Source organism: Diabrotica undecimpunctata, chromosome 2, assembly GCF_040954645.1.
Source record: "Diabrotica undecimpunctata isolate CICGRU chromosome 2, icDiaUnde3, whole genome shotgun sequence".
NCBI lineage: Eukaryota > Metazoa > Arthropoda > Insecta > Coleoptera > Chrysomelidae > Diabrotica > Diabrotica undecimpunctata.
Window position 1 is genome coordinate 28,727,509 of NC_092804.1, and position 1,153,433 is coordinate 29,880,941.

The following is a 1,153,433-nucleotide window of genomic DNA, read 5'->3' on the forward strand; positions in this document are numbered from 1 at the left end:
TAAGAATGTGTTCTCGTGTGCCTCTCTCTTGGTACAAATGTGCCTCGTGTGTGGGACAAATCCACATGGTTCTTAGGAAATGGTGGTAAAAGTATTGATTTTAATTTCTTGTTAATTATAGTAATAAGAACTTAACTTATGTGGTAGATTACGGCTATAGTACGGTAGTTATGGTTACGGTAGGTACGGTAGTTCTTGTAGATGGTTATAAAAGTGAGCTTACATCAATTATCTGGTCATTTTCCTGTGTTTCAGATTTCATTATATTATATAGTTTAAAACTTATTTTAATTCCCGTCTCCTATTTCTTTGAGTGCTTCCGTCTTCCCCTTGAATTTTTCCAGGTTTATAATTTCTTTATTGCGGTTTCGATTCGGTTCGGTTCGGATTTTAAGATATGTGGTTTTTTTCGCCATTTCTCCTGGATTCACGTCTTTATGGTCACTATGAGCATTTAACAATATTATTTCCATATCGTTACTATGTCTTCTAGATTGGTGATAATTGTTCCCAAATTATCTGTAATGATTTGCGTTTGTGGTTTGATCTCTGGTTGTCTTTTACTTTGTCAACCAATTCTCTAGATTCTGACCATCGGCGTGCTCTTCTAGTTGTTTGCATATTTCTTTAATGTGATTATTTTTGTCTTTTCTGTTCGATGATTTTATTCGCCTGTTTACGTCTGCTACCTTTTTTCCAGTTTCTGTTGGATTTAAAGTATTGTTTCTGAATTTTCTTTGTTCTTCTGCGAGGTTCAGTGTTTTCTGCCATTCTGTTATTCTTTTCTTAGATTTACTTTGGGATTTGTAGTATTTATTACGTCTTTGTGTGTTCCCATTTATGATTAGGATCGCCAGTAGTTTTTGGTGTAATTGTCTAGTATCTAGCATGTAGTAATCTAATAATAATGTCTTTGGGTTTATTTGTATTTATCAGGCTAATTGGCTATATATTGGATTCTTCTATTTGTTTCTATTTTATTGCAAAATTCGATATGCAATTCGGCTTATAAAAGCTTATAGTCTTATCTTCAATCAGCTGCTGGTTTTGTCCTTATGTTGATAATTGAACTTTTCCTTCGTTTGCCGCTAAGAATATAAACTATTGGATTTTTATATCTTGGCTTGGACATGAGGGAATCCTTTTTCAGTATCTAAGTTCTGATCCAGAGATGCAGAGATAAGTCAAAATGTATAAATCTGTGCAATCGATTTTGAAAAAGCTTTTGACAAGGTTCTACATAACAAAATGCTAGAGATATTGAAAACAGCTGGATTGGACGATAAAAATTTTAAAAAAATTACAAATCAATGCTAGTCACGAGTGACAAGAATAAAAGTTGAACGAGAGTAGTACTAGAGTACTTACTAGAGAAAGTACTCTTTAATTTGTATTCAGAAGAAATATTTAAGGAAACCCTAATGGAGACAACAGAAGGTATTATTGTTATTGGTGTAATTGTAAAACAATATTAGATATGCCGACGATACCTTAGTGATGACTAGTTACGAAGAAGACCTTCAAAATCTGATAAACAAAATAAAACAAACCTGTGATTAGTATGAATTTAAACTCAACGTTAAAAAAACTAATTATAATGATAGTTAGCAAACAAAACTATATACAGGATGACGGTATAAACGACAAAGATGTCGTACTGAACCCAGCAGATAAACTCGTGTATGTCGGCAGTAATATCAATGTCAGCTGGGATCCAACCGTAAAATGAGGAACGTACTTTGCATTTGCAGTCACGATCTTAGTATTGACATTCGGGTTCGAATCACATATTGCAATGTTTTTCTAGTGCTACTGTATGGAGTCAAAGCGTGGACCTCAAATGAAGCGATGCTTAAACGCTTGGAAGCCTTTGATAAATTCGACTACTACGAATATGCTGGATCGACAGAGTTAGAAATGAGTAGGTCTTTAGACTTCTGAACCAAACAACACAACTGGTCATTATAATAAAGAAACGCAAGCTGGAATACTTCGGTCATATTATAAGATACCCTGAAAAATTTGAACTTTTACATCTGATCATACCGGGAAAGATCCAAGGTAAACGTGGTCCTGTTAGAAGAAGAACATCATGGCTCAAAAATTTGAAACAATGATACGGAAAATCGGCTACATCATTATTAAGAGCATGCTGTCAATAAAGTCACAATAGCGAATGTGATAGCCAATATGATATCTAACGGTCGATAACGGTCATTGAACTAGAAGAAGAAGAATGATTTACTAAAAAACCTCCCTTTGTGCATTCGCCTGTAGGTATGTTGAGTACTGATGAAAATATTATATCGAATGGTTTTCTTTTCACTTAACTTATGAATATACTGTAGAAGGGCCAAATACTGAGTAACACTCATAGCCACCGAAATAAGTATTTTTACAAAAATTTTAATTCTAAGTTTAATTAAACAACTTAATGTAGAAATACATTAAGTTGTTTTTAAACGTAATGTTTTTTTCAAATTTAATTTCAAAGATTCTAGTTGAAAAACATTGCCCTACTTCCCCCCAGTTCTATTTGAGAATATTCTCACACATTAATTACCCAGTGCTGGAAACAAATATTGGTTGAAAACAATTTTTTGTCAAGTATTTCTCCAATAAAAATTTTCCAGGAGAGAATGAAACGAAATGCGGACGCGTAGTCAGTTTATAAGCCACACTAACTTTTTTAAAGTTTGTCTGATTCGACCATGTGATTTTAAGTTGGCGCCGAAACACGCGATTGGGAGTTGACCACAGTCACATGGCCTAGTTACGTCATCGTATCTCAGGCGACGCGTGTCGGAGCGAGAAAGTTAACCTCATAAATCGGGTGCGAACGAGAGAGACGTACATAAAGCATGGTTAGCGGGGAGCGTCAACCATTATCTTGCGTCCCCGTGCGTCTGTTCTACTCCAACTCCGCCGCTTGCTTTACGAGTGCGAGAGAAATGACAAAAACGGTCCGCCCATAAACTGATGCGTGTCCCCTTGCCCCGCACTCGATCGGGCGGAGCACGCCGAGAGCTCGTAAACCATTTCTCTAACACTTAACTCACGTATAGCATAGGACAAGTTTGTGTCCCGCGTCTCTATACCGAACTATCAATGCTATATTACATCTAACCGACAAGATACAAAATACGGTTAGAGACAGTCACGTGTTTGCGAGTTTTAAATGTTTTTCAATTGAGTGACCGATGAACTTCTTGTTCCGGGCTTCTTCCGGGTCCTTTTGTTAGGTTCCGGCGGATCTCAGCGACAATACCAAAAAGGTCAGTGGCTGTTTAATTACTTCCCACTATTACTCTCCTCCCCTACCCGCCAAAATTTATTGCCCAATAAATCTATTAATATCTTGCATATGCAGCATGATTTAACAACTATTTACAAACATATCCACACACGCACACGCCAACAGTTTATTCGTGATTATTTTTATTTGATACAATTTTAACAGGCCAATTATTTTTTGCGTATATTGGTCAAACTGTTTAAAAGCTACAACACAGAATTAGAAACATAACCTCGAGATTTCTTCTATCTTACCACTACTTTTTATGCATTTAATGACAATATATAAGTAGGTAAAATTATTTAGAACAAAAAAACAATTCAATTTTTATCTGTTCAAACATATGACAATTACATACTTATTTTCATCTCTATTTTTATTCCATGTGCCATCATATTTAGAATAAAACGGTTTAAGTTATAGACACTGTATTCTTTTTTAAGGAATAAATACGTACAACTCATTCTATATTCGATTTTACTTATGTATGAAGTAATACTGATATCTTCACTATAGATATGTGTATATTCTCCCCATGCGACACTTAAAATACTCACTTTTTCTTGTTTTAAACAGGTAACATGCAATATGTAGCATCAAAGTCATTCATTTAACTATAGGTAATTGTTCAGTTTCTATTCTTTCATGTCTCGCCGTAATTTAACATGTTTAACGAGGTTAATGACCGATGTAAGGGTAAACTAAATGCAGAATATTGGCAAGTAAACCTTAAACGATTTATTGAGGGCGAAAGTAAGATATTAAATACAGATTTATTAGCTATTATTATCTCGCATCATTTATAGCATCAAATTAGAATTTAATTGATCATTAAATAAAAATTTTGAATAGAGCACAGCTTAAGAATTCATTTTTGTTTAGAGATCTATATCCTTTGAGTTTATTCCATTATCTTAGACGATTAGAATAGTAGGTCTGCTTTTGAAGTAGGTATATAAATTTAATTTATCAAATTAAGAATGTAAAATTTGAGGTGGATTTTCTATCGCCGGTTTCTTTTAGTATTTAACCTCAATTGATTTAAGTCCAGTGTGCATTACACAAACTCTTCTCCTCTTATTCGTCAGTATTACAAGAAATTCTTTATATAAATTTCTGTAGTAGCAAGATGCCTTTGAACTGCTTAACATTCCGTAGCAAGAAAACCTTTCTCAGTATTTAGTAAAACATCAAAAAAATATAAAATACAACTTTCATTACTATAAATTGTGGTTTAATCCCATATCACATAATAAGAAAACAGTTTCAGAGCTTTCCTAACTTCTTGTACTCCTTTTTTTAGATACATTTGATTCCACTACCTTTTGTACTCATTCCATATCTTCTATTTTATCATATGGATGTGTTTATGTATGTTTAGAAAACAAAAATGATAGTTAATTTATATTAATAATAATAAGAGACAAGGTAAATGTATTTTTTATTGCCACTTGAAAGAAACTTATTAAGTTGTTAATGGGGTTAATATTTTTAATTAAAGAATTAAATTTAAGAATTTTTAGGTAAGTATTCATAAGACGTACATTAAGTTTTATATTTAAAAGTATTTAGAATCTGCATCCATCTCTTTGACAACTATGTATTCCTATTTGACATATAAGTAAAATTGTCAAGAATATTCAACTATATCCTTTCCTCAACATTTTACGTATTCGTTTCTTGTGGCAACTTTATTTGCATTAATCTCCTTCACAACTATTTCGATTTCTAATTGACATATAAGATAAACTGTCAAAAATGTTGAACACTGTCCTTATCTCAATATTCCACTTATTCGTTTCTTGTGGCAGTTAGATCGGCGGAGTTTTTATTGCCCTTCTCTTTTCATTTTAGGTCTTACATTTCCCTTATGAACTGCTTATGATAGAAACTATGATTTAATTGCTTTGAAATTTAAATTTTTCTACAACTACTTATAAATCCTTTTCAATGTAAGTCATCAATTGGTTATCTGGTTAGGTTCTCTGCATTGGCCAATTGTCATATAATAAGAATAATATGCGGTATTAATTTGCGCGTACCAAACTCCTAGGATTAAAGTGGGATTTATGGTTATAAAAAGATTAAAAAGAAAAAGCTATAAAATTACTAATTATATAAGTTCTTCTTCCAGTTTTTGATCTTTAATATCAGCAACCAATATTTCAACAATTTGGTAGAATTCAATGATTTGTCCCATTAGTTACAGATTCGCTTTAACATATTGTTTATCTGAGCCTATTTTTTAACAGTTGTCGTAATTGTTCTGGTAATTGTTTTCCTTTATCCTCGAGAAATAAATTTTTGCCCTTGGGAAGGACGATTTTATCAAGTTCAGAAAGATTGTGTTTTATTTATTGGCAGCTTTTTATTTTTGCCCAGTTCTATTCTATTTCTACCTGATTTTGAAGAAAATATAATGTATCATGTATGTCATAATGTCATGTGCCGTTTTTATTCATTATTTTACTGCAGTTACCTTTATAGCTAAACATATAAATAATGCTTGACTTAAACATTCAAAAACATTTTCAATTTGTACATTTAATTGAGTCACTATTACCCATATATGTATTTACATTGTTCATAGCTACACATTAATAAATTTAAACTGAAAACCATGGTGGAATGTATTATGTTCCAATTATCATCCTATTTCCCTAGCTACAAATGTAGGCAGGTGTTACAGAAAATCCTAATACTAACATTAAAATTGAACGTTTAATGCGGTAATAATTTGTAAGTACTATCTGTTTTTAGTTATATATAGATTCCTAAAATACTGCCGATGTTTTGATGTATAAGGGTACCTACAGTTAATACAGCTGATGGATAAAAAGTGGGCGAAACGAATCTTCAGCTGTTCCTATTAAAATACTTTTACGTTTATCTTACTATAATTTGCAATAAGCACTTGTACGTGAACTGTTACTAAGGCTATAAAAATATTGTCTTTCGAAAGCGGGGTAGATATTCTTTCCGTCGGAAAGTGACGAACTGTTTCTGTGTTCAGGTCCATAGTCCGGTCAAATTTATTCAGAAAATTCGGTGTCATTTCTTTTATATAATTAATTATTATACAATTATTAAATAATAGTAAAGTTGGTTGGATTGTATTTGAAATGAAGTTTCACTATGAATGTTACAAAAACCGAATATCTACGAGTGGCACAAAAAAGTATTTTTGGAAGCTGAATACTAAATGTCGATGCGACTAGGAAATATGTATAAAGTAGAATTAAGCGGAATAATCAATGCACAAAATTGCTAAACCTATTGCTGTGCACAAATAAGATAAGAATTAATACAAACTGTTGTATCCTACTTAGTGTTAGAAGAGAACAAAATTAAAGAGGAAAACAGAGGAAATAAAAGCGCTCGAAATGGACTACTTTAGATAATCATTATAAGTTTTAAAAAGGCATAGAATTAGAAATCAGTTAGAGAATCCAAGTACAACAAATGACATGTTTTGAAAGATTTGTAGATTGTAGAAAAGAGGTTCATTTTGGCGTAGTTCCTAGAACTTTACGTACTGCGACCTGAAAGATCTTTTATTATTCCTTAAATCTATGTTAGTACGTTTTGGATGGGCTTTAGCGCGTACTGTTGGGTCTATTTTGGATTGATGCCTTATTTCAAGAGCTACTTAAACCTTTTCCTTGCTGCGTCACAAAACGCGGTCGTCCGCTAGACCTTCTTAAGGTAACTTTTTTTCTAAGTCCATCGCGGTTTTGTTTGCTTCTGGCCAATTCTTGTACCACGACAAGTTTGGGAATTGTTCAGATTTCTCACCACCACTTTTCTAATGTCTTTAATCTTTAAACTGGTATAAATCCATGCCAATAATAATGCTTTTCGCCAATCATTAACGCTTTTTAATATGTGTTATCCATTAATTCCTACATATTATTATTTCAATGGAGTAAGAGGAAATGTTGAAGAAAAACAGGTAATATGCTTAGATAAAAGTAGAAGAGGCATTATTCACTGATCTTCTAGAGCTAGATTAAACAATTACAAAATACAATTCTGATAGAAGATATAAAAATGTTAAAACAACTGTAAAATTAACAGATTAAAGCCCATACAAAAAGCTTTTGAACAATATATACTTCCAGTATATCTTATGAGCCTTAGGGATGAAATGTTGCAAATAAAATATTGACACACTAATTGGAATATCAAGACTCATGAAGATTACGCATTAATTTAAGACAAAGTAAAACAAAAGGATGAAAGTAACGTAGATAAGAATGAATGACATATGAAAAACGAAGATAAGAGTTAAGAAATAAGACCAAGCAAAATACAGACCAATGACTATAAAATTAAAATGTAAGTTAAAGCACGAATGGATTGGAAAATGGAACAGATAAGACATGGAATGGGCAGACACTACTTTGGGCATTATAGCAATACAAGAGAGAAAGAGTAAAACGTCATATAAATGGTATACAGATATTACAAATATGCTAGAATAAGATGATCACATCATTACATAAACACCACATGAAGAGACAATCGAGGACCTACGTCAAGTAGAATAAAACTCAATGTATAGATGGATAAATAAAAAGATGTATATACCGAAACATATGGATAATCAGTCAAATAAATGAAGTAAATAAACGATGAAACGCATTTAAAATAAAATAAATATTAAAAAAACGGTGCTAAAGACCAATTATAAAAACTGACCAACAATAACTGAAAGTGAAGAAGAAGAAAGAAGGGCTAGATACTAATAATAACGAAGAATTGTACAAATAATTATATAAAAATTTTTGTTGTTAAAACCAGCCTAGAACCAGAGATTAATTCAACTTTCATAGGATTAACATAGCGTTGATATCTAAATGTTCAGTATGTAGTACTTATGGCAAAATTCCTGTTCATCTTCCTTCACTACCAACCAGTACTAAAAGCGTTGTGCAATGTTTTTAACATAAATATATTTGCAAAGAAAAAAGTGTTTCTAAATTAAAGATTTTACAAGGAGTAATTGTACGAACAGTATTGAAAAATCCGTTCTTCCGAAGAAAATACTGTTCTTCCTCTTTATAAGCAATTTTGCTTGTTTATTAGCGGATTGACACCTCTATTGAAGATAGTCACTCCATCTTTTGCGCGATCGTCCGATACTTCTTCTACCTATTGGCAGAATGGAGAATGGTATGTCCATTCTGCTTATGTGGTTACTCCATTTTTTTCTGTTTAGTGTCAATTTGTTTATACACTACGTTACATTTTCTTCTAATGTCTTGACTTCTCTTTCAATCTCTTAAAGTATTTTCTGTAAATCTTCTCAGTACTCTGATCTGGTCTGTTGTATTCAGTAGTGTTTGTTTTGTAACTGTGTCGGATCTTGTTTCTAATGTAATGTCATTTTTACTCTTACACTGGCTGTATGACTTCTTGACTTATTCTCAGTGTTAATATGTCAGTTTCTCCATATCGTGTTATTAAGGCCTGTCAGTCTATTTGCTTTTTGTATGTGATCTCTCACTTCTTTGTCCAGGTTTCCATAGCTTATACAGTGTAATTCCAAGGTATTTTATTTCCATTACTTGTTCAATACAAACGCCATCGATTTCTATTTTACATCTCATTGGTCTTTGCTGATTCCTATTGTTTTTGTTTTCTGTGTTAAGATGTCATAAGTGGACTGGTCTTTGCAGACTATTTTCATATTGGGCTATCAGTATTGCGTCGTCTGCATAATAGAGTATGTTTACTTCTTTGTTTCCTATTTTGTATCATCTTCCTTTGTTAACACCTTTTGTGATTTTATCCGTGATTAAATTGAAGTGCTCAATGATTCCCTTTGTCTTATTTCGCTGTCTATGTCTATAGGTTCTGTAAGCTGTTCATCTGTTCTGACTAACATTTTGTTATGATAGTTACTTTTAATATTTTTTATAATATCTAGAGGAACTTTTCTATTATACAGAAGATGGGTTATATGTCTTAGTCTTTTTCTGTCAAATGCTTTCTTCAAGTTAATCAGACTCAGAAGTGATGGTCTATTACGTGTTCACTCTAGTGCTTTTTTAGTAATTTGCTTTATGATGAATATTGCATCTGTACACGATCTTCCACTACAAAAACCCTGTTGTTCATCTGCTAAACTTATCCTCTGATATATTAGCACTTGTAAAATTATAGTTTTAAGTTTTAGCGTAGTATTTAAGTTTATTCCTCTGTAATTTTCTGGCTGTTTTTTATCTCCTTTTTTGAAGTTTAGTTCAATTTGAATTAGTTAGCTAGTTGAAGATGAAGTTGGTTTGAATATCAATTTTGGAAAGACACAATACAGAACAAATCTGGTACCAAGCGAAAATCCAAAAGTGCACTGCAACGAAATAGGATCAGTTCATAAATGTAAATTCTAAGCTCATGAAATCCAATTTGTTAGAGACAACCAAACTGCTGAACTGCAAAGAAGAATTACTTTAGCATGGGTAGCATATCATCGTGGAAGTGCATCAGACATCTTTAAGAGCAACATGCCAAATTATTAAAAAAAAAAGAAGACGTTTGACCAATGTGTGCTTTCAGTCATGACTTTTTTCGGGCGCCGAAACACTTTCTTTAATGAAACTCAAAGGATAAATGAAGGTTTCAAATGAAACTCAAACTAACCCAAAGAAGAATGCAACGCTCGCTACTTGGACTGACTCTCAGAGACGGAAATAAGAAGATGGACAGGCGTCACAGATGTCATAGAGCGTTTAGCATGGCTGAAATGAAACTGGGCATCGAATGGGCATGGAGTGAAACTGGGTAACTGGGCAAGAATGACCGAAAAAATTAGGTGGTAGACACAAAAAATTACAGTGTGGAGACCACGAGCAGACATAAGAAGCAGAAGTAGACCACCTACACGATGGACAGACAACGCGACGTCAAAAGAATCGCTGGCTGCAGGAAGCTCAAGACCGACAGAACTGGAAGAAATAAGGGAAGACCTGTGTTCAACTTTGGACGCAGAACCATTCTTACTCAGTCTTTGATGTTCTCCACTTTGCCTCTCTATCGTATTTCTGTACTTCTAGCTCTGTCCCATAGTGTCTTACCATCAGTGTTTCTGGGGTTTTCGTCTCTGCAGTTTCTAGCATTATTTTTGTTCTCTCTATGTTGGGTCGTATTTCTGTTTGCTCTACTCACTTGATTTTACACTTCTGTTTTGAGCTTTCCGTAGGTAGACAGTGTGATGGTCAGATATTTAAACTCCATCGCTTGTATTATAAGGCGAATCTATGGAGCGGTAAATGAAAATGGTGTCTGGATAAGACGATACAACTTCGAACTCTATAGAATAGACCAGGAACCAGATATCGTAAAACACATTAAGATAGGACGTCTGAGGTGAGTAGGCCATGTAATGCGGATGGAGCAAACCGACCCAGCTAGAAAAACACTCCTTGATAGACTTAGTGGTCAAAGAAGAAGAGGAAGACCCAGAACAAGATTCCTAGATAACATAGATCAAGATATGAGAAATATGGAAATACATGCTTAGCTGAGGAAGGCGATGGATAGAGACGACTGGAAAAAAATTCTTGGGGAGGCTAGGACCCACACAGGGTTGTCAAATGGTGCTTGTATTATATGTTCCTCCATCTCCAATCTAGATCTTAGTAGATTTCCTATTAGTCACATGTATTTTGTCTTTTTTTGGTGAAATTATCATGTTAAATTCCCTGACGTTTATATTAAATTTAGTGAGTCATACGTTGTAAATAATCTTCACCTAGAGATAGTAGTGTTGCGTTGTCTGCATAGTAGATTATTTACACTTGTTTTTCTACCATTTGTAGCTTTTTTTAGTTCTCACTTTATTATTTCATCCACTATCAGGTTAAACAATACATTGAAGGTTCAGAGAATACACTTGCCTTATCTCATTATAGTATATATTTTCGATCGTTTTGATTATTCCTAGAGGTATATCTCTTGCGTACAACAAGTGAATAAAGTCCTTTAATTTGACCCTATTAAATGCCTTCTTCAGGTCCACAAAACATAACTATGCTGGTTTGTTGTATTTTTAGTGATTTTTCTTGCACTTTACTCAATATAAATATAGCGTCGGTGCATTATCTTTCCTGTCTAAAACCTTGTTTTTCTTCTGCTGGTGTTATAATTTCATTCAGTTTATTTATTATCAGTTTGGTTGTTATTTTTAGTGTTGTGTTTAATAAATTAATTCCTCTGTAGTTTTCCGGGTGTCGATTTGTCTCCCTCTGTGAAGAGAAGTATTAGGAAACTTGATCTTCATTCTTGTTATAATCTGTTTTGTTCTTTTATTTTTTGGATCAGTTTTATTAGTTGCTTGGTAAGATATGTAACTCCGTACTTTAGGAGTTCGTTCAGTATTCTATCCTTTACTGGCGATTTTCTATTTTTTTATTTCCCTAATGCTTGCTTTACCCCTCTCTACTCAATCTTTATCTTTTAATTTGTCGTCACATCTGGTGTTGATGGTTCATTATCGTCACCTTTAGCAAACAAGATATCATTTTTTTTGTCGCCTTCTCCTATATTTTGTTTTTTCTTGCTACTTACTTTCATAAGCAGCATATTAGATTATATTATTGGATTGCAATCTCACTATTATTGCAGCTATTGCAACCATTAAATTTACTTTTGGCAAACTGGCTTAATTGCCCATCTAGCCAGTAGCAAATGTGTAATAGCGTTCACCTGACTTCACTGATTACTTTTCGCACCTAGTGGTCATTCAAGGTGACTCACAGATAGAAAGGGAAAACAACCGAAAGTATAGGTAAAATATTTGACGATTGACGATTCAACAGAGTTAAGGAGGTTAACGCCTACATTAAATTTTAACTTTATTATAACTTACTTTATAATGGTAGCAAATGAATTAAATTGAAAGTGGGTATAAGTTTTGCAATAATAGACTTATATTCCTGTCTTTGTATTTCAAATTTACTACAAGCATCAAAACTGTGATCCAAGTCGCAAACCACATTGCAGGTTTCACAAGTTCGGTGTTGACTACACCAATTAGTGTGAAGTCTAGTATGTTCGAATGACAGCTTAAAAATACGGACGTGTACAAACTCATCACTTTATAACCCCCCATAAAATTATTAGACCCTCCGATATATAGCAAACTGATCACCAGCATCCTTTGGAGATAGGTAAACTCATTACCAACATCTTTACCCCACGGCGCTGGTTTCTAATGCCAAAGATTGCCTATTATCTGTTACATTTCTTGATTACGTGGTAATCCATTAAATTTAGAAAAAGTTTTAAGAAAATTGCTTTCAAATTTAACTGATATATTTATTTATATCGGGTGTCTCCCGGTGAGTGGCCCTATAGAGAGAAACATTTTATTTTCGCATGGTTTTAGGTAGCTATCAATAGAATTTAGCGGAATTCCCTAATAACAAGTCAATGCATTGAATTTGCATTTAATACCGGACTTAAATTATTCTTTTAAATTATCAACCCTTAGCGGTTTGCAAACATTTTTGGTCTGTACCTGCCACGGAGTGCAGGTAGGACAGTGATCAGTTTGCAAATCTCTTCGAGTATATCTTAAAATTCCTGGTTTAATCGCGGTGATGACTTTGTACTATCTACGACGGCATTTATGCTAATTGGTGATGAGTTTACGTGTACCCAAAAATACAAATGATCACAATATCTTTTCTTGTAAAATCATAATCTTGGTGCCAAAAAAACTATCGAATTACTTGGATGTAATATTACATTTACTTATATCATATTTACTTTTTCTTATATTACATTTATTTATATCGTATTTACTGTGCCATATTTTGATGTAAATAATACAAGCAGTACGTAAAGGTCATGGTTACAGAATGGGGAACAAAGAAATCGAAATATTATGTTATGCAGATGACGCCGCATTAATCGTCGAGACAGAAGACGAGCTCCAAATATTAACACACATCTTCAATACAACAGCCAAATACTACAATACGATAATATCAGCAGAAAAAACCAAATATACGACAACATCCAAATACTCACTTCGATATAAAATCGAAATTGATGGGAAAATAATAAAGCAGGAAGCAAGGTTTAGATATCTGGGAATAGATATAACTAGTTACGGAGATGTTGAAGAAGAAGTACGACCACAAAGCCTTAAAGCAAGTAAAGCGACGGGATCTCTTAATGACACAATCTGGAAGAACAAACACCTAAGACAATGTCTTGTTTTAACACAAATACAAGAATCTATAAAGCAGCAATTAGACCTATATTAACATACACGGCGGAGACAAGACCTGACACATCTAAAATGAGACGACTACTAGAAACAACAGAGATGAAATACTCCGACGAATATCAGAGAAAAGTCTGTTAAATAGGGAGAGAAGCGAAAACACAAGAAGAGCATGTAATATAAAAGACATAAATGGAGGGGCGACAAAACGGAAACAGGAGTGGAACGAATACATTCGTAGAATGGCAGAGGATAGGATAGTACGAATAGAATGAGATAAGTCACCAAATGGACGAAAAAGTATTGGCAGACCAAGAAAAAGATGGTGCGATAATTAATACAATTTAGGAGGCTAATACTGAAGAAGAAACAGGCTACATACAAGAAGAAGAAGAAGATTTATATCTCAAGTCATATTGTTGTACATTTTTTACACATGCCACTCAATTTGATCTATATTGTCTTCAGAATAATTGTCACCGAACACCAATTTGTCATCAGCATATCTTAAGTAATTTACATAGGTACTCCCAATAAATAACTAGTTAGTTTATTGTGAGCTTTTAAGTTTTTCAATAAATCCTTGAATCCCTCCAGAATGTACACCACAGCCTTGAAGGTCGTTCAAAATTAATCTTTTTGATAAGGTTCACATATCATACCAAAATTTGTTATTTGCATAAATATTTAATAGGTTTTTAGCGAATAGATTATTATAATAATTTCTCATTTCTCAAATAAAGGTAATAATTTTGCCGAACCACTAATAACCATTACACAAACTATTGATATACTTTATCAGCTGTAAAACCATCAATTTTGCATAGCTTTAACTTCCTACTTAAAAAATATACCTAAATTTTTGCACAAAACAAATTCCTAACCTTGCAAATCACCTAACGGAACAAAATGTTTGTATAAAAATATGAATCTCGGTACATTTTTTAACAAGGTCAGCAGACCTGCTCTTTATTGTTGTTTTCCTAGAAGCTTTTTTACCCTCTGTAATTGCATGTTTTTATGTACTCATTTTTGACCTAGAAAAAAGCGATTGTTAGGACGAACTTTATTACTAAAAGTAAAATTTATTACTTTAGGCCGTCGGTTACAAGATTCCTTTTTAAAATTTGGAACTTTTTAAATTAGCGAGTTTAAAAATTAACTGTCGTAAGCATAGTTCAGGCCATCATTTAAAACATAAATATTTTATTTCTCCACAAACATGATACAACATAACAAAAATTAACAATTGAACATTATATTTATGTTCATATTACATAGCTAATTACAGCAAAAATCTACATAGATATTTGTTCTATAATAAAAGTCTGTCTTTTATGAAAATATTACCACTTCTTCTTCTTGTAGTTCCTTCTCCTATTGGAGGTTGGCTATCATCATAGCTATCCGTACCTTATTGGCGGTTGCTCTGAAAAGATCTACTGAGCTGCAACTATACCACTCTCTTAGGTTTCTTACCCAGGAAATTCTTCGTCTTCCTATGGATCTTTTACCCTTGATTTTACCTTGCATTATGAGCCTTAATATCTCATATTTCGCACCTCTGGTAATGTGGCCTAAATATTCCAGCTTTCTTGTTTTGATGTGCTTTATGACCTCGCAATCCTTTTGAAGCGTTCTTAACACTTCTGCATTTGTAACTCATTGGGTCCACGGTATTTTCAAAACCCTTCTATAGCTCTATATAATCCACTTTTAGTGTCCAGCTTTCCATTCCATACAACAAAGTCGAGAACACGTAGCATCTTAAGGCTCTTATCCTCAGCTCCAGAGGAAGGTCTCGATTAACAAACATTGTTTTCATTTTTAATAATGCTTATCTTACAATTTCAATGCGTGTCCTTATTTCTCTACCTTGATCATTGTTTTCATTTACCCAGGTTCTCAGATATTTGTAGTTATTCACTATTTCTAAGTACTTGTTTTCTCTCGATATCTAACCATCCTCCTGTATGTTGCTTAGAAATAATCATGCACTTGGATTTCTTAATGTTCATTTGTAGTCCATATTTTATACTGACTTAATGTAATCTATTTACTAAGCATTACAGTGCTTCTAGAATGTCAGCAAAAACAGCAGTGTCGTCTGCGAATCTTGTGTTGTACAAGATTTTTCCATTTATTGATATACCCTGTTGTTCCTCTGATATTGCTTCCTTAAAAATAGCTTCGCTGTACAGATTGAATAACAATGGGGACAGCACGCAACTCTGTCTAACACCTCTTTTGATTTCTATAGTTTCTGAATCGACATTTTCGATTCTAACCTTTGCTTTTTGATTCCAGTACAGATTGACAATAGCCCGTATATCTCGACTATCCAAATTCTTTTCTTTTAGCAGTTTTACGAGTTTCTGATGTCGTACTATATCAAAAGCCTTTTGATAATCTATAAAGCAGTCATAGAGATACTGGTTCATATCTAGTCGTCTTTGCTCGAGAACGTTAAAAGCAAACAGAGCCTCTCTCGTTCCCAGTCCTCCTCTGAATCAAAACTGGGTGTCATCTATATCTTCTTCTATTTTTGTGTAAAGTCTTCCATGGATTAGTACTTGAGAAATATCTTAAGTATGTGGCTTATTAAGGAAATTGTTTGGTACTGGGAGCATTCTGTTACGTGTACTGACTTTGGTTACAAACGTGGACTGCAACCAATCTTCGGGTATTACTCCTGTTGTATATACTTTGTGAAACAGAGCTATAATAAAACTATATGCAGTGTTTCTTCGTTAATGCATTTTAATGCAAGAAAAATACTGCATTATTTGGAACACATTTTACCATTTGTTAACCAACAAATGTCGTAAATAAATGTTTAAATGAACTTAAATTACTGTGAGGAGTTTTTCATATTTGTTAAAGTGTAATTCCTCGTGTATTATTTAATATTCCGTCGATAAACGTCAAAGATTTCTGGCAGATAAGATCTGGTATCGTGTCATCATTCTACTTCGACATAAACTCTTTACGTTCTAAAACTGTTGTACAAAATTGAGCAACAAATTGTCTGTAAAAATGAGTGAATGTAATCTTTTTAAAATGTCACGGCTGTACGACTAGACTACTTGTTTAGTAAAAATGTCATAGATGTGTACCTGTAGACCCGATAATAAAACTGACGCCACATAATATTCACAAGGATATCAGAAAGTTTTGTCGAGCTTATCGTGCATCCTACATTATTGTTACCGTGTTTTTTATCTTTTAAAATTTACTTTAAAAGAATCATTTTTTTTTTCAAAATCGGGCACATTAAATCAAATGTTTTTTAAATTTGTATGTTGAGAACAAGATGAAAATAGAAATGTCAAATATTAGAGTGTTTAGAATTAATTTTTTTGTTATTGTCATAAAAATATAATTCCACCAGAAAATAGTTTATTATTTTAGTAATATCTTAAAATATTCCACACATCATTCCATAGTATTTATGTTCTTAATTAGTAGCTCATCACTTAGGTTCTCTAATTCTTGCAATTTACAGACAAAATGGATTTTACATTTTTCTGTACTGTTTTTTTTTGTTTTCTCTTGACCTGATATTCGACTATGATTACAGTACTCTTCTTCTTCGAACGAAGGCCAACTACTTCCTCATTCGTTTAGGCTCTTTTCTGGTCCAAACCTCAGTTCACCTGTTAACTCCTGCCCCTTGTCACTTAGCACATCGCAATGGCATAGGATGTGTATAGCAGTCTCTTCCTCCAATTTTATTTAATTTATCTATTATTTTGTAGGTGTTTTCTGAGGATAATATCGTTACCATTTCGGCGACCGTTTTAATCTCTCGTTTATTGAGATTCATCAAGTTGTCCGAGAGTTTTTTATCAATATTTTAAAGTATTTTCTTAGTCTGGTTATGCCCTTGAGTCCATTTCATTTGATGATTCCTTATCAACCACTTCTGAACCTCGTTTCTTGAAATATCTTTGGTGATGTCACACAATGGTTCTGGAACTCCAAAGGTTAATCCATAGCCTTGTTTTGCAAATTTGCTCATTCATTCCCATGCACCCCTTCATGACCGGGCAGCCATATTATACTTTATTGCCTTTTGACAGGTTATTGAGGAGATCTTTGCAGTTCTTCACCAGTTTTGGTTTAGCGAGTGGGTTCTTTACGACCAGATTTTGTATTAATGTTGATTCTCTTTGCTTTGGGGTGTTTATCCATGATTTCATCAATGCAAGCCTATAATTACATATCTGACCCTTATCTCCAGACTTCTTATCTAGCACCATGGGCAGTTTTAGCTGGAGCTTCGCTCTTTTTCGCTTTTCTCTGTTACTTTTCTGTGGACTTTGTCGCACAATATCTCTTTTAGGTTGTGTTTCTTTTTTATTTTCTTTTTCCTCATCGGCATCATTCTTTCATCATTAAGATTCTATTGGGACATGATCTATCTGATTACTTTCATCGGAAGATTTTTACGTAGTTAGGTGTATTCACTGTCAAATTTACAGATGCAGCAAAAGTTAGCAAGTTATTATACCATATTTCCCAAGTAATATGTTCTTAACTTTTATGCGGCTTGAATCTACATCACCTATTTCGTCCTACTTAAGTTCTCAGTTGGTTCCCAACCATAGTACAAAACGGATCCAGAGTACTATCTACTTTAAGCTGTTCATTACTGTAAATTTCTTGTCTATGGCTATGTTCCTTTTTTGCATTAAATATACATGCCCTACGTTTTACGGATTATCAATAGTCAGAGTTTATGTTGTCTCCTCTATGACACATAATCTAGAGCGTATGAGTTTTGAGTCATGTCAGGAATCTATTAGAACATGATCGATCCGATAACTAGTTCTTTCGTCATTAAGATTCTATTGGGACATGATCTGTCTGATTACTTTCATCGGAAGATTTTTACGTTGTTAGGTGTATTCACTGTCAAATTTACAAATGCAGCAAAAGTTAGCAAGTTATTATACCATATTTCTGAAGTTGATGTTTACATTGGTACTTAAAAATAAAAATTTAAAGTTCTTCGTAGAAATAAATATTTTTAGGATAAGAAAGACGAGGAAAAAGAATATCTTCGGTGGGGCATTTACGTTAAGTATGCTGAAATTGAGGGGTAATAATAGACGGTTGAAGCGTAGCACTGGCCATGTTACCTTCCTTGTATACCGTAGGCCCTAGATATAGCAGACTACCCTGCTATACTCCCAAAGCCGCGACAGCGGTATAAAACGGGAGACTATTACTATTATGCTGAAATTGAAAAATTTAATTCTAAAGTAGCACATTATATGGTCAATTCAGTTGAAAGCGTGAACCATTTTTTTTTAATCTATGTCCAATTATGAATCCCAATTAAAGAAATGTACTCATTGCTATAACAACTCTAATAATCAATATTAATATCTGTTTTTATTTTTCTATTAACTTACTGCCCAGCCATCTCATTTCCTGTAAGACCACTACTAGGGCGGTCCGATAAGAACGAAAATTTTGCTAAAGTAGCGATTTATTTTTTAACATAGTCTCCTTTTAGCTCGGTAGACTTGACCCTGCGATTCTGCAACTTTTCCAACCCGTCTGAAAAATACTTTTTCTCGAGGTCTACAAAGTAGGCTTCTGTGGCTGCGATGACCTCCTCATTCGACTTAAATTTCTGCTCAGCGAATGCCTTTTTTAAGGTTGGAAATAAAAATAAGTCAAACGGGGCCAAATCTGGAGAATACGGTGGATGGAGTAACTATTCGGAGCCCAATTCGACCAATTTCGCTATGACGATGAAGGAGGTAGGAGTTGGTGCGTTGTCATGGCGGAAGAGTACTGTTTTCTTTCAAAAATGGGGTCTTCTTTCTACACTTTGGCATCTCATTGGACCAATAATTCGGCGTAGTATAGCCCTGCGACCGTTTTGCCCTTCTTCAAGTAGAAAATGTAGAGCAGCTCTTGTGAATCTCAGAAAATGGTGTCATCACCTTTCCGACCGATAGGACAGTCTTCGCCTTCTTTGGAGCACGTTCGTCTGGTGCTGACCACTGTTTTGACTGTTCCTTGATCTCTGGTGTATATCAGTGGATCCATGTTTTGACGACGGTTACAAAACTATATAGAAACTCATTCGAATTACGCTAAAATAGCGTCAAAACTGATCTGAAGTGGTCTCACGGTTACGCTTGTTGTCCGGATTGAGCGAGCGCGGCAGCCGTTGCGCCGACAGCTTTCTCATGCCCAAAATTTCATACAGGATATGACATACGCGGTCTTTTGACATACTAACTGTCTCAGCTACGTCTTGCACCTTCACTTGGCGATCTTCCTATACTAGATCATTGATGTTTGTCACGTTATCCTTCGTGGTAACCATTTTCGGGGCACCGAAGCATGGCTTATCAAAAACTGACGTGCGATCACGTTGAAACTCATTAAACCAGTTTTTGATGGTTGCCATCGAAGTAGAAGAGTCACCGTACATAGCATCCAAGCGACCTTTGATTTCGCTGCACGATTTCCCTTTCAAAAACAAGAATCGAATCACCAAGCGATATTGTTTTTTTTTCATTTTTCTAAAATCTGCCCACACTCCCGCTTTCACACGCGATCAAAACACGCGATCATAAGTCCAAATCGACTGACATTTTGACATTAGCCATCTACAAGAATGTATTACACGATAGTGGATTTGTCTTGAGATAGTGGAGCCATCGGGTAGGGAGGCTAACAACTTATCGGACCGCTTACGTATGTCCAGTTTGCAGTTGTTGAATAATTTGGTTAATATGTCTCATAATAACTTCTGTCCATATAATGTTTGTGTGTTCCATCTTGCATTGCATGTCATTAATTGAGAGAAATGGGTTCCTGAGAAGTATGTAAGGGGACTCGTTGGTTAATGCTCTTTGCGTATGATATCGTGATAATGGAAGAAAGCAAAGAAATGTTGTAGAGTTTGAGAAGAGATATTAAAGAGGGAAAACTTGAGCAGGTTGAAAACGGAGTAGCAGCTTTAAAAGGCTGAACTTAAAGTACCCAAAAATGTTCTAATTTGACACTGCGCACTCAGATATCATCTCTTTACAATGGGCAAAGTGGACAGAGCAACATGCATATGCAGAGAAAACGGCTGAACATATTGCGTACAGCTGCATCGCCATAAGTAAATAACCCGGGTTTTTTTACGGGGACTAACTAACTATTCTTCGTTCACAAATTGTTGAGAGCACGAAATATGCCTCAAACTCATAAAACGGTCATAAATCATAGGCGTTCCTAAGGTGTTTATTCATTAAATAATAATATAATGTTTTAATACTGTTATATATAATATTGATAATATTTTAATACTAATATATTTAGCAAAAAAACAATTAAAGATAATGTTTTAATACTGTTATATATAATATTAATAATATTTTAATACTAATATATTTAGCAAAAAAACAATTAAAACTTTCACGACTAATGTTGGTTATTATATTATATTAATAAAAATAAGAATTTAACCTTTAACAATTTTGTAAATAAGAATACCTTATCTCTTTGGATATTTCAATACTAATCTTCGCGTTTAATCACTTTACTAGAAAACCTGGAATCCATATCCGAAGGTACTATTCGTTGCAAGATAATTAAGATGGAATTCCCCAGATTTTTAATAACATAATTATATTCGAAACTTAACTTGAAAGGGTGAAGTTATTACGAACGAAAACAATTTTTTTGTTTAGTACGTTTTTGATCTCATGTAATTTACGGCTCGTCGGTGTTTCCGCGTCTACGGCAGTAATTAGCGTCTCGAATATTTCTTTTGCGAATTATATGCAGTGCGTGAGTGATTTTTTATTCCATATACCTACGAACATATACGTACCTTTCGCTCGTGCTCGTTTTGTTGGATTGTTTGTGATGGCTTCATCATCAAGTTTTACACCGGTAATGTTGCGTACAGTCAGTAAGTCTGTCTATTCACCAAGAGAGAAGACTATTGTCCTGAATGTTCACGATGCTCTGGTTTCTCAGAATCCCACAAACACTGTTCGCAACATAGTCGAAAGTTGTGCCAACATGACTGGCGTAGGAGAGTCAACTTTATATAGGTTCCTATCAGAAGGAAAAAAACACGGTGTAGCTAACCCAAACACAAACGAAGACTTAAAGAGAGGAAAAAAGCCTATTGAAATTGATGAATTTGCCAAAAATGGTATTTGAAGGAAAATTCATTGATTTTTTTTCAAAAAAGAAATACCAAACCTAAACAAAATTTTACAAGAAGTCAGAGACGACCCGGATTTGCCTCATATCGGACGAACTAAATTGTGGCAAGTTTTAAAAGAATTAAATTTCCGGTGGGAGAAATCAGACCGAAAATCACTTTTGATTGACCGGGAGGAGAAGATGATGTTGGAGAAGAAATTATCTAAGATTCATACGAAAATTCCGGGCTGAAGAAAGGTCCATCTTCTACCAGGATGAAACGTGGGTAAACTCAGGTCATACTCTAAAAAAAATTTGGTCAGATAAAAATATATTAAGCTCCAGGCAAGCCTTTATGGAAGGTTGGTCTACTGGTATCTCCCCACCTTCTGGTAAAGGCAGTAGATTAATAATTTCTCAGATTGGCAGTGAAAAAGGATTTGTTAAGCATGGTTTGTTGGAATTTCATTCCAAAAGCACAAAAGACTATCACGAGGAGATGACAGCTGATGTTTTCGAAGAGTATTTTGAGCAAATGATTGAACACATACCACCAAATTCAATTATAGTATTAGATAATGCACCTTATCATTCACGACTAGTAGAAAGACTTCTAACGAATGCGTGGAAGAAACAGGATATTCTTGACTGGCTGCGGAATAAGTACCTGCCTTACGAAGATGGAATGGTAAAAGCAGAACTTTTAAAAATTGCCCGGCAACACAAATCTAAGTTCAAGAAATACGTAGTTGACAAAATGGCGGAAAGGCAAAACATCACAGTCTTTAGACTTCCACCCTACCACTGCGAAATAAATCCAATTGAACTCATTTGGGCACAAATGAAAAGTTATGAAAAGTAGAAGAACAAAAAATGTGGGATCTTGATAACATAATTGATGCGACCGTAGAGATTATTAACCTAATTATTAACCCTCAAGATGACTCGGATTCCGAAGTTGATCCTATTTATTTTGAATTTGAATAGTTTTCTAATCGTAATTATATAAGGTAAGTAATAGTAGTTGTAATCGTAAGGTATTAAAGGGGAATGGCGCAAAATGTCGCCTGTCAAAATGTTCAATTTGTTTTATATGTATCCATTTTTTTTTCAAATCCTGAGAAAACTCAAAAGCATTTTTGAAAAATTTAAAGGCAGAATGAAATATTTTTTAGAATAAATAAAAAGTTTCTTTTGTATGCAATATTTTCAATTAAAAATTATACTATATTTTCTCTTTTATTTTCACCCCTGTTACATAACATATTAAAATAAACATTGTAGAAGTTTTCAGGGACTTTCTGCCCTGAGTAATAATGTAATCTTTCATTCTGCGTTTAAATTTTTCAAAAATATTTATTAGTTTTCTCCGGATTCGAAAATAATGGATACATTTAAAACACATTGGAAATTTTGCCAGGCGACATTTGGCGCCTTTTTCCTTAATTAAATAAATGTATCTTTTACCAATGGCAAGAAACTTTTTATTTTTGAATAAAATAAATAAGTTTTATTAAAAAATACAATTTACATAAGTACAATTTAAAAAATATATTTATTTAGTTCAAATAAATGTTTCAATCATATACTCTACGACACTGGTCGTTCATATCTAACCATTCAAAATACCCCCGTAATAGGATTATAAGGTATTGTATTCCTTCAGATATAAGGTGGGTTAGTCGAAAACGTCTTAAACCGTCAGTTTTAGGTTGGTTTTTACTATTATATCGTATTACCTATCCTCTCTGTATTTCAGTTTTCTAATGAGCGTTAAACTTGTAGTGAGCTATCAACAAATTGTGAACCGACTATAGGCAAAAAATATCTCTCTATAGCTATCTTCTTAGAAATACCTATCTTCTTAGAAAACTAGATCAGTTGGATTAAACGCACATGTATGATATACATAAAATATCTTTCAGAGGTGGCGGTGTGGAAAGCTCTACGAAGCAACTCAACAGCTTTAAAATCTAGAAGTGGTTAACTATTTCCTACAATTATTTTAAATAAAATTAACTAAAACTACCAATAATGGTAATATATGGATTATTAATACACTAAAGTAAATTTATCTAGAATATGTTTATCTAAAAATGCCTTTCCAACCTCCTATTATTATTTTATATAGGTATTCTTTCCGATGAACGTTATTGTTATTTCATATGCTTAATAGTCTTTAAAGTTTATGAATATTTATTATATTCTATGAGTATACGTTTGAAAGAATGTGTGTTTAGCTCCATTTATTTGTAAGTGATACAATTTTGAACAATATTGAAATTTATACATTTATTGACAGAACAAAAATTTATTGATCTAATAACAAATACATAATCAAAAGTCACAAGTGACGTCTTTTCCTCGTATATCTAAACTAATATTCATTAAACATCCTTCTGGCATCCTGTTGGTTTCCTGTTTTCAAACAAGTTTCCGCAATAAACTTTTACGAGTGCTTAATTGAAAACTTTTCCAACCCGGGCAGATCCATCCCTGCAAAACCAACTCTTTTGGGCTGGCAGCTTTTTGGTATCAACTTTACGACACTACTGTTTGACGCTTATGACGTTCTCTGTCTTTTTCTAACTCGCTGAATGTCTGTCACGAGTTGGCTGAGGTCGTAGAGATTAACTTTATGTGACGTGGTGTATTACACACTTCCAGTGGATTTTATGAGGGATAAATGCAGACTATTACTTCAGCGCTGCTATTTTATGAGATCTAGATATTGCACTGATTTCTTAACGACTTGCCACCTGTTTGTGCTCAATGGGGTAAAGGCGCTTACCGTTTAATAGTGATATAAGTGCTCTTTATTGTTTTATAACATGGGTAATTACGGCTAAGAATTGAATGTTGTAAAAGTGAATCTGGATAGTATGTTGTAACGAACATAGTGTGGAGTTCAACAGGTGTTTACAATACTGAATGTTTTACCATTGAGGCACCATCTTGCATCGATAACAATTGTGCTTTAAATGCTTATTTTACAGCTAGCAAGATACCGATTTTTTCATCTGTCTTTTCTAAAATTAGACATAATGTCTGTTTTTCTCATTGTGAATAGCAGTGACTAGCAGTATCAGAAATTAAGTCTGTTGCTATTGCGATTTTAATAATCCAGCTGAAAGCTGACTGCAAAAACATTTTTTATCCACGGTCTGTTAATATTGGCGATATATTTTATTTATTTCTGGAGAGAATCTACAAATAAAGAGTATTTATGTATTAAATGAATTGAGGGGTTGGGTAATAATTTCTCATCAATGGAAATTTGAGGAAAATAAAAAACCAAGCATTTGGTGAATTTTAAGGTATTTTTAGGTAGGTAAATATTTTCAAGGCATGACACAATAGGCTTATAGGTTTGTAGTGTTCATATAAACCTATAGTGTATTTTTATGTATGAGAGAGTAATAAAACAATAAATTATGTATGCAAACCCCTAAACTGTTGATACGGGTGACTCAATGAAAAACAGATATTTGTCAACAAGTTTACAGAAGTATATAGGAAAACAATTTTAAATTGAGTATGACCACCAGGTATAAAGGTTGGAGCAGAATAGAATACAATAGTTGTGAGGGTTATTAATCCCTAAATAAGGTTGCCAGTGTCGGAGTGATGGAGGTTAACAGGTACTAATGAATTTGCAAGAAATGTAAGATGTTTATTTTATTGGTTATATATAACCAATAAAAGTTTAATAAGTACCTACCTATTTGCAAAATAAAGTTTAATTCTTTAGATAAAATAAAACGTTTTATTTTATCTATTTGCAAAATAAAGTTTAATTCTTTAGATAAAATAAAACGTTTTATTTTATCTGAAATGAGTGCATTCCACGAAGTAAGGGTTTCAACAATCAAACATTTAATTCTTTAATTCCAGGAATCTACGACAGTAATTGACTAGATAATTACCTTCTAAACTTATTCCACAGAAAATGTGATAGTGGGTTTTTCCATTTTGTATATAGGAAGGTCCAAGTGGCGTATTCAAAATTCTTAACAGTTCACTAAAAGTAGGTACTTCAGTTGCAAGGTGCAGTTTATTGTGTATACTAGTGTTATGGAAAATTTGGAAGTGCCGTGTAAACGCCGAAAAATTGGTCCTCTAACAGTTAATGAAAAAACATTAATATTTAATTGTTTTAAATCATTTACAGACAAACGTTTATGTGAAAGTGTTGATGAGACCGTTGAGTTAGTTAGCAGTACACTTGGTGTTGGGAAATCTACGATTTACAGAGTTATTAAAGAAGAGAAATGTGGTAGTTTTCAAATGCCACGTAATGCTCCAGGGAAACCAAAATTTCAAATAGAATATCATTTTAAAGAAGGACTTCGACGGAAAGTGCATGAATTCTTCTTTAGACAAGAATTTCCAACATTGGATAAAGTTCTTGTCTCAGTTCGAGATGATAAGGATTACCCAGAAATGAGTCGAAGTACGTTATGGAAACTTTTAAAAGAAATAGGCTTCCGCTGGAAAAAGAATCCCAGAAAGTCTATTTTATTAGAAAGAAGCGATATTGTCATATGGAGAAGACATTTTCTAAGAACCATAAAGGAAATGAGAAACCAAAAAAGAAAAATATTTTATCTTGATGAAACATGGATCAACGAGGGTCATACACCAAATAAATTTTGGCAGGATGAAACTGTTACAAGTCAAAGGCACGCTTTTGTAAATAACTTATCTACTGGTTTAAACCCACCATCAGGAAAGGGACGCAGGCTGATAATAGTACACATTGGCAGTTCAGACGGTTTTGTTGAAGGTGGTTTATTAACTTTTGAATCAACTCGTACCGGTGACTACCATGAAGACATGAACGCTGATGTCTTTCAAGAATGGTTCGAACAAATGATAGATCTTCTTCCTAAGAACTGTGTAATAGTAATGGATAATGCAAGTTATCACTCCAGACTTATAGAAGGACTGCCCACAACCAAGTGGTTAAAAAAAGACTTGCAGAATTGGCTGAGTTCAAAAAATATTACGTACCATCCCGGATCTATAAGAAAGTAACTTTATTCGTTGTGTGCCCTTCATAAAGAAAAATTTAAAAAATACAAAATTGATGAAATTGCCAAAAATCGTGGAATGACAGTACTTAGATCCCCACCATATCATTGTCAAATTAAACCCGATTGAACTGGTATGGGCACAGATAAAGAGTGAAGTTTCAAGAAAAAATACCACTTTTAAAATTCATGATGTTAAACAGTTGTTTTTGGAGGCCGTAAATAATGTAAAACCTGAAAACTGGGAAAAGGCAGTAAATCACACTATTAAAGAAGAGGAAAAAATGTGGAAGCTGGACAATATTACTGATAAAATGATCGAGCCAGTTATTATAAATCTTGGTTCTGAAAGTTCATCTTCTGAATCTGATTTGGATTTGTAACAAGTAGCTGTAAGTTTTATATTAATATTTTTATTCATCTATTTAACATACCTTAGACGGTTTTAAAAACTCTTTTTCTCTTTTGTAATTTTTAAAAATTAAAAAAAACGTGAATTTTTTAAAACCCTTTTTAATGTAGGCCAGTCAGTTCTAATATAGTGTGTGAAAAAATAAATAAAAAATAAAAATAAAAAATAAAAATAAAAGAGGTCACTTTTGTTTACATACACATAACACTTTATAACACTGAAATAATTCATTTATTTTTTACAATTATTCAAAGTAATTTTTCAATTAATCTTGAGCACGCCCATGGAGTGGTCGGAGCTACCAGTTAAAATTATGCTTATTACTCTCTCGTTCATAAAAATAAACTATAGATTTAAGTCATTCAAATGGATTTCTTCTTTATCATATACTTTGTTAAATAGCCGATATGTATACCTTTGGGTTTCATTAATCCCATAGCTGGTAGTCATCGAGATAAATGGTTTTAAAAGCCTCTTCGCCTTATTTTATTTTATATTTTCTTTCATAATAAACTGAAATTTGCTAGTAAAGCTATACGCCGTGTTTTCATTGTATCAAGGACCTCCCATGTCATTCAAGATTTCCTTGCTTCTTGCTTACTGTACCTAATAACTTTTATTGTTGCTTGATTTACGTTTATCTCTAGATTTTCCCAATATTGTGCTATAGTTTGCTCCTTATGTGTTTTTAAGTTTTTCTTTATTTAAATTTTAAGTCTATTTTCTTGTTACTTTCTCTCAAAGTCTTGATGATGCAACGCGTTTTCTGTTCTGTGGATCGTTGTGCAGATCCAGAATTATAGAACATTGTGTCTTTTTGTTAGTATATTCCGTTACTAAACTATCTCGTCTCACTGATTTTTAAAATATCCACATTTTGCTATTTTATTTCTCATAGTGCATACGTTTCACGTAGAAAGCCTACTTCTTACTACAATCAACTATTATCACTCACAATAGAAGCACACAGGTGACACTTGCCGATGTCTAGAAGTAGTGGCATCTGAACCGTTGGACTTACGACCTTTCTAAAGAAAATTGTGCCGTACATACAGCCACCGACATTTATGAGAAGCTCATGAAACTCTAATTTTAAAGCTGGCACTTAGAACCTTTCTTAGAACGACAAACGGAGGGACTTTAGAATATTTCTACGTTAGTAACTCAATTTTTGAAAAACATGTCACTTTGCCCTTTGTCCTCCACTCAACAACTTACACATAAGTAGCTTGCACGTATAAGAAACCGTCTTCTTTGATGGCCGTAATGTGGAAAATCATATATTTTACAAAAGTTTAAAGCCGCTTATATTTATCTGGGAATTTTCCTATGAAGTAGAAGACGATGATATCACAACAACTTTTTTTAATGAAAGATAAAGTCGTTGAGAGGATGTACATATATTATTGACCACAAAAAATTGTATTGACCACAAAAAAATTAAAAAAACAATTAGTACGTATAAAACGAAGATAAAAAAATATCACTCAAGAAATCGTTGATCTTTAAAACGATGGGATAGTCCAGTGTACGTCGTTAAAAATATGTATAACCTCCGATTTCCATCAAGACTCATCGATTTTAATGAAATTTTATAATTTACTTCTATTCATCCGTAACTTTAAAATCTATCCTATGCCCAAGTGTGATTTTAACTTGGGGTGGAATCCACACATATCTAACGAACGTGTGCTAGATACCATGCATAAAGAGCGAGAATTGATCAACATCATCAAAATAGGAAAGTGATATAAGGTTGAATGCTCGAATAAATGAATTTTAATCAAATAAAAGGCAGATATCGAGACCAGTTTTATTAATTAAATCTTGCCCAAGTACTTTCACTCCTAGAGCATCTTCAGGGGCATTTCGGCAAATTAGGCTATCCAACAATAAATGGAGAATGTCATAAACATTAAATGATACATTAACACAACACGAGACAAGAACAAACAGTTTAAAAATTATTAAAAATCGACGAAGCTACATATTGGGTGGCATCAGGAGAGAGAATCTCTATTTCTATAATAAGGATATATATATATATATATATATATATATTTATGGTTTATTATAGAATAATAAACCATAAATATATATAATACATTTCTAAAACATGGATTTCAATTAGTGATTTTTATTCTACTTCTGATTCATCGCAACTAAAATTTTCATTATTGCCTTCGCTACATTTGCCATCATCTTTCGTCATTTCGAGAATGTCTTGCACTTTGAAAGGCGTCCCCAATAAATCCTGTTGGTTGTAAGTTGTAAATGATCATCTAAATGCCAGCCACAGTTTTCAGGCTAGAGTTTTGTACATTCCAACTCAGTTGCATTAAGCTACATGGAATTAACAAAAATAGTTCTTAACATTTTTTGTTGTAGAGATTTCCAGCATAGTGGTATAGTGTGGAGTCAAAACTTTTAATTTTTTTAGTCAAAAACTGTTCGTTGCCTTCTATCGCATCATAAGTTTTCATACAAATACAGGCCATAAATTTTTGCGGTAATCTCTAGAACCACATTAATTTTTTTATCAATGAATATGTCGGCTTCATCAGTTAACGTTGTAAAAATGGTTTGGTACTTTTTAATCTGAGAAAATATTTTGAATTTTCTAAGTTTTCCTTTATTATGAAATACTTTTATTAGTATTGATTCTGCGATTTATTCAAATGTTTGTGGCATGGAGTTACCAATTGGGTGTAAGTAATAAGGCCATCTATTATTTTTACGTTAATAAATGTGGGCCCAACCATGTTGGCATTCGACTTCAAAATTTTCGCCAAAGTTGCTTTGGGAGTTTTCAACTTCAACATTTCACACCTTTTCATCAACACCTTATTTTTATCTGTAGCCATGAGAACTTTTGTGATGTTTAGAGAAGCAAAATTGATGATTTTGTTACGGTTTATAGTTTTTTCAAATCTTCCATGAGTTGAAGAGCAATTTGAAATAAACTCTAATTTTTGTATACTGCTAGTTTCTTTGACGTTCAGCAGGAAATCGGCAAGTTCTTTAGATGTAGCTTTGCCAGTCGAAATATTAAACAACTGTTACTGATCAATTGTATCATCAAATGGATTCATCGTTTCTTTTATTCCCTTTATGATACTATTTAATTTTTTTGTGTCCTTTTGAATTTTGATTTTTTGCAAAGAGTGAAGTATCATCTTTATTAATTAATCGAATATTTTCTTTTACAGTCGATAATATATTTGTCCTCATGCTGTGGCTGAGTACTCGTACTGTGTACTTACAGTTAGTGTTAATTTTTTTGTTAAATTCACTAGCAGAAGTTATAAAAAGTAATTTTTTATCCATTAAACAGGCCGGTGAAATGCATTATATCGTATCCTCTACTGTATAAGGGATTATAAAATAATATTATTACAGTAAGTGGTAAATTTTTAAACATATTTAAACGTTATTTTATTATGGAGCAATAGCGGGCCAAAATTATTTGGCGAGAAAATATTTGTAGGAATTAAAATCTATGTACAGCTTGTCAAATTTAAGGTGATACTTGACAAATTTGTCCACTTGCGTAGAAAATTAAGTGAGAACGCACTCGGAAGAAAAGAGATACATAATGCGCTCGGTCTCTTCGCCTCGCTGGTACACTCCGTACTACAAGTTTACAGAGAGTCACCTTATTTATTAATGGAACTTCTATGATATGTATGCATTGTATGTTATTTTGACTTTTCAATTTTTCCTTCGGAAATTTTTCTCAAAATACAAAATATTTTGTTTTTGTTGCTTGGTAAAAAAATTCTTCTAATAATTATATTTTATTTGACTCATTAATATTGACCATTCAGTCATGTTGAAGCGGAAGTTTTTTCGAACACTTCTATAAATGTCTCGTTCTGTAATTTTATAAGAGGAATATTGGCAGAGATGAAAGCTTTACATTTACGTTACAGTAAACTGTATAAGAATAAAAGAACAGTAGTTCTAAATTTTAGTAAGATATAAATATTTTAATCTGTTGTTTATTTCTTTACAATAGAATAATACCAGCCCCGTTGGGATGGCTGTCAACATCCGGTATTTAGGTACTAAACTGTATAACTTTATTAACTTTCCCGAATATTTTATTTTCGTAAGGAGATTTTGTAGAAATATATCGTATTAAAATATATATCAAATAGTGACTGAGTTGTCAATATGAATAAGCCAGATAAAATAAAATTATTAGAATAATTTTTTTACCAAGTAACAAAAACAAAATTTTTTTAATTTATTGGTATTTCGTATTTTGAGTTAACGATTTCCTAAGTGGAACTCGAAACTTCAAAATACACTTATTTTAAACTAAAATTGTGGCTTATTCCCAATAAAAATAGTAAATTACATTACTACGCCACAAGAAAATAGCCTAAGAATAATTTTTATTTTAAATAAAAACACACACACACACACACACACAAGCGTACAACCCAGCTCCTACAGAGATATGTGTGTTACCCATTCCTTCATTTCGTCTTTTCTACACCCCATAGTGGGACATTTTTGCACTTGGACATTGTGGTATGATGCATTGTCTATAACCAATACACTACGGGCTGGTATATTAGGAATAAGTTTTTCATGAATCCATTTTTTATAATTATTATAGTTCATTTCGCTATGCTAATCTCCAGACTTCGTACCAGATTTAAATGTCAAACATGCGTTTTTTATGAATCCCATTTGGCCGCCGGCGTGAACAATAATTAGCCTTTGCCCTTTGGACACTGGCTTGTGCAAACCTTCGGTGGTATTGTCTCCCCAGTATCTGTCATGGGTATGACAGGAATGAATAGTTTCATCCATGTAAATTATGGGCCGATTTTCTTCCCTATATTGATTAATATTTCTGAGAAACTTCCTCCGGAGCACTTGTGTATCGGGTTTTTTCCATTAGGATTTTCCTGTTATTCTTCGCTTTCTTCCATCGAAATCCCATATCTCTCATCACTTTTCTCAAAGTTTCATGCAACCCTGTATAAATATTGTCTTCATTAATTTTTTTTGTTATATGTCGCAATGTAGGAACTCGTTTTTCCGTGACATAATAATTTATTATTATACGCCGAAGTAAACCTTTGTCAAAATCGCCCAAGTTGGATTTTGGAGCAGATCTCATTCTTTTGTTGGGCGTCGAAAATGATGTAGAAGCACCTTCTTCTGTATTTTTCATTTCACGAGAGATCCGTTTTATAGTGGCTATACTTACTCCCATTGCTAAGGAAGCACGCTCTTGATCTTTTTTAAAATCTTTAACATGCGGATTTTGCATCGCTTCTCTCTGCATAAAAATAAGTACATTTGCTATTACCTCCCTCGTTTGTCCAGACAAGACTGCCTTCTAATTTTGAATGAAAATCCATGTTTATAATTTAAAATACTTAACAATAATTATTTAAAAAGTCAAATCTATTGTAATACGATATTTCTTCAACACACAGTAACTTTAAACATAAGTAAAATCAAAAAAAAAACTTTGTCGCAGACTATACAAGTACCTTGCACTTCGAAGGGCCAAGAAATAATAAGGACGAATTGTGTTGTGGTCGAATACGCATCGTGGGTGGATGGTCAAATCGGTCAAGTATCACGTTAAATTTGACAAGCAATACTAGGTGACTCTATGAAATTTAATTTTTTTAAATAGACTCTTTTTTAAAATAGACGAAATTCGCACAAGATATAACAACCAGATTTTTAACACGTTACAAGATATTCCTTACTTACCGTTAAAATATTCACGAAAATCGATGCATGTGATGAAATTCAGACTAAACACCTTGGTGTACTGCACCTGTACTACTATCTACTCGTGGAATAAGAATATCGGAATTAACGACCCATTAAAAAATATTTAAACAACTGAAAAAAAAAAAAAATCATTTGAAACAAATTCATTTACTTAAATACGAAATTCTAATAAAGGCATAAAAAGAATTTAATTGCATAATTTATATACAAATTCAAATCTATGAGGATTCCTGAAGAGATCATTATAATAAGATTCCGATTAGAATTCAAAACTTAATAAAAAAATAATTTTAAAAATCGTAATCAGCTATTGGATAGGCAGAGAATTTAATAAATGTTTTTACGAGCCAGGAAATTGATGTAAATATGTAATAAAATATGTAATGAATGTCTTCATTCAAAACCTTCTTAGTGGCTTAATCAAGGGTCTTGTTATTAATTAGAAATATGGTAATATCTATGAGAAAAACAGACATCACGTTGACAAGCTTGTTAATATGTCTGAGATTATTTTTTATTGTAAATTAATATAAGTTATGGAATAAATATGTTGATAAACAGTTTAACAGGCCTAATCAATAGAATAATGAAACTTTAATTAAATCTTAGTAATAATTAGTTTCACCGATTTTAAAGATATGAAACAGGTATCTATATAAAAGGCTAGGACGATAAGTCACACTGTTTGTCCGGTAGGATAATTCCTGGCGCCACCCAGGAAAAAAATCTAAACTACCAACTGACATTTCAATCATATTTTGTTCTTAAAATAATACGTTTAATTAATTATAGTATAAATATTAATGACATACTAATATAATTAATAGTATTGGTTACTGTAATTTTAAGGTGAGATTTAATAAGCAAAATAATTTAAAGCTTAATTATTATAAGCTAATTAATTATAATAATTATAATAGATACGTTTAAATTAAAACTAAAAATATTAATTACATATATTAATACATACTAATTACATACATAATTATTAATAGGATTATTTTTTCGAAAAATTGCCAAAAATATTGGTTGCAGTAATTTTAAAGTAAGATTTTTCACAAAATAATTTAAAGCTTTATACGCCGGTTGCTGTACGTAGATCGATTTCATAAGCAGACTTCACGAAAAAGTTGAGCGATTCTCCGAAAGTGACTTATTTGTAATGAAAACGTCATTTTTTTTTTAATACTTTTTGTAACAACTCGGACAATAGGTACCCAATCGATTTGGCTAATTTTGATTTTAAAATATTTTTATAAAATAAAATAATATTAAATAGTTTAAATAGTTTAAATAAAACTAAATAAAAATAAACAAAATTTAATAAAATTTAATAAAATTTAATAAAATTTAATAAAATTTAATAAAATTTAATAAAATTTAATAAAATTTAATAAAATTTAATAAAATTTAATAAAATTTAATAAAATTTAATAAAATTTAATAAAATTTAATAAAATTTAATAAAACTTATTAAAATTTAATAAAATTTAATAAAATTTAATAAAATTTAATAAAATTTAATAAAATTTAATAAAATTTAATAAAATTTAATAAAATTTAATAAAATTTAATAAAATTTAATAAAATTTAATAAAATTTAATAAAATTTAATAAAATTTAATAAAACTTATTAAAATTTAATAAAATTTAATAAAATTTAATAAAATTTAATAAAATTTATTAAAATTTAATAAAATTTAATAAAATTTAATAAAATTTAATAAAATTTAATAAAATTTAATAAAATTTAATAAAATTTAATAAAATCATATAAAATGAAATAAAATCGAATAGAATAAAATAAAATAAATTACATTAAAAACCATGGCTTCGTGCGTAGACGATAAGAAAGCTATGCTTCCAGAGTTTTTCACCTCTGATATTGTTACGTTCAAAATGCTTCGTTGGTACCTCTGCCCGCAGTAGATTCGTCCCACATGTAAAAGTAAATGGATTTTAGAATTTATCGTTATCGTTGTTAGCTTTGGTTCCTTTGTTGCAATATTGGTAAAATCACAAAAACTGCAAGAATCTGTTTTTGGAGACTTTAAACTGATATTGTACTCCTTGGTGAATATTCGTTGAAATTTACCTAGGCAATCATTTTGGTTTTCGATGCACTTATTCTGAAAAACCTCATAACAGAATTTTATAGTGTACTCCATTGTCATAAACATACGATTTGGGTTGTCACTTTTGTTGTTCATCATCATTGTATTTTCTTTTGTATTGTTTATAACGACTTTTCTTATCCATACTTGGCATAAACGCCTTTTTGCACACTATATTCATAAACGCCTTTTAGCACACTCCAGAAACTACCACTGAATACTCGATATTCTAATGCTGTCTGAAAGGAGCATATTTTTTAGTCTTTCAAACCACCAAAGAGGTAAGCATTTTGAACGTTCCGACTCTCCATCTTCCAATATTGTTTGAAAATGTTTTGAGTTTTCTGGTAGTGGCACAATCTCAAAACATTCTTGTTTGCAATTACAGTTTGGCCTTTATTCTCTTTTCAGAATTTCTAGCTACTTTGTCCTTGTCCTTCTCATCCAATCCTACTCTTTGTAGAGCGGCGAATATTCTGATCTTCTAGACTCTGAAGTCTGAACTTCTGATTTGATCATTGAAATCCCTCTTGCGCTTTCGTCCTTTTCTTTCTTGTTTTTGAAATCCATCGTCGTTCTTGCGTTTGCATCCTCCTTCTTCTTCTTCTTGAGATCCATTACCCATCTTGAGTTTTCGTCCTTTTTTTTTCTTGTTCCTAAGATCCATCCTGTACCACAAAATATTTTGCACCATAATGTAAAACACGGTATCTGCACCAGATACTATTAGTCAATCACATATAGATCAAATGATGTAAAATATGGTATCTGCAACAGTTATCACTTTTTACGTTAGATAACCTCAAAACATGTATTTAAAATGTTTTTATGTCACTCTTCTCAGTGTCACTACTATTGTCGCTAGGATTATAATCCGACTGCTCCTGGGTTGAGTAGGGATCATGTTCTGATGAAATTTCGTCGTAGGGTTCACTGTGGATACCATAATCTTGTAGAAAATTGTTGTCTGGATCGGTACTGGCAGTCAATTTTCCACACATGCCATATTTTACATGCTGATAAATGTAAATACAATTTTTTTAACTATTGAAACAGTGCCATCTATTAATGATTTTTGGTAAATTGGAGCAGACTCTGTTTTATGTATAAGTATTTTCATATACCTGTTACACTCAATAATTTGATTTGAGTAAAAAGTCAGTTATCTAGTTTTAAATCCGAACCTCTTATTAAAATGCCTTTCATATATTATTTGTCTTTAAATTTTTGCCATTTTTCTCCTAATGGGTTATAAAATATTTTCTTGAATATTTGATCACCAGCGTGGTAATTAGGCTAGTCTGAGTTGTATAGTTTTGTGATTCAATGGCTTATCTAAATTTGGATTTTTTTTCCGATTACTTCATATAATATATTAACATTAGAAACCTAAAAAATGTCAGAATAACAACCTGAGGAACGATTTATTTGTGTTTCAGCTTCCATATTGGTGGTAGTATTCAAAACGATAGTAGTTTTAATATATTTCGAAGTTAAACCTCATCAAAAGCCTTATACAGGTCAACGTAGTCAAAGAAAAGGTTTAATCTTGTCTGACAGCAAGAGATACTTATTTAGATAAATATTAAAACTTGGGAAATAATTTAAGTCCTTTTTTGTAAACCTTGTATTTTCCTTCAAGTTATTACAAAACTTCGAAGCAAATATGGTTATACTTCGTCGTATTTTAAAATACATACCGGACGAACGGTAACTGATAAGAAAGCCTTAATTACACAGCGGGGAAGGTCGATTCAATTCCGTTCTATTCCACGTTGTCGGCGAAAGAGTTCTGACGATAGCGAACCAACACCAACAATTGTTCCGCAAGTAAAGGGAATTGGCTCATAATAGAGTGTTTACCAGCGCACAGTGGGTCGTAATTTCGACTCATTTGTGTAGAAACGGGTCGCGTTATAATAACGGTTATGGTTATTGGCCACCTGTTTAGACAGACTTCTGATGGACGCGGTCGGCGGACTCCGCCAGACCTAGACGGTTTTCCTGCCACGAGGATTCGTGTGTTTATTACTGATCGTTTATAGGACTTTCAGGTTAGATTTTGTAATAAATGTTTTATTTATTTACCGTAAAAATAACGGCAAATAACATAGTAAAGCATTTTTTTAATTGGGGATTCTTAAAATGTAATTATGAGTACTATACTGGAGAGGCGTCAACAGTTAATTTCGAACATAACAAACATTGTAACGTAAATGTTAAAATAAATTAGTTGTATAATAAAAAATTTATTTATTAAATGACTAAAGTCTAGAGAAAGTTCTGATTGAAGTTAGCTACAAAGAAACTTCAGTAAAACACAAATTTGCGTTTGCGGTATTGCCATGTCCTTATTATGTATATGTTTTATGCCTCAAATATGCTTTGAAACAGTACATTTTTATTATATTATTTTATGGAATCTAGTATTTTTTAATTTTTTTTAATTTATATAAAACACGAACGAATGAATATTTGCTTCTTTCGATATTAGTTACAGTTAGTTATTAGGAAAAAAATTGTATTTGCCCTTTAGTAGATTACCGGATAAATTTGACAATAGTATCACAATAGAGACCTTCAAAACACTAGTTGTCAGATGGCAAGATAATAACAAAGTAAAAATATATATTAAAATCATTACATCAGAATTTATTATTCACTTTCTAACTTTAGTATTTATAGTGATTTTTATATTATTTTTCTCGTTATTTTACTGGTTTATGTTTTCCATGTTTAATTAAAATAATTAATATTATATTGCATGCTCTTTCGCGATTTATTATGACGACATGGCAACACTGCCAAATACAAAATTTCCTTCATTTGTAGCTAACTTCATCGGAACGTTCTCTAGACTTGGACCTATTAAATTTAGCTAGTTTTCTTCTTTAAATCATTTTAGTTTATATATTATTCGTTTACAGTGGGTATATCTTTTTAGAGGAACATATCAGTTAATGCTACTGATAACCATGGGCTCTTAGGACACTTGGATCACGCAAGCCAAATTCTTCTCGTCGCTCTGATCAGTGAAAGACTAAAATTAATAATTTTGACACAAATCCACACAAGATCATTAGTAACATAAAAACGAAAAATCGAAAAAGATGCACAAAATGGAAAATTGGCGCAGTTATAACCTAGTAATCATTTTCCCATTATAATCTGTCCATACTCTAATCAGGAATAAACTATTCTCAATCACTGGAATCTAAAATTTGCTGACTGGCTAAGATATAAAATTAAAACGGAAAACATCCTCTTCATCCAAACTTTTTAGATTCAGATATAAACATCCCCTTAAACAAATAACCGACCACAACGGCTGACAAATAGGTTGGTAAAAAATCTCTTATCCGCAAAAGGTTTCCTTGGTGGAATTCGGCATGCGAAGAAGCTATCCGGAAATCCAAATCTGCTGCTCTCAACAAATTGCGCTGCAATAATACTCCTGCCAATCTTATACTTCACAAAAAACTTAAAAGCAAAGCCAAATATATCATAAAACAAAGCAAAAAAACTTCTTGTCAAAATTACGTCTAATCCATAACAATTGGCTAGCCAACCGATTTGTAACCTTTTCGCTCTTCACTTTGAAGAACAATTTAAAAATAGGAATTCCTATTTTGCGTCCAACTCCTCTCTTGTCTTTTCTCTCATAAATAATTCTGTTGAGCCTCTTGACATTATACACGTCAATGAACCCTTTACCTTCTATGTACTAAGATTAGCCTTCCTGTAGAAGCAATGCAGCAGACCCTGATACTTCCAATACATTTTCTTAAAAAAGCTCTCCGATGTCTCCCTTTGTAAACTACTGGATTTTTATAATCTTGTATGCAATTCCCAGCAATTCCTAGTGAGATGCTGTAACTATACTATTATTCCAATAAGGAAAAAGGATCAACCCTACTCATTACCAAAGTCTTGTCCTCCTATTTCTCTTACTAACACTATATGTAAACTTTTTAAGAAAATAATTAATAAAAAGTGCTATGGTTGTTGGAAAAGTACAATAAAATTTCAAATTGCCAATCCGGGTTTCGTCGTAATAGATTCAGTCGGGACAACTTTTCGTTCTATAAACCCGTATTGGGACAGCATGACAAGAAATAGTCTCAGCTATTTTTGACATTGAAAATGTCTATGACACAATTTCTAGAAAATCCATATTTAATAAACTACGTTACCCCGGAAATATTTTTCAGTTTATAGAAAAGTTTTTGCAACCCCAAATTAAAATATCTGTAAATGGAAAGCCCTCTAGAATATGTATTCAGAGTCACGGAGTACCTAAAGGTTCTGTTATTAGCCACGCCCCATTTATTCTTGCTATAAATGACATATGCCATAACTTCCCCAATCCTATTCAATACGTTCAATATGCCGATGACCTTATTATCTATTGCTATGGGATAAACATCAACACTTCCTGGGTTTGTCCTTATCACCAAACAAATGTACAGTTATTAAATTCATCAGAAAACCATCTCCCCGCTCCACTAATCTCAATCAACAACAACCCCGTACCTGTAATGTGATAATTGTATAATTGTGGTAATGATCTTTGATTCTCGACTAAACTGGAATTATCACATACATCTTACTAATGGCCTTACGCAATTCAATCTAATAAAAACTTAGATTAAGGTTTTTTTATGTCCGCCACCAAATCTGAACTAAAACTATTAGATTCTATCAAAAATCGTCTACTCCTCGGAGATTTTTATTATAGCCCGCAGGAAAGTCTTAACTGCGAAAGTAACGAGCTTCCTTTATTCCTTAAAGACATCTGCTTCTATCATATGCTACCAATACATCAAGCAATCCTTCCCACACCATTTACCATCTTATTACCTCTACCTGACTACTCAATTAGCAACCCTTCAGGCACAGTTATAGAGCCATTTCCGCAATTACTCGCCGGTCTGCTAAAAAACACTGACCTATCCCTAACCCTACCCATTCCTTCTCTAGTCATCCCTCCCTAGATCAAACACCTCCTCCACCATTTCCAACAAACACGACCCAACTTCTTCTCTTATAAAGAAAGCCTTACTAGAAATACTAGACTTTACACAGATGCTTCCAAAAATTCTGACAAAGTAGGATGCGCAGTTACTATTTTAAAAGATCTTATAAGTTCCACTCGGTTGTCCCCATGAAGCAACATTCAAACAAGAAAGCTGTTTAGCATCCTTCAAGACTTTAAATTCATTTCTACCTGATTCAAAAATGTAGTAATTTGCACCGATTCCCTTTCTTCCATATTCTCAATAAAATTAAGATTCAATGCAATTCAATTCAATTCAATCAAGATTATCCACTAATTCAGAGTATACACGATATATAATAATCTCTTCATGCTCTAGAAATAAAATTCACTTATCTGGCTTCCGTCGCACATTGGTCTTGTCGGTAACGAAACTGCTGATCGCCATGCTAAAGAAGCGGTTACTTCATCAATTAGCCAAACAACGATCCAACTAAGCAAAGCCCTTAAAGCTAACTTTAAAAAGTCAATCCTAGAATCTTGATAAGCTGGATAGAATAACTGTGATACAGCCCTATGCAGAATTCAATCTAATATTACCCATCCAGGTAACGAATCGCGAATTTACTCGCAACGAATCACGAATAATAAAAATACAAATCAGCCATACAAGATTGACACATGGTTACTTGTGTAATGTGTTATTTGTAATGTTTATCGATGAACGTCCAACATGTCAATATTGCAATTGTGCCCTTACCGTAAATTATGTATTAACGGGCTACCAATAGTACACCAGCCATGCGGAAAAATAACTTGAAGACATCGCTTGCTGATATTCTAAACTATCCAAGTGAATTATACTAAAGTAGGTACTACAGTTCCTCAAAGAAACTAATCTTTTTAATAAAATTTAATACCTATTGTATAATTTCTAAGAATAAATTAACTGTAGCGTGCCAATAAATCCTAGTTGAACTACATGATGTGTAAAAAAATTTTTAGGAGAAAACTATCTGTTGTTTAGGTGGAGTCAGCACTATTAATAAGCATTGCAAAATTAAATATAAGAATTAAAAGAACAAAAAAAAATACTGAATATTATAACGTAACGCCAATCGATACAATGAAAAGACAGATATAGATCTTAACGAAAAAATGTAGTAGCAGTATAAAAATAAGGAAATTGTATTAGAAAATATTGAACAAGATATGAAACAGTGAGCGTTGATATTGGCTATATAAACAGAACCGTTTTAATATTGTTAATCATACAAACAAGAAGTTCATATTTAAATGTTATAGAAGATTTTTGTATATACTTACTTTTTTCCTAATCAATCTCAATTTATTCATATTTCTTACTAGAGTAACAATTTTATTAGGTACTCATTTTAATATTACGAAAGAAAGAAATTCCGTATCCCTAATTATTTGAAATATATTCCAACGGTGTGCGTACGAAATTTTTAGATTACGATCTAGCACGAATGTTTTTAATTAATTAATGAAAAAAAGTGGTTTCTGATGGCACGAAAAACAATCATTTTATAATAGAATATTCAAAGCATCATATTGGAATGATATTTTTAACTGGCACATATCTTGGCAACTCGATTTTAAACTTTTTTTTCGGAAAAAATATTAGTGACGATGTTGAAGTTGATAAAAATTAAGGCTTCAACGATTTGGTTAGCAGCACTTTTTTATTTTGTTTTTCCTTTGGTTTTCTGACCTTTATTAGTTTTTAAATGTAGTTGCACTGAGATTATTAATTTATTCAATTTATTTTAGCGTTCAGCATCTTGCATTTATTAGCAATGTTGAAGAATATCAAGTAAAGAGAAGATAGGAAAAACAAAAACACACAGAAACCAGTAACAAGTCAACAAAGGGTTCGAAGAAATGGAAAACTTAAATAGAAAATACGAATAAGAATAGAAAATTTTACACACAAGTTAACCCAAAAAAATTTCAAGCCACAAGCGAGCCAAGTCCCGGCTCATAATGGAATTCTTTTTGAACGGTAGAGTAGAATTACTCAAAAGATTTCAGGAATACTTTAGTAGGCTACTTAATAAAGAAAGTAGTGCTGAAGATAGGGATGATATAGAACTAGAAGGAGCTAGAAGGAGAAGAAACTAGTCTACCAACTTTGAAAGAATTAAATAAAGCAATTCAGTCTCTTGCCAGAAACAAGTCACCTAGAGCAGAGAGTGGCGGTCAAACATTTGTAACCCCTTTTGCACACTATTAATACAGGTATGCTAAGAAAGCACTTTACCAAAAGATTGGAATACTTGAATTATATGCACTATAAACAAAAAAGTAAACGTCTTAACTGTTCCAACTTTAGCGGGATTTTTCTTCTTAAACGACATGCAAAATTTTGTCTTTGATACGATTGACACAGTGTACTGACAATATAATAGAATCCTACCGAAGAGGCTTTTTGAAAAATAGAGCTGCCATTAATGACATATCATTCATCAGACAAATATTAGAAAAAATGACGTAGTGCATCATTACCATTACATCTTGGTAGACTTTAAGGCAGCATACGGTACTGTTCGCAGACTCGGTTATTATCCAAATTGGAATAACAAAAGAATTAGTAGAATTAACTAAAATGGCAATTAGCAAAGTCGAATGTAAAGTGTAGGTACAAGAGGATCTTTCGGAATCAATTTAATTCTTCCCAATAAGAAGAACCCAATGAAACAGCTAAAGTTTTCGCTCGTATCAAAATCGCCGGACTTCTTATTAATACCCAGAAAACTAAATATATGCAGGCTATATCAAAAATGCATCAAAATAACTTAAAGGTGCAACATGAAAAGAATTCTGCTACTTAGGGTCACTGGTGGACTGCAAAAACAACACATTTAAGAAAAAAAGAAAAAGAATATGCGTGGCTAACCGCTGTTAGTTTGGCCAAGTCCCTTAACTAAGAGAGCGAGAAGTATGTCAAGGGCAAGAAAGTGCAAACTTTATAAAACAATAAACCAAAAACGTGCAATGATGACTCGAGATGTTATTATAATAGTTATTACGAATCTTTGAAACAAAATTATTGAGGACCATGTATGGAATAAGATGAGTGGGCCACGTTATGCGTGTGGATAAAAGTGATCCTGTTAAAATAATGATGGTAAATGAGCTGGTTGGACGAAGAAAAAAGGGACGACCTAAACTCAGATGTGTGGATGATGTGCAGGAAGAATTAAGTGAACGTAGAAGACAAACACTCGACAGGAAAGGATGGAAGAATGTTTTGAGGCGGACCAAGGCTCACAAAGGACTGTAGCTACAAATGATGATGAAACGTTAGGAAAATCCATATTTCAAGTTAAGGTATAACGAACGGGTGGCATGGAGTAGTCTTAGAAGTGTCGAGCGAGAACTTGTTAAAAAAATAAAATAATTTTAATTTGTGCATAAAACGACGCAAAAATTCATCTTTTATACTACGCCACTGACTCACGCTGTAAAGTAGCAGCTACAAACTTGCCCAGATACATTCGTCATTAATGATATTCATATCCTCATATCACCTGAGCGTATCACACAATATGATCTCATGACTCAGTTAATTGTTAACATTTGTACGACACGATTTAAGTTTGTTTTCTCGATATTGCCGTATACTGTTTTTAAAGTTTGCTTTTTAAAATAGAAGTTTTCGAAATAGTCACAAGTGGGCCATCATCTTCAAAACGTAGATATGAGGTCGAAGTTGTAATCCGTAAATTTAAAACTGAGTGTGAGGAGCAGTTCCTATTTACTCATTTACTACAACATTTCCAAGCTTTGCTGTTAAATATGTGAAATTTGTAGAGAGTGCTCACAAAATTTAATCTGAAGTGCCATCACAAGCAAGTTTCTGCCGATTTTAAAAGTTTTTAAATTACTTTGTATAATCCACCAAGAATCACAGTGTAGTGTTCACAGCTCATTTTCCATATCTATATAATTTTCACTTGAGCAATCTAATTTTTGTTAGCTGTAACAGCTACGGCCCCATCATTTAAGGTTTAATTAAGAAAATTAGGATTAAAAGACCACAATAACCACATAAATTATTGTCATTATATATATTTTGTGTTATTTTATAAAAATTCCGCCTATTCAAGGTTTTGTTAGAAAATTTTTGGTGTCACAAGTAACAAACTGTCAAGAAAGGTTCGCTACTGCTGATGCATTCGTATAATTTTCATTTCATTACGAATTTATTATGTTTTTATATTATAAACAACTTTTCTTAACAAGACTACGATCTTTGTAAAATATCACTATAAAACGAACTTATAACACCTTGTGCTCATCTCCAAACTAAGTAAATCCGGTTTTTTTACACAGTGTTGCAAAAACATCACCATGATAAAACTTGGACCAATTAGTTCCTTTGACGCTGATCTCTTGTATGTTATATGTAGGTAATTAGAGGATTTAATTGTTGAAAAAAAAAAATTAAAATCCATATTTATGTTGTCTTTGATCATGTAACTTGTTACTCGTAACAAAAATGATTCTGTGATGAGAAATGATGTTTTAAAAGGGTTTTTAAGAGACAGACATATTAGTGCAGTGTTTAAATATGAATTACCTCTTTTTTAATCAATATAAGTTACTTTTTTACTGAAAAAAAAAATAAATAAAAAAATTAGATAAAACTTCAACCTGGTTTGTTTTAAGATTTAAGACAAAAGTTAAAAGACATCCGAAAATATTTATCAGAGACTCGAAATTTATGAGAATGCATAATTACTTTAGCAAGTAAATGATAAAACTCTCCAAATGTCGCCCTTTCTCTATTAATTTTATGAACCCATTTACGTTTTCTATTTAAACACTTTTTGAAAATATTGTACTTTAACAATGAATTTGTTCCGCCTGCATTGCCCACTAGGTGGATCGAGTAGCTTGGTGGGTGATGTTGTCTGTCCCAAGCCCGGATAAAGGAGGAGGGTTGTAGGGTTAGGTTAGCAGCCTGCCATATATAAAAATAAAAAAAAAGCTCAAAGAACCGGTGACGCGCTTTGGATTAGGATAGAAAATATGGCAACGACAAATGCGAGAAAAAGGACAACGAACTGGAAAACGAAAAATATAATGAGAGTGGCGACGTGGAACATAAAAAGCCTAAATAACTGAGATCAGGAAATAGAAAAAGAGCTGAGAGAATACCAAATAGATATCTGCCCTACAGGAAACAAAGAGGAAAGGCAAAGGACAGACGCGGCTTGGAGAATATTTGCTAATATATAGGGGGGTTCTGAAACAAGAAAGAGTAAAGGAAGGTGTAGCAATAATGATTAAAACAAAATATAAAGATCAAATTAAAGAGTGCCAGTACATATCTCAGAGAATACTTTTAGTAAAAATTAAGGCGAACAGCAAAATTATTAACATAATAGGGATATATGCACCAGAAGACTGCAAACCTGAGAGCGATAAAGAAGAATTCTATGATGAGCTACAAACATTAGTGGAAAGAGAAGTGAAGCAGAATGAATTACTTATATTATTGAGAGATTTCAATGCCAGAATAGGAGACGAAGTAATACCAGGAATAAAACAAAGGCTTAATGAAAGAGTTATCAATGAAAACGAATAGAGAATGGTGGAATTCTGCACATCAAACGAACTAAGGATAACCAACACATTTTTTGATCATAAACTTCAACACTCAGTCTTTTAATATTTGTTTTAACTCATAAGAAGTAATAAACAAAGGAATAAACAACATATACATCTCTAAAGATTTGGCTTCTAATAACACTTATGTACTTTGTTACGTAAACCAAAAAGTTTCTGTTTAATAATTCATTCACTTTCTCTCGGAAATACCTCGCCGAAGCTCTATCAGAGCTTTATCAATACCATACAGGAGAAAATAATTATCCATACACTCACTTCGATCAACAGCATTAAAGAGATTCTTATTGAATTCAGCTGCGAATAGTTTATCAAAGAAAACTTATTGCGGTAAGGCAAGGTACGAGACGAGTGAATCAATAACTCTTAATCTGGCCTTAAATTGAAGGATGTATAGCGATAACATACGTTTTTGACCCACACTTTGTCAACATTCAGTTAACACAATATCATCTCTCTCAGTCTCTTTCTCTTTCTCTCTCTCTCTCTCTCTCTCTCTCTCTCTCTCTCTGTCTCTCTCTCTCTCTCTTGTCGTTTCCTCATTACTGGGAATCGTGATTTCTTCCAATATTCATAACAATTTTTCTCCATTCTCTATTTCTATCTCCAGCTCCGGTCTCTATCTTCAGCTGCTCTGAGAGCTTTGTAGAATGAGTTTCCATCTGAATTCTTAATTTGGTCGGACCATCTAGTTGGTGATCGTCCTCTTAATCTTCTTCCCGGAACAATATCAAAAAAATTCTGTATTAAAATGTTAATTTTTTAAATATTCCAAATTATGCGTGGTTTTATTTTCGTAGTCATGATAGCCATCAAATGTCCCTGTTCGCACCATTTAATGGCATAAAGTATATAAATGGTGCAAGTGCAATTATAGTAGATTATAGTTGTAAAGAAGGTCAACTCTACGTTAAGCAAACCCCAGTAGAAAGAGTGACGCACCACAACTATCTCGGCACATTAACAAATAATGAATGTACCAAAAAGGCATAGGAAAAGCTAGACCCACCTTCAATCGAATGAGAACCTTCTTCATCAGCCTCAACATTTCGTTTAGAATAAAAGTAAGAATTCTGCGATGCTACGTCTTCTCTCTTTTTTATGACATTGAATCGTGGACCTTGAACGAAGATATGTGCAAAAGTATGGATGCATTTGAGATGTGGCTATATCGAGGATTACTTAAGATTCCGTGAACTGACCGAGTCACAAATGAAAAGGTTCTCAGAAGGATGAAGGAGACCCGAAAGGTATTGACCACTATCAAATATTGAAAGCTACAGTACTTTGGACACATTATGCGAAATGAATCCAGATATGGTCTCCTACAAAGTCCTACAAGTCAGCTGGCAAGGAAAAATATTTGGAAAGTAAGGTCCAAGAAGAAGACGAACAACTTGGTTAACAAAACTTTTGTACCTGGTTCAACACAACATTCGTGCAGTTTTTCTACCGAAAAATTTGAATTTAGTTCCTACAATAGTTCCTCAGAACGTACTGAGAAATCCAACTTTCTGTGAACGTCGAGTTTCTGGCACCAGAAAACTGGAACCTTCTGGTCCTTAAGGTTGAGGGTTGAAACGATGGACCGACACCTAAACGTAAAAACGGTGGAGTCATAGGAGAATATATAAAAAATCTGTAGTGTTTAAAGATAACATATTTATCTACAAGTATGTTTTGAGACTGTATTTCTTCCCAGATACAACTAGTTATAAATATATGTAGTACCATCACATAGGAATGAGAAAAGTACGGTTGACTTGTTGGTTTAGCTGCAAAAATCATAGCTGATAATAAATGACGCAAAAGTACGGATCAGAACATTTTATGGTAAAGTCAATATGTCTATTTTATATCGGAAACACCAAACAAAGTTTGGCATAAATAAAATTTGCAAAGTTTGAGTCAAGAAAAATTACGGTTTCTTTATGAAAGGAAGCTGGTTGCTAAAATACACAACACAGAGCACGGAAATGCGGAAACTTTATTCGAAGGAATAAAGAAAATCATCTATAACGTAACCAGAATAATCGTAGGGAGAAGAGAAAAACAAAAAAGAAAATGCATAAAATAGTTGTCGTGATTTATAGAGGCTTTGGAGGGCGGGAAAAATAGAAATGTAATAACACAGTCACCAATGTGAAGGTGGCTTTTAATAAATTGGAGGTAGAGGCAAAGAAACCTGGTTTAAGGGTAAACGAAGAGAAAACCAAATACATGTGCATCAACAGAGAAAAGGGACGAGATAGAATAGGGCAAAATGTTACAATAGACCCATATAACTTTGAAAGAGTGGAGAGTTTTAAATATCTCGGAGCAACAATCACTGCAGATAACGAGATCACGGAAGAGATTGAAGGAAGAATTCAGGCAACAAACAGATGTATGTAGGTAAAGCCTCCACAATACTATTAAATCTAAAAGCCTAACACGAACACCAAAGATTAGAATATATAAAACGGTGATTAGACCGGTGCTCATGTATAGGTGTGAGACGTGGACCCTGACCAAAGAAACTGAAAGAAAACTTAGATGTTTTGAGAGGAAAATCCTCAGAAGAATCTTTGGGCCTTATCACGACATTAATAGCAAATAATACCGAATGAGAACAAATGCTGAGGTCAAACAGATGTATAGAGCCAGCGATATAGTCCAAGAGATTAAATTACAACGGCTAAGATGGGTTGGCCATATCCATAGACTCCCTAATAACCGTCTTGCCAAGTTAATATGGGAGGAAGCCCCCACAGAAAGAAGGTCCTTAGGACGTCCACGAATGCGATGGAGAGACAATATATGATCAGATCTAAGAACAATGGAGCTACCCATTGACCCAAATATTATAGACAACCGTTCAAGATGGAAGCAAGTTGTGCAGTCAGCCAAAAGCCACCCCGAGTTGTAGTGCTACGAGAAGAAGAAGCTCGGTTTCTGATGGTGCGTGGATTCCTTGAATCGCTATGACGTCAACGTTTTCGATTAGTGGTTTTTAATATACAGATGAAAGACAGATATTGATCTTCTAATTCCCTTTATGCGAAGGATTGGTCCGATATGCCTTGTGAAATGGCGTTAATAAACACCTTTGTAGTTTTCCATACTCCGATATCGAAATTATTTCTTACTTTTGCTAAACTTTATTGTTTCCACTTGATTGGTGGTTGTTGTAACATTTCTCATTCATTCTTTTATCACTTTTATTAATAACAATGTGCTTAGGCTATCTTATTTATAATACATATTTCCCAATTAAATTATTTAGATCCTTCGCCTATTATTTGTATAAAATCAAACGCTTCACATTGTATGACTGCCAATATAATTTTTTCACAAAGGCCTATGCTTCTTTCTATTAAATTTTTAATGATGTATCTGTTGTTATATTTTTGTCTTCCTGGTCTAAACGCTGCTTATTTTTTAACCAATTCCTTTTTAACCTCTGATTTTATGATTTTAGTCCCTTCTCCTACTTTTATTATTTTCGAATATATTTGAAACTGTATCGATAACAAACAATTTTTCGCAGTTTACATGTCCTAAATCTTAAGGGCTCAACCATATATCAAACAAAATATATGTATAGGTTTTTCCTTAAGTATACTGTATGTTATAAAATCCTGTAGCCCTCTAAATAGCAACAACGATTACTAAGAAATAACGGTGACTAACATCTCTAGTGGGTGTGTGCTAAAATTTGGCTTCTATTAGAAAAGAGTTAATTATTCAAGCCATCGTATTTTACTTAAACTGCTTCATGCCATATAAAATAAATATAATTATAATCGACTTAACCGTAACTACTTAATAGTTAGTTATTACAATACAGATAACAAGTCTTAACCGCAAATTATGTTACAATAAATCCGGAGTACGCGTACCTCCGTTTAACCCAGAAGTCGGTCTTCGACGAAAGAATCCATATTTAATATTCCTTACATCGTCCGACGGAAACCAGTTTCATCGGGTTCAAAAGCACTTGCGATATTTTATCGTTTTTTTTGCTTTGCTGTTCTTATTGTGCATTATTCGTAAGTATATTATTTACAGATTTACTTAATAATTTGTGATTTTTAAATTCAGACTATTATTCCGCTGAATAAAAATTCTTTAAAATTCTCGAAGAAACAATTCTAAATAATTGAGTTTTTTTAAGCTGCAACAAATCATTCATTCACTTTTCCTCATTGTTTTTGGACGTACCGTACCGTACCGTATTTTTGGACGGCAACATATTTCTGAAGTATTGCAGTTTTTTCTTTTATTGTTCTTTCAACCTCTTTTTCTTCCTTCTAGAAAAATAGGAGAAGATGGAACTTGAAAAGGAAAATATTTGTCGAGAATATTCTTAAATAAAAGATTGAAGTTTAATGGAAAATGGAAGCGAATATAAATCAAAGGAATGGTTTTCTGTTTGATCCATTCTACTCTTTTTCGATCTCTCTTTGTTTTACCTAGGATGCATCGCCCCGTTAACCTTTGAGTGACTTTGAGTTTGGCGATTATCTCTTTATGATTGTTAGTATACACTGACACACACTGACTGTTGCATCTATGAATCGGCTCGAAGCTTTCGAAATGTGGTGTTATAGGCGCATCTGCATGTCTACCAAAATATGCCCAAGTCAGTTTCACTTTTCTGGTAATTTCTGGGAGTAAAAAGCTAGATTTATTAGTTAATTGTCTCAGGTAGATATACTCGTCTACTGTTTAAAGTGCAGTGATGTTTAGTATTACATCTTGGACATCCACTAGCTCGTGGTATATGGTTTTTGTTTTTGTCAAGTTTATTTTTAGGCCAACTTCAATGCTAGCCTCATTCAGGTCGCTTAAAAGTTCTTGTAGTTCTGCAGGATTATTAGCAATCAGAACGATGTCGTCTGCAAATTGTAGACGGCTGATGTATTCTCCATGAACGAATAGACCTTTGTTCTGCCAGTTCATTTTGCTGAATATATTTTCTAGGGTGGCCGTCTCCTTGTCGGACGCCTCTGATAGTGGGAAATTTTGGAGTATTTGCATCAATTTTTACCTTAGCCTTTTTTATATCTTCTTTACTACCTTTCTTATGAATGAGAATTATGTTTGCTGTATTCCAGTGGTCTGGTACGTATGTTGATCTTAAGCACTTCGTAAATATGCCACCTAAGATTTTCCAGGTTTTTTTGCCAACGTATTTAAGCAGTTCCACTGTTATGCCATATATTCCAGCTGCTTTATCGCTTTTCATTTTTGTAACTGACGATTCTACCTCTTCCGGAAGAACTTCTGGTGCATCTTCTTGTGTGTCAGGGGCTTTATATAGTTCGCTGTAGAATTTAGTTACGAGTTGTATTATTTTATGTATGTCTTTAATTCTGCTGTTTTCGTTTGTTAGAGCAACGATTTGCTTCTGCCTAATGATTAATGCTTTTCTTGTGTTCTTGTAGTTTTTTCTATTTTCAATTTTATTTTCTACCAGTCTCTCATTGTATTTTTTATGTCTTCCTCTACTTACTTTTATTTCCATTCTTCTTTGTTTTAACATTAATTGGGTTTTATCAGATATTTTACTATGTTTATTTTGTTGTTGCGTGCCTCCGATTTCTTTGGCACTATCTAGGATGATTTCCATTAAATGAGAGTGTCGATTTGCTCATGTAATCTTTCATCAGTTGTCCTTTGGTAGTGATCTGAGTGTTTTTTTGGATAGTTATTATTTATACCGATTATTGTTGGTTTTTGTGCATAATTTTATTCGTTCTAGTTTCAGATTTAGAACAATTCTTGCTCTAATTAGTCTATGGTTACTGCCTGTTTGAAATTTATTTCTTACATTGACATCTTTTATTGTAACAATCTTGTTGGTTAGAATGAAGACAATTTCGTTCTTAGTGGTTCCATTTGGTGCTACATAAGGCCACTTTGTGTTTGATTTTCTTATCGCTGGGGCATATATTTGTTTAATTTGTATATTGTATTTCTTTTATAGTTAAAAGGCTAAGCTAGGTACTCTATCCGAGATGCTAGTTATTTCTACTACTCTTCTTTTCCATTTTTTGTTGATTAGGAATCCAAAATCGGCTCTTCTGCCCGTTGATGTTCCTCGGTAGTGAAATCTGTTTTGTGATGCTCATTCCAATAGCTCTTCATCTTTCCGTCTTACTTCGCTGGTTCCTATGACGTTCTATTTTATATTTTCAGTTTTTTTCCATTTCAACAAGTCTGGATTGATTTGATGGGAAGTGGCAGTTATATGTCGCTATATACAGCTATATACAGCTATATACAGCTATATAGCGCTATATTATGGCTTGATCCCGGCCATTTAGACTTACAGGCCATGATGTAAATGTGTCGTTCATGTTAGGGGTTGTGAGGCGTACCTTATCACGCTGCCTTAGTGTGGGTTGGTAAGAGTTCACTGGTGTGTTCCGATTAAAAGGCGTCGAAACCCTCCTTCTTCTGCTATTTAACGTACTCCCATAATACACCATATATTGCCAGGGTTAACATGACTTACGTCTTCGTGGACGTAGGAAGTAAGAATTTGTTGACAGAGCTGGCTAACTTTTTAGATCAGCTGTGACCCATTTGTCACTATCAGCTTGGCATTTTTTTGGAGATTTTAATGATTTGCTCTCACCAGCAAAAGAACAACCCCTCCGATACCTATACCAACGTTTAATTTCATGTATATGTAGATATATATATATATATATATATATATATATATATATATATATATATATATATATATACTGAATTTCGTTCCATGTCTTCTTTTACTTTGTATATTTATTAATGTTTCATAAAGTTTTAACGAGGCAACCAATAGTTAAAACACACATTTTTATAAGTAGCATTAATTAGTGTACTGTAAATCAACCTAAAAAACCGTAGATATATCTAAAAACGTCACGGCATAGGAGACGTTGGTGTTCGTGTAACACGGTGCAAACGCAATACCCCAACCCCCTTCCTGAACGGCCTGCTTCTAGTTCAAGCTGTACTTTGAAATAACTTAATTTGGATACACGCAACTGTAAATATTAATTTTAAAGTCAAGATTCTCTTCCAGAATTTATGGCGGCAATTACTATAAATTTCTAGTCGATGTTCGAGAAAATCATCTGAAACACATTCATCAATTATTTATTCAATTACTTTACCAATTGCACAGCTTGAACACGCGGAATAATATATTACCCTATTCAGTCATCTCGACCAAGTTTATTCAGTCTGTTGTTATTTTCCAGTATGTCATTATTTAGTCAGTGGCGTTGCATAATGTTAATACTGTTTAGGTAAGTGAGAGAAGTTCATTGATAGTTAAAACGCAAATGTTGTCATTTTTTCCTAATTTTAAGATAACGGTTCTGAAAGTTTTTTTTTATTCAATGAGACTGAATTTGATTTAAATTATGTGATCGCCAACAGTATTTTTAGTATAAAAAAGTATTTTAGTTACACAGCTTATTTTTTATTTTTTTGCACAGCAGTTGGAACAACTTTTCAAATCCAGTAGTATAAAGTCTTTGAATTGAAAATTTATTAGAACTGAGTCATCTGTTGGCGACTATGGCGACTACAACTATGGTTTCGCGAGTTAATAAAGCTGATATATCTTACCTATGTAAAGAAAAGAAAAAACGATATGAAACAAGAACCTACAGTTTTTATTAATTTTGTTCAGAACGTTTTCCCTTATACAATATTTACAGTCTTTGGTTTATTATTTTTTTTATATATTTCTGCTTGTATTAGTTATATTCCGTTTTTATTAAATGTCTCTTTGTCACTATAACGATATCTGCAAGATAAAGAATGGCATATTTCTTCATTAACTTAGGAAATTTCTACCAATGTTTATTTTGACTTTTTTTTCTGTAGTATGTACCTACATACTGTTTATTATAGCAGATATGGGAGCCCGCAGCAGCCTGGTCCCCAGAAACCCCGTAGACTAGGTCCTTATGGGCCTAGTCTGTTTGATAGGAGTGGTACAATGGACCCAGGTCTAAGTGTCTGAAGTGCTCACAAATGGACACTGCCCTGATCTCTCATCCTTTTCATTCCTTGAGCTCTTGTCAGGGCGTGGTAACACTCTAAACATTATTGGCTTGGTGCCTCTATTGGTTGCGATCCTGTGCCATATGGACGGCTTCATGTAGGGATTTTCCCACCAGAGTCTTGATTTGGTCTGCTCATTATGTTGGAGATCTTCCTCTTGGTCTTCGGCCTTCTCCTACCAATAGTTCCATGGTCTCCGTTCATACAGCTATGTGTCCGAAGTAAGTTAGGTATGCTCCGTTTACTTTTTTAATAGTCTGTTTTTATATGAAGCTCTTCCAGAAATAACAGATTGAACAGATTGATTCTATGTTCTGCGCAGGACATGCGTAGAATTCTTCTATAGGCCCACATCTCGAAGACTTTCAGATGTGGGCCTATAGTTTCAGATGCGTATTTATTGTTCGTTCTTTCCATATTTTTCAAGCATCATCAGTTCATCTAAAAAGAACAATATGAAAAAACCACACAAGCATGGAAAAGTTGTTACATGTGTTATATTAAAAAGATATGTAGCAGTCAGTGATATTAAAGTTGTAAAGACACTTAAGTAAATGTACATTATACGATTATGATGTATAAACAATAAATTGAACTGAATAAGTTAACAATTTGTTCAAACTAAGCACAGCAAAAAGAACATGTGGTTTTGTTTTTTTAGATAAAAATGTATAAGTAAAAAAAACATTAAAAAAGAGAATGAAGAACTAAGAAAATCATAGAAGCACTTCCAACAATACAACAATAGTTATGCTGTATACATATATATATATATATATATATATATATATATATATATATATATATATATATATATATATATATATATATATATATATATATATATATATATATATATATATATTTGTATGTAGCAAGTAAGTTTTAAATTTATTTAGGTATAACTGATACTGTTATCTCATTAAAATATTACTACCACCGGATATTTTTATTATTTTTAAGAATATGTGTTTAAAACAAAGTGAATATTTATTTACTATGTAAATGGGAATAAGCCCCAATTAAAGGTTAAGACGAATTACATGCTATGATTTTTTCTGACGGATATTCTCAAGTTAAAGTTGATTTCATGTAATCGAATGAACTATCTTACAAGTAAAGTCGTCCCAGGAACGCAACTCAACAATATTGGCAATATCATTTTAAAGTCGTCTACTTTAAAATGTATAATGTACGTCTGAATTGTCAATATAAATGAGTCAGATAAAATTAAATTATTAGAATTTTTCACCAAGTAACTAAAAGAACAAAATTTGTTTAATTTACTAATGTTTGTATTTTGAGAACGATTTCCAAAGTGGAAATTGATACGTCAATAAACTTACTTTAACCTTTAATTGTGGCCTATTCCCATTTAAATAGTAATTACATTAAAATTCCACAAGAAAATAGCTTCAGAACAATATAAAGTGAATACTTTTTTAAATACAAAACTAAAAATTAATAGGAACACCAAAAAGATTAATAAATTACTTTTGAAATCAAATGATACTGAACATAAATTGGAGAGGTCTTGGGTCGAAAATTTAACTAACGTCGTAATTCATATTCAGAATAACAACAAAATTCCTGTATCTGATTCAAAACATTCATAACATCAAATAAGAACGAAATGTTGTAATATTTTAACCAATTTTAAAAACAAAAATAAATATTCATTTGAAAATAAAGCATTACATAAAAAAATTCAAGGAACGAAAGCCTTCTTGAGGGAAAATCCTAATGTAGGTTTACTGAAACCTGATAAAACTAACAAAACAGTTATTATGGAATCTAATGATTACGACAATAGAATGAATAATTTTTTAAAAGACTTTAGATTTTATATCATAAACTTAGAAATGATCCTAGCAATATTTTCCAAAAAAGAAATAATGCTCTTATTGAGAGATGGGACACAATGGTTATATATCACCAAATACAGCAAAATGACTTAAGCTACATACACCAAAAATTTATGGTTTACATAAAACACACAAGGAGAATGTACCTCTACGTCATATCTTTTCCTGCATTCAATCACCCTTCGAGAATCTTTCAAAATTCTTAAGAAACATTATTGCTTAAGAAACATAGGACATTGGATGTCCTTTAACTATAGGCTAACATCCCAATAAAACTTGCCATCCTCCACTGACATCATTAAAAAGAAGTGGAATGACATAAAAGAGTACACTAACATCCATTTGATAATACCTATCATCTGTAGAGTTAACATTAAACTCAACATACTTTTATATAAGGACGAAATATACCAACAAATGGATGGATGTGCAATGAATGCAAGTATTTCTAGTGTCATTGCTTAACTTGTTCTGGAAGATTTAAAAGAGTATGTCGATGTATCGATGACTGTATCTGTGATATCCCAACACATGTCATGAACGAAATTTTAGATAAATTTAACAGTTACCATCCAAAACTAAAGTTTACTCTAGAAATTGAACAAAATAATAATAATCCATCTCGATATCACCCTACATCGCATTAATTAAAACAGTTAAAACCATGATCTAATCGAAACTATTTTCAAATAAAGACTTAATAAATTTTACAACAATACAAATAACAATAAACCCAACAGTATCAAGACTACGTATACAGCTATTCCATATATAAAAGGTTTATTTGAACAACTAACAAATCTTTTAGCAAAACACAACATAACAGTGGATGACAAAGGCAGCAACCTTTTAAACAAATATTTCACTAAACTAAAAACACAAACTCCAAAACTTAAAAAATCACATGTTCTTTATGAGATACCACGTGAATGTGAAGGTGTTTATATCGGGCAAACCAGTCAACTGCTTCAATCCAGAATTTGTTCACACAAATATGACAAGAACAACATCACTGCGCTCACAAAACATGAAAATTAGAAGAAGCATAAATTTGACTGCGAAAACATCAAAATTTTAAAAACCGAACAAAACAAAAGAAAAGGGAGATATACGAATCAATAGAAATAAAAAGAAATGCCAACGCAATCAATGACAGAAAAGATACACAGAACCTAAATAAAATATATTTCAATCTGATTTAAATAATAATAACACCATAAAAAACTCTAAAGTCATAACATATCTCCACTGTAACTTTTTCGAAAATACCAACGATACGCCCATATAGAAATAATTATATACTAATGACAGTAAACCATGAGATATCAGATATCAATTTTTACTTATGTCAATTCATTAATGTCAGTGTCCCGTTTTACGTTTTGGTAAGTTTTTAAATACCTATATTTTATAACTTTTTGTTCCTAATCTTGTACATTTTAGTATCTTGACAAAGGCAAGGGTTTCCTGCCGAAACGTTGATTTCAATGGACAATAAAATCTGGTTCCAAATTTAATTACTTATTGAACCTAAACCCAAGAAATACTGATTTTATCAGTATTTCTTGGGTTATATATATATTGGGTTATAGTATATATATATATATATATATATATATATATATATATATATATATATATATATATAGTGTATATATATATATATATATATAAATATATATATATATATATATATATATATAAATATATATATATATATATATATATATATATATATATATATATGTATATAGGTATATATATTAGAGTTATCTTTTCATTGAGAGTAAAATTTCCCTTTAAAACTATTTAAATCGCGGCGCTGACGTATCTCGATTAGATTTATTCACTCCGTTGTTTCAACTATGTCATTATCGGCAGGAGAAACATTTAAATCTTATATGTTAATTCTCACCTGCCAATTTTCTGCATAATTATTTAATTATCCCATACACAGATGTCACTTTTTTCAACTTCAAATTCTCTTCGACTTCCGCAAATGTAATTAAACTTACTAGAAGATAACTGGTAGAACTGGGTTTTCAATAACTTGTCCGACATTTAAAAAATGAACTTTATTTTACCTAGTTTTGCAGTAGAAGCGATTTAATATTCACCGGTTACCTCTAAATCCGTCCAAGCCCAAAATTACGTGTTACTTACTTTATTTGGTTTTAATTGTTGTTTTTATAATTATCTATATAAATATCTTATACTAATATAGAATATTCTCCAAATTTTCCACCGCCCATGAAATAAAAAATATGTCAAAAATGAAATTCGTGACTTATGTCATTTGATCCCAAGTGTGTCCATGACTTATGTGTTATTGCACTTACAGAAAATGGTTATGAAAATAATATTATTAAACAAAGTATTTTTTATTTGTTATAAAAAAGGAAGTTTGATAAAAAAATAAACCTAAAAAAAAGAATGAACCACTTAAACACAATAACTATTTAATCATTATCTTCGTCGATACCTGAATAGTCCAGCAACGCTGTTTCGATCGATGAAAGATTTTCATAGAACCCATGAAAAGTTGTAGGGATTAAGGGAAGCAAATCGAGAAGATCCTTCTTTTTTTCTTTATTTATTGGCACATCCGCCTTATATTTAAATGGGGGAACTAAATTTCCCAACCCATTTCGTCTAATAAAAGATATTTCCTTAAATTACTTCTCTGCATTTAAGGATTTTTTGAAAAATATTTTCCCATTATCCTATTTTATATGATTTAACCATTGCACGTCATGCCAGCGAAAAGGTTCTCCTTGATCGTTCACCTTGATTTTTTCCTAGATGCCAATGGCCCCTTTAACTTGTCGCATTTATGGCAAATATCCGTTTGAGGCTTTTTAAACGACAGATTCAATTTATGAAATTTAGATCTATAATATAAATACGACACAAAGTTTTGGTATGATTCCTTGTACAGGGAATACATTGCTTCTAGGGTCAAATGTGATGGTAGAAACCTTTTATTTGTTTGGACGCGTGAGTAGTGGCTTTCGTAACTCAGGAAACTCAAAATATGCTTACCGAGTTCTTCTAATTTTTCTTCAGACCACTTGTTTGGTAAAATATTCTTTCATTGGGCAGAATCAGTCTTTGTTTTTGCAGATTATGCTCTTTTTATTAAATGATAACTTTTATGAAATTGTCTCTTACATTGAAAGTCACAAGAAAGCATTTACGACAAACAAAAATATGGCTACCATTTATTCATAAAAATATTTGTAGGTTTTGAGGCGAAATTTTTTTTTGTCTGGATCGTCTGTATAAGGCCTCTGCAATTTTTTGTCATGTATGGTAAAAAGACTGGCTATATAAGCTACTCTCTTGTCGTAACTGCCCAAACTCCAATATTCGGGAAAAATTTCTTTCAGCTGATTTTCAGTGATTTTTGTTTTGCACTTTGCTCGGCATAGTGGCAGAGGTTGAAATGGTCTTCTGGAATTATTTTACCACTTTTTGTAATACATGACTTCCCGGATTACATTTTTTTTCGTAATTCTCTAGCCTTCCTTGTGTCCGGTGGTTTTTGCAGCTGTTGACGTGATTTTTACGCTATAAGTAAAATTGCTTGTAGTAATATTATTTTGTCATCAAAACAGAATTGCTGTTAGGAATGTATCTGCTATCAACTCATCATTAACAGACACTTTAAACAAAAAACTTCTGGACGTTGTTGTTCGGATGTGTTATTCGCAATATCAAACCAAACTGAACTGTTTTACGCTAAATTCTGTATGTAATGTTTCATTAGCGCCTAGTAACATAAGTCACCGACGGGACGACAAGAGACAGCAAGTTCCAACTAGCTCTCTTCACATAAGTCGACTTAAGTGTTTATTCACAAACTCAAGTCGGTATTTTCTCAGTATGGTTATTATGCACACTTCGCAATAACAGCTGTAAAAATGCATAGTAGACTAAAGTGCTTAGAGCCGATCATAATATTGCAAATCACCTACACATTTTTATCCAAAAAAAAAAATTCGGAAAATTTGACTTAAGCGCCTACTCACCTCAGTCACAGATTTTATCCAATGGCGACGGTGAAGACAACAAGGATAAGGAAACCTGAAAAAGAAAAAAAGAAGAGCTGAACCTCATTATCCCAGGATTTCCTCCCAAAGTATGAAATTAATTAATGAATAGAAATTGTTGAACTAAGGAAGAAGAAAAGAAAAAAAATATATCATTATTTGCCTCTGAATAAAAAAATGTGATAGTTAGTGCTTTTTTAAATATCAATATTTTTCTGGAAAGGTATACATTTCTGTCTGGCTATCAATCCATATTTACAGTTATAGAACCGAACTAAAAAAGATAATACAATCGGCAATAAAAAAGCATGGAAATATTCAATATCTCATCGAAATCCTTATTGACATGCTGCTGAAAACAATTTAATGCTCGCTCAATGTTCATGAAATCCGGTTAGTAAATTGGTCGTGTGATTTGTGATCAAGATAGAGAGATTAATTCTCAGCTCGAGCCATAAACCTATTAAAAGTCAATCATATTCCCCGGATATGCACTGAGTTATTTATGTATCAAGGTACGAAGAATTGCATTGGGAAATTAGTGTACCTTTAATCTATGAATAGTGGAAAAGTGACGTTATTCTCATTTCCATCCTAGGAAATAAAACAGTAGAAATACAGGTCTGGGTAGTGATTTTACTTTTAATTATCTAATTGGAAATAAGCACATAGTACCATTCTAATTTATGTAAAAAATACAGTCATCAAAACAGTTGGCAAACTATGTAGATGTATTTTAGTTTCACATACATATTTTCATTTCAGAATATAACCTTTCTGTAAATACTATGTTTTTTTTCTAAAGTTTGCTGTATTTCATATACTTGAAGAATGAAGCATTGACCATAAACTAAAAAAAAATATTTTAACTACTGCATGTAGTTTAATACAAATGAATTGCCGACATAAACGTTACAGTAAATTACAATTATTATCACTTTCCTCAGTAAGTCCGGAGCATAACTAATAAAACAAAAACTTTAACTCATAATTCTGCCTTACTCATAAAAAAAGCTCGGATTTATATCCGATAAAAATTAAAGAAAAAGGCATATTTTTGTTGAAAACAAAAATAGCCAAACACATAACAAAAAGGAATAACACCAGCTTTTAGAACAAACAACAACTTAGGCAAATATATTAAGAAAAAGAAGAGGTAAAAGAAAAAGTACTTACACAGTGGTGTAAACAAACATAAATGAAGCGACTACCCAAAAACTTACATAGGTCAAACTGATAGAACTGTTAACAAACGTATAGCAAAACATAAAAGGGCTTTCAATTATAGAAAAACAGATTCTACGTACGCAACTTCAACTTCTAGACCATAATCATTCTTTTAATGAAGAATTTCAAATTCATCACATTCAAAATAAAGACCTTAAGCTATAAGCTAAAAACTACAGACATAATTCTGAATGACCAACTTAACCTCCTGACCGCAAATGTACTATTGGTAGAACATAACATTAGAATTCTCGTAGCGCCTCCTAAAAATAATGTATTAAGTTTATCTGTGTGGCACTTTATTGGAATATTTTGAAACTACGAAAGGCGACAGCACGTGCATAATTTCATTTGTTTTGCAACAATGGCACAAAACAGTCGTAGTGAGCGTGTTTGGAGAAAAAAGGGTAAGTACTATTTTCAAATATTTATTTAATCATAAATAATTTGCAGCACATTTTTATTCACTGTGTTCTTAAAAGGTTGCAAATTAATGTAAACAGTATAGTTTTCCAAAAAAATAAACAAATAATGAGTAATAACAGATAAAATGTTTATATCCTTTATGTAGGCATACGGTGGCAAACACTCTACGTTAACATTTTCTTATGTACTTCGTATATGACATTTGTTGGTTACAGTTATTTTCAGCATTATCAGAGGAGGAATTATTAGAGTTGCTCAATAATTCAGATGCATCGGATTCAGATTCAAGTGATGACTATGACAATGATCCAGATTTCGAAAATAAAAACGATACATCCGGTTCTGATGAAGCAAAAACAAATTCTGAAGGGCGAGGAAGACATTCCTTAAGACGAGGACGAGGACATGAACTAGAGCAAGGCCGTGGCCGTATTGCAAGAAAAAGGAACGTGGTAAGAGGTAGAAAAACGACAAGCATGCAAACTAGAGTTGATAAAAATGACGCTTTAACTGATAAATGGTGTGGCACATTTACTCCGGAGGTATCATCATTGTTACAGCCTGCATATTTACTAAATGATATAGGCTCCTGAGAGTGGGATGCATTTTTTATCAATATATTGATGACACTATTCTTTTGGAAATAGTGAATTCCACTAATAGAACCGCTATTTTAAATAAAGGAAAAACTTTGGGGTTATCTTTACGCTAAATCAAAGTTTTTATCGGCATTACGATGGTAATGTCAACTTTGCAGTATCCACAAATAGACATGTATTGGGCAGAAAAATGGAGAATCCCTATTGTTGCAAGAGCAATGAGCCGTCAACGCTTTTATGCCATCAGAACTTCATTAAAAGGAGTTAGTAGTTTAGTAATTGTAGTTTTCGCTGAAGAAGGAACCAGAGACCAGAGATTGTGTTTACGATCAAACGCATAAAATTGCAATATCTGGGACACGTTATGAGAAATCAGCACCGTTACTCCCTGCTGCAGTCTATATTGCAAGGTAAAGTCAAAGGTAAGCGAGGACCCGGTAGAAGGAGAATATCATGGCTGCGGAATTTAAGAACATGGTTTAAGAAAACCTCAACGGAGCTGTTTCGAGCCGCAGCGAGCAAGGTCATGATTGCCAATATGATTTCCAACATCCGAAACGGATAGGAACCAGAAGAAGAAGAAGAAGTTTTCGATATAAATGTGGAACAAAGACGCGATAAGAGTGGGAAAATAAGGCCTTTATTTGATAGGATATGTGAAGGTTGTCACGCTCAAGAACCCACTGAATCATTAAGTATCGACGAAATGATTATTCCATTCTCCGGTAGATATCCAATTCGTCAGTATGGTCCCAATAAACCAAATACTGTAGGGTTAAAAGCTTTTGTTCTGGCCACTCCACAAGGAATTGTATGTGATATAATTATATATCAAGGGGATTCAACATTTTAACAATTATTTAGTGACGGTTTTGGATTAGGAGAGTCAGCTGTATTTTATTTAGTAAGATCACTGGTACCAGGGCATAAAATATACTTTGACTGATATTTTGCTACCACAAAGCTTTGTACCGAATTATTGTCTTGTGGACTTTATGGAACTGGAACCGTTATGAAGAACGGGATCCCTAAAGATTGTTTCATGCAACCAGAAAAACTTTTTTCAAAATCTTTAAAAGGTACTTATGAAATCAAAAACAGAGATGATGGCAAAATTGCCATCACACGGTGGATGGACAACAAACCAGTAATAATGTTATCTACTATTTTTTCCTCGAGGAATATAGATTATTGTAAGCGGTGGCCAAAAAAAAAATTAATCCTATAAACAAGTTTGCCGGCCAGAAGTAATTAAGGAGTATAATAAAAATATGGGTGGGGTGGATTTAGTAGATCGTATGCTTGCCGTTTGTCCTTCGCGTAGTCTTCCAAAAAAATGGACAATACGGGTTATTTGCCACCTCATAGATTTAGCAGTCGTCAACGCTTGGCTTCAATATAGACAGCGTGAAAGAAGTAAAGGCAGTAAAAATATTTGGCAATTATGACTAAAATTAGGAGGGAAACTAATTGACAAAATGATATGGACAACGATTGCCACAGCGATGAAGAAGATCTAGTTCAATTAATGCCTAAACATAAACACAGAAGAACGCCTATTACTCCTTTACCATCAATTATACGAAGCCAACAAAAAGCAATACACATGCCAGATTATGGCCCTAAACAAAACATGCAGAAAAGATGGCTGCTCCATGAAAACAACAATATTTTGCAAAAATATTTAATTTTCTTGTTTTACAACTTCAAGACGTTGTTTTAGTGATTTTCACGAAAATGCATAAATTTTATATTTTTATTATTTCAAACATCTATAGAATGTACATTTTTTGGTTATAAGAATGAATCTTGTTTTTGTAGTCTCACAAATAAAAGACATATTAACTTCTTTCATTTTTTTTTATTTTTTTACCTTTACTTATCTCGTAATATAGGTAACCAGAGTCCTATGAAAAGGACATTACTTTTGATTTAAAAGATCAACACCCTACATATGTCCTTTATGTAGGACATTAATAAAATCAATATTTTAGGATTAAGATTTTTTTAAACATTTTTTCAGATACTTTTTAAACTTCCTTAAGCAAGTCTGAAAGCTAAAAATATAATTTAGAAAAAAATCATTACTTATAGGCAGGAAGTTAAGACAAACAGTTCTCCCCTTCCCAACTTATTCAGTTAAGTCTATAAACTGTAAACGCATACCAAAAATAGATCAATTGTGAACTACCCATAAACCAGTAAAATTTGCAGAAACCCAAATCCTCCAGAAAGAATTTCTGAAAATATGTATCTATATAGAGCGTTGCGTAATAAGCTTCTAAAATGTGTGCTATTTATGTCTAAAAAAAAGCTCGTGAGCGGCAATTACCAGGAAATTGGTCCTAGTGAGTGAGACGGAACACAAACTTTCAATTTGAAATAATAGGACTACTTTACTCAAACTATTTTATGGAATTATCAATTTTCAACAATATTATCACTGAACAAAGATCTTAGTTTACTTTTAAAAGACCATGTCGCAGCGGAGAAGCATGCATAAACGGTTGTCAGTTACAGGTCGATACTAAATCACTTATTTTTCATATCTAATATGTAAGGTCATGTTCAGAATATAATATTTCACCTTAGCTGTTGGCACTCGTATAAAACTATACAACTACAAGAAACATAAATCTAACACCTACGTGCTCACGGCATTTTTGAATAAGTGTTCGGAGTCTAAAGATAAATTTATATGGGTGCCAGAAATGTAAGATGAAATTTCTTTGAATATATTGGAATGTTTTTTATTAAATGGGAAACCTACGCCGAAACAAGGTTCTAAATTAAAAAAACTATTTGTGTTGGGGTCATAGTGCAGATATGTAGATTGGATGGTTCAGATGTTACAGGAATGACAGCTACATGCCCGTCCATTTGTTCGAATCAAGTACAGCTTTTTTTTATAATTAACATAGAAGTTTTACACAAGCTTACATTGAATCATTAGTTAATCGATTTATTATTTTTTCGCATTTTCCTGGCTAAAAATGATCTTATATCTTTAAGACAAGGTATATACATAATATATTTATATATAATATCTTTGAGACAAGGTATCTTATAATAATTTAAAAATTGTATTAATTTTTAATACTATTTCTTTCTAATTAGTCCAGTCGTCAGAGAGTTAATCCCTATAAATCATACGAACAAGCTAAATTTTGCCAATAATATTAATTTTGAGACACAAAAAAGATGCAAAAATGTTTACCACTTTTATCCCCGAGCTTCCCCCTAAAACACCTCTCGTAGGGGGGTAAAAACACAAAAAAAATCGATTTCCAGGAATATGTACGCCGTAGAAAAAAATGTTTTAAATAAAAAATGTAGCTGAGATAATTCTAAACAAAAATGTTTATTAGCACTTTTTGTGTAGAATGAATCGTTCTCTCAGAAACAACACTTGAAGCGATCGTCGTTTTTGAATGTCAGTCGATAATAAAAATTCGATATCTTTTGATCCAAGTGTCCTATCGATAAAAATAAAGATGCCTTTTAAAGGTAAAGAGTGCAACTTTTGTATGCAGTTTTTGTATTTTGCTGCGAACTTAGACAAGAAAAGAGGACAGGTAACACTCATTTAACAAACTTTTACAAAGTGAAGCCAGTTTCGATGTGACCGCCATGTTTTGGTGCCTGTACGTTGCCCATTACTACGTCTCGCAGGGTTACCAGGTTTACTGATTTTTCAGTAGATTTACTGATTTCAACTTCAATTTACTGATTTACTGAAACACTATATCGATCTACTAAAAAATATGTAATGATAAAATCATGTTCAAAAAGTGATCATTATGTCAGTGTTCAATTATATATTTTGAAAAAAATCTATATGATATATATATATATATATATATCCATTATGTATGATATATATGATATATATGATATATATGATATATATGATATATATGATATATATGATATATATGATATATATGATATATATGATATATATGATATATATGATATATATGATATATATGATATATATGATATATATGATATATATGATATATATGATATATATGATATATATATATATATATATATATATATATATATATCCATTATTCTTATTCTATTGAAGAACTAAAATATGACCTGGCAACCTTTCTGGTGCCGATTTGGCTTCAGTTAATTCTATACGATTACGCGTCTACTCTCTTTCCTTGTCTACGGCTGCGAGTAAACTCAGTTTTTATAAAGGTATTAAATAAATAAGAATGGAACTCATAAACTATTTGAAATATTAACTTATGTGATCAATCAATGTCTAAATGGACACCCAGTACCAGAACAATGGAGAACGGCATACATGTCCTCAATACACAAAAAGGGGGGCAAAAGGAATTGTAATAATTATAGAGGCATATCGGTAACCAGCACCCTGAGCAGACTGTATGGACGAATTTTGAGAAATATGATCGAGGAAGAATATAAGCACAATGAAGAGGAAGAACAAAGCGGGTTCCGTGCAGGAAGATCGTGCACCGATAACGTATTTTGTCTTAAACAAATAATAGAAAAAAGATCGGCTAAAAATCTAGAAACTCATTACTTTTGTAGACCTGCAAAAAGCATATGACAACATCCCCTTAACAAAACTGTGGACAACGTTGAAAAGATCTAACATCAACCACACATTGATAAATGCTGTACAAGAACTATATAGAGACTCAAAGGCACAGATAAAAACAGGAAAATATCTAACGGAAGAATTCCTGGTTACAAAAGGCTTGCGACAGGGATGCTGTATCTCACCAACCTTATTCAAGATATATGTTGCAGCGGCATTGGAAAGATGGAAAAGAAAGGTACATAGGATGGGTATAGAGCTTAGCAATGAATGTATATATACACTCCAGTTTGCTGATGGCTAGGTAGTGCTAGCGACCGACAGAGAAGACATGCAGTACATGCTAAGAAAACTGATAGAAGAATATAACGACTGGGGAATGAATGTCAATACAACAAAAACCAAATATTTTTGTATTGGAAACGAGTCAGATAACATAGACCTCGAAAACGGACAACATATTTCCTGCTGTCAGAGCTATGACTACTTGGGTGTTGCCTTTGACAATACAGGAACTGATACACGGGAAATAGAAAAACGAATCACTCAAGCAAAGAAAGTCTTAGGATGTCTCAATGGTATACTGTGGAGTAAAGAGATAACGAAAGGAAGGAAATTTAATATATATGAGACCATGATTACAACTACTCTTCTTTATGGCGCTGAAACATGGAGAATTAGTGAAAAGAACAAAAAGCGAATAGAAGCAGTAGAGATGGATGCAATGAGAAGATCTTTAGGTATTTCCAGACGAGACCGAATCAGAAATGATGTAATAAAACAACGTATGGGAATAGAAGGAAATATAACTCAAGATATAGAGAAGAAACAATTAAGGTGGTATGGGCATGTTCAACGGATGCCAGCATCAAGACTCCTCAAAAAAGTAATAAAATGGCAACCGATAGGTCGACGGAAAAGAGGAAGACCCAGATTAGAATGGCAACACGGCGAAAACAAGTCCATGAGCGAAAGAAATTTAACAACAAACGACTGCGAAGATAGGAAGAGATGGTGTTTAGGTATCGGACAACGTCGAAAGACGTTCTAAACCGATGTATATATATTAAATAAATAAACGTAGCGCGATTTTTGCCATTTTTTACGATTCTCGTAAGATCATGAATGACAACCTTTCATAGAGGTATTAATCCGCCAATAAACAAGCAGAATTGCTTATAAAGAGAAAGAAGAAGAAGAAGAATCTCTAAAATCTGTGACATGAAATTTTAATCTTGACTTGTGGCGACAAATATGATGCAATTGAAAAGTGAATAAAAAACATACGAATTCTTGCGCCTAACTGGTTAAAAAACAACTAAGAACTAGGTGTTTTTTACTTCATAAATTCAAGGAAAAAATCTCCTTCATTTATAGATAAATGTTAGAGCCAAAAATTTACCTTAACCAATGTCCTGCTAGTTGAGATATTGAGATAAACTCTTGATTTTTTCTGCACCAGGTCTATTTTAAATAAACCAAGCAACTACCTACTTGAGAACTGGGAGAAAAATATCCGATCTCAACAGTTTTTTGGGGGTAATTGTAATTTAAAAATTCAATTTTAGAAATTGTTTCTGAAAAATTTGAGTTTTCCTGTTTGGACAATGTCGTATTTGGCTAACTCGAGTATCGACTTCGTCTGTGGAGACATCTGGAGGGCTTTGACTTCAATCGCGGCTTCAATCTTTTGAATTCTTAGAATACAAAAACTGTTTCCGACTGTGGTGTTGTTAAAGATCCAATCCGTGATATTATTTAATTTTTATTGAAGTTATACTTCTATACGCGCGCTCCACGTTGGAAATTTGTATGGGAGTGAATCTGTGAAATCATTACATATGTAAGATAATGAGAAAGAGAGAGACAGAAGATATATTTTCTCTCTCTTCCTCTCTCGAATATAAAAATGTTCCTTTTGTTTATATAATTTAATATTATATATATATTGTATAAAGATATATATACATATAATATTATATATATAATAAAATATTTATTAATATTATTATTTATGCGCTATGTTTTGTATTATTTATTAAATGTTTATAATTATTATATTAGTCTTTTGTATTTCAAAATAATAATCTCAATAAATCATTGTATGATTCAGAACTGTCAATTTTGAAATCCGTGTGTGTCATGTCCTCGGTAGTATAGTAGTCAGTATCCCCGCCTGTCACGCGGGAGACCGGGGTTCGATTCCCAGTCGGGGAGGACTTTTTTATTAATATTATTACATGGTAAATGTAGAAAAGTTATGTATATTATTGTCATTTTTAAATACTTATGAATATTGAATTTTAATTTGTATTGTATTATTATATTAATAACAAAGTAAAAAATGAATTTTACTGCAGAGTATGTGTAAAAAAATTTTTGCATTCAACTCCTTTCATACATATATGAAAATAAAAATATACATTTTCATCAAAATATTGATTCAATCCTTCATTTACCTATTACAGGTCAAAAGTTGTTTATTAATTGTTAGTAAGTTGTTATTAATTCTGTTTCTCTTTCTGCTATGTCTTACCTATATAACTATACCTAATAAATTTGTAACGGCGAATGCGTGTATAGAAGTGTAACTTCCACCGGCAGTCCCACTGGACTGCCACACCCGTTTTTTTTTCAATAAATCCATGGAGAAATATTTTAGTTTAATTTGGATCGGAATATTTTTTAATAGATTTATATATTTAATTAACCCTAGAACCACAAGGTGGGATCGCCGATGACCCCACCGTACTAATGTTTTTGACATGCGTGCGATTCTGATGAACCTCTAAGTTGGCCGCCCATCTACCATCTACCTTCAGTATTTCATATGACTTGCAACTGGTGATGCGTGTTTTTATGTACGTTCACATTTAGTCGTGTTTGCAGCGCATTTCCGATTTTTGTTTCCACTTTCCACCTTGTGGTTAACGTAACTAGATTTTATGGGTAAGTTATTTCCAAATATTAATATTTATAGCGTCTTATATATTTTTTTTTTAATTACAGCACCCCTATGGATCTAAATAAACGTCCTCTTACGCAAGAAGAATTGTGGAAAGCGCCTTATGAAGATGATTCCAGTGGTAAAGAAGAATGTTCTTTTGGTGAAGATGAAGATTATGTATTACCGGAGGACCATTTTGAAAATATATTTTATTTGACAGACTTGCAACAAGAGGGTGATGTTGATTTGTATCAAAACGCCATAGACCAAGATTTAGAAGAAGACAACTGCCCCAAATTATTAGGTCGAAATAATTATATTTGGTTTACACAACCTATAATTACTAAGAGAACCAGAACTTCCAAAAAAAATATTGTTCTTCATCTACCCGGTCCAAGTAGCTAGGTCCCGGAAGCTACACATACAACCAACATAATAGAATTATGACAACTGTTTGAATAAAATGGCAAATATAAGTTATCAAAACAAAATTTACCGTAGAACAATACTATACTTAGGAAACGGGGGGAAGTAGTGAGTTGTTAGCACTTTTTGACTTATTATATTTTGCTGGAGTTTTAAAAGATTCCATTTTCCAGTAATAGATATGTGGTTTGAAAAATTTAGTGTTTTGTTTTTTTAAGAGCGAGATCCGCAGAAAGGTTCAATTCCTACCCAGTATGTTTTAAAACTAACTGACAAAATTCAGAGAACCCATCGCAATATCGGCCACGTACACAGACTGCATAACGAGAGACTTGTAAATCTGGTATGGGAGGAGATTCCCACAAGCAAAAGACCACTCGGACGTCCCAGAATGCGATGGAGAGATAATATCGAAGCAGATCTCCGGAAAATGAACATTCCATTTGACCCTAGGTTGATGGAAGACCGAACAAATTGGAAAAAATTTGTACAGTCAGCCAAGACCCACCCAGGGTTGTAGCGCTACGTGATGATGATGAATTGCAATATCACCATGGATAACTAGTTTTCGTCGTGTGAAATAGCCGAAAAATTATTAGAAAAGGGTTTAATAATGGTTGAAACGCTTAGAAAAAATAAAAGAGAAATACCCACACAATATTTGAAAACAAAGCGATCAGAAATTCTGTCCTCAGCATTTGCATTTACGCAAAAGTTGACACTAGTATCACATGTTCCAAAACGAAACAAATGCGTTTTATTAATCAGTTCTATGCACTCGTTGGACGAAGTTGATGTAGTAACCAAAAACCAGAAATAATTCTATTCTACAACAGCATTAAGGGAGCGTCCATACCTTCGATCAACTGTGTCATGCAAAAACCGTTGCTAGGAAAACAAGAAGATGGCCACTGAGAGTTTTTTATGGAATGTTAGACGGAGGTGGAGTAAACACAATGGTTTTGTACAGACTGAAACATTCTGACGAAAAAATTTCTCGTTCGAATAAGTTCTTAGCTGATGCATTAGTGCAAGATCATATGCAACAAAGAATGAATATTATACGGCTTCCGAAAAAGTTAAGGGGATCTATTTGTAATTATTTGGGATATCCAGCCAAAATACCCACTGTAAATCCTTAGAAACGAAATCTTCGATGTTATTATTGTCCAAGAAGTAACGATCGAAAAGGCCGCCATATTTGTGTTTATTGTGAAAAAAATACGTGTGCAGAACACTAATTTAGTATTTGTGGAGATTGTAAATAATATAAGAATAAACTATTCAATTCCTAACCTGTTTTTCAATTTACTTTTGACATCTTAAAAAGTATTTGTCAAATATAAGTGCTTTTGTATTTTGGCTCACTCTGTATATTTGTTTAGCTTATTGTTACCTAACACTACATTTTCTGATTAGAAATCATTTAGTATAAATCACTTATTTATAAAACAAATTTTATGCTTTATTTTAAAATTGTGAGATTGTTTTATTGTTAAAAGAGATCTTATTTATGTTATTTATCATTATTTCTGCTGTGATATGCTTTAATGTTGTCACATAAATTGTACTGTCTATTAATTTTATATTCTAGACTGGTCACATCCTACTCTGATCACAAAAAGCAGAAATGTTGGAAAAGGGTTAAAGAAAACAGTTTTCTTTCAAGCATTTCATTAGATTAACGACTTTGATTTCAAAAAGAAATAAAATCTAGGAGTGTATTTATCATTTCCTAAAGACCTGAGCAGGGGTGGATCACTTTCTTTTACATCTATGAATCTGAACCCTTATCTGAGGCTATAAAACATTCAAAAGAAATAGTAAACAACCCATTAGATGTCTGGTGTGGGGCAAAACTCCCACATAAGGAGATAAGAGGTTATTTCTTCTCTGATTAATGTTTCGGAAGGAAAGAAACATATTTTTAGCAAAAAAATGTACGGAAAAATTTATTTTTCTGTGACATTTGGAATGATATTGTAACGCTATTGTACGACTTCCTTTAACAGATTATGGAAGCGGTCTTGGGTATTAAGATATATACTAAAAATCGATGGTATTTTTTGAATTTTGCTTGAATTATATCATTTAATTATATCTCATTGGAAGTGATAATAAATATCTCTCGAATAGCTTTATACAAGCCGACATATCGATGTTTTTGAACAATGTTTGCTCCTAGAATTAACGTTCAGACTTTACCATATTTATTGCAATTTGAGACAATTGCTTGTAATAAATTTTGGTCAGTAAATTTGTAGATTATGTAAGGTGTTATGGGCTTTTTAACCTCTCGATGTAACAATATATTTTGCTCATTTCAATGACATAATTAAAGCCCAAATTAAATATGAATTGGCAACTTGGCAATTGCAATTGGTTTACATGTAGTGAGGTTATCGTCTTGTTCCAGCATATGTAAAAAGATATCATTTAAAATATTTTCTCCCTCCAATGTATTTTCACCCTTACCAATTTATTGTCTACTTTTCTTTTTATTTCTCCTAAATCTCCCAACTTCATCAATCTTCACTAAGAATTCTCTTGACAACAGCTAGAAACTTTCTTGTGGAAGTTCATGGATTTTTCCTGGCTCAATACTTATTTTACCGGATTCGACCTTTTCTTGATGGAAATTCATTTTATATATCAATAAAATACTCAATCTGGTTCCGAAGCTGTACATTTTTTCTTTGAGCAGTATTTGGTTTTACGATTGGTAGGTTGCTAACCTTGCTAATCACCCTCCACATTTATCCGGGCTTGGGACCGGCTGTGGTAACCGCAGAGCTACTCAATCCACCCCGCAATCAACCCAGACAGTGTTTTCACACTTAGAAAAATTGATGACAAGACACTATGGGACAAAACTAGTAGTACAGATATACGACGTAGATGCAAGGTGGAGAACATCAAAAAGAAAACGATGGAACGACAACTTATTGGAAGCACATTAAAAAACAGACAGAGTTATGTCTACATAAAAAGAAGAAGAAGAAGAATAAAACACTGAAAACTTTGTTTTCAAAATTTTCACAAAATTAATTATAAAATCTTATCACTACAGCTGTTTCGGCAGAGTGTCTTTTTCAAATGAGAAGTATATTACTACTTATTTTACCATTGTATACCTGCCTGATTTTAATACGCCAATGAATATATACGTTTTTACATTATTTCGCATTACTTGTTTTATGATTTATTTAAGGTGTAGAGGTTTTTCTCAGAAGGCAACCTCTGTGACCGTCTTTAACTCTATATTTTGGAAAAAAATTTAATTTCATTAAAAACTTTTTTCGCGAGTTGCAAAATCGATCTAAGTCTCCACGCATTCCTCTAGACCCTTGCTTTGATAGAGAGTGTAAGAGAGAGTCAGAAGTTTATTACCTTAAACTATATCATTTCCTGGCACCTATGTTCCTTAATGGATTCTTTACCCCTAGTAATGATGTCAGGCATGGACGTCAGTAGCAAGGTCCAAGGAGGTGCAGTAGCATCTCCCTATCCTGAAAGAAGGTATATAGAAAAAATTACATATGTGTATAGGTTTGTAAGTATGTATATGTATGTATATAAATTAAGGAACACTCGAAGGGTGGTGGGTTTTTCGGTCAAAGCGAAAAACCCACCACCCTTCGAGTGTTCCTTAATTTATATTGGATTGACGGTCGTACTCCTTTTCTTGATGTATGTATATATGTATGTATTGTCGTATTTATGTATATACATATATATATATATATATATATATATATATATATATATATATATATATATATATATATATATATATATATATATGGCCATTTGGATAGTATGCGCTAAAGTTCAAACGGCTTGACTGATTTTAGCAAATGGCGTGTCGTTAGATTCGAGAAGACCATGCTAGGAACATAGACCGTATTATTTACTGTAAATATGTATATTCAGAAATTATTTTAAGCAAATTGCTTTAAAAGTTAACTGGTATATTTATTTATATTGGGTGTCTCACGATGTTTCCGATGAAAATTCTAGTTTCCTTTATACAAGTAGGGGGTTTGTCACATTTGTTGTAAATGGTGAGGTAGGTATTTAGTTCAGGTAGAAATAACTGGAGAAGGGATGGGCAGGGTGAGGGATAGGTCAGTGTTCTTTAATAGATAGCATAAGATAGAGGCAGATGTTGTCTTCTAAGGGATAAAGGTAGCTCTTTACTTTCGCAGTAAAGACTTTCCTGCGGGCTGTCGTGAAAAACTTCGAGGCATAGACGAAGAGCAGTATTTTGGATAGAATCTAATAGCTTTAGGCCAGTTTAGTAGACTGTAAGCAGTACATTCTCATCAGCACCCCAACAAAAGTGTAAAAGAGTCTTTATTAGGTTGAATTGCTTATGACAGTAGCCTTTGCTGAAATTTAATTTTGCATTTGTATTTAATTAATTGCATTTAATTTTCAATTTGGTATTTGCATTTAATACATCCAGTTTTGGATTATTCTTTTAAATTACCATCCCTTAGCGGTGTGCAAGCATTTTAAGGTCTTACTTGCCACGGGGTGCAGGTAGGCTAGTGATCAGTTTGCAAATCTTTTCTGGTCTATATTAAAATCCCTGGTTTTATTGCGGTAATGAGTTTGTACTATCTACGAGTACATTTATCTAATTGGTGATGAGTTTACATGTAACCATTCCATGTGGTGGCCACGGCATTAAATTTATGGAAAAGGCCTCCTTGTATATTCTGCTATCAATAAAAATTCTAATTTGTCTAATTTTCTAATATTTTCTAAGTGAAGCTGTTTACAGATCTGCTGAAAAATTCTTCCACAGTTTCAGGTACCGTTTAAAACCAAAAATTTAAAATAGATAAATGTCCAATTTGTTCTATTATTCACAAAGATACGGACGGTTGAAGAGAAATCTCAATTTTTCTCACAAATCGGTATCTCGAAAACTGATCGATACGAAAAAATAATGGAGTCATCTTTTGACCATTACTTAAAGATGATAAATTTTCAAATAATCGGAGATGCAAACGCCACAGATGTACTTAAGCTTTTGAAGCATATATTTTCTGATTCAGTTCGATAAATTGTTTCTTCTTATCTTTTAATATAAAAGTACTGCAGATGTTTTTTATCATTACAAAAATTATTGCAAAATAAAAGAATATTTAGAATTACATATTAAATATACAAAGTAAAAATAAAAAATACTTAATATTATTTCATATTAAAATAACAAATTCAAATAATAGTTGGTAATGAAAGCGTAATGCGCTAGAAAAAGTACTAATACCCACTCACAACTCTGTTATCCACATGCTGTACATTTATAGTTCTATATTTTATATTGGTTAATGGACAGTATGTATAGATGCAAATGGTCCTCCCTGAAAATAATCCTGGCGGCGCCAATGCCGTCAGCTTATTATATTGATAAATAATTATATTTTTCGCCTAGTTCGTAGCAACGTATTCATTCGGTGCAGGACATCAGGACATACTTCAACCCGGAACCCTGTAAAGTGTTGTCCCTAACTCTAGCATTCCATAAATTTGGTTGTGTGTCCAAGAATCCTGATCTAGTAATAAACATGGATGGAAACATATTTAATCTTCGTTAATACATTTTTGGTTAAAATAAATGTTAATTTAAATGATTTGTTTTTCAACCTTGGTGCAAGTGAAATATTTGTGACGTGTCTTTAACACATCATTGTATTTTTGTATGTGGTTAATTTTATTGGTAAAACAATGTGGTCAAAGGCCAACGCCGAAAAGTGTACTTTCAGCAGAAGAGACCAGTGATGCGTATCTCTACACGTGGTGGGACTGGCTTTACACATTTATACTGCATTTTTTTTCTACCACATTAACTGAATTCTTCGACAAGTTTCCTATTTCTTTTTCACGTTATGTAGAGAATCCGTTAAGTGTGTAGACCATGTACAGAGGATCTTTTTTGGCGAAGAAAAAAAGGAACAGAAGCAACAATCGTATTAAATAAATGCCAACAGTACTTAAAAACAAATACTCAAAGTTAACCCTTAATAAGACATGGGATATAAGGAGAATTAATTTGTTTGTTTATATAATTTTGGTATCTAAAGGAGGTAAATAAAACATATTTTTGTTGAAATATAAAATAATTTGAAAAAGTAATAAAAAAATAGTGGTGGGAACTATTTTCCCGTTGTTCTTTAAAAAAATTTTGTAGGTGGGAAATTAATTACCCTTATACAGTTTGTGAAACAATTTATTAATTCAAAAATACAAAAATGCATATTATGGGTGACAAAACTAATTTAGGTCTCAACTACAGCAGTGTGGAATGATTTAAAACATTGTTTTGGGCATAAAGCTACTTGACAATAACTACATATAATGTTCGTTCGTTTTTCTTCTTTTTTTGTTGAGCAAAATCTGCATCTTGTATAATTTTTTTGAACATCTGGTAAATGTGGTCCTACATTTCTGAGCCGAATTTCGTCTGGAACACCAAAGTTGCCCGTTTTTTTATTTTTAAATATCACAGGTCGAGATGCCTTTACTGTAAAGTCACCTATGAGAGCTCTTCCAAGGCGAAGCCTAAAATCCTTGTGAGAAGTATTTTTTTGATCATGAATTCTTGTGTACATAATATATGCATTAATTACACTTGCATCTAAAAGAAAGAAAAACAATCTCATCCACGATTTTCTAGACTTCCTGCTTATGGGATATGATGCCCTAAAGTGGTCAAAGTGATCAACTCCTCCCATGTTTAGTGTATAATCTGCAATAACTTTTGGGCACATTATATCTTTCTTTGTGCCATCTCTTTGTGTACGTTTTATCATGGTGACATGTGGTTGATTAGCAGTTGTAATAACCGTGACTTCTTTGGTATCCAACCACTTTATTGCTGTTATAGGGCCACTGCTCAAACAATAGAATTCATTCTGTCGAAGTTTTTCATTTTTGGTTTGCTTTTTCCTCATGAAATCGGGCAAACCTTTGCGATTAGGTCTAACTGTACCTATAGCATACAGCTGTTTAGCATATAAATCTTCCAACAGTTTGCAACTCGTAAAAAAGTTATCAAAAACAACCAAAGATTTGTGTGGTATATCTTGGCATAATTCAGTTACAACCTTGTATCCCAAGCCATCATTTTCAATGCCTTCAGTTTTTCCAGTATAGATAATAAACTGGTACAGATACCCAGTAATAGCATCACACTTAGCCCAAATTTTATAACCACGCTTAATCGGCTTCTTGGGCATATACTGTTTGATAGAACTACGTCCTTTAAATTTCACCATACATTCATCAATAGAAAATCGACTTCCAGGTTTGGCTTGTTCTTTGAAAACTTCATTTAGTCTATCTATAAATGGTCTTATCTTATACAGTATATCAAAGTTAGGTGAACCTCTCTCTGCAGCTGCTGAATTGTCATTTAGATGGATATTTTCTATTAATTTTTTGAACCTGGTTATTGTAAAAGCTTTGGAGATAACAGGATTATTATAAAAAGGATCACTTGACTAATATAAATCTTTGTCTGGTACAGGTTGCAGTCCCATTAAAATAAAAACACCTAGCAATGCCCTTATTTCTTCTTGGCTAGTGTTTTTGTAATTTTTGCTGTCTTTTTGTACAGCATATAAATTCGTTTGAGCAACAATTTGTTCTATTAGATCACAAGGGAAGAAATTCTCAAAATAAAATATTGGTTGACTTTTATGGGCGAATTGAACATTTGACTGTAACACAGGCTCAAATTTTGGTATTTCTGGAACATCTGTTTCAGAGGTCCATTGTCCAGTAAAATTAGTTAGCGTAACCACTGGACTCTGTTCTACCAAAACACTTTGATTTTCTTGTGGGTCATTCTCAGATGTTCTTTCAGTTGTGGAATTTACATCAACGGTTGTAGAAGGAACAATTTCATCAGATTCACCAAGCAATTGCCCAATTCTGCTATCAATAACATCTCCATCGGACTTACCGCAAACAGAAGTAGATGGGGATGGTATAAAAATGTCATCATCATCATCAGTGTCGAGATCAACATCAGACCAATCTTCTTCTAAGGCAGCAAGGAGTTCACGTTCTGATAATCCCCTTCTTGAATTCATAATCCTAAAATATAACAGAAATTTTAATGTTTCTGGTGCATGACTTTTGCGTTTTTTTTATGGAATTGGATAAGGGGAATAATTTTCCCACCAACTTCAAAGACAAAAATAACTATCTTTTCATAAATTTGTATAACAAATTATAATGTATTTAGCTTGACCAAACAATATATATATCAATAATACAATAACTTTGTACTTACCAGAATTTTTGGAGCCGATTCACCAAATAATTTGCAAAATTGTAACAAAAATCAACTTTTAGCGGCAAGAAATATCATAACCTATGAAAATCTAGTTGTCGATTGTCAACTAAAAATCAGATCCATGGAATAACTGTCAGAATAGTTGGTGTATTTATCTATGAAATGAATACGTAATATCACAAAATTCAACATTCTGTGTATTGACAGCGACAATCGAAATTTGGCGGCAAAGTAAAGTGGGAAATATGTTCCCGTTATCTTATTAAGGGTTAATATAATATGTAGAAACGTTAGCGTTATAAGAATAATAACATATCAATTTTAAATATATGATATTTAAAGTTGATATTTGATAAAGCATTATTCCTTTATTCCCTAAAATATTGTATATTTGTGTGTTGTTTTAATCATATTCGAAGCAAACACTTTTATCAAAAATCTATATTTATAACTGACGCTATAATTTAAAGATACTAAACCTTTAGACACATTAATTTTCGTTAAAAAAACACACCTGAAAGGATTAGAACAAAGAAGCCCCAAGAGAATAATCTATACAAACCTTTTTTTGGGTACGATTCGAAAATTGTATTCGAAAATAATTCATAAATAAGCCGTAGCCAAGTAATCCAAATTTGTCGCCAATAAATATCCACGGACAATATATTTATAAGTGTATACAATCGTGTAGGTAAACATAAATCTAGCGAATTGTAAGTGATCATTTATATAAACCGGCGTTTACGTTTTCCGTAGCAATAACAAACTGTTCTCCTCTACGGCTATCTCTTTCTGGCTTTCTGTCCGATTGAGAAAAGCCAGTAACCAGGTCCGGCTTAATCAAAATTCTAGCCTGTTACAATATCGGTGTCTGGAAAAGTGCCATAATTCACAAAAGATCAATATTACGAAAATAAAGGTTTGATCATAGATTCTCACAGGTCTCACAGAATTTCTGGAAATTGTCGCGTTAGGAAATAAAGTATTTGCATCCTATTGGAATAGTTACTCACTAATAAACGTCTTTATGGTAATAATTATGGTATTTTATCCCTTGGAGAATCTCACCATCGTCATTGGTGTTACAGCCCTAGTTCTAGACTCAATCTTAACCTTAATCTTAATCTTAACTCAAGTAACCATTAATTTACAGACTAAAGTGAGTATGCCAGTCTGTTGAGCTATCGAGCAGACAAGATAAGAGGTTTTATCATTAAAGTATACCCTGGCGTTATTTAACCACCTTATTATGTACCAAGTATCACCATGTGAAAAGATTCCCAAAAATTAAAATTGACAAATAAGACCTAGACATTTTCATATTACAAACCTTGCTATCATAATCACTCGATGTAATCTTAAATAGATTTTTTAACCCTTAAATAAACTTATTTAATGATTAACTTAAATATAGCTGTTCTACAATAACAATATATAATTGTTGTTTTTAGAGCAATTAACAGCAGTTGTAATTAGAGTATTTATTTTAATAAACAACTCCTCTAATTATTGTAGTATTTACAATTAAACTTTCAAGGATTTTCTAATCTAATCTAAAATGCTTTAAAACCACTAATATCATTCGTCATATTTGTGGTTTGGTTGTTATTTATGTGGCACCACCTTGTATGAGAAATTCTTCAGAAACAATGAAATGTAAATTTTTATTAGTAAATGCGCGGATTGAAGTACGCGCGTAGTATAAGTATTCATAGATGAAAACTGAAATGAATGCTACACGAAGTCAATGTAGTTGATTTAATGGATTTTTATTTCCAGTCTGATATTTAAGTTCATTACGGTCTCTCTGACCGCTGCCCTTAACTAACTTTCCATCTTAGCCTTACCCAATTATTTATCTTAGAACTAATCCCACCCACACTCCGAATGTTGGTGGAGTCCTTTTGGCCGTCTTTGAGCGGAAAGAGTCCATTTTGCGCAGGAGTGTGTGAGGCATATATATGCCGCGCACCCTAAACAAACTGTGTAACATACTCCTCTCTCCACTCACACATTCCGAAAGTTCCCCCATTCGCTATCCGTTTAATAACACGTAAAGTCATTCACCAAGTGGTTGCCGGTATAAGCAATCCCTCACTTACTGAACAATGGCTTCGAGCAGATAAGTTAGTAAATGGAAGGGCACTCTTTTGTCCTAGGGTTTGGAAACTGGCCCTAAAGGTGGATGAACTGAGAAATAGGTCAACGGCATAAGGATTTAGAATTCAAGAAGAAACCGCGACATTAAAGATCCATATGGATATCTCTTGTATATTTACACAACAAAACCATAGGGTCTTCCAAGTCATTTATAAGCGAAACCTCCAACTAAAAGAAAGGAACGCGCCCAGAAGATCTTAAAAGATTATTAAAATATGCACCTGGAATGTCAAGACCTAGTACGAAGCAGACAAAATTTATAATACCATCCGCAAAATGGACATCAGTGAAATGCGATGGCCTGATGCAGGAAAATGTCAAATAAACGAACACCAAATATCATCATTAGCCGTTTTGAGTCTACTGCTGAGCACGGGCCTCTCGTAAATAATTTAATTGCATCCGATCTTGGGCACTTTGACTCCAATTGTGCTGGATGCGCTTGATGTCGTCTGACCACCGTGTTGGAGGACGTCTTATTATCCGATTACGATAAGCATCGTCTTCAGGTCTCAATTCTAAAATTTTCTTGGTCTATCTTCCATCTCAGACTTTGGGAACATGTCCTTCCCAGTAATTCGTTTAACTGCGTCCGTAACATCAGTTTTTCTCCTAAATATTCGATTTGAGACTCTGTCTCTGAGGGATTTATTCAACATTGACCTCTATTGCTTTGTGTGTCATTGTATCTTCTTAATTATTTTGTTGGTAAGGGTCAATGTTTCTGCTCCATATGTTAGAACTGAAAGTACATATTGTTCAAAGGCCTTTTTGTTCGACCACATGGGAATATCTCATATAAAGACTTCCCTTAGTTTCCGATAAGCTGCCCATGTTTTTCCTATTCTCCTGTTTGCTCCAAGAGCTCTGAAAGCCTTGAAGAAGTTGACAGGAATGTTCTAGCCCATCTGCAATAAGCACTATGTCGTCTGCAAACCTCAAGTTGCTCAGAAACTCCCCATCTATGTTGACCTCAATATTTTCCCATTATTTGTTTATCAAGGCACCAAATATATTACTTTGGAAATATAGAAGGTCAGCATAAGGAGGGGACCGAAATAATTTCAAAGTAAATAGATAAAAAAAGTATGTTATGAATTTTGTTCCAACATCCGAGAGAATCATGCTCATCCACTTGGATTTATTCCCAGTAAAAACCAACATCATCCAAATATGCGCACCTAGAGTAGACAAATTAGAAAAAGTAATAGATGATTTTTACTACGATTTAATGACAGTCCTAAGTATGTTAAAAACTTATAAAGTAGAGCTACTTATAGTTGATTTTAATGGCAAAAGCGGTAAAGATAGTCATGATGAAGTAGTAGGTTCATGGGGTTTAGGAGAGCGAAATGAGAGAGAAGAACACGTATTCGCGTTTGCTAGAGAAGAGGAGTTAGTAGTCACCAATAGATTCTACAAATTACTTTACAGAAGGTTGTACACATGGCTATCACCCGGTGAACGCCAAAAAATCCCATAAAAAATCATATGGACTATATTTTAATAAACAAAAGATAAAAAAATTCAATAACGTCAGTAAAAACCGACCCTGGTGTAAATATTAAGTCGGATCATAACCCACTCGTAGGTAAATTTCGTCTGAAATAAAAAAAAATCCGCAAACGTAATCTTATAAGATATGATCTCAAACAACTAAGTAGTTAATGATATTGAAACAGAAATCCCTAAATCCTTAAACCCCTATACCTGCGACCAAATGACAAACAAGAAAAAACCATTAATTACCGACAGTATAATACTGATGAAGGACAAAAGACGAGAATCCAAAGGGAAATTTGATAATAGTAATTAAAAAAACCAATGCGAAAAAATTTTGTATCGATACTTGTCTGGAAGGGAAGAAGGGAAGGATTCAAAGAGAATAGGAAATCCAGGCGCAAGTATGTTTACCTTGCAAACCGGCGCACAGGTGTTTTGAAGGATACAATGGTGAGCTTTGGGACGTGGGTCTATAGATCCGGGATAGGGTTATACCTATTTAGAAAAAAAAATGGGGAATTGAAATGATAGATAAGTGATGCCAAATGTATTAAAAACAACTAGAGACAAAAAAAAGCACTTAATCAGTGTTGTATACCATTATTATATTATAATATATTACATGTGGTGACTGCCCAAAAACTTACATCGGCCAAACTGGAAGAACTTTTAACAAACTTATAGTAGAACATACAGGGGCTTTCAATAATAGAAAAACAGATTCTACACACGCACTTCTTGGGCCAAAATAAAGGCCTTAAGCATCTTTATTAGAATCTATGGAAATTAATAAATTTCCATAGATTCTAATAAAGATGCTTAAGACATAATTCTGAATGACTAACTTGAGAAAAATAGTTCTTCACTCCTCAATCTATTCAGATAAAGACTAAACACATACCAAAATAGACCACTTGAGAAAGGCATTCTGCTGAAACAGCTGTAGTGATAAGATATTATAATAAATTTTGTGAAAGTCTTTTATTGTTATAAAAATGATAGAATTTGTTACTGAAATAAAGGAGGAAAATAAAGGAGCCACCTAGTTCTTTGTCGAGGGACGAGGACAACCCGACATTTGACCTATGAGAAAATTGGTTTAAGAAAGATTTAAAAAAATTTACAGATAGGCTAAACATCTCTAAAAAAATGCATATATAGTCAAAAAGAAGGAGAAACAAACACATTTACTTTATATTGTCACTCTACATTTCTGTCAGTTTTACCTTCTTGTTAGTTACCAGAAGAAAAGAGGATTCTAAGGGAGCATTAAACAAATAATTGCTACAAATTATCAATTTTTACTTCTTAAAAGTTCAGCCAGGTAAAATATTATAGAATGTCAACACATTAACAAGGTAAACATAAATTAAACAAGGCAAATACCAAAAAAAACAAACATGTAAATTTAGACTAATCAGATATTAAACAAATATTCCTAAAATTAGATGGAATACTTTTATAACTGGGTAAAGCTGAAAGGTGAATTTAAATAGCAAACTTTAGCAAACATTCTTTGAAATTACCTCAGTTATAGCATAATTATTATGATATTACCGGTATTATATCTTACTATCTAGTAAAAAAACCTATAACTTAGAGCGGAACCAAAAGAATTACTGAACATACAAACTTTTAGATTGTACTCAAAAAAAAAAACAAAGATTATTACGGAATATAGAAAAAATAGAGGGATATACCCTATTCAGAAAAAATGTGGGACTGCACTATACTAAATACGTGGCTAATAAAAGTTACAAATAAAATCAGGTTTATTTCCTGATTTCATATGTCCTAATTATTGCCTTACTTTTTTCCAGCTGCCACTGACTTTTTACCGTAACTAAAATTCAACACTTTTTTATCTTTGTTTGCTGCCCACTAGAAAAATGTCATGTTTTCCTGTACCGATATATTCGTAGTACTGCGCTATATTATCGATTCTAACACTTTTTACGGGCCACGTATAAAATTGGAATTAAAAGTTCTTTTACTAAAATTCTACGTATTCTCCATTCATTTATATGGAGTGGACCTTATGAAGCATTATTAAATGTACTTGAAGTATTTGAAATGTGGTACTATAGATGCATGTTGTTGATTTCCTGGATAAACAAAGTTACCAACGAAGTTCTACACAGAATGGATAAAGAGCGCAAGCTCTCATAACCACAAAACATAAACTGGAATACCTGGGCTATATAATGCGTAATGAAAAACGATACGACCTATTTTGGACCATACTTTAAGCTAAGGTCCATGGAAAAAGAGATCCACGAAGAAGAAAAATATTCTCGCTTCATAACCTATGAAAATGGTTTAACTTGACCAGTATCGGACTTTTTTGAGCAGCAGTCAACAAATTCAAAATAGTTATGTCAGTCTTCAACATCTGTAACGAATAGACACATAAAAATGTTCTTACCTATGTAAGTATGGTCTACCTATTAAGAGGTCTAACAAAAAATAAATAAAATCTCACGTAAAAATTTATATTTACTAGTGACTATAAATTCACTGACCGGAGTTTTCGGTTTAACTATATAAATTATATCTACATGATCAATCGTACCTTACGCCTGGATTCGAGCCTGCTCCATTTGGTTTTCCTAACTTGCAGATGAGTCTCCCCCGCTTAGGTAGAACTTCAGTTTGGACTATTTGCTTTTACATTCGTTTACAAGGATTTTACTAACTGCCGGATTTATAGCGGGAGATTTGTCTCGGGTAATTTATATAGGTGTGAATTATTGACGATATACTGGCCGAGGTGTTTTATTAACTTTTTCATGAGTTTATCTTACGATCAATGTTATTTATTCCTGTATTAAGCGCAAAGATTAAAGTTTTGAAACATCGCTTACCGAATTGTAACTGACATAACATTTTGAGAACGTTAAGGCATTTATATATTTGGTGGTCTGACAAGTAATTACTTTCGCCGACTAGGGCACTGCGATCTCAAAAAAGCCTTAGTTCCAAAAAGTCCAACCGTCTTTAAGTATGATAATATGTCAAATTTTAACAAAATACAGTTATTACTATAATTTTGACAGCCGCATGAAATGAAGTTGACGTGTTTGACGCAAATGGAGAAAAACGATTTTTCATCTCTCGTTATTAAAATTATTGATAATATTATTTGAGAAACGAAACGGCCAAAGAAACAAAAAGAAAAGCTGGATAGCTATTATGGGACTAATTTTCCTTCAGACTATACTACCAACTTTGATTCCATGAATTTCGTAGTGAACGTATATCTGCATTGGGTAAAACATATACTGGACAGCACTCCGATGCAGTTGCTTAGGAAAATATGAAGAAAATACATGAAATTGTAAAACTGATCTTAACGTGTAGGTGCGTAAATTGGCAGAGGCCTCAAGAATTAGTAAAAATTGTACTAGTAACACTTTGAACAAAGTTTTGGTTATGAAAAAATTATCCTGCCGATGGGTGTCGCGTTTGCTGATCATTGACCAAAAACATAATCGTGTGACCAGTTGTCAGCAGTATTTGGCCCTCATGAAGCAGAATCCGTCTGACTTTCGGCGTCGATGTGTAACTGTTGATAAAATTTGGATCCAATGCTATATACCAGAGAAAATAATGAATGCGTGGCAGTGGATTGAAGCAGGCAGAAATCAGGCTTTAATCTTTATAGTTGAGTCTTTGAAATGAGTGATTTCACACTCCCATAAATATATATCAACCTTCATTCATTGTCATATACTTGTCTTTTTAATAAAACTTCAATAAATTAACACACATCTCTAAAATACATTATATGGAATAAATGTAAATAACTTTTAATAATTTAAATAATATAACACATCAATTTCATTTAACAAACAATTACAATATCTCTCCCCTCAAGAACTTCCTCGCTAATTGTCAAATAGTTACAATAACACCCATCACCAGCAACCCAGGATAGTTTGAACTATGTTTTACAAATCATTACTTAATAATTTTTGTACCGGCATGTAAGTAGTGTTTTGGTTATTTACTAATTTATTTCAATTCGATAGATTATCTTATACCAATTTGTAGGTTTTTACTTTATCTGCTTCATCAATTTTATTAATATTAATAATCACAGACATATTATTGGCATAATTGCTGTAATTGTTATCCCTTTTTAAGACAGCACCGTAATCTGGGTTTTTGTAATTTTCAGCATTTAATTTACCTGGTACCGTTAGACCTGAAGATGCTTAGCAAATTGTAGTAAGCGAAACCGGTCGTTTTGGTGGTAAAATTAAATTAATTGTGGGCAGGTCTTATTTTATTTTTTTTTACCTATTTGAAATGGACTCGCACAGGCAACACATTCATGAATTGTATAATTATTAAATGTTAATTCTATATTTTATTTTACTTGTATATGTCGAGATATATAAACTAATAACTAGATATATAAACAATACAATGTAATAGTTTTCTAGGAAGAATTTGTTATTATAAATATCAATTATGTTTAACTCATTAAAATTATTTTTATTTTGTAGGGAAGTTCAAGTAAATATTTGTTTACAGTTAATTTATTTGGGATATTTGTACCTAAATACATGACAATTGTGTCACAACCCGAGTGAATAAAACTGCGGTACCCATTTGAAACCCATCCATCTTATTACCATAAAATTCCCGCTGAATAAAAACTCCTCTGAACAAAACAACCACAACTTATTCATTAGCATTATCCATGATACATGTTAAAGAACTTTTTCGTTTTTGCATGTCTCCCTTTGTATTTGTTATTTTTTCAACGTTGGTGTTTTTAAAGTAAATACCAGTGACATCCTCACTGTCACTAGAACCCACGTTATTCTGGTTGAAAGGTCGCTTGTCGCTTGTTTTTGTTAAGAAGTGGTTCCTCTGCTCTCGGAAAGTCACCCATGGCGGGCATTTCACAAAATTAACCCAGTGAGCGGTTAGGTTCTGGTCGGAATGTAAAAAGAAGAATGGTTGTACCGATATAACCATCGCTTTGAAGGCATGAACAAAAAAATAAGGTCGTTTTTTACCTAAGTTGTTGATGGTGCACTGTTTTTTAAGGAAATTAGAAGATCTACTTGTTACATCTGCTCGCCAGACCGTTATTTGATCTGTGACGAATTTAAAATACGAGTTTTATAATTTATGATTTTAAAAATGTTTTACTGTTAAAAAACACTTAAATAAAATATATTTGCATTTCATTCCTTTTTGTTGAAAATTTGATGTATCATATTTTTTAGAATACGGATGAAGACGTGATATAAGATTATTAATAATTCACGTAGTTGGCTTAATAATCTCGATTTTGAAAATATAACCATCAACACAATAGAAAAAGTAAAGTGCAGCTTTAGGAGCAGTTTAGTTTCACAAAAGACATTAAAAACTGTATATTTTATTCTTAATTTGTTTAATTGATCATTTTTAATTCACGTCTTAACCTTTAAACACCGTTTAGAGAACATCGCTAAAAACGTAAAAAATATATGACATTATTAACGTAATGGGAACCTACCTAAAACCGTAGTGGGAAGAACAAATGACAGAAATGGGGTTGGGACAGTATTTGATAAAGAAATGTATTATTATAACAAAAAAAAAGGCAGAGGGGATGAATGTGACAATTACAGAGGCATTGTCGTGACAAACTCGATCAGTAGAATATACGGAAAAGTAATTAACAACAGAATAGAAATCGAATATAAAGACTTGAGGCTCAGGAACAGGCAGGATTTAGGGCAGGTAGATCTACTGTTGACCATTTGTTTTGCATTACACAGATTATTGAAAAGAAAATAGCCGTTAACCAAGAAGTACATTTATTGTAGGTAGACCTACGAAAGGCTTATGATAGCGTACCACATTATAAATTATGGGAAGCGTTAGAGAAAACAAACATAAGCATGAATGTAATAAATGCGACGAAGGAACTGTACGCTAATGATAACTCAAAGGTAAAGGTTGGAAAGAATCTGTCAAGTGGATTCCAAATAAATAAAGGCCTTAAGCAGGGCTGCTGTCTCTTCCCGACATTATTTAAAATTTATCTAGAAAAAGCTCTAAAACTGTGGAAGCGCAAATGTAGAAATATGGGAATGCCGATTAACAACAATAGCATATACACTTTGTCATTTGCAGATGATCAACTAGTGATAGCACAAGATTATGAAGATATTTAGTATATGACTCGAAAATTAATCGAGGAGTATAAAAAATGGGAACTTGAAATCAGTATCCAAAAACCGAGTATATGTGTATGGACGGGAAACAACAGGAGCTCATATTGGAAGATGGAGAAGTTATTAAACATTACAACACATATAAATATTTAGGAATGATTATCACAAAAGAAGGCAACTTAGACGACACAATTTAGGAGAAAAACAACCAAGCAAGAAAAGCAATTTTCCTCAATAGTATCCTTTGGGATCAATCAATCTCTAATAATAACAAGCACAAGATATATAACACAATCATTAAAAGTATAATTACCTACAGTAGTAAAGTATGGCAAATAAAGGAAATATACAAGAGAAAACTTGTATATTTCCTGAAATTATGAAAGTAAAACATACAATAGTAGATGATATTGGTACCCAACGACTCAGATGGTACGGTCATGTACAGAGAATGTTTGAAGAACTTCTCCCAAAACAAGTCTTAATGTGGACCCCTCACGGTAGAAAAAAAAAAAGAAAAAGACCCCACCTTAGTTGAAGAGAAGGCATCAGTAGAGAAATGAAACACAGAGACATAGAAGGAGACTTATAAATGAATCGAGAGGAGTGGCAACTGCGTATCGGAAGAAGAAGGAGAACGATTTAAACCGATCTATATATATATATATATATATATATATATATATATATATATATATATATATATATATATATATATGTATTTCTATATATATATATATATATATATATATATATTTCTATATATATATATATATATATATATATATATATATATATATATATATATATATATATATATTGATATGAGATCAATTAGCTCTTCTTGACCATTTGCAAGAAGTACTTTGTCATCTGCAAAACGTAGGTTGTTTATTTTTCGGCCATTTATTAAGACGTCCTTTTCCCATCCTTCAATCGATCTTCTCTTAATATGCTCCCCATATATATTATGTAATTGTGGAGACAGTCTACATCCTTCTCTGATACCTTGTTCTGGATGGAATTCATTTGAGAGAGTGTCAAGCACTATAACTGTTCCAGTAGTCATTAGAATAGTGAAATACAATTGTTTAAATTTCCACTACTACCCAACATTCTTACACCAAACACTTCTGCAGTTTTATATCCATCTGTGTACCAAGCATATCCCTATAGTCTGAGTCAAGTGTTTCAAATGTATCTGAATGAATATATGTATAATTGTTATGGAATAGAGATAGCACGTGTAGTTGAATCCTGTGAAGCCCAGTAAACGTTAATGGTGGACCTAACGCACCGTACTAAAATTAACAGTAAATTAAAAGAACAAAAATATTTAATTAATCTTATATATCACATTTTATAATATAAAAAAAAGACGTAAATTATCTTTGTGTAATTTGTTTAGACGAAACCGCGTTCCAGAATGTACTGGAAGTGTATTTTAATTACCGGAGACATTTCGCAAACTTGGTAGTAAATAAATCAACTTATAAATCAGGCGGGTAATGAAATACCTATATGACATAGCTGAGGAGCCGTAACTCACAAGGAAGTTACTGAATATGCTTGTGTATAGTGCGAAACTTCTCGCCTGTATACTTAGAAGCTAGGACTTGAAACTTGAGGCTTCTTCGCCATAATTGCGAGCTATAAATACGTATCAGATATGAGTAATTAGAGCGCTTGCAGAATAACTACTGTGTACACCGATCTCTTTCGGTGTCTTCACTACACTGTGATATACGGACCCTATAATGAGATTAATTTTATTCGTGTAATTTTGTTTCATTATTATTTAGGAAAATGTACAAAAATTTATGCGATGACTCAATAAAACCGAAAAATATAACATTTGGTTTTATTTCATAGTTTTATTATTAAAATTATTTTATCTGGATTTTGAGTAAAAGAGTGTACTACTATTTACATATTTGGACAAAGTACTTCTAATCTTCATTTTCGTCAAATTTTTTATAATTCCTCACTTTAGTAACAATGTATAATATACCAGTTCATCATCATCATTCGGCTATTTGTGTACACATCTGGATATATTCCTCTCGTAATATTCTCCATCTATCTCGGCCCTGAGCCGTTCTTAACCAATGTGTGTCTCATATTCCTAAGCCTGGTGATATATATTTGCCTCTTCCCTCAATTCAGTACATTCTGACATAAGTTCTTCCCATTTCTTTGATGTAGATTCGTGTTTTATACTCTATCTCCAAGAGTTATCCCTAACATCAATATTTTCATACGTCTTTGACGGACCCTTATTTTGTTGGATATCGCTTTTTTTTAGATAAGTTTCTGTTCCATATGTGTAAACAGGACGCATGCATTTATCGAATAACTTTAACTTCAAATAGATGAAGATGTTACCCTTAAACACCCTCCATATGCCGGCACAAACCTTCTTGTTATTTCACAAGTCTAGTCCTTTCTGATTCTGATTTCGTATCCTATTTATTAATATTTTTTGACCAATTCAATTTCTTCTTCCCGAATTTTGTGATAACTGCTGTTTCAAACTGCCTACAGGTGCCATGCAGTTCTTGTAGCATATTTTTTATTCCTATCAAGTCGTCACCTATAAGGACCACATCATTCATGAAACGAAGATGATATAAGTTTTCTCCATTAACCGCTATTTCTTTGTCTGTTTTAAAAGCCTATTCAGGGACAGTTATTAAAGATTTTGGACATAGTTTGTCACCCTTTTTACGACCCTCTTCAATCTTGATTTTATGTGCAGATTCATATAATTTTGCCGTCACTGTCGTATTCTTGCATATGCCATGGATCAGGTTGGAATAGTGATAATCAATTCGCCATTCTTTAAGTGGCTCGTGGATGCTGTTAAGTCCAATAGTGTCAAAAGCCCTGTGAAAGCTATAATTAAAGGTCTCTTGTACTGGACAGACTTTCCACTTGTATCAAAGCCTAAGCAAAATCCAGCTTGTTCTTCAGGTTGGTAGATGAGGTTTCAATTTATTTTTAAGCGTGTCATTATAATTCTGATAAAGAGTTTGTACAGCACTAGTTGAACAAACTAATCGGCCTATAATTTTTAATTTTTTTTATCCCTTCTTATTTAACAAAATAGTTATAACATTCTTCTATTTGACAAGTAAGTGACAATCTTATGCAGACATACTCGTGGAAAGTGCTTTAACTTTATTAATGAAGAAGGATTCTCCAAGTTTAATCTCTTTTATTACAATTCCTTCTGCTCGGAATTTGTTTTTGGCTAGTTTTTCACTGCCTTTTTAAGTTCAAGAGTCGTTAGTAGGTTTTCTTTCCTCCCAGCTGTTTCGTCTGTATTGTTTACCTCTTCAATCTTCAAGGTTTTCTTCTTCTATACTAAGTACCTGACTCAAGCTTTCTTGTTTTTTTTTTCAGCTTTTTTCAATCTTTGTAGGTAAATATTCATTTTAAAACCATAGGTTTTTTAAATAGTTATATTTTTTCTTACGGTTAACGATGTGTTTTTATATAGAAACTTTTTATTAGTTTTTTCTTATACACTTCAATTATAACATATAACTAAATAATATTTTTTAACTTAAGCGTTGTGTTGGAAAAAGCGTCATTATTATTTTAATTTGTTTTTGTAAATATATTACAGCCATCTGCTATGTAGGTAGGTACCCTAATTTTATGTAAAAGAACCAATATGTATTTTTGACGTGACAACGTCTTAAATTAGGTTGTGGCTCGGAGTCATTCATGAAAAAGTGTAACGCCCGCTCACGTCTGTTACGGTGAGTCACCGAACGAGAGAGAGGCCCGCCGGACCGGCGAATGCCTTGCGTCTCTCTCCCACTCAAACATGATCGGTCCGCTGCGCGCGTAGCACTAGAGAATTAGGCGCGTTGAATCGTCGTCTATCCTCAACAAAATCACTCAAATAGAAATTAGTTAAGTTTAAGTTTACATGTACAGTGTTTTAGTAAACAAAATATATTTCTATAGTTAAAATTTGTGCAATTCTTATTTTCATTCAATTCCTTGTTCCCATTGTGCAATTTAATAATATTCATATCAATAAATATTCTACCGAGAAAAAGACGTTGTCACGTAAAATATTCGCCCGTAAAACCGACTTTACAGGCAACCGATTTTTTATTCTAAATTTTTTACAAAGTTGTTTACAAAGAACCATTACATTATTTGTACATCTTGTAATTTTTTTCTTTTTTCCGTTGTAGAAATTATTGGAAAAGAAAATAAAATTTTCGTTTTTGTTTTTACTTTTTTTTAATCTTTGTAAGTAGATATTGATTTTAAAACCATAGTTTTATTTAATACATAGTTATATTTTGACTTTCGAAGCACTAATACCCTATACACTAATATATTTCATTTTCTTTCAGGTACGAATCAATCTGTTTTCAAAATTATCAGCCGCTGAATACGTAAGTACACTTAGAGTGCAATGTTATATGTTATGTCATTAATTCGAATCATTTGGATTCTATTCGTATATATATATTATATATATCGTTTTCTATAAAAAAATGAATAAAACCAAAACTAGTACGTGTAAATAAAGCTAACAATACAGGCTTCTAGGACCTTCTTCTTCTTTAAGTTCCATCTCCGCGAAGAAGGTTGGCAATTCTCATAGCTATTCTGACCTTCGAGGCAGCTGCTCTGAACAGTTGCCTTGAGCTGCAACCAAACCACTCTCTTAGGTTCTTCAACCAGGAAACGCGTCTTCTTCCTACGCTTCTCCTACCCTCTACTTTTCCTTGAATTATGAGTCTTAAGATGTATTTTTCGCCTCTCATTACATGTCCGAGATATTGCAATTTCCTTTCTTTTATTGTATTTTCCATTTCCCTCTCTCTGCCTATTCTCCTTAAGACTACTGTATTTGCGACTCTATCTACCCATGGAATCCTTAACAATCTTCTAAATGTCCATATTTCAAACGCGTTAAGTCAATTTAAGAGTTCTTGGACCAACTTCTTGTAATAATTGATAGTATTATTAGGACTGTTGGTCATTGTTTGTAATAATTTCTTTCCACAAATTCGTCTGCTATTGAGACATACAACGTCTTAGGCGATATGGCAATATTCGAAGCGCTTGTTTGTTATTGACTATTTGGTCTCGCAGTAGCATCTTCTTCTTAAAGTGCCTATCCGTTCCGGATGTTGGCGATCATCACGGCTATCTTTACTTTATTTATTGCAGCGCGGAACAGTTCAGTGGTAGTCGTGTTATACCACTTTCGTAAATTTTGAAGCCAGGAAATGCGTCTTCTTCCCGGTCCTCTCTTACCATTTACTTTCCCTTGGAGAATCAGCTGGAGAAGGCCGTAACGTTCTTGATTTCTCATTACATGTCCTAGATATTCCAACTTTTTAGTTTTGACGGTCATGAGAATTTCACATTCTTTCCCCATTCTACGCAGGACCTCCACATTAGTAACTCTGTCAACCCAGGATATACGTAAGATGCGCCTATAACACCACATTTCGAAAGCTTCGAGCCGATTCATAGATGCAACAGTCAGTGTCCATGCTTCCATTCCGTAGAGCAGAACTGTGAATATGTAGCAGTTCAATAGACGGCATTTTGTTTTTAATGATATGTCTCGACTGTTGAAAATGGTTCTCATTCTAACGAATGCTGCTTTTGCTTTTATTATTCGCTGTTTAATTTCTGTTGAGTGGTCCTATTGGCTATTTAAATTGGTGCCTAGATATGTATATTGCTCAACTCTTTCGATATTCTGTTGGTTGATTGTAAGATGAGCGTTTAGTATTGGTTTTTTACTAATTGTCATAAATTTGGTTTTCTTTATGTTAAGAACTAGTCCGTATCTGTTGCTAACTTCTGTTATGCGATTTGTTAATATCTGTAAGTCATTCAGATTATCGGCAAAAACTATAGTGTCATCTGCATATCTAATGTTATTCAACCATTCACCGTTTATTAGTATTCCTTTCGCACAACCGTCTAAAGCTTCCTTAAATACCCATTCAGAATAAATGTTGAACAACAGTGGAGACAAAATACAGCCCTGTCGTACTCCACGTTCTATTGCAATTTTATCAGTTAACTGGTCTTCTATTTTGATTTTGGCCGTTTGATTGTAGTAAATGTTTCTGATAATTCTAAGATCTTTGTTGTCAATTCCAATTTCTTGTATCTTTTTAAAATAGCAACTGAATCTTTTTAAAATAGCAAACGAAACTATTCTAATTTAATTTTCAGATTATTGTTCCGAATATATTTTTTATGACATTTTACTTTTCTTTATCAACCAACATTTCTTCTTCTTTTTAGGGTGCCTGTCCGTTCCGAACGTTGGCGATCATTCTGGCTATGATGACTTTGTTGGTTGCTATACGAAATAGCTGTGTTGAGGTCTTTCTATACCATGCTCTCAGGTTAGCAAGCCAGAATATTCTTCTTTGTCCTGGGGCCCTTTTTCCTTCAATTTTTACCTTACAAAATGCATTGAAGTAGCTCGTATATGCCTTGATTTCTCATTATATGTCCCAAGTACTGGGACATTTCCATTTTCAAAAGCGCTCCGTCTTTGTCCTTGTATTTTACACTATTCCGCTGGGTAGGAGGTTATCTAATGTTACTGCGAAATGGCCCATTTTGTATTAAATGTTTTTTAAATGGATAGTAACGCAGTAAAGAGCAGTATAATACAGTCTTTTTTCTCTTCGATTTACTGGTCTATTGACCTTGAAAGTTTTGACAAAAAGGCTTTTGACCTCCGACAAACTATCTTTAACTTACTTTCAGCATTTTTTACCTGTTACTGAACAATTTCTGCAACTATAACTAGATTTTTTTGCTGTTCTGCTAATAACAAAGATCATTCTATTACCCATTCTTCGACGTTATCAAAGGCATTTTTGGCAGTAAATAATTTAATAAGAGTTAAATGTTACACTTAGTAGTCACTATTATTATTCGTACTAAAACATCTTTTAAATCCGTTCTATTTTCGTTCTTTTTATATCTTAGTATTTATTAAAAGTACTAATTTATATGAAAATATTCATAACCTACATGAACCAGTTTATATTACAAATTAGGTAATTTTCGTGTTTAAAAGTATTCCTATAGAAAATCGTTATTACATAACTTTACCTGACATGACGGAGAAAAATAAAAAAGGCATTTTCTTCGAGCCATTAATCATGTTTTCTACATGCCAAAACTATTTTCCGAAGGAGCAGGAGTAGGTATTATATTACAAAAGTTTTTCAAATAAATCATCGTGAAGGTATAGAGAGAAAAATCAACAAGAATAAATGCTTTTAGCGAAGCCCTTTGAACACGTTCTCGGCGAAAGTAAGTCTACTACACGAATAAACAAAATCGTAAATTATAAAAAATAGAATCCCTAGATGTATTTGACAAGAAAACCGATGGAATGTTTAGTTCTATTATAAATATCACACAAAGTAGTCCAACTTGAAAATCTGGAGGTTGGTTTAGACCGGCCGAAATTTGTGTTACAACTTGAACGTTTAAAAAATTATATACAGTGTGACCCATTTAAATTGGAAATACTTTTATAAGCTTTGAGATTATTATCCGACTTCAACTGTTTTTTTAAATGTCATGTAATAAAAGTTCTGGTCCGGCAAATGATTTAAAATGTTTATTCTAATTTCCACGGCGTACTACAATACTCTTTTAATATCACTCCAGCGCATTTGCGTCTTCCTCGTGGTCTTTTGGCTTCATATGGCCGCCAATTCCCGATTTCTTTATTCCATCGGCCATCCTTAAGACGTTCGTTATGTCCAGCCGATTTCCATTTCAGTTTAGCTGCCTGTTCGACAGCATCTTTTACTTTTGTTCTATTACGAATGTCTTCATTGGTTTTATGGTCTTTGAGTGAGATACCCAGCATCTGTCGTTCTATAGCTCTCTGAGTTTTTCTGATCTTCTCTATGTTTATTTTAGTGAATGTCCAGGTTTGAGCTCCTTATGTATGTACAGGTAGGATACAGGAACACTTTGGTTCGCAGTCTTTGACGTATATTTTCATTTTTAAGTACATATGAGAGTCTTCCGAATGCTGCCCATCCCATTTTCACACGTCTGCATATTTCGGTAGTCTGATTTTCTTTGCTTACCTACCTTGACATTTTGACCCAGATATGTATATTCATCTAGGTATTTTACCTCTGTCCCTTGGATGTTTATCATAGGTTTGTCATCTTTGTTTGACATTAGTTTAGTTTTGTTGAAATTCATTTTTAGTCCTTTTTTTAGAGATTCTGTGTGTAGCTCCTCAATCATCGTATTCAGTACATTCCACGTGTCGGCTATTAGTACTACATCATCTCCTTATCTAAGATGGTTCAAGTATCTTCCGTTAATAGGGATTCCCTTATTTTCCCAGTCTATTGACTTAAAGATATCTTCTAGTGGGTATCTTCTAGGGCAGCTGTAAATAATTTTAAAGATATTGTGTCTCCTTGTCTTATGCCTCGGTTGGTGGCGGAAAAAACTCGCTTAAGTTTGAATATAATAATAATTACCAAAAAATAATACATAATAATGTATGAAAATAATATGAATAAAAAATGTTCCAAGTTTCCTGCTATGTTCATTCACGAATAGAAAATAAAAATTGAAATTTTAAATGAAAATCATTAGCATTGACAGGTATAAAAAAAACTGTTTTTCTGTTCAGACGAAATGTAATACGCAATATGCTGATGATTGTATGATAATTATTCCTATAATATCAATTGAATACAGCAAATAAGGTGCATATTCAATTGTTATGGAATAATAAAGACTATTGTAACAAAGGATGACCTACTTAATACCATATGAACCATAATATTCATTGATCCCAAGAGCACATAAAGCAGCACGTCAGGAGGTCTTGTGGTGAGTACTTGATCAGCTTCAGGTAATTGAAATTTGAAACATTGTATGATGATTATAATTTCAATGTGCATCTATATAAGTTCAATATACATGCTGGTTCCTAAAAAAACTGATACGACTCTTAAAGCATATTTTGTAGAAAATTGAGCAGTGTATCTTGAAGGATAAATACTTATTATTTACATATTGTCACTGTCACTGTCAAATCTTAAAATTTGTCAGATAACTTATTCTGTTTAAACTCAAAAAATGCCTCCACATGCTAGCAAAGAACTAAAAGCAAGAATTCCAACGAAATTAGAAAACGATTGGTCACTATCTGCCGTAGTGAACCATTTTAACGTAAGCAGAACAACAGTCTTTAATATTAATAGAAGATGAAGAGACCAAGAAACCCTCGACAGAAAGCAAGGTTCTGGAAGACCAAAAATATCTACCGCTTATGAAGATCGTTCGTTTTTGGAGATTAGAAGAGAATCTCTTTTGATGATGCAAAAACTGCAAGAATTATGTCACAGTTTCCTAGAAGAAAGACAACAACTTGGCGCAGAATGAAAGCATCGTAGGTACCGAACTGCAGCAAAAAACAAGCTCTTACACGACAACAGTGCTTCTGTTCAAGACTTATATTTGCTTTAAACCATTAGCTACAAAATTAAGATTTTTGGGACAAGGTAATCCTTACAAATGAGAAAAATTTTCAACCTTTAAAAAAGGGCAAAATTGGGGTGTATAGCCCAGATAATAATAGATTTAATCCTCTATAATATTATGATATATATATCGGCAGCTGGTCGTTTTAGCGCCAAAGTATGGGGATGGATTTCATCTAGAGGAATGGTAATGGCATGGCGTATTTGGCAGACTTATCTGAATATTCTAGAAAACATCATGTTCCCCAGTGTAGAACAGTTGTATTCAGAAAATAATTTTATCCTCCAACAAGATAATTGTCGTGTTCACGCTGCAAATATAATAAACCAGTTGCTCCAGAATAACAGGAATTCAAAATAATATCAAAATTTACATTTTTCTGTCATAATAAATATAATATAATGTCCGATCAATCAAATACACTACTCAAAATGATCAAATGTTACTAATAGTCTTATAAGTTTTTTAGGAACCAGCTGTACAACTTCTACATCTAAAACAGTGTCAGGTCAGGAGAATAAGGTGGATCGATTAACAGATTTGTTTCACTAAGTATGCAAACATAAAATATTGAAATTTAGGAAGAGGTGAAATTAGAAATAAATAATATTTTTCTAAACTAAGCGACTTAAGGAAATTCATATTTATTTATACCTAAGGAAATCATACGAACTTTCATAATCTCCAATATCGTCTTGACCATCATGGTTAAGCTTTTTAAATATCAGCGTAAATAACCGCTTATTATCTCAAACTGTTTAAAACACATCTGTTATGCTTATTTCTTTTCTAAAATCATTAATATAATTATTTTGTAGTTAAATTTCGTACGAGAATACCAATTTTTCAACAATATCTTCCATAAATATATTATTTATACCTGTTCTGCCGGGAACTACTATTGGCGATAGTAAAAAATCGTTTTTGCAACGTTTTCAGTTAATTCAGTTACACGCATCGGTGAAAACGATATTCCATCAATCAATGTTACTGTCAAAGCTTTGAAACAATGCAATGTTGTCGTGTAATTGTACCCCATACATCATGCGCTTTGATAACGTCCATCCGCTTGAATCTGCATAAAGTAGCAGCTTTTCCTTTTTCGACAACAATCCAAGAAAGTGCGCTTGACATGAAAATTGGATTAGAAAAGGATTCTCTGCCTATTATGGTTTAATTAGGTATGATTAAATATTGTTTAGATATAAAATTCTGCCGACAACCCATAAATGGAGATGTTTGTAGGATGATCTGTTTATTAAGTCTAAGCCGATTTTTAACAGAAAAAAACATTAAAAACAGAAATTCACTTGGAATTTGACTGTTATGATATGACGATCATCATCTGAAATATGATAGGAAGTAATTGAACTGCCAGAATAATTTTATTTTGGAACAATTCTAAATATTTATTGCCGTTAAATTTTCATCAATAAAAAATGGACCGACGATAATATCTGTCCATTAAGGTTTTGGGGATATTGTGTTCGTACTGGAATACTCAAGTAACGCAATTGTCAATTTATCGGTAAATAAAACGTTTTTTAAAAAATAATCATTTTCATTTTGTTTATCCATCATAAGTTTACAAAATACCATGCGTTTGAAATTGTTATGTTTCAAAATATTCCTGGCGGTTCTATCATTCTTGGAAACAAGGATCACTAGTTTTAGCCACACTACAAACATCGATTTCCCTATTTTGCCGAACTTCCTTGACTGTTTTCTCTCGTGGTCGATCCGTACATTTTCGGCAGCTTTGTATACAACCAACGATACAATTTTTTGAATAATACGACTAATAGTTGATACACATATACTATACATGGTTAGAAACACTACTTTAATTTCAGCTTTTGGCATTATAATGAGCAGCAAACGTGTTTGCTCGGCCAGTGATACCGTGGTTCCGTGGAACTGTTGCCAAATCGGTAGATACCTTTGGCACATTTCGGTAGATTTCGGTATATCATATATACATATATCATATACCCTTTTAAATTAGAAATTATAAACAATATTTGGAATAATAAATGTATTAAAGTATAAATCTAACAATTGAAATAATATCTTATGAACACAAACAAAATTGTTGTTAATCTTCTTCTTCCTATGCCGTCCCCATTAACGGAGGTTGGCGACCACATTTCTAAAAGTTTCTCTGTCTTTTGCAACGTGGAATAATTCGTCTACAGTCATGTTTGTCTAGTCTCGAATATTTCGCAGCCATGACTTCCTCTTTCTACCTATTCCCTTTTTGCCATCGACTCTACCCTGCATGATGACCTGCAGAAGACTATATTTATCATTTCTCAGTATGTGTACAAGGTATGCAGTCTTGCGTACTTTTATTGTTCTCAACAATTTTTTGTCTCGATCCATCCTTCTCAGCACTTCCTCATTGGTGACCCTGGCAGTCCATGGAATTCTCAACATTCTCCGGTATATCCAAAGTTCAAAGGCTTCAAGCTTCTTAACTATTTGCGCTTTTAACGTCCATATTTCTACCCCGTACAATAGTTGGGACCAGACGTAACATTCAACAAACCTCAGTCTCAGCGCAGTATTCAGATTTTGGCACAAAACAATTGCTTGAATTTTAAGAACGCTGCCCTTGCCATTTCTATTCGTACTCTGATATCTTGGTCTGGATCTAATTCTGTGTTGATGTAAGCTCCCAGATATTTATATTTTGTCACTCTCTCTATTTGCTGTCCACCAAGGGTTAGTTGTTCATTATTTATTGGACTCCTTGATAGTAACATAAATTTGGTCTTATCTGTGTTGATGTCAAGTCCCATTTGAATGCATTGACTATTTATTGGATCTAGTAAAGTGTGTAGTTCTTCTATACTCTCAGCCATAATTACCGTGCCATCTGCAAATCTCATGGTGTTTACGATTTCTCCACCAATTCTTATTTCCTCTTTTCTTTCCCATAAGGCTTTTCTGAATATAACCTGTGAGTACACGTTGAAAAGCGTCGGAGACAAGACGCATCCTTGCCTGACTCCTCTCGCAATCGGTATATTATTTGTTTCTATATCGTTCACCTTTACTACTGCTTTCTGGTTCCAGTATATAGCCATAATAAACTCTGTCTTTTTGTCTAAATTGATGTTTTTTAATTCATCTATTAACTTTATATGCTTTACTCGGTCAAAGGCCTTCCTAAAGTTTATGAAGCATACATTTCTGCAAGAGTACCGTCAACGCAAATATGCCTCTCTTGTAGCCATGCCTCCTCTGAAGCCAAACTGCGTTTGATCTATCTGCTCCTCACATTTCTTATAAATTCGGTTTTGAACAATTTTCAAGAGAATCTTAAAGGGTGGCACATTAGGCTTATCAATCTATAGTCATTACATGATTTGGGATTGTTTTTTGGTAGAGGTAAAAATATCGATTTAAGCCATTCCTCTGGGATGTTGCCCTCTACATATATGTGGTTGAGAATTCGGAAAAGTCTCTTTATATTACCGTCATCTAAGGCTTTTAACAGTTTAACTGGAATTTGATCAGGACCCGGTGCTTTTCCTTGTTTTGCTTTCTGTAGGGCATTCTTTACTTCCGAGGGTAAAATTTGCAGGTATTGTTCTTCTTCACCTATATCTTGTTCATTTTCCCTCTCGTCATGGAACAGATGGATTATATATTGTTCCCATACTTCCTTTATTTTGCTCTCTTCACTAAGTATTGCTCCATTATTATCTCTTGTTATGAGTGTTCTTCTTTGTCTGGTGTTGCCTGTAAGTTCTTTCATATTTTTATGTAAGTTTTTGTTTTTGTATATTGTTGTTAATAAAACAATATCATTATCTGCACAAAAATACAGAATTACAAATATCCCAAACGAAGTTTCAGGAAAAATCGGTAGACGGAATAAACTGTCAGCGTACCACATATGCTACTACGAACCGGAAAGAAGAGGCAATCCAGTGGAACAAATGAATTAGTTATAAAATATCGAAACGTTATGTTGAAATTTACACTGGTTAATTCCAAATCAGCCGATCTCATATATTATTTTAAAAATCCTATGTTCCGTTCAAAAATTTCCAAATCTCTATATAATAGCTGACCCGGCGTACTTCGTACCGCCTTGGAATTAAATATAATGTGCCAAAGATTAATAACTAAAAATTAATTCCGCAAACTTTCAACGATTGACTTTGCGGTTTGTTTATCGTCATCGCAAAAGCCAAACTCGGTAAATTGTAGACGCTTAAAATCAAATAGTAAGTCCATTGGAATCAACAGTATACGTGGGATCAAGATAACCTTTCTATTGTATTTTTCCTTAATGATCGTTGCCTCTATGACGTTATTAATTATCGTTTTTACAGTCAGTCTCGTTCTACTACACAGTCTAGGTTGATTAATGTTATGCAGGATAATAACAACTGATTCTACTTTTAATTGTAAGTTGTTAGCTGGGAGTCCAGGCAATTCCCGTGAATTCAAAAACTGATTTGGACTGTGAACTGATTTGAACGAAAATAATTCTACTGGAAGAAAAATCTAAATAGTCGCATTAATATCATCGACATCTATATTTTTTGCCGCTAATATTGCTTAGCCATGGTTATTAAATTGTTGCGCCAAAAAATCATGCAGAATAAGCTTCTCTTTCGAATCTGTGAAATAACAGAAATCTGTGGTTAATGTGATCAATCGTGTTGAGGAGTCAATAGTGACTTTACCAATTTTAATGTACAATAACTGCTTGAAAAACACAATTGCACTTTGATCTTGTTGCAAAACCACTTGCATGTTATTTGTCAGTTGGAGTGTCTTATGGTTGGAGCGACTGATGGTTTGATAAGACCGAAAATGTTCTAAATTTTTAATCCATTTTGATAATTTACAATTTTTTCTTCTTTTTCTTCTTCGTGCGACTAGTATTACTCCTGTTTGTCTGCCTCTTATTCTGTTTCAGTCGTTGTTGACTGTACATTATCTTTCCACCTTTTTGGCGGCCTTCCAACGGGTCTTCTGCTATACGGCTTGTTGTTTTTTCAGATGTTCGCTAATCTATCTGGTCCCATTCGGTTTACATGTTCGTTCCAGTTTTTTTTTCTGGTTTTTATCCACCTGTTAATATTTTGAATTTTGCATTGTTCGCGTATACTTCTGTTGGTTTGTCTGTCTCTTAATGATATGCCCGTTATTGATCTTAATACTTCCATTTCGATATTGTTGATTTGTTGTTTCGTCTTTTTTGTATAGCTCCTTGTCTCCGCTGCATATGTTAGGATTGGTCTTACTGTTGTCTTGTATACTTTCATTTTGCTTTCCGTGGTCAGATATTTGTTTCTCCATATGGTTTCTCGGAGGCAACCACTTACTCTTGCCGCTTTTGATGCTTGCCTTGTGGTCTCTGTCCTTATATCCCTGTCACTAGTGATCTCTACTCCTAGGTAACTGAATTTCATTACTTGTTCTACAATTTTGCCGTCTATTTCTAGTTTGCATCTACGCCGCTCTTGACTGATCACTATACATTTATTTTTTTCTACTGATATTCTCATACTAAGTTTGTTTGCTGTGATATTGAAGGTGTGGAGCTGCCTTTGTAGGTCATCTTCATTATCAGCAATTAGTACTGCATCATTGGCATAGCATAGAATCGTGATTTTATGATCTCCCATGTGCTATCCGTGTCGTTTTCTTACTTTGTGAATTATTTAATTCATCACCATATTGAATAACAATGGGCTGAGCGAGTCTCCTTGGCGGATTCCTCCTTTTAGTTCTATGCATTCTGTTTCCCCTGTTGGCATTATAACTCTGGTCTTGTTGTTCTTATTAATTTCATTAATTGTCCTTATTATCTGATGGTCTATTTGTTCAGCTTGTAATAAATTTAAGATGTCATTTCGCTTCACCCTGTCAAAAGCACTTTTTAAATCTACAAAGCACATGTATGCTGGTTTTCCATATTTAGTAGACTTCTCTATTATTTGTCTGATAATAAAAATTGCGTCTATTGTGCTGTGGTTCTTCCGGAAGCCTTGTCGTTCATCTGCCATGTTCGCTTTTTCCTCGATTTTATCTTTTATGACTGCCGTTAACAATTTTAATGTGCTATTCATCAGACTAATGCCTCTATAATTTTCAGAATTTCTCAAGTCTCCCTTTTTAAGTATCGGTAGCAGGAAACTTTCCTTCCATTCCGCTGGTACTACTCCGATATTTATTATATCGACGAATAATTTTAGGAGCCATTTGCGTAGTGTTGTTTCTCCATATTTTAGCAGTTCATTGTTTATCTTTTGTTTATCAGGACCAGGTACTTTTCTGTTTTTTAATTTTTTTATTCGTTCTTGTAGCTCTTCTTCTGATATTAGTACTCTATCGTGAGTTTCGTTAATGATTCTTTATCTGTTCTCTTCTTCTCCTTCTCCATATAATTTTGTGAAATGCTCAGTCCATTGCTCCTCCGTAATGTTATCTATGCGTACAAATTCATTCATTTCTGTTTTTTGTCTCCTTATCATCTTCCACACTTTTTTCTGGGATCCATAGAGGTCGTATTCCATCATCATCAGTTGGCGCTACAGCCCTTCGTGAGCCTTGGCCTGCTTCAAAACATTCTTCCATCCTTCCTTATCGAGTGTCTGTCTTCTTCAGCCCCTCACTCCAATCTCCCTCAGATCTTCCTGTACATCGTCCAGATATCTGAGTTTAGGTCGCCCCCTTCATCTTCCTCCGACCGGCCTGTTTAGCATAGTTATTTCAGTGGGATCACTCTCATCCATCCGCATAACGTGGCCCACCCACCTTAGGCGGTTTATTTTGATGGTCTTCACAATATCTGCATCACCAAAAAGTCTATAGAGTTCAAAGTTATATCGCCTTCTCCACAGACCCTGTTCGTTTACTCCGCCATATATGGTCCTCAATACTTTTCTTTCAAAGACTCGAAGTAACTCTTCATCTCGGGTCGTCATTGCCCATGTTTCCGATCCGTATGTGAGCACTGGGCGTATTATTGTTTTATAAAGTTTGCACTTTATTGCTATTGACATACTTCTCGCTCTTAGTTGAGGGCCCAGGCCAAAATAACAGCGGTTAGCCACGCATATTCTTTTTTTTATCTCGTTGGATATGTTATTTTTGTAGTCTACCAATGATCCTAAGTAGCAGAATTCTTCTACCATTTCTATCGTTTCGTGTTGCACCTCTAAGTTATTTTGTTGAATTCTTGATATGGCCGGCATATATTTAGTTTTCTGGATGTTAATCAGAAGTCCGATGTTTTCTGTGGCATTTTTGATACGTGTGAAAGCCTCCACTGCTTCATTTTGGGTTCTTCCAATTCGGGTCGTATTCCATATCTTTGGTAAATTTCTCCCACAATATTTTATATTTCTTACTTTTACTATCTGTCTATTTTATAGCTTTTATACTACCGTTCTAATAAATTTCTTTGGTTCAACTATAGCTAAAATACACATATTATCTTAATAAACATGACTGTAGTATAAGTTTTTAAAACTGTTATAATTTTAAAAACATTTTAGTTTTGTGCAAACGACATACTTTCACACAAAAAAACCTTCATCCTATTTCTAAACTCCCCTACATTTTGATTTTTCTAATACTGGTTCTAAAGAAAGATATTCTTTCATTTCACGCACTTATATATTTATAGTATCACGATTTCAAATTTATAATCTTCAAGAAAATTTATAGCTTTGGATGTCGGCAAGGATTGTTTATTAGTATATTGGAAATAAACCAATATATATTAATCAACGGTGACAGAAAAAGAAAAAAAAACAACGAATATATTAAAGGAAAATGTTTTATGATTTCAGTTTAAATACAAAAGTAAAACGTCCTAAATATTACAGATCTTCTGTACTTCTTGATATAACTAAACAAACACTCACAAAGCAATAAGTATACGATACAAAAAGAAAAATAAAGAGGTTGAAGATATAAAAATATGATGGGAAACACAGTAAAAGAAAGGAAGAAGAATGGTGAATATAAACTACAAATTAACGACTTACTACGATAAAACGAAAAATCTGAAAAGAAAATGGCGATCATGGCGAAACAACAAATGGAGAAAATAGAAATAATTATAGAAGTAAGCCAGAAAGAAAACAAGAAAAACAACTTTTTAATAAAAGATGTACCAATACATGCATCAGATGAAGAGCAACTACAAAAAGAAATAGAAAACTTTATAAACAAAGAATTGGGTATAATAACAAAAAACAACAGAGCAAAAAAAATAAAGTGATGTGCGTCATTAAATTTAAAAAAAAATTGGATATTTCTTCTTGTACAAAACGTGATATTCTTGCAGAACTTATTAAATTATTTATTATTATTCCTAGAGTTAAGAGAACGAATGCAGTAAAAATGTGGAAATTCTTACAAGTACTAGTGAAAACAAATAAAAATTCGAGCAAGTTATAATAGATAGTAGATAGTTTCATTAGGTTTCCCTGTAATACATTAATAGGTAAATGGAAAGTATCTGGTATAATGAATCTACACTTTATAGGTAAAAGTCTATAAAACAAAAATATAAAAGGTCATATTTTCAAAGAATTCATTCTCTCCCCTGCTGTCACCCACAATGTAGTTTCTTAAATTGTGAAATTTTTTTTTAAACTGTTTTCCCTTTGTATAGTGTTGTGTAAATGTATTAATTAATGTTTATAACATTCATAAAAGTGTTGGATAGCATACAACTTTGACGAAATGCCCCCTGAAGATGCTCTAAGAGCGAAAGTACTTGGACAAGATTTAATAAAAAACTGTGCTCGATATCTGCTGTTTATTTGATTAAAGTTCATTTATTCGAGCATTCAACCATATATCACTTTAAATAAAATATAGCCTAAATAGTCATAACATAAGAAATTCAGCAATATAGAAGAGACCATGTTAGTTGAGGACACAAACGGAATAATTATAATATATAACGGTAAAGGCAATGGACCAACAAATTGCTTTAGACAAACGCAAAAAATAAAAGAATTGTTGGTAAATCTAGAAGAACTTGGACTATACTTAGACTTAGAGTATACTGTTCTTAGACCGACTTGAATGATAGCAAGTAGAACAGTGATTTATTCGACAGTTGAGAGAGATACTTGAGAAAGGCACTCTACCGAAACAGCTTTAGTGATAATATATCGTAATAAATTTTGTGAAAGTTCTAAAAACAACAGTTGTTTTATTGTTAGATAGATTTTTGTTTACTAGAACAAACAACATGCAGAAAAACAGAATAAAATAATAGAGAACAGAAAAAATGACAAAGAAATATGACGAATGAAGTAATGAATAAACTTAAACAACTTGAAGCTTATATCTAAGTTGAGTAATACAATAGCTTGTTTAACCCTACACTGCGCAATTTTTTTTATTTTTGCAAAACTTTGAAAACTGAATAAAATAATGAGCTGATTGACGGAAAAATATTTAAAAAAATTTTGTACGTTTATTTTTTTTATATTTAACAAAAATAATAAGTGATTCATAAATGCATCATGGCGTGTATAATAACTATCATGTAACCTATATATTAATGGTCACGAAACAAGTGTGGTTTATTGTGTATGAAATATCAACATAAATGAACAATTTTGTTCTTATTGAAACACAAAGCCGTTGAGAACTTTTCACATAGTACAAATATTTGTAAATGACCATTAGGTATCTTACACCTTAATCTTGTAGAATTCCATTTAGGAAAATTACCTTCATTGTCAGGTCGAACATCTTTGGGTGGAAGCGGCATTACATTACCCCTTTTTGTTCTTAGATTCAATTTTTTCTTGAACTGACGAAGGTCTTCCTCGTTTGGATTGTTCCGTTCTGCTTCCTATACTACAGAGTGTTCTTGCCAACTGGATTCTAAATTGAGCCATCTTAAGGTTCTGATCAGGGTACACTTCTTTATGAATTAGCCAATCATTGATTATGCAGATATAATCTTAAAACAAGCGCATGTACCATTTTTTGGTCCTCATTCTAATCCTATAACGGCCTATGATACTATTTAGTAAATCTACACCACCCATGTGACGATTATATTCTTTTACGATTGCCGGACATTTAATTTTATTTTCTATCGAAACGTGATATTTCATCTTCAGGATTAATCTCTACAAATGATGATAGGAACATAACATTTTTGTTGTCTTTCGTTAAGGCATTTGCTATATCTACACCATTAAAGTTAGCAACATATTCTACAGATGTTTTTCGAACAAACTCCTTGGTTTCTGCATAATTAGGTAATTTGCATAATGGAATTCTATTTTTTCGAACAGTTCTCAACGAATGAATTCCCATGTTGGCTAAAACCGACACAACTTCGACTGAGGTGTAGTAGTTTAGTTACTTCGAAATAAATTTTGTGGAAACAGTTTCTGGGTACTTCCCTTGTCAAAAGCAAGAAAATGTTGCCGCTTGCACCTAAATAAGGTTCGTAGTTTAGTCGATGTGATGGGTTATTTTCAGTTCCAGTGTAGATTTCAAACTTATAGCAATAACCAGAAACACCACTTAAAATAAATAACTTATAACCCCATTTTAGGGGTTTTAGCGGCAAGTATTGTTTGATGTGAAGTCGAGCTTTGGTTATATATATCTGTTCATCAATACTAAGAGTCAAAATGCTTTTGACTCATAAAATTTTTAACTATGTCAATGTCAGTGGTTTGGATGGATCCTTCTGGACACTATACTGGATAGTCTCATCTACAATTTTTTGCATAATTGTGTCATCGAAAAAATATTTAAAAAACTTATATGGAGTCGTTAATTCCTTTAAGACATTATGAATATCATCATCTCCTTTGAAATTAAATGGCAATTGACCAAATTTCTTATTTTTCCATACTAGCTGCTTAATTTTTAAAACTATATTTTTTTCATTCTGTATAGGTTCGTGGTTTTCAATTTCTCTAAGTTCGCCCCTGTGTTGGTTATTATTACAAGAATTCCCTTGCAAATTACCATCGGTGTCATTAGCAGAAACACATATTTCATCAACATTAGTTTCGTTTAGATATTCTTCTAACATCTCATTTGTAACTGGCTTTGGAATGTTATTTGGTTCTTCATCTTTGTCACTGACGTCTTCCAATTCATTCCCACTACCACTTGGTATTTGATATAGTTCCTGATATTTCTTCGTCATTTAAATCACCAGTGTAATTCGTTTGGCACTCTCGGTATATATCAAAGGCATCTGAAAGATAAAAAAAAAATCTGTTACCTATATGCGCTCTTAGTCAAATGTGAATCATTTAAAAAATAGCATAAATAAACATTCATTTCAACCGATCATAACAAATATATTGTCTATGTTTGCAAAATAAACCAATGAACTAACAGCAATCATACATACCTTTTCAATTTTTATAAGTGAAAACAGTAGTCTAACACATTTAATGTACACAAACTAGCAGTCAATATCTGGCGCCACAATATAAAGTATGGTTATGTTATACGATCAGTATGTATAGTACGACGACTCTTGAAGGAATCACCACGCAACCGAGCACAAAATATTTACTCTGAGTGGAGTTATGGGACAAAATTATGGTTAATGCATTATTGCATAATTGCGCAGTGTAGGGTTAAGATAAGGTGTTGTTATCATGGTTTCATGGTTATATTAAACATGCGTTTTTCAAGAGTAAAAATAATAAATGTACAGAACATGATAGAACGGAGAGAAATATTCCACAGAAAATCGCAAAAGATTGCAAAGTAAATGGAAGAATGATTTTAAGTGTGTTTCTAGCAAATTGCATTAGTTAAATTGTGTTAAATGTATTATAACATTTAAGGCTAATAGTAATAACTTATACAAAGACTAATGTTATAAACTTTAATGCCTTACGGAGAAATTATAATAACGTAGAACTGCATTCTCTGTCACTTTATATTAATAAAATATGGCAGGATGCTTATTTCATCTGTAAGTACTATATAATACTTTTACAAGTAAACAGCACACATCATTATCGATTAAAAAAAACAAGTAACATCTTAGACCATTAAAATACCGTGCTCACTGTTCTATCCAATGGATCTGAATTTGTTTAATAATCATGAATTGCGATTTCCGCCAATGTTGAAGAAATATTTATTATGTTTATAGTAAAATACCGGAAATCGAGAATTAAGTCCATACGGGTCTTAGCTTTCATTTTTTTTATGGATTATATGGTCATTTTTATGACTCTGTGAACTACTATTTAATGTATGCTCATTAATCGGAGAGTTGAAATATGTTAATTCTAAAGAAAACTGTATCAGTAAAAAGCTCTTTATCCTATTTATATGTATATCAACTTAAACGAATGCCAAGAATGCCCAAAATATTTTTAAGAATAGTACCCACATGATATACAACAAAGTACAGAACAAAGGATATACAAGTACAATACAGTATTACCGGCACATTAGGTGCATGGCTATTAACCAGCCAGTATACACGTGTTTCTGGATTACAACAAAGCCTTCGATTAGGTTAGACATAATCACCCTATCAAGAAAAGAAAAATTTAGACATGACAGACAACAGATTTGAATATTCGTCCTGTTCCGAAGCAATAGTTTCTGTTTCGTGGCAAATTTTTACATGTACGGAATGCGGATAATCGGGAAATAAATGAGCCGCTGGCATTTGAAAGAAAGGTTCTCAGAATAATATTTGGCTCTCAAAGGGGTACACGTAAACTCATCACCAATTACCATAAATACCCTCGTACATAGTACAAACTCATCACCGTCATAAAAGTAGGGTTTTCAAAATAGACCCTAAGAGATTGGTAAACTGATCACTGGCCTACCTGCACCCCGGATCAGGTATAGACCATAAAATCCCAGCAAACGGCTAGTTTTTGGTAATTTCACAGAATAATCCAAATCCAAATGTCTTAAATGCAACTGCAATTTATTGGTTTTTATTTGGAAATTCCACAAAATTCTATTGATAGCTACCTAAAATCATGCGAAAAGAAAAAATTCTCTTCATTTGCCCTTGTTTCTTCAACATGGATAGTGAACTGCTAATTGATTACGTCCTGAGCCAACGCGGACAAAGAATAATGGTTATCAATAATTTCAAATTTCAATTGCGAAATACTCTAAAAAAATCGAATTGCCTTTTGTGGACTTGTGCGACGAAAGGGTGTAAGGCTAAATGTCATACAACTGGTGAGTAGACATTTTATAATGTTTTTGTTTAGTTGTTTCGCACTGGTTTTCGCGAATCATCCTGATCAAACAGAAAAAAAATCAGCGAAATTAAGTTCTTTAAGTTAACTGTATAAGATGTTTCTTGTAGGCAAGGCATAATATTACTTTGTTGCTGTAGATTACCTTTTCTGATATTACATTTTAAGATTTCTTATTAAATTGTTAGTCACATTGATATTCTCAAGTCTTAATAAAATTCATGTTGTTTAACGAACCGCGTAAATGACTGAAGAATACTAATATCTGATTTTGATGATTGAAGTTCTAGATCATTCAGAACTAGAGAATAATTTTTTTTTCATAAAACTAAAAATAAAAAAATTTTCCATATGTAATAAATTTTTTTTCATAAAACTAAAAATAAAAAAATTTTCCATATGGTACCGACTTAATTGGACTCTATACTAGACTATATAGACTAGTATAGAGTCCACTAGACTGCATCATCAGGGTGCTACAATAAACAAAATTAGTACAAATTACAGAATAAAAATTATTTTGTGTCTTACACTAATTGAGGTTAGTTGTCATGATGTTTATAAAATTAAATGAACAACTCATCTGACTCCTACAAATAATGGCGAAAACTAACCAAAAAATGTAAAAAAAATGCTTTTAAAAGCACTCTAATTGTGGGATCTTAGTACAAGTCATTGAAAGATAAAGTACAGGAAACTGTTGCATTCTGTCACAATAAATGCATTGCTGATTACTTCAAATTTAAAAATTTCCGCCAATGATGCCATAAAATGTAAAGCTTTGCACGTGTAAAAAATTAGGTTTCCTTCGACTTCAATGCAATAATAGCACACTCAAGTTTTTAGCTTTTCCTATTTTTTAGGCATTTTATATTTACTTCCTGACCAAAATCGTCTATTATTTTAAAGATAGTCAAATAACGCCAAAACAGTAAGACTTAGACCGAATGTATGCTTAACAAATTATCTCGAGAATTCAATGAGAAATATAAAAATGCAATGAAAATCAAATAACGAAGTTGGGACTACTTCCGATATAAACAAAAATAGCACATGTTGACAAATATTTTCATTTTAAAGTTCACTATCGAACTCATATGTAACTAATTTTTAGATCTCAAAACCATTTAGATTGGCAGATACGTCTAATAGGCCACACCGTGAGACATATTAATATCTTAGTTAAATTTTCAAGCAACTTGCTTAAAATAATTTCTGAATTTATTAAATTATCACATAAACGAGAAATATAACAGGTAAGAGGCAATCTTTCGCATTAGAAACCAGGCAAAAATCCCGGTGATGAGTTTACCTATCTGCGGTGATGAGTTTACCAATCTCCAAAGGATGCCGGTGATCAGTTTACTATATCTCCGAGGGTCTAATAATTTTATGGGGGGCTATATAGTGATGAGTTCGTACACGTCCCTCAAAGAGATGAATTGACAGGAGAGTGGAGAATACGTCGCAATGCTAAATTGGTGATTCTGTATGGTACTGAAAATATCGTCAGACATATAAAAGCTAACAGGATAAGATGGGTACAACAAAAAGAAATGGAATCGCAAGACTGTAGAAGATGTGGGGCTATAGTGAGTACGGCGGAAGCTCACCCCGAGTTGTAAAACCAGTAAAGAAAAAGAACACATCAAGATCATTAGCGCTGTCTCTTATAAATAAATAGCTGTGGTAAAGGAGAACCACGTTTTTTTTTATAAATACAGATTGAGAGTAGTGAGAGGCAGGGCGGTGTCCTGTCTCCTACTCTGTTCAATGTATACTTTTTTTTTCGTCTTTAGAGAGGGGGGGTCTGGAATCTTCAAAAGACATCTCAGTCCAGGACGCCGCCTGACTAACTTTAGTGCACGATTCGTTCTTCGTACTCCCGGCGATAGTTCCCGAGATACTTTAAAATGCCCTCTCGTCGCCGAGTCTACGCTGAACGCCTACCTGCTAAACCAGACCCTCCTCTGTCATCTAGCGATTCGGAAGCGGAATGGCCGCTGTAAGGCCGGCATCACTTCCGAATTACTACCTTTATTCATTCATACACATCCACACTCTATTCATCAGCAAGGAGGTTCCCTGTCTCATTCCAGGTAGCGCGTAGAAGACACTCATCGCTCCTAGTTTGACATTATTTCCAGATGGGCATTTCCTCCTTCCCCACAGTCTGACTTACGCCTTCCAACTCATACAGTGTGACCCACTTTTCTAGCTTCACCTTTCAGCATCATTCACTCTTACCTTTAGCGTTGGTTTAGCAGTCTTTCTTCCTCTTCCTTTTTCTTGATCACTGCACGGATATAGCTGTGTATATTAGTCCAAACTAATTTATTTTCAATCATTCTCTCAATCATTTCTCTCACTGTAACAAAATTCACACCTGTCTCTCTCTCCATTCTGTTCCTTCCCACTATCCATCTGCTGCAACCTAACATCGTATGTGTCAGAGCGTCCGAGTATCCACAGTATAGGCATTCATCTGTATCAGCCTTTCCGATCCTATAGAGGTAGGCCCTAAAACACCCGTGTCCTGTGAGCACCTGCGTCAGGAAATAATCCAGTCGCCTGTGGCCACAGTCCACCCAATTTCTTATGTTCGGGATCAGTATTTTCGTCCACTGTGCCACATCTTCCGTGTTGTTCCATTCTCCTTGCCATCTTTCAACTGACCTTTCCCTTTCCTGTCTTTTCTCGGCCACAGTAAGGTTTGGACCTCTTCTCTCATAAAGCTCTTTTTTTTTCCACCGCCAAAACATGCAACGGAACACATCCAGTGATGGTCCATAAGGCTGCCGCAGACACAGTCCTGTAGGCGCATGCCACTCGCAACAGACTTGTTCTGTCTACTCGTGTCATGAGACTCCTATAGGCAGTTATCTCTACCGCCTCGCTCCAGACTGGTGCCGCGTAGAGGACGATCGACTGTACAACACCGTGTAAGACCCTCCTCCTTTCGGATTTGGGTCCTCCAATGTTCGGCATCACCCTCCCCAACGCAGCCGTACTATTCGCAGCCTTCCGGACCACCTCCCGCACGTGCTCTCCCCATTTTCCATTCTGGTGCAATGTCACTCCTAGATACTTTACTTGTTTCTTAGGTGTTAGACATGCTCCCGCACATTTTAATTCAATATTTTGCCTGTTCCTTGTCCCCTTCAGAATGGTGGCTTCGGTTTTCTCTGTCGCAAGTTTTAGTCCGTGCTGCGTCATTCATTTCTTTACGACGCCCCCTGCGTTTCGAACCCGGTATTTGAGATCTGGCTCATCCCGGGCCACTACCAGTACAGCGAGGTCATCCGCGAATGCGAAGAAGGTTGTACCCTCTCCGTATTCACAGTGCATAACCCCGTCATATGCCAGATTCCATAGAGTCAGGCCCAAGACAGATCCCTGGGGTACCTCGGCCGTCACGTCCACGATCGTGCCCTTTTCCACCATAATCCTTCTCTCGGACAGATACTCCGCCACCACATTCATCAGGTAACCAGGCCATTCTCTCTCCTCCATTGCCTTCATTACCTCGTTCCACTGCAACGCATTGAATGCATTCTTAACATCAAACAACAGCAGAGCCGCCCAGCGATGTTCATCCCCTCTGTTGCGCAATGCTTCGAGTAGACTCATGATGGCATCAATCGTGCTTTTTCCTTTACAAAAACCAAATTGCCTCCTTAATAAACCACCTGACCTCGCAATCATGTCGTCTATGCGTACTAGCAGCATCCTTTCATACAACTTACTGATGCATGGAAGCAGACAGATGGGGCAATATGTTCAATGTATACTAGGAAGCACTAGAAAAACTATAGGCACTAACTATTGTAATAAAAGTAAATGGTCGACCGATTAAAAATATACGGTTTGCAGATAACACTATTCTCATAGCGAGATGTTTTGAGGATTTACAACAAATGGTTGACAGGTAGAAATGAGTGAAGAAAATGGATTGTCCCTAAATACAAAACAGACCCTTCTTCTTTAGGTGCCGTCTTCTTAGCAAAGGTTAGCGATGACCTCTGCAAAAAAGTCTTCCCTATTTTGGGCTTTCCTTAGACTTTGAGAGTCTAATCCTGTCCAATCTTTGATGTTGCGCAGCCAGGTCATTTGTCGTCTACCCGGGCCGCGTCTGCCTTCTATTTTCCCTTCTATAATAAGCTGAAGAAAACAGACCCAACTTAAGTGCTTACAAATGCCCAACAGCGCCAAGAAAGCTTAACAATAGATAAAAAAGAAAAACATTCAAAAACATAAATATCGTGGAACAGCTTTTTCAGCAAAATGGCTTTCAACATACTGAAAAAACTATTCTGTAGCAGAAACATTACAATTCTTTTAAAGATAAGAGTTTTGAGATGCTATGTTTTCTCCGTATGATTCAATAGATTGGAGGCTTGGATATTTAAGAAATACATTTCAAACAGATAGGAAGACTTCGCATGATGGACCTACACAAGAATATTACGAATAAGTATGCAGTCACGAATCTCGAGAGGTTAAGAAGAATGGGAAAAGAGAAAGGGATTTTAAATACTATTAAAATTAGAAAATCATTAGTGAAGATCATTATAACTTGCTGCAATTACTAATACAAGAAAAAACATATTGTAGGAGTTTTGGAAAAAAACTTATCCTGGTTAAACAACTTGAGAGCTTGGTTTAACTTCACTTCTACTGATCTCTTTAGAGTAGCGGTATGGAAAATGCGAATTTCCATGATGATTGCCCACCTTTTTAGAAGGAGTTGGCACATGAATACAAATATATAAATGTATAAATAATAATTTATTACATTTAAGAAAAAAGGGGTTCGGAATGAGGAAAATATTCCTGTTTAAAAAAGTGTAACTTATTAGAAGGCACGTATATACATTTACTAGTAACAACGGCATTTTTCCCTCTAAAGTGTATATTATCTGTCTATGGTATAAGCAGCTCTCCTCCTCAGACACATGCCATTCTGATATAAAATTGCTCAGTAAATTTGAAGCTATTGTAATGTCTAATACTTTCTTTCTATTTTGGTTATGGCAGTAGGATTTTTGTCTACATTTAATATGTCCAATTATTGGTCATAATAAATTCCATTAATGACTCACCCCTTTTTGTTGGTGTTCGTGCTTCCCCAGGTCCTGTGGTTTGCGTTGGCGTCGCATCTGATGATCAGCGGCATCCCTGTTTTCCTGCAGTGGCTCACCAGCTCCTTTATTTCATTGGTCGGATCGCTGCTAGATCGTCCGAAGGAATATACGCCAGGCCCAGAATAATCTCTCAGATAAAGAACATCCCAGAGGTACTTTTCAGTGCGTCATTAATTATGGCGTCATGGAATGAATTAGGCGTGTCGAGAATTATTTCATATAATTATTGATGAATCTGACAGATGCCAGGATCGTACTTAGCCACAGGTGAAAAGCTTGTGGAATTACTAGTATTTTTATTGCAAGGTCATCTGAGTAGATTTGATTATTACAAATTATGTTAAGATATATTTTATAATATATTTTATATATTATTATATATAAAAATAAAAAGTAAACAATATTGTTTATTTAATTTATAAATATGGAAACATTTAAAATTGACGACAAAATGATTCAATTATAGAATTTTTGTATTTTCTTCTTCTCAAGGGGCTGTCTGCGCGTCGAAAATTGGCAATCATCACAGCGATTTTTAATTTTAAGACCGCGGCTCTAAATAAGTCGTTATTACATGAGTTACGTCTCCTTCCTATGGATCTTTTTCTCCGAATTTTCGTTGCATAATGACCTGGAGTATTAGATATTTATCTCCTCTCATCACATGACCCATATATCCCACTTTTCTCCTCTTAATTGTTAATACTTCTCTTTCCTTATGCATACGTCACATTACCTCAACGTTGGTTATTCCATCTACCCATGAGATCTCTAGTACTCTTCGGTACATCTGCATCTTGAATGCCTTCAGTCTTCTCACGTCAATTTTCTTCAGTGTCCACGCTTCTATCCCGTATTATAATACGGATAGCACATAGCACCTCAGCAGTCGTATTTTTAACTTAGGTTTAAGTTTCTACAGCAGAGAAGCCTCTGTATTTTTGTAAATGTGCTTCTGGCCTGTTCGATTCTGATTCGTATTTCTTGAGAGCTGTCATTGTTTTCATTAATAGTTGTATATAGGTATTTATTTTAATTCTCTTACTATTTCAATAGGCTGATTCTGTACATATATCTCACGAATTTTCTGAGTTGTCTTTTTTATTATCATATATTTCTTGCTCTGTTGAGTGATGGTCCATATTCTTCTTCGCTTACTGCGGTCACCTAATTAAGAAGTATCTGTAGGTATTCATGTAATTCGGCTAAAAGAACTGTATCATCAGCGTATCTCAGGTTATTTATAATCATGTCATTGATGCTAATACCTACATTTCGTTAATCCATTGCCTTACTTAATATGTCTTCCGAGTATATATTAAATAATACTGGTGAATGTATACACCCTTGTCGAACAACTCTTTGTACTTCTATTTCTTCTGATGTTAGGTCTTCTATTCTCACTAGTGCTTTTTGGCCATAGTATAAGTAACACAAAAAATACTGTTTTCAAAAACTTATTAGGTAACTTATAAATTAATTACATAAATAAAATATAATTCTAATCATAAAAACTATTTATTCATTAATGCGTAATAATAATAGTTTATTGAAAACACTGAAAAGTAGAATTTGAATATTAGCGTAATAGAAAATTATAGAAAAATACTGCCAGTGGAGAGTTTTCTTAAAGATATATCCTTAGACGAATTCATGGTGAAAAATTTCGACCATAACCTAGCAAAACATTAATTAGAGAAGAAATTTTTAACGCCCCAGCAACAAGCTGAAGTAAACAGTAAATAAAACAATTTTATTTTCAGGATAATAAAATACTTAATTAATAATTAAATATTTCACGAACAGCAGAAATTGGTAATAATGTTTGTCCAGCTCCCTTTTCCAATTGAAAATATGTAACATTTTTTATAAACAGTTTGTACTAAAAAAGTATTATTATTTGGATTCTTGAATTTTATGGGTACTATTTATTGAGCAGTGTATTTATATAACTTTTCACAGCAATCATGAAATTTACGTAACTCTGTATCCTCTCTATTTTCTAGTAGCAATATATCCATATAATTTTTTTAAACTGCAACCACGAAACTATCTATCTCTCATTTTCTAATTTTCTCTCCTAGATATGACTGCTTTATGAGGTGACGAACGACCATGTTCGAACTCAGTAGGACTATTTCTCATTTTTTTTCTTCTTCTGGAACTGGTTTTAATGAAACGCACACTTCGGGGGGCGCTTTTCGTTTGAGGAAATGATAAATGATAAAATAGTAGTTCATGGCGATCGAGAAACCAGTTATTTGACCATTAGTCACCATGAACGTAGAACGTTTGTTTGTCCGGAGTGGGGAGGAAGATTAATTATACACATTTTGTATCCAGTAATAGGCGAACAAGACATTTATTTTAATTTAAGCTAAAAATAGAAAACCTAAAATATTATATATATATATATATATATATATATATATATATATATATATATATATATATATATATATATATATATATATTTACAGAGTGGACCAAAAGTCTGGAAACGCCTAATAGTCTAAACAAATTTTTAGATTAAAACTACCTACAATGTTAATTTATATTGCTGAAATGTCTACCTAATCAAGTGTTAAAAATGTCCTCCGTTGTTAATTTTACAGTATCCTCAACGATGGTAGAATGCATCGATTAAATTCCTTACATTTCTTTATGTTTCTCTAGAAATTAATATGGACTGGTTAATTCTTTATCTGAGCTCTGCAATACTTGCTGGTTTAGTTTTATAAATTCTACTTTTTAAGTATCCCCAATAAAAATATTTAGGATTCAAATCGGGTGAACGAGGAGGCGATTTAATACTACCAAATCTACCAATCCATTGTCCGGGAAATGTCTGAGCTAAATAACGCCAAACATTTACACCACAATGAGCTGAACCTCTGTATTTCCGAAACTATATCTCATTAAAATTGGCTCCAAACTTGTTTTTTAGAGCAGATATAATTTTATTTCTAAGTAGCACTTCATAATAATCACTTTTTAAATTTCCTTCTATAAAAACAGCCCAATTAAATACTGCTTCGTTGGAAAAACATATCTTGTTAACGAAGTTCTCGTCAGTTACAATTTTATTTATAATTACCTTACTAAACTGTAATCTACAACAGTAGTCATCTTCATTCTTGCAACAACTGAATTTTGTAGGATTTAAATAAATTCTTATGTAATAACAGGGCTGACGAATGACCTACATACATAATGTGCAGTATATTTGTGCAGCTCTGCGTGAGGATGTATGTAGATCTTCAACGAAACTCTTTGCTCAATGTCAATGTCTGATCTAAGACGACAGAATCACAAATAATATTTATACTCTTTTAATATTATACAAATTTGTTCTTGAAAAGTAAATTTAATGAGCTGATATTATTGATGTACTTTCCTTAAACTATATCCAATTTGATACACCACTGTTTGTCTTTGACTAAGCTTGCTCAAGCGCTAATCGTCTTAGTTCCACCGCTAATCTACCCACATTGTGCCGCTGATGGCGCTGGGCTAGGTGAGGTAATTATGTGTGCTCATACCCGAAAATACGTTTCCTTCATCTACTCTACCAAATAACGGTTACCGATTTGGATTGTCTTAGTAAACCAATTAGGCCAGGCACTGATAGGAATCTCTGTGTTGATTCAGTTCATGCTACAGCAACGATGAGTTATTGCTTCATAAACTGTTTAACATAAATGAATCACAGAGCGAAAAAATACGGTTTTTTCTGCGTTGTTACATGAAGCAAAATTATTATTTATTTCTACATCATGTTTTAGTTTAGTTGAATATAATATAAAATTAGTATTTCTTGGGTTGGGTTTAATAAGTAATATTAAAGGAACTAGATTTTATTGTGCCTTTGAAATGAACGTGTTGGCAGGTAAGCTTTGCCTTTGTCAGGATTCTAAAATGTACAAGATTGAGAACAAAAGTTATTCAAAAATATATAAAAAAAACTTACCAAAATGTAAAGCGAGATACTGACATTAAAGAATTGACAGAAAGTAAAAATTGGTATCTATCTCCAGGGACTAATGGCATATCAAAGACAGTTTAGTATGGGGGGTCGTACCGGAAATATGACAAAAGGTTAAAGTCATATACTTGGTCAAGGTAGGTAAAGTATCAGACGTAACACCAAAGTTATACAGACCAATTATTGTCTCTCAATTTTTTATTAAAACCGCTGGAAAGACTTCTGGATAGGTACATAAATTGGAGGCTCAATCCCAAAATGACCCTTTGGTTATACACTTGGAAGTCCTGCTAAATCTTCCACCACTTCATATCTTTATACCAGGCGAATTCAGAACTATGATGCACAGATTAATACATAGTCAGCAACACATCAGCCAGGCACATAGTGCTTACAATAGAAAGGTAATCGGGAAGCTCAAAGAAGATATCGTAATGGGACAACTCGTTGATGCAAAAGCTACGACATATTGCTTTGACAATAAATTCAAAATTACTATACCAGGCAGAAAAGAATGCAAGGAATGTGTACCCATACAAGTAGAAGCATTGGTACAGTGATGGGTCAAAAATATCTGAGTGTGTAGAAGCCGGTATAGTAGGAACAAAGCAATGGATACATTTCCCCGTAAGTTTATCACTGCGTGGAAGAAATAGAAAGGCAGAAAAGAACGCACTCATTGCCATCTTCACAGATAAGACACTCAATTCTCTAGAGGTTAATTCTAAGCTAATATGGGTTTGTGTCGGTACCCTACATAAACTAGGAAACCTCGTACCATTGTACGAGGGTCATAAGAGCAATGAAAAAGCAGATGAAATGGACATTCATTGAACTGGAACCCTTCTGCGGCGTTGCAAATGCAGCAACAAGAACAGCTAAAAGAACGTGGGTAACAGAAATCTCTGAAATAGTGGAGAAATTCACCAGGACAAAGGCAGGTGAAACAGTTTATTGTCGAACATTCGACAATATTTACAGAAGATCTAATAAGCAAAAACAGCAAAACAGTCAAAGCCATAGTAGGTCTGTTAATAAGGCACTGTAAGCTGAATAGGCTGGTGGGATTGACAGATGATGATCTATGCAGATTCTGTCACTTATAGGGAAAAAAACAGCAGAGCACATTTTGTATCAGTGCGATAGTCAAGAAAAGCCACTGGCAAAGAGCTACATGGAACGTTGAGTCTCGAAGCTGTTAGATCTTTCAAAAAGGCTCAGGCCAAAAAATATAATCTAGGATTAGAGGATCACAATGGATCTAAAAAGGTCGCAGTGGAATAGGCCAAATTCCTTCTCATTAAATCTAAATATATCTATCTATCTAGATACACCCGCTGATAAACTGAGACAATGACATAAAGTAACTAGCTAATCATATGGTGAGATTTGTGCTTCGACTATTGCGCTCAAAAACAGAGTGTCTAGGGGATGTATGGTATAGGGGAAAATATTGCTTCCACTGCTATCCAGAGGGTTGGCGAACTTTCAAGTTCATAGCCTTAGCACGTTGATAACATTTAGTCCCAAATGTTCCAATTTTTTCAGTGCCCATTGCGTAGGAATAAAATGGACACAGAGACAAACGGATGGCCCCGAACAACACTCAGAAATAAGTGACTCCTTGGAGTCTACAAATAAAAATATAAATAGAACAAATAGAGATGCGCTCGAATTAGGTGCTTATCCCAAAAAGATCACGAGCCACCCAATTAAGTTCTTACAAACGAATTTTAAGCATATTTTAAGGCCGATTATGTAGAAGATGTATGATGGAATGTTAGGAAAAAATAAAAAGTCAATCAAGTATTGGCGGAGAGCTTATACATATAGCAGATCAGACGAAGTCCACAGAAGTTCTTTAATAAAGACGTACAACAAACTAATTGGCTGCAGTACGATTGAACTATAACAGAGGACTTCCAGAGAAAAAACAACACATTAGAATTAAGATTTGGCGATCTGTTTGTTTTTAAGGGAAAACTTGATGATTTATAGGAGTACAGAACCAAGTTCACAATGGAGATTAATGTAAAACGAAAAGTCAAATAGACACAAAGATAATTGTATATAGCGTATTAAATATTCTAATCCAGTGCTGATAGTATCTATATTCATATTTTCTATAATGACAATTTAAGTGAGAGCTGTTTTCAGAAAAGAAAAATTATCAAAATAAGTAAAGTGAAGGCACTAGAAGAACAAGAAGTATTGTAACAGTTAAATGTTTAACTATTTCGTTCATATTTATTAATTTTCCAAAAATTCTGATATTAAAATTCCCATACTTTAATACCGTCCTTGTCATGGCGTTATGCTTATGACGTATAATCAAATAAAAAGTGAATTTCTAATTCACAATTTTTGTTGTTTTAACTACGATAATAAATTATGAATTATTAAAATCCAAGCAACGATATATCAGTTGCGCATATAATGTGAAAAATGTTATCTACACTTTTAAAATTTCGCACAATTTACTTCTATGCAGGAGTTATTTATAGCAATAACTCATTGGGAATACTTAAAGCTGCACCACAGTGGTGTATCAAAATCTTTTTTATTGGTAATAATTTTCAAAAATATTTTATTTAGTATATTATACACTGCTCCATATTGTTTTTACTTATACTTTTCATGGCTTTCTTTACATAGCTCTATCAGTCATGTGAAAGTTTCAGCAATAAGCTTATTGAAAATTTTCTATTCTGTCTATATTTTAGTTTTCTTCCTACCGATCAATTCTTGTAATAGAATTGGAACCACCTTGGAAAATACACATAAACAGTGTGAATAAAATTGGTTGAATGGATAAAAAGCATAAAGTTAAAAATGAATATTATATATATATATATATATATATATATATATATATATATATATATATATATATATATCTTCTGTATTAATTATTTCTACTTTATTTTAGCTGTAAGCATGATCTCCTTCTTAATAGATCATTTTTCTCTAATGAACCAGTATAATTATGATTCTTTTAATTAGATCTTAACAGCGATTGAGTATGTTTTCATTAATTTCGTAAGATTTTTTTTTATTTTTTAGAATAACTGTTATCCATTTTAACTTAACCTCTTATAGATCTCATCTGTAATTTCTGTTTTTCTACTTGTTATCTTCCATAATTTTGAGCAACTTTCTGCATGTTAATATCTTTTTTTTGACCTTTCTTTTGACCCCAGTGTATCCGCTTGTAAGTAGCAACTCTGTTTTAAATATTGACCACGTTCAATAGATTATAAATTAACAACAAGAGAAATCATAAGATTTCCTACTTGGCGAAACTGAGTTCAAATCTTTACCACTGTGCTTTCTACAAGTTGCAAAGCAGACAGATTGATGAATTAGTTGGCAAGGGAATCTAAAATATGCATTCCATATGCCGTTCATCATGGTCAAAATGCGTAGTGAATTCAGTTTCTAGTACTCCAAACAGAGTAATGAAATAAAATATAATGACGGTATTAGATTTTTTATTTCGATGCAGGGCAGCAGCATATGCCGCTCTGATGAGACCTAAAGAGGTTGAAACACGTATAAGCGGCTTGGCGCTGCCCTGAATCGAAATAAAAATCTAATACTGTCATTATGTGATAGGTTATAAATTGTTTAAAGTCTATATAACACCTTTGTACCTTCATCGCACAAGATCTTTGGGACTGAAAATGGGATTAAAATTAGTCGTTCTTTCGTAATTTCTTAAACAACGTTTTCGATTATATGGTAGTACATTGTTTTTGAAGTTTATTGAACCGGTTGTCGTCTGGAATTGTTTTTTGGTAACATTTAATCTGAAGTAGAGTACATAAAAAGATAAAATAGTAAGAAATCAAATCGAATATGTCATGATTAGTAAAGTTATAGAAATAGCATAATCTTAGTCAAGACATATTCAGGAGCAGGCATTCCATCCGATCATAACCCCGTAATTGCAAAATGTAGACTAGCTTTTAAACGTATTAAACAATCCAACAAGAGTACCATTATAGATGTCACACAATTAAGGAACAATGAAGTTATGGCAAAACTTAAGGATCAAATTGTAAAGGAGTTTTAAGTACTACATCACAGTGATAAGGAGGATATAAATAGCATAAGGGATAACAAATTATATAAAACTTTTATTATGACTAAACAACCAACGTTAAGATAGATAAACAATATACCGAAAATATCAAGATCAAACATGGAGTACGACATATACGACATGTCACGGTATATACACGGGACAGGGAGTATACATTAATCACTACTATTGAATATGTATTCAGGAGTAATGATGGAGAAAAGCATTACACAATGAAGCAGCTGGAGAAGTGATAAGTGGAATTCCTATAAGAAATATACGATACACAGATAGCAGTGTCTTGCTAGCAGAAAGAATAAACCACCTACAAACTTGGATCAAAAGTTTATAAAATTAGTATTTATTATGGTTTGAATATCAACAATAACAAGATAAAATTTCTCATCTTTACCGAAAAACTAAACAACAACATACAGTTAACGGTAATCTATTAGATTATAGAGTGAGTTTATAAATACAAATTCCTGGAAACTCTACTCAACTACAGCAATGATCACTTAATAGAGTTAAAATCACGAACTAAAATAGGACGTACCGCTTTTATTAAAATGAAACATTTCTTTAGTACCAGAACCTTTTTTTAAGCTCTTTTTACTATTCGGATTGCCGAATATAGGCCTCTCCTAATTCTCGCCATTCATCTCTGTTCTTTGTATGACGTTTCCAAATTCTATCTGCAGTTCTTTTAATATCGTCGCTCCATCGCATTTGCGGTCTTCCTCGTGGTCTTTTGGTTTCATATGGCCGCAAGTTTTCTGTCTGCAATCGCAAGTGCGATTTCTTTATTCCATCGGCCATCCGTAAGACGTTCGTTATGTCCAGCCCATTTCCATTTCAGTTTAGCTGCCAGTTCGAAAGCATCTTTTACTTTTGTTCTATTACGAATGTACCAGAACCTTATAAACACCTTAAAATCCAGATGCTAAGATAAAAATAGATGTCTTCGAGATGTGGTTATACAATTAACAACGATGAAGAAAACTAGAAAACTCCAATATCTGGACCATGTGATGTGAGGTGAAATATACATCCTACTACAAATAATTACTAAAGGGAAAATGGTAAGAAAAACAGCATAGGAAGATGTGCCTCAGAAATCTTAGGCAATAGTTCAATTGCTAATCAAACGTCCCCTTTAGAGCAGCGTTCAAATTGAACAGGGATTCCCGTTCAATAAAAAATAGGACGTTTGTGTTTAACTGATAATTATCCTCTTAATGTCGTAGTCTTAACAAAGACTAACTTTTTATAGTATATAATACGTCTTTATTTCTATGAGAACTTCTTCTTCTTCTTTTTGTGCAGGCACGACTCTGTCTCTTTTTCAATGTGCCTTCAGCAAGTTGCAGTTCCATCGTTTTCGTTGTCTTCCTATTGGGCAAACGTTCAACCATTCTACTCTTCTACTCTTCTATTTCTTTCAATTTTACTAATAGTGTTTATCTCTGCTGTTTCTAGCATTCTTTTTGTCCTCTCTGTATCAGGTCATGTTTCTGCTGAGCATGTTCTTATTGGTCTGATGATTGTTCCGAAAATTCTGCCTGTCCTATCCCATTGCCAGCTTTAATTGGGTCAGTTAGTCTTCTTCTACTTTTACTTTTATTGTGTTGTTCAGGTAGATATTTTAGTTTTGAATAGTGCTAGAGTCCTATCTCTCTTGCGTACAATAAGTGGATAACGTCCTATAATTTGACCCTGTCAAATGCCTTTTTAAGGTCAGCGAAACATAAATATGCCGGTTTGTTGTATTCTAATAATTTCTCTTGCACTTGTCTCATTATAAATATAGCGTCGGTGCATGATCTTCCCGAACTAAAACCTTGTTGTTCTTCTGGTAGTGTTTTAATTTCATTCAGTTTATTTTGTTATCACTTTTGTTGGTAATTCTAGCGTTGTGTTTAATAAATCAATTCCTCTGAATCTCTCCGGGTCCGATTTGTGTCCCTTTTTGAAGAGACGTATTAGGATGCTTGATCACCATTCTTGTGGTATTCTGTTTTGTTCTAGTTCTTACTATTTTACTATTTCTTACTATTTTTTGGATTAGCTTTATTTGGTGAGATCTGGTCCTCCGTAATTTAGGAGTTCATTCATGCCCTCTACTGGTGATTTTCTTTTTTTTATTTTCTTAATGATTCCTTTAGTTCTCCCTCCTTAATCTGAAAGTAGTCTGCTTAGGTTTCCTTCTGCATGTGTTTCGTTTTTATTAACTTTATTGGCGAATAATAAGGACTTGATATTCCTAATTCCATTTCTCTGTAAGTTCATCATCATCATCAGTAGCTCGACAACCCTTTCTGGGTCCTGGCTTGTTCTAGGATTTTCCGCCATTCTGTTCTGTTCCTTGCTTTGTTTTTCCAGTTGGTAATCTTCTCTGTAAGTTACTATCTTGATTAACACTATCAACAATCACTACGAAAATAATAGCCAAAAATCTAAAAAAAAATAATTCATATAGGCTATGAACAACAAGGATTTCAGAAGAACAGATTGACAAAAGACGCCATTTTCGTAATTTTCCAAACAGTAAGGAACACCATAGAATACAACAGCCCCATGTCTACGTGCTTTTAACGTGGATTTAACCAAAGCAGTTGACAAAATATTATTAAGCGACTAGTAAACGTAGGTACTTAAAGGGAACAATGTATCTTTCAAAATTATACGGATCGTAGAAGAACTCAATTCTAACTGTTTGAGTCCATTCTTGTTCAACTTGATAATGAACTTGGTAATAGAGAATGTAAAACGCTTTAATGGTTACAAAGCAGGTTGATATATCTGTGGAGGACAGATATATCAACATCATCGGCTACGCAGGAGATGCTGCATTGCTGATCAGTAGGAAAGATCATCTAGAGAGAATACTATACATATTTAACAAAAAGCAAAAGAATACCAGATGATAATATCAACAGATAAAACGGAAAGGACAATAAGTTTAAATTATGTTTTTCAATAATAATGGAGTGGAAATAACAAGCCTCCCAGACATATATAAAGAAACAGCCAACCAAATCAGAAAAGCAGCAACCACTGCAGGTAGATTATTCGCGTGGAGAAACAAACCTCTACGATTGAAAACAGAAACAGGAGTTTATAAAACCTGCGTTCGATGAGCTGATAGCTGATGCAGCGAAAACAAAACAAACCAAGAACAACTGAGATGAAGACATTAAGATCGACTATACTACATAAAAAAATGAAAATATCAGACAAAAATGTGATATACAATATGTGGTCAGATGGGCAAGAAAACGAAGAAGGAATCTGGAATCAAAATGTAATGAGAATCGGAGAAGATAGAATTACAACAATTTTTACATGTGGGAAATAAAATGGAAAAGCTAATAAACACAGGCAATGGATATAACGTATGAAAAATAAGAAAAAAAGAAGATTCCCGAAGTGAAAACCGAAACGTCAAAATAAACGTATTTTCAACAAACTTGTGATTAATTCTTATTAAAATTAGTAGATAACAGTAAAGCTACAAGAAAATAGTTCCACCTCCAGCTTAAGAACGTTAACATGTATTGAAGAAATTGCAGTTGATAAGACACTGGTAGCGTTCGTTCACATTTTGCACCCATGAATTATGTATGTTGGATTGCCAATAGTATTTTTGATACAAAATACTAACTACTACCTCAACATTGCATCATTTCGTTACATTCTGTCGATAAGGAAATTATAATGTAATGTTCAAGAACAACTTAACTCGACAAATGCAAAATATTTAACATTCTTATACTACATAGGTTTATTTTATAAATGCAATTATTTATAAGAAGAATAAATGAAATAGAAACAGGTAAAGATGAATAAAATTAAAAATAACTATACAAGGTTCATTTTAATTTATTTTATAAACACATTGTAAGATTACATATAAAAGAAATATTAAAAAATACATATTTTGTTGTTGGTAATAGTAGGGTATACCAGATAAAAAATTATTCCTACTTTTGAATTAAATGTGTACTAATATTCGTCTATAATATCTACACATCAAGTACACTACAAATTCCACAACATCTACTAACAACTCTAGCTTTCGAGAGTGATCCGGTTTTCCTAACACGATCAAGAAAGAACTTAGACATCTAGATCTAGAACAGAGGACAGCATGGAAAAAGCGATAAAGGAAAGAGGTCTAAAGATCAACGAAAAAAAAACTACACATATATGTTTCTGAGAATGCAACGTTTTCTCAACGCTCCATTATGGATCAGAGACTTGAACACTTTTTAATAGATGTCGCTGTAGTGTCCGGTATAACACATGGTTATACACATTATTTTTAAAATAATTTCTAATATGACAGAAAGATTTGGTTTCATTTAGAGAGCTTACCACAAGTTCGCTCTACGTATTGCAAAAGGATGAAATATGTAACAGCGAATGGTAGTACTTTGTATTGAAAAATCTTAACTGTATTTCTAGAATATATTAATAATTAATTAATATTTTTTACAGTAGGAAGATTTCAATTTCGCTCAGTATCAAAGTTTTAATAGACAGATTACGCAGATAATGCAAAATATAAATCATTAAAGAAATTTGAAGGAACAGTTTTAGCCTGATATACCATCTCTGAATTTCAAGGCCTTATGTTGGCCAAGTGAGAGGTGAGGCCTTGGACTCAAATATTGAAACTGAGCGTTGCCTTTCGAAATTGATTGGTCCTATCTGAAGCCTTGTCATGTATAAGAATAGCAAAAAATGAATGGCTTAAGCAACAATGTATCGATCGAGAACATTTACAACGACAGCACGACGACCGTAATTTACATAAAAAGCTTAAGGAGACTGCTGGAATATACAGAAAACGAAGACCAACTACCATAGTTAATCAGGATAACCAGATAGTGCTGGGTGAAAAGGAGAAAATTGATATATGGGAAAATTATATCCAGGAGCTCTTCCATGACGAAAGACCCATGAGTGAAGTTTATACAGACGACCAGCTGACTGGCCCTTCAATCACCAAAGAGGAGATAGAAAAGACAATATTAAATTCAAAAAACAATAAGGCACCTGGACCAGATGAAATCCCGTCAGAAATACTCAAATTACTGGATGAAAGGGGAATTTCGGCACTACACAAAATATTTAACTTAATTTATGAAACTGGCTGCTATCCTCAACAGTGGTTACGCTCTACCTTTATTCCCCTGCCCAAGAAAGTCAATGCAAAAAGATGTGAGGATCACAGACTCATTAGCCTGATGAGTCACACTTTAAAGATATTCTTAAAAAATACTACATCAAAGATTATAAAAAAAATGTGAACGGGACATCAGTGACTCCCAGTTCGGGTTTAGGCAAGGTTTAGGAACACGAGAAGCAATAGTAGCAACATAGGTGCTGGTCCAAAATTGTTACGATCAGAAGAAGGATGTGTTTCTATGCTTTTTAGATTACCAAAAAGCGTTTGATCGTGTCCAACACCACAAGTTAATGCAGATCCTCAAGAAAGTTGATATAGACCAAAAAGACATAAGATGCATTGAAAACTTGTACTGGCATTAAACGGCACAGTTAAAAATAGACAATTCTATATCCAAACCCATACATATAAGAAGGGGTCGACAGGGATGTGTGCTTTCCCCTCTTCTATTTAACATTTATTCGGAAGCCATCTTTCAAGAGTCTTTGGAGGATGCAAAGATGGGAATCAAAGTGAATGGAGTACTGATCAACAACATACGATATGCTGATGATAGTGTCTTAATTTGTGACAACATAGTCGATCTTCAACAACTTGTCACTATAATCGGAGAATACAGTAAGCTAATGGGATTAGAGATTAATACCAAAAAAACCAAATTTATGATCATCTCCAGAAACTTGGATGCACTTGAAAACTCCACCATAACACTGAATACTAAGTCTATTGAAAGAGTGAGTAAATTTAAATACCTGGGATCGTGGCTTTTTGAAGACTGGGCATCGGACAGGGAAGTAAAATGTCGCATTGAGCAAGCTCGACAAGCTTTCGTAAAATTCAAGAAGGTACTGACTTGTTCAAAGTTCGATCTTCAACTGAGACTAAGGTTTACTAAGTGCTACGTGTGGTCAGTGCTGCTATATGGCGTAGAGGGCTGGACACTCAAAACGAGGGATATAAACAGATTAGAAAAAAATACCATGGACAGCGAAAATCACAAATATAGATGTCCTTAAAAGAATAAACCAAGAACGCCAACTTTTCGAAACTATCAAGAAAAGGAAAACGGCGTATCTAGGTCACATCATGCGAAATGAAAAATACCAGTTCCTCCAACTTATAATCGAGGGTAAAATTGAAGGCAAGGGAGGAATGGGACGCAAGAAAATGTCCTGGCTCCGAAACATAAGGCAATGGACAGGGATTAACGACATACAATCTCTGATACATATTGCAAGAAATAGAGAATTAATGGAAAATGTGATCGCTAACATCCATTAATGGATTTGCATCTGAAGAAGAAGAAGTCGTACCAATACCCTGGAATAACAAGAATTTCATTGCACATCATTGCTCATCAACATCCGATTGAAGACTCCTCCGATTGAAGGTTGGTAAGCAAATTAAGTAGAGTTTAAGATAATGGTTAGTCTAAAATGAACAACAGATGCGATGTCTAATAAAAATGTACGCAGTGAACAATAACACCATCCAGAACATGATGAGTATGAACTTTTAAGTTTAATCCTGTATGAATCAGAGGCTTGAACACTCAGGACAACTGAAATGGATAAGCTTGTGGCCATTGGAAGGTGGTGATGGAGAAGGTCCCGATGATTTTCTACTTACCCGATGAGTTAAAAGACTACACTAATAGAGTAAATAATTGTTTGTAATGTTAAAAGTGTTATCCAATCGTTAGAGTGATTTATTTCTTATTGTTTTTAAATTGCTATAGGATAAATAAATAAAGTAGGTAACCGATTATCCATTGCAGAGTTCCTGTCTTTTGGATAAACTGCTGATTTACATAAATGTATAAATAGCTAGCTTGAAAAATAATTTACAACAAACAGCAATTAATATCACCAAATATTTAATTGACGGAATAATTTAACGGATGTGATATTATGTATTCTCAGTTTAAAGCTATAAATCATTGTGTAATTTATATTCACGCTGGGTATTGTCGAAAATATTTTGAAACGCGGATCCATTAATATTCTCGGTATTCACTTAATAAATTACTATTAACTAAAGTTTCTTTGCGATATCGATCTACAAAAAGAATGCTGCCCACGCTTCTAACGACACAAAGTAGCGAAGTGAGAGAGAATCTCATTTTGGTTGAGCATTGGTCAGAAGAACCGAAAAAATAAAATGGGTTATTCCACTCTTTTGTTATAATATAATATTTAGTTTGGATTTTTTGCGCTTGCCCATTTCCCAGCCGGAAAACAGTGCGAAAAACATAATTAATAATAAAGCATAAACAACTTACAAATCATAAAATGAAAGTAATCCAAGAGCTTGCGAAAAAATGCTAAAAACTTTACAAAAACAGTTGTGACATCATAGGGATATAAAAACATGTCTTATTAATGTATTTATTGTCTGACTCAACGTTTTTTAATATAACAAAGTGTCATTTGCTTGATCTTAAATCGCACTTTCTACTTCTTGTCTTTACAGTCTTCTTGGTCTTCCCCTTTTTCTGCGGTTGGTTGGGATCCACTGTAACATTTGCTTTGGTTATCGTTCATCATTTATCTTTTCGATATGACCACACCTTTTACATTCAATAGTTTCCAGGATATAGATATCCATGCCCATACGCTCTTGGATTTCAGTATTCATCACCCAACGTTGAGGAGACCTGCCGCGTAGGCGTTGGATCTGAGTCCTTCCTGGAGCAAATAATACTAGAGAAACGATAATTGGGTTTAATTTCATCTAGAACCCAGACATTCGTGCATCCTTTATGTCGCTTTTATTCTTGTAAAGATTGTTGATATATGCAGTTTTTCACTCTAGGGTAGCTCTCCTTCTCTCAAGAATAAATTAACGTGTAAACCAATAGCTGAAATAGTTTGAACGCACTCTGTCATTAAAAAAACTTTAAGTTATGTTATTTTCAATTCACCATTATATTTTAAACAATTTTAATTACTGAATTACTCCAGTCGTTGAAAGTAAAACGTTGCGATATTGGGTAATGTTGCCAATGAGCACCGATTTGTACAAAACTTGGGATTTAGGTGGTGATTACCGTCTAGTTCAAGGTTGAACCTGTGTCGGGGTGGATTTTTTAAATTTATTATGAAGAAAACTACCCCTATTTGTAAACAATTTTCTAATTGTAACCTCGAACGTGTAGTCGATTGAAATAATCTTTAAATTAATGAATTTAAAGTTGACTTGACAACTTCGTCTTCAGGTTCCTTCTCCTATCGGAGAACCTCTCAAATTTCTTAGCCAGGATATTTTGCGTCGTCCTGGGTGTCTCTTCCCTTGTATCTTCCCTTGCATAATTAATCTAAGTAACACGTACTTCTCGCCCCTCAATATATGACCCAGATATTGAATCTTTCTAATTTTAACAGTTTTTATGACTTCACATTCTTTCTTCATTCTTTGTAACACCTCTATATTAGTTACTTTTTCAGTCCACGATATTCTGTGGATTCTCCTGTAACACCACATCTCAAAGGAGTTTAATTGACTTGACAACAATTAATCCTAATCGAACATAATTTATGATTTATTTTAGTTTATAACAGTTTCGTCACTAAAGTGATCCCTAGAATAGTTGTAGTTAAAAAAAATTTCTTCAAAATGTTTTTTAGCAACTTGAAATAACTAAATATTACGGATTTGCATGAAAATTTGGATGTAGGCTCTACTTACATTCTATTACAAATATGAACTTGTGCTATCGGTTGGTTACTATTTACTAAATACCTCTTGATAGAAAGAAATAAAAAAGGGATGCAAAACAAAAATGAGAAAGAAATAATACAAAGATGGTAGGAATACTTCGAAACATATATGCTAGACATGAAATAACTTAAGTCGTAGAAGATGGAGAAGAACCACTAAAGCTAGCAGTGAATATTGGGAAAATTACAATGAAAGAACCTGGAAATGCACTAAAACTTTTTAAAAGATGGCAAAGCTGAAGGAATCGACATATACCGATTGACCTAATGAAAACAAATACCGAGCAATCAATAGAAATGTTACATAAACTTTTGAACAAGCTATATACTGATGAGGAATTAACAGTGGTGTAAAAGGAGGGATTGATAATAAAATAATTGGGGTACAGTAATACTACTAAGCACCAAATACTTATCTTTTTCTTCTTCTCCTTCTTCTTCTTTATAAGCAATTGTAGTTGTTCATTGGTGGATTAATATTTCTATGGAAGGTTGTCACTCCATCTTTTGCTCGGTTGTCCGTTATTTCTTCTGCCGATTGGTGACTTATCTCTTGCTATTTGGACGACACGGGTCTCCCCCATTCTGCTTATGTGGTTATTCTATTCTTTTTTTTTCTATTTAGAGTCCATTCATTTATACACTGTATGTTACATTTTTGCCTAATGTCTTCACTTCTCTTTCCAAATTCTCAACATATTTCCTGTAAGTCTTCTTAGTATTTTCATATCTGCCGTTTCCAGTAGCCTTTGTGTTGTAGCTATGTCGGGTCTTGTTTCTGGGGCATATGTCATTATAGGTTTTATAAATTCTTGACATCATCTCAGTGTTAATGTGTCTATTTCGCCATATAGTGTTATTAAGGCAACCTAACAGTCTATTTGCTTTTTGTACTTGATCTCCCACTTCTTTCTTTAGGTCTCCATAGCTGGACAATGTAATTCTAAGGTATTTCATTTCCAATACTTTTCAATACTGATGCTATCAATTTCTATTTTACATCTGGTAGGTTCTTTGCTGATTACTATTGTTTAAGTTTTCTGAGATGAGATTGTCATATTAAATTCTTTTGCTCTTATGTTAAATCTGTGAACCAGTTTTTGCAGACTATATTTATCTTCATCATCATTATCATCTTGGTGCTACAGCCCTTAGAGGGCATCGACCTTCTCAAGCTTTCTACGCCATTCTATTCTGTCCCTTGCTTGCATTTTCCAGTTGCCGACTCCGATCTTCTTGGCATCTTGTGTTACCCCGTCCATCCACCTCAGCTTTGGTCTACCCCGTCTTCTCATTCCTACGGGTTGCGCTGTTAGAATCTTTTTTATCATGTTTGACTCAGGGGCCCGGGCTACATGTCCTGCCCACTGCAGGCGGTTTCGCTTAATTATAGTGGTAATATCTTTACCACCAAATGCATGCTTGTAGATATTCTGCAGTTCAAAGTTGTATCTACGCCTCCATATTATGTTCTCACAGACCGCTCCGAATATCTTGCGTAGCACCTTTCTTTCAAAAATGGATAGAGCGGATTCATCTGTTTTCGTTAGCGTCCATGCCTCTGATCCATATGTGAGACCTAGGACTATCAGTGTTCTATACATCCTTATACGAGTTTTTTAAGACAGACGTTTGTTAGCTAAGTACTTTGATAGACCATGATAACACCTGTTTGCAATTAATATTCGCCTTTTTATTTCGTCAGATGTGTTATTATTGGGGTTAACCGATGTCCCTAGATATATGAACTCTTTGACTGCTTCGAAGTTTTGGTCATTGATGATAAAATTTGTGTCAACATTTCCAGCTCTTGTGTTTGTGTTAGTCGCCATGAATTTGGTTTTATTTTGATTTATCTGTAACCCCATTCGTTCTGCTGCTGCTACTAGCTCGGTTAGGATTTCCTCAGTTCTCGCCCTAGTTATAAGCATAATGTCCACGTCGTCTGCATATGCTAGAATTTGGGCTGATCTATTAAATATTGTTCCCCTGCTATCTAAATTAGCGTCTCGTACAACTTTTTCTAAGGCGACATTAAAAAGCTGACACGCCTATCTTTATCTTGGGCTATCAATATTGCGTCGTCTGCGTAACAGAATAATTTTACTTCTTTGTTCTCCATTCTGGCCTGTTCACTGTCCTATTTCGCTGCCTATTTCTATAGGTTCTCTAAGTTGTCCATCTACTCTGACTTCTATTTTGATGTTTTGGTAGAGGTTTTCAATAGTTTTATGATATTTAGGTGAACTTCTCTATTAGTGATTTTCTCAGTAATTTACTTTATGACGAATATTGTAACTGTACACAATCTTCTACTATAAAAACCCTGTTGTTCATCTGCTAATCTTCTGATTCATTAGTTCTTGTAAAATTTTAGTTTTAGACTTATCTTCGAATGGAAACAAGATATAAATACAGGTTTTATTGACTTTAAGAGGTAATCGATTATGTAAATAGGGCACAGATGTGAAGCACTTCCAGATTATATGGGATACCAGAAAAAATCATTAACTCAAACTTTTTTATGAAGGATACAAAATAAAAAACTGGATCACTCGGGAGGAATAACAGTAATAACAGAAATAATGGCAATAAATTTCAAAAACACAAAACTACGAGCATTGTTATTTCCTATCGCCACCGATGCTTCAGAAATATGGACCATAAAAAATTCCACCCGAAGCGTATAATGACATTTAAAATGTGGATCTATCATAGAATATTATGCATACCATGCTCCATACATTGCACAAATAAATTAATATGAGAAGAACAACACAAACACTAGAATCACTACAACTATCAATCAAAATATACGATTTATTGGATATATACCTAAAAGAAGAGAAAGCATAGGACGAATGAGAGTTTAAGGCAATGTATCGGGCAAAGTATCTAGACAGAGATCTCCAGCACCATTGTCGGACCAAATAAAGGACAGCAATACTCAAACTAATTACATTACGCCACTACATCCTTAACCAAGACAGAAAATAGAGAAGGCGGGCGATATCTACTAGGAAAAAATAAATAGTTTAGTTTAATTTAAAGTACTAAAGATAACAGTGCCAAAGATTCAGGTATCTGTTATCCTGCCTATCAACTAAAACCACCCTCTCCTACTTGTGTGCAGTTGACTGTCGCACCGTACTTCGAAATTGGGATGGCTGCTGTAAGGCTGACGACATTTTTGGAACACTCCCTTCTCTTATCTAGATATTATCTCTGTCGTTGGTCCGGTTGGTGTTTCTCTTCTTCTTTCTTTTTAATTACTGTTCGGATGTAATTGTGAACACTATTCCATCCCTCCTTAATTCCCGTCATCTTCACGATCATCTCTCTCTCAATCACAAGGTTCATACCTATTTCTCTATACATTCAGAATATTCGCAATATAGGCATTTTTCTGCATCTGTCTTTCTGAAACTATGAAGATACGCCCTAAAATATACAACCTACCCAGTTTCTGAGGCTCAGGATCAGCATCTTGGTCCACTGGGCAACATCTTCTATGTTGTTTCACTCTTCTTGCCATCTATCCATTGATATTTCCCTTTCTTCTTTTTTTATGGCTGTTGTGAAATGCTCCCTTCTCTCATAGAGATGTCTCGTTTCTACTGCTAACACTTGTAGAGGAACACAACCTGTGATAGTCCACAAGTCTGCCGCAGATGCAGTCCTATGGGCTCATGCTACTCGTAAGAGACTCGTTCTGTTTACTTTTATCTTGAGCCTAATATTAGGTATCTATATATAAATATAATGGAAAATATTAATTTAAATCCTAAACTATATTTTAAATAATAATTTGTAAACAAATTAAATGTATAATAAAACGTCTAAACGGCGTTGCTTTAGAGCCATATGATTTATTACCTCTTCTTCATCAATTTGAATGTCCTGATGGATAAACATCAAAGCTAAACCATTTAGTATATATTCGCTAATACAATTACTTAAATAAGTCTTTATTACTTTCAGCGATGAAAATAACCTACAGGTCGTTACAGGTAATTTAATTTTTAAATTGGCGTTTGCCGGGTGGGGGTTTAACCACCAAAACCTCTCTGGGTGCGCCACTGATGTGAATGGATGAAAGTGATATGCGAAGATAGCTATGCACAAAAGAGCCGGTTGGAAGATGGAAGACAGACACTGGACAGGGAATGATGGAAAGAAGCCCTCACGAAGGGCTGTAGCGCTGATAAAAAACACCTTGCAGAATTTGTTAAGAAGTAGATTACTACTAAAACTTGGTTGCCTTAATATTCCCTATTAAATTTTTATAATTATAAAAATCGCAAAAATTAATATACTTAACAGAAAAACATTAATGAAATAAATCAAGCTAATGCCATTGACTTCCTATCTCAAAAATAAATTGTCTCTGAATAATTGAAAGTAATTTAAATAACAATTATCCTCACCATATATCTTCTGTGTCTAAAAACAATTATTTATTAAAGCAAATAATTCAAACATATCATATATATTGTAGTTAAATTGGTATTGAAAATAAGAATGTACTGCATGCATAAAATATTTTATATTTGTTTATATAGTGTTAGTCTGATAAATAGACATGAATTATTTGTTAGAGAATATCCAATAAATAACGCAAATTTTATTTACGAGCAAACAAAAGCATTACAATGGGCCTTTATTTATTACGGAGCACAGAGTTAAATTATTTGTTTTAAATTTAAATAAGTTGATATATTTGAAACAATAAAATGTAATAAATAGTTTTATGGGAAGTATATTGTTTTTGTTTTTATTTATTTGTTTGATTATAGCAAATAATTAAATCAGGGCAACACAAAACACTTATTACAAAATTAAATAGGCCTTCTCCCTCACTCTAGAGCTATGTTGTTGGGCGCTTGTGCTTTTCTTGTCTGAAAGTATAACATGGTTGTTAATTCTCTGGATATACTTTATATTAGTTCAATCCATTCCATAATCTTGTATTTATTGCTTCGTTTTTGACTTCACCCATCTTAGTCCACTTTTTTTGTATTCTCAGGTTGTAAATCTGTTTCAGCTATTGTCTGCTCCAGTTCCAGCTGTTGTCCGGTCTTCCTCTTTTTCTTTTTCCCTCAGGTTGGTATTTAAGTGCTTGTGCTATGCGTTTCCCTATTATTAAAGATCGTGATTTTTTCTAGTATTCCTAACAATTTTTCTTCATTGGTCTCTATCTTTAGCGGCTCTGAGAGCTTTGCAGAATGAGTTTCCAGTTGAATTCTTAGTTTGGTCGGACCATCTAGTTGGTGATCGTCCTCTTGATCTTCTCCCCAGAACGTTTCCAGAAACAATTAATCTCTCTAAATTATCGTCACCTCTGCGAACCACGTGACCGAACAATTGCAGAATATATTGCAGACATATTGTGGACAGCCTTTTTTAAACCTCGAGTTGGTTTAGAATGAAAACGTTTGTCATATGAGCTGTCCAAGGTATGCGCAACATTCTTGTTCATAACCACATCTCAATGGCATCAATTTTTTGGCGCTTGCAAGGGCATTCACCAGTGTCATCTTGATATATTAAGAGATAGATATGTCTTTCCAAACTTTAGTTAGGCAACTCACCTCATTTTTTGCCATACCAATACGTCTCCGAGCTTCTGCTTCACAGATACTATCGTTAGTTATACTAGACATAAAATTGACAAAACTGTTCACTATCTAATATTCCTGTAACATGTTAGTCAGTTGAATAGTGTGAAATCTGTTGACCACCATTATTTTTGTTTTAGATTTATTGATTTTCAGATCAACTTTATTGTTTTCGTACTCAACTCTTCGCAGGAGATTAAATATTTCTTGCTCATTTGCGGCTATAAGTGTAGTGTCATCAGCAAATCTTAAATTAGAGATTTTTCTACCAGTCACTGTTACTTCACCAGCCCATCCATTTAAAGCCATCCTCATAACATGTTCACCATAAATGTTGAATAAGTTAGGTGACAAGACGCATTCTTGTCTAACACCTCTCTCTGTCTTTAAGATATTAACAATCCATTATTTTTTTTTTCCTTAGCCCGTAGAGGCTCGGGCGGAGGATGTCGGATTACTCGACGGTTTAGTGAAGAGCTAGATTAATAAAATTATACTGTAACTTTGTCAGGTATAATTACCGAGGCATCTGCATTTCTAGTTACATTGTGTAATTCGCTATTTATTTTTCTTCTTCGTCTTCTTCTTCTTCTTCTTCTTCTTCTTCTTCTTTTTATATAGACATAACTCTGTCTGTTTTTTAATATGCCTCCAGTAAGTTGTCGCTCCATCGTTTTCGTGGTATTCGTACTGGTTGGCTTCCTATTGGCGAACCGTCTCTTGCCATCTTTACTACTCTATTTGTTGTCATTCGGTTTATATGATCGTTCCATTCTACTCTTCTATTTCTTACACAGTTCTGGATGTTCTCCACCTTGCATCTACGTAGTATATCTGTATCTTACCATCAATTTTTCTAAGTGTTTTCATCTCTGCTATTTCTAACATCCTTTTTGTCCTCTCTGTGTCAGGTCTTGTTTCTACCGCGTATGTCATTATTGGTCTGATGACTGTTTTGTAAATTCTGCCTTTCGTTTCTTTCCCAATATTTTTATTTCTCTATATTGTTTCATTTAAGTAGCCTGAGGCTCTGTTTGCTCTATTAACTTGACCTTTTACTTCAGTTTCGAGCTTTCCGTAGCTAGATAAGCTGATGCCTAGATATTTAAACTCCATCACTTGTTCTATTATCTGACCTTCCAGCTCCAATTTATATCTTAGTAAATTTGCTGTTGTAACCATGCATTTTGTCTTTTTTGGGGAAATTTGTGCAGCATATGTAGTAAATCATCTTCACTTTGAGAGAGTAGTATTGCGTCGTCTGCATAACAGATCATTTAAAGTTGTTTTTCTGCCATTTGGTATCCTTTTTTAGTTTTTAATTTTTTATTATTTCATCCATAATCAGGTTGAACAATAGAGGACTCAGGAAATCTACCTGTCTTATCCGATTGTCAGCTTTAATAGGGTCGGTTAGTTCTTCTTCTACTTTTACTTTTCTTGTGTTGTTTTGGTAGATATTTTCGATCGTTTTGATTATTCCTAGAGGTATCTCTCTTGCGTACAGTAAATGGATAACTTCTTTTAATTTGACCCGGCGAAATGCCTTCGTAAGGTCCATGAAACAGAGATATGCCGGTTTGTTGTATTCTAATGATTCTATTTATTTTTCATATGTTTAATTCCGAAATTACATTTTTTTAATAACTGATCACAATCGTATCTACATAATAAATATTGTTTCCAATAAGATTAAAGTATTATTATTTCCATTATTTTAATTTTTTTATTTTAATAGTTTGATTTCAGAAAACTTCATTATGATTAATCTTAATTGTGTAAAATATGAACACCATAGTGTTCAAGTATTTTCTTTGATGCAGAATTTTATACCTGATTATATTTATCAGGCGAAGGAAGTGATCCAACTTGTACTCACAGGTATGTTTCCCCCTATTTCCGTGACTATTTTAATAACCGTCGCGGAACGTTTTGCGAAAACTTCAAAGCCTAAAAATTCGTTAAGTTTCTCAAACTAGGAGTTGGTTCGAGATGATAAAGGAGTACTGTAGAAGATTAATGAGACAAATCTGAAAATTCTTTGAAGCAGTCTCGACAGGTGATGTGTCTGCCTGAGTCGGCGATATTTCTAGCCGGGCTACCTTTTCTTGGCCTGCAGTGCACGTTGAATAGTTGGCCGTGGTCCATCAAAAACAAAACACAGCCGAAAGCTACGCATGCCGCCATTTTTCGTACATGAATCAGAGATTTATTTGCCTTGTGGTTGGTTATTAATTTTGTCGAGTGCTTTAATCATTAGGTGTGTGCATTTTGTGTGTTTATTGTTTGATATACTTAATACTTATTTTGAATTGTTAAAGTACACAATGTTTATTATATTACAAATAACTACGCAAATAGCTACGCATAAAACAAATCGTAAGCAAACTAATTATTCTGTATAGACGAATTTGACAAAGCAGAAAAAATACAAATACACTGTGTTAGCAAAGTGAAAACAGGTACTAACAACCCAAAGTCCAATGCGGCTACAAATTATCACAATAAGATGAATTTTGAAAACTTTCAACTAGACTTTCATAGACATAAAATAACAGATAATTTTGTAGTTAATTTAGGTGATGATTCTGAAACAAAAAGTGAAGAGGAAGTAAACGATAGTGAAATTGAATAGAAAACTCTGTATAATGTTTATTTCACAAATTTTGTCGGATAAGTGAAATAATACTCGATTAAGAGAATAATACTGATTTAGAGTTACGTCTTTGTCAGATAGCATTTTAAACGCGGACAAATGTTTTTTAATTCAGCACCTAGGCAACTGCATTTACTTTCACCAGTAAAAAGAAAATAATCAATACGGAAGTCTTTACTTACCTAATTCATATTCCAAGTAGCCGTCAAAGGACAATGTCACCCGCATATCTCATATTGTTCACCACCTCTCCGTTTATTACAATTCTATCTTCTATATTGTATAGTGCTGTATTGGTATAATTTTTATGGATTTGATTATAGGTAAATTTAACGAAGGCTAGCTTGGTTGTTAAAATATTGTCATATTCTTTTCTAATTTCCACTTTACGTTCTCTAAGCATACGCTTGCCAATCTTACCCACCTGTCTAAAAGTAAATAATAACTTCTCTGGTCTAGAAGAAGACCCACATGATTCTCTACCTGAACTGATGTTTTCATCTGACGTTTCCATCCAGTTGTGCTATGGTTGTTTTCTCTTCTGCAATCTTTTGATCTCTGTTTTAAGATTGTCAATTAAGTTTTCTATTGTCAAAGTTTTATTCAAAGCGTCAGGAATGGGTGATAAAGATCCAGTTGAAACTGCTCGAAGGTCCTGTAGATACAATTCCACTTTGTGTAGGGCTTCAACAGAAAGGTGCACATCGCCTTCGTTTTGCAGGTCGGCCGCCCAAAACGGGCTCCGAGCAAAGATCTTTTCAATGTGTAATGCTTTTTTAAATAGATATTCTGAGTAAATACATTATATATTTTAAATAGTAGAAGCGATAGTATACAACCCTGTCGAACTTTTCTGATGCTTTAGTCTTATTCTATATCTATTTCCGACTCTTATAAAATTGAGATAAGTTTGCTATGCTTGACTCTATAGAAAGCTTTTTCAAAGTAGCTTTAGCAGGCGAAGGCACTGTATTGACGTCACGCGATCGATGAATAATATGTGAAGAGGAGAAAAAAATATGTTAAAGGAGGCCTCCTTGACATGACTCGATTTTCTTCCAGTCAGCTTCATTAAAATGAATTTGTTTAAATGAGAAATTACTAAGTACTACTAGACTAAATGTAAGACGTGTGTAACCTACACTTTACGACACTTAAGGTGGAAAAGGAAGGTTACATTGATTGTACCATCTAGTATTTTTGTTATTTTTAGTTTAATATTATAGGTACTATAAATTTGTTATATCATATACAAACAACCTGATCCCTCTTTTAGAAATCACGATTAATAACAACACTGCAAATGAACTCCGTGCAACATGATCTGAAAATTTAATTTAGCGTTAATTTAAATCGAGCAGTTTCTGTATCATTTATTGATTACGTGCTGTCTCTCGTGTTATAAATTCAGGATGCGCATGGCAATTTAAACAAAAATTCACTGCAAAATTTATGACATGATCTAAATTGAAGTGCATTCGGTGTAAAAACAATGAATTCCTAATTAGACATCGGTCGAAATGTTTATAATCGATAAATCATTTGCAGTTTGCTGCGAACACCGACATATTAAATAAAAAGTGTTAAAATTTATAATTTATTAATTTTAATAGTTTATTTTGGACTAATAACGAAATTTGTATCTGTAAGTCAGAAATAATTTATTACACTAATTACCGTAGTGTATATTGCTTTTAATGCAAAAGTTTTGCTAAGAAGGAACTAAACTCTTAAACTCCGATTTTGTAAATAATCTTTTTTACTTATATTTCACAACACCATAATATCGTGCTAGCGGCTGAGATACCGCGAATGAATCGCGGTATGACGGTTAATTGTTTCGCGCGGGATGACAGGAAAAGGAGGCTACTTAAATCTCATCTCTATATTTGCCTTTAAACTGATACACAAATATAATAACTGATATTCTTCTTCTTGATGTGCCTATCCGTTACGAATATTAGCGATCATCACGGCAATCTTTATCTTATCTGCAGCAGCGCGGAAAAGCTGCACAGATGTTTTATTGAACCAGATTCTGAGGTTCTTTAACCAAGATGTTCTTCTTCTTCCTGGACCTCGTTTTCCAAATATTTTTCCTTGCAGGATGGCTTGAAGGCCTAAAGTAACTGATATACATGTATAATAACCCACCAAATATGTTGCGGAATATTTCATGTTGATATTATTTAGCAGTAGTGATTGCGGGTACCCTCCTTATCCACTTTTTATCCAAGAAGCATGGCATGCTCCATTCAAGGAGCATGACAATTTGCCATAGGTGAGAGCCGAATTAAGAAGCTAAATCCTAAACCATATGAATGGAAGGTGCAGATAGAGAAGGCACAATGGACTAAGATGCTGACTCCTAATATCAGAGTATGGTACTGATGAAGATTTAAAAGAATAGTTTTAACTTTTTAAAATAGATGACAATACACGCAGTAGAATTAGAGCGGGTAGATGAAATGGAAGGAAAAAATGGTGTTATAAGCGACTAAAAATGCAATTAACCTTTGACTGCCCAAGCAACTAAAGTAACGGAAATGTCTAAGGGAGTTACCTAAGAAACCCCAACTAATGTTTTATGTATAACATCAACTTTTTAGCCAATTTTTAACAAAACTTACTTTTTGTTATTGTTTCAGATAAATTTACTTTATCCAGATATTGCTAAATCTCTCAACACTTATTAAAAAAAGAAAGAAATATACATATTACAAGTTAAAATCAACATAATTTTTTTTCGGTATATAACTTGTAGTAACAAAGTAAAGTGGAGGTAATATATTTTTTTAAATTCCTCTTATTGGTTATTGTAACAGTTTCCACAAATTATGATTTTTTGTTGCTTTCGGTGTTCACTACAAACAAATCTTTTACACCGATCACAATTTGTTTTTACTTTTCTGTCAATATTTCTCGGACACTGGTAACATCTAGCTTGTTTTCTAGTACAGTTACCCTCCTCCGTCAGGTTTACAAGTATTCCGCAGTTACTCAGAGTTATTTTTACATATGAATCAAGATTCATGATGATTAATGTGAGTCAAATATCGATAAATCGCAGTTTGGTTTTCGGAAAGCACTTGGAACTAGAGAAAAAGTTTTCGCTCTCCAGGTGCTTATACAGCGGTGTAGAGACGTTGATAAGGACGTGTATTTGTGCTTTGTGGATTTTAGAAAAGTATTTGACAATGTCAATCATGAACAATTGATGGATATTCTGCGAAAGACAGGTATTGACGACAAGGACATTCGAATTGTGGCAAACCTATACTGGGGTCAAACAGCAAGAGCAAGAATTGGCAACGAACTCACCGGAAGGGTGCAGATCAAAAGAGGTGTCCGTCAGGGGTGTATCTTATCCCCACTCCTATTCAATATTTATTCCGAGGAAATATTTAACAAATGTATGGAAAATGCAAATGAGGGCATAAAAATAAACGGCGAGTTAACGAACAATATAAGATTTGCCGACGACACGGTGATCCTTGCCAGTACCATAGACGAATTACAACAGGTAATGGAAAGAGTTTATTCATTTAGTTAGGAATACGGCCTGAGCCTCAACTTCAAGAAGACAAAGTGGATGCTGATAAGCAAAAGCAACAACCTGCTCGACAATTACGGATAAGTAACATACTAATTGACCATGTAGAATCTTATGTGTAGCTTGGCACCAACGTAAATGCAAAATGGGAACAGTCCACAGAAATTAAGGTGAGAATAGAACAAGCTAGAGCAGCATTTAACAATATGAAAAAGCTCCTCATAAGCAAGGATTTGTCTCTTCCCCTAAAACTACGTCTAGTTAAATGCTACATTTTTCCGATCTTACTATGTTGGTATGGAGACCTGGACGCTGACAGAGACGCTCACGAGAAAACTAGAAGCATTCGAAATGTGGATGTACCGACGCATTCTTCGTATATCCTGGACCGAACATATCACCAACATAGAGGTACTCTAAAGAATCGGAAAGGAGAAAGAAATCGTGAGCACAATCAAACAAAGAAAGCTTGAATATCTAGGCCACATATTGAGACACGATAAGTACCGTCTACTGCAATTGATTGTCCAGGGGAAAGTAGACAGTAAGCGAGAGCCAGGTAGGAAAAGACACTTGTGGCTCCAAAATCTGTGGAAGTGGTTCGGGCTCACATCGGTCGAACTATTCAGAAGCGCAGAATTGCCATGTTGATAGCCAACATTCTCAACGGGCAGGGCACTTAAAGAAGAAGACGAAATCAAGATTCCTGCATGTGGCACGCTTTTTGTGGAGTACGTTGAATACAACTACATTGATTAGTAGAAACCTAAACAGTTTAAAGGAAAAATTTGCGAAGTTGTGCAAGGAAGTATCCTAGAGGGGTTTGGCAATAAATCAATATAAAACAAAATACCTAATATGCTCGAATATGAGTTTAAAAAGGTAGAATATTTTAAATATCTTGGTGTTACCGTTAATGGAACTAATGAAAGAAATATAGTAATCAATGAAAGAATTCTGGCAGGAAATAGAACTTACTGGAAATACAACAACTTCCTCAAAGATAAGAAGTTTACTCAGAATACTAAACTGAAAATTTACAGAGCAGGAATTAGACCAGTAATCACATATGGTGCTGAAGTAATGTGCCAGGCACATAAAGATGAAGAAAGATTGAGGATCTTAGAGAGAAAAATCATACGGAGAATAGTAGGCCCAATAAACTTAGTTAATTATGAATTTAGAAAACTAATGAACCATGAAGTATGAGAACTTTTGAAAGGAGAAGACATCGTCAGATTTATTAAGACACAGAGACTTCTAGAAAGGAAACATCCATAATCAGTTATCAAGAAAATCACTAAAGGGGGATAAATATCAGGTAGACCACGAGGAAGACCAAATACGAGATGGGAGAACTAGATAATTGCGGACCTTAATAAGATGGGAGTTAGAGATTGGAAAACCATAAGCAAAAACAGGAAGGAATGGAGAAATATTGTAGAAGACGCCAAGTCACACAACCAATTGTAAAACCAAAATGTTAATGCGGATTCTCCGCGACAAATGAATTGGAAGAGCCCTACGAGGGCGGCAATCACTCCGCTAGTAGTATAGATGCCATGATGACGATTAAAACTTTTAAAAGAAATAGAGGGAAAAAACTTAAGATCCAAACTTAAATATTTTTAGGTTTGTGTCATTTTAAAAATTTGCAAAATCTAATCATTATACAAAATTGCACTGTCTCCTACAAAAAAAATCTAGTTTGTGATAACTGATGGAACAAATTTAAATAACCGATCGCAGAAGCAATCATCGATGAGATCCTAAAAAACGGTATCTATAACTATGAGCGTTGCGTGGCACAGTGGTCGTGAACGTAATAAATAAGAACCGGCAATATCGTTCCATTGTAATGATAAACCCAGTGACCGAACCAACTGATTTACGATCCACTTTTCCGTAATTTGTCGTTGAGGCATAAAATAAACATAAAATATCCGTCCAATGGGCAAATAATAAAGTTATTAAGTGGGTTATCGTAAATAGTATCTCCGGGTTTTTGCCTCAGCTCGGTGACAGTGGCAGTGAGGAAATGGCACATAATGCAGCGCAATGTTTGCGATGTCCATATAACGCCGTCCTATTGACTGTCTACCAGTCTATAAATCTTTCGTTCATGAGAACATTAAACAGCAATACAATGAATATACGGATCGAACACGCCGCGAAGACAAAATAGGCGGTTTTAATTTGATTTGTATTTATTTTTAATTGATTTTATGGTAATATCTACATTGTGATTCGTTTGGTAACATCTTTATTATCGGGAGCACAACAATAAATTACGCTGGAAAATTAAGTTTGTACCATTAAGCCACTATCATTGTTTTTCATAATAAAACCACAAGTTTAGAAATTCCAAGGACATAATATTGCTTAAATTCTTTCACGCAAATAAATAAAGCAGAAAAAAACTATAAAAGACTGTTTTGTTTATAATAAATGCTTAAATAATTCTATTGTTCAAAGAACTGAGAAAGCTGCTCTTCTTTTTAGTCTCTATATTGCAGACATTCCCGATACATCATCTTTTTAACCTCTTTATCGTTTTATCTTCCAGGAAATTCAGTTATACAGATATCTAATCTCTTCTTTTAAATAATCTGATCTTATTGAATGAATAGTTTTAATACGTAAAGGCCAATTCCTAGCGTGTACCAAAAATAACTTGTTGCTTCTATCTAAATAACTAGATTGCCAAGTACTCCTAGAAGTTAAAAACCTCGTTCTTCTATCTAATCATATAACGAACACCTGATACATTGTACAGCAAAGGTACCGGAATTATATCCTGCACATATTTACTAGATCTATCTGAGTAGAACATCTAGAACGCTCAGAAATTCGGCCTTCTCGTCTTCTCCACAGTAATGCAGTATATTTCGTCGTGGTTTAATAGTCCTCACATATTTACAAAGAACTCCGTGGCTAAGTTTTAAGCCAAATATAGCCACCAAATCTCCACAAAATAAAACAGCCTTATGGGAAAACTATCAAACGTCAACAATAATCCTGACTTGTGGATATAAAGACATGATAGATTTCCAAACGTTAAAGTAAAGTAAAAATACCCAAAAATCTGCAAGGAACAAACTACAGGAGTTCTAAAACATGCCTAACTAATTAATGGAACTTAGGTGAATTCCGCTTAGCTCGGCCTACTGGGAACCAAATCACCTTTGCTTGACTTTAAATTATCCCACAAATTATAGAAGTCAGACCGTCCAAGCAAGATGATAGGGATGATTCACTTATAGAGGCTGCGTCATAGCCCTGGTTGCAGCTGCAGAAGAGAGGTAGAGACCAAGCCTCACGTAGATTGGTAATACTCAACCCGAGCATTCCAAGGAAAAGCCCACGACTTACAATTACTCCTAAAGAAGTTCTTTGAGTTCAGAAGCTCGGCATTGATCTCTGACTTCTTCTACCATGATTGTGTCTACCTTCTACCAGGAATTTTATATAACATATGTACCTACGTATAATTATATGTTGTTAGTTATAAGTCGTAAGATAAATATAATCTTTTTTTGGTGCTATGGGGTTCCGCCAATACCCCACTTAGGCATCTACGTTTCAAATTTATAACATTTAATTGTTGAGAGTTTTATCCATTTTGTGTTAGAAATATGAGCAAGTTTGACAAGAAAAACTGTTTACGCAAGAGTAGTTAGAAAGCATTATTCAAGATTCAAATGATGAATCAGATGACTCCGAAATGGATTCTGATGAAGTTGCATAAAACGAAGATTAGAAATATCTTGGAAATGTAAGTTCAGAAATAGAAGACAATGCTGAAAAAAAATTCAAAGTGAAGAGGACTCAGACTAGGAATCAGGAGTTGATAAATGTGGTTGTTTAGACAGTCCCTAAATTAACCGCAAAATACGGAATGTAATGGTTTGTCATCCCTTTCTTTAACAAGAAGGTCACTGAAAAACATAGTTGATGCTCATCCAGGTATCACTCAGTATATTAATAGTGCCAATACATTCATAGAACTATTTAATAAATTCATAACAACAGAAGTAAAAGAAACAGATAAATATTTTGACGACTGGAATAAAACAAGCCACTCATTGAAAGAAATGGATTCCGCCTACAAGAGAAGAATTGGATTGTTTTACCGGTGTCCTTATCAAAGCAGGTGCCCTCAGGTGTAAAAAAGAATCTACAAGAGAGAGAGTAGTCTACTGACACATCTATACGTCGATAATTTATCACTGCGGCCATGTACAGGAACAGATTTTAACAAACTTCGGTATATTTGACATTTGTTAACAAGAGTACCCGACAAAAAAGGAAAGAAGCAGATAAAGTTGCTATATTTAGAGAAATTTGGGATAAGTTTGTTAGCAAAGATAAAAAGGAAAATGTCCTGTTCGACAATTCATCAAATCGAAACCAGGGCAGTATAGCATTAAAATTTGCGCAACTGCTTACACCAAGACTTCTTAGTTGTGTAACCTTCAGATATACACTGGTAAGAATCAAGGAGGCCAACCAGAGAAAAACCAAGACTATCGAGTAGTAACCGATTTAGCAAAACCATACCATAACAGAGGGCGAGCCACTACCACTGATAACTTTTTACTACTGCTTCACTAGCCAATTATCCACTGATAAAGCGCCTTACTTTACTAGGTACCATTCGCGTAAACAAACCATATACACCATTATTACTAAACATAAAATATAGACCTTGGCATTCGTCAATATTTGCATTTACAAAGGATCTTTCTGTGGTGTCCATGTTCCGAAGAAAACTAAAATGGTTTAAATTTTATCAAGTCAACACAATGACGATAGTGTGGAAGAAGAAATAATATTATATATAATTCAATAAATTGTAATAATCATAATTTTGTTAACGATACGCCCATGTAAAAATAATTATACATATATTAATGACAGTAAACCATGAGATATCAGATATAAATTTTTATTTCTGTCAATTCATTAATGTCAGTGTCCCGTTTTACGTTTTTAATATATTTTACAATAACTTTTTGTTCCTAAACTTGTACATTTTAGAATCTTGACAAAGGTAAGGATTTCCTGCCGAAACGTTGATTTCAATGGACAATAAAATCTAGTTCCCAATTTAATATCACTTATTGAACTTAAATCCAAGAATATATATATATATATATATATATATATATATGACCAATTTTACATAAAAAGTAGTAAAGTCATATTTTAAAACCGTGTCCAGTTTGTGTTCTCAAGTCATAAATTTTTATTCATTTAAGGCACGGATCCGCTTATATCATAAAAACCAATTGCGATACTCATAAATTATAGTGAATATGTCTGTTAACAAGAATGCACATAAATTAAGTGAGACCATCTCATGGTTATCTCACAAATGAATGATTAAATCATAGCCAAATTACCAGAGCCACGGCCAATTTATTCAGATTTCGGTTATGGAGTCAAAAATAAATAGTGCTTGTAATTAAACAACATAACTTAAGGCTCATTAACCAATAAGAAACGTCATAAGCTCGTCAATTATCGTGACGAGCTGAAGCAAACAAGATTATCGTTTTATGATGCGTTTTCTTTAACTGGACTCCCCATTTATTGGAGGTTTGAGATAATACTGGCTAATTGTTTTCTATTTTTAGGCATTTTATTAACTACTTACAATTCAGGACTGTATAGTGTCAGTAATTTGGTAAAAATGTCTATTTTCAGCTGTTTTTGCTAACTGTTCACAATTCAGGACAACCAATGTCGTATAGTTTGTAATCAGAAAAGATTTTTCCCTTAGGTAAAATATTCCTTGGGTTTAGATAATGACAACAATTTCCCTTTATTTTCTTTCTACGCTAGATACACTTGCCCTTTATATAATGTGAATCAAATGTACGAAACACTTGGATTATTTTAATACCTGCTAAAAAAAATAATTATAAAATTAAACGTTTCTTAAGGGTTACATAATATGGACAATCTTCATATGGTGTTTGCAGTATAGTCAGATTTTTCGTTTTGCTCATAATCTAGGGATATTTATTTCTTTAAACGAGTTACGTTGCGTAGTTTACCAGATTTATATTACCTTAAGTTCCAACAAATTGTTGATAGGCTATGACTCGATCACTTATTAATAACTTGGATTGAGAATATTTATATACAAAACTAAAAATTAGATTCCCCATGTCTCTAATAACATCTTTATCAACGTCTGTTTTGCCTTGTAATTCTTAGAAGGCACAGATTAAAGCAAAATTCTGAATTTAGCATCGAAAATTAGTTTACGGATTTTAATATCAGATGTCGCTATTTGCGTCTTTACGAAGCCATGTTAGAGTTGCTTCCTAAGACAGAAAAGATTTATTTTCACGTTCATGGCGACTGTGAACAGCCGTCTCTGATGAGCCCTATTAGGGCGAAATAGAGAAACCAATTCGCTAAGAATTTTGCTTAGTTGAGGAGATATGTTAAGGTTAAGGAATGCAATTTTTAGATTCCCCATGTCTTTAATAACATCTTTATGAACTTCTGTTTTGCCTTGCAATTTTTAGAAGGCACAGATTAAAACAAAATTCTGAATTTGGTTTCGAAAATTAGTTTACGGATTTTAATAATGCTTATATTATCAATTTCAGCGACGCAAAAAGATTGAAAATATTTTTCGGTATTTTAATACATACAAAGTGAAATAGAAATGCTACAATATGACACAAGAAGATAGTTTCAGAACTTATTTCCAAATTACCTTCTGCTCTATTTGGTGGACCATCTTTTGCAATAAAATTTAATTATTGCATAATAATTATTTTCTTGGTTGAAGGTAATCGCTTTAATTGCAGATTTTTCCAAAAAGGTTGACTATCTGTTTTGCTTTTACTGGGAAGAGATTGAAGATAACATTTTTGTCTTAAAAGACTATCCTGCTTTTGGAAACATATCGCAGTATCTTTTACAGTAAGTAAAAGCAAAAAGAGTAAAGTAGGACATGCAACATCTCGAAGGTTCAAACGTCAAACAGGCGTGATCAACTGCGCCCGACTGATGCAATTCGCGGAGGAGCGTCGAGTTGCGAATTGACGTGAGTAACGTTCACACTCCATCGCTCAGTTTCACGCCCGGTCACGCCCACATCCACTGTATACTAATTTCCAGACCACTTTTAAATTTTAAACTACAACGTTTTGGTCTTCTAAAAATCAAACTCGCGACTTCTCGCTAATCAAATGAATACCTATTGTTCAACCGAAAAAGACTTCTCTTTTTCTTTTAAAAATGTATTTAAAACTTCTTTTAAGAATTATACAACTAATTCAATTTACTTTTCAGCAATATATACACAAATGAATAAATATTTAGACGACGCCGAATAAATCTTTTCACCAAATTAGCGATATCCGGAAGCTAAGGAATTCGCAGCGAAATAAATATCCGCGCTTTACTTGCATAAGCTGAGAAAATACAAACGGCAAATAAACAAAATGCAAAATAAACATGCTAATGCCTTAGACAACGAAAGTTTTCCACATTAACTTTCTTCGCATGAGCTAGCTAATCAGTATAACGGAAGAAACGCCGGCATATAATTCATGCGGCTTTCCAATACTGGGGCTCGACGTTTTTTCTCTGCAGTTTTTGTTTATCTTTCGGATCTTTTGATTAAATGTAGCGGGGGTTTTTGGTAAAGCTCATCAACAAACTTTCGTAGGGAAAACCTACAATCGATTCTGAAGGATTTATTAGTGGAATTCTGCGGAATGAGTTTTTTGTTTTCTTGATTTCATAAAAAATAGCATAGCTACCAAGTCAGAAAAGAAATCGTACAAAAAAATCATGCGAAACCCCAATAGAAGCAAAGCTTCTTTTGATTCGCGTATTAGAATTCTAAAATTTTATTGGTTTTAAATATACTAGAACATTTAAATATATGTTTATATGGGACTACAATTTTTGATTGTAATGAAACTAGATGTATGACTAACTAATGTTTGACGTTTCGATTTCCAGTTTGGAGATTATTTTCAAAAAAATTATTTTAAAATTTTTGTGTGAAAATGTATAACCAAGTTGGTATAGATTATGTCATTTTAAAATTGATGGATTGATATGCTTGGCCCTAATCTTGTAGGCAACAACATACTTACGGTTGAAAAAAAACCTGGGGTGGTGTTTTTTACCCTAGAATTATTAAGTTTTGACTGTTTTGTGAGTTTTATTGTGTTATATATTTGTGTTATATGTTGTATTATATGTTATATGTAAGTTGTGTAACGAAGGTTTGTGTTAGGTAGAACTGTGTCTAACTCTGTGTCACATTGTCGTCTATTGTATCTTGCATATGTATTGAGTGAAGTGGGGACAAATTGTAGGTGATATTTATCTGACTTCCAATATAGTAGTCATCCTTTAATTGATCCTACAACTACTTCAATTATATTTCTCAGTGCAGATCGGATAGCTTTTAAATTTAGTGGATTTTCTAAAACTATTTTTCTAAGTAGGAGATTATAATTTGTATCAATGTACAAATCAGCCAGCTTTTATTTACTTATTTAAAATAAAAATCATTAAAAAAATTATTTAAAAAATATCCTTTGGTTTAACGCTACTTTAGATTCTATACCTAAATATCCTAAAAGTTTTGGATTGTTATGTTGAGGCAAGTTGTGTTTAAATCCTTTCTCTAAAAGTTGTATCTTTCTATCACTAAATTTAATATTAATTTGTTAAATTTAAAAATCAATTGAAAAAATTATGGCACGGAAAACTTTTTGTATAATCAATATTGGGTTTTTACTATTGGAAATTAGAATATTTGGTTTTTACATTGTATGTACACTTTATATATTATTAATATTATAATATAATACTTTAATTCTCAAGTTAAAATCTAGGATGTGAAATTCTATATTATTGAATCTTTAATTCAATTCTGAATGACATATCTTAACTATACGAGGTATGCTATTAAATAACGAGACTGGGCGCACAGAAGGCGTCCTAGACGGGAAGAGTAGGAAACGAATGCAGCATTGGATAGCTGGACTGGAAGTGTCTACTAGTCTACTCTTTCAGTACGAAAACACGTTTTTGTCGCTGTAGTAGTATTTTTTTTGTAGAGGTTAGAAAAGAACGTGTTTTTTTCTCGTGCCGATAACAATGTGTGACGAAAAACATGAGCAACGGATTAATGTGAAATTTCTCGTTAAATTAAAAAAAAACTCCGACTGAGTGCTATAATTTGTTGAAAGAGGCCTATGGTGCTATGGTGAGAATTCTCCATCTCGTGCGCGTGTTTTCGAATGGTATAAACGGTTTTCTGAAAGCCGAGGGAGCGCCGAAGATAACCAACGTCCAGGTCGACCTGTCTCTGCTTCAACTCCGCAAACAGTGACCAAAATAAATGAAATTGTGTGCGGATATCGTCGTATGAGCATTCGGATGATTGCTGAGACTATAAACGCCGATAAAGAAACTATCAGAAAAATTTTACATGATAAATTGAACATGAAGAAAGTCTGTGCGAAGTTCGTTTCACAAAATTTGACCCCTGACGAAAAACTCGTCCGTCAACAGATCTGATCAGATTTTCTTGAGAGGTTACATGAAGAGCCTGAATTAATGGAAAACATCATCACTTGCGATGAAACCTGGATATTTAAATACGATGTTAAAACTAAGCGACAATCCATGCACTGGAAAACTCCTGCATCGCCAAGAATGAAAAAAGCAAGGATGTCGAAATCAAAATTTAAAGCCATGCTAATCGTTTTTTTCGACATTAACTGAATGGGTTCCAGAGCGTTAACCTGTAAACCAAAACTTACAATTTGAAAGTTTTGGCAACGCTGCGAGAGCGAGTTCGTAAGAAACGGCCGGAGTTACGGAAAAACAAGCCGTGGATCTTGCACCAGGACAATGCACCTGCCCATAACGCACTGCCTGTGAAGCGTTATTTAGCCGCTAGAGACATTCCAGTGCTCAAACACCCGCCGTACTTGCCTGAGTTAGCACCCTGTGACTTTTTCCTGTTTCCGAAGGTCAAGTCTGCCTTAAAAGGAATCCGGTTCGAGTCGATGGAAGAGGTGAAGCGAAAAACGGCGGAGCTCCTAAAAGCTCTAACAAAAGAATACTACCAGCATTGCTTTGACCAATGGAAAAAACGAATGAAACGGTGTGTGGCAAGGGAAGGGGAATATATTGAAGGAGGGTATTTGATTGTAAAATAATTTTTAAAATAAATCTCTTTTTCATAAGCAGTCTCGTTATTTAATAGCCACACCTCGTATAGACAGTTTGGCATATGTTCAGTTTCTACGCGAAACGCAATTTCAGTGATACATCTGCTGACTTTTCTCACTAAATAGTCCAGTCGTCAGAGAGTTGACCCCTAAAAATCATACGAACAAGCTGAATTTTGTAGAGAATATTAATTTTGTGACCCCGAAAAAAAAAGTAAAAAAATCGATTGCCTGTAAAGTCGGTTTTACGGGCGAAGATTTTACGTGACAACGTCTTTTTCTCGGTAGAATATTTATTGATATGAATATTATTAAATTGCCCAATAGTTGTTTGCAGTTGAAACGCGCTGTTTCTTCTCAATCGACTGAATTACGATTGATTGCAGAGTGATTTAAACTAATAATTTACTTAACACTATCAACATTTGTCAATAGTATCACATAACCTATAAACTCAGTTTCTCAACTTTTGTGTCAATCTAACAATTAATCAATCAATCATAGTTTACGATAATGAAATATTAGTGTACAATTATTTACCTTTATTGTTTTAGTTGTTGTAAATGACGAATCTAAGCACTCCACATTTTCACTACAGACACAGCTGACGATACTTTAACCACACGTGTGAACTTGTATTATGACGCTTTCTCGGTTTTCCAACGCCAAGAACGCTCGAGAAAGACAGAGACACAAGCACGCACCGATTCAACGCGCCTAATTCTCTAGTGCTGCGCGCGCAGCGGACCGATCATGTTTGAGTGGGAGAGAGACGCAAGGCATTCGCCGGTCCGGCGGGCCTCTCTCTCGTTCGGTGACTCATCGTAACAGACGTGAGCGGGCGTTACACTTTTTCATGAGTGACTCCGAGCCACAACCTAATTTAAGACGTTGTCACGTCAAAAGTTTTTCACTTTTACCACCGGGCTTCGCCTTAAAACCCTCCTCGTAGGGGTATAAAAACACAAAAAATCGATTTACCAAGAATCAACCAAGAAATTTTTGTGTAGAATGAACCGGTCTCTTAGAAACAACGCTTAAAGCTCCGTCGATTTTGCATGTCCGTTACTTGCGCGAAATCAATGTTTAATAAAATTTGTATCACCTCGATGGTAAAAATTCGATATTTTTTGAACCAAATGTCCTATCGACAAAAATCAAGATACGTTTTAAAGGCAAAGAGTGCAGCGGTCGTATGCAGTTTTGTATTTTGCCGAGATTTTGCAGTTTATTCTCGGAAAAATACAAAACGGCATACGAAAGCTGAACTCTTTACCTTTAAAACGCATCTTGATTTTTGTCGATAAGTCACTTGAATTAAAAGATATCGAATTTTTACGGTCGAACTGATACAAATTTTATTGAACATTGATTTCGCGCGCGTAACTGACATGCAAAATCGACTGTGCTTTAAGCGTTGTTTTTAAGAGAACGGTTCATTCTACACAAAAAATGCTTATAAACATATTTGTTTAAAATTATCTCAGCTACATTTTTAATTTGAAATTTTTTTTCTACGATGTAGAGATTCTCTGTAAATTGATTTTTTTGCGTTTTTTTTGCGTTTTTACCCCCCTGTGAGGGGGTTTTTGGGGGAAGCCCGGTAAAAGTGGGAAATTTTTTTGCATCTTTTTTGTGGTCCCAAAATTATTATGCTCGATAAAATTCAGCTTGTTCGTATTACTTTTAGAGATTCAGTGGCATTTACGACTATAATATAAAGGAAGACTGCTTTGAAACGATTACACACCCAGATATTTACCAAATGATGAATATGTTTATAAATCAAGAGCTTTTTTCAGTTTTTTCAGAATATTATTTGAGGTATTATTTTGAAAGACAAATAAGTTAATATTTGACAAAAACGATTTTATAAAAAAAAGTAAACCTTTCGACCACATTATACTATAATTAGCACTGATTTTTGTATCAGAAAAGTCTTTAATAATAATACGTTGTCCACGCTGATTTTGTACATTTTAATACACGTGTCTACAAGTAATCCTAAACGGTAGCCCATTTCTCAAATTTCTGTAATAATTATAAGTTGCTAGTCAAAATCACTAAAAAACTAGTTTATTTCTATATATATATATATATATATATATATATATATATATATATATATATATATATATATATATATATATATATATATACTGAAAAAGCGATAAACGCTTGTCATCAACGCTGATCAAATAGAATACAAAACTCAAATATTTGGGTGTGCAGCGGAAGATAGGACAAAGAAGTACTCTTTTTAGTTAACCAAGCTTTCGCAAATCTTTATTTGCATCATCAGGGTGCTACGAAAGCTTGGTTAACTAAAAAGAGTACTTCTTTGTCCTATCTTCCGCTGCACACCCAAATATTTGAGTTTTGTATATATATATATATATATATATATATATATATATATATATATATATATATATATATTAGGGATTCTACAGTATTCACTGCCTTCCCTCGCCCAACCGTTTCCATCTCTCTCTGTTGTTCCATTCTCCATCGTTTAGGCCTCTCTTACTCATGGCGTCGTCTACTTCGTTCCTCCAGGATTTTCGGGGTCGTCCTCTTTTCCTCCTTCCTATGGGGCTCCATTCGGTTATTCTCTTTATCCATCTGCTGTCGCTAGTTCTTCTTATATGTCCATACCACTTTAATCTTTTTTGTTCTATATATGTTAGTATGTCTGTTTCTATTGATGTTCTTTGCTTTATTTCGTCATTACTTCTCCTATCCATTCTTGTTACTCTGCAGCATCTTCGCAGGCATTCCATCTCTGTTGCTACTATCTTACTGCTGTTTTTCTTGTTTATGGTCCAATTTTCAGCCCCATATGTCATAATACTTCGCACTAATGTTTTATAAATCTGCGTTTTTGTCTTCATATTTAGGTGTCTATCCCACCATACTGAGTTAAGTTGTCGGATTGCTGTTCTTGTTTGTCCTAATCTTTGTGTAATTTCTTCCTCTGTTGTTGCCTTTTTCGTGATTATAAACCCCAGGTATTTGAATTTATCCTTTCCTTTGATTGTTACGTTGTCATCAATCTGTAGATCGTCTATGTCTTCTTCACTTGTAGATAGGTACTCTGTTTTCGCGAGGTTAATATCTAGGCCAGCCTTGGTATATTCTTCTTGTAGTTTCTTCATCATGTAGCTGAGGTCGTCTTGGTCTTGTGCAATCACTACCTGATCGTCTGCAAAGCTTAACGTATATAGGTATTCGTTCCGTACCGGTACTCCCATGCCTTCGCATTTTCTTTTCCATGTAGTCAAGGGTTTTTCTAAGTATATTTTGAATAGGGTTGGAGATGTTAAACAACCCTGCAGGAGCCCTTTTGTTGTGGTGAAGTCTCCTATGATTCTTGTTCCCATTTTAATGGACACTTTATTTTCTTTATACAGAGCTTTTGTAGCTTCTATGAGCTCCGTCTGTATTTCTAATTTGTACATTGCCTCCTATAGTTCTGACCTTGGTACAGAGTCATACGCCTTTCTCAGGTCCACAAATGCCAAGTGTATATCTCTATTTTTTGCTTTTTTCTTTTCCAACAGTTATCGCTTGCTCTATCTTTTCTCGCAGTATCTTCCCATATAATCTTCCTATTGATGATATTACGCTTATTCCTCTGTAGTTTTCGCATCGTTTTCTATCTCCTTTCTTAAATATAGATGTCATATATGCCTCCGCCCATTCCTTTGGGAGCTGTTCTCCATTTATGGCTTTCTGAAATATCCATTGTATTATCCGGTGTAATTTTTTTGATCCGTATTTTATAAGCTCAGGTGAGATGCCTCCAGGTCCCGGTGCTTTCTTATTTTTGATTGCTTTTATGGCCGTTCTCATTTGCCTATCTGTTATTTCTATTTCGTGTTGTGGGAATCTGCTTCGTCTTCGCCTGTTTTCTTTTCCAATGAATTGTGGTCTTTGTTCTGTTAATAGTTCCTTGTAGTAGTCCTTCCATTCTTTGTCCTGTATATTTCCCAATTTAATTTTTTCTTTTGAGTTTTGTTTTAATTCTCTCAGTACTTTCCATGACTCCGAAGTTCTTGTACCTCCTATATATGTTTCAATATTTAAGCAGATTCTTTCCCATTCTTCATTCTTTTGCTGTGTTATTTGTTTTTTCACTTCTCTATCTTTTTCTCTATATTCTTTATAAACTTCGTCGTTTTTTGTAGTCAGCCATTTTCTGTACAGTTGCTTTTTTTCTTCAATTATTCTTTTTGTTGGTTCATTTCTTTCATAATAGTGCTGTTTATTTGTTATATGTTCTTTTTCCCCAAGGGCTTCGAATGCTGCTTGCTTTATACTCGCCTTTATATGCTCGTATATTTCTTCGATGTTGCCGTATCTAAATTCTATTAATTTTTGGTCTAGACGTTGTTGGTATAGTTCTCTTATTGCTTGTTCTTGGAGTAGTTCTATATTGTATTGTTTTTCTCTTATAGTGTTCAACGGTTCTTCTGTGGAGGGGGTCTTCTTATGTTTCCAATTAATGCCCATTTTTGCTGTCAGTAGTCTATGGTCCGTTCCACATTCTGCTCCTCTTTTGACTCGCACATCTTTGATCTTTATTGTGGTATCTTGTTTGATTATTATGTAGTCTATTATCGATTTCAGCTTTCGTGTTTCTTGCGTCCATGTATATTTATGAATATTTTTATGTCTGAAGAATTCGTTGGTGATTTTTAGGTTGTTTAGTTCGCATAGTTTATTTCTCTACATCCAATACCAATAGTAGAACATTGTTTACCGCTTAAACAAATCGTGATCTCGTCCTTGAATAATGTAAATATTATAATTTAAATAATTCACATATTTTACTTCATCCTTAAAATCTCAGTTGTGTCATTCCTAATTAATTGATTGTAATTTATGTTATCTGTCAATTTTTTTTAATTTATGGCTCTTGGTATAAGATGTGAAAAAGATAATATCTAATTGCACAAAACTACTAGAAAATAATCAATTCTTAATTTATAGGCAATTTGAATTTCATTACTTAATAATACAAGACGTTAAATTTACATAAACTTGAATAATATAACATTAATTATTATTAGAGATAGTAGTGACCTAGGCCACTTCACAATATGTTACAGATAACCTATGTCTGTTAGAAAGTAAAGAGATTTAAGATTAAAAAAAAATATATTTTTGATGCATATATCGTATGTAACGAAAGTTTTCGAACAAATATTAATTGCAGATTTAAAGAAATCGGAAAAATATATTCATACAGGGTGGCGCACCGAAAACGAAACAGATGCATTTACTGGCAGATGATTCCTTTAAAAAAAAACGCTTGGACCCGTCGATTTTGTTATCGAGGGGGAAACAAAATTCTTAAAATCTTAAAATCTTAAATGGAAAGGGGGGTCGAATGATCCATCATTTAAAAGGTCTTTCAACTCCCTTTACAATGATGTAAAATTCATGTACTTCAATTCAGTAGTTTTGGAGATTTATTGTTTTAAAGTTTAAATACATCACCGTAAGAGGAGATCAATACATAGCAGCAAAGTTGTTAAAAAATAAAGAATGAACTGACCTGTCAGCCGAGTAAATGTTGAAAATGACCACCATTACTTTCCATGCAATAATAAAGATTTTGCTGAAAACGTTGCCGGACATTTTGCAATATTTGAGGAGTAATTTAATGGCACTCATTCACAATTCTTTGTCGTAAATCTTCTAAGGATGTTGGCTGAGTAGCATAGATTTTGCTTTTTAAGTAACCCCACAAAAAGAAATCCAAAGGTGATAAATCTGGCGATCTTGGGGGCCATTCAACGGCACCTCTTCTACCAATCCATTGAACTGGAAAGGTCTGATCTAAATAATGCCGAACTCTTAATACGTAATGTGGTGGGGCACCATCCTGTTGGAACATCAACATATTCTGAACGTATCGACCATCATTCCGATTTTCAATTATATCTGTTAGCGTAGGATCTATGGCATTTTGCAGTAATTCCAAATACATTTCACCAGTCAAATTTCCAGGTAAGAAAAAAGGACCAACCAAATGATCGCCAAAAATGCCAGCCCAAACATTTAATTTTTGTGGCTGCTGTGTGTGTACCTCATGGTAAATTCTGGGATTAGAGTCCGACCAATATCGACAATTATGACGATTTACTTCGCCATTTAAAAAAAAGGAACATTCGTCGGAAAAGCAAATGTTAAATAAAAATTGTTCATCGTTTGTAATTCGTTCACTCATAACTTCACAAAATTCTAATCGCTTATCAAAATCGTCTTCATTAAGTTCTTGTACAAGGTGAATTTTATACGGATGAAAATTATGGGCCTTTAGAATCCGTTGGATAGTACGTCGACTAACACCACACGTAAATGTCTCGGTTTCGTTTTCGGTGCGCCACACTGTATAATATATTTTTAGGAACGTTTTGCTTAATATCTAGAAACACAATTTATATTATAATTAAATAACAAGTCTGTGTTTTTCATTCATAGGCAACTTTTATTCATCCGCCGCATCATGTTGTGGATGATGTCTATTGTCTACTTCGCGAATTTTTTTATATTCGGCGTCGCAACTGTATATTCATCATCATCAACTTGTAGTATGCGTCAACTGCTGAACGTAGGTCTCCCTCGGCTCTACCATTAGTCTCTGTCTTCCAGTTACTGCTAATATGCTTCAGGCAGTCAGTCCATCTGGTTGGTGGGCGTCCTCTGCTCCGTAGTGCTTCTTGTCGTGGTCTCCACTCGACAATACGTTTTGTTACCTACGACAATACGTGTTCTGCTCTCCATTTTCGATGGCGTCTGTTGTTTTTGTTATACGACGTATTTCTTCGTTTCGGATTCGGTCTCTCACAGGGACACTCAACATCTAACGCTCCATAGCCCTCTGAGTCACACGTATCTTATTCACTACCTTTTTTGTGAGTGTTAATGTTTCCGCTCCATAAGTGAGTACAGGTAACACACATTGGTCATAGATTTTACTTTTGAGTAATATGGGTAACTCACATGTCTGGTCATCTCTGCCCAACCTAATTTCATCTTCTAAGTACTTATACGATGCAGTCTGCACAATATACCTTCCATCAACAGCAAGATTTCGATTTAGCGCTAGATTAATCATTATTTGCGTCTTGCTCATATTAATCTTTAGTCCTCCAAGGAAGCGTAATATAATTTTTCAAACATTATTATTGCATCATCCATACGATGGGCTATAAGGACGATGTCATCTGCAAATCTCAAATGTCTGAGCTTCTCTCCATTTATGTTGATATCATGCTCTTTCAGATCTGCCTTCTGACAAGTATGTTCTAAAAACGTCGTGAATACCTTTGGAGAGACGGTGTCTCCTTACCGTACTCGTCGCTGTATACAGAATTTATCTGTTTCTTGTTTAGATTGTCTTACGCTTAGCTGTGGCATTTTGGTAGATATTATATTTGATTGTTAGTGTAGCGATAGTCTATTCGTCTAGAAACTTTGTTAATTCCTAGGTTTGTCGGTCTGTTGTGAATAAAAACACTTAATTATTGCTCAAACGTTTCGGCTATTTGCCATTTTCAATTAGCACTTTATTTTATAAACAGTATATTACACAATTATATTTTTTTTATGTTTTTTTATAATATATCATTGTCTCTTTCTTTCTAATATCAGGAAGTTCTAACTACTATATCTAGATCGTTTGCATAGCTCAGAGTACGAAATCTTATTTTTTTAAGCTCTATTAAAACATAGCCAACCACTATCGACCTCAATATAGTTGATAAAACTTCTCCTTGGGGTAAAATTTTTTTTTGCTGCTCTTAGGGTGATCGACTGATCTCATAGATAGATAATTAAGTATGTTCCTAATACTGACCATTTGAAGGTGGTATACCTTTTCCTGTTGTGGCAGCGTTAGTAGACTTTTGGTGAGGTGATGGGGTCACTCCCTTCACATTTGCGGATGACCTTGCATTGCTGGTAGCACGGGACATGGAAGATCTTCTGTACAAAGCACGGAGTGCATGTGACCTTGCAAAAGATTGGATGAGTAAGCGCGGTCTGAAACTCGCTGGGGAGAAGACCGAGACTGTGATCCTTAAGGGACCACGGAAACGCGAGAATGTTATATTTGAGTGCGGTGGTGCGGAGATTACTCCAAAAAAGTGCGTTAAGTACTTGGGAGTAACTCTCCACACCAATGGGAGTTAGGGCGAGCATCTGCGGGTGGTGACGCGCACGGCCACGTAGAGAGCGGCTGCACTGGGAGGGATAATGCCCAACATAGGCGGGCCCAAACCTGAAAGGAGAAGGGCTCTGCACGGGGTAGTGCAATCTATCATTCTTTATGCGGCCCCAGTCTGGAGCGGAGAGATAGATATATCATCCTATCAGAGACTTTTAACATGAACAGACAGAACAAGCCTGTTACGCGTAGCAAGCGCCTATAGGACTGTTTCTGCAGCAGCATTGTGGGTCATCACCGGCTGCATGCCCTCTCAGATCCCAACTTACCGAACGTAAAGACGGCTCGAATGTGGACATCGGCTTTTAGACTATTTCCTGTCGCATGTTCTCACGGGCCATGGATGCTTCCGCTTATACCTCTTCAGGTTCAAGAAAGCGGCTACAAACAGATGACTTTACTGCGGTTTGGTCGACACTGTGTCACATACACTGTTGGAATGTGTAAGATGGATAAGAGATAGATTAGAATTGGAGAGAAGAAATGGTGTTCGTTTCGATTCCGTAAGTAATATGATTGCGAGGATGTGTGAGGATGAACACACGTGGGCAAGAACATGCATTCGTTAGACAGACGCTCCAGTCCAAGGAGACTGAAGAAAGACTGTTGTAGTCACAAAAAAAGTTTGTGGCGTAAAGTCCAGCGGTGAAGCGATATTTAAAGAGACGTGAGGCGGATGTAGTACTGAAGATATGCCGCCACTAGGGCGAATCCCGGACTGCACTCGCGGATCACAAGCATGGTTGAGAGGACGGTGGGGTTTTAGTGGGTAGGTTCTCGCCCTGGCTGAGATTGCGGTTGAGCGTGTCACATGTGGTGGGCTCGACAGCTATCTCAGCGGCGGTGGGGCAATCCCACATATCAGACATAAGACCTGGTATCTTACGAAGATTTCTTACGAAAATTTATCTTGAATCAAGAACACAAATTACACATTACACTAATTGTGAATAGTATGAAATTCTTTTTCAAAATTTACCATATTCCAAAGTTTTTCTAGCATTTTACATAGGGTAGCATAAAGCGTATTTTAAATGTCGTAATTTTCTAAAGTTTCGTTTCTAAATCAAGTTTTTTGAGGTCCACCATGTATGATGTATTATTTCATAACAATAAAGTATTTTAACAAACTCTTTTAATTACATTATATCATAAAATTTCATTTATTGGTTCAGTGGCAAAGTGAACAGATAAGCATCGTACACATCAATCACCCACCCATAAACCATAATGACCATCAAGAATAATTAACGACACCTTAAAGGTGAGAAACGCTTCGGGGAGGTTCCATGTAAATTAACGATCATTTAATACTACGTTTACAGACAATTAATGGTTTTTTGTCAGTTTAATGCCTCTAAAATCATTCCGATAGGTTTGTAGTAATATTATACAAAATGGAGAAATAATAATACTAGTTTGTTTGAAGTTTAAACTAATTTTGCAGCGAAGTGAATTATATTTTTATTGTCTAACTTGTTTAAAATATTATTCCTATTACTTAATCAATGTTTATTAATTATATAGGAAGATCAGATATCTATCTAAAAAAGAAAATATAGAAAAACATTGTCGTTAATGGCTTAAACATGGACTTAGAGGAACCTAAAGGCACCTGAAAATTAAAACAAATTTGAAACAGTATTAAAACTGGCAGAATATAATGTCTACTAGAAAAAAAAAGAATGCAAAATAAATACAAACTAAAAAGCTTGAAAAACTTACGAGTTTATATATACCACGATTTGAGTAAAAAAGAAAGGAAAATGCAGAGCATGATAAGACATAGAGCAATCGAAGAACAAAAAACTGGAAAACAAATAAAAATGGGCTTTAGTAAGATAACAATAGAAGGAGAAGTATCGAAGTGGAATACAGAGAATAAAAAATTAGAAAATGCAAAAAACTTATAAGAGCCGATAGGACTGATATGAAGGAAACTACTCAAGCAAAGAGCAAGGCAATGACGATAATGAGTTCGAAAATATAAATAAGAAAAATAATAAAAAGGAGGAAAAAAGAGCTGTTAGGGGAGCTTAAAAAGAGGCAATACACAAACGAGATGATACTAGCGTGTTGGAACACTAGGGGGTCCTTTTATAGGGGAGCGTTTAAAGAGCTAACCAATGAGAGAAATAATTACAAAATAGATGTTATGGCGCTACCAGAAACTAAACCAATACAAAATGAAATAACGAAAGTTGAGGGCACAGCGCTTTTAAGAGTGGCGGGAGAGATAGAAAGCTGGGAAAAGGTTTTGCAGTTGAAAAAAATTTTAAAGAGAAAGTTATGTCCTTCAGCCTTATCTTAGACATAATATGCGCCATACGAATGAAGGAAGAAAAAGAATACAAGTATAATTAACATACACGCCCTGATAAACAAAAGACTTATTCTACTAGCAACTGACGGATCAATATGAGCATCTACCAAAACATGATATAAAAATAGTAATTGGTGATTGCAATGCAAAAGTGGGGAAAAAAGCTATGTATGTATGTATCCCGTAGTAGCAAGCATAAAGTGACAAATGATAATGACCAAAGGCTAATCAGTCTTGCGATGGAAAAAAATATAGTGGTGAGAAGCACCCAGTTAGAACAAAAAGAAATACATAGGAGAACCTGGATGTCTCTTGATGTAACAACGGTTAACCAGATTGGTCACTTATTGGTAGAAAGAAATGACATGAAATTTATAAGAATTATAAGAAGTTTGAGAGAAGCCGAAATAGACTATGACCATGTTATAGTTAGAGCTAAATGTGGAATGATGTAAAAAGGTAAAAGGTAAAATAAATAAAGTTCTATTATCCCACAGAGGCAAAGAAAAACTAGGAATAGAGCAAGCGTGGAAAACTACAAAAGAGGCAATAACTATAAGAAATAATAAAATTATTCCACATTTATCAAATTGCTTTTTTATGTTTGAAACATCTATGAAGATGCCGACAGATATTGTGTGTGAAAAATAAGATCGAACTCAAAATAGGTATTAGCCTAAATGAAAGTTAGTTAACCCAAAACGAAATCGAATAAATTACAAGAATTGCTTACACGTTTTTTACTAATGGATCAAAATAGAAGACAGTTTGCCATATTGTCTGCAACTGCATGGCAATTGTTAGGATAGGTCATTTAGATCCTGACCAGGTAACCAATAGGCTTTTGCAAGCTCTTTCTGTTGGAGTGAGTCAAACTCGAATGATAAAAGTCGGAACTCTTAATCGTACTAGTAACAACTGATTACAAACAAATCACAGGTCATTACCACACTATTTCTTTTAAAAATCGTGAATGGTGTTTATAGGCTTTAATGTAATTTTAAATAAAATTTATAAAGTAAACTATGATCGAACATTAAGAAGGCGTTTAACGACCTGCTAACGAACATACTCGAAAAATCAGGGACCCGTCAACGGTCTGAGCTTACCAAGTAAGGGCACTATGACGTCACGAGGGGGCCTAGAAGCCTATCGAACGAGTTAACGTTCCTGAGACAAGATGAAATTCCAGAACAACAGGACAAAAAATATATATAGAGAAATTGCAATTATATGGAGTTAGTCTAATAAATTTATATTGTAGAGTAAAGTAACTAAATGTTATAAATTAATTGTGTTTTTAGTGTTAGTTTAAAGACTGTAAAAAAAATAAAATGAGTGTTAGAATACTGTAAGAAAAATAAAACAACAGTGTAATAGTATATTGTTTGTTATCTGTTTCTTTTTACTCCATTTAGAAGTAGCTTTTATGATTGATTCTCTATATAATTTTCTATATAAGTGATATAATTTTACTGGGATTATGCAGTATAAATAACGAGTTTTATATTATAATATCTCATATAGATATTATAGTAAATTTAGTAGTCTAGCAAATCTAGTAAAATTTAGTACATGTATATTAGTAATACCAACGTTACTTAACAAAATTGACAGAGGCCATAAAGATTTAGAGCCTAACTATGAATGTAGTAAATTTTTTCCTGAGTGTAGTTTCATTGTTGCCTTTAATCAATCTCTGTCATCTGGCATTGCTGGCAGTTATTTGCACCAGTGAATATTAACAGCGATATAAATATCGTAGGCGAAAAACGACAGTAAAAGTGAATTGTAATTAATTTATTTTAGACAAAATTCGACATTATTGCTGTATAAGCAATATATTATTCACGGCACGTTATTTGAGTTTTTCGAAGGTTTCTATTACACCACAATAAATAATTATAAGAAAGACATACAAAACAATAAAAAGTAAATTTTCCTTTTATTCCGATATACTCTGTACGAGTACTAGAAACCAAATTCGCTAAGGATTTTTGCTTAGTTGAGGAGACATTTCGTGGAATGCAAATTTTTAGATTCCCCATATCTCTACTAACATCTTTATCAACGTCTGTTTTGCCTTGCAATTCTTAGAAGGCACAGATTAAAGCAAAAATCTGAATTTGGTTTCGAAAATTAGTTTACGAATTTTAATATCAGATGTCACTATTTGCGTCCATACGAAGGCATGTTAGAGTTGCCTCCTAAGACAGAAGAGATTTATTTTCACGTTCAGAGCGACTGTGAATAACCGTTCTGAAGAGCCCTTTTAGGGCGAAATACGTATAAGCGGATACACAGACTCACTATACGTGAAATAAAATCTTAACTGTATTTTTCCTTTTAAAAAATAAATGTTATTCTGGAGTAAATATAAGAGCGATATGATATAGTAATAAACTGAAAATATTACCGAAATTTGAAATCATTATATTCTATATTGAACTCACTCACAAGAAGTGAAATATAGAATGGAGAAGGCTAGGAGTGCATTCAACAACATGCCCAAACTCTTTAAAAGCCACAACCTTAAAAAAGCCACAACCTTAATCTGGAGATAAAAGTAAGGCTCCTACGATGTTATATCTTCTCGATATTATACTACGGAGTAAAATCCTGAACACTCACTGAAGCGATGGAGAAAAAACTTGAAGCTTTCGAGATGTGGCCACACAGAAGAATCCTAAGGATATCAGGGATGGACAAAATAACCAACAAAACTGTACTACGAAGAATAGGGAAAGAAAAAGAGCTAATGTATACCATTAACAGGAGAAATTTAGAATATCTAGGACATATAATGAGAACGGTACTGAATACAGATTACTGAAAATAATCCTTCAAGGCAAAATATTTGGAAAGCGAGGAATTGGGAGAAGAAGAATATCATGGTTAAAAAACCCGAGGAAATGGTTCTCCACATCAACAACTAATCTGTTTAAAGCATTTTGTATATATATATATATATATATATATATATATATATATATATATATATATATATATATATATATATATATATATATATATATATTTATATGTTTTATATTTTGTAGTTTTGCTAGCAGCATTCTCCTAAAAGGAACTGACTTTTTTTAAAATACTGCTCTCCGATTTAGGAACAATGAAATCCACCCTATATATATATATATATATATATATATATATATATATATATATATATATATATATATATATATATATATATATATATATATATATATCCTTTCCATGCAGAAGTTCTTGAGAGCTTTGGAATATCGTAGGAGATATTTAAGTGAAAAGTTTCTCTTAAAGTGCAAATTAACGAATGCTTCAACTCTTTGCGAAGCTCTTTGAAAATGCAAAATAAAACAACCAAATTTATATCAACTAAAAAACCAATCCAGATACTTTATATCGTCGTTAAATCCTACCTTAAATTGTCAGAAAACACCACTAAAACCAAACACAGGGATTCCCAAATCCAATTTCAAAAGGCCTGTAGTTGCACATCGCTCTAATTCGTAGATAATACTCTCCAAACTTTAATACGGGCTAGTTAATATTTAGCTGGAAACGAAACACAATGACAAATTGGATAGCGCACCGGCTTCAACCCCTTTGAGTACAGAGAGGCACAGCTGTTTCATTTCCATGGTGTAGAATTTCACCCTGCTCCATCCCTTTCGGACACGATTCACGTCCCTTCCTCTGTGATTGCTTACGCATTATGCATGTCCCGTCCGCTGCGATACCGGCGGATTGTATTATGTGCGTGTATAAACGAACGGCCGCCATATTGACGATGATTCCAAATTAATTCCTATTGATAATTACGACATCTGCTAACGAGTTCGTTAAAAAATTGCAACGAAATATAACTCATATAGTTGGTTTTGGTTGAAAAGGAAAAAATTAACTAAGAACAATAGAAAATTCAAACCGTATCTTAGTACATTGCTTGGTGGTAATGACAAACTCTGATATGAATTTTAGAAAGTTTAATCATTCCTAAGAGGAGATTAAAGATCACCTTATGCAGTGAACCATTAAGAAGTCTGTCAATCTTCAAATATTTTAATGAGTAAAAATTTAAAATATATAAAGTCTAATGATTTTTTATATCAAATTATGAAGCTAATTATTTCAAATTATTATATATAGAAATTTAATCATGCTTTGGACTGAAACTTAGTCTAAGGAATAGTCCCATTTTAAGAAGATCTGAAAAGTCTTTGATCTTCTAGTGAAAGATTTTAGTATTCTACTGTCTAGCACTCCCTAATCACATTTCGTCGAAATTCCATCTTGGCTTAGAACAATACCAGTTTTCTTCACTGATATATCTTGCCTAAATATGTACCACTTGGTATTATTTTATGTTTCTTTCCCACTTCTTCCAGGAACTTTCAAGCCAACAATTCTTCATATTGGGTAATTACCGTTGATTGTTTATTGATTTATTGATTATCATTGATTAACATTGATTACCTTACCTAACTTAACATGCCCTAACTGTGCTAACCTATGTGTTCTCACCATAGACATATCATGCAAGACTGATCGTTGCAATATCAGCCCATTCTCCCAGTGCGATAGAGAAAACTGAAGCAAAACAGTCCCTGTATCTTATTGACCACGTGGCCGTGTCGTTCGTCACTTATGTCATGTGGTCGATATACCTGGTAAATAAGAAAGAGGTGCAGGGACTGATTTGCTCCAGTTTTCTCCGTCGCGCTGTGGGAACACGAGTGTATTGCAGCAATCAGAGATTTGTATTGTAAGTATGTCTATGGTTCTCACTTTGAATTTATTTAGCCTTACCTTTTTTATATCCATTCCTAATTTTATTTTTGCGGACCAGATAGCTGAGAGGTAGAGTGTCCACTATAATGCAGAAGACCGCAGATCGATCTACAGTGCCGGTGAAAACATCTTGATACTTTTTAATATCTACATGGCCCAGGTCGAATCAGCCCAATTAAAATGAGTACCTTGCACAAAACTAGGGGTAATAATAGGCAGTTGAAACGTAGCACTAGCCCTATTACCTTTCTTCTATATCGTAGTCCCAAGAGATAGCAGATCACGTTGCTATAATCTCAAAGCCGTGTTAGTGATGTAAAGGGAGACTATTAGTATTACTAATTTTACTCTTTACTGCCTCTTCATTCCGGTATATTATGCATTTATTGGAATTGTAAAAATAATATGGATAAATCAAGAAAAATTAACAAGTGTAGATTTAATTTTCAAATAAAAAATAAATTTTTTATAAAATTTATTGCTAAAAGATATTATTTATAACTATAGTACATAAATATTTAAGATGCTTATTATTTTATAAATTTTTCTACTAGTAATAATAAGAAAAAAGCAAACTAAATTTTGCAAACTAAATATTTATTTTAAATTGTTATAAATAAACAATTTACATAAACAAAATATTCGATGAAGTATTAGCTTCGCTTCCTTAAAAGGAATCGTGTTAAAAATTTTTTTATCTAAACTTGAACTGCTTATCTTTTAAATTGTTTTTTTTTAATTGCTTCTTTATAAACAAAACTCCGGTGAATTTAAAAAAAGGGCTAACTCCTCCTATTGCGGGACGATAGGTTTTTTTAATTCGTGTAAAAATCCAAACATGGCGAATAAAAAAATTAAGTTTAATTAAATTAAAACTTTTTTGAAATTAAGATGTTTTTTATATATCTATATGAACAAAGAAATGACGATTATTATTTTCGTATAATAATTGTATAAAAAGATATTAATTTTTCAAACATCATTTATTTTAATCATGCTCTAAGCTTGCGTTGTTCTAGGAGTTCTTAACCCTTCCCAGAACCTCTCGAGTTCACCTCAGAATGCAGAAGACAAAATTTTAGAGCTAGGCACGTGAAAAATCCGGATTCCCTTACTGGAACGAATGAGAATTCTGGATCATACTTAATAAAGCACGTTACCTTAGCTGTCGTTAGTCTAGCAACCATCATCGTTTTAGAGTACATTCTAAAATATTCGGCTGTAAGCTAACCTAACTCTAACCTAAACAGTGTAAGCACTACTCGAAGTACTTGTCGTTACCGAAAATTTTTATTCTGTAGTTGCTATTATATTTTATTTACAGTCTTTTAGCACATATTTTAATTTATTTACAATCTTGTAACACTAACACTAAAAACGTAATTAATAATATTTATTACTTAACACTACAAATTTATTTCTTAGACTAACTCCTTAAATTTACTTTATCTGTATTTATATTGTATGCTTCAATGCCTGGAAATTTCTCGATGCCTTGCTTTAAATGTTTGAATTATTTCACGGACTTCTAGACTGATGCGTTGCAGGTCATCAAACGCCGGAATGATGTTCAATAGGCAAGGGGCTGGCGTAACAATATATTATAAAAAAATTTACTATTTTTACCGCTGCACTGTATCACGAAATTCGCGATTTTAAAAACAAATATGGTATTTAAGTGAAAGAAATCCCTACCTACTAGCGAAATGTCTTCTGCCTTTGCAGTTGTACTTCTAATAATGAAGGAATCCACACTGAATGGAATCCTTTGGTGAAGTTCCTACGCCTTCGTAAGACATTTTGACCAGCTATCCTTATAATTTGAATTATGGTAAAAAACTCGGTGTATAAATTAATATAGATAATCATTTACGAGAATAAAAATAGAGCAAATTATCAATCAGATCTTCAATAAGCAATTATGTTTACTATCGCAGAAATTTCCCGATGTTTATTGTAATATTGCTTATTGTGCAATATTCACGTTTCCTTGTTTTGTTTTATGTTCTAAAATCGATAATTACACTAAATAAAGTAGATAAAGTAAATAAGATGGATTTCTGACCTAATTTTATAGTTTCTATTTTTATACAAGGTAGGCTATTTTCGGTCATATCAAAAACTGTCAAAATGAAGAATTTTTGTTATTTTTCTGGTTTATTAGAAATGATAAAAAACAGAGGAGCTATGACAATAACAAAAATGTGCGGTGAAATACTGTAGGCAATAAGTCAATTGAATAGAATAGAAATATATGCTTTATTGTCACTATACAATTTTTTGGACAAAGCTTACAAAAAGTCTAAAAAATAACAATAACAATTTAAATTTATTAAAATTACATAAATCGTCAATATCACAAAATAAAAGATAATAAAATATACAATCCATTGCAAAATTTAAGTTAAATGCAAATTGCCTAATAAAACATTATGAACTAGTTTACGAATAAGTTTCAAGTTGCTGCATGTGATACCCAAATATATATAAAAATACTTTAGTTGCTTGGACCTAAACGTACTGTAATTTCTTACTTATTCGTTAAGAAACTCTTCCACTGAATAATATTGTCTTTCAAATAGATAGGCTTTTGTCAATTTACGGAACTTAAGGAATGAAGTTGTAGATTTAAGTTGCAAAGGGAGATGGTTGTATAATTTTTTTTTTGCGAATATAATATAGATTTCTTTACTAACTCAGTATACGGGATCGGTAAGTACACATCAAGCTTGAATTTCTGGTGGAGTAGTCATGATTAGGTCTTGCTGGGAAAACATGTAGTACGAATTAAGCAAACAGTTTCTAGAATATATAAAGAGGGTTGAGTTAAAATCCCGTGATTTTTGAAGTAGCTTTTGCAATGTGTTATTCTACTGAGGCCAAAAGATACCGTATTACTCTTTTTTGTAATTTAAAAATAACATCAGATTGGGTACCTGTACTAGAACCCCAAAAAGGAAGGCAATATCGAAGATGAGACTGGAACAAAGAAAAATATGTTATTACTATTTAATTGGGAATAAGCCACAATTAAAGGTTAAAGTACGTTTATTGAAGTTTCAATTTCCACTTCGGAAATCGTTCTCAAAATACAAACATTAGTAAAATTAAATAAATGTACTAATGTTTGTATTTTGAGAACGATTTCCGAAGTGGAAATTGAAACGTCAATAAACGTACTTTAACCTTTAATTGTGGCTTATTCCCATTTAAATAGTAATTACTTTAAAATGCCACAAGAAAATAGCTTCAGAACAATATTAAGAAAAATATGTTTGGAGTCGTAAGAAAGACCTATATAAATAAGTTTGTACCACATAACGTAATAAGAGATACGATAAAGGTAAAAAAGAATATATAAAAATAGAAAAAGAATATATAGAAAATATAAAAGAAGATATAATAGGAATATCAGCAACTGCGATGTTTTGAACAAAAAAAAAAATAAAAAAAAGGATGCACCAGGATTAAAATATAATAGCTATCTGTAGAGAAGTGGAACTGATCTCTGATCACAAAAAATATTTAAGAAATCCTTCTTTTTAATTATTTTTTCTTCTTGTGAATTTGGCAATTGGATTTTGTCACTACTCTATTCAAAAACACTTACTAACCACAAATAAATTATTTAACATTCAACTTTACATACCTCTACATATGTTGCACATGCTTTTCAATATGGTCGTAATTCACCCCTCCATCACGTGTTGACACCCTTATGCGGCGGCCGCTGCGAATGTTATTTTCTAACAAAAGATCTCCATTCATATTTTGATAAGTTTTTAAATTTATTTCAGGCCCCAATGAGTTTTTTATAAACAAGTTCTCCATGCTGTGAAGCGTGAAAAATTTCTGCGGAATAGGAAAGTGAACTCTGCAAGTGATATATGGATGGTCTATAGATTGAGGGGTGTTAAAATATTGTGAAAGCTAGATTTATATTGTCTAGGAATTTTTTGGTGTGTTAGAAAGGGGTGTAATATGTATCTAAATGTTCCGTGTATGAAGAGGTTTATTGATCTGTAATTGAGTATTTCTTTGTAACCATAATTTTAAAATACATGTTTACTTGGCAGTTAGGATAGTAGCTAGTAACATTTAAAATTGCTATGACATGTGTAAACTCTATAGAAACCCATATTTCACTGTTTATAAATAAACCAGAAAATATCTTGAAAGAATGACAACATAAAATTTCCAAGTAGCAGAAAGGATTTAATTATGACCCAAATTCGCAAGACATAAAGTCTGAAACTTACAAGTAACAACATTCCGACGTTTTAGCTACAATCAACATTGAGAGTTAATATGTAAAGTATATTCTACGAATTTGCAACTGTTTTGGATTATCGCTTCACACTCGACAGCCAATGGTCGACTCTACTATACGGCATAAAAAGAGTGAAAGTAAATTGCTCTAGTAATAAGAATATAAAACAAGTAATTTCTAAATTGAATTAAAAAATATTCTTTTATAATCTCTTTTTTTTTCGGTATTAATAAGCAGTTATTTGCAGTAAATCCCTTTGATACAATTCATATACCCTGCATTTTACGCGGAAGTATTTGCCTGGCAGTCCTCAAAGACAGTCCCATGTTAATTAATAAAGGTTGTCAAAAGATTTAGATTTTTTAAACTTATTTTTTTATTTTATATTTACCTGAAAAATTTTTTTTACAACCAGATTAATAATTACCTAGAGTTTAATGTGGTTCTAGTTAGTGAGCTCTGAGTAAAGAAGGTGTTAAAAAAATTAAACAACAGGTTGGGTTAAGGTTCAAAATGGAAGAAAATAGAACAGTCTTGCGTAAAAAACCTAGTGTCGTTCACATCACAAAGAATCGAGTTTTTAAGAAACTATATTAATTTTAAAACAAAACACGCTTCATTAGTTTGGAGTGGAGTATTTCCATCAATATCAATATAGGCTGATTATCAGGATAACATGAATACGGAGATGTTTGTGAAATGGATGAAAGAAAAACTGCTTTCAAGTTAACATTAACGATGTGTTATAGTTTTGGATAATGCCCCATGGCATTCGGAAATTTTAAATAAGCAACCAACAAATTCCTGGACAGTATAAAAAATAAAAAAAAAAAATGGTTAACGAATGAAAATATTTTGTATCCTCAGAATTTTTTCAAGGCAAAATTACTACAGTTAGCCAATAAAAATCAAATGAATAGCCGGGGTCAGCGTAAATAGAGAATGTTGTCTTCATAAAGCAGGTACTTTGATACATTTTAATAATAAAATTTTTAATAAATATTTCTTAAACTTTGTAGTTAAGTACCTAAATACAAAACTACTTTTTACTTAAAATTTTATAACGATAATATAACTAAAGTATGATGATATTAGAGCTCATATTCCCTTGTTCAATATTTGATTGGATTGAGAAATTGCAAATGATATATTTCTTAGAAAAGATTGGTAATTAGTGCTCTATCTTAAATTTTATGATAAGAAATAGGGGTGGTGTGTATCTCAATTTTATTACTTTAGTTACGGTTTGGATGTCTTTAGTCCGTTATGGAGAAATTTGAAATAAGTGAAATGTTAAGCAAAAAGGGCAAGTCTATGCTAGTTATTAACAAACATTACAAACTATCGCCTTCTTCTTCCTTTGCTCTATCCGTTTCGGACGTTGGCTATTAACAAGGCTATGTTGACTTTGTTTACGGCACCTCTGAACAGTTCGGTCGATGTTAGTCCGAACCATTGTCGCAGGTTATGCATCCATGAGTGTCGTCTTCTTCCCGGTCCCCTCCTACTGTCGATTCTTCCTTGGACTATTAACTGTAGCAGCCGGTACTTAGTATGCCTCATGACATGTCCGAAGTACTCAAACTTCCGTTTCTTTACGGTGAAGATTATTTCGTTGCTTTTGCCTATTCTCTGCATTACTTCTACGTTAGTGATGTGGTCTGTCCAGGATATCCGAAGAATACGGCGATATATCCACAGCTCAAAGGATTCTAGTTTCTTCAGGGTGCCTTCCGTTGTGGTCCATGCCTCTGCTCCATAGAACAAGACCGGGAAGACATAACACTTGACCAGTCTTAATTTTAGTTCCATTGAGATTTTGCTTGTGAACCACTTTTTCATATTGTTGAACGCGTTTCGCGCTTTTTCAATTCGTGATGTTATTTCTGTTGACTAGTCCCATTTTGTGTAGACTGTGGTTCCAAGCTATCGCCAGTTACCGGAAATGCCCCTAAGAAGACGATACTGGGTAGAATTTGTAGCTGAAGTTGTGTAGTTTAGAAAAACGTACTTATGTAATTGAACATAAGAAGTTTTAAACGTTTTAGATTGGTTACCATGTAAAAGTTTAAGTTCAGCGATTTTTAGGCATATTTCAAATACCTCATACGTGTTGAGTAAAACTCAAAACCGAGATTTTTTGCTGTAGGTATTGAAGATTAACCTCTAAAAATGGAAATTCCATGGTGAGCGTTCAATGAAAGTGATACCTTTTATTGATCTTATGAGAATCATAAAAAATGGCAATATATCATAAAACTTAAGAACTTAATTACAACAGTAATATCGAAGAAGTAGTCAAAAACTTCTTGGATACTTTTAGCCCAATGATACTTATCGCATGTTTTCCTCCTAATAATGTGAGAGAACATTTCTAGATGCAATAACTACAAAACACCAGGCTTCGACATGATCACCGAGCTAATATTAAAAAAATACCGAGTAAAGCAATTGTCCTACTGACCACGATATATAATAGTATCATAAGAACCTATTACTCGATTATTTCTTCTGCTCCAAAGAATCTCAGAACGCATCGAAATTAATTCAGTGATCCCAGCACACCAGCTTGGTTTTCGAGAGCCCATTAACTCTACAACAGTGTCACAGTGACAAAAAAAAATGTATGCCTCGAAGAAAAAAAATATGCACCGCTGCTTTTCTGGATGGAGAACAGGCCTTCGACGGTGTTTGGTATGACGGCCTTCCTTTTCCACACCTCACTATTAACTATTAAAATCATACTTCACATAACGTCACTTTCAAGTCAAACCCTTATTACTATCCCATAAAATCCGGTGTCCCTTAAGTAAGTGTCATTAGGCCCATCGTGTACCTCATAAATAAGGCTAATTTCTCAACAACAGATAGGAGTACAGTAGCCATGTTCACAGATGACACCGTCATAATATCCATCGATGATGACTCTCAAGTAGCATCAGAAAACCTTCAAATACACCTAAATCTATTCACTTGGTTGAATAGATGGAAAATCAAAGTTACCTACACCAAGTTCTGAATGAACTGAATTCAAATACCTAGAAATGACACTTGACCAAAAGCTCACTTGGAAAGTACACATTTTGGCAAAAAAAATCGATATTAACATGAAAATCCGTCAAATAAATTGGCTAATAGGCCGAAAATCGCAGCTATCTACAGATAACAAACTTGTGTATAAGTGCATAATAAAGTCCATTATGGACATATGGAGTGCAACTATGGGGCTGTGCCAAGCCTTCTAATACCAAAATCGTTCAGAGAATCCAATCCAAGATACTCAGAATGATTTTCAACACGCCGTAGTACGTTAGTAACAAAACATTGCATGACGACTCTAGTATACCGTTCGTTGTTGAAGAAATCAGCAGACTAACAAGAAACTATCAAGAACACCTGCCAGCCTACCCCAACGAGGAAGCAAGGCAACTACACCTCACCAGAAGTCAGATGAGGATTGAAGAGATTTCCTTCTTTAATTTCAGCTTTAATTTTAATTTTAATTTCAATGTTACTTTCAAATTTAATCTAACATTAATTTAATTTGTTAGTGTTAATATTGGGAGGGTTATCAATAGATAATTTCTCCTCTCGTGTATCTACAATATACAGATTTACTAATAGGTTTCAATAACAGAATGCAAAGTTGCAAGTTTAATGAAACAAATTATATCTTGCTCATCTGGATATTTGAGTATATAGAGTATAGAAACTTAAGTGATTGAAATCAACAAATCAAAAGAAAAAAATGGTGAAATATTTAATATTAGTTATAGCTTTTATGTAATTTCCATCTCATTCTTTCTTATTGCCCCAAGTACACTCTATCAGAGTCGAAAGTAGGGAAAGAACGTTGTCAAAAAGCTCGCTTATCATTAAAAGTTTGTGTCGAAAGCAAAAAGGGAGACCAGGAATTGGCCGCGATCCATTACAAGCCCTACGTTTATTCACCCTCCGAAGTAAGAATATACTTAAGCTAATTATAATGTGAAAAATATCACAACACGAACTCCTGCAAATTTATTTCCCATTATCTGTTTTTTCCCGCTCTCCATCTACGAAGTTTCCGACTTTTTTTAGGCACATAACTCTCCGACCGGGTGCATATCCAACTTAGATTGTATAAAGTATAATGTACAAAGAAACCCCTAATGTAAAATCGATGGAACACCATTACAGTCGAGACCGACTTTTAACTCCTCTAAATCATTGTGTTTCGTAACTTATTTTCCGAGATTTTACTTTTGTTGACTGCGATCTTTAGGTGCATAAATTGCAACGACTTTAAATATCTTTAGTAAATATTATTCCTACTTAGATTCCTACTCAAGAACTGAAAACTGAAGTTTTTGTAAACTTTTGTTAGATTTTTTTATAGAAAAATTTACAATAAAAGTTGCTTTTTCCAATAAATTATCTAATTATCTGTACTGTGCTGGTCTTGTAGGTGTAGGCAATAAATAGTTGGACATTACTTTCTCCAAATACGTCTCTTGTAGACGAATCATCTAAAAATCTCTCAAATGTCCATTGTATGCAAGATTTGTATCTTATGTCACTTTTATTTCAAAGTTACTTATTAAAATTATTTTTTATGTTGGTAAAAAATCAACCAACACCGGCATCTAAGAAGCGAGGTTAAATTGTGTTTAATATGCTTTTTAAAATTTTTGAGTATCGTCTTCTTAGAGGCATTTTCCATGACTTTTTCTGCGATTTTAGGAATATTTCAAATGCCTCATTTTTGTTGCCTAAACTTAAAATCGAAATTTCGTGTTAAGTTTTGAATCTTAGGCTCTATCAATGGAAACTCCACTACGACCGGTCAATGAAAGTGATAAATTTTATTGATTTCATGAGAATCATAAAAAATGGCAAATTTCGCGCAAAGTTTATAAATTGAACAGATTTATAGAAACTGACTTCATTTGCTGCAAAATACAAAAATTGCATACGAAAGCTGCACTCTTAATTTAAATAATTTAAAACACATTTTAATTTTTGTCGGTAGCATAATTTGATCAAAAGATATCGAATTTTTACCGTCGAGTTGATACAAATTTTATTTAAAATTGATTTCGCGTACGTAACTGACATTCAAAATCGCCGGTTGCTTCAAGAGTTGTTTCTGAGAGATGGTTCATTTTACACAAAAAGTGCTAATAAACATTTTTGTTTAAAATTACCTTAGCTACATGTTTTTCATTGTGCAGATTTTTTCTGTTTCCTTCTACCCCTGCGAGGGGTGGTTTAGGGGGAAGTCTTGGGCAGGAGTGTTAAACGTTTTTGCATCTTTATTGGGGTCCCAAATTGACATTCTCAGCAAAATTAAGCTTATTCGTATGATTTTTAGAGGTCAAATATGTGACGACTTGACTATAAGTATATACCTAATATTGTTCTGAAGCTATTTTCTTGTGGCATGTTAAAGTAATTATTATTTAAATGGGAATAAGCTACAATTAAAGGTTAAAGTACGTTTATTGACGTTTCAATTTCCACTTCGGAAATCGTTCTCAAAATACAAACATTAGTGTATCACTAATGTTACCTACCTATTATATATAAATACCTAAATAAAACCTAAATATATACCTACATTATTTATTTTTTAAAGATATTTAATGATTTTATAACAAAGTTTCTTAAATATTGTCAGCTGTTTCGCCAATTATTTTCGATGCTGCTTCTAACGATAATATTGTAATAATCTCTCGCTCACATGTCGCTACAGCCAAAGTCAATCTCCCTCAGCATCTGTCTATAAGAATCTCTTTCCTAGACTGCTCTCCTCATCAGTCATCTATTCTCAATATCTCTGTAGCATCGGTTTTCAGTACATCTATGCACCTCTTCGTTGGTCTTTCTACTGGCTGACGTCCTCACCTAACCCCCGTTTAGCGTTTTACTAGGTGCTGATGATAACTTAAATAGGTTATCAATACTGTATAGGCACAAGTTAGGTATAAGAGTTAGGAAGTGAGAAAGAGCCGAGTCGAGTAGCACAGAGAGTCGGAAAGTTACAAGCCACCGTCTAACACGCAGCATTAGATATTTCACATCAAAAGTAAAATACTTTTTATTTAAAAAAAAAATTCATGTAAAATCACACACAACGTAATACAAATACTATCAATTCTACGTAATACAAATACCAAATGGTTTAGCTTATTGTTTCAGATGAGAATGATTACTGTAAATTGAGGTTAACCAGGAAAAAGTTTCGATGTTCTCGTAAAACTTGTTGGCTAAAGAATTTGCCAGAAGAAGACTTGTTGAAAAAAATTTCTTGTATTAACTTGTAAACATTTCTAAATATTCTTGTAAATCATCTCATAAAATATTTCTTGTAAAAATATACTAACATTTTGAAGATCAAAGTATAATATTTTCAGCTCAACTAAGATATATGCTCTTGTTTCCCATTTACTTTACTACAGAGGACCGTTAGATTAATGGAAATGGTTATATACAAGAAAATAATGACAATTGAAAATAGTTATCACATACAGGCTAAGAATGGCTGTGATTTATAAAAGCATAATTAAAGTTAAAATGGACGAAATATATTGCCATAATAAAGAATTACAAAGTTGAATAAAATCTCTGTACGTACTTGACAAATACTATTCACTGTTACACAGTGGACGCCAAATCTGACGAACCAGCACACAAACAGGATTTTGTTTACTTCAAAGTCGACACCCCCACTTACCTTTAAACCTTACCTTTAAACCTTATTCTGGCTTACTGTCAGTAGCGTAACTACTTGTCAGTAACGATTGTATATGTACAGATGTAATTGTCTGTTTCTTCTGTATGTATTTGCAAAGTGACTCGTGATTTGGATAATGTCTGCCATCGTGGAAACTAAAAAGTGTAGATCCGTGATATAAAAAGCAAAAATATAGCTAGACAGAAATGGCTACAAAGGGATTCCCGATTGAATACAAGGGCATATGAAGAACTCAGAAAAGATGCAAAGAAAATATGTAGAAGGAAAAAGGGAGAAATGTTGAATATATAAATACAACAAATTACAGATTATAATAACAGAAGAGAGACTAGAAAATTTTACAAGAAACCAAGCAATACACCCAAGGATACATGACAAGATCAATAGTTTGCAAGTTCACAAATGACAAAAATGGGGCAATTATCAGCGAGAAAGAGGAAATAATGAAAAGGTGGAAGGAGTATTTTCAAGAGCTGTTAAACCCAGAAAAAGAACAAAACGAAGATGAAGAAATAATTCACCACACAGCAGAACAACTAGTTGAGCAACCAACATTAGAAGCAACGATAAACGATTGGAAAGTAGGAATCATACTTCCTATGTACAAAGGGGAAGACAAACGACTCTCCAAAAATTATAGGGGCATAATAGTTTTAAATGTCGTCTACAAGATGTTATCAGGAATTATATACAGCTGCCTGGAATCGTTTTCGTAGGAGATGTTTGGTGAATACCAATGTGGCTTCAGACCAAAGAGGTCAACTATAGACCAAATACATTATGTTAAGAGGTATACATGAAAAATGTGTTGAATATAATATACCTATTTACAACTTGTATATCGATTTCAAACAGGCGTTTGATGGAGTAGATCGACAAAGGATGTTAAAGCAACTATCTATGTTAAGGATACCCAATAAGTTGGTTAAACTTATACGAATGACTCTGGAGGGTTCCAAAGCTATAGTGAGAATAGATGGAGATATGACACAGGCCTTTGATATTGAAAATGGAGTTAGACAAGGAGATGCCTTATCAACACTTTTTAATCTAACTTTAGAAGCTGCTGTTAGAACACTGGATACAAACGTCTGTATTAATACAAGATCAATGCAAATATGCGCATATGCGGATGATGTTGCCATAATAAGCCACAACAAAAGGGTATTAAGCGAAAAAGTTATAGAACTGAAACGAAAAGCTGCTACGTTTGGTCTATATATAAATGAAAGCAAAACAAATTATATGGAGTGCACAAAATCGAATGAACATGAGAATCTGAAGGTAGACAACCATACCTACAAATATACCTCCACTTTTCCCTACCTAGGGTCAATAATGAATGACAACAACAACATCAGTCAAGAAATACAAGCACGGATTCTTAGCGATAATGAGTGATTTTATGCATACAACGACTTAATGAAAAGTAAGTTACTGAATCGTGAGTCTAAGCTTAGAATCTACAAAACAGTAATTAGACCAGTGGTCACATATGGATGTGAAACGTGCACCCTCTCAAACACTCAGGAAAATCAACTGAGAATATTTGTGCGCAAAATACTAAGGAAGATATTTGGACCAACCCAATGCAGCGATGGTTCGTGGAGAATTAAAATGAACCACGAGCTTGATGAACTAATGCATAGCGCAGATATTATTAGATTTGTAAAGTCACAAAGACTAAACTGGCTTGGTCACCTAGAAAGAATGCCAGATAATCAAGCTGTAAAAGTAGTCCACAGATGGAAGCCCCAAGGAAACAGAATAAGAGGAAGGACCCGTAAAAGATGGATAGACGACGTAGAGAGGGATCTTAAAACCATGAACATCAGGCACTGGCGAAGGAAATTATCCGACAGGGCAGAATGGAAGAACATTGTTAAGCAGGCCAAGACTCACAAAGGGTTGTAGCGCCCTTAGAAGAAGAAGAAGAAGATCCGTGATATCAGGACAAAGTCGTGAAATAATATTTAATGTATTTAAATATTTTGATAAAACAAAAACAGAAGGGGTTACCTTAGAAGATATCAAATGGCAAAGTAAAAATATGTAGTTTATTTATAATGAAACGTAGTTTTTAATATTCTTATATATTGAATATGTTTACATTTTTTAATTTTTGTATGTATATAAAAAGCAGCTTACTAAAAAATGTTCAAAAAGATAACAATTTTGTAAAATAAGAATAAGAAATTCTTAGTATCTTTCATTGCAATTACAATCAATCTACTGACCTTTAGCACAATAATCAAATTCATGGAATATCAAGGTAATTTGGTTTTCGCTAATCATGAGTAACAATCCTGTTAGAACTGCAAATATTCTGTGGCAAATAGACAAGTTCTAATGCCATCCACTATCTACACACACACACACACACACACACAATCCTGTTAGAAATGTTATTTACATGTAGTTCCTTACTTTTCCATTTATTTCATGTCTTAAGATATGCACGCCACTGTTTCACAATGTTCTAAGTAACCTATGTACAAATTGTATATACCGGTGGGCATGCTCGAAGTATCATAAATGCGCGCATTTGGTTCTTCATATTTGACGACAACTACTGTATCAGGGGATGCCTTCCTAGATTTTTAATCTGTATTCTTATCATAAAATCTGAATAGCACATGGTTTTAAAGAATTCGATAATCAGTAGTCTCTAAACCAATATCTTAAAATTAAGTTATAACATTAATTTTGCGGTTTGTACTCATCTAACACTAATCTACATGAGTTGGTCAAATATTAGCTTAAAAACAAAATATAGCTTCGTAGCAAAAATTAATTTGTTTGATAAAATAAAGTATACTACTCGCAATAATGGCTATTATTTTCTATACAGGAATATTACTTCCTTGGCGCTAACGCGACTCGGTTCGTAAATATTCCTCGGAATATCATTATTGACTCGTGCTATAATATATTATTTTATTTTATTGATTCATTAGTATTTAATTAATAAAAATATTTTATTTTCTTTCAGGTATGTGTTGAATCTACTTTTAAGTTAACGTTTATTAGAAAGGTATGTTTTATATTTTATAATTGATGATATAAGTGGATAAAGGTGTCGCAGTTTTGAACAAAATATCTTTTTGCGACTTTTGAACATTACTGATATTGGTGCAACTCGGTGCATTCCAAAATTACTATGGTCCGTCTTACCTCTAGTTTTCAGTACACGGAACTAGGGATGGTCACAAGCTCAAGCTTAGCTTTGTTTCAACCAAATATTTTTCGAGCCGAGCTGAGCTGAATTCGAAACGAACCGAGCTTTCCTTAACGAGCTTGTCCATATTTTAGCTAATACTGTAATACTTTTTCTAATTCATTTATTTCTGCTACGACTGATACTTTTGTTAGAGAACAAGTAATCAGATTACAAATATGTATTGGCAATATACAGTGTGTCCGTAAAGTATGGAATAAATTGGATATTTCCTAAACTAAAAGCTTTTTGAAAAAAATTAAAAAACGTCCATTTTAAATTTTAATGACCTACATTTTATAACCAAATTTAATTATACAGAGTGACACACTATAAAGCGATGACGCCATTGGATTTTGTGTACAGAATTTTAAATATATGCAAATAGAAAATAAATTATTTTTTCTCAATTGCAAAAAAGCAGCCTACTTGTTTTTAGTAAAATGTCATTATTTTGTTCAATTTAGCGTATTTCTTATAATTTTTTTATATTTTACTATTCTCTTCTTCTTAACATGCCATACACCAAAGTGCGTAGGCGACTATCTCATTGCTAGAATTCTGTTCTTGGCGGCGTGACACAGCTCGCCTGTATTGTGTATTCCGGTCCATTCTTTAATACTCCTTAACCAGGATAATTGTTTGCGGCCGGCTCCTCTCCTTCCTTCGATCTTCCCTTGTAGGATTAACTGTGGTATTTCATATTTTGCTCCTCTCAATATGTGCCCAAGGTAACCAATCTTGCGTTTTTTAATTAATTCAAAGAGTTCTCTTTCCACGCCGGCTCTCTTAAGGACGTCATCGTTTCGAACTCTATCCATCCAAGGTATGCGCATCATTCTTCTCAATGACCACATTTCAAATGCTTCAAGTTTGTTGATAGATGTTTTTTTAAAAGTCCACGTTTCCATGCCATAAAGCAAGATAGACCATATGTAGCACTTGACCATTCTGTAGCGTATTTCGAAATTTAGGTTTTGATTACATAGGAGCGGTCTGAATTTCACAAAAGCTTGTCTTGCCATTACTATTCTCATGCTTGGTAAACTAAAAAACAAGTTACTATTAATGTTATATTTTGCATTCATTATCATGTTTTCGAGCTCGGCTCGGCTCCGCTCGAACTATTCGAGCCGAGCCAACACAAGCTCAACCTGTAGCTCGAAGTTCAAGTTGAACTTCTAGCTCGAGCTGAGCTCAAGCTTGTCAAAAGCTCGGTTCGGCTCGGCTTGATTCCATCCCTACACGGAACATAGGGCCATCTTATCTTTATGGGAATTTTTAACGCAGTGATGGCAATATTATTCAAAAAAATCTGTAATCGAAATTAGACAGGGTAAATTAAAACCATTTTAAAGAGGCAATCAACAATTATAGGATTGCTATGCTTAATAACTATAGTATATGAAATATAAATTTATTTCACATAATTATTACAATTTATTTAATAAAAATTTAAATTTATATTTAACTGACATTTTGTCAATACACTAAACTTAAATTTTCAACTCTTAATGTGAGTTTAATGCATTCGCTCACTCAATATTAAAACTATAGTTTTAATTCTTGAAGTTGACATTAATTTTCGTTAGTTTATTCAAAGATTGGACCACTATAATCGTTGAAATTTGTATCGACTATCATCGATATAATGCCAAAATCACGAATATTATGTAAAATTGTCCCATCAGTGTTTTGGACAAATGAAAATCTTTTTTATTATTTGCCTCTATAAATATTTGATTCTCAATTATTTTTTAAAGAAATAGATCACAGTCACAGATCACAGAAATAGTTACATCCGTAACTTGCTCTGTTGAAGCAATCCTTTTCAAGTTTCCAAATCGACAATTTAGTTTCGTTGTCGATGAATTCAAAAAACATAACCCACGACCATATTATTTAATTTCTTCTTCTTCTTCAGCCTTAAGTAATCTAACTTTGGACTTAGGCCTCCCCCAAATCAATCCAGTGTTTTCTATTTTGTGCTAATTGCTTCCAGTTGTGTCCTTCGATCTTCTTAATGTCATCATCCCATCTCATGTGTGATCTTCCTCTGCTTCTCTTTCCTAACCATGGTCTTCATTGGTATATTTCGTGGTTCCATCTTTTATCTTTCAGTCGGACATTGTGTTCTGCGAAGCTCCATTTTAATTTGGCAGCATGTTCTCCTGCGTCTTTTACTTTGGTTTTGCTTCTAATCCATTTGTTTGTTTTTTTAACTACAAGTCTCACCCCAAGCATTGATCTTTCCATCGCTCTTTGTACCTTTACTATTTTATCCATATTAGACCTAGTGAGTGTCCACGTCTGTGAGCCATACATAAGTATAGGAAGGATACACTGATCGTAAATTCTGGTTTTTAAATATTGTTCTATTTTAATGCTTTTTAAGATCCAACTCAGTTTTCCAAATTCTGCCCACGCTAACCTTATTCTTCTGGTAATTTCGGCAGTTTGATTTTCTTTGTTTACTTTCATTATCTGTCACAGGTAGATGTATTCGCTTACTGTTTCTATCTTTATGTCGTTCAACTTTATTTTTCTATTGTTCGGTGTATTTGTCATTATTTTTGTTTTTTCCAAGTTCATCTTAAGACCTACTGTTTCTGAATCTTGAAATAGTTGCGTCATCATGGTCTGTAGTTCTTCGAAACTTATAGCGAATACTACAATGTCATCAGCGTATCTCAAATGACTGAGTTTTCTTCCATTAACATTTATTTCTTTATCTGCCCAGATAATGTCTTTGAACACGTCTTCCAGTCCAAGTGTGAATAGCTTTGGTGAGATAACATCTTCCTGGCGAACTCCTCTGTTGATTGGCATAGCTTTGGTTTTTGCATCTATTTGTATTTTCATTGTAGCTTTTCTATGGAGTCTAAGGAAGTCTGAAGTTCTATGGAGTCGAAAGCCTTTTCATAATCAACGAAGCCAATGTATAAGTTCAAGTGATATTCATTGGCTTTCTCTATTAGCGTTCTGACTGTGAGAAGATGATCCGCTGTACTGTAACCCTTTCGGAATCCTGCCTGCTCTACCGGTTGATAGCTATCGAGCTTCGACGTTAACCTGTTAGTTATTATTCTCATAAACAGTTTGTGTATTTGGGACAGCAGGGAGATTGGCCTATAGTTCTTCAGATCTCCCCTGTCTCCCTTTTTGAAGAGAAATATTGTAACTTTCATTCCAATCATCTGGGATTTCTTCTCTGTGAAGATATTCGTTGAAAAAAATTTTCAATTCTTTGGGAATAATTTCACTCCCCTCCTTCACATTTCTAGTACAACAAGTATTTTATCTGGACCCGGAGCCTTATTGTTCTTTAGTTGTGCCATAGCTTGTTTTATTTCGAAGGATTCTATCTTCTTTATCATTCAATGAGATTATTATAGGCTTTCCTAAGTTTAATCTTAAGCATTTCAGGCCTCGGTTCTTTTCTATTATTTTTTCTACCTTGTTTTCATTGTAGATCCTTAAATCTTCCTTTACTCCCTTCTTTATTTGTTTATTCAATTCTTTGAAACCGTTGGTGTTTCGCTTTCTTTCGCTTAGAAATATGCGTCTCTTTTCCATCAACCGTTTTGTTTCATCACTTATTCTGTCTTCTTTATTTTTCATTTTCTTTGCAACAGTCAGTCCTGCTTTCAAGAGCTTTTGTTGCATTTATTTATTAATTGTCTTCATGTCAGAATATTCTTGTTGATAATGTTCTACAAATTCTTTTCTTAAGACTTCTCTGTACTCATCTCCCTTCTGTCGTATTTTAGTTTGATCTATCTTATTACAATAATTATGTGGCCTGTTTCTACTGGTTTTCGTCTGTTTAACAAGAATCCTTGCTCCTAAAAGCCGATGATTGCTGCCAGTTGTGAATCGATTGAGAGCAGTTATACCTTCAAAAAGTCTTTGTTTCCATACAAGAAGTAATCGATCTCGTTTTTCGTCTTTTTATTGGAAGATATCCTCGTCCATTTTCGGTTTGTTGGTTTCTTGAAGTGTGTGTTCATGGCCTATAAATTTTGTTGTTCTAAGAAGATATTTTTCTCCTCTTTTATTTCGTGTGCCATAACCATGCATCCTATTTTAGTTTCAGTATTTTCTGTTTTTTTTACCTAATTTTGCGTTGAAATCTCCCACAATGATGGTATACTTTATATAATTTTCTTCTAATGCTGTTATCAATTATTTCATTAGTGTAGCCTTAGTAACTTATTACTTTTAGCCAATTTTTACCTTCTTTATTTCTCATCGCATATTTTATAACGAAACACCCGTCACTTGCGAAGATGCTAACCTTTATGTACAATCGTTATATAAGAAAAGCCATCATTCTCCCCAACGCCAATACATTACAGACGCAGAAGGTTGGAAAATTTAATATCACCAGCTTGTATACCGCTGTTCTCCTCGCAATTCTCCAACTTTCGGTATTTTTCCATTACATCACATTCTCAACGACCGTTGTCTGCACTTATGAAACGCGTGTTCGGTGTCCACTACCGGAGGCGGCTCGTAAATTTCGCCGGCTACCAAAAGAAATTTGCCCTCGGTATAATTAGACATAAGGGCTTGCTGGAAAACTAATTGCGTGAGGCAAAAATTTAATAGAGAAAAGGATGAAGGGATAAAACGCTACGAATGGCTTTTCTTTTTTGGGCCGAGCGGAACGAAAAAGGGAATTAGCCTCGTTTAGAACGGTCAGCTACAAGAAAAAAATGTTTTTCTTGTGAGAATGGTTAGTCGTCGACATAATCATTGCAGTTAGAAAAACGTTAAGATCTATGGCTTTCCCAAGAAAACTTACGTCATTGTATTATTGCTTTATAATGGTAAATATGGGCCGGCTTGACATATTTTACCCAAAAAATATTTTGCATAATACTTCAATCAGTGTGAAATATTCTTAAATTTAGTATTTTAATAGTCTTAAATATCTTAAATTTTGGATTTTTTTTTGTATTCGCTATTATTTCAAAATAATTTTAGATGTAGTAACTGATGTTACTCATAAAGTAAAGGTCAAGGATGTCCAAGGTGCTGGAAAATTTTTCTTTTCACTGATGAGACCAGAATCCTATTTTGAAAACCACGTCTACAGAGTAGTTGGAGAACGATTCGCCACCTGCAATCTCGCCCAGACCATTATTAGGTGGTGGTATGCTTTGAAGAGGTATTAATTGGTAGGGAAGTATCGTACTTGTGGAAGGAATTGGACAGATGACTGGTAGCTCTTACGTTCAAAATATCCTGCAAGATTATGTTTTGCCATATGTTGGTTACATTTTATATGACAGATTCATGTTAATGCACAATAATGCTCGATCACATGCCGCTGCTATAGTGAGTAATTATCTTGATGAGGTCCAAATTCGAAGAGATTGGATTAGCCACCATTTAGTATTTAAATCCAATAAAGCACATGTGAGATCAACTAAATCGCCGCATACGACAAAGAAATTCCGTTCCAAATATAATAGAGCAGCTTCTGCTTGCTGCATCGCATGAATGGAATGCAATTCACCTAGGATATGTCCAAAATTTACTTTCCAGCAGGCCGAGAAGGATGCAAGCAGTAATAAGAGCTAGAGGGGAAATACTCGTTAGATCATGCACTTTTTCAGTTAAAACTACTTTTTTAAATAATTTAAATTAGTATTTAAGTTAAGAGTAAAATAACATTATTTACATAAAATAAAAAAAAAAATTTTTCGCTATTTTCTTCACATAAAAACTTTAAATTGTTCATTAAACATTGTTAAAATAGTTATTTCTTACCCAGTTCTTGATGTTCTCCACCTTGCATCTACGTCGTATATCTGTACTTCTAGCTCTGTCCCATAGTGTCTTACCATCAATTTTTCTAAGTGTTTTCATCTCTGCTGTTTCTAACATGCTTTTTGTCCTTTCTGTGTCAGGTCTTGTTGCTAGCTCGTATGTCATTATTAGTCTGATGACTGTTTTGTAAATTCTGTCTTTCGTTTCTTTCCCGATATTTTTATTTTTCCATGTTCTTTCATTTAGGCAGCCTGCGGCTCTGTTTGGTCTATTCAGTTGATCTTCCACTTTGGTTTCGAGCTTTCCGTAGCTAGATAATGTTTTGCCTAGATCCTAGATATTTAAACTCCATCACTTGTTCTATTATCTGACCTTCCAGCTCCAATTTACATCTTAGTTTTGCTGTTGTAACCATACATTTTGTCTTTTTTGGGGAAATTCACTTGTTAAATTTTCTGACGGTTATATTAAATTGGTGCACCAATTCTTAAAGTTTAAAGGGAAAAGTGTCAAGAAATATTGACATCTCACAACTAAAGAATCCTGAAAAGAAAAAAGAAATACGTATCAAAGATGAGAAAGAAATAGAAACGCTAGAGAACTTGGTACAAACAGATGTTGAAGTAACGTGGACTGCTCTAAAAACGAAAATAACAAAGATATAAGAAAACGACATCGGGTTCACGAAAAACAAGAGAAAACAAGAATATATAACGCAAGAGATCATGGGCCTCATGGACGTTAGACGAAAATATAAAATAAACTTAATAGAATACAAAGAAGTCAATAAAATCATTAGAAAAACCATTAGACAGAAATGAAAGGTAGATACAGAAAGAGACAAGAAACAATATTAAGAAATAATAATAACGAGCTAATTATAGGTATAGAAGAAAAACTGGAGAGATGGAAAGAATACTTTCAGACACATTTTGAAGATGACAGACCTCGTTTTCCACCATCCACGGATGATCAAATAAATGAAAAAGTCCAAAAATAATTTACCTAAGTGCCCTATGAAAATAAAAGATTACATCGATATTAGAACAGGGACACACTCTTCTCGCCTAGGGACTTATCAAGGCATTGATTTATATAAGACACAACAACACTAGGTTACGTAGAGGAAACTTTATTTAGTTAAAAATGTAATTTTAATTACAATCAATTGTGGCTTCATCCCATACGAACATAGTATTTAAATAATCTGCAATATTTTAACTGTCATCCATTCTTGTGAAAAAAATCATATATTCCATATTCTATGTGGATACCATGGTCCAATAATTTAGTAAGATATTGCAGTTTGAAACTAATTTATTTCTGCATTTGTTTTCATTTTTAAAAAATTTGCACGTTGGTTTTGCATGCAAATTAAAATTAAAGATACAATCAATTCATCCGTATGCTCTAATACAGTTAAGTTACAGTTATTAAGACACGTAGATACGTCGTAAGATGTAAACGTACGATACTCAAAGAAGACGAAGAAAATTCTTTTATATCCCCTAATTTAAAATTTGTGAGCATCATAATGCTGCTAGCAAAGTAAAATATACAACCAAATGCTCGGGAACAAGAAGAAGAAAAGTCTCATTTGCAAAGAAAATCCCTCGAAAAACAATGACCCCATGTCTCATGTGTACTTACGAATAAAAAATTAAAGTAGTTGCAACTTCGCGGCACTAAATTTCAGAAGCAATAACGATGTAAATTTGGGCGATGTTGAAATCGCCAGCCCTGCATGCCGCATTATATTTCTAACGGTAGATTTACGACCCGGTTCATTCAAATTAAAATTTGAGTGTTCTATGGTGATGGGTAGTTATTTAAAGACGTGTTATTTTATAACTGTGACTTACGGGTGGTGATGACAATTTTATAATTTTAATTATTAAATTGAATAACAGGGAAATTCTAAAGTGAATTAATTTGGTGCTTAATATATGCTGGTGTAATATTAGTAAGAAATACTGAAAGGAAATTAAAACAAAGACTGAATCAGTTGAGACAGGTAAATCAGAATATTAATACTCTTTCACCACTCACTTCTGTGGTGAAACGATTACGAAAAACTATAGTTTTAGGTAACTATAACTTGTATTACAATGGTAGTAGAGATGCATGCAGTAGAATTAAAATTAAATGAATGAAGACCATCTATGCTGTGTGACACTCAATATTTGGCAGATAAAACAAAATGAGAACAACTATGTTTATATAAACAAGTGAAGTAAATGAATGAAATACATTTATTCTTAATTTTGACTTTAAACAAAGATAAAATTAAAAACACATTTATTAAGAGAATTACTCGTATCTCTCTGTATGCCCTTAATTGATGCCAACATGACAAACATGTCAAGTGCTTTAGACATGTCGAATTAACATAGTTTTTTATTGAGCATGCAAGAAAATCTTTTCGCGTGTTTTGTATTTTTAAAACCATTAAAAACACAATTATATTCAGTGTTTTTATTCCATGTTTTGTTATCATTCCCAAAGTGTTCAGATCGGCATTAAATAAGAAAACGATAACAAAATAAGTCAAAATGTGCTTGAGTATAATACAGGCTAAAAATTTACAGGAATCCAACTTTTTGTTGGTTATGGTATTCTATTATTACTTAATATTTCCTTCTTCATGGTGTTACTTTAATTGACTTTCAAAACTCATTCTCGGACCACATGATCTACAATAATTCACTTTCCATTTCATTAAAAATTTTCCATTACGTTATTGTGTTTAGTACAGTGGCGGATCCGGCATTGTTAAGAGAGAGGGCCAATCTACTAAATTTCTGGAAAATGATAATAATAATAATATAAACATAAAGCAGCATATAAGCATAAACCCCCTGACTAAGGACAAAAAAATGCGCACCCCGATGGGTAAACCTCTGCACGGGTGGCATCCCAATGAAGTCAGTCAAGACTTTGTCGAAATTATAACGTCGAACTATTGGTTGGCGTCAGGAAAGATGTTCCCTTAACAGAAGGTTCATTTCTCGCCATTCAGCATCAGGTTATATTTATTCATATTTAACTTTTTTTAATTTTACAAACAAAAATCAAATCATTTTATATTTTATCTACTTAATTTATAATAACATATTGATAATGGATAAAACATTAAAATGTAACATTTAGTTGGTAAGCACGTAATGTTTTTTTATCTTTATACATATATAATAAAAAAAAATCACCTGGTTTGAGAGCACATTGGGGAAGAGGTGGCGATCGCCCCCCTTGTATCTGCCACTGGTTTGGTAATGTAGTCAAGTTGACCACAATATCCAAAGTTAACCTCCGCAGGAACCTTATTACCAAGAGCAAACAAATAGCTGCATATGTGAATGACACCATGATACTTTGTCGTAATGAGGATTAAGCATTAAAGGAGACTTTAAAGATCTTGAGAAAACGACACGAGTTGTAGAATAAATCAGAATTAAACCAAATATATGTTTACCTTAAGGGCAATACGGGCAAGAGTTCATTTACTTAGGGTTTCTAGTACCCAAAAGTAATAAAGTAAGTGTAAAAATAAAGAACATAATAAACAAAGGAAACAGAGCATATTACGCAAATAAAAAACGGCTAACTTCTGAAATAGTAGAGCAGAATTCGAAGACGCAATTATACAAAACACTGATAAGACCCATTTTGACCTATAGTTCTGAAACATGAAGCCTGTTGAAGAAATAAAAAGATTTAAAAGCAAAAAGCTCAATAAGATTTATGGGCCCGTCCAGGACTAGTATGGGGGCTACAGAATCCGCATGAACTTTGAGCTCGAGAGTTAATTAAACACGCCAATATAATAAAGATTGTTAAATCTCATAGAATTCGTTAGCTTGACCACTTACTCTGAATGAGCAATAAAATATCACCGAATGGTGGTCAGCTGAAAATAGACCACGATGCCGCCCTAGAAAATATTAATTTGAGAGTGTCGAGAATGATCTAAGGATTAAGGGAGTTCGTAATTGGACAAGAGTTGCCAATGACAGAAAGGAATGGAATACAATTGTTGAACAGGCCAAAACCCATAGAGGATTGTAGCGCTAGAGGAAGAAGAATGTAGCCATGTAATATTTTTAAACGGATATAATTTTGTGGCCAATTCTGATACAATATTATTTAAATGTTTTCCTCTATAAAATATAGTCGTGTTCTTAAAGGTATTCTGATGACAATCTTTTTTTCTGTTCACAACAGAAATTAAACCACATAGAGTCTCAAATAGATTATTGTATGGCACAATAAATTATCTTACAATAATCATGTGACTGAAAGAGTGGACTCTGGGTGAGGGTATGCTTAAACGCTTGGAAGCCTTTGAGATGTGGGTTACAGACGACTACTAAGAGTAAGCTGGGTCCACAGAGATAGAAATGAGATCCCTAGACGGCTGAAGCAAATAACACAACTAGTCAATATAATAAAGAGAGGAAAACTGGAATACTTCTGTCACATTATGACACCCTGAAAAAGATAAACTTTTACATCTGATCATTCAGGGAAAGATCCAAGGTAAACATGGTCCTGGTAGAAGAAGTACGTCATTGCTGAAAAATCTAAGACAATAGTACAAAAAATCTACTACATCAATATTTACAGCTACTGTCAATAAATTTACGATAGCGAATATGGTACCCAACATGATTTCCAATTATCGACAACGATTATGGAACTAGAGGAATAAGAACAACAATAAGTTAGACTTACTCAGTAACATAGGTTGATTAGCTAGATTAGCTTTAAAGAAAAAAAAAGAGGAAAGGAGGAAACGGAACCTAAATATAGGAAAAACAATAAAACATCAATGTTGTGTGTTAAAAGGTAAAAAGGAAGGAATATTCAAAGCAAATAAACAGCAATATGCGAACTATAACTCATTAAAATATTTTATAAAACAAAAGAAAATAATAAGGAGAGACTAATTGATAGATCAGTTTATTTTACAGTTTGTGTGATGTATTCCTAAGAAAGATTTGAAAAAATCTCCTTCTTGCAGTGCCGATCAGTTTCGGATATTAGCGATTAACATGGCTTTTATTATTTTGCTGGAAGATATTCGAATAGGTCCATTGTAGACTTTTTGAACCATTTTCTAAGGTTCTAGACTAATGAAACTAATGAAAAAGCAATATAACATAAAGGTATAGCTTTATAACAATATTAAATGATCCCCCTCATCACTCCTTGAACCCTTCTCAGCTGTTGCGGTTCGAGCCATTTGATACATACACTTGATTTCTGAGGAGTAATCGTCATTGTTGGTTATCAGAGAGCCCAAGTATACAAATCTGTCTACCACTTCGAAATGCGCTACTTGATGATGTGCGGTAGATTATTATTTGTCCTATTACGATCATTATTTTTGTTTTCCAGTGTTGATCTGTCCGAACTCCGAATTCTTCGCTTATCCAACTTAGCCGTTCGGTAATCATTGGTATTCATTTCGGCTTCATTCGCTGCTAGTGTAAGTGTATTATCTGGCTATTGATTTTTCTACCTCCTCTATAGTGATTCCTCCATCCCGTTCGTCTAGTACTTTTCTCATTATATATTCAGAATATATGTTGTATAATAATGGTGATAGTATGTATCCCTGTCTAGCTCCTTGCTTTGTTTTGAACACATCTGAATATATTATTTCGTGTATTTTGGCGAATTTTTATCATACTTAGATTTCTTATTAGATTAACTAGGTTTTTAGGTACACCCATATTTTCATTATTTTCCATAACATTACATGATGCATGTCGATAAATACATCTATTAAATTGTCCACCATTTTCAATAACTAACAAGTTAAAAATATCATCATATTTATGTCATTTTTACGTAAAGTATTACACACGTATGTTTTTATATATCACAAAAGATCATATTCACTAATATAAAGCAATAAAGCATTTAAAAACTAATTTATAATTACCAAAAATGCCCCACTAATGTTTTAATCAAATAATACAACGCAATATACTAACACATTTATCCATTTCCTATTATTTTTACATAGCAATAACAGTTCTAACTCCCTATCATGCCCACCACTAACTTACGTACTCACACTCTACTAGCAATATGGTTGCCTCTGAAAGGAAATTATCTTTTTAAAAGTTTGTTAGTAGCGTATTGTTTCCGGCCACCCTTTTTCTAATTTAAGGGGCTTCATATCAATCCCCGGCGTGCAGTTAAATTTGCATCAACCAATGTGATCACATCTTTGTTTTTGTTCGTTTTTGGGTCCCGTTCTGGTTAGATTAGAGGTGAGTTGGTTTTAAATGAATCATTCTGTGAGAACTGGACCGTAGTAGACTTGAAATAAATATGATTTTAACATCTGCGCTTAACTAAATCGAGTATAATAAGCATATTAAACAATGACTTTTGTTACAATAAGTAACAATTATATTTTTGGAAACAAACCAAAAATATGATTAAAAATATTTTTTTTTTAACATTTTTATTTCGAATCGGAAATCGTTCTCAAAATATATTAGTATCTCTTTGACAATGAGCGAAGTCACTGTTTTCGATCCTCCTCCTTCTCAATCTTTTCTCCTTCGTAAGGATGTAGTGGCGTCATATAATTTGTTTGACTGTTTCTGTCCAATTATATCTCTCATGTGCGTGTTGTTATGCTTCGGAGAATGACTAACCAGTCATCTCCTTTATTTGGTCCGACCATCGTACTGGAGATCTTCCTCTGGATCTTTTACCCGCTATGTTACCTTCAACTATCATTTGCTCTATGCATTCCCTTCTTTTAGTTATATGTCCAAAACATCTCAGTATATTTTGGTTGATAGTTGTGATGAGTCTAGTTTTTTTGTCTTCGATGTATGCATAAAAAATTGGTAAAAATGACTTACACTTTTTATAGTTTTAACTAAAATTGTATTATCTGTATTAAGATTCCAAAAAAAAGTATTCTATTAGATGAAATACCTTTGATTATTATGGAAAAATATCACTTATCCACACTACCTATATTATTTGAATCGGTCATTTTAAAAACCACATATACCCCCATTTTGTCAAAAATAACTACGAAATTATCATGCAGTTTGTACCAGCCTCTATGGTTTCGAGAACAAATCACACTAATCTCGTCCTTAGTGAGATAAGCGTTCCAAAAATATCGAGGTCATTTCTTCTTCTTCATGTGCCGAGCTCGATTATCGAGCGTTGGCTATCAAATTGGCTATAGTAATTTTGTTGACGGCAGCTCGGGAAAGAGATGCAGAGGATCTGTTAAACCAATCTCTCAGGTTTCAAAGTCTTCCAGTTTCTTGAGAAGTGTATCCGTCAAAGTCCAACCTTCGACACCATACAAAAGAGTAGAGAACACATAACATCTCACTAATCTATGGGGTCATTTGAAAGCCACATATATCCGGGATATATGTTGTTGTGTAAATGTACATCGCAATGTTGACGTTACTATATAAAAGCAACAATACTTCTGTAAAAATGGATACCGACCTACGCGAACCAAAAAAAAAAGAAGTAATAAGGACATTATATCAGTGGAGAATATGATTATTTAAATGAAAAATCAAGTGTGAAAATACTAAAAGTGTTTAAGCAAAATTATAGTTTTTCACTTGGGAAACCACAAGTGGATACATGCTGTAAATCTGAAGAGTTAAACTTAAAACTCAATTCAAAAACCCTCAATGATACCGCGAAACGTGTAGCTACAGCAAAAAAATGGTCCATTTGCGTAAAGCAAAAACATTTTATAATAAAATGAAAGAAATCACACAACTATCTCAAAATGATCGTTATGTTTTTGGAGGTATTTGTAAAGAGTATAGATTATATGCAAAATATGATGCTCCCGCGCATTCCAGTACAGGAAGCTTTTTATCTGCAACAATTGACTATTAACGTACTTAATATTCATTATATGACAACTGAAAAATCCTTCTTGTACCTATATCAAGAAGTGTAGGAAGAAAATGTCTTAATGAGGTTTGGCTTTTTATTGTTGATTTCTATTATGAAACAGAAAGTTCTATCTAAAGTGGTAAAATATCTTCATATTTTTATGCACGGATGTCCGGGTCAAAACAAAAACCACACTACGGTACGAATGTGTTCTGTTTTTGTTCAACTTGATATATTTCAAACCTTGGATCAGTAATTTCCTGTTCGTGAACATTCATATATGTCATGTGATCGCGATTTTTCAGTTCTTCTCCTCCTAAGTGTCTTCTCTGTTGAGGTTGGCGATCAATATGGCAAATTTCTCTCTGTTATGGGCGTGATGAATTAATTCATTTCCTCTTGTGTGGGTCCAATCTCTGATGTTTCGTAGCCAAGATTTTTTCTTTCGTCTTATGCCCGTTTTACCTTCAATATTGCCTTCTAATATTACCTGTAGCTGCTCAAATTCCCTATGGCGCATTATGTGTCCTAGATATGACCTAATTTTGATAGTATTGACCAGATGAGGGCGTGTGTTCATTGCTCTTTTTTTTCATGTTATTTTTCAGTTAGTAAGGGAAAATTAAAGAAATTTGACCAAATTTATACATCATTTCAGCATGTGCAACTAGTATTGTCATCGAGAAAAATACTTAAACGTAGTTTTGATTAAAAATAACAGCTGAATAAAGGATTTTAAACGATGGTGGCCTAAATAATATAGAAAAAATGCTTATTCGTGAAAACTTCTAGCAGAGATGTACCAAAAGGTCTAAAGCAAGCATTCACCATTGCATCGTTCAATCACTTCTCTTACTCTAATACAACAAAAGGATATGTGATCGTACGTGACTTCATAGATGGTTTTACACAACATTCGTACGAGGTCTTTATCATTAATTTCACCTGAGTTGTAGTTTGTAGTTATTGAAGGAAATATTATTGATTATTAACATATGTGGTTGACAATATCGTAAAATACAAAATAATATCAACTATCAACCAATATAATGTCAACTAAAACAATTTTCCTCTAATAAACCCTATACTAACAGCTGAGTGACTATTTAGTGCAGCTTCCATCAGATTGGTGATGCCCAATGGCACTAATGTCCCAATACAATACTTGGTTTTTCACTCTCACTCTCAATTAATGTTATAGCTTCTCACTCACTCAATTTGTTATTATTTAATGTCATTTATTGTGTTTCAGCTCTTTATTGATTGTTTTATGTTGTTTTAGCTTTTAGTTTTTAATAAAAATAACATACTGGGGCTTGATGATGGTTCAAATAGTGTAAGCTTTGAAACCGGTAGCCCAAAAATTTACCAACTTTATAAATAAGATTAGAGATAAGATATTTATTATTTCTGTTTGAAAAATTATAAAAGCTTTTATGCTGTAATGTTAGCGTAGAAACCATGCTCTAATCTGTAGTATTATATTGGTTCAGGCAAAAACGGTAAACCAAACGATGAATGAATAACAACAATTGTCTTCGAGAAAAGAGTCTTCTACAGGCATCGAATCAGTAAAAAGAACGATCTGGCAGACATCTATTCGGCCGGGGTCTCTCTTGGTTGGTCTCGTCTGCGTGCTATTTGCGGCTTTTCGAGAATAACTTGATTAATCGCTTCGTATTCGGAGTGGTTTTCTTCATTTTATTTTATTTCATTTGCGAGACTCCTCTCCGTGTTTGCAGCGTCTAAAATTTTTGCATAACCGAATTAGCACGAGCCAGTTTAAAAGGCAGCCACGTCGTGGGTTTACTTTAACTTCCATTTACTCTTTACCTGTCCGATTCGTTTCTTTTTCTACCCGGTTATTGGAAGTAGCTATATTAGATACCGTCTTTTATACACATTCAAATAGTGTTGACTCAACAAACTGACTCTAATTTCAAATCGTTGATCTGTCAAGAAATATTTCACCTTGAAAAAACTGTGGGAATTTTGTAAGCTTAAATTATATCTTGTTAGTCTGAAGAAGAACACGAAATAAATGTATTCTACGTATTTTACAATCACAGTTTAAGTCTAGTTAATCCACTGTTAAAATTTAAGTAAGTAAACCCAGTTTAGAAAATGTAGGTATGTGGTACATTTGGACATAATTCCAGCCATAACGCCAACTATATATTGAAAAACTAAGTTCATTGTTTAGCACCTTTCAATAGTCTCATCAATAGTGTCGAATTAGGTTTTTTTATTTTCCATGATTTTCGGCCCTATTCTGTATCGTCTGTTACAGTTAATTTGCCAAATATACGAAACGGGTAATATTTCAAACGATTAGCTTACATCTATTTAATTCCTTACCTAAAAAAACCCAGTGCCAAAGGATGATGCAATGAAATCAGATCGAGAATCTTAATCAGCCAATTGCTTAAAATGCTATTTAAAATCACCGTAAAATAAAAGGCAATTCGCTATATTATAGAAAAGCTATTGAAACACTATCTAGAATTTTAATTATATTTCTAAAATGGACAAAAATGAAATAGAAAATGTATGTAGGGAAGACCTTTGTACCTTGGACCACTTTTTGGGTTACCCTTTAAACACTCAGTTTATTGATTGTTGGCATTAGTAAGCATTCATGGTAAAGACAGTGGCATTTCCTACATCGAATAAGGTTTTATAAAAATTAAATTATATATCAGTTGTTATTTAGAAATTTTGAAAATTTATGTGTACCATGTGTACAAAAAAAATGTGTACATATATGAAATTATTGACATAATTTCAGTGTATGAGGACTGTATTACATAGGGATGGTTCAAAATAATTAGGTTAGGTAGTAAAGGGTTATACAGATAATAGCCAATTTAGGTTTATAAAAAGTATTACTAACACTCGCGGTATTTGTATGCTTTCACTTACGGTAGTTCCTCGTACATCGGAGCTGTCTTTACAGGTTTCTAAACAAGTGTTTCGCGGTACTAACACCAAGATCCAGATATAGATCACATTTGTGTCTGTATACGATTCAAAAGAAGATTCGCACTATTTTTTGCGTAACAGCATCATCATCATCATCATCATCCTCTTGGTGCTACAGCCCTTAGAGGGCCTCGACCTTCTCAAGCTTTCTACGCCCTTCTATTCTGTCCCTCGCTTGCATTTTCCAGTTGCCGACTCCGATCTTCTCGGCATCCCCGTCCATCCACCTCAGCTTTGGTCTACCCCGTCTTCTCATTCCCACGGGTTGCGCTGTTAGAATCTTTTTTATCATGTTTGACTCAGGGGCCCGGGCTACATATCCTGCTCACTGCAGGCGGTTTCGCTTAATTAGAGTGGTAATATCTTTACCACCAAACGTATGCTTGTAGAGCTAAGTACTTTGATAGACCATGATAACACCTGTTTGCAATTATTATTCGCCTTTTTATTTCCTCAGATGTGTTATTATTGGGGTTAACCGATGTCCCTAGATATATGAACTCTTTGAATGCTTCGAAGTTTTGGTCATTGATGATTAAATTTGTGTCAACATTTCCAGCTCTTGTGTTTGTGTTAGTCGCCATGAATTTGGTTTTATTTTGATTTATCTGTAACCCCATTCGTTCTGCTGCTGCTACTAGCTTGGTTAGGATTTCCGCAGTTCTCGCCCTAGTTCTTGTTATAATGTCCACGTCGTCTGCATATGCTAGAATTTGGACTGAGCGATAGTCTACAGGCAAGAAAAGTCTTTTTCGTTTCAAAACTGTCTGTATTTCTAAATTAGTGGGGATAAAGTGAGTGTAGAAAGGGTTGGAGTAGGATTGAAGGATTGATAGGAATTTATACAGCGAAAAATATGACATGGTTTTTCGCATATATGAAAAATTGTTTGTGTACCTTGATACAAACCTCCGTAGAATGTAAAGGATTACATTTTTTAAGAGAACGTACAATTTCCCAGCTCAAAAAAGGGAACCTTATGTTATCCAGTTGATTGTTATCTCTCAGTATTTGAGTTGACCCTTAATAAAGTAGTTTTATCATCACCCCATTGAAGATGACTTAGAGTTTTAAGAACGTTCAGCCTTTTAAAACAATTGGTTTTAAGTTCAGAAATGTGATTCTTCCAATTTAATCTGGTGTCAAATATCATACCGAGAATTCTACATTGATTAACAACAGATAGTGATGAATTGTTGAATAAAATTTGAAGCAAGAAGGGTTGTATTGTCTATAAAACGTAGGTTGTTTATTTTTCTGCCATTTATTGAAATGCCCTTTTTCCATCCTTCAGGCGTTCTTCTCATAATATATGTATATTAAATCATTGTAAAGACAATATAATATATCCTTGTCAGCTCTGCCAAGCACTTTAGCTGTTCCAGTAGTGTATTCTTATAGTTCAGTTATAACCGAAATTAAGTGTTGTGATACGCCTACTTTTTTTAGTATCTGCCATAAGTATTGCCATTTAACCCTGTCGAACGCTTTGCGAAAATCTATAAAACAAATAATATAGTGGAATATTGACTTTCCTAGACTTTTCTATTATTTGTCTTATGTTCAATAGGTGATCTCGGGTACCTATACCTTTGGTAAATCCAGTTTGCTCTTGGGATATTTCTCTTTGTACGAAAGTTTTCAGTCTCTTATCGATTATGTGTAGCAATATTTTGCTGGCATGTAAGATAAGGGAGACGGTAATATACTTGTCGCATTTATGAAAGCTGCATTTTCTATGTATTGTCGTTATTGTAGGTTTTGTCCATTCCTCACGCCATTGCTTGGAATGCCATATTTTGTTACAGAGCAAGTGAAGCAATTTTATTCCGGTTTCTTCTGTAGCTTTGAGCATTTCTTCTGTTTTCATATCTGGACCTGGTGCTTTATTATACTTGAGTTTTTTGACGCCAGTCTTATTTCATTCTCGAGTATGTTAGGTTCTTTTTCGATTTCTTCATGAGTTTGGTGAACAAGTTCCAGGCGTTAATCATCTTTATACAGATCCCAGCAATTTAATCTCCATGCCTCTGCTATATCTTCTCTGTTGGTTCTCAGGGTTACTGTGTGGTCTTCATCGGCATAAGTTTTAGTTTTAAAGCCAGTTCTGATGTATCTTATTTTTCTAAATAGATCTCTTCGCTGATTGTTTTGATCGTGGTTCTCGGTTTCTTTGCATATATTGTGATAGTATTGTTGTTTATGAGCCTTGCATCTTCGTTTTATTTCTTTGTTAAGGTCTTTTAAACTGGCTTTTCTCTTTCAGTATATACACCTTTTAGACAAAGATTTTTTCTATTCTTAATTATTTTAAGGGTTTCATCCGATATCCAACGTTTTTGTTTTACTGAATTATTTACATTGAGGTGATTAATTGGTGTTGCTACACAATGTTTAATAGTCTCCCATATTTCTTATGATGTACCCTTACCAATAGACCGCATACTTTTTTGCATTTCTTGAAGAAAGGCAAAAAAGCGAAAGAACGTCCTTCTTTCTTAGTTATATCCTCTTTGTCTCTTTCCGTTTGTTAGTGAGGATGTAGTCAATTTGATTTCTAGACCTCTCTCCAGGATTTTTCCAAGTATAAAGTCGGCGTACATGATGTTTAATCGAGTATTCATAATAGAATAGTTATCTGTGATAGCAAACTTGATTAAGCGGTCTCCTCTTTCGTTTCTCTGACCTATGTAAAATTTTTTCAGTATAATTTTTAGGTCGTCATCCTGTGTAGTATTGCCGACTTTTGCGCTAAAGTCACCGCTTATTAAGGTTAGCTCTTTACTTGGAATGTTGGTAATTGTTGTTTCCAATTTTTCGTAGAATTCCTCGACTGTTATGTCGTCTACTGTAGGTACTGGTTGGCGCAAAAACTTATATAATATTAGTTTATGTGGCTTCTCTTCCAGTTTAAGAACTATCCTATCGCTTACAGCTTTAAATTCACAGGTATTCGTGAATATACATGAAAATCAATAATTTTCTAAAATCTAAAAAGATATAATTCGTATGATCCATCTTGACAAAAATAAATCTTTCTTTCTAACTATATTCACCAATCATCAATTAATAGTTAGTTGTACAGTTCTTGAAGTCAGGTATTTTACTTCAGAAAATTCATTGACACCGAAACCGCTGCTTTGAGTCAATAATAAATTTTATAAAAATCGCGATTTTCAAATTAGAAAGTGATAGGTTTCTGAGTTTTATTTATGAAAATTGTCAATTTTGTGTTGTAACTTTCACAATTACTGATAATGCGAAAAAATGATTAATTCATATTTAATGCTTTTTATCGTTTATTCGTTAAGTGAGAAAATAGAAAATAAGATTACAATTAAAAATAATATTAGATTTGAAATAGAAAATAAATAGATAAATAAGAAATATAGATAAGATATAAAATAAGAGTCCTTAAAACTAAATTATTGTTATCACTCGCATTTTCACGTCATCTTTTCCACATATTACGGTCCCGCAAGTTATCAGACTTCAATATGTATCAGAAATTGAACAATGGGCTATTTTTGCTCACTTGAGAGACAAATTCTGGGGGTTTTATCTTATTTTTCTACCCTCGTCTTCCCCAACAAAGATAGATTACTCCGCCATTCTTGCAATTTCCCTGTCGTATCTAAGGCCATAAATCCTCGGTGATATATCACCATTTGGTGACTTGGGGTGAGTATACACAGCGATCGGAGCGCCATAGGGCGGAGGAATTCCGAATAAAGAAATACGATCATATCAAAATCTCATAGACCAAGGCGAGTGGATACCTCAATTTGAATTTGAATTTGAATTCTGAATGCTCTTATATCCATCGTCGAATATAAAAGAATTTGAAATGCACTCGAAGTATATACAGATAACAACTTGTAAGGGTTTGTTAGTAAGATTTTGTTGCCAAAAATAAATTGAGTGTAAATTTTTATAAAAGAAATTGTTAGAAATGTTACTAAACATTTTAATAAGTATGTAATATCTTTTTTGCTACCTATATACACTATTATATGTTTATAAGTTTCTTAAAAACAATATATACAACAAAATATGGACTACACTGCAAAAATTGGATATTATGATACCGTCAAATTATAATAAATTATTCCGACGGAATTTTTTATGGCAACTAATAAAGAAATCTATAAAGTTCAACAAAGTGATATTCCTTTTCTTTTTCCTGCTTTTCTATGTGTCTTAACCTTCAGAGTACCAAGATTATTTGACTTACTTAGATTACCATGATGGGTCAAGCGTGACCCATTCTCATTTTATTTATAAGGATGTTTTAAATAGTCAGTATTGTTATACAGTATCTTTAATTTAACAAAAAACAAAGAAACAAAATAATTATAATACTAAATTTTTGTATTTAAATTTTTAAGATGGTTCACCATCCTGGTCTTTTTGGCAGTAGTTGCATTTAATTTTGACAATATGTACTTCTTCGCGTTTTGAATGAGTATTACAAATAAATCTTTTACACATGTCACACCGTTTTGAATATTTATTGTCACTACCCCTACAAGAATAACAACGACCTCGTTTTGTTGCAGATTGCGGCACTTCTATTTGCTTTTTTACACTAACACCGGTGGTCTCTAATGCAGCGATTACGGATTTATGGTATCCGGTGGGTTCTTCTTGTATTGCTTCCGCTCTTAGTTTTATATTGGGTGAGGTTAATTGTTTTCCAAGCTCCTCCAGAAATAGTTTTCTGCGATGTTTTATATTTGCTTGGTTATTCCATTCAGGATTTTTCGTATTCCATAGAACGAAAGCATTGTAGCACGCAATATCCAAAAAGTTGAAAAATATACGTAAGGGCCATCTTCTTGTTGCTCTTTTACATGTGTACTCTCGAATCAATTTATCTAAAATATCGACTCCACTTTTGGTTTTGTTGTAATCCAAAATAATCCTTGGTTTAAACTTTTGGTTTTCATCAGAAATTTCATGTTCATTGTGTAAGGTCGATAACAATACAACAAACTTGTTAGGCTTGGTTACATATGAAACTAAGGTAATGTTTTTAGTGAACAAAAATTTTGAAGAATACAGTGAGCGATCTGTCATTTCAAGCAATGATTTGGGTAAACTCTTCCTATTTTTTCTGATAGTACCCAAAAGAGTTAAATTTTTGGATAAGAGTTCTTCAGATAAAGCAATGTCGGTAAAAAAATTATCAGTTGTAATATTTCGACCAGACCTATACCAATGTTCTGCAAGTGTTTTGACAACTCTTGGGCCTTGGTTACGTTCACATTGATCACCAATCTTTCCAGTATATATCTCAAAGTTACAGCAATAAAAATTTTCAGCGTCACATAGGGTCCAAGCCTTTATACCATATTTCTTCGGTTTACTTGGTATATAAATCCGAAATGGACAACGTCCCCTAAAATCAATAAGCTGCTCGTCGATAGTACCAAAAGCAGATGGTTCATATGATTCCCTACAATTTTGGGCAAATAGATCAGCGATTTCTCGAATAGGAGCTAATTTATCTCGTTCTCTTCTTTCTGCTCTCGTATCCAAATTATCAAAGCGAATATACTTCAAAATACTTAAAAATCTATTCCGGCTTAGAGATGCTTTATAAATAAAACGCGTAAATGCATTATTTGTATTGGACCATAAATTCTGCACTTTCTCATGGGACTCTCTGAACCTTCCACATAATATAAGTATACCAAAGAAAGCACGCAGTTCGACTAGATCAACTTCAATCCAATCCTTCATGTTTTCCTCGTTCTTACTGTTATACGCAGCTATGAACTCAATAGCTCTCTTATTGGTATACTCGAGAATCATTGACATAATACTATCAGAAAAAAATAAATTAAAGGCATCCATGCATGTCTCAATATTTTGACTTTTCTTAGTTAGACCTACGTTTTTCTGTAATAAATTACATGCCAATGTCTTACCCTTTTTTGGAGCTAAATAACGCCATGTTCGTCCTTCGCACAAAACATCAGATACGTTAGATCTTTCGCTATCTATATTTTCAGAAGTTGTCGCTAAAACTTCCTCGTTCTCGAGTTCAGTAATTGATAAATTACCTTGATGTGCTTCTGGCTCACAACCGTCATTATCACTCGCTTCACTATTGCTTTCATCAAGCTCTGCAAGGCCATCTTCTTCACTATCTGATAGGAGTAAGGCATACAACTCAGCTTCACCCAAAGGTTTATTCTTTTTCCACATTTTGATATAATACTGCACACTTCAAGATCGATGCTTGATTTAAATTTATAAACAAACGTGAAATACCGCTTTACACCAAAGTTGGACCTCTCGTCTCGGACTTTCTTGTAGAATATGCCTATTAGACACTACATTTACTCCCAAGGTTAACTTCTATAGACTAATATTTCTACAAACATAATCATTTGGCCTTGAATACGTTCACTGGTAAACAGAGACGGCTGCGTTTTACGTGTACCTACAAACATATTGAAAAATCCTTCGAAATCCCAAGAACGGGTCAGAACTGACCCGGCATCATAGATTTTACTTAGAGGAAAAACTGTAATTTGCATGTTCACGAATGATACACGAAAAAATAGATTGAAACAGATAAGGAGCACTTACGATCAATAGGATTTGTAAAAAAATTATTTCAGGAAATATTAAGAAATAAGTGAATTTCGGGTCACGCTTGACCCAGTCTTGGTACTCCGAAGGTTAACCAATGTAGACGTTCTATTTTTTTTGTAATTTTATAATATTTGAATACCAGTATATTTGTATATTTTATTTTAAGATTTTGAATATCTGTCATAAGGTTTTTCTTTCATCGTTGGTTTTTTCACTTTTAGGAAATGTCCAGATTTTAGATAATGTTTCTACGTAGAATTCTTAATACTATTCTTCATCTGATCTGATTTAAATAATGGTCGCTTTTGGCTTCTTCGTTTTCTTATTAGCCGTCTATAGTTCTTTTATTCGGGAATAGGCTTTTCCCAACTTCTTCCATCGATCTCTATCCCGAGCAACATACCTCCGATTTGTTCCGACTATTTTTTTTTATATCATCTATCCATCTCATCTGTGGTCGTCCTCTTGGTCGTCTACTTTTGTAAATATTATTTTATTTTGGTGTTACAACGTTGGTCTTTGTGTCTACCAGTGCGGCCAGCGAAGCTCCATTTGAGTTTGGCTATTTTTGTTGTAATATCCTCAACTTTTGTTTTTAATCTTATCCGGTAGTTCTCCTTTTACTCTGATAGTCATATACCTAACATTGCCCTTTATGTTGTGGCTAGTTTTTTCGTTCATATTTGACTTGATTGGGGTCCATTTGGTTATTCTCTTTATTCATCTGCCGTCGCTAGTTCTTCTTACATGCCCATACCATATGTACATGACATATGTACATGCCTTAATTGTGCCCTAATTGGCAGCCTTATCGTGGGCAGCCTTTGGAAAACTGCGAGACACACTTAGGCCCAACATAACAATTAGCCTCAAAAGAAGAGTATTTGACCAATGCGTATTACCGGTCATGACTTATGGGGTGGAAACTATGATTCTAACCAAGACTACGGCTTCAAAATTGAGAGTGGCACAGAGGCGAACGGAACGGTCTATGCTGGATTACAAATTAGAGGTCAAGAGCAGACAAACGTAATAGAGGAAGACCACCTACACGTTGGACTGACGACATCAAGCGTATCACCAAAAATTGGCATTAAAAAGCACAAAATCGTAAAGAATAGAGTTTAAGGGAGGCCTATGTCCAGCAGTGGACGTGATAAATGAAGACTGGATAATGATGATGATGATGATAATGATGATAATGATGATGATGAACTTCTCTTTTAATGGATATGGGATTTGTATTTTCGTCTAAGTGTACTATCATAGTTGCGTTTTCGTATATATTATGTATTAGTTAGCTATATCTTAAATCTATTCTACAATTATTAATAGCTTGTTCTATGGCCTACATCTCGATTTTCTCAAGTACCTTTTCATAGTACATGAATTTAAGAGACCCGGATAGTTGGTATTTATTTATCTTCTTTATCAATCTTTTTGTTGTCAGCAGATGGTCTGATGTACTATCTAACTAACTACTGATGTTATTAAACCAACAAATCTCTTTATTTTAGTAGCAACTACTGTGGATACGTCAGTTTCATCTTCATTCCATATGGTAGAAGCTGTTAATTTAAAATTGATTTATAACTTCTGCTAATTTCATATAAAACTCTTGTACATTAGATTTGCTGAACGACGTAGCTCTGCTGATACTTGATGCTTCATGTTTTTTAAAGGAGATGCCTCTTTATGTCACTTGCGTCTTTTTCTTCGCGTGCATAGATAAAAAGAAGGATACGTCACTAGTTTTTTAAATACTTATGGTGGAAGTTTATACCCGTATACCTTTAAGCCCTGCTTTACTCTAGTTTTATTTTTATACTGAATTTAAATCAAATTATAATCATGATAATAATGAAATTATAAATATCACTGGAATCGTAAGTTATTAGGATTCTTGTTACTTTTCTTCCTGAAAGTAGTAAAAAGAAATATTAAAAAAAATATCTCTGGCGCATTGGTACTGGGCCCAACCTTGAATGCAACGACTTCCATTGACCATCGTCCTGCATATGTGTCGACCAGCTGGTCGTTGGCTCACACAGTAAAAGATGGGACGCGGATATGAAATACAAGTCAAGGACTACCACTTTACGTCCAGTGAGTATCTGAGGTTGCCATTGTTATTCTTTTGTCGTTTTGTAACAAATTGCGAAATGTATTGAGTCTTCGAAAGGTTAAGAGTTCTTAGTATCGCATCGAATGAACTTCATTCTTGCATTCTTCTGAGATAATTAGAACGAACCATATAACGACAATAAATTATGTGGATGGCAATGCGTCTTTTATAGGATTAAAATCCACAATTTTCGTATTGTCTGATTGAAATTATTAGGTATTTATTTTTATGTATTGTTTGGTATTTTAAGATATATTCAAAAATATTGTTAGTACTGGAGTTAATTTCCTGAGGCATGTTTAATATTTTTTGGGTATAAACTGCGATAATTGTAATACAAATTACATATTTTTATAACGTTTCGACACAGCGCAAATGACCTAATCATTCATATTTTGTTTGGTGTCAACTGGAGGAGAATAAATTCACTTATTCAATTTATCACAGAACCTCTTTTATATGCTTTCTTAAGATCAATGAATACTATTTGACCATTTGTTTTTGTATTCATATACACTGTGTTCATTTAAAAAGGACCCATTCTCAATATTTCAGAAATGGGAAATACTATCTGAATAGCAGGTGTAGTTGTTATTGCATGGTAGACTTCTTCACCCAAAAAGGTGGACAAAAATTAGGCACAAAAAAACTAGAAGAATTAACCTTGTGTTAACAACTGCATGTGTTTTAAAATATTACCTTACCATATGAAAATTGAAAATAATTACAATATTAAATAACAAATAGCAAATTGGCCAGGATAAAATAAATATAATTGTTACTAAGAATAGATTAGTTATAGATTAATTAGTTAAATTATGTTAAAGATACTAACTGCATATGGTTTGAAAAGACGCATATGAGTTAAGGTTAGATATGTATGCATTCTTCTTCTTGATGTGCCTATCCGTTAAGAATGTTGGCGATCATCACGGCAATCTTTATCTTATCTGCAGCAGCGCGGAAAAGCTGCACAGATGTTATATTGAACCAGATTCTAAGGTTCTTTAACTAAGATGTTCTTCTTCTTCCTGGACCTCGTTTTCCAAATATTTTTCCTTGCAGGATGGCTTGAAGGAGATCATATCTAGATTCATTTCGCATAATATGTCCGAAGAGTTGTAACTTTCGAGATTTGATGGTGGTCAGTACCTCCCGGTTCTTATTCATTCTTCTGAGGACATCCTCATTTGTGACTCGGTCAGTCCACGGGATCTCAACCATTCTCCGATATAACCACATCTCAAATGCTTCCAGTTTTCTGCACATATTTTCGTTCAAGGTCCACGATTCAACACCATAAAAAAGGACAGCAGCATTCTTACTTTTATATCAAGAGAGAGGTTGTGACTCTTGAAGAAGGTCCCCATCCGATTGAAGGTGAATCTAGCTTTTCTGATGCGTGCTCTAATCTCCTGGTTGTTGGTCCATTCTTCATTGATTATGGTGCCGAGGTAGCTTTAGTGCGTCATTCTTTCTACAGGGGAGTGGTTAACGTAGAGTTGACCTTCTGTTATTCTTTTCTTGCTAATTATCATAAGCTTTGACTTCTTAACATTTATATTGAGTCCATATTGTTGACTGTAATACGTAATTTGGTTCATAAGAACTTGTATGTATGCATAAAAAATAAAATTATAAAAAGACAGATACTGGTTAAATATTAAATATAATTTACCCCCGAGAACATTTAATATATAAAATGTATTTTCAATAGAGGAACCACCTTAAATAAGCAAAAGACACTATAAAAACCAATCGTCCTTTCCATTGAATTATCCTTACTTCAGCATTAAATGTGACATGACATTCCAAAAAGATTATGCACGACCACATATACCCAGAATTACGTTGACCCATTTTGTAGACAATTAAGTCGATTTGTTGCCTTGACCCCCTGGATCTTCCGTTCTTGCATCCATTGAAGCCTGGGATAATATAGGAAGAAGATTACTCCATTTACCTCATCCTCCATATCCTCCCACCACACTACCGGCACTGTGGCATGAGGTAGAAGTAGCCTGAGATGAGATACTTCAAGAATAAATCGACCATCTCATCCGGAATATGCCCAGATGTATTTTTGGGTGCAGAAGACTTCGTGGATACCCAACACATTATTAATCTAATTACTATTTAACTGGGAATAAGCCACAATTAAAGGTTAAAATACGTTTATTGACGTTTCAATTTCCACTTCGGAAATCGTTCTCAAAATACAAACATTAGTAAATAAACAAATTTTGTTTTTGTTACTTAGTGAAAAATTCTTCTAATAATTTAATTTTATCTGACTCATCTATATTGACAATTCAGACATACATTATACATTTTAAAGTAGACGACTTTAAAATGATATTGCCAATATTGTTGAGTTGCGTTCCTGGGACGACTTTACTTATAAGATAGTTCATTCGATTACATGAAATCAACTTTAACTTGAGAATATCCGTCAGAAAAGATCATAACATGTAATTCGTCTTTAAAAAGACAAATACATGCTATGATGACAGTAAAATTCTCCTGTTAGTGATTCCATAGTAAATTATGAGGGAAAAACCAGGAAAAAAACCTCATAATACTATCCCGACATGGTAAGTATTTGATCTTGCATTTATTTTACCTTCAATAAATACCAAATTCCGATTTTATATGTTTGTTATTTAAAAAATATAAATGATGTATTCTCTATATGTTACTGACTTACCAATACTGGTATTTTCTTTTTAATAACTTCCTCTTTCAATATGGGTAACCAGATCCTACTACATTCTGCCGAGGAATTCGCGACACAATTGGTCTCATTTAGCATAATTAGAGCCGCTTCTTTGATTTTTCTCTTTTTACCATCCGTTTCTTTTAGGACTATATTTGAATCATTCCATTGAACCCTATGTTCATTATCCCATGCATGTTTACATATTTGAGATCTATCAAATTCTCTATTTTTAATATAGGATTGATGTTCACTTATTCTAACATTTAATGGCCTTGATGTTTCACCTAAATAAAACTGATTGCATTCACAAGGTATTTTATAAATGCAATTCTTTGTCCTTTCTTGTTCATTGTTAGAAAGGACAAAGAATTGCATTTATAAAATACCTTGTGAATGCAATCAGTTTTATTTAGGTGAAACATCAAGGCCATTAAATGTTAGAATAAGTGAACATCAATCCTATATTAAAAATAGAGAATTTGATAGATCTCAAATATGTAAACATGCATGGGATAATGAACATAGGGTTCAATGGAATGATTCAAATATAGTCCTAAAAGAAACGGATGGTAAAAAGAGAAAAATCAAAGAAGCGACTCTAATTATGCTAAATGAGACCAATTGTGTCGCGAATTCCTCGGCAGAATGTAGTAGGATCTGGTTACCCATATTGAAAGAGGAAGTTATTAAAAAGAAAATACCAGTATTGGTAAGTCAGTAACATATAGAGAATACATCATTTATATTTTTTAAATAACAAACATATAAAATCGGAATTTGGTATTTATTGAAGGTAAAATAAATGCAAGATCAAATACTTACCATGTCGGGATAGTATTATGAGGTTTTTTTCCTGGTTTTTCCCTCATAATTTACTATGGAATCACTAACAGGAGAATTTTACTGTCATCATGGCATGTATTTGTCTTTTTAAAGACGAATTACATGTTATGATCTTTTCTGACGGATATTCTCAAGTTAAAGTTGATTTCATGTAATCGAATGAACTATCTTATAAGTAAAGTCGTCCCAGGAACGCAACTCAACAATATTGGCAATATCATTTTAAAGTCGTCTACTTTAAAATGTATAATGTATGTCTGAATTGTCAATATAGATGAGTCAGATAAAATTAAATTATTAGAAGAATTTTTCACTAAGTAACAAAAACAAAATTTGTTTATTTACTAATGTTTGTATTTTGAGAACGATTTCCGAAGTGGAAATTGAAACGTCAATAAACGTATTTTAACCTTTAATTGTGGCTTATTCCCAGTTAAATAGTAATTAATTTAAAATGCCACAAAAAAAATAGCTTCAGAACAACATTATTAATCTTTTACATTTTTTCCAACACTTGGATTTTTTTGATTTCTGAAATCAGTGCATATCCTGGCTTATGCTAATGATATCAATATTGTTGGAAAAACGGAAAACGCTGTACGAGAGGCGTATGTAGCATTAAAAGAATCAGCTACAAAAATGGGTTTAATAATTAACACCAACAAAACGAAGTATGTGAAAATAAACACACAAATACACATCCTACTGCTGCTTGTTATAGAAAACGACGTCATCGAAGCACTGAACGAATTTGTAAACCTGGGAGCGCTCCTTAACACTGAGAATAATACTACCGTAAAGATAAACCACAGAATTTGCAGGGCCAACAGATGCTCTTTTGGGCTCAATCTCCTCCTTATATCCACAATTATATCGAGAAATACAAAAATAAAACAAAACAATACTACGCCCAGTTCTAACGTATGGTTCAGAGACCTGGACTCTAACAAAAAGTAATGAAAACAGGTTAGGATGTTTCGAAAGAAAAGTACTAAAGCGAATCTATGGAGTAGTAAATCCCAATGGAGAGTAGAGAATACGATACAACTTCGAACTTTATAGAATGTACCAGGAACCTAATATCGTAAAACATATTAAGATAGGACGTTTGAGGTGGATAGGGCATGTAATTCGGATGGAACAAAATGAGCCAGCTAAAAAAACGCTCCTTGATAGACTCATTGGTCAGAGAAGAAGAGAAGAAACCCAGGACAAGGTTCCTTGATAACATCGATGAAAGCATGAGAAATATGGGAATACGTACTTAACTACAATTACTTAACTAATACTAAGAGACACCAGTCATCAACTATTGTCTCTTAGTGTTAGTTATGCTCAGAAAACACAAATCGTCAACTTCACCAAAAAATAGCACTACAAGGTCTAAAACCACCGGTGCTGGGAAGAACAGAGATTTCATTTGCCAAAGAAACAAAATACCTTGGACTATATTTTGATCATAGGCTTACATGGAATACTCACATTCTGAAATCCACACAGAAAGCTACTATGTCCCTGGGCAGATGCAGAAGAATGTGCGGTAAGAATTGGGGACTTAACCCCAAAATGACTCTATGGTTATACACAAGGGTTATTGGACCCATGATAATGTATGGCTCGGTGACGTGGTGAACAAAGACGCAGCAAGTGGGAGCAATAAGGCTGCTAGGTAATACACAAAGGCTAGCATGCCTGTGTATTACGGGGGCCATAAAAACAACACCTACTGCATCGTTCTGTTGAATCTACCACCACTTCATATCTTTATACAGGGCTAAGCCAGATCAGTAATGCACAGATTAATCCATAGTTAGAGACATATAAACCAGATGCATGGTACAGAAACCTAATCGAGGAGCTAAAAGCCGATATTGTGATGGGGAAATCTATCGATGCAACAGGTATGAGATATAGCTTTAACAATAAGTTCACAATTAAGATACCAGGCAGGGAAGACTGGAATAAAGGTGTACCCACACAAGCTGCTGCTAACTGATACACGAATGACTCAAAAACATCGGAGTGTGTGGGAGCCGGCATAGTAGGAACAAATCAAGGGATACATTTCCCGGTAAGTCTATCTAAGGATGTGACAGTTTTCAGGCGGACAGACAGGCGGAAATAAGTGCAATCCGTCACTGCGTGGCAGAAGTAGAAATGCAGGAAAGAACGTTCTGTTCAGTTGCCATCTTCACAGATAGTCAGGCAGCGCTTAAGGCACTTTAATTCTGTAGAGTTCAATTCTAAGCTAGTATGGGATTGCGTGTGTGCCCGAAATAAACTAGGAGACCGTAGCAAGGTTACGGTAGCCTGGGTACCGGGGCACGAGGGACATAAGGGCAATGAAAAAGCAGCTGAAATGACCAAACAAGGCTCATCAATACCATTCATTGGACCGGAACCCTTCTGCGGCGTTGCAAAGTCAGTAACAAGAACGGCTATAAGGAAGTGGGTAGCTCAAAAATCTCTGGAATGGTGGAGGAATTTACCAGAACAAAGACAGGCGAACAGTTCATTACAGAACATTTGCCAAAATTTAAAGCAGACCAAACAAGCAAAGACAGGAAAACAGTCAAAGCCATAGTAGGTCTTCTAACAGGGCACTGTAAGCTGAATAAGTGCTTGAAGCTGATGGGATTATCAGATGATGACCTGTGCAGATTCTGTCAACTCGAAGAAGAAACAGCAGAGCACATTTTATGTCAGTGTGACAGTCTATCAAACGTGCGGTTCTTTGCATTATGAGAAGAAAATCCACCGGCAAATAGCTACATGGAAGGTACAGTCTCTAAGCTACTAGACTTTATAAAAAGGGTCAGGCTAGAAAATGTTATCTAGGACTAGAGGACCACAATAGATCTGAAAAGGTCGCAGTGGAATAGGCCGAAAGGCAATCTTTCTTAATCTAATCTAATCTAAACACTAAGAGACATGCGTACGAAATTGTTGTGATAAATTCAGGGCCTGTATATTAATCGGTTTTTTAAATTTTTTAGAAAAATACAATTTATTGATGTACATTTATAAAAAAGAGAAAATTTTGTTCTAATCATCGCTATAAAAACTGTTTATACGATAATTATTGTAATTATAAAAATATGCAGGTTAATTTTGTGCCGTAAACGTTTGGAATAATTATTTTAATTTCATAATTAAGTAAATGTCTGGACGATCACATTAATTTTTTGCTGTAATTATTGAAAAACATAAAATTATTTATAGGTTTTTATACTTTTTTTTTTATTTACTGGTATTAAAACTACTTCCTTATATTCGTATCTTATCAGATTTATAGGTGAGAATTATACACCCTTGTCAAACATTTTTTTTTCGAAGACATTTTTGATCAAAAAGCTAAAATATCAGATAAAGAAGTTATTAGATAATGTTGGGTTGTTTCCAACTTTAAAGTCGATAAAAATCCTATTAAGCTCTTAATTATGCTATTTCCAATATGGCTACTATAAAGGTGTTTACTCCTTCTTTCCTAATAGGTTTTAAGTTAATATTTATATTAATAACTTTTTCTTACCGTTCTCTTCTATAAGAACATTTTCCTGGATGATATTTTTATTTCTTGTCTTTTTTTGGTGGTCTCGACTTTATGTCGTATCAGTTGTCTGTATCTTATGTATATATGTTTATGGTTTTCCAGCTTGAACGTCTTCTGGTAGGGATCAATGCAATGAGTAATACTCAGCTGTAAGTACCCGTCTCTTACAGTATTACATATCCATTGGCCGACCCAATCCACAGGCGTGTTAAAAATTTCTAAGAAATCGCCGAAAAATTTGGTTCTACGATAGGCTTTTGGTTTTTCTGGTGTGCACTGAAATTTTAACAATGAAAACAATAGAATATCCAAATCAGTGCGTATATTTTAAATATTACATGTTAAATAATCTCTTCGTAAAACAAAAAAGTCTATTCGCGCTGTTAGAGATATTCCTCCCCAAACAGTTACAGATCAGTTACATAGGCCGTATGTTGCACTGTGCATATCGTTTTCTTGGCCGCTCTTACATGTCTGTCTGAGCTGTAAAAGCAATTTCTTGATTTATATTTGAACAATACTCTACAAACTCTCCTGCATACTTACAAGACATACATAAGACTGATTATTGAGTACAGAGCGATCCTCTATACGTCTCTAAATAAACACAAAAATAATACCACTATGGCAACCGAAAGAAAATTCCTTAGAAGAATCATGGGGAGACGTGCAGATTATTCGTCGGCACTTATCCATCAACTTGCCAATATAACCACAATAGAGAACAGAATCCGTTCTCCCTACAAAAAATACATACAACGCATGATAGATAGCTCCGATACCAGAGCAAAAGTGGTCCTAACAACTCCCATCGCTTAGGGTACGTACTCACCAGGATTCCTAAGAAAAAAGTTCCATTCCTCCCATCCAAACTTCTTAACTTGGTTTGAAACGAAATTCCTGATGAGTAGCACGACGTCCTAGGAGCCGCTAAGATATGACAGATAATACCAAGTTGCAAGCTAAAAACGCTGATTAAAGAGTCGTTCCAAAGTATAGCTGGTAACACATAAGGTATCTTACTCACTAAAGAATGGGTAAATACAACTTGCTCACATTTTTAATCATACCAAAATTTATCTGAAGTTCCTCCAAAATAGTAGTCTACCACTTCCATTTGCAACTGACGTTGCCCTTCCCCACTCCAAGCTTCCGCAAAAAAAGGAGCAACCCTAATTGAAGAGGCACACCTTCCATAATTTAAATGTTATGGACAGCTGCCTCTTTGTAAATGTATTATTGTAACAAACCGTTCTCTTATAGCACGAAGCCTGGTTAACTAATTTTGGCATGGTGTGACTCTTCATCTTCTTTGTCCAGGCCATCTCGTATGGTTGTTTGTTTCTAAAAACGTTGACCGACTTGTGATATTATATTGTATTGTCTTGTATTGTATTGTAGTATGAGATACTCTTAATCTTAAACTAATTTTACTATAACTTGATCCTACATCAGCTAAAGTAATTGTCTATACACATTCATCGCAGCTCAGATTTGTTGAAATACAATCAAGTTCAACTAACATTAGTAAACTAGCAAAACAGTTTATTAAATTGTAAACAATATTGTCAGTCTAATACTGCTCTGTCAAATTTGTTGATTTTTCATAGCTACATACCTGCTTTTAAATGAGTTTTACAATTCAATTAAATCACGTTATGCTTTGAACGTACTTTTCTTTTTTTATAATAGACATATCGAGACGATTTTTTTACAGAATGTTCAGAAAAATCAAGCTATTTTGTAATATCAATAAGACGTGGCGCTGGTCTCCAATAAATTCCACAAGGCATTGATATGAGTAAAACGTTGCGATTTCTCAGAAAACATTAGTATAATAATTCTTTAGATATAGACCTGTAATGTGAAATAAAAATCATGGGAATGTAATTAACGGTAGAACAGTACATTTAAAGTGATACATTAATTCTGGAGAGTAGCGTATATATATATGTTATTGTGATATTTAAAGTCTTGGTGCGCCAAGCAATAATTAGCTAATTAATTTTTTGATTAATTTTTTATTATTTGCACCCACTAAAGCAACCCTCGGAATCTTATACACAAATCTGTCCATATTTAATTCTTTTACTAGTTTTTTATTGATTAACGAAATTTCCGATCCAGAATCAATCAGAATTTTAATCGCTTTATGTTTTATAAATGCATCTAAAAAAATTAGATTGGAATTAGAATTTTGTTTTTCGTTTCCCGCCAACTGTATAAACTCTCTCGGGTGACAAAATATACCGGAGAGTTTTTTACTTTTGTTTAGTGGATGCCTTATTGAAAATCCTGTCTGGATTCATTGAATACTTCTTCTTCCTCCTTTTCTATTGCCACATGATTCATCTCTCTTCTGTTTTGTCGTTGGAATCTCTGATTGTTTCTATCGTCCCTTTGTTCGTTCGTATTCCTATTCGGAGGATTTTGTGCATCTCTATTCCTGTTGTGATTTTCATTTGTTCTATTTTGTGTATCATTCCGGCTATCGTAATTTTGTTGTCTATTGTAATTATTGTAATTTCTCGGCCTATATTCGTTTGTTGATCTGGGATGTCGGTTTCTCTGGTCATAATTTGATGAATACCTTCTTTCCGGTCCATTATATTGGTCATGTTGTCTTCTATTTCTCATTTCTTTTCTTTTCGCTTCTTTTAATTGAAGGAATTGGCACAAACTATCAATATCTTGATAGTTTCTCAAAATCACGTGATCTTCCAACGTTTCCTCAAAATGTCTGCTGATCATTTCTACCAGCTGTTCGGTAGAATATTTGTATTCTAGATATTTTGAATTGTTATATATCTGCAAAGCATATCTTTCTTCAGATATTCCCATTTTTTCGTGATATTTTCCATTCTGTAGCTCTTGGTTGATTTCTCTCTGTTTATTTTTCCCCCAGAAATAGTTGAGAAATTTATTTTCAAAATCTGTCCAATTTTCAAACTCATCTTCCTTGCTTTCATACCATAACTGCTCCTTCTTTCAAATGGTTTCTAATTGTTTCTTTGCAATCGTCAAAATATCTAATATGTTGTAATTTGGTTTTCAAATTTTTAACAAACGGTACTGGGTGTGTTTTCCGAATATCCCCGCCAAATTGTATTTTCGCCTCGCTTGTTCCATGGATGATAACTTCTTTTCTCTCTACCCCTCTTAGTTCAATTTCTGCCATTTGTTTTTCATTTTGCTTTAATCTTCTTTCTACTTCCTTCCTGTCTTCTTGTAGCGCCATTTCAAATTTTTCTTCTAACTGTTCTAATTCCTTTTTCTGTACAGTCTTAATATCTTTCATTTTAGTTTCTATTTGTTCTCTCTGCATCTCTAGTTTCCTCTCTGTTTCTTCTCTGACTTTTTCTAAACAGACTTTTACCTCATTTTCATATTTGTCCAAACGCTTTTCCATTTTTCTATCATTTTCTTCTAATTTTTGTTCATAGTTTTCCAAACGCTGCTCTATATTTCTGTTATTTAGTTCTATTGTTTGTTTTGTTTCTTGTTGATTTCTATCCATTTTTAGTGATGTTTCTTGTTGGTTTTTCTCTATTGTTTGTGTCTGTATTTGCATCATTGCTAATAATTTTTCCAGCATCCCTGTTTCTTTTCTTTCCTCCATTATGGTGGCATTTCCTTCATTATCCGATCCTTCATCAATAATTGTTTCCTCTTCTAAATTATCCTCTTTCCTTTCTTGCGTTTTACTTTGACTCCTTGTGGTCGACATGTTGTTTCTTTTCGTTACTGTTTTTGTCCCCGCCAAATGTGAAATTTTACAACACTCTATATGTTTCAGAACACGACAATATTTCTCCCCAAATGTATTAAATTTTCACGACAAATATCAAATATGCAATCAGTAAAATTAAAATAATTCAAAATAAATATCAAATGTACGATTGGTAAAGAAAATAAAATCAAATAATTCAATAGCAGTAAATATCCACTAACTACGATCAATCAATAAATCAAATTTATATTCCCTGGAAAAATTGTCAAAATACTTTCAAATTCAAATTCCCTCAATGTTATATGTTTTTGTCTCTGGATCACCTGTACTTATTCCAGATCTCTTTCCCTTCCTTCAAATGTAAAGCTGCGATATTTTCAAGCCCCACGTTTTGGAAGCCAGTTATTGTGATATTTAAAGTCTTGGTGCGCCAAGCAATAATAAGCTAATTAATTTTTTGATTAATTAAAATTATTTAAATGATATGATTATGACTCTATCACAATTTTTAATTCTTTTATCTCAGGGTTAAATTCGTGCTTCAATATCTATGCTATTACATGTGAAAGGTAAGGTCCAAAGAATACCGGAATAATAAAAACACATATGATCTAACACTATATATTGAAATAAAAATAATGAAATAATTCACACTCAAAAGTTTTCAATAAACAAATCTCATATAATGATTCTCAAAATTTTGTTCTACGTACGTGAACAATCAAAATTAATGGTACAAACAATATTAATTGAAATCTCAAAATCCCAAACTATTCTAACTCTCCTAATCAAAATATTTATATCCTTTCTAAATTAAGTGTAAAAATTGTGTTATCAATAAAAGAAAAAAAACTGCAGAAAACAAAAATATCTCTCTCTGATGATAAGTGGTCCAAATCCTTGTTTCTTGTAGACTATATTATCTCCTCTCAACCGCTCCCTATGTAATCAGCAATCTTACAACAGATTGTTGCAAGTATATCGTCCTTAATGATCTCCTTCAAAAGCACAAATCATTCAAATTATGATAGCCTTTCTCCTCTCGATAAACTGAATCTCTCGTTGGCCCGAGTGAAAAATGACTCTTGGAATATCTTCTCTTTACCATAAACTGAATCTCTCGTTGGCCTGAACAGTGACTCTTGGAATATAAGTAGGAAAATATGACTTACAATATTTTGCTGCTTCAGCTTCTGTCAGATACACTAACTCCACAAAAACTCACTAACATTCAACACTACTGCCTGCTACTTCTCGGGAACCGCCAGAGAACAATCACTGTTCGTCTTACAGACTTGGAAAACCAACTGATTATCTTTTCTCCTCCTAAATCTAGCTAAACTTTCATTCCTACATACCTATCCCACCTTTTTCAATCTCCGCCAATCAAAACTCGTCACAATTCCCCCATTTTTTCATTTCGATAACAAACAAATTTTTACCTATAATTATAAAATTTCCTAAAACTTATTTACAAATAATATTTTTCTATAATTCTTAAAAACTAAGAAAAAACCTCTTTCTAAAATCTCTTCTATTTGTCTCTAATCACTGCATTAATGTATTTGGAAAACCCGGTTCAATTGTCTTTGGATTTCACTTAAAATTATGCGGGTCACTCAAGTATAACAAAGAAATAATTTATGCATAGCTTACATTTTGTTTAGTACAGGTAATCCAAGAATTTAATAACTTTCCTTCTTCGAAATGTTTGTTGGTTATTATCCTACTTATCTGAATTATTTTAATGTTTTTGAACTTTGAAATATTTTAATCAACCCAATATTTTTCTCGATTTTACATATCATAACAATATATATATATATATATATATATATATATATATATATATACATATATATATATATATATATATATATATATATATATATATATATGTGTGTATATGTATTATATATGTACAGGCAGCTATGAAGATCAAAAGCAGCAGATTGCTGCGTTGTTGACTAAACAGATTTTAACATCATTGCGTTCATCCAAATGTGAAATTTAGGGTAGTTATAACTAGACGTATGTCCTTGTAAATTTTCCTTCGTGTAGCTATTCACATCTACAACATAAGAGGTATATATATGTATATATACAACTAGGTCATTTTCACACGAAATCTCTAACAAGGTAGGAACTCTTCCTGAGAAACGCAGAGGCGGACTACTTATTAAAAAAATATATTTTTAAATATTGAAGTTCCTTATTTTATGTTTATTATTTGTTTATTTTTTTAATACAATGATGAGATATATACTTAAATATTGATAATTCCATGGAGTTGGCTGTATAACATATTAGTTAAAAATCTCGAACAAAGAAGTAAAAAGCTTCTGTTGTAAGTTTAATTAAAAAATGAAATTAAAAAATCCAAATGGATTAAAAAGTTCAGATCATTTTTGGACCCATCAGTCCATCTTCAGTGAATTTTGTAGTATTTGCATAACTAACGCAAAACCAAACAGTGGTTGGGTTTACATTGATGAAAACATATTTAAAAGTATTAAATTATGCGGCAATATGCCGATGTAATTAGATTACTAACCTGAAACAGAAGTCCCAACTCGAAATAAAATGTTTGTATATTGGAACTGTCGAACGGGTGTTTGCCAACTGGCTACAAACTTCAGTTGGCACACTCCACATAAACTGTAGGGTAATATTCTCTAGTGCTTAGTGGGTGTTGCTGATAATGTAATAATAGAAATAAATACTTGGAAGACCGGGAAGGAGTAAAAGAAGAAGACCAAAGAAGACCTGGTGGTAGACGCTTAGGCAGGAAACGTCGTTAAATGGGATTGATATTGGTATGACCCAAGATCGACCCTTTATGGTGGATAAGCCGACCCAGCACAGGTATAAATATGAAGACAGAATGAATAAGACCGGTATATACATCGTTAAATTCATTTTTAAAACATGATTTTATTATTTGTTTACTTAATCATTAAAGTCATTATTTTTTAGACTTTTAAATTAAAATTATATCAGTATTCCTTTTCTCGGTAATACTTCTGAAAGGTATAAAAAATGATGAAAACATATTGCTGGTTTGATAAAACCAAATCAAGTAGTTAAAGAAACAATATTTTTATGAACAAAATACAATGTAAGAAATGTAATGTCTAATAATTCAATATCTTGAGTGCGGTCCTGTAAAACCTGACAGGATATTTTCCAAGGGGAAGTTCCATCAAGGGAGTCGAGCCTAGAAACCAGACAACATGGCTTTGCACTGAAGTTTTACCTCCAGTTTGGAGTTTTACCTCGACTTTACATAAAAACATTCAAGTTCTTACCGGAATGACGAAAATGCCGTGTTTCATGCAAATGTTCTTACCGTAATTTCTTATTATGACGATGATGGATGGGGTGTAAAAGTTAAAGTTTGAGCGAAATTAGACGTTCTACTTACAGAGTAGAAAGAAAACTTTAGATTATACATTCAAAACTTCCCGCTAGCTCAATCTTGTTCAATTATGTTTTCGTAAAAGATCATATGGTTGTCTCGACACAAATTTAACATTTTTACTACAATAAACATCTGTTATGACTGTAATCCAGAAATTTCCAAATAGATTTGTTCGTTTTTTTTCTGTATCTTAAATAATTTCAGTGTTATTATTGTATTATTATAATTTTAATACGTTGTATTCCATAATACATAATATTTTTTAATCAAAAACATTCATAGATGTATTATGACGTAATTAGGAACAATTTAATTCAGATCAAAATGTTTCCTCACCTTCAGTCCTCATCATCTGCTTTATTTATATCTTTTTTATGTTATAGCTCAGTAATTAATGAGAAGATCAATTTAATATATTTTGCTATGCTCTAAGGTGTGCTATAATCTATTAGCAGCTAAAGACAGACGCAATTATTTACGAATAAATCATGATTTCAAACTATAAACACAATTTTCTGGATCAAGGTATGACTCGCCTCTTGCTCTCTCTAATAAATATGCCGTTTGAAAAATGATCACGCAGTATTCATAAGTAAATAATATATAGAATTTTTCATATAAAAATGAGTGCACGTTATTCAAAATTTACTACGTCAACCCCACAGCGTTGCCAAAACATCAGAATAGTTAATAAGTGAGGAATTTTTAAAATGTCAACTACATATAAGAATACAATACACTAGTCAATTGAATTTTTAAGATTTAACTTAATAAACCCAATGCTAAAAATAATAATATATAATTAACGAATTGTCCAATGTCACTAACCTTTTACCATCTGTTTTTGTGGTTCTGACTAATCTGTTATCTTTATTTTGCCATGAATGACATATTGTCCAATTTTGGAAGATCAATGTTTCATAAAAAAAACAAACTAATACAAAAATTTCTCTGCAATATAATTTCTTAAAATAAAGTTCTCTTTACCGCAATATTAGGCAGTTCCATAACCATACGCCTTGGAGAATCTTATTTTTTTTTCATCTGAAACCTAATTCGTTTAATTTAATAGCTTTAATAATGATATAGTGGAACTATCGAACATCTGCTTCTCAACCAAATTGTCTCTTAATAATTTTAAAGTTACATATTCTTTCACAAAGAAAACACTATGATTTAATAAACTGTTCTTGAACAATCATTCTGTGTACATTTCCTAATTTGTCAAAGTTTGTAGTAGTTCATAGATGGGGAAAAATTTTTTGTTAAAATCCTTTATAAAGGGTATATAAATTATTTATATACCTTTTATAAAGGATTTTAACAAAAATTTTTTGTCATACATTGTATACAGCCAGCTACAGGAACTTAGTTTCCTTGTGGATTTGAACATAGATGGGGGTTACTAGATGACGACTAGATGAAAAGTACTCGTATTTTTACCTTGCGTTTTTTTTTAACAATAATTTATGGTCACAATTTGATTTTTTGTCAATAAGTTTTTTCGCTTATATTTTACATAAACAATACTTATATCAATTTTTTATATCAAGAATACCTTTATTTTCCCGTTTTTTAAATTAAAATTGATAATTAATTTACGGAGATATTTGCAACAAAAAAAAAATATTAAACTGTTTATTCGGGCTGTTGGGCCGTTGTCTTCTGTTGAGATTTGTTCTCGACGTTTCGCCAACACTAGGGGTTGGCATCTTCTGGAGATGTTGATGCTTCGCTTGTAAGCAGAAACTGACGACGCGTTGTACTACGGAGGCAATATTTATAATTCCCACTCGCCTCCCCTCCACTGGTTTCGGCTTGAGGGGGCGTGTCGTTGTTTATAGTAGCTTTTCTATCTCCGTGTTTGGCGGGAAGGGCGTTTGTGGATTTTAATACTGGTATCCATGTTTTGTTGATTTTTAGTCCTTCTTCTATCCTATTGAAATTGTTTGGGTGCTTGTATATTTCCACCACAGATTTGTTTTACGTTTTGAGCAGCAGGTTGAAATATGAAGATTGGAATAAAATTGAATCCATTTGTTACAGAAAAATGGAAAATGAACTAGAAAGGAACACTGAACGCCAGAAAAACAAATACGAACGCTTAACCAAACATAAGGAGGTAGAATTAAAACAAAACACAGAAAGAACAGTGGTCAATCTTTCAGATAAAGTTTTAACTTCAGCTGAAACATCATTGTTAGCCAAAGGGGGAAATTTTGCGATTGTGCCTAAAGTTATACCCAAAGAAGACATCATCGCTAATATAGAGTCTGCGATCCGCAACTTACCAATCGAAGCAGCTGAAGAAATAAGGACAGAATCAGCAAGAATTTTGCATAAAGCTAAGACACCGAAAAATAATTTGAGCCACCAAGAAATACGTGCCATAAAATCGTTAAACGCAGACAAAGATGTTGTAATTTTACCAGCAGACAAGGGAAACGCCACGATCGTAATGAAGACAGCCGACTACAAAACGAAAATACAAAATCTTCTAGATCCTGCGGTTTATAAGAAACTTAAAAAAGATCCCACAGCAGTCACCCTACGGAAAATCAACAGACTTATTAAATCTTCGTCCATACCAGAGGAGATAAAGCCAAGAATATGCAACAGCGAAGCAGTCCCACCACGCTTGTATGGCTTGCCGAAAATACACAAAGACGATGTACCTCTCCGCCCTATTGTGAGCTCCATAGGATCTCCGTCTTACAGCCTTGCAAAACATCTGGCCGATATTTTACAACCACATATAGGAAAAAACGATGCCTTTGTAAAAGACTCCGCCCATTTTATTGAGAAGATCAAAGGAATAACTTTGCAGGAATCTGACATTCTTGTTAGTTTTGATGTGGTTTCCCTATTTACAAGAGTCCCCCTAGAAGACGTTCTGAATTTAATTGAGGGACTAGTTTCCAAGGATATGGTGGAATTATACCGTATTTGCCTAACTACCACATACTTTTCATGGGAAGACCAAATTTATGAACAGATGGATGGAGTAGCAATGGGAAGCCCACTAAGCCCGGTCGTAGCCAACCTTTTCATGGAGCATTTAGAGAAGAAGATAATGGACTCAGCATACAAGCCTAGGGTATGGTTCAGATACGTTGATGACACTTTTGTGATTTGGGGTCACGGAGCAGAAAAACTAAACGATTTCCTGGCTTATATAAATACACTACATCCAAATATTCAATTTACGATGGAAACAGAAAAAGCTCAACAACTAGCGTTCCTGGATGTATTAGTAAATCGAAAGGAAGGTCACTTAGGACATAAAGTGTATCGAAAACCTACACACACAGACAGATACCTAAACAGGAACTCAAATCATCATCCTAGCCAAAAACAAGGTATCATCAAAACTTTGGCAGAGAGGGCGAAGAGAATTTGTGAACCACAACATCTCCAAAGTGAACTTCTTTATATTGAAAAAGCGCTCACCTCTAATGGGTACACCAGAAGAGAAATACACAAGGCGATGAACAACGTATCTAGAAGAAGGGACGAAGAAACAGAATGTAAAGGGAAAGCGTTCTTGCCCTATATATCGGGGGTAACGGACATAATTGGGCGAATACTCAAGAAAGCCAACATAAAGACCATCTTCAGACCTACAAAGAAGATCAAGGATTGTTTAAGATCGGTAAAAGACAAACGCGACCCATTAGCAACGGCCGGAGTATACCGAATACCATGCACATGTGGAATGGTATATGTGGGAACCACAAAAAGACACACCAACACCAGGATAAATGAACATAAAAGCCATTGTCGTTTAGGACATATCGACAAATCTGCCGTTGCCGAACACGCTTTGGGAAGCGGAGAACATCGAATACTATTTGAAGAAACACAGATGCTGGACAAAACTTCACAGTACTACCCACGGTTATATCGGGAAGCGGTGGAAATATACAAGCACCCAAACAATTTCAATAGGATAGAAGAAGGACTAAAAATCAACAAAACATGGATACCAGTATTAAAATCCACAAACGCCCTTCCCGCCAAACACGGAGATAGAAAAGCTACTATAAACAACGACACGCCCCCTCAAGCCGAAACCAGTGGAGGGGAGGCGAGTGGGAATTATAAATATTGCCTCCGTAGTACAACGCGTCGTCAGTTTCTGCTTACAAGCGAAGCATCAACATCTCCAGAAGATGCCAACCCCTAGTGTTGGCGAAACGTCGAGAACAAATCTCAACAGAAGACAACGGCCCAACAGCCCGAATAAACAGTTTAATAAGTTAGACGATGGCCGTGAAAGCCTAACGCAATTTAAAAAAAAAATAGTTTCTTTGCACTAATTTATAAATTTTGTAATTAGCAAATTTTATAGGATTCTTTAAGACTTAAGCTATCTCAGAAGTAAAATGCATGTTGCGTTTTCATCGAAATTATTTACAAAATAAACGTTTGAAAAAGGGGTATGTTTTTTTACTTATATATAATTGTAATAACTTCTATATTTTTTAAGATACAGACTTGTATGTAAAACCATTGGATAGCTGGTAAAAAACTCATACATGAAAAAACCTATGACCAATAGGATCGAAGTAAGGGACTATTTTTAAAAACATCATATCTCCATTGTTTATAAATATTATGAAGTAAAATTTGCACAAGTTTTGAATAACAATGTAAACTTTCGAAAGATTGACAGAGGAAAGTGAAGGGGATAACTGTTTCAGCTCCGTTTTTTTTTCGAGATCGGAAGTTCAGGAAACATGTAGGGAAAATTTACATTATCTCGGCTTCCATTGTAGCTAGAAGCCTCTTTTTTTTAATCTGGGTTAGCTCATCGAAATATGCATAACTACATAGTTTTCACTGGCTGGGAAATATGGGAAACCTCGGAAAATTGAGTCAATTTGAAATTCATCTTAAAAACTTACTCTTTTTTTTTTAATTTTTCTGGACTGATCTGTCGCAGTATTAATCATGTGACATAAATTTTAACCCATCGGAAATCTCGGAAAATTCCCTGAAACTTAATTACCTGAAAAGTATTATTATATCATTGATATAAAATGAAAAAAAATTTATGTTGATTTTCCGGGATTTTCCGAGATTTCCAGGGGGAGGGTGAAAATTATTCCAGCCAGAATATTCCAGCCAAATTAAACGGTTTTAAAACCAAAATTTACCAAAGTTTTTACGGTGAATTTCAAAATGACTCAATTTTTCCGAGGTTTCCCATATTTCCCCGCCAGTGAAAACTATGTAGTTATGCATATTTCGATGAGCTACCCCAGATTAAAAAAAAGAAGCTTCTAGCTGCAATGGAAGCCAAGATAAGATAAATTTTTCCTACGTGTTTCAATTTGAAGTTTCGAAAAAAAAAAAATGGAGCTGAAACAGATCCCCTCCACTTTCCTATGTTTATCTTTCGAAAGTACCTTCGTTTCGAAGGGCTGTAAGTTTCGAAAAATTGGATGAATTTTATAGCTATAAGTTTCAATATAAAGTTTAGATTTTCATTAAAAATTTGTGCAAATTTTACTTCTTAATGTTTATAAACAATGGAGATATGATTTTTTTTAAAAATAGGTAGTCCCTAACTTCGTTCCTATTGCTCATAGAAGGTTTTTTTTTTTTAAATGTGAGTTTTTTTACCAGCTATCCAATGGTTGTACCTACAAGTCTGTAGCTTGAAAAATATAGAAGTTATTACAATTGTTTATAAGTAAAAAACACACCCCTTTTTCAAACGTTTATTTTGTAAATAATTTCGATGAAAACGCAATATGCATTGAACTTCTGAGATAGCCTTAAGTCTTAAAGAATCCTATGAAATTTGCTAAATGTGTCTAGCATCATTAATAGATTAAGTTCAATAGTTTAAATATTTAGCGCCAGGGATAAATAAATTAAATAACTTTTAAACTATTAGACTAATCGGGGGAAGATTTCGCACAAATTTAAAATACGGTACTTCCTCGATATTCAAATGTATTAATAACATTTTGTTTTGTTAATAAAAAAATTAATAAAATGTATAAATTAATGCAAAAAACTGCCTTTTTGCAAATATCTTCGTAAATTATTTATCAATTATTTATTAATAATTTAAAAAACGGAAAAATAAAAATATTCTTGATAAAAACAATGATATGAATATTGTTTATATAAAATATAAGGGAAAAAACTTATAGACAAAAAATTAAAAATCAACCATAAATTATTGTTAAAAAAAAACGCAAGGTAAAAATACGAGTAATTTTTCATATGTTCGTCATCTAGTAACCCCCACCTATGTCTTAAAAGCTTAAAAGCGAAAATTTTTGCCGTGAAATCGATGATTTTTGCAAAACCAGACTGGGTGATTAGTTTTAAGACTACGGCAACACACTAAAATACACAAGAAAACATTTTAATACAAAATTATATATTCTAAATTCTTTAACTCACCTCATTTAGAGCATTTAATAGTAAAAACGTCCCGCCATTATTTGAACTTGAACAGTTTTCTTTTCTTGTTGCCAGTTCCCAAACAGAACACAGTACTTTTTTCTCCTCGATTTTTGTGGCTGGAGATTCTTTGTAGTTTCACTTAGACTATTATCAAATTTCATGTCTGATTCACTCCATTTTCTTCCATTCTTTTAAAATAAATTAAAACGTCTCTAAAGGACTAGAACACATTTTTATCTAACTGTGCATAGTTTTAAAATCCAATATTCATTATGTTAGTTGATATAGAATGAAAATGCATGCAAAATCACAAGAAGCGAGTGTTTCAGAATAAACGTTCGCTTTACAGAGTGATATTTTTACTTTATATTATGAAAACTGAATTAGGAATTTTTACGTTCACTGATAGTCGTGGAGAAAGTTTAATTCTGTTAAAGCATTGTTTAGCACATTATTTATTTTTGGCAGTATCATCGCTGTTCGCAGAATGTCAGCAACACTTTTTGGAGACGCTCAGTCGACTCTCGCTTTGATTTTTTGCGTAGATCTGCTTTATTTGTCACACAGTCGTAAATTTCCAGCTGTCCAGGTTTGGATGTTATTCTCTCTATCCTCTTCTATTTTCGGCACTTCATCCTGATGAATTCGTTCCCTAATGAATATGTGCAATAAATATCGGGACCCTCCAGAATCGTGGTTTCGGGATTCCTCGCTAGTATTTCATTTAAGAAGTGGCGACCGATTAATGCTTGTATTTTTAATTTAGTTCGCGATTTATGGCAGCAGGGGCGTTGACAGGATTGTGGTGCTTTCATTATACTTAAATTTTGCGATATGGATATTAAGTTCACTTCCATGGGGCTACCTATCGCAGATTCGCTAATCAAAAGATGAGTGGTTATTGAGAACATAAAACGAGAAGATCTCCATCTTTTTAATGATTATTTTCAATTTCAATTCACCGATTAAACCTTAGGCATTGTTTAACTCTTTTGTCGATTTAAAAAGTTTTAATCAATGTATTTCTATATGTTTTCTGTATTTTTAAAAGTTAAATAAAATTTTTAATATTAAATAAAGTAATTTTACTATTTATTTATTTTGACGTGACAACGTCTTAAATTAGGTTGTGGCTCGGAGTCACTCATGAAAAAGTGTAACGCCCGCTCACGTCTGTTACGATGAGTCACCGAACGAGAGAGAGGCCCGCCGGACCGGCGAATGCCTTGCGTCTCTCTCCCACTCAAACATGATCGGTCCGCTGCGCGCGCAGCACTAGAGAATTAGGCGCGTTGAATCGGTGCGTGCTTGTGTCTCTGTCTTTCTCGAGCGTTCTTGGCGTTGGAAAACCGAGAAAGCGTCATAATACAAGTTCACACGTGTGGTTAAAGTATCGTCAGCTGTGTCTGTAGTGAAAATGTGGAGTGCTTATATTCGTCATTTACAACAACTACAAAAATAAAGGTAAATAAATGTACACTAATATTTCATTATCGTAAACTATGATTGATTGATTAATTGTTAGATTGACACAAAAGTTGAGAAACTGAGTTTACATGTACAATGTTTTAGTAAACAAAATATATTTCTATAGTTAAAATTTGTGCAATTCTTATTTTCATTCAATTCCTTGTTCCTATTGTGCAATTTAATAATATTCATATCAATAAATATTCTACCGAGAAAAAGACGTTGTCACGTAAAATCTTCGCCCGTAAAACCGACTTTACAGGCAACCGATTTTTTTATATTTAAAACAAATTCAGTAAATGAATGTTTACTCCTAACGCCACCTGTTAACGTATTAACAAAGCATACGTTGTTTACTTCTGACATACCTGTCAAATTCAGACCAAATATTAAATTAAATATAAAATATAAATAAATATTATTTGATGGAAAATTTAATTATTATATAAACTAAATAATATGTTTAAAAATAATAATTGTATTTATATGAAATTATTTTAAAGAGAGACGTATAAAAATTTAAACAGATGATTCAGTGTTTGGATTAATTAATTCAATTAATCGGATGACATTTATGACTTTAAAATTTTGACAATCGTTATGAAACGAAACTTTTAGTGACAGATATTATTTTAATTTTTTACTTCCCATTTAATGTCTATATATTATTAGTTATTTTTCACGCATTTTTAAATTCAAACTTGCTTAGAGTAAATATATAATATACTAGAAACGAATTGATCGAGACTAGTGAATCGATGTAAAGAACCGCTATTTTGTGACGGTACCCGTGACGACGTGACGTTCGCCCTAGCATTTTACTGCAGAGAAAAAAGTAATACAACGCCAGTATGGGAGCTTCGCTTCCATGCCAATAAAAATTTATATTGTTTTAATGACTATTCTCTTTCACTCTGTGTATAGTTTTTATAACAGATTGGTCATTATATGCCGATCAAATCAAATGATTTTATTATACCAAATCAGATTTTGTATAAGGCGTTCCGATATTAAATAATTATAAATTAAGTGTTCCGTTAAGTTTTTATGCGAAAAAGGCTTTGTATCGGTAAATGCTGTTTCTACAATCTGGATCTATAAAACAGCAATTAGACCTATAATGATATACACGGCAGAGACGAGACACATCGGAGACATATTCAATACGAAACGACTGCTAAAAATGAGAATACTCCGAAAAATATCAGGGAAAAGCCTACTCAATAGAGAAAAGCAAGAACATAAAAAGGGTATGTAATATAAAAGACTGAAATACATCGGTAATAAAACGGGGACAGAAATCAAACGGACACATTAGCAGAATGGCAGAAAATATGAAAGTAAAAAAAGTAATATGCTTTTCCATTTCTCCTTAATTATATTGCTATTGTTTTCTTATTATGTCGTTATGGAATTACTATATTGACAAACTTGCAGATGTACTGTATCAACTCGTAATTTAAAACCGTAATTTATCCAAAACCTTTTTTTTTGGAGCTTCTAATTATTACTAGAGCACGTATTAGTTAAATCCAAATAATATACCTGACCCATTTATTTCTGATTATACCAAACTCTTTATTAACGAAATAGGGCTCTCCTTATAATATATTTTACATTGTTAATTGCAACATCATTGACAACCACTCTTACGGCGTAAGTCTTCCTTTTCGACTACTTGCACCAATACTCCAGTAGTGCATTGATTAGTAATCAGTGTAGTAGTGTCTGGAGGCTCGGGAAACTGAGACCTCGAAAGACCTGAAGGAGACATCATAGAGGATGTAAAGCTCGGCACATTGGTAATTCACGTGGTTGAATCCGGAAGCCTATTAAGTTTAATATTAATTCTTGTAGTAGTAATAATCTTAGTTTTAGGTTTAATTGTACCAACCGCAGAAATCTTTCGGAACATGTATATACAGGGTGAGTCATAACTATTGGGACATAGACTAAGGACAGGTTATTTGGACCAAAATATGGCTATTGGGCCAAATCTGCCTTAATAAAATGTTGCTGAGAAAAAAGATACAGGGTGTTAAAGTTAATTTTTGTTTTTCGTTTTTTGCTAATAGTTTCCCTGTATATTTATAAATTGCTATCAAAATTGGCACAGAGGCATAATCTTAGACAAGAAATAGTATTTTATTTACAATTCCACTATCAAATACCAAACTAATAAACAAAGTTGCAACTAACGTAAGGTTTCCGTTTTGACGATAAATCAAAACTAATCACACTTTAACTTAAAAGAACTCACAAAAACTCAAACTAAATGTTCTACATGGTCTCCTCCGATTTCTACGCCTTTTCTAATTCTTTTTATAAAGGATTTTCGGACGTTAAAAAAAATATTATTCTGTCCCCTTATAATATTAGCTGCATTTTGAATGTATCTCCAAAGTTCGTCTCGTGTATTAATTTCATTGGCATAAACTAGGGACTTCATATGTCCCCAAAAATAAAAAATCTAGAGAATTGTACTCAGGACTTCTTGGTGGCCATTGAAAATCACTGCCTCTGCCAATCCATCGTTGATGAAATACGTCATTAAGATGATTTCTAACAGCTAATGAAAAATGAGGTGGCGCTCCATCCTGCATAAACCACATTTTTCTTCTTACATCCAGTGACAGATCATCTAAAATATCACTAAGAGTATTTTCCAAAAAGAATAAATAAGAATCTCCATTTAAATTCGGAAAAAGAACATAAGGCCCTAGTAGTTGGTCGCCTATAATGCCACACCAAATATTCAATTTAAACCCATGCTGAAAATGTCTAGCTTTAATAGCATGTAGGTTTTCTTCTTCCCAATATTTCGCCAATTAAAAACCCCTCGTCTGGTAAAACTTGCTTCGTCGGTGAACATAATTATCTTAATAAAGTGTCTGTCATTGCGATGTTTATTCAGAATACGTTGGCAAAACTGTAACCGTCGTGGAAGATCTGTTGGAAGTAAATTTTGAACAGGAGTGAAGTGATAAGGATGGAGGTTCTCTTTTTTTAGAATTCTAACAATAGACGACTGACTTACTCTTGTTGCTGCTGATAGATGTCGTGAACTTATTTCAGGATTTTCATCTACTCGAACGAAAAGTTCATCTTCTTGATTAGGTATGATTTGTTTCAGTCGACCACCCCGATTTTTAGTGTGAAATGACCCAGTTTCACCTAAACTACGATTATAATCTTGCAAAAGTTTTGTGATTTGGTTGCCTTCTGTTTGCGTATAACATTCCATACCTTCTGGCTGCCGAGCGACCGCAAAAATTTTCTTGTGCGTATACGCAAATCATATCTCGCATTTCTTCATTAGTAAAATGATTGTGACGAGGCATTTCAATCAAAAAAAGTAATGATTACTTTTAAAAAATGCAACATTACACTACACTGTCACATCAAAAATAATTTACTTCGAACAAATGACATTTACCAACAACAATTATCTGACAGTCCAAAGCATACTTTTCATAAATGAAATAATATTTGAAATCCTTTTTTAAGACTCTAAGCAGTTCGACTGCGTTTTTATCGAAAACGGTTGAAATTATCATGTTTAAACAAGAGTACCAATTTTACGTAAAAATGATGTTTACGTTATATTTTTTAATAAAAATTACTAAAAAGTTTCATCAGAAAAAGTTTAGACTCAATTTGATCATTAGGAATGATCCACGTGGCGCCCTCTATGACAAAACGTCAAATTGTAAATAAAATACTATTTCTTGTCTAAGATTATGCCTCTGTGCCAATTTTGATAGCAATTTATAAATATACAGGGAAACTATTAGCAAAAAACGAAAAACAAAAATTAACTTTAACACCCTGTATCTTTTTTCTCAGTAACATTTTATTAAGGCATATTTGGCCCAATAGCCATATTTTGGTCCAAATAACCTGTCCTTAGTCTCTGTCCCAATAGTTATGACTCACCCTGTACAGTGGTGTTAAAAAGTCCTGCATCACCTAAGCGCCTTATAGTTTTTGAGGTTTTATTTGAGTCGTACTCAAATAAGTCGTACTCAAATAAGAATTCCATACATTTATCTCTCTTCTCTATAAAAAAACGAGTAAAATAGAAACAAAAAAATCTATCTACAGCGTGATGAAAGCTAATATAAACCAGTTTTTGAAAACAGTAATGGATTATCAAAGACAAAGTGCAATAGATGGAACGTTGCGTGCGAGGGACACTCGGACACTGTGACATACGATACGATGTTAGAGTGCAACAGATGGATAGTAGAAAGGAACAGAATGGAAAGAGAGACAGGTGTAAATTTTATTACAGTGAGAGAATGATTGAAAATAAAGCAGGTTGGACTAGTATACATCACTATATCCATGCAGTGATCAAGAAAAAAGAAGGGGAAGACAGAGCTTGGACCAACGGCAAAGTTGAAGGTAGAAAACTGTATGAGTCAGACTGTATGAGTTAGACTGTATGAGTCGTACTCAAATAAGAATTCCATACATTTATCTCTCTTCTCTATAAAAAAACGAGTAAAATAGAAACAAAAAAATCTATCTACAGCGTGATGAAAGCTAATATAAACCAGTTTTTGAAAACAGTAATGGATTATCAAAGACAAAGTGCAATAGATGGAACGTTGCGTGCGAGGGACACTCGGACACTGTGACATACGATACGATGTTAGAGTGCAACAGATGGATAGTAGAAAGGAACAGAATGGAAAGAGAGACAGGTGTAAATTTTATTACAGTGAGAGAATGATTGAAAATAAAGCAGGTTGGACTAGTATACATCACTATATCCATGCAGTGATCAAGAAAAAAGAAGGGGAAGACAGAGCTTGGACCAACGGCAAAGTTGAAGGTAGAAAACTGTATGAGTCAGACTGTATGAGTTAGACTGTATGAGTCAGACTGTGGAGAAGGAGGAAATGCCCGTCTGGGAGTGATGCCGTACTAGGAGCGATGAGGGTCTTCCACGCGCTACCTGGAACGAGACCGGGAGCCTCCTTGCTGACAGTTTGCGGATGAATGAAGGTAGTGCTTTGGAAGTGATGCCGTCCTTTCGGCGGCCATTCCGCTTCGGGATCGCTGGATGACAGAGGAGGGTCTGGTTTAGCAGGTAGGCTTTGGAGTAGACTCGGCGACGAGAGGGCATTTTAAAGTACCTCGGAAACCATCGCCGGGAGTACGAAGAACGAATCCTACACTAAGGTCAGTCAGGCGGCGTCCTGGACTGAGATGTCTTTTGTAGATTTTATACCCCCCTCTATAACGATGAAAAAAAAAGATGAAAGTTAGAAGGTCAGAAATAAAAAAAATATCTAAATAAATAAAACTGGATCAAAATATGAGTGAGAAGATCCAGAAAATATAGTTGGTACTCGAAAAATGATACGTATACGTACCAGAACACAAATTTAATTGAACACGTAATGTTCAGTTAGTTATCAGTCTGTGGTTATTATATTCTTTTTAGAGTATTCCTCCCATAAATTTACGGGATCTATACAAAAGTATTCTTGTTATTATCGTTTGGTGAATAATTTCTGTTGTTCAACTATTCTTGAATGCTATTTTATTTATCAGAATAAGTAGCAATAGAAATGTTTCTCTGGTTAAGCCTCCGATAAATTTTTTTGGGGATAAATCCTAATTTGATAGATTTAAAAACATTTATATAATACTATCAACACAAATAATAATTAGTTGTTTAAAAAAGTTTTAGTATTCTCAGTTTTAATATTGTCTAAATTACCATAATTCTTTCATTCCCAGACCAGTTTGTACCGTTCTATCAACCATCTTTCTTTTCACAAGCATATATTTCTTTTAACAGTGCTTTCTGCATTCGGCGATTTATAAAGTTTGTAATATAATACGATAACATAGTTTTCTAACAAAAGAACCGACAAAAATTCGTTTGGGAATGTCCCGTTTGATTGGACATTTTTCTTTCTAATTTAATGCAACGCTTGGCACGAATAGAAACAAAAAATGTTAGATTTTGAATACACGTATGCTAATTTATCAACTCTGAATACTAAATTAGCTTCTTGACAAGAAGCTTAGGAAATAATTAGGTAGATATTTTTTCAAACCAGTTTAAATTTAAATACTAGATATTTCGAAGTAGTTTGTTACCAGAGTCGGTTTTGAGTCTATGAAGTTATTGTACAAAATATAATACATTTATTATTATAGACTCAGTAAGCTATATGGAAGATCTTAAGAGAAAGTTAAAGAATGTCAACTCAGAAATACTCCCCAACACAGAATCCTTCGAAATAAAACAAGCTACGGCACAACTTAAGAACAAAAAGGCTCCGGGCCCAGATGGAATACTTGTAGAAATGTTGAAGGACGGGAGTGAAATTATTCTCGAAGAATTAAATTTTTTTTTTATTTTTTAAATAAAAAAGGAGAGAAGAGAGATCTGAAGAACTATAGGCTCATCTCTCTGCTGTCCCAAATATACAAACTGTTTATGAGAGTAATAACTAACAGGTTAACGTCGAAGCTCGATAGCCATCAACCGGTAGAGAAGGCAGGATTTCCAAAGGGTTACAGTATAGCGAATCATCTTCTTATAGTCAGAACGCTAATATAAAAAGCCAATGAATATCACTTGAACTTATACATTGGCTTCGTTGATTATGAAAACGCATTCGACTCAATAGAACTTTGGACAATAGAGAGAGCTATGAACAATTGCAGGATAGACTCACGGTACAGAATGCTCCCTTACTAGAAAGCTACAATGAAAATACAAATAGATGCGAAAACCAAGGTTATACCAATCAACAGAGGAGTTCGCCAGGGAGATGTTATCTCACCAAAGCTATTCACACTTGGACTGGAAGACGTGTTCAAAGACATTAACTGGGCAGATAAAGGAATAAATGTTAATGGAAGAAAACTGAGTAATTTGAGATAAGCTGATGACACTGTAATATTCGCTATAAGTTTCGAAGAACTACAGACCATGATGACGCAACTATTTCAAGAGTTGGAAAAAGTAGGTCTTAAGATAAACTTGGGAAAAACAAAAATAATGACAAATACACCGAAGATTAGAGAAATAACGTTGAACGACATATGGTTAGAAACAGTAAACGAATACATCTACCTGGGACAGATAATGAAAGTTAACAAAGAAAATGAAACTGCTGAAATTACCAGAAGAATAAGGTTAGCGTGTGCAGGATTTGGAAAACTGAGTTGGATCTTGAGAAGCACTAAAATAGAACAATATTTGAAAACCAGAATTTACGATCAGTGTATCCTCTCTATACTCACGTATGGTTCACAGACTTGGAGATTCGCCAAGTCTAATATGGATAAAATAGTAAAGGCACAAAGAGCGATGGAAATATCAATGCTCGGGGTATGACTGATAAACAAAAAAACAAACAAATGGATTAGAAGCAAAACCAAAGTAAAAGACGCAGGAGAACATGCTGCCAAATTATAATAGAGCTTCGCAAGACACAATGCCCGACTTAAGAATAAAATATAGAACCACGAAATACAATAATGAAGACCATGGTTAGGAAAGAGAAGCAGAGGAAGACCATGGGCTGATGACATTACAATTCATTGGGGCGAGGAGGATGAACTCGTGTAAACAGGAATCACTAAACCCTGCCCCAATGCTCCAGACCATGCACTTCCCCTCCCTGATAGCACTCTGATGCGCTATAGGGGCTCTCTTATCAGCACAGCGCTTATCATTATGGAGTCCTGGGAACAAGTATCCCCCACACGAAATCCTACCCCGAAAAATGAGGGCCAGCGTAAGTCGATCTATTCCCGCTATCTCCGCACTCCACACCCAGTGTGCTTAACACCCAGTTCGGTCACTTGGCGCTCGAGGATGTGGGATAGTATTTTTTTGTGGCTTGCGCCTTTTGTTAGTGTTTTATAAATTTTCTGGTGGCCGAAGCCGTTTTTTGTGTTTTTTGAAGTTTTTTTTTTCTGGGGGCTGTTTGAAATATAAAAAATCAATATTAGGAAATACACTGCGATATCAAAGGTGAGCACGTTGTCTCCTTTTGATAGAGCTACCAACATCGAGACTTTTTTATGTTTCCTAATATTTGCTGTTGGGTCTTATGTTCTTACTATATCTCGCAGCATCCGGTTTGGGTGATCTTCTAGCTCAGCTAATTTTGTTCTGGCTTTTTCATCCATCATATCCAGTACCCTTATTTGTTTAAGATCTCTAAAAAGGAACCGTTCAGCAACATATCTGGGCACGTTTGCAACATCTCTAAGGCAGTTGTTGTAAACTGCTTAAATTTTATTTCTGTTGCTATGTGAGTCTTCTTATTGCGACTCTGGCCTGTTTTCTGGACTGCCGCGTTAACATGTGATGTGAATGTTAGACTTTGGTCCATTTTGACTTTGGTGTTTAGCTTCGTTTTGCCATTCGATGGGTCTGTCTTGCACTATTAGCTGTTCATCTGGGTTGTTTTTTTTTTGTGGATTTATTGCCTTGAGTCCCGCAGGCAGTCCCAAGTAGATCACACAGTCAGAAATATATATTACCTTTTCGTCTTGAATAGCGATGATTCTGATACCAGGTTATAGAGATTTTAGTATATTCAATGTTAGCTTTTTATGAGTTAAACATTTTTTATCTTCTTTCCTATTAATTATAAAATGTATAAATATAAATGTATAAATTAATATAACGATAGTAGAATTAATTACAACGAGTACCTACTTCTAAATATTAGATATAATTTTAGTTACACAACAGGATTTTACGTAATATATGAATCTATCTACAGGTCTTTTATGCCTAGGACAGAAATTCTTATTTACTTACATTCAAAATTTTTAACTTTTTTCCATTATTGATATAAATTTGCTCTGAATCATAGACTCGTGTCATTTTTGTATTTTAATTTTTTTAGTTTATATGCCATAATAAATAAATTTCTATTTACAAAGAAAAGTTGATAATTATGTAAATTTCAGAAATGTTGGTTTTATTGTTATTGTAACTTAGAAGATTTGACTACAGCCTAAGGTGTGTCCTTCTAATTACACCTAATTTCCATCCGCACCCCTTTATGATCTTTATTTCTACTTTGCTTTCCGTAAATGCTCGTAGTTTAAAGATTATTTACGCTAGCTGGACGTACATATAACCATTGAGAGCATCTTGCCGCATTCCCATCTTCCTTCGCCAAACTTCTCTATGCTCTTCTCTTAAATTTCGTTCATTCATCGTTCTTTTGATGTTCTTATTCCATGATCTGCGTGGTTTATGTCGTTTTCTTCTTCCTGGTGGTCTTTAATGAAATATTTTTATAGGATATTTCAAAAACAGATTTTCTTTTCGGTCCACCACGGTTTCTTCTGCTTTTGTTCGATCTTTCATATCTAAAAAGTCCCCAAATGCCAAATTTAATTCCATTACTATACCTAGAATTTTTTCTTGTATCTATTGTAAAATAAATATGTGATCTGTACAGTACAAACGCTTTAATCGCATCCAATTCTACGACTGATGTTCCATCTTATTTTATATTATAGCATAAAAAGTTTACTGGATTGTCAGCATATTGTACTGTCTACACTCAAACGTCAATAACAATTGGAATCTCTTCCACTACCCTTTTTAAAAATAGGTATTCAAAAGGTAGTTCAATATTTTTCCACTCCGATGTGATCTGTATTTGTTATTAGCAATTTTGTATCAGTTCAATATTCTGTTCCATACACAGACACCTTTAGTAACCAGGCAGGAATATGTCCAGCACCTGGGTATCGGTTATCCTTTGTTCTGGATAGTACGGTTTCCCTCTCCTTCCTCTATTATAATAGCTTCATTTTTTATGTTAATTTGTTATTAAGTAGTAGATCTTCAGTTAAGTACTCTGGCCGGTTTATAACTGGTAGATGTTCATAATGTTTTTATATAGATATACAATACAGATATCAACAATCTCTTTATCTTGTTAATGGAAACATAACGGAATATTGCAAAAGCGAGGATTCTTACTATATTTGCCATTTAATTGTACAGGTCAAAATTAGTATTGTTTACGATTCGCTTAAAGACAACTTAAAAGCTGATCCTTTTTTTTTCCCGGTTTTTTATAGCGTTCTCCGCCTTCCGGTTCCCAGTTTCCAGCTACGTCGGTTATTCCATTCGCCAGGGTGAAGGTTTCTTTCCGACATTGCCTTCTGAATGCCGCCCAGCCAGGATTGTTTTGGCCTTCCTCTCTTCCTTCTTTCCCTTGGCGTCCATTTTAAAATTTGGTTTGGCAGCCTGTCGTCGTCCATTCTTTTCACATGACCATACCAAATCAGTTGTCTCCTTTGAATTTCGTCAATGATGGTTGACTTGACTCCCATTATATTTCTGATATGGTCATTTTGTATTCTATCAAGCCTTGATTTTCTAGCTGATCTTCTCCAGAAGTCCATTTCCAATGCAAGTAGGCGTCGCTCAAGGGATTTAGTAAGTTGCCATGTTTCGCATCCATAGAGCACTAGAGCTGATCCAATTCGATTAAAAGAGGAATTTAATAATAAATATTTTCTTTTAATGTTTTTTTCCAATTCTCCAAAGTTTATTTATATAAATGTCTTTATTTTGACTTTATTGTGTCCAGCAGTGGACTTTATGCGTCCACTGCTGGACATAGGTCTCCCTCAGTTCTTTCCATCTGCTCTGTCTTGTGCGACTTGCATCCAGTTATTGTTACACGCTTCAGGTCATCAGTCCATCTAGTTGGTGGGCGTCCTCTGTTCCGTGTTGCTTCTCGTCTTGGTTTCCACTCAACAATACGTTTTGTCCATCGGTTGTCTGATAATCTGGCGACGTGCTTGTTGTTTTTGTTCTTCGTCGTATTTCTTCGTTTGGGATTCGGTCTCTCAGAGAGACACCCAACATCTGGCGCTCCATAGTCCTCTGAGTTACGCGAATCTTTCACTATTCACTACCTTTTTTGTGAGTGTTCATGTTTCCGCTCTAAGTGAGTACAGGTAACACACATTGGTCAAAGATTTTTCTTTTGAGGCATATGAATAGACCCGATTTAAATACATAGTTTAATTTACCAAACGCTGCCCAGGCTAATCCTATGCGACTTGGGAGCTCACATCTCTGGTTATCTCTTTTCAACCGAATTGCATGTCCTAAGTATTTATACGATATAGTCTGCAGAATATCCCTGCCATCAACACTAATATTTCGATTAAGCACCAAATTAGTCACTATTTGCGTCTTGTTTACATTAATCTTTAGTTTGACCTCCAAGGAAGCGTGATATAATTTTTCAAACATTATTATTGCATTATCCATACGATTGGCTATAAGGACAATGTCATCAGCAAATCTCTTACAAGTATGTTCTAAAAGCGTCGTGAATAGCTTTGGAGAAACGGTGTCTCCTTACCGTACTCCCCGCTGTATACATAATTTATTTGTTTCTTGTTCAGATAGTTTTACGCTAGTTGTAGAATTTTGGTAGATATATTTGATTATGTTAGTGTACCGATGATCTATTCGGCATTATGTCAATACTTTTAACATTTTCTGATGGCTTATGGTATCGAATGCTTTTTCGTAGTCGACAAATATCGGTGCCAATGGTTTGTTGTATTCTGCAGACTTCTCTAGCAGGTTCTTTATCACTAGTAATTGGTCGTTAATGCTGCATTCCGATCTAAATCCAGCTTGTTTTGTAGGCTGATAGAAGTCTAATTTAACGTCCAGTCTTTTTTTGATAATTTTTGTAAAAAGTTTATATGTGTGAAAGCAAACTGATAGGATGGTAGTTTATTAGATATACAGATTGAACGAATTTAAAACGGAACATACAATTTAATATATGTCTGTTTGAACTGCATTTGAAATAGTGGACCAATATAAAACTTGGACAAAAATAAATCCATACCCGGTGATAGACATTGTATAAAATATCGTTCAACTATCTGTCTCCTTTAAAGGAAAGAGGAGCTTGCCTAATAGTCGGAGAGATAGAGCCGAAATTTTGAATCAGTAATAAGACATTTCTCTATTGGAATATATTCATTGTAACTGGGTTAAGACTTTGCCTTACAGGCGGACGCCCCTCGTGGTACAGGGGGTGCCTATACAGGGATGAAGTTGTCATTTTTTTCGGAAAAATTAACGATCGATAATATGGCTGAAAATTTGCCCAGAGTAAGATCTTGGTATAACTAGACGAAATCCCAAAGGGCGGACGCGAGAGTCGATACATAAGGGGTGGCGGACAGGGGTGAAATTGCAATTTTTTGGGGAAAAATTAAGGATAAGTAATATGTCCGCCATTTTCATGGCTCATTATTTAGCCCCTAAAAACTCTAAATCGAAAAGAGCGGACAGCTGGGTTGTTACAGGGAGCCATAAAACGGGATCAAATGTACCACTTGCCTGCGCATTTTAGGTCTCGGTAACAATTTTCAAACTGACTTCTGTTACTATTCTGAAAAGCGTCAAGTAGTTTTCCTCAAAATTTTCCAAAAAAATTTCCGTAAATGAAAATTTTCGTAATTTTTTGAGGTAAAATCTAATTTGTAGAATCCTTTCGATTTTCTGTCAGTTATACCATTATTTTTTTCCAAAAATTTTCAAATGATTTTTCCGATAAGAAAAAAAAATTAGAAAAACTTTTCTAAAACAATTGATAAAACTCTACGTCATCGTCTGAATCTTTTATAGAATATTTTGTAGTTTTAAAATGATATGATAATGTTTTTTTTTCAAACTAAAGTCATATTTACTTTACAAATCACATTTTTTTCTTAAATATACCTCTGGGCAAATTTTCAGCCATATTATCGATCGTTAATTTTTCCGAAGAAAATGACAACTTCATCCCTGTATAGCCACCCCCTGTACCACGAGGGGCGTCCGCCTGTAAGGCAAAGTCTTAACCCAGTTACAATGAATATATTCCAATAGAGAAATGTCATATTACTGATCAGTTCAAAATTTCGGCTCTATCTCTTGGACTATAAGGAAGCGATAAGTGGTTTGACAGCATAATAACTGCTTGTGTAGTCTAGTTTTTTCAGTGATTCTAGGCAACCTATTTGGGTGGAGTTTTGACTTGTTCTTGAAAGAATTCAGAATCCAGCACCCCGCTGAAGTATTGGATTTTTATAATATAATTATTTGACAACCTTTTGTTGGCCAACCACCTAGAGCGGAGTTGAGCCGAAATACATTGATTTCGTATGTTCCGTTTTAAATTCGTTCAATCTGTATTATGCCTCCTTGCTTGTGTAAAAAAATAATAACTGCATTGTTCCATTGAGATGAAGTTTTTCCTTGGTAGATGCATTCGGTAAAAAGTTTGACCAAAGCCTGGATAATTTTATTTCCACCTAGTTTGATCACTTCGATTAGTACTCCGTCATTGCCAGGGGATTTGTTTGTTTTGTTACGCCCATTAATAATAAATTTTATATTATATTGATACATTTTTATACTTAGTTTCACATACCATTTACAAAAAATTTCATAATTCTCGATTTTGTTTATTAAAGTAATAAGTCAACTATTTATTTTCTGGTCTGTCCTAAAAATCCGGCAATATGTCTTATTTTTATAATGCAAAATGTAATACAGATACTAATAATGTTTTATGTTCTTTTAAACAAAAGAAAATATTTGATCCTAAATACAAGCAAATTGAACAGATATGTTCCGTCCTTAGTTAGTAACAGTTGTATTTTTTTGCTTCGCTTTCTTGTCTGAATATTTCGGTAATAATATTTGTTACAGTTTCTAATACCAAATACATGAAACTATAGGCCGGACCTGGATCATTAATAATTTTAAAATGTTACTGGAATACATATATTTAGCGGCAGGCTATATCTCATGGAATAAATTATTTATATAAAATCTTTTAAACCACTTTAATACTTAATTTCTTAATTAAGCATAATCCTTACGTGTTAGATAAGTCGCTCTAATGATTGCATTATGTTTTTTTTTCTTGGAAAACTAGACAGAATCACAGACATTATAAAGAATATTCTCAGGTTAAATAAAAGAAGCGATGTATTATTTTGTACTGTATATGAGAACAATGTTAAAAACTTATTTAAATGCTGAGATATATTCGTTTAGCAAAACGTGAAAATTTAAAAAAATTAGTGTTCTTTTGTCTTTGATTGTTGCAAAAAAATATTTCTATCATGTTTAACTTGTCAATATTTTTTAGGATTTTCATCTCAACATCATTTTTTTTAGTTTCTTCTTTTTTCTTCAGCCTTAAGTGATCCAACTTTGGACATAGGCCTCCCCCAGTGTTTTCTATTTTGCGCCACTTGCTTCCAGTTGTGTTCTCCGATCTTCTTCATCAGCCCATCTCATTTGTGGTCTTTCTTTGCTTCGCTTTCGTAACCGTGGTCTCCATTCTTGTATTTCGTGGTTCCATCTTTTATTCTTCAGTCGGGCATTGTGTCCTGCGAATCTCCATTTTAATTTGGCAGCATGTTCTCCTGCGTCTTTTACTTTGGTTTTGCTTCTAATTCATTTGTTTCTTTTTTTTGTCTATAAGTCTCACCCCGAGCATTGATCTTTCCATCGCTCTTTGTACTTTTACTATTTTATCCATATTAGACTTGGTAAGTGCCCACGTCTGTGAACCATACGTGAGTATAGGGAGGATACACTGATCGTAAATTCTAGTTTTCAAATATTGTTCTATTTTAGTGCTTTTCAAGATCCAACTCAGTTTTCCAAATCCTGCCCATGCTAACCTTATTCTTCTGGTAATTTTTTTAGTTATATCTTAAAAATTAAATTATGTTAAACCATGTAAAAGTCGCTTAAAAATATGACAGATAATATAATTTCCATCTTACCTGACGTTGTATGATAGGTATTTAACATTAGAGGACCAAGACATTTCACTGTTCACCATAGTATTTGTTCCTGCGGATGCTGTGTTAGTTTTATCTTACTTTTAATCCCATATAAATCTCCAATAAACCACCTCAAAAGCATCTATGTACTATATCAGCGATCAGAAAAATCTGAATAACGAAACATATCACTAATCTGTTGGTAATAATTATTTTAGGTTTTTTTTATTTTGACCAATTTAGCAACAGTATATTTTTCTTGATTGCTCTGACCTTTCTTTCTTCTGACATGTGTCATTATCATCATTCTCTTTATGCATGATCCACTTTTATGCATGATCCAGTTATTTCTTCATACAATTTTATCTTCTAAGCATTAATTCCCTTTACAGATATAACTCGTCTAATCGTCTTAACGTTTATTCCTTTATCTACCCAACTAATGTCTTTTTTCCAAATCTTGAAATAGTTGCTTCATCATGGTCTGTAGTTCTTCGAAACTTGTAGCGAATATTACAGTGTTATCAGCTTATCTCAAATGACTCAGTTTTCTTCCATTAACATTTATTCCTTTATCTGCCCAGTTAATGTCTTTGAACACGTGTTCCAATCAAAGTGTGAATAGCTTTGGTGAGATAACATCTCCTTGACGAACTCTTCTGTTGATTGGTATAGCTTTGGTTTTCGCATCTATTTGTATTTTCATTGTAGCTTTCTTGTAAATGTGATGTATGAGCATTCTGTATCGGGAGTCTATCTTACAGTTGTTCATAGCTCTCTCTATTGCCCAAAGTTCTATGGAGTCGAATGCCTTTTCATAATCAACGAAGCCAATGTATAAGTTCAAGTGATATTCATTGGCTTTTTATATTAGCGTTCTGACTGTAAGAAGATGATCCATTGTACTGTAACCCTTTCGGAATCCTGCCTGCTCTACCGGTTGATAGCTATCGAGCTTCGACATTAACCTGTTAGTTATTACTCTCATAAACAGTTTGTACCTTTGGGACAGCAGGGAGATTGGCCTATAGTTCTTCAGATCTCCCCTGTCTCCTTTTTTGAAGAGAAGTATTGTTAAACTTTCTTTCCAATTATCTGGGACTTCTCCTTTGTGAAGACATTCAATGAAAAAAATTTTCAATTCTTCGAGAATAATTTCATTCACCTCCTTCAACATTTCTACAAGTATTCCATCTGGGCCCGGAGCCTTATTGTTCTTTAGTTGTGCCATAGGCTGTTTTACTTCAAAGGATTCTATGTTGGTTACAGTCTGGTTACTGGTTGGTTACAGTCTGTTACCATAGTCGCTTATTAAGTACAAGTTGTGAGCAAGCTGAGCAAAAGTTAAAATAATTTGAGATATAGGTTCGTTCTTTTAATACTAGAATTTATAATAATAATAAACATATTATTACAAGAGGAATAATTTCAATAAACAAATAACCACTGAATATTTAAACAAAAAAAGTGGTATAGTAGGCGGTACTGTACACTAGCGCGAAGTTTCATACTGTTTTCTGTATTTTACAATTTAAATATTTTAAAAATTGAATAAAGTAATTATATTATTTATTTATTATCTATTTTTTTATAAATTTTTTATAGATTTTATTAAAATTGAAAAAGTTTGTTGTATAACGGACCCACCTAGTCACGTAAATGGACTTCTACAACTATTTACTCTGACTGCTATTTCGTGGCGCTACTTCTGTGAAGCTCGCCTTAGCATTTTACTTTAAAGAAAAAGTTTACACCAGTATAGAAGCTTCGCTTCAAAATATGCGCTGATGATATGAAGCTGTGCGAAACTTAAAATATTTAATTTTTTATACTTCTATTCAACTTTAAAAATAGACACCAAAAAAAGATCTTGAATCATTATGTATATTATTTGTTATCATCATCATCATCAGTCGTTTTGAGTTCACTGCTGGACATTGGCCTCCCTTGAATAATTCCAATGCATTCTATCTTGAGCATCCTGAATCCAGTTGTGCTGAATGCGCTTGATGTCATCTGACCACATTGTTGGAGGACGTCCTCGATTACGATAAGCATCGTGTCTAGGTCTCCATTCCAGAATTTTCTTCGTCCACCTTCCATCTTTTAATCTGGCAACATGCCCTGCCCAGTTCCATTTCAATGTTGTAATCCTTTGAACTGCGTCAGTAAAACCAGTCTTTCTCCCAATTATTGTATTTGATACTCTGTCTCTGAGGGATATATTCAGCATTGACCTCTCCATCGCTCTCTAAGCCACTTTGGCATAGAGAGAGATAAAATTGTATTTTATTGATTACTTTTCTGGTAAGGGTCAATGTGTCTGCTCCATACGTTAGAACTGGGAGTACACATTGATCAAAGACCTTCCTTTTCAAGCATATGGGAATATCTGATCTAAAGACTTCTCTCAATTTTCCGTAAGCCGCCCATGCCGGTCCTATTTTCCTGTTTAGCTTCGTTGTTTGATTATCTCTTCCTAATTTAATCTCGTGGTCCAGATATTTATAGCTATACACCTGTTCAATTTGCGTGCCGTTAGTTAAGATGTTTTTCGCCAGTACAAGATTGGTCATATATTGTGTTTTGGAGAAATTAATTTTAAGTCCAACTCGTGTACATGAGCTCTGAAGGTCTTAAAGAAGCTGGCAAGCATGATCCACCCGGTCTGCAATAAGGACTATGTCGTCTGCAAATCTTAAGTTGTTCAGAAATTCTTCATTTATGTTGACTCCAATATTTTCCCAATTATTGTTTCTTATAGCACTCTGCAACAAAGCGGTGAATAGCTTAGGAGAGATGGTATCTCCTTGTCTAATATTCCTCTCGAAGGAAAATGTATTTGTGTTGCCATCATACATTCTAACTGCAGCTGTTGCACTATTATATATATAATATATATATATATATATATATATATATATATATATATATATATATATATATATATATATTCCGAAGAAGAGTTGTGTACCTATGATCAATACTGCACTCTGTAAGAGCTCTTAACATGGAGCTATGCTGGACTGAGTCAAACGCTTTATCAAAGTCTACAAATATTAATATCAATGGCTTGTTGTATTCTGTAACTTGCTCTATTAAGGATTTTATTACTTGTAGGTGGTCATTCGTTCCAAAGCCACTCTTAAATCCGGCCTGCTCTAATGGTTGGTGAAAATCCAGCTTAGGTTCCAGTCTGTTAGTGATTATTCTCATAAAGAGCTTATATAAATGAGATAACAAGCTGATAGGTCTGTAGTTTCCAATTTCTGTTACATCTCCTTTTTTGTGCAATATTATCATAATGGCACTATTCCATTTTTCTGGTGTAACTCCTTCAAAGAGGCAGGCATTATAAAGGGTTTTTAAAGCTTTTATGACGCATTCGCCTTCTAATTTTAGCATTTCACTTACAATGCCATCTTCTTCAGGTGATTTGCTGTTCTTCATACCTTTCAACGGTGATTCGATTTCCTCTTCAGTTATATCTGGAAGTTCCTCTGATCCTTGATTATTTGTTATATTAATCAGTAATTAATAAAGGGTATAATAGAAGTAAACAGTAGTTATATCCCATTATAGGCAGAGATTTTTATATTTCTCCCATGTAGAAAAATTAAAGCATATTAATTATTAGATATATAAACTCCTATGATTACATGTTCAATTATACCTCTGCTGAAAAACAACCATGGCTTTAACCTAGCTAAAGAAATCTACGTCGTATGCCCATCCCATACCCGAATATCGACAAGGCCTATGCATTATTCTATCGCCACTTCAATAAAAATTGGATACGGTTTAATGAAGTAATTCATATACCGTGTGAATACTACATCCTATACCTTTTCTATACCTGAATACTGAGAAGGACGCGTACATTATACATTCAATGTTTATTTCTAAGTGTAAACAGATGAACAGAAGCAGAAGGTTATCGGGTTTACACGGTGTAGATTCCAGAAAGTAATATGAGTAAATTTAGAACTACAATTTATATTTTTTATATAAGTCCAGGTACTTTATATATTATATTTAATTTAATATATTAAGTATTTCAGATCGAAAACCGTCAATTATAAAGAGTTTATGTCTTAATTTGAGATTTAGTTTCTATTTACTAAGTTGCGAGCTTTGCCAATGATTTTTCCTTATCTATGTTATACTAGTTTCGTATTTATTAACATCCTTTTTGATTTTTTAAAACGTTTTGGTTACCTTTCCTCAGTAGCTTAATCCTCCGTGGCTGAGTTAGTTGTAGTTCTAGAACTGTATTGTCTTCTGACATAATTGCCACAATTGGTGATATTGCTCCTGAGTGATCCTTTCCTTAGGTAGCTGTAGCGTCCTCCGTGGCTGTGTTGCAGAGTCACCAGTCTGGAATGCAGGCAGGAATATAGGAAAAAAGAAGTCTTTGCTGACAACGTTAGAAAAACGGAGCTTTGAGGATTATTGGGATACGCAGCTGTGAAATGAGTGTACTCTTTTAACTAAGTTTCAAGCTTTCGAAAATGTTTATTTTCTGTGTTCTATTTTCTAAAACTGAAATAAAGTGCGACTGTTAGTAAAGCATCCTCGAAACATATATTAAAAGGTGTATAGGTTTTTTTTAAATTACGTTATTGAGATTTGTCTTTCGTGGATGGTCTACTCACAGGTGACAATTTTACGCACCACTCATTGATTGAGTCAAATATTAAAAAATACATGCAACAAAAATACAAGCCAAATTGACAAATTATTCTATACACTAACACATAAGAAAAAGACAATTAAAAACAGTTTAAAAGCCACGTGTGCCGGCCAACTGTGATTTGTGAGGTTAAGAGTAAATGTCATTTCTGGACATTGCAAATGACACTTCTTCTTTCATTTTTTCTTTTTCTTATGAAGTACTACTACTGATAGAATACACATCAAAATTTACCAGAAAGTTGTTTGAAGTTCAAAAACCAAAACTGTATACTAAATACTTTAAAATAGATTGAAAGTTGGAAGTTTACAATGAATCAGTTGTTGAGACATCATTGGAATAGAGAATGGTTATCCAAATATAATAGGTAGGAGTAAATAGTGCTTAATTGATTTATATCACTCCTTTTGTTCATTGCATTGGCATTCTGAGATTCTAAGAACAGTCTTTTAGTATAGTTAAACTCTGTAGCTAAAACTCTGACCGATTCATAATTCATTTTATGATGTTCTTTGTTAACATATTCGGCAAGAGCAGACCTTTCAGGATATAATCTGCTATCACTCCGATGACTAATTAAACGACTACCTAAACTGCGTGAGGTTTGTCCCACATATACCAAATTACATTTGTTGCATGGAATTTGGTAGACAACGTTGGAACAATCCTTAATGACATTCTTATCTTTAACCTTAGAAAATATAGATCTTGAAGTTAATGAGGTGTTTTAAAGGCTATTTTTAAGTTGGTGATATCTTTGAACAATCTTGCCAGTCTATGTGTTATGTCTTAAACGTATTTTAAAGAAGTATATAAGCAATTGGCATTCGGTTCTAAGCTTGTTACAGTAATTTGACAGTGATTTGATTTACATATATATATATATATATATATATATATATATATATATATATATATATATATATATATATATTCTTTTTTCTTATTCTTATATATATATATATATATATATATATATATATATATATATATACGAGCCCCTTCCCATATCAGTTGACCCAACGTTAGATTGACAAGAAAATTTAATTTTAGAGAACAAAAATAAAAGCGCAGCATAAATTTTAGAAATTAAAAAAACCCATAGAATATGTAATATTAATAAAAAAAATGTGAAAGTTTACCACTGAGTTACATGCCCTTTTGTTTTTAATGACATCCACAATTCTTCGAGGCATAGTTATTACCAGATTCTGACAAAATTCTAATGTAAACGAATCCCATATTTCTTGCAATGTTTCCTATAATTCGTTGACGGACCTGGCAGGATGTTGTCTCAAAGCTCTTTTCATTTCGCGCCACAAAGTCTCTATCGGGTATAAGTAGGGACTGTTAGAAACCCAATCCAGAAGTGGTATGTCATGGTCTTCAATCCATTTTAAACACTTTTTTGAGGTATAACAACCTGCGCCGTCCTGTTGGAAGACAAAATATTCCGCTGATGTTTGACGGTGTTCCATAATCGGTAAAAGATTGTTTTAAAATATTCAAAGATTTGTCCATGTTTACAATACCATCGGTAAAATGTAACTTTCCCACACCTTTAGACGGCATGCTGCCCCAGATCATGACAGATGCAGGAAATTTGACTTTTCTCTTCAGACTGTTGGGATGGAAAGCTTCATTTTTCCTGCGAATGACGCGACTCGTACTGTCTTTAACACACACTTCAAATCTGGACTCATCACTCCATTGTATTGAATTCCATTGCGATTGAGTCCAATATTTATGCTCTTTTGACCTTCTTAGTCTATTTTTCTTTTGTTGTAATGTTAAAAGTGGGTATTCCTTAGCCTAAAATAAAATGAAATTTATTAAAAACAATTGGTACTAATTATTTCAACTATAAAATGTACTTTGTAAGTACCAAATCCTAATTTGTAGCCCTCTCGGTGATATGTTGATTTAGAAACATGTCTTCCAATAACGTCACTCTATAAATGTGTCTTAATGCCCTTCGATCTGCTTCGGTTATTGTACTTTTTCGTACATTTTTTGTCTATTCTGGGTTTTTGTGTCGACCGAACCTGTAGTTTTGTATCTTCTGACTATATTTCTTACACTATAACGTGACAATTGCAACATATTCGCGATTTCTGAAGTGGATTTTCCAGAATTAAAAAATCTAATAATGATTGAACAAATTTTCTCATCGATAACTTTACCTCGACCCATTATACAATTCACAAACGGCAAAAAGCTTTACAATACTACAAAATACATTTGACATTAACTGACAATATTATTGTTTTGATGTTATTTTTCCATAGCTACCTCTGGATTTAACGTAATTATGAAAAAATCAACGTATGTTGACATAAGTGAATGCATAGCCAGGGTTTAGTGATTTTTTTTTATTGTTAAAAATAAATAAAAAACCATAAGGGTAATGTTTTTAATAAATATTAATAAAAATGCTCTATTAATTAATATGGGAATTTATAAAAACATGCAGAGTATAATTTGTTTATGGTTATCGACTTAACGTGTTTAATTGAAATGGGAAGGGGCTCGTAGACGAGATAGCACCTTAAGAAGAAGATGGCCTGGTTGCCTTCCATCGATATACTATTTTGTTTCTTGTTTTCCTGTTTTGCGAAACATGCAAGGAGGAAAATAATCATAATAATTTTCGTTAAAAAAATTTGAGTTTATAGCAGCTTATGATTTACCCACTTGTTGTTGAATATATGTTATAATAGTCAATGTAGACATATACTTCCCTTCTACTTATTAAAACCTATTATTTCCTTTAATTCAAGTTATTGTACTATATAACATTGTTTTTATATGTATTTTAATATGTAAATAGAATATTTTGCAAAAAACAACAGTTCCAAAAATTATACTTTATTATAAATGTTCCACTTGCTTATCGGCAATATGAGCTTACATTTAAAGTATCGTGTCGTGGATGAAGATGGCCTTTAGGATATTTCGCAAGAAAATTTTAATGACTTCATCCCAAAACCGTTAATTTTACTTCACCGGTGATAATAACATATTATTTGGTGGCGTTGATTTTTTACTGACATTAAGAATGTTTTCCATACGATTACCATGAGATTAAATGATAGATATTGAGAGTATATTACCATGGGAAAAGCTGCGATCTGAAGAATTTTTAAAAATTCAAATTAACTGATTTTACATTGCATCAATTTTATAAAAAAAAAATACACAGAAACCTCATTCGGTGTAATAAGAATTATGTTACCACCACAGTTACCAATCGTGAGGTTTTCGTGCATAAGTAAACAAAAAGAATTATTTAGCATAATATAAAAGGAGAAAAATACAATACTTAGGTAATATGTTGAGAGGTGAAAGATAAGAATTACTTTAAATCATATTGGAAGGTTAAGTTTAGAGCAAAAGATCAGTTGGAAGACGCCAGAACTCGTGGCTGAAAGACCTGACGGGGTGGCTTGACTGCTCATCCACAGAAATCTTTCGTGCTGCAGTTTCCAAAGCTACAATTGCCATTTGAATCGCTAACCTTCGAAAGGAGACGGCGCAATAAGAAGAATTATGTGTGAGAACTATACATGATGTTCTTTTTTTGTAAAAATAAAGAAATGCAGAAATAACAGAAAGAAGTGATACTCATATAAGCAGATCAAAGTAGTGGCCGTCTATAAAGTTAGTATTCTACTCGTATAAGCATACTTTGGTAGTATGTATTTATATTATAAGTATTATACAGTTAACATGCAAAATACCATTCTGTCAATAATAATTGAACTGAAATAAACAAATTAATTCAAGAGCTAATAACTTCTTCTTATTTTTGCGGTTTCATCTTCTATTGAAAATTTGAAACTCACAGCGAAGTAATATCTGTTTTGGGCAATCCGAACAGTGAATGTGACTATAAAACAGTCCAATTTCTTATATTTTTTAACCAGAAATGTTTGTGTCTTTCCAGTCCCCTCTTTCTTTCTCTTTTCTTTTTCCTTATACTATTAATTTCATCAGCTTTGCTCTACTATTTCTTATGGCATGGCTTAGGTAAGCAATTTTTCTCTTTTTAATGTTAGAAATCAACCCTCTTTTTGTATTAAGCCTTTGACGAACGTTAACATTATCATGTTAATGATAATTGATTTCAAAAATTATTTGTCCAGAGTTTTTAAGAGTCTCCTGTAAATCCAAATTTCAAAAACTTCCCTAATTAACATAACAATTAACGAAAGATAAACATAACTTAATGTTGAGTGACTTTAGCTAAGCATTTTATAAAAAATAGCCATTCTATTGATTTTGAAAATGTAGGAAAATAACAGAACTACTCCAAAAGATGTATATTGGAGATAATTCACATAAAAAAGACGAAAATTGTATTATTAATAAGACCTATATAAAGATTCTCCAACATCTATCACAACTTAAGAAATTGAGTTGTTCGTTAATGCACCATTGGCAGATATTTTAAATATGCCTCTGAACGAGTCGTATTTTCAAATTTCAGTCATGTGGTTTTAGGGTAAAATATCAGTTCAAACATAAATAGGAACTGTATTAAGTAATATTGATATAATTAAAGTGCTTATTGAAAATAGCAAATAGGTTAAACATTTACGACAAATTTTCTTTTTATTCTTCTCAAGTTTTCAAATATTCAAATCATGAATGTGTTGCTTGTGTGAGTCCATTTCAAAAGGTGAAAGAAATAATAAGTTAGACTTACTCACAATCAATTTAATTTAACTAATCGGACGACCGGTTTCGCTTTCTATAATATGCAAAGCATCTTCAGGTCACGATACAAAGTTAAAATGCTGAAAACAATAATCCCATATTAGGGTGTTGTCTAATAAAGATAAAAAACATAGGTAGGTGATATAAATTATATAAATTACAGTAATTATGCCAATATTACATGTTTGTGGTTTTATAAATGAATAAAATAATAATAATAAAATGTTTAAGCAGACATGGTAAGACCCACAAATTGGTAACATCGTCTATTAAACTGTAATGAATCAATAAATAAATAAACCACTAAATAACTAAAACACTAAATAACTAAATAAACATTACTTAAATGCCGGTACTCTATTAATTGAGTAAGTAATGTTTATTTAGTGGTTTATTTATTTATTGATTCATTACAGTTTAATAGACGATGTTACCAATTTGTGGGTCTTACCATGTCTGCTTAAACATTTTATTATTATTATTTTATTCATTTATAAAACCACAGACATGTAATATTGGCATAATTACTGTAATTTATATAATTTATATCACCTACCTATGTTTTTTATCTTTATTAGACAACACCCTAATATGGGATTATTGTTTTCAGCATTTTAACTTTGTATCGTGACCTGAAGATGCTTTGCATATTATAGAAAGCGAAACCGGTCGTCCGATTAGTTAAATTAAATTGATTGTGAGTAAGTCTAACTTATTATTTCTTTCACCTTTTCAAATATTATTTCGGTGGATTAGTAGATAATAAAATATCAGATGCTTATTGAATTACATCGGAAAGTTCACAATATTTACAGGTATTTCCGTAATATTTTCGCTAATCCGCTATTTGATTAAATAATTTGAAATATGTACATTCAAAAATGGCGCTTTTTATTAGTTGTTAAATCATCACGTTTTTCATCGTTTAAATGTTATAAGTGTGTCTGCCATGGCGAGTCCTTTATGTAATAAAACATTTTTAATAAGCAATCACAGAGTAATAAAATTTCACTAATTAAATGTACTCATTCGGTAGCAAAATAACTGTTAAAGTCATTACTTGTGTCTCACAACTAAATAAATTTAACCTGAAGATTTGAGTGGTTTGTATATTTTATCATTATAGCAGTAGTTTAAATCTATTGGAGATAATTTTTATAATACGAGGATCTTAATCTTCAGGTTTTTGAAGTTAGACCAGCTACTTCGATCTATGTTAAACGAAAAATCTATAACTAACTAGCAAACATACCGTTGAAAATTTGCTATATAAAAAATTGGTTCTTTCCTTCTTCTTCTTCTTTTTATGTAGACAGGACTCTATCGGTTTTTCGATATGCCTTCGTAAGTTGTCGTTCCATCGTTTTCGTGGTCTTCCTAACTGGTAAAACAACATTTTTTTGCAAAAATTGTGCTTTATTCATTAAAATAATCTCTTTTAGCTGCGACACAATCATTCCAACGCTTTTCTAATTTTTCGATGCCGCCCTTGTAAAACTATTTATATTTGTAATAAAAATAGGCTTTAATTTTGGCGATTACTTCCTCATCGGAGCGATATCTCTTGCCACGGAGATCTTTTTGATCGGAAAAAGGTGGTAATCGCTGGGGGCCAGATCTGGACTACACGGTGGGTGCGGAAGCAATTTAAAGCCCAATTTGCGCATTTTTGCCACCGTTTTTGCATTGCGTTAAGATGCCACAAGATAATAGGTTCAGAACAGTATTAACACTGTAGGGACTGTACAGTATGATGGCGGCTCAGTAATGGTGTCAGGTAGGATTAATTTGAAGGCTCGTACGGAGTTAGCTAGAATAGATCACGGGCTGCTTACATCACACGGGTACATTACAGCTATTTTAGAAGAGCATGGCGTGCCATTTGCACCATTTATTGGGGATAATTTCATGCTTATGCAAGCTAATGCCAGGCCACACATTACAAGAGTTGTGTGCAGCAATATCTTTAAGATTGTTCTGAAGCTATTTTCTTGTGGCATTTTAAAGTAATTACTATTTGAATGAGAATAAGCCGCAATTAGAGGTTAAAGTACGTTTATTGACGTTTCAACGATTTCCAAAGTGGAAATTGAAACGTCAATAAACGTACTTTAACCTTTAATTGTGGCTTATTCCCATTTAAATAGTAATTAATATCTTTAAGAGGTTGGCATTTTTGCCATGGTTTGGTCTGCGAGAAGTCCCGACCTAAATCCATTAGAACATGTTTGGGGCATCGTAGGGAGATGACTACGCCAACTACCTAACGCATCAACCGCATTAGATACACTTTTTTGCGATAAGTTGAAATTTGGGATCAAATTGATCAAGATGAAATAAGAACGGTAATTTTCAGTATGAGAGATCGTTGTCAAGTTGTAATAAATGTCAGAGGAGGCAATACTCGCTCCTAGTTTAATTTTACTTTTCAATTTTTTGAAAAATTTTTAATTTCGTCATTTATTTATGATGTTAGGTAGTTTTATTGCAATACATTTTTCGTAACAAAAGAAACGTTTTTTGTTTCAAATGTTCTAAAAGTAACCTTAAAAAAACAAAAGAACAGAACAAATTTTTTCATTACTACTAAAATTATGAGTTAATTTTGGCGCTCAGTGTATATTGTTAAATTGGTAGTAATAGACGATATCAATAATAAAGGCGGTACTAATAGTATCATCCCACCAGGGGTACAGTACTATTATTTTAATTCGTTACTGTAAAGAAGATGGGACTGGTTTGTTACTAATTGATTTTTAAGTACTTCCTTTTTATTTTTAGATTTGATTTGTCACAATTTGTAAAAAAGGTACAGCCTTATGATTCACCAAGAATTTATTGGACGTGAGCATTTTTAAGGTTTGGCCTGTACATTATTTTAGTTTCTGTAATACTTGATTTTATTAGGTAATAAATTTTTAGACAAGAGTAACCTAATATTTTTAATTTTTACTATTACTTTTCCTTTTTATTCTTAATTTGTGAAGTATAAATAAGAATAAGTAATACAATATAGATATATAGGAGTAAATACATTATTATATTTATAATAAATTCAGTTTTTATTGTTGTAAAAGAACACGTGAACACGTTTTGAATTGTTTAAATACCAAGAAAAGTGTAAATTTTTTAAAGTTTGGTACCTATCATAAATTACACTTATTATTACAACTTATATTTAGATTTCATGACATTTAAAAATTTTAAAAGTAATAAAAAACTGCTCAAAAGTAATTTGAAATATTTATCGGTATTATAATATTGCTAATTTGTTCATTAACAAAATATTTATGCATGAGACACTAAACCATTAAGATTTTTTAAATTAATTTACTTACTAAATAATAATCGTGCTACAACCATGCGTGGTTTTAACAGACTTGGCGACATGCTTTCTTTCTTGTGCAGTCTCCATCTGACTCTACATGCTCATAGCTTTAGGGTCTCCAACTATATTATCTTTCCACCGTAGTCGAGGTCGTTCACGTGGTCTTCTTCCAGTAGGAACTTCTATCCACACCAGTCTTACTATTATTTCGTCAGAATGTCGTCTGAGCTGTCTTGCCCGCTGGATTCTTCCCTACTTTATTTCTGTTATTATATTGGCGTTTGCGTATAGTTCTTACATATTGTCCTGTTGCCCCATCAAGCGAATCCCAAACAACATCGACTGAATGATCTTCCTTTCTCAAACACGCTCGCTTCTCGTTTGCGTTTTTTATGATCCACGTCTCGCTACCCTACATCACAACTGCTCTTATGACAGTTTTATATAGATTTGTCATGATGTTTCCAGTTAGTTGTTTCGATTTTATAAGGTTTTGAGGGGCTTAATTCCTGTTTCCAGCTTGTTTTCTATTGATTACTGATTGTGATCCGTAGTCATCGATGGTGATGCTCTCCAATTCTATCTCTTTTTCAGTTATTGCAGCTCACATACATATATTTAGTTTTGTTTTTATTAATTAGGAGCTAGATATTTTCTGCATCCTTCTCAAACCTGATAAAAATTTTCTTCATCCTTAAGCTGATGTTCTTTATTAGATCAATTTCGTCTGCAAATGCCAAAAGTGAGTTTGGTCCTTCTCGATAAAATACTGAAGTCGGTTTTTCGATTCCTGCACTTTTGATTAAATATTCCGGAACTATGTTGAAGAGTGTCAACAGTGCATCTCCTTGTTTTAATCCATTGTTTATATTAAATATCTCTTAGCACTAATCTTCAGCTCTCACTTTACATCGTAGTTCTTCCATATATATTCGTATCAAATTAACTAGTTTTTTGGAAAGCCAAGTTCTCACAGAATCATCCTGCATACTCTTTCAAATGTCTGTTTAAAATCTATAAACATCTGATGAAACACACTATCAAGCTTCCAGCATTTTTCCATTATCTGTTTTATAGAGAATATATTGTCATTGGTAGAGCTTTCTGGTTTGAATCCGCATTGATAATCCCCAACGACTATTTCTGTATATGTTTTGGTTTCTATGTAAGTGGTATTTAGGAGCGTTATTCCCCGGTAGTTAATACATTGCTTTTTGTTTCCTTTTTTATGGAATGGTACAATAACCACCACTTTCCATTCATCTGGCATTGTTTCTTCTTGCCAAATGTCTTGAATTAGCGTGTAGATAGATCTGTACATGGCTTCTCCTCCGTGTTGTAGACACTCTGTGGGTATGCCATTTCTGCCTGATGTCTTATTATTTTTCAAATTTTTTAATTTTCTGGATCACTTCTTCATATATGTCGGGTATGTATTGGTCTTCTATTTTAGATGTATCCACCTCTATTTTTTATGTATTTCCGCCATATTTGTCGGTTAACAGTTTTTAGGATTTCCTTGTCATTGCTAATAAAGTCTTCGCTGTCGGTTTGAAGGAAGTTTTCTGTTTTTGCTTCGTACCCGGACTTGATCCCTGAAAATCCTTTAAAGAATTGTTGTATATTGTTTTTCTGATTTTCTTTTATATCTCTGTCTCTTGTCTGTTTATACCTTTCAGTGTTGTTGTTTGACGGATTTGAGAGCATGTTTCTTCTTGCCATGTTTCTTTTTTTATAGATGTCAGGCTATCATCATCGAACCATTTTTTGCTGTTCTCTTTTTATATCCTAGTATTTCATATGATACGCTTGTCAAAATTAATTTTGTATCTTCTCGGGCAGAGTTTATGTTATATTTCTCTGTCTTTGTTAGCGTTATTTGTATAGCGTATATTCCTCCTCTCTCATTATGCTTCAGAACTTCGGTATTCCACAGTGTTCTTGGCAAATTCCTGTGGTTTTTTTTGGGACGCTATTCTTGTTCTTCTATTTGTTTTAGCAGAAAATGATCGGTGTCTGCATCCGCCCTTCTTAGTCTTCTAGGTAGATACAACCCCACCTGGCATTTACCAGAACATAATCGATTTGATTTATTGTGACACCGGCGTTGAAGATCCACGTTTCTTTAGGAATGTTCTTGTGCTCGAACATTGTTGAGTCCATTAGTAGGTAGTTTTTAAAATTAATACAGTACAAATATACGTTCAAAAGAATATTACCACTGCAATTGTCACTAAATAAAGAATGAAACAAATTCAGAAGACATTTTGAAGAAAAAATCAAAATAGAAATGAAGTTCATTGTTAAATTTAACTGAAAATTAAAGGTAAATATATAAAACAGCTGATAATATATAGATATTTACACACGATTGATTACAAAAAGAGATCATGAAGTAGGACAAAAACAAAAAATATCAAGAAGTTGGCTAAAATAGTATCAAGAATGCCTCACCGTAGAAACATTAGCTTGGAAGTGGAAGAAAGAATTTGTAAAAGACAATAAGCAAACCAAGTAAAATATATTCAAGAAAGATATTCAATTCTTTATAGAAAAAACTAAATTAAATATACTCAGAGCCGACAAAAACATCTTTAATATAATCGATCCCCACAAACATGTAATTTCTTTCTCTGAAATAATTAGTTGTTGACTTTCAAAGATTAGAAAAAACTGACCCAAATTTACCTCTAATTGTCCACATACCTTCGAGATAGTTTATCATTTTGACAGCGAACCCAACTTCCCGACGCCATTAAGAATTCTTCACAATTAGACCTGTCGCTAAAGGACCCTAACTCAGGCAAATTTTTAAGTTAAGAGTGCTACAATGTTGCCGGTTTCCCAAATTGCTCATAATTTATCAGGCACTTTGTTTTTCGAAATTTTCGGGTAAATTTTGCTGAAGTATAATTTTTATTTTTCAGAAAAATAATGTATATTGTTATAAAAAATATTAATAAGGAATGATATCTGTAAATAAATAAATAAAATAATAAAACATTTACTTCTGTACCTAAATGTTTTATTATTTTGATTAGAGAATAAAAATAGCGGCATAATTGTAGATAGAAAGTTTTTTAGAATTCTAATTTTTATGGTACCAATAGGGGAGACCGGGGAGAGTTCGGACCATTTTTAAAAATTAATTTTTATTAGAAAAGTGTATTGATATATTTACCTTTTAAAGTAGTTAACTTAAGCTTCCAAGGTTCAGGCATAACCAATCAAGAGCAGAATATATCAAATCAATAAATTAACAACAAAAATAAAAAAATATTGCAGGGGGTCATTTGTCCGAAGTCTCCCCAGAAACGGGGAGGTTTCGGACTAGGAACTGGGAGACTTCGGACAGTACTGGGAGACTTCGGACAGTACAACATATGTTACTTATAAAAATGTATTTAAAAAAAATAGACATGTTTAGATATTAAAAAATTAATGCAATGAATAATCTTCTAAATCTGTATTAAAATAGATCATATTTTCATATCTTTGACGTGTATCTTTCAAGGGCTTCGGTAAAATACATTTTATGTCTTCAAATATAACAAAAGCATCTTCTTCAGTGGAGATAAACCGATTAGAAGTGGCATGTTTTTTATAAAATTTTACGTCGTATCCTTTTATCTGTTTTTCCTGAATTTCTGCAACATAGTGCCGAAATGTAGCTGGTGTTTTTCCATAAACTCTGGCAATTATAAACTGACCATTTGCAATATTTGTTTCTTCTGTATCCACTTCGTCATCTTGCTCTATGATGTCAGAGGATTTTTCATTGCTCATTATGTCTTCAGAGGAAGAAGAAGAAGATGTTTCAACAATTTTTTTAGTGACTTTCTGTCTTTTTTTAGGATTTACTTTCCTTGTAACAGATCGTTTTAGTTTCCTGTTGGCAATTTCGTCTTTTTCTGGAGTATCCGTGGCAATGATACATTTGCCCTTAGGCCTCCCTCTATTTGATGTTTTACGTTCTGGCGCCTTGGGAAACGGTCTAACCATTTCTGGAGAAATGATGTTTGGAGAAGTTGAGTGACTCGGAGAAACTAAAACTTTGCTTGGCCCCGGTTTGGACAAGCTATCAAAATCTCTTTTTCCGAGTTCCGGTTCTGTAGTAGGCATTGGTCTATCTGTCACGTAAGAAGATAAGAACTCTTCTTCTCCGAATATATTCCTGTCAAAAGGCCAAATACCTGTACACTTGAAACCACTTTTAATATTAACTGGATTGGCAGCTCTGTCCCAAGCAGAAGAACAAATAGCAGGCAAGTCATATATAGAAAGTGTCTGACCAGGATTAGACAACATCCAGGAGTTAGCACCATCATTAAAAAACTTTTTGAAAGGACCAAACACTGTTCGGTCCAAAGGTTGTAACTTATTAGAAGTATGAGGTGGTAGTGTCAAAACAGTAATTCCATTTTCTTTGCAGTAATCAAGTCCCTCCACTGAGAGATGGGACTCGTGGTTATCCATGATTAGTAAAATTTTATTAGTATCAGAGCAGAGTGTATTTTTGACAACATGTTTAAGTACTTTCAAAAAATTATCACTTGTCATCCATCCTGAAGGAGATACTAATCCTAAAGCAACTTGAGGAACCCCTTTCATCATGCGGTTTTCATCAAAACGTTGCCGTGGGAATACCCATATAGGAGGCAATGCTTTTCCATCAGCAGAAATTATGCCCACTTGTGTAACTAATTCTCCACGTTCACGTGAGGTCACCTGCCCTATTTGATGTTGACCTTTTCTTCCAATTATTTTAGGTACACGCTGAACTGTAGTAACCCCAGTCTAAAAAATAAGTGATATTAATTATCAAAATAACTAAACAAAATTGTTAATTGACTCACTTCATCTAAATTGAAAATCGCTGAAGATCCAAAAGAATGACGACGTAAAACTTCTTCTAATTTATTTTGAAACGTCTCAACAGTAACTTTGTTAAAACTCGTCATTCTAGCGAGACTAGTGGCTTCAGGTGTTCTAATAGATAGTACAGGATGACGTTTCATGAAACCTGAAAACCAGTCTGTTCCAGCTTCTTCATTTTCGCTCCATGTAGTAGGCATTTTAACATGGTTTTTCTTGGCAAATTCAAAAGCTAAACGTCTTGCAGCTTTAGGCGTTAGTCCATGAAACATGGAAGAACAATCTAATAAATATTTTTCAAGCATTTTTTCCATTATATCGGTAAACACTTGAGATTGCTTGAAATTTGGAGAGAATGTTACGTTGTCTATACCCACAGCTCTAGCTTTCTTTATGTAATCTAGAAGACTAGATTTAGGAACGCCGTAGGTTTTGGCGCTATTCCGAATGCTCAATTTGCCGTCAAGCACCTCTGATGTGGCATTTTTCATAGTGTCTGCAGAAAATTGTCGTTCTGTTACCCTTGTATATGTACGGGGCATTATGAGCTGTAAGAGAAAAATAGAATAACTACAGATCAGGGGAGACTTCGGACACACAGGGGAGAGTTCGGACACTGTGTCCGAACTCTCCCCTAATGCAAACATTGGTAATACAATGGGTTTATAAAAAAACTTACCTAAATATTGCAACAACATAAACGCAAATTAATGAAATAAGTATAGTAGATTACAGCACCAAAGTTTTATACGTGGTAAGTCTATGTATTTTAAAATATATCTTCTGGATTGCACCGATATTTTTAGAACAAAACTCGACAAAACACTTCACAATAGATAACTCTGTGACTACGACCGAAATCACAGCTGTCAATACATAACCTATAATTATGTACAAATAAGGTTGTGTTTACCAAATGACAACAGTGCATCTTCAAAAATGTGCGAAATTCAAATGTGTCCGATGTCTCCCTGTGTCCGAACTCTCCCCGGTCTCCCCTACTATTTAATGATTGATACAGTGACTACTACTTTCTCAATTAAGTAATGTAATGAGAGGAAGCAAGCAGTGTTTAAATCTTTATGAACAGCTATTCTACTTATTATATTCTCAAATTTTTCCAAAAATTCACCTTAGCCCTGTTAACGAGAATGTATAGTAATAACAGAATATATAGTAGTACAAAATTCGTTTTATGCTTTAAAATAATCTCTTATTTTTCGACTTTACTTCGTCTTTTTTGTTATTATTATTTCTAGTCAAATATTGTATTTATATGGGATTAAAATGCTATTGATTGTAATAAAATTACCTATGCCTAATAATAACGTTGTAAAACCAGAACGATTATGATTATAACCTATAATCACATAATTCTTTTGGCGCTTTTGCTTGCTAGATTTGACGGGTGACTTAATAGGCCTCGATCTTGTACACAAATAGCCATGCTTTTAGTTGAAAGTTCTGAGGGTGGTGTTGTACTCTCCGGATGATATCAAATTGGTGTTTATGTAGTATGTGTTTATATATTGTGTGTTATATATTTATGCATTATGTGTCTGTATTATGAATAATTGTATATATTGCTATATTCTTGTTGCTGACTTCTCTTTTAGTATTAATAACCAGAGCCTGCTACATTTTGTTCAAGGATTGGTTAGCATAAATGGGATTTGCCGAAGTCTCTGTTTTTTATGTATGCTTTATGTTCGTTTATCCTGACACCTAGTGGTCGTGCGGTTTCTCCCACACAAAAATTCTTACATTTACAGGTATTTTATACTTCTTTCATCTTTTCTGTGTGTTGTTTAGTTTGTGTTTGGAGCAAATAGATCTTAGTGATCTCATTGCTTATGGTTTAATGTTTTTCGTTTCTTCTATTTTCAAAAATTTCTTGTTTATAAATTGCATTGAATAATATTTTTTTGTTAAAATCTTTTTTAACAGCTTTTGTCTTTCCCGAAATACATTTTCATTAAAGCAGGTATTAATAAAAACTTATTCAGTGCTTCTGCTCCATGGTGCAAAATAAAGAAAACATCATCCACATATCTCCACCACATTGTGGATTTTTGGTTATGTTATTGCACAATGTTATTCTTAAATTTGTCCATGAAAATATCTGCCAATAATAAATAGCCCATGGCTAATATAAAATCTTGTTTATGGTAATTATTTTCTAGTTGAAAATAAGTTTGTCTGTGCATAGTTTCAATAGCTCCATTATAGCCGATACATTCAGTTTGATTTTTGTTGACAATGTATCATGCCTTTTTAGTTTGGTTCTTATTATTTTTAAAGTTTCTGCAAAAACTAGCAGAAATAGAGTACAACTCTAATAATATGCTAATCAGTTTTGAGACAACTAGTCTTTTCACCAATATGCCTTAAAAAATTAAAACCTATTTAACTTAACTATGCTACAAAAAAAAAGTTTCAGAACCTCATTTTTATTTCTCTCTTACTGTGTCTCTCCTTTTCTTTCTATCCCTATCTAGAGTTCTCTGTTCTTTTACGCTACCTTCAAAATAGTAAGTTAACGTTCTAAACTGGTGTTTACGTTATTTTTCAATTCTACTTGACAGTTTGAAAATCTACTTGAACTCAAACTTCAAGAACATTTTTGGTTTTTGTTTTGCTTTTAGTAACACAATAATATTACGAAGAGACAACAAATATGTTAAAATTTGTTGTCCAAGTTGGTCAATTACTTTTACAGAACAATAACAATCATTTAAACGAATTTGAAGGCCTTGTTCATTTACTAGAGGTCGATTTTTTAATTAGAAAACTTAGGAAACACTATTGTAATAATGTAATAACTAGTTCTCTGAAGGAGAAGTTTATGTTTGATTTTATTTGAAGATAATCATATAAGAATTGCAGTTCTACAATACAGAATTTCTACCACATGGTGAACTGGAAATTATTGTGTGAGAGTTTGACAAGAAAGAATCTGTATTACATAGCTATACCTACCCAAGAAAATGCGTTTTTGGGCTTCTTATATACAGAAAATTTTTGTGTTTTCTACAGACATATTACAGGTTGTATTGTTGGTAGTGGTAGACTGGATCATAATATATGTTTTCTGGCGAGTATCAATTTTGCTTTTGGACCAACAATGACCACAGAGAAGTAAGACGATTAAAAAGAGAATGTGGAATGACATAAACGTTTTTGTACAGAAAATATACATAATTTACATACAGTTTGCATACAGAAGCAAAATATAGTCAGTTTTTATTAACAGAAATTGTATTGCAAATTAAACGATTTATTGATTTTATATTTTGATAAGATTTAGGATACGCATTCTATTTGTATCGATAAAATGTTGAGTTAGATATATTCGCTTGTCACAAATATGAATATGGTCTTCTGTAAGACCTTCCCTATTTGACGAGAGAACGTGCGGTGTTAACATGAGCAGTTCTTCACTCAGTCTGCCTTGACTGTGAATTTGTGAGCTCAGACTCACAGTCTCAGACCGCCACGATTTATATCTTTAACCCTAGATATTCTGTGGTGCATATATCACAGCTTAACGATTGCTTCGCATGATTTGCGGTGCTTAGTTTTTGTTGTCTAACACCTTTCCCTTTATATTTAATCCCACTTCATCTAACTATCTTTGGACCTCTTCTTTTATCAATATTTTAGATGCCCTTACCAATCATCCTCTGAAAATGCCGCAACTCTCTTAATCCTACTACTTTAGCTATTCTAGATCCAATAATCTTATTATTTGTTTATTCGTTCATGTTTCTATAAACGTCTCACATTTCTAATAAATTCAAGAATTCTTCGCAAAATTTTCCATTAGAATTGTTTATTTCTTCCTACATAGAATATTTCTTCCTACATATTCTCTCTGTGTTTTCCTCTCTCTAAAACAGCATACCACGCATAGGAGAGAGGGGAATGGATAGCGACCAAAAGTATACGTCAAACACCATAACGTGGTAACCATACCGTAACAGATGTTAATAATAAGGTTAACTGAAAAAGTTTTTGCCCTAGTTTTGAACACACTAGACCTCTACACTAGTATATCTTCAGATCGAGATAATATCAGCGTGAGCCAATACCTAAAAGAGCGGTCTTAATAGCCGTGTCAGTTGCTTGAAGGAGATCATGTTGTGACAGGTTTCTTCAACAGAGCACAACTAATTAGATGTAATGAATTTTGTACTGCCCCACATTCACACAGGGTATCAGAGTCCTTATGTCATGTATCAGTCCTCATTTCTCCATATTGGTCTTACACATAGACACTCTTGATTGAGAGACCTTTACACAGAGTAAGGAAGATGACTACCAGACACAAGTTCCTCTTGAGCATTCAGATGGCGAGGAACAGCTTCTTGGCGTTTGGTAAGGTGAGTTCTTTCTGATGTATCTTACAGATGTGTTGATTTGGCCAAAAACATTTTTCTCGATTAGAGTATTCGTCCGGTATACTGGTAATCGTGAAGTGGATGTCGTGAATCTAGAGTTTGTTTCATTCCTTCCACATCTCTAGTTACTTCTTTTTAGATATCAGATATAGTGATATCTATGATATGGTAGAGCAATGAGTGTGGGTGTGGATCTCAAACATCCACTGATAATTTTTGCTGACTTATTGATAGCTACATCTATGTGTCTAGTGTATGCTGATGCTTCCCATACTAGCGATGTATATTCAATAGTAGAAATACAGAGTGCAAGTTGACGTTCTAAGGGTGCAAAAATGTGCGCAACATTTTTTGGTTTATAAGCTTGCCGAGAATATTGTTTTTGACTGTCAGTTTGCCTCAAACAATGTTTTTTGAATGACAACGTGCGATCCAAAGTAGCTCTCACATATTTAGGAGAAGTACGGTGTTCAAGCGTTTTATTACTCCATTAAATTTTCATTTTTCTGGAAACGTTTCTGTTACGAAGGTGTAAGGGTACTCCTGAGTTGTTGCGGGGTTAGGACAATTTGAGATAGTTTGATTCTTAGTATGTTTTTATTGTATTTAAAGTTTCAGCTTCAGTTAGTGCTGTCTCTAATTTGGCAAACGTTTTTGCTTGTTCGTCTGTTGCATATATGAAATTTCTAGTATCTATTGGTATGGGTTGGTCGTTTTTATAAATGTTACACAGTGTGAAAGCCATTACACTGCCCTGAACAAGACTGTTTTTCTGTGTTTTCCAGCTACTATTCTTACCATTAGGAGATACTAACAATCCTCTGTTCTGCAGGAAGACACGGGTGAGAGAAGTAATTTTTAGACTAGTACTGTTTAATGTGATCTTATATAGTTCTTGGAGACGTCTAGTGTGATTTACAGTGTAGTAAGCAGCAGTGAGATTTATGGTGGCTTGCGTACTCGTCTTCGATATTTGATCTCTTAAGCTGTTGGAGTTCAGCGATATATTTAATATTTAAATTATTATTTTTACTAGATTTATTAATGTTCTTTATTAGTATTGCTAGTAATTGAAATAATTGTATTGATTTATTTCGCTTTATAGAGTCGTACACCTGTTCAAAATTTATGAACACCGCATATATAGTAATTTTATTTTTCCCTGAGGCTAAAGTATAATCAGGTATTGATTCTCATTTTAATTTGTTTAATTTCATTTTTAATTTGTGAAAAATTTTCTTCAACAAAGATATTTTAAATGATGAACTGTTTGTAATGGACACAGAAATCCCTCCCTAATGATTGGAATATTGGAATACTTTTTCACCATACACAAAAAAGGAGACACCTTTGAATGCTATAGATATCCACAGAGGAATTACGCTTCTAAAGGCAGCGTATAAAATATTTTTCACAGCACTATGTCAACGTATGGCACCATATGCAGAACGGATAGTAGGAAAATACCAGGCTGGTTTCAGAGGTGGTAAATCGACAATTCATCAGATTGCAACCCTGAAACAAATTTTAGAAAAACACTGGAATATGGCCTAGATACTCGTCACGAATTTATAGACTACAAAGAAGCCTACGACTCTGCGAATAAAAGAGAAATGTTCAAAGCAATGAAAGAGCTAGGTATACCAAATCAGTTGGTATATTTAATAAAACTAACTTAGTACGAATTCAGGGAAACTGTCTAAACCTTTGAAAACAAATAAGGGGCTGCGCCAGGGAGACCCTCTCTCCTGTGTACTGTTCAATCTGGCTCTGGAAAAAGAAATATGTATGTCACAAATCACAACCACTGGTTCGTTATATAATAAATCAGTGCAAATCCTTGCCTATGCTGATGATCAATAAGTATTGTTGGGAGAACGGAAAACGCTGTACGAGAGGCCTATGTAGCATTAAAAGAATCAGCTACAAAAATGGGTTTAATAATAAACACCAACAAAACGAAGTAAATGAAAATAAGCACGCAACCACAAATCCTACGACCACTTGTTATAGAAAACGACGTCATCCAAGCAGTGAACGAATTTGTATACCTGGGAGCGCTTCTTAACACTGAAAATAATACTACCGCAGAGATAAACTGCAGAATTTGCACGGCCAACAGATGCTAGTTTGGGCTCAATCTCCTCCTTAAATGGACAATTATATCGAGAAATAAAAATAAAAATATAACTCTACAAAACAATAATACGCGCAATCCTAACGTATGGTAAGAGACCTGGACTTTAACAAAAAGTAATGAAAACATGTTAAGATGTTTCAAAAGAAAAGTACTAAGGCGAATCTATGAAGCAGTAAATGACAATGAAGTGTGGAGAAGACGATCCAACTTCGAACTTTATAGAATATATCAGGAACCAGATATCGTAAAACATATTAAGGTAGGAAGTCTAAGGTGGATAGGGCATGTAGTGCGGATGGAATAAAATGACCCAGCTAGGAAAACGGTAATTGATAGACTCATTGGTCAGAGAAGAAGAGGAAGACCCAGAACAAGGTTCCTTGATAACATCGATAAAGACATGAGAAATATAGGAATATTTATATATGTATTATTCTTGACGAAGGAAGGCGATGGATAGGGATGACTGGAGAGAAATTCTTGAGGAGGTTAGGACCCACGCAAAGTTGTAAAGTCAGAATAATGATGAACTGTTTGTAAATCTGAGTCAATTTTTAATAGGTAAAAAAAGGAGAAAACTTTTAAGAAAACAATTAGTTTTATTATAACCTGGCTGACATTTGTTTGTTAAAAATATCTTAATGGGCCACTAATCGAGAAGCACGAGCCTTATATATTCTTTTAAGTATTGTCTATTTTTTATAAAAGAATTTATATATATATATATATATATATATATATATATATATATATATATATATATATATATATATATATATATAATATTGTATATTAATTATATCACAAAAATAAATAAAAACCCATCTATCTCAAATCATTGCCAACATTTCACAAACGGCCGATATTCAGAGAAGAAGAAGATTTTCTAGGATTACGAGCAATATAACAGATATCTTGTATCACACTTATTTTTTTCAGTTTTTTGCTGTTTTTATTATTTTTTTCAGATTAAATTAAAGTAAAATTATTGCTTTCGCAAGTGCTCTGTTTAAATTTATATTAAAATTTATCGACTCAAACACTTCTAATGAAAAAAATAATTAAAAGCGGATAAAAATACATTAAAAGATATCCATGACAGATTTATAATCTCACTGACGGAACAGTTGGCAACAGCGTATGGACCATATTTTGATAAACACCCATCCTTTTCCCTATCTCTACAACAAAAGCGATCAACATCCTCTAGGCAATTGGCCGAGACCCCCCCACCCAGATGTTATCCGGCTCACCCTTAATGGTCCTTCGAGGTTTATACTTATCTCTCAATACCACCACCGACCCCCTCCCTTCTTGAATCTCCGATCAGTACAAAGCGGTAAACCTCAAACAATTTAAAATTATGAATTAGTGGCTAGCTGATCCTCAACTCAGAACAACATACCCAGTTTGAATAATTGGTTTATTACTTTTAATAATGATCTTTGACACGCAATTTTACCGTACAGTGGTTCAATAAGTTTTTGTTTTGTTTTTTTCTAGTGTTTGTGAGTGTCGGTGTTTGGTTTGGTTCGCTGTGAGCTAGCAGATTGGTCATTTGGATTATAAACGTAAGTACTATATTATAAAAGGGTTTGATTAAAAATATATCAGAGCCAAAGCTTTCAAGAAAGTAGACAACGAAAATTATGCAGTAGTCTATATAATCACAAATAATCATTAGATTGAGAACTGTTGACATACCTATAAAGATTTTTTTTAATAACTTTTGACACTTTTTTATGTTATAAAATATAAATAAACTTTTTATTATTATTTAGAAATTAACTTTCTAATTTCAAACACCGGTATCAAAGTTCAATCATTTAAAAATAAACTATCCCATTTTGTTGTTTAAGAACAACAAATTAATCATAATTATATTACCTTGATTTAACCTACACGGTGTCCAAGAAATATTTAGAGATTTTTGACGTTTTACTACAAATTCTAAAGAATTCTAAAATAATATTATCAAGGTCTATTCATGAAATATTTTTATCTAAGTATAGCTCTTATGATTGTTCCTGATTGATACGTAATTTTTTGTTAACTATATTCAATTACGATGGTAAACTTTTGATGCCATTGTAAATCATCCGTATTTCTTGAATATCTCATCAAAATAAGTATATATGATCATATGAAACAAGTAACAACAGTCGACAAAAACGATGAAATATTCAATTAAAGCGCTCATATTATTGTATTGTGTTTGTATAAACATCGGTTTATTTTATTAGATAAATATTAAACTAATATCACTAGTAGTCTAAGGGCCAGTTAGGACACCGTGACTTTTTTAATTCTGATGAGTCCACCAAAGTTTTTTCATGTATTTTTGGGTACTATTACGAATTTCGAGGGTGAATTTCGATGCGAATGGTCAAAAAAATTTTATGAACAATTTAATTGTTTATAAGGCTCTAGCTCGTAAACTAAAAGAGCTAGAATTTTTTTTTAAAGTAAATTTGTTTCTTGAACAAAAAACGAAGAAAATGACGTTTACTAAACTTTAATCCAATAATCAGAACTTGAAATATTATAAAATTAGTGCAACAAGGAAAAATAAATATTTTTCGATCGTAACTCTACTTATTCGCATGCAAATGAGCTTTGCATGCATAAAAGTTTTATTATAAAGCTTAATATATAGACTTTCTGACAAAATTTGGTAAATAACTTTATCTCTATTTATATTACAGTAATACCCATTTGAAGGTGTAAATTAATTTGTTTATAAGGTTTTTAAGCAAATTTAAGCAATAATCATTTATACTTGAATTAGTAATAATGATAAAATAACTCAAAAGGAACATTTTGAGCTTGAGAAAGTGTTTGTAGGTTTATTTTTGGCCAAGATATTGATATTTTTATAGTGCCCTGTGAGGCGCAAGATCGGCTCGCAGCGAAACGTTTCACGCGCGAACCGCTAGATACAAATTATAGTTAATATATTGTATACGTTATCTTCATTTTTCAAGATTATAATATAGGCCAATTAAGCTAGATTATAACAGATAGATGGGTTTGACAGTTAAAAAGTATAGTACCTATTAGATATTACAAAAAAACTCTCACCTAGGGATTCATCAACTTTTTAGTGGAACTATTTTTAAATAAACAATCCAGACGTCAAGATCATTATTTTGCTCAACTTAAAGACTTGTATATTTACAGATTTAACGTCAACAGATACTTTTTTCAGAAAATAAAGATACATAAAATGGCTGTTTCGGTAGAGTGCCCTTCTCAAGTGATCTATTTTTGGTATGTGTTTACACTTTAACTGAATAAGTTGAGGAAGGAAGAACTGTTTGTCTCAAATTGGTCATTCAGAATTAGGTCTGTATTTTTTTATTTGTTGATTTCTATAGATTCTAATAAAGATAGCTTAAGTGTGTAAGTCAGATAGCTGAATGTGAACAATTTGAAATTCATCATTAAGAGTGATTATGGTCTAGAAGGTGAAATGCGTACGTAGAGTCTGTTTTTCTCTTACTGAAACACCTGTTATGTTCTGCTAAACGTTTGATAAAAGTTCTACCAGTTTGACGGATATAAGTTTTTAGGCTGTCGCCACATTTAATCACATATTAAAATTTGTTTGAGTGTACCTTAACTTGAGGATCTTACTGTGTTTAAATTTTGTGCAAAATATAAGCCAGATTGGTTAAATAGTTTTTGCGAAATTAAATTGGTAAAGATTTTTTGGAAAAAAGCTAATTTCCAAGGTTGATCCAGATAATTTGACTGAATGGATCTCAATAATCCAGATCTTGTTTTCTTTATTAAGACGTATACTTTTAACATATGGAAAACATTGCATTTATGTAAATAAAATTATTTAATCATAAATAGCTTATAAACCATTTAAAGCTTACAAACAATTACTTAACTCCATAGAATTTAGTTCAAATTAAATGGCAAAAAAATATTCTGAAATCTGGTTAAAAAACATAACTTTTTAAAAAAGAAAAAAGGTTCACGACCCTTAGGAGCCAAGATTAATATTTAATAACATTAAGGACTGGAATTAATCAATATTTTATAAGAAAAGTCTTTAAGTAAAAGTTTTTAACAAAATTATCGAAAATTGTTTAAACAGGAGTGTTGCAAATAAAAAGAGATCTTCAAAAATGAAGATGTCGTATAATATTAAAAACAAATTAATTTACAATTTTTTAAGAAAATTACAACTTCAAACGGCTATAACTTTGATACAAATAAAGATAAAATAATTTAACAAATTTTACTTGGAACTTTATAAACTAAGCTTTAAAATGAATCTTTGTAAAACTCATTTGCTTTATTTTCTACTAATTTTACAATATCTCAAGATCTAATTATTGGATTAAAGTTTAAAGTAAAGTACTGTATAAACGTAAGTCATCCTTTCCCACTCCTCACTATCTACTCTTAAAATTATACCTCACAGAAAGTCACTTTCAAGTCAGATTCCTTACAGAAACCTCTCATTACTATCCCATAAAATCCGGTGTCCCTCAAGAAAGTGTCCTGCGTGTACCTTATATACACTGCTGATATCCCAACAACAAATACGACCACAGTAGCCATGTTCGCAGATGACACCGCCATAATATCCATCGATGATGACCCCCAAGTAGCATCATCAACCTACTACAAGACTGCATGAATAGATGGAAAATCAAAGTTAACCATACTAAGTCTAATCAAATTACATTCACCAACAGGAACATCATATGTCCGAGAATCAGACTGAATAACATATCACTACCAGTAAAAACAGAAGTCAAATACCTGGGAATGACACTTGATCAAAAGCTCACTTGGAAAGCACACATCTTGGCAAAAAAATCCAAATCAACATGAAAATAAGTCAAATGAATTGGCTAATAGGCCGAAAACCACAGTTATCTACAGATAATAAACTTCTCTTGTATAAGTGCATAATAAAGCCTATATGGATATATGGAGTGTAACTATGGGGCTTTGCAAAGCCTTTGCAAATACCAAAATCATTCAGAGAATCCAATCCAAAATACTCAAAATGATTTTCGCGCCGTGGTACGTTAGTAACAAAACACTGCATGATGACTCTGGTATATCGTTCGTTGAAGACGAAATCAGCAGACTAACAAGAAATTATTTAGAACATCTGCCAGCCCACCCCAACGAGGAAGCAAGACAACTACACCTCCAATCAGAAGTCAGACGAAGATTGAAGAGACAGTGGCCAATAGACTTAATTCACTAATTTCAATATTAAATTTTAATTTTCCTTTCAATTTTAATTTCAAATTATAATCCTACATTAATTTAATTTGTTAGTGTTAGCAAAGAATATAGACGCTTAGCGTCTATATTCTTTGGTGTTAGTATTGGGAGTGTTATCAGTGGATAATTTCTCCTCTCATGTATTTGCAATACTCATATTTACTAATAGCTTGTAATAGCAGATTGTAAATTTGCAAATATAATAAAAACAAAAGTTTAGTCAACTCAATTTTCTTTGTTTCATTTTTAAGGAACAAATTTTTAAAAAAAAATTTCTAGCTCTTTTAGTTTACGAGCTAGAGCATTATAAACAATTAAATTGTATATAACAAATGTTTGATTATTGGGATCGAAATGCACCCTCGAAACTTGTAATCGGCAGCCAAGAATATACATGTGATTAATAATTTATTTGAGGTTTCGACTTTCAGATCAGAAATTATTTTCCAGATACAAATTTTTGAAAAATTGAACAATTTCACGAACAAATAATAAAGACATTATATCATATTTATTATGACAGACAAATAATAAAATATACAAACAAATAACAAACAATTGATTACATATTATGTTAATTCATAAATTTTAATAATTATTAACGTCTAAATTTTGATATTATTTTAAAGTCCTGCATTTTATAATGACTATATAAATGGTAGTTTTTACATAAAATACGACTTAAGGCAACAATACATTAAAGCAAGAATTGTAACCAAATTAAGAGATAACTGAGCACTATCAGAGGCAGCAAAACATTTTAACATAAGCAGAACCACAGTTTTTCTATGAATAAAAAATGGAGATACTCTCGAAAGAAAGCGAGGGTCTGAAAGACCAAAACTATACTAAATTTAGGAATGTAAAAATAAAATTAATATTTTATAATATCTCCTACAGCATTGATAAAAGCTTGTAGTCTCCGGTCCATCTGCGTGAAAGGAACTATGAAATTGCCTTCTTCAGAGAACTTTTCCCAAACCTATTGTATACCGTGCCACAGCTTTTCAGCATTTTGAGGTATAAAATTACAACCGTTTTATAATAACCCCTCACAAATTCTCGATTGGGTTTAAATTTGGTCTGTAGCTGGGCCATGTTAAGGTTTCGATGTTGTTATTCTGGAGCCACTGGTTTATTACATTTGCAGTGTGAACAGGACAGGAATCTTCTTGAAGGATAAAATTATTTTCTGGATACAACTGTTCTACACTAAGAAACATGATGTTTTCTAAAATATTCAGATAAGTCTGCCCAACAAACCTGCCATCAATACGCCATATCATTCTCATTCCTCTAGATGAAATCTATCCCCATACATTGGCGCTAAAATAACCAGCTGCTCGATATCTATCAACATACAGAGGATTAAATCTATTATTATCTGATCTATACACCCCAATTTTGCCATTTTTAGAAGATTGAAAAATTTTATCATCTGTAAATATTACCCTATTCCAAAAATCTTGATTTTGTAGCTAATGGTTTAAAGCAAATATAAGTCTTGATTGCATCTGTTGTGGTGTAAGAGCTTGTTTTTTGCTGCAGTTCTGTACCTAAGACTCGATGCTTTAATTCTGCGCCAAGTTGTTGTCTTGGTTCCCGGAAATTTTGACATAATTCTTGCAATTTTCGCATCTTCAAAAAGATTCTCTTCTAATCTGTGCAAAAGCGTACGATCTTCATGAGTTGTAGATATTTTTGGTCTTCCAGAACCTTGCTTGCTTTCGAGAGTTTCTTGTTCTCTTCATCTTTTATTAATATTAATAACTGTTGTTCTGCTTACGTTAAAATGGTTCGCTACGGCAGATAGCGACCAACTACCTTCTAATTTCGTTACAATTTTTGCTTTTAGTTTTTTTTGCTAGCATGTGGAGCCATTTTTGAGGTTGAAGAGAATAAATTATCTGACAATTTTTTTTAAGATTTGGCAGTGACAGTGACGATATGAAAATAATAAGTATTTATACTTCAAAATACACTGCTAAATTTTCTACCAAATACGCTTTAAGAGTCGTACTAGTTTTTTTAGGAACCAGCTGTACATTGACCATATGAAATAATAAAACACTTTACCGTAGTAGTTCCTTTTTACCCTATTTTTTTAACATAATCAATGGCCTACTTTTCTTTAATTTGGTACTTTTAGAATTTATGTAGACAAAATAGTTTTCGCAAAATAACGTTGACAAAAACGTTCTGGGATAAACAATTTTAATTTTAAAATAACTATTAAGTGAAACTTTTTGAAATTTGTTTAGTTCAGTAGGTACTTGTGCCCATTCGTATCCGAAATTAAAGCTTTTTGTGCGTTTTTAGAAAAGTTACGATCAAATAGCGATCTTACATTGTTTATACACTCTGGGCCAAAATTAACCGGCCACCTTAAAATGGGTAATTTTCGATGTCTTATATCTCATAAACCTGTTGTCCGATTTAAGTGATTTTTTTAATATGTTATAGTGTTATTCCTTGACAATATCGTTATAATAATATGGTTGCTAAACAGGTAAATTTTTATTGTATACCGGGTGTACGAATTAAACTGTGTTTTTTTCTTAAAGTCTGCATCACCCTGTGGAATATTCTGGCTTTTATAAAATTTTGAAATTAAGGCTGTTTTAGCAGTTCAAGACAACTGCGATTTGAAATGGGCGTATCACTTACTTTTCTACACTGCTTACGCGAGACCATCTTTACTCAGTGCCGCCGGCCGACGGGTAGTTTAATGACAACAAATACATTATTCTCCATTCAAATTAGTTTTAACACGAACTAACTGACCGTACGTTCATGAGATTTGACGTCACGAAGGCGATAACGATGAAACTAAGCCCAATGATGAGTAACACGTTTCACTATTAGATTTCAGTATTTTTAGGCAATTTTCTTTAAAGTTGGAACACGCTTTTCTCGATTATTACTGGACACAGAAAGGTGAAACAAAAATCAACGATTACAGAAAAAAAAACTCTTTCGAGTGATGGGCGTAAAAAGTTTGGTTATAATAGAACGTTAAACAGTATATTCCAATTTTTCAACAGAAGTTTCAAAAAAATAAAAAAAGTAAAACCATCAGTTTAAAGGCAACATAATTTCGAATAACGTGTCCAAATTTCGAGACATTTTGTCAGTAAATAACAGAGAAAACACTGTCTCTAGGTTTTGATGCACCGATAAAACAGCCTTAACACTTATCTATAGCCTCATATTTTCTTAACATTTTGTTATTTAATTCATTCACTTATGTTGGATAATACAAAAGTTAGGTAGTTTAACAACTAGCCATGTTTTTCATCAATACAGACGATTTAACTCACCAGCAAAATTAATCCCACCACCTTTATTATTGTTTTGTTTACATTATATGTGACAGTTTGTTTCCTAAATTTATGTCATTGAAGGATTTTTGACATATAGTCGTCGTACGACATTGTTACAAATCTGTTTCCATGTTAATAACAATTCTTGAACAATTTGTAATTAAAATTAACAATTAAAATTGTAATTTTATATCATTGTGAGCGGATATTGTTTAAGTTGAAATTTTAGTGCTTATTTATTGTTTGTGATTTTAAAAATGCCACTCGTTCCAACTGATGCTGCTAGGGCAGTGGCTTTAGTTGATGCTGGTTACAGTCAACGTCATATCGCTGGTATACATGATGTACCCAGAACTACGGTACAAGATGCCATCAGACGATTACTTGAGATAGGATCGTACAATCGCAGGCCAGGTCAAGGCCGAAAACGATGCACTTCAGTTCGAGATGACCTCTTCATTGTCACTAAAGTATTAAGAAATCGCTTTTGCACCGCTTCTGAAGCTCGTAGGTCTCTTTTTGAGGTGAGAAACGTTAGTGTGAGTAGAAAAACTATTAGAAGAAGACTGTCAGAAATAAACTTGAGGGCTTTTCGTCCAGCTCGCGCAATATAACTGCTCCCACAACACCGTAGGGCTAGACTTAATTTTGCGCGAGAATATGCTAACTGGACTACGGCGGAATGGAAAAATATACTGTTCTCAGATGAGATCAGAATAGCCCTAAAAGGTCCAGATGGACGGCAATGTGTCTATAGGCACCAAAATGAAAGGTTAGCTGCATGCGCTATAACCGAAACAGTGGCTTACCGAGGAGGGTCAATAATGATTTGGGGAGGTATTTCTTACGAAGCGCGTACTGATCTTGTTGTGTTCGGTAGAGGCAGTGTGAATGCCCAAGTATACGTGCAAGAAGTTCTCTAAGACCATGTCATGATTTTTGCACCATTCATTGATGATAACTTCAGACTAATGCATGAAAATACACGTTGCCATACAGCAAGATCTACCCGTGAGTATCTTAATGAGGTCGGGATTCAAGTTCTACCATGGCCAGCACACAGTCCCGATCTCAACTCAATTGAGCATATCTGGGACAACCTCAAAAGACGGGTAAGAGCAAGAGTACCAGCCCCTACATCCTTTTAAGAGCTAAAGACAGCTGCAGTAGAGGAGTGACACAATATCCCCCAATCTGATATCCAGGATATCATGAATGGATTGCCAAACCGGCTCCAAGAAGTCCTAAGGGCTATAAGCGGCAACACCCATTATTAATACCCAATTTTTTTTCAATTAGACTTTGATTTTAGAGATTTTATTCATTGGATTTTTACTGTAACAAATGATTTTTTTTAAAAGGTTATTTTTTATCTTCCGCGTAGATAAAAATTGATAAAAAACATGTTCAATTTCTCTGGTCTGAAATAAAAAAAAACATAGTTATAATTATATTTGTCGTTGACTACTTTGAAATGTAACATCAATGCCATACACAAGAATTTTATGTAAAAATAAAGCCCAAACATGTTATTAAAACGTTAAAGATAAAGACACAATTATTCAAAAACTGCAAATAAAAATTCCTATTTGTATATAATAAATTTATGAGGTACTTTTCGAGACCACAATTAAACAAAAATAATCACCGATGTCATAGATTTTATTTAAATGTAATTCTAAACATTTTACATTTTGTGTGTTTGTGTATTTACGCTTGACGTCTGACGGGCATTAATTAATAAATATATGGAAATACTTTAATATATATCATACTCTATGTCGTCCGCTTTGGTTCCAAGCTGTACCTTCATGAAATATAGTTTCCCGAGAAATTATTTGTAGTATTTTTGGTTTGTGTTCAGAGAAAAGCTGCCGTGTTGATGTTAACGGAAGCGTGAAATTTATTTTCCCTCGCTAGGTGTCCGTAATTAGAAGTGCCATCATTAGCAAGTGTAAAGAGAGTATTTAGTTGTGTTATCGTTGTTTTTATTTAAAAATAAAGAGCCACTCGTTTCTTTTATGTGTAAAATTTTATGTTTATTACGCAAAAAAGACAAATTTACATGAACTAGTATGGTATAATCATTTATTATTATAAGTAGAATACTAATGAATTATGGCATTTCGTATGAAATACATGTATTATTATAAAACATTTGTTGATGTTTGTGTAAAAACAAAAAAGTGCTTCGTTTGAGAACTTTTGAGGCAGTCAAGACGGTGTTATCTTAATTAAACAATATTCAAATCGACAATAAGGAGTATCATATAGTACGAAAATTTTGGAAAACAACTTAAAAAATTGTAATACATCAAGGAAAACATTTTTCGTCTTAATTTTAAGCATAAGCTCTTTCTTAATTTGCCTAAATTATCTTTATACAGTATCCTTAAGTAATTGTACAAAAAGAAACAATAGATTCTACACTTTAAAATATTACGATTTCAGTCAACTTTTTTTAATAAAATGTGGATATTAATGTGTTCAGTGTGTTCAGATTTCTCTGAACTTTTATGTATAAAAATTTAGAGCTGGGGGTTTTTGAGTATGAAGAATTATAATTTGTTGCAAACTTTCACGCAGCTGATAGAGGGCGCCATATATGTAGCGTTAAACACTGAATACCTGTGGATAAGCATACTTAATAGTTTATTATTATAAAAACAATTCAAAGATGGTTATGTTACACTACAAAATTATCGCTGCTAAATGTTTTAGTTGAAGCCAGTTTTGATGTCATCGTTAGGCAAACCCAGTCTTAATTCATGCATTACGGGAAATCTCAACATGGTAGGCTGATGTTATGAATGCTTTTAACAAATAAAAATAAGTCTTGTTTCAGTTAATTAGTGACTTTTTTAATATCTAGTTTATTTTGGTTTATTAAAGAAAAGCAGCAAATGCCGAGGCATCATAATTTTTCTAATATCGATGTGAGAGTTCTTATTGCTATTTATTTTCACGAATTTTTTGAGGGGCGTGCAGCGAAAAGATAATATTTAAGAAAATACTCAAATAGGTTGCAACCTAATCACCAAACATTTCAACAGCTATTTCTGAATTTAGGCGAGAGTTATTTCGTCCTAACGCAACAACTTAGGCCGACCTAAAATCATTAAGCCTGATCAAGAAGATGAACTAATGATCTTCTTCTTCTTCCTTCTTATATGTAGGCTTTAAAGCCTGTTTCTTCTTCAATATTAGCCTCCTAAATAGTTAAAATTGTCGCACCATCTTTTTCTTGGTCTGCCAAGTTCTGCCAATAGTTCTTCGTCCATTTAGTGACTTATCTCGTGCTATTGGTACTATCCTATCCTCTGCCATTCTACTAATGTGTTCGTTTCAGTCCTGTTTCTGTTTTGTCACTTATCCATTGATGTCTTCTATATTGCATGCTCTTCTTATGTTTTCGCTTCTCTCCGTATCCAACAGACTTTTCCCTGATATTCGTAGGAGTATTTTCATCTCTGTTGTTTTTAGTAGTCTCGTCTTAGATATGTTAGGTCTTGTCTCCGTCGTGTATGTTAATATAGGTCTAATTGCTGCTTTATAGATTCTATTTTTTTGTGTCTTGTCTTAGGTGTTTGTTCTTCCAGATTGTGTCATTAAGAGACCCCTCCGCTTTTCTTCCTTTTTAGATTTTACATTGTAGTGGGTATTTAGATGTTGCCATACATTGGATTTTTTCTGCTGATATTAACATATCATATTTCTTGTCTGTTGTATTGAAGATGTGTGTTAATCGTTGAAGCTCGTCTTTTGTCTCTGAACTAATGATAAGATTTATAACTTGAGTTTTAAACATTCTACACCGTAAGCATTTTCACTCTTACGATTTTAATCCTGTATAAAATATATTGCCAGCAGATTTATCTTTAAGATCCAGATTTACAAACGTTATTTAAACAGGCAAAATCTTGACCACTCATTCGTCGATAGAATATTAATTACGGAGGAAGCTATATTTACACGAACACAAATTTCCCCAAATCTAGAGAAACATTAAATTTCTCCTACATTTTAACACATTGGCTCTTATGGGAAAATGGCTGATGCCAGTTGTTGCAAAATGGGAGATCTGGGAAGAAAGTAGTTTTGTGAGCAGAAACGGTATAGCAGATCTGGGGAAAAAATGTCATCAAATCTCCATAAGAGCCCATGTGTTATAGAGACACAGAGTATCGATTTTTCTCCAGATTTTCGGATAGTTTTCGAGAAAATCTGTGTTCATTCTGCTCATTTTTTGACGCTTTTTGTGGTGGGGGTAAAACGGGATGGCAAATATGGTTTACATAGAATAATCAAAGATAGCAGCATTGACAAAGGGGCACTATATCATATCTTCATTGTTTTTGGTTTGATTGAAGCGTGTGATACGTTAAATAAAGGGGGGGGTGCTGTGATATTTTTAATTTAAGGAAAAATTATTTCTGGGGTGAAAATCCTTATTTTGAGAGAAAAAGGCATTTCCAACATAAATTTAAAATAAATATTTGGTGTGCAGTCATTGGTAATCATTTCTAAGGCCATGCGAGTTACCTCGGAATTTAAATTGTGAAAACTACATATTTACATTTTTTACAAAATGATTTTGTTAGAAGAATTGCCATTAAACGTAAGGCAAAATATATGATTTATGCAAAATGGTGCACCCCACATTATTCGAGGGCAGTGAGAACATACTTCAATACCAACATTCCTGAACGCTGGATTGGTCGCGATAGTCATTTTCCTTGCCCAACACATAGCACAGAATTTAATCCGTTCGATTTTTGTGTATGGGGTGCAATAAAACAACGACTACAAGAATTCCATAAATACTAGCAACCAACTTTGGGAGGAAATAAATACTGCAGCAGTTTTTTAAGCAATGATGCTATTTAATACTATCTACTAATATCTAAATACCACAGATCTGAGGCTTGAAAACGCAGTCATAAAAGGCTGCAACCAGTATAAATATCTAGGAAGCATCATATCAGCAGATGGCAGAGTTAAGATAGATGTACAAAACCGAATAACCCAAGGGAAAAAATGCATCCGAATACTGAACTCATTACTGTGGTCTAATAAAATAAAGATGCATACCAAACTTCGCGTATACAGAGCAATTGTAGAACCAATTACCACATATGGTTCCGAATGTTGGACGATGACAAAGAATGAACGAGATAAAGTAGACGTTGTGGAAATGAATTATCTTAGAAGGTCATGTCGAGTATCGAGAATGGAAAGAATCAGGAATGAGGAAATACGAAACCGTACAGGAATTAGAGATACTCTTTCAGATGGAATACAAGAAAGGCAATTACAATGGTATGGTCACGTGATGAGAATGGAGGAGGAGCGGTGGCCAAAGAAAGCCTTAATGTATGTTCCGCCAGAAAGAAGGAAAAAGGGAAAACCACCAAATTCCTGGAGAAGAGAAATTACAAAAACAATGCAATCTAGAGGCTTAGAAGAGGGAGATTGGAGAGATAGGAAAAGATGGAGGCTGAAATGCGGGAAGCGGCAATCGCCGTAGGACCCCCGTTATATGATGATGATGATGATGCTATTTAATATGAGAACATGAGATGAATATTATGGAACGGATTGATTACAAAAAAGGGTGTACGTATGTGAAATTATTAATATAATTTCAGAGTATGAGAACTGTATTAAATAGGGCTAGTTCAAAATGATTAGGAGAGGTAGTAAAGATTAATACAGATAATAGCCAAATCAAGTTTATAAAAAGTCTTACCAATATTAATGTAACACACTCGCGGTATTTATGAGCTTCCATTCGCGGTATTTACTCGCGGTTGTTTCTCGTACGAGGGGAGCTATCGTTATCGGTTTCTACATAGGTGTCTTGCGGTACTAACACTAAGATTACAAAGTTTACGATTTAAAAGAGAATTGGCGGTATTTTTCGCGTAACTATCCGGAAGAGAGAGAACGTCTGTTACTAGCGGAAGTCAACAGTCGAGAGAGAGTGCGTCTGTTGCAGCGGAAGTCAACAGTCGAGCGTAATTAAAGAAAATGGTGGACATATCGAACATTTACTTTGACAAAAAGTTTAATGTTATTCAGTTTAACTATTTCTTAAGTTTGTTTGTAAATAAAATTTATTTTGGGTGCATTTTGATTTTTATTCATAAACGTTCAAAAACACAAAAGTTATAGAGAAGACTAAAATTTTAAATTTCAACTTATAACACTCTGTATCTTTCTTAATATCAACATTTTATTAAAGTAAGTTGGTTTAAATCGTAATGTTTTAAAAATGTAGAAACCTTTTTTTCGTTTTCTAAAATTACTTAAGGACCACCCTGTATACACGTTCTCTTCGTATTTATTAACTTTCATGCCCTACTATTTATTTATCTATAAGCGATTTTTATTATTCTATTTTTCAGTTATTAATATCTTCGACCGTACTTCTATTATGCTTCCACTTGTTTCTTTGTCTACGATTTCTTTTCCAGCTATTTTTCGAATTATCTACATGTCTGTTGTTTTCAATGATCTTCTGATCTTTAATGTTGCTCTTCTGGTAGATTCTTTATATGAACATAATACTAACTTTTTTGTTTCACTGTTTTATCGAATAGAAATGCTGCCATTTTTGTTTGGTCGTGGTGTTTGTTCCCGTATTTTAGTTGCTAAATACAATTATATTTAAATTGTTAAAAGAAATAAAATAAGACTTACTCACAATCAGTTTAATTTTACTACCAAAACGACTAGGAAGTTTCTTGAGGTTACAATATTAACCGAAGATCACCCATCATCAGCAATACAGGATAGTTTGAACTATGTATCACGAATCATTAACTAATAATTCTTGTACAGGCATGTAAGTAGTATTTTGTTTGTTACTAATTTATTACAATTCAACAGATTATCTCTTACCAATTTGTGGGTTTTTACTTTGTCTGCTAAAGAAATTTTATGCATATTATTCAACACAGACATGTAATATTGGCATAATTACTGTAACTTTTTTGATCTTTATCTTTAAAAGACAGCAACCTAATATGGGCTTTTTTATAATTTCAGCATTTAATTTACTTTGTACCTTTTGACCTGAAGATGCTTTGCAAAGTGTAGAAAGCAAAACCGGTCGTTTTGGTAGTAAAATTAAACTGATTGTGAGTAAGTCTTATTTTATTCCTTTTACATATTTGAAATGGACTCACACAAGCACCACATTCATGATTACAATTATATTTCTTGCATCCATCTACTTCATGCTTGCATCTCGGAGCCGTGCGTTGGTGCATATCTTGCATTGGTGTGCATTTCTTGCATTATCATGATGAAAGATGTTCCTTAAAATTTGTAAAATAGTCGTTGCAGGACGTTTTCGTGGTCTGCTGCTATCACTGCATCGTCATCAGACTCGGCCGTAGCAGAGAACAACCCAACACAGAGAAGCGACAGTCCTTTGAAGTTACGTGGCCAAGCCGCCAATGACAGCTAACAACCAGAAAATTAATAGTCAGTGGGCATATCACACAATATAAATTCTTAAGAGCGTAGGCGCAAAATTTCGGGCCAATATTTTTTAAATGCATTCATTTTTTCCGAATCCTGAAAAAACTAATAAGTATTTTTGAAAAATTTAAACGCAGAGTGAAAGACTACATTATTACTGAGGGCCGAAAGTCCCTGAAAACTTCTATAATGTTTATTTTAATAAGTTACAGGGGTGAAAAAAAAAAGAGAAAATTTAGTGTGATTTTGAATTTGAAATATCTCATTCAAAAAAACTTTTTGTTTATTCTAAGGGACTTTCGGCCCTCGGTAATAATGTAATCTTTCATTCTGTATTTAAATTTTTCAAAAATATTTGTTAGTTTTCTCAGGATTCGAAAAAAAAATGATTGCATTTAAAAAGAATTGGCCCGAAATTTTGCGCCTACGCTCTTAAATCAAATTAAGCATTTATGTTGACTTTCAATAAATATGAAATATTGCACTAAATAGTTACCTGCAGGGCCGACTTTTGTTGACATTCTTAATGGTGTAATTATTTTTTATTTACAAAAGGTAATTTACTGATGCCACCCGGCTGTGGCGGAAGTTACGGTAAAACGTCTTTTGACGTGTCCCGTCCTTAAAGAGTTACACAATGAAATTTTTTTATTATTTAAATTATTTTATGTATTTCGATCCATATATTTGATCTTTTTTATTTATATTTAACGAATTAAAAATTGGCAGACAACTTTTGTATATAGCAAAAAGTAGATGAGTACCTATTTAGTTTTTTCATAATTTAATGTAAGTTTGTTTATTTGCAACCATGTTTTTGCAATTTTGAAGTCTTGTTCTGTTGGAATTTTAAGATTTTCCCAATTATCGGTCTAATTATGTTTCCAACAATTTTTAGTTTGAGCATTTTAGTAATTTCTTTGTTTCGTTTAAGAGCGTAGACGCAAAATTTCGGGCCAATGCTTTTTAACATTTTTTTGGAATCCTGAGAAAACTAACAAATATTTTTGTAAAATTTAAACACAGAATGAAAGATTACATTATTACCGAGGGCCGAAAGTCCCTTAGAATAAACAAAAAGTTTTTTTGAATGAGATATTTGAAATTAAAAATCACACTAAATTTTCTCTTTTTATTCACCCCTGTAACTTATTAAAATAAACATTATAAAAGTTTTCGGGGACTTTTGGCCCTCAGTAATAATGTGGTCTTTCATTCTGCGTTTAAATTTTTCAAAAATACTTATTAGTTTTTTCAGGATTCGAAAAAAATGAATACATTTAAAAAACATTTGCCCCAAATTTTGCGCCTACGCTCTTAAATCAAATATTCTCGTGTATAAAACCCTCTATATATTTTTATTTCTTAAAAATACTATATTCGTATTGTTGTCTTCGAGCGCGCCGACATTTGGCCACCATCTGTTGATTTTTTGACCTGAGCCTTCGGAGACTTGCGTCTTTCAATAAAAGAAATAGCACTGACACCAAATTTAATGTTTTCATTTTGAACTAGGTATCCCTTGGCAGACCAAAGTTTATTTTTTTATAGCTCGGACAGACACGTCGGCGTCGGCTTACTGTTCGAAAGTCAAACCAATACTATTATGTAATTAGTAATAACTAATAATAATTACAAAGCAATAGTAATTACCTGTTATTATTCTTAGGAAATCTAAATAAACTTATTCCTTTTCCTGTCACAGATGAACATCCGCGAATCGCACAAATATATCCAGACATTTTAAATATAAATTAAACTTTTAACTATAAACTATAACTATAAACTTATATATTTAACTATAAACTATAACTATAACCTTTTAACTATAAATAAATTATATAAATGGTCAAATGCACTTGTTGTGTCGAGTATTTACCATAGACGCCTACGGACTATCGAAAACAACCAGAATTAAAGAATAAGCACGTGTTTTTGACAGTAATACAACCAGAATCGGGCATGCGTATACAAAAATGGTACACGCTTTTGGACCGCTATGTCGCTTCTATGTGTCTCTGTTATTCTAGGGCCGTAGTGTCTTAGTGAATTCCGGGTTAACTTGATTTTTTTTTCTCGAAAATTTTTTAGAATCTCGTAAAAATGTCAGGCTTTACGAATATGATAAAAGATTTCACCGACATGCACTAATTTAAAAGTTATTCTAATTTTCATATGTTAAAAGTGTCAAGCCTTTCTCTTTCATATCATACTCGCATAATTAACGTATCTTCATAATTCTGGCAAATGTTATTTCGAAAAAAATATCTTTGCGATAAACAAATTGAATTATAGCATTGCATTATTTTGTAATTTTCGAAACAGCAAATTAATTTTCCAGTTTTAGAATATGTCATTTTGAAGTTGTAGTTTTTTTTATAAATATATATTAACTAAAAAACTTGCTAGCACCTAGATTATTTTAATGTCCTGAGCCGACCCAGCTTCTTCGGTCACTCCTTTGTTCCACGATTGAATACTTCTTTTTAAGGTACCTACTTTTTAAGGTTTTTCTTATTTTTTTTTGTTTTTTTATATAATTAATAAATATTTTTAGCCTCTTGGGAATTTTACGATATTTATTTTAACACAATTTTAGAATGTTTTAAACATTCAGAAATTTAAGAGAAATAATCATAGAATGTTGAGCCTGAATTTTCTGTAGCAAAGTTTAAATGATAGATGCCAAATCGATGTAATAAAGAGAAACACGACTGAGTTAATAAATAAATCCGCTATCGTTCCGAGCCAGATTGCCGAAGGAGAGAAGGAAACTCAGTTTAACTAAATGGCGGGCAAGAAAGGGCAAGGACCAAGCAGGCAGGAAGGGCCCGCCGAGTCCTTTGGGAAGAAAGATACGAGGAGCGAAATAGCAAAGTTTAGATAAACGCAGATAAACGGATTACAATGATTTAGAGTCTCTCAAATATGTGTCTCACAATTATAAAGTTCTTTAACAAAATTTAAAAGTAAAGTTTGATAATTTAGGGGCCAGTGTCTTTCGGAGGAAATATATTGTACAACTTCCCGATGTGTCTTTAATGTACTTAGAGTTTAATATTGTGACAATGACTTTATCTACGATAAAAGTTGGTGCAAACAACAAAGTTTCGTTGGGAGTTTTATGAGTATAGTGTATACCGCGCGAACAGTGTTTAATCAATTTAAAGATCTTCCAAAAATTATTGAAATTAATAGCTAAATACTTATTATTATTAAAATTTACAAAAAAAAAAACAGTAGACCTTAAATACGAGTTTATTTGTTCTAATATTATTTTCGAAGAAATAATCTACTAGGTTACTGTTATCTCAGATCAAATATTATCAATAAATTACACAATTTAAATGAAATATATAGAACTGGAACTAGGAGAAATGAATATACAGCAGATTTCGAGTACACGTAAACTCATCACCAATATTTATAAATGCATTCACCAAAAGAACAAACTCATCACCGCAATAAAACTAGGGATTTTAAAATAGACCCGGTGGGATTTGCAAACTGATCACTGGCCTACCTGCACCCTGTGGCAGATCAAGATCATACAATCTTTGCAAACCGCTAAGGTTTGATAATTTAAAAGAATAATCCAAGTCCGGATGTATTTAATGCAAATGCAATGCATTGGCTGGTACTTGTGAATTCCACTAAATTCAAAACAGAACAAAGGAAACAACAAAACACCACAAGCAATTCAGAAATACTCACAAGAAACCATTCAAAGATTACAGCAATAACATATATAAAGAGCTTATTACACTCTATAAACAACCAATACACTCAGATCTATCCTGTCAAAAACCAAACCAATTAACACACAAGAGAGATAAAAGAACTACATGTATAAAATATCCTGTGAATACAACAATTTCTATGTGGGAGAAAATGTCAGACCACTAAGTGTCAGGATAAGTAAGCATGTACATATAAAACATACAAAAACGTATCAAAAATAGGGACTTAGTTAAACCACAGATTTGCAAACATGCTTGGGACAATGAGCACAAAATACAATGGAAAGATGCATCAACAATCATGAAAGAAACAGACCCAAGAAAGATAAAAGAACTACATAAAAGAATAATAAAAGAACTCACAAGAAACCATTCAAAGATTACAGCAATAACATATATAAAGATCTTATTAGACTCTATAAACAACCAATACACTCAGATCTATCCTGTCAAAAACCAAACCAATTAACACACAAGAGAGATAAAAGAACTACATGTGTAAAATACCCTGTGAATACAACAATCTCTTTGTGGGAAAAAACGCCAGACCACTAAGTATCAGGAAAAACGAGCATGAACATATAAAAACATACAAAAACATATTAAAAATAGGTATTTCGTTAAACCTCAGATATGAAACATGCTTGGGGCAGTAAGAACGGAATACAATGGAAATATACGTCAATAATCATGAAAGAAACAGACACGAAAAAGAGAAAAATGATAGAAGCAGCTCACATCCTACTTAACGGAGAAAAATGTTTGACAAACTTATCAGCAGAATGTAGCAGGCTTTGGTTTGCCAATACTAAAAGAAGAAGTCAACAACAGGAATATACCAACAATAGCAGATTAAGAAAGTCGGGGACATATCGTTTACAATGATACACAATACATATGCAACACACAATACACAAACATAATACACGAATACACAGACAGAAACGCATAATGCAGAAACATACAAAAAATATCAGGATTTGATGTTCCAAGGGCACAACATTCACCCTCAGATTTTTTCAGCTAAAAGCATGGCTGTTGCGTATATGATCATGGCCAAGTAAATCAAAGGTCAATTATGAAGAAACATAACGCCCTTAACAACTTTGACATTTATACTATTTTCACACAATTCTTACATAATGTTTTTTGAAAACAATTTCCGGAGTGCTGAAACGTCAAATATTAGTTAAAAATGTAATTTTCATTACAATAATTTGTGGCTTAATCCCAACTAAACACAATATTTAACAAAATTTATGTTTCGGTTTTAATAAAATGTTTCTATTAGATAATACACTACTCACCCCTTCCAATTTATCCAATACGTGCTAACTAAGATGGAGGATAAGATTTTAATCAAACATGTAATATAATTTAAAAAAAAAACGAAAAGAGATTTATATTCTTAGTATTTTTACCTTTGGCAATAAATAACAATTTACTGAGATCAACAAATTCTGCACACTCGTATGTGTATAACAAATTTATTATTTTCCAGGTAATAAACTTTTTATTATGACATATATAAACTTAGCGCTAAATTATTGCCAGAATGCGGATCTGCAATTTAAATCATTTATTTTATAGACATATTTAAGCAAATCTTTAGTTATCCAAATAGGTGAAAATTTATGGCCTATTGCACAAATTTGGCATTTACTACCTATCGTAAATTAGAAAAATACCGTAACCTAACCTAGACGGAATATTTTACGAAAATATTCCACGTGCCTACGGGAATTATAAAAAAATGGAGGCAGACTCTAGCGTAGTAGTATTTTATTACGTCGTTGGTTCATCAAAATTAAAATCCTGTTTAGACAAAATTTAAATACTGTATTAAAACAGGGAATTGGCTCCAACGACAGGAGAGTAACAGGATAATTTTTTCCTACGAAAAATTCGTTTTGGAGAAAATTGGTTTTCCTTAAATTTCTGATTATTTATTTGTAATGACTAATGTGAGAATGTTGCATTGAGTGTTTATCTGATAGAATTTAACAGAGTGCATTAACACAGACTAATACCACAGTCATTTCTTTTTCAATGGTAGTTCCTGTGCAACTTGAATTTATTTCTATTTCGATTTTTTGTAGCCTTTGTTTGACATTTCCCTTTTCATTGATATTTGCGATTTCATTGATGAGGACTAGGAAGCAAAAGACTATCATGGCTAACCAACATCTGACAATGGGCAGTGTCAAATTTTTAATAGCCAATATGAGCAGCTGAAGACAGAGAAGATTTTGCAATTGTAGTAGCCAACATCCATCGAAAAAAGAGCACTTTTCACAATCCAGCGAAAAATGGCAGTCTACTCGAGTACTTTTAGCTACCTAGTGAACCCGCTATTCCACCCTACTGCAATTTATACCGGTCCGGTCACGAACTTAAGGATCATGGCGACAGGAACTGAAAGGCGGTATCACGACTTGGATAGCATTTCCAAGAACAAGACTCTGTATCACCAGATAGTGTCAATCTGAGTAGATTGTCAACGAAGTTGTTATTATGTATTGTATGTCAACAATCATAATGGCTATTTTTGAGTTTTGAACTTGCTGCTCTAAACAAATCAATCGATCTGCATTGATGCCAATCACGTAGATTCTTTAACCATGAGTTCTGCCTTCGACCAACAGATCTTCTTCCTTGAATCTTTCCCTGTATTATGAGTCTCAAAATTGCATATTTTGGTCCCTTCATCCCGTGGCCTAGGTATTCCAGTTTTCTGGTTTGTATAGTGGTGATTAGTTCTGTTTCTTTACCAACCCTCTGCAGTACTTCTTTATTTGTAATTCTATCAGTCTATGATATTTTTAATACTCTGCGGTATAACAAGAGTTCGAAAGTCTCGATTCTTTTTAAATTGCATTTTTTTAATGTCCAAGTCTCAGTTCCATATAATAATATTGAAAATATATAACAGCGAATGGTACGTAGTCTGATATCCAAATTTAGATTTTTGCACGTTAGGAGTGGCTTCATTCGTATAAATGCTGATCTGACAATCTCTATTCGCCTGTTTATTTCTGCAGTATGATCATTGGTTTCATTGATCAAAGTTCCCAAGTACTGATATTTTTCTACTTCTATCACATTATTATTGATTGTCAATAGGTGATGTATATTTTGTGGTCTTTTTGTAATTAGCATGTACTTTTAGTTTTTTTAGCGTTTATAGTAATTCTCATCTCAGCACTATTCATACTTAAGCTTTCGATAAGATGTTGAAGATCTTCTATACTCGTTACTATGATCACAGTGTCGTCTGCATATCGTAAGTTGTTAATTAATTTTCCATTAACGGTAACTCCCGCTTTGATATTATTGAGCGTGTTTTGGAAAATTTCTTCAGAATATAAGTTAAACAAAAGTGACGATAAAACACATCCCTGTTTAACTTCTCTACAGATCTTCATTTCTTCTGACTATTGCCCATCAATTTGAACTATGACACTTTGGTTCCAATATAATGTTTGCACTATATTTATGATTTTACTGTCAATGCGCTTGTTCATAAGTATTGATATTAGTTTTTTATGTCTTACTTTATCGAACGCTTTTTCGTAGTCAACAAAACACAAGTGTAGATCAATGATTACATCCCGACATCGCTTAATCAATATGTTGATGGCAAATAGTCCTTCTCGAGTACCCACTCCATTTCGGAACCCGAACTGCGTCTCGCTAATATCCTCCTCTAGCCTTTCGTATATTCTCTTATGTATTACTTTCAGCAGTACTTTTAAAGTATGACTGATGAGACTCAGTGTTCGATAATCAGAGCACTCTTTTGCTGCTTGTTTTTTAGGGATGGCTATAAATGCTGACTTCAGCCACTCTTGTGGTATTATTCCCGTATCGTACACCGTGTTGAATAAATCTGCCAATACTCCCAAGTTATCCTCTTCCACTAGTTTTAACAGTTCTACTGGTATTTCATCTAATCCAGCTGCCTTATTGTCTTTAGAGTTTTTGATAGCATATTTGATTTCATCTATCGTGATCTTCTGTCCCTCTAAAGGATTTAATTTTTGTATTTTCTGCATTTCACCTCTTTCATCTTGGAAAAGTTCTCTAACGTACTCCTCCCATCGTAATTTCTCTGGAAAATCTATTAGTAGTACTCCTCATAGTAAGTACGGGGGACCGCTAATACCAAACAGCCCCATAGCCATAACCTCCATTTGGGATAAAGCAAGATTTTGTGTTGGCTTCAGCATGCTTTTCTATCGTTTTTAAGGAAAAACCAATGCTCCAATGAGTCAGTCTCCAGTTGAGGGTGACACATCGGCCATTAATATGGGGCTCCATAGTCCCGTCGTATCTCTGTTGCATAATAAACACTTGCCCACTAGCCTGGCCGGATGGACCAGCGAACGTAAGTAGGAATAAGACTTCGACTTTGAGACGTTGGAAGTTAACCGCTGAGGCGTCTACTCCTCTCCCACTCATGTTCAAAGAACAGCACGTCCAGCTTGGGACTAGATAATTATGCCTCCGAACTGCTTCCAGAGGTTATGTGGAATAAGAGCAGAGTAGTCCCACATTATCTCGTCTAGGATACTTATAGAGTAGAATATCTAGAATAGTACACATTAAGATGCTACAAGAAAATAGCTTCAGAACAGTATTTGGAACTAAGAGCTCAGACCAGTACATCTTAAGGTTTCTTCACACTTCTAGCAAACTCTTTACTGAGAACCAACACCTTAAGCTATGGTCACATTACTGAACATATATTCATCGAAGTAAGACAGATCACATTCTGCTATCGGTTCTGTGGTCTCGACGTCTCATCATCTCGCCTCTAGCAGTATTATTTTGGTTGTAGGTCACCCTAACCTCCTAAACAGCTTCATCGATGTATCAATTGACTTGAAATTTTAACAGTAGGTAAGAAGAAGCCTAAAGATCAAAGTCTATATTATTTCAAATGTCGATTTTACCCTGAGGGTGGTTGCCACTCAATCTCGGGGGTGGAAATTTTTTATTGTATTTTAACCGATATAATTGACAGAAAAACAAATTATAAGTAAAAAATGAGATCACAGATTTTATTTTTGTAGAATTATGACTAAATTATGACTTATTCTCGACCGAAAGTATCAGTTGTTTATCGAAAAAATCAACGTTTTAATCGGTTATTCGCGAAATGAAACAGAATTGAAAACAAAATTGTAGCCTTAAATAAAACAGAGAAAATTATATTTATGATTGCTATATGACTAATATGAGCAGAGCTATGGTTTGTTAAAGGTTAACTCTTTTGTAAAACACTAAATTTGAGAGTTTTTAAGTCAAATAATTTCAAAATTATAAATTTCTTGAAGAAAACTTATACGATCTTAGTCTGAAGCATAAAATTGAACGGATTATGATGATTACGAGTTGGATACTTTTCACGGCGAAAACAATGCCTTAAGTACCACCCTAATTAAAATTAGTCACTTTGCCCTTTTTCGATATTCTTTGTTTATGTATTGTTAATGTATTTTAGAAGTTTGACCGGTTTATAATGCTTAATTTTGAAAACATTGGAGCTAAACTGAACAAACAAATGTCTGCAATAATATCAAAAAACCAATAAATAATAGAACTCTACTTAAAATGTGTTGAACTTTGTTTGATGATAAGGTAAACAGCTAAAGCTTATATCCCTTATTTTAATCCATTAACATCAGCTTAGATAAAAATAATTCTCAGTATATTATCGAACGAGATATACTGAGAATTATTATTATATTATATTATATTATATTTTTATAAAAATAATCTAGAATTTACTAGTTTTAGTTTGCTTTTAGTCTTTCATTAACTTTCTTTCATTGTGTGTACTTCAATGAATACCTGGTTTTTGCTTATAGATTTTTTGCTTTTAACACTTTTCTCCAACTTATCCAGCAGTTGAGCATTTTTTTCAGTTTTGACTTCAATAATTGTGTGCGCTGTCAGTAATCGACGGCATAGATTAGTAAATTGAACCAGTTTTGTGATTTTATAAATTTTCTTCTGTTAATTTTTTAGGCATAATAAATAAATTTAACAGATGAATTGACGATTGTGTTCACCAATCCCAAAATCATTATCTAAACACAAGAAGGATCTTCACCAGGTCCATCCGTGATGTGTTATATGAACCGTTCCACCCCCGTGCAAATATAACGAATGAATTCTTTGTGACCGGCAATTATAAATGGCCGTATATTACATGGCAATTAAGCAGAGGGACATTGCTTAGTCCGCGGCAGTTACTCTTCGGACCCACGAAAATGGGGTCAGTCAAAATAAATCATTAGTTTAAAATTTTATCTCCGGCAAACAGAGAAAAATCGCGCCCAATTAGCATTTATATTTTCTGTTAATGCGGAGAAAAACTGTTTAAACGAAAGTTAATCATTGCATGTTTAAGTTGCGTAATGCTGAGTAACAAACACACATCGTGTACAAGGTGTGCTGAATAGAGTATCACTGTATTCAAAATAACTACACAAATACTTTTTCTTAACCCTTGAGTAATCGGGTACATGCAAATTACATGAACAGTCGGGTGGGGTCTATGAGGCCTAGTTTTTATTTTACACAATACGTTAGAAAATATTAAAATAAAACTATTTGATATGTACAATCTTTTTTTATTTCATTTTTAATACATCAATAATTTTAAATCCAATGATGAAATAAACAACATCTTTAAGAAAATGCAAAAAAGTTAACAAAAATGTACTTCTTAAACAAAATTCTAATCATATTTTCAAATTTCATTGCAGTCTTCGCAAATCGGTTTAACATGCTCTAAGCATAGCCATTTTTGGCATTTGACACAAAAATATCGTGTTTTACGGATTTGGACAATAGGCGCAACGACCTCATGTATTTGGACGCGGAGGCGCTGGATCTGCATGTACTCCGCTTAATTTTTGTTCGATATTTCTGTTATCCTTTTGTAAATAAGGGTCTCTTGCTCTGGTTAGCATGTTCTCTCTTGTCAAGGCTAAGTCAATTGATTTCAGAAACAATCTTCGTTCCGACATTAGGTCGTTTTCATTTGCATTACATTTATGTATGACGTGAGAGTTCATGCCTGCAATAATGAGCAAATTATAAAAAAACCATTGTCTATCTTCGGGTGTTTCTGTCTACGTTATAAGCCGCACATTTCTGATCGACTGAGTCAACGACCGATTTTGTAATGTTATAAAAAGTAATATTATTGGGCTAACAGTGGTGAAATTCCATTCCACTCGATATCAATTTGCAACCATGCCGATATTGCAATTCTTAGAAGGAACAAAGGAAGATATTTAACGGTACTTCTTGGGGTAAGAGCCCGCTGCTTCGCTGGTACTTCGCTTATTTATATATTACATTTGTAACTAAGTAGTTCGCATCGCATTTTTATTCGTAAATACTATCAAGCCAATAATTTATAGTAATTAGTGTTTCCTAAAACCGCAGTTATAATTTTCATATAAACCCTTCATTTATTCAAAGCAGCAGTGTTGCCAGTAGTTCGCTTTGAACGTAGAAACGACATACCGCTTAGCAATCCTACTTGTAATAATATGTAATACTAGTGAAATATCCCATATCACAGTGTTTTCGGACAGCTATCAGAAATTGCTATTTAACCTTAGCATTAAATATAAGTTAGTTTTAATCTGTTTTTCATTCCAGCCCTTGGCTGGTGGTCCTTCGTTCTTCAATTCTTTAAATGAGTTATTGTTCAACCAAACAGGTATCTCCAGAATCTTCATCAATCGAGTCGTGATAGAGAAAAGATGGATAACAGCGTCACGACTTTTTTTCTTTAAGATATACGACACCAAAGTAATGGATTTGGAAAATGCAAACATAAACGAGTACTGTCGTCTTCTGCGATCAAGAAGTTCTTTTGCAATTTCCCTTTTATTTTTTCGAATTGTTTTAACAATTATAATTCTGTGCTGCTCATAAGCAGTACTATACATAAAAAGGGTGATAAAAATAATTGTGAAAATTACCGAGGAATAGCTATAACCAGATCTATGAGTCGAATATATGGAAAGGTTTTAAAGAACCGAATCGAGAGAGAATACTTAGATTATGAAGCAGAAGAACAAGCAGGATTTCATACGGGTCGATCCACTATTGATCACATTTTCTCCTTAACCCAAATAATAGAAAAAAAGATGGCACGGAATCAATAGATTCATATGTTGTTCGTCGACCTACGGAAAGCCTACGACAGCGTTCCACTGAAGAAACTGTGGCAATCAATGGAAAGCACGAATATTAATATAGAATTAATAAAAGCCGTCAAAGTGCTATACAACCAACCAATAACAAAAATAAAAGCAGGGAGACAAATAACAACAGGATTTATAACATCAAAAGGATTAAAGCAAGGATGTTATCTGCCCCTCACTTTATCTAAAATATACCTCAAAAGTCCTTTAAAAAGATGGAAACAAAAATGCAGGAAAATGGGGATACCGCTCACCAACACTATGGTATAAAGACTCAACTTTGCAGACGATCAAGTAATAATGGCTCAAGACTATGACGATGTAAACCATATGGCACGAAAATTAATTGAAGAGTACGATATATGGGGTCTAGAAACCTAGAAACCTGGGGAGATAAAAAGAAAACCGAATACCTGTGAATTAGAGTAGAACAAAAAGATCTCATATTAAACGATAACACCACGATAAAGCACTTCTGTTACTACAAATATCTAGGTATCACTATTTCTCAAGATGTAACATTAGACAAAGTCATAAGAGAGAGAAATACGTCAGGGAGAAAAGCCATCACAAAGTTAAACAGCATTTTATGGGACCAATCCATCAGCAAAGAAAATAAAAAGAGGATATATGAGACTATAGTAAAAAGTATCACTTTGTACAGCTGTGAGGTATGGCCACTGAAACAAAGAACACTGGCAACGCTGAAAGCGACGGAAATGGATTTTTGGAGAAAAGCCGTAGGAAAATCTAGAAGAGAAAGGATTACCAACGAACGCATTAGAGAAATAATGAGAATCAAACGAACAATCACAGATGACCTAACAACAAAACAACTTATCTGGTTCGGACACATACAAAGAATGGATGAACAACGAATACCAAAAGAAATATTAAAATGGCAACCAGAAGGAAGGAGAAAACGAGGTAGACCGAGAAAAAGTTGGAGCGAAGGAATAAATAAAGGACTGAGAGAGAGGGCCATAGAAGAAGACCTATGGAACAACCGGACTAACGGCGGAGAACGTTACAAACCGACAAGTAGTAGTAATAGTGAGGAGATATTTTTTATAATGCAACTTTTAGATTCTCCATATCTCTCTTACACCTTTAGCATCAGCTGTTTTGCGTTGCAATTTATAAAAGGCACAAATTAAAGCAAAAATCTGAATTTTGGTATCGTTAATAGAAATCTTCGCATTTCTACTTTTGTAATTTAATCTTAAAGATATTTTAAATTCAAAAAACACTATCGAGAACCTACTTTTGTTTTTAAAAGGCTTTAATTTATTAGGCAAAGTGTAATTACTTATTACTGTTCCGTGCTTATTAGATTAAAGTGAGTTTTGTGTAAATAAAAAAAAATTGTAGTCTCTTTTATTGTATAACATCTTATTTTAAACGCTACAATTATTGATCTATTCTCCAAGACCTTATTTCCAAAGTGTTTTGAATTTAAAGATAGTGTTTCTACATTTTTATATTAACTGATGCGGTAAAAGCTTCTTTATTTATACAATAATGGGTTATGCGCCTAGTATTTTATATCCCCTGTTAAAGAGGATTTAAAAATCAAGATTAAATTCAAGGGGTCTTAAATACATCTGAAAAATCCATGCGCGCAGAAAAACTGCGCCGATTCATCATGGCGTCCTGCATTACTAGGCGTAGAAAGCGGTTAACATATTACTATTGGTGGAAAAGTGACATAAATACTTAACTGAGATTAGATTGTAAATATTATCATGCAATTTTTGTAAGGAGAGAGATATATGACATCTAAAATGTAGTAAGATTGACAAGAAACAGAAAAAAATGGGACAATGTTAACGGAATGCTAGATAGTCGATTAGCCAAAGTTGCCAGACACAAACGCCCAAACACACCTCGAAAGCTTACGAGATAGTACGAAACTGCTACTACTGAACCATTGAAGAAACACGCGACGTATCCCTAACGTAAGAATAAGAAGAAAGAAGAGATTTATAATTTCTCTCATTTCATAGATTAAAGACGCTATAGTTTTTACGACGAAACAATGTTTTTTATGTAGGTATATATATATTGCGGTCTCCTCTATACATATATTGTAAATCTAGTGTATATCAATCTGCAGAAATAAACTAGATGTACGATGCATAGTAGCTGTAAACTGCAAATACAAAACTGGTAGGATTATCGACTGAAACGTAAACAAATAATTGTAATGAATTATCAAGTATGCGGTCTGTTATTATTTGGAAATAAAACTCTTTAGGTCTCAATATTTCGCTAATTATTTATATATATATATATATATTTATATATATATATATATATATATATATATATATATATATAGTTACTTTGAAAAGTAAATTGGAACTGATATAATATATCATTAAATAGTATTTAATTATGATCAACGGATCGCTAAGATCGGACAGCTGGGACTGCATTTCTAGCGTTCAATTATCTATAAGTAAATAAGGTAGAATTGTTGCAAGAAAATAATGAAGAATTAATGTTCCATACTTATACTAGGTCAGCGAACTCTTTTAAAGTACCTACCTAGAATGAAAATAGATATTCACAAATGATTAATTGACTATTCAGAAAATAAATGCTATTATTTATATAAATAATAGTACTTTACAATTTACGCCGGTCTTTTAAATGGTTGTATTTAGAATAAGAAATATAGAAGTAAAATTCGGAAATATAAACTAAAACTATAAAATAAAACTTAGGAATAGATCCAGAAGCTTAGACGTAAGACGCGGATGTGAAGTCGAAGACATTAATGAATGGGTTTAAGAAGACGTTGGAATGGAAAGACCTTTTGGACAAAGTCGCTGACGAGAGTAGCTAAAACACAGTTAAACATCATTCACGAATGATAAGCCGATCATTGTGTTGGCCACGAAAGCTCTGGAATGAGAATATACTGGACATACACTAAAAAACATGTAGATTACATGTTTATGTAAAAGTTGAAGAAATTTTTGCAACGTTTGCAACTTTGAGTTTTACTGGGTAAATTCATCATTAATTCAGAGTGTTATAATTATACCTCGGTATGCTTGCCACAGATATCCATGGAAATGGAAAAGATTGAGTGGTAGATTCTTTATTTGTCGGACTTCCAACAATATAAAAGATGATTACAGAAAGAAGCAAACTGTTGGTAGAAATCGAAATAAACTGATAAAACGGATTATCGAAAGATCTGACAGAATAAACATCAAGGCTCCAAGGCTTTTCCTTTAAGAAAAAGAAGGGGTATAAGTATATGAGGAGGAAAGAAGATCTATTTTCTATAAATCCAATAAGGTTTCTCGTTATGCTAATAGGAACCTATGTACCAAGTTTCAAAATAGGACTTTTCCTTCAAGAATTATTGCACATCGAGATGGACAGAAACAGGCGAATAGCGACAGGATTTCCATCAAGCACTTTTCGGGTCCCTAATATATGTCTTGTATATTCATAAACTATATATTATACTTGCTACATATGCTGTAAGAACTTCAAAAATAAAAATGAAAGACTTTACAGAACTTTTTATGGAAACTTTCCGGCTGCATGCGTATTTGTAGATTTCGCATCTTCATGAAATTTCATTTTTATTTGTTTTGTAGATGATTTGAAAAATCCAAAAAAACATTAATTAAGTTTGGATCAAAATCACACTCACTGTACACTGTACATACAGTTTGGGTTTAAGGTGACTCTCTGTCTTTGTCAGTGTAAGGTGAACGTAAATAATAATTTTCTTCAATTTTATCACGAGGATCTAAAATCAATCAACGACACAATACATCCAGTTAGTCCTACTGTAATGCTTAACAATTTTATCGCGAGCTGACTGAAGACAAATTGTTGTTACATTAAGATTGTCTCTACTTTCTTTATTTAATTTATGCGCCCATCGTTCTAGTTTGTCGAGTAGTATATTGATCATAATGACCACCATAGAAAGGGTAGAATATGTTTATCCTTCTAAAACTGTAGTTAATGTTTTGAAACTCTGTAAAAATTTACATGTTCTTTCATGTAAGTAAAACAGAAAAAAACGATTTACCAAGAATCTGGACCCCATAGAAAAAAATGTTTCAAATAAAAAATGTAGCTAAGATAATTTTAAATAAAAATGTTTGTTAGCACTTATGTGTAGAATCAACAATTCTCTCAGAAAAAACGCTTGAAGCAATCGGCGATTTTGAATGTCAGTTGCGCGCAAGAAATCAATGTTTAATAAAACTTGTTATCTTGTGATAAGTGTGTCTATTAAGAAAAATTGCAATGTGATTTCTAGATATCTGTTTGTGTAATAGGTATATTTTTCTTTCAAGATAGAAATGTAATTACACGTCACTATAGTATTAAGAAGCCTAACAAAATTAAAAATACAATGAGTCTCAAATAAAAATAATTTGATGTGTTAACACACACGACACTTTACCTCAATGTGCGAGGATTAATTGCGATTGCGGCTCTAAAAAAATCCATGTATATTTTTTAATGTATTTAATTGTATAAAAACTCACCATTTTTACAATTTTGGATCCAAGATTTTACGTTGTTACTACCACAAACATTAGTATGTTTCACTACATGTTAATCTATGTGATTAGTAGAAATTCCCATGTCCAAAGTCCACTTTGAGATAGAATTGAATATTATTAAGCAAATAGCAATAAACGATGGGAACTTACAACGAACAAACAAAAAAAAATTTATATTAAAAACTACATAAGAAAGCACTGAAATTAGTATTTTCACTACCAGAGAAAAAACGCAGTATCTTCTGCTCAATCACATATACAGGCAAGGTATTAACACAAATAGCCAAACACATAAAGAAAGGAATAACACCAGCTTTTAGAACAAACAACAACTTATCTAAATATATTAACAACAAAATCCAAAAGAAAAAGCACTTTGTATACAGTGGTGTATGCAAACTTAAATCTAGCGACTGCTCAAAAACTTACATCGGTCAAACTGGTAGAAATTTTAAAAAACGTATAGCACAACATAAAAGGACTGTCAATAATAGAAAAACATATTCTACTTACTTACTTTACGTTCTAGACCATAATCATGTTTTTAATGACGAATTTCAAATTCTTCACATTCAAAATAAAGGCCTTAAGCTATCTTTATTAGAATCTATGGAAATTAACAAATTAAAAATACAGACATAATTCTAAATGACCAGATTTTTTGGAAGTGTTGAAAAGAAAAGTTTTCGGTATTTTATTGTTAAAACTAATTTGCGGAGTAACAGAGTACAGGTCCATTAAGTCAAAATAAAAGGCGGTAGGCGGTACGCTCTCAATTAGAATTGTAAATAAACACGTTGCGCAATATTATATTTAAACTTCAAACTGTTTTGATTTAAAGTTAAACCTAAAGATACCGAAATCAAGTTAAGTCAAATTTTTTACACAAAAATTTTGTTTTTTAAGCCAAGTCAAATTTGTTGAGTAAAATCAAACTAGTTCGACTTGATGCATTTCTAAATGTACAACCATCTTTAAGCTAAAAAACCTTTTTGAGGTAAGTATAGACGTTACGGGCACCTTTTTTAAATTGAATTTCCCTTATATATTTATAGCAATAAAAAGACGGCTTCTCTCAGTTAGCTCAAGCTGGCTGTTGTTGCTCTCGCCGGCACACTAGTTGTCGCCATTTTCAAGTGAAGGGTTCAAAATATTTCATTTAGTTGAATCTATAATCATTGACAGTTTTGATTGACATCACTGTTTGATTTTAAAGAAGTTAGTAAGTGGCTTTTCGCACGTGTTAACCAAATATCACTGATGATGGTCTGATAATACCGAAACGTTTTAAAGTTTTAACTAATTTTATTGAATTTTTATTTAATTTACCAGAATCTACGTATTTAATTTAAATGTACAATTACAAAAACAGAAGTTTTTATACTTCGACTGTATTCTTATTATTTTTCGTTTTACATTTTTAGTCAATAGTCTCATTTAATTTTATCACACAGCAACAGAAGCGCTATATCCGTCGCTATATTCGTAATTCTATATGTGTTATGGCTTTAAATTCATTTGATGTTTGGATTTGATACTTCATTTTTCTTTATTTTAAAGATTGATCAACGTTCTTAATTTGAGCAGATACATCAAAGTTGTCCATAACATAAGAAAAAAATAGATAAAGCCACATTTTTACGTCTTTATGATTTATGGGAATTATGTTATTTAACTCAATTTAAATTGTGTTAAATATTTTATGGTTCTAAAACTAACCTAGTTTCGCGGTTTCATCAAAACCGTTCTAAAATTTACCGAAGTTTTTATCACTTCGCACCACAGAAAAAAAAAATCAATACACCCCAATAAATTTCCTCGCGTCTTGTTTGGGTATTCGGAACAATTTATGACAGGTCGTAAACGTCAAATCAACTTGTACGGGCTATAAATCGTCACTTATTAACAAATAGGCTGAAAACAGTTATTCAAAATAAGAAGGCCTCTGATGTTTTTTATGGCAATTTAAAGTGCATTGCTCTGCACAATAAAACACCTCGAAAAGCGCAATACCAGTGGCGCCGAAAAGCATTTAAAAATATTTTTTTTAATTACTGTAAATAATTATGTATAATATTGTTATTTATAATTTTGCATTATATTGACAACATAATTGTATATATTATATTATATGTTATATTGTAACAAGAATTCTATTGGAACCAAACTGCGAAAATAATAATATATCCAATAATACCTTCCGTGCAAAGCAAGTCAGTTGTAGCATACTGTCTCCAGTACTCTTTAATATATACTTGAAAAATATATTCTAAATAACTTTAAAGGGAGAACGGGAGGCATAAAAATTAACGGAATTCAAATAGACACAGTATACAAAAGAGGGACGATGCGGCAATTCTAGCACCTAATTTAGAGGATCTTCAGCGCGTATTAGACAGAATTAACGCCATGGGTAAACGTTTTGTAAACGATCTATATCTTACGATAAGAAAATTATCTTGCCAGTCGACGGAAATACTATAAAGCTGTTATCACGATTCAAATATCTCGGGAGCACGATCAACCAAAAATAAGAATGCGATTAAGTTTAACTTAAATACAAGCACATTTGTCAAACTTCAAAAATTTCCTAATAGTTCGCAATCTTCCACTTTTACTTTTTAGAGACGTGATCTTCTATGATGCACACTTGCGACGAATGAAGCAATTTTAAGAACTGCAGGGCATAAACGAGAACTACTCAATAGCATTAAGGGGGGAAACATTTCCTACCTTGGCCATATCCTTAGGAGAAGCAAATACTACATTAACAAATTAATTTTGCAAGAAATGGTACACGAAGGCCAGTCAAAAAGCAATATTCCTGGTTAAGAAACATGAGGGACCGGTGTAACATCAAAGAAGTAGGCACCATATTTAGAAGCACAGAAAGCCGCCATTGTGAGACTAAGCACAGAACACAAGAAGATAAGTGCTGTATCTGACATGAGTCTATAGGTCATGAATTTAAGAAGTGGAACAAAAAACAGCACGTTGTAGATTTATGGATTTCTTAAAATATCATAGCGAATAAATTTTTTCTACACTAAAAATCTGAAACTTTTGAAACACTTTGAAAAGCCTCATTTTGTGTCCATCCGTTTTCTCATAATCTGACGACGTGTCCTGCCCAATTTCATTTTAGTGATTTTTTCGATGGTGTCTGTACTCCTTTTTAGGTACGTATAAATGATGAAAGTATATATTTTATATTTTGCTTTCTTCTTCTTAAGCTGCAGTCTCGTCTTGAAGTTTAGCGATCATTATAGTTATTTGAATTCTAAATTGAATGCTTCTTTAAAAAGCTTTATGAGCAATAAAACCGCTATCTGATATTTATTAGCTATACCATTCATCTCCTTCTAACGCTACGCTCTCCTAAAATCTTTCCCTGCATGATTATTCTGCAGAAGCTGATATTTTGTTCCTCTCATCAGGTGGCCAAAGTATTTTAGTTATCATAGTTCAGACTTTGTCACGAATGAAGAATCTGATGGAAATACCTAAACCATAAAGTTGCAACTTGCTGCTTTTCTTCGACTTATTACCAAAAAGCCATATCTTTCTCCATAAAATCGACAATATGCGATGACAACACTCGTTGCATTGATGACACCTTTCACATGACAAATCCAGATAGTTGCTGATATCCTACTTCACCAAATTTTTAATTGTCCTGGAAAGTCAGACAATAGAACAAGTGATGGAGTTTAAATATCTAGGCATGACATTATCTTGCTACGGAAAGCTCGAAACTGAAGTGAAAGATCAAGTGAATAGAACAAATAGAGACACAGGCTCCCTAAATGAAACAATATGGAGAAATAAAAATAACGAGAAAGAATAGAAAGGCAGAATTTACAAAACAGTCATCAGACCAATAATGACATACGCGGCAGAAACAATACCTGGCACAGAGAGGACAAAAAGGATGTTAGAAACAGCAGATATGAAAACACTGGGTAAGAAATAGAAGAGTAGAATGGAACGATCATAAAAGCCGAATGACAACAAATAGAGTAGTAAAGACACCAAGAGACGGTTCTACAATAGGAAGACAATCAGTAGGAAGACCACGAAAACGATGGAACAAAAACTTACTGGAGGTACATTGAAAAACAGACAGAGTCATGTCTATATAAAAAGAAGAAGAAGAAGAAATTTTTAATTTGGAGTATACTCGTAAGAGTATAATTGACGGAAGAACTACTAACAACATATATGCAGATGACACCGAGATTATGGCAAGCTCTGCTGAACAACTCTACTAAACAAGACAAGCAGTTTCTGTGAAAAAATGGACTTAAAATAAATATAAAAAGACTAAATATATGATAATAACGAAGAAAACAAATATACAAACAAACACATATTTGGGAGATATACGGATTGAAAGGGTTAAAAAATACAAATACCTGGAAAGGTATCGGCAAATACTTTTTGGAGAATAGAGAATACTGTGACCCTCCAAAACATATGGTACTCATCCATTAGACCTGCCCAAGCTGGTATAGAGATCCAGATTTACGGAATAAATATCAAGAATGAATTAAATATGTACCGTAAGCTAACTGGAAGCAATTTTACCGGTTATTACAGACGGCTTCTACAACTATTTTATTTATTTTTATTTATCTGTGGATAATATCAAAAAGTATGTATATTTGTGCAATATAAACTTTTTACAGGTTTTACATCAATTATTTGTAGGATACTATTAATAAGATCTGCTTTCAGAAAGTCAATATTTGAATAAAGAAACATAGAAGTGCATTTAATTGCTTGAGAAATATAGTTCGTAATGAGCCCAATGCCCAATTATTATGATTACCACTCTAACCGTCAGAAATCGTTTGAAATGTAGTGATATTGCTGAATATTTAGGGTGTGTATAATATCTTGGACCTATCACATAACTAAAAAAACAAATTTGGTATGAATTGTAAAATGCAATTGTCTTTTGCATTAATAATACAGAGGGTAAAATGTAAGGCAGAAGATATGCAGATCGATAAAATCAGAACATTACGGCTCAAAAATTTGAAGAAATGAACCTAAGTGTCATCTACCGAACTGTGCAAAACAGCAATTCTCTTCTTCATTTCATGTATTATGCATTGTTGCCAGTTACTGTACCTGTCAACGTGTAGTAGGTACATCCTGCACTGGACATCTAAAGTTTGGAACCTGGTCTAACTTTTATACGTCTCAGAAATTTCATTTGGTGTGCCTATATTCGGCTTACCTGTTTTTTTGGTATACAATTGGTTTATACAATGGGATCTGTAAATGTTTTTGAATTCTGTGACGCAGTTTGATGCTATTAAGTTCAAACTTTTCATTATTCAGACTTCCGCATTTTCTAGCAAAGTTGAAAAAATATTGAATTTTGGTATTCATGTTTTATGCCGTAGACTAATATTTTTGCTATTAAAAGGAGTATTATACCATCCTAAATTTATGATTCGATATTTAAGAAACGATTGGGACAAGAAATTCAGTCGCTGAAGCTCGCGATTACACGTTCACTAATTTGAGATTCTAAGTAAGATTTGAAGGACCAGCGAAAAGTGACGGACGTGTCGAATGAAGTGTGACAAAATGCCCCCAATTCTATTAAAAACCAAAAAAATTGGTATTGCTGTAGCCCATTGCGGTTGACTCGATGCATATAAAAAAGAAGAAAAGAACGAGATGGATGAAGAAATACTTGTTTTTACGTCAAAGGCTAGCAAGTATGAACATAATGAAGGTCTTAGAACCGGATGATTTTAAAAATTATGCTCGAATGGATTCAAAACAGTTTGATGTGTTAAAAAAACTGGTGACACCGTTTAAACAAAAGAAAGAGATACTTGTTTTCGAGAAAGTATTAGTATAAATTAAAGATTAGTCGTAACATTGCTTTTTCTCGTAACAGAAAACTCGAATTCCGATTTAGAATTTACTGATTTGCCGAATTATACCTCAACCAAGCTTAGCTATTTACAGATGTCTGGAACGTTGTATAAAGTTAAGTGAAATAAAACGTTTTTTAGTAATACGAGATATTTATTACACTTATTTATTAATTGTTTTCTTACCAAATAATAGAAATTCTTTCATCACATTTGTCGTACTTTCAATCATATTTTAATTTTGGATAGAAATTTTGGAGATACAGTATACAACTGTACTACTTCATTAAATTGGACCTTGTGATAAACAAGAAGAGTGCAAGTCTTGTTGGTGTATAGATGGTGTGGGTTAATGTAAAGTGTCTGTGAGGATTGTTGGTGGGTGAATGATGTGAGATAATGTGGAGGCCCTGGTGACTGGAAGTGATATTGTGGTGACAGTATTGGGGAAAGATGCGGTAGTCGTATGCGGTACGAGGACGGCAAGAAGAGAAGTGAAGCTCGAGAGTAAAATTCATTATGAGAAGATGATCTTGAAGTTAGAGACAATGAGCTTGAACTTCTGGTTGCAGCTCTAGAATGATTTGCTATAAATGAAGCCCCAGAACAATCTGTTGAAGGGATTCTTAAATCAATAACTGTATTTTTGGACAGTTTGTTTATAATGCCATAAAAAATACACCCGAGATCAATTTTCGGGCGATTGCATGTTGTTGTGAATTGGTTATGTCTTTGGAATGGGAACTGGAGACTGATGGATTTTCCTACAATTTCCCAATTCTGTTTTGTACTATTTAATACCTTTTCCAATATCTCCTTTTGACTTGATGTTTTTCTTTCCTTTTTCTTAAAGCGGTTCGAAGTACCTGCAGTTAAAGTTGTAGGCTGTGTAACAGCTTCTGCAGAAAACAGTGAGGAATTCTGAAATAAATCAGATCGTTTTATTTATTTTCAGCTACTACGATCAGAATCAGAATGGGAAGAAATAGCAAAGGAATTCTATGAAAAGTGGAATTTTTGTCGTTACATTGGAGAAGCGGATGATAAGCCCGTTACTATTGAAAAACTACCTGGCAGCGGATCTCTATTTTTCAATTTTAAATTGTTTTATAGCGTTATACTATTTTCTATTATCAATGCCAATTACGAATTTTTGTATATTTAAACTGGTACTAATGGAGCTGTTAACAATTCTGGTATATCTCGTGAAACAACAAAGTTTTATCAAAAATTTATGAACGGTGATTTGAATTTGTCGGCACCGTCTCTGCTTCCAGGCACACAAACTCCTGTACCATCTTCTTCTTTGTGTGCCGTGCTTGTATTCAAGCGTTGGCTATCGTCATATTGACAAGCTGATGAAATGATTCTCGGTCGGCAGCTTGATGAAACAGTTCCTCGGCCGTTCGACCTGTCCATTGTCTAATGTTACGTAGCCAGGACAGTTGATTTCTTCCGACCCAACGTTTTCCTTCGATTTTGCCCTGAATGATTAACCGGAGTAAGCGATATTTAGGTCCTTTCATTATATAACCGAAGTATTGGACCTTTCTCATTTTGATGATGTTGATCAATTCTCGCTCTTTGTGCACGATCTCTAGCACGCGTTCGTTAGATATGTGTGCTGTCCACGGGATTCTGAGCATGCGACGGTAACACCATAACACAAACGCTTCTAATTTGTTAAGATTTTTTATTTTTGTTGTCCAGGTTTCACATCCATATAACAAAGTGGACCAGACGTAGCACTTCAATACTCTTAGACGTGTGGTCAACGACAGACTTCTACTGCATAATACAGAACGCCAGTTAATAAAGTTTTTCCGTGCGAGTTCTATTCTGGTCGAAATTTCCTCGTCACTTTCAACCCTGCAGTCAATCCAGCTACCCAGATATCTAAAGTGTTCCACCCTTTCCAGGATTTTGTTATCTAATCTTAGTACTGAGTCTTCGATATTAATTTTTCCGACCACCATCCATTTTGTTTTTTTTGCGTTGATTGTTAAGCCCTTTTCAGTGCATTCGTTGTTTACATCATTCAACAGGGTTTCAAGATCTTCTAGACTCTCTGCCATTATTGCGGTATCATCGGCGTATCTGATGTTCCTGTACCATAGGTCCTATTAAATATTTTTTTGTGTACTTTATTTTTGTAATTATTATAAATTTAGTTTTTTGAGACCACTTATAGAGCTTTGCACATGACGTTTAGTTTTCGAACAAAAATTTGTGAATCTTTGGGTTCATCATGTTTAATGATCTCATTCGCTAATTATGTCGTTCAAAACATGCCCTTTGATTGTATTACCTTTGTTTTGCACATGTTGCTCCTAATAAGCGGATTCACTATACCTATTGAATAAAAGTGAAGAAAGTATACAGCTTTAATCAATTATCTCTCACAATTTTTGCTTCTGATAATGTTTAATAACTTTTGCTCTTTGTTTGAAGTATATTTGTCTATATAATATAAACAGATAATAACAATAACATTAACGAATATTATTGATAGATTAAACATAAATAGGTCTAATGCCTACGTCACTGGTGTCAACGTGCAATGGAATCCCGTTCCTCAGTAAGAATTATGGCCAGGAAAATAGTTTTTGTTCGAAAACCTTCAAAGAGCGAGGTCAGACGCTCGTCCCCGTCCGATAGGACCCCAAAGACTGCTCTTTCGAGAAAGAGAATAACAAAAATACAAGAATTTTTTGTGCGTTTTATTGTTCGCGGACAAAAGACCTTTTTTTGACTGAGAGGAAATACCAGAAGACACGTTTTGGTTTAAATATAGAAATGTTTGCGCTTGCTAGGGTATTTCTGGGTTTGTTTAAGTAAATCTTACATGAGAGACAGATTAGGATTTCTTTAGATTTTATATATAGATATATTATACAGTTTTACTGAATTTCTATCAAATCCGGCAGGCAATTGTATTAAAGTTGATTTTATGATTTTATGTGAACAGTTTAGCTTTCCACAAATCAAGCCGTCCCAGAATGGGCCTCAAAAATTCTAACAAATATTTTTACCTATACTTTAAACTGTATAACAAAATATTCAAATTTTAAAATGTACTAAAGGAAAGTGACATTAAATCAAGGGATACAATTATTTAGACTTTTTCCATCGATAGAATTACGCCAAAAAATTAAAATTAGAAAACCTAAGACTTCAAGGAAAAATATTAAATAAACTTCTTCTTTTTCATGTGCCTTGTCCCTTCCGAACGTTGGCAATCAACATGGCTATTCTGACTTTGTTTACGGCAGATCTGAATAGTTCAGCAGATGACAATCTGATCCATTGCCGCAAGTTTTGGAGCCACGAGTGTCTTCTCCTCCCTGGACCCCTTCTGCTGTCTATTTTCCCTTGAACGATCAGCTGTAGTACTCTATATTTATTATGTCTAATAACGTGACCCAAGTATTCCAACTTTCTTTTCTTTATACTTATTCCTACCTCTCTCTCTTTACCTATCCGGCGTAGTACCTCTTCGTTGGTCACGTGCTCAGTCCAGAATATACGTAATATACGTCGGTAAGCCCACATTTCGAAGGCCTCTACTTTTTTCATCAACGTTGCGGTCATTGTCCACGCCTCCATTCCATATAACAAAACCGGGAATACATAACATTTCAGAAGTCGAATTTTGAGAGGTAGGGTGAGGCTTTTAGAGGTGAAAATTTGCTTCATGCTAGTGAACGATGCTCTTGCCTTTTCTACTCTTAAACGTATTTCCTTCGCTTGATCCCAATTTGAGTTAACTGTTGTTCCCAAGTAGATGTACGAATCCACGTGTTCAATTCTTTCATTGTGTAATATCAGTTGCTGTGGTGGGTGTTAAGTTTTGCTTACTAACATCAATTTGGTTTTTGTGATATTTAGTCTGAATCCGTATTGTGCACTTGTTTTTTGTATCTTACTCATTAGGCAACTCAGTTCCTCCATGCTACTTGCTAGAATCACAGTGTCATCAGCATACCTTATGTTATTAATTATTTCTCCATTTATCTTTATGCCTTCTGTGCTTTCCTCCAGCGCTGTCTTAAATACTTCTTCTGAGTATATATTAAAGAGAATAGGAGACAAGATACAGCCCTGTCGTACCCCTTTCTTGATCTCAATTTTATTGGTCAATGTAGATCCTACTTTCACTTTAGCTGTTTGACCCCAATAGAGACTCGCTATTGTTCGAATGTCTCTGTAGTCGACTCCGATCTTATGGAGAACTTCAATTATCTTTTCGTGCTTTACGTTATCGAATGCTTTTGCGTAGTCTATAAAGCATATGTACACGTCTTTGTTCATATCTCTGCAGTGCTGGATGAGTACCTGTAGACTAAAAAGTGCTTCTCTTGTCCCAAGAGAATTCCGAAACCCAAACTGCGACTCTCCAATGTTATCCTCGCATTTTTTGCTTATTCTGTTGTAAATAACCTTGGTGTATGCCTTCGAAATGTGGTTAATTAGACTTATCATCCGATGTTGATCACAAGACTTTGCTTTTAGTTTTTTCGGTATTCTAGCCAGTCTTCAGGATACTCCCCGCTGTTATAAATATTGTTAAAGAGTCTGCCGAGTGAGTCTAGAAATTGACTGTTTGTTTCGCACAGCATTTTCAATACTTCCCCGTATACGTTATCGTTGCCTGGTCTTTTGTTATTTTTAAGACCCTTATCCATAGATTTCCATTATCATCGCACAGCCCTTTCGATAAAATATTGTAGCTTTTCTTGTTGTGAGTTCCTTTATCTTCTTATGCATATTGTGATAGTCGTATACCTTTTTGCACTGTTCGATTTCTTCGCATCTCTCCGAGAATCATTTCTCTTTAGTTTTTCTTATCTCAGCTCTTATTCGTCTATGGGTTTCACGGTATTTGGCAGTATCTTTAGTTTTATATATCCGTCTCTCTTCCATCATGTCAAGGATTTCTGCAGTCATCCAGTCTTTCTTTTTTCTCTTATCAGGTAGTAAAAACTTAGTGCTTGAAGTCCTAATCTCTTCTTTAATTTTACTCCACTTTTCCAGCGGTTCATTGTTATTTTTAAGGATTTTTAATATTTCGGTATTTAAATTCTCCTGCATCTGTTGTTTAATATTATTGTTGGAAAGCTTCCTAATATCTAGCGTTTCGGGCCTGTTCTTTACATTTGGCTTTTTTAACTTTACTTCAAACTTACATACCACCGGATTGTGGTCTGATGCTACGTCCGCACCCGGGTAAGTTTTTTAAACACTGAATTAAATAAACACTGAAAGATAATCACTGTAATGTACACAGTATAATTCATTTAATAAAACAAATACAAGAAAGCAAAGGGTCAACTAACTATGAACTTTTTTGGTATTGAAAATGTGATAATTTTCAATACAAGTAGCTGACAGTACCGACTGCCTTTCCAACTTTATTAAAAATAGAAAGAGACTTTGTTGCCACCCCAGCAACATTAGCCTACATAGAGTTTGTCAAGAGCTTCTTTGACAGTCACAAGAAAACGAAACCAAATAAATGACCAGTCTATTAGAACACTATGTTTAAATTAGTGGCTTCAACAAAAAGCCCTAACAGAGATCACACAAGGATCATAGAAGCATGTTATTATTTGATTTCACTTAACTTGTAAGAATTTACTTTTCACGAAGGATCTTAATGTGACACATTTCTGCTGCTTTTGTTAATGTCAATTTAGACATTCTTTACCAAAAAATGTTGTATATTGCAATCCCTAGACCATTTGCTCTCTTTTTAAAATCTTTATATTCTAACAGACTAACTTTTTTAAAAATTAATAATGAGGAATTTTCATAGTCCCGACTAATAAATATTGGATTGCCACAGGGGAGTATTTTAAGCCCGATTTTATATATCCTGTACAACATAGATCTTGAAGTTAGTATACCCAACCATACAAAAATTCTTCAATATGCTGATGATGTTATTTTATATACAGCAGGAAAATTGTTAAGTAACTGTGAGGATAATTTGAAAGTCATATTAGAAATCGTAAATCAGCACTATGAAGAAATAGGATTATCAATTTCTGACACAAAAACTGAGGTGTGTTATTTTTCACAAAAACATAGAGTTCCACAAGGCAATCTTAATGTGGGAAAATTTAATTTCCCTATAAAAAACTGTATTAAGTATCTTGGTACCTATCTAGACAGGAAATTGTTATGGAGAGATCACATTCATCAAATTGTTAAAAAATCAGAAAACTCAATAAACATTTTAAGAGCTTTCTGTAAAACAAATTGGGGCGCAGACCCAAATATTGCTTTGATGTTTTACCGTAATATGATCAGGCCGATTTTCGACTATAACTGTCATTTATTTGGATCAGCGGCCAATACACATCTAAACAAACTTGAAGTTCAAAATAATAAATGCCTGAAATTATGCCTAGGTTATTTAAAATCCATTCCAGTCCAAATAATGGAAAATGAAGCGGTGGAACCTCCATTGCATTTAAGCCGCCAATTCCTTAGCGACAAATTTACAGTCCGAAATATGTCCAAAAATTGTAAATACCTTTAAGATCTTAATGAGCTATCAGTTTTAGACCTCACCCATAGGTACTGGAGAACTAAAAAATCTATACCTTTGGTAGAAAGCTACCTAAGTACGGTAAAATATAACGATATTCTCTATAAAAGCCAAATTCCGCCTTACTACGGTGAAATGGCAAAAACACTATTCTCTAGAAAGGTTAGGATACGATACTTAAACTCACAGTTACTCCCAAATATGTTTGATATAATTATTAAAGAAAAATGGACAAATTATCAGTACATTTTTACTGATGGGTCAAAAGATGCAAATGGAACGGGAAGATTTAACAACATTCAAACAGTCAAACACATAAACCACATTAAACTGAAAATTCTTAAAATTCTTTATGAAACTATACAATTAGGATTAAATGTAATAATTACATGGGTCAAGGCCATTTGGGAATAAAAGGCAATGAGATCGTTGACTATTTGGCTAAATCAGCACATATACTTGGAGAAAAAGTAAACAAAAATTTAATTCCAGCGACAGATTTTGACACCTTTAGTAGACAAAAACTTAAAAATGATTGGCATTTACATTACAGAGAATGTAAGACTGGCTTAAACTTTTATCATTGTAACATTATGACATTGACATTTTATAAAGACCATTAATCGGCTGAGAGCAAATTATGCTCTTACGCCATCTTACATGCACGGAATCGGCTTATCAAATACTCCCAATTGTACTTGTGGCAAAATAGGCGATCTAACACATATTAAATTATAATGTGATTTACAAGATAATATTATAAACAAACTTTATAAGGAATTAATAAATTCTAATTGTCGTTTTCCAATAAACCTTAATCTTTTAATATTTTCAAATAATATGGAAATTCTTCATTGCATTTACAAACATTAAAATATATAAATACAAATTGTAAATAGTATATAGGCATAATCTGTTAATATGGTTTGAAAAAAAAAATAAAAAAAAAACAAAAAAACAAAAATAAAATATACCACAAATTAATAAAAAAAACATAGAAGAATTAAGAAGATAGAAATATAACAAAAAACAAAAAAATAAATACAAAAAAAAACAAAAGAAAGCAAAAAACAAAAAAAAAGCAACAAAACAAAAAAAAAGAAAACAACAATAAAAACCAAGAAGATAATAAAAGAATAAAAAAACAAAATAAAAATATATCCATAAAAATATTAGGTATTTGTAGTACATACTAACATTGATAACTGATAACAAGAAAATTTTGACTATGAATCTGCAATCAATAATAATTAAAATTCAGTCGATTTTAACAATAAATACAAACAAATAGAAAAAAAAAAGTTAGAACAAATGCTTGAAAGAATATATTTTTCTCTTCACAAGGAAACTAAATTCCTGTATCTGGCTGTATACCATGTATCACAAAAATTTATTTAAAAATTTCTATATAAACATTATACCTTTTATAAAGGAATTTTTAAATAATTTTATATACCTACTATCTATATTTAACATAAATATTTTACCTGTTTATAGGTATATCCTAGATACTAAATAAATTATTTTTCAAACTCCTTCAAAACTAGTTTCACCATAATTTGATTTGACTTAATTTCAAGTCAAACTTAAGTCAATTTCAAACATTCACGTCAAACTTGTGCCACTCTAAGTACATTTTCTGGTAGCATCAAGAAAATTCAAATTCAAATAAAAATCGACCTATCCGAGGAAATTTTTCACAACTAGTCTGTTATTCAGAAAATTCCAGATTTTTGCCGCTCTCTGTATATTTACAGTCTATAGAGATATCTAGTAAATTAATAAATATATTGCTGATTCATTTCATATAAATTTTACTCTAAACATTATTTTTTTGTTTCAGGTAAATCTACAAACATTCTTCAAGACATTTTCTAACTAGGTAACTGATAAATAACATACAGTAACTTATATACAGTCAATAGCATAACAATTGGAACAATACTTACATTTGCAGCATATAAATAATTTATTGAATAATTATAAATTTATTTGTTAAACTTAAGACTTAAGAAATTTTTTTTACCAATATTCATCAGCGTTAGATAACAATGTCTTCTTAGAGTTGTATTATGTTCTTGATTTTTTGTATTTTTTTATTTTTAAAACAATTTACAATGTGCTTGGAAATAAGTTACTCTTCTGTTTAATTTTTTAAATTAAAGTTTAAGGTCCAATCCTGTTCTAGCTCATCTGTAGAATCTAAATATGAACAATTTTCGCTACTAAAAACCATAATCCATCAAAGCAACTAATTAGCCCAAATATTGAATGCGACGGCAGAAAAATATATGATTTTCGTATATGCTAAGAAGGGAAATAATCTTATAAGGTTAAACACAGAATAAACTATGGATGAAAATATGAAGAGAAATAAGGACCTATATTTGTATCAAAAGCATACCATAACAGGCGTAATAAGAGCTAAAAGAGTAAGCTAACGAAGTAATGAGTAAATAATTGAAAATTATTACTAAAACTAGAAGAAAAAAATATCAAGCTATGGGTCTACGTAGGCGGTCCGATAAGTGCTTAGCCTCACCACTCGATATACTACGGGTAATACTTATCGGACCGCCCTAGTACATGGCCTATAGCTTTAATGTACCTGTAATCATAGTATCATACATAGGTACAAATATCCAGCAACCAATGATTTGGTCGCACCCCTTTTTGAAAAATGAAAAACTTACATTGTTATACTTTATATCGATATTTTACATTATTGAACTGTTTGCGTATATTTGGTTAATTCATATCCTCTTTGAGGTTAAAACTATCATGATTGCATTGTAATTTTAGGAACTAACTTATCATGTCAAAACATACATTGTAAACACTATTAAATAACTAACATGTGTCATGCAATTCATTTAATCCACCGTAATGAATATTTTCAAAACAAGATCCACTAATTTTACCAACTTCATTTCTCGCTAGCTAGTCGGAATCCGTTTAGTGTAAGATAGAAGAAATCTATTCTTAGAGCCACTGACAGTTTACGAAAACAATTATAAGATCCAACCAGGCTTGAATAATTTAACTCGGCTAGTCTAACCAACAATTAAATGATAATAAACCGGTGGAAGATGGAACTAGATTTATTTCTTGGTAGGAGAATGAACAGCTTTAATTGGTATGGTATTTATAGTGGGAGGCACCCAATATCAAGAAATTTAGAATATTTGGAAAATATTCTGTAAATAATTAATGTATTTGACCGATACTTCATTAAGATTTGTTATATAAAAAGTTAATAGCTATTATTTCATGAGTTTCACAAAATTTTAATAGACTCACTACATAAATTTATGCATAAATCATCACGTCTTATTCTAAATCTTATTTAAGTTTTAAAACTAAACAAACTGAATTTCATAGTTTTATGTTAAATAAAAATCATTTATAAAAAAAATAATGAACAAGGCCGTTATCCCTAATCTAAAGAAAACCTAGCAAAAAAACCAAAAAAGGTCAATGAGGGGAAATCATAGGGAAATATACACGCAACATAAAAACACATCAAAGGGAGTATTAGTATTAATAAAAAATAAATGGAGAAGACACGTATAAGATTACCAGCAGATAAATTATAGAATAATAGAAATTAGGATGAACATATTTGGACAACCAACAATAATTTTTCGAGTATATGCAATGAATTACAAGCGACCTTAAGGGAAAAGGACGATTTTTTCAACGCGCTAAAAAATGTATTTAAAAAGACAAAGAAAGGCAAAAAGGAAAAGAGTTGTTAAGCACGATAAAAACAGTCAAAATCGAATACATCGGTCACATTTACAATCGGAGAAGCTCAACGGTTTGGTTATCTTTTCCTATGCGAATCTCATGACCTAGGTATTTATAGGCCATTACCTGGTCTATGGATCTTGTTCCTACGCATATATCTTCGCTGACTACAAGATTTGTCATCATCTGGGTTTTAGATATATTTATTTTCAATCCCCCTTCTAGCGGGGAAAGGTAGAGCTGATTTAAAAGTTCTTTGGCCTCATCTATCCTATCAGCTATTAGTACAATATCATCTGCAAACCTTAGATGGCTAAGCTTTTCTCCGTTTATGTTTATGCCCTTGTCGGTCAGTTTTGCCCTTTTACATATATATTCCAAAAGCGTAGTGAACAGTTTCGGCGATATGGTGTCCCCCTGGCGTACTCCACGTTGTATCGGGAATTTCTGGGTTTGACGATCACCCACTCTAACATTGGCTGTTGCGTTTTGGTATATATGTTTAATTATATTTATATATCGATAGTCAATTCGGCATTCTGTCGAGGCTTCCAACATTTTTTGTTGATTTACGGTATCGAATGCCTTTTCATAGTCGACAAATATTAAAGCTAGTGGTTTATTATATTCAGTGCATTTTTCTATAAGATTTTTTATTACCAGTAGGTGATCGTTTGTTCCATAGCCTTTTCTAAAACCCGCCTGTTCTATGGGCTGATAAAATTCCAATTTATTTTCTAGTCGTTTCGTAATTATTTTTGTAAATAGTTTATAAATATGTGAAAGTAGACTTATGGGCCTGTAATTCCTGAGGTCGGTAGCATCCCCTTTTTTATGAAGTATGATTTTTTATGAAGTATGATGACCAATTATTACTAGGGAAATTCCTATACACGCAACGACGACAAAAAGATAATATCCACAGAGATGAGAGATGCAAAAAATCGCAGATACGAGATATAAAGTAGAGCTTCTACAACAATATCGGACGAAGTTAAAATCAGAGGACGAAGTAACTAAAGCACTAAATAAAGCCAAAAACAACAAAGGACCAGGACCAGGGAACATAAAAATGGAACTGCTGAAATATGGAGGCGTAAGTGCGTAAGGATCGTATCCTTTATACGATCGTGTTGTTCAATAAAATCGAAACAGAAGAGGAGATTTCAGTGAGTGAAATATATCATAAGTACATGTCCTCCATTTTTAAGAAAAGGTGACAAAAGGTCAACAAATAACTATAGAAGAATCAGTGTAATGCCTTCAATAGCAAAAATCTTTTAATAAAAGAAAAAATAGAACAACACATGGACCATTATGGCGATGAACAAGCCAGATTAAGAAAAGCCAGATCATGTCTAGATAATATATATATTGGGGACTTAAGAGAAATAGGTGTAAGACCTAATACTTATAAATTATTTCCGAAGTTACAGATTTGAACTTAAGTTTAGAAGAAGAAACTGTTAACAGTTGTAAGACTTTTAAGTATTTAGGATCAATGATAAGCTGCGATGGTACTTATATTGCTTTCTGCGCATAGGATGACCTTTATATGATGCTATTAGGCTATGGAAAAGGCTGAGGAATGTCTGTTTTCAATCTAGAACCCGCTGGTTTCTCCTTTTTGCCTTAAGTATGTATATTACCATAAACAAATAATAAGCAAAAGGACTACATGAAACTCTATTTAAAACAAGTAAAATCAATAAACAAATTACATACATTCAATTCTAATAAATCCTTTTTTTTTTAACCTATTCTCTATCCTTCCATTGTTGGATGTAGGTCTCCCCCAGTTCTCTCCATCTTTCCCTATCTTGAGCTGTTCTCTGCCATGTGGGACCTCCTTGTTTCCTGATGTCATCTTTCCACCTCATCTGTGGTCTGCCTCTTGATCTCTTTGCGTTGTATGGACGCCACTTTCCGATGGCATTGTTCCATCGTCCGTCTTGGAGACGTTCATTGTGCCCAGCCCATTTCCATTTCAGTTTTGCTGCTTGTTCTATCGCTTCTACTGTCTTTGTTCTGGTTCTGATCCACTGGTTACGTTTTCTATCTTTAATGATATACTCAATATTTGTGCCTTCCTTATCCTATCCAAATTGGCCTGTGTAAATGTCCATGTCTGTGCTCCGTAGGTGAGCACCGGTATTATACAGGAGTTATATACCTTGCTTCGTAAGTATAGAGGGATTGTTTGATTTTTTAGAACGTAAGAAAGTTTGCGATATTTCGGCTGTTTGATTAGCTTTTCTCTGTTAGCTCTGATTGCTTATTCTAGATAGATATACTCATTTACCGGTTCTATTTTTTCTGTTTGAATAAATCCTTAATATATACAAATTAAAATACAATTAAAAATCGTGTCAAAGATACAAAAACCAGTACTTATTTATAACCCAGAATGCGTTACCAAAGGTCAATGAATTAACGTAAAACAGTGAAGAACTTATAATGGGAAGAACCCGAAGAAGAAAAATCCCTGCATGAGTGATAATAAAAAAGCTGATCAATTTTTGTATGATCGAAGATTTCGGTAATGTTATATAAAAGAGAACCGAGTGATTGCCGGTATAACTTGTATTACGTCAACGGCCTAAGAATGCAGAAGGAAAACAGAAACCGCTGAATTAAAGAGTTATAGAGTATCCCCATGAAAATCACTATAGATTTGACACTTCAATTGCAAGACGAAGGCCAAGATTCGACAGAAAATGGGAATATTTAGAAGATAAGAGGACATTTAATGGACATAACACGCAATAAAATTCGAAGGTTATGGCAAGAAATGAAAAACAATGTCCCCTGGAAGCGATGAAATAGTGGCAGATGCCTTGAAAGTGGCTAGAAAAGGATTATGGCAGGTTCTTCTTAACTATTCACTAGATATCTAAAAGAAGCAGTAACACCAACTCAATGGCATAACGCAGAAATGATCCTACTTCGTAAAAAAGGCGATGCTACTGACCTCAGAAACTACAGGCCCATAAGTCAAATTTCCCATATTTACATTATTTACAAAAATAATTACGAAACGATACAACGTGGAGTACGTCAGTGGGACACAGATGATGACAAAATACACTGAGGGCAAAGATCAGTAGGACAGATGATAACAAATCTTGTAGTCAGCGAAGATATATGCGTAGGAACAAAACCTTGGTGACGTGATTCACATAGGAAAAGATAAAAAAAACCGTTGAGCTTCTCCATCTCATAAGACTTACTTGGACAGTCTTCGGCAAGTTTAAATACATTTTCAAGTCGCTCAAAGCGCTATGGCGACACATGATTCCAAACGGCCGGCTATGACAAAGATCAGGAGTGGTCGATGCTGTAGAGAGAATAGCAACACTGAAGTGGAACACGGTAGGTTACGTGCCTCGAATGACAGATAACAGATGGACAAAGCGGATACTGGAATGGAGACCAAGAGATGATGTCTACCGAAGCAAAGGTCGTCCACCAACACGTTGGACTGACGATCTAAAACGTTGCCATAGGAATTGCATGCAAAAGGCACAAGATGGAAAACTTATGAGGAGATCTATGTCCAGCAGTGGACAAGCGAAGATTGAACAATATTTAGAAATTTATACAACGACGCCTCCTCCCAGGTCGTAAACTTTGAAAAACTCGTGAAGAAATCCAACAAATAACATCTAATTTGAGAATTTGCTCATGGAATGTCAAAAGTCTATTTGCGGCTGGAAAACTAGACAACGCAATTCTGAAAATAAAAGTAATAAAAATAGATCTATCGGAAATCATACTTCATCATCATCATAGTATACTTCAAATCTATGCCCCGACTGCAGATAGGATATATTATGACGATATATAATAGTCATACATGTGTTTAAACACTTATGAACACTTGAGACCAAAATAACTGTCACGAATTTGTTAACAATCTTTTTGAAAAATTAGAATGTAGAAGTTTCAAACTAACATTTATCGAATAAAGTTTAATCATCTCTACTGTCTTTATCTATAAATACTATTTGTTTATTGTGGCAATGCTGTGCATTTTGTATCAATTTGTATTGTTTATTTTCACCGTATTTATATATTACACGATACTGTAAGCCGAGAAATTTTCCCATAATGTATAGTAGTCTTATTATTTTATTAAATCGTGCCTCTGGAATGAGCGGTCGCCCTGTAGAAAGAAACCTGTTAGGTAAATTGTAGCATGTGGTTCGGATTATCCGAACAACAACAGCACACCGCACACACCACTCCATCCATGATAGGCTCTATGTAGCAGTACATAAAACCATAAGCAAACTTGATCGTGGGCTGTGTTTATAATCTATTGACAGAGGAGCAATTAAGAGCAATCAATTACCCTGCAATTACCGACAGTCTACCGCCACGGATAATTCTCCCATGCGGAATTCCATAGAATTAATTTATCCCGCCGATAATTTTCGAATCTTTTACACAATCGACTCAGAATAATGTTTGTCGAGTTGTTCCTATGTTGCAATTATGAGATATTCTTTTACTATAAACTGATACGAGGTGTCTACTAGAAGTAACGCATGAGATTTACGAGAGAATGAAAAAAGGTATAACAGATACACAGTATATTTAATGGACTGTAATGTTTCTATGTAAGCATAGAATAGCATTATTATAGAGACGGGCGTGAAGAAAAACAATTAAAACCATATGAAAACTGGATATTATTTTTAATCATACTTGTTGACAGATAATTCAGAATAAATAGTTTATAAAACCTGCATATAATCTTTTATCCTAATACTAAGCCTGAAAAATAACATTATTAATTAGATAATTCCAATCAAAAAATTATTACTTGCTATATATTCTGGGCTTTACATTGAAGTCAGTTTTTACGAACGAATTCCAAGTACTTCGTGTTTTCTTCTCCATCTTCTACAATATCTTGAATATGAGATATTAAAAGCATTATAATGATTCGAAACTTTTTACTAAAGCCTCTTAATCGACAAAAAACCCCGTGCAGACTCTTTACATTTATCATCTGAAATTTATCTCTCCAATGGCATTACAGCCCAAATCGAGCCTTTGCATCCTCCAAGCTGTGCCTCAAACCTTGCCGGTCTGGCGCTAATCTTCTCCAGGTTTTAACGTCTAGCAAATGTTGCGCGTCCGTTGCCACTTCATCCTCCTGCATTTTCCGTGACCTTCCTTTTGGTCTTACTTCCTGCATTTTACTAGCTAGGACTCTTTTTGGCAATCTTTCGGTCTTCAACGAACAACGAATTCTGAGATTGTACCCCATTAAAAATCTCCGTTTTCGTTAGTAGGTGCAAATATTTTCTTCGGGACTTTTTTTTGAAGACTTCCAGCTTTCGTTTTGTGTCTTCTGTCGTCACACATGCCTCGCATCTATAATATACTATTGGTATGATAATAGTTTTGTAGGCCCTGATTTTCGATCTTCAGTGTATGATTTTGGAGCAGAACACATGGGCGAGTGAGTAGTAAGCTTTGCTTTCCTTTACTATTTTTCTTTGAATTTCTGGATCTTCTGTTCCATCCGTGTTTAATGCAAATTCCAGATATGTAAAACTTTTTACAGTTTTAATATCGTCCTCTAATTCAACTGTGCGTCTGTTTTCCCTAGCTCTTGCCTGTGTTAGCTTTTTTGTCTTTTGAATATTTATTTCGAGTCCTGTCTGTTTTGCCCTTGTTTTTAATTGTAAATATATTTGAAACCTATACTCTTCCTAATAACGAAACTCCTAATGCAACATTTAATAGTCGCATTACATTTCAATTCAACACTTTCAACCTTAAAGATTCTTGTCCTGGACCCGATGATATCCCAACCATATTTCTAAAGCATCCTCCGGAATCAGCCAAATATCATTTACTTGATATATTTAATTTCATATAAATGCAACAGCGTTTTCCTTCAATATGGACACAAAAAATCAAGATATAGTGTGGAATCATACAGGCCAAACTCAGTTACCCGTTCAATGTGCAAACTTACAGAAAAAATCGTTAACAGTAAATTATTTTGGATATTGGAAAAAAATCGATCACTGATTACTGAGCAAACTGGATTTATACAGAATCGATCAACGGCTGATAACATTCTGGAACTCTTTCTTTCTTTCTCCCCTTCCTTTTACCCTATCAATGTGTCGGATAGAAAGCGATATTATGGAATCGTTTGCAACTAACAGAAAATGTACGGCGATATTTTTTTAACTATGTCATCAACTACCTTTACTTAACATATGTCAAGAAAAAGAAAACAGGTGACTTCATATGGATTTCTTCCCATGTGGGTATTTCCTGAAATGAAGAGGTAGATTTAAGTGCGCGTAGTGCAATGTCTAGTGCGGACTCGAAAATAATATTAAAGTGCGGATCAGAAGATTTAAACCTTTCTTGGACAAAAATTTTGGAAGTCTGGCATAACGAATGTCAAACATCAACGTCTAAACTGCGACAAATTAAAGAAACAGTTATAGGGACTAAACTTTTTACAAAAATTGCCATGAACAGAGTGTGGCTAACCGATTACGATTAGATCATACTAGTCTCACACACTCTTATCTACTTTCAAAAAGAACGTCACCAAAATGCGAGCACTGCAAGACAATCTTAACAGTAAAACATATCATTGAATATGACAAATTCAAACATCAACAATATCTTTATAATAATATTCCAATTAATCAGTTGTGCTAGATCAAAATAGTAATTCAAAGAAATTAATAGACTGTTTAAAAGCTATCGATGTGTTCCATAAGATAATTTTTTGTATAAAATGGTCACATATGGACTATACGGACATATAAATTTAAGAATTTTGCAGGACACTTAAAGTACATTAGAGTACGTACATTACGTACATTACATTAGAGAAAGGGTAAAACAAAATGAGAAAGGCGTGAAGTTGACTCTTTGCTATTATAATTGACAATATATTATAATTAGAAACAATGTTGTTCTATGACTACATTGTAACTTTTATGACAAAAAATCTTTGTTTGATATTTATGCCCACCCTTTTAGTTTTATCGTAATGCATTCTACGATTAAACAATATTTTAGAATCTTTTTTAAAAATAGTTTTTGTTTCTGGAATCCCTATTCGTTACCCAACGTTGCTAAGGATAACTATTCAAAATAGGTCCTTATGCAAAATAACCCCTATTTACGAATAATTGTCATAATCTTAAACATCTACTGAGACTTTTTTAACCTAGCTCATTGTCAATTGGATTATGGAGTTGTGTGTTTTTCGATTTGTTTGTGTGTGGGTCCTGCTTTAGGTGAATTTTTTCTCCTCTTCAAGACGTGGTATGGATTTTTTGGGTGGTGGCGCTGGATATGTCGTTGGTTACTAGTAATGTTCGATGGTGGTTGTTCACGGTATCCTGCGAGGGAGGTAGTCCAATTGTGGTCAGAAGAGAAAGGACCTGGAAGCTAAAACGGTTCTTTTCAGCAATTATTATTTTTTTAATAGTATGAATGTGTGACTGAATTGAATATATTAATGGAAATTTTGAGTTGAGTTGAATTGTTTCGCGTTGGGGGCAGCTGTGGCTGTATTTTCCCTATGGACAGGTATAATTGTGCCATAGAATCTGAAAACCACAGAAAATCGATCCCTTCCTGTCCGTGTGCAAAGCTTGAAGTGAACTATTAATGTGAGTATTCTCTAGAAAAGTGAAGTTGCCTCTAGGATGTCGCTGTATTCATCAGAGAATTCGTGGCTGGCATAGGTCGGCAATTTTATAGGGAGGAAGGCTAGTTTGCATTTATGTTGTCTGATAAATACATTACCGAAAGATGAGCAGGCAATTTTAAGTGTATTTTGGCCTCTGATGGTTTGTAGTGTATAACTCGTCTACAGAGAGGCAACCCTCTCAAGTATGGTGTGGATGTTCGCTAATTGATACATTAGAGCGAAGGCAGACGTTGATTTTTCTACGCCGGATCTTTTTCTAAAGAATCAGTTTTTTATTCGTCTCAAATTCTTGGCGTATATCTATGTTAATTTATAATTTTTACAACAAAAAAAGTATATTATCTTTTTTGAGATATATATTTTTATGTTTAATGATACGCAGCTACTTTTGCTTTGTTAAATTCCATATTTTGATAAGGGGAAGCTGCAGTAAGACATACATTTTAAGACGCCATTTTTCGTTTGATCTGAAAGCTGAAATATAACAAACAGTTTCGACGGGCGTACCACAAGGAAAAAGTGTTCTATATACTTTTAATAATGTTCAGAAGGATGATCTCTCTTTTTCTGTTATGTATTGACATGTTATTTGTTTTCTAAATGATTATAAGGTCTTCTAAATAACTCAATTTTCTTAATCCAGAGTAAATGTTCAATTTCACTAAATTACAGGTTTTACTCAAATTTGTATAATTTATGAGAAACGAGCTATTGTTAGCAATTTGTTTGGGTTAATTTTAAGTTCTTCCAAGAAGAATTTAATTCGGTTTTAAAGGTTTTCATAACACGCCTACTTCATGTGCAGTACGATACTCGAATACTATCATTACTCGTATATTACTTTGTAAGATGCTTTGTTTATTGTTAAATTTGAATTTGAGATTATCATACCTGTTTATTATTTTCCTTAGTGTTTTCGATATATTAAATAAAATGACCCTTTATTAAATATTGCTTTAAAATTTTAAAAATAAAAATTATTCAAAAAAAGTCCTCTACAAGTAAAAGGATTTATTTTTATTTATAAGTATATTTCTTCTCATGGGTGCTCCATTAATTCTCCATTGATTCAATGCTGCTTTTAGTTGATAATATTTCATTATTTAAATATTTAAAAGCCCCAATACCTACCTATACCAATAACCATTTGCCCCTTTCATTAAATTTGTATGTTTTAAAAAAGAAAACGTAATAATCAAGAAACTAGTACTTTTTTTCTTCATACAAACACCACATCGGATTTTTAACCATTGGAATTTAGTCAACTTAACAATGGATAATTCATTGGTGATATAAGTTCAGGCTGAATACTTTGAAAGTCTTCTAAATGTCCAGGTAGACGCGGATGGAAATAAAGCAAATTGTGAGTACCAAACGGCCGAGATAGAAGTACCCCCGCCAAGCCTGGAAGAAATTATCACGGCGATAGAAACCCTAAAAAATGACAAATCCCCGGGACTAGACAATATTGATGCAGAACTGATTAAAAAAGGAGGGCATGAACTTAGAACTAAAATACACCAATTAATGAAAGAAGCCTGGGAACAAGAAATAATGCCAAAAGAATGGAGTGGCTGTATTATCGTGCCAATACATAAAAAAGGCAGAAAGGATACATGTGGCAACTACAGGGGAATCTCACTAATCGGTACTACATATAAGATATTAGCTTCAGTTGTACTAAAACGATTACTGCCATATACAGAGGAAATTATTGGCGATTACCAATGCGGCTTTAGGCTTGGAAGATCAACAATCGACCAAATATTTACTATCAGACAAATGCTAGAAAAGTATTGGGAATATAATAAAGAAGTACACCAGATCTTCATAGATTTCAAACAAGCATATGATTCCATAGATCGCTTAAAACTGTGGAGTGTAATGATGGAGTTAGGCGTACCAAAGAAGCTGACCATGATTGCGCGAATGTGTGTCAACAATTCCTTTGCACAAATTAGAATAGGAGGCAAAACTTCAAAGGCTTTCGGCATAAGCACCGGACTCAGACAGGGAGACCCGCTGTCCCCATTACTATTTAACCTAGCATTGAATATGCAATGCGAAAAATCTATACCAGAGTCAAACCAGACATAACTGCCAGAGGAGCAAAGATTATTCTCGCATTTGCAGATGATGTAGATGCAGTAGCACAGACAACACTGGAAGTTAAGGATATAGTATCGAACTTTGAAGAAGCAACACTAAGCGTAGGCCTGAAAATAAACGAAGAAAAAACTAAATACATGGTCGTATCAAAAAAGGAACGACAGCGAATAAGACAAAACATTACCATAAACGATCATAATTTTGAGGTGGTCAAAGAATTCAAATACCTAGGAGCAACAATTACCAGTGAAAACACAGGAGAACGGGAGGTTGAAATACTAATACTGGCGGGGAATAAATCATTCTTTGCCATTCAACATCTAATGAGGTCAAAGTTTCTCTCAAGGCGTGCCAAAATCCAAATGTACAAAACCATAATACGACCAGCAGTGACATATGGAAGTGAAACATGGACATTGAGAAAGAAAGAAATCAATAAGCTATTAGTATGGGAACGCAAAATCCTGCGAATTATATATGGTCCTTGCAGGGACAGCGTGACAAATGAATGGAGGAGCAGATACAACAATGAAATAGAGACTCTCTTCGGGAAAGGAAACATCGTAAGATACATAAAAGCCAATAGATTAAGATGGACAGGCCACGTGGTACGGAGTGATGACGACAGACTGATTAGCAATGTGTTTTGGGAAAGACCAGATGGTAGAAGATCGACAGGAAGGCCTAGAAAAAGGTGGAAAGACGCAGTCAGGGAAGACCTGGAGAAGATGGAAGTAAGGCCATGGGAAATAATAGCACAGGATCGGAATCAATGGAAGGCAATAGTAAACGCGCCAAAAACTCACGAAGAGTTGTAAAAGCCAATGATGATGATGATGATATAAGTTCAGTAGATATGTTACTAGCTTAACAAGCTGGAATCCTGGGTTCGATTCTCGGCACTGACACCAGAAATATTTTAATTTCTATTTTAATTAAGCCGCTACTGTGTGTCGGTGAGCTACGTTAGTGGTCGTTAAGTCATGTTAGTGGTGTGATAAATATTATGCTTTCGATACATTCTTATGTATTTTCAATTCTTTTATTTTTTGGCGTACGGCAATTCGCATCTTTGGGGTCATGATACAATGAATAAATTGTATTTAGTAACGTTTGCAACTTATTAGCTGGCCCTTTAATAGCGTCGCCTACAGCTAGAATAGTTATGTCATCTGTGACGGTAACAGTAGTATTTCTTCTAACTCTGGAATGTCCTACGTACTTAATGAGACTGGACCTAATATGCTTCTTTGTAACAATGCAGCTTATAGTGTAGCATTTTTATTCTCCACTCTGTATATCATAAGAGTTTCGAGAGTTTTTTTTCGAATTGCGTCTCAAATTCTTCAAAGATCGACATTCCTGAGGCAGGATTTGTCCCAGTATAAGCGGCGCTGGTACTGACAAACCCGATACGATGCTTGGGTGCACCGTTGCCTGATATGGTTGTATAAAATAGCGAAGGATTCCCATTGGGATCGTCTCCTGAAAGAACACCGCTTTGTCAATGTAGGTGTTGGCAGTTTTTGTGTTTTAATTTTGAGAAATCTATTCTGGTTTCATTGTTAAGGTATTCATCAATTCCATCGATTTTTACTTTGGTCCAGGACCAGTCTTGGGATGCAGTTCATCCTTCTTCTTTTTTAGGTACCGTGTCTGTATTCAAATGTTGGTCATCATAATGTTTACAACCTCCTAAAACCGTTCCCTGTCGGCTGTCTGTGAAATAATTCTTTCAGCAATGAAAGTTTCTTTCGACCAATGCATCTCCTTCCTTCCACATTTCATTGTATTATAAGGCAAAGCAAATGGTATTTGGGTCCTCTCATTATATGACCGAAGTATTCGGTTTTTCTTTTCTTTATCATGTTTGTGAGCCAGTCTTCTAAATTCATCATTTTAAGAACATCTTCATTGGAAGAGTGCGAAACGCATGATATTTATAGGATCCGTCTCTAGCACCACAATTCGAATTCTTTTAATTTGGTAAGAATTGTGGTTTTTAATGTCAATATCTCACAGCCACAGGGTACCACACATAACATTTCAGGACCTTCTTGCGAATATGTATCGACAGGTTTCTGTTACATTAAACTAGTTTCCAGATCATTAAAGCCTTGCGTAATATTTCGATCCTGGTTATTATCTCTTCATTACAATTTACATTTAACCAGCTGCCGAGGTAATTAAAATGGTTTGCGCGTTCTATCTCCTCTCCATTAAGTGAAAGCAAACCTTGATCTATAATAATCTTTCCAACCGCCATCCACTTTGTCTTTGAAATGTTAATTTTACAGCCTCTACGATAACCTGCTTTACTGACTAGATTTAATATTGTCTGGAGATCTTGTAAGCTTTCTGCAAGAACGGCTGTATCGTCAGCATGTCTAGTGTTGTTGACTACTTTTCCACCTAGTCTTACTCGCTCTTGTCTGTCATCCAAAGCCTCCCTAAACATTTCTTCAGAGTATAGATTAAACATACTGGGTGACAAAACACAACCCTGTCGTACTTCACGTTTGATGGGTAGTTTTTCAGTACGACTATCTCCAATTTGGATAGAGGCTACTTGATTGTAATACATTTGAAATACAATATTTGTAATACAATGATTGTAATACAATAATTTTAGCAATCTTGTATCATAGTGGTCAAGTCCTGCTGCCCGAAGACAATCGAAAAGTGTATCGTATTGTATCGAATGCCTTCGCGAAGTCGACAAAAGAAACATAAACGTTCTTTCAGAACTCACAGCTTTTTTGTAAGAGAACGCGCATACAAAAAGTGCCTCTCTAGTTCCCAGACCATTGCTAAATGGTCTAATGGTCTAACGGTTTTGTATATTTCGTAAAAGTATGTGGCTCATCAAACTGATTAGTCTAAAATCACTGCATTAAGGTAAGCCTGCTTTTCTTTATTCTTATTCTTATTCCTTATTAGAAGGGTCGGCATATGTGTAACAGGGGTATATTTTTTCTTGTACCTATGCCTAGTCATTTAAAAATAAATGCATGTGTATTTTCTAGACGTTTAGAGGGGGGTCTTTAAATCTTTTGCATGACCACATTTTTTGTATTATAATATTTGATTTAAAATGGGACGTCAATAGCATCAAATGCCTATTTTACAACTTTTTTGTCTTGTAGTATTTGTATGTAAGATTATTAATTTAACTTTTTAATTGCAATATTACTTTTTACAATTATAAAGTTTTTTATTATTACTTTTAAATTATGAACAGAAAAGATATTAATTTAAAATCCGTAAATCTGTTTTAATCTGCTTTAATTGCTGCCTTCTAAGAATTGCAAGGCAAAACAGACGTTAAGAAAGATGTTATTAGAGACATGGGGAATCTAAAAATTGCATTCCACAACATATCTCCTTAACTAAGCAAAATTCTTAGCGAATTGGTTTCAAGTACTCGTACAGAGTATATCGGAATAAAAAGGAAAAGACAGTTAAGATTTGATTTCACGTACAGTGCCTCTGTGTATCCGCTTATACGTAGGTATTTCGCCCTAATAGGGCTCATCAGAGACGGTTATTCACAGTCATTATGAACGTGAAAATAAATCTTTTCTGTCTTAGGAAGCAACACTAACATGGCTTCGTATAGACGCAAATAGCGACATCTGATATTAAAATCCATAAACTAATTTTCGAAACCAAATTCAGAATTTTCTATCCATCCCTATTAGATCCCATGTCTCTAATAACATCTTAATCAACGTCTGTTTTGCCTTGCAATTCTTAGAAGGCATAGATTAAAGCAAAATTCTGAATTTGGTTTCGAAAATTAGTTTACGGATTTTAATATCAGATGTCGCTATTTGCGTCTATATGAAGCCATGTTATAGTTGCTTCCTAAGACAGACAAGATTTATTTTCACGTTCATATCCACTGTGAATATGCGTCTCTGATGAGCCCTATTAGGGCGAAATACCTACGTATAAGCGGATACACAGACGCACTTTACGTAAAATCAAATCTTAACTGTCTTTAAATTAATTTAATTTAAAAGTATTCAAAAATTAAATCCTTCTTTCTGTCTACAGGCTCTACATCGTTTTAACAATTGAATACCGAATATTTTGAAAAATCGAGTGCCTGTCGAAATGCATTAGCATTTATATAGCATAATAAACATAATATTTCATAAATCCCCAAAAACAAATGTCTATTGGTTTAAGATCTGGACCGCGCGGTGCCCATTCAATTAGCGCATCGGGCCTTATTAATATCCATCATCATTCTGGCTTTACAACCTTGCGTGGGTCCTAGCCTCCTCAAGAATTTCTCTCCAGTCGTCCCTATCCATCGCCCTTCTCTGCCAAGCAAGTATTCCCATATTCATATCCAATATGCTGGATATTGTTAAAATAAAAATGCCCTAACCTTGTCGCTATAATAGGCTGGAACACAATGTTGCAAAACTGCATACTCTGTCTGATCGCTAACGACATATCTTCCAAATAGAAAGACATCTTGTTTTCTAACATTAATAACAAATTTTCTCCGTTTAAATTGTTAGGAAGGAATACTGGCCCTACTAAACTAACAATTCCATTTCAAACGGTTACTTTAAAATTACACTGATGGTGATGCACTTGATGGTTTACCATTAGGATTTAAGTCGCCGCAGACATGAGTATTGTGATGATTAGTGACTCCATTTCCTGTAAAGGTTGGTTCATCTATGAATAAAATATTCTTTATAAAGCTTACATCTTGTCTATTTTCTTCTAAAAGCCAATCACAAAAACCTATACATTTGGGATGGTCTTGTGGGAGTAATTCTTGAACTGCTGTTACAAGGTATAGGCGAAGTAATTGTTTCTTAACAATTCTCCATACTTTCATACGCCATACCTCTAATTCAGCAGCTAGGACACTTATGCTTGTTTTTGGATGTATTATTTTAACTGACATTTAAAAAATGGGCTGTATCTTCTAAATTAATTATTTTACAAACAAATACCAACAGACAAAAAAGTTTCTAATCCAATATTATACAACAAAAAAGTTGAGAGGAAAAATTTGGTAATCCCCTCTAAGTTAGGCCAAATCCACTTATTTTCATCCTTAAAAATCGTGTGATCGTTAATTTATGACCAATCTAATTGTGATACCCTGTATAATAAAACCCTGATACCCAATATCGTCTATACTTATCAACAATAACAAAATAAAATTGTCTCAAAGCATTACAGATTATATGCCCTAACAACTATATGTTGGAACAAGCAGTTATTTTGCGAATATAATACCAATTTACCGAAATTCTTTTATTTTAACTTTTTTTAATTGTAAATATGAAATTAACATTGTTTATGATGTATGAAATTATTTGTAGGAAAAACAAAAAATGTTCCAATATTTAGTTGTCAATTATAAACAATTAATTAAATGGAAATTAATAAAAAATATATAATTAAGCCACAAAAGTAATTCGGTACACCATAAAAAATGTTGCTAATTTCATATTTACAATTAAAAAATATTAAATAAAAGAATTTCGATAAATTGACATTATATTCCCAAAATAACTGCTTGTTGCAACAGAAAGTTGTTAGGGCTCGTATATCGCAAGATATATGATCTAAGAAAGAAATGAATTTACTTTTAGCAGACAAATAACAAAATGAGAACTAAAATATATATATAAATTTTAAAATAAACTTCTAAGATTTTTTACAATTACCTAATTTATTAACTTCTTTCAAATCGCTTTCGAACACAAGTCCTCAATTAAAAAAACAAATGCCGAAATTAACTTACCATTTTATTTCCATTCATATATTATTACTTTTAAAAATTTACATATAAAACAAAAGAGATCAACTTAAGCTTAAACAAAAGTGTATCTAAAGCTAACTTTGTCGCAAGAGTTATTCATAATGAAATGTTGTCGATTTGATAGCCTCAATTCATTTCGTTAAGTAAAAGGGGTAGTAGCGGTATTAGAGTTTTACATTTTCATCAATGCACACACATCCCCATTGTCCCGATTACTTATCTATAAAAACACTTAAATCCGTTAAATCGCGGCGCACAGACACCAACGTAAATCTCGAGTGTTTAACCTAAAAGTCTGCTAGGCCCAGTTCTAAATTTCGGGACTTTAAGCCGCATCTGCCATAATGGATTAGGGTTGAGCCTCGCGACTAGAGCCTAAGTGCGAGACGAATCCATGGCCCGCTGGATCTGACAGCGAATGGTCGCCTTGCCCCTCTCTCCCCCTTCACACACCATAAGCATGACCCTAATCTAGCTGGCTGACAGTTCAACAGCTGCTTTCCGATAAAGCTAACCATGGACGTTTGAGTATTAGTCGGCCAGTGTCTGGTGTTTTTAATTTATGAGTTTTTGAGAGTTTCTAAAGTTAATTAGACATTAATCACTGTCTATTTATTGGGATTTTTATCGGCGATTGTGTCTGTTGTGAGAATTGTTTTTTGATTAAAAACATTTCAGTGCTATTGAAAAATTTTATAAGTGTTGGTGATATTTCATATGGATTTTAGTGGTTATTTTTAAAATATGAAAATATTACTGGTGAGTACAGAAATAATAAAGCCATATTTCCCATAAGACGGATGCTTTAATAACATTAAAAAATATTTTTGACGGCATTTTAAGTTATTAAAGATAACTTAAATTTTCTCTTACAACTTTAGTTACAAAAATTTTTCTAATATTTTTACTATAACTTTTTCACGTTTTACTTGTTCACTAAAACTTTTTAGTACATTCCTGTCAGAAATGTCTTATTTCTAGGATTTATTGTTTCAACATTTACTTAAAAATAAGTCCTGGCTGTAACATCTTCAAATCCCTGAATTAACACTAGTTATATACTTAGATACGTATGGATATTCGGTAATGTTAAGCAAAAAGTTAGGGCAAATTGAAAAACTTGACATGAAATGAATTTCTAATAAATAAAAAATAAAAAACGATTGTAATTGACTAAATTTATCGTAGGAAACAGTTTAGACTAATTATACCTTTTACCAGCATTTAAGTATATGCAATGCCTACACTGTTGCACTCTTTGCTATACATTTATTTTATTTGCAACAAATATTTTCATCCCATAATTTATCTTTCTTATATTATCCTACAAAAGTTTACGTGGCTTGTTTTTATCACATTTTATTTAAGGACTACCACCATATATTCACCTTTAACTGCTTCTAACCACTTTTTCCGTAGTCTTCCTCTCTTCATTTTATCCCCACCTCCTCCAAAAAGCACCTTTTTTACACAACGTTTCTCTGGCATTTGGGTGATGTGACCTAACCACCTGATTTTCTGTGCTTTGACTTTTTGTACAATTAGGGGTTGTCCATACATCTCCATTACCTCTTTATTTGTTCTTCTTCGACAGTTTCCCTCCGCCGTCCTAATTTTAGCTACCCTACATACATTTTTTGCTTTTAGAATATTGATTAATGAGCCCATTGCTCTACTTCCTTTTAAGTCTCTTTTTAATTTTTTTTCTTCTTCCCCTTTATTCGTTATTGTTACACCCAAATACTCGAACTGGTTGACATTTTCAATTTTGAAATCTTTTCCTCTCGTTTTGTGTGACGAATTTATTGTGTTCTGTCATCTAACCACGAATTTCCATATACTTTGTTTTCGCTTTATTTATATGCAACCCAAATTTTTTTGCTTGCATCTGTTTAATTTCTCTGGAGTATTTTCAAGAAGCAGTCCTTCTTTATTCCTACAAAAAATTGTTTGCGTGTTATTTGTTTGTCTGTTTCTCTTCAATTCTTGATAGAAATTTTTTATTGCTAAAGTAATGCCCATTGTTTTTAATTTTCTTTCCAAATAATCTCTCTTTTTTTTTGCCTGCAGATTCTTTTAGCTTTTTTCCTTTTCATCTCATGTTCTGTAATTGTTTCTTGGGTTCTATTATTGTCTTTTTCCAACATTGCCTGATTTCTTATCATTAGTGTCCTTTTACATTTCTCGTCGAACCAGTCTTCTTCTCTCTTCGCTCCTGTATTGCCTAATTATTCGATTCGATTAGTATTCGATTTTACTCCAGTCTTCTTCCAATGCATCAGACAATAAGTTGTCTTCCTCTAATCTTCCTCTAACAACCATATTATGTTATAATCGTTAATTTTTTGTGCCCTTTAAAATAATTACATTATTTTACTATCGACAATAATTTGCGCGGTATTCGCTACGTGCGTGACTGACGCGACACCTACCGCCTTCATCTGACAGTTTGGACCTACCAATTTTCAGGTTAAACATATGACATATGTTTGACATTGTTAAATACATGCGAAATTGACAATTATTAATAATTAACTTTTTAATTATATTTTTTCAGTTTATGTACAAAATAAATATAGTATTAAAAACTGGGTTTCTCAAAATTTATTATAATATATCTTTTCAACCACAAACGGAAAAGAAAGGGAAAAATCTAGTACTGACAAATCAAGTTTTTCACGTGAAAGAGCAGATATTTAAAAACAGTAATAGTAAAAGTTATGATATAAAAACTAAAGTCATCAGGCACTCTGCATTTAGCCTGAAGCCTTATAAAATATCATTTAAGGTAAATTATTTAAATTTTTCCTATTTCAATTGCATAAAAATAAAGTTATGTGATATTAACTTTTTCATTTTTTAAGTAGCCTATTTTCATAGGCTAAACTCTTGCTCAGGAGAATTAAAGGAATGATAATGACTCAATTAAATTAAATTAAAAAATTTCTTTGTCTGCCGGGAATCGAACACGGGCTGTCGGACTTAGCAGAGCTACCGATCTATGGTCTATGGCCACCACAAAAAATCACTATATTCCAGTGCTAACACACGCGGATCCGAAACATTTGCCCTATCTAAAGCAGATGAAAATATTTTATTGTGTCAAACAAATTCTTGTATCATCGCTTCTTGGCCTCTGGCTCAGATTAAAGTGAAGTATTTGTTCTTATCAGCTTAATATCTGATACGTGATACGCCCCGGCCCACTTGGGGCCCGTATATTAAATTAGTTTTAATATTAGTATAATAAAAATTATTGAGTTACCAGTATATCAGAACGAAATAATCTTGTGTACCCTTACTGACAGTTTAAAAAATGTGCTGACTTTAAATTTAATATCTTCATTAAATTATCTCAATATACCAAATATGTAAACCAATACTATATACCAAATTGTAAAGTATTTTGATGTAATAATATGTATCTTACTGTCTGCGCAGGTCCGCCCACTAATAACCCTTCGTGGTTGATGCGGGTATATTTGTGTAAATAAAAAAATTGCCAAGAAGACTAAATTTAGGCCTACGTTATAATTTAGGTCTGTAGTATCAATGATAATGAATATTTTGCTTAATTAAATTTAACGTAATGTTAATCTGTACACTCTACAATAAGTCTGTTATGTTTTTCATTAATGGCTTTTTTTACACCTATTAGTTGTTTTCCTTCTGGTGATAAATTGTTAATTACTCCATGTTGTGAGACCGCTCCCGTAGGAAAAATGTTTTTGATTCGGTTTCTTTGCGGATTTTTGTTCGAAAAGGTCCCGTTTAAACAAATTTAAAGGGTGCTGGGAGAAAGTTTTGGGCAGAAATTGTTTAAACAAATTCCAAAAATCACCTTTTTTTTCCGAAAAACATTTTTTTGGGTTTTTGTGTCATTTTAAACAAAAATGGTCTTGTGTCATTTTTCTCTAAAATTGATGGTTTTTGAGTTATAAGCGCTTTAAAATTTGAAAAATGCGGAAATACATATTTTCTAGGCTTGAAAACTCATATGTTTATTATTACTGTTGGGGTTGTTAAGTGTTTAAATTGAAGATTAAAATTCAGTTTCAAGATTCTGAAGAGCAATCAGAGCTTATTCGATATGTTGCCCGGCACCCTTCAGACCTTTCGATTTGTTTGAAGGGGACATTTTTGAACAAGAATTGGCAAAGAAAACGAATCAGAAACATTTTTCCTACGAGAGTGGTCTCACAACATGGAACGTTAACATACATTTATTTTTAAATTAATAATTATGAAATAGCTACTTAAATCTTTCACTTTATTACTATCCAATTGAACGCCGTAGTCACTACATTCTTGTCAATACAAAATATCCAGGTATTTATTGTATCCTTTAATATTGAAAACAACGTATAACGTAACTACTTGTATCTTATCGTATTTATACTTAACCTGTCTTAATTATATTGATAAAATATAAAATTTTAATATTTTACTGATAAAGTTAATAAAAATTTACAGCTAAGGCATACAATTTTAAACTAATGTAAGTATGTTTGTCAGCCAATAATAATGGAATCGTTATTGAAAAGATACGTCTACGATTCTGTTGGACTGACAGATCCAAAGAGCATCTGCAGATACTTCTGGGTCTTTTATAAAAATATAGTAACAGAATGGTACAGGCGATAAATCTGACAAAAATCAAAATTTATGTTTTCGACCGAGTTAAACAAGCACAAATCACTACATATAGATCATAAAACAATGCGACTAGATATAAATCATAAAGGAAGTGAAAACCCAATAAGAATATTAAAGAAGTATTAATACGACTTTTTTATTTAATATTATGGGATATAGCCAGCCACTACGAATTTTCCCGTAGTGATATTAATTCGCATCCAACTAAGAACGCTAAAATGTTATGTTTGATCTCTTTTCTTCAAGGAATACGAACCATGGGCTTTAAAACAGAAAGATATCAAAAAGATATATGTAATACTGCTTTATAGGCCAATATTACGAATTAGTTATACTATGCGGAAGTTTCAGAAAACTGAACACTACTCAGTTACTGCTAAATACAATTAAAACAAGGAAAACAGCCTATCTTTGACACAGATACGCCACGCCGAATACGAACAGTTACAACTTATATCAGAAGAAGATATATACAGCAAACGATACTTGGACCATAAAAAAAAACCTTGCCAAAGAAGTATAATGAGGAATTTGGCATCTTCTTCTTTGTAATGTGAAATGTTTCTCGATCGTCAGCTAGATGAAACTATGTCTATCATCTAATGTAACGTATCCAGGACAGTTGCTTTCTTCCGACCCAGCGGTTTGCTTCGATTTTGCCCTGAATAATCAACCGAAGTAAGCGATATTTAGGTCTTCCTATTATATGGCCGAAATATTGGACCTTCCTTATTTTGATGATGTTGATCAATTTTCGCTCTTTGTGCATGGACTTTAGCAACACGTTCGATAAATATGTGTGCTGGCCACGAGATTCTGAGTATGCGATAGTAATACCACAACTCAAACGTTCTAATTTATTAAGATTTTTTATTTTTGTTGTCCAAGTTTCACATTTCTGTCTGATTGACCCAAAGAAAGCATTTGACAGAGTAAGACTGTATAATAGAGAAGTTCCCCTAAATATTATAAAAACTGTCGAAAACATCTACCAAAACAACAAAATGGAAGTCAGAATAGATGGACAACTTACAGAGCCTATAGAAATAGGCAGCGGAATAAGACAAGGGGATTCATTGAGTCCCATGCTCTTCAATTTGATCATGGATGAAATCATCATGAGTTAACAAAGGAAGAGAATACGGAACGGGAAACAAAGAAATAAAAATACTATGTTACGCAAACGACGCAATATTGACAGCCCAAGATGAATATAGTCTGGTCCACAGATTTAACATAAAATCATCATAAAAGTCATAAAAGTTCCTATCGGACTAGTTATTATAACCAGTGATATTATAACACCATTTTTTTTTCAAATAATAGCAATACTTAGTTTAAAATTAATAGGGGCTTTTCGATAATATGTCAGTATTGAAATGGCCCATAAAATACTTCCAAGCAGGGCGACTTAACTAACCGACTTTTCAGATATATTATAAACTATAAAGTAAAGTAATAGTGGAAAAAATACAAAACATCTAGTAAGTGATAGCTAGGTACGTCAAATGGATTTTTCATGCAACCATTTGTTTAATAATTACTTAATATAAACACAAAACTAGCTACAATAATCGCAACCGTCAGTAATCAGCCGTTGACAATCTGTCTAATTATATGTTATACACAAGCCTTTTAATTATCCCCTCTGACTGTTTTATCCAAAGTCTATTTATGATTATAATTTATAGTGTTATATCTCTCACGAAGTGAAGGCCTCAAACATTATAATTTAGGACAGAACTTCAAGCTGTAGGCGATTTTCTAGTTTTCCCATTTTCATTTCCTCGTTTTCTTCTATGGGACAAATTGTCTTCTGATATAATAACCATCTATATTTTTATATTAAAAAAAAACTTTTATATGCATGATTTTCAATCTACGACAGGAGCAGAACATGTTGAAAAATCAACAAGATACTTTCCTAAAGGACCGTCGCATTCGATATAGTAATGTATAAATTATTTTTAAATTGCAAGCACTCATTGGATCTGCTATTAAACACTTTTAAAACGATTATAATACTATGATCTATATAAAGTAATAATGATTACTTGTCACTAATAAAGAAGAATTCCAGGAATAAATGGAATATGTAACTTTATATAAAAGTATTACTAATGCTCGTAACAGTCACTATTATTCAATTTATCCAACTCTGCCCAATAGCACTCCTCACCTAATATTTTCTTTTCCCAAATCATATGATTCCACTATTACTAAAATTAAAATTCATCATGGTTGCTTCCCAGCCCATCTATTTAAAATAGGAGTATTTCAAATCCCCTTTTGTGAGTGTAGCAACACTTCAGTGGGAGACTTAAGTCCCATATTTTACGAAAGTACCAAACACATGGCACCATCCACAGAGCTAAATTTTTCTAGAACTTTGAAATAAACTTTTCAATCAATTAGCTAATCCTTGTAATTTATTTAAGTTTTTTTGTTTGTATAAATTGTTTTGGTTATAAAAACTATCTTCCTACGTTTGTATATATTAACAAATCATTAACTAGGAGATTGTCGTAATAAATTAGTCATTTTTTTTAAAGCGATGTGATATTTTTAGAAACTAGAAAATACTTTTCAAGGACTATAACTTTTTTGTAAAAAAATAGTATATTGTTTTATTAGGAGTGCAAATGATACTTTTTGTGGCGAGGCTGTACGTTTGACATTAAGCCGAGGCACAAAAAGTAATTTTTATTCCGAATAGAACATACTATTTATTTTTCAAACGTCGAAAATAATTTTTATGTTACTATGGTTACTTCTATTGATTGTTATTTAAACAAATAAAAAAAATTATTGATTTTTGCGCTACTCGTTAAGTTTTGTGAACGTTTGTGCTTATTGTCGCCCAAAAGTAAGAGTACAGATTATGTCTGATTCAGAAGATACCACGGGATCGCGTATTCCTCCAGATATTTTGTGTACAGCAAAGACTGTAACTGAAGGATTGTTGCATATCAAGTTCACTGCGGTTTACGAAGCTTTTGAGCTTTTTACACGTTTGTGCCTAGGCGTAAAAGTAACATTTTTATATTGTCAATCGCGTCACAAAAATTAATACTTTTGTTACGATTGAAAAAAGTGAATGTGGTGATGCTGACTTTCGAAAAATACATTGCTTAAAATCCTTCGTGAAACTATTTTAGTTGTTCTTTCTTTTTGGCTTTCCACTTCTTTTGAAAGAGATTGTACATAAAAATTGTTAATATTTCGAAATAATCGAAATTATTAGATTTTATCTTCATTGAATCAATAAAATCTGTACAACAAATACCTAATTTTAAAAATCAAAATTTTTTCATAGTATCAATATTTTCTTTACGATTTTTTCCAGCAACATCTTACAGAAAAAATAATGAACAATAAAAACATTCTAATATTTACATTAAGATACTGTTTGATAAATTTCGAGTTGGAACAATATCATTTTTGGGCTGTCTAGGTTTTGAATCAAAATTGATAAAATCATTTTGATGCATATGCATCGTACATTATTAAAAGAGATTATTACAACTACACTAATCCATTTACTGCGTAATTCTTCTGAATTAGGAAATGAGAATTACACAATAATTGATAAAATTTACATTAAAAACTTAATGAACTTTTAGAAATACTGTTTTTTTTTTTTAAATATTATTTAAAAATATCAATTGTTTACTTATGGAATGATTCATTTTCATATACACTTGCTCTTGAGTGCTCCCTTCCACAAACGCAATAGTACTTTACCATTTTCAAATTCAATTACATAAAATACTCAATAAAATAATTATTTATCCATATTGTTATAAATAAAGGTAACATGCTTTACATATTATGTAGTAAGAAGAATCCCGCTCATTAGAAAGGAATGTAAGGACTGCTCCCATCTTTTGTCTCTATCGCACTTGGGAAACGGGTTTAGATTACAGGACGCAGTCTAGGTTTAATGTGTCTATGAAAGAGCTGAACGTAACATAACCTACCCTAACTTTACCTCCAAAGTAGAACAGTAGAAGAAGGTTTATATTTTATATGTATAACTTAAAAACTTTTTTACTACAGAAAGAATAGTGAAATTATAACAAGAGAAATAGGTTGGCAATTATTTTATTGTTGTTAATCACCTCTATTTTTATTTATGTCTGCAATAATTTGCTTTTTATGTATATGTACTTAAGTCTCTATAATAGAATAAATATACTATCATAAATCAATATTATATTCTAAATTTAATCAGAAATAGAGATATTAAGAACACTTATAAAGGGTGATTCATGTAGAGGTACTATTTTTGGTGGGGATTTGATTGGAGATCGTGCATGAATACTGTCAAACTGACATTTCGCTTTTGTTCAGTATTGTTTGACATTTCATGATGGAAAGACTTAGCCCGGCACATTTGAAAATGTGAGTTCTGTGAGGAATGTGTTTCGTGCCCTTAGAGCAATTTATGGTCCACATAATCGGCCTACACAACGTACAATTTTGCACTACAATCACAATCGCTTTACAATTAGTAAGTTTGAAACCCAGTTTCCACGGGTTCAGTTCAGTACGTTCCAACCCACGTACTGAAGAAAATATAGCTGCGATCACGGATAGTGTACTCGAAAATAATGAAGAATCGATTCGTCGCCGTTCTCAACCTCTTGGCTTGTCATATGGCAACCACTTGAAATATTTTACGTAAGGATCTTGGTTTAAAATCATATAAAATTCAATTAGTGCAAGAGCTGAAGCCGAACGACCTTCCGAGTCGTCACCGTTTCAGTCGATGGGCTCTTGATAAGCTTTCAGAAGATCCACTGTTTTCGAGAAAAATTTTGTTTTTAGATGAGGCCCATTTTTGGATTAATGGGTACGTTAATAAACAAAACACCCGCATTTGTGGTGACGAACAACCTAGAGAAGTTCAATAGTTGCCATTACACCCTGAAAAAATAACTATTTGGTGTGGTTTATGGGCTGGAGGAATCGTTGGTCCATATTTCTTTAAAACAGAGGCCGACCAGAATGTTACTGTGAATGGAGACCGTTATCGTGCCATGATAACGGACTATTTGGTACCTCAAATTGAAGCTCGTGGTCTCGGCGGCATTTGGTTCCAACAAGATGGCGCCACTTGCCATACAACCCGTGAAAGCATTGCTTTACTGCGAGAACGATTCGGTGAACAAATTATTTCATGCTTTGGACCAGTGAATTGGCCGCCTAGATCCTGTGACATCTCACCTCTAGACTCTTTGTTTTAGGGCTACCTAAACTCCAAAGTCTACATGAATAAACCAGATACGATTGAGACATTGGTGGCCAATATTACTGAGTTTAAAAGAAATTATCTTTAAGAAGTAATTGTAAAGAATGGTTCTTTTGTATGATAATAAATATTTTCAAATAAAATTTATTTTTTTCATTGTTTTTTCTTGTTGAAAAAAGTACCTCTAAATGAATCACCCTTTACATTTGTCCTATTCTGTTTGTATTATGTTTTTGGGTTTTCGAATATAATGAGGCAACTGTAATGTAATGTATATTTAAAAAGGAATGAAACTTTTTTCTAATGGAAATATGTTACCACAAAGTATTGTAAAACAATAAACAAGTACATAAACTTTCACTATATTTAAAAATAAAAGGCATTTTAAAACTTCACAGCACTTTTTTAAGTTTGATTTTCGCTGTGTAATTGAAGAAATTTGGAAAAGACAAAATAGTGTTGGTGTCGAATTTATAGGGTAATATTCGTAAAGTAAATATAATAACGGAAAAAAGATGTTTATCTTGTTTAAAATAATCTTCAAATTAATGTTATCGCTTCTCCCTGTATCTTTAGACCCTAAGCTGAGGTCACTGTTAAAATAAAAGATTAATCATCACGTGCATGGACCGCTTTATCTCGGCTACACACAAGATATGTAAAACTATGGTTATTCTTGGTGCTGTCAGGCCGCTGCCCTTTTCGGCATGGCCTCCTATATTTATAATGGCTTCTCTTGATTTGTGGGTTTATTAGATCCCAACTAATTTGAATGTGTGGCAAACATCGGATCGGGAGAATATCGTCGATGTGTTTATAAACGAATTTATTTTCTTAATCGTAATAAAATGAACAGAGCGAGATCGTCGATCAGGAAATTACGGTATTTTGTTCTAGAATTTGACTTTAAATTGTCAACTGAACAATTAATTAAGAGTCCTTCCTTTCTCATGGGAGTTAATACAAAATAACCGGTTTCAGGAAATAGCTTAATACTAAGTTGATTAATGGATTATAGAGGTGGGCACAACTGATTCATAATTTTAACTTGGTATTTGTACAATCGCAAAGGTGCAGGTATATGATAATTCTAACAAACTGGATACACTAAAACACGATGATTCAACATGCTCGGCATACATATACTTATACTTAAAAAAAGATGAATAGTAATGGTATTTATATAAATACACATGATAATAATTTTAAGATTACCTTATTCGAATACGTTACGAATTATATTTTATATTTTTAAATTTTATATCTTTATATTTTATAATTTTTAGTTTGTGTTTAAGAAACAATTAATTTTAAGCCAAATTTAGGTCTATTCAGGAAATATCAGGAAGAAAGATTATAATTAAAATTTTTTATAACCTCTATTTAGGTATTCGAATCAAACCTTCTTTATTTGGTAGCGCTACTCGTTCCACGCCAATTGTCATTAGTTTGAATGTTTTCTAGATATGTTTTTAATGATCCTAAGATCTGGAGAATCTGCTGGCCATTGAATTCTTGCCAAATGATGTGAAGTATAACGTGGTAAATCCTTAAATGACAATTCCGTATGTTATACTTATGTATTGAAATATACTGTTGTGTTACACTCCCCTAATTGGGGCCCTGTGCTTTAGCGAACCCTAGAATACTATTTTCACCGCCAATATTCCACGTACTGATACGGACATGTTTTCGTCGCCAGTAAACTTCTGGAATTTTGTATTATCGTGTGGATTCGGCCGTCGTCTCTACTTAAAGAATATTTGTTCTACTTATATAAGCCCACTGAGGCGACCTTTGATGATTAGTATTGGCAAAGTGTTTTGTAAGCGATATCAGTGTCAATTGTAAGCGATAATTAATGATGTAATTATAATTTATGATATTTGTAATTTAGTGAGTTTGTTTGAGTTACAACAAACCTAACAATATGTTAAATTGTACTAATTATAAGGCAAAATCTACATTTGATTGGTGTGCAATGTTTGCCATTGATGTCCGTGCATTACAACAATCAGTTCCCTGAAAAAGGGAACATCGCTGATAACGTCTCCTTCAAGTAAAACTACCTCCACACACAAGTCATATCTTACAATGTCTAGATATTAGTGGTTTTAAAAACTTCCTGCGATCCGAGGTTGGTAATTTGGCAAAGGAATCGCAGAAAAACGATGTTGCCCGAAAAGTACTTCGTAAAACATATGGGAAATTTGAATCAATTTGAAGATTAATATTATTGCGAATGATTTACGAGAAGCTGTACAGAGTTTTTACCCGATTCAGCGCTCGACGTTATTTTTCTTACTTAAGCGATGGCAAGAAGGAAAAGAAACCAAGACGAGTCAAACATGTCAAGAAATTACCGACGAAGCTGCGATTGCTATTGTCTCCTGATGAAGACGTGTTTATATATACTGAACATAGTTCTATATTTATGCAAGTAAGATCTGTTGTGCAATGATGACTTTAACAAGTAGTATACAGTTAAACTGCGTTAGGCTTTCATGGCCATCGTCTACTTGTTAAACTGTTTGTTCGGGCTGTTAGGCCGTTATCTTCTGAGATAATCTCAGAAGACAACGGCCTAGCAGCCCGAACAAACAGTTTAACAAGTATACAGTTAGTTGAAAATCACAATGTAACTTTTGAAAATATGTTTCTGGTAAATTTCGCGGTAAATTTTAAGAATAGTTGGAAGAAATGGTAACTTCAGACGAACTGAAGTTGAAGAACAAGAAAAAAAAATTGACATCATGACATAAGAAATGATTTGATGTTCTCCAAGTTTGCGTTGGACGTCTTCTTTTTCATTTTATTTTAGAGATTCCATTCTAGGACAGACTTTGCAATACAAGAGCTCTTTTTACGAAGCTTGTGGCTGATTCAATTGCACTTTGTTTTCCCCTTCTGTTCGTTCATGTAGATCACATCTTCGTTTCTGATGGTGGTAAGCCAAAAAATGCGAACAGTTCTTCGTATGCATTAAAAAAACTGTAGTTTGTTTATAATGGTTTGTGTCACTTTCCAGGTTTCACATCCGGAGAGTAGAACAGACTTTATATTCTGGTCTTTGTCTTTGTGGTATACTGACCAGACTGGCCAGAATATGGTCTACTGTGTCTCCGCTTTCTGTTATGACACTTAGAAGCTATGTAAAATGGAAAGTGTGTACAGTGTTGCGAATTGGTCAACATTAACTTAAAACATTTTCCTAAGAGGCAGATATAATCGGTATCAGACCATATTGCGAAGTCAGATTAAAATGGGCGTTGTTTAATTATTCATAAATTAATAATTCAGATGATTCCGTTGCATGTTTTGGCGGTGGAAAGAAAAGAGTCCTATGAGAGAAGAGGCCCAAACCTTACTATGGCCGAGAGACGACAGGAAAGGGAAAGGTCAATTGAAAGATGGCAAGAAGAATGGAACAACACGGAGGATATGGCACAGTGGACGAAAATGCTGATCCCGAACATAAGAAATTGGGTGGACTGTGGCCACAGGCGACTGGATTATTTCCTGACGCAGGTGCTCACAGGACACGGGCCTACCTCTCTAGGTACGGAAAAGCTGACTCAGATGAATAATACTGTGGACACTTGGACACTGTGACACATACGATGTTAAATTGCAACAGATGGATAGTAGAAAGAAACAGAATGGAAATAGAGACAGATGTGAATTTTATTACAGTGAGAGAAATGATTGAGAGAATGATTGAAAGCAGGTTGGACTATCATACACAACTATATCCGTGCAGTGATCAAGAAAAAGAAGAGGAAGAAAGACAGCTAGATCAATGACAAAGGTAAGAGGGAAAGATGCTGTAAGTTAAGCTAGAAAAGTGGATCAGACTATATGAGTTAGAATGCGTGAGTCAGACTGTGGGGAAGAAGAAAATGCCCCTCTGGGAGTGATGCCGTATTAGGAGCGATGAGGGTCTTCTAAGGGTTTTCTAAGCGCTACCTAGAACGAGACAGGGAGCCTACTTGCTGATGAATGGAGTGTGGATGTGGATAAATGGAGAATGAATGAATGAAGTAGTGCTTCGGAAGTGATGCCAACCTTACAGCGGCCATTCCGCTTCCGGATCGCTGAATGACAGAGAAGGGTCTGGTTTAGCAGAGGCTCGGCGTAGACTCGGCGACCAGAGGGCATTTTAAAGTACCTCGGAAACTATCGCCGGGAGTACGAAGAACGAATCCTGCACTAAGTTCAGTCAGTCCTGGACTGAGATGTCTTTTGAAGATTCCAGACCCCCCCCCCCCTCTATAAAGACCAAAAAAAAATTAAAAGATTAAAATGGGCAAATAATTACGTCTTTTAATTAAAAGTAAGATATTATTTGGCATTTCCCAAATAATATTTTTGAAACCATATTTTTGTATAGCCATTTCAGAATTAGTGGGTGTGAATATAAAATCAGTTCCAAGACTACTGCTTAAATTAAAAATAATTCCAATGTGAAGGGGAGACGATTGTGATCTTTGTCTATTAAGTGAACACATAATGTGGGTCATCTTTGTTGGATATCTCGCTAATTGTGTAATACCCACCATAACTTTTTTTCGCACCTGTATAGATATCAGTTGACTAAATCATCCATAATAGTAAAAAAGATATCAAAAATTGCGTATGGTAATAGGTAACTACGCAACTACCGTATTACACAACTAATTATTCGAAATACAATCGTATTTTGCTGAAATTTCGCATAGCTGGCCCACCTAAGGTGTCCACCGTATAGAAGAGTTTATCCACGTCCCATAACCTACCGCATTGGACGTACCTCCGCGGAATACCAAATGTTGTTTATTTATTTTATACGTTTATAATTATTGCAATTTTTATGCGATACATAACCTCACATTGATCGTAAATACAGTACGCCAGTGCATCTTCTATTGTGTGGTCTAATAGGCCTATTTGTCATCTAGTGAACGTACCAGTGCTATTTTTCTATTAGAGAAGTGTCACGCAGTCAGTACGAAAGTTTCCTTGAATATTTTAATTGAAACTTGGTTTGTTGGTTTATACAAATAGTAAAGAAACTTCTAGGCGCTGACAGCAATTAACACACATCGAGTCATCGAGTATTCTGCTGCGTGCGTAGCTTTTATACCGTGTTGCCATTTTGGATTCCTGCTATGAGTGCGTAATACATAGGAAATTATTTTGTTTAGATATGTGGCAATCAGTATTTCTTGAATAAGACTCGTAGGTGTAAGTTATATAGCTTTTACCTAATCATGAATTCAAAAAATATGTTTTTTTAAGTCTATTTTGTTAGTTATCTATATATTCTTCTTATTTATGTATATGAGCAATTCGGCGGATTGTTTATACCCTGCACATTACATTTTGATATGATATCGTCACTACGTATTCGATCTCTTAGCGTCTTTCCTGTAATTCTTCTGAGTATTCTGATTTTTGGTGTTTCCAAAACTCTCTTTGCTTTGGCTGTGTCGAGTCTGACGCGTACGTCATTATTGGTCTTATACTGGCCTTATAGATTCTTGATTTGATGGTGTTATTAAGGCATCCTCCTAATGCTATCTTAATTTTGGCAATTAATATTGCATCGTCTGCGTAACAGAGAATTTTATTTTTGTTGTTCCCCATTCTATACCTTCGTTCTTTGTTGACGCTCTTTATGGCTTCCTCCTTCATTATATTAAATAACATAGGACTCAGTGAATGCTTATCTTACTTCACTTATGGAGTATGTTCTTCATGAAATAGTATAAAACAGAATGAAAATTTATTTACGCTATCATAATACACCTTTATCGCCAACTGTCATTCATTAAAGTAATGTAAAGTAAAGTAACATATTATTGTACTGAAAGAAGAAAAACTTTTACTGTTACAAGTATTTATCATGTTGACTAAAATTAAAGGGCGATCTCCAGGACCTGGCAATATAGCTGTAGAGTTACTTAAAGCAAGAGGTCCACTCCTAATAGAACGAACTAGCGGACCAACTCGACATCGAGTTTTTTAAATGAAATTTTTATTTTGCGAGAAAAATTAAGAGATCAATACAAACAATATAAGCAAGAATATACATAACATTCATCAAAAATAATGCAAGTAAAAAAAAGTGATTATGGAAGTCGACCTCAAAACCGGAATGCAATTTTTAGTTCATCAAATGTCGACATGGATATCATTTAGCAGTTAATTTTGCATGCTGATCACGAATCCGGTGTCAGATTTGCTCTATCTTGACGTTTTATGCGAGTTTCGGGTCACTTCCGGTGTCGGATCGTAACCGGAAGTACATTTTTAGATTCGTCCAGACGAGACCTTAGAGATCCATATATACATTGTGGGATTATACATAATCAATTCTGCCAACAAATTAAAGTACCATCTGAATGGAAAACCGCTCACCAAGTGTCCATCTTTAAAAAGGGTAATCGAAAAGATCCTAACTGCTACAGAGGATTAAGTGTTCTACCTACTTTCGGGAGGTTGTTTGGAAAGATAATAAATGGAAAAATACAAGATGATGTAGGACATCTAATTAGCGAAGACCAAAGTGGATTTACGCCTGGTAGATCTTGCACTGATAACTTTTTTATACTCCAACAATTAATAGAAAAAAGAATAGCGGTTGGTACCGAAGTACATCTAGCCTTCATCGACCTAGAAAAGGCGTATGATACAGTTCCAAGACTTAAAGTGGGGTAAGCTTTACAACAACTCGGCATTAGTCAAAACCTTTTAGGAATAATCACAGAAGTATACAGGGATAACACTACTTACCTAAAAATCGGAAATAGACTATCAGAGCCAATAAAAGTAACTAAAGGACAAAGATAAGGATGCAGTATGTTACCCTTGACCAAGTAAGTATGACCAAGTCGTCCTAGCTCAAGATTCTGATGATCTAGAATTTATGATAAAGCGTCTATACAGAGAATATGTAAAATGGGGGTTACAAGTCAGCATGAAGAAAACAGAATATTTAGTTACCAATTCAGATGCAATGTTTGAAGTATTGATAGACGAGGACGTGGAAATCAAACAAATGGAAAAATTTAAATATTTAGATGCACTCGTTGATAAGAACTGCTTGGGAGAAACCGAAATTAAACACCGAATTAATCAGGGACGTAAAATTGTAGGATGTCTGGGCTCCTTATGGTGGGATCGCAACATTTCCAAAAGGAACAAAAAAAAGAATAGGGCAAACATGGTTGAGTCAGTTTTTTGATATGGCTCTGAAGTTTGGACAATTAATGCAGACCTGGTGGCGGCATAGTGCTTTTGTATCTTTTCATATTGATGAAAAAATAGGATCTTCTGTCTCCTAGAGATATGTAGAACAATCATCTTTTTATTTCTTTTTTTTTTGGCAATCAGTCACTCCAGTGACTGTAGATGATCTGCAGCTAGAGATATAAATGATTTTTAACTTCACGAAATTTGGTGATCACATGGGAACTATTTTTTTTTTCGGTGTGCATCTGAGAGGTGAATTTTCTGTCTAGGTGGGCTCTAGGAGTTATTTAATATTTTCCTCTTATTTCTGGATTAATCTTGATACAATGTAGGTACATCTTTGCTGCGCAGCGGCTAGGTTTGTGTTTAATAGTAGAAGTACCAATGCATGAAGTCAGTAAGGCAGATTTACAATGTTTGTTAATGATTCTTTCTAAATGCAATTGTGACATATTATTTTTTTAATACCTACAGATAATTTAACTTTCTGTGCCATGTTTTATATCTGTGAGGTCTAAAAATACGCCGGGCCTTACACCACTGGATTTTTTCGTGTCTTTTTTTCAAGAACAAAGTATATGCAACACAGTACATATTACAGATCTCAAACAAAGGATAACTACCGAAATCCGAAATATCTCACTTCAAACTTTAAACAAAGATCAGGAGGAGTTTTATAGGAAACTGTATTATTACCGATGACAAGGTCTCCTGAAGAAAAAGAATATTCTCCTGAAGAAAATTATAAGGATTTTCAAAATTTCACCTTGTATTATTCATAATAGACCCAACACGATATTGTTCGTTGTAATCAGGTTGTTAAGGAACTTTTAAAAACAAATATCTACAGGGTGTTTCATTAAAAATAAAGATTAAGTTCTAAGCTAGACTTGCATAAATCACCCTGTATATTTTTTAGGTTTAAGAAGTGTAAATTTAAGTTTAAAAGTTGACGGATCTCAGCATTTTTTATAATTTTCTAGAATAAGGTGACAAACAATTTTATTCTCTAAGTGTCTTCCGCACTGAATTGTTCTGTGTATATTATAAAAGTAATTTTCAAAATGGAGTCTGATCACGTTTATCTACATGTTTGATATAAATTTTTTGAATGTATATTTTTCCACTTGAAATAAAAATTTTGCACCTGTACCAACACATTTAGCTTTATTGAATTGGCACCATCTTCTCACATCCGGCGTGTTCATGTACGAATTTAAAAAATGTGCGTAATGTTGGCGTGTTGTGCTGATGTGCGGCGTGAAATATAACAACACAACGGGATATTCGTTATAAAGATAAACATCTACTTTATGACTGGATAACCGTTTTCCCAAATCACGAAGCATTTTGTAGCAGTAACTCATACGGAAAACTGACCAATGGGTTTGTCAGTTGACCCGAAAGCCAAAACGAAGTTGTATGTTTAACACTGTTTCGGGTACGGAGTAAAAATACACCTAGTTTTATCAAGCTTTACAGGCGTTCCAATTTTAATTAAAAATGTACTTTAGTTATGCTTGTATAAAACAATAACACAAACATGACATAATAAAGTAATGTAGCATAAAACGAAGAGAATGTTAGTGTTTGCAAAAGTTTATGTACTGAAATAAGTGGCTCCGTCAATATAAACCTACTTAATCTAGTAATATAATGTGGTTTCTTAATAATTTCCATTATATAAAGTAAAATATTACATAAAATTTCGATGCGTTTTTTACGTAAATTATAAATCCGTTGTGAAAATTGCTGTAATTGTTATAATTAATTATAAAAATAAAATTTAAAGCTATATATATATATATATATATATATATATATATATATATATATATATATATATATATATATATATATATATATATATCAATCGGTTTTAAAACATCTTGCGACGTTGTCGGATGCCTAATTTCCATGACACTCTATCATCCCATTGGCCATTCGCATTTGTTACTCCCTCTCTCCAAGATTTCTTGGGTCTTCCTCTCTTTCTGCGGTTTGGTGATATCCATTGCATAATTATTTTTGGGAGTCTTGAGTTATCCATCCTCTGGACGTGTCCGTACCATATCAGCTGTTTTCTTTCTATGTCTGTTGTTAGAGAGCCGTCAACCCCATTCGCTGTCTTATCTCATCATTACGTATTCTCTCTCTGCGTGACACTCCTACTGATCTTCTAAAAGCGTCCATTTCTACTGCCTCCAGTTTTCTTCTGTTGTTTTCGGTGATTCTGTAAAACAGTTTATGAAACAAAATAACTCCCATAACTTACTAGTAAGTACATGTGCTTTTTCTAGTTTATTGAAAGCAAAAAATTACGGTTACATAATTGTTCCGTACATTACTTTTATAATGAGCCCAAATCCGTCATCTGTTTTTTGTATATTGCAGTTTTAGCTGCACTAACCTCGGACGAACAGATGGATCGCACAAGACTAAAAGATCAAATTTGACGGCAGTGTAAAAAAAATATAAATAGTTTGGTAATTTTAGAATTTTATGAAAAAGCTTGATTTTTTTAATAAAAAGATAAAGCGTTTTTCATAAACACCTCATAAAAATGCTTTATGAAAACGCTTGACTTTCAGTTTTACCTTTTAATTTCTCATATTCTGATATAATTCATTTATCTTTTTGAGAAACATACCTACTTAATGACATATGAGCTTTTAGATGAGTTTCTACTTGTCATATGATCTATTAAAAAACTGAAATGGTGCCCTCTCAGCATTTTGAATAATTATGTACCTAAAATAAAATATTGTTATGTTTTTATTAATTCTAATTTATTGTTCTTATTTTAATTTACTAAAACACGATAATTTATATCAATTTATTAAACCACTGTACAACAATTTGTTTGACTAATAATTACATAATTTATCTATACGGACGTTACATTTAAAACGCGTCGCGATCTTCTTTTCTAACTGCCCGTTTCCTCCAAAAAGGTCCTGTTATATACCCAATACGTGAATACCTACTGTCTGTGTCAAGTTAAGAATTCATAAAGGAGCCTTATGGGAAGCGGTGATGCCAGAACTACCGATAGACTGAGATAGGCGAGAGTAGTGGAGTTGCAGCGAAAAAGCAGGGCCGAACTGCATGTTATATTGCACATTAGACGTTTTTTCACTTAGGTAACTTTAAATTTTTTTTGTTTTTTTGAAAAATAAAAATTAAAGACATGTCTTTTTCTCACAACAGTTATTTATTAAATTTCGGCTTAGGTCATCATCAGACTCTTAAAAATATTCTTAATTGTTTAATGAACAAATTGAGTGAGTATTGTGGTAGATATTATTAGTGTCAGTAAAAAACATAAAAAAACAATAAAAACTTCTGTATATTTTAAAAAAAATACAACAGAACCATAGAAATGTAACAAATTATTTGGTTTTTTAGTTTGACATTTATATATTTACAATATTACAATTATCAAAAACTATGTACATTCTTCGTCCATATCCAAATCGGAATTGTCACTACTATCATATAAATCTATAACTATGGGAGTTACGTCTTCCATTAGACCGTCCACTTCCCAAAATTTTTTCTCCAGAGTCATTACATGTTGAATATAGTTTTTCCAGTTATCAGACGTAACATTTGAAAACGCTTTTTTTATGAGGTCCTCCATATCCTTCGCTTTGAAGGTGCTGTTATTTACGGCCACATGCCTTTTTACTTGGCTCCATACCATTTCAATTGGATTTAATTCGCAATGGTATGGAGGCAAACGAAGCACTTTGACATTATTTTGTTGTTTACAAAGTTCTTCAATTTTGTAATTATCAAAATTTTGTTTAAATTGCGCGACTACCTCCAAAAGCTCGCACTTCAGATAATTTTCTTCAAAAAATATGTCTTTTTGTCTTAACCAGTCCATAATGTTATTCTTATTCCACGATTGGTTAGGCAACAACTCGGTTTTTACACTATGATATGGAGCATTGTCCATAACAATAACCGTTTTTCGAACTAAGTTGGGCAACAGTTTGTTTTCAAACCAGTTCTCAAAACACGGACCGTCCATTTCGTCGTGATAATCAGCGCTGTTTTTTTTTGCAAGGAAAAACATTTCAGCACCGTTTACAAAACCATTTTCACTTCCGGCATGGACAAGGATGAAACGTGGTCCACGCTGAGTGAGATGCTTTAGTCCAGTACTTAGCCCTTTTATGAACGCATCTCTTGCCGAGGTGACGGTTTTGTCTTTCCATTCTCTGGAAACCGAGTGCCCCACATTGACCCATGACTCATCCAAATACACAATGTCATAGCCCTCAGCCCGATATTGTTTAATGGCCCTTAAATATCCATGCCTCCATGCAATTATATCAGGACGTTCTATTAGCACGGCACTTTTATCACGTTTTGCATAAACAAAGTTCATGTCTTTTAACAACCTGTACATTGTACTGCGGGTAAAATTTGGCAAGTTTTCGTCTTGGTTCACTTTTGGCAGAAGACGATTCAAAGTAGGAGGAATGTTTTCAAAAAAAAAACTATGCACTGTTCGACGAACGCCGATACGAACACCTTCATCGTAAGTATAGTCTCTGGAGTTGTTTCGGCAACGGGTTCTTTTTCTGTTTGTTTTTACCTCAGAAAGCTCACCTTCTTTGTCTTCCTGTACGATTTTTTGAATCGTACGAACTGACACTCCTGTCATCGCGGATACTTTGTCGAATACAATACGTTGACTTTCATCTCGAAGCAAATTAATGTGGTATCTCACTACGTTTAAGATCACTTTTTTAGCACTCAGATGTAAAATTTGACCACTTTTAAACGGCAAAACTGGATCCATTTTAACAATATAATTTTTTACACTTGAGATTTGAGTGCGCGATGGTTATGCCTTAACCCTTGTCCGGGCAGAAGAATTTAAAAACGTAATCGGGCAGTTTGGGCTTATGTATACAGACAAACATATAATCTCCACTTCACCTAATTACACTATTTTGAAAAACATACCGCTCATTTATCTATAACTCATAAATCTGTCTGCTTTCCAAATGTGCTTTCCAAATGACACTATTGTTTGGAATGACTAAGTACATAAAGAGAATTAGAAAACTATTAATAGTCAATTATAAAGTAATCAATATTGTTTACTGTTAGGGCCTGTTAGCCCGGCTTGCCCGATAATGGAAGTTTAAGCACAATATCTTAATTATTATTGCTTTCTATTTATTAACTATTGTGAAAGTAATATTTTATAAATAATTTTGAGAGTTGACACCTAAGCTGTCAGAATTACCTGTGCCATAATAATTAACCAATTGCGTAAAACCTAATATTTTAACCACTAATAAAGACATTTTTCTAATAATCTTTAAAATCACTTCCCTGAAAATGTAACCATATTTATAAGTAATTGTAGTCGTTAAGCTTATTAAATAGATACGTACCTATCTTTTTAAAATAAATTTGATTAACATTGGAAAATATAAATAAAAATTTGAATATAAATAAAGAATGGGTTATTTCGGCCGGCCCTGCATAGTCCCGTGAACTATTGGCAACATACGCCCGTAAGAAATGCACTGGCCTATCTGTTCAGTTGTGAATTCTTAACTTGAAACAGTCTTTAGAAAATACGTGAATGAATGAGAATATTAGTAATAAATATGTTTACGGTTTTGGGTCAGAATTTATCGTAACAATATAAAAATAATTATTATCTTAATTATAATAGTTCAGAAAATCATTCAGTAGTCCAGAGAAGCCACTGGTCAATACAAGAAGAAAAACACACACCTCCTCATAAACAAAGACAGGAACCTGGCGACGACAGTTAAGGAGAAGTTGGTGACCTGGAAAATGTATATCGAAGAACTTTTCTGGGACTACCGAGGTAACCTTCTAGAAATAAATTGCATGACAGGGCCGTCAATACTAGAAAGCTAGGTGAAAGCAGCTTTAAAACAGTCTAAGAATGATAAGGCCACAGATCCGGACGAATACCCGTTGAACTTATTAAGGTGATGAGTAAAGTGAGCACGAAGGAGTTAACTGAACTGTTTAACGCCATATACGATTCAGGTAATATCTCAGAGGAATGGTTATTGTCAACATTTGTAACACTACCAAAAGAACGATCTGCGAAAACGTGCGAAAATTTCCGAACAATCATCATGCACTTACGATTTTTCTTAAAATCATACATGCCAGAATTTACAAGAAATGCGAAGAAAATGTCGGTGAAATGCAATTTGGATTCCGCAATTCCATGGGCACACGTAAAGAACTTTACCTTCACCTTACAAGTCCTACTTCAGAGATGCCGCGATGTCAGTTGTGATGTCTATATATGTTTTATTGACTATGCCAAGGCATTTGACCGTTGTCAGCACCAGATGGGCGACCATAGGATTAGATGAGAAAGACATTCGGATCATCGTGAATTTATACTGGAACCAGCGTGCTCAAGTCAAGGTCGAAGATCAGCTGATCGACCAAGTGAAGATCATGCAAGGAGTAAGGCAAGGCTGTGTGTTCTCGTCAACTCTTTTCAATATATACTCTGAGGAATTTTTACGGAAGCCCTCACAAACCTAGAGATGGGAATCAGAGTGAACGGTGAATACATCAATAATATCCGCTACGCCGATGACGCTGTGTTACTAGCAATCAGCCTAAATGATCTACAAGCCTTACTAGACCGAGTGAGCACTGTGAGCGTAACATACGGACTAAACCTTAATATTAAGAAAACTAAATTCATGGTTGTCAGCCATGCAAATTTAGATCCCGGTGCACTAATGGCAGATAGCGAATAGATCCAGAGAGTCGACAGATTCACTTACCTCGGAACTATCCTTAATTCACAATGGGACTACACTCAAGAGACTAGATCTAGAATTGAAATGGCACGGTCTACATTTATCAAGTTGAGATCATTGCTGTGCTGCAGTGATCTCAGTTTGCGAACCAAGATGCGTATAGTGAGGTGCTACATTCTTCCAGTGTTACTATGTAGTTGAAGCCTGGACACTGACGCAAGCCACAGAAAAGCGGATTGAAGCCTTCGAGATGTGGATCTACAGGAGGATACTAAAAATATCGTATGTGGATCATGTCACCAACGTTGAGGTCCTAGAGCGCATGATAAAAGAAAAAGAAGTGCTTAGTTTAGTGAAACAACGTAAGCTTGAGTACCTCGGCCACGTGATGCGGAACGAAGAAAAATATTGAATTCTTCAACTCGTTATGCAGGGTAAAGTATTTGGCAGGAGAGGACCGGGACGCCGTTGTATCTCGTGGTTGAAAAACCTCCGACAATGGTTTGTGATGACCTCCGCGGAGCTGTTTCGCAGAGCAGTTAACAAAACCATGATAGCCTTGATGTTCGCCAACATCCGGACCGGATAAGGCATTGAAGAAGAAGAAAATAATTGTTTGCGTGGGGAGTGGTGCTACCTCTAAACACGCACTATATACGAACCAAATAATTGTAACTTTTTACTTACTTATTTACTTTGTACACATTTCCTGATTTCCTACTTTTTGATTGTCTTGGCCACTTATTTATTTATGTATTCACTTATTTTATTTTATTTTTTAACACATCCACGGAGTTAGTTGTTGCTCTGGAATCCTCGGAGTCTTCTAACATTATTGCCACAAATAAGTCGCATTGCTCCTGTAGTGATCCCAAGTTATTTTCTAACTTTTCTGCACAGTACTGAAGACGAGCAATAGTCATAAATACATACTCCTATTATTCTTCGTTTATTCTTCCCCTTTGTTTCCTTCCATATATTTTTTATTGCCTTTCGTTTCATATTTTGTTGCTTTTTTCTTTTACGAGGGCGCTTACTTTGTTATTATTTTTTTGTGTATATAATAACTTGATTAATATTTTTTTGTTTCAGGTAAGCTTTAAAATATTTTAATATATTTGAAAATTCTGAAGTCTGGTGAGTGTTTTATGATTTTTATTATGTAAAATAAAATTATTTCTCTATCATACTACTTTAATATTTAAATTTTTAATATTCTTCTGATTTTGTGTTATTTATAATTTATATATTTCTTACTATTATTATCTGCTGCTGTCTTAATAGAGGAAAATGGAAAAAATTCAAAGACAAATGATACAGTAAAGATATTTTATTAAACCAAATGTTTAAATAAAATGACCACTATTAACTAGCTGACACTTGCCAATTCGATGTTCGAATCCATCAGTGACACGCTGAATGATATTAGGAACGATGTTTACAATTTCTTTTCCAATGCCTTGTTTCACAAACAAAAGTCTAAATCCGGAGAACGAGGTGGCCATTCAATAAAACCCGTTCTACCTATAAATCGATTTGAACAAATTCCTTGAAAATAATTCCTCATCTCATTCCTAAATTGAGGCAAGGCACCATCTTGTTGAAACCAAATGTTATTAGACAATACATTTGGATTATCTTCATTACAGAATATGACTGCTAAGACTAGGATAAGATCAAAAAATAATAAGTCTAAGTAAAAATCTGCATTTAAATTGCCATTGAAAGAATTATGAGCACACTATTTCCAACAATCTCAAACAATAAAATTTGTGGCACTTATGTACGATCTTCTTAAAATCAATGTGGATTTCCGGACTGCAAAAGCGTGTATTTTGTTTCATAATGATTCGATTTAAACAAAATGTTGCTTGGGATGTCTTCCGAGTAAATTTGAAATCGTTTTGACAAGTTTACTGTCTTCTGTCTGTGTCATCTCCCCACAGTTCTTGCATGATATTGATTTTGAAGGGACACCATTAAATATTAAGCAACTTGCAGACTTATTGTTGACTGCGCAATTTGTCCCCACAACCAACCATAATCAAAAATTTTTTTCTTTGTCTCTTATTTAAACGCCCAAACATTTTTGAAAAATTTCCTCAGTGCAGACACGTCTATTGTCGCATACTTTTTGTAATGCAGAAAATAAATGAGTGATGAATAAATGAGAACAACAAAGAATTGACAAACATTTGAATTGGTTCAACAGCAATTTTCACATATTTCTTCAAATATTTGATGTGCAACAAAAAAATGAAATTTGTAAATAAAAATCGTCCTGTTTTTGGGTTTTTTCAAACTCTATCAAAACCAAAATTATAAATTTTATACATTACTGTTAAAATTCACCATATATAATTTAATGTTTCACTCTTCCTGTTTTGAGATTTTTTAATGATTTTAAGTTACTCAGACTTTTATTTCCCGCTTCGTTTTCTACGATTTCTCAACTTGTTGGCATTAGTATAATTTTTTTAATAAATTCTCACTTTGACGAAGATATGGTAAAGACGAATAATATCATTTACTACATAAGAGTTGAACAAAAATTGTCATAAACACTACTCACATTACGAGCAGCTGAAAGAACTTGTTGAGTATTCCAAAGCCACGGAACCTTCACTTTTATTGTTTCTATGATTGATTGTGTATGTTGCCGTATTATTTTGGATGTATCTTAAATCTACAACCGTAAAGATTTAATGATGTCGTGATTCCAGAATACTAATGATTTATTAGTGTAGTGTAAGGACAGAAGGTACTGTTCATATTTCAACCGTATTCATTTGGAAGCGACCATTCATTTTTTCATAAAAGGAGTGAAGGAGAAGGTTAAGTGCGTAGTCATCGTTTATTCAGATCATCACGGCAAGACAAAGTAGTAAAGTAAAGAATGTGAAATTGAAATTATTTTAAGCAATTGTATAAACTGCTCATTATATTCACGTGTGTTCTGCGGAGGATTAGCTCACTTTGTTATTGATATTACTTTGCTGCAAAACTGCTATTTCAACTACAATAAATGGTCGGAAGAAAGTAGAAAATAAAATATAACTAACATTTTTCTGTAATTTTCTTACCGTATGATATCTTCTTGGCCTTGGACTATTCCAGGGACTTCGATGTCGTAAAATGGGATAAAATGTGGCATATACTTAGAGAAATGTGTACGCCAGAACATCTAATCTATTTATTACAAAAATTGAAATCTGGAGTTCGACAGGGATGCATAATATCCTCTATTCTATTCAATATATATAGTGAACATATTATGCGTCAAGTTTTTGAGGAATGGCAAGGTGGAGCAACGATAAGAGGAAGAAAAATCAAAAACCTACGTTATGCTGATGATACCGTTATATTGGCCTCATCGCCAGAAGAACTGGAACAAATTATGAATAGGCTAGACACGGTGAGTACGGAACATGGTTTGAAAATAAATATGCAGAAAACCAAAGTGACGATCATCGATATAATCAGAAACAACCAGGCAGAGATAAGAATCATGGCAGGTTACGAAGTGGTTAGGCAATGCAATTACTTAGGCTTCATTATTACTAACAGTGGAGGATGCGAAGACGAGATCCGTCGACGCATCACAATGGCCTGATCGGCAACACCCAAACTCACAAAAATTTGGAAGAACACTGACATCACAAAAAACACAAAACGTTGTGTTAATCATTATTTTTGAAGATTGGAATGAATGACCCTCATGATATTTCAAATTATAGACCAGTATCTGTCCTTAGCATAATTTACAAAGTAATAGAGAAGGCTGTATACAACAGAATGTTAAATTTGAGAGAAGAATACAATTTATTAACTCCAAGCCAACAAGGTTTTAGATAAAAAAAAGTCAACACTCACGGCTGCATGCAGCTTGTTTGAGCGTATTTATGATGATTTAGATAGTAAAAACCACGTGGCAGGACTATTTTTTGATCTATCACGAGCTTTTGACTGCTTAGACATAACATTTATTCGCAATAAATTATATATGGTTTTAGAGGGATATTTCTAGAATGGGTAATAAATTTCTTAAGTGACAGGAAGAGTGTTGTTAAAATGAAAGAATCAAGCTCAGAACCATACACGACAAATAAAGGAGTGCCACAGCGATCCGTATCGCCACCTATGCTTCAGAAACTTGGACAATAAAAAAACCCGATTTAAAGCGTATAATGGCATTTGAAATGTGGGTCTACCGTAGAATGTTGCGCATACCATGGACAGCCCATCGCACAAATAACTCAATTCTAGCAGAACTTAACATAAAAACTAGACTCATCACAACTATCAACCAAAATATACTGAGATATTTTGGACATATAACTAGAAAAAGAGAAGGCATGGAGCGAATGATAGTTGAAGGTGATGTAGCGGGTAAAAGATTCAGAGGAAGAACTCCAGTACGATGGTCGGACCAAATAAAGGAGATGACTGGTTACTCATTCTCCGAAGCAGAACAACACGCACAGGAGGGAGATAATTGGACAGAAATAGTCAAATAAATTATATGACGCCACTACATACTTACGAAGGAGAAACGATTGAGGAAGAGGAGGATGATGTCTCCGAGTAGGATACTTTAATATTTGACCACAGCTCTGAAGATGGCTTTGTAAGCAGAAAGCGCTCAGCTAGGAATTAAAATTGTTTATACACTTAAAAAATACTGCCCTTCTCCTTCTTTTGATTTATTTTGTCTTAGGACCCCAAATTACAAAGAAAATTATATTATTAGCATCTATGCTGATCACTTTCCTTCCCTCCTTGACCGCTTTGCAGGTTTTTTAAAATTATAGTATATCTAAATAAAAATAAATGTACTTAGTACAAACTCTGTGGAATACTGGCTGTACGTATTTCAAACATGTATATCGCAGATAATATGGCACTTCATAATTTATTAAAAATAATTTACTTATCAGATTTTTCATTTAATTTAATTAAGAGCCACGACACAAAAATATCTCTTAATAAATGCTGATCCAACACTAATGCAATATATTGAATATACCTTATTTGATAACCATCTCTTACAACTAAATCAATGATTGAATTGACTCCAAAGCATATGCTCAGCAGTTTTGCTTTATACCTAAGAAGAGGGGAGTATACATAAAATGAATCAATAATATGTATTTTTACGAGGATCCAAATTATATAGAATAGAATAGAATAGAATAGAATATTCTTTATTAATCCCATCAGATCACATTGTGATATAGGACAAGTCATAGAGTACATAAAGCATGATCAACAAGTTATATAGGACAATTACATAAAACAAAATCAATAAAATATAGATTAATACAAAAAAAAAGATATGCGATATAGAGCGTCTCTGAACCCGTCGGTCCTCATTCCCTGTAGTCTTTTATTAAGTCAAAATAATCATTTAGGTTGTAAACGCATAATTGGATCAAGCATGCTTTTAATTTGTTTTTGAATTTTTGAATATTATTTTCATTTCTTATATTAAGTGGCAAACAATTGTAAAATTTAGATCCTGCAAAATCAGGGCTAGTTTCAAAGAGAGTTGTGGAGTGTTTACACACGCTTATCAACCTCCCGTGTCTTGTCGGGTAATTATGAAAGTCAGAGTTGAGGGTAAAATTTTGAAATTTAGTTTTGACGTGAATAATACACTTGTAAATATATAAAGCATGAAAAGTCAACAGTCTGTGTTCAATAAAATATTTACGACATGATTGTCTATTATCAATATTGAATATCAATCTAAGAATTCTCTTTTGAGTTATAAAAACTCTAGAAGAGTTTCTAGAGTTTCCCCACAAGACAACGTTATAGGCCATATATGAATAAACCAATGCATAATACACACTTATCAATTGATTGGTGTTAAAAGGGTTTTCAACTGAAGGATCGCATAGTAACCCTTATTCAATGTTTTGCAGACTTTAGTGACATTTTCATCCCATGTCATATTACTTTCTAGAATGCTACCAAGAAATAGTGTTGTATCACTAAAGGGTATTTCCTCAGATTTAACTGTGATTTTACAACGATGGGATGGCTTACAGCGCGAGTAGAACTGCATACAAATAGTTTTCTCTGCATTTACCATTAAAGAGTTCCTTTTACACCAGGTTGTAAATTCCTGTGCTACTAAGTTCATTTTTGAAATGAGTTCGACTTCAGTTGACTCGTCAACTATAATTGTTGAATCATCTGCATAAAGAACTGTATGGTCTGCAGTTAAAAAATTTATCAAATCATTGACATATAAAAGAAATATTAAGGGTCCCAATACGGAGCCTTGCGGTACACCTTGATTAATATTAAAAACAGATGACTTCTTATTATCGACTTTTACAAGGAATTTACGATGTTGTAAGTATGACCTTAACCAGTTCAAGAAATGACCCCGAAAACCAAGGGCTTCTAATTTATGCAGTATAATTTCAATGTCAATAAAGTCAAAAGCCTTAGTTAAGTCAAAAAAGAGTGCACCCACATGCCTTTTTCGATCCAAAGCAGCGTGGATATAATTAAATAATGAAATAGAAGCACTCTCTGTAGATTTATTAGGAAGAAACCCATGCTGGCATTTATTTAAGATATCATATTTATTCAGAAAATTTAACATTTTACTGTAAATACACTTTTCGATAATCTTAGAGAGTACACTTGTTACGGTGATTGGCCTGTAATTATCAACCAAACATGGATCTTCCTTTTTGAAAACTGGACTAACTACTCCCGTTTTAAGGCCACTTGGAAACTTGCCATCATTGACAGATAGGTTGATGATGTGAGACAGAACAGGAGATATATATGAAGAAATGTATTTAATTATTTTAGTGGGGATTTGATCAATACCTACTGAGCTGGTATAGTTTAAGGAAGATATAGCATTCTCGATATCAAATGGTGAGACCTCAGAAAAAAAGAATGTGTTGTTAATTGTCATAGTTGTGAAATCGTTAAAGATATAGTTATTGAAATGTTTTAATAATGTGCGTTTGACTGATGTACAAAAATACTCACCAAATTTGTTTGCTATGTGTTCTGGATGTATCAATAATTTATTATTGTCAGTAATGCTACACTCAAAATTGTTTTTATTTTTACCAGTTTGACGATTCAGTTTTCCATATCTCTTTCCTTCTTTTATTATTATTTTGATTATGTAGATAACTTTGATATGAGGCTTTCTTTATATCCTTTACCTTACGGATAAAGTTGGCCTTTTGTATTTTATAGTTATACATTAAATCTGGATTACCACTAACATTTGCTAGCCAAAATAAATCCTTCAGCTTTTTACTAAGCTGAAGAATTTCAGTATTGATCCATTTTCTGTTGGTATTAGTAGTTATGCGTTTGGATATTAAAGGACATGTTGTATCAATATGATAGGAGACAGTGTTCAAAAAAGTTCTATATGCATCATCTACATCATTTGAATATGTATAAACATTTTCGAAATTCTCAGAATCAAGACTCAACAAAAGATTAGACAAACAATTCTTTGATAAGTTTCTATAAGTAGCTATCTGGGATGTAGCAGTATTGTTACTCTCAGATATGTTTAAACTAAAATGAAGTCCTAGATGATCACCTAAATTGTAGTTCACGACAGCCTCATTGTATAATTGAGGAATATTGGTAAGAAAATAATCTAGATTCGATCGTGAAATTACACCGCTTTTGTTTGTAAATATTCTAGTTGGTTCAGTATTTTTACAGTTAAGTCCAAAACTAATCATGAAATCCATCAATATAGATTTTTCCCTTGACTCTTTAAGATAATCGATGTTAAGATCACCACAAAGAATAACACAATCATATTTAACGTAACAAATATTAAATACATGATATAATTTATGTATAAAAATATCAATATCTCCATTAGGGGAGCGATACACATTGAGTAAACAAAATTTTTTTGAGTCACATCTAAAGCTAATACAACAACACTCAAAGTTAAAATCTTGACAGATGTTCGTGAGAAAACTTGGAATATTAAATTTAAAATTAATCTTTACAAATACAAGTACACCACCATGTATATGATCACTTCGATTATAGTACGAACCTAAAAGATAATTAGGTAGATAAAGGGAATTTATATTGTTGTCACTACACCATGACTCAGATATACACAGCAAATCCGGACTTTCAGTTTCAAGCAATAATTCGATAAGACTTATTTTGTTTATAATAGATTGAGAATTTATACATACGATCTCTAGTTGATTGGTTCTGCCTCCAAACTTATTTGTAGCATCTAGATTGCCCAATTATATTGTTCTGCAAGTTTTTTGAGAAAAAAGCTCCCGGTTGTCTATTTTTGTGCAACAACTAATGTTCAAAATAAGCTTTGTCTGTAATTCGTTTTAGCTGAATTGTCATGGACACTCGTAAGCAGTAAATCTTCAACGCTCATCTACGAAATGCAGTTTCCTTGTTTTTATTGTTTGTTTCCAACTATAAAATTAAAAAACCGGTTTAGAGGAAACTATTGCAACTGGTCCGGCGGGACCCCCCAACAAGTTTAATTGGAAAAATCTCGCAAGGAAAGCAATAAGGAAAAGATATCGAATAAAAAAGTGGAAATAAAGGCTCCCATATCTCGCATACATCTACATAAAATTATATGAAGTGGCGCGATGTGAACAGTTTCACGGCTCATAAACTGCTAGCACTTATAAATAAAATCATGCTTATGGGTATACGGTTGGAATTGATAGATTAAAAGGTTAAAACTATAATGCGATATTCACTATTTTTATAATGTCTTAACCACAAGTTGCCGTTTGGATATGGTTTGTTTAGCTCGCTTGATTTATAACTCCATTAAAGTGAACGCGTTGTAAGTGTATGTACAACCTCAAGTACCTACTTCGCTCGTAATTGATACTTATTTGGATTTAACTGGGATGAAGAACAGCGCTCAATTTAGTAGTTGCTTTTTTAATTGTTACAAGTACTTAATTTATCATGGGGATTTTATTGCGTGTCTCTGTTCTTGTCGAGAACATAACAATTATATACTTTGCATTGATATTAAATTATGATCACATTCAGATATACCGTAAAACAGGGTTTCTTTGCTCCACATTTCTGACTTTGTTTTAAATATTTGTAATACATACTTTACAAATGATCAAAAATATGTTGCAATTAGGTAAATAAATACTAGAGTTAATGTACATGTTTACCTAATCCCTTAATAGGACAATGGGAAAATATTTCCCACTTTAATTTGCCGCCAAATTTCGACTGTCGCTGTCAATACACAGAATTTCGTGATATTAAGTATTCGTTTCATGCATAAACTATCAGCTATTATGACAGTTATTAGATGGGTAAGACGATTAATTGAAGATGTTTATGAGTATTGGTATTTATTGCCGCTAAATGTTGTTTTTCATTTAAATTTTGCAAATTCTGGTAAATACAAAGTAATTGTATTTGTAATATATTTATTGTTTGAGAAAACCGAATAAATCATACGAATATTTGTCAAAAATCCACTATCCACTGTCTTGTCAATTTTTAATTAATTTTACTTCCTTCTCGACTTATTCAGTTGACTTGTTTAACCCGGTGGGCAAACTCCTTTTTCGGACAGGGAAAAAGTACCATCGACCATTACTTTAATAAATATAACCATGATTGTCATCTAATTTAATGTCTTCTTCTTCTTCTTCGCGCGACTAGGATTACTCCTGTTTGTCTGCCTCTTATTCTGTTTCAGTCGTTGTTCACTGTACATTATCTTTCCACCTTTTTGGCGGCCTTCCAACGGGTCTTCTGCTATACGGCTTGTTGTTTTTACATATGTTCGCTAATCTATCTGGTCCCATTCGGTTTACATGTTCTTTCCAGTTTTTTTTTTCTTGTTTTTATCCACCTGTTAATATTTTGAATTTTGCATTGTTCGCGTATACTTCTGTTGGTTTGTCTGTCTCTTAATTATATGCCCGCTATTGATCTTAATACTTTCGTTTCCTTGTCTCCGCTGCATATGTTAGGATTGGTCTTACTGTTGTCTTGTATACTTTCATTTTGCTTTCCGTGGTCAGATATTTGTTTCTCCATATGGTTTCTCGGAGGCAACCACTTACTCTTGCCGCTTTTGATGCTTGCCTTGTGGTCTCTGTTTTTATATCCCTGTCTCTAGCGATCTCTACTCCTAGGTAATTGAATTTCATTACTTGTTCTACAATTTTGCCGTCTATTTCTAGTTTGCATCTACGCGGCCCTTTACTGATCACTATACATTTAGTTTTTTCTACTGATATTCTCATTCTCATATTAAGTTTGTTTGCTGTGATATTGAAGGTGTGGAGCTGCCTTTGTAGGTTATCTTCGTTATCAGCAATTAGTACTGCATCATCGGCATAGCATAGTATCGTGATTGTATGCGCTCCCACGTGGTATCTGTGTCGTTTTCTTACTTCGTGAATTATTGGATTCATCACCATATTGAATAATAGTGGGCTGAGCGAGTCTGGTCTTGTTGTTCTTGTTAATTTCATTAATTGTCCTTATTATCTGATGGTCTATTTAATCAGCTTGTAATAAATTTAAGATGTCATTTCGCTTCACCCTGTCAAAAGCACTTTTTAAATCTAATTTAATGGTTTTTAAAATATTTCAGTAGCTAGTTTGAACTACTTTTTGAAATGTTTCACTGATGATGGTCCGACTTAACCGAAAACGTTTTGGAATAATTGTAATCCTTTTGGATAAATTTTAATTATTTTTTAATAAAATAATATAGCATTATAAACCAGAAGTTTTTACTTCCCTGTAAGTTTTTTTAAACTATGGTATACCCCTTCCCCTTCCTCTTCCCCTTTTACAATGAAATCGTAATATATTACACAAATTTCTAAAAAGATACTGCTTTTGTCTTTGACATTGATGAGAAAAATATTTCCCTTGCATTGTGCCTTCAAAAAAGGGATTATGATACCATGAATTCTTTGCTGCTTTAGAGACAGTTGGTCTGATGTTGATCCCGACTCCGATGATGATTACTACTTTTTGATACCATCCCATCTACCCCTATTTGTGTTCCGATTGTGACGTTATTGGTAGCAGAATTGAACAATTGTTCGCTAAAGCTGATGAAGAGTTTCCTCCATATCCTATGAGGTAAATTCCATAGCTGAAAGAACAGTTGAGAATAATCCACAGGAAAATCGAAGTGTCTTGATAAAACCAACTCCAATGGTTACCCCAATAATCTTACTGCTAAGAAAGAATTTCAAATATCTAATAGACAATGGTTCTGTGAAACAGATGTTCCAGAAATACCAAGATTTTAGTCCGTTTTACAGTCAACTAAACAATCCACCTACAAAAGTCAACCAATATTTTATTTTAACAATTTTTTTCATTTTGATCTAGTATTACTATTCTTATATATTATATTATTCTACTCAAACAAATAATATACCGATTGCGAGAGGGGTCAGGCAAGGTCTTGTTTCCGACGCTTTTGAACGTGTACTCACAGGTCATATTCAGAAAAGCCTTATGGGAAAGAAAAGAGGGAATAAGAATTGGTGGAGAAATCGTAAACACCATGAGATTTATGGATGACACGGTAATTATGGCTGAGAGTATAGAAGAACTACACACTTTACTAGATGCAATAAATAGTGAATGCATTCAAATGGGACTTGACATCAAGACAGATAAGACCAAATTTATGATAGTATCAAGGAGTCCAATAAATAATGAACAACTAACCCTTGGTGGACAGTAAATAGAGAGAGTGACAAAATATAAATATCTGGGAGCTTACATCAACACAGAATTAGATCCAGACCAAGAGATCAGGGTACGAATAGAAATGGCAAGGGCAGCGTTCTTAAAATTCAAGCAATTGTTCTGTGACAAAAATCTGAAGGCTGCGCTGAGACTGAGGTTTGTTGAATGTTACGTCTGGTCCTAACTATTGTACGGGGTAGAAACATGGACGTTGAAAGCGCAAATAGTTAAGAAGCTTGAAGCCTTTGAACTTTGGATATACCGGAGAATCTTGAGAATTCCATGGACTGCCAGAATCACCAATGAGGAAGTGCTGAGAAGGATAAGTCGAGACAAACAATTGTTGAGAACAATAAAAGTTCGCAAGATTGCATACCTTGGACACATACTGAGGAATGATAAATATAGTCTTCTACAGGTCATCATGCAGGGTAGAGTCGATGGCAAAATGGGAATAGGTAGAAAGAGGAAGTCATGGCTGCGAAATATTCGAGACTGGACAAACATGACTGTAGACGAATTATTCCACGTTGCAAAAGACAGAGAAACTTTTAGAAATGTGTTCTGAAGCTATTTTCTTGTGGCATTTTAAATTAATTACTATTTAAATGGGAATAAGCCACAATTAAAGGTTACAATACGTTTATTGACGTTTCAATTTCCACTTCGGAAATCGTTCTCAAAATACAAACATTGGTAAATTAAACAAATTTTGTTTTTTGTTACTTAGTGAAAAATTCTTCTAATAATTTAATTTTATCTGACTCATCTATATTGACAATTCAGACATACATTATACATTTTAAAGTAGACGACTTTAAAATGATATTGCCAATATTGTTGAGTTGCGTTCCTGGGACGACTTTACTTATAAGATAGTTCATTCGATTACATGAAATCAACTTTAACTTGAGAATATCCGTCAGAAAAGATCATAACATGTAATTCGTCTTTAAAAAGACAAATACATACCATGATGACAGTAAAATTCTCCCGTTAGTGATTCCATAGTAAATTATGAGGGAAACCCAGGAAAAAACCTCATAATACTATCCCGACATGGTAAGTATTTGATCGTGCATTTAGTTTACCTTCAATAAACACCAAATTACGATTTTATATGTTTGTTATTTAAAAAATATACTTGTTCTAACGAAAATTCGTTCTTGGAGGAAAAACATTTGTTAACATCTGTTTTATTAAAAAATGATTATCCTTTATCGTTTATAAATAAGGAATTTTCAACAATCGATCGAATAGAACAAAACAACTTAGAACGAGATCCTACAGCATATGCAAGGAATAATACGAGGAAAATAACAATACCATACATAAAAGGATTATCGGAAAAGCTTAAAAGGATAGGAAATAAATTCAACATTTCAACAACATTCAAAACAACAAACACGTTGAGATCTATTTTGTCCAAAACCAAACCTAACAATGAACAAGAAAGGACAAAGAATTGCATTTATAAAATACCTTGTGAATGCGATCAGTTTTATTTAGGTGAAACATCAAGACCATTAAATGTTAGAATAAGTGAACATCAATCCTATATTAAAAATAGAGAATTTGATAGATCTCAAATATGTAAACACGCATGGGATAATGAACATAGGGGTTCAATGGAATGATTCAAATATAGTCCTAAAAGAAACGGATGGTAAAAAGAGAAAAATCAAAGAAGCGGCTTTAATTATGCTAAATGAGACTAATTGTGTCGCGAATTCCTCGGCAGAATGTAGTAGGATCTGGTTACCCATATTGAAAGAGGAAGTTATTAAAAGGAAAATACCAGTATTGGTAAGTCAGTAACATATAGAGAATACATCATTTATGTTTTTTAAATAACAAACATATAAAATCGGAATTTGGTGTTTATTGAAGGTAAACTAAATGCACGATCAAATACTTACCATGTCGGGATAGTATTATGAGGTTTTTTCCTGGTTTTCCCTCATAATTTACTATGGAATCACTAACGGGAGAATTTTACTGTCATCATGGTATGTATTTGTCTTTTTAAAGACGAATTACATGTTATGATCTTTTCTGACGGATATTCTCAAGTTAAAGTTGATTTCATGTAATCGAATGAACTATCTTATAAATAAAGTCGTCCCAGGAACGCAACTCAACAATATTGGCAATATCATTTTAAAGTCGTCTACTTTAAAATGTATAATGTATGTCTGAATTGTCAATATAGATGAGTCAGATAAAATTAAATTATTAGAAGAATTTTTCACTAAGTAACAAAAAACAAAATTTGTTTAATTTACCAATGTTTGTATTTTGAGAACGATTTCCGAAGTGGAAATTGAAACGTCAATAAACGTATTTTAACCTTTAATTGTGGCTTATTCCCATTTAAATAGTAATTAATTTAGAAATGTGGTCGCCAACCTCCGTTAATGGGGACGGCATAGAAAGAAGAAGATTAGTATTCTTACCTAAACGAAACTAAAACAGTTGTAATGTTAAATAATATATCAAAGTAACTATGGTTAAATAGTAACATATTTATTTTTGGTCAAATAATAGTAAATGTACCATCTATATAATAAAGAATAACCTAAGACCAGGATACATTAATGTAAGGAATCATCGAAGAATAAGTTTTTGCTGTTGATAATTTTTACTAATATAAATGCAATTATATATACTTTATATTATATTTTTAGCTCCGTTTTGACAACCAGCACATACCTGCCTATTGAAATGTATGCCACGTAATCGCTCGTTTATTACAAACTGAAATTTATCAGGAAAACCTTGTCAAACGTGTTCAATTTTTGTTGAGTTCAATACGAATGACAAATTGAAATGATTTTGTTACATGAATTATTATGTACAATACAATACGTTGAAATTGTAGCACTTTTAATATTTAAGCTAGAGATGTGTCTGTTGGATTTATATGTCGGATGAATATAATCGCCACGGAGTGGATCACTGGTCTGCACGTTAAAAGACCTAAATATATGTACGCTACACATTGACGAACCAACGTTCCTCAGATTTGAGATTTCAGATATCAACGTTTCAGATAGGGAAGATAATTGCTATCTGATATCATGGGACACTCCATAACCAACAGTGTGACGAAAATGTTAAGGTGTCAAAGGGATCAAATGTATATAATTCTTTCTCTCCACAACGCAATATAGGAGATTGTATTTCTCCCAACGGTATTTGTGTTCTAAATAATCCATTTTACGTTGTTCTTCATCACTGGATTATAAGAGTGTCAGTGTAAGGGGGGATGTGTACAACAGGGATGTATATTGTTTCCACTACTCTTTAATCTGTACTTGCAAAACATCATTGCAGACGCTCTTAAAGTTAACAGCGCAGGGATCATAACTTTTTGCAGGAAGCCTGCCTGACGCAGCTACAGAAACTTATAGACGACATTGTAGAATATAGTAAGCTTTATGACTTGTATGTGAACATCACCAAAATGAAACTTACGGTTTTCTCCAAAGTGCAAACACAAAGTGTTCTCTGAATAGACGAGAGAATCGTTTCACAGGTAGAAAGATATTTATCGGAATGAAAAAGTTCTTCATCAGACTTCTAAACAAGTTTGAATCCGAATGCTGCGCTGTTTTCTCTATGACTATGAGAGCTGAACTTTTAACCCCATACTAGAAAACACATCAAAACTTTTGAAATATATCTTGATACTCTTAAGAGAATTAGAAGTATTTCCTAGACCGAAAGAACAGCAAATAGAGAAGTTCTTAACAGAATGCAGAAGAACAAGGAACTAATGCCAAGGATCAAAAAGCGTAAACTAAATTGGGCATGTAATGAAAAGAGGAAGAATATTTTTGTTGATCATTGAAAGTAAAATTAAAGAGAAAAGGTCAAAAGAAAGAAAACAAAATTCTTGGCTCAAGCACCTTCGTGGTTGGCTCGGAAAAACATCGACCGAGATCTTTAGAACCGCTGTTTCAGCGTAGCTGTAGCCAACTAAATCGATAACCTTCGTAGGAAGATAGCGCAGTAAGAAGAATGGACTGTAACTAATACAGTGGTACCTCGATATACGAGCGCCCTAATATACGAGTGATTTGAAATACGAGCCGCGGAGCGAGCGATATATTGCTTTGAGATGAGAGCCAGATTTGAGATACGAGGAATCAGTTTATATTCAAATTCATACCTCTTATTTGACTACTTCTAATTTGCTTTGTAAATAAAAGGTAGTTTTACTGGTAATAGATCTTTACGGTCACGCCATAAAGATAATTTTACGGGTCTGTACGTAACTATTACTTGGACCGACAAACTAAATGGTCATTGGAAGTTAAATCGAAGTCAAGTTCGGATGTGAAAGCAGCTGAGGTTTATATCAAAACGTTTTCCGAACTAAGAGAAGCCAACGGATACATCCCCCAGCGAGTCTTCAACTGTAACGAGACAGGGCTTTTCTGGAAAAAAATGCCGAATAGGACTTACATAACGGCAGAGTAGAAGACTATGCCAGGTCACAAACTGATGAAAGATGGATTAACTCTGCTACTTTGCCCCAATGCGAGTGGTGGCTGTAAAATCAATTCAGGAGAAAGCTACACCAAACGGATTCAAGATGGCCTGATCATATTAAAAAATGAAGAAGAATATATACGATTTTCTTTGATAGTTATTATAATTTTATGACAAGGATATATCAAACAAAATTATCCACTTCAACTTAAATTTTATAATGAAGATTCAGTTCCAAATTAGCAAATGATTTCTGATTCATTCATTAGTCCAAGACCACCTCTACTCTAACTATTTCATCCCAGTATCGCGTTCACAAAACGTAAAAATATATTTGTATTTAATTAATGTAGGTTGGTAATATCATCAATCATCTGTCATTGCATTGTCACTGCTTCTCGCCAACATGATTTGTTCAAGGATGTTTTTATGGAAATTTAATTTTATCTGTTGCTAAAAAATATGCTTGTTTAATTTATGGTTGTTAACAATTTCCATAAATTACTTTTTGTTGGTTGTCTGTTGTATACATGTTTGCTGAAACATGAATTTTGGCACCAATGTGTTTTGTTGCTGTGACTGCTCATTTAAGATAAAAGCAAGATCAAATTACTGTTTATAAATTAGATACATTAGCTTTTATTAGTTTTGTGGTAAAAAGAACTATTACTTCATAGTTTTGTAAAAACGTTTTGATTTTATCAAACAAAAGTCTTCTTATCTTTATCTTGTGTTATCTTATGTTTTTGAAACGGATTTAACAGATATTTTCTTGTATTCATTTTCTCTTTTTATTCCTATGCCATCATAACCATTCTGCTATTAACAATTTCTTCTTAACATGCCATCTTCAACAGACTGTGACGACAACAAGAATTTTTACTGTCGCGGGTTATTTTGCACATGTCATACGACAGCCAGAAGGATGGAGTCCTCCATCTTATTATTCAGTACCAAATATGTGGAAAGAGGGGTCCCAGTCATGGCTTCGTATCCAGATTAGTGGAGGGTTTTAATCAATCTTAGTTATCCCTCTTCAAAGCTGCGGTGAATAAAATTATGGTAGCCAATATGATAACTAACGTCCAGTAATGAACATTGTACGGAGAGAAGAAGCGTTTAATCAATAATTTCCGATGCCACGTTTTGAGTTATTCAACTGCCATGTTTTTTCTTTTTTGTCAACTTACGTTTTCTCTATAATCTCCTTTATATTTTTTGTGCTTTCATTACCGACTGTATTTTAGTGTATTTTGTTTTTTGCTTTTTTTAAATACAATATAAGATTCATATTTCGGTAATCGATAAAGTGAAAAATTTTCATCTGTAAATTTAATAAATATATTTTGAATTATTTTTTATCCAAATATAGCTAAAATTCAATTGTTATTAATTGTACCTGATACTACTAGACCTGATATTAGATATTATTAAATATTAACAAGAACAAGCACTGTTAATTTTTTAACTACTATCGTTGATTGAAATATTATAGATTGAAATATTATCCAATATTTCAATCAAGGCTACTATCGAAAAATATCTAATACACTATAAAAATATCAGTGTATTAATTTTGTTATGTTGCTCAGAGTCTACATCTATATAAAAGTATCCAGAACTAACTACCCTTATTATCATAGTAGGGTATGCTATCAATCTCATCCCCTTTATTCACACACATTACAGATTTCTGTATGTGTTATAGAAAAATCGATCCTGCGTTTGTTCCAGCTACTTCCGCCTCGCGCGTCGTTGTCGTTTACCCCCGTTAGTGCTGCCCTCTTTTGACAGCATACACGAACGTTGTAATGCCCTACGGGTTGATCGGGATGAGTATTCTGCTTAAAAATCAATAAAAAGTTTGGCCAAAAGAGTCGCTTGAATTTTGGCAGATTCTAAAAGACGTTTGGCGATAAGTTTCGGGCATTTGCCGCCAGGCTGCGCTGTTTGCTTCTGATTTTTTTTGATTATATGTATACGAAAGGAAATAGTCATTTAATTTTTATATTCTATTTAATAGAACTTAGAAAGAGAACTTAAAGAAACTTAGTTTATTTATATTTTTCTTTTCAATTTTGAATCAATAAACGTGAAGAGTGTGCAAAACTTTGGTTCTATGACTTATATCTAGAAAAATATTATAAAATTCCCTTTTTGTAGAAAACTAACTCTATATGGAGTTCTCTTTTGATTGTAGATTTTTCTTTTCGTTAAATTTTGTACTGATTACGCATTTTCTGTAAATTTTATTTTAATTACGTTTTTTCTGTACTTCATTTATTTCGTTTACGAGAGTCCCAAATATATAAGCTTTCATCATAATTCAAATATTGTACTCAATGCTTGGCATTGTTTAACCTAAAATATTGATTTCATCATCAATAATTTGTGTTTGAGGTGATTGTTTTACTCAACTATTTTTCCTTTTTATTCTAAAACAGCTTGAAAAACTATTGAAAATAAGTCAATAACCATTCAATTCAATTCAAAAATATTCTTTGGCTTGAAAATACATCAATGCAACATATAATAGTAATAGTATTAAACCCTCCTCAATCTTTTCTCGTTCGTAAGGATGTAGTGGCGTCATGTAATTTGTTTGACTATTTCTGTCCAATTATCTACTCACCGTGCCTAGTCTATTCATTATTTGCTTCAGTTCTTCTGGTGATGACGCCAATATAACAGTGTCATCAGCAGAACGTAGGTTTTTAATTTTTCTTTTTCCTATCTTTCCTCCACCTTGCCATTCCTCAAAAACTTGACATATAATTTGTTCACTATATACATATTGAATAGAATAGGGGATACTATGCATCACTGTCGAACTTCCAAGCATCCTTTAAATAACCAACTAGTTGCTTCCACCCCAAACATCCCATAAGTTCTAACGATATTTCCCTTTCCAATCTTTGTTTCCTGAACCTGTTCAATCTGAATTTCCGTAATATCGAACATTGCTCCGAAAAATGCAGCATATCTTCTACCTCCATTTTCCCAGTCAGAAAGCACATTGATGCCTATCCTCAGCCTTACTAGGCTTATCATTAAGATAAATTGCACAAATCTAATACAACAAGCCTGAGCAAACATAACATTTAAGAATAAGTTCTTTTAATTTTAGGCTTAGGTTTCGACTACATTATTATTATGCTTATTTCTCTGGTGTATTCATTTGACTCATTATGGAGACAAAAAAGAATGAACTTTTATAGTTAAACCTAAAAAATTCTGGTATTAATATTTAGAAGATACCGAAGATTAAACAGATACGTTTAAAAAGAACGATGAAGAAGAAGAAAAACTATCACGTCCAAAGAAGTGGCATTTTGTGTATTCATAGGCATAGAGAGCATAATTACATTAAAATTACCATTATTTCTGGTCCCCAAACACAACTTTTACTCATATTTATTTAAAGCGGTGTATCATTCCCATTACTAGTTTAGATTCAAACGTGCTTACGTTCTTTTTATAAATAAATTGAGTAATCTAGTAGAAACTTCTAATAATCATGTATACATACTTTTCATCATTTATAATCAGTTGACATTCCTTCATAAGCTGCCTTTACTATTTCTACAAACATCTGATGTAGGATCTTCCAATCATTAGCATTCTAGATCAGTAGGTCCTGATTAAACTCTTTGACGTTCGGGAATAATAAAATAATTATTGGCGGCGAGTTATCAACAATGCTAATGATTTTCACGGGTGGAATGCTGAAAAAAAAAAGTAGTCAGCGTTGTAGCATAAATATCTACACTTAAATCACTGGAGACTTACACTTTGAGGATGTCTTATCCGCAAAAACAAACTTTGTGGTTGTTTAAACTTAATGTTACCCAAATAGCAAATGAGTATTTTGCTAACATTTTTTGTTTCAGTCTTTTGGCTCTGTTTTCGTTTTCTCATTTCATCTTCATTAATATCGCTCACGAAGTAGTTATCTTTCGTTATTTATCTTTTTTTATTATGGCATACTTTTGCCCAAGCGTTATGCATGTTTTAATCATCTATGTATTCTTGTTCTTCATCGTATGTTAGGCCTCAATCCCTGTTGTTTCCGGTCTTATTTGGCATTATTTGCGATGTTGACTGCTAGCTATCTCTCCATCGTTTAGGGGGTCCGCCTTGTGGTGTTTCACCTTCTGGTTTTCCATCTCTTACTATTCGGGAAAATCTCTCTTTTCCCATTCTACGTGTTGGTTAATGTATGTATATAATGGTAAAATAATCGCTACAAATTAGTTATTTAAATGTTAGATCAGCTGCCTACAATTTCTTTAATTGTTTTCTGTCGAGATAGTTACAGTTACCTACGCTGAAAATGTCAACTTTTACAATCGGCATTTCACTTGAAAAGTTGGTAGTGATTGTTAATACCGCTAGATACCATCCAGTACTTTTTCTAACGAAATATTAATGTGTGGTATCCAGATTATAGCTAATAATAGGGAAAATTTTAAATGTTTCTCCGTCTACTGCCCACCAAACATAAGGACAAGCGGCTCAGACTGGGGAAATATATTAAACACAGGCGACTTCATAGGAGGCGACTTCAATGCACACCATGAGATTTGGGGTTCATATAAAATAAAGCCTTAAGGAAGAGAGGAAAAAAGTTATCGTTGTGCTTATTCTGAAACCCGATATGATCCCATATGAAAGCTAATCATACAGACTTATTTCTTTAGTACCGTGTGTATTATAGATGTTTGAAAAAATTGTCCAAAAAAAGATTGAAATGGTGGTTCAGTAACAAAAATGCTTTTCATTTTTATTACTAAACTACTGTCACTAAAAGTCATTATGGTTTTAAAATAAACTATGGGACTAGTGATACTGTTGGTCAACTGATTACAGATATACAGCTATGTCTTTCTCGAAATGACTACCAAGATTCATTATGTTTTGACTTAAAAAGGAACTTATGATAGTGTAGACTAGTCTATACTACGAAATAAAATGATCCAGAGGAAGTAGCAGACACCACACCATACTCAAACTTTACACAAATAAATGAGTAGCAATCAGAAAAGATAACGGCATCATATCTGAATATCGTTTGGTAACAAAAGGTTTACCACAAGGATCGGTTTTATCGCCATTATTTTTAAATATATATACTTATGATTTACGCGATATTTAACTAATGCAAATGCTATTCAGTACGCTGATGATTTTGTCTTTTACACAAATGCAAGAAGATATGATAACAGTTTTAAAAAAAGTTTTGCCATTATGAAAGCTATAGAATTTATAATAGAGAATAATATTTCATACTGCATAATTTTTACTGATTCCCTTTTAGCTTTAAATAGTCTACAATCACCTTTGCAAATAAAATTCGTATATACCCATCCTTACATAGCCAAAATAAAAACGTTGCTCTCGAAAATTCAAGAAACTCATAAAAGCACACTCAGACATCACATAGAGAAGAAGTTACAGCCTTATTATCATTGGATGGAAGAGTAAATATGGCCAAGGATAATTTATATCAAGAATAGTCTAAACAATACAGACATTTCTGTTTGACAAAATGCACAAGATACACATTGCTAGAACTCGACATTCGAAAAAACTACTGGTTTACATATTACAGCTATCCGAAAAGTTCCGTAACAACCATATCTCGGATGAAGTTCGGACATGCTTCCTATCGGGCCCATTTATACAATATAGGTAAATATAATTGACAACAATCTTTGTGATATTTGTAAGAAACGGCAGATTTGGATCATACATTTTTTAATTGTAGTAAGTATACACAACATTCAGACAACCTTAGAAAAAATCTAAGTAGAGCCACTAAGTTATGCTAAGCCTTACATTTGTAACAAAATTATGAATGGGAGTTTTGATATAACAGAATTGGATGTAGGGGCTTGTAAGCCTTTAGAAGGTCCCGACATCATCGATAGGATACCGGCCGAGTTTTATAAAAAAATCTTCTCCCTGTGACTACCAAAAAAACATTTGTTGCTTTTAACGCAATGATTATGTTTAATCAGTTTTGGATTCTCTTCAGGATGCGATCATTTTTTTCTCTGTACACGAAAGAATTGCTAGATGTTTTAATCAACTACACGGGGAATAAGTTACCTGAACGCAGTGGCCAAACTGTTTTCGTCATTACTACTAGATAGATAGAATTAAAAAGTAGGTAGAATCAGGGGTTTTACTGGAAGATCAGGTAGGAAGTGGTATTCGGTACTGGATTAACTGTTCAACCTGATAAGTATAAATAAAATAAGACTAGCAAGGGATTATGAGAGTCCTTACACCTTTTTTTAGTAAATCGTTCGATATAATTATAGACGATTAAAATGAGAAAATTACAATAACTGGGATATGTTACACGGGGACATAAATAGCAACTGGTACATCTGATTATGCAGAGAAAAATTGGAGGTAAGGAAAATAATCTCTTGATTGAGAAACCTCAAGGAATGGTTGCTTTGCAGTGCTATTCAACTGTTTCGCGCAGGAGCCTCTAGGGCCATAATTGCCATAACAATGGACAACCCTCCTAGCGGAGAAGAATAAAGCGGTAAATTTGATCCATAAGAAGTTTTCACATCTAATGTATGTACTTTGATCTAAGTTTTTTTCCATACCTATTAACCTATAAACCATCCCATTAAATCATTTCAATTTCAAATACAAATTATACGTATTCTGTCATTTTTACAATTATAATAGAACATTTTCCAAATATGGAGTATTTATTTAAGTTATATGTATAAAATGATTATTGCCTTTTTGATACAACAATAATTAAAGTTAATTAAGCTCTTGTTTATTTAATTTCTTAAAAGTTAAAGCAAAAACTACAGCCGGAAGATCATTCCGAGAATTCTAAATATTTTAACAAGAATTGCGGTAACGAAGTTTCTGCATTCTTCTAACATAATTATCGTCCATAATTCATAAATGTCATTCGCAATTTATAATCGCATTATTTTTCTGCATTTATCGCTATTATTTCGCAAGTCGTTAATTTGTTCTAATGCTCATGTTTGCTTTCTAATTTTAGTTGATATTTATGAAGAAACGTCAGCAAAGAGAGACGTAATGGAGTTTGAAAAAATGGTTGCTGCGTATTTAATTACCCGGATTTCATTTTATTTGCAATAATAAATTGATTATGGACAACTGGCGATGTAGACATCCAATAAAAACACTAAAAACTATTCTCATAGAGCGGCTCCATTATATGGACATCGGGTCAAAATCATATTAGTCTTAGATACATTTTAATATTACACAAAAGTTTACCCGAGAAAATTTTCAATTAAGCGAAAACGGAAGAGGTTTTTTCTGAATTAGGTATTTAAAACTTAAAAATGAATTGGAAACTATAACTGAATACTGAATTGAAAATGTACATGTTCTATAGCACAATTTAATCGCAGGTGTATGATGTTTATTAAAATTGTCGCGATATGAAAATTAAACAGCAATTTTCATCTCCAAAACTCACTCATCTTGTCCAATTCGAAAGAAACATTTGTCAAGGTATCTCAATGTGATTAAAATGATGGAATCTTACAAATACAAGACAAACATAAATACATAATACATATATATATATTATGTATTTCCCAATTTCCATCTTTTTCTGCCGTATGCTTGCTCTTGCCGCCATTGATTCATCAATATCGTTGCGCCAACTGGTCCGTGGTCGTCCTCTCTTTCTTGTTTCAGGAGGTATCCATTCCAGTACTCTTCTAGGCCATCTGTACTCTGGCATTCTTTTAACATGTGCGAACCAGATTAATTGTTTTCTTTCTATGTCATCATTGATATTTCGCTCCATTTTCATTTCGTTTCTTATTTGTTCGTTTCTAACTCTCTCCAGTTTCGATCTATTGCAGCTTTGTCTCAGATAATCCATTTCTGTAGTCATAAGTTTGTTTCTATTAGCTTTGGTGACGTCCCATACTTCCGAACCGTATAGTGTAATACTTTGGGCTATACTACCATAAAGGTGTTTTTTGGTTTCTCGTCGAATTGTTTTTTGCCAGAGAAGAGTGTTTAAGGCACGTGTCGATGCTCTGCCCTTGTTTATTGTTTCCCTGATTTCATCTGCGCTATTTCCCTTCTTGTTGAAAATGACCGCCAAATATTTGCAGGATTGCACGCCTTTGATTCTGTCGTCTTCCAAGTCTAGGTCAAATATTTCATATGTTCCCACTGAGAGATATTCACATTTTGTCATATTCATGTTTAGACCTGCCACCTCATATTCTTCTTGCAGTTTTCTTACCATATAGCTAAGATCGTAGCTGCCTTCGGCAATTACTACCTGGTTATCCGCAAAGAAAAGTGTATATAGCTTGTTTTCTTCCACCGTTATTCCCATGTTTCTACAAGTTCGTCAAAGTTAGCTCTGTCTTTCAGTTTAAACTCTAGCGATGCGAAAAATAAACAGAGAACGCATTCGGAGTAAAGAAGATAGCAAATGCGTTCGGATTTTAAAATTATTTTATTATGGAACTACGACTGGGGGAGGGTCAATTGAACTCAATAGTTATTGAAATTTAAATAATTAGGAGTAATTATTCCACGTAATATTATGCGATAATGACAATTATCGATTTTTATTGTTTTTAAAGATGAAATATATTATAAAAGATTGATATTTAGAAATTTTTATTAATAAACTCATTTCAAATTTTGTTTGTTTGTACAGAAGAATAGGTTTAAATTTATTTTATTTCATTACGTTACACACATATAAAATACACGTTTGTAGCAAGTCAAAATAATATATATATATATATATATATATATATATATATATATATATATATATATATATATATATGTATATATATATAAACATAATTTAACAACTTGAAAACTAAAGTTCATCTGACTATGGTAATCACCAGTTTTTAAATTTGATTTAAATTTTAAGTAGGAATTTTTTATGAACCCCATTTCTCCTCCTGCATGAACTATTATTAACCTCTGTCCTTTAGAGATAGGCTTACGCAAACGATCGTGAATGTGTGACAAGAGTGGATGTATGTTTGGTCCATGTATACTATAGGACGAATTTCGTTTCTGTACCTCTTAATACTTCGCAAAAAAGCTATCCTTTTTTGTTGGATGTCAGGTTTTTCCATAAGCAATTTTTCTTTGTCTGAGTTTTTCGCCAACGGAAACCAATTTTATGTAATACTCTTCGTAAACTTTCATACGATCCTGTGTAATTAATTTCATTGACAAATTTCCTTTGTATGCCTCTCAACGTAGGAACTTTTTTTTCGTGGACGTGAAAATTTATTACAAATCTCCGAAGAATTTCCTTATCCATATTATCCAACTTAGTTTTGGTCGCACTTTTTTGTCTTTTAATATTAGGTGTATGAAACGAATCACTTTCACCATCTTCAACTGACCTCGTTTCCTTTGAAATTTGCTTTACAGAACCAACACTAACACCCTTTGCGCGCGAAACACGTTCTTGAATTTTCGTTAGTTCTATTATCGGATGTTTAGCCTCCGCTTCTCGTTTTATAAAATATATCACATTTGCTATAATTTCACGAGATTGACCACTCAAAACTTTACGATGAACTTTTGATTTAAATTCCATTGTAACGGAACCGGATTAATAAGTCCTACACCAGTGTAATTGATATGCGTCTGATCTGTTTGCTTCTGCTAACAAAATGGAACTGAGTATATTCGGGCTACTGACGGATCCTCCCCTCCAAATTTATATTCTTATCAAAACTCAGAGACATTGCAATTCTTGACGAGCTGTACATTTTTTTACCCATTTCACTAAGGATCTGTCCAAATAGATTTTAAATAAGGTGGGTGACAGACAGCAGCCTTGTCTTAGTCCCTTTGTTGTTTGAAAAGGAGAGGTGATTTCTTGTCCCATTTTAATTCTTGCAAAGTTTTGTTCGTAATATTTTTGAGTGGCGTTAATAAGAATTGGGTTTATTTTCAAGTTACCCATTTCTATCCATAGTTGGGAGATCGGTACGCTGTTATATGCTTTTTCCAAATCTATTAAAGCTATATGGGTTTCTCTATTTCTCTGCACTCGTTTTTCCATTGCAATTTTTAATGTGAAAATATTATCCATAGTGGAGCATCCGGCCCTAAATCCCGCTTGTTCTTCGGGTTGTTTGTCTTTAATATCATTTTCTATCAGGTTTCGTAGTACTTTTGAGTATAGTCGGCCTATAGTAGCAATCACTGCGATCCCTCTATAGTTTTTAGGATCCATCTTTGTGCCTTTCTTGTGTATTGGAGAGATATACGATTGTCTCCATTCCGTCTGTATTCCGCCTGAGCCTGGAGATTTTTTAAATTTCATTCCCTTAACTGCTTCTTTCACTTATATATATAATTATATTGATATTTCGATTCTTCCTTCTACTTCCACTTGTTCATTTGTCTGTTTAAACCTTTCTCTTCTCTCTGTTAATAAGTTCTCAAAATGCTCTACCCATGTGTTCTCTGGTATTCTATTTATTATGACTTGGTTTTTTGTCGTTGTTCTCATCGTTTTTATAGCTCTCCAGGCTTCAGAGCTCTTTGTCCCTCCTATATGGTTGTCTAGGTATTGACAGTTTTGTTCCCATGCACTATTTTTCTTTTTAGCCACTTCTCGTTTGACTTCTTTATTCAAGTTTTTATATCGTTGTTTTGTATGTTCGTCTCCCTGTTGTAATAACTTTAGTTATACTTCCTTCTTTCTTTTTATCTTTTCTTCCACTTCTTCATCCCACCAATATGGTTTATCTACTCTCCGTACCTGTGGCCCTAAGGCTTCTAGCGCTGCGTCTTTCATCCATTGTCCAAAGTGTACGTAGTTCTTTCTATTTTTTCTCTGTGTTGTCTGTTGATGTCTGTGTGGTTCCTGTCTACGAATGGTGTATATATTTTTCCTATTATCAGGCAGTGGTCCGAGCCGCACTCTGCTCCTCTATTCACCTTTACGTCCTGACATAAATACATACAAAATTCAAATACAAAAATACATTTAATTAAATGATTTCTTTGGATAAGTTTTTGTATTCCTACATATCTCTATTCGCGATATAGGTCTATTAGAGGAGTAATTGCAAAACATGTGTCTTTTGTTCCATTTACCGCCGACCCTGTAGTCAAAAACCCATCCATATTTTTCATTTCATCCCATCCAAGAGTTTACTGCAGCTGTTAAACATAAATGATTGATATATAAATACATAATGTATAAAAGTCATAAATATTTTTTATGCTACCAACAAACATATGTTTATATTCCATTTAAAATGTTTCTCTAAAATGATGTATAAGCATCTCCACGATTTGCTAAAGTCAAACAAACGAATCATGACCTCGGTAGCGGCATTTTTGATACCGGCAGGCTTCCTATGTATCAACTTCGTTATTATGGTGCCATAAAGTGGATTTAGTGACTGTTATGTCCATTAAACACGTCGTAAAACTCATAAAAGTCAACAATAAACATTGTAATCATTATCTGTATTATACAAATCCGATAACTGATTAATGTCGGTGTAGGAAAACGGATTGGCGAGATAATAAGATGTGAAAGTGATTATCTGAAAGTGTGGGCATTCGTTTCGTTTGTGATTTTTTTTATTATTGTCAGTGGCGGGTGAAAATTACTTTTATTGGGCTCATAAGATTTTGATTATAACGATTAAACAGAAAATCTAAATTAAAAGGATCACAAATTACTTTGGAATAAGAATTTTTCACAATTTCCACAAACTCACAGTTTTATTTATATTTATTATATTATAGGCAATAAAATGCTACTAATAATTGACATTCACAGACTTTAAAGAGTTAGATATTAAATTAATATTTTAGAATATTATTGATTATATATTGAATAACTCTTTTGTGTATATTACTAAGAAAAAAAAATATATGGTAACTGCAAAGTGTAAAATTAGTTCAAGAATATTGCTTAGGTACCTTGCGTAGATACATGACTATAGTCATGTATACCTATAGTCATTGTATTTATGATTGTCTTGTATTTGTAAGGTTCCATCATTTTAAACACATTGAGATACCTTGACAAATGTTTCTTTCAAATTGAGCAAGAAAATTACCACGAGGGGACAGAATACCGGACGAACTCTTAAAGTACGGAGGACCAGATCTGACCAAACAACTATTAAACCTAATCCAAAAAATAATAGAACAAAACAGAATTGCTCAAGAATGGAGGTCAAGTATCCATAAGTAATGCCCTCTTCGCTACGGAGTTTGGCAATCATCATTGCTATTCGTATCTTTGAAGTTGTTGCTCTAAATAATTGTTTAGATGTGCACTGAAACCAGTCTCTTAAATTGCGCAGCCAAGATATACGTCGTCTCCCCACGCTTCGTTTGCCCTGAATCTTTCCTTGGATAATTAACTGGAGCAATCGGTACTTTTTCCCTCTCATCACATGACCAAAATATTCCAACTTTCTTCTCTTGATGGTGATCAACAGCTCCCGTTCTTTGTTCATTCTTCGAAGAACTTCACTATTTGTTACTTTGTCTGTCCATGGTATTTTCAAAATTCTGTATATCCACATTTCGAAGGCCTCTAGTTTATCAATATTGCTCTTGTTGAAAGTTTAAGCGTCCTAATACCTCTCTTCAAAAAGGGAGACAAATCGGACACGAAAAATTATAGAGGAAATATTTTATTAAACACAAAACTAAAATTAACAACCAAAGTGATACCAAATAAACTAAATGAAATTATAACACTAGCAAAAGAACAACAAGGTTTTAGGTTGGGCTTAAGAAGGAATTTGACCGGGTCAAATTAAAAGACGTTATGCACTTACTGTACGCAAGAGAGATACCTCTAGGAATAATCAAAACGATCGGAAATATCTACCAAAACAACACAATAAAAGTAAAAGTAGAAGAAGAACTAACCGACCCTATTGAAGCTGGCAATGGGATAAGATAGGGAGATTCCCTGAGTCCTCTATTGTTCAATCTGATCATGGATGAAATAATAAAAAAAGTAAGAACTAAAAAAGGATACCAAATGGGAGAAAAACAACTTAAAATAATCTGCTATGCAGACGACGCAATACTACCCTCTCAAAGTGAAGTTGATTTTCAACATATGCTGCACCAATTTAATATAGCCGCCTGAAAATTTAACATGTTAATTTCCCCAAAAAAGACAAAATACATGGTTACAACAGCAAATTTACTAAGATATAAATGGGAGCTGAAGGGTGAGAGAAGAATAGAACAAGTTATGGAGTTTAAATATCTAGGCATCACATTATCTAGCTACGGAAAGCTCGAAACTTAACTGGAAGATCAAATGAATACAGCAAACAGAGCCGCCGGCTGCCTGAATGAAACAATATGGGAAAATAAAAATATAGGGAAAGAAACGAAAGGCAGAATTTACAAAACAGTCATCAGACCAATAAATACGCGGCAGAATCAAGACCTGACACAGAGAGGACAAAAAGGATGTTAGAAATAGCAGAGATGAAAACACTTAGAAAACATTCATGGTAAAACACTATGGAATAGAGCTAGAAGTACAAATATACGTCGTAGATGCAAGGTGGAGAACGTCAAGAACTAAGTAAGAAATAGAAGAGTAGAATGGAATGATCATATAAGCTGAGTGACAACAAATAGAGTAGTAAAGACAGCAAGAAACGGTTGCCCAATACGAAGACGATCAGTAGGAAGACCACGAAAACGATGGAACGACAACTTACTGGAGGCACATTGAAAAACAGACAGTGTCATGTCTATATAAAAAGAAGAAGAAGAAGAAATTGAACAGAATGAGTAAGTTTTGTAGATGGAAATTGCTGTTAAACTTTCATTCAGGATATATCGCGAAGACTCTAATAAATATCATACACCTACGATCAAGTTGTGCAATAGGACATGTGTATTTTCAATTCATTATTCAGTTATATTTTTCCAATTCAGTTGTTTTCAGTCCAAGTTTTAAATAATTTAGAAAAAAGCTTGTATGTAATATTAAAATGTATCTAATACTAATGTGACATGTATCAAGGTCAGAACTATGGTAGGCAATCTACAAATTAGAAATACAGACGGAACTTATAGAAGCTACAAAACCTCTGTATAAAGAAAATAAAGTGTCTATTAAAATGGGAACAATAGTCAATACCGGTACGAAACGAATACCTATATACCTTAAGCTGTGCAGACTGAAGTAGTGATTGCTTAAGACCAAGAAGATCTTAGTTGCATAATAAAGAAACTACAAGAACTGTATCAAGGCTGGCCTAGATATTAACCTCGCGAAAACAGAGTACCTATCAACAAGTGAAGAAGACATAGAAGATCTACAGATTGACGACAACGTAACAATCAAAGGAAAGGATAAATTAAAATACTTGGGGTTTATAATCACGAAAAAGGCAACAACAGAGAAATAAATTGAGCAAAGATTAGGACAAACAAGAACAGCAATCCGGCAACTTATCTCAGTATGGTCGGATAGACACCTAAATATGAAGACAAAAATACAGATTTATAAAACATTAGTGCGAAGTATTAATGACATATGGGACTGAAAATTGGATTATAAACAAGAAAAACAGCAGTAAGAGAGTAGCAGCAGAGGTGGACTGCCTGCGAAGATGCTGCAGAGTAACAAGAATGGATAGGAGAAGTAATGACGAAATAAAGCAAACAACATCAATAGAAACAGACATACTAACATATATAGAACAAAAAAGAGTAAACTGGTATGGACATGTTAGAACAACTAGCGACAGCAGTTATATAAAGAGAATAACCGAATGGAGCCCCATAGGAAGGAGGAATAGAGGACGACCCCGAAGATCCTGGAGGAACGAAGTAGTCGATGCCATGAGTAAGAGAGGCCTAAACGATGGAGAATGGGATAACAGAGAGAGATGAAAACGGTTGAGCGAGGGAAGGAAGTAAATACTGTAGAATCTCTGAATATTAATAACTAATATGATTTTACTATAATAGAGCCGCTCTATGATAATATGTTAAGTGTTTTTATTGGATATCTCCATCGCTACTTGCCTGTACTTAATTTAATATTGCAAATAAAAGGAAAACCAGGTAATTAAATACACAGCAACCTTTTTTTTTACACTTCTTAGGTCCCTCTTTGCTGACGGTCCTTCATAAGTTCTCCTAAGTCCTAAGTTGGAGTACCGATCGGATTTTCGACAAGCTAAAACTATTACTTAAGTAAGTAAATATTCAAATTAAGGTTCTAGGTATTTTGCTTTTAATTTATTAAATTTTAAACATGTTCCTTCAAGACCAAGCAGAATAAAAACTGGCTTGGTGCTGAATTTGATACAGTTTCACGTTCATAAAATTCATCAGTCATGTTATATTCCAACAGAACATGTTACTTCATCCCAAATCTTTCACAATTTTTGCATCCTCGCCACTTCTTCCTTTCATAAGTGTTTTGGGGTATTCTGTCACATGCTGTCATGAAATGAATGAATGACATTTATTTTTATTTATTCCTATATTTTTCGTAGGCTAGTTTCTAATACAAATAGTACTTCTTGATCTTGCCGTATATAAATTCGAATCGAAGCTGATTTATTAATTTCTGTTTTCCCGTATCCTTCCATTAATTATTCTCTCCCACGATTACTTAGATAGACTACCATATTTTAAATAAAAACTTTCATATTAACACCGGGATAATGTTATTGTCTATTGAAAAGGTAAAAGATTTATTGCTTTTCGACATAAAACGTTCCAAACTTATTAAAATTCTGAGACTGCGATGTAATTAACCGATTTCCTGAAAGACGAAACACACAGAATTTTAATAAGGTTTAGGTAGTACTTGCTAACCTACATCGGAACATCGGTACCTATGTAGTTTCACCAATATATCTTTGTTCGGTTAGGAAAAGCTTTATACAAAAGCACAATATAGCTACGAAGGACTACATTATTCTAGTGATGTTTTAATCTGATTAAATACTTGACTTTAATTTTATCCTATCCGTTCTTCAAGAAAAATCACTTTACTTCTTATAGAGTACAAATTAACCAAAACCTCGCTAGATATGCACAAGTATCAATTGTTTGACGGTAACGTTAAATAATCAATTTGGTACTCTTTAGTATATAATATTTGTAAGCTTAAACTTCGTGGATTATTCATAAAATAAATATTGAAAAATAGGCATTTAAGACCTATAGAAAAAGTAAATTCTTGGTAAGTAAAAAATGGAATATACTCAAAAGATTTATTTTAATATCATTTTTATACAGGGTGTTTCAAAAAAAGGTAACCCCGTCTCTAGGGTAGGTAAAAAACTGAAAAATAATTGGGGTTTGCTTAGTAAAAAATTTTTGTAACGCCATCCGTTTCCAATATACAGGGCGTTGAAGAAAAAAAATTTTACGCATTTTTTACGATTTTGCCGAAACTACTGGCAATATTGTAATGAAATTTTATACGAATATATTTTGGAAGCTGATACATCCCATGAATTTGTTTTTATATCTGATTCTCATAGAGGGCGCTAGTTACACGGATCGTACTAAGTATTAGTCAATATAACTTTTTTAAGAGTATAATTATTAATCAAAATTTCAAGTAAACTTAAACATCATTCAATTTTACACGAAAAAGGTACTCTTGGTAAAACTCGATACTATGTACCGTTTTCGGAATATTTTGATTTGAAAATTATGAAGTAATAATTGATGCTGGTAGTAATGATAAAGTTCTAATAGGTATACCTCTATTTTCTCCAAGTGTGCCATGGAAATCTGACATTTATTGATTGTTATGACGATAAATCAACAATAATTAGAGTTTTGAAACCTTGTTATTTGTAAAATCAAATCAAAATGTACTCAAATGTTGAATACACTGACATGTTATTAACCTTAGGCGAATGTTTAGGATGTTCTAGTGCAGCTGTGACACGTTATGCAGAAAAGTTTCCTAAAAGAAACTTACCAAGTAAAAAAACATTTAGAGCCGTTGAATGAAGTTGTCGAGAAACTGGGAATGTGAGACCAAATAAAATAAATTCTGGTAGACCAAGAACAACAAGAACAATTAGTAAAGAAAATAATATTTTAAATTTACTTAATCAAGATCCAACAGTTAGCGTAAGGAATATAGCAAGACAAACAAATACTTCTTCTTCAAGTACTTGGCGGATACTGAAAGAACAGCAATTACATCCTTATCATTACAGACAAGTCCAAGAGCCCTTGCCAGATGATCTACCGGTTAGAGTGGATTTTTGTAAAACATTGCAACAAAGGACAGCCCACAATCCAAATTTTTTAAAATGCATTCTTTTTACCTACGAGGCCACCTTTACGCGACAAGGTATGTTTAACTCCCATAATGCACACTACTGGTGTGATGAGAATCCACGGGTCAAAAGGGTATCACATTACCAACACTCATTTAAAGTTAATGTTTGGGCAGCAACTTTAGGTAACAAATTAATAGGTTATCATATTCTACCTGGAAATTTAAATGGTGATATGTATCTTGATTTTTTCAACAATTCCTTATTCGAGATATTAGAAGATTTAACGCTAAACGAGCGAAGATCTTTATTTTTTATGCACGTTGGAGCTCCACCACACTTTGATAGAAGGTGTCGTAATTGGTTGAGTAATCATTTTCCGAATCGACGGATTGGTAGAGGTGCAGAAGCTGCGATTCATTGGCCTCCTCGTTCATGCGATTTTAACCCTTTGGACTACGCAGTTTGGTCGTATATTAAGGAAAAAGTCTATGCTACAGAGGTAAATTCACGCCAAGAATTGAAAGAAAGAATTCAACGTCAATTTAATGACATCATAGCTGATCCCCTACCGTTTAGAAGGTTAATGGAATCTTTAGAAAAAAGAATAGACTTGTGTATTCGCGAAAACGGAGGGCATTTTGAACACTTACTGTAATTGAATTTTATTTTATGTTCTTAGTCATTACTTTAATTTTCTTCTTGTGAGTTTTGTTTAATTACTAACTATTTTATACCAGCATCAATTATTACTTCATAATTTTCAAATCAAAATATTCAGAAAACGGTAGGCATAGTATCGAGTTTTACCAAGAGTACCTTTTTCGTGTAAAATTGAATGATGTTTAAGTTTACTTGAAATTTTGATTAATAATTATACTCTTAAAAAAGTTATATTGACTAATACTTAGTACGATCCGTGTAACTAGCGCCCTCTATGAGAATCAGATATAAAAACAAATTCATGGGATGTATCAGCTTCCAAAACATATTCGTATAAAATTTCATTACAATGTTGCCAGTAGTTTCGGCAAAATCGTAAAAAATGCGTATCTTGAAAACGGATGGCGTTACAAAAATTTTTGACTAAGCAAACCCCAATTATTTTTCAGTTTTTTACCTACCCTAGAGACGGGGTTACCTTTTTTTGAAACACCCTGTATAATATTTGTAAGCTCAAACTCCGTGTATTATCCATAAAATAAATATTGAAAAATAGGCTTTTAAGACCTACAGAAAAAGTAAATTCTTAGTAAGTAAAAAATGGAATATATACCCAAAGATTTATTTTAATATCATTTTTATATAATTATTTAAGAATGTTATATACAATCCAACTCATTTATTCATTATTACATACAATTAAGGTATATTGCACACAGTATGCAAATAATAAGCTGACATTGTACGTCCGTGTATACAAAAATCAACAACTTAACGAGATTTAAATCTATAATAAACTAGTAAATACGCCATACGCCGATCTACCAGTAAAAGCAAGTAGAAACAGCAAAAAAACGTCTTGAAGAAACTCCAGTTATCTAAAACGCCATCATTCTCCGACAATTACCAATACCGTTAAAAAGAAACTATGTCAAGTTTGTTAAATGTCGCCAATATTTAATTGGCCGTTCTATTACATTTAATTGTTGTTCGATAGTGTAATTTACAGGTTTTATGTGAATTTAATGATACTTTATTGGTGTTATTACTGTAATTAAATAGCGTTTGCACCGCACCATTTTCCAACACAGCGTTTGATTGCTTTTATATTTGTACGGTAACTAAATGGTATGTTATTAGATCCATTTTGTTATCTGTCAACGTTCAATCCTTGTTATTAAAGAAAGACGAAAAATGATTGAAACAATACTGTATTGAGTAATTGTTCAGTATATGCAACACATATAATGGAAATGGAGCAAAATTTTTCTTTGCCGAATACACACAGCATAGTGAAATTGGTAGTTATATTTCTTGCAATTTTTTTTTTATAATTATGTTTATTTAGGGCCTGCGTAGCGCAAGCGGTAGGATGCTTGACTCGCAAGCTGGTGGTCCGGGGTTCGAATCCCACCGCCGGCAAGAACATCTAGACATTTTAAAAATGTCTATAGGCCCCAGGTCGACTCAGCCTGAATAAAAATGAGTACCTTGGGTAAAACCAGGGGTAATAATAGACGGTTGAAGCGTAGCACTGGCCATGTTACCTTCCTTGTATACCGTAGGCCCTAGATGTAGCAGACTACCCTGCTATACTCCCAAAGCCGCGACAGCGGTATAAAACGGGAGACTATTATATTATATGTTTATTTACAATCTACATCATTACAGAGTATTAAGTAAATGCGTTACAGACGTTGGGCGTGAAGGAGAGGCATCCAATGATGTCTCACCTTATTATATTTGGTTTAGTGTTGAAGTAGGTCTTGGGGCCAGGTTCTACCTAGTCTTCTTGTGGTTGGACCATTGTTGAATAATTCCCTTACTAGCTCATTTTCATGCTGAATGATACGTTCATTTTGTGACTCCGTGGCTCGATAGATTTCTTCTCTGATGAAAGAAATCTTTAAGTCGTAGTGTAGTCTTCCTTCTACTCTTCTATTTCTTACCCAGTTCTTGATGTTCTCAACCTTGCAAGTTGTTAAAACATTGTATGGCCACATAAAAACATTGGAAGGACATCAGTAATAAAAAACAATCCTCATGGAATTTATAAAGGTAAATGCAATATACTGTTAACTTCGTTAATTAATAAAAACTAGAAATGGGGGCATCTTACATAACCCCCCGGAGCTGGTGAGATTTTATCGACTTACATGACCTGTGATCTGTGCTGGACTGGTCCAGCAGCAGCTAAAATAAAAGTTTTAAGCTTTTAATAAGCATTTTTTTTATACCTTAATACACACGAACACCACATGCTTTGTATTCAACAGGTATACTAGCCACTATTGGATATCTCCACTTCATGGTTTTGTTCCAGTTTCACTTTTAACATCAATTTTTCTAAGTGTTTTCATCTCTGCTGTTTCTAGCATTCTTTTTGTTCTCTTATCACAAGTTTTGTCCACAAAAATCAAATCAGTAACTAATTAGCCAGTTTATTTCCAGATCTGGGATTCCGTAATGAATGGGAAGTTGTGTGTTCTCAATATGTTCCTATAATCTTTTATCAGGGTCTCTTATCTTCTTAGAACAGGTGGGGATACGTCGCTGAGTGTTGGTAGCCAGTAAGATTAAGTAGATATAATGCATCTACTAATCGTTATCTTTGCTATATTAAGCTGAGTGTCCAATTTCTTTGTATGTACGCTTTTTATCTGAAGATGCTCTCCAGCTCTAAATAACGTTATTTCGGGTAATTATTTTTTTGAGCTGTCATTTATAAAATTTCGGCCCAGTATCGGGCTACGTCGGTTCCATCTTTGTTGGCGAGCCACAAATCTTCGAGGGTACATCGATAAGGACAGTTTCTGCATGTAAGAAGATGTTCCATATTCTGTGTTTCTCCATAGTCACAGTTCACATCATCTTGGTCGATTTTTCCCCATTTTGCCATGTTTGATTTTACTGGAGCGACCCCCGTTCTTATCCGATTCATAGTTTTCCACGTTTTAAAGTCTAGGGACTAGCCGGTCCATTGAATCTGGGGAAGAGGAAAATACTCATGTTCATCCTGCACTGTTCCAAGGAAGCTTTTCCTAGATTTTAGTCGCTTTCGTGGTGTTCGAGCTTTGTATAGGGCATGCCGCTCGTCCGCGATCTGTTTAATTTTCTCTATGTGCTCTGCAACGCCTCTGCGTGTTGAGAGTTCTGCAAAACCCACTGCTTTATATAGATTTGAGAGTGGCGTTGGTTTCATGCACCCCGTTACTATCCTGCATGTCTCATTTAGCGCAGTATCAACTTGTTTGGTGTGGGCAGATCTGCCCCAAACGGGGCACGCATATTCAGCAGTTGAGAAAGTGCCTGTGCCGTTGTTCTTAAAACGCCAGGACGTGCGCCTAATTTACGTCCCGTTAGCTTTCTGAGTATGCTGTTCCTAATTGTTACTTTCCCTTTCGTTTTTATGCAATGTTGTCTGTAGGTGAGGGACCGGTCCAGAGTTACTCCAAGATATATAGGTTGGTTTGTGTGATCTAATGTGTGATCTGTGTATTACCATTCCACACAATTTGGAGTTTTCGCTTGGCTTCCTTTGCGCGAAGGTAGAAAGCGCAGACTTGGGTTTTAGAGGGATTGGGTTTCAGGGAATTCTGCAGGTAGTACGCTGTCATTGTTTTTAAGGCAGTTTCGAGTTTCTTCTCCACTTCTTCAAAACTATTTCCTTGAGCACATATTGCAAGATCGTCAGCATAGAGGAAGTGCTTGGTTTTGGTCGGCGTAGGTTGGTCGTTTGTGTATATATTGAAGAGTTCTGTCTAAGATTAACCAGATATATTTTGGATATCTTTAATAGGGTAGCACTGTGTTATTCATCATTTGGACCTTTAATTCTTATTGTTGTTAAGATGGAAGCAGCTGACTTCACACATTTATTTATTCAGGTTTGGTATTAATTGCCACTTGGTGAACCATTTGCACAATTTGTCAGCATGTTTTGGATATGTTCAAACTGTTTATGTTGTATAGCTAAGACTAGATCATCAGCATATCCAAACTTTCTGGTGTTGGTTTCAGGCGGGTCTGGTTGGTTTTCTTTGTTTGCTTAAGTTATCATCGTGCATCATTTGGAAGTTTCCGCCAAAAAGCATGTTGTTTATCAGTCGCAGTGTTATATAACAAGGGATCTGTTTTGCCAGCTTTTATAGGAGCCCCTTCATTCTACACTTTATCTTAGTCAGGTCCACGAAAACTACGGCTGCTTTTGTTATATCTCTTGTTGATCTGAACAACTTGAGATTAGCTCTTAAACCTGCCTGTCCGAGTGTGCCTATTCTGTTGAGGAATAGGCTTTCTTAGAGTTTATAAAACAGCTAAAAAGTGAAGTAGATTTTGACTTTGTCTCGTTGTTTATTGGGTTTTAGTACAGCAATTATTGTACTCACGTTAAAAACTTTTCAAGTGCCTTGCCAGTTTTCACATATTTAAGACTGCAGTTAATTCTTCAATAGTAAGCTCGCAAGAGAATTCAGTGTTCCTTTGTAAGTTGTTTTGTATGCTCTTTATCACGCGTGGCTCTAGTAAATAGCGTCAGTGAGTTTCTAATGGTTATTATAATTAAGAAAATTGAACAAATTTAGTTTAATTATACAAGGAAAAAAAGAGGAGACACTCAAAAATACACAGAATGCCAGTGCTGATGAATACGGGGAATGGTTTGATTGCAGGTCATTAGAGCTCTTTAAAAGCCTTCTTACTCGTTATTGCGGGAACTAAATATTTGTTAAGGGGAGTCCTAAATTTCTTCTTCCGTTCGGTTTGCGATTTAATGTATGCTGAGTTTATACATTTTTGTATGTTTATAAAAGTTTTTATTCTTTTAATGTAATGTATTCTTTTATTTTCTCGTCAATTGAGCAAATAAAAAGTGACTTGAAAAAGAAAACACTGTTTATATATAGACACTGAACCGTTAACAAAATTAAGGTTATTTAATTAAAACTAGCATTCGCCAGTGTCTCTAAAAAAATAAACAACTGTCGTTACCAATTCTATAAACCGTTGCCGTTTTACAAAGTAGGATCAAAAAACAAAATTTTTTTATTGACGTTATTTTTATTCAGCTATTTTCCGTTGTGTGTGCATGATCTGTTTTCAGAATCGCCTTCATCGAATACAACAACTTCATTGTCTTTTCGGCGTTATTGTGATCTTACTGTGGATAAAATATAAATAAGACAAAGCGGTCTGTGTTTTTGTAACAGGCCTAGAATCACTAGAGGTTCACTGCTTTTGCAGATCGTCGACGCAAAAACAAGTATGATGTCTGTTGGAAAGAAAGCCGACACTTTGATCAATAAATCAGTCAATGTGAGAGTGAGTGGCCAACCGATAGGGCGGCTACGTAAGATGATTTATCTGCGAGCTGCCACTAGCGCTCAAGTGATAATTGTTATGAAAAGGTTTTTGCTTCATACCTGGTCTCAAGATAATTCACATTCCTTTATGGAGTATCGAGCTTTTCGTCTAGATCAGTGGTCGCCAACCTCTTCAATGTGTTGAGCTACTTTGTTAATTTTGGAATAAACAGCGAGCTACCCACACGGAAGCCACGTAACGCAACGTAAATGAAATAATCCAGAGTTAATCTATCATTATATGTATTTATTTTACTGGTAATGCATAATACATAGGTACTAATAATAAACTAATAACAAAATACGAGTAACTAATATTACTAGTACGTACTTGTTCATAGCTACATTCCTACCTATCAAACGAAGGTATTTGAAAAATAAACACAAACTTTTATCCAGCCATAACGGCATGTCACGTATGATTTAAAAATAGTTAATAATAACAACAAAAAAGTAACGCACTATCATAAACATAAACATTGAAAATTAAAAAAGCACGTTCAATGAGAAGGCTGACACTCAGACTCATCGATAATTTTTTTAATGTTTGCAGTATAATTTGATGCAGCCATTCGAATACAATTATCCAAATGTTCATCTGTAAGTCGATTGCGATATTTGTTCTTAATAAACTTCATATTGGAAAAAGAAGATTCACACAAATAGGTTGAACTGAATAATGCTTTCACTTTCAAGGCAACAAGGCATAGAACTGAATATTTGTCTTTACTTACAATAGGCCAGATACATTCAGTACTTGAGACTAACGATTTTAAGGCTAAATCATTTTGAAACCCAATGACTTCCATTTCTGTTGCAGCGATGTCTTCGCCAAAGTTCTGCATAACACAAGCTGCAAACTGCTGGATATCAATTTCCATAAAGGGTGAAACAACAAACTGCGCTACTAAAGCCATTTCATTGAAATCTTTAAAACGATTTTTGAAGTTACTCTTCAGGGTAGAAATTATTTCTAGACGATATTTGTTGTCATGGGGCTCTAATGGATTTTGAGATATTTTTTCTGAAAGAATAGGAAAATGCTTGGAATCGCTGTTAATTAGGCTTTGTTCCCAAAACTCCAGCTTTTTGATAAATGCTTTTATATCAGAAATCATTTCCGCTAGTTCTTTATCTCTCCCCTGAAGCTGCAAATTAAGTTCGTTTAATTTCTCTGTAATGTCCACGAGAAAACCAAAATCTATAAGCCAGATTGAATTTTCTAGTTCCGGAGTCGGTTCATCGCGTTGTTTGAAAAATTGAACTATGCCAGATAGGACATCATTAAAACGTTTCGGCACCCGTCCTCTACTTAACCATCGGACTTCAGAGTGAAGGAGTAGGTCCCCGTATTGACAGTCAACTTCATCGGCCAAGGTTCTGAATAATCTTCTTTGTAACGCTTGAGCTCTAATCTTGTTCACAATTTTTACCACCAGTTTCATAACATTGTTTAGTTTCAGGAAATTTCCACATAATGCTTGCTGATGGATAATGCAGTGGTAACAGAGAAATTGCGGAAAAGTTTCATCTTTACGACATAACGCCACCAGACCCTTATCACAATCCACCATAGCTGGAGCGCCATCGGTTGTCAAGCCTACCATTTTCGATATTGGAATTTTCTCGGAAGAAATAATATTTTTTAAATGAGAAAACAACTCCTGTCCAGTAGTGTGTCCTTTCAGTGGAATGAACTTTAAAAAATCTTCTTTAATCGTAAAATCACTAAAAACCATCCTGACGAACACGACCATCTGGGCAGTGTCAACGACATCATTGCTCATTACTTCTACACGTCTTATCACTGTATTAGCAGAAAGTTGCATAGATTTTATAGCTGAAACTATCTCGTCTTTATTTCTAAAGTTGGCAAATGACGAATCAGCAGCTTCCAAAAACGCCTGTTTTATCATTTACCCGTCTTCATAAGGTTTCTTTTTTTTTGTGCAATTATCTGGGACACACGGTACGATGCTTCAGTTGCTGCCTTATTTTTGTCGACTGTTCTTAAAAATATTGATTGTTGTCCAATTAACTGTTTTTTTAACTGTTTCAGTTTCTCCTTTCTGGCGGCAGAATGTAGTGGGAATGATTTTTCAAAATTAGAATGTACAGTTTTATGATGTCTCTGAATGTACAGTTTATGTTTAATATTATGACAATTAGATTTTTCTGTGGAATTTTCGGAAGCTTCTCTGATTTTTGCAGTTTGTATTTTTTAAATTAAAATCGTTGTGAGAGCTACCAGAATTGCCTCCGCGAGCTACCGGTAGCTCGCGATCGACAGGTTGGCGACCACTGGTCTAGATTATGTTTAAGACGTAACTTCACAGAGAATAGTTTGTTCAATTAAAAACTAATTTAAGTAAATCTATACCCCATAAAGGTTTATTAAGATCTGGACTATACTGAGGTATAGTAAGAAAATATTTATTATTTACTACATTAGATCCTACATTATAAAGTTTATACATATTAAGTAATTGAAAACTTTTTTTTCATTTTCACTTGTTAATCAATTACGATGAAACTGTCTTGCAGTTGAAAGAATTTAAAGTATTCTCCTTTATATCTACATTTCAAACATTATTAACAGATTTATTGCTGAAGGCTTTAATATTTATATATCTCTACAATAGAAGAAATCAGCCGCTTGTCTATTTTTTGTCGAGGTTGTATTTTGTACCTTTCATATTTGCAATCCAACTATCTCATTAGTATGACGCCTAGATGCCTTCTTTTTAATTTTAACCCAATCTACGTTCCATTTTATTCTATCAGTCTCCTCTGCAGATGGAATTTAACACATGTTGAAGATCTCCAAAAGATTATTTCACAATATAATAACATGCCGACAGACAAAGACACAGACTCAGTAACAGGTACGTCGTGGATAAATCGACTTTGCAAAGAGGAATTGCAGAGCGAGGCCGAAAAATGCGGCTTAGATCTCAAGGGAACCGTCGACGAATTGAGAGCACGACTCAGAACCTATTTTAAAAATCGCGAGGAAGCTCCAGGAACAATCCCAAAAGAAAAAACGTCCAAGGGAACAGAATCCGACACACTGACCCAAGAAATTTCGGGCATCCGAAGACAATTACAGGAATTAACAATAACGAAACAAATGGGGCAACCAGAATTGCTAAATCAAGTACGAAAGTGGAACACACACTTCGACAAGAAACATTCGGATGCAATAGAATTCTTACAGAGGATAGACGAATTAAGCTTGGCCTACGAGATCGATAAACAAGATCTACTAAGAGCATTACCAGAATTATTAGGAGACCACGCTTTGTTATGGTACAGAAACAATAACAAAAATTGGAAGTCATGGACAGATTTCAGCGAAGATTTTAAAAAAGCTTTCTATCCCAGGGGATATTTGCTACAACTAGAAGAGGAAATCCGAAACAGAAAACAGAGACAGAACGAACCAGTAGATAGATATATCACGGAGATTCAAACATTAATCAGACGAGAAGGATCTTTTTCCAAAAACCAAGAACTCGAAAGGATATACAAAAATTTGTTACCAGAATATAAGTTTATTAATAAATTGTTGACAATAAATTTTCCGTTTAGTTTTGATGCCAGCTTTGTAGTCGTTTATGTTTTTTCACAGTTCATTTAAATGTAGATTGAGTGAGGTAAATATAATGCAGGCCGTATAAAGACTTCCACTTTTTATTGTTTATCAGTTTTTGATCTGTTAATATCTATTTATAGCTGTTATTATTATGTTTTTAACGTTTGTTCGGAGGTGGTTTGTCAATTTGCCTTCAATTTTTAACTGATTTTCTCTCCAATGCAATACTTAGTAGGATGTCTTCCTTCATGTTTTTTTACGTGATCATACCGTTGATATTATATTGTGTTCTTCTGTTTTCGTTTCTTACTTGGCGTCTTCTAGTTTTATTTATTATGCATATTAAGCTATTTATTGTATTATATTCATGCCATTTTTTTGATATCGGTTGATCTGGCTATATACGATATGCTATTAACGGCACATATGATTTATCTAGTAAATACGGTTATCTAGTAAATATTAAAACTTTATTATTACTTACTTACTCCCTTCTTATTTAAAATCTAAAGCGTCAATTTTCTATATGGAAATTCTATGATTTTATTTTTTTCTTGTATGATGATGAAGAGAAATCGGGGGAGGAAGATCATGTAGAAGAAAACTTGGAGGGAAGCGATATGGAACAGGAAAATGAGAAATTAGATGATGAGACAGATTTTGCCATTGGTCCATATTTTTTGGGCAAAGATAATAAAACAAAATGGGCTAAACAAATTGCCCCTAAGAACGTCAGAACGTCAGATATTTTAGATATCTGGAACAATCTATTTGATACTGATATGTTGCAAATAATTGTTGATGGGAACAATACAGGAATAGTTCAGTCGCGATTGAGATATATACCCAACAAATATTGATGAAATTCGTGCCCTTTTAGGTCTCTTATATCTTGCAGGTGCAAGGAAGGCAATTCACCTTAATACAACAGACCTGTGGAAAACGAAAGTCACTGGTATAGTGGTTTTCCGACTGACAATAAACATCACGAGATTCAGAAATTTACTATGTACATGCGAACTGATGCTATCAATACAAGGTATGATAGAGTTAGTTTGGATAAATTAGCGCCAATAAGAGATCTTATTACCAAGTGGAACGAAAATCAGAAAAAATGTTTCTCTCATTCGAAATACGTAACCGTTGATGAAAAGTTGGAGGCTTTTAGAGGACGGCACTCGTTCCGCAAGTACATACCAAGCAAACCCAATAGATACGGTATAAAAATATTTGCACTGTCTAATGCGAAGTTATTTTATACCAGGAACAAGGAAGGATGCGTTGGCAAAAACCAAGTGGGTGGTCCATACTATCTAGACACTAGTACCAAGGCAGTGGATGAACGGGTCTATCAACATCTCTACGGATCTAAGAGAAATGTTACCAGTGACAATTGGTATACCAGCGTTGATCTTGGCTTAAAGGAAAATGGTTTAACTCTCTTGGGTACAATAAAAGTAAATAGAAGAGAAATTTCTGCATATTTCTCTATCAATCAATGACAACCTATTGGCTCTAGTACATTTGAGTTTGGTTCAAGAGGAACACTAGTGTCATATAAACCAAAAAAAACAAAGATGTTCTGTTATATTCCACTTTGCACCATAGGGGCGACGTTGATCCTATAACTTCTTCTTCTTTATGTGTCGTCTTCTACCGAAGGTTGGCGATCATCAAACGATAGGTTTCTCTGTTTTGTGCCGCATGTATTATGTTCACAGCTTCTGGTATTTGAAACCATTCTCTCAACTTTCTCAGCCAGGATTTCTTCTTTCTGCCCAAACCTCTTCTACCTTCAATCTTGCCTTCCACGATAAGCTGTAGCAGACTGTACTTTACGGAACACATGGCCCAGGTATGACGCTTTCCTCCTTTTAACAGTTGTTAACAATTCCACTCCATCAAGAATCCATCAAGAAACCATGGAAACCATCCATCATGGAAACCATCAAGACACGAAAGCTGCAATACCTGGGGCATGTTATGCGTAATGAGAGATACAACCTACTTCAATTGATTATACAAGGGAAAATCCAGGGCAAGAGAAGTGTAGGAAGAAGAAGAATCTCATGGTTGCGTAACTTGAGGGAATGGTACGGATGCACATCAATTGAACTATTCAGAGCAGCAGCATCTAAGATCAGAATAGCCATGATGATTGCCAACCTCCGTCGCGGAGATGGCACGTGAAGAAGAAGAACAATTCCACCTCTTTACTCATTCGTCTTAATACCTCTGTGTTGGTCACTCTGTCTGTCCAAGGTATTCTCAGTATGCGTCGATACAGCCACATTTCTAGGGCCGCTAACTTCTTTATAGTTGCTGCTGTTAACGTCCACCTGATCCTGTAACTGGAAAACCGGAAATCATATTACTATAATAACAGCACAAATAGCTGTGCTGATACCGTAGATAAATTATGGGCACAATATGATGTGGCACGTTGTAGTAGAAGATGGCTTATGATTGTTTTGTACAGCCTTTTAAATGTTACAGCAATAAATTCCTTTGTTATTTACAATTATTGTAACATTCCAAATTCCACAAAGACTTGACGAGAAGTTTTGACAAATTTAGCTTTATGTACATCCACCGGAAGAATCGAAGCCAAAATGTCTATATACCCAAGACAAGAAGGATTCGACCAAAGGAGATCTGTCATTTGGATGAAGATGTCGTGCCAGTTCAAAGAACTCCTGGAGCAGTCGGGAGATGTGGTAACTGTGGATGGAAAAAGAATAAAAAAAACGAAATATTTTTGTTCGATTTGTAAATAGTAGCTTTGTTTGGAACATGTAAATCCAATTTGCAAGGACTGTAACAATATTCCGGCTTAATTTTATTATGTTGTTGCCATCTCTTTTATTTTTTATGATAGGTCTTATTAGTCTTATCAAGACTGATATGTTATGTTCTGATTTTAAATTAATTGTAATTTGTTTAGTAAAAAAGAGAATAAACCAAACTATTACAAAAAATTGTGGACTATTTTTTGTGCTACGAAAATAAACAGTTTAAATAAACAAAATATGTGAATAATAATAAATAATGTTAAAAACACTACAAATAATAGGTTATTTTATTGAAATTTAAACAAAATGCATCCAGAGGACTATTTTTATGATCAGTGTAGTAGATCATGCGCGACTACTGATAAACAAAATTAAACTGGGTCTATTGAAAGGTTAAAAAAAAAAGAATATTTACATGGCTTACTTCGGACCTGTATATATTAGTCCAAGCTAGCAAACAAAAAAAAATATAAATGCGCGACCACCCGCGATATTTTTTCTATTTTGTTATATACCACCTGAGTTGAACGGTACAGTTGTTTTGACTATTTTGTGTAAAAGCTTATAAATTGTGGGAAAACTTCAGCTCCTAGCCTAGCTTGATGGTTATTTTTATCCGACTAAACTTAACTTATTCGAATGTTATTGAATGAAAAGTGTCGATAAACAAACCATAGACAAAAGGTTATCTTCGCATGTAGTGTTATATTTACAAATAAATCAAAACAGTTTGATAAATGCCAGATATACTCCGATGAATTTCATGTTGATAAGGTTAATGTTATTTAGAATGCTCTGTTGAATGATTTGCGATTAAAGGCAGATATTTGGGTAATTAATAGGAATGAGGTTTTATGCGAGAAAACTTGTTAATAAACAAATATAACGGGTGAATGAATTTTAAGGCCAAACGTTCAATCTGGTATGATTGATGATCACCAATAAAAATATTATTGTTAATCTTTTGCATTGTATGTTTGTAAGATAAACTCAGTGTGGTAACATCTGCTGGAATATTTTAGTAAATATTTAGTTGTATATTTATAAGTAAGTCTTTTCTATTTAAGTCGATTTTGTATTAAATAATGAACAAACAATTATTTCATAAACTGCATGATTCTGATAAGCTAGTCAATGATAAACTGATTAAAGATTTATAGGTACCAAATATTTTATTAGTTGAGTTCTTTGAAATTTTTTTCTCTAGCACTTTCGATATCAGTCGTAACTTTGATTGGAGTTAAATGTTGACTAGTTTTCTCTACATCTAATGCTCGTTCACAAGCAAGTCTTTGTCAGTCTTGACCGTAGTGCATTTTGATTTCGTATTCTCCAATGTTGAACCAGATAGGTTATATCTTCTGCATTTATTTTCCTGTCTATTACTTGGCTAATAGTGGAACATATATTTTCTCCTTGTTGTGGCAATCTTTATCTTATTTTCGATAATTTAAAAAACCCATTTGCAATCAAATAGTTGAATGGCGACCAAGAAAAGCAGATACACACCTCAAACCAGATGGAATAAAGACATCAAAGGAATAGCTAATCACCATTGCAACATAACAAACGATGGACAGTGTTCAGGTAAACAAAATGAACGAGAACACGTTGCTCAGAATCGGAAAAGATGTGGACGTGATGTTCTTTGTATCATTATTACTATCAACTACTTAGCACATCAACAAAAGAAAAATCGAGGAGAAGAAAAATTAGGAGATGATGGCTATTAGAGCTAAACCAGAAATATGTGATAAACAATATAAAGGGAAATCATAAATAATTTGCCGAAAAGTGCGCTACTTTGTCTTATTTTAGAGTGACAAAGAAAATTCAAAACCAAAATGAAAATTAAAAGATTATCTGTGGCATTATATCGTGATATGTTGTTTTCGGTTCTTACAATCTAAATACAAAATTTAGTGTTGTAAACAAATAAAAAACAAGAGTGATCCAAACATGCAGAACAAATTACGGGATAAACTCCTTTAAAAAGCACTAACACTACACTACACTGGATACATTTAGCAGAAAAATACAAATAATAGGACATGTATCCTTTTTCATATTGACGACCAAACGGAAATATTCAAATTAATAATATGTATCTGCTGAAGCAGTATAAAAAAGGTAAAAACCTTACTGTGAATTTCTTTTTTTCAATATACTTGTTTTCACTGTAGACTTACGGGTTCTTTTAATAGAATAAATACTGTTTCTCAGTATTGACCAAACCGTGGTAGGTATCATAGAAATAAAAACAGAAATTTTTAATGAACTGAATTGGAAATTGTTGATACTAGGGTACAAAGCCCCCAACACTGGCGAAAGAAGCCAGATCACCGCCTTATTCAAAATCTGGACCGGTAATGAAAAATAGTTCACACAAAAAACAATAGGTATTGTTTATTTTATTTCAAGAGCCATTCAAAGTTTGTTTTTCTATTTTAATTTTGAAAACGCAATACGTTATGTGCTTATTACGAACTTTATAGATTTCTACGATATATAGAGTCGCATAAAAGTTGCTGCTTTCTGAATCAAATTTAATTTAAAAAATTAAAAGGATTTTGAATCAATAGACCATGGATGGAACAGCAGATGATGATGGTGATGTGCAATCAAAGCATTCTTTTAAATTTCGCACATTTTTCTACCGCCTTGATTCCTTTTTCCTTCGATTTTGCTTGTTTTGTGTTATCAATGTGGGTATTTGTATCCTTTAATGACATATTTGAGATTTCTTCTGTTTTTAGTAAAAATAAATTCAGATTCTGTCCTTACCCGGCATATTGGTTTAATATTTATCACCGTCATGACCTATCGTATCTTCATTATCCTACGATAACACCACGTTTTAAACCATATATTTTATGTTGTTGGAGATTCCATACGCCCGTAGACTGTACATAGGACATCTCTAAAACTAAAAAATTTAAGTTTTGTCCTACGATTTTTTAGTTTGTCATTTATTTCTTATTATATTGTCTCTATCAAAAGGACAAATTTGATGGCCACTTTCGACATTACCGGCATTGACCGAGCTATCAATATTGTTTGCGTATAGATCAGCTACTGTATACAAAACTGCAAATTTTCATTTTAAATCGGAATATTTTTAAAGCTTAATTTGTAGTTTAGTTGAAACACCCTGTATATAAAGCCGATAACTAAATCCCATATATGTTTGGCTAATATCGTCCTCTTTTCTTGGTATCAGATCATCGGAGCTTTTGATAAATTACGTTGTAGATGATTTTTTAAAAATATCTTAATTAGGTGGCTCATTAGTGATATTGTTGGATGTTTCGAATTTTCGTTTGAATTGGTTTTTTAGGCATCACAAGGAAGATAAACAGCAGAATAGCCATTCTGGTTTTATGGTACTGGTGGTATATATTACGTGGAAAATTTGTATCTAGCTAATCGCAAATTTTGTTATTTAATTTTTTTTTGTTTCTGTTGTGTGTAATAGGGTGTATTTTTTTTATGGAATGCACTTTAATTATTTTGCAAATTTAGCTGCAATATGTGTCTATTCCACTTTTTCGTTTCTTAATGTGATGTCCAAATTTTGATTTGTCATTTGCGATCTTTATTTTCCGTTTTCGACTCAGCCTGACACTCAGCCGACTCAGATCGACTCAGCCTGAATAAAATGAGTACCTTGGGTAAAACCAGGGGTAAAAATAGGCAGTTGAAGCATAGCACTGGCCCTTTTACCTTTCTTATATACCGTAGGTCAACTACCCTGCTGTAATCCCAAAGCCGCACTAGGGGTATAATGGGAGACTATTATATTATTTTTCATTTTATTTACAATCTACGGGTCGATATATAGGGTGAGATGGGAATTTAAGTCCAGTAGTGAGAAAAACTCACCCTTAATATTTAAGCGTGATGTCAGACATGGATGTGTTATGTCATCGATGTTGTTTAAATGCCTACACGGAACCAGCTTTTGAGATAGCGTTAAGTAATTGTCGAGAAGGTGTTAAATTATTAATCAGATCCGCGTATAACACCGCCATAATGGCAGAGAGTTTAAAATATCTTCAAACTTGTTGAACGCTGTAAACAACGAATGCACTGAAAAAAGCTTTAAAATCAACGTAAAGAAAACAAAATGGATGGTGGTCGAAAAAATTAATATCGAAGACTCAGTACTAAAATTATATAACAAAATCCTAAAAAGGGTGGAACACTTTGGATATTTGGGTAGTTATATTGACTGCAGGGTTGAAAGTGACAAGGAAATTTCGACTAGACTAAAACTTGCACAAAAAAGCTTTATTAACTGGCGTTTTGTATTGTGCAGTAGAAGTCTGTCATTGACCACACATCTAAAAGTACTGAAGTGCTACGTTTGGTCCACTTTGTTCTATGGATAAGAAACCTAGACCAAAAAAAAATAAAAAACCTTAATAAATTACAAGTGTTCTAGTTATGGTGTTACCGTCGCATGCTCAGAATTCCGTGTCGTTCCAATAAGTCCAGTAGTAAGAAAAACTCACCCTTAATATTTAAGCGTGATGTTAGACATGGATGTGTTATGTCATCGATGTTGTTTAAATGCCTACACGGAACCAGCTTTTGAGATAGCGTTAAGTAATTGTCGAGAAGGTGTTAAATTATTAATCAGATCCGCATATAACACCGCCATAATGGCAGAGAGTTTAAAATATCTTCAAACTTGTTGAACGCTGTAAACAACGAATGCACTGAAAAAAGCTTTAAAATCAACGTAAAGAACACAAAATGGATGGTGGTCGAAAAAATTAATATCGAAGACTCAGTACTAAAATTATATAACAAAATCCTAAAAAGGGTGGAACACACACTAAGAACAGAAAACACATAACAATTAAGGATTTTGAGTTGGAGATGTAAGTTCAAGGTTAAATTGCAGAGAACTTTCTTCATCTGTTGGAAGGCACTCTAACAGGCATAGAAAATAAGTTACTGATATTCAAAACCATCTTAAACTTTATATAAAACTACTGTCTGTGACTGAAACGTCCGCTACCGAAAGCATAAAACAAAGGATTGACAGAAACCTTTCTCAGGACTGCAAATTTTGCAAATGGGACTTCGGTGCTGATATTATTAAAGACTTGCTACACTTTGCAACTGTCAAAATATACTCATAACAATAAATATTACAAAATTGAAGTGATCACTTTTACTCGCTTCACTCGCAACAATATAAGCCTGTAAATTAAAGTTGAAAATGTCATGTTGAATAATTACTACTTTCATTCAAATATTTGTTAGCAGCAACAGCTTTAGATTTACTCCAGCGCATTGCTAATTTTTTTGTGTAGTATTTTCGTAACGAAATCAAGATTCAGAATCAAAAAGCTCCATTTAGTGCAAATCCACTGTAAATCTGCGAACATTATTTAAAGGTGGCTAAAGGTCCCTTAAATAGCAATAACACGCTACGGTTACATAGTCTGCTAAATTTACCAGACAAATTTTGACATAAAAATGACAACTACTCTGCTATATGAACGTAGAAACACAGAAATGAACACGTAAAACAAGAACTGATTATCTACTAGCAATGAAAAAATAAAAAAATAAACAACAAAATGTAAAAAGCATTTACCTAAACTGAACTGATTTACTAAACTGAACAAATAATCAATTAGAAACCGGAAAGAATAAGAAATATAGGACTCCCTTTGTAAAGAAGGTTGCCATGGGGCTTAAAGCCGGAACAGGCAACAAATGCCTTATCACTGGCACGAAGAAGAAGAAGACAATCTGTGCCTTTAAGATAACTTACTGTAAGAATTGTTGAAAATGATTTAGTGCAATATTTTTCATTTACTTACTTAAAAGAATATAGTTTTACTTCAGTTTTATATATCTACACAATCCATGAAAGTAATAAGTCTCAAAAATTATATTTTTATAATATTGCATATTATGTCTACCTAAATGAAATTAAAAATCTCATAAAATTAAATTTTATTGTTTAAAAACGAAATTATATATTTTTTAATAGAATAATTTTTAACTACGCCTCTGATCACAAGCACTAAAGCCCATGTTCACATGATTATATACTATTTATACAATTAACGGGCATTTAAGATCCAAACTAGTCCATTTTCAAGCTCCTTCTTCTAACGCGCCCTATGAACAACATCGTGAAGGTAGAACTTAGACGGGATGCCGTTAGATGGCGACAGGAAGCAGTTTTCGAGATCTACCCTAAATAGAACTGAACCAGTAAGGGTAGCGAGAAGTTTACCGAAATTATTTGTGGCTTGGTGTAGAAAGTGAAGTTACTAAATTAATTAACTGTATTATTAATGAATATTTGAAAAAAATTGATGAAGGAAGTCTAGAATTCTAAAAATATATTTTTTAATTCTATTGAACTCGATTTTTTAGGATAAAGATTACATATAAATATATTATTGTCGTGACTATGATAAAGTTGCTTCTTAAAATTAAATCGTTTGTAATGATTTTGAATTAAAAATGTTTGTTTTTAACAAGTGAGTTCTAAATTTAGGACATTTATGTGTTTTATGCATTTTAGTTTATTGACTTTAGCAATTCTCAAATAATAATGATGTACTTTATTATTACTTTATTCGGTAAAATAAACAATGATGTCTCATTAAGATTCCGATATAAATAAAAATTATTCGATGATCTCTTCACAGTTCCTTCTTTCTTGAGAATATTTATAAGCTTATCTTCGTGTACCGAAGATAAGCGATTAACTAAGAATAAATTTAACATTAACATATCGAAAAGGCTAAACTAAAAAAGGAAATGCTAACTGACGTATATCATTCATTAAATATGTTTCTGAAACAAATTTCTGAGGCAAAATTATGAATATCGACTCCACTAATTATGTCATATTTTTCCAAAAAGCACTACTTCTTCTTCTTCTTCTTTCTCTTTATAAGCAATTCTACTTGTTCATTGGTGGATTAATACGTCTATGGAAGGTTTCCACTCCATCTTTTGCGCGGTCGTCCGATACTTTTTTTGCCGATTGGTGCCTTATCTCTTGCCATTTTGACGACATGGGTCTCCTCCATTCTGCTTATGTGGTTATGCCATTCATTTATTCACTGTACGTTACATTTCCTTCTAATGTCTTCACTTCTCTTTCGATCACTCAGCGTATTTGCTGTAATTCTTCTCAGTTCTCTTATCTCTGCCGTTTCTAATAGCCTTTGCCTTGTGGCTGTGTCGGGTCTTGTTTCTGAGGCATATGTCATTATTGGTCTTACACCAGCATTATAAATTTGGCTTTATAAACTGGCATCCTGCCAGTCTATTTGCTTTTTGTATTAGATCTCTCACTTCTTTGTCCAGGTCTCCATAGCTGAACATTGTAATTCTCAGGTATTTTATTTCCATTATTTGTTCAATACTGATGCCATCAATTTCTATTTTACATCTGGTTGGTTCTTTGCTGACTACTATTGTTTTAGTTTTATGAGATAGGATTGTCTAATTAAATTCTTTTGCTCTTATGTTAAATCTGTGGACCAGTCTTTGCAGACTATCTTCATCTTGGGCTATCAATATTGCGTCGTCTGCGTAACACAGTATTTTTATTTCTTTGTTTCCCATTCTGTATCCTCTTCCTTTGTTAACGCTTTTGATGATTTCATCCATGATTAAATGGAAGAGCATGGGGCTCAATGAATACCCTTGTCTTATTTCGCTGTCTATTTCTATAGGTTCTATAAGTTGTCCATTTATTCTGACTTCCATTTTGTTATTTTGGTAATGTTTTCGATAGTTTATATAATATTTAGGGGAACTTTTCTATTATACAGAAGATCGATTACATCTTTGAGACTTACTCTCTCAAACGCTTTCTTAGGTCAATCAGACATAGAAATATAAGAAAGTGCCATATTTTATTTGCTGATTTGATGAAGGTTATTGGCTTATTCGCCAAAATTCTTCCACATTCATAAAGATCTAAGAGTTTTTGATAACTCTAATGTTAGGTACTGCTTAAATTATTTTGTTAAGATATATTTTGTTAATCTTATAAGCTTCCATTTTCTTCTTCTCTTCATTAGATTCAATGTTGCTCTTCCGGTATCCATAGCCTTTTGCTAATAATTTTACATTTACTGCTGAATTTATTTTATTTATTTATATTTTAATTATTGTAGAGATAAATTTTAGAAAGATACGATACCTTTAATGTCCATAAAGTAGTGAAAACAATGACAAGTAGACACAGAAAGAGACAAGAAACAATATTAAGAAATAATAATGAGATAATTATAGCTACAGAAGACAAACTGGAGAGATAGAAAGAATACATTGGGACACTTTTTGACGCTGATAGACCTTATTCTCCACCATCCATAAATTATGGAATAAATGAAAAAGGTCCAAAAATAACAAAAGAAGAAGGTATTTATTCAGAAAAAGCTCAGAAGAACGGAAAAGCCACCGGTCCAGACAATATAAATGTCGAAATACTTAAATTAATTGCAGACAACGAAAGTAAAAGCCTCGACTTAATAGCAGCACTATTCAATAAGATATATGACACAGGTAAAATACCATCAAACTGGCTAAAATCAACATTCGTAACATTACCAAAAAAATCCAATGCCTCACACTACGATGACTATCGAAAAAAAAAAGAATTCTGTCAAAAATCGAACAAGCGAGGAAAACGCTCATGAACATAAAACATTTTTTAAAAGATCAGACCTTAGTCTAGAGCTCAGAATTAATCAGAATAATCAGATAATATGTTTAATCCGTTTCGCTGTATGTGCTGTAAATGTTGGACAATGGACTCTGAAACAGAAAAAAAGAATAGATGTTTGAATAGTTTGATAATGTTAGATGAATAGTTTTTTGTGATTATAAGGAGAATATTAAATTTGTCATAAGGAGGTACATCATCTTAGAAAATAAAGCACTTTATCATGATCACTCATATATTCACCCTAGTTCCATATTATTTTTATAAATGTGATGTGTGATAAATCAACATATCTGTTATACATCCCAATTATGTGACTCCTGTTCTAATTTCCGAACTTTTTATAACATTAAGAGGACGGTTATCCCGGTTTAATATAATTGCCCGTTCCGTTGTTGTATACTTATATCGAATGTCCGATACTTAAGTATCCGATAAAACATTTCGGTGTTTATCTCAAAAATCTCCGAATTGATACGTTTCCAAAATTCCTCCGGCTAACGGTCGTATTTTTTTACTTAATTGGGATCGTTATTTCATGTCGATGCATTGTAGCTTAGCACTAATCAGCGAGTTTTGGTTCGTGTGAGGCCGATAAAGAGTAATGGCCGCTTACAGTCCTCCTCAGGACGTTGATAAATTATCAACAGTTTTGAAAATAGTCGGACTTCATTTGCCCATAAGCATTTTATATTTTGCCTTTTTCTTTGGCGGAGCGTGCCGCAAGGAAATATGACTGACCAGTGTGATATCTTTGTATATGGGAATCTGGCAACTGTATACATGTTCCACCGTACATGAAATATTAACAGTATCTGATCAATAGTAATGCTAATAACATTATTATTAGTTTATTTAGTAGAACTGAAGATTAATACGGTGTAGTAACTTTATTTGTTAATTTTTTTTCTTTTAACATTTGCTAAGGAAAGATGTACGTAAAAAAATACAAAAACTTATTTGGAAGTACTAGAATAGTTCTTCCAAATTTTGAAGTAAAATATGCACACTGACATCACAGAAACATAAAATTGTCCAAAGAGTGAAATATCTCTATATTGTGCTATCCAGGAAACATGTCACTACCAATGAAGTAACAAACATTTAATAGTTTATCAGGGCTCAGAAGATAAACCGGAAATTACTTCGTCATTAATTGAAATTACATTAAGAAAAAAAAAACGGAACGCAAATTTTGAAATGCATATAACTAATTAGAGCCCCGTACCACGAATCGTAATAACGTGGAATCAATCAGAATGAAACTGAATTGCTTGGATTGGTTTCTGCTTCTTGCCATTTTTTTCTTGATCTGCCAATACTTCTTCGTCCATTTGGTGACTTATCTCGTGCTATTCGTACTATCCTATCGTCTACCGTTCTAATAATGTGTTCGTTCCACTCCGTTTTGTCACCCATCCATTTATGCCTTTTACATTGCTCTTCTTATGTTTTCGCTTCCCTCCCTAACCCAGACTTTTCCCTGATATTCGTCGAAGTATTTTCATCTCTTTTGTTTCTAGTAGTCGTCATCAGATGCAAACCTGTGACAGGGGACTATTGTAGCCAGTCAGAACAATGTTTTTATGGACAAAAACAATTATTGTTGATTTACAGTATTTTCAAGACTCTAATTTTATGACACTTATGTCAGTCATAATAAAATATAAAAAACAAAAAAAAAAACATTACTTCTGCTAATTAATTACGGCAACCGATATTTTAGTTGACATAATACTTTAAAAAATTTGTACTTTTGAAGTAACTAAAGTAATTATTATTATTTATATCATGCCTTACAAAAAAATTAGTGGTTATATTGTAGGTACTTCATAAAAAAGCTTTAAATTAACTTATTTCTCAAAATCCGGTACAGCAGAAATCTGTTGTGAAGCTAAGTCGGCAACCGCTTTTTGGTTGCGTCTTATGGTGAACCCCGCGTCTCAGCCGTTAATGAAAACAGTCCCCTAATAAGCTTTTTTTGGCTATTTTCAGAGTTTAAATAATGAAAATTTGTTTAAAATAATTGATTATGTACTATGTTGCCAATAAGTCCAGTCTTATGTGCAATGAAATGGCAGGAGATTGTTGTCCAGGGGACTGTTATTTTGACATGAATACCTAATAAAACAAACATATCAGATTAATGACATCATATTAAAGAAAGAAATGAAAAATTAATGAGAAAATAATTTTTTAAACAAATTATCGTTAGAAAAACTCTTAAATAGTAAAAAAAGTTACCAGAGGACTGTTTTCACCAACGGCTGAGACGCGGGGTTCACCAGCAGACACAGTAGTGACACGAAACAAAATAACAATTGCCCCATTAGTTCTACAATAGAACAAACTTCACACCGATTGCGTTCAGTTTCACGATCTAAATGTCCCGCAAATTTTAACAGGGTCTGTTTGAATAATTTGAGAACAGTATTTGCTTAAAAATAAAAACTTAAAAATATTAACATTTTTTACATAAAATTAGCTTGGGATAGGGATTTTCCATTTAGTAGAAAATTATATACAAGTAAAACTTTCCGCCGATTTTGACGTGCGGAAATTTATAATTTTCATTCCATTCCGGCCTGATGAATACCTCCTCGATAATGTGCAGCCTATTTTACTTAACCGTTCATGGTTATACAATCTACTTATTACAAAATTTGCAAAAAACTATTTACATTTTAAAACTGGTTTGGTAAGGTTTTTTACTTAGGCCAATTTTTTCATCAATTCTGTCTATTTCTGACTCTTCATTGATCTTTGTTCCTTTGCAATTTTATCAATATTAATCTTAACATCTAGCCCACTTTTAATAACATCACTTGGCACTTCTTTGGCTTAGTGTAAAAACAATACCGTAATCTTAATTGATATCTTTTTGTTTGTCAAAACTGAACTTAGTTAATTAAATGTATTTAATTTTAATTGCCACTGTTTTGTCCCATGAAAAATGACATATGTACCTATTTACACTTTAATTATTTATTAGAAACATGGTACTAAAACTTTGTCATCGATTGAAGAATTTATTATGTTCAAAAAAGCAGCTCAGTGGTTTTTTTACTGCTTCATCCTGTATATTCCCAGCTGGCGTGAAAGTGTCATGTGATTCAAACAATCAGCCACAAGCGGAGTGAATGTGCTTAAAGTGTCATATGTCGCTTGCCGCCAACACCCCGTAGACATTTCCATGGACAGAATAAGCAACAAAGATACGAAGATAGTGTTTCTTGCATGGGCGGCGGAATTTCAAAGACTTCTATAGTTTTTAATTTAAAATAACCTTATTGTAAATAAGATAGTGAGATAGTCTCTTTAAGACTTAAAGGTGTTCAACGGGAATGACACAAAGATTGGTAAAACAAGGAAATAAGAGTAAAATCGTTAGTGATTTTGAGTGAAATTAGAGTATTAAACAAAAAATATCAAGAGCGATTCTACTGAGGAATAATAACATTAAAGAATAACAAGGTTACGACACTTACAAAACAAGGAAATATTGATTATTAGGTGATAAAGAAGATATTGATCAACTTGAAGATATATAAATGATACTAGGTGGTCAAAAGTTACCGAAAACAAGAATATTACAAATATTTTGTTATTGCTGGGTCTTATTCTTTACATAAAAGCATAGCGAAGTTGTTTATTTAAGATAATACAAACAAAAAGCTTTCAAAAATCCAAAGCAAAAAGCACATTGATAAAATGTATTACCAATAATGTATGTAGTATGTTGTTTGTTTGTATTTGCGAAAAGCTCGACAGAAACGCGTAAAAATCTTAATCTTATTTATTTCGTCTTTTAATCAAGCAATAAAACACGAAAACGTTTGTTATCAACAGTTTTACAAAATTTATTATAACTTTATATCACTACAGCGCGAAGAATGTGTGAAGAATTTGAAATTGGTTATTAAAAGAATGATTATAATCTAGAAGGTGAAGTGCGTATGTAGAATATGTTTTTCTATTATTGAAAGCCATTTTGTGTTCTGCTACACGTTAGTTAAAGGTTCTACCCGTTTGACCGATGTAAGTAGCCGCCACATGTAAGTTTTTTGGCAGCCGTCACATGTAAGTTTAAATATACCACTGTGTAAGTGCTTTTTCTTTTGACTCTTGTTGTTCTTATTATATTTGCCTAAGTTGATGTTTGTTCTGTTCTGTTCTGTTTCTATCGTAAATTGAATGTGAATATGGACTGAATTAATACAGGATAACGATTGGTCAAGTTGTCTGTTAGTTCCTGCAAAGCATATCAGTATATTGTCCACGTATCTCCACCAATATAAAAACTGATTGAATACTGGATGTTTTGAAATCTTTGCTTCTAGATTATCCATAAAAATATCTGATAGTAATGGGCTTAGAGTATTACCCATGGTAACTCCTGCACCGTTATTGGTATATATTAAACTCAAAGACGTCTTGAAGAATTGAAGGAATACAATAACATACCGGCAAACGAATGGGAAAGATACCTGACGGAACTTTTTAAAAGGAAAGGAAAATAATAATCAACATAATAACGTACCTGAATTAAGACACGAAATAGAAATCAGTTTTCAGGAAGTAGAGATAGCCACAAATTCACTTAAAAATAGAAAGTCACCAGGACCAGACAGAAGAACCAATGAGCTTCTAAAACACGTAGGAGAAAGTATAATCCTAGAGATGATAAAACTTATACAAAAACTAATATTGCATTGCAAGATACCAGACGCATGGAGACACAGCAATGATACCAATGTTCAAGAAAGGAGATAAAGAAGACCCCAACAATTATAGAGGTAAAAGTCTATTAAACACCGCACTTAAGCTTACCACAAAAGTCTTAACCAACAAAATCAATAAACTAACAACTTTGTCAGCAAACTAACAACAAGGATTCATATCCGGGAGACAAATCACAGAAAAGGCCATCGAGTATAATAAACCAGCATATCTATGTTTTATAGACCTAACAAAGGCTTTCAATCGCATCCAAGTCGAAAACGTCTTACACCTACTGTATAAAAGAAACATACCAATCAATATTATACAAACCATCGAAAACATCTACTTCCATAATCGAATAAAGGCAAAGATAAATGAAAAACTAACACAGTATATACGAGTACAAAGCGGAGTCAGACAAGCTAACTCGTTCAGCCCACTTCTCTTTAATAAAATAATGGATGAAATAATACAAGTAGTGCGTAAAGGTTATGGTTACATAATGAAGAACAAAGAAATCCAATTATTATGTTATGCAGACGACGCCGCATTAATCGCCGAGACAGAAGACGAGCTCCAAAGATCTTCAATACAACAGTCAATAAATACAATATGACAACATCTAAATACCCACTACGATGTAAAATAGAAATTGATTTGAAAATAATAAAGCAGGAAGCAAGTTTTAGATATCTAGGAATAGATATAACTAGTTACAGAGATGTTAAAGAAGAAGTACGACAACAAAGCTTAGACGCAACTAAAGCCGCGGGATCTCTTAATGACAAAATCTGGAAGAATAAACACCTAAGACAAGAAACAAAAACAAGAATCTATAAAGCAGCAATTAGACCTATATTAACATACACGGCGGAGACAAGACCTGACATATCTAAGACGAGACGACTACTAGAAACAACAGAGATGAAAATACTTCGACAAATATTAAAGAAAAGTCTGTTGGATAAGGAGAGAAGCGATAACATAAGAAGAGCATGCAATATAGAAGACATAAATGGATGGGTGACAAAACAGGAGTGGAACGAACACATTAGTAGAATGGCAGAGGATAGGATAGTACGAATAGCACGAGATGTCACTAAATGGACGAAGAAGTATTGGCAGACCAAAAAAAGATGATGCGATAATTTAAACAATTTAGGAGGCTAATATTGAAGAAGAAACAGGCTTTAAGGCCTACATATAAGAAGGAAGAAGAAGAAGAAAGAAGTATTAATTTATTTAAATCTCGCAATACTTCTGCCTTTGCTAGTCTATGGTTTGTGTCTAGTTCTTCATATTTATCCGATTTTTCATTAGTCGTTCCATTTCTGCCATGTAAATAATTAAATGTAGTCAATAATACTTTTCCCATCCATTCATTCTATCACATATATGTATTTGTCCTCCTTAAGTTGTTTTCAGAACGTATTTCAACCAGTGCCTTCGTCTCTTTCTTTGTCTTTCCTTATTTTATATTCTCTAGCTCTACTCTTAGGCGTATTATTCGTAACGATCTTTGATAGTTGTTAAATGATATACCACATTTCAAATAGAATAGAATAGGTTAAGAAAAATGTTGATACCACAAGTGAATAAGAAACCTGGAAAAATAAACTTGACTTGTTTGATCGTTTTCCATAACTAAGTACTAAATTATTAAAAGTAGTGTATACTTTTTTCACACTATATACTTACCTAAGATACAACAATAATTTACTTTTGTTATATTTGTAGTTCGCAGACCTCCCAAGGCTACCACTAATAAAACTCCTCATTAAAACCGATCATTATACATTTTCTTCCGTACATAATAATCATTCCTGGCGAATTTTTTTGGGTTATTACACCTAGCTATTATTCGGCTGGTTCACTATATCGTTCGCGCTACTCTCCCAACACCTATTGTGCTTACCTTTACCAACTGATCCATTGAATTGATGAAAATCTCGGTCGGTAATTATAGAGCAATTACCAAAGGTAACGGCTATTTGTTATCTTCACCTTGCGATATAATTGTGTAAGTCATAATTATTATTTAGCAGGTCTTACGTTCGAAGAAACCGAAAAAAAAAATGGCCGCCGATGAAAGATTACAGGGCCTTTATTTAACTTACGTATTTTAAAAAAGTATATAGAGGTGTGGTGAGTAAACGAAAATCCAAGAACACGGAGAGTGTAATAAGGCAATTATAGCATAAAAACCGCATTTGTGTGCACGTTAATTTAAAAATCAACAGAAAGAAAGAATAACTTATGGACAAAAAAAAATAACCCTATAAAATAATGTGCATTCTTTACGTATTTAGTGCAATGGTAGTATAGACATCTAAGCAACACTAAGGAATTTGAGTAAGTGATGAATCGCTGATATTTCAAAAGATAAATAATCGTCGTCATCGTACAATCGTTCTCGTGTTTATAATCAAACATAAGCCTCCTCCATACGCCTCAACTAATTATGTTCTATATCATCTATCCAAAGCGTCGGTCATCTCTGCTTTTTCCATCTTTAAGTGATCTCCATTCTAATATTTTTTTGTTGCATCTGTGATGGTTGAGTAAATATACATATCTCAATTTTGCTGATATTTTTCTATATCTTCCCTCCTTGTTCTTCTGTGAATATTCTTATTTTTACTTAGTCTTTCCATTTTCTTCTGTGATATTCTTAGTTTATTTACATTTACATTGTTTTTGGTGAACATTGATTTCAGATCCACATGTTCACACTAGAAGCACACATTGATTGTTTATTGATGATTTTTAAGTTCATAGGAATCCCACATGGACTTCAATTTGCCTTACAGAGTTTAACTCAAACCAGTTCCTATTTGTCTGATTACCTCTAGTGATTTTTAGGTCGTGACCAAGGTATTTATATTGTGTAACTTTTTTTCATGTAGTTTTCCAAGTTTATTGTTCCTTGGATATCCAAATTTGCCGTCAAATTTATTTTATTTTTATTTATCTGTAACCGAATATCTTTGGTTGACTATGGACCTTCGTTCTAAACCCTATTTGCATTTGAAAATATGACGACCATAGCCATCTACTTTCTATGATGACGAAAGTGCTTATGTGCATCCTGTTAGATTAGATTAGGTTCAATGTGAGTGGGCATTTAACCACCCTTCTACTGGATCTATTGTATATCATCTCTATGTTAAAGTTATACTTTAAGCGAACTCTTTTTAACAAAGTCCACTATGATACTTCTACGAAGTCGTAGAGCTCTTGTTGATAATGCTTAACTGTATTAGCCTTATCCTATCTAACCGTGGGCAGTTGCACAAAACGTATTCCACCGTCATCAGCCTGTCAGAATCTGCAATTCACACATTCTGTCAGTCCGATTTTGTTCATGTGTCACCTGAGGCAGCTGTCCTGCTAGGAGACCTACGATGATTCTTAGAATATTCCTATTCATATCTAGTAGATCTTTGGTATTAACACAAATAAAATAAGAAAAACATTGTATCTGGGCCACATACTTTGAAACGATAAATACTCTCTTCTTCATGTCATTATGCAAGAAAAAGTAGAGGGAAGACAAGGCTTGGGAAGAAAGAAGAAATCGTTGCTGAGGAATATCAGAGATTGGACTAACCTTAGTGTTAAACAGATATTTTCGTTGCAAAAGATAAGGAAGCGTTTAAAGAAGTGATCGCCAACCTTCGTTAGAAGACGGCAAAATAAGAAGAAGAAGATCTTTGGATCTCTTCTTCTAAAGTTCATGAATAAAATCCTTCGAATCTTTGAGACTTATTTGTTATTACCATTATTTACGTTTCATCTATTCCTCCCAGTCTAATATTGTTATTTTAACTGTTCTTCTTGCTATGTCAACGACAATCTCTGGGCCTATGAATGTTTCTTTTGTCGCTCCACTGGCAAGTAATCCTGATTTGCCGTTCCCTTCAATACCAGTATGTCCAGGCACCGAGAGTAAACTTACTTTTTGACTTTTTCCGATCCGAATCTGATTCTGAAGACAGTTCCAAACTAACTTGCAGATAGGCGAGCAGATATAATTTTTATAGATTTGTCCATGCAGTTCCTCGTGATTAGTTCCTGCAGGCATATCTCTATAACAGAAATTTTCGCTTTTAAGATGGTAGAGTGATGACTTTCACTAAGGTTTAGCCTTGCTATCCCTCCTTATTCCTCAGCCCCAATTCCTTGCCTTGATTTGCTTATATGAGATTCATTTTATTCGACTCCCAATCGTCCCTTCCTGAAAAGAGAACAGCAGACTGCTTTTCGAAATTATATTTAGGTTGCATTGTATCTGGTAACATTTCAACTCTTTTCAACTGAGTGATTTTTAATTACCTCCAGATTTGATCCCGGTATCCTTTTGGCCCTGCTTCCTGGCATTTTATCCATCTTCTGTATGCACCCACCTTCGTCTCCTTCATTCATATATGTAATGGAGAAAGTCCTCCCATAAAGCCGATTGGGGTAGTCGACATCGCCCCCGTTATAATTAAGAATGCGTATTGTTGAAGCCTATTTGGTTGCGTTTTGTTGGCATTTAGACCATCATTTTGTCATGCGTAATCATAGGTCTGACTACATACATATATAGCCTATACATCTGTTTGAGTTTTAAATCCCACGTTTTCCCACATATTCTTCGACGTGTCCAAAGGGAAAGCTTTGCGTTATGCATTATTCTTACCAAATGAGCGTTCCATGTTACCTGCTTATCTGGAATTATTATTTGACCTCATTCGACTATTTGTTAGTTTCTCCATACAGAGCGAGCATCCAGATGTTATCTAGGTTCCGCCTCCTTGTGACTAATACTGTTTTACTAGGATTGGCAAAGCGTTTTCCCTGTTACATTACCTTGTAAGGATATTTAATGCTCATTGGAATATTCTGGATAGTGCAAAATGTGCGTCCTGTGTATAAATTATCTTTTATGGATATATAACTCTGCGCAGGCCTACATTGCGCATGCTATGGTTTGTATAGATCATCAGCAATGAGGACAATATCTTTTACCAATCAATTTTCGATCGATATTTATGCCAGTTTAAATGAACCTAATTCTTCTTGTCTGATACGTCTCTCTAATAGTTCACTGGTTTTCTTATGGGTTGCACACTGACTACCCCATTTGAAAAGCATGGGTTAATTTTCTTATTAATTAAGGAGTAGTATCTATAATCCACACGTTATTGGGTTAGAGCTTTGACTTTTCCGTTAGGTTTTATCTTTTTCAAGGTTTCTGGGAAATTAGTGAAAGTGAGCACTAGTGGTCGGTTATATTTTATGTTTTTTTCTATTAGAGTTTTAGAAGTGATTGATGATGTTGTGTTTTTAGCCAAGTTGTCTGTTATAAGTTGTCTGTTGGGCTGAAGCCAATTAGCCTATTGTATATGTTTCATTTATTCATGATACCCATTCTAGAATTCTGAAACCCTGTACCAGCTTGCAAAAGTCTAGAAAACGGGTACCAAATGTTTTTGGAGTCACTTGGTAGTCTCTAAAAAGTGTTTGTCATCTGCTATCTAATGACTCGTAGTAATGCAAGATATGGTTGACTGTTTCAGGTTCTCTGTTACAGAGTCTGCCACTTAGGTCTTCATGAACAAAACCCATTGTATGTAATTGACTAGCGCATATTCAGTAAGGACATGTTACGACTCTTAGCTGGTTCCTGCTTGTTATCCGCAGTAATTTAACCCTATTAGCGCATTTCCTTCCAAGATATATTTTGGCAGACCTATTTATATGTTTGACCATGTATACTTTCCCAGAGTTGTGTTGTGCTCAAATTCAGGCTTTTTTTGGTCACGAACGGTGCTTATTGGCACTCCTACAACATGCTCTGGGCCCAAATATTTTCTAGGTAATCTTATTTTGTTAACAGTGCTACTCTGTTGAATTTTATCGATATTTTCAAACTAGCCTAGAGTCCGCCTTATTGCTTCTAATGGCCGTTTAACTATCTGTGCTTGTATTGGTCTGCTTTAGTTCGAAGCCTCTATATTTCTTTATAGTTTATTAATCGATAAGATGTTATTGTGTTACAAAATTTTTATAAAAGGGGAAGGAAGCACATTGGTGTGGAGCCTCCTTTTTCTAGATTAATAAAAAAAATTTCCAACTTCAATAATAAACTTCGCTTATTTTAATAAAATCTTACTATAACATCTCTTCCGATTGTTTTTTGATTTTTCATCTTTTTTAGTGCATTTAAATTATTCCTGATGGAAAAATCACAAACTAATCGTTAATGATCAGTTTGTGATATTTGTGCAAATATTCAGTTCCCAATTATACCGCTATATCTCTTCAACCGGCATTTTTATCCTCACCAATTTCGAAGACTTATTGAGATGATGACAGAACAGTTCAGTATTATATTGTATGTTTATTTTAATTTATTTAAAGTCTTTTAAAACTAACACTAAGACACGATGAATTTATTTAGTTAACTGTACAAATATATTTATTAAACTAACTCCTTAAATTCTAATTGCGCTTGTATATAGTTCATGTCTATCTTCGAACCGCTTCTAGAACCCAGTGAAATTCTCTTGACATCAGAATGGCTGTTGCGTTTCTCTGAACGTCACTAAGGTTCGATCAGGGGCATAGATAGGGGCTGGCGTAACAATATCTAGATTATAATGGTACTCAGTGGAACTAAGAATATATATTGATCGCCAACCTCAACAGAGAAGGCACCTAAGAGGAGGAGGAGGAACTAAGAAAAATGTCTTATGAATGACAGGCAATTTAAATTAAGGTTATCGATGGACATAACCAACAGGAACTACATTAAATAATAATATTAATCATTTATTAATAAGGTACTACTATTTTCTGACCCATGACCTAGTTTCATTATTTAATGCAAATAAAGTCTTCAACATGTTGTTAACAAATGTGTACGGAGCTAAACAGGGCAGAATGCGTTTTTAATGGTTCTTTCCAAACCAAAATTTGGTAAATTAGATTAGATTATCCAAAAATTTGGTAAATACTTGGATATTCTTCAGAAGTCAATATATGATGTTCGTATTTTGATCTTTTTCTTAGCTTTTTTCCCTTGTGTTGGTATATCTACTGATGTGTTTGACAATTCGTATAAATTTATTATTTTTAGGCGTTTGATCTTTCTGAAAATATTTCAGTTGGATTTTATACTAAATTTTACGTTACCATAACTTTTAATATATCTGTTATATTTCCTCGGTAATGTAATTGCCGTTAATATTGATTATATAAGAAACGTGTCACCGTGAAATAGGGTTATTTATTATATTCTTAAAAAGGAACATTGCTACGTTCACAACATTAACCGACTGCCCATCGAATGCTCATACATATGGGCAAAAACAGAAAGTAGGTGTATGCCGTGTAATTTGTCATATTCGTACAAGGGAGGAGTTGGACATCAGAAAGCCGTACGCCTATCCCGGTACAACCCTGCAGCTCCGTCCTTTCGGATGATGGCTTCTTCAAAGTCGACACGCCTTGTAATTAGTGTGAAATGTACTTATTAGGGGAATGTATTTTTTTAATCAAGCAAAGAATAATATAGACGATGGAATCGAACAATACATAACGTAGACTGAATATTAAAAATTGTCAGTACCTATCAAATTTCCTTTTTAGAACAGTTTTTCAACTTCAAGTCAAAATAAAATATTAACAAATTGGAAGATCTGTATTTATACGTTTACATTCGGCAATCAGACAGATTTCTTACTAGTCATGTGCAGAACACAAAAAATTTAAAAACTATAAATAAATTTTATAAATATATATTTATATAAATTTTCAAAACTAACATTTTAGTGTTTCATTTAGAAAATAAACTGCTCGTGTGAATTAAAAACTATTTATAAAAAATAAATAAAATAAAAATTTTTAACAAAACAAAGTTGACCAATTGTTTACAGTTTTTATCAGATATATGATTCTGTATTTCTTTCATTTTATGATTATTTCTTTGCATGCTATACGATAGAAATGTATAAAGAGATTAACCATAGTAATACAGAAGTAAAAGCATCAAATTTGTATATTGGTATAACATTTTTTATTAAAACTTTGTACAAAGTGTTGTCTAAAAATTAGAAATGCATAACGTTTTCAATCTGAATGAGATCATCCTCAGTGCATTCTGTAGTACATGTAGCTATAGTTTATTTTTATGAACGAGAGAGTAATTAGCATAATTTTAACTGGTAGCTCCGACCACCTCATGGGCGTGCTCAAGATTAATTGAAAAATTACTTTGAATAATTGTAAAAAATAAATGAATTATTTCAGTGTTATAAAGTGTTATGTGTATGTAAACAAAAGTGACCTCTTTTATCACACACTATATTAGAACTGACTGGCCTACATTAAAAAGGGTTTTAAAAAATTCACATTTTTTTTAATTTTTAAAAATTACAAAAGAGAAAAAGAGTTTTTAAAACCGTCTAAGGTATGTTAAATAGATGAATAAAAATATTAATATAAAACTTACAGCTACTTGTTACAAATCCAAATCAGATTCAGATGATGAACTTTCAGAACCAAGATTTATAATAACTGGCTCGATCATTTTATCAGTAATATTGTCCAGCTTCCACATTTTTTCCTCTTCTTTAATAGTGTGATTTACTGCCTTTTCCCAGTTTTCAGGTTTTACATTATTTACGGCCTCCAAAAACAACTGTTTAACATCATGAATTTTAAAAGTGGTATTTTTTCTTGAAACTTCACTCTTTATCTGTGCCCATACCAGTTCAATCGGGTTTAATTCACAATGATATGGTGGGGATCTAAGTACTGTCATTCCACGATTTTTGGCAATTTCATCAATTTCGTATTTTTTAAATTTTTCTTTATGAAGGGCACACAACGAATAAAGTTCCTTTCTTATAGATCCGGGATGGTACGTAATATTTTTTGAACTCAGCCAATTCTGCAAGTCTTTTTTTAACCACTTGGTTGTGGGCAGTCCTTCTATAAGTGATAACTTGCATTATCCATTACTATTACACAGTTCTTAGGAAGAAGATCTATCATTTGTTCGAACCATTCTTGAAAGACATCAGCGTTCATGTCTTCATGGTAGTCACCGGTACGAGTTGATTCAAAAGTTAATAAACCACCTTCAACAAAACCGTCTGAACTGCCAATGTGTACTATTATCAGCCTGCGTCCCTTTCCTGATGGTGGGTTTAAACCAGTAGATAAGTTATTTACAAAAGCGTGCCTTTGACTTGTAACAGTTTCATCCTGCCAAAATTTATTTGGTGTATGACCCTCGTTGATCCATGTTTCATCAAGATAAAATATTTTTCTTTTTTGGTTTCTCATTTCCTTTATGGTTCTTAGAAAATGTCTTCTCCATATGACAATATCGCTTCTTTCTAATAAAATAGACTTTCTGGGATTCTTTTTCCAGCGGATGCCTATTTCTTTTAAAAGTTTCCATAACGTACTTCGACTCATTTCTGGGTAATCCTTATCATCTCGAACTGAGACAAGAACTTTATCCAATGTTGGAAATTCTTGTCTAAAGAAGAATTCATGCACTTTCCGTCGAAGTCCTTCTTTAAAATGATATTCTATTTGAAATTTTGGTTTCCCTGGAGCATTACGTGGCATTTGAAAACTACCACATTTCTCTTCTTTAATAACTCTGTAAATCGTAGATTTCCCAACACCAAGTGTACTGCTAACTAACTCAACGGTCTCATCAACACTTTCACATAAACGTTTGTCTGTAAATGACTTAAAACAATTAAATATTAATGTTTTTTCATTAACTGTTAGAGGACCAATTTTTCGGCGTTTACACGGCACTTCCAAATTTTCCATAACACTAGTATACACAATAAACTGCACCTTGCAACTGAAGTACCTACTTTTAGTGAACTGTTAAGAATTTTGAATACGCCACTTGGACCTTCCTATATACAAAATGGAAAAATCCACTATCACATTTTCTGTGGAATAAGTTTAGAAGGTAATTATCTAGTCAATTACTGTCGTAGATTCCTGGAATTAAAGAATTAAATGTTTGATTGTTGAAACCCTTACTTCGTGAAATGCACTCATTTCAGATAAAATAAAACGTTTTATTTTATCTAAAGAATTAAACTTTATTTTGCAAATAGGCAAAGAATTAAACTTTATTTTGCAAATAGATAAAATAAAACGTTTTATTTTATCTAAAGAATTAAACTTTATTTTGCAAATAGGTAGGTACTTATTAAACTTTTATTGGTTATATATAACCAATAAAATAAACATCTTACATTTCTTGCAAATTCATTAGTACCTGTTGTGTTTTTTTTTGTATTCCATAGGGTACTGGATTGGCTGATGAATAAAGATTTAGTTTTTTGTGTTTATTTATTTCTCAAAAACGGATAATGGATACACAGATTATATATGTTATATATGTCATGTCAACTTCTTCTTCTTTTTTTCGGTTGTACCAACTGCTGAGTACAAAACTGGTTACAAACATTAAAACATAAAAATCCTAACATAGCCCCCCTTTGAAGGGAACCTTCAAAATATATAATGTAAATTTCACGATTATTGTCTTTACTAATTTTCACTTGAAGAAGCTTCATCTTGTAGAGGTAATGGATGTAGATGTCTCACAGATCGTTTTAGGACACCTTTTGTAGTGGACACAAGGGATACTCGATGAATACCATCTGGACCAGGAATCAGCTGCAAAACTCGTCCTAGTTGCCATTTTTGTGGTGGTAAGTGGTCATTACGGATTAATACCAGACTTCCAACTGAAAGTTTTGACTGTGGAGACTTCCATTTATATAGTTGGTGGAGCTGGCTGATGTATTCTTTTGAAAATCGATTCCAAAACTGTTGTTGCAAACGTTGAACAGCTTGGAGTCTTGTGATTCTATTTTCTGCTACTTCCAGTAAGTCTAAGGAAGGAAGAGAAGTAATAGGATGGCCCAAAAGGAAGTGGGAAGGAGTCAGAGGCTCGTAATCATTTGGGTCATCTGAAATTGCATAGAGCGGTCTTGAATTTAGAATGCCTTCAATTTGAATTATGAGTGTTAAAAACTCTTCATAGGTTAAAATAGAATTTAATAGAGTTCTTTTAAGATGATGTTTCATTGATTTAACTGCGGCTTCCCATAAGCCACCAAAGTTAGGACTATAAGGAGGAGAAAAATGCCAACTTATATTATTGCTAGTTGCATAATCTATTAATGTAATATGATTATTTTGAATAAACTTGTACAATTCATTGAGTTCATTACATGCACCTTGAAAGGTTTTACCATTATCAGAATAAATGTGGTTGGGTATTCCCCGACGTGAAACAAATCTTCGCAGACATGCTATAAAGCATTCTGTTGTCATATCTGAAATGAGCTCAAGGTGAATAGCTTTAGTTACAAAACATACAAACACACAAATGTAACCTTTTGTTGTTTTTGCACCTCTTCCCTTTCTGTCTTTTATATTATATGGACCTGCATAATCTATTCCAGTGACTTGAAATGGAAAAGATGGTGAAATTCTATTATTAGGTAAGCTACCCATAGGGGCAATGGATGCAACTGGCTTGTGTCTAAAACACTGAATACAATTCTTGACAATTTTTTTTGCAAGAATTTTCCCCCCAATAGGCCAATATTTTTGTCTGACTGTTGCCAATAGTAATTGCGGCCCTGGATGTAATAAATAGTTATGTTTATGAATAAAAATTAGTTTAGTAAATGGATGATTTGAAGATATAAGGATAGGATGTTTAATATTTGTTTGTAAATTAGTATATTTTAATCGTCCCCCTACACGAAGAATACCTTGCTCATCCAAAAAGGGACATAGAGAAGATAATTTATGGTTATGGGGTAATGGTTTATGAGACAGAAGAATTAGTGTGTCATTAAATGAATCCTTTTGAGCTAGTTTGATTAATGTTAGCAGTGCTTGATCAACTTCAATTGCTTGTAACGGACCCAAGTATTGATTGTTTTTATTTTTTGAATTATGAATAAATCTTTTACAATATGCAATTGTTCTGACTAACTTTAAATAACTAGAAAACTTTGTAAATATTTCTAACGAATTGACAGAAATGTTTGAAAGAATTGTTGTAGGAATCCTTTTTAATTCTGGTAATTTTGACTTAGATATATTAAATGAATATTGAGGCCATTGACTGTTTGGTTCACATAAAAACTCTGGCCCTGTCCACCACATATGGTGGTATTTTAATTTGTTTGGTAGTATGCCTCTGGAGGCAACATCAGCAGGATTTGTTTTTGTATTAATATAACTCCAATTTGAGATAGAGGTTAAATTTTGAATTTTTGCAACTCTATTACCCACAAAAATTTCTAGAGAGTTTGGATCTGTTTTTAACCAACAGAGCACTACTTGTGAATCAGACCAATAATAAAATTGTATATCATTACTAAGATTGAATAGTGATGTTTTTACTTGAATAGATAATTGTGCAAGTAATAAGGCTGCACATAATTCCAATCTTGGAATTGTTAATAACTTAAGTGGTGCTACCTTGGTTTTTGAGCATAATAATTGTACATGAAATTCTCCTTGCGAATTTGAGCTGCGTGCAAAAATACATGCAGCATATGCATCACGAGATGCATCACAAAAACCATGGATCTCTATCAATTTATACTCATTTTTTATAACATATCTAGGAATGGATAATTGATTTAATTCTGACAATTCAGTTCTAAACTGTTGCCATTGTAAAGATAGATCATCTGGAATGGGTTCATCCCATGCCATGTTTAATGACCATAATTTTTGTATCATTATTTTTCCTAGAATTATACAAGGGCTGATTAAACCTAATGGATCATAAATTTGTGCTATATCTGAGAGTACTTGTCTTTTTGTAAGTGAACTTGTTAATGGATAAATATTTTTATTAATTGAATATTTTAAAATATCTAATTGACTGTACCAGTAAATACCTAATGTTTTTGAAGCATCATTTTGTCCTAATTTTAGTATGGCTAATGAATCATCATTACTGGAAATGGTTTGAAGAACATTTGGATTGTTAGAAGTCCACTTTCTTAGAGGAAATCCAGCAGAGTTTAGAATGAATGAGACTTCTTGACATGTTTGAATTAATTCAGAAATACTATTAGAACCAGTGAGTAGATCATCTACATAAAAGTCTTTTAGAATTGTTTGTGATGCTAATGGAAATGAATTTATATGTTCTTGAGCTAATGTTTGTAAACATTTTATTGCTAAATATGGAGCTGAAGTTGTTCCATAAGTCACTGTATTTAGCTCATAAACTGAAAGGTCTTGTTCTGGATTATCTCTCCAAACAATTCTTTGTAATGACTTATGGTCATTGTGAATTAAAATTTGTCTATACATTTTTGTAATGTCTGCAGAAACTACATATCTAAACATTCTAAATCTTAGTAAAATACTGATGATATCATTTTGGACTTTTGGACCAATGTATTGTAAATCGTTTAATGAGTAGCCTGTAGAAGAAGCACAGCTACCATCAAAAACTACACGTAGTTTTGTTGTAATACTTTCTTCTTTGAGAACACCATGATGTGGTAAATAATAGTATGTTTTATTAGGATTATCTTGTGACATATCTATCTTAGTCATATGATTTAAGGAAATATATTCTTTAATAAATTGTGAATATTGAATTTGAAAATTGTTGTTTTGATTAAATCTTTTTTCTAGATTTACAAATCTGGTACAGGCTGTATTGAATGAATCCCCTAATACATCAGGAGATAGTTTTAATGATAACTTTACTACAAAACGACCCTCTTCATTTCTAGTAGTATTTCTGTGAAAATGATTTTCACATTCTGATTCATCTTTTGGCAAAACTGAATTTACAGGTACTTCTTCTAGTTCCCAAAATCTTTTTAATTGAGCATCTTCTGAATAAATTGTGTTTGCAAAATTGCATCTGGATAATGAAGTTGATACAGGACTTTTTCCTGAAACAACCCAGCCTAGTTTAGTATTTTGTAAAATAGGTAACCCGTTACCAAGATATATTTTTCCTTCTGTTAGAAGGTCCCAAAAAAGATCTGCACCTATAAGCATATCAATCTCTCCAGGTTCAAAAAATTGTTCATCTGATAATTGAATATTTTTAGGGATAATTAAAGATGGGTGGATTAGTTTTTGTGCAGGTATTTCACTGCATATGTTGGAAATCACATAACATGAAATTGTTGTTTGATAATTATCAACTCTAGACAAAATAGTCAAATTGCATTTTTTTGATAGATGTGAAGTTACTTGATTAATTCCAACTATAGATAGTTTTGAATCTATTAAAGGTATGTCAATTTTATTGCAAAACCCTTGTGTGATTAAATTGTTTTGTGAACCACTGTCTAATAGAGCTCGACAGTAATGTTGGTTGCCTACCGTATCTTTCACATAAAAGCCTACAGTGGATAATAGAATTTGTGTATTTGAATGTTGGGGTTGTATGAATAAATTGGTAGATATTGGGTTATTGGATTGTTCATGAATTAATGAATTATGTTTTACATTGCAAATTTTGCAAGGCCCTAAATAGCATGATTCAACCTTATGTCCTGTCCTCAGACAGTTTACACACAACTGTAGTTGTGAAATTGATTCTTTTCTTTGATTGATATTTAGTTTTAAGAAATCAGAGCAACTGTATATTGTATGGTTATTCTTTTTACAAAAGTTACATTTTTTGTAATGATTATTCGAATTATTGTTGGAAATTGCTAAATTAAAATGTGAATGATTTTTTGTTTTGTTTGGTTTTATATTAGAACTAGAATTAATGTTTACATTTGTAGTGTTGTGTATGATTTCCAATATGTCTGCTTTTGATTTAAGAAATTCTAAGAATTCCTCCATGTTAGGAAGTTCACCACTAAATTTTTTCTCTTTCCACTCTCGAAAAGTATTTTTGTCTAATTTTGATGAAACTAAATGTATAATTAGAAAATCCCACAACTGGTCTTTACTAATACCTATGTTTTGTAAAGATACAAGATTTTTTGATACATTGTCTAATAGTCTACGAAAACTAGTTGAGGATTCTTTAGAACAATGCTCTATGTTAAGAATTGAATTTAAATGACTATCTACTAAAAAATACTTTTTGTCAAACCTGTCTAATAATGTGTTCCAAGCTTCTTGATATAAATTATCAGTGAATGGAATTTGATCAATTAAACTTTTTGCATAACCTTCTAGTGATGCTCTCAATAAAGAAAATTTTTGAGAATCTGTCAATGATGCATTCTCATGTATTGTTGAAAGGTAATTACTTTTAAACTCCAGCCAACTGTCATAATCACCTTTAAACATTTGAAGTTTAATTTTAGGTAAAATAATATTTTGTAATGGATCTTTATTATAACTATTACAACTTAATGAATTGTTACTAGTTGGATTTGCAGACATACTTTCTATGTATGTCTTAAGAAAACTTAGAGTATCATAATAGCGCTTTTTAAATTGTTCTCTCTCCTTATAGTTCTCCTCAAGCTGTTGTTCAGGACAATTTACCTCTAATTCTAATTGAATGATTTCAAAGTCTTTATTTATTAACTCTAATTCATTAATTCTAATTGTAGCATCAGCTAATGAAGGTTTCCTATCTGGTTCTGATATTTTTATAACATCTATAAACTTTTCTACCAAAGTTAACCGCTTTTTAGCTGAACCCCTAGTTCTAATACATTTTGCTAAATCAGACATGATTATTGATTAAAGCCTCTAAATTATGAATAATAGGTTGGATAATAAGTAAGGTAAAATAGGAAATAGAATGAATGACTTACGATTACCCTCCTGTGTGTGTAGTGTATGTAGAAGACTTCAGTTCTTGTGGATATTTTTTGAAAATAGCTGTTTTTGGATGTATCCCGCTCGAAGGATCAACAATGTTGTGTTTTTTTTTGTATTCCATAGGGTACTGGATTGGCTGATGAATAAAGATTTAGTTTTTTGTGTTTATTTATTTCTCAAAAACGGATAATGGATACACAGATTATATATGTTATATATGTCATGTCAACTTCTTCTTCTTTTTTTCGGTTGTACCAACTGCTGAGTACAAAACTGGTTACAAACATTAAAACATAAAAATCCTAACAGTACCTGTTAACCTCCATAACTCCGACACTGGCAACCTTATTTAGGGATTAGTAACCCTCACAACTATTGTATTCTATTCTGCTCCAACCTTTATACCTGGTGGTCATACTCAATTTAAAATTGTTTTCCTATATACTTCTGTAAACTTGTTGACAAATATTTGTTTTTCATTGAGTCACCCGTATCAACAGTTTAGGGATTTGCATACATAATTTATTGTTTTATTACTCTCTCATACATAAAAATACACTATAGCACAAAAATAAAGTAGTGACATTAATATTTGGTTTACATATTATATTAAAAAAAAAATAATGCGACCCTAGGTCGATGACATTGGATGTAAATTTTCTTATATCCAATTATATCCAATGTCATCGACTATCGATCTAGGGTAGCATTATTTTTTTTTAATATTATGTATAATATGTAAACCATACATTGATGTAACCACTTCATTTTTGTGCTAGATACATGTACTAACAGAATGCACTGAGCATGATCTGATTCAGATTGAAATCGTCATGCATCTCTAATTTTTGGACGACACTGTTTTAAAAAATTTTATACCAATATACAAATTTGAAGTTTTTACTTCTGTATTAGTTTTTTGATTATAGTATACAACCAACTACTGAGATTTTCCCATTAATTTTATATTAACCATAGTCTCCTTCATCATACATGTCTTCCATAATCTCCTCTCGTCGCATTTCTGTCCTATTTCTTTCGGGAACTTGCCATTCCTCAATTTCTGTTAGATGGGTACAGCAAGCATGCACTGTACCAAAACATCTTATTTATGCTCTTCCATTTTGACATTAGGTTGCCATAAATAAGTTCTTCTTTCTTTTTAACTGCCCAGCGTGCAGCGCTCTACTTCATAGTTCAGTTTCATTGCGAATTTTCTGTCATATGACAAAAAATTCGCTTCTTTACATTTCGCTTGTTTTGTTCTAATCCTGCTACATACATACCTCCCTCTAGTTCTCCATTTCTCTCTAATAACGATATTAGATATCCAAAGTCCTTAATTCCCGAATCATTTCGTCTTCTAGTTGGTATTTTATTTGTATTTGTAGTTGTGTAATTCGCATTATCAAATGTTTCATTACAATATACAAAATGGTACTTACTAGTTACCATTAAGAGCTTGTCTGAACTGCTCTAGTTTTTGCTGTAATTTACTTCCTATTAGTATTTCCTATTAACACAACATTGCCAGCAGACATTAACCATTAAGACTTGTCCTATTTGAATTTATCTGTTATATTGGACAAATATAAAGACTTTTAAAAACGCATACACGAACACAATAGTTCATATAAATACAAACAATAATTTAATAGATAGTTTTCTAAAAATAACAGTTTAGGAAATGACATGCGTTTCATAATTTTCTTCTTCTTCCTCTTTATAAGCAATTCTGCTTGTTCATTGGCGGATTAATACCTCTATGGAAGGTTGTTATTCCATCTTTTGCGCGGTTGTCCGATACTTCTTCTGCCGATTGGTGACTTATCTCTTGCTATTTTGACGACACATTCTGCTTATGTGATTATTCTATTTTTTTTTTCTATTTTGTGTCCATTCATTTATACACTGTACGTTACTTTTTCTTCTAATGTCTTCACTTCTTTTTGGATCTCTCAGCGTATGTCCTGGAATTCTTCTCAGTACTCTCATCTCTGCCGTTTCCAGTAGCCTTGGCGTTATTGCTGTGTTGGGTCTTGTTTCTGAGACATATGTTATTATTGGTAATACACTGGCTTTATAGATTCTTGACTTCATCTCAGTGTTAATGTGTTTGTTTCGCCATATATTGTTATTAAGGCATCCTGCTAGTCTATTTGCTTTTTGTACTTGATCTCTCACTTCTTTGTCCAGATCTCCATAGCTAGACAGTGTGAATCCCAGGTATTTTATTTCCATTACTTGTTCAAAGTTGGTTCTGTGGTTGGTTCTTTGCTGACTACTATTGTTTTAGTTTTCTGAGATGAGATTGTTATATTAAATTCTTTTGCTCTTATGTTAAATCTGTGGACCAGTCTTTGCAGACTATCTTCATCTTGAGCTATCAATATTGCGTCCTCTGCTTAATAGAGTATTTCTATTTCTTTATTTTCCATTCTGTATCTTCTTCCTTTGTTAACGCTTTTGATGATTTCATCCATGATCAAATTGAAGAGCATGGGCTCAATGAATCCCCTTGTCTTATTCCGATGGCTATTTCTATAGGTTCTGAAGTTGTCCATCTATTCTGAGTTCCATTTTGTTGTTTTGGTAGATGTTTTCGATAGTTTTTATAATATTTAAGGAGAACTTCTTTATTATAAAGAAGATGGACTACATCTTTCAATCTTACTCTGTCAAACGCTTTCCTTAGGTCAATCAGATACAAAATGCTGGTCTATTATACTCTCTTTTATAATTTTTATAATTTTATTGAATTTATTTATTATTAAATGTATAATAAAATATAAAGGTATTTTTGTTCAACGTTCTTACTGTCGTCCATCGTTCAATAGCTAGATTGTTAATATTCACGCAATAAAAGAACGCACCATCACAAAAAATCATCGTGCTTGAAGCCAAAAGGCAAACGGATGTTTCTCGAAATGCAGATCGCGATATGAGCAATCAGATAGCGCTGTACAGGGTGTCGTTAGAACACCGCGCTGTCCATTGTACTGTCCGCCATATCAAGAATTTGTAGATGATATGGGAACACGAAAGAATAGCTGAGAACAAGTCTCGCTGAGGCGCAAATAAAAGATATACATCGTATTTTGCATATGCCCGTTCGAGTTGTCTAAACGTCGTTCCATAGAGAACCATTCGAAAGGACAGTCGGAATGCTCTTCGAGTTTTAATCCAGTTTCGAGGACGAGTTTTGCATATTTATTGGAATTTAATCGAGCGATAAGTTGGTGTTCTAAAAGATTTATGTAGTGTTTTCAAAATATTAATTATAACACCGAGTAATAATTCTATGCAAAGCACGCAATTGGATTTTAAAACAATAAAATAGTTAATAAAATAAACAAAAGTTAATGGACTTTTTTTTGAATTTAAAACTGTCATCCAATTGATTCTATTTAGTTTTATTTACTAATAATAACACGTGTTCCTGCATTAAAAAAATCTTTGATATAAACTAAATCTAAATGTGTATTTTCACAGTCAAATTTGTATCGGGATAAAACAAGCGTGTTCTTTTTAAATCGTTTTCTTTTTAAATCTCAAAGTTTCTATTTAAGGCTTTTAGAATTGTGTCTCAAAAATAAGCATAATATTTGTTTATTTACATTGACAATCGCCAATAATAAAAACTAAATCAAATCCCGGCTCGGAGATTTGTTTTACCGGGAAAAGATCATCGATGTGTGAGAATAAGGATTTCATTCGTTTCCTGGCAGTCAGATACCTTAGTGGTACCGTGAATTTGTCTCATTACTGGCGACTCCAGTACTATCAGAGTCCTATTTACACCGCCAGGGAGACACTTCTCGTCGCAGTAGCAAGGCCAGTTCGACCTTATATTGGTTCGAGTTCTCTCGGCAGATTTCTAATAGTTCATAGGACAAGCGCATACTTTGGTTTTCTTAGGATTTGGTCTTCTTCAAAACCTTTCCGTTGAGCAGCCGTTGCCATAAATAAAACAGTCAGCATAAATAAAAAGTCTTGAGGGATGATGTTGTAAGGATGATGTGTAAATATTGTAAAGGAGAGATCCAAGCACATGCAATGCCATTTTGCTTACTCCTTTATCAATGGAACGGTAGGGGTTCTCTAACACCGTTCAAGTGTAGCTGAATAAATATATTGACTGGGTAAAAGTAATTAGATATAATTACTTTAGATTATACACGACGGTATAACTGCCGAGCTCTTGAAAACAAGCAAGACATTAACAATATCTGTACTAACAGAGCTATTTAATAGATGTCTCCATAATAGCAAGATCCCTAAAGACTGGAACGAGAGTCCAGTAATACTCTTACACAAAAAAGGGGACAAATGTGATCTACAGAATTATAGACCTATATCGTTGCTCAGTCAAGTATACAAACTATTTATGAGAATTATTAACAACCGGTTAACCTACAAAATGGACAATTACCAACCGGTTGAACAGGCTGGCTTCCGCAAAGGATATAGTACATCAGACCATCTGCTGACAATAAGAACATTGATAGAGAAGGCAAATGAATACCAACTACCCGTATTTCTTGTCTTCGTTAACTATGAAAAGGCGTTTGATAGTATCGAGATGTGGGCCATAGAACAAGCTATTAATAATTGTAGAATAGATTCGAGATATAGGCAACTAATACATAATATATATGAAAATGCAACTATGATAGTACAACTAGACGAAAATACAAATCCTAACCACATTAAGAGAGGAGTGAGACAAGAAGACGTAAAATCGCCAAAACTTTTCAATCTAGCCCTAGAAGACGTCTTCAAAACTACAAATTGGTCAACCTACGGTATTAACGTTAATGGCAACAAGTTAAACCACCTTAGATTCGCTGACGACATAGTGATTATAGCGAGCACATTCGAGGAACTGCAAATTATGATGGGGGAACTAGCAGCCAGCTCCCAATACGTCGGCCTAAAAATGAATATGAAAAAAACAAAAATAATGACAAACACAGATGACCCCAGACGTATAACTATAAATGGCAGTGAGATAGAACAAATCCAGGAATATATCTACCTATGCCAAATCCTGAGACTTGACAAAGAGAACCAAAGTGCGGAAATTACTAGAAGAGCAAGACTAGCATGGGCAGGATTTGGAAAACTTCGTTGGATACTTAAGAACCGCAAAATACCCCAATACTTGAGGAGCAAAGTGTTCAACCAATGCATCCTTCCTATCATGACATACGGATGTCAAACCTGGACCCTAACCAAGGCAAACATGAATAAACTAGCCACAACAGAAAGAACAATGGAAAGAGCAATGTTAGGTATACGATTGTCAGATAAAAAGAAGAACAACTGGGTAAGATAGAAAACAAAAGTCGAGGACATAGCAACAAAAATTGCCAAAATTAAATGGAGCTTCGCGGGCCACACTGCTAGACAAAAAGACCAACCTTGGAATACTACAATACAACATTGGAGACCTTACGAAAGTAAACGACCAAGAGGAAGACCACAGATGAGATGGGTTGATGATATTAAAAGAAGAGCCGGAAGAAATTGGAAATATGTTGCTCAGGATAGAGACCGATGGAAGGAGTTGGGAGAGGCCTATGTCCAAACATGGACGACAGAAGGCTAAGAAGAAGAAGAAGACATTAGATTATTCCTTCGGCTTTTGGGGTATTTCCATTAAGCGGCTGTTCTTTTTGTTGTATGGATTTAAATAAGCTGTTCTTATCCTCACTAGAAATGTATTACAATTATAAACAGTATATTTTTAAAAAGTTTTTTTGATGATACAATTGCCATTTATTTGCTCTGTGCTTTGTATAAGAAATATTACAACTTACAGTAACTGTTACTTGATCGGATCATTCACCGGTGTGGCTGCTTCGTTCGGCAGTTAAAACGTAAGAGAGGGTTTTTTGTGTGCAATCTTTCGCAGAGTCAAACATTCGACAGCGCTGTGTTGCAGCGAGAGAAAAGAGGTAGGGCCGTTATTGCAAGGTTGGATTATCTTATCTCTGTGCATTTGTGGAATCGTGGACCTTGTCCGAGACATCCACGAAGTACCTTGGAACATTAACCACGTCTGTGGTGCTACAGATGCTTACTGAGAATCTCTTGACTGGACATTGTTACTAAGAATAAATTCTTGCAAAGAATGAGGTACGACCGCGAAATAAGTATAGTTTTAAAACGAAATAAACTGGAATATATGTACCACGTAATGCGCAACGAATATGTTTACAGCCTGCTACAAAACATTCTGCAGGGTAAGTTGCACGACAAGCATTCTCCAAGACTGATACAACTTAACGACTACAGAACTATTTTTAGAACAGCAGTAAATAAAATTACAATAGCTGAATGATGAGTTTCCTCTAATTGACTGAGCCGTTTTTCTATTACTTGGGACAAGGTCAATATGATATCTGTCCTTGATTTGCCTACTTGGAATCCATTCGGTTCTTCTAATTCGTTGATTTTGTATTTCTCAAAAATATTTTTTTTATTTTTGGCCAGTATAATTAACTTTTTTTACTACAACACTTTTTAGCTTATACTCAACTTAAACACGCTTTCTTAGTCCTTTGTTTCGGTTATATACATCAATTTCTGTTAGCAAAGTGAATGTCGTGAATCTCTGTATAAACAACGTATTCTATTTTTAGATCTTTCCGGTATATTTATCTAGAGGCACCAAAAAAATAATAAAGATGTTGAAAGTGTACCTAGTAATTTGATTGAACCCGTAATTTGGCGAAAAGAAACCCACTTTTTGCCCATCCGGTATACTTCACCGATTCCCCACATCTGCTTATTAACCGCATCTAATGCTGCCCTTATAATTTTCTTATTTTAAATACGAGCCCAATTTTAGATTTTACTCCACGATTCCTATACACGCCTCCTCAGTTCGGCTAATAATATGGTTCGGTATTTGATTTATGTTGAAACTGTTCTACATTTTTTCTATCAAAAATAAATCTCTGATTCCGGCAGGTTTTTAGAGGTTATGCGAGGCATTACATTTCTTTCATTAAGTCGCTCGTGATAGAATTCAAGGTGTGTAATGAAGATGGGATTCGTATTTTAAGTGTAAAGGTTACGAACATCTGTTGATGCGATTGTTTAGCTTTATTCAATCCAAAATAATCAGTGAACTTTATTATACGACTTTATATTATATAAATAGTCAGAGTTAGTGCATTAGTCAAATGTAGGACCTTACTATTAAAAAATAAAAGATATTTAAGTAGAAAAACTAAAGATTTAAGTATAAAAATAGAAAAGAAAAGAAGTTATAAAGAACATGGATAGAAAAGAATGGAATGTACAAAAGCTGAAAGATGCGAAAATTGCAGACCGGTACTCGGAGAACATCACCAACAGGGCAAGGAATCAAAATGTAAATAAAGAATTTCAGCCAGATATAGACTCCTACTGAACCAGAATAAAGTTAGACATTGAAGCAGCAGGGAAAGATGTAATAAAAACAGAAATTTGTGCCCGTAAAAATCAATGGTTTGACAACGAAAACAAGAATGCAACAGAAAAAAATGAAGCCTACGGAAAAAAATAAACGAAACCACTTAAATAAGGAACTGAAATATACAGAAAACCTCAACACAGAAAGAGAATCCAGATCATTCTATAAGAAAGTTAACATCAACAGAAAAGAATTCAAAGCAACCACAAGTCAATGTTAAAGTCAGAATGGCGACCTATTAACTGTAACGAAATATTTTGCCTACCACGTAGGGTATTACTATAGGGGGTTGAAAATTGGGGACAGAAGTCACTGGGAGTGGATATAGGGCAAGCAAAATAAACGAAACTTATGCGAACGGCACTCAGGGTTTATTTGGAGTAGCTGGGTCGTGGATAAGTGAATGGCAAGGGGATTGGATTGGGGCAACTACAAAAATGAAACAAAGTGGTGCTTACATGAATCTCCTGGAACAAATGGACAAAGAAAACAACATTAGGAACCTCTAGCTATTTAAAATAAGGACGCCGCTTCGAGGTGCCAAATTATAACGATTACAACAACTAGTTGTAACTATTGAAATAATTATTAGAAATGCAATAAACTTTTTTTCTAAATAAATAAAAAAATGGTTTAGAGAAATAAATCAAACATTTATTGTTGTCTCATCACAAACAGTTACAAAAATAAATGGCACAAATTACTATATAGAAACACTTACTTTGTCCTATCCGTTTACAAACTCGGAGATGCCACAAAACTTATAAAAAATTGTTACAAATAAAGAATTAACTTTTTAAGTGAAACCATAATTAGAGGTCAACCTTCTAAAAACAAAATAAACTAATGTTAAAAATAATAAAGCTAGCTGTCATATGTCAACATAAAATTTTAAAACAGAACAATAAAAATGACAGCTAACCACGCCCTAAGACATATAATTTTAATTATTACAAATTCTTTACAAATCCTTATGAAAGCAATTATTATTATTAAAAAAAATGTCTATCGTTACTTTGAAAGTTTAAAACAAGAAAAAGTTACCTCGATTGCACTAAATTGCACTTTAAAAGATTTCTGGTTTTAGAAATGGAATTAGGTTCACCGACACACGAACAAATTCATCTCCAAACTGCGATAGGACTGACTATTTGAGATTGAAAGTTGGGGCACTGGAACACAAACTTTGGAAACTTTTCTCCTTAAACAACTGGAACAGGTAGAATTAGACTGCAACTATACATTGAACTGCTAGTATTAACGTTACACTGCTACACATTTTCCATGAAAAGGGACAAAAACAGAAAACATTTCAAATTTGACGAAAAATTTGGACTAAACGCTGGAAGCAGTTGTCTCTGACAACTCCTCAGCGAGAGTGTCGCAATTATCTTTCTGGCAAAAACTTCTCAGCGATCTAAATGGATGTTTATTTCAAACGCAGAATCGAGCGGCTTAAATCAAAGAAAAATATCAAAGAATATGCATCTGTGATATAAACAAACTTAAAATACTTTCATATCAACTCGCGACGCAAAGATGATTGAAAATCCTTTTTGGTATTTTAACACATACGAGGGGATTTCAATATATAACAAGGAATTTACAAATGCTACATAACAACAAGGAAAGATGAATTGCATAGATTTGGGAAACACTTTAACCAGGCACTTAATATACAGGAAGAAGAAAAAAACCTAAAAGACTTTGAACAGACAAAAGGAAAGAAGAATCACCAACGATTCAAGAAGATGCAGTTAAAAAATTGGCCAGAAACAAGTCACCCGGAATAGATAATCGCCCAGCTGAACGATATAAAGAAGAATCCACAAGGAAACAAAGTTCCTGTATTTGGCTGTATACCATATATTAAAAAATTTTGAATAAAATCCTTTATAAAAAGGTATATAAAAAACCCAGTTGGGCTATGTTGCATTGACAAAACGTTTTCGGAATAAATATTCCATCATCAGTGTCAAGTTAATACATGGATGTAGCCACTAAATATGTGGGTAAAAACCCTTTAAAAATTATTAAATAAGATTTGATTTACATTATGTCTAATTTACAGTTAAGATGTTAAAGTTACCGTTGGATTGGTAACATGGCGACATATGACTCTACATTAGTTGCGAGTCCTGAGACGGTATGTCTACGAGGACTTTGTCAAAGCAACTTTGTCAGTTGCTGACCACTTGTTATAGAAAATGACGTCATAGAAGCAGTAAACGAATTTGTATACCTGGTAGCGCTCGAACACATGCTATTTTGGGCTCAATCTCCTCCTTAAATAAGCCCAGTCCTAACATATGGTTCATAGATCTGGAGTCTAACAAAAAATAATGATAAGTATAACATCGATGAAGACATTAGAAATATGGGAATATGTGCTTGGTGGAGAAAGGAGATGAATAGGGACGATTGGAGAGACATTTTTGAGGAGGCTAGGACTCACACAGTATTGTAAAGCCAGAATGATGATGATACATAGATAAGAAAATAGATTTAAGTAGAAAATATACAAATAAAAGCTTTTAAAATTATGTAATATATAAAGCAGCAGAAGAACGTGTAGTCACAGTGTTGCTATTACCACCTTATTAGCTGATGTACTATGTATCAACAGCTATACCAACGACGACTGGATGAAAAACTACGAGAAATAGAGAGACAAACATTTTCAGATATTTACGAGAATATTATTGCTAGTTTACACCAGGCCTCTAAGGAGACACTCGGGACGCAGCAAAACAAAATTAGTAACAAAATATGGTGGAACGAAGAAATCGAATGTATGGTAAAACAGAAAAAAGAACAGCATCTAAAATGGCTAAATACAAAAAATACTGAAGACCATCAAGCTTACAAAGAAGCCGATAGACAACTACGAAAAATGATAAAACAAGAAAAGAATAAAACATGGGATCAGAAATGTCAAGAAATCAATACATACATCGGAGGGAAGCAATGTACAGAGGTATGGAATTTTATACAATCAGTAAAAAATACAGGAAAAGACAAAGCACACATACACACCATAAAACCAAGACAATGGAAAGATCACTATGAAAGCTTGCTGACAGAGACAAGACAAAAATACCTAGCGAACTCCCCAACACAGTCAGTACATACACAAGGAGAGGAAGCGAGGGTAGACATCGAAACAGTAAGGAAGGCAGTAATGACCCTAAAGAATGGTAAATCCGCTGGACCTGAGGGAATCTATGCTGAAATGCTTAAGAATGGATTTCATAAACTATTTGAAATATTAACTTATGTGATCAATCAGTGTCTAAATGGACACCCAGTACCAGAACAATGGAGAACGGCATACATGTCCTCAATACACAAAAAGGGGGACAAAAGGAATTGTAATAATTATAGAGGCATATCGGTAACCAGCACCCTGAGCAGACTGTATGCACGAATTTTGAGAAATATGATCGAGGAAGAATATAAGCACAATGAAGAGGAAGAACAAAGCGGGTTCTGTGCAGGAAGATCGTGCACCGATAACGTATTTTGTCTTAAACAAATAATAGAAAAAAGATCGGCTAAGAATCTAGAAACTCATATTACTTTTGTAGACCTGCAAAAAGCATATGACAACATCCCCTTAACAAAACTGTGGACAACGTTGAAAAGATCTAACATCAACCACACATTGATAAATGCTGTACAAGAACTATATAGAGACTCTAAGGCACAGATAAAAACAGGAAAATATCTAACGGAAGAATTCCTGGTTACAAAAGGCTTGCGACAGGGATGCTGTATCTAACCAACCTTATTCAAGATATATGTTGCAGCGGCATTGGAAAGATGGAAAAGAAAGGTACATAGGATGGGTATAGAGCTTAGCAATGAATGTATATATACACTCCAGTTTGCTGATGACCAGGTAGTGCTAGCGACCGACAGGGAAGACATGCAGTACATGCTAAGAAAACTGATAGAAGAATATAACGACTGGGGAATGAATGTCAATACAACAAAAACCAAATATCTTTGTATTGGAAACGAGTCAGATAACATAGACCTCGAAAACGGACAACATATTTCCTGCTGTCAGAGCTATGACTACTTGGGTGTTGCCTTTGACAATAGAGGAACTGATACACGGGAAATAGAAAAACGAATCACTCAAGCAAAGAAAGTCTTAGGATGTCTCAATAGTATACTGTGGAGTAAAGAGATAACGAAAGGAAGGAAATTTAATATATATGAGACCATGATTAAAACTACTCTTCTTTATGGCGCTGAAACATGGAGAATTAGTGAAAAGAACAAAAAGCGAATAGAAGCAGTAGAGATGGATGCAATGAGAAGATCTTTAGGTATTTCCAGACGAGACCGAATCAGAAATGATGTAATAAAACAACGTATGGGAATAGAAGGAAATATAACTCAAGATATAGAGAAGAAACAATTAAGGTGGTATGGGCATGTTCAACGGATGCCAGCATCAAGACTCCCCAAAAAAGTAATAGAATGGCAACCGATAGGTCGACGGAAAAGAGGAAGACCCAGATTAGAATGGCAACACGGCGTAAACAAGTCCATGAGCGAAAGAAATTTAACAACAAACGACTGCGAAGATAGGAAGAGATGGTGTTTAGGTATCGGACAACGTCGAAAGACGTTCTAAACCGATTAATATATATACTATGTATCAAAAAGATAATTTGATAGTTAACAAAAAGCATTGAGACATGTCTTAGTAAAAAGCTGTGCTTTTGTCCATCCACGACACCTAACACTTTGTTTAATTAAATTTTTTTTGGATATTTTTAAATACTATATTTTGAAATCGTTTCGAGTTCTAAATCGGATAGAATTTAAGAAACGATATTATAATGCATAAATTATACCTTAAACATGCACCCCTTATTGTATTTAATTTTTATTTATTACATGTTTAAATAAAACTAAACAACCCTATTCATTCATCATACCATATTTTTATATTTTCTCCCGTTAATCCAATTCCTTGCGGGACGATATCCCGATTAGTGGTAGAATTAATAGCCTTTTTGTATTTAGTGTGCAAAAAGCAGAAAGAAAGGCAAACTCAAAAAATTCCCCGAAAATAAAATGTATTTCCGACAAAGCCGCTTGACGGTTATGAATTATGAGGCAATAATTCAGAGCAAAGAAAAGAACGGTTGACAGGAGCTGCTAGGTGGTTGTCCGGTTCCAAGTCGTTACGATTTCACCACTACAGTCGATCCGGCTTCATTTCCAAAAAATAAAATTCTCAAATTCGCATACAGAGCAGATTCCCCCCTTAAACATAAGTTTAACCGTCAGTAATAAGTGCTTATGCAAGCGAGAAACCATAAGAAAAGATATTTTTAATTCGTTTATCTCCGATTGATTATTGTAAATATAATGTTAAAATAATTAAGCTATTATATTACAATTCTAGCATACATATTTTACAAGTTAATAAAATATTCGCCATCAGATTTGATGGACAAAAAATAACAACTGGTTTCAGAAATTATTTTAGGCACTTCTGACCATTTGCCGACAATATTAATGATGTCCAATGCTCATCGATAGAGAAATTATTTGGAGGGTTGATAATTGTTCTTGTTGGCGGATTTCGAGATTTCAGTCGCAATTGGACCTGGTTCAGCAGATCGATGTCGGTATTTATTGGCAATGATGGATTCTTTTGATATTTTTCCGGTATTAAGCTTAAATGTCACATCAGGAAGGCAAAAAGTGCATTCTTGACTATAAGCTCTGTGTTTAAGAGCCGTGACCTCACCCTAGAAACAAAAATATGGCTCGTTAAATGTTACGTGTACTCAGCGCTTTTTGCAAGGTAAAATTGAAGGAAAAAGGGCCCCAGGACGAAGAAGAATATACTGGCTTGCTAACCTGAGAGCATGGTACAGAAAGACCTCAACACAGCTATTCCGTATAGCAACCAACAAAGTCATTATAGCCAGAATGATCGCCGATGTTCGGAACTGATAGGCACCCTAAGAAAAAGAAGCTTTAAGGATTTTATACGTTAGTATGGTGACTGTTCAGTCATACTGGAGCGCAATATTCGGCTGTTAAATAGACTAATACCAGATCCCATATCCTGATTCTGTCCCCAAGAAGTGTTTTCAATCTTGTTGCGGGTTTTTACTTAACATGCAGTTTACTGTAGGTGTTGTTAAATGTTTTTGAGTGCGATATAGTGTTACACTGAGATATTTTTGGTTTGGATGATGTCTTAGTATAAATTCTTCTCTTTCTATGTTCAGTGTCTGGTTTGCTTCGCGGCTATTTAGATGGAAAGCTGTAACTTATGTCTTTATGGGATTTGGTTTAGGACCTCAATTTTTAATTGGTTGCCTTCGAGAATATCTTGGACGTTCTCTATGTTTCTTTCTTACATATCCAAAGCTATGTCATCCGCATAAGTAAATTTGCGGTAGGTTGTAGTAGGAGCTTCTCTGTAAATGTTGAACAAGAGCGGCAATAGTACCGATCCTTGGTGTAGGACGTTCTGTAAACCTTGGAATTTACTAGTTTTCCCATTAACTATAATTGTAAAAAATCTGTCACACTGCATTTTGATTTACTTGATTATTATATGCTTGGCATGGTACCATCTGGTACAATTTAAGTACGGCCATACTTTTCATACCATATTGAAAGTCAGATCAATGAAAGCTGCTGCCGTTTTGATGTTCGTTCGGAAGTCATTTTCAATTAATGATAGTTATATTATGCTCATAAAAATCATCTAGTAAATACTTAAGAGGACTATTGGTCTTTAGCTTTCTGGTAATGAAGGGTCTTTGCCTGGAGTCTTAATTGCGATAACTTTGCTTTGTTTATATACTTAAGGGTGCTCGTGCGTCGTCATTATTGGTTGAATAAAACTAGCAGCCACTTTCGAGTTTTTGAACCAGTGTGTTTTATGAAATATTTTGTCAACTTCTGCAGTTTTGAGATACTTAATTAAGCCTATTGCATTGACAAGTTTCTCAGAGACTATTTGCCTCAAGACCAATAGCCATAATAAATTAAACCTTGGTAGAAAGCCAATTTTTAATGATAAATAGGAATCCACCATAACCAACCATGTTAAAAAATTGACGAATATGTTTTTTTTAATCACACCAGCAGAAATAAGGCATTTAGCAAACTATTTTCTGAACTGAATAAAATAAAACACTATTTCGACTCAATGAAGAAAATTGTTGGAGAAGATTGGTTATAACTCTTTTTAAAGCGTCATCCAAGCGTTAGAAAACCCAAAGGTACCAGTCAAAACCGCATTTCTGCATTCAATAAAGATGAGGTTGAACCAAAGAATATAGACGCTTATAGAAGAATCATTCACTGTTATTTTTGAAAGTGAGCAAAAAGTGGGATATAGATAAGGAAAAGTGGGACGAGTGGAACGCACGTGTTGCACGTGGTACCACTAAGGAGCGGTCATGTCAGCTGTGGCTCTACCATTGCTTCTAAAATATGAAAGAGTGGGGCAATAAATGCAACTTTAGATATTTTTATATGTAGATGCCGCGTGGTCGTAGAATAGGATTAAATTTTTGCGTTTTATAAAATTTTTTAAAGAAAATAATATTATTTTACCTTTTAATAATTTAATCTTTTTAGAAAAATTATTATGATTCAAAGTTTTAATTGAAATATGTACAAATCTTAAGTATAAATCAGTTTAAGACTATTTTGTAATAATTTCACCAATATTCATTCATTGTGAAAATTATGTTTTAGATACTACTAGTTGTTATTTTAAAACAAGATTAAATAGTACCCATACAGCGTAAAAACTTTCACATATAGGTACTATTCATTAAAATGTACTGTTAAAGTTTATTTTGTTATTTCAAAAATAAATCAGGAATGCTTTTTGTTGTTATTGAATTATGGATGAAATGGAAGTTTGGAAGTTTTGGCGAAATGGAAAATTTCATAATTTAGTAAAAAGTTTCATTGAATACTTTTTTTTTTAAATTGAAATTTTTTAAAAATGTTTCGTTAATTTCTGGGCAGAAAAACAGTATAATAAAAAGTTATGTGACGGTTTTTCGTTGTGTTGGAACAAACCAATTTTTAATTCAAAGTTATACAATTAAAAAAATACATACTTTGAATATTGTAAACATCATACATTTTTAAGTTTTAAAATTAAAAATTTAAATTGACAATAAAGATTTTATTGTGAAAAAACAAAAAAAAGACAACAAAAAAAAAGTTTGCAAATCAATGACATCGAAATTTGTTTCGGCGTAGATGCAAAGTTACCCGTTCGCACTCCTTTCCCACTTCCCCCTAACTACATATTTCATTATGAAATTTTCATGATAGTTTTAAGCCGACGGCCACGGCACCACGCTGTGAGTTTATGCAGCCACCCTCTTAAACCGTAACCAAATCGCCCATTTGAACTGCGCTTCTATAAGCGTCTATATTCTTTGGTTGAACCGACGATACCAACGATGACAATGCTCTTGAGCAGTCGAATGTAAATTTTGGAGTTGACCACAGAATGATACCATAAACCATATAGTCGAGATGTGATGAAACTCTGCAGAGAACTCCATCTAGAGATATCGAACCCCAACTGGGACCATCGAGATGTGATGAAACTATGCACAAGACTCCATCTAATAATGTCAAATTGAAATTAAACCAGTGAGGTTAACCCCAGCCTGGAACGTCAGTAAATGATAAAACTCTCTTCCTGCCAAAATTGTAAAGAAAAGTTCCAAATCAGGGGTACAACAACCTTACACGTAAATAAAAAGTCAAATATACATGAAAAGAGAAATCTTAAGAAAAAAGCTGAGGAAGTCAAAACAACTGAAACCAGGAAAAGAACGACAGGAACAGTAGGAAAACTGCCTACTAATACTAAAGCAAAGAAACGACCTTTAAGCAAGAAAGCTGGAGTTATAATTATAGAAACTTACATTTTGATGATTCTGAGTCTGAAAATTATGATGAGAGTAAACTTTGTGATGATGATGAACTAGATGATGTAGATCTAATATTAGAAAATGAGGAGTGTTTGGTATGCGGTATGCCTGCGTTATTTGTGCCAAGGTCGAACGAAAAACAGAAAATAAAATTATTTTTTTATTGTGTTTTATTTTTAATCTCTAATCGTGTCTTTAAGAAATTTGTTTTGTTTACAATATTTGCTTTATTACAATAATTTTTTTCAAATACAGCTTTATTAAATTTCTGCGCAAAATTACCCCGTACTTGAGGGAATACCGATTTTTTCAATCACAAGTAATTTTTTTTTCTTCAAAATCCGTAAAGCTTTAAAAACCTTTTTTTTTATGGAAATAACCTACCCAATATCTAGATACAAGTTTCAGTAAGTATTTTCCCTAGGTGCGTAGAATTCCCTTGGTCTCACCTAATCATTCTCTGTGCTTTTCTCGTTTTCTCCCTATGCAAGTCCATCTTTTCCAATTGCGTTTGTTTAGAAGTTTCCACTTTACATCATACTAATATTCATTCTTTTTACCTTAGTACTACAACCATACTTCTCTTACTTCATTCGTAATTTTATCATATATGTATATATATATATATATATATATATATATATATATATATATATATATATATATATTTATCTACCATAATTTTTACATACCTGCTTACCGGGAACTTTGTTTTTTAATATTATTTCACTAGCTGCTTTAAAATGAAAATTTGCATCTGTTGTTGATCTACGTTGCATACATTTAAATTGATTTTCAAATATTTTCGTTTTTTCAGGTAGCGCGATTAACTATAATTACTGTCTATATGTTATACTATATTTTTGAATGTTACCATATTTTGTAATATATGCAAAAAAGCAAAATTACCATATCAAATGTCTGTACTAATGTTAAATTTTTCGTGCATAATGTATTTTTTAATGAAATTTTCTTCATTCACATCAAAGTAAAAAAACGAATAATGCAAAATTTGTGTAATATATTCATTTATCTAATCAAATGAAAGTGCCAGCCTACAGCGCCCTCTACTCCGTTCCCTTAGAACTACATAATTTTATAGTATCACAAAACTCCCACAGATGGTGCACAGGATCAAACTAGGGTTATTTCAGGAACACTCTATCTCGTATCCACATGTACAGGCGCATCAGATATCCTCCACACACTCACAACCCGTGCATATGTCTATTTCGCTTACTACCTACCACATTAAGATTCTACATTCACGGAGTCCAGCCGTTTAAACTGAATAAAGGAACATAGAAGTTACATTTTGGACCTTATATACACCTCATTGAAAGGTTATCTTCCTCACAATAATCTTGGAGTCGTAAACGACGGCAGTTTACTCTCATGTTATGGGCCCATAAAATTTTATCACTTTATTACAAAGTGATGGTGAATCTGTTGCTGTTTTGATTTTCCTTTTTTATGGCTAATTTATTTGTGGCAGTAATGGATCATTAGCCATCGTAAAACTGTTGTAAATGGGCGTTTTAATAACTTTATGGCTTTTTAAATGGTTTTATGTAATCGAGTTAGTTCATTGAGAAGATTTTGTTTACATGTTGCTGTTCATTGATAATTTGTGGAATTGGATGAGTGTTTACAGAGTGAGATAATAAAAAATAAAGTCAGCTGTTAAATGGGAGTTATGATCTTTTGTTATTATTACAATATTACGATGTATTACAATGTTTATAATATATTTTTACTACATTTCTAAATACTGTTGATCTATCCATAGTTTTCTTATAACACCTGATCTACGATTAGGGCAGTTTTTTAATATTCGCACCATATAACAGTTTCTCTTTATGTAAACCATTGTATTAATAATACAGGCCGACAAAAAAGTGACCAACATTCGGACCCAGAAACCAGAATATACTTTTTACTCAGATATCTTTTCTTAAAAAAAAAAATACGAAAAATAAAGACAAAACAGTTGAGTCAACAGCGACACGTCCTTGTTTCGTGACTCTGGTTTCAGCTGAGAGCGGTAAAAGCACAAATGTATACCAAAAAAATAATAATAAAATAAATAGGCTTACGAGTCTGATAAACTTTAAAGTGTTATGCACATTATTTTGGAAAATAAATAATTAACTGGTCTACTTAACCTCAAAAATGGCCGAAAACCGCTATTTTTGCACTTTTAGGTTAGGATATCCCAGAAACCGTATCCAATTCGACTATTTCAAGCTCAGAAAATTGAGAAAAAATTTAATAGGCACTAAAATAATGTTCAAACGTGTAGTGATATTTCATTTTTTTTCTTTTTGTTGTAAGATGAAGTGCTGACAATTATAGATTGACAGATAGGTATAGGCTTAGGTCATGGATGCTTGTAGCCGTATGTTTGTTTTTTCATTTATTTTTTCTTTATTTTTCAGTCTTTGTAAGTACTCTTTGACTTCTCTATAATGTTTATTTTTGAGCTGTGCAATCTGTACATATGCCTACACCTATCTACTTTTTAACCTTTGTTGAGTTGGATGAGTTTTTGCTGACTCTTCCTGACTTCTGGTTAGTAGTACTACATCATTGGCATAAGTTAGACACCGACGACAGTTACATAAGCCACCTCTGTTAATTTCAGTTTCTCTGATGCTAAATTTTAATACGATATTGGAGAGCAGATCGATACTCTTACTATATTCATTGTTTGTCGTAGTATCTTTACCATAAATTTGTTTTGTTTTTCTACCGCTCCCATTATTTGACTTAATCCTCTCGAAAAAGTAGTTTTTCCAGATAAATAAGGGTCTCCAACAAGGATGTTCTCTCTCACCTACCTTGTTTAAAACAAATATTGAATATGGATTAATAAATTGGAAAAAGAAGTGCCACAATATGGGGATATGTACTATTGGACAACACATTGATGCTTTGTATATACATTATAATCTGCTGATGAGCAGGCAATACTGACTTGGAGTAAATGGCAAGGAAACCACAAGAGGCAGGACTAATAATAAATCTGAATAATACAAAAGACCTCAGTATAGGTGAAGAGACACCTAATTTTAGACGAAATTGGCAGATTAAGGGAATGTTTAAACTATACTTATCTTGAAGCAAAAACTAGTACAGAAGAAACCGAGAAAGAATAACCTAAGGAAGAAGAGCTATGTGCAGATTAAATAATATATAGTAGTACACGAATATTCGCAATGGAAGGAAAATAAATTCTATAATACGATCGTCAAAAGTATCGCAATTTATGATGCAGAATCATGGAGAGAATGTAATAAAAACGATTGACGTTCTGGAAATAGATATATGATGAGGACATATATATATATAGTGCAAATGAATGAGCTATGACTTTTGAGCAGCGTGGAATTTGAAACCAGCCGAGAGGAAGAAACCTGGAAGACCCAAAATAAGCTGGGACACTAAAAACTTAAATTGTAAATTACTTTTTCCTCTTTGTCCTGACCTTTTTAAGTTTTCTTTATCCTGTTTATTCTTTGCATCAGTCTGTATGTCTTTTTTCGTTTTATTTAATATTTTTTCAAACTCTAAAGTTTTCTTTAGAGTTTTTTTTTATAAATTTTTCTTTCTCTCCAATTAGTCTATCTTCCACCAGACAATTATATGAGTCCATAACTAGCTTTTGTAATTTTGAGCTACAGCTTCCAAGCACTTGGAATGGTTTCTTTGGTATATTGGTTTCCTGTTTATATATTTCTGTTCAATTCCTTTTCTTTTGGTTCCATTGAGTCGACCTGACCGTAGATGCAGTGCTTGTTTTAATTTGACCCAGCACATATCCCGTTTCATTTTTTGCTTCATAGCTTCATTATTTGTCATCTTTTCTCCACTCCGTCTATATTTAGTCTATATTTTTTATCTTAGGTCTCATCAAATATCAGTATTAGTTTGCTTTTTATACTTCAATCCCTTTCAGGCGTCTGGTATAAAAATTTTTATTAAGGAACTTTAAAATTTGTATGAGGTAAGTCGAAAGATGCTCCTATTAAATCAATCACTTTGAAATTCTTAAAATCTAGACACTTAAGTAACGGGTGTTTTTTTTAGAGGTATATAACTTTAAAGTGGAAACAAACAAAGATTATTTTTTATATGAACAGGAAATTAACTTTATTTGAAAGATAATTTTTTGACATTATATTTTAAATATGATTTCTGGCATATGACCACCAAGGCTGGCTCTGACGTAGTCTAATCTGGAGGTCCAATTTTCGACGACTTTTTCCACTATTTGTGGCCGTATATCGGCAATAACGCGGCGAATGTTGTCCTCCAGTTCGTCAATCGTTTCAGGCTTATTGGCATAGACTAGCGACTTCACATAACCCCACAGAAAATAGTCTAACGGTGTTAAATTGCACGACCTTGGAGGCCAATTCACGGTTCCTAAACGCGAGATTATGCGGTTACCAAACGTTTCCCTCAATAAATCCATTGTGGCACGAGCTGTGTGACATGTTGCGCCGTCTTGCTGAAACCGCAGCTCCTGCACATTATGGTTGTTCAATTCAGGAATAAAAAAGTCAGTAATCATGGCTCTATAGCGGTCACCATTGACTGTAACGTTCTGGCCAGCATTGTTTTTGAAGAAGTACGGACCAATGATTCCACCAGCCCACAAAGCACACCAAACAGTCAATTTTTCTGGATATAGTGGTTTCTCAACATACATTTGAGGATTATCTTCACTCCAAATACGGCAGTTTTGTTTGTTGACGTAGCCATTTAACCAAAAGTGAGCTTCGTCGCTAAACAAAATTCGCTTATGAAAGTCGGGATCAACGGCAATTTCGTTTTGGGCCCATTCACCGAATCTACGCCTTGCTAGGTGATCGTGTGGTTTCAATTCCTGCACAAGTTAAATTTTGTAAGCACGCAAACCAAGATATTATCGCAAAATCTTCCATAAAGTGGATGGACACATATCCAACTGCTGTGCACGATGGCGTCTAGACTGATTCGGGTCTTCCTCTATACTACGCTCAACAACAGCAACAACATCTTCTGTACGCACTGTACGACGTCTCTGTGGATGCGTATTATCATTAAGAGTGAACGTGGTGCGAAAACGTTTAACAGTTGATCGAATTAATTGCTCTGATGGGCGATTATGTATACCATAAAATGGACATAGTGCGCGATACGTATTCCGAACAGAACTATGATTTTCAAAATAAATTTTCACAATTTGAAAGCGTTGTTCAGGCGTCAGTCTATTCATATTGAAATGTCAAACTAAAGTAAATAATAATCACCTGACAGCTGTCAAAATGGCCGCCCCTTAAAAACGTGTTGCCAACTTCTATTTCTATACTTTAAAAAAAAACACCCGTTATTTAATGAGATGGTAGGAACTCACACCTTTTTACTGAAAATAAAGGAAAAAAGAGGTACGATATTTGCAGCAGCATATTACATGCAGCTTTTATAACCTGCTGATGCATATTTCCAACTATAGAAAATCTATCGTTTTGTTTTACAGTCGATAAACAATATAACAACGAAACAAGCCAGTATTGGAATGAATGAATGTATATTAAATAAAAAACACCTAAAGGTGGTTAAAATTATATAACTGTAGCAGTTATATATTTTAACTTTTTTCTTTAATTTCAATATTTTTCTATATACTGCTTTTCGCTTTTCAATATTCTACATTAAGTTTTTTAAATACTAATTGAGCACTTAAAGTCCGGAACATACTGTATGTATAGCATAAAATAGTTTTAGTTATGATTTATATTTGAAATATGCTTAATACGCCCTTGTTTGTTTCAGGTACACAACCCTATAAATTTGGATTAACACTTGACCAGCTAAAATTTCGGTGAGTATTTTTCTGGCCACACATGTAAACCCCGAAAGGAGCGCATGTGAAGTTCCATTTACCCCACAAGGGACAGCCCTTCAGCCCTCGGGGTAATTAATAATCCCTCGACGAGAGAAAGCCCTCACACGAAAGCTTTTGGCAATTAGGTGTTTCGGACCATAGTTTTTGATGGAAACATTAGGACACACTTCGGTTCAGTGTAAATTGCTGCGATAGCTGAACGAAACAGGCTACCGGTATGGTCAATTATTTAGACCATTCTTGATAGTGAACACACCCTAATTTATTTAAGAGATAAAAGTGGCTGAAAGCGCCACCGGTGCCACCGCTTTTGTCTCTATCTGGCAAATATCTTCTGTCCTAAAAAAGTTTTATTAGTGGATTATATTAGTTGATATTACACAAGTTACACGGCTATCTTCTTTATGTGTTTTCTAGTAATTCCCCTGCAAGAACAAATTTGAAATATTAGATTAGACAAGGAACTTCTACAATTATAAAAAAATTGTAAAACAATTAATAATATGTTTTGCTGAAATATTTTCAGAGCCACTAATCAGAGGTAAACCGAATTCAGTATAATTCAGTTATTTGGTACAATACTAAAATTCCTTTAAATTCAGATAATATCACGTGAAGATGAAAGTTCAACTTATGCATCACCTTCGTATTCAAGATTGTTACACTTTTATAAATCCGTATCCTTATCACATGTTTCATAGGCCTTTTTTTATATGAAATACAATATATTTTTTGGTTTTTTATTTTATTTAAATACCCATTTAATTGATCTGGTTTTGCCAAGGTGTAAACATTTGAAGAGTTTATTCTGAGTTAAACCGTGCAAGAATTATCGCTTTACTTGAAGAAGGCCATTCACAACGATTCGTATTGGAAAGAGTGGGTATTTCTCAGGGTGATGTCTCACTGATATGGAATAGGTTTCTGGAGACAAATTCGTTACAGAATAGAGCTAGTTCTAGTAGACCCCGAATAACCAACGAGCAACAGAATAGATATATCAGAATTTCCATTTGGAGAAATTCGTCTATGTCTGCACCAGTCCTCCAAAGCAGGCATGCTACAGGAGAAATAGTATCGTTGACTACTACAATAAGAAGAACAATTGTAAAGTGAGATTTGAAGAGTTCCTCAGCTACAACCTAGACATGTTTTGCACCGCCTTCAGTGGGTTCCAGAACACATACAGCTCCTGTTTTGTAATCTTGTGCTTTTTTCAGACGAGACCAGAATCTGTTTAAATAGTAATAGCCGGAGAATTCCTGTTCAGCGAGAGCCAACAAGAGCTGCACAACGAGTACATGCCCGTCCCATACTTCCTTTCGCTGGTGGCAGTGTTATCTTTTGGGAGGTATTGTAGCAGGTGGATGCACGGAATTGACGGGACTCTAAAAGGACAAAGTTACATCACACGGATTTCAGAACGTCTTGTGAGATTATGGCGAAGAGCTGTGGGTGAGAATTTGACTATCTTAGTAAATGACTATCTTAAGACAGAAGGTATTCGCGTTTGGAGTGGCCTGTGTTGTCTCCAGACATAAACCCTATTGAACGTGCATGGTATGTCCTCTACAGAGCTGTTCATGTCCGAAGGAATTATGAACTTACAAATTGCTGTAGAGAAGAATAGGAGAATCTGCCACAGGATATGATTGATCGATTTTTTGGAGATATTAGAGCTCGAATCCAGGCTTGCATCGATGCACGTGGCATTTTAAAAATAAATTATATTAAAAAAACATTACCTCTTTTAAAACAAAAAGTATCTGTCAAAGTTATGATATTTTTTATAAACGATGTATAACAGTAGGTTTTGATAATAGTTAATAGTAGTGAAAATTATGGGTGATGCACTAGGTTTTTTCTATGTTGGTGGAAATACTAATTTCAGGGCTTTCGTATGTAGTTTTTGATTTAAAATTTTATTAATTTGTAATTTCCATCACCAGAGAAAAACCTAGTAGCTGCTACTCGATTACATATACAAGAAAGATATCAACAAAAATAGCCAAACATATAATAAAAAAAGGAATAACACCAGCTTTTAGAACAAACAACAACATAGGCAAATAGATTAAAAACAACAAGAGCCAAAACAAAAAGCACTTACACAGTGGTGTATACAAACTTAAATGTGACGGCACCCAAAAACTTACATCGGTCAAACTGGTAGAAATTTTAACAAACGTCTAGCAGAACGTAAAAAGGACTTTCAATAATAGAAAAACAGATTCTACATACGCAGTTCACCTTTTTATTCTTTTAACGACGAATTCCAAATAAAGACCGTAAACTATTTTTATTAGAATCTATGGAAATTAACAAATTACAAATACAGACGTAATTCTGAATGACCAACTTGAGACAAACAGTTCTCCCCACCATAAACTATTCCGTTAAAGATTATGAAGTGTAAACACATACCAAAAATAGATCACTTGAGAAAGGCACTCTACCGACACAGCTGTAGCGATAAGATATTATAATAAATTTTGTGGAAGTTTTAAAAACAAAGTTTACAATGTTTTATTGTTATATAAATGAATTTTCATAAAGTAACGGTCGAATCCAAACTTGATATCTGTTAAATATTGTGTTCTCAATTGGCAATAAACGAGTTCCAGAGCTAAAATATATATTTAAAAGGTTTTATTCTACCCTACACTGACATTAAATTCTCATCTCTTTATAGCAATTGTAAGCTATGTGCTGTACTTTTCTTAAATTATAAATCATATGTCCTTGATATGTTGTTTCTAGTTTTGCCTAATTTTCTTATTGCTAACTTCTTCTTTCAGTATCGTTTTCTTTTCAAGACTATTAAACACATAAAAATAGTAGTTACTTGTTATTTTCTTTTTCCGTTGTAAAATTTCTCCATTCTTCTTTTTGGTTAATGTCCAACACATCATCTACATACCTACAGTATATTGTTAATTTTAAATATTTGTTGAGTTTTGTTGTCGAAATCATTATTTAAGAACAATGTTCAATGTAAGAACACAAAGTAGGCAAAAGGATCCTAACTGGATCTTATTCAAATAATTTTTGGGTTTGTGACACCATTTTTTATTTATTTTCCTATTCCTATTTTTTTTTTAATTACAATTTTCCAAATTATACCGTTTTTAGGATACTGTTTTTTCAGAGCATTATAACGTTGCTATAATTGTTTCGTTATTGAAAACAGTATAGACCTTTTATATGTGTCAAATATATCCTTAATCCCAAACGAAAATATATTATCTAAAAGACATCCTCAAGTTGACTGGAACAAAGATTAAACTAGTCATTGGCCATCCATTTTTGCCCTTAATAATCTCCCCTATTTCGAAAGTAGTGTGTCCACTCTTCCATGGTCATTTGCTGACCCCTGGAAATGATTTATATTTTGCTATAGGCTACGAAAATTCGGAGTGACCGGCATTTTCCTGCTCCCGGAGCAGGGAAAGGACCGGAAATACAATTCCGGATTGCCGGCAACTAAATATCAAGAGGCGAAATGTCTCCCCAGGGAATTCCCGGTGTGATTTCATGCCTAAAGAATCTGAAAATCGTTTACTGGAATTTATTTTAAGAAAAGAATAAAAGGAGAATAAAATAAAATCGTTTGGGGGTTTGTTTTCGTTCGAGGGTTTTCTCGATACCATTTATTTTTTAATTGTTTATCTTGTTCGTTTTCTTTAACAAAGCGGGCTCACTTTATTTAATATTAAAATACTCGCTGTGTTTGTTCAGTAGTTCTAGCTTAATATGTTTTTGACATAATGTTAAGAGCATGAAAGATTTTACGATACATTATTGGATACTTCGGTTCCAATAAGAGGCAAAGTGGGTTTTTTTGCTTGGTGTTTTATGGTATATTATCTTCTAGTTTACATATCGTATTGAGATATTTTTATATTTAAAATATGTATTTATTCTTTTGTGTTATTTCGACAATAACAGTTTATTAACTAGTCAAATTCAATTAATAATAAACATACTGATGGCCAAGATGCCATTTGATGACCTCTTAATACCTTACCTGTGTCGCCACTTGTAGCGATAAAAATTTCTAAATTTACAATTTCTAAAGTTGTTATTACATATTGCAGTATTGATTTATATGTGATTCGTGCTGGGTCAACTGATACCTTAAAAATGTCCCATGGTCTTGTAGTCTATAATGGCTCTGGGTACAAAAGGAACATGTAACGATTATTTTGCCTACCACATAGGGTATTACTTTAGGGGGTTGAAAGTTGGAGACAGAAATTATTGGAGTGGAGATAGGGCAAGCAAAACAAACCGAAACGTTGCGAACGGCCACTCAGGGTTTATTTGGGGAACTGAGTCGTGGATAAGTGAATGGCAGGGGGCTTGGATTGGGGCAACTACAAAAATAAAACAAAAGGCGTACTTACATGAGTCTCCTGGACAAACTAAACACAAAAAGGTTCTCAAATCCATTTAAAATGGACGCCGCCTTGAAGAATCTTCCTGCTGGATGAAAGAAAAGGTTCTTCCTTCCTAAAACACAAAAAAAATTAGAGAGTTAGTTAAGAGAAATAAACAAAATGGTTTAGGGAAAAATTAAATATTTATTACTGTCTCACCCAAACAGTTACAAAAGTAAATAGTACAAAAATACTATATTAATAGTTACAAAAAATAAATATGATAACAAAGAAAAACACTTACCATGTTCTATCAATTTACAAACTCTAGAAGTTGGAGATACTACAAAATTAACAATTGTTAATGGGTGACAATTTGTAGCAGAAATAAATTATTACAAATAAAACAAAAAAATTTCTTTTTAAATAAAACTATGCATAGAGGTTAACCTTTAAAAAATCTCAAATATGATTAGGTATTTACCAAATGTCAAAAATAGTGCTAACTGTCGTATATCAATACTAAATCTTAAAACTGAGAACAATTAATATGACAGCTAGGCCCTAGGCCACATCCTAAGATCTACAATTTTAATTACTAGAATTTCATAAATTGTTATCAAAGCAATTATTATTAGAAAATGTTTATTTTTCCTTTAAAAATCACAAAAGAGTTACCTGGATTTCACTAGGGTTTCTTTAAATTTTCTGGGGTTAGGAACTGGACTTACACTCTCTGCCAAACGAACAAGTTCATCTCCAAACTGCGAAAAATATTCTGAACCGGCTTCTTAGGACAAACAAATTGAGGCTGAAGCTGGTACTGGACACAAACTTCGAAAATCTGCTTCTTTAAAAAACTAGAACCATGTGGGTATTTTTCAAATTTGTTTGAAACGTCGCAAATCTCTTAGATACAAATCTCTTAGGTGAGAGACGACATAAAACAAAAACAGTGATTACTCTTATCTGAACTGACACATTACATTGAGAGTATCACTTTTTTTGCCGGTTTTTTCCGACTAAACACACCGCGTCTGTTATCAATGACCAATCTTTCAAACCTTATTAACTGCACATAAAACTTTACACTGTTACACATTTTCCCATAAAAAAAGGCGAAAAACGAAAATCCAATACGAATTTGAAGCTAACTTCGGACTACAACGAAACCAACTGCTCTTGACAGCGAATTTACGGAGAGTGATTATAATTCATTCGCCCAACTTGGTATTAACAAAACATATAAACGGGAATATTTATTTAACGCGCAATATTAGGCGGCTTTAATATTAAAGCGGCAGAAATACATTGAAAATATTCTTCGGTGTTTTAACATATACGAGGGGATTTCAATATATACCAAAGAATTTAAAAATGCTACAAACAAACCTATTGAAACTAGGTATTGAGTCTTGAAACTAAGATATATAGTTCCTATAGGATATAAATACGCGGTTTGTGTAGTCTATTAATGTAGTATGTTTTCTCCAGAATTTTTTTGTTAAAGAGTGATCGCAGAAAAACAAGAGGTCGAAAATCACACAATTCCCAAAATTTCACATGGCGGAATATGGGTTTTTTATAATTATTATTTTGATGTTAAACGTAGTCTAACTTAACCTTTGTTCTTATATTTTGGTGATGATAGGTAAAGTAACACTCTTCCTCTCCTGTCGATTCCTACTACCGAGGATCGTGATATTCTCCAATACTCCTAACAAAATTTTCTCCTGATCTTTATCTTCAGCTGCTGCAGAAGAGTTTCGCAGACTGAATGGCTCGCTGAATTCTAAATTTGATCGAACTATCTGGTTGGTGACCGTTCCCTTGGTCTTTTCCCTGGACCGTTTCCAGAAACAATTAATCTCTATTAAATTATGGTCACCTCAGCGAACTACGTGTCCAAAGAACTGTATAATTCGCTGCAGACATGTTATGGAGAGCCTTTGTTTTAATGTCAAGTTGGGTAAGAATGGAAACATTTGTCCGATTAGCTGTCAAAAGTATGCGCAAATTCTTATCCAACATCACATACCAAAGGCATATGTTTTTTGGCGTTCTTGTACACGAATACTTCAAGTTTCTGCCCCTTATAGAAATATTAAGAATACAACTGCATTCACCAGTCTCATCTTGATTTTTCGAGAGATAGATGTCTCTTTCCAAACTTTAGTTGTGCGACTTATCGTATTTTTGACCATACAAATGCGTCTCCGGACTTCTGCCTTGCAGTTGCCATCGTTAGCTATACTAGATCCAAGATCTACTATCTACTGTAATATCTGGTATTCCTGTAAGTGGTTAGTCAGCTGAATAGTGTTGAATATGTCTATATCCATTATATTTGTCTTGTTTGTATTAATTTTAAAACCAATTTTAACGCATTCCAACTCAACTCTTCGCAGGAGATCTAGCATTTCTTGTTTATACTGCTGCTATAAGTATAATATCATCTGCAAATCTTAAATTAAAGATTTTTTGGAGATTGAAGATGACATGTTAACCATAAATATTAAATAAGTCAGATGATAACACGCATCCTTGTCTAACACCTCTCTCTTGTCTGACTTGCCTTGAGAACTTTCAATATTTTCCAATATTTCATCAGTATCGGTCTTTAGATTATCAAGGAGCAAGTTTGAGGTTCAGATTCTCTGTTAAGGAGTTTTACCTTATCAAATAAATCACCCGGTTCATTCCGACAACCATGTTCTTCTATTTCTCTGCATATTTGGGAGATGTAAGACATTTTTTCTTTAATTTTGCATTAAATGAGAGTCCAGGTATCATCAGGTATTCATGGCTTACGGTTTATGGAAACCTATGACGTATAGTATTTTGCAATTTCTATTATTTTATCTTTGAGATAGATCTACGTGATTGATGAAAGGTTTTGTTTTAAGTCTTGTTGGAACTCATTGATTTTTGAAGAGTTTAGTCGTACGTTTGATACTAGGAGTTGATGGCCACTTTCATAAACTGCGCCTGAGTATGTTTTACAGTTAATGGTCAGTTACAGAAGTTAGTATTAGGATTATTTGATTTCTTGTTTGCCCATCTGGGTTACACCATAATATTCATTCAAGCTGTGCTTATTATATTGATTCGTAATTTTATTTTTTTTACTTTATACTTTATGTACATTGTTCAATTTCAAATCATTTCAATTTTATTGAATGTTTTCTATTACATATTATAAAATATGCATCTTCGATTTTAGGTATCTTGCTCTACTCTCGCGTCTGCATCTCTATTTATTTTGTAATATTTCCATTGTTTTATTATATAACTTATGTAGTTTACTTCTTAAAGCAATTTTACTATTTGCTTTTTTGAATAAGCACTATTATGTGTTTAACAATCTACTTTTTCTCTACTTCAGCTTGTTGTAACTCTTTTTGACAAACAAAAAAAAAACAAAACCTTGCTTAACCACAAAAACTAACCGAATCTCGTCAGTGCTAATAGTTTATGATTTCCTGTAGCAACTTTTCCCGTTTCTTTTATTTATATTCTTGTATATAATATTTACATTCTTGTCAGAGTAGTAGCGTTAGAATCACCGAAAATTTAATGTGGGAAATAGAACAGCCAAGCGAGTTGCTGCCGACCCGGCAAATAAAATTAAATTAAATTAATTAAATTTAAATAATTAATATGCATAAGCGGCTGAAACTGCAAAAGTCTGTTTTACGAGGACTAGTTTGTAAATTCATAGGAAAACAGAAACCTAAAATTGTTTATAAATATGACTTTTTTGTTTTTTGAAATACAAGTTTTCAGTTCTAATAGGATAAGATGTTGGATAGTTTCTTGGGCTTGACATCCATATCGGCATTTGTCGTTTTGGACCTGGGGATCTTTGACGATATATTTCAGGTAATTTTTGGTTGGTATATCCTGATCCTGAATGGCAAGTAATGAACCTTCTGTTTCGGGGAACATCTTTCCTGATGTCAACCAATAGTTCGACGCTATATTGTCGTCATAGTTTTGACTGACTTCATTCGGATATCGCCCGTGCAGAGATTTATCCATCCAGATGCGCATTTTTTCGCTCTTAGTAAGATGTTTTTTGCGCATTTCTCGTTACCTCAATTTAATTGGTGTGTCATCTACTCCACAAATCGCGCGATAAAGAGTAGATGTCTCCGCCTGCACCTGAAAATAAGTTCTTAAATCAGTAATCTGTTTTTCTAATTGCTCGCTTATATCCATAAGTCCTCGTCCTTCTAGACACCGCGGTAATGCCGTTCTTTCTACTGCACTTCGAGGATGGTGTTTTTCTGCCTTTGTCAGATGTGTTCGTACTTTTCGCTGAAGAGTTTCTATATCCGTTTTAGTCCACTTAATAATCCCAAATGAGTAGCTTAGCGTGGAAAATGCTTAGGTGTTTAATGCCTTAAGCAAATTTTTACTATTAAGATGTGGGCGGAGTAGCTGTTTTACCCTTCGTATGAACTCTGATGTTAATTCGATTTTTATTTGTTTATGGTCAATTTATGACATTTACTATCCAGATTTAGCCATACGGCTCACACTCCCTCTAAGGGGAAAATTCACTCATCCCAGATACCTACGGTATCAAAAGGATTAAGCTCTGGTGGGACTCTTTCCGTGTTATCGAGCCCTAGGTGACTTGGTATGTTGGAGTATCTCCCAAAAATTTTCGTACACATCTGGACGTCGCGAGGAGTACAGCTTTCTGTATGGCCTTATAGAGATGTTCATTTAGACTTTAGACCCAGCTGTTTCATGTTCTCTGGGAGGTTCTTTGGAATAACACCAGTAGTAGATAGAATAATAGGTACTGTCTGGGTACTTTCCATTCTCCATTATCTCCTGATTTGTATTTCTAGATCTCTGTACTTGGCAATCTTTTCGTTGTATTTAACACGTAAATTTATTGGTGTTGGGTATCGCCACATCAATAAGTGTTGTTTTCCTAGTAAGTTTATTGACTAGTATGAGATCCGATCTATTATGCGCCACTGGTTGGTCTGTGACACAGTGCGGTACCAGTATAGCTTGTAGTTGTCATTTTCAAGCATTCTGTCAGAGACGTATTGATAATAAGGAAGATGATCGGTTTGGAGAAGTCCCAGTTTGTCAGCTAGTTCTTGGTGGATAATCTTTTCTACTGAGTCATGGCGTTCTTTATAATCAGTACCGACAAATGCTTGGCAGCCACCGGTAATATGTTGGATGGTTTCTTGGGCTTGACATCCATATCGGCATTTGTCATTTTGGACTTGAGGATCTTTAATAATATATTTCAGGTAATTTTTTGTTGGAATAACCTGATCCTGAATGGCAAGTAGGAAACCCTCAGTCTCGGGAAACATCTTTCCTGATGTCAACCAATAGTTCGACGCTGTGTTGTCGGCATATTCTTGGCTGATCTCATTAAGATATCGCCCATGGAGAGGTTTACTCATCCAGGTGCGCATTTTTTCTTGCTTAGTCAGGTGGTTTAAGCGCATTTCTTGTTCCCTCAGTTTAAGTTGCGTTGTATCATCTACTGCGCAAATTGCTTGATGTAAAGTAGATGTCTCAGTCTGAATCTGAAAATAAGTTCTTAAATTAGCTAATATTCTTAATTAAATTTGTTTATCCAATTGCTCACCTATATCCATAAGTCCTCTTCCCCCTTGATACCGTGGCAATGTTGTTCTCTCTACTGCACTGCGTGGATGATGTTTTTGCGCCTTTGTGAGAATTGTTCTTACTTTTTGCTGAAGACCCTCTATATCCGTTTTTGACCACTTTATAATACCAAATGAGTAGCTCAGTGCGGAACAGGCGTACGTATTTAATGCCTTAAACAAATTTTTACTATTAAGATATGACCGATTTAGTTGTCTTACTCTTCGCACGAACTCCGAAGTTAGTTCAGTTTTCATTTGTTTATGGTCAATTTTCCGCGCTTGTTTTACTCCGAGATATTTGTAAATATCATTTTCACCCATTGCCTTGATGTTTTGGCATATCGAAACCTCCGGGCTGAACCTTTCCTCTGACTATATTTAGTATACGGCACTTGTCTAGTCCGAAATGCATACTAATATCATTTGAGAAATTTTCTACAGTTTTTAGCATCTGATCCAAGTGGTTTCGAGTGGAAGCCATTAATTTCAAATCATCCATATACAACAAATGATTAAGCTTCGCCACAACAGTATTGTTATTTTTGATGCTAAAACCTGAGTCAGTCGAGTTCAGTAGCTGAGATAGTGGGTTCATCGCTAAACAGAACCAAAGAGGACTCAACGAGTCCCCCTGGAAAAGGCCCCGGTTAATTGGAATATCTTCCGTTTCGATCTTGTTTTCACCGGGTATTTGAAGGTGAATTTTAGTCTTTCACTCCGTCATTATATGCTTTAAAAAGGTCACTATATTATCATCGACTTTATATATTTTCAATATATCTATAAGCCATTCATGCGGTACTGAATCAAAGGCTTTCTTGTAGTCGATGAAGGCGGTGAAAAGGTTCCTTTTTTTGGTGTACGCCTGGTTGGAAATGACTGAGTCGATTATAAGTTGTTCTTTGCAGCCCATGGAACCCTTAGCGCATCCCTTCTGTTGAGGCTCTATGATATTGTTTGGAGAACAGTGTTGGTAGGTACGCTGGGCTACACAGGATGTGACCAATTTGTACAAAGTTGGAAGACAAGTAATTGGGCGGTACTTGGCTGGATCTTGGGTGTTATTCTGATCCTTCGGTATTAGATAAGTGGTTCTCTGAGTAAGAAATGGTGGTATTTCCTGCGGATTAAACATTTACTATTATTATTATTATTATTATTAAACTGCACAACTGTTTAATTTTCGCAGGCAACAATTGTTTAAAATTGATATTCCACCATCAGTCATCATATATCAGTCTTCATGCTGATTTTGAATATACTTCCAGCAAGAGGCATATCCTACAACTAAAAATTTCCAGAACAACCCTTGTAATTAATATGTATAAGCGGCCGAAAATGCAAAATTTCTGCATTAATTATAAAGCAGCCATTTAAATAAAATAGTAATACATTTAATGAAATCAATTTTGTAATTTACAATTATAATATAAAGTTGTATCTGGAATAGGCCGTTTTGCCTACAAGGAAAGGGCGTAGCTTGTTAGCAGGGGAAACACGAAAATTCAAATTGTCCTCAGGATTGAAGGGAAAAGCATGTTTGATAAAGATTAGAATTTAGAATACGTACTAGAAGTCACTACCGGATTAGGAAGGGCAAAGTCACGGGGTATACGAGGGTTGAAAGATTTACTAGCTTGTATTTTAAATTTTATGTTAAGGATTGATTAACCCTTCTCTTCCATTTCCTTAAGTGCGCTAAACTTGATAAAACTATGCATTTGAATATCTGCCAAAGATTTGCTAAATAGACATAGAATAGATACGTAACAAATAGAAAGTGCCCAAAAAATGATTTTAGATCATATTCTCAAGTAGAAAAAAATCCAAAATCCTTAACTTTACGGTCACTTCATAAAGCCAACTTAACAAATTACGAACTAACGTGAGAGTATCTCTCCTTATTTTCAAAACTCCGGCTGATCGCATTAGTTTTGATATCACTAAATGTCTAGATATTGCTAAACTTATACTTCTAATATCTCTCGAAACGAATTTGCTGCTTTTAAAAATTGCGTTCACATTTCGAGGTACTAATCTTTCGAATGGACAAAGGCAGCGTAATGGCGCTCTTGATGCCCCTTTCTATAGAGACAATTTAACGAATTACATACAAAAACGTTCTCTTAGCATTATAATTGAATTAATCGCGATGACATGCTTAAAGTCGAATGCAAAATTTCTTCCATCATCAAAAATTCTGATTTCCTTGGCGATATCGAAAAGTCTTTATTACCCAAAAATTAAAACATTAACGGTCTCACCAAAATACACAAGGAAAACGTACCCATTGGCCCTTCTTCGAATATAATTAAGTCACCAATATAGAAACTCTCCCAAAATATTAACCTAAGTAATAAAAGCCGTTTACTGGTCGCACTTTTTCATAATGTCCGCAATTTCACATATTTCGTTAGCTTGATTTCGTCCATATTGGTTTTAATATAAAACATTCTTATGATTTTTAACTGACCTTGTAAGGCTTTAGTTTTAATTAACCTTGCAAGTAAATGTATTTTTTCTACTAATTTTTTTTATAGAGACGATTTTTTCAGATAAGCATCTGGAACCACAATCCGAAAGTATATACTACTAACTTCTTACCTTGATCGTCTAAATACATAAGGTCCAAGTTTAAAATTTAAAATGTAGGTATACTCGGTCTCCTTCCTGTTTGTGATGTATGGTCAGTCTTAAGAAGTATGGTTGACTAGGTCATTTACTGTACAGAAAATCAATTCACATAAATTTTTATTTGCACACTTCGTACCATTATCTAACTTGAAAGATTTTGTCAAGAACTTTCCCATCCATCGCATCCCATCCATTTCTATTTCAAAATCAGACAAACTCAGAGATTAACTTTCCTATGTTCATGATCTCAAAATTATTATTCCAAATTTGAATTCCAAACAATTAAATTCGTCAGTCCCTTGGTGGAATTCTGAATGTTAAGAAGCTATTAAACTTTCAAAAACAGTATTAAATCGATTCACAAAATATAATACACTTGAAAATAAATTAGAATGATAACCAATATTTGTACTTAATTTCCCAGATTCATAAGAAACCAACGGAAAGAAATGGCAGAATTGAAGAAATACAATAACATACCAGCAAATGAATGGAAACGATACGAAAGAAAAAGAAAATAATAATCAACACAATAACGTACCTGAATTAAGACACGAAATAGAAATCAGTTTTCAGGAAGTAGAGATAGCCATAAATTCACTCAAAAATGGAAAGTCACAAGGACCAGACGGAATATCCAACAAGCTTCTAAAACACGGAGGTAAAGTATAACCCGAAAGATGACAAAACTTATACAAAAACTAATATTCCACTGTAAGATACCAGACGTATGGAGAAACAGCATAATGATACCAATGTTCAAGAAAGGAGATGAAAGAGACCCCAACAATTATAGAGGTATAAATCTACTGAACACCGCACTTAAGCTTACCACAAAAGTCCTAACCAACAAAATCAATAAACTAACAACTTCATCAGATGAACAACAAGGATTCAGATCCAGAAGATCCTGCGTAGACGCCGTATTTGTACTAAGACAAATCACAGAAAAGATCTTCAAGTACAATAAACCAGCATATCTATGTTTTATAGAACTGACAAAGGCTTTCGATCGCATCCAAGTCGCAGAGGTCTTACACCTACTGTATAAAAGAAACATACCAATCAATATAAGACAAACCATCAAACACATCTACTTCCATAATCGAATACAGACAAAGATAAATGGAAAACTAGCACAGTGTATACTAGTACAAAGCGGAGTCAGACAGGGCGGAACAATTTAGGAGGCTAATATTGAAGAAGAAACAGGCTTTACAGCCTACATACAAGAAGAAAGAAGAAGAAGAAGAATTTCCCAGATGTAGTGGTAAACAACATCTGGGATGTGGTAAACAACATCTAGACTTTAATGTTCCGTTTGGTTGATCAAAATTGGTTAATCAGATCATGAGATTTAACTTTTCTAAATTTTTCTTTGAAATATTTATCCTATAAAGCCTAATGCTATGCATACCTTATAGAAAGAAATTCAGCGATGTGTTATTGAAATTTTCCACATTTATACGAAAAGGTTATGGCGAATGTCAAAAAAGAGTAGAAATGTGAAAAGTCTTAAAGACTGTTTAACCTCATATGATATTCCTTCTTCTTCTTCTTCTCTTCTTCTTTTTATCTAGACATAACTCTGTCTGTTTTTTAATGTGCCTCCAGTAAGTTGTCGTTCCATCCTTTTCGCGGTTTTCCTATTAATCGTCTTCCGTCGTTGCCGTCTTTACTACACTATTATTTGTTGTTATTCGGCCTATATGATCGTTCCATTCTGTTGTTCTATTACTTAACCAGTGTTTAATGTTCTCCACCTTGCATCTACGTCGTATATCTATACTTCTAACTTTGTCTCACAATGTTTTACCACCAATTTTTCTAAGTATTTTCATCTCTGCTGTTTCTTCTAATATCCTTTTTGTCCTCTCTGTTTCAAGTCGTGTTTCTGATGCGTATGTCATTATTGGTCTGATGACTATTTTGTAAATTCTGTCTTTCATTTCTTTCCTAATATTATTATTTCTCCATATTGTTTTATTCAGGCAAGCTGCGGCATTGTTTGCTCTATTCACTCTTCTACTTCTGTTTCAAGCTTTCCGTATCTAGATAATGTAATGCCCAGATATTTAAACTCGATCACTTGATCTATTATCTGACCTTCCAGCTCCAATTTACATCTTAGTAAATTTGCTGTTATAACCATGCATTTTGTCTTTTTTGGAGAAATTAACATGTTTAATTTTCTGGCGGTTATATTAAATTGGTGCAGCATACGTTGTAAATCATCTTCACTTTGAAAGTGTGGTATTGCGTCGCCTGCATAGCAGATTATTTAAGATATTTTTCTCCCGTTTGTTATCCTTTTTTAGTTCTTACTTTTTTTATTATTTCATCTTTAATAAGATTGAACAATCAAGATTGAGGACTCAGGGAATCTCCCTGTCTTATCCCATTGCCATCTTCAATTGGGTCAGTTAGTTCTTCTTTTACTTTAACTTTTATTGTGTTGGTTTAGTACATATTTTCGATCGTTTTCATTATTCCCAAAGGTTCTTTCTTGCGTACAAAAAGTGGATAACGTCCTTTAATTTGACTCAGTCAGGTACCTTCTTAAGATCCATAAAACATAGTTATGCCGGCTTGTTGTATTCTAATGATTTCTCTTGCACTTGCCTCATTATAAATATAGTGTAGGTGCATAATCTTCCCGACCTAAAACCTTCTTGTTTTTCTGCTAGTGTTATAATTTCATTCCATTTATTTGTTATCCTTTCCGTTCTTAATTTTATTGTTGTGTTTAATAAATTAATTCTTCTGTAAGTTTTCGGGTCCAATTTGTCTACCTTTTTGAAGATGTTCTATTATTTTTTGGATTAGTTTTAATAGTTGTTTGGTCAGATCTGGTCCTCCACACTTTAGGAGTTCGTTAGGTATTTTGTCCTCTTCTGGTGGTTTTCTATTTTTTAATTTCCTTAATGCTTCCTTTACCTTTTCCTCCTCAATATTTATTTCTTCGTTTGTCGTCACTTCTGATGTTGGTGGTTCATTACCTTCAACTTTAGCAAATAGGGATGGAAAACAATCTGCACATGTTTCATTCTGAATGTGTTTCGTTTTTATTAGTTCATTCTTCCCTTTTCTTCGTTCTCTGGTTATTCTTCGTATTTCTTTTTGCGTTCCGTAGAGGTAGTGTTCCATATATTTTCAGAAACTCTGCCATTGTTCACTTTTTATTTGTCTAACTAGAATATTCGTTTCATTTCTGATTCGTTTATAGTGTTTGCATGTCCGTTGTTTTTTGTGTTCAGTATTGTAAAAAGGCTTTCTTTTTTTCTAGACGGTTTTTCTTTATATAAACTTAAGAACGAATATCATAAAAAAATATGATATTCCATACTTTTAATTTATACAGTATACACGAATTCATACGTTATGTTTTGAATCAGGTATGTAACACTCATTTATTATGTTACTTCTTGTGTGATCTATGAGACACCCTAACGTTTATTTTTATAGCTTAATCATTCCTTATAAATATAGACATATTTCTTAAAAGTTATTTTCCCCAGAATGGAAGTTATCTTATTAAATATTTAGGCGCTTAGAATTTTTCTCGTAGATAATAACATTTCGGAGCCATTCTCATGTAATTGTCCTGTTGATTTCTTGTAAGAGATAACGCAAGTTCAACACCACTGTTATTATTACCTAGAACAGCTTTCGAGTTTCGACTGCCAGTGCAGCAGAGTGAAAGCCGCTAGCTCGCCCTTAAATTGCATAATACCGTTCTTCGAGGGTATAAAACATTTTTACGACTCTCAACCTGCCTTCTGTTCTTGGCTATAAATGTTTTTATCTAGGAACGGCATACCAACTGTTACACAATAGTAGTTTACGAAATTCACAAAAAAAGAGAAAGTTGTTTTGGGAAGTCGACTTAGTATAACTTAGGTACGCAGATTTGTTACGCAATAAATTGAACCTTTTTGCGTTTACTGTTGGGAACATGATTTTTTTCATGAAAGAGGACTAGAATTTTAGTAGTGCCGAACTTTTCATTGCGTACATTTAGCTCCCGTTATTGTGCAATCGTTGTAAAAACAAACTCTACAAAAATAGGTTTTTAAATTGTCCAAGTATTTATATTTCGATTCTTATTTTTTACCATTCCTATTCTTGAAAAAGTCCGCGGCAGCTATCCTTAGTTATCATTATTCTTCAGTTAGTTTAAAGGTAGCTATTAGTGTCTTTAGAGTTTACCGATTCACGTTCCATTTTTTGTTCTTAAAAGAATATTATCTGAATTAATATACATCTGAATAAAAAGTCCTTTCCGTTGTTTTATGTTCTAGTTATTTTTAGATGGTTTCTTCTTGAATCCTATCATCATTTTCTTTTCTTTATTTGTTAAAAATAAAATAGTTAATAACTTCGTTTATTCATTACTTAAGAGGAAATAATTCGGTTGTCTTACACAATTATCTATCAAGCTGTATTCTTCGATTTTAGGACATAGGTCAATATTTTTTGTTAGTCTCTATCCAATAGTGTTGTGTTTTACCACATTTTATCTTCTTAAATCGTTACTTAATGTTATTTTTTATATTCCTTTTTTTCTGCTTGTATTTCCATGGTTTTTAACACCTCTTCCAATACCTTTGTTTCATCGCTTATCATGGCCCAGCTCTAATTTTTCTTCTGCAGTTTCATGAGTTATACCTATCTTTCTCTCTCTCTCTCTCTCTTTTTTCTAGTTTCACAACTCTTTGTGGACCTTCGCTACACTTAAGATTCACCTCCATCTGCCTTGATACATCAGATCGTTTCTCAAATTTTGAATTTCCATGATATTTAAGTCTTTTATGATGTCAATACTCTATCTGAGTCTGTGTCTGCCTAAGTGTCTCTTACCGTTTAGTTTCTCTTACCATATCCGTTTGATAAGCCGTTCCTCCTGGGTTCTCTGCACATGTCTTGCCCTCCTGAGCCTCTACGTCTTTATATTATTGCGTATACTTGGGTGGTCGTATAACTTCATTTGTTCTAATTCGAGATTACGCAGTTGTGTCATCAACTATAAGAGGACATATTTTTCTCAATATCTTGGTAGTAGTTGGCTTTGATTTGTGATGGTCCAGGTTTCTGGGTTAATCACTGTTACATTTATGCGAATTTTTGATGTTTTAGATAGCATGTTTGATTATATCAATATTAGCAAAAATATCAACAAATATGTGCGATGTGAATAATATAAATTTTTTATTATCTAAAAATTGTACACGGACATGATTAAAGTGAAACAACTAATACATGATGCTACTTTTTTTAGTATTTTTACAGTGTGTTATGTTCGGTTTACTAAATGTGTGATATTATTTGGTTTGAAAATGTAATTGAATAAGTTATGTATTGGTGAGTATTTTTTTTCTTTCCTTCATAATGTTTTGGTGGTAAGACTAATAGCGAATAAAGAAATATGAAATAATAGATTTCTTTAACAATAAAACACTGAAAACTTGTCTTTTCAATACTTATGCAACATGTATTATAATTTATTATCACTACAGCTGTTTCGGCAGCGTGCCTTTCTCAAGTGATCTATTTTTGGCATGCGTTTACACTTTATAGTCTCCAACTAAATAAGTTGTGAAGGGGAGAACTGTTTGTCTCAAGTTGGCCATTTAGAATTAGATCTGTATTCTTCTTCTTCATGTGCCGAGCTCGATTATCGAGCGTTGGCTATCAAATTGGCTATAGTAATTTTGTTGACGGCAGCTCGGAAAAGAGATGCAGAGGATCTGTTAAACCAATCTCTCAGGTTTCTAAGCCATGACGTTCTTCTTCGACCTGGCCTTCTTCTTTTGTCTACCTTGCCTTGTATTATTAAATGGATTATATTATATCTCTCTGGGTGGCGTATAACATGGCCAAAATATTCAAGTTTGCGATTTTTAACTGTTTTAACGACTTCCGTAACTTTTTCCATCCGATGCAAAACAACTTCGTTACGAACTCTATCCACCCAACTTATTCGTAGGATTCTCCGATAAACCCAGATTTCAAAGGCTCCCAGTTTCTTGAGAAGTATAGCCGACAAGGTCCAACCTTCGACACCATACAAAAGAGTAGAGAACACATAACATCTCTAACAAGATGTTATGTGTAGATCTTTATACATATTTTAATTTAATAATTTCCATAGATTCTAATAAGCATAGCTTAAGAACTTTATTTTAAATATAGAGAATTTGAAATTGGTCATTAAAATAATGATATGATCTAGAACTAGAAGGTAAAGTGCGTACGTAGCATCTATCTTTCTATTATTGAAAACCATTTTGTGATCTGCTAGGCGTTTGTTACAGGTTCTACCAGTTTGACCGATGTAAGTTTTTGGGCAGACACCACATGTAAGTTTCTATACTACAGCACTGTTTAAGTGCATTTTCCTTTGCCTTTTGTTATTCTTACTGAATTTGCTTAATTTGTTTTTGGTTCTGAAAGCTGATGTTATTCCTTTCATTTTATGTGTTTGGCTATTGTTGTTAATATGTTGCCTGTATATGTAATCGAGCCGAAGGTAGTGGATTTTTCTGTGGTGGTGGAAAGACTAATTTCAGGACTTTCTTATGCAGTTTTTGGTTTAAAATTTTGTACATTGTTTATTCGTTGCAATATGTTTAATGCTTTTTACGTAATAATACTTATTCAATTGTAAAAGTTATTTTTTGACATGGGAATTTCTATTAATCTATGTAACATGCTATGGTAGGCTGCCAATTTTAACATACATAGCAAAATACATTAAAAAGAAAGGAATCACCTAGATGTAGTGATTGCAAAAAACTTACATCGGTCAAACCGCTCGAACCTGTAACAAACGTATAGCACAACACATAATGGTTTTCATTAATAAAAAAATAGATTTTACGTACGCACTTCACCTTCTAGATCATAATCATTCTTTCAATGAGCAATTTCAAATTCACCATATTTAAAATAAAGGCCTTAAGCCATCTTTATCAGAATGTATGAAAATTATTCAATTAAAAAGTACAGATATAATTCTGAATGACTAACTTAACACAAACAGCCCTTCCCTACTTAACTTATTAAGTTAAAGACTATAAAGTGTAGACGCATAGTAAAAATATATCACTTGAGAAACGTCTGCCGAAACAGCTGGAGTGATAATAAATTTTGTGAAAATGTTGAAAACCAAAGTTTTTAATTGTTAGATAGAATTATCTTCATCAAGTAACGGTTGAATCCATCACTGAAATAGAATTACTATTCCTATAATCTAATTTATATGGCATAATATTTTAGTTAACTATCTTGTATATTTCTTGTATTTCTATCTTCTAAAGTATTATAATTTTGGAGAATACCAGTCACTAACCGAAGATCAAATCAAAAAATCAATAATCTTGCCCTTTGATGTTATAGACATCAAAAGATTAAACAGGAAAATCATTCAAGATTATAACTCGGTTCAATATGCTGCTACAGGCATAAATCTTATAACTTTTGATGGTAAGATATTACCAAGAGAGATAAAAATTAGTTATCTTAAATTCAATATTATTTCATATGTGTATAGAGTCACACAATGTTATAAATGTTTGATATATGGTCATACCAGGACTCTTTGCAGAACTAAACCAAAATGTCATAATTGTGTGTATATATTGTAAGAGTCCTAAGCATAACTCAGTTACTACACATACACACAGAAACTACACAACTAGCACCAAAAAATTATTCAAGTAAAGACTATAGACAAGAAGATAGTCAATACCAGTTGGCGTCAATACCCATGCATCCAACTAAAACATAATACAGGTAACAACAGTATTAATATTAATCAAACAAGAACTATTCCAAGCCAGTGCATAAACAATAAAAAAGAAATATTTCATATGATAAAAGTCTACATAAATCGCAATTAATAAATAAAAATGGTAGATTATTACAAGTATTTATAATTATTAAAAGCCAAGATAATGACATTGTTATGGATTCTAAATATCGTTCCCATTAAGAATGTTGATTATTTTAAAATATAAATGAAATAATTTTAATATTAGAGAAAGATTGAACTGTCAATATAACTCATTCTAGTCAATTGCAAAAATATTTTTATAAAAGTCCTGTTCATGCAGAAGAAGGTGTTTGTTTAGATCTGACTTTTTTTGCATTAGTTCCTGAGAACTGTCTTTTCCATTGTAGCATTTTTTTGCTTCATCCGTTATTATTGCGCAAGCTTGCATAAAGCTGTTTATCTTGGAGACTACCGAGTCACTATAAAAACCTGTGGTTTCCTTTCATTAGGCTTGTACAAGCTGGTAAAGAGCTCCAGAATTCTGGAATAGGTATCGTGAAAAAGAAGCCAATTGACTGCGGTATGACCGGTTTATAATAGAGGGCTTCCGGGAAAAGTTATTTGTCCAGATTGGATGTTCCAGATGTAATAAATCTTTAAAAAATACTGTGTTTATTATCTCGGTGTTTTTTTGTTTGTCGTTTTGTGTACCCCACTGTAGTTCCTATGTTTTAATATCAGCTTTTCTTAGTATTATCTTTGATATTGGTTTTTGAACCTTGTCTCTGCTTCATATATCATTATTGATAATCCTTAATTTCTAGATTACACTGATGTTTGTCTAAATGTTTAGATGTCCCCATACTGTGAAGATGATTTTTGCTTTTCTTCTCACTTAATCTTTTAAAAATCCTGTGCTTGATATTTTGTACAATTAGGTAGTCAAATGACTTGATTTGTCGGTTTGGTACTTTTCCATTTTTTCTCTGTTTTTTTTTGGTTATACATTTTCATGGAAGTATTGTTTTTAATCTTTTTATTGTTTAGTTTTTTTAGTTTTTTTTCCTGTTGTGCGTTTAAGATTGATAGTATATTTAACATAGACATATATAGATAGTTTCAAATAATTTAAATGTCATTATTATTTTTTTCGATAGCCGTTTGTTACACGTTTGCGGCCATCCTTCTCTCGTATAACTTCCTAACTCAGGTTTTAGAAGTACTTACGTCGCCGGGAATGACTGCTTTATGTGCCCTCCGAAACACGGTGTCGGCTTAGTTGTATTAGGAATTCAATAATTTCTGATGTGTCTGCCATGAATTAAACGCGGACGGGATGACGTGGTCAGCCAGTACAATAACCACTGAGCTATGGTCGCCACAATACGAATATTTACTTTTACATCTTTTAAATTTCATTGATATTTTTAACTGACAAATTTAATCATCTCCCACATAAATTATTTTGTTCTGAATATTGAATTAAATATCAACAGCATTTTTCGGTAGTCTTTACTAATATAATTAAATGCATTCTCGATAACACCATTCATATTGTACTAATTTATAGTGTGCTTTAACGGACGCTTAAGGTATGTCTCTAAGAAAGTTTAATAAATATTTGAAATATTTTATTCTCATTTTTAACATAATGACTTAAATTCCAAACATTTTTAAACATTTAAAAGTTTGATCATTTTTAACAGAGTATTTTTGAAATTTATTGTGGTCTGATTATTACTATGTAGAAGTTCGGCTATATCTTTAATGTATGCTCTTGATGGTTTGGTGGATTCCAAATTACGCGTTTACAACTACTGTTTGCTCTTTCTTTTTGTAGATGTATTGTTAAGTCTTCATATTTACTAAATAACAAGAGATAAATCATGTCTATCATAACCAAACTTCATATACCACTGCAGTTTGATACTTTTTTCAATAACATTCACTATTTTGTCCCAAATCTCTTGTCTGATATTTTTAAGTGTAAGTGCGTCCTCCCAGAAAGTATTTTTGTCTTTCTTCCTTTTAATTAACACATCGTATCACATACCGTGGCCTTGCCTGAAAGTATATATAGGTATGGACAATATCGTATTTATACAACAGATAATATCGGTAATAATGTAGTTCAATTACAATTTGTACAACAAAACGAATTCTGGTATAAAACAAATGCATCAAAATATTTCTTTTTTGAAAATTTATTCACACAATCTATATTGAATCTATATCTGTCTATATTAACAACAAGTATTTCTAATGACTACTAGTTTACTTAATTTATAAATTAGATAAACCTTCTAAAATAGCTTCTAAGGAGTATTTCAGTGAGTACCTACCTCTCAAAAGTCAAAAATAAGACTTGTCTTAACCTAAAAAAAAATTCGCGTTCACTAGTAGGTATGCGTAGTATCTTGTTTTGGTACCTTGTAATGATGTCTATGTTAGAGTTGCTGGCGGTGCCCCATAGTTGAATATCAAGTCCAAATCGGTTTGAATAGGAGGTGTTTGTTTTCTAGGGTGAATTGTGATTTTCCTCCTACGAGCCAAAAATACTATTTCAATTTCAGATCTAATTGGTTTCTTTTAGCGAAGATGTGTTTCTGCCATGTTACTCTGCGGTCCAAATGCATCCGTAGATATTTAGCCTAGCCTGAGGGTTGAAGCTGTAGTCCATTAAGTGTGACTGGTGGACAGTTATTTCTTTTCATAGTAAACGTTACATGAACAGATTTACCGACATTTGTTTTCATACTCAAATTGTGTAACAAGTTTTGTATTTTGGCGAGACCGATTTGTAAGCCTCTAAAGGCAACTTCAGGCTAGTATGTGATGCGATAATATCAGTGTCATCATCAGAATTGGCCCCATGATATTTCCTTGTCTATATGTTCTATCCTTCAATCGGATGGGGGCCTTCTTCAAGAGTCACAACCTCTCTCTTGATACAAAAGTAAGAATGCTGCGATGCTTCGTCTTCTCTGTCCTTTTTTATGGTGTTGAATCGTGGACCTTGAACGAAGATATGTGCAGAAAACTGGAAGCATTTGAGATGTGGCTATATCGGAGAATGCTTAAGATCCCGTGAACTGACCGAGTCACAAATGAGGAGGTCCTCAGAAGAATGAATAAGAATCGAGAAGTACTGACCACCATCAAATCTCGAAAGTTACAGTTCTTCGGACATATTATGCGAAATGAATCCAGATATACTCTCCTTCAAGCCATCCTGCAAGGAAAAATATTTGCAAAACGAGGTCCAGGAAGAAGAAGAACATTTTGGTTAAAGAACCGCAGAATCTGGTTCAATACAACATCTGTGCAGCTTTTCCGCGCTGCTGCAGATAAGATAAAGATTGCCATGATGATCGCCAACATTCGTAACAGATAGGCACATCAAGAAGAAGAATATTTCCTTGTGGATCTCGTGCAGAGATAGAAAACATCTCGAAAAGGTTTGCGTGTATTTTGACTTGAAAGTTTCCCATATCCAGACAAGATTTGATCTTTTCATGGAACGGGTATGGTAAGTTTTGTTTTATTTTGTAAAGTAAGGTTTTATGCCATACTTTATCAAATGTCTAACTAATGTCTAAAAAGGCTGCACTAGAGTATCTTTTGCCTTCTAGGTTATTGTTGGGTTTTTCTACCATACAAAGAATCTGTTCCATGGTGCCATGTTTGTTTCGGAAATTAAATTGATAGTCAGGTATAAGTTTTCTTTCAGTGATTTTCTCCATGACTTGCTTAAGTATAACTTTCAGAATTTGCAACAGACCTTTTGGTCTATACGAGTTTATCTTCTGGGATGCTCCCAGCTTTTAGTATCATTATTATTTTGCCAATTTTTCAGCTATTGGGTAAGTAGTTAAAATAAACATTATTTGCCGGAATGCTTCTATGGTTATAACAAGTAGTTCTTATAAGGTTTTACAGGTTATTAGATTATAACCAGAGTTTTCCTTAGGCATTAAAATTTAAAACATTTTGTTTTGTAATGCATTTTTAATGACCTAAAGAGAGGATAATATTCGTCTTCTTGTTGTCTTAATAGAACTAGATCCAGCGTAACCCATATGTCTAGCCTTCTTAGCTCTCCCTGTGATTGGGTTTTTACTCGTAAAATCTTTTAAATTATCTTCCCACTGGTCTTTTGATTCGTAGCTTATTTTGCCATTTCTGTCATCCTATCGACATGATCTCTTCATAATCAATTGCTTACTCTTACTTCTAGATATGCTGTACTTGCAATTCATTGTTAAAATCCTGGCTTTGTGTCGAATCTTGATAGTTCTTAACATGTTTAATTTTTAATAGGTATATCAGCTCACTCTTGACGTTTATATCGATTGTATTCGTGCATCTTCTATAAGATTTTTCTCACTTTAAAACTGCAATACATATAATAAAATAAATACATATTATAACTTGATCTGTTATATTTCGATTGCCAGTTTGCATCATATGAGTTCTTTAGATATGACCATTGATTGTATCTTTTTAATTGAGATACTTCTATTGAATTTATGCAAAGTTCTTTTCATATTATATTTATATAGTGCACATTGCAGGTGGGCTTTTCTACTATGCTGTTATCTGCATAGCATAGCATTTTACTGAAATACTAATAGTACCATTTTAAATGCAAATTGAATAAAATGAAAAAGACAGAAAAGATTTGATTTCACGTACAAAGCGTCTATGTATCTGTTGATACGTATTTCGATTTAATAAGTCTCATCAGAACAGTTATTCATAGCAGTTCTTAACGTGAAAAATGGCTTCGCTATGGACGCAACAGCGACATCTGATAAAAAAAAAATTGTTTCGAAACTATCTTACCGATTTTTCTATCAGATGTCGCTGTTGCGTCCATAGCGAAGCCATTTTATTGTTGCTTCCTAATAAGACAGAGAAGATTATTTTTCACCTTAAGAACTGCTATGAATAACTGTTCTGATGAGACTTATTAAGTCGAAATACGTATCAACAGATACATAGACGCTTTGTACGTGAAATCAAATCTTTTCTGTCTTTTTCATTTTATTCGGATCTACTCTGTATGAGTACAAGAAACAAATTCGTTAAGGGTTTCTGCCTAGTTGAGGAGACATGTCGTGGAATGCAAATTTTAGATTCCCCATGTCTCTATTAACATCTTTATCAACGTCTGGCTATGCCTTGCAATTTTTAGAAGGCTCCAGATTAAAGCAGAAATCTGAATTTGTTTCTAAACTATCTTACCGATTTTGCAAATTGAATAATACAAGAAAAAAATATATATTTTTAATTAAAGGTTGGTTTAAAGGAATAAGTTTTGCACAAGAAAGGCATGCACAGTTCAAAAGTATAATAAACCACTTCTAGAGTGCACCCAATGCAAAACCACAACCAATAATTAAGTCATTGTGACCGTGCACATTTATTTATCTCTGCATAATGATAAAATTAGCATTAATTTGCTACGCCGACAAGATCATTGCATTGTTTTGTTTATTAGAATAGTGTAAACAAATACCAATCGATCGGTGGAGTGTGCAATAAATTGTTTCGAATTGTGCTATTTACATAAGATGATATATTGGCATTACCTTTGCTTTATCAAGCGGTAATTACCTTTAGACGAACAATAAATATAAAGCAACCGGTTCCGAGCAAGAAGCCTACTCTCGAAATATGTTAATTATTTTCTGATATAATAAATTTAAAGCTTGAGGTAGGAAGGTACTACATGGAAAAGTATTAGGGTGTTTTATGCCACCGCGTCATGTCGGCCGTACTGTTTGCTGTGCGGATCCAGGGACGGACTAGACTAGACGATTAAAAAAATGGTACTTTTTTTTACAACATTTATATATTAAAAATTTTTATATATATTTTATAAAAGACTTAGTATGATAAAACCGTAGCACCGGTAGTATCTAGAATGTTTATTTAACGAGTTTGGCTAAAAATAAGATTTTAACTTCGTATGGTGAAATTATTGAGAAAAGTAATAGTTTTAAGTATCTATTATAAAGACACAAAAATGATTAAAGAAATAAAGATACATGCTGTAAATTTAAAGCGAGACGGATAGATTTTAAAGAGGTAAGTTGTTTGTGGCAATTTCAGAAAGATTTCAATAAATCTGAAAGAGAAATGCTTTAAAACTCTCATATAAAGTTATAATGTTTGCTGCTAAATGTCCTATAGACAAACAAAATTATACTTAATGCATGTTGCGGATGATATTAAGAAGTATATTAGGGGAATAGTTGTGGAACCAAACGGAAGAGAATAGGTTGGAGTGATTAAGGCATAAGTTGCAAGTTATTGGAAAGCGTAAGAAAGGAACACCAAAGAAGACCAGATAAGAGAGGCTTGGGCAAAACATATTTGTGAATAGGACTAACATCAATATAAATATGGAGATGTATTCATAAACATAAGAAATAATAATTCAGAAAAGCCGACCCTGTAAAGGAGTAAAGGTAAAAAAAGTAAGACAATAATGATTTCTTCACTAAAAATTTTATAAATTTCATATGTTTATATGTTTTAGAGCTGAGCTACTCATTGGTATGATGGGTATTGTTTCTATAAATAATGTCTTGTTTATCTTCATAACAATGCTCCATAATCCCTGTATTTGTTAATTTCTGATTGTACTAATAAGTACCTAAGTAATTACATTAAGTAAGTAATACTAATACAACAACTTTCTAAAATATAAGAAGCTCACTCAGAATACTACATTGAAAATTTGCGGAGCTGCAATTAGACCAGTAATCACATGGTGTTGAAGTAACGTGCCTGACACATAAAGATAAAGAAAGATTAATGATCCTAGATAATTGATGAGCCACGAAATAAGAGAACTTTTGAATCGAGAAGATATTGCCAGATTTATTAAGGCACAAAAACTCAGATGGATGGGGCATCTAAAAAGGAAAGATCCAGAAGCAGTTATTAAGGAAATCACCAAATGGAGACCAGTAACAGGTAGACCATGAGAAATATCCAAAATGAGTTGGGAGAACCAGATAATTAAGGACCATGTCTAGGTGGAAGTTGGATAATAAAAAGCCATATGCAAAAACAGGAACAGATAGGGAAATATTGTAGAGGATGCAAGTCACACTACCAATTGTAAACCAAAAAGTTAATGTGGATTGATTCTCCGCGACAAATGAATCAAAAGAGCCCAAAGGGGGTTTCAATTACTCCACCAGGAATGTAGATGCCATGGAGATGAAGTAGTTACCAAATAATATAAGTATTTTTTGGGTTTTAATTTTAACGAACCTTTACGCCCGGAGACATTTTTGGGTTCCAAACCGATCAATGTGCTATTATTGTGTTGAAAAAATTAAGATATCTTTCCTCCAAATAAGCTCCAATAAAAAGTATGTTTAGGAATCCATTCTTTGGGAGTTCTTTTCCACATTCTTTCAGCGTTTTTGTTAGGATTTTATCATTTCTGATCAACTTGGAATCCTCGGATACGTGTTTTTTTCAAATAAAAGATAACAGAACTTTTTAATACTTAGGGTAGATCGGGGCTAGTTGTGACAGGGGCATGTTGTGACAAATAGTTTTATAGACTAACCATAGGTAGCAGCGTCGCCCGGTTACCCAGAATTCCACGTCCGCATGTCCTCAGTCTGTTTGTGTAGTTTGGTTGTGATGCTATGCGTTTCTGCCGCTTTATAAAATTATATGTCATTTCGTTGTAACGAAGTAAAATTTTGCTGTTGTCTTTGAATTGTTATTTCACTTTCAAACCACAAGGTAAGAAACTTATTCTAGTTGTAGTAGATAGTTTGTTTATTTCTCTCTAGTAAGACACAGTTTGGTTTCTATACGACGTGTCAAGGTCTGTGCAAGTGGCTTTATGTAAAATGGCGTACGGTGGGGCTAGTTGTGACGAAAGGCTTGGGGCAGATTGTGACAGTGTCACAACATGCCCCTACTAATTTTAATGCATGTTTATGGGTTTGTTACAGATAATGGTGAGAAATTATAAAAGGAAAACGGAACGTGGTCGGAGTAATATAAACAGTTACGAGTCGGCTTCGTTAGATGTTAAGTCTGGATCGTGTAGTTTAAGGCAAGCAGCTGAAAAATATGGCGTTAACCGGATGTCCTTACTTAGATATATAAAAAAACAACAAACCAATCCAGATGGAGTGGTAGAAATGGGTTACAAAAGACCTCGAATGATATTTTCACAACAACAAGAAGAAGAGCTCTGTGAATATGCTGTTCAGGCAGCGAAAATATTTTATGGTATTAGCCCAAAAGAAATGAAAAGTTAACTTTTGAATTTGCTATAGCGAACAAAGTTCTTGTGCCTGAGAATTGGGTAGCAACAAAACACGCCAGTAATGATTGGTTTACAAAGTTCATGCAACGTAACAATAATGTGTCTATTCGTGTTCCTGAGGCTACCAGCTTAAGTCGGAGTACAAGTTTCAACAAGCACAATGTCGGACTCTTTTTTGATAACCTCGAATTAGTATTAAGTCAAAACCATTTTACAGCTAATGATATTTGGAATATAGACGAGACAGGGACTGGGACTGTCCAAAAACCGGTAAAAATCATAGCGAAGAAAGGCGAGAAAAGAGTTGGTGGTGTCACTTCAGCTGAGAGGGGGACCAATGTTACTATGGTTCTTGCTATTAACGCAGAGGGTAACTCAGTTCCTCCTATGTTCGTTTTTCCACGTAAGTTTTACAAGGAGCATTTTGTACGTGATGGGCCAGTAGGTTGTTGTGGTACTGCTAACCCAAGTGGCTGGATAACAGGCCCGGACTTTTTGTTTTTTATGAAGCATTTTGTAAAAAAAGTAAGGTGCTCAAAGAAATCACCGGTTTTAGTTCTGTTAGACAACCACAGTGCTCACCTATATATCGAAGTCCTTGACTATTGTACAGAGCACGGTATTACTCTCTTATCGTTCCCTCCCCATACAACAAATAGACTTCAACCACTGGATGTTTCCGTTTTTGGTCCATTTAAGAAGTTTTTAAACGACGCCATGTGTGGATGGATGAAATCTCATCCTGGAAACACAGTCTCAATTTATGACATCCCAAGTATAGTGAAAACAGCATTACCTAAAGCTGTAACACCAACAAATGTTCAGGCAGGATTTCGTTCTACAGGAATATGGGAATTCAATAGAAACATTTTTAATGAAGAAGACTTTCTGTGTTCTTCGGTGACCGACCGACCTTTGAATAGGCCTATTGACATCGTAGATGGTAATGAGGAAGCCAGTGCTGGGCAGCTTAAAGAGTTTCAGCATCTCGATGAACCTGAACCGTCGTCATATTATGCTAACCAGCCAGGACCCTCCCATACCTATCAACCAGGACCATATCAACAAGGATCATCGCAGGCCAACCTACCAGGATCATTCCATGCCGAAGTTCTGCCTGTCAGCCCTATGGATATAAGACCTCTGCCAAAAGCTGGTCCTCGAAAAAATAAAAAACGCAAGAGCTTAACATCTGCAATTTTGACTAGCACACCTGTCAAGGAGACAATTCGCAGTGAAGAGTTAAAGAGGAAGGAAACAATAAAGTGCAAAGAGGATAAAATAAAGAAAAAATTATTTGACTCAAAACAACTGTTGCCTAAGAAAAAAGCAGCGCCAAAGAAAGAGACCGCAACAAGAAAAAGAGAAGACAGCTCAGAAGAAGAGGAAGAAGATTACTTTTGCTTAGTTTGTATGGGACCATATAAAAAGTCTAGGTTAGGAGAAGACTGGGTGCAATGTATGGAATGCAAGAGGTGGGCTCATGTAAAGTGCACAAAAGATGATCTTTATTATGTTTGTATAAACTGCCACTCTTCAGAACTACAAGTAGAATCAGCACAAATTGACGATAGCGATTAAGTTTTTTATTTTACTTTAAATTCACTAGATGTTTTTCTACACATTTGTTTCTTACATAAACATTTATCAAACATTTATGTATCTATACTTAACTATAAAATAAATTTATTATGGAAACTTTGTTATTATTCTCCAACTAAAGTTTATGATATTTAAAAATATTTACTGTCACAACCTGCCCCAAGTTCGTCACAACTTACCCCATATTGGGGCAAATTGTGACAATATGTGCATTTTGTAAAACTATTTACATACTGTAAGGTATTGCTTAAAAATTGCTGATGTTCCCAAATAATGATTCCCAATTAAAAATAGTACCTCATTAAAGTAATCTAACAGCCCTAAAAATTACGAAAAAAATGTTAAAAATTATTTTGTCCAAAGTGGCACAACTAGCCCCAGTCTACCCTACTAAGTACAACTCTTCAATCATCACCTCTTCTTCTTCTTTTAGTACCTTGCCTGTCTTTGTTTGCGGCAACTCTAATCAAATTAGATGATGTCTGATGATACCACTCTCGGAGATTTCAGAGCCAGGATGTTCTTCTTCGGCCTGGGCCGCTTCTTCTGGCGATCTTGCCCTGTATTATAAGGTGTAGAAGGTTATACCTCTCTGGATGTCTCATTACACGGCCGCAATATTGGAACTTTCGAATTTTTTTTGTTTTTGATATTTCTGTGCCCTTTTTTATTCGGTGTAAAACTATTTCATTTGTTATTCGATCAACCTAACTTATCGGCAATATTCGTCGGTAAATCCACATCTTGATCACCACAGAATTTTTAATCGCATGATCTTGATTTTAGAGCCATTTATCTTAACAATCAATTATATAGACTTAGCTTGCCGTTGACAAGTTAAGTATTAAATTAAATATTTGTGATCAATCTAAAGTACCATAGAATATCAGCCTCTTTTTAAGTAATAAAAGGTTGTATCACTTTTATGGTTTTCGAATTGATATAAAAATACCTCCCTGTGCTTCTTCTTGGCCTTTAACTTTGATCTGTTACCAATAAAACACGTGTATTGCTTAAACATGAAATAATAAATGAGATGGCTTATTAAGAAAAATTATCTATTAATGTGACATAATATTGGACAGTTATTTTTGAAGCGAATCATTTTTTAAAAGTGGGAAAATATATAGGAGCTATTAAAAAAACATCATAAGTCCTTGTTTCGTAGGAATCTTGATAGATTTTATTAACGTTAAAGCTACCCACTTGGTCATGTAATATTTGTGAAAATGATATTATATTAAGAATTATTATGGTTTACTACAGATATATTTTTTATTAAATTAATGTGCCTCGATTAGAGAGACCGTTGACACATGTACAATAAATATTAAACCAAGAAATAACATAAAAAATTTGACAGTTGGCGATTAAAAGTACGTGAATATTTACATTTTCCTGCTTAGGGTGTGGTTTATACCAGTTGATGAACTTAGAACCTCTTTCAGGTTCATAGACTTCAGTCTGTGGAGTCATCGTTCATTCTGGTATTTTGAACAATCTAAAAAAATATGTTTTAATGAAAATGGTATTGGCATATAGGTGGGATTTTAGACACAATTACCTACCCATATGTTATTCGGTATGTTCATCAGCACATCCACGGAAGTTCAAATATACTTATATGTGGTTTTTAAAAGGAAGCCGATTCCAATTAGTTTGCTAGCAGTAGCTGGAGTAGATCGAGATAACTGTTTGATTGCATTCAATTCCTATATAAGAATGTACTCAAAAGAGATGCCTTAGAAGGTCAATTGAATATATAATGAAAATTAAGTTGACAGGTGTTAGTGAGCCAGTGCAGTGGGCTCTAGAAATATGAATCAGTGTTACTCAGTTCATGTCTTTAAAGCGTTCTCATTGGTTCGGCTGTATGATACAAAATTATGGAAAGGTTGAGATTTTAATGACATTTTTCGAAGATATAAATGTAAATATACCTTTAAAATTGTTTTCTTAGAACTATCAGTATATAATGTTCGTACAAAACGGGATTCGCTAACAATATTTAGGAACATATAACCTATGTCGCGCATAGAATAATGATTTAGGATTGTGTTGATTTTTGGGATTATGTTAAGTTTTTTTCCATAGCGTAAAAATGGAAATTTTTGTAAGAGACTTAGTAGTCAAGTCTGCATTTATTAAAAAAGAGCAGTTGTGGCACGGTGGTTAGTTTGGCAAGCGTTAAAGACTTTTTTGGGATATTTTGGGGTATTTTATTGCAAAATCCATAAAATAACGTCATTTATTAAGTCAGAAACGTACATTTATTAACATTTAAGAAATTTTAGACAAACGTTTGCCACCATAACCGCTAACCTCCATTGATGGAGACGGCACTTGAAGAAGAAGAAGAAATTTTATACAGTTCTGTAATAATCTGCAGTCTGGAAATCACCCTTTGGACAAAAAGTCTTTTGTCTCTACTGGTTACGTTTGTCCTACACATTCTTCGTGTACATATTTAATTCAATTAGTGCACAGCCTCATTACTGCTATTTAGTTGTCTTTACATAAGTAGCAAAACCAGTTCTCCTCTTTTTCCTGAGTTTGGAACCTGAGACCTGAGAACCTGAGATTTTTTTTATCTTGTTTTTATCGTCCTTAGTACGAGTTCTTAATTTCCTTTTTAGTAAACAGAACTATATAATTAAGGGATGTTGTTCATGGCTTGACACAATATTGGAAAATGAATTTGTGCTTGAGTCTGAAGAATGAATATTTCTGTTGTCACACTGTTTCTTAGGAGACTTTTTTTCTTGATTTAGTTGCATCATTAGTGCCTGGGTACTGTAATTCTCATTGGTCTTTAATTTTAATGGAGTTTCTTCATCATTTCCGTTACTTTTCCTGGAGAGTTTTGCTGGAGCAAATGTTTGTTCCAAGAAAACAAACGAATAGATGCCTGTGGCATGAAACCCCACCTGAAACATTATTGAGTGTAGCAGGTCTTGGTCAGATTTTTATCTTGGTTCAGTACAATAAAACCTCTTGGTCCCAATATTCTTAAAAGAGCGCAAATTCTGATTTGTCCATAGGCTGTAGCTCGTTAGTAGTGTTGCTAGGAATACAAAAAAGTGTTACGTCATGTAAGTTAACCGCATCAACAAAACCTGCCTCTAAGTGAGACTTAGCTCTATCGAAAATTAGTAAAACGGGACCTTGCGGTTTGAACTTTGCAAATCGGTGTACCCATTTTATAAAGATTGATGTTATCCTTGACCCTTTCTGTGTCATTTCGCCAATTGCGCCAATTGTTGGAGGTATGACTTGGCCCAGTGCGTTTCCACATGGAACTATAGTCACATTTTCACCATATTCAGGGGAAACCATGTACCCTTTTTGATCCTTTTTTAGCATAGACTGATTGTTGTTTATGAAGAAAAAGTCGACATTCTTTCTCATCCATATTGAAAATCAAATGTGGTTTATCAAAAATGTCTAATTTAGACAGCACCACCTTTAAATTGTTGAAATAGTCGTTTATTATAAACTTACTAAAGTTGACTGCTCTTCCAGGGTTCATGCTTTGTATTTTTCCTTTTGCAACTTTTGGGTGGCGTGTTAAAAATGGGTTTAACCATTTGCGACCAGCCATTTTTTTTAAATCATTAAAGGGGGTTTCGATACAGTTTTGCATACAGAAGGAAAACATTGCGAATTAATTTGCCATTCAAAAGCATACCAACATCTGCTAGCTTAAAAATTCTTCTGTAAAGTTTATTTTCTTGAACAGGTGTTAAATATGATCACCTTCCCAATTTTTTTGTAGTGTTCTTAACACTTACGTGGCTAAGAAGAGTTCTATGTGGAATTTTGTATCTTAATGCAGCAGTCCTTACTGAGATACCACTATTTACAGTTGCCAGTACTTCTTTCAACTGTTCAAAGAGCGCGCTTTTTCTTTACTGGATTCATCTACAACAAAATTATGTGTATTAAAAAAACTTCATTTAAAAAGTTATTAAAAATAATTTAAAAAGAGTCTGGTGTATATATGCATCAAAACGGACTTAAATGTACATAGGAACCTCGATTATCCGTCAGGGCACCGGACCAAGGGTATGACGGATAATCGAAAAGACGGTTAACAGAATATTAAAAAAAAATAAAAATTCATGGTATAATGCTCAAATTTTATTTGTGGATTTATTTATGTTAGTACAGTCTAAGCAATTTGATGTTTATGTTATCTTTAGGCAACGAAAACAAAACAATTGATTCAGCCATAACTTCATTTGTTACCGCATCACGCTCAGCTGTCACATAATTTATTTTACGCTCTTTTCAGCGTTACTTCTGAAACATCAGCCCAAGCATCCACAGCATTGCCGATTGCGTGTTTTCAATTGTATGCTTTCCAGTATTCTGGCAAAGAATATTCCTCTTCCATAACTAGGTTTTGAATACATTTTTTTCTGTATCTTCTTTTGAATGTTTCAATGACCGATTGATCCATTGGCTGTATCAATGATGTTGTATTCGCAGGCAGAAAAGAGCACGTGATATTCCCTTCGTCACTTCGCAGCATACCGGCTTCAGGATGGGCAGGTGCATTGTCCAAAATGAGAATCGCCTTTGGTGGCAAATTTTTTGCTTGCAAGTATTGTCGAACGTCCGGTAAAAAAACCTAAAAACAAGACATAAGAAAACTTTTTGAACCAGTTAGCGAGTATTTCCTGGGACATCCATGCATTATGTTGTGCGTAGTAGTTAACGGAAAGTGCGTTCATATTTATGCCCTTGAAACAACGTGTTCCCTTGCTGTACCAATCAATAATAAAGGAAGGCGATGGTTACCACTTACATTTAAACACATCATTGCTGTGACTCATTGCTTTTGCGTTTTAAATCCGGGTGCATATTTTTCAGACAGTGCAGCGAGTGTTTTCGTCGTCAATTCTTTGTAGTTTAAACCAGTTTCATCCGCATGAACGCATGAACACTTGATCGCGTGTCAAACCATATTTCATATTTCATATTTCAATACTTCTGAGCTGCGCTCAATTTGTCACCTTCGATTTTCAGTTCCCGTATACCATGGCAATTTTTGAACTTTTCCAACCAACCGCTGCTTCATTTCAATGAAGGATCGCCATTCAATTTCATGTTGAAAAACAACGCTTTTTACTCAACAATTGGTCTAGACAAAGGAACACCTTCGCTTCTTTTTTGAACGAACCACAAATACAGAGCTGTATCGAGTGATTCATTTGTGGCCTTCAGTGTCTTACGATGTTTCACCCGGCCATCCAACGATTCCATTTGCGAAGCATACTTTTCAATTCCTTCAGCATTTTTCTTTAAATCATTGATTGTTGTTCTCGGAACATCATACATTTGCTCAATGCGACAGCAGAAACACCTTTCTTCAGTTCTGCAACAATTTCTATTTTTGTTTCACTTGACAAAACAAACGTTTTCTTTTTGATGCTCCAGATGTGGAAGGCTCCATTTTTCAAAACTTAATTGATCAAACGACTAAGTGACACAATCACTGATTGAAATAAGAACAAAAACTATTTACATAAAAAAATGCGGTCCTGGCATAACTGCACGTGTACATATAGTATGTGTACAATAGTCAATATAACTTATGTATGGACCCTGACGGTTAACAGAGGTGACGGTTAATAGAGAGACGGGTAATCGAGATTCCACTGTACATAAATATAGACAAAAATAAATTAATCGAGACTAGTGAATCGATGTGAAGAACCGCTATTTTGTGACGCTACTTGTGACGCCTTCTCATCATGGCGCTAGTTCCATGACTCTCGTTTCAGCATTTTACTATAGAGAAAAAATAAAAAAAAATTATTTTGTAAAATTAATTTGACATGACTTAAGTATTCAATATGGTGTGGACACAGAGAATATTTTACAAAATAGTATATCATATATATAATACCATATTGAATACTTTAGTCATGTCTACACAATACTCATGTAAACTTTATTTCATTTGCTGTATTGCGTGGTTAAATACGTTATAAACAATCATCATTATGGCCGTTTCATAAAACAACATGCATTTCCCCTCGTTGTCAATTTTCCGAGGATAATTTACACAGACACGTATCGACATGTTAAACAAAACAAAATTCACTTTCATTAAATTGAAATTCGTAATAATCGCATGTCAAACAATTTCGTTCTAAAATTACATCTCACGGAATAACTTGAAGTTTCGCAGACCGTAATTTTCCGGTAGAACGTGATTCCAGTGGCGAGACTTCTATAAGGGTTTTGTTCTGACTTTAAAGGGACACTATAATTAGTGTTATTAGTGAATACACGGCATAATAGTTCTAGAAACTATTATTTTTTCATGCGTAAACAATATTTCTATATTTAAATTGGTAAACAAGACTATTTGGAAACCATTATAGAAGAAAACAGTTATTTTTCTAGAAATAAAAAACGCCTAGTATCGATCGATCAAAAAAGGCTTCGATCTTAAGGTCGAATTCGACCAGAGGTCCAAATTTTTAATAAAACACATTGGAAATTCTATCGATATTCACCTGTGGTACCGCAGTCGTTAGGATATAATAAGCGTGTAAAGACAATGAAGCCGACTTTTTGTAATATCAAGCTATTTACTTAACGAACAGTACATAAAAATAATTATCCCGCCAATAACCTTAATGTTTATAGAGTCTTGAGTATTCCGATTCCTAGCCTCCGTTCACGTTTATCGGCCCAGTCTCTTTAAAATTGCCTTTTGGATTCAATCAAGCCGTAGTTTATTCTGTCTTCATCGTTTTTTTTTATATACAATAGGTCTTCAAATAGTCACCACGAGCAATCTACTGAAAATAGCAATAGCTTAATAGCAATCTAATGATAGTAGCAATAGCTTAATAACACCAAAAAGATCACTTAATATGGTTATAGACTGTACATACTTCTAACGAAAAAATATACACAAGGGCATCTGGAAATCATCAGGTGGACGGGATTATAGTTAACATGAGAAATTATGTCATTGTTGACTTAAGACACAAATCTAACATCATAAACGTAAGTATCAGAAGAAGGAAAAATGCGTATTCTGATAGATTAAAAGTAAGATCCAGAATATCAAAAATAAAGAAAAATTATTTAAATACGAATGATACAATGTAGATCGGTAAAAGAAGAAAACTAAAATAAAACATATAAAAGACTGATAAATAATGTACTAGAAAATAAAAAACCAGAAAATATAAATAAGGAACATTTGTACTAATGCAGCAAAGGCAGGAACTAAACAAAGAGAAGATGAATACTAACAATTACCAAAAGAAAAACAGAAAGTATACCGAAAACTGCCGGAACTAAAAAAGACAGCAGAGGCAAAGAAATACACCAGAGAATAAACAAAGGCAGAACTGAACTCAAATGGAGAACAACGATGTGTAAAGATTTGAAAGTGAATATCTTGACAGAACAGCATAAAATACCAAGAAGATACACAAAGCATTTTAAGGAAAAACTTGAAAGCGGTATAATAGAGGCGTACCCTGAAATATCATTCGATCAAGCAGATAACAGGGAAAAACCTCCCAACAATGAATGGGGTTAGAGGAGTAGTAGACAAATTAAGGAACAATAAGGTACCGGGGTAAAAAAACCAAACTAAGCATACTTAAATTATGTATACTGTTTTGTTCTAAAATAATATTAAATTTATTTAAATGTATATTTCTTTGTTTCTCATATGAATTTTAATTTATAATTTGTAATGGAGAATAATTTACTTTATCCACATAGCTAAAAGAACGGGGACCATGGAACTATTGGTAGTAAAATGAAACGTAGAAGGCCGAAGACTAAGAGGAAGATCTCTGACACGATGGGCAGACCAAATGCAGACTGTAATGAGAAAATCCCTACATAAAGCCGTCTATATGGCACAATATCGCAGCCAATGGAGATAGCAAGCTAACAATATTTAGAGTGTCGCCACGCCTTGATAGGGGCTTAAGGAATAAGGAGGAAGGTACTGGGATCAGAGCAAATACCATCTTAGATGATTAAGAAGAAGACTTATTACTGAATGCAATACATGAGATAGCAATAAACGTATGGATAAACAAGGAGATACCTGATGAATGAAACACTACCATTACATAAAAAAAGGAGACCAGTTGAATCAGGGAGTCACACTATTGAGCACTGCATACAAAATATTATTTAACACAATTTTGACAAATAGCAATGTGGCTCCTCTAGACAAAAGTTGAAAATATACCAGATATTTTTTTTGCGACATATCCTCAAAAACAAGTGAATACAATATCGACACAGAACATCTCAATAAATGAAGAACTTTAATCCAAATGATGACATCATTTCAAATACCCACAAGCAGGATTTAGAGCTGAATACGCAACAAATGATGAGTTGCAAACCATTAAGTCGTTGATTGAAAAAACTATTGAATATAATAGACCCCTGATACTTGTCTTTGTCGACTTTGAAAAAGCATTTGATACGGCCAATCAAAGTGAAATTCTCTAAGCTCTAACACAATGTAGAATAGATCATAGATACATAATATCCCTCGTCAGATACATCTATCAGCATGCTACAGCCTGTGTAAGGCTTAATGAAGACACCGGGACCTTTCGTATTGAAAGAGGCGTTCGGCAAAGAGACAACATGTCTCCTAAATTATTTACAACTTAGCTAGAATACGCTTGTAAAACAATAGATTGGAACGAAAAGGGCATCAATGTAGATGGAACATCTTTAAATAACCTTAAATTTGTAGATGATATCGTTCTTATTGCAGACAGCTTTGATCAGGCACAGATAATGCTCCAAGAACTCCATCCTGCCACAAAAAGAGTTGGTCTTAAAATAATTTTTTCAAAAACACAATTTATGACAAATTTAGTCCACAACAAAAACATCTCAGTAGAATACAAAGATATTGAACCAGTTGACTCATATAAATACTTGGGCCATGATATCAGAATAATTCAAGACAATCAAACAATCTAGCTAAAAAGAAGAATAAATCTCGCTTGGGCTGCAAGTACAAAATACGCTGATTAAATGCAATAAAGCATTTAATCAGTGTATTTTGCCAGTGATGACCTACGGCGCAGAAACCCTAATACTCACAAGAACAACAGCGAGTAAACTACAAGTTGCGGAAAAGGCAATGGAGAGAATAATGTTAGGGATTTCTCTACGTGATAGAATACCCAATGCTACTATAAGCAAAAGATCAGGAGTAGCAGACGTTATTGAAAGGATAACAACACTAAAGGGGAACTGGGCAGGACATGTAGCAAGATCAGTTGATGACCGGTGGACAAAAATAATTTTGGAATGGAGACCCCGAATACAAACTAACAGAAATAGAGGTCGACCCCCAACGAGATGGACAGATGACATAAGAAGAGTGACTACAAATTGGATTCAGATGGCGCAAAATCGGACTAAGTGGAAAAGCATGTGGACGTTAGAGGCTAGTTGATGATAATGATGACACAGCCAATAATATTAGCGAAAAAAAGCTAAAGTAAAATCTGGGTACAAAACGAAATAAACCAAACAACAGATCTGTAAAAGGGACTACGGCAGAGATCCTTATCATTCGTACTATTCAGATCAAACTTCGACAGTCATTACCTGAGGAATACTAATTAATAAAAGTGTCTAAACACTTGTATTGCAGTTGATGTCGATATAATTGGAAGACCGAAAAGAGAAATAATAGAGACATTTAAACAATATGAACAGATACAACTGAGTTCTCTTCTGGACAATCGCTTTTTTCATCTCTGTGTCTTCTATTGTCTCAGACTGGTTTAGGCTGGTATTCTTTTCATTTTATATTCTTTCTTAATTTGTATCTATGATTTTTTTCCTGGTTGTTACAATAAAATATAGAATCCTAGTTGAGCATACCTCTATATTAAATATTTATGAATTCGTGTGGCTATTTTGCTGTCTTTTAAGAAAACTTAATACGAAGCATTAATAGCAGGATAGCACCACAAAACTAAAAAGCTTTCAACTGTATTAATTCTAGAAGCTCAAAAAACACTAGGAGGATAGTTTTCTTAAGAATATATCCTAATTTGGGGATTAAGATCTAATTTATATCGTAATGTCTGGCATACCTTTCTGTTTTTTTTACGTAATGGGCATCCATTTTACACATACTACACACAACTTTTCGCCTTTCATGTTTCCAATTTCTTTTTTCTATTTTTGTTGTGTATTCTTGAACCTATATTTTCCATCATATCTTCAGCATTTTTATTAACATTTTACCTAGTAGTTTCTAGTCAACTGTCGCTCTTTAAGTTTCTTTTTTGTGTTAGTAGTATGCCTCCATACAAAGGTATTGCATAGCTTTTACTACTCTTTTTTCCCATTATCTTTTATACTCCTGCTTTGTTTAATTTTTATTTGATCTCGATTACTTGGTTGTAGTTCTGGCTTGCAAGTCCATATTATTTTTGGCACTTCTGTATGATCAACCATCATTTATCATGTGTTATCATGTGTAAAAATAAAATTTTTTCATCTATATGTTCTTTATTAATTATTATTGTAGTTTTTATTCTTTTTCTACTCAGTTCTAGATAGTATGCATTTAATTTACTACACGCCTCTTGAAAAATTTATGCCACACACGTCACTGCTTTAATCCAGGTTTCATGTCAAATGGCCGTTATCGGAAACTAGGTGGTGTACCGCCCCTGTCCTGGGTAGGAGACACCCTCTGGTACCGGAATTACCTTCCTGATTACAGAATAAAATCATGTTCCGATCTGATATTATTTTCTGATTCTTTTTGGTAATCAAAGTAATCAAAAGTCTAAAGCGAGTGGCAAACTATTCGAACACAGTCAATTTCTGTTCTTCGAAATGAAACTTCGGTGTGGGGTGTGGTAATTTTGGAAATGGAATTTAGGGTACGAAGTTCGTAGAGTCTTAGAGTTCGTAATTGTTCGTAATATTTTATCGTATGTGTATACTTACATTATAGTTATGTGTATACTTACAACAAGAGATAAAAACCCGAATACAAATGGCAAGACAAGCTTTTGTGAAATTCAGACCGCTCCTATGTAATCAAAACCTAAATTTCGAAATACGCTACAGAATGGTCAAGTGCTACATATGGTCCATCTTGCTTTATGGCATGGAAACGTGGACTTTGAAAAAAACATCTATCAACAAACTTGAAGCATTTGAAATGTGGTCATTGAGAAGAATGATGCGCATACCTTGGGTGGATAGAGTTCGAAACGATGACGTCCTTAAGAGAGCCGGCGTGGAAAGAGAACTCTTTGAATTAATTAAAAAACGCAAGATTGGTTACCTTGGGCACATATTGAGAGGAGCAAAATATAAAATACCACAGTTAATCCTACAAGGGAAGATCGAAGGTAGGAGAGGAGCCGGCCGCAAACAATTATCCTGGTTAGGAAATATTAAAGAATGGACAGGAATACACAATACAGGCGAGCTGTGTCACGCCGCCAAGAACAGAATTCTAGTAATGAGATAGTCGCCTACGCACTTTGGTGTATGGCATGTTAAGAAGAAGAAGAAGTATACTTACAATATTATTTATATACGTGTATAATTAAAATAAAGAGTTTTTTAAATAACCTTTACTGTTGAAAAAATTACATTACTTCATTATTATCAAACCTTATTTGCCGTATTCGAGAATTGTCTCGTCTCCGGGTTTCGTCTGCAACTCCAGTATTTATTATCAAAGCCAGTCATGGTCACTGGTTGGTTGATAGAAATGATGCTAGGTGGTGCTTACGAAGTCAACTTTACTGTGCTTTAGATGTTCTTAGATAGATCATAGACTATTGAAGATTAGCACAAAACTAAATCATACAAATGACACGAGATACTCTCATGTATTATAATAATGAGTCAAAACAAAGGAGTAAATATTAATAATAGGACTCATCATCATCATCAATTAGCCTATATTTGTCCACTGCTGAACGTAGGCCTTCCGTAAAACTTTCCACCTATTTCTATCTTGTGCTTCTTGCATCCAGTTTGTGGTGATGTGCTTGATATCATCCGTCCATCTAGTCGGTGGTCGTCCTCTGCTTCGATATGCCTCTTGCCTTGGTCGCCATTCCAGAATCTTTCTGGTCCATCTATCATCCGTTAATCTGGCAACATGTTCGGCCCATAGGACTAGGATAGGACTAATAATAGGACTAGGGGTTATTAATCTTAACGACAGACTGTCAATAAACCTCGAAAACATCTATCTATCTAATTAGCCTTATCCGGTCTATCTTTGGACATAGGTCTCCCCAATCCTTTTCCATTCTTCTCTGTCTGTCGCTACAGTCATCTCTGCTTCTTGATATCATCTGCCCATCTCATTTGGGGCCTTCCTCTGTTCGTTTATATTCCCACGGTCTCCAACTTTTATTCCATCGGTCTTCTTTTTGTCTTATATTTTGTCCGGCAAATCTCCATTTCAATTTTGCAACTTCTTGTCTAACATCAACAACAATTGATTTTTGTGATTAACAAACATCTAAATTCAGCCAAAATATGTCTTCAAAGTATATTTTCAGCTTGAAGACTCCGAAGTCTATACCTTATGAGTCCGTAGCAGCTTGAAACTGCAAACAGTTTCTTAAGAAACTCTCAGGACACAAGAAATTAATGTTAGTGTGAGTGCCAGAGCATAAAGAAACCGATTGTAATGATAATGATGATAGTCTTGCTAAAGAATCTAATACACCGTTTATTCTGTGTTATAATAAAAGGGGTGCAGTAAATGATGTTTAAATAGGGAAAAAAACTTAGTGTAACCTACTGGGAACATACTCCTGACTAAAGACAAGCAAGAAGATTATTACAATCTTGAAAAAATACTCTCAGAGCTTCAGAAGACCAAGATACTGCTCACTCAAATATTACTTCTGCAAAGTGGGCATAGAGAGCAACATACAGATTCTGCGAAAATGCAGAAAAATCAGCTAAAATACTTAGAACAGATCTTTTTAGAAATAGACCGAGAACTCTAGTGCTTTCACTTAGTGATCTTTTGCTCGCTAGTGTATTTTTTTAGTCTTGGTTTCATCTCGTCTTACTTTTTCAAACTCTTCAGGAAATAACCCCCGTTGCATACACTGATATTATACAAAATTTTATCTACATTAGCTTTAGTGAGCCTTTAGATAACCAGCTGGTAATTAAGAGAGTCTAAAGACGTGTTAAAGTCATTTCCACAAGCTTTCGTTGTAGTATATGTCTAGATTACAACTAAAACTAAAGCATCTGTTTCAGTTTTTAGCACGATTAATTGTACCTAATAAACGATGATCCTGAAAGGAGTAGGAGAGGAAGGCCAAAGGAGATTTAATGGGATACACCTTGACAGGCAAGACATTTTTGTAATGGATATTAATGTCGGTATCACCCAAGTCAGCAACCTATGGAGAATGTAATTTGGGAATACCACAAAGGTATAAAGGGTGTAACGATAAGACCACCAAAGAGAATTGAAGTACTATTGTAAAAATAATACCTCAATCAACCATGGGAGCTTATCGTCTATACCTTGCCTAGCTCAGTATCTCAAGGGTGAGTTCGTCTTGTCCTAAACTAGGGATTGCACCTGAGTTCTCAGTTGTTAGCAAATAAGACAAATTTTAACCAAACATATTTATTTAAATGAATAAAAAAACAATAATTAACCCTGCCAAAGCTTAACAGTTAATAAGTGTTACTTATTGCTTCGATGGGCTGCTTGTGTGTTCTAGCTGTTGGGTCCTCCAATTAGAAGTTGTGGCTTCTGGAGAACTACAGTCACACGTGGCTGTATGTCCTGACCAATTGTTGAACTCCAGATAAGGTGGTTGATATAAAGCCAATAAAATTTTGATATGTCCAATAAACTAAAAGATAAGGAACAACTTGCATTAGAAACACATCAAAAAGAAAGGTTTAACTTCCTTGCCATCTTACAAAATTACACTTAAACAAATACAACCATACATATGGCAAGGATAAAATGAAATATGAATGTTACTACTTAGTTAAATTCTGTTAAAGAGTCCTAATGCATATATCAGAAAAAAAATGTGCTTTCAAAAGTAAGTAAGGTTACATTGGAAATGCGGTCAGAATTATAGAATAAATATCACAATGAAAGTACTTACCCCAAGAGAATTTGTAGACCATAAAAATGAGTCTTATAATAATTTTTGCCTTCTTTTATAAATTTCAAAAAGAGGCAAAAAATAATCCCACTACAGAAAAGTTGTTTTGACAGAAAGTGGGAGACTGAATGAAGTTAGCACAGATGTCATAGGATGTTGCTATAGATATCATGAAACTAACTTGTCTGTCAACACGGAACAGAATAGTCTGCCGAACAAAAAGAGAGAGGGCGAATATTTATTCTACGGGACAGAAAAAGAGAGAAAATAAAGACTGAGGAAGAAAAGAAAAAACATAGGGCGCCAACTATTTTGTGAAAAATAGTAAAAATTATACTGAAGATAAAGAAATTAATAAATAAATAAACAAATTAAAATGAAATAATTATTTAAATATAAATTAATAGAGATGTGACGTTTATAACGTTACAAGGGAAAGAGATGTAACACATCAGAAACTATTTCTGACTTTTCAGGTGTCGTTTATAAAAGAAAACGTCCTTAATCGATTATATATTTCTTCTTCCTTCATTGTTTAGTACAGCAACATGTTCTGCATATACTTTTTTGTAGCTGGTACAACAAACTCAATTTTGCGATTTACATGCGAGTTTGTTTTCGTTTATTAATTTTAATTCTAGTGACTATATCTAATAGTCTTATTATAATTAAACTTTAAGGCAATGGTAAAGTCAAAATGCAACGCGTTGTCGGCTTTATTTTTCAAGTCATATATGGTCAAGATATAATTGTAGAAAAACTGCAACTAATGGGTATGAATATTCAATAGACTTGAAAAAAATGTCAAGAGGATATGACTACATACCTTAAAATTCTTCGGCATAAAACTCTGTAACCCAAACATGTAGATAGACATTGTAAAATAGTCTCCATGCTAATTAGAAAAGTAGTTAATATGTTAATTCGGTAATTTGTAATATTAATTTTTGTATTTTAATGGTCTTTTTATTTATATCGATGATAGGATCTCCGACAGGGACAATGGTGGAACAGTTGATCCATGAATATTTATACTGGGTTTCATGAAGCCCCGGGAGGTGGTCAGTGTGTCTAATGTAATTCAAAGCAAGAAAATTTAAAAGTAGATATTTTTAAAGAATAAATACGTCATCGGTTTTTAAGTAATGCATCTTATTACGTGCTTTACGAATTATTAAAACTATTTTTTTTTAAATATGACAGGCTTTTCTTATTACTAAACGAAGAAACATTTAAAAGAGAGAAAATAAATAGAATAAATAAAAAAACTATTAAAGAAAAAGGGACAAAGGATAAGCTGAGAATACCTGTGACCTGTGACCCAATTATTTAAATTATACAGTGCGTGTATTATATCCTTGAAACGCCTCATTATCTTACCAGTTGATTATCTTCAGAGGTAGAGATCAAAAAGTTACTTTTTATATAAATTAGTTTCCTATTTTTTAACAAAATATTTTTACCCCCATTACATGACAAAATATAGCGGGATGTAATTTTTTTATTTAATATTTAGATCAAAAATTAGAAAGGCATATTTATACCTTTACTACGAGGGCGGTCCGATAAGTATTTAGCGTATAAAAGAAAAACGAATATTTTGGAAAAGTGGTAATTTAATTTTCAACATAGTTTGCAATGCTCCAACTTCTTTATCCCTTCTGAAAAATACGTTGCCTCGAAGTCTGCTAAGTACTTCCTCGTGGCGGAAATGATCAAGTGCCGAGTAAGTGACTGTTTTAAGTTTTCAAACAAAAATAAGTCGTCTGGAGCTAAATCTGGAGAATTTGGCGAATGAGGCAGCACCTCGTAGCCCAATTCAATTTGGCCATGGCAACAGCAGAGATCTGAGACGATGCATTGTCATGGTGGAAGACAACTTTTTTTTAGCAAAATGGGGCCACTCATTTTCCAATTTGGCGTCAAATGGACCATATAATTTGGTATAGTAGAGTCCTGTGGCTGTTTTGCCCTTCTTAAGGTAGCCATAAGGTAGCATATAAGATGTAGATCATATGTTCTGAATTCCAGAAAACGGTGGCCATCACCTTTCCGGTCGATAGGATATTGTACGTTCTATTCGGAGCTCGTTTCCTGGTTCTTTGATGTGTATCTGTGTGTGTGTAGTTCTTTCCCAGAGTATGATCCACATGGTCTTTTGAGATGCCTATTATTTTAGCTATCTTGTGCACCTTCAATAGGCAGTCTGTTAATAAGAGATGTTGGATTTTTTTGGTATTCTTTTTTTTTTCTGCTTCTTCCCATGGTAGTCATTTTTGAGCATCTGGGCATGGTACATCAAAAACCGATGTGCGAAGACGTTGAAACTCGTTAAACTAATTATTGAAGTTTGCCATCGAAGCACTCTATGATTTCGCTACCTGCAAGAATACCGTCATATCTCCAGAATGGACTATGATAGTGAACAGATTTAATATTTTATATTTTTTGTGTGAGTGATAACGGCATAACATTAGTTTACCTCTATGGTCGTCAGATATCAAAAGTGTCGTTATTGTAATTCGAAAAGTTGTTTCGACATTTTGCACAATATTGTCATATCGCACTTGCTTCCTAGTAATCATGCTAAGTGGACGTACTTCTTTTATAGAACATTGCTTCTTTTTGAGTTATGTCAGTATTTAAAAAAAGTAAGTATTATCATATTTTATTTAAAAACCAGTGTATTATTTTGAGATATGCCATCCCTTCCAAAAGCACAATAAGATAATACAATACTTTCTATGAAGAATAAACACTATTTTGAGTTTTGTCAGTCTTGTACGGAAAATGCGGTTCTATTTAAAATGAGTTGTAGTAGTAGTAGTAGTTCTGTAGTAGTTCTTTTTAGTTATGTCAGTATTTTAGAAAATTATTAGAACTTTTTGAATTTTTAGAACAAACTACACAATCTAAAAATTATTTTGACTTATAACGTTCTTAAAAAAAATAAATCCACTTGGAATTATTTCAAATTACAAAAATGTCTCAAGCATGTAGGGGTCGATTCATCCTAAGTTGACTTCTGTCAAAAATAAGGGTAAATAAGAGTTTTGGCTCTTATTTTTGTGACAAATATATACATTTGTTAAAAAAACACGGAAAATAATGTTAATAAAGAAGTTAATTATCTCCAAATATCTAATTATTAATCCTAGATTATTTTTTAAGAATATATTTATTAAGGAGAACGTCACAACGCAAAATGTTATGATCACAAAAGGATTAAAGAAGCATGGGATTGACTACAGCTGTTTACAGGCCAGTAGAAACAAAAGCCAAAATATTAGCCTGTTTGAAGTTATGGGTAAAGTTGTATGGTATTTTTAAAATTATCGTTTTTTGAAATTACCATCTCTGAAGATTGTTACATTTTGACATATGACGGTCTTCTTCCATGGTAGCGATATGTTACATATGATCTGTAGTTTTGGATGTGAAACTGGGGTTTTGAACGTCGATATTATGAATAAAAGTGAGAGGTTTGAGATGTGACTGTCTCGAAGAATACTTAAAATGCAAAGCAGAAGAAAGGTACTTTGTTGTATTTCTCTACTTACTTAAGGAACTCTTTTCAGTTTCAAGCTGTTATAGGCTAAAGAAAATTGTTCAGTAATCAGTGTCTCTAAACAATAAGGATATTAGATTTAAGGGAATGTCATTGTAGAAGTTATTAAAGTTAGTAAAAGATATTCTAACCATTGCTACTTGTACCTCAACTTCTTCTTCTCAGTCCTATTTACTGTTTCAAATATCCATAAAGTATTTAAATTTCTCAACTTTGCCGATGAGTTGTTTATCTTGTCCCATCTTACTTATTCACACTGTACTCTGTTAGTATTGATTCTCTCTTTCTAGCTGGTATTTATTGTCTGCGTTCATAGCCGTATCGTCATTCTAAAAGGAATTCCATTTATTTTGATACTTTTTGATTTTGTTGTGGATACTAGAAAACCTTTTTATATACACATTATTCTTAAACAACAGTTAACAGCTACAGTTGACAACAGTAGCGGTAACCCTGTCTCATGCCTTTAGTTATTTTTACTTTATTTGATTCGTACCATGTGACTTCTCGAGTTAGTACTCTATTGGTTATCTTCTTCGTTAATAACGTTTGTAGTCATGTCATATAATCTGTCTATAAATCATGTCTATAAATCTATTTAGTACTTTTCATTTTTAATAGATTCATTTTAAAATAAATATTAAGAAGTAAGAACACTGCATTTTGTACTCAATACATAAGTACATTAGAAAGTTAGAGGTTGAATATGACATATTTGTAGGTACACAAGACAAATATATGTTTTTCATTTTTGAGATAAAAATATGTCATTTGAATAAACAGAAAAATTAATTATCGAAACGCCATATCTTGTAGGTTAGTGAGGTTACATGTTAATTTGTTGAAAAAAGTAGAAAACTTAAATACCTAATATAAAATCGATCTTGTCGATGTTTATCCCCAAAAACTTTTCAAAATCCTTCAGATAGATACATCGTTTACTGCTACCAAAAGACAAATGGATAAAATAATGTTGATATTGAACATAACTTTTGCTTCGGAAAATATGTGATATTAATCATCCCCTTTTACCCAATAATGAGTCATTACCGATGTTCTTTTCCCATTTCGTCATTGAAATTCGATTACATGGCAATCTATCCTCTGCTGAAAATAAAAGCTCGCTTGCAGAGTGGGAGAGTACAGCCTCGGGGAATTGAGATGATAAACTCGAGAGGAGAGAAACTATGATTGCCGGAAAGTGGGGAAAGTAGCGACCAATAAATAACTGAATGTTAGAGGACAACACAAGAAATGCATCAATGAAATCGTACAGATCGCCTGATTTTTTGGCAGCGGCGTGCGTTGTGTTTTTTGTCTAATAAGACTGTTTAAGTTGCCGTTGTGAGTAGACTTTCGGGGTAGACACAGAAAAATAACAACGGTTAATAAACATAAAATAAATACGGTAAACGCTGTCTTCTCTGAACTGTTGAGGTGGAAGACAGTGTTTGGCGCCGGAAAATGGAAAAATATATGAAAAATTTAGACAGTGATGATACACTTTCAGAAGGAGGGGCAAAAAGGAAGGACAGATATAAAGACAGCGAGGAAGAAGATAACATTTTCAGAAAGAGCAAGAAGTTTTCGAGAACACCAACAAAAACTCCAGAGAAAAAAAATGAGGCAACAAAAATTGATCAATTACTAATAATGGTGAGCCACCTCACCGATGATATTAAGGAAATAAAAAGAAATCAACAAGAATGCAAGGAAACAATAGAAAAGCTCATAATGGAAAACAGAGAGCTGAGAAAAGAAAATTCAGAACTAAAACAAGAAAATATAGAGATCAAGGAGGAACTCAGAGAAATAACAAAAAACATGGAAGTTATGGAAAAACACCGACGAATAAATAACATAGTTATGAACGGCCTAAAGATAGACACATATGAGCAAGCAGGATTAAAAGGAACAATCAATAATTTCATCAAACAACATATAGGAGTAGAGGTTAAAATAAGGAATGCTCACAAGTTAGGCGAAAAAACATGCCTAATTGAATTGGAAAACCAGGAAGAAAAAAGAAAAATAATGGAAAAAAAGCACAAGTTAAAAGAAATTAAAGAGTACAAAATATATATCAACGAAGATGCAACCACAAAAGAACGAGAAATACAGAAAACAATTAGAAACATTGCTCAAGAAGAAAGAAATAAAGGAAATGAAGTCAAGATTGGAGTAAAAAAAATATGGGTAAATAACAGCGAATGGAAGTGGAATGACAAAGAAGGCGCAATATGTAAAAAAACATCAAAAAACTAGCAACTAAATGTACTACTGGAATAAAGTTGACGAAACAAGCACAGAACAAGGTTAGCGATAATACGAAAAAAGGAAAAAAGAGGAAAAAAATGATAACGGGACCAAAACACAAGAAAACATTACGAAAAGAACACTTACTTTTGGGAACATGGAATGTAAGAGGCACATATGGAGAAGGCAAACTTAAACACTTAGCGAGAGAAATCGAAAAGTTCCATTTTGACATAGTAGCTTTACAGGAAACGAAACAACTGGGAAATGATATATTAGAAATAGAAGATACAATGTTTTTTAACAGCGGTGGAAAGAATCGAACGTTAGGCACAGGTTTTATGATAAGAAAAGAGCTAAAAGAAGCACTAGTAGAGTTTAAACCAGTATCAGACCGCATATGTAGTATCAGGTTCAAGGGAAAATACCAAAAAATCACTCTCATAAATATTCACGCGCCGTCAGAAGAAAAAGATAATGATGTCAAAGAATGTTTCTACAATGAATTAAACAGAACAATCGAAAATATACCCAGATATGATATGAAAATTATTCTAGGCGACGCAAATGCCAAAATAGGGAAGGAAGAAGTATTTAGACCGACAATAGGAAAGTATAGTAAACACAATGAAACTAATGAGAACGGACAATTCCTGATAGATTTCGCAAGAGAAAAAAATATGATCATAATGAGCACATATTTAGAACGAAAAGAAATACACAAGGAAACTTGGATATCGCCAGATAGAAAGACTAAAAACCAAATAGACCACGTGCTCATCGAAAAAGAAGAACAGCAATGTATAAAAAAGATAAGAACATACAGAGGACCAGACGCCGACTCAGATCATTACATGGTGGGCATCAAAATTAAGCAACTGATACCAGAAAACAAAAACAAAATAAAAAAAAAGAAATGTATACATAACCCAATTCGATTAGCAACAAAGAAAGAGCAAGAAATATACGAGGAAACAATGGAAAGAGAACTAAAAAAGATACAAATAGAAGAGCAAACTGAGAACAAATGGGAAAACATAAAGCAAATAATGAACAAAGCAGCAAAAGAATGTAACAAACAAGAGAATAAAAAGAGGAAAGACTGGTTCGACATAGAGTGCCAAAAAGAAATAGAAATAAGAAAATCATTAAGGATTGAAATGATCACGAAAGAAACAACAGAGACAAAGAATAGATATAGGGAGCAAAGACAAAAAGTAAAGAGAGTGCTGAGAGAAAAGAAGAGAAAACACATAGAAAATAAGCTAAAAGAAATAGAAGAGAATTACAGAAATAAAAAAATAAAAAACCTATATCAAGGTGCTAGAAATGAAAAAAAAGGTTTCCAACAAAAACCCATATTCGTCAAAAACAAAGCAGGAGATAATATAAGCGGGGAAACAGAAATTGCCGAAAGATGGAAAGAGTATTTTGATGAATTACTAAATGGCAATAATAAGTCAAACCAAAGAGAATGCGTGGAAACAGAAGCAAGAATCGAACACTTAGAAGACATAGAAGATAATTCACCCAGCAAAGAACAAATCGAGGAAATCATAAAAAATCTGAAAAACAACAAATCCCCTGGAAGCGATAACATAACAGCAGAGATGATGAAATATGGTGGAAAACTGCTAAATAATTGGATATACAAGATCATAAAGGAGATATGGATAAAAGAACGAATACCCGAAGATTGGAAGGAAGCCATTATTTGCCCATTACACAAAAAAGGAGACAAAACAGAATGCAGTAATTACAGAGGAGTAGCGTTACTAAATACCGTATATAAAATCCTATCAAAATCCATAAAAGATAAGCTAGAAAAAGAAGTTGAAAATATAATAGGCGAATACCAGTGCGGATTTAGACGAGGGAGAAGCACAACGGACCAAGTATTCATAATCAGAGAATTACAAGCAGAAAGCTATGAACACAACTTACCAACGATAGCGCTATTCATCGACTTCCAGCAAGCATACGATAGAATAAAAAGGAAGGAATTAAAAGAGACCCTTGAGGAACTGGGAGTTAGCAGAAAGTTGCGTAACATGATACATCTTACTTTAGAGAATACAGAAAACAGAGTCAAAGTAAACAATCATGTATCGGACAAATTTATAGTAAACGAAGGATTAAGGCAGGGCGATCCTTTGTCATCATTACTCTTCAATTTATGCCTAGAAAAAATAATGCGAGAAGCGAAAATCAATAGAGAAGGACTCCTATATCATAAAAGACACCAAGTTTTGGCATTTGCGGATGATATAGTGTTGCTGGCAAGAGGAAAAAAAGAGCTACAGGAGATAGTACAGAGAATAGTAAAAGCAGCAAAGAAAATGGGACTTTACATAAATGAAACTAAAACAAAATGTATGCAGTGGACAGATGATCAGTTCAGGGATGGACAAAAGTTTAAAGTAGAAGTAGAAGAAAGATTATCATACGAATTCGAAATGGTAGAAAGATTTACATACCTAGGTACAATAATATCACGCAAACCTAACATTAAAGAAGAAATACAAGCTAGAATAATGGCAGGCAATAGAAGTGTACATGCTCTTAGTGGAATGTTGAAAAGCAAGTTTTTATCAAGAAAGGCAAAAATACAGTTATACAAAACAACTATACAACCAATAGTAACGTACTGCAGTGAGACCTGGACAATGACAAAAAATGAACAAAATTTACTGGAGATATGGGAAAGGAAAATCCTGAGGAAGATATATGGAGGAATAATAAGGGACGGTTTATGGATAAGAAGATCAAATGATGAGTTAAAGAAATTATATAATCAACCTAACATAATAGGAGTTATAAAGGCACAGAGACTAAGATGGCGAGGTCACCTAGAAAGGATGCCGAACACGAGGACTTCAAAAAGGGTAATGAACTACACTATAACTTTAAAAAAGAGAAAAGGAAGACCAAAAAATAAATGGAATCAGGAGGTAGAAAAAGATATGGAAGAAATTGGACTACAAGGCCAGAAAAGAAAAATGAATAACAAGAAGGAATGGAGAAAAATCACATATCGAGCCAGAGAAGATCTCAGTACATTAAGAAAAGCGAAAATGAAGAAAGAACAAACTTTTTAAGCCATGGGCCTCTAAGGCCTTTAGTGCTATTGTATATATATATATATATATATATTCAGAAATATCGACAGTACAAAAATAACGATCATTTGAATGATTTGTTTGCTCTCTCCATACCATAGACACTGCAAATCTGAAATATTTTTTTCTTTCTTCGACCACTTGCTTAAATCCTCAACACAAAGATAATATACATTGTTAGGAGCCCAACCTTTTTCTTGGTCACCAATTTTTACACCAAAATATGCAAAATACGCCTTTTTTACAAAGTCGTTTCACCAAAAAATATTTGTATGCTTTTTCAATTCTCATTGAAAAGTTTCCAAGACATTTAAAAATAAAAATTGTACGGTTTGGTAGTGTTTGGAAGTATATTCAATTTATTTTTTGACACAAGGTACATATATTGGCTTATTTCTAATATTTAGGTAAATAAGGTAAGCTTGTTTTGTTCTTTCTCATATTAAAGTCCTATGTGCTCATAAAAAATGTCTAAAAATATCTCGATATCAAGGTGACATGCCACACTTATTTTTTTGTCTACAAAGATGCCTCTAAACACCCTGATTCCCCAGCGTTGGTGCAGCCGTCATTACCAATTACTTCAGAAAATAAAAATCCAAAATCTTTCAAAAGCAGTGATATTTACACACTCTTCAAATGCCATACAAGCGATCTAAACACTGTATCCGACTCATCTAATGCTAATGCAAATAAAGCAACATTTATACGAAATACAAATTATTCCGAAGAAAGTTGAGCTCGTTTGGATACCATATCACACTGAAAAAAGCAGGTAGAGGAGCAAAATTAGCTCAGACAAATTATTATAGACTGTCCTTATTACCTTATTACCTATGTTCGAAATCGACAGAGAAGATAGTGAACTACCACGCGATTTGAGCAGTACACTAGAGTTTATAAATGGTGATAAACTTTTTCCAATAAGATGGATTGTACAAAAATATTTAAATGTTGTTAATTATTTGTCACTTACTATTCCTCCGCTAATAATCTTTCATGGTTGCAGAAAATTAAAAAAAAAACCAAAGCATAACCAAATATTAAGTATCATATTGCTGTGAAACTGAATGTACTTCTAGCTTCTTCTATTTGAATTAGGATTTCTTGAAAGTGGATAGTATTCTTCATTTGACATCGGGTTTGTAAATTTTGGGTAGGCCATATATTCGAAGTGTTCTGGAAGACTTTTCACGTGGAATTAGAGATTGTTTTATTGCAACAGGAAGAGAGGTTTTATTGATCATGTCTTTTATTCTTTTGTCCAGATAGGTTGTTGGATTTAGTCTGTAGTCTGGAGTCTATTTCTGCAAGTCATAAACAATTCAAAGGATTATCAAAGTTCAAAAACATTATATAACAATACAGAATTCCCAAAATCTAGACCAAGATTACAAGATTATCGGTACAACAAAATACCATTTCAACATTGTAAATAAATACTTAATAGAACGGATAAGCCAATCGGATTAAAGTATGTACACTTGGGAAACCGGTAAGTGTAATAATAGACAGTAACTATGATAATATCTACAGTGGCTTGTATATATTTTTCATGAAGAAGCATTCTGTTCCACTATCAATTTCTTTAAAATTACTCTGGCGGTATTGCATGAAAATGATTCTCTTTTCTTAATTTCTATATTTCTATATTTTATCTAGACGAATGTCTTATATATCTTCTACACTCAGGTGCAAAAAAATCGATCCATGGGTATTATTTGCTGAAAAAAGAAAACCTTTGAAGATATTGGTTTTAAATCAGGTATATATGTAAAAGTATATGTTTAAAATGATGATTATGATGTATGATTAAAATCATTTTTACAGATTATCCAAAAAAATCATTTATTTATAGAGACATACGCCAAAACTCAAAAATACAAGAATATTCAAAACTTTCTGAAATTAAGAAAAACATTGATAATAAATCTATATCTAGTGTTTTCCCCTCGGGTACTTATAACAGCCTGTACACGTCTAGGCATTGAGGTAATTAACCTCTGGATATCAAATTAATCCAATTGGTCCCATATTTCTTGAAGAGCCGCTGTAAGTTCAGCCAAGTTGTTTGGCCGGGGTACTCGTGCTCGAAGACGTCTTCCCATCATATCCCGTAGATGTTCTATGGAATTGAGATCGGGACTGCAAGCTGGCCAGTTCATACGGACAATTCCCACCTCCTCTATATATTGGTTGACGATTCTAGCACGGTGAGGACGCGCGTTGTCGTCCATAAAAATAAAATTAGGTCCAATGAAAAGAGCAAAAGGTACCACATGCTGATCTAAAATACTTGTTATGTATCTTGCAGCAGTCATAGAACCTCTATCTACAATAAATAAATCAGTATGGGCTTCTGAACTGATACCAGCCCAAACCATAACGGAGCCCCCCCGATAACTTATTCTTTCCGCAATATTACATTGAAAATTTCACTTTCCGTGTCTTTTCCAAACCCTTTCTCGGCCGCCTGGTGACCTTAGACAAAATCTGGACTCATCTGAGAACAATACATTGCTCCAATCTGCATCACTTCAGTTTTCATGTTCTCTTGCAAAAGCAAGGCGAGCTCTGCGATGTTCTATGGATAGTATTGGAGATAGGGCCCGCCTTCTGGATAATAAATTACCTTCTACAAGTCGTCGACCAACTGTCCATCTGCTTACATCCATATTTCTCACTTCGCTCAGACGATTTGCCAGTTCAACTGAAGTTAGATGCCGATTTTTCAAACATGATGAGACCAGGAATCGATCATCTCTTTCGGATGTTACCCTTCTACGACCTAATCCTGGTCTTCTTGTGAAGTTACCGGTGTCGCTAAAACGCCGAACTGCTCTTTGAACCGAAGATCGACTAACACCCAACATTTCAGCTGCATAATAATGGCTACGACCATCTTAAACTAAAGTCACCACCCTTGCAGCATCTGTCGGGGTTAAAGACATTTAGGAAGGGTAATTAAATAAAAATATAACACTACACTAGTTTTGAAAATAAAATCACTACACTAGTATGGTTGTTGAATTAAAAACAACATTCAATAAATATCTACTTGCTCATACCCTTTTTGACAAAAACCTGAAATACCAATTTATTTTAAGAAATATAAAAAGCAATATTAAAAATATTATTTTATTTCTCGTATACGAGGGTACACCTAAATTTACATACATAATTTAATGTCTCTAAAATTATACAACTTCAAATAAATAAGAAATAAGGAATGGATCGATTTTTTTGCACCTGAGTGTATATTCCAAATTTAACATCTAGTTAGAATCATAGAGACAACAGCAAAATCGACAGATAAAACTGATTCCATCATCATAGATATTTCTAGATAGGCGGCAAGAATTAATAGGGTGCATGATTCATAATCCCTGTCTCGATTTTTGATTAATTTTTCGTTGCGGGGCGATCTCTTTCCCGACGAACGATAACAGGGGTCATTGATAAATATCCAGAAGTTTATCATTCGAAAGGGGAATTATAGTGTTTTGTTTATATGAGTTTTTTTCTTTTTATCACGGCATTAGATAATGGTGTAATATTTCATCTGCCTCAAAACAATTATGGAGATAGTCGACGGAGGAAAACAAAGGTGGTATTTAACAAGTATATGCGTGTAAAAATGAATACTTTTCGTTACATAATTTTTCACAACAGAGTGAACTATAAATGGGTAGTTAAAAGGGAAGATTTAATCTTATCCAGGTATGCAAGTGTTTGTTTTCTAAAGATAACACCGCCGGTGTTGTTAATTTAAGTCGACTATTAGCGTTTTTAACTCAAATTTCTGAGGTCGTCTATTTTGTAAATATAAATTCGCCACTGAAATGTTCTGTTAGAGAAGAATGTTACAAATTCCGTGGACTGACCTACACTCCCTACGGATGGTCAGGACTGAAGAGAAAGTTCTTGATTTTCCGTGGCGGTTCACAGCTTAGGAAGCGGCACGCTATCATAAGCTTTAGTTAGATCAACGAATACCAAGTGAGTCTGAAGATCGTTATTCCAATTTTTTCTCTACTACTTGTTTCAATGTAAAATTGCTATTCATACAAAATCTTTCCGTTCTGAAGCCATTTTTGTTCTTCGACCCCTTTATCTTCTGTTCGATTCTATTCTTAATTATTTTCTTGTAGACTCTAAATAGTGAATTATATGCAGTGTAGTAATAATAGTGTAGAGAGGTAGTGATAATTTGTTTAACAAGTTTTATACTATTTTAAGTATATCTAAAAATATTGTTTTATATTGGAATCTCTGTGCATATTCGGGATTTTTTTATTAGTATCTATTTATTCCAATTTGTTCTGTGCTTTAAAAAGTAAATTCTGTATTTGGCTGACATTATTAGGGCTATAATTCTAAAAGTAGATAAGCGTGTCCTTGTACACGCTTCTATTGTGACAGAAATCTATCAGATAGCAATAATTACGCAACTAAATAACACCCAAGTTTTATTTAGTACTCTCCCGTGATTTACTTATATCAGAAATCCGGCGTTGTCGACTGCACACTCGAGTAAGTATACACAAAAGGACATTCAGGGTTATTCATCAGCTAAGTCTCTCCCTTTTGACCTTCCTGTCGCTACATCATCTTCCCTAAAATGCGTAATTCCCTCCCTATGTAAAAACCATTCATTCTCTGCGTAAAATAGATTGCCATTTTGTCATAATAGACCAGCTACTGAAACATTTTACACGCTTAGCGACAAAATTACGTTTGATCGTTCAAACCATTCTAGGCGAAAAATAAAAACAAACAATAATTTATGGTCAGAATACAGATAAAAAAGACAAGAAGATAGATATGTAGACGAGGAACAGGCAATTAATATCACATATTAATTCCTGAGTAATTAGTAAACGAAAAAAAAATTGGTCAATCGTTTCTTCTATAATTTTTAGAGTTGTCGTGTGACGATATAACAGAATAAATTAATAAGCTAGAAATATAATTATTAATTGGTTTTTGGTTGATACATATAATAATAATAAATGAGTTATTAAATTCAGCATGTTTTGCAATTAAAAAATAAATTTCTAAAGAGAAAAGTGTATAAAATCCTTTAGATTCGAGCGAAATAAAATAGCAAACTTATTTTAAAAACCACGGAATTGGACGATTGACAAGTATGTATTGGTATCTACGATTAACCCTTTAACGCTCTCTGGTAAGCTATACATACCACAAGCTATTACGGCGTAGACGATACAGTGAATGCTTGCTGATAGGTATGAATACCGAAAAACTGTATGCGGCGTGGCAACCACGTACTTTTCTCAAAACTGGTATGATAAGTTACCAGCGTGCCTTTCTGCAACAGTCTATGTAAAAAATGGTTCAACTTTAGTTTTGTCTTTTGCACACGTTATATTTGGAATAAAATACTTGAACGAACAAAAATTGAATTTAATCGTCAAGTGTACTTTTTCCATTATTTCTAACCAGCAAATAATTCTCGATATTGCAGGACTAAATATGTTTTATAAGAATTCTAACCCCAAAATTCATTGTTTTTATTTATCCCGGCGTACAAACAATTTTTATTTATTAGTTTTGAAACTTATGCCAGTTATTAAACAATATTATGGCAAAAAATTTCTATAAAAATCTTGTTGTTTGACATTAGCGCTAGGAAAATATTTTTAATCATTTTGAGGATTGTACCAAATAAAAGATTATCTTTTCATATACTAAACCAAACAAATCTCGAGGCACAATACTAAAATTTTTACGCCTACGTTAAAGAAAAGTTTAATATTCATTTGCTAGACAAGATTCAAGACTTTAAATTATTTATTAGGATTATTGGTCATTAAAATTTTTCCAGTACATTATTTGTTTTTTTAGATGTCTCAAAACCGACCGCTTGCAGAAGCTCAATTCCAGTATATAGCGCACCATCTTCATCAAGTGATGAAGAGTATTGTCTTTACCAATTTGATGGCGATGAGGATGAGGACGACAATTTCCCTGAGACAAGCTCAAGTTCCAGAACTCTGTCACAATACTTGACCACTAGTACCGACAGCCAGCCGACATGTTCTAGTACTTCAGTACAGCACTTAAAAAGGGTGCGTTAATGTACTCTTACAAAGACAAATAATTCTAGCGGAAACGAAGATTTTGATAATTCGGATCAAGACTCCAAATTTGATCCAGCTGATGGATTTGGTTTCAAACACAACAAGTTCGCTAGGTTATTTCCTAAAAAATTTGTTCTGATGAAGAAAAGTACATGCCAATGAAGAAATAAAAAGGGGCTTTAAAATTTGGCCATTAGCATGTGCTAAAACGGATACATTCTAAATTTTCAAATATATCAAGGAAAAGCCACTGAATTAACGTCCGATACGTTAGGAAAACGTGTTCTTTTAGAACTTACGTCGAAATCAAAATCGTGGTTATTGCATATACTTTAATATTTTTTTTACTACAATACTACTAATGCAAAAACTACTGGAAAAGAAAACTTTTGCTTGTGGCATTGTAAGGCAAACAAAAAAATATTTTCCAAAACAAAGATTATGTGTTGATAAAAACCTTTCCCAAAATCAGTCAGATTCGGTTAGTTCTGGGGAAATGTGTGTGTATAAATGGAAAGATAGAGGCGTAAAATGTGTTAGTGTTGTCAGCAATCTACATAGTTTTTAAGAAAAACCCAGATTTTGAGAACAAACAAAACCGGAAATAGAGATCAAGAGTACATGTCCTCAGGCAATAGCCGTTTATAACAAATACGTGGGTAAAGTAGATCTATTCGATTTATATCATGCTAACTAATCCATCGCATGGAAATCAAGACGGTAAAAATATGGTGGGTAAAAATATTTTACTACCTTTTAGACGTAGCGCTAGGAAACAACTATATTTTATATAAGGGGACTCTGAAAAAAATAACTCTGGTGCTAAGCCTACTACTGTATTACATTTACGCAGTGAACCAGCTGATGATTTGATTAGCACTTTTACTTTCAGAAAAAAGTCTGGACATCCATCAAACTCAACTTTGAATGCTGGTTCACATTTATCCACCAAAGGAACTTTAGGTGTTGTGCTCTTTGTGCTTCATCTAGAAAGAAACAAACGCGGAGCAATTTGATTTGTCTAGTTTGTAACGTTGCTCTATGCAAAGACTGCTTTGTAACCTACCATAGTAGATAGTCAGTTCTTAGATAATAAATTTAAAATCTTCCTGTATTTAGTTTTTTTATATTTTCAAAATAAAGCATTTTTTTTATCAATTTTTATAATTGTTTTTACCGGTCGCTATATATACCATTAGTTGTTTGTCAAAATGCTTACTGGTAGCTATATTTATCACCATTTCCAGCCCTTCTGACAATGACCATTTTTTGTCTTGTTAATGATGCATAATAAATTACTTTTAATATTCAAAAGTACATTTTTACAAAAAAAATAGTTCTGCCCATTAAAAGGTTCAGAAAACAGTCATGTGATGACAGTGTCCAATTTTTGAATAAATAAAACCAAAATAAGGCTACAGCAGAGATTGCAGTCCTAAAGAAACAGCAAATTAAAAATGTTTGAATATTCAAATCCAAAGTAAGGCTTAAGCTATGGTTTGTTAGAACAGTGAGCGACGCATAACTCACAGTCAGTCGAACGCCGAGCACGTTCGTCAAAATCAAAGGAATGCGCGCTTAAATTAGTTGCGTGCTCTACAGAGTTATAGCAGTGTACGTCGACGGTGTGCGCTGGAATCAATTGCGATTTGATTTGGACGCAAACGTTCAGCTGAGCTCACAATGTACACATCTATACCGAAATTTTAATTATATTTTTATATAGTTAATATTGTAATAATTAGGTGATGGCTTCTGTTGTAGGATTTTTTGGTAATATCATCCGTTATAAATTGTAAAAGTTCCAAATAAATCTCTGGAAAGTCTAAAATATTCTCGAAATTTTTCCTTGTTTTGGTACAATCTTCTTTCGACTGTTAATTTAAAAGCACCTTCTGTATTACGACATGAAAAAATTTTAGATTTTTATTTTTTTTTTATTCAGATTTGACATTATCAACTCCTCTTCTTCCTCCTTTTCTTGGAGTAATAAAATTATTGCGTTAAGTTTGCGAGAATTCATTTTTCTAAACGTAAAACCTTAGAGAACAAACGTGAATTCTAAACTTATTTTGAGCCCGACAGAATGTATGTACGCGAATTAGTCTAACGAACCGACTGACCCAAAACTGCCGTGAGTCGAGTACAACAGATTCTACTGTACGTGTATGCTGTGCGCTGCGCACTGTTCTAATAAACCGTAGCTTAACAGCGAAGAATTCAGTCCTAAAGAAACAGCAAAAGGTCCAATTTTAACTGGATAAAAGCTATAGATAGAGCATCTTGGAATCATAAAATCCAAGGTTTTGTCTTAATCCAAGATAGCGCATCTTTAAATCATAACGTCCAAGGTTTTATCCCGTATAGTAATGGTGGTCTAAGAAACGGACTGTATAACATTAAGGAAAGACAATTGTATTTTAGATGATAAACGTTTAATTCTTTTGAAAATTATTCATATTGAAGATTAAGCACATGAAACATCCATAACACAAAATCGTTCAAGTCTTTTGCCTACCGCACACGCTCCCGAAATGCCGTTTTGTCTGAAAACGAACGCCACGATAAATAAATCACAAACGTAATACACTAAATAGAATTATTCATCATCCAACAAAATCAATTATCAATACAATGTAGACGCTAAATATAAATGATGTCTCTGAATACGCTTCTGTCCACAGCCCATAAATATTCCCCTTCAATAAATTTTCACTTGTTTTCCTGTAGGACAAAGTTAATTTGCTAGATATTGTTTGAGCGTTGAATGCCAGTTTTTAGGCCGAGAAAGTGGCTTGAAAAATCTTTTTTTATTGATGATTAAAATTTGTACAAAAAGCGATAACGAAAAACTGATAAGAAATGTTTAAAAATACCACCAACGAAAATTTACCACATGGTATGATTTCAAAAAACAGATTATGCTCTAGAGCCATTCATTATGAAAGGTTAATTGTCCAAATTTTAGAATTTCAGTATAACATCAAACATATTATAAGCAGTACCGGCTTGATATATGTTATTCATCTATAAATAAACAAAACGGCCTAGGTAGCTCAGAGGTGAGTGTATCTGCCTTTTCGTCGAATAATGCAGTGCAGATCTCCACTAAAAAAATCCAAACTTCAAAGTTCCATGACAAACCACGAAAACGTATTCTGCCTAATACCGCTCTCCTATGCTTAGTTGTTCGGATTTAACACTAAACTATAGGTCCCATGCATCTGTATACATTTATTGATAAATAACAACATTGTATTATCATTCAGTATATCAGGCGTAGAACTGAGCTTTTATTCTGGTAGGAGGATGATCAGATCCTCCAAATGTTTGTTTATCGCTATTATTTAAAACACTACTCGATTTAACATTTAAAAATCTAAAACTGAAACTACAACAATCAATTGTAACTTATTCTATTATACCACTGACACAAATTTAAATAAACTTTGAAATTAATTTATTTATGTACTAATTATTTTCTTTTTTGTTTTAGGTAAGTTAACGCAACAGTGAATTATGAAATACATAGACAGGTAATATTAAATTTGTAACCCATTTTTTTATGATTCTTTCTTTTTGTTTTCGGTTTCAAAATTGCTTGTAATGAAAGTTACATTTTACATTTGTTTTGAAGTTTCGATTTTCAATCCGGAAATCCACTTTTAATTCTCTTATCGATAGTTTCTAATACAAACAAATAATTCGATTTTGTTTATTCCAATTTATGATTTTAAGACGCAGTTACTACAGAGATAAACAAACACCCACAATATGTCTTTTCGTTCAAAATTTGTAATCCGTAGATTCAAGCCTTATACAAAATGGAATTTGAAATACGTGAATAATTGGCGGAAGTTTTTCTGGGGTCAAAATAATTATTAAACCCCTGTTGTCTTCTACTTAACTTTGATTAATATCTGCAGTTAAAATGTGGTATTTTCGACTCCTCTAAAAAAAATAAAGGTACTTTAGTCAAGAAGGGACTAAGCCACCTACTAAATAAAATACTTTTTTGATCTTAGAACGTGTTATTTACAAACGAATTTAAATAGAATATTAGTTTTAATGGGTCTTTATCAATAAATAAATTAAAAATAGGATATTTATGGCTACGTTTTACTAAAAAAGTAAATATAATGTTATTATAACTTATTAAGACACAAGCCACATATCCTACACCAAGAAAGTCTCAAGCCATTAAAGTGTTTACTTACCTTTTTCGGAGAAGATTCATCACTTTCAGTGGAATTTGTATGCGGAGAATATTCTCGACCATTTACAAAATCGTCAGAGTCAAAATCCGAACCTGAACTACTTTTTTTTCCATAAAAAATAATTGTTTTTCATTCGATACTTTTCGATCACGTGTCGCCATGTTAATTTTATTGTGGCTTATGGCGTTCTTGCTTAAAATTTTTTCATGATTTTGCAAGTCGGCAACAAGCCTGGTGGCAACATCTATTGCCCAATAGTCGTAAAACTTCGCTGCTGGCTTTAAGACCATTTTACAAGGCCCGTTTTACTGAAATCGAGGAATATTGCCCCGAGGTCTTTAATTCTATTTTGTATAAAGTTTTAGTAATTAAAACTTTATACAAAACAGAATTTTAAAATGCTACAAACTGATAGTGCTTTATCGGGATAGTAACACTTCAGAAAATTTTTAGGTAGTTCATTCAACATCAGCCTAACTTTATACATTTTATCAAAATTTGGCTGTCTTTTCTGTTTCATGCATTCGTTATCATTTAAGTGCAAATATCTTAAAATTATAAGAAATCTATTTAGGATCATTGTTTGTGATATACCAACAGAACGAACATTTGGACTAGAGGACCAAGAAAATCGTAAAAATTAATATTGGATAAATCCCATAATAATTAACAACACTAAAAAAGCTTTTATTTTTGCTAATGTCAGGTCCTGTATCACATTATTTTAAACGGCATATCGGTTAAACTCGCTCACGATTATCTTAAGTACTTACTTCTTACTTCAGATTTGATACTGCCAATGTTTCACCACTGCGATGAGCCTATCATTAGCTGCCATTATGTCAAGATAAGTACATGCCTGGGTTAAGTTCGTGCAAACTAATAGAAGTTCTCGATTTTGCACTTCACGCAGTCGCATTTGTCATCTTCTACATAGCCTCATGTTTTTAAGTTTTATCTACACTGTGACGTGCCGGTTCTGTCTTTATTTATAGACCACAATGTAGTGTAGGGTAATTGATGGCATGCAGTCATCTTTTCTTTTGGTGTTAAAGCAGCAGCAACCGACACTTCTCTCCAAAGTTGTATTCGAAGTTATACACCGATGGTTTTGATGGGAGGCGTGGTGCTCATGAAGCTCCTACACTATTTTTAGCTTGATCAGTGCCTTCGTCGTCCAAATATGGGATAGAGTGAGTGACTCTCTTGATTCAACTTCTCGCCCTCAGAAATCAATTTGCTTCTGATGTTTTGAGAAGCAATTCAGACCAACGGGTATAAGTTATGAACTGGAGTGGGTTCTAAGTTTCTTCTTCTTTAAGTTCCATCTTCTATCGAAGGTTGGAAATCATCATGGCTATGCGGACTCTGTTGACTGCCGCTCTAAATAGTTCTACACTACTGCATTCAAACCATTACCTCAAGCCACGATATTCTTCGTCTTCCCACATTTTGCTTTCCTCGAATTTTACTTTGCATAATAAGCTGCAACAATGCTACTCTTCTAGTAACTTCTGTGTTTGATATTCTTGGATTCCATGATATTCAAAGGCGACCTACTTATTCAGATAGGTTTTAAAGCACCCGAATATTATTTGGGCCGTCTGATTTATAGCTTGATCAACAAGGCGAGTGTGAGAGGAGCTATACCAAACGGGGGCTGAATATTCTGCTACAGAGAAACAAAGCTATAGCTGATATTCTTGGCACACTTGGCTGAGTTCTCCAATTTGTTCCAGTTAGCTTACGTATTGTGTTATTTCTTGAGTAAGTCTCAAGTAAATTTCTCTTTTATACGAAATATCCTACTACATGGCATGAAAGCCTGGATCTTAACAATTAGCTCGTAACAACGCCTGGGAATATTTGAGATGTGGATATTTCGCTGCATTCTAAAAATTCCATGGATTCACCATGTTAAAAATGAAGAAGTTTTGAGACGTATGAATAGAGATCGTGAACTTGTAGAACTTATTAAAAAAAACGGAAAACAGCTTATCTTGGACATATATTTATACACAAGAGAAAAAATTTCTTTCAACTAATAATGATAGGAAAACTATAAGAAAAACGCGTTCCTGGCAGACGTCGAATGACATGACTACGTAATATCAAGGAATGGACAGTGTAGTAATGGACAATGGAGTAATCAAAGAAATAATAATAAGAAATAACAAATCCGTTATCAGATAGTAGAATGTTATATTTGCTCTATTCTCCTTTATGCCCCCTGGACTGTTACTGTTGACTTAAAGAGTAAGCTGAAAGCTTTTGTGATGTAACTTTTGAGAAGACTGATCACCATTAAAAGAAGAAAGACAGCATATTTGGGGCACATACTTAGAAATGATAAGTACGAGTTATTGCAGATGATTATAAAGGGTAAATTTTAAGGAAACCGAGGAACTGGTAGACGAAAAATATCCTGGATGGAAGAGATTCGCGAAACTAGAAGAAGAAAAATATTAACACAGATTCCATGTTACTCCTGAGCGTAACTTATATAGAAATATAAAAAATAGCGATGTTATTATTCAAAACCATTTCATTATAATTGATTTCTGCGGTATCTGGTTGCCATCTTAGCTTGCAGTATATCCGAAACGTTGATATAAGTAGATTATTTCCTGGACTATAGTTTGATAGTACTCGAACATTAAAATGCCAGTTTTGCGCCATTGATGGTCGATATTGAAACTGCACTTATATTTCATTGCGCTATAGAGTGAAGAGCAACGTCATTCCATTATTGTTTTGGTGTCAGCAGCAGTTTTATTTTTGATATTTATTTGAATACGTATCGCGTCAATTAATTTGAATTTATGTTTTTCGATAAAAAATATTTCGGAATGTTGAAAATGAATTAGCGTTAGGTATTTTAGCCATCGAGTAATTAATAACGCGCTTCGGCACTGCCAGGATATTTTCAACAACTCCGATATTTGTTTTTTATTATTGCATGTTGGGAAAAATGAAATTTTTGTATTTTAAATTGATTAATTTTAACGACAGATTTAGGAATTACACGTGCTGTTTTACGGAAAAATATAGTTGTTATATAAATATGAAATCGAAAAAAGCTGCACAAATGTTTCAATATTTAAATGAACTATATCCATGGACAGGTTTGAAATTTATATCCCAAACTTTTATGTAATTCTAAAAATCTATAATATAATATATATTATGATATTGAAATTTACTCTACACGTAAGTACAGCAAGTATGAATTTCAATAAAATTAACAAAACAAACAATGAAAATAAATGAATCAGCTTTTTATTCAAAAAATATCTCAATGATCTCAATTACAGACGCCAAATTGTAAATCAAATGTTCAAATTTATCTCTGCGTCCTTTTGTGAGATCTGAAATACCTTTATCTTTCAATAGTGTTCACTACATACAACAGAAATAGAAGGAAATAAAATAAATGTCAAAATGTTCGATATAATTAAAATATATTGATAAAATAACTTAAAACATTTTATTGCACATATAACAAAACGAACTAGAAATATCGCTCCGTCCTTATCCTGACAAATGAAAAGTGTACAGCCAAAATTAGTTCGCTTTACTAAATGAGCTATACAGAACTTATGTATATACAGATCACGACATTATTTTATTGACCATACAACACAATTGCAATCGCTGTGACATGTTACACGTTTCCACCCCTATATTCATTTCACAGTAGGTACGATTTCTCGTAACTGTCACATTGACATTAAAAATTTCAAACGAATTTCTGAAAGAATAAACAAATAATTAATAAAATGCCTATTTCGTTGTATATCCTCCAAGAAAAAGTGCAACTTGTAACATGGTACTTTCAGGGTCATTCGATACGCGAAGAAATTGATTTATTTATTGTTGCCATAGAAAATAGACCCTCACCAAGTGTTACAACAGTTAAAAATACCATTAAACATTTTCAAACTTCGGTATGTGTAAGCAGTTGTAAAAAATGTCATGAAGGTAATGAACCACGTGTTAGACCTGTCGATGGGGATCGTCAAAACAGGGATATTGATATTTGAGCTTTTGTGGAAGCTAGTGAACCCTGCAATAGTGTACAAATTGCTAGAAAAGTTAACGTGAATGCCCGAACTGTCCAGCGAGTTCTCAAAAGGAATGGATATCACTGTTTTAAGATACAACCAACACAAGAACTGTTTCCGAAAGATAACTTTAGGCGGATGGAGTTTTGTGAATTTATGTTAGATAAACAGAATGAAAATGTACACATTTTAAAAAATATTTTATTTTCTGACTAATCTTCATTTTCATTACATAAAAAACACAATCCATCCGTTACAAGGTATTATTCTCGGAAAAATAAGCACCTCACTGTTGCAGTGCAAACGCAGCATCCGCAAAAGTTAAATGTTTGGACTGGGATGTTAGGCGACCATATTGTCGGTCCATTTTTTATCGATGGAAACCTAAACGGGCCCAAACTTTTACAGAATGAGATCTTTCCGGCAGTTCGACACCTTCCCGTTAATTTTCAGGAGGTTTATTTCCAACAGGATGGGTGTTCGGCTCACAACTCTAGAGCAACAAACTATTGACTTCCTCAATCAAACGTTTCCTAATCGACTGATAAGTACTTCTTCTTCTTAAAGTGCCTTCTCCATTACTGAAGGTTGGCTATAACTACAGCTAATTGCTCTCTATCTTGAGCTGTTCTTAGTATCGACTGATAAGTACACGTGGTACATTTAAATGGCCCGCTAGATCCTGTGACTTAGCGCCTAACGATTTCTTTTTTTTTTGGGGTATTCTCAAAGAAAACATTTATATGCATCAGTTTGAAAGGGTCACAAACCTAGTCGAATTAAGGGCAAAAATACTTCATTTCTCTGCAAGCATTACACCAGCCCTACTCCAAAATATGAGGAGAAATCTGTATGACAGATTTGGTTACTGTTTAGCACAAGGAGGTGGAATATTTGAACCCTTAATTCATTAATCTGCTTTCCTAATTTTTTGTTAGGTACATTTTACGAAGTTTGTAGGTTTTTAATTAGGTAGTATTTTTTATGTTTAAGTTTGGAAGAATTTTATTGTTTTTTTTTAAACAAAAAAAAACAATATTTAAAAGTATAAACGATTCTTATTCTGATTTTTTTCTTCTTTCTTGTTTTATTATTACAAGCTTTGTCCATAAAATTTGTACAATTTTCAGTGACAATAAAGCATATTACTTATTTACTTACTTATTTATTTGTATTGCTATTAAAGCTAAAAAATAACCAAAAAATTAGTTTTAGAGCATTATAATAAATATACTCTAGAAATGGGATTGCAATAAATCTTGATTCCTATGGTCAACAAAACAATGTCGTTATCTGTATAAAAAAAACAATTTTATAAAATTAATTAATTATTGTTCCATTTCAAAATTTTTATGTCTGTAATTTTGCTCTCAAATTTTAATAATCTGATTAACTTTCATTATATTTCAATTTTAAAATTGACCCGGATACCCTGTTGTCACTTCGCTAGCTCAACTGTCTCCTTGGATATGCTTCCAAAAGCGGATTTCGATCTCACGTCCTAAACAAATCTCCTTTTGGATACTAAATTTACCTTGCTTAAGCTTCTCCCGATGCAATGATAATTTATTGGTACTTACAATTACTTTTAACATTAACTTATGTACTCCTACCTATCAGCATACATGGATCTGCTACTGCTATTACTTTTTTAAACATTTTCGAAAACAAAATTACTTTTTATGTCACACAACTTAATTTTCTTTTATCGTTTAAATTCACCGGCATTCAATCTTTTTTTTCTTCAGATGTTATTCTTTTCATGAACAGGAACATACTGTATTTTTCTCTGCTTCCAAATTCCCATCAATAATACAGAGGCACTATACGTGAAATCAAATCTTAACTATCTTTTCTTTTATTTCGGTTTACTCTTTATGAGTAGAAGAAACCAATTCGCCAAGGATTTTTGCTTAGATAAGGAGATATGTTGTGTAATCCACCTTTTAGATTCTCCATATCTCTCTTACACCTTTAGCATCGTCTGTTTTGACTTACAATCTATAGAAGGCACAGACTAAAGCAAAAATCTGAATTTTGGTTTCGTCGTCATTTCGAGGCCATTTTACTATTGTTTCTTTTGACGGAAAAGATTTGTTTTCACGTTTAAAGCTTCTGTACCAGTCTTTTCTTTTATACAACTTTTCCTCTTCTTTATTTTCTACCAATGACCTTTTAGTATTTTAAACAAATAAACAGAATTCCCAGTCCTACTAAACCCATCAAATTAATATCTTGCTTGATTTTGAAACTCACTTAATAATAGAATCTGCATTAAATAACTTTTAAACTTTTCCATATTTGAAAGACAATATAGCTTAATATGGTTAATCGCAGGTTTTATATTCCCATCGTAAATAGGTTTTTCTCTAAGTTTTTACACGAAACACTTTCTATTATATATACAATATTATTATTATATATACATTACATATACATTTAATTTTAACTAATATTTTAAATTTCGCAACTTACCATTCGTCGAAAATGAGTCCATTTCACTTCCAACACAAATAAGACTTTATATGACTATAATTATATGCTTTATTTTTTTTAACGTGTAGAAATAACAATTTTTGTCATTCGTCCTTTTCTTGGTCATTTAAAGTTTGTGCATATTTTTTAAATCATAACAATAGAGATTATTTATTTCCTGATCGTGAATTTTTAAACAGAAATTTTTTAAATTTGTGTTACACTTTTAATTAAAGTGTGTCGGTCTGTTATAAATAAAATACTTGATTATTGCTTAAACGTTTCGGCAATTTGCTATTCTCAATGAGCACTTTAATTATATAAATATACATAATACACTTTATATTTGTCTACACTTTTTGCTGGTTTGTGATATTTCATCCTAAAGGAACATGATATGTACTTCAAAACTACAACCAGTTTAGTGTCGTATTTAAAATATCTGCCACCCGCTAAATATTGTGTACGAAATCAGAGGAATCCTTTATATCGGTCTTATTATTGATATAATTTTGATCTTTTTTTTATGTGAATCATCTCCCATCTACATTTTTTGTTGTACTTAGTTCTGTTCTTTTCCCAAAATCTGTACATTTTAATTTGTTGGTTTGTATACTATGTTTGTGTGCAAAAACCCTTCTATGTAGATATTGGTGTGCCTGGCCGGTGTATTTGGTGTATTGGTGTGTGTGTCCAATATATGTTGAGTTGCAGTTTTTACAATTAATTTTATATACAACGTTCGACTGATGATCTTCAATAACATTAAGTTTAAATTTTGAAAAATATTTTTCGGATGTTTTTAACGATTTATTTTCAACAAGATTGTGATATTTTGCCAAATTTTCGACATTTGTTCAGAGAATTCACTAATGTATGGTAAGGATATGTAGTATTATTTTAATTTGGTGACATTACTATTATTATTGCTGGGTATGGTTTGGGTTTGTTTTGGATTGATCTTATTCTGATACCAATAAGTATTGTTAGAGCAAGTTTTTAAGGAAATAGAATTATTTATATCTACGTATTCGATTATTAGAAGAAGAAGTATACGTCGTGAAATCACAAATGGTAATACTAATAACAATGATAGCTTAGAGGCTTACAAATACTTTCTTTTGTAATTTAATAATACCCTGAAGGATTCGGTTTTTGGCATTAATTAAAGGATAACTAGTTAATATTTAAATGGGACTAAGCCAAAATTAAAGGTTAAAGTACGTTTATTGAGGTTTCAATTTCCACTTCGGAAATCGTTTTTAAAATACAAACATTAGTGTTTATCCAAAATACTAATGTTTGTATTTTGAGAACGATTTCCGAAGTGGAAATTGAAACGTCAATAAACGTACTTTAACCTTTCATTGTGGCTTATTCCCATTTAAATATTAATTACTTTAAGATGCCACAAGAAAAGAGCTTTAAAACAATATTAAAGGAAAACGTTTAGACTAGTCTACATAGGCAGTTGGTTAGCATGGTTAAACTTAAAAAACAAAATAAGTATCTTTATACCAAAAATGGCAGACTATTCACTTCCATATAAATAAAGGTGATCGTGCTATTTACATCAATAATGCGGATGCTGTTATAAGTTTACCTTAAATACCTACAGTACACAACTATGTCAAAACTATATGTTTATTCTTTTAGTATGCTGTCACTGAATGCACAATCTATTGATGAACAATATAGCTAATATTGAAATTCTGTTGAAAATAATTTAACCCGATTTTGTGATTTTTGCTGAGACCTGGCTATAACCGCGAAAAAAATGAAAAATTTCAAGATACTTACAATAAAATATTATAATTTTAAATACTCTAAATTACGGTCTTGTAAAAAATAAATATTATTTTGAAAACCGTCGAGAAGTTTAAGCTTTTTAGTAAAATTCCTTCCAAATTGTGTCATTTTTTTTTCAGCGAAGTGTGGACAATATGTGAGTTAGTGCACTAACATAACAGGATTTTATTTTATAATCTTAGTTTGCCAACTGTATGATCTCACCAAAACATTTTTGGTTACTGATAGGATATTATAAATAATAACGACACCCTTGTATGGGGCATAAATATTAAAGTACTCTGTATTCTAGATTGTTCTAGAGGAACATTTTTAATTTCCAGAAAATCTATCAAGGTAAAACCACCACGTTGAAAGGTATAAGTTTATTGGGCAGAAGGTGCTCGCATGTTTATTGTTCGTCGGTTACCCCGATCACGTATGCAGATAATTGTAAATGCATCATTTACACAATCAGATACCGAAGACACAGAAACGTGTATCTACCAAAACTAATTACTTGGGCCTTAGAGGGGTATGTACAATACGAGGTTACGACAAATAATGGCGTTCATTAGAAGTTTTTAAATAATTGGTAAAAAGTAAATAAAGAATGAAGTAATATTAACACGTGGAAAGAGAGGGAGAAATAACAGAGATAATTTATTTAGTTAGTGGTAAAATTCATTCTATTACCCATTTTATCGTTTTTGTCATTTAATTTTTCAAGCATCTTCTCAAGTTTTGTAATTAACTGTGGATGTGTACCATATATTGAAATAACTTGGTAGTCCATGAAAAGACCTAAATGTTTGTATGCCTAAGGAATCTTTTTATGATTTTAAGCTAATTACTGCATGTTTTCATGTTTTAGTCCGGACATATTTATTTGCACATTCCTTTCCAATATTTGTTTGTCCATAAATTTTAGCGATTATACTTTAACAGATAGTTATATTTTGTTGCGTTTGCAGAAAGTAATTTTGATCAGCTCTTTTATTGCTGTATATTACCCGGTGCCCTAGCACCCATACGGGTGTGACACTTACGTTCCGCCAGCCTGTTAAGTTCTACTCGACATTAGAGTGGGAGATACATATGGAATCCAAGATCCTCCATAGTCGCTTTCATCTCTGTATTTAGTGATCCACTTTAAGTTCAAAGCCTTCACGTTGATTTCTGAAGATTGCAAGATTGCAACACAGCGCCTATACTGCCTGGAATACAGAGGGATATTCTCTTAGTAGAACAGATATTCTTACATTTCCATTACTTCTATATATTCGTACACCCCACCTTAGCATAGTTTTATCGAATGCTCCGTCTATATCGAGAAATGCAGCTGGTAGTGGAAAATATGAGTAAAAAGACCCAGGGGAGACCCGGGTCAGTAATCCGACTCTCGAGTCATTTGGATCTTTACTAATAGAACTACCGTATCAAAAATAGATTTTATTATCAAACGGAAATAATTAACATCCGATAATTCTAATATTATGGCACATGAAGAAGAAGACAAAGGGTATTAAATCGAAATACAATAATAAAAGGGCAATAAAATTAAAAGGAATAATAAAAATAAAATTTTAGATATACCATTTTTCAAAGTAAAAACGTTTCACGTCACGATTTATACAAAATGACGTCACTTGTATTTAAAATTTCCAGAACATCAACCTTAGAGTTGAAATTTTCGTTAAAAAAGCTAAAAATAAGACATCCTTACCGAGCAGCTCGATCTTTCATAGGCGCCAACATCGTATTATAATAAGAAATATGTAATCGTGATTACATTCAGAATTTCAGAATTATATTGTATAAATATACAAAAGCATTTCTTATTAATAATTTAAATTTTATGCAACAATTGTTAAAATTTAATTATTCAAAAAATAATCAGTAGTAATATCCCTAGGACATTGATAACAGACGAGATAATTTCATGACAATCGAAAGCTCGTTCCTTGGTAACAGCACGAAGCCGAAGGCTGAGTGCTGTTACCAAGCAACGAGCTTGAGAAATTTGTCATGAAATTATGAGGCATTCATCAATGTCCGAGGGATATTCGGCGGATAATTTTTCGAAAAAAAAAAAAATCATAACTTATTTATTAAAAGTACAGTTAGTGAAAGTACAATTATTAAAATTTAAGTTAACATTAGATTCGTATTTCTGAGAATTTTTTCTTTGATTAGCGCATTTATTCTTTGAAGATTCTCATTGCCGAAACGTGACATTTTGAAATTTATTTGGATGAAGTTGTCAAACTCGATCGTGTTTTCATAGGGATTGAAAATTGCACTGAATGCAATTATCAGTCTAATGTTGACATGATTGGGTGAAATTGTTCCACATGACACAAAATGACGAAATTTGAATGATTGTTAGAACAGTCGAAAAATAATCATGTTAATTAAATAGATTACACAATAGTACGCCAATGATACGGGAATACTTCACATTTAAATAATATGATGGTGGAGTGGCAAACATAGGACAGTCACAGTACACTGTCACTGTTTTTCAATACTTTCTAACCTTATACCAAGTCTGTTTACCTATATGTTTGTTTTGATCAATTTAATTCACAATAAACATATATAACTTTAATAAAAAAATGTCTGTGTGCTAAAATGCCTAAACAACAACGGGTTGCTTGTTTAATAGATTATTTTAAACAAGGGCGAAATAATGGCGGCCCTTTTTTACCGTTGAATGCTCTGAGAAACTTTTAAAATGTGATTATTTTCTTATTTTAAAAATCAAATTGACAGTGTATTCCTTAATATTTGACATTTTCCTTAAAAATTCCTCGCTTATTAACTATTCTGATAATTTGGCAACGCTGTGGGATTCTGACGTCGTAAATCTTGAATGACATGCACTCTTTTTTATATGAAACATTCTATATACCAACTTCTTTTTCTTCTTCTTCTTCTTCACTGGCTTTACAACTCCGGGTGAGTCTTCGCCGCATCTACTATCGCCCTCCATCCTCTACGATCTTGCGCTTCTATTTCCCATTGTTGTACCCCAATTCTAGATAAATCGGCTTTAACATCATCCTTTCTTCTTTTTCTCGGTCGGCCTACTAATCTTCTACCATCTGGTCTTTCAAAAAACACTGTCTTTAACACTCTGTTATCCTCTGATCGTACCACGTGAACTGAATCTTATTCGGTATATACAAGCTGTTTAAAATTATTCTTCACCACATTAAAATTAACAACCAAAGTGATAACAAATAAACTAAACAAAATTATAACATTAGCAGAACAACAAGGTTTTAGGTCGGGAAGATCATGCACCGACGCAATATTTATAATGAGGCAAGTGCAAGAGAAATCATTAGAATACGACAGACCGGAATATCTATGTTTCGTGGACCTTAAGAAGGCATTTGACCTGGTCAAATTAAAGGACTTTATCCACTTATTTTACGCAAGATAGATACCTTTAGGAATCATTAAAACGATCGAAAATATCGAACACAACAACACACTGAAAGTAAAAGTAGAAGAAGAACTAACTGACCCTATTGAAGCTGGCAATGAGATAAAATAGGGAGATATTCTATTGTTCAACCTGATTATGGATGAAATAATAAAAAAAATTAAAAACTAAAAAAGGATACCAAATGGGAGAAAAACAACTTAAAATAATGCAGACGACGCATTACTACTCTCTCAAAGTAAAGATGATTAACAACGTATTTTCCCCAAAAAAGACAAAATGCATGGTTATAATAGCAAATTTACTAAGTTGTAAATTGGAGCTGGAAGGTCAGATAATGGAACAAGTGATAGAGTTTAAATATTTAGACATCACATTATCTAGCTACGGAAAGCTCGAAACAGAAGTGGAAGATCAAGTGAATAGAACAAACCGACCCGCAGGTTGCCTGAATGAAATAATGTGGAGAAAGAAAAATATCGGGAAAGAAATGAAAGACAGAATTTACAAAACAGTCATCAGACCAATAATGACAAAAAGGATGTTAGAAACAGCAGAGATGAAAATAAATAAAAAAAATTGATGGTAAGACACTATGGGATAGAGCTAGAAGTACAGATATACGCCGTAGGTGCAAGCTGGAGAACAACAAGAACTGGGAAATAAATAGAAGAGTAGAATGGAACGATCATATAAGCCGAATAACAACAAATGAAGTAGTAAAGACGGCAAGAGACGGTTCCTCAATAGGAAGACGATCAGTAGAAATACCAAGAAAACGATGAAATGACAACTAACTGGAGGCACGATGAAAAATAGACAGACGTAGCTTTTGTATCACGTTTAAATCGGATCTTAAAAGATGCGGCCGTATATTCTTCTTCTATGGAAGTTGACAGACGCAGCTCTCGGATCATGTTCGAATCGAATCTTAAAAGATGCGGCCGTAATAATTAAAAAAAAACGATCTTATGTACATTGTCCCTTCGTTTTTTCGAATGCACTGCACCTTCTGTACGAGATGATGTTATGCTGCTTCGGTAAAGGATATTGTTTTATTGACCTATTGCCTGTGATATATAGCACTTTACAGTAATACACCATCTCTAATAAGTCTACCAAACAATTTTTTCATAGACAGTGTACAATGCTTCCATTACTTGAAGCTGAGTACATTCTGAGAAAAATTCTTATTTTTAATGGTAAAAATAATCAATCGGCAATAAACAAATGTTTTTCTTAATTAAAACCTTTAATCCACCTTATTCTAAAATTGCTTTTATAATTATTTCTATTACAATCTGACAAAAAAAAAACAAAACCAAAAAATTTAATTTCTACAATACATTGTTCAAAAAGTTTTATGTGGGTGGAAAATAAGTATTATAAATAATTCATGGATAAGTTGACAATAAAAAAATTAAAAGAAGTGCAGTTATTTTGTTAAATAAAACAAATTACACTGAAATTGCTTCGATAAAATGAATTGTTTGTTATAGCCCTCTCAAAGCATCGAGTAAACGAGTAAACCATATACGATATAGCGCTTGAAAATTGTATTTTTTTGTTTTGATTTATTCAGTAGAAATTCACTTAATCTTCACAATCTCAAACTTAGACTAAGAAAGAACTACAAAGTTTTATTTTATCTATTTATTTGCTACTTACAATCATCATTTAGTCTTAACCCACCTATAACTCACCGACGTGTCCCTAACATTGAATATACGTTTGTTTGTATTGCACCTAGTTGGACTACACCAAGTTGATTCTAAAGGAGCTATGTGTTTACAATCTCCTTAGCTCCTAATACACCGAGCCTCTTGATAGTCGACGGAGATTTTCTTGATTTTATCTGGAAATTTATATGTGAGACGCGTCTTTTTAATTCTTGAAAAGTAGACTGTTGCCTAATTTTCAAACGATGATAATTAATGAACGAAGAAGTTCGTTTAATTTCACTGAATTTACACTGTTGTTAAAATCAATATATGTTGATTAGGTTATAAGCCTAATGTATTTCGTGAAATGTTGATAATCATGGCTTTTAACTCATACATCGTTAGAACAACCTTATTCGATCTTTATTAACAACTTTATAATATAAATTACGAAAATAAATCTTTTGTGTCTTCTTCATGCTATGCTACCTGAGATGCCACAATCTTACCTGAGATTAAAAATGATGATGACCATATTGATCTTATTTACTGCCAACTTAAAGAGCTCATTTGTGCTGCAACAAAACTATTTTTGAATGCATTTGGCATTAATGAGAAACTTTTATTGCTTGGATTCTTTTTCCTTTATTTTTACCTTGCATTATGCTATGAAGTAGTGTGAATAATGCCTATTCTTTTCATATTCGTCACTCCTAGACTTGTGTTAACTTCACTATCCGACGGTAGCACCACATTTTCAAACCTACAATGCTTTTATGTTGGTCTGTTGGGGAGTCTACATATATTTGCAATATAGTGCTCAATACCTCAGTATTATTGATCGTTTGGTGATATTTATACATCGATTACGAATATTTTTTGGCATCTTGAATTTTGATATAACTTTTTATTTGGTTGTTTTGTTTGCCTGTTTCGTTTTTATTAGTTGAAAGATACCGGTAGATTGTTACTTTTCGAACAGGAATTACATTTATAAATAATAGGTATTTTGTAGCTTTACTAAAGGCCATATACTTCTTTGCTACAGGGACCGTCGTTGTTATAGAGAAATCTAAAATCCAGCTCGTTTATTTTCTTTCACATACTGACAATACAGAGACAATAATAATTGTTGGCAACTATAATGTAACGACGTGATTTTTTAAATAAATCAATCCGATGACTAGGCATGCCAGCGCACTCACTTTTCTGTGAGTAGTGTAGTGAGTTCATGGATCAAATGCTAATAAGAGTTAGAAAAACAAATAGTTTAACGTAGGAGTATAAAATCCAAAATGGATCTGCGGCTTAAACTAGAATATGCTGGTGTATTGGCGTAAGATAAGAGATGGGGCTATCGAAATTTTAACACAGAATAAGAATCGAATCGTCATCAAGCAACAATAAGGGGAATAAGAATTTAATTTCTCAAACAATACTACAAGTTCCGCATTGTTTTTATCCTCATTACGAGTTGGCTCGTAATTTTCTCATCACATTTTGTAAAGTCTAATAGAAAATGGAAAAATCCACCCAAAGAAGATTCTAGATATCCGAACTTTAAACTCAGCAGATGCAGGGAGTGACCACAAACTAGTACTAGCAAAAATAAGAATGAAAATAACACCAAAACATTTTCTACAGGAAATCACCGAGGAAAAATTCAATGTAGAATCACTGTGGAACAACTCTACAAGTGAAATGTACCAAAGGAGGCTAGCATGCAATATAGAAGACATAAATGGATGGGTGACAAAACGGAAACAGGAGTGGAACGAACAAATTAGTAGAATGGCAGAGGATATGATAGTACGAAAAGCACAAGATAAGTCACCAAATGCACGAAGAAGTATTGGCAGACCAAGAACATGAATGGCAACATTACGTTCCCTTCGAAGCAAAGTAGAGGCTCAGTTAAATTAAAAATTGTTATTTTTTAATTACCAGTGAAAACATCTCTGGTTTCTGTGCCAATGATCGAACCCGAGTCGTCCTGCTTGATAAGCCAGTACCATAACAACTGAGCTACGGCCGCCACACTAGTGTATGTTTAGTTATCTTTAAATAATTTGTTCCCACCTCAATTTTGAATATCTTACTATACGTATTGTGTATGGATTATCGTACTTATTAGATAACAGATATTATGTTCTTCAATTTATAATTGGCGGGTGTTGGGGAAAAGTGATATAAGTCGAAAAATGTAAAAAATGAGTTAAACATAGATACCACTTTCAAATGCATGTATCTTTGATAGGGTGAAGTGATATAAGTCAATTTAATAGGCAAGCAGGTGTTATTTGTTTGCGTTACATGATATAAGTATTTTTAATATCATTTAATATAGTGAAAAATGTTATAAATATTCTAGTACTATTTGTTTTGCCTCCATTTGCCAGACAGGAAAAAAAATTATAGAGAAAACTGAAATAAGTCTAGTTATAATAGTCTTCCCTATATAATTTTATGATTAATATTTGTGAATAGTGATACAAGTGCAAATATATCAAAAGTTATTGGTAAAATATGATTGTAAATAAAGGTATATGTAAAAATATATCACTATTCTCATTAAAAAATATAGGGAAACACATTATATGTTGACATATCACAAATGTTTTAACTCCAAAATTGAAAACTGATGATATATGTTGAGATATACTAGAAGTTACGGCAATAGAAATTTAAACTGCAGTTTTAGGTCGACTTACCTCGTTTTTCCCTATTAAAATAATGACCGCTTTGTTCCCGCTCAATCGACTTGTCTGTCATTTGTGGTTTAGTACTGCACGTGTGTTACTGTTGGTTTTATCCACTTTTGTTTTGACCTTTTAAATGAGCTTTAAGTATTCGAGAGAAATGTAATAAGTAGTGTAGTGATAGTATACCTCACCTAGTTGTAATATAACATCAATTCCTGTTCGAGATTATTTAGTAATTTCCGTGAGAAATAAAAATTAGAGGTTATGGCATCTCAAAGAAGCAAATTGATTTTCAATTGATTTGCTGTTGTATTTTTGCGTAAAAGTTTTCTAGATGCAACTCAATTATAACTTGGTGAATATGCCTATTGTTTTTGGTTAACTTTAACCAGTGGCGTTACTTTAATTTGTATCTCTAAATACATACTCAATTCCAATTTCAGATTTCTTATCATTTTATACATAAAATAATATATTTTCGGTTTTCTCTAGAGGTGACCGAATTTCCATAAAAAGTAAAAACCAATTTTGGCGTGACAATTTCATTTTTCTGGAAAAAAAATTGACAAAATTTATTAGTTTTTTTAAAAATTTGATATTAATCTGGGTTTTTAGATGAAAATTCCATGATGGGCAATGCGGGTGTTTTCCTTGAAGAACCTGTCTTAGCAGATGAAGATAATATATCAAGTCCTGCACCTTCACTGTCCTTCTGTGAACCGAATGTTCGAAAGACTTTGGAAGAAGTTATTGATCAAGTATGTGGGATTGATGACGACGACAAAGGTTATCTGGAATATCAAGGTAATGAGGAGGCGTTTAATAATAGTGACGCGGACCCAGATTATATACAAGAAAGTGATACTGACTCCGATAATGACATCACAAAGAAAAAGCTGCAAAAAATACAACAGCACTTATTGCACATGAGTCAGGAAGAGAAATCTTAAAAAATAAACCTTGGCGAAAATCGCTAAAAAATGAAACTAGGCTAATTCGTGAGGAACGAAAGCAGAACAGAAACCTTGGGTTATCGTACACCACGAACAGTGGGAAGGTTATAAAAGCACGGACATGTCAGGAGCTATTAAGTTGCCGCTGAAAATGCAAAGACAGGATAACTGAAGAAAAACGACAGGAAATTTTCAAAGAATATTGGTCTTTAGCGAGCTTTAACAAACGCGTGTCTTTTATAGCTAGGCTTATAACAACAGACGGAAAGAAAACCACAAAACGTAAATTAGAAAACAAAAAACATAAAAATAGGCTTCTGAAGAATACAAAAAATGGCTACCTCACGAGAAAACCCCAGTATCGAAATTCAAATATCAAGAAGTATTCCATTCCATGGAAATAAAAATCAAACAGCCTAAAAAGGATACCTGCGCTACATGCGATAAATATCATATACTACTGAAAACAACTAAAGATGCACAAAAAATGCAATAAATTCAAAATCTTCATGATAATCACCAACAAGAAGCATCAAACGCTTATGAGGCTAAGCATATAGATAAAAATACTGCGTTAGAAAATGAATCAAAAATCATTTATACGTTTGATTTGCGACAGTGTCTCCCCACACCTGATCTTTAGACTTCAATAGCATTTTATAAAACTCAGTTGTGGACCTTTAATTTAACATTACATAGATTTAATGATAATCAAGCAATGTGTTTTATGTGGCATGAGGGCGTAGCTGGACGGGGTGCAAATCAGATTGCGTCATGCTTATACAAGCAGATTTCACATATTTCACCTGAAATAAAAGAGATCTCCTTATATTCTGATACGTGTGCAGGACAAAACAAAAACTCTTTTCTACCTGCAATCTTCATGATGGTTTTAAAAGAATATCCCAATCTATCATACATTAACCACAAATTTCTCGTTCCTGGTCACACCCACATGGAGTGTGATTCAGATCACGCAATCATAGAGAAAAAAAAAAGAAAAGATATCCATGTTCGATAGAACACCCAAGAGACTGGATGAATTTGGTAAGATTATGTGGAAATAAGCGAACTTTTTTAGTTACTGAAATGTGCAGATCGGATTTTCTTGAGTTTTCTTCTTTGTATAAGAATGTCCTTCAACAAAGAAAACTTTACAACTTAGGAGAAAAAGTCATGTGGAAACAAATGAAATGGTTGAGATTTTCACAGAATCCTGGTGTCCTTGAATACAAAAGTAGCTTAAATGTAGACGAACCATTTAAAAGCATATGTTTTTTAAGAAAAGGTAATACGTGGCCTAAAAACATAAAAATTCCTCTGTCATATAAAGGTCCCAATCCAATAAACATCGATAAAAAAAAAGAACTTGGTAGAGCTATTGCCTTATATTTCAGAAACCTTTCATGATTTTTATAGAAATTTAACTACGAAGGAGGATACAGGGCCGCCGCTAAAGTATTGGCCGCCCGTGTGCAACTTAATATTTGCCGCCCCCTTTCCAACACTTTAGACATACACACTATTATTTAAAGAAATGTGCAGAAGATGCATAATATAACAATAATAATTTGTAAATAGATAAATACTTACTTCAACATTTAGACCAATCTCCATGATCCAACGTCCATATATTATCCTAATGTATATCCTAATATCCCATCCTAATATCCTAATTTAAACGTCCATTATCCTAATTTAATAACCATGATCCAACTTCCTGAATATGTATATCCTAATATCCTAATTTAAACGTCCATTTAATTAAAATAAACCGTGAATAGAAACATAAACACATAAAAAACTAAAAACGCACTTTTCGGGCTTTCGTCTCGGAAAACTTTTTGACAATATCTTTAATGTCCAATGTCGCACACACCTCATGTTCTATAGATAACATTGCAGAAAGCAGAAACACATCTTACTACAATTGTTATTTGTTCTACGTGCGCCCCAATGTTTTTTCTCCATTTCATACAATTTTTGATGAGCAGAGTCAACTGTTAATCCTTTTTTTAATGTTGTAGATAGTTTAAACAGCTTTTGAGAATATTTTATATGAGCTGCACCAGATTCATGTCTTTTTAAAATAATAGCTAAATCGGTAAGATAGTTTCGAAACAAATTCAGATTTCTGCTTTAATCTGAACCTTCTAAAGTTGCAAGGTATAACAGACGTTGATAAAGATGTTAATAGAGACATAGGGAATCTGAAATTTGCATTCCACGACATGTTTATCAACTAAGCAGAAATCCTTAACGAATTTGTTTCTTGTATTCATACAGAGTAGATCCGAATAAAATGAAGAAGACAGCAAAGATTTGATTTCACGTACAAAGCGTCTATGTATCTGTTGATACGTATTTCGACTTAATAAGTCTCATCAGAACAGTTATTCATAGGCGTTCTCAACGTGAAAAATAAATATTTTCTGTCTTTTAAGAAGCAACAATAAAATGGCTTCGTTATGGACGCAATAGCGACATCTGATAGAAAAATCGGTAAGATAGTTTCGAAACAAATTCAGATTTCTGCTTTAATCTGAACCTTCTAAAATTGCAAGGTATAACAGACGTTGATAAAGATGTTAATAGAGACATGGGAAATCTAAAATTTGCATTCCACGACATGTCTATCAACTAAGCAGAAATCCTTAACGAACTTGTTTCTTGTACTCATACAGAGTAGATCCGAATAAAATGAAAAAGACAGCAAAGATTTGATAAGAAGATTTTTCATTTCATAATAGCTAAATGTTGCCAGTCACTTACCCCATTAATTCCACTAAGTAATTGTCGGCTGCTTTCATCACAACAAAACAGTTTGCAAGGTGCACAAAAAACACTATTTAGTGATAATGAGTAAAGTAACCACGGGCGATGAATTTGGTCTTGATTAGGTAATGTGCGATAATAATAGGTTTCTGAAAATTTCCTATTATTTGTATCTCTGGGGAAGTTAATTTTTGTAATTAGCTGAGGAAAATTTTCAACAACAAATTGAACTTCACTTGGATTAATATTTGCAGGCCATTTTCCGGGATCATCTGAAACCAAGTATATGCTGGAGCTTCCTACACTGCAATCCAGATTAACTGGAACATTAATTGTTCTGTCTTGGTTGGTGGTTTCAGGTTCAGGCGTTTCAGCATCAGCACTCGCACTATCGCTATTATTGTCATCAAATCATCCGTCTCTATCCGCAGGAATATTCAATTGTTTGGTACTTTTTTCTATGGTTTGGACTTCGCTTTAAGTTGAAGTTCCTAAATTTATATCCGAGTCTTCTATATTTTCATGTATGTTTTTCATCAAAAATGATTTCAGTGCACCGCTAAATTTTTTTTTCTCCTCAGTTTTTGCCTCTTTTATTTTTCTATATTAAAAACCTGAAAGTCGTTTTCGTTTTCTTTCGGACATTTTGAAATTATTACTTAAGAACGAAGCCGGGTGGATTTAACAAAATAAATCCAAAAACACTGCAAATAAGTTGTCCAAATAATGTTTCTCCAAATAATATGTAGCCGTAACGCGTATACCAATAAAATTGCTCTGATCTCGACGTTACTTCAAAATACAGTACCTACTGTGAAAAATAAACGGGTACACTACTATATTTTACAAACAAAATCGTTTATCAAAAGCGTGTATAAATTCATCGAATTCTCAACTAAGACTGAACATAAGACGTTATAACCCATCTATAAACATAACCATAGGAACAATATTATAACAGAAACTTTACAACCACTTGCCTAAATTCTTGTAAAGTATCTACGTGTGAAATCTCAAATAACTGAAGTCCGAAAGCCGCCAGCCGCCTTGAATTAAAAAGTATTCCCGAAACTGCTTTATGACTTTACCTGCAAAAGGGCGGCAGTTCATACAATAAATAATATTTTCTGACATTTTTTTTAGATTAGGATGAAAAAAAGAAGTATACATGATAGATGAAACGCATTTAAGTATTATCACGTACTGAATAATTATTATTGTTTGGAATATTAGAGTTCACAGAATTATCTGAATCATTACTATTTAATTATTTGAATTTATTTTCGTTTAAAAAAGTATTATCAACAGTGGACTGCTTTTTCCCGCCCCTATTGTTGGCCGCCCGTGTGCGGTGCACACTTGGCACACATGGTAGCGGCGGCCCTGGGAGGATATACCAAATATGTTACCCGAGGATGAAAATAGTAGTGACACACAGAAATTGAAATTTTTACAAATTAAATAAGCTTTTACGTTGTATTTGACCATAAATGTACCCCCTTAAGTAAACATAAAACTTTTCAGTTTCACATTTTTTTTGTTAATAATTGTGAAAAGTGATATAAGTCATATTTTTTTAAAAAAATTGTACAATTAGGTCCTTTTTACTAGTAGATCTATTTTAATCCAACAAATTCAAAGCCATTTCAAAAAATTGTTTAACGAAAATACCTTATTTGTATCCGTAACAACAATATTAAATTTGAAAAAACTATAATTGCGTTTTTCTCGAAACTTAAAATTTAGACTTATACCACTCTTCTCCAACACCCGCCAATTATTAAACATAAACTTTTTTTAAGACATTAAATATATGTCGCAATTGTAAAACTAGTTTTGCGATTAAAACCAACTTGTAAATAAAGTAATTATAACAATTATAGCAAAAAGCAAATGATTTGTTATATAAGTATGTACATACCTTACAGTTCTTAATTTTAAATTCTAAATCAACTGCGTATCCTATCAATAGTTAGTATTTAATTATATATGTTTTCACTATAGTTATTTTCTGAGTAACGTATAAAATAATATTTTCTGATACCTTCCTATTATTACCATACTTGCTATAGCTGTTAGTTTAAAAATAAAACTTCACTTTCCATTTTTCCACAAAATTTATGATATTGGCCAGAAAGTTGGGTGAATAGATTTTACCGCCATTTCAGTTTCGCCACCACATCCGCCAAGATATGTATAATACCCTCGAAGAGCAAAGAATGGCTTCTGTGCTATATTTACCTTCACATCCCTTCCCTTATCCCAGCATTGTGCTCCGGTAACCCTGAATGAAAACTAGTTTTCATCCCTCCAGGGACGGTCTGAGATGAAGGAGCTATCTTTGCATCTCTCATTTAGATGTAATGGTGTTATCAGTTTATTCACTTCAGTAAATAGGGACATGCGTAATTTAAAGGACACGGTTTATCTACTAGTATTATCTAAGGTCATGTACCCATATTGGTTTCAAAAATTATTTTTTTTAGTCCTAAATAATATAAAATAAAAGAGCTATTTTTTGTAAAGAAGAGTTAGTGAGTGTTGGGAATAAAATGGATAATATTTTCAACAATTTTTTTAATTGTATTGGAAGTTTGAATTTAGTTTATTAAAACAATTATTAGTTTCCCTTTTAATTGTAGCATTTTTGAATAATATACTTGGTAATAATAATATTAGGTAATAAATAATATAATCTTTGTTGTGCACATATACTTAAAATATACGAAAATATACATGCGAATATGAATAGCACAGCTATTCTTTAATATCTACCAAAAGATAAACAAATATTTTTAAAACTGTCATTGAAAATAATTTTACTATACCAAACGTATTTTTTTATTGCGTTTTAAAATTCTCAAATTACCAACTTATATATTTTACAAATTATTTCCAGAAATTGCGTATATTTACGCAACTTACTTTTCATTTAACTAACTTGTCCTTTTGATGGCAAATTCTTGATTTCAAGTAATTGGATAAAAAAATTTCAGGTATATCTGCCAAAGGGGGAATATTTCTAATAAGGTAATTTTAAGTTCAGTCCTTTGTTTCTAGTATCAATAAGTTGCTTGCATACTTTCCAAGTGGCCGTCTTTACTATATGGCAATCATTGATAATCAAACCTTTATCACAAACGTATACAAAAAGCATCTAATATTTTTAAGAAAAACTCTACTGGAAAAATAACAGAATGTACTAGAAACTGGAGGGAATGGTATCTGAAGAGCCTACCTATATTTTTAAGAAAAACTCTACTGGAAAAATAACAGAATGTACTAGAAACTGGAGAGAATGGTATCTGAAGAGCCTACCAAAATGGTATCTGAGTAAAATCTCTAATATGTACTGAAACTTTTTATGCAAGATAGAAGTAACAATAATGTTCGCTTATAGTATAAAACGTATAGTGGACGTTAAAAGCGCAAATAGTTAAGAAGCTTGAAGCCTTTGAACTTTGGATATACCGGAGAATGTTGAGAATTCCATAGTCTGCCAGGGTCACCAATGAGGAAGTACCCAGAAGGATGGGTCGAGACAAAAAATTGTTGAGAACAATAAAAGTACGCAAGACTGCATATCTTGGACACATACTGAGGAATGATAAATATAGTCTTCTGCAGGTCATCATGCAGGGTAGAGTCGATAGCCAAAAGGGAATAGGTAGAAAGAGGAAGTCATGGCTGCGAAATATTCAAGACTCGATAAACATGACTATAGACGAATTATTCGATATTGCAAAAGACAGAGAAACTTTTAGAAATGTAGTAGCCAACCTCCGTTAATAGGGACGGCATAGGAGGAAGAAGATAGTATAAAACAGATAGATTTGTCATCTTATAATAACCTCATGAGTGGTGAAGAAAGACAATTGGCCGATAGTATAAGAACATATCGTGGACACAACACGGAATGTTAAGAAATAACCTTAACAAACATGAAAACCTTAAGAAAGATGAAAAAGAAAAAGACATATTCAACAATATGAAGGAAAGGGAAGAAAGGAAGCAAGGAATGAAAAAAATCACTTAATGCGTTTGTTTATACAAAAAAAGGTGGAACGGAAAGGACAACCTGGGAAACAATGCGCGACCTGGTTGAAAGAGTTAAATGGGCCATGATGATCGTCAATTGCATTAAACGGATACTAAGAAGAAAATTCAAATAAGCAAATTGCAACATTTACGCAATACAATGTTAGATAAAAATACGAGCTACTAGAATTAATAATGCAAAGAAAATTCATGAAAATTACAGGATAATGTAAAGCAGAATATTTAATTTGATGGGTAGTTTTATTTGCACATTCAATTAACTGTATGAAGAAGCAGTACATTATAAAAAAGTTATTATGGTACGACAAAACGAAGAAGAAGCTTTAATTATAGTCTAAATTATATTATTGCTCAACCTAGAAATCTTACATATTTCTTATTGATTATAAATTTTTATCAAAAAAGATATTCAAAGTCCATCTCTGGATAATTTTCTCTCTAACTTTGCAAACTTCAAGTCTATTATATCTTATTTCACTGCATTCCAGTTTCTAGTAGAAAGTGACTCCCATCCCTCTAGGTGTATACAAAAAACATAATTTAAGATGCGTCCTCACGCTGAAATCTGTTCACTGACCTGCTCCAGCTGTTCTTTCTGTCATGTTTTGTTATGTTTTTCGAGAGGGGACTTTTGTGTGTTTTATTATCTATACTAGGATTGTTTGAATGAGAATGATGCTTAACTAAATGCAAATAAAACGTATTTGCTTTGTTGCCAATTTTCTAGTGTATTAGAGCAATGTAGAAACAATCTACATTGACGTCAATATTTGATTGAAATTTTACAACGACCGTTGTATCCACTGTTTTGCATTGTTCATTATTTCAATAACATATATTATTGATTCTAAAAAGCTTTGAGGTTCTCCGAGGTGAAATTGAACTTTCCAGAAGATACAGAACTAAATCAAACAAAGTAAATGATTAACAAAGTATTTTTACCTCGAGGCAGGTGGTAGTTAAATAATAATAAAGAAAGAATATAAATAGTTGTAATTAATAATCAGCTTCTTCTTCCTTTTTGTATGTAGGCTTTAAAGCCTGTTTTTTCTTCAATATTAGCCTCTTAATGTAAAGCCTCTTTACTAATGTGTTCGTTCCACTCCTGTTTCCGTTTTGTCACTCATCCATTTATGTCTTCTATATTGCATGCTCTTCTTATGTTTTCGCTTCTCTCCCTATCCAACAGACTTTTCCCTGATATTCGTCGGAGTATTTTTATCTCTGTTGTTTCTAGTATTTGTCTCGTTTTAAATGTGTCAGGTTTTGTCTCCGACGTGTATGTTAATATAGGTCTAATTGCTGCTTTATAGATTCTTGTTTATGTGTCTTGTCTTAGGTGTTTGTTCTTCCAGATTGTCATTAAGAGATCCCGCCGCTTTACTTGCCTTTAAGCTTTGTTGTCGTACTTCTTCTTCAACATCTCCGTAACTAGTTATATCTATTCCTAGATATCTAAACCTTACTTCCTGCTTTATTGTTTTCAAATCAATTTCGATTTTACATCGTAGTGCGTATTTAGATGTCATACATTTGGGTTTTTCTGCTGATATTATCATATTGTATTTCTTGGCTGTTGTATTGAAGATATGTGTTAATCTTTTGAGCTCATCTTCTGTCTCGGCGATTAATGCGGCGTCGTTTGCATAATATAATATTTGGATTTCTTTGTTCCCCATTCTGTAACCATGATCTTTACGTACTGCTTGTATTATTTCATCCATTATTATATTAAACAGAAGTGGGCTTAACGAGTCACCCTATCTCACTCCGCTTTGTACTGGTGTACACTGTGTTAGTTTTCCATTTATCTTATAAACTGAAATGAAATAAACCTCTTGAATTTATTCGTACAGTTGAGAGTTCTTCAAAAATCGGTCATGGAATCGGTCAAAATATTCCAACTTATTCTTTTGAAGTTCGGCTCGAAGTATGAGTCCTGTATCGGTAGCTAACTCACCATCCATTCGTTTTTGACTTTCAAAGTGTGTATCCTGTGTTGGTAGCTAACTCACTATCCATTCGTTTTTGACGTCAAATTTGTCTTTCGGTGGGAATGTCGTAGTCTTCATACTTTTTTGTGGCAAAATCTATTGCTTTATCTATAATATAACCACATTTTCCTTCAATATAAAGACGAAGTGCCTCTATTTTAGTCGCTGATTAATCAACGGTTATGCCTTCACTTTGTAATGCAATCTGAAAAAAGTTGATTTCTCTTTGTACATCATTCCGAAAGAAAAGATAACAAAGAACGTTGAAATTACACACAGAGAGCATAAGATTACATGCAGCACCTCTGGTGTCTAAATTTTCTTGTTGATGATATAATTCCTCAATTGCAGTAACAACTCTATCAAAATGTTCTGCCAATACTTTAACTGCAGCATAGTAAGCACTCCAGCGCGTTGTAGAAAGTCGTCTAACAGATGCTTTGCTGTGTTTAATAATCACTTCCCAGCGGAGCAGTTTCGTGTCTAATGGTCAAGTGAGTAAAGTTACAAATTAACGATTCATTCTTTTATGATCGGGTCTCGGTGGATCAACCAGAACGGGTGACACCTGGGGCGTACCGCTCCTCCCGCCTCACCCTAGCTACGCCCCTGCTCTCCCCAAAACTTTTAAAAAGGCAAATAATAATAGCTATTTTAAAACCTGGCACACGAAATAACCAACCAAAAAGCTTTACATCCGTATCGTTACTGGTCTCTGACTATAAACTTTTGGAGAAACTTATTTTTAATAGAATCCGTGGCATATTCCTGGTAATCGCAGAACAAGCAAGTTTTAGGTCCAATCAGAGCTGCTGCGATCAGGTACTAGCACTAGCAACTGACATCGAAGCCGGCTTTCAGAATTGCCTCAAAATATCAGTAGCGTTTATAGACCGGACAGCAGCTTATGATCACTCTGGGGAGATGAACTGATATATAAGTTCTTACAAGTCATTACTCGCAAAACTAAAACTGGAATAAGATCGAATAAGGAACCAAATGCTATCTGACAGAAGGTCGTTATGGGAGACAAAATAAGCAAGGAAAGAAAACTAAACAATGGACCTCCCTAAGGCTAAGTACTCGCACTTCTTTTTTTAATCTGTATACCGTAGATCTCCCATACTAGTTTTAGTCAATTATAAGTGATATAGCACTTGCGAATAGGCATAAATTTATAGAGAACACTGGTCTCTTGGAGGCTTTCCTATAAGCAGCACCTTGAAAAAGTCTCTGCTAAGATGAAAACAAGAAATAAATTCATTAAATTCATTCATTTAGAAGTTCTGTGGAACAACTTAAGGTTCTGTGCTGCTACCCTGCGATATTCAACTATCGGATTTGTGTATTCTGCTGCCAAGTATTGTGCTCCTGTCTGGATAAACAGCCTGGACATACATACAGTACGTCGATAGCCCACTTAAGATGAGATCAAGCCCACTCCAATGGCTTCCTATTGACGCCCTTGTAAGAGAACGCCCTTGTAAGAGAACATAAAAAGATCAATAAAAATCTAGACTTACTAAGATATTACCGCTTTGAAATGTAACAGTTTAAAAGACTATAGGAGGTTTGGAATTAAAAAAGACTATTAAGAGTCGTAAGACTTTTTAGTATTTAGGATCAATGATCAGCCGAGATGATACTTGCATGAAAGTTAAATAAATTGAAATAGCACGGGAAAACAAGCCACGAAAGCACTCCATGAAGTGAAATGGATCAACACTCTAACCAAATAAAACAAAAAAAAAAGATCTTTTAGAGCATAGTGATAAATATTACTCATATGGAACGGAAGTGTAGCCAATGACAACATGAATCTTCTTCTTCTCATTGCGCCGTCTCCTTTCGAAGGTTGGCGATCCAAATGGCAATTGTAGTTTTGGAAACTGCTGCGCGAAAAATCTCTGCGGATGAGCGGTCGAACCATCTCCTCAGGTCTTTCAGCCACGAGTTCTGGCGTCTTCCTACTGATCTTTTGCCCTGTACTTCTCCTTCCAGTATAACTTGAAGTAATTCATATCTTTCGCCTCTCAACACATGACCCAAGTATTGCATTTTCCTCTCTTTGATTATTCTTAGTAATTCTTTTTGTTTACACATGCGACGAAGTACCTCAACATTAGTAACTCTTTGTACCCATGGAATCCTCAACATTCGTTAAGAACAGTTGAACCAGACTTTATGAGAAGATGTCTACAAAATACCAGAGCTGATAGAATATTAACAGAGGAAGTACGGAACCGAATGGAAGTAGAATGTTCAATTAGAAAAAACTTGGAAAACAGAGCCCTGCAGTGGTAAGGGCATGTACAAAGAATGCCAGAGCACAGAAAAAAAAATGAACTGGGACTCGCCGGAAAGAAGACAAAAGACTTGCTAAGATGAGCATACATGATAAACATACATAGGAATTGCTATGATACATAGAGACCTCAGAGATGGTGACTGGGAAAAGAGTATTTTGGAGGATGAAAACGGTGAACTTGAATTGGAAAAGCCGAAGAAAAAGACGAAGACTATTGGAAGAATAGATAAGAATAGATAGAACCACATATTCATAGGGTACTTCATTCTGATTAGCTGGCCCTGGTGTTTATTTTAAATCGGATGGTATCGGGCTCCCGCTGCGTTAGAGAAAACCGAAGAATCGATCACAATAGAGGAGAAATAAATAAACGAAAGATTTTAGACTACAAGGATAAAAGTAAAATTAATGAACAAAACTTTGATTATATACTTAAATTAGTTTTTTTTAATTTAAATTTTGTAGCATTTGTTGGACAATAAAATCAGAGGATAGGAAAAGGATTGACGCATTCGAAATGTGGTGCTGGAGACGAATGCTACGAGTCTCGTGGGCAATTTTTACTGCTAGATATCTCTAAACATATCTATTTCATTGTGGCTCTTTGTAGGTATATCTATAACAGATTAGAGAATTATTATAAGCCCAGGTAACGCAGTCGGTTGTATTTTATTGTGATGTATTATCGTATTAAGTTGTCGATTCATGTGAAATTATAGTTTCCTCAAAAGATATCCACTATACTGTTTTTATTTTATTTCTTAGAGATTGTGATACTAAAGCCGTACGGCATAAATTAAATATCCGTGAAGCTTTTTGATGGAGATATGGTTACTGTCATATTTTGTGCTCTTTTAATACCTAATTTTTTAAAAACATTTTTTTGTTAGTGTTCTTTACTAGTCATCAAGCTTAAAATATTGTCTTGACACACTCTTCTAATACAATATTTAAAGGAATAGAAAAACAACTAAGTCACATTCAAATTCTTCCTCACGTAAACAGTGAGGGAATCCACAATTGAAATCTCCTAAAAAATGCAGTATAAATTTTCAATTTCCCAAATGTGGTTGTAAAGATGAGCCCTGGCATTAGGGCCGGTGAAGAGGGGGTGAAACGGGAGAGGCATGGCGGGGTATTGATTTAGTAGCTAGCGGGCGTTCTAAGGCTTTGGAAACAGATAGACAGCCAAGTATGACGCATTATATATGGCGCTGGAGACGAAATCATGGACGGAACGGAAACGGATTTTAGAGGGAGGGTGGGGGAGAAGCGATTCTCTTTTGTCGATTTCTAGAGAGTAAACAGTGCGATTCGGAGGGTAGAAAATGTTTTTGTGTTTGTGCATTAGGAGTTGTTTTATGTAGAACAACTTTTTTGGGGTTGTAAACGTATAAAACGATTTCGGCGAAAAAATGTCTTACAGTTTTAAATCTATTTTAACTTCCAATTGGGTGAATTCAATATTTGTTGGATTACCCAAGGAAGTAGAAAATTAAGAGAATAGAAAATCTATAAATAAATCTATTGTACAATATACACAAGTTGATTCAAAGTTTCAAATGTCCCGGACGATTGCAAGAATATGACAAAACATTTTAATTGTAGACAGATAGGCTAAAACATTTCATTTTTAAATATGTGAACGAGTGTTATTTATTTAATAATTTTTTGAATCTATATTAACATGTCTCAATAACTAGGATCATTGGCACAATTACAATAAATAATAACAATATATACAACTTCTTATGAAGATGCAGTATTAACTAAAAAATAGCAATTTACAAACTGCTAAAACGATAACATACGATTTTCGTAAACAATAATAGACATGACATTCAATTTTGTAATACAATTGAGTCTTTCCAGAAGTTTAGTACCTTTAAGTGCCCTGTCTTGACCCACGACAAGTTTGCCGTGAGATATAACTGCAAATATAATTACTTTATTAATTTAAAAGCGATAGCTTTTGCTATAGCGATGTGTACATGCTCATGTTCGGTTTGGTATTGATTCAAAAATGTTATAACTTACAAAAATGGATAACAAAATATCGATAGGATGGGTAGTAACAATCAGACTTAGCATCTCAAATTATACCTTTTCAATTTGGGTTAATTCCCAAGTCCCGCACACACAATTCATGACTCTCCTTATCTGAAAACAGCAACGATATCTAACAGAAACTATTCACAAGCAATAGCTGGCTTATTAGTTTCTTTTACGGGAAATTTTATACCCATTCACAAAAATAACAGGTCCAATTGTCGAGCTTCAACAGAAATGTACATATTAAAACTAATATTTTAATCCTTTGAAAATATTTTAGGAAAAATAAATTCACTAAAGGAACGTCAAAAATTAAGCAATAAAAACCCTTATATCAATATAAAAATATATCTTCATCTCCACCTTGGATTATAAAAATTCCAACAGTCATTGCAGTCTATTACAATTCCAAAGAAATAGCACCAACCCTAATCTTATCATACAACACTTCAGAGATCTAATTAACTACCATTCCGATTACACAGTATATTATGAAGATGCGTCTAAAGCTGAAAATGTAAAATGGTTTTTTGTAAATAAAAAAAGACTAACTAATAAAATTAAGGAGGTGGAACATGCCCGTTAACCGAATTGCCAAAATCCCTATGACTTTCTTGTAGAAAGTAACTCATTACGTGAAAAGATTCTTTCTTGATTAAATGTTGATGGGTCATTATAGGATGTATGTCCAATTCTTAATCTTCTTAAAATTATTTTTTTCTTGTAAAATAATACAAACAAATGGGTACATTCAATATTGTGTTAAATCTCATGGAGCCTCAATGTTCTTCTTCTTCTTCTTTTTATGTAGACATGACTCTGTCGGTTTTGTTAATGTGCCTCCAGTAAGCTGTCGCTCCATCGTTTTCGTGGTCTTCCTACTGATCGTCTTCCTATTGGGGAACCGTCTCTTGCCGTTTTTACTACTCTATTTGTTGTCATTCAACTTATATGATCGTTTCATTCTACTCTTCTATTTCTTACCCAGTGCTTGATGTTCTCCACCTTGCATCTACGTCGTATATCTGTACTTCTAGCTCTGTCCCATAGTGTCTTGCCATCAATTTTTCTAAGTGTTTTCATCTCTGCTGTTGCTAACATCCGTTTTGTCCTCTCTATGGCAAGTCGTGTTTCTGCCTCGTATGTCATTATTGGTCTGGTGTCTCTTTTGTAAATTCTGCCTTTCATTTCTTTCCCCATATTTTTTTTCTCCATAATGTTACACTCAGGCAGCCTGCGGCCCTGTTTGCTCTTTTCACTTCAGTCTCGAGCTTTCCGTAGCTAGATAATGTGATGCCTAGATATTTAAACTCCATCACTTGTTCTATTATCTGACCTTCCAGCTCCAATTTACATCTTAGTAAATTTGCTGTTGTAACCATGGGCTTTGTCTTTTTTGTGGAAATTAACATGTTAAATTTTCTGGCGGTTATATTAAATTGGTGCAGCATACGTTGTAAATCGTCTTCACTTTGAGAGAGTAGTATTGCGTCTTCTGCATAGCAGATTATTTTAAGTTGTTTTTCTCCCATTTGGTATTCGTTTTTAGTTCTTACTTTTTTTATTATTTCATCCATAATCAGGTTGAACAATAGAGGACTCCATGAATCTCTCTGTCTTATCCCATTGCCAGCTTCAATAGGATAGGTTAGTTCTTCTACTTTTACTTTTATTGTGTTGTTTTGGTTAATATTTTCGATCGTTTTGATTATTCCTAGAAGTATCTCATGATTACTAGATGTATCTCTATCCTGAATGTTGATCTGTTCTAATGTAGATTTTCTTAATTTTCCCTTGTAATACAAGTTTTTTATACGAGTGGTGAAATGCTTTTACCAATGGGCGTTTTGAAAAATAACTTTTAGTGGAGTATATTATGGAATATTATAACAAATCCATGCTATAGTTACATTTATATTATTATGGGGTATATCTATCGTTGTCGGTTAGGCATGCTTATTCCATGAAATCTTTTTGCTTTGTTACGGAGATTTAGCTTTTGCTTTTTTAAAGTTTAATAGGTTTTCTATAATACGGATTCGCCTATATTTATTAAGGGCTGTCTTAGTTTCAATTAATTCGTAGGCACAAATTTGGTTCCACCAAGAAGTAACCTTACGAGAATTTGTCCAATAACGATATTTTTCTAATATAAGCTTCTGCAGCAGTAGTAATGTAGCTAAAAGTTAGATTTTGTCAACGTTTTCTGATAATTGTCTTTCTTTTCTTTTCTTTTCTTTTCTTTTCTTTTCTTTTCTTTTCTTTTCTTTTCTTTTCTTTTCTTTTCTTTTCTTTTCTTTTCTTTTCTTTTCTTTTTTCTGAAAATTGGCTTTTACTGTGTAACTGGAATTTAAATGAGTGTAATCTTCATGTTTTCTTAAAAAAGTGCTCTATTAAACATTCTTAAATTCTTATTGAAGGCCTTTAAAGAATACAAGGATAAGTTGTTTCAATATTTAAAAATATTTGAATATAAGATCGATGTGATATAAAAGTGAGTGATCTTTTAATTTTTAAAGCCATTTAAAGAAAGGAAGGTTTTAATATGGACAGCAAAACATGCCGTGGTAGCATAATATTAATAATAAATGACTGACGGTGAAAGCTCACCGAGTCGGAGGTTAGATTCCACCTGGGGAGGCAATTGTTCAATGAAAAATTTTCATCTTTGTCGGATACATCTTTAAATTGTTTTAAGCAAATAGTAATCAGATCCGAACTCTGCTCATCGATGGATACTAATGTTAAACCTTTATATTTTAATATTCCGTGTATATACAGTTATCGATTATTAATTTCAAATTTATCGTTTGTTGGATCCGATGAAAAACTTAAAAAAGCAGGACTATATCATTAAAATTCTGCTTCTTCTTTTTCTTCCTCTTTATAAGTAATTCTGCTTGTTCAGTCTCGGATTAATACCTCTATGGAAGGTTGCCACTCCATCTTTTCCGCGGTCGTCTGATACTTCTTTTGCCGATTGGTGACTTATCTCTTGCTATTTTGACGACACGGGTCTCCTCCATTCTGTTTATATAGTTATTCCATTCTTTTTTCTATTTTTTGTCCATTCATTTATACACTGTGCGTTAAATTTTTTTTCAATGTCTTCACTTCTCTTCCGACTTCTCAGTGTATTTCCTGTAATTCTTCTCAATACTCTCATCTCTGCCGATTCCAGTAGCCTTTGCGTTGTGGCTGTATCGGGTCTTGTTTCTGAGACATATATCATTTTGGTCTTACACTGGCTTTATAAATTCTTAACGTCATCTTAGTGTTAATGTGTCTGTTTCGCCATATAGTGTTATTAAGGCATCCTACCAGTCTATTTGCTTGTTGTTCTTAATCTCTCACTTCGTTGTCCAGGTCTCCATAGCTCGGCAGTATAATTCCCAGGTATTTTATTTCCATTTCTTGTTCAATACTGTTGCCAAAAATTTCTATTTTACATCTGGTTGGTTCTTTGCTGACTACTATAGTTTTGGTTTCCTGAGATAAGATTGCCATATTAAATTCTTTTGTTCTTATGTTAAATTTGTGGATCAGGCCTTATCTTCATCTTGGACTATTAATTTTGCGTCGTCTGCGTAACAGAGTATTCTTATTTCTTTGTTTCCCATTCTGTATCCTCTTCCTTTGTTAACGCTTTTGATGATTTCATCCATGATTAAATTGAAGAGCAGGGGGCTCAATGAGTTCCCTTCTCTTATTCCGCTGCCTATTTCTAATGATTCTGTAAGTTGTCAATCTATTCAGACTTCCATTTTGTTGTTATGGTAAATATTTTTCTCTATTATACTTCTCTATAAGAACTTCTCTATTATACACAAGATGGAGTACATATTTAAGTCTTACTCTGTCAAACGCTTTATTTAGGTCAATCAGACACAGAACTGCTGGTCTATTATATTCTAGTGATTTCTCAATAATTTGCTTTATAACGAATACTGCATTTGTACACGATCTTCCACTACGAAAACCCTGTTGTTCATCTGCTAAATTTTTCCTCTGATTTATTGGTACATTAAAATTCTGATAGCAATAATTGTATCAAGAAGAGTACAGAAAATTTTATACAGAACACAAATTAGGCTGCAACTCATTACGAGTGTTAAGCACAAGAGATTGGAATAGAAATTCAATTGTAAAGAAAAACAAAACATTCTACAGAGAACATATTGAATGTAAAAGAATCAATGCGATAAACATACCTAACAAATAAATATTTAAAAACGAAGAATCATTGAATAACAACAGACATAAAATCACAATGAATTAAGTGAGGAGTAATATATCAGTAGAAATAATCTGTTTTTTTTTTGTTATTAAGTGTCAGTCTAATGTCTTGATTGATTGGCAAATCGTTCTTGTAACGTTAAACCCAGTGAAGTTTTCTTGATGAGTTAGACTCTGTATAGCTTGATTTTTTATTTTCTGGTTACTGTTAGAGTATCGGCTATGAACCTATTGTGTAATGTTTTTCTAACAAATTGTTTTGATTCATTAGTACTTCTTCTATCGAAGGTTGTAAATCATCACGGCTATACGGATCCTGTTGACTGCCACTCTACTGCATTCAAACCATTCTCTCAAGTTATTAAGCTACGATATTCTTCGTATAATAAGCTGCAATAATAAGTATTTTTGCCCTCTCATAACATGGCCTAAGTACTCAAGTTTTCTTCTTTATTAGTGCTACCTATAATAAATTGTACATGTTATAGAGCTAAAGACATTGAATAAGGTAAGAGATCTTAGTGTACAATCAATTTAGTTATAATTTGCATAATTTTCACAACAAAAATTTAGAATTTAGTGTCACTTAATCAAGCGTTGATTATCTCCTATCGGCATTTAATATCGTATGAAGTTTGGATATAATCATACTTTTAACTTACGTACGAACAGTATGCACTTACCTGTATTCTGATATGAATTATATGATGACTTGCTGACGAACGCCGCTGGTTATATATGGCGACGGAGACGAAACTCAACGTGAGACCGACATATTTCCTCCTGTATTTTCGAGAGGAATGCCATGTGTAAAAGTTGTTTCGAAAAGGGAACACTGATGAGAACTAGACAGCTGGGTTTGAATTTCAGTCGAAACCAAAACGAAAATAATTGTTAGTTTTTCCCTTCTTCTATTTATCATAGATCGAACATAAGCCATATATCTTTCTAAAATTACTGGGTTTGGAATATAGATGTTAGGTTAATTGGATTTCAGTGTTGGAATTGGTTATGCAGATAACCAATATTGCCATATATGAATTCGATTTAAAAAATTAATTTGTTTTATAATAAATACACTGATCAGTCTGTAAAATCCCACTAGAAAACCAGTGGGATAAAATATATGGGAAACATAATGAAGGTTTTAAACTGTTTTATTCTAAAATTTTAGCTGTAATTTTGCTAAAAAGGCTGTAGGTCAGTAAAGAAAAAACAACTGAAAAAATCTTATACAGGTGTTTGATGGTGCTGAGAGGTATATGACGGGTAGCTGATGACAAATCTGTGAAGACGTACAGCTAATTTTGCTTTGTTTTTTTTTAACAATAAATAAGTAAAAAATGAGAAAATTATTTTTATCCTATAAAACTTTTCTTATATATTTTAGATAAAAATAATTCAAATAAAAGTTTAAATTCAAATCCTCTAACGTAAATAATTATCCTTCATAAAGCATAGGCGCAGCATATCTCACGAATGCGAAAATGGAAAATTATATATATATTTTTTTAAAGACCTCTTCTCTATTCGGATTGCCGAATATAGGACTCTCCTAATTCTCGCCATTCATCTCTGTTGTTTGTAAGACGTTTCCACATTGGCCCTGCAGTTCTTTTAATATCGTCGCTCGAGCGCATTTGCGGTCTTCCTCGTGGTCTTTTGGCTTCATATGGCCGCCAATTCCCGATATTTTTATTCCATCGGCCATCCGTAAGACGTTCGTTATGTCCAGCCCATTTCCATTTCAGTTTAGCTGCCAGTTCGACAGCATATTTTACTTTTGGTTCTATTACGAATGTTTTGATTGGTTTTATGGCCTTTGAGTAAGATACCCAGCATCTGTCGTTCCATAGCTCTCTGAGTTTTTCTGATCTTCTCCATGTTTATTTTAGTGAATGTCCAGGTTTGAGCTCCATAGGTAAGTACAGGTAGGATACAGGAATTAAATACTTTGGTTCGCAGTCTTTAAGATATATTTTTATTTCTAAGTATGTATGAGAGTCATCCGAATGCTGCCCATCCCATTTTTACACGTCTGCTTATTTCGCTAGTCTGATTTTCTTTACTAACCTTGACATTTTGACCCAGATATGTATATTCATCTACGTGTTCTATCTCTGTCCCTTCGATGTTTATCATAGGTTTGTCATCTTTGTTTGACATTAGTTTAGTTTTGCTGAAATTAATTTTCAGTCCTTTTTTAGGGATTCTATGTATAGCTCCTCACTCATCGTATTCAGTGCATTCCACGTGTCGGCTATTATGTAGTACTACATCATCTGCGTATCTAAGATGGTTCCAGTATCTTCCGTTAATAGGGATTCCCTTATTTTCTCAGTCTATTGACTTAAAGATATCTTCTAGGGCAGCTGTAAATAATTTTGGAGATATCGTGTCTCCTTGTCTTACTCCTCGGTTGATTTTTACTGATCTTGTTTCGATTCCATTACCCAACGTCACTATCATTTCAGCTTGTTCGTAAATATTATGTTTTTATATTCTGTACCTGGAGTCGATCCGGTTGTTGACTAATGCTTCTGGAAAAAAAAATTTTCTAATAGCATTTAAAATATATGAAAATTATTAATTTTGATAATATTCGTAAGTCGGATACTGGGTAAGTCAAAATGCATTGGTAATTTTAAGTGGATCATCCAATATTTTACACCACTTTCGAAAAGTAGTATTATCACTCGTGCTTACTGTCACTTGTTTGGTATAATTTGTAAAATAGGTATTTAACGTTAGTTGTGTTGTGGGTGTTATGATATTTATATTCCACGATGGTAACCACGTCAACTTCTAATCCACAGAAACTGGTCAATAAAAGCCCTCATTCTCTACGAGAAAAAACTATTATATTGAATGGTATAGTTGAAAGGGCTTGAACCAGTCACTAATCTCGAGTGTATGCAAATTTTGAACAGCCATATCTTAACCAATTTTTGTTTTGCAGAACAACAAAAAAACTAGAATGTTCAGAAAAGCAAAACCTGTATTTATTTACTTTTCAACGTTTTTCCTGTCACTATTATCACATTTCCTATCACGTTTTTTTTTACTTTAACCTATTAATGCCCAAGGTATTGTTAACGACCCACGAACTAAAAACAAATCTAGTGTAGGCTGTGATTTACAGATGGAATCAGGATTGCCCCCACCGCTAACTAACAAAACACATTACCTAATTTTCATTTCCGCGCGACTAGGTATAATATACTCTTCTTTCTAGCTATAATAATTTCTAGCTTTTTATAGTAAGTATTGCGATTGTAAATAAATAGAAAGAACATGTTTCCGAATTCTTATTGGTAAGTAGCTTTGATTTTATTATTTTGTTTATGTACATATTTCTAACTCTTTATTAGTTGTTCTTGTAAATATCTGGTATGATATTTATTGTTTTCCCATAATATTTAGAAATGATAAGCTATTGTTTGTTGCTGGGTCGTTTGGGATCTCTTTGGCACTTGTAGAACTATTTTACAATTTTGGTATTTTTAGGAAAAAATATAGCTACGAAGCTATATATCATTCTACCTAAAAAAAAGGCGAAAATACCGACTGTGACTCAGGAGACGAGTAAGATAATGATGGAAAGCATCTAAGTACCCGACACCTTCGAGCAGATGGAGAGTCCATTTATAGTAGAGAAAATAAGCGTATTTTATTAAATATGGAGGTATATATAAAAGGAAGACAAGAAGGTAACTCGATTCAAATGTTAAATGAAAGTAAGGAACTTATATTCAATAATACTATAATAGTGAATCCTCCTAAAAAAAGCTAAAACCGAGATCAAATTTCAATGGGAAAAAAGTACTCTAATTAGATCTATGTCTCTCATAAATGAAGCATGTAGATCAAATGAATAATAACATATTTAATTACAAAATTGCTCTAAGAGGGAAAAAAATGGCATATCGCATTATTACTTTGAATGATTGACTTATGTCTTACTAATGCTAATCAACCAGCCCGCTCTTATGGATATGATTAAGACAATCTACATTTTAGGAGAGAAATTGCACAGCATCTTTTAAAAAAATATGGGTTTACACCGAAAATGCCTGGACCAAAGAGAGTTTCTGTGTACAATACCACCTTAGAGAGCCGCCACTTAATAGTTTGCCAACAGACAAGAAGAAGATGTTGCCAGTGTAAAAATAAAACTATGAAAGCTTGTGAAAGTTATCAAATTTCACTTCCAACAAATATTTTGACGAATTTTAATAAATTAAAGAAAAACTTAGTCTTGGTTTTATATCAGTAAATGCCAAAGGAGTCGTTAACGACCCACTCTCAAAATTATAAACTAAATATGAAAAAAAAAAAAAACATTTTTTCATGTCATTTAATTATTTTGTTACACAAAACATTGATTTGGATGGTTTCCCTAATAGTTCCCAGCTCTGGGCATTAATGGGTTAAAAATAATTTTTTCAAAAATAAGCACTTGGACCGGTCAAACTTACAGATCATATAAACAATATATAAAGTAAATTTTAAAGCGGTAATTAATTATTTTTTTGGGTGCGATTCATTTTATTTTAGGTGCCAATTAAGGGGTGATTTTCACGGTGTTTTTACCAAAAACTCGCTTAGTTTTGATGCTACAAACTTTCAAAAAAAAACAAAAATAAAGCTTTTTTTAAACACTTTTAAAAAGTTTTGATGAGTTTTCCCCGAAAAGTCCTTAATTTTTGGGTATTTCCCGTTGACATATTCGATTTGGAATTTGACAAATAAGAACCTACTTTTCATGAGATATAACTCTGCTTTTACTGGGTCTATAGACTTAATAAGTACCCAATTTTTTTAGTTTTGTTATAAGCTACATTTTTGTCACTAATATTTTTTGCGATATATACTTACTTTTTGAGTTATTTGTGAAAACTCGAATTAAAAAGGTTTTTTTTGGAAAAATGAACATTTTCACAGAAGATTTCGTTTTAAAATAATTGTATTTTTGTTTGTTAAGTTTCATAACTATTTTTTCGATAAAAAGCTTAACCGCTTCATTTTTATTTGTTTTATTGTAAATATCTTAAAACGGAAGTCTCAACAGATCGATTGCGATCTGCTAAAACCTCTAGAGTGACTGTTTGGGCAAGTACGGTTGTTTAAATAGTCGCACTCCAGCAAAAACAAATTAAATAAAGTAAACTACGTGGCTGAAATTAAGCATACTTCAATAACTCATTAAGTGGCACAATTTCGAGTTGTTATATTACATGTCATTACGCAGAAAACAAAGGTATTAACATTTATAAATTACTGCAAAAATAATAATAGTGTTGATATTTCAGCATATTGATCTTATTTTAGTTTTTAAATTGATTATAAATTAAAAAAAACTAATTTAAACTGCGAAGTAAAACGTCACAATAAAACAAATCTATATGTTGATTAATTTACTAATTAAAACAACTTAACACCTGCTCGTGCTTTAACATTCATAGTCCCATAATTGACCCTCCGATTTCATTACCAGCTTGAGCTATTTCTCCGACAACAGGCCCCCAATAAAAAACAGAAACAGTAAAAAAACATTTGGAACACGAGCGCCAACAAAACTATCGATTACCTGCAATCAATTAAAAGCTTGGTGGACCAAACTGGAGGCGATAATTCCATTTCGAATTTCATGTTTTCAGCTTCGACCGTTTCGGGCGCGGGCGGTCGAGCGAAATTTCCTATCGCTTTTCTTTACGGTTCCTGATGCTGTGTGGGTTTCGGATATTCGAAGGTTGCGTCGTTCGTTCTGATATATTTATACATATTTAGTTTCATGTATATTTCAATTACCTTTACTTATTATGGATTTGTTGATTAAATGTGTGATTTTATTTTTCTTTTATTTCTGTATTTCTCTGATTGTTTTTATTCTATTAATTTTTTAGTTTGTATTTTCCTCTGTGTGAAGATAAACCAGGTACTCAATCAGATATAATAAACTGGCCTATATGTTTTATTAACTTAGTAAAGGTATTTGACCATATCCAATTAAAAGATAATATAGATCTTGTTTATTACAAATACCGTATATCCGTAATTACTAGCCATATCAAGACCATAAAAAATATGTATACAGCAAATCAAATCCAAGGAAAACTCTTATAATACGGTGGAAAAACGATACTTGAAAACAAAGTGGTACTTTTTTAGGAAATTATAAATAGCAAACCTCTATCAGACCAGTGGAGACCATCTACCATAAAAATTCTACCAATGATCGTAAAATCACCTTGCTCAATACAACTTTTAAACTGCTAACAAGGATATTCGAATTAAATCAGTAAAATACCATAAAAAAATACCAAATTATTGAAGAGCAACACCAGGCAAAATCAAAATAGATTCAGTGAGAAATCAATAATATATAGCAAATCTGTGTGTTTTGTAGATCTGCTAAAAGCTTTGACTTCGTTAAATTAGAAGATTTGTTCTTCCTTTTTCTTCTTAGCCCTCTTTCGTTCATTTTTGGACATAGGCCTCTCCCAACCTATTCCATCGATCTCTATCCTGAGCATCATACTTCAAATTTATTCTGGCTATTCTTTTGTCTCCAGTGTTGTATTGTGGGTTACAACGTTGGTCTTTTTGTCTGGCAGTGTGCCCTGCAAAGCTTCATTTGAGTTTAGCAATTTTTGTTGTTGTGATATCCTCAACTTTGGTTTTTGTCCAGTTGTTTTCCAGTCGTTCCTCTTTTTATCTGACAGTCGTATACCCAACATTGCTACTTCCATTGACCTTTCTGTTGTGGCTAGTTTATTTATATTTGCCTTGGTTAGAGTCCAGGTTTGACATCCGTATGTCATGATAGGAATAATGCACTTGTTGAACATTTTGCTCCTCAAGTATTGAGGTATTTTGCGGTTTTGCAGTATCCAACTGAATTTTCCAAATCCTGCCCATGCCAGTCTTGCTCTTCTAGTGATTTCCGCAGTTTGGTTTTCTTTGTCAAGTTTCAGAATTTGGCATAGGTAGATATATTCTTGGACTTGTTCTGTCTCACTGCCATTTACGTCTGGGATCGTCTGTGTTGGTCCTTGTTTTTGTTTTTGTAGAAGATTTGTTACAATCACTAAAAGAAAAAACCAGTTCAAAAGAACGGTAAAAATAACACAACAAAAATTAGTTAGTCCTTACTGAAAGGAGTCGGAAGTTGTCAACAACTCGGGAATCCGGTAAGGAGATAATCCAAAGTCGAGCGCCCACGACGCAACTGTTTTAAAACTACAGTCTGAAACCGATTACACTTGCAACTATTTTGTTAGCGTCGGTAGTGTAAAAGCAGGTGGATTCGCCCACGAGGCTGATCGTGGGAGCTCGATTTTATTCTACTACTCTTCAACTTGACAATGATACAAGCTGGGATGACGCAATCTGAATCTTATATGACGAAGATAACCTATAGAGATTGAGGAAGACAAACATCGCTTGAAACAGCGGCTAAGACATACAGTATACAACATGAAAATATCTCTCTTCATCTAAGAAGTCGTTTTGACTAGTGGCTATTTAGTTAGCTAAATGAAGAAATATATTAAAAAACAACGAAATAATCGAATAAGACTCGAGATTCGAGTGTCTGGGAATAGAAAAATCCAGATTACAAAGCAACAGCAGGCAACCTCATTTCCATCCATGGCATTTTTTCATCCGGAATTACAAATAGAGAATAGAGGGAGAATACAGTGATATGGAGGCCGAAGAACAGACTGACTTCAGAGCAGATAGGTCGACTATTGACCATCTCTCTAAAATTACCTAACTTATAGAAAAAAAAAACGGCACGAAACCAAGCAATACACCTCCTATAGGTATATCTTCGAAAAGCATACGACAGTGTATCACAACCAATACTATGAAAAGCCTTTTAAAAAACAAACATCAGTGTAACTTTCATCAAGGCAGTGCAAGAACTCTTTAAAAACAGCACGGATCAAAAATAAAGATAGCCTCAGAGATATCCAAAGGGTTTGCGATAAACAAATGACTCAAACAAGGATGCTGTCTGTCCCCGACTTTGTTTAAGATCTACTTGGAGCAAGCGCTGAAGATGTGAAAAAGGAAATGTAGTAGTATGGAAATCCCTCTAAATGACACCACATTGTACACACTATGCTTTGCAGACCACCAATCAGTCTTGGCTCAGCACTACGAACATTTAGATTATATGGCACGCAAACTTATTCAGAAATATCAAAAACCTCTTATTCTTCTAATCAAACTGAAATACTTAACAACTGGTGAAACCGTTCTGTTATGGTAAACCCATATTATAAACACTAAAGAATGAAAAACTCAAGTTCAAGCTTCTAGTGCGACAACATTTAAAAACTGCGACTCATAAGTTGAAGCTAAAACAGATTGCATTAAGACCCGTTTAGCAGTCGATTCATACATCTCTTCAAAATATTCAGGATCAATATGAATAAAAAAAAATCAAAATCAATATGAAAAATTTTTGTTTAATCAAGACCTGTGTACAGCTCTGTTAGCAGCAAACATTCCTGTAAAATATTACAAAATACACAGTTTGAGAAATTTTTGTAAAAATATTTTAATTTCAATATTTCTAACCAGGCAACACTGAGAAAATGCAATGGGAATGCATCGTATGGCGGAGAAATTAAGGAAATTAAAGTTTCTTTAAGCGATACCAACTTTTCCGTAATTGTCGATGAAAGTAGGTACAGATGCATGTGATTGATATATGGTGCGTCTTATAATCGGGAAAGGAAAACCTTATATAATACCTGCAAAACAACTCCCTTTGACTGTGAATAACACTGCTGTATTAATGTGGATTTTACTTTCCAAAATAAAAAAAAAACGTTGGAATTAAAACCCAAGTCAAGATTCCACAAGACAGCTAAAAAACAGGAAACAGGAGGAAACAACAAAAATAAAAAAATACTGTACTAGATTGAAACCAAAAAATGTTTATTCAAAACAATTGTTTATGCAAAAAATATGCCAGAGCAGAATAAGAAGGAGAAGAACGTTTTGGTTAAGAAAGCCTAGAAAATGATTGCAGAGAGGAGTCCGCCAGAGTTGCGTGTTGTCACCACTACTCTTTAATGTTTACAGCGAAGTGGTATTTAAAGAAGCACGTCAGTACAGAACGTAATGGCGTGAATGCTGTCATGAATACGGACTACGGATGAATTTGAAAAAACCTAAATGCATGATCACGACTAAATCAGCAGATGCAAACATCCAATTGATTGTTGAGGATACTGTAATAGAGAGTGTCTTCTTCTTCTTCAAGTGCCATCTTCGTTCCGAAGGTTGGCGATCATCAGGGCTATATGTATTTTCGAAACTGCTGACCGAAACAATTCGTTGCTGCTACAGCTATACCATTCCCGTAGATTCTTTAGCCAGGAGTTTCGTCTTCTTCCTATGGACCTTTTTCCTGCTATTTTCCCTTGCATAATTATTCGAAGCAATTCATATCTTTCGCCTCTTGTAATGTGTCCAAAGTATTGCAGTTTTCGTTTTTTGATCGTAAATATGACTTCCTTTTCTTTATTCATTCTTCTCAAGAACTCGACATTTGTGACTCTCTCGGTCCATGATATTCTCAGGATTCTGCGATACATCCACAGTTCAAATGCCTCTAATTTTTTGGTATCAATCTTTTTCAACGTCCATGACTCCATTCCGTAGAACAGCACAGAAAGTACGTAACATCTCATCAGGCAAAGTTTCATTTCAAGGCTCAAATCTCTTCCGCAGAACACTCTCTTCATTTTAGTGAATATGGATCTGGCTTTTTCTATTCTTATTTTGATTTCTGCTGAGCTATCGTTGTCTTCGTTTATAAAAGTGCCTAAATATTTGTATTTGCTAACTCGATCGATAATTTCATTGTGTAAATATAAATTTTGGACATTTTGTGTTGATTTCGATATTACCATAAATTTAGTTTTCTTTATGTTCAAAGATAGTCCATATTCTTGGCTGCAGTCTGCTATCTTATTCACCAATGTCTGTAGCTCTTCAAGTGTTTGATGATTCCTATGAATATCATGGACAAGAATATCAAACGCGGAAGTTACTAGAAGAATAGGAAATGAAGCTGAAATAATATTGACTAGCAAAAGAAGAAGACTTGAGTACTTAGGCCATGTTATGAGAGGGCGAAAATACGCATTATTGCAGCTTATTATGCAAGGCAAAATTCGAGGAAATCGAAATGTAGAAAGACGAAGAATATCATGGCTTAAGAATAGGCATGATTATTTCCAGCCTTCGATAGAACATGGAACTTAGAGAAAAAAGAAAATGATTCTGATTGTAGTTGAGGATGATTATGTGATGATGATCGCCGCCATAACAAAGATGGCATATGAAAAAGAAAAAGATATGATCATCTTTCTTTAAAATATATATAAATATTGCATCTTTGTAATATCTTTAAAGTTATCGGTGTTATAATATGGATTTCGTAGGAGAGTTTGATGCTTTCCCTATTGTTTATCAATTATGTAGTTATCTCAGGCAATTTTGTTAGTTTTACAGTCTCTCATGATACCTTCGACTTCAATGTATGTCGGAGATTTTGTAGAATCTTCAAACTAGGTACATATTCCAAATTAATCTTGACTATAGGACTGATGCGTAACCCGGAAATAGGTAACCTGTTTGACGTCAGAAACCGCACTTTCTTTTCACGAAAAACGCTCACGCCAACCAATGTCAGTTCACTACAGTTAATCTGAAAGAGATGAATTAATCCGAACTCCATGTCGGCCAAACACTCTAATTTATTGCTACAGGAAACGAAATTTTGGCAGCGTTTTATCTAAATTTAAAATCTCTGTCGGCACAGAAACTACGGTGTAATTAGTTGGATGGCATTTTATTGTAATTAAAAAGTTTACTTCAAAACTACAGGAACATGTGGAAGTTGACAAATGTTCCAAACTTTTCTTCCTACATATATACGCTAAAAGTTCGTGTTCTTTTGTTCAGAGAAGATGTCAACAAGTCCGTATGGATGTGCCAAACTCTGATAACTTCCTATTTAGCTAATAGGAATCTATTCGACTCCGCTGCCAACACTATGTATCTAATAAAATTACTAAGAAAGTTTGTAAACTAAAAGTAAAAAGGATCCTTTAAGCTTAACTTCTAGTGAGTTTAGTCGATAGAGACGAAAGTTCTTACTTAACGCTGATAACTTATGAGTACTAGGAATAATTTCAGTATTATTACGTTTTTCGGTACGAGGTTAAGTAAAATATAAACAACAGTATTCCTGATTACTATTAAGAATAAAAATGGCATGCCAAACCAGTTAAAAAGGACAATTAAATGAGGAGTCATTTTAAGATATTGAGTTCAAAAATTAAGTTGTATTTTGATTATGACTAACGATGTTGTCACTATATTATACGTGCATATTATTCTGCAGCAACTGAAGAGGTATCTGTGTTTCATGAAAGGCATAAAAACCAACAAATCATAATGTTGGAAACGCAAATAGATGCTACAATTTATTCTAAAGACTGACTATTATAATAAATTATTTAAAATTAAAAATTTTTTAAAATAAATTTTTTTTTAAATTTATTAAAAAGTAAGATTCTAAATTGGCCAAGTATTTCATATTGATAGATATATTAAAATATATCTATAACTTTCAAAAAATAATTCTGAAAAACTTCATTTTCAGATATATTTCATTTATATACTGTACAATAATATAAATGATATATTTTAATAAGGATAGAATACCAACAAATAAACTTAAAATTGTAAAATAAATGAATAAATTTATTTAAAACTATTTAGTAAAATAAAGTTGTAAATTCAAAATGACCAAAATCACAAAAATTATGTTTGTATAGGTTTCTGATAGCAAACAACGGTCGTGTGTGTAGAGGAAATTATTAATTTGGAGGTGGTCCAAAGTAATGATAAACATTAATTATGCATGAAAAGTCAAGTCTTATAGGTACAATGCAATATTAAATTTTAATTGTCTTTAATGGCCATAAATCCTCGTATGTATTAGTATGTATAATCTTAAATCAATATATTAAAAGATAAACAAATTTCGCGTTACTTTTTCACTGCCGTCTTCAATTGCGTCAAAAAAGAAATCTAATTAATCCATTTTAGCTTGATATACAAAAGACATTTTTTGAGCAGACTTGGAGACTTCTACAATCTCATGTTTACAAATCACTGCCAAGTGGCCATTCTTTAGTGGTACCTGTTTATAGATGTAGGTACAGGATAAAAATCTATCTATCTATATAAGGATTTTTACAGCTGTCGCCGCCTTCCTTCTTTCAGCCAACGTCTCCAGTCCTTTCTATTCTGCCATTTTCCATCTCTGAGGTCTCGTCTTTCCATGTCCTCGTCCTCCACTTCATCCCTCCATGATCTTCGGGGTCTACCTCTTTTCCTCCTTTTTATTGGGCTCCAATCCGAAATCTTTGCTATACACCTTGTATGATCTGTTCTTCTCACATGTCCATACCAAATTAAACGTTTTTCTTTGATGTAGCTAAGTATGTATTGTTCTACTGCCATTCTTCGTTTTATCTCCTCATTTCTGATGCGATGCTTACCTTGTTGTTGTTGTTGTAAAGGTTTTTTACGGCTTCTATTAACCTCTGAGATATTCCGATTTCCTTCATCGTGTTCCATAGTTGTTTTCTGGGGACCGTGTCATACGCCTTTTTTTAATCTATGAATGCCACGTGTACTGGTCTATTTTTTGCCATTTTTTTTTTCAATTAATTGTTGGAGTGTATATGTGGTCTATGCAAGATCTTCCTGCCGTGAACCCCGCCTGATCTTCTTCGATTTTATTTGAGATACATTTTTCCAGTTTTTCTTTCAGTATTTTTCCATATAACCTGCCCATACATGCTATCACACTGATGCCTCTGTAGTTCCCGCATTTCTTCTTATCTCCCTTTTTATGTATTGAGGTTATATATGCTTTGGACCATTCATCTGGTATTTCGTTCAGGTTTATAGCGTTACTGAACATTTCGTGTATAATTCTGTGTAGTTTGTCCGTTTCGTACTTAATTAGTTCATTAACGATTCCTTCTGGTCCCCCTGATTTTTTGTTCTTCAAAGTCATTCTTTACTTCGATTAATGTTATCTCAATCTGTTCTTCATTCTGATTTTGTTGTTGTTCCTGTTCTCTGTCTGTCTCTATGAAATCTGGGCGGTTTTCTGTGAGTAGTTCTTTATAGTAGTCTTCCCACTCTTTTTCTAATATGTATTGTATTTGGACCTTTTCGTTGTTATTCTTCCTTAAAGATTTCAGTATTTTCCAGGATTCCGAATTCCTTGTTCCTCCTATGTATATATGTATAGGATAAAAGTGCGGAGATAAAATATTTCTTATAAAAATGGAGTTCATCATCATCATCATCATCATCATCATCATCATCATCATCATCACCAGCCTTCACTTTTCACGTTCACTGCTGGACATAGGCCTCCCTTAAACTCCTTCATTCTTTACGATTTTGTGCTCTTTGTTGCCAATTTTTCGTGATACGCCTGATGTCGTCAGCCCAACGTGTAGATGGTCTTCCTCTACTACGTTTGTCTGCTCTTGGCCTCCAATGTGTAATTTTGCTCGTCCATCGTGAGTCGTGCATTCTCGCTACATGGCCTGCCCAGTTCCTTTTCAGTTCCGCTATGCGTTCCACAACACTCCATTGTCATTCAATGCTCCATAGATTTGCCTTAGCACTTTTCTTTCGCAATATCCTTCTTCTTCTTCAACTGCCATCTCCGCGGCGGAGGTCGGTAATCATCATAGCTATTCGGACTTTTGAGACGGCTGCCCTGAAAAGTTAATTTGATGTACATCCGTACCACACTCTCAGGTTGCGCAGCCATGACATTCTACGCCTCCCTATGCTTCTCTTTCCTTGGATATTTCCCTGCATAATCAGTTGGAGCAAGATGTATTTCTCTCTACGTGTAATATGTCCGAGGTATTATAATTTTCTTGTTTTTATTGTATTTAAAATTTCCATTTCTTTGTTCATCCTTCCCAGAACCTCTTTGTTTGTGACGTGTTCTGTCCATGATATTTTCAGAATTCTTCTGTACACCCACAGCTCAAATGATTCCAGTTTTTTCATTGATGTCGCATTCAAGGTCCAAGATTCCATTCCATAAAATAAAGTCGAAAAAACATAGCACCTCGCCAACCTAACTCTTAGTTCCAGTTTTAAATCCCTGGTACATAGCACTCTTCTCATTTTGTGGAAATTTGCTCTAGACTTTTCTATTCTTATTTTGATCTCCTGATTGTAATCATTTGTGGAGTTAATCATTGTTTCCAGGTATGCATATTTGTCCACTTGTTCGACGTTGGTTCCGGTTATTAGAAGATTCTCGTTATAATATTCTTAGAAATTAATTATCCTTTAGTAATTTAAGTCAAAGAAGAATTGATAATTGATCAACTACTGTAATCAGATTTCAGTGGTATAAACACGGCTTGGGTGTTTAATAAATAAAAAAAAATCCTTTGCAGATCCCTTAATGTGCTAATGTGTTCTTCTTTAAGACAAGTGCCAAATATGAAGAAAAACTTAAGGAATGAAATATGCTATTTATTCGTGTCTTCATGAACCTGCAACAGGTTTACATACACGTCATATTATTCACAAAGTTATATTACCTACTATTTTATTATAGTTGTCAAAACTGCGGACGTCATCAATTATTGTTATGAATATGATGAAATATGTAATAATACATATTAAAAAGTATCAACATAAATTCTTAATCAGAATGTTTTGAGTCAAAACTGATATATTGTCATTTGTAAATATCCACAGTCTTATCCTCTTTGCTATATCTGGCAACACCGCCGACGTCATAGATATTAATTCATGACCGTAGCAGAATTGCTGACTGCCAATCGCTTTAGCATGATTCCAGCTACACTCGAACTTCAATCTGCTGAAGTCTCCACCGTGAGCGGAATGCTAATTTTGCTCTCTGAACTATGCCGGCCACTCTTTTTTTTCCTGTCTTTTCTTTTTGTCTTCTTTTTTATTTGTCGCTGTATCTGGTATTGGGAACATCGGACTCGGATCTCAAATTAAAAAGGGCAACTGTGAACAGGTTTTTAGATTAAAACTTTTATAGGAAAAGATTAATTTTGTAACGGTTGATATTAATAATAGGGAGGAGCTTTGAATATAGTCAGATATGCATTTATTTAATCATTTTGGTTTTCAATTAAATTCACAGAATGTTGATTAAACGTGCTTAAATTGGAACAGCGATGGTTATCAATTCATGTCTTCTTATTTTTTTTTCAAGTTATCATTTGTTTCGAAACGGAGAATCATTGCGTTAAAGAAAACAGTAAAAGGAAAATTAAACAAAAATTATCTAAAGAAAAAAAAACAAGATACTTTTTTAATAATTTTTTGTGTTCACGTATTCTGTTTGTTATGATTTTTGAACTTATGAACTTTTTTTATTTATTAATTTAACCCTGAACTACTATCGTGTATTTACCCCCATATAATTACTATTGTGGGGTCATAGATGACCTGAATTTTAAAAACCTTTAAACAAGATATAAAAATATATTTATTATTGATTTTGTATTTTTGATAAATGTTAGATACGAAACAGTTAAATAGATAAGACACTGCTACAAGTCGATCTCCATTGGCTTTCTTTTGCTGTCTTATTTCATGATTGTCAAATCTTATTGCTGTGAGAAGAAACAAGCTAACTTGAGTTAGCCCTAGACTCCAGCACAGATCAGAGGTAATGTAAGTCGATAAAATCTCACCAGCTCTGGGGGTCATGTAAGAAGCCCCCATTTTTAGTTTTTATTAATTAACGAAGTTAACAGTCTATTGCATTTACCTTTGTAAATTCCATGAAGATTGTTTTTGTTACTGATGTTACTGATGTCCTTCCAATGTTTTTCTGTGGCCAAATAATGTTTTTTTAACAACTTTTTATTAAACTGATGATGAAATGATTCAATTCCGAAAAGATCTTCTTAAAAATAAAAGTTTTAAGCTTTTAATAAGCATTTTTTATACCTTGATACACACGAACACCACGTGCTTCAGTACTGTTTATCTTGAGCTATACTGTAGATGCATTTAGATGTACTGATGGTGGCGAATAGTGTAGATCAGCTAAACATAAAGAAAACACTAAGTGCTATACTGTGTATTATGTCCACGTTTATCAGCAAGGCGGGGAGAAATTGTTTTCTCCCCTTCCTTAAAAAATTCAGTACCTTGGCTCGGTTTGAGTTGTTCCCACGTGTGTTGCAAAATTTGTTGACCACATGTAAAATATTTATAATTTGATTTGAATAAGTGTTGGTTTAAATAATTGTACTTTAACTTCTTTTGATTTATATAGGAGTGAGTTAAAAAATTGTCTTCCAAGTGTATAATTTAGCAAAGATCATTGAGGTCTATTTGTTTAGTGATTACACCGTTAAAATCTAATAAGTGGCCAAGAGATTCCTGATTTGTGTAGTGGGCTAGACCCGTGGCCTAAAGTTTCAAGTCCACAGCAGATTTGCTTCGAGTTCGAGTTGTTGAGAAGTTCGAGGAGTAGCCAGTGATCACCAGTTATTGTGGCGTACAATAGGACTGGTAGATATAACAGAACTTTTTAATAAACATTATCAAAGAGTTTTACATCAATAGACTTTCGATTTATCTGATAATTTTTTGACTCAATTTATATGATAATCAATAGACTTTTAATTAATTTTTTTTAAGTTCCTATATTTAGTAGATAGGTTCTCTTTTTTAGTTTAATTGTTTGAATTGTGTATGTTTGTTGTTTTGAGATAATTATACCTGTACTTAATCAACTCATCTTTTATTTTAATATTACTTAAAAGATTACATAAACTTTTTACCACCTCTTTATGGTGTTCATTGGGACCGTTCTATTTATCAACAAACTTGGACATTTACCCCAATTGTTCACCAAGAATTCAAACATCAGAACAAATAATAAGCTATTTTGGACACGTGTTTCGAAGACACCATTCGGGGAAAGTTGAAAGGTGAAAGAAATCGAGGTAGATCTCCCATACGATACATAGACCATTTTGTTGCTACTATTGGCGCTTTACTATGAGAATGTGCTTTAATGGCAGAAGGTAGAGACAACTGGAGGAATATTTAAGAAATCAGCATGATATGGCAATATTAATTCGTTAGTTGGTAAGTTTTTCATAATTTGGCGCCAATCTTCCATAATCTTTGCATAATTCCTTCTTTCCTTTTCTATGCTTAATTGTCCTAGAGGAAAGAGCGCCTAAAAGAAAGAAACGGAAAAGAAAAGGTAGAAATAGAAGGGAATTATCATAACCCATAGATCTGACAGTAGTAATAATTTTTTTATTTTGATTTTCATGAATAACAGGAGATATGTTAAAAATATACAATTAGAATTTTACGTAAAATTAATGTAATCTCTTGCATTGTTGTTCTTGGCTTGGCTTCTCGCTCATTTTATTTGTGTATCCTTATGGTTCAGGTTTTGGTGTCAACGACTACTTACGATTTATGTGCCCTCCGAAACACGGTGGCGGCTGAGTTAAAGTAAAAACTGAAAAATCTTTGGTGTCTGTGTCGGGGATAAAACCAGAGCCGTTCGGCTTGGTAAGCCAAGGTAAGCCGTAGCTCATTGGCCATAGTCACTAAGCTACGGCTGCCACTATAATCTTTAACATAAAATTGCGGAGGGTGACTCATAAATTTAACTTGATCTACTAATTGTACGAGGAGCAAATCAAATACGTCGTTTACAAACAAGAAAATCAAAATAATATTGGTTCACAACATTGTGATGCCTCTTTGTACATTTTAATAGGTCGTATATTCGTTCTTTTATAATGAGCCAGCTATTTGTTTAAAAAGATGAAAATAACAACGTTATTTTAAATAATTTGTTAAGATAATTAATAGTCAAATAAGAGATACACTGATTGTTGTCAACTGTGTGTCCGGCGTTAACCAAAGTCTCGTCCAGGTAATAAATCTTTCTTTTTGCAGCGCAATATTCCCGACCTGATTGTAGATAATTATGTCGCCATGATATTATGTCCTCCTCATCTGTCAAAAAGGAAATCAAGTAGACTTTTACATAGGTAGCGAAAATGAAGATCATGTAATATTTTTTGTAATGATTCACGGCTGAGTTTAGGAAAATAAGTGATTTCGCCTATATCACTTAATACAGATTTAAGAGTTGGAGTCCATTTTTTAATGACAAACGAATGTACAGTTCTGCGGAGGTTTTTTTTGGTTTCATCCCATTCAATATTTTTTATTTAGAAGGTCAGTTTTCTTTCGCTCACAACACGTTAAAAGGTAGCCACTGATAGTCCTGTTATAAATGAACAGCGACTTACGCTATTGCGAAACAAAATTCGCCAAGCGTTGGATTATTCACCCATCTATCGGGAACGAGAGCTATTCTTGTCGTGAGACAGATACGTTTGACCCTACTGATGACTCAAAACAGTCTGACTTTACTAGGTAATGGTAGTTTGCTACGAGTGTCGTATGAGCCCTTATTTCATTTGATATAATCGGTTTACGATAGGATCGATCTTGCTAGTAGATCAGAGTTTTAGAGGGACGAACATAGGAATTATAATCTTTTCGATGTTGGAACTTGGAATTGTCTGTACACAACTGAACACAACTTGTACACGTAGTAATTTTTTTTATTATCTCGAGAATTGCTAACTAGCAAAATTTATTAGACTATGTCCATATAGCGTTTAGCGAAGACGATGTTTATTTTATATGTATAGTGTAACATTCAAGAAACATTTAGTTTTTCAATATCATTCTAATAATTTCTTTTTGTTTCAGGTAAGCCCTACTTTTTTATAAATACATGGTAAGTAAAGTCGAAAGTCAAAAAAATTGTACCAGTTTCTCCTGTAGAGACGTTTTCCTTGCAGTTCTCTTTTTGAAACTAAGCTTCTTTACTGGCGTTGTATTAGTTTTTCTATATAGTAAAATGCTGTTATAAGCATCACGGAAGTTGCCACGAAATAGAGGTTCGTGGTTCGCAGTCACAGTAAACAGTTGTAAAAGTACATTTATGCGACGAGTAGAGACGAGTAGAGACGTTATACAACATGCAAACTTCTTCAATTATAATAAAATCTATATAAAATCTAAACAAAATAATATAATGATAAATAAATGATAAACATAGTATGAAGTTTCGCGCTGGTCTATGGTACCGCCTACTGTACCACTTTTTTGTGTTAGTACAAGTTTCTCAACACTATCCCAACTTCATTTGTATTATATTATTACATTTCTTATTATTTATTTATTATTTATAACTTTTTTTATGTATGATTCTTTTTAGCGATACACAATTTTTTATGCACATGCCTTTTTATATCGATTTATAATAATTTTTATTAAACATTAAGAGCCCTGACTTAGTTGTAATTAGGTAGTATAAAGCATTATACATTTTAATCTAAGAACGTCAGACCCAAATATGATGATAGACCTCTGTAACGTTCATAAAGTAGGTATTAATACTCATTTTTTACCACACCAGAAACAATACAGATATAGTTTCGAAAAAACCAAAAGATTAAAAAGATCTATTATGTAAGATTATATATAAGAAATAATGCCCATATGACTAGCCAAGAAAAAAGAACACAACGAGGAACAAGAGCAAAAAACAATAGAAACCGAATACAACTTAAATAACCTCAACCATGAAAGCACAAAGGCACTGTACAAAAAGCGACTCGATAAAAAGCTCTTACAAGAAAACTTTGATAGTGTTGAGCACCGTTACAATTACATAAAACAATGTCTCAAAAGTGTAGCAAAAGAAGCCCTGGGTAAATATGAAGAAACCGAACGAAGGAAGTCATATTGGTGGGATAAAGAAATCGAAGAAAAAATAAAGATTAAACGAGATAAATACCACAAACACTTAAATATAAATACTGATCAAAGTATAAACGAATATCGAATATCCCAAAGAAATGTACTAGGGGCGATAACTAAGAAGAAAAACGAAAGCTGCTAAAAAAACTGCTCCAGAATAAACACTTACTTGGGGGTAGCAGAAGCACCGAAAGCTGGAAAATACTTCGATCTCTTCGACAAGATAAGACTAAAGACATCATCTCAACATCAGCCTAGATAAATGGGACGAATACTTCGCAAATTTACTAGCAAGTGACAATTATCAAGGAATCACAGTCCTTAGCACCATCTTTAGAGTTTACGGGAAACTCATCAAAAAGAGAATGGAAGATGACTTATGTGATATGAAGGCCGAAGAATAGGCCTGGCTTTAGAGCAGGTAGATCAATTATGGACCATCTGTTTACTGTTAACCAGCTAATCGAAAAAAAAAATGTAGCACGAAATCAACCAATACATCTCGTCTACGTGGATCTTAAAAACGCTTATGCTAGTGTGCCACAACAAAAACTCTGGGAAGCTCTCGAGAAAACAAATATTAGTGTAACCTTAATGAAGGCTGCCAAGACCTCTAAAAGAACAACGCAAATAAAATAAAGAAAGGTCAGGAGGTATCCAAGGGTTTCACTATCAGCAAAGGACTCAAACAAGGATGCTGCGTGTCTCCTACTTTATTTATCATCTACTCGGAGCAAGCGATGAAGACATAAAAAAGAAAACGCAGAAACATGGAAATTCCTCTAAATGACGCAATATTGTACACATTGAGTTTTGCAGACGACCAGATAGTGATGACCCCCTCTTGGGTCATGAAAACCTCGAATATATGACCCGTAAACTTATCGAAGAATGCAAACTATGGGGGCTAGAAGTAAATATCAAGAAAACTGAATACATGTGTATTGGGGGAATTCTTAAACAAAAAATAAACAAACAAAATCTAATCTTGGAAGAAATAGAGCGAGAAATAAGTCACTGTCAAAAATACAAATATTTAGACTTGTAAATAACCAAGGATTGGCAAATTAGACGAAGAAATTAAACATAAAAATAACCAGGGAAGACAAGCCACAAGGCAATTAAACAGTGTACTGTGGAACAAAACAATCTCCAAAGGAAACAAACACAAAATCTATAGCAGCATTATAAAAAGCATTGTTAAATATGGAAGAGAGGTATGGCCACTGAAAGTAAAAAACTTAAAAGCATTAGAAGCAACAGAAATGGACTTCTGGAGAAGAGCGGCGGCTGGAAAATTAAGATTAGACGGAGTTAGAAATGAAAGAATACGAAAAGTTATGGGTGTTAAGTACCATATAACAGAGGACATCAGAATAAATCAACTAAGATGGTATGAACACGTCCAAAGAATAGATGAACACAGAATACCAAAGAATGTATTGAACTGGACACCGCATGGAAGAAGAAAGCAAGGTAGACCGAGATTAAGTTTAAGAAGGAATCGATAAAGACTTACGGGAGAGGGGAGTTAAAGAAAACCTTTATAACGACCGAGGTAAATGGAGACTTGAAATCAGAAGACGGCGTAGAACGGTATAAACTGATTGATTGATTGAATTAACTTAGACTCAGCAAAGGAAAATTAAAAAACGAACACTGGAACACTTGACAAAAGGATTATCGAATAAAACATCCAAATTTTTTAACAACAACTAACAACATTAATTTACAAAAAATTACAAAATAACTATGGACAGACTACGTATATTAACAAGCATAATTGGTTACATAGAAGAAGAAGAAATTTCTATCTGTATTTGATAGATGCAAATAGCTTCCCCTCCAAGGTTTCCACTGCTTTAAATCTCAAATTATTATTACCAAATTACCAAAAATAACAACCAGAAAATGTTAGTTTGTTTACAGAACGTTTACAGTAAAATATATAGAAAGAGAAATATATATATGTTTCAAGTATCTTGATATTTGCCACACTTTGTCAGTTAAAAAAACACAAAATATTTTGACACTACCACATAGATATTACAAACCACTCAGATTGAACAAATGATAGATTTGTTATGGAGATCAATTCATCACCAGCTGCATTAAAAGTCTGTGTTACGGCGATTTAGTTCCCACAATAAATTATTAATGAGAACAGACTGCCACAAAACAAAGTAAAACAGACAAGAGCTATAAATATACAATTAGTGTATTTATTGCTTGTAGTAACAGCATGTGTTATTGAGAGGTGTCACTCGGGATCAAGAAAGGAATGAGATGTTGCACATTGATGGTTTATTAATGAAAAATGGAAAAGTTTTTTAACTGTCCATATAAATGTGATATTAATTTTCAATTAAAAAATATTTCTGCGGAAAATTCAATTTAAAATGGTTATAAAAAGCATCATGCCTATTACAGTGTGGGTTGTTAATACTAGGACACAGTGCAACTGGGCGTTTTTTAAGAGAAGATATTTGTATATTGATGAAATTTACGTTTAACAAATTTTTTCTTTAAAAAAAAAACGACATATTTATACTGATTTAGTTTACATTGTAACGGGTAGCTCTTTTTGACAGCAGACTCGGTATTTGACCTTTTTTAATATTCTTTTTTAATAACTGAGGAATCAGTCAAATATTTTCTGTCAACCTAACCCTAGTCATTTATAATGAATTGATAGCTTACGATTTTCGATACAATAATAGAAATGACAATTTTATAGCTAATTCAGTGGAAAAGAAGGGTCAGGTTGACGCTATCTACACAGACTTCTCAAAAGCCTTCGATAGAGTTAACCATGATCTGCTTATTGCTAAATTAAATGGCTATGGATTTGGAGGTAAAATAATTGAGTGGATAGGTAGTTATATATCTGGTAGATGTTAGTATGTTAAATATGGAAATTGTTTATCTCAACGAGTATCTGTAACCTCAGGGGTTCCTCAGGGGTCTCATATTGGACCTCTCTTATTTAATATATTTGTTAATGATGTATCCTCACTGATTACAAATAGTAAATTTCCAATGTTTGCTGATGACCTTAAAATATTTCGAATAGTTAATGACCTAGTTGATGCCTCTTTGTTACAGAATGACATTAAAAGCTTAGCTAGTTGGTGTGAGGTAAACATGCTGTACTTAAATATACAAAAATGTTTTAAAATTACTTTTGAAAGAACAAGAGAGTTTGTAAATTATGATTATTGTATAAATAATGTACCTTTAGAGGCACGTCATAATATTAAAGATTTAGGTATAAATTTTGATTCTAAACTAACTTTTAAATATCACATTAACGAAACTTCAGCTAAAGCTTTAAAAATATTGGGATTTGTTCTTAGAAACTGTAATCAGTTTTCAGTACAAACTTTAAAAATGTTATACTGTAGTTTAGTTCGATCAGTTTTGGAGCATGGTTCTCTCATTTGGTCTCCTTCATATAACAGTGACATCTACAGTATCGAGAGAGTTCAAAATAAATTCCTGAGGGTATGTGCTTACAAAATTGGTTTTTATTAGACATCAATACACATATGATGATATACTGTCAATACTAAATATCTCATCACTACATGATAGAAGATGTCAAGCGGATTTATGTTTCCTTTTTAAAATTATAAATGGATATGTTTAAGATCCAGAGTTACTAAGTTTAATAAATTTTAATGTTAATACTAGAAGAACTCGTAACCCTGAGATTTTCAACATTCCATTCCACACTACGAATTATGGCCAAAATGAACCCATTACAAGAATTTTACGAACTGCCAATGAGCACAGCAATAGTTTAGAGTTATTTGTAATATCTACAGCAACATTTAAGAAATCATTTGAGAGATTTTGAGCATTATTTAATAACTTAAGATACTACTTTAATTGAATTTTGTTTGATTTTAATTTTGGTTTGTTTTTATTAACGCAACCTATATATAAGCTTTGTAAAGGTTGACGTCATATTTCTGTAAAAATGGTATATCCGTTAATTAAATAAATAAATAAATTTTGTAATACAACTGAAGAGCCCTTAAGTGTACTAAACTTTTTAAAAGACTCGTTTCTTCATTGTTTCTTTACTTACTCGTTAAGGCAAAACGCGTGCGTTGTTCGCTAGCGAGGCGGCGGCTGTTACGGTATTCTTGAACCAAAGGCACGGAGTGATGTTTCGTTGCGTTGTGCCGTTGGTTGGTTTCGTGGCTCCGATAAGGTTTGCCTTTCACATACCCTGATAGGGTTCGTGTGCTTCATTTCAAGCGTCAACTTACCTCTAGACTGATTTGATCCGAGGACACTGCTATGCGAAACTTTGACTGGGGCTGTACATCTGTCAAAGAGTTATACTGTAGTTTAGTTCGATCAGTTTTGGAGCATGGTTCTCTCATTTGGTCTCCTTCATATAACAGTGACATCTACAGTATCGAGAGAGTTCAAAATAAATTCCTGAGGGTATGTGCTTACAAAATTGGTTTTTATTAGACATCAATACACATATGATGATATACTGTCAATACTAAATATCTCATCACTACATGATAGAAGATGTCAAGCGGATTTATGTTTCCTTTTTAAAATTATAAATGGATATGTTTAAGATCCAGAGTTACTAAGTTTAATAAATTTTAATGTTAATACTAGAAGAACTCGTAACCCTGAGATTTTCAACATTCCATTCCACACTACGAATTATGGCCAAAATGAACCCATTACAAGAATTTTACGAACTGCCAATGAGCACAGCAATAGTTTAGAGTTATTTGTAATATCTACAGCAACATTTAAGAAATCATTTGAGAGATTTTGAGCATTATTTAATAACTTAAGATACTACTTTAATTGAATTTTGTTTGATTTTAATTTTGGTTTGTTTTTATTAACGCAACCTATATATAAGCTTTGTAAAGGTTGACGTCATATTTCTGTAAAAATGGTATATCCGTTAATTAAATAAATAAATAAATTTTGTAATACAACTGAAGAGCCCTTAAGTGTACTAAACTTTTTAAAAGACTCGTTTCTTCATTGTTTCTTTACTTACTCGTTAAGGCAAAACGCGTGCGTTGTTCGCTAGCGAGGCGGCGGCTGTTACGGTATTCTTGAACCAAAGGCACGGAGTGATGTTTCGTTGCGTTGTGCCGTTGGTTGGTTTCGTGGCTCCGATAAGGTTTGCCTTTCACATACCCTGATAGGGTTCGTGTGCTTCATTTCAAGCGTCAACTTACCTCTAGACTGATTTGATCCGAGGACACTGCTATGCGAAACTTTGACTGGGGCTGTACATCTGTCAAAGAGTGACGCAGGTGTTCTATAGTTAGCTCATCGAGAACTGAAACCTTGCGTAGAGCAAAAGAGCAAAATCTGATTTAATCCTGATGTTTAGTATGTATAGGGACTACGAAAGCACGGCCTATTGATTCTTTTGTCTTGAATAGTTTTCAGCAAGAGTTGTCAGAAGAGTTACCATAGTAACTGGTTTGTGGTGGCCAAGTGTTCATAGCGACGTCTCTTTTTGATCCTTCGATGTCGGTTCTTATTATTGTGAAGCAGAATTCGCCAAGCGTTAGATTGTTCACCCATTAATTGGGAACGTGAGCTAGGATTAGACCGTTGTGAGACAGGTTAGTTTTACCCAATTAATGACTTATCGTTGCGAAAGTAATACTGCTCAGTACGAGAGGAACCGCTGGTTCGGACATTTGGTTAACGCACTTACTCGAGCGGGTAATGGTGCGAAGCTAGCGTCAGTGGGATTATGCCTGAACGCCTCTAATTGCGTATCCTCACTAGTCAAAGGTGGCAACGATATCTCTTGACTTTAAACTCAAAACAATGTGACTTTAATAGGCAACGTCTGTGGGCAAGACATTCTACGATCTGTCTTATATTAGATATTAACGATTTGCCGACCAACTTATCATACGATCGATGGTACAACAAATTGCATCGTCTGTGGCTCTTTTAACACAGTTTCGCATGTCATTTTAACTTTCTCCGTCTATCATCCTTTGCCTTCAATGTAACTATTTTTTATTCTAGTAAATTAATCACTCTGTAGATCTGAATCACATTTAATTCATTTATGGAATTAATATATTTATTTCGATAATTAAAAAAATAATAATTCTTTTATGACACAAAATACTATCTAATCGGAAAGTGATACATTCCTTTTTATCTGAATACCACTTGAAACCACGCCCTCTCCTTATGACTGCTGTAACGATTAGAGGAGGAATCATCCGCCCCTTGTCACATGTCTATCAAACGTCATTTGTCAACTGCGTAGTTGCCGGATATGAATACTTCAATGGGATTGCAGTTTTGCATTTTTTTTGGTAACTACAAAATATTTGGAATTTAATAAGTCAAGTACGTTTACTCTTATTATATAATATATTACTATAAAAAACTCGTTGGATTTACGTTTATAGTTTTTTAGGAATATTAAGATAAAATTTTTAATATCTAATTTTGGAATAGTTACTAAAATAAATCTCGTTTTTCATAGAAATTAATGTCCTACATGCAAATTAAATTTTCGCTTTTTTCCCTTGAAGACGAGTGTTTGCATCTGGCACTTCCTAGATTCTTTGTTAGTTAGTATCACATTCCTCTTCCTCTAGCAGGTAACACTTGCCACTAAATTAGACGTTGTGTATTGAAAATTTCTCGACATTTTTGCAATATTTACGATACATATCCGATAACCTATAATCTCTAGCTCTTGCACAGTTGTCCACTATTAACGTATTAAACCGTTATTTAGAGATAATAATACACGACACGGAAACTGGCGTCAGAACACTTTCACGGTCTATTAATTGCGGATATTAAAATAAACACAGATAATAGGACGTATGCAGATAAAATCATGAGGTGCGTGGTGATTTCCGTGAACACGATTATAATGTTCGTAAGGGGTAGCACCACATTACACCAAATCTTTAAAAAAACTCTCTTATCAATTAGCCTGATAAAAAATAGGCTATACTTAGTAATCATCCTTACAACAATAATATGATAAATAGTATCAGATACCTCATATTATAATTTAAACTATAAGTCATATGAAATTTCAAAAATATAAAGATTTGTAGCATTAAATCTCCTAAAATCCCTTAAAACCCCTTAAAATCTATTGAAATCTCTTAAAATCCGATTAACATCTTCTCTTGATAAACACAATATACTATTGTCTTTGCAGTTTGGATTCCGTGAAGGTTTTTCGATATATGACGCAATTGTAGAACTCACCAGTGAAATATACAATCGAATTGACAATAGCCAACCTACTGCTTGTGTGTTTCTAGATCTGGAAAAAGCATTCGATACTGTTCTTCTTCTTCTAGTGCCGTCTCCACTAATGAAGGTTGGCTATAAACATTGCAAATTCGTCTCTATCTTCTGCTTTTCTTAAGAGCGTCTGTGTGTTTAATCCGGTCCAGTCGCGAATGTTTTTCATTCAATCTATAGTCATTACAGTGTTTGGGGTTCTTGGTTTTTGGTAGCGGAACAAAGGTCGATAGCAGCCATTCTGTAGGTATCTCACCAGATTTGTATATATTGTTAAACAGTATAGTTATTGCACTTAAAATGTCATCGTCTATAAATTTAAACAGCTCGATATGAACTTCATCTGGCCCAGGGGCTCTGCCAGATTTTGAGTTGTTTATAGCATGTTGGACTTCAGATTTTAATATTATTGGAACTTCCTCGTTATCAATTTGTGTTGGTTCCGTTCTTGTGTCCATGAAAACATCTTCAATATATTTAGTCCATACTTGTTTCATTTCAATTGGGTTATTAATAGGTTTATTGTTTTTGTCAATTAATCGTTTAGGTGTATTTGTTCGTGATTTTCCAGATAATTCTTTCACTTTTTTATGTAAATTATAATGATCATCCTTTTTCTGCAATTCTTCCACTTCGATGCATGTTTCCATCATCCACTTTTCCTTAGCCTCTTTTATTTTGTTTATTATTAATTATTGCTTATTAATTTATGTTTTTCTCTCTACTTATTTGGGTTTTTGTTTCTATATTTTCTTCTTTGTTCCATAATTTCCAATATTTCTTGAGTCATCCAAGGTTTTCGGCTTTCTGTTTTCTTTTGTAGAGTTTCATTCTGTGTTTATATAACAGAATGTTTGATTTTGCTTTACATAATGTTCACATTCTCAGTGTTTGTCATTTCTGATGTTAATTTCTTCATTTCTTGATTGATACAAATTGAAGCCTCAGCACAGATTTCATTTATCTTGAGTATTCACCTCGATATTGTAAGCCATCTAAAACTATTAGAAGCACTAGAAAATAGTGGAATACGTGGTACTGCTCATAATTTACTGAAGTCTTACTTGGACAACAGACAACAAATTGTTAGGATAAATAATACTAACAGTAAAAAACTTCACTTAAGATGCAGTGTGCCCCAAGGTACAGTATTGGGACCACTACTATTCAATATCCATGTCAACGATTTATATTATCTCAATACTGAGGGGAAGATAGTAAGTTTTGTCGATGGCACTGCAATTTAAATTTCTTGTTGATGACATAAAAAAAATTGAAAAACAAAATTTGACACTTTGTGAATCATGTTAAGGAATCTTTTCATATGGTTAAACGAAACATACATATAGTATTTTTCATATAAAAATTGCGTGCACGCCATTCAAGATTTACGACGTCAGAACCCCACAGCGTTGCCAAAACATCAGCATAGTTAGTAAGTGAGGAATTTTTAAAATGTCAACTATTTGTCAAACTACTATATTAACAGCAAATATACTTAGCTTTTAGATTACTGCAACACACTAAAATACATAAGATAACATGTTAATACAAAATTATATATTCTAAATTTTAAACTTACCTCTTTTAGAGAATTAATGGTAAAAACGTCCCGCCATTATTTCTTGTTCAAAATAATCTATCTTATATGAAAGCTTTCTAAGACTATTTAGTTGTTTTGGCATAGCACAATCACAATACACAACAATAATTCGTTTTTAAAGCTATTAATCTAAATTTAATATGTATTTATAAATACAATTTATTAATATATAATATATTATGATCAAATTGTGTAAGAAATCAAAACATAAACAAAATTCTTATTCTAAAAAAGCGGCAACACTTTAAACAATTTTGCCACACGCTGAACTGTCAAAAAATTTGAAGTATTCCCGTATCAGTTGCGCACAATTGTCTAAAATATTGAATTAAAATTATTATTTTGTGGAATATTAGACTTAAAGAGTTATTTCATAAAATTTATATTAATAATAATAACAAATATTTTTGATTATTTATACAATATAATTCTAAAATTCCCAATATAATGATGATTACATTTTTCTGATTATTATACCATGTTGACGCCTATGAAAGATCGAGCAGTTCCGCATGGCTTTCGTATTATTAGCTGTGTTAGGAAAATTTGAACTCTAACGGCCAGTTTCACAATCAGTGGTTAACCCTAGGAGTTAAGTAACCTTTACCCCCAGTTTAACTGACAGATGCTGTTTCACATTCACAGATTAGGTTATGGTCACTTAACCTTAGGTTTCATTTTATTTTTCTTATGTTGGTAGGAAATTATGGACAATAATCAGATTTTTATGGAATATTGTCAGTAGATATTATGGACACTGACCAGTATAGATGAGTTATGACACATTTGTCAGGTTAGATCAAAAACAATATACAAATATTATTCTCATTTTCAAGTTCTGTTCTAGTGTGGTAGTTTGTTCTAAGTAGTGGTTGTTTGTTCTTCTAAGATAAAATTAAAATTATAAAATGGAACCCACAAAAATGTTCAAGAGATCTATCTTCAGATATGTTCCTTCAATTTGCTCCAAAATATTTTCAACTGTGTTTTTTGAGAATCTAAAACCAACAGAATAAATCTTCATGGTCTCGTTCTTCAAAATGATTTATTCTGTGCCTAAGGATTCTTGGTCTGCCAGCTTCATCATTACTGCTAAAAGCATTTACATCATATAAATCCATATCTGATTAATTAATAATTTACTTGTCTGTCTACACTCTGTCAATGTCAATAAAGTGAAATTCGAAATTAGATTAGGATATCCTGGTCAAGCTTTAAACCACTGCTTTTACTTTGGGTTAAAAATTTTGTACGTTAACCACAACCGGAGCTGTTGACTTTATATTGTAAAACCTATATTTCAGGGTAACAGCTGGTTATCTCTTAACCGCAAGGTAACTTTACTTTGTGAAACCGGCCGTAAGGTTGACGTTCTGGAAATGTTAAATATAAGTGACGTCACTTAATATAAATTGTGACGTGCACGCATTTTTATATGAAAAATACTATATCTGTAGGAAATAAACTGCAATATGTTTTAAAGAAACTTTCAGGATTCTATATTTTGAAAAAAGTTGCGAAAGTTCATTAAGATGATTTTGTACCAGAACTTTAAATACTGTCCTTCCAACATTAACAGTTTAAGAATACACCAATGACTTCTGTTCATATTGAAAGAAGTTTTTCGATTTATAAACATTTATACACAGTAGAAAGCATACTATTTTAATTGCAAATTGTGAAAAATAAATTATTGTCAATCGTTTTAATAACAATAACACTAGTTTATGAAATTGCCTATCTGCTATAAGTATGTATGGTTACAGTATTTTTTAAAACATTGATTTTGTATAAAATAAAATAAATAAATGTCAAAATTGTATTTCCATCTTGCTGCTGTTTTATTCTGTATAAAAAATACGACTTTTTAAATACCAGCCGGATGGTATTTTATATTAATATTATTATATAAATTTGTTTTTAAATGCAAAATTTATGAACAAGACGATAATTCACTTCTGCATATTTGCATATATTACCTATACTCTTTAAAATGTTTTGCAAATTTTGTGCCAATTTTGTTTATTGTTGAAAAAAAAATAATTAAAAGTATATCGGGGAAAATAAACGCAAATTTTATATATTAAAAAAGTGTATAAGAGGAATTCTACAAAAATTCGCACCTTAACTGGAGCCAAATATGGTGATATTGCAATTTGCTGCCCTTACCCCGCAGTAACAATTTTTTTCTGTAGGTTGATACCAAAAAACGTGTTTTCAGGTGCGAGTCTCAAAAAAAAAGGCAAATTTAAGTTTTTTCCAACAACTTTCATTCTTCTAGCGATCTGCCTCGAAAAACGAGTGAAAGAGACTTCTATACTTGGAGCACACGTACATATCAGGTACCAATCGCTTCGTCTTGGTCTCCAGAAGGAACTCTGACCCTTTTAAGAGCCAAGAAACACCTGCCCAAAGCGTTACAAGTGGTTATTCAGTCACTAAAATCGACGTTGTTGTTCATTTTTTCGCGATTTTACCCGAAAATAGATTAAAAGATACCTCTATAGTTGGAGCACACATACATATTAGGTACCAATTGCTTCGTCTTGGTCCCCGGAAGGAACTCTGACCCTTTGAAGAGCCAAGAAACACCTGCCCAAAGCGTGGCAAGTGGTTATTCAGTCACTAAAATCGACGTTTTTTTTTTCATTTCTTCGCGATTTTACCCGAAAATAGATTAAAAGATACCTCTATAGTTGGAGCACACATACATATTAGGTACCAATTGCTTCGTCTTGGTCTCCGGAAGGAACTCTGACCCTTTGAAGAGCCAAGAAACACCTGCACAAAGCGTGGCAAGCGGTTATTCAGTCCCTAAAATCGACGTATAAAATATAAAATATTTCCATGTATTTTCAGGTAAAGTCAAAAAATAATAAAAAGATTATTTAATATTATATGCCAAGTTCTTTTTTATAGTGTTTAATTAATGAAGAATAAATATATTTATAAAATTTAGAATATTTTTGATGTATTGTATTCTATGTAAGATTTATTTTTATTTTACTTGACTAACTTTTATCTCGTTCTAATACTCATACTAACTAAAAAAAGTTTTGTTATAAAAAAAGAAGAAAAAAAAAATTGAATCCTATTTTCGTACTTAAAACACGATAAATTAATATGTGAAGGTTATCAGCTATATTACAATTTACTATCTATAATTTAATGACGGATCAGGCTACATACTGAGGATCAAGTCACCAGCTTCCGAAGGTAGGAAGTCTCACTTACGGAAGTCATTTTAACTTGATTTTCCGGTAAAATCGCGAAAAAATGAAAAAAACGTCGATTTTAGGGACTGAATAACCGCTTGCCACGCTTTGAGCAGGTGTTTCTTGGTTCTTCAAAGTGTCAGAATTCATTCTGGGGACCAAGACGAAGCGATTGGTACCTAACATGTATGTGTACTCCAACTATAGAGGTATCTTTTAATCTATTTTCGGATAAAATCGCGAAAAAATGAAAGAAACGTCGATTTTAGTGACTGAATAACCGCTTGCCAAGCTTTGAGCAGGTGTTTCTGAGCTCTTCAAAGGGTCAGAATTCCTTCTGGAGACCAAGACAAAGCGATTGGTACCTGATATGTACGTGTGCTCCAAGTATAGAAGTCTCTTTCACTCGTTTTTCGAGGCAGATCGCTAGAAGAATGAAATAGCTTTAGCGAACAAATCAGTTTTTTGTTGGAAAAAACTTAAATTTGCCTTTTTTTTTGAGGCTCGCACCTGAAAACACGTTTTTTTGGTATCAACCTACAGAAAAAAATTGTTACTGCGGGGTACGGGCAGCAAATTGCAATATCACCATATTTGGCTCCAGTTAAGGTGCGAATTTTTGTAGAATTCCTCATAAATGGATTTGTTAAGATATTTTATATTTGTTTAAAATTTATGTCGAATAAAACAAGAATTCATTAATAAAAGCGCTTTTTAATTTGTCATTATATTTTAACATGGTAAATTAATATTAATATGCATCTATTAATTTTTTTTAAATTTTTATAAACTATAAATCTAATAATTATACTTTATAAATAAATCAGGTGTTTCTAAAATATGTAAATAGATACGAATATCATGAGAATTTGTTAACGATAGCTACTGCAGATAATCCGCATTCTAATCTTTGTTTATTATTAATGTCAGAATTAATAAAAATTAGAAAATTAAAAAGACGAGAAATAAAAATAAGAGTATGACATCAGTTTTAATCAATAAATTAATTATTTGTCAGATATTTGTCTGGAATGATCAAAATATTTTAAGGTCAATAGGTCAATATATCTGGAGGTTTGTAGTAGAGGTACAACAAGATGAATGATGTGGATGGAATAGTAAAATTCTAGTAAAACAGAGAAAAGTTATTACTATTTATATTGGACAGTTGATAAAGAAAAAAAAATGAATGAAACGCCTCGAACTTTCTCAAGTCATTAAGACACATTTTTTATCTCTGTATCTAATTGTTTTTGTCTGCTTATCTATTTTGTTCCCACGAGTAGGAACAAAATGCTACCACGTGTGTATGAGTGGGCTTAACTTAGGATAGATAAATAGAATATGGCGAGATTCCTATCGATACCAAAATGAGAATGAAGATTCAAACTTAATATCGAATCAGGATTTACCCAAAAAGCAAAGTAAATAAGCAGTACACCTGTCAAGAACGAATAACATTAACCAAATGAACCCTTTTATGATCCTGTGAGTGGAAAATACAACTAGCAGTAGATTAAGACAGAGTTGAAAGGCTGATATAGATGATAACGTGAGAAAATTGGTGCTACAAATTGGCAATTGCTGACAATGATGGCGCAACAGACTAGGAATGGTAGAGACTCAACTAGAGCTGTAGTACCACGAATGAAGATGAAGAAAAATCAGTGAAATTCCAATCTTAGGAAAGAATAGAAGAAAGCGAAAAAGACATGGTGAAAAACATGGTATGATTTAATTTAGAAATATAAAGAAAACGGTTATTGTAGAAGCCGATCTCTCATGTAGATTAGTGACTCCCTTGTTTTAACAGATGACGAAAAAAGAAGACAGGAAGTCTTCTTTTCAAATAAAATGTATTGGGTGATACTCTAAATTGTCCATTCATAACAAATTACTAATCTGTCAATTAGTACTATTATGATTATCAACTCTAGTGTTAGTAATACGAGCCCCTTCTTATATCAGTTAGCCCAACGTTAGATTGACAAGAAAATTAAATTTTAGAGAACAAAAATAAAAGCGTATCGTAAATTTTAGAAGTTTTAATGCATCGAAGAAAATTTTTGAATTTCCTAATTATAGAAAATATTTTATAACGTAATGAAAACTATTGATTAAATAGAATAATAATAAAAAAAACGCATTGAGTACGTAATATTAACAAACAAAAAATGTGAAATTTTACCACTGAGTTACATCCCCTTTATTTTTAATGACATCCACAACTCTTCAAGGCAGAGTGTTAACCAAGCTCTGACAAAATTTTAATGTAAACGAATCCCATATTTCTTGCAATTTTTCCTTCAATTCGTTGACGGATCTGGCAGGATGTTTTCTCAAAGCTTTTTTCGTTTCGCGCACAAAGCCTCTATCGGGGACAAGTCGGGACTGTTAGAAACCCATTCCAGAAGTGGTATGCTATAGTCTTAAATTCATTTTAAACTCTTTTTTGAGGTGTGACAACCTGCGCAGTCCTGTTGGAAGATTAAATCTTCCGCTGATTTCGTTGAACGGTGTTTAATAATCGGTAAAAGAGATTCTTCTAAAATATTCAAGTATTTGTTCGTGTTTACAATCGCATCGATAAACCTTTTCCACACCTTTAGACGACATGCTGCCCCAGATCATGACAGATGCAGAAAATTTGTCTTTTCTCTTCAGACAGTCGGGCTGGAAAGCTTAATTTTTCCTGCGAATGACGCGACTCCTACTGTCTACAACACACACTTCAAATCTGGACTCATCACTCCATTGAATCCCATTGCGACTGAGTCCAATCTTTATGCTCTTTTGACCATCTTAGTCTATTTTTCTTTTTTTTTTTTTGATCAAATAAAAGGCAGATATCGAGCACAGTTTTATTAATTTAATCTTGCCCAAGTACTTTCACTCCCTAGAGCATCTTCAGGGGCATTTCGTCAATTGCGGCCTATCCAACAAGAATAAAATGTTATAAACATAAAGTTAAACATCACACTACAATACACAAGGACAAACACTTTAAAAAAGTTTTAAAAATAGGCGAAGCTACATTATGTATGGAAACCAGAGACAGAATGGCTTCATTTATTCGAGCATTCAACCTTATATCAATTTATTTTTCTTTTGTTGTAATGTTAAAAGTGGCTTTTTCCTTATCCTAATATAAAATTAAATATATTAAAAGCAATTAGTACTAATTTTTTCAATAATAAAACTTACTTTGTAAGTACCAAATCCTAATTTGTGAGCCTCTCGGTGACATGTTGTTCTAGAAACCTGTCTTCCAATAACGTCACTCCATAAAACGCCTAACTCCACATACTCCATATTATTGTTTTGATGTCATTTTCCATAGCCTACCTCTGGATTTAACGTAATTATGAAAAAAATCAACGTATGTTGACATAAGTGAATGCATAGCTAGGGTTTAGTGACATTTTTTTTATTGTTGAAAATAAATAAAAAACCATAAGGGTAATGTTTTTAATAAATATTAATAAAAATATATTAGTTATTATGGGAACTTTTAAAAACATGCAAAATATAATTTGTTTATGGTAATGGACTGCAAATTCCACAGGTGGGCCAACTGATATGGGAAGGGGCACGTACGTACAGGTATCATTTAGAAATTTCGCAGTATAGGAAATATTGTTGATGTTTCTCAGTATATACGTAACAATAATGAACGTGTTGAAACCTACGCATATAGACTGGATAAAACAATCAAAAAGACAGCAACAAGACAAGTAGATTCTGTAGTCGTGTTGGGAAAACTGGAATAGAAAAATTACTCAAAAAGGAAAAAACCGTTTGAGTTAGTCTTAAAGTTTAATATGAAATCAGAACATAGTAATATCTAATGTTGCGTACTTAGCTATTATCAAGCCATATTTATTGTTGTTCTGAAGCTATTTCCGTGTGATATTTTAAAGTAATTACTATTTAAATGGAATAAGCTACAATTAAAGGTTAAAGTAAGTTTATTGTCGATTTCTGAAGTGGAAATTGAAACGTCAGTAAACTTACTTTAACCTTTAATTGTGGCTTATTCCCATTTAAATAGTAATTACAATATTTTTTTTGAAAATGAAAAGTGGAAAGCTTCGTTTAGTATGTCGGCTACGTATATTTCGGGCTAAATATGAATTGATCATTGGTTAGTGTCCAGATAACAATATTGTTTTTATAACGAAAAAAAATTTGCAATAATAATATAGGAGTGCTATAGGCCATGAGAGCTCTTGCTTTTTTTTCGTATAATGTATTAACATCACCCAGCCATGAGACCCTATCACTGATTGTTTGTTTGAACCATTTCTGAGTATCGTGGGGATCGAACCAACTATCATTATATCGCTTCCCAACGTTGTGATAACGTTATATGGAATAAATATTTTTTTGTATTTAAATATTTCGTTTTGTACAACTCCTTACATCGCATCGTTTGGTTAATTCAAATATTTTGACTTTATCGCAATATTATGCTTCTTTTTCCGCGTACCAATCTAGCTGATAATAAACCAATGCAGATGGTAAAGTATAACCAGGAATGATTTTTATAATCACTGATTGTTAAGCACGACATTGTTTCTATGTTTATATTGTGCAAACTAATACAAATAATAATTGTCGCAGTTAATAAAACATTTTTATTACTTCCTGGAACAAGAAAAATTTAATTAAACGATTGTTAGACTGGTCTAGTATTTCAAGTTATTCCATTATTTATGTGTCCGACGTAGATGAGAGGTGGATAACTGTATATATTTTATATGAAACAAATGATTGTCGTTATCTTCGGAATTTAATAGTCGTAAATGTCCTATAAGAAGTATACTTTTAATAAAGTGTCATTTGTTAATTAAAGGGCGTTTTTATGGGCCATTATTCTCACGTTTATATCTTTGCAGCATATGGTGAGTTTTATAGCACGCTCATATGCCAAGTGTTGTTTCTATCAGTTCTTAAAACCATTTAAGCTTAAGAGACATTAATGGTAATTGAGAAAGACAAAAGTTTGTGATACGATGGAAATTCGCAATAATTCGTGATATTTTTTATTTTACGATATTTTTTGTGTCAATTCCTTAAAATTTTGTAGCCGGGAAAAATTCTTTCTAAAATTCGTCCTGTGCCAATTTTAAATTTATTATCAATCAGCCCCGATCTGTTCTTTGTTAAACATAGACCTCCTCTAGATATTTCGATCTATTTCTGCTCAGCGATACTACTATCCAATTGGATAAAATTCTTTTAAGATCGTTGGAGCATCATGTTGGACTTCTTCATCGGCTTCGCTTGTCTACCGCTTATGGTCTCCACTCAAGCAATTTTTTTGTCCACCTATCGTCGATTATTCTTACATGTCCCGCCGTCTTCATTTTGCCTCCGTTTCATTTCGTTTGATAATATCTTCCACTTCTGTTCGTCTACTAACTTTCTCGTTGTTTATTATCTTTCTCTTGCTTATTCTAATAATCTGATCATCGGTGCTGCAGCTCTAGTTGATCTTTAACGTTCCTAAACTTATTTCTCCGTAGGATCTATCTGTTTGTCTAGTTTCCTCGGTTTTCATCGCCTTGGAAGGTGGTTTTCACTTGCCCTGTGTTAGATGTCCTGCTTTCGTCTAATTTTTCCCAACCATTCCCAACCATTCCCAACTCCCAAATCAATTAAATTTTAGAGTTTTAATTCCATGAACTGTTAATATACCAAAATTGAGAAAAACTAATCACTATAACAAGTATGAGTGAAATAATGCTATCGAAGTTGAATCTGAAGACATAATTAGTAAAATATGTGTGTCTTATTTTTCACCTTGACAGAACTTCCGGTTAATCAATGACATATCTCAAAATTGCAGATTCTTTGTCTAATACTTTTTAAAACAATGTTCACTGATCACTGATAAGAATAGCGTCTTACTGAGCACGCTCTCTTTGAGTTGATCGATCTGCCACTTAGCTCTATTTCTAAATTTCGTATTTTCTCAGTTTAACTTCTATCTACTACCTTAAATCTATCTCTTAAATCTTAAATATCTATTAACTTAAACAGTTGCTTTCATCCATCTTCTTCATGATCCATAATATTTTTTCCTTATTGCCAATGATCATTGCTTAAACAATCTTGGTTTGTTCGTTTACTCTAAGTTCCATCCATTTGAGTCGTTTTACCTTATCTTATTCGTTGGATTCCTGTACATTTATTTTGTTCGTTTGTTTTCAATAGAAATTCTAATTTTATTTTAATTTGATCTTCTTTAATCTTCTTCTTCTTCTTCTTTTTATATATACATAACTCTGTCTGTTTTTCAATGTGCCTCCAGTAAGTTGTCGTTCCATCGTTTTCGTTGTATTTCTAATGATCGTCTTCCTATCGGGGAACCGTCTCTTGCCGTTTTTAATAACCAATTAGTTGTCATTCGGCTTATATAATCATTCCATTCTATTCTTCTATTTCATACCCAGTTCTTGATGTTCTCCACCTTGCATCTACGTCGTATATCTGTACTTCTAGCTCTGTCCCACAGTGTCTTACCATCAATTTTTCTAAGTGTTTTCATCTCTACTGTTTCTAACTTTCTTTTTTTCCTCTCTATGTCAGGTCATGTTTCTGCCGCGTATGTCATTATTGGTCTGATGACTGTTTTGTAAATTCCGCCTTTAATTTCTTTCCCGATATTTTTATTTCTCCATATTGTTTCATTCAGGTAGCCTGCGGCTCTGTTTGCTCTATTCACTTGATATTCCACTTCAGTTTCAAGCTTTCCGTAGCTAGATAATGTGATACCTAGATATTAAAACTCCATCACTTGTTCTATTATCTGACCAACAGTAAATTTACATTTTAGTAAATTTACTGTTGTAACAATGCATTTTATCTTTTTTGGGGAAATTGACATGTTAAATTTTCTGGCGGTTATAAATTGGTGCAGCATACGTTGTAAATAATCTCCACTTTGGGAGAGTAGTATTGCGTCTTCTGCATAGCAGATTATTTTAAGTTGTTTTTCTCCCACTTGGTATCCTTTTTTAGTTCTTCTTTGATCTTAATGGTGTTTGTTACACATCCTTTTCCTCAAATTTCGTGAAGTATTTTTGGATATTGGTACACTCTTTAAGATCCTGCTATATAATATTAAAAGATTATTTAGAAAAAAATGTTAATACTAACTATAGCCGGTTCACAATTTGTTGATAGCTCACTACAAGTTTAACCCTAATTAGAAAACTGAAATACAGAGAGGATAGGTAATACGATATAATAGTAAAAACCAATCTAAAACTGACGGTTTAAGACGTTTTCGACTAACCCACCTTATATCTGAAGGAATACAATACCTTATAATCCTATTACGGGGGTATTTTGAATGGTTAGAGATGAACGACCAGTGTCGTAGAGTATATGATTGAAACATTTATTTGAACTAAATAAATATATTTTTTAAATTGTACTTATGTAAATTGTATTTTTTAATAAAACTTATTTATTTTATTCAAAAATAAAAAGCTTCTTACCATTTGTAAAAGATACATTTATTTAATTCAGGAAAAAGGCGCCAAATGTCGCCTGGCAAAATTTCCAATGTGTTTTAAATGTATCCATTATTTTCGAATCCGGAGAAAACTAATAAATATTTTTGAAAAATTTAAACACAGAATGAAAGATTACATTATTACTCAGGGCAAAAAGTCCCTGAAAACTTCTACAATGTTTATTTTAATATGTTATGTAACAGGGGTGAAAATAAAAGAGAAAATATAGTATAATTTTTAATTAAAAATATTGCATGCAAAAGAAACTTTTTATTTATTCTAAAAAATATTTCATTCTGCCTTTAAATTTTTCAAAAATGCTTTTTAGTTTTCTCAGGATTTGAAAAAAAAAATTGATACATTTAAAGCACATTGAACATTTTGACAGGCGACATTTTGCGCCTTTCCCCTTTAATACCTTACGATTACAACTACTATTACTTACCTTATATAATTACGATTAGAAAACTATTCAAATTTAAAATAAATAGGATCAACTTCGGAATCCGAGTCGTCTTGAGGGTTAATAATTAGGTTAATAGTCTCTACGGTCGCATCAATTATGTTATCAAGATCCCACATTTTTTGTTCATCTTCTATTACATGTCTTACTGCATCTTTCCAGTTCGTATTTTTTCTAGCCACCTAACTTTTCATTTGTGCCCAAATGAGTTCAATTGGATTTATCAGTGGTAGGGTGGGAAATCTAAAGATTGTGATGTTTCGCCTTTCCGCCATTTTGTCAACTACGTATTTCTTGAACTAAAATTTGTGTTACCGGGCAATTTTTAAAAGTTCTGCTTTTACCATTCCATCTTCGTAAGGCAGATACTTATTCCGCAGCCAGTCAAGAATATCCTGTTTCTTCCACGCATTCGTTAGAAGCCTTTCTACTAGTCGTGAATGATAAGGTGCATTATCTAATACTATAATTGAATTTGGTGGTATGTGTTCAATCATTTGCTCAAAATACTCTTCGAAAACATCAGCAGTCATCTCCTCGTGATAGTCTTTTGTGCTTTTGGAATGAAATTCCAACAAACCATGCTTAACAAATCCTTTTTCACTGCCAATGTGAGAAATTATTAATCTACTGACTTTACCAGAAGGTGGGGAGATACCAGTAGACCAACCTTCCATAAAGGCTTGCCTGGAGCTTAATATATTTTTATCTGACCAAATTTTTTTTAGAGTATGATCTGAGTTTACCCACGTTTCATCCTGGTAGAAGATGGGCCTTTCTACAGCCCGGAATTTTCGTATGAATCTTAGATAATTTCTTCTCCAACATCATCTTCTCCTCCCGGTCAATCAAAAGTGATTTTCGGTCTGATTTCTCCCACCGGAAATTTAATTCTTTTAAAACTTGCCACAATTTAGTTCGTCCGATATGAAACAAATCCGGGTCGTCTTTAACTTCTTGTAAAATTTTGTTTAGGTTTGGTATTTCTTTTTTGAAAAAAAATCCATGAATTTTCCTTCGAATACCATTTTTGGCAAATTCATCTATTTCAATAGGCTTTTTCCCTCTCTTTAAGTGTTCGTTTGTGTTTGGGTTAGCTATACTGTGTTTTTTTCTTTCTGATAGGAACCTATATAAAGTTGACTCTCCTACGCCAGTCATGCTGGCACAACTTTCGACTATGTTGCGAACAGTGTTTGTGGGATTCTGAGAAACCAGAGCATCGTGAACATTCAGGACAATAGTCTTCTCTCTTGGTGAATAGACAGACTTACTGACAGTACGCAACAGTCACAAACAATCCAACAAAACGAACAAAAAATCACTCACGCACTGCATATAATTCGCAAAAGAAATATTCGAGACGCTAATTACTGCCGTAGACGCGGAAACACCGACGAGCCGTAAATTACATGCGATCAAAAACGTACTAAACAAAAAAATTGTTTTCGTTCGTAATAACTTCACCCTTTCAAGTTAAGTTTCGAATATAATTATATTATTAAAAATCTGGGGAATTCCATCTTAATTATCTTGGAACGAATAGTACCTTCGGATATGAATTCCAGGTTTTCTAGTAAAGTGATTAAACGCGAAGATTAGTATTGAAATATCCAAAGAGATAAGGTATTCTTATTTACAAAATTGTTAATGGGTAAATTCTTATTTTTATTAATATAATATAATAACCAACATTAGTCGTCTTCTTCTTCTTCATGTGCCTTGTCCGTTCCGAACGTTGGCAATCAACATGGCTATTCTGACTTTGTTTACGGCAGATCTGAATAGTTCAGCAGATGACAATCCGAACCATTGCCGCAAGTTTTGGAGCCACGAGTGTCTTCTCCTCCCTGGACCCCTTCTGCTGTCTATTTTCCCTTGAATGATCAGTTGTAGTACTCTATTAGTCGTGAAAGTTTTAATTGTTTTTTTGCTAAATATATTAGTATTAAAATATTATCAATATTATATATAACAGTATTAAAACATTATATTATTATTTAATGAATAAACACCTTAGGAACGCCTATGATTTACGACCGTTTTATGAGTTTGAGGCATATTTCGTGCTCTCAACAATTTGTGAACGAAGAATAGAGCACACTCGTAAAATTGACAACAGTGCGCCCTTATTTTTATGAGTTAACAATAACCAAGTATCCGACGACCACGTAAAATATGGAGTAAAAACCTTCCATAGAGGCATTATTCCGCCAATGAACAAACAGAATTGCTTATAAAGAGGAAGAAGAAGTAGAAAATGATCAATTAACCAAAATCATGTTCAAAAACTTACGTTTGATGTATATTCGATATTTAATCTAAAATTAGTAAGCCGATTTCGTAACATTTCTACATTTAAAAGTTTCAAATGCATTTTTATTCATTTGATCTGTTCAAATGTCAGAAAACCTTCTTTCCCACATTCTTTTGAACCCCATTTTGTTGACAAAATCCGTTATTAAACTCTCTTGTGTCATATCCCCAGCCAAAGGTGATAAAACATCAACCTACACAACCGAAAAAATATGAATTTGATGAAAAGTACTTTTTTGTATCCGACACAATCAAAACAGTGGCTCTAGCGTTTGAAGAGGTAAAGCAGAATCTAAAACTATCATCACCCGTCGTAAACCTTTCACACTTGGCCCGTTTTTAGCTTCCCTAAATTCTAAAAGATCGTATTTTATTCCAAATAAATTTGTTGCGGGACGTTTATTGCCTAAAATAAGAAGAGGAATTCGAAAAAATAGACAAACATGTGGAGGCGGTTGGTAATTTGAGAATGATCTATGTGGTAGTCTATGCAAAAAAAAAATTTCGATTCAACCTCAATAGTTTACGGTACAAAATATTTATTATTACCTTTTAATAAAATGATTTCTTTTGTATATTCTACTTAATGTGTGGTCCGTTACGTAGTAATAAGAGTGTCCAGATTGATGCGAGTGAGAGGGAATTTTAAATATATTACACATTCCATATGCCAGATATTTAAAAGACAAATTTTTATCATATATTAACTTGGTGCTACCTACAAAAAAATGTATTTTGAATGAACCAAAAGATATTTGGTCTAAAACATTTTTTGAAATTGTATATTTTTTCTAACAATATGAAATTCACATTCTTGAATTTTTGTGACCTACCTGCAGATGACCTACTGTTGTAGACAGATTTAGTTAAATGTGTCGTTACTATACTTTAAGATTTAAATATTAAATTTAAGAAATAGTTACATTTTGAAGAAATTGCAAGTACCTGAAATTGTTGAACTACTAACAGATATTATTATAAACCATTATAAAAAAATTCTGGCAATATATGTCTATAACAGCAATATAAAACTCATCTAGAAGCTTTAAACAAAGTTTAACGTTGTGTTGACCACATCTTGTTTACCAGCAACAGTTTTTTTGCAATTTTTATTGCATTTACGATAAGTTGCACGTTTATTCTGATAAAGACAGATCACTTTTCATTAGTATTTTCAAATCATGTTAGTATGACTCCCGAAAAGAATGCAAAAGTTCTGGCATTACATGATGATGGCAAATCGTTATATGATGACGGTATATTGCAAATCATTTGAATCTTGCTAAAAGTACCGTACGTGATGCTCTTACGAAGTGTCGCCAGACTGGGGAATACACTAGAAGACCAGTATTAGGCAGAAAAAGGTGCAGATATCAGCATGATGAAAGTTTTTTAAGATTTCCGCATTACGGAACCGCTATTTAACGCCAAATGTACTCGAAAGGTCCATGGCTTGGTTTACTATTCTTTTCGATTCTTTCTTGTCTTCTGCTTTACCGTTTCAATTTTTTTAGATATTTTGACTTCTTCTATATCTCTTTTAACCTCCTTCTTCCACCTGGCTTTCGGTCTACCTCTTCTTCTTTCCTCCCATTAGTATTCTTTTGCACAGTCTCGCGATTCTTGTATAATTTAATTAAATTAAAAAGTATTTTATCTTCTCTCCATTACTGGACACAAACGATTGCAACCACTAAATCCTCGATGAGCCAGCTTTCTTGTCTTCTCATGGTCAAGCCGGCTCTGAAGAAGAGCCTTTCTGCTTTGACGAAGGTAGCTGGAATTAATAGGGTATCTCTGGTCAAACGATCCATGGTTATCTTTCCACCAAGATAAGATGTCTACTTTTTTGTCTTCTCCTTCTTCTCATTAGAAGAAGAGAAATTCATTACACCCAATTTGTTTTATTATAGTATTTCATAATCTTATTTCTTGCAGCCATTAAACAGTTTTTTAAATTGAATTCTTCGTTATTGTTTTGATCAGTAATAATTTCTAATATTTTTTTACCCCACTGGGAAGCGTATAGTCAACTTTTTATGACCACACTGCGAAGCGTGACACACTTTTTCACTCTTAGTAAGTTTGTAATTTTTTTTGCAGTTCTTAAGAATCCTCCTAAGTAAATCGCATTCCTCTTCATGGATTCTAAATGGTATTAATTTTGGATTACTGTCAAAGAAAGTAAGATCAGTTTTCTTTTCAACTGCGAGCTTTATCATAAGGAACGTCAAGTTCCATCCAGTAGGAACATCTAAAACAACTCCTTTTAGGTTGTTAATTCCGACAGTCTTGCATGCAGATTCATATCGTAATCTCAACTGCTCAGATCTTTTTATTTTTTTATAAATGGCTCTGATACTGATAGTTTTTATAAATATTTTTACGTTGCAAACGTAATGCATAACTTTAATTACCAAATGATTCCGAGAATCATAAAAGTGCAGTATTTGCGGGACATGCCATTCCGTCCCGCGTAACGTCCCGCAGCAAAAATCGCTAGCTCGTCCCGCGGAACCAAATGGGGTATAAAGTGCGAGAGAGGACGTCCCGCGTGCATGCTCAGTTAACTCCTTTTCTTTTCAATCGCCCTAATTTCACTGCATGCTTTTCAAACTATTTCCACATTACCTGGGAATACCGATCCTAGATACATAAAATTATTATGTACTTTTATCAATTATTTCACCATTCAAATTGATCATTTTATTTGTAGTAACTCTATATTCAAACGGATATTCCAAATACTCTGTTTCTGTTCAACTAATTTTTAAACCTTTTTTTTCTAGAGCTTGTCTCCACTGTTACAGTTTTTGTTTTAAATCTCTTTCAGTACTTGCTGTTAACACTACATCATCAGCATATATTAAGCACCAGACTTTAGATGTATCACAAAGATGCATTTATAAGAAATAAGTCTTACGCATTTTCAAACAAGCCAGGTTTAAAACTTGAATAATCTGCTAACAAAGCCAACTCAGAATAACTATTAATGTAAGCCAGGTGATGCATATTATATACATAAACATCATATTTACATAACATATTCCAACTGTAATTATTATTATTACTAAAGGAAGCAATTTTTCATTTGAAGAAATCAAACTAACTATCAAGTAAAACAACCGTTCTTATCTCTACAATTTAAATGTTAATTCGTAAAATATTGTCCCTTCATTTAACAGTATCTAAAGAACAAGACATTATTTTTAATATTATTACATGGCTCACAAATTTTAATCCACAACTCGACGAATAGCTTTTAGAGTCTATATGTTTTAATTAAGAATTACTTTCTCTAGCTAATTAATTGAATTATCACTCATTTGAGGCCTTCATTAATTCTATTGACGTGGTTTGTTTATTTGGTTAGAACCAGCATAATTTTATTATTCTCTATGATGATAATAAGGATCAATTACCCGTAACCTACTGACTGTGTAAGAGAGGTTGAAATGATTCAGAGGAAATACAATTATTAATTCATGAAACAAAGAAGAACAAACATTCTCTGGAAATTGCAGTAATGAAATGTGCCCGAAGATTTAGGTGCGTACAATAGAAACTCCAATTGTCTATCTCTTGTAAGATAAGCGTTTTAAGATCACCTTATTGAGCAGAATTAACAAAAGCTCATCTTGGTGAAGAAAAGAGTACCAAATGAGATGAGGAATTATAATAAAACTACCGAAGAAAGGAAAGTTAATCAAATGGGAAAATTGAAGGCAATGTATCTATCATAAACAAATAGTATAACCGTGACTTGGACAATAGTGGAAAGGTTGCAGACGTCAGCAGACAAAAATCTAAGCGAACACCAATTAGCGTATATGCCAAGAATCTCAGATATTAACGATATACAGTTAAAAGGCTAATAGCATACGCCCATAAGAAATAGTAAGGGTAACAAACATAGGTACACGACGTACTAGTAGCTATTATATTCTAGAGGCATTGGATGAAAAATGTTTTAAGCTCATTCCAGCTCCAGGGGAATTCTCTTGGGGAGTCCGAGTGATAGGGGACTACCTAAACAATATAACAATGCACACTAACGACGAAGAAAGGTTTAATATAATTGTGAACATATACTATAATAGAGTGCTGCATTTGCAGATGTCCACCAGGCATCCAGCTTCTGGACTACGCTGACAATCTAGCAGTCGTAGCCATAGCTAAAATGGAAACGGAATTGAAACAGAGGCTGGATAAAACAAATGAGCAGATTATAGTGGGGATAAACGAAAAGAAGCAGTTTTGTTAATATGGCGGCGAAAACTAAGAGAGTTAGAGATCAGTGTACAGGATTTGATAAATGAGAGTACACGTTACCTTGGGTTGAAATTATAGCGGAACTTTAGGAAGGCCGCGCAAGTTGTTGCTGAGTTGTTAAGAATGTAATGGCATTAAATTTCCTGTGTAAACTAATGGATAGTATTGACAGATCTACGAAAAGTACGAGTAGATTACTGTACTTGGTGGTCCATTCCATACTCTTGCTATAGTGCATACATAAAGGTTTTTGACGTTGGCAGTCTAGGCAGTCTTAGCAAACCCAAAGACAATTCTCTGGGTTTGCTGTGGCTACCTTAGTGTGTTACCGAATATGCTGGCAGTACTAGCCGGTATTCTACCAATAGATCTGATGTCTGAAGAACTTACGACATCAAGAGGAACAGAAGTGGATTAAAGATGTAAGAGGAAGAGGGTGACAAATAGATGACAAAATTTATGAATGACAGAGGGGTGGAAGGCTGGCCCAATTTTCATCACTAATCTCAAGATGTTGTCAAGATGTCAACCTGAAATAGTTTGACAATGACATACTAACGTCTATGTACATTAGAGTATACACTGCAGAGTGTACTTTTTTAGGAGTGTTTGGTGAGCTTAGATGAGAGGATCAGACTGCAGGTGCTGATTAAACTGATATGGCGTAGCAAGAAAAATTGGAACCTCGTGAATGGTATAATTGCTAAGGTGATTAAAGAGAAACTGGAGAGGAAGCGGAAGAACGCAGCAAGAACGTTGTAGTTTATAATGAAAGGAGGTTTAATGTGTAGATATTCCACCGAGTACAATAAATCAGCATATCTATATGTTATAGACCTAACAAAGGCTTTCGATCACATCCAAGTCGAAGACGTCTTACACCTACTGTATAAAAGAAACATACCAATCAATATTATACAAACCATTGAAAACATCTACTTCCATAATCGAATGCAGGCAAAGATAAATGGAAAACTAACACAGTGTATACCAGTACAAAGCGGAGTCAGACAGGGTGGCTCGTTAACCCCACTTCTCTTTAATATTATAATGGACGAAATAATACAAGCAGTACGTAAAGGTCATGGTTACAGAATAGGGAACAAAGAAATCCAAATATTATATTATGCAGACGACGCCGCATTAATCGCCGAGACAGAAGACGAGCTCCAAAGATTAACACACATCTTCAATACAACAGCCAAAAAATATAATATGATAATATCAGCAAAAAAAACCAAATGTATGACTTAAAACTAAAGCAAGGTTTAGATATCTGGGAATAGATATAACTAGTAACGGAGATGTTGAAGAAGAAGTACGACAACAAAGCTTAAAAGCAAGTAAAGCGGCGGGATCTCTTAATAACACAATCTGGAAGAACAAACACATAAGACAAGACACAAAAACAAGAATCTATAAAGCAGCAATTAGACCTATATTAACATACACGGCGGAGACAAGACCTGACACATCTAAAACGAGACGACTTCTAGAAACAAATAAGAACAAGGACAAAACGGAAACAGGAGTGGAACGAACACATTAGTAGAATGGCAGAGGATACAATAGTACGAATAGCACGAAATAAGTAACCAAATGGACGAAGAAGTATTGGCAGACCAAGAAAAAGATGGTGCGTTAACTTAAACAATTTAGGATTCTAATATTGAAGACGAAACAGGCTTTAAAGCCTACATACAAGAAGGAAGAAGAAGAAGAAGATATTCCACACTACTTTTCAGTACGGTCGGGATTGTGGCTTTTCAAGATTTTCCTCCAACCGATGCGTAATAAAAGACATACGCCTCTTTTATGACTCCCCACTTATTTTAACCCTATGCTTCCCTTATCAAAGTGATACATGCCATCTTTTTAGATCGATATTCCACTTTATTTGTCGTTTTTTGTGATTGCTTTTTCCGAGATATGGCATCCTAATATTTTTTATACCATCTCTTATTACCTCGTCTTGCCATATTCTGAAAGGTCGTTTTTATAATTAATTCTGAAACAACGGTAGTATTATTCGTAGTTCTTGAACAACTATGAAAACAATCTGAAGTTTTTAATTTTATAAAAATCAGGAAGTTGGAATGCTTGAGGCACATCATGAGAGGTGAACAATACGAAATATTAAGAAATATAATGCAGGGCAAAATCAAAGGCAGTAGAAGCGTAGAAAGACGTAAAATCTAGTGGGTAACCAATCTCCATTAATTGTTTGAATGCAGTTCAATTGAACTATACAAAACAAAATTATGATTGCCAGATTGATTTCCAATCTCCGATAGGAGCGGAACTTGCAGAAGTATTCACCACGAGAGCTTTCATCTGAGTATTCATGATTTTTTTTCGGCTATTGAAAGGGTACCATAAGTAAGCTCCAAGAGGTCAGACAATTAACCAAGAAATTTGCGTAATGCTGTGAGAGGAAAACGATCAAATTTTTGGACGATCCGCGACAGGTTACTATATTACAAAGAAGCACATTCATGGGCAAAGCTTAAGGTTAAAAAACTCCAATTTTTATATAGTTTTAACTTAGGACCCACTTTTGTGTGCTCTAAATTGAAAATGCAGCTTAAAAAAGCCGTAAAGGTGTCTCGACTACATAAAGAGGATGCAAACAATTAGGGGCCATTACAAAACTGAATTTCAGAAACTACTTCAATGATTTAAGGCACCGATGTTAACATGTTTAATATTAATAAAAGTCATAAATGTCATCCGATTAATAACAACATTGAATCATCTGTTTAAATTTTTATATTAATTCTCGTTTTGAAAAACATTTCATATAAATGCAATTATTATTTTTAAACATATTATTTAGTTTATATAATATTTAAATGTACTATCAAATGATATTTATTTATATTTTATTATTAATATTTGGTTGAATTTGACAGGTTTGTCTTGAGTATACAACGTTTGCTTTGTTAATACTTTAACAGGTGGCGTTCGAAGCAAACATAATAATTTATTGAATTTGTTTAAAATATAAAAAATAAATAAATAATAAAATTACTTTATTTAATTTTAAATACATTATTTAAATTTTAAAAATATAGAAAACTAGTATAGAGCTCCGCGCTAGTCTACAGTATTGAATACTGTTCCATTTTTTGTTCTCCATGTATTTTGACAGGATGCGTTAAAATAAGGGATCTTTAAATAAAATTTCTCTGGTCTGTATTTAATATAAATACAGGCGGCGACTAATTTAATAAAACACGGTAATAAAGGATGCAAAACTGCGCATGCGTATGTCAAAATAAAGGTGCTTTTATTAAAGGACGACATAAAATACGTCTTCAAGAACTTTCTATTTATTTTATTAATCATAGCTTCCTTTGTTGGTTGTAGTTTGGAACAATCTATTAGCTTAATTGCGATTTAAAATGACATATAAACTGTTTTTAAGGCCTTTCTGTACAATTTTTTGAAAATTATGTTTTACACAAACCTTCTCCTGATAATAACAAACACAACAAAAAAAGGATTATCTAATTTAATGTAGTCGTTCTGAAGTGATGTCTGTACAAACATTTTTGGCGATTTATTTTTATTAATATAGATTAAATTTACTATCAAATGCTATTTATTCATATTTTATTATTAATTTAATATCTTGTCTGAATTTGACAGGTCTGTCAGAAGTAAACAATGTATGCTTTGTTAGTACGTTAGCGGGTGGCATTAGGAGCAAACATAATAATTTATTGAAATATTTTAATATAATAAATTTAAATTTTAAAAGTACAGAAACATAGTCTTCAGCTTCGCGATACTCTACTGTATCGCCCACTGTATCTTTTTTTATATTCAATGTCTTTAGGGAATTGATGCCTCAGTAAAAACTAAAGTAGATTGGCAGCGTCACGTTACTTTATAGACGCTCAGAAAATGGAAAATAATCGGTTTTAAATATATTTACAGAGAGAAAGAATGAATGAATGAATTCATAATTGTCTAAGAGAAATGCCTTTACAAGATTTTATTTATCTAGTTTGTTTAATGAACAGGCGAAAAAATGATGCACGTTGCATAGGTGGTTGGCAGATAAGCAATACGTTTTGCCGGTTGTTATATTTTAATCTGATCAAACGGGAGAAAGAGACATTTCATGTTGATTGTCCCGACACTTAGGCCGTTCGAAATCGTAGAATGGCGCTTGTGGCGGACGTATTTCAATGTGTAAGCTGCAAAGTCACAGACCGACAGCTTTGTAGATGCGTTCGGGGAATAAACACAAACGCCTTCGACTATTCCTAATGCCTTTGTTGTAGTAGCAGCTCTCGCACGAGGAAAAGGAGGAGGCGGGGGACGCATGAGCATTTCACGTCGTCAGCGCCGCGACGCTTAAAACAAGTGCGGGATTACCAGCGTCGGTCCAGCAGCCTCACTCTAGTACCGAATCGCGTTTGCTTCTCACCGTTTCGTTGATGATTTCTTATGAATTGCCGCGTGCGTGCAAAAAACGTGCCGTACGCGATTTGAGGTCGTATCTAGTCTTTTGCCGATAAGTTCTGTGTTAAGTGCAATACTTCCAAAGATAAAGCAAAGTTTATAATAAATAATTGTAGTTTTTAAAAAGGATTAACTATTTTTTAAACAAATAGTGAGTATCTCGTAATAGGTGACATTGTCTAAACTGTAATTTTTTATTTATATATAAATAAAACAGGAAAACTGGAATGCAAAGATTTATTCCTCATATTTTTTGATATAATGTATTTTATACTTGTGGCACCTTGTTTACAATGATTGTATACAAAAAGAGAAGATAAACACAACGAGAAGAGCAAAATGTTATCAACTGTTTTATGTTGGACGATCTGAAAAATTTCGTATCCGCATCAACCTTTTCTTATTGATGGGAAAAATCTGCAATCAACTATTTAAACAATTTATTCACATTATTAACCACGTAATATCCATTGTTGATATCGTATTTCCTTTTATTTATTATTTTTATTTCTAAATTCTATTGCCGTGATCTTAATATTTTAAAATTCTATTGGATTATAATTATTAACAAAATTTTGATGTTTTTTTATGAACACATTAAAATAATTTGTTTCCTTGATTTGTTATGTTTATCCTTGATCTAAGTAAAATTAAAAATATGTTCGATCGCGGCATTCTTATACGAATCAACAATATTTATACTTCAAAACAAAAACACAAATATAAACTTAGCATATTTCCTCAATCTTTTTATTTTCCTTTGTGATAATTTATAAATTTCATTCTATATAATCACAGATGGATAAATACACGAGAAATATGGCCCAAAGTTATAGCGAGACATATATTTTATATATTTTTCTTTACGTTAGAGCACAACAAGTTGAGGAAAAACGAGAAATGATATAAGGTCTTTATTTTAAAGAATAATCTTTAAAGTGTTCAAAGTATACAAATGGACAAGTTAATCAAAAGAAGCATAATTTGAAATTCTTTCCAATGCGTTTATTACTTCGCCAAAATATAGTCTAACAGTGTTTTTGTAAAAATAAAAGGCCAGCAAATTTTTTTCTTAATACTTTCTTTATTTTTCTTTACTACATTCTCCTGATTTGTGTAAATTTATAATAAAATATAAAATATGATCGTTTGTAAACAAATTCTTTTCATTTTCACTTGCTAAAAGCTATCCCTTACGCCAAGTTATTCCCTTTCTGATTGGGTAAACCTTCACCACTTTTTTCCATCTTTGTGGGTTTCCTCAGTTGTTTTTTTAGTGAATCTAGCCTTCAGAATTTTCTTTCTTCTTCAATGAAATAATGTAGCTCTTCTTTGCTCGTCTGGTTGCATATTGGATATTTTTAGATTTTTACAATTTTTAGATTTATGATGATTTCATTTCTGCCTTTTTTGACTTAATGGTCTTATAAATAAATTACAGTTCTCAATTGCTAAAAAAAGTTTATATGAGATATTGGAGATGGTTTTATTTTCCCTAATTGTTTTTTTCCCTAACAAATGTTCTCTTCAAAGAAAGAAAACAAATTCTTTTGGATTTTTTTAGGTTGGACTTTGATACCGATGTATTGGGAATAGTCGTGGGGAGAATATTTATTTACATTATGGGATACAAGAAATTACGTAAAACCTGTTATGTAAAAATTCTGTAGATTCAATTATATGGCCACAATTATTAGGAACCAGCATATATGTTTTTTGAATTACCAATGGTTTATAAAATATTACCATCAATATTTGTTGTCGAATATCTCTAAGAATGTTTTAAGTGTAACTTCGTTGAAAAATAGTACATTTCCTTTCTGTCTGATGAATACTTGTAGGTGATTTGTGACTTTTTAATTTATTTAACTCTGGATAAAGGACATTTCAATGTAAATGCGGTATGTGCCGTACATTTTCTTCCCAGGCAACTGAAGGCCTTCCCTTTCTTCTTCTTTTTTGTGGTATGTAATTTTAAGCTTTCTTTGACCATTTATCTTCATTCATTCGCTTCACGTGACCATACCACACTAGTTGTCTCGTTTCAATTCTGTCTACACTAGAATATACAGTATTTGTCCTCCTTCTAATATCTTCATTCCTGATATGATTTCTTTTGGATACACCACACGATCTCCTTAGAAAATCCATTTTTACTGCTTCGATTCTTTTTCTATCTTTTTTCGTGATCTGCCAAACTTCTGCCCCATAAGTCATAATAAGCTCTACCAAGTTTCGATAGATTGTCAATTTCGTTTCTTGTCTAATATCTTTAGACCATAGTAGAGAGTTTAGAATATCTACCGGTTTCTTTTCCCTGCTGTGTTCTGTTTTCGATATCTCTTTTGGTAGTGCCTTCTTTAGATATTATAGATCCGAGATATTTATATTCATTACATGTTTTTGTGTTACTAATATCTAACTCTGGATCTTCTTCATCATCTCCAATTTTAAGATACTCTGTCTTTGACATATTCATATTGAGGCCCCATTTTTCATATTCTTTCTTTAGTTTTCTAAACATGTAGTCCATGTGTTCCTCATCATTCGCTACGACTACCTGATCATCTGCGAAAAATAAAGTTGTGAGACATTTACCATCGCCTATGCCTATTCCCATTCCAGATACTTGTTTCCTCCACTTCTCTAGCGATGATTGAATATATATTTTAAATAAGGTCGGAGATAGACAACATCTAAATTTATTTATTAATGTAAAAAGTTACGTTTTTGACGGTTGACACTTTTTTTTTTGTGATGTACCTGTAATTTTTGCCCCAATTTAAGGTGTTTGCTATTCTTATCATGTATTAATGCTTCAATTTGTTTATAGCTCCAGTGTAGTTTAAGGTAAAAAGTGCTTAAAAATTAATTATATGTAATTATCGGTTTCTATACGGAATTATTCTTTCCTTCAATTTTATAAAAAAATAATTTGTAATGGAAACCATAAGTATGATAAAGGCGTCGATAAAATTGATTTTAGAAAAGAATAATCTTGACTTACAAACATCGAATTGTTTACCAAAGAAAGAATGAAGACTTTGTGTAAGGTCTTACAAATTTTGAATAAATTTCATGCAACCCTCTGGCTTAATTTCCAAGCGCCCGCGATGCAAATCCGAGGAATAAATCTTTGCAGGGACTGGTGAAATTCCCGTCGAAAGACTAGATCATCTTTTTACCTCATTAATAATTTTGCAGGGTAGCGAGAGCCAAAAATCGATGAATGCATGAAAAAACTGGTCCATGCCATTTTATAAAGACGTCAAAGTTGTCGCGCGGTCACGGCTTTCAAACTTTTGTTAGACATGAAGGGGAAGCATTCATGCTCGATGACATTTCGAAATTAATTAGATATGAATATCAGGCTTTCGGATAGGTCGCAGTTATGAGTGGCGGCTGCACAATTTCGCTCCAGTGTCGGACACTAAAGTCGCGGTGATAGTTCCTGCTCGGGCGGCCCTTTTGTCTATGCCGATTTGACTTCTTCGAATTTGTTGGTTGTTTTTTGCGTTCGGACGTTTTCATGAGTGACGATGTGTCGACGGAGAAGGAAGTTTGGTTTACTGCGAATAATATATTGAGGTGAGTGTTTTTATACTTGTTTAAAAGAGCCATTGAAATATATTACGTAAATAGAGTATGTCTTGGAATACGCCTTTCTTCGGTTGAAAGGTTAGTCACTTAAGTCACTCAAAATAATTAAAGACGTGAGTTTATGAAGGTGTTAGGTAACAAAACTAAAAATGTTCAGAAACGGCACACAAAGATCGTATGTCTATTTTTCGAATATTTTGATTATAAGGACGCCTATCTTATTGAAATTGTATTCTTTAGAAAACCAAAAATAAATTCTAATATTAAAGTAAACAATAATAAAAAAATAATAAAATTTTACTTATTTATTAAGAAAAATAGGAACATAACACCTTTTCAATTTACGAAAACTTAAAAATATTCTTATTTTTTGTAAATGAATGAGTTTTTTGTATAAATCCGAGCATAGAGAGCGTTTGACACAGATATTAAAAACCTTTTCTCCATAAAGCTAGGAATTTAAAAGTTTCGGTTTGACAAACTTTAATTGTTCCCTAATATTGGCTCGTTTTTCTTCACTTATCGTGCCAATGTTTCCTTCCCATTATTCAAATCCGCACCAACCCTGATTCGTATAGACCCATTTCATTATTGAGCACCCTAGGTAAAGTCTACGAGAGGATCCTTAAGGACAGACTCGTAGAATTCCTAGATGCTCACCTAGCCATTCCAGACTACCAATTCGGATTCAGGGCTGAACACTTCACACATAATGCATTGGTTGAAGTAGCCTTCATCTCACGATCTCTTAACGAACGGAACCACATCTTAGGCATATTCTTAGACGTCCAGAAGGCATTCGATCAGGTCTGGCATACAGGCTTGGTCGAAAAACTCCACCTCGCTGGACTGCCACTCCTTTCGTTGAACTAATAAATTCTTATCTCTCTAATCGGACGATCAGGATCAAAATTGGCAACACCTTATCTACACCCTTCACTCCACAAGCTGGAGTACCCCAGGGCTCAATTCTTGCTCCAATATTATATACTGTACGCTGATAACACTGCTTTCCTCATATCAGGACCACACAGAGATCGTGGAAAATTGTCCGTATTCAAAAGAGGCCAAAATTTCCTAGACAGAGTCATTAGGTGGTGCAATAAATGGAGAGTGACTATAAACCCCCTTCAAAACTCAATTAATTATTTTCAAATCCTCAAATTGCCGCGATGTCCACGGCCGAATAGCTCTGTAAGAGAGAACCTTATTCTCAGAAACTCGGGTTCCTACTTGGGAGTTCATTTTACTAGGACTCTCAACTGGAAAACCGACATTCAAAACAACCTTGATAGGGTGAGAAACAGGTTTAAACTCTTAGCAGTGATGAAGACATTTATCAGACCCATCATCAAATACAGGGCATGCATCTACGCCTCTCTCAAACATAAAATCAATACCATCATAGCCACCGAAAAAAAAATCCTTAGATCCTGCATAAGGGTGAGCAGGCACTACCCATCAGCACATATTTATACACTGGCTAATATAACCAATCAAGGAATCCTATCCCTCAGCAGGAGATATGTCCTTAGAACCATTGCCGGCTAGAACAACAGAGCCAAACAAATATTAAAGACTCCATGCCATCGCCGAGGGCAAATACTCACCAGGCTTCCTCAAAGAAATGTTCCGTTCGCTCCAGCTAAACTTCTTCACAACACTGGACAAGAACTCCCTGATGAGTATTTTGAAATTTCAGAATCAACCCCCATCAAATATCGCAGTTAACTACTGCACCCTAAAAACGCTGATCAAGAGCCGTTCCATTGTATGGCTGGTAACCCCTGAAAGTACCTCCTTGGCATGCTTGGCAAAGTTTATCCAAATTCCTCTGTGCTCTTCAGAAACATCGCCCACACAAACACGCCTTCTTCTGACCCCCAGATCCTTAGTAGTCCACTACTTCTCCACAAACGTCATTCATCACGTTTCATCTCAACACCACTACTCCTAGAAAAAAAAAGAGGAGTACCCCTTCCTTGAAGATGCATAAAGCCTCAATAAGGTTAAAACTCTGGATCTTTTGGATCGTTCAAATGGTATCGATACCTGTAAGCGAAAACCAAAAGCCGGGGAAGAATTGACGAACAATGGTTCAGATATTTTCATAGCTTTCATAGGTCAAACTCAAAGCTTTCGCTTATTTTCCTTATCGCCCTTCTTTCTAGATATATCTAAAAAATACTTTTCTGTGAAATATTCCAAAATAACAGGTATTCCATATTGCCCAGAAAATAAAACTGATTTACACTACATTTTTAGACAAAAATGATCACAGTATATCAAGCTACAATTATTTTAGTGTCAATTATGCTTAACATACATTTTTAAGACACTTGTGGACCAGTAGGTGAAAATGTTTGAAAACTTACCACCTGAAAATCTCTTTAAATTCACAAAACATGATTTATTCTGTGGCCAATAGTATGACTTCAACAACTGGTCAACTTTCACTGCACGACGTCATGATAATTTCTTTTTATTTCCTTCTGGAATTCTCACGTGACAGTAGCACCAAACAGAGTAAAAGACTACGTATTCTGTTCCCTTAATTTAAAGTTATGCAGCGAGGAAAGTGTATCAGGCTTTGTGGGCAAAAGATGTGGATTCGATTCCCACTACAAAACCAAAAAGTTTCGTCAGGTTGCCGCTTAAAAGGTAATGACAAATCACCAAGTAGTACTCTATCCACATCTCCTCTATACAACTTCTCTACTCTTGGTAGTTCGGAATTTATTTTAAAGTTGTATTAAAAATCCTATTGCATTATAAACATGTATAAAAAAATATTGAACAAGCGTGATTCAATTTAGCTAGAGTTAATTTAAACAATCAGCAAATCTTGTTTACTTTCCGTTTTATCATTTTTCGTTAGGCTCATTGAATGGTCAATATCCTATCTCTCCCTTATTACTTACTTATTTATAGTCTGGATATTCTCATTACTTTCTTGGGTTATATTTTTACTCCTCTCTTAAATAAATCGTGGCTACGTTTATGAATTTAACCTGTTCCTACTAAAGATTAGAGCAAATTTTGCATAAACTGTATTTTATCAATAATTTAAAATCTTTAACCTTCTCAAAAATTCAGCAGCGATTTTTACAAAGCTTTCTTTCTGATATGTTAATCATTATTGACTCCCAACAGTAATAATTTCTTATATTAATAGCACCATTAAACCATCTGGCATTAATTTCGCATTTATTTTATTGTCTATCTAGAAGTTTATTAACCCCCGAATCAGTGTCAAGTTTAAGGCTACGGATGTGCACTGTTTCGGAAAACAATAACACAAGTAGTGTGTTATCACGACCTAGTGAGCCGATGTTTTTAAAGCAAAGCAGATATAGTAAAAATACGTAATCAAGGCACCCAATAAATCACTTTAATGGCTTGTTTGATGATCATTTTGGTTTTTATTACAGTGGTGATAAATTGAATCATCAATAATATTTTATAGTCTCCAGTATAAAGATAGGATAAAAAAATATGGTACATAAGATTTTAGAACAAAGTTAACAGTCTTTATTATTAAAAAAACGAAATTTTATTCAAACACAAATATTAGTAGGTAACATTACAATTTTAGTTGTCACTGATAGCAGATCAGAATCCCTAACCAAAGGCAATTTGGTCAATACTTCTACTACTGCTAAGTCTCATCTTACTGTGGGTAATTTTTATTGTCCGTTCTGGGCTTCCCAATAGAAAATAATATCCAAAATTCTACTGTCGCAAGAGGTTGAGAAGTTAGAAGGTTGTATGTACTCTCTGCTTCTCAAGAAGAAGAAGAACTAAAATTATTATGTACAAAATACGGCTGAGGTTGGTTCTCAAATATGGAGCAGAAACATGGACTCTAATGTAGAAGTATGCAAGAATTTTGGGAATATTCGAGCGTAAAACACTCCACAGAATATTTAGAGCTATAAAAGATAAAGGCAGTATCGCAAAAGATATAATTTCAAATTATACCAACTCTTTAACACGTTAAGCCCCACGTGGCTTTAAGATTGACACTCATATAATAATTATCTGTGAAGAGAGTACTACCTAACAACCCTTCCATAAGTGATAGAACAACTGCTAAACAGGCATTTTGACCACCCTGAGTATATTTTCATAGTAAATTTTGAGGTCATATGTGTAGCCGTTTTCGAAGAAAAGGTCATATAATCTAATACCAAATTTGTGTTTTTTATTTTTGATATATTGCCGGAATTTCAAACCACCACGGTAAGCCACGATAGTCTCGTTAATACAGAAGTTTTCTCCTGTAGTAACAATTTGCTAAAATCTAGAAATAAATTTTTGAACCAATGAAGATATTTTGCGAAGCCAATCAAAATCCAGTGAGTTTGGTTGTGCCTCTGTTTCATTATTGTTGAAATGAATATGTAAAAGTATTGGCTCAAAATGATTTCTAGACATTTTTTATCTTATACTGGTAACAAATAAGTAATTTCTGCTCCAATAATCGCGTAATCGTGGTGCTTTTAGCAATACCATCCATATAGTTACCCCAAAGCCATCCCATCCACATAGATCGGTCATTTTTCTATTGATATTTGTATAAATTCATTTAATCTACTATAAAATTGATCAAGTCACAAATAGTTTGTAAAAGAAATAAGGAGTTGCTGTAAAATTGTAATACTCCAGTCTTACCCGACTATTCTGAATAGTATGCGGATTTTTTTTTTAATTTGGAAGTGTCAACTTCGCTCTCCTTCATCTTTTTCTGTGACAATAGCAAATGCAGAAATTACAGTTTCTATTGTGTGTTGTATCAGATCATACTAAAAAGAAATTTATTTATGACTTTCCATAATGTACATAAAAGTTTAGTCAAACTTGCATCATTTTCAACAACTCGTAATGCTATTTTTAGTATATTTGGTATATTTGTCCGGTACTTCACTGATGTCATGTAATTTTTTTTTTCCTAGGAATTTCTTTGGAAGAATCCGAGGTTTCTGCGTCACTGGGTATATAATCATAAGATGATCCAAAATTTGCATTTGAGTTGTCCACTTCCACGTATTCATCTAACATAAGCTCTTTTCGTAGTAACCCATCGAAAAAGTTCGTGTAATTTAATATTTTATTGTACACTCATACAATAACTGTACACAAAGAGCACCGACCAATGTATGAATGTAACCTTAAAATATAACGTCAAATACTTCGGTCGCTGCATACAAAATTAACAAGTTTGAGGCATTTCATAGATGCCACGCTGTCCAGACAAACAAATTTATAGTGCTCGAACAGCGAGGCATCGATGCAATGCCTCAAAAATTTTGTGCGATAACTCTATTGTCATTTTTTTTAAATGAGTCAGAAATGCATGCGGAGAGGTTATCGGTCTTAGTTTCAAAAAAAAATCTGACCAATGTACAAGAAAAAAATTATAACACCGGAGCTGAACGTGTTGATGTACCATACGTCGTAGGGTTAGTTAAAATCCAGGGACTTAGATGTGCTGACAACACGGTTGCTAAAAAGCTAACCACAGAAACACGTGTAGGAAGAAGCAGACCGCGAATTAAGTGTTTAGATGGAGTTGAAACCTACTTGGGAATATTAAAAATCAGAAGATGGCAACAGGTCGTCAGAAACCCAACAGAATGGCGACGAATCTTACAGCATACCATCATTCGCAAAGGAATGTCGTGGGAAGGAATTCTTTTAAAGGTAGAAAAAGTAAATAAATATATGGAAATAGAATATATTGCTAAGGTGTTCTCAAGGTACTATTAAAAAAATTTACCAAAAAAAATCAAGAAACTAGAGAGAAAAATACCTGGTAGTGACATTGATTTCCAAAAAATTAAATAAACATAACGAAAATATATGTAACGGAACTAGAAGAAGCAGTTGAAAAGATTAATATGGGGGAAAGTTTGTAGAACAGATCGCATTGAAAGTGAAATTATTAGATTCCTTGACCTGGGGGACAAGAATGGATTATGGAAAAATTACAATAAGCAGAGTAAACATACGAAGAAATACAAGAGAATTTTTACCAACATAAAGCCTTATGATGATCAATTCTACTTCCTTGGAACTGCGCGAGGTTCTCTAATGACCAAGAAACCTTCAAAGCAGGCAACAAAAAGAGGACAAATCTTAGAGCTAGTAGGCACTAACCGTAAAAATACTTTTGTTTAACCCATTATATTGTTTATAAATCTCAGTCATCACGAAAAGTATTTTTTGCATAAAACTTCAATCAACAGCATCTGAATAATATTTTTTCACCATTAACAATTCGTAAAATTTATAGTGGCGTGCATTTTTTTAACGATGGTGCCTTCTGTTCTGTATTAACATGTCTAAAGTACACAAGTTAAGAAGGATGGTGTAATTTGGGTATTTGAAATTCAAAACTAGAATTCAATTTTGTGTATTGTAGTTTTGTATTTGTGTGTTAAATATCTCCAATTTAGCAACGGAAATATTTTCTAATAGAGTGCCTTTCATTTAACCTTTTATACACAATTTTATTTCATTTATTCCATAGAGTATATGAGAATTATCATGGTAAAATCTTGTTAACGAAGTAGATCAGTCTTAAATTTATGTTGGGAGTTCTGTCCAGAATTGCACAGTTAAAATTTATCATTTTGTTATGAAATGTTTTGAAAGGCAAAAAGCGTAACAGTTTATGTGATATTAGGTTTAGTATACACCACTTTATATTTAGATGTGCAAGTTTATTAATAGGACCAATGTTTTGTCAGTAGATTAACTCTAAAAACTGTACATGGGAGATGGAACACTGTGAAAACAAACAGTAAAATATATTTTGACGTTGTTAAATAAATACTTAAAATTTGTATTGTAGCAGCATAAATTTGAGAACAAGGTTTGATGGAGAATTTCCAGCTTTATTTTTGCAATACTTTTACACATCGGTATTGAGAGAACTATACGTCAATTTATGATGACTTATTATGACATCTATGAGTGATAACGAGGAAATCAAAATCACTTATACCTGTCTGTATACTAAGAAGAGATCTTTCCGGTTTCAAAAATACCCAAATAAGCTATAACCATCCATAATATTAAGACCTATGCAATCATAATGCGTTTTGCTTACTCTAATTTATTTGTATGATAAAATTCAGGACTTTGAGCGCTAATTAAAATTGTGGAAACAGCATCTTTTGAAGAATAATGTGTCTCACTTTCCTCATTTAAAAAAAGAAAACGTTACTACTTCTTAAAAAGACGCACAATATCTAGACATTTTAATCAAAGAATTTCAATTATGATTCCAAATGTTTAAAGCTGAGAAGACAATGGTTTCCATAAAAATGTTTTCCTTGCCAGTTAATATCGATGTCCATACATTTTCCGAAGACATGAAATCTTTTTTTATTTTATATTTTTTTATTCTAATGTTTATTCTAAATCAACATTCAATAATTAATTTGCATTAATTACCAATAATTCGTCTTATGTTAATTTCCACAAAATGCGATCCTCTTATTAACACAAATTTACAATACAGTATATTAAGATTATTATATTTTCCTTCACAATGGAAATTGGCTCAAGCTATATTAATCCATAAAATAGGCAAACCTTTAGAATCCGTAACTTCATATCATTACCAATTTTGGCTAAAATTTTTGAGAAACTAATAATAAAGAAATTGAATTCTTTCCTAGAAGAAAACTGCTTAGTTTCTGACTACCAATTTGGTTTTCGACAAAAACACGCTGCATTTGACCAAGTGCATAGGTTTGTTATTATCATAAACCAGGATTTGGAGAAAAAGCGCTATTGTCCTGCAGTCTTCTTAGACATCACACAAGCTTTTGATAAAGTGTGGCGTACAGGCTTGCTGTATAAAATTAAACAACAAACTACTATCTGAATAATATAAAATATTTAAATCCTACGTAACAAACAGACATTTCCAGATAAAATACAGTACGAAAGTAACAGCTTTGAGACCTATAAACTCTGGCGTACCTCAAGGTAGTGTGCTTGGTCCACTCTTATATCTATTATACACGACCGACCTACCCACGTTTGACCAGTGTTCCTTGGTAATATTTGATGATGACACCGTCATCCTCTCGTTGCACACAAATTCGATCGACGCATCTAGGTTACGTCCACTTAAACAACATTCAGATGTGGTTCAGAAAATGGCGAATCAAGGTTAATGAAAGTAAATCAAACCAATTCAATCATTATTGAAATCCTTCAGAGGTTCCAATCGAAGGTCCTTAGGCAGATTGTTAATGCACCATACTACGTCCCTAATGAAGTCGTGATCTCTCAGCGAGTGTTGTGCGCGAAGAAATAAAAAAGTGTAGTGATAAGCATTTAAAGCGGTTAGAAATTCACCCAAATTCTAGTGCGGTAAACCTACTGGACAACAGCAGGGAAATTTTAGTTAAATTTAATAAGGAAGGTACCAGCACTGGCAGGTATTCTTCGCTCAGGTTAATTTCTCAGTTTGAATTATCAAATTTGATTATTGTCCAAACAGGACAAATTGCAAATCTTTACTTGGAAAATAAAAAAAAAATTCAATAATCAATGCAAACAAAATAAAAGTTATGATAATTGATTGAGCTAGAAATAATCCAGAAGAAATCATAAGCATAGCGTGATACGAAGTAGTATTCATCTACCTAGGATTAATAATAGTAAATAATGACAGGTGTGAAGAAGAAATAAGATGGCGACTAACAATAGCTAGGTCAGCTTACAAAACTACGCCTTGCATGTGCACTGATATTAAGAAAGCTGAGGCAACCAGAATCAACGACTTTGAGATGTGCGTATATAGGAGGATATTACGAATTCCAACATGTCCTACAAATGAGTATGTGCTTCATGAACTGCATAGTAATACCAAACCCATTACAAAAATAAACGGAAATGTTCTAAGGTACTTTAATCATATCACTAGAAGGAAAGAGGGCATAAAAAGATTGATCGTCGAAGGTAGAAGATCAAAAGGCAGATTTCCTTCACGGTAGTATAATCAAATTAAAAAACTCACAGGACTCTTCCCTCTGGAAGGATCTCACAAAGCTCAAAATATAATTCAATGGTCAATCACAGTCAATCAAACATCGAGAATACCATATTCTTGCGTAGGATAACGGACTGAGGGGGATACATAGATAAAAGCCTGTATTCGTTCATACTGTGATTTTACGTGTTTCGTCTTCATTGAAAACACATCAGATTTTTCTGGAACTGAACTGAAACAGACTGGAAACGCAGGTATTAAGCCAACTTCGTACTTGAAAGAGTGTTATCGCTTCGTAGCACCGTCTGATTTAGATGACAAAAAAAGATACCACTGCTTATCTTTGAATTACACGCTCGAGTAGCTCCAGCTGAGATATTTGAAAATATCGTTATCTTCCAAAAACAAATTTCTATAATTCGGTATATATATATATATATATATATATATATATATATATATATATATATATATATATATATTATATATAAACCATTATAAATGTCTTGAAGGTTAGGATAATACTACGATTTCTTACTACACACGATTTATAATTTACTCTTAAGATATCTGCCAAAATTTTCACATCTATCATTTACCTTTAATTTATGTGACATATTCTATGAGTTCTCTATGAGTAATACATTCTATCTTTGTAAATAGGTACTATTTTTATTATTAATATCAACCAACTATTGCGACAGAATAATTTATTTCAAATATTTATCATGAACATGCGTCAAATTGTCACTTTTGTGCGCAAATTAATTTTATTCATTTTTCAAGATAATTCTTAATAATTTTATTAAACGTAAGTAAACATTTTATATTATATTTTGATTTTCTGGTGTAGGAATGAATCAATGAAGTGAGTAAGAATAAATGAGTCCTCAGACTCTCACTGTACTACTCATTCATCGACCGACTCGATTAACTTTCTGCGTAACTACTTTGATTATACACTTTCATCAGTTGTTTCCTCTTTAGTTTCCTCAGTCCTTATCTCCGTTCATTATTTACTATAATTGCATTGTTTAACTGTATTTATAAATCTTTTATTCTTTCCCCATGTAGAACCTTGATTATTCAGGTTATCCGAATGGCTCTAAAGATACGTTCATAGTATCAAGTTTCAAACAGCATCAATTATATATTATTGTTTTATTTAGTTGAAGTTGAAAATTAAACAGTTCCACAATAATGAAGAATATTATCACCATAGAAAATTAAGAATTCGAGAAGCAGCAACGGAAGTCCTATGATAGGATATAAAGAAACAAAGTATACTGCCGTATTGGTAGATTGAAGAAATAAGGGGAGAAACAGAAAACCAAAGAGAGAACTGTCAAAAATTTTGGAATATAGCAGTGAGTAGAAATGTCCAAAGAAAAATGAAGGCAGACAACGAAAGTCAGACATGGTTAATAGATATGTAGGAGAGCATAAGAGTACAAAAAGTTAAAATACAGAAAAATATTATGAGTATTTTGGTTTTCCGTATGTTCTAATCCAGACCTGCTTCCGTACAGCTCTCAATGATACTGTCAAGTAATGCTTGCAGATCTTCTTGAGTAGATGCTAGCAGTACTATGTCGTAGTCATATCGCAAATTATTGATGACTTTACTGTTCACAATTATTCTTTCCAGTTTTTCAGAAAGTGTATATCTTAAAATTCTTTCGGAGTAAATCGTAAATGTTAAAAAGCAGGGGCGACAAGAGGCATTCCACCGTACTCCTCTTTTAAGACTAAGAGCCTGTGATTCCAAACCGTCTACTAAAACTGATGTTGTTTGATTCCAATATAAATTTGCAATTATGCGAACGTTTCTGCCATTCAAACTAATGTCTTTTTGAACTTTGTATGAACTTTGATCAATATAGAGTGCTTAATACGAATAAATGTCTTTTGGAAGTCTATAAGACAACTAACAGTACATGTCTACAGATATATCACGACATCTTTGAGCAAGTACGTTCATTCCAAACGATGCTTCTCTCGTTCCAAACCCATTAAGGAAACCAAACTGTTTACTGTGTACAATATGAGTAGTGGTGGATGAGAACAGGAATTTTTCTTGGAAAATAGGAAAACAATTAAGTACTGTAATATATATAAGTACTTTGGAATCATCATCACAGAAATGGAAACTGCAGATAAGGCTATAGAGAAAACATTAAGATATAAAACAAAGTAGTAAATAACATCGTAAACCAATAACTTAGATGGTACTTACATGTTTAGAGAATGATCGAAAATCGAGTCTAAATATTCGTTCTGTAAACATATGTTAAAAATGCGTGGTAGTTTTTAAGTCATTTTTTTATTTTTCCCAGAGGGTTAGTGTGGGGATTCAACAAATAATGTACTATTACGAATTAATAGTAATTAAATTATCAGGAACTATTCCTTCGATAGCTCTGGCAAGATAAATGAACTTTAACTCATAGATGCAAATAATTATCAAAATTTAAATGGTTGCAATAAACAATCAAAAAACAATTTCTAGGTGAAGAACTTACCGCTAATTACCATGATTTGCACTACTCTACGAAACAACAAACAAAACGAATTCAATATGAATGCCTCGGTCACTAGCGGGTTGCGTCTTTTCTTCTCAACGATTTACGCTCTTCTGTTTTAGTGGGGTGCATTCCTCGAGCCCGAGCGGTACTTATGGGATATAGGAATACAGGGAGGACAAATGTATTGATTAGTTCACACAACCATATTTGAATTTAAACAGTTAGCCTTGCCGAAACAATTAGCCAGATTTTTTTAAGTTCTACTTCTTCCTCTTTATAAGCAATTCTGCTTATTCATTGGCGGATTAATACCTCTATGGAAGGTTGTCACCCCACCTGTTTGCGTGGTCGTCCGATACTTCTTCTGCCGATTGATGACTTATCTCTTGCTATTTTGATGACACGGGTCTCCTAGATTCTGTTTATGTGGTTATTCCATTTTTTTTTCTATTTTGTAAATGCATTTATACACTGTACGTTACATTTTCTTCTAATGTCTTCACTTCTCTTTAGATCTCTCAGCGTATTTCCTGTAATTCTTCTCAGCACTCTCATCTCTGCCGTTTCCAGTAACCTTTGTGTTGTGACTATGTCGGGTCTTGTTTCTGAGGCATAGTCATAGGTATAGACAGGTCATTATTGGTCTTACACTGTCTTTATAAATTCTTGATTTCATCTCAGTGTTAATGTGTTTGTTTCGCCATATAGTGTTATTAGGGCATCCTGCCAGTCTATTTGGTTTTTGTACTCGATCACTCACTTTTTTGTCCAGGTCTCCATAGCTAGACAGTGTAATTCCCAGGTATTTTATTTCCATTACTGGTTCAATACTGATGCCATCAATTTCTATTTTACATCTGGTTGGTTCTTTGCTGACTACTATTGTTTTAGTTTTCTGAGATGAGATTGTCATATTAAATTCTTGTGCTCTTATGTTAAATCTGTGGATCAGTCTTTGCAAACTATCTTTATCTTGGGCTATCAATATTGCGTCGTCTGCGTAACAGAGTATTTTGATTTCTTTGTTTCCCATTCTGTATTCTCTTCCTTTGTTAACGCTTTTGATGATTTCATCCATGATCAAATTGAAGAGCGTGGGGCTCAATGAATCCCCTGGTCTTATTCCGCTGCCTATTTCTATAGGTTCTATAAATTGTCCATCTATTCTGACTTCCATTTTGTTGTTTTGGTAGATGTTTTCGATAGTTTTTATAATATTTATAATTCTATGTTATACAGAAGATGGATTACATATTTGAGTCTTACTCTGTCAAACGTTTTCTTTAGGTCAATCAGACACAGAAATGTTGGTCTATTATACTCTAGTGATTTCTCAGTAATTTGCTTTATAAGGAATATTGCATCTGTACATGACCTTCCACTACGAAAACCCTGTTGTTCATTTGCTAAACTTATCCTCTGATTTATTAGCACTTGTAAAATTTTAGTTGTAAGTTTTAGCATATTATTTACATATATATATATATATATATATATATATATATATATATATATATATACATATATATATATATATATATATATATATATATATATATATATATATATATATATATATATATATATATATATATATCGGTTTCAAAACGTCTTGCGTCGTTGTCCGATGCCTAATTTCCACGAATTTCTATCATTCCATTGTTCTTCGGTCAAGTCTCGGGAGCTCATTGCCTTTGTTATTCCCTCCTTCCATGTTCTTTTTGGTCTTCCTCGTTTCTTACGATTTGGTGGTATCCATTTCATGGCGATTTTTGGTAGTCTTGTTTCTGGCATTCTTTGAACATGGCCATACCATATAAGTTGTTTCCTTTCTATGTCTGTTGCCAGTAATCCATCTACCCCTATCCGATTCCTTATTTCATCGTTTCTAATTCTGTCTGCCCTAGATATTCGAAGTGATCGTCTAAATACATCCATTTCTGTTGCTTCGAGTTTTCTTTTATTGCTTTCTGTTAGTCTCCATGTCTCTGTACCATAGGTTAAGCTGGTTTTTATGAGGGATTCATATATATTGTATTTTCGTCTTTTACCAATTTCTGAGCTCCAAAGAACTACATTAAGGCATCCAATTGTTCTACGGGCCTGGGTTATTCGTTTTCTAATTTCCCTATTGTCTGTGCCTGTGGTGTCGAAATCAATTCCTAGGTAGGTATATTCAGTGCAGAATGCAATTTCGGTTGTGTCCATCTGAATGTTGGATAGTTCTGCGCCTATTGGGAGATATTTTGTTTTTTGTGTATTGAGTTCTAAACCCCACTTTTTGTATTCTTCCTGTAGTTTTCTGGCCATATATGTCAGGTCTTCTTTATCGTTGGCTATAAGGACTTGATCGTCTGCAAACTGTAGGGTATATAGGCTAGTTTCTCCCAGGTCAATGCCCACTCCTCTGCACTTTCTCTTCCACTGATACAGTGCTTTCGCCACGTAGATTTTAAACAACGTGGGGGATATGCAACACCCCTGCCGGAGTCCCTTGTTTACAGGAAATTTTTTTGAAAGTCTATTTCCAATTTTTATTCCCGACTTTGGTCCTTCATAAAGCTGTTTAAGGGCGTTAATTACTGTGTGGTTAATGTTTGTTTCCTGCAAAACTTTCCATAGCTTTTTAGCGGGTACAGTATCATAGGCCTTCTGAAGGTCTATAAACATAAGGTGGGTTTCTTGGTTGGTACTTGATCTTTTTTCTATTATTTGTTTCAAAACAAACACATTATCGGTGCAGTTCCTTCCCGCTCTAAAGCCAGATTGTTCCTCTTCTTCTTGTTCTTTAGCATATTATTTATAAATTTGTTTGATTTACTGACTGATTTTAATTATGTACAAATCTTAGTTTTTTAAATTAAACTTTAATGTCTTATAATCAAGTATGCACATTTGCTCGCCGTTGCTAAGCTTTAAAATCTACACCACTGATCAAACCCACATCTACATACTTTTTTGGCAAAAATTATACATTACAAATGAAGAATTATCTGAAATCCGGGCGCAATGTGTGTTACGAATTTAATTATGCAGAAGCCGTAATGAAAAGCTAATTGAAAAGTCAAATGGATGATGTCGGTGGTCAGCTTGAAATAATTATTAAACACGTTGGGCATTAATCGAAAACAGCGTCAGCTTCTAACGAAAAACAAAATCACAGGACACGTGATTCGCATTGCCGAATAGATGCAGTCCACGAGATGGTGACTAATGGTCCCGACCGAACGGCGGGATTTTAGATAAATACTATTGGATTTAACAAAGTTATGTAATTTGTATTTTATCTCTAGCAACAGATGAGGTGTTCACATTAAAACCGTTAACCTGAACACAACTACTCTAATGTTGAAAGATTAAATCGATTAAAAAATACTATTAAATCGATTAAATAATGAGTCCGAATGAGGTCTGTCAATAGATTTAACTAAAAGTGAGAGTTGAAGATGGATGGTATAACTATTTGCCTGGCTTACTACAAATACAAGGGAGATTCAAATATATATCTACATTCTATGTATGATGTATCCGCTTCTGAATTTGACTGCATAAACACGAAGCGGAACATGTCGAAGATCATATTCAAGTTTAGTTAAATCTAGTCTAAAAAGAAGAAATATGTGTCTATACTTTACTCAGAATATAAATTCATAAGCCAAAATGAAAGGACTAGCAACTTAACGATTAATGGAAGATATAAAAGACGAATGCAAATAAATCGTCTAATACTGAACACGGTCCAATCGGTATTACCAAGAGACGAATGAACGATGCATAAGGATTGGCTCGATGAGAATATTTTAAGGCAATAGAAGAGCGAAACAGGGTTAGAATTAGTCACATGAAGATTATTAGTGTATATACACCGGCATTTAGGCGCCACGCCCTTCCGGTAGGAACCTATGGAGGAGTATCACCGAGCCCGCGAGCCCTTATCTGTTGCCGTACTACTCTCCACCATAGGCCGATCAGACACCAGCATATTCTAGTCTAAGCCGCAGATTCATCTAGAATTTTAAACTGTTGCGTTAGCCTTTTTTATTTTTCTGTACACCGAGCTGGAGCTTGAACCCACATCCACTAAACCATTCGACAGTGAAGCGAATGAGAATCGGCCGCCTAGTCCGCTTGGCTATCTGACCGACAAGAGATTATTAGTATAGACGGCAGAAAGTTTTATGACCAAAAAAAAAAAAAGAAATAAAAAATATTTGCAGGCAAAGAAGAAGATTATTTCTTGAACATAAAGTGAGCAACAGAAAAAAGTCATTCTAAAGTTAACATATATATTAAAGATGAAGCAGCGTAATTAATAGGAACAATAGATGATAAGCTGGAAAGGTGGACCAAATATTTTAAAAGTGTAGTCTTTCGTATTTTAAAAAATACGAAAGAGCACAACCAGAACACCAGAAATCAACCAGAATATGAACAATAAATACACAAACAGTACGTCAAAAATAAACAAATCTAGAAATTTTTGACCTTTAGAAATTATAAAAAACCTAAATAATAATAAGATGCCTGGCAAAAATTATTCTTTGTCCAATTTAGAAGGGCGATATTACAGAATTTATAAATTGTTTACATTCAAAAATGGTTGTTCGATTACGATACATTTCTCCTTCTTGTAATCCTACGATTTCTATAGCACCGATGGGAGAGTGGATCTCGCGATCGAGAGCATGGGCGTCGATAAGATAGAACAGACGCAACTCGAAAGTGGACCAATACACACATTTTAAAATTCGTTTTGTTGGTGGTTTCGTAAAATAGTGTTAAACATTACCATTGAAGTTACCGATAAGTCTATACCTAGTTTTACCTTAACCTAGATATTGTTTTGATTGTTTATTGTAGCCATTTAAAATTTGATTATTGTTTTGCACCTATGAGTTAAAGTTTATTTATCTGACCAGAAGTGGAGGTGAAGGAAATACAGTTGATATTAATTTAATTATCATTAATTTTCTCATAATAGATCATTGTTTCTTTAATTCGCTACAGAAATTATAGCGGTATAACTCTCCATGACCCAGTTTACAAAATATTGACATTAAAAATTAGAGATACAATTAAAATCAAGCGTAAAGCTGCATATTGGAGTAGTACCAGACAAGTTTGAGACCGGGTTAGTTGAATGAATGAAACATACCTTAGCCGGTCAATACGAATCTATTCTATCGCTACATATGCTCCTTATCGATTTTAAGGCTTATGATTTATAGATGTATTGAAATACTTTGAATTTACAAGAAAAATGTTACAGATAGTTAAATGCTTATTAAATGAAATAAGAAGTAAAGTGAGGACAAACATCTAAAAATTTTGCTATTGATAGCGGTTTGAAATAGGCAGACTAATAATAGCTAACCACAATTTACCCTTTAGTCCGTTTAATCCACGTAATCGCATGTTGGAAAAAATTTTAAGAGAACGTAAAATTTACACATAGAGTTTGGATACTACGGAGCATTCTTAAAAGAATAGTAAAATGTGCCAAAGAGTATAGATTAGAGGTAAATTATGAGAAAAGAAAGTGCATGAAAATGAGAGAAAATTGTAAACAGATAAAAATAAGAAAGGCCTAAAAATCAGAAAATAAATAACTAAAGATAGCAAAAGTCTACGAACCCTAGTCAGCTCATTAAGACATGGCACTTAAAGAAGAGGAAGCTGATAAAAGGAATAGTACGAGTGTCGACGGTACTCTGTCATCCTATTGATAAGATGATGGGTTGTAGGATCGATATTATTGACCTAGTACAAATTCAAAAAACTTCTTTATTTTCCTAGTTTTTCATGAATAATTTTTTTCTTAGGAAAACCTGTAGTAACGTTTTTATAGTCCTAAAATTCTAATCTGAAGTAGCACAGTTTTTCGATAAATATCATCATTATATTATTACTAACCATTGTTGAACTGATAAATAAATTGAAATGATAATAAATATTTTTTTATAGTTTTCATTTGATCGTATTATGTGCTTCTCACTACCTAACTTAAAATATATTGTTTACTTTCCACTATTTAAGATAACTATATGGTCATATTAAGGCAAACAATTTCATTTGCTGATTGTATATTGAAGAACTAGAGCGCTAGTAGTCACTACCTACCCGAAAATCGCAATATACACGGGCCCACATCCACATCTAGGTGTGGATAAAACAAAATTAATGTTTTATATTTTGTCAGACAATGCCTAGCCATTAATCAATCTCGAATATTTAATTAAAACATGCGGACAATGGATTTCATAAAGATTTATGCGTTTGCCGTGCGACGACGTCCTAGAATTGATTAAATTAAAATTTTGTCTCCCCCGACATAAATTCTTCTCTTCGAACTGGCTACTGTCGTTTTCGGTAAAGATGGTGTAATGTGGGAGTGGTTTACCGTATTCATTTTATTTCACCTGCTCAAAAATCTGTAATAAAAAGGGTGTGTAGAATTCGGCGGTTTTGCAAAAATCCGTTTGGACACAACGTTTGTCCAATTGTCCACTAATACTCTAACCAATCTAACCTCTAATTTAAAAGTAATGAATAATTTTTCTTTTTCTTTTTAGTTATTCTATACCTTATATTTATAATTCCACATAATTCGATAGACGTATTTAGTAAGGATTGTGAACAGATTTATGAGCTAAAAGTCATTTGATTGTTAAGTTAGTCATTAAAAACTGCTTTAATCAAATAAAAGGCAGATATCGCGCACAGTTTTTTATTAAATCTTGCCCAAGTACTTTCGCTCCTAGAGCATCTTAAGAGGCATCTTAAATAAGCCAAGAAACGTTTTTCAACCCAAGAAAAATTAATTAACTTCGAAAAAACTCGAAGTTGACGGTTAATAAAAAAATTTGTAATATAACGTTTTAGACTTAGTTCGTCAAAATTAAGCTATCCAATACTTTGGTGAATATCATAAACATTAACTAATACACAACACGAGACAAAGGACAAACAGTTTAATACTTATTATAAATTTGAAGAAGCTACATAGTGGGTGACAGCAGAAGATTACATGGTAATGTTCCTTTCTGGTTCCAGTGTAAAAGAGTTGTTAGGATGGAAGTTATTAATATCATCCAGAATCTGTAAGGCATCATCTTGGGTTCCCTGTAAGAGAGCTATACAATCATCAGTAATCTTTACCAAAAAACTATTTTGTTGTTGTTGTTAACAAATTTCTGTTCTAAGCTGTCTAAGAAATCTGTTGGTTGTTTATACATTTTTTGGTTAAATTGAAAGAAGTTCTGATCAAGACAAAATTTTATTCATCAATAATTTACAAAGCAAGCTTGTTCATGATCAATTGATCTATAGTTGGCGTTGATTACACTCTCCATATCTCTTGGTAATTTAGATATACCATCTCTACAGTTGTATATTTCAACATCTCCCACTGTTGGTCAGTTGGTCTTGAGTAATGCTTTGACATTTTAATTTTATAGTTCTTCCATTGACTGTGGGTTTAACTGAACTATTGGTATTATACCCCATTTATAAACTTTGTTTTTAATTTTGATTTTTAATTCTAAGTGTTTCAATTTCGTAGTTCGATTTTTTCTTTTCTACAGTATTGGTAGTGCTTGGTAAACATTCACACTCTATGTTCCAACTTTAGTTGCCCCCAAACTAACACCCAAATTATTACTGACAGGTTTTAGTGTGAGATCTTGATTATGCAATCTACATAAAGTAGTAATTTATATAATTTCATATTTCATCAGTTGAGTGCTCGATATCTGCATTTTATTTGATTAAAGTTCATTTATTCGAGCATTCAACAACCATGTATCTAATTGACGCAAAAATTGCGTCTATATTTCGTATTTTAATAGTCTTAGTAAATTCTAACAAAGTTGACATATTGACTTTCACATTTCTTGTAAAAGACAATTCACATTTTGGAAAACAAACATTTTTTAGTAATAATTTGAATTACTTTAAATGAATTGAAAAATGTAGACAATTTTTTTAATGTTAAACTTGAATCAAACAATGTCTCTTTTAATTTATCTATTTATCATCCACGTATATACCTTGATTAAGGGTGTAAATGTTCAAAGCAGCCTTTTTTAATTTTTTTTTTGCAGTAACTCTTTGATTGTTCTAAACATTATTCTTAGAATGCGGCTCCTAAATTATAGAATTTTATTATTTTGCCAGCTTAACAGAGAGTTTTGCTTTAAAATAGAAAACAAAGATACAGTTAGTCTATAAACTTTCTCTTACGCAACCTTCTAGAAAAAAAAACTTTCATTTTTCACGGATTTTAGCGTAAGAATAGAAGAAAACTTTTACAAGAATAGACATCCGTCACCCTGCACGCTGTAGTCGGGCCGTTGCGTTGTAAACAGTAAGTGTTGTTCTGTTTACAATGCCCTTTTTAGTCGAGGGTTTCAAAAAGATGGGCACGTTAAAATATCTATCCTGTTTATCTTCTATACACTCCAAAGTGAAAGTTTAAAAAGTGTTCTTCGCAAATTCTGATTTACGACTCCAAGTTTATGGAATGAATAAAAGAGAGGTTCTGGCTTGCTTGTTGCTTTTTGCTTTTCAAATTTGCATAATTGGTTTTTGTTGAATTTGAGTTTTATTACTAAAAATAAAATTAAAAGAATAATATTGAGAAAAAATAGATAGATACATTTTTTCGACTTCGATTCGATTTTGACTAATAAAGTAGTTTTGTTATCTTAATTCACTGTTCTAATCTTTCTTATCTTACTTCTACCGAGTTTAAATGATTTTTGACTTCCCAAATCGCTTTTATTTACTACTTTTTTCTCGTTTTATTCACCTATTGTTTATAACTTTTACTACTGCGATATCTTTCTTACTAAAAACAGCTTACAAGCATTCAATGCCTTCTCCTCATTCTCGTTTAGTTTGTCATCTTTAGTGTATTCTTAAATTTCAAAAGATTAAACATTCTTCCTTTTCTTACAATTGTTTTTTGTCTTACGCCTTCCTAACCATTGTTTAAAAATACTCAAACTATTTTAATTTTCATACTTTTCTAAAACCCAAATCTTTATTTCCGTATTTCTCTAAAATCTTTATATTTTTGTCTTATTTTGTATTACGCATACCTAAGTATGTTGTTACTTTTTTTTATGTATTTATTTTGCTTCAACCACTTAGGGTTGTTAGAATGAGAAAATATAAAAAGTGATAAAGACATACATAGGCATATACAAAATATTAATTACATCATCATGTTTATAGGTTTTAAGAATTCTATCAAATTCATTTTTAGACCAACTTGATTACTGACTGCATTTAGGTCGCTTATAAATTTTTGTAATTTTGCAGGGTTATTAGTAAAGATGTGAACGATCTCGTTGGCAAATCTTAGAAGATTATTATGTCCATCAATGGATATTTGGGGATACTGCGTCTCATTGTTGGATGCCCCTGGTAGAGGGATTTCTGGAGTGTTTCCATAAATGTTTACTTTAGTTTTGGCTTTTCCATATATATTCGCTAGAGTCTTTATGTACGGTTTGTCAATGGCTTGATTTGTCTGAGTCTATGAATGTTAAGGCTAGCAGTGTTTCTTAGCTCTACTTATTGCGTGTGTAAAATGCCTTTGTTAATCTGTTATTGATTTTTTGTGAATATCTTTTATATGATTGGCAGTAGATTTATAGTCCTGTAGTGTTTGATATCATGTTTGCTACCTTTCTTATGAATGAGTATTATGTTTGCTGTGTTCCAGTGGTCTAACGTTAGGCAGTTCCCGTAAATATACCTACTAAGATTTTTCAGGTTCCTTTGGCAGCGTAATTAAGCAGTTCTACTGCTTTGCTATCTTTTCCAGCTACTTTACATCTTCTCATTTTTGTAACTGTCAATTCTAATTCTTCCGGAGGGAGTTCTGGTATGTTTTCTTGGTCATTGGTGGTTCCTTCAAATATTTTATTGGCTTTGCTTAGTTTAGAGCAACGATTTGCTTCTTTTAAATAATTAATGTTCTTCTTGTTTTATTGGCTGTATTTATATTCTACTTTTGAAAAAATAATGAATTGCCAAAAGAAGCAATTTCAAAACCAGAAAGACCAGTTATGTTGATGGTCAAAAATAATATAGATTTGATCTGACACTTTATCTATTTTGATTTATTTTTATCTATTTAAGTGGGTAGGAATTTTTCCGTTCTTTTACTTGCACATGCGTACTGCAACGCTCATTATTATCTGTGATTTTTTGTTCGATGTTTTACTTTGTTCTTAACCTACTATGAGTTTATGAAGGCGTAAACTAGAATATCTTGGATATATAATCAAAGGACCAAGATATGAGTTCCTTCGGCTAATTCTCAACGGTAAGATCGAAGGAAAGAAATGGATAGGACGGAAGAAACTCTCTTGGTTGAGGAATTTGCGGCAGTGGACAGGTTTGACAGCGGACCAATTGCTACACGTAGCGCAAGACCGAGATGAGTATAAAAATATAAGCATGGTAGTCGCCGACGTTCCGTAGGGATATGGCACTCTAAGAAGAAGAAGAGTTTATGATACTCCTTGGATCTAGTGTTTTATACAAAATTTTTGTTTCTACATGTTTCTTTTTTCATATTTATTTTTGGTGAAAATCATTGTTTTCTTCGCTTCTCTTATCATTATCCTATCTCAACTGAATCATTTGTCAGGAACTGTAAGCTTTTGTTTTATTATTTACTAATTAATAAATATTGGTTTGATTATTATTTTTAATACATTCAACAAAAATTGTATTAGATAAATTGTTTGTCGTAATTATTTTGAGGATTACATTTCTCAAATTCAAGAAGGATTCAATATTTTCTGAGAAAACTTACAAATTTGAAACGTTTAGTCAATAGTTTAAACCGAATTATAAACTATGTTTAAACGGAAAATTCGAGCATATTTTGATATTTTCCGCAAAAAAAACGAAAAAACAGAACCTATTTTCAATTCCAATCGCATATTTGGAAACAGGAATGACCTAAAATACCTAGCAACAACCTGGAACACCGCAAGTTTCTCCGAAACGCAACAAAAACGCCGAATACAGTGAAAAGTAAAGCTACAAATCATGTGGCTGCAATATATGATTGCAAACTTGATATATTCCCAAGAAAGGCTTTGTGTTTACGATCACAACTTTATATATTCGCGAATCCGCGAAATGGAAGGGGACGAACAAGGATGACGAATGTTTTCAAAACATCCCTTCAGACCGAAGATTATTGTTTTTACTTTATTACGAAAGGCCCTAAAAGTCGCTACGAAAGCGGTACTAGAATAAAAACAGTTTTGTCACAGACAACTTAAGGTATATTATATACAGAGTAGACCAGTAAAAAACACCATCCTCATAATTAGCAATAATAATTAGATTTTATTTAAACGGTGAAATAGATCTACTTTTATTGCAAAGATTATTTTAACGATACAAACATTTCTCATTTTTCAATCCCTGGATACATTAGTGGATAAAAACATCATTAAATAGTTAAACCAACCAACACTAATGTTCTAATGTATATAGAGAATATACTAATTAGGGGAGAAGCGGTTACACCAGTCCAATAGTTATTTTTATCATTAATATTTACTGCTCCTGGAAAAAATGCAAAAATCAGTTCACTTAACTTCAAAATAAAACACACAATAATTTTTTTAATGAAGGAGGTCACATGAATTCTTGGAAACTGCTAGAATCGCTGGATGTATAATCGATAGTTAATTTGCATATAGATTACTCTTGCTAATGGACTAATATTGCCAAGAGTGGCTGCTAAATGATTTTGCCACGTTTAAACTACCAGGTAGTGATAATATAAGACAATATAACGCGTTATGTTTGGTTTGAATAAGCAAATTAGAAAGTCAAAATATATTCAGTTGTTCTCTTCTCAGTGTATATCGAATACAATTTTTTATATATGTCCATACTAGACTACCAAAATATTGACAGATTTCATGAAAGACTCAGAAACTGTTCGTATTTAATAATTTTGTATCTACTTTAAACTTGCATCATCAACTTAGCTTGTACTTTTTAATAATTATCTTTACCACTAATGCAACTTAGGATAGTAAAGTAGGATAATCAGCTATTTAATGAGTCTATGGTATACCAGCTCTTTGGTAGCATATTAATACGCCCGTTTTTATCCAATATACTCATTTTATTTAGAATCGAGTTCTGTAACACCTAACTTAAGTTAATTCTTCTCCTCCTAAGTACCTTTCCCATTAATATTGGCCGATAAACATGGGAAATTTCTGTGTATTGGTTATCCTGAGATTGATAAATTAGTTGATTTCCTGTTGTATGCGTCTACTTTCTCATGTTACGTTGCGATAATACCAGCATTAATTAAAACTAGAAAAATTTCAAAAATTGATTGAAAGCATTGTGCAGCCGCCCGAAAATACAAACTAAGCAAAGAACATAATAACCAAACAGGCTAATTTTTGCTTTAAAATATTAATCAAAATACTAATACTAAATAAAATACCAATTAAAATTTTTTTAGAATTTATAACACCTTGGTACGCAGTATAATGACCTATGGAGCAGATAATTGGGTAATAAATAAACGAAACAGGTCCAAAATCACAGCAACTGAAATGGAGTTCATGAGAAGAAGCTGCAGAGTGACAAAGATGGATCACATTAGAAATGAGGAGATAAAACGAAGAATGGCGGTAGAACAAGACATACTCAGCTACATCGAAGAAAAACGATTAATTTGGTATGGACATGTGAGAAGAACAGATCATACAAGGTGGATAGCAAAGATTTCGGATTGGAGCCCAATAGGAAGGAGGAAAAGAGGTAGACCCCGAAGATCATGGAGGGATGAAGCGGACGAGGCCATGGAAAGACGAGACCTTAGAGATGGAGAATGGCAGAACAGAAAGGACTGGAGATGCTGGCTGAAAGAAGGAAGGTGGCGACAGCTGTAAAAATCTTTATATAGATAAATAGATAAAATTTTTTTAGACGAAAAGTATTTTAATTTTATCGTGTAGGCTATACTTATGGTACACTTCCAAATTTTTTCAAATCAAAAGTACGAACAATAATCTATAAATGTGCGAGCCTAAATATATAAAGACGGATTGGGAATCTGTTGATGACTTCAATTTGAGAAATATTCTCCAACAATACTTTTATTTTCCACCATTTTAATTCATTAATATACACCGCCTACCGTGTATGCTAGTACCTGGTTTAAATAACATCGAAATGCTTAAAGGGAGCTCTAGATGTCAAAATATTACTCCGATCGAGAAGTTATTAATAATAATGATCGCAAGATATTTTTTCTTTATTGAATATGTTTTAAATTGTACTATGTAAGTATATAAATTTCAAACATTGTTGAGTAAACATATGATATAATCTAACGCATGTGTTTTCAAGAATAATCAGTTGGTGGGCCTTCAAGTTAGAATGGAATATCCTTGGTTTTTTGCCTGCGATAGTTCTGAAGCCTTAAAGATAAAGGGTTGCTTCATGTTCGGTCATGGTCGCTAATTTTGTGAGGTAAACACGATGAAATCTAGATGCTTTAAATCCGGTTATAAGGCTACACCCAGATCTTTAGCGCTTTCCGAGTAATTATTCATTCCCTAGCTCCTCATGGAACACGTGAAACAGCCGCTGCAGTTATCCCGAAATTATGGAACTGAATTCCGTTATAGGTCAGACAGAAAGCATCTAGGAAGATACAGCAAGCAAGTATTAGCTGCGCAGCGAGAAAAAGGTTTCAGTACCTATTCAACCAAGATCTAGACCTAATGAAAACTTTACATAAAAGATCTTTCATGAAAACGTTTGCAAACAACTCTTTATCTACAATATTTAATTTACAGTTCCTGGTTTTTAACTCTTAATACTTTACTTTTCGTTTTCTGAATTGTAAATTTTTTGGTCCAGTATTGGATTACGTTCACCGCTTCCTACTTTTTAAGCCATAGTCGCAGGTAGCGTGGCAGTTTGGGCAGGTCAATATATGTTCCATGTTCTACATGTCTCCACATTCGCATTTTTTTTTCTAATCTGTTTTGTGTCTAAGGCCTCACTTTATTTGATTGGTTTTTACTGGTACCATTCCAGTTCTTATTCGGTTCAGTGTTCTCCATACTGGCTGGCTACTTGGATTTCGTACCACTTGGCATCTTCTCGAAGAATAATTAGTTTGCCGGAGGACCGTCCATGGTAACATTTAGGAATCAGCTATGAGATTTTAACCTTTTCGAGTTCCATTTGGCTCTATAGAGATGTCGTTCTGCGGCTATTAGGGCTAGCAAGGCCGTTAGTTCTATGGAATTTTTCTATTGCAGCTGGCTTCATACAGCATGTTGTGAGCCTGCATGTTTTATTTAGGAGGAGGTCAATTTTCCTTACGTGGATCGATCTCGACCAAACTCAAGGGTTTTAAGGCATACTCTACCACAGAATAGTGCTGTCCTCCACACCTACTATTGACGAGTTTTTCGAGGATGTTGTTTCTGGCTGCCACTGTATGTCGTGTTTTAAAATCAATTGGGCAATTCTGTTCTCAGCGTAATCTTTTTGATATATATTTTTTTCTATATAGCTAGCTCATTTTTTATAACGGATTCCTCACCTACAAGAAAAAAACATACATAATACGAAATAAATATTTGCCTTTAAGTGATGATTAAGATTCTTTATCACGTATCTCTATGGAAAAGTTAATATTGCCGCCCATTCACGTAGAAAAATGTACCTTAACTGCTAGAAAATGCTACTATTCCAGAAGCTGCTAGAATTCTTAAAGATTTTGAAAGGTTATATTCCTCATAGTATTTAATCGATTATATAATTAGATTCAGTAGGATCTAAAACATATTTTTTGAAGAGAGACTCCAATTCTTTGAAGCAATACCTTCATTAAATGAAACCAATAAAACGAAGTATTAAAAAAAATCTTGGCCCTTTTCACATTAGATGATGGCTATTACAGAACAGCTGAACCATACTATTCATAAAGCATTCATACCAAGGCTAGTGTCAAAAATTCCATTGGTTTATTTCCACCGCACCTGCTAAAGAAAAAATATAGGAGCCAAGAAGTGTGATTTAACAAAATTATTAAATTGTTTATAGTAGCCATAATTTTGTTTGATATTTATTATTTAGTAAGGACCTTGTTGTTGATCCGATTCTGATAAATCTTTCTAATAATCAGAACTGTAGAATGACTACTCAGACCACCGTATGGAATTTTTATTATGTCAAAACAAAATATAATATACACACAAACACGCGTGGTTACAGCATCAAGCTAACGTCATTCCAAAGTTAGATTTAATTAATCAGACCGTGAGAGTCCGTTCGATGAATAATAATAGGTTAATGCATAATTTTTGGGTAAATTAATAAACATCTGAATCCGTTTACATAGTCTAAAACCGTTACGTCCGACAATCTCATGAATAATATACTTAAAAAAGTTATTTTGAGATCAGTGATATTTACTACTTGTATATTTTCTAAGATTAAGTCTGGCTCCGTGAATAATGAAAAGATATATGAGACAATAAAGTAGGATATATCCTAGACAGCAAAAGGTGTTATTAGTGAACCATGAATGTTGTGTAGCGGAATAGATTAGAAGTTAAATATGCTTAAAAGTTTTTTTACATCAAGAAAGAATCAAATCGAATCATTTATTAAATGAAATATATAAGCTGTATACTTCTGTAGAAGACGCAGTTGTTTTTCACTTAAAAATTATTTTTGGGTAGTGGATAAGTCCATTCATAATTTAATTTTCCTTTAATACAGTAAAACCCCGTGAATCCGAACGTTCGCAAATCCAAACCAACGAAAAGTGAAAAAAATTAAAAAATTTAAGACAAAATCTTCCAAACATGTTGGAACAGAGTAAAACCAGAAAATTGAATACTGTAGGATTAATAGAACTTTGACATTTAAAATGTCTTAAAAATGAATACGTATGTTATACGTAGTGCTTATAAAGGATAAACATAAACTTACGTAGGTTCTCTTGTAGTCACTTGAGTCCAAAAATATTGCGAGAACGTTTCCAGCCCTGAGGCGCATTCTTAAAGAAGTCAGTTACTTTCTTCTGACGTATGGAGGTGTAGCGACTTGACGTAGCGATGTTGGACCATTTACACACACACTCCATATAACGTAGAGCCACATCCAGAGCTTTAGTGTTATCTGCGTGTGATACTCGATCTGACAGGAAAAGTTCTTCCTCGATTTCTTCATCTTCATTAGGGTTGCCTTGAGGTTGAACCAAGTCTACAATGTCTTTATCCGTAAATTCTTGGTGCTCATTGTCGTCAGCTTCAATCTATTGTGTAATTACACTTTCTTTTTCGTTTTCACATCCTGGAAGTTATTTTACTTCTTGTATGAGGCCATTTTGTAATGGAGCATGGAAAAATAGGGCTTCATCAAACTGTAAATCTGGCCTCAACTTCTTCCATGATTTTCTAAGAGCAGTTGTCCCAGGTCTCAGCCCAATAAATGACATCCTTTAGGGCGACTTTTCTCAGGTTGTCAGTAATGGAACTTTCCTCACCTTCCAATATAGTCCGTACCAAATTTTTTCTATACTACAGTTTTATAAACTGCAGAATACCCTGCTCCATAGGTTATAACAATGCTGTCACATTTGGTGGTAGGAAAACAGCTTTAATTTCATCACATATAAGTTCCTGTATTTTAGTGTGTGACGTAGCATTGTCTAAGAAAAGTAGGGCTCTGTTAGGAAGCCCCATTTTCTTATTAAATTTCAAAAAGCATTGAACAAATTGTTTTTTAAACCATTCCTTAAAAAGTGCACTATTCATCCATGCTCTTCTTTGGATCTATAATAAACAGGCAAAGAGTTCATGTTAACGTCTTCCCAAGCTCGTGGTTTTTTAGATTTGCCAATGACCATTAACATTATTTTGTTTTTTGCTGCAGCATTACAACAGGCCATAACAGTTAAACGTTGCTTATCATTTTAAAACGAGGTGCACAACCTTCTTCTTTTAAGGCAAGGCTTTTGGTAGGCAGTGATTTGAAATTAAATCCAGTTTAATCTGCATTGTAAATTTGTTGCGGCGAATAATTGTTTACAAAATCTTTAAATTCCAATTCAAATGCGTTTGCGGCGGCGACATCTGAAGACAACTTTTTCCCTGTAATTGTAAGTTGACGCACACCATGCCCGTTCCGTTTTTTCAGCCAACTTAATTTACTTGCCGTAAATGAAGGATCGCCATCCATGAGCTCATTATCAGTGTTTTTTCTTAAATGAAAGGACCACTAAAGGGGACTGACTCCCTTTTGCCTTTCCTGAGTAAACCACAGGAAAACTGCTTCGTCAAGGAAATCGTGAGCTGGCACAGAAGAATGGTTCTTCTAATATCATTGGTCATTTTTCTAATATTTTATTGTTAGAGCATTTATCAATAAAGCAGTATTGCTAAAGCAAGGAACAAGTCAAAAAAGGACTTGACTCACATCAAGTAGATTAAGAGTGCAGATGGAAAAGTGTTAAGATCCGATGTGAGAAATTAAGCAAAGATAGTGTGAGTATTTTAAAAAGTTGTTAAATGAAGAACACCTGAGGAAAAACAGAGAATACGGGACCATAAATGAGAATGTAATACCGGTGATAATTTGAGATGGCGCTGTCAAGGCTTAAAATATGATGAACAATGCTAAGGCACTAGGATCTGATGGAATTCGTGTGGTGGTTTGGAATTTTCTAGGTTCCAGGAGGGATTGATATGTTGCGGTAAATGATGAGTGGGATATATGAGGAGGAAAAATTACCCAATGCATGAATGGAGGGCGTGATGATATCGCTGTATAAAAATAAAGGGAACATTCAGCACTGTAATAAATATAGAAGGATAAAGTTAATGTGTGTACGCACATAATGAAAATTTTTAAGAGAACTGTTTGCGAAGGTTATGGAGAAAGACAAATATGGAAGAAAAACATTTTGAGTTGATACCAGGAATGAGGAATTTGATAGATAAATACGGTGTGAAAAAAAGAGAGCTACTCTTGGTTTTTATAAGTCTTAAGAAGGCGTAAGGCACAATTCCTAGACAAGAACTGTGGAGATATATGAGAGGGAAATGGGTTCCTGAGAAGTACGTAAGGCTCGTGAAGTATATATTGTATGAGAGAGCGTACACCAAAGTAAGGTCTTGTGTCGGATTTACCGAAAGTTTCCCTACCTGTTTAATCTTGTTATGGATGTGGGCACTGAGAGAAAAGGTAAGAGAGGGGCGCCTTGGTCAATGCTCTTTGCGGATGATATCGTTTTTTTTTAACTCGTAACTTTTAATTTGCAAATGTTGCTCATTTGCAAAAGAAGTCAAATTTTTAAGTAATGTTAAATGTTACTCAAATGGTTGATATCGAAATTGCAGAAAAATATTAGAAAATATAAAAAAAAACCCAGAAACAGAGAAAATGCCAGGCAAAAGATAACCAAGCATCCTTAAACTACAAATCGGAAGCCCGATAAAATATACAAAGACCCAAGAATATTTGCAAAGACACCTTAATTTTCAAAAACGAAATCCTGAACTAAAGATCTCTGGATTACATGTTAAAGTTAAAAAGAAGGACGACATCGACAATGAACCATTTACAAGTTATTGACCTTCTGTGTCCAATCTTATATCGAAATAATAAGTTTAGTATTATATTTTTCTTGACAGTTTTTCTAATTCTTTACCGTGCGTTTCCAACAAAAACAAACAAAAACTTTGTTGCCAATAATTATACACGGAATTCGAAACTTGTGCTTTATTAGAATTTGTTTTCCTCGTAGCTGTTTCACGACATGGTAATAGTAACTTATCCAAAGAGTTAATAATGCTTTTATCTTACCGCAAATTAAAAAAAACACCACTAATTAATTATAACTCAAAACTGGCAGATGTGAGCATAAATTATATCAGGAACACGACGATCGAAAGTCTCAAAGGAATATTTCGAATCGTTTGCTCACAAATACGTGGCCAGATCAAATTAACATTAATCATTTTTTCACTGGTTCACGTAGTGGCATTCTTGTATCAGTTATTAACAGAATTAATATATTAAAGTAATGTAGACTGACTAACGCGGTGTAGTAGGTCCAATAATACGACAATGATAAATTAAGATAAATTGGCGTTAATTTCATACATCCATATGCCGAAAAATTTGTATTAGTTTCATTTTCAGCTTAAATTATGACGAGTTAAGATACAGACATACATACACAGTAAATTTGAATTTGGACTTATGAATAAACTGAAAAGAAGTTTAATCTGTTAGTATAGTATAGTTATGTTAAAAACATCATAATTTTCTGCATGACTTCGATAGTCTCACTCTACAAGATTGTTTAAAAATTATTTACTATAAAATATGTACACCATTCTCTGGTACACCATACGAGAAGTGACATTAACCCTTTCAGTCACTGCGTCCTCATACGAGGACACATCTTGGCCTGCTCACAAAGAAGTCGCCACTCCTGTCGATTCCTGGCAACTTCCCTCCATCTTCTAACCCCTAGAATCTGTAAGTCTTCTTCCACATCATCAATCCATCTCATTCGTGGTCGTCCTCTGCTTCTTGTGCCCGCTGGTTTTGAAAATGTTTCCAGCCCATCTCAGTCTCTGCACTTTAACGAATTTCACAATATCTGGATCGGTGTATAACTGATATAGTTCAAAGTTGTATCTTCGACGCCATAGCCCATTTTCATTTACGGCCCCAAAAATCTTTCTAAGAATTTTTCTCTCAAAAATACCAAGAAGTCTTTTATTATTTTGAGATAAGATCCACGTTTCAGCCCCATATATCAAAACTGGTCTTATTAAGGTCCTGTATATATTAAGCTTTAGTGCACGTTTTATATTTTTATTTTTTAAATGTTTCTGGAGGCCGTGAATAGTTCTGTTTGCTATTGCTATGCGTCTTTTTATTTCGTCGCTTGTCGTGTTTGTTGCGTTTACTAGCGATCCAAGATATGTAAATTCTTTGACTTGCTCAAAGGTATGGTTGTTAATTTGAATTCTATAATAGCATTTAACCTTACGAAATAACATGTTTCCTTTAGAAGGACAGTGTATTTACTCATTTATGAATGATAATGCTACCAGGAGTAAACGCAGTACTGGTGGCATAAACTTAATTACGTCAGTTTCACGCGAATTTTCCAACTTCCATACAGTAAATTTGTGATTGATTTACGCATATTATTAAAAGCTAAAATTTGTAAAGAATTTTGATTGTAACTAGAAGCTTAATAATTTATTCTTTTATTAAAATACACACTTAGCGTTGTTGTATACTTTGTATATTTTTTAAAACATCGGCGTTTTTCAGGAAGGACAAATGCAGATCATGACACAAATTGTGAGAGCAAAATTTTTAGATTTTACTTTTGATTCATTTCCAATTTACTCTGTCATCATCATCTGGACATATTTTATATTAGACTATTTTTAAAAATTTAAGGAGCTATTAGAGATGTCAAAAAGTAAAAAGACTGGTCATCACGAGATGGTTTGATAATAAATCATTGATGGTTGTATTTAATTTTATTGGTAAAGGACAACTGGATAATTATCAAATAGGGTACAAACATAATAAATAAGCAATAAATATTGATGTACTCCAATCTGAGGCTGTTAGGTTGTATAATCAAAACATGGGAGGAATTTTATTGTGAGTACCTAATTAAACTTTGTCCTTCTAGAAGGACATTCAATAAATCGAAAACCAAAGGAGCTATATCCAAATTTTGTGTTTTAAAAATCTTTAAAAAAATAATAGAAAACGGCTGGCAAGTTTCCGATATTTATTTGTAATAATTCTTGCAGTATGACTAAAAGAGTTAAACAATATTCATGTTAAGAAACAGCGCAGTGGCGCTATAAAATAAAAGATAATATATCCTTGTACATTAAATGCACGTCGTTTATTTCTAAATATAGACCAATAAAGTATCAGATATAAATAGCGATACAGATTTTGCAGTTCAGGAACATTAAGAGACAAGTGTAACTAGCGGTGAAACAATGGTAAATTGGTTGCATAATGGCGCCGATCAGTCTGATGACATTATTCGTTTAGCACTCTCTATTTTAAGCTATAAATAACACTGTGATTGTTTACTGTTCAGTTATTCCCAAAAAGAACAAAACTAACTTTTCTTAATTTAAATATAGATTTATTCCGTATACTTACAAAACAATTTTACTTACATGGGAAAAATGTGAGTTATATAGTTTTTCATTATTTATTAATTTATTATTACAATGAAAAATTTTGGTCATTGACCAAAATGGTATCGCAGCTGAGATTTTTCAAGCAAGGGGGTGAAATTAATTGAAAATGATAGCTACAAACAAAAAGTTGGATTACATATTGTTATTTATCGATTTTAAATAGGGATTCGACTCCATAAACCGAAGAATCCTACATGAAGCCACTAGAACATTAGAAATACCACAAAAGTGTATACGGCTAGTGAGAATGACGCTTAGGAATACTCAAAGTAGGGTAACAATGAAAGAAAGCCTTTCAAGTTAGTTCACAGTGAATAGAGGTTTAAGGCAAGGAGATCCGCTAGCAACGAATTTATTCAACCTAGTATTAGAACAAACAAGGTGCACAAAAAACATTAGGTTTTACAAAAATTTGAAGAAGAAGCGAAAAGATACGAATTACCAAATAAACCAAACAAAAACGCAACATATGGAAATGAGACGAAATATAACAAATTGTAGCAGATATATCAAAACGAAAGCAGCAGAGGCTATCTATAGTGAAAAAGTGACAGAATTTGAATACTAAGGAGTAACTATAACGATAACTATATAAAGACATAGAAGACATTTTTAAGAAACTAGAATGGAACAATAAGGGTATCAACGTCGGCGGATCATACTTAAACCACTTGCGATTCGCAGATGACATAGTTTTAATAGCCGATAATATCCAAGAACTAAATGATATGTTACAACAATTAAATGCAGTTTCAGGAGCGGTAGGCTTAAAAATGAACTACAGCAAAACAAAAATACTGAGCCGAGACCAGACAAATATAATAATACAAAATCATACCATAGAAAATGTTGAACATTATGTATATCTAGGTCATGTTATCAAACTAGGAAAACCAAATCAAGATGCTGAAATTAAAAGAAGAACACAACTGGCATGGGTCGCTTTCGGCAAATTAGCATATATCTTGAAAAACACCTCCATTCCTGTAAACTTAAAGAAAAAAGTGTACAACACATGCATACTACCAGTTTGTACTTACGGCTTGGAGACAGTAGCCCTTACCAAAAAATCTGCTAAAAAATTAGAAACAACGCAAAGAGCAATGGAACGAATCATGCTTGGAATATCACTAAGAGACAAGATTAGAAACACCGAGATAAGACGTAGAACGAAGATTGGGGATATTATGGAAGAAATTACAAAAATGAAATGGCGCTGGGCAGGTCACGTAGCCCGTTATAATGACAACAGGTGGACGCGGAGAATTCTAGATTGGAGACCAAGGACGACAACAAGAAGCATGGGAAGACTTCAAAAAAGATGGGTAGATGACATAAGAACAGTGGCAGGCAAACAGTGGATTAGATTGGCACAAGATAGAGAAAGATGGAAGCAATTGGGAGAGACTTACATTCAGGAGTGGATGGAAAATGGTTGACAAAGAAGAAGAACTATAACGAACACGGAAAAATAAGGAAGAGAGATAGACAAAAGATTAAAGAATGGGATCAGAGCGATAGGGTCACTAAATTCACTACTGAAAGTAAAAAATGTGCCAAGAACAGCTAAATTGTGAGTTTACGAGACAGTAATCAGACTCACGGTAATGTATGCTAGCGAAACGTGGAGTATGAACCAGCAGGCAGAAAAGAAAAGAAAGTAAAGATCTGGAAAAAAAGGTGCTCAGAAAAATCTTCCGAGGAATACAGACGACACAGAATATTTGGAAAAGACAAACAAATAAAAAAATAATGCATCGAAAGCCAACAATTACGACAGAAATACGAGCTCAAAGAGCTAGATGGCTTGGTCATATTATAAGAATGCCAAAGAACCTAAATATTAAAACAATACTGAAGGAGGAATAAATGAAAAAAAAAGAGTCCAAAGAAGAAATGGTTGGAAGCAGTAAAAGAAGACTTGTCACAAATAGACGTAAAAGATTAGAGACAAAAAGCAAGGGACTGACAAAATGGAGGGAAATAACCAAGTTTTTCGAAGCCAGGAGCCTGTAAGGCCTGTAGCGATGTTATATAACCATTAAATTTAGTAGATATTATAGAAATGGTTCAAGAAGATAGTTTCAGCACCATATCAAAAATAAGTTAAATATACAGCTTGATCTTGATTTGTGCAGTCCTTAGTAGTAAATGTGTATCAATGTCTGTCCAATCTTTGAATCGAGGGCTTCTGAGTGCAATACTTTTCATTATATTCTGTAACGTCAGTCCACAGAAATATCGTCTCTATTTCTACAATATCTCATCAGTAATGTATAAAAAAAAACGTTTATTAGAGGTTCCTAGGGAGCCTGTAACTCCTTATCAACTTGTAACTTTTAGAGAATGTGTTATTAGGTAGCGAATAGAAAAATGCTTACTCGAAGTAGCCGGTAGGACAAAAACTCACCAACCCGTCTTGCTAACGTGACAAATATGTAATGCAACATTATTACCATCCAGATGAAGAAACAAACAAAACCAAGACTCCCAATACCTGGAAGATAGTTTAACGATTACCATGTTAGCAAGCGGGTTGATTACAGAAAATCAGAAAATGCTAAGAAATTAAAGCTTTTCACATAATACATGTTTATAAATAAATATAATAAACTCGTAAGAAGCAATTTTTCTTATTTTATTTATAAAATGAATTTTCACGAAGAATCTGTTAACTGTTACAATATATCTTCAATATGTCTCAGTATACGACATTTCTGTGTCTTCGACAACCGTCAAGCACGTCGATCCCTGTTCCGTCGACAAAAAAAAAGAGATTGTTAATACAATTCCCAATTAAATGGCGCTTCTCCTTCGACAGGAGACAGCCATTTGATAAACAGCGTCGAATCTCGGGATTAATTCCGAAAACGTCTAGAATACATCTTCACACTTCAGCAAGTATCGGTAATGTATTATACGAGCGGGGCCGGGTGAACTAAGTGATAACGCTTATAGGCTTTTCCAGAGACCATAAAGTGCTTGCTGCTGGATGGAGATGAAGATGGAGGAGGAGAAGGTAGAGTGGAGAATCTGTGCCGGTTAAGGAACAGGAGGACGCGGAACGAAATGGAATGCTGGGGCGACTCGTCAGAGACAAACACACCGAATGGCAATAAAAAATTTTAAGTGTAAAAAAGTTTTTTGTCAACTAAAAATTAGATATATTAAGAAAAATCTCATACAAAAACTGTTCATTTCATCCGGCTTTACAGAAAAATATTATACGAGTCGGAGCATAAAACGCTCGTTTTAAAATGATAATAAATTATGATATTATATAACTTTTTTTTACTATTTTCATTGGGAATTGATCAGTTTGGAAATCGTTCTCAAAATATTATTGAATAAACCTTAGCAGTTTTTGTGTGTGTTTGTTGAAGACGGTGCACTGAAAACACGAAGATACATTCACATATTTTGCTGACAGCGTTTATCTGACACTTTATAGGCAACTTATGTATTCTCCTGCAAGACAATGTAAGCGTACATAGCCCTAGTCGTATTATATACTTAACTGATGATCATCATCATTTTGGCTTTACAACCCTGTGTGGGTCCTAGCCTCCCCAAGAATTTTTCTCCAGTCTTCCCTATCCATCGCCTTCCTCCGCCAAGCACGTATTTCCATATTTCTCATGTCTTCATCGATGTTATCTAGGAATCTTGTTCTGGGTCTTCCTCTTCTTCTTTGACCAATAGGTCTATCAAGGAGCGTTTTTCTAGCTGGGTCGGTTTGCTCCATCCGCATTACATGGCCTACCCACCTCAGACGTCCTATCTTTATGTGTTTTACACTTAACTGATGATGGAATAAAGAAATTTTAGGCACATTACACACATAATATGCGACTGACATTTTGCTACTACTGTTAATTTTCGTGCTAGTTGCATGCCAGTCGAAAATCAGTCTGTGTTATCAATGCACATGCAATTACCACGATGAAACTGACATAGTGACACGTGTCACTAACATTTGCCATGCCGAACCGATCTATTGGTGTTTTGAGTAGTATGTCACTGACACATTGACTTCGGGCATGTGGATAAAATAACATAAAAACCAAATTGTAAATTGAACCAAGGTGTAGATGCAAGAATAGTTTAAAACAAAATATCTGTTATTGAAAACCGTATCTTAAAAACATGGTTAGTGTCTTTTATATGCTAACTTATTGGCACCATCTGCTGTCATTAGTTGCACAGTGGTTCTTTAGTAGATCACACAGTTTAAGGAATGTATCAGGATTCATTCTACTGGTATAAAACCATTAAACTTATTCGGATGTTGCAAAAGTTTGTAAGTAATAACATACTAGATACTTAGCGCAGTTTGTATCCAATAGGGGCGCGTCCAAATTCGCATTGAATATTTATTCTTCTTTATTCTTCTTCGGATTAGTTTTCTGCAAATTATACATAATAACATTTTATCTACTTCCGATAACATTTTTTAATCAACTGTTTGAGAAATGGCTACCTTGCCACTTCATTGCGATGGGACTAATACCTGTCACTACCATTGTGGTGTTGGGCCCTCACATGGCTAGCCCAACCAATTATCCATATTTAATTTCGGAATGAATAAAGATTGTATTGTATTTTCCCGTTCTCTATTGATACTATTAATAATATATTGTAGTACTAAAATTTACTTTTAAATACAAAATCTATGACATATAATTTCTGCTAACTCTTCTGGATCGTGCAAGAGGTTTTGATGAATGTTTACTCAAGTTTTGTTTGTTTGACATTGAGTTTAATCAAGCGATGTTTTGTTTATTACATTATTACGTTTCATCCAGTCAGATATTGTTCTTTTGTCTTCCTGCTATGCCGACGACAGGTGCTGGGCCTATGAATGCTTTTTTTCCCATCCCCTCGCAAGTACATCCACTTTTTCGTTCCCTTTAATACCAGTATGTCCAAGCAACCATACTAAACTTTCTTACTTTTTCCGATCCAAATTAGTAATCCAGTAAAATAAGGCAAAAAAGGGGGCAAACCTCGGAATGAAAGATAATAAGCTGAAAATTTGCATACGTCTTTATTTTGATGGTATAAAACTTACCTCAAAAGTCTCATATAATCACGTGTCCGCGACTTAAGATATTAAAGGTCAAAGGTCACGAAAATGAGTTTTCTGCAAATATCTCGTTTCTCTTACACCTTATGACATTTAAGGTGGTAAGAAAAATTGTAGAATGGAAAATTCTCTTCAATTTTTGTCTCAAGTACTTTTATGTACCTTCAACCCTTCTTAAGATAGAGCGCAAAGAGTGGGGAACCGCTTACCTGTGTATACGGCAACGCGAAGTCAGCCAGTAGGATTCAATAAATAATAAGTTATATAGTTAATTATTCACTCAACACTCTCAATTGCAGTATCTTCAGTAGTCAATTGGATATTTGCATGTGCAGATTTAGTCATGATCATGCATTTAGTTTTCTTTAAATTTATCTTCAGTCCGTACTCATGACAGCGTTCATTAAGGCGTTGCATCACGTTCTGTAAATTATTGTTAGACTTACAGATCTCCTCTCATTGCAGATCTGTTATAATCAGATTATTTCCAAGCATTGCTTTATTCTAGTTGCTCCTCTTTTATTGCTGCTGCATCATAAAGAGAATTTGGTAGTGCATTATTAAAGGCACCTTTTATATGTCGAAAGGCGGTTATTGCAATATTACTATTATTAATAAAGTGACCTATTTTCTGAAATACTTAGTCTAGTGCTGTTTGTCTTGATTTTCTTTTTTGATATGCATGCTGGTTGCAATTGACAGAATGATCTCTTACTGACCCCTCCTTAATACGTCTATCAAGAATTTTTTCTATTGTCTTCAACTGAAATGATGTAAGACTGATCAAAGTGAATAAAAAATAAAGAAGAAGAAAAAACTATATAAAGAGCGACAAGAAAAGAGGGTGGACACAGATCTCCAAAACTATTAGGTTGCTATATTATATGGTGCTATTATTATATAATGGGTAGCATATATACACTATGTATGTTGATATATTAAACTAAAGACTAGAAATTACCACTAAAAAATAATTAAAAAAAAAGCCGTTTGAAATAAGTATTGCAATATTGTATACATTTTAGGCACTTATGTCCCTATCTCCACCCCTGATCTATCTAGAGATTCACAAAATACTGCGGCGTAACGTTCATTATTTCACTTTTAGGGAGAAAGTCAGTTACTCGTTTTCTGGAGACGAAATGCCTGATTCTCCTAAGTGCTTTCTCAGTCGGCTCGTATCTAGGTGAGAGTCGTCGAAAAAGGGTTGCTAATTCAATTTCGTTTTGATTTAGTGTGTTTTCCGTTTGACAACATCAGATAGTTAACGGATAATCATAGGGAAGTAGTAATATCCGTGAAGTAACGAATATTTTAGGAAATGAAGTAGGAGAAATGTGTTTGTAGAGAAAATAGACTTTTGCTAAAATGATATATGCACATTGCATACTAATGTTTAGAACATAAAGTTACGTATCTCATATATACTGCTAATTTGAAAATTAATTTTAATAGCAAGCAATGTAACGAAGCTCAAATACACAAGAAATTTAAGAAGATATAATTTTTTATTGAATGTAACTTTATTTGCACTTTGAATGTGCCGCTGGTAAATAGTCAAACTCCGTGTGAAAAAAAAAAGACTATTTGAATTAACACAACACATGAATATATGACCGCTAATGGTCTGCTCGCTATGCTGGATCACCGATCTCGTTTCTCGTATTTTGTGTGCTGTCGTCTTGAGATGCTTTTAGTGACTCTTCTCGTATCTTCACATATGACATATTATATCTGCATAGACTGCTGCGTTGCCAAAAACTGATTTGTTCAAATTTGATAAAAGTATATGGAAAAATTTACTATATAGACTATAAATAATATTTTAATAATGTTTATTAATAATAATTATTTAATATAATTATATTTTAAATAAATACATAAATAACAATAAAAATGTGACTTAACCCGTAACTAGTGAGGCCATTTTTTGTTACGTGTATGGTGAGTTGGGGTCACACTGACCCCAATTTGTTTTGCAAAATTAGACACTGATATTTGTTTATATATAAAAAAATGACTTCAATAACTTAAAGAAGTTTATTTTGTTATAGCATAAATTTAACAAATATTTGAAATACTTATCACGCATAAAAAATTAAACTAAGAAACAGCCTCAAAAACTTAAACATTCAATCTAACCTATCAACACAAAAAAATAACCAAAAACAAAAAACATCATAAAAACTAAAATCCATTCTTATAGGCAATCTTTGCAAATGTGTGTTTCACATATGTGGCATATTGGCGCTTTGCAACTAACGCAAACTATCTTCGTTTTTCTATCCAATGATCGTGGACATTTTGAGCAGCTTACTCTTTTTTCTAAAATAGCATTTTTCTGTTCAGGAGTGTCTATTTTTAAAATGAAAGCGATATTATGTCTCAGTTGCCTTGGAATTTGAGAAATAGTTAGTCTTCGTTCTATATGATCCTACACAAGCTGCCGAGCCAGAGATTTGATGAATTCATACCTTGACTTTTGGGGGTTTCCAGGTAGGGATGAGTATATTATAAGGGCATTGACGGAAGAAATATCCAAAATTGTATAAAAACAAGTAAGATTCAATAATTTCGAGTTTGTTTGTTTCATCGTTTACTGCATTACTATAGTGCATTGAAGACATCAAAAGTACCTCTTTTCGTGGTTTATGTACATATGAAACTAATGTAACTCTATTGCCAAATTCAAATAGAGATGATCCAGTGAGCCTCGTTTTAGTTGGCAAAAAAGAAATAGGTATTTTATTAAATTATATAGGTAAATTTTATTTTTTTTAACAGTACCCACGTAAGTTAGGCCTCGGTTATTCAAGTCAGTAATCACTTCTAAGGATGTAAACCAGTTGTCTGCTGTTACGTTACGGTTAGAACCCTCAATACATTTTACTAGACTAAGAACTGATTGCGTTGGTTTGTTAAATTTTCTTTCCTCTTCTGACAATGTTTGGTCATCACTTCCAGCACCTGTATATACATACCCATTCAAAAAGTAATGGGTTCGGGCGTTAGTTAGTGCCATTATCTTTAAGCCATATTTTCGGGGTTTTGAGGCACGTACATGCAAAATAAACATCTTCCCCGAAAACCAATGAGCATTTCATCAATACAAGCATACTGCCCTATGCAATAATTTTTTTTGCTGTTTTCTTCAAACTTATTGAAAATTGAAGAAATGGGTGCAAGATTTTCGGTTTTTTTATGTTCTTCCTTCGTAGTTTCATCGTCAAACCTAAGCGCTGTCAAAAGTACTAAGAATGGTTTTACTGACATGGTGCATCTAAAAATTTCTACCAGTACCGTCGGTGGTGAATATCGAACTCATGTCTTCCGTATTGGATTTAAATATGGCTGAGTAAAATAACAAACCGATAAACGCTCTCAGTTCAATAATGTCTCAATCTTTTAGATCCGTTCTATTACTATCGGTATATTTCGTTCTAATCCTGGCAAGTTTTTCATTTGTTCTAAACACATAATCTTTTAAAATATCGTTTGTTATTATACATTCCCAAGCACTTTTCTGGAGACACAATTTCTCAAAAGACTTGGCTGGCTCAATAGCCCCAGGAAGATGAGAGATAATGTTAAAACTTCTTGTTCTTACATTTGAAGGTGAAGCTTCTGTAGTCCACTTTTATCGATTTTTGCCATAGTACGTTCTCGAAGGGCCTGGAGTTTGTTGCTGCTCATGTGGATCCGAGTTCGAGTTAACCTCCTAAGGTGCTGCATTTTGCGGTATATTATCTTCAACATCCAATAGAGGTTCCACGGTTTCCGGCTCCCATTCAATTTTTGAATCAGTTCCGTGTTCGCTGATATAGTCGGGATCATTGCCTGGGTCATCGTTACCCGTTCTATCATCCGTTAATCTGGCAACATGTCCGGCCCTCGCCCATTTAGCCATGGCTATTTTTTCAACTGTATCTGTGATTCCTGTTCTTCTTCTTAATTCTAGGTTTGGTACTTTATCTCTGATGGTAATACCTAATATTGATCTTTCCATAGCGCGTTGTGTAACTCTTATTTTATCTATTGTTCTTTTTGTCAGAGTCTGTGTTTCTGCACCATATGTAGAAACCGGTAAAATGCACTGGTTAAAAACATTTCTTTTTAAACAAGCTGGAATAATAGACTTAAAAATGTTATTCAATCTACCAAAGGCGCAGTTATTTCCGTATAATTTGTAAACATTTACCTATTTGCTCACGACTATTCCGCTCGATATCACACAACACAACACACCACTAGGACGTATGTCCTAGCTTATTTAACGCGACTACTAGACTAGTCCGCTAGTCCTAGACGCTAGTCCTAAAAATCTGTTGGAGCTCGTATGACCCCGCATCACAAGTTACGGGTTAAGAGAATATTTTAACATCCCGTAGTCATTAGCTGCTTTGTTTTGAATAATTTTCAATGAAAATACAATAAATGCTATTATTTTAAAGTTTTATCCCATTTTAAAAAAAGAAAGGGCAAATTTAGTCCAGTAGAACCCGAGATATGTCATTTTTTTCCAAGCGCTCTATTTTAAAACTGTGTTGAATTTTTTGAAGAGCGCGGCTGACCCTTCATTCGGCTAGCCTCACTCGTTTTAATCTAGTCTTAAATTAGCCTTAAAAATTTTGAACTTTCTTATAAAAGATTGGTTAATTTCAGCCCCAAATTTTATTAATTAACATAACATTGATTTAAAACAGGGGCTATCTTGGCTCCTAAGTGTTGTAGTATCTTTTTTTTAGAAGTTGTGTTTTTTAAGAAGCTTCCCAAATATTTTTATGGCATTTAGTTTAAACTAAATTCTAGGGAGTCATTTTAAATGTATAAGCCCCGGATTATTAAGATTCACTTAGTCAAATTATCTGGACCAGCCTCAGCACTTAGCTAATTTTTCAAAAAATCTTATCTCCCTTCTTCCTATGCCCTCCCCATTAACGGAGGTTGGCGGCCACATTTCTAAAAGTCTCTCTGTCTTTTGCAACGTGGAATAGTTCGTCTAGAGTCATGTTTGTCCAGTCTCGAATATTTCGCAGCCATGTCTTCCTCTTTCTACGTATTCTTGCGTACTTTTATTGTTCTCAACAATTTTTTGTCTCGACCCATCCTTCTCAGCACTTCCTCATTGGTGACCCTGGCAGTCCATGGAATTCTCAACATTCTCCGGTATATCCAAAGTTCAAAGACTTTAAGCTTCTTAACTATTTGCACTTTTAACGTCCATATTTCTACCCCGTACAATAGTTGGGACCAGACGTAACATTCAACAAACCTCAGTCTCAGCGCAGTATTCAAATTTTTGTCACAGAACAATTGCTTGAATTTTAAGAACGCTGCCCTTGCCATTTCTATTCGTACCCTGATTTCTTGGTCTGGATCTAATTCTGTGTTCATGTAAGCCCCCAGATATTTATATTTTGTCACTCTCTCTATTTGCTGTCCACCAATGGTTAGTTGTTCATTATTTCTTGGACTTTCAAGTCCCATTTGAATGCATTCACTATTTATTGCATCTAGTAAAGTTTGTAGTTCTTCTATACAATTGTTGGCAGTTTAGTCTTTTAGGTTTTTGATGTTTATTTTGGTAGTTTTAACTTTTTTCTCCGGTTTTCTAAGTTTAATGTTGACGTTTGCTAGTATTAGATTATGGTCCGTACCTGCATCTGCGCTTGGATAGATTTTTGCACTTTGTACTCAATTACGAAACCTTTTGTTAATCGTTATAAAATCTATTTGGTTTTTGATCATATTGTTGGGGTTATCTTTTGGAGAAGACCACGTATATAATCGTTGTGGAGGTAGGTCGTAGTATGTATTTGTTATGACTAATTCTTTCTCCTGGCAGTACTGGATTATTCTATCACCTCTTTCGTTTCTTTTACCCAACCCAAAATTTCCTACTATATTTCCAGTTTTTCCTCGACCAACTTTAGCATTAAAGTCACCCATAATTATTTTTACCTCCTGCTTCTTTATGTTTTTTGTTAACAGCTCGCGTAACAGTCCGCGTAGAATTTTTCGACCTCAGCATCATTGCTATCAGATGTTGGAGCATACACTTGGATTAGATTTATGTTTAGAGGTTTGGCTTTGGCTTTCAGCTGAAGTAGCACCATACGTTCGTTAAAGGGAATGAAATTTGTCACAAACTCTTTTAAATTATTGTTGATAATAATACCAACACCATGGCTGTGTTGTTTGGTGCTTTTGCCTGAGTAGAAAATAGTATTATTATCCTTAATGTAGTTTCCAGAATTTGGCCATCGAACTTATGAAAGGCACAATACTTGTATGTCTAATCTCTCCATTTCTAGCATGACTGTTGTTAATTTTCCATAAAGCGTTCTTATATTCCATGTTGCTATGCGTTTTAAATCGCTTACACTAAATTTGTTTTTCCGCCCGGGGATTCTTCGCACCCCTGTCCCATTAGAGAGACGCCGGGCACTCGGTGCCACTGTTTGATTTACGTCCATTTGTATTTGTTCTTGAGAATCCTTAAAAAATCTTATAAACAAATTAAACTTCGCAAAAACTAGTAAACCGATCTGGCCCATCCTTTGCACACAATTCAAACACAAATTTTAGTAAATAATAAAAAAAATAACAATATTCAAAAACAGCGATTCTGTTGTTCATTTTACAATAAATGTTTTGTTTATTAACTGATTTTAATTTAGCATATCTCATTTTGTGTAACTTTTTTACTGAAAACGTTGTCTGTTAATGTCAAATCTCTAAATAGACAATTTTTTAAGATTTGATTATTTATTTAAAAATAATTCCACTAAAAATTGATGAATCCCTAAATGAAAGTCTTTTTGTAATATCTCATACCACACGTTTCAACGGTCATATCCGTCTATACAGTTGTGACGAAAAAGGCTTATTTTTTACTAATTTGGTTGGCCTAGACTGCAAAGGTTTGATTTCGTCCAGAACATAATACTTTTTGTTTTTATACAAAATATACAAAAAAAAACTATGAAGACTAGATTTATTACTATTAATAACTTAAATTTTGTATTATTGTTATTAATAATCAACAAATATTTTTGTTCTTATTTTATAAAAATCGAATTTGTTTCCAGTTATGCTGATTAAAACGATATTTAAGGTTATAAGGGTGTAATGAAGCGAGCTAAATGCACTATTAAATGGCGGGACGAAAATGTGCGCATGGATCCATATGATCGATGTATTTTAAAGATCCCCATTATTATCTGTTGTGCCCACCGCAGCGGTGGTCTTGAATATATGCAAAGTACATCATTTTACATAATTCAGAGAACATATCAAACGGTGCAATCGTCGGTGTGAACACATAATGCAACAATGGTGTCGACCTGTCCCATAAATCATCAATCGACGGACGACCGATACCAATAGTCGTTACTCGTTACAGATATTTTTACGGCTACTGTTCCGTTCCGATTGAGTATCTGCTCAACCAATCACACGTGCTGATATGAAATGCATCTGTTGTGTAAAATAAACGCTTGATTTATTGGCTTTCAATAATTTTATAAAGCGATTATTTTATTAAACAATACATACCGTGATACCGAGCCGGCGTTATTTATAGATGACACATGTCACGTGACGACAATGAATCAGCCGTATAAAACGTTTGTCTGTTTGCGCACTCACGTTTATTCTACCGGTCTTATTTTTTTATTTTGATTTGCTCGCCAACTGACAACAAATTAGTCACAGCTGATTGCTTACTGTCTAACCGAAAATCCGTTTTTGAGCAGACTAGCCACAGTTATCGGCAAAAAATTGTTTGAACATTTATATAAAATTCACTATTCAATCATTTGAGACATATTCTTGCTTTTGCACAAAAACAATGATTTCGGTAAATTTTATACAAACTTCCTTTTCTATAATTTCTTCGCACATATTATGTCTTTATAAAATACGCATTTGTATTGGGTAATTTTAATGCCACCTACGAAGGCATCGTACGAACGACCCAAAAAGTACTTAACCTACAACAGAAAAATGACAATTTTTCAAAAGTGGCGATTTATTTCTCAACACTTATTTCCTTTTAGCTTGATACACCTGACCCAGTGTCTAACTTCTTTTTTTTTTTTTTTTATTTAGAATTAACGTGTCTCAACATCTTAGGTCATTGACACGGGAGCAAAGGTTTACAATAGTACTTACAAAGTTATGATACAAAGTTTACAATTGTGAAGAATAAAAATATTATGTAAATTATAATTTGTTAAACAATTGAGAAGTCTTTAAAAAGTCTATTATGCTCTTGAGTCGGCTTGAACAGTTCAGAAGTTCTTCTAGACTATGGGTTATATTGTTGGCAATGCGGGTGGCCTGGTAGTGCTGACATTCTGTGAGGATGTGTTTGACGGTGATAGGAATATCGTTGCAGTGAGAGCATAACTGTTGGTCTGTAGAGGACATAAGATGACCGTGTGTCAAACGTGTGTGTCCTATTCTCAATCTTCGTATTGCTATCTTTTCTTTTCTGTTCAGAGATGCTAGGGATAAATAGCTGTAAACATTAGGTTGTATTTCTCTGAGCTTTGTGTTTTTGGTGATCCAAAGTTTCTGCCACTTGTCTTGGATATTCCTTTTGAATTTTGATTTTAAGTCTTCTTGGAGCTGTATGTTGTAGACAGGTAAGTTGGATGTAGATGCTTCTTTTGCAGCGCTGTCAGCCATCTCATTTCCTTGGATGCCGATATGAGAAGGCACCCATATTATTGTTATTGAAGTCCCTCGGGAAGTGAGGAGATGGATCGATTCTAATATTTTTTGTACTAAATGATGTTGATTGTAAATATTTTTTAACGAATGAATTGCGGATAAGGAATCGGTACACAGAGCTACACTTTGATGATTGTCAAAAGGGAACTCGAGAGCTTTTGAAATACTAAAGAGTTCTCCTGAAAATACGCTACATTCGTTTGATATTCGGTATGGTCGCAGCACTGTATCAACTGTAGTGACAGAACAGCCAACTCCATCTGCGTTTCGGGATGCATCGGTATAAAGCACCTTATCATAGTGGGATGTATTCACAATATCTTTGAAAGCTTGTCGAAAAAAGATATTATTTGTTTGTTGCTTATTAAATTTACAGAGAGAAGTGTTTATAAAAGGAGGTGTTCTAGACCATGGCGGGGATTCTGATTTTATAGATGCAATTGTTTGAGATAATTTTGTGTCTTGGCACAAGGGTTGTAGGATCTGTGGGATTGAAAGTATACATCTGGGCGAGATTACGAGTCCAGGTCTTGGCAAAGTCAGAAGATTAAATACAGGGTTAGTCGGATTCGACGAAATTCTGCTAGCATAAGATAGGAGTAGTTGCTGCCTCCGGAGGTAAAGGGGGAGTTCATGAGATTCACAATAGAGACTTTCAGCGGGACTGGATCGAAAAGCTCCTAAGCAAATTCGGAGAGCAGTGTTGTGAACAGAGTTTAAAGATTGTAATAAATTATTGGATGCAGACAAGTAAACTATACAACCATAGTCTAATTTGGATCGGATTATAGCTCGATATATTTTGAGTAGTACACTTTCATCGGCACCCCATTGATGGTGGGACAATGTCTTTAACAAATTCATTCTGCTTAAACAGATGCCTTTTATTTCATCGATATGACGTCGCCAGGTGAGTTTGTTATCGACAGTTAGTCCTAAAAACTTGTAATGATCAATTGACTCTAAACTTACTCCGTTTAGTGTTATTTTGGGTATTTCTGTGCTGTTGTATCTCCTGGTGAATTTAATTATTTTGGATTTATTGGAAGAGAACCTGAAGCCAGTTTTCTCGGACCATGTAGTAAGGGACTCGACAGAATTTTGTAATAAAGATGAGATTGCAGCTGTGGATTTTCCTTGGCAGTATACAATAAGGTCGTCTGCGTATAGGGCAAATTTAACAGGAGATTTTATATGAGAGCAAATATCATTGATGGCTAGCAGAAAGAGGGTAGAACTCAAAGTAGAACCTTGAGGTACACCATTTTCAGTGACATATTTGTCGGACAATACTCCGTTAACTGTGATTCTGAAATTTCTGTTATTTAAAAAGTTGTTTATAAAGCAAAATATGTTGCCCGTAAGATCATTTTCTACCAGTTTTTTAAGGATAACCGACTTACATGTTGTATCGAAAGCACTTTCTATATCAAAAATTACTGCAATTACGTCTTGCTTGGAGGCCATAGCATTTGCTATATCTGTTTATAGGATCACTAAATTATCAGTGGTGCTTCTATTAGGTCTAAAACCTGATTGAGCAGGGTTAAGGATATTGTTTTTTTCTAGATACCATATTAATCGCTTATTGATCATTTTTTCCAATAATTTGCAAAGGGTACATGTTAGGGAGATTGGCCTAAACGAGTTTGGAGAGTTGGGAAGAGAGCTGCTTTTTTTGATAGGAAATATAATGGATTCCCTCCATTTGGAAGGAAATTCTTGTCGGGACCAGATTAGGTTGTACAACTCAAGCAATTTGTTTATGGTTTCTTCATGGAGATATTTGAGGAAAATTGAGGGGATGTCATCAGGGCCAGCAGCTGAGTTTTTTGTAGTGGATAGAGCTAGAGTCAATTCTTGTTTAGAAAAGGGTAGGTTTATTGGGTTGGAAATATCGTTAGGTTTACCACTTGCGATGTTAAAAGAGTGTAAAGGAGACTTATTTTGGTTTAGCGTTTTCGATTGAAAGTGATGCGCAAAGATCTTGGCAATACTTTGACTTTGAGTCACTATTTTGTTGTCATGAATTAAGGCGGGGATTTTGTAGGCGGTGCTTTGACCTTTCATATGTTTAATTTTGTTCCAAACTTGGCTTGGAGGTGTGTCGGAAGAAATAGAATTGATATAAAGGTTCCATGAAGTCTTTTTGCTTTCCTTTATGATACGTTTTGATTTAGCTTTAGCTAATTTAAACTTGATAAGATTTTCATTAGTTCTTGTTCGTCTATATTTATTCAGAGCTTTCTTGCATACACGAACTGCTACAGCACAGGAGTCATTCCACCAAGGAACTGATTTTCGTGTAGGTTTAACAGAATATTTTCCTATATATTTTTGAGCGGAGTTAATTATGCAATTAGTGAACTGATCAACTAAGTGGTCTATGTTATATTCATATTTAATTGAATTGACTTGATCTCGGACGTTTAGACTGAAATTCATCCAGTCCGCTTGTGCAATACGCCATTTACTTATTGGGTTGTACGATTTGGGTTTATTGTCTGAGATTAATATAGGGAAATGATCACTATCGAAAAGACTATCTAGAGGATACCATGTTAGAGATGGACCTAGTTTTGGATCACAAAGGCTGAGATCGATATTTGAGAAAGTTCCTGAAGATATATTGAAGTGGGTGCTACAACCAGTATTGAGTAGAAATATATCTTCATTGCTAATTATGTTTTCTATAATTTTTCCTCTGCCAAATGTGCTGTTAGATCCCCACATTGTGCTGTGAGCATTAAAATCTCCTACGAGGATGAATGGGGGTGGGAGTTCTGCTATTAGTTTAGAAATTTCTGTATGATTTATCCCCTTATTAGGTGGTAAATATATATTGCAAATAGTGATTTTATGAGGACACCAGAATGAAACAGCTACTACTTCTAAATTAGAAGTGATGTTAAATTTTTCGGAATATATATCTGACGATATAAAAATAGAAGTACCGCCACTTGCGCGTAGGGGTGTGGATCTAATCTGATGATAGCCTATGTAATTTTTTAGGTACGGATTTTGGGTTTCCTTTAAATTTGTTTCTTGTAGACAAAGAATATCTGGAGCGGTCTCTTGGATAAGTTGTTGGATGCGTTCTAGACGGGCGTAAAACCCATCACAATTCCATTGTATTAAAGAGAAAGATTATTTTAAAGAGTTTTGGGAGGCAAGGGAAGTATCAGAGTAAGATTCATCGTCACTGGGATCTGTTTGTGAAAGACATGGTAATGTTATTGTATCGTTATTTTCTGCAGATTTAACATTGCATTGATGTCTGATTTTTTTCATTAATCGTGTAAATCTGTTTTTTATTGTTCTTTGAGAAAGATGCGGGTAGATAGAAATCAAATTGGTAAGGAGTGTATTGATGTCGTTTGTAAACTTTAGGGCCTCATGATAGGGGTCACTGCTGCCTTTAGTATTTTCTAAAAACGCAAAAAGATCGTTTAAGGAGAGTATATTGTTTTGTGGATTTTTGTTGTAATATTCGGTAATGTCAAGTTTAGTAATATCAGAGATACTGGTATCATCCGTTTTTCGCTTTTTCTTTTTGGATTTTCTCTTAGTTAATTCATTAGGGATATGAGGCGGTTGCATTTCAGAAGTTTCAGCTAACGGAGTTGTAGGAAGACTAGATTCGTCATTAAGTGATTCCGAAGGAGGTCTTTTTTGGCCTATTACTGGAATGTCTTGAGATGATTGGACGCTTTCATTTGTATTCGTGCTAGGTTCATTGTTAGAAATGGGAGCTCGGGTTTCTGACTGTATAGGAATAATGACCGATGGGGGATTAATGCAGTTATTTGCAACATGTCCTGTTTGCTTGCAGATAAAACATTCCATTCTATCTGTAGAAAGAAAAATTCTATGTTCATGACCATCATATGGAATAGTTATTGATGTTTGTAGTTCGTAGTTATCAGAAGGGGGAAATATATAAACTTGGCGCCTGAAGCTTAAAACATGACTGTATTCATCTCCAGGGATACCTGCTTTTAGAAACGATATGGGGGATGCTAGTTGTAAGCCAAGACTTTTTATAGCATTTTCAGCTAGATCATGAGGAATAAAAGGTGATATATTTGAAATAACAATTCTTTTGGTTGGAGATATAAGTCTCCGAATATTTAGTGAAAATGTATTAATTTGAATGAATGGATGAGACTTTATCAATTTTTCGACAAGTTCAGAATTAGATAAGTAAATACATACCCTATTATTCGATATCCTGGATGCGAAGCAAATGTTCTTGGCCCCAATGATAGTTCCGATTGCATGTACATAATCGTATAGCTTTAAACTGTTCTCGGCATGAAGAACCACAGCCTGATCCTTTTTTGGGAACGTTGGTCTAGGTGCTGATTTTACTGCAGCCGTGTAAGATATGTTACTGTTGGTGGTTGGGTTTGTGTTGGTTACAATTTGGTTTGTTGACATTGTTGGATTTGAAGCATCCTCGTAGTCAAAGACAGCTTCTTGCAATTTGTTTGTATTCATTGTTGAGTGTCAGAAGGCGGCAACTTATCATACACCATAGTGATGGAAGTTGCCTAAATGTGGAGCAACTAGTGTAATGTCCAACAATGTTGTTATTTTCTTGTAAGGTTATAATGCACTTAATGAAATATTGTTTATACAAGTTTAGCGATTATATGCACCCGCGAAAGTACACGTATATAGTTACACTGCACTTTGTTATTGTCTGGAACAAGTATAAATCGCAAAACAAGTTTAAAAACTATTATAAACACTGTAAATTACGAGAACGGCAAAAACGATGTTTACTCGTTCAGGCACCGAAGTGGAATCCTCTAACTTCTTTATTCCGTCTGAAAAATACATTTTCTCGAAGACTGCAAAGTAAGCCTCTGTAGCGACGATTATACCTCATTAGACTCAAATATCTACCCAGCAAGTGACTTTTTCACGTTTAGAAACAAAAAGATTTTGCAAGGAGCCAAATCTGGAGACTATGGTGGATGGGCCCGCAGTTCGTAGCCCAATTCGACTAATGTGGTCGTGGCAACGACAAAGGTGTGAGCCTGTGTATTGTCATAACGGAAGAGCACGTTTTTCTTTACCAAATGGGACCATTTTTCCACAATTTTCACCAAATGGGGCCATTTTTCCACAATTTGGAGTCGAATCGGCCCAATAATTCAGCATAGTGGAGCCCTGTTGTCGTCTTGCCATTTTTCAGGTAGTCGATGTAGATCACACCTTATGATTCGCAGTGAACTGTAGTCAACCCCTTTTCTGCTGACAGTCGTCGACTTCTTCAGAGCTCGATCGTTAGATAAAATCCACTGTTCCCTGGTCTTTGATGTGTATCAATGGATCCATGTTTTGTCGACGGTCCCGAAACAACGCATAAATTTCTTCGGATTGCATTTAAACAGCCTCAAACATTGCTCTGAAGTGGTCTCACTTTTGAGCTTGTTGTCCGGAGTGAGAAAACACAGCACCTATCGCACCAAAAGCTTTCTCATACTTAAAATGTCATGCAAGATATAACCCACGCGGTCTTTTGAGATGCCTACTATCTTAGCTATCTCGGGAATTTTGAATCGGCGGTATGTCAATACGATATCGTGAGTTTTTATCACTTTATTCTACGTGTGGTCGTTGAACCTTATTAAACCAATTTTTGACGGTCGCCATCGAATGAGAAGAGTCACCGCACATATGATCCAAGTGCTCTCGCGATTTCGTTTTTAAAACAATCACCGACCGATCCTGATCTTTTTCATTTTTCTAAAATCCACCGACACGCCCGCTGTCACACGCTGTCAAAACAAAACTATGCGTCCGATTCGGTTAAAATTTTAACATTAGCCGTCTACGAGAATGTAATATTCATCTATAAAGATATGTATTTGCTAATGATACATAAATCCTATCTTCTAATACAAATCAAATCACTGCTTCAGAACTTCCGTAAAACACCATACATGACGATGGGAAATGACTGAAGAACGTTAGTACTTATAATACCCGTAGAGGAAATTGCTTATCAGTAAGTCCCCAGAGATAATAGTCCATAAAAAAGTTAAGTGTCTCCGACAAAAAACTAGCCTGGAAAAGACATCTTCGAAAAGAACACAATTAGGTCACAAATAAAACCGCGGCAATTTCCAATACAAAGATTCTTGAAAAATTCAAAGTAGAAATTTTAAGGATAATAATTCTGAATATACCATGGTCATCCCCTCAGCTCTTTCCATCTGTCTCTGTCTTGTGCGGCTTGCATCCACTTATTGCTAACATGCTTCAGGTCATCAGTCCAACTAGTTGGTGGGCGTCCTTTGCTCCGTATTGCTTCTTGCCTTGGTCTCCACTATAAAATACGTTTTGTCCCTCGGTTGTCTGATAATCTGGCGATGTGTCATGCCCAATTCCATTTTAACGATGCAATTTTTTCGATGGCTTCTGTTTTTTTTTAATCTACGACGTATTTCTTTGTTTGGTATTCGGTCTCTCAGAGAGACACTCAACATCTGGCACTCCATAGCCAACTGAGTCACGCGAATCTTTTTGCGAGTTATTGTTTCTGCTCCATAAGTAAGTACAGGTAACACACTGGTTATCTCTGCCCAACCGAATTTCATGTCCTAAGTACTTATACGATGTTGTCTGCACAATATCCCTTCCATCAGCAGCAATATTTCGATTTAGCCCCAGATTAGTCAATATTTACGTCGTGTTTATATTAATATTTAGTCCCACCCCAAGAAAGCGTGATATAATTTTTCAAACGGTATTGTAACAATAATACTGTTTGAAAAAATACCTTGGTACTTCATCAAAAAAGCCATACATTAAGTTCCCGAAAAAATAGAAGGATCGACTGAGGGCACACCCAAACAATCCAGCAAGAAGTTTGATACAATTGCGTGCAGTAAGCAAGTTAAATCGTGAAGTGTCCACTAATTTGTATAATTAAACAAAAAAAGGTTAGTGCTAAGCGTGTTTTTCCCTAAAACAAATATAGTAGAAGGGACTAATATTCGAGAAGCATATCAATGGATATGTTCGGCCACATGGCTTTATATGCTCGCCTAATATATAATTGTAAAAATTAGTTAATCCTTTCACGCTGTGATTTATATGCAAATTATAATAGAACTTATGTGTTAATAAAAAAAAGTTATTAATAAATTATAATAATGGTCTCTCTTAATACTTCAAGTGCGGTTTTGGGATTTTAGCAGGGTTTGCTTCGGTCAACGGTAATCAAAGAAGGTAACAGGACCAGTGCTACGCTTCAACCTGGTTTTACACAAGTTACTCATTTTATTCAGGCTGAGTTGTCCTGGGGCCTGTAGATATTCAAAAATATCTAATGTTCTCGTCGGCGCTGGGATTCCATTCCCGGTCTTCTGCGGGAAAGTCGGACACTCTACAGTCTGAGATAACCGACCTAACCTAATGAATTATATACCCTTGAAAAAGTTCTTACTAACTATAACAAACTTAATATATTTTATGCCTTTCAGTTGGGAAAAGTTTCTTTCTGTTAAATTTTTTCAATATGTGTCCATAAATCTTTAAGATATGATAATTTAAAAATATACATATTTATTTTATAAACTTCTTTACTTTTCTGCATTGAGATTGATGGATTGATTAAGAAAGAAGCAATGGAGTAATAGGACCACGAGAAGTCAAGGATTCACACGGTCTGAATATATATATATATATATATATATATATATATATATATATATATAGATAAGAATTAAACATTACACTAACTCTTCATCAATTTACAAAATTCTTAGATCAACTGGTTTTTCGCTTCTTAGAAATTCAATTCATTCCACCCAACACCACTTAGATACAACAAATTCTCAAGTTTTCAAATCCTAAAATGACATCCACTCTTTTAATATCCATCCATTATTATCTGACACTTTCGATCGTCTTTCTCACCAACAAGCCCAACACATTTCTGATAACAAAACCCAAACTCAAAAATGCAAACTGGACCAACTTATCTCTCAGCAAAATCTACAGCCCACTTCGAATCAACAACTTTCTACTGTTGTTCGCAATTTCTCAGATATTCACATATCCGATTCAGCTAACAAAGCTCTGTCAAAATGCTTCAATTTTTCTGTCACTCCTCTTTCCATCTCAACTGAGAAAACTATTTGTCACACTGAATAAGCTAGTTCTCATCTTCCTTTGGACCAAGCCGAAGTTGCCAAAAAAGATGTCGCCAGAATTCTCTGTACTTCAAAACCCCCACCGTCAAATATCAGTCTTTCAGAAAAAGGCACTTTGTAACAACCCTGACATTGTCATCTATCCGGCCGATAAAAGTAATGCTATCGTCATTCACAACTCTTATAATTATTTCGACAAAATCTTCGAACTTCTCAATTCCACAGAATACAAACGCGTTCCAACCGATCCCACCACCTATCAAGAAAACACGACCAAATCCATTATAAATAAGTCTACTCGACCTCCAGACATCAAAAAATCTCTTATACCCAGAGAAAAATCCCGAATTACAAAGATATACGGCCTTCCAAAAATTGATAAGCCCAATGTTCCCCTAAGACCCATCATTAGTGCATATAACTGCCCCACTCAGAAATTGGCAAAACATCTCGATTTATCCTTACAACCATTAGCCGAAAACGCTTCGTCCTTGCGAATGCCCCAATGGGATCCTCCCTCTCTCCCGTAATAGCTGATATCTACGTGGTACATTTTAAAACAGCAGCCTTGTAATCATCAAATCTCAAACCCACCTGCTAGTTACGGTACGTTGATGACACTTTTGTCGTTTGGCCCTATGGTAAAGACACATTAGATTTCTTCCTCTCCCACCTGAGTGGAATACATCCCAGTATTCAATTCACGATGGAAGTTGAGTCTGAGGCGTCTTTACCATTTCTTGATGTTCTTATTCAGAAAAACTTCACAGCTTTTCCTATTCCGTGTACCGGAAACCCACTCATACAAACCGTTATGCCCAGTCATATCATCATCCCGTCCAACTCAATTCAGTTATCAACACTCTTATTTCCTGGTTAATAAGACTTAACGACAACAATCACAGGTCATCCGAAATCAATTCAATAAGGGAAACACTCTTACAAAACGTCTACCACAAAATCCAAATCAATAGGAGCATTCAAAAACATCTAAACCCCATTCCATCCAAAAAAGAAACCTTGCCGCCGGATCAACCCAAACTCTTTCTACCTTTTATTAAAGGTGTCACTGACAAGATCAGTAGAACTCTTATAACAAGCCTTAAGCTCCTTTGAGCTTAGTCGGACTTTCGGATATTTTAAACTTATTGCTTGTAGTTACAAATTAATTCATTAACTTTGATTAACATGAAGAATTTAAAATGCATAAAAATTAAACATACAATACAATTTTGAACTACACTCAATTTCATTGTAATGAAATAAATATTTGATGTGAATTTGGCATTACTCATGTGTCATTTGACTGTTACCATAACTTAAAAGCACATTATTTCACATTAGTTTTTATATTAAAACACATTAATCTTTTAATTTTTATCTTTTACTTAATTTAATTGTTCATAGATTTATTTTAAACGAAATGAATTCTATTTAAAATAGAAACTCTGGACGAGTAAATCCTATTACGCCAAATTGTTTTTAATTTAAAAAAAAGCGAAATGAAATATCTTGTCGAGTTTGAAATATGAACTGGTAAACGCCGCAACCGCGCAGCACAAAATTCGTCCTAGTCCAGCGTTGATACGCGTTGATGATTTTCGTTTTCGGCCGAATATGACGGTTCGTTGGAGTACACGAGCCTGTCTGCCAGTGCCTCTCTTCATTTCTCGCATTTTCCATCGCCATAAATCAAGTGACAGGAGACAGGCTAGCGGAGAGCACTCGGTTGCTATGGCATCGTGGAATCCCGACAGATCCATGCGGGAGCGAGCGAGACGGACGCTGCCGACGAAGAAGACGGAGGCAGATCAGAACCGGGGATTTTAATCCTGTCGGGATGTCTGTGAGATGGGGAAAGTTAATAAGAGTTTGGGGGGATTAAAAATAATCCCACTGTTTTGCAATATTGCTAAGCAAACACTATACTGGTAGATTTATTAAAAGGGAGATCGGTTAGTCGATTGCCTCCAAAATTGCCGTGACAATTTACAATTCGAGATGATTTATTACATTCTTTGCTCGCTGGTAGATCTGAATGTATAAAAATAAAACTTATTATTACTTTTTATTAAAATTAAAATATTATAAATAATTAACCATACATATCTTGGTGAAACCAGAGATAAATGGGCTGTTGATTCGTAACACTAACCCTATTTGCTTGAATTCCAGACACTAGTCTATAAGGCAGAGAAAAAATGTGAACACTTGTTTAGTAATTACAAAAAAAAATACAAAAATACATGTTTCATGATTTTCTTTACTTATTGTTCTGAAGCTATTTTCTTGTGGCATGTTAAAGTAATTACTATTTAAATGGGAATAAGCCACAATTAAAGGTTAAAGTACGTTTAAAGATTTTTGATAACGATTTCCGAAGTGGAAATTAAAACGTCAATAAACGTACTTTAACCATTAATTGTGGCTTATTCCCATTTAAATAGTAATTATTTTCTTTACTTGTTTAGTATGAATTCTTATAATAATATTGTTACACCATTTTTTTACATCTAAATTACATTAAAATATTCTTTTATAAAATATCTCTTTTGTTTCAGGTATGTTCAAAAAATACTCTTAAGGATATCAAAGTAAGTTTTTCCTTTAAATATTTTGTCCAATTATTTGTGATTTGAAACAATTATCTGTTTAATCAGAGATACACAAAATCTCCACGTAATAAAGAAGGGTTTGAAATATTGGTAGGCCATGGAACAATAAAGAAAACTACCACATTACCGCATGAGTTGATATTTTCAATGAATCAGGTTAACGAACAAAATTCAAAATTTCTTTTATTCTTAATACGAAAACAAATAGAATCACTACTATTTTTATATTTGACGAATTGCTCAAAAAAATACTACTGTTTTGTTTAATTTTAATCTTAATGCACATCTCGTCTTCGTGGCACATTGCCGCAAATTTATTCTTTTCAGAAGTAGGTCAGTCAGATCATAATGCATCCACATAAGAATTACGTCAAAGGAATTCTTGCGTAAAAAATGTTTGTATTTGTATACTATCAGAACGCACTAAAATATTAGGAGCTCATCCGTGACCTATTATAAGTACCGGAAATAAAACAAAAAATCTAAAGGTTAAATACAGGGGTTCCTCAACTATTAAAAATAAATGGATAAGTTAGGTTGTACGTGTAGTTTGGATAAATAAAGGTTTATAGGTTGACAGCTGTCACATTTAGATAAGTGACAATACGATCGTGTTCTGTGCAGCCTTGGAGGTAATGCTGGATCTTCTTGCTCCACATATAAGGAGGATCGCTGTAAAATTAGGCTGCATAGGCTAGCATAGTCTTTAGACTAATACTAGCTTAGTCTTTGGAGAATTCCTGTAACCTAACTGGTTATCTAGGGATTTTAAGAGTTAAAACAACACAATCCACGAAGATGCTCACAGAAATTATCTCTAGAGAACAATATTTTCAACTCAAACTAAATAATATAATAGCCGGTTTGCTAATCCCAGTCCCAACTTACTAAACGTAAATTTAGTAATTATTTTTTTGTAAAGTTAGTTACATTTTGACAGACTAGAAGTGCTGGAAATTACTATACAACCAAACACACGTGCTCATGGCCAATATTAAGTGTAAACAAACATTTATTCATATGCAGTTTTTTAACAAAATAAAACTGCGTACATTAAACCAATAAATCAAAAGTATAATGTTCATATATTAAAAATTTTATAATTGCCTATAGATTTTTATATACTACTTACAAATAGTTTTTGTGCTACCACCATTTGTTTCGTGTAAATGTAATAAAAAAAATACTAAATAAAATAAAACTTTAAAACTAATTACTGATATTTATTATTGATAACAAATAATAAATTTGTTTATTGTACAAAAACATATTTTGAGGAAATAAGTTCTACAAAATTAGCAGTCAATCAGAAAAGGTTTTATATTTTTATTTTTTAAATGTTTCTGGAGACCGTGAACAGTTCTGTTTGCTATTCGCGAGGAACCGCAAAGGGGGCGATGCCTGGTGGTAGATTTCAAAAGCATCCACTTCGGGAAAACCTTGAAAACCTTTTACTGAGAACGATTAAGTGTTGATTAAAATATTATTTATATTTTAATATATTTATATTTAATTTACTTTATAGTAACACCTGAAACTAAATTGAGAAGACTGAAGAAAGATGCTGTTCCATCAGCTAAATTGCCCCAAAGTTCTCATGAAGTTATTAGTAGAAAACGTAAGGCGTAATTTACAAAATATAACGTTTATAATGTTTGACCTTGCTGCTTACAATAATTGTGCATATTTTCAAACACAAGGGACATACATATGGAATATACAAGACAAACAAACCAAGAATTCAGTGCTGTGCTAAGAATATAATTCAGTGATAGTATAAGCAAAGAATATAGACGCTAGAAGAATATAAGCATCGATATTCTTTGGTATAAGAATAACTAGTATTTGTCAAGCGAAAAGTTTCGGCATGGAAAAAAATATCTCGACTTCTTCCTGCTACTCAACTTAATAATAGATCGTGTTAACTGTAGTATTTAATCTTTCTCTAAATTGGTCTACTCTAATCGTTTTTTTGTTCTGATAAGCTTATCATCAGCAAAACATTACCAATTATATTAAACGTAGAGTTGAAAGGTCATATAAAATGACACACATAATGCTAAAACATCCCACATGTCTAAAGATTTGCTTCTGATCATATCTCTTACTTCGTGTTTACTGTCACAATATGTTAATTAGAATATTATTCTATTAATCTTTCCGGTATATGTACTCGTAGCCACAAAGAATATACATGTTAATAAATAGCCCCTGCATTTATAGCAACAAAATTAACAAGAAATTAATTCCATATTTCAACACTACATTAAATAACGGAATAGTGCTATCAAATTGAAATTTAAAATGTGTTTATGCCTTTCGCTTTGGCCTAATAATATTTATTATATCCATCGTAAATTAGGCATAAAATGGAATTTTAAAAAATACCGTATTTTGTTCGCACGTGTGATATTTGAACTGTAAACCATAATCAGTTTTCGGTAGGTCAAGCTTTTCAGTATTTCTCAGTAACTGAATCAATTATCAATGACGCACAAATAAATTACCGCGGTTTTTCGTTGACCTGATATTCCTTTAATCATATTATTAAAAAATATAAGCTAAAGTTTTGTTCAAAAACGTTGTGGACAATCTTTTGACGATATATAGCCGATAGAGAATACTTAAGTGTAATGTATACAAAAAAAAACTATGGATATTTGCCAACAATCGATATATTATTCTTCAAGGAGCTTTGAAAACTTTGGTTGACCTTGATAAACGTTTTGGCATTCATTTATATTATCTGAATGGGCATATAAAAATGTCCGTTCTTAAATAGGTATGTATGTTTCAAGACTTTACTCTAGCAACTCATTTAAGACTCCAATATCTTATATAAATAAGTTTGTACAAAATCTTATATAAATACCTACTAGCTGAAAACAATTCACTGATTAAATATCAAAATCAATTATATTTTGATTCTCTGCACGCTTATCCCGCGATCACTAGCTTAGATTTTATCTTACAGTTTATCATTTTCCTTCAGTAAAAGACTAATAATGGCAGTGGGGCAACGTCGGTCCATGAAATCCTAGTTTATCTATTGTAGCACTCCTCTCAATAATTTGTTTTGCCTGCTACCTTTGATTAAATTTCTTTCAGTAGGTATTAGGCAAAGGTTCCGATTCTGTTGCTGGAAATCTAATGCAAATCTAATCTAATACAAAATGCCATATGAAAGAGAACAACAAAAATTATGAGGCCTTTGGAAAGCCTTCGAAAAAGAAGTTCTGTTGCATGCAGTTGAGTCTGACGTCTTAAGAGAAGATGTACCGTCTGAACATGCGACCATGAGACGGACACCGAGCAATCCGATGGTGAGTACCTTCAAAATCAAACAACTGAAACGATGACTTGCAATAAACTATGCTACATTGAAAAAGATGGTGTAACAAAGTGGTTCAAGCGTAAAGACCTTCTTCGAAGTAAAACGCTTTCCTAGAAATTATTTTTTCCAAATGTCTTTGGAATAGAATGTACGAATTTGCAACTTTACCTCCTGAGGCCTAAATATCAATGTGAGAGAGATTGTTTATCGACTGACTTCAAAGAAATGCACTCCTTTTTGGTTGTTCTCCTTAGCTGGAGAAAAAAAAAATCAATATTTAAATACAAGCGAACTATGGCTTAAAGATGGAACAGCACCAGTTTTTTTCAGCAGTTATGTCCAAGAGCCGGTTTCACTTGCTAGTGCAAGTTACTCGATTTAATCATAAGGCAACCAGGCAGAAAATAATAAAACACGATAATCTGGAACCAGTGGGCTAAATTTTTGATCATTTTGTTGAAAAATGTGTCCAGTACTACTCCGTTGGGGAATACATTACCATAGACGAAATGTTAGAGGCGTTTAGAAGCAGTTGCCGATTCAAGCAATATATTGAGAAGAAACCCGCAAAGTGTGGTGTCAAAACGTATAGAGCAGTAGATGCAAAAACATTTTATACTCATAATTCAGAAATATACGCTGAAAAACAACCGAACGGTCCGATTCAGTTACCTAATGATGTTGCAAGTGTGGTAAAGCATCTTCTCAGGCGTTGCAGTGAAAGCTACTGACAATGACTTCACTTCCGTACCTCTAGCGAATGATCTATATCAAAGTCACAGATTGATCTTGGTATAAACGCTAAGAAAAAACAAACGGGAAATCCCTAATTTATATATAGATAAAAAAAACTCCTACTTTAAAAATTAGTATGTTTGCAAATGGAAAGGACCCAAATCAATGTATGCTTACATCATATATATACAAAGGCGTGGTAAAAATGTTTTGATGTTCCACATTCCAATATTTAGACATTCCACGATGAATGTCGAAATCGATATTGGATCTGCTGATGAGCATAAGCTTTCTGTTATTACATTTTATAGCGTTACAAAGCGCGCAGTAGACGTTGTAGATAAGATGAAAACTGAATACTCCAAAACAGGTGGCCGCTCATTCTCTTTTTCTCAATGCTAAACACTGTAGTAAAAAATTTCAGGAATATTTATACCAGCAATACCAGAGATAATATTCCTCGAAGACAATTACTTACAGAGTTAGCGAAACAGCTTACTAAACTTCATTTACTAAATCCCCTATAAGCAATAAATTTGAAATATCCTTGGTCGTGAAGAACCTACCACAGAACGAGCCAAAGAGGAACGAACTGGTACTCTGGTACTAACAAATTGGACGAATAGCCTAATTTATTTTGGTTGTCTTTTGCACTTCGATTTTAGAGCTCGATGTTAGATTGACGACGTAATAATCAACCACGCGAGTGATCGCGGGTTAAAATATGTTTTTTACGGTAACAGGTGGTTGCGTTTCTGTTCAATCCGAGTCTCTCAACTATCTCTCTCCTATACGCATTTCGAGGTCCACCCCTCGTCAAAGCGACTTGAGAAAACTGAGCTGAACTGAAACGCAGTGTCTAGCTGGCAATCATAGTAAACCAGTATATGCCAATAGCGACCTCTATCGAGGAAACAAATCAGGGTCGATGGCGATTTAAGTAAATTGTAAATCCAAGCTTATTAGAAAACTAACAGACGATGTTAGGAATACCTTTAATTGCACCTTTAATTTATCAATGTGAGTAATATGTATTAGTTGCAATAGTTCTTCATTAACTTCTAAAACTCCTACATAGGTTATTAAGTTAATAAGAGCTCCATCAATTCATGTAATTATGTTTCAAATACATACAAAAACATAAATTTGGTAATTTTTTTTTTAAATTCACTTAACAACGTAAACGTTGCTCTACTGATTGTCGAGTGATTACCCAGACTGAGTGATATATCTCTCTCTAACTACAGCTTCGATTATCTAAGGTTTGTTCCTATTGGTCAGCGTTGTGATGTTTTATTAGATACTTTAACAAGTCTCTTGTTCTATGACTATTTGGCTGTATATGAATTATTTATATAAGATAAGCATACTTATATAGATAAGTTGATAAATTATCTACAATCACAACCTGGCAACAGTGTATTCGTTAACACTTGTAATTTCTCAGAATTTAGTGCCTTTAATTTAAATACTCTACTATAGTATCGGTATTAAAGAATAACGGGGAAACACATGGAAATGCATGCAATATAATTAGGGTTGGATGGATGAAGTCGAAGGACGCAAGTGGTGTGTTCCAATGAAGAAAAATTTCAATGAAGTTTATGTTTTTAATACCAAATAAAACTTTAAGGGATTTAAAAATAAAAATAAAATAGACAGGTTTGATTTTGTTACAGCGCGGATATGCATAATTCTGCCTCTTGGCCTCCTTAGAGCGAACTTATGGTAAGCTTTACCGAAATAAAAATTTTTCTATCCATAAAATTCTCATGCCAGTGCATTTCGGAGCATTCGTTGTCTGTTTTGTTTTACAGCGTTTAGAAAACATAGATTTGGGCCAAATCCTGAATTCGATTTCCCATTTATATTCTCGTTAGTAGATGTCGCTCTAGATTGTGTCGGTAAATATTTTAACTATTCACTTTTATGGATGCAAAAGTTTTTATTTCGTGAGACCTTACCATGAGATCCCTCCAAGGACACCAAGAATTTTATTTTACAATTTACTTTAGTATGGAGTATTTGCAAATTGCTTTCACGAAAAGATTTCTGCTTAGACGAATTGGTATGACGTGTATACAAATTATAAATCCCTCATTTCAGTGCATTCGTCGTCTGTTTTTTTGCAGTATTTAGAAAACACAGATTTAGGCCAAATTATAAATTGGATATTACGTTATTATACGTATTACTACGTTATTATACGGAGTAAAGGCCTGGACACTTTCCAAAGCTTCTTTAAGAAAACTCGAGGCATTCGAGATGTGGTGTTACAGACGTATTTTAAGAATTTCATGGGTGGATCGTGTGACTAATGTTGATGTCCTACGTAGAATAGGCAAGGAATGCGAGAATATTAACACCATCAAAGAGCGCAAACTAGAATATTTTGGCCATGTTATGAGGAATGAACAGAGATACGGCTTGTTGCAACTCATTCTTCAGGGCAAGGTATTTGGAAAGAGAGGACCAGGGAGAAGAAGAATATCTTGGCTTCAAAACCTGAGAAAGTGGTTTAATACATCGACAACCGGACTATTCAGAATAGCAGCAAGCAAATTTAGGATAGCCATGTTGATCGCCAACATTCGGAACGGATAGGCATCGTAAGAAGAAGATGAATTCGATTTTCGATTTATAACCTCGCTTTAAGGAATTTATTCATTCCGAGAAATATGTGCTGCTTTCGTACCCTATCTATCCGTGATCATTCTTGGATTTCTGTACTGCTTAACACAATTTCACAGAACTATAGCCAAGGAGTTACTCTTATAGAAATTTAGATGGACGGAGTAACAAATATTGAGGTTCTGAGAAGACATGTAGGAATATGAGGAAAGATACAGATTTGTTATTACAGATATAGAAGAAGAAGAAAAAAAGAAAGAACTAAAAAAGGATACCAAATTAAAGAAAAACAACTTAAAATAATCTGCTATGCAGACGACGAAATACTACTCTTATAAAGTGAAGATGATTTACAAGGTATGCTGCACCAATTTAATATAATCGCCAGAAAATTTAACATGTCAATTTCCCCAAAAAAGACAAAATGCATGGTTACAACAGCAAATTTACTAAGATGTAAATTGGAGCTGGAAGGTCAGATAACAGAACAATTGATGGAGTTTAAATTTCTAGGAATCACATTATCTAGCTACGGAAAGCTCAAAACTGGAGTGGAAGATCAAGTGAATAAAGCAAACCGAGCCGCAGGCTGCCTAAATGGAACAATATGGAGAAATAAAAAAATCGGGAAAGAAACGAAAGGCAGAATTTACAAAACAGTCATCAGACAATAATGACATACGCGGCAGAAACAAGACCTGACACAGAAAGGACAAAAAGGATGTTAGAAACAGCAGAGATGAAAACACTTAAAAAAATTAATTGTAAGACACTATGGGACATACATACACACAGATATACGACGTAGATGCAAGGTGGAGAACATCAAGAACTGGGTAAGAAATAGAAGAGTAGAATGGAACGATCATATTAAGCCGAATGACAACAAATAGATTAGTAAAGACGGCAAGAGACGGTTCCCCAATAGGAAGACGATCAGTAGGAAGACCACGAAAACGACGGAACGACAACTTACTGGAGGTACATTTAAAAACAAACAGAGTCATGTCTATATAAAAAAGAAGAAGAAGATATAGAAGATAATATAATGTAAACTATGAGGAGTATTGATAAAAGGCGCATTTCCTAGTTTAATAATTTGAGGAAGTGGTATACCTGTAGTTTCGTAAATCTACAGTTGCAGTATAAAAAGTGAACAGAAGTAGCCCTATCAAAGGATAGCCTTCTTGTTCTTAAGGTGCCTTATCAAGTCTCCTTGATGTTGGCGACTAATACAGCCTGTCTGTCTTGAGCTATTCTGAACAGTTGTTCAACTCTCCGTATCTCGGTCCGTTCTTTGACATCCTTCAACCACGGGGCATGATTTCTACCAATTCCACTGCGTCCTTTGATTTTATCCACCATAATTAGTCGAAGTTAATGACTGTTTTCCGCATTAGATGTTGTATCTCTTCGACTCTATTTAAGATTTATATCTCTGCAGCTCTGAAACAATGGAAAAGGAAAGTCAAAGGAATGGGTATACAATTGAACGATCAGGATTACATATATACTTTACAGTTTGCAGATGATCAGGTGGTGATCTCAAATGACAAAGATGACATGGAATACATGCTTAGAAAACTAATTGAAGAATACCAGAAATGGGGATTAAATATCAATTTAGAAAAGACAAAATACCTCTCAATTGGAGCTGAAGCAGAACAACTCGATATCGATGACAATCAAAAAATAAATCCATGCAACGAATATAAATACCTGGGCGTCATCTTCGACCGTAGTGGAAAAGACGAACGAGAAATAGAACATCGAATTGTACAAGCACGAAGAGCTATAGCATGTTTGAACGGAGTTCTATGGAGTAAAGAAATATCAAAGAAAAGAAAATGGAACATCTATGAGACAATGGTTAAAACTAGCCTACTTTATGGAGCTGAGACATGGAGAATAACCGAAAAATAAAAGAAAAAGGTCGAAGCCACTGAAATGGATGCCATCAGAAGATCGATGAGAATATCAAGAGCCGATAGAATACGGAATGAAGTGATAAAACAACAAATGGGTATAGAGGGCACTATAGTTGAGGATATTGAGAGAAAACAGCTCATATGGTATGGGCATGTAAGCCGAATGGGGGACGAAAGATTGCCTAAAAAAACGATGATGTGGCAACCCCCAGAGAAGAGGAAACGAGGAAGACCACCACAGAGCTGGAACCTGGGAGTTAGGATAGCGATTAGCGCTCGAAATCTGGACGAAGACCTAACTCAAGACAGAATACAGTGGCGTTTGGGAGTCGGACAACGTCGTAAGACGTTATAAAAAACCGAAAATATATATATGTCCAAGATATGCCATTTTCCTGGATTGGATGCTATCAATTAACACAACGAGCAGGAAAACAGTGTTCGAATGGTTAAACGCATTTTAAATATACGATATATAAAATGTTTATATTTAAATATATATTTTATAAATAATATGTGTCTAAGCGCTATATTTGTTAGTAAGTTGAATTTTTCCCTATTGAGTAAGTACTGTGATTCTTCTAAAAGTGGAAAATATGGAAATGTTGATTAGAAAAGAGAATTTTACTTGAGCACTGTGTTTATATCTGAAGTGGAAGATAAATACAAACCGAATTGATTTTATATAGAGGACAAGAGTGACTGACCAGGGTCAATTCCCGCGAGACTGCACCCTACGCCGATCAACACCAAAAAAAGAACAAAATATTCGTTGTCTAAAAATAGGAAGGGTGGGCCGAGCGAAGACTGGGCGGAATCGTAAGGGCGAGGAATCCTAATATCCGGAATATTCCCGATCTTAGCGCATTGTGTATGCCGCGCGGGGATTAGCCATTAATCACTCGGGTCATTGTATCAACTATCAAAGCGTGCAAGGTCTCGCAACAATAGTCCGCGCGCTTCGGTGCACACACCCCCGACCAAATCGGCCCTTTAGGCCCTTATTTCTATCCTATTCGTGTACCCTCGTCCTCCTGCGACACCATAACAACAGAGTTGCGACGTTGGAGCAGGAGAAACAATTCCCGCTTTCGAATAACATTATGAATAACACCGAACAAAACTCCGGCGAGACTCTTCTTTTCAAACTTTGCAATTAATTAATTTTATTCATTAGGAAATGATGGACGATCCTTGGGGTGGAATTTATTGTGGGGTTTGTTTCGTGACAAAGAACAGGAATTGTTTAACATTTTTCCTAGTAACAATCGCCGGTGTTTTCCTATATATTAAAGCGCTCACGATATAAAGGGTTTCTTAATTCATTGTTTTCAAACACGAAATTTTACTAATATTTTCAAAGAAGGGGAGATTTATAAAAGTAGAAATAGGTTGCAACCAGAAATATAACAGACTATCTAAATAGTAGGCTGATATTATATCATGTGAAACCTTAATTTCTAAATCATATTTTTTAATGAGTTTCTTATGATCACGTTATATTCACAGTCTCACTTGTGGAAACTGTCTACTCGGCAATAATTATTAAATATTGCACCAGTGCAAACCGCGTCAATTATCATTGTGCCAAACTTTCGACATCCTCTTCGGTGTCTTCTTTAGGGTTTCCGAGGGCTCAGTCTCCCGAGTCCACAGTCACTACTACACTGATCACTAATCAATGCACTACTGCATCAGTGGAATATTCGAGTGGGACCAGAAGTTACAACAGTTACGACAGATCGTTAAGGAGACGAGACCGTGAGCTGTTTAAGTTATCATAATGAAGAAGTGCTACTTACAACTGCATTAGTACGAGTAAGAGACTCAAGATGAAAACTCACAATTGATGAGAGCATTGATTGACCAAGGCTCGCAGTTATCATTTATTACAGAGCAGGCCGCTACAATTCTCGGAATAAAAAGAAAGGCTATGCACGCTAGGGTGTCCCGAAAAATCGCTTTTTGTTTTTGTTTAATACAAGACCTCTTAAAATTGGGGTAATTCCTCGAAAATTATCACAATAATTTAAAAAAAATTATAACAATATATCTTTAGGGTTCTACCGAACTTTAAAGTTTTGAAAAATTGTCATTTTTATGGTAATATTTCACTATACTTAATTTCGCATCCTAAACTAAATATAAAACATTATTTAATGCAAGACCTCTTAAAATTTATGTAATTACCAATAGATTATCATAGTACTTTTAAAAATAAAATAAAAATATATCTTAAGGGTTCTACCGATCTTCAAAGTTTGGAAAAATTGTCATTTTTGTGATAATATTTTTTCGGCTCCTGAACTAAAATAAATTGAGATTGTACTGTACAATTGTATAATATTGCGTCGTATTATACGTTCCGTTAAACTTTAGAGAATTCTGTGAACTTTGGTTACATCAGAAGAATCAATGAGGGCAACAAAAAAGTTGTGTGCTACTCAAACGACCGATTCTATATCAGCAAATTGTGATGAAGAAGAAGAAGCAGTGCCTGACTCTTTCTCAACAAAGACACCGTCGACTTAAAATGGGGAATCGTTACCATCGCAAAGAGATTTTGGAAAAACACATCTCATTGTTATCAGAACCCGGATCAATTTATTTGGGACATACAATGCCTAGTCGTGGCACTGCAAATTGAATTTTTACTTCGATCACAACTTTTTTTGAGGGTCAAAGTTTGAATTTAGATGATGTAATTTACGTTGGATGTGATGGAACTGCAACTAATATTGGCTGGAAGGTTGGTGTGATTCAATATTTAGAGGAGTATTTGGAGAGACCGCTACAATGGTGCGTTTGTTTGCTTCATGCCAATGAGTTACCGTTTCGTCACTTGTTCCTGACCATAGATGGTTCTACTTCGGGTCCTAGAGAATACTCCGGACCTATTGGAAAACAGTTAGTTGCTTATAAAAATAAACCCACCATGACTTTTTGTGCTGTGAATGGTAATTTGCCTGACTTGCCAAAAAATGTGGTCAATCAATTAAGTACAGATCAAAAATATATATATGAAATATGTCAAGCAGTATTAACCGGTTTCTGTACTCCTGAATTGGCAAACCGTCAACCTGGAAAAATGGCGCACTACAGATGGCTTACTATTGCTAATCGTCTACTCAGACTTTATGTAAGTACGCTTAATCCATCAGAAAATTTACAATTGCTTGTAAACTATGTTGTTAAAGTATATGCTCCGATGTGGTTCAGAATTAAGTAAAAAGCGTCTTTTAAGGATGGAGCGAAGCATATTTTTCAACTAATTATGTACTCTCGATTTCTACCCGAAAATCTAAGATCTGTTGTGGATACCATTATCGAAAGAAATGCCTTTTTTGCCCACCCAGAAAACTTACTTGTGAGTATGTTGTTTGATGATAGAGATCACATTAGGGTTAGGAAGCTGGCATGGCGAAGAATAAAAAAAACTAGAGTTTTTTTTTAACACGAATGTCAGGATTGTCAGGCTACAACATCGCCGGTTCTTCGGCATATTTCTACTGAGGACCTTCACATCATGGTAAAAGATAAAAGCTTATATATATTTGACTTTCCCTGCCACACACAATCTGTGGAAAGATGTGTTAAACTGATTACAGAGACCTCGCAGAATGTAACTGGTGCTACTTCTAGAGATAGCTTTATCACAATCAGGTTGGAGTCTCGGGAAGAAATGACAAATTTTGGACACAAAAATAAGTTCAAATTTATAAGTTTCTGTCATCAAATATAGGATCTATTTTGTTTGTTAAGTTGTTTTGAACCTTTCTCATTAATTTTAATAATAAAATATCTTTTAAATTTAATTTTTGTATTATTTGAAGTATATGATTTAGGTCTGTACAAACGAAAAATTTACAAAACTTTAAAGTCTAGTAGAGCCCTGAAGATGACATGCTATCGTATTTATTTTACATTTTTCATAATCTCTGGAATATTACGCAAATTTGGATACCTCTTGCGATAGTGTAACTCAAAAAAAAAAATTTTTATGCAAAGACATCCTAATGCACGTCCAGATATCTGGAATTGGCAATGAGGATCAAGGACGTCGAAATGGGCCGTGACATTAAACTTAGAAGCACAAAAGTGAATTTTTAATGAGGACCGAAGCACTTGTGCTGCGAAAACTAACAAAGAATCTACCGAAGAAGGAGATACAGATAAAAGAAAGGAACCATATGAACTTAGTCCTGTCGGATCCAAATTTTAATGAAACAGGTCCAATAGAGATTCTGTTAGGAGCCAAAGAATATAGTTTGATATTACTGGACGGAGTAGATCGAACAAACGATGGTTTATTAACCCAAAATACTAAATGGAGTTTGATAATGTCAGGGATAGCACAGCAAAATTATATCATGATGACAGATGGATGAAGAAATAAAAAAATATTGGAAGATAGAAGAAGTAGATCAAAGCCATACTCTTTCTGTAGAAGTAAAAAGGGACTAGTTTGGGACGCAGTCTATTATAAATTTTTAGCTCAACAACAACTATAGTGTAATTATTCAGTAGCGTCTTAGTAAAGTATAGTATAGTAAACGTCTTTCTCTACGTAAAGGGCGAAAAAGATAGTATTTTTCAAAGGTGAATCGTAAATGCATGTCGAAGTAAAAGGAGACTTCTAGCGTCGTTAAAAGCCTCTAGTAAGAGGCTTTGAATTTGCGGTTCACCTAATTTGCTATCAGAGAGAGTTCTCTGGACTTCTTGTTATTTCGTATGGTTGTCGCTGCTAGCGTACCTTGCTGTTATTTTGGTTATATTGACCAAATACTAGACTGCATTTCATTTCTTGTTATTTCGTATGGTTGTCGCTGCTAGCGTACCTTGCTGTTATTTTGGTTATAATGACCAAATACTAGACTGCATTTCATTTAAGTTGAACTTCCACAAGTGTTCCTAATGATGAGTTGAATAACTCGAAACACGTGTAGAGCAATGGTGGAGTTCCGATTGAAATGAAATGCAATCTTTCACTTTCATTTAAACGTCTTTCTCTACGTAAAGAGCGAAAAAGATAGTATTTTTCAAAGGTGAATCGTAAATGCATGTCGAAGTAAAAGGATACTTCTAGCGTTGTTAAAAGCCTCTAGTAAGAGGCTTTGAATTTGCGGTTCACCTAATTTGCTATCTTCTTATTTCGTATGGATGTCGCTGCTAGCGTATCTGGCTGTTATTTTCGTTATAATGACCAAATACTAGACTGCATTTCATTTCAGTTGAACTTCCACAAGTGTCCCTGATGATAAGTTGAATAACTCGACATACGTGTAGAGCAATGGTGGAGTTCCGATTGAAATGAAATGCAATCTTTTACTTTCATATATATATATATATATATATATATATATATATATATATATATATATATATATATATATATATATATATATATATATATTTGTTTATTTATATATTCCAAACAAAAATATCTAAATGCATATAGCAGTTGTGAGATCGACTGGAATTGCTTATATTTGAAGAAAATAGAATGAAAAAGAAGTGTTAAAACGGCGTCACCGAGCATATAATTAAGAAATAACGTGCTTTGCTTCTCTGCCAGTTGTTTGTTTTAACTCTTATGAGTAATAAATTACCTGACACAATTAGTATTCACTTAGATAATCTGGCAAACGAGGAAGCAGCACCTGCTTTGCTCAGTAACAACACGAGCTTAACTTAGATTATCCATATTTTAAGGTGTCAAAGATCCTCAAACACGGGACGATTTTACGGGATAGGTAAAAAGTTAAAATATATAGGATGCTTAAACAGAATTTCGGAAAGTGTTTTGGTTTGTACTAATAGCTGCAGTTTATATGGACTTTTCCTTTTTCTAATAAGCTACAGGGTGATTATTTACTAAATTAAAATTTAATTTGAAAAGATCAGCATATCACCTGTATTATAAGCAGAACAGGAAAAAATGATTAAAGAGAGAAAATTGTGGAGTATCGAGTTAAGTGAAGTTGTATTATCAGCAATACATTGGTACATATTTAAACCTATGACTCCCTTTGCCTCCCTGTTATGAGCAATTAAAATACAACTTGGTATAGACAGGCCATTGTTTGAGATATTCTTCAGTTTGTTACTTAATATTCAGGGTAACTCATCGAAAATATGCCGCAACGTTTAACATTCAGGATTAGATCTTTTCCACAATATCCAATTAAGGTTTATTTATCGAGGTTCAAGTTTTTAATCACACACTAGCCTCTCAAATTGGAATGATCGGAGATCTCACGTTTTTAGATCATCGTTTTATTAAAATATAAGTTATAGATGTTAAAATTCGGTTCAATTGAAGGGTACAAGGGGAAAACGGGCTAAGTCAATTTTTGGCGAATTTGAGATATTGACGTTATCCTATAGAAAACACGTTATATTTTGTCGTAAACATACCGCTGAGGATAAAAACACGATACGTCAGGAAAAATGTAATAGGAAAAATATTTAATATTAATTCTGCAGAGATGAAAAAATATTCGCTGCATTTCTCCTCTTGCTGCCTCTTGGCTAATTCTTGCTCTTTTTCACATCATTTCAGCTCCATAAGCGCGTGTATGCCCAATATATCTGTATCGAAACCCTACAACCAGCTCTGAACCGAAGTATTTTATACCTGATCGTTTTCTAGTAAGTTCATCAGCTTTTCTATTGCCGTGTATTCACGGTGATCTGGAAAATATACCAGTATGACACTCTTCTATTCCGCCAACCTATTGAGTTCTTCTCGGTATTCCTACATTAGCCTAGACTCTACCTTAGGGCTTCTTATAGCTGCTGGACTATCTTAATTTCTCTTGAACAATGCACGATTGCATAAATCTCTGCCAAAAATACAGCGGTTAATATTCTCCTAGTAGAATAGAAACGTTTACATTTTCACTACTGCTGAATATTCCTAAACACGACCTTTCTATAGTCTTATGTATCTTATATAGTCTGTGTATCAGAGTCTACTTGGAGAGGTACTACTTTACAGCTGTATTTGGATGCCAAATGGTAAAAAGAAGTCTTCATCCATTCAGTATCTTTACATCAGAGTGGGATGCATGTAGGCTCCAATCATATTTGTGGCATTATTTCAGTTTCGTATATGTAGTTATAAATGTTTATTAAATCTGATATATTCTCGTCGTCTAGAAGTTTGAGCCAATCTGATGGTATTTGGTCAGGGCTATCATGCTACTGATGAATATATAGTTGTTAGTTTTAACACCATATTATAACGAACACATCAGTAGAATGTCGGAGGATATGATAGTACGAATAGCACGAGATAAGTCACCAAATGAACGAAGAAGTATTGGCAGACCAAGAAAAAGATGGTGCGATCTTCACTTCACATTTTTCCATAAGTGCGTCTGGCTACCATTAACGTAACCACCGCTTCCGCGATTATTCTTTCTATCTGTTGATTCCAAGTCAGTCACAATCAAGTCTTGTGACCTGAAGTTACTTTATTCGACAATTCCTCTAAATTGCTTCTCCTAGTAACTTTCATGATTTTGATCTTCTAGGTGCTTATGTTCAGGCCCTATATTTGAAGTCTATTTTGTAATTGCAGTCAGACCATGTCTGTCAGTCTTATGTGTACCTTGGCACCAACGTAAATGCAAAATGGGAACAGGCCACAGAAATTAAGGCGAGAATAGAACGAGCTAGAGCAGCATTTAGCAATATGAAAAAGCTCCTCATAAGCAGGGATTTGTCTCTTCCCCTAAAACTACGACTAGTTAAATGCTACATTTTTCCGATCTTACTGTATGGTGTGGAGGCCTGGACGCTGACGGAGACGCTCACGAGAAAACTAGAAGCATTCGAAATGTGGGTGTACCGACGCATTCTTCGTATATCCTGGACCGAACATGTCACCAACATAGAGGTAATCCAAAGAATCGGAAAGGAGAAAGAAATCGTGAATACAATTAAACAAAGAAAGCTTGAATATCTAGGCCATATATTGAGACACGATAAGTACCGTCTACTGCAATTGATTGTCCAGGGAAAAATAGACAGTAAGCGAGGGCCAGGCAGGAGAAGACACTCGTGGCTCCAAAATCTGAGGAAGTGGTTCGGGCTCACATCGGTCGAACTATTCAGAAGCGCCGCAAATAAGATCAGAATTGCCATGTTAATAGCCAACGTTCGCAACGGACAGGGCACTTGAAGAAGAAGAAGTCAGACCATGTTGTACTCTATCTCGGACTATGCCATTAAATTTGCCGTGGGATAAGATGAACAGGTAATCCGCATAGCTCTGGACATAATGCCTATCGTTGCTGAGTCCCATCGGCCCATCTAGGACACTAGTTGTGCTAATACTATATCTCCCAGTAACTATCTATCTGCAGCTTGTTTCGTCTATTCCTTTTAGATGAATTGCTCTTGTGATTGCTTCGTAGGTGTAGTCAATTCGAGAAATCGAGAAATACATTCAGCATCACCTCATGGTTTTCTAGAACTTTATACGCATAATCCTGCTTTATACGCATACTGTCCTTGATATATAGGACTTTCTACCAATACACCATTCCTATTTTGCCTTTTGAACAGTTTTCTAGAATCTTTATTTCAATTAGAATTAGACTTATCGGCCTCTGAGACTTAGCTTTATCATCATCATTCTGGCTTTAAAACCCTGCATGGGTCCTAGCCTCCTTAAAAATTTCTCTCCAGTCGTCCCTATCCAAGGGACCTTGATCTGGGTCGTTCTGACCAGTGAGTCTATCAAGGTGTGTTTTGCTAGTTGGGTTATTTTGTTTTATTCTCATTATCCTCATATCTGGTTCGTGGAGATCGTAGCTCATTCCTGACAATTTATGCAAGGTTTGGATATAAGAGCTATCCTTGTATTCCTCTATGCTTTTGGTATGTACCCCCGTTCTATGTTAGCCTGCAATACCATACCGTCTCTTTGTAGAGACGGTTATTTTCTTTCTGTATAAGTACTGCAAAAAGTAATACGTTCTATATTTGGTTTCCATTAAATATTTCCCTGTGTGGTTTGAATTATTTGCTTATTATAAATGATCGATATTACAGTTATCTCCTTTTAATGGTGTTGAATAATTATTCCAATTGTTTGGTTATGGCATGCAATCCTTAATATTTTCCGGCTGTAGGATGTCGTTTTTTGTCATTTCGATAGATGCTCTAAGTATTTGTAATTTCAATTAAATTTTTCATTGTTTGAATTTCGATTGGTTGGTCGTTTAATAGCTGCATTTTGAAGTTAATTTAATTTATTCCTATATAATATAAACATTTTTCATTCTGTTGCATGAAATATGGTTGTATTTAAGTGACAGAAGCTTATTTAAGTAATATATTTGCGAGAATTTGTCTTAATAGTGTATCCTGCAAAAGTCCAGCTCTGCTGTATATAAATCTGAAATCACTTCGAATCCATTTTTCATTTACGAAACTTGCTTCGGCATCACATTATTCCGCATACATAGGTTTTAATTGAAAATCCACGATCGAACCCCACCCCCGACCCCTCGATCCGCCTCTCCCTTGACGTATTTCATAGGTGTCATCAGCAGCGGCCATTTATCAAGCTGGTAAAAATTGCTCAGTCTACAGGAAACGTAAATTTCACTGAAGCAAAAACAACGTTGATTGAAACCGAATAGTGTACGCAGGAACCCCTGTTTTCTCATCATATTATGCTCACAAAAAAGGTTGGCGGGACTGTTGGGTCGCCATTTGATGGAATTCCTACATTTAATCAGAAACCGGGAAATACATCCATTTTGTTCTCTAAAACAAAGCGTTCGGCTTTTATTAACAATGATATAAAATTGTTTTAACAAGTAACTCAAAAATCGTTCGTCCATAAAAATTGAAGACATTGAAGATATTTAACATAAGTACATTGCACTGTTTATTCCATCTGGCCTTTTAGGAATGAATGAATGAGCGAATCCACAAGTGAAAAATGCAGTAATTGAAAAACAAGTGGCCTATCGCAAGATCTTGCAAAATAAGACGGACAAAAACAAAGGATTATACAGGGAAATTCAAAACAAAATAAAAATGATTTTGAAATAAGGCAAACAAGTCAGCAAATATGCCAAAAGTTTATTAATCAAATTAAAAATGATATCCATGGAAGACAGACAAAGGTTTAATTATAAATCCAAGGGAAGAAGTGATGGATTCGACTGAGATGAAATGTAGGACGTTTCTTGAAAATAAGGAACGAAGTTTATTGCTAGACCAGACAACAAATGCATAATCACTCGAACGAAGAGGAAGAAGATAAGTCTCCAGGACTTTTACTTGACTTGCTATATATAATCTCACTACCAACACTCAATTACATCAAGGTCTGCAGAAACTATTTTACTCTGTTAAATAGTGGTCTGTATAAGACTGAGTCCCCTGTAAGAGCCTGTAGGACATTAGCGGTCTCCTCTACATTTTTATTTGTAGACTTCATCATAGTCAGTCATCTTTCAGTCCTCTTCTATGCCATCTCTTTTTTTTCTTGTATCTATTTTATCCACACGAGTCGGGATCAAATTATGTTAGGCATGGCAGTGTGCCCATACGGTGCCAAAGTATGGGTACACATCTTACACCTCAGGAGGTTCCGGCATAAACCCAACCATAATTTACTCTATGCTAAGTTGCAAATCAAGCTTAAGATACTTACAAAGCTATTTAAACCGAACAAAATATGCCTTAGTTCTCTTAGTTATCTCATTCACTCTGACATATACACGACAGGTGTCTTAAAAAACTAACTCTGAAAATAAAACAAAAAAAAAACATTCAACGAAAAGAAAACCATCACTGAACACTTGATAACATTCAAAAATACCTCCTTTAACCAGATAAATGACTAACAAAAAAAAGCAACTAGATCTGATGAATCTACGAAGAAGCTATAAAAATATTAAAACTAATACATTTCATGATATAAGACTATACAAAGGAAAATTAAATAGACCAAAGAATTTGCTTACAATGACTTGTAAAGAAATTAAAGAACTCTAGGAAACGCACTACAACTTCAATCTTTATAAAAAATTTAAATATACTACAAGAATTAGAAAACCAAAACACGGTTAAAGATGCCAATCAAAAATATCTTGACTCTGAATAACATCACAAAGAATGGGAAGAATATGTCACTGATCTTTTCTAAGATGGCATTCCAGAAAATTTTTCACACACTATCTGTAACAACAACATAGATAAAAGCCACAGTATATTGCAATCAGAGGTCAAAAGAGCAATAAAACGAGCAAAAAAATATCAATGCACCTGGACCAAATAAAAATTCCGCCGAAATGTTTACACTTCTCGTCGAGAGGAGTATCGCCTGCTTAACCAACTGATTTAATAAAATCAACAATGAAGGCAAAATACAAATCGTCAATACTATTCCGTGCCAGTGTATTTTGGTTTAATCCTAATTAGCATATGTCCTATACTCCTAGAACGTTCCCCTTTAGCCATTGAGACACGTCGTATTGGAAATAAGCCCTTCCCTTAGTTCGGTCTGTATCGTATTCTATCGTGCTCGAACTCACGATATTGATTCGATCAATAGTAATCCTCAACTTAAATAAGACTTGCATACCCGTAGGATCATTTGGACATACAATTTATTGGGATGAGGAGGATTGGTCCAGGTAGATCAAGAACGAATCATTTGAACCAATGATCTCCAGCACTGCTCCGTAACCCCCTCATAGAATGCTGATACACTTGAGAGGTTATTATCATAACAATGCTTGTCACGTGAGAGTCTTGGGAAACGAGACTCCCACTTGACGTCTTCTCAACGTGAAGCATGAGGCGCTTTAGTCTCGTGGTCTTCTTTTTCTTGTCGTGTTTATGTATTTTGTGTGTCCGAGCATCGAGCTTCTAGAGATCTACCAGAGCCTTTCGGCTGAGCAGACTCCAGATTCTCAACACTCTGACCTGTATTTTTTTTTTGGTTGGCATAGTTTTTGGTTGAGGGAGTTTGGGATGCGAATTGGCTGAGGGTGAGAGTTAGTCGAGCATTGCAGAGCTACTTACATACTATTTCCACTTAGTTACTGCCAAGTAGTTGCTGTTTGAGTATTCTGTGCTTCCATAGGTGGATCATATCATACTTTTAGAACTCTCGCAGGATTTGGTTGGGATGGTCCATTAGTTCGGCCAATTTTGTTCTTGCTTTGTCGTCCATCTGGTCTAATACATCTGATTTGTTGGGTGTCTCTAAAAGGGAATCATTCCGCTTCATATTGACATTCGCTGCTTCTCAGTTAGGCTTCTGATATTGACTTTTTCACTGTTCTATTTTTGCCTTCTCTACTGTTCTTGTAACATGGAATATAAACGTGAGGCCCTTATATATGGTGACTCCGAGGTACTTTGCTTCAGTTGACCATCCGATGAAAGTGTCGAACATCTGCATCATATTATTCTGAAAGTTTCTACTTGCAATGTCTTGGTTTAGTGCTTGGTCACTATTGATGTGTCGTCTGCATAAAAGCCGATCATGATATCTGGTGTTCAAGGGGCATCAGCTATATTTTATACAGGAGTGGAGACAGAGCAGCTCCTGAGGTACTTCTGCCTCCGGAATTTCGACTTCGGATAAGACTTGTCTTATGCAAATCCGAATTTTCGGTTTGCAAGGTACGAGGAGAGCAGCTCTGTCATGGCACGTCTGTGTTCATCTTTTAAATTAGTCCTTTATAACAAACTCTGTCGAATGCTTGGCTTACGTCTAGGAAGGCTGCTCCGGTGTACTGTCTATCGTTGAAGCCTACTGCAATGTATTCTGTAAACCTGAATACCTGGTATTTCTTGTATATCTGGCTCTAACTCCGAATTGGGCTTCTGGTAAAATCTGTAATCTTTCTGTTTTCTCTTCTGTAGTAAGCTTATTGACTTGTAGTTCTGTGGAAAATGATGTTTTTCCTGGTTTATGGATTGTGATCCCATGAACTTCCTTCCACCGATTGGGGAATCTTTTAAATCTTATCAGTATGTTTCTTATTTGGTCAGATAAACGACTGCTTTGGCTGGGAGGTATTTTAGAGACCTATTGGTTATTTCGTACGGTCTAGTTGCTTTTTTTAATGAGGTTTTCCGGATCAGGGCGCCCTTTTCTTTGGGAATGTGTATTTCAGTGGTGGATCTTCTTCTCTTGCCGGTCTTCTGTAGTAGTCTTCTTCAACTTTCTCTTTAAAGTCACAGTCTTCTTCTTGATGTGAGTATATGAAACACTGTCTTTCTAGGATGGTTCTCGTGACTTCGGCCTTGTTTTCGGTGGTGTACACTATGCCATTTTCTCCTTGTAGAAGTGGCATTGGTTTCCTGTCGTTTCTTAGGATTTTCTGCAGCTTTCATATGTGGTACATGTTTTTACTGTTTTCTTCTTGTTGTTTTACACGGTTTTCATATTTCTCGAGCACATGTTTTTCGAGTTCGTCTTGAGTTGATTAAACTGAAAGTTACAATGACCATATTGTAAGTCTTAGAATAAATAAGACAAATAAGAAGTATTCGTTAATATTTTTGAAGATGTGACTGATTTTTACGTCATTTAAAAAGTTTATGCAAATTTAATACACGTAGTCAGATAGCAGTCAACAAATAAGTTTTACAAAAGCTTAGAAACAATTCAAAACAAAGTAATCGGATAATAATAAAAAATATGAACACAAAAGCAAGGAAGTGTTAATAATTTAAATAATATTTTATAAAAATCTCTTGTTTTAAATAAAAATGTAATGTAGGAAAAGAAGACGAATGCTAAGACAATGTTTATTATGCTTATTGCTCATGATATTATATTTTTAAAGGAGCCGTTTATATAGAGACAATTTGTTCTTATTTTGATGACTACATGAGATCTTATAAAAAAAAGTTTTCCTTCATTGCCGTACAAAACATACTCTTATGGTCATTAATAATGTTGTGCTACTAGCGTCTGGTGTAACTAATAAAAGCCCCGCTTTTCCATGTCTATACTTTAAACCCTTTTTTATAAAGGAGATACACAGTTTCCAGAAATCGTTCACACAATACAACCCATATATCACAGAGTGTCAACCACATTCGTGTGGCAGCATTCCAGGATGACAGTCATTGACATGCGGCATTCAAATTACTGAATGCGTACATGTGACCAGGAACTCTCTGATACAGCGGTATGTCGCCAAATATGTTGCGCCATATTATATATGTATAACATTAATTACATACCTAAAAGGAATCCGGACAATCCGGGGGATTCATCGGGTTAGACTATTCGTAATTGTGACCATGTATATTAATGATAACTAGGGAAATGGGTTAATAATGGGTGAAATATCAAAGTATTTGAAAAAAATTATCCATATTATATAATAAGTCTGAGGTAGGAGGAGCATATACCTAAAGACTGTTTCAAGTTAAGAATTCACAACTGAACAGATAGGCCAGTGCATTTCTTACGGGCGTATGTTGCCAATAGTTCACGGGACTATGCAGGGCCGGCCGAAATAACCCATTCTTTATTTATATTCAAATTTTTATTTATATTTTCCAATGTTAATCAAATTTATTTTAAAAAGATAGGTACGTATCTATTTAATAAGCTTAACGACTACAATTACTTATAAATATGGTTACATTTTCAGGGAAGTGATTTTAAAGATTATTAGAAAAATGTCTTTATTAGTGGTTAAAATATTAGGTTTTACGCAATTGGTTAATTATTATGGCACAGGTAATTCTGACAGCTTAGGTGTCAACTCTCAAAATTATTTATAAAATATTACTTTCACAATAGTTAATAAATAGAAAGCAATAATAATTAAGATATTGTGCTTAAACTTCCATTATCGGGCAAGCCGGGCTAACAGGCCCTAACAGTAAACAATATTGATTACTTTATAATTGACTATTAATAGTTTTCTAATTCTCTTTATGTACTTAGTCATTCCAAACAATAGTGTCATTTGGAAAGCACATTTGGAAAGCAGACAGATTTATGAGTTATAGATAAATGAGCGGTATGTTTTTCAAAATAGTGTAATTAGGTGAAGTGGAGATTATATGTTTGTCTGTATACATAAGCCCAAACTGCCCGATTACGTTTTTAAATTCTTCTGCCCGGACAAGGGTTAAGGCATAACCATCGCGCACTCAAATCTCAAGTGTAAAAAATTATATTGTTAAAATGGATCCAGTTTTGCCGTTTAAAAGTGGTCAAATTTTACATCTGAGTGCTAAAAAAGTGATCTTAAACGTAGTGAGATACCACATTAATTTGCTTCGAGATGAAAGTCAACGTATTGTATTCGACAAAGTATCCGCGATGACAGGAGTGTCAGTTCGTACGATTCAAAAAATCGTACAGGAAGACAAAGAAGGTGAGCTTTCTGAGGTAAAAACAAACAGAAAAAGAACCCGTTGCCGAAACAACTCCAGAGACTATACTTACGATGAAGGTGTTCGTATCGGCGTTCGTCGAACAGTGCATAGTTTTTTTTTTGAAAACATTCCTCCTACTTTGAATCGTCTTCTGCCAAAAGTGAACCAAGACGAAAACTTGCCAAATTTTACCCGCAGTACAATGTACAGGTTGTTAAAAGACATGAACTTTGTTTATGCAAAACGTGATAAAAGTGCCGTGCTAATAGAACGTCCTGATATAATTGCATGGAGGCATGGATATTTAAGGGCCATTAAACAATATCGGGCTGAGGGCTATGACATTGTGTATTTGGATGAGTCATGGGTCAATGTGGGGCACTCGGTTTCCAGAGAATGGAAAGACAAAACCGTCACCTCGGCAAGAGATGCGTTCATAAAAGGGCTAAGTACTGGACTAAAGCATCCCACTCAGCGTGGACCACGTTTCATCCTTGTCCATGCCGGAAGTGAAAATGGTTTTGTAAACGGTGCTGAAATGTTTTTCCTTGCAAAAAAAAACAGCGCTGATTATCACGACGAAATGGACGGTCCGTGTTTTGAGAACTGGTTTGAAAACAAACTGTTGCCCAACTTAGTTCGAAAAACGGTTATTGTTATGGACAATGCTCCATATCATAGTGTAAAAACCGAGTTGTTGCCTAACCAATCGTGGAATAAGAATAACATTATGGACTGGTTAAGACAAAAAGACATATTTTTTGAAGAAAATTATCTGAAGTGCGAGCTTTTGGAGGTAGTCGCGCAATTTAAACAAAATTTTAATAATTACAAAATTGAAGAACTTTGTAAACAACAAAATAATGTCAAAGTGCTTCGTTTGCCTCCATACCATTGCGAATTAAATCCAATTGAAATGGTATGGAGCCAAGTAAAAAGGCATGTGGCCGTAAATAACAGCACCTTCAAAGCGAAGGATATGGAGGACCTCATAAAAAAAGCGTTTTCAAATGTTACGTCTGATAACTGGAAAAACTATATTCAACATGTAATGACTCTGGAGAAAAAATTTTGGGAAGTGGACGGTCTAATGGAAGACGTAACTCCCATAGTTATAGATTTATATGATAGTAGTGACAATTCCGATTTGGATATGGACGAAGAATGTACATAGTTTTTGATAATTGTAATATTGTAAATATATAAATGTCAAACTAAAAAACCAAATAATTTGTTACATTTCTATGGTTCTGTTGTATTTTTTTTAAAATATACAGAAGTTTTTATTGTTTTTTTATGTTTTTTACTGACACTAATAATATCTACCACAATACTCACTCAATTTGTTCATTAAACAATTAAGAATATTTTTAAGAGTCTGATGATGACCTAAGCCGAAATTTAATAAATAACTGTTGTGAGAAAAAGACATGTCTTTAATTTTTATTTTTCAAAAAAACAAAAAAAATTTAAAGTTACCTAAGTGAAAAAACGTCTAATGTGCAATATAACATGCAGTTCGGCCCTGCTTTTTCGCTGCAACTCCACTACTCTCGCCTATCTCAGTCTATCGGTAGTTCTGGCATCACCGCTTCCCATAAGGCTCCTTTATGAATTCTTAACTTGACACAGACAGTAGATATCGGTAGAAATTGTAGATTTGTTAGTATTAAATATATTTAGCTGTTTTGCTCTGAATCTTTTACTTTTTTCTTGGAAAACAACTATATATTTTATTAAATAAATCTAAATTTAGAAGTTCATTATTGTTCACAGAAGTTAATGAATATTACGTTTGATACTGTACTGATTTATTCTGTAAAGGACTATCCAGGTGTTTTAGGCATTCAAACAAAGCTCGCATCCCAAGTTTCACCCCACGTGAAACTTCGTCTCGAGGCGTTATCTCGTAGGGCTAAGCAGACAAGTTTATTAATTCTCCGCTATTTGTTATATTGAACGGTCGATTAGCATAGTTTTAGGTGGTGTAAAAATATTCTGTATTTTACAGTCTTCCAACCATGGCTGGTGCATTTATCAAAATATACCTGCTTATAATTAAGATGTCGAGGGTATTGTTGAGGTATCTTATAATAAGCTGTGAAAATTAGCCGAGAATAAGATGGTTGCTTGATCTTTGCCGATTCAATACAAAGAATGACTAAGGGTATCTTTTCTTTTTATAGTTAAAATGGAACTTTTGATCCTAATGCGTGTTATTGAATTATCTAAATGAAAAAGTACGTATGACAATTATTTATTTATTTGTTCGTCAAATTGTAAAGATGAAATTTTTTATGCATTTACCTTCGGAAATAGGTATGTATTGACACATGACGTGACATGAACATCTAGCGACTATTAAAGTATTAACCCTTTCAGTTACGCTACAAGAAATAATTTAAATAAAAATCTGAAACTTGCCAGCCTTTTTCCATTCATTTTTTTTTAATTTGTAAAACATATAATTTGGCTTTAGTCCTTTTGGTTTTTGATTTATTTATTGTCCTTCTAACAAGGCAAAGTTACTTTAGGTAGTCACAGTAAAACCGAAAGGAAAAGATACAAACTGAAACACATTAAATTATCACAAGTATATTATTTATCATGATACGAAAGCACTTGTTTCGCAGAACGTACGATCTATATACTAAGCAACAAATCAAGTTTATCAATTTCTCCCATGTTTTGGTTATACATACAACCTAACAGCCTCCGGTTGGAATACATTAATATATATTGTTTATTATTTTGTACCATCTCTGGCAAATATGTTCCATACCATCAATGTTAGATGCAATAATCACTGATTTATTATCAAACCATTTGGTGATGACCTCTATTTTTATTTTTTGACATTTCTAGCAGCTTCTTAAATTTAAAGATGAAATTCTAATATGAAATAAGCCCAAATGATGATGACAAAGTAAATTAGAATGAAATCAAAGAATATATAAATTAGAATTATATATAGAAAAACTAAAATCAAAAATTTTACTCTCACAATTTGTGTCTTGAAGTACGTTTGTCCTTCCTGAAGGACGTCGATGTTTACAAAATTAAAGATGCAAAGTTTACAAGAACGCTAAGTGTGTATTTAAATAAAAAAAGCGTAAATTGTTAAGCTTCTAGTTACAATCACACCAATAGTATATATAGTTCGTTTTTTAATTCAACGTATAAATAAATCACAAATTTTCACATGTATGGAGGTTGAATAGTTCGCACAAAACTGAAATAATCAACTTTATGTCATTGGTACAGCGTTCGCTTCTAGGTAGCACCATCATTCAATAATGAGTAAATACCCCCTATCCTTCTACAGGGAACATGTTATTTCGTAAGGTTAAATGCTACCATTCGGCAATATGATACTTATTAAGTTTGTATCCTCGTAGGAGGTCGCTGTGACTGAATGGGTTAAGAATTGTCTGGAGGGAGAATTATTTGACACAACATGATAGATAGAAACTTTCACAACTTTAATTCACAAATAGTTCCAAGCTAGTGATAGTAATAGGTAAAATTCAATAAAGAGAAATTAAAAAAAAAGGTGAAATCTAAATACATAAATCAGAAGAGATAGAGATTGATAGAAGAGATAGAAATTGTATTAAAAATGACACGGAGAATTAATAAGATATAATAAAATTGTTAACTAAAACTTAAAAGTTACCTACCACAATAATTCTCCTTCACCTCTACCTTCCTTCAGACACAAAAAAACTAACAAATTAAAACTTTTCTTGCATAAATTAAGAAAATTAACGAGAATTTACTTCACACGAGAGTTATTTATAAGTGACACGGTTTTCCCAATAGAAATGTCTTTGATGCACTTTCCGTAATACGCGTCTCCAATGATAGTTTCTCAACTTCTGAAACTCTTGCTCTTGTTTTAGCGAACTCCTTAAAGCTACGTCTGTTTTTGTAAGGTATTGTCTCCGATAAAAAAACTTAATAGACTGCTGCTGAATAAGAGTTTGGCTTCCCAATCCAAAAGTACATTTCGGGATTCCCAAAAAACGAATTTAAGCTAATGAAGTTTGTAATTAGTTTTTAAATTAAGAGTTGTAAATTTTATAGAGCTAGAAACTTTAAGAACTTTGAAATATTTTAGAAACCATTAACTAAGTTTTCAGACAGGTTTCTTAAAAAACCACACTGCAAACAAATGAATATTATATAAGCAGTTGGCTTAAAGCTTTTTAATATATCCAATCGTTACTCAGCAAAGCAATCGTAATCATTAACGCAGTAAAATCATTTTACAAGTTTTTCTCTTCCCTATTTTCGTTCTGCTACATCAATCTTCGCCTTTTTACTTTCATACTCTTACACAATTTATATCTTGGAAGATAAGTCACACTAAACGATTTCTGTGCTGCGAACTGGTCGTTATCAATTGATATTTCCTTTGATGCTTTATCGTCACTTTTTAATGCTTTTTTCTTATTTTATTTTCTTTACCAATTCCTTTCTAACATTTCTTCGTTTTTAATACTATTCTACTTTTTGTCAGTTATCTTTTTTGTTAATCTTTTCACTTTTTCATATTCAATTGTAATTATGCGTATTTGTGAACTGTACAACATAAATATACCAATGTATGTTCCCGGTACGGTTGCAAAACACAATCTTTATAGAGTCCTGGAATAATATAAAAAGTTTTGGCACTCCGCTCACTCGACTTTTCATCGATTCAACCAGATCAATTCCAATTTATCGTACTTAATGTTACTAATAGTCTAAGATCCCTCTGCAAGGTCACTATGTTTATAGTGTAGTTAGTTAAACTCACATTTTTACATAAATTTAAGAATAGGAGAATACATTGATAACAAATTACCAGTCAAAAAGTAGCGGCAAAGATTTGTAATTTAATTAATGATAATTAATTTTTGGAACAACAATTTTATTTCGTTTATTTATTTTTTAAATAAAATACGCTGCTTGTGATATATATGGTTGTCTGAGAAAAAATGGTTGCAAATTTGGGTTGCCAGCTGTTAAAACTCGAGGTATTAAAGATAGAGTAAAATACAATTGACGTTTAACAATACTGGTGATAATATGTATGTTATTAACACTATCTATCGACTTATGCTCTAAATACTCACACAGACACACGATGTCAAACCAGGGGCCTTGCTCGCTAGCATTCGTTTACTTTATCTTTGATACCTCGCGTTTTTAACAGCTGGCAACCCTTATTTGCGACCATTTTTTCTCAGGCTACCTACAACACCATATTAAAAAAATTAGCTTTAATTTTAATTTAATAACTAAGTTATGAACGTACTGAACTTGCAGTGTAATCTCGTACTATATCGGTGTTTTCACTCGCATTCTTGCTATCTTATCAACCACTTAGTTACATATTAACAGATATAAGTAAATATTTATAAGATTTAATTTGTTTTTAGTTTATTTAAGCAATAAACTGAAAAATATACCCATTAGTGACAAAATAATTTTAAAAGATCAAAATTCAACGCCAATTAATAAGCAGACAAATTGGAATTACTCATTTTAATCAACAGAGAAAATAGAATCAACATGTTTGTGCTTCTTAAATCAACAAAACATTTTAAAGAAGAATTAAACAATTTTACCAGTCCCGTCCAGAATGCTGCATGTAGTAGTGCATATATCAATTAATTGTAGACTAAATACCACACTGAAAGCAAATTAAGACGAAAATTAAAAAACAACCGATGGTAACAATACAAGAAGACCCCATAATCGAGAATTCAACCTAATCTCCGAGCTAATTTATTGCCATAACTCAATCCAAAGAAATATCTAGACAAAATCTAACCACTGAGTTTTGCGGAAGTTGCTAAGGAAATTAAAAAAAAAATAAATACAAAAAAACACTTAAAATGCCCCAAACCTTGATCATCGATAGAAATAACATCATAAATTCTATGAATTTGGTTTCAGGACTAATCATTCTACCATTGATCAAGTACACCTACTTTTAAGTTCATTGAAAAAATTATTATTTATTACGTTAAACATTTTCTATAATTTAAAACTTGTATAGCCGCCATAAAATATGAAGATTCGTACTCCGAGCTGAAACAAATTAGGGCTAAAATACCATACTCAAGTTGTTAAGGACAGTCTCATATCTTCTATATTATTTAAGTGATATTCCAAAAAGATCATGGCAGTGGGAGGGTCCTTGAAAAGTTCAACCAAAATTCCAGTACATACTCACTAAAATTCTTATCTAAATAAAGCCTATTAAATTAAACGAATCAAAATAGATACCTTGAAAGTTGAGGAACGTCAACAAAGAAAAATACCTTAGTATTTTTTAGAGACGGTTTTTTTCATAAATTTATAGATTTCCTATGATGCTGAAGATTCGTTCAACAAAAGCTTTCTTCTTCTATCTTTTCTTCCTCTTTATAAGCAATTCTGCTTGTTCATTGGCGACTTATTACCTCTGTGGAAGGTAGGCACTCCATGTTTTGCGCCGTCGTCCGATACTTCTTCTAACGATTGGTGACTTATCTCTTGTTATTTTGACGACACGGGTCTCCTCCATTTTGCTTATGTGGTTATTTCATTCTTTTTTTCTAATTTCTGTCTATTCTGTATACACTGTACGCTACATTTTCTTCTAATGTCTTCACTTTCCTTTCGATCTCTAAGCGTATTCTCTCTCAGTTTTGATCACACAGCGCTTTTTCTAGAGGAACACTAAAGAAAAGCCGCACAATCTTCAACAAATACAGTAATGTTTTGTTTTAATTGCACTACATATTAATGGAGTTGCCTTCAAGTGAAAAGAAAACCTTTCAATTATAACCAGTTTTTCATAAATATGTTAAATGAGAATATTCTGCTTCCATGGAGATGTTGAAATTAGTTCGAGCAGTAAATAGAGAGAGGCAATCTTCCGAATTCGAGATCTAAACCACTGAAGGCTTTATAATTACTATTTTGAAACTTTTTCTTGAATATGAAAGATTGTCTTTACCTGACAAACAAAGAATATTGGACTGTCTGGTCAAAATTCGGATATCTGGTAACCTTACACGTGCATAATAGTTAACTTCATCGTGATGTATAAACTTCATCAAAAGAGACTTCTTAACCACGTTAATACCAAAATTCCCATATTTCTTAACCTTTAAAATAATATTAAAAGGCTCAAGCGGATAAAACCATTTGAACTTTCTATATCTAGGGGTTCGAGCGAAAACCCAGTAACTAACAAAACCATTATTTTGAGATAATCGCAATTAAAGTTTTTAGTATTTTTGAAGAAGCTTTAAAATTGTCATAGGAAGTTCTATCAAACATTTGTTATAGCGAAACGATAGAGAATTTAATATTTAATTACAATAATTTATTTTCAGTTTAATTTATTAAAGCATATTTACAAAAAAAAAAATAAAACGTGATATTTATCGGGTTTTTCCTCATTGAATGAGTACAACATTTGATTTTATTGGTTTTTATTTTTAATTTTTTTGATTACAAAATAAAAATTAACTGTATTTTATTTAAATAATACAAAAACTAATCTACATTCTTTTTAGAAAATAAAAGCTAATGTCTTCTTTTGTCTCGATTATTTTCGATGCAGTTATCTATGTAAAGCTGGTACATTTTTTTGATATTGGGATCTCAGTATTTTCTAAAAGTATACTTTGGGGTATAGCGTGGTTCTATAACCGGAAAGAATTCAATATGATCTTTAACAAATTGAACATCTTCAGCCTTTATTTTGTTAACTGGTTCCCGTTTTCCGCGATTGTCTTTAGAATAACAACCAGTAGAACCACCATTCATTATAAATCTGGCGATCTACATAGCGTTTTTGTAAAAAACTTTTGGCACTTTTGGCACTTTTTGGAATTCTTTCATGGTCAGCTGGTGGAAAGAAACATTTCTTGCTAAATGTTCGTTCCATTCTTTGCGAAGTTTTAAGGACAAGTCTAGTTATAATTTGGTTGACAGTTACATTTTACAAAATAAAATTTTTTCTAAAATTAAAATCTTTTTCTTCTTCACGTGCCATCTCCTCTAAGAAGGTTGGCAACCATCATGGCAATTCGCACTTTAGATACCGCTGCTCTAAAGAGGTCAGCAGAAGTGCAGTTAAACCAAGCTCTCAAATTGTTTAACCAGGAGATGCGTCTTCTTCCGGCGACTCCTTCTACCCTGTATTCTTCCTTGCATTATTAATTGCAACAAGTTATAACGCTCGCCCTTCATGACATGTCCCAGATATTGCAGTTTTCTTACTTTAATTGTTTAATTATTCTAATTAAAATCTAGACTCCAGTAATTTTTACAGAGTTTGTTTCCATGTATACTTAAAGTTATATTTACTACAATTGACTTGCTCGGGTACCTTGGGTGCTCTGATTTTGTTTTTCTTTAATATGTGCTCCCTTCTGACCGTCTTTTTTTCGCAATATTCAATTTCCATTCAGCAGGATTACTTTTACGCTATCTTTTCGGCTTCGTTACCTCACGCAGTACTGTTTTTAAAATGCCTTCAATTATTAATGTCACCACTGATGTGAGAGGATTCACGTCAGGGTAATCACCTCCAAATAACCACCGCATTCAAGTCCAGACATAAATAATCTAATCAGAACTACAAAAATACAAAATACAATACAAAAATGTAAATCGTTGTACCTCGTGTAAATTAAAATTAATTTATTGGGTTTTCGCAGGACAAAAATGTGCTGAAATTTAATAAAGTATCATAGTCTAAAATTCTTTATTGGATTTTGGCATGAATAGGTATATTTTGTCAAAATTAACAATTTTGTAATCTTCATCTCCGATACTTAAATGTATTTATATGTTTTTAAAACCGTAACTTGGTCGACTCAGCCTGAATAAAATGAGTACCTTGGGTAAAACCAGGGATAATAATAGGCGGTTGAAGCGTAGCACTGGCCATGTTACCTTCCTTGTATACCGTAGGCCCTAGATATAGCAGACTACCCTGCTATACTCCCAAAGCCGCGACAGCGGTATAAAACGGGAGACTATAAAACCGTAACTTGTCAATTTCTTTTAAAAAGAAAGCAGAAATTTATTATGAATTTCAATTACGGATCAAATTAAATATATTTGTCTTTAACTCAGAAATATTTCTAATAAAATTAGTAACTTCACATAGTAAAAAGAAAATAAATAATTCTACCGGAATCTCATATTATAAATATGTTTACAACAAAGTATTTTTATTAGTAAAATTATATTATATCGATAATGTATTATTTAAAAATATGCGGTAACGGTTTTTACCATTTCTGGTTTTTATCAATTATTGTGCTTAAAAATTTTAATACCAAATTGAATCATTTATCACGGACCTGGTAGAGTATTGGAACTAGGAAGGAAGTAATTCTACCAGGTGACTTAAATGCTAGAACCGGAAGAAAAGTAAATAGCCGGTAAAAAGAAAAGTGGTCGGTCCATTTGGAGAAGAAAAAATAAATAAAAACGGTGAGAGATTAATAAGTTTCTGCGATCATATGAATTTAAAGATAATGAATGGATATTATCAGCACAAGGATATTCATAAACTCACGTGGATTCAGCCAACGAGGAATTTGAAATCAATAATCGATTACTGTATATGCAAAGAAAACTCCACAATAAAGGTTAATAACGTTAGAGTCCATCGAGGAGCAGAATGTGGATCTGATCACCATTTGCTTAAAGCGTCACTACTATTTACATTTAAAGGAAGCCAACGACAAAATGAAAACGAAAGTTCAATGATACTGCAAGACATTTCAACAAAGAGATATAATCTACAAGGTTTTGAAAATGAGTCTACCCAGTTTCTGTATCGAATGAGGTTGAATCTGAAATTGCACGATGTTTGTTACTCCTCACCAATTAATACGTACAACGAAATTACGAAAGCTCTTGACGAAGCTGCAATGGAAGCTATTGGAGAAGTGGATAGCATAAAAAATAGAAATGAATGGTGGAATAAAGAAATAGAAGATCTTGTGGGGAAGAAGAAGAATAGGTATAAAAATGGCTAGCAACAAAGGACCCTTACTATCGACAACAGTACAACAGCTTAAACAAAGAAGTAAAAAAGAGGTAAATAAAGCCTAAAATGAGATGTGGAATAAATCCTGCGATAACGTAGAAAATTTTATGTATACAGCAAGAAGTAAACAAGCCTGGAAAACAATTAGAGGTAGTAGAACAGATAGAAAAGAATGCAGTAGGTTAACTCTAATAGCCCCAGAATTATGGGTCGAATATTATGAACAAATGCTGACAGAAGATGGAACAGAATTCCAAGATATTGGCTACCAAAAATATGATATTTCCTACCGCGAAGAAACTGAAATAACACCAGAAGACACTAAAAATCACGCCAACGCTATGAAAAATGGAAAGGCTCCAGAACCGGGGGGAGTACCCATTGAACTGATTAAATATGGCCCTGACAAACTATTTCAGCTATTGGCTTATACTTTTAATTTATTCTTGAGAGGAGAAGAGCAATCTATACAAAAATAAAGGCGACAGAAAAGATTGTAAGAACTACCGAGGGCTTAGTGTAACTAACTCAATCTGTAGAGTCTACGGGAAGATAATTAAAAGCCGAATTGAAGATTGTTGGGAAGACGCTGAAGATCAGAGTGGCTTTCGTACTGGTCGTTCTTGTATAGACAATGTGTTCTGCCTAAAACAAACAATAGAAAAGCGTTTGGAACATAATATGGAGACACACATGGTATTTATTGATCTTCAAAAAGCGTATGACAATGTCCCATTAGCCAAGCTATGGCAGGTGCTAGAAGACAAGAATATTCCACCGATTTACATTAATGCTGTAAGGGAATTGTACGATGATATGACGAGTGTAATAAAGATTGGACAAAAAGTGACAAAAAATATAAAAGTGACCAAAGGACTTCGCCAAGGCTGCTGCATTGCACCTACACTCTTTAAGATTTATTTGGAGGGGGTTTTGGATATTTGGAAAAGAAAATGTGAACCTATGGGTGTTAAAATTGGAAACCATACACTGTACAGCTTGCATTTTGCTGATGACCAAGTAATACTTGCAGAAGATCAAGATGATATCCACTACATGTTACGAAAAATAGATGAAGAATATACTAAGTGGGGCTTATCAATTAATCCACCAAAAACAGAGTACGTAGTAGTGGGAGGTGAAGGAAAGCACTTAGAACTAGGAAGCAAACAAATTCAAAATACTGATAGCTATAAATATCTCGGTGTAAACATTACAAACAATGGTCGGAATACAAAAGAAATAGCTACTAGAATTGGTCAAGGAAATTCAGCAATAAGTCAACTGAATAGTATACTTTGGAATAACCACATCACCCGAAACACAAAAATTAAGATATACAAAAGTATCATAGAAAGCATTGCTACATAAGGTTCAGAGCTTTGGGTAATAAATAAAAATGACGCATCAAAAATAAAAGCAATGGAAATGAATTATTGGAGAAGATGGCCAACTCACTAGAAGAGATAGAGTAAGGAATACTGAAATCAGAGAGCGTATGGGCATAGACATTGACGTCCTGGAAACTATAGAATGCAAAAGGCTGAAATGGTATGGCCATGTAGAAAGGATGAATGATCAACGATGGCCAAAGAGAATGTTACAGTGGATCCCCACCAACCGCAGGAAAAAGGGAAGACCAAGAAGATCGTGGAGACAAGAAGTAAAAGGTGCAATGGAAGATAGGGGTCTACAAGTAGATGACTGGAACGATCGCAAGCGTTGGAAGCTATATATATATATATATATATATATATATATATATATATATATATATATATATATATATATATATATATATATATATATCATTTATCAGTGGTAGACGTGTTTTTAATACAGAAGAAATAAAAATACCGGATTATATAATTTTGACATTTATCGGGTTTTCGCTCGAACCCCTCGATATATAGGTCAAATGGTTTTCTAGTTCCACCTATAGTTTGAGTCAAATAAGTTTGTAAACTTAAAATAAACAGAAAATAAGTTCATATAATTAATAACGTAAAAAACAAATAACATGGAAATAAGGTTAATAAGGCAATTATAATATGACGTATATCAGGAAATAATTACTGTCCACATAGTTGTTCTTGTACCGACCGCCTATAAATCATCGGCAGATCCGATGTACAGTTACGTTCAAATGGGAATCTACTTTATTATAAGTAGCAAACTTCAGTTGTATATATATATATTATGTACCTACTTGTTTTTTTAGCCAGTTACCGCTGGTAAAAATGTATGTTATTACGTTAGTCGTGTTGATTTATAATCGTTTCGTACAAAGTTACGGGCTTTAAATTTTTATTGTAATTATATAGTAACAAAAAAAAGTTGTCGTGTTAACCGTTTCTAGGTAGCCAGGAAAATGAGGCAGGTGTACGTCAACCCAGATTTTACCTGAATTATAATCAGGTTTTGCGTTTGTTAAATTTTATATTCTTATGCAAGTTTTGTTTACATACTAAATATTACCGATGTGTTTTGTTTACAGCTGTTCTAAGTACGTAGCTCTTTTCGTTCGTGTTTTCCTTACATTTTATTTTGCAGTGTATATTTTTGTCCCTCATTAGATCACTCAAATATTCCAAGTAATTACTTTTGTAATTCTGCCTATTGGTTGATAGCATCACATTTTGAAATTGACAGTGTTTCTTATTAAATTAAATTACCTATGAGACGGTTATATACATGGCGCTCACCAGCAGATAAACCGAAAAAAGTGGTAAGAAACCAAATCGATTATATAATGATTAAAGAGAGATATCAACACCATCAAATTAGTTAAAACATATTCAGGAGCAGATGTCACATCAGACCATAACCCACTAATCGCTAATGTCACGCTTAAGCTTAAACGTATTAGAAAACCTCAAAGAACTCCAAAATTAGATGGTAGAAAACTGAAAGAAGCTGATATAAAAAACAAACTCTAACAGAAAATATACGAAAACTTTGATAAATTAGATACTAACACCTACGAGATAAACCAACAATGGGAAACATTAAAAAACTGCCTCTTCGTTCCATGCAAAGAGATATTAAAAGAATCGATAAGAAAGAGAGACAACTGGATGACCGACGAAATACTCGGCAGGATGGACCAAAGCAGACAAGCCAAGAACAAAACAGTCACAATTACAATATCATTAACAATTAAAACAGAAAAATGATAAGAGAAGCAAAACAAACTTACTATGAGGAAAATGTAAAGAGATAGAAGATCTTCAGAACAAATACGACCTATTCAAACTACATAAAAAGGTTAAAGAAATGGCAGGGCTGCAAAAAAGAAACCACTACACAACTCTTTTAGATAAAAATGGAAATACTACGATAACGACTGACGAAAAGCTAAAACGATGGAAAGAATATATGGAAGAGCTCTTCGACGACGAAAGAGGAAACCTACAAGACATATCTTTTGAGGACAGAGAAACAAGTATAGAAATTACAAAGAACGAAATTTTGGATTCCTAGAGGGATAGGTACCCGTGAAGCTCTTTTTGTATTCAACGTACTAATCCAGAGATGCTTGGATATGAACCAAGACATGTACGTATGTTTCAACAAACTGTAAATTGCAACAAACCTTTCGATAAAGTGCGACACAAAGAGCGAACTATAACAAATCTATATTATAAACAGCAGGCACATATACGCATTAATCAACACGCATCAAAAGAGTTGGGAATTAAAAGAGGAGTGCGACAGGGGTGTGTATTGTCACCACTACTATTCAATGTATAATAATTGCCAACCTCCGTCGTGGAGATGGCATATAAAGAAGAAGAAGTGTTTCTTATATTCGTGTACACGGTAAAAGTGTACTCTTACTAATATTTTGTAAGAGTTCACTCTTCTATACCTACAGTACTAACTTTTTCTTATTTGTATAGGTATATATCTTCTTTGTTTGTTGCTGTATCTGAATTATTTAATGTTAGCGATCATTATGTCAACGGTCTTCTGCCATATGGAAAAGTTAAATGCCTATATCTCTTTGAACTTCTTGTTTTCCCTTGAGAATCATCTGCAGAATTTTATATCTGCCTTATAGGACTACATTTCATGTAGTTGGCCCTTCAAGTGCTTTTTTGAGTAGTCAATCTGAAAATAAATTGAGTAATTTTAAGAATAGAATACAGCCCTATCTAACTACTTTACAATACTCCTAACTTTAAAGTATGATAATAATAATTTTACTTGTTTAACAGTCAAAATCCTTTTTCAACTCCATCAGCAGTGCTTTTGGGTGGACACAAGTAGCTTAAAAGTACTGTTGCCGGTCTCAAAGGAATCCCGGATAAAGGAAAATGGAGTCTTTAGCAAGATTGTCATCTTACTGATCCTACTATACTATAAATATTTTTTAAGAATGGATTCAACGATGACGGTCAATGCGAGAAAAACGAAAATGAAAAATATTCTTCGAATCTTCTTTTAAAGCGAAAAATTAGTGATTCTGTACAGAGGTGAAAGAAGAATGCAAGGAAAAGCAAATAGCTTACCTTATGTATATGTCAAGCAAGACGTAACAAGCGTATAAGAATTACAAGAGAATAAGTAATGAAACACATTCACTTGAGAAGAATCATTATTACCATTAACATCATCATCACCAACATAATAATTATCATGTTTATGGTTTTGTTATAGTGTTTTTTATGTTGTTACATATGTAAATGATGCAACAATCACTAGTTGGGACAGGAAAAAATTTGACAATTTTTGTTGTGGAAATGTTTAAGAACCATTTTTATTACTAATAAAATGAGTTCGCTGATTAGTCCATATTGCAAGACCACTCTCGTAGAAAAAATGTTTCTGATTCGGTTTCCTTGCAGATTCCTATACAAAAATATCCCCTTATGCCTCAGTTAAAGTTCAAACATTTAGTTTCAATATTTTGAAGAGCAATCGAAGCTCAGTTCAATTTAGACTGTTGTTTTTGTTAATTATTAATTATGCGAGTCCACTCGATTTTTGAAGTTTGTTTAAAAAAATTGTTTAAACAATTTCTGACCAACAAATTCGCCCGGTACCCTTCATATTTGTTTAAAGGGGACATTTCTAATCAAGAATTCGCACAGAAGCAGAATCAGAAACATTTTTCCTACGGCAGCGGTCTCACGACATGGACTAAATATATTCTTGAGCTTTAAAATTTGAACATTAGGAACAAGAGCTGCGAAAAAAAATTGTTTAAGGAAAAAAATAAAATACTGGTTTGAAGATAGTGTTGCTCAATCAAATATGACTCAAATGCTATAAGAATATAAGATAATTTAAAATCATCCATAACATTTTTGATAGTATCCATTTATTTGTGTTATATCGCTATAATATACAATTTTTGTTAATAGTTTCTCATAAAAATGCCTTCCTTTTAGTCAATTATTATATGTAGGTTACTCTTATTTATTAAAGACAATCGACAGTGTCGTTGATTATCTTATTATAATTTCATATTTTTTTTAATTGCATTTAATGAGTTTCATTTTATATTAATAAATATTCTAACGATCAAGTAATCATTACATTAAATCATACGAAGTGCACATGGCGGTCTTCAATGTTGTATGAGAAGACTCAATTAGATCTCCACTAATTACAGTGGCGTACAGAAACTATATCGAAGAATATTTAACACATTATTGATTTATCATATGACGTAGCGTGAAATAAAATAGACTGCACTTTCTGAACAATATTTAATATATATATATATATATATATATATATATATATATATTTTTAAGGAATATGACCGTTTAATATAATATAAAAAAATGTGCACTCGTAAGTGAAAGGGATATTTTCGGTCAAATTTGGAGATAAAAAAAGATAAGAGTTGTGCTACTTTATCTTTTATTGAATACGTTTCGTAAACATTCTGTGTTTTTGCTGATTTATTTAGTAAATTAATATTTGATGTGTCTTCACCATACTAATATCTTAATGCTACAGATCTTTTAAAGGTAAGATCGTTTACTTAATTGTTTTTTATATTAGATGTATCGCTAATACCATTCTTTTAGACGAACTGATGATGCCCATTGAACAGTGGGCGAAACGTATTCAATAAAAGATAAAGTAACACAACTCTTATCTTTTTTTATCTCCAAATTTGACCGAAAATATCCCTTTCACTTACGAGTGCACATTTTTATATATATATATATATATATATATATATATATATATATATATATATATATATATATATATATATAATTCAATCTTAGCTTGTGTATTGCTGGACTTAGATCTCCCTCATAATTTTCCATCTGCTTCGATCTTGTGCTTCTTGCATCCAATTTCTATGGCAACGATTTAAAATGGCCAGCCCAATGGTGGACGAAAAATCATCATCGGAGTAGTCATCATCTCTTGGTCTCCATTCCAGCACCGCTTTCTCCATCTGTTATCTGTCATTCGAGCCACGTGACCTGCCCAGTTCCACTTCAGTGTTACTATTCTCTTTACACTCCTTACTCCTGATTTTCGTCGTAGCTGGCGGTTTAGGATATTGTCTCGTATTGAAACGCCCAACATAGCACGCTCTATGGCCCTTTAAACCAAACGGATCTCTTTCACTCTTCTCCTTGTTCTAGTCAAACTTTCTGCTCCGTAAGTCACCACTGACAAAACACAGTGATTGAAGGTTTTCCTTGTAAGACATATTGGTATGTCAGACAATTTGAAAATGTGGTTCCCAAGTCAGTCTAACTCGATGGAGAAGCTCAATGGTTTGGTTATCTTTTTGAGTACTTAGTACATTTTTGTTATTATTCTGATTTTCTCTAAGTTTTCTTCTTTGCAGTAGAAGATGTTTTGTGCTGTGGCTTAATTTTTTGTTTTTGTTTTTAGCACGAGGACAGTATTTCTTTTCAGCTTCTTTCAATATTTGAATAATATTATTGTTAATATTATTGATGCTGATATTCTCTATGACATAAAGTGTTACATCTTCTGGGAATATGCATGTTCCACTCTTCTTTTTGAGGACCATTTATGTTCTTTCGACTTGTTAAAAGTGGTTTTTGGTCTTATTAATCTATTGTCACTCCTATTTAAAATATATTCAATACTTTTACATCCTGAACTATATTTTTCCGATTTAATATTATGAAATCAATCTCATTTTTTTGTTCTTTGGTTCGGACTCTTCCATGTCCTCTTACGTTAGGGTTTTTTTCTGACGAATCAGTTAATCGCAAAGAAATTCTCTTGATGTAAAGTCCAGAAGCATGTTACCTCTCTCATTTCTCTCACCAAATCCAAAGTTTCCCATAGTTGATTGATTCTGCCTTATCTTGTTTGAATCCCAATTTAGCGTTGAAATCTCCAATTATCATTGTATAATGGGTTTTTTGAAGTTTGTATAGCTATCTGGGTGGCTTGAAGTTAGTGCGTAAGCCTGTATAGTTTTAAGTTTGTATCTTAGATTTAATTAAATAATAAGATAATGACTCTGGTACATACATTTTTTATTGTAATTATGTTTGGTGCCCGTTTTTTATGGATTAAAAACCAACTCCTACGACAGATGATTCTTCGTTTTCTCTGAAATGAAAAATATTTCCAGACTTAAATTATTTGCTCTTTTTCTCGATGCCTAACTTCGCTTATACCGGCTATATCCCATTTTATATGTTTTAGTTATTTCTCCAGTTCTATCATTGATGCTTCTGTTGATACAGTTTGTACGTTACCGGCACATATATGCATTTGTCGTTTGTAATGGTGGTCTGATCTCTTCCACTTGAATCTTAGCATTCTCTGTTCCAACTCTGTTCTGACCGCCATCTTGGTAAGGGAAATTGGAAGCACCGTGGACTGACGGCCGTACACTTGATGTATCAAGTGTACAAGTGTGTTGGCGAGTTTTAGAGTGTGTAGTAGAAGGAAATATAGTGACCCATCTGCTCTCGGAAACCTAATAGCCATTTAGAGTCGGAAGAAACAAGAGTTAACCTTAAGAAGCTGATATAAAAGATTGAATACATTTTACTCAAGACAAGTTGAAAACGAGTAAAATGTGAAGGCCCTTATGATCCGCTAGGTGATACACTTTGTATTCCTGCTCATACCTCGGGGTGATGACTACAGACTGTATGGCTTGTACAGCAACTACGTGAAGTTTATTTAAAAGATTCACATACCAAGACAGATTAAAAAGATTTATACTTAAAGAAAAATCAGAATATTCGAGCAATGTCCTCCCTGCACTAATATATGGAAGAGATACGTATCTGGCCTTCTATCTGGCCGTAACTATATTACTCATAAGGCTTAAAGTAGAAAAACCATTGAATCATAATGAAAAATAACTGAAGATGGGTTGGTCATATTGTAAGTATAAGGGATTAGAGATGGACAACGATAACAACAGAATGAAAAACTTTATATCAAAACAGACCACGAACTAAACCAATCACTAGGTGGTACGATAATATTTGTAAAGCGTAGACGCGAAATATATTGACAGTGCACAAAATAGTGAAAAGTGGACGCACTTGCAGAAGAGTGTATATTCACAAATGAATGGGCACTGAATATACAAAAGCTATGGCTATTAAGTACTGAAGTGAAGATGGAGAAGGAATACATATTATGAGGAACGGCCTAAATTTCGTCTGATCAGCGCTACAGGTGACCATATAAATTCCTGCCTTGAAAATTCTGGGTTATCTCCTCCTACTTCTTCTGGTTCCTTGCTTTTTCATTTTAATCTCTCCAATTTGTTTCAGGTGTTTCATTACTGCTTTCAACCATCACTTTCTTCGCGACCTCTTCTCGTTCTCCCTATTTTCCTTCATTTAGAATTCTTTTGACAATCATTTTTTCTGATATTGTTCTGAACCTATTTTCTTGTGGCATTTTAAATTAATTACTATTTAAATGGGAATAAGCCACAATTAAAGGTTAAAATACGTTTGTTGACGTTTCAATTTCCACTTCGGAAATCGTTCTCAAAATACAAACATTAGTAAATTTACTTTACTATAAACAATCATATAAAATTAACTTTATCGTCCGAATTTATCTTATTTTCCAGCAAAAAGTGTTTTCTCAGTTAAAGCACTATTCGAATATTATTGCTCTGTCATACTGCTTTGTATTTTAAAACCGATCCATATTTCATCATTACGAATCACCCAGGTAATTTCAAAATTTACTACAGATAACTTTCAAAGTATCCTATTAATTAGTTTCCTCCCTTTCACTGTAACAAATATCGTGGACGCCCCTGTCACTCAACCGAAGGTCTCAATTAATAATAATAGCGTAAAGAAAGGACCCTTCCATGGCGGACCTAAGGGGGCGGACTGGACAACCGTTCAACATTAGCATTGTTGGTGCCGTTAGAAAAGGGAGCTCGAAAACGAGGACGGCCATCATTACACAGATGTAACTGAAGAACTTTTTAAGAGGGTAATCAGTAAAAATTAAAATATGGAGGTACTGGGTGTCTGCTTTCAAAACTGTTATTATTGGATCAATTATGATGCAGGTATAATTTTATGACATAAATTTTTAAATATGAGCATGTGAAGAACTGCGTTTGACTATCCCGTCCCATATGTTCTTTCTTCATGAGGGCATAAATGCCCCAAAATATTTTCTATCGTTGTCTTATAATTTTATTTTAGTTTTTTGTTAGCTTACTTAGAAGTTTTGACTGTATTTTCTTCTATTGAAATCATTATTATGAATTTCCTGACAATTTAACTTTTTTATGTAGTATTCGTAATAGATAATATAGATAATCAGGTTAAACAATAAACATGCAGCAGCAGACTTAAAAGGATTCCTTTTTATTAGTAGCTGATTTATTTACAAATAAACGATTCAAACCATCAATTCGTGTTTATGGAAAGGTGTTTTCAAATTCACAAATCTTCGTTATGTTGGAATATTGCATTCTAGTGCTTTTTATTATAAATTACTGAAGATGATATTAATAGGGAGTACGGACTCTCGCTCAATATAAAAAAGACGAAGTTTATGAAAATTTGTAAAAACAACCATACTACTAACGAAATGTTGACAGGAGAGGGCCAGCAGATCGAAAGAGTAAAAAAGTACACTTACCTAGGAACACTTATAACAGAAAATAATGACTACACTGCAGAAATCAAAGTCAGAATCGAAAAAGCACGTTTTAATTTTATGAAAATGATCTTTTATGAAAAAGGTCCTATGTGGCAAAGATTTAACATTAGCTCTTAAAGTACGACTATCAAAATGTTACGTATACAGTGTACTATACTATGGAGTGGAATCATGGACGTTAAATCTAGACACAATGAGACGACTTAACGCCTTTGCAATGTGGACCTATAGAAGAATTATGAGGGTTTCCTGGGTAGATAGAGTTACGAACAATGAAGTACTGAGAAGAATAGGTAAAGACAAAGAAGTTGAACTTACAATTAAAGAAAGAAAGCTACAGTATCTCGGACATGTGATGCGGGCGAGAAGTATGGCATCCTGCGACTCATAATGCAAGGAAAGATAGATGGCAGAAGAAGCATGGGAAGAAAACTAATTTCATGGCTTAAGAACCTGAGAGAATGGTTTGGATGCAGCTCAAAACAACTATTTAGAGCTACTGCCTTAAAAATTAAAATAGTTATGATGATTGCCAACCTCCGTAGAGGAGATGGCACCTGAAGAAGAAGAACAAGAAGATGATATTGGTGTATGTCACACATGGAGCCGAATATACAATGTTTATAACACTTATTTAATTACCTCTTCTCATAAATATGTTCTAATTCATAAATCTGTTTTTGACAGTCTACATCAGTTGTATTTTACTTTTTTTACAACTATCAGTAAAATCTTCAGTATTATTAGCATACATAATCCGCATTGTGGAACCGACAGTTTATTCTCTATGGAATAAGTTTGAGAAGTTCCAACCAACAAATTTGATATTGAGTGGATGGTTGGTATTGCCTTCCTAAATATCAATACTTTTTGATTACCTGTTGTGAAATTATACGGATGCTTCTCCTATGTGCTATTAAAGTAAATTCTTATATGCTTGTTGTTAGTTTTGTTATTAACTTTTTATTTAAAGCTCTATCAAATAGCTTTAATTATTTTCAGAGCCATAATTTTCATCAAAACCTTAGTAAAACGCGGAAAAATCTATTTTATCTTTGTTGAAAAAGATATACCGCCACCATGCATATGAGAACGATTAAAAAAGTTTACTCTAAAAACAAAAAAGTTTAAGTAAATTTACACAATTGACAACATTATACCCAGATTGAGGATTTAAAATTTCACTATTATCATGAAGACCTTCCTTTGAAAACCTGTTTTAATTGGGGTCCCTTATATTCACTACAAGTACAGCAGATGTGTGGCTTCATATTCTACAGAACCCTACGAAGATCTGCTTCTATCTAGTAAATAAATGTAAAAAGATTTCAATAAGTTTTTTATCTGTCCGTTTTCAGTGTTAAAACCTTTATTAGTTACTTACGACTAATACTCCCATTTTTGTTTTCCTAATAGAATTGTCCCACAGAAGGTTTTAGTGATTCATGATTTCATTTAGCTGTATTCTTCTTATAAGTCGCCAGCTTGGAAATCTTGGAATTGCAAACCCTTTTAACAACAAACAGCTGCTATAAGTTCAAACTTAGTAGCTTATCATATTTTAGCAACATGAATAAGATCCAGATATAAAGCTCATACAAAACATTTAAAACTTTAAAATCAGAATCGATAGAAACCGAGTAGTACCATCCTTTTAAAAGAGAAGAAATCGCAGTTGAATTTCAAGATACCCCAGAAGAAATGTTCACGGTTCGATAGTGTTCTACCTGGTTTTTTTTCAACTGCGAAAAATAGGCAAAAACGTGATTAGCACATTTCCTTATGATCATCATTCAGACCTGCGAAATTTCTTGAGAGTTTAAACGCCCAAATGTAACATCTATAATTAAACAAGAAAACTAGATTACGACCCAAAAAGTTAACGTCCACCTACTTTGTTGTCGATAACGTATAAATTGCAAGAAATATTAATCTATAATCAAATAAGCCCAATAGCATTGTTCTGAAGCTATTTTCTTGTGGCATTTTAAAGTAGCTACTATTGTAATGGGAATAAGCCACAATTGAAGCTTAAAATGTTTATTGACGGAATGGAAAGTTTATTGACGTTTCAATTTCCACTTCAGAAATCATTCTCAAAATACATTAACTGAAAATTGAAACGTCAATAAACTTATTTTAACCTTCAATTGTGGCTTATTCCCAATAAAATAGTATCTATATAGCCCAATAACACTTAAAGCTTAAAGTCTTAAAATATTATATAGGTAGGTACGTTAAATAGAAGTTGACTTTCAAGAAAATAGAGTTCTGCTACTTTCATATATGTGGAGACACTTTGTGGAGAGGAGGAATGAGATATAAATTCTTATGCATTGTTCCTTATAAATTCGTCACTAGATTAATAGAAAATATGCTTAAATTATTTAAGTAATAATGGGATTAAATATTAACACTCTTAAGAAACATAAACAGCATCAACATATTATGCCAATCAACTTAAACAAAATCTGTAGAAGAATTTGAAGATATTCACCAAAAATCTAATAGTTATGGAATTTGCGTTCGAAAACATGGGCTTCAATCTAACAACTTCATAACCAAAGTAACCTGCGTTTGTTATTAACTTGTTATGTAAAGCTCTATCAAATAGCTTTAATGATTTTCAGATCCATAAATTTTATCAGAACCAGTAAAATGTGTTAAAATCTATTTTATCTTTGTTGAAAAGATATACCGCCACCATGCCATATGAGAATGATTAAAAAAGTTTACTCTAAAAACAAAAAAGTTTAAGTAAATTTACACAATTGACAAGATTATACCCAGACTAAGGATTTGAAATTTAACCATCATCGTGAAGACCTTCTTTTGAGAACCTGTTTTAATTGGCGCCCCTTATATTCACTACAACTACAGCAGATGTGTGGCTACATATTTTGCAGAACCCTACTAAGATCTGCTTCTATCTAGTAAATAAATGTAAAAAGATTTCAATAAGTTTTTTATCTGTCCGTTTTCAGTGTTAAAACCTTTATTAGTTACTTACGACTAATACTCCCATTTTTCTGTTTTCCTAATAGAATTGTCCCACAGAAGGTTTTAGTGATTCATGATTTCATTCAGCTGTATTCTTCTTATAAGTCGCCAGCTTGGAAATCTTGGAATTGCAAACCCTTTTAACAACAAACAGCTGCTATAAGTTCAAACTTAGTAGCTTATCATATTTTAGAAACATGAATAAGATCCAGATATAAAGCTCATACAAAACATTTAAAACTTTAAAATCAGAATCGATAGAAACCGAGTAGTACCATCCTTTTAAAAGAGAAGAAATCGCAGTTGAATTTCAAGATACCCCAGAAGAAATGTTCACGGTTCGATAGTGTTCTACCTGGTTTTTTTTCAACTGCGAAAAATAGGCAAAAACGTGATTAGCACATTTCCTTATGTTCATCATTCAGACCTGCGAAATTTCTTGAGAGTTTAAACGCCCAAATGTAACATCTATAATTAAACAAGAAAACTAGATTACGACCCAAAAAGTTAACGTCCACCTACTTTGTTGTCGATAACGTATAAATTGCAAGAAATATTAATCTATAATCAAATAAGCCCAATAACATTGTTCTGAAGCTATTTTCTTGTGACATTTTAAAGTAGATACTATTTTAATGGGAATAAGCCACAATTGAAGCTTAAAATGTTTATTGACGGAATGGAAAGTTTATTGACGTTTCAATTTCCACTTCAGAAATCATTCTCAAAATACTTTAATTAAAAATTGAAACGTCAATAAACTTATTTTAACCTTCAATTGTGGCTTATTCCCAATAAAATAGTATCTATATAGCCCAATAACACTTAAAGCTTAAAGTCTTAAAATATTATATAGGTAGGTACGTTAAATAGAAGTTGACTTTCAAGAAAATAGAGTTCTGCTACTTTCATATATGTGGAGACACTTTGTGGAGAGGAGGAATGAGATATAAATTCTTATGCATTGTTCCTTATAAATTCACCACTAGATTATTAGAAAATATGATTAAATTATTTAAGTAATAATGGGATTAAATATTAACACTCTCAAGAAACATAAACAGCATCAACATATTATGCTTATCAACTTAAACAAAATCTGTAGAAGAATTTGAAGATATTCACCAAAAATCTAATAGTTATGGAATTTGCGTTCGAAAACATGGGCTTCAATCTAACACCTTCATAACCAAAGTAACCTGCTTTTATCTAACAATTTGGCTAAAAAAAAAAATACTTTTAAAACACGTAACTTAACTATAATAAATATCCAAAATACTTAAGCGCAACTTAAAATAGGATAGTTATCAGGGGTAACCAGTTGACTGGTAACCTTTGTCGGATCCACACGTGGTCACTGCTTCGAGTAAGTGTCAATTTGTTCCCTATCGGTTAAATCTAAAAGCATCGACATTATGTCGTTTTAATTTTAATCTTCACAACTTTTAAATGTAATGTAAATATTTTATACCGTTCTGTGAGAGCCTTTTATACATTAGCATAAATACAGTAGATAGAACAAACTCATCACTGCAATAAAACCAGGGATTTTAAAATAGACCAGGACATATTTGCAAACGGATCAATGGCCTATCTGCACGTGGCAGGTAAGGACTATAAAATGCTTGTAATCCGCTATGCTTTGATAATTTAAAATAATAATACAAGTCCAGATGTATTATATGCAAATGCAATGCATTGGCTGGTGTTTGGGAATTTCACTAAATTCTATTGATATCTACCGAAAATTATTTCATACTGTTAAAAAACATTTCTCTTCATTTCCCCTTGTTCTTTTGATATGGATAGTGAATTGCTAATTATTGACTTTCATAGCGTGACTTACCCGATATAAATATATCAGTTAAATTTTAAAGCAATTTGCGTAAAATAATTCCTGAATTTAATGGATTACCACGTAAGCAAGAAGTGTAACAGGTAACAGGCAACTTTCCGCATTAGAAAACAGCACCTTAAGGCAAAAATGCAAAAATACTGGTGGCGCATTTACCTAACTGTGGTGATGAGTTTACGGGTCTCCAAAGGATGCAGGTGATTAGTTTGCTATATCTCGGAGGGCCTAATAATTTTATCGGCGCTATAAAGTGAAGAGTTTGTGCAGGTTCCTCAAGTTTTCATTGATGATGATCTGATAACGTTTTGAAAATTGAATCCATTCAGATGTTTTCATTATTTTAATATTTTAACAGATATGACAATTGCACTAGAGGTTTTTTCACTTCATTGTAAAAGATACTTGGGCGTTATTTTATACAGCACAAAGTTTGAAGAGCATGTAATCAAATTTGCTGTTATCTTTCGTACTAAAATAATTGTCGAAAATTGGATAAACTACAACTGATGTATTATTTAGTCATTTCCTGATGGATTAAATAGATTCATTCTATTAGAAAGAAAAAACATGTACGCAGTATGTTGAATTTTTTTTGGCTACCTGGTAACGATTAAGATGCTAAAGATTTAGGGTCTAGCCTTAAAGTATAGGTTTTTCTCTTAGATGTATGTACGATTTCAATCACGTATAATTGGTATAATTTTTTCTATAGCATGATTTTTAAGGGTATATGCTTTGGTGATACGCCACTGGAGCGAACCAAGGGTCGGCCATCATCCTCATCCCAATGAGTGTGCGAAACACCAAAAAAACGGCCCGGATGACTAATACTACTTGTCAGCATCGTTACGGCTACCATCTAGAACTCTAATGAATCTATTACGCTAGAGAATGAGCTTCACTAGTCATTGTCACGACCAACACAAATGCTCGCTCTTCCAAAAGAAAAGAGATTTTTGAGTGATGTCCTTTTAGGTGAGGACTGGAAAAGGTTAAGCTTTTTGTTAGAAAATAAAAATTTTAAGTTATGTATCATTCATTTGGAAAAGAAAGTTAACTAATACCAAATAATGTTATGCATTGTGTTTTAGAATTTTTTACTACGTTTTGTAATAAAGCTCATAAATTTAAAACTTCTTTTCAATAGATGTATAACATATTATACTTTTTTATTGAAATATTCTCATACTATGTAACAATAAAACACTGAAAACTTTGTTTTCAAAACTTCCACAAATTTTTTATTTTAAATTATTATCACTACAGCTGTTTCGGCTGATTGCCTTTCTCAAGTGATCTGTTTTTGGCATGGGTTTACACTTTATAGTCTCTAATGAAATAAGTTGAGGAGGGGAGAACTGTTTGTCTCAAGCTGGTCATTCAGAATTATATCTGTGTTTTTTAATTTGTTGATCTCCATAGATTCTAACAAAGATAGCTTAAGGCCTTTATTTTGAATGTGTAGGATTTTAAATTCGTCATCAAAAGAATGATTATGATCTAGAAGGTGAAGTGCGTATGTAGAATCTGTTTTTCTATTATTGAAAGCCCTTTTATGTTCTGCTATTCGTTTATTAAAATTTCTACCTGTTTGACCAATGTAAGTTTTTGGGCAGTCGCCACATTTAAGTTTGTACACCCCACTGTGTAAGTGTTTTTTATGTTGGCTCTTATTGTTTTTAATATATTTGCCTAGGTTATTATTTGTTCTGAAAGCTGGTGTTATTCCTTTCTTTTTTATGTGTTTGGCTATTTTTGTTGATATTTTGCCTGTATATGTAATCGAGCAGAAGGTACTGGGTTTTTTCTCTGGTGGTGGAAATACTAAGTTCAGGGCTTTCTTGTGTAGTTTTTGCTTTAACATTTTATTAATTGTTTGTTCGTTGTATCCATTGTTTACTGCTATTTGTTTAATGATATTTAATTCTGTCTCAAAATTGTATTTTGACATAGGAATTGCTGTTAATCTATGTAACATACTATGATAGGCTGCCAGTTTATGTTGTGTGGGATGGGATGATGAATTGTGAATAGTCGTGTCAGTATGGGTAGGTTTATGAAATATGGAGAAGTCATGTTTGTTTTTAAGTCTGGTAATTTTTAAATCTAAAAAATTTATGGATTGATTTTGTTCTGTTTCTATTGTAAATTCAATATGACTATGAAGAGAATTAATATAAGATAGAAATTGGTCGAGTTGCCTGTTAGTTCCTGTGAAACATACCAGTACGTCGTCTACGTATCTCCACCAATATAAAAACTGTTTGAATATGGGATGTTTTGAAATCTTTGTCTCTAGATGATCCATAAAAATATCTGATAATAATGGGCTTAGAGGATTGCCCATTATAAGTCCTGCACTGTTATTTGTATATAATTCATTATTAAATTCAAAGTAGTCCTGGTTTATGCAAACTTCAAGAAGATGTAAAATTTCAGATGTAATGATTGGATTTGTATTATTTTGGTCTAAAAGGTTTTTTACTAGAATAAAAGTTTCTGTTGGAGGGATACTAGGAAAAAGATTTTTTACGTCAAATGAAATTAATCTGGAGTTGTTAGGTAACTGAAAATGTTGTATTTTATTAACTAGTTCTATTGTATTTTTTATGGTAAATTTAGGTAAAAATTTAGTGTGTTCTAAAATAATCTCTAACAGTTTTTTTGAAAGTTTATATGACGGAGCTGTATAAAAAGACACTACCGGTCTTATTGGGTGATGCGGTTTGTGTAGTTTAATGAAAGAGTATAATTTAGGAGGCTGTGGGTTCATGATACTGAGGTATTTCTGTTCTATTGGATTTACTATTGATTTTGAATTTTCTAACGCTAGCTTAATTTGTTTTTGATACTTTTCTGTTGGATCTTTGTGTAACGTTTTAATGTTTTGATTATTTAAAAATTCTATTGTTTTGTTATTATATTCTATTTTATCTATAGCAATAGTAGTGTTACCTTTGTCTGCTTTTGTAAACACTATGTTGTTTTCTATTGATTTATTTTTAATTGAAATGGCTGTTTTATTCTCTTTGTAACAGGAATTTTTGGTTTCACTACACACATCTGTAATAGATTTTGCAATTATACTTTTTTCGATATTGTTAGCAGTTTTGTTTAATGCTACTTCACATTCCATCAATTATTCTCATACTCTACAGACAAATATCGAAATTTACAAAATACCCAAATAGAAAAAAGTCAGTTCATTTAAATGGACTTTTATGATTTTCTAAATTTTATTATATAATGTTACGATGATAATCTTCCTGAAAATGATCTAGACAATAAATACCATCATTTAAACGGGACATAATGTAGAAATATATATAAAGCATGACACAACATGATTTCTGTAAAAATCTCGGGAGATATCGAAAATATCTATTATCAGTTACTATATAGATAAACTAAATCACAATCAGAAGCAAGTGTCATGACCCAGATTAAGATATTGAAAACAAACAAGTATAAATCTGTAATACATGGTCATATACCTAGTAAATGAACAGCGCTTGCGCCAGAAAAAATATATAAAATTTTATTGAAAATCTTTTAACTTTCGCAAATATTCAAGTATATACAGGTATTGGAAACCTCACACCAGGATGGTCTAAAACTTGATTACTCTACGGGCTATCTTCTCAACTAAGAAAGCATAAAGAAAAAACAGGAGGAAGAACTATCCGGGAAAATATTAAGTACAATTCTTCAGGACACGATACAAGCTAAAATTTAAAATAAAACAATTTTCAAAACATATCAGGTAGAAACAAGAATAAAGTCAGGTTGCTTTAAAATATTTTCAAAAGCTTGAAATGATTTAGTTGAAAAACTGTAATCATTAACGACCCGACAAGTCCTTATTGAAATTGTGTAGTTGCCACGACATTTGTTTGCGACCTACTTCTCTCTTGCCTTCAATCTTTCCCTGGATGATTAGTTGAGGGATTGCTTATTTTTGTCCTCTCATAATATGGCCGAGTTATCCAATTTTTCGTACCTTGATCAAATTGAGTAGTTCTCTGTCAGTATTTGCCTTTCTTAAGACTTCCTCGTTTCTCACCCAATCTGTCCATGGTAGGCGGAACATTCTTCGCAACGTCCACATTTCGAAGGCCTCCAACTTATTAATGGAAGGTATTCTTAAGGTCCATGTTTCCATGTCGTATAACAATATGGACCATACATAGCATTTAACCATCTAGTAGCAGAGATTGAAGGCAAGATTGCGGTTATATAGTAGCAGTTTAAATTTGATAAAAGTTTGTCTTGCTTGTTTGGTACAGCATTTTATGTCTTGTTGAGGATCCCAGTGGTCATTCATCATCATTCCCAAGTATTCAAATGTTTTTACTTGATCGATTGGAGCATTATCTACTTGAAGTTGTATTGTTAAAAGTGCGTCTTTTCTTATTGCCATGCATTTATTTTATTTTATTTATTTTTTTCTTATTTTACAGAGAACAAACAGTCCTACAATCTTGAATATATGTACACAGGTTCCACTTTGTCCAATAAAGAACTGTTCTGTTGGACTTGAAAGCAATACGTCAAAGGTCACCGAAGTTACAGATAACTCCGGATGTAGGAAACGTACAGTCTTCAATCTTGTATACAATTTCTTAAATACAGTTTAAAAAAAGTATAAATTGATAATAATTTGAAGTTAAATCAAGTTAATTTACTATTTTTGTTGCCAATAAGCCACAATTTTACTAAAAATAAAGTTTATTTGACGATTTGATTTCTGAAATAATTCTAAAAAATAAAAAACATTAATAAATTCTTTAAAAGGTTATCAAAGAAAATTAATTACATCTCATTACAGTCTCATTTTTATGCAATACCGAAAATTTCTAAAGCAAATTCACCACTTAGTTTGTAGAACCATAAATTAATTCTCCTTCTAGTAAACTGTCAAAAATTTTATTACCTATTATACAACCATTTGCAAATAATAATGACACATTTATAAAGAATACACAACATTCTTTAAATAAATTATTAGTTGTTAATATTATGTACGAATAATACTATTTTCAACTAAATAATGAATTCTATAAACAATGCTTTGATCTAGCAATGGGCAAATCTCCATTATTAGCGAATTTATTTATAGAAGATTTCGAAACAAATATTATTTTCTAAACAAAATTTAAAACCCACAGCATGGTGGAGGTATCTAGATGATGTGTTCTCAATATGACCTCATGCGATCAGAGTTGTTGATAATATTCCTAAATAATATAAACGGTAAAGAAGAGACAATAACATTTATACCTATATTACAAAGCAAATCATAACCTCAATGATCAAAGGAGAAACCTTATACGATAGAGCCAAAATGACCTATTCTATCGAAACTTCGTTCTTAGGAGAAACATTTAACTGTTTTATTAAATAATGATTATCCTTTGTCGTTTATTAATAAAAAAATATTTAAGAATATACCAAATGAAACAGAATAATTTAGAACGGTATCCTATAACATTCACAAGAAATAAAACCAGAAAAATAACAATACCATAGATACATACATAAGAGGATTATCGAAAAAACTTAAAGTGATAGAAAATAAATTCAACCTTTTAAACAACATTTAAAACAACAAACACATTGAGATCTATTTTATCTAAAACTAAGCTTAACAATGAACAAGAAAGACTAAAGAATTATATTTTAAAATACCTTGTGAATGCGAACATTTTTATATAGGTGAAACAAGATCGTTAAACTTAGAATATGTAAAAGTCGATCTTATATTAAAAAGAGGGAATTGTATTAAGATACCACAAGAAAATAGCTTCTGAACAATATTAAATCAAGTTTAATCGCGCTTCCGGCCCTTCGATTCACCCTTGAATATTTATTTTTAAATGCAGTTTACATACTAGAACGATTTGTTAGGCCTCTAATGTCATAAAGGGAAATATTGACAATATAAACAATAAAAAAATATTATGTGAGTGGAAAATAATTTTTTTCCTGTTTTGGAGCATTAATTTTTATAAAACTAATAAATCCGATATTACAACAACAATTTTCGATAAATTTTAACACCAAAATTAAAATGAATGACTCATCTCCTGTTTCTAAATTCACTAATATTAACAACTCGTTCTGTCAAAATGAACAAAAAACTTTTCTCAAGGTATATTGAAACCCATATCTTTTGTGATTATCGGCCAAGACCTTTTTCTTTTTGTGAGCATTTAAAATCCCACGACGTTGACTGATCGAGGTTATTTCTTGACACCAATCAAATTCTAGAAACCCGCCTATTTTGAGGCGCATCCACTTGGCAGAGGTAAAATCTCCAAGCTCGCTCATTTGTCAGCTGTCATAAGTTTCAAACTGAAGATTTCTCTTGGACAACTTGATTAAGTCGTAATTGAGTTTTTAATGAGTTAATTTTTTTGAGATGTCTATTTTATATTGGTGCGTCTTCTGATCCATTTTTCAGTGTCTATTTAGGCATAAATATTAAATTAATATCAAACTTATAATAGGTTTGTGCTTTGGGATAACAATACATGTGAGAAAAATATGTTATTCGGAGGTTACTACAGAATATTTAATTTATTTTATTTAAGCTATTTTTTGGTTCGTGCCTTTCTGAAAAAAAAAAACAAGCGAAGGATATACTACAAAGAAGTCTAAAGTTTTCACTAAAGACGAGTTTGATAAATGTTTGTTTGAAGCGCCAGATAAGTTGTATTTAGGATTAAAGGTAAAAAAAATTATATTGCAAAGCATGTAGTATACTTTACTAAATTATAAAAATATTTCAGATTGTTTTATTAATTGGGGTTACCGGCGCCTGTCGATGCGACGAAATGGTAAAAATGAAGACTGTGGACATTGAGGATAAAGAAAATGTAATAATTATCAAAATCCCAGACAGTAAAACACGACAAATTAGATCTTTAACGATAATTGGTCAAAACTACATTAAACTGTATAAAAAGTATGCATTACTGCGGCCTGAAAATTTCACAGAAAACCGATTTTTTATCAAGTACCAAAATGAAAAGTGTTACCGAAGCGTCATGGGAATACATTCGATCAGCGCAGTAGCCCAAAAAGTAGCTAGTTATTTAAATTTAAACGATGCAAGCGCGTACACGGGTCACTCTTTACGACGAACTTTAGCAACACTTTTAATTGATGGAGGCGGAAATCTAGAATGCCTCAAACGACATGGGGGCTGGAAATCAAGCACGGTTGCCGAAGGATATATAGAGGATTCAATAAGAAATAAGAACGCTAATGCTCAAAAAATTTTAAACCCGCATGATTCGCCAACATCGGGAATGATTGCTGAAAGTTGTTCTTGACCATCAGTATCATCAACAATTACCAATGCGTATCAAGAGTCGGGAACATTTTTGCACGGTTTCAATTTTGAAAATGCCTCATTAACTAATTGTACTTTTAATATTACTATAAATAAAAATGATGTTTAATTGTTGTTAATGACATTTGTATTGTTGCTTTGTGACATGTTTCATATTGTTGCCATGACAACATTTTTCCCTCCGCCGTAAAGAAATGAAAAAAAAAACTGCTGCCGGCGGAGACATCAAACTTTGACAGGATCAAGTTAGATAAGTAATGTCATCATTATTTGACGTTTGAAGAAAAAAGTCATATAGGCATAGAAGGTAGTTTAAAAATATTAGGATTATAAATCAGAAAGTGTTAAAAAAACAATACAAATAATTGAAAAAAAATCAATAAAAAACCAATTCCAGAATGGTTGAGCTAGAGATAAACCAAAAATACTGTTTAAATCGATAATAACAAAATGGAAAAGAGATTGTAGTGGATGTTGATCAGAAGAAGTAAAAATACTAAAAGTAGTTAGACAGGGCTGTGTGTTGTCATCATAATAAATCGAGAAATTTGCGTTAAACTGATAATAACGTTATAGTAAAAGTAATTACTATTTAAATGGGAATAAACCACAACTAAAGGTTAAAGTAAGTTCATTGACGTTTCAATTTCCACTTCGGAAATCGTTCTCCGAAAGAGAACGATTTCCGAAGTGGAAAATTTCCATCAACAAACTTACTTTAACCTTTAATTGTGCCTTATTCCCATTTAAATAGTAATTACTTTAACATGCCACAAGAAAATAGCTTTAGAACAATGCCGTTATAATTGCAAATAATTTGAATGATTTACAGAATATGATAGAACATATAAATGATACCTATAATATTTATTGAATAAAGATGAATTTGTAACAATAACACACTGAAAACTTTGTTTTCAAAACTTCCACAAAATTTATTTTGAACTCTTATCACTACAGCTGTTTCAGCTGATTGCCTTTCTCAAGTGATCTATTTTTGGCATGCGTTTACCCTTTATAGTCTCTAATGAAATAGGTTGGGGAGAACTGTTTGTCTCAAGTTGGTCATTCAGAATTATATCTGTGTTTTTTAATTTGTTGATTTCCATAGATTCTAACAAAGATAGCTTATGGAAATCAACAGCTCTATCGGTCTTGATGGAATTTCCATCAAGTAACGGTCGAATCCATCAATTATTTAAAAGATGAATTTGAATAAAAGAAAAATATGAAAATCATTAAAAATTGTACAAACAACAATGAGGAAGTCTTAACTACATCTAATATAATACCAGAAATTGTAGGACACTATAGATAACTTGCTGCATGGATAACGAAACACGCAAAACAAGCAAAAAAGATACGATACCGTAGAGAAAAATCAAGAACCACCATGTATTCTTCTCCACATGATTGTATGACGTTGAAGCATTGACGTTGAAAAAAGCAGACATACATAAATTAGAAGTATTCGAATGATAGCGCTACCGCTAGAATGCTACGTATACAGTTGATAGATCGTATTACAAATGAAGAAGTGTTGCGAAGAATGAAAAAAGAACAGGAGATATTAAGACAAGTGAAAAAGAGAAAACTGTAGTATTTTTGTCATATAATGCGGAAAACCAGATATGTCGTCTTATAATGGACGAAAAGACAAAAGCAGCGTTGGAAGACGGAGAATTTCTTGGCTTATAAAATTGAAGAGAATGGTTTAATCTGAGTTCAATTAAATTATTCATGACAGGGCAGCATCATTTAGGCCATAATGATTTCTAACCTCCAACAGGAGAAGGAACTTAAGAAAGTAGTATATTTAGTAAACTGATTTAGCATTTTATTTTGTTACTATTTGTTTCTTCTTATTAGTAGATATTTCAGCGTCTCTAGTTTTTGTTAATTGTTTCCATTTTTATTGCGTCTGATTAACTTAAGAATTTTTATAATTTTACTTTATATTTATGAATTTTTTTCTATGGGTATGACAAAGCATCCATTTTGTTTTTTACTACTTACAACTGGTGCCCTATTAACATATTAATCAATATAGATTAATTTTACTGACAATCTGATAGTGTTTGCCTAATTATATACGATAACTAAGTGCCAATAAGACTATCCCGCATGTGTAAGAAATATGTACTTTTATAATTTATTCATTAAATGCTCGATTACCTGCATAAGAGATACATATAGATATTAATTGACAAGTTTTCTCCGGGTGATCTAATGATAATCTTCATGCTTTTTACGCTGAACGTGAAATGTGATTGTTTTAGTTTTATTAGTATAAAAACCTTGTACAGTATGTTATATAATAAAGTGTATTTATTAAGTTAATTAGATAATGTTGGTATTTAAATTAAATTGTTAAAGACGCAGCAATGGAATGGATAAAATGAAAGAAATATCTTCTTTTCTTCTTAAAGATTAAATTTTAGTAGCACATTAAAAATATTTTAATTTCTCATTTTTACGGATTGGATACAAATGGATACCAGATAGATGAAAGAGCTGTAGTGGAAGTACCGGGCCTGAAATTTGGGCTCTGAAATACTCTTGGAAGCGTCCTTAGTTTCTTTCATGCGGAAATACTTGCCAGATACCTATGTCAATGCACAGGAGTGTCTCAGTAGTAATATCCATACAGCAAATATCTACCTGATTTTATTCAGCCTAACTGCTTAGGCTCCAAAGTTTTAAAGTTGTGAACTGTTTTCTTTGACACTGTAACCTATTTCAAACAGGCAGCAAATATCAAGGTGTGCTTAACATGGATGCTAGGTCATATCCGGGAGAAATAAGAAAGCCATTAAGTTGGCAAAACAAGAATTAATATCATATTTTATATTAACTCCTCAAGGGTTAAAATGCCTTTTTGAAATTTTTGCGAAATGCCTTCCTTTATGTGAAAACAAGCAAGAAATAGCTCTACATGGACTAAATTACTGGATAGCATTGTTTTACAAATGGTTTACATTTCTCATAAATACGAGAATAAGGAAAGTCTAGATGTGGCATAAATTGATGCCAAAATGAGAGAGGTTAAGATGCCCCATCTATAAAAAAGGAGACAAACTCCAGTGCAAAAACTAACGTGGAATTTCTCTACTATGTACAGCATATAAAATCCACACGTAAATTATAAACCAGCGGTTCCAACCACTAACAGAAAATATTATTGGAGAGTATCAGACGGGCTTCCGACGGGAAAGATCGACACTGGATTAAATGTGTCCTGGTCAAACATGATACAAACGAGAAGAAATATAGTCCCACAAAACATTATACATGAAGATGACATTGAAACGGTTGGAAAGTTTACATACCTGGGAGTAGAAATATATGACGACGGATCAGAAGATGGAGAAATACGGAAGAGAATAACGCAGGCAAACGGAGCTTATTTTGCCCTCTCCCATATATTTCGGTTCAAAAATATCCACCGAAATACAAAGATGAGAATCTATAAAACCTTAATTCGTACAATAGCATGCCATGGCAGTGAATCTTGGGTCCTGAAAAAAACATCCAAAAGCAAACTCGATACATTCGAAAGGAAAGTACTGAGGAGAATACTAGGACCTGTGAGGCAAAACGGAATCTTCAGAAGTCGATACAGCAACGAGCTTCATCAACTTTATAAGGAAACACCACTGTCAGACTTCATTAGAGTACAAAGATTGCAATGAGCTGGACATGTGATAAGAATGGGAGAGGATAGGCTACTAGCAGTGACGCACAAGCCCTTTTAGGAGTCCGTGTATGGAGAAGATCAGCCACAGGCAAGCAAGGGTAGAGGCAAAAAATAAAGGAGGCCAAGGCTCAATTTGGGCTATAGTGCCGTAGAAGAAGAAGATGCTTAAGGCACGTTCACTGCTGAAATAATGACCAAATACCAAGAATCGTTTAGTTCTTAAATGGACTGGTAGATGCAAAGCAAAGTAGACCTGGGTAGTGAAGATAGATAAAAACTTAATCGGAGAGCTGATTGCAAATGGACGATGATAATATTTAGTTACCAAATAGAAGTGAAAATATCAATATATTATATATAAATGATTTAGAACTGTTAATAATTTTACCAGAAACTCATCCATTTATTAATTTTTTTTTGTTTGTTTCAGGTAAGGAAAGACATGGTGTTTTAACATAATGAGGTAAGGCTCGCTGTTTTAATTTTAGACATCAATTAAATAAACGTTACAATATGATAAAAAGAAATATATTAACTATAAAAATACGTATCGCTTAATAACTTTACTACACTGCGTGCGACAGGGTTGCGTCTTATTATCATTATTATTTAATCTGTATTCAACGTCTATATTCAACAAAGTATGAGACGAGTTCCAAGGTAAAATGAAGATCAACGGAACTAGCATAAACAACATTAGATACGCTTATGATACCGTCCTAATAACAAGCAACACATAAGAACTGCAAGATATAATTATTCGATGAGGTACTTCGGTACTTGAGGTACTTAAGCTTTCGGCAAGTTAAGCTTTATCTTGAAGAATAAAGATATACGAATGTGTCTAAAACGTAGAGTTTATGACAAATGTATCTTGCCTGTACCTACATATGGACTGGAGACCATAGCCTTTACAAAGAAAACCTTAGAGCAGCTCAGTGCAACCCAAAGAGCGATGGAGAGGGCCAGGTTTTGAAATATCGACATTCGTGAAAGAACAAAGATTACTGATGTCGCAGAACGTATAGCAATTCTCAAGTGGCAATGGATCGGACATGTTGCCTGAGATAATCCCGAAAAATGGACACAGAGATTAACAAACTGGAGACCAAGAGAGAACAGGAGAGGAGTAGGCAGACCACAGAGGAGGTGGGCAGATAATATCAAACACGTCGCGGGCAAGTAGTGGATAAGAATTGCCTAGAGTAGAAATCAATGGAAGCAAATGGAGGAGGCCTATGTCCAACAGTGGACGAATACAGGCTGAAGAAGAAGAACTTCGGCATATGAGTAAACAAAAACAACCGATAAGCATGATCAACGAGACGAAAATACAATAATTGGGTCATTTGTTGAGAGGTGAAAGATATGAATTACTCTGAATCATATTAGAAGGTAAAGTACGGCGCAAAAAATCAGTAGGAAAACGCCAGAACTCATGGATGAAGGACCTGAGGAAATGGTTTGACTGCTCACCCGCAGATGTCTTTCATGCAGCAGTTTCGAAAGCTACAATTGCTATTTGGAAATCACCTATTCGCCAACCCTCAAAAGTAGACGGCGCAATAAGAAGAATCGGGCAATCACGTTCTCCCATTACTTTTCTACCTTTCATCCCATTGTTTATCTTTTTATTAATTTATAGATGATCTGTTAGCAAATATATAGGAATTATGATCAATTAACAGGTGTCTATGGTTAAGTTTAGTTGGTTTCTTTTTATGGAAACATGTTCTTTCTATATTAGCCAACTATTTACTTACATCTTCTTATTATAGCTTGATTGTAGCTGTGTTATTAAGTGTTTTAACCCTTATGTGAGCGGATTGTATACAATATTTAAGAGAGAGAAGATTGGTTATGCCGATTACTTGTGAAAACAGGTAATGAGTTTCACAGCAGCGCGCATTAAAAGTATTTTAAAACTTATCAAGTGGGGAGCGTTATTCCAAGTCCAAAGTAATTTTTCATCAAAAACGGCGTGCGATTTCTTTATTTTCTTTTTTTTTTTGCTTTACATTACTTGTTTTTGGAGTCTGTCTAGATTCTACGAATATTAGTAAATGGCAGAATAGTAGATAACCTTTGACTATGTTTTACAATATGATAGAATTGCGTGCCTTACATCTTATATTATGTATATGTAAAACAAAACCTTCGAATAATAAAAAACTTCTTCTTAGATTGCCTGCGGAAGATGGCAATCATATTGCCTATTTTTATTTTTGAACTTGCTGTTCTTAACAAAATAATCGATCTGCATTTATAGCAATTACGTAGATTTTTTAAACAAGAATTCTACCTTCAGCCAACAGATCTTCTTCCTTGTATCATTACATATGTAGGGTGGAGGTTGTTCGGACCTATTATCATCAAAGAGTTCTTGTATGTATTTGCTCCATAAGCATATTTCTTGATTTTTATCTGGGTTGAATTTTTAAAGACTGGCTGCTTGTTTTACCGTCAAAATTCCATTCAAAATTTTATTCTATAAAACCAAGTAAGTCTTATTAATAACTGGTAAAAAATTATAAAAGAGATAGTAATTTTTGAATATTTATTTCTGTCCTACATTTGATTTCTTGTAACTCGTTTTTGTCTTTATTGAAATACACTGTATACGATTACACCAACACAAATAATTAATATACAAATTATCTCATGAAAGATTATTTCGTAAATAACAACTGGTCATGAACTTTATCCACGTTGATGATCAAATAAATCACTTGCTATTTCTTTAGTTGTATTTTATCCGCCATCTTAATCAACTTATCTAACATCATACTGAGTATAAGCAGACACTAACGATATGGTTTACAATAATTAAAAGTATGTATTACGTAAGACACTCTAACAAGGTCAATTTTAATTGATGGAAACATAGAAAGCCTTCGTTGATACTACGTTCAAGGGTTTAAAACATTACTTGTTTTTTAGATTGTTCGTAAAAATTTATAATGAAAGAAAAGATTATGTACAGTATAGAAATTAAGTTATAGATTTTAAAACCACATAATTGTTTAATAGTTGACATAGTTTTAACTATTTATGGATAGCTTAAAAAAATATCATGTGAAAAATGATCAATCCTAAAAGTGGATTGTTAAGGTTGTATTGTATAGGCAATTTAGCCTATCTGCATCAAGGGCCAGAGTTAGAATCAATTAAGAGAACTAACTAACTTTTATCGTTCTTTAGGATCAAGTGCAAAGGTACCGGGTACCGTAATTCAGATGTTAAACATAGCCGGAGCGAAACTTTATTATAAGATGGGCTGGTGGACACGGTCTATTCATCCGTTCTGGTGGACAGTAAGCTGAGCGGCGAATGTTGTTCTCTATGTGGTCAATCGTTTCAGGCTTATCTGCGTAGACTAGCGATTTCACATATCCCCACAGAAAATAGGGTCAATTCACGGGTCTGAAACATTAAACTATGCTGTTACCAAACATTTCTTTCAATAAATCAATTGTGGCATAAGCTGTGTGACATGTTGCACCGTTGTTGAAACCACATCTCCAGCGCATCATGGTTGTTCAATTGAAGAATGAAAAAGTCAGTAATCATGACTCTATAGCTGTCAGCATTGACTGTAACGTTCTGGCTGTAACGATCAATAAAGTTCCTTAAATATCTTTTAGTTATTTTTAACTTCTTAGTTGGTATTAAACAGCAACCCCAACCGGTAAGATTCTGAAATTTGCATCCAAGCGACGGGAATGTAGGGAAGTTTTTGACATACTTTTATGAAAATCATAATCTAAACCTGATACAATATTTTTAAAAATATATAATTTACAATCTTGTGAATTGGATTAACATCTATATCATTCTGTCTGTAAAGTTGATGATTTGGTAAGGTTTTTCATATATAAATTTAAATAAACATTGGATAAATGGCAGAGGTCTTAACGAAAGAGTTTAAGAACATAAAGAACTACATAACCCGAAATATACAATACTCCCAGTTTATAAAACGTATGTCAAGTATAAAACATTTACTATGATGTCTGTAGGTACATTGTTATCATGGGTTTTCTTTACTAAAAATCAAGCGCCATATTTTGTTTAATCCCACTACCCGACCTAAATTTTTTTGAAATCTCGCCTTGGGAAAGAAATACAAATTCCTGTATTCATTGCTAACAATGACATCGGTGGTTTTGCTATACAAAACAAATTTATATCCCTTTATAGGATTGGGATCGTTAGGGTTGAGAAATATACCTTCGATATTTACGGATTGATTTATGCCATTTTGCTGTTCTAGTCTTATTAGCGAGCTATTGATAAAAAACGCACCTTGATCGGGGTAGTAAAGGTGGAGTTAATAATGTAGGGGTTCGGGATAATGATCATCCTGCAAATAATGACACCAAAAATACAGTATTTAGGAGTACGCCATAAAATATTTAATTTTATTTTATATAAAATTTCAATGCGAGAGAAGGCTTTAAATAAAGAAGTATAAATGACGTGAATACAGTTATATATATTTAAGCATTAACTTGTTATCAACAGATTACTCAAAAATATATATTTTGAAAACTTACTTAGTCGTATTAGAAAAAGCTATTAGATCCACCCACATTAATACCACAGGCATTGTTTATAACAAAATCACCAAAATCCTTGCATAAGCCGCTGATATTATATTATCTGTGGAAGCATACAAAGTACAAAGATTATAGATATACTAAATTATTATACAAAATATACCTGCAGGCAACAACCACTGTCAGATTACATACTAACAGTAATCGCATAAAAATAGAACGGGGGGTTAGACAAGGAGACCCAATGTCACCTAAACTTTTTAATACGGTGCTAGAACATGCTTTTAAGAATTTGGATTGGATGACAAAGGGAATAAAAATAGATGGAGAATATCTAAACAACTTATAATAGCTGAAGATCTAGGTATGGCAAGAGAGATGGTACAGGAACTCGTTGTGGCTACAGAAATTGTAGGTTTAAGTATAAATATCTCGAAAACAAAAATCATGACCAATTTGGTACCCAACCAGAACATCAGTATTGGTGGAAAAGAAATAGAACTCGTAGATAGATATAAATACCTGGGACATGAAATTATGATTGGCAGGGATAACCAGACTCATGAACTGAAGAGAAGAATCGGCCTTGGGTGGGCAGCATTTGGAAAACTGAGAGAAACTTTTAAAAGTGAGCTGCCCACATGCCTAAAGAGAAAGGTATTTGATCAGTGCGTCCTCCCAGTCTTGACGTACGGAGCAGAAACACTTACCTTAACAAAAGCAGCAGCTACCAAACTGAGAGTCACGCAGAGAAGAATGGAGCGGTCCATGTTAGGAATAACTCTGCGAGACAGAATAACCAACGAAGACATCAGGAGAAGAACCGGAGTGACTGACATCATCGAGAAGATAGCCAGACTAAAATGGAGATGGGCAGGACACATAGCCAGAATGACAGATGGGCGATGGACAAAGAGGTTATTGGAATGGAGGCCAAGGGAAGACAAGAGAAGGGTCGGTCCACCACCTACAAGATGGACTGACGATTTAAGAAGACTCGATAAAAACTGGATGAGAGCGGCGCAAGATAGACGGGGCTGGAAACATGAGGAAGAGGCCTATGTTCAGCAGTGGACTCTTGAGGCTGGATGATGATGATACAAAGTACTGGAAATGGCAACGCGTCTTACGTGGCTGGTTTATAAAAATAAAATCGAGTATGTGCGGACGATGCAGCTAATACAGAATAAAGTGCTACAAATAGAGTGTGTGATATCATTTATCTGGACTCATTCGTCAACAGCCAAAACATCACTGTTGAAGGAAAACGATAAGTAGTTCTGGCAAATAGATGCTGTTATGGTCTGCTCCCTTAACTTAGTTTAAAAAACTAACCAGGCAACCAAAATGTAAATTGTGTAAAATTCTGATACGCCGGGGGCTAACTTATGGTTCCAAAACCTGGACACTGATAAAGTATAGTAAGGAATTGCTAGGATGTTTTGAACGTAAAGTACTGCGCAAAATATATGGTGCGATAAATAGAATATCAAAAAAGCTTTTGTCGTAGTAAATCAACTTTTCTACAACTAAATAGTGATAAATAATAGATACAACAAACCTTATTTATGACGGGAGTCGTAAAATGACGTATTCTCGTGTACGTCGCTAAAATGGGTCCTCTTAACATGTATTTGTATGCGATGAAATTTCACTATAATTTACGTTTGGTGTAGATTTTAATCAATATATTATTAAGTACCGTAATATATACAATATACAACCTTTCATTTAAATAAAAATCTACTTTGTCTACAAAATATCGTTAAATGTGAGTTATATTTTAAGAAAACTCAAACAATTTTTAGATAAGAGCTAAAACCATTGGTGAAAAATGATTGGTCTTCCAAGTACATAAAGTGGATTGGTTTTTATTCTACCGTTTAGAGACTACTACCATGTATGTACCAAAGGAAGCTAGCACAGAAGACACAGTTGAAACAAATAGACGACATCGAAGATATAAACGCGAGCTGGGAGAAAATTAAAAATAACATTGAAGAAGCAGCAACGGAAGCTCTAGGAATACAAAAGTCATACTGAAAAAAAGAAACAACAAAAATACACCATGGTTCAGAAAAGAAATAAAAGAGAAATATAAAGGAAAACGAGAGGCCTACACTACACTAAGTTCAAAACATCAAAAACAAAGCAGTTGTTAAGAAGAACAAAAAATGAACACTTGTAACAGTTTACAAAAAGGATGGAAAGCGACTTTTACGGCACACAAAAAATTGTATTGTATTGTATATGGAGATTCATAAGAAACCAACGAAAAGAAATGGCAGAATTGAAGGAATACAATAAGATACCAGCAAACGAATGGGAAAGATACCTGACGGAACTGTTTAAAAGGAAGGAAAATAATAAATAACCCAATAACGTACCTGAATTAGGACACGAAATAGAAATCAGTTTTCAGGAAGTAGAGATAGCCATAAATTCACTCAAAAATAGAAAGTCACCAAGACCAGACGGAATAACCAACGAGTTTCTAAAATATGGAGGAGAAAATATAACTCTATACAAATACTAATATTGCACTGCAATATACCAGACGCATAGAGAAACAGCATGATAATACCAATGTTCAAGAAAGGAGATAAAGAAGACCCCAAGAGGTATAAATCTAGTGAACATCGCACTTAAGGTTACCAAAAAAGTCCTAACCAACAAAATCAATAAACTTACAACTTTATCAGATTAACAACAAGGATTCAGATTCGGAAGATCCTGCGTAGACGCCGTATTTGTACTAAGACAAATCATAGAAAAAGGCCATCGAGTACAATAAACCAACATATCTATGTTTTATAGACTTGACAAAGGCTTTCGATCGCATCCAAATCGAAGACGTCTTACACCTACTATATAAAAGAAACATACCAATCAATATTATACAAACCAGCGAAAACATATACTTCCATAATCGAATACAGGCAAAGATAAATGGAAAACTAACACATTGTATATTAGTATAAAGCGGAGTCAGACCGGGTGACTCGATAAACCCACTTTTCTTTAAAATAATAGTGGACGAAATAATACAAGCAGTACGTAAAGATCATGGTGACGATGACACACACTACGATGTAAATCGAAATTGACGGAAAAATAATAAAGCAGGAAGTAAGGTTTAGATATCTGGGAATAGATATAACTAGTTATGGAGATGTTGAAGAAGAAGTACGACGACAAAGCTTAAAAGCAAGTTCTTCTTCTGCTAGTGCCTATCCTCTATGGATGTTGGCTGCTACAATGGCCCATCGTATTTTATCAGCAGCTGTTCGAAATAGGTCTGTGGTGGTCATACCTGTCCACTGTCTCAAATTCTTAAAAGCAAGTTAAGCGACACAATCTGGAAGAACAAACACCTAAGACAAGACACAAAAACAAGAATCTATAAAGCAACAATTAGTCCTATATTAACATACACGGTGGAGACAAGACCTGACACATCAAAAACGAGACGACTACTAGAAACAACAGAGATGAAAATACTTCGACGAATATCAGGGAAAAGTCTATTGGATAGGGAGAGAAGCGAAAACATAAGAAGAGCATGCAATATAGAAGACATAAATTGATGGGTGACAAAACGGAAACAGGAGTGGAACGAACACATTAGTAGAATGGCAGAGGATAGGATAGTACGAATAGCACAAGATAAGTCACCAAATGGACGAAGAAGTATTGACAGACCAAGAAAAAGATATTGCGATAATTTAAAGAATTTAGGAGACTAATATTGAAGCAGAAATAGGCTGTAAAGCCTACATACAAGAAGGAAGAAGAAGAAGAGACTACTACCTAATTATTGCATATGTAATTCTTAACGGCCACTCTGAGAAAGTTCATAATGATAGTATTGATTATCTAACAACATATATCTAAATTACTCTGCCTGGACCTAATTCTTAATGAAGAAGATATTCGACTATCAAAGCTATCAGATCATGTAGGTACTGAAAAAAAAGTTGTTTGTGGACAGTGGGAGAAGACACTGAACGGTTTCAATACCAAACTTATAATACTACAACATTTAAAAAGACATTTACTTTCTTATCAGATTTCTGAGTTTAAAGCAGCGGTTATTAAAATAAATTTTTTTATGATAATTACCTACCAACTTTCGCACAAAACAAAGTCCCTAAAAACAAGATAAATCGTTTTTAATGTTAAAGAGAAACTAAATTACTCTAACATTATTTGCACCAAGTATAACGATATTTCTATTATGCTGTTTGATGTCCAAAACATCGATGTCGATATTACAAAAGTATATTTTATTATCTTGCAACATTTTATAGAAATATTTCTTTGAACTAACATTCGACGGTTATAGCATAGTCGAAAGCTCTACCTACTTTTCACGAGTTTTGCCACATCGAGTTTCACTAGAAATTGAGTCGTCTGATTCCAGCGCAATTACGCAAGTCGTGGGATTGTAAATAGTGAGTTGAGTTGTGCGGAGCAGTTTACTGTAATTTGTCGTGATCTCGAGTTCGGACATGTAAAATTACTCAGGTTCTGTGTGGTCCACATTAATCCGCACGAGCTCTCAAACACCGTTCCTCCTCGCGGTCTATGGGCGAGTAGCTGCATAGCAAAACAACGATTTAAACATATAAATATATAAATTAAACATGTAACTAATTATTAGGAGCGAGTTGAAAAACGGCTGAATGCTATTATATTATGTGATGCTAATTCTAATAAAAAAAATCAAATAAGACTTCCTATAAGAGATAGAGTTTAATAAAGTGAAAAGAGTTAAATCAGAATATGCTGTTACATCAAACACTGGGTAGAAAGCAAACAAAACAAGAGTCATTTTTCGTGTGGATATATTAAGACAAATCATTTAATAAAATACATAATATTGACATTTTTGCTTAAAAAAGTAAATGATTCACTTCTGACACAATGGTTTTGTCTAGAGGAAAAAATAGATGTCGAACACGTACGAACAATATGCCCATGATTAACTTCAGGGATAAAAATCAAATAAACAATTTAAAAATCCCAACAACATTTAACATTTTTGTTCTCGTAACCTCAATCTCTTATTTTTTTCCAAGCGTCGGTTTTTGCGTTTTCGTATAGTCTGTATGTTCAGTAAATGCCTTGTGGCTTTGGGATCCCGCTACATTAGCCCAACCGATTATCCAAGTTTAATTTTCCAAAAAAATACAGATGGTTCGTTTTTGTATAACTTAAATACAAATTTAAACCAAATCGGCTTAGTTCCAAGAATAACTTAAATTATTTAAAAAAAATTGTAGCAACAAAACATTTGTTTAATATTGTTCTGAAGCTATTTTCTTGTGGCATCTTAAAGTAATTACTATTTTATTGGGAATAAGCCACAATTGAAGTTTAAAATAAGTTTATTGGCGTTTCAATTTCCACTTAGGAAATCGTTCTCAAAATACAAAGATTATTACATTTAACAAATTTTGTGTTTTGTTACTTGGTGAAAAATTCTTTAAATAATTTAATTTTATATTGACAATTTGGACATAAAATTTTTTTTATAATTTATTTAATAATTGTTAAATAAATAAATAAATAAGTTTCCATAAAAAATTTTCCATTGAGGCAATTTTTTCATTGCAAACAATCTCAAATTTTTATTTGAGATTTTTTATTTTTAAAGCAATATCCACGTAGAAATAATTGAATAGGATAATTTGTTTTTTTTTTAATCTATTATAAATAAATTATTTACGAAATTATCTCAAATAATTCAAAGTTTTACAATAACAATTATCTTAAATATTTCTAAAAAAAATCAAAAACTGAAAAAAAAATATTTAAATAAATCAGATGGTGTATTTAACAATTTAATTATTTAAATAATACATATTCTTTTTTTACTTCGAATTAACCTGTCTCGACACCTTTGGTCATTGACACGGGAGAAAAGGTTTACAATAGTATCTACAGTATTCTGTGTAGTTTTTAAAAAGTCAATTAGGTTCTTGAGTCGGCTTGAATAGTTCAGAAGTTTTTCTAGTCTAGACTATGGGTTATATTGTTGGCAATGCGAGTGGCCTGGTAGTGTTGACATTTTGTGAGGATGTACTTGACGGTAATAGGAATATCGCTACAGTGGGAGCATAACTGTTGGTCTGTACAGGACATAAGATTCCCGTGTGTCAAACGTGTGTGTCATATCCTCAATCTTCGTATTGCTATCTTCTCTTTTCCGTTTAGAGATGCTAGAAATAAATAGCTGTTAACATTAGGTTGTATTTCTCAGAGCTTTGTGTCTTTGGTGATCCAAATTTCCTGCCACTTCTCTTGGATATTCCTTTTGAATTTTGATTTTATATCTTCGAGCTGTATATTGTAGACGGGTAAGTTAGATGTAGATGCTTCTTTTGCAGCGCTGTCAGCTATCGCATTTCCTTGGATGCCGATATGAGAAGGCACACATATTATGTATGTAAAAAGTAAATACGAATTAAAAAAAGAAACGTCGATATCCATAAACAAGAACCAGAGGTACAGTTAACAGCTTCCTGCCCTTCTGTACCTTTTTTTGATCGTTTCTAACTCTTGCTTGCTTCCTTTTCTCTTTTCTACGACTCTCTCTTCATTTAATATATTTTTAATAACTATTTACTCCTTTTCCACTCATCGCATCTTAATTATTGTTGCTCAATGTTGTTGCGCTGGTTTATGACGAGCTTTGATACTCTCATTATGTTCCCTTAAGATCATAGTTTCTTTCGTTAAATTTTCATCAAATTCATATTATCAAATAGTAGATTTACTAAAAGAAACAATTAAGGGGTAGAAGAAAAAAAATACGATAAGTAAGAAGAGACAATAAAGGAATTGCAGAAAGATTCATCATCGTTCTTTCTTATGCCCTATCTAATAAATATTCCTTTCATACTTTTTACCTACATATTTCTTAAAGAACAACGTTTATGTACCTATTATATCTACCAGCAGTATATAAATCACTAGATAAATTTATTCTTAATTTTGGGTATTATAAGTAGTTGACCAAAAATGATTGGAAGAGAAAATATTCAATTTTGTTTTTAATTTAAACTTTCTTTCCGTTTTAACCAAAAAAGAATGTCTTTGTTACACAACAAAACTATTGTTATAAATTTGTTCTTCAAGAACATAACTTGTAGATAGTATCTTTCGTCGGAATCCAGTTTATTTGTAGCAATTATGACTTGTAAATGAATACAATGTAAAAAAACTTTCGTAAGAACCAACCAATTTATGTTCTGAATAGTTTTACAAGAGCCATACATCATCTAGCATTGCCTAACGAAAGATTTCTATCAGTGTACCCACTCGCTGACCGCATAGGTAGTAGGTAAATGTAATAGAAATTATGATCGTAGCGTTAGAAAATAAGGGTAGGAGGCTTTGAAAAACAGTCGGCATGACAACTAACATCGGACCGCGTGAGCGCTAGACAAAGAGAAGGGCGCCCTAGCGTTAGTGTTAGAGAAGGAGGGAATGCAGCCATGCGTGCGCTCGGTATAGTGATGTCTGAAACGCTGACAGCCTGCCAGTACTATTACAATCCATTCAACCAATCCGCGCTTAGGTTCACAGTGCAAACCGTCGCTCGAGAGATAGAAACTCACTAGTCGCGCTTTTCAATTTTTTGACAGTTCAGTGTCGAATGGTTTTGAGTGATGGTTTCTCGCAAAATCGCGTCCTAGTGCAACCGCGACAATCGCGAATCCGGCGCGGCGACAACCACCGTTTTTTAAAGTGAATTTAATAAATTAAGTGATGTGGATAATTAACATTCTGTCGGAGTCCTTAAGATTTCGTTCCAAGGTAAACCGAAAAAGAAATTCCTTAAATTTTGTGCTCCGTGTGTGGTCCAGCATAGGTTTAGGAGGAATTTTAATGCGGAGGCCTAATTGACACGTTAAAAACGAGATATGTGTAACGGAAGAGGTACGCTGCACAGAATGGATTTAATCGGATACGGTTTAATGTGTTGCTATTATGTTGGCAAGAGTCCTATAGGGACGCTTTTATAATCGTAAACTGGTTTACAGTTTGTATGTTTAATTAATTTATGTAGATAGTGAATATTTTAAACGGTTATTTATTTTTTATTTCACTTTAGCGGGAAACATAATTTTTAAGTTTTTGAAAAGATCGCTCCAAATCAAGTGAACTAAAATATCCGGAGTATACCTTCAATGTTTTCTTCATTTTATGTAAACATATTAAGTATTTTCATTTGTAAACATTTTGCTATTGTGAAATTCAATTTTCTTTTTCTAAAATTTAAAAACTATATTACTGTTTTGTGAAGTAAATCCAACCTTTAAAACTTCGGATTGAAGAATGTGAAGTTCGTTTTAGAGATATATACTTACTTTTTCTCTCGAGTTTCGTTCTTGGAGCATTCTAATTTATTTTGTAATTTGGGTAAATAGGATTTTTCTTCAACTTGCTTTTTACAATGGACCTAAATAAAAATTATGCTTTCTTTTAAGCTCAAGAATATTGTAGGAAAATGTTCGAATTTACTTGTACGTAAATATTTTGATGTATTAGTTATTTGATAAAGGAAATTAGTTGCAATTTAAAAGTTAAAATCATTTTACAGCTTTGGAGTCATTTAATTAATTTTGGCATTAAAAATTTTAAGATTTGTCTACTAATGTTACTTAGTTGTGTGTTTTGGTGTATTTTCCAGCGGCTGCAAGTCCTGCCGATTTTTTTATACGTTTATTGAGATTTATTGTAGTTCTAGTATCTTAGGTACTATGTGCACAATTACTAGCAAAACTTACGTCTATTATTTATAATATTTAATAATTTTCGGAGCACTTCTTTTTAAAATTGCTTTATTTCTTTTAAAGTGGGCTCCTTCTTTCGTAGTTACGCCTTTTTTTATATATTTTTTGTTCAGCTTTAATTGCAGGAAGAGTGGATTCTTTCATTATCTGAACTTTAAGTTGCTTTTGATTTGAAGTTCATTCTTGTCTGTCTACACGACAGTATTTGAATATACTTGGTCTGGAAATGCATGGTAGTACGGTTTTTATGGAATAATATTACGACGATCTTTAGATAGCACCTTTCAAAGCTGAGAAACATAAATATCGATACTCGTGTCTCAGTTTTGTACAAGATTTTATAAAAGTAATATAACTACACCGACAAATTAATCTAATCAGAGCGTTAAAGTGGGACGTACTTTTGACAATTTTCTAAAAATATGTGTGAAAAAACTCCCTTTTTGGTAGCTATTTATTCTTATGGATGGAGAGGCGGCGACAAATAGATAAATTTACCGAGTACTGGATGTAAAAGGATTTTCTTTTCGTTTTTTGGGCACACTTTCATTAAAATTAACATTTATGTATAATATATATATTAACTTTTAAGTTAATATAAATATAAATATATTAACTTTTAAGGGTAAGTAACGTGTGCACTTACCGTATTTTTAAATCATAAAGTATAATAAAAACTTACCAGAATTTGCATCAAACAGTAATTTATGGCACTTCGAAAGTTTTTATTAAAATGAAAATTTACACTGTTAAAACATATTTGAAGTCTAGTCTTCGTTGTGTTTTACCAGCAAATGGCCAATAACTGGTTTATTAAAGTTTTCAATGTTGATGAGAAACACTTTTTCAAAAAGTTTTTAGCTGCTTGTTTTTTAAAACTTCCAGCAGCTTAACAGTTTTTTAGAAAGTAGATAACATTTCTTCCTTTGAAAGTAATGTTAAAAGAGGAACGGCTCCAGAAATGGCTTTCATATAATACTTGCAGAAGAAGATACCAGATGTCCTGTAAAAGTAAATTGAGTGCTAATCTGTTGTAAAATGCTTTTACTTTGTTATTCATTGAAACATATATATCGGAATGAGGACAACGTCGCCTTTTCTGAAGAATAGGTTCACCGGTTTCTACTCCAAATCTAGTTGGTCAATAATTCTATCCATTTTATCACGAATTTTTTACATTGTCTCTTCAAATGTTTGCAGATCTTATTTAGCCTTAATGGGGTTAGTATAGATCATTTGACGGAATTCATTCTCTAAAATATCTATGACTTGTATCAGCTTATTTCGGTATTCCTAAACTGTATTGACTCTGTGTTGACGTGATTGAAAATTCCATCTAGTTTGTGATGATCGTGGTAATCGTTTATGATCTATCTCATATAACACAGATTTTTTGAGATGATGTAGTAAAAAAAGTAGAAATCTCAGTTAAATGGGCGAAAAAAATCCGAAAGGATGCATTAATTGAAGCCGTACTGCTCATTACACCATTCGTCTGATGTGCATAGCTATGTACATAGTTTGCAAATGGATATTTATTTTTAATTAAACAACTTAAGTTCAATTTTAAAAATCCAAAATTATTACGTTCAAAACGTTTTCGGACTTATCGGTCCATCCTCAGTGAAATTTTTTAGTAGGTACTTGCTAAATAACCTCAGAACCAAACAGTGGTTGATTTTAAATGGATAAAACCATATTTAAAGGTATTAAATTGCATGGCAGTGTGCCGATCCTGTTAGATTACCAACCGGAAACGTAAGTCCTTATTCCAACGAATTTATATCCAGACAGTAGGAAAGTTGAATGCTAACTCCAAGGAGTTATCCCTTTTTAAGTTTATCTTTTAAGTTTTACGAAGCAGTATCATCTAGAATAATCACAGCCCAAATAGAACTAAAAGACAAGATAGGAATAATACAAATATACGGACCAACAGAAGGTAATGAAGAAGAGATAATGATAGAATTCTACAACGAACTCCAAAACGCATTAGACAAATTAAGAGAGACAAGAGAAAAAATAATACTCTTAGGCGATTGGAATTCAAGAGTAGGTAAGGATATTAACAGGGGATTAGGATGCATTGGACAATATGAGGAAGAAACATTAAATAGAAATGGAATTAAAATGCTGGAATTCTGCCAAACCAATGACCTGATAATAGGAAACACATTCAGTGAACAAACCATTAACGACAAATATACATTTGTGGCTGAAGAGAGAAATGCGAAAAGCTTAATCGACTATATAGTCTATACGAGAAACCTAGAACAAAATATAAAAACATCTTAACGGAAAAGGAACCCGAACTTTCTACACAACACAGGATGGTCACTGCAAAACTGGAGGATGAAAAAATGGAGGAAGTGGAAAGAAAAGATTACAAGAAAGTAAATGTAAACAAAGAGACAAATGAACTGGTATGGGCATCTGATGGGGATGCAATCCAATAGAATAACAAGAAAAATGTATGAAGCAAAAAATATCGGAAAAAGAAAAAGAGACAGACCAAGAAAAAATGGATACAGCAAGTAGTAGAGGCGGGAAAACTTAAACAAAAATCACTCGAGGAATTGAAAATAATGGCAGGAAACAGAAAAGAATGGAAGAGGTGGGTAAATGGAAATTAAAATAGCTAGCCCAAATCCGACACCCTGATAGGGTAAAAGGAAGGGGAGAAAGAAAGAAAGTTTATCTTTAATTGTTTTTGTACCTCATTTACACCTCTGCTAATTACTGGCGCATAATCATAACTTTGTGCTATTAACTTATCTGGCGCACCACTGATTAAAGAATTAATTTCTTTTAAAATACAATTTGCTATTGAAATTTTTGTCTGGGAAGATTTAGAAATTTTCAAAATCTTTCTACTTGCTTATTGGGGGCAATATATCGTAATATAATGACTAACTGAAATTTGGTAGCGACATCTGGTAGTTTCATCGGCAATTAAGTATAGCTACATAATTTGATTTGTTAATTACTTTAGTCACCTCATGATGGTAAACATCAAGACTACAGTCCAATAGTTCATTTTGTAGACTTTTAGAGGTTCCATTAATTACCATTACTTTTCTAGAATGATCCTGATATCTAATTAAGAAATAAAATCTATTAATTTCCGAAAAACTCCTACATTTGTTGATTCTTTCGTTTCATCGTGACCTCGCAATGCTAATTCTAATGCACCACAGAATCTTATACAGTTTCTAATAATGTTTAAAATATACCTGTTTTTATCAACTTGTTTTTTCTGCATAATAAAAATTTTTTTATAAGCCGAGCTTAACTGAATCATTATATTTGATTTTCTGACAAAGAGAAACTAAAAATATTATTTATACATATTATGTTCCTTGCTACTTTCATGAGTTGATATTTTCAAGCTATCCAGCTATTTTTTAAATATATATTTCTATTAAACTTCCTTACACGGCCTGTAAAACTTAAAGAGCTAGATGTTAAAGCTTTCTGCGTAATTGTTATATTCGAATCTGGAAGTGGTCTACCAAGTTCCTTGATTTGAATTTTCACCCCAAGCTAGTGAGTTTTCACTAACAAACAACTAATTTTGTTCATTTTTCCTCAACACTAAACAGTAAAATTTAAACAGCGCAAACACTTCGATTTCGTAATCGAACACTTCAAACGTTATAGCTAAGCGAAAACCATTATTATACACTAGCAAAGTCACATTCTAAAACACACTCGGGCCGGAGTTTGACTAGCTCAGAAATATTCCGTTTTTTTCGTATCAATACAAAGTCCGTAAGGTGACCGCGTCTAATCTTTTCCTATGTGTTTGAAGTCAAATTTTGAGCCATACTGAAATGGGCTCCGGTAGTCAACTCGCTTGAATTATTTTTTTTATATAAAAAATGCATTGATATTAAAATAGCATAGTAAAAACAAAAGTACCTATTGCTCAATATATTTTCCCATCAATAAACTTTTCAGAGCCAGTGCCATAGCCCCGTGGCACTTTAGGACTAGCCACCACTACTTTTAAGTGTTTTTTCTACACTTCTGGTCTAATGATTGAATGGTGTATATTCTGAAGGTGTATATTGGTGAAGTAAAACACCTATTCTTATAAATAGTTTGAAGTCCTCTGCTTTATATAGATAAGTAGATAACACGGTTACTCATACTTTAGCGTGGGTACATGAACTTCTTCTCCTCTATCTTTTCTCCTTCTTAAGAATGTAATGCGTTTGACTGTTTCTGTCCAATTATCTCTCCTGTGCGTGTTGTTTTGCTTCGGATAGTTAGTAACCAATCATGTCCTTTATTTGGTCCGATCATCGAGATAGAGATGTTCCTCTGGATCGTTTGCCCGCTAAGTTGACTTCAACTATCATTCGTTCATTTGAACATTGTGTTTATGGCCGATATCGAAATACCGCTACTTCGGTTGATCATTCAGGGCAAAATGGAAGCAAAACACTGGGTAGGAGGAAAACAACAAATCGACAGAGAAGCATTTCAGAGCAAATCTCAAAATAAACTTTGCCAATACATTAACATGAAAATGGAACGCGGACTAGTACAAGATATCTCACGATGTATTAAGTACAACAAACTCTTCATTAACCGAGGTAGGTTAAAAAACGTAGTCTTTACAATCAAAACGATGCAGGAATTAAATACGGTATACCGATCTGATAAATATTTGGGCCACGAACTTGGAATGCGTCGAGCTAACCAAACGTGCGGATTTAAAAGACGAATAAAATTACCGAGGGCGGCTTTCGACAGACAAATAAGTACGGTATTTGAAATCAATATACCGCTATGTCTAAAAAAAAATTTTGAACAATGTGTGCTCGTAGTATTGACTTGATGCAGAAAAAGCAACAAAAAAACGCTTAGAGGTTCAAACGTCATTATAAGAGACAGTTCAGGGATTATAGATGTTGTAGAAAGGATAGCACTTATGAAGTGGAACTGGACTGGATACGTGGCGAATGACGCTCCATGGAATAAACCTTTAATGGAGTGTCGTCCTAGATTTCAGACATATAGACGTAAGACCCGTTTACACGGGTAGAGTAATGATGCAAGTACTTGGTAGAGTAGAGTAACTCTACCCGTAAAAACGCTCAGCGCAGTAGAGTAGCAAGTAGAGTGCATAGTACGTGGTAGAGTAGAGTGACTAGCAACATGTGGCAAAGTAACTCTACTCTACTACCACCACCACCGCCAAAATATCCACTCGCCTGCGCACTCTACCCATGGAACGCGGTCAATTCTGGTAGAGTAGAGTAGGTAGAAGAGTGCATAGGGACGCTGTCATTCCGTCTAGAGTTGTGTTTTGTGTAAATAGTGAAAACGAAGTTCACCGAAGATGAACTTCATTTCACTTTCCCTTTAAAACTTGTAGAGATGTATGGCGAATACCAGTGTTTATGGAATTTAGGTAGTGTACACTACAGAAATAAAAGTATGAGGCAAGCTGCGGAGGATGAAATCGTCGAAAGAATGGCAAAAGGGGGCTTTGGAGTAAACGAGCTCAAGCAAAAAATTAAGAATATAAGGTGCACTTATAATCAAGAGTGTTTAAAAATACAAAAATAAAAAAAATGGGGTTCAGGTTCAGCCGATGTATACGTTCCGAACGTGAAATGGTTCACTCCTATGGAAGCAAACATGAAAGGTGCAAAAAGAAGCAAGAAAACTGAAGGCTCACGGGCAAGTTACAGGTTTTTATTACTTGTTAATAAAAAATACAATAAGAAATAAAAAATGTATTCTTATCAAGATAAAAGAGCTGAGGCCCCGTGTGTATTCCTTCTTTTAAGCCACTCTCTCATCCACTATTTTCTTTGTTACAAAGTGACCTCAGTTACAAATGCATTTGCAACAGTAGCTAAACAATTTTGAATCAATTTTCTTTTTCTTGAATTCATTTTGTACTAAACAAACACCTACTCCACAGTATACTAGCATAAGTACTATACTTGTAACTCTCCTCGTGTGAACGGTATCAAGCCATTTTTGGTAGAGTAGCGAGTAGAGTCGACTCTACTCGCTACTCTACTCTCCTCACAACTCTACTCGTGTAAACAAATCTGTAGCGTTAAAATATGGTGTACGGATAATATAAAAAGGAGTAAAATAAACTGGACTTACACGGCACAAGATCGGGAACCCTGGAGAAATTTAGGAAGGTTTATGTTCAGCTTAAGGACGTTACAGACTGTGTATTGATGATGAACAGAAAAGAGACAGAATATCAAAACTAATTCCTAAATAGTATACATGCAAAGATTCACTATATTTACTGCTATATTATTTATTCTCATTCATCTGTACATTTTGTGTCTAATGCTTATTATAATATGTACCTACCGGCATCGAAAGCATACTATACCTAAAAGTTTATCATCATTGTGAAACGACTGGTTGTGTATTAAATTACTGCATAATTAGTTTACAAGTTATATTTATAATAATATTATGTAAAATAATACATAAACACCTACTTGGTTTAATGACTTAAATCATTTAAATTGACACTGACCTGATCGTCGACACTAATTTGCCTAATTCATTGCCGAGGTCGAAAATTATCGGCTTGGTTTTTATTTCTGTCACTTTTTTGCGTTTTTGCTATCTTTTTTTAATGATATTCTTATGTGCTTTATTTATAACTTATTATCACAGATATAAAAGATATTAACTTTCTTTTATTTTTATAATTGATGTTTTAGTCTTTAATTCTTTGATCCAATCATGATTTCTAAATAGATCCGTCAATAGTAGCGACTTAAATTTTGAGAGATTTTTAATTGGTCTTTAACTTTACTTTAAAAATGAAACATACAAAGAACACTTTTTTGGTTTAAATATGTCGGTAGGTTGTTGGGTGTTGTTGTTATATGTGTTGAGAGGCGAAAGATACGAATTACTTCAAGTTATACTGTAAGGAAAAAGATCAGTTGGAAGACGCCAGAACTCGTGGCTGAAAGACCTGAGGAGATGGTTCGACCGCTCATCCGCAGAAATATTTCTCGCAACAGTTTCCAAAACTACAATTGCCATTTGGATCGCCAACCTTCGAAAGGAGACGGCGCCATTAGAAGAAGATGTCGGTAGGAGTGCTTCCTATCATCATAATGACAGACTTTGCAAATAATAAATAAATATGTACTTCTATCTACTTATTTATCTGCAATTTATTTTCTATCCATTATTAAATATAGGTGTATTATATTTGTCCCTGTTATTTTGATTTTACTCCGTGACCTATTATTTTTCTTTTCTTTGTGCTTTTCATTGGACTTTACATGGCACTTTGAGTTTAATTCATTCTATCTAAATTTTTTCTGGTCTATGTTAATGTCTGGGCTCCGTATGCTTCCTTAACTGATATTTAGTTGGCGGTTGTTGCTTTGGTTGAAGACGCTAGTTGCCGTCGTTTTCGTGTGAAAGATTCAAAATGTTTTCTTTGAGTTTTAGTACGTGAAACGAAGGCTTTAAATTTAAATATATGTTTAAATAATTCTTTTAAATTTACGTGTGATTCCGATTGCAATCGCACAAAAAAATGTCTAGATGTTCATGTACAGTTTTTAACCTTTGGGTAGTGGCATCACTGTGTGTTGAGACCGGGTAGACTAGTTTATGTTGATATTAAACAGGTTATTGTAAAGAGTCGAACGTTTCAGTACCATAATATATCGTTAGTCATCCTGTGACCATTACAGTGTAATAGTGTGGTCTAGTAAACGAGCTTTCGGGTGTCTCAGATCGGCGACAATAATATCGATAAACTCTTCGATATTTGTATGTACTTGCAGAAACTTTTAGAAGAAGTAGTACTAGATAATAGTGATAGTGAAGCAGTGACATGTGAAGATGAGTCATAGGAAGAGGAACAGAATATTGACGAGTTATAAAGGACGATAGTGAATCAGACCGTCAGATATTATATGCAGATGAAACAGTTGCGATTCGTTAGTGTGACTATATTTTCTATATAGACATGCTAACAAACTAAAATATTTATTAGCAAGTCATGCTAAATTTTTATTTAGCACAAGTTTTAGGCAAGAACCGTGCAACTCACTGAAAGAAGCATCCTCCAAAGGCAGGAACCACTAGAACAAGACAGGATAATACAATAATTCGCTTATCAGGGCCTACAAAAATTACTAAAAATTTAAAGAACGCTGTCCAGATTTAAAATTATTTCTTGGATGGCACGATAATTGGTATCATTATTGAAGATACAAATAAATACATAGTCATCTCACTGATGAAATGGAAATCCGTGCTTTTATAGGACTCTTGTATTTATCTGGGCTAGGTCACTGTAATCGTGACAGCGCAGATGATCTTTGGAGGAGAGACGGTTATGGTATAGAAATTTTTTATCTTACGATGACTCTACAAATGTTGCGATTTCTTCTTCTTTGCATTGGGTTTGAAAATAAGGTGCAGAGCGGTCAAGAATTGAGTAGCTAGCTCCCATTCATGTGGTTTAACCAGTTCCTAAAAAAATGTCAAAATAGTTATCATTCAGCATCTGTTACCATTAATGAGATGCTCCCTGCTTTCAGTGGGAAATGTTCGTTCCGTCAGTACATTTCCTCAAAACTTAATAAACACGGACTAAAGATATTTGCAGTTTGTGATTCATAAGCATTTGTTTTATTTACACTTTAATTTCAATTCTAGAATATAACAACATTAACCGAATGATAACAACTAACAGGTTTGCAAAAAACAATAACAATAATGCCACCGTTTGCCACCGTTTGGTTGGCAACTATTGGTTGACATCAGGAGAGATGTTTCCCGAGACTGAGGGTTTCCTACTTACCATTCAAGATCAGGTTCTTCCAACTAAAAATTACCTGAAATATATTGTCAAAAATCCCCAAGTCCAAAATGACAAATGCCGATATGGATGCCAAGCCCAAGAAAGCATCCAACATCTTACCGGTGGCTTCCAGATGTTTGTCGGTACTGATTATAAAGAACGTTATGACTCAGTAGGAAAGATTATCCACTAAGAACTAGCTGACAAACTGGGACTTCTCCAAACCGACCATCTTCCTTATTGTCAATACGTCCCTGACAGAATGCTTGAAAATGACAACTACAAGCTATGTTGGGACCGCACTGTGCTAACAAACGAACCAGTGGCACATAATAGACCGGATCTCATACTAGTTAATAAAATTACTAGGCAAACAAAACTTATGGATGTGGCGATACCCAACACCAATAATTTACGTGTTAAGTACAACGAAAAGATCGCCAAGTACAGAGATCTAGAAATACAAATCAGGCGACAATAGAGAATGGAAAGTACCCAGACAGTAGCTATTATTCTATCTACTACTGGTGTTATTCCCAAAAACCTCCTAGAGAACATAAAACAGCTGGATCTAAATGAACATCTCCATAAGACCATGCAGAAAGTTGTACTCCTCGCGACGTCCAGATATGTACGAAAATTTTTGGGAGATACTCCAGCAAACCAAGTCACCTAGGGCTCGATAACACGGAAAGAGTTCCACCAGAGCCCAATCCTTTTGATACCGTAGGTATCTATGATGAGTGAATTTTCCCCTTAGAGGGAGTGTGAGCCGTATGACTAAATCTGGATGCCACTAAATCAAACAAAAACTATATATCCTTACCATACATTAATGGATTTTCTGAACAAATGTCAAAAATGTTGGTAAAATAGGATTCAATTGAAAATATTTTTCAAAATGTAAACCCAAGGTAAAGACCATCAATCAAATGTTATTTATAAAATAAATTGTAAAGATTGTAATTCAACATATATTGGGCAAACACATCAATACCTGCATATAAGGGTTGTTGCACATAGTGTCCAAACCAACAGATTAAACACAACAGCCTATCCAAATATTTTCTAGAAAAATGCCATTCCCTTGACTTTGAAAATGTACAGATTTTGGAAAAAGAACAAAATTACAACAAAAAATGCAGATTGGAGATGATTCACGTAAAAAAAGATCCAAATACTATCAATAATAAGACTGACATTAAAGATCTTTCCAACATATACCATAATTTAATAAATTAAAATGTTTTTAAATGCACCATGGCAGATATTTAAGATATGGCCTGAACCACTCGTGTTTTAAGATACGTGCCAGATGTCATCTGTCAATGTCACATAGCAATTTTTTAATCTATGTTAAACTTCTAAAGAGTGCAAACATGAAATATAATTGAATAATTTTTATAAAATAAAGTGCTTATTGAAAATGGCAAATAGCCGAAATGTTTAAGCAATAGTTAAGTATTTTAACAGGCCGAAAACCCAGGAAATAAAAAAGGTTTTATTTAAAAATTTTATGACACCATCTGTGTTATTGGGCACAATTCTAAGCGCCGTGAATTTCGTTTTCTTTGGGTTAAGTAGTCGGTAATGTAAAACAATCTGTTCGTTAATTAATGCAAAACAAAAATCGCAACAACTAATGACACACTTCTTTATAAATCACAGTCCCTCATTTGAAATTCAAAGTATTTAAAACATTATCAGTTCTTAATTCGTGAAATGAGCTAACCGACAGGCCCATTCGCCTTTATCTGTTTTACAGTCACTTTTTTGTGTAGGCTCAATTTATTTTGTTTCCTATACTCCATTGCGTTGAATCTAATTTAGATTACAATAACTTGAAGGTTGGAGGTAATTGATTTGTACTATTTTGGAGAATTTGCAATGTCAAATGACTATTTTTTATAAACAATGAAATTGGGAAAGACGGGTGTATCCAAAAGAGTAAGAATGGATTAGTTAATTAATACAGAACAAGATTTTTGTGTCCTTGACTTAAATTTGCTACGAAATACGCATTAGAAGTTTAAATTCTTCCGTAAAATAACTTATAGAACTAATTAGTCTAATGATTATTATATATGTATATGTGTATACAGCATGAAATAAAACAAACCGATTGTTTTATGTTTGTAACTTATAAACGCTACCCCATTTACACATATATTTTTAATAGTAATAAGTCATTAGTTAAAAACCTATGGCTTATTAAGTTATTTTAAATTCATTTAAAGCCGAAATGTATTCATCCTAATAAGTATGATTTGTACATGAAAACTACCAAACCATCTTCTTCTTACTACACCGTATTCCGTCGAAGGTTGGCGATCGAATTGGTTATACTACTATACGCTCGAGACATCGGCTTTGGAGTCTGGAGATCTCGGTCGATGTTTTACCGAGCCAACCTCGCAGGACCTTGAGCCAAGAATGTTATTTTCTTCCTATTAACCTTTTTCCTTGCATTTTTCCTTCAATGATTAACCGAAGTGTTTCTTATCTGCCTCTCCTTGTCCAAGGTACCTACGTTTGTTTACGCTCTGATCGTTGTGATCTGTTCGTCGTTCTTCTTCATTCTATTAATAACATCGGTGTTTGTTGTAGTTTTCGTACAGGAAATACGTAGTATTCTCTAATATCTGTACATTTCAAAAGCTTCGAGACGTTTTTCTAGTCATGGGTTAAGATTTCAGCTTTCAAAGATGTAGAGAATGATCGGGAATACATAAGAACACAACATTCGGATTCGAAACTCATCCAAATCGTCACAAAAACCATAACAAAAAGAAGTAAAAGGGCTAGATAAATATAGTTATTACAGATAAAATAGAAATATTAACTATAGTAGAGTTGGATTTGTCATTTAACTAGGTTTTTTGATGAAAAGTAAATACTGAATGAAGACTTAGGTAATGTAAAGAAGTGATGTAATAATCGCCCCTGTGTTTCGCTCCAAAAACATACAATGTAATTCGAAAATCAGGGTCTATAAAACTATTATCAGTCCAATAATATGTTATAAAATGAGAGAAGATGACATAAAATACAAAAAAAAAAGCTGGAAGTATTCGAAAGAAAAGTCCTAATCAAGATATTTCTACATATTAATGGAAACGGAGTATGGAAATTCAGGTACAACCATGAATTATAATAACTATTCAAAGAGACACCGATCTAAGAATTGATCATATTGCTGTGATTGAGATTGAGATTTTAATGATCATATTACTGTGATGGATACCATGGAACTATTGGTAATAAAAAGAAAGGTAGATTGCCGAAGACCAAGAGGAATATCTTCAACACGAGAAGACTCTGTTGGGAAAATCCCTACATAAAGCCGTCTATATGGCACAGGATCGCAGCCAATGGAGGCACCAAGCCAATAATATGTAGAGTGTCATCACGCCCTGACGAGCGCTTAATGAATGAAGAGGAGGAGGATTATGGTGACAAATTCATAAAGAATAACAAGTAGTGTAAAAATTTTTTATTGAACTTTCAATTTTGCTTTCAAACCAATGATTTGTCATACCCCATTGTTTTCATAACTTATAGGAAATTATTTTCTTCTGACGTCAGAGTTGTCTTCCAGATATTTGCTGATGGCTAACTATATAATAGACTACTAGAAGACTAACAATGTCTACGCATAATCCACTAACAATATAAACCGTATACATAATTTGGATATTAATTTTAAATTTCTTCGTAATATGTATTTGACAAACATTAAAAAGACTAAATGAGACATAGCTTTATTTTAGTTAAATGTAAGTTAGGTAATTTTTTTATCAGTTCAAATAGCATCAAAACTATCCTAACAAACAATGAAGGGTTTCAAGGGAAAATATGACAAGGCCTTTCAGTGACCATTAATGCAAATACAAAGCTAATAAAAATGTGAAAGGACATTTCGTCATCAATTGGTCGTTGTAGTAAAAGAAAATTCAAACGTACGTTAGAGCGAAGTATAAAACAGATTTAGAAATATATTCATAATGAGATCGTGGGATATAGAATCAAAGTGTTCATCTTGAAGCTTCACAAAGCAGAACAGATGAAAATGGGATATAAACCATCACTCGATCACATGATGACTGACTGTCGTCTTCATTTTAAAGTAAATTAATTTGAAATATGAATTTTTACCTTTCTCCTAAATAAGATAATAAAACAAAATAACTTTTTATTCAAATTTGATGTATTGTTATTTATAATGAAATACAAATTGAGTGGGGCAGATTTATCAGAAGTGGTTTTTAGCGGATATAATATGGTAACTATAATACTAAAAGCATTTTCGGTTGACGAGACTACCGAAAAAAAGAAGAATTGACAGTTGACAGACGAAGAAGAATTGACAGTTGTCAAATGGTTCCCGTCTTGGCTAAGGTTCGTGCTGGTAATGCAGATTCAACGCTTATTGACAGTGACGTCAGAGTAGTTCAAATGTCCCGTTCTGTCTCGCTCAAGTGTCCCATACTCTGCTGTATTCTCGGTTGACGGGACTTTGTCCCCATTGGTCGGTGGCTTCGTTCTGACATTAGCTACGATAAAGAAAAAGAATTGATAGTTAACAGACGGAGAAGAATTGACCGTTGACATTAAGTAAGGAAAAGAAGAAGAATTGCCAGTTAACAAATGGTTCCTGTCTTAACTAAGGTTTAAGGTCGGCCGGTAATGCAGATTCAACGCTTACCGACATTGACGTCAGAGTAGTTCAAATGTCTTGTCTCGCCCAAGTGTCCCATCCTCTGAGCAGCGTATTTTGAATTTAGTTGTGTGTACTTTCGGAAATATGTTTAAAACGATAAGTGCCAAAATTCAAATACACTACATATAAAATTATTGAAAGCCGTTAATACTTCCTTCTGAATATCCCACAACGAATCAACACGGCAATTGTAATTCAGACTTACTTAGTTTCCTGCTTGTCAGATTTAAAGTAATTCATGTGTTTCCTATATTTGTTTACGGTTTTAAACAGTTCACAAAACATTAAACAATCAGTCTGAAAGCAGTAGGTGGCTAATAACCCTTTCAAAATGCCTATTTAAACGACTTAATTGGACAATCTGATGTATGTATGAGAAAATTTACATGGATTACTTTTTAAGCCAACAGTCAAATAGCCTGGCAGATAATCTTCTTTTGTTTTTTTTTTTATTATCAAACTGACTTGGTGTATGAAAGTTTAATGTAGGCAATTGTTCTAAAAATTGAAGATGATAATTAGAAATGCAAATATAATGTATGAAAGAAAAACGAGAGAGAAAATATTTAGACGAGGGGTTAAAAACAATTAATGATATTATGGTGAACAAAAATAATGAGTATCTCTATGTAGCCAAAGAGTAAATTTACGCCATAAAAAATATAAAGACGAGTGGTGAGAAATATATACGTTAGATATACTTATTTCCATATTTTTTGATTTTATTGCTGATGCTTAGGTGAAATTAGTCAATAATGTGTAACTTTCAAGATCTTGGTTTTAGGCGTTGGGTGCCAATGTATAACCATCACGGATAACGGCCCATCAGAAACGGTGGGTGCCAATGGGTACCAATATAACTAATTCCGAAAGTTGGGAGCCAATGTAGAACAATTAAACTTACAACTTTCTTTGGGAGCCAATTATTAGTCCTCGTCTAGCTCAGTCTCTCAGGTGTGAAAACGTCTTATCTCAAAATGTAAATCTGAAAAATATGTTTGGCTCGGACAATATATAGGCTGGGACACAGGAAAAATATAGAGCGACATATCAACTTTCTTTAAACCACACAGAAAAGGCGATGCGTTACCATGCAGCTCCTTCTTAACGTATCCTTTTTCCATTCTCGTAAAGCCTTTTGATCTGTACCGGTCAAACTAAAACTACTGCGAATTAGCTTACTCTTCCAGCAACATACAACTTTCCTCGATATTGGTTTTTCTCCAATGTATCCAATTTGTTCCCGCGAGTTAAAAGGAAAAAGTGCACAGTAGTGCGCTCATATCATGCAAATACTCAGTCGGTAGAGCATTGGACTTTTAATAAACGTACTTTTACCTTTAATTGTGGCTAATTCCCATTTAAATAGTAATTAATTTATGCAATGGACTTGCCCACAGAGACGTCGCTTAGGACTAAACTTTTTCCCGTGTATAATGTATCCCATGGCATGATGATTCACTTGGGGTTTGGAGAGCGCAGTAGTCGCAGCATAAATCTCACCCTATAATACACGACTTGTGGTGCGGCTATCTGATGATTTGCTGCTTGAGCTTAGTGTAAGCGCCACCATCAATAATGGCATCACAGCTCTATATGAGCCAAAGCCCCCTTCAGAACAATCCTCGATTAATCCCTGTCTCTGAAAACTCCATACTCTAGTTTAATAGATTTTAAAGCGTCCTCTAAGGTATCTTGATACCTTAGTTTCGGTCTTCCTCTGGCTAGTTATCCTATCGTTCCTGTTCGGTCAAAAACTTTTCTGACTGTTGCACTTTCCTCTCACCTGAATAAATGCCCTTTCCATCTAAAGCGTGCTACTTGAAACAATTTTATAAGGTCGGATTCCCCAAATGCTCAAAGTTGCAACGCCTGCATCATAAACCTTGCTCTTTTATTCATCCATGTGTGTATGTGTGTCATGTCCAATCAATAAGTCTACTTTTGATGATAAACCTGCGGTTGCTATGTCATGATCTTAATTGATCTGCAGATGTTTATACCCGTTCTGTTGTCCTATGTGTCCATAAAACGTTTCCTATTAGCCATTGATATGCACTGTGTCGGGAATGAAAACTTCTTCACCCAATCTGTCTTGTGCGCAGTTATACTTACTAAAAGTTCTTCACTAAAGCAAAATTAGTGACCGGCAGGGTTCATTAACTTTTACACCATGATTTTTAATCTGTCCCACAAGACTTCTACTACTAAAAAAAGGATAAAGAAAGGATTTCTTCTTTTTATTGCGCCGTCTCCTTTCAAAGGTTGACGATCCAAACGGCAATTGTGGCTTTGGAAACTGCTGCACGAAAGATTTCTGTGAATGAGAGGTCAAACCATCTCCTCAGGTGTTTCAGCCACGAGTTCTGGCGTCTTTCAACTGATCTTTTGCTCTCCTCTTTACCTTACAATAAAAGAAAAGATTTGTTTGAGTTTATATTAAGATAACCATAGGCAAAAATAATAATACAACTAATTGAACTCTATCTACCACAGAAGCAAGTAAAATATCGGAAAAGTTTAGAAGTGCAATAAAAGATTTTAAAAATAATTTAACGTGTCGTAGAATCAGAAAGAAACCTAGAAAATGAAATGGCCGATAGAGCATAAAGAATAACAAGCTGTTGGATACATGACAATAAAACGTTAAAATATGCTGAGTATATGTCATAATAATGGTACAATAATAAAGACAGTGGCAGTATAAGTATTTGATGATAGAATAATGGTGAGAAGTATACAGAGAGAAGGAAGAATTTTGCTAAATACCAAAAACATATTAGTTTTATTTCTAGTTTCATCAATCTTTTGTTTTATTTTCCTATATGCTGACTACACGAATGGAAGTTGTAGTTTTCCATGTAAATACCAACTGGAAAAATTTCCATACGGGAAATATCCTGTCAACGGCGATATAAATTCGTCGACTGCCAGAGAAATTAATTAGATGTAATTTAGCATTACACATTATCAATTGCCATTATCATCATGTAAAGCATGGCGGTGTTGTTAGTGAATTCTCAAAGGACATTTACAATCAATTTGTTAAGCCCTGTACTACCAGTGACAAAAACATGGGGCAGTGTTCGAGTGTTCCCGCATATTTATTGCGCTACACGAGTAGTGTGACGTATATTGCTCCATGTGCTTTTACTGATCTAATCTTGCGATCGGTGGAGTTTTTTAAGTATAGAGATGTAAAGTCTGAATGTTATATATAGGAGTGAGTCGGATTTAATCGAATTACATATGTTTTATCGAGAGTATTATCTGCTTTTGATAGTAATTGTTTCGAGTAAACTACACTCGATTTTTTATTGACTGTTAACGACAGAAAACCACTACCTTGTAAATGGTCATACAATTTTATAATAATGTTATACAAATAATTCTGTTATACAAAACTAAATAAAACATCAATAGTATTAAATCGCACTACTATACCATATGCGAATACAGTAAAATATCTGGGCATGAATCTAGATGTCAGGCTAAAATGGAACGAGCACAAAAGATAGAAAATAAAATTGAACATCACATTATCACATATAAAAACGGTATTGGCTCCTTGGAAGAAAATTTTAGCTGACAATACATAATAAGCTCTGGGGATGTGCCAGTGCGAGTAACATCAAAATGATTCAAAGTTTTCAGAATAAACTACTGAGAGACATCCTAAATTCTCCCTGGTACATAAGAAGTAGCGACCTACATAGAGACCTAGGTGTGGAAATGGTCGCAGATCTGATTAAAGTATTTGCAAAAAAGCATAAAACAGACTTTCATAACCATGCAAAACGTAAAGATTATTCAGCCCCTGAATCAGCATGAAATAGTGACAATACTTAAAAGAACTAAACCTCTCGAGTTAGTGTAAAACGTTTTGAGTGCAAATAGTTTGTCTAAACGTTCTGTGCATGTCACAAAAATTAGTTTTAAGATTGTTACTAGAAAAAATTTGCTAGTAAGTTAAATCTTTTGTGACTAGTTATCAGTAACCAAGGCACCAAGGTGTTTTTTTTAATAAAACAAAAAGTAGCTGTTATAAATATATTAATGTAGCTTTTTGGTATGAGACATTATCATAAAAACTTGAAATTAATCGAGATATAACATTCTTTCGTTGTTCGACAAAGCCTTGGCTATTGTTTAGACCAACGGCTATAATGTTGCTTTTTAGTATGTTTGAATAAAATAATTTCAAATATTTTACAATACTCTTCGTATTTTATCACCTTAGCAATCACCAATGGTAATTATCAAAGTATTATTATTTATATCACATCAAATACATCAGCAGTGTTGATAAAGAAAATAAAATTTTTCCAGATTTAAAATAGTCGCAAAAATTTAAAACAAGTTTCTCTACTGATGAATAGAAGGTCTTTTCAGGAGTGATCCAGGATAATCTGAGAAACATTTTTAGATATTTACTACAGCAAGGCCCGTCTTGACGTACTACTGAACATTCATGTTGTTCCATTGGTTTCAATTTAGATCTCCATCGACATTAGAGATCGAGCAAATTAGAAAGAAGACTCCATCAGGAGCTAGCGAACTAGATGTGGCTTTTCCAAAACTAGATGTGGCTATAAATATATCCCTGATAATATGATTGAAAATGTCAGCTACAAGTGGCTACAGTGAGATGTAGTTGTCACCTCGGGGGAACAAATAAGGGTCTAACCACCTTCTGTTGTCTCCGGGTGCTCTGTAGAGGGCTTCGAATATACTGTCGAGAGCTCCTCTACTTAAGTCTATTTTCGGGTTATAGACTTGGAAAATATTTGTCTTCGGTGTCTTGCCTTGAAAAAGGCAAGATATTTCTTACATGACAATTTCTTCGTCGAAATAAAAAACACCAAGTTAAGTTGAAACAATTCTCAGCCACAGAGTATGGAAAATAAATGCAGGAATCAGAGCCCCGAGAGCACTAAGCTCTCGGAGAGCCCGTGAGGAACTGACCTGAAAATCGCCAATATTTATATGCGCTGTTGGAGCGATAAATAGGGATTTCCAGGTCAAGAGCCAATGGAAAAATTCGAGGCGGGGCGATGCGCATCGAAATGCGTACTAGTCCACAGATTATGGCATTCGATGACATCCCCCCTTCTCTGGAGACTCTGCGGCTGGGAAAAAAAATTTATTGATTAAAAAATAGAAATGTGAAAATACAAAAGAAAATATGCATAAAAATACAAGTAAAATGTTCATAAAGAAATTCACACAACACTGCACTACTTACAGGGGGAGATCGGTGGTGATGACGACATCTCAAGCTCCTATAGGTCCATCCTCGGTCGGTGTGCCAACTCCTCCAACGGCTCGTCTTCTTCTCGGTCTTCCGGATCCCATCTGCCATATCCAACGGGGTTTCGTAGAGTACCAGTGTGCCAAAGCCTACGTGGTCGTCCAACCACTTTCGGTAGGAGGGCGATGACTGGGTCTACTCCGGGACATCCATCGGCATCTGGGGCTTCTAACTTCGAATAAGCCTGGCTCGACAAAGGTGTCTGCACGTCGAAGGCGTCAGGTCTGCAGAAGGCCTCGATGTCGGAATGCTAATTGCTTTCTAACACTACGTGGTTCTCCCCATTCTTCTCTTGACTTCAACCTATGTTGAAGTCAATGGTGTGTTGCCTTCTGTGAATTCGAGCTGGGTCGTGGGTTCGGATTTTAACCACGTTGTCGGGCGCCATGTCACCTCGGGGGAACAAATAAGGGTCTAACCACCTTCTGTTGTCTCCGGGTGCTCTGTAGAGGGCTTCGAATATACTGTCGAGAGCTCCTCTACTTAAGTCCATTTTCGGGTTATAGACTTATAAAATATTTATCTTCGGTGTCTTGCCTTGAAAATGGCAAGATATTTCTTACATGACAATTTCTTCGTCGAAATAAAAAAACACCAAGTTAAGTTGAAACAATTCTCAGCCACAGAGTATGGAAAATAAATGCAGGAAGCAGAGCCCCGAGAACACTAAGCTCTCGGAGAGCCCGTGAGGAACTGACCTGGCTGACCTGAAAATCGCCAATATTTATATGCGCTGTTCGAGCGATAAATAGGGATTTCCAGGTCAAGAGCCAATGGAAAAATTCGAGGCGGGGCGATGCGCATCGAAATGCGTACTAGTCCACAGACTATGGCATTCGATGACATAGTATGCCGGATTTTATATTGGAAATAAATAAACCAGGTAAACAACTTTTACTCATGTGGTGATAACTGACAACGATAATCCGCGTATTAAATACAACCAGAAAATCGCTAAGGTCGGCAATCACCATAGCTATTAGGAGTTTTGAGACGGCTGCTCTGAAAAGTTCATTTGATGTACATCCGTACCACTCTCTCGGGTTGCGCAACCATGACATTCTACTCCTCCCTATGTTTCTTTACCCTTGGATCATTCCCTGCATAATCAGTTGGAGCAAGGTGTATTTCTCTCCACGTGTAATATGTCCGAGATATTCCAATTTTCTTGTTTTAATTTTATTTAAAATTTCTATTTCTTTATTGATCCTTTTCAGAAACTCTTTGTTTGTGATGTGTTCTGTCCAAGATATTTTCAGAATTCTCAGAAATCTTTATTAGGATTATGCAAAGGGCGGTACTGCTCGTGACGTACAGGTGCGTCAGAAAATTTACGTGAGAAACTCAGGCATACCAGCTCACGTAGGAATCGATAACACGGAAAGATTACCCCAGAGCTTCATACATTGTGTCAAAAATGAGTGAATTTTCCCATTAGAGATAGAGTAAGTAGCTGCATCACTTAAATTTGCATGAATTCTTTTTTATTATTAAAGGTATAATCGTATACAGCATTGATTATTATAATTTTCTGCGCAAAATGGTAAATTATTTAACAGAAGCAAAAAATTAATTATGTTATAAATTTAGATAATGTAAAGATAGCGGATCTCGTATAAAAAAATTCACTTAATCAACGTCAGCAACCGAGACATGGTACATTGATTCTTGGTGCAACTTTGTAGTCAAAACAAGCTGAAGGTACGAACTTGATTACTAAGAGTACGATTCTGTGCGTAATAGCTATTATCTGAAAATGCTGCATAATAATATTCCGGCTGATTCAATCTGCACGTAATGATGTTGTGTGAATAACAACAGAAAATAAATGATTACAAAGGCCAACGCGAGTGTAAAGCATCGGGCGATCGGCCTACCAATTCCTGCAGTCTACAGCCAACGCGGTGTTGCCGCATGCTTGATTCTAAAGCACCAGTTCGGGCAGTAAATTTTTATATCGGATTGAATCTGTAGAAAGAAAATCAGTTAGTATTTGAGGTGATCACAAGATTAAGAAATACTTCTTAGTTTTAACTTATTAATTCTTGTTATACTAATTTTTAGGGGTTTTAAATTCCAGGATTTTTATTTAAATTAAAGTATAAATAATATTTTTAGATAAGATTATATTTTTACATAGGAAAATAGGGAATTAATATACTATTAACAAATTATTAAATTTATTTACGCAATCAAAAGTCTTCTTCTTCTTCTTCTTCTTCTTCTTCTTCCTGTTTAAAAGCAGCTTGTTCATTGGCGGATTAATATCTCTATGGAAGGTTGTCACTACATATTTTGCGGGGTCGTCCGATACTTCTTCTGCCGATTGGTGACTTATCTCTTGCTATTTTGACGACACGGGTTTTCTTCATTCTGCTTATGTGATTATTTCATTCTTTTTTCCATTTTGTTTCCATTAATTTATACACTGTACGTTACATTTTCTTCCAATGTCTTCACTTCTCTTTCGATCTCTCAGTGTATTTCCTGTAATTCTCTCTTTCATCTACTCTCATCTCTGCCGTTTCCAATAGCCTTTGCCTTGTGGCTTTGTCGGGTTTTGTTCCTGAGGTATATGTCATTATTGGTCTTACACTGGCTTTATAAATTCTTGACTTCATCTCAGTGTTAATGTGTCTGTTTCGCCATATAGTGTTATTAAGGCATCCTGCCAGTCTATTTGCTTTTTGTACTTGATCTCTCACTTCTTTGTTTAGGTCTTCATAGCTAGACAATGTAATTCCCAGATATTTTGTTTCCATTACTTGTTCAATACTGATGCCATCAATTTCTCTTTTACATCTGGTGGGTTCTTTGCTGACTAATATTGTTTTAGTTTTCTGAGATGAGATTGTCATTTTAAATTCTTTTGCTCTTATATTAAATCTGTGGACCAGTCTTTGCATACTATCTTCATCTTGGCTATCAGTATTGCGTCGTCTGCGTAACAGAGTATTTTTATTTCTTTGTTTCCCATTCTGTATCCTCTTCCTTTGTTAACGCTTTTGATGATGTTATCCATGATCAAATTAAAGAGCATGAGGTTCAATGAATCCCCTTGTCTTATTCCGCTGCCTATTTCTATAGGTTCTATAAATTGTCCATCTATTCTGACTTTCATTTTTTTGTTTTGGTAGATGTTTTCGATGGTTTTTATAATATTTAGGGAAACTTCTCTATTATACAGAAGATGGATTACATCTTTGAGTCTTACTATGTCAAACGCTTTCTGTAGGTCAATCAGACACAGAAATGCTGGTCTATTATACTCTAGTGATTTCTCAGTAATGTGCTTTATAACGAATATTGAATCTGTACACGATCTTCCAGTAACCCTCTTTTTGGTTCTATTAGTTCCTTTACCTCCGTTCTTTGACCTCTTAGGAAGCGCCATATTTCCTTTTGCAGAAGGTACAAATCATGTTCCACACTTTTCGAAAAGCATTTCCAGTGATCATTTTTTATTTTCTTACAAGTGCATGACTGTATTTCGTTTCTAATTGTCTTGTAATTATTGTATGCCTCTTGTGTTTTGGTTGGCATGTATTTCAGGTAAGTTTTTTTCTTTTCCTTACATTTTTCCTTCACTTCTATACAAAACCATGGAGTTCTTCGCCTTGGGAACGATTTATTTCTATTTATATTTCTTTAACCAAGAACTGCCTTGTCCGAGGCTAAGATATTAGACTTCAACTAAAAGTCGAGTACACAAATGAAGCTCTTCATCTACACCTAGATTGTCCACAAAGTCCAAGACAGAAATGTTGGTTAGAAATGTTGCACTACATACATATTTTTCTTACTACAGAGTGAACCAAAATAGGAAGGTGTTACCTTCTATATTGAATGGGATCACCTTATTTTTGTCATTCAAGGCAAAATTTGTATTAAAATAAATGATGAGAGCCAGGTCATCTGGGGTGATAATGATGGGAGTATTGGATGAACATTAGGGAAAATTTGAGATTAAAAATGATTAAGTATAATTGGAAAAACAAAGTGTTTACAATCATTGGCGTGATTGGGAATGTGACAGATATAAAAAGAGGAAAGAAATGTGGTTTCAAGCTGAGGAAAATATGCTCGAGTCATATTTCTGTGTATCTTGAGAAAAGATTTGTATTAAAATAAATTATGAGAGCCAGGTGATCTAGGGTGATGATGATGGGAGTATTGGATGAACATTAGGGAAAATTTGAGATTAAAACTGATTAAGTATAATTGGAAAAACAAAGTGTTTACAATCATTGGCGTGATTGGGAATGTGACAGATATAAAAAGAGGAAAGAAATGTGGTTTCAAGCTGAGGAAAATATGCTCGAGTCATATTTCTGTGTATCTTGAGAAAAGATTTGTATTAAAATAAATTATGAGAGCCAGGTGATCTAGGGTGATGATGATGGGAGTATTGGATGAACATTAGGGAAAATTTGAGATTAAAACTGATTAAGTATAATTGGAAAAACAAAGTGTTCCCAATCTTTGGCGTGATTGGAAATGTGACAGATAAAAAGAGGAAAGAAATATGGTTTCAAGCTGAGGGAAATATGCTCGAGTCATATTTCTGTGTATCTTGAGAAAAGATTTGTATTAAAATAAATTATGAGAGCCAGGTGACCTAGGGTGATGATGATGGGAGTATTGGATGAACATTAGGGAAAATTTGAGATTAAAACTGATTAAGTATAATTGGAAAAACAAAGTGTTCCCAATCATTGGCGTGATTGGAAATGTGACAGATAAAAAGAGGAAAGAAATATGGTTTCAAGCTGAGGGAAATATGCTCGAGTCATATTTCTGTGAGCAATATAAAGAAATAAAGGAAGGATGAATAAGCCTAAATTATTTATTGAAGTTAGAAGAGTTCGGAATTATTAGTTGGTTGTTTAAATTAAGCTTTGGAGTTTCGGATTTCCGAAAACGATTTCCGAAGTGGAATTTGAAACGTCAATAAACGTACTTTAACCTTTAATTGTGGCTTATTCCCATTTAAATAATAATTACTTTAAAATGACACAAGAAAATAGCTTCAGAACAATGACAAAAGGCTATGCTCAATGGTATTGATATCGTATGTATATTATGTTTTTGGGGAAGTGGTCGGTACTGAGACATAGTGGCATGTAAGTAATCACCAATTATTCTTTTAGGAACCATTTATTATAGTATTTAGTATAATCAATTCTTTACTATAAAGTGCTTGTACAATATTTAAGTTTTGCCAACTCTCCTCATGACATGTACCAAGGAATACAAGAATGTTATAACATATAATGATATTTTGGTTATGGAGAAGTATTCAAAGACATTATTAATTGCTTTGTTGATTATTTCTATTTTATTTCTATCTAGAATTCTATTTCCCACATTATTTTTTTCTATAAATTCTTCCCTTTGTTAACAAAGATGATGATTAAGTCAAGTCAAGTCAATATTATTGATCACATGCGACATTATACAAAGTACATGTATGAGACAAGTCAAAGTTACAGACATACATCGTAAAAATATATAAATTTTTATAAATAATAAATATGTAAAAGTTATTTTTAGAATATGGCTCTAGCTCACAAATGTATTGATGTACACACCTCCGAAAGTTTGGCTGATGTAAATTCATTCGTATATCTATTGGTAATTTGTTAAAGAAACTTATGGCTGCATAATGTGTGCTACCGTCCAACAAAACAGAACGATGTTGTGAAAGCATAAAGTGATTGTCTCTGAATCTTGTTGAATAAACATGGTTAAATTGAAATTTATTAAATTCATAAATTTTGCTATGTAAATACATTATACACGAAAATATATACAGACCAGGAATTGTAAGAATGTTGTTTTGTCTAAAGATGCCTCTACAAGAATCTCTAAATTTCATTTTAAACATTATCCTAATAGCTCTTTTCTGAAGTACGAATATCTGCTCTAATTCAGAGGTACAACTCCAGACTTCAATGCCATATTTGGCTATTAAGTAAAAATGGGTAAAGAATACTGTTTTTAATATTGATGTATGAAAGAGACGTGAAAGAATTCTCAATGCATAACATGCGCTATTTAATCTGGATTTCAAATTAGAAATGTGGTTGGACCATTTACAATTACTGTCTAGAAGTACCCCCAGCAACTTCGTGCAGTCTGTTTTATCTAATGCTGCTTCTATAGTGGCTTGATGGTTTAATAAATTATTTGACGTGAAAATCATATACTTTGATTTTTTTTCATTCAAAACTAATTTGTTGGATAAGAAATAACTGTTGATGGTGGATAGTATCTGTGTAGTTTTATTTTGCAAATTTTGATCAGACGTTCCTGTGACTAGATTGTTGGTATCATCCGCATAACTGATGATGTTAACCCCAGTCAGTGAATTAGTTACCAAAGCTATATCATTAATAAATACCATAAAAAGTAGAGGACCCAATACACTACCCTGAGGGATACTATAATGGATATCCAATGTGTTTGATTCGTTTACAAGTTCATTAGATGTTATCTTTACTTTTTGTCTTGTATTCTCTAGGTAGGAAGTAAACCATTTTAGAATTACCCCACGAATACCAATCCTCTCAAGTTTTATTAGCAACAAATTATGATCCAAAGTGTCAAAAGCCTTGGACAAATCGAGAAATAAACCACATTCCTTCTCACGTCTGTCCAAAGCATCCAACACTAAGCTGACGAAATTTGCAAGAGCTGTAGTTGTAGACTTAGAAGATGTAAAACCATGTTGAAAATTATGCAAGACACTATGCTTTTTTAGGAATGCGTTCATTCTAGTATAAACCAGAGTTTCAATTATCTTTGAAAACACAGATAAGAGACTTATGGCACGATCGTTGTTAAGGTCATCTTTATCACCACTTTTGAATAAAGGGATTACAACAGATAGTTTAAACATACTAGGAAATATTCCTTGTTGAAAAGAGGCATTACAAATATCCGTCAGTGGATCTGCGAGAGCATGAATGCATTGTTTTAATAACCTAGGGGAAATCTGATCAAAACCACAGCTGTGTTTAGATTTAAAACTTTCGACTATTAATGATTAATGATGTCGGTTCTCCATAATTCTGAATCTTCTGAATTTTTTTATATTGTATCAACATGATGAATCCATTCCCGAAAAGATTTAGTGCAAAAGGTAGTGGCGGGGTTATGCAGCATAAAAATAAATAAAAAAACGTTTGTGTATGTTTTTTACCAGCTAAATTACATATACGTACCGTATATCCCCGTTTTCAGTTAATATGTTGACATGATAATGCATCTGTTGTTTTCCCTGTTATACATCAAAATGTTTTTGTTATGAAAATGGCTGTAAATCATTCTATAATGCGGTCGGTATATATAAAATAAAAGAACACATACAATAGAGAAACTCTTCATATATTACATTTCTGCTAATGTTGCTGTACAAACTACAGCAAACATAAAAGGTCCATATAACACAAAAATGTCCTGGTAGCGAAAACTGAAATTGATAAATTGACCCCAGTCTGGCTGGCCGAAGCACTGGGTTGGTTGGGTTGGGAGTGTGCGAAGCGAAACGAAAAACAGTTGAAAATCAGTCGAATGCCGCAAGCCACAATAATGTAACGGGCCGCCACAGCGATACTATTTCAAATTTAATATTTCTGAGATATAAACGTGTTTTGAAACAATATGTATAGCCTTTTTGAACTAATTGAAACGTTAGGGAGCAATATTTTAATATCTCCATATTTATATTAAATAACAAGAATTTGTTATGAAACTTTTTAATTTTAAAACGCGACAAAAATTTATTAAAAAAAAACGTTAGGATTATTCTTTTTAAAATTTACGTTTTAAAGTTTTTTATTCAACATAAGACAAATAATTTGTCTTAACCAGAGCAAACAAGAAAATGCGGTATTCGCATATAAATTTCTTATTCTGTTAAACCAGAAAACCTTTTTATTATCGGTTTAGTTCTAAGGATCCTTTAGCCTCATCGATCTTTCCATACTGAGAATTGAAAAATCTTTTATTTATGTCTGCTGTCGAGAGCTGACTTTAAGAAGGCTTTGAACCATTTCCTCGCTACGGTGCTGTCCTTACTTAGCTTCATCGAGATTTTTCCAGTTTCATCTTCGGAAGTATAGCCTACAACTGGATCCAGTTCCACAGTTCCTGTATGACCGAGGTTACTTTGTTTGTTTATTCTTGGTCTATTATTCCTCTCCCACTAGAAACTAAGGAATGGATGGCTACACCCTGGCAAGTTCCGCATGCCGAAAGAAGACTAATAAAACCACATTATAGTCTGATACCGCAGTTGAACCGTCCTTAATTTAAACTCGACCTTAGACCTTGCTTGTCTCACAGTTTTAATCACTACTAGAATTAGTCTGAACTGATCGTTGCTCATATCACAGAATTAGTGACTATTACTAAATATGAAGGGCCTCTCCACTACCACAAGATCTCACGGCTCTTGGAGTCATTCTTATCCTCAGAGTGAGGATTTATTATGCCTTCACACGTTGATCATTTAGTTCTGTTCAGTATGTATTCAGTGAGTAATTTATTCGTAAAATTTTGAACTCTCTTTGACCAGAATCTTTTCATCTTATCTTTTTAATCAATTATCTTTCCTTATGGATTACCTAAGACGCTTATGTAGATTATCAAGACTACAACATGCCAAACGACATAAGGCGACAAAGATCGAAAAAACAGTCATAGAGCGAATTTTGTATGGACATGTTATTGGATGGAGGACCAATGATGGCCAAAGAAAGCTCTAGAATACATACCAAAAAATAAATGGAACAGAAACACCAAGGACCAAGTGGAAACAAAACAACAAAACCTTGATAAAGCAATGACAATGAGTTCTCGAGATTTATAAGAAGATGAATGCTTTGATAGGAGGAAGTGGCGTATGATCAAAATCATGATTTTGAACTCTCTATAGTTTGACACTCCACCTAATATTTGTTTAGAAGTCATTGCGACAGTGCCAAAACCTTTGGGCGGCAAATTATCTAAGCAGTTATGAATTAGGCCCTTTGGATTGTATCCCCCCCCCCCGCAACACACCAGACTTTACTCACTACACAGCAGTCTTTCTACTCAAACGGCAAGCTTCTTTTCATACGATGAGGAGAGGTGGGAAGCCAAGATAATCTTCAAAACTCAATGGTTATCACTGATCAATTTATTGTAAATAAGAGCCTTAAAAATTTCCAGACCTACATTATTGTTAATCTTGGACCTATTTTGGACAGATACAGAGCCGACAACCCGTGTTGTCTCTCTACCCGTTACCTTTATATTTTTATTTGTAGAAACAGAAAATTCACTCATTTCTGATTTGTTCTAGATAGTTTCATTTTGTCTCATATCCATTTTATTCCCACGAGTTGGGAGAAAATGCTGTCAGGCACAAACCAGGCAGTGCGCTCATGTCGACCGCCCAGGATTCGCTAGCTCTATAGTCAATGACATATGAAGTACACTAGCTACTTTGGTGCCCGTTGAACATGGTGTAGGTATTTAAGTGCATTTTGTATTTATGTATGTGAGTGTCTGTATGTGTGTATTATGTTCAGTCACAAATCTATTTGTAATTACATAGCTCCTGTTCCTATGTCATGTGCTTAGTTAATCCGCGGTTGTTTATTAGCTTCTATACTATTCTTAGTTGGCTTGTTATGAATAATATCCATAAGACGTTTGCTACTAACTATTGAACTGGGAGAGACAGGACATGGATGTAAACATCTCCGTCCTCTACGCTGATTACTTGGGGAGCACAAACTCACCTTCTCAGAGTGGCAGCATTTTAAAAATAAAGCTCATTATCACAACACTGGAAGTTTAAATACACGATTCGTTACTTTTTCCTGTTTGTCTGCAATATTGAGTGCCGTACGCCCAGCTGGTTTTACGGCGGTCTTATAGAATGTGTCTTTCATGAGTTTCTTGGAAAGCCTTTTCTGACACTCTATAATTCGTCCTCATTTCTTTTCTTCATCCTGCTATAACTCTACTGTACGCATCTTTACCTATTTGCCCTGTAACATAGATTCTGATAAAACAAGAGCTATAAATGAAACTGCAAATAATTTTTTTGTGTTTATAATTAAAATACGACAATGGGAAAGGGTGTACTTGAGAAAAGATTTTTTTGGAAGCCGTTTGTTGCTATTACCGGTCTTACTTCAGCCCATTGGCTTATTATACATCTTTCATTGTGTTACAACTCTGCTTTACCTGCCCTCTAAAGAAAGGTGAAAACTGGAAATTAAAAATTTTTGGTGTCTGCAGGCATCGAACTCGGTCTTTCCGGCTTGAGAAGTCAGTACCTAGCCACTGAGCTATGGCCGCTACTATTAATAGGTGTTACATTTATGTATTTAAATTCGTTATCTGATTAGTATATATTGAACATTCTAAATGGTAGTGGTTGAAGTTAGGATTGAGACTGATACGTCTTAAACATACGTGGGTTGTCCAGAAAGTAAAGAATGATCGTGCACATCACGCACGGCGCCGATCCACCACTGCCGCAATTTTGTGCGCGCTTTTACCTCTTTCTGTCACATCGGTTTGAGCCAAGTCTCCTTACTGTGTGTTCACGCGTCTGTGTTCTTTAACATGTTGAAATGGCGGTCCCCAATGGCCCATTTAAAATCCCGCCAAATTTGAAGTACGCCGCGTTATCCGGTTTTTAAATGTAAGGGTTTAATTCACGAGTTTATATCTAGGCGTGGATCCATCAATTCAAAAGCCTATTGCGAAAACCTTCAAAGACTAAATCGTGCAATACAGAATAAACGACTTGGCATGTTGTCGACGAAGTTTTTTCTGGTTTACGACAATGCTTGGCCCCCATGCATGGGCAAAACCCATCAAGAACTTTAACGTCTACAATGAGAAATTTTTGAGCAACCTAGACCTCACGCCTTCCCTGTTCTCTTATCATCTGTTTCCAAAACTGAACGAATTCTTATGTAAAAAGTAATTTTGAAACGACGAAGAGCTCCAAGATAAAGTGATATCCTGACTCAGGTTTTTGGTGGTAGAGAACTACAACACCGGCATCAAAAATTGATTCCACGATATAACAAATGCCTTAATAACCAAGGCAACTACATTAGTTATAATAGTCTTAAGTACTGTGACTTTAAAAATAAAATTTTGTATTAATATCTTTTGCTTTAAATTTTTTGTGCCAAAACGTTCTTTGCCTTTGCAACGAAAAAAGGAAAAGAAACAAAACTCAAATCTGAAGTCACAGTATTTAAATATTAATTTGATTTGAAACCAGTAAATATTCGACAGAATTATATTAGAGTACATTTTTTCTACGTCATAATCATTGGTAATTAAGAAGGTATAAAATAGAATTGGATCACAATTTAAATGACAAAATGACCAGTAGGAATAGGACCGAAATGTAGTATACGATAAAAAAGTTGTTCGTTCTGTTTTTTAATTAACACTGTAAACCGAGCGCTTAATTTCAACAATTCTCACGGACCCGTCCGTATGTGTAGAGAATAAAAAATGGATTCTATTTGTCTAACATTCAATTCCGAAAGAAAGCACCTACCCATATAGATTGGCATCGGCTATTACAATCCTTTTACCACCGAAGCTTTTTCATCATTATTCCCCCCTTTTATCTCTCTTTCTTCCGTACCGTGTAAAGCTTTAGGACAAGCCCACCTGATGTCAGTAACGGGTTTTTAACATGCGAGCCTCGTCGCTAGCGTCATGACATGGAACCACATGGCCCACTGTAATCTTATTATCTTAATTTCACCTTTTGTAAAGTGATTATATCAAATTAGACAACTTTATTTTCTTTGTTAGTTATTTGTCAGAAGAAAGTTCGGCAGCGGGGACCGTTCAGATAGTCACGAATCATGAACAAGCTAAAAGAAAAATAGCGTTGAGCTGATGTTAGTCGATTATTATAACCTACATTTTCTTTTTTTTGTGTGAAAGTCGCTTACAAAATTGACTCAAGATCAGTTTAACAGTAATATATTTGATATTTATTCTACAGGACAACTTTTATGAAACTTTTTATTTACTAAATCAACATAAACTTTGAGAGTAGAGTGAGAATCAGAATTGTTGAGGTTATAATTTTTTCTAACCATTGCAACTATTCTCTTTGTTGTTCTACCAAAAGATGCTCTTCTTATTTATAAGTATATAGTCAGAAATTAATTATACGAAGTGTTTGTTTTTTGTCTCTAGCACGTGCTGGTATCTGCTGCATTTTTTTTTGTTCTATACTATTTTTCGATCATACTTCTTCATCCCATTTATTCTACTGCGTCTTAGCCATCCTGCTCTTCTTCTATTGAATATATCATTGATATCTCTTGCTGTCTCCTTCTCTGGTATCTTTCCGTTACAGTTATTGACGATCGTCATAGCAATTTTGACTTTATATACAGATGTGAGGTCGTCATATTGAATCGAGTTCTTAAGTTATGGGTTGTTTTTCCAGACCTCCCTTACCAAATATCTTCTCTTCAATAATCAACTAAAATAATTATAATCCTGATATAATCAATCCTTGTTCTAGATATCTAAAACTGTTACTCTTTATAATCACTTGAACATTACCACCTACTTCTTTATTTTTCATTGGGAAATGTATCCCTTCTACTCCCTCTTTGTCAATGTCTGTCTCGGTAGCTTCGTGATCCTTTGTCTGTCTTTGCTGCCTATACGAATTGCCTTCATCTATTTCGGTCTATTATATTTTCTGTGGCTCGATACAACTATAAGCTAACAGCAAAGAAATAAAAATCCAAAGAGATATCCGACAAGGTGATACGTTGTCACCTAAACTTTTCATATCGGCTCTAGAAAAAGCGATCAACACCCTTGAATGGGGTGACAAAGGAATAAATGTGGACGAGAGATGCTACACCACCTAAGCTACGCAGACGATATAGTCCTGATTGCAGACGATTTGGGACAAATAAAGAAAATGTTGGAAGAACTTAGTCCAGCCTGTCATAAAATAGGTTTAAAAATGAATATAACAAAAACAAAATATATGACGAACTTAGTACCAAGTAAACACCTTGAAATACAAAATGAAGAAATAGAACTGGTAGACAAATATATATCTGGGTCACGAAATTAAGATAAGTAAGGACAATTAAACAACCGAAGTATCCAGAAGAATAATACAAGGATAGGCAGCATACGGAGCTCTTAGGAATGTTTTTAAGAGTGACATCCCAACTAATATGAAGAAAAAAATTTTCGACCAATGCGTGCTATCGGTGATGACCTATGGTGCAGAAACGTTATCGCTCACAAAGAAAAATGCACAAAACTAAGAGTAGCGCAATGAAGAATGGAGCGATCAATGATAGGGGCCACTCTGCGAGACAGGATTAGAAACTAAGATCTACGAGCTAAGACCAAAGTCATAGACGTCATTGAAAGAAGCTGTAACTTAAAATTGAAATGGGCTGGACACGTTGCTAGAATGAAGGACGGAAGATGGACTCGCAAACTAGTTGAATGGCGACCAAAAGCCGATAAACGTAGCAGAGGAAGACCACCAACACGATGGCAAGACGACTTACGAAAGACAACAAAAAACTGAATACAGCAAGCACAAGATAGAGCACTTTGGAGACAAAGAGGGGAGGCCTATGTCCAGCAGTGGATTGAGAGAGGCTGATGATGATGATATTTTCTGTCCAATGTTGTATTTCTATAGCATTTAAATCATTTAAGATGTTATTTTTCAATCTGAGTTTAGGCCTGCCTAAAAGTTTTTGTCGACTTGATTCTCCCCTATATCCGTTTGATGAAGTATTCGTCGTGGGTTCTCCACACATATTCTGCTCACTTGAGCTTCTGGGCTTTTATCTCGTTTGTTAAGCTTGGTTGGTTTCCAATTCGTGCTTATTTAATATTGTCTAGTTATTGTAATAGGAAATATATCTACCTTTCTTTTTTTTGGACATTTTCTTGTCCTAAAACGTTATCGAAACCAGTTCTTGGAAATATTTATCCTGATTCCTAAAGTATTTGCCTGATTCAATGAATTAGTAAGTTTTAGCCAATTTAGCGCTTTTACTTTTTATATTTGCTGATTTTATGACGAATAAATATCTAAAACTGCTTTAATAAAAGAGTACAGAAGTCATTAATTTTCATCAGCTTTCAACACTTTTCACATGTCATAAAATTTCAATGCTCGTCGACGGATTGTGGAAAATGGATCAAACATTTTCTCTTAGATTCATTTTATCGTAGACAAAAACCAATTAATAACTTTTAAATTACTTGGTACCGTTAATAATTAGGTTGCTCAGAACATTTTGTCTGAATGGTCAGTATGTAAACATCTGCCGTTATATCGCTTCCACCGGATGTAAACGTTTAAAGATCGTATAAGAATAAAGTTGTAACTTTGCCGTATAACTTTATCGCTCCGCATTTAAGCATGTGCGAACCTTCGAGAAACTCACAAATTAGGAGCTTGTTAAACAATAAAATAACAGATGGTTTTGATACCAAACCATTAAAAGTTATGAGGTTCTCTTTGTCTGCATTGGCATATAAGAATTTAGTTGTAAAATGAAATTTTTAGCTAGGTATTATATTGCCGAATTACATTTATATACCCAGAAAAGGTTAAAATAGTCAATTAAAAAATAATTTGCAAAAAATGATATTTAACATTTAGGTCAAATAACAAATAGATAATCAGAGAAAACATAAATAATAATCATAAAACTTTTATCTTGAAACTATATAATTTCCAACTTGCAGCTTACATTTGTGAGCTATAGCCTAGTTAATTGGCTTTGCCAAGGCCACAACTACAAAAAAAAACATTGTGACCAAATCGCCAAATAAAGAAAGGAATTCCAGTTTTTAAATAGTGAATTATGTATTAATTACAAACAGAAAGATAATGTAACAGGTAATATTGTATCAATATAATAATAATATAGCAAGATATATATCCAAATTACACCTTGAGAAACTAAAAAGGTACAAGAGGACGTTACTCTATGATTGACTACATTATAACAAACAGATAAATACACCCCAAGAATATAATAGATGTGCGCACTCTATCTTCGGTTAATGTAGGATCCGACCATGGCCTGGTACTAGGAAAAATAAATATTGCAATCACCACACAAGGCAAGCGAAATACAAAAGTAGGAGAAAAGTTAAACATAAATATAAATATAAACATAGACGAAGAAGGGACACAAAACTTGTATAGAAACAGACTAACAGGAAAGCTAAACAGCCATAACCTAGAGACTAAAAAGAATATAGAAGAAACCTGGAAAATTATTAAAAAATGTATCCTACAAGCAGCGGAAGAAGCTTTAGGTAAAAGAAAAGTTAACAGAAATAAACGGGAATACAAAACACCATGGTACGACGAAAGGGTGAAAGCACTAGCAAATGAAAAGAAACAAGCTTTCCTAACATAAAAAGGAGTGAAGACACCGGAGGCACAAGAAGACTACGTGAGAATAGAGTAAACCAATAAATAGATAACATTAAAAAAGAACACTGAATATTGAATATGAAAAACCAGCGTACATGTGTTTTGTAGATTTAAAAAGTGCTTTTGACAGGGTGAAGCGAAATGACATCTTAAATTTATTACAAGCTGAACAAATAGACCATCAGATAATAAGGACAATTAATGAAATTAACAAGAACAACAAGACCAGAGTTATAATGCCAACAGGGGAAACAGAATGTATAGAACTAAAAGGAGGAATCCGCCAAGGAGACTCGCTCAGCACATTGATATTCAATATGGTGATGAATCAAATAATTCACGAAGTAAGAAAACGACACGGATACCACATGGGAGCGCATAAAATCACGATACTTTGCTATGCCGATGATGCAGTACTAATTGCTGATAACGAAGATGACCTACAAAGGCAGCTCCACACCTTTAATATCACAGCAAACAAACTTAATATGAGAATATCAGTAGAAAAAACTAAATATATAGTGATCACTAAAGAGCCGCGTAGATTCAAACTAGAAATAGACGGCAAAATTGTAGAACAAGTAATGAAATTCAATTACCTAGGAGTAGAGATCACTAGTGACAGGGATATAAGAACAGAGACTACAAGGCAAGCATCAAAAGCGGCAAGAGTAAGTGGTTGCCTCCGAGAAACCATATGGAGAAACAAATATCTGACCACGGAAAGCAAAATGAAAGTATACAAGACAACAGTAAGACCAATCCTAACATATGCAGCGGAGACAAGGACTTATACAAGAAAGACGAAACAACAAATCAACAATATCGAAATGAAAGTATGTACTAAGATCAACAGCGGGCATATCATTAAGAGACAGACAAACCAATAGAAGTATACGCGAACAATGCAAAATTCAAAATATTAACAGGTGGATAAAAACAAGAAAAAAAACTGGAACGAACATGTAAACCGAATGGGACCAGCTAGATTAGCGAACATCTGTAAAAACAACAAGCCGTATAGCAGAAGACCCGTTGGAAGGCCGCCAAAAAGGTGGAAAGATAATGTACAGTCAACAACGACTGAAACAGAATAAGAGGCAGACAAACAGGAGTAATCCTAGTCGCGCGAAGAAGAAGAAGAAGAGAAAATAAAAAGTCTGTGTCTTTTTAAAATATATCTGTTCTCGAATTTCAAAAGAGTATATTTAACTTCTGAAAACTACGTGGCACAAAAAGAAAGCTGGAAGTCTTCGAACGAAAAGTCCTAAGGAAGATATTTGTACCTATTAACGAAAACGGAGTATGGAGATCCAGGTACAACCATGAACTTTACCAACTTTTCAAAGAGGCACCGATCTCAGAAGTCGTTAAACGTCCAAGACTTTGATGGTCTGGTCATGTAGTGAGAATGGAGACTAAAAGATTGCCAAAAAGAGCCCTAGATACGGCATTAAAGAAGCGTCAGACAAGGATGCATTCTATCCATGTTGTTATTAAATATCTGCTCGGATAAAAGGTCAAACCGGATTTGGAAGATAAAAGTGAAAATCAATGGGGAATTGATTAATAAGCTTACGAAACTGCTATCTTATACGCTAGTCTCCAGGGACATCAAGAGTTGATATATTGCGCAAAAGAAGAGGAATGGGGGTAAAACATGATATCTCTAAGACAAATATTAAGATATTCAGTCGTCAAGCGCACGACAATGCTTCCCTACAGATAGATCAACAAAACAGTGAAAGAGTTACTTAGTTTAAATATCTGGGATGCTACATTACAGAACAACTTGACCCAAGTAAAGAGATCAAGTGCAGAATTGAAGCAGCTCGCACAACGTTTCTGAAAATAAAATCATTCTTCTGTAACCACAACCTAACCTAACCTAAAATTATGTCAAAGAATGACCAAATGTTATATTTGGTTAGTGTTATTACATAACAGAGACCTAGACTCTAAAGTTTGGTACGGTCAATCGCATAAAGGCGTTTAAGATATGGTTGCCTAGAACAATGCTCCGAATATTCTGGACCAACGAAGCTTTGTTAAATAAAGCAAATGCTGGTCGTGGAATATATAAAACTATCAAGCTAAGAATGATTTCATACCAAGGGCATGTTCTTAGTGGAGACCGATACAGAATACTTCAGCTTATTATAAAAGGTAGAATCGAGGGTCATATAGGAATTGAAAGGAACTACCAGAAGAAACCAGAGGAAACTAGATAAAGAGATAGACTATAATACGATCTAAATTGTGATAGGAGAATGGTATAGATCACTTATACCAAATGGCAGAAAGCTGCAAGGAATAAGACCGAATGGACGAATAAGCTTAAGAGTTCGAGGCTAAAGTTTGACAGTAGCACCAGTGATAATGATAATAAAAGGGTAGCTCGCTAGTTTAAGAGTGTTTTAACTACGAAACAGGTGGTGGTTATAGCTCTAAGCTTAGGTACTAACTTACTAATCCAGTATAGTTATCCTGGGTTCGATGTCGGTACAGACAACAGAAATCTTTCAATTTTTAATATAACGGAGCCGCCACCGTATTTTTGAAGGCACTTAAAACCGTCGGTCCCGGTGCATAATTAGTAGTTAACACTAAAGTCAGTATAAAGTCGAGTACGAGCAACACAAAATAAGGTTCGTATTTACCGCTGTACGATTTTTTAATTCATTTATTCTTCGTTCACAAATTGTTGAGAGCACGAAAATGCCTCAAACTCATAAAACGGTCGTAAATCATAGGCGTTCCTAAGGTGTTTATTCATTAAATAATAATATAATGTTTTAATACTGTTATATATAATATTGATAATATTTTAATACTAATATATTTAGCAAAAAAAAACAATTAAAACTTTCACGACTAATGTTGGTTATTATATTATATTAATAAAAGTAAGAATTTAACCATTAACAGTTTTGTAAATAAGAGTACCTTATCTCTTTGGATATTTCAATACTAATCTTCGCGTTTAATCACTTTAATAGAAAACCTGGAATTCATATCCGAAGGTACTATTCGTTGCAAGATAATTAAGATGGAATTCCCCAGATTTTTAATAATATAATTATATTCGAAACTTAACTTGAAAGGGTGAAGTTATTACGAACGAAAACAATTTTTTTGTTTAGTACGTTTTTGATCGCATGTAATTTACGGCTCGTCGGTGTTTCCGTGTCTACGGCAGTAATTAGCGTCTCGAATATTTCTTTTGCGAATTATATGCAGTGCGTGAGTGATTTTTTATTCCATATACCTACGAACATATACGTACCTTTCGCTCGTGCTGGTTTTGTTGGATTGTTTGTGATGGCTTCATCATCAACATCATCAAGTTTTACACCGGTACTGTTGCGTACAGTCAGTAAGTCTGTCTATTCACCAAGAGAGAAGACTATTGTCCTGAATGTTCACGATGCTCTGGTTTCTCAGAATCCCACAAACACTGTTCGCAACATAGTCGAAAGTTGTGCCAACATGACTGGCGTAGGAGAGTCAACTTTATATAGGTTCCTATCAGAAAGAAAAAAACACGGTATAGCTAACCCAAACACAAACGAACACTTAAACAGAGGGAAAAAGCCTATTGAAATTGATGAATTTGCCAAAAATGGTATTCGAAGGAAAATTCATGGATTTTTTTTCAAAAAAGAAATACCAAACCTAAACAAAATTTTACAAGAAGTTAGAGACCACCCGGATTTGCCTCATATCGGACGAACTAAATTGTGGCAAGTTTTAAAAGAATTAAATTTCCGGTGGGAGAAATCAGACCGAAAATCACTTTTGATTGACCGGGAGGAGAAGATGATGTTGGAGAAGAAATTATCTAAGATTCATACGAAAATTCCGGGCTGAAGAAAGGCCCATCTTCTACCAGGATGAAACGTGGGTAAACTCAGGTCATACTCTAAAAAAAAATTTGGTCAGATAAAAATATATTAAGCTCCAGGCAAGTCTTTATGGAAGGTTGGTCTACTGGTATCTCCCCACCTTCTGGTAAAGGCAGTAGATTAATAATTTCTCACATTGGCAGTGAAAAAGGATTTGTTAAGCATGGTTTGTTGGAATTTCATACCAAAAGCACAAAAGACTATCACGAAGAGATGACAGCTGATGTTTTCGAAGAGTATTTTGAGCAAATGATTGAACACATACCACCAAATTCAATTATAGTATTAGATAATGCATCTTATCATTCACGACTAGTAGAAAGACTTCTAACGAATGCGTGGAAGAAACAGAATATTCTTGACTGGCTGCGGAATAAGTATCTGCCTTACGAAGATGGAATGGTAAAAGCAGAACTTTTAAAAATTGCCCGGCAACACAAATCTAAGTTCAAGAAATACGTAGTTGACAAAATGGCGGAGAGGCGAAACATCACAGTCTTTAGACTTTCACCCTACCACTGCGAAATAAATCCAATTGAACTCATTTGGGCACAAATGAAAAGTTATGTGGCTAGAAAAAATACGTCATATAAAATACAAGTTGTACGTGAATTGTTATACGAGTCTTTATAACATATTACAAAACAAAACTGGAAAGATGCAGTAAGACATGTAATAGAAGAAGAACAAAAAATGTGGGATCTTGATAACATAATTGATGCGACCGTAGAGATTATTAACCTAATTATGAACCCTCAAGATGACTCGGATTCCGAAGTTGATCCTATTTATTTTGAATTTGAATAGTTTTCTAATCGTAATTATATAAGGTAAGTAATAGTAGTTGTAATCGTAAGGTATTAAAGGGGAAAGGCGCAAAATGTCGCCTGTCAAAATGTTCAATGTGTTTTAAATGTATCCATTTTATTTTCAAATCCTGAGAAAACTAAAAAGCATTTTGAAAAATTTAAAAGCAGAATGAAATATTTTTTAGAATAAATAAAAAGTTTCTTTTGCATGCAATATTTTCAATTAAAAATTATACTATATTTTCTCTTTTATTTTCACCCCTGTTACATAACATATTAAAATAAACATTGTAGAAGTTTTCAGGGACTTTCTGCCCTGAGTAATAATGTAATCTTTCATTCTGCGTTTAAATTTTTCAAAAATATTTATTAGTTTTCTCCGGATTCGAAAATAATGGATACATTTAAAACACATTGGAAATTTTGCCAGGCGACATTTGGCGCCTTTTTCCTTAATTAAATAAATGTTTTTTTTTACAAATGGCAAGAAACTTTTTATTTTTGAATAAAATAAATAAGTTTTATTAAAAAATACAATTTACATAAGTACAATTTAAAAAATATATTTATTTAATTCAAATAAATGTTTCAATCATATACTCTACGACACTGGTCGTTCATCTCTAACCATTCAAAATACCCCCGTAATAGGATTATAAGGTATTGTATTCCTTCAGATATAAGGTGGGTTAGTCGAAAACGTCTTCAACCGTCAGTTTTAGGTTGGTTTTTACTATTATATCGTATTACCTATCCTCTCTGTATTTCAGTTTTCTAATTAGGGTTAAACTTGTAGTGAGCTATCAACAAATTGTGAACCGAGTATAAATAATTTAAACTGTAAAATTTTGTCCACGGGATTTTGTTGCGCACGGTACTAGATCATCTATTTGACATTGTATAATTATCATTTTTAATAGGGATTAGTCTAAGTGAGTCATCAAAACATGTCTACACATAACTGTTTCTGCCCAAAATAATCCCAAACAGAAAGCAATTTATAACAATTAATCATAATTGGTCGTTTGTAATAAAACCAAGTCAACCAAGCCGAAAACGGTATAAATTAAGACATAAAAATTACGCTACACTAAAAAATTATTTTGATAACTTGTTAAATAGACAAATAATAAATGGCTACACCGGTGTAGTCGATTAATGATACGTCAAATTAAAATTTCAAACAGCTGTACCTCACTCCCAAGTAAAAACATTTTCGGAGGAGTCATTTCTCGGATTTATAGCTTGTGGTCGAGAGTTTTTAATAGATACGCGGTTTAGCAGTTGTCGGGAACTTCAGTTGACGTGAAATCAGAAAAAGATGAGTGTATTTTAACGTGTTTTAGAAGTTTAAATAAACACGAAACAAAGTTTTAGTAGCAAATGTCTGCAAAGTATGGTTCTTTCTTCTTTGTCTCGGGCATGAACAGTAGAACATGATTTGTTCAACTGTTTTCCACTTTTAAGTTTTCTTTATATGGTTTGATATTCATCAGTTAATATTTTACTACAGCTTTTAAAGTAGATTAAGGCATTTTTAGATAGGTATGCATAATAAAAAATTATTAGAACTATACGTGGCCCACACACATCTTCATCATTAAATATTACAGTATAACCTATACTGCAATATCTTTCTAGACCTTTCAATCATTTCTAGCGATTTTGTAAACGATGAAAAAAACTAAATTGAAATAACTGATTTGCTTCTTACCATCTTCATTGATGCTTCAATTGATCCATTCTCTAAGGATCCAAGTTGTAGAGCCAAAAGATCCGTATTGCTTCAACGCTACGTTTCCCATGATTTTTCACTTTATAAAAACTTGCAACAGCTCATGTTTTTATATTATTATTTCATCATTCAGCTCTGTTCTTTTCGATAATCTTCGAAATACTTCTGCATCGGTAACTGTATGTACTTGCGATATTTTATGAAGTGTTCTATACCGCTACAGCTCAAAGGTTTCTATTTTTTTCATTATTGATTTTATAAGGTTGTCCTCTTCTTCACGATAGTTGTATTTGTAATTACGCTCAACAGTTTTATTGGCGACTATTATTTGCACGTATCTTCCGCATATCATTCATTTAATCTAAATTATTAGTTAAGATTTTATTTACCAAAGCTCCAGATGTTTGCAGAGAGTGGTGTCTCTGGATGTGATAATCCTATCCTCACGCCTCGTTCAATTTTGATCTGTTCGATGTTACGTTATTTATTTGTATAGGTTCTCCATGGTTTGAATATCTTGTGGATCTATTTGTTTTTGTTTCAAGATTATCGTGAGTTGGCTTATCCTACCAAACGTTTTCTCATTTTTCTTTCTCACCATTCACAAAGCAAGCACACATCTTTCGTTGCATCCAAGCAGCGTTGTGTCACTACGACATTAAATAAGGTCTCTTTGGTTCCATAACCATTGGGTAAACCGAATTGACTGATACTTAAGTTGTTATACCAATCCTTTTATTTTAAAAGGCTACACAACAACCGAAAAAGCAGGTTTCAACAGTAGTTAAATCCGAATTTTTGTTTTCAATCTTTAAGAACTGTTTTATCTAACTAATAAATGGTTTTTATGGCCAGCAAAAGGAAATATGCTTTATTAGAAGTCAAAGAATGGAGACAGAAGAAGTAATAGACCCAAAACAGATAGAAAAAAATACATGGATTGACTATTTTAAAAAACTCTAGGAAGAGCAAATGACGCTAGATCCGGAATACCAGAAATTATCACAAATGAAGACGTTAAAACACACTTGAAAACCTGAAGAACAGAAAAGCTGCAGGTAAAGACGGAATACCCAACGAATTACTGAAAGATTGTGGAGCAGCAATGACACAATAATTAACAACATTAATTAACTAAATTACAGAACACACTAAAATAACAAAAGAATGCAGAACTAGCGAACTAATTCTACTATTCAAAAAAGGAGATATAAGACCGTCAGAAAACTACAGAGGTATTAATTTATAAAATACTATCCTTAAACTGAGAATTAATGAAGCAGAGGATAATTTTAGCAGATAAACAACAGGTTTTTCGTACTGGAAGATCGTGAAGAGATGCAATATTCGTCATACAGCAAATAACTGAGAAGTCACTCTCAGAGGAGTATAATAGGTGAGCGTTTCTGTGTCTGATTGACTTGAAGAAAGCATTTGACACAGTAAGACTCAATGATCTAATCCATTTTCTGTATAATAGAAAAGTTCTCCTAGATATCATAAAAACTATTGGAAACATCTACCAAAACAACAAAATGGAAGTCAAATTAGATGGAGAATTTACAGAACCTATAGATATAGGCAGCAGCGGAATACAACAGTGTCAACAAAGGAGACGGATACAGAATGGAAAACAAATAGGGGTAAATTCAATTTGCAATCTGCCAATGAACAATCAGAATTACTTATAATTTAAATCGGAAGAGAATTAATTTTTTGGATTTGGAAGCCCTTATTGAACGTTTAAAAGCTGCTGCTAATACGATTGGACAATGTATATTCAATATATACTTAAGCAGGCATTGTAAGTATTTTAGATGACAGTGTACACATAATTTGAGTGGTTCTCGCAAACTTTGCACATATTTTCGTCGCACAATACGTATTCACTTTTTAAGAATTTAATAACCAATCAGAAAATCAATTGATCGTTAAAATAGTAAACACATGAAACGTTAATAATAATGTAATTCACATAAAATGAATTACATTATTATTAAAAAAAATCAATTAAATTTAATAGAATAATATAGGAATATATCTGGCAACAACGCTTGAAAGTGGGTAGGGAATTTACTAGTCCATCCGTCTTCGTCTAGTATTACCGTCGCGGTTCTTCACTATAATATTTTGTTGTATTGTATATTATTATTATAGTGATGTCTAAAATTATTCGAAGAAATGTAATTTAAAGATACGCTAAACTAAATTAAATTTTCTATTTTAATTAACGACTCTTTTCTTTTGATTGAGTTATTGAATATGTAATTTTGAAATTATAACATGCACTGCTTTTTATTCGCAGTTAGTAATTCCGTTACGAACTAACATCCGTACAGCAAGTTCAGCTTCACCTAAAGCGGGTTTTTCAAACAGATCAATATAACGCGAATTAAGTGATGCAAAAAAGCAATAAATCAAACGATAATTATAAAATATCCGACATGGGCCCCTTCTTACACCACTTGAAGCGGGGCATGAAACATACATATGCATGTCTCATTATACTGCGGAGTCTGCGTTATGTCTGATCGTGTTCCCGTTCAAGTCGCCTCCCTTAACGGTAATAAATCATGTTCTGTTAACAGGGTTCGTAATACAAATCTTGTGAATTTCAACCCAGTGCGATGTGATGGCTGAGGATGTTTCCTCAAGATTTGATATCGCTTATATATGCCTGAATGCTTTTACTGCTCCTAAAATACCTCGTTTGAAATTACAGGGTTATTCCGTTAAGTGAAATGCCAATAAGGATATGGAACACTTCCTGGTAGACACTGGAACAACAAAAATAATTAATAATTCTGTGCAAAAAGAGTTTAACTGGCAAATTTAGGATATACCGACTTGAAAAAGCTTCCGTTCAGTTTTAGAAATAATATTTTAACCATAACTTATTCTTAGCAGCAATTCTTAGTAAAATAAAGGAATTACTAAGTCTCTCTTTATTTTAATTTTATATGAATTAATAACACAAAATATTTATTGTTACCTACAACCATAGTTGTTACGTACAACAATAAGTTGTTTTCTTATATAAAAATCTTCGAAATACAAATCATTTTCTATTAAAAATTTTTGCAGTTCATCTTTCTTTGAAGGTGCATTTAGTATCTTAGTGAAGTGTTGGGAATGGTAGGAAGCATTTTCAAGCACTACTGCACTATTTGCTCCAAGTTTAGGATCAGTGAGTTTTCAAACCAATCTTTATAAATATCAGCTTCCATACTCTTGTGGTAGTCCACCTTACAATCCTCGATTTTCTTCCCACATTATTTTAGAACATTTGGAGTCCATCCCCAACTTCATCCGCAATGTCCAATAATGAGCCGCGATCCCCTATTTGCAGGCATTTTTGATATTCATATGTTTGAACCATCTTCCTTAACTGTATCGTGAATATGATACCAAGTTTCGTCTAAATAGTAACTTCTTGTATTTAGTAATTTGTCCTGGGTATATATTACATCTGTTGTCTATCTTTTGGCTTTTCATAACTGCTTGTCATTTCTTTATTGTTTTAAATTTAAAGTCCATTTTCTTTATTCCAATTTTGAAAAGATTTATCACAGCAGTTTAAGTTCCGACCGGTTGTTTCCAATTTTTTTATATTATTGCTTTTGTGGGTATTTCGTTGCTTCTATAGCAATCGTATGTTGTGGTTTTCAATAGTATTATAAGTGAAGCTTCTATAGGTTTTGAAGATATGTAGTTATATCAATTCTGACGATGATAGGGTTCATTTTCAACTATTTTCTATAAAGTTGAAAGTGAAGTTACTGTTAAATTAAAAGTTGCTTGTACCAACAGTTTTTCATTGAAGTATTTTATTTCTTATATAGATTTCTGTACACATTGAAACATACTTTGTGTGTTTCAGCATTTAAATACATTCGAATCTTCTTTACAAGTACTTTTTTAAGGAATTATATTCACACCGGCACTGAAACTGACACTTTCTACAAAATCAGTGTTGTTATCGTACGCAATATTTTTAACCACATTGTCTCGCGGACGCCACCTCACTATTCAAAATAATTAAATTTCACCAAACTACACCCTACACTCTACTAAACGAACTGCTTTTCAACCAAAACACTTCGTAGTCTATTATAGAAAGTTACCTAACATCTATAGTGTAATTCTCAGTAGCTGTCAATAAAACTATAATTTTGACTCCACGACTTCAACATTTTATCGAATTACTATCCTTATAACTATATTCGAATCTGTCCATTGGTCGCACATTCGGCATTCGGTCGCTTATAAAAAAGATAAGATACGATTGGATCAAATTTCGCCGCATTTTAAACGTTCTACAAAATATGTTACGGCGACTATACAAATGTAATTTTGGCTGTGATCATTTTTAGTAATTTGATATCAGTTAGTTTATTATGTTTTCTTCCATTTTTTTTTACCACCTTTTTTCCCGACAAACTATTATTAGTCTTTTATCTGGTGAATATTCGTTTGTTTTCTTTTTTTTTTCGCTGGTTTCTTATTTATTTCATTTCAATTTACTTACTTGTTTATTTTTGTAATTTTCATTATCTACATCGCTCAATAATCTTTGTGTTTGGTGGTATCTTCCCCTGTTTTTTATACATAATTGTTTGCAGTTTTTCTCTTGCTAAATGTAGGTTCTAACATCCACCTATACTATTCAGTTTATTGAATTGCCAATATTGTTATTTTTCATTCTTCCTACTCAATATGATTACCAATTTTTTTTATCATTATTATCTTTACTTTTTTCCTTGAACTTATTCTCTATTAGAATGCCGTTTTGTTAAATTCTCTTTTTAGGTCATCATTATTTCTACCATTAGGGGTTCTTCGTATTGTTTTAATATTATAATATTTTCTTTTGTCTTTTTTCCCTAACTACCCTATTGGTGTTTCAATGGTCGTTGAAGTTTCTCTCACTAGGAATCTAAGGTGAAATGAGCTTTTACTATCGGAATATTTTAACATAGAAGATGCTGTCTGCTTTTTTCGTTGAATATTATATTATTCCCACAACCAAACTTATATGGAATCACACAGTATTTCCGATTTTGTAAAGTATTACTAAATTTTTTTTAATGAAAAATGAACTACATTTTATAGTAAACCAGTTTAATTACTATCAAAAAAAAATCAAAAAATGTTACAAATGCTTGAAATTAACAAAAACGCAAAAAAAACACGAACAAATGAAAACATTGCAATGGTTGACTAAAGAAAGATACATTCTTGTTGTTCATTTTAATAGTCAGTGTTGCCACCTCTAGCTCTAATACAAGCTTCAATCCAACGGGAAATGCTTCTAATCAAATCGTCAACCTGTTCTTGAGGTAAGTTGGCCCATTCTTCTAGAGCGGCTTGAATGAGCTGATCCGCATTACCTGGATTATCCCTTCGAGCTCTAATCCTTCATGAGGTTCCACACATGCTCAATGGGATTAATATCAGGTGAGCAGGCAGGCCAGCTCAGAATAGTGACATCTTCAGTTTCCAGAAAGTCCGCGGCAACTCTGTTGGTATGTGGAGGGGCATTATCGTGCATGAAAATGAAAATATTTCCCACTGCACCTCGCCACAGCCTCACTACGGGTTCTAGTACCAAATCGACATATCGGCGACCCGTGAAACTTTGCCGTAAGGGACGCAAAGGTGTTTTTTCTCCCATCATAATACCTCCCCAAAACATTACAGTTCCTCCTTTATATTTTGAAACGGATCTGGCAGTTTGCAGTCTAGCTTGTCTGCGTCGACCTCTTAAAACCCGAATTCGACGGTCATCTGATCTCAGGCCAATTTTGGTTTCATCTGAAAAACGGACATTTTGCCAATCTTTATTTGTCCAGTTCTGGTGTTTCAGACACCAATTCAGACGATCAGTTTTATTCTGTCTGGATAACTCGGTAACCCTCAACTGCCTCCTGCTAAATAAATTTTGGGAAAGAAGTCTCTTTCGTACTGTTTCAACTGAAATGTCAATACCTGTAGTCTGCAAAAGTTGCCTTTGGAGCTCCGGATAAGAAGAGGTTGGATTTCTTCTAGCTATTTGACCTAAAAACCGGTCTTGTCGATCACTAGTTACTCTACGACGACTTTCTCTAGGCCTGTTCTTGAGTGTACCCAATTCTAAAAATCTTGCATATGTTTTTGAAACAACGCTCGATTCCATATAAGTTTGGTTGTGAATTATTGTTTAAGAAACACTAAGAAATGGAGCAAGGAGTGAGGACCATGAGACCCTTTGTTAGTGTTTAAACATTTACAGATCCTTATTTTGAACCCAGACCTGTTAAGTGATATTCTACTAGATTTATAAACAGAGAATAACCATAAATATTGAAAGTAGCTTTAGAATCTGAACAAGATTGTTTTGATTATTATTCCGCTTCTGTCTTTCAAATAACTTTTATGCTGCTTGAATATGTCTTCTCTATCTGCTATTATTCTATATCTATTTTCTATTATCACTATATATAACGAAAGTTATTTCGTTTATCATTAATAATTACCTCAGTAAATAGTTCGGGAAAGCTGTTATTAAGCGCTAATTCCAGCAACGATTATGTACGGCCTTCGAAATATTACTAACATAAATTACAATGAACTGAAAACTATGTTTTCTAATGTCTACTAGCTAGTAAAACTAGCAAATCAAGTGTTGTTTCTTGGATACCTGTGCAAAGTCTAGTTCATAGAAAATCATAATTTAAATCTTTTTTTAAATGTCACTCATTGGTCTCCTAAAATAACCAAAAAAGTATGGGTTTAAAAAGGGACATATAGTCTAGTGAATGGCATATATCAGCGATGCATCAAAATGTACAAAGTGTTAGCAGAAAGCTACTTCAATATTATTCCTATTCATCCTATTTCAGTGTCCTATTTCAAGCACACTACAGAAAATTTTTAGAAATATGTATGCTTTTTATTGCTGGCGTTCTTGCTTAAACTACTTACGAAAATCATTCGTTTACTATATTTTTGTTTACATATTTGCCTATTAATTTGCGACGGATAATGAAAAACAACTGAATTATAATTATTGTAATATCGAGTCCACATTGTGAGCATAATTTTTATATTCACAACACGTAAGTACTCAATTACCAACTAGATTATTAATTAAAAAAAAAAATATTACTTTAAAATCGACCAACGTAACTTTGCCTTAAAATTGCAAAAACACTGGAAAACGCACTTTTATTTGAAAGCAACAAAGTACGGTGCTATAATATAAAAATGCACCTTTGAAAAATTGTTACTTTGTGTCTCAAGATACCAGTAAATTATATCATGATCGGGAATGGTAATTATTATAATTTGGCGAGATTGTATGATATCGAGTCGAGTCGATTATTACTTACCATCATGGTATAGCTGCTGGTCATACGAAGGTCAGTCGCTAGCTACGTTTTCCAAGACTTTGTAAAACTAAAATTACTGTAATTTTCTCTCCAAATTGCTATTAAAATATGACGGCATCTGTGCTGACACTTTCTGATATATAGACACTACAAAGGGTTATTAACGAGATAACTTTATATTAATATATAAACAATCACTACTGGAAATATAAACATGACAGCGATTTTGTACCGGATTATTGCAAATTTGAACTTGTAAAACAATATAACTTTAATGTCAATAAATCTATGAGAACAAACTTTCAAATACATTTTGAAGCTACATCTATGATTGATAATATTCGAAAAATTGAATGTAATTAATGAAAATAAATCTTCTCGGCGCAATTAGAAGCTGAATAACTTCCAAGAAATAGTAAGTTTTATTCAGATTAAGTATTATGTATATAGAAACTTCTGTAATATAATCATTGTGTTAGACCTAAAACAAAATATGTAATAATTTGTATTATAAACAAGACATAACAGATAATGGATCTAATATATTCGTATCACACGTGATTCGTGAATGATCTAGTTCATTTTACCACTTTTAGATAGCTTTCTTATCACGAGCTACGGACGAAGCGGTGGATCTCATAGAGGTGTATAGATCTCACAAAAAAATAAAACTGACTGTAACGACTATAACGACAGATCGCGCGACCACACACTTCGTGGATTAGCAAACGCAGTAATTTAGTAGATAGTCAACATTTCTTCTGTAGGTTAATGGTAGATGGTTACTTATAAAAAATCGAACATAGACTAATACAAGGAAAAAATACAAATAATGAAGAAGAGAATAGGCACCAAATAAAAAAAAAGTTAGGCATAATGACGAGGTAATTTACCTTTATACACAATAAATCACCAAAACAGTTACGTTATATATTATTAGGCAACAGTTTCAGGATGTTTATCGTTTATCTATTGCCATTAATTACAAAGCCATTCTATCCAATGTTTTAACCTTGTTTAGGCTATTGCCTTTTCAAGGATGGGGTGCTCCTGTTTTTTGCGGAGCGTGAGGGTGTGGTAAACGTGAGGACGAATTCGTGTGAAATTGTAGAGGTGAAGTGCTAAAAAGCTGGGGTTCAGAACTTACTTGAAGGAATGGTTTGAATTCAGTAGTGCAGAACTATGTAGAGCGACAGTCAACAGGGTCCACATGGCCATGATGATTTCTAACCTTCGATAGAAGATGGGACTTAAAGAAGAAGATAGTTTGAAAGGAATTTATTAATATAATGACTAGAAACAAATTGATGGATAGTAGTGAATCGATGTGGAGACTGTTACATCGTGAGGCTACCTATGACACTTCGCTTAAAAAAAACTGAAAAAGTAAAGGACCACTACACCAGCCAAACAGTCTAGGTATATGATAAAATTAGTAGGAATATTATGCTACATGGAACTTAAGGAAGAAGATAGTTTGAAAGGAATTTATTAATATTATCATGAATCGATGTGGAGACTATTACATCGTGAGGCTACCCGTGACGCTTCGCTTAAAAAAAACTAAAAAAGTAAAGGACCACTACACCAGCCAAACAGTCTAAGTACATGATAAAATTAGTAGGATTATTATGCTACAGAACAATACAAAACAATAATACGCCCAGTCCTAACATATGGTTCAGAAACCTGGACTTTAACAAAAAGCAATGAAATCATGTTAGGATGTTTCGAAAGAAAAATACTAAGGCGAATCTATGGAACGGTAAATGAAAATGGTGTCTGGAGAAGACGATACAACTACGAACTCTATAGAATATACCAGGAACCAGATATCGTAAAACACATTAAGATAGGACGTCTGAGGTGGGTAGGCCATGTAATGCAGATGGAGCAAACCGACCTAGCTAGAAAAACGCTTCTTGATAGACCTATTGGTCAAAGAAGAAGAAGAAGACTCAGAACAAGATTCCTAGATAACATAGATCAAGATATGAAAAATATGGAAATACGTGCTTGGCGGAGGAAGGCGGTGGATAGGGACGACTGGAAAAAAATTCTTGGGGAGGCTAGGACCCACACAGGGTTGTAAAGCCAAAATGATGATTATGCTACATAGGTACATCTTTAAGCCAAACAGTCTTAAGTATATGATAAATAGTACCACTAGCAAGGATTATCATCCTACAGACGTAGATCTTTATATATTGGTAACGAAAATAGTCGTAGGGTATTATAAGCAACCAATAATGTATGAATAATTACACATTATCATTTAGATTGAAAAAGGCGGAACAAATTTTATCATGGCGTTAGTTTGTTTTCCCAGAATTACCCATCTACCATATCGACGATTGTCGGTTTGTGCTAGTAGTTTATTATCATTAATTTTACGCTTGTTCATTTAACTGTTATTGATAACGTCTTATCAGCATACTATCTTTTAGTAAGAAATACATGACTATACATGTATACAATAATATATTATGAAATAATAACATTTGTTTTGTGTTGATTATTAAAATGTAAACTATATTGTTGTACATTTGTATTCTACGAACTGAAGAATTAAAGTTCTATTAATATTAACGTTTCTCTATTTTTCTTTTTCAGGTAAGAAAATAAATCATTCAATCACGTTATATCGACTAAGGTAAGTATTAAACAAAATTGCATGTTTACTGCCGGAAAACTTACAGCTTTCAATTGTGATCCTAACAAAAATCACTACATATACCCCTAATAAATAATTTAGAATAACTGCCCTATATACAAAAAAGGGAGAAATTTTTGTAGTATATTTTACTAACTTGCATATGTTTGGCACATCTATTTAAACATTTAAAGAACATCTTTAAAATAATTCTAAATACTGTATTATTGGCTAAGATATCTTTGTCTTTATATTAATTAACTATAACTTTCCTTATAACATTTTTTTGCGTTTCTTATTTGGATGATAACATTCATATTAAAAAGGAAGAAACAGTTAAGATTTGATCTCACGTACAGGGCGCTTGCGCATCCGCTTATACGTATTTCGGCCCAATAGGCCTCATCAGAACGGCTGTCGCAATCGCTCTGAACGTGAAATAAATCTTGTCTGTCTTAGGAAGCAACTCTAACATGGCTTCGTATAGACGCAGTGTAGCGACATCTGATAATAAAATCGTAGACTAATTTTCGAAACCAAATTCAAGAATTCCGCTTTAATCTGTGCCTTCTAAAAATTGCAAGGCAAAACAGACGTTGATAAAGATGTTAAGAGAGACATGTGGAATCTAAAAATTGCATTGCACAACATATCTCCTCAACTAAGCAAAATTCTTAGCGAATTGGTTTCTAGTACTCGTACAGAGTATATCGAAATAAAAGGAAAAGACAGTTAAGATTTGATTTCACGTACAGGGCGCTTGCGCATCCGCTTATACGTATTTCGGCCCAATAGGCCTCATCAGAACGGCTTTCGCAATCGCTCTGAACGTGAAATAAATCTTTTCTGTCTTAGGAAGCAACTCTAACATGGCTTCATATTAATTTCCGTCAGATATGTCCCGTTTAACTATGTATCACCATATCTTCTTTGATATTCTTCGCCTGCTTCTCTCAAGAACTTTGCGATTCTTTACATGTTGTGATAATTATTTCGGCTGTATACATGACCTAACCCTCAAACACCCTATAGCTATAATCGTTCACGGATCTATCTTTTCCCTAAATTTTTAATTTCAGTGTGATTCTTTCTCTCTTTTTTTTTAATTGCATGGTATTCAGTGCAGTGCATCCTATTCTGACCATTTTTGCCATACTCTTTAAATGAAAATTTCAAGAATTCTGTTAATGTCTTACATTTTATACTGTTTTCTTCGCTGTTCAGTATTGTTGTCTATTATTTAGAATCGTCACTGTTTTCTCCTTTTAAATGTCTATGTTTTTCTACTTTACTTTTTTCAATCTGTATTTATTTATATAGTGTTTTCTTTGTTGTTTGCTTAAGTTACTCATTTAGTTTATAGTTTTCTGAAATTTTATTTAAAATAGAGTGGTCTACTTGTATCTTGCGTATTTAGATGACAACTTATATTCAGTATTTGCCTCTGTTTTTTTTTTCTTCTTGCTTTTTTCGCTTCCTATCACACTTCTTTATTTGTTTAGGTACTTCAAATAGTTCACCTTTTCGGCGTGTTGATGTTAATAACTATAACTGACCGGTTTATATTTGTTCACAGTTTATGCAGTTATGTAATTTGTTGGTTGGGCTTTTGATTTAACCCTTAGTCTCCCACGACGTTAAGATTTTTTTTGACAGTTACGTCCCAACGGTACTTTTAAGTCCGCCTTATTTTATTGGTCATACATTTTTACAATAAGCTAAAAGCGTTGTTTATTGCGGACGATCCTTTCGAGTACGTACAAATCTTATTGTTTATTTCATACAAAATCGTTTGAATAACATTCGAAGTTTTAAGGCTGAAAACTAGGGTTATGAGTGCAATTTTATGTTATTAAGTTAAGTATTATTAAATTTTATGCCTGGATATGAGGGCACCAGAATTTGATGGTACTTAAAAGTACCGTCGGGTGACATGTTAAGGTCATCAAGGGTTAAAACATGATCATGTGTCTCCTGTCAGGAATTGGAAGTAAGACCAGCACATATGCCGTGATTACAAACGACATGATATCTCTTCTTTCGTCATGTGCTTCTCCACAGTGTGAGGTGTAATTCTCTGTGTGACTATAATAGACATGATACACCTATAGCCATAATATTTTTTCATATTCATAGAGTATTTTCGATGATTTGAGTTAGTGTTCTCATTTTGCTTGACGTATTTGCTTCTTAATTCACTTCTTGGATTGAGCCAACCACCATTGAGCAGTTTGTGTAACATTGATTTTAACAATATGTTACTTTTGGAGTTTTTTAAACTTCTGCATTAATTTTGAAATATATGTTTATTACAACCTTTACTACATTTTTTATTCAATTCGATGATAAAATCTTTTTCATCTTTTTACAACACTTTGTTATTTATTTTTGATTTTATTGACAAAATGTACAAAAAACCTACCTAAAAAAGTGACAATGATGGTACAGAAAAGTATGCTGAAGTCTGATTATAACATTGGAACATAGAGATATTATTATTTCTGTTCGGATATTTTTTCAGTTGTCTTTAAATAAGCGGATAGATAATACTATTGTATTGGATTTGGTTATATTTGATTCATGTAGAAATCGTTACCAGTATACTAGCTGAAGATTTGTGTCTCAACCACCGATATACGAAAAACGCAAATATTTCTTTCAACTTTTTTGCAAATTCTGTTTGGCGAAATCTTAAGGTCGAAATAGATATAACAGGGTAACGAATTATATGAGATATAAATATTTGTTTTCGTATATTTTTTGTACATCATGCCCCCCCACATACACAACAAAGTAAATCCCAGCTCCAGGGGACATAAGATTCCCGGAGTAAGGTGTTCTCATGTCCGAAGATCAAAGCTACCACCTCCCGTCTCCAATTGCAGACATAACAGAGGAGAGGCTTTACTTGTTTTTGATCTTGGATGCCTTGGAGAAATGGGGCATTCGAGGGGCCTTTCGGCAGTGGTCCAATTTTAGTAGGGGTGGCGTTATGTGCCTTTCTCCCTTGTTTACCTTTCTTTTGTGAATCCTCTAGAACTGTTTCGTCTCCAAATGTGTGCCCGCCTAGCGAGTTGATTTTTGACCTTGATCACTGGCTCTCCGCACTAGGGTTTTGTGTGTGCCGGACGATCGACTGCCGATTTTGTAAACGGTGTTTGCTTACCTCGCCAGTAGATCCCGGAGGGTCTGACCATCAAGCCAGTGCCTAACTATGCACGGCCTCAACGCCTAGGAATCGCGGTTGCTCCATCTGGGAGATCTGTGAAAAAAATTGACTAAATGGTGGGAAGTAGTATTATTTAATATAGGGGGTGAGGTGTACATTCTAAGATGTATAGTACCTTTGCATGTCTTTTGTATGTGTTTTTGTTTTTATGCATTTTTTTCTCATATACCTACTTATACTATTTTATTAATTAACCTATTCTAACTCATTCACTTGCCAGGTCCATTTTCATGTTCACTCTTCGAGTTGATATCGTACTAGTTGGTATATGAGGTCTTCCTTTCTGTGCCTTCCCGGTCCGTTTTTGTCTTAATTCGTTCAATTCCTTAGACTTTCCATTCGGATGATTTGTTAGTTCCTTAAAGATTCCGTGTGCTTTATCATGTTCCAGTTTCATAAAATAATGAGTTGTAAATTATTCTTACATGATGGCCGTTTTTGAATATTTTAAGGAAATATATCAGGCGTTCTGTAGTTACCCCCAAAGAACCGAAGAAAGAGTATATTGAATTGGCTTCTATTTGAATCATTCAAATTCTTATTCTGCCTATATAGTGTTTAATCAAAACATTTTATTTGAAACTATGATATTTTTACAAATTAAAGCTATAATCGATTTCTTAGTATATCTGCTTCAATTTTTGAAGTAAATAAACAAATCGGGGTTTATCATTTCCCGAACCAGTAACCCCCTTTTTATATCTAAGCATGTTCACCAGCTGGTTCTCAAAATTAAGTTATTAAATAAACATTATCCTTAAAAAAGTGAGACTTCTGTAATTGGATCTTTCAGTGAAAGATTTCCACCACTTACTGGCTGAGGATAGGTTGTTAAAAACGATACAATTTGTCAATGTCAGTCGTCTTTCACACAAGACTCGTTAGAGGGATATTTGTCTTCATTTTTTGTGTACCGCGATTGAGTTGTTGTTGCAACTGGGGAATTTTAAAATCTGTGATTATCTTTTAAATCCGGCACAATAAAAATATTTCATACTTTGTAAAGCCAAAATAATTTTTGGTTAAATATAATTTTAAAAAATGTAACAAAAAATTTGCCTTTTGTATTTTGCAGACGCGATTTGATTTTTTATTAGTATTATTTTTTATGGGTATTTAATCAGAAAAGTTGTATTTTTTATTGTATGCATTTGACTAAATAGCAAAACTTACGGCCAAAAAAGGAAGCACTAAGATTTTTATGAACATTAGAATCTGATTGAAGATTGATCATAAATCAATTTTTATCTAACCAAAATTACTGTGAAGAAACGTAAAACTACGGACAAACTAGTATCCTTGAGATTAAAATAATTTTTGAAAAAAGAAAATTTAGAAAGGGAAAATTTCTTTAGAAAAGAAAAAGAAAATTTAACACCAAATAGAGCTAATCAAGAAGAACGTGAAGACAATTATAACAGGAGACCTTAACGGCAGAACGGGAAGGAAAGAAAACGATAAAGTAGTGGAGGGATTTGAAGAGGATGAACAAAACGATAACGGAGAACGTCTGATTGAATTGTACGAATTAAACAACCTAAAAATCACCAACGGATTCTTCAGACATAAAAATATTTATAAATACACATGGACGCAAGAAACACGAAAGCTGAAGTAGACTACGTAATATTCAAACAAGATACCACAATAAAAATAAAAGATGTGAAAGTCAGAAGAGTAGCAGAATGTGGAACTGGCTATAAACTACTGACAGCAAAAATGGGGATTAATTGGAAACATAACAAGACCCTCTCTACAGAAGAATCGTTGAACACTATAAGAGAAAAACAATACAATATAGAACTACTCCAAAAACAGTCAATAAGAGAGCTATACAAACAATCTAGACCAAAAATTAATAGAATTTAGATACGGCAACATCGAAGAAATATACGAGCATATAAAGGCGAGTATAAAACAAGCAGCATTCGAAGCCCTTGGAGAGAAAGAACATATAACAAATAAACAGCACTATTATGAAATAAATGAACCAACAAAAAGAATAATTGAAAAAAAAAGCAACTATATAGAGAATGTCTGACTACAAACAACGATAAAGTTATAAAGAATATAGAGAAAAATATAGAGAAGTAAAAAAAATAACACAACAAAAGAATGAAGAATGGGAAAGAACCTGCATAAATATTGAAACATACATAAAAGGTACAAGAAATAGACAAGAAATAGAAATAACAGATAGGGAAATGAGATGACCATAAAAGCATCAAAAATAAGAAAGCACCGGGACCTGGAGGCATTTCACCTGAGCTTATAAAGTACTGCTCAAAAAAATGGAATGATAAAATGGATATTTAAGAAAACCATAAATATAGAACAGCTCCCAAAGGAATGGACGGAGGCATACATGACATCTATATTTAAGAAAGGAGATAGAAAACGATGCGAAAACTACAGAGGAAAAAGCGTAATGTTATCAATAGGAAGATTATATGGGAAGATACAGCGAGAAAAGATAGAGCAAGCGATAAAAGGCAAAATCGGGGAGGATAAGGCAGGCTTCACTTCAGGAAGATCATGAATAGACCACATATACACACTGGAACAACTGTTGGAAAAGAAAAAAGCAAAAATAGAGATATACGTTTGGCATTTGTGAACCTGAGAAAGGCGTATGACTCTGTACCAAGATCAGAACTATGGGAGGCAATGTACAAATTAGAAATACAGACGGAACTCATAGAAGCTACAAAAGCTCTGTATAAAGAAAATAAAGTATCCATTAAATTGGGGATTTAAAATATACTTAGAGAAAGCCTTCATGGAAAAGAAAATGCGAAAGCATGGGAAAACCAGTACGAAACGAATACCTATATACAGCAGAGGGATAAAGTGAATAACCGAACGGAGCCCCATAGGAAGGACGAAAAGAGGACGACCCCGCAGATCCTGGAGGAACAAAGTAGACGACGCCATGAGTAAGAGAGGCCTAAACGATGGAGAATGGGACAACAGAGAGAGATGGAAACGGTTGAGCGAGGGAAGGCAGTGTGAATAGTGTATAAATATATTTATATATATATATATATATATATATATATATATATATATATATATATATATATATATATATATATATATATATATATATATACAAAATTTTTACACCAATATTAACGTGTATTATTTATACTATGCTCTGATTTGTATTTTTTCACTTAATCAAGAGATTCTTTCCTTTGAATCTTCTGTGCAGATTCTCCTTTTCAAGGAGATGGATATTATTAAACTGGCGTGTTAAAGAAATCGTTTTTTCCGGGTCCCTAGGGAAGTCACTATTCTTGAAGTACCAAATACCGTTGACAATACTCCTTTAGTACTATATTTTGAAATCATTTTAAAGAAAAGCGTATGTTGACAGGGATGATTCTTTTTCAATAGCCAATTATTTTACCCAATGCTGAGCTTGATTGTTTTTAATATGGGCCCTCAAAAGTAACTTACGACTTAAAGTAATATCTAAATATTTTGGCATGTCGGCTTATCTAAATATTATTTAACATTACGATATCTAAATATTATTTAACATTATTAAGTTGGTTCTTCGAATCCAGTGAATAAACAGAGAATAAAAGTTCAAAAATAGTCAAAACTGAGAAAAAGAAAAGCTGAGGCAAGTTCTGAGAAAAAATGTAAGAAAACAGTAAAGAAAATGTAAAACTTTTTATGAACACTGAAAACTCTACGAAGCAACAAAGAAATAAAGCTAAAACAAATAATGACCAAAAACGGAACAATATTAACCGATGACAAGGATATAATGGAGCGATGAAGGGAACATTTCAAACAACTGTTAAACGGAGAAGAATGAAAAGCAAAGGAAAATGAAAACAATGTAATTGGCGGAGCAGAGGAAAACGCAGAGGAAACAGAAGCAATAGGAAAGATAAATATTGGGAAAGCTTCTGGGAGGGATGAAGTTGGTCCAGAAATGTTGAAATAGAAACAGCAAAGAAAAGATTTCAATAGGTCGTTAATGAGAAACGGAAACAATAGTAAAGGGCATTCAACCAACTTAACCATTATTTTACCTACACATAAACTTCAGTAAGAGTTGTTACTTTGTCCTATTTTATATTTAATCATATTTGCTTCTACAACTAATATGTTAATCGTAGCTTATCGATCATGAAGATCTTTAAAGATATTTTAAATTGGATTTTTAAAATGCATATGACCATACATTAACTGAATACAAATCGAGGCTGTTCCTCAATGCTCAATTGTGTAATATTACACACTCGTATAAGTTTAAAATAAGCATTCAAGTAGTGACGTTCAAATTGTGAATGTTCGAGAATAACCATGCGTACTCTTAATATAAAGGAAATGACAATAAAATAGGGCCTTTCCTTGTGTCGCCAGAGGAATCACTTCAATTGCTTGTGTCTGGCGGATAAATTAGGGTATCAAGTAAGGTCATCTGCGCTACTGAATTGTCAAAAAATAAGAAACACATTGCGTGCTTTCGTTTGAGAAATAAAACATTAATAGAATTTTATGTATTAAATTATAAATAAAAATGATGCGACAATTAGCTTATATGAGGCACAATTAGTTGAGAACCAAACTTATATCTGGATCAAATACATTATTTAACAATGTCTATCTATTTTTTAGTTTTTACTCATGTCCTTGATCAATATATTGTTGAAAGATCCAGCATACAGATATTAACAGAAACATTAGCTCGAATTTTAGTCGCATGTTCAAATTATCCAAAATAATTTCTCATTTAGTGCCACTGTATTTGTGGTTTTTCGATTTCATAAACGCCACAAATTACTTATCATCAAATTGTCGTTTACAACAGTGATATAAACAAAAGACTTACAAAACATCGGCTCAACTTTTAGTTAAAATCAAGAAACGTATATTGTTGGCCAAAAAAAAAAACAAAAAAACACTTTGTATATGTTTCAAAAGTATTTCTTTGGAAGTCTTATGCAAAAATATGTTATGTGATAAAGTTTTTACCTCGCTATCTTTTCTTTAACCAAAGATTTTTCCTTTTTTTTTTCGCAAAAAAAATGTTTATTGCTTAAGTTGGGCATTCACGTTCCGACTTGCGGTCCCACTTAGTAGGACTACTAGATGGATATTCATCTACACTGACGCTCCACTTGCTATCCAACTAGCGGTCCAACTTCTACCAGTTCTACCAATATTTGACGTTTGGACTTCAACTTCGGAAATTCTTATCAAAATATTACGAAGTTGAAGTCGAAACGTCAAATAAATTTAATTTCCAACTAATATTCAGGCTTATTTCCTATTAAAATAGTAAATTTGCATAAGATGCCACAAGAAAATAACTTCAGAACAATATAAAAAAACAGTTACTTCTAATTTCAGTACAACTATAATTTAATTTTCGTTGTTTGTTGATAATTCTTCTGTAGCCCATCCGGAGTGTTGAAAATTGTACCTGTTTGGGAGTGTCCGAAATAGATCTACAGAAAGGAAAACAAAAAGTAAATGATGATGAAGAATCGTGTATTTTAATAGGGGTAATTTTCGTGCAATTGAAAGTTTATTTTCTATTAAATATTTGCGAACTACGGATCTTTGCGTAAAGTAATTCATAGAAATCTCATACGTAACAGTTGGATCACAGGTCGATCCGACCTGTGATCCAACTTCACCATTCACGCTCCCACTTCGTCGCCAGTCGGAAGTCGGACCTTTAAGTCATCCCTCTAGATGTTCCGACTCGTACCACTATTTGTCCAACTAATCCAACCAGCCCACTCACGGTCCGATTTCAGATCCAACTGCGGAAGTTAAACCATTAGTCGGACTAAAAATCGGAACGTGAATGGCCTGTTTAAGTATTTAACCTTTGTTTATATGTAATTTTTAGTCATTTTAGATTGTTTTGATTTACCGAACAAGTTTAAAATTCCAAGAACTCGCAGTCGTCAGCAATTTCTTCATTTACATGGCTTCGAAAAAGGACGCATTGTTGGCATAAAAGAGGCCAGTTTTGGTTTAATTGGAGTAGGTGGTCCAATAATGAGACGTATCGGTGTCTTGGAGAGTGTAAACATCCTAGAATATTGCAAGGCCGTGATTTACGCCATCTTAGACTTCTTGCTTCCATAAATAGACGGGACAGTGTACATTAAGTCAAAAATGATTTAGTTGCAGCTACAGGAAGGGTAGTCTCAAGAAGAACAGTTAATTAGAGATTACTTGGAATGGGACTGAGAGCTTACCGTCCCCTTTGGTTGTTACCTTTGACTGTATAAGGTTCGATGCTTAGAATGGTGCAGAGCTCGGCAAAACTGGAGTGGCCAATTGAATGTTTTCTGCTTTAGTAATGAATCTCGATTTCGTTTGGGTGGCTTTGAAGCACGCATAAGATGTTTTCGAGGCAAAAAACGAAATATAGACTTTGCTGATCAACGTCACACAGAAAGATAACAAGCATTATAGTAAGGGGTGCTATAGGTTTGAGAAGCAGATCATCTCTAGTTCTTATTAACGGCAATCTGACAGATATACGATATATTTGTAGAGTACTGCAACCGGTTTTAAATCCCAACCTAAACCATTCTAAATGTGATCTTTCAACAGTGACTTTTAAAGTGGTCATCAAGATCAGTTGATTTGTCACCCATCGAACATGTGTAGGATATGGTAGGTCCAAACCTCAATCAATTGCCAGCTCCTCCAGCAAAATTAGAAGACCTGTGGTTGCCATAAGAAGAATCTAGATGAGTATTCTGCATTATGATATAGACCACCTAATTCGATTAATCCTATATATACAGTTACTCACAGAGTAACTGTATATATAGGAAACCCAGGGGGAGTCACTCACTATTAACTTTTTGACGAAAATGACATTGCAAATTTATTTATAATGTTATTAAGTAATAAGAATAATAAAATTTCGAAATAGAGAAAATGATGTCCAATACTGAATATTTGTGTGATATATAAAATATATATCCTAGAAATATTGAGATCAAAATAACGATTTAATAATACTTTAATAAATTAAACAGTTGTTTACCAAATTTTATTAGGACAAATAAAAATCTAGAGTATACATTGTATAATATATCCCTGTCTGTTATAAAAACACATTCGTTGCATCGAACGGAACCTTGCAAGCTAAGCACAATAATGTCAACAACAATTGCTTTAGTAACAAGCGATTCCTCACAGATTGATATGATATAAAAGTAGAAATCTAGGTAAATAATATTATTAGATTAGACAGATAGCTCATTAGTCGATCGTTCATTGTAATTCAAGATGTAAGCAAAAAAATTAATTAGAATTGTTAAATCAGTAATAGCATCTAGTAAAGTAATCCAGTGTAAATAGTAGTGAACAAATTTGTAAAAAAGTTTAATGCATATTTACCAATCCTCTCCTAAGGTAAAGATTTAGTTGCGTAAAAAACAGCGCCAATAAATTTACACATTATTATAGAGGCGGTACATCCATATTTTATTTTACAATTCTCATTGGTTCTATGGTCCGATTTGGGTCTTAAACTTCCTAAGCTGATTCCTCCATTCGGTCCTATTCTGTGCAGGTTAATGCTAGTTGTCAACGCTAATCTTTCTGATATCTTTATCTACACCATCCATCTATCTCAACCTTGGCCTACCTCTTCGTCTAGTTCCTTCGGACTTCTGCAATAAAATACGTCATGCAGGGTAGCTTTAATTTTGCTCTGGCTAGATGTCCCGTCGATCGCAGACGTCTAATTTGTATTGCAGCCTCTATATCTTTGGCGTCGGCTGATTCTTAATACTTATTGCATAAATCAAGGGTATATCGATGAAGACAAAGAAGTCAGAAGGACTTCTCCTCGATAGCGAATAAAGTGAACTGTAAATCCAAGCTTACTGGAAGCGATTGGACGATGTTAGAAATAACCTTTTATTCTGATCTTACATCCAGCGTTTAACCTTAAAAAACACTGTCTTTTGCACTCTTTACGCAGAGAGAAGGCGTTGATATGAAAGTGACGATTCCATTTTTTTAAATTCTGCCTCCACCATTGTTCTGCACGTGTTTCGTGGTTTCACCTCTCATCAGGAATACTGGCGGTAGCCCGAAATGAATTAAAATTCTCTTTATGCCTGAGTACGCTAGTAGCAACAGTAGAAGTCTCCTGACTTCTTGTTAAATAAGATCTCTTGAGATAAATGAGATCTCTTACTTTGTTAGTCATTTTTGTTCTCTGAGAATGTTTGACATGCCCTTTACATAAATGTTTTTTCTATTCTATCTTTATTTTGTTCAACAAGAATAACCAACAGTTTTAAGAAGTAACGGTAAGAATATATCGTTACAGGTAGATACAATTATTCGATTTATTAGGATGGGTAACACTGTAGTTGTTTTAGCAATTAAATTCAGTACATCAAAAAGCGATAAAAGGGAATCACGTTGCATAATATCAAAATAAAGACATCGTAGTTATATTGACTCTTTGGCACACATAGGCACCAGGAAGATTGTTATTTATTGCCGTCGTACTATTTAATATGTAATACACGACTAAAGTAACAGTTTGCATATTCCATGTAATTTATTCACTTGACAAGGTACTTGAAAATCCCATCAATATTATAAATGAATCGCAAATTTTTATAACTAGATACATTTACAATTTTATTTACTAATTGGAAAGAGTGTTGAGTAGAATTGGTAATAGCTAGGATACGGATTGGATACGGGGTGGTCAACTTAGAAAATACCTTGTTTGGTGAAAAAAGGTAAAGTACCCATAAATGATTATTATTGATCATGCTAAAAACTAACAATAAAGTCAACAAAAACATGCTAATAATTAAAAAGGATCAGGTTTATAAGTTAAGTTTCTAAGTTTCTAAGAGTTAGTTATTTGCTCTTGACATTTCTCTAGTCTGTGGAAGAAGCTTTTTCCATCTTCGAAAAATTAAAAAAAAAAGCAAGTTGTATAGATGCTTGTATGTAGGGTGATTCATTAAAAATGTTCAATCTCTGAGTTGTAAATTCTAGACCTCAAAATATGATTCTGCCCATTATGTCTTATACAAATATTGCTAGTTTTTCGAGATACGGAGTGTTTAAAAGTATTTTCGCAATTTTTATTTAAAAATTGGCAGTTTTACGTTTTTTTGGCATGAGGATTGCTAATTCAGACTTTAATTTAGCGTTGATAGAGGGCGCTAGTAACACTTGGTTGTGTTTTGTAAATCAAAGCAAATTTTCTTCGGGTGAACTATCGGTAAAATAATAAAAAAATATGAATAAGTGTTAAATTCTACAAAAAAAAGTTTCTGTTGTTTCATTCATGTAATTCGATCGGTTATCGAGGTATTTGCTTCTACGAAATCCAATGAATTTTAATTTTATAATAAAAATTTTTATTCTCTAAATGTGTAACAATAACAAATTAAAGCAATCAAAATGTCCACCATTTACTCCAATACACTTTATAATCCGGTCTAACAAATCATCTCTTAAAATCAAATAACTCTTGTCTATTATTTTTAATCACATTCGCGACTTCTAACTAATGCCTTCATTTGCGACAAAATTTAAAAATCCAAAGGATTGAAATCAGGACTTTTTGGTGGCCAAACAAACTCACTTTCACGACCAATCCATCAATGCGAAAACTGTTGATTTAAGTATTAATGAATTTCTAAAGAATAATGTGGTGAAGCGCCGTCCTGCAAAAACCACATGTTTTGTCTTAAGGCGAGAGATATATAGTAATTCGCTTCAATATTCTAAAAACAGACGATTGACTAATCCCTGTTGCCAGACTTAATTGGCGAGTACTGATATCTAGATTCTCTGTAACACGAATTAAAATTTTATCTTCTCCATCGAGAGTAATAATTTTTAGCTTTGTGTTGACTTTGAGTACGTAAATATCTACTTCTTCACGGATGATATAGACGGCTTCTTGCGGTTCATAATGCGGAAGAAGATGAATATTATGGCTAAAGCATCGAAGAGACTGGTATGGTTGCAACTCTTTAAAGCAGTTGTATCGAAAGTTGGAGTAGCTAAAAAATAAGAATGTCATCCATTAATAAAGATTCTGTGAACGTGTATAAATTAATAAATGAAATAATGAATATGCCGCTAAAAAAACTCTCTGTTCTACACGAAATTTTGATGAAAAAAGTATAATATACTGGCGGTAGTAAACTAAACTGAAAATGATGTCTTTAACCAAAGAATTTTGTTACTTTCTTTACCTTTGATGAAAAATTTGACAATGAAATAGGTGAAAAAATTAATTTTGTCGAAAATTAAACGAATTTTAATAACAATTTGTGAAGCAGTCTTCGTTTGTTCTAGTTTTTCCTATTGCTTATCACCTTCATTCCGACAGCAATATATATTCAACAGACTTTTTCTCGGCAATTCATATTGCGTATTATCGCCTATGAATCTATACAGCATAACTCAGCTAACCAAAAACAATTTAAATAGCTAAATTCGAAATAGAATTCACGCACCCCTTTAAATAAATCTTGTTTGGCATGTTTATCGCTTCCGACAAAATTCAAAATGATTTCATGCTTCCACTCAACTATCAAATATGTTTTTTGGTCCGATATAAATATCTGATCGTTCGCGGCTAGCTCTCTGTAGCTGGATATTCATTCGCGAAACGAAACGAAAATATATGTCACAGAAGTGTGGAGTTTCGGCCGATATACTGACTGGAATTTCTTTTTTACGTTCAATTTATGGCGTTTTAATATTTCTCTTGTATAACAGTACACAATTTTTAAATGTACCCAATATTACAAAGCGGGTTATATTTTAATTTAAAGGTTAATGCTTGTAATAGTTTAAGTATTCATTAAAGTCAACTTATGGTGAACTTTTCCGGTGGTAATACTTGGCGATTGATTTCTCTCTTTCTCTGTCTGTCTCTATCGACTTTCATGTATATGTGTTTTGACATTCTGTCTTTACGTTTATCCTCTCAAATTTTTATTTCGAAAACTTCTACTTTTGTCTCTGTTCTTCTCATTCTCAGAAAGTACGATCTGCAGAAAGCTTACTGAACCCTCATCAATAGATCACTTATGATATTTCGCAATGTTTCGCAAGCAAGCAATAGTATTGAATTCGGCCTATGAGACTTGCACACCCCGTAAAATTACATTCAGATGCTACAATTCATTGGTGTGAGGGGGATCAGATTATTTAATCAGAAACCACACCATCCCCCAATGCTCCAGATCATCCTCCATCCCTCGATGGCACGCTGATGCGCTATAGAGGCTACAAATCAGCAGAATACTTGTCATGTGGAAACCCTGGGTACAAGAACTCCCGCATGATAACCTACCCCAAACTATGAAGCCTGATGCTCTTTAGTTCCGCCCCGCGTTCCTCTAAATCTAGTTATTTATCATCGAACTGTATTGCCTGTTCGGCTAATGGATAATGTCCACAGTCAAAGAAAACCGACAGCATACTTTTGACTTTTGTCAGTATTTTTTTTAGATCTTTTTGATGGCAGTCTGAAATATAAAATCAAAATTAGTTAATAAATTGCGATGGCAAAGGTGAGCGAGTTATCTTCTTTTGATAGAGCTTCATTTAGATTTTACTATATGTTTGCTAATATGTATTTGCTTTATAGGTCTTTTCTGTTTTCATCTATGGTACATAATTATCATACCTTAATAGCTCTCGCAAGATCTGGTTTGGGTGGTCTTCTAATCACTAATTCTGTTCTGGCTCACTACAATGCAGTGTTATTGCATCTTTGGTATCTTCTCTCCTGGAGCGTTTTGGTCCACTTCATTTTCTTCTAGTAGGCGGAATTCATTTGTCTATCTTTTGGCCATTTATTTTCAGGCATTCTCTACAGGTGTCCATACCAGTTTAGCTTCAATTCTTCAATTCAATCTTCAATTTTTAAGCATATATAAGTATTAAAACATTTTGTTTTTTACGAAACTATGTATTTACAAAATTTCTACTACCGGAAGGCACGACCACAGCAGGAATCAAGGGACAGAAACCATTATCATGTAAAAGTACTTTCTTTATTCAGTTATCTTTAAAATAATGAGATTCTTTAGTCTTTAAAGTGAGATTGAAGTTGTAGAAAATGTTTGGATTTCCTCAACTTTGCCAGACTAAAATGGATTTGTATCTAACAGCAGAACTGTTTCTATAATTGGATGAATTCAGATTTATATGAAAGTTCTGGACTTTTGATATGAAATAGTTTGTTTCTACGCATCACATATGTTAGTTTTCTTTGGTATTTCTCCATTGGTATTTCGTTTTAATTTGATATTTTTAATCAGATTTTTATTTTCACTATGCATCCCTCCTTCTTCCTTTGCTTATGCTCCTGTGACTTACTGTTTAAGTAGTTTTGTTTATTATTAACAATACATACTGAGTAAAATACCTATATGTTATCTGCAAACATTTATTATTTTCCTTATCACGACAACTAACAGGATAGCAAAATAACAATTGGTTATTAAGTATTACAAACAATAGCATTTACCAAGAACTGTTAACACAAATGCGTCTTGGCAAACTATTTTTAGTTTTTTTCTGATAAAGGTCTAAGTCTGAATTCTTATATAATTCTATAATCTTATAATGACGTGTACATATTATGACGTAAAAAGGTAGAAAAAAATTTTGTGAATTCCTGAAATGAGAACCAGTTTTAATTCCTTGTAATGCAGAATCAAAAGAACATTTTTATATATCGATATGAACAAGAATACTAAGATTATATATATATATATATATATATATATATATATATATATATTTGACTTAGGAGGACAAATTCGTTAAACTTCCTGTGCTCGAATCGGTATCAATAAAGAAAACGATATTATTAAATCGTTTTTGTTCATGGCCGCCAAAGCAGGTGGCACCTCTGGACGCTAACTACTGCAGTGGTCCAAATTTAGGAGACATTCGTTGGAATTTCCGAATTTGAATTTGTATCAGCCCAAGTGTCTAATGAGGCAGGGATATGCTGAAATGATTCATAACACTTTATTGATACCGATTCGAGCACGGGAAGTTTAACGAATTTGTCCTTCTGAGCCGAAGCGACAGCAACTTTTCCTAAAAGATTTAATCTTTTACATTTCGATATATATATATATATATATATATATATATATATATATATATATATATATATATGTATATATATATATTAAATCTAGATCTAAGATTATTACTATTATAAAAATTAATATTAAACCGGGTATAGTCTTCCGGGTTGAACTGCGTTGATTTCCATTGCGCGAAGCTTTCGACATCCTCTTGGATGTCTTCTTCAGGGCTTCCGAGGTCTCAGTCTCTCGAGCCCCCAGACACTACTACACTGATCACTATTCACTTCACTACTGTAGTGAACGAAGCAACAGAAGCACTTGAAGAAAAGTAACGAAAAAAATAAAGCGAAGAAGAATAGGAATGAAGTTCATGTAATGTAAGGGGTTTTTTCATTTGTTTTACATGATCAGAGATTGATATATCTGGCTCAAGTTGTCGATGTCGGTTCTTTTATTTAGGGACGCTGGATGTTTTAGAATTTGGCACATTTCAAGGATGGGTTCTATTCTTCTTCCCTTTTTTTTACTAATACTCCCAATCGGTCCATTTTCCATTGAGTATAATTAAATAATATATAAAAAATAATTCCTTTTTTTAAAAAAGGTCGGTCCATTCTCATTTACCAATTCCCTCGATTATCGTACCTCACTGCATTCCAAATAAACACATGTACAAAAGCAAGCCACATGTGAAATTATGAGATTCTACAATGGCTAGAAAACAATCAAAAAGATTAGTATGGTTTGACTCTTGCAAGAGCTTAACATCATTCAATCTTCGCTTATCCACTGCTGGACATAGATCTCACTCATAATTTTCCATCTATTTCGATCTTGTGCCTCTTGCATCCAATTCCTATGACAACGTTTTAGATCGTCAGTCCAACGTGTTGGTGGACGACCTCTGCTTCGGTAGGCATCATCTCTTGGTCTCCATTCCAGTATCCGCTTTGTCCATCTATTATCTGTCATTCGAGCCACGTGACCTGTCCAGTTCCATTTCAGTGTTGCTACTCTCTCTACTGCATCAGCCACTCCTGTTCTTTGTCGTAGCTGGCGATTTGGGATCTTGTCTCGTAGTGAAAAGCCCAACATAGCACGCTCCATCGCCCTTTGACACACACGGATTTTTTGAACTGTTCTCCTTGTCATGGTCAACGTTTCCGCACCGTAAGTTAACACTGGCAAAACACACTTATTAAACGTTTTTCTTTTAAGGCATATTGGTATATCAGACGATTTGAAAATATGGTTCAGCTTGCCGAAGGCTGCTCAAGTCAGTCTTATACGACGGAAATCCTACAAATTGTTTTTCTAAGTATGAACCCTGTTCGTTGTCTACTTATATTCTAAGATCATTTCTATTTGTAGAGAACTGATGATGCTTTTAAAAACAGAATAAAAGCAAAACGTATTCTAGTAAATCAATGAAGTAGTTAACGACTTTCATTTGCCAATTATTGATTGATCAAGCCTCTGCCGTTCAACATCAACCATTGAATATATTCTAAATATATATATATATATACATATATATATATATATATTTATATATATATATATATATATATATATATATATATATATATATATATATATATATAAGAATAAGAAAAAAGAAAAAAGAAGTACTTGTGACTCGTTTGGAACAAATATATAACTGTTTTGGATGGGTTGGAGTCAATAATAGGGCTATTGGTAAACTATTTTTTTAATTCTCGAGCTTTCAATTGTGTTTACAATTATTATCAAGAGCTAAAAAAGACAAAATACTTACAAGGTTGAACTAAAAAGAAAAAACAATTTTTGTTAACTTACCAAATAAAAATTAGTTTGGTAAGTAAAAATCACTGATTACATGTTCAAAATATTTAATATAAAAATGTTTTGATCTAACAAATGTTTCTTCGAAAATTTTTATAATTTTGAAAACATTTTTTTTTTATAATATAAAAATAATTGAATTTATAAATAAGTTCAAATAGCAACCAATTACAAATAGCCTCAATGTCATAAATGCCAACATAAAATTTTTATTTTTGACAATTATATTGCCAAAAGTAAAACTTCGTTTAAACATTCTTTTTTGTTTAGTAACAAAAAGAAGAAGATTTATTCACCCTTGACAGATGTCTGAAAGAATGTGATAGATATATGGAGAATTAAATATGACATTTTACAAGTTTTATATATAAATCATAAAGAAAGAATATAATTATAAATTTTACTTAAATTTTGAATTTCAGATCTTTTGTTTAAACTCTTATCATTTTTGCTAATACAAACCATTTCCAAAAAAGTCCTTTTAAATTTATTACTTTCACTACATAAAATTTTAATGTTATCAAAATCCATAATATGGTCTTTATCGATTACATGTTCTGCCAAATATATATATATATATATATATATATATATATATATATATATTTATTATACATTATATATATTATCTACTAGACGAGGAGAATATCGAAATCTTGGTAAAGCTGTTCAATAGAATTTATGATACTGGTTACATTCCGCGAGAATGGCTGCAGTCATCCTTTGTGATGATCCCAAAAACAGCTAATGCCACAAAATGCAATGAACACCGCTTAATCAGTTTAATGAGTCACTTGCTGAAACTGTTCCTTAGGATATTACACTCAAGAATGTACAAGATACTAGAAGAGGGTCAACACAATTCGGTTTTAAGGGAGGACTAGGAACAAGAGAGGCAATTTTATGTTTGAACACCTTAATACAAAACTGTTTAGATCAACGAAAAGATATCTACCTCACCTTCATCGACTACGAGAAGGCATTTGACAATGTTAAACATGATATCATGATGGAACTACTACATAGGGCCAACATTGACCAGAAGGAGATCAGAATTATTCAGAATCTATACTGGAACCAAATGGCAAAGGTGAGGATTGATCAAGACCAATATACGGATGAATTTGAAATCCGGAAAGGTGTCCGCCAAGGCTGCATACTCTCTCCGATGCTTTTTAATTTATATGTTGAAAATATATTTGCGGAAGCATTAGAAGACACGGAATTAGGCATTAAGGTGAACGGCATACCAATTAGCAACCTACGCTATGCGGACGACACAGTGATTATAACTGATAATTTGGAAGATCAGCAGTTATTACTTGATAGGTTGAATAGCATAGGTAAAAAATATGGCATCAAAATCAACATTTTGAAAACGAAATATATGGTCATTAGCAGAAACCCCCCAGAAAACCCGATAATATGCATAGGTGACAATCGCATAAAACGCGTGAAAACTTTTAAATACCTTGGCACCACAATCAATGACCAATCGGATCCACAACAAGAAATAAAAAACCCGAGTACAAATGGCAAGACAAGCTTTTGTGAAATTCAGACCGCTCCTATGTAATCAACATCCTATGTAATAATGCGGAAGCATTAGAAGACACGGAATTAGGCATTAAGGTGAACGGCATACCAATTAGCAACCTACGCTATGCGGACGACACAGTGATTATAACTGATAATTTGGAAGATCAGCAGTTATTACTTGATAGGTTGAATAGCATAGGTAAAAAATATGGCATCAAAATCAACATTTTGAAAACGAAATATATGGTCATTAGCAGAAACCCCCCAGAAAACCCGATAATATGCATAGGTGACAATCGCATAAAACGCGTGAAAACTTTTAAATACCTTGGCACCACAATCAATGACCAATCGGATCCACAACAAGAAATAAAAAACCCGAGTACAAATGGCAAGACAAGCTTTTGTGAAATTCAGACCGCTCCTATGTAATCAAAACCTAAATTTTGAAATACGCTACAGAATGGTCAAGTGCTACATATGGTCCATCTTGCTTTATGGCATGGAAACGTGGACTTTGAAAAAAACATCTATAAACAAACTTGAAGCATTTGAAATGTGGTCATTGAGAAGAAGGATGCGCATACCTTGGGTGGATAGAGTTCGAAACGATGACGTCCTTAAGAGAGCCGGCGTGGAAAGAGAACTCTTTGAATTAATTAAAAAACGCAAGATTGGTTACCTTGGGCACATATTGAGAGGAGCAAAATATGAAATACCACAGTTAATCCTACAAGGGAAGATCGAAGGTAGGAGAGGAGCCGGCCGCAAACAATTATCCTGGTTAAGGAATATTAAAGAATGGACAGGAATACACAATACAGGCGAGCTGTATCACGCCGCCAAGAACAGAATTCTAGTAATGAGATAGTCGCCTACGCACTTTGGTGTATGGCATGTTAAGAAGAAGAAGAATATATATATATATTTATATATATATATATATATATATATATATATATATATATATATAATATAATGTCGAAGATCTATTAGGAATTTTAACTACTACGTTTGAACTTTCTGACTCCCATAGTAGTTTTCGAACCATTAACACACATGTTCGTAATCTACACACACCGTGTCTCTGCCAGCCTGCCGAACTATCAAGCCGACATATATCAAGCTGAATTATATTATATTATGAAGAAATAAAGTGAGCCAACCTTTCATATGAACAATAATTTACGTAGATCTAAATTGTGGAAATCGCGTTGTTTTGTGATTATTTATAAATTTTTGAAACTTTAGACGTTTAACATGAATTTTTTATCACACGATTCCATCAACTAAATTATACCTCGGATTCTTTCTTACAAATTAGTCAGACAAAACTATTGATTTAAATATCGACTTTTTAATTTGAATATTCAAGTGAACGTTCGGAGTCCAGGAAGGCATCGGAGAAAACACACTGGGAATTCTCCTAAAAATAGTCAAAAATCCAATAAATTACTCAAAACGTCATACCTGTCTCGCGAACAAAACATTCGTTTAGAAAGTTCGCTCAGTTCGGATATTCCAAAGAATCTGTTATTATTCGGGATTACGTAAAGTTGAATTAAATTAGGTCACTTCTGCACGGTAAGTTCTTTTACTGTAGAATGCACAGGTATACAATAGCTGTCAGGTATCCGCAGCTTCCTTTTGTAGCTCAAAAATTTAGAAGATAGGAATTAACGTTAGAAGTGAAACGGTGGCATTTTTTGTTTAACGAAGAATAGATGGTGCTGCTTTTGTATGGATTTTATCAACAGCTGAATAGTTTATAATATATTAGGTAATATTTTTATCACATTTTGTCATGTACAAGGTGTGTTTAAAAAATACCCGGAATTTTTAAATTTCGCGGGTTTGAAGACTCCAATCATCAATTTTTTTTTGACTATGTTTGTATATATGCTCTTATAGTATAAAAAAACTTGCAGATATATTCATTGTTTACTTTGTCTGTGACAGCCGCTATAACTGCAAAAAACAATAAAACATCATGGTGTCATTTTGAATCAAAAACTTTTGTGGAAAGAACATATAGACTATACCATTATAAAAACAAACAGAAAAAGGAGTAAATGTCTTACAAACAATTTTACATTCCACATGGGAAGCAGATTCCAAAATCTCTCGTTTGATGTACATTGTTTATATAAAAGCAATAATAGATTATGGATCATAATTTTTTGCGGAGGCAGCCGATTGTCATCTACAAAAAATTAAAGTCTTGAATAATAGTTGTGAAAAAATGTTTAGTACTCTACTGAACGTTCGTTATCATCTTCGTTCGGCTATAATAATTTTATTCACCGCAGCTTTGAAGAGAGATGACAAAAAGACTGAACAATGTTAACCCGCCTCTATGTAACTTTGTTCTTAGTGTTGGTCAAAGTCATTTTCATCAATCTTATTAAATTTCCAGGTATACGTGGATGTACCAGTGCTTGATACACTTTTTCTCTAATTATTGTATCATAAACCTTTTTCAATTGTATAAAAAACCATAAAGCTCTCTGTTGTCTTTATGACAACTTATCTGCAACTCTTTCAGAAGATCAAGTTAAAGCCTTACATCTCTATTTTTATTGGAATTGTTTTAAAATTCTCTTCACGCCTTTTTACCATATGTGGTTAACACGCTATACGCACACGCCTCGAACGCCATAATGTCTTCTTCCTTTTATGTAGACATGGTTTTATCTGTTTTTCAATGTGCCTTCAGTAAATTGTTCTATCATTTACGTCGTGTTAGGTCGTATTTCTGCCTCGTATGCCATTATTGGTCTGATGACTGTTTTGTAAATTGTGCCCTTCATTTCTTTGCCGATATTTGTATTTCTCCACTCTCCGTTATTTCATTCAGGCAACCTGCGGCTCCGTTTGCTCTATTCACTTAATCTTCCACTTCTGTTTCGAGCTTTCCGTAGATAGATATTGTGATGCCTAAATATTTAAACTCCATCACTTGTTCTATTATCTGATCTTCCAGCTCCAATTTACTCCACTCTTAATAAATTTGATGCCACAATGTATATAATATTAGAGATTTTCTAGGCCAACTAAGCGGTGGTCCCCACGGTATAACAATCAATGCGAAGCAATTGTGATTCGCGTGGTACTGTAATTGTAATGAGCGAGAATCGTATTGATACGCGCAGCATTCAACGTGTACACCTTAAGATTTAAGATAATATTTTATAGGATATATTTATTAAGTTAAAGCTCTATAATTTTGACACATAACATTATCATTTTGTCTATATATGGGACACAGGAAGGACTTTTTCGTGTGTCTTTAATTCTCGCACGATTCTCAATAATTTCATGTTCTAGCTTCACTGTCTGCCAGTTCAGAAGCTCATAAAAATGTAGTCCCCATACTTGCATTATGCATTCTTCTGATTTGTTAAGGTTCCATTATATGCGTTGATTTCAGGGTTCTTAATAAAAAACCTCTTTCTGCTTTCTTTGTTTTTTGATAGAACGTTTTCGATTTTTTTTATATCTTATTATTTATATTTTTCTTTATATCTTTATACTTTTGTTAAATATATTTTATCTTTATTTTTATTGTTTAGTAGTAGTTAAAAAATGTAAACAAAAATAAAGTTAAAATGTTATCTATAATGATAATGACAATGTTCTCCAATGTAGTAAATTGTATAATTTTTCCTGAGTGATAAATCACTTTCGCCTAATCTAAAAGTTGTTAGCATCATCAAAACCTGTGTACAATCTCCCTCCCATTGTACATTCATTTTATTCAGTTTTCGCAAAATGTATAAAATACGAAACCGACAGAGAGTCAGAGAAGGGCATACATAACAAGATAGATATTTGAAGGTGCGAGTTGTCACCGAATGAGTTATGGAAGCACTTTATCGTGTAAAGCACGAATGTACGCTACTCTGTTACTGATTCTGCAACTCTCCACTCATGTGTGTGCCCTTTGGTGATAATCACGCCGGATGGACTTGCTCTTGCAGTCTTGTCTGCAGCTTTTGCTCCACCACTTTGGCCCATTGCGGATAAAATGGATTTGTTTTTGCTACACTGAAAAAAGAACGGAGTGAGAAGTTTTTTATCTCGGTCATTATTAGTTGATTAGAAAGTTGGAGAAGTTTTAGGAAAATATGATTTAAACGGTTTGTCGCTTGTTATCCATCATATATTTATGTTTGCCATTATAATTATCTATTCTATAATTCTTTGTGAAATATTATGTAACTCTCCAGTGCAAAATATACAGATGAGGTTACTAATATTACTTATTTTCAAATAGGTAACTAATAGAGAGAAACTTATTAGATTACTTAAAATTAAGTACGACTAGGCTATACTATAATTTAATATGAGGTTGAATGCTCGAATAAATGAACTTTGAAAAATAAAGGCAGATATCGAGCACAGTTTTATTAATCAAATTTTTCCCAAGTACTTTCGCTCACTAGAGCATCCACAGGGGCATTTCGTCAGTTTCGGGCTATCCAACGATCCCAAAATGTCATAAACATAAAAACATAAAATTAACGATAAAGTTGAACATAACACTACACTAAACAAGGACAAACAGTTTAAAATTATTTAAAATAAGCTACATGTTTGTCGGCAACAGGAGAGAGAATAGCTCCCGGTATTAACGGAAATCTGTTAATCATGCTAATCATTTCCGTTAATACCGGGAGGCATTCTCTCTCCTGTTGCCGACAAAAATGTAGCTTCGACTATTTTAAATAATTTAAACTATTTTTCCTTGTTTAGTGTAGTGTTATGTACAATTTTATGTTTATGACATTCTAGGATTGTTGGATAGCCCGAAACTGACGAAATGCCCCTGAGGATGGCTCTAGTGAGCGAAAATACTTCAAAGGTGAGCTTTTCAAAGTGTATTATAATTCTTAAAGTTTTTATAACAGATAACAACTTAGGAGAAAAGATTGAAAATAGTGCCTTGCTTTTTATAATAAAATAAATAGCACATCTTTGTAATTTTGTTGAAATTTTGTGGGATGAAGATCAACCAAAGTATTTTTACCCTTAAACACTTCTTCTTCTTTTTCGTGCGACTAGGATTACTCCTGTTTGTCTGCCTCTTATTCTGTTTCAGTCGTTGTTGACTGTACATTATCTTTCCACTTTTTTGGCGGCCTTCCAACGGCTCTTCTGCTATACGGCTTGTTGTTTTTACAGATATTCGCTAATCTATCTGGCCCCATTCGGTTTACATGTTCGCCCTTAAACACTAAAAGCTTTAATCATCAGCTTAAGAAAAGAGAAAAATACGTCATACTTTTTTTCTTAGTTTAAAACAAAAAACATCCATCATAGCTAACCGCAAGGGTAGCTGATTGGAAAGAGTAGCATTAGCTTTCACTTGGCGAGTCGCTGGTTCTAATTCGGCAAATGACTTCATACTTCAGCGCCATAACGAAGAACTGATTCAACCATGGTTTGCCTGTTCTTTTTTTGTTCCTTTTGGAAATGTTACGATCCTACCATAAGGAGTTTAAACATCCTACAATTTTACGTCCCTGACTAATTCGGTGTTTAATTTCAGTTTCTCCCAAGCCGTTCTTATCAATGGGTGCGCTTAAATGTTTAAATTTTTCCACTTGTTTGATTTCCACGTCGTCTTCTATCAGCACTTCAAACCTTGCATCGGAATTGGTAACTAAATATTCTGTTTTCTTCATGCTGACTTGTAACCCCTATTTTACATATTCTCTGTATATACGCTTTATCATAAGAATCTTGAGCTAGGACGACTTGGTCATCCGCAAAGGCCAGGGAGAACAGTACGTCATTTCCTATGGGGATTCCCATTCCCTGGTTTTCCAATTTTGGAGGGCTGCCTCAATATATAAATTAAACAGTAAGGGTGACATACTGCATCCTTGTCTTAGTCCTTTAGTTACTTTTATTGGCTCTGATAGTCTATTTCCGATTTTTAGGTAAGTAGTGTTATCCCTGTATACTTCTGTGATTATTCCTAAAAGGTATTGACTAATGCCGAGTTGTTGTAAAGATTGCCACAATTTAAGTCTTGGAACTGTATCATACGCCTTTACTAGGTCAATGAAGGCTAGATGTACTTCGACACCAACCGCTATCATTTTTTCTATTCATTGTTGGAGTATAAACAAGTTATCAGTGCAAGATCTCATCATCATCATATAACGGGGGTCCTACGGCGATTGCCGCTTCCCGCATTTCAGCCTCCATCTTTTCCTATCTCTCCAATCTCCCTCTTCTAAGCCTCTAGATTGCATTGTTTTTGTAATTTCTCTTCTCCAGGAATTTGGTGGTCTTCCCCTTTTCCTTCTTTTTGGCGGAACATACATTAAGGCTTTCTTTGGCCACCGCTCCTCCTCCATTCTCATTATGTGACCATACCATTGTAATTGCCTTCCTTGTACTCTATCTGAAAGAGTATCTCTAATTCCTGTACGGTTTCGTATTTCCTCATTCCTGATTCTTTCCATTCTCGATACTCGATATGACCTTCTAAGATAATCCATTTCCACAACGTCTACTTTATCTCGTTCATTCTTTGTCATCGTCCAACATTCAGCATCATATGTGGTAATTGGTTCTACAATTGCTCTGTATACGCGAACTTTGGTATGCATCTTTATTTTATTAGACCACAGTAATGAATTCAGTATTCGGATGCATTTTTTCCCTTGGGTTATTCGGTTTTGTACATCTATCTTAACTCTGCCATCTGCTGATATGATGCTTCCTAGATATTTATACTGGTTGCAGCCTTTTATAACTGCGTTTTCAAGCCTCAGATCTGTGGTATTTGCTCCAATTTTTAAATATTCTGTTTTGCTTATGTTTACAGTAAGCCCCCATTTGGCATATTCCTCAAATAATTTTCGATTCATATAATTTATATCTTCCTCATCGGTTGCAACCACCACCTGATCATCTGCAAACAACAATGTATACAGAGTTTCTTGTCCCACTTTGATGCACATAAATCTACATTTATTTCTCCAATTCCTCAATGCTTCTTGGACGTATATTTTAAAGAGTGTCGGTGACAAACAGCACACTTGCTTTAGGCCTTTAGTGACTTTAAATTCATTTAAGGTTCTGGTTCCAATTTTTACACCAGTGCAAGATCTACCAGGCGTAAATCCACTTTGGTCTTCGCTAATTAGATATCCTACATCATCTTGTATTTTTCCACTTATTATCTTTCCAAACAATCTCCCGAAAGTAGCTAGGACACTTAATCCTCTGTAGCAGTTAGGATCTTTTCATCAGGATTCATTCGTTAACATGAAACTAACTTCAACTTGAGAATATCCGTCAGAAAAAATCGTGGGATGTGATTCGCCTTTAAAAATCTCAATGTGTTTGTTGTTGTAAATGTTGAATTTATTTCCTATCTTTTTAAGTTTTTATGATAATCCTTTTATGTATGTTATTATTATTTTTCTCGTATTATTCCTTGTGTAGTAGTTATGTAGTAGTAGTGCTGTAGGATCCCGTTCTAAGTTCTATTCTATTCGGTTTGCATAAAAATAAGAAGAAGAAGAACCTTGTAACTTTTGAAAAAAGTATGAAAAGTAAAGATTTAAAGCAATATAAAAAACAGTAATACCAGATAGTTGCTGAGAAGGAGCATCAATCGAATATATTCCCGGACTGCTTCAAAATTATGCCAAATAAATAAAATTGCATTAAATCTCTATGATTATTTGCGTCTTTAAGTAATAGGTACCAAAAACATAGCTTGCTGTCACCAACGTTTGAAAAACAATCTCTTTAAATAATTAACACATCACCAGAATACACATACAAATTAAATGTATTTCCACTTATTCATATATCAAAAATAAAAACGGTAAAATGATTAAAAACAATTAAAATACTCTAAACAATAATTTGACACTTCAGCAGACGCCGCAACATCAACTAAATATTATCGGCTATCCCGAACAATCACCGAATTCCCATTCACATACCTAATTTATTCGAGGCCATTACTCTCTTTAATATCAGCCATGTTGATGGATAGCAGCCATGATTGTTTAGAATTTTTCCCGTTCCCCTTCGGGGTTAAACTCCACCCTTCTTTCAATCACTTCTGGTGTTAACCACCCCCCTCGGCCCTACCCATCAATGTTACGACGTTGCCATTACCGTCGAATAAAAGTCCCCGGGTTAGAAAGGTCGGCATATTAAAAGTGATATTTAATTCAAAGGTATAATCCTGAATAAAAAGCGTAACCATAAAAAACCGTGAAGTAGATCTTAGTTGATATCTTTATAAGAATAGCAATACTCAAAGAAAATCGAGAATGATGTTACAGTTTTGTTATATGTATTGAATTCCATGTCAATTTCAATCTTAAGTATCTAAAATTCTGTCTTTTTATGGCAGATAAATTATTCTTTGAATAAAGTTAAAAGTTTGGCATAAAACTATGTACATTTTAGTAAGTATCTATACTGATATCAATAAAGAAATAAGGCAAGGATAGAATTGTATTCTTTCTATAAGTCTATTTAAATTATTATTCAAACTAATATTTATTGAAACTATATAAAACTTTAAAACATGAGCTCAAATTACAATCTACCTACTTTTACTATTACTTACGTTATAACATTAGCTAAAAATAAATCGAAACGAACTGATATCGTGTAAATTAATACTATTAAATATACCTAGATGCTATCAGAGAAAGATTTAAATGGTAATGTCTAGTGTAAGTTTATTTTAGATAAAATAAAACTCACATCGACCGTTGTTAGAGGTGATACCACAGAAAAAAGAAACCGATAAAATGTTCATTTACTTTTGATCAAACAAATACTTAGTTCAGTCCATCAACAATACTGCCAATCTCTTTAATCAACTATTAGTGATCCGAACGTGGTATTTGCAGGCAGATTTTTAAATGATATCTAAGAAGTGGCGCTAATTATTTTTCAATGGAACGTATCTCTTTTGATTAAGAGTACCTACGCCGTTTTGCTGGATGCTAGAAATACAAAAGAAACTACAAGAAGAATATACCAAGGCTGGCCTAGATATTAACCTCGCGAAAACAGAGTACCTATCTACAAGTGAAGAAGACATAGAATATCTACAGATTGATGACAACTTAACAATCAAAGGAAAGGATAAATTCAAATACTTGGGGTTTATAATCACGAAAAAGGCAACAACAGGGGATGAAATTACACAAAGATTAGGACAAACAAGAACAGCAATCCGACAACTTAACTCAGTAATATGGGATAGACACCTAAATATGAAGACAAAAACACAGATTTATAAAACATTAGTGCGAAGTATTATGACGTATGGAGCTGAAAATTGGATCATAAACAAGAAAAAACAGTAGTAAGATAGTAGCAACAGAGATGGAATGCCTGCGAAGAAGCTGCAGAGTAACAAGAATGGATAGGAGAAGTAATGACGAAATAAAACAAAGAACATCAATAGAAACATACATACTAACTATATAGAACAAAAAAGACTAAAGTAGTATGGACATGTAAGAAGAACTAACGATAGCAAATGGATAAAGAGAATAACCGAATGGAGCCCCATATGAAGGAGGAAAAGAGGACGACCCCGAAAATCCTGGATGAACGAAGTAGATGACGCCATGAGTAAGAGAGGCCTAAACGACGGAGAATGGGATAACAGAGAGATATGGAAACGGTTGAGCGAGGGAAGGCAGTGAATACTGTAGAATCCCTGAATATATATATAAAAATACAAAATCACAAAATGTAATAGAAAGAAAGGACGAGAAGCAAGCGTCCGATAAAAGTAAAAAAGTTATTAAACATCATAGAGAGATAAGGCAGACGAGGCAATTGAAAGAAGCAACCTGTAAGATGGAGATTGACAGGGGTATAGAGAGCCGGTTGACTCAAGCAATACAATACTAACTACGGAAATCCTTGTAGCAGCAGAATTAAAGGAATTTGTAACATATTTTCTTGAGCGTGACTCGTGACCAAAGATTATTATTTATTTCTATGATTTTGAGGCAATATTTCAGTGAGAAGTGACCAATAAAAAAAGCAATTACCAGTTATCACTTGCTTATTAGATCATCTCCAAAATAAATTTGCATAAGGTCCAAAGCAATAAGATCTTTTATCGTCTATTTACGTGAAAGTTCAAGATAATACACATTAACATTTTTTTATATTTCAATGACAATATTCAACAAAACACATGACGGGAAGTAACAACATCCTCAGTAGTGCAAAACACAGATGGTAATAGTTGCCTAGCAATACCACCATGTAAAGATCATGCATGAAAAAATATTTTTACAAAAGCAAATAATGTATGTAGGTACATATATTCATCTTATCAAACGCTTTTTATGTTGTATATAATAGAATGGTTTTTAGATCTTAGTTTAATTAGTTTATTAATTTATAATAATTTTATTAAAAATAATTAACTTTTTCTGCTTTTTAAATTTTTCATTGTACAATTTTAATAATTAGATATTTTTATTTATTATATTTTGGGCCATATTTCAAATAACTATTCTTTTCAATTTCATTTTAATTCTAAATTTCTTTTTAATGATTTAATTTCCATAATTTCAGCTACTTCTTAATCACATTGGCATCCTCGCAAATGTTTTCTAGTTGTAAAAGTACCTTTTACTGCCATCTACTGGTAATTTAGTAGCTTTCTTGACCCTTAGGATCGTTTACGTCTTTATATGCTCGCAGCCGATAGTTTATTACCTTACTGACAGAGGGAACAACCATCGGTTTTTATAGCTAGGGCCAAAATGGTAATAAATTCGAGTCGATGTAAAGCTAATTTAACACTTTTAGTGCTGGTTTCCTTGCGGTAAACCTTCTTGTTCTGGTTAATGTGATATTAAGAATTTTATTGTTGCAGTAAAGTAATTATTATTGAAAAAAAATGATTGGTTGATATATTTTTGCTTTTATTTTTTTGATGTACATACTGGATTACTTAGATGCTACAGGTGCAAGCGAAAGATATTTTGCGAACAATAATACAAAGTAAATACAAAATAAAAGTCAATTTTGTTTTTATAATGACTAATTTTTTAAGAATAAGTTTTTAATTTAATCACAATTTAGACATCACAACTACCAATAAAAAAAACATCAAATATATAAAAGCCACAGAAAAAGAACACAAAAGATGTGAGAAGTTTGAATAAGTTCAAAGGAAATCACTATCGTTTTTTTTTGTATTTAATGTTTGCCTTTTTCATTAATAAGAAAAATTCTTGTAAACAGAACAGCTCTCTCGTTTCTATGCTATAGTTTGTGATGAAGGTTGTATACATATAGGAGCAAGAACAGACAGGTCAAAGGAGGGTGCTGTTTTGTTTCCTTTTTCTTTTGGTATGAGTTCTATTCTTCTGGTTCATATTAAATTAACCTAAGAATATATCTAACAAAAATGGAAGAGACATGTAGAGTGTAGATTATATTTTATAAACAAACAAATTGATAAAGTGATCAGGACAAAAAAAGAAAATTATAACTCGAAAGCTCAAAGAGACCTTAAAGAGTTTTACTTCCAGTCGATGACTACAAAACCCAATCAATCTATCTGATTATTTGTTTGTTATTTCTTGACCGTGAATTTTTACAATAGAAACGTTTTTAACTCCTGGGTTTGTCGGTCTGTTATAAATAAAACACTTAATTATTGCATAAACGTTTAGGCTATTTGCCATTATATAAACATTACATTATACACTTTCTATGTTTGATGTTTATACTATTTTAACGATTTTACATGGAATAATTACGGTTGCCTACAAATTTCTGACTATTTGATCGTTATCAGTACGGTGCAGCCAAATTTGAATAGGAGAACAGTAAATTGGGAAAAGGATCAGTAGAGGAGCAATGCGACCAATTTGTGGCAAAAAGTGATGGTTTCCTGATGATTCCCAGGGCGACAACTAACAATAACCACGGAGGAAGCTACATGGCGAAAGGGGCTTTCCTTTTCTCAGGTAGCTGTAAATGAAAAAGAAAGACGGATTAGAGATAAGAGGATGATCAATAAAGACGCTACTGCAAGCAGTATAACAAGTACATGAAATTTTGGCAAATTGTATTTAAAATACTTTAAATCACGTGGCGCTGGTTCCAGATCAGCAAGGCTGGTTCTCATTGGAGTATAATAAAAAGCGCAGATATTAACAAACATTTTCACCATACTTAAGATTCTATAAATGAATTTTTGACAAAATATTTTATAAATAATTAAGTTAGTGATGTTCATATCTCACATCTCAAAATCTGTTGTTAGTTTGTGATGCTGCACAGTATGCCATAACGGGAACAAGTTGCGTTTTATGTTAGATGAAAATGATTATAATGTACGATTCACTCCCGCTTTATTTGTAGAAAAAATATGAGTGACACTGTTATCTGTTATAACATTTCTTCTATCTTCAATACCCCGCCTTAGAAATCTCCCGACACGCCTTTGTCAAACGGGCCTGGTTTACATCTCGACATTCTCGTGTAATAAATACGTGTTTTACTTTTTTTCAGAAGTTTTTATGTTGCAAGTGCTCATAAATTAAATCTTGTCAACGTTTTGTCGGAAAACTTCGGTGACCTCGCGGCGTTATAAAAATCTTGGAAACTATTCAAAGTTCATTCGTGGTTGTGGCAGCTGTACCTTGATCTTAGAGATTAACTTTGCTCGTTTTACTTTTTCTGGTTTAAATAACCGTTCTACTTTTTCTTCGAGGTTTGTTTTAGAACGAGGACTAGAGATGTCCTTAACCGGATCCTAAAGCTGATACCGATCCTAATGATGATATGGAAAGAATTACTCGACATAAGTCGTTTTTCAATAGAAGAAGTTATAGAAGAATTCTGAAACTGTTTCCCTGCGGCAGGTCTAAGGTCTTATTAAGCTATAGTTGATTGTGGTATCAACTGTGGCCTCATCCCATATAAACATAATATTTAAAGAAGAAGTTATCTTTATACTAAATGCCTAACTTAATATTATATTATTTATTTATTGCTTTTACATACCTTGTAATTTTTATACATCGATTCTCAATGCAAACATCATCGTGCATTGTGAATTTAGCACCCTCGTTTACATTGCAAAGTTATGAACTTGTTAACTCTTCGTCATCGAACTCGAGCATCGTCTGAAGTAATCCTTATTCATCTTAAAAACAGGCAGCCCTCGATGCTTTAGGTAGTCATTTAACCTAAGAAATAAGTCATTAAAACCTTGCCCTGACAGCGACATTTTCAGTTCCGAGAACACTAGTAAATCGCTAGTACTATGTTGGCACTGTATAGATGCTGAAGGAGTTTTTTATGCTAAATTTTTATCAAATACTATTGTGTACGGTTCAATGAATATGCTGACTTAATATCGTTATTGAGGAAACAGTCGCCGTTTGGTCTCAATTGAGGTACTAGAAGCATTAGTTTTCGGAACCAAAGGTCGTTTTCTAGTTCGAGTAAAGTTTAATAGGAATCTTCTCTGGTTGAAACTATCACATGTTTGCACAGTTTACTCCCAGCAAACGTACGGTCATTTAGAAACCGATTGAACCATTCTTGTATAATGTGTTTGCCTGCTATATTCATCTCCAAATGAGTTTTGCATTATTTAATTAGTTTCTGCACAACTTTTTCAAAATTTAAATAAAAACCTCATGCAAATTCCTTACTTACTTCGCTCCGTCATTTCCGGTGGTAGCCAAATACATATCAAGAAGATAAATCCAGGTCGATATATTTCACAGGAACTACAGCCATTCTAAGAAGACAAAAACATAGTACGCTACATCAAGGCAAATCGTATAAGATAGAAGGGTCATGTACTGTGTTCCAATATGGAAAAACTCCGCTATATAACCTCAGGCAAATGTCCTATTGTGGAAGACCAATTAGTCGCCCAATAATAAGATGGATCTACTGTGATCTACGTAAGATGAAAGTACAACAACGGAAGATAACAGCAGTGCACGTCCTATACTTACTTAGAGTTGCAGAGTCACGGAAGAACAACCAAATATGACGAATCCAAAAAAATATACACATAAACCACCAAAAAACACAATCAAAATGTAAAACGAAAAGTGTATTGGCATTTGAAAATTGAGAAATGATGGACTGCGTCTAAAAAGATCCACATCCAAGAAGATGATAATAAAGAAGTATTATAAAACAAGAGCACGTTGAGTCTAGATGTCGAAATGATTTAAAAGTTGCAGAAACACAACACTATCCCTGTATCGTCCAAGAACACATGTGTATTAAAGATGAAAAACAATTTTTATATTTTATAAAAAAGAAGAAGTTTCACAACCTATAGAGTTCAAAAAGATAAATTTTCATATGAGTTACCTGATCCGTTCCAAAAGAAGCTGTTATTTTAGTAGCGTTGCACCTTTATTAATAAAGTAATAAGGAAACAAGCGTTCTAAGTTCTTCTCCTTGGTAATAGCTGATTATCAAAATGATATGCTTTAGGCTATTTAATACTAGAATTCGCTCAAAGTAGTGATTATATAAAAAACAGAACTATATTTTAAAAAATTATACAACATCGTTGGTATGTTCTGTGTTATTTTATTATATTTATTCATTATATTATAAGTGAAGCTTTAGGCACAGAAGTCTCTCTTACGGTTGTAATTGACAAATAGAATATTTAAATTACTAACGAGGCTCGTCACAAATCGTTTAACAACAAAATTACAAACAACGCTCAAGAATAGTAAGAGATTGAAATGATTTGCAACACATGTGGTCATTTAATGACGATGGAAGATATAATTTGTAATGGAAGAGGGAAACAAGTATGATTAAATACTCCGTACAATTTAAAAATGCCTTCGATAGTGTAAATTGTAGAATTTAGGATAAAATACTTGTATGCAGAAAGAATAAGGTAGAAAATACGTGAAACTTTTATCTATTTGGACACTTTATTTAAGAAGAATACAACCACATTATTGCTTTAAAAAAACAAAACATCCCCAATACTGCACAAGGAGAGATAACAAAACAGGTGATAAATTTAATATATATGTATGATGGGTTGCAGTATATTTGGCGAATGATCTAGTGTAGGTGGCCGCTATTTCAGTCCCTGCTCAATTTATTAGACTCACTAAAAAAATGTCTGTTTTTTTGATTTTAATCGCACTAAAAGTATGTTCACTTGGATACTAAGGTGTTGAATGGGTTGCATAACTATTGAGAACATAGTTACGTCGAAAATCTATAAATTTTTCTTAGAATTGTCAAAAGTTTACAGATGACAGTAGAATGTGCTCAAAGTGTGGAGTAACTAATTGTTTTACATTTTGAGTTTTTTGTTTGGAAGTGTAATTTTTACGTAGAATGGTGTACCATTAACCATTGTAACCATTTTAAACACAAATTGTTAAACCGACATATCTTGGGTATGTTATTAAACAATCAAATGTAGGTAGGACATTCATCCAAAAATTGGCCCCAAAAATTGACCTTATCGCTGAAGATGATTTTTCGATGAAAACATTGCCCCAACAGAACACCTATTTTGATAAAACAAATTTATCATTTGCACATATTGTACGCTATGTTCATCCATAATGATTTGGCCAAATGTACTGAAAAAACGATAGCCAGTTTGACAGATATAGCTTTAACAATCTGGTTGTTACCAACTGTCAAAGTTCAGAACTCCCTATTGGAAGATATAAGCAATTTGACAGGACATCCAGCATTATGTTGTACTAGAACTGCTCTGGTGCCTTGTCCAAATGTTATGAGTATGCAACAACTATGAAAAATACACAATAAATGACTGTAAGTACATATTTGAAGAACAATGGGAAAATAGCATAGATTATGTTATATTAGAACATTAAACATCATGAAAATTAGTAGTACTTTGTCAAAATTTATATTTTTTCTAGATAACCTCAATGCACAGTTAACCGTAATATGCAGTGTCGCTAAAATATACGATTGTTTATATATATCATCAATGAACCAAAAAGTAAATAGGGAAAACAATCTGATCAATGTTTGAAAATAAACCAGTTGACTGAAGATAATTATTTTAAATGAGAACGAGCAAAATAAATGTACCACCTGTGATTTTGACTGCTAATTATGGTGGATAATAATATATCCGTTGAAAGCAGCCATTAGTTTAGAACAAATACATAAATAATGTGTAGACACTAGAAGGTTTATTATATACATTTATGTAATGTAATGCAATAACTATTACCTTCCAATTAATTATTCTGGTATACAGAAAATGAGTCATCAAAGAATGTTGCGCATTATTTTCTTTGTTCTGGTATTTTTTGTTTCTTTCTATCAACATGAATATTCATAAATTCATGTTTTAATATCTTTTTCGACACCACTGTATAATGATCCGGTTAACAATAATAGATTATTCTTCTCTCACTGTTGAACATGTGATAGCTAACTTTATTTTGGTTTGGAACATTTTTCATCTCCTTTTATATGCATTCGTTGTTCTTTTTTTTATTTAACTTGTTTCCATTTTTTATTAGATCACATTATAAACTACTTTTTATTAAAAAAAATTCAATAACAATAATAATGGCAACTACTTAATTAAAAAAATTCCTTTTTTATTCCATAGCAGTTTTGCAAATTCCTTAATTTCACAGACATTAGATCAACTGAATTGTTTTTTCTCTTCTCGAATTTATTTTTTATAAAGTAATTATCTCATTGTTTGAATGTTTTTTCATTTCAAGAAGACATAGTCTTCTTTTAGCTCAATACAACGAACCCAGCGGTTCTTTCAGCTTCTATATACCGTTGCTGTCCGAATAATACGATTCTGGATTCTGTGAAAAATGGTTGTTTGTTTCAATTATCTTTGTTCGAGCTGAGTTTTTTATTTAGGAGCCACCTCTTCAGATTAGGGTAATAGTCGGAGGGGGCCAGATCAGGAGAATAAGCTTGATAAGCAAGCAACTCGAAGCCCAACTCATGAATTTTTGACATTATCATAACGCTCTTGTGAGCCAATGCATTGTCTTGAAGAAACAACTTTTTTTCTTCTGGATATGGGGTTTCTCACTGAATTCCTAGTTCAATTTGTCCAATAATGCACAATAATATTGACTTTTTTGATAGTTTTACCTTTTTCAATATCATCATGCAATCTTCGGTTGTCCACTGCTGGGCATAGATCTCCCTCATAATTGTTCATCTCTTTCGATCTTCTGCCTCTTGCACACAATTCCTATGACAACGTTTTAGATTGTCATTCCAACGTGTTGGTGGACGACCTCTGCTTCTGTAGTCATCATCTCTTGGTCTCCATTCCAGTATACGCTTTGTCTATCTCTTATCTGTCATATGACCTGCCCAGTTCCACTTCAGTATTGCTATCGTTTCTACAGCATTAGCCACGATCATCCACCACAGTAATCTCGCAATGATTTCGTAGTAATCTCGCCCAACATATCACGCTCCATCGCCCTTTGAGCCGCACGGATCTTTTTCACTGTTCTTCTTGAAATAGTCAACGTTACAAAATGTGGACAATATGATTCAAGATATTGTCAATTAAAATTATGTCTTTGCAATCCTAAAATATAATGGCCATAACCTTTCCGACACATTAAGCCACTCTTGGCCACTTTGGAGCACTTTTTCCAGTTTCACTTCAGCAGTAGGGGATCCAGGTTTCATCAATAATTACCAATCGATAAAAACACGACCTGAGACAGAGAGGCCAAAAAGAATGCTAAAAACACCAGAGATGAAAACCCTTAGAAAAATGGATGGTAGGGCACTATGGGACAGAGCTAGAAGTACAGATACCGACGGAGATGCAAGGTGTAGTATATCAAGAAATGGGCAAGGAACAGTAGAGTAGAATGGAACGATCATGTAAGTCGAATGACAATAAATATAGTAGTAAAGACGGCGAGAGATGTTTCACCAATAGAAAGACGATCAGTGGGAAGACCACGAAAACTATGGAACGATAACTTAATCATGTCTACATAAAAAGAAGAAAAAGAATAAATATTAGAAATAAAATTTACTTCTATATAATATGTTCAACAAAAATTAAAAGACGAATGATTGTAAATAAAATCGTCGGACTTCGGTCCTTGTAAAAAAAATATTCGGCGTTCGGATTGATAAGGCAAAGGACGATCTATGGTCAATACCCAAAACCGTGAGTACGGTTGATCAATATTTAGCTTAGGCAGGAAGTGTAATGGAATGTGTCGATTAATATTCGACCGCTGATACGGGAAATAACGATGGGTTTAGATCAGTACTCAGGGACCCGGGGTAAAAGATCTTACCAGATCAATCTTCTTGATCTAATTCAGTGTTCTATCTCCAGCGCGCATTGATGATAGTGTAGGTTGTTGGTAGGAGTGCGGGCATACAGAGAGGGGGCCAGCCGGCGGCAAGTGTAGACAGATCCTTGTTGGTAGGAGTGCGGGCATACAGAGAGGGGGCCAGCCGGCGGCAAGCGTAAACAGATCCATCATTACAACTTTTATCCTTATGCGGGCCTTCATTCCATAAATATATTATCCGTATATTTTTATTTTGGTTCATACCAATAGAGGTATGTGTGTTCCAAGTGTTCTTTGGCAAACAATGTGAAGAGCAATTAGAACACATAGTTTGAATTTAGAATTGATGCAAAGAATATCATAAAAGTGTGTACGTATATTTTATAGATTTCCAAAAAGAATTTGAGTCCAATACGAAAAACTTATACATGCACTCATAAACCTTAACCGATATCTTAAGGATATGACTTAAGTTAAAAATCTATACTACAATCAAACTGCGAAGTAATGGGTGAAGACGGTGGGACACAATAAATAGGATTTTAAAGAGAAGTCAGGCAGAGATGTGTATTATCACCACAATTATTTAATGTATAAGAATTTTATTTAAAAAAATCCTTTATAAAAGGTGTATATATTCTAAAAATACCCTTTCGGGTTACATCACAGAATACTCTTTCGGAATAATAAATCCATCATCAGTGCTGTTACCTAAAATAAGTATCAACACTTAAATTAAAGAAAACATAAACATAATATTAAATATTAAATTTTGACCAAGGTTAAAGAACCTGTGGTTGAACACTTACTTACAGATGTACATGGGGAGAAAGTCACTAAATATGTGGGTAAAAACCCTTTATCTGGGTAAAAACCCTTTCAAATGATATTATCCCGAGAAAAGGTCTCCCTATGGGTCCTCGATAGCAACTGATTAAAATGACATTTATAGGAAGGATGTATGAACAAAGCAGTCGATGTAACTTGAACTGTGTGTCTTATTGTGACACTAGCCAACAATGTGTTAAATGAATATGTTAAAATTATTTTATTCATTATTATTTGCAATAATAGAAAGATCAATATGTTGGAGTTAAGGTGTAATATACCCTGAAAGATTATGTTGGAGATTGTACAAGAATTGTATAAATGCGATAAATTTATGGGATATTTTAATTACAAGTAGGCAATCATCAATACATATATCTGATAAGGCTAGGATGAGCTAAAATGAAAATAAGGCACTACATCAACATTTGTTACCTGAAAATTAGGTAGCAGATATGTGTATGATGATGAATTATTTATTAATTATTAAAGATTGAGGGGTAAAATGTTCTGTGTGTGTAGATTTGTAACATGTAGAGATTTTCTCAAGAGATATTTTTAATTTAATGAAAGTGTATTGTAAAAGATATAGTTAAAAATCGTTAAACAAATTATTTGTTGAATTTTGAATTTGTTCTTTAATTTTTAACTGTATTTTTTACAATATATTACACTACATCAAATTCAAAATTTTCTAATTACCCAAAGTTTTTTCCAATAACTCGTATTAGCTTTTTGTATTTTTTATTTAGTAAATACCATATTGTAGTTTATTTTTGAACGTCTGCAATATTACCGATGATAGATACCTCAAACTGCTGACCGACTGCTGACTCAAGTGCCTAAATCGTGTGGAATATAATTTCAATTAGAGCGAACAGGACGATTCATCCTCCGCAATGATGAATTAATTAGCAGATAGATCCGGAGAAATGGCCGGCAGGCCGTAGACCACTAGATAGTTGCATTAAGTTAGAACAATAGGTCCGCCGTATAATCTGACATGGAATGGACACCCTATTGCACCTATCGCTGCTGCTGCCGTTGGACCAGTTGATAGTGCCCCGTGATTTACTGGTGTGCATATCAAGAGACCATTGAAAAGGCAATTGAAATCTAGCGGCGTAATCGCACATGATGAAAACAATTCATCAATGCTCGTCCAATCGATAGAAAGCGTTGTAGTAACTCCATGAAAATGCAAACGGCTCTAGGGTTTACCAATGTCATCAGCGAAGGGACAAAAAACATGGGCGGACGACAGAACATTTTACTCCGCAATCTTCTATTAAAGGCAATATATTTTATAAATTAAAAACCCTTAAATATCCTTAGTAAATTCTTAACTATTTATTAGGCAAGTATCAGTTAGATATCGATTTTATAAACAGTCGGGGAATTTAAATCAATTAAACTAGATTTAGTACATATATAAAATAAATGATGAAATTAATAACTAAAATACACCATACTTTCTTGCGATCCTTTCTTTTAGTAGAAACAGAATGTTTTAGCATAAATTCTTTTGTTTTTTAAGATCATCATCATCATCTTGGTGCTACAGCCCTTAGAGGGCCTCGACCTTCTCAAGCTTTCTACGCCATTCTATTCTGTCCCTCGCTTGCATTTTCCAGTTGCCGACTCCGATCTTCTCGGCATCTTGTGTTTAAGAGCAACACTTTATTTTGGAAGCTCTCCGGTATAAACTAGGTTGTCTACCATTTATTTATGGAGTTATAGAGTCGGCATCTTAGTCTTCATGAAATAGCAACATGAGCCCAATAAGGAGATCGCTTGATTGCCTCAAGTCTGTTTATCAGCTGATTTCTACTTCTTTTGATCTTTCATCTAGGCTTTTTTTCAAGTAACAGAGATGCTTTTTAGTACTCGTAATGCCAGCTTTGAACCGAAGTATTTCGTAGCTGATCTTCTTCTGGCAATCTTATCAGTTCTTTTATTGTCGTGTATTCGCTGATGACCAAGCAACCATACGAGAGTAACTTTGTTTTGTTTCTTCAGTCTATCTAGTTCTTTTCGGTATTCCCACAGTATTCCTGAGTCTACCTTGGAGCTTTTGAAAGCTTGCATAGCCGCATCTGTGTATATATTCATTGGCTTATGTTCAAAATTCATTAGGATACTTTCTCTTGCACAATGCAAGATTGCATAAATCTCTACCTGGAATAAAGATTTACTTACAGTGCTTTTCATGGGAAGAAGGTGGTAAATCTTCTAAAGACCGTACCAGGCCGTTTTTCGTTAAGGACGACCAGGGGTGTGTTGGATTCAGCGTGAAAGGGTCAGATACACTCATAACTGTCTGTCTACCAACTATAGTCCACCCAATCATCCCCCTTCCCTCATGTAATACGTCTGCTCCATACAGGTGCATAACATAATTAGCTTAACTCATCTCTATTTCTCTCTCTCTATATATCTCTCTCTCTCTCTCTCTCTCTCTCTCTTGAATCTCTACTGCAGGTTCCTCTCTATTATGTACTTGTTTATGACAATTCGAGTTAATGCCTACAGTATTACCTTGTATTCAGTCTTTCCCCTCATGGCTACCTGCGTTATGGTATTTGCACTTACCCTACCTATCTTCCTGTCTAATTCTTTTCTGTCCCCCTCGAACATTCTGCACTCGAATATACAGTGCTCGTCCATGTTAGTTACTCCACAGTCTCTCCACTTTCCATCTGCCAACCTTACCTATTCTTTGTAGGTAGGCCATGAAGGAGCTGTGCCCTGTTAGGAACTGGGTGAAAAAGTAGTTAGTGTCACTGTCACCGCTCTTCATCCAGCGATATTTGGAATTAATACCCTCGTCCAGGTCGCCCTATGCTTATTTGTCCATTCTTTCTGCTATTTCGAGCTACTATTTTCTGCTGCTCATTCCTCTAATATGTTTCAGCCCTTTCCTTCACCATCAGATGGACGAGTGACACATCCGTGATCACTTGTATCACAGTATGGTCACAGTTGATGTTGTTCTTCTACCTTTACTGAACTTGATATAGAGATTGGACAAGATCGTACAAGATTTTCAGATGAATTCCTTGATCCAGCCAATCAGTGATCCTAAGCTTTTTGTTAAAAATGATAAGGCGCTCAATACTACTGTTGATAGTTAGTTTTATAGCTTTGCCATTTCCTCTCTTGCGTTGACTTGCAGGACGACTTACGATCAGTTCTTTTTCACAAGTAAAGTAAAACGTACCGTATTTAAAGCTAATTTGTCTTAACATCTCTGATTTCATCTAACTTTAATCTAATCTCTTTTTTTAATTTCTCTAAATTCAAATCAATTCTATCTCGACATTCATGTAACAAATTTTGCTATTAACCCACTCGTAACTTTCGTAATATCTCTAAGATGATACATTATCATTAGAAAACATAATTTTGTCTATAAAATCCTGTTCTACTATATAACCCATTAACTACACACAAGCAAAATAAAATTGTGTACAGCAACATCCTGATGTCCACCTTTATTTAGCCAGTCACTTCAAACTGAACCTTACAAAGACGAAGATTATACATCGTACTCTACCCAAATTGAAGCAATCTCGTAGAGGAAACTTTTTTTTGTAGAAAAGACAGTGAAGATTTGATTTCACGTATAGTACTTCTACAATTCGCTTATACGTGTAATCTAATACTCAAAATATGATTAGGCACAGATTTAGGTAAGAATCTGAATTTTGGTTTCAAACAAGTAGAAAATTGACGGAAAGATTTGATTTCACGTTTAGGGCTTCTTAATTATCCGCTCTAATGAGTCCTGCAAGGACGAAATACGTATAAATGAATTGTTGACGCACTATACGTAAAATCAAATCTTAACTATCTTTTCTATTTCTTTATTTACTCATATTTTGAGTAATAGAAGCCAGGTCATAAAAGGTTCTTGCTTAGGCGAATCGATATGATGTGGAATGCAATTTTAGATTTCCCATGTCGGTCCATTCATAGTCTGCTTGCTTTGTAAATTGTAAAAGGCACATATTTAGGTAAGGATTTGAATTTTTGAAGAGATCTTTTTTGAAGGAGAGAGAGAATTACAGGCTTGCGATAGATGTCCTTTATACATCTTTCAGATTATCCGTTGAAAAACAGTATCGTCTCGTCAACGTATCGAGTAATTGTTTTTTTTATTTTTTCACTTTCAGAAATTTATCTTCTAATTGATTCGTCAACAGAGAAGACAAGATTCTTTGTCTTACATCTGCACGTCTAAAGCTAGCCAGAGGATATGATTGAAGACGAAACTAATACTAAAACAAACTGCCTATAAATATAATTTTACGAAGTAGAATTTAATACAAATGTATATCGTTACGACTATATTTCTGTCTATGGTCTGTCTTATGGTAATAAAAAATCATTTCTTCATTACATTTCCGGTTTTTAGTAGGTATGTCTCAAAGTTCGGTAAGAGTTAAGTAACGGACGGCACTGGACCATCAACAAAAGAGCACAAGGGACAAAGCAAGAGCGATCGTCGATACCATGTTCCGCGCTTGGAATTTTAATCGACCTAAAACAATCTGCGTTGGATTCCGCCGCCCCCGGACCGCTCCTCCGCCCTCCCGACACAGGCTACCGGAACCAGATAAATCCTATTTCGGCGCACTTCTCCCAGTACTTCCGTTTACTCGGATCACAATTCCGATTAAACACAACTACACAAAAGCGTTGGCAGAAACTGTGAAATATGGGCCTTATACATACAATAAAAAGATCGACCTTACCGTTTTATCAGGACCACTCTTTCGCCAACTAACTGCGTTATTTTTAAAATACTTCCTTTAAGCTTATCCACGAAATTCACACCAAAAGACGGGAGTTATAAATGAAACTTGATAAGCCAGCTTCATTTAATTGATTAACAAAAACTTCGATTTATTTTGTAATAAGCATTACTTACCTTTGAGTTAAAGTCATTTGTTTATTTTTGTATTATTCAATTATATCTTGCTCGTCAAATTAGTTGGTGCTCCATGATTGTCTCAATGTCTCATTATGTTCTTCTTCTTCTTAAAGTGCCCTCTCCTCAATGGAGGTTGGCTACTACAATTTTAAACTCTTCTCTATCTTCAGCTGTTCTTATTAGCTGTTCAAAATTTAGCCCTGTCCATTGTCGGATGTTTCTGAGCCACGATAGTCTTTTCCTTCCTAGGCCTCTCTTTCCCTCGATTTTTCCTTTCACTATAAGTTGGGCATATTGGTACTTATTATTTCTCAGTATGTGGCCTAGGTATGATGTTTTTCTAACTTTTACTGTGTTAAAAAGTTCTCTTTCCTTGCCTATTCTATGCAGCACTTCTTCGTTTGAGGTATGCGATGTCCATGAAATTTTGAGTATTCTCCGGTAGATCCACATTTCAAAGGCCTCCAATTTATTTACGGTTGATGTTTTAAGGGTCCACGTTTCAACTGCATATAGAAGAGTCGACCAGACGTAGTCGAATTTTGATAAACGTAGTCGAATTTCGAGTTTTATTCGAGAATCACAAAGCAGTTTTTTTATTTTTTCGAAAGATTTTCTGGCCTGTTCTATTCTCGATCTTATTTCTAGATCAGGATTTAGGCTGCTATCGATCCAACATCCCAGGTACTTAAATCTATTGACCTGTTCTAAAATGTGCCCATTTATTGTGCAAGGTTGAGGTACGTTTTGGTTTTTTCGGATTGACATCACTTTGGTTTTTTTAATGTTTATTTTCATTATGTTGGTGCCCAAAAATATGTTGTATTTTAATACATGGTGTGATCTAAATGAAATGTTTACCGTTTAAATCAGATACATTTCAAATATGTACAATATTGTCAAAACGTGACGTGACGTGACATGTCAAAAAAATCGATTTACCAAGAAGCTGTATACCGTAGAAAAAAATGTTTCAAATAGAAAATGTAGCTGAAATAATTTTAAACAAAAATGTTTATAGGCATTTTTTATGTAAAATGAACCGTTTTCTTAGAAACAACGCTTGAAGCAACCGTCGATTTTGCATGTCAGTTAAGCGCGCGAAATCAATATTCAATAAAATTTGTATCAGCTCGACGGTAAAAATTCGATATCCTCTGTCAAAACTACTCTACTAATATAACTAGCTCTAGGTATCACAGCTATCTATCATATAACCATCACAAAACAAATAGCATTGTTTCGCTCTGGAAAGATTTGAACCTGTGCAGGCCAAATTGATTTCAAATACAACTCCTCGACAACTTTTCCGCAGATTGACATAATATGGTTTAGATTGCAAACAAAATTAACTATGACATTTTACGAGCCAATTAATGTGTTTTTTCCATTACAACCATTTTCCATTTTTTCCAACTTTTTATTTCCATTCAAAAATTATATATTTTTTCATTAATGTCTTCTGTTAATAGGTTTAATATAGTAATGTTCTGTTATTGTCTTACATCTGTGTTCCTATTAAATGTCGTATAAAAGTCTTATGGATATAAAAGAAGCGTCATTTTAAGAAAATAAATCAGTTTCCCACATTCCCGACTGTTATTATTTCGTCCTCCGAATCTCGAGCGCAGAAATACCTAAATTACGAGCAATTTCTATTCCAGCGACAACGTCGCCTTCAAATCGATGCTCTGTGAAACAAATCAAGGGCTTTCCCGTTCTCTGTTCGCACAACCGCCGCTCTGCCGAGTGAGTGAATAAAGAAATCTATTTGGAAGAAAGTTTCCAACAGGTTCGAGGTTGCGATAATTTACAGCGGCAACCCGTTGACAAGTGAACTGTTTTACCGGCTTACCGATGCGTCGGCAGACCGGTAGTCGGTTTGAAAAAAGTTTGGCTATTAACCGATAGGTGATGCCTTTGAACTCTGATCTATCGGCGCTAGATTTAAAATATACGATATTTTAAAATATAAATCAGGAGGGTGCGAATGTGATGGATGGGATCGCATGTTTGCCTTTTTCGATGATTTTTTTTTCTGGATATGTTACTGTCAAAGAAGATTTTAAAACGAAATTAATATTTAGCGCGAGTCAATTCAATATTTTATTGCCTTGCTAATATTACAACCTACATGCTAACTTTGGATAATTACCAATGTTTTAGGTTTAAGCGTTTACACCTTCGGTAAATCGTCTCCTTACTTATTTTAGCACTGTTATTCTTTATAAGTTCTTCTTTATAAAAAGTTCTGGATAATCTATAAACTAGAATACAATCATGAGATATTTCAGTTATATACGCGGTCTGTCATAAAATATGAATTTGGTGTAAGAGTTAACAATATCCATAATTCATATTTTTTGACAAACTGCGTATATGACTGAAAAAATTTAATATTTGATGATTGTATTTTAGGTTTTAGAACATTCAGAGCTTTTTATAAAGAAAAACTTTTTGTCATAAAACTAAAAATAAAAAAGTTTTTCATATGGCTTAATTTTTTTTTGTTTTTTATTTATTTTAGTAATATTTGAGGTCATTTTTATTGGAAAACATAAATATTTAAGATTTATGTATACTTCTTCAATCAACTTCGTAAATAATTTATTTACAATAGATTTTATGAAAAAAAATTATCCTATTCAATTTTTTCTAAAAAAAGTTTTGGTTCATTATGTATTGCTTTGGAAATAAAAAATCTTAAATAAACTAGGTTTTATTTCTTGCTAAACATGCTATTAGATGAATGAAAAACTGAAGTTACAAAACCATTTGAAAAAAATTTTTCAATACGTTGTTTTTTTTAATGATTTAATTTTTTTTATTGTATTAGAAAATAATATTGTATAAGGTAAAATATCCTTCTCAAATAACCGAGCTTAATAGGCTGGTCGGAAGAAGAAGAAGAAACAGAAGAATTTTCTTTCTGATTCAAGTTTTATTGCTCTACGATCTCGTTAGTGTTCTAAAATCAAGTATTTTAAGCAATATATTTTGGTACAACAAATTAAGGGCCCCCGTTTGGGCCAATATCACAAAGATTGTGTGGAAAAGCACCTTAATAGATGCCTATACAACAAATTGAAATAAGGGAATTATAAAAATGCTCAACTAAAGGAAAGAAAGAAGCGTAATGCTTGAAAGTGACCACTAGAAGATTCAAGGATTAAATCAGCCAATTTGCATGCCTGTAAAGACAATAGAAAATTGAACAAGACAAGATTAACTTAATAAAATAGCATCATTAATTCGGGCATCAGAGAAGTATATAGAATAGACTTCGCAAAGTTATGACCTATATTATGAATGAGAAATCATTTTGGTACCTTTAAGAATAATAAAAGGTACTGGAGTAAAATATTATTACTTGTGTAACCTACTTAATAATAACAATATGAACCCTATTTACAATTATAAAAATAAATAAAATTTCTTTCTTAAAAATCCCTACACCGTTTAAAATTGGTTGACTGACACTCGATCAGTTGCACTGCTAAACTATATACAAGTGAAGTATATAATAACCAGACCACTGAATTTAAATACGAAGTAAGAAACAAAAACAAAAAGTTTTAAAATATTGTTTTTTAAGTAATATAATAGTTAATAAAAAAAGGTAATAAATTCAATTCCGGAAACCGAATTATGTGCATATAACCGCTTATCGTCTGGGACCAATATATCCGGTAACAATAGTAATAATGTGACTTAATAAGTATAAAACAATATTAAAGTACTTACTTCCCTTACTTACAACCCTTCGTGGGTTTTAGCCGACTCGACAACATGCCTCCATTGTTTTCTGTCTTGAGCAACCTACATCCAATTCTCCACGCCCATAGTGTTTAGGTCTCCTTCCAGTTGGGACTACCTCCCACACCAGTCTTACTGTTCGTTCGTCAGAATGTCTTCTGAGGTGTCCTGCCCATTGGAGTCTTCTGGACTTTATTTATTTTATGATGTTGGCGTCTGGGTAAAGTTTTTCGAGCTCTATGTTACTTTTTATCCTATATTGTCCTGATGCTTCATCCAGCACAGGGCCAAAGATCTTCCTTAGGATTTTTCTTTTCCAAACACATAGTCTCTCTTCGTTTGCCTTTGTTATCGTCCACGCTTCGCTTCCATACATCACAACGGGTCTGATTGTTTTATAGACCTGTATCTTCGTACGTCTTGTTAGTTGTTTCGATTTTATAAGTTTTTGGAGGGCAAAAAGACATCTCTTACCGGCCTGGATCCTATTGTTTATTGATTGCGATCCGTTATTGTCTTCAGTTATTGTTTTTCCAAGATACTTGAATTCTCTAACGCGCTCAAAAGTTAAAGTCATCGATGGTGATGTTCTGACCGATTCTGTCTCTGTTTTGGTTATTGCGGCTCCTATAAATATATTTCGTCTTGTTTTCGTTGATTTGGAGCCCCATCTTCTCTGCTTTCTTCTCGAACCTCACGAAACCTCTTCCTTAATCGTGTGTTTCCTATTAGATCGATATCGTCTGCAAATGCCAGTAGTAAGTTTGGTCCTTCTCGATGAAATATTAAAATATTAAAGTAGGCTTAGAGAAAAAACCGGTGATGTATGTAACCGGTGTCCAATGCCATCGGTTGTATCAAGGCGTGGTCATCTAAAAAACAGATGCTTATCTGGTCTGGAATTCAGATGGCATTCTAAAGGGAGAAATCGCCAAACAGAAATGACAACTAAAAAGTAAATAAAAATTTTTTCCAAACTAAATTAGAGTTGATTTCAGTACCTAGGTGGGCCAGCTAAAAACAAACCTCTTATTTACTATATTGTTTTTTTTTTATATATAATTTAATTTTCCCCAAATTCCCAATTCCGCAGACACAACCTAAATTACATCTTTCCTATATCGAGCCTGGAAAGCACTTGGAACAATTGAAAGGTTGCATATTAACATCGATCTGATGTCTTGACAAGTCTATTCCGTAAGTCAGTATTGGTTTCCGATACATAGGCGACAGTGTTGTGAATTGTCTACATAACAACAAAAAGAAAAAACTCTCTGTATGTAATGAGATAAAAAGATTAGAAAAAGATGAAATAGAACGCTTACTGTTACAGTGGGATCAAACATAGCCAAAATCAATTATATGAGAGAAAAGCTTAATGTCTGATAGCTAAAAGGAAAGACGAATAGCTAACAAATAAACTCAGAAACAAATCGAATTAGTGAATAGACCATACCAAGAATCTCGAGAAATATCTTGCAAGTTATAAGAAGGCATTACTTTGTTGTCGGGATATACTCTTCTTTATGATTTAGCATGGACATTAAAACAAGCTCATCTATATAAGTTGGCTGCTTTGAATTTTGGTGTTACAGAAGAATCGTACTAATATCATGGACTCAAACAATGTCAAACGAAGACGTTACTAGAAGAATAGAAGAATGAAGCTGAAATAATATTGACTATCAAAAGAAAAAAAAACTTGTATACTTAGGCCATGTTATGAGAGGGCAAAGATACTCATTATTACAGCTTATTATGGAAGGCAAAATTCGAGGAAAGCGAAATGAGAGAAGACGAAGAATATCGTGGCTTAAGAACTTATTGGCCAAGGGATTGGTTTGAATGCAATAATGGAGAACTATTTAGAGCGGCAGTCAACAGGGTCTACAGCATAAGTAGTCATGATGATTTCCAACCTTCCACAGAAGATGAAACTTAAAGAAGAAGTACATTGTGATAAATAAAATAACTATACTGTCCATGTCAAAAGTTTATTAAACAATAATTATTAGCCTGAGACACTGAGAATATTAATTAAACACATGTGTAACCGTTATTACATTAGAGAACATAGACATAACCTTAAAACTTACTTCTTCTTTTTCTTATATCTTGAATATTACATTAGTGCAGGAGCTTATATTAACACTCCCACTTATTCAAGATTTGAATACAAAGATCTAATACAAAAGACCTGAAAGCAAAGACCTAATACAAGTTAACAAATACATAGTTTAATTTGACAAATTTAACTTATTCAATAAATTGTTAAAAACTGTCTTTGACAATGCTTTTGTGAACAAGTCCGCTAACTGATTACTTGTATTGACATAGCTTACACAGATATTCTTGTTTTCACACTCATCTCAAACAAAGTGAACCTTAATATCAATATGCTTTGTTCTGCTATGAAATTGTTGTGCCTGTGTTAGCTTAATGGCAGATTGATTATCAACAAAGATATAAATATACTACGTAAGAGGAAAACTATATAAAATAAAAGAGTGTAAGAATATATATAATAGAGGTGTAAGTAGCTTCTTCGCTTATAATTTTTGTTTTATTGAAGATTGTTCTCATCTCTACACTGACAGCCTTTTGATTTAAATCTTAAAGCATTGTTTTTAATAGCTATTAAAAAAATGAGACCTAAATATACCGTTGTAATTTTTTAGACAAGACATTTTGTAAGACCAAAATAAAAAGCTTTGGGGATATATTGTCACTATGTCGAACTCCTCGTTAATTAATCAATCTTATATTTATTTAATTTTGTGAATATAATATTAAATCAGTTCTTGAATTTTTTCACAGATTTTATGATCACACATAACTCTAGAATATAATGAAAAATGAATATACTTCGTGCATTTTCGTGCATCAAAATCCGTATCATATAGAAATGTTCAATGTTGTTAGTGTTTTTCCAGTAAAAGTTTTTTCATAGATCAGTATATAATACACAAAATCAAAAATTACTAACAGATAGAATGTATCTTTTACACTAAACGATAATTTTTAAATCCCAACTCTTAAATAATGATTACATCCTAAAGGCCAAAAGATAATTAGAATCTAACCCCAATTACCGCTACAAAAACATACCACAAAAGAATCTCCACTATAGTTATTAGTGCATTCCATGCGGCCATTATGAAAAGAACTTTTTTTAAGAATCCGGTTTCAGAGAACCCACAAAACGTTTACCCTTTGACATCGGTTTACCGGACGGAAATTCTAAGAAGTACGAATGTAGAAAATGTATACGACATAAGCTGACATTAAGATTTTTGGTGATAAACGCCAAGAAACTTTCTAGAAGTACTTGAATCTGATAAGCAAACGAGATTACAGTTAAATAATTTTAACAAAAAAGTTCTAGGTCATATATTAACAGAAAGGATTACTTGTATACACTACAAGTACTGGCACTCTGGTTATAAAAAAATTTTAATTGCGAATAACATTCTTAAGCACTTTCTGTCACCATTTTTTAATTTATCAATTAAATTAATACGTCTTTATATAAATATTAAAAGGATTGAATACGTTTGAACTTTTCAAATGTTTTTGTGACATTACATCTCGTTAATTAATGTCTAGTCTGAAAATTTGAATCATCTAATACCAATTAGTAGGACGTTTAGATTTGCTTTTTTTTGTTTTGAGTTTAGGCCTCTAGAAAAACTGCCTTATCATACATTTGCCGTTTTTGCGCTCAGATTATCGCTTTATTTCTTTTGGGGCTGGCCGAAGCTCCAATGTCGTACTGGTGGTTTATCTAGAACGATTCTTACCTCATTCTGTTTAGATTTATTTCACTTTCTTTTTCCTTTTAATACAGTTAATAATATCTTTATCTTTGCACCTCTGTCTTTTCTTTGGCTTCTTTCTCTGACCAGTAATGACTTTCCAGCAGTTCTACGATGTGTCTTTATTACCGTTTTTTTCAAAAGCCTTTTATTTTTTGATTTTTCTACTTTAGATTCTAGATATATGTCATAATACATCTTGCAGCTATCTTGATTTGATCTTAATGCCAATGTTTTTTTATATTGTATCGTTTAGACCTCTAGCCGTTTTTGATGCTCTTATTGTTTGGTCTTGTATGTATTTGCGCCTTAATACATACGCTGATAATATAGCTATAGCAGCAATATGCACCCAACCAGACATTTACTGATTGGGTAATTACACCATGCTCGGGAAAAGATAGAAAATTGGTTCATTTACTGGAAGATTGCAGTAAATCGTGGCAAATTCTTGGCGTAATATTAAAAAGAAGAGAATATTTCCAGTTAACAGCATAGAAACTTTTGACTCACAAATATAATATACCAACGCTACTAAATAGCTGGGAGTCACGCTAGACAGAGGAATATCATGCCCATGCCTTGTAACTAACGCTATTAATAAGTCAAAACACATCCCAGCCAAAGTCAGTGGATTATTTGTAAAAAGAAACAAACTATCATTTAAAAGCAAAACCAGATTGATAAAGAGTATTATTATACCATTATTATACCTGTATCTGTAAAACAACCAGAAAAAAGATCAAGATGACTTAGAACAAATGCATGAGAGCAGCAGAAAAAGTACTTAAAACAATCGATATGAATAATCGAACGAACAATCGATCAAATACCCGCTTAGTTCAATCGTCAGAAAATTTAAGTAGATATTTAACTAGAAAACAACTAAAACTCTAAAAAATCACAAAAAATATAAAAACTGGCAAAAACCACCAAAAAAACACAATACAATTCCAAAAACCGAAATGCGGAGGAGTCCATAGGTACATCATCATCGTTCGTTGAGTCCTCATGCTATTCCAAAAGAAGAAAAAGAGGACACAAGGTAAATGGTCTATTACCCACATCCACATTAAGTATTAGTCCCTCTTGGTAACACAGTATTTGTGGGGACATGGAGCTACTGGGGAGCATTGAGTGTGAATGTGGCTCAATATGGCCTAAATATGATATGTCTATGACTGACTATTTAAATTTATTTCCTTGCTCATATTCACATCTAAATTGGTTTGTCCGCCTGCATGATCATTGGATTGATTAAGTAGCTGAATCCACTTAATCACTCGATTTGTTTATTGCTTATTGATGGTCAAAAAGACCCGCACGGTACCAGAAACCTGATTTGGAATAGAATATTTCGGAATAGGAAACCAGAAATTACAGAAATTAACATATATGGTATATGGTATATAGTGCCAACATGGTAAAAATAAATTAAATAAAAATTAAATAAATAAAAAAAGTTCAAAAGTTGGTGATTTATATACCAAGTGAAAATTTTTGTATATTTTTTAAAAATCTCAAAATAAACTGGTTCTAATTAGTTTACTATTTAAATTCAATACAGTCTTTCATTATGAATAATTTAATTGCCTGATTCTTTAAATGCCTAATAGATTTTAAGCATAAGTCCTTTTTTCCATTCTATAATTTCCTTTCTTCTCTATTCTACACTTGGATCTTCTCGAGTCTGATCACCTAGATTGTGGTAGTCCTGCTTGGATTGATCCTAGTCATCGGTATTTGGTTAGTCTTTTGATTTTGGCTGCAATTTGTAAATAAACGCAGATATTCGTGAACTGTGGTACTTCCACCTAGAAGTAAAAAGTAGAATTGAACAACATTATGTAAGTATTTTACGTTGAAAACATACAAATAAGCGGTGAGGGAGTGCAGAAAATATATTTTTTGTGGTCGAATGTGATATTAGATTAAACTAATGGATTTTGCATCTTAAAACTCCAGAAAGGTTTTCTTGTATATTTTGTTAAACTGATAATTTTTTTGATATATGTGAACCTTTATATTAATAATTTATAAAGTACAATAAATATAATTTTGTAGATATTTATGTACGTACTTAAAGAGAGAGTTGCATTTCTTCAGAAAAAACAGCCTCCCAAAACTACTTAAATTTAACATTTATATTTATCAAAATAAGAATTCCAAACAGATATAATGTTTATTATAAGGAAGTTAATGGCTAGATATAGGAGTAAACAAATGTTGGTATGGTATTTTATTAATCTTGGTAAAGCCAATGGAACTTTTGTTGAGAAGAAAACTAAAAAATAAATCTTGTTAGCCGGTAAGACAAGACATGTCTGTGAAGGTAATAAATATTGATATCACCCAAGACCTTTATAAAAACATGGAAGCCAAACTTGCACAGGGATAAATGCAAATAGCATAATGCTCAAAACAATTTCGCGCGTGTTCTAAATGGAAAGTTAAGATTAATAACAAAATGAAGTTTTAAGGGAGAGTAGTAAATTAGAGATATAGTTGTCGTTTACTTAAGAACGGTACATGTTTTAGAATCTAAATATCATTATACATTTCTCTGAGTGTAGGCAGATCAATCTACGATAAACTTGATTCTAGCCGTTTGATTATTGATTGTTATACAATGTAGACGAAGTTTAGTAAACTGAAAGAGAGAGATGGCCTCCAAAGACAGAGACACTTCGAGGGGCCCTGAATATTAATTGGCCCAGAGCGTATACCGCTGCACCCGCTAAAACCGACACATTTACACCTCATACTTCTCTCTCACCCTTGCTTTGAGCCCTTTGCATAACCATTTCATCCAAAAACACCCTGGAGTGTCAAGTTCTTTGATTAAATTAAAAGTTTCACCCCTACTGGGCCTTTGTTACTATTTACATGCAAATCTCATTTCGTCCAATTACCGTCACAGTCAACGTTCTTGGCTGAATGTTTTTAATAAGCCGAATAATGAAAATGGGAAAAGAGGACAGCGTGTTACCCATTTGTAAGACTTGATTACTATGGTCGATGAAAAAGCGACAACTACCTGTATACAAAAGAACTAGCTAGCCAAACTGGTCAATTTAAAACAAGTCCTTAGACTGGGGTAAAAAACTAGTAAAAAAATTCTCCAAAAATGGTCCAGACGGTATCTGTTCTAAAACTTCTTATTTGGGTAAATCGTATATGATATTATTTTTTTGGTTTAGTCGCTTGGAAATATTATTAGAATTAATAACTTGACTATGGGGATACTTCAAAAGGTGGGCTAATTTTTTTATTAACCAATTTGTGAAAAATATTAGAAAATGTCAATTTTTTTCATTTTTTTCGTTGCTACATCTCGGCAGCTATGTATTTAAGAATAAAATTGTGAAAACAAAAAAGTCTGCAATGAAATTTTCTACAAGATAGATTTGATTGCAAATTGAAAAAATTATAATTATTATTATTGCAAAATTAGCAAAAACCTTTAAAAAAAAGTCAAACATCAATATGTTTTCAATATTCTTGTTCAGCTATTTAAAAGCCACATAGAACCTTCAAAATTTACCTAAAAAATCTTTTTAATATAAAAAACACTTTAAATTTCTGCACAATCGATCAAGTAGTGTTCATAAAATAATTTTGTGATGTAAATTTTTGAAAAATTGTATCAATTTCCAAAAGTATGCAACAAAAAAATTTAAATACTTTTACATATAATATAAAATAAATTTTTTACATATAAAAATGCATTTAAGCTTTCAAATAAATTGAATTTTTCTTATTCTTTGTATTTAACATAAATAAAATTATATGAATATTTAATTTATTTGCATTTAAATAGTTTTTTATGAAGTGAATAAGTATTCGAACCGGGTTTTATTAAATTAATTTTTTATTGAACAATTTTTTCACAAAACAAGTCACATTGAACAAGTTTATTTATAAAATTATTATTTAATTATAATTAATATTTACAAGTAAATAAATTACGATTAATTGATAAAAAATACTACAGTTAACATTGGTATTGTAACCTTAACAATCAAACAAATAAAAAAGTAAAAAAAGACGTATAGTCCAGTCGTTAGAGAGTTGACTTCTAAAAATCATACGAACAAGCTAAATTTTCCAGAGAATATTAATTTTGGGACACCAATAAAGATACAATAAAATTTATCAGTTTTACCCCTGGGCTTCCCCCTAAAACGCCCCTCACATGGAGGTAAAAACAAAAAAAAATCGATTTACCAAAAATCTGTACACCATAGAAAAAAATGTTTCAAATAAAAATGTAGCTGAGATAATTTTAAACAAAAATGTTTATAAGCATCTTTTGTGTACAATGAACGGTTTTCTTAAAAACAACGCTTAAAGTGACCGTCGATTTTGCATGTCAGTTACGCGCGCGAAATCAATGTTCAATAAAATTTGTATCAGTTTGACGGAAAAAATTCGATATCTTTTGATCCAAATGTCCTATCGACAAAAAGCAAGCTGCGTTTTTAAGGCAAAGAGTGCAGCTTTCGTATGCAGTTTTTGTATTTTGCCGAGAATAAACTAAGTTTTTATAAAGGTGTTAAATAAAAAAGGTAAACAAAAAGAATTACTCAGCATAATCAAAGAGAGAAAAATACAATACTTGGGTCATGTGTTGAGATATGAATTACTCCAAATCATATTTGAAGGTAAAGTGCAGGGCAAAAGTTCAGTTGGAAGACGCCAGAACTCGTGGCTAAAAGACCTGAGAAGATGGTTTGACCGCTCATCCACAGAAATCTTTCGTGTAGCAGTTTCCGAAGCTACAATTGCTAGTTGGATCGCCAACTTTCGAAAGGAGACGGCGCAATAAGAAGAAGTAACTGCCAATTATTTATACATTTCGTTTGAGCGCCTCTGCAAGTATAGACAAGTATTTACTTCGCAAGTGTACGAATAATCGTGATCCCTTTGACTCTGGTCTTTATACCGGCAACAGAGGGAAAACCAACGAGTGACAAATAATTGTACGAGTAACCCACTCACAAGACATGGCAAGTATACGCAAGTGACGATTTTTTAGGGGGAAGCCCGGGGGTAAAAGTGGTAAACTTTTTGCATCTTTTTTGGGATCCCAAAATTAATATTCCCGGCAAAATTCAGCTTGTTCGTATGATTTTTAGGGGTTCAGTGAAATTTTCGTATCTGACGACTGGAGTAATAATTTTGCAAGTGGATATTCAATTATAAATAAAAACTTGAGAAATATCTAAACTTTTACGCTTTTAAAAATATCATATTTGTAAGTTTTAACTTACGGGACTCCAGTAAAAAAGTATATCAAAATTAGAGAGCTGAAGTTAAGAATTAAAAAATAGAACGTCGCTATTTTCAACGTGTGATTTAATTTTTGAGATGGATGCAATTACTAATCCCACACCTTGACGATTTACTCAACCCAAAACATAATACCTCTTGGTCTAAAATGTAAGATAATAAATAACTATTCAACTATTTGAATAATTATAGAATGTAACTAGAATAAATAAGCACCGACTTTCTTTAACTTTAATGTTAACTTTAAAGTTTATGTGTTTGAGCTGTCATTATGAATGAGACAGATACAGTTAAACGATTAGAAGGTATATTTTTTAAATCAAAAGTAACAAAATAAAATAATTTGTTTAATTTGTATTTTCAGAACCATTACAATAGTAGAAGGTTGGGATGGTCGTTGGCTAAAAGAGCTATCAGATTAAAACTACTGTTTATTCTTATACATATATGCTAAATAAGGATGGGATCAGGTCGCTTTCTCTGGCGGGGCCATTTTTTTGAGCCATAACATAGAAGAGTTGTATTATGTTTCAGCGACTTTTGCCAGTTTAAAATCAAGCAGAGTGATGAGATCTTATTCAGCAGGATACTGTAGTTTATAGTAGCGTATATCGCCTTGTCGTCTACCAAAGCAACTTATTCCAAAGGTGCTTATCTTCTTGCGATATTGACCACATTAACCTATCTTATTTTATTCAGAGCAGCTCGAAATAGATCCGTTTGTTGACGTTAGACCAGTCCATTGCTTAAGATTGGGTAGCCACGATATACATCTGCGTCCAGGGTCTCTTTTGCTCTCAATCTTGAGTTGTAGAATTAAAGTTGGTATTTATTATTACGCATAACGTGGCCGAAGTAAGCCAATTTCCTGTTGTTTACGGTGTTAATAAGTTTTTTTTTAGCCGCTTGAGAATAGTTACGTTAGTTGTATGGTGTATATATGGTATGGTGAACATCCGTCGGCAGCACCACATTTTAAATGCCTCTAAACGTTTTATGGCATCTTCTGTAAGACTAGCTTCCTATTACTGACTATGGTGATACTTAAAGGTAAGTTGCAGAGAATCCTCCTAAGACCGTTAAAAGAGCTTCTGCATTTTTCAATACGAGCTTTTATTTCGTAGCTATGATTCCAAGTATCCTTAATATTGTATCCCAGATAACTTATTTTCTCCACTCTTTCCAAGGGTGGTTTCCAATTTAGTTTTAGGCCCTATTTGTTACATGCTTCTACAACGTTATCAATCATCCTTTGAAGCCCCTGCACACTATCTGCCAGCAACACTGTATCGTCTGCATATCTAATATTGTTTATAAGTTGTTCATTTACTGCATCTTCTGATTCGTCTAAGGCTTCTCTAAAGACGTTTTCAGAGTATATGTTAAATAATGTATGCAACCCTGTCGAATTCTTTTTCTGACTGTGAAGATCTCAGGCAGTTCATTTTCGAATCGCACTGTAGCTTTTTGTTGGAGATATAAGTTTGAGATTGGTCTTAGATATATACTAACCATCGGATCCTGAAAATATCTATTAATTTCCCATGTGGTACTTTGTCAAATGCCTTCTTAAAACCAATGAAACATGCATGTACATCTCAGTTGATGCCCCTGCTCTTTGTATTAGAACTTGCAAACTGAAGAGTGGTTCCCTCGTTCCGAGTCCTGCTCTGAATCTAAATTGAATTCGCGAGTAAATGATAGTAAGAAGTAGGTACTTTAAGTACATGGCTTATCAAACTAATTAATCTATGTTCTTCATCTTTCCTAGGGTTCGCTTTTTTGTACAGTGGAGTTAATATTGATAGTAGTCAGTCTTATGGTAAGTGACCAGTCTCATGTTATGTTGTTGAATAGTTTCGTAAGAGCTGTGATTTGATGTGCCTTTAATAGTTTTCAAATTTCACCATACACTTCATTAGGTCCTGGTGATTTCCTATCATGAATTCGCTTAATAACCATAGTTACTTCTTCGTTTGTAATTTCTGGGCCATTGGGGTTGTCTATTTCAGTCGATCTTTTCTGGATGTTACCAAAACAACTTTCTGTTCAGGCAGATCCTGTATGGACAGTATATTCTCTCTAAAGCAAGTTATCGACAAAAGATTAGCCCACAACCTTTCAACTCATATAGTCTTTATAGATCTGACAAAGGCATAGGATAGTGTACCACTTTCAATGCTTTGGGTAGCAATGGAAAAACAAGGAATAAGCAAAAAAAATATACAAGCAGTACAACAGCTCTACAAAAATATGACGGCAAACATTAATACTGGAAATAGATTAACTAAAGAAATTCCTATTAGTAAGGGCCTAAAGCAAGGCCTAAAGCAAGGCAAGCATAGCACCTACACTCTTCAAAATATATCTAAATGAGGCACTCTCAGTGTGGAGAAGAAAGTGCTGCAATATGGGCATCCCAATCGGAGATGATAGATTGTACACGATACACTTCGCTGACGACCAAGCCATTCTAGCTGAAGACGAGAGTGATGTAAGCTACATGCTTAGAAAACTGGAAGATGAGTATACCAAATGGGGCCTTACAATTAATATACAAAAAACTGAGGACTTAGTTGTAGGAGAAAAACCAGAAAGCTTACAAATCGAAATGGAAACTATAAAACCAACAGACAATTTCAAATACTTGGGAGTCCAAATAACATCAAAAGCAGGAAGTAGCGAAGAAATACACTCCAGGATTGGCCAAGCAAGATCAGCCACCAGACAGCTACACGGACTATTATGGAATAAAAAAATAACAAAAGAAAATAAAAGAAGAATCTATAAAACAATAATAGAAAGTATTGGGCTGTACGGCGCCGAACTCTGGGAAATAAACCAAAGAAACAAATCAAAAATTAAGGCCATGGAAATGAACTACTGGAGACGATGTTGCCAGCTCACTAGACTTGATAGGGTGAGAAACGAAGATATTCGGAGAGAAATGGAAATCGATCTAGACATAATAGACACAATCGAAGCCAAAAGACTTAACTGGTATGGACACCTTCAGAGAATGCCTGAAAATAGATGGCTAAAAAAAATAGAAGAATGGACTCCGCCAACTAGAAGAAAACGAGGTAGACCAAGACGATCCTGGAGAGACGATGTCGACGATGCAATGACCGCCAGAGATTTAACAACTGAAGATTGCTTCGACAGAAAACGCTGGAAATTAGGATGCGAGAAGCGGCGCCAGCTGTAGAAGACTCGCTTGTTTCTTGTTATATATAACTATCTGTTCAAAACCCTCTGCTATTAATTCTAAGACTCAGTACTTAACCTGTGCAGTATTGTTTCGGTCTAAAGTATGTTTGTTGTTCAATTAATTATTGCAAATCGACCAAATACTGTCGTACAGAAACACCAACTTTTTGAAAAAGAATATCTTTAACAATGTAGACCCCACGTGCAACAATTATTAAATGAAATAATGAAATAAAAACAAAGACACGTGCAATATTCCCACAGAATATAAAACAAGCATTTCCAGTTGATTGAATATAAGAAAGTTGAAAATACTAATTAAATGGTTGGTTATTAATTATATAAAATAGGTTATTAGAGTATATTATTATATAAAACAAATTACTCTATAAACGTTTAATAATATCTGCATTATAAATTCAGCATTCAATTAAGATTTACAGACATATCATATAATTACATTAATTATTATTCCTTTATTTAATTGGACAGACCATGATTTATGTTCTTACAGGTTGTCAAAATATTATTGGTTAGGTGAAAGTTAGTAATGTTTATTAGTGTAGATAGGCAATTATTTCATCGTGATTTTTAAGCGAATAAAAAAAACCCTAATGGTGCTACAAAACTTTCATTCTTTTATTCCGTTAATTTTAAATGAATACCTATGCTATTATCATAGAATATTGCACAGGTTAGTTAAAAATTTCTTGTTATTCATTAATTTCCACAACTTTTAAATTATTAATTATCCGTATACGTAGACGACGTACTGGTATGTTTCACAGAAACTAGCAGGCAACTCGACCAATTTTTATCGTATATTAATTCACTTCATAGTCATATTGAATTTACAATAGAAACAGAACAAAATCAATCCATAAATTTTTTAGATTTAAAAATTATCAGACTTAAAAACAAACATGACTTCTCTATATTACATAAACCTACCCATACTGACACGACTATTCACAATTCATCATCCCATCCCACACAACACAATCTGGCAGCCTATCATAGTATGTTACATAGATTAACAGAAATTCCGATGTCAAAATACAATTTTGAGACAGAATTAAATATCATTAAGCAAATAGCAGTAAACAATGGATACAACGAACAAACAATTAATAAAATGTTAAATCAAAAACTACACAAGAAAGCCCTGAAATTAGTATTTCCACTACCAGAGAAAAAACCCAGTACCTTCTGCTCGATAACATATACAGGCAAAATATCAACAAAAATAGCCAAACACATAAAAAAGAAAGGAATAACACCAGCTTTCAGAACAAATAACAACCTAGGCAAATATATTAAAAACAACAAGAGCCAAAATAAAAAACTCTTACACAGTGGTGTGTACAAACTTAAATGTGGCGACTGCCCAAAAACTTACATCGGTCAAACTGGTAGAAATTTTATTAAACGAATAGCAGAACATAAAAGGGCTTTCAATAATAGAAAAACAGATTCTACATACGCACTTCACCTTCTAGATCATAATCATTATTTTAATGACGAATTTAAAATTCTTCACATTCAAAATAAAGGCCTTAAGCTATCTTTGTTAGAATCTATGGAAATCAACAAATTAAAAAACACAGATATAATTCTGAATGACCAACTTGAGACAAACAGTTCTCCCCTTCTCAACCTATTTCATTAGAGACTATAAAGTGTAAACGCATGCCAAAAATAGATCACTTGAGAAAGGCAATTAGTCGAAAAAGCTGTAGTGATAAAAGTATTAATTATCCCTACATAAATGACTGTTGTCTATCATTAGGCTATATACTTTTTTTCTTTATTGTGACTGTATTCAGAGCCGATAAAACCACTCTCTCCTTCCCACTACTTATTTCCCACATTAAGATCATTTTTAGCATTATCTAAGTTCTAAAACGATCAGTTTCTTGCTGATACCCGAGATAACTCCTTAACTCACAGTTAGTGGATTTTCCCAGGAAAGCACAAAGCTTTTCTACCATTATAGAATAATACTACAGCGTACACACAATACCGGATTAACCCCGTTAGGCCTATTAACGTCTAGTCATTAAGCGTTTCTTGTATTCGATTCAATAAACTTTTGAATTATTATTCACTTAAGTATTGTATCTTTTGGAAAAGATTGAGTCTACATCTAATATTCTGTGTCAGTTAGATTCAACGTAAACGTTGATGTAAATGACTCTCAACGTTGATTACAGCCTACACATTGCATTTTCTTGATTGTAGGCTACACATGGGCACCGAATATACGATATTCAAAATGTCACAAAAATTTTTAGAAGGAATACAAAAAACCAGCTAAGGAAAGGTAAACTGTAGTTACAAACCACAGAGTGATGTAACACAGTTGTCAGGATAACCTCAACAACATTTGTATGTTAAAATGACATATATTGTATGGGGGGACAATAATGTGTGTTTGAGACATACATGTTTCTTGAAAAAGGGTTTGAGATTTATAAAGACCAACATGTACAGTGGGCGTTAAAAGTTTTTCTACGATTTTATGATGTTTTAATCATGCAATCATTAAAACAATGACAGACGCGCTCCATTGTCTAAAGCTATTCTAAATGAGATTATATGCTAAGTAATATGTTATTTAAAAACGCTTGTATCACTCAGTAGGTTCCTATATTTTTGTGAGAATCTATTACTCATTTTAAAGAAGCTAGCTTTCAATGTTCGATTGTGATAATGTGGGAAAAAAATAGACTACCCCTAATAATTTGCTAGTTTTCAGTTTTTTTTAAATGCTCCAACAGGTCAGTTTATTTTTCCAATTTCGAACATTTTGATAAAAGTTATTTGTTTTTTTTAGTTGATGGCTAGCGTTCGTGTGCTTCATTTCGAGCGTCAACTTACCTCCAGCCTGATTGGATTCGAGGATACTGCCAGGCGGGTAGTTTGCTGGGGAAGTATATCTGTCAAAGAATAATGCAGGCGTACTACGGCCTTCATGACGAGGACAGAAACCTCGCGTATAGAAGTTTTCAGCCAGAGGTGTCAGAAAAGTTGCTGCAGGGATAACTGGCTTGTGGCCACCAAGCTTTCATAGCGACGTTGCTTTTTGATCCTTTGATGTCGGCTCTTCCTATCATTGCAGAGCAGAATTTGCCAAACGTTGAATTGTTTATCCATAGACAGGGAACATGAGCTGGATTTAGACAGTCGTGAGACAGGTTAGTTTTACCCTCTTGATGTCTCGTCGTTGCGATAGTAATCTTGTTCAGTACGAGAGGAATCGCAGGTTCGGACATTTGGTTGACGCACTTAGTCAACCAGGTAGTGGTGCGAAGCTACTATCCGTGGGATTATACCTGAACGCCTCTAAGGCCGAATCCTTTCTAAAGTGGCATCGATATCTCTTGCAGTTCTTAGAGTCGAAAGGCAAAACTATGTGATTTTACTAGGTAATTGTAGTTCGCTACGATTGTCGCACGAGCGCTTATTTCCATTTAGATGATCGGTTTACGGTGGGATCGATTCTTGCCTGTAGACCAGACCTTTCGACGGACAAACACGGGTATTATATTATTTTCGATGCTGGAACTCTTTAGAATTGTTTGTAGATGACTTACGTGTCTGGCAGGATATTATACTTGGTAAAGCAGTTTTCACGTTACGATCTATTGAGGCTAAGCCCTCAGCTTGCGATCTGACACAATACTGATATAATCGACTCGACCAATACAGGTAATGGTATGTTATACCCCATTTATTCTTAGATCGTTCTTTGCAGCCCAACATCTAATGACGTCAAAACTTCTCTTACGATGAGCAAAAATTCAAATATACAAAACCATAATACGACCGTCAGTCAAGTACGGAAGAGAAATATGGACACTAACAAAAAAAGACGTAAATAAATTACTAGTGAGGGAAAGTAAAGTCCTTTGAGTAACGTATGGCCCTTGAAGAGATAGTGTGACAAACGAATGGAGGCGCAGACACAAGAACGAATAGGGTCTCCCTTCGGAAAGGAAAATCTAGTTTGAACTATTATAAAGGCTTATACTAAAATGGGCATGACATGTAATACATAATGATGACAAGTGCCTTATAAACCATATGTTTTGGAAAAGACCAAATAGGAGAAGATCTGTAGAACGTCCTAGAAAAATGTGGAACGATGCAGTCAGACAGGATTTTGAGAAAATGCTAGTTACAAAAGAAAATAGTGGCACAGGACTAACAAAAATAAAAGGCAATAAATAAAGTAAAGACTCACGAAGAGGTTATAATTCCATTGATGATGAATACACCATTTAAAAGCTCTTGTATCACTCATCATGCTACTTGAAACGAGAAAGAGTTACTCTGTCATAGAAAGTTAATTTTTCATCAAGACAATTTTCAGAATTCAATATTAACAAAATTAAATTTAAAGATATTGCTTAACAATAATTAGAGACCAAAACTTCTTTCCATTTTTTGTTGTTTACAGTATGAAACTAAATGTCGAGTAGCAGTATCTACTCCAGAATGAACGTCTGATATTCGTGAAGAATATTCTAAAGCTTGACTTATTTTCACATTTACACGTAATTAACCCAAGGAAAGCATGTTACCATGTTTATCGTAATGGAGAGAAAGTAATAATAGTGAACTACAAACTTTGGAGTGCTCAAATAACTATATTATGATGAAAACGTATGATCCGTTCTTAAAACTTGCGTATATACCGTCAGAATTACAACGAATACACTTTTGAGATCACATTAAATACAATTTTCTTAGAACCGAGGAATAGTTATTTTCCTGCAATATTGTAAGAACAGTTGGACTAAAAGTTACTTTTCAATTTCAGTTGTCAATTTTATAACTTTGCTGAATTGAATTGAAAGTAGTATAAGAAAACATATTTTGCTGATACATCTATGGACCGGTGGTTCCAGAATATTTTGGATTGAATTCTGTGATTATTTTTGGTGCATAATTTCAAAAAATCTTAAGTTTATTCAAAATTCATAGTTTTGTTTACTTTTTACCAAAAACAAATTATACAATTCATCAAGTTACTTCTAATGTTTGATTGGTAACCTCCGTACACACTTCGGTCTAAATCTTTTAAGATGTTATTCCTCCATCTGAGTCTATCTAAAGGTCGCTTTCCGCCTGGGTTCTCCTTCCATATCCGTTTGATGAGGCGTTCATTCTGGAATTTCTACACATGTCGTGTCCACCTTAGCCTCTGGGCCTTTATCTCGGTAATTATACTTAAGTGGCCGTATATCCACTTATTTATTTATTCTTATTTGATATAACCCAATTATGCTATCAACTATAGAATCATCTATTTTTAATAGCATCTTTTGGTATCCTTATAGTCCATAGAAACCTCTGTTACATTTTTGTATTACATTTGTATATATTTGTCTGTTACATTGATTATGTGTCCATTTTTGGAGATCTCTATCCTCAGCAACATACTTCTAATTTGTTCCGGGTGTTCTTCTTATGTCGACCACCCATCTTATCTGTGGTCTTCCTCTTGCTCGTCGACCTTTGTAAGGTCCCCAATTTTGTATTGTAGCCTTCCAACGTTGGTCTTTTTGTCTAGCAGTGTGAGTTGCGAAGCTTCATTTGAGTTTGCCAATTTTTGTTTTTGATCTTACCCAGTTGCTCCTCTTATTATCTGACAGTCGTATACCTAATATCGCTCTTTCTTTTGCCCTACAGTTGATGTACATATATTTCTTTTTCTTTTTATTGATGTTTATCCCTTATTTTTTGCTTACTTTTCTATTTTCACAAAAATATTTCTTTTTTTTTTGGTGATAATACTGCCTACAGTGTCGTCAGCCTATGCCAGAATCCATCCGGAGCCCTGGTCTGAGAACATCTTCAGCTTTACGTTAGCTTCTTTGGTGGCCATATCCATCACAAAGTTAAAAAGTAGGGATGCTAGTTCTTAGCCTTGTTTTAAACCACCAGTAACAGAGAAACGTTCCATGGTAGATTTCCTAACGTTGAACTTAGCCGTTGAATTCCAAATACACATTTTGGTTAAATTAATAATCTTACTTGTTACCGTTACCTCTATACTGTCCATGGCTATCGATATTCAGTCAGGACAAATTTAGTCAGAATCAGAAGCATCTTTCAATTGGCATTCGTCATTTGTCAAAATATTGTGTGAAGTAAGAAAATATAAAGGATAAATTTAAAAAATATATAAACTTCGTTATCATTACTTATATAAAGTGTGTAATCATAAATTAGATATTACATACTACAAAGTTTTAATGATTTTAATTGTGTGGAACAAGTAGTAATTCGAAGTTACGATGGTGTGGCTGTAAGGGTAGGATAAAAGAACAATTTATAGGCTATTGTACTAGAACATTGACCAAGTTACTAAGCTATTACGCCAGGGCTAGGAATGGCTTCTAAAAATTTGCCCGTCAGCGCAGAGAGCATACAAAGCAAGTATTCCGAGAGAAAGAGATGGATGAACGCCGAGACTAGTCTACGTGATTTTTAAATGTAGCTTACAGTTCCAGTTTGCTTCTCACACTAAATTATTTCCTGTTATTTTACTGTGCATCAAGTGGATGTGCCGATTGTAGGATTTTCAAAGTTATTCCTAGTTTTGACAAACTGAACTGAAGTAATGCATGCGGCCAATATCATAAGCTTGTCGGAAATCTATAAACGATTGGTGCACATATTTATTAAACTCCCAATTCTACAATATAGACAAATAGCAAAATCTTACATTGAACTAAGTCTGCTGGTCTAAACATAAGAGTTTTTTGGATAATCGCACGTCAGCAATTTAGTTTTTTCAATGTCAATTCAAAACACCCTTGATAGGGTGAGAAGGAGGTTTAAACTCTTGGCAGTTCTATCCGACAAATTGGACAGGACGGCATCCAAAACATTATTGCACACCTATAAGACATTTATCAGACCCATCATCGAATATAGGGCATGCATCTACGCCTCTCTCAAACCATATGAAATTAACACCATCATAGCCACCAGAAGAAAAATCCTTAGATCCTGCATGAGGGTGAGCAGGCACTACCCATCAGCGCACATATATACACTGGCTAATATAACACCAATCAAAGACAAAATCCTATTCCTCAGCAGAAGGTATGTCCTTAGAACCATTGCCGGCTCGAATCGCCGAGGCAAATACTCACCAGGCTTCTTCAAAGAAAAGTTCCGTTCCCTCCAGCTAAACTTCTTCACAACACTGGAAAAGAACTCCCTATTGAGTATTTTGAAATTTTGGAATCAACCCCCATCAAATATCGCAGTTAACTACTGCACACTAAAAACGCTGATCAAGAGCCGTTCCATTGTATGGCTGGTAACCCCTGAAAGTACCTCCTTGGCGTGCTTGGCAAAGTTCACCCAAATTCCTCTTCGCTTCAGAAACATCGCCCACATAAACACGCCTCAGCATCTTCTGACCCCCAGCTCCTTAGTAGTCTACTACTTCTCACAAATTCCTAGAACAAAAAGGACGAGTACCCTTTCCTTGGAGAAGCATTTAGCTAAAACAAGGTTAAAACTCTGGATCTTGAATCTTTCAAAGCTTCAAAATGGTGCAATAGGAGGGGATAGACAACTCACCGTAAATATTGCAAAAAATATTTTGCACTTGATTGTAAACGAATCTCAGCTTGTGTAGGTTTGCTTTCACTTAAGATATACCTTAAAATTGGGCGACGATCATGTTTATTTTACTATAAAAACAATGTATTATGTATTTTAAAAGTTTTTAAATAATATTTACATAAGGCGGACTATTACACATCTTTGTGCAGGCATTGTATGCTCAGATCGCAATTATTCTGGGTAATACGTAATATTATCATTATAAAATAATATCACTTTTTTGTGCTATTATTCTGTTCACTATATAATGTGATTAAAACTGCATTAAAAGGAAATGTGTATAATACCTCCAATTAAAATGTCTTTAGCACATATTATGTACCTAGTCGCATATGAAGGATTGCTTACTACAAAATAGTGGGAATAGTTTGTGGGAAATTTAGTAGATAGATATGTTGATGAGAGGTGTTGATAGAAAAAATCGAATTGTCTATAATTTATCTACATTGCTTTGACGCTAAAATTAATGTAGATAACAGAGAAAATATATTAATTATGGTGATAACCACTATTTTTAATATATTTTTCCCAGAAAAGAGATTTAAACTCAAAAATATTCATTCGTGTTACTTTGTACTGAATAAATAGTTGTGTATTAACCTATCAACCACCGATTCAAGAAAAAGAACGTTTTAGCAATTTCTTATTTCGTCTTTATAACGGTGGAAACTTAGACAGTTGGGAAACATTCCCTTTATAAATGTTGATATGCTATATTTAGAAATAGTTTTCCCTAAGTTCAATTTTATCCAGTTTTCCCCTAAACATTTGTTTTCTTTAGTTTCCCCATAGAAGAAAGAAACAAATTCCTTATAAAGCTTTTACATCCGATATCCTATAGAGAAACACTTTAGAAAAATAAGTAGTAAATAATAGACGAACAAACAGGCCATTACTTATTTCGGCAAATAGATTTGTTTTTTCTCTTTCCTTTAAAAGACCGAGATCACGTCGTTCCTTGTATATGTTTATGAAAGGGAGTTTGATAGAAAAAAGTAATTGCATTCACCCACCCACGAGAATTTCGGTCTTCAGTCCCCGACACTCGATTTGTCAACCTAAAAGGTTCCGCACTCACACACATGTAATTCGTTAACCACAACCAGCCAACGTGACGCCGCCATCATGGCATCAAGCTTTTGCTTTTTGCTCAACCTACATTTTTTTACCACAGACATGTTTTGATGTACTTGCTGCCTTTGTTTTTTAATGTCACAGATTTATGACTTAATACAGCGTTGGAATCAGGTGTGAATTTTTGAGTCACTCACATTTGCCATCGAATGTATGCCATTCAAATTAAAGTATAACTATTAAAATTAGAGTATTTTAGCATAAAACTGATTGAAAATTAAATTTTCGCATATCAAAATTACCGAAATTAATAAACTTAACGTTAATTTAAAGAAAATTAACAATTACCTGCCCAGATCACGATCGGAATAATACTATCATTCCCAAAAGAGTTTAGGAATCCCGCGTTATCCTTGATAGGAACTTAAGTGGAAGATTGGTCATATATAACTTTTATCAAGTTAGATCTATATTTATTCATGCTGCGGTGATGTGATGGTAAAAAATAATAATAAAGTTACAAACGTGTACAAAGATTTTAAACTTTTATTAAATACCATCAACAATGATGGCGTCCATAACTTAATATATTGATGCGTCAAAAACTCGAAGAAATACAGGTGAATGGTTTTGACACCAGATTCTCAATAGGCCTTGAAAGTACTGACACAAAATTTCAAACAGAATCCGCCAAAAATTTAATGTCTATTTCAAAAAGCTGCATAGTATAAGTTATCAAACGATGGACAGATGAGTATAACGTGTAGTGTCTTTAGCATATCTAGAAAAGAATCCAGACTACAGAAAAACAAAAAATTACTAACTCAGATATGATTTCTATAAAATTGACAGGATGTCAACATATAGATTCTGCGAAAATTCAGATAAACTGTCTTTAAAGAAAAATCACTTTGAAATCTAAAATCTACAATTCATTACATTATGTATATGGCATTTTCGTTATATTGATCTTTTTTAAGACCCGCATAAATGTACACAAGATTTCTCGAAGATTAAATATGCTAATTAGGTCTTTGAAATTTGTTTGTTTAACACTTTTCCCTCATCTTCTTCAAATATTATATTGTTCTATGATCTAGACGATTGAATGACCCTAATTTTATTAACTAGTGCTTAAAATACTGTTCTTTACATGGTGTAATAAACATTCTTCTTCTTCTTCTTCCTTTTTGTGTAAACTTGCTTCTGTTTTGTTTAAAGCCTGTTTCTTCTTCAATATTAGCCTAATAAATTGTTTAAATTATCGCACCATCTTTTTCTTGGTCTGCCAATTTCTCCTCGTCTATTTGGTGACTTATCTCGTGCTATTTGTACTATCATATTCTCTGCCATTCTACTAATGTGTTTTCCACTCCTGTTTCCGTTTCGTCACCCATCGATTTATGTCTTCTATATTGCATGCTCTTCTTATGTTTTTGCTTCTCTCCCTATCCAACAGACTTTTCCCTGATATTCGTCGGAGTATTTTCATCTCTGTTGTTTCTAGTAGTCGTCTCGTTTTAGATGTGTCAGGTCTTATCTCCGCCGTGTATGTTAATGTAGGTCTAATTGCCGCTTTATATATTTTTGTTTTTGCGTCTTGTCTTAGGTGTTTGTTCTTAAAGATTATGTCATTAAGATATCCCACCATTTTACTTGGTTTTAAGCTTTGGTGTCGTACTTCTTCTTCAACATCTCTGTAACTAGTTATACCTTTTCCCAGATATCTAAACCTTGCTTCCTGCTTTATTATTTTCCCATCAATTTCTATTTTACATCGTAATGTGTATTTAGATGTTGACATATATTTGGATTTTTGTGCTGATTATCATATTGTAGTGTATCATTATATTATCATATTGTAGTTCTTGGCTGCTGTATTGAAGATATGTGTTAATCTTTGGAGCTCGTCTTCTCTCTTGGCGATTAATGTGGCGTCGTCTGCATAACAAAATATTGGGATCTCTTCGTTCCCCATTCTGTAGCCATGACCTTTACGTACTGCTTGTATTATTTCGTCCATTATTATATTAAAGAGAAGTGGGCTTAACTAGTCATCCCGTCTGACTCCGCTTTGTACTGGTATACACTGTCTGTATACCAGTACACATACCAGTTTATACCTGAATAAATACAAAGAAATTCAGAGAAATATCAGAAAGAAAATTCGAGAGGCAAAAGAGAGGTGGTTTTCCGACAGATGCAAGGAAATAGAAGATCTGGATAAAAAGATAAAAAGTATGATAGCTTTAATTTACACAAAAAAATCAAAGAAATGACAGCTTCTATAAAACGTACAAGAACGAATATCCTTAAAAATGATAAAGGGGATATTATTACTGATATGAAGGAGAGATTATGTCACTGGACCAATTACATCCAACAACTATTTAATGATAAAAGAGAAGAGCTGTCATTAGAAATCACCGAGGATACCGGACCACCAATATTAAGAGAAGAAGTCATCAATGCCATCAAAAACACAAAAGAGGGTAAAGCTACTGGACCAGATGATGTGCCAATCGAATTATTAAAACTCATCGATGAAGATGTTATTGATGTGATGGTTGAACTCTTTAATCTAATATATCAGACTGCCACAATCCCCAGACAATGACTGCAATCGACCTTTGTAGCAATTCCAAAAAGTTAAGTGCAACAGCTTGCTCAGATCACAGAACAATAGCTTTAATGAGTTACACACTTAAAACATTTTTGAAAATAATTCACAACAAAATTATTAAAACTCTTGAATATGAAATTAGTGACACACAATTTGGCTTTAGAAATGGTATGAGTACAAGAGATGCTTTGTTCGGCTTGAATGTGCTGGCTCAGAGATGCATGGACATAAATCAGGACATGTACTTATGTTTTGTAGACTTTGAAAAGGCATTTGATAAGGTTCAACATAAAAAGCTTGTAGATATATTAAAAAGCAAAAATATTGACAGTCGTGATATGAAAATTATATCTAATTTATATTGGAATCAAACTGCCAAGGTAAGAATTGACAACCAGTACACCCAAAATATCAAAATACAGAGAGGAGTCCGCCAGGGTTGCGTGCTGTCCCCACTAATTTTCAATGTCTACAGTGAAGCGGTATTTCAAAAAGCGCTCTCAAACTCAATAGAAGGTATATCTATCAATCGATAAGTTTTGAATAACTTACGTTTTGCAGACGATACAGTAATAATGACGGATAACAACAATGATTTACAGAACGTAATGCAACGCCTTAATAAACGCTGTCATGAGTACGGACTGAAAATAAATTTAAAGAAAACTAAATGCATGATCATGACTAAATCTGCACATGCAAATATCCAACTGACTATTGAAGATACTGCAATTGAGAGTGTTAATAACTATAAATACTTAGGAAAATGGATAACATCAGATGTAGACCAAACCAAAGAAATTAAGACACGCAATGAAACAGCACGTGCATCATTCATTAAACTTAAAAAGTTTCTTTGTTGTCGGGATATAAGGTTAGAACTACGCCTGAGAAGGCTTCGATGTTATGTACTCTCTACTCTTCTTTATGGCTTGGAAGCATGGACACTAAAACAAGTCCATCTGAATAAGTTGGCCGCCTTTGAATTTTGGTGTTACAGAAGAATCCTACGACTATCATGGATTCAAAGAATGTCAAACGTGGAAGTAACTAGAAGGATAGGAAATGAGGCGGAAATAATATTAACTAACGAAAGACGAAAACTTGAGTACTTACGACATGTGATGAGAGGGCAAAAGTACCCATTATTACAACTTATTATGCAAGGCAAAATCCTAGGAAAGCGAAATGTGGGAAGACGAAGAATATCCTGGCTTAAGAACTTAAGGGAATGGTTTGAATGCAGTAGTGCAGAACTTTTTAGAGCGGCAGTCAACAGAGTCCGCATATCCATGATGATTTTCAACCTTCGATAGAAGTTGGAACTTAAAGAAGAAGAACACTGTGTTGGTTTTCCATTTATCTTTGCCTGTATTCGATTATGTAAGTAGATGTTTTCGATAGTTTGTATAATATTGATTGGTATGTTTCTTTAATACAGTAGGTGTAAGAGTCTTCGACTTGGATGCGATCGAAAGCCTTTGTCAGGTCTATAAAACATAGATATGCTGGTTTATTGTACTCTATGGTCTTTTCTGTGATTTTTCTTAGTATCTACAAATATGGCGTCTACGCAAGATCTTCCGGATCTGAATCCTTGTTGTTTATCTGATAAAGTTGTAAGTTTATTGATTTTGTTGATTAGGACAACGTTTAATTAACATACGAGTAAAAATCCTATGGAGTTTTGTATCCTGCAAGATTTTCAACCAGTAAAATGATTAGGAATATTAGAAAAGTAACTATCGACATTCTGGATAATGAAAGGAATATATTTTGTGGGACAGTGGGCCATATGTAAAAGAAAAGTGATGTATAACGATTCAGACTATTTAGTTGAAGACAGTTGAAACTGTTAACAGAGATGTTATCGAAAGAGAAAAATTGATGGTATCAAACGATCAAACACCAAAATGATATAGTATTTAACACCATTTCTATTGGTACAAAAAAAATTTACTTGTTCTCTTATATTAAAATGGCCAAAAAGAATGTCGGCGGAAGTAATGCATAAAGAACGACCCACGCATTTTATTTCATCACTGGACATTCTTGTACCAGATATTTATATACCTTATGGAGAAGTTGATGTATGAGCTCTATAGATATTAAACAATATTAATACATTACATTCCTTAGTAAAACAGTTATAAAAAGTATTCCGTAGTAAAAAAGTTATATACAACAGCTAAGTAGAATCCAAACATGTGGAGGGTCTGTATCGGTTCGTTTAAGAGAAGCCACTATTTAAGGTATTATTGTAACAAGGTTCAAATCCATAACAAGATGTTATAGCCGAAATAAGGAACCTTTAACAAAAATTGTTCTCGGAGGAAGCTTGGAAGATCCAAGAAAAGTATTACACTTCCTCCAGAAATGAATGATAAAGCAGTTTGTGAAGGTTTTGGACAAAGAGGGAGAATATTTCAAATATTCGGCCGACAAGTGTAAAATGGAAGGAAGCATATCTTTCCGGATATTAAAATCCTTGTGATGGGTGATATCTTCTTTTCCACAATTTAACAAGGCACCAAGATACTAAATATATTTGAAAATGCACTTCTTGGCACCTCATCTTGATTACTTTCTACAAAAGGTTCTACAGTATGTAAAAGAAATAGAACCAGGGAACAAAGAAATGTGAAATGATGGGTGACAACTGTTGAGCACTCCATTGTAGTCACTTTCGTAGGTGTACAAACAAAAAGGAGCAAAGGTATAATTGATAAAAAATTGTCAACTGTGTTGGACAACATGAATACAAAATTTAAGAAAATACCTTTAAAGATATAACATTTTGGATAAGAAGGATGCGAATTTTTTTGAGATGAAGCGTAGGAAGAGGGAGTAAGTACTCTTTGTATTTATTCTAGAGTTTTTTTTTCATGCTAATGCAGTTTTGTTAGACTTATTTGGCTACAAAAGGCGTATTCTGGTTGGTCATTATTTGAAATATTTAAATAAACAATGTTTTTTTAGCTACAGTAAAAAGATAATCTAAAAAATGAAAATTGATGAACATGAAAAAGATAATAATGTATTTTAGATATACTAAATATTTAACATATTTTATAAACAGTTCCTGGACCTGTATATCCATCTCACTACATGCTGGTGGGCTCGTCGATTTGTTGGAGCTAATCCAGATCTGTTCCTCTAAACAAAAAGAGAGAAATGCAAAATACTAGCGCTTCGATGTGCAAATGAGATCTGAAGCCGCGATTTTCTTTGTTGTTTTATTATTATTGTGTCATGTTGTAATTTCAAATATACTCACATGAAAACTGAACTGGCATGAAAACGAAAAAGGAAAAAAGATACGTTTCGGCATGAAATAGAACAGCGGGATATATAAGTTGGCTATTTGTTGAGGCTATAGTGATTTATCATGAAATTTTTAATTTAAATATATTTAGAAGAAATCAAAAATGATTGAAAATGAACAAATGTTAACGTTATCAAATGTGCATTTTATAATTTTGCACTTTCTAACTAAGATCTTTTTTAATTTACTTTTAATTTTTTTCAGTTTCTCTAGCGCTTATAACCTTTTCCGGTATGAATCAAAGGCATGGGTAACAAGAAACTGTAAGTCACCATCTCTTATTGTAGTGCTCATTCATAGATCGACTCAATACACTTTCTTCGTATGGTGCCTGTTCGTTCCGAACGTTGGCGATTATTCTTCATTGGTAACTTTGTCCATGGTATCTTCAGGATCCTTCTGTATAACCATAGCTCAAAAGCCTAAAGTTTTGATAGAGTTTCCGCCTTCAATGTCCACGTTTCTACTTTGTACAGAAGCACTGAGTTCACGTAACATTTAAGAAGTCTTATTTTTATTTCTAGGGTGAGTTCATGGCTCTTGAACACAGAGCTCATGGTCAAGAATGCACTTCTTGCTTTTTCAATGCGACAGTTAATCTCTTGGGTATTGCCCCACTACTCATTGATTATAGTTCCCAAGTAGCTGTACTGTGAGACACGTTCAATTCTCATTTGGTTCATATACAGATTTGCTCCAGTTATGTTTTCCTTGCTGATGACCATTAGCTTGGTTTTGCTGGTGTTTATATCCAGTCCATATGTTCTTGCTTCCGTTATTTTATTCCATAAGTTTTGCAGCCATTCTAGGGCATTGAATAATATAAATTATATGAATATTCTCATAGTACTTATGAGAATAATTACTGACAACACTAGAGAAAACTGAATTAGGAGTGGTTTTGGAACGAATGATCACCAGCATATCATCAAGGATCACAAGTAATGAACTTCATGATAGACAAAGTTCTATAATATAACAATCCTTTTAGCAAGCATTTGACTTGGTCCAGCATAGTTAAGTTGTGTTAAGAGCACTCTCAGTGTGCAGTATTGATCATAGATACACAACTCTTCTTTAGAATATTTATATTTATATAAAGTTATTAACGCAAAGCTGCAGTCAGAATGTACTATGACGACACAAACATATTCCCCTTGAAGAAGGGCATTAGGCAAGAAGACACCATCTCTACAAAACTATTTACCGCTTTGATACAGAATGCTATGAGGAACAGTAATTATGAAAATATTGGGAACAACATAAATGAGGAGTTTCTGAACAACTTGAGATTTTCCGACGACATAATCTTTCAATATCATCAAGACTTTCAGAGCTCTTGTGTACAAGTTCACAAGTACAAGTACATAAAACATTTCAACGTATGGCACGCAAACTGAATAGGTATATAACTATAAATATCAGGGCCATGAGATTAAAATAGGAAGAGAGAACCAAACAACAGAGTTAAACAGGTGAATAGAACTAACATAGGCAGCTTACGGAAAACTTGGGGAAATCTTGATCTTCCAGTCATATTCATCTATATCAGATCTTTCATATAAAAAGGATAGGTTCAAGGTGCAAGTGAAGGAAGGATATCCTACTGCGTAAATTGGTCAGGTTTGGTAAAGTTTGGAAACGTGTAGTTAGATTAGGTTTAGTTAGGTTAGGTTTTAGTTCGGTTAGATTTACTTAACTTAGATTAACACTTTAAATAAGCCTGCCGAGTATACAGATATCGAAAATAAAATTTAATCGTTAATAAAAAGGACAAAATTATAGGTGGGAAGAGCTTCTGAAGCGAACGAGATCAGGTTTAGTAAGCCTTGCTTAGCTTAGTTATATCTCAGAAACTAATCATTACTGGCAAGAAAGAATGTCACACTCGTGATATATTTAATGTTAGTAAGAAAATCCGTATGTGCTAAATATAGATATAAATGTATTTTCATAGTTAGTAAAAAATTGTAAAAATTTTATCGACCCCAAATGCTTAATAATTATGGATAAAAAGTCTGCCATTACCATATTTTCAGTGGCACTTGTAGAATATGTATTGTTTTTTACTAAACATTGAATATCTAATTTACAAAAAGTTTTCTTCGTTCATCAGATGCCACACAATTCTTTATGCCACTGACACGTGTCAACGGACCCACTCTTCCATTCCGTTTTTTCTTTTGTATCAACCTAATTAACTACACATACTACAGAATAATAGGCATTCGGATACACAACTGGTAAGACCGAAGAATTTCATTAGCGTTCTTCGTAATTATGTACGTCTTATAAATGAATTTGCGGTCACATTGTGTGACATTTTAAGACAACAATAATATTCCAATTATGACATCCGAAGAAAAGTCAAGTGCTCATAACTGGACCAATTAAAATGCTTCTAGCTACAGTTCATTAAAATCAACTTCGAAAAAACGATTGTAGTGGTGTTTTTAAAAGGCAAGAATTCTGATAATGCGTATGTTTCGATTAATTCAGTCAATGACGTAGTAGCGGGGTGTGGAATACGGCAATATATTGGTATGGAAATGAATATACCGATAAATTTCATAAACTTTCCTCAAATGGCTTTTCTTATTATTAGTTTAATAAATTACCTAATTATTTATGTAATATGAAACTCATATAAGAGAAGTGAAGACATTAGAAGACAATGTAATGTACAGTGCATAAATGAATGATCGGACCACCGCGCAAAAGACGGAGTGATAACCTTTCATAGAGGTATTAATCCGCCAATGAACAAGTAGAATTCCTATTAAATAAAGTAAATAAAGGAAAAAAGATAACTTGACGACAATAATATCCTGCTTTTTTATTGGAAAACTAAGAATAATGCACATACCCGCTCTAAAGCATAAAAGACTGAACTAAATTAATTACAAATCAATAAACCACTTTAACAACTTTAAAGAGGATTAAATTAGATTTACATTAGATTCTTAACATTGCCGTGTTCCTATTTTATACTTATACGATAAAGATATTACCTTCTTATCTAATCTCATCTCATCTTAATTGCACATATATCTTCATAAAACTTATAGTGTACACCTTCGTTTAATTGGCAAGGAAATTGTGATTCAAAAAGCAATTACTTTAAATCTTTGAATTAATTTAATTTGTTTCAATTAATTTTGTCTGATTAAAAATTTTTTTTTGATACTAATGATGTAGGATATCATGCTTTTAACAGTGTCATATAGAGGATTAAATAGGATATCTTTAATAATTGTCTTCATTTAGTTAATAAAACTATAAATACTATTTCTGGGTATTGTCAAAAACGTATTTTTTAAAACTGTTTTTTTTGGTTGTATATTAGCTTTTTTCAAATACCTCTTGGAGAACAGCCCAATTTGTAAAATAAAAGCTTTATTTGTTGTTTTGAAATTTATATCGGAAGCTGTATTCATAATAAAATGATACATTGTATCTATAGAATTTATATTATGTAAATGTTATTTATTATTTAATAAAATATTACATAATAAATATTATGTATAAATTGTAAAATTCAAGACTTACTTTTAGAAAGTGTGCGTTTTTTTGTGGATATTCGCAGATTGGTATTAATACATATCTTTGATAACAAAACCTCAAAATTCATCCACCGTCAGTGTACATGCTTATTCATATATATCTAGTAAAAAATTTCTTTGACATTTTATGCCACATATTTATTCTTTTATCTTCATCTCGGTTTTTGATTCGTCCTAATCCATTCTTGTCCTATGAATACTTAGGAAATTGTTGGTCGAAAGAAGGCTAATAAAAATTGCCAAAAGAGTGTTAAGGAGCCAAAAGTATTTATCTTCATTTGGTTTCACAACTCTGTATGGGTCCTAGTCTCCTCAAGAGTTTCTCTCCAGTCGTCCTTATCCATCGCCTTTCTCCGCCAACCACGTATATTTCTCATGTCTTCATCGATGTTACTAAGGAACCTTGTTCTGGGTCTTCCTCCTCTTCTCTGACCAATGGGTCTCTCAACGAGCGTTTTTCCTAAGTCTAGACCTGAGTCTATGTGTGTGCCTCTATAACTTCTGCAGTTTTACATCTTTTCCATGCCTTGAATTAGGATGTGATCGTTGTTCTTCCATCAGGAGAGGTCCAGGTTAACTTGTGTATATTATTGTGTTCAAAATAAATGCGAAAATATTACGGCATACAAATACTGGACACATCTTCATGCGATAAACTTATCTAATTATATTTGGCTATTTCTAGTGTACTATACAGAAATGTTGACATTAAAGGCTTCTCTTGCACTTCTTTGCTGAGCTTCCCCACAAAAAATACAAAATAATACCATAACGATAGGATGGCCAATGCACATTGACTGCGAAACCAATATTCCTCAATCACATACACATACACTATTAATAAATGTATACAAACGAAAATAAAAAACGAAGAAATATGGAATCTCGTTATAGAAGAAAAGTTAAATTAAGTTATCGAGAGTAAATTGAGTTAATTTTAAATAAAAAAAGTGGTTTAAAAACTCATGATACGTCCATGCTTTTGCCTGAGTTTTAATAAATTTGATAATTTCTGTTAAGTTTCACCTTAAAAGCACTCTACAGTAGCAAAATATACATGCATATTTCATTAATTACTTTAATCAAATTATTCCGTTCTGATGTAAACCTGATTACCTTTAGATAATAAACAAAATGCCAGCTTAGTATGCAAAACCATAAACAACAAACCCACACTTCAAAAAATTACTAATTAAATCCCAATCAGTAGGTATTCATTAAAGTGTCTGCCAGATTTTGATGATAAGTACCAATTAGTAACGCATAGTAGTGAGACTTCCATTGTTCTACAGTGATAGCAATTAATTTCGTGCAGCGACATTTTTGTTAACTTTCAAGACGTAAATTTGTCAGAAAAAGATGACTAAATACACACTATATAGTGATTGTGTGATGGTCAGACAATGTTCAATATTCAAGTTTGTAACGCTTTTAAAGTAGTCAGTTAAAAACGAATTCGAAACGAACTACTACTACTCTACAAAAATACCTCAATTGTGAGTCTATTGTGAGTTAAGCGCCTAAACTTATCTTTTTCTAATTCTTTCTTTCGTGTGTTTTTAAACATTGTGCTCTTGTAAAGCGCCTCCTAGGGACAAAGAAATTTGGTGGTGGAACGATGAAGTGCAACAGAAGGTTAGGGAGAAGAAAGAGGCTAGAAAGAGTTGTGACAGGTCTAAAAGAGAGGAAAATAAGGATAAATCCAAGGTAGAAAAGAGGAAAGTAAAGCGCGCTGTAGCTACTGTTAAGGAAAGATCGTCTCCAAAACTGTATGAAGAGCTGGAAACACCCGAGGTGATGAAAAGGTTATACAGCTTTGCTAAAACAAGGGACAAGCCATCAAAGACCTCGACTCACGTGCGGCAGATTAAAAATGCGGATGGAAGAGTGTCAAGAACCGATGTTGAAATAAAACAAAGATGATATGAATACTTTAGAAAGTTGCTAAATGAAGAACACTAGAGAAGAGACAGAGGATGCGGGATCCTAAATGTGAATGAAATCACAGATTCAGAAAAAAGTGAAGAACAGTTTCGGTTTATGCCAGGAAGGACGACAAAGAATACCTTGTTTGCTTCGAGACAGTTGATAGAAAAATATGGAGAGAAGTTAAGGGAGCTACATTTGGTATTTATAGATCTTAAGAACGCATATAACACAGTTTCTAGATAGAGCAATGGAGATGTAAGAGAGAGAAATGGGTGTCTAAGAAGTATGTAAGGCTCGTCTAGGATATGTATGAGGAGCGTACATCAAAGTAAAGACTTATGTCTTTACCGAAGTTTTCCAGTGACGGTTGGTTTGCATCAAGGCTCTTCACTGAGTCCCTATCTGTTTAATCTAGTTATGGATGTACTGACAGAGAAGATAAAGAAGGGGACTTCATGATCAATGCTTTTTGGTAATGATATCGTGTCAGTAGAGGGGAGCAAAGAAATGTTGGAGGGAAAGTTGGAGGGTTGGAGAAGGGCTATTGAAGAGGGAGGATTTAAGGTCAGCAGTTCGAAAATTGAGTATGTGGTTGGGAAGAGAAGGAATTGTTGACTACATCTAATTGCATGGAAAAAAACTAGCATGACTAAGATAATTTAAATCCCTTGGTTCCTACATAACGGAAAATGATAAACTAGATAGAGAAATTGCCCACAGAATACAGGCTGTTTGGTTTAACTGGAAGCAAATAAGCAGAGTAGTTTGTGATCAAAAGATAAGGATCAAAGGAAATAACTAAAAGGAAATATATAAAGGAGTGTGGTAAGTAAACGAAAACAATATTTGTTAATCGAGACCTTCCTCTGGAACTGAGGAGAAGAACCTTAAGATTCTACGTGTTCTTGACTTTGTTATATGGAATGAAAAGCTGGACACTAAAAGTGGATAATCTAAAGAAGTTGGAATCATTTGAGATGTGGTGCTATAGAAGAATTTTGAAAATACCATGGACCCAACGAGAAGTGTTAAGAAGGCTACAAAAGATACTATATATATATATATATATATATATATATATATATATATATATATATATATATATATATATATATATATATATATATATATATATATGAGAAAATATGAGATATTAAGACTCCTAATGCAAGGTAAAATCAAGGGTAAAAGATCTATAGGAAAACGAAGAATTTCCTATCTATGAAACCTAAGAGAGTGGTATAGTTTCAGATCAGTAGATCTTTTCAGAGCAGCCGCCAATAAGATACGGATAGCTGTGATGATAGCCAACCTCCGATATGAGAAAGAACTATAAGAAGAAGAAGGTGAGTAAAGAAGAAACAAGAAAAGAAGATGGAAATCTTCAGTTGAAATTAAAATGTTACGATGGATATTGGGTAAGGTCAGAAGAGACGGGATCTAGAACACTGAAGGAAGAAGAGAACAGCAAACCTTGAAAAGGGAAAAGCTAAGCGAGAAGAAGTAGAATAAGCTATGTTTATATTATCTTAGATCATATTCGAGTGCTAGTTGCTTTCTTTTTACGAATCGACTCACTAAATAATGAAGTGGAACTTGGACCAGGCTATTTTTCTGTTATGTTTTTATTTATTTTCTTATTTCCTTTTAAGGTACGATCTAGTAAGCTTGCAGATATGTGAAATCAATTAATTAATGCATAGGTGATACCATATATACAAAGAGTTTAAATATTATAAGGCATTTTTTATACTAAACATAAAATAGATTTACCTACAATTTTTTTAATACGGCTTTTTGGGGTAGGTACCATATTATAATGTGAAGACATACTAGTCCCAAAATAACTATCTAGAACATTGAAGCAGTACTCTTTGTTACACTTGTGAACTTTATACATATATATATATATATATATATATATATATATATATATATATATATATATATATATATATATATGTATATATATATATATATATATATATATATATATATATATATATGTATTTAAAATGTAAATGTATTTGTATAGCAAAAGTGTTTTGTAATCTACATTTAAATATTTTATACCAAACTTTTTGAATCGTCCTTGTATAACGAGAACGTACAGAAGTTTCACGAAAAATATTTTTTTCTATAATATACTACAGGATATAGTTGTGCTTTTGTAAATTGTTTATATTTATCTTAGTAACTTCACGGTCTGATCCCGAGAAGTGAAAGAAAAAAAGTCCGGATATATATGACTTTTGTCGAAAGTGGAAAAGAAGCATGGCTAACTAGGCCCAATGATTGCATTCCGCAACCACATGTGTATATGATGCGTGAATCTTAATGATGGAATGTCTGGCTTTACATGTGTCACTCATTTTCTTAGTTTTAAAAGTTACACAAATTTATTCATTTGCTATTTGACTCCCGAATTGTTTACGTCCGTCAAATACGCAGAGACATGGCGCGAATCGTGACCCCGTACAAACGAACGACCAATTTGTTTATATTATCAAATTTAATGAAGTCTAAAGTGCATCAACTGTATGTTTAACCTAGTTTGTCTTGTTGCAGGAATACATGAGGCTCCTCTTATACGTCGGATGAAGTAAATTGGGACATCAGGACGACGAAAGTGGACATTATTAAGTGTTTTAATCTAAGTGAGTTACGCGGTAGTGGAGATGAAAGAATGCAGCTCTAGTGATTTTTAATGTGATTTAGTGAAACCAAACTCGGTGTCGAATATTTGCTGTGATTAATAAAATTTAGCATGAGTTCTTACTTTACAAATTACATGCCAGACATGAGAAATGGTGGTGTTGTATCGGCTGAGCATCAACATCAGCATTATGGAGCCGCTGTTCAAGTGGCTCAAGGTGGAGGACCAGTCCAAGGCGATCCAAGCTCCTGCTCAGGTGATCCCTCCGTGGTGGGCTTGCGACAAGGAATCCCGCCTCACCACTATGGCGGCCCACCGGCGGCGGGCCAACCTCCCCAAGGAATGCCCTACCCAAGATTTCCACCGTACGACAGGATGGACATCAGGAATGCGGGGTACTACAACGCCCAGCAGCAGCAGCAGATGGACGGCCAGTACAGGCCGGATAGTCCTACCAGCATGCATATGGCAACGAACGGACCTCCAAACGGACACCAAACCCCTGTCGTGTATGCTAGTTGTAAACTGCAAGCGGCAGCGGTGACGCAGAATGGGGTGTTAGGCCCCACCGGTAGTCCACCCTTAGATAGTGCACAAAGCATGAACACCCATCATATGGGCCACCACATGCAAGAACAACACCCGCAACACCACCAGCAACCACACCATCAGCAACAGCAACACATGATGTACGGGGCGCAGCAGACTGCCAACATGCATCAGCCTCCTCAACATCAAGCTCCTCTCCAGCAGCAACCTCAACCCGGCCAGCAGCCGCCCAATAATACGGCTTCTGCGTTACCTAGTCCTCTGTATCCTTGGATGAGGAGTCAATTCGGTAAGCAATTTATTGCCTTTTAGTATTAAAAAAATATTTATTTTCATATATTTAGTTTCACATTTAATCATATTGATTCAATTCGTTCATTCAGTCTAATCCCATTGGAGAAAGGAACATTGGTTGATCTTCTTCTTCTTGCTCAGCCTTTCCTTTCCTTACTCTTCATCGCCATTTATTTCTGTCTCTCGGATTCTCTTCACCTAAACCTTTCTCTCTCAAGTGTTCTGCCACACAGTCCTTCTATCTTCTTCTCGACATTCATCTACCTCTTGCCCTCAACTTCTAATAGCTCTGTCCTTCATCCCACATAGTTTTTATCTCTACGTCTGACATGATCAAACTATTTACCAAATTGTTTAACCAAATTATTTGATCTTCTAGAAAGTATTATATTCACTCCATAGTTATTCATTAAACTGACATATATATCTCTGTTTCTCTTGCTTTTTTTTTAAATTTTCTAATTGCCCTTTTCTTTTATTTACTATGATTTTTCATCATTTATTCTTTTTCCAGATTATCCAAAATTGTATTTTGTATCATTTTGATTAGATATTTTAATAAGTACTAAACATAATGAATTGAAAACCTACTAGATCAAGTCTAAGAACAGATTTTTATGTAGTTATCTTCATTAATTAATTGCTGAATTAGGTGGATTTAATTTATCATTTAATATGATTGGAATGAATTTGTCATCGATTGAGACTTCCGTGGAGAAATTCTTCATTTTTAAATGTTAATAGCAAAGTTAAGTTTTACATGATATTTGCAGAGAGAAAGAGCGATTTTGTTGGATGACTTTGTCTTAAATTTCTTTTTAATCCTCTCTGTTTTAGTCTCTGAAAGTCAAATGAAACTATTCAAGCATTTGTTTATTTTAATTAATTCCCAAGTTGATGCTTAAAACTACTGGACTATTACCTGGTAAACAAACACTGACAGTTTCAAATGTAACCATCTCGTCACCAACAAAAGCAGCATCTTTATAAACATTTTACAAAGGTGATCTACTTATTCAGCATCGACCTCGTAAACTCAAGAAGTTGACATTTATTATGTCCCTGAATTTATGACATTTCTCTGAATTTGTGGTAAAGTTTTGCATAACCATCCTCGTCTAGAATGTCTCAATTCAAAATCGAAGTGTACTTCACGCCAGGGGGTCTAGTTTCGTTCTGGTTAACGCAATTTTTACCTTTTGGGGAAAAGAGTCATTAGGAACCGTTTGTTACTTTCGTCGCTGTAATTTGATATTTTTAGATTTGATATATTAGGGTTGCTAAGCATTGTGCCTTATGTAAAGGTTTATGGGAGAAAAGATTATTTTTCTGGTAAAATGGTGATTGTATTATAATTACAAAAGGAAGCACTACAGGTGTATTATATTACCTGAGTGTACTGTTCAAGAATTTGAATTTTGTCGACGTTAATAAAAATTTGGCAGTATCTAGTTTGTGTCAAAGTGAGTTAGTTTAAATCTTGTATAGTGTGTGGATGTTGTAAGTTATGACTGTGAACTTATACTTTTAAAAAGGGGATTATTAAAAACTTGTTTTAAAGAAAATGTTGAACCAGAATTAAAATTAGAAGGGGTAAGTTCCGTTTCGTTAGACGATGTATCGGCAATTTTTAATTACTTAATTACTTCTTCCGGTCTACAATAAATACGTATTTATTTATAGGTACAACACAAACTATCTTTGTTTTCTTCAGAATCTTCGTTTTGTGTTTATAAATCCAATTAGCACGTCGATAATACCATACGCATTTTGATCTTTTTTTAATAAGCTCCGACTGTATTTGTTTTGGTAGAATTGACACAATAAATTTTTCTTGATGAAAAAAATCGCTTTCCTTTTATTAGTTGAAATAGACAAATATGAAAGTCAGATAAAGAAATCATCAATTCTTCTGCATGTACCATGTGCTTTCAGAACGTTGGTTACCTTCATTTTATTCACTGCCACCTTAAATAACATGCTTGGATCAACACCATACCAATCTCGCAAGTTTTTCAACCATGAGGTTCTTCTTCGTCCTGGACTGCGTTTCATCATCAATTAGGAATACATTTTATAATTAGGAAACATGAGTATAACGTGATGAAGCCAAAGAATTTAATATGTTTTGTTATTTCATAATGCTTTATACTTAGTCTTTTGCTGTTCCATCTTATCCAGCTGTCCCCTTTTTATCGTCTTTGCTATTTAGAGTCATAGTATCCTTTTGTAAGAATTTGTGTACGTCATTTAGCTAGAATACGAGTCCTTAATGTCTAATTCGACATTGTTGTTTAGTTTGTTTGTTTTTTGTACTGTCCATACCAGAAGTTTTTCTTCTTATTATTCTTTTTATGTAGACATGACTCTGTGTGTTTTTCAATGTACTTTTAGTAAGTTGTCGTTTCATCGTTTTCGTGGTCTTCCTACTGATCGTCTTCGTGTTGGGGAACCATCTCTTGCCGTCTTTACTACTCTATTAGTTGTCATTCGTCTTATATGATTGTTCCATTCTACTCTTCTATTTCTTACCCAGTTCTTGATGTTCTCCACCTTGCATCTACTTCGTATATCTGTACTTCTAGCTCTGTCCCATAGTGTCTTGCCATCAATTTTTCTAAGTGTTTTCATCTCTGCTGTTTCTAACAACATTTTGTCCTCTCTGTGTCAGGTCGTGTTTCTGCCGCGTATGTTATTATTGGTCTAATGACTCTTTTTTAAATTCTGCCTTTCATTTCTTTCCCGATATTTTTATTTCTTCATACTGTTTCATTCTTCTAGGCCTTCCTGGTCTTCGCCTACCTCTTGGTTGCCATTCAAGAATTTTTCTTGGTATTCTATTCTCCGGCATTCTCCTTACGTGTCCGTACCATCTGAGTTGTGTCGTTTTGATGTCATCAATAATATTATGTGTAACCCCCATGATTTCTCGGACTCTCTCGTTTGTTATTCTGTCGCGTCTGGAGATTCCCGCCGAGCGGCGCCAGAAGTCCATTTCTGTTGCTCTAAGCATTTTCTCTGTTCTGTCTTTTAGGGGCCACACTTCGCATCCATATGTTGTGATACTTTTTATTATGGTGTTGTATATTCTTCTTTTTTTTCTTTAGAGATGTTTTTATCCCACAGTATGCTGTTCAGTAAGGCTATGCCTTTCCTTCCCTGTGTATTTCGTTCCTTAATGGCTGCATCCAATTTTCCGTCCTGAGTGATCTTTACTCCTAGGTATTTGTAGTCATCACATAGTTTGATCTCTTGATTTTCCTCTACGAGAAGGTTATGTTGATCTCCTCCGATACTCATGTACTCAGTTTTTTCCATGTTCACTTCCAAACCCTACTCTGTAAACTCTTCTAATAGTTTTCGCATCATGTAACTAAGGTCTTCAGAGTCCTGTGCGATGATGACCTGGTCATCCGCAAAGCACAGAGTGTACAAAGTTAAGTCTATTAGTGGTATGCCTATATTCGTACATTTTTTCTTCCATTTGTTGAGTGCTGCTTCGAGGTATATTTTGAATAATGTTGGGGATATACAGCATCCTTGTCTTAGTCCTTTAGTCACTTTGAATCCCGGTGTTACCAGATTTCCTGTTTTAATTCTTGTTGTTTGTTGGTAGTTTAACGTTTTTACTGCTTCAATTAATTCTATATTTATATTTGTTTTCCCCAGTGCCTCTCATAATTTATCAAGCAGGATACTATCATATGCTTTCCTAAGGTCTACGAACGTCATCAGATGACTTCTTCGCCACGAGCAACTTTCTTTTCAATTATCTGGGTAATAGAGAAGACATGGTCTATTGTAGATCGACCTGCACGAAAACCAGCCTGTTCTTCGGCTTCCATATCTTGGTATTCTTCTTCTATTCGATTTTTTATTATTTTCCCATATATTCTGCTAATACTACTAGTAACTGCAATTCCTCTATAGTTTTCAGGTTTCGATTTATCTCCCTTTTTATGGATGGTGCTCATATGCGACTCTTTCCATTCCTCAGGTATTTCATGTTTATTTATGCATTCCTGGAAAAATTGTCGTAGTCGTTGCATTAGTATTTTGGGTCCATGTTTAATAAGTTCCGGAGCTACATTTCCTGGGCCAGGTGATTTGCCATTCTTTAGATGTCTGCATACGGTTTCGACTTCTCTCTCATTTATTCTGATTGGTGATCCTATCAGCCTGACGCCTTGTAAACCATAGTTCTCTATCTGTTTGAAGGGCTCTCTTGTCTCTGTTAGTAAATCTTTAAAGTATTCTTCCCAAGTTTGCGGTGATATGAACTGGATAATATCTCTTTTTCTGTTGTTTCTTAAATTTTTTAACAGTTTCCAGCTTTCTGAACTTTGGCTTCGACCAATGTATGTATTTATCATGGTGCACTTTTTTTCCCAAGATTCATTTTTCTTTTGGCATATTTTTCTTCTGACCATCGCTTGCATTCTTTTGTATTCGATTCTTTCTTCCACATTTCTTGTGTTCAGATATTTTTGATACAATTTTCTTTTCTGTGTTATTTCCTGCGAAATATCTTGATCCCACCAATATGGTTTTTGTTGTCCAATCCAAGCTCCAATTTATATCTTAGTAAATTTGCTGTTGTATCCATGCATTTTGCCTTTTTTGGGGAAATTAACATGTTAAATTTTCTGGCCGTTATATTAAATTGGTGCAGCATACGTTGTAAATCGTCTTCACTTTGAGAGAGTAGTATTGTGTCGTCTGCATAGCAGATTATTTTAAGTTGTTTCCTCCCATTTGGTACCTTTTTTTAGTTCTTACTGTTTTTATTATTTCATCCATAATCAGGTTGAACAATAGACGACTCAGAGAATTTCCCTGTCTTATCCCATTGCCAGCTTCGATAGGGTCGATTAGTTCTTCTTCCACTTTTATTTTTATTGTGTTGTTTTGGTAGATATTTTCAATCGTTTTGATTATTCCTAAAGGTATCTCTCTTGCGTACAACAAGTGGATAACGTCCTTTAATTTGACCCGATCAACTGCCTTTATAGCAAGAGTGATACAGATAAAAATAAATATATTAGGATGATTCTAGGAGTGAGAGAATCATTAAGTAGAAGGAGATAGTGACATATTGGGAAACGGTTACTAGAGTCTTCTCTTTCGTATTTATCCTGCTAGTGCTAGAGTAACAAATATGAATCAACAAGTATTAGTTTCTAATAAATACGCGAATGATGATATTTTTATATAAATAATGCCAATTGAAATATCCTAGGATGAGTCTATTCTTCTATTATAACCGTCGATATGATTTCTCTGCATAAGATGAATTTTTGTCGGTAATAGATGTACTTCTTTCCATTTTCTGCGGGTGCAATTAATTAAATGCGGTAAGGAAACAATATAAACGGCAGACCCAACACCGAAACGATATACGAGCTAATAATGTAAGTCCCTATGAGGAGGAAAATGATTAAATAATTTACAGCACTATCAAATCTCGTCGCGTCACAATTTATCACCGGAATGCTTATTTAATAGCATAGTCGAGCGGCGTCGAATTCACACGACGCCCGATACGAGGAACATCCTTTGTTCATAAATTCTGCTCAACAAGTTGGCTATATACACCGTGCCACGGCGGTTATATTGTTATTACCGTGCTTATGGTTGCCAACAGATGTAAATTCCAACTCTATTAGTTTAATCGCTGCTCTTTACAGCCGTACCAAAACATAATAATATAACGCCTTTGGAGTTTTGCAGATCGTCGAGGTCTGTGAGGAAATGATTCGCTTCAGAGATACTTAAATAGTGTAATTTTGGAATTGATACTATCACTTTACACTTAAAAATTACGCTGCTGAAATGTCTAGATATTTGTTATGTCTTATTTACATAATTCTGTACATATTTGCGCTGATTGGAGCTTATAAAATACAGTCACCGCTCTCTTGTACTTTTAAAAATTTACAAATTTTGATCGCTTTTTCCCTCCTTTCTTAATGATTGTTTTTTTTTATTGTTAAATTAATTGTTCTAAATCTAATCATTCCTTTTAAACATCTTTTTGATGACTAGTTCCCAATTACTATCCAAGTTTTGGTTAGACGTAATGGTATGCAGAAGAGTTGAAGAGCTTGACGCTATTCTTTTTTATTTGTAAATTACAATCTATTAACTATATTTAATCTATAATCCTCTTAAGATATACAGAAAATAGAATTATGCAGAATGACTTTATTATTTTTTAATAATAATTTTGTAGAACATTCGAGTTTGGTTTTCTTTGTAAATCTCTCTATACTTGTAAGTACGTTTTATAATTGACTAGGGCTGAATAAAATTTTTTCTAGTGTTTACATGCCTTTCCGGTAGGGATTAATGGAAGCCGATGAGCAACACTATTATCTATTATCATACTGCTCATCTATAGGTCGACCCGATACACCGGCGTATTCTAAATTAAGTGGTAGATCCATTTTGGATTTTATACTTCGGTATTCGGCTTCCAACATTTTTTTGTTGATTCATAGTGTCAAATTCTTTTTCATGATCTACAAATATTAAATAGTAGTTTATTATATTCAGTACATTTAGATTTTTTATAACCAATAGTAATCGATTGTTCCATTGCCTTTTCTAAAACCCGCCTGTTCTATGGGTGGAACTTCGTTGGGTGTTATGTCCGGTAAAATTTCAAATCCTTGATTAATTTTTCAGACCCCTGATTAATTGTCTTTGGTAATGGATACCGGATGCATTTCTATTCTTTGTATAGTTGGGTATATAATATCTCTATAGTGTTTACAATTTTTCTAGATCCTCAATGATTTGCCCCTGTTCAATACTTAATTTGTGGATGTTTTTCCTTCCAATGGACATGTTCTGTCTGAGTAATTTCAAGCTTTTGTTTTTTTCTGTTACTCTAGTTATTTTCATCGTATTTTATCGTCTTAGATACTTTCTAACCTCATTTTTAATTTTCTTATTCAAGATTCTTAGTACATTTTTGTTATGATCCTGGCTTAATGTTTAAGTTTTCTTCATTTTTTAACTAGTCTTAATGTTTTCTTCTGGAAGAAGAAAACCTCGAGACTGTACACTGGAAGAGTACAACGAGGGCATCAAGATTAATGGCGTACCAATAAGTAATTTTCGATATGCAGATGATACTGTTATACTGGCCGATAACATCGAAGATTTACAGATGATGCTAAATAGAGTAAATACAACTGGCAACCAATTTGGACTGAAGATCAATAGAAATAAAACTAAATTTATGGTGATCAGTAAAAAGAACAATCAACATATCAACCTGAATATTGAAGCCGAACGTATTGAAAGAGTACACCGATTTAAATATCTGGGATATACGGTAAATGATAAGTGGGACCCAGACGTAGAGATTAAGATCCAAATTGAAATAGTAAGATCCAAATTCATCAAAATGAGAAAGCTCTTAAGCAACCGCCATCTAAGCGTTAACCTCCGATGGCGCGCCACGAAATGCTACGTACTCTCTACGCTACTTTACGGAGTTGAAGGGTGAACGTTAACAGCAGCAACTATAAAGAAGTTAGCGGCTCTAGAAATGTGGCTGTATCGACGCATACTGAGAATACCTTGGACAGACAGAGTGACCAACACAGAGGTATTAAGACGAATGGGTAAAGAGGTGGAATTGTGAACAACTGTTAAAAGGAGGAAAGCGTCATAACTGGGCCATGTGTTCTGTAATGATAAGTACAGTCTGCTACAGCTTATCGTGGAAGGCAAGATTGAAGAGGTTTGGGCAGAAAGAAGAAATTCTAGCTGAGAAACTTGAGAGAATGGTTTCAAATACCAGAAGCTGCGAACATAATACATGCGGCACAAAACAAAGAAACCTATCGTTTGATGGTCGCCAACCTTCGGTAGAAGACGGCATATAAAGAAGAAGAATCTTTTTTTCATAAAGGATTACATCTTCTGGGAATATCAATCTTCCACTCTTCTTTTTAAGATAATTTTGTTCTTTCGACTTTAATGTTAAAGTGGTTTTTGCTCTAATTAATTTATAGTCACATCTGGTTGAAAAATACTCAATACTGTTATATCCTGAACTATATCTTTCCGATTTGATATTATGTATTTATTTTATTGAGTAACTCTCTTAATGTTTTGTTGATTTATCTGTAGGGATACATTTTCGTACGCTTGGCAACTGAATATCATAAATTTCGTCTTAACGACATTCATTTTTAGACCCATTTCCTTAGATTTAGACTCCTGTCGTGTTTAGACATACCAGTGAGAACAATAGAAGTAGGAAAGTATTGAGAAAAAGACTAAGAACGGGGACAAGTACCAAAAAAATTAACAAGGAAAAGGGCATTGTCAACCAAGGATCAGAACTACTACTGGAAATCACAATAGACGAAATAAAATTAGCCCCAAGAAAAGCTAAGAATAACAAATGTCCAGGCGAAGATTGTGTAGTTACTGATGCAATCAAAATCGGAGGCACTTGCCTCTCGAGAAAAAAACCTTTTAGCATGTATCTTTTGGACAGTAATATATCCAACAAATGGCACAATGCTAAGGTAATTCCATTGTACAAACAAGGAGATCCCCATGAATTAGAAAACTACAGACCTATAAGTCTTCTTAGTCACCTATACAAACTCCTTACAAGAATAGTAACGAATCGTTTTGAGAAAAAACTTGATTTCTACCAACCAATAGAGCAAGCGGGATTTCGTACCGGATTTGAAACAAATGATCACCTACAGAGCATTAAAACGGTAATAGAAAAGACTATCGAATACAATCGACTACTCGTTCTGGCTTTTGTAGATTTTTATAAAGCCTTTTACTCGGTAGAATTTGACAAAAATCCTGGAAGCACTACAAGCATGCCGAATTGAATATTGATATACAAGATTAATTTACAATACATACAAGAACGCAACTATGTCGATAAAACTACATAAAAACACGGATTAGATCCCAATCGACAGAGGAGTCCGACAGGGTGATACTTTATCGCCTAAACTGTTTACCGCAGTACTAGAATATGCTTGTGAAAAGCTTAATTGGGAAGAGAAAGGTCTGAACATTGACGGTAGAAGATTAACAAATTTGAAATTCGCAGGCGACATAGTTTTGTTCTCTGACAACCTCAAGGAGATATGTAGAATGCTACATGAACTTCAGTTAGTGTGTGCCAGTGTGGGTCTTAAAATAAATATCTCAAAAAAAAAATCGGTTGCCTGTAAAGTCGGTTTTACGGGCGAAGATTTTACGTGACAAAGTCTTTTTCTCGGTAGAATATTTATTGATATGAATATTATTAAATTGCACAATAGAAGGAATTGAATGAAAATAAGAATTGCACAAATTTTAACTATAGAAATATATTTTGTTTACTAAAACATTGTACATGTAAACTTAAAATTAACTAATTTCTATTTGAGTGATTTTGTTGAGGATAGGACGATGATAGGAGAAATATGAAATGAAAGGAAGTGTTTCTGGTGTAATGTGTCTTGAACGCCAAGAACGCTCGAGAAAGACAGAGACACAAGCACGCACCGATTCAACGCGCCTAATTCTCTAGTGCTGCGCGCGCAGCGGACCGATCATGTTTGAGTGGGAGAGAGACGCAAGGCATTCGCCGGTCCGGCGGGCCTCTCTCTCGTTCGGTGACTCATTGTAACAGACGTGAGCGGGCGTTACACTTTTTCATGAATGACTCCGAGCCACAACCTAATTTAAGACGTTGTCACGTCAAAAAAAATTCATGAGAAACCTAGTAGCTAGCGGAAATATCAATATTGGAGACAACGAAGTAGAGCTGGTGGAAAAATACATATACCTTGGACACGAAATAAAGATCACAAGAGACAACCAAACATGCGAACTATGAAGAAGAATAAGCCTAGTATAAGCAGCCTATGGAAAACTCAAAGACATCTTTAAACGTGATATACCAATTTCTTTAAAACGTAAAACATTTGACCAATGTGTGTTGCCTTTGATGACCTATGGTGCCGAAACTTTGACATTGACAGCAATAACTTCTAAAACGCTGCAAATAGCTCAGAGGAAAATGGAAAGGTCAATGCTGAGTATATCGCTTCGTGACCTAGTTACAAATGAAGACTTAAGACGAAGAATAGGAGTTACCGATGTAATTTCCTGAATTGCCACAATGAAGTGGAATTGGGCCGGACACTTCGCCCGAATCAGTGATGAAAGGTGGACGAAGAGATTGCTTGACGTGAGGCCGAGGTTAGACAAAAGAAGTAGAGAAAGGCCCCTACTCGCTGTACTGACGATCTCAAGAAATTGGATGAAAAGTACTTAAGATAGAGCATAATGGACAAAAATGAGGGAGGCCTATGTCCAGCTGTGGACGAAAAGGGCTGGGTGATTATAATAATCATGACATGTTTACGCAATCCAACAACACTTGAAGGCCTTAGAGACTATCGCATAAGATAGCAGTGTCGTCAGCGTATCTAAGATTATTAATCAATTCACCGTTGATTTTTTAGTTTAAAGAATGAATTTGTGTCTCATGACTCTTTTAATGTAACATTTGTCGGTTAATCTCCCAATGATGTATGGGGAATATGTTTAATTTGGCACCAAGAAGTCCCGATTTCGAACCCTGACTGAGCCAACTTTTTATTTTATTAATGAAATATCTTAATACTAACTTAAAATAATTTATAATTTAAAGAAAGTTATTTAAAACTATATTAAAAACAATTATAACAATTAAATAATGAAATAATTTGCATTTATTATAATTATATTAAACCGAGCCTCGTTAAGTGTACTGGACTTTGGCAGAAACTTGAAAAAAGTACTGTCGAGAAATTCTTAATTTTTTCCTGATTTTTTTTTGATGACCTACACTCCCACATTAATTTAAATTAGAAATGATGCAACGATAAAAAAACATTACTTACAACAAAATGGTTTTTAACACTCGCGAGTTACTGTGTCTATCAAATAAACAACTGGTTCATGTATAATAGTAAATTTCAAGCATCACTTGTACACATTATAAATGTTTGATCTTACTTGATAGAAATTAAGATTGATAGTATTTATATTTAAATTATAAAGGTAATTTAAAGCGTATGTCACAACAGTGGGAGATAGGTCAGTTTTCTGTTGTGTCTCAACTAAACTACAATTTAATCTGTTATTAAAGGTTATAAATTAAAGCAGTTTGTGTGTTATCTCCGGCTATTCATTTGAATTTATTAGAGTGAATGAGTGTTCAACAGTTGTTCTAGTTTTTATGTCGTATGGATAGTGCTTTATTATAGCTTTGACCTTATTTATTCGGTATCGGTTAGTATCTATTGAGAAATTTAGAAAGTTTAAGAGATGAAATGTGTACTGGATGGGAATTTGAATAATTTCGTTCTATAATAATTAACAATAATAATATAATCAATGATAAATTGTACGAAAACATTCGGTTCTTTTTCTTCCTCTTTGTAAGCAATTTCGCTTGTTCATTGTCGGATTGATACCTCATCTAGCTAGCACTCCATCTTTTGCGCAGTCATTCGATACTTCTACCGATTTGTGATTTATATCTTGCTTTTCTGACCACACGAGTCTACCCCATTCTGCTTATATGGTTATTCCTTTCTATTTTCTGTTTATTTTCCAGTCTTTTATACACTGTACGTTAAATTTTCTTCTAATGTCGTGACTCCTCCTTTGATCTCTCAGCGGATTTCCTGTAATTCTTCTCAGTACTTTCATCTCTGCCTTTTCCAATAGTCTTTGTATTGAGGCTGTGTTGTGTGTTGTTTTTGATGCATATGTTATTATTAATCTTACATGGGCTTTATAAATTATTGAACATCTTCGTGTTAATATGTCGGTTTGCCATAAAGTGTTATTAAAGTTTCTTGCCAGTCTATTTTCTTTTTGTGCTTGATCTCTCACTTCTTTGTCCAGATGTCCATAGCTGAACAATATAATTCCAAGGTTGTCTATTTCCATTACTTGTTTAAAACTGTTGCCATCGATTTTTATTTGACATCTGATTAGTTTTTTGGACTATCAATATCGCGTCGTCTGCGTAACAGAGTATCTTTACTTCTTTGTTTCCCATTCTGTATTCTCTTCCTTTGTTGATATTTGTATAGGTTCTGTAAGTTGCCCATCTATTTCCATCCATCACTCTTCCAATCATTTTGTCTTCAATTGCAAACTGCAACTAACGGGTAATTTTGAAATTACTATGATTTTAGTTTCTTATATAAAAATAATCTTGTTATACTGATACGGTGGTGTAAATTTGATGCAGGATCTGCAAAACTAGAAATTTTTAAGTTCCTTTTTAAAGGAACCAAAAATTGGATCTTCTTCTTGATGTGCTTATCCGTTACGAACGCTGCAGCAGCGCGGAAAAGCTGCACAGAGGTTCTTTAACCAAGATGTTCTTCTTCTTATTAGACCTCGTTTTCCAAATATTTTTTTGCAAGATGGTTTGAAGGAGAGCATATCTGGATTCATTTCTCATAATATGTCCGAAGAACTGTAACTTTCGAGATTTGATGGTGATCAGTACATCTCGGTTCTTATTCATTCTCATGAAGACCTCCTCATTTGTGACTAGGTTAGTCCGCGGGATCTTAAACATCCCGTGGACTAATCGAGTCACAATCGCCGCAGATGTTGTCGACATCTCGTCTGGGTCCTCGGCAGCGTAGCCTCCGTATGTGAGTATCCATACCGGCCTGCGTGGCGAAGTTAGTACCACAGACGCAGATGACCATCTCGTTCGATGGTTAGTAGAATAGCTAGATGAGTAGGAAAAAATAACTTACCCACCACTTAGATAATTTGGGATCTACCCTATTCTAAAAACTAGGCTTCCAGGAATTTTGAAGGGTGTACAGCCTTAAAAGTGCAGTAACTGCACTGGTGCTCGGAGTCAAGGATCCCAAAGGGACCGGCCAAAGCTTGAATATGGCGCACACTGCCAATCGGATACACCCTGTACAATCAGCAATCACTATTCGCCAAATCAGAGTACGCGCTCTAAAAAGTGCTCCTATTTCTGATCCAACGAATATGGAATCCCAGCTCTATCAACGAGGAGGTTTTTACTAGGATGATTTTATGTGGTATGGATGAAACACGACGTTCACCCAAACGCAAATAAAACTGAAGGTCGCTTAACAAGAGGTTTGGATAACTCGAGTCGCACACTCTTCAGCTAATTACGTCAGCAATTACGTCATTACGGGCCAAGCAAAACCACAATTGCAGAGCCAAGATGCAGCTGGGTCCTTAAGATCACGTGGATTTTAAAAAAAGGATAAAGGATATAATTTTTTTGGCTTATTTTCATTTATGGTTTTATCCATGATCTAATTGAATAGAAGAGGACTCCTAGAGCTCTTTCGCATTACTCCTTTGTTATATGAAACCGGTTCTATCATTTCCACCTCTTCCTTTTATGTAAAACACAAAATAATCTTGGGGGTTAATTATTTCTAATAATCTGATTGGTCTTCTTTTTTTTCTCTTGGATCTACAACTCTTTATTGATTTTATATCCTCTTCCACCACAACCAACGATTTTTTACAGCGCTATTATTTGGTATTCCATCTAATTACTCAAGCCAATTTAGCCTATATGACAGATATGTATCTGTTTTTTGTATTATTTCGTCGAGCTCATGATTGATTTTAATCATCTATATGCCTATCGTCATTACAATGAGATGGCTTAAATATCTGTTGGCATATGGAGTCGAAGCTCGTGTCCTTACTAAATAATCAACAAAAAATTAAGAGATTTCGGAATCTCTTAATTGGAATTGGTCAATCTTGAAATCGCTATCAGAGATTTGAAACATTAACAACGAGGAAAGATGCAAAAAAACCAAATATTCAATATCATCGAACTAAATTGAATTGCCAAACTAAAGTGACATTGGGCTGACCATGTAGCAAGAATGAAGAGTACATGTGGAGGAAGAGAAAACAAGAATGGTGACTGAGAACTGACAAAAGAGGTAGATGAAGACCAAACACATGCGAAAAATAGAGAGAAAAACCGGACCCAAGCAGATACGAGAGTAACTGTTTTTGATCGAAACCTATGTTCACCAATTGAATGCAGAAAATTGGTTGATGATGATAATTGTCATAAGCATAATCGATTATTCAAAATAGAATGAAAGTTAAGAATTAGCTTGGTACGAACTTCCTTCAAATGACGATAAAAGTAGAGTTAAAAAAATTTAAATTATTTTTTACGTACACAAGATATATGTCTTTGTATGTACCTAGTTTCAAAAAAAATGAACTAATGCGTGATTATTTCTTGGCTATCACAGTTTTGCCCTCTTTTTCCAAGTCTAGTTTCCATTAGGTGTTGAATCTTAGTTTTTCACCCATCGTGCGTCTCGTTTTGATTCACATTCTAGTCGTATTTCGTTTTTTAGTTTTAACATTTGCAAGCTGGAAATAAAGTGGAATCTCTTTCACACTTCAACTCTTGAAGATCTCAGTCAGATAAGAGGATAAAACAAAGCAAGATGTTACTAATATATTAGCGCAAACGTTTTGTTTTGTACTTACAAAACAACATTGGTTCAAATATGAGCAATAAAACAATATTGATGATAATTGCAGCTACCAGTGTTATAAAGAACTGGTAAAAAAAAATCGGTTGCCTGTAAAGTCGGTTTTACGGGCGAAGATTTTACGTGACAACGTCTTTTTCTCGGTAGAATATTTATTGATATGAATATTATTAAATTGCACAATAGGAACAAGGAATTGCCGCTATAAACTCAGTTTCTCAACTTTTGTGTCAATCTAACAATTAATCAATCAATCATAGTTTACGATAATGAAATATTATATTGTATAATATTTATTGGATAATATAAATATTAATATATATATAATTATTTACCTTTATTGTTGTAGTTGTTGTAAATGACGAATCTACTCACGAATTGAAGACAAATCTCACGATCTCACGATCTCACGATTAAGGTCTTACATCTTACGATTTTTAAATTTTTTTTAAATTTCAAGTGTTTCTAATAAAATGCATGGAAGGAAATCAGCTTTTTTTAGATTGTCACCTTGAAATATCCATAAATTGACTGTATTTTTGTATCAAAGTGGGCTACTCCAATTAACTCAATTAATATACACAAAATAATATAAACAAAGCTTAAAAGGTTCTTTATGCTTTGAAAGTGGTTTATAAACAACTGAATAGTAATGTATATTTTACCGCCTTTAATAAATATGAAGTATAGACTAAATTTTGTGTAAAGAACAAACATTCAACAGACCTAATAGTAAAAACATATTGATTTAAGTGTGAATTTGAGATAATGTGCTGACAAAATGTTAAATCCTAAGAAAACAAAATTATGTTTTTATGTATATTCATTATACTTAATACTCTTGGGTAAAATACCTCATATCATATATGTCTTTAGACACAGTTAATAATTTTCATTGAAGTTTAAACTATAAAGAATGTTTACAATCATTGCTCAATATTAAATGGATAAATCCATAGCAATATTATAAAAGAATATAGGTCCCTAGGTAATTTCCTAAAATTATATCTGATACTGGTGGTTCCCCCTAAAATAGGACACTGTAAGCACTCCACATTTTCACTACAGACACAGCTGACGATACTTTCAACGATTTTCAACTTTAGCGATTCAACGCGCCTAATTCTCTAGTGCCCCGCGCAGCGGACCGATCATGTTTGAGTGGGAGAGAGACGCAAGGCATTCGCCGGTCCGGCGGGCCTCTCTCTCGTTCGGTGACTCACTGTAACAGACGTGAGCGGGCGTTACACTTTTTCTTAAATGACTCCGAGCCACAACCTAATTTAAGACGTTGTCACGTCAAAAAACAATAATTCACATAGTGTAATCATATTGGTAGGATTACAATCACTTACTTAATCTATGTAAAAACAGATTTAAACAAGTATAGTTGAATTAATTAATAAAAATAGCATTAAATACTAAATGAAATTTGAAAAACAGCCGCCAGGCAATTATTTGAAAATATAAATAAAAGTAAAAGCACCTACACACAAAATACGTGTCTATTTTAAAGTTAAATGTAAAACCAGTGTAGTAAAACATAACATTGATTGCTAACGTTTGGACAGTTAACCCATAACCTAATTATGTCTTTTGATAAAATATTTTTTAGTCAATATTATTTCTTGAAAAAGGCATGGATATCCTGCCGAAATGTTGAAAAATGTCAATAAAAATGTCTTAGTATCATAGAAAATCTTTTTTTATGAACCCAAGCCCAAGAAATTCCACTATATATATTCATATTTAAGCAAATATAAAACTAAATAGGCAGTTAATTGCCTACAGTAATCGTTTTCTGAATATATCTCAAATTACTATATTCATTAGAAACTATATAATAATCTTTACACTTCTAAAACTATTAATCTTTATTTCGTAATTCAAGTCAAGTAAAACAATTAAAAAACATATAATTGGTTACCGCCCCCGAGCAAATTACCAAAAACTTTTTTCAACAAAGACTGTGTTCGAGAGAGTATTTTTAGTTAAGTTTGTCCCGGTTTCGTTTAGCCTTATTCGTCAATAATAGAGCGTTAACCTTTCACAATAATTACGAAAAAATAATTAGACAATTACCGAACAAAAATATACGTTAGGAATCAAACAACAGCCTAAAAAACGAACCAGTCCACCATTACAGCGATTCAAGCAAGTGTTCGTTCCTAATTAGAAATCCTGTCATTTCGGATGACGGATGGTTTTGTCGGTCGCCCTATTCCGACCCACAGACTGTGACTTATCTGATGAATGCAACCCAAATCTTGTTTCCATTCTAGTTACGTCAGACCCATGTCAAATGTATACCTACGAACAGCCCGTCAAAAAACACGAGAATAGAACCGCCATGTTAGATATTCTGCCTCGAAGACCATTAGTCGATGAGCTTGGAGATTAAAACCAATCAGTGGATTAGAAATGATTAATTACTTTTTGAGTTTGGGCAAAATTGTTAGAATTATGTAACATCTGCAAATATAGAACATCGTCGATTTGAAAATTTTATTCTGACGTAGGTTTTTGTTAATTTTCTAAATCCTTTTAAGAATAAAGGTGTAATCAAACAATAAAAAAAGAAAAATGAAGATTATAATTATTTGTCACATTTCCGCTAATATTGTAATCATATCCTCTGTTGCGTTAAAAATATTATATTTACCTATTCTGTTTTCAATGATGAATGGATTGCACAGTCCATTTCAATTAGGCCAAAGAAATAAATATTAGGCCTACTCAGAATTAGTTTAATATACCTTGGACGATCGGTTTCGAACACTAAAATTTGCTTTTTATCGTCAAGTCTCTGCAAAGGTAATTAAATGCTAAAATACAAATTGCTACTATTAGGATACTAATACTGAAAATGACACTACCGCAGAGATAAACCGCAGAATTTGCACGGCTAATAGATGCTATTTTGGGCTTAATCTCCTTTTTAAATCTACAGTTATATCAAGAAATACAAAAGTAAAACTCTACAAAACAATAAATCGCCCAGTCCTAACATATGGTTCATAAACCTGGACTTTAACAAAAAGCAATGAAAACATGTTAGGATGTTTCGAAAGAAAAATACTAAGGCGCATCTATGGAGCGGTAAATGAAAATGGTGTCTGGAGAAGACGATACCACTTCGAACTCTATAGGATATACCAGGAACCAGATATCGTAAAACACATAAAGATAGGACGTCTGAGGTGGGTAGGCCATGTAATGCGGATGGAGCAAACCGACCCAGCTAGGAAAACGCTCCTTGATAGACCTATTGGTCAAAGAAGAAGAGGAAGACCCAGAACAAGATTCCTAGATAACATCGATGAAGACATGAGAAATATGGAAATACGTGCTTGGCGGAGGAAGGCGATGGATAGGGACGACTGGAGAAAAATTCTTGGGGAGGCTAGGACCCACACAGGGTTGTAAAGCCAAAATGATGATGATGACTATTAGGATACTATCAGGTAAACTATAAATTATGCCAATATTATTTGTGTATAAATTAAAAGGTGCATAATTTTAAAGAGTATATGAATTGTACTTACATGCCGATACAAGGAATATATTTATATATATCTAGAAGCATTTGCTATATAAGCCTTAATGCTATATAATACTATATGGCATAATCGACACGTTAACATTGAAAAAAAAAGCATCATAAATAAGACTCGACACAGCCAAAACGCAGAAAATGCTAAAAATGGCAGAAAAGAGAGTACTCAGAAGAATTACAGAAAACACGCTGAGAGTCCGAATCAGGAGTGGCGAGATCAGAACAAAATGTAATGTACGAGTACTCAGTAAGTACTCATTAAATAGAAAAAATAATGGAACAATGACATCGGTAGAATGACGGGCACAAGAGTTGTTAACATTGCAAGATACATATCACCAAGTGACAGAAGAATTATCACGAAAAAGATGGAGTGACAATCTTTCATAGAAGCAACAATCCGCCAATGAAGAATAAAAATTGCTTATATAAGGAGGAAGCTATAACTTTTACAATAAATTGTCAAATCTTTAATTTTTTATAAAAGTTGAACATTTTTAAGGCCCATCGACTATGATATTATGTCCGCCGCATTCCTTTCCCCCATTTTTGATGTTAGTAGGGGGCCTCCATGGAACACAGACAGCAGAATAAATAAATGCCGAAATGTAAAATGGGAAAGCAGACCTATTATTCCACAGATTATGCAATTGTATGTCGACGCACAATAAAAGCCCATATTTCTTTGTCACGTCCCTTTGTGGTGGTGTGATATCTCTGTTTAGACCCGTTGATGTAAACGAAATGCCAAAGAAATGTAAAAAAATTCTATGAATGAAGTTTGGCGAGATGTCGTTATTCGCAAATAGTAATTTATATGCTGCGAATGTGAGGTGAAATGGGATGTAGGGGGCTTTTTATTTTTCTTTTTGGTATGAGCAATTGCCTCTCAACTCTTTGCATCGTACTATGTCTTACAAGTAAAGGACATAAATAAAAATAGAATATAATAGGTACGCAAGGTGTATCTATTAAGTTGCAAGTTTATGTTTTCAATTTGCTTGTTTATCATTACAAGTTCTTGGTAACATCACTAGGGAATATCTTAGTCTTCTTTATTCTTTTTCCGCATATCTACTTAAAATTATCAGAATAACTTCGTTTTAAAACTTTAATTTTGTTTCTCCATCTAATGTTTTGTTTTTGTATAACTTTTAATCATGTATTTTGATTTGGTTTTGTGATTTCCTCGTTTACCAGCTCTTTTCATTTGCGATACTGTTTATATTTATATGTATACACATTTTTTATCTGTTCCAATATTTCTTTCCAATATCAGTGGAAAAAGGATTATTACAGAGTAGAAAAAGGAAAAACTTCTTCCCATGAAACCCTTCCTAGAACATTTAGATGTACATAGAACAATGTACCACAATCTAAATTCTTATTTCCCCTCGTTTTTTTTTGAAACTATGTCTAGTGATTGGTATATGTATCTAAGATACAGAATTAAAACAGTGGTGATTAAGGAAACTACTGGTCAAGCCTACGTATATATCTATGTGAGCTTCATTCTCCCAAAATTGGTCAAATATTTTCTAAAGTTCCATTTCTTGCATTCTTCTTTGTTTCTTGCTATATATTCCCCATTCTTCGTCCTTCTCGACCCTGTATTTTTTTTAAGATCGTCAGCGTAGCACATTTGTAGTCCTTCTTGTCTTCTATTTGCCCATGGTATACTAGATATCTTCATATCTGATGTGTCTTGCAAATTGATATTTTATTTGTGCTTTTTCTTCAGATATCTCTTACTTTGATTTTCCATTCAATCCACTTATTTGTGTTATTATCCTTTAATTTTATATTCTGTTATTTTTTCTATACACTTTGTGTTTTCTTTGTTCTATTAACATGTGCTTTTTGAGACCCATAAGTAAAAATATCGGCAAGCTTTATTTAATGCGCTTTTACGCCTTTATTTTTCGATATTTTCTTCTTCTAGTATTTGACTAAGAAAAAATCGTGCTTTTCTTTAGTGATAACACCATCTCCTGCTTTACTGGTACCTCTGTATGCTCCATAAATTCCTTAAACGTAAGTGGGATTCTGGGACTTAGTTTAATTCCACTTCTTCATCTACGTAGTGGTCTTCTTCGAATGCCGCGAGCCAGTTATGGTGCATCAGTTTTTACTCTGAATCTTGCTTATTCGGTAGATTAAATGTTTAGTCTTCTCCCTAATAAGGTACGGAGAACAACCCTTTCGCTGCTTTAGATTATAGAGTCAGACTTTGTCATTCTTCTTGATCTTTTCGTTTAACATCCCTTTTCGGCTTGGGTATCGTAACTTTTCTTTATTATATCGCTAGCTATCTAAAGATGGAAACGGATCAACTCGGATATACTGTCCATTTTTCTTTGCAAATCCTCCACATAATCTTCACCAACCAGATCTTCTCTAGTCGAAATTCAAACTATATCACATGTTAGTCACACCAGTCATCTACCTCGGACTTTTCCTGGTGTTTAAGCCGTTGATTCATTAATAGTGAACCTGTGGACCATTAAAAAGAATGAAAGGTATTTTCCAGAAGAAAGAGCCTTTCTTTTTCGGTAAGATCCGTTATTTGTGGCACAGGTAGTACATTTCTTACACCAGTTCTTTTATATCTTCACAACTATTCATCCAATAAAACCGTTTCCGAATTCTCTGAAGGGTTTTTTTACACCGAAATTTCGTCCTGATGGACTGTGGTGTAAGAGACGAATCACCAACTGTGTTATCTTTTAGAAAGAAGAAGACATTTTCTAGTATTTCAGTAGATTCTGTTTTATTGCAATGAGAACACTATGTTGAAGAAACGAAGATATTTTATCTTTAATAAGAGAGGAAATCTTAGAAGTGACTTTATTTTATAAAGAAACAATATCCGTAGAAACTTTGGGAACATTATCAGAAACTTTTAAAATATCGCAAGAACCTTAGCTTTCCAACGAAGTGATATTACCAGAATTTTTCGACATCGATAAAATGTCAGCAGCTTGCTTGTCCTCAAATACATACGTTTTTGGATCAAAACACTCTTTTTCCTGGGCGTCCTTTAGCCGTTGTACTAATTTAGCGGTTTTCCTGACATAATTCTCTTTCTCTTTTTCCAATTCCCGTCGTAAATCTGTTACTTTTAAATAACTAAGTCTCGCAGCCATTTTTCACAGAATTTATTTAAAGTTCCCACTTCTGACACCAATGTAATGTTTATTTTAATTTATTTAAAGCCTTCTTAGTGTAATACTAAAACACGATGAATTCATAACGTTTTTTTATTTAACAGTACAAATATTTATTAGACTAACTCCTAAAATCTAATTGCTCTTATATATAGTCCAGCTCATTCTTCAAAATGCTTTTAGAATTCAGTGGAATTCACGTGACGTCAAAACAGCCTAAAATCTTCTTCGAACTCCGATCAGGGGCGTAGCAAGGACTGGCGTAACAGTATTTATTAATAGTTTTGCTACGTTCTTAAGCATTTACATCATCTAATCAGTTATGGTATATGTAGCATTATTCACAGAAGACACTGTTCATTTCTATTACATTTTATTTTATCTTTCTATTGTGTGACATTGCAACAAAAGGAGATTCAGCTTATTTCTAGAGCTGGTATGCTACATATTGGCGTTTCTTCTTTAAATCTGAATAGTTTATATGGTTTAATGTACATTTTTCCTCCGTACTACATTTCGTAATAGGCATTTTTCTATAATCAATATTATTCCATTTTCAAAAACGTCGGTTAATTACAGCGACCAGAGCATTTCCTCCTTAATTTCGTTATCAGGTCTGCAGCCGACGTGCAATGTCATTTGCACAAAATATGCAAATAAAATTAATTAAAATTAATTAAACCGGGGACATGTTCATATTATATTTGCATATAGTAACAACGTTGTGACTTGTTTATAATTTTTCTGGCTGGCATTATGCATATTTCCATTTTAAATCGGACAGCACAACGTTGAAAATGCAGAACGTTGCTGGAAGGGACTGAAAATAAAATTTACTCATAAATTTTTATTTGGAACTGTATAAAAGATGTCAAGCAAATTTTGTTTTAGTATAGCTTGTAGCTATTAATAAAGAAATTTTCATATAATTACGTAGAATTTGTTATTAGTTAGGAGCTATAGTAATTTTTCAGTAAATAAACCGATCTTTCTGTGGGCGATATCTATTATTTACTTCACCTTTGCTAAAATGAAGCTCTCTTCTAAGCAAAATGGATTCTTGGAAATTCTAAGCACGAGTTAATGTTAAGTGTTCTATTTCTATTTCATTTATCTATTTATTAGCCTTGCAGCATCAAATGTTGCAGGTAGGTCTCTCCTTCGTTTCTCTATTCCGTTATATTCTTTTACAAATTCTTTTGAGCTTTTATTTCTCAAATAATGTATTGCCTTAGCAACTTTTTGGCTGAACGTTTGGACAGCTAATTTCACTTTCATTTTTTCCTTATTCCAATTTAAATGCCTTCGCGTTATCCTAGTTGTAAGGTGAAGGCCTTCCTTTTCTTGAATGTCCACTAATTTTTGCAAATATTCCCATTTAATCGCTTTATTATTCCCGTCAAAAAAAATTATTGCGAATAAGTTTTAACATATGTGTAGGGTAAATATTACATATATTGGTTGATTTGTTGCGGGATGTATAAAATATACTTCATTGGAATTAATCGATATATCAACTCCAAGTTGTTTATCCATGCTAATATTTGATGCTGCACCATCAAACGTTAAACTGGTAATTGTAACATCAACTTCGTGCATTATTTTTAAGCACATTTTTATTAGATTACTTTTTTGAACACCTGATAACCCAGCGATTAAAAAGTAGCTTATCGGCAGCTTCCATGAATCATTTAAACTATTAATTAAGAATACAATTGCTTCTTTTGCTTTAATTTTGTAAGAATCGCTTTGAGGTTTACTTCCTATGTCAACATACCTAAAATTAATGTTTTCAATTATTTAAATAGAAAATATAATGTTATGATACTTTTTATAATTGCTAATAAATATTAAGCTACACCTACCCTAAAAACTTTTCACCATCCCATTCTATTTTCTGGTGTATAGACATTTCATCGACCATCAAAGCATAGATTCATGATTTTCCTTTATGTCTAAGTTCAACTACTTTTTGTTTTAATACATTCACTGCTTCTTTTTAAAACCCAGGCTCGCAAGCTACTACTTGATACCACTTTTTAAGAGCTCGTGGATGAGGCAACATGTTAGGAAAAGTTTTTCTGACATACAAGTAAGCTTCTGGTGAATAGAAATTAAGAGTGAGGGCAAAGCTTTTTAACTCCGGTGGATATATTTTAGTGCTCTTAGATTTAAGTAGCTGCTTAAAGATAGTTTTTGCACAAGCATGCATCGTATCCTAATAAAATAAAAAGCAATAATCAAAACTTGATCGACTAACTACAAACAATATAAAATAATAAACTGTTATACATGCCAAAGCTAAATAAATCACTAATAACAAGTATTAATAATTTTCCTTACCGAAAGTTTCAGAGAGGATCATCGATCATCTGTTTTTCTTTAAGATGTTCTAATAAAGATTTTAACGTATTTACTTTTTTAATAAGCCTTCTATTTCATTGTTGCAACATTTTGATTTGTTTGTTTTTCTTTTGAATTAATTTGTTTACTACTACTTTATATCCCTGGTCTCTGTTAGATGATCCTTGTTCAAAGTCACCAAGATAATGTCTTCGCTTTTTCAAGGGAGGTTCTAAGGTAGTTTCGTCTGAAATTTCTACTGGAGTCTTTATGGTGGTAGATTCACTCGTTGGTATATTTATATTTTCCCTTTTAGATCCTGTTGGTTTGACTGAGACAGTTTCTCTTTTGCTGGAAATTTTCTAGTTGTAACTTGCTTAATTAAATGGTTTGAAAAATCGAAAATGCTGGGTACAGCATCTTTTTTTAGTTGTTTTTTTATAACTCTAACCGCTGGTAATATACGAATCCGCTGTGAAATGTTTGGAGCAAATTTTAGAACTCTTTGTTGGTTTAAAATTTTCACGGCTCATCGCTATAATCCATTTTTTTGCAATGATGAATCTTTAGGAAATCTAAACCAATTTATTTACTTAATTCTTCAGTTTTCAATCTAATTATAAAATGAAAATTATATATAAGACTCTCTCTCTCTCATATGTATCTATTTTAAACACTTTGGGAGGGAAAAGTAAAATAATAGGTGCTAAATTTCTGGTATGTTTTTCAACTTTAATTTGTGAGTTTACTTACCCATGAAATTATATATCTTCCTTTTTTTTGTCGCTGCATACAATGAAATGCACTGCAAGATAACACCATAATTTAAATATTAATGTAATTAATAATTATTAATATAATAAATAAATTAATTAATATAATACTTTAAAAAGTTTACAACGCCTATAAGCACTTCTAATCTCTACCGTTTCTGCCGTAAAATGACGTCACCCACAGCTGTGTGAATCGTTTTATGTTGGCTTCACTCTTCGAGACGAGAGAATAGCATTACGGCATGTCTATCAGTTTTTATGGTCTAAGGGTAGAGTAAAGTGTGGAGGAGCTCCATCATGTTGAAATAGAACCAAATCTTTGGAAAATCATTTTCTACTATTGTTCTAATACGATCAACCACTTGCCTAAGTAACTGAAGATGCGATGCACCCTTTAAGTTTTTAGTGATAAAGAAGGGTCCGATAATGTGATCACTTAGGGTCAAGGATACCATACCATACGTTTAACCTTTGAGGAGGTTGTGTGTGAAATTCACGCACAATATGTGGATCACTCTCAGCCCAGTATCGGCAGTTATTAACGTCTGTTCACCAAGCCATTTAATGAAAATGAGCATTCATCCAAAAAGCAAATATTGCTTAACAATTGTGGATTGTTATTGATGCATTGTACATTAAAATCTTCTTCATTTAACTTTTGTACCAATTTAATTTTACATGGATGGAACTTAAATTTATGGAGGATTCGGAAGGCTGTAGGAGGTAAAACATCGACTGCTCTGCTTATTGTTGATAGTGACTGTGATTGATCAGCCTCTAAGTTAACTTGCTCTAAAACGGCTACTAGGATTGCTTCATTATTTACGAGTCCCTATCGGTTATGTTTTTCATTGCAAACTGACCCGGTTGTTCTAAATTTCTGCATCAGTTCAATTACATACTTACTTGTGAGTTGCATGTCTATTGTGGTGTGTTTCATTAAAAATTATAACAGCAGCTCTTTTATTAAAAACCCGCAATTTCGATTCTTTCTTGCAAAGTGTAAACCATTTAAGCGATCAAATTGCACACCTATTAAAATACTCTATTACAAATTATAACAAATTGTCATTGACTATTAACCGATTAAAATGAATGTTCAAATATCGAAAACTTTTAAAACTTTAATGAAAAGTGAAGTTATAAAAATAAAATAGAAAAATAAAAAATAAAATAAGAACTTCAAAAGTTATTTAAGCTGGATAGTTTTATCTGAAAAGCACTGTATATGCTTGTAAAGTTGAACTAGTACGTCTAGTATATCTACAGCTTTTTTTCTGTTAGTTGCATAAGGTAGTTAAAAGATGCCTTTGAAAGTTATATAGATGATTGAGTCCTAAACATATTTATTGATTGAACAAGAATAATTTTCTTATTTATAAACATTCCGGAAATCTTCATCGTTCGTCGTGTCTATTCGCCCCTTATTTAACACATGTACGTCAGTGTCAACTAATTAATAACAAAAAGGTCAACAGCATTAACATTTTATATTAATTATATTTCCTGCACAAAACGGTATCTGTTATCATCTTATCTTGTGAAGTAACATCGCTCTCCCATATTCTTAATATCCCATTATCCACACACCTCCTAAGTAAGAAATAATCGTTCCATCCAACAATCTTTTACTGATCTAAGTAAAGCAAGCAAGTAATGATCGAGCAATGAGTAATAGCTATGAGGGCAGGCGCATTTATCTTTATAAAAGTTATCTGTAGATGCAGTTAAACTCATCATCTTTTCAATTTCGGCTAATGGCTTGATTATTGAGATTGGCAGTAACTTGTTCGAGAGTAACGACTGGTATTTGATCGGTTTTGGTAAAAGTTCTAAGTTTAATGTTGTTACAAGCGAGAAGGTTTGAAAATTATACACTCAATTTATTTCAAGATGCTTGTAGTACAAATTTTGGAAATAATGAAGTAATAACATCACACAGGCAGAAAGTTCTGAAATGCTTATCATAAAATCTCGAGCAGATATGGGATATTATAAATAATTTATTTTTATTCTCACAAAACATAGCTTAGCTGGTAAATCTATTTGCAAAATTGTTCCAATTATCAGAGTTTATTTTTATATCAGAGTTCATTTAAAAGCAGATATATTTAATATAAAAATAAAAACAAGGATTACATTTTGGGCAAGATTCAAACATGTGTGGGCAGATCTCGATTGATTTCAAATTTATCACCTTCAGACTCAAATACCGCAGATTAATGTAAGATTGTTTGACTTTTTTCTCCCTAGACAAAGATCTTTTTTCTCATTTTCTCGAAACTGGAAGTAAATTTCCGATTACATTATTTTCCTCCAAATTTTTAATGCCGAATTTAAATCCTTCATTAGTTTCTTGTGTTTTTTATGGTTTTAACCCATTAAAAATATCATCTGAAAGACTCTTAAATCTCCAAGGGAACGCCAAATCGGCTAAAGAATTCTTTAACCAGTACCTCTGCAACGTTAGCAGCTTCTTGATTTGGTATCGCATAGGCCTCAGTCCATTTCGTAAAATAATCCATGGCTACCAGGATATATTTTCATCATTCATCTCCGGAAGTGGACCTGAAATGTCGATTGCTACTCTTTCCATAGGACTACCAACATTGAACTGTTTCATGGGTTCCCTCTTTTTACCAACTGGACCATTACTGGTTGCACACAGTTCACATTTCTGGCACCATCTTCTTACATCGTCTTTACAGTTCACCCAATAGAACCGTTCTCGAACCTTTTGCAGAGTCTTCGTAATACCAAAGTGTTCACCTGATGCAACGTCATGCAACTAACGCAATACTTCTGACACTTTACTTTTAGGTACAACCAACTGAAGCTTAGATTCTGTACCATCATCGTTCTCAAAGGTTCTATACAGAAGATCATCTTTTAGCACTAGGCAATTCCATTGGCTCCAGTAACACTTGACTTCTGGACTACATGCACTAATGTCTTGCCAAGAAAGTCTCTCACTTCGATGTATCCAATCCAATACTGTTTTTATACATGGCTCATCTGCTTGGGCGTCTTGTAGCTGTTTATTGGTCATTAATGACGGTCTTCATCGTTCGTCGTGTCTATTCGCCCCTTATTTAACACATGTACGTCAGTGTCAACTAATTAATAACAAAAAGGTCAACAGCATTAACATTTTATATTAATTATATTTCCTGCACAAAACGGTATCTGTTATCATCTTATCTTGTGAAGTAACATCGCTCTCCCATATTCTTAATATCCCATTATCCACACACCTCCTAAGTAAGAAATAATCGTTCCATCCAACAATCTTTTACTGATCTAAGTAAAGCAAGCAAGTAATGATCGAGCAATGAGTAATAGCTATGAGGGCAGGCGCATTTATCTTTATAAAAGTTATCTGTAGATGCAGTTAAACTCATCATCTTTTCAATTTCGGCTAATGGCTTGATTATTGAGATTGGCAGTAACTTGTTCGAGAGTAACGACTGGTATTTGATCGGTTTTGGTAAAAGTTCTAAGTTTAATGTTGTTACAAGCGAGAAGGTTTGAAAATTATACACTCAATTTATTTCAAGATGCTTGTAGTACAAATTTTGGAAATAATGAAGTAATAACATCACACAGGCAGAAAGTTCTGAAATGCTTATCATAAAATCTCGAGCAGATATGGGATATTATAAATAATTTATTTTTATTCTCACAAAACATAGCTTAGCTGGTAAATCTATTTGCAAAATTGTTCCAATTATCAGAGTTTATTTTTATATCAGAGTTCATTTAAAAGCAGATATATTTAATATAAAAATAAAAACAAGGATTACATTTTGGGCAAGATTCAAACATGTGTGGGCAGATCTCGATTGATTTCAAATTTATCACCTTCAGACTCAAATACCGCAGATTAATGTAAGATTGTTTGACTTTTTTCTCCCTAGACAAAGATCTTTTTTCTCATTTTCTCGAAACTGGAAGTAAATTTCCGATTACATTATTTTCCTCCAAATTTTTAATGCCGAATTTAAATCCTTCATTAGTTTCTTGTGTTTTTTATGGTTTTAACCCATTAAAAATATCATCTGAAAGACTCTTAAATCTCCAAGGGAACGCCAAATCGGCTAAAGAATTCTTTAACCAGTACCTCTGCAACGTTAGCAGCTTCTTGATTTGGTATCGCATAGGCCTCAGTCCATTTCGTAAAATAATCCATGGCTACCAGGATATATTTTCATCATTCATCTCCGGAAGTGGACCTGAAATGTCGATTGCTACTCTTTCCATAGGACTACCAACATTGAACTGTTTCATGGGTTCCCTCTTTTTACCAACTGGACCATTACTGGTTGCACACAGTTCACATTTCTGGCACCATCTTCTTACATCGTCTTTACAGTTCACCCAATAGAACCGTTCTCGAACCTTTTGCAGAGTCTTCGTAATACCAAAGTGTTCACCTGATGCAACGTCATGCAACTAACGCAATACTTCTGACACTTTACTTTTAGGTACAACCAACTGAAGCTTAGATTCTGTACCATCATCGTTCTCAAAGGTTCTATACAGAAGATCATCTTTTAGCACTAGGCAATTCCATTGGCTCCAGTAACACTTGACTTCTGGACTACATGCACTAATGTCTTGCCAAGAAAGTCTCTCACTTCGATGTATCCAATCCAATACTGTTTTTATACATGGCTCATCTGCTTGGGCGTCTTGTAGCTGTTTATTGGTCATTAATGACGGTGGTTCATCTCACGGGGCAAAGTCGTTCTTCAAATTTAAGACAGTGATTCCAATTTGCACAGCACGGCCGTCTCGAAAGGGCATAAGCATTTAAATGAGCTCTTCCAGCCCTGTGTACGATCTCGTAATCATATTTTTTTAATCGTTCTAACCATCTTGCCATCTGGCGGTCGGATTACGGAACTGTAGGAGCCATTTTAGAGCGGCGTGATCCGTGCGAAGAAGAAACTTTTTGCGATACTGAATTATTTATGGAAATGCTCGCAAGCCTTCACTACGCCTAGAAATTCTCTCCTGGTAACGCAATAGTTTCTTTCTGGTTTCGACAAGACTTTGCTAAAGTAAGCGATGACTTTCTCCTGCCCATCTTGGATTTGGGAGAGAACAGCTCCTATTGCACTGTTGCTGGCATCGGTGTCCAACACAAATTTTCCTGCCTGTCTAGGGTAGCTTAAAATCGATGCACTGATCAGAGCCATTTGTAATTGTTCGAAAGCTCTTTGACACTCTTCGCTCCATGTATATTCTTTTCGTTCTTCTGTCAACTTTGTTAATGGCTTGAAGACGTTGGCAAATCCTTTGACAAAACGTCGGTAGTATGTACATAGACCAAGAAAACTTCTAGTTTCGTATTTATCTCTTGGTAGTTGCCAATCCTTAGATGCTGCAAGTTTTTCAGGATCATCTGTTACACCGTTACTCGATAAAATATGTCCCAAGTACTTCACTTCTCGTGGAAACATGTGACATTTCTTCGGACTTAATTTTAAATTCGCTGCCCGCAATCGTTGAAAGACTTCTTTCAGATTGTTGGCATGATCATCGAAGGATCTTCCCACCACAATTACATCATCCAAATAAACCATGCATATTTTCCATGTTAGACCTCTTAAAACTGTCTCCATTAATCTTTCAAATGTGGCAGGGGCATTACATAAACCAAAGGGCATAACCGTGAACTGCCAAAGCCCTGATCCTATCGAGAATGCGGTTTTTTCTCGATCAGCTGCCTCCGTGTCTACTTGCCAATATCCACTTTTTAGATCGTTTATAACGCTAGCTATAACGCCTAACCAATGAGAACCAGAGAGAGAGTTTCTAATGTATTGTCTATTCTTGGCAAAGGATAACTATCTTTCTTAGTTACCGCATTGAGCTGGCGATAGTCAATACTAAAGCGCCTTGAACCATCTTTTTTCTTGACTAGAAATACTGGTGATGCCCACGGACTGTTCGATGGTTTAATTACACCTTGTTTGTTCATATCTTTGATGATATCTTCGGCTTCCTCTCTTTTCGCAAATGGAAGTCGTCTAGGTTGTTGTCTGACTGGCTGAGCGTCTCCGGTATTAATTATATGCGTTACTATGCTTGTTTTGCCCTTATCCTTCTTGTCAATGGCAAAAACATTCTGAAATTCTATCAGCATAGACTTCACTTTTTTAGTTCGTTCATCATCAAGATCTTGGCACGTTTTAATCACCATCTCAACAAGCTTTTTTGGATACTTAGATTTCGACGATTTCTGATTAGTATTCATCGAACAAATCGAAGCCACGGGAAGACACTGTTCCGATCAAAGTTCTTTTACTTAACTTAATAGCAGTTCCCTTTAAATTTATACCTCTTACAGGAACGACATCTCGAATTCTCACCAAAGCTGTTGCTGTTAGGAACTCGGCATTGTTCACATCTTCTATCATCCTTAAACTTCCCTCTCGGCAGTAACCATCAGGTCTGGTCATCAGAATTTTCTCACTATTACCGGGTATTGTTACGCCACAAGTAGTTAGTAAGCTGATAACATCTTCTTTGTCTTCATGAAACAGCAACTCTTCACCACTGATCTCGAGAACTCCATTTTTGACATTCATACAGCCCCAACTTTTCTTAGTAAATCGATTCCCAATATGAACTCATCGGAGATCTCTGCAATTAATGGCCAATGGTCTGGCCAATGGATACTGACGTATTAGCCTCGCTATATGTATTAATTATCTCACCAGTTGCTGGTCTAAGCTTTACTGTTGCAGGCGATAATTTAAGATGGCCACGTACTACTTCTGGACGTTCTCTTGTTGCACCTGTATCTACCAAAAACGATCTACATTTATTATTGATACGACCTTCGATGTACAAGCTATGAATTCCACATACCACGCATCGAAGATGGGCAATTTCGTTACAATATAATCAAGTTCACAAAAGTCTTACCAATATTGCTTTTACACATACTTGTGGTATTTACGAGGGAGCTTTAGCGGTTTTTATTCGCTATATCGCGGTACATTTTTTTGTTAACTATTTGAGTGGACGATGGCAATATCACGTCTATTCGGCATGAAAACTAAGATCAAAGAATTAAGCACAATGCGTATTTTGTCTATGTGATTTAACAGCAGAGAAGAATTCGCGATATTTTTGTCTCGTTGCTACTGGAACAACAATCAGAAAGAGGTGTCAAAACATGCGTTTTTGACAGACACACGCGGAGCGGAGAGAAAAGCATATGTTACTACCGGGATTTAAGAGTCGAGAGAGAGGTATCAAAAGAGTTAATTTTTGCCCAGCTTACTTCGACTCCATCAGATTCTCGGAAATACGTTTCTGCTTCTTTTTGTATAACTCATTCAATGCTCATAATAAAAACAAATATCTCTTCCATTTTTTTATGGTCGAAAAAGATACGATATTATTACATTATTTGGTATGACAATGATTTAAAGAAATGTTCAGCTAAGTGATCAAAGCACAAATAACAATTATAATTTAGGAGGGAAATTCTCAGTGGTTGGCTATATACCATAGTTTAAAAAAATTTACAATGAAGTAAAAACTTCTTTTTGTACAATGGGATAAAATTTTATTATTAAAATTTTTCAAAAATCATCTCAGAACATTTTCAGAACGTTTTCTATCCTATTAGATCATCCTCAGTGAATTGTCAATTGCTAATAATGAATGAACTGTGAATTATTAATAATAATTAAATGAATAATAATGAATAAGAATTGTTTAAATTATTATAGAATAGCCAATTCTCAAAGGCTCAAGCCATTCCTGCAATACGAGATTACTATACTGTTTGAATATTTCCCAAAATTTAAAAGAATGCCATATCTATACTGCAGACGTGTAGCAAAAACAATAAAAATTTTATATCATCTTCCCGAAAGTATATGTTACATATTTATCCAAATATTAATTTTCATAATGCTTCGAGACACGTATAAATTTTTCTCTGTCTAAGCTTGTGTCTATTTTCTTAATAAGAAACGTAAGGGTGAAGCTTCGGGAAGTGGGGGAGAGGAGCGCGGGGGTCGACATGACGAAGATGAATGTTGGTTTCCGTCGTAAACATAGAGATGGAGGAAAAAACCGACATGTGTGCGGATAACGCTTGAGAGCACACCGAAATGAAACCCTTAGATGATTCGATTTCCACTCCCTTTCACGGTATCCCGACCGTTTTCCTACCGATCACTTTTTCTGTCGGAAAGAAAAAACAACAATGAGAGAAATGAATCGCCAGGAAAACAGAAATTAGATAGGGGAAAAGGTTGGGTTAAATGATCTCTGAAAGAGGATATTTTTTATTCAAGTTCTAGTTTTCAATCAGCGTAGTAACTGCCTTTGTGATGACTATCTTTATTTCATAAAAAATTTAGCGATTTGTCAGTAAAGTAATTACGACTGATGGCTTCCGGTTTTGTAAAATCTTTTAAGAAATCTTATACTATTAATTAATTTAATCTTCTGTCTATTTTTTGTGTTTTTAACAGTTGTGTGTTTACTTCTTACCTTATTACTCCATTTTTTCCCTTAAAATACAAGATAAGTTACAAATTTCTTTTTTTTTCATACTTTATCTGAAACTTTATCTTATTTAGTCAAAGTTCAAAGTTTGTACTGTAAGGTTTTTACTTTTTAAAATTTTTTTTTATTTACACCACATCAACTACTTATTTTTTACTCTACTCTGCTACTACCCATATGGGAAAATCATTTTTGTCTAGTGTGCATGTATTGAGTAAATGACTTGTTACTAAATAAAGTCCGGTTTATTGTCATTACAAAGAGTCCTTTATAATATTCAAACGATTGCGATACGTCTGGCGAGTACAGAGATGATCTACAAAGATGAGAATTTCTATTTTAATAAAAATTTTCACCTCCGACCAAATTCTAACTCGTAACTACTGATTTTTTAATTTTAAGTAAGTTGGCTACTACACCACCAAAGTGTTTGTTTATTGCTTGTATTGCACATATTTACATTACTCACGTCGGTACCAGACACTAGCGAATAAGCGGTGGACAAGTTGCAGACGTGATTAAATAAAATCTATTCAGGCACAGGAAAATGACGAATAAAGAAAAAGAAACTAAATTTACCCATATTGACTTTATAAACATTCTATTTTTTCTTCTTTTTCGCCTTCTCTTGTCCATTTTTGGACATAGGCCTCTCCCAACTCCTTCGATCTCTATCCTGAGCAACATACTTTCAATTTGTTCCTTATATTCTTTTTATGTCATCTACTCATCTTATCTGTGGTCTTCCAATTGGTCATCTACCTTTGTATGTTCTCCAATGTTGTATTGTGTCGTTCCAACGTTGGTTTTTTTGTCTAGCAGTATGACCTGCGAAGCTCCATTTGAATTTGACAATTTCTGTTATGATATCCTCAACTTTTGTTTTTGATCTTACCCAGTCGTTCCTCTTTTTATCTGACAGTCGTATACAGAACATGGCTCTTTTGATTGTCCTTTCTGTTGTAGCTAGTTTATTCATATTTGCTTTGGTTAAGGTACAGGTTTGACATCCATATGGCACGATGGGAAGAATGTATTGGGTGAACACTTTGTTCTTTAAGTATTGAGGTATTTTGCGGTTCTTCTAAATCCTCCTCAAGCCAGTCTTGCTCTTTTATTGATTTCCGCATTTTGGTTATTTTTGTCATATTCATTTTAAGGCCGAGGTATTGGGAATTGTTTGCGAGTTCCTTTCTTATAATTTCGCGTCTTTGTACGCTATCATAAATGTAACAAAAATTAAATTTTTTTGAACAAAAATCAGGTCTGATTTTAAAAATTAAGTTCGTTTGGTTGGTATGGTAGGTATCTATTGTTGTTATTCTTAAATGCCTATATTTATGGATCGTTTTGGTGTTTTGCTGTTATCTTTCTTCAATGTTATGACATTCCTTGTTTACAAATCGCAACGACAATGTACCGAACTTTTGGTAACAGGTTTTTTTCTTTCTGAAATGCATTTCTGTTGGAGCAGGTGTTTTAGGCTCTATATATAGTGATTTAATGATTTTCTCTATGATATATATGTTGTGGTTTGGGTAATCATTTAAATATCTCTTTATATGGGTTGGTTCTCTGTAGACTTTGGTCTTTGGACTTTGGTTACATGTCATATCCTTCTGTGTGATTAACACATCGAGAAAAGGTACTGAGTTGCTGTTTACTTTTTCCATAGTGAATTTGATTTGATTTCATTAAAAATCAACACCATAAAGTTTGCAGCAACTTCTATGTTATGGTTCAAAAGTTTTTTCTTTGTGGCATAAACAAAAACAAAAAAATTTGGCAATTAGAAAATTGTACCTATATAAAAAACTGTACAACCAGTTAGTGTTAAGGGAGAAGAAGAGAAGACCTAATGAACTGATGTCTTACTCTAACTCTGTTTCAGATAAAAATATACATATACTATTATGATCTGCAAATTTGGACCTTCTATATGTTTAATTGATTTAATATGCCTTAGATTTAATTTTGCAAAAACAAATAAATTAATTTGAATTAAAATTTGGTCTCCTTTTATCATTAATTATAATAAGTGGCTTTAAAGTATTCTTTAAGCAGTAACCTTGAGAAAAGGATGGACAATAGGAAAATAAATTAAACCAAATAATTTTTCTATTTGCATAGAAAAAAGGCAAATGTTAAATCATCTTCAATCGAACCGTAATGTAAATGTTGATGTTGTTGGATTTGATACTGAATACTGAATATATAAAAAGTAACGAATATTTTTTATTATTTGCGTTGGATCATTCGACCTTAGCATCCGCCTCTGGTAATTTAGTGTAAATTAATTGTGTGAAATATCGTCTATAAAAAAATACTAATTGTTATCTAAGATAATTTTTTCTTACACCTGAGATGTAAAAGAAATCCTTACTATATTTAATGTAATTCCGTATATATGTTTTGATAAAGTTAGACTTATACCGATTACATATTTTCTTTTGAAGGATAAAAAACTTGGCTTATTTCGAAACGCAGTTCAGTGATTAAAATCCTCTCTGCAGCGGCCATTAATAAAAGTTAAAAGTAAACTTTTTAAATTCTGTCGATTCCCAAAAGGTTTTCCGTTATCTAATTAACGATATTAGATTTGGATGCAGCGCAGCCGGTGATGAACGCTGCTCTACCCCGAACAAGACATGTAATTATTTTCAGCCAGTCTGTTCTGAGTTTGATTTATTTCAACACAGACATGAACTCTGATTAGTTCGATGCTTCTTTAATTAACGTTGGCTGTGGCTTTTTATTCTTGGTGAATACTTTTGCTCTGAAGCTCTCTGATCTGCATTGGGACGCCTATTTCAGATGAACCGATTTATCAAACGTCATACCTGGCAATCCGCGTGTACCTATTTTCTTCATTTTCTAAAACATACTTATTCAGTAGCGCTACCATATTTTCTCATGATGTATCATCGGTTAAACATTTTAACCGATGTAGTACTTTTCAACTCAGTTTCCAGAGATTTCTTTGAAAAGAGAATGCGCGATGGTTGCATTTGTACTACTTCTCTTAAATACTTCGAGGAAAAATAACATCAATAACACTCAATATTGATCTTTCAGCTACAACTTCACTATTAATTTCACCTTAAACTCTTGAAATAAATCCCCAGTAGATTTTAAATTTGCCTTAACTAATTATAAAAAACATTAGAGAAATAAGTCAAGTCTTTATAGAATACATTATTAAAAACTATTTTTTTGAAATTATTTATACAGATGCTTCTAAGGTATCTGCTACAGCTTTTGGATGTGCTATGACTTTAAATAATTACAAATCTTATCAAAATGCTCCCGACGTTGACCTGCATATATTATCCAATTCCACTAGAATTGTGGTTCATTATGACCAGGAAATAAAAATGTAGCAATATGCACAGACTCGTTATCATCTATTGATTAAAGGATTCCTTATTCATAATAAAATTCATTCATGTACATACATTCATGTATAGTAAAGACACCAGCATCAAATGATTTATAAAGTAGGAGATATAATTAGGTTATTCAAAAACTGGTGTGATAGAAATGGAATAGTCGTAAATTTGGAAAAGACTTTGGTTGTGAATTTTTCATAACCAAAGTAAGAGAAGCATCCAAACTTTTTTCAAATTGTCATATATAGCATGTTGCTTTCTGCTCATACTATGACCTCTTTATTACATATGAGGCTACCAGAAAGGGAGTAGAATGTCTACGTTCAATCTAGAACCAACTGGTTGCTTTCTTTTGCCTTAGTATGTATATTACGACAGGCAAATAAGAAGCACACTGATGCTATACATACATTTAATTCTAATAAATAAATAATATCTACCAATTGGCATATGCGTGACAAATATACAAAAAAAAATCTTTGATCTAATATAAAACGTAAACCAGATGTACGGAACCAAATACTAAACGAACTATGGATATCTATATCACAAAAACCGCTTGTCTACGGGTGAATCATAACGTATGTTAGAATATGATTGGCACGAAAGACTTGATAATTCAACAATGTTTATATAGAGTTGTGAAACTGCAGCATAGCACAGATGTTGTAATCGATACAGCGTCACATACGAGATTTCTGAGCACAATTAGATTCTAGCCTAAACTTCAAAGGACGTATAGTTCTTGAATTATATCTTTTAATATTGTGGATAATTTCCTGGTTGTGTTTAGGAGCGATAGTTATCTTTAGGTATGATTAGTTTTAGTTTTAGATGGCTATATAGCAAAAGTTGTGATGACTCAAAAATCTGATGGAGTCGCTATGATATGATTAGGATTCAAATTGAATCAAGTTCGCCGATGGATGAGTAGTACGGTTAGGGATCAGATCGCTCTGCTCAGTAACCTTAATTACCTGATCTTGCAACATCTAAATATGAAAGAAATACTTTCATTTGTTTTTTTTAATTCCATTTTATTCAGAAAGCAATAGATTTTGCGACTCTGTATAATTTATTAGGGCTTAAAAAGAATTGTGTTTTGGTCATTAAACTTCTTTTGACCGTCGTTTCTTATGCAATGACGCAAGACGTATTGTAGAGTTTTTTTGATTGGTCTAATTAACATAGATAACGGCATTAATAATTTATCTTATATTCATTATCAATTTAATTTTCGTTAAGCATTGCATAATTTTTCATTAACTTTTTAAATACAACTAACAAAACTTGTACGTCACTGGAAACCAGTAGTACGTTAAACTCCACACATTTTCATGTTACAGTTACAATAAAATTATGAAATATTTCGTTTATTTTGTGCAGAGGTGGAATTTGGGCGAACACGTCTTCTGAAGTTGCGGTTTGTTAGCTTTTTCAAAGCAATCTGAGCTTCCACTAGCTATTATTAATGTTTTCTGTCGAATTGTTGTCTTATTTTGTTGGTAGGAGGTCCATTTTTTCATGTAGAAATAGAATTTAGACTGGAATTATTCCAGAATATATAAAAATTATTCTGCTATACCTAACAGCCGTAAAAGTTACATTCGGGAATGAATTTGAATAAAAATGATCTCAGATTTATTAGAAAACTCAAAAAGCAATTAAAAGGAACCAATTGGTGTCGATGGTATATATTACTACTATAATTCAAGGCAAACATTTCTGTGATATATTACCATTCTTTAAAGGATAGCGGAGTTAATTATTTGTCTCGTGTCACGTTGTGTAACTTTTCAATTATATCTTGAACGATTATTATTGATGAACTTCAAAGGAGACAAACATATCGGTATATCATATTTTGGACATCCTATATGCAGTTAAAAATATACAAAGCACGAATGAAGATTTCGTAACTGATTTTAACTTTTATAAAAGATAAGTTTTATTTTAGGAACGTCATTATATCGTTACGTTATATTACATACTATCAATTTTTATTCGTCTATACAGAAAGCTTTGTACACAAAACATAAAAACGTTAACGCCAACCAAACAAGTCGTTCGTTATTGTATTTTGTTACTATTTTTAACAAGTCAATAAACCCAAACATCATTAGTTACACTTCTGGTGCATAATAAACACATAATGGCATTCCTATTCTGTTTTGTATAAAGCGAAAACCATGTTATCGTTAAGTTCGCCAACGGGCTATAGTCTATTTATCAAATTCTTTACCTAATATTCTTTTAACGACTGACAAATTGTTCGTTGTAAAACAAATGGTGGCCAATTATGTACTGGAAATAAATGTACTCAAATTGATTTCGGGTTTTTGTGTCTACACTCAAATAATCAACCAAAATGTAGTTTGAATAAAGTACGTCAGTAGTCTAGTAAAAAAGTTATATTTCCGCTCGGTTGAGAAGATACTTCACGATTCAGGTGTCTTTTTTTACGGAATATACATTTGTTGCTGATCTTTAACTAGAGTTGCTACCTCATTATTTTTGTTTTGTTGTAATTACCTTTACTTGAATTATTACACGATTCGATATTTAGGTACATTATGTCTCACTTTGATTTATGTCTCATCACTAGCGGAAATGACAACTAAATCTTGTTAAGTTGAATATATTTAACGAACTCCCCAACTGCTTTTAGGCGATTTTAGCTATAAGCAATTATGATTATTGTTTTTATTTTGGAGAAGTATTTGGCCAATTTAATTAAATACATAACCTTTTGTACTTTTGTTTCAATACTTCCATATTTTTGGTTAGTTTAGGTTAGGTTAGGTTTAAGATGAGTGGGCGCTTAACCACCCTTCCATTGGAACTAAGAGATCTGTTGTGTTGTGTCCTTTCAGTCCAACCGTTTGAACAAAGTCTATTATGGCTTTTGGTGACATTTCTACGAAGTTGAAGGGCTGAATTTGGTAATGCTCAAACGTATTGACTGACCCATATCCTATCCAACCCCGGGGTTTAAACAAAAAAGGTTCTGCAGTCTCGTCTTCAGCCTGACAAAAATCTTATCTGAATCAGATTCTGAAGACAATAATTCCAAACTAACATGGAGTTAATTCTATTCGATTCCAGTGCCTTTAACACCACCTGCCTAGGTGCCTTTAATACCACCTGCCTGGTGGTATTAAAGACGCCTTAGTTATAACTAAGCATACTTGTTGTTAAAGCTACTTCAGCGTCTGTCTGATGGTCTTTTGTTGGCATTAAGTCCACCATATTAGTGCGCCATACGTAACCTTAGGCCTGACTACAGTCATATATAACCAGTAAATCTGTTTGGGTTCCGTACTCCATGATTTTACACATATACATCGATATGTCCAAAGGGTAAACTTCTCTTTGTTAAGTATTTTTTTCAGATTAGCGTTCCATGTAATCCGCTTATTTAGTATTACTCCTAGATATTTGACCCCAGTCGATTTTTTGACAGTTTTTCCATACAAAGCGGCCATCCAGAGATTATCTAGGTTCTGTCTACATATTTTCTTCTAGTTTAAGATCATAACGAGTGTGGTTGTCTTTCAATTTAAAATTTCATAGAATATGCATTGACTATCCCTTCCTGCTAGATCTTCTATGAGTGTCCATTTGGATTGAAGCATTTTCTTTTCCTGGTTCTAGTTTATAATTCATTTGGTATTCGGTGTCCTTCCAGTTTTTTTTATATTAGTACCATTTACCATACGAATAACTTATGTTGTAAATTGTCAATAAAAATTTCTTCTCTTTCGAGTATTCTTTTCATTTTTTCATTTTTTACTTTTTGGTTGTTTGAAATTTCATGATAAGATAGTCTTTTTAAGTTACTGAGTAGTTTGTTTTCTGTTCCGCGTTTAAATTATCTAATCTGCCTTTCGTATATAAGTGAGTTTTTACCAAGAGAATCATAAACATTTGTGGCTTTATTTGTGGTTTACTGTAACCATGTAATTTTTCGAGCAACATATCTTATAGAATAATTCTGTCATATATTTTTTTCGATTTTTACAACTAAGTAATTATAATTTTTTTAATTTTTTTGTATATTTATAAAATTTTGGTTATATCATATAGACTTTTTTTCAATAAGTTTATTTTTTTTTGGTATCCAGTGAGCATTGTCACTTTCTCATCTTTCATTCACTTATGATGCTACCTATTCTACCTTACTACCTTCTAGCTTTCATTTGGTATACATTATCTTAAATTCCTAGCATAACTTGTTCTATTACGTTATGCGATGTCCTTAATCTGGCAGCCTATAACTGTTTTCCTAGAGTTGAATAAGTCATGCTGAGTCTTCTATTGGTCTTTATTGTTTACGTAGTTTTTTGAAGTGTTGTAGATCGTGTCTTCTCGTCTAATAGCTGTTTCCCATTTTAGTTTTGTAGTAGTATTATATGAACTTTAAAATTTCAATGTGCTATTGGTAGATTACCGATCCCATTGCATAATAATAGCTGTCTATAAAGAGGTAATAGCTAAACCTGCCCCCAATGAGGTAACAAAATAGAGTTTTTTTTATTAAACACCTAAGCTGTGTCAATACTACTAAAATCTGGTCACAGGACCAATTTTAAATTATTCTTTGACTTAAATTACTAAATCATACATAAATTCTTTTTTTTTCTTTCTTTCTCCCCTTCCTTTTACCCTATCAAGGTGTCCGATTTGGGCTAGCTATTTTAATTTCCATTTACCTACCTCTTCCATTCTTTTCTGTTTCCTGCCATTATTTTCAATTCCTCGAGTGATTTTTGTTTAAGTTTTCCTGCCTCTACTACTTGCTGTATCCATTTTTTTCTTCATAAACTTTTCTTGTTATTCTATTGGATTGCATCCTCATCAGATGCCCATACCAGTTCATTTGTCTCTTTGCTATTTTATTCATTATCGGTTCCTGGTTGGCCATTCTCTTAATAGTCTCGTTGCTTAATCTATCCCATTTTGTCTTTCCAACTATCCTTCTTAGATGTCTCATCTCCATTGCGTTTATCCTGCTCTTATGTTTTTCCAAAATTGTCCAGTTTTCACTTGCATAGAGCACAGTCGGTATCACTATTGTGTTATATATTTTTATTCTTGTTTCTCGTGCAAGTTCTCTTTTTTCCATTATCGGGGCTAACGCATAATATAACTTGTTTGATTTCTTTGCTCTATTTGTTATTTCCCAGTCTATTTTTCTGTCATTGATTATTATACTTCCCAGGTATTCGTAAGTTGTTACTATTTCCAATTCTGAGTTTTTACATTTTATCTTTATTTGATTATCTTCCTTATCTCCTTTGCCGCTGATTATAATTATCTTACTTTTTTCCTCGTTTATCTCCATTTTTAGTTCTTCTATTTGTTCTACCCAGATATCCATTAGTTTCTGCATTTTATTATCGGAATCTGCTATTAGTACTATGTCGTCTGCATACATTAAGGACTCTATTGTTACCGGTTGTAATCTGCGGTAACCTATTATTGTCTGTAGTTGATTGGTTCTGACTCTAGTGTTTTTTATCAATTCGTTCATTACTATTATGAATAGCAAAGGGCTGAGACTATCTCCTTGTTTAATACATCTCTTCCAATTAAATGCTTCCGATCTTTCCCCTGGTATTTGTACCCTTCCTTTTACCTCTTTGTAAGTACTTTTTATAATTTTTATCAAAGCATTAGGTACGTTTATTTTCCTCAAGCATTTCCCTATACTATGTCTTTCTACCGTGTCAAATGCTGCTCTTAGGTCTATGAATGCTAATACCAGTTTTCCCCCTGTATCTATGCTTTTTTCTATTAGGTTTCTAATGATATATATGTTGTTATTTGTCTGTCTTCCCCGTCTAAATGCCGTTTGTTCTTCTCCCAATACCATTTCTACTTCTTGTCTCAGTCTCTTCTCTATTATTTTCGTATATATTTTAAAGCATACCGATGACAGACATATTGCTCTATAGTTGTCGCAGTTTACATGTTCTCCTTTTTTGTATATTGGCACGAGGATATTGTTCTGCCAGTCTTTAGAGATTGTTTGTTTTTCCCACGCCTCTTTATTTATTTTCCATAGCCAGTTTATTCCTTCTTCTCCCATGTATTTTACCATTTCCGGTTCAATTTCATCATCTCCACCTGCCTTGCCTATTTTTATATTTGATAATCCTTCTATTACTTCTTCTCTACTTATTTGCTCTGGCTCTGTGTTTTCTTCGCCTTCATTGATTATATTGTCTTCCTTTATCACTTCGGTAGCAAATTTTTTCTCATAATATTCTTTACATACCCTAGCTACTTGTTCTGGGCTTATTTGGATTTGGTTTGAAGTATCTCTTACTGCGTTTATTTCCTTTCGTTTTCCTTGCCTTATGTGTCGTATTGTCGTCCAAAAGTTTCTATTATTTATTATATAAATTACATAAATTCTAAGGGCTTAATACTATGGTGTCCTCTTATTTTATCTAATGACTAAAATAACTAATTAAAAAAAATCTGAAAGTAACCGTTACTTTTTTTGAACTTTTTTAACAATAGTACGGAAACACGCCTTGTAGAGGTAAAACAAGTTTGCTTAAATAGTGCACCCCAAAAACGTACTACCACCATTACACACACGACATCAAAAGACTTTACATCGATGCTACTGCAGGGATTTATTTGGTTTTCTTGATATTCAGTCTTGTCGTTTGTTATACACTTTTATTCTACGTAAATTTTCAAATCTTTAAGCTATATTTCGAAACTCTGGTTTCGGAGTTTGTGATTCTAGCGTCATATTTTATCCACTTTATTGTCTCATGTACAGCAATTTTCAGAGCTCAGTGAATTTTTTTTTAAATTTTTTAAGCAACTATTTAATCAACTTTTTTCTACAAATATTAGATATTATTTCACTAATTTTAGCATGTTTACAGTCAATATTTGACAGATAATGTTGTCACTAATTTTTGGTGATAGCTTTTATCGGCACAACCTACTTCGTTCATTACTTTTACCTTAAAATGTTAAAAACAGTACAACAAAAACATAAAAAAAATTATAAGATATTAGAAATAATAATAAAAATTATTATACATATATAATAATTTTTTGAATAATGATCAAAATGACTATTAGTTAGTAATTCCATGAATTTTGTATTTTGTTTATTATAAAAACAACATTTCTGGAAATGCAGGTACTATAATTATTTGATCTACCACACTCAATTAATCACCTAAGACTCGCCGCCATATTGTGTCTAAAAAATCTAATCATTCCAAGAATCTTTTGAATTTGATTTCCGATGTTCCATTCCAAATTGGAAACGGTCCTATTGGTTGCCTTTTTTACCATTCGTCATCATCAAATCCGACAGTGTATGCTCTTGACAAGAATATGGTTATACCTGAACTAATCCTCATTATTAAATGCGGTGTACACATGGGCGTACCTCAAAGTGGGGCTAAGAAATAATTCTGAGATTCGTAAGTAGGTGAAGTTTGTTCTTATATATCAAGGTTAAAAAATAAGATGAGACTCTTTTGGAATATTAACAGCTTACTTGGCTTTTAACTGAATTGTCAAAGGAAAATTAATTGCTTTGTGAAATTTTACACATTTTGGCAAACAAAATTAAGTAAGATTGATTATTTATAGTGAACATAAACTGTATGAAATCCTAAGAAGCAAAAACATCGACAGTCGCGACATTAACATCATATCTAGGTTGTACTGGGTACAAACAGCAAAAATCAAAGTTGATAATGAGTTAACCGAAGAAATTGAGATTCGTCGAGGTGTGCGTCAGGGTTGTGTGCTTTCTCCACTATTATTCAATATATATAGCGAAACAATATGCCAGGAAGCGCTCCTAGAGCAAAACATTGGTATGAACATTAACGGAGAGTTAATTAACAATATACGATACGCTGATGACACGCTAATAGTAACAGATAACCTAGCAAATTTACAGTTTTTGATGGAAAACATAAAGACCGATACCAATAAGTATGGTGTAAAACTGAACATCAAAAAGACTAAATTCATGATTGTAACAAAGAAGCTATACACCAATGTGAATTTAACCATAAATAATCAGCCAGTTGAAAGAGTTACGTCCTACAAATATTTAGGGGTTTGCTTCACTGATACTAATGACCAGACAAGAGAAATCAGGAGGCGAATAGAGATAACAAGACAATCGTTTGTCAAAATGTAAAAGTTTCTATGCAGCCGGGACATAAATATAAACTTAAGAACGAAAATGTTAAGGTGCTATGTTTTCTCCGTTCTGCTGTACGGCATGGAACCCTGGACACTAAAAAAGATAAACATCAAAAACATTGAGGCATTCGAGATGTGGTGTTACAGGAGAATGTGGAAAATACCATGGACAGAAAGAGTAACAAATCAAGATGTTCTGCTGAAGATGGGGAAGGAATTCGAAGTCATAAAAACCATACAAACGAAAAAACGGGAATATCTGGGACACTTAATGAGAGGAGAAAAGTACTCTCTGCTTAGACTCATAATCCAAGGAAAGGTAGCCAACCTCCGATAGGAGACGGTACTGCAAGAAGAAGAAGTGAACATAACAGTTTTAGTAAATTTTTAATATTTCACCTCTGAATTTGTTTTTTTTTTGTAATTGATTTGAATTGAATTGAAATGTTTAAAAGAAAGAAAGAAGAAGAATCAAGAAATACTCACAACAGTAAGTCTGTAACTATATCTTTGACAGAAACAATTTCTAACATATACATTTCTAAGTTTTTAAATATCAAACAACTATTTTGGTTTTTTTAATTTGTAAAAAATTCTTCTAAACGATAAGTTTATCTCTCTCACGTATAATGACCATCAGACATGTTTTATTCATTTTAAGCCATCCTGTAGTCACTTTATTTTTACTTTAGTATAGTTTATTTGGTTACATGGAATTAGCTCTGACTTCTCTGAATCCTCGTCAGACACAAATTGAGAACGACCTTTAATAATAACACACAATATTGTATATCCAATGATTCCATTGCATGTTATGAAGAAAAACTTGGTAACAACTGGCGATACCCTCGCGACACAGTATGTATTCGGTCTGGTATTCAGTTTAATCTGAATAGTAATGCCAGAAATGGTACATATTCTTTAATATGTTACGGTGGGATCTAAAAGAAGTTACCAAAACGAAAATGCTAACATTAGATTATTAACCTTAATTAATATTTATACCTTAAATTAATTGAATCTTCTTCTTCTTCTCGTAGCACCACAACCCAGAGTTCCATCTCGAACGGTCGTCCATGATAGTTGAACCAGCGGGTAGCTCCATTGTTCTTAAATCTGACCATATGTTATCCCTCCACCACATTTGTGGACCTCCCAAGGCCCTTCTTCCTGCCCGGGCTTCCTTTAAGATTAACTCAGTGAGGCGGTTATTAGGAAGTCTGTGGACATGGCTAGCCCATCTTAGACGTTTAGTTTACCCTAGAGATTTATTCTCTTGGACTACATCGCTAGCCCCATATATCTTTTACCTCGGCATTTGTTCCATTCGGGATTTTCCATCCATCTGAGTTTTCTTTCCATTTCTTTCGTCAGCGTTTACCTCTCACACCCACACATGAGTACCGGTCTAATTACAATTTTATATATCCTGATTTTTGATGTTCGTGTTAAGCTCTTGGATTCAATAGTGTTTGGTTGGTATTTTCTCTTCGTTCCATTCATGTTATCAGTTGTATAATTGTCTATGTTAACTTTTTCTTCCGTACGTAAGGTTTTGGCCGGTAAATTTTCCGAGCCTGGAGCTTTTGCGTTCTTCAATTTGTTAATTGCTTGCAATGTTTCTTCGATTTTTGAGTCCTTTTTCGGTAGATCCATTCTAAGGTATATATCCTCTCCATGTTATTCCTCTTGATGTATGTTTAGTAAATTTTTGATATATTCTTGTTATCTTTCAAACAGCTCCTCTTCGTTTATTATTACTTCATCATTATTGTTCCTGAGTACAGACACTTAGCTTGGTCTAAAGCATCTCTTTTCGTTTAACACCGATTTGTAAAATGCACGACTATTTGACTGTTGTCTATTCCTTCCCATTTCTTTATATTGCTGTTTGTATTTCTTTTTTTTCTTTTTAATTAGTTTTCTTGTTTTTTGTCGTGATCTAGGACAGTTTTCTTTACTTTCTGTTTTTTCTTGTTGAATCATAATCTTTAGCTTTTTCGTTTAGCGTTTATGTTTGTAGTTTTTTGGCATTCTTTATCAAACCATGTTCTTGTTGTTATCCTGCTTTTTTTATTATTGGTTCTGCTTTTTCTGCAATTGATTTCTCCATTTGCTGCCACAACCTTTTCATATCATTGGTCTGGTCTACTATAATTAGATTAATAATTTAATGGAAGAGGAACTCTGAAATACCCTGTGTCCCTGTGACTCCAGAGATGTCTGAAAATTCAGTGAGGTAAAGATAAAATTTAAATCTTTAATCGAAAGCTAGAGGGTAGAAAGGTTCTGGTGTGTAAAAACTTTGTGAGAAATTACCTGAATATACCTAATAGATGATGAACAATATTTACTTTCATGCTCTGGTATTTCAAAATGAAAGATAATGAGGACGACAGTCGTTACAACTTGGAGCAATAAAAATTGTTCAAATGAAACAATAGTTAAAACAAAATGAAATTTGCTGAAAGAGTTTGGGTATTATTTCTGGTGCCAGATTTCAGACATTTTATTTTATGTTGGTCTAGTTTGTGCAGCTGTGAACACGTGAAATCACGTTGGAAAAAGTTTATATAAGATATTGATCTAAGATGTATAATACATATATAACATCCATCATCAGACCTATAATAGTTGGCCTCATTTAACGAGAATCTCACAAGATCGACCAATCCAAGCAGTTTGGCTTATACGATGTAAGTCGTAATGTCAACATATAGTTAGCATGAACTCATATAAACAACTTTTTCATCACTTATCATTAGAAAACTTAATGCAAAACAACTAATATAGTGGTTAAAAAATCATAAAGTGGTCCTGACCATCACTCAATGGAAGATCTACATGAAACTTCGATTACGTATTACGTAGCATCAATGATCATATTCCTAATAGCTTTTTACTACATTAAATTTAAGCTAATAGCTTAAATAAATTTAATGTAGTAAAAAGATAATCAAAACACGTTAAGATTTTAAAGTTTTGTTAATATTTTCTTAAAATGGTGCTACTTTTTTTACTATAATTATGACGTCAATGGCAAAAAAAGAAATTACAAATTGAGATGCTAAAAAATCTAGACAAGACTTAAAACAAAAGATATTTTTGATTTTTTGATGTTGGCCTTTAAATTTCTTTCATCAAATTTGCTAGATATGTATAAAATATATTTACTATTGATTTGAAGTTGATATTTAGTTATTTTCGCGTAGGCCTTTCTCTCCGTCCATGACCTTAACTAATCCTAATTATTATGTGTAGTGTACCTATTTTGAAATTTCGCAAGAACGTCAAGAGCAGAGAAGAAGGGAAAATGATTTATGCATCATTTATAAACTCATTATATGAGATACAGCCTGAGACCGCCTAAAGGCTCCTTTGATTGGCGTCACAAGGCCGATTTTGCCTCCCTTCAAACTGATGTATATAATTATTTTCCTTGTAATTTTTTGTTTCTCTTTTTTTGTTGTGTTGCTTTCTCCCAGGCAGTCGCCGGTCAGCTCCAGGTAATAATTTTTATAATGAAAGCCTTCACAATGAGACATGAGATACGAAAATTTGACAAATATTTTCCTCGTTTTAGTAACACCAGTTTAACCGCATTGCGGCTTTCAAACATAATACGAAACCTAGTCATACATCCTTCTTAAAATTTTCCTAAAATATTCACTACACTTCGAAATTCGATTAATTTTAAAAGTTTTAAAAAGCTTTGGAATGGCCTCAACTAAAAAAATAAAACTATTGTAAAGTTTGTTGTAAAATACCAAAATATAGTATCGTAATTAAAAAATATATATAGTACGGAGGCAGACTGTCTAGGATTAAACATATTAACAGTCCTGTAAAGGAAAAGAAAGTAAAACAGTAGATCAAGAACGTTGCATATAGTAGCGATATATTTATATAATGCAATACGAAGAAAATTAATTGTCACTACAAAACGAAGGTTGTAGTACTGCAAAAATTGGCAGAAATATAATGATTATGCCTTGTGCACAACTAAAACGAAAAAAATAGAGTAAGGAAACAGGATCTAGTCAAAAGAGGGAAAATGAGACTAATATACATATAAACATCTTATAGACAAAACATTAAAAGATATTTTTTTTGTATAACACCTGTATGTTTGTATTCTGCTATCTAGTCACAAATGACCAATTTATGAGTTATTTTCTGACCTAACTTAATAAACAGCAAATGCTTAAATCTAAAGGCTGACTCTATGGCTTACTCTTATTTTACTTATCATCTAAAGCACTACAACTAACATGCAATAACATCGTACTCTGTTTTTTACACTAAACTGTTACACATTTACACTAACTCAAATGGTTTTGTACTTATGAGTCTTCTCTTTAGTTCAGTGTTGTCAAGAAGCTGGATTGTCTCGACATTCACATGACTATGCAGCCTCTGCTCCTGACTTGCTGTTATTTTCTTGATTACTTCGGTCACAGTTTCTATACCCAGGTCCTGGTGGAGATTTCTGTTAGAGATATACTAAGAAGCGTCAACAATGTTCCTCAGTTTGTTTTTAAAACTCTGGATAATATGTAGATTACTAGCTTTGTTACAGCCCCAGAGTTGGCACCCATACTGGTCATTTCTTCTTGCTTGTAAATGAATAATTTGTTATGAATAGATAATGTTGAATTTTTTCCAATCAGCCAATACAATTTCTTATATCTAATATCAAGCTCTCCTCTTTTCTTTTTGACATGGTTTTTTCAACGCAGTCTCGCATATAGGGTGATGCCCAAGTATTTTGCTTATGTTGTATAAGGAACTTAAGTATCATTTATGGTAACTGGGAAATTTTCTATTTGTTTATTTGTAAAGTTAATGTGTGCAGATTTAGTCTCATTTAATTTTATTCGCCATTTTCTGGTCCAGGTATGTATTGTATTTACTGATAGTTGCAACTTATCTGTCGCTTCTTCACTAGTCTCCTATCACTAGTGTTTCTGTATCATCCGAGAATGTGGCAATAGTGTATTGGTCTAGCTCTGGAATGTCACACGTATACAATATGTACAGTACCGGATCTAATACATGTACATTTCTTCTTGTTTTACTCTGAAATATGTATTCGCAATGTATGATTCTAAGATTTCTGAATACTGTTTAGGCATGAACGTTCTTAGTTTATAGTTTAAACCCTCATGCTAGACTTTATCAAACGCTTGTGCTACGCCCAAGCGGTTTGGAATGATTCTTCCTATCTTAGTTCTTCACCATTATTGTCGTAGGGTTTGAACGTGCTTTCTAAATGATCTGCAAATCGTTCTGCAGATGAAGAAAGTGCCAGTATATTTAATTAATTCTATATTTTTCCATCTATTCCAACAGTTTTGCTATTTTTCATATTTTCAAGTGCGGTTTTTATTTCATCCATTGTTATTTCATCGACATCTTTGATTTCTCTATTGTCTCAGTCTGTATTATTACTTTGGACTGCTTCTTGTTTTGTAGTGGTTTATCCATTGGTCTTTTTTGATTTCCCTCAGTTTAGTCACTTATTTTTCTGACTGATGTAAATGTCTTATAACTTTATATGCTAATGTCTGTCTTCCGTGTACCTATATAATGTTTTACCTCACCGTATGATCACATACTGTTGACGCTTTAGTGAAAGGAAATTGTCGCCGTAGTACAGGACATGTAGTACGATAAAATGATAATAACGATAATGATATAGAAAATAATCTCAAAACTTTAGACAGTATAGACTGAGGCAGCTGACAATTCATTTATCATTAAGTTTATAGAACAATATTGGCTGATTACAATAAAAAAAACAACCTTAGATGAATTAGTTGAGTTAATCTATACCTGCTCCTTAAAAGACTATTTTTAGACAATAACTGTTAGAGCGTCTGTAAAGAACAACCAGAATGAATTTAATATTAAATTATTATTATAGTTGGATTTTAGTTTAATTGCGAAAGAAAAAAAGGTTTAAAATGGAAAAAGGATATATGGTCGGAATGTCTTTTAACCATAGTATAAGTTGGTCTTTATAGATATACATTTGATGGTTATAATTAAAAACACAACTAAAAGAAAGTATCCACTAATGTCATTACCTAAAATTTGAGTCAAGTTACCTCTTTCCCCTCAGGTTGAAATTATATGGTGTGTACTTCTTGTATATAATACATATCTGTAATATATTAATGACATGAGTGATAGACGAAGCAGAAGAAGAATATTGTTATAGTATACCTATATTGACATTAAATCGTCATGCTTGTCCTAATTTTCTGAGTTTATTCTCATAGTCTAGGAGTTCCAGTTTTATATGTTGGTACAAGATGAAGAATGGAAATAGCTCAGAATAAGAACGATCAAAGAAAGAGAAGGATTTAGGAAATAGAATATTTCTATGCTTGTATAATTGATGAATATTACTTTACCTTTTGAACTCCTCTTAGATCTAGGATTGTCCCAATCTATTCGATCGTTTTATTAAGATATCCTTCTAGTGTGGTTTCTACTGTTTTCTTTAGCTTATTGTTTATCTGATAATTGGCCGTCCTCAGTTATTTTGGAGAGTCCGGAATTTCATTTTATAGTCCTTCTCCTATTCGGTTCTATACCCCGTCTAGTACATGGTTCTTCTTTAATTCGCGCCATGTCCAATTTCAGTACATCGTCGTGATTTTTTTAATAAAATTAATCGCTTGCAATCTTAGACGCGCTTAGTAATGTGTTTGTTTTGTTTTTGTTGTACAGACTCAGCATTCTAGGTTCAATGATTCGTTTCGAGAATCAAAACTTATATGCTGTTTTTTGTGACAGGACTAAAGTTTGCTCTTTAACTTTCCACCGATAAAATGACATTTATTATACATTGTTTGTTTAAGACATATGAAAATTGAATCTTTAACATTACAGTTTACATTATGCTGCCCACGTCAGGACTGTTCGTGCTTATCTTCCATGAGTTTAACTTTGATTGCCTTAATTTAGTTTCGTTGATATTTCTGTGAATAGAGCTTGTTGTATTTATGATAATAAACATTTATATTAAAACGTTAAATTAATTTTAATTCATTTATTTTGTGGTTATAATGAGATGATCCTCGATTGATAACACATTTCTTTTTCAGAACGAAAACGAGGTCGTCAAACGTACACGAGGTACCAAACCTTGGAATTAGAAAAGGAGTTCCATTTCAACAGGTACCTAACGAGGCGGAGACGGATAGAGATCGCTCACGCTCTCTGTCTAACCGAAAGGCAGATCAAAATCTGGTTCCAGAACCGAAGAATGAAGTGGAAAAAGGAGAACAAGACCAAAGGGGAAGGGGGATCGGAAGGGGGCGGCGATGATATTAGTCCTCAGGGCTCGCCGCAGTGAACCAAGACGTATTAAAAACCATGTACCTTAATACATATGTTAGTCATTGCATTTGCCTTTTGCTACCAGCCAAAGGCCTTTTTGGAACCTCCTCAGTAGGGCTTCTTAGAAAATATATCTCTAGTTCATACCGTTTGCTCGATCTCTAAACAATAATCTGTTCAAATTACAAAATATATTTTCATAAAACATAGTAAACTGGTAGCAAAACCTTAGAAACATTATATATTACATTTACATCTATTATAGGTAACAAGACTTTGATAAAATCAATGCCTTGTGAAATGAAATAGGTGATGAGAATGTCATTTGTGAAAAGAAATAGGTACTTTACTTAAAATGCAGACAAATTTTTCTAAATATTATAACTTAAAAAATAACACAAAATTTCAATTATAAATGATCCTTATATCAGAAAATTTTTGGACCTATTCTCCGTTACGCCGACGACACTGCTGAGAACTGCTTGCATAAAGTACGGCCTATACCTCAACATTAGGTAAAGCAAAATCATGGATATAAGCCGTGCAAAAGTAGATACAGAGGCGCTAATGGTAGCGAATGAAGAGTTCGAGGGAGTCGACGGATTCAGCTACCTCGGAACTACTCTTTGGATCTCTTAGATCTAGAATCGAATTTGCATAATCCATACTTACCAAGATAAGGTCCTTACTGTGCTGCAGTGACCTAAGTTTAGAGAACAAGATGCGACTAGTAAGGTGCTACATTCGTCCGCTGTTACTATACGGAGTCGAAGCATGAACAGTGACAAAAGCCACTAAGAAGAAGATCGAAGCCTTCGAGATGTGGATGTACAAGAGGGTATTGAAGATATCTTATGTGGACCATGCACCAACGTCAAAGTCGTACAGCGCTGAAAAGAAAAGAAAGTGCTTAATTTAGTGAAACCACTTAAGCTTGAGAACGATAGCGCAACGGAGAATGATATGAATGAAGAACTGTTTTTAATAGCGGTCAACACAACCATGATAGCGTTGATGATCACCGACATGCGGACGGGATAAGGTACTGAAGAATATGACGAAATTATTCGACAATCCAAATATCCACTGGTATGCAAACATTTCTGTAAATATACCTATTTTTCAACTCTACCTTTTTCCTTGCTATTATCGCTTCTTCTACTATATTTGCTCCGTATCTGTTTAAATATCCTTATTTTCCTACAGGGATATTCCTTCTTCTAGTAATTGCTTTCCTCTTCTATATTAGGTTTTTTTTGTGGCATATTAAACTAAATATTTTAAAAATTTGATTTTCCACCACTTTAGGATTTTTCTCGAAAATATTCAATCAAATTTAATTAACAAAACTAACACTATTGGCGCACGTTTCTGAATAAAGCATTTAAAAGGAAACTGAGTATGCCGTACGTACTATTTGACTACTATTTGAACTAAAAAGTCACGAACCTTAGATACGTAAACAATACCCGAGTGTTATACGAACATTACATGCAAACGAAGCATCATTTTTTTATTTGCTTATGCATTCATATTAGGTATATAGACAGATCCTCATAAGAGAAATTGTTTTAAATAATGAACAAGCTAGACACGATGAACAGAGAATATAGTTTTTGCCGAACAAAAACAAAATCATGATCATAGACCGCAGTCCGTTGAACATCAGAAAGATTTATAATTTCGAAGTGGTCGATCAGATCGTTTACTACAAACAAAGGAGGCTGTGACAAAGAAATCAAACACAGACCTGCAATAGCAATAGCAGTTAAAGCAACTATAGGACTAACTTTGTACATAAAAAGACTCAGCAATAAGCCAAGAAGGTAAACTAAAACTATTAAACTCAATAATCTTTTCTATTGCCATATATGCATCCAGGACTTGGAAGATAAAGGTTACCCACCAAAGACAAATAGATATCTCCGAGATGTGAGCTTATATAAATATGTTAGAAATGCCATAAACAGAACATTGAATCAACATTTCCATTTTAGAGCAACTACAGGTCAACACAAGACTGTCAATAATATAAATCAGCCATACCTCATACACTTCTGACATATAGTGGGGAGATCAGGTCTAGAAAAACTGATCGCAAAGGTTAAAATTAATGGCAAACGACCGCAACTAAGGTCTTCCATATGATCTCGAATTATTGACCATACTAGCGAATTATTGGCCATGCTCTTCACGAAGCTTCCCTAGCAGCCCATGGCAGATCGAAATATGATATCACTATACTTTTTCGAGAAGTAACAGACAAAAGAAGAAAACTATTGGACAAAACTCAGTCGAATTCTCAAAACTCTGTTTCTGGAAACTTATATATGCAAGGATTTATTGAATATTAGATGTGACAAACCATTCAGAAAATGTAAACAGAGGACCAAGCCCTTTGTTATTTTTTATCTCGAAGCCAATGCTCTATCGCTAGTGGCACTTTTCACGTAAGCTTAGCAAGTCTCTGGAATGAAGCAAATCCATAAATTGTGTATAACCAGCATCATGCGATGATAAACGTGATGAGATGAACGTGAGAGTATGATCGTGAAATATCTTTTAGTCTAGTAAGAGAACCTTATGAGATGGCCTGTTTTCTAACACCTCCATCAGATTTAGAGATATAATGGGGAGAACTGAGCCTCTCAGTAAATTTTTGTTTCATATCCACAAATCTTCGTAGCTCTGGAAGTTTATCTTCCCAGGTCTTCTAACAACTACAACCAGCGGTCTGTTTTTCTTACTATACTTTTAAAAGAACTATTTTAAATGACACGGAGAATATTATAGAAAATACTCGTATATAGGTCATTTAAAAACTACTCGATCCAATCCTAAAATAAAACAAAACAGGTTATTTTTTCTCTCACTGAGAAGTGATTTGTACAATTAAAAAAGCTTTAATGAACTTGACATATTATCATAATAAATTCTGTTCAGTGGGTGAATCATTTTATTATATCAGCAGAATTATCATAATTGATATTAATGGAAATTTAATGTTAATGGTAATAAAGATACCGAACCGTTTAGTCGAATTATAATGATTTATATCTATAGAAATAGATTTTATTGTTAAGCCCTAATTAACTGTCAACATTTTGTACATATCATTTAGAAAATGTACTAGAAACTTTTAGCATTGGTTGGTATGTGATTTCTCACATACTTATTTTATTCTAGATTGTAGTTTTCTTTGATATCTTTTTGTGGTAGGTGTAGTAACCTTACTGAACAGCAAAGCATACATTACATATATTAGATGCTCTGTATTTATTCATTGGTGTATCTGCTGTTACTGCTTCAGATTTACCAAGCATCCTGTAGGTCCTTTTTAAACTTTGTAGTATATTTGTATGTCTGTCTTTGACACTTATTGCCTACCATTCCATTCAAATCTGTTTTCGTCTCATTATATCGTTCACAAAACTTTCGTATTAATGATTTTACCTAACTACCAAATGTGCAATACAATTTTTATTAATAATATATAATCAATAACATTTTTTAATTAACATCTGTGAGGTAGGAAATTGGTGTAGATATCTGGTTACAAAAAATACTAAGCCTTTAATCAATTAAATCATTCAGAAACTGATTTCGTTAGCGTTCAGACGGCATACTTTCATTTATTTTTTAATAAACTAGAGTATGTTGAAATTAGAAATCTATTTTGGCCCCGTAGTCTCAAAAACACAGCATCTATCTGCCTTGTTCGTTTTTAAGGTCAGTTTTTTGCGTTATGCTTCTTGAAGTTTATTATCATAAGTTTCTAGAAAAAAGTGATAAACATACAGAGTTATTTACTTATCAAAACTGTTTATATACTATATTAAATATAAATTCCAAATGATCCATGGACATTCTACGAAAAAATTTTTTTAACCAATATTATGGAACAATTTTAGATTCCGAGATAATTGTCCACACTATAAAATCCACTGCTTCCAATGCCCTCTATCTGATACATTTTGTATCCGGTCAGTCTTGTTGGAGGACGTCCCCTATCTCTAAAGACATCCCCCATGGTTTTAACTCCATAATTCTCGTCTTCTTCATCAAGTGCCCTCTTCTAATGAAGTTTAGTGATGACTTCAATTCTTGCCTTTTTTATTAGTCCCTGAAAGTCTAAGCCAGTTCATTCTTTGATATTACTTAGCCACGTTGTCGGTCATCTAGCATGGAAACGTCTGCCCTTAATATTTCCTTCCATTATTAGTTTTCGTACTTAAGAACTATGTAAGAATGTAACATGTTTTTCGATTTATTAATATTTTAAAAAGTTCTCGACCACTGCCTGCTTACCTTAGAATTTCTTCGTTTCTGACCTGGTCCGTCCAAGAAATCTTCTGCAAGCTGTGAAATATCGAGATCAAAAGCTTTCCAGTCTTCGCATTGAAGTAATTTTCAACGCCCGTGTGGTATCTGTTCACAAATTTAAGATTATCTGCAATAAAGAACGGTCGCATTCTCAGGAAAGCGTTTATGATCTATTCTTTCCTTCTCTTATCTCTTGATCTGAATCGAATGTAGTACTAATGAGACAGCTAAGGTATTTGAATTTTTCCACCTCTCAATAGTATGCCCCTGTTAAACGAAATTTTTATTGCGGGTAAGGGGGGTTATTTTTTGGAAATGGTCATTGTTTTTATTTTTTGTTTATTGACTTTAATATCCTTCATATTTACCCTTGCTGTACGATTCTACCTTTCAAAGTACGGACGACTAGTAGAGTGTCGTTGGAATATCGGATGTTCTTGATGGTTTTCTCATTGATTCTTATACGTACTTGTAAAGATAAGCAACAAACAGGATAGAACGCAACCTTTTCTAACACCTTTCACATATTTGTGACTTCAGTATTACGAACCTCTGTTTTAATAAAAATATCTTGAGTCCAGTACAGATTTTATATGATCTTGATGTCATCTGTATCCAGATTTTTCCTTTGTAAACATTCTATCAATTTGTCGTGTTTTACTTTGTAGAAAGCTCTTTTATAGTGAATAAAGCATAAGTAGATGTCTTTTAACTGTTCCCGACAGTTCTGCAATAATACCATGAATGTAAACAGTGCTTCTCAGGTTCGTAGACCGGTTCTGATTCCGAGTTACAGTTCCTAGAGTTGCTACATTTTTTGGCGTTTTTAGTTTTTGCTATCGGAACAAAAGCAGATGTTAATCATTCCCTAAAAAGTTTACCTGTTTTATATATTTTGTTTAACATTTGAGCAAACAGGTCTAAATTTTCCTTTTTAATAAGTTTTATAATCTCTGTATAAAAATAATTTTCTTAGTCTACATACTATCGTCCAATCTTGCGACATGTTGTGCCCAATTCCCATATAGCTTTAAATAAACCTATAAAAGACTGCTTTGCTATAACAAACAGATAATCTCAACTTTTCAATCGAAATTTTAGATGTGTAGATCTTTTCTCTACTGTTGAAGACTCTATATAAACTGATCTAAGTACCTGCTGTTAAACCTCTTTTGGAAACTAGGCCTTACTACAATAAACCTTGTCCTCTCTACACTACTCCCGCTCACCAGCTTCACCGTCTTCGGTCCTGAGGTTCATCGCAGTTTTTTTGTTTGTTTATTGATTATATTCTTATCCTATGAGAATGAATTGTCTTTCCCGCATGAGCAGAGCAATCTATAACATTATAGTCCCTTCTGTTTTTATTGGTAAAGGAAAATGACGATTATCAATGTTTTTAAATTTATTATTTGAAATTGTTGCTAGATTTTCAAAGAAGTGTAAATTATATTTATGGGAAATGGAGTCCTTGATGTTTATATAGTTGTATGATACCTTGTCATCTTTTTGATTTTAGTTTCATAGCATAGTAACAGATCCAGACTTCCAGTGATGCTACAAACCATAAATAAACGAAATTTTGTTATATCCAATTTGCATTCATCAACGACATTCTCTATACAACCAGTTTACTACGTACCTAAGAAGAATTTATTGAGAGTTGTTTTTAAAATCTTTTCTTGTAATTTTATTTTATAACCTTTAAAAGTCAAAACTTTATTTAATATTTAATAATATAATTTATTTTGTTTACAATTTTCAACTGTTTAAAAAAAGCTTGTACATATTTATAATTTTTACTACAAAATCCGTTAAATTTTTGAATTGTTAAAAATAGATCGGCAAAAAACTGTCAATTGGTTGTCAAAGTTATTTTAATAATTTATTGATTAATATATAATAAAAATTAAAAATGTAATTTTAAATTAACCTTTTAATGATACATTGTAAGTAAAATAGTATACATACCTCGGGGGAACTCATTCCAGACTCGTCTGTAATAGAGTATTTCCCTGCTCGGTATGTAATATACTATTATACATCGTTATTTAAAATATGATCAGATTTAAATAGCTGATCTATGATGTTCAACGGATCTTGTAGTGAAAATAGCAATCTATCAAATGATATTGATAAATCTGCCGTAAAACTTGGAACCAAATGAATCGAAGATATGTTGGGAGATGTGGAGATATATTTTGTAAGAAGCCCGTTAACCACATAACCGTAATGACCTCTTATTAAGTCCTTTTTTTGTGTATAATGAAATTTCGAATATATGTTTCGATACGCGAAAATAGATCATTTTTATAGTTTATTTATTTATATTGTAGATAAAAAAATAGAATCTTTATTATTTGCGCGATATTTTTTAATTTGGACTCCGGTGGAAAAACTTTATGAGGCCAGTGCAAAACGTGCAATTGTTTGGGAGCTTTAGGGACTTCCGTAGTGAAAAAAATAACACGAACTAAAACCCGGGTTTAAATTTTTTGTATAAATATTTTATATATTTTTAAAAGATGTGGCTGAGAATTTCTTCGGCATCGGCTTCCCATTTTGGAAAGTTGAGGTCAGTGAAAACATTTTTGTTCTAAGAAATGTGTGTATCGTTGGTAAATAACTGGGGATTTTTTTAAAACACTGGTTTGACATGACCCTAAAAATATCATAATAGATATTTCAAAATTGAATCTCACTGTTTAGTAAATTATTTAAAAAAAGATGCACATAACATTTTGCAAGGCGCCTATTGGATGATGCAAGGGCTCTCCAGAACCAGTATTAAAATCAACCAATCAGCGCTCTGCTATCATTTGGTTTATATCCAAATAATGCAGTTTTATTCCTGACAACAACAAAAAGTTTGTTATCTTTTAACTCAATCATAACATATACAGATATAGAAGCTTTACTGAGAATTTAAACATATTTAAAAATGAAAAAATATAAAAATGTACGAAAACTGCTGTGGATTGGATGGAAAAAGATCATAATGCAGTAAATATCATTTTTCTTAAGTCTATGAAATTGGTTTATGAAACATTACTCTAAACTTGCTTTCACTCAATATTTTTATTAACTCATAAAGTTTGAGATTTAATTTCAATGCAGGACCACTGCCATCGGCTTATACGTATTTAACCTTATTAGGTCCCATCAGAGCGACATATGCAGAAGCTCTTCAGAGCAGAAGCTCATACATTATTGTTAACCAAATATAAAATAAAACAAGGATAAAACTACACTACAACTAAGATGATTACCAATCAAAAAGACATCAAAGAAATGATGAAAAGAAGCAGAAAAGACAGATTATAAAGTGAAGAATATTTTACAAGGGCTTTTTAACAATAAACAAATTTACTGATGATGAGTAGGAACCACTAGTGGTTCTGCTAGTCATAATAGGTTGAAATTAGTCGATTTTTGTCTAAAATAATATTATGAGTTAATGTTTTTGTCAGAACATGTGGATAATCGATATCTAAAATAATTAAATGCTTTAAAATTAATTCTTTTAATAACAAATACATACAAGTTTTATTTTCTACCTCAACTGTATTTGAACCGTCTAAACTGGTGTTTTAGGAATATCCCCAATTGCAAGCTAACCCGAATGCGATTTTTAGAATATTTCCGAAATTTTGTAAAAAGATTCTAGTTAGCTTGTTAACAAGATTTTAGTATACTTAGAAATTTTTGTGTTACAAAAAAAGCATGCAGATATTTTCTTAGATTTTGAACCCGTACTATTGTGGATGGTGTCAGTTTCAAAAAACGTTCCCCGAATATAACCTTCCATTCCATGTTTGACGTACTATTTTTGAGAGAAAAGTTTAAAATTGTAAAACAATTATTGCTTTAATCTGTAAACAATTATTTAATTTATAGAAATGTTAGAAAATGAGCAAAGCTAAATAATCGAATTTTGAAACTAAATTTTGAGGCTAAACTTTACAATACAAAAAATTGAAATTTACACCTCATTCTTTTTAGCATGAAAAACAAAGTATACCATAAGATATCTTGTGTCAATTTTAGGCCACGAAAAACGCCAGAGTACCAAACTTTTTGTATGATTTATAAATATACCATAATAAAGAAAAATTTTTAGGATTATTTAGTAAACAGATCTATTGGGAGCTGCATTTTATCAAATATTGCATTAATATACTAGATATAAATAGTATGTAGCCAATAGTTTTGAAAACCTAGTTCTAGGTTCCTATCACTGTTAGAAATTTATCAATAGCAGTCATCACTGCTAGTTTTGCAGCCTCAGTTTTAGCCAAATAATAGCATCAACCTGCACTGACAACAGTCGCTTCTTTGTTCCTAGCAACTAATATTTCTAGTGTCCTTATCTGCATCATCGTTTCATTTAAGTCTCTATTTCTAAGTTTATTTCCCAGGAAAGTGACATTAAAATTTCACTGAGCTGAATTGGCATTGGTCAAAAGGTTGTATAAATAAGGGAATTTGCTTGCTTACTATCTTTTTTTTAATTGACAGATTCCAGTAAGAGCCTAAGAAGGTATCCATTAAATTCTGGCAGGCAACGGTGGGGGAAATCTTTTTTAGTCATTTAACGTCATGGAATAAGACACACTGGCATCTTTCGGCCGAGTATGATATTAGACCAGAAGACCCCAGGGTAGAGCCGGATTAACCGTGTTCCAACTCAAACCTTAACCACTGTTTCAGAGTAGTGGTCTTACCACTCAATGAACAACTAAAATGAAAAATTAAAAACTTAAAAATAACCGTACCTGTCACCGAAAATCAGAAAATATTTCCGTGAGGTCATAAACTAATAAATAATAATAACCATAAATTTCAGATCCCTGGTTCAATTCGAAGTTTCCTCTCTCATTTGCTCACCTCTGGTAGTTAAAAATATGGGCGGAAGCGTCCGGTACTCCACAAACACTACAGTTTGCTGAAGCAGATTTGCCTATTCTATTTGTGAAGGTGCCAAAACTACCATGTCCGGTCAGAAACTGCGTCAGGAACTAGTCTAGTTTTCTGAACTTACATTCACGACCTCCTCATTCCACCACAGCCTCAGATCAGGAATAAGCTCTTTCTCTCATTCTCATCTACATTTCCATCCATCCTCCTCGCATACATCCTCGCTCGCTCTTTGCACAACAAAATTATCGGTATCACCGCTCCAATGACATACAGAGCCTCATTTGAAACCGTCCTGTATGCGCTAGATACCCTATGCAGCATTCGCATTTGCGAAGTCTTAATCAGCTTGGCGTAGTTCGCAGTGTCGATGGCGCTACAGCACACGGGGGCAGCGTAGGTTACCACATACTGGAAAACTTCATTTAGCACCCTTCTTTTGGTGCTACCTGGGCCTTCAATGTTTGGCATCAGCCGTATCAACGCCTCCAGATTTCAGTTCGCCTTCTCTACCGTCTTTTGAATGTGTACTCCGAACCTCAGTCCTTCCAATCCAGAGAACCAAACTCCGAGATACTTAACCGATTTAACCGGTGCAACCTCCACACCTTCCACTATAAAGCGAAGGGCGGATTTGTCCCGGCTCCCTTTGAGAACTAATACCTCAGATTTCTGAGGTGCTAGCTGTAGATCGTTCTCTCTGATCCACCTACTAATACGACGCAGGGCTGTGTTAGCCGCATTAGCCATATCCGTTTTCTGACTCTCCTTGGCAACCACTGCGAGATCATCGGCATAAGCTACAAGAGTGCATCCCCTTGGCACCTGTAGCCTAAACACCTCAAGACCTAGTACTGAACCCTACGGAATACCCTGCGACAAACTGATGCTGGTATCTTTTTCTGTTATGGACCTGTCACTAAAGTATCTGTCAATTAAATTGACCAGATACTCACTAACGCCCAACTCTCTCAACCTGGACATAATTTTTTCCAATGTTGCCGTGTTAGAGACATTCTTGATGTCAAGCAGGATGAGAACCACTCATCTCTTTGTATCCTGCGTGACTAAAGAGGTTACTTCTGTAGCTGCATCTATGGTGGATCTTTTGGCCCTAAAACCATATTGGCTGTCGCTCAGCGCATACTGTATCCGGTTCTTCTCGTATTTATGGCTTTATTAAACCAGTGTTTGATTCATTGAATTTTGGTCTTCTGGTTCTTTTTTCGGAAGCAAGCCTTTTGTTATTATAACAGGTGGTACTGGAACTGATTGCTTTACTGTTTATCTTCCATTCGTTTAACCTTCTGGTTCAAGTTTTGGTGTTAAGGACTGCTTACGTGGGCGGAACCCGCGGCTTCAGGTGTTCTCCGAAGCACAGTGATGACTCAGTTAAACTAGAAATTAAAATATTTCTTATATATGTGCTAGATCTAAACCGGGCCGTCCGAGTTGATAAGCCAGTACCTAATTAATGGGACTATGGTCGCAATGGTCTTCTGTTTTGATATTGAGGTTCTTTAAAGTGTTCTACACCATCATTTGGAACTTTCTTTTTGTTAACTTATGGCCATTCGTGTCTTAGATATTCTAAGTCTTAGGATTATCCCTTTCTTGTCTTATTCAGAAAAATTATGTAAAAAAAATCTTGTTGGTTTTGTCTTTTTAATGACTCCAAGCACTTTCAGTCAACCATTTTATAAAGTTTGTGTTTTTCCTTTGATGCAAGTAGGTACTTCTCTCTTTATATGGTTTCCATTGAAACAACTGTTGCCTGATGGAGATATTTCTAAACCTAGGGTGTTGCTTGTTTAATATTGTTCCTACATACCTCCCACTGTTCGCTAGTTATTCGACCTTCATTGACCATGTGTCTCTTTTCAATATATTTTTGGAATATTTCGAAATCGTTGCAAAATTTAATTGTATGGCATTTTTTTGTACTGGAAATTATTGGCGTGATTTTAGTGCCAAGTAGGTACTGATTTGAATTCTGTCAAAACTTATTACATTAGAATAAAGCTTCCATACATCTTAATCAGATCCTAATATAAAGAAATATTCAATAATTTCACGTTAATTAATTACCATCAATTTTTACATTTTAAATTATCTAAAGTATGCACTTTGTGCTTGTATTCCTTATGTATCTATAATACTCTCAATTTAAAATTCGATGCACGAAAGAGAAACTACCAAGGTCGTATATACAACGTGCCACCAAGTGGATTTTACGTTTATCTATTCTAATAATATTGGTATATCTTCTTGGTAACGATATGTGTGTAGGTTTAAGAGTTGTATTAATTACACCTAAGTTTCACTGGTGTGTTTTTTTCTTCTCTTTTATTGTTCATCTTTTGTAAGAATAATGTGGGGTTATATGATCTGGCTGACATCTTGGCCCAATTATATCTATGTTGTGTTTAGAATATAACTTCAGGGAATGCGTAGGTATTAGTAGTCTTCATTCTATCCGATCATATTTGCAATCTGAAACTAAAAGTTTATTTATTATATAATGAATAAAAAAAATTGGCGTTTTAACAGGATATGCCTCTTCCAATACATCAGAACCATGCGTTGTACGCATTAAAGAAAAAAACATTAATTTGCTTTAAATTAAAAAAAAAAAAATAAAATCCAACATTTGGTGTATTTTAAAATCTTTATGCGTATAACAGTTTAAAATTAAAAGAGAATTAAAAGCTGTAATCATACCAGTTCAATAATTAAATAAAGTGCAATGACTTCATTACTCTGGTGGTACAATGATAGATTGTCATTGTCTGGCTAATTGGTCTTTACCAAAACCATCTAATTATATATATAAAAAAGAAATGACAGATTGTCATGCAGGTTGCCTAAAAACCAAGTTTAGTTTCGAAATATGGTTACTGTTTAAACATTTTTCTTAGCTTTATAAAATAAGGCTCAAATTCAGCATGTTTATGTTTGCAACCGCAATAAAAGCTACCTTGAAACTTTAAAAGTGTCCTCGAAATACTTACGAAATATTTCTGTTTATCTAAACCTTTACATGCATGTCTGTGAGCTCATCTTAAACCCCCAATATTGTGATATGAGTAAGTTTTAAGCTTGCCCGTTGAAACTGACACCTCCATAAACCTTCAGGTGTCTGCTGGCTGGCTGGCAATGTAACTTCATCGACGACGTACTCAAAACGAATCTGCAACTTTTTTGAAGTATAGTAAACGAACTACCTTTATGAAGTGTTCGAGAAAATGGACCATTTTTCAGAAGATAACAAGAATATCTAGTTAAAGGCAAAGTGTAACTTACTCAGTTTTTTTTTGTGTATATGTGGGTTTTACTTTATTCTGATTGTACTTATATAAACAATGTTCTAATTTTTATCTTCTTCCTCGTACGCATACTTGCTATATATAGTGCTTTTTTGATGAATCTGCCATATAATACCAATCTTAGAAATTTTAATAATGTTTCCCAATCATATGGTTCAAATGTTGCTGTCAAATTAACACATTGTATTTTTAAGTTTAATTTCTTATAATTTTCTTTGTCTTAATCTACTCTGCTACTTATATCACACTTCTCTCGTAGACACTGACAACACAGTCTTTAAATCTGAACTTGACATACTTTTTTCCGACGGTGAATTTGCTCTGAAAAGACTTAAGCTAAACAAAGTAGCAGGCTATAATTTGACTACCGCTGATGTCTTGAAGCATTTTCCGGTATGTGGAGTGAGAATATTACATCGATTGTGTAATAAAATCTGGCACATGGGCGTCTAGCCTGAGGATTGGAGAAAGACCATAATCATACCTCTACATAAGAAAGGTCCAATAAATAATTATAACAACTATAGACTACTAGCTCTAACATTACACACCCATACGATAATGTAAGAAACATTATAAAAAAGCCAGAGAATATCAGGTCCCAATATCTATATGTTTTGTTGATTATACAAGGGCCGTTGATAATGTTAGATGGGACAAAATATGATACATAGTGACGACAATGGGTGCACCCAAACACTTGACTCTCCTTATTAGCAAACTGTATCAAGATAACCTGACATATATTCGAATGGACGGGTGCTTATCTGACAAATGCACCTTGGAGACGGGAGTACGCCAAGGAGACGTTTTACCTCCCTTATTTAATATCTATACAGAGTTCGTAATGCGTAGAGTTTTGAATGGTGGGGAGGGAGGAGTAAACCTAGGCAGTGTCAAGATATCTCACTTGCGTTTCGCAGACGACTCTACACTTTTAGCCTCTACTCTAGAAGAAATTACTAAAAAAACTTGAGGTAGAAAGTGTTAAGTTTGGACTCATGGATGAGAACAACAAAACCGAAGTCATGATTATTGGACGCCAGCAACACTTTCCTAAAACCCGAACAATTGCGGGCTGTAAGGTAGTCTCCTCTATGATTTATCTTGGAAATTTACTTAACAATAGAGATAGTTGTGAATAAGAAATTCGAAGACGCATACAACTATCAAGAGCAGCAATGACTGAACTAAAGAGGATATGGCGTAATCGCCACTGTTTCAATACTGGTCTTTTCAAAATTTTACTAGGCATGCGAAATATGGACAGTCAAAGAATCAAATATCTCGGTTCTAGATAAAATGACGTGATGTCATTATATAAACAATATGATGATAAATCATTATATTATAAACAATCCGAGCTCCTGAAGCTCAATCATCATCATCATCATTGGCTTTTACAACTCTTCGTGAGTTTTTGCCGCGTTTACTATTGCCTTCCATTGATTCCGATCCTGTGCTATTACTTCCCATGGCCTTACTTCCATCTTCTCCAGGTCTTCCCTGACTGCGTCTTTCCACCTTTTTCTAGGCCTTCCTGTCGATCTTCTACCATCTGGTCTTTCCCAAAACACATTGCTAATCAGTCTGTCGTCATCACTCCGCACCACGTGGCCTGCCCATCTTAATCTATTGGCTTTTATGTATCTTACGATGTTTCCTTTCCCGAAGAGAGTCTCTATTTCATTGTTGTATCTGCTCCTCCATTCATTTGTCACGCTGTCCCTGCAAGGACCATATATAATTCGCAGGATTTTGCGTTCCCATACTAATAGCTTATTGATTTCTTTCTTTCTCAATGTCCATGTTTCACTTCCATAAGTCACTGCTGGTCGTATTATGGTTTTGTACATTTGGATTTTGGCACGCCTTGAGAGAAGCTTTGACCTCATTAGATGTTGAATGGCAAATAATGATTTATTCCCCGCCAGTATTCGTATTTCAACCTCCCGTTCTCCTGTGTTTTCACTGGTAATTGTTGCTCCTAGGTATTTGAATTCTTTGACCACCTCAAAATTATGATCGTTAATGGTAATGTTTTGTCTTATTCGCTGGCGTTCCTTTTTTGATACGACCATGTATTTAGTTTTTTCTTCGTTTATTTTCAGGCCTACGCTTAGTGTTGCTTCTTCAAAGTTCGATACTATATCCTTAACTTCCAGTATTGTCTGTGCTACTGCATCTACATCATCTGCAAATGCGAGAATAATCTTTGCTCCTCTGGCAGTTATGTCTGGTTTGACTCTGGTTCCTGAAGCTCAATCGTGAACCACAATACATCTGCTAAGATACTAATGACTGTGATGATGACGTCTATGTTTACGAAATCAAAAATTCTTTTGGTGTAAAACACGCTTTTTAAAACGGAGTTTTAATGTCCCCGTATGTCATCTTTGTCGCTCTCTCTCTCTTCCTATCTCCCTATCTCTATATCTGTATCCTGCTATCTCTCTCTCTCTCTCTCTCTCTCTCTCTCAATCCTTGTGTAGCTTCACAACCGTTCATGCGTCTATACTGTCTTTGCTGCCTATACGATTAGTCTCCATCAATTTTGGTCATCATATCTTCTCACGATTTCATATCGTATCATCTTGTATTCTCATGGCTTTTAAATCTTATGTCACCGACAGTAAGAATCAATCTTTTCCTTATTGCTAATTTAACTCTTTTGTAGAGGAAACTATCGGTAAAAGTAAAATATTACAAATTTTCATCGTAATAGTGACTTGTCTCCACTCAATATCAATATTTCTGTTATATTTCCAGTCTACCCATTTAGTCAGACCAAACTCACAATTAAAAAATATAATCATAGTTATATACGAAACATTATATTTAACTGTTGATTCGTTTGTTTAATAGTGTAAATGCAAATCTTTCGCTATTCAAGGTATCCCGTGGCCACTTTTTTATAGATCTATGTAATGTTAGTAAGAATGTTTTAAATAGTATGAGGGTCAATAAGATGCAGATAGTAATTTTCCATCATTTTGTTCGTTTCCTTCGTATTTCCAACTGTTTGTTAAATTTCTTGGTTCTTTAGTTATACGAATACTGAACATTTCTTTTACCTTTATATCCCCTGTTTTATGAGATTACTCTCCTAATTTAACATTTGTTTGATTTATTTAATCAAGAAATCCAAAGTACCTTTAGTTGTCATCATCATCAGTGGCATGATAACTCATTTATGTATATATACAGAATGGGAAACAAAGAAATAAAAATACTCCGTTAGGCAGACGACGCAGTATTAATAGCCCAAGATGAACATAGTCTGCAAAGAATGGTCCACAGATTTTACATAAGAGCAAAAGAATTTAATATGACAATCTCATCTCAGAAAACTAAAACAGTAGTAGTCAGCAAGGGACCAACCAGATGCAAAATAGAAATTGATGGCATCTGTATTGAACAAGTAATGAAAATAAAATACCTGGGAATTACACTGTCTAGCTATGGAGACCTGGACAAAGAAGTGAGAGATCAAGTACAAAAAGCAAATAGACTGGCAGGAGGCCTTAATAACACTATATGGCGAAACAGACACATTAACACTGAGATGAAGTCAAGAATTCATAAAGCCAGTGTAAGACCAATAATGAGTTATGCCTCAGAAACAAGACCCGGCACAGCCACAACGCAAAGGCTACTGGAAACTGCAGAGATGAGAGTACTGAGAAGAATTACAGGAAATACGCTGAGAGATCGAAAGAGAAGTGGAGACATTAGAAGAAAACGTAACGTACAGTGTGTAAATAAATGGACACAAAATAGAAAAAAAAATGAAATAACCACATAAGCAGCATGGAGGAGACCCGTGTCGTCAAAATAGCAAGAGATAAGTCACCAATCGGCAGAAGAAGTCGAACGACCACGCAAAAGATGGATTGACAACCTTCCATAGAGGTATTAGTCCGCCAATGAACAAGCAGAATTGCTTATATAGTGGAAGAAGAAGAAAAATATGTATATATTTGTGACTTGTAATTCTTCTTCCAAGTCTTGGTGTGAAAAATATAATTTTTCTTCCAATTCAGTTACTAGGCCCTTATCGTTCTAGAAGCTAGAATAGTAGTTCTTTTAGAGTAATCTTTATCTTCATCTTTCATTTTGCTATTAGCAAATTTTTTATTTCTTCTTACCTTTCTTTGTTACATAAGTTATAATTATAATTAATTCTTACTTGTTGATGTTGGTTTTGTATAGAGTTTTAATTAGTTTCTTACCATATTGTTTTCTATTCCTCTTGTCTTCAAACGGTTTAAAATCGTTTTTTCTTTGGTTGAAACACAGATGGATATCTTATCCTTTTTTCAAAATCGTTCCTCTTGTTTGTTTCAGTACAAAAATCAGGTCCTATGTACTTCTCTCTTTCCTAAATCCATATTGAGATTCTTCTTCAAAGTCTTACATGGTTATTAAAACTCCTTATTCTAGTATTTTACTAATCTGTTACAATTATCTAATTTTCTGAGCCCAAATAAAATTTTCCGTATGATTTTTGGTCTTGTTTATTGACAAATATTTTTTTGCAAAATCTGAGTTGCTTATAATATTTTTATTGAATTATTTTTGCCGTGCTCATTACTTTCTTCTGTTGCTTTGCCTCCTTACTTCTTTTTTGGCATGCTGGTTTTAAGTACATATGTGTTTTTTTGGTTGATCGAAGACACTCAAATACTTCCATTGTATCGATTATGTAGTACATTTTTGGGAATGTTAAGCTTTTACATTTTTTTATCTCCTGACATGATACATGATCTACTAAATGGTCTAGATGGAAATATTAAAAAAAAATGTGATCCTTGAGTCCCATGCGGTCCTTTTGCAGCAAAACTTGCAACATATACAAAAAATGATGGAGGATTAGAATTCGTCATTAGAAATTATATTAGGAAAATTAAGAAAAAATGACTTTTCATGACCAGTTCCGAAAATCTATCTAAGACAAGTATATAAAGAAAATCTGCCAGTTTTCTCTACTTACCTACTAACATAAAATTTTTCTCCCTAAATTTAATTTGTCGTGAACAACATTGTGCTTTCTATTCAAATAGCTGATCTCAAAATTTAAGCTATATTTATTTTTCTTATGAGTTCATCATAGCAAACGCAATGTATGAGGCGAAACATAATTCTGTAGGTCGCTTTCTTATCATGTTTTTGATCTGTATAATATCTTTTTTATATTCTTATGGATCTATATTGAAGCATATATATTTAAATTGCAACAGATAAAGTCACAATGCAGCTTTACTCCTATTTGATAACCCCAAATAGAACTCCTTTGCATTCTTCTGAGAAACGGTCCATCGGTAGCGTTATTTATTAACATGTAGATATCCTTTCTGTATATTTGGTTGAAAAATAATTTATAATATGAATGATGTATATAAATCCGGAAAGAAAAGGATATGAAATATACGATATTATTAAAATTATGCACTTTCATGCCAAAGTTAGAGTAACGTTATCCATGTAGGATGATAATTTTAAATACTCAACATACGTAAATATGTTTATAACACCATTTTTCTAGCGTGTAAGCAAATGTGTAACATTCAAGAGATAAGGAACGTTGGAATTTGGGCAATTCGTACCTTAGATACTCAAATTTATCTAGTTCAAATGTTAGTCAAAGTTGGAAGAATCTAAAAAATAATTATTTTATCAAAATGTCATGTACAAAGTGTCAAAATTTTAATTAATTTACCATGTAATATCATTATTCATGGTATCTTGCTCCTGTTTGAGCGTTTAAAATGTGGAAATATGAGAATAATTTGAATTTTCGTGACTCAGAGACAATTATTTTTTCGATTAAATCTACATCAAAAGAATAAATTTCAGCAAACCAAAATAGAGATTCTCACATTTGGGAAATATATTTTATTATGACCAACTTGCACATTTATTACAGTAATGTTAAACACAGTAAGTGTTAGACATGTTGGCTACTTTTTCCATCTACAATACATTTACCTAAAGCATGATTCAATACCTCATTCAAAATCCTTGTTATCCGAATTTTGTTGCAATAAAATTGATCATGACCTATTCTAAATATTAAATTTGGAAGCAGTCCAACAACTACTAATCTACCGTTTTCTAGAAGGTAATAGGAATACCTTACTAACTTTGATATACCAAAAACACTATTTTTTATCTAGGCGATCGTTACGTCTTACTTTCGGCCAGTTTTCTGCTAGTCATAAGCCCCTCATTACATTGCATATACGTACCTACTTAGTAACCTATACAAGTAGGAAAAACTCCCAACACCAAACTGAGACTGTGGCGCTGCAAACTAATCAATTCATCACCTTATTCGGGAATGTGAGCTGAGGATATACCCTGGCTATAAGTGTAAGATGTCTAGTTTGTCAAATCATGTTATTTAAATTCTATATTGTAATATTTATTATTAATACTAATTATAATTTAATATTACTATTTACATGGCACCATACATGTTTAAATACTTAGTTTGTTATTCAGTTTTCCAAAACAATTCCAGTTGTTTTTGTCATATTGGTATCCTTCTTAATAAAAGTAATGATCGATCACTCATACACGTTTCTACATTTTTGTAACAAAGGATTAGAAACTGGTCACCAAAATTCAAAGATAGATTATAAATTCTAAAGAGATTTTTCTACATCGTAGATATTCTAAAGCGATCGTTCTTGCAACTATATGTAATGGGGAAGGTCTAACATTTACCTTAACTGAATCGTTTTCCAAATGTATTGTTTTTTCCTACTCCACTAAAAGATCTGTCAAGGAAAAGAACATTTCACCTTTTGGCTAAAAGAGCACATTCCCTCGGACTTTAAGGGAAGATCAAACTTTTTTGTTTGATCGCCTTGAGACTGTTATATAGTTTTTAGTCTTAAGGTGTAGAAGGCCACAAAACTCTATGAAATGGGGTCCGTCCAGGGTACCAGGTGCCTCGGAGACCATCGCCGCCATGATATTCATAATCAGCGATCCCAAAAATCTCGATAGTAATGAGTTTGAAGATATAACTGCTCTCAATCGATTCGCAACTGGCTGCGATCATCGCCTTTTAAGAGCAAGGATTCTTGTTAAACATACGAAAACCAGTAGAAACAGGCCACATAATTATTGTAATTAGATAGATCAAACTAAAATGCGACAGAAGGGAGATGAGTACAGAGAAGTTTTAAGAAAAGACTTTGTAGAACATTATCAACAAGAATATTTCGACATAAACTCAATTATTAAAGAAATGCAACAAAAGCTCTTGAAAGCAGGACTAGCAGGAGTGACTAATACAAAGAAAACGAAAACTAAAGAAGACAGAATAAGTGACGGAACAAAATGGTTGATGGAAAAGAGACGCACATTTCTAAGCGAAGGAAAGCGAAACACCGATGGTTTCAAAGAATTGAATAAACAAATAAAAAGGGAGTAAAGAAAGATTTAAGGATCTACGATAAAAACAAGGTAGAAACAATAATAGAAAAGAACCGAGGCCTGAAATGCTTAAGAGCAAACTTAGGAAAGCCTATAATAATCTCATTGAAGGATAAAAATGAAAAAGAAATAAGAGAAAAGAACGAAATCCTAAAAGTTACTCAAACATTTGACCGTGATTTATATTCCTCAAACAAGAACCTAGATAAAACTGCAAAGGAAGATCTTAAGAGAAAGATAATGAATGTCAACTCACAAATACTCCGTAACATAGAATCCTTCGAAATAAAACAAGCTATGGCACAGCTAAAGAACAATAAGGCTCAGGGCCCAGATTGAATACTTACGAAATATTTAAGGAGGGGAGTGAAATTATTCTCGAAGAATTAAAAATTTTTTTCAACAAATGTCTTCACAGAGAAAAAGTCCCAGATGATTGGAATGAAAATTTGACAAGACTTATCTTCAAAAAAAGGAGACAGGAGAGATCTGAAGAACTATAGGCCAATCTCCCCGCTGTCCCAAATGTACAAACTGTTTATGAGAGTAATAACTAATAGGTTAATTACGAAGCTCGATAGCTATCAACCGGTAGGGAACGCAGGATTCCGAAAGGGTTACAGTACCGCGGATGATCTTCTTACAGTCAGAACGCTAATAGAGAAAGCCAATAAATATCACTTGAACTTATACATTGGCTTCGTTGATTATAAAAAGGCATTCGACTCCATAGAACTTTGGGAAATACAGAGAGCTATGAACAACTGCAGGATAGACTCCTGATGCAGAATGCTCATACATAATATTTACAAGAAAGCTACAATGAAAATACAAATAGATACGAAAACCAAAGCTATACCAATTAACAGACAGACAAGGCAATGAGCTTGTGCTTGTGGAAATAGTTATTGATGTTATTGATTACCTTTAATTCTTCCTTAATTTTCGCAGAACATATTTGTTTGCTTACCACAGGGATTCAGTTGTATGTCTCGTATAGAATAAATCTTACATCTTATCTTCCTTTTTGACTTAATGTCTTCTACAGAGGTTTCATATTATTTTTTGTATACACATATTTTTTCTTTTGATATTTAAATGCAACATTAGAAATATGAATCGAATGCGAGTTGCCCGAATACCAAATTTAATTTTAAATTTTATAGATTGACAAATTTTAAAAACTATTTTGTACATCAGAAATTGGATTTTGCAGTTCCAGATTCTCAAAATGGAATTATCAGAATTGCTAGTGATAATAGTAACGAAAATACGTAAACCTATGCTACAAAAAGAAGTATACGTAATTATTTTACTATGACAAAAGTTGTATTTAAAGGTTAGGCAAGTTAAATAGGTCCTTATCGTTTCCAAATCATTGATACTCATTAAATACGTAATTTATATTAAAAATTTTGCTACTAAAGTAAATCCTATTTAAATTGTTTAACCGTTTTTGGAATAAAGAATATTTATACTCTAAATTTTAGGGATATAGATCGGTCTGTAGCTGGACCACAACAGAAATAAGGTGGATTAGTGATGTTTGTTTTACTTTTTTGTTTTAACAGAATAAATGTAAATAAGTAAAAAATTTGTTTTTGTTTTAATTAAATTCATAAATATTAAAATTAATATAAAGAAAATACATTTTTCAGTAATGTTTCTCTCTAATGGCACAACTTTAACATGTTCCATCTTTTGAATTTTCTGTTTTCATGCACTTTTTTTAAACCTTCTACGTAAAGCAATAGTATCCATATTATAATGATCATTGGCTAAAATATTAGTGTTTTCTGTTTAGTTTTTTATTTATCGACTTTCTAATAGTAGTCATTTTTGGTTACACGTAAAATGGCCAAACTATTCATATTTTGTGTTAAGTCTTCGTTGAACAATCAATCCAAGACATTCTTATGCTTGGCTTTAACGCTTGAGTTTCTTAAATAGATTACGATAGAATAGAATTTAACAGAATGGTTAGACTTTGCTGTTTCAACAGCACTTTAGGACTAGGCTAAAGTTTCAGTACTCTTAAAGTGATCGTTTACTTTTTAAATCTTTTGATTTCATGGTATACTTTTGGTAGCATTTCCATCTATTCTGTTACCTTTTTTGCTTACATTTTTTGAATAAAGGGATTGTCTCAATTTTCTTTATTTTTATATGCCAATTTTTATATTTTACCTGATAGCTTCTAAGTGTGCTATAGAGAACTGGTAACTTAGCCACTAAACAATTGGAAAATATACGTAACACACGTTGCCTTATGTACCGTTTTATATAATATTTAGTGTCTCTGGTGACACACATGATCAAAGTATCAGCAGCCAATCCATTTAAGAATGATCAGAAACCATACCGTCAGTTCAGAAATGACTATACAAAATCAGAAACAAGTTACAGAAGCAAAATATAAGTGGAGATGGCATGAAGATAATTTTGGGAACAATTAATTATTAAATTCTACCGTTAACAATATTTTAAAATTCATTTTAATCGGTTTTATATATTCTCGAGTAGGATATCAGACCATCAACTATTTTGTTATTATTTTTCCTTATTCCAAGTTCATATATAAACAAATGTTTTAGTGCATGCTTCAGCACATTCTGTTGCTTGGTATTTAAATCACAGCTGTCTCTCTAACTTTTATTTTTCGTCTATTCTGGTATTTTTATTCACAGATATATAATTCAGACAGCTTGAGTGATTTTATTTTTAGTCCACTACAAAATTGGAATTAGATTAATACCATTAAACAAAAAAAATCATGCTTAAATAAGATACTCGCTGAACTGTTCTACAATGTTTGCTGTACCAAACATGTCTATTAGGCACCTATTCTTATTTCGAGTAGGTTTATAGCATTCGGTATTAAACAGAATTACCACTGCTTCTGTGCTAACCATGATTAAACCCAATTATGAAATTTAATAATATAATATGCTATATAATGTAGGTATATAAAACCTATGGGATTCATTAGTTCAGATATTTAATATATTTACAACGTTTTATGTAGTTTTCAAATTAAGCTCTCTGTATCCTAAATTTGAAATTTTTCCCAAACATATGTGCTAGTGTCTAGAAATATAATTTTTAATCTAATCCTACTTTCTGCGCCAGTTTGACTCTTTCTCAGTCAGACTTCTTTCCTACATAACTTCTACTAAATAATCAAGATTGCTATGTCCTTAATGGAACGAGATATAAATAGATTATTATATTTACGGTTTAATAATTTTTTACCCAAAAAAAAGGTGAAACAAATATAAAAAGCCCAATTACTCTTTACGCCTGTCTACAGAACGATCTATCTTGCAGTGGCATGCTGTATATTTGTACCTATATGGATAAAAAAAATAGAATTATAGTTCTTTGTGCTGTGGTGTAATATTTTAGATATTAGAAGTACTAAGTTTTCGACAGATATCTGTTGTTTCGAAGGAAAAAAATGATTTTTTATAATTTTGTAAATGACGTTATTGTAATATAAATGATTATTTTTAACCAGCATATAAAAATTTATATTTTGAGTCTAAAATACTTTAATACCTGGAGTTCTGTCTTGTGGATTTCATCTTATATATACCGTACATATATATTATATGTAAAAATAAATATTACTGTAAATTTATTACGGTCTTTTATATAAAAACCTTTTGTACCTTTTAAAATAAACCAGAAGCCTGGTAGTATATCTGATAAATAATGAAGACAAAAAACTAAATACGCATTATTATATCTAAGAAGTACATAGCCTAATGTAATTGTCAACGCTGGGTTAAACAAGTTCCCAAGATTATATCCAGGAAAAATAGTACACACATAATGTGTAGGCTTTTAAATAAAAGACTCTTGTTTTACTACAAAAAGATCAAAATCATTTTGGCCCCACGTTGGGCGCCAATTATAGTAAGTTTCGAGTCGTGGGTGAACACAATAGGAAATAGGAGTAGGCTATTTCCTTGTTTCTTCGTGATTGTTACTTTAAATATACTAAAAATAACAATAAAATAACTTTAAGCAAAGTTACAATAATGTCACGTCCATAACTTTGAGTAGACATGAAAGGATAAAACTAGCATGAAGATAATTTGCTAAATTCTCTTAGAAACACCCTCAATGTCTAAAACAAGGGTATTTAATCAGTGTGTACTACCCGTTCTGACATATTTTTCTTAAATATGGGCACCGAAAATATAACGCTCTAAATATAAAAGCTTTATTGGATATACTGTGAAGCAAAAAAATGACAGATAATTATGAAGACGCTGTAATTACAAACGACAAAGATAAATAAATAAACCACGTTAGATTGTCGCTGAACAGAGATGTAAGAGTATGTAAGAAAGAGAGCGTGGGGTCTATATCCAAATCTGGATGATTTTGGCTGATTAGACAGATGGACAGCTTACGAAACATTTTAATTGTTTCGTATGTTCAAATAGAATTTTATGAGTTAAATTTTGATAGAGCATATGACAATGGCAAGTTTTTTAAAGGATATAAAAAAAGCTTTTAAAGTATGTCTAAAATTCCAAACGCATGGATTAAATAAGAAATTTAATATGAGATATAATTATAAAATTTCATCAATTAAAACAATATGGCTACCTAAGTGCAAACTTTATATTTCAGAAGATCCTTCTTCTTATATATTTAATTATTTAAGAATATAAGTAAATTTCATATTTAAGAATATAAGTAAATCACATTTTTATGAAGCAGCAGATGAGTTACAGAAAAACAACAGGGGATTTGGTACATAAATATTGCTTGAGGATAAAAATGCTCCCCTTGTAAAGAATTTTAAACAAGTTTTGACAAATAGTGGGCTATATTAAAACAATTGGTGATGATTTAAATCTGTGACAGTAAAAAAATAATGACCACTATGAAAAGATGCGCTAATTTGAATCAAGTTAATGAATATCACCAGAGTTTAGGAAATTTGGTTGGCAGTACATTGGAAACTACATTTATAGTACTTCAAGTTTAAAATAATTTAAACGCAAAGCAAAGACAACAATAAAAAGTTCTAAAAATACTGGTGCTATCCGAAGAACTTTAGGTCTTGAAGAACGCATCTTTGAGAGAAATGCCCTTACAAACATTTTTCTATTTCTAACTAATTGGTACAGAAACAACTGACGGCTACCTAACAATTACTTTTTTGTAGTCAGTTTATCGTAGGATCAGGTAATTTGGTTTGCAATCTCATCAATACTGTCTATTTTTGCCGTTCAACTTAAGATATGGAGGGGTTGACATTATTAGGGGTTGAGTAGTATCAAAACATCCGTCCAGTTGGATCGGGAATGAAATGAAATAACTTTATTGATCTACTGAACAAAGAAGAAGATATAAGTGTCTATTAGGTTCCTTGAAAGAAACATAAATGCTTAGAACTACATTCACAATGTTCTCTCGAACTGATTGATACACTATATCTTTAGCAACTAGAAAACCCAGTTTTTCAACAGAGTACTGCCAGAGCTGATAAAATAGTAGTCAGCACCAGATTCCTTCGTGGCTTTCTAATTACTATTGCTTCCTTTAGGACTTAAGACTTAATTCCTTTAGAAGAGATTGATTATTTTATTTGAAACGTGCCATGGAAAGTTAAAAAACATATTAGTTTTAGAAGACTTTAAAATCGTTATTAAAATATTTGGGGAAGGAGTAAGGAAATTGTTTTACTTATTATTACGAGCCCTCTATTGTTCAATCTGACCATAGATGAAATAATAAAAAAGTAAGAACGAAAAAGTGAAGATGATAATTTACAAAACAATCATTAGACCAATAATGACACGCAGTAAAAACACGACTTGACACAGAGAACAAGAAGCATGCTAGAATGAGCAGAGATGAAAACTCTTGGAAGAATTTAGAAGAAGAGAAGAGTAGAACGGAACGATTATATAAGCAGAATAACAACAAATAGAGTAGAAAAGATGGCAAGAGACGGTTCTCCAATAGGAAAACGATCAGTGGAAAGACCACGAAAACGGTGGATCGACAAGTTACTGGAAGCACATTGAAAAACATACAGATTCATATCCACATAAAAATAACAAGAAGAAGACAATTTATTTTTAGAAACTATATGAGTAGTAGAGAAGTTTTGTTTGGTTTGATTGGGCTGTTCCAAAAATGCATTGACATAAACCAAGTCATTTATTTATGTTTGGTAGACTTTGAAAATATTTTTGATATAGTTTAACATAAAATTTTGTAGACTTAGCAAAAAGCAATATAAAAATTATTTAATCGCAATATAAAAATTATTTCTCTTTTGTAATTAAATCAAACTGCTCAGATATAAGCTACCAACTGAAACACCGGATATATCCAAATACAGAAAGAAATGCCTACTATCTCCATTTCTTTTTAATGTTTATAGCGATGCGGTATTTTGTTTTACATCTAGCAGACGTAAACAGGTATATCCAGGTAAACATGCCAAACATTTTTATTATTGGAGAAGAATCGAATATCATGGATCAGAAAGTGTCAAACGTGGAAGTAATTAGAGGGCTGAAAAATGAACCAGAAATAATACTGAATATTAAAAAAACATATGATGAAAGCGCAAAAATATGCATTATTACTTAGAACTCATTATGCAAGGGATAAACAGAAGGGCAAAATGTATGTAAGACGAAAAAATCTCGAGACTTACAAACCTAAAAGAATGGTTTGAACGTAGCAACGCATAGCTCTTTAGAGCGATACTTAACAAAGTCCGCATAACCTTGATGGTTTCCAATCTTCTATTCTATATAGAATAGAATCTAAAAAAAGAATACTTACTATGTTTAATTTTTTTTCACTTTTTATATTTTTATGATGAAGTTGTTAGGGACGTACCTATTGTCCCAAAAATTGTTATTAACAGTACTAGAATGTGCTTTTAAAATACTGAACAGAAAGCACAAAGAAACCATCATTGAAGGAGAATACTTCTTAATAACCTTAGTTTTGTAGATCAACATGTAGCACGATTGCGGGATGGGAGTTGGACAAGAAAGATTCTGGAATGAACGCAAGGAGGACCTCCCACATCAACTCGTCAGATGATAGCAGGAGAATCTCGATGAAACTGGGTTTGAACAGCATAAGATAGAAATAAATGAAAACACCTTGAGAAGGTCTAAGTCCGAATTTAAACGTAAACAGATGTATGATGATGATGATGATGATCTACAATATATTATTGATCTATTCCTATCCTCTTCTCAGATTTTATCCGGTCCGGTGTCCTTTTGTGTGGCTCTATTACTTTTTCTTTGATATATTTTTTTAACTTTATCACTACTTGTTCAGTTCTTTTAATTTTTACTTCTACTACGACATTCCTAAGTTGTTCTATTGTTTATTGAAGTATTATCTTCTTCCAATTTTTATAGTGATATTTTGTTTATTTTATTTACAATTTTCTGGCTATAAATCTAGAATATTAAAGTAGTTCTGTATTTTGTTATCGAATTATCTGAACGCCACATAAAGGATATATGTGGTGAATTTGGATGTGATCTATTGTTTTTAAATCCAGTTTTGTGTTCTAATTTTTAAACTAATTAAGTGAGTATATCCGTGCAGTGATATTTATTTTGGATGAAATGTTTTGCTTTCTCTGATCTACAGAAATATTTTCTAATCTGCTATTATATAAATAATTTTCTGTAAATAACTGAAAATCTGTGATATTAATTTTCAGTTATAAGAAGTGCAAATTAGTATTAATACAAAACACACATTACTTATCGCTTTTGTGTTATTTCTTTTTAGGACTACACGTGTATGTCTAGGTTTCCACGTGGTGAGTAAGCATCGAGGGTTCCTACATGCCAAGTAACGGTAATCAATCAAAACGTCTAATGTGGATGGATAGGCGGAGCCTTAGTCTGTGACAGAGCCAATAATACACCCTTGTAAAAGTGGCCATCTTGCCTTATTATAGACGTACTGCAATAATTTCATTAATCACATAAATGAAAGTTTCATTTTTCATACAGACACTTTTGGGGAAATTATAGGGTAGTTTTGATGGACTTTATACTAGACTCTAAACTCAGAAAAGTGTTAGGGAATAATTGTGATAAAAATATAGTTAGAATGAAGAAGAAATTAAAATTAAAAAATAAATGATTAAGAGATGAATTTGATACACTAGAAATCAAAAATATTTACCTTCTGAAATCCTCTTCCATTTTAGAGGTTCTTACTTGTATGTTTTTGGTTGTGAAATCATTTTACCAAATTCTGTCCTTTTAATTTATTTCATTAAGAAATTCTGTCTCTTCTCGATGTGCTATCTCCATCATTGGAAGTTTGAGATTATGGTGGTTTACATTTCTCTACATAAATTTCTAATTAATCTAAGGTCTTTATAATCTAAGTTAATTTTCTGTGAACAACTTATCATTTTATTATCATCTACGCGATCAAATGCCATTTCGTAATCGACAAAGCGTAGGGAAAATTATTTTATTGAATACTTCTGTAAAGGTACCTGTAAAACTTGTAACTAGAAAATACACAGTATTGGTAACTAGAGAAAGGAAATCCTCTTTTATCCCTATTTTGGCTCTAAATCCAAAATGGTCGTACCCCACTTTTTCTTTACATTTTCTGTATTTACACTATTTTTACTAGAATTTGAAGTACTTGACTCACAAGATAAATCCTATGTTCTTAATAGAAGCCAGCAACTTTCTTTTGGGAATTTTGTGACTACAAAGGTCAGAACTAGATAAGATACTCGTTCTAATGTTGGTACCTGCTATGTTCACAATTAGCTCCAGTTCTCTTCCTCTAGGTCTAATATCCTTCGGTATCAGTCTGTGTAAATTTCTTTCCGTCCAACTGTATAAAACTAACAGATAAGAATTTTTAAAAGATTTTCAAGTACAGCCTGTTCAAGTCTAACCCATACTACTTGTTGATCCAGAGACTCGCATGAGACTCTATGGTTGCCCGCTTGGAGCTCAAAGTTGTCCGGTGCTTTATCATAAGTCCTTTATTTTGTTTACTAAGATGGGTTAATATCACTTTTAGATCCTCAATTTCTATCTCTAAAGGGTACGCTAGCACACATTTGGATTTAGGGAATTCTCAGCACTAATAATTTTTAAATTCATTTCTTCTTCAAAAAGATAATCTGTTTTATGTTAAAGGACTCTATTTCAGCACTTCTCAACCCAAAGTGTCTATCTAGAAGTCGACTTCTTCGATATAGAGCAGCATAGTTTAGGAGATATAGTTTCTGAAGAGAACTGCTCTCTTGAGCCACATTATAGCAGCTTTGTAACTATCGCCATAGTTCCAACATTCTACTCTCCCATGGTAGTGGGTTTTCTTCTTTGAGCTTTAGATCAGCATTACCGAGATGGCTTAAATTTCTTCATATTTTTTGTGAGTATACAGAAATTATCCTCTAATGTTTGTTTGTGTCCCGATATTGTGGAAACTGTTTACTCTGCCGCAGTCTCATAGACATGACTTTTTTAAAAACAATTTTGGCGGTTTTTGTGTTTTACAGTATTTTAGAATAAAAAAGAACAATAAGGTAGGAAATTAAGCATTACAGTAGATATTCATTATCATCATCAACCAGTATGTGTCCACTGCTGGACATAGGTCTCCCTCAGCTCTTTCCGTCTGTCTCTTTCTTATACGGCTTGCATCCAGTTATTGCTAACACACTTTAGGTCGTCAGTCAGCCGTTTTTTCCATTGGTTGTCTGATAATCTGGCGACGTGTCCTACCCAATTTCATTTTAGCCACGCGACTTTTTCGATTGCTTCTCTTGTTTTTGTTCTAGGACGTATTTCTGCGTTTGACATTCGGTCCCTCAGAGAGACACCCAACATCTGGCGCTTGATATTATAGGTAAAACAAACACTCCTGACCATGGAGCTGCGCGAAGGCGGAGTCAAATTCACGTAAAGGCAGAAAGGTTCTATTGTAAGTGGAATTATACAGTGCACAGTACAATGCGTTTTGCATGGAAGTGGGGACTAAACCAAATTTCGTCTACTGCGCCGTGGTCAGGAGTGCTTGCACTATCTCTACTATACCCTCTTTATATCTATATTATACTTGGATATTTACTTGTTACTGTATTCGTACCGAGACTATAATGAATAGTAGGCTCCATTTTTTTTTATTTCTCTATTCTTCAAAATTACTTCTTTCTCATTATCTCTTCCTCTCTTACTCCCGTGCTCACAAATTCTAGTATTTTGGGTATTTTACTTCCATAGTTAAAACATCATCCGAAATTAAGTTCGTTCAAATTACTAATTATTGTATGAAACTACCTTGACAAAATTATCGCCTTCGGTGATAAAATCACTAAACCAGACTTAAACGCTATTCTAAACTTCTTCTGTTTAAGATTTTCAAACCAGATAAGAAATTAGAGTAAGTTAAAGTCTTCGAGTAAATGTAGATTCATCATCCAGCCCATTTTCACATCCATTGTTGGATATAGGCCTCCTCCAAACGTCTCCAGTATTTTAGAATGTAGATTAAACTAGTGAAATTACTATTAGAAATGAAATAAGGTCAATCAGGTGACATCTACCAGCAATGTACGAATTCACAATACAAAGCTGTCATTTTAACGCACCTAACACTAAAACTTAGCCTATAAAATATTTGATGTATCGCTTTCGTCTGCTGTTATTTTAATAAAAAATTACATTTTTTAATACTTCATTTAACTGCAAACGTTTTTGAGTTGTTTATTTTATGTGTCCACAATTATCCCAAAATAGTATGTACACGAGGTAAATGAAGACAGAATTTTGGGACAATTGCGGACTCGTCTCCAATTACCTCCTATTACTTTCATATACAAGCAATACTTAACTTAGTTTCTAGTTGATACTTATTTTTCGTTACAGTTTAAAATAAATTGCAATATGGTCGGAAACTATATTTAAAAAAGACCAGATAGATCCTACACATAGGAAAACGTAAAAGCTGCCGTAAACGACGTCAAAAACCACAACCGTTCTTATGGCTCTGCTTCAGATTATTATGACATTCCAAGAAGCGTTATATTTAACCGAATAACTGGAAGAAAAACTTCACATTTTAGAATAGTTAAAATTCATAATGACTTTATAAGAATACTACTGTTTTGCAGTCTCTATTGATAGTCAAACGTTTGATAAAATCTGACACTACATAGCATATATTTAATCTAACGAATAGATTGTTCTTTGTTAGGCAAAATAATGAATATTCTTTCCAAAAGTAAAATAAATCAGGAATACCACAAGGAAGCGTTCTTGAAACGATTCTGTTTCTGCTGTATATAAAAGATATTTCTTCTACGCTAATGGTTATAGTAACCACGTTAGCAAATAACACAGTTCTGACAGAAATTTGTGTGGACAGAACTGTGTTAAAGTCAAGTTAAATAAATAAATATATGGACAATACGCAAAAAATCAGAACTCAATTAAAGCCAACTATTTATACCAGTTGGCTTAGATATTATTGGTAAAAAATTCATACAATTGGATTTAGAAAACAAGTTGTCAATATAAATATGAAATAATATAAAAAAACTATTTTAAAGCTCATTGGCACTTGAAATGAAACTTCGAGTAGCTGCATATAACAGCAATATTGACACTATTAAAAAATTCAAACAGAATATAATAAGGATGCTACTTAACGCATTATACTCCGTATCGAACATAATCGGTAAGGGTAGTGGTAGTGGTTTCTAACAAAAAAGTTAATCAACAACGTAACTTATAGGAAAGTCTCATTCTCTTGCAAAGATAAATGATGACATTGATAGTAATGCTCTATATCAAAAATAATCCTTAAATTAAGCAAGGTAAAAAGACTAGCTTTACTTGGAATTATAGGGGCTCTGAGGGGATCACCAACAGCAGTTATGAAGGCTATACTAAAACTTCCTACTCTTCTCAGTGTTATTAAACTTCCTACGACCGGAAAAGCCTTGACCCGAACACAAAATAATTGTCACTGAGAAATAATATCCAGTTAAGCACATGGCAAAATGTATATTGGATAAACATGCGCTAATAATGCTGAAGTACGGCGGAAAACAAAAAAGAATCAGCTCAGAATCTTAACAGTTTAACGTGCTGGTAATGCACCAGTCAAGAAACACCTGCCTATAATGAGCTATAACTCAAAATTTTGTTGCAAAAATACAAGTTGGTACACTGTTCCAGATTTCTGGAATGCGTATCACAAATTAAAGGCAGATAAAAGATGACTTCCAGAAAAAACGGCCTATCAAATACTATTATTACTGAAAATTGATATAGCTATATAAAGTTTTTTATATATAAAAATACCTTTTTAATATCAAACATATTTAGTTAATATTACAAGATTAGTTTAAAGAATCACAACTATCTCAGGGAAGGCGTGAGATCGTTGTGGTTTGGCTTACGCATTATTGAGATCTTATTATACGTACACCTGTACACCTAATGTTAAAATTTCAAATGAGAATTCATCTTTAAGCTTATTTTCGATGTAGCTGTAAATTAGATACTATTGTGTTAAATTTGGCTAAATCCTCATCGTTTATATTCTATATTTGAGTTTTAAATAAACAAAATTAACTTCGTTAGCAAGCAATACTTTATCTTTTGTTATATTTTAGTTTCATAAGTTTTAAAAATAAACTTTATTCTTAACAATTTTTATTTAAATGTTAACAGAAATTTTGTCAAAGACCAACTATCAACATTAGTGTAAATTCAAGAAGGATTTGCAACATCTTTTCGAACTGCAACATTTTCTTTATGGGTAAGAATTTAGAATTTTCAAGAATGCAGTTTAGAAAACCATTGTGTCTAAGCATGATGTATCATTCAATTTTATATATTTAGATTAGTTTGATTGTTATATATTTTTTAATTTAAATGAATTATTACAGTTAGGGATAATAAAATGATTAACGAAAGGTAGAATATACACATATTTATGATTGGTTAGATTACTGCTTTTATGTAAGCATGAGAAAGTAGCATATTTGTGAATAAAAGCTGTAGATCTCACTGTCATTATTACATAGTAAAGAAGTGATTTGTTAGACAATTGCAGTCATTATGTCCTTGAATTGATATAAGCATATTATTGATCCAAACTGTACTTAACATCAGTTTAAGCTTCTCCGAACCACTACCAGTTATAAAGCGTCTCCATATATCTCTAAAAATTTTTATTTTGTACAATGTATATTCAATTAGTTTTTTTTTGAAAATCATTCAGTGGCCATGTCGGTGGTCTACGTCGGTTTCTAGCATCTTGACAAGGTTCAGATTATTGGTCCAGATTATCACTTAAAAATTCGGTATTGCCTATGAATTATCATTTTTTTTTCGTGGTCCACAAATTGATTTCCTAATATTGATCTTTTCATTTTCCACTGTCATATTTTAAAACTGTTTGCATTATTTTTTTTTTAGCGTTAATATCTCAGATCCACAATATGTTATAATTGTAAGCACACATTGATTGTGCACTTTTCTGTTAAGGTTTATTATACATGTAAGCATTGTATCGGCATGTAAGTAGTATTTATTGACATAAAGTCATATTCTTATGTCTTTTTACTTATTAAATAATATAATATTATTATATAATAATATAATAATATAATAATATAATAATATAATAATATAATAATATAATAATATAATAATATAATAATATAATAATATAATAATATAATAATATAATATTATAGTAAACAGACTCTGTAGGAGTAAAACAAACACTAGAAACACGTTCTTCTTCAATGTTTAATATGAAACAGTAACGCTCTCACAGGATTGGCTAACTTGCATCCTTTCCAAAAAGAAATAAGGCAAGCCATGTGAGGACATTAGAACGATATATCTGAATAGTCACGCTGTAAAATTCTTTATCCAGATCATTCACAATAGAATTCATAATATATGCTACGCGTATCTTAGTCTACGCCCTTATGATTCTCTAAAGTGAACAGACACTAATGAAGCAATTCTGGGATTGACACTGCTGACAGTGATATTTGGAAGTGCAAAGAAAACTTCACGATTGCTTTGATTATAAGGCATTCGGCCATATAAACAATGACAAAATGATTCAAATCCTACAATAGATCGCACTGGATGGACGGAACATACTTATTATCCGCAATATATATTAGAATCATGGAGCGAATGATAGTTGAATATATCGTAGCGGATAAAAGATCCAGAGGAAGATCTCCAGTACGATGGTCGGACCAAATAAAGGACATGCCTTGTTACTCATTCTACGAAGCAAAACAACACGCACAGGAGGGAGATAATTGGACAGAAATAGTCAAACTAATTACATCCACTCCTCTACACGACGCCACTAAAACCTCACGAAGGAGAAAAGATAGAGGAGAGAGATACTAGAATCATATTGGTGTGTTCGTAATGCAAATGGCAATCCCAACTAGATCAGCAAAAAACAAAAAGTGCGTCAGGGACACCTTCTGTCTCCACTTCTTTTTAACTTCTATGCGGAACATATTATTAAGGAATCACTGGAGGAACGCACAAAGGATGTCAAAGTCAAAGGAATTGTGTCAACAACCTAAGATACGCAGACGACACTGTGGTACTGGCCGTACCCTAAATGTGGTACGAAATTTGCGACATGTAGACATAAACTGTATATAAAATGCATAGGGTAAAGATCTATGGAAGCATTTAAGTCCCGCAGTGGCTAACTGATATTTTCTTTCCAACAACTACAATAAATCTGGTCAATCTGGTCACGCTCTTTACCAGCAAAAAGTTTTTTGAGATTTACTTGTGATTCTTACTTTTGATATTGGTCTTTCAATTATGAATTTTAAATGAAAAATATTCTGTGTTTTATCAGTTTCTTAAAGTTTCTACAACTTCCTTACCAAAATGCCTTTTTGTATAATTGAGTGTATGTTTTCATATACTCCATTACTCAGTATATCTATGATTTGCCAGTGTTTATATCGATGTATGATACAAGTTACCTAAAATAAAGCCCATTTGAATCTTTTTTTCAACGTATACAACAAAATCAATCTACCCCTCTTCTTCTTTTTACTAAATTCTTTTTACTAAAAGTTGCAGACAACTTTCCCTAAGTTAAAAGTGGTAACAGACAAATCTCATTAAGTTAATGAGTCCAATGTAACAGTTAGTTTTAAATATTTCGTTTTTTAATATAGGTATAATTTATGCCTTCTTCTACTGTTGAAAAGTTAAAACTCAGAGCTCTATTCATATAGTGGCGGATATTCTATTCTTTATTTTACCAAGTTAAAATGTTAGATTCCTTTCAGGTATGGCTGTGATTTTCCCGAAAGATATTGATTTGTTCCGTAGTTTCGTTTGGTTATTCCTCAAGTTCGTTTAGTTTGTCTTTAATTTCGTTTTCTGTTATCAATTTTCTATACAATAGAGTGTTTCTTAATATTCCGTTTTTATTTCCAGATAGCTCACTTCATTTGTTTTATTGGATTTAATCTGTTTTCTGTTCGCCATAATTTATTTGATTGTTTTCTGCTTATTCAAGTCTCCAGTTTATTGCATATACTTTTAAAATATTGATTTTTGGCAACATGATGTTTTATGTATATTTTAATTTTTTAGCATCGTATCGACTTCCAGTTGGGTTAAGGAAGAGCATCATTCGCTTCTTCTTCTTCTGCACGTGCCATATCAGAGACAATTATTCTGCCACATGAAATAATTTTCCTACATTTGATATCTGAATCAGTTCACCAATGTTTTTTAAACAAGAAACCTATTTTCCGGTGTTTAACAGCCTTTAGCAATTCTCTATCTTTGTTGACCCTCCCTACTACTTCTTCATTCGTTTTTCTTGCTGTACAGGGTCCATCACTACCATACTAATCATCATCATTCACTACCATAATAATACTACTCATACATTCGCCACTTGCGGATTCCAATTCCAAATTGCAGATCTATCCTGAATTTTATACGATTCCCTGAAATTCTTATTATTTTGGTTTGAGTTTGGTTTGAACCGATTAAACTTCTCAAATCAAAGTGTGTATGTGCTGGAGCACTGATCCATCGAGGAGAACTTTTTCTACTACTGTTACGCTTTCTTTTTAGTGACTTCATACTTTTAAAGATCTGCCATTCTTTAGTTAGTTTTTGGTTACATAAAAATTTTATTTTTTCTTAAACTTTGTTTGACTAACACTTGGTCTGTTTGCCCTTATATTTCTGTTATGACCATTTTTTATAGCTTTATTTAGAATACCTCTAACAATAATAAGACATATTTCTACAAATTGTATTAGGATTTACTTCCATGCTCCAGCTCATTTTTTTTTCTTCGTCCTCTTTGATATTTTTGTTTTGTTTCGCTTTTTCAAAATAAATAAATTCTTCATAAATAAAATTCTGTTGGTTCTATACCATGGATGCACAGACCGCGGCCCGTGGGCCGCATGCGGCCCGCCGGCCGAATACTGGTGGCCCGCCGACAGCAAAAATAATACTCTTGTACATTCGAAAACTATTGAATTCTATTCCAGAATAAAACAAAAAAAAAATATGTTCGAAAAGTAATTTGAATCTCGCGCGCGCTATTTGAATCTAGTGCCCAAAAATGCTAAGTAAGGTAATTTAAGTAGGCCCTGTAATTGTTTTCAGGTGCTGTGTTAATCCTAGCCAGGATTAGAATGCAACATGGAGAAGCCAGGACCTAGTAAAAAACGTAAGGTTAAAGATGAAAATCGACAGTTTCAAGAAATTTGGACTGAGAAATACTTTTTTGTATGGTCGCATAACAAAGTCGTTTGTTTAATTTGCAAGAATTCTGTTGCGATTGCAAAGGAATATAATGTAAAAAGGCACTATAAAATGCAGCATCCTTCTTTTACCAAGTTTACAGGCGAATTAAGAAAGCAAAAAATGTTGTTTTTAAAACGGGAGTTTATTGGTCAGCAAGCTATGTTTACAAAACCCATTCAAGATTCAGAAACAGCTACAGAAGTTAGTTATGAAATTTCTCGAATGATAGTAAAGCGAAGTCGCCCCTTCAATGATGGCGATTTTGTAAAAGAATGCATAGAAATTGCCGCTAAGAAAATGTGTCCAGAAGCATCAAAAAAGTTTGAGAAAATTCAACTGAATCGTATGACTATCCAAAGACCAATATTATCTTTGTCAGGTAATATTGCAGAACAATTAATTGAAAAAAAACTAAGATCATTGAATTTTTTTCATTAGCACTCAACGAATCCACTGATATCACTTCCACAGCTCAACTTCTCATATTCATACGAGGTGTTACTCAAGATTTTGAAGTCTTAATAGAGTTATTAGGAATGTGTTCATTGAAAGGTCAAACCAAAGGAGTTGATATACTCAATGTTCTTTTGGATGAGTGTTCAAAAACTGATTTGGACTTATCAAAATTATCGGGAGTTGCGACTGACGGTGCTCCTTCGATGATTGGTGTCAATTCCGGGCTAGTTACTTTGCTGAAAAAGCATCTGCAAGAAAAAAACATAAACGCTGAAGATCTTATGCAGTTTCACTGCATTATACACCAAGAAGCTCTCTGTTCTAAAAAAATTGAATTTCAAAATGTCATGAAAGTGGTAGTTTCGATTGTAAATTTCATAAAATCACGAGGACTCAATCACAGACAATTCAAACAATTCCTTGATGACATCGAAAGCAAATACGGAGATTTACTGTATTATACAGAAGTAAGGTGGCTAAGTCGTGGATTGACACTGGAACGATTTCTAAATTTAATAGAAGAAATTTGAATATTTCTGGCGGAAAAGCAAAGGGATGTCCCGGAACTTAAAAATCCTGATTGGTTGTGTGATTTGGCTTTTTTAGTTGACATTACAAATCATTTGAATGTATTGAACACACGGCTTCAAGGCAAAAATCAACTGATATCCCAGCTCTACGCTCATGTATCATCCTTTCAATGCAAACTGACACTTTTCAGATCACAGTTGAATTCTGGAAATTACAATCATTTTCCGAATTATAAGAAAATGGCTGAACAATTCAACAAAACTACGATTAATTTCAGTTATGTAGAAAAGCTAGATATTTTGATTCAATCTTTTCAAGAAAGATTGTCGGAGTTTAAAAAAGTGAAACCTCTGTTGGACATATTCAGCAATCCTTTCACGATTTCAGTTGAAAATGCGCCAGAGTCAATGCAGTTAGAAATTATCGACATTCAAAACGACCAAGATTTACGCAACAAATTCAACGAAGGAGACTTGCTGAACTTTTACCGCTGCATTGATAAAAATATGTACGAAGAGTTGCGCATAAACGCTCTGAAATGTGCCAGCTTCTTTGGTTCTACCTATATATGTGAACAAACTTTTTCAATACTAAATAATAATAAAACAAAAAATCGAAACCGCCTTGCAAATGAAAGTTTGGAAGCAGTTTTACGTGTTGCTACAAGTAAATTTGAGCCAAATATAAAAAAGATTGTATGCACTATGCAGTGCCACGCTTCAAATTAATAAATTATTTTTCAATTTTAATAAATTATTATCAATTCTTTATTGTCTTTAATTACATATACTTCTGGCGGCCGGCCCGCCATCAGTTCATGATTTGCCCGAGTGGCCCCTAGTTTTAATCTCTAAAGTCTGTGCATCCCTGTTCAATACTGTTACCTTGATATACTAACATTCACTTCTATATAATCTTGATCTACATATTGATGATCGTATATCTTCTTTTCTTATTTGAAAATAATTTTATCCACTTTTGTATTTGATAGTTGGCTTCTTTTCTCAGAGAAGGATGTGATAATAATCGATCAAAACAATTTTTTTTCATTTTCACCCAGACTGACTACAAAGAAAAGAATAAAAAAGAAATACATCTAATGCAAGCAATTACTGAAAGTGTGTAGGACTGAAAACATTAATTATTTAGTGATGCGGAGAAAAACAAAACAAAAAATAATCAATAACTACTTCAGTTTCATGTACGCAGCTCCTTGTATGATAGTGTTTATTGTAAAAACAAATGGAAGAACTCTATTAAAGCTATTAGACCATAAAATTGTATAGATTGTTATCTATTTCTTCACATTCTCGATTTTATCTAAATTCATATTGTTGTTAAGGCTAACCAGGTTCTAGTTTAATACTCAGTTTACGGAACCAACATCGTCATGCTTCAAGTTATACAAATCAACCGTTCGTTACAACAACCACTTCATTTATCGTCCTTAATAACATTGATTCAATAATATAGTTACTAATAAGGCCGTCTGTTCTTTAAAAGAATAGCCAACTAAATCTTCCGAGCCATATTTCAAAAGGCCAGCGGTTATTGAAAACTTGTGTCCTACATCTTGAACAAATCCATATGTCAAGAAAAAATAAATTGCTATTTTGTCTCCAAGAAGAATTGTATGGTAATGTAACTGTCCCGGCCGCTTGAAAATTGAGTCATCGGAACAATACACGCACAGATCGAGAATCGAGACCATTAACAATACAGGGCTGCATTCAGCATTACTGAATTCATCAAAATTAAAATAAAAGAAACTGAATATTCCGAAACATCAGTTTTAACTTTTCATCAAATTTAGTTTTTGTTATATCTTTTTCTGATACTTATAAACCATGCACAGTTATTAGTGGTCATACAAAACTTTGTTTTATATTATGAAACAATTTTGTAATACTAGAGACTAAATTTAATGCTACAAATACTTTTTAAAGTGATTTGTGTAGCTGGATAAATAAAACATGGAACCAGGAAAAGCTGCCGATGAATGGAAAAACACACTAAAAAAAGTACATCTTCTCAAAAAGATAAGGTCCGATGATCCCAAACGAATAAATTCTCCACACTCCACACGTTTACATTTTTTGAATATGGGGGTCTTGCCTGTAATTGCCGCGGATTATTGTCAGACCAATTGCAGAAATTTTGTTTGTTTAGATACCTACTTAGATAAAAGTGGGCTTCATCACTTATCCAAAGATTATGCAGCAAGTTGTCGTTTTTATTAATACGTTCCAACATTTGTTTTCAAAACCCTAGTTGGGTGGGATAATCTCGAACGTTAAGGGCTTGCAGAATCTGGATTTTATATAGATGATACTGGAGATCTTCATGCAAAATTTTGTTCGTAGTGGTATAGCTTAATCCCAGATTTAAACTTTGTTGTCGCAGGGATCTTCAAGGACTCGCGTGTAATAAAAGTTTCGCACCGCTTCTGTATTATGTAGTGTGCAATCAGTACTGATACTGCTACCTCTTTTCTGTTATGTTAAACTACTAATTTCAAAGTTTCTAACCCAGGTCTGAATGAGTATTGTAAATAGTATTGTAAACGAAACGTTCGTTGCACATGCCCAAAATTGTCATCATTTTTGTAACAAGCTTTCGCAGCAATCACAAGTTATTTACCCCACTACTTCTTCCTAATAACTAAACTTCCCTCTCTCTAGATTCACAACGTTTACGTCGTTATCCCGCGGCCCCTCTATTTTTTGCCAGCAACGTTGCCAAATCGTGCCATTTCACTGAATCACCTGTTACAAGAAAAAACTCTCTTAGACACTTCATATAGACACTTCAAATGAGGTGATAGGATTTCAATGTAGATTAGGATTACAAGTTTAAACAGTTAATACAAAATAGTCACGAAATAAGGTTGGAACTGTGTGTGCTTTTTGTAGATTTTAGACAAGCGTATAATTTTCTAGACTAGGAATATATAGTCCTAAAACATTAAAGAAAACAGAAAAAAAGTAAGAGTAGAGGGAGAGATCTCAAAAAGATTCAACGTAAGTAGAGAATTGTAATAAATAGTATTTTTTTCTACCACTTCTTTGGACCTCACGTTAGAAGCCATCTTCCAGTAGTTTTTAGGTTTACTATTCAGTAAAAATTTTTAATTTAATTTTAATAAACGCAAACAACAATAAATAACTGAAGAATTATTGAGATTAATGACAAACATACAAAAATAGTGTTGTGTTTTTATTAATCTAATTTATTGTTTTTATTTGTTATCAAAGGTTACACTTATAACACTTAAAAGTTTATTTAAAGTCTTTATTTGTACAATATAACTAATTTATTTCACACTAATAATTAAATAATTTATCTACATTTATTACAATACGTGCGTTACATTTTAAAAACTCGACGCGATGTTCTTTCAGACTAACTGTCCCTTTAACTAAAATGTCTCAAATATATATAAATAACCGTTAGTTCTGGAATTACGGCGAAGAATCGATGACCTTCTATCGAAAGAACTCCATCAAAAGGAGGTTTTTTTTATATCGGAGGGGGACCCATACATCTAGAAATTCGTCGAAGGATGTCGACCTTCCTGACCCTTGGCGAAAAGACTGGAAGGTCACACCATACTGGTTTTTTAGCCGAGGGAGACCCGTGGATCTTCTTACTAGAAAATACACGAATGAATAAGGATATGAGTAATACATATGTTTACAGTTTTGAGTCATATGATGCGTCATTATCTATCGTAACAATAGTCTAAAAACAAAATTAATAAAGAAATCAGAAGGAAAATCCGAAAATTATACAACAGCAAATGTCCTATAGAAGAACTATAGAAAAATAACACGGTTAATATGTACAAAGAGCTGAAAAAAATAAATGGATCACAAAGGTGAACTGCAAGTAGTCTAAGTGACAAACGGGGAAATATAATAGCCAATGAAAAAGTTTAAATGAGGGGTAATGATAGGAATACATTGAGGAAGTTTGATGACGAAAGAATAGAAATTCAATGTGAAAATATATCAACTGGTCCAAAAGTAAACTTTGATGAAATGAAAAGAGCTATACAAATATCAAAGAATAGCACAACAACCGGGATAGATGAAATTTACAGCGAAATAGTCAAACTACTCGACGGTAAATAAATATTCTCTTCTAAACCTCTTCAATATAATATACGAAACAAGGCATATACCAACAGTGGCTACTATCAAGATTTGTAGTAATACCGAAAAAAATAACAATGTAGGAATCATTGAACCATCAGTCTGATGAGCCATGTACCGATAATTTTCTTAAGAATACTGCAGTCGATAATTTACAACAAAATAGAAGTACAACTAAGCGAAACACAATTTAGTTTTAGAAAAAAAAACCTTGCATCCAGACAAGCATTATTTAGTTTGCAGGTCATAATTCAAAAGAACAATCGGTATATATGTGTTTTATCGACTTCGAGAAGGCCTTTGACGAGGTCACCTACGAAAAACTTATAGATGTATTACAACATATCGGAATTGATGACCAAGACCTCTGTATTATGAACAATTTTTATTGGCTATAATGTGTAAATATACGAATTGATCAAAACACGACCGAAGCAGTGGAGAGACGACGTAGAGTGAGGCAAGGGTGTATTTTATCACCTCTACTTTTTAATATCTACTCTAAATTTATCTTCAAAGAAACCTTAGATGAAGAGGCAGCCATTAACATCAACCGAATTAATGTCAATAATTTCAGATACGTATATGACACGGTACTGATTGCTTCCAATGAAATAGAATTGCAAGAACGTATAAATAGGTTGACCGAAACATTTAATGAATATGGGCTTAATTTTAATACTTTTAAAACAAAACTTATGGTTGTCAACAAAGAGTGACAACCAATGAATATCAGATTGTAAAAGTTAAAGAAAGTTAACAATATAACCTATTTAGGCGCCAACGTTATCGTTAAGTGGGATATAAATATAGAAATAAGAATATGCGTTAAAAAAGCCAGAGCCACTAATGCCAAAAAGAAACTTCTAAAGATAAACTAAAGAAAATTCTGATTAATAAAGATATTACATTAAACCTTAAAATCAGAATAATACGCTGTTACATTTTCTTCAGATTGAGCATGAGATGGAGTGCTGACTGCTGAGATGCAATGGGACTGACGGTAGAAGTTATACTTCTATACAAGCGTTCGCCGTTACAAATTTATATGGAAGTCAATCTGCACAATCATTACATATGCAATACTATAGGTAAGAGAGAGCAGAAACAGAATTAGGTATATAGGTGTATGGTGCATCGTTTGCTGTATAAAACAACATTTGACCTGTAATAGGAGTATAGTAAATGAAGGATTGAATCAATATTTTTATGAAAATATATATTTTTATTTTTATAATTATATGTATGAAAGGAGTTGAATGCAAAAAAATTTTTTTACACTTACTCTGCAGTAAAATTCATTGTTTATTTTGTTATTTATATAAAAATGCAATATAATACAAATTAAAATGCAATATTCATAAGTATTTAAAAATGACAATATACACAACTAACTTACGCATATGTTTAATTTACCATGATAATAATATTAATAAAAATAATAATAATAATAAATATTAAATATATTTACAAAAGGAACATTTTTATTCTCGAGAGAGAAAGAGAGAGAAGATATATCTTCTATCTCTCTCTTACCTGTATCTTACATATGTAATGATTATGCCGATTCACTCTCGTACAAATTTCCAACGTCGAACGCGCGTATAGAAGTGTAACTTCAAAAAATGTTTGTGGAAGATAAAAATAAAAAACCAACAACTCGGATTATGTTGTAAATTTTCATTTTATTTTAAAATTTCGAATTTTTGCGTATATTACATATATTTAATAAGATTAACATGGGGTTTTTAAATATTTCAAAAATGAAAAAGGAAATTCGTATTGGGATTCGAACTCACATATACCGGCGTATAAACAAAACACGCAAAAAATTTGCCAATTAGTCACAACAATAATGTATTTCAAATAATAGACAATTCTCGGAAAATATATGTTCTGTCTCTCTCTTACCTATATCTTACATATGTAATGATTTTGCCGATTCACTCCCGTACAAATTTTCAACGTCGAACGCGCGTATAGAAGTATAACTTCAAAAATTAAAGGCGATCTACCGACTAATACTGCGGATAAGCTGGGTTTTAATAGTTTTACATCGAATGCAAAAGAGCACAAAAATAACGAAAACAATAAAAATTCGAAAGTTACAATATGTCGGTCATGTACGGACACGGCCATCCAGAGAGACATAACCGCTAAACCTCATAATATAGGGCAAGATCGGCGGAAGAAGAGGCCAGACTTCCGCTAATCTATTTCGAGTTGCCATCGTGATTGCCAACTTGATTGCCACCGTTCGATAATCGGACAGGGTCCTGAAAAAAGAAAAAGATTTACTAACAATAGCAGCTTTCAAATATTTTAAATGAACAGTGTAACTTTACCTTTACCAAATTTTCATACCTTGAAGAGAAGAATAACCTCTTTTCTAAGACCCTTCACAGTATTTTGACCGTTTCAGATATCGGCGGTAAGTAGGGTTTGACTGTATTTATTTGAAGTGATTAATAGTCTGATATGGCACAGAGATATAATAGGTTAAAAAGCCATTAAAACAAAATAAACAGCGGAAAACTTAAGGCAAATAATATGGAAAAGCAATAATTGGTGTAATGAATTTATTGAAAATGTCAATCAGGTTTGTAATAATAAATTTTAGACTTACATATTTTATTTAGCTTAGGACGACCGGTTTCAACCACTAAAATTTTCTGGTTATCTTCAGGTCTCTGGGCAAGTTAAATTAAAATGCTAAAACACCTACGGTCGTAACTATCGGATTTGGTGCAAAAAGTGCCAATTTGTATGGTTTGAGAAAGTATATAAATAATACTTACATACCTGTGAAAGGACTCTTGTAAAAAAAAAGTGTACAGAACTACCATTTATGCTATAGTATTGTATATGGGTATTTACCAATTTACACATCGAACTATGTGGGATGTGTCGTGAGGAGACAGTCTGAAAGCTCCTTATTGTTGATGTTATTAAGAGTAAGTTAATTGATGTTATTGTTTGTGATACTAGAAGTGATAGAGATCTTATATTTATTAAGTAATTTGTATTTATTTTAGAGGCATATTTATGAAATATGTGTTATTTGTTGAAATTTATTTTTTCAATAAATAAATAACACTTCTTCTTCTTCTTCTTAGCCTTCTGTCGTCCATGTTTGGACATAGGCCTCTCCCAACTCCTTCCATCGGTCTCTATCCTGAGCAACATATTTCCAATTTGTTCCGGTTATTCTTTTAATATCATCAACCCATCTCATCTGTGGTCTTCCTCTTGGTCGTTTACTTTCGTAAGGTCTCCAATGTTGTATTGTAGTATTCCAACGTTGGTCTTTTTGTCTAGCAGTGTGGCCCGCGAAGCTCCATTTAAGTTTGACAATTTTTGTTGCTATGTCCTCGACTTTTGTTTTGGATCTTATCCAGTCGTTCCTCTTTTTATCTGACAATCGTATACCTAACATTGCTCTTTCCATTGTTCTTTCTGTTGTGGCTAGTTTATTCATGTTTCCCTTGGATAGGGTCCAGGTTTGACATCCATGTGTCACGATAGGAAGGATGCATTGGTTGAACACTTTGCTCCTCAAGTATTGGTTTATTTTGCGGTTCTTAAGTATCCAACCAAGTTTTCCAAATCCTGCCCATGCTAGTCTTGCTCTTCTAGTAATTTCCGCACTTTGGTTCTCTTTGTCAAGTCTCAGGATTTGGCCTTGGTAGATATATTCCTGGATTTGTTCTATCTCACTGCCATTTGTATTATATTTAGTTATACGTCTGGGTGTTTGTCATTATTTTTATTTTTTTCATATTCATTTTTAGGCCGACGTATTGGGAGCTGGCTGCTAGTTCCCCCATCATAATTTGCAGTTCCTCGAATGTGCTCGCTATAATCACTATGTCGTCAGCGAATCTGAGGTGATTTAAATTGTTGCCATTAACGTTAATGCCATAGGTTAACCAATTTGTAGTTTTGAAGACGTCTTCTAGGGCTAGGTTGAAAAGCTTTGGCGATATTACGTCTCCTTGTCTCACTCCCCTCTTAATGGGGATGGGATTTGTATTTTCGTCTAGTTGTACTATCATAGTTGCATTTTCATATATATTATGTATTAGTTGCCTATATCTCGAATCTATTATACAATTATTAATAGCTTGTTCTATGGCCCACATCTCGATACTATCAAACGCATTTTCATAGTCGACGAAGGCAAGAAATACGGGTAGTTGGTATTCATTTGCTTTCTCTATCAATGTTCTCATTGTCAGCAGATGGTATATACACAATATAAACAATATATAACATATTTCATAAATATACCTCTTAAATAAACATAAACAAGTTTATAAAATAAATATAACATCACTTCTACTAGGGTCTTATAAACAATAACATCAGTTACCTTGATCTTATTAATAACAAAAATACATAGCTTCCAGACTGTCTCCTCAAGACACATTCCATATATTTCGGTATGTAAAAAGTTAAAGACCTATACACAACACTATATGTAGTATTGGTCCTTTTTGCAATAAACCTGATAGAATTCTTTTAGGTACGATATGTAATTGCTTTAGTATTTTAATTTAACTTGTCTGGAGATATGAAGATGACTATAAAATTGAAGTGGTCGAAACCGGTCGCCCTCTTTCTCTATCTTCTATCCTGACCCCCTGGAGGGAGTGTAATGTCATCGTGACGGCGCGTATTACCCGTCTTCAAAGATCTCTGTCTCAGGTCATTTCTTGTAACTCATGCATAGATCGTTTACATATTCCTGATTGTAAGTAGGTTAATTATTCCAAAATTGATTGTGGGTGACTCTAAAATTTATTTCTACAAACCTGTTAGAAATAATTGTATTTTCTTTTGAGACGTACATGTTAGGCACTGAATACTTATCGATTAGGTGATGACGAAAAGATAAACTTTTTAAATAAGTTGTTTATCATATATTTATTTAAAAAATTTCCTTTATTAAAGATATATTATATAATAAACCTTTTATAAAGGAATTTTTTTAAATCAAAATTTTGTGATACATGGTATACAGCCAACTAGAGGAATATAGTTTCGTTGTGGATTTTGTTTATTATATTTTTCGTATACATAGTATGTGCTTCTTTACAAAAATTGTATGATTTTTGAGTTCGGCCCTGCTAACGACAACAACGATTTAATCGTCCATCTTCCTCTCGACCATTGTTCTACCTCTCTTCCGCATGCGTTACGTGTTTCTTAAGCACTTGAATCAGAAGTTATGGGCAATAACAAGTGGTCTCTTAAAGTAATCTCCCACTAAATCATTGTGGGCACACGCTATACAAGTTTATCTCGGTCGACTACAGGATGTTCAATGCGCGCGACGAAGACGGATAGATACAGCGGTGACACACAAAAGAGAGGACGATGAATACGACAACATCCATAAAATCGCAGATGATGATTTAAGATGGTCTGTTGTCTTTTGCGCCGTTTAATATTTTATGAGGTGTTTATTACTCGAACTGAAGATTTGTGTGGGGTTACATTCTATTAGCTTGTCTAAACCAACTTAATTAGCCTCATAACTTTTATGTCTTTAGAATGTTTTAATAAAGGGTGTCCCAATAAAAATATTAGTTAATATACATAATAGAAAAATGAGTAATTAAATGGAATGTAAACGCTTGCTTGAATTTTTAGAATATGAAATAAGGCAGTTTGGCGAAGGTTTAACGGAAACAAAACAAATACGCTGTCTGCACTAGTTTTCTATATAGTATATTCGTTTTTTATTTGGTCAATGTGCTAGATGTTGATGATAATTTACTTTTAGTGTATTGTTTAACTACATTTTCTTAGTATGTTCTTTGTTTTAGATATTTAAGAGAGCTTGATCAGATGCATGTATTATCTTTATCTCTATGCGTGGAAGGTTTCTCTAATTACATGTCTCCAATAATAGACACTTTTTTTTTAATTTACAAACATACTTATCTCTTCTAGCGGCAAACCACTGCAATGTTGTGCCATTCTCTCCTTTTGTTGGCGTCAATACCTACATCTAGCTATACTTCTTAGTTTATATATATTCCTTTTTAAAAGTATCTATGAAATGTTAAATTTATTTTTTAAACACTTATTTTTTATTTTATTGTTTTTGGATCTCATTTAAGTGTTTAATATAATATCTTGATCAGTTAAATCCAATAATTGTACATTTATCTTCTATGAATTATTTCTACATCATTTATAAGTATTTTTAGTACTTTTTTTTTATATTTTTTTGACATTAGGAGTAGATCTATATAGCCAAGTACACTGTTACTAATTGTAATATATTGATTAGGATGAATACTGCTGCTAGATATTTGTAAATTGTTTAGTTAACAAATAAACAATGCTTGACACAATTGTCTTCTTCGGAGTAATGTTATTTGTACTAATTATTATAATTGTGTGACTGATTCAGTTAGATATAGGCATATATGGCTTCATGGAATTATTTCGTATTATAGAATCATTATATTTTTTAATTATGATCCTTGGTTATGTTGTTTTTTTTTTCATTTTTTCTGCTTTACAATTTTTTTTGTACTACATAACTAGTCATAACATCTTAATTTAGGATTTTGTACTACATATCTAGTCATAATATAGCTAGTCATATTTTCTAAAATATGTTATTCTCCGCCCAGGGCAGTACTGAAAGGCTCCTACTCGGTTCAGAACCCCTCCTTCACGGAAATTGAGAATGGATAAGTGGGGTAACAAGATAGATACAGCATTGACATTATTGTTAGTTTTTAAATAAACATTACAATAAACAATTACCTTTTTAGGTAGAGTCATTAAATTTTTCTTATATTTTATTATTTGTAAATTCAGATCATCAGGGATCAATTGTGTATAACCAGGTAATTTTTTTTTTGTATATAAGTAACTAGGTTAACCATACATAAATGGTGGTGGATAGCTATAAAGAATTAAACTGTATATATTTGGATAGGTATTAAATTTGTGTTGAAGACTAAATATTTCAATTAATACCTGTTTTCCTTTTTATTTTAGCAAACAGCTTTACAAGATACCTTAGAAGGTATATGTTAATACTTTCCTGGCGCCCAATCACATCTTAGAGCAACTTCTATAGTCTATCACTTCCATTTACATTATTCATATATGTATTTTTTATTACTTTGTCATTCATTTTCTCATTTTACAGTCTCTGTAGGGCATGCAAATTGGCCGCAAAGTCTCTTTTGAGTGTCAAGTAGTCACTCTCCCCACATTCTGCTAGCCAGCTTTAATTAATTTGTTTTTTTAGTCACATTGGCACTCTATTGTAATTTGTTACATTGGCATTTTTTTCAATAATTAGTATTGAGTATTTTCAATAAATTTTAGTATAGACTCGAACACATCTTTCTTATTATCATTTAGGAGGCAAAGTATCTTTGTTTGGGAGTTAAATGCCAATTTTTGCGGTTTTCATTAGGTCATTAATGTGGTGATATGTTTTCTACATTTTAGCAATATGTAGTCAAGATCGGCTCTTTGGATGCATTCCTTGCACATATCGGTTGCTAGTATTCTTATTTTTTTCAGATGGGCTGGGTATGAGATATTCAATCAACGGTATGATGCATAACCAAATTTTATTCTTGTTAATGGGAGAATTTATCTTCGATTGAAGGAGTAATTGCTATATCAGGAGGTTCTCGGGATATTTTTTTAGTCTTCACTACTTACATTTTTAACTAAATTTCGCTAGTATTCACTTACCCTTGATTCTTATTCTTTATATAATTATATATTGTGATTATTATTTTTCGTGAATTATTCCTCCTGGAATAACTGTTTGATGGATCGAGTAGCTTAACAGTAATTCTGGCGGGTCCCAATCCCGGATAAAGGAAGAGAGTTAAGCGGAAGGTCAACAACCTGCCCTTGTAAAAAAACAGCCTGTTATGAAAACTGCAAATGTGCCTCGGAATCGAACTGATACATAAGGAAAACGACATTCGCAATGGACAAGGACTTTGAATGTTGGAACGTGGAACGTTATAATTTGGTACCGGACAGGAGCATCCATACACGCAGTAAAACAGTTATAAAAAGTAGGAATGGACATTACGGCAATACGCCTGAAGACTGGAAACATAAGAATAGGCAAAGCGGTCGTTTTATACAGTGGAAACCAGACAGTAAAACACGAATGGTGTTTTACGCCCATCAATGGGAGACTGTGTTATCTAGTCTCTATGTTCCAATATAAAAACCTTCATAAACAGACTTGGGTCGTAATTATCGATGCTAGACATGAAAGTAATGTTCTGGATGTAAGATACCTCAGGGAAGTACATGGAGATACAGATCATTATCTATTACGATAAATCTAATTAGAGAGAAAAAAGAAAATATGAATAACAGCAATATGAAAAAATGGGAAGAAATAGACAACAGATGAGACAATAGATGACAATAGATGACAATAGATGAGAATTTTACAAATCAGTGTCAAGTAAAAGGAGAGGCTTCAGACCTAACTGCGTATCAGTACTCAGGGAAAATAATGATGAATTAATAATCAACTAAGAGGAGCTGCTATAAACCTGGCTTCATTGATGTTTTTGAATAAGATTTTTAAATTGAAAAACATAAAAAAATCAGAAGTTAACAGTTTATGAAGAGCGCCGAAATAAACACGTAAAAAGCTATCAAATGAGCTATTATAATGGAAAAATTTCAAGAGAATGATATTGTCTGATGGATAAGATAAATAAAACAATACCATATAGTCTGGAAATACTATTTATTATTTAAATGATAATCTATTTCTAGGTATTTTATTGTTGCCTGTTTATTTGAGACAGATCTAAAATATAACGCAAATTCTGAAATAATAAAAAATGTTTTCGTTGCTATGTTTTATATATATTGCTTTTTCAAACAGCACTTTTCTGATCAACATAGAAATATATAAAACAATGCTAAATCCATCACCGGAATATTGATGTTCGCTTCTGTAGTATTTCGGGTTAATATAAAAGAAATAAGAACGTGGAAATGGAAAGGGTGAGAGAGAGACGGTGAAATACTCGTTATTGATTTATGAGCGCCACCCCAGCGTTTTCCATAAAGCTGTTTGCGGTCCTGACGACGAAGATCCCTGAAATATATGGCCAAACAAGTGTTTAGTATGATCATCTGAGAAGTGTTTCTCTTTTACTTTTTTATTGCGGCGCTTTTTTCGAAGATTTGATGGAGAATATTTTACAGATAGGTAGTTGGTCTAGACACAGTTTTTATGGTATACGAGATAAACATTTTAAACCAGGAATAGTTTGTAGTTAGATTTATGGGATGCAGATATATAAAAACTGAAGGAAATATTATAATTAGACCAATTTCAAATAGATTGTCTCTCAAAATTTTAAATATAATCTTCCTATCTATAAATGTAATATTTTTAACAGCTCCTCTACAGGATACTTGCAAGAAATAATAAACGCTATAAAAAGAGAAGGCGATAGACAGGTAAAATAAATAAGAGAAATCACCAGAATGAAATATTCACCTACAACAATCAAGTAGTAGAGTTTCTGCAAAAGTTTTAGTATCAGCAGTTGGATAGCAAACTATCTTGATCGTAAGGTTAAAATACGAGTTTGAAGAGTAATTGTCATATTAGTCTTTCATCGAACAAAAAAACTCTGCCTTATCAATATCTACCTTACACTTTACTCTACTGATGTTTAATACAGATTCATAAAAACTTATATTTATTTCACATTATGGTATAAATTCGAAACATGGACTCTAGGAGTAAATAGTATCAGATGCGTAGAAACCTCTGAAATGTGAAGGAAAAAGGTGGCCAATGAGTCAAATATTAAAGACATTTGCTGTCGATGCAAAGATTCGCGCCTAATCCGAAACTTATCATCATAAGGTCGACAATCCTTTGTTATCTTGGCATATTCTATGATTTTTTGCAATTGTTTTTCTGTTCCTTGCTTTGTGTTTGCTCAAAAAACAGTACTTTGAGCAACTATCTTAGGAAATATCAAAAATAGGAACATCATGAGAAATACTCCTGTTAGAAGACCTAAATGCGAGAAAGAACAAAAAAATTAAAGATAAAATAGTTGGTCAATTCGAAGAAGATGCTAAAAATCACAATGGAGATAGGCTTATCAACATATCTAAATGAAACAACCTGAGAATACTTAACGGCTTTTTCCAGCACCGAGAAATAGGTAAATTCACTGTTGTCCAGCAATCAAGAAATTTGAAATCAATTATAGACTATGTGATCGACCGATAAAATACGCAACTCAATATACAAGATATAAGAACGTTTAGAGAAAAGACAGGTGAAACCGACCACTACCTAGTAAAGGCTAAAATAAAGCCCATACGACTGGCCAAGAAAAAAGAAAACAACGAGGAACAAGAGGAACAAGAGCAAAAAACAATAGAAACCAAATACAACTTGGATAGCCTAAACCATGAAACCACAAAGGAACTTTGATAATGAAGCAAAAGAAGCCATGGGTGAATATGAAAAACCGAACGAAGGAAACTATATTGGTGGTTTCGTGGATGAAGAAATCGAAGAAAAAATAAAGATTAAACGAAATAAATAGCACAAATACTTAAATATAAATACTGATCAAAGTAAAAACGAATATCGAACAGTCCAAAGAAACGTACGAGGAGCGATAACTAAGAACAAAAACGAAAGCTGGGAAAGAAACTGCTCCAGAATAAACACTTACTTGGAAGGTAGCAGAAACACCGAAAGCTGGAAAATAATTCGATCTATTCGACAAGATAATACTACATCATCTCACCCATTAGCGTAGATAAATGGGACTAATACTTTGCAAATCTACTGGCAGAATAAAGGGCGGAATATTTGCAAACACCTCAAACACATCAGACGACAAAGAAGTAGCACGAGTGTGCCAAGCATTAAAGAATAGAAAATCACTAGGCCCTGGCAATCTCCCACCTAAGCTACTTAAGTAAAGTACAAGCAAATTATATAAGCAGCTAGCCAACCTTTACCAAAAATGTATTAACGGAGAGAGTATACCGGAGGAGTGGAGGATATCGTTTATCACGACAATACATAAGAAGGGAAGTAAAGATGTATGTGATAATTATTGAGGAATCTTAGTCCTTAGCACCATCTCGAGAGTTTACGGGAAACTTATTAAAAAGCGAATGGAATGAATTCTGTGATACGGAGGCCGAAGAACGAGGACACCAAATTTATCAACTAAGATGGTATGGACACGTCCAAAGAGTGGATGAACACAGAATACCAAAGAAAGTATTGAACTGGACACTGCATGTAAGAAGAAAGCAATGTAGATCGAAATTAAGTTGGAGAGAAGAAATCGATAAAGACTTAAGGGAGAGGGGAGTTAAAGAAAACCTTTAGAACAACCGAGATTAAAGGAGATTGGAAATCAGAAGATGGCGTAGAACGTTATAAGCTGATTGATTGATTGATTGATTGATTGCTTTGTGTTTTTAGTTGGTAGTATAAGAATTTTTAGCCAAAAGATAAAAGGAAGACCTACCTTTTGATCTTCTGCCTTCTACTGTCCTGTGCCTTGTTATGCTTTAGTATTTCACTCTCCTGAGTTTACAATAACTTTCTTATTTCTCGAAACTATTTTTTAACTCAGGATGCACTCAAGAGAATCGTTTAATGGTCAGTTAGTTTTTATAAACTATATAAAAAAGATATCGGTTTAACTTATAAACTTATAACTTAATTAAAATTAAAAGTATTTTGATTGTGGCATTTAAAATGCATACTGGCGACCACTGATTGCATGTAATGATCACATGAAGTAAAAAGGAAGTTATTGTTACAAAATAATATACCTAAGTAAAAATACAATGCCTAGAATTTTAAAACAAAACAAATATAAACCATTCAAACCACAATTCGTTTACACATTGAAAGAAAGGAATTCTGATAAAAGGTTTGAATTTTGCTCTCTTAGGAGAATTAGAAGAAGACTTCTTTTGTGAGACATATAATTGCGAAAGGGGCAATTTTTTTTTCAAATGAAACTGTCTCGTCACAATATTGAAAAATCCCCATTTTACAATAAAATCTTGTGATTATTATTTATTTAAAATGAACTTGTGGTGCGGTATTATATTTTACTCATATATTTACTAAGCAAATGATTCGCAGATACTCAGATCTTTTTTGGCCTGCTAGATGGCCTGATTTAATCCATCTGGATTATTTTTGATGAGTTTGCTTAAAACAAAAAGTTTCCCTGCAAGGATCATTTTAAAATATAAATCATATGGAAAGGATAATTTCAGAAGCATTCCAGGCAATATCACCAATTATGATAAAGTATTTATTAAGGTATATTTGATAATCGAACGAATAAATATATTCTACGAGTGGGAGGATGTATAGGGGGAATTAGTGAAAATTAAATTTGCATTTATTTCTTCTTATTCTTCTCAAGCCATCTCCGAACAAAGTTTGGTGATCACTTCTTTAAACATTTACCAATCTTTTGCAATTTCTACGCCTTTTCTTCCATCTATTCTTCCTTGCATGATGTTATGTTTTGCATAACATCAAATATGATATTTTGCTTGTTTTAACTGCCTTCAGAAGTATTCTATTGTGTCTAATTCACCTTAATACTTCTTCTTTATTTGTTATTTAAGTCGTCCAAAGCATTTTAAGAATACGTCTGTGGAGCCACCTTTCAAATGCTTCTGATTTTTTAAGAATTAGAATTTCAATGTTTTAGTTTCTACGCCATATAACAGCTGCGACCAAACATCTATGAACCAAGATCTAACAGACAAACTTATTATTATAATCTTTAAATCTATGTAATTATTATTGTAATGTTAGTTACACAGTTAGTTACAAAGTTAGTTACACAGTTAGTTTTACAGTTAGTTACATAGTTAGTTACACAACTAGTTACACAACTAGTTACACAGTTAGTTACACAGTTACTTACACAATTAGATGTTATACACAGTTATTCTAAAAGAATAATACAAGTATTAATATGTGTTTTCTGCTCTGTGTTTTCTGCTCTACCTTGACTAAGGTAATATCTAACCGTCTAAATTCTTTTTAAATTCTTCTGGTGCTATCTCGGCTTGCTCATAATTTTATTCAGACTGTTTGTTCTCTTTCGCTTTCTTTTACACAACGCTGAGTTATAGAGAGCTTATTTATAACTACTTTTTGATTCTCATCCAAAAACCTAGCCCCATGATCAGTTTAACTACAAATTCCAAGATGAGTATCTACTTATCTTGTTGAGTTTCTGTTATGTTGCAACATTTATGTTTCTGTTCTGGCTTTTGGATGTCTCACATTGTATTATTAACATCTTTATAGATGTTTCTCTTCAATAATATTAAAACTTATGGACAAAAGAAATAAGTTTAATCCTAGAACTGAAAACAACACCTAAATTTTATTACAATAATATTGGGAAATTAAAAAGAAATGTTGACTAGATGGAAAAGTAGAAAAAATAACTTAATACATCTTATGGGACAGGAAACATGGAGTCTCGATTGGTAAAAAGGGAAAAAGTCGCAAACCAGACGCATAAAATATTCAGAAAATGAGAGGAAGTCACTGTTCGGTACGTATTCAATCGATTGATACTCTTTAATACCATTATCTTATGTCCTTCAGTCAAGATATTTTTCTGTGACATACTAAAAATGCTAATTTGAGCAATTTTTTTTCTAGAATTTTTCTGATGTTATCTTTTTAATTTGTATTCAGTTTTAATAAAAGTATTTTGCTTGTTGATTATAAACATTAAAATAGTTCATTTTTGCCCATATCGAAAATGTCATTGTATATAAATGATAAAAAACTTCAAATATATTAGAGTTAAATCTAGTTATTACATTTTCCAACACAAAGATACACAATTTTGAGCCACAATCTCCTGAATGCAGACATATTACATCCTGTGAGTATTTTAAAAACACACAACGTACGAAATGCACGTCCAGATGTCCAAGAGACAGGAAACCTGATCTTGACAAATTTTTGCGGATGCAAGCATGAGCTGACGTTTTCGATCAACACGATTTTAACTTTGGCCTTGTTTCTCGTGAAAAATGCATCATGGCAGTTTATCGATCACCGGGAGATAAGTGTTCATGTCCACAGGGATGTTATCTTTCTGTGGAATACTTACGGCGCTATTGTTTGAAGTGTAGAGAGTGTTGGGCAATTTCGGCGGTGGCTGAGGGATTATCTGAAAAATGACACAAAATGCAAGATTAATAACAAATATGGATATGGATCATCTGCTCTTAAGTTTCTAAAAATTTAAATTTTAAAATAAACTTACTTAATTTAGAAATATATTTACTTATATAAATTTGCTTTACATGATATGTAGATACATGAACTGATAATAGTTTATTGATGATACAGTCCTTAGAGTAGTGTTGCCCAAATGCAAGAACAAGACGAGACTTAGGCAGTCTTGGTCTTGGTCTTGCGCCAATACACCTGGTCTTGGTCTTGGTCTTGGTATTGCACTCCTGGTCTTGGTCTTGGTCTTGGTCTTGCAGCAAGAGTCTTGCAAGTCTTGCAGTTACCCATTAGCCTATTGCTATTTATTAAACGTTACTTTAGATCTTAGAACAACGTAACGGAGTAAGTACATTTTAAGCTTGAATTAACATAGCCATAATAAAGACCAACCAAATTAATAAATGTCTAAACAACTGACATCAGGTGGGGTTTGAAGCCACGATCTAGGCTTACCGTGCCTATGCTCTAACTAACTCAGCTATCTACCATGCCCCACAGAAGTCAATCTGTTTCTTAATAAACGTTTGCATTTACTAAGCTTAAATGTGCTAAAACATGGTTAAAACACAAAAAAAAAACAAATTAATGACATAAGCATGCCTGTATTTTAAAGAACATTATCTGCCTAGAAAGAGACTGATGGACATGATGGACATGATGGACAAAAAATCCACATACATGTATCAAGGGCACAGATTTTTTAGGTGATAAGATAACAAACTATAATCCACTTATTAAAGCAAAATAAATGTTTTTAGAAATCTTATCTCTACTTTTATATAAAAAACTAACTTGAAAAAATAAAGAATAGGTAAAAAAGCAATGACAATCAAAAGAAGTTCTTTTAAATTAAGGAGATACCTACTTAATAAATACATTAATTTACCAAAATAAAGAGTAGGTATATGATATATGTAGTTGGTAATAAGGTAATAAGTATATTTTTTTACATGTCCACTTTTACCAGCGGTTATTAAAATGCTTGTGATATCTCTACCGAATTTTGATTTTTCAGGAAGAAATATTTGTAATTCCTTTTTGTGAAAAGATATTAGATGCTTCCTTAAACCTGACGTGTTTCTGTTGTTCATTTTCATTTCAACCTTTCTATGTAGGCACAATTAACACAAACCAATTAGCGATACATGAATTATTTCGAAAAACTCATCAAATTTGCTTTTAGGTCTTTTAGATCTATAACTCCAACGCTCACTATTCCGACTAGAATTATTTGAATCTTTGTCCCTCATGTCAAATTGTAAATTTGTCGCTCCGGGAACAAAAAGGATTAGATGAAAACAATTATTACATTAAACTCAAAGGAAAGCTCAATTGGGAATGAAGTCAAGTAATGTCGAAAAAGTAACTACGATACTACTAGTTACTTTATGTTCGTTACCATCCAATACCTTAAGTATTATCTAATAACAAACCGAGAATTATATATCGTTACTTCGTTATTCTAAATACTTCGGTATTTTATTACAGTAGGCGGCATTATATGTTATTAATTTGTCTCGTTACTTTCGCGCTCTTTCAGCAAATTTTGTTTAACCGAATGATCTCATCGCACACTCAGCAGAAACAATTTATAGTCTTAGGCCGATAAGATTTGTTTATTTAGATTCCTTCTGACTGAATTATAATGGGAATACGATATTACTGTCGGCGTCGCAATGCAAGAAGATTATTTTTATGATTAGAGGGCGGCTATACTCAAAATATGAATAATTAATTTCAGAGCGAAGAAGTCGTGTGCTGGAAAAGAATGTACAAAATATTTAATTTTGTAATCTCGATCTCTGAGCACGTAGCACGTGTCAAATGTGTTTTTTTTAATGAATATTTTGATTCGGTATGTATGTTTATGGTATTGTTTGTAATACGCATTAGTTCAGTTTTTCAAATTTTTATTACATTTTTTTGCGTCTCATTGAGTCTTTAAGCCTATACCCGAACTACTCTACTTGCTAAAACCACATTCAGTCCTAACTGCAAGACGCAAGAGTCTCGCAGGCTTAGTCTTGTTCTTGCTTAAATCTTGCACGGTCAGTCTTGGTCTTGGTCTTGCTAAAATTAGGCGGTCTTGGTCTTGGTCTTGGTCTTGCAAAAACGCAAGAACAAGACCAAGACTGCAAGACCAAGACCGATTTTGGGCAACACTACCTTAGAGTTCCATAACAAACTCTTCTGTGTAATTACGCAATTAATTCGATTGGTACTTTATTATACACTGTCTTGCTCATCGCAGCTTTTTATCCCTAGATATTAAAGTCTGCAATGATTTGCCTTCAGTCGTTCTTGGTTGCCTAATTTGTTCATTATCCTAGGTTCGCCTTTCCTTTGTTTTATTGTCTTTGAGCCAATTTACAATTTTTTTCGTTATCCTTTCATTTGGTGTTCTTTGTATATGCTCAACCGCATTAGAATGCAAAAGACAACGAGAAATTGCTGCATTAAAGGCTCCTGATGGCAACTCTAGTACAATTGCTTATAATTTGCTGATAATTTGCTATAACTATTTGCGGAAGAGACACTATTGATTATGGTAATCGCAGACCAAAATCCGGCAGGGGAGGACAAATATCAAAATGCAACGCCTCCTCGGTCGTCAACATGCGAAACCTTTGCACACAAAAAAATACTCAACCCACTCAGATAAAAATAGCTACCTAGAATGTAAGAAGTATGTATCAGCCTGGAAAACTACATAACGTTATCAAATAGAGAGGCTTAATATAGATATATTTGGTATTAACGATTTACAGTGGTCAGGAAATGGAGATATATCAAAAAATATTCGCAATATGTATTACACTTGAGGAGACAAAACTGATCGTCGATAAGGAGAAGCGTTCATAATAAGCAACACATTTAGAGAATGAGTGCTAGATGTAGTTCAAATCTTACAAACAATAGTAATGCTAAAAATTTAAGCACGCAACTGCAATATTAATATGATTTAAGTGTTTGCTCCACCAGCTGATACGACCGAAGATGTGATCGAAAACGTTTATTCAGAATTGCACAATACACTGAAGTTAACAAAGTCTAGAGACATTACGTACATTTTAGGAGACTTGAACATTGAACAGAACACACACACACACACACACACACACACACACACACACACACACACACACACACACACACACACACATACACATAAACACCAAATACACAGACGCACACTACGCACACGGCTATTTCTATAGGTTCTGTAAGTTGTCTATCTATTCTGACTTCCATTTTGTTGTTTTGGTCCCAACTCGTAAGAATAAAATGGACATGAAGACAATATAAGAAAGCCCTGAAGAGGACTCAGAAATGAATGACTCTTTATAAAATGAATGATTTTATAAAAAAAATGTAAATCGAACGAGAAGAGAGGCAGGTCCGGTAGTAACTCTGTCTTTATCCTACTTATACTATTACCGTCCATTTATATACATAGGCCTCTCCCAACTCCTTCCATCAATCTCTATTCTGAGCAACATATTTCCAATTTGTTCCAGCTATTCTTTTAATGTCGTCCACCCATCTCATCTGTGGTCTTCCTCTTGGTTGTCTACCTTTGTAAGGTCCCCGATGTTATATTGTGGCGTTCCAACGTTGGTCTTTTTGTCTAGCAGTGTGACCTGCAAAGCTCTATTTGAGTTTGGCAATTTTTGTTCTGATATCCTCATCTTTAGTTTTTGATCTTTAGCCGTTCCACTTTTTATCTTACAGTCGTAAACCTAACATTGTTCTTTCCATTGCACTTTATGTTGTGGCTAGTTGATTTATATTTTCTTTGGTTAGGGTCCAGGTTTGACATCCATATGTCATGATAGGAAGGATGCATTAGTTGAACACTTTGCTCCTCAAGTATTAAGGTATTTTGGTGGAGTTTCCACTCAACAATACGTTTTGTCCATCGGTTGTCTGATAATCTAGCGACGTGTCCTGCCCAATTTTATTTTAGCGACACGATTTTTTGGATGGCGTCTGTTGTTTTTGTTCTATGACGTATTTCTTCGTTTGGAATTTGGTCCCTCAGAGAGACACGCAACATCTGACGCTCCATAGCCCTCTGAGGTGCTGGGTGAATCTTATTCACTACCTTTTTTGTTAGTGTTAATGTTTCCGCACCATAAGTGAGTACAGGTAACACACGTTGGTGAAAGATTTTTCTTTTAAGGCATATGGGTGAATCCGATTTAAATACATAGTTTAATTTACCAAACGTTGGCCAGGCTAATCCTATGCGACGGGTGAGCTCACAGGTCTGGTTGTCTCTGCCCAACCGAATTTCATGTCCTAAGAACTTATGGCAAGGGAGGATACTTAAACTCAGAATGCAAGGCCTCCCAGGTCGACATCATGCGAAATCCTTGCAACAACAAAACAATTTTGAAGAGTAAAACACCTAAATTGAGATGCTTACAAATCGCCACCTGGAACGTTAAAAGTATGTACGAAAGTGGCAAAGCACATAACATCGTAAAAGAAATCAAGAGACTCAAAATCGATATAATGGGTATCAGTGAAACTCATTGGCCCAACTCAGGAGAATGTAATATCCTAGACCATGCAATGTACTACTCTGGTAACGATACCCCTAAACACAATAATGGAGTTAGAATAATCGTTGCACCTCGTTTAAAATCGTCAATAAAATCCTACATTGCACTATCAGACCGAATGATTCTTTTACAGCTGTATGCGTCCCCATTTGATTTGAACATAATACAGATATACGCACCTACAGCTGACAAAGAGGAAACAATAATGGAAGACTTCTACGAACAACTAGAAATCTTAATTAAGGCAACCAAAAAGAATGAAATAACACTTATAATGGGAGATTTCAACGCGAAAGTAGGACGAGGCAAAACAGGAAAGGTAGTGGGAAATTTCGGACTTGGTGAAAGAAACGAAAGAGGAGATCGTCTAGTTCAATTTTGCCAAGAACACAACCTAGTACTTACTAACACTCTCTTTAAGCTCCCGCACCGTAGACTCTATACCTGGAAATCACCGGCAGACTCACCTGGTAAAATAATCAGAAATCAAATAGATTATATCGCTGCACCAATCAGGTTTAGAAACTCCATCAAAGCCGTAAAAACTTACCCGGGTGCGGACGTAGCATCAGACCACAATCCGGTGGTATGTAAGTTTGAAGTAAAGTTAAAAAAGACAAATGTAAAGAACAGACCCGAAACGCTAGATATTAGGAAGCTTTCCAACAATAATATTAAACAACAGATGCAGGAGAATTTAAATACCGAAATATCAAAAATCCTTAAAAATAACAATGAACCGCTGGAAAAGTGGAGAGAAATTAAAGAAGAGATTAGGACTTCAAGCACTAAGTTTTTACTACCTGATAAGAGAAAAAAGAAAGACTGGATGACTGCAGAAATCCTTGACATGATGGAAGAGAGACGGATATATAAAACTAAAGATACTGCCAAATACCGCGAAACCCATAGACGAATTAGAGCTGAGATAAGAAAAACTAAAGAGAAATGGTTTTCGGACAGATGCGAAGAAATCGAACAGTGCGAAAAGGTATACGACTATCACAATATGCATAAGAAGATAAAGGAACTCACAACAAAGAAAAGCTACAATATTTTATCGAAAGGGCTATGCGATGATAATGGAAATCTACAACTAGACCCCGACAAAATAGTTAGAATCTGGGAAACTTATGTGGAACAATTGTTTAATGATGACCGTCCTAGTGGGTATACACTGAGCAATGATGATACTGGCCCTTCTATTCTAAAATCAGAAGTGGAGAATGCTATAAAGGGTCTTAAAAATAACAAAAGACCAGGCAACGATAACGTATACGGGGAAGTATTGAAAATGTTGTGCGAAACAAACAGTCAATTTCTAGACTCACTCGTCAGACTCTTTAACAATATTTATAACAGCGGGGAGTTTCCTGAAGACTGGCTAGAGTTAACTTTTGTTGCCATACCGAAAAAACCAAAAGCAAAGTCTTGTGATCAACATCGGATGATAAGTCTAATTAACCACATTTCGAAGGCATACACCAAGGTTATTTACAACAGAATAAGCAAAAAATGCGAGGATAACATTGGAGATTCGCAGTTTGGGTTTCGGAATTCTCTTGGGACAAGAGAAGCACTTTTTAGTCTACAGGTACTCATCCAGCGCTGCAGAGATATGAACAAAGACGTGTACATATGCTTTATAGACTACGCAAAAGCATTCGATAACGTAAAGCACGAAAAGATAATTGAAGTTCTCCATAAGATCGGAGTCGACTACAGAGACATTCGAACAATAGCGAGTCTCTATTGGGGCCAAACAGCTAAAGTGAAAGTAGGATCTACATTGACCAATAAAATTGAGATCAAGAAAGGTGTACGACAGGGCTGTATCTTGTCTCCTATTATCTTTAATATATACTCAGAAGAAGTATTTAAGACAGCGCTGGAGGAAAGCACAGAAGGCATAAAGATAAATGGAGAAATAATTAATAACATAAGGTATGCTGATGACACTGTGATTCTAGCAAGTAGCATGGAGGAACTGAGTTGCCTAATGAGTAAGATACAAAAAACAAGTGCACAATACGGACTCAGACTAAATATCACAAAAACCAAATGGATGTTAGTAAGCAAAACCCAACAACCACCACAGCAACTGATATTAGACAATGAAAGAATTGAACACGTGGATTCGTACATCTACTTGGGAACAACAGTTAACTCAAATTGGGATCAAGCAAAGGAAATACGTATAAGAGTAGAAAAGGCAAGAGCATCGTTCACTAGCATGAAGCAAATTTTCACCTCTAAAAGCCTCACCCTACCTCTCAAAATTCGACTTCTGAAATGTTATGTATTCCCGGTTTTGTTATATGGAATGGAGGCGTGGACAATGACCGCAACAATGATGAAAAAAGTAGAGGCCTTCGAAATGTGGGCTTACCGACGTATATTACGTATATCCTGGACTGAGCACGTGACCAACGAAGAGGTACTACGCCGGATAGGTAAAGAGAGAGAGGTAGGAATAAGTATAAAGAAAAGAAAGTTGGAATACTTGGGTCACGTTATGAGACATAATAAATATAGAGTACTACAACTGATCATTCAAGGGAAAATAGACAGCAGAAGGGGTCCAGGGAGGAGAAGACACTCGTGGCTCCAAAACTTGCGGCAATGGTTCGGATTGTCATCTGCTGAACTATTCAGATCTGCCGTAAACAAAGTCAGAATAGCCATGTTGATTGCCAACGTTCGGAACGGACAAGGCACATGAAGAAGAAGAAGAACTTATATACTTGTATACTTATCTTGTATTACCGTTTATACACTACTAGTACTTTATCTAGCAGTTAGACAATAAACTGTTCGTATGAATTGTATATATATTAAAAGTCATCTAAAATTTATTATTTTTTCAGATCTCTTGCTTTTTGCTTCAGGTTACATATTTTGGCGGATGCACAGGTACAAAAACACCAACGGAGCAACAACAGATGTACACGAAGAAAGAAGTCGGTTATGGTTACGTAGTAAAGTGTGATTGTATAGTTCTATAGTGAAAAAAAAAAAACTTCCCTAAGACAAAGATATTATACTCCAACAGTTGGTGATTTTAGTAGCCAGTAGGCAATGACCTATGTTTAAGAAATGCCTAAGTTTAAAATGGTTTTTTCCAAGTTACTGAAACTACAAGGTTTCTACAATTTAAACTTATATATGAAATGTGACTGCCTGTATAACTAATGCTGAAACAAATAAATAAGGAAATTTCTAATAAATAATCAATCAATTATGCTATATATTATGGACACCTCTATAATACCAATTCATTCATTATTTTGACAAATTAAACATAGGGTTGTTGCATTGTGATTATGCTTTCCAAAATACATTTAATAAACGATATTCCTAAACACTTCTTATTTGTTTAAAATTATTAAGAATTTAAAGTGAAAGAAAGAAATAAAACAATGATCAGATTAATACATAGATAAAAAGTGTGGACTCTGTTCGAAAGATAATCTTTTGGCACTATAATTTAAATATGATTTCTAGCATATGACCGTCATGGCTGGCTCTGACCTAGCCTAATCTCGAGGTTTAATTTTCGATCACTTTTTCCAATATTTGTCGCCGATATCGACAATAACGCAGTGAATGTTTTCCTCCAAGTGGTCGGTCGTTTCATGCTTATTGGAGTAGGCTAGCACCTTCATATATTTAAACATAAAGTAGTTTAGTAGTGTTGGAAACATAGAACTATGCGCTTACCAAACGTTTTCTTCAATCATACAATTGTGACACGACCTGTGTGACAAGTTGAACCCTCTTATTGAAACGACAGCTCCTACACATCATGGTTGTTTAATTAAGGAATGAAAAGGGCAGTAATCATGGCTCTATAGCGGTCACCATTGACTGTAACGTTCTGACCAGCATCGTTTTTGAAGAAGTACGGTCCAATGATTCCACGAGACCATAAAGCACATCAAACAGTCAGTTTTTCTGGATATAATGGTTTCTCAACATACATTTGAGGATTATCTTTACTCCAAATAGGGTAGCTTTGTTTGTTGACGTAGCCATTTAACCATAAGTGAGCTTCATCGCTAAACAAAATTCGCTTATGAGAATCGGAATCAACGGCAATCTCGTTTTCCACTCTCCAATCCACTCACCGAATCTATGAATCTGAGCCTTGATAGTTGATGGTACCTTCCTGCATGAGTTGGATTTTGTAAGCAGTCAAAGCAATATATTTTCGCAAAATCTTCCATAAAGTGAATGGACACATACCCAACTGTTGTGCACGATGGCAGATAGACTGATTCGAGTCTTCCTGTATGCTATGCTCTACAACAGTAACAACTTTTTCTGTACACACTGTACGACGCGACGTGTCTGTGGATGCATATTATCATTTGGAGTAAACGTGGTGCAAAAACGTTTCATAGTTAATCGAATTACATGCTCTGATGGACTATCACGTTGACCATAAAATGGACGTAGTGTGCGATACTTTTTTTGAACAGAACCACCATTTATAAAATTCTAAAATTATAAAGTAATTGTAAAACCAGTCTGGACCTACACCATTCAACAGTGGAATGTGCAAGTAAAAATAATATTGAAATCCTGTACTGGTTCCAATCGAAGAACGTTAGGAGGATTATTAATTTACCATACACCAAGTCCCTAGTTCTAGTTATTGAAAGCAATGGTTAGAAGTTCACCCTAATTCTAGTGCGGTAAATCTACTGAACAGCAGCATGGAAGTGAGAAGACTTAAGATTTATATAGATTTAATAAGTAAATCTAGAATGTATGAAAATCTAGCTCTGACAAGTAAACTTCGCTCATTCGTCGTTAATTGCTATTTGATTGAATTATCAGATTGCAAATCATAACCTGCGAAAAAAAAGTACAGGTCTTTGTTGTGGTTAAAAAAACCGAATTAATAACTACACCCAATAAATAATAAAAAGCATTCTTTTAAAGAAATTAGGGGAAGCTTCAAAGATAAAACGATAAAAAATTTATTTGGTGAAAAGGGCCTTAGTTCTAAGAAACCTGTAGCTTAATTCCTAGTGATGTCAACCAAATGTTACACGATGCAACAACATTCTAGATACAACGTGATATCCCGTGATGATACATTTACATTTTTGGACCGTACAACTCTTGTCTTATATACCTACCAGAACAACAGAATAAAAGTACAAGTAGAAGAAGAACTAACTGACCCAATTAAGACTAGCAATGGGATAAGACAGGGGATTCTCTGAGCTTTCTATTGTTCAATCTGACCATGGATAAAATAATAAAAAGTAAGAACGAAAAAAGGTTACCAAATGGTAGAAAAACAACTTAAAATAATCTGCTATGTAGATGACGCCATACTCTCTCAAAATGAAGATGGTATACAACGTAAGCCTTACCAATTTAATATAACTGCCAAAAACTTTAACATTATATGTACAAAATGTACAAGATTTATGGTTATAACAACAACTTTACTAAGATGTTAATTGGAGATGTAGAGACAGATAATAGAAAGTGATGGAGTTTAAATATCTGGGCATTACACTGTCTACCTAGGGAAAGCTCGAAACAGAAGTTAAAGATCAAGTAAATAAAGCAAACAGAGTCGCAGAATGCATGAACGAAACAAGATGGAGAAATAAAAATTATCGAGGAAGATATGAAAGGCAGAAATTACAAAACATCATCATCAGGCCAATAATGATATATGTGACAGAAACAAAACCCAATACAATAGACAGAATTCAAATAATGCTAGAAATAGCAGAGATGAAAACCATTAGACAAATTTATGGAATACTATGGGACAGAGTTATAAGTACAGATATACGATAAAGATGTAATATCGAGAACATCAAGGACTGGATAAGAAAAAGAAGAGTAGAATGGACTGCTCATATAACAGAATGACAACAAATATAGCAGTAAAAACAATATTCCACAATAAGAAGACGAGCAGTGGGAAGACCACGAAAGCACATGGAAAAACAGAGTCATGTATACATAAAAAGAAGAAGAGGGAACCAGAACTCTTGTCTTATCAGCACTTATTCTGAAACATAAGTTATAAACTACTGACCAGAGTTGTAAAAATATGAAGTTAGAAAAACCCAAAAACCTTTAAAAAACCGATAAAAAGCTTCAAAGATATGGCAAAACGATAAAAGTTTTTGCTAGAAACCATGCTTAAGTTACCAGAAGCTTAATTGGGTGTGCTGGTTACACTGTTTTCACTATCATAAAGTTAATTATGTGCATAAAAACAAGAGCTAGTGTTTTAAGGAAAACAATTCTGAGAATCAAGGAAAGTGAAACTACTATCTAGAATGACAGTGCAAAAAAGTCAACAAAATAAAAATCGTTAAAAGACTTTCACAATTTTAGAAATAGTAAATATATCGTTTAAAATGGTTTAAGTAGTTTTATTTAAGGAATTTTTGAATACGATTTGTGGTTTGGAAATCGAAACAACAAAACATAAAAAATGTAGTTTTAATTAAAATTAATCCCTTTCAACAAATATCTGTAATAAACTGCGTGTTTAACAAATCACTAAATACACAAATCCATAAAATTTGCTTAGAAGAGATTATATTTAATACCTATATGAAACTATACCTTGAGAAATAATTAACAATTTATAAGTGAGCAGAGAAGAAAACAAAAGAAAAACCTAACGTAGAAATATAGATATTACTATATAATTATACTTGTAATTATAAGAAAATATAAATTAGTAATGGATAGATTTTGTTCCAGATATACAAAATAAACAACCGAAAACCTTCACCTGTCACGTGCCACCGAAATTTAAAATGCAATAATTACTTTCCTAATTAACTCATCCGAATTTCGGGTAACAAAACCTACGAAATTAACAAATGATACATCTATCAAAAGTAAACGTGCCAGCATTATCGACATTTTAAAAACCTCATACACGAATTCCAACAAAAGTTTATCGACATAATACTCCCCCGATCAAGGACCACTACACCATGCAATTATATTCTCATTATTCTAACCAGCCCACGAAATTCCATCCAGAAACCTCGAAAAACGAAACAGATCAAGCGAATTCGAATTTGCCGCTCCGAAGCCATGCTGATTAAGGTCGACCCAACTGAGCTCCTCCTAAACTACTTAGTACCCGTCAGGCGCACGTCAACTACGCACTGCCTCCCGATTTGTCAAAGTCGACTGGTGCCGCCTCTGGAAGTCTGTGCTGCGCGTCATTGGCTGGCGGACTTGTGATCAGCGATTAAGCCGATGGGTATACAGGTCAGCTCTGTGGACTAGCGACGCTTCGCTGGGTTGACGGAAGTTTTTAGAACCAAATAGTTTATTGAGATGGTTTCGTGATGGGCACATCTCACGGAGGAATAAAGAAATTGTAGGGTTTCGTGTTAGTAGGAATTTTTATGCCGAAGTGATTAAGTAAGTTTACAAATATGAGTTGGTTTAGCAAACCTTTATCTTTACATTATATAAATTTAAATATAGATATACCTAACTGTTTAATGAGAAATTTGTTAAATGAAAGTTGTTGCTCGTTGCAATATTTTTTTGCCCTGAAAATTATTTTTTTCAATTTCTAAAATATATACAGTAAACACTGTAAACTCAGAATTCATATAGTTGTTTGATAAGCAAAAGAATATCGAAATTTAAAGTACTTAGTGGAGCACAGTGGATTGCAAACTTAGTGTAAAGAATTAAAACTCTCTAATAACAAATGTATTGGAATTATACTCGTGTATATCTCTCGTTTTGAATAATTCTATCCATTTATAAGGTAGTTAAGAATAGCAGGCGAATTAGTTAAGCATATATTTGCTGAAAGAATATAATAAAAAATTAGAAATGATGTATTTCTTCAATATATATATATATAGTAGACAACATAATAACAAATCAAAGTGTAAATTAAAAAAAAAAACAAGCTTTACCTACTAGCCAAATCTAAAAAAAGATTCGTATTATTCTGTTTTTTAAACAATAGTAGAGCTAGATGCATGCTTTGCGACGGAGAATAATAAACAACACTGTAAGTCTAACGACAAAAATTAAACAAACAGAAACAAAGAAAGAATGTACTCGTATTAAACATTACAACATAATTAACGTTAGGACAATAATATCTGACCCTGCTTGGTTATTAAAATAAACTAATAACAAATTTGAATAATATAAGATTGTAGATTCCAAAATGATCGTTTGACTTCATAGATTTTTCACATTGCGAAGATTATTTGTATATTCTGCAGATCTATGTTGATTCCAACATATATAGGTTCTAGTAGGTATTCATATATCTTAAAACCTAACAGTAATCTATCAATTAATACCAATAAATATACTTACACATTGTCATTTGCAGATAACAGAAAAACTTGTACCCGCACAAGATTATGAAAATATACTTAAAATGAAAAATATAACAAGAAAGCTGACAGCGGAATACAGAAAAGAGAGACAGAGGAAATTAACATTACTGAAACAGAATATATATGCGTATTGTATTGGTGATTAATAGGACTTTCTCTTGGAAAATAAACAAAATAAGGAACTGTAGACAAGACGACAGAGGAAAGAAACATCCAAGGGAGAAAAGCAGTTACCATGCTCAAGTTATCCTTTGGCTTCAATCAATATGAAATAACAATAAACACAATCGTAAAAAGTCTAAATCACTTGTAGTAGCGAAACCTGATCGCTTAAAGAAAGATATAAGAGTAACGTCCAGATAACTAAAATGTATTTATGGAGATGTGAAGCGGGATAATCTAAATTAAATAGAGTAACTAACGAAATAATAGGAGAAATCATGAAGATATAACATTCAATAGTAGATGATTTTGTAACTCAATAACTAAGATGTTTCGGACATGTTCAGGAAATGACCGAAGATGAACTTTCAAAATAGATTCTAATGTGAACTTCACATGCAAAAAAAACAAGCGGAAGGCCTCGTTTAGGTGGTATAAATCTGGAAATAAGAGTTGGACGAATAGATGGCGACTAAACACCGAAAGACGTAGAATTTTGTTTTGGTATCGACCGTATATTATTTAAAATAATTTTCTTTGGTATATTTCAGGTTCTGTCGCTATGGAATTAAAACAATTCTATTTTGTTGTCACATGATATTTTGCCAAGAAATGTACTGTATTTCTGTTTTTTTTTTGGGTAATTCGAAGCAAAGTTTAGTACCAGAAGCCTACTGCATCAGACTAATTTCTAAACTTTGCTTCTAAGCATCCAAAAAATCAGAAATACCGTACAGTTCTTGCTATGAAAAATAGAATACTCAATATATGCGACGACCAGTTTTTAAGTAACACTCAGAGCAAATTACTTGATATATTTATTAACAAAGGTTATCCGAAGACACTCCTTAAACAGTTAATTTACAACTCCCACTATTATGATGGATCATTGGATAGAGATGCTTTACAAAACTTAAAATAAAAAAAAGTGGCCTTCGTTGGTAATCTAACAGCCCTCTTCAAATCACACACTGACATCAGAATTGGTAGGTTCAGCGGCATTAATAACAAAAGTTTGTTAAAAATAAGACACCATTAATGTACACTACCAATACAATCTACAAAATACCGCGTTTAGGCTGCGAAGGTTGCTATATTGGACAGACAAGCCAATGCTTTAAATAACGTATTACCCAGCATAAAAGTGACTGCCATAAAGGTAAAAACCCATGCGCTGTTGTCAAACATTTCATCAACACCGGTCACAAGTTTGATTATACTAATGTTGAAATCCTACAAACAGTAACTAATTATAAAAACAGGCTGTTTCTCGAAATGTGTTATATTACCAACACAAAAAATGTAATAAATTACAGAGCAGATACGAATCAGTTAAGCAGCATCCACAGCAATATTCTGCAATTCATTTAATTCTAAATTAATTTACCATGTACCTGCTACTTTATTTTATATATACAAATACAAAGAAACTCGTCTATCCCACTATACACTTTTTGTCGTTTGATGTGTATTTTAGCTTATTTTAAAATTGTCATTCTAAATGTAAAAGTGTAGTATTTTAAGTGTAGTAAACTGTTTAATGTTTGTCTTGTTTTTTTTTTGGTGAACAGTTCTACATCTGTCAGTAAATATTTATGTAATTTTATATCTTTGTTTTAACAAATTTGTAGTGCACTTCTGATGCCAACAATCAGTTGGCGAAATATTAATTCACAAGGAAACTAAGTTCCAGTAGCTGGCTGTAGAAGCTGGCAAAGAACGTTTTCAGAATTAATATTCCATCATCAGTGTGTCTAAATGTACATGTTTTGAGCCACTTAATATTTGGGTAAAAACCCATTCAATGTTTTTAATTTGAATTTAAGTTACATTTTTTGATCTTATATGCTATGATGTTTAAGTTACAATTGAATTGAATGGTTTTTTTTTCATTTGCTGCTGTTATTTTTGGGTAAACACATCATAGGGATAGTGCATTTTTCATGATTTTGTAATTGAAGTAAGTATTTTTTTATTTATGAAATAGAAATGTAATTTTTTTGTATTTTTTGGTGTTTTATTAATAAGTAATAAATATTGTTCTGCTTGTGAAAAGATAGTGTATGTTCAGGATATTGCTACATTACAATGAATTTAAACTACTGCATAAGCATTCTAATGTATTAGCATTATAATACAATGTATCTTTTTTTTCTGAATAAATTATTACCAATACCACGTTGAAGTAAAATTCATATTTATAGAATTTGTATTTGTAAAATTTGTAATTTGAATTTGTAGATAGACCAGAAATATATGCTGTAATACTGTTTAAAAATACATGAATTTGTAGAAGAAGATATAACAGCGATGTAGCAGAAAAAACTAAAGTTTGGGAGAAGGTTTACTGACAGATTAGATTTAGTAATTTAAAAAATCTAATTCATTTGGTGCATTTTTTAGATTTTGCCAATATTTTTCTATTAGCTCGGGGAAATAAGATTTCTGTCGTGACTGTGACAAATCCAGTTATCTGAAATTTTTAAGTTATTATAGAGCTATATAAGAAACATATCAGTTTTCTGCAGAGGTTTAGGCCTCTTTTGTTAATTATTAACAATTTAGTGTAAAAAATTCCACTTTTTCGATTTTTTGCTTACCGTTAAAAAGCTTAATATTTGGGGTAAAGTTAGAAAACTTTTCTTTTAAAACACAAAAAGCTTTAACACGGCGATTGCTAAAAATTGTAAAATAGTAGATAATTTTTTTTCATATTCGAAAACCTGATAATTTTTACACAAAATTGAAAGAAATTTGAGGGAAGAAATATTATTGTGGAACAATTAGATAAAATGTAGGAATAATTAATTTTTAATTCCCATTTAATTTGTTTATAATAATTAAAAAAGTAATTAGTTTCCTTTTAATGATAAAGCCTTAAAGTTTTAGTAAGTATACAATAGAAAATTAATTAAAATAGAATAAAAAATTATAATTTTTTGTGAAAAATATTTTTTTTACATTTTTGAACACTTGAATTTTTAGTTCTCCCTTAATATGGTCCGAATAATTTTTATTTAGGCCTCATTTTAAACATTCACAGAAAAACGCTGTCTAAGTTTAATCTTATCCATACGTCTTAGTTAATCCTTACAGAATAACTTTGTTTTTTTAAATTCGTGTAAAACTGTCAGCTTTTTATATGCATATGAAATAATATTTTGTCTAGGAGTAATAGTTTTAAAGTCATTCTAATTGTTTAGACGTAAAAAGTAACAGTAAATTTTTTTGATACATGTTGATAGTTTAACTTTTAAAAGGTACCTAACTTTCATTAGGTATGCGTATAACTATCGCATCTTAATTATTTTCTGACTTCAGTTATTGCAAAAAAGTTCTCTGGGATAACCAAACAGAATACTTTGATAAAAATGTTTTTGGGGGTTCATTTTTTTAATAGATATAAACAATTAACGATTTTTCCTTATTTTGTAGCTTCCGAAGCAACAAACTAATTTGAAAATATTTAGCAATTGCAATTTTTTTTATGTTTTAAGAGATAAAGTTTTGCAAGTTTACCTTAAATATCGAAATACTTTCATCAAATTTTTTGAAAGAAATAATAACTTTTAATTTTGACAAAATTTTCAGGAAATTTGGGTATCCAAATGGAATTTTTTCTCATGAACCGTTAAATGCAGGAAAATTCTAAGCATAGCAGAAGCACTAGCGGCAAATTTTATGTGAGAAAAGTGCAACAGTTTATCTCTTGGACGTAAACTGACATCCGATTAACGAATTTAAAAAAAAAATCCAACATTCGACATTGTTTGGCAAGCTGCCATTTATTTTCCACTTTTTTTTCCACTTTTACCACAATTTGGCAGAAAAAAAGAAAAAATTAAAATGAAAAATTTACAGTTTTTTCAATTTTCCGGCTAAACGGTCATTTTTAATCAACACAGTCAATCAACACGTCCCGTTTAATCAAAATACGTCAAATTTGGAAGGAAATACTATTTTTTGGTGATATTTTTAAAAATTTAGGTATTTAAATGCAAATTTTATGTAAGAAAAATGCAGCAGTTTATCTCTCCGATGCAAAATGACGCCAATATTTTTGATCAACCATTTTAAATTATAGAGGCCTATAACAACTAAAGAACAATTTCAGATTACTGGATCCCTCACAGCCTCAAACATGGTCTCTTTTTTATTTATTTCCCTGTACTATATTTACATTTTTTCTAGTTGAGAACATTTCCAATTTGTGTCTATTTATCTACTTAGACTTTGAAGAAGGTACGAAAGAGAGGGTAACTAATGATATATATACATCGGTTTAGAACGTCTTTCGACGTTGTCCGATACCTAAACACCATCTCTTCCTATCTTCGCAGTCGTTTGTTGTTAAATTTCTTTCGCTCATGGACTTGTTTACGCCATGGTGCCATTCTAATCTGGGTCTTCCTCTTTTCCGTCGACCTATCGGTTGCCATTCTATTACTTTTTTGGGGAGTCTTGATGCTGGCATCCGTTGAACATGCCCATACCACCTTAATTGTTTCTTCTCTATATCTTGAGTTATATTTCCTTCTATTCCCATACGTTGTTTTATTACATCATTTCTGATTCGGTCTCGTCTGGAAATACCTAAAGATCTTCTCATTGCATCCATCTCTACTGCTTCTATTCGCTTTTTGTTCTTTTCACTAATTCTCCATGTTTCAGCGCCATAAAGAAGAGTAGTTTTAATCATGGTCTCATATATATTAAATTTCCTTCCTTTCGTTATCTCTTTACTACACAGTATACTATTGAGACATCCTAAGACTTTCTTTGCTTGAGTGATTCGTTTTTCTATTTCCCGTGTATCAGTTCCTGTATTGTCAAAGGCAACACCCAAGTAGTCATAGCTCTGACAGCAGGAAATATGTTGTCCGTTTTCGAGGTCTATGTTATCTGACTCGTTTCCAATACAAAGATATTTGGTTTTTGTTGTATTGACATTCATTCCCCAGTCGTTATATTCTTCTATCAGTTTTCTTAGCATGTACTGCATGTCTTCCCCGTCGGTCGCTAGCACTACCTGGTCATCAGCAAACTGGAGTGTATATATACATTCATTGCTAAGCTCTATACCCATCCTATGTAACTTTCTTTTCCATCTTTCCAATGCCGCTGCAACATATATCTTGAATAAGGTTGGTGAGATACAGCATCCCTGTCGCAAGCCTTTTGTATGATGGTAACTAATGATCATAGAAAAAAATATATTAATTATTATATGCAAAGTCTAGCTCTGATTGAAATAGTTCAGTTACTTTGCTATAGAGAAAGATGTCACGGAATACATAAAGGGAAAATAATTTTAGGGCGCATAAACAAAACAATATAAACACACAAAAACCAAAATAAAACCAAACTTTTCAAAAAGAAATCGAACAGAAATATGTAATCCCTTAACCTGACTAAAAACATACACAATAACAAATACATACTAACTTAGTTTTGTAGCTCATGTACGCATAGTACACAGCAAGGCTAGCTTTGCATCCAAATTCAAATAGAGCTTTAGGCTTACCTTGATGGAATACAAATTTAGTTAAAAAGTGAAGAATTGAAGTAAATAGGACGAAGTCAGTCTATATGACGTTCATCAATAAAAAAAACCAGGATCATCACCAACAGTTGCAATAAAATGAAAATGGTAAATACGTACATATTTATGTACCCAGATGTTATGTTAATGACAACACATATATAGTATACAAAAATAGTTAAGTTACAAGCTCAGTAAACTCTACTGATTATTAGGTAAAAGATTACAACTGACTCTTCAAAACAAAATCTTAATTTATAACCTATGGGGATAGCGTCGAGGTACATTGTAGTTATCTTGGAGATAGTTTAACTAAAAGTCCTCCGGCTCATTATAAATGCATCTTGGTATGTACCTAATTCTTTCCTTAACTTCCAATGCTTTTTATATTGTTCTGTTTGAAAGTGCATGCTTCTACGCCGTGCATGGTATTAAACACATTATGATTTTAACGTTCTTATTCGTAGAGGGAGACTGATATCAAGATAAACACTTTTTTCATTTTTATGAAAATGGATTTAGCAATTTCAATACCTCTTTTGATCTTAATATTTTAATCACTTGCTTCGTTTATCATATCTCGCAAGTATTTAAAATTATTCACCATTTGAATGGGTGTATTATTTATAGTAATGTTGTTTAAGATGAACTGATTTGTTACTAAAGATCGTATTCAAGGTTTTCTTGGTATTAATCTGTATGATTCTTCAAATAATAACTGTTAAAGAAGAGATTAAAGCAGAAAAACAATCATAAACAGAAAAAAAAATTACAAGAGCAGACCTTATTTTGAAGCTTAGAATCCAAGTGACCAGATGTTACGTTTGGCTGTTTGGCTATGTATGGCTGTGAAATTTGGATAATGGACTCTCAAACAAAAAAAAGAATAGATGCCTTTGAGATGTATATATACAGATGGATGCTAAAAATTCCATCAATAAAAAAAGTTACCAACGGTGAGGTACTTCGACGCATGAGTAAACAAAAAGAATTGCTAAGCATGATCAAAAAGAAGAAAATATAATACTTGGGTCATGTGTTGAAACGTTTAAGATACAAATTACTTGGAATCATATTAGAAAATAAAGTCCAAAGCAAAAAATCGGTAGGAAGACGCCAGAATTCATGGTTGAAGGACCTGAGGAGATGATTTGACCGCTCATCCGCAGAAATCTTTCGTGCAGTAATTTCTAACTAGATAGAAACTAACTAGAAGAAAGATAAAATTGCAATTAATTCGTATAAATATAGTGCACGAGTAGAAAATCATTTTATCAGCCTTTCAGAAAACTTCATGAGGCCACAACAAAAACCGAAGACCAAAACAACACACTTCCAGTGATTGTCCATCAAGCTTTTAAATATGATTGATTGATAAATTTATTTATTAAGTTTATTTTACTTATGTATTAATCTTAATTATGCGTAGCTCCATTGCATAAACATACATTTTTTATAGTATACATACATATACAAACTTAATGATGATTCCGTCTGTCAATTTCTTCAGAATGTCTCTTCTTTCGTCTTGTATAGGTACTAAACCGCTTACTTGTTATTATTTAGTACCTAATTGCTTAAATTATAGGTAAATAAGTATATTATATATTATCTTTAAATATTACGATTAAATTAAATAATCTGGTACTAATAAATAACTATAAAAAAATACTAAAATAAATCTTTAATAACTATAACAATCTAGCGACGGATAGCAATAATAAGATTTAAAAGAATAGACAAAAAGCCACGCTAATTAAAAATAAAATTGACACCAGAATATAATAAAGGAAAATGTAAAACTACACTTACGTGTGTACAAATCTAATTACAAATAAGTAGTACAAAATTGTTATCAAACACAAAAGGTAGAATAAAAACAGCATTAAGGTTTTAAAGTCCTTAAAACTGATTTAAAATCAACTACAAAAGTTTTTAAACTTTTAAGCCTTTTTAAATCAACTAAAACAGTAAAAAAATATTTATTACTTCATAAATTTGATATATGATGTTTATTATTTTCGGTGTAGATAATTAATAAAATATTGAGTTAACCTCTTGACATTTCAGTTGTCGTAGATACCGAAATGTGTTAATAAAATTTCCATTTAAACAGACAAAAAAAAATGTGAAATAAAATCGAAAAACACGGTAATGTCAGTGTGACTGAAATAGTTGTAATTGAACCAAAATAGAAACTGGCAGTTTATTGTCTAAAAAAATGTTTATGTACAATAATTTCGAAAGTGGCCATCTTATAAAACTATTTACTTTCTTTAAAAGTTTAATCATACTTAAACTTTTTAACGTTTACTTTAGTATTTCGTTTTGTTTAATGTTGTGCAAGTATTTTATTATTTATTTAGTCTAACATTCATCGAAGGCTTAAATCTTGAAAGTTAGAATTATAATATTGGGTAAGTCCGTGAGAGATGGCCCATCGGTATAGACGGAATTATAGTAGATCCTATGTTTACTTTGCAGTGCGACTACGTCGATTTATACCATTTAGTCAATGACAGATCTTTTGAGCGTGGTCACTGTGAGGTGCATGCATAAACAACTGAGATTTTTTTACTTAATTATATGTTGTTTGGTGCAATTTTTCCCTTGGTGTATTTCTTAGTATTTATCTACCTACCAATTTTACCAATTTCTTTTGATTTTCTATTATTCAATAATTTTTGATATTTTTTACTCTTATTAATTTGTTTCTATTTTGTTACAGTATGCCTTCATTTTATAAGCTTAAGTCTAATGGAGCGAAGAAGTACTACAAAATGAGTAAATGGGCATAAATCGAGCTGCATTAGCTTATGGCATATCTCGAAATAGCATACAGAGAAGAATGAAAATATTGATCTAAAAAAATACAATCGTCTTGGTCCTTCTTCAACTCTTGGTTGTGAGATCGAGGTAAAATTAGTGCTGCATATCAATAAATTGCAAAAGTATAGTTTTGGCCCCACTTGTGTCCATGTACGAAGTGTGGCATTTGAGTTAGCAGAAATTCAATAGAAACAACAATAAAGCTGGTTTTGACTGTTTCCAGTTTTTTACTGCGCCATCCAGACGTATTAATGCAAAAAGTTGAAGGAGTTTCTTTGGACATTAAAGGAAAAGAAAGCGAAAGGATTAAACCAAGAGGTAGTTAAAAACTACTTCGGTCTACTGTAAAGCATTTTAATTAATACCAGTCAATTAATAAATAAGCCTGGGCATATTTTCAACGTAGACGAGATAGGCTTTCAATTAAATAATAGGCCTTGACATGTACTCGCGTCTAAAGTATCCAAGAGTGTTCCTGTTATTACATCAAGAGAAAAAAAAACGATTTCTGTGATAAGCTGCTGCAATGTTAAGTGTGTATTTTTAATTCCGTATTCTATTTGTAAACGAACAGATGGAAAAGAAGAATACGTAGATGGAATCACACCTGGAGCAATGTTTGTAATGTAAAAAATGTCTACCTACGTTAATGCAGATATTTTGGCCGAAAAATATATTTATTCCTCTAAAGCCTCAAGGTAAAGGTTTGCTGATATTGGATAGAAAAACATCTCATACAGCAGCAGTGGAAGTATTAGAATGCGCCGAAAACAATAAAATTATAATGCTGTGCTTACCCAGTCACACTACGCGTTTTCTGCAGCCGTTGGACTGAGCTTTTTTTCAAATTTTGTTGAAAGAGTTGTTAGGAAATGCGTAGAAAATCTCAGAAACGGTGAAAAATAAAACATCTGGATTTTTTGACACAGGAATTGTACCATTTAATCACGATAAAATTTCAGAGCACGCTTTTTTATCCAACAATAAGAGCTCCTCAGATGTAGTTGAACAACAAAGTAAAACAGAAATAGATCTAAATATTTTAGATCAACCAGGTCCTTCACATGCAGATATTACTCTAGTCCTTGATGAAGAAATTGCATCTGATACATCTAATCTTGTAGATTCAAATGTAACACCTGGAAAAGTATGGGGTACGGTATCCCCTATACCTAAAATTAATGCTAGAAAAAAGAGCATAAGGGGCCGAACAAGAAGAGTGACGAAAGTTCTTATTTCTGCAGACCCAATTCAGGTAACGAAAATAAAGAAACAAGAACAAAAAAAAAATGACAGTTTCAAAGAAGCAAAACAAAAGGCGTCAATTTAAAAAATATGAGTTAGATTCGTCTGATGATGACATGAATGCAGATGTGTCAGTTTTACATAGATGACAGCAAAGAGGAGAAAGAATTGAATGAAAATAAGTGCATTGGTTTCCTTGAAGAAAACAGCTAGAAATGATGACTTGTTTAAATGCTTGATTTGGAAACGCTGGTGCCATGACAACTGTACCGAATTTAAAAATTATAATTCGTGTTGAAAAATTGCTAGTAAAAAGAAATAAGATAATCTCATTATTTTATGTATTTCAAATTAGCCCAACTTTACCGATAGTAATGACCCATCTACACCTACGTGTTGATGTAGACTGTCCAATAAGAAGTATTTGTTTATTCATTTATATAACTTTTATATTCCTCAAGTTACATGTTTTTTACTTTGCACAATAAATATCTAAGTCATACTTACTAAGTATTCCTTTCCAAAAACCGCATCATACGCTATTCAATTTTTTAAGTAATCTATATGAGAAAAAAGTGACCTTAATCTCCCGGACTCACTCTGAACAAACAGAAAGTTTAAAAATAAAATATGTCATATAAATGACAAAATTACAAATAATTTTATTCTAGTTGAAACAACTTTCCTGTTAACTTTTGAGTAATCGGGTACATGCAAATTACATGAACAGTCGGGTGGGATCTGTGAGTCTCAGTTTTTATTTTACATAATACATTAGAAAAGATAAAAAATAAAACTATTTGATGTATGTACATTTTTTTTTATTTCATTTTTATTTTATTTTAAGAAAATGCAAAAAAAGTTAACAAAAATGTACTTCTTTTACATTCAATAAACAACATTCTTATCCTAATTTCAATTTTCATCGCTGTTTTAACGCAAATTGTTTTAGCATGTTCTAAGCATAGCCATTTTTGGCATTTGACACAAAAATATCGTGTTTTACGATTTGGATAATAGGCGCAACTACCTCGTGTATTTGGACGCAGAGGCGCTGGAATTGCATGTACTCCGCTTAATTTTTAGGCGGTATTTCTGATTCGGATCCGTTTGTAAATGAGGGTCTCTTTCTCTGGTTAGCATGTTCTCTCTTGTCAAGGCTAAGCCAATTGATTTCAGAAACAATCTTCGTTCCGAAATTAGGTCGTTTTCATTTTCATTACATTTATGTATGACGTGAGAGTTTATGCCTGCAATTTTGTGTAAATTATAAAAAATGTCCATCGGCCATCTTCGAGTGTTTCTACCTACGTTATAACCCTCACATTTTTGATCAACTGAGTCAACGCCTGATTTTTTAATGTTATAAAAAGTAATAATATTTGGCTTACAGGCATCTCCAGAATCTTTATCAATCGAGTCATCATAGTGAAAAGATAATTACAGCGTCATGACTATTTTTTTCTTTGGGATATACGACACCAAAGTAATGGATTTGGAAAATGCAAACATAGACGAGTACTGTGGTCTGCTGGGATCAAGAAGTTCCTTTGGAATCTCCCCTTTATTTTTTCGAATTGTTGTAATTTTGTGTTGCTCCAGCATGCGTTTTACAATTTCGTAACTTGTGAACCAATTATCCATGGTTATATTTCTAGACCATCCAAACCCAGGCTCACATATTCTTTCCACTTAATCGGTGGTTTTAGTACTAATGCGATATGGCGCTGGAAGCTGAGCTCCAACGTATACTTCCATATTTACCGTGTAAAAACATTTAGCGTCCACTAAGGAAAATACGTTTATGCAATATTTGGCTGACTTATTCGGGATGTACATGCGGAATCCGCAATGTCCACGGAATGCAAAAAGCATCTCGTCTAAAGTTACGTAAGATCCAGGAACGTAATTAAGTTTGCATTTCTGATTAAATTGGTCAAAAACGTTTCTTATTGGTGCAAGTTTGTCTGTGGTCTTCTTTCTTCTCTAGTATTTCTCAAGAATACAAATCGCCTATGAGCCATAGTAGCTTGAAACACCTCTTCGCCGGTTTCATCAGTAGCCCAAAATTCTTAAAATTCTTTGCAATTTCGACGGCTTGCTTTGAAAACCGCAGCTAGGTATAATAGACCAATTAACGCCTTTATTTCTACAGTATCTGTAGTTCTGACTTCATTTGGATAAGCATAATTGTTTCTTAGTTTGGAAAAAAATATGTTTGTGTTCTGTACAGTGGTTTTAAGAATATTATCATCAATAAAACATTTCCAACACTCTAAAGGTTCAACTGATTGATGAGTATTTCCTTTTGAACCTGGTAAGTATGAAATTATAATAGAACTTCTTGTCCGAACATTTTTTGGGGGAGCATGTTTTTTCCAGGACACCCCATCTTTTGCACAATAAAAGAGCTGTTGGTTTTCCTTATTTGTTTCAAAATATTTTGAAGTTGTAGGTTCCTCTCCTAATCCTTCCTCCAATTCTGTTTCCAATTCTTCCTTATATTCTTTTTCTGTGCCTGTGTTTTGGTCACTTTCTTCATACCTGTCTGATTCTGCCTCGCTTTACAAATAAATATTTTCTTCTTCTACTTTATCATAGAGGTGTTGTAATCTTTGAATTTCTTTCAGATAAGGATCCATCACTGAAATCTGAAATAAAAGAGAAAAAAATTAAAAGCTGGAACATTACTATATTTATATATAACCATAGGCATTAAAATACTTACTATATGTAGGTTATACTTCATAAAAAATAGGAAAATAAATTTACTTGTCGAACTCACAAAAGTTACCTGAATAGTCGGGTAGAGTCTTACAGACCAAAAGTGCAAATAACTAGCGAGATATTATATGCTAATGCAAACCCCGTTGTCCATTGTTGTTCGATATGTGGATAAAAAGGTACTGACGAACGCAGCGCACTCTGATGTAATATAAGCGGTAAGGCATTAAAAATAAATTGTCGCTGGTCTCACAGGCCCCATCCGACTACTCAAGGGTTAATAGCTTTTTCCTATGTTTTGTACTATTTTTTTTATTGTATTTTATTCTGAGCATCGTCCTTTTGATTTTTTACCTTTTGTGTCTTTTTTAACATTCTTACTTCATCTGTATCGTACAATGATCTCAGTCCCTTTTCGTATAACGCATCGTTTATTTTGAAAAGGTGTTTCTTTTGTTCTATCAAGCTTTTTCTAATTAGTATTTCTTGTTTGAGATTAAAAAGTAGACTTCGATTGTTGCTATACGTCAAAATTATCTAGAGATAAGCACATTATAAGAACTTTAATTTTTTAATATTACTAACTGGGACATCTGTTTTGGTACCTATACCTAGTTATTTTATTGGTTGTGGTATTTAATTTTTTATATTGTGAAAGGATTGTCTAGAATTCTAGAATAAAATATTTATTTATTTTTTGATTTAGAATAGGTATATTTATTTCTGGTTAAATTTACATTTTATTTTCTTTCCTTTCCACTGAGTTTAAAAAGTCGTTTAATATGAGTGGGGTTTTCCCCAGTAGATAAATTGTATATTATGTATTACTTGAATGTTGGTATATTAAAAGGCTTGTTCAGATCTATAAAACATATAGTGTAGCAACAAAAAAGGAAGATATAAAGAGAAATATTATTAGACGAATTAAAAAGATTTGCTCTTACAGTGCAACCATTCAAGTTCAAATGTTAGATGCTTTATCTCAATTAGCTTCTCGTTGATGAGAAGGTTGTTTGAAAACATCCATTATTCTAACTTTTATGACACTAAACAGGCGTACCTAAACTTTAAGTATTGGAGAATGATTAATGATCGTTGCTTAATCGAACTTGAACGGACAACTGGTGCGGTGTGACGATTTGAGTATTAACAAAAGTTCCGGTTTAACAAAGTGGATATGTTGATATTGTTATTTAAAAATTATAGGGGAGGCTAAAAATATGATTTTTTCCGGGAAAATTCTGAATTTGGCGTTACGAAAAAAGAAAAATTCTTGTTTAAATTGAATTAAGTCTTGTTTGACCAAATTCTTCAGTTGTGGTCATTTGTGCTTTTTTTTGGGTTCTATATTCTATACTGGTTATATTCTTCTAACCTATTATTGTGGCGATGATATACATCTGCCATCTTTAAACACGTTCTCTTTAAAATCACTTGCGTGTTCTAAACCACTTCACCATATTCTGAATTACAAACTATTCTTTAATATTCTGTCTTCTTCTTTTACCTTATTTTACCTTCTTTATTGTTCGTCATATTTTCATATCCATCGTTCTTGTTAATATTTTTGTCGTTGACATTTAGGATCCGAATTCTATGGTGTACCTATGTGACTATACGTCTTATGCATATTTTTTAGATTCTGAATTTGCTCTTTGAACTTGTATCATTTATAGAAAAGTACGCCAAGCTGCAGAAATTTAGAGCTTGAAGTGTATAAGCTCTATCCACAAAAAGAAATGCAAAAATTACAGAGGTATAAGCGTTATTAGCTTATTAGGAAGGTTGGAAGGAAGGAAGAAATAGAAGATCAGAGTGGATTTTGTACTAGCAGGACTTGTGTAGACAGTATATTTGTACTTCATCAAATTATACAGAAGAGAACAGTCAGAAATTTTCCGATTCATTTAGTGTTTGTTGACTCAGAGAAGGCGTATGATACAGGACTAAGTAATATATACATCAACGCTATAAAGAACATGTATAAAAATGTAAAAAGTATCATTAAATTTGAAGAATAAAATTTCAGACGCATGTCTTGCCACAAAAGGCTTGAGACAAGGATGTTCTTTATCTAAACTATATTTAAAATTTATATTCGTAAAGCATTAAATAACTAAAGGATAAAATACACAGGGATGGGAATATAACTTAAGAATAAGTTCATAACAAATCTTTTCTTAGCAGACGATCAAGTGATTATGGCAATAGATGAGGAAGTTATGGATTATATAATTCGAAAGTTAACCGAAGTTGGGGACCATCAATTTTAACAAAACGGAATATTTAAGAATAAAGGACGAAGAAAGAGACCCACAACTCTCGATTAGAGATATAAAAGAATGAAAATAATTTAAATACCTAGGGACAGTGATGCCGAAGGAAGACAGGACATATAGCAGAAAATACAATAGAGCCAAAATATGGTACAAACACTAAACTCATTACATGGGTTTCCTAAAATTACTTTACGAACAAAAATAATAATCTACAAGTCGGTTGTAGAACCAATTTTGACGTACGGATCTAAATGTTGGCAGAGGACGATGAAAGAGAAGAAAAAACTGGAAGTGGTGGAAATGAACATTAGAATGGAGAAAACGAATCAGAGGAATAATGAGAGATAGAGCCATAAATTCTGGAAATAGTACAGGTTATATATGGTTTTCGTTTTCTGTTATGAAGTCGCTTATCTTTTCTGTTATTTTATATCTTAGGATTCTATATCTTAATTTTCTTAGGAGTTCCTTCTTTTGAACTGATTCTAGACTTTCTATCAGTTGGCTTACGGTAAATCTTAAGTACTCTGTTGGTCTATTATTGTTATTTCTGATGTTGGCAAATTTGGGTTTAGATTTAAGTAGGTCACAAAAAAAATCTTTTGGTCTCACTCGTGCTTTTTGATTCCAATAGAGATTCTGGATAACTCTTATATCTTTCTCGTCAATGTTAGCGTTGTGTAGCATTTTTATCATTGCGTCATGTTTTACGGTGTCAAACGCTTTTTCTTAATCGAAGAATGTTATGACTATATCCTTTCGTTGATCCATGCAGTTTTGTACAAGCGTATTCAAGCAGAAAGCTGCTTCACGTGTATCCAGTCCGCTCTTGAAACCAAAGTGTGTCTCAGCGCTTAGATCTTCCAGCTTTCTGAACATTCTTGTGTGAAGGATGCAAAGAAACACCTTAAGCAAATCGCTCATAAACTTATCAATCAGTCTGTGGTCTTTGCATTTTGTCGCTCTTTGTGATTTAGGGATCATTATAAAGGTTGAATAAAGCCAATCCGCTGGAATGTGGCCGGTGTTATATGTGACATTGAAGATTGTTACCAGAATGTCGATGTTATCATCTTCTAACATTTTTATGGCTTTCATAGTAATTCCATCCGGTCCAGGGGCCTTGCCTAGTTTTGCTACTTTTATAGCCTACTCCACCTCGGCACTAATAATGGGAGGGCCGGATAAATTTTCCGTGGGTAAGTTAGTAGTTATCAGATGCGGTCTATTATCCGCAAAGAGAGACGAAGCATAGTTTGCCCAGATTTTAGCTAGTTCTTCCTGGGTATGAACGTAGTTTCCTTGATCATTCATCAGGCGAGTCTCATGGTGTTTCTTGTATATACTCGAAATTTCTTAGACCTTTTTATGTAGTCCAAAGCTGTCTCCCTTGTCTTGTAGTGATTCCAATTCTTCACAACGTTCTATTATCCAGCTTTTCTTTGCGTTTTTAATTCTTGTCCTTATCGTACGTTGGATTTCCTTGTATTCCTGTTAATTCTGATGTATTTTGTACTGTCTGCGTTGCTCCATTAGATCAAGTATCTCTTTCGTCATCCACTCGTTTTTGTGATTTCTTTTTATTTTACTTGCGACTACTTCGCCAGCCTTGACTATAGATATTTTTATTTTCTCACAGGTTTTCTATGCAATTTCCTTGTATGTTTCTCCAGTTCTCGTTGATGCGCTTACTGTATGTAGATCTAAGCTCTTCATCTTTCATTAATTCTATAGTGTTTATGTATTTTTTATTAGATGGCTTTTTAACCTTTGCCAATCGAAGCCTTATATTCGCGATTAGGGGTTGTGGTCAGACGAAATGTCCGCACCAGGGTAAGCGGCCACTCTTTTTATATAGTTGCGGAATCTTGTTTATCAAGATGTTATCAATTTGATTTCGTATTATATGACCTGGACGATCTCATGGTGCTCGTCATGTATACAATCTTCTTGGTGAGAGTTGATACCACGTATTGGATATGACGAAGTCGTGGCCATTACAAAATTCAATTAGTAACTCTTCTCGCTCATTTTTATTACCCAGACCGAATACACCGACCGCATTACCACATCTACCCCTACCGACTTTGGCATTAAAATCGCCCACTATGATGTTGATATTGTTTTTCTGTGTAATGCTTCCTTTATGTCCTTATAGAATTCTAAAACTTCAGTTTCCGGTTTATCAGATGTGGTGCGTAAAATAGATTTATATTAATAGGTTGACCGGCTAACTTCACTATGATTACTTTGTTTGAAACGGGTATGTAATCTATAACAGACATCGCAATTCTGTTATCAAGCACTATTGCAACTCCATGACTGTGGTAATTATCTCTGGCGTCGCTACCGGAATAGTACACTGTAAAGTTGTCTTTGTGAGAAATACCTGAGTCAGACCACCTTAATTCACTTACATCCATTGATTTCACTTCTAGGGGCTGCATTTCTTTGAGCAGTTTATGTAACTTTCCTGGGATGCACAGACTATTGACGTTCCATGTCGCTACTTTATGAATAACATCTTGAAGTCGAACCCAGGGGATTTTTAGCACCATCGGACCATCTAAGATCTGCCCGGGCCTCCCGAGGGCCTTTGCTTCAATTTTGTCCGACATATAAGATATTTATTCCAGGGATATCCGTAGGGATCTTTAATGTAGTGGTTTCTCCTTACCTTCTACATCTTTATGCCGTTGGCCAAATTTTGGTTCATCCGCCTTCGGGGTCGATTTCTCAACCTCGGGACAAAAAGGTGCCCTACCACCTACCAACTCCTACGCCCGAAGCCGTTGGTCAGTAAGTGGGGGACTCCGGCAATCACTCGTTAAAATTTTTTGACATATCTGGCTACCCTCACTTAGTTTAGCCTGCAGACCAATGCAGTTGCCCGGGGTGTGGCACGTGGAGCCATAAGTGAGAGTTAGGTATCTTATGAGGACCAGTTATCAAGAACCATCTTCCGTCTATGAAGCTCGATGTGGTTATTCCAATAAAAGGTACTACCTCTATAACACAACCCTACACCCCAAACGGTTAATACATAGAAAAAATTAAAACATACACCTACCTTGGTACAAACATTAATGAAAATCGGGACAATTCCCTAGAAATCACATCTAGAATAGAGAAAGTAAGAACTGTATTTCTAAAATGACTCAGCTATCCAATGTTACGATTTATCAATACTCATAAAAAAGGTTACTATGAGGTTATATTTTTCTCATGCTGTTGTACGGTGTTGAGTAGTGGACTCTCACAGACGCTACCTGCAAGAAGATTGGGACTTTCAAAATGTGGTTTATCGTCGTATCCTAAATATATCTTATACCAAGCACGTTACTAACCAGGACGTTTGATGAAGAATACAAAAAGGAAAAAAGCTGTTAACTACAAGCAGCCAAAAACAGCCAAAATCGAATACATCGGTCATATCATGAGGAATAGCAAAAGATATAAATTGCTGCAACAAATGTTACAGGGAAAAGTAAAAGGAAAACCAGGCACAGAAAACACAGTTTTCCTGGCTGAAGAATCTACATACGTGGTTCAACACAACAACCACAAATATTTTCAGAGTAACAGTGTGCAAAGTACAGATTGTCATGATTGTCGCCCACATCTAAAGCAGATAGGCACTACAAGAAGAAACTATTACTGTTTCTTAATTTTATTTGCTGTTTACTAAGCAAACAACTTAAGTTTAATCAACTTAGTTCTTGTGTGAATATTTGCTAGTACTAGATTGTGGTCGGTGTTTGCACTGGGATTCAAAACAATGTTAATATCTGTTTCTTTGTTAATTATATGAGTTTTTATAGATGTTTTTACCATTCCTCAAGTATGTCATCTGGTTTATCTGCGGTTGGTGTATTAATCTGGATTATATTTACATTATTAACGTTATTTTTTGTTTATTATGTTCCTCCCTTGGATTCTTAGTGCTCCCTAAAAATTTGAAGTTCTGTTGGAGACTGAGAGCAATTGACGGGATTTTCTCTCTTATACATATATAAATATTATATATAATATACATAATTGTATACGTGTAATAAAAAAAGTTGCAGCTATACGTATTAAACTAATTTAATTAATAACTCGACAAATTATTTCCACTTTCAAGTGAAATAGATAAACGTAGACTTAATTATAAAATATGTGATATTAAATAACACGATATAATTTACACTCCTAATAGTTTTTTAATTAAAAATAGGCAATTAATGTATCAACATTCTTGTTAAAGCAACAAACAGACCTGTGTCTGCCATCGACAATACACGCCATGTTTTTTATACTTTTGAACAGAAGCTTGTACCGGAAACACAACGAGGGGCTATATTTTAGTTTCAGACCCAAAATTGTTACCTTATTCTTGATTTTTAGAAAGATACGAATAAACCATATATTGTATAATGGTTTCAGAAGAGAGAATATTTGTAATATTTTGATAATAAAGAAATATTCCTATTAGATTCGTTTTATATCGCTTATAATAGACGAACAACAAAGTATAGATAAATTTTTAAATAACGCAAAATCCGCCAGTGGATACTCACGATAGTATACAATTATTAGAATAATAGATAGATTTAAATTTTTAATTACAAGAACTCTTTATTATTGTTCTAAATAATTATTTTATTGCACTATCTTTTGATCTTATTAATTTTTTAACTTTCTCGTTTTGTTATACTATTTTTCTTCGAAAAATATTTGCAACTCAACTCTCTATCTACTAAATACACTTCTCCAAGAAATTAACGCACCACTTCAATAAATCAATTTTATCTGTAAACAGACAGAGAATAATAAATAAAACTTTATTAGATTTATTCTACATTTTATTAGTAATTATAACAATTTGTCTAATCATCAGAAAATGTTGAAGTACAGGAGAAAAAAAAAATAAATAAAACGGAAAATTTAAAAAAAATAATGATAAGAAAAGTAAACTAAAATATGAAAAAAGTCTTAATAATGAGTGTTTTTGCCTCTACTACGTATAACAACCTTACGTCGTTGGCCCATACTTAAAATTATTTGCCGTGTTTCATTTTGGTCTAGTTCTCTCCAAATCTGGATCAGTCTCTCTCCCACTTCCTGTAAGTTGTTTGGTTGGATCGGTGTCGCTCTTAATCGCCTACCAAGGATATCATAAAGGTTTTCAATCGGATTTAAATCCATACTATGTGCTGGCCATTCCATAGTGTTAATTTCTACCTGTGCAGCGTGAGGTCTGGCATTATCTTGCATTAGTAAGAAATTTTCACCGATATAAGGAGCGAATGGTACTAGATGTTGCTCCAGGATCTCCAATTTGTACATTTCAGCTGTAACAGTTCCATTTTGTATGACCACTAGGTCCGTACGTGCGGTCAAAGAAATACCATCCCACACCATAACGGATCCTCCACCAAAAAATGTGGTGTGTGAGAAGTTACACTGAGCATATCGTTCGTTAGGTCGTCGCAACACACGAACACGTCTGTCGTTATTGTACAAACAAAATCGGGATACATCAGTAAATAGCACTCGTTCCCAGTCAGCCTCTAACCAATTAACGTTTTCTCTGGCAAAATGTAGTCTCCCCCTTCGATGCTCTGTACTTAATAGAGGACCTCGGGCGGCAATCCTAGGTGTTAAGTTGTATTCCCTAAGACGCTGGCAAACAGTTTCAGTATTAATTTGTATAGCATGCACGTCTCGAAGCTAAATTTGTAGACTTCGATGTGTTACAAAACGTTCTCGAAGAGCAGAAATTTCTTTTCGGTTTCGTACTTGCCCTGGTCTGCGAGTATAATTCTCTGTTTCGAGGAATCTTTCTAACACCCGTGAGACGGATGTGTGGGGTACATTAAACCGACGACCAATTCTTCGGTAACTCCAATCTTCTCCCGACAGTATCACTGCTTGGGCACATTCATCTTGGGTTAAATTACGTAATTGACGCTCCATAATAAACACAATTAACAATAATCAACAATTAAACAGTAGCCGAATAAAATTCGTGAACACTTGGAAATTATTATATTTATAGAATTAGTGCATTTTTTGCTTTTTTTTGTTTTGTTGCAAAAAAAACCACAGCGATAAAACACAGTCAATAAATAAAGAGTGTACGAATAGCATATACAAGGGACTTGCAAAATATAAAATTACAATGGAAATTTTTATTAACGCTAATAAAATATTTTAATATTTCAAAGTGGTGCGTTAATTTCTTGGAGAAGTGTATTTTGTCTAATTATTATTCTTCAATTTCAATTTCCATTTATTTTAACTATATTTCCATTTGGTTTTAGTAGATTCCCCGTATTTAAACCCTGTAGTTCTTACTCATAGACATACATAAAAGTCTATAAGTTTAATTTGCGCCAAATATTTGTCAGTTGGCAACTCTGATTTACGAGTTCTACCATGTCAGTTTCACTTCAATATATACAAGTAGGAATCCTTTTATAAGTATTTTTCATCTACTTAATGTGGAATTGTTGTTCTAAAACCAATTTTTGTTCTTAAATCTCCAAATTGGGGTAAGTTGATACATATATATTCAGGGATTCTACAGTATCCACAGCCTTCCCTCGCTCCACCGTTTCCATCTCTCTCTGTTGTTCCATTCTCCATCGTTTAGGCCTCTCTTACTCATGGCGTCGTCTACTTCGTTCCTCCAGGATTTTCGGGGTCGTCCTCTCTTCCTCCTTCCTATGGGGCTCCATTCGGTTATTCTCTTTATCCATCTGCTGTCACTAGTTCTTCTTACACGTCCATACCACTTTAGTCGTTTTTGTTCTATGTATGTTAGTATGTCTGTTTCTATTGATTTTCTTTGCTTTATTTCGTCATTACTTCTTCTATCCATTCTTGATACTATGCAGCATCTTCGCAGGCATTTCATCTCTGTTGCTACTACCGAACTGCTGTTTTTCTTGTTTATGATCCAATTTTCAGCCCCATATTTCATAATACATCTCACTAATGTTTTATAAATCTGTGTTTTTGTCTTCATATTTAAGTTCTATCCCACCATACTGAGTAAAGTTGTCGGATTGCTGCTCTTGTTTGTCCTAATCTTTGTATAATTTCTTCCTCTGTTGTTGCCTTTTTCGTGATTATAAACCCCAAGTATTTGAATTTATCCTTTCCTTTGATTGTTACGTTGTCATCAATCTGTAGATCTTCTATGTCTTCTTCACTTTTAGATAAGTACCCTGTTTTCGCGAGGTTAATATCTAGGCCAGCCTTGGTATATTCTTCTTACAGTTTCTTCATCATGTAGCTGAAGTCGTCTTGGTCTAGTGCAATCACTACTTGATCGTCTGCAAGGCTTAACGTATATAAGTATTCGTTCCGTACCGTAAGTTGATAATTTCTTTATATTTAATTTCAACGATATTCAGTGTCTTCTTATAATATTCTTTTTTGACATAACCTAACCTCTATACCACGTTTCTCTATAATCTTTAATATTCTTTTATATATTTAAAATAATTTAATTTAATTTAACTAATTTGTTTTAGTAATAATAATTATATTAATTAACTTATGGTAAGGTTTAAAATTTATGCTGTCGCTAACACAAAGTCTCTTGTTTTAGTTTTTTAGATTTAATAGAAATTTTTCTTGTCCTTCTTTTTGGACGGACTTCCTTGACTGTGTGGTGCACCACACAGGGAACAAACTACAGTAACATGGCTGTTACTGTGAAGCAATCAACATCTACCTGAAACTACTTCAGCTTACATTCACACCTTCAGCTTTCATCCAAATATTCAGCTACTATCCTTTGTAAGATAATTCGGATGGAATTTCCTAGATTAAGAGACTGGGCCGATATAAAGCACAAAATGACTATACTCCATTAATGCTGTACCGAATAGTCACTCTTAGTCTTTTGTTACATTAGGTTCAGTTTTAAATTCTATCCAAAGTAGGTGTATTCAGGTACGTATTTTTTAGCCAGGTAAATAAAATTTTAAGCATAATTTTGTGTACCTATTTTTTTTTTATTTAAAATTAACGTGTCTCGACAGCTTAAGGTCATTGACACGGGTACAGTTTACAACATTATACATATTTTATAAGGTAGTGGCATACTGGAGGGTTTTCTGATGCCATAAGGTATCCATGTGTGAGACGTGTATGCCCTATTCGTAGTCGGTGAATAACTGATTTTTCATTCCTGTTCATAGAGGAGATATTGACGTGAGATAAGTTGGGTTGAACGTTATGCAGTTTAGTTTTTGTTCTACTCCACAGGTCCGCCCATGAGCTGAGGATTTTTTGTTTTATCAATAGTTTAAGATCCGTATGGATTTGGACCTCTTTGAAGGATATGTCAGAAGAACATGCTGCTTTAGCGGCTTGGTCTGCTTTTTCGTTTCCCAATATACCAACATGAGATGGAGTCCAGATCATTATGACTTTTATGTTGGCAGTAGTTGGTTACAGATGGTATGGATTTCCTGGACTAGTGGGTTTTTCGAGAAAATGCATCTAATGGAATAAATCGAGGAAAGAGAATCAGTGCAAATGGCAATATTTATGCTTTCATTTGAAGTAGGATGAATTGAATTATTTAATACTTGGAGTATTCCATATAATTCTGCGGTATAGATACTACAGGTTTTGGGCAATCGCACAGAGCTTATTGTCGTCGTCAGTGTGGACACAGCGAAGCCACAACAGTCTTCATTCTTGGACGCATCGGTAACTATTTAAATTGATTCAATTAATTGCATTTGTACTCGGAAATCAGAATTACAAATTTCTAGGTACGTAAAGCCAGTGTTTATAAGAGATTAGAAAATTTCTTGGAATTTTATTTAGGTAAAAGGATAATGTTTACTTTATATCAAATTATCACTAAATCGGCTTCTATAAGAAGAAAGTTTATTTGAAAAGAACTTTATTTTCCTTTTGTTGTTCATTTAGAACAGAACTCGGTGTAATAACTACAAATATGAGTGATATAGAAATGATTAGTGACGATGTTCTGTACATTCCTGCTACTATTTCAGGAAGTGAAGACGAGTCTGAACCTGAAACATGTTCTGGTTATATTCATCTCACACACGATGCAAAGCAAATCCTGCTTAACCTTTACAACGATAAGTACTACTTAAAAATACTCTTTAGTTAACCTTGCTAATACCGGGTGAATTTTAAAACGATCGGTACCAAGTGGGGCGACATCTCGGCTCAGTAGTTTGATTCACTTTTAAACGCAAGGATTCTATGTATCCCATTAATCTTACCATTTTTTTAACTCTTCATTGTCTGTATACTTTGTATAGTATCAATTCAACAAATTAAAAATCAAAAACAGAAGACAGTCAGATTGAAAAACTCATCAAATAAACAGGTAATTTTAGCAGTTATCAGATATCAGACGTACTTAGGGCTAATTGCCCGTTACAAATTCTAAGAGAGACAATCCCAACTAGAAAGTGGTGCTTCGAAGAATCTAGACAAAAATATGCTAATAGGGGTTTTAAAAAAGTTCCCACTGTGTAATAGCAAGAATGGAATTTCAAAGATAAAGGAAACACATTACAATCAACTGCTAATATGTAAAGAATGCGACTGCACATTATGGCAAGTAATTAGTACAGTCATTAGTAATCATTTTCCAACACTTTCATCTAAACTGATAAAATCAGTCTTTTAGAACGTGGAAACACTCGATACCACGTGGAGCGAATTCTCGCCCCACATATATTTCCGCGAAATCCGACGAGAATATTTAATTTTATATTCGCGGTATTTTGGGTTATTCTGAAGAATTCTCAGAATTCTGAGCAGAATTCCTTAATAAGTAAGATTGCATATTTTTTCTTAGGTCTTCTTTCGACGATGGTTAAATCAGAAGTGATCAAGTGCCACGATCCACTGTGTACGATCTTATAAAAGACGGTCCAGTGTTGCGAAAAAAAAAAGAAAGGATCTGGTGCCCATTGAGTATTACAATATATCATAAGTATTCAGTGAATAACTTACCAACTTTATATAAACTTTTGAGTGAATTAAGAAACAAAGAAATAATCCCTATTTTTAGAGGTTTTTAAAATCTAACGGTTTTATATTTAAAACAGTGAATAAACTCAAGGTAGTTATGGAATCCAGCCGTTTAATAAAGTGGTGGTTCGATTATTTGAAGAGTCTAAGGTCTTGGATGGAACTTGGTTCGACACCCACGATATAGTTGAAAAATGTTGGACCGACGGTAGTAAAAATTGCGTCATCAATGTTCCTCTCTCTAGAGGGAAGAGAATGTGTATTTTACATTGTGGGGCAGAATCAGGATGGGTAGAAGATGCTTTATTACTCTCTGCTAAGAGTGTAAGTGATTGTCGCTTAGATTATCATCAAGATATGGATAGTACTTTATTTGAAGAGTGGTTTGAGCAGAAATTACTACCTACATTAAAAAGAAATAGCATTAATATTTTGGATAATGCTCCGTATCATTGTAGACTAAAGAGTAAATTTCCAAACACTAATTCAAACAAAGCTGAAATTCAAGAATTTTTATCAAAACATGAAATATATTTTATGGATTTTAACACAAAAAATAACTTGTAGAACTATTAAAATTAGTTAAATGTGAAAAAATTATGTTATCGACAGGCTAGCTGAGAATTATGGCTATAAAGTGTTAAGATTACCTCCTTACTATCGTGTACTGAATCCAATAGAATTGTTGTGGTCTCAATTAAAAAGTAATGTGGGTCAAAATAATATTTCTTCTAAATCATTTTCGACTATTGTAGATTTAATTAAGATCGAATGTAATAATATTACAGCAGATAATTGGAAAAAATGTATAGAGCATGTCAAAAAACTGGAAGAAAAATACTTACAGTTCCAAAGCGTTATAAATAGATTAGTTATAGATTTAAAAGATTAGATGATAGTAATACCGATTTAAATGTAGACGATAGTTAAGTTTAAAATAATTTTTTTTTGTATTTTTTTTAGTATGTTAAATATATATTTTAATATATAAGTAATATTTATACGTATTTTTCTTTTACTTTGTGAGATTGCCGTAATTTTGATAAAATGTATCAGTATATAAGTCCGTCCCTGTATACAACTATACCTAGAAGATTAAATCCGAAATATCTTGCAACGAACTATACATTCAACAACTGCATTGAAACTACAATTAACTGCAAATTCAGCAATACCCAGAAGTGACAAAAATTATACAAACAATACGGTTTCAGGAAAGATTTGCTTTTAAATTTCTTTATGTATAATAAATATGAGTAGTTAATATAATCTTTTATTTCACAGGTTTGAGTGTGAGATCTGGATTATGCAATCTACTTAAAATATTCTATATAATTTCATATTTCATCAGTTGATTTCCTATAGTAGTGTCAGTTGGACCTTTTGTCAATGCTTAGTTTCATAGAATTTTAAAATCTGCTGATCACATCACCATGACTGTGACTGCCCATCCAAGCTGTCATATGTCACACGCCTTAACATTTCCGTTAAGACCAAGAGCCATTCTCTCTCCTGATGCCAACCATAATGTAGCTTTACCTTTTTTAAACCATTTTAAACTGTTTGTCCTTGTGTAGTGTAGTGTAATGTACAAATTTATGTTTATGACATTTTCAACAGTTTGTTGGATAGGCCAAAATTGAAGAAGTAAATTGTAACCTCGGAAACCTTTTTTGGATGGTGCTAGAAAGGTCACCAATGGAGACACTGCCGACGGCAGCCAGATGGTTGGTGGAGAGCGAGTCGTGGGTTCGAAACTAGCTTCTGGAACCAGGAATGGGTCCAACGGACGAAATAAGTAAATATACGATAAGAGATATTGGAAAAGATACAGAAATAAACAAAAAGATAGATGGGTAAAATTACCAAAGATAAGATAAGATAAGGAACAGGGCGCCACTTAATTTTTTGAAGTTCGAGGAGAAAATTAAGAAACCTTAGAGAAGAAAAGAGATAAGGAAAGATATTTAGGTTCAGAGATCAAACCCAAGAAAAGATATCAACAGTTAGTTATTTAATAAATTTGGTCAACATTCTACATAAACAAATAATAAGTATATTAGGTATTATACCTACTTACCTACGAAACTTTATCAGCCTGATCTTTCTACTGGTCAAAGGTATAGTTATATTTAAAGATAAAAAGCAAATATTCAGAGTTATGGTTATATCAGGGAACTTTGTTAGGAGTCGACAAATAAAATACATACATAAAACAATAACAATATATTCAACAACCAAATTATGACGCTGCTGAATGCAACACAAGTAATAAAAATACACAAACAACTATGAAATGGTGGTAGGTATACATATAAAAATAAGCAGAAATATAATTAGAAAATACCTTTACAAAGATATAAGTATAACACAATCACGCACAAATAAAGTTATGGCGTATCTCGAGATATTACAACAAAAAATTGAATAAAAAAAATTATAACAAACACCAAAGATAACAAAAACTAATAAAATCTAAATTTACAAAAATACAAAAAAGTTACTGAAGTGAAAACATAAAAATTTAACCAAACCGCACTTGGTTAAGTCGATTATTTGATTCGTAACTAAAAATACTGACTGTTCTTTAAATTTAATGCAAAATTCAGTAGTTTCTCTCAACTACATTTGAAGACATATATGATCGTTAGATACGTCCAGATAATGGAAGATGATATGATGCCATACCGTGTTACTGGCCAAGATAAGTGGAGATACTTAGATTATAGTAACTTACGGTAATTCCTGACGACTGCTGCATTAAGTCACTGAAGTTAATACTATACTGGTATTAAACACTGAATTTAATTACCCTTAAAGGTGCTTTACAACTATACTTAATCTAATATAGTGTAAGATAAAAAAAAACTCTAATAAACAAGTGTATACACACTTATAAAGAAAATTCACAGAGACGGTAAGGTAGCAGATACGATAATGTGAGTTAAGCGTCTTAACTCGACGAATGCCCACCGGTAAGTAAGTTGGTTCCTCTAAAATTTTACCAAACTATCCAAGAAAAGGTGAGGGTATCTTCCACTCAAAAATGATAGGCCAGCTGTATGTATTTCTGAGAAGGTAAAAAGTTCTAACTAACATTGAACATAACGGTATACTTCTACCTACCAACGTGATGAAATATCAAATCTCCTAGATTAGGTTTTTCCCGAAAAACATTACAACGGGCGTTCGACGACAATTACCGCATTTATGAAAAAAGAACCCGGAAAAGGATTAACTAAGGATTCGCCAAACCGGCGTCTTTAAATAAATACTTAGGTAGATTCTTCAGTCATATTTCGGTAGTTTCCTAATAAAAATTTCTGATCGTAAACACGACCATCAACGTATCATCCACATGGGTAAAAGGAATTAAAATTAATTTAATATATTAATTAAAAAAATGTTACAAAATCTAAAACGTTATATCACATAAAATCTTTTATCAACTTTCAACTTCTAATTTTTTGGTTTATTTCAGATGCCTTTCATTTGATCAAAGTTTATTTATTCGAGCATTCAACCTCATATCAATTTAATCTATATTTATTGAACAACAAACTATTTAAAGTGGTCTATCTTTATTATAAATCATTTTATTATAACATAATTTCCAGAATTTGCAATATTCAATGTAAGAGTCTTGCGGACATCCAGTATAGTGAGCTCTGTAGAAAATACTGTAATACCCAAATCCACTCATATAATCACCCTGATTAAACATAAAAAATGACCGCGTAGGTTATACCTCCGACAAAACCCATTTTTTTAACCAGTGTCATAATAACGCACAATACTTCTATTATGGTAACAACAACCGCTTCCAATTCTTCCGAATTCCAGCGATAATTAATTCCCGAGTGGGGAACGAAAGTAATTAAAGTGGAGCAATAATTTTCAATTTTTCAAAGTAACACCTACGTCCCATGCATTGTCAGTCGACTTTTGAGTAATCACTGTTGCAAAATGATTCGAAACACAGTAGCCACTGCTTGATTGAAGTCAGGCACAGTGGTGTGTTGGGAAACTGATAAAGATTCAGTCGGGGGAGATTAAAAGTGACTCTCAAGGGTCCATGTAGCGAGATTGGCTGGTTTATTTCTTCAGTTCCTTAAAATTGTGTATTGATAAATCTACATACGATTATTCACGGTTTGTTAGGTATATTTCAATCATTATGAAACAAAAAAAATATTGTGCAAATGATATTAATAAAATGGTACTATTCAAATAAAAAAAATAAATGGTTTTATTTTAAATAATATATAAAACAACACGCCATTATTTTTTTAGGAAGTATACATGTTTGCATCTACTATAATTTTTTTTGTCCATTATATAATCTTATTGGTTATAATGTATACATGGTGATTGATTAAGAATGTCCAATCACTAAGTTGTAGATTTTAGATCTCATAATATGATGATTCTGCCCAGCATGCCTTATACAAATATTGCTAGTTTCCGAGATACGGAGTGATTAAAGAAGAAATATAGATTTTGATTTTCGCAATAATTTTGTATATTTTCAAAATTTTCTTTTTAAAAATTGGCAATTTTATGTTTTTTGGCATACATTGGGATTGCTAATTTGGCATAGCTGTAATCAATGCGAAAACTGTTGTTTTATGTATTAACGAACATATTCACAATTATACTTAAATTGAAGGTAACCTAACTACAAACTATTTTGAAATATTTACAACCGCCTAGAGTAGACGGGGTTTTTAAGTCCTAAAAGTCAACACGGAGCTACAAAAACTATTATTGCCGATAAACAAGAAATTTTAATTCGTGTTGCCGAGAATCCAGATATCAGTAGGTACTGACCGAATAAGTCTGGCAATAGGGATAAGCCAGTCGTCTGTTTTTAGAATATTGAAGAGGGAAAAACTGCATCCATATCATTTCACTCCTGTTCAGAATTTACTACCTCAGGATTTATATGCGGGTCTACATTTTACTCAATTTTTACAAGATAAACAAAATATTAACCCAGATATTTCTGGATATAATTATTTTTACAGATGAAGCAATATTTACCAGACGAGGAAAGTTTAATTAAGAATGTTATTTGGAAAAATAATCCTTTGTGAGATTTTTAAAATTCTCATACTAAGAGAGAAATCCATTTTCAGCACGACTTTAAGTTTAACATTTAGTGTGGTGTAATATGTGCCTACCTTATAGGTTTTTTTGAACTGCCAACCAATTTAAATGGACCTCTATATTTAGATTTAATTAAATTTATTTCAATTCAATTCAATTCGACTTAATGCGATTAAATACGTTTCAGTTCGATTTAATTCGATTCAATTCCATTGAATTCCATTCAATTCCATTTAATTCCATTCAATTCCATTCAATTCCATTCAATTCCATTCAATTCCATTCAATTCCATTCAATTCCATTCAATTCCATTCAATTCCATTCAATTCCATTCAATTCCATTCAATTCCATTCAATTCCATTCAATTCCATTCAATTCCATTCAATTCCATTCAGTTCCATTCAATTCCATTCAATTCCATTCAATTTAATTGCATTCAATTCCATTCAATTCCATTGAATTCCATTCAATTCCATTTAATTCCATTCAATTCCATTCAATTCCATTCAATTCCATTCAATTCCATTCAATTCCATTCAATTCCATTCAATTCCATTCAATTCCATTCAATTCCATTCAATTCCATTCAATTCCATTCAATTCCATTCAATTCCATTCAATTCCATTCAATTCCATTCAGTTCCATTCAATTCCATTCAATTCCATTCAATTTAATTGCATTCCGTTAAATTCGATTTAACTCGACTACATTCGATTTCATTTAATTCCATTCTATTTTGTTCGATTCGTTTCGATCCTATTCGATTTGATTCGATTCGATTCGTTTTTATTTAATTCGATTCTATTCGATTCAATGTTATTTTATTCTATTTTATTTTATACATTTTTTTTATTAATTAACTTTATTATTTTATTAATTATTTACGCATGGAACTGACTTTACTGCTCCACGTAGTGTGTGGTAGCACGATCTCTTCTTTCATTGCGTTTCAATGCGTTTCACTGCCTTTTATTGCGTTTCATTGCCTTTCATTGTGTTTCATTGTATTTCATCGCTTTTTTTTTGTTTTTATTTTTTACACCTCCATACTATCTTTTTCTCTGATCAATGCAGTCCTTCTGTTACCAGCTGAAGTCTGTTTGAAGAGGTTTACTCTCCGGACGCTGGAACTCACTTAAAGCATGGGTGTATGTTACCTGAAGTAAAATTTAATTAAAATATTAAACATCAAATAATAATAATAACATGTACAATCTTTGGTAACTTTATATATTTTAAAGGGTTTTTACCCTCATATTTTGGTGGCTCAGGCATGGTAACCTGTAAGTATAACCATTTTGCTTTGTTAACCTTAGTCAAAATTTTAAACCACGTTTGCTTTAATTAAATGGTTTATACTTATTTTAGGTATTTTTAACCTGATGATGGAACTGTTGTTCCGAAAACGTTCGTGTTTTTGATGTAGCCCTTTTAAGGGTTTTTTTATACAATATACCCATTGACAAAGATTTAACCTCTTTTTTGTGATAAGTGGTATACAGCCAGCTGCAGGAATTATTTTCCTTGTGGATTTTTTTTTAAAGTATTAGGAGGTAGCTGACAGTTAACTTTACAAATACCACTACAGTATTAACATAGTTAGAACAAAACAGGCTTGAAGCCAAATACAAGAAGACGATAATATGTACATCATGACATTAAAATATTTCTTCACTACTACTCTAACATTAATTGTACTTTCACAATTAACTCACACAAAAAAGATAATTATCTATATATATATATATATATATATATTTATTTACACCTCATTTAACATTATTTAGAAACCATTTCAACAAAACTTTGAAAAAAAAACACTATTGGCTAGAATATGGCTTTTTAATTGAGCTGATAACCTGCAATTTTTATTACAAGGCTGTTCAAGAAGCAAACTAAATAATTATTCAAATATTAGGATGTAAATGTTTTGGGTTTAGTGGCAATTATTTGGCAATTTGTTTTTATTTTGGAACTAAGTTAGTTTTAATCGCTGGGTGTTTGTTTAGATTATTTAATTTTAAATTTGTTAATAAAAAAAGAAACTGTCTAGAATTTGGTTGTTTGCGATAGTAATGGTGCAGTGGATTTTATCAGATGCTGTTGTAAACAGTTCGGTTGATTACATTTTAGTATATTGCGTAGGATTTTTAACCATGGTATTTTCCGTAGACCACTTCTGCTTTTGAGTTTACAATGCAGTCTTAATTGTAGCAGAAGGTATTTGTAATATTGTTGACTCCCGAGAGAGTAAAATATTATATAGTGATATCATGCCTTGATCGCTTAGCTACTATTAATGCCCATATCCCACAAGATTATGTTGCAATATGAAAGATAAATGTGTTCAAGCGAGCACATTCTAGGAACTACAAACTATGGTGGAGGAACTAGCACACATCTAGCTCCCAACAGGTCGGACTAAAAATAAATATGACAAAAACAAAAACAATGACAAACAAAGACGACCTCAGATGTATAATTATAAATGGCAATAAGATAGAAAAAGTACAGGAATATATCTACCTAGGCCAAATTCTGACACTTGATAAAGGGATTCAAAGTGCGAAAATCATTAGAAGAGCGGGATTTGGAAAACTCCGTTTTGGATACGTCTTCTTCTTTACGTACCATCTCCGCGACGGAGGTTGGCAATCATCATAGCTGTTCTGATCTTAGATGCTGCCGCTCTAAATAGTTCGACTAATCTGCATCCGTACCATTCCCTCAAGTAACGCAACCATGGGATTCTTCTCCTTCCTACACTTCTCTTGCCCTACATTTTCCCTTGTATAATTAATTAAAGTATGTTGTATCTTTCATTACGCATAATATGCCCCAGTTACTGAAGCTTTTGTGTCTTGATGGGTTCCAATATTTCCATTCTTTTGTTGACTCTTCTCATGACTTCGTTGTTTGTTACATGCTCGGTCCATGATATCTTTAGGATTCTTCTATACACCCTCAGCTCAAATGCTTCCAACTTTTTAGTAATCAACGCGTTAAGTGTACATGCTTCTATCCCGTAAAGCATAGTCGAGAGAATATAACACCTTGCCAGCCTAACTCTCAAGTCTAATTTCAGTTCTCTTGCACAAAGTACCTTTCTCATTTTATTAAAGTTTGTTTGTTCTTTCTCTATTTGAACTTTGATTTCTTTGGAGTAATTGTTTTTGTGATTAATAATTATGCTAAGATAATTGTAGTTTTTAACTTGTTCTAAATTTTTACCGTAAATTGTCTTTTTTTTAATTTCATCATTATTTTGGGTTTTTGATATCCTCATAAATTTAGTTTTCTTGATGTTTATTGATAATCCATATTCTTCTCCATACTCAACTATATTGTTCATTAGCTTTTGGAGGTCTTGGAGGATGTCTGCTATTATCATAGTATTGTCCGAATATCTAATGTTGTTAATTGGTATTCCATTGAACTTTATTCCTGCTGTTTTTCTCTCAAGAGCTCTTTTCGTAATTTCTTCAGAGTATGCATTGAATAGTAGTGGTGACAATACACACCCTTGTCGCACTCCTCTTTTAATTTCTAACTCTTTTGATGTGTATTCATTAATGCTTATGTATGCCTGTTGTTTATAATATAGATAGGCAGTTGATCTGACCCCGGGCTTTTTCCCTTTCTGGTGTTCTTTAGTGCATACAATATTTCTTCCTTTGTAATTTATATACTTGTTTCTCTGTCCTTGAAAGATATGTTCTGTAGGTTTCCTCTTTCGTCGTCGAAGAGCTCTTCCATATATTATTTCCATCGTTTTAGCTTTTTGTCAGTCGTTTTTTGTCAAATCATAGTATTTCCATTTTTATCTAAAGTTGTATTGTGGTTTCTTTTTGCAGCCCTGCCATTTCTTTGACCTTTTTATGTAGGTTGAATAAGTCGTATTTGTTTTGAAGATCTTCTATCTCTTTACATTTTTCCTTTTGATATTTAAGAACTGCAAAATACCGCAGTACTTGAGGAGCAAAGTATTTAACTAGTGCATCCTTCCTCGATGAATTAAAAATCAAAACATAAAATGCAACCAACTATTATTTAGAATTTGTTTTCTATTTCTCTTTTGTTAGTTCTTTATTACAATTTTTATAAATAATAATATAAAATTTTATTATAAATGATACTTAAATTATCAATGTCAGACCTCTTAGTAATACAATCTGACTTTTTTATCCAAACCATTTCGTTAAATTTTCTTTTACGTAAATTAATTTCGCTTTCCAGAATTTTTAGTTCTTGAAAAATGAAAACATGATCCTCATTGATCACATGCTCTGCTAAGGCACGCGACTTAACATTTCTCTTAATATCACTTCTATGAAAAGGTAAATTTACGAAATAATTTACGTGAGGTTTGACCGACGTAAAATTTACTACACGTGCTACACTGTATTCAATAAATAATGTTAGAGCTTTCCCTCGTCAGAAGAAAGATAAGAGAAGCCAAAGTGAAACCAAAAACAGAAAAATATCAAGAAATAGATAAGTATCAGAGTAGATTGAGCTATGGTTATACAGGAGTGGTTATACAGAAGGATCCTGAGGATACCATGGATAGACAAAGTCATCAATGAAGAAGTACTGCGGAGGATGAACAGAACCGCGGATTCGGTCAACATCGTAAAGGGCCGTAAGCTGCAGTACTTGAGGTATATATTGAGAAATCAAGGCAGATACGAGCTACTCAAATGCATTTTGCAAGGTAAAATTGAAAGAAAAAGGGCCCCATGACGAAGAAGAATATCCTGGCTTGCTAACCTGAGAGCATGGTATACAAAAACCTCAACCCAGCTATTCCGTATAGCAACCAACAAAGTCATCATAGCCAGAATGATCGCCAACGTTCGGAACGGACAGGCACTTGAAAAGAAGAATCAGAGTAGATATAATAACTTCAATGTCTATCGAAAGGTGAAGGAAATAGCTGGGAAGTTCTTAAAATGCAAGAGCGAAAAAATAATAGATGATTAAGGCTTTGTCATAACCAAAGAAGATAAAAAGAAAGTATGGGAAGAATACTTGGATAAACTTTTCCACGACCTTAGAAAAATACGACAACCCACCATTAAAGAAAATTCAGGTCCCGAAGTTCTACCAAAAGAAATAACGGCGGCCGTCAGACAAATGAAGAATGGAAAGGCACCGGGACGTGATAAAATTTCTGCAGAACTGCTGAAGCTATTAGATGCAAAACAAATAAAAATAATAAGTGAAATATTTAATGAAATACGCATGGCAGGAAAAATAATAGTAGAGTGGCTCAAATCGGAGTTCGTACCATTGCCCAAAAAACCAGGAACAAAAGATTGTGAAGACTATAGGACCATAAGCATAATAAGCCATCTGCTAAAGCTGTTTTTAAAAGTTATCCACAAAAGAATTTACCGAAAATGCGAGGAACAAATTGCGCCCAATCAATTTGGATTTGTGAACGCCGTTGGTACGAGGGAAGCTTAATTTAGTGCGCAGGTATTGTTTCAGAAATGTAGAGATGTCAGCTGTGATGTTTTTACATACCTGATTGACCGCAAGAAGGCTTTCGATAGAGCATGGTATAGAAAGACCTCAACACAGCTATTCCATATAGCGAGTACAAGCTATTGAAAGTTTTAAAATCCTTAGTGGCAATCCAAATGGCTGTATTTTACTTAAACAATTTAACCTATTTCGGTGTTGAAGTTGGTATAAATGGAAGACAAGAATTAGATAACTAATTAAAAATTAGATAATTAGAAAATTACACCAAAACAAAGACTCCACTGCAAAATATCGAAAGCTTTAATGTTATTTATTCCATACCGCTTAGCACGTGTGATAAATGTTAGGTCGGTCAGACCCCACGTAATTGATCTCTTAGATTAACTTTTAATAGAACTGATATCAAAAAAAAATTTTAATCGTGTGCCTTGGCAAAGCACGTGATCAATGAGGATCATTTTTTCATTTTTAAAGAATTAACAATTTTGGACAGGAAAATTAAATTACGTAAAAGAGAATTTAAAGAAATGGTTTGAATAAAAAAATCAAATTGTATTAATAAGACATCTGACATTGATAATTTAAGCATCATTTATAATAATCTTTTTGTCTTATTAATCAAAAAATTTAAAAGTAACAAAGGAAATATAATAATAAATAAATAAATTAAATAAAAATAAAAAATAAATTTAAATAATGGTTTGAAAGTTTGTTTTATTATCTGTAAGAATTTTATTTGTAATTCATTATTCTACTAATTTTACCTAGAGATTTTTATGTCTGTTTATCATTTTGCTATAGATTGTTTTTTTCGTTAATTTCTTTTCCAACCTACCGAATTATTTTATCAGTCAAACGACATATGAGTGATGTCAAATAACCATCAAGTAATTAATTCCTTATGTTTATCAACGATATTGTATTAATTATTAACCACGAACATTAATTTTTTTTTGTTTATATTAGTTTTATCTAAATATAAACTTTGTCTTGAGAGAGAGGAAATAAAATCTCCGAAAGCTTGACTAAGCTCCAATCAAAGCGTTTTACTTTTAGCCAGAAAATATACTCAGTGACATTAGAAGTGTTACACCCAGAAGGAATAATTTCTTGAACTTAATTTTTTGGTAACATGGTAGGTTTACATCAAGAATGAAACGATAACGTTGTCAAGAATTTTTATTAACAAGTAATCATAAAAAAAATTAATAATGTGTTTGGCGACCCCGTAGCTGAATACACTCCTGTATACGTCTAGGCATTGACAAAATGAGATGATCGATGTCTGCTTGTGGCACCTCGTTCCAAGCAACTTGAACTTCATGTATTAACTGTGCCAGAGTCTGTGGAGGATAGTGCAAAGTGGACAGTTTCTTTTCCATCATATCCCATACATGTTCGATAGAATTTAAATCCGGAGCACGGGGTGGCCTAGGCAAAACATTAATGCCAGCTTCTTGGAGAAAGTCCATAGTTTGACGAGCAATATGGGGCCGCGCGTTGTATTGCTGAAAAAGGACGTCTCGACGACCGTCGAAATAAGGCCGTAAAGTGATTGGTAAGATGCCATCAACATAACGCGCAGCTGTCATATTGCCTAGAATAAATACAAGTGGTGATCGGCTACCATAGGCAATAGCCCCACAAACCATTACTCCAACTGTCCTGTATACATGTCTCTCAACAGCAAACCCGATATCTCGTCGCTCTCCACTGCGGCGTCTTACCATCCCACGACCATCATGTATTCCTAAACAGAATCTTGATTCATCGCTAAATGCTACATTACGCCATTCTGCCACCCAGTGCTGCCGTTCTCTGCTCCAATTCAAACGTTGATATCAGTGATCCGCAGTCAAAGGAAGCACTAGTCGTGGGCGGAATGAAACCAGTCCAAAGGCTCGAATTCGACGATATCGTGTACGCATACTAACAGGTCTACCTACTACTCCAATTCATTGGTCAGCAATTTGACGCGTAGTAGCAAACCGGTCTCGCAGAGCAAGTAATCTAAAGCGCCTATCTTGACGCTCTGTGGTACGCCTCGGTTGACCAGTAGGTCTTCTTCGTGTTTCTCTACCTTCGATTGTTCACACACGATAGACACGCATAACAGTCATTGCTGTACAATTAACGCGACGGCGTATTTCGCGATACGACAAATCCATATCTCTATACGCAATAATTCTGCCCCTGTCAAAATCGCTTACATGGTGGTAATTTTGATGTCTTCGAACTCGAGGCATTTTCTTACACTCAATACAATTAGACTGAGGAATAATAACTAAATAACTAAAAATTTCTATACATATCTGACATATTTAAACATATCTATTTAACATATCTAAATTATTTTTTAGATATGTTAAAAAAATTTAAATTTTTATTCTTATAGTTGTAAGTATTGAAATATTCATTTTGTTTACATATAATAATTAATTATTCTAATAAATTTACAGTTTTCTCCTGAAGAAGTCACAAAATCGTGACGAAATATTGAGACAGAACAAATAGAGTTTTATTTCCTACAGACCGATTGCTGATACTATAAATCAATATATATATATATATATATATATATATATATATATATATATATATATATATATATATATATATATATATATATATATATAAGACGGTCTTATAAGATCTCACCTACTTTTCATGCACCTCACTGCTTTCAAGGTATCACCTCCAATTTACGAACTTGATAAATGACCTTCCATGCGTAATTCATCAATTTTCATTCCCTTTCGTCAGTATGAAATCTCACGAAGTTGTGTACAACCCGGTCAGTTATAATTAATTCTCGATCGAAACTATTGTTTGGCTATTGTTTGCTGGTTTGTTCCACTTCATTTCAAATTTCGTGTTGATGAATCGATTCCCTACTGTTTGCCATTCCATTGTTGTTGGTGCCAAAATATTCTTGGATACATTAATCATTCATAATTTTCTACAATCGTTGCACTAACTTTTCGTTACAATCGGCCTTTTCTATAATGCTTGGTTTCTTTTGTAAAACGATAAATTGTGCCAGTCTAAAACAAACATAAAAAATTTTTAATGTACAAATGTATCGTTGGCTTTTCATTTATAAAATAAATTTAATGGGAAAATGTTCTTGCTAATTTATTTCTTATTAATAATTTAATAATAATAATGCAAACAAACAAAAATTGTACATACAAATGTCATAAACTAAGAGCGATTATTTGATACACCGAGTTCATTCTTTTTCTTCTTAGGGTGCCTCTCCGTTCCGAACGTTGTCAACGATTGATATATGATGACTTTGTTAGTTGCTATACGGAATAGCCGTGTTAAGGTATATAGCATACTCTCAGGTTAGTGTTACGATAAATTCTGACCCAAAAACGGTAAATATGTTTATTACTGATATGCAATTAATTCGAGTATTTTCTAGGTCATGTCTACCTGACACATGATGCTATAAAAACAAAGTTCGAGGCGAGTCGATGGGAAATCCAGTTTGCCCTTACCGTTTTCGCCGTCCAGTCTACCAGAAGGTTTTAGACTTTTCGAGATAACGGCGATTTATGTATATAAATAAAACATTTTTATATGGAGGAACAGTTAATATCTGAAGACCGCGCCCGCGATTTTAATTGTTACGCTCGCCTAAAATAAACTATGTATTAATTAGTGGTTAATAAACTTATATAAATTATCGTGCTTTTTAATAAACTAGAATAAGAACAATATAATAAATTAATAAAGACATTATAAATGAAATAAAGACACAACAGTTAAATAAATTCTCATTACATTAGCAAGCCAGGATATTCTTCTTCGTTCTGGGGCCCTTTTTCATTCAATTTTACTCTGCAAAATGCATTAAAGTAGCTCGTATCTGCCTTGATTTCTTATTATATGTCCCAATTACTGCAGCTGACGGCCCTTCACGATGTTGACCAAATCCGCGCTTGTGTTCATCCTCCGCAGTACTTTTTCATTGGTGACTTTGTCTGTCCATGGTATCTTCAGCATCCTTCTGTATAACCATAGCTCAAAAGCCTGAAGTTTTGATATAGTTTCCGCCTTCAATGTCCACATTTCTACTCCGTACAGAAGTATTGAGTACACGTAACATTTAAGGAGCCTTATTTTTGTTTCTAGGGTGAGCTCATTGCTCTTGAAAACAGAGCTCATAGTCAATAATGCACTTTTTGCCTTTCCGATGTGACATTTATTCTCTTGGGTATTGTCTCACGACTCATTGATTATAGTTCCCAAGCAGTTGAAGTGTGAGACACGTTTAATTCTCATTTGGTTCACATACAGATTTGCTCCAGTTATGTTTTCCTTGCTGATGATCGTTAGCTTAGTTTTGCTGATGTTTTTATCCAGTCCATATATTCTGCTTGTTTTCGTTATTTTGTTCATTAAGTTTTGCAGCCCTTCTGTGGTATTGGAAAACACTATTATATCGTCTGCATACCGCAGGTTATTGAGCTTGACTCCATTTATTGAGATGCCTTCATCAATATATTTAAGAGCCTCTTTAAAAAAGTGCTCCGAGTACAGATTGAATATCAGTGGTAAAATTATTCACCCCTGTCTCACTCCCGTTAACATTTTGACTTTATCTGAATATTCTTCATCTGTTCCGAGCATCGCTGATTGATTCCAATACAGGTTAGCTATTGTTTTTAGGTCTCTTTCATCAATTCCTTTCCTCTTCAGCACTTCCATCATTTGTTCATGCCTGGCTCTATCGAAAGCCTTCTTGTAGTCAATTAGGTATGCAAAATCATCACCGCTGACATCGAGTTCATACAGTGAGACAAATAGTTACTACATCAGCTTTTGTAAGTGCGGCAATTACTAAACTATTTCTCTTATGTCACATGCTAGTCAGATAATACCACAAATCATCAATGAGAGGAAGAATACTTTCCTTTAAAGAAAAATACCGAAGAGCAGGCCAAGTTTGCCAAAGGTAAACAGCTCTTACTTATATCTGTGATCATTGGTCCCAAATACAGGAACATTCCGGGAGAAGATAAAACGTAGTTGTGAATTAGCCAATATCGCTATGTCCAAAATATGCACTCAAATATGTAAACACCTTAATATTTCAAAAACCTAATACAATCAAAAAGAAGAAACATTGTCACTGAACTGTACTGCTATAACAATGGTTTTCTTTGGGTCCTTGGATCAGCCATAGAACCAATAATTCTCATATAGTCAAACTAAAAATCAGTAACAAACTCTCCGGCAAAGTCCAAATGCAATAATTAAATTATTTTGAACATGTCTTGTGGTCAGACAGAAAATATACAGAGACTCATCATTCAAGGAAAGTTAGAAGGCTGAAGACTACAAAAAAGATCTCCAACAAGATGGATTTACCAGATCACAGGCAGTTGTAAAAGACCGACGCTTAATGTAATAAAAATAATTAGAGACATATGTCTATGTAGACGGACCTTACACGATATCACGACGACCACTACAGGGGGTCAAGACTGAAGAGAGAGTTAGCTAAAGTAAAACGTATATGGAAAATCTTCATTTAAAAGTAAAAATAGTTCTCATCACGGCAGAGTTCCTTTCCTAAGGAAAAGAAAATGCTAGATGCGTACGGATGGATATGTTAAAGGAAGATCTTTAGTCAATACTCAAAGACCGTTAAGCGTCCGATCAATACTCGGTCAAGGAGAAGTGTGGGACAAAAGCGGTCAAGCGATCAATACTTAATCGCAGCGGGAAAGGAAATCTCTGATAAGTACTCGGAGATCGGGGTAGAATTTCTTGGAAAATCAATACTCCTGATAAAACTTAGTTCTCGTCGTTATTCGCGGCATTTTATACTTTTCGCTGCAAACAAAGTAGTTGAAAGTTTCATTTATTTAGGCAGTTCCGTCAACAACAATGGCATGTGTGAACAGGAAATTCTACGACGTATACAGATGGGTAGAACCGCTATGTCCAACCTCACTAAAATATGGAAAAACACACACATAACAAAAAAAGCTAAGATCAATCTTGTAGGAACACCAATTTTTCCAATATTTAGCTATGCCTCTGAATCTGAAACGAGGACTATCCGAACAGCATATAAGAAAAGAATCGATACATTTGAGATGTGGTGTTGGAGAAGAATAATTCGAATTTCTTGGAGAGCCAGAAAAATAGATGGAGACCTCTTCAGATCTCTCTCTCTTTTGTCGTTTCCCCATTACTGAGAATCGTGATTTCTTCCAATATTCCTAACAATGATTCTCCATTAGTCTCTATCTGTAGCTGCTCTGAGAGCTTCGCAGAATGAGTTTTTAGTTGAGTTCTTAATTTGGTCGGACCATCTTTTTGGTGATCGTCCTGTTGATCTTCTCCCCAGAACATTTCCAGAAACAATTAATCTCTTCAAACTATCGTCACCTCTGCGAACCACGTGACCGAAAATATGCAGAATACGTTTCAGACATATTGTCGACAGCCTTCCTGCTTGTAAAGAATTTGTTAGATGGTTACTAAATCAGAAAAATCAAAATACAGATTTTTTTCAGATACATTTTGTTTTTAGAGAAAGCTACATTCACCAAAAATTAAACTTTTGATGTGCATAATGCACAATATTATTCGTACGTTGGTGACGAATAATAATAAATATCTACTTGGGTATGTGGAATTGCCTGCTCGTTTAAATGGTCATGATTTCTTACATTTCCTGCAAAATGTTTTACCTGATTCGATAGATGATGTGCCTTTAAATATTCGGCAAAACTTATAGTTTCTACATGGCAGCTGTCCGGCCACCTTTAGAAGGAATGTACGAGACTCTGTTGATAATAACTACGAAGACCAGTTGCTTGGCCAGTAAGGTCGCCGAATTTAAATCCTTGCGATTATTATATTTGAGGATATATAAAAGCATTTGTCTCTTCCATTTCGATACAAAATCGGGCGCAACTCTGGCTAAGGATACAAGATGCTTACAATGAATTTAGAAACAACTATATATATACATATATATATATATATATATATATATATATATATATATATATATATATATATATATATTTTCGTTATTTAATTAATTTTTTAATTCTCCATTTGTCCCGAATATTAGAATTACATCGTTATCATATCGCTGATGATACAGGTACTGTCCATTTGTTTTAATAGTCTATTATTCCCGAAGTAGTTTTTTAACGACATCCTATAACAACTTATTGAACAATTTTGAAGCCATTTTGTATCCCTGATTAATCCTACATCTTAATTCAACTGATTCCGTTTCTGAGCTTAATTTATTCCAGTTAACGATTTATGTCCACTATAAGATCTCCGAATGTAGTCAATTTGACTAGATAAAATGTCTAAGAGAATGGACTAATAAAAAGTAATTTTTTCTGACTTTTCTACACTTTTCATGTTTAAGATTATAATTTTTAAAAGGATATGCTCAGTAATAATATGTAAATACACAAAGTCTTCCTAGGCAACTTCATAGTGTTACCGTGGGATTGAAGAAAGTTTAAATTATTTAAATCACATGTATCTACTTAAAACTTATCAATAACGTCATCAACGATTACAAAGGAATAAATGAGTACATTCAGTAATATGCTAATAGGCAGTAACACGATCAACTGCACTTCAAACACAATTATTCATTGATAAGGATCTCACAAATCTCATTACAGTATTTTTCACAATACCAATCACATTCATTAAAGTGGTGGTCAATTAAGTGAAACTGGAAACTAAAGATGCACCGAATTCATGGGCGTACATATGCATTTTTTATCAGAATGCATATTGATTTTAGAGTAAAATACATTTTTATCAGCTGATTACATACATTCTGGGACAATGTGTATTTTTGTGCAGATAGTGAATACTGAATAATTACGGGATTGCACGCTGAAGTGCCAAAGTATTGTACTCTAATTAAGCTGCCACATGTATTTAATTGTTTTTTTTAAGTAAATTAATCTAAATATATAGGGGAGATAGACTTATACAATTTTGTGTGGAGATCATTCTTTAAACAGCTAACACCTTCTTCAAACAACATGCTAGAAGGCTATACACTTGGAAATCGTCTGTCGACAGAGAAGACAGAATTGTTAGAGATCAAATTGAGTTCATTTTCCTAGATCACAAATTTAAGAAGTATGTACGGTTTAAATCATTGACTTTTCCAGTTTGGTTTTCGCGAGAATCAATTGAGCTTATCATACAGAAAAAAATAGCTAACAGAAATTTTAAAGCATCAGGCAATATATGATGAATTTTCGGTGTTCATCGGGAAAGATGTAAATCATTTATCATCATCATCATCAATCAGCACTGAGTTGTCCATTGTTGAACATAGGCCTCCTCTAGACTTTTCTATCTGCTTCTGTTCTGCGCCTCTGCTATCCAAATGGTCACGATTCTTTTGAGGTCGTCGGTCCATCGCGTTGGGGGTCTTCCTCGGCTTCGCTTGTCAGCCCGTGGTCTCCACTCAAGCAATTTTTTTGTCCAACTGTCGTGTTTCATTCTTGCAACATGTCCTGCCCATCTCCATTTTTGCCTGGTAATATGTTCGATAATGTCTTCCACTCCGGTTCGTCTACGAACTTCCTCGTTTCTTATTCAATTTCTTAAGCTTATTCCAAGCATTGATCTCTCCATCTTTCGTTGTGTCCTTCTCAATTTTTCGGCTGATGTTTTTGTGAGAGTTAAGGTTTCTGCTCCGTATGTGAGGACTGGTAGAATGCACTGGTTAAAAGCTTTTCTTTTTAAATGGATCGGTATATTTGTTTTAAATACGTCTCTCATTTTTCCGAATGCAGCCCAACCCAGACTTATTCTTCTGAGTAGCTCGCATGTTTGGTTATCTCGCGTTAACCTTATTTCGTGACCCAAATACACATATTTTTCCACAAGTTCTATGGGCGACTTTTCGATTTCTATTTCTTCTATTTCTTTTGTGTAAATCATTACAAGCAGTATATTATAAGAACTATTTGGAGAATAGTTAAGCAAATCTTTCAAGTAATCCCTGCTCTTTTTGGAGGCATGTTAGTGCTACAGGTGGGTCTAGTGCTTATCCTAATGTAAATTCTAATAAATGTGACGATATAGTAGCTCAGAGTGGTGATGAAATAGTCAATCTATTTGCCACTGATTTTTCAGGTACATATAATAATTGGACTATAGTGTGGATTTCCAGATTCTGAAATTTAGTCTGATGTTTTCGAGGGGATTGTGAGTTTAAAAACTACAGATTCTTTAGGGCAGGATGGTATACCTGCAGTATTTGTTAAGAACTGTTTTTTTCTCTTTGTAAACATTTACAATAAATTTTCAATTTATCATTGTCATCATCTGTATTTCCACAATATTGGAAAAATAGTTTTCTTACACATATCTAAATCTGGCAATCGTAAGTGTGTTAATAATTATAGAGGTATAACTATTTAATCAGCAATCCCAAGATTTATCAAGAAACTTCTTAATAAATTGGTATGGATAAATCTCACCTGAGCTTGCAGAAACATAATTATTGATAAACAACATGGATTTTCTAACAGGAAGTCAACAGTAGCAAACCTTGTCAATTACCAACAATACTTGTTGGGTGCATTTGGGAATAAAATTCAGGTCGACAGCATTTACACTGATTTCTCAAAGGCCTTTGACCAGGTTAATCATAACCTTTTGGTCCACAAACTTCATGTATCTGGCTTTGGTGCCCAATTGGTAATTGGAGTAAAAGTTTTCAGATGGGGCGTACACAGCAAGTTCGTATCAACAATTATATCTCAAAAGAATTCCATTGTTGTACTGGTGTCTCACAAGGGTCTCATTGTGGTCCATTGTTTTTTATATTGTTCATTAACGATATTGGTAAGGCTATCTCACAACTTTACTCACACTTTATGCTATTTGCTGACGATCTTATGTTATTTCGTTGTATACATGATAAATCGGATAGAGATCTCTTGCAAGATGATGTAAATAATATATGTTTATGGTCAAAACAAAATGGTTTAAGCTTAAATCCAATTAAATGTTCTTGTATTTCATTTGGTGTATAAATAATCTAATAGCTAATAGATATATGTTCTTAATGATGTACTCTTGGATAAGGTTACTGAGATTAGAGATTTTGGTGTATTATTGGATTGTGCATTTACATTTAGAAGCCATTTTCTTAAAATTAAGGACACAGTATTTCGCGTTCTTGGTTTTATTTACCGTAGGTGATCTCTCACCTATTCCATTTGATCAAGTCTACATTAATGGATTAAAGAGCGTTCAGCAGAAGTTTCTAAGATTTTTAGCTTTTAAAACACATATTATTATAAGAAATACTGAAAATTACTTCATAGATTATTATGAAATAATGTCTTAATTTAACATTACTACACTGAAGAACCACAGGTTGAGAGCTGATATGTTATTTTTGTTTAAAATTATAAACAGTGTTAATTATCCCTCGTTATTAGCCCTTATTATGTGTCATTTTCCCTTGTCGATAATGCTTAGCTCTTGCAATGACCTCCTATTGGATCCATTCAGTCCAAACATTGTTTTTAAAAGGCAACTTAAGAGTTTAATTAATCTAAATATGTAATATTTTTTTACTTCTTGTGATTGATAAACTATTTTAATGTACAAATTTTTACTGTTTTATTGTTTTTTTGTTGCTTTGATGCTTATTTTAAATGATCTTTACTTGTTACTATTTTTTGTATTTTACTGTAAATGGTTCCCTCGTTGAAATAAATAAATAAATATATATTTGACATAGCAAAGTCATCATTTAAACTTAAATATTTTCAAGATACATTTTAAAATAAAACGGTTTGTAAAATTAACTGTGCTCAAATAACACGAAATTACTTAAACTCATCTTATATACTAAAACGCTAAGCCCTTTTCTTGTCCACCACTTTACTCAAAAACCATAATAGATAATTAAAATATTTTTTCGGAATATTATTAGTATTATGTATGAGATTGTCAAGATATACTTTTGGTACAAAATTTCACTTCCGGTTTTGAGATGACCGGAAGTTAAAATTTACTTTAAGTTTTAGACCCCACAATGTATATATGGATCAAAAGGTCTCGTCGAGACGAATCTAAATATGTACTTCCGGTTGCGATACGACACCGGAAGTGACCCGAAACGCGCATAAAACGTCAAGATAGAGTAAACCTGACACCGGATTCGTGATTAGCATGCAAAATTAACTGCTAAATGATATCCATGTCGACATTTGATGAATTAAAAATTGCATTCCGGTTTTGAGGTCGACTTCCGGTTTCGTTTTTATTAGTCAAATCAATAGAGAATTCAACGTAGAGTTCAAAAATGTAAGTTCACGAAATTATCATTTATAGTTTTTGAGTTATAGATAAAAATATTTTTACTTCCGGTCATTGTATATATTGTATATTTTTCTCGCAAAATAAAAATTTCATTTAAAAAACTCGATGTCGAGTTGGTCCGCTAGTAATCTACTATTTCTTCTACATCGAATTGTACGCCTCGTGCTTCGTCGTGGATTAATTAATCAGAGTCTCATAATCAACCACTTAGAACTTTGGTTCTCGTCTTATGTTTGGAAAAAGGGACTTCTATAATGAGAGTTTTAAGAAATCTGTCGTATATGATTTTCATGACTGTTTTAATATATGTCTTAAGTATGTGTACAGAATAGTACCAGAAAAGGAACCATTTTATGATATAAAAAATATCAGATAATAAAATAAATGAGAAAAACAAAAAATGCAACATAATACCTACTGGAAAATAAAATAAAAGAACAGAAAACTACAAAATTCTATGTCTAAAATAGACTCAAATAAAGTAATTCCCAATAGGATTTCCATAGAATATATAAAGATGTAAAATACACAAGATTATCTTTTTGTTCTTTATTTATTTATTTAATTTAGTATACCTCTTTTCCCGGTTTTGATTTATAAAAAGTTAAAAAAGGAACTACCCTTCTCTGTTATATTGCGAGCGACCATGACGAAATCCTTCTTTTTACTCGCATTACTCTTGATCCCATAACCAGCTTCATACAACTTCTTATTTATATTCCACTATGCAACCAGATCCGCGATTGTTTTTAATATAAATGTTAATTAAGAGGCAAATGTAATCTTTGAGCGAAAGCGAATCAGTCATACTGCGATCATAACAGCAGAGCGGTGTCTTTGAAATACAAAAAGAGATTATTAAGATGAGGTTTGTTAAGAAAATATATTCAAGTGCGGTGTTAGTGAATAATGCCGATGTTTCGCTTAAACAAAAATGGTAATTTTAATCTTACAAAAAAGTACTAAAAATAAAGAAGAACAATTTATACTTATTTATAGATGTACAAAACTGCTCTACCGTTTACTTAATTTATTATGTGATTGTTCTTTGATAATGTTGAAAAACGAGTCATTTCAAGTTTAGTATATGTATTAATATATATTTATTTATATATTAACCATACAGATAATAATACAAAACGTTTTAAGTAAGAAAAAAAAACTAAGTAAGTTTTGTAAAGAGATATTAAATATTACAAGAACAATGCTGTAAAAAAATATCTAAGTGTATGTAACAGAAGAACTTTCCAAAATGGAGGACAAACAGAATTCCAAAATAGCACTGATATTATTTTATACTGAACTAAAAATTACTATGATTTATGTTTAGCTCTAGCTCTTTAGCTCTTCATTATTTAATAAAATTGTATCAAAGAAGTAAATGACAAAGTGATATTACCGACGAGGCACCAATGCAAGCACTTCAAAGCATCAAACAGCGTACATCTTGCCTATCATGCGATTTATTTAACTGCTGGCACACACTCTCGAATTCTAGCTTCCAGTGTCTTCTATCCCAAAAATCTTGTTATGTTTAACCTCTGTTTTTCACTGTTTTATCGACATCTCTTCTCCAGGAGTTGTTCATCCTTTTCTTGTTTTAGGTGGCATCCATTCCCAAACTTTATTTAGCCCTGCACTCTGGTCATTCGCTGTAAATGTCCAAACCAATTTAGTCGCTGAGCTTTAATTGTGTTAATAATATCTATATCGATCTCCATCTCACTCTAGCTATACTGGTACAGCAACATCTTTAATAATTCATCTCGATGGCTTTAATTTTAGATCTATTTCTTTTATTTATCGCACACAGTTCTGTTTAATATAGTCCAATGTTTACAATAATTGTTTTGTAATTTTTATTTTGTTGTTTTAAGTTATTTTACTACTCTACAGCAGGCTCTTTAGTTACCTAGTTGCTGCTCTTGCTTGGCCTAATCTCTAGTTTATTTCATTATTATTTCCCCCAGCAGATGTACATTTTACTCCCAGGTATTTAAAAGTTTCTGTCCTTTTTATTACATGTGTCCTTATCTGAAGATCATTTACTTGGTTTGCTACAACTAGATATTAAGTGTTTGAAATGTTTATAGAGAGGCGGCGTTTAGTATATTCTTCATTTAGTTGTCGAATCGTATGTTAACTTCATCATCTGCAAGAATCACCTGATCGTCCATAAATTATAGTGTAAATAGCCCCTGAAATAGGGAATTTCTATACTACAGCACTTGTTTCAGAAGTGGTCAAAAGCAACATTTAGGTAAATTTTGAACAAAGTCATAACCTCATTTTTGAACCTAATGCCATAATTTTCCATGACAGTTCCCAGATTAGAAAGCGGCACTCTATCATAAGCCTTAGGTGAACAAATATCAAGTGAGTCTGGCGATCGTATTTCACTCTTTTCTCTACTAATTGAGTCAAAGTAAAAATGCTATTTATACAAGACCTTTCAACTCTGAAGCATTTTTGTTTTTTGACTTCTTTTCTGTCTCAAGATAGTAAATTTATTACGTTTAAGCCTCTGTAGTCCTCACATTTTACCTGTCGCTCTTTTTGAAGATGTTACTAAGGTATGTTTTTAACCATTCTGGTGGGAGTTTAATTGTATAAAAACGTAGGCAAAAAGTGAACAAACAATTTTTATTGTATGTTTTAGTAACTCGTTGGGAATGATTTTGGTTCACAGGCTTTTTTTTTAAGTCGTTTAACCACCTCTTCAATTTCCTCACGCTTATGTCTTTATCTTTTTATAGTCCAGGGTGTATGTATTTTATCGATAATTGAAGTGTGGTCGAGTTTCAGATAGAAGTTAAATGAAGTGTTGAAATAAATCTTTTCTTTTCTTTCTTGTTTTTATTTCTGAAGCTTTTTGCTGTTTTTCATGCTTCTTATGATTTAGTTGACCCTATGTAATTTTCTCCCATTTTTTTCCCAAGTGGCAATTTTGGCTTATGTGATCATGGTTTTTACCTCCCGACTGTATCTTGAGTTTAAACGCCCGTCGCTTACGTGTTTCGTCGATAACCATTTATAGAATGACATTTTAAATGAGACTTTTTGTAGTGCTCTTTTCAGCCTCTTTCCGATCTGTTCCGTATTTTAACTTTCTATATAGCTGAGTTGTCTGAAAATTCTTAACATTGGTGTTTGTGTGTGAAGAACAACTTCAGAGTTTTTTCCAATACTTTGTAAAATTTTAAAACCCATTTTGCTACAATAATTATATACCGATATATACAAAGATATCGATAAACTTTTTAACGGTAGACTCCACCCCTTTGTCTTTTTTTCCGCCCTGGATCTGATGTTTCATTAGCGTTTCTTTTTCTTTACCTCGAATAGCGTATTTTTATCAATTCTCTATATATATTTGATTAAACATTAAAAAAAATTAAAATGTAGATCAATACGTTTTGGAAAAGTTATGATCAGGGAAATTTTGGTTGCAATGATTTTGTGCTTTATTATTGACACTTTTTGGATTTATTTTTTTTTGGAAATGATCATATATACCATTTTTTAAAGTAAAAACGTTGCACGTCACAATTTATATAAAGTGGCGTCACTTATATTTAAAATCTCCCGAACGTCAACCTTAGAGTTCAAATTTTCCTAACACAGCTAATAATAGGAAACCCATACGGAACTGCTCGATCTTTCATAGGCGTCAGCATGGTATAATAATCAGAAAAATGTAATCATCATTATATTGGTAATTTTAGAATTAAATTGATTAAATAACCAAAAACATTTGTTATTATTAATAATATAAGTTTTATGAAATAACTCTTTAAGTCTAATATTCCACAAAATAATAATTTTAAATAAATAGATTAGACAATTGTACGCAACTGATACGGGAATACTTCAAATTTTAATGACAGTTCAGCTTGTGGCAAAATTGTTTAAATTGTTCCCGCTTTTTTAGAGTAAGAATTTTGTTTATGTTTTGATTTTTTACACAATTTAATCATAATATATTATATATTAATAAATTGTATTTATAAATACATATTAAATTTAGATTAATAGCTTTAAAAACTAATTATTGTTGTGTATTGTGATTGTGCTATGCCAAAACAACTAAATAGTCTGTAGAAAGCTGATAAGCTTTCATATAAGATAGATTATTTTGAACAAGAAATAATGGCGGGACGTTTTTGCTATTAATGCTCTAAAAGAGGTACGTTTAAAATTTAGAATATATAATTTTGTATTAAAATGTTGTCTCATGTATTTTAGTGTATTGTAGTAGTCTTAAAACTAAGTGTATTTACTGTTAATATACCAGTTTGACAAATATTTGACATTTTAAAAATTCCTCACTTACTAACTATTCTGATGTTTTGGCAACGCTGTGTGGTTCTGACGTCGTAAATCTTGAATGACGTGCAATCATTTTTATATGAAACATTCTATAGTAATTTATTTTAATGTTATTCTAATTGTAATTGTTTGAATTTATTTTAAGTATATATTCAGAGCAAACGTTTAGTTTAGTCGGTAAAGAAAATAAAAGTTTAGTCCAATTTTTACCCTTTGGCAATTTATACTTGAAAATTTCCGCTACTCTAACCTCACGAAACTTTTGTTTAGAATAGAACGTTGTCAGAAAAGTTCTAAGCCGGGTTGAATGAAAGCCAAATTCACATTAAACAAGTTTTCTCTCTTCTATAATACGTTATGAAAGTTTCGGTGAAGGATTCACGTAAATCTCGGGGATATTTATCAGTTTTTGTCGCCCGCAGAACGATTTCTGATCTCCTTTTTATATTCTGGGCCTTTCTCTCGATCTCTCAATCACGCTAGAAGCCTTGTTTCTTTACAACGCCCGCTGTTACATTATTCATTACCGACCAGTTTCAGTTCGCTCTATTTAGTGCCTTTTTGAGACGCTCAAATTTCAGCGACGTAGCCCTGGGGATACACAATATGAAAAATATTAAGTCGAGAATTAAAAAAGCTAATTGCGCACGCATAAGTCAGAAACTTACCCTGTCAAATTCTCTGAATATTACTTATTGACAGCTCAACGTGTCCAGATGTAAAGACAATATTTCTGATTACAGTATTTCTGGATTAATAGATAATCTATATATCCTTAAAATATTTTTTAAATAAAACACGGATAAATCCCAAAATAAAATTCAAAAAGTAGCCTTGTGAAGACAAGAATGCATCAACAACTTTTTGATTTAAATCTAATTATATGCAATGTCATAAGATGGATCTTAAAATCTCACTTTCTTTGTGCTAAATTTATTAAAGAAAAAAGTAAAGACCGTGGTGAATTAATCTATATACAGATAATTAAGAATGTCGAAGACTCTAGAAGGAAAATATCTAATCAAAAAATATAATCTAAATGGTTGGTCATTGGCCTCACCCCGCTAGAGATATATGTTAAAGAGATATTCTCTTTTTCTCTTTTAAAAGAGAGTCTCTTTTCTGATGGGGAGAGATTGATTCGCTACTCCTGCTACAGGCAGGCTACGACTCAATTAAACCAAAGATTGCATATGCACCGATGGCTTTAAAATGGAAGAAGGCTTAGGATGCGGGATATACTCCAGATCACTGAACCTAAGAATAAAGTAGGTTATTGGTCAAACTGACAGCGTAGTTCTGACAGAACTTGCTGGTATTTTCATAGCCGCAAAAGATATATCTCAAAAAAGTTTAGCCGGGAAAACTATAATAATCTGCACAGATAGCAGACAAGCGCTACTAACCTTGAACAGACCACGTGTCACATTAGAGTTAGTAATGGAGTCTCAAGAATCACTAACTCAAGCTTCGGATGGTAATACCATTATCCTGAGGTGGGTTAAAAGACACAATAGGAATAAAGGCAACCGCTTTGCTGATTAATTGGCTAGGAAGGCGGCAGGATTAGGACTCTTAAGACCTAGGTATCTTTTTGGTTAAGCAAACACTTCCACACACTGGGGCTAGTAGACACACCTCTATGCAGGAAGTGTGAACGAGAAGACAAAACTGTAGAGCATGTCTTATGTGAATGCTCAGAGTTACCGTTAATACAAGAGTACGAGTTCGGTGAGTTCTGAGCCACACCTGCCCACATAAGAGGGATGCCTCCTGGTGACTTGTCCACCTTCCTAGAAATGGCTGGATATACAATGAGTTAAGGACGACAGCTCTCTGGGAGGTCAACTGTACTGTGGAATTTAACTCGCCCTCTCTACTGTACAGATACAGAATTTAAATGGTTACCCCTAGCTTTAAGCCCTAAAATATTCTGAAGGTGATCATTTTTTTCCAGCACAATTACTGCAGGACCTTGGCTGCAGGTTAGGGTCTAATTTATTTCTAAGATTGGCAAACGTTCTACAGAGCAACTACTCAGATACATCTACCAGCCGTATCTCCTTTTGTTTCAGAACTATAGAAAAAATACTAAACATATACGTAAAAAGTAAATACCTGTCAGGTCTACTTTACAAAAAACTATCTGTTCATTAGTCATTCAAATCTACTATAGATTCCTTTCAGTGGTTTACTAAAGATCTTAAAACGATTATTTCGTCAAGAAAAGTGGCATTATATGTCTTTATAAACAAAGTAATAAACACCTTATTGGAATCTATTAAGGAAAATGTATACCATTATCTATCATCGAATGGATCCAATTCATGCTCAACTGCTAGGAATTATTTTACCTAGCTCGAAGATCATTTGACCACCTCTCGTATAATTTTTATGATTTCTAGTGTAATAGATAATGATCGACAATCTTTTAAGCTCATAAGAGGAGGATTTCATGCTCTGAGCTATACAAACCATGTAGTTATAGTTTTTAGGAGTAATTAAAACAAATTGCTCAAATGACAAGACATGCCTTTACGTATTATACTAATGAGTCAAAAATATAGAAAAGAGTAGGAATAGGAGTTACTGGTCCTAACACAAAACTATAAATAACTACCAGACTATAAGATTTCCAACAAAAACGTCTTAATTTATTTATTGCTTATCATTCTGACTTTACAACTCCGCGTGGGTCCTAGCCTCCTCAAGAATTTCTCTTTAGTTGTCCCTATCCATCGCCTTCCTCCGCCAAGCACGTATTCTAATATTTCTCATATCTTCATCGATGTTATCAAGGAACCTTGTTTTGGGTCTTCTTCTTCCTCTCTAACCAATGGGTCTATTAAGGAGCGTTTTTATAGCTAGGTCATTTTATTCCATTCGCATTATATGCCCTATCCACCTTAGACGTCCCATTTTAATATGTTTTACGATATCTGATTCTAGGTATATTCTATCAATTTCGAAGTTGTATCGTCTTCTACATACTCTATTGTCATTCACTGCTTCATAGATTCGCCTTAGTACTGTTTTTTCGAGACATCCTAACATGTTTTTATTATTTTTTTTAGAGTCCAGGTCTCTAAACCATATGTTAGGACTGGGCGATTTATTGTTTATTTATTGCTCATAGGCTTATAAAAAATAGGAGCTAATATTTATTTTATCAGAATATATTTAAATCTAATGATTTAAAAAAAATATTGCAAATACTGAAAAAAAAATCTAGACCAAAAGAAAGCAAACAGCTATTACAGTTTTCTGGTCGCTACATAAAAATACTCTTAGGGCTTTAGAGAACTTAACTCAAGAGTAATCGCATATGTTCTCGCTGAACCTTGCTCATTCAAATGTTATCTCTGTAAGAAAGGAATTAACAAATATATTGTTTGAAATTGAATACCAATTAATTGACAAAGCTGTGAAACAGTTATTTTCAAAAGTTTCAGATAATGCACATATTATACATAATAGGCTTGAATGGAGTAGTTTAGTAACTCGTGCGCAAAATAATACCTTACCTCCCGATTCTGTTGGACTGCATGAATTTAACTAAAAATTTGGATTTAAGATTGTCTTACCCTCCTTTGTAAAAGTTTAATTGAAATAAGAAAATTAAACATAAATAACTTTAAAAAATAATTTTTACGCTGTGAAATGCTTAACGTATCAACTAAAATTAAAAGCAATTTATTTATCGCTTGTGAAATGATTTGTGTGGGGGATCATCCCATTCTGGGTTTGGTTTAACAGTTTCTTTTGTGACTTCGCTGTTTCCACTACTTTTCTTTATTCTTCCCTCTCTTTGATTGTCCTTTCTATATTTCTAATTTAGATTTTTTTTTCGATTTAAACAATTTCTTTGTCTTTTACTTTGTACCTTTGTATTTTTTCGTTCCTCTTCTTTGCTTGTACTTAACCATTTCAATCGGTTTTATTCTTTTCTTCCACTGCTAATGTGCGCTCATCGTCAAACCGATTATTTCTTCTTTTATTTTGCCAAACAAATTTTCTGCTGCATTGTTTATTTCTTGTTTGATTTTTTTTCATTGTTTCTCTATTTGTTGTTCTTTAAACTGCATTTCTGTATTTACTTCTTGTACAATTCCTCTTAGTTCTTTCTGTTATAATTTATCTACGTCTCATTTTCTCTGTTCTTTTTGCCTTTTATTGATCGTTGTTTTTACATTTTGTAATCACTGGCAAATGGTCCGAATCGGTATTGGTCCGTCTGTGAGATCTAACGTCATTGTGTCTTTTTAATGTGTAGGTAGATGTTCTATTTGATTTCACTCCAGACTTCCTGGCCTTATCCATTTTATTTTGTGTATAACTTTGTGTATATATCTCGTGCTACTTATGTCAATGTTTAATGCTGCTGCTACATTACATAGTTTTTCTCCATTATTGTTTGTTATGTCATGACATGTTTGTGTCATGTCTTCAGTTTGCATCTGCAACCTCTCTAAAGCAATTTTTTTTCCTATTTTGGCGTTGAAACCTCCTATAAGGATTAATATATCTTCCCCCGGGATTTTCTCGGCGTATTCTTCTAGTGCTTTATAGAATTGCTGTTTTGTCAAGTCTTCTCACTATTTTCTGTTGGTGCATAGACATTTATTATGGACAACTTATTCGGTCTGCTTATATTGCTGTGTAATTGTACATACCTGCCTGTATAACTTTCCTTTTCGATTTTTTCATGTCATTCCCATCTGGTTACCTAAATTCCTGTAATATCTATCGTGTATTGTTTTAACTGCGTCGCTAGTTCTTCCATTTTTCCTGTTTCCAGCAGCATCCTCATGTTCCATGTTCCAATGTTTTTTGTCATTCCCTTAATTCTCTTCCTCTTTTTTTATTTTTCTTATTATTCTGAATATACCTTGACTCATTTTCCTCTTCGTTTGCATTGTCCGTTTCCTTTTCATCCATCCATTCTTCTTTTTCTAGTTTTTTGGAGCATTTTCAATTTCTGTGAGTTTATTTTCATTTGCATTCCATTTCAGCACCTTGCCATCTATTTCTAATTTCCGTTATATTATTTTTTACTCTTGTTTCTTTTCTTCTTTCTAGTTTTGCCATGCCTCTGATTTATTTTTGTATCTTTGCTTCTGTGGACGTTAGTGCTGTATTCATACATATTTCTCCACCGTATCTTGTGTATCTGAGTTTACCTTTTTCTTGTAGTATTTTCTATATGTCTTTCCAGCTCATTGTTTCTATTATACATTTCGTGTATCCTATCTTAAACGCACTTTAAATTTTTATTTTCACTTTAAGCTAATTTTTTTGTATGTCTTCTCTTAGTCTCTTTTCTCGAGTTCTTTGTTTTCTTTCTCCCATTTTTGTTATTTCTTTTCTACTTCTTTTTTAAATTTTCTGTTTCTACTTCGTTTTCCTTAAGTTTCTGCTTCATATCTTCCAGTTCGTTTTCATATCCTTGATTTCATTTTTAATTTCTGTTTTGCTTTCCAGTATATATTCTTAAATTTTTTGCCTCATCTGTCTCAGAAATTACTTAATCTCTTCCATGTCCGTTAATATTGTACTTATGCATTTGTCTGGGGCTTTCTTACTTTTATGTTGCTCTTCTTTATTACCTTCAATCGAGCTGTCGTGTTCCGGTTTGTGTCTTTTTACTCCGTTTTTATTTTCTTCGTTGTTTATCTATTTATATTGTTGTTTGGTTTCCAGACTAAAAATCGTATAATTCCCCTTCTAATAAATTTGGTTTTATCAAAATAAAGCCATAAAAATATAAAAGGTAAAAGAAATAATAAGTTAGACTTACTCACAATCAATTTAATTTAACTAATCGGACGACCGGTTTCGCTTTCTATAATATGCAAAGCATCTTCAGGTCACGATACAAAGTTAAAATGCTGAAAATAATAATCCCATATTAGGGTGTTGTCTAATAAAGATAAAAACAAAGATAAAAACATAGGTAGGTGATATAAATTATATAAATTACAGTAATTATGCCAATATTACATGTCTGTGGTTTTATAAATGAATAAAAAGTTTAAGCAGACAAGGTACGACCCACAAATTGGTAACATAGTCTATTAAACTGTAATGAATTAATAAATAAACCAATAAATAAACATTACTTACATGCCGGTACTCTATTAGTTGATGGTTGAAAGAACATGGTTCAAACTATCTTGGATTGTAGATTGGAGAGCTCAGGTCAACTATTGTAATTATTTAACAATAAACAGGGAAGTTCTTGAGGAGACAGATTGTATGATCTTCAATGGATGTACAGATTGTGTGGGTGTGCAATAGTATAATCTTGTAGTTATCAAAATTTCTTTGATAAAGTTGTTGCAATATCTGGCAAATTATTGTAAAGTCCAAAAATTTTTTATGTTAAAATTAAATTAAGACACAATTACACACACAGAAACACACAGAAAACACTAAAAAAAACGGGGGACGAAACAGACATTTAATTTAAAAGGAGTGGATTTCCAAAAGAACTACATTTCTTAATAGGAGACAATGAGTTTTTTATGTGCTGTATATCAGATTTTAGAGGCAAACTTGACAAATGTAGGTTAAAGTGTGACAGTTCTTCTTCTATTTTAAATGCTGTAAATTAAGTTATCCAGTTTATGAAATAAGCTGATATTAATAAAAATCTAAAATTTTTTTAATTTTAGATATTAAAGTTATTTGATGTGTTAATATTGGCATACTTTAACAAACTTTAAATAATTGATTTCAATGTAACAATATAAATAATTGTAATACTTATTCTATGATAACAAACTCAGCTTAGTCAAAGTTACAGAACAAACTTAAGTGATTATTTGTTAATTAAATTAAATATGTACATTTGTAATGAAAATGTATAATGTATAACAAAATTACAAACTTTCTTTGAAATAATTGTTGGTGTGAGTCATCTGTCATGGTGTGTAAGTATTTTTAAATATTTATTCCAATTCTGATATATTAATATGGAACTTAAATAATAAGTAAATAAACCATTGTTGATAAAATTATTGATAAATTAAAGAAAATTAAAGAAATTGACTGAATAATTAAGTATTCAAAAATTAGTTGGTAATTTTAATATCTGACAGTTGGGACCGGAAATTGGTTATACCAACAGGTAAAAGGTTCTCTATTTAAACCGGTGTAAAGTAAAATTATTCTTATTTCAATTTTCTAATACCATGAAGAAGTATCATCACACCGACCCGAACAATGGTGAGTTTGTACAATAATTTCTGTGACACTTTAAAATTTTAAATTTAAAACAGTTTATAGTTAAAATATAATATTTCTATTTGAAAATGTAGATTAGCTAATTATTAGGATTAACAAAATTATATTTAATTAATACTGCTAGTCTGAACGACTTTACCATGTTGTGTTGGGAACAATTAAAACACGTGTTAATTTGAAATTTAATATTTTGTAAAATGAGTGTATGTCGCAACCGGATGGGGTGTAATAATAGCAACTTATTTAACCCAAAATTAATATTACACCCCATCCGGTTGCGACATACACTCATTTTACAAAATATTTAATTTCAAATTAACACGTGTTTTAATTGTTCCCAACACAACATGGTAAAGTCGTTCAGACTAGCAGTATTAATTAAATATAATTTTGTTAATCCTAATAATTAGCTAATCTACATTTTCAAATAGAAATATTATATTTTAACTATAAACTGTTTTAAATTTAAAATTGTTAAAGTGTCACAGAAATTATTGTACAAACTCACCATTGTTCGGGTCGGTGTGATGATACTTCTTCATGGTATTAGAAAATTGAAATAAGAATAATTTTACTTTACACCGGTTTAAATAGAGAACCTTTTACCTGTTGGTATAACCAATTTCCGGTCCCAACTGTCAGATATTAAAATTACCAACTAATTTTTGAATACTTAATTATTCAGTCAATTTCTTTAATTTTCTTTAATTTATCAATAATTTTATCAACAATGGTTTATTTACTTATTATTTAAGTTCCATATTAATATATCAGAATTGGAATAAATATTTAAAAATACTTACACACCATGACAGATGACTCACACCAACAATTATTTCAAAGAAAGTTTGTAATTTTGTTATACATTATACATTTTCATTACAAATGTACATATTTAATTTAATTAACAAATAATCACTTAAGTTTGTTCTGTAACTTTGACTAAGCTGAGTTTGTTATCATAGAATAAGTATTACAATTATTTATATTGTTACATTGAAATCAATTATTTAAAGTTTGTTAAAGTATGCCAATATTAACACATCAAATAACTTTAATATCTAAAATTAAAAAAATTTTAGATTTTTATTAATATCAGCTTATTTCATAAACTGGATAACTTAATTTACAGCATTTAAAATAGAAGAAGAACTGTCACACTTTAACCTACATTTGTCAAGTTTGCCTCTAAAATCTGATATACAGCACATAAAAAACTCATTGTCTCCTATTAAGAAATGTAGTTCTTTTGGAAATCCACTCCTTTTAAATTAAATGTCTGTTTCGTCCCCCGTTTTTTTAAGTGTTTTCTGTGTGTTTCTGTGTGTGTAATTGTGTCTTAATTTAATTTTAACATAAAAAATTTTTGGACTTTACAATAATTTGCCAGATATTGCAACAACTTTATCAAAGAAATTTTGATAACTACAAGATTATACTATTGCACACCCACACAATCTGTACATCCATTGAAGATCATACAATCTGTCTCCTCAAGAACTTCCCCGTTTATTGTTAAATAATTACAATAGTTGACCTGAGCTCTCCAATCTACAATCCAAGATAGTTTGAACCATGTTCTTTCAACCATCAACTAATAGAGTACCGGCATGTAAGTAATGTTTATTTATTGGTTTATTTATTAATTCATTACAGTTTAATAGACTATGTTACCAATTTGTGGGTCGTACCTTGTCTGCTTAAACTTTTTATTCATTTATAAAACCACAGACATGTAATATTGGCATAATTACTGTAATTTATATAATTTATATCACCTACCTATGTTTTTATCTTTGTTTTTATCTTTATTAGACAACACCCTAATATGGGATTATTATTTTCAGCATTTTAACTTTGTATCGTGACCTGAAGATGCTTTGCATATTATAGAAAGCAAAACCGGTCGTCCGATTAGTTAAATTAAATTGATTGTGAGTAAGTCTAACTTATTATTTCTTTTACCTTTTGAAATGGACTCACACAAGCAACACATTCATGATTTCCATAAAAATATATTTTTAATTCACATAAAACGCAAGATATACCCAAAAATACGAAACGAAATTAATGTCAAAAAACAAATGCTTTTTACCTAATCAATTTAGTTCTTAACATCTGACAGCGTGGTCCAACCCATAACAAGAAATACTGTTGCAGTGCGGAAGTGACCCACCCCCAATCAACTCCTTGAAGGGTTAAAACCTATTAATGCACTAATCTGAAGAACCGCTTACAATATGCAGATGATATTATACTTATTGCGGAAAATGGCAAAGATCTTAAAGAGATGATAACGAGCGTAAAAGGGGAAACAAGCAAAATAGGACTGAAAATGAACTATAACAAACAAATTAGTGACTAATACAGTTGAAGATACAAAACTTAAAATATATTAAGAAAGAATAGAGAAAGTTGCAGAGTAAAAGGATTAAAATAAAAGTACTGAAACCTTTTAAAACGAAAGTAATATATGGAGGTATTTAATAGAAATGTATCTCACATCAATTTTGAAACTAACTGAAAAATGAACAAAATTCTAAGAACAATTATAGTAATTTAATAGTTAACAGTTAATTACAGTACTTCTCACCAAAAGACGTGTATAAAGAAATTATTTAAATTCTTTTATACATATAAATGAAGAGTCAAAATAACTTCTCCGCCCTTCAAGATGTGTCCATTTATATTACGACTGATCGGCGGATCTCAAAAATCTTGGCCCTAACTTTCGAATATAGGAGAAGCTTTAGAAGTTTCTCCGAATAATTTGTATATTTATAAGTTTCTTATTCGATTTTCCTCAAGATAAACTAGAAAATAGTTTTTTCGCTAAACGATCAAACTTCACAAAGATCTATTTAAGTAAAAAGTCATGATTTGCTAGTTTATGTATTAAGTTTGCTTAAGTTTAAATGTGAAAATGTCCATCTTAAGGTTTTATGTATCAGAAATAAATAGATCAACCAGAATAGTAAGATTTTTAGAATAAAAAAAGTTTTCAACAATCAATTAGGAGACATATTCGTTGACATATTCGACTAGGCTTTAGAACTATAAGATAATATTCCAAATTAAGCAGCAGCAATAGATATGGATAGTAATAACATATTTGTTTAAAAGAAAGGAAGTCAACTTATCACATACAAGGAGGACAAATATATTTCCAATGCAAGAGACTGCAAGGTAATAAGACTGTGAGACAATCACACAAGTTGTTTGTGCTGAATATAGAAATAAAAAACCAAAAATAAACCGAAATATTGAAGAGGATCGCAAAAAATCAAGGGATGGATGTAGAAAGATAGGATGGTCACATTAGATCAGAAATGCTGCTATTAAAATATTTGGAAATGGGTCAGGAAAGAAATTTGAAATTAAAGAGACTTAATAATAGACAAGCAAAGTAAAAAAAAATAGAGAAGATGAGAAGTATATAGATAGTGGCAAGAAAAGAAGTCCAACACACATCTTCAAAACTATAAGGTCGCTACCTAAAAGCGTTAACCGACCCAAAACTAAAAGCTAAAGCAGAAGCGTGTGCCAGAAAGGGTGAAACAAAGATACATAGAATAGCCTGAATAGCCAAAACTAGAGGAAAGAGGAAGCAAACTGAGCAAAGATAAGTAAAATAAGTAAAGTAGATGAAGATGCATTCAATAAAATTAGGGTGGGATAGATGAAGTGAAAAAAGCAAAGGGAGTGTTGTGTGACAAAAAGATTCCTATGGTAGTAAAATGAACTATGAAAATAATTCTATAAACTGCCACAAGACTAGCTATGATGAATGAAACTGAATATTGGGCAGTTAAAAATAAAAAGGAGCAAGCTAAGGCATATGGCTGAAATGCTTTGATAGATAAGTATAGTGATGTAGGATAAAATTAGGAACTAAGATATTAGAGGAAAGTCTAAGCTTATCATCAACGAGGAAGCATATGAGTTAGATGTTGTTTGCTTGATCAACGTCGAGTTAGATGCTTGGTTAACGTCGAGATGCTTGTCACCTGTTTCTCCTTCCAAGTTTCTGGAAGGAGTATTGGAGGAAGACCAAAGAAGATCTGGTGTGATACATCCAAGCAAAATTTTCTGTGATGAGGATTAATATTATTATAACCCAAAAGAGAAACTACACAAAAGAAAAAAGTGTAAATACAAAAACTTCTACAAACTGAGAAAACTACTTTGTGCAGTAAAGATGTAATAGAACTTAAGAGTTAGGCTGACCAGATTTTATTTTTTATAACAATAACCACTAATTGTGGATAATAAAGATTTCTATAGAACCTATAGAGAATTGTTACTGAAATTAACATGGTTTTTAATGGATGCCAGTAAATTTTTCGCTTTGTGAAAATTCTTATTTTTAAGCTGATTAAAGTATCATTTACCCAGTTGTATTTTACATAGATTTTGAGGTAACTAGGAGCCATTTATTCTACTATTTTAAGTTATTATATCTGGCGTTGTTCTAAGAATTTATATTATTTATTATTTTTATTACCTAGTGTAGAGAGTTGGATTTGGAAAAAAATGACAAAAAGGGAGTAAACGTTTAACTTTATGTAAAAGGCACATATTATCAATAAGAACCCCTAAACAAACCAGCCTTAGTAGGGAGACCAGCTTAACTAAAGAAAATGTAAAAGCATTTTTTAAAAATCTGAGAGAGTTTAAAAATAGATAAAATTTTAATGCCAACGATGTCTACAATTTAGATTAGACAGATGTAATGACGGTGCACAAACCACTAAAAGCGTTAGCAAAAGAAACGTGCGGTAATTAACTTCTGCCAAACGAGGAGTCCTTGTTACTGTGGTGGCAATTATTGTCGCCACTGGAAGGTATGTACCACCCTACTTTATATTTCCGCGAGTGGATTTTAAGAATATCATGCTTTACGGAGCCCCTGCTGGAAGCAAAGGTGCCGCAACACCATTTAGGTAGATGAGAAGTGGATTTTTTTTTGTCTTTTTTGCATTTTTCCCAACATAAAAGACCGTCGAAGGAACACTATGGAAGACCTGTGAGTTCTCTTATTACTGCTCTGGCTGTGGTTGTTTTTAGGATGGTTTGGTCCACATGTTCCGTGAAGGTTAGTCCTGGATCCGTTGTGACTGCTAGGTATTTTGCTTCTCTTTTCCATTCGAGGGGATTGTTTTGTACTGTAAATTGTTCACCTGAGTTTTCTCTTCTTTTTTTAAACATGACTGCTTGAGTTTTTTCTGAGTTGATGCCTATTTTCCATTGGATACTCCATTCTTCTATGTTATACAATGCTGTCTGTAAGTTATTTACAGCTTCATCAATATTTCTGTATTTAATTGCAATTGCTGTGTCATCTGAATTAAGACTGAGAAGTATTCCTGGTATTCTTGGAACATCAGCGGTGTATATTGTATACAGTAGAGGTTACAGGACTGCTCAATGCGAGGCTCCGGCCTCCGGAGCTCCGTGCTCGGACGGGACGTGTCCTATCCGAACCCTAAACCTTCGGCCGCTCAAGTACGATGAGATTAGTCCTGTCATAGCTCCGCTGTATCCATAGCTTCTCATTTTGTAAGTCAGTCCTTCATGCCAGACTCTGTCGAAGGCTTTGCTTACGTCCAGGAAGGCTGCTCCTGTATACTGGTTGTCATTGAATCCAGCTGTTATATACTCTGTTAGTCCGAGTACTTGTAGTTCTACACTGTAGTGTTCTGCTCGGAATCCAAATTGAGCTTCTGGGACTATTCCTGACCTGTCTGTTTCTGATTCAAGTGTGCTTAGTATGACTATTTTTACAATTTTGCTACCTGCTGAAAGTAAGCTTATTGGCCTGTAGTTTTGCGGAAACGTGTGGTTTTTTCCTGGCTTTGGAATCATAATAACGTTGGTTTTCTTCCATCGGTTTGGGAAGAACCTGTATCTAAGTATCGCATTTGTGATGTTTGTTAAAAATATAATTGCTTTCTTCTTCTTCTTCTTCAGTGCCTTATCCGGTCCAGATGTTGGCGATCATTAAGGCTATCATGGTTTTGTTGACTGCTCTGCGAAACAGCTCCGCTGAGGTCATCCTAAACCATTGTCGGAGATTTTTCAACCACGAGATACGACGGCGTCCCGGTCCTCTTCTGCCAAATACTTTACCCTGCATAACGAGTTGAAGAATTTGATATTTTTTTTCGTTCCGCATTATGTGGCCGATGTACTCAAGCTTACGTTGTTTATTTATAAGATATTTTTAGTATCCTTCTGTATATCCACATCTCGAAGGCTTCGATTCGTTTTTCAGTGGCTTGCGTCAGTGTCTAGGCTTCAACTCCATATAGTAACACTGGAAGAACGTAGCACCTCAATATCCGCATCTTGGTTCCCAAACTGAGATCACTGCAGCACAGCAAGAATAATTGCTTTCGCTGGCAGATATTTTAGAGCTCTGTTTGACATATGTTTGTAGACTTAGCCAGAAACCAATTTAATTTAGTTTCAATAAAAGAAAGGTGAGTAAAGATATATCCAAGTTTGGATATATATCTTCGAACCAGAAGAATCACAACGCTCTTATTGCTACATTCCAACTCTAATTTTAAAAGATATATAAAACTCTTTTAAAAAATATATAACAATAAAAAAGCTTAAGATTAATTTAAGAGAAATTTAAATATACAGGGAAAGATGTTTAGAAGTATAGAAAGAAGAATCATATGGCTCTGGAATTTAAGTATATGGAACAAATATTTTTATCTGATTTTTTTTAGGACAGTTAGATTTAATGTTATAATATCTGTAAAGGTTGCCAACAGCAAATATCCACAGCGAAAATAATTATAAATAAAAACAAAATCATCTTTATAGCCTATACATCACATAATATTTATATTTATAAAAGGTTTAACAGGAACTTCATTTAAAATTCGCTTACAAAACTCAATACTAAGTTTAAGAAAATACTCGGTGTCAATACTAAGTTTAAGAAAAATAGACAGCTCGAAGTTACTATCTCCAACATTTAGTTTCTATCTTTCTTTGACAAAGCGGCAGAAGTACACAAAGACTGTTTACAGTATGCGGGTCCCTGTAACCAGTGAATATAAATGATCTTTCTTAGACATCATTGTCATTTCGAGTGTCGCCGATAGAGATCTGCTGTAGTGGAATTAATCTTTCGTAGAGTAAAGAACGATACTTCTCCGTTATTAATTAACTCCTTTCTTCGGCTTAACATCATTGTTATGATACGAAAACAATGTGTCTCAGAAAGTTTGCTCCTAATTATTTCGGAGGGACGATACAATCGGATCCTTTCGGATGTAGTTTAATGAGATGTTTAGATTAATTGTTTATGTAACTAATTCATGTAAAGTAATAAACAATATTGAGAGGTTCAACGTAATCAAGGAGAGAAAAAAATGGTCATATGCAATAACTATATTTTTGTAACAGTAACAGGAATTTTATATTTATTTATCTAGCGTATAGTGCACATGGACCACAATAATAATAAAAAACAAGTATATAATAATATACATCAAAACATATACAGGGTGGTCCTTAAGTAATTGTACAAAAAGAAACAGTAGATTCTACGCTTTAAAATATTACGATTTAAGCCAAATTGCTTTAATAAAATGTTGATATTAAAAAAGATACAGGATGTTAAAGTGTAAAATTAACATTTTATTTTTTGCTATAACTTTCATGTTTGTAAACATTTATGTATGAAAATTTACAAATAGGTACTTTTAAATATGAGAAATTATAAATTTGCACTTAACTTTTTTGCTCTTTAAGTTACCTGTATTTGGGATAAAAAATATTAAAGATACATTATTTTAACAAAAAAAAGATATACTTAAAAGATATAATCTTTTAGCGAAAGCCGCTATCGCTTTATTAAATTAAATGGCCAAATATATGGCCTAGGAGGACAAATTCGTTAAACTTCCCGTGCTCGAATCGGTATCAATAAAGTGTTATGATCATTTCGGCCTAGCCCAGCCTCATCAGACACTTTGGGCTGATACAAATTCAAACTCGGAAAGTCCAACGAATGTCTCCCAAAACTTCACTACAACAGTAGTTAGCTACAAAGGCGCCACCTGCTTTGGCGGCCGTGAACGAAAACGATATAATAATATCGTTTTCTGTATCCTCTGAGCTATGCGAAATGTGTAAAAGATATATCTAATAATTTAATAAAGCAATAGCGGCTTTCGCTAAAAGATTATATCTTTTACACATTTCGCATAGCTCAGAGGATACAGAAAACGATATTATTATATCGTTTTCGTTCACGGCCGCCAAAGCAGGTGGCGCCTTTGTAGCTAACTACTGTTGTAGTGAAGTTTTGGGAGACATGCGTTGGACTTTCCGAGTTTGAATTTGTATCAGCCCAAAGTGTCTGATGAGGCTGGGCTAGGCCGAAATGATCATAACACTTTATTGATACCGATTCGAGCACGGGAAGTTTAACGAATTTGTCCTCCTAGGCCATATATTTGGCCATTTAATTTAAAAGATATACTTGTTAATAACTTTAAAACTCAACAGTTTTCGAGATAATCGCATTTTAAAAATCAGCTGCATAATTCTGATCTAAGGCAATTACTCCAGGCAACGAAGAAAAAATAGACAAAAACATTAATACTTCTGAATTTTGTTATAAAATACCTTTAACTAAAGTTAATAGTTAACGAAATATTAAATAAAATAAATATATCAGCAGGATAATTAATAATAGGATTTAACAGAATAATAGGATTTTACATCAAACATTTTACGTTTTATGTTAAATTAAAGTCATAATCAAAACATTTTGTTTACAAACCAAATTAAGAAATAGTTAAACTGAATAACATAACTTTTTGGCAAAGTAAGTGTTCGATATGTCCACCATTTTCTTTAATTCATTTGTCAATATATTCCATAAAAGATCGTCCCATATTAAATATTATCATTGATTCTAAAGAAACTGCTGCAGTATTTATTTCTTCCCATAGTTGGTTGCAAATGTGTATGGGATTCTTATAGACACGTTGTTTTAATGCGCCCTATACACCAATATCAAGCGGATTAAATTCGGGGCTACGTGGTGTCATCTTGTCTATTAGGACCTTCTTATTATTAGGTGCGAATGGTCAACCCCATACAATGACACTTGTGAATCATAAATTATAAATTTTCGAAGAAGTTTATTGCAAGCGGCAGTTAAGGGTATTTATTTATAGCCACATCCGGGCCAAAAACGTAAAAAAACACGTTTTTCGATCTTATTTTCTCTCGTTATAACCAAATTGGCCTCGCTATAGAAGGTTATAGTTCAATAGAAATTTTACGGGACATCTAATGTAGCTCGTTATAAGCGAAACCTCGTATAACCGTGTTCGTTATACTGTATAAAGAATAATCCCGGTCAAACTATGACCATTTATGACACCTGGACTTGTCACTAAAGCACTACACAAAGCAACTTCTCCAGCCAATATACTAAGTGGTTTTAAAGCGACTGGGATATTCACTTTTAATAGAGATATATTTGAAAAGCACGAGTTTGCACCATCTTTACCCACTGACAAGCCATATAATCCTACGCTTGATTAATCTACCACAGGAGAACCTGTGCGATCACTGCCATCCACCTCTAAAAAACAACTTCAATCTATATCCGATAGAACTAACAAGAACGGAACAGCGTCCGAGACGGTTGCAACATCTAGAAAAACCGGCAATTTTTCTAAGGAGCTTTTGGAAAGTAATCGCCTCTTTCCATAAGCTCCTAGGACTACTAAGAACAATACCACAAATAGAAGAAAGATGAAAACAGCTACACCAACAGAAACACCAAAGAAGAAGAGACAGCTAAAGTAAGGAAACATTTTGCCAATAAGGTGAAACGAAGGATTTCGAAGAAAAAGAAGGAGGCAGAGTTGAGCTCGTCGTAGGATGATGATTATCAGCGCTTATATTGTTTCCAGCCATACTTCAGTGACAAGCATAGTTAGGAATAGATGAAATGCCAACTCTGCAAAGGTTAAACTTATTCTCGTTGCAGAGATGATGACGATGATTTATTGTTTTACCGCATTCATTGCAGAGAATATTAAATAATTGTTTCACATTTTTAAAATGCTAGTTTTCATTCAATATTATATACTTAGTTGTTTTAAAAACATGAATATTATTTTGTACCTAATATTTTTTTTTTAGTTTTTATGATATATATCAAGTTGTTACAATAAAATTGTCCCAAAGTTTGTTACAATTTTCTCCAGGGGTCTTCAATTGTAACAATTGATATAGCTATATAAATTACGTTTTTATTTGATAAATTATTGAGCCATGTGTTTCTATCTAGGATAAAATATAGCAGAAACTTAATATAACAGTTTTCCACAAATTACAATGCAATGAAATGCAATAATATAGAAATTGTTACCCGGTCTCCCTACTTGTAATTTCTAAAAATTTCAGTTGGTAATTTTGATTTATAGTGGCTGGCTGCATTTTGCATTACTTGGTTTTTATAGAATATCTCTAATTTTTCATATAATAAGAATGCTGTCCTTTAAAATGTGTCTCTTATAAGCACATGACAGATGGTGAGATTTCTGAACATTGTGGTAATGAACTAGTTGGAAAAGTAGATGAACTAATTAATTGAATAACAGTTGGGGTTTCTGTTGTAACAAATTTTTAAGTGTTTTAATTAGTTTCTCTTTCTATTCAGATAGGTGGTAAAATTTTTTTGGATTAGTTTTGGATACATTACGAACAATTTATACCATCTAAGGGTAGATATATTCTGTAAAGAGTATTGTCATGACATATGAGAATTGGATCTGAGATAGAAATATTAATTTTTGAGGTAACAAATACTTGACGCCTAAAGCTTAATTTATGATTATATTCGGATTCAGGTATGCTAACTTTCAGTTATTTTGGAAAATGTAGCAATCTCCAATTTTTGAGCTCTTCTTCGATTATAGTGTATGGAATGCTGAAGCAGATATTTTATATCAGTAGTCGACTAGCAAAAGTGATTAATATTCTAATCTCTATATTAGTTCCTTGTATTGAAACGAATTTGTGACACTGCAGTAATTTTTCTACAATATTATTGTTACTGAGGTAAATGCATACTAGGATATTGTTTGCTTGTACTAAAATAAAAAGAAATTTTAGATTCAATTTGTTATCTATTTTTAATTTTTACTTTCTTAATTTGAGAGATTTCGAGGGGGAGTCGCTACTGATTTTTGTCGTTACTACTTTTGTTACTGAAGAAACCTGTTTTTAATATTTGGCATAAACCACCAAAAAACACTCCTAATTCGGAGCTGAAATTATTGACAGTTCTCTCAATAAATATGACTATCTTTTCACGTAGGTAACTAATATTTACATTTACATCGTTTTTATTTACTTAAATATGGTAAAAAATAAATGAATTTATTAGTAATTTTTAATTCGGTAATACTATTTTTGCTATAATCTACCTTGGTAGGATTTTGTAATACTGATTATAAATCAATATAAAATAAATATTTTTAGGAATACAGAACAAAAATGATTTATTTATTTTTATAAAAAGATTCATAATTCTGGCCATGATTTATTTTGCTCATTTTTTTAACGAAATGAATTTGAAAAATTACAAAATTCAAAACAATGCAAATTCCGGTTTAAATAAACGTTGATGAGCAATTGAAAAGTATTTCCAGCGATAATACCCTATACGTATTCAGATCCCCTGTTAAAAAAACCTTATTTCAATTTCATGAATATATTAGCATAGTAAATAAAACCCAGCAATGCATTTGATTTCGGTTGAAAGGAATCCCAGAGCTAATATGCAAACAGAAACCGCATTCGTATTAAAAAAGTCCCTTTTGTACAAAGGCATAGAATGAACGAAACGAACCAACCACCCCATCGTATCATATTGACATGACAGCGCCTTAATGATACTTCCCCTCGCGTTCCAACATCAGAATGTGACTGACGACCGACGGATGATTGAGAAGTCTCACATTCAAAGGATCCGCCGATGCTGTTTTGTCCCACATGACACTGCTACGCCGCCAACTGTGCTTCGGACACTGACAAATGATGAACTGTCACCGTGAAAGAAGAGTGATATGGCCGCGCCAGAGCTATTCCTCCTCTTCTCTCCGTCGAGCTGGATTCCATGCGACACACAGCCATTTTCAAAAATATTTTCCCTTCTCTCATATTTCCACCAGGGCCGCAACGAACGGGGGCTTCCCTTCTGATGCCGATTGATGACTTATCCTGACACCTGCCTTAGATACCCATACACGGCAAGTATCTTGATTCTTTGTTCTTAATCAAAATATACTAGTTTAAAAAGTTATCTAAAGGACAAATTATTCGTAAATTGTAAATGATGTTACCTTTCAAGTTTATACTTACATACATATATGGCTTTTAACAGTAATGTTTTTTTATGCCTAATATATGCGTAATATATAATATAGGAAATAATATTACCTAAACTTTGTATTACAATATAATATAAAATTAGCTTTTCTCATCTACTTGTTGGATTCTTATTTATATTTTTTTATATTTTATTTATATATATTTCCACTTTCTTATTTTGAGTTCTTCGAAATGTAATGCTATGTTTGTTTCTAGATTTAGTGGGCGCATATGACGTGGTTGATTTGGATATATTATATTTAAAAATGGTATTGATAAAAGATCTGTATCTGTAAATATATTAAATTTTTATTTGAATTAAAAAATATATTTAAATAACCACTTTCCAAGAATATTATATAACGGTCTCCTACAAGGCTCAATTCTAGGCCCTTTATTATTTAATGTTTATACTGTAGATCTGCGTGGGTTATTGGATGACGAATGTAAAATAATACAATATGCAGACGTTTACATAAGTCATAGATCCTACGAAAATTGTATGTCGAATCTAAAACTTAGCATTAGCAATATAGATAAGTATGTAAAAAATGGGTTTTAGTATATCCCAAGAAAAATCTTCGATTATATGTTTCACAAGAAGTAGACAAAAAATCACAGGCAAATGCTAGACAGGTGATCATGTTTTTCCCTTTACATAAGAGTTTAAGTATCTGGGCATGATCTTAGATAAAAAACCGTTGTGGTCTAGCCATAAAAAGTATGTAAAACAAAAGTGCCAGCGTGCGTGTAATCTTCTACGTTTTGTTTCCGAAAAAGATGGGTTGCACATCAACATATTTCCTTTATATATTCTACATACTATCCATTCTAGATTATGGTTGTATTCTTTATGGTTCAACATACAAAACACATGTAATACTAGACATAATACAGTTTAAATCATTCAAACATTTGTCTTAACAAAAAAAGCAGTTTTAGCAGAACACAGCAATATAATAATACAATTTTAGCATCCTTATAAATACGTACACAAATGTTAGCCAACAAACGTCCAATAAAATATAGATCGTTTATACAATATGGTTCTATGGTTCATAAAATATGTTTACTTTGGTCAGATAATTCAACAAATTCTTACTGGAGGATAAAAAATTTTCCTCCTCGTACAGAAGCTTTTATTGACACGAATTCATACCAATCTTTATATTTTACTGATACCAAAATTTCCTTTTTACGAACAAAACCTTAAAGTTCTAATAGACAAACCAACCAATATATTGCCTTCTTATTTAGACTTGACATTCTTAACTATCTGATATTTACACCTATCCTAAGCAAATATGCTGAATAATATCGAATTTCTGATTGTTGTATTATTTTTCGAGCCGAGTCTGCTGCCATACAGATATAACTAACTTGCTATGTCACTAATTATTGTAAAAGAATTGTAATAGTGTCAGACTCTCGGCAGTATTACAAGCTATTTGTAGCCATTATTGAGATAATTTCCAATTTTGTCCTTTATCCAAAATATTATAGGACACAGTGGTGCAACTTTTGACCTATATATACTACTATTTTCTATTATCAGGAGTATTATCAGGGAAATATGGAGGTCAAAATTAAAAGAGATTTAGAAGACTTCACAAAATCATTACTTTTTTATTCATCGATTCTTACCAAAAAGTTTCCTCATTTTAACTACAACTATAATAAAGTATATTCCTCGTTGATAACCTGGCTAAAACTTAACCATGGCCTCTGTCCAGAGCATCTTTATAGGATTAGAATTTATGAAACTCTCTTCTGTTCGTGTAATAATGAATCTATTAAAGATTTGAATCACGTATTTTTCGAAAATCTTAATCAAAGGAATCAGACTCGCAACCTATATTTAGGTTTAATCGATCTCAACACTGGCCTACCAGTGAACATCGGCCATCTAGTTACTTATTCCGACAAATATATTTAAAATATGTTAATCAAGATTATAAACGATTCTAAGATAAAAACTTAAACATCTTTATAACAAAGTTTCGCGGTAAAAAATTCTTTGTCTAATAGCTTCTATCTCTCCACACACATACAGTTTCTTCTACATCTTTCTCATTTTTTTTTCGCGTAAATAATGATGCCTTTTTTGTCGCGAATAAAATGTAATCCAAAGTCAGTGTCAATGGTTTCTTATAACTTCGTATTATTTTGTGAAATTTAGATATTTATGTACTTAAAGATAAGTACATAAATGAATGTCAAGTTTATAGTATGACCTGAAGTTATTTTTAAAAAATTATCGCCTAAAAGAACGAAAAAGTCCTGTGGAGTTAAACATTATTATACTAAAAAAGTAACTAGAAGAAGTAATGAACTAAGAAGTATCATACCACAAGCATATAAGCAATAACAAAGTGTACATATTTAGGAAGCGGACACAACAGTTTTAATCAAACAAAAATAAAAATAGAAAATGTTTTATATCTTATACACAAAAACAATAAAAAAATTGAGTTAGTCTTTTCCTGCTACTTTTTAAATCTTTTTTATCTCGGATCTCATAAGATTCTTTGTCAATACAGGTTCATAAATTCTCTCATTTTTCTATCGTCTTTCTCTTCTCAATAGCAATACAACCCGGGGTTGGTGTTCGCTAACTCAACAATCAGCCGCCACTTACAAAGTCTGCTGCAATAATATCTCTTCACTGCATTCTTGGTTTCCCTAGGGGTTTTAGCGATGAGGCTCATTTTTATATAAATGGGTTAACAAAATGTATGATTTTAAAAAAAGTCTATTGGGCTACATTACGGAATGTTTTTAGAATAACAATTCCATCATCAGTGCTTTTTTAAAAATAAGTATAACCACTTTAATTAAAGCAAACGTGAAAGCAAATTTTTGTGATTTATGGTATGCAGAGAAAATCTTAATATACAGGAAATTGGTTTTCCTTGTGGATTGTCTAATTTAGGACGATAATAATCCAGATAAGATTCAAGAGCTTCCAATACATACTAAAAAAGTTACTGTCTGGTGTGGATTTTGAGCTGGCAACATCAACAGCATATATTTCTTTGAGAACGACGTTGGCCAGAATATCACCGTCGACGGTGAGCTCCATAGGTCGATAATTACAACTTCTTTTGACCTGAATTGGATGATATAGACACCAAAGACGTATGGTTTCAATAGTACGATACCACCTGCCACACAGCTCATGCAAGATTGAACATTCTAAACGAGTAATTTAAGGCCAATGCCATCTCACATGAAGGTGGCGTAAACTGGCCATCGATTTGTGCTATTTGACGGGTTTTCTTAAGCCACTAGTCTGCATGAATAAGCCACAAAACCGCGGCTCTCAAAGCTAACAAAACCCATGTCATCGATAAAATTAGAATGATGTTATATTCCATTCATAATAGGATCGAGAGACCTTTTAGATAGGTAAGAAAAGAAGAAGAATAGAAAATGTCGATGATATCTCACAAACACTTTGTATTATTTAAATTCAAAGATCGGTAAAACAAAGAGCAAAGAGTATTAAAGGAATTTCATTGATATACATAAAAAAAGAACAAGGATACACTTGAAATTAGAGAAGAGGTTAATAAGTCGATACATTTTCAATCTATTCTATATTTTAAAACATCTGCCAGGAAACCCTTTTGCAAGCAAACGAAGGAATCGTAATCAATGGAGAGGTTGTAAATAATATTCGATACGCAGACGATACTGTACTAGTTGCAAGAACAGTAGAAGAATTACAAAGATTACTTACAAATATAAATATTGCCTGCAACAATTATTATGGAATAAGTATCAATATCAAAAAAGCTAAGTATATGGTCTTCAGTAAGAACATGACATAACCAACACATATTAGTATAAACGGCATTCAAATTAAAAAAGTATCAAGTTACAAATACTTGGGTACTTCAATAAACGAAACTGGAGACCAAAACAAAAAAATAAAAAGACGTATCGAAATTGCCAGGGCCACTTTCATAAAGATGAGGAAATTCTTCTGCAACACAGATAAAAGCATCCCTCTCCGATTAAGAATGCTAAGGGGCTACGTATTTAACACGCTATTATACAGTGTAGAGGACTGGACTCTCAAGCAGAACAATATAAAAAATATTGAAAGTTTCGAGATGTGGTGCTACCTTCGAATGCTGAAGATTAGTGGGGTTGAAAGAGTTACAAATTTTGAAGTAATGCGAAGGATAGGAAAAGACCCAGAAATTTTGTCAACGACCAAACGAAGAAAACTCGAATATTTGGGTCACGTGATGAGAGGACATAAATACGTATTACTTCAAAATATAATGCAAGGAAAAATAAAAAGAAAACGGAATCCAGGCCGTAGAAGATTGTCATGGCTGCGTAATTTGAGAGAGTGGTTTGGCTGTACCACTAATGAACTCTTTAGGTCAGCTGTAAATAAGGTCAGGATAGCCTTGATGATTTTCAATCGCCGATAGGAGTGGCACAAGAAGAAGAAGATACGTTGAATACGTTTTTCCAAAAATCAAAACTGTAATAGAATACTTACACAAAAGAAGGGATACAGTATTGTGCGAATTAATGAAATCATTGTAACATTTTTCAATATTCACAGTTGTTGGCAACACCGTCCACACATTTACAACAGACCAAGCATTAAAAACATAACCTTAATTTTCTCTGCCTTTTATTTGAGTGTATGTAGGACCTTTCCCACTAAGTTTTTGTTGTTTTGTACTATTTTGTGTTGTTTTCGATAATTAGTGAGTTTGTTTCGTTTAATTCCATCATGGATTAGAAAGCGCGAAAGATTATCACGTCAAGAGAACACACTTCTATGTCACGAAGAGAAATCGCAAGAACGCGTGCAGTGAGTCAGGGGGTAGTAAGCAAGATTTTGAAGCATAAACGAGGAACGTGATCAATGGATGTGAAAAGGTTAGAAAAATGCGGAAGAAAGAGAAAAACAACACACCAGCAAATAAATAACTTTTACTTTAAAAGAGCAAATTAGATCCAAGAAAACCAAGCAAAGAGCTCCAACAAAATCTAGCAGCATCAGGTATAGTCATTCATGACTTAACTGTTCGTAAGAGACTTTTGGAGAATGGTGGCAATGTGCCCACAGAAAAAACAACTTCTAACTAAACGAATGAAGAAACAAAGGATATTGTGGGCCAAAAATACTCCAATTGAACTCTAGACAACTAGAGAAAAGTCCTATTTACAGATGAAACTCACTTAATAGTTCAGGGACAGCGACCGAAATTCATCAGGAAGTCTGATAGAGATGAATGTGATGATTTCGACATGAAAGGATATCTGGAAACTGTTAGAAGCTCGTAGAATCTATACCGAAACGGGTAACAGCAGTAATTGAAGTAAAAGGAGGACAAATTTGCTACTAAATGACATACGTTTACCTTTATAGGTTTGTCAAATTTTTTTTTCTAAATAAACTGTTTTTTTATTAAAACAGCCTAAGTCAGTCTGTATTTTGGTAAAGGATTAAAACTAAATTATAACTTATCACAATATTTTGAAAAATCTTACCCTATGTGCCAAAAAAGCCTATCGACGTCCATGCCCACGTTTCCACTGACACAAATGATTTTTTCTCTCTTGCAGAAAACGAGAATAAATATGAGGCATTTTTCGCTCTAATAATTATAATAGTAGCCTGTCTGTAATATTTTTCAATTTTATTTTTATGATTAAGAGGATTATTATTCATACGAAAAATATTCTTATAAAAACCACACAATGTCACTGTGACTGTGACTCTGCGGTATGTCGTCATAATTCATTAGCATTATGTCTGGACGGTTTTGCGAAACATTTTTTCTTTCCAAATTGTATGAATAAATTATATGTCGTATGGAAAAATCTAATGTAAACATTTGTGTGATTTCACGGTTCGACGATAAGTTACATTATCTTGTATTAAAAAAACAAACACAGGTACATAAGTAGATAATATATTAAATTAATCAAAATTAAACAACTAAATGTGGGAAAATTATCAAAGTTCTTAGAATAAGCAAACCCATTGTATAAAATTTGGTTAGGCATGTATTATATGTGTCGCTCAGAAGCAAAGTGGCCTAACTGATTTTTTGCATATTTGAGTTAGCCAATAAAATAGGTGACATTTAATCATATATTTCATGTGATTTTGTTATGGAAAAGTGACTGTTGGATACGCGTGCAGTCTGAAACTTTACGCATTTTTGATAACCGTCACGTCTTTTTGTCATTCACGTCTAATGTTTAGACACTAAACAATAAACTAATGTTCAAAGCAGAAACACGTATCTGCTGAAAAACTAAAACATAGGGACGTTTAGAGTTTTTTTCAATATATACTGCCTGTCATGAATGCTACAAATATCTGAGAACAACTGAGCAGGCACTAGATGATGATATTGGACCGGAAACAGATCCAACAGTGACCCAAGTGAAAGCTTTAGGTTTTTGAAGTTATACTTCTATACGCGCTCTCCACGTTGGAAATTTGTACGGGAGTGAATTGGTGAAATCATTACATATGTAAGATAATGAGTAAGAGAGAGACAGAAGATATATTTTCTCTCTCTTCCTCTCTCGAGAATAAAAATGTTCCTTTTGTATATATATTGAATATTATATATATATATATATATATATATATATATATATATATATATATATATATATTATATATTTTATATATAATATTATATATATATATATAATATAATATTTATTAATATTATTATTTATGTGATATGTTTTGTATTATTTATTAAATGTTCATAATTATTTTCGTCTTTTGTATGTCAAAATAATAATCTCAATAAAACACTGTATGACCGAGAACTGTCAATTTTGAAATACGTTTGGGTCATGTCTAATTGGCAAATATTTTACGTGTTTGGTTCATACGCTGGTGTATGTGAGTTCGAATCTCAATATGGAATTTCCTTTTTTATTTTTGAAATATTTAAAAACCCCACGTTAATTTTATTAAACATATGTAATATACGCAAAAATGCTAAATTTTAAAATAAAATGAAAATTTACAACATAATCCGAGTTGTTGGTTTTTGAAGTTATACTTCTATACGCGCGTTCGACTTTGGAAATTTGCTCGGGAGTGAATCGGAAATTTGCACGAGAGTAAGAAGCCTCGTTAGGCATGTTAAATTATAAATTAAAACTTGTAAATATCTCAAGAAAGTTTAAATGTGTACTTATATACACAACAATTAAATATTGTATTTGTCATTGTCAGATAAATTGACAGTTGTATCACCAAACAATATATTTTTTATTAAATTAAACATATGCGTAAGTAAGTTACGTGTTATATTGTCATTTTTAAATACTTGCATGAATATTGCAGTTTAATTTGTATTGTATTATAATATATAGACTGTGTCTATATTACGTGGCAGTGAATTATGTGGCAGTGTATTGTATTGTATTTTTATATTAATAACAAAATTAACAATGAATTTTACTGCAGAGTATGTGTAAAAAATTTTTTTGCATTCAACCCCTTTTATACATATATAAAAATAAAAATATATATTTTCATTAAAATATTGATTCAATCCTTCATTTACTACTATACTTCTATTACAGGTCAAATGTTTATATACAGCAAACGATGCACCATATACCTGTATAGCTAATTCTTTTTCTCCTTCTGCTCTCTTTTACCTATAGCATTACATATGTAATAATTGTGGAGATTGACTACCATATAAATTTGTAACGACGAACGCGTGTATAGAAGTATAACTTCTACCGGCAGTCCACTGGACTGCCACACCAGTATTTTTTTTTTGTAAAAAACATAAAACATAAAAACATAAAAAATTTTATTATTTGGCAAAGTGGCCCAACTAATTTTTTTTAAAAACGGATTTTTTTTTGTTAATTCTTTTGTTCATTAGAGTTACATAAAATATAAGATTTTAGGAGTATTTTTTATAAGTGCAGATAATAGTACTACTTACTACAAAAACTGTTTTCATTTTTAGGTCAATTCTTCATTTGCCATTATCTCAAAACATCTATTTTACACTTAGGATACTGTGCTTTTAAGCGACTCATATTTATTAGTTATTTTTATTTTATTTTTATAATATATGTATTTTTTCTTATACAGAATTTTTCTTTTACCCTACTGATCCTGTTATGCGAACATGGTATTTATCTGAATTTCATCACATACATGAATCAAGGACAAAATCGATTAACTAGCATTAAAAGCTAATAGAGGTAACAATATTATTATGAAATACATATATCCACACGGCGCGCCGACCAAAAACAGATTATTACCAGAAATATAATTAACTTATCACAAACAATACGGAATACTTTTGAGTTTGAGACTTAAACCCATCAAACCCGTCGGGATTCTCTACAACAACATCCAGAAATAAGACAACGGTTCCTCCTTAATCGTCCAAGAATTTGCCACATGGTACTAACTTGTCAAGATTTGCCAAATATAGAACACCCAATTCAAGAAGATCAGAAAACGTTCATCTCTCTATCTATATAAGGATTTTTACAGCTGTCGCCGCCTTCCTTCTTTTAGCCAACGTCTCCAGTCCTCTCTATTCTGCCATTCTCCATCTCTATGGTCTCGTCTTTCCATGGCCTCGTCCACTTCATCCCTCCTTAATCTTCAGGGTCTACCTCTTTTCCTCTTTCCTATTGGGCTCCAATCCGAAATCTTTGCTATCCACCTTGTATCATCTGTTCTTCTCACATGTCCATACCAAATTAAACGTTTTTCTTTGATGTAGCTGAGTATGTCTTGTTCTACTGCCATTCTTCGTTTTATCTCCTCATTTCTGATGCGATCCATTTTTGTCACTCTGCAGCTTCTTCTCATGAACTCCATTTCAGTTGCTGTGATTTTGGACCTGTTTCGTTTATTTATTACCCAATTCTCTGCTCCATAGGTCATTATACTGCGTACCAAGGTGTTATAAATTCTTTTATAATGTCTTTCTTTGTATTTCTGGTAATCTGTCTATCCCAAAGTACCCCGTTCATTTGTTTAATACATGTTCTTGTCTGTGCTAATCTGCTGGTTATCTCTTGCTCGGTGGTTCTATTTTTGAGAGTATGAATCCTAAATATTTGAATTTGTCAGTGCCGTTAATTTCCCTATTATCGTCCATTTCCAAGTTTCTCACTGGTTCTTGCTCTGTTGTTAAATATTCGGTCTTTTCTAGATTTATTTCCAGTCCATTTTTTGTGTATTTCTTTTCTAATTTTCGGAGCATATAGCACAGATCTTCTTCATCTTGAGCCGTTACCACTTGGTCATCTGCAAAGCTTAATGTGTACAAGAAGTTGTCCCGGATTGGTATTCCCATCCCTTCACATTTCCTTTTCCATAGTTTTAATATTTGTTCGAGGAATATCTTGAACAGTGTCGGAGATGTAGAGCATCCCTGCAATAAGCCTTTTGGGGTCTTAAATTCGTTGGAGTATTTATTGCCGGTTTTAACTCTTACCTTGTTGTTGTTGTAAAGGTTTTTTACGGCTTCTATTAACCTCTGAGTTATTCCGATTTCCTTCATTGTGTTCCATAGTTGTGTTCTGGGGACCGTGTCATATGCCTTTTTTAAATCTATGAATGCCATGTGTACTGGTCTATTTTTTGCCATTTTTTTTTCAATTAATTGTTGGAGTGTATGTGGTCTATGCAAGATCTTCCTGCCGTGAACCCCGCCTGATCTTCTCCGATTTTATTTGAGATAGATTTTTCCAGTTTTTCTTTCAGTATTTTTCCATATGAAAGCGTTCATATCACTGTAAGATGTTTAATAATTGACTCAGAATTTACACAGCGATAGTGAAACCAGTGATAATATGCAAAGCACGTGTATCATCATTTACAAATTGTACTTTAGTTTCTGAAAGATACAATAGTATTTTTTTTATTTGGGAAAAAAAGTCGCACCCACAAAATTGTTGTTAAATAGTCAATTAAATTTTTTGGTTCCTTATTATTGTCAAGCAGGACTGATATATTTGACGTAATATTAAAATCAATACGTTCTTGTCTAAATTTTTTGCACTTAACGAGAATATGTCTGAGTGTTATTTGTTACAACACTCACAAATAGGTGGTTCAATTCTTGAAATGTGAGTGAGTAAGCCTGGTATGGCCTATACTAGTCGTAGGCGGTTAAATACTATTGGCTCATAACAACGTTTTTAAACTGTTTTGATTTTTGAAGTTATACTTCTATACGCGCGCTTCACGTTGGAATTTTGTATGGGAATCTGTGAAATCATTACATATGTAAGATAATGAGTAAGAGAGAGATAGAAGATATATTTTCTCTCTCTTCCTCTCTCGAATATAAAAATGTTCCTTTTGTATATATATATTTAATATTATATATATATACACATATAATATTATATATATATAATAAAATATTTATTAATATTATTATTTATGTGATATGTTTTGTATTATTTATTAAATGTTCATAATTATATTAGTCTTTTGTATTTCAAAATAATAATCTCAATAAATCACTGTATGACTCAGAACTGTCAATTTTGAAATACGTTTGTGTCATGTCCTCGGTAGTATAGTAGTCAGTATCCCCGCCTGTCACGCGGGAGACCGGAGTTCGATTCCCAGTCGGGGAGGACTTTTTTATTAATATTATTACATGGTAAATTAAACATATGCGTAAGTAGAAAAGTTATGTATATTATTGTCATTTTTAAATACTTATGAATATTGCATTTTAATTTGTATTGTATTATTATATTGAATTTTATGTTGCAGTGTATTGTATTGTATTTTTATATTAATAACAAAATAAACAATGAATTTTACTGCAGAGTATGTGTAAAAAAATTTTTGCATTTAACTCCTTTCATACATATATGAAAATAAAAATATACATTTTCATCAAAATATTGATTCAATCCTTCATTTACTATACTCCTATTACAGGTCAAATGTTGTTTATTAATTTTTAGTAAGTTGTTATTAATTCTGTTTCTCTTTCTGCTATGTCTTACCTATAGCATTACATATGTAATGAATGTGCAGATTGACTCCCAAATAAATTTGTAACGGCAAATGCGTGTATAGAAGTGTAACTTCTACCGGCAGTCCCACTGTTTTTTTGCAGTTTTTTTTACTGTGTCTTTAATTTGCCTGAGTTTTGTCAGTCATTTAACACATATTTTTTTAACAACATTTTTATGTCATGAGGGGCACATTTTAATATAGTTTCTGAATCCGAACAAAATACTGCACTACGCGCACTTGAGTCTGCATCTTCATTTTCGCTAATACCCACGTGGGAAGGAATCCAAATAAGGTTGACTATTCTACCATTTTGCTGGGATAAGTAAAGTTCCGACTTGATCATATTTTCAATTGGATGATTTGGATATATCCTTTGTACCGATGTTACCGAACTAAGCGAATCAAAAAGAATCACTACTCTAGTTATGTTATTGTCGTTAGAAAACTTAAGTGCTCTGTAGAGAGCGAATAGTTCGGCTGTACATATACTGTAATGTGGAGATTTGAATTAGTAACGAAAACCGCAACTCCTTCATTGGTCTTCGAAGGGTCTATAAATATATGACAGAAGTTTTGGTAGGGTTCCAATATATTTGACAAATGTACTTTAATGAGCGAGGAAGTTGTGTCTGCTTTATTATAACAGTTTAGGCTAATATTACATAATGGAACATTGTTGAACCAAGGAGTGAATCATTGATGAAGTTGGAGTTGAAAAAACTCGAAAAGTCAAAATAAAGTTCACGCAAATATGTTCTGACTCTTTCTTAATATATAAATTTGGTTTGGCATTAAACAGACTGCAATATTTATTATGGAAGGTGTTACTATAATACAATATTATTGAATTAATATAGTATTGTACTAAATACTTAGCAAATTAAATAAAATTTTAATTTAATTATTGTATACATCCTCTCATTTTCTACGCAAATAACAAAATAAATTGTATATGATTTTCATTACACGTCATTGATTAATGTTGTCTTGTCATAACGATTTGATAATGATCACAAAATCTTATCGAGTCGTATTAATTAAAAAAGGTACAACATATTCACAAAAGACGATCAAAATAAAAAAAATGATTTTAAAGTATGTAAAAGATAAATTTAAGTTTACTTAAATATATATTTATAATCATTTTTAATTGAAAATTGTTAATAGATGCTGAATAAACATAGCTACTTATTGTTGAAATTAGTATTAATAATTTTTATTTATTGCAAATTTTTATTAATTGCAAACAGCGATGGTGACCGAAATAACAAACGAAGAAGTGGCTCAAGCAAATAAAAAAATAAAAAAAGGAAAAGCAGTTGGACCAGATTATATTCCTGGGGAAGTGTGGAAAGCATTAGGAGAGACAGGAACAAGTTGTTTACAGGTTTATTTAATAGAATTATGGAGTTGGACAAATGCTAGACGAATGGAGAAGCAGTATATTAGTACCTGTCTACAAAAACAAGGGAGATGTACAACAATGTACAAACTACAGGGCCATAAAAATACCACTAAAAGAGTTATTGACAGAGGGATACGTGAAGAAACCGAAATATCCGATCACCAATTTGGCTTTATGCAGGGTAGATCAACAACAGACGCAAAATATTCTGTGGTGTCCACTCAATAAGAATGAGTCCTCGGTGAATATGAAAAGATTGTAAGAGACATGTATGATTAGGATAGGTGAGGGAAAGACTGATAAATTTCATGTGAAAGTAGGATTGCACCAAGGATCTGTGCTTAGTATTTATTTATTCTTCGAAAGCGACTTAGAACAAAAACTGTAACAGTAAAGACAATGAGGAAAATGCTTAAAGCTTAGTAGGATAAAGATAGGATAAGGATATATTTGGATGGTGAAATGATTGTGAAAAGTAATAGTTTTAAGTACCTAGGATCGGTGTTACAGAGTAATGGGGGAATATATGGAGATATATGCAGTAGAATTAAAATTAAAATTAAAATTCCAATGACATTCAAGAGAAAATTCTATAAAACAGTCAAAAGACCAGCTATGATGTACGAAGCTAAATGTTGAGCTAAGTTTAGCCTAATTAGCCTTCTTCGGTCCATCTTTGGACATAGGTCTCCCCAATTCTTTTCCATTCTTCTCTGTCTGTCGCTACAGTCATCCACCTAGAGCCCACGTGCTTCTTGATATCATCTGTCCATCTCATTTGGGGTCTTCCTCTGATTCATTTATATTCCCATGGTTTCCAACTTATAAGAATACTGTTTCATCGGTCTTCTTTTTGTCTTATATTGTGTCCGGCAAATCTCCATTTCAATTTTGCAACTTCTTGTCTAACATCTCTCACTTTTGTTTTCCCTCTTATCCACTCGTTTCTCATTTTTATCCATTAGTCTTATGTGCAACATTTGTCTTTCCATTACTCTTTGGGTTTTTATGATTTTGTCCATATTTGCTTTTGTAAATGTCCACGTTTGGAAACCATAAGTGAGAACAGGGAGTACGCATTGATTGTATACTTTGGTCTTAAGATGCTTTAATATCTTTTGTTTTTAAGAATGTAGTTAAGTTTGCCAAATGCCGCCCATGCCAGTCTAACTCTAACGTCTTTTTATCTCTGCTGTTTGGTTTTCTTTGTTAAATTTTATAGTTTGATTTTGCATCAGACAATCTCAATGAGTTAAAAATAGATTCGTCAAATAAATTAGAGAATCAATTACTTGATCTTGAGATCACTGCCTAGGATGACTATCAGGTAGATCGAGTAGCTTGGTAGTTATCGTAGCCGGTTCCAATCCCAGTTAAAAGTGGAGGGTTGATAAACAAGGTTGGCAACCTACATACCTATCTTATCAAAGAATCAGTGATCAAAACACCAGTCAATAAGCCTCGGAAACAAGACGGAACCAAATGACGACGAAAGCGGCAAGAAAAAGGACAACGAGAAAGAGCATTTTAATGAGAAAATGTTGGAATATCAATAAATTGAAAAGTATCGAATATGTTAAGAGCAACAAGGGTTTCAGTGTAACAAATCAACTATCGATACCATATTCATAATAAGACAAATAGGAGAGAAATCAGTAAAATTTAATACACCTGCATACATGTATTTTATTGACCTTATCATTGATTATAAACCACCCATCAAATGGTTGGTTTATAATCAATGACCTTACCAATTCCTTCGATTTTATTAGACTACAAGATGTTATTGAACTTTTACACAGAGAGACTATAACAGCCACTATAACACAGATAATAAAGAATATTTACTCTAATCACAAAGCAAGAATAAAAATAGAAACCGAACTAAAGGAGGAAGTCAACATTTAATCAGGTATAAGACAGAGTGATAGCTTGAGTCCCTTATTGTTTAACTTGATAATGGACAAACCAATAGAAGTAAAAAAGTCAGGAACAGGGTACAAAATTGGCAACAGGGCAATAAAGATAACAGATAATAATATCAAAAATGAAGATGACCTTCAACGAATGGTCCAGGCTTTGGAAGCTAACGCAGAAGAGTTTAACCTGAAAATATCAGCACTAAAAAAAGGTAACTCGTTATTTCTAGGGAGCCAGTGAGATTCAAAATTGTAATAAACGAAGAAATAATAGAACAAGTATGAAAATTCAACTATATAGGAATGCAAATATCGTATTATGGAAACATCTCCAAAGAAATCCCGCATACAAGCTAATAAAGCAGCGCATTTTAGAAAAGTCACGCATATATAAGACTCATGTACGATCGATATTAACCCATCCTATAAAAACAAGGACAAAAACAACAATTACAAAGAAAATATTAAGAAAAACAGAGATAAAAACGCTAAGTGTGATAGCAGATAAAACTTTAAGAGACAAAATCACTAATACATAAGTCAGAGACATGTGTAAAGTACATGATATCGTCACATGGGGATGCCAAAGAAGACGAGAATGGGACCAAAACATTATTAGAATGGAAGAGAGAAAGACATGCCCGATTAGTAAGAGATGGAAAACCAGAAGGTAGACCCCTAAAAGATGGATAGATAGCTGACAGTCAACATTCAACATCGTAAATACTACTAAATCGGACTGGAAACAACAGGCCTTAAGGCCTAACATACGAAGAAGAAGGAAAAAAAGGAGAAGAAGATCTTCGTGAGGCTTATTGTTAAGTCCAGAGGTGAATCTAAAACTCTTAAATCTAAGATGCCACTATTCCCAATCATTCGGCCTAAAGGAAAACTGCTGAGAAGCGGGGATTTGATATAAAGTAATAATTGTAACACTCGGTTTATTTCGGCGAGCACCGATTTGCTTCTGGACACAGTAATAATATTAAAACCTTCTAGATACCACCATGTAGCATTGAATTAGTATAAAACTAAAAAACGTTCCAGCAATAATTGAACAATTGACAGTAAGTCACTATAATCTATTCTACCGACCGAACTCCTGATGCAGGGGTCTTATAAAAAGGCCAATATTTATACCATATAATTTATCGACTTCTTTCGAGCTTCTGTTATATTTAATACCACATTTATTGGATATAATGGTAGAAAATCTTCTCTTTTTCCAAGTTTACAACACATTAAAATAAATATTTAAAAAATACATTATGGTAATAGTTATAATTTAATAATTGATTATATATGTCGAAACTGTTATAATGAACTCTTGTGTTCTATCAAATAAACCGAAAAGTCATATATCAATTCCGAGAAAGTTTGACAAAACAATTTTTTTGCCAGAAATAAAATTAATTTATTTTGTTTTTTTCAAACATAAATTATTATCTCTGTAAAAAGTTTTGTAACTGCTTAATTTATTAGTTGTCAATTAGTTATAAAAACTTCAATGAAGGAACAAAATATATACCTGCCTATTTGTTTATATAATTTGTATAGAGTTTGAACTAGTTTACGCAATGTATTAAATAAATACAACTAATAGTTATTAATAAAATCCCTAGTGCTCAAAAGAATTATTTTGTCATAAAAAAATTATTTTATTAGATTCATATTAGTGGTATTTTGTGATGAAAAGTAAATATTAAACTGAACGTATTTTTCTAAAACATAATGCTCGTTAGTAATAATTTATTATTGAGGAGGATTTTACATATGTATAAAATGAGGAAGATATTTTAGCAACGAAACGAGTATAATCAAGTTGATTATATTTTCTGGAAATTAACGATAGTGTTGTACTATTGACAGACGTTGTTGTTCAGTCTTATATGAGTCAAATAATTAATAGAATCTGGTCAGTTTCCGGAAACCAATATATAGCAACAATTTTTCACCTTTAAACAATTATTTTAGTGATGGATGCTTATAAAAGAAAAATTCAACGTCTATACTCTATATAAAGAAGTAACTTCGGATGTAGAAAATGATTCCGATAGTTCTATTGCCGACGATGATAGAGAAGAGTTTAGCAATCATGACACGGAATCTAAGCAAGAGGATATCCCTGAAGCAACATGAATGATTGAAGAGCAAATAATTAATAAAGAACCATCTGACAGAAGATTATATTATTATGGGAAGGATGGAACTAAATGGAAGAAATTTGCACCACCTACAAATATTCGCACAAGACGGGAGATAAAGTTTCTCACTTACCAGGAACTATTCGAGAACCAAAAAATGCAATGAGTCCCATGGAATCGTGAGATTGCAAAATATTATTGTACTTATAGCAGAACACACCAATATTTATAGTAAAGAGATATCCGGAAGATACAAAAATCAAAACGATGTCAAACTTACATCTGTTTCGGAAATTTTCATTGTTTTGTTATATTTAGCAGGTTTGGGCATACCTCTGGATTTAACGTAATTATATCAATAAAAATGCTATATTAATTAATATGGGAACTTATAAAAACATGCAGAGTATAATTTGTATATGGTGATCGACTTAAACAGCAAATTCCATAGGTGGGCCAACTGATATGGGAAGGGGCTCGGAGATACCATGATATTACTGATCATATTAAGTCTTACGCAAAAGGGGTGCTACTTGTATGCTACTAATTATTATTCTTTTTATTGTTCAAGCCCTTGTCTTTGTTTTTGCTGTCACTTTTATAACAGTCACAAATATATAGGTATAGAAACTTTTCTTAAAAAATAGGCTAGCTGTCCCAAATTTATAATTGTTTTTGTTTTATTTACAAAGATCCAAGTTTCATATGTTCAAGTGAAAGTTAAGTGCAATCTAGGTCATGCTTAATTTTATTCCCATCAGGACTATGTTAACATATATTGCTTTTTGTGATCCTCGGCATGATATTAATTACTAATCAATAAATAATAAACATTCTGATCACCAACTTCATCCTAGTAATCCAATTTTTGATACTTTCGTATAAGTTTTATTTGACCTATGCTCGCCTACTTCTAGAACAATATAAATTAGCAACAAAATTCAAATCATATCGCGTTATAAATAGTTGACATGTTATTCGTGATTCCGCCGAGCGGGGTGCCATTGTGAAACGAGAATGTGTTCTAGAAGGTTACAAATATGATTTCGGTATGATGGAATGCCTATAATATGAATAGCTGCTTGCTATGTGTGCTTGCCGTCGTTGTCGTTTATATATTTCAGTGGGGTGCAGTCTGTTCGGTTATGTGATGTTGATGCCAGGTGTTACACTATGGCTGAATGATGGCTTTGCGGATTGTATTCAAATAAATTACGGATCTATTTTTTCCACTGACCTGTTAGTGGAGGCCATTCTTTCGGACTCTAATTTTAATTTTAATGTCAGCAAAATGCTTGTAACGTACAACAGAATCGTTTGCAGATCAATTTATGCAACATTTATGCCAAAACTTTATATTATGCCAAGATGGATACTGTCAAAAATGAATAAGGCTACTCAAGAAACAAAGTAGAAATCAAAAACGTTTATTTTATCTATAAAACAAGAAACGCTAGACTAACTTAAATAGAATGAAAACCAATAAACTATGAAACAGTCTTATTTCAGATAGGTAGCTGCAGACAAATAATGTTCCTATGCTTTTGTTGTAATATATTACGTAAACTGGGCTGCAAAATTAACCAGACACTTAGATTTTATTGTTTTTTGTTGGTGTTTAAATCAATTACCATTTACACCGTTCAAAGACGCTTAAATTAATATGAATTAAGGTCTAGAATACCTGTCACGGGACCTCTTACCAGCAGATCATCGGAGGCAACGTTTACACTTCGCTCGCTAACATCTTAATTGGGGTGTTGAAGATTGGGGAGCTGTGCTTTTCACGGATAAATCAAAATTTAACAGATAATTATCAGATGGGCGGCCTACGATATGGAAAATAGCTAGTGAACGTTATCAGCAATGTTGTTTTATCCGAGAGTTAAATTTGGTGGAGGTGGGATAATGGTGTGGACAGGCATTTCCCTAGAGACTCATTCAGAAATTGTTACAATTCAAGGGGACAACTTGAACGCTCAACGGTATATTCAGCAATGTTTGGAAGATCATGTAGTGCTATTTTCCTCATTTGTTGGAGAAAACTTTCGTCTGATGCAAGATAATACTCGTCCGCACATCGCATGATAACACGGGATGACTTGGATGAAGTTGGGATTTTTTTATTACCATCGCCCCCAAGGAAAGCAGACATAAATCCAATAGACCATACATGGGATTTTCTGGGACGACGTATTCAACGTAACCATGGTGAGTTTGAATCCATGAATGATTTAGCAAGCAGTTCATGAAGAATAGGAGCAAATCCCTCAAGCAGAATTTGCTAAATTAATTCAAAGTATGCCTGATCGAATGAGAACCGTAGTTCGGGTTCTTGAAGGTAATACACTCTACTACATATCGTTTTCCATAGAAAATGTTTATATTAAAAAAAAATAATTTTTGTTTCTTTGCAAATTTTCAAATTTTTATTGGTTATTATGTTTTTTCTGTGTAACATTCTTGAATGTAATAAATTAGACTTTTAAATTTTATTTATTTATTTATTAAATAATTGATTTAATAATTAAATACTCAATTGGGAATATCTTAAACTTTTTTAAAAGCCACTTTTTAGGAAAAAACTGAGTGACCGATTAATTTTGCACCCCAGTTTATATTAGAATACAATGATAACATTTGCTTATTTAAGCAAACGGAGAAACCATAATACTATGTATTGTATTTGGTTAAGCCAGTCAAAATATCCGATCATCATCAAATTTGTTTCTACTTTGTACTTAATGGATTGTGCTATTCACGTTATTTAATTATTCAACTATTTCAGCTAATTTGAAAAATATACAGCTTTGTAAAAGTTAACATAGATATAATATCAGAAGACCTTCGATCCAAATATTACCTACAGTTGCTCGAGTGGTAACCTATAAGATACCCAGTATATTCTGCTATAAAGCTAACGAAGCTGTGGCGACCGCATATGGTCGAAATAACTATTACAACAAAATATGTCACGCGGCAACTTAAGGAAATTCCCACTTTTAACCCTCAGTGCCTAGCGTGGTAGGTGTCAGGCTAATAAAAAGCCCAAATGCGCAATGGAGAGACAGAAAGAAAAACAATTTTCACTCTCAAACAGCTCACAGATCCCTGAATATGGAAATTGTTAAGTCAGATTAAGAGCAGATGTTACAAAAAATGCATGGACTAGAACAAGTGTCCAATAGAGATGAAACATCTTAAAACATCCCAACGTTTTTATCCAATCAAAAACTACTAGAACCTGAAAAAGAACTCGGTGTTCTCGAATTGAGGACCGCTACCTGAACAGCCAAAATAAGTGCACCGAATTACGGACCGAACGAGATTTTAATGAGTAAGGAAATATGTAAGAATAAAATATTATTTTAGATTTAGTTTATTTTGAGCTGTTTTGAAAGGTAGTCAAAATGAATGAAATTAAAATGATCTTAAGTGAAACTCGTTACTTGTGTTGGATGATTATAAGTATCGCGAAAAAAAGTGCTTAAAAGTTGTGAAAAGTTTTGGACATGTACGGTAAATAAATGTAACGCTAAATTGTTTACGCTAGTTTAGGTTAAGTTCGGTTAATTTGGGTTAGATTAGGTTGGGTTAGGTTAGGTTATGTTATGAATAAGGAAAAACAGTGATGCTATGAATTCTTTGACAAGAAAAGACATTACCTACGTAAGAAATAATATGTATTACAAGAGACGTCAAATCCAAACGCGTTTACCAACCTGTATTTCCGATGCGAAAGTGTAAATATTAAATGTAAATATGTGTAACGCTTTTATGTTTAAAATATTGTTTCTTAACTAGGCAATAAATATCTACGATTATTGGGATTCATACTTTTAATAATATTTTATACCTTCTTGAAGTCTTGGTCCTCAATTTGTGCGATTTTTTCAGGTATGAAAGTAAACCCTTACTTAAAATTTCATTTTGGTCCTCAATTCGTGTCTGCCCAAAGAACTGGTAGGTCATGTCGCATGCCTCAGTACAGAGAACATAAAAGGCGGATATGGTTTATTGCCTACTAAAAAGAATATCCAAACATCTTCTTTAAGTGACGTCACCGTTCTGAAGATTGGCAATCATCAAAGCTATGTTATTAGTGGTGTTGAACCATTAACGCAGATTTTGTAGGTAGGAGTGTCTTCTCCTGATTTTTTCCTACATTATAAGTAGAATCAGTTGGTACTTGTCACCTTTCAGAAGGTAATATAAAGTTGTTCAAGGTAATAGTTATTACAGCTTCTGTTCCTTTTTCATACGACTTAACACCTCGATATGGGTGATTCTCTATATTCATGAAAATCGTAATATTCAAAATACAACCAAAACTCTAAAGCTTTTATATTCTTAATGTCGTTCTTCTTAAATGTTTACGATTTCATGCCTTAGTACAGCACTGATAGTTCATGCTATCCCATAAGCCATATCTTTAAGTCTAAATTTACATCTCGGCTACAGAATACTTGTTTGATTTTCATAAATGTACTCGGGGACTTTTCAATTCTGATTTTTATTTTCTAAGACTTGAAAAGAGAACCTAAATAAGTGAGAAAAGATTGTACTCTTTACTAGCTTTCTCTTACCTCTCTTAATTTCTATCTTCGCATTTATATTGCAGCTCTATGCCCCTAATAGGTATTGAAAGTAATGTTTATATCTCTTGTCTACCAAACATAAAAGGCATTAAAAGCGTAGAACCACGAGTTATGTACATTATAATAAGGATTAATTCAAAAGAAGATCATCAACACCATACAAGTACCAATATTAACAATAACATGTTACAATATTAACAACTCAACAAAATTGGCAATATCATTTTAAAATCGTCTACTTTAAAATGTATAATGTATGTCTGAATTGTAAATAGGTATAAATGAGTCAGATAAAATTTAATTATTAAAAGAATTTTTCACTAAGTAACAAAAAAAACAAAAATTTGTTTAATTTACTAATGTTTGTATTTTGAGAACGATTTCCGAAGTGGAAATTGAAACGTCAATAAACGTACTTTAACCTTTAATTGTGGCTTATTCCCATGTAAATAGTAATTATTTTAAATTTATCTATTTTGGTCTATTCGATTGCAAATAATTCAAAATCTTTTTACTGCGCCTAATGAGATTAAAAAATCGTGTAACTGGCTGTATGGCAAACATCAGAAGCCATAAAAAAAAATAGATAAACCAAAAATGAGTCTAAAACTTCAGTGGGTATACGTATGTTTGGAAAAACCGGAAAAAGAAATTAACGAGGAAGTAGATTACTAAACTATCCAGTAACATATTGTTGTTGTTAAAATACGATAAATTTTAATTTAAAAAATAAAAAGAACATTTTTTAAGACACAATATTTTATACAAATTCAAATTATTAACGACCATAGAATAGTATGCGCAAAACCAGCAATCAATTTATAAGAGAAAGAGCAAATAGGATGATAAAATATCAAAAGACTCACTCAGTCACACTAAGAACCTGTCGCTTTTTCTAAATGTAGTTGAAAAAAACTTAAAAGAGCCACATTATAAGAAAAACGCTATTCAGTAAGCAACAATAAACAAAGAATAAGTACATTGTGATAGAAATTAAATTCATTAAAGGGAAATCATCATCATCAGCATCCAGCCTTTATTTATCACGTCCACTGCTGAACATAGCCCTCCCTTAAACTCCTCCATTCTTTGCGGTTTTGTGCTCTTTGTTGCCAATTTTTTGTGATACGCCTGATGTCGCCAGCCCAACGTGTAGGTGGTCTTCCTCTACTACGTTTGTCTGCTCTTGGCCTAACCTAACCTAAACTAACCAAGACCAAGAGCTAAGGTAAATATTGCCCCAAAAAGACTAGAAAAAAAGAAATTTTTAGTAAAGGCACAAAAAAATTAGTAAAAGAACGATGAATATCCACAGACCCTGCAGCCAATTTCCAGCGGAGCTCAAGACCAATAGAACTGAAAAAAATTAGGGGAGGCCTATGATTAACTTTGGACGTAGAAGGCTGGACGAAGATAATGATGAAGACTGTATGAAGTGGAAGCGTAAACTCGAAGTGAGGCAATGCTTACTCGCTTGAAAGCCTTTAAGATGTGGTTATACAGACGACTACTACGAATAATCTGTATCGACAGATAGAAATGAGGAAGTCCTTGGACTCCTGAACCAAACAACACAACTGGTCAATATAATAAAGAGAAGCAAGCTGGAATACTTCGGTCACATTTTGAGAACACTGAAAAATATGATCTTTTACATCTGATTATTTAGGAAAATATCCAAAGTTAACGTGGTTCTGGTGGAAAAAAAAACATCAAGGCTAAAAAATTTTAGAGTGTTACGGAAAATCGACTACATTATTATTTAGAGCTGCTGTCAATAAAGTCACGATAGCGAAAATAGCATGGATCTAGAAGAAGAGGAAAAAACAGATCAAGACCTAAGATTTATTGGAAGAAGTAGTACTAAACTATACTTAACTTATAACTATACTAAACTTATAGTACTATTATATGCTACTATATATAAAATCTTTTGAGAACCATTAATTTATCTATAATGGAATATTTGCCATTTTAATTTTGGTGTTCGTTTCATTTAAATGTAAAAAGAAGTAATTTTATTAGCCTGTTTCCGCCTTAATACAAACATATGTCGTACAAAAAAGTAAAAGTGCGTCAATACCAATGTTATTCTTGTAAAATGTGTAAGCCGGAAATGGTTATTCACACCAACCGCATTGCGTACGTGGATATAAATATGGGCGTACAGGTGGTTCCTACACGCGTAACCGTATTCGGGCCAAGATTAATTTAGATAATTTGAATTCGTAAAAGTGTTTTCAGTTGTATGGATTAAATCGTTTAAAACGTCAATTAAGAATTAAAAAGGAATAATCTTAAATTTATTACTTTATATATGGCTGCCCGCCATGACAAGGGCAATGAAAACGTTTTTAATTAGTGTACATACTAAGGTATATATATATATATATATATATATATATATATATATATATATATATATATATATATATATATATATATATAAAGTGATTATTTCGACCAAAAAATAATTTATAAATACGTAGGAATTATCAGGTAGTCTCTAATAAAAATCTTTGTTTTTTTTAAGAAACTCAATATTTCGCTATTTATTTGATGGCTTCATCAGGAGTACACTGTAAAACAATTTGAACATTACAAAAATGGCGTACAAGTATATTTAAAAAACACTTACAGAAATTAAAAGATTTCACAAATAAAAACTGACATTAAAGTATGTAAAATATTGGTATACAGATTGAACCAATTTAAAACGGAACATACAATTTAATATATGTCTGTTTGAACTGCATTTAAAATAGTGGACCAATATAAAACTTGGACAAAAATAAATACATACCCGGTGATAGACATTGTATAAAATATCGTTCAACTATCTGTCTCCTTTAAAGGAAAGAGGAGTTTGCCTAATAGTCGGAGAGATAGAGCCGAAATTTTGAACTGATCAGTAATATGACATTTCTCTATTGGAATATATTCATTGTATCTGGGTTAAGACTTTGCCTTACAGGCGGACGTCCCTCGTGGTACAGGGGGTGGCTATACAGGGATGAAGTTGAAATTTTTTTCGGAAAAATTAACGATCGATAATATGGCTGAAAATTTGCCCAGAGTAAGATCTTGGTATAACTAGACGAAATCCCAAAGGGCGGACGCGAGAGTGGATACATAAGGGGTGGCGGACAGGGGTGAAGTTGAAATTTTTTGGGGAAAAATTAACGATAAGTAATATGTCCACCATTTTCATGGCTTATTATTTAGCCCCTAAAAACTCTAAATCCAAAAGGGCGGACAGCTGGGTTGGTACAGAGAGCCACAAAACGGGGTCAAATGTACCACTTGCCTGCGCATTTTAGGTCTCGGTAACAATTTTCAAACTGATTTTATTATGATATTTTTATACCAATTGATTTGAAAATTTGTATGCTCACTGCTGTTACTATTCTGAGAAGCGTCAAGTAGAGTTTTCCTCAAAATTTTCCAAAAAAATTTCCGTAAATGAAAATTTTCGTAATTTTTTGAGGTAAAATCTAATTTGTAGAATCCTTTCAATTTTCTGTAAGTTATACCATGATTTTTTTCCAAAAATTTTCAAACGATTTTTCCGATAAGAAAAAAAAATTTAGAAAAACTTCGTCATTTTTCTCACTCTCATTGATGTTATCACATTCATAATCTTCGTCACTTTTACTTTCAATAATATCACATTCATTATCTGCTTCATTTTCAATCACTACTTCTCGAACTGATTCTGGCATCTGAGGTCCACTAAACCATTTGAATTTATATGTTTCATCTTCAAACTCCCAACCATGTTCTTCAACAATCAATTCTGTTGGTACTTTTTTATGAGCATTTGTCCAAATATTTGAAATATAATGAGCTCGCAGTAGATGTTGGTGTAATTCATCTTGACATGGTGGTAAGCTTGAAGCATCGAAATGTTTTAGTTTTTTTTTAAGGCTCGTTCACATCATGCAACTTATACTGCCGGTTAAATAGTAAAAATCTGACATCGTTTACTTTTCTTTTTGGAATTGTTCTCGTCAGTCCTGTTCCATATAAGTGACTAAGGTTTCAAAAACTTCATTACAATCGAAGTCAGTCAAATCGAAGTTGAATAAAAGCATCTTGATACTTATTACATTTAGCGCATGCGTCTAGAATTACTGATCTAAATGAACGCGCATCATTATTATTTTAATATTTTAAAATAATAATGATGCAAAATTAATGTCCAAACAGAATTTGTAAAATTATAATTAACTAATAAAAAAAAATTCAATCAACTTGAAAGTTAAAAAAAAATCGGTTGCCTGTAAAGTCGGTTTTACGGGCGAAGATTTTACGTGACAACGTCTTTTTCTCGGTAGAATATTTATTGATATGAATATTATTAAATTGCACAATAGGAACAAGGAATTGAATGAAAATAAGAATTGCACAAATTTTAACTATAGAAATATATTTTGTTTACTAAAACATTGTACATGTAAACTTAAACTTAACTAATTTCTATTTGAGTGATTTTGTTGAGGATAGGACGATGATAGGAGAAATATGAAATGAAAGGAAGTGTTTCTGCTGTAATGTGTCTTGAACGCCAAGAACGCTCGAGAAAGACAGAGACACAAGCACGGAAGCACGCACCGATTCAACGCGCCTAATTCTCTAGTGCTGCGCGCGCAGCGGACCGATCATGTTGGAGTGGGAGAGAGACGCAAGGCATTCGCCGGTCCGGCGGGCCTCTCTCTCGTTCGGTGACTCACTGTAACAGACGTGAGCGGGCGTTACACTTTTTCATGAATGACTCCGAGCCACAACCTAATTTAAGACGTTGTCACGTCAAAAAAATATTGAAAATATCTACAAAGTAAATTTCAAAACTTAAAAAATTGATAATTCCACTATTAAATTGATTTTTATTAATAATTATTTATAAAATGTTAAAGGAATTCTACAATTTGAATTTTACCTATTGATAAATAGAAATAATATATTTTGTATTTGATTATTAATGTAATAATAAATCAAATTTTTCTTATATCTGAACAATCATTATTTATGCAATGTAAATTTAAAAACCTTTTTATTGTAATAAAAAATAAGTAAAATTACTATTTGTTATACCAAAAATATTTAATAGTTAACATTATAAATTCGGCCCTATCTCTTGGACTATAAGGAAGCGATAAGTGGATTGACAGCATAATAACTGCTTTTTAAGTCTAGTTTTTCAGTGATTCTAGGCAACTTATTTGGGTGGAGTTTTGACTTGTTCTTGAATGAGTTCCGAATCCAGTAGCCCGCTGAAGTATTGGATTTTTATAATATAATTATTTGACAACCTTTTGTTGGCCAACCACCTAGAGCGGAGTGGAGCCGAAATACATTGATTTCGTATGTTCCGTTTTAAATTCGTTCAATCTGTATATGATATATATACATATCGTATAAATTATATTAATTCATCCAAATAAACATAAGTAAAAATTTATAGTATATAAAACGACAGTTGGAAAAAATTCTTTGTTCAGATTTGATTTGGCAGTTTGATTTCTGTTCCATTCGCAATGGCCATTATAAATATATTTAGTACAATAAACCACCATTTAAATCAAACATCTTAAACTCAGCTAAGGAAGTTGTTGGCGAAAGAAAAGTAAATAAAAATATATATTATGATTCTCAGGACAAAATACTCCACGTTTGTTCACAGAAGTTAAAAAAACGACTTTCTTTAAATTCTTGTCCTCCAAGACATAATAACAAATTGACTAAGACTAAAAAATGGAATTCGTCTTTTGTAGCAGAGAAGAGTTCTCTTGAATATATTAAAAACTATTAAAACACTTTTAAAAATAACAATACTATCAGTATACTGACAACTTAAGGAACCAATAGACATAGAAATAAAATAAAATAGAGGGAATCAGAAAGCCCTATACTCTTTAATATAATAATAGATAAAGTCATCAAAGAAATCAACAAAGAAAGAGGATACATAATGAGGAACAAAGAAATCAAAATGCTCAAGATACAAAGACTACTCCACATATTCAACGCAAAATCAAAATAATTGAAAAATACAAAGAACAGAAACAGAAAAAATACCTAGCATTAATGATAATCCAAAAAAAGTACAAATGGGGACGAAATAACTGAAGAAATTGTAAAATATGGGAGTAGGCAATCATTAAAAAAACAACACTGTTTGATAAAAGAGATATGAATATAAGAACGCATAACAAGAAATTGAAACTAATTTTAGTGAGCCTCCTGTTCAAAAAAGCGGTTAAAAAAAACGAAAACTACAGAGGCATTGCTTATATTCAGATAGGATAGGTGCTGTCTAAACACATAACGAATACGAAATAAAGGAAAAAGACATAATAGGAGAGTCTGAATCTGGATTTAGGAGGGGAAAAGGAGTCTATCACTAGTCTTTTTTTAATTTTAGAAAAAAATAATGAGGGGTGTTAAAGTGAATAGAAATGGTATAGTGTATAAAAGCAATGGAGGAAATACAAGACACGCAGAAGTTATTGTTTTCTAGAGATATTAATAATAAAAAAGTAGGAGAATAATTTAACAGTAATAACAACACCAAGCCGTACAACAATATGCTGACTACTTGGTGGACAACTATATTTCTGAAGAGGCTGAGTTCCCTCCTGAGATGTGGGCGAAAAACAGTTCATCACTTGAGCGTACAACCAATGCCTGTGAAAGGTTCGATTCTCAATTTAATTTATTATTTTACAATCCGCACCATGATATATTTCAATTTTTAAAAGTTTTAAAAAATGAAAAATTAAAAAAAAAGTGTACCCGAAAAGTACTCCAAAAAATTTGTTGATCACAAAATAGGGCAAATAAAGCAAAATAAAATTAGTAGACTTGATTTTGTCAAATGTATTTCATTTAGATTTATAGCAAAATAAATGCCTTGTTTTAATTTATATTTGTTTAATTTTGTAAAGGTACAGGATATCCCAGATGTTTTTACACTTGTATTGGTTTTTCTCATATATGTTTGAATTAGCACAAATTATTTCATTAATTTTTAAAAACAGAATTAATATCAAAATAGCTAACAAAATTCCTAAACTAGATCAAAATTTCTAATAAAATTTCTAAATCAATCATTAATATATTTTAAAATAGGAACAAAAATGAAGTGAATATAATCTAAACAATCTAATTCCACTGTTTCGTAGGTAAATATTTAACAACAAATATTTTTATACAATTTTTATATAAAATACGAAAGTTATATTACCAATTTTGCGGATATTAATTTTACCAGAACTTTATAGATAAATGCTTAATCCGCTTTAACATAAGAGCGAACTAGTATACGGTCTTCGGAGTGAACTAGTATATAGTTAAAAGGGGTTTTTGACCTTGGGAGCTAACTAGTCTGCTCCGAAAAAGGTAGAAACAAAAGAAAGAGAAAAAAGTGAAAAATAATTTGGAATTTTGGTAATAAGAAATTGAAAAGAAAAAAACCTGATAAACGAAATCCGGGATGAACCCCAACAAGCTCAGCTGCCCCAATGAAAAGCACAGTATCCAACAATTTCTTCATAATTGACTTTTTTACTACTATAAGTATAACTTAATGTTGTTTATTATATTTTAGGTTTAAAATTCCCGTTAATTACTTGGTTTTGAAGATTTTTGAATAGTAAAACACAGTATGTACCGTTAATTTTCTGATTTTAAAATGAAAAACACAGTATCTCTCATATAGAAGTGTAAAAGACAGTATATGCCAGATACTGTATTTTTCATTTTATTTTTACATATTCAATTAAAAATGTTTTTACAAACACAGTATATGGCAGATACTGTGTTTTTCAGTTCAAGAAACCAACGCATAACCTCCAAAGAAGTTGTTTGAGTACATGTGTATGGTAGATACTGTGTTTCTCATTTCAAGAAACCAACGCATAACCTCAAAAAAAGTTGTGTGAGTACATGTGTGTTGAGATAAAATCTTTTTTAAAAAGTGTTAAAGAGTATTAAAATATATCGCATAGTTATCCAATTCGGCGTACCCGTCCCGTATTGTCTATGATAAACAGTAATACCGGTGTTAACGATGGTGAAAATGAGCCAAGCTCTTCACAGTAAGTTTTTTTGTGCATAATCAAGGTTAGGGCTGCAGAATAAACGATTGTTATTAAAGACATTCAGTAACATACAATTTTTACTTCACATTATGTACCAATACTCTTAGTTTTATTGTCGTATATTTTGCTGTTAATTACACCTATATTAATAGTAACCTAACATAGAAGTTAGTTAAAATAAATACACTGCTATAATTTTATCTACTTTTAAATTAAAAATTACATTTTTTTATCAAATATAAGCAATTAATTTAAATCCAAAACAGGATCATATACCTACGTAATCAGAATCGATTTGAATGCAAATATTGTCACTTTTATAAACAAACTAGATACAATTTTTTTGTTTTAAGATCCAAAAGAATTTAATGCAAGAATTCAATGATGAATTTGAAAGCGATGAGGATGATGATGACAGCATTGCTGATCTAGATTTTCTTCCCGATGAAACTGAGCTTCCAAGGGACAGTTTTACAAAACCTAACGTGATCAATAACAATATTGAAACCAACGAATCGGAAATATATAATGGGACTAAGGCTACAGAGAAGAGTTTTACTGTACCTGTTTTTGAAGGACTTGACGTGGCCAATATTAACATCTTGGAAACTCAAGAATCTGGTGTGACTAATGAAAATATTAATGAGTCGGGGATGGAAACAGCTAAAGGAGCCATACATCATGTAAACGCGGAATGTGAAATAGTTTTGGCAAATCCTGAAGAAGAGCATGAACCAGTAGTTAAAAGAAAAAAGAAAGAAAACCTTAAGAGACCTATATTAACACACGAAGATAAATTTTTGCTTGATACAAAGAAACATCCAATGTTATCTCCTTGTTTACAGAAATGTAAAGATACTCAATGCAAAGATTTTTCTGATGAAGATCGAAAAAAAAATATGGGAAGATTATTGGCAGACTAACTACGTCCAGCGACGAGTATGGCTCTCGAAACATATTTGTATCAAAACAGTTAACAGACGCAGAGTCACTTGTACAGAAAATATATACAAAAAAAATAAAACGCGTTAGTTTTAAAACACGAAGGCGATAGAAACACTGTTAAAATTTGTCGTATTTTTTTAGTACGCACTTTGGGTTATACATATGATTCAGTTATTACCGAATTGTGCAATTCAATGGACGTGCTCCTTTGGGTACAGCAGTGAAAGAAAATAGGGGCAAGTACCAAAAAAAGATATTAAACCGAGATATAATTAAAGCACACATTGAAAGCTTTCATCCAATTGTAAGTCATTATAGACGACATAACGCACCGAACATAAGGTATTTACCCAGAGACTTATCAATTACTTTAATGATTTCAAACTTTCTAGAGGCTGCCTAAACGAAACAATATGGAGAAATAAAAATATCGGGAAAGAAACGAAAGGCAGAATTTACAAAACAGTCATCAGACCAATAATGACATACGCGGCAGAAACAAGACCTGACACAGAGAGAACAAAAAGGATGTTAGAAACAGCACAGATGAAAATACTTAGAAAAATTGATGGTAAGACACTATGGGACAGAGCTAGAAGTACAGATATACGACATAGATGCAAGGTGGAGAACATCAAAAACTGGGTAAGAAAAAGAAGAGTAGAATGGAACGATCATATAAGCCGAATGACAACAAATAGAGTAGTAAAGACTGCAAAAGACGGTTCCCCAATAGGAAGGCGATCAGTAGGATGACCATGCAAACGATGGAATGACAACTTACTGGAGGCACATTGAAAATCAGACAGAGTCATGTCTATATAAAAAGAAGAAGAAGAAGAAGAAACTTTCTAGAAAAACATCCTGGCTATTGTTCGCTAGAAATGTATAGGTCTACCATTAAGGAAATTCACATTTCTTTAAAAATGCCAAAATCGGACAAACGTCTAGAGTGTGAAGTTTTCAAACACTTAGAAAAGAAAGCAGACAAGGAAAATCAAGAAATAACTGCGGAAAGTCTGGACAATTATAAAATTCACATCGATAAAGCAAAAAAGGCTAACGTATTCTATAAATCCGATATTGTTCTTATAAAAACCCCACCAGCACATGTTAAGTTTTTCTCAATGGACTTACAAAAAGTTATTTTGCTTCCCATAATGCCAGGGATTAAAGATACTTTTTTTGCCAGAAGATTAGTACGGTTTAACGAAACATTTGCTCCTATCTATAAGGATATCTATAAGGTTAAATAGCTACTGCGTAGTTTGGCACGAGAGAATGGCTGGTCGAAAGACACCCAACATCGTTGATTCCATTTTTACAGTTATAAATAGAGAACGTGTTTTTACAAAATTCATTTTTTGGACAGACGATTGTACTGCTCAAAACAAAAATTGGACGATTTTTTTGGCATTGACTGATTCTCAACTGTCCAGATTTATCAGTAAACGAAATAACTATAAAATATTTAACTAAAGGTCGCACCCATATGTCAGCAGATGGGGTCCATGGAAATATTGAAAAGAAAATACATAAAGTTGGGAACGTATACGATTTTAATGATTTAAAAGATGTTATCAAATCCTCAAGAAAGGCTTTTGGAGTATTAGAGGTCGAAAAATCATATAAATGGGAGAAAAAAAGAATAGCCACAAGAAAAAAAAAACCGATGTCTTAAAAAATTTTCAAATTAATTCGGTTGTAGAAGTGAATTTTAAAAGAGGATCAAAAACACTATTTTTCAAAACAAACTTTACCGAAGACTACATCGAACTTGACTTTTTGCAAAAAAAATATGCGTCTGAGCACTACTTACCCGAACCACTAACACTTACTAGGGGAATTCCAGAAGAAAAGAAAGAAGCTATCCTTAAGGCTTTAGTTCCTGTAATGCCGATAAACCGAATATATTTTTGGGAAAATATTTATAATATATAAAAAATAATGATCCATTAGATTTAATAACGATCCATTAAGTTTTTCTAAATATATACTGTGGTCTTGTACTATTTTTTTAAATATGAATTTAACCGCCGGTAAAATGTAAAACACAGTAATTGCTTTAAACTTGGTTAAACTACACATTTGTAAAAACGGCAACCTCACAAAATATTTTGAACGTATTTACAGTTAAATAAAAAACATTTCACTTAAATAGTGTTTATAGATAAGTACAGCTAAACTTTTAAAATTAATTGCGTTTTTCTCGAAAAGTATATTGCAGATACTGTGTTTTTCATTGAGGCAGCCGAGCTGGACGGAAGAAGCTCGGGGAAGAAGCTATGTTCAGGAGTGAATTAATTATGACAATAATGATGACTGCTTTTGATAACGACGTTCCATATTGGAGCAGTACCGTTACTATTTTTTTATTTTTTCCAATTATTGTATTAAAATAAGTAAACAATGACTTTTTCTATATTAAAAAAGACACGACTCCAAATATACATTTTACTTACCGATGTCGGCAAATAAATAAATTACAGATAACTTTAAATGTTCCTTTATACACAATTAAAAGAAAACTTTTACAAATAAACTTAATACTTCCACCTATCCACTACAACAGTTTACTTTTAGAAGAACTAGAATTAAAGAAAATCCCAACCAGAGTCTGGTTACGTTAATTCGAAACTAACTAAAGTTAGCAAATCGCAATCTCATAGATCCCTTGGTAAATTTGCGGACAATTATCTTTTGGTTAAAGTATAAATGATTTTATGGCAGGATAGTTGAGGAGTGACCGAAAGGAACAATTGCTGCCATATATCAAGCAGACCTTTTCGTTTTCGAAGCAAATCTACGCAAAAGTCAATTTTACCTTTCGAATTTGCATTTTAAAGACCAGTGTCGTACACAGAGGAAGACATTTGGATTTAGTTTATGCCGTCGGAGAATTGTAATAAAAATATATCATGTTTTAGTAAGAAATAGAAATCACTCCTATTTAATAATAATTTATAAGTTTATAAGAAATAGAAACCTTGTTTTTTAGGCGTATTTCAAGTACCAAAATCTTCCTTTATCTTTTTATATATTACCTACGTGTCTGACTAGTAGCAAAAAGTAAAAAATATGATATTAAAAAATATTAAATTAATATTTTTTTTTTATTTTCATTTTGACCTCTAGTTATGTATATTTCTTTTCGTTTTCTTATTAATTTATATGGTTCTTCATTTATTTATTTATTTCTATGAATCTTTATAATAATAATAATAATAATAAGACCAGGGGGACTCGTTGAGTCATCTTTGTTACTGCTTAGCCATGAACCCACTATCTCAGCTGCTGAACTCCACTGACTCAGGATTTAGCATCAAAAATAACAATACTGTTGTGGCATTGCTTAATCATCTGTTGCATATGGATGATTTGAAATTAATAACTTCCACTCGAAACCACCTGGATCAGATGCTAAAAACTGTATAAACTTTCTCAAATGATATCAGTATGCATTTTGGACTAGACAAGTGCCGTATACTAAATATAGTCAGAGGAAAGGTTTAGCCCGGAGGTTTCGATATGCAAGATCACTAAAACATCGAGGCAATGGGTGAAAATAATATGTGCAAATATCTCGGAGTAAAGCAAGCGCGGAAAATCGACCATAAGCAAATGAAAACCGAACTAATCTCCGAGTTCGTACGAAGAGTAAGACAACTAAATCGGACAACTTAATAGTAAACATTTGTTTAAGGCATTAAATACGTACGGCTGTTGGCTGTTCCGCGTTGAGCAACTCATTTGGTATTATAAAGTGGTCAAAAACGGATATAGAGAGTCTTCAACGGAAAGTAATAACACTTCTTATAAGGGCGCAAATATACCATCCACGCAGTGCAGTAGAGAGAATAATATTACAGCAATATTAAGAAGGAAGAGGACTTATGGGCATAAGTAAGCAACTGTATAAACAGGTTGCTAATTTAAGAACTTATTTTTGGGTGCAGCTTGAGACATCGAACTTACATCAAGCAATTTGCGCAGTAGATGATACAACGCCGCTAAAATTGAGGAAACAAGAAATGCGCATAAGCCATCTGACTAAGCAAGAGAAAATGCGCACCTGGATGAGTAAACTTCTGCATGGGCAACATCTCAATGGGAGCAGCCAAGAATATGTCAACAACACAGCGTCAAACTATTAGATGACATCAGGAAAGATGTTTCCCGAGATTGAGGGCTTTGTACTTGCCATTCCGGATAAGGTTATTCCAACTAAAAATTACCTGAAATATATTGTTTAAGATCCTTAAGTCCAAAAATGACAAATGCCAATACGAATGCCAATCCAAAAAAACCATCCAACATTTTACCGGGGCTGCCAGCCGTTTGTCGGAACTGATTATAAAGAACGCCATGACTCAGTAGGAAAAATTATCTACCAAGAACTAGCTGACAAACTGGGACTTCTCCAAACCGACCATCTTCCTTATTATTAATACGTCCCTAACAGAATGCTTAAAAATGACAACTACAAGCTATACTGGGACCGCACTGTGCTCACAGACCAACCAGTGGCACATAATAGATCGGATCTCATACTAGTTAATAAACTTACTAGACAAACAACACTTATTGATGTGGCAATACCTAACACCAATAATTTGCGTATTAAATACAATGAAAAGATCGCCAAGTACAGAGATCTAGAAATAAAAATTAGGAGATAATGGAGAATGGAAAGTACCCAGATAGTACTTATTATTCTATCTACTACTGGTGTTATTTCCAAACATCTCCTAGAGAACATAAAACAACTGGGTCTCAATGAACATATATATAAGGCTATGCAGCAAGCTGTACTCCTCGCTACTTCCAGAAGTGTACGAAAATTTTTGGGAGATACTCCAGCATACCAAGTCATCTAGATGTTTAAAGAGAAACTGGAAGACATAAACTAAGGCATCAATTAACGGCACATTAATGAATAATCTTAGATATGTAGACGATTCAATACTCCTTAATCAGATCTAGGTCTCTTTATTCATATAGCTCTTTTCTTCACACGGCCAACACATGCAGCGGAACACATCCAGTGATAGCCCACAATGCTGCCGCAGACACAGTCCTGTAAGAACAAGCCACTCGCAATAAAATTGATCTGTCTACTCGTGTCATCAGCCTCCTGTAAGTTGTTATCTCTACCTTCTAACTCCAGACTGGTACCGCGAAGATGATGATCGACACAACACCGTGTAAGGCCGTCTTCCTTTCGGATTTGAGTCCCTCAGTGTTGAGCATTACCTTTCTTAACGCAGCCGCACTATCCGTAGCCTTCCGAGTCACCTCCGGCATAGGCTCCCCTCAATTTCCATTTTTGGTTCAACGTCATTCTTAGGTACTTTACGTGTTTCTTGGTTATTAGACACTTTCGCGCACATTGTCGTTCCACACTTAACTAGTTCCTTTTCCCCTTCAGAATTATGGCTGCGGTTTTCTCTGCCGCGAGTTTCAGTCCGCGCTGTGTCATCCATTTCTTCACGACAGATCCCTGGGGGACCCAAGCTTCATGTCGACGATCGTGCCCATCTCCACCATAATACTTCCGCCACTCCGCCACCACATTCATCAAGTAACCAGGACATTCTCTATCCTCCATTCACTTTATTTCCTCGTTTTAACCATTCATCTATTATTTTGTAGTTTCAATTTTTTTATTTGTACTAAGGGTTTTGTGTGTGTTAGTACCAATAATGGCTTTCGGTTTTAACAAAATTTGTAATAAAACTTTTATTTTGTCATTGTATAGATTTTACCTATATAGGTACTGGTCTATAGTTTTTGTAGATTTTTTTCTCTAGGTATAAGCTATTGTTTATCCTAAATACTAGCTCATTCAGAATTGTTCACTAAAAATAAATATTTTTTTTAAACCGTACTGATTTAGTACTTTTAAAAAAGCATTAATTTACTACAAGGGTTAACCCTTTTTTTACCTACTTCCCTGCTTAACCTTGGTTTTTATATAACAAACACGCAAATTTTGTAAAGAGAACTTTTACCTTTATATTTTGCATATAACTAGCTCGATCTAAATGGAAAGGCAATAAATTCTTATACATTTTAAACCTTTTTCTTTTATTTTCACTTTTACATGCATTTTGCAAAATTTCAAAGATCAGCATGACGAAACCTTGAGGTTATTTGTTTGATATGCACTAAAGAGTTGTTGGCAATTTGGCGCAGGTAATATTTTACAACAGGTGAGGTAAATAAATAAAGGAAGTATGCAATCAATTAGTAAAGGTCATCTACAAAAAGGATAAGAAAAGTCTACATATCTTGTATTTGGCGTAATTCAAAAGCTTTTGCAGTATGTCATAAATTAAAAATTTCTTCTAAGTAAAAGATAAAAGAATATAATTTTTATATAATCTAAAACATTTTATTGCAGTAACATTACCTAAATTATATAGTACGACCTCTATATTCTTCAAAATATAAAAATATTTAAGAAATTAAATAAGTGGGTTATAAATATAGTGTAGGAGTACCAACAATAAGTACTTTACTAATAGTACTACTAGTTAAAATAGCCACTGTTTTCCATATTGAGGGCACAGACATAAGACAAAGGATTGCTAAAAAAAATAGAGAATGCTGTCCAGGAGGCAAAGAGCATGGGCATACAAACAAAACAACAAAATGCTTGGAGTTTTGCAAACTTTTAAACAAAAAAGATCTAAAGAATGGAGAATGAGCTCGCAAACATCAATATTACATTGAACATTTTGCAGATAAATCTTGGCAGATGAATATATAACAATACTAGATAGAAACATATACATCATAAATATAAGTAAACCTAACACAAGAGTACAAGCAAAAGGAGCACCGTTAGTAGTTGACACAAACGTGACATGACAATTAAAATAGTAAAAAGAACTATTAAGTACGAATAAAGGAAGAAGGAAGAAGGTTTCTGCTAGGTACACGTCGGCGATTATACATAGAATCTCGTCGCGGTATTTTTCTCCAAGTAAAACCATAGAAGAATTTGAAGAATGCGAGTACCTTTAAAATCTGGAACAAGACATAAAGTACATTAACAGGAAACTAATAATACCGGCAGATTTTAACTCGAAGTCGGATGAATGAAACTCATAAGAAGGAGATAAAATAGCTAAGACACTCGCTGAGTGGTTAGCCAAAAATACACTAAACGTGTATTATAGTGAGCACAAACCAACATTTGTGAGAAATCAACAAGAATCTTTAATAGACTTGACGTTAATCTTAAATTAACGCAGAAGAAGTAGATGAGTGGACAGTCCTCGACGATGAGTCACTAAATCTCCACGCTTTGTTAAATTTAAGTTCGATACAGAAAAAAAGACATAAAGAAACTAATTCAAAAGGAAAGAAACATCAGGAAACTGCCAATTAATGCACTAAAAAAGCCTACGATGCTTCCATGTCAAAAAAGAAACAGAAAAGAAACAGATGGGATAGCTCAGATCAAAAATACCCGTCATAAGATAAGAAGAGATATAACTAAAGTTAGAAAACAAGGAATTGGCATCGGCGTAACGGATATTATTGATGTATTCACCTTCCACTCGAATTCCGATATCTTGGTTTGGGAGGGCTTCAGTAAAAGTTTCCTCAATGTATATATTGAAAAGAGTAGGCAAGAGTACACAGCCTCGCCATACATCTCGCATGATCTTCACTTGGTCGGTCAGCTAGTCATGGTCAACAAGAAATGGTGTTCAATAACCTAGCAGAAAAATAAAAAAATCTAATGTCTGTCCAGAAGAATTAACAAATCAACAAGAAGCAACAAATTATTAAAAGCAAGGTATAGAATGAAACAGGATTTGCCAGACAGTAGAAGAAGATGTAAAGAAAAAAGTCTACAAAATTGTGATGGAAAAATAACAGTTGTTATTTCCTTAAGTCACTCAAAGGTTGGAGCGATGCATGCTAGTTATATCAAAGAAAAATCAAAAAAGAATAGAATAGATCAGGCAGAAACTAAGGTCACTGATGCTATTTACAGAATTAACTCTTTAAAATAGCAGAGGGCAGAAAATTTAGTGACAAGAACTGACAATAGATGATCCACTAAAATTACACTGTGGTATCCAAGAGGCGTCGAGAGACTAAGAAGATGTCCAAAAGAAAGATGGAACTATGGCATATGGAAATAAGCTGGTATAACATGGCACAACACACCGAATATTTGACATATATGGGCAGAAACGAAGAATGACTATGTAAGGAAGACTACACTATAATCGGTAGAATGCGCTGAGAATGATGATGATATTGATGCTACAAACAGTAAGTTAGTTTTAGAAAAGGTAAACAATATACTACAGAGTTTAATACAGAATAAAAGGAGTTTTCTATTTTCTCCAATGTTATGGTAGTATTAACATCGTTTTGAGATATTCGTTTTTCTAAAAATATAATAAACTTTGTTTTTAAATATTTCAAATAAATTATCCTAATTAATATTGATTTTTTTAAATCATCAGGGGAAAAGATCTTTCCACATACTTGTGCAATTTGTAAATATCGACGTTTACTAAGAACAAAGTAGAAGAGTTATTTACTCAGCCGAGTTAACCGCTATTCTCAATGCAATCAATTTTGTGGTAGAAAATAGTATTAAAAACCCTGTCATTATTACGGATTCCCTAAGTTCTGTAATTGCCTTAAATAACTTATATCCTAGCCATCCAAGTTTACTACTTATTAAATCAGCATTAAGCCAACTGCAAACTATGAACATAAATGTCAACTTTGTATGGATCCCTTCCCATATCTGAATTGCTGGTAATGAAGAAGTAGATTCCTTGGCAAAACTAGCAATCTCGAGTCCAGAAGCTGTAGAAATCAGAAGCATTTTACATCTAGATATAAAACCTATAATCAAGAACTTAATAATCAATGATTGAGAGACTTCAATATAAATTACAAAACACCTTACAGGCAATAATAAGTGACCGGAACTGATATGAAAAATTTGACATCATACTTATATTCCATAAATGTACTAAATAAACTTTGTACAACGCCAATGACCCTATGAGGTTGAGGCATAAATTAATAAAAAAAATAGAAGAGATAACAGAAATACAACTAGACGTAAAATGACAAATGCTGAATATCAAACTACATATTAAATTTTTTAATTCAAGTCAACTAGCCCCAAACTAGAAAGCAAACAGTTAACAAATAATAATAATTTTATTGGAGACCATGGAATTACAATCGCACAATGAAAAAGACCATAACTTTGGTGGCACGGTGGCACAGATGGTGGCACGACATAAAACCATATTCTGGATTGAGGTGAAAGAAAATAGAAAAATAGAAAGAATAGAGAGAGATGCCTATATCCAAAGATAGATTTTCGTGGCTAATTAGATATTAAATAAATTTTAAGCAAGGTAAGTATTTATAACCATATTATTTTTCATAATAAACAACTATTTTAGTTTATGGTTTTTAAGGAAATGTGTATGTTTCCCGTTTCGACTGATTTTGTATTAGGGCATGTCTATGTTTTAACTGTTACTATAATTATATAGATATTTATAATTCATAATACTATGTTTTTGAAAAAATATATTTTCCTTGAAAATCGTTTTGAAATTATGCGGATGTGAATTCATGCACTTGGTCTAAATATTATAATATACTGTACACTTATTATAGTAATAATTTCTCATAGCTTTGTAACTAATAAGTGTATCATTTTAATAGATATCTACTTGCTATCAAATTATCCATACATTAAAATAATTACCCAGCAATTTCATTTAATTAGTTTAATTATTATTATTTTCACATTTTCAAATACCAATTAAAGGTAATACGCTGGGACAACTTTCAAAGAATGCGTGTGCATATTTTTATAATTATACTCGTCTTTACGTTTTTTTAAATAATTTATACGATTACAAAATAAATTATGCAACTTTATGGCAATTATAATAGTAGTAGATAGTATTAGTAAATGTCTCAAAAATAAAAGTACAATTGTCTTGCTATTTAAATAATGATAAAAAACTGTAGTTAGATTTGATTAGATTTTGTTACAATTACAAATATATATTTGATTCAGTTCCACTAATAGTTTTATTATTTGCACAAATATATAAATATATATGGATAAAGAGACTCACCCGAATTCTCAACCACATATATGTAGAGGGCAACATCCCGGAAGAATGGCTTAAATCGATATTTTTACCTCTACCAAAAAACAACAATCCCAAATCATGTACTGACTATAGATTGATAAGCCTAATGTGCCACCCTTTAAAGATTCTCTTGAAAATTGTTCAAAACCGAATTTATAAGAAATGTGAGGAGCAGATAGATGAAACTCAGTTTGGCTTCAGAGGAGGCATGGGTACAAGAGAGGCATTATTTGCGTTGACGGTACTCTTGCAGAAATGTCGGGAATATAACAAGAGTGCATATGTATGCTTCATAGACTTTAGGAAGGCCTTTGACCGAGTGCAGCATATGAAGTTAATAGATGAATTAAAAAACATCAATTTAGACAAAAAAGACATTGAGTTTATTAAGGCTATATACTGGAACCAGAAAGCAGTAGTAAAGGTGAACGATATTGAAACAAATAATATACCGATTGCGAGAGGGGTTAGGCAAGGATGCGTCTTGTCTCCGACGCTTTTCAACGTGTACTCACAGGTCATATTCAGAAAAGCCTTATGGGAAAGAAAAGAGGGAATAAGAATTGGTGGAGAAATCATAAACACCATGAGATTTGCAGATGACACGGTAATTATGGCTGAGAGTATAGAAGAACTACAAACTTTACTAGATGCAATAAATAGTGAATGCATTCAAATGGGACTTGACATCAACACAGATAAGACCAAATTTATGATAGTATCAAGAAGTCCAATAAATAATGAACAACTAACTCTTGGTGGACAGCAAATAGAGAAAGTGACAAAATATAAATATCTGGGAGCTTACATCAACACAGAATTAGATCCAGACCAAGAGATCCGGGTACGAATAGAAATGGCAAGGGCAGCGTTCTTAAAATTCAAACAATTGTTCTGTGACAAAAATCTGAATATTGCGCTGAGACTGAGGTTTGTTGAATGTTACGTCTGGTCGCAACTATTGTACGGGGTAGAAACATGGACACTAAAAGCGCAAATAGTTAAAAAGATCGAAGCCTTTGAACTTTGGATATACCGGAGAATGTTGAGAATCCCATGGACTGCCAGGGTCACCAATGAGGAAGTGCTGAGAAGGATGGGTCGAGACAAAAAATTGTTGAGAACGATAAAAGTACGCAAGACTGCATACCCTTGGACACATACTAAGAAATAATAAATATAGTCTTCTGCCGGTCATCATGCAGGGTAGAGTCGATGGCAAAAAGGGAATAGGTAGAAAGAGGAAGTCATGGCTGCGAAATATTCGAGACTGGACAAACATGACTGTAGACGAATTATTCCACGTTGCAAAAGACAGAGAAGCTGTTAAAAATGTGGTCGCCAACCTCCGTTAATGGGGACGGCATAGGAAGAAGAAGATATGGATAATTAGCAGAAGTACATGCACAGACATCAAGATAGATACTATTTTACAATTTGATATGCAGTTCAGCCTAAACTACTCTTAACCCAGAACACGTATTTCATTGTAGAAGTGAAGAAGACACTTCTAATGGTGAAGTAGGATTCATTATACATAAAAAGTACACACAAAATATAGTTGAAATTATCAGCATAAGCCCCAGGATTGTATATTTCATCTTCAAACTAAATGCAAGATATAACCTTAAGGTAATCTAGACATTTGCTCCAACGACTACCCACTCGGACGAAGAAATTGAAGAATTTTATGAGGACCTAAAAACAGCGTTACATGCCACACCAGCATATTACACAACAATTATGGGCTACTTTAATGCGAAAATCAGGTTTAAACAATATTATGCATAAGTAGCAATGGGTAAGTATGAGATAAGAAGATCTAAGAAAAAAAGGTGGAGTAACCTGCTTCAGGATCTCAAAAGGGATATTTGGGGGCAAGGCTTCAAGATTGTCTGAACCGAATTGAAGGGGAAAAAGACACCCTACCCCCTGCCTAAGGATGAGAAACTCTGTTTAATACGAGAAATTTTTCCTCAGGTGGAGGATAGACGTGAAAGGCTTATTGGTTTCGTTAATACCGAACCTTTTACTGAGTTGGAACTCGGCGAGGCTCTTGAACGGATGAAGATCCGAAAGGCACCTGGCATAGATGGAGTCATGCCGGAGACAGTAAAACTCGCCGCACCAAGATACCCTCAGGTTTTCCTGAGATTGCTAAACAAACTGCTTGAACAACAGCAGTTTCCAATGTTGAAAGAAGCTAAGGTTGTCCTTATCCCGAAAAGTAGAGGTGAAGAGGAAGAGGTACGATTTCGGCCAATTTGCCTTCTTAGTTCTACCATAGATGCGGTCACAGTTCTACCAATATGTGGCTCTTATCCTGCTTGACGTCAAGAATGCCTTTAATACGGCATCATGGGAAAAATCATGTCCAGGCTGAGAGAATTGGGCATTAGTGAGTACCTGGTCAATGTAATTGAGAGATAATTTACTGACAAGGTGTTGAGGCTACAGATGACAAGGAGATGCATTCTTGCAGCTTATGCTGATGATCTCGCACTGGTTGCGAAGGCTAGTCAGAAAACGGACATGGCTAATGCGGCTAACACAGCCCTGCGTCGCATTAGTAGGTGAATCAGAGAGAACGACCTACAGCTAGCGCCTCAGAAAACGGAGGTGTTAGTTTTTCAAGGGAGTCGGGAAAAATCCTCTCTTTGTTTTCTAGTGGAAGGTGTGGAGGTTGCACGGGCTAAATCGATTAAGTATCTGAAAGACTGGTTGTCGGAAGGACTAAGGTTCAGAGTACACATCCAAAAGACGGTAGAGAAGGCAAACCGAAAGCTGGAGGCGTTGATACGACTGAAAGGTGTTAAATGGAGTTTTAAACACTGCGAAATACGCTAAGCTGATGAAGACTTCGCAAAGGCGAATGCTCCTAAAGGTAGCGCATATAGTTTCAAATGAGGCTCTATATGTCATTGGAGTGGTGATACCAATCGTTTTGTTGTGCAAAGAGATGATGGTGCAAGGATGGATGTAAATATAGATGAAAATGAGAGAGAAAGAACGATAGTAGAGTGGCAGAGAGAATGGGCGAATGTTACCGGAAAGGTAAGGTGGAGGTGGCACGAAGGAGCTTATTCCCGATCTGAAGCTGGTGGGAATTTAAGTTCAGGAAACTAGACTACTTCCTGACGCAGTTTCTGACCGGACATGGTAGTTTTGGCACCTTAACAAATAGAATAGCCAAATCTACCTCGGTAGACTGTACAGTTTGTGGGGTACCGGACGCTTCGGCCCACATTTTTAACTGCCAGAGATGGACAAATGAGAGAAAAAATTTTGAGAGGCGAATGGGTTTCAGGTTGGATGAAAGAAACGTTGTAAATATAATGTTGAGAGGAGAGAAAAAATGGAGAGAAGTACACTGTCTGATTTCTGGGGTGATGAAGAAAAAGGAGTAAGAGGACAGACGAGGAAATTGAGCCAGGGATCTGAAATTTATGGTTAATAATATTAATTAGTTTATGGTCTAAAGTCTGAAACATTTTATTATTTAAGGTAATAGGTATGGTTATTTATAAATTTTTAGTTTCTTATTTGAATTGTTCATTGAGTGACAATACCACCTCTTTGGAACGGTGGTTAAGGTTTTAGCCGGAACAGTATCCTGGTGTCTTGTTCCGTGACGTAGATGTCCAAAAAATATTTCCCCCACCGTTGCCTATAAGAATTCAATGGATACCTTGTTATGGATATGGGGAAAGAAATGTACGAGGGCAAATATTGCTGATATTCTTACACCAGGAAAATTTCCTCAGAAAAAAAACCTTAGCGTAAATGGACATGGATCAGCCCAGATGACAGTGTCAGAAATGAAATAGATTATATCATAACGAACAGAAAAGAAATAATCAAAGACATCGAAGAACTCAACAAATTTTCAGTAGGATGCGACCACAGATTATTCTGATCTCAAATGTTGTGTGTTCTCCGGTATATATGCAACAACTTGCTGGAATTCTTAAGGTAAACTTGATGTTTTTCGTGATTATTTCTTGTTTATATAGTTTAAATATTAGTAATTTCTTATAGTTTAAGTTTTAAAATATTTTCTTTAGGAGTTTTTTCCACTGATCAATTCTTTGTTACAATTTCCTTTCAGTACTTGGTAATGACACTATATCAAAAGTATGTATTAAGAACCAAAGTATGTTGCCTTGGAATTCTTCTTCTTTTTCTTTTTGTTTAGACATCACTTTGTCTGTTTTTCAATGTGCCTTCAGTAAGTTGTCCTTCCATCGTTTTCGTGGTCTTCCTACTGATCCTCTTTCTATTGGGGAACCGTCTCTGGCCTCTTTACTAATATATTTGTTGTAATTCGGCTTATACGATCGTTCCATTCCACTCTTCTGTCCCATAGTGTCTTGCCATCAAGTTTTTGGTTTTCATGTCTGCTGTTTCTAACATCCTTTTTGTCCTCTCTGTATCGGGTCGTGTTTCTGTCAATAGTGTCATTCTTGGTCTAATTACTGTTTTGTAAATTCTGCTTTTCATTTCTTTCCCGATATTTTTATTTTTTCATATTGTTAATTTAGATAGCCTGCGTCTCTGTTGCTCTATTAACTTGATCTTCCACTTCAGTTTCGAGCTTTTCGTAGCTAGATAATGTGATGCCTAGATATTTAAACTCCATCACTTGTTCTATTACCTGACCTTCCAGCTCCAATTTACATCTTAGTAAATTTGCTGTTATAACCATACATTTTGTTTTTTTTTGGGGAAACTAACATGTTAAATTTTCTGACGGTTATATTAAATTGGTGCAACATAAGTTGTAAATCATCTTCACTGTGGAAGATTATGATTGCGTCGTTTGCATAGCAGATTATTTTAAGTTGTTTTTGTCCCATTTGGTATCCTTTTTTAGTTTTAATTTTTTTGTATTTTTTCATCCATAATCATGTTGAACAATAGAGGACTTAGAGAGTCTCCGTCTTATCCCATTACCAGCTTCAATATGGTCGGTTAGTTCTTCTTTCACTTTCACTTTTTTTGTGTTGTTTTGGTAAATATTTTCAATCATTTTGAATATTTCTAAAGGTATCTCTCTTGCGTACAATAAGTGGATAACGTCCTTTAATTTGACCCGGTCAAATGCCTTTTTAAAGTCCACAAAACATAGATATTCCGGTTTGTTGTATTCTAATGATTTCTTTTGCACTTGTGCATGATCTTCTGGACCTAAAACATTGTCCTTCGGCTAGTGTTATAATTTTATTTAGTTTATTTGTTATCACTTGGGATATTAATTTTAGTGTTGTGTTTAATAAAGTAATTCCTCTGTAATTTTTCTGGTCCTATTGGTTTCCCTTTGTGAAGAGAGGTATTAGGATGCTTGATCTAAATTCTTGAGGAATTCTGTTTTGTTCTATTATTTTTTAGATTAGTTTAAATAGTTGTTTGGTCGGATCTGGTCCTCCGTACTTTAGGAGTTCGTTCGGTATTCTGTTCTCTCCTGGTGATTTTCTATTCTTTAATTTCTCTAATGCTACCTTTACCTCTTCCTCCACAATATTTATTTCTTCGTTTGTGGTCACCACTATATTTCTTTTTGTGTTCCGTAGAAGTCGTGTTTCATCTGTTTTGAGAAGCTGTCAGTGTTCCGTTTTTATTTGTTTAACTAAAGTATTCGTTTCATTTCTGATTCGTTTATAGTCGTTATATGCCTGTTGTATTGTTGTGTTCTGTATTGTAAAAATGCTTTCTTCTTTTTTTCACATTTTGTCTTCACTTTCTCTCTAAACTATGGTGTTTTCTTTTTTGATATGTTAGTGTTTGTTACTTTCCTCTCCAAGTGATTCTGTAGCTGCGTTAATTATATTATTTTTTTTCAGCTTTCCTCGATGTTATCATGATCTAATATTTCATTCCTACCCATCTTATCTGATATTCTTTTTCTATATAAGTATTTCGTGGTTTCTGTATTTAGTCCTTCGACTTATTTTTGTTTGTGTTGGCGCCGCTCTCTTGGGTGTGAAGATTTCAGGATGTAGTCGTTACCTACATCTGCTGCGTAGAGGCATCTTACGTCAATTATTTTTGATGGATGTATATCTCTGCCTCTGTTATGACTTGAAATTGTTTATGACAATTAACAACATTTGTTATATTATTCAATTATAATGATAATAAATAAGTACAAAGCATTGGACATCCGGACTCAATCTTACTTACACATAAAATGTATTAGTTTCGTGATACCTCTCCCATTACTAGTTATTATTTGATCATCGATTTGATCGAGCACATTCGAGGAACTGCAAATTATGATGGGGGAACTAGCAGCCAGCTCCCAATACGTCGGTCTAAAAATGAATATGAAAAAAACAAAAATAATGACAAACACAGATGACCCCAGACGTATAACTATAAATGGCAGTGAGATAGAACAAATCCAGGAATATATCTACCTAGGCCAAATCCTGAGACTTGACAAGGAGAACCAAAGTGCGGAAATTACTAGAAGAGCAAGACTAGCATCGGCAGGATTTGGAAAACTTAGTTGGATACTTAAGAACCGCAAAATACCCCAATACTTGAGAAGCAAAGTGTTCAACCAATGCATCCTTCCTATCATGACATATGGATGTCAAATCTGGACCCTAACCAAGGCAAACATGAATAAACTAGCCACAACCGAAAGAACAATGGAAAGAGCAATGTTAGGTATACGACTGTCAGATAAAAATAGGAACAACTGGGTAAGATCCAAAACAAATGTCGAGGACATAGCAACAAAAATTGCCAAACTTAAATGGAGCTTTGCGGGCCACACTGCTATACAAAAATACCAACGTTGGAATACTACAATACAACATTGTAGACCTTACGAAAGTAAACGACCAAGAGGAAGACCACAGATGAGATGGGTTGATGATATTAAAAGAATAGCCGAAACAAATTGGAAATATGTTGCTCAGGATAGAGACCGATGGAAGGAGTTGGGAGAGGCCTATGTCCAAATATGGACGACAGAAGGCTAAGAAGAAGAAGAAGATTTGATCATACATTTTCATAATATCTTTCTAACTCTTCACATATACAGTTCTCACTACAATCCCTCTTAAGATACTCTATAAAATGCTCTTTAAAGATCCACAAATAGAATGTGAATGTTGGTGTGACGGTTTGTGTCTTTATTTTTTGACCATATTTTCGATCAACTGACACACAAAATGTTATAAGAAAAATGCATTTTACAAAATCAATGTGTTTTTTTTATATTTTCGATGTTACATCTCATTAGTAAATTGTAAAATGATCAACTTCGATTTTCCAATTTTTGACATATTTTTATTCACTGCAATTGAAACTTTCCAATATTTCACGAAAGTTTATTTTAGGTATTTAATACAATATAGTCTAGATAGATAGATCTACATGGTTTGATGGATGAAAAATGCAAAATAATTCAATATGCAGACGATATATGTTTATATACCAGCCATAAATCCTATGAAGATTGTATGTTGAATCTAAAACTTAGCTTTAGTAACATAGATAAGTGGGTGAAACAAATGGGTTTTAGTATATCACAAGAAAAATCTTTGATTGTATGTTTCACTAGACGTAGACAAAAAGTCACAGGCAAATGCCAGATAGGTGATTATAATTTCCCCTTAGCAGAAGAGTATAAGTATCTAGGCATGATCCTAGATAAAAAAACTCTTGTGGTCCAGCCATATAAAGTACGTAAAACAAAAGTGCGAACGTGGAATTAACCTTCTGCGTTTCGTTTCTAAAAAAAGATGGGGTGCAGATCAAAATATCTCTTTAATGTTTTATAGATCCTACATACGATCCATTCTGGATTACGTTTGTATTCTTTATGGTTCAACATGCAAAACACATCTATTAACTCTTGACAGAATACAATTTAAATCAATAAAAATTTATCTAGGAGCTATGATGTCTTCACCAAACCAAGCAGTTCTAACAGAAGCCCAGGAACCACCTTTACACATACGTAGGCAAATGTTAGCCAACAAACGTCTAATAACATACAGATCGTTTAATACAACTATGGTTCACAAAATAGGTTTACTTTTGACAGAAAATTTAACAAATTCTTACTGGAGAATAAAAAATTCTCCTCCTCTTGCAGAATCTTTTATCGATACGAATTCATTTCAATCTTATATATTATAGCTACCAAAATTTCTTTTTTACTTACAAGACTTTGAAGTTCTGATAGACAAACCAACCATTATAATGCCCTCTTATTCAGACTTACCAATTTTAACTAATCTGATATTCAAATCCATACTAAGCAAATAGGGGAAGATTTAACAATAATTTATACAGATGGTTCAAAAACTGTTGAAAGTACTGGTTTCGCTTTTTTTGTTTCAAACAGCAATTATGTTGAGAAATATCGAATTCCTAAATGTTGTTATATTTTTACAGCCGAGGCCGCTGCTATACAGAAAGCACTAGATTGGTGTGTCACTAATTATTGTGAGAATATCGTAATGGTATCAGATTCTCGGGCAGTATTACAAGCTATTCGTAGCCATCCATTGGATAGTTTTCAAAACTCCATTATACTTGATATCAAAAACTTATTACATGATCTGAAATTCACAAAAAAAACAGTTACTTTACTCTGGGTTAAAGGACACAATGGAGTAATTGGAAACGAATTAGTGGATGGTATGGCAAAAAATACATCTGAGATATCCGAAATTACAAATTTTTACTACTTTAAAGATCTTTTTTCTATTATCAGTATTGTACTGCGAAAGATGGATGTCAAAATATAAAGAGGTTCAGAAGACTTCAAGAAACCATTACTTTTCTATTCATCCATGCTTACCAAAAAATATTCCCCATTTTATTTTAACTATAATAAAGTACATTCTTCGTTAATAACCCGGTTAAAACTTAACCATGGCCTCTTTCCAGAGCATCTGCATAGGATTGGAATCTATGAAACTCCTTTCTGTCCTTGTGATGGTAAATCTGTAGGAGATTTGAACCACTTATTTTTCGATTGTCCTAATCATAGGGAACAGACTCGAAGCCTATATTTAGGTTTAATTGATCTCAATATTAGCCTACCAGTTAACATCAGCAATCTGTTATCTTATTCTGACAAATCTATATATAATATTCTAATCAAGTTTATAAGCGATTCTAAAATAAAAATTTAAACATCCTTATAACAATTTTCTGTGGCAAAAAGATTTATTGTGTAATGCCATCTCTCTCTCTCTCTCTCTCACACACACACACACACAATACAATATAATTTTAAGTTTATAATTGTGTGTCCCTCTGTATAATTCCAAGCCACTTAAGAAGACCGCGCTGGTCTAAAATATACATATTTCTGAAAATAACTGCTAACCAGATGTCGCAATAATTCTTTTCAAAAACATCAAAAGATTCAAAAACTAATAACGACAGTTGACCTACTTAGAAATTTCGCAGACTTATCTAACATGCAAATTTGACAGAATCATTGTTCAACTTCTCTTTTAATGCCACTTAGATAATAAAATAAAGAGGAAGTCACGCTGCGAGCCACTCATTTTGCGGAAAGTTGTAAATTATATGCAAAATAGAAAATTATTTTACGCAAAATTATGTCACAGCCGTAGAGGCATTGTAAGATTACCTAATCCGTAATGTAGGTACCTTCTTGTGGGGTTTGGGCAACTTTCTACTTTTTATTATGATAGTTACTGACTTTTCAGTTATCCAAAATGTATAGATAGTTGTAGTTGATTTTTGCCGGAGTGACAAGTGCTACCGCCAAAGTATTATTTGACGCTAAGAAAAAATATTTAACTGTGGTAAACATATTTTCTTTATATTTAAAAAATTAATTATTTTTTATCTAACACTATTTTATTAACATGGTAAAAATACTTGTTAAATATTTTTATAATGGGTTTGAAAACGTAGGTATTTAAACTAACGTAATGTACTATACATTTTTAATTATAAATAACAATATGATAACGCATTTTCACATTATTATATATGCTATTAAAGAGTTTGCATAGGTATTTGAGAATAAAGAGTTTGACAATTTCCGAATTTAACTTGTCTTACAGTTTATTTTTTTTTGAGAGACCTGAGACCACGTCTCCACCAGCATAGGTCTCTTTATTCTAAAACTTTTTTCGTGAGGTTTATCAGATCCTGAGAGTACTACTTAGCTAATAATGATAGTTTAGATGATTAAATTTTTTAATATGTATTTAAAATTTAGAATTTATAACAAAAAATCATACCAAAAACTAGTTTTTTAGTTCATCTATGTGTTACGAGCAAAGCCCGAAATTGGACAATCCTAACATTGTACACAAATTATTGTCCACTTCTAGCATTGTACCCCCAAACTGTACAATGTCCGAAATAATCAAAATAATTGTCGACACGTTCATCGGTTCGAATCGATTATTATCGACAAGCGACACACCAAATCAAAAATTGAAAAATCGAATCGAAGAAGAAATTGTTTTACAATAGAGATATTGTTAGTGAAACATTTCAAAGCTTCAAGAGATAGATACCTCACTATAATCTAGGGAAGATGTTTGTAAAACATCTTAGATTTTCAAGAGATATGTATGATAATTTAAAATAATTTAATTCTACGAATCCAAGAGTCAAAAACGCTGGTTAATTATGGATTTATAACCTCAATTGATGTTTGTTTGTCGTTAATAACAAATGGGGAATAATCGTAAAAATCGATATGAATCGAATTGAAATTCGAACATTGTACAGCAATTCTTTTATACAAATTCCGACGATTATATATATTTCGGAGATTGTACAGTAAAGGGGTACAATGCTAGAAGTGGACAAGATTTTTTGTACAATGCTAGGATTGTCCAATTTCGGACATTGCTCGTAACATATGCACCTATTGGTAATTTTTACATTAACTTTTGTCAGGGTCTGATCTTGCCTTTCGTCGGTGCTCTCATACATTTCGCGATAAACGGATTTGACAACCTCAAGAATTTTGGTTCTATCAGTAATAAGGTTTTAATGTTTTTTTTTTTATTTTGTACACATTTTTGTTGCCTATGTTGTTTGTATTTCGCCTCAAAACTTTTAATTTTTTTTTACACCAATTCTTTTATTTTTTTAAACTCACATTTACTGTTAAAAAAACCTAGCGGCGCTATAAAATTAAATTTGAGATTTATCACAGTCGTATTGACAACAGACGCATAATTTGTAAATCATGGAGCGGCATATCACATTTATGTATCATTGCGTATCATAATCAGAAGATGCATTTGATACATTTGAGTCACTTGTGTCAACGTCACTACTGAAATCTGAAGGGAACCAAGGCGTGGTTCTTGGTTTCTTATGGGATTTCAGGAAGTTTTCATAATATAAAGGACACATCAAGTTGTCTTCTAACTTTGCTAAGCGTTTTATCTTATCTTCTTCAAAATTTGGCCCAATCCAAAAGTACTTCCTTTCATACAACCTTTTAAGGCCAGGAATCTGTTGATAACTTTGGTACAGATTCTTCTGATACTGCACAGGTTAACCTAACTGCAGATTGAGCTGCTGTGGAACTAACCATGGGGTACAGTTCCTGGGTTTTAATGCAAGTAAAAGCAATTCCTAAAGGCTTTCTATTTAAAAAATATTCTAAAGTTCCTTTATTCATATCTAAATGATCTCCAATAGAGCTTCCCAACCCAAAATTTGATCCATACTTCCTAACTTATTTGTTGTATTGAATAACTCCATGGTAGGAGTAACCCCATAATTAAGAATCGATTCCTAGTAGACTACAGAACCTAAATTTCCAGTCAGCAAATACAACTTTTGCTGTACCAACACCTACCATCACATCGGTTCCATACATATTATTTGAAGTCATTTGCACTTCCCAATAATAATGTAAGTTTCTTTCAAATGGTATGGTTCCTCTCACAGCTGCAGTACCAGAACTATAGCAAGGATGAAATAAAATATCATTATTATCATTAGTTATTCTCGTATCGGGTGAACTATGGGCTGGGGACCATTCCCAAACAAATATCCCAATATATTTAATACATTTGCATTGCACTACATCTGCATTTAGTTTTGCCTTTTCTGTGCATTGTTCAATACACAATGGATGCTTACACTTCATGATTCTCACCTTAATGTTGCCCAATGGTGTTAAAAAAGATTCCTTAATGAGGATTTACCGTAAGTACCTCTAATTATATTTCTAATCGTTTTATTTCATAGGCACTCGTTTTATAAATGGTATATTTACAATTATTTGACGTAACCAATTCTTGCTAAAACTGTGTTTGCATTAAAAAAAAAATAAAATAAAACGATTAGAAATATAATTAGAGGTACTTACGGTAAATCCTAATTAAGAAATCTTTTTTAACACCATTGGGCAACATTAAGGTGAGAACCATGGAGTGTAAGCATCCATTTTGTATTGAAAAATGCACAGAAAAGGCAAAACTAAATGCAGATGTAGTGCAATGCAAATGTATTGAAGATATTGGGATATTTGTTTGGGAATGGTCCCCAGCCCATAGTTCACCCGATACGAGAATAACTAATGATAATAAGGATATTTTATTTCATCCTTGCTATAGTTCTGGTACTGCAGCTGTGAGAGGAACCATACCATTTGAAAGAAACTTACATTATTATTGGAAAGTGCAAATGATTTCAAATAGTATGGAACCAATGTGATGGTAGGTGTTGGTACAGCAAAAGTTGTATTTGCTGACTGGAAATTTAGGTTCTGTAGTCTACAAGAAATCGATTCTCAATCATGGGGTTACTCCTACCATGGAGTTATTCAACACAACAAATTAGTTAGGAAGTATGGATCAAATTTTGGGTTGGGAAGCTCTATTGGAGTTCATTTAGATATGAATAAAAGAACTAGAATATTTTTTAAATAAAAAACCTTTAGGAATTGTTTTTACTGGCATTAAAACCCAGGAACTGTACCTCATGGTTAGTTCCACAGCAGCTCAATCTGCAGTTAGGTTAACCTGTGCAGTATCAGAAGAATCTACCTTACAGATGTTGTGTTTATCCTTTATTGCAAAACACACAAATCTGTACCAAAGTTATCAACAGATTCCTGGCCTTAAAAGGTTGTATGAAAGGAATTACTTTTGGATTGGGCCAAATTTTGAAGAATATAAGATAAAACGCTTAGCAAATTTAGAAGACAACTTGATGTGTCCTTTATATTATGAAAACTTCCTGAAATCCCATAAGAAACTAAGAACCACGCCTTGGTTCCCTTCAGATTTCAGTAGTGACGTTGATACAAGTGACTCAAATGTATCAAATGCATCTTCTGATTATGATACGCAATGATACATAAATGTGATATGCCGCTCCATGATTTACAAATTATGCGTCTGTTGTCAATACGACTGTGATGAATCTCAAATTTAATTTTATAGCGCCGCTAGGTTTTTTTTTAACAGTAAATCTGAGTTTAAAAAAATAAAAGAATAGGTGTAAAATAAAAAAAAAAAACTTTGGTTGTCTAATTATTTTAGTTATTTCTCTTGTATTGTTTTCTCTTACGTCTTTTCGGATTGACCGGTGGATATATTTATTTAATTTCTTCATCGTTGTGTAGTTGGAGCCGTATTTTTGCGACAGCTGTCTTCTTTTACCTATTAACTCTTTGGTATTTTGGCTTAGTTTCTCTTTAGGTGTCAGAACGGTCGGGCAGCACTCCCTTTCCGTTTTTTAGAGCCTTCGTTATGCCATCTTGCTTGATCTATGTACATCTTTTATTTCAACTTGCAAATCTTGTATATATCTGTTTAGTGTATCTATACAAAGGCCGTTTTTTCTGGGCAAAAAAATCCATAATTTTACAAGATATATTATTAACTATTCATTTAAGCTCCTGGCTCATAACCACTTAATTCGTTTTGAATTTATCATGTTTAAGTTCTTTTAAAAGATTTTTAAAGATTGTATATATGTATGTTCATTTATTTATAATTTATTTCATGCCTTAGCTTAGATTATCACAAATCATAAAAAACATGTAGTTACAATAAAAATGATTGCACATGAAATGAATTTTGCAAGAAGTAAATAAACAATGCATTACAGTAATTGTTTGTGATTAAGTATTTGTTAAGATTATGTTAATATATGTTTTGGATTTTTTGAGCTTATTCTACAAATTTATCAGAACTATGATAGTATCGCTCCTTATTTTGCCAATTCTTTTAAATATACTACCCAGAAATATTATTCAGTTAGGAGAAAAGCGTATTTTTCACATATCTAAACTTTCTCGTAAACGTCTACGTTCATTATTCTATTAAGTCTAGTGTGCCAGCAACATCGTCTCCAATAGTCCATTATTATTTTCTTTCTGTATTTTATTATTTGGACAAAAGTGCGTGTAGCTGTCTAATGGCTGATCTTGCTTGGCCAATCTTAGAATATATTTCTTTGTTACTCCCTACTTTTGATGTTATTTAGACTCCATTTGAAGGTTTCAGTAGATTTTATAGTTTCCATTTCAATTTGTAAGCTTTCTGATTTTTTTCCTGCAACTAAATACTCGTTTTCTGCATATTTATTGTAAGGCTCCACTTGGTGTACTCTTCCTCCAGCAAATAGTCTATATCGTTCTCATTTTCAGCTAGAATGGTTTGGTCGTCAGCAAGGTGTATCGTGCAAAATATATCGTCTTCGATTGGAATGCCCATATTGCAGCATTTTCTTTTCCATGTTGAGAGTGTCTCATTCAAATATATATCAAATATTTTAAAGAGTATTAATGTTTACCGTCATACGCCAGTAATTCCCGCAATATTTGTGGGCTTTTGTTTTAATAATTCGTTCGGTATACCCTGCAATCCGCATACTTCCTGTACTTTGTATTTCATCGTCTTCGTTGTATTTTACTTCATATGTTGTTGTAATAGTGTTAGTGAATTGCGGTCTTGTTTCAGTCAGAAGTTGTGAGTAATGTTCGATACAAGATATTTCTTCTATTATATCTATTCTACTCACTTCTTTTCTGTTTGTTTTCAGGTTTTTTACTGTATTCCATGCTTCTGTTGATCTTGTTGAACCTCTATATATTAGTTGAGTTCTTCGCATTTACTTTCCCAAGAAACATGCTTTGCTTTAGATACTAAATTTTTTTACTTCTCTGTTTGATCTTGCGTATGTTCGTCTATCAACTGGGTCATTTGTTTGCAATCACTTCTGATATGCTTGTTTCATGTTGTATACTGCATTAGCGATGTCATCGCTAGCGTTTGCTTAAATCTGTATTTATGCCAGACTTTCATCAGGTCTATCTCAAGAAAGAAACGTTATCAAAAACGTAAGCAACTGTTAGATTTAAATAAATATATTTTTTTAATATCGGGATTAAATTTTATTTTACTTTATATGTTCCTTCTTATTAAAAATTACTTTTTTCAATGTACAGTGCTCGTCTAATCTTCCCCAGCCAAAATATTTTCTGAACCAATAAACCTAATAAATTTTACCAAATGCTTAATAAAAACAAAATATCACTGTGCAAATACCAATAGAGTGTCTTTAAAAAGTGTCTTTTAATTGTTCAAATACTTCACTTACTTTATGAAAGTATACTGTCTCAATTGTCTGCAGACTCAATACATTTTTTATCTACTTTTCGTTCTTCTTCTTCTACGGTACTACAGCCCAAATTGAGCCTTGGAATCCTTTATTTTTTACCTCCATCCTTGCTTGTCTGTGGCCGATCTTCTCTATACACGGACTCCTAAAAGGGCTTGTGCGTCGCTGTTTACTGTATCTTCCCAGCGCTTTCTTGGCTTTCCAACCGGTCTCTTTCCCTGCATTCTAGCATTCAGTGTTTTTTTGGTAGCCTATCCTCTCCCATTCTTAGCTCATGTCTGGCCCATTGCACTCTTTGTATTCTAATGAAGTCTGACAGTGGTGCTTCCTTATAAAGTTGATAGAGCTCATTGTTGTATCGACCCTTGAAGATTACGTTTTCCCTCGCACGTCCTAGTATTCACCTCAGTACTTTCCTTCTAAATGGGTTGAGTTTGCTTTTGGATGTTTCTTTTAGAACCCATGCTTCACTGCTCTAGCAACTTATTGGTCGAATTAAGGTTTTATAGATTCTCATCTTTATATTTCGGTGGACATTGTTAGACCGAAATATATTGGAGAGGGCAATGTAAGCTCTGTTTGCCTGCGGTATTCTCTTCCGTATTTCTCCGTCTTCTGATCCGACTGATACTCTCCAATAATATTTTCTGCTAGTGGATGGAGCCGCTGGTTTATAATATACGTGAGGACTTTATATGCTGTTTTTAGTAGAGAAATTCCACGGAAGGCTTTGCACTCGAGTTTGTCTCCTTTTTATAGGTCAGGCATGCTATACTTTTCTTTCAGTCGTCGGGTATTTTCTCTTCTTGCCATATGTCTTTGATTAGCGCGTGGATGTGACTTGCTAGGTGGTCGCCACCTACCTTATACAATCCTCTGCTGGTATTTCGTCACCTCCCGGGGCTTTATTGTTTTTCTGGGCCTTAATACCTTCAAGAACTTCCTCTATGGTTGGAGCTTCTTCTCGAATCTCTACTTCCTTCTCTTCTACATAGTTCGTACCCATTTCATCTTCCACTGCTCGTTACATTCAGATAATTTATTGCTTTCCAATATTATGTTATCCTTGATATTCAAATTTTAATATAAGCATCTTTAGCATTAGTTTTTTGTAAGCTTTTGAAGTCAGCGGTTGATAAAGAGATGGAACTTCCTTCTTATCAGTTGTTTTTAGTTTTTAGTACGTCAGTTTTTAGTCCATTTTTAAATACTAAGTAAGATTCCACGCAGGACAGACTGGAAAAAGAAGTTCTTATTTTTGACACGGCACACGTCCCAATAGGAAATGTCGTATATATATATATATATATATATATATATATATATATATATATATATATATATATATATATATATATATATTTAAGCAATAGGACAGGGGTAAATGAAATGTTCCAAATAAACATTGAGATTAACTGAAAAAAATGACACGGAGAAAGCTCATTGAGTACGGAGGCTCATTTTGCTTCAGGAATATTTTGCCACAGGAGATGCCATCATTTTAGTATAATTTTTATTACACTGGAGAAGGTCTTTTCACTATTATGGCCTAAAAAGATTTTCGGACGTTTGATGCCTGAATGCCTTTTGTATCACCATCATATTCTGTACGACTTAGCCAATACATCACCAATTCAATCAAAGGGCAGTACTACCCCACACCCGCGTGCATTTTTCTCTATAAACCAGGATCATATATACTATTATCGATTGAATTAAATAGTTTAGTCAGGTTTTTTAAATTATCTACGTTTATAAGTTTTAAGAAATTTGGACAAATGTTATCTGGTTCTGCTGCTTTGCAATTTTCTAATCGCTTTTGAGCCTTTTCTATTTGTGTAATTATACTTGCTTTACTTGGACAATATTTTTGATTTACTTATTTCATTATAATTGCTTTACTAGGACAATAGTTTTTGTTTAGTTACAATTTAGGACAATAGTTTGAAATACTAGTATGAGTTATTTTTATTGTCCAACATGGACAGAGACAGTTTCTAGCTCGCGAAATATCTTGGCCCCTGAACTAATTAATTCGTGTGAGTGGCGCTAGGAACGCTATCAGAAATCACGAACCTCCTTCATTTTAAAAGATCTCCGATAAGTAATAAACTCATTGTAAAATGTTCTACAAATAACAACATACCGTGATGGAACGATAAATACATAAGGCACGCTACTTAATGTATAATGGTCGTATCATTAAGGAAACGTGTTTGAATACAGCACTCTGTGAATATATATTCACAAAAAGGAAGTTGTTAAAGGTGAACTAAAAATTTTATTAAATAGTCGTAATCAAAAGGCAACAGTTTAATTTGTGCGTTATTCTTCCATTTTTCTTGTTCTTCTTATTGTTCTTCTATACGGCTGGTAGCTGTAGATAAGCTGTAGCTAAGATAACTTAAACCTTCATAAAAAAATAGAGAAATAACAGATATGAATAATCAAACATATTTACTGCTGGATAAAAACGGTAAAAGTTGCGTTCCTGGGACGACTTTAATATCTTGCAATAAAGTCGTCCCAGGAACGCAACTCAGCAATATTGGCAATATCAGTTTAGTTTACTTTAAAATGTATAATAAAATATGTCACGATTGTCAATATAAATAAGTAACAAAAAACAAAATTTGTTTAATTTATTAATGTTTGTATTTTTAGAACGATTTCCGAATTGGAAATTGAAACGTCAGTAAACTTATTGGCTTATTCCCAATAAAATAGTATCTATTTATATATATATATATATATATATATATATATATATATATATATATATATAAATATATATATATATATATATATATATATATATATATAAATATATATATATATATATATATATATATATATATATATATATATCTAGTTTTAGTTTATTTAGAGGAAAACTAAAGACACGTTGGATGCTAAAGTAACGACACTATTATTATTCCAATTACATATACTATCATCATCTACCATTAAATAGTCAAAATTATTGTTTTTCCATCTCTTTTGTTGTTTTTAGGAGATTTCTGGAATTCTATGTACTCTTATGGTACCTGTACCTTTTATGTTTCTGAACATCAATTCTTTCAGGAGAGAAAATGATATTAATAAGTTATCAAAAATCAAAAGAAATGACGCAAATGGCATTTTTTGTAAAACATCTACGTATTTAAGAACAACACTTGACCCTAAACCTAAATACCTAAATGACTATATTGTGCGATGGATTTGAAGATGCTCCCTGATATGAATCAAAATAAATGATACATCCAAGTCTTGCTGTTCCATTCCAAAACTTCTAGCCCCAGCGAATGTACTTTCTCCGGATAAATTGTTTGCAACTATGGCGCTCAAAATAGGGCACCATAGCGTCATCTACACTGGTTTTTTTTATATAGAGCATATTCGAAGAATTGTTGAAGATTAGTCTCATCTTAGACATTTTGATATTTTGCTTATCCAGTTGGGTGTTATCATTGCAGTGAATATTTGTCATAATATATTGAAACCGACCTCTAGATACGGCTGAGTAAAAACTACTTTAAAAAAAAGATAAGGGGATCTCTTTTCTTTCTTGGTATCAAGTATATCTTGTGTTTTTTCCTGCTATTGCAATAAAATCTTTTACCACCTGTTATCAATACTGCCTTGATTTTCTTAAGTGTTATATATTATTGGCACATTAATTGCAACATTAAGTTAAAATAAAATTTATTTGGTGATCAAATATGCCGACGTAAATTGCTAATATGTATCAATTATCGTCCGTTACTTTGGTAGATTTCAATGACTATGTATTCCTGTTAAATTTTAGTAAAATAGAAGACAATAAAAGCATGTGTTTACAAATGGACCTAAATCCTGATCTGCCTCACAGAACGTCGGCACGATATAGTATGCAAGACCTGCTAGTTACTGCAAGAAAATTACACGTAAACCACTTAAAACGGCCCCTTACCAACAACTTTAAAAAGGTGTAGTCTGTAATGATGTGTGGTCACTTTGTGTAACCGCCAGAGCGAAATAATTATCTTTATCGTTAAATAAATCCGCTTTTCTGCTCTGAAGTGGACAACAATCTCTCAATTTATTTACAGATTAATTTTTTATAAAAGTATTGGTTAAAGTGCATCGATTGTGGAAAATTATAACGAATTTTAATTTACTTTTTGTTAACAGAGAAGCAAATGAATACCAGTTTGTTAGCTGGATATAAATTAAACCAAATTATTTGAAACAGTAGTTAGTTGTTCTTTCGAAAATGAATAGTTACAGAAACGTAGATGGTATCATTTAGAATTTTAGTTGTCTAGGTCTGTTTCTTTGTTTTTCTTCTAATTGTATTCTTTTCAAATGGATTAGTGTTGTCAGATGCTTGGTATATTAATTTGCTAATCGAAGCCTAGAAGTGTGAGTTGTTCTTCCTAAAAAAAGTTCTGCGTCGAACCTTTATTCTGAGGACGAATCATATATCATAACGATCTTTATCCCATATTTTAATATCTTAGTTGTTTATCTTTTGTAAGATAGGATAAAGGTGTGAAATATATTCTGCAAGTTTGCATAAGGAGCTCCAATATTTGTCTAATTGCAGCAAAAGATTAAATTGTTTTCTTGCATGTCTGGTGAATTTGTCGTCAAACCTGACACTATTTAATAAAAATGCAAATATTTCGTAAATTATACAAGATCGATAAAAAGCTCCAGATATGGTGAAATTCAAAATTTCAAAACTAAATTGCTTGTAAACACAGAATTAATTAATATATTGAAATGAAACTTCACATTCGTTTATATAAAGCAAATAGCAATAGCAAATAGCAACAAAAAAATTTATTCAAGTAGACGCGCCCTCTAATATTGGGTACGCGTAAACTTACCACCAATTAGCATAAATACCGTTTTTTTAGTTGTTTCGCACTGGTGGCGGATCATTCTGATTAAACAGAAAAAAATCAGCTTAATTAAGTTCTTTACGTCAACTGTACAAGATGTTTCTTGTAGACAAGGCATAATATTACATACTTTGTTGCTTTAAGTAGATTACTTTGTCACAGTTTTAGATTTTAGGTAGATCATTCTAAAACAATGATTATCTCTAAAAGTATAACAGATATTACGTTGACATTTCACCTATGGATGTGACGCAAAAGATTTTTGTTTTTTTTTTATTATGACAGTTTTCATCAGACACAATTTAATTAATTAAGTTTGATTTTTAGTTAAATTTTTTGGATTTTAATTGCAATAAGAATAAGAAAATTATTATTTACAAAACTGTTAGATACAAATCAAAGTATGTATGTTACTTACGTATTATCCATTTGAGAAAAGTATGGTAATAATAATAATAATAAGTGCGAATCGGTGTAGTATTGAAGATGGTGGTCTTTTAAAAACAACCTAAATCATGTCACATGCAACAAGTTGTATACCCGAAAATAATTTTTGGACCACTTAATTCTAGAGAACTTCGCTATTTTTATTACTTGACACAATTTCCATGTTTTGTGAACGATGGTAGAATGGAACATCTTGCATATTTAGTAGTTTAAATCTAAACACAAATGTATGCCAATATTGTTCTTTAAACTTTGTTAAGAAATACTCTTGCTAGATATTTTTGATAAAAATTCAAAGTGCCAGGATTGGAAAATCATTTAGTATAAATAACTAATTTCTGTGTAGAATTGCAATTGTACCCTTACAATAAGTTTTGCAATACCATCTGACGATCCAAAGTTTTTTTTGTCTTATCCACAAATGGATAATTTTTTATAATTCAATAAAGTAATTTTTCACATAAAACGTAAAAATATGCAAAAAACTTTAAAATTTTAAAATTAAAGAAGGCTTTATTTTATGGAATAAAGTCCAGTTATCTGAAAATGACCAATATGTGATTATATTTTTATAATTATTTTAGTTGCGGAAAATATTCTGCACCGCGACTGGAACACAATCACGTAAGCTACCTCCGAAATCTAAGTTGTCAAGTCACCAGCAACTACTGCAAGATGAAATCTTAAGAGGACTTATCGGAGAGGCCATCAAAATCATTCACCAAAATATTGCAAATTTTTATTTCCAAGAACACCTGACAACAACGGACATCTCCTGTATTCGGAGGAATATGAGCAACGATCGCTTGGCTTATGCCATCTGTACCGAAGACAATGGGGAAGCGCATCAAGCAATCCGACAGATGAATCTAAACATGGACCGCCATAAATGTTTTGTGTTGCATAACGATTCGCAACAAAATATTATTATTTTTGGCATTCTTGACAATTTACGTTACTTAGCAAAAGTAGAGGCATATTACATGGATGATACATTTCAATATGCTTCAAAATTTTTTCTGAAATTATTTACTATCCGCAGCTTATTAAATGGGCATTAGGTGTCTCTTACATTCTTGGTTCTTTCCGACAAATGCATAGAAACCTACATCACGTAATTACTATGTAATAACCTATGTCAATGAATTCGTTGCTCCGAAGAAGTTGGTGTCTTTTTAAGTTCATCAAAACTTGTGGCTAATTTTGAAATTTCGATTCACAAGGCCGTAATTGCCGTTCAGCCACCTGCGAAGCCAATTGGGTGTTTATTTGACTTGACTAAAAGTTGTAATTCTCAGTAGATATATATGCAACCTATGCAACTGAATTTTCAGATCTCAAAACCGTTTAGATTGGCAGATACGTCTAATAGGCCACACCGTGAGAAACCCAATATAATATCTATTTTAAAGCAATTTGCTCAAAATAATTTCTGAATTTAATTAATTGCCACATAAATGATAAGTGTAAGTGTAAGGTGTCTTTTTAAGTTCATCAAAACTTGTGACTAATTTTGAAATTTCGATTCACAAGGCCGTAATTGCCGTTCAGCCATCTGCGAAGCCAATTGGGTGTTTAATTGACTTGACTCAAAGTTTTAATTCTCAGTAGATATATATGCAACCTATGCAACTGAATTTTCAGATCTCGAAACCGTTTAGATTGGCAGATACGTCTAATAGGCCACACCGTAAGTCTCTATACTGCTAATACATAATTTTGCTATTGTTTGTTAAATTCAGTTGTCGTATTTTCTTCTTTTGGTTTAAGAATTCTAAAATAACTATTCCCTTCGTGTAAGGCTGTCATGGGCTTGTAGTTAATCTTTTGTTTATCCTACCAATTTTTTGGTATATCATGATTTATTTCTTTAATATATTTTTTAGATGAGATTAAATTTCAATTTTTTGTAACAGTAATTACATTTTTTATTTTCTTTTGATATTTCGATTTCCAATTAGGGAATCGATTTTTTTATTTTTTAAAATAAAATTTTTAAAATGATCTGTAACTGATAGTTGTTTATAATTGACAGAAGAGAAGAATATTAATTTGACAGTTCACTTGTAGTTTTTGTTATACCCTCGGTAGATTTTTCATCTCTCACAGTGGACTCATACATAGAATTTTTTTGATTTGTAAGTAGGTAGGTACAGTCTCTCGTTCTCTCTTTATTCCTTTTTTCAACGTCCACTATTACACGATGATATTAACAAAACATCTTTAATACAATTCTATAACTAAGATGTCGACTGCAGAATACTTGTTTTCTAAACTGATTTTTTTTTAATGGGAATAAGTAACAATTGAAGATTAAAATAAAATTATTGACGTTTTCCACTTCGGAAATCGTTCTCAAAATACAAAATTATTAAATTAAACAAATTTTGTTCTTTGTTACTTGGTGAAAAATTCTTCTAATAATTCAATTTTATATGACTTATTTATATTGACATATCAGACATAAATTATACATTTTAAAGTAGAATACTTTAAAATGATATTACCAAATTGCTGAGTTGCGTCCCTAGGACGACTTTATTGTAAGATAATTTATTTGATTACATGAAATCAACTTTAACTTGAGAATATCCGTCAGAAAAAATATCTCAATATCTAACAACTCACGAAAAAGAAGAATACAGAGTAGTATGTAAACTTGAATTGGAAAAGTCTATTAAAATTGAACAAAACATAAGCAAAGAGGCACTAAAGGCTATAAGAACTTTAAAAAATGACGACTCCATAATCATCTTACCAGCAGACAAGGGGAATGCAACTGTGGTTATAGATAAAATTCATATAAAACAAAATTAAAGATCTAACAACAAACGGATCTTATATAAAATTAACAAAAGATCCAACAAAGCCTTTGGAAAACAGAATATTATATAGAACTTTATTTAAGTTTAAAGATCGGTTAACAAATTATCAAAGAAGATTAATTACACCTCATTACAGTAAGATCTCTCATTTTTATAGAGTACCAAAAGTTCATAAAATGAATATACCACTTAGACCTATTTGTAATACCATAAATTCTCCTTGTAGTGAACTCCCAAAATGTTTATTAAATATTATACAACCATTTGCAAATAAAAATGACACATTTATAAAAACTACACAACATTTTTTAAATAAACTATTAAAATTGAATTTAATTCAAACTTTTGACATACAAAGTTTATTTACAAATGTGCCATTAGATAAGACTTTGAATACAGTCAAGAGAAAATTAGAGAGTGATGATCTACTAGCAACTAGAAAAAGACTAAATATATCAGCTATAATAGAGTTATTGACATTATGTACTTACAATACATACATATTTTTAACTAAATAAAGAATTCTATAAACAAAATTTTGGTCTAGCAATGGGATCTAGTTTATCTCCATTATTAGTTGATATATTTGTGGAAGATTTTGAAGAAATAATATTTTGAACAAATATTATTTCTAAACAAAATTTAAAACCCACGGTATGGTGGAGATATGTAGATGATGTATCCTCAATATGGCCTTACGAATCAGTTACTGAGTTGTTGGACACATTCCTGAATGATATAAATAATAAAGAAGAGACAATAACATTTACCATAAAAAGGAATATAATAACACACTACCTTTCCTGGATGAATCTCTAAGAACAATACTGGATATGAGACTCAGGTGTATAGAAAACCAACACATACTAGAAGATATTTAAATTACAAATTAAATTACAATGTCGATATTAAAAAAGGAAATCATTAAATTTTTAAACGATAGAGCCAAAATTGCTTGTTGTAACGAAAATTCGTTCGTAGAGGAAAAATATTGTTAACATCTCTTTTATTAAAAAATGATTATCCTTTATCGTTTATAAATAACGAATGTTCAACAATCGATCAAATAGAACAGAACAACATAGTGCTTCGAATTGGTAAAAATAACCCACTTGTGCCGTACTTTGTTAACGGGCAGCCATTAGATTCAGTGTTTTCGTATAACGATCTTGGTGTTATCATAAACAGCAGCCTAACTTGCTCCGACCATATTACCTCTATTTGTAAACGTGCGAACTCCAGACTGTATCTTATTCGAAGGTGTTTTTCGAGAGTTTCAATGCAATCATTCTGTAAACTTTACACTCTTTACGTAAGACCCATACTTGAATACGCTGGACCAACGTGGTATCCTGATCTGGTTCGAGACAAGACTATGTTGGAAAACGTCCAAAGAAAAGCCACCCGAATTTCTTTGGGAGCGAGAAGACCTTCCTATGCAGAAAGACTTATGGCCAACCTAACTTCCTTTGAACTTCGCCGACAACGTGGAGACTTAATTACAACTTTTAAAATATTAAAATTCAATTTTGGAAATCTCGATGAAATTTTTATCATTAATCAAGATGAACGTCTCAGAGGTCATCAGTTCAAACTGAAGAAAGAAAATTTTTCTACAAGATCAAGGCAGAACTTTTTACCAAATAGAGTTTTTGAGTGCTGGAATAACCTTAACGATAACATTGTCTCTGCTCCCTCTACCAATTTGTTCAAAAACAGACTTGACCGTTTTACATTATAGTTAAAATATTGTTTTTCTTTTAAACCAAAAATTGTAATTTTATTTCTTTTATTTGTAATTTTTGTTTTTTTTTACTAGTAGGTTATTAATGACATTTCTTTGTTTTTGGGCATAATAGGGACTTTGTTCCTCTGCCCTCGCTTATGTATAATAATAATAATAATAATAATAATAACTTAGAACCAGATCCTACAGTATATACAAGGAATAATATGATTAAAATAAAAGAATTATCAGAAAAACTACCAAAGGTAGGAATAAATTCAACATTTAAAACAACAAACGCATTGAGATCTATTTTATCTAAAACTAAACCTAACAATGAACAAGAAAAAACAAAGATGTGTATTTATAAAATACCTTGTGAATGCGATCATTTTTATTTAAGTGAAACATGAAGGCCAGTAGACGTTAGAATAAGTGAACAAAAATCAGAATTTGGTGTTTATTGAGAGTAAACTAAATTTAAGACAAAATACTTACCTTGTCGGGATAGTATTATGAAGTTTTTTCCTGGTTTTTTTCCTTATGATTTACTATATAATCACTAACAGGAGAATTTTACTATCATGGCATGTGTTTGTCTTTTTAAAGACGAATTACATGCTACGATTTTTTCTGACGGATATTCTCAAGTTAAAGTTGATTTCATGTAATCGAATGAACTATCTTACAATATAGTCGTCTCAGGAACGCAACTCAGCAACATTGGCAATATCATTTTAAAGTCGTCTACTTTAAAATGTATAATATATGTCTGAACTGTCAATATAAATGAGTCAGATAAAATTAAATTATTAGAAGAATTTTTCACCTAGTAACAAAAAACAAAATTTGTTTAATTTATTAATGTTTGTATTTTGAGAACGATTTCCGAAGTGGAAATTGCAACGTCAATAAATTTTTAACCTTCAATTGTGGTTTATTCCCATTGAAATAGTATCTACCTTAAAATGACACAAAAAAGCTTTAAAACTCACTTTTATAAATGCAAATAAGACTTAAAATTTTCGGATTTTTCATTCTCTTTTAGAAACCTTATTTTTTGGTTCAAGAGAATCAGTTTTTGACTTTATCTTACTGCCTATTTAAAAATTAACAAAACGTAAGAAATCTCCTTTTTTTTTTACAGTAACATGGAAGTGTAAAGTTTTTTTTAAGAAAAACTAATAAATTACTGCTACACAGTCCGCTTAATTTATAAACGTGACATAAATTTACCAGACATATTTTTAGAAGGATTATAGAAATAAAAAAATATATAAAATAAAAAACTACCTTTTGATATGTAAAATTCAAGTTTTTAAAAATATATATTTAAAATCATAATATTTCTATAAACTCTTAATCGTCCCGAGTTAATAACATAAAACAAAGATTACTTTTATTTTCAGTAACCTCTCGTATGCCATAAATCAAACAGGTTCAATTCACCCAGTGTAGCATCTCAAGGTTAATCTCCCAAACCATCCAAACACAGTCATCTCTTTTAAAAGTGGTCTCGACCGAATGGTGTGTCAGGTTAAAAAGAACAGTTATCGGTCTCCCATAATGGCGTGTAAAGTTTTACATAATGAGGGAATGGGAGGGGTTCTCGAGAGTCCCATGTTGTTTGTTAAAAAGAAACCATAGTTGTCGAAAATGGTCGATAATCTATATCGATAGCTGTAAAAGGGACGGTTTAGTGATAGGTTCAAATGTTTATTTTTCGATTCCGTGTAGGCTTTTCAATGTAAAATGTAGATGAGGTTTAGTGGGCTTGGATTTGTGTTGTTCCGATGTTTTTTATGTCGGTGTAATGAATAATGTAAGCGTTTCGGAGGAATGAATTCCTTGTTCAAATGTAAATAAGAGGTAAAATGTATTGTATGTAGGTAATACACGATTTGTGACTGAATTAATTTTCGTTGTATCTTCTTCCTCAAGGGGAATCTAATAAAGAAAATAAAACAGCTGAATCGTTTATTAGTCATGCATAACCTAACAAACATAACCCTAAGACTGTGGGCATAAACCCTAAACAGGAAAATGCAATAGCAAATAATAATTTAAAAAAAGAATTATAAAGGTTCCCAACTATCACAGCTAACATCAAGTTAATAATAATTCAAATTTATTCACCAATAACTTATTATAAAAGATTTTTAATTTTTTTATTGAGAGACTTTGAACTTTATTAATACTGGATAACTAATCTTAATGTTGAATTTAAAATCCAAAGCTTAAGAAGGAAGTAAATTTGTAAACATTATACATAAACTAAAAGATGCCTAACTTTGAATACAAACATACAAACAACATTTAGATATTTTCAAAAATAATCAAATTAATTTTCAAACTATAGGAGACAGTATCACATTGTTTTGTGACCAAAATATACACGACACAGACATCTTAATTTGTATCATGAACGTGTTGCTTGTGTGAGTCCATTTCAAAAGGTAAAAGAAATAATAAATTAGACTTACTCACAATCAATTTAATTTAACTATCCAGACGACCGGTTTCGCTTTCTACAATATGCAAAGCATCTTCAGGTCTCGATACAAAGTTAAATAAATGATGCCGGTACTCTATTAATTGATGGTTGAAAGAACATGGTTCAAACTATCCTGTATTGTTCATTGGAGAACTTAAGTCTGCTATTGTAATTGTTTGACAGTAAACGGGGAAGTTCTTGAGGAGACAGATTTTATCCAATGAAGTAGAGATAGGTGTAATATCTTAGTAATGCTAAGTAATACTTATGATTTTTCTATTTAGTATATTTTTCTTATTTACTTCTCTACTTTTATTTATTAATCCCATTTACAGTTACAAAGCAGTTTCTGATATTTTTTCCTGTTTCTTTTTTTAGATTATCTCGGCTATTTCTTTATTTACTTGTTATTGAAGGTATTTATCATCGGCATGAATCAACGATGTCCGATGGCTCGATCCAGTAACGATAGAATTCACACGGATATGTGTCAGGATAATACTAAACAAAAACATTTGTGAAGTGGTAGTAAATATCACCCTATACTCAAACAGAACTATATTGAGACAATTAAACCAGAACTGAACCCAAAATAAAAATTTAACAAGTTTATATTCCAACTGCGAACAAACCAGAGAACGATATTGAAACTTAAAAAGACATAGGCAGTATTTTAAAATCCATTAAAACGCAGAGTGTTACAATTATAATGGGATATTTTAACGAACAGATAGAGGAAGAAAACATATTACAACCCAGTAGTGACCAAAATTAGGCTCAAAATACATATTTATGTCATTAAGTAAAGAAGCAGTATCTTAATATCTGTACTAAACAAAGATGTTCAGCAATCGGCCAATTGTCGATCCATAAAACTACTTTATCATACTATAAAAATATAGGAGAGGATAAAAGTAGTAGACAATTATCTGTATACAGTGATGAGTGCCTTACCACCCGGCAAAATAGCGGAAAGGATAGAAGACAGATTAAGTTGTGAGATAGTACGAGATAAAGCTAGTTATTAGACGTGGCTATTTGACGTCAGTCATAATTATACGGATGACCTCGAAAATATTTTATTTTAATAATTTCTGATGTTAGAATAAATTATTGAATAAATTAAGATATATTATAGTAAAAAACATTAATTAGTAGCGATTTTAAATTTTAAATTATAAATCATTAAGTTTATTAAACTAAAGGTAGGTATGTTCTGTCCAAAAACAATTATTGTATGTGAAATTGGTGTAACAGTTAGAGACGTGGTCTATTGACAAGAAGATTGGGGTTCAATTCACACCAAGGATAAAATTTTTGTTTTACTCAATCAAAATAATAAAAAATATGATACATATTAGGTAACAAGTTTTCGAAAAACTTATTATTTACAATTTATTCTTATTCCAATGTTATAAAATAGAAATACAAAATAATTCAAATTCAATTCCAGTTTTACAGTCTTCAGTTGTGAATGCAAAATAATCCGGTGAAGACTGTTTAATGTCAAATCCATCACTAAATTCTCAGTGTTAGTATCAATTCTTCTGTACAGGTAATGATTTTTAAAACAATTGACAACATTGGAATGGATGCGCGCTAGCAGCTGCCTGCTTTACAGGTAACCAAATCATCAAGCCTTCAGCCATCAAATAATAACATATCGAGAAGTGTTTTTGCACGGTAAACAGAAACTTTTTATTGAAAAAACAATTCGTGAAAATGGTTTTAACGGTCTAGGAAAAAGTGCAAATTGTTGTCTGGCATGTGAATGGATTATCAGACAACATGATTAGACAACAATTTGTAAATATGTTTCCAAATAGGCCGGCTCCAGCACGATCAACAATTCAGTCTATTATACGTAATTTTTTTACTTATGGATCCGTGTTCGCTCCAAGAGGAGTTCGTAGACGAAGGGAGGTAAATCCAGATTTGGAACTAAGGGACACTTTGATTTATGCAAGCAAAATCCTACCCAATCAACATCTCGTCTCGGAGAACAATATGGAATTTCAAGATTTAGAGTAGGTAAAATTTTGAAAAGACATATAAACTTCATAAATCCAACGAACAATTCCCTGGGGATCAATATAGACGTTTAGAATTTTGTCAAACTGCAATGAAAATGTCACATCAAGATGAACATTTTTTAGAGAACGTTTTGTTCACCGATGAATGTACGTTTTCATTGCATGGCCGTCACAATTCAATGAATGCTCGGTATTGGTCTCGAGGAAATCCTCGTCAGATTTATGTCGCTCGTACCCAGCGTCCTCGAAAAGTAAATGTTTAGGGAGGCATAATAGGGAATCATGTCATTGATCCATTTTTTATAGACGGTATGTTGACTGGGCGGAAATACTTGAAACTTCTGCAAAATCAAATTGTCCCAGCCCTTCGTAATTTACCAATACCTTTCGATTTCATATGGTTTCAACACGATGGTTGTCCTGCACATAATTCTCGCATTTTCAGTGAATATCTCAGTGTGACTTTTCCTAATCGATTGATTAGTGGCCACGGAGATATTTTTTGGCCTGCAAGATCACCTGATCTTGCACCTTGTGATTTTTTTATGTGGGGATATATCAAGTCCAAACTATATGGAATTGAAGACGATAGGCCTAATTCTCTCCAAGAATTAAGAGAAAAGATCTCTGATTCAATGAGAGGTATTAGTCCAGAAACATTAACTAATGTTAGACGAAACTTTTGTAATAGATTAGGTTATTGTTCTGCTGCTAATGGAGGCTTATTCGAACATTTTTTGTAAATACATTTCATTAGAATAAAATACGTTTATTTAGATAATTTTTATAGAATGTCTTCCTATTTAAACATTGATTGTAAGTACATTTATTTAGAACGTTCTTTTATATTTGAAGAATTTTTACTTTATTTTCGAAAGTACGACATTGTTTTCTCAATAAGATTTTCATGTTTTACTATAAACACTTGTAATAAAGACTGAAATAAATGTTTATTGATTTAAAGCAAAATGATATAATAACTGCATAATTTCAAATTTTAATTTTAAAAAATAAACCTTCATGTTGGATTCGAAACCTGAGCGCCTGGATGAGAACATCGTGCCTTGAACTCTGATCCATCAGACTTTTATAATTAATTAGTGACAGTTTGGGTTATTGTTCTGCTGCTAATCAAGGTTTATTTGAACATATTGTAAATACGTTTATTTACAATATTTTTTTTATTTTTTTAGAATTTTTACTTATTTAAAGATTCTTTAAACGTTCTTTTAATTTTGAAGAATTTTTACCTTATTTTCGAAAGTACGACAATACTGTTTTTTCAGATATTTATGTTTAACTTTAAACACTTCTAATACTAGTAACGACTGACCTAAATGTTTAGTGATTCAAAGCAAAACGATCTCTGCATAATTTCAAATTATTAAATAAAAAAAACCACATGGGTTTTGAACTTTAATCGTCTGCAAAGTCTGTATCGCAGTGTCGAATTCTTACCACTAATCCACGAAGGATTGATTATTATTTCGTGACAAGAGTGTATGAAACTCCTCAAATCATAGTAGAAATTATTCTTGGTTAATAATTTAAAACTATCGATTAAATAACCACTATTAATTAAATTACTTTATTCACATTTTTGCTTTATTGTGGTCAATCAGTTTTTACTTTATGCGAAATTAAAAAATGGAAATACGTCACACATACGACGTTACACTTAATAATTATGACCGAGGTGATTTAGCTCGAAGCTAACGTCTAAAGGTGTGAGAGTATAGATAGTGGTAATGTAATGTAATGTAAATTATAGGTTTCTATTGATTATTTCTCACCTCTACAAGTTTCATCTCTTTTTATTTCACAAGGCAACTGTGTTTTCTTTTTCTTACGTTAAAAAGCCGGGTGGTAAGACACTAATCACTGTATATTAAATATTTGACATTTATTTCATTTCAAGAAATATGCAAGATCCCAGATGTGAAACAGATACTACATAAGTTGAAAAACTAATTTCACCTTTAACCAATTTCACCTTTTTACGCCTTTCACAGTTGATTTTAAAAAGAATTATTGAATACAAATACGGAATCTAACTATCGTTGTAAAACTGTCAGAAAACAAACAGATTTATCTCTAATTTCGGTTAATGAAATTTCCATTTAAAAAAAGTAAAAAAGTGCGATTTATATTGCTTTTTTAAAACAGCACAAATTGCGCTTATGGATTATGGCATGCCTTTATTAACCAGGTAATATCACTAATTATCAGTAATTATTTTCGTGCGATTATGTAGAACGTTTCCCACATTCCTCATTGATTTCAGACAACTTAATCCATAGATATGAAATTGTGTGTGAAAGTCTCTTAGTAATTTTTTAAACACAGGAAAACATTAGTCGCAAAAAGGAAGTTTTATACAGACAAATGAATTTACTTTTAAGTTGTAATGCGATATAAATCTAAGCAAGGTGTTAGTGCAGATTTAACGGGTATTACTATCATATTCATTTCTTTAATTAGTAGTGCATTGTGGCGAAGCGAAGCACAAAAGTCGACGATAAATCTTAGGACTAGGATAATCAGTTTAGAGAAATATGTACAGATTGTTCCGATATAAAGGTTGTCTCAAATATTAGACACACATATTTTGTTTACTCTACAATTCTAAGAAAAAACTTCATTAAGGTTTAAAAGAAATATCAAAATTGTAGTCCATCAAAGATCGGTGTTAAGTGTAACTTTATTTCTTGTTGCAATAAACGACATCTTGGAACACTGTCAACAACCAGGTAAAGGAATAATTACTAGTTAAATGAGAAAAAGCCACAATTAAAGGTTAAAGTACGTTTATTAACGTTTCAATTTCCACTTCGGAAATCGTTCTCAAAATACAAACATTAGTAAATTAAACAAATTTTGTTTTTTTTTTGTTACTTGGTGAAAAATTCGTCTAATCATTTAATTTTATCTGACTCATTTATATTAACAATTCAGACATACAATATACATTTTAAAGTAGACGACTTTAAAATGATATTGCCAATATTGTTGAGTTGCGTTCCTGGGACGACTTTACTTGTAAGATAGTTCATTCGATTACATGAAATCAACTTTAACTTGAGAATATCCGTCAGAAAAAATCATAGCATGTAATTCGTCTTTAAAAATAAAAACACATGCCATGATGACAGTAAAAATCTCCTGTTAGTGATTTCATAGTAAATTATGAGGGAAAAACCAGGAAAAAATCTCATAATACTATCCCGACATGGTAAGTATTTGGTCGTGCATTTAGTTTACTTTCAATAAATACCAAATTCTGATTTTATATGTTTGTTATTTAAAAAATATAAATGATGTATCCCCTACATGTTACCGACTTACTAATACTGGTATTTTCCTTTTTAATAACTTCCTCTTTTAATATGGGTAACCAGATCTTACTACATTCTGCCGAGGAATTTGCGACACAATTGGTCTCATTTAGCATAATTAGAGCCGCTTTTTTGATTTTTTTTTACCATCCGTTTCTTTTAGGATTACATTTGAATCATTCCATTAAACCCTATGTTCATTATCCCATGCGTGTTTACATATTTGAGATCTGTCAAATTCTCTATTTTTAATATAAGAGTGATGTTTACTTATTCTAACATTTAATGGCCTTGGTGTTTCACCTAAATAAAACTCATCGCATTCACAAGGTATTTTATAAATGCAATTCTTTGTCCTTTCTTGTTCATTGTTAGGTTTGGTTTTAGACAAAATAGATCTCAATGTGTTTCTTGTTTTGAATGTTGTGGAAATGTTGAATTTATTTCCTATCCTTTTAAGTTTTTCTGATAATCCTTTTATGTATGGTATTGTTATTTACTTCGTATTATTTCTTGAATATGCTGTAGGATTTCGATCTAAGTTGTTCTGTTCTATTCGATCAATTGTTGAAAATTCCATATTTATAGACGATAAAAGATAATCATTTTTTAATAAAACAGATGTTAACAAAAGTTTTTCTTCCAAGAACGGATTTTCGTTAGAACAAGTAACTGTGGCTCTATCATATAATGATTTAATGATTAACTTTTTAATATTAATATTGTGATTTGATTTGAAATTTAAATATCTGTTGGTGTGTGTTGGTTTTCTATACACCTGAGTCTCATATCCAGTATCGTTCTTAGAGATTAAAACATCCAGGAAAGGTAGTGTGTTATTATATTCCTTTTCCATGGTAAATTTAATTGTCTCTTCTTTATCGTTTATGTCATTCAGAAATGCGTCCAACAGCTCTGATCCATGAGGCCATATTGAGAATACATCATCTACATATCTTCACCATACTGTGGGTTTAAAATTTTGTTTAGATATAATATTTGTTTTAAAATCTTCCATAAATATATCAGCTAATAATGGGGATAAACTGGAGCCCATTGCTAGACCAAAATTTTGTTTATAGAATTTATTATTTAGTTGAAAACATGTATTATCAGTACATAATGTTAATAACTCCATTATAGCTGATGTTTAGTCTTGTTCTAGTTGCCAATGTATCGTCACTCTCTAATTTTGTCAAAAACAACAAACACATTGAGATCTATTTTGTCTAAAACCAAACCTAACAATGAACAAGAAAGGACAAAGAATTGCATTTATAAAATACCTTGTGAAGGCGATGAGTTTTATTTAGGTGAAACATGAAGGCCATTAAATGTTAGAATAAGTGAACATCAATCTTATATTAAAAATAGAGAATTTGATAGATCTCAAATATGTAAACACGCATGGGATAATGAACATAGGTTTCAATGGATTGATTCAAATATAGTCCCAAAGGAAACGGATGGTAAAAAGAGAAAAATCAAAGCTCTAATTATGCTAAATGAGACCAATTGTGTCGCAAATTCCTCGGCAGAATGTAGTAGGATCTGGTTACCCATATTAAAAGAGGATGGAAAATACCAATATTAGTAAGTCGGTAACGTGTAGAGGATTATATTTTTTAAATAACAAACATATAAAATGGAATCACTAACAGGATATTTTTACCCACAGATGCTATTTTGGGCTCAATCCCCTTAAATCCACAATTATATCGAGGAATACAAAAATAAAACTCTACAAAACAATAATACGCCCAGTCCTAACATATGGCTCAGAGACCTGGACTCTAATAAAAAGTAATGAAAACATGTTAGGATGTTTCAAAATAAAAGTATTAAGGCGAATCTATGGAGCAGTGGAAGCCGAGGAAGACTCCCAACGCGGTGGACCGACGACCTCAAAGGAATCGTGACCAATTGGATAGCAGAGGCGCAGAACAGAAGCAGATGGAAAAGTCTAGAGGAGGCCTGTGTTCAACAATGGACAACTCAGGGCTGATTGATGATAATGATGATGATAATGGAGCAGTGAATAACAATGGAGCAGCAGAACACTGGTTGCGAACCTCTGATTTAGAGGATTATCTCTCATTTAATATTAAAATATACTACAATTTTCGGATTGTATTTTATTTTCGAGAAAGACGTGGTCATGGCTTTCATTCGAGGATATTTTTGTATAATTTTGTGCTCATATGTTGACAATTTCTGTTGGAAATATAATGATTTAGTTATTCACTCTAAAGCTTGATACTGTGGGTGACTTTTGGAAACCAGAAATTTTGCGGATTTGTTTTCAAACTTCACTTATTGACGTGGAGCTTAAATTTATATTTAAATTATTATTGCCTACATATATAACTTCCTGTATTTTAATTTAATTCACCTTTAGATCGTTTTTAGACAACTGATGCTAGACTATTTAGGCTTGATGTATTTTTAGTTGTTTAGATCTAAGTATGTGATTTGAACTCGATTAAATTGTTCTCTCAAATCCATGAAGCACATAGGTATACCTACTAAGTATTTTAACTGTTGTTCGTTTTTTACTATTTGTTCGTTTATAAATCCCATGTTTAACTGTTTTGTAGTTTAAGACTTGCAGTTAATTATGCTAATTTGATTGATTTAAATTTTTGTATTTAAAATGCACTGTGTGTAATGCAATATGTTCTTAATGTAAACAAGGTTTTTCGTAAACCAGTGAACCACTTTTTGATAATGAAGAGTAATTTATTAATGGCGGAAGTAAATGTTCCCGTGCAACCAAGTCGTTCACAACTCGAGGTAAACATATTTTTTACCGAAAACTAATCCATAAAAATAAACCGCCATCGCAGCAACGCTGCCGCGAAAGAAACATTTTAGCCGTCGGGTTTGTCAGAGACCATTTCTCGAGGCTTCTTCGAGACACCATTAGTAAATGACAATTTGATGGATTCCTCGGCCCAACCCCGTTGCATCAAGGGATTCCTACATTTCGGCTTTTTTACGCTCAGGGAGCCCGAGCACCCGACTCACAAAGCGAACAAAGACATCAAAATGATGGATTCGGTTCATCTTATCCCAGAGCGTGATCGAGTCATATTTTAGAAGAACGGCGGATGGGACAGGACTACATCTCTGAATGTTAATTCCATCATCGACCCACCGCGCCGCACTCACTGTTACCGTCAGGGACGTCCCAGAAACAATTGAAACACGAATTGTTTGTTTCCTTTCCACAAATCAAAAGTCAAAGTCAAAGCCGACGACATTCAAACTAATTAAACATTTTCAGGACCGGTTTTAGATCTAAATATAACATTATTAAAAGGATGTTATAATTAATACCTCTCTATTTCTTTTTTCAAATTTTTATCAGTAAATTCATAATAAGAATTAACAGCTTCACATTAAGTGCTTACCCAGAGGTGCAGGGATGTCAACTGTGATGTATATATTTGTTTTATCGACTACAAAAAGGCATTTAATAGAATAAAACATGAAAAGCTCATATCCATCTTGAAAGAAGCGGGCTTGGATAATAGAGACTTGCGAATTATATATAATTTATACCACAACCAAACTGCCAACATTAAAGTGGATGACCAGTTGACAGAGACAATCTCCATAGATAGAGGAGTGAGACAAGTATGCATTATGTCTCCAGTGGTATTTAACATGTACTCGGAACATATCTTCGAGCAAGCACTGGGACAACCACAGGAAGGCGTCTTACTTAACGGAATGCGTCTAAACAACATTAGATATGCTGACCACGCAGTAGTTTTTGCGGAAAGCCTAGATGGTTTACAGGCAATAATGTGGCTCATATCAGATATATCTCAAGTCGAGAATATGGGCTGGATCTCAATACGAACAAAACTAATTACATAGTAGTTAGTAAGCGCGAAATATTAAATACACATCTTTTGGTAAACCAACAGCCAATTAACAGGGTAAATAGTACACATATCTTGGTACTAACATAAACAGTCAATGGGACCACTCTACTGAAATAAAACAATGCATAGGAAAAGCAAGATCAGCATTTGTAAAGATGAATTTCCTTTTCAGAAGTCACGATATACCACTTAGTACCAAAATCTCTATCATCAGATGCTATGTATTTTCTACATTATTATACGGAGTAGAGGCATATACGCTCTCTGAAGCTTCTTTAGGAAAACTCGAGGCCTTCGAGATATCGTGTTACAGGCGCATCTTACAAATTTTATGAATGAATTGTGTGGCTAATATTGAGGTCCTAAGTAAAATGGCAAGGAATGCGAGATCACTAATACAATCAAAGAGATCAAATTAGAATATCTTGGCCATGCTATGAGAAATGAACACAGATATGGCTTATTGCAACTCATTCTTCAGGGAAATGTATTTGGAAAGAGAGAACCAGGGAGAAGAAGAATATCTTGGCTTGAAAACCTAAACAAGTGGTTCAATACGTTCACATCTAAACTATTCCGAATAGCTGCAAGTAAAGTTAGGATAGCTATGCTAATGAAGAAGAAGAAGAACTTTACGTTTTTCTCTGATCCACCTTTCATCTTCCTTTATTATTTTCCTCAGGTTTAATCTATTTCTTTCCATTATTAAACTTTATTTTTTAGAGAAGATAAGAAACCACCTTCGGAAAATATCCATGTCCCAAACACTTGCATTTAAAGAGCCATATTGTTTCAAAACCATTTAGCAAAAGGTTTTCAATACATAAATAAAACATTACTTTTACTGTTACAAACAATAACATCTATTTAACTTCCAATTTATCACAACAGTAGGTAGCTTCTAGTTTGTCTACTCAAGATACAACCTTTAATTTGTAATAAGTTGAACACCCATAGACAACACTAAATCATGAGCATTTTATACACGCCTTCCTAACAACAACCCTTGTACCGAAAGTACTATTTACCCTTTATAAAAAAAATTTTCCTATAAACAAACAAGTATTATTGGTACTTTTATACCTGATAAAACTGACATGTTTAGTTAAAGTATGTAATTGATTCATAATTTTAAATTTTTTTTTGTTTGGACACCTAAAAGTGACCAGAAAATTGAAGTGGTCGAAACCGGTCATCCTTAAGCTAATTAAAAAAAAATGTGAGTAAGTCTGTAATTTATTTCTACCTCTATCTCTAAGACTGTGGAAACGAGCTGCATTTGGTGTTGGTGGAAGCCATTTTGGTCATTGTCTTCGCGAATCGTTTGTATCTCAGGCTGTCAAAGAATCATCTTTCTTCTTAAGGTGCCATGCATTTCTGCGTAGGCGTCCACCGTACATCGTCTTGTCAGGTGAGATGTTAAATATTCTGGATTAAATAATTCTGTTTTTAGCAGCATTGCGAAGCATTTCATAGCTGTGGATTCCTGTCCATTGTCGAATATTGCGCAGCCATGACATTTTTTTACGTCCGAGACCTCTCCTACCCTCTATTTTCCCTTCGAGTATCAGTTGCTGAAAAGTGTATCGTTCTCCTCGTATAATGTGCCCCAAGTATGCAGTCTTCTTACTTTTTACATAATTAAAAAGTTCCCTATCCTGTAAGCCCGCTCTTCTGAGTACTTCCTCATTTCTGACCCTGTCCGTCCATGACATTCTGAGCATTCGACGCAGGCACCACATTTCGAACACTTCAAGTTTGTTAATGGAACTGGCCTTTAACGTCCATGCTTCCATTCCGTACAGGAGAACAGGCCACACGTAACACTTAAGCATCTTGTATCGGAGGTTGAATTCCAATTTGCGATCAGTCAGAAACTTACGAAGCCTCAAAAAAGCATTTCTGGCTTGTTCAACTCTGCTCTTTATTTCATTCTCGGGGTCCCAACCCTCATTCAGCAAACATCCCAAGTATTTGAATTGCCTGACTTGTTCGATTTCTTCTCCAGAGACATATATCTTTGCGTTGGGGTAATCATTTCTACTTATAATCATTGATTTTGTCTTCTTGATATTTATTTTCAAACCCCGAGCTTCACTTGCAAGAGTTAGATCATTTAAAAGGCATTGAAGATCTTCGATGTTATCTGCCACTATGGCTGTATCATCGGCATACCTGATGTTATTAATAAATATGCCGTTAACTTTAATACCCTTATTAGAGTCTTCCACTGCTTCTGCGAAGGCTTTTTCTACGTATAAATTGAACAGCATTGGAGACAGTATACAACCTTGCCTTACTCCTTTTTTAATGGAGAAATCTTCTGTTTCGTTAGAATTTTGAAGACGTACTGTTGCTGTCTGATTCCAATACAGATTGGCAATGATTCTTATATCCTTTGCATCCAATCTCAACTCTTGTAGGTATTTTATCATCAATTCATGTTTTACATTATCGAATGCTTTCTCGTAATCGATGAAACAGATAAAAACATCCTTTCTTTGATCTAAACAATTCTGTATCAATGTTTGCATACTAAAGATCGCTTCTCTCGTGCCAAGTCCATTTTTGAAACCAAACTGACTCCATCCACTGACCTCTTCACATTTCTTAAACAATCTAGTGTGAAGTATTCTCAGGAAAAGTTTCAAAAAGTGACTCATTAGGCTTATTAGTCGGTGGTCCTTGCAGAAGTTCGCACGTGGTGTTTTTGGTAGGGCGATAAATGTAGATCGAAGCCAATCTTTTGGAATCTGGCCCGTATCGTAGATGTCGTTAAAGAGCTTGACAATAATGTCTAGGTTTTCTTCATTAAGTAACTTGATTGTTTCTGCGTACATATCATCTGGTCCTGGGGTTTTGTTACTTTTTAATAGTTTGATAGCGTGTACAATTTCAGCTTTCAAAATACTTGGGCCATACAAATGGTCTCCCAGTTGTGGTGGTTTTTGTGTTCTGTCATCATTGAACAAATTGGCTGTGTACATTTTCCAAGTATTAAGTATATCGCTAGGGTCCGTTATTAATTCATTTTGGTCATTATGTATACCAGTGACTTGTTTTTTCTTGAAGACACCAGCAATTTCCTTAATTTTCTTGTGAAGATTGAAGCTGTCGCCGAGTTTATATAGGCTTTCAGCCTCGGCGCAAAGTGTAGTCATCCAGATCTCCTTCGCCGCTATAATTTCTTTACGAATTTGACTGTGTATATTTCGGTACCCTACTTCGTCCTGCCTGATCTTACACTGCCTGCGTTGTTCCATCATCTCTAATATTTCTTCTGTCATCCACTCATTCTTGGTAGTTGTTTTACTCTCGAGTAGAAAAGTGTTGTTCAACTCATCAAATGATTCTTTTATGGTGGTCCATGACTTTTCAACATCATTCTCAGTTGCCATATTAGAGAACCTATTGTTTATTTCCTCTGTGTACGCTTCATTTGTTTCATTGTTTTTGAGTTTTCTAATGTTTACTGATGCCTTCTGGTGTTTTCTTTTAGCTGTAGCGAGCCTCAGTTTGATATTTGCTACTAAGGGATTGTGGTCGGATCCTATGTCTGCTCCAGGTAATGCAGATACCTTAGTAATAGCATTCCTGTACCTTCTATTAATTGTCACATAATCTATTTGGTTCCTTATATTGCCCTGATGTCCGTCTAAAGGCGACTTCCATGTGTAAAGCCTCCTGGGTGGTAACTTATACCAAGTATTCGTTATGACTAGATCTTGGTCTTGACAGTACTGTATCAATCTGTCCCCTCTGTCGTTTCTCTGACCAAGACCATATTTTCCAACTACGTGATCTACAGCTCCTTCCCCAACTTTTGCGTTGAAGTCTCCTAATACGATGTTAATTTCGTGATTCTTAGTCACCTTTAAAGCTTCGTCTAGCTGTTGATAAAATCGCTCTAGTTCTTCTTCTGGCTTGTCTGCTGTAGGGGCGTAGACTTGTATAATATTTATGTTAACTTTTCCATGCAACTGAATAAGTATGACTCTTTCGGAGATCGGGACAAAGTTCTTCACGGAGGCGCGCAAATTTTCGCTTATCAGAACTCTCACCCCATGTCTGTGGTGAGGGTCTGTGCTATCACTGCATGAGTAGTAAAGGGTTTTACCAGTAGTATTGATCATGCCTGTGCCTTCCCATCGCAATTCGCTTATGCCGAGAATATCGATGTTAATTCTGTTCATTTCCTGAATTAGATTTTGTAGTTTGCCTGCTGCAAATAAGCTTCTAACATTCCACGTAGCAATTTTGATTGTCTTATCAAGTTGAAACCGGGAGATTCTTCGCACCCCTTGGCCATTTAAGGCCTGCCCGGGACTAGGGGCCGTTTGTTTTGTTTCTTCCAACATGACAAGAAAAAATCTACGGACGGATGTCCTGAGGAATAGAATGCGGTAGTTTCCTACTTGCTTTCCGCATCGCAGTACCGTAGCCCTCTAACTGTTTCAGTCTCACCTACGGTATTCTAGTAAGAAGCCGGTTTAGGATCATTTCCTTTACGCCTAATTCTAGTACTGGTGATCGCTGCTGCCCTTCACCAGGTTGATTCTATACTATCCCTAGAAACAGGGTTGCCACTTCCGTTGAATTCACTGAACCGAATACTATATTCTCCACCTTCATCATCGTTGTGGTCTTCACCCGTATCCCTGGGCAAGGGGGCCGTGTTATACCCCACGGAACTGGGTCCCTATCTGAACTTAGCCATCTACTAGCTCCGGTCTACTGAAGTAAGAGATGCCCACCCCCGCGACGTGGACGCGCCAGACAGGAATTACTCATATGAGCGACAGAGAAGGTGGCTCTGTGCCCTATGAGCCGAGTTAAAGGGAATGTGTGATACCATTCCCAAAATCATCTTTATTTTCATCAAATTAAGACACGAAAAAACGTTCGCCAATGACAGTGGGCAAAGATGGCTCGGCTTTCTCACTGAGAAATAATGTTCTTCCGCTAGCTAACTCAGGGTGTTTCATGAATTTAAGTTTGCTGATCTTTTAAGCTGCTGACGTTGTGTTGCATCCTGAGCAGGCATTGAGAAATAGCAAATTTAGTGTGATTTTTAGAAAAAAGAGAAAATTTAGTGTGATTTTTAATTTCAAATATCTCATTCACAAAAACTTTTTGTTTATTCTAAGGGACTTTCGGCCCTCGGTAATAATGTAATCTTTCATTCTGCGTGTAAATTTTTCAAAAATATTTGTTAGTTTTCTCAGGATTCGAAAAAAATTATTGCATTTAAAAAGCATTGGCCCGAAATTTTGCGCCTACGGTCTTAACAGGGTAGTATACTTATAGTTCACTAAACAAGTGTTTTCAGATCTTGTTCCACTTGTTCCATATATCTAAGTTTGGGTCTTCCCTTTGACCTTCTTCCTACTGGTGTTTGCCTCATAATATGTTTTGGTGTTTCAGTCTCCAACATTCGTTCAACATGGTCCATCCAGCGCAGACGTCCGATCTTTATGGATGTTATGATCTCGGGTTCATTGTATGCTGTGTATAGTTCAAAGTTATATCTTCTGCGCCATATGTCATTTTCCTTTACCCCCTTATATATGTGCCTAAGGATATTTCGTTCAAATGTGCCTAATAGGTTTTCATCGCTTTTCGACAGTGTCCATGTCTCTGATCCATATACAAGGACCGGTTTTATCAGGGTCTTGTATATTTTGCATTTGGTTTTTCTTGTGATGTTGTTAGATCTTAGATGTTTAATTAGTCCATTATATGTTTTATCAGCGATATGTATTCTTCTCTTAACTTCTTCACTGACATTGTTATCTGCGGTAACTAGTGAAGGTAGGTATGTAAAATTTTTCACGCTGTCGATGTTATACTCTCCTAACAAATTTTCGCCTCCGCAAATTTTCGTATTGAAAATGTATTTTATAAATACAATATTTTTTTCTTAATAAAAAATTTAATACCATCGTTTTGAATTCATATACCTTTATATGTCTGGACTAAATTAGTTTGTTATTGGGAATACAATTAAAAGACGTAAAACTTTTAGCAGAACTGGTACCAGATAGTAAATCACTTTAGAATTGACGTATTAATAACACGCTACCACCCCTTTCGAGTACCGTCTCTGGCCGGTCTTGCTCGTGTGCCTCTCTTGCTATTTCAGACATGTTGCTCCGACGTCTCTCTCTCTCTCTCTCTTTCTCTTGAGAACGCCCGCCGAAATTACCTAAGCAACACATCAACGACATGACACGCATTTCTAACAAAACTAGATGGCGAATATCATCCACCTTTTCCACCGGAAAATCTCAGGAGAACGGATATACTCCTTCTCCTATTCTGTTCTGATGTGCATTCTTAAAGGCATGCCGACAATTCCAGAAATTTATATTTGGGATAGTTTTACGAAGACAGCTTCCGCTTTTCATGTGTAAAGAGCAAATGAAAATTAAATGGAGGGTTTTATAGTCAGAATATAAAGTTTTAAAATATATAAATAACACAAAATCAACTAAGTAAACTTTATACTAATAAATTCGGTAAACAAAAAATGTTGAAAATATAAAATTACCTTGTGATTTATGTAAATGAAATATTGCATAGTTTGTCACTGATTTTTTTATATTGCTACGATTTTAAGTTCATTTCATTTTTGAGATCGTACTTCACCTTTGTCTGAGTCTGGTATCTTTCCTAACATAACAGGGGGCCTAACATAACAGGGTGGGCTAAAACGCAAGAACAAAACCAAGACTGCAAGACCAAGACCGATTTTGGACAACACTATGGTGTACTCTTTCTGGTGTAGTGAGTTTCATATGACGGAAAAGACAAAATATAGTTTTTTATTTCCTTCCTTTTGTCAGCGGATATTTTATTCTTAGGTACAGTTGTTCCACGCATATCATTAATATTTGTACCACCTACTGAAGACAGTTTTTTATTGCCACGGTTTTTATAAAATTATCACTTTCGTCAAAGGTCTTTAGTAAACATCCCCTTCAAATAACTTTATGCAGTCCATCTATTACAACAAAAGCTTTGTTTTCAATCTCTTTTAATGATAACATGTAAGCAGACCATTTTTGGTATGTACCCATTAGCCAATATCCACTGAAGATCGCTTCTCTCTTAGCCAAAGGTATACGCTCCGCCAGCAGTTCTTACATGGATCTATCAGTGATAACTTTTCCTTTAAGAGTTTTATATGACTTACTTAGAGTTCTTTTCGTTTTTTTCTCGTGTTTAATGGAGCGAAGAGGTAACACTGTCGGAGAAATACGTGAAGTCGATTGATCACTTGAACTTGAATGTACTGTTTTTATTTCTGGAGCTTGATAATGTGGATCTTGTATAGAATCATCATCATCAAGGCCTGATGATGTTGAATGTTCATTCTCGATCAAATAACTACTTGTTGGTTGCTGATTTCGATGAGCTGAAAAATAAAACATCAATAAAAACCAATGTAGGAACAAAAATATTCATACGAAAACTCTATAAATTACCTACTATTTATTTAAAAAATGTTTTACATTTACCTACGATAATATCGTTTTGATTTAACACCAAATTTACCAATTTTTTTCCTCTATAAGAATTCATTCTTGTGGCTCTTTACAATGAAAATATCTTCAAGTCACCATTCTTACAGAATCGTAGAACAAAACTAACAAAATTTATATAATTTAAATTCAAAATAATCATTGTTGTTGTACCTAACAACTTAAGTCATTCCTCATCATCATTATCATTGGTGCTACAGCCCTATAAAAGAGCCTCGACCTTCCCAAGTCTATTACGCCAGTCAGTTATATCCATTGCCAACTGTTGCCAGTTTGCTGCGTCTATTTCTCTACCATCCTCATCTACACCATCCCTCCATCTGAGTTTTGGCCTACCCCTACTTCTACTTCCCACAGGTTGTGACATAAGGATTCTTCTAGGAGGGTTGTTCTGCTTTGATCTTGCCAGATGTCCTACCCATCTTAGTCTTCCTACTTTTATAAGAGATACTACGTCTTTACCACCAAATATATGTTTATATCTGTGATATGCTTCTAGTTGTACCTCCTTCTCCAAACACCGTTTTCACAGATGCCACCGAATATTCTTCTCAGAATCCTTCGCTCAAATATAAGCAGGAGGTTTTCATCTGCCTTGGAAAAGTCATGCCTATAAATCAGTAGAACTAAATACATCAGTTGTACTTTTTCACATAAGTCAACTTATGTTCTTTATAATGTCTAAGAGCTATTCTCCACTTATTGTGTAAAAAAAATAAGCTACTTCATTTATTTTAATTTTAAGATCGAATTTTGTTGTAAAATTTATTTTTATAAACTTATTTTCCCCAGAATATAATCTAATGAACCAAATGTGACGACATTAAAACATATGTTGAGAATACCGAAGCGTAAAAACACGTTAAAAAAATGCAGACTATTGACAAGATTAATACGATCTAGAATGCCTATAGATAGCAATGCCGATAAATAAAGAAGCAATATCATCCAGCGAATATTAATAAAGCAGTGAAGTAGCGTATGTGGTAACAGACCAGTTGTTGATTAGGTTAATTAAGTATGGTAACTACTTTATAACTCAATAAATGCGATCCTGTAA

The 1,153,433-nt window shown here is 33.3% G+C and overlaps 3 protein-coding genes, 1 long non-coding RNA gene and 2 pseudogenes across 5 annotated transcripts; 3 read left to right on the top strand and 3 right to left on the bottom strand.

Annotated features, from left to right (window-relative positions):
• The first annotated feature begins 3,067 nt into the window (after positions 1-3,067).
• Positions 3,068-932,703, top strand: LOC140434371 (homeotic protein antennapedia-like). Its single transcript, XM_072522558.1, is given in 8 exon segments — positions 3,068-3,275; positions 272,618-272,685; positions 317,999-318,037; positions 456,944-456,992; positions 874,395-874,704; positions 874,706-874,784; positions 874,787-875,320; positions 926,988-932,703. Coding segments are annotated over 4 exon segments (975 nt in total). The 5' UTR covers positions 3,068-3,275; positions 272,618-272,685; positions 317,999-318,037; positions 456,944-456,992; positions 874,395-874,593; the 3' UTR covers positions 927,239-932,703.
• On the top strand, positions 338,644-338,823 carry LOC140435325 (U2 spliceosomal RNA; annotated as a pseudogene).
• LOC140433635 (uncharacterized) lies at positions 429,452-434,611 on the bottom strand. Its single transcript, XM_072521616.1, has one exon. The coding sequence runs from the start codon at positions 434,609-434,611 to the stop codon at positions 429,452-429,454; it is 5,160 nt and encodes a 1,719-aa protein (XP_072377717.1).
• Positions 932,704-963,979: 31,276 nt separating the features above from the next.
• Positions 963,980-965,070, top strand: LOC140433636 (general transcription factor II-I repeat domain-containing protein 2-like). The gene is made up of 2 exons (XM_072521617.1): positions 963,980-964,463; positions 964,523-965,070. The coding sequence occupies exons 1-2, from the start codon at positions 963,980-963,982 to the stop codon at positions 965,068-965,070; spliced, it is 1,032 nt and encodes a 343-aa protein (XP_072377718.1).
• Positions 965,071-982,820: 17,750 nt separating this feature from the next.
• LOC140433257 (uncharacterized) lies at positions 982,821-1,100,008 on the bottom strand. 2 transcript variants are annotated; one of them, XR_011949904.1, is made up of 3 exons: positions 1,099,872-1,100,008; positions 1,034,550-1,034,935; positions 982,821-983,477 (listed from the first exon to the last, which is right to left on the bottom strand). It is a non-coding gene; the product is annotated as an uncharacterized lncRNA (long non-coding RNA). The 2 variants fall into 2 exon arrangements; XR_011949905.1 differs by lacking the exon at positions 982,821-983,477 and adding an exon at positions 1,008,749-1,008,917.
• An 18,734-nt stretch (positions 1,100,009-1,118,742) lies between these two features.
• LOC140433258 (SPRY domain-containing SOCS box protein 3-like) lies at positions 1,118,743-1,119,825 on the bottom strand (annotated as a pseudogene).
• Between the last annotated feature and the right edge of the window lie 33,608 nt (positions 1,119,826-1,153,433).

Bases quoted from the DNA above. Each gene is read 5' to 3' on its own strand.
- LOC140433635 (XM_072521616.1), bottom strand. From the start codon at position 434,611: ATGTCTGATTTAGCAAAATGTATTAGAACTAGGGGTTCAGCTAAAAAG.
- LOC140433636 (XM_072521617.1), top strand. From the start codon at position 963,980: ATGGAGAAGCCAGGACCTAGTAAAAAACGTAAGGTTAAAGATGAAAAT. The intron at 964,464-964,522 runs GTAATATTGCAG...TTTTTTCATTAG, and splicing joins ACCAATATTATCTTTGTCAG to CACTCAACGAATCCACTGAT.